At 42.8% G+C, this 1,073,699-nt stretch overlaps 4 protein-coding genes and 1 pseudogene across 7 annotated transcripts; 3 read left to right on the top strand and 2 right to left on the bottom strand.

Annotated features, from left to right (window-relative positions):
• Positions 1-60,342: 60,342 nt before the first annotated feature.
• PPP1R3G (protein phosphatase 1 regulatory subunit 3G) lies at positions 60,343-62,840 on the top strand. The gene has a single exon (XM_026511425.4). The coding sequence runs from the start codon at positions 61,158-61,160 to the stop codon at positions 62,211-62,213; it is 1,056 nt and encodes a 351-aa protein (XP_026367210.2). The 5' UTR covers positions 60,343-61,157; the 3' UTR covers positions 62,214-62,840.
• An 18,902-nt stretch (positions 62,841-81,742) lies between these two features.
• LYRM4 (LYR motif containing 4) lies at positions 81,743-239,671 on the bottom strand. 2 transcript variants are annotated; one of them, XM_026511431.4, is made up of 3 exons: positions 239,079-239,655; positions 200,079-200,199; positions 81,743-82,182 (listed from the first exon to the last, which is right to left on the bottom strand). In XM_026511431.4, the coding sequence occupies exons 1-3, from the start codon at positions 239,162-239,164 to the stop codon at positions 82,114-82,116; spliced, it is 276 nt and encodes a 91-aa protein (XP_026367216.1). In that variant the 5' UTR covers positions 239,165-239,655; the 3' UTR covers positions 81,743-82,113. The 2 variants fall into 2 exon arrangements, with proteins under 2 accessions (XP_026367216.1, XP_057160881.1); XM_057304898.1 differs by lacking the exon at positions 81,743-82,182 and adding an exon at positions 135,234-150,263 and having other exon boundaries at positions 239,079-239,671.
• LOC113264529 (E3 SUMO-protein ligase PIAS2-like) lies at positions 185,028-193,447 on the top strand (annotated as a pseudogene).
• Positions 239,672-239,739: 68 nt separating the features above from the next.
• Positions 239,740-775,484, top strand: FARS2 (phenylalanyl-tRNA synthetase 2, mitochondrial). 3 transcript variants are annotated; one of them, XM_057304896.1, is made up of 8 exons: positions 239,740-240,099; positions 281,637-281,723; positions 374,138-374,775; positions 414,804-414,963; positions 437,713-437,844; positions 561,061-561,221; positions 624,399-624,550; positions 775,192-775,484. In XM_057304896.1, the coding sequence occupies exons 3-8, from the start codon at positions 374,161-374,163 to the stop codon at positions 775,328-775,330; spliced, it is 1,359 nt and encodes a 452-aa protein (XP_057160879.1). In that variant the 5' UTR covers positions 239,740-240,099; positions 281,637-281,723; positions 374,138-374,160; the 3' UTR covers positions 775,331-775,484. The 3 variants fall into 3 exon arrangements, with proteins under 3 accessions (XP_057160879.1, XP_057160880.1, XP_026367212.1); XM_057304897.1 differs by lacking the exon at positions 775,192-775,484 and adding an exon at positions 771,034-771,067; XM_026511427.4 differs by lacking the exon at positions 281,637-281,723 and having other exon boundaries at positions 239,767-240,099.
• A 179,339-nt stretch (positions 775,485-954,823) lies between these two features.
• NRN1 (neuritin 1) lies at positions 954,824-963,847 on the bottom strand. The gene is made up of 3 exons (XM_026511432.4): positions 963,573-963,847; positions 959,272-959,416; positions 954,824-956,010 (listed from the first exon to the last, which is right to left on the bottom strand). The coding sequence occupies exons 1-3, from the start codon at positions 963,625-963,627 to the stop codon at positions 955,782-955,784; spliced, it is 429 nt and encodes a 142-aa protein (XP_026367217.1). The 5' UTR covers positions 963,628-963,847; the 3' UTR covers positions 954,824-955,781.
• Positions 963,848-1,073,699: the final 109,852 nt, after the last annotated feature.

Below are 1,073,699 nucleotides of genomic sequence, written 5' to 3' on the forward strand. Positions count from 1 at the left end.
CAGAAAGAAAAATCCTTTGGTTTGTGAGAGCTTCAAACTTCATTTCAGTCTTATTCCTTAGTCACCCCGGAAGAAGGAGATCTAATGTAAAATGGAAATATCAGGACCTGGAGCCAATCCGTGAGAGGCTAACTAGTAAAGGCCTGGAGCCAAGGGGCGTGTCTTCCCATTGCTTCTGCAACCCCCGTGCAAAATAATACCAATTCCTAGCAAGATGTTGAAATGAATGCATTTTATTTTTAATATTAAACCTTAAATTTAGAGGCTTATTAAATCCCTTATTCACAAATGGAACCATTAAAATACCAAATTCTTTTAAAATTTCCTATTTCCTAACCTTACTGGCCTCTGCTCTTCTGAGGAGGGAGCCCGCACTTTGAAAAGGAGGCAGTCCTCTAAGATGGCCATGACTGATAGAAGCAGGCGGTGAGCCACATCTGTAGTTTTAAAATCTCTACACTCACATTGGAGAAAATAAGAAGAAACAGGGGAATTGATGGTATTACTATGAATTTATTTAACCTCATACACTTAAGATATTTTAATGTGTAATCAATATAAAATTATTATATTGATAATGAAATTTCAAATTCACTCTCTTTTGCACTTTTGGCACATTGTAACTTAGACCAGCCACATTCTAGGTGCTGAGTACTCACATGCGTTGAGAGGCTGCCGCATTGGAAATGCAGCAGTCAGGGCTGTGGCTCCGCTTGACCTCGGGGAGGTGAAGTGCCTCAACATCCCCTTCCCTTCCAGAGGCATCACCCCTTCCCCACCAACCTCTCTCCTCGGCCCAAGGTGAGAAGAGAGGGTGCCCCGAGAGGAAGTTTCCTAAAGTAGACACAGCTTTCCAGTTGCTTCCTGGGGTGGGTGCACTCCCCCTTCCCAGAGGTCAGACAGCGATGGAAGGAAGATTGGGCCCCTGGAGGAATGAACTCCATATTTTCAGATCGGTCCACAGCCTTGACCGCCAGAGTTTAGATTTGGAGGGAATAAAGGCAAATTTATTTTGCAATCTGGCCCTGGGCCCTCACGGTCAGACTCTGGTTGCCCACTTCCTCTTGCAGTGTGGGTGCTATGTGAGCTTAAGGACCAATCACATATATACACCGCTACATGTATTTCTGTTTAACTCGAGAGATACAACTTTCAATAAGGGAAGAAGGAAATCACCTAGAGGATGCCTACTGTTTGCCAAGTAACTTGTAATTAATATATCATTGAATCTTGACATCGTGTCTGCAATTGGTGTATGTACTAGTTAGCTCTTGTGTAACAAACCACCCCAGTACTTATCTAGCTCATGACTGAGCTGGTCCGCAGTTCAGGCGGGACTCCGCAGGACCAGTCTGGTCTCTGCTGGGCTCCTTCATGTGTGCGTGGTCAGCTGCTGGGGGCTCTGCTTCTGGAGGTGAGCTGGCTGTCAAGTGGGCACCTTGGTTCTCTTCCTCGTGGTATCTCATCCACCAGTGGGCTCACGTGGGCTTGGAGACAGCTGTATTCTGAAAGAAAAAGCAGAAGCATCTAAGACCTTTTGAGCCCACGCCCCAAACTGGCGCACTATCATCACACCCCGTGTTGTACAGGCCAGAGCAGGTAAGACCAGCTCTGATGCAAGATTTGGAGGAAGAGAGTCTGCCTCTGAATGGGAGCAGCTGTAAAATCACGTTGCAGAGGGCGTGGGCCACAAGGAGGAATGAAGAATCGCTGCTGTTTTTGCAATCAGTACCCTTAATGCCTTTTCTTGCAAGTGGTTTATGTAACTGTCATCCAAAGTCAAGTCCAAAGCTACTAAGTGGCTGGGCTGGGGCCCTGTATTGACTCCACCGGACTGCAGAGCTCCCCTGCCTCCACGAGGATCGCGCTGCTCCTGCAGCTTCCCTCGTCATCAGAGGTTCTGCAAGTGAGGCTTCCGGCAATAGAAGCAGAATTCCTTTGAGATCGGCATCTCCTACTCTTCACACTGGGAATAATCCCCTTCAGAGAACTCTGCATAATTTAGGGAAATGGCTGAGGGCTGAGTTTAGGAAATCAAGTCTTCGGCAATGTAGTTTTCCTTTCTAATCATAGGAGAAATTTGAAAACATGTATAATGCACTCCACATGTTTGCAAATTCTTTTCATCCCTTTTTGGTATCCGTACGCTATTAATGATTTTCAACACAGACAAAATCAAACTGCAGTGCCCGAAGCACCCCTTATTCTGAAAGCAAGTGACATAAAGAGAACCGCTAAGAAGACATTTCTCCTGTTGCAGGTTAGACAGCTGAGTAATCCGAAGTAGCCCTTTGATTGTAACAGGGCAGCGCTGTTTTCTAAGACCTCGGAGCACGCATGGAAATAACTTACAGCTGATGCGCCGAATCCGTGGTCCTAACCCTGGGCTCCATATTAAATCACCTAGGGGGGCATCAGGACACCATAAATACACTGGCTTCGGTTATACTTCAAAACTACAAATCAACACTAATGAAAAGATGTAGATTTAGATTGCTGGAGGTATGAAGGACCAGAAGGATCAGCTTAGGAAACTGAGCCAGAGGTTTCCCATTAACATCGGGGAGCTCTCAGGATACAGCACAGCCAGAACCTGGATCTCCTGAGTCTCAAGGTGTTAATCTTTCATGACATGACATTGCTAAAGAGCCTGAGTCAAGGTCCTTAATGTTAAAAAGAGAAGAAGAAAGAAACATGGGGGTCTCCTTCCTTTATAACATTGATGTTCAAAACCAACAGCAACAGAACTGCTCTGCAAAACCACACCCTTATGCTCTAACCATGCTCTCAAATAGCTATGCTCACGTGGACTGGGGAGAAGGGGTGAGAGGGAGAGAGAACGAGCAATCTCCTGCTAAAATTAAAATATTTTCCTATATCCTTGAAAAAAAAGAAAGAAAAGAAAGCAAATATGTAGACTCTTCCCGAGTTATTCTCCTACAACTTGGTGGGAGGAGGGTACTTCTTAATGCTGCCCTATCCCGGTCTCTGGTATGCATGGATGTCTGATTTAACAAGAACAAATATAAAAGGTATAAATTTAGTCATTTAAGGATCTATTAAGATCATACAATATAATGATTTATGAGAAACATATATTTGGTCATATTTCTCAGATATATTTGGTCTATTTCCATAGTTCCTGAAAATGCTGCAGAGCCATAAATGTGAAATGGGTGTCTTGTTATTAATGAAGGTGACTTTTGGACCCCACCCAAGGGCAGGGCGCTGGTTGGCAGGAGGACCAACCGTGTGATGAAAGGGTTGGAATTTTTAGTCCCACCTCCAGGGAGGGGAGAGGAGCTCGAGGTTGAATCAGCTAATGGCCAATGACTTAGTCAATCATGTCTATGCAATGACATCTCCATAAAAACCCAAGAAACAGTTTTTGAGCCTTTTAAAGAGCTTTCTCACTTGGGAAATCAGAATGCTTCCATGTGCCACAATTCTGGGCCCCAAGCTCCACGAAGATAAAAGTGTCTTTGTTCAGGATCTTGCCCTTGGTGTTTCTTCATCTGGCCATTGATTTATATCCTTTATCACATTCCTTATTAAAATGGTAAACGTAAGTTAGTGTCTCCCTGAGTTCTGTGAGCCACTCTAGCAAATTAATCAAAGCAGTGGAGGGTCATGGGAACCTCAATCTGTAGCGGTTGGTCAGAGACACTGGAAACAACAGTCTGGGGCTCTCACGTGGCATCTGAATTGGGGAGTGGGAGGCAGTCTTGGACAAGTGAATGAACCCTTCACCTACGGAATCTGATGCTATCTTCCCGTATATAGTGTCAGAATTGCATTGAATTCTCAGTGAATTGCCTGAGAATTTTTTGGTGGTGTGGGAAGGGATCCACACACACATTGGAATTGGGTCTGGGAGCCCTAAAAGAGATCAGGATTTTAAGGGTACCTGCAAAGGGTAGCATGAATTTCAAGGACTCTTTCATTGTTTGAGAACAGATCCCTCCTCTTCCCTATCTAATCTCTGAAGAGGGTAACATTTCCCAAAATGCTATTAAAAGTCAGCTGTACAAACCAGGAGTCAGTACGTTGTTTCAGTAAAGCCCAGAATAATATCAACACCCAGTGGAACCCACAAAGTGGGAATCAACAGAAGGCAGGGGGCGGTGCAGGTGTAGCTGTCTCCCCACCCCCCCCATTTCCATTCTCAAGTGAGGCAGATTGCGGTCTTGTCACTCCACGACGAAGGCTGAGAAAGGAGAAAAGGAGGAAAAGGTCATCTCGGAGCTGAATGGCGTGCAAGCACGCAGGCTGGACACTGCAAACCCTAAGGGTGGTCTTCACCTCTACAACACCACCTTTTCTGTGTGTTCTTCTCTTCACCAACCAACTTCGCAAACTACGTAGATTTCATGTCAAATAACAGAAACATATGACATGATAACTGGTAGGATTAGTTCCAATTTAAATGAAAGACTGCAAATAAATTTATTTAAGTGAAAAATGGTAAATGTCTCTTTTCCTTCCTTGTTTTTCCAGGGTGGGGGTTAACTCAGCTGAGTGCTAGAAAGACACGATCTCCCTCAGGAGTGTTCAAGGCACTATCACCCCAGCACAAGGAGTCAGGCTAAGGAGCGGCTGCATCCGGGAGGGGCCTGGGCTGATTTCCCCGCTCGTGATTATGTTTTCACAAATCTTTTCAGTTTCTCATGTGTGTAATGCCCTTGATACCAGGTCTGGGTACCACAGTGGTTAGCTGCACTAACTAGTTGAATTCATAGAACGGTATTTAGAGCTAGTTATCAGAGGCTGGTGTGTAAATTAATGCAAAGTATATGTAAATAGGCCTAATTCAAAACGCTGCCTCTGGGGAAAGAACAGTCCACACCTCAAGTGCATGTGCCCCACACTCACTGCTCCAAGCATCGAGGGCACTTGCACATGGAGATGCAGTCATGCTCCGAGCAAACACTGCTGCCGTGACGGCTCACTCCGGGTCTCCCACGTGGCTGGTCCGCTCCGGGTCCAGGTTTCAGAGGGAGCAGAGTGACAAGGCCATTGTCCCTGGAACACAAAGCCTTAACAAAGGCCTCAGAGGAGTGAGAAAAAGGAGCCTCAGACCCAGCCAGTCTCTAGTCCCTGCTGGTGCCAGTGAGTGGGGGAGAAACCTGACCTGTCCTGGATAAGGACCTCCAGGAGGGTCTCAGAGCAGCCACTGGAGCCCTGGGGAAGCAGCCCTGTGGGCAAGGCTTCAGCCTCTCCGCAGACTTGCCGGGATGGTCCTGTGCCAGATGCTAATGACTGGGGGAAACGAAGAGTGTTTCTCCTGACAACACGTTGGGGTCTCTGCTCTAGAATCTGTGATCACTCTGCCCAGGGCACAGCAACGTGGGCTTGCACGGAGACCACGCCTAAGTCCTGAGTCCACTGACTTACACATCAGAGAGAACCAGAAATGCTTGCGGCCCCTGCTTTTCAGCAACTGGGCAATCCTTTGTACTCCTCACGCTTGGAGGAGACTGCACACTGCTGAAATCGGCCCCTCACAGGGAGGCAGGCAGAGCAGGGGAGAGCGTGGCAGTCCCTACCTGCCACGGGATGGCAGAGGGGGCAGCACTCAGCACACCTGTTAGTGCACTTAGCATCGGGAGGGAAAAATAATACTGCATCACTCTGGCAAGTTCCTCAGGTGCCATATTCATTGAGAAATAGATATGCTTCAGGTGCTCTGGCTTACGGTATGTCTGCAATTCCTCTCCCTTTTTACTGAGAAAAAAAACAAAACAGATTTTAAAACATCTCCTAGAGCTGCCAGCTTACAAGGGGATGAGACATCCAAAGGAACTGATAGGCCACGTATCTGTAGAACAGACAAGCAACACAGACACATTCTTTTTTTAACCTAAAAAGACTAACCAAACTAGAAAGGATTATTATGAAAGGTGAAAGCCGTATCTGATAAATGCTCAGATTTCTCGGGATCTGCACCCATGAGGCACATGGGAAGTACAAGGAGCCAGGTGTTTGCCAGTGTTTGCTAACAAACCCCTTCCTGTGACAAGACGGCATGTCTCTCCACATGACAGTCTAAGGAGGCAGGGAAGTGACAAAGGAAATATGGTCCGTTCTCGGTGCAAAGCCAGTCTGACTCCCCTTCAACTGAACATGGTAACCTTCGTGCTCGTCTTCCCAGAAGCAGGACTGCAGCTCTGGGGCTGCGAGCCAAGCCCGGAAAGGCAGAGGAAAGGCTAGACTCCATCACTCATTGTATTGAATTGTTAGGGAAACAGCTAGACTTTCTTGAACACTGTTTGCACACAGTTTATCATATATCTATGTTTGGGGTCCCTGAGTGTGCACTCTGCATACACTCGTCAATGGAAATTCATGCCACCAAAATGGCTCAACTGCTCCTTCACCAGTATGTTCAAAAAACGTGCAAGTAGCAGAACAAGAGCTGAGAAAGGGGAGGGACAGTGGCTGAGAGGTGGGAGTGTCCACACATTCAAGAAACAGTGCAATGGAACTGTAGCAAACACCTTGGCAGAAAATCGTCATCTCCTCCCTGCAGTTATCCCTGAAAAGAGCAGTGAATGGCAGGTGGGGAAGAGAAAGTAGAATAGATTATAAATTAATTGGTACAGAGAGCAAATCCCAGAAGTAAGTCGCCTATTAGTTTCAAGCAGGTAAAATGGATACACATTATCCTTGCTCTTTTCTGAATAATTTTACAGCCCTGTACAATAGGGGCTGCAGTCACTGCAGAACTAGGGTCAGCCGTGGAAACTCCTTGGTGAGGGCGGCTTCCTGCCTGCCACTCCCTAAGGCCCAGCAGTAATGAGCCCTTCACCAGCCTGATCACTCCACTCTGGCCTCCAGCTCGCTGACAGGAAGTCTTGGTAAGACTCTGGGTGACCGCTGCTCTCGTCCTAGGTAATCATATCACAGAAACTCCTGATGAAAAGTCTGTGAGACTTAAAAGCCTAACTCACTACTTGTGTAATTTGGGGTCTAAGGAAAGCAGCAGGAGGTCCTTCGAGCATCTCTTAGAACATTATAGAAAAATAACCCCACCTTCATAAGACCACGCCTTGGTACCTCTACTGCACGAAGCAGGGTAAGTCCAAGATGGCATGAAAGGTTGTATGAGACACTATCCTTCCCATCATAATTATGTCACTTTACATGACCCAGGAGGTGTTTAAAATAAGTATTAGAACATAAAGAAAAACCTTCTGTACAAGGAAAAAATTACAGATTAGAGGAAAATTTTCTAGAATTTTTACATCTTATGATAATTAAACTATATGACATATTCTATTCCTGTGTGTCTATTATCAGCACCTCCATAATCAATACTTTTAATTTTCAGATCAAAAACACACAGATGCTTTTAAAAACCAAAAACCAAACTCCAGAAACACAGAATTATTATTTTTTAATACTGATAAAAGTAATAACACATTGGTGACTTCTAAGGGAAAAGCTCTCAAACTAGACCATCATGTTTGGTGGGGATGGTAAAGATGGGAGCTATCACTGTGAATGATAGTGATCATTCTGGAACTAATCCAAATACTGATTAATAAAGAATTAAATCAGATGAATAGGATTACTTACTTGGAAATCAAACTCCCATTATCAGCCCTGGGAGCATTTCTGGAACCTTCCATCTAGACACAAGTTTTTATCCTCCAATGTAGACAAAACCCAAAGCAAACCAAGACCTACAGCAGAGAGAGGAAGAGGAGTCCTGCTGGGGCAGCATGGAGAGGAACTCTGTGCCTGATGTCTCATCTCCAGGAACCCCACTGGATGAGCACTTCCACCAGAACTGTCCTCCCACTCAACAAGAGCCCTCAGGGACAGTTAGCTTACCTCCCCACCCCACCAAAACCAAAACAAAACCACCAAGAGAAAACATACCGTAAGGCTTTAGTTTCCCATTTAACGCATGCAAATCATCCAATCGTAAATTCCAACAATGGAAAAACAAATCTACTTGCTAGTTGGCAAAACCAGTACTCTGTAATGAGAACGCGCTCTGTGCTCCACAATCTCACCAGCAGGGCTAAGCACTGTTCAGTGTGATATTTTGGATTGCCTTTATTTTTATAACCAAGTCGTCTAATTCCTATGCCCAAAATTACAATAAAGAAAGCCAGAGAGTGATATGTAAATTTCTTTATGCTTCCATATCAAATGTCACAGATTCACCAAAAACCTATAAGCCTCACTTCATACCGCTGACATGAAATAACTACTGGATGACGGCTTTAGGTTGCCCCGTGTTTCGTACATCCATCTGGTGGACAGTAACTCACCAGATTTTAATAATTGACATTATTAGGTTTTTTTTTAATATGAGGGTACAGTACCACAATGAGAGTGAATATGCCTTCAGGAGAATCTATTCCAGTGTTATAAATTTACTAGTGTGACAAATATTTTAATTTCGTTCACGATAAATGTGTTGTCCTGAGACTGACTCAGCAACCCGCCTACCAGAGCAGGCGTGAAGCTGTCCAGACACTTCACTCTACGTGTGAGTCAGTCAGCGCCCAAAGTTGAACTATCCATCAAGCATTTCAATGTAAGAGTGGCTTCCAGGTGAATCTAACTGCTGGTTCATCTCCCAGAGGCACAGGCACACCTTTCTACAGTGAAACTGCCCTGTGGTTCAGTGTCCTAGGGTGCTTACCTCTGCTGTTGGGGATTATAGTACTGTTCAAATTGGGGGCAGCTAGGGTGGGATTGAGGAGGGGTGTATCTACTCATTACGTACAGAAATGGTCCAGGGGTCAAGGGCGGGGAGAGCCTTTGGTTGAGGAAGCAGAGTATACAGACTGTGTCAAATACAGAAGCACAGTTGGGTGCTTCCTCAGCTCAAAGGTGTAAATCCATGTCCCATTTTTAATAAAGTGATACGAAAAGTGTGAGGAAAATGTTCAGGCGCATGGCAAGGTTTGACTTTTAGGCTCAGTATCCTTTGTCTTGGGGAATGATGAGGTCGTCATCTGTTGGCCCTGGTTGGGGGTTCGATGCTCTGGGCCACAGGGTCCCCCCACAGGAATGTAGGCCCTTATCAGTTCTCGGGGATGAGTTATAGTTGTCAAGTTGTATTCGACATGCTTTCCAGAAACCTGCCGCTGAGACTCCACAGACAGGAGTGAGTGAGCCCTCCCCGGTGCAGAGAGTTAACAACGAGAAAGAGTGTCCCATTCACGGGCCTGCACTTTGGGGGTTCTAATGGGTCTGTTTCAAGGGAACTTGGTGCGCAGTGATGAACGTGCCGCAGATAAAGTAAATCAGGGCTGCAGGTAGGACAGGGCTTTCCACGCTGGCCTGGGGCCGAGTAACTCAGATGGACGCTGGCTGAGCCAGTAATGAGTCTTCCGTGATGGAAACTGGTGACTGCCTGAGGTTCTCATCATACCTCACTGGGTTTATGGAAGTCTAGAACCAGTGCGATAATTAACATGTCTACTGCTAATTATTTGTTGAGGGTTGTTATTTTTCCTTTTAGTCAGGGGAAATGAGAATGGGGGAGGAGGAAAAGGAAGAAACCCCAATGGGCATCAAGCCCACCGATGACTAACGATATCATTGTGGCATTATTCTGACTCACAGCTTGCTTCAGGTTGGAGTTTAATTGCTGTTTTCATGTTCAAATTGCTCATTTGGTTGCTTAAGGTCTTTCATAAATGCTTTAATTAGAAAACTGTGCTGCAGGACTTTGGGACTTTTTTTGACCTTCACTCCACCCCTTGCCCTACTCTCCACTGTTCTAAAAAAAATGGAAAACAGTTTGGTTGAATATATACTATTTAAGTTCCATGAGAGCAGGGAATATGTCTGTGGTGTTCACTGCTATATTGCCAGGGCTTAGTACGATGTCAATAAATATCAATGAACTGAATACTACTTTCCATACCGCTTTGCTTCAAACTCCTGAAACAATACTAATAGCTTCTGAGTTACAGCAACTTCTGGTAAGTGATGTGCAGAACTAAGGCAAAAGAAATACAGAAAAAAATTAAACTTCCTTACAACTTACCGCCCACTGACAAGTACTTGAGACGGGGCGGGGGGGGGGGGGGGTTGACCTTCCTCCATGGGCTCAACTCCTCTATGTAAATACTTTGCTAAAGGCAAAAGGCAACCTTAGCTTGACAGTAGCCCAACCCCCAGGATCCTATGAGTCTTCTTTAAAGTATAAAAATTCCTTTCAAAACATCCTTTATCTCTACCCCCACAAGATATACATTAATACTCATCCTCCAAGCATATGGCCCCCTGAAATACACCTGAAGGGTCTCCTGACTAAGGTTTTACTAGACAGTAATACATGACCTTTTCCCAACAATAGCTAGACCCTGCAAGGTCCTGGAAACTGTGCTTCCAAACTCTTTAGAGACTTAAGCTATCCTTAACCCTCTTTCAACTTGAAAGTGTATAATCAGTCACTCCTCACAACCTCAGTGCAACTCTTTCTTCCCATGGGTCCTGTCTCCGTGCTTTCATAAAACCACCTTTTTTTGCACGGAAGACAAATCAAGGATTCCTGAGGCCCCCCTCAAGAATTCTCTCTTGACCATTCACTCCCAGACCCCAACATTTCAGATCAGTGATTCATAACAGTTTCCTTTGCAGTGTTACACATTAATTTTTAAAGCGCAACTCCTTGGGGTGCCTGGGTGGCTCAGTTGGTTAAGCGTTTGACTCTTGATTTTGGCTCAGGTCATGATCTCAGGGTCGTGAGATCGAGCGCCTCGTCAGGCTCTGTGCTCATCGGGGAGTCTGCTTAAGATTCTCTCTCCCTCTGCCCCTCCCCTCCTTGGGTGCTCTCTCTAATAAATAAATAAATCTTAAAAAAAACCCAAAGCAGCAACCCCTTTATTTGGATTAAAGAAAACAAATGAAAATAAGCACTTTGTTGGCCCACTCATTCAGTGTTCCAGGCATATCAGACATCCTTCATTTTCATCCAGAAGTAATTCTGATAAAAGACCCTTTGGCAATATGTTTAGACAATCTATAAACGAGATGTTTAACCAGCCTTGTAGGTTTAACCCAAACAGTTAGAGCAGGTCAAAAGAAATTAGCCAAAGCCAAGTCTTCTCAAAATCTGGGAGATGACGTCCTTCAGAGATCTAGATCACAGTGGACTTTGAAAGGACCCTCCTTGGAATGACCCACCTGACTTTCCAGGTTTTAGCATCTGCCTCTGTTGAGTCAGAGGAGCTCCTGAAACAGGACCTCAGCTACCTGTATTCTGACCTCAGTCTGTGCTTCCAGATTAAGTTCTTCTTTCCGGCTTCTCTCTGATCTCAGGCGGAAGACGCTGTGGGCACAGCATTCCCTGTGGGAGCCGAAACTACCCCCGCCAGCCCCAAGGACTGTCCTTAGCCAGGGGGATCCCCATGAATGACCGCAAGACAATAATAACCTGACCTTCACCGCCCACCGGGTACCCACCAACCTCTGTCCCACATTCTCCTTACTTAAACCTGGAAGGATCTGCAGCACTTTGGAGACAGTGTTTGAGACACTAGTCTGCTCTCCTCCTAGTGTTAGCCTCATGGAAAAAAATTCTTGCTTCACCACCCCTAGTCTCTCTACCTGTGGATTTTGTCAGCAGCGAGTGGCAGAACCTGGTCTGCTTGGGACCCCCGGAGCCACGTGCAGTCTCGTTGGTGCAACTTGAGTGCATCTCAAGCCCACAGGCCTTCTGAGAAAGTGGCTGCGTTTCTCACCATCCCAGTTCAGGGAGGAGGTGCTGGTCCCAAGGGCCACTAATTTATGAGTGGTCTCCATCGTAGGAGGCGGGCTGGCATGAGATCTCTGCCCAGCAGGAAGGAGAATCACTATTTTAAGCAATTGGATCCTTTCTTTGTGGGGATGTGAATTTGAGACCCTGTAGAGACCATCAGCACTTGGTAATCTGGGCAGAAGCATAAGGCAGGTAGAGAGAAAAGTGGCAGAAGTGACGAGTCCGGACAAGCCACGACCAAGCATTGTCTGGAGCAGCGGAGTCCTCATAACAGCAGCCCAGAAGGAGCTCCAGAAGGAGCTAATGTCCAATCTCCAAAAGACACTGGGTGTGGAGTCCCCCGGCTGCTGCCAGGGGGCCGGAGCAGAGCTGTCCACAAACGACCTTCCTGCCAGGCCCCAGAGCCCCATACGGAGGGCCATCTCTGTTCTTTCCCCTCCTGTCTCCTCAGCTAACCTGGAAGAGCCTAATTGACACACATATAAATAAGAACTCTCTGGTTCTAAATTCTAGAATTACACTGAGCACAGTAAAAACTCATTAATGCAGTGCATTTGTTCCAAGTTTCTAATTACTCCTTTTGGACGAAACTTAAGTTTATTTTGCTCAGCAAAATTTTCTTACAGATAGCTCAAATTAAAGAGAGGTCAGAGGAATTATTTAAAATATTTCAGAGAACAAGCTATTAGTTTAATATGTTAATTTAAAACTACTTTACTTATTTAAAACGTATGACCTGGGGCGCCTAGGTGGCTTAGCCAGGTAAGCAGCTGCCTTCAGCTCAGGTCATGATCCCAGGGTCCTGGGATTGAGACCCACATCAGGCTTTGCCCTCAGTGGGGAGTCTGCTTGTCCCTCTCTCTGCCCCTCCCCCAAACTGTGCGTGCGTGTGCGTGCACTCTCTCTCTCTCTAATAAATAAATTAAATATTTTTTAAAATGTGTGACCCAAGGAACTTCAATTAGGTAGAATGGATAAATATTATTAACATTTATGCTTTGTTTTTTCAACAAATATTTACTGATCCTCTCTCTGGGTCAGGCTCTGTGCTAAGCATCAGAACACAGAAACACAGAATCAACCAAATACAGCATAGTACTGTGTGTTAATTAAAAAAAAAAAGTTCAGTGTAAGAAATATCTCAGTGCTGGTTTTTGCCACCCACAAAATATGTATCTATAGGTATACACATACACAAATACACACACATACACACACACGTGCATGTGGATGGATGAAGGAATGAAGGGATAGGAGGGGGGAAGGTAAGAAGGAAGAAAGGAGAGGAGGGAAGGAAGGAAGGGAGAACCGTGCCCTCAAGCCGCTTAGAGACTGGCGGGGAGGCGGGCAAACATATGAACCATTGCATCGCTGAGACAGAGGGATATGCAGAGTATGTTACGCACAGAAGAGGAGTATCAGTCACCCTGGGGCTGGGGTCCAGAGAGACTTCCTGGGGACAACTGGTAAGGAGGTTTGAGGATGATCAGGTGGCCAGATGGAGAGAAAAAAGAGGGCAGCCAGGCAACGACAAATAGTGGTGCCCACAGGGCAGGCATAGCGGGAAGGACAGTCAGTTCTCGCCATCCGTGGTAGGTGTGTTCTGTGAACTGAGTGCAATACCAAATTAGTGAGTACCGGAACACCGCTCCTAGGGAAACACAGGGTTGGGTTCCCGGGAGGCTCCAGGTACAGTTTTGTCAATCAAAACCCCATGTGTGTTATGTAGGTTCGTTTGCCAACAACCTTGCAAAAGACGCCTGTTGCATTGGCACTGAAAACCTGCTCTTCCACGTAACACCTTTCCTGCATAATGTTTAGCAAGTGTTGTTAAAAATTCTTCCAGGGGCACCTGGGTGGCTCACCTGGTTAAGCGTCCGACTCTTGATTTGGCTCAGGTCAGGATCTCAGGGTCCTGGAATTAAGCCCCATTGTTGAGCTCTGCACTCAGTGGGGAGTCTGCTTGAGGACTCCCTCTCCCTCTGCCTCTCCCGCATGCACTCACACACACTCACTCTCTCTAATAAATTAATAAATCTTTTTAAAAAAAATTCTTCCAGAGCCTCTTCATCTGCCTCACTTGCCTCCCGTGCAAGTGTAATGCTTCTCACACTATATCACCTTTGAAACATGCAAGTGAGCCAGCCCTAGCTGAGAAGGGTTTAGTATTTCCCTAGCCATAAATTTCTTTGGATTTCCTCACCACACTACTCATTATGCTTTTTTTTTTTTTTTAACCAACCTTCATCTCACGAATCCATAAGTGCAGCTGCATTTCCATCTTTTTCATAGTTTGATCACCCACTAAAGATGCTACTTTAGCGCTTTCTGGAATGGTCTCATGTACAAATCGGTGATTTCTTCTTTCTTTTTCTGGAGGTACTGTATCACTACTTCATCAACATTGAACTCATGGCTGACGGTCCTGGAGCTCATCCGAATGAAGTTCATCTAACACACGTACTTTCTCGATAAAGCACATCGCAGCCTTCTTGCACTTAGGAACCCCAGATACCACATCAGCCTATGCTTGGGGGCCATTTTCAACAGTGAAATCACCAATAAAAAAGCACAAAAATATGAAAACTGTGGCACTAAATAGGCCATGAAAAGGACACTTGTTTACAGTATGAGCTGGAATGAAAGGCAGAGTGTCATCGGGTTCAACCTCAGCTGGGAACGTGCACGTGAACGAGTCAATGTTTGCCCCTCTCTGCACGTCTGTGAATAACTGCGAACGTGCCAGGAGTATTGAGTTTGGAATTACAAATGCATTGTAGAGAGCAGGCAACTGGCAAATACGGAATCCGCAAATAATGCAGGTGGGCTGTGAGTGGAAAGGCTTGCTCTTGTCTGCACGCCATGCACTGCCACCAAAGGATTTTAAACGAGAGTAACGTGATCCTTACTATAGAAAAAGCACTTTTCTCTAAATGTAAAGCATGGTTTGAAGAAGGGAAGACTGGAGACTGGCAGGGGATGCTGTACTGGGTGAGGGTGAGGGTGAGAGTGAACGAACTCAGCCAGGGCGGAGGTTTGAGGAGCTGGTCTGAGAGCCGTTAGAATCCCGGTGCCAGCGTTGGGTTGGGTGTGCATGGTGAGGGAGGAATTGAGGACAACTCCCAGGGTTCTGGCTTGGGCAAATGAGTGGGGTAGGGCCATGGATGAGAGCTCTAGTCTCTGAGTCAGAGATACTTGAGCTTAAATCCAAATTCCACCAACTCACTAGCTGTGTAGCCAACAGACATTCTCCTTCACTTCTCTGAGCCTCAGTGTTTTCTTCTCTGCATACAGGTTCTATATAATGGGAAAACTACATCCAGAGTTATTTTGAGATTTAAATAAGCGCTGGTGTTGTCACTTAATTAGGGGAAATAGGGAAAGCAGCAGCATGTGGGGTTGGGGGGAGAAGGAGAGGGGTCCCACTGGACACATAAGTTGGACATGCCTGTGGGCATCCATGCACAAAAGCTATTTGATATGCTCCCAGGAAGCCAGGAGCGGAGAAGTTGGGAGAGTGACATACAGACTTGGAAGTGAGTAGAAGGCACACGGCTGCAACAATCACAAAGAATGGGTAGGTAGTTCCAGCCTCAGAGGTCTGAAGACGAAGCCTGAGGAATTCCAGCACAGAGGAAGAGGCTGGAAAGGAGATCAAGAAAGAGGAGGAGGAGGAAAACCAGGAGAGTGTGGGATAACGGAGGGCAGGGAAAGAGAGTCCCCAACAGGGAGTGAGTTCAGTTAGGGTTCTGAAAGCATAAACTGAAAGTCATAAAACTTTTGAGCTGGAAAGGACCCGAGAGATCTTTTAACCTAATCCCCTTATCTCTTCTGATGAAGAGATGGAAATTCAAAGAGGTGTAGTGAGTTGCTTGAGGTCACACTGTGATTTCATAGCAGGATCCCTGCTATGGGAGGAGGCCTAAGGAGTAATAAAACACTTTTTCCAATAAATATTCTAAAATTCAAAATTGTTCCTATTCAGTCACTTTGGACTTTTTTCCCAATGTGATGAAATTAGTGAGATTTTTATTGCTGTGTAAGAACAACTGTTAACCTTCCCATGTACAAAGAAGCAGTACAGTCAACCAAACTGTACTTCGCAGATCTATTTATACCGTACATTTAAGTAAATCAGGCTCTAATGAATTTTAAAACATAAGAATATACAGTCAACTCAGCAACATGTAAAAGAATGAAACTGGACCACTTTCTTACACCATACTCAAAATGGATGAAAGAAAAAAAATGGATAAAAGATGTAAATGTGAGACCTGAAACCATAAAAATCCTAAAAGAGGACACAGGCAGTGAGTTCTTTGACATTGACCATAGGAACTTCTTTTTAGATATATCTCCTAAGGCAAGGGAAACAAAAGCAAAAATAAACTATTAGGACTACATCAAAATAAAAACCTTCTGCACAGCGAAGGAAACAATAAAAGTAAAAGGCAACCTACTGAATGGGAGAAGATATCTGTAAATGACATATCCAACAAAGGATTAGTATCCAAAATATATAAAGAACTTATAAAACTCAACACCCAAAAAATCAAATAATCCAATTAAAAAATGGGCAGAAGACATGAATAGATATTTTTCTAAAGAAGACACACGGATGGCCAACAGACACATGAAACAATGCTCAATGCTCACTTATCATCAGAGAGATGCAAGTCCAAACTATAATGAGGTATCACCTCACACCTGTCAGAATCGTTAAAATCAATAACAGAAGAAACAACAGGTGTTGACAAGGATGTTGTTAGCATGGATGTGGAGAAAGGGTAGGAACTTCCTCAAAAAGTTAAAAATAGAGCTACCCTACAATCCAGTAATTGCACTAGTAATTACCCAAAGAATACAAAAACACTAATTCAAAGAGATACATGCACCCCATGTTTATAGTAGCATTATTTATAATAGCCAAATTATGGAAATAACCCAAGTGTCTACTGATTAATGAATGGATAAAGAAGACGTGTATATATACACAACGGAATATTACTCAGCCATAAAAAGAATGAAATCTTACCATTTGCAGTGACATGGATGGATCTAGACAGCATGATGCTAAGTGAAGCCAGTCAGTCAGCCAGAGAAAGACAAATACCATATGATTTCACTCATGTTGGAATTTAAGAAACAAAACAAACAAACAAAGGAGGGAAAAAAAGAGAGAGTCAAACCAAGAAACATTCTTAATTATAGAGAACAACCTAATGGTTACCAAAGGGAGGTTGGTGGGTTAATTAGGTGATGGGGATGAAGGAGGGCATTTGTTGTGATGAGCACCAAGAGACATATGAAAGTGTTGAATCACTCTATCGTACACCTGAAACTAATATTACACTGTATGTTAACTAACTGGAATTTAAATAAAAACTTAAAAAAAAAAAGAAATATACAGTCAACTAATATTCAACAAGGAAGCCAAGAATGCTCAATTGAGAAAAGACAGTCTCTTCAGTAAATGGTCCTGGGATAACTGGATGTTCATATGTAAAAGAATGAAACTGGAACCCGTAACATACACCACTGACAAAAATTAACTGGAAATGGGCTAGAGACTTAAATGTATGACCTGAAACCATGAAATTCCTAGAAGAAAATACAGGACCAAACTCTTTGACATGCGTCTTGGTAATGATTTTTTGTATTTGGCACTTAAAGCACAAGCAACAAAATAAAAAATAAAGAAGTGGGATGCATTAAACTAAAAAGCTTCTGCACAGCAAAAGAAATAATTAACAAGTGAAAGGACAACCTACAGAATGGGAAAAGATACTTGCAAGCCATATATCTGATAAGGGGTTAATATCCAAAACATACAGAATTCATACAACTCAATAGCAAAAAAAATAAAAATAAAAATAAAATAAAAAACAGGCAAAGGACCTGAATGGATATTCTCCAAAAAATATATACAAAAGGCCAACAGGTACTGGAAAAGTGCTCAACATCACTAATTAGAGAAATGAAAATTAAAATCACAATGAGATACCACTTCATGCCTGTTAAAATGACCATCACCAGAAGACAAAAGATAAATGCTGACAAGGATGTGGAGAAAAAGGACCTTTGTGCTGTTGGTTGGACTGTACATTGGTGCAGCCACTATGGAAAACAATATGGAGGCTCCTCAACAAATTAAAAGTAGAACTGCCATATGATCCAGCAATTCCACTTCTGGGAATATATCCAAAAGAAGTGAAAACACTAAGTTGAAAAGGTATCTGCATCCCCATTTTCATAGCAGCATTATTTACATTAGCCAAGACCTGGAAACAATCTAAGTGTCCATTGATGGATGGATGGATAAAGAAGTAGTTGTGGTATACATACATATACCCAATGGAATATTAGACATGAAAACAAAGAAATCCTAATATTTGTGACAACATGAATGGACCTGGAAGGCGTTGTGCTAAGTCAGACAGAGAAAGACAAATACCATATGATCTTACTTATACGTGGAATCTAAAAATATATAAAAGAAAAACCAAACTCATAGAAACAGAGATCAGACTGAGGTCACCAGAGGCAGGATGTGGGGGAAGGAGGATTGAAGAAAGGTGACCATAAGGCACAAACTTCCAGTTATAAGATAAATTAGTACTACAGATGTACAACACAATGACTACAGCTAACACTGTTGTATGATACATAGGAAAGCTGGAGAGAGCTAAGAGAGTAAATTCTAAAAGTGTTCGTCACCGGAGAAAAAAATTTTTCCTTTATTCTTCTTCTTTTCTTTTTACTGTGTCTATACGAGAAGATGAATGGTAGTGAAACCTATTATGGTAATCATCTCACAATATATGTAAATCAAATCATCATGTTGTACACTTTAACTTACACAGTGATGTATGTCAATTGTTTCTCAATAAAACTGGAAAGAAAACTTAAACGTGTAAAAACAGCAGGAGTCATAACTCATGTTGAAGATAAGACAACAGGTCCAAAATGGAGTTGCTTATGCTAAGCCCCATGTCACCAAACCAAGATGTAATTACAGTTTTGGCTCTCCCAGAAATGGAATCTTAAACCAGTCAATCAGGAACTGCCTGATAAGCACTAGTTAGGTAATCTGCCTGACAGACCCTTGCCATCCCCTAAAGGAAAGTGATTTTCCTGTAACCAACTGCGTTTTTGCCTCATATAACTTCCTTGTTCCTGCTCCCTCCTGCCTATAAAAGTCTTCCTTTTTTTTTTTAAGATTTTATTTATTTATTCGACAGAGATAGAGACAGTCAGCGAGAGAGGGAACACAAGCAGGGGGAGTGGGAGAAGAAGAAGCAGGCTCATAGCAGAGGAGCCTGATGTGGGGCTCGATCCCAGAATGCCGGGATCACGCCCTGAGCCGAAGGCAGATGCTTAACCGCTGTGCCACCCAGGCGCCCCATAAAAGTCTTCCATTTTGTACAGCTCCTCAGAGCTCCTTTCTATCTGTTGGACTGGATGCCACCCGCTTGATGAACTATTGAATAAAAGCTGTAAGATCTTTAAAACTGGCTCAAATTGAATGAGTTTTTAACACTCAAGAAACTCTACATTTTAGTTTTAATATATGTAAACCATACCTTTAGTTTTAAAAACAGAGCAAATAAAAAGGTTAGAAGTTTAAACCAAAAAGTGATTATTTTCTAAGTTAATTTGTATACAATGACCTAAGGGATAGAAATATTTAAATATTTGGAACTTGATCCTTCTTATGGCTTTAAGGAAACCACTTCTACCTTATTCTTGGTTTTCCTCACTATGAAACAGGAGTGTATCATCTTGCAAGACTGCTCATAGGTTATTAATACATGTGAAATTCTTGAATAAAATATTAAATACATGATAAATATTTTCTGGTAAATACTATCTAACTACATTTATAAATAATAGCATTTTACAGTCACATTAGAATTATAAATTAAAGCCCATTTGAAAATATATGCAAATATATGCATATATATACATACCAGTAAGAAAAGAAAGCCACAATTACCAATCAACAAAGACAGAAAATATCTCTTTCATATGAGATTATTTTGATCAATATAATAAAAATATCTTGTGACTGATCTTTTTTCACTTAATTGTTTGATGTCATTTGGGCTCTGCCTAAATCATATGAAATTTAATATAGCAGGAAACTGGAACACTGCTGGCCTTTTATTCTAGCTAATGAAGAGAAGCAGAATGATGAAATTATCCTGAAGATTAGCCATTTTATTTATTCAAAATTTGCCTCTGCTTTAGGAATCTGGCACTATACAATGATAGGGCTTTGCACTTCTAGAGGGAATGTTGCTACAAATCGGTTTCTCAGTCTTAGCACTACTGAGATTTGGGGCAGCTGGATAATTCTTCGGGGGGGGGGGCGCTGTCCTGTGTATTGTAAGATGCTTAGCAGCGTCCCTGGCCTCTACCCAGTACATAGCTATTGGGGTGGGTAGCACTCCCACCCCAATGTGTGACAACCAAAACCATCTCTAGACACGGCTAAATGTCCCTGGGGGGGGGGCAAAATCTCCCCCCAACCACTCCTACAAAAGCCTTTCTGTGCACAAGTGGACCCCTGCTACATGCACTGAAGACATAGGTCCAAGGTGGCAGTAGGTCTTTGTGTTCCAAACTGTCATTTCCCATTGGTTGGGCAGATACAGCAGCCTCCAGATGCTTGTATGCTCCCACTTCCCACCCCCAGGCAGAAGTAGAGGCACAACAGGGACTGTCCGCATGGAACCTTGAATGAGCTGGGGTTACGGGCAAGTCTTGTCTGCTCACAGCATTGCCCAGGTCCTCCTAGGTCTCACGCCTCACCTCCCTACATTCTGTAGCTAGGGTATCCTTTTGGTTTTTCTTCAGTTCTCCAAAATCCTTATCTAAAAAGTTTCCTTTTCATGAATTATGTCACAAACATGTTGACATTTTGTCCAAACAAAAATCAAAAAAATCTTTGATTACATTACAACTTGAAAACAAAACTAGAGGAAAGAATGTGTAGAAACACATAAAGAAAGTGATATCTTAAAGCTGGGAGGGGTCTTAGAGCTGAGCTCCCAACAGTCACACCTGCCACATTCCAAGGTCTCAGTTGCCACAGGTGGCTAATGGCTGCCATACTGGATAGTGCAGACATGGAACATTTCTGTCACCATGGAAGTTCTTGCAGGCAGCACTGTCTCAGAGATTACCTAGGGCACAGACCTTATTTTATAGGTGAGTAATGAAGTCCTAGAAGTTGAATAAAATAATCCAGCTAAAAGGATTCTTGGCTGGCTCAGGTAGAAGAGCTTGCAACCCTTCATCTCCTAGTAGTGAGCTCGTGCCCCACGTTGGGTGTAGAGAGGTCTAAAAAAAAGATAAATAAACTAAAAAAAAAAAAAAAAAAAGAGTAATAATCCAGCTAAGAGAAACAGCAAGCTCGTGGCAGAGCTAAGGCTGAAAACCCGACCAGTTAATTCCACTCGCGCTCTTTCTCCCACACACTGCCTCCCAGCTTGGAACGTCACAGAGCGTTCTGGCCATTGTAGCTTAAAAACAGGTGTCAGAGGCAGAAAAACAATTCCAAATAATTATGACAATGGACCAACTCTGTATAAAATGTTAATCCAGTTTACTAACCATGTGTTGCACACCTGCCACCACCAGGAACGTGGCTCCGGGTTGAATCCCTGTCCTACTAGGGGATACAGACTGAAAACCCTCAATACCATGTAGTCGAAGCAAAGAAAGAAGTAAGCCCACGGCCCAGCATCAGAGTAAAGAAGGTGGGAGAGGTGTTCAGGATGCCTAAAACACACAGGAGCAAACAGGAGGGCCCCCTGGGCGATTTCCTTGACTCTCTCGGTTCAGTTCTGCTCACCTGCTAGCAGCACGGAAATCTCCATCTCCGATCAGACTTCAGCCTATGTCCACTGGCCACCCCGAAAGGAAGTCCCGCCCCAAGGCAGCACATCCAGGCCTTCACAGCACATCCGGGACCTTCCCAGCTCACACCGCCCCTCTGCCCCCATGCCTTGGTTTCCACTGTCTCGAGGCCCAGGCTCTGTACCTGCCGTAGTGTGCGGCCTGTCTGCAGGCATGGTGCTTCCGGGAGCCTGAGAACCAAACCTCCTCTCTCTGTTTCTCTTTCTCAGAACCAGCCTCCTCTCTCTGTTTCTCTTTCTCTTTCTTTTTCTCTCTCACGCTCCGTGCCCAATCTCTCACCAAATTGTATTTGTTTTCTTTAAAAGTTCTAGAGCCTACTCTGTCCCCATCACCATCTTTGTTCCAGATCCCATAGTCTTTTTAAAAAATTATTCTAATTTAATTTTAATTTAATTATTTTAAAGTGTGACATTCATTAGTTTTTAGTATATTCACAAAGTTGTACAGCCATCACCATTGTCCAATTCCAGAACGTTTCACCTCCCCAGAAAGAAGTCCCACAGCCATCAGCAATTAACAGCCCCCCACACATTCCCCCTGCTGGCCTCTCCCTGACACCTGCTACTCTCCTTCATATCTCTAGAGATTTGCCTGTTGCAGACATTTCATATAATGGAATCACACATTATGGGATCTTGTGTGACTGGCTTAACTCAACATAATGTTTTTAAGCTCCATCCTTCCTGTAGCACCTGTCAGTACCAGCACCTTATTTCTTTGTAAAGGCCAAATACCCCGCTGTGCAGATATCTCATACTCTGTTGTTGCATTCCTCAGTGGGTGGGCTTGAGGGTTGGTTCCACCTTGAGGCTGTTATGAATAGTGCCGCTATGACAGATGCTGTACAAGTTGCTGTGTGGACACGAGGTTTCAATCCTCTTGGGTACCCCATCAGCTCTGAATAACATTAGTGGATAAACCCTGCAGTTTTTCCTGCTTCCAGGCTTATCCTCTCACTTCATTCTCCAAACCAACATTACAGTCTTTTAAAACACGTAAGTCTTCTATGTGTGTAAATCAGATCATTCTGAACCTGTATTTAAAACCTTTTGGGGCGCCTGGGTGGCTCAGTAGTTAAGCATCTGCCTCTGGCTCAGGGCGTGATCCCGGAGTCCTGGGATGGAGCCCCGCATCAGGCTCCCTGCTCTGCTGGGAGCTTGCTTCTTCCTCTCCCACTCCCCCTGCTTATGTTCCCTCTCTCACTGGCTGTCTCTCTCTCTCTGTCAAATAAATAAAATCTTTAAAAAAAAAAAAAACCCAAAACAAACAAAAAAACCAAAAACCAAAAGATAAAACCTTTCAATAACTTTCATTGCACTGAAGAAAAAACAAAAACCAAAAACCTCAATGTGGCCTATCTCTTCAACCTTGTCTCCAGGGTGAGGACGGGCCCGGGACGACTGGCCAATTTCCCCCAACTCATGTTTAGGTAAATTGAGGCTACAGGGAGGGCCGTCACAGCATGAGCACTTGTCATTGGCTGTAGTACCATTTGCTTCTTTCTTGTCCCCCAGTCCTCTGCCCTAGTGCAGATTCTCTTTCCTCCCCTCGGGCCGTTCCTGAAAATCCAAGACTCAAGATCTCAGACTGCTACAACTTTAAGGAGCCTTGGGAGATTCCAGGGTGGTGATTTGTGGGCTGTGCTCTGGGAACCCCCCCCCCCCCGGGGCGGGGTCCTGGAACAGAGTGGGGGGGGAGCAGAGGGCAGGAGATCAAGTGGGCAGGGCTCCAAAGCATGGGGGTTTTTTTAAGGAAAATTTTTATCAGCTGAAAGCAAAAGGAGACCTGAGAACAAATTTATTTATTTTCATCCATTGTGATTGGTTCATGTCTCTTAGATCTCGCTTATAGGTGAAACCTCCGTCGCTTCCACCCCCCATGTATATTTTGTTGATATTTGGATCATTCGTATTGTAGAGATTCCCACAGCCTCAATTTTGTATCTTCATTTTTTTTTTTAAACATGTTCCTCCTGCCTGTTTGTCTCCTGTAAATTCTTCGTTAGACCCAGAGGTTTGAGGAGATTCAGGATCTGTTTTGTTTCTGTGGCGGGGCTGGGGGAGGGACAGAGCAACTTCACAGACGGTGCTATTTCCTTCTACCGGGAAGATCCGAAGTCTGGTGGTCTTTCTTGCGATGGTAGCAGCCGTTAACGCTCATTGCCAAATCCAAGACCCATTAGGCGTTGCAAAGCGGGGATGTTCTAATTCTATTACTCTTTTCCGTGTGTTAGCTGGAATTCTGTAACCCTCTTCATTGACAGACGAGGAAAGCAAGGCTACGGCCAGCCCGCAGAGCTCTCACTTCTGCAAGCCAGAGGCACTCCCCCCTGGGGAGCGACCGCTCACGGCAGGTGGCCCTGCTTCCCCGGGATGCGGGGCGAGGCAGGTGGCCGTCAGCGGACCTCTGCGACCCTGAAGCAGGAAAGGGAGCAGCTGAAGATCAGAAGGGCAAATGCTGGCGGGAAAAGCAGACAATGAGCTTGAAATCAAAGGTGATAACAGAAGCGGCCCTCGAGCTGGGGCCTGGGCAGAGCTCTGCGCTGGAAGAGGAACCCTCTCACGAATGACTCGCCAGCCTGCAGGCACAGGCGGGAAGTGCTGCCTCTGAAGTGTCATCACAGACGACAAGGGGCAGCGGCAGGCGACCAGGCTTTCACGAGTTTGGCGGTGAGGTCCCAGACACAGACGTAGGGGAGGGAAGGGGAGGGCGATGCGGTCAAGGAAGTGGAGGGGCTTTGCGAGGCGGGAAGCCGAGCTGTCCTCCTCCTCCTGTCCCTCCGGGCTCCTGACCCAGCCTGAGAGCGGCTGCTGTCGGGATCCAGCTGCAATTTTTCAAACCAATTAAGGAGCAGCGCCGCGGCCCCGGGAGGCCGTGCTGTCGGCCTCTCCGGAGTCCTCGGGCTCAGACCCGGACCCTTGGGGACGACATCTGGAGGCTCTAATTGAGCCCCTCAGAGTTAAAAATAAAAAGTAGCAAGCAGCTAGTCTTTTGACTTTAAACTGCGGCAGGAGCGTGGCTCTTTTTCAGCAGAGGTTTTCCATCAGCGCTGCCGAGAGCGGTGTCCCCGCTGGCTTAACTGCTGCTGCAGGGGCTCCGCACATTCCCTTCCGCTGGCACCCGCTCCTCCGGGAGGCCTCCGGCCCCGCGTTCACCAATTAGCCAGAAGTAAGTTCCATTCGGGTGACGATACAGCCATCCAAAACAAAGAAGCCCAAATCTCTCGGCTGAGAAAAGTCACGACGGCTCTGGGCTCCGTCTTAAACCTGAAACAGTCACTCTTAGGACAGTTGAGTGAAAAGCCGAGCAATAAAACAGAGAAAGTGGGCCAAACCAGCCCTTTTGGTCATTTTGCAATCCGTAGACCAAACTGCTGCTGTGAAGGTTTTACTTTTCCTCCAGGTTCTCTGGCGTTGTGTAGCTGTTTCTTCAGAAAAAAAAGGTCCTCTTCACCTCCCAGTTTGAGAATCAGAATAGAAAGGTCTGGGCTTGCAGCGTTGGGAAGGGAAATGAAATCAGAGCATTCGCTGTCCTTAGGAGTGAGACCCAGACTTCTCTCTTTCCCAAAACATGAACGCCAAAAATACTTTTTCTGCTTCTCTATGGAAGTTGGACAGCAGCAAAATCATCAGTGACTATCACTTATGAAAACACAGCTCGGGACAATGTAATCCATATAAACACGGAATCCCAATATGGCCCAGTCCTGGCATGGTGTCGCCTTCCAAGAAGTAAGAGTTGGACATAAAAGTAGGGTTGAGAGGAGTCCAAATCTGTATTTAGTCTCTTGAGGGAACTTGAAAGAGGAAACAGTTTTTAGACACAGCACAACATCTACAAAAGGTTCTATTTCTTCATCTTTCTCTCCCCTGGCGCCTGCGCCTTCCGTCAGAGCTTCCTAGGGACCCTACCTCTGCCGCCCACATGGCCCCTCTCCCTCCTGCCCTCCTTCCTCTCTGCCAGTCTCTTCACTCTCTGCATCCATTGTGCCTTTCTGGATTCTATCATTTTCTTGTTTTATTTTCTTTGCACCTGAATTCTGTACAAAATAGCCCCGAAGAACCAGGAATTGATCTAATAATAAGAAAGTGGGAGGTGGCAGGAGGAGGCAAGATTAAAAGGGGTATATATGCAATTTTGTGCTCTTCCTTTGTTGATGTTTGTGAGCCTGGCCAGGCAGGAAAGCATAGTTACTGTATCTCCCGGAGGGGCTTTGCCTCAGCCCTAATCCCATCGGAGGGGCTTTGCCTCAGCCCTAATCCCATGCTGTTTTTCCTCCTGCCATTTGATCACCCGGGACTTCTGAAGACACTCACTCTCTGGGGGTTTCCAACATTTCTCTTTGCAGATCAGGGAGTGAAGATACTGGCTTAGGGGCTTAATTCCCCCTCCTCCAGGATCCCTGTGTCTAGTGAGATGAGGGGAAGTTACACTTCTTTCCAGGGGCCTCTGACCACTAAATGACCCATGCTGCCACAACCAGAGCAGACAAGGGGGCAGTTCAACCCTTGAAAGTCTGAGAAGGCTGGAGGTGTCACTGGATAGGTACCACCGTCCTGGGGCCTGCCTCAACCATTCCTTCCCACAGAAACCACAGAAAGGCCCTTGCCCACAGCTACCCCCTCTCCCTCTGCCTCCAGATTGACTCTGGTGCTTGCCCCGGGGGGGGGGGGCACCCATGGTGTGTCATGCCCCCTCCTCTTGGGAACTGTGAGTAGTAAACCATCTTTTCAAAGGTCATTGTCTCCTAATCTGTTGGCTTTAGTATACCTCAAATATTCTATTAATACACTGTTTTTTTAAAACAGCTAGGAAACGTCTAATCCCACTACATGTCAGGGGTTCAACTTCAAGAGCGTGAGGCTTAGCTGTTTCATTTCAGGATTTCCACATGCACCTGGTGCCTAGCTCTGACCTTTGTTGGATTTTTTTCAGGAAGGTGGCCATGGTTTGTTTCTTCCTTGCTTGCTTGCTTCCCCCCCCCCCACCCCTGATTAACTTTGACACACATGAGAACTCAGCCCACTTGGTTTGTGATGAAATCCAGGATTGATTAGCCATTCTCAGTGCTCAGTTCTCCTGGACTGACCTGACCCAGTCACTTCTGATTTTCCAGGCTAGGCTCCTGCGTCGTCCTGGTGGACGGAACACGTTAGCAGCCTGTCCAATCTGAATACAAACATGAAACAGTCTTTCCTTTTTATTTTATCCAATTTCCTTTGCCATTCTAGAAAAACTTCTTAATTTCTTATAAAATTATATGTCCTTTGAGATTAGGTTAAAAGTCTACTTCAAGGGGCACCTGGGTGGCTCAGTCATCAAGCATCTGCCTTCGGCTCAGGGCGTGATCCTGGAGTTCTGGGATCAAGCCCCGCATCAGGCTCCTCTGCTGGTAGCCTGCTTCTTCCTCTCCCACTCCCCCTGCTTGTGTTCCCTCTCTCGCTGGCTGTCTCTCTCTCTGTCAATTGAATACATAAAATCTTTTAAAAAAAGAATATAGATGATAGACTAAAATTGTGGTAACAGAGGGATCTTGATGATTCTGTGGGAACTTTTCCATATGATCACTCTCTCTCGTGGCTGTCTGGGCTCAGCAGAGTGGCAACATCACATTTAAAGACAGGCTCTATTTTGACGCTGTACATTCTGTGCTGTCCATCATGGACCCCTACTTCACCTTGTGATTTTTTACATTAGGGCTCCGTATGGTCAGTGATGCAAGGAGGAGGGTGGTAGCCTAAGAAGGAGGGTGGGTAGGTGTAGCTAAGTAGTGTGTACCTCAAGGGAGGAAACCAATGCTTAAAAGAAGGTATGTATTGGCCTTAAAGGGACAATGAGAAGGGACAGAAAGCTGGTAGTCCCTCTGAGCTCATGGAACTGGGGAATCAGTATGGAAGAATTGGCAGAACTTGCTCCAGAGGGCTGCAAAGGAAGTGGTTCCCTCAGGGGGAGCAAGGAAATAGAGCACCCTTCAGGGAAGAAGTCGTGAAGAGAGCTGAGGACAAAGGGGGTTTCAATTATAGGGTGAGGAAGATGTGAGTGGGCTCACTGCAGAGGAAGGTTCGAAGAAGAACCAGCATTGGAAGGAAGCGCAGTGAGGTGATGAGAATCTCATGGGCATCACCACTGTGAGACAGGCCTGATGTTTGTCAGGACTACTCGACCTTCACCACCACCTCTGGCCCCAGAGGACTCTTGTGTTCCTGAAGTGCGAAATTGTAGCCTCCTCTGCACAGATAACATGGAGCTCCCGCCACTGCTACCCATGCTGAGAATCTGACGATGGACTCTTCTTTCAGGGCTGAAGGCATTGGCAAGTAGGGAGCTTGCCCTCAGAAGATCCAATCCACAAGAGCCCAACCTTTCCACCTGAGTTAGCTAATGTACACTATGGGCTGCGCCTGACAGTCCCTTGCATCCTGCCACCTCCGCAGAACTATCCCCTGTCAAAAGAACACAGCAACTGAGATCAGCAGTTTCAGAATTTGTAGGGCCTGGGGCGCCTGGGTGGCACAGCGGTTAAGTGTCTGCCTTCGGCTCAGGGCGTGATCCCGGCGTTGTGGGATCGAGCCCCACATCAGGCTCCTCTGCTATGAGCCTGCTTCTTCCTCTCCCACTCCCCCTGCTTGTGTTCTCTCTCTCACTGGCTGTCTCTATCTCTGTCAAATAAATAAATAAAATCTTAAAAAAAAAAAAAAAGAATTTGTAGGGCCTAACACTTAATAGCTGTAGAACATTCAACAGGTAAGGTATGGCTGTTTAACTGTTTCCTCATCTTTAACATGGGAATAATAATGAATTACTACAGTAGTACATGGCCTCTTTGATTGAGAACCTAATTTGGATCTCTTTTTCAAAAGAAAAGTTTTTGGGTTTTGTTTTTTTTTTAAGATTTTTTTTTTTTATCAGAGAGAGAGAGAGCACACAAGCAGGCGGAGTGGCAGGCGGAGAGAGAAGCAGGCTCTCCTCTGAGCAAGGAGCCCAATGCGGGACTCGATCCCAGGACCCTGGGATCATGACCTGAGCCAAAGGCAGACCCTCAACTGACTGAGCCACCTAGGTGTCCCTCAAAAGAAAAGTTTGGGTAGAAAAGTTTGAGATCTCTCTTCCAAAAGAAAAGTTTGGATGTAAGGAAGATGGTGAGGTAGGAAGAACCCAGAGCCTCCCCATGTAGACAATAATGGCACTGGCAGAATCTCTCTGATGTAACTATTTTATACCCAGGGAATCCACTGAAAGCTTGCAACATCTAGAAGAAGGCTTAAATGGTAAGTTGTAGTTAATTTTGGTCAACTTCAACTCTTAACACAATAGCATCCCCCACCCACCAGGCCCCTGGCAGGGCAGCCGTGCATATGTCCCTAAAGCAGCTTGCACACAGCTTGCGAGAGCTCGAACGGGTCCTCTAGATAACAGGGATTTGTCTCTGATCACTGATTGCTGCTTCTGATTGCAGAGATGCAGACAGAGATAGGCAACAGTGTTGTAGTCTTCCTTGCCGTTTTTATAAACCCTGACTCCTCCAGCCAAAGTGCTTTCAGAAGGATTTTAACAGCTGGCCCCTGTTTTGGGAACTTTTTCCCTTCCTGTTTCCCTTTTTTCATTTTGGGGGCTAGACATTTAAGGACTAGGACATTCAAAAGCAACCACATATACATTTAAAAATATGAATACATACACATTTACACACATGAATTTAGAAAGTCACAGCATGTACCCAGGGAAAGTTACAGGCTCAGAAAAATCCTGAGAAGACCTTAGGTTTACATCTCAGGCTGATCATTAGAAAAACAAAACCAAAAACCAGCGAGGGGAGAATCTGAGTTCCACACTTAACACCTGATAAGATTCAAATGTCCAGTGATCAACAAAAAGAATCACAAGACATATAAGGAGACAGGAAAATATGACACATTCAAAGGGGGAAAAAAAAAAGAAGAAGAAGAACAGACACCATCCCTGAGAAAGACCAGATGGCAGATTTATTAGACAAAGACCTTAAAACAACAGTCTTAAAGATGGTCAAAGAGCTAAAAGAAGATTTAGACAAAGTCAAGAAAAAAGATGTATGAACAAGATGTAATTATCAGTAAAAAGATATAAAACATAAAAAGAAATCCAGGGCTGAAAACTACAATACTGAAATGGAAAGTTCATGTAAGAGAATCAGAACAGCTTTAAGCAAATGGAAGAAGCAGTGAACAGGATCATCAATATTCTCAAGTCTGGGAAACAACCACCACAACAAAAAGACTAAAGAAAAGTCAACTGAGACTACAGGACATGTGAAGTGCCAACAAGTGGACCAGCATACATGTTGTAGGAGTCCCAGAAGGAGAAGAGAGAGAAGAGGGCAAAGAAATTATTTGAAGAAACAACGGTTGAAAACTCCCCAAATTTGATTAAAGGCATGGAAATAAACATCCAAGAAGCTCAAATGAACCCAAGTAGGATAAACTCAAAGAGACCCACACCAAGAGATGTTATAAACTATCAAAAGACAAAGAATCCTGAGAGCTTGTTTCAGCAGCACATACACTAAAATAGCAACAATGCAGAGAGGATTTAACATGGCTCCTGGGCAAGGATGAGAGAATCTTGAAAGCAGCAAGAAAGAAGTGACTCATCACATACAAGGGATCAATAGTTGCAGAAAAAATGGTGATGGAGAACACAGCGTCCCCGTCATCCCATGAGTGATTGGACAGCTATCCACAAACAAAAACAGCTGTGGAAGACCTCTAGAGTCCACTTAGAAAGTTTAGCAACACAGTGTAACAAAAAAAAAAAAAAAAAAAGAATAATCACGAACTGCATTTGCTTGTATCATCCCATCCCCCAAACTGACATTGTACAGCATCAAGAAGGAGCTCGATGCTAGAAAAAGTACCTCTCCCCAGGAAGGAAGAGCACGGTGAGCAACACGTTTTTACAGCCTTTTGGGACACTGCGTGAGTGACCTGCTTCCGTACCACTCCAACCAGACTAGCAAACCTGAAACACACAGAGCTGGCTAGGAACAAGGAAGAAACGCAGCGGCTTGATTAGCAGACATGCAGTGAGAGCAAATGCAGTTTACAGAGATCTGATCTGCAGACAAACTCGGCAAACTTTGCTACTGATAAAGCCAGTGACCAGCACAGCTGCCACGGACCCCCTGCAGATTTTGCCAGCTTTCACCCCACAGGTAAACACATTTGTTCACTGACACCAGCTGCTTAATTCCCTTCTCATTCCCTCCCACCCTGCCCCTGCCAGAGACAGCCATCTGATAGGCATCCAAGGTCTCTGAGGCTGCAGCTGTGCAAGTGTAACAGACCAGTCACCTGAATCCCTCCTTGCCTCTGCCAGAGCCCTGGAGCCATGCCTGCAGCCAGCTTGGGCCTCTGCAGCTGCATAAGCATAACACTCTAGCCTAGAACCCTCTCCCTGCTGACACCCCTTGCTCCCTGTTGTGCCCATGGACGCTAGCCCCTCTAGGCGTGCATCTGCATCCCACCAGCCTGATGCCTGTCATCTGCCTGCACAATACTCTGCATGCCCTGGGGATGGGAATGGGGGGAGAGTGTGAAGCCACAGGTGAGAATGCCAATAGCCAGAGCTGCCACCCCCCCACCACCATCCAACTGCTTGTGGTCCTGGATCAGGCCCTGCCTTCTGTCACTGGCCAGCAGCCCTGTGCTCAACAGCTAGCCCCTTCAGCTGTGTACCTGCATGTCCCTTGCTTGATTCCTGTCACTGACCTCCACTATAGTGTGCATGCCTGGGGGGAAGATATGCAGCCACAGGAAAGCATGCTGATAATCAGGGCCAGTTTCTGGTAAGCTCATAGTTGGCCCCAGCCCTTGGTATCTGCCTTGGCCCCATCACTATGTGTCTGCAACACCCCTGCCACTACATAGGCACCTGCAGCTGACCCCCACAGGTGAGTGTGCGCACCCTTATAGTTCTGGCCACCACCACTGCCTGCTGAGGTTCCTGGCACCTAGAAGTGTTGCTGAAGACTCCAAAAGCTCTTGCAGCCACTGCAGACCCTCTGAGGTTCTCACCGAGGACCATACAGTTGTTAATGTTGTGGACTCCGGTGACAGCCAAAGAGACATCATGCCCACTCATACCCAGTGCTGCCATGTGTCCCCAAACTTGGTACAATGCACCATTAGACCCAGGGTCACAGCACAGTCCAGCATGCTCCCATCCACAGGCGAAAGCTTCCCTTACTGAAATCAGTTTATTAAGTCTAGAAGAGATGACTACTTCAGACACCTACACAAGGCTACAAGGATCATGAAGAATCAAGGAACATGTCTCCACCAAAGGAATACAATAAGCTTCCAGTAATTGTCACCAAAGATATAGGAATTGCTGAACAAAGAATTCAGAAAAATCTCTTGAGATTTCTCTCTTGAGCTCAGAGAACTATAAGAAAACACTGATAAATGTTTTAACAATATCAGGAAAGCAAAACAATAACAAAATAAGAAGTTCAACAAAGAGATAGAAAACATAAAAAAGAACCAAATGTTGGAGCTGAAGAATGCAATGGCCATACACACCTCAACACAAGAACGGCTATCTATGACAAGCCCACAGCTGACAGGATCCTCAGTGAGGAACGTCTGAGAGCTTTTCCTCTAAGATAAGAAATGAGACAAGTGTGCTCACTCTCACCACTCTTATTCAACATAGTACCAGAAGTCCTAGCCAGAGCAATCAGGAAAGAAAAAGAAATAAAAGGCATCCAAACAGGAAAGAAAGAAGTAAAACTATCTTTGTTTGCAGATGATATGATATTGTATAGAGAAAATCCTGAAGACACCACAAAAAAAAAAAAAAAAACCTCTTAAGATGAATCAACAAATTCAGTAAAGTTTCAGTATAAAAAATCAACATACTAAAAACAGTGGCATTTTTATATGCAACTGAGGAATCACTGAACTCTACCTCTGAAACTAGAAATACACTATATGTTAGTTAATTGAATTTAAATAAAATAAAATAAAAATTTTTTAATAAAGTGAGATTGTGCAAATCTGTAGCTTGTGTTAGCAAAAAAAATTTTTTTAGGTTGCATTTCTATACACTAACAACAAACCATATGGAAAAGAAATAAATTTAAAAATGTCATTAGCATTAACATCAAAAACAATGGAATACTTAGAAAAAATTTAACTGAGGAGGTGAAAGATCTATACCCTGAAAACTATAAGACTTTGATGAAAGAAATTGAAGAAGACACAAATGGAATGATATCCCATGTTCATGTATTAGAAGAATTAATATTGTTTGAATGTCCATATTACCAATAGCCATCTGTAGATTCAACGCAACCACTATCAAAATTCCAATGGCATTTTTCATAGAAATAGAAAAACAATACTATAATTTGTATGGATCCACAAAAGAACCCACATAACCAAAGCAATCCTAAGAAAGAAGAATAAAAGCGGAGGTATCACACTTCCTAATTTAAACCATACCACAAAGGTATAGAAATCAAAACAGTATGGTACAGGGGAAAAAATAGACCAAAGGCACAGAATCAAGAGCCCAGAAATAAATTATTGCATATACAGTTGATCTTTGAACAACACAAGGGTAAGTGGTGCCCCCAAACCCCTGCCTGTGCAGTTGAAAATTTGTGTATAACTTTGGCTCCTTCAAACTTAACTAGTAATAGCCTACTGTTGACTGGACACCTTACCAATAACATAAACAGTTGATTAATACACACTTGTATGTTATATGTGCTATATACTTTGTCCTTACAATAAAGTAAGTTAGAGGGGAAAAAAGTTTAAAGAAAATCACAAGGAAAGGAAAACACATTTACAGCACTATGCTGTATTTATCAAATAATAAGTCCACATATAAGTGGATCCACACAGTTCAAACCCGTGTCACTCAAGGGTCAACTGTACAGTCAACTAATATTTGACAAGAGAGCCAAGAATACTCAATGGGAAAAGGATAGTATCTTCAATAAACGGTATTGGGAAAATTGGATAACCACACGCAGAAGAATAAAATCAGACCCTCTCTTACATCATTTACAAAAAGTGAACTTGAAATGGATTAAAGACTTAAACACAAGCAAGACTTGAAAACATAAAACTACTAGTAGATTACATAGGGACAAAGTTCTTGACATTGGGTTTAGCAGCAATATCCTAGATATGACAACAAACGCACAAGCAACAAAAGCAAAAAGAAATAAGTGGGACTACATCAAATTAAAAGACTTCTGCCCAGCAAAAAAAAAAAAAAAAAAAAAAAAAAAAAAAAAAAAATCAAGAAATTAAAAGGCAACATATAGAATGGGAGAAAATATTTACAAATCATATATCTGTTAAGGGGTTAATATCCAAATCTGATGAAGAATTCATGTAATTCAATAGCAAGAAACAACCAAACTGATTTTAAAATGGGCAGAGGAACCAAATAGACATTTTTCCAAAGAAGACATACAAATAAATGCCCAAGAGGTATATGAAAAGGTGCTCATCATCACTAACCATCATGAAAATGCAACCCAAAATCTCAATGAGATATCACCTCACACCTGTTAGGATGGCTACCATCAAAAAGACAAGAAATAATGAGTGTTGGTGAGGATGTGGAGAAAAGGGAATCCTTGTGCACTGTTGGTGGAAATGTAAATTGGTGCAGCCATGATGGAAAACAGTATGGGGGTATCTAAAAAAAATTAAAAATAGAACTACCATATGATCCAGCAATTCCGCTTCTGGATATATAGCCAACAGAAATGAAAACAGGATCTCAAAGAGATATCTGCTCCCTCATATTCATTGCAGCATTATTCACAAAAGGCAAGATATAGAAACAACCTACATGTTCACCAGTGGATTCAAGGACAAAACGATGTGGTGTATATATAATGAAATACTATTTAGCCATGAGAAAGAAGAAAATATTGCCATTTCGACGATTTGGATGAACCTTGAGGACATTATGCAAAGTGAAATAAGTCAGATGGAGAAAGACAAATACTGTATGATATCACTTATATATGAAATTTAAAAAAGTCAAACTCAGATAAACAGAGACTAGAGTGTTGGATAAACCCTTTTCTCCACCCCAGTTCACTAATAGTTCCACAGAGCACAGAACTAAGAAAATAGGAATGGTTGGCTATAGAGTAAAGCCTCTGACTTTGGCCTTGGGGCCAGTAATGCAGAGGAGGGGCTTGAGGGAGAGAGAGGAGGGCATAGAGAGGGAGGCAGAGGAGGAGAGAGGGAGGGACTTGGGGCAGGGGGGGACAAGAAAGACAGAGAGAGAGAAAAGGGATGTTGCTCACTGGGCAATAAGTAGCAACAGACCTTTGCCAGAAATAGAAGAAACAGATTTCTCTAGAATACAATGGGTAAGCACTCCGTTCTTAAATGTGGATCATCTCTGGGAGCTTATTGAAAATAGTAATAAGTACTCTGACACAATAAAGCAACATTCATTTAAAAATTGGACATTGAAACCAGAATCTCTGGACAAATATATACATAGGAAAGCCAAAATTCTAATTGAGTTCTGCCCTACTCCAATGCCTCTGGTCTTTTCACAAGCACTTACTCTGAGTGTCAAGTCATCCAGAGTATTTCTAAACACACTTCTGATAATAGTCTTATTATAAGGCATGCCAAGGAGACCGAGGAATGATGCTTGTTATAGGAGGAGACGTAGAGATAGAAAGAAGAGTAGGCAGGAGACAAGAACTGACTTGCTTTCACCATGATGAAGTCAGGGTATCTAAGATTGTTTCAAATCTCCGTATGTTATATCACATGCAGGGCCAAATGCTACACATCCCTCAAGATTGGGCCCAAATGCTCCCAGACCCTGTGCTGTCTCCACTTCATACTCCACTTTTTAATCTCCTTGTTTCAGTTAAAAGGGGTTTATTTACCCAACTGCCATCTCAGGACTGAATATATTCTGCCTTGCATCTCTCCACCTCCACCCCAACCAGGCAGAAATCTTTGCAGTAGGAGGGAGGGATCCTGAGCTAAGTAGGTCTCTGGTCACCATGTCAGAATCTACTCAGAGGTTGAGATTGTGGGTTCAATTCAGGGGGCTGGAGGGATGAACCAAAGGGGACCTACTAAAAGTAACCTCAGAAGAGTTGAAAGCCATGCACACCCTGCTAGACGGACCTACTGGTGTTACTCCCAAATCAGTAGCTCAAGATTTTGGTCCCGAGACCTCTTTTGTTGGAACTGTTCTTGTCATCGTTGGTTTTGAAGACCGTGAAGGAGCTTTTGTTTATGCAGATTGTACCATATTTACCTTAATAGAAATTAAAACAGAAAAATCTAAAATATTGATTGATTTTTTTAAAAAACCAATTGTATGTTAACATAAAAAACCCTCTTTTATAGAAAAACCCTATATTTTCCAAAACAAAAGAAAATTAGAAAGGCAGCAATGTTTTATATATTTGCACAGCTTTTTAGTGACTGGCTTAAAAGAGGACAGGGGATTCCCTTACCTACTTCTGCACTCAGTCAGTTGTGGTTTGTATTCTTCTTGAGGCATATGAAGGAAATCCAGCCTCAACTTGATATATAGTTGAAAGAGGATACTATACTTTGGCTAATTGAACTTAAATTTAAAAAAGGAAAAGAGGCAGGAAGGCAGGAAGGCAGGAAGGCAGGAAGGCAGGAAGGAAGGAAGGAAGGAAGGAAGGAAGGAAGGAAGGAAGGAAGGAAGGAAATTAGTTTTTAGTAGCCTCTTGGATGAGTTAGACACTCTCCTTTGATACTACACCAAACCTCAACTAGATGCGGTTTCTTTCATGTAGTTACAGTGTAGAATCCGAAACCTTGTCAATGAACTTTTCATACTCTCTTACGTTACAATTTGGGTTTTCTTCCATTTTGCAAGGATCTCTTATCCACATGTGATTTTGTAACATCACTCATGGTTGTTTGGAAAATCAGATTTCATTGAGATATGCGGATCTTTCAAATGTTCATACCTTTCATTATATCCACCATTAAACATTTACTTCACTGCTGATCTCATCAGAGAAGTCCTCAAGCGCTAGGAAGCTGTCAATCTCATGGTAGATACAAGTGTTCCAAAATTACAGTGTTTCTTCCAGAGTTCAGATTTTAAAAGTGGCAACACATTCTTTCTGATGTTTTCCTTGAAGTCAGAGGCTCATTTCAATGGTTCTCAAGAAAACGTCTACTAAATGCTGCTGTATGTTCATAGTTTATTAGTCATTCTTTACAGTAGAAAGGGTGCTGTGAGAAAAGCAGCTACTTCAACTCACGAGTCAACTATCACTACAGTGCTTTTCCTCAAGGCAGCCATCACACTTGGCAGTTGAAAGCGCCTTATAATTACTCCCCTTTTTGTTGCATAGACTATCAAATGCCATGGACTCAAAGGTTGAGGTTTTATATAATGAATGATTTTGCCTGGTTTATCTAGGATATTCTTAAATGTTACTGGCATGGTTTTACCCACCATTGCTTTTGCACCACCAGTGCGAATGTCCTCCAAGGGAAGGCAAACAATGTCTTAACGTTGTCCTAAACATAGTGTTGACTTCATGAATCCCCATCCCCCCTCCCAGAGTCCTGGAACCCCTGGAGACCTTTCATTAAGCGCCTCTGTCCTACCCTGTAACAATTGCTAAAGCATGGCATGTGCTCTAACCTAGAGGGGGAGCTCAAGGCCTTCTGATCCTTTTCCTTCCCTCTCCTCCCCTATCTACCCGCCATCCTGACTTTGGAATCAAAGAGGAGAAGGAAGGAAAAAATGAAGGGGGGGGGGGGTAAACAGAGGGGGAAATGAACCCCGAGACACTATGGACTCCAGGAAACAAACTGAGGGTTTTAGAGGGGAGGGGGGGTGGGGGATGGGCTAGCCCAGTGAGGGGTATTAAGAAGGGGATGTATTGCATGGAGCACTGGGTGTTATACACAAACAATGAATCATAAAACACTACATCAAAAATTAATGATGTACTGTATGGTGATTAACATATCATAAAAAAAAAAAAAAGGCCAGTATGGAAGATCCAAAGGGACTTGGCTTTAGAGCTTAAAGTTCTCTCATTCTAGACAATACCCTTCCTTTTCTTCATTCAGTTATTTAAATGACCCACTCCTTGTGAGTTTCCAAATACAGTTACGTCTCCTTCATTGTTCCAACTACCCAAGACCCAGTGTCTGCTTCTCAAGGGTTTCACCTCCCTGAAGAGTCCATATGGGGCTCTCTGCCTAAAGAGAGGAGATGGCTGGAGCCCAAAGAGACCTTTTGGGCCACTGCTTGTCTTTGTCACATGGGGTCACTAATGAAAATAAGTTCTGTCCTGTGTGACAGAGGATACCCCCCAGATGCTGCCAGTTGTCTGCCCAGACCCACTTCCCCAACAACCCGCCCAAGCCCACTGTCTCCATGGGAATGGGATGCTCCAAGGGCACAGTCTTTACTTCACACCCCATACTCAGCCATCATTCTCCAAACCACAGCACCAGTGCTAAAGAGAGTGGACCTGGAGGAGCTTCCTGGCCTCACCCTACCCCGCAGCCTGCACTCCCTCTGTCCTTCTTGCCCTTTTCTGCTTCTGGGTCTTGTGTGGACCCTGTGGGGTTGGCTCAGCTTCAGGCATCCTTGGGGGGGTACTCAGTGGGCATCCATTTCCAGCCTATAGACTGCACTGAAGACTTAGCTTTGCCTCTCCAGAGGTTATCTCTTCACCTCCTCTTCCGTCGTCCCTTACTATTTTTCCTGTTTTGTCAGTGGTGTATTTGATTTTACAGCTCTGTATCCCCACACTACTCAAGTATAGCAAATTGCCTTGATGTCTGCTGTTTGTTTTCCATTTTATCTTTGTGCTTTAATTTCCTTTATTTTTTTAAGGTAAAAATGTTCTGCTTCCAACTTGTTTTCCTGGATTTTCTATTAACTATTTTTAATTAGAAAAGTAATAAAAGCACATGATGAAATGGAGTATGATAAAAGGGTAGACAATGAAAAGCAAGCAAGACCTCTGGTCTGCTAATCCCTGTCTCCAGAGGCCACAGTGTTACCAGCGTCTGGTGTTGTCTTCCAGAAATGGTCTAGGCATAGAATAAGCATAATCCTCCCTCTTTATTGAACCAATGGAAGCTTCCTTTTCACACAGTCTGGACCTTTTGTTTCCTTTTAACCTTGTATCTTTGAGATTGTCTTATATCAGCATGCAAAGAGCTATCCCAGTATTTGTAGGGGTTGCACCAATAACACAAATTAGGGATGTACGTGATACATTGCATCTGTCCCCTTTTTATAGAACACGGAGGTTGTTTCTGATCTCTTCCTGTTACAGATAGTACTTCAGTAAAATATGTACATACACAGAGTAGGGGAAAATTTCTAGAAGCACAGTTCTTAGGTCAAAACTATTAGCTTTGAAAATGTTGGTAGATATTATCACATTGCCCTCCAAGGCATAGGTCATACATAACATAGGTGTTGGAAGTATTGTTCCCTGTATGTTTTCATTAGATTTTGTTTATTGTAGCCATGAAGAAATGATGGATTTTTATGCAAGTAAATTATCTTTTATGCTTTGCAGGTAAATTCACGTATGACTTTTAATCTTTGTTTCTTTCTTAATTCAGGTCTTCTATTTAAGATATTTTTTCCCTGTACTGTGCTTTTTTCTAGTCTCTTTTGCTTTCAATTTCGACAAAAAAATTTTCCATCTTTTTGGAATTTATTTTGAGAATTAGAATCAGGGAAGAGCTTTATTTCTTCCCAAATGGCCTTTTTTTTTTTTTACCAATAGTAATCTATTTTTTATAGACTTATTCATTCATTTTGGGGGGGGAAGGGCAGAGGGTGAGGAGAGTGAGAATCCCAAGCAGACTCGATGCCAAGCACAGAGCCCGACGTGGGGCTTGATCCCAGGACACCGAGACCAGGACCTGGGCCAAATCCAAGAGCAAGAAGCTCAACAGACTATGCCACCCAGGCGCCCCATCAGTAGTACGTATTAAATAATTCATATTTTCTCCACTGATGCTAAAAATCACCTTCATCACATAGTTCTTATTGTTAATTGCATTCATTGCTAGGTTAGCTGTTCTGTTTTAGTGATCTGTCTTCTTAGTCACATGTCAGGATCAATCTGTTAAGTAAATAACTTTAAAATATGTTTTAATATGTGTTAGGACAAACCTCCTACTCATTCTTTTTTTCTACTCAGAATTTTCCTGGCTATTTTCATATGAATTTTAGTATATAGTTCTCCAAAATATTTTTGTTTTATTGGGGTCCCAGTAAATTTGTGGATTCTCTTAGGAAGAATGAACATCTCTCTCCTATTGTTTCTTCCTATTCAAGGACAGGGCTCTTCTTTTCATTTATGTACACTTTTGTGTCTCTCAATAGAAATATAGTTTCCTTCAACGTACAGATTTGAGCCTATATATTTCTTGTTAAGTTTATCTGTAAGTATTTTGTACTTCTTGTAGCTTTTATTAAATGGAATATTTCTCTCACTAAACATTCTGTCCCCCTTGCCCTAAATTTTTAGTTTCATTATTTAAAACAAAATTAAGTGTCTTTATTTGGGGGGGTATTATTTTACTTTTAACTCTTTAATATTTAATTCATTCTTAATCCTTCAATCCTTCTATTTTTGTGATTTAAACTTATTCCTCAGGCTTTAGCTTTTTGTCTCCTTTATCCCAAACATGATCAGTAAGCAGTTTTCTGTATCATGTACCGACTATTACCCAATGTGTGCTGTCTCATTGTCCACTAACACTCACAAACCACCTTTCACATATGACAATGAACAAGCATCTCTGTCTTCCATGTGGGCGTGGCTTTCAGTTAACAATTCAGTTTTGGGGGGAGCCTGGGTGGCTCAGTCAGTTAAGCGTCTGACTTCGGCTTTGGTCATGATCTCTGGGTCCTGGGATCGAGCCCAGCGTGGGGCTCCCTGCTCAGCGGGGAGTCTCCTTCTCCCTCACCCTCTGCCCCTACCCCCTCCACTGCTCATGCTCTCTCTCTCTCACTCTTGCTCACTCTCTCTCAAGTAAATAAATAAAATCTTTGAAAACAAAAAACACTATTCAGTTCTGGCTGAATTGCCATCTCTGCTTGTCGAGCAGTGACTTCCCAACTATACGAATATTCTATTTCATTTTTGCCCCTTTTTAATAAAAAAGAATGAATAACTAAAAGAAAGAGGGTTAATTTTATTTATAACACAATGAGATAAAGATAGAAATATTAGTTGTGCCCCAAACTTCCAGCTTACTAGGCTTACATAGATTTAACCTGTGTTCATTAGAAATAACTAAAGGGTAAGTGGTTTGTGTGTCTGTGTGAGTGTGTGTGTGTGTGTGTGTGTGTGTGTGTGTGAGGTGAGGAGAATATTCCTTTTTTTTTTTTTTTTTGGTGGGCAGCAAAGCAAAGTTTATTGAGCAATAGTAAAGTTTATTGAGTGACAGTACAAAGCTTCCAAAGAGGGAGAAGACACAAGAGGGTTACCCTGATGAGAATATTCTAAAACTGGCTGTGGTGATGGTTGCATGTATCTGTGAATATACTAAAAAAACACATTGAATTTTACACTTTAAATGGGTGAATTGTATGGTATGTGAATTATACTTCAATAAAGATATTTTCAAAACAGTAAAAGCAAATGAAAGAAGCTGTTAAAAATGTGAGGGAAAAGAACGCCGAAGATTATATCCATAAACCTGGGGTAGGAATATAGGAAATGGAGAGAACTTGAACATTTGGGGATGACAATTGTCATAAAAAATTCTTTTGATCCAAATGCAAAGAGAATTTTTCTTAAGAGGATTTAATAGGCTTAAAAAACTACTGATAGGGATACAAGTATGTTTTAAAGAGAAGATAAGAAAGTTGATAGGATACCATCAAAACCCCTGTTCAGTCTGTGCAGATTAACCCAAACTAAATCCATCTCTTGTCTTTGCCCGTGTGGCTCTCTGAGTAAGCTGAGAGAACCAGATTTAAGGAAAGAATCGCTTTTTAAAAAACAGCTTCATTTAGATATAATTTGCAATTCACCCATTGTATATGATTCAAAGGTTTTCAGTATATTCACAGATACATGGATTCATCACCACAGTCAGTGTGAGAATGTCTCACCATCTTAAAAACAAACCTTATGCCCTTTAGCTCTCATTCCCTGCCTCTCCGGTCCCCCAATCCTAAACAACCATGAATCTAATTTCTGTCTCTATGGAGCTCCCCACTTGGGCTATTTCTTATATGGAATCTTATAATTTGTGGCCTTCTGAATTTGGCTTCTTTCGTTTAGCATATTTTCAAAGTTCATCCAAGTTGTAGCATGTGTCAGAACTTTCTCTCTATGCCCTAACAATATCCCACTGTATGTAGACACCATATTTTGTTTATCTATTCACCTGTTCGTGGACACTTGGGTTCCAGCAACATGGCAGACGGGAGGATGTCTATGACTCCTCTCTTGCTACAAGAACATGGATTAAGCCTGGATAAAATACACACATATCCCCAGTAAATTATATACTTTATACTCATAAAGTTGATTGTTTTAAGTTGGAGAAAAAAACCCACATAACTCTCTTTATTTTTAACACATACCCAAGTTTGAAAGAATGAAATGTAAACCCTTGGTATCAGAAATGTAGAGAGAAAACAGGACGCACGTGGTAGGAAGCAGCTGATGCAGGAGTGTGGGCTGGATACCAGCACAAGGCGCTGAGGGCTACGGCTGACGCCCAGGATCCCAGAGAGGTGGTGCTGGGTGCATCAGTCCGAAGTGCTGAGAACGCGTGCCCTCTCTCCCTCAGCGTCACTGGCAGGGGAACAATGACAGGTCTGAGCCATATGTGGGGGTGAGGTGGGTGGGGTCTGAACCCAACACCTTCACAGCCCAGGACTGAAGCCTGAGAAAATAATAATACAAAAGCAGGCTTGCGGCCACGGAAACCGCCAGAGGTGCTCGCAGAAAGAAACTTCTTCATACTCTTCTAGACTGTGCCAACATTTTTACCACCAAGGGCTCACAGAACTCCCACAGAGAACCACGAAAATGAGTTCGCTCACAAAGTCTTACAAACCATTGGGAGAAATAAACATTATGCAGAGCTGTGACACCCAGAAACCGAATTTACCCCATCGTTGAGGACGTCGTAATATGTGTGGTTCTGGAAATGGAGGTCTTTTATACATGTGTATTGTTCAACTGCTGGATAATTAACTCTGTACTTTTGCATAAAAGTAAGATTTTAGCACTGCTATTTTGCTTTCCTCCCCCTATTCTTCTGGTTTAAAATGCTGTTATTCTCATTTGCTGATAATACTTAGTTCTCCTCAATCTCAGGACCTCTCTGTGTTTTTCTTCTCCCACCACAGTTTTATTTAATTTAGAACCTCTTTTTTAGAAAGGCCTGAGTCAAGTATGGCCAAAGGAAGGATTAGAAGTCTTGTTTATTCTGAGCTGCCCATCCTTTTCTATTGAAAGCTCATCACTTTTAAGGATGGTTCTTTTAAAACATAACAAAACAAACAAAAACAAAACCTGCCTTCACCACTTCCCCAGTCCCGGGTGACTCTCAGGACAAAACTTAGGTCTCTGTGTAAATGGACATGAGTTCCTGGCTCCGTCAGCTGATTTCTGAAGTCGTATGCTTACGGACACACTGCACAGCTTAGTGTGTGAGTCCTTACGAGTATGTAACTGCTGGATTGGGGGCAAACCAAAGCCCTCTGCAAGCACAAGGGGAAGGGAAGAAGGAAGTCACATGGGAAGGGACCTTGGTAGGACCCATGTGGCACTGATGTCCCCGTGGTCAAGGGGACCATGGAGGTGGGTGGCGTGGCCAGTCCACCACCAGCCTCTTGAACTGCCAGCTCACAAACCAGCTTTCCAGTGAAGGCATTTCCATTTCTCCATTTCCTTTCTCAAGAGGCACAAGGGGGAACGTCGGTGGGCATTCAGTACAAAGCTGTCCTGAGTAGCATTGTTTAAACGGGAAAAGGTGGGCAGTATGCTTAGACCTTTTTTTTTTTTTTTTTACAATGGTATAATCTAAGAAGGCAAGGGAGGCCCATTTCATCTACCAAATCCTCGGTCCCATGATGCAACAGTGCAGCAGGAAATGGCTGAGGTGGGCTTTATGGGTCCACTGCACCCCCAGGGAGAGCCAGGTGTTATTCTGGGGAGATTGGAGTCCCTCCCTAGCAGCCACATTCACCAAACTTCTGTTTCCAGTCCCCATGCCTTCCCTGACCCCCTCACCCATCATGGCACCTTCCGCTCATCCTAGCCTCCTTACCCCTCTTCCTTACTTTGTTTTTAGCGAGTATCATCGTTCACACTCGTGTGAACATGATCTGAGCCCCTCTAGAATAGAATCTCCAACAATCCCGGGACTTTGAGCTGGCTCACCTCTGTACCCCAGCACCAAAACCATGTCGTTTGTTCCGTGAATGAGCAAGAATACTCCTGACTGTGTATCATTACTTCCCACCAGCTCTCATGTTGGGTACCACCGTGGACCGTGATGGGGGGCCCCATCTCCCGAGGCTAGATCAATCCTTTTAATGATTGCTCAGCCTCTCTAGGCTACACGTCCCCTGGTATCCTGCTGCTCCACTTCCCCCAGACCCTAAACAATCCTCTTCATCTCTGTTCACACCAGCATGTTGGTAACCTGAGCCAGGGACTGTCATCTGATTCCCAGGAACTGACTGGCCACACTCTGCCTTCCAGAAAAGGAATGTGACCTGTTCAGTGGAGGCAGTGGTCCAGTGGGAGCTGCCTGTCTAGTGGTCTGAAGCTCTGCAGTGAGGCTTTTAACCACATTCTTTCAGATCTGGTGGACTCTCCCTGGCCCAGAATCTCCTAGAACATTACAGGAGTCCTTTCTCAATCTGCTGTTAGCTTTGGAGGGCATGTTTTAACAATACATGCCTATATGGGACCCGGGTTTTGGATTATTCTCCATTCCAAAGTCCAAGTTTTTGAACATCTATCTCCTGGATGGAGAAAAGAAAAACAAATTGATAGAAATAAGGGTGACAGATGAATCGTTCTTCCCACCTTGCTCTCAAAGGTTGCTATTCCAGCTGACCCTGATCGGTTCTCTGGCAAATTAGATGTGATATCCGTGTATGTATACGTGTCTTTATTCATCTTTTAAAATTTACTGTATTTTTAAAATAATTAATAGACTTTTTAAAAATATTTTATTTACTTATTCAAGAGAGAGTGAAAGAGCAGGAGCGGTGTGGGCGGGGGGGGGGGGGGAGGAAGAAGCGGACTCCCCACTGAGCTGAGCAGGGAACCAGACGCAGGGCTCAATCCCAGGACCCTGGAATCAGGCAGACGCTTAAGCAACTGAGCCACCCAGGTGCCCCTAGACTTTATTTGTTAGATCGGTTTTAGGTTTACTGAAATATTGAGTGGGAAGTGTAGTTAGTTCCCATATATCCACAGCGCCTCACCCCACTGTTTCCTGTATTATTAACATCTTGCACTCGTGTGGCACACTGATTATAATTAAGAAGCCGGTGTTAACACACTGTTATTATTTCAAGGCCGTAGTTGACATTAAGTTTCACTCTTGGTGTCGTACATTGTGTGGGGTTGGACAGACGCATAATGACATGTCACTGCTCTTATAGTTTCATACAGAATAGTTTCATTGCTCTAAAAATCCTGTGTGTGCGCCTTAGTCATCCCTCCCCCCAAACCCAGGCAATCCCTGATCTCTTTACTGTCTCCATAGTTTTGCCTCTTCCCATGAGGTCATATAGGCAGAATCATACAGTATGTAGCCTTTTTCAATTGACCTCTTTCATCTGGCATTTAGGTTTCCTTCATGTCCTTTTGTGGCTTGATAGCTCATTTTTTAAAATTACTGAATAATATTCCACTGTGTAGATATACGACAGTTTTCCATTAGCCTACTAAGAGACTTCTTGATTGCTTTAACGTTTTGCCTTTAAATTTATTTCTAACTATATAATTGAAACATACATATATTCATCTGAAGAAAAAAATTAAAGCAATACAGATAAACATTGTTACTACTCCACCTCCTCCAAGTTTAACACATTGCCATGTGCATCTTTCTAGACACTTCTTATGCTTTTATAGACATTTATGTACATGGACTGCATTAACTTTATTGCTGTTTAACAAAATTACCTCCAGTTTAGCAGCATAAAACAATAAACATTTACTGTTTTACAGATTTTGAGTGCTAGGAACTTGGGAGTGGTTTAGTTGGGTGGTTCTGACTCAGTTTCTCTTGAGGTTGCACTGAAGATATCAGTCAGAGCTACCGTCATCTGAAGGCTTAGCTCCACTTCCAAGGAGGCTTGCCCAGAGGACCAGCAGGTTGATGCTTGCTGTTCCAGGGGGAGGCCTGAGTGTTCTCACCACACAGCGGCTGGCTTCCCGGAAGCAGGTGACTCAGGAGAGCAAGGAGAGCCCTCAGTGGCTTTTATAACCAAGCTGGGAAGTCATGCACAGTCACTTCCACGGTCTCCTGCTGGTTACACGGTTCTGGAGGGGGGGGGGAGCGGAAGGGACGTTAAATACCAGAAGGCGAGGATCACTGAGGACTATTTGGGAGGCTGTCATACAGTGCGAATCATATATTTGCTTTGTGACTCTTCTGGGAAACTTTATATTTGGCAAAAGGAAAACTTACAAATTTTAATTAATTTAGGCTTTACCCATATAAAGTAAGCAGTATTAAAACAAATCCATGGGGCGCCTGGGGGGCTCAGTTGGTTAACATTTGTCTTTGCCTCAGGTCATGATCCTGGGGTCCTGGGATCGAGCCCCGAGTTGGGATCCCTGCTTAGCAGGGAGTCTGCTTCTCCCTCTCCCTCTGCCCTGCCTTGTGCTCTCTCTCTCTCAAATAAATAAATAAATAAATAAATAAATAAATAAATAAAATCTTCAAGTAAGTAAATAAATAGATAGATAGATAGATAAATAAATAAATAAATAAATAAATAAATAAATCATCCTTTAAAAAACCAAATCCAATGCCAGTTTGTAGCAATTTGTGTGGTGGAATTTTCACCCTCATAATAATGGAATAATAAGATTACCAAATATGAATACATAATATGAGATTTAAAATTTGTGTGAACATTAGTGAATGCTTGGCTATGGGAATACGGTGGTAATAAATTAACTTCCACGTATTTAAAATCTTCTGACAAGAACACCTTACATTTATCTCAGTGTTGGATATGCTCTAAGTTTTATTTTTTCCCTTAAAAAAAAAAAATCACAGTTCCTCGCACTTGGATTTATTTCAGGCTCGGGCTCACAGATTTGGTCTTGGCTTATTTACAAACAGACGTTTGCCTTCCACTAGTGCCGGCTATGTGTCCCCCCACTGTGTGAGGTCCGCGGTGCCACAGCCAAGGGCTGGGGAAGAAGCAAGGACAGGTCAACACCTGTAACAGCACAGGGCGAGAAACTTCCAGGACAGGAGCAGCTGCTTGGCGACACGAGGAGTCAAACACGCTCCAGCCAGCGCCTCCCAACCCCTCACCCGCACTGTGCCGGATTTGCTGTTTACTGTCCTGACTTTCACAGAGCAACTATTGATCACAGCGGAGTGCAAACGGCAGAGTACAACCGTGTGCTCATCCGGAAGAAAACTCACGTCAAAACACGTACTGGTGTCTCCGGATGGCATAGGTACCCATGGTGCGTGACCTCTGGCCTGGTTTTTCCACCTGCAGCCCTTATCAGTCTCATGCCCAGAAGCCACTGCGGTCTACACTGCAGGTCTGGAAAGGTTAAGCCTCATGTGTGTGATTTAATCCCATGGGGAAGCAGGACTTGGGACAGAGAGAAAGTGGGGGAGAGTAGGCTAAGGAATAGTAAATGACTCAATAAACACATGTAACGAGTACCCACGTATAAACCTTTGTTTCCCATAGCACCTATCATTATCGGATATGCTGTCTATTTTGCATATGGTCTCCACTCCCAGCCAGACAGCAGAATGGGAGCTCCCCGAAGGCAGGGTTTTGTGACTCTTTTGTTGACCGCTGTGTCCCCCGCACCTAGAAGAATGTCTGGCATATAATCTGCACGCAATAAATGTGTGCTGAATGAATGAACGCACTACGCTAAGAATAGGTCATATTAGAAAACAATCATTGGAAGCAATTTGCATGGATTTTCTTCTTTAAGTAGGCACTAACATTATTCCATTTTACAGGTGAGGAAACAGCTCAGGGAGATCACATAATTTGCAGAAATGGTCTCCCAGGTCCTTACGCAGACCAAGCCTCCTATCCCGCACTCCAGGAAAATTACGAAGACCAACTAGACACAATCCCTGTTCTACAAGCAGAGATGTGTTCATTGGAGAAAAGATTTGGAAACGAGTCAGACTCAATCAGGTAAGAAGCATACCAGAGAAGCAGGCAATAAACTCTGGGTCTGAGGGAGTGGAAAGGGGGCAGATAGAAAAAGATAAACGCTAAGATACTAACAGGATTATTGCTGGATGAAATTATGAATGTTTATACTTCTATTTCCTACTTTACTGTATTTTCTAATTTTTCCCTAGTAAGTCATTTTGTATTAAGGAAAATAATACATTTATCTTAGGAAATTTTCCCTTAAAAATTGGAACACATAGGAAGCCTGGGTGGGTCAGTCAGTTAGGTGTCCAACTCTGGGTCTTGGCTCAGGTCATGGTCTCAGAGTTGTGAGATGGAGCCCCGCATTTTGCCCTGAGGGGGGTGTGGAGCCTGCTTGGGATTCTCTCTCTCCCTCTGCCCCTCCCCCCACTCATGCTTTCTCTCTCTCAAAAAAAAAAAAAATAATAATTGAAAAATACATTTTCTAAGGCAAGTTTCCCCGTTTTTGCCATTTGGCTTCCCCTGTAGCATGCTCTATCACTGGTTATTTGGATAACTTTTCTTTTTCTTTTTCTTCAAAGATTTTTATTTATTTATTTGAGAGAGTGAGAGAGAGAGAGCACATAAGCAGGGTGAGGGTCAGAGGAGGAAGGAGACTCCCTGCTGAGCAGGGAGCCCGATGTGGGACTTGATCCCAGGACCCTGAGATCATGACCTAGGCCAAAGGCAGACGCTTAACCAACTGAAGCACCCAGGAGCCCCTTGGATAACTTTTCAGTGATACTCTGTGAATGCAGATATATGGCAATATATTTATGGTTAAGTTTTAATTTAATATGGTTTTGAGACAAAAATTTTTCAATATACATGTTTTATTATTATTATATTTATTATTATATATAATATTATTATATTAATTATTATTATTATATTTATTATAGATATATATAAAATATGCTATATGAAAATACATATTAAACTTTTTTTCAAAACCATATTAAATTTAACCTTAACCTAAGGAGTCAGGAAGTGCCTCTGAGGAAAGAAATGGATCTTGGGTGACTTTCCAACCACCTCCAATGAGCAGGGTCAGGACTCTGGTGGGGTGAGATAGGCACTTGTTTTGGGCACGAAATTTAAGGGGGCACCAAAAAAACCTCAGCAATCAAGATAAATAATATTTTAATTCAATATTTCAAAAATCAAAATTACGCAAGAAATTCATGAAAAACAAAACATCAAAATGTTAAAAACAGAACAAGTAAAAAGGTGAGGGGACAGATCCCAGTTACGTGGGGCTGAAACTTACAAAATTGCAGGTGTTACAGGATTTTTCCTTTAGTGCCTGTGGCTCTTGGTCATGCCGCTTCGAAGACTGAAGAGGTAGGCTAGAGTGGCGGGCAGCAAAGCGAAGTTTATTGAGCAACAGCAAAGCGATAGTACAAAGCTCTGGAAGAGGGCGGACCTCAGAGTGTTGCCATGAGCCTGTCACCCAACCAGGTTTTTGTCATCTCACATGGGAAAGGGTGGAGGGCTCCTTCCAGGCTGGTATAAAATCCTTTTAAGGATGGTTTCCTCTTAGGGCGGGGGGCCCCTTGTCCCTGCCTGCCTACCTTCCAATTATCCTTCATTACAGGAACATTTTGGAAAACCCCCATCAAGTTTCTTTCACATAGCAGCTGTAAAAGATGTATTATAGGTTTGTGCCTACAAGTGCAGGAAGCTAATATATTCTATTTCACATAATTACCATAAAAGAAAAATCTTCTTTTCCACATGAGCCTCTTCCTTCAGAACATCTCACAACATGGCATCTGGCTTCTTCAGAATGTCAGTGAAGATAGAGAGAGCCAGAGAGTGTCAACAGAAGACCTGACCTGGGAGTGACATCCTATCACTATTCAGTAGGAAGGTGGCCTTGGGCTCTACCCACACTCAAGGAGAAGAGATTACACATAACTGGGGAGCAGCAGAATACGTCACCCCAAAATACGCCCTTTGGTATGAGGATTATTTTGAGCTAAAGAAAATTAAGAAACAGCAGACAAAGAAAAAAGCTCTCTGTCTTCCCCCTATCTGGCTAGAAGCACAACATAAATTTCTATTTGTAAAAGTGTTTTCCTCTCCTTACCAGGAAAAGTACAACTCGTAGACTTCTCATCCCTGGAGATGACTCTGGATTCACCTCAGCTCAGACGGCACTGGAGGAGTCTGTAGCACAAGCCTTACTCACACTACACTATCTTCTGTTCGTTTTCCCTGCACATTTACCGTCCCAGCTTTGCCACCTCTGAAAGGGTTTAGTCCTTTTCTTTTGTCTTGTAACTTCTCTACAAATTTATTATTCTTTGTTAAGACAATGTTTAAGCCCAAGTTCTAACCACTAACCACCCCTGTGAGTTACTTATCACTGAATTTCTCCCCCGTGAATGAGTGCTGCACATGTAAATCAACTGTTTTCTTGTCTCCTGTTAATCTGTCTTTTGTCAGCTTAATTTTCAGGTCCCCAGGTGCAGAACCTAGGAGTTTAAAGATTTTTTATTTATTTATTTGGGAGACAGCACAAGCAGGGGGGAAAGGGGCAGAGGGAGAGAGAGAAGCTGACTCCCCATTGAGCAGGCAGCCCATCTCGAGGCTTGATCCCAGGACCCCAGGATCATGACCTGGGCTGAAGGCAGACGCTTAACTGACTGAGCCACCCATGTGCCCCAGAACCTAGTAGTTTAAAAGAAAAGAAAACTTTTCTTTCTCCCTATAGCCTCTCCCTATAGCCTGAACATCAGGAGGCAGGATCCCTGGCAACTTTTCTATCCCTTCTCCTCTATTCACCATAAGAAGTTATTTTCTGCAAAATTCTTCTAGGATCCCCCTGGGCTGACGTGAGCTGAGACAACAGAGTCCTAGGCCCTCTGCTCCAAATCTAGCTGAGAAACCGTACTTTTACCTGTTTTACATATTGGGATTCCCCCACCATATTGTTTGAGCAAAGAACTTCACCGTAAAACAATGTCATCATCATCACCATTATCACCAGCGTCACCATCAACATCCCTATCATTATTACCATCACCATCACCATGACCATGATCATCATCACCATCACCATCATTATTACTATGACATCATCACCATCATCGTGACCATCATCACCATCATCGTCACCATCACCATCATCACCATCACCATGATCACCGTCACCATCATCACCATCACCATCATTATTACTATGACATCATCACCATCACCATGACATCATCACCATCATCGTCACCATCACCATCATCACCATCACCACGATCACCGTCACCATCATCACCATCACCATCATTATTACTATGACATCATCACCATCACCATGACCATCATCACCATCATCGTCACCATCACCATCATCACCATCACCACGATCACCGTCACCACGATCACCGTCACCATCATCACCATCACGATGATCATCACCATTATCATTACCATCATATTTTTAGGATTATGGCAAAATATATGTAATATAAAATGTATCTACAAGTGCTTTAAGATTTTTACTTTTTAATAAAATGAAAAGATACTTGCACAAGACCAAGAATTCAAACAGTAGAAAGGATCTACAATGAAAGTAAGTGTTCCTCCTATCTCATAGCCCCAGTCCCTTAGCTCCACTCCCCACAGGCAACCCCTGTAATAGGATTTTTCCAGAAATACATGCATAAACAAACAGATGTATGGTTTCCATATATTAATTTTTTCTATATAAAACTTCTGTCCTTTGTTTTTTGTTGTTGTTGTTGTTTGTTCATATTTTTCCACTGAACAAACTAACCACGTTTGTTCTTTTGGAGGAAACTGATGGGAAGGAGAAAACAGAATAGTAAAGTTCAGAATAACTTCCATGTGACTGGAGAGAAAGCAGATAGAGAGGAAGTAGCCAAGCTTTGAAGTTAGATCTGGACCCAAATGCTGGCTCTGCCACGTGCTTGTTGATATCCTTGGGCACATTCCTTGACCTCCTTGAGGCTCATTTATTCCTTCTTTCAAAATTACGATGATAATGCCTTCCTGTTAAGAGACCCTGGGCTGCAACCAGCAGAAAGCTCAATTAAACTGGTTTAAATCAAAAGGTTGTATGGTAAGAGGTCCCAAGACAGAGTGTCATGGTTCTCGATGGGGGAAGGGTGTTTGGAAACAAGAGTATGGATTTTTTGGTTGTCCCATTCCTGGGGCTGCTAGTGGCATTTTGAGGGTAGGGCTCATTAATGTTTAGATCTTAAAATGTTTGCTGTAGGCGGTCACAGCAAAGACCTGCCCTGCTCACAAAGCCAATAGCCTTCCCATTGAGAAGCATCAACTTAGCAGCTCACGCACAAAACCATGTCAACTTTCCATTTCCCATGCTCAGTTAGCACCTCACCTCTGACTGTAGCAAGGTAGTTGTGACTATTGTGGGTCCAGGGCATTAAGTGAGACTACATCCTCTCTTGCTCTCTCTTGGGGAAAAGGAAACATCCCTTGGAAGCTTCCCCTCGGACTTCCCCCTCACATCTTCCTGGCCAGGTCACTTGCTCATTCCTGAACCAGTCAAGAGCAGGATGGGGTTTCCTCCGAGATCAGACAGATGCTACTGTGGAGGGGATGGGGAAAGGTGTGTGTGGGAGAGGTGGGATGGATATCTGCTAGAAAGGAGGAAGAGGGGTGGGTGTGGAGCTGGCCAGCCACATGCCCACTATACTCCCTCACAGGCTGTCATGGACCTTACGGAGAGACAAAATCTCTGTCATGTGGTGCGAAAGCAAGATGTGTGGGTTCCATCCCTCCTCCCTTCAAAGAAAGAGGTCAAACCCCGTTGTTTCCCAAAACTTTCAGTTCTGCCTCACACACAGAGGAAAAAAGCAAGCAGGCTCTGGACAAGAAGGTTGAGAGCGCAAATGAAGGGCCTCCTTCTAGAAGCTGAGGGAGTCTCCGTGGAGCCATGCAGAAGTACATTGGTATCAGTCTTGCAATCCTAAAGTTTCCTAGCTTCACTCAGAATTGTGTCACATATACCAAGAACTTTAAGTTTTACACATTTGTTTATGCTTGTGATCATGACTGGTATTTATAGTCATCCAAAGTCAAGTGAGAAAAGTCACTAAATATAAGTGAAATGACTTAAACATGGCAGAAAATTGATATGAGAATAAAAAGTTAACTGAAACTTGAAGTGTTAATAGATAGGAAGTCAACTCAATTCTCGTGGGCTCTTTAAAATATAATGTTTAGGGATGCCTGGGTGGCTCTGCTGGTTAAGCATCCGCCTTCAGCTCAGGTCATGATCCCAGGGTCCTGGGATCGAGCCCCAAGTCGGGCTCCCTGCTCAGTGGACAGTCTTGTTCTCCCTCCAACTTGTGCTCTTTCACTTGCTCTCTCTCTCTCAAATTAATAAAAATAAAATCTTCAAAATGTAATGTTTAAATGACTGTTAATTTCAGAAAACTAATTGGTTAGATATGAAGCCAATCAGCTGTAGGAAACTTACAAATTACACTTAGAATATATCATGCAAATCATGTTAAAATCTTGATGATTAGAAAACATGAGTAAAACTCACTGAAAGACAGAAACCAAAGAAATTAAGAATAAAAATAGAGAAATCTGCCCTTAAGTCTTTCTTATTAACTCCTCATCCCTTGGTTGGAGGAAGGTGGGAAGGTCCCTTCTGACTTGGTGATTTTTTTTTTTTTTTGAGCCAAAAGCAACATGACTTGTCTCCAACGGGATCCCAAAGAGGGCTGCAGTGGGGTTCAAACAGGAGGCTGTGCCATGCACATGGTATCCAAATCCTGGCTTGGCAGATTCCACCCTGGATAACTCGAGTGATTCATTAAATCTTTCTAAGCCCCCATGACTCCATACTTGGTGTAACGGTACCCATCCCAGTGAGCTGTGTGAGGATTTGTGATGCTGGGAGTTTTTAACACACAATGATAAGCAGGTGCTGGCTGTATTAGAGATCCTTCCAGCCCTCACTCTTCTGGGTGGCTGAATGGCTTTGGTTAAGCAAATCATTAGGATCTCGCTTGGCTTTATTTTCTCTATTTTTGAAGCAAGTCAGTTGTATACTAAGACCGCTTAGAGTTCCTTGACTCTGTTAAAAGGCCCACATGAGAGAGAAGAATGAACCAGGCGAGCAGGGTAATGTTTTTTTCAAATTTATTACAGTTGCGCTGACAAAAGTGGCCTAAGGCGCTACGAAATTTGATCCTTTCCAGGTAGAGGGCATTTTTCTACCAAGTTTCCATGGCTGCATTTAAGCCCCTGAAAAATCACCCCGACTTTACCTTAATCAACCCAATCTCCTTCAAAAACCTAAAGAAGAGTTAGGGGAAATGTTTCTAAAATGCTTCCGCTCTTTTAAAATACTTTACAAAGTAAGTATTTTTGAAATACTTTAACATATTATATATGGTGTGTCTATCAGCCTTGATTCTGTGTTTGGGCCTAAGAATTGAACTGACAAGACAAATTTACAAGAGAAACGCATAAAAAGTTTATCTCATTTTAGCAGTTTTGTGTGTACAGGGAGGCCTTCACATGTAAGAAATGAAGACCGGAAGAAACAGGCCTGAGAGCTTACGTAGCATTTTAACAAAGAATGATAAGTCAGGGGAGTGGGGATAGGGGGATGTGGCAAATCAGAGGAAAAAGGGGTCTAGGCTAAGGGTGATAAACTGGGAAAGTGACCCAGAAATACATGGGGGAAGCTGATGGAAGCTAAGAGTTAGTTTAGTAGGTTTGTTTGTCCAGATTCATCTTGGTGTCAACTCTGTCTCAGGTGATGAGAATATTTTCCTTTTCCTGGTGCAGGAAAAGGATGCCCTCCTTTTAGGTAGAAAGGAGGAGGGCAGAGAGCCCTTTCTGGATCTGCTGTTTCTCAGTTGTCCTCACCTCAAAATAATCAATGTGCCTGCTATGGTCTGCATGCTCGTGTCCCCTCAAGTTCATATGTTGAAATCTAACCCCCCAGTGTGAAGGTATTAGGAGGTGGGGACTTGGGGGATCGTTGGGTCATGAGGGATGGCCCTTATGAATGGGATTAATGCCCTTATGAGAGGGACTCAAGAAAGCCGCCTTGGCCCCTCCTCCATGTAAACCCCTTCCACCTCGTGAGGACATAGTGGAAAGACATCTGTCTGGGATGAAGGCTTTCACCAGACACCAAATCTGCCCGACCCTTAATCTTGGACTTAGTAGCCTCTGGAACTGTGAGAAGTAGTTCACGGCTCATAAGCCACCCAGTCTGTTTTTTCATTCTAACATTCCGAACAGACCAAGACAATGCCAAGGCAGCATATTTGGGGTGGTATGTTCTGATCGCCTTCACAGTTTCATGTTAAGTAAATAGTATCAGCTTATTTACCCAACAGTCGTACCATCAAAAAAGGAAACCAATGGTAATCAAGGAATGGTGTTATCTTAAGAAAAAAAGATGTGATTCTGAGGCACGGTCTCAGAGACTAGGAATCAAAAGACTGTTCTTATTCTGGCTCAATTCTTGCCTTGAGTGAAAAGTTTGAACAACACTTCCCCTTCGAGTGTCAGCTTGCACATCCGAAAAATGAGAGTTTTAAGCTAGCTAAATTCTCTTGAGTCCTTTCTAATTTGTCCTGTTCTATCATAGTTTGGTGCAATTTCTTAGACACTCTTCTATCAAAGGAAATCTAATTCCTGCCTCTTTGACCATGTTGGCGTTTGTGACTCACCTCTGAGGAAGACAGTGTAGCAGAAGAGACACCGGGAGTCTTCGGAGACTAGACCATAAAGTCACGCAGCGTCTGTCTCTGTCTCTGTCTCTCTCTCTGAGCAAACAGGTTACCAGACCAGCCCGGAAGCCACTGAGCTGGAGGTCATACAGAGATGCCTGAGGACCACCAGGGGATCTGGCCCGGCTGTCAGATCTTCCCAGCCCAAGCATCAGAGGATCCCAGCCCCAGCCTTCCAGCTGCCATAGCCAGAGCCCTCCTCCCCCCACCCCCCACCCCCGCCTTGCAGATTCATGCAGAAAATAAATGCTGTTGTTATTTTAATAAACAATTCTGTGTGGGGGTGGTCTGCGATGCAGCGGCAGGTAACTGGAATTGATGGGCAAGCTAGGAGCCTCTGAATGCCTGGAGGAAACGTTCTAGCAGCTGAGGCACGTGACATTTGAAGTTGGACTAAACACGTTTCAGTGCGGTGGATGACATTTTGAAGTTCTTTTGCATGTTGCATCATTTAATGATCGACTCCAGGCATCCTGATCCCCGTGTAGGGAAGATCTGGGCCCTGTTCTGAGTGGAAGCTGAGGGGAAAGGGAGCCTGGGGCCAGAGACCACCCACTGGGTCCACATCTTTCAGGAGACAAGGGAGAGGACCCCAAGGTCCCTGTGGGCCCCAAGTGGAATTCTTACCTCTCCTGCTTCTGAAGTCTTCCTGTGGCTTCTGAAGAACAGAGCTCTCCTGTTTCCTCCAGCCCTTGTGACTGCTCATTCTCTATCCTTCTGCAGGCTCATCCTCCTCCTCCTGGCCTTTAAATGTCCGAGTTGCTAAGAGCTCAGTCCTGGGCCCTTGTCCTCTTCTCGGCTCTAGACCCGTATATCCTTCTGTGGTGTAATAAAAATTTGTATTTGGCCTTTGTCCCCAGTCCTGGCACAGAAGGCCTTCAACCCTGGAAATTTCCTGAGTGATGGGAGTGCCTTACGTTATGAGCCCCTTTGGTTCACACCTATTTATGCTAATGAGATGATTTAGGGTAGGGCCCCTAGATGGCCTCAGGGTAGCCCAGGGAGGAGGAGGATGGGGCTGGAGATTGAGCTCTATGAAAGTTCTTGAACAATAAGCTTCAGAGAGCTTCCAGGTTGGTGAACACATTGACGTGCTGGGAGGGCTTGGAAGCTCTGAACTCTTCTCCCCACATATTTTTCATTTCATCGTTCCTGAGTTGAATCCTTTATACAACTGGACAAACTGGTAAATGCAAGTAAAGTGTTTTCCTGTGTTGGGGAGGAAACTCTTTTCCTCTACCCTCTTAGGTTCAGTGACTAGAGCCTACAAGTTAAACTGACAAAGACAGATTAACAGGAAAAAAGGTTTATCTAATATGCACACGGGCATTTCACTAGAAAGAAGTGAAAACCCCAAAAAGCTGTTAGGCCAAGGAGCTTACATACCACCTTAGCCAAAGCTGATAAATTGTGGGAAGTGACAGAGGAAAAGGTGCTTGGGCTTCCAGGGGCAGTAATTGTGGGAAGATAAATATAAAGGGGAAACGAATGGAAGATAAAGGTTAGTCAGGTTTATGTAGGTTATAAGATTTAGTAAGTTTGTGCAGACTTAAGTCAGCATCGTCTCCAGGGGCATTTCTTTTTTTTTTTTTTTTTTTATTAACAATGATTTTTTATTATATTATGTTAGTCACTCCAGGGGCATTTCTGGTGATTAAGAGAGGGAAACATATTTAGACATGGATAGTTATTATATCACCTTTACAAATGGAAAATTATGCTCTGCTTTTAGGCAAAAAGTGGAAGGACAGAGATCTTGAGCCAGCTGTCTTTAACTGCTTTCTCAAAATAATCCTTATGACAAAGCGGCATATTTGCAATAGCACATTCTTATCCCCTTCACCTGAATTCTGTGAACCATTCTGATGGATTATTGAACCTGAAAGGGGAGATCGTGGGAATCCCCAAATTTGTACTTGGCTGGACCAAAGTGTGGTAGCCTGGGCACACCGTGTGTGGCTGGCATCTGAGAGGGGGCAGTCTCACAGGAGTGAGCCTTTTAACCCGTAGGATCCGATATTATCTCCAGGTAGCTACAATCAGACTTCAGTTGTTGGATACCCAGGTGTTGTCAGAAAGAACAGAGAATTTACTAAACTCAAAAGGCCCAAAATGGGATTCATGATTTTGCCCTCCCTCCATTCCTCTTCTTGGTGGTCCCCTGCCCCAGGGACTGTGACTGCCTCTAGTAACCGCTCATGTTCAAATCCTCAAGGCATCTCTACTCCTTCACCTCCCCCCATATGGGTCCATAAGCATGGCATGCTGGTTTCACTTCTCAATAGCTCTCAGATATGTCCACCCCACCGCCATCACCACTCTTGACCTACGTATAATCACCTTTCACTTGAAAGACGGTGATAGTTTCCTAACAGATTCACCCACATTGCCTCTATTCCCCACAATCTGCTCTTCATCCTGCTTCCAGAATGAGCTTTCAAAACTTAAATCTGGTTAGTCATACTTATGATTCAAAATCCTTCAATGGTTTCTCATTGCTCAAGGCCCTGAGTGGCTGGCCCCTTCCTACCCCTGCATCCTCAGCCCCCAGCCCTTGGGCCACACAGGCTTCTTTCAGTCTCTCCCTATGACCCATATTTCCTCCCACATGGGGCCTTGTATGGGCTGAAATGTTCCTTGCAGGCCCACTCACCTTCCTCCGGGAGGCCTCCCTGGCCTCCCTGACCAGGTCGTATCCTTCTTAGCATCTGCTAGAGTGGCTAAGTCTGTATTTGCTTGTGTGGATTTTTGGTTAATATTGGTCTCCTCCAGTCTATTGAGAGCTCCGTGAGGGTGGAGTCCTCTAACATTTTCATCAAAGAGAAGAGTGATAGGGTTGGGCCCAGAGCCCTGCACAACGCTGAGAGTGATGCCTCCTTCAATCCCACTCCTTAGACACCTCACCTTTTCTAGTCCCTGCCCTGCAGTGGGCACATGCCCCGAGAGGATCACCACAACCTCAAAATCTCTGATATCCTATTTTATCTTCCAGATAGTTTGGAAATTTTGTGTTTAACTCCATAATATATAAATGTTAACCTAACTGTAAAAATAATGTCTTCTTCCTTAAATCTTGGAGTTGTTCCAGAAAGCACACCAGGAGCATCGGGTGCAAGAGTAAGCTCCCAAGTTGACATGCAGTTATGGTATTCTATATTGGGTACAGCAGGACCTGCCATCCCATCGAGAGGCTGGCAGAGCCCCTACGTCATGAACACCATCTCCAGCCCTGGCTTCCTAGCCATGGGAGAAATCTTCCCTCTTAATCACCTGGGTTCAAATCCCACCACACCTAGCTGTGAGGCCTGGGTAAGGAACAATCTTTCTATGCCTCTGTGTCCCACTAGTAGAGATGATGTTCTGAGAATAAGATCACACAAGAGGAGTCAGTTCAAACCAGCACTGTTGATGCCCAGCGTCTCCATGAATATGAGCTATGACTATGACCTCTACTCACCACCTTCGGCTTGCCCCCTCACCAAATTGCCTAAGGCGCTGGGCCCTTTTAATTCCCTTTTAAATTCTGCCAGACCATAAGGTATTTTAGTTACAATGCCTCGGTTAAATGACCTGGGTAGGTTCACCTTTCTTTTCTTTTTTCTGAAATACTGGGATCTATGTTTATTTTTATTTTTTTAAAGATTTTATTTATTTATTCGACAGAGATAGAGACAGCCAGCGAGAGAGGGAACACAAGCAGGGGGAGTGGAAGAGGAAGAAGCAGGCTCATAGCGGAAGAGCCTGACGTGGGGCTCGATCCAATAACGCCGGGATCACGCCCTGCGGCAGACGCTTAACCGCTGTGCCACCCAGGCGCCCCGGGATCTATGTTTAAATACTGGATCCTGGGGTGGCTGGCTGGCTCAGCCGGTTAAGCATATGCCTTCCACTCGGGTCAGGATCCCAGGGTCCTGGGATCCAGTCCCAAGTCGCGTTGCTCTCTCTCTCTGTCAAATAAATGAAATCTTTAAAAATAAATAAACAAATACTGGATCTATTTCTAAAGAAGCTAGAATCCCTAGCTTTTTACACAAGTAACTCCATACGTCCACACAGGTTTATACGGAGTTCCCAAAATGCAGACCCTAGAGCCCAGCATCAGTATGCCCTTGTTAGAAATACTACTAGAAACACCGAACCAGCGTGGGGCGCAGGAACGTTTTCACAACCTCCCCAGGTGACACTGAGGCGCGCTCGTGTTTGGGAACCACTAACTCTGACCAAGGTAAAGTCAGCCCGAAAAACAAAACCAGACAAAACCAACCACAAAAACCCACCCCCGAAAGTCTCCCTGGAGCCCAAGGCCAGGCTCCGTCCGCAGCGCCGCAGGTCTGCCGCCTCGCAGCCCCCGCACGCGCCACGGCCCCTCGGGGCGGCGGGGAGCGGCGGTGTGCGCGGCGCGGCGTCGGTCCCGCGGGCCCCAGTCCTCGCGCCCCGAGCGCGGCGGGCGGGACAGGGGGAGGAGCGGGGACGTGCTCCCGGGCCCCGCGCTAATGGCCTCCGGCAGCGCTCGGCGCGGGGCCGCGTCCACTCCGCGCCGCCCGGCCCCGTCCCCGCCCTGGACTCGGCCCCAGGGCCCCGGGCGCCCGCACTGCGGGAGCGCCGAGGCGAGCGCGCCGGGCCGGGGCCGGCCTGCGAGCGGGACGGGAGCCCGGGCGCCCTGAAGTTTGGGAAGGAAGGAAAAGAAAGCGAAGGAGGCGCTCTGCGCTCGGTCCGCGGCCGGCCGCCTCCCGGCTCCCCCGCAGGCGAGCTTCCTTAATTGCGCGCCTGCCCCGGGGACTTCCTGGGCCGATGCGACAGCCGGGAGGAGACCGCTCTGCGACTCGCCAGGACCTGCGGGCTAACTTTACGGGCAGAAGGAAGGCAGTTCGCGCCCGAGTCCACGAGAGCTGAGCGCCGGTTCACCCCAGGAGCTCCGGAGGCAGGACAGACGCGGGCCCCGCCGCGGTGGGCGGGAGGGAAGTGGGAGGCCCCGACTTCCAGAAAGCCGTCTCTCACTTTCTGCCCGAGCCTTCGGCAAGCCCGCCCAGTCGCTCTGGCCCGCGCCGCCCCGCTTCCAGGTGTTCCCACGGCCCGCGCCTCCCCGCCCCGGGCCCTCCCCCGCTGCGGGCAGGTTCAATCCCCAGAGCCGGCCCCACGCCCGCATCCTCCTCCCACTCCGTCCCGGGCAGCCGCCGCTAAAACCCTAGGCTCCCGAGTGGAACTGCCCTCTCCTCTCGGGGCCGGGGCGGGCTCTGCGCGCTCCTGCAAAGACCCAAGGTGTTAAGTGTCCAAAGGAGTCCTGAGCGGGGAAAAGCGATCCGGGGCCAGGCGGCTTCATGGAGCCCCAGGGGGCGCTAAGTTTGGAGAAGCAGGGATCTGCGCTCTTTGGAGAGCCCCCGCCAGCCGAGGGGTTGCCCGCCCCAGGGGTCCTCCGCATGGAGGGTGGCGGGGACGGCGGCGGCACATCGGAGGCCCCGAGCCCAGACGCTGAGCCCTTGTCCGCGAAGGAAGAGGCTGCCCCCCGGGAGCAGGCGGAGCCGTGGGAGTGCCGCCGCCGCCTCCCGCGTTCCTTCTCCCTGCCCGCGGACCCGATCTTGGAGGCGGCCAAGTTGCTGCAGCAGCGACAGCAGCTTGGCCTGGGGCTGGGCCGGGAGGGCGGCGAGGGGGCCGAGGGCGCGCCGCACAGCCCCGGCGGCTGCTGCGCCAAGTGCAAGAAGCGGGTGCAGTTTGCCGACGCTCTGGGGCTGAGCCTGGCCAGCGTGAAGCACTTCAGCGAGGCGGAGGAGCCGCAGGTGCCTCCCGCCGTGCTCTCCCGCCTCCGCAGCTTCCCAATGCGCACCCAAGACCTAGAGCAGCTCCCGGGCCTCCTGGCTGCGGCGGCCTCGGCTGCGCCCCTCTCTGCGCCACCTCCCCGGCTTCGGCCTCTTTTCGAGCTTCCCGGGCCGAGTGCCGCCGCCGAGCGACTGCGGCGGCAGCGCGTGTGCTTGGAGCGCGTGCAGTGCTCGGCACCCTCGGGCGCAGAGGTGACGGGCTACGGCCGGGTGCTGGGCTGCCTGGGGCCGAGAGCCGTGGCGGTGCGCTACACCTTCACCGAGTGGCGCTCCTTCCTGGACGTGCCTGCCGAGCTGCAGCCCGAGCCGGCTGAGCCGCAGCCGTCAGAAGCGTCGTCCGGGGGGCCCGGGGACGCCGAGCAGGAGCCCGGCGCCGAGCGCTTCCACTTCTCGCTGTGCCTGCCCCCGGGTCTGCAGCCCCAGGAGGGGGAAGACGCGGACGAGCCGGGCGCCGCGGTCCACTTCGCCATCTGCTACCGCTGCGCCCAGGGCGAGTACTGGGACAACAACGCGGGGGCCAACTACACGCTGCGCTACGTGCGCCCTTCCGACGCGCTCTGAGCCCGAGGCCGGGCCCCAGGCCCCGCGCCGCCCGACAGCGACCCGGCGACCTGCGGGGACGTTTTCTTGAGCACCGTCCACCCGGGAAGGAAAGGAGGGAGCCGTTCAGCTGTAAACTCACGCGCACCAGGACGGATCCTTCGAGTAAGCATCGCGAGCCCGGGCAAAGCACCGAACCTCCCCGGCCCGTTTTCTCCTCGCTTAAGCCTCCCTAGGCTGCCTCTAGAATTCTCGGCCTGCGTCAGAATGGGAAAGAAAGTCTTGACTCGGAGCCGTAGCTTCCTTCAAGAAAAAGGTCCTGACCCTTGTGCACGGCTGTAAGACCTTGGGGTTTGTTTTCAATTGTAGACATCGTGTTTTAGCCTTTGCAGCTTGCTGGAAAACGCCTCGGATCTCAGGGAAAGCACAGGCATCCCGCCACATCGTGCGGAGAGAAGGCTCTGGATCGCGGGCCTCTGCCGAGGCCTTTGCGCAGGGGCCTGTTTCTCCGTAAAAATTGGGTGGGGCCTTGGCTGGGCTTTTCTCTTAACTGGGATCTGGGAGATGTTTGCACAGACCGGACGTTATTTACTCGGCCATTTGTGTACACATGTCCTTTAAAAAATAAAGGCCACTTGCACACCCTTTCACGCTGTACTTCCTGTTTCAGCTCCTGGGGAGTCTGGGAGGTCTTGATAGGTGATCTTCCTCAGCTGATCATGCTGGCCCTTTAACAATAATCAAACAGTATTTACAAGTTTCCTTTCTTCAGTCTTTCCTCTCTGAGGCAGAGGCCCAGATTTCCCATTCTGGGCCAAAAATGTTCTTTATTTTATTTTTTAAAAAAGATTTTATTTATTTATCCGACAGAGGTAGAGACAGCCAGCAAGAGAGGGAACACAAGCAGGGGGAGTGGGAGAGGAAGAAGCAGGCTCATAGCAGAGGAGCCTGATGTGGGGCTCGATCCCATAACGCCGGGATCACGCCCTGAGCCAAAGGCAGACGCTTAACCGCTGTGCCACCCAGGCACCCCAAAGTGAGATGTCTTAAGCCATAGCAATACTTAATTTAGCTTCTGGTTTGGAGACATCCCTTTTGACTATAACGGTGTTTGCCGAAGGTAATTCATTGATCTTGGGGAAAATGTTTAAATAATTATTAGTGGAAAGCCATCAGAAGCTAATAAATTATAATTTACACTTGGAGTAAAGCAGGCTAAAAAATAGGCACATCTATGAAATAATAATACTTAATTCACATCTAGTTATAAAAAACTTTAAAACAATAAAAATAAGCAATCATTAGAATTACATCATTTTTCTGTTACAAAAATAAGCAACGTCCCTTTTTGGGTTTGGTATACTATTTCTTTTTTAAAAGTGCATTATTGCATAATAACCCTTAGATAAATATATTTTGTATTTTTCTTATGTGTTTAGGAACACATCCTAGTTGAAAAGTACTGATGGTGTATATAGCCTACAGCAGAGTGTGAAATGCCAGTTCCTCTGATAATTATGCATTATTTTGGATTGTTTGGGATTATTTAAAATTACACAAGGATGAAATTAGGATCCCAATATCATGATCAAAATAGAGATCCCCTTGTCTGGCATTCTTTAAAATGGTAAACCTTCAAATCTGGAATAAAATAAGAAATGGGTTCTAAAGAGGTGTGAAGAGCAAATTTTCTATTCTTAAAAGAAAAACCATTATTGACTTTCAAAAGTATATTTTGGAATTCAAGCAACGAATTTTAGAAGCACTTAGGTCGTAATATAATGAATGTCAAACCTGGCTTTTAGGTAAGGAGATCTAGCTTTGCTAGCTCACAAATCATGGAGAAGAGCTTTTCTAAGGTTCAGAATTTTGTGAAAGATTTGGAACAGCCCAGTCTGTCTGCATGTGATTATAGCCTTTCGAAGTCCTGGGCAATCTTCTAAATGTCAATTTTATTTTATAAAGTGCCAACTTTTCATTCCTAGACTGATAACGAACATTTTGTGAAGAAACTGAAGGAAGCGAAATAGGTTTTGTTTTTGAAAAGGCATTTTCAGAGGAAGGGGCAATACCGACCAGACCAAGGAAGGATGTAAGAGTATACTTCCTGAGTGGAATGAAAACTCACACACTCATCCCCCAAAGCACAATTCCCAAATTCAGTTGTTGTTTTTTGGCAGGAATATTTACCTCAGCTCGAGGAAGTAGGGGTCAGTCTGGTTGAAATGTAATAGCTGAAATATCTTGCCCAGCGCCCATGATCAAACTCACTTCTGCTCAGCTCATTTAATGATGCCGACCTCCACCAGAGAGATGCCAGTCTCTTTATGGGCAAGTGAGTTCGTGGGTCCCTGGATCAGGGAACGTGGAATGAAGTGTGGGTCCTTATCTGAAGAGTTTCAGAAACCATGGCTGGAAATGTGACAGTCTGTATGGAACAGAGGTTCCCCCAGGTTTATGAAGACTTAAGGAGGCCAGGATCCTGCTCCAGAGAGTGGGTGCTGGGGTCTGGGAGCCCACTGAGCTCTGGGGGACACTGAGGCACCTCTGTTCCTGCAGCTTTCCTGCAGAGTGTGGGGGTGGGGCAGTTGTCATCCGAGAACCTTAGCTGCAGGGGTGGGGGAACTTTCTCCTGGGTCAGGTGCTCAGGGGGCTTTCGATCTGTCCACGCCCTCACCCGCCGTGCCCTTCCTTCTTTCTGCCCTGACCGGGGCAGAGGTCTTCCCTGGTGACATGGTGGTTCTTGAGCCTGTTCACCTGTCAGCTCACAGCAAAGCAGAGCCTTCTGCTCATTTCATTTTGGGGAGTCGTAGTGTGGGACTCTGCACGTTATTTCAGGAGTTGCCCATACTGCTGCTTTCTAGCACAGCACGCGTGCATACTTCAGTCGCCAAGTTCTTCCATCCCCTGACTCAGTCGTGTTTCTTAGGAGCGTGTGGCTGGGAGCCACTTGGAGTACAGTGATCTGCATCACATGTGCTTGGTCAGGAGCGCAAGGAACAGCCTTCGAGAGGAAATGGGATGCTTTCCTTTTTTGTGGCATTATGGAACTGAATCGAATGTGTATTTTGGATTCACGCAATGGAGCACAGGTTTGTAGGCTAAAGACAGCCCCGTGACGTGTGGGAACGTAATAAGCAACCCTGACAAACAGTGAGCTGTTTGCAGTCCAGCTTCGCACAGCCAGTCCCTATGATAGCAGGGCCAGGACGGTCTTCCAGAGATCGCCGATGTGCTCGGTGCAGCCACAGGGGCAAAGGGCCCGGAGCAGGGTGGGACCTGACAGCCCCGGCTCAGCCCGGTGACCCCGGCTCTCCCTCTGCAGAGCAGTCCTGGCCATCCTGGAGAGAAGCAGGCGGAGCCTGAAACCCGCAGGGAGAGGCCAGTCCAGGTTTCTCTTTCCTACTACACAATAGCCACATTCCACCAGGTGACCTGCTGTGTTTTCATGTTCCTCTCTGGACTCCCTTTAGCTTATCGGGGAGGCTACCAGAAGGCAGCCCTCAACGGTCCTCTAACCCTCCAAGGGCTGCTGGTTGGAGGCTCATTAGAATTTACACCTTTTTGAGTCTTTCGGGGAGACTTTCTATTTGCATTGTGCGGAGTCTAGTTCTTTGACCTTGGCCAGCTCAGCAGGGACGAATTTTGGCAAGGAGAGAACAGAGTCACCTTTCAGCTGAATATCGGTTTTTGAGATGGCGAAGATCAAGGGCTTACTTTTAAGATGTGCTGCCGGTATCTGCTAGTGAATCTCATAGAATAGTGTAAGTCGTGAGCTCAGAGCCAGTGCAACCGGGAAATCGACGTTTCTACAAACATCTCTGGTAAAGCGAGGGTATTTTAGACGCACTCACAGACATTTAGAGAAATTAAACCAGTATAATTTCTCCATGACTGTGTTTACTCCTCCCATTCTTACGGTTGGCGTTGCTCAGGTCCTTTGAAACTTGTTACCTGAGGTCGTTTCCTGACGAGAGTCAAGAGCATATTAATGTCTCCTGAAATGGGAAATTCTGTCTGAAAATCTGAATTGAGTAGAGATGGAAAACAGGTAGATTTTGTGAACTAAGCTTGAAACATTTAATCTGCAAGTTGAAAAATTCATGAGTGCATCCTGCAGGTGGCTTTTCTGTAAATAGCGACACACGTGTCATGTCAAGGAGGTACCCACTCCGGTTCAGGACGAGGGGTTCAGGGTCGCAGGATGCTAATAGTCTTTTGTGGGGCCACCTTGCAGTGCTCCCTGGAGGACATGTCCTTCCTCGACACCGTTGGGTAAAACATCCTTGCTGTCAGGAGGCTGTTCTGGTGTAGTGAAACAGGTTACAAGTTCTTGGAGAGAGTTAGGTTTTTTCCTAATTTTACATTATTTAAAAAGAAATGTGAGTTTATATTCAGAACAACTTGAAATAGTCCAGAGCATTCCATCTGCATATTCCTGTCTGGTTAAGGAGCAATTGTGTTTTTAGGCACAGATTTCAGGCATGTTGCTGAGCCCCCAATGCGGGGCTCGATCTCAGTACCCCCAAATCATGACCGGAGCCAAAGGCAGCCTCTTAGCCAACTGAGCCACTCAGCTGCCCCAGGCATGTTGCTTTTGATATTACAGTTTTCAGACAGAAACCCCCAAAGCTGATGTGTCACTCATATCACAATTGAGTGTGGACCCCAAGATTAGCAAGGTCTATTGTTTTAGGGTCATAAGTCTATACATCAAATTGAGTTTGAAGCTCCTTGAGGTATCTACACATTTTTTTAAAAGATTTTATTTATTCATTTGACAGAGAGAGAGAGACAGCCAGCGAGAGAGGGAACACAAGCAGGGGGAGTGGGAGAGGAAGAAGCAGGCTCCCAGCAGAGGAGCCTGATGTGGGGCTCGATCCCAGACCGCTGGGATCGCGCCCTGAGCCGAAGGCAGACGCTTAACGACTGCGCCACCCAGGCACCCCGGAGATATCTATACATTGATATTAAATGGATAATTGTGGAAATCAACGGATGTTAAGTTGCAAACAAGTGCTTAACCATGAAATACATAACATGTTCTTTTCCAAAAATGAATGAATGAATGAATGAATGAATGAATGAGTAAATCAGTAACAGTACATATTTAGAAAGGTTTGTGCGTAACCCCTTTGTCCTCCATTTCCCCAAATCTGAACTAGAGGTTGCTTCTGCTCCTAGATCCTGTGTTATTTTGGACTTTGCTATTTACCATAAAGTCATTAAAAATGAATTTATGTATTGGTGCCACATGCCCAGAGACACTAGTTTTCTGGCAGAGGAAACAACAGCTTCAAAATGGGTTGTGAAAGGGGGCGCCTGAGTGGCTCAGTGGGTTAAGTGTCTGCCTTCGGCTCAGGTCATGATCCCGGAGTCCCGGTCATGAGGTCATGACCGAGTCCCGCATCAGGCTCCTTGCTCAGCGGGGAGCCTGATTCTCCCTCTGCCTGCCACTCCCCGTGCTTGTGCTCTCTCTGTCTCTGACACATAAATAAAATCTTTTAAAAAAAAGGGCTGTAAAAGCACTGAGTTTTGAGGCTCGGGGCTGCCTTGCCCGACACTACCTACCACTGTCTAGGGCCGTGAGAAGGTGGAGGGAGATGAAGCTCCCGTCTTAGGTCTCAGGCTTGGACCACGATTGTCCTCTCCCAGCCCCTGCAGGCCCTGGCCCCGGGCAGAAGCGTGCTGATGGCCACTGCGAGGGGGAAGGCATAACTCGTTGGGCCCTGGCTTTTGACTCTGCCACCTCCCATTGGTTCAGAAGATCTCACAAATGGAGTCTTCACTATCCAGATAATTATATGACAGCCAAGGGTTTCTAAAATGATTCGGCAACATTCTCTGTAGGCGTAAGCGTAAGAGACAACGGCAGATGCTGGTGGGACGTAATCCATTCTGTGATTGCAGAGGTTTGGGGACCGTGGGCAGGGAGACCCAGCTTGGTGTGCAATGGCTCCCTCTGTGAGTAAAGATGGATTTGGGTTTTCATGTGTCAGTCCAGGGCCAGATGTTGTTAAGGCTGGCCGCCACTGAGATGTCGCTGACCCAGCCACATCATTTCTCCAGAGTCTGAGATGCAGCGCAGCCTAACTAGCCGTGCATCCGGAGGTCCCGAGCTTTCTAGGGGAACTGCCTGTGGAGGGCTCTGACTTGCCACGGGAAGTGGGTGAGCTTCCCAGCCCTGTCTGGGGGCAGGGGGTGGTCTCGGAGCTGGAGCAAAAATAACCACCAACTTTGATTGGCCGGGGTCTGCCCTCCTTAGCTGAAACCAGACGGGGTCAAATACTCCTTTATTAGTCAGACAGCAGCCGCAAGAATGGGCCACTCTTTCTGACAGTACATTGTTATGTGATTCCATAGAATTTTTTTACAGTTCTTTCTAATAACGTGAGAGAAAATAACCTCATCAGTCTCTGTTTTAAGATTTGCTTGAGCAATGTGCCCAGTGGGATGCTGGGGATGAGTAACAGTTTTCTGTGAATGCGATTTTTGTTAGTGTTTATTTAAACAGAGAACTGTAGTCAAAACGCAGCCTTCATCTTTCTGCCTGATTTTTTAAAGGATAGTTCTATTTTTGTGGTTTGAAAATGTCTTTTAAATTCTGAGGATTAAAAAAAGAAAACTTTGTTTGCTGTGGTTATTTTTCTATATGTGTTGCATCTAAAAAATGCTGAACCCAAAGTCGTATTTTGAGTAAAGAATGTAAAGCAGTTTGGTACTTTAAAAGCCATCACGGAGTCTGGAAACATTTTTAGTGGTCACTACTGGCGCGGGGGATGCTGTTGGCTGGGGTACTGCTCTGAATACCCAATAAGGCACAGGACAGCGCTCCCCCACAAATAATTGTCTGGCCTAAACCCTCACTGCAGAGGTTGGAAAACTGAGTCAGGGGCACCTGAGGGGCTCAGTCGGTTAAGCATCTGCCTTCACCTCAGGTCATGATCCGGGGGTCCTGGGATGGGCTCCCTGCTCAGTGGGGAATCTGCTTCTCCCTCTACCCCTCCTCCCCACCTGTGCTCTCTCTCTTTCTCTCTCAAATAAATAAATGAAATCTTTTTTTTTAAAAGAAAAATTCTGAGTTATTAGTATTGTACCAATAGTGACTTGCTGGTTTTGACAATGTATAATTATGAAAGATATTATTATCAGGGAAAGCTGTGCAAAAGATACACGAGAATTCTCTGTACTATTTCTGCTCTTCCTTGGGAGTTTTAAACCATTTCCAAATAAAAAGTCATAATAGTAACAATAGCAAAATTAAATGTAACCTCCAAAAAAATCCCTATCGTTGAGGAGGATATAAAGCATTGCCCGGTGCTATGCTAGGAAGGCACACTTAGACGCGAGGCTTGGAGGCGCGATGTGGGAAAGACACACAGGCCTGCAGCTGACCCCGGCTCAGCTATCCGTGTGCTTTCAAACAGCTCCCTGAACCTGTGCACCTGAGTTTTCACGTTTGCGAAATAGGGGTAGTAATTCCCGCCTAACTAGATTGTTGCAAGCGCAAAGGGAGGTTTTTTTATGAAGCACCAAGCAGACAGTCGGTTCTCAACATCTTTCTCATTTCCCTTTGATCTCTGCCAGGTGGGTTCAACTGATTTCATTCTGCGATAAATGCTGTCTATCTGCGTCTGAACGTAAGAACAAATGAAACTTCCATCTTGGGGCACACATCGCAGTGGCCGCCAGTGCGCTAACCAAACTGTTCTAGTTACCGCGCTAACCAAACACGCCGTTTGTTTCCTGTTGTTCACTCGATGGGACGTGTATTGTGTATATATTATAAACACACGATGTACCTATGTTCATCCCACTTACATCTTTGCATTTCCTGGAGACAGCGTCTCCGGAGATTATCGGCCCTGTGTTAAGGAACTACTTTGGGAGGGCTTCCTGTTTGTTGACTCCTGTTGATATTGTCGAAAATCCATTCTTTGGGACCTGTTTTGGTTTTTGCGACCACCCTCTTCTGATTTCCTCCTTTCCCTCCAGGTTGCTCCTTGTCGATCCCTCTGGGACTGACTCTCCTTCTGTCCACCACACAGTCCTCCAGAAATCCACACTGAACATCTTTCTGTTATAAAGATGCTGCAAATTCCACAGGGGGAAGATTATGTATGATTGATTCTCTTTCTTTCTTTCTTTCTTTCTTTCTTTCTTTCTTTCTTTCTTTCTTTCTTTCTTTCTTTCTTTCTTCTTTTTTTAAGTAGGCTCCTCACCCAGCACGGGGCCTGAACTCACGACCCGGAGATCAAGAGTTGCGTGTCCTACCACTGAGCCAGCCACGTGCCTCCTGCAGTGGCCACACCCTTGCTTCGGTCACCTCACCAGAAATCTATCCACTCTTTCAGCGGGAGGTGATGGAGCGCTTCCCACGTGGCCGGCACGGCCGTGGCATCGGGCTACGAGGGGATGGAGCTGCACAGGGAATGTGGCTCTCGGGGAGCTTGCATTCAGGACAGTGGGGCCTTTATGGGGACAACTCCAAATCTACATTCTCTGCACTCATGCTCCCACCTTCCTTTCTTCTACAAACCCTTGCCAGCTCCACACACATGAGCAATGTTTTCCTCGACCAAATCTGCCCCTCAGAATGCCCGGAGCCGGTACTGCAAGAAGGTCTGGTAGGGGAGGGCTGGCAGGCCCTGGTGGCTCTGCCTCTGCTCCCCTCACACGATCCTTCCTCCTGGTGGAGGGCGGGCTGGGCTTTGGACACAGGCTGCGCCTCCCACCGCGGAGAGCTGTTCCTCACCCCCCTTACGTCACCCCTGCTCTCACATGCGTGTGTCTCGACATCCCGGGAGTGGGCCTGGCACACTGCAGACCTGTCTGGCCGCATCTGCTGAAGCGGAACACGCACCATCCCTGACCAGAAGTTCCAGAGGTGCAGAAGCGCATACGTAGGGCACCAAGAGGCACGTCCACGAAAGTTAACAGCAGCGTTGTCGGTAAACCTGCGAACGATGCGTACGGCAGCCGTGGCCAGCACGCGGAGAGCTTCACAGCCCGTCTGAAGCAGGGTGGACGGAACAAGCGAGAAGGTCACAGGTGCCCACGTCCCGTCCCACATCTCCCTGAGATATGCACCCCTCGAGTGCAGTTGGGGGCAGAACTTGTCAGGGGTGTCCTAACTCGTCAACTATGTCTCCCTCTTGCTGAAGACAATGTCTGATTTTGGTCTGGTGAGATTTCCCTGGGATGTGAGGCCACGTGCCAGGATTAGTTCACTCAATCCTCACAACTGTCCGCTGGGGACTGGGGAGGAGAAGCACCGTGTCTCCACTCCTGGCCACCGAGAGGGATTTCTCCCTCACTGCTGGGCTCTTGCTCCCCCTCACTGCTGCCCACAGTGACCTGCTGGTTGGGTGGCGGCCATCGGGCCACATTTTCCAGCTGTGTGAGCTCCCGTCACGGGTTCTGAGGGTGTCCCCTCTCACAGCAGTGGGAGGCCACAACCTGAGCAGGGCACACACTCTGCAGACACACACTTGCCTGGTGGGAAGGGTCCCTTGGGAATATGGTCGTATGTAAACCGTTTTGACTCACACATTTGCAGTGTTGTTCACTGGAGCCTGTACCAATGACCGAGATGCCATTCTGTTCCTACTGAACTTCCTTGTTCTTATTTCTTAAGGGGTACAAAGCTTGGGCCACCGGGCCCCCTTAGACACTCCAACACAACTCTGGGAGAGACATATTACTACTATTTTACAGCTAAAGAAACTGTGTCTCAGAGAGGTTGAGTAATGTGCCTGGTGAGTAAGAGATTGAGCTTGGATTTGAATCCAGGACAGCCTGACCCAGATCCGCTGCTCTTAACCAGGTACAGCCACCATAAACACGGACACAAACACAGAAAGACAACATATCTGGAGTTCATCCATAAGAAGGAAAAGAGAGTTTGCTTGGGTTTTTCCTTCCAGGTCTCTCAGAAGTGTGCAGCCTTAGATATCTAGACCTCTTACCAGGACAAGAGGTCAACCTCCGTCTTCTTCCTACTTTCTGTCATCAAAGTTCCAGTTACCTACTTCTTCTGGGGGACTGGCATGGGGACCAGGTCCCCCTTCCACGGGAGAACTTACCTACCGAGAAATGTGAACTTCTTGTGGTCTTCAACATGGCCCCATAGCTCAATAAACAGCACGAGTCTGTTCTAAACTGCAAATTACAGAAACTAACTCAAGCCAGCTGGAGCAAACAAGGGAGTCGTTTGATGGATTTCGGGCTCTCACGTGGCATCCAAAGACAGCCCGGCCTCTGCAGGGCCTGGAGCTACCAGAGTCAGGAGGGACTCTGCCCGCCTCATCTCGCTCTGTTCTGCTGCATTCAGCTCTCCCTGCAGACTAGAGATCTCCTCTTCTCTGTCTGCATCATAGATGGAAGGCGGCTGCTGTCACCTCCCAAGTCTGTGCCCCTTGGTTCCAGCAAATAGCCCAGATAGAAATAGAACTCTCACTCCTAGTTCTGAGTTTCTAGGAGAACAAATTTGGCCCCCTTTGGGTCAAAGAGGGTATGCAGCCCTGTTCCGTTAGCTGTGGCTGGAAGTGGGGTCGGATTATGATGCGAATTGGTTGTCAAGAGCTCCTGACTCCTGTTGGGGTCTCAGGAGATGGGCAGATACCCCGAAGTGTCTCTACTGCGAATGCGACCCACAGTACTGTAGACACTCGGCCGTGCAGTCAGGTGCGTGTGTACGGACGTTAGTTTGCCTTAAGGGAGCCGTGTCCTTGTCTTGTATCTTATTTCAGGGAGAGGCAACCCGCCCAGCCAGTCTTTCAGGACCCAGTATTCAAGTTATCTTTGCCTCACTCCCATTCTTTATTTTATGTATGTAATCTCTCCTCAAATCTGTCATTTGGAAATACTTTTTGGATTCATTCTTTCTCCTCTATCCAAGCCACACCGCTGCGAATCCGGCCGGGCCTTAGACTCCACGCATCTAAGTTACTGCAACAATCTCCGGGCTGTCTGCCCTCAGGGACATTCTGTATGTCACTACGCAGCTAATCTGCTATGTACCCGCCATTCCCTTCTCAATGGCTCCCTTTCCCACCAAATAAAACTCAGACTCCTTCGCCTAGAATTCACAGCTCAAGCAGAAGTAATTTCTCCTTTTGAATCTTACCTCCCTTCCCGCTTCTGGCCCTACAAGTAAGGCCCTCCTAGGTAACTTACCACCTTCGACTTCACAAAGGTATTTACATGTCTTAAGTACAGTGTGAAATGTGCTGTCATTAAGTATATTAAGGGAAGATTCCACATCTGGCTCATTTCTACATCCCCTGAGGTGTCTGATACAGTTTCTAAACAAATGAGCAAGCAGACGTCAGGTGTTTGATCAAACATGGTAGAAGAACTTTCTGTGTATCATGCATTTGCAATCTTACCAGCAACCGCGTAAGGCAGGTAGGCAGTTAGATCCATTTCAGAGAACAGGACACAGAAGTTTCGAGAAGCTGCTTACCCAGGATCTCACTGCCAGGAAGAAACAGAGCTGGAAGATGAAAAGAATGAAGGACTGTCTGGGATGTCTGCCGCTTGGGCTCACCTTGTGGACCTGTCCTTCTTTTGTCAATCCAAGCCCCCAGGAACCAGGAGCCAGGATTTGCTCTCTTTTCTGGCATGCACTCAGTGTGTCTGCCTCGTACAGTGCTCCCATGGGAATGTTCCCCATCTTCCCGGTCCTGACACTGCACTCCCACTCTGAGGCTTACTCATGCCCCAGGATCTCTCAAGTTCTCTTCAGTCCACGCTGTTCTCTTGCTCTCATAGCCAGGCTAGCCTTTGGTCAGTTCCTAGTTGTTCTACATGTGCTTAGTTGTGCCCCCCAAATAATTCTCGGGGGCAGGAACTCCTGGCTCATGCTGGCCTGTAACCTGCCTCTACCCCAAAGTGCTCACTCTTCCTTGAGTACAGTCAGAATGTTCTTTTTTAACCACATGCCCGGTGGGAAAACATGCAGAGCGGAAGTTATTGCTGGTGCAATAAGAGTAAGCAAGAGAAAGGTGCCCCCTTTCTTTTTCAGCAGGCTCCAAATGTTGCCTTAGGAATCTCAGCAGCCAGCAGAGGCTCAGGAGGGAAAGTTTTCATTTATTTATTTATATTTATTTTTAATTTTTTAAAAGTAGGCTTCACACCCAATGTGGGGCTTGAACTCACAACCCGGAGGTCAAGAGTCGCATGCTCTACTGACTGAGCCAGTCAGGTGCCCCAAGAAAAAGTTTTCAGTTCAGAAAAAAATTGGAAACCCACTTGTTTGGTCAGACACTGGACTGGAGGCTGGGGAGGATTCTCAGGGACCAGGGTCTGCCTCTGGGACTTCCTTTTGCCTTTGCAGAGAGCCCAGCTGTCTGCACCGCCCAGTTTAACCCCAAATCCACATTCTCATGGACCAAGGGGTGGGCTGCAAACGATGGCCCACCCAAATAGCACCAAACCCCCATGCTACTCAGGGGATGGGTCCTGAAGATTTCCTGGGAATTATTCCAAAAACGAACATTCAAAGGGTCTCCAGGATGGGTTCTTTTCTTTTCATTTAACTGGAATTGCAAGCTTTTAGAGCTAGAAAAATTGTTAGGGGTCCTGGGATCTGACCATCCCACATTGCCTGGAAGGAGCAAAGGCCCCGGATGGGGGACTTAGGCAACTTCACAAAGTCAGTTAGAGGCCCAGCTGGAGGTAAAGCCCCTCATCCAGGTGGCATCCCCAGGACTCCGTTTGGTCCCAGTGGCTAGTTTCCACCATCCTCCTTCTTCCCATCGTTCCATATTCCCGTCTTCCACTTTTTTTTAGAAAAAGAAATATTTTCTTTTTTTGCAGTCTGAGTTACTGATACATCATTCCCCCCACCCCCGCCATTTGAATAAGCTTCTATTTACTGAGTCCCACAAAGAGTTGGTACTTTTAAAATGAAAATACATGCTCAAAGTTGGCAACTTAGTCATCTTAAACCTGTTACATGTTTGAAGCATGAGTGGAAGAGTAACTATGGCAAATCTGGATGAGACACGTGGCATTAATATTGCAGTCCTTGATCCTATATCCTGTGCGTGCTGTGGACACCAGCTATATGCACCTACGTGAAATATTCCTTTAAAAACCCAGAACCAATTATATTGTTATTAAACTGTCTCTGTATTCAAGACAGATGAAATCACATGAATTCACTTAGTAACTGTTCGGAAGTTCCTTTTTTTTTTTTTTTAAAGATTTTATTTATTCATTTGAGAGAGAGAGAGAGAGAACATGAGGGAAGGGGAGGGGCAGAGGGAGAGGGAGAAGCAGACTTTCCACTGAGCAGGGATCCTGGCGCCGGGCTCGATCCCAGGACCCTGAGATCATGACCTGAGCTGAAATCAAGAGTTGGATGCTTAACAGACTGAGCCATTCAACTGCCCCCGATCAGAAGTTTTATCGAAATGTTTTAGAGATTAAGTGACAGCCATTTAAGTGATACTCTCAAACAAAGAAAATAAAGTAACTTGGGGGCTATTGAAAAAAAGGGTTTAGTACCATCGAACATTCTAAGAACACTTACCACTGCAGTAGGAACAGACGATCTTTAGGAAGCAGTTTTCCTGCTGAGCCCGCTGATCTGCAGAAGTCGAGCTCCTCTGGGAGGCGCCACCCGGACGTTTAGTGATGGACTCGGCCACCCTGGTCAGCACAGGCACGCTGAGACTGAGGCCAGCCGGTTCAGAAAGACCCCAACTAGTGCAACTCCAGCTTTCTCCGGTTGGCATTTGTGTGCGGTCCCATTTCAAGATGGCAAGACACGGACTTCGTTTGCTGTTGCCCTTGTGTCCGTGGTCCCCTTCGGCAAAGAACACGGTCAGACTCATTTCTGCCAGTTCTCCTTCTTTGCACTTAACACTTGGCCCTGGAGCAAAAGCAAGATTATTTATCTTACCCCTCACATGGATCTCAACATGAGAAGCAATTTTCACAAATGGTTCCCCAAAGTACTGATAAGGGCTGCAGAAAGATTGAAAAGCAAAGAACTTATTTGTTCTCAGAGGCGAGGGGAGCCGCTGTCCACAGAGGGGACGGGCAAACGGTCACAGGAAAAGCCTGCTGGATCACACACACATCATTGCTTTCCCTACCAAGTTCCAGCTTTCTTCCAGATCCTTCTGTAACAACTGGCCAATACTAGGTTAGCGATGAGGCGTCTGCCCACCCAGGAAGTGCAAAACACAGGTTCCTGTGAAGGGTTTCTTTTGTTCATAGTAACGAACATCCGCATGGGCTTCCCCACCCCCGCTGGCGTGACCTCACCAGGTGTGTCTGCTCCAATGATGCAGGAAAAGTGGCCGCTCCTCATGGCTTCTGAATCACACACTGGGCCACTGTCATGAAGCCACCGGCAGAGTTTAACAGGTTGAACTTTTAAAATGTTCTTTGGTTCCCATGGTTGTCTTTAGTCAAGAATTGGTCATCTAGGGGCGCCTGGGTGGTGCAGTCCGTTGAGCGACCGACTCTTGATTTTGGCTCAGGTCATGATCTCAGGGTCTGGAGACTGAGGCCAGTGTCCAGCTCTGCACCCAGCACAGAGTCTGCTTGGGATCCTCTCTCTCTTCCCTCTGCCCCTCCTCCCACTCTCTCTCTCTCTCTTTTTTTTAAAAGATTTTATTTATTTATTTGACAGAGAGAGAGACAGCCAGCAAGAGAGGGAACACAAGCAGGGGGAGTGGGAGAGGAAGAAGCAGGCTCCCAGCAGAGCAGGGAGCCCGACGTGGGGCTTGATCCCAGGACCCTGGGATCACGCCCTGAGCCGAAGGCAGATGCTTAACAACTGAGCCACCCAGGCGCCCCCCACTCTCTCTCTCTCTCTTAAAAAAAAAAAAGATAAAATTAAAGAATTGGTCATCTGGGTTCTGGCCATATTTACCAAAGAAAAGAACTTCTTGTTCGTGACTGTGGGTAGGTCCAGAAGAGTTCCCAACTCAGAGAACATCGTTCTTGGCGTAGGAAATGCTTTCTCCTCCTGTGTTTTGAGTGCTTATCATTTCTTCTGCTGCTGCTGTATTTATAGCCTGGACTCAGTACCTGTGATATCCTTTGGTCTAGAAAGCTACTGAACCAAACTAAGGAGCTCATTCTGTTATAAAATGTATCGGTGGGGGCGCCTGGGTGGCGCAGTCCTTAAGCGTCTGCCTTCGGTTCAGGGCGTGATCCCGGTGTTCTGGGATCGAGCCCCACATCAGGCTCCTCTGCTAGGAGCCTGCTTCTTCTTCTCCCACTCCCCCTGCTTGTGTTCCCTCTCTCGCTGGCTGTCCCTGTCAAATAAATAAATAAAATCTTTAAAAATAAAATAAAAAAATAAAATGTATCGGTGCACTTTCTGTAAACTTGCTGATATTTTACTGTGCATTTTAGTTGCGTTCTTAGAACCATAGTCTTAGAGTATGTAGACAACCTTCCTTTGCCTTTCAAAAAATCTTCTATCACCTTTTGAAAAATATAGAAAAATTTCCCCCTACTCCTGTCTTCAGAGATAATACGTATCTATAGGCTTTACCTGTAGCAGTATATTTGTTCTACAGAGCTATGCTAAAATCTCTTTATAAGGGTCTTTTAAATTGTTTTCTTCCAGTGTCTTATTTTTTTTTTTTTTGAAAAAAACCAGAAATAATATTTTCAACCTTTGGAAGTGAGACATACATTTGTAGATGCTACTTTTTCTGTTTGAACTTGAGGTTGCTTGAACCCGGCAGGGGGACAAAGCTTCAGACAGTGCCCACTGCTGTCTTGTCTTAGCTGGTGGTCCAACCTCTGCTCAGTCACCCGGGCCCCAAACCTGGGACCCCTCCTGGACTCCCCTGACACCCTCTCTGCACTTCACATCCAATCAATTACCAAGTCCTGTTGACTCTATTTTCTTTCTTTTTTGGGTCCTGTTTGGGGCCAGCAGTTGGCAAGCCCTTTCATGTGTAAGACATGTGACACCTGGGGGCGCCTGGGTGGCGCAGTCGTTAAGTGTCTGCCTTCGGCTCAGGGCGTGATCCTGGCGTTATGGGATCGAGCCCCTCATCGGGCTCCTCCGCTGGGAGCCTGCTTCTTCCTCTCCCACTCCCCCTGCTTGTGTTCCCTCTCTCGCTGGCTGTCCCTCTCTGTCAAATAAATAAATAAAACCTTAAAAAAAAAAAAAAAGACATGCGACACCTGTACTCTGAGGAGCCCCACAGTTTTATCAAGTTTGCCTACTTTTCAGTTTACTAAGTGGCCCTGAAAAAGAGATACATTACCATCCAGGCTCTCTGTATTAGCTTGCCATTGCTCGGTAACCACCCACAAACACAGTGCCCTAAACAGTAACCCGTTCTGTTTCGAGGGCCGGGGGTTGGCTGCCGTGGACTGACCTCAGCGGGACTCGGCTGGGAGGCAAGGCTGGGCGCCTCCGCTCCACGTGTCTCTCACTCGCCTTGGGAGAGCAGCTGCGCCAAAGCAAGTTCTTCCCAGGGTGATGTGGACTCTACCCTGCAACTGTCACCGTCCTAGGTGAAGTCACTACCATCTCTCACCTGGATTAGTGTCCAATCTAACCCTTCCCCCACCACCTGTAGAAGTTGGTCTCCTTGCATCTCTCCCAATCTATTTATTCCCTGCATACAAACTTCGTCCTGCTGAAAAACTTCAATAGCTTCTTACAGCCTCAGGCCAAGGCTCCCTGGGCCTTGCACAGTGTGCTCCCTGCGTTTTGACTAATCCTTGGTTGCCCGCCATCCTGGGCTGCCTTTAGTTCCTTGCATGGTGCTCTCCTCCTGCCGCGCCCCCCCACCCCCGCCCCCACCTGATTGTGGTCTTTGCATATGCTGTTCCTTTTGCCTAGAGAGCTCCTCTCTCTACCCTTTGTCCAGCCAACTCCTCATTTAATCTTCAATTTAAATCACCCTTCTCTCAGGAAGGGCTTTCCAGATAACTCCCCATCAGCTCCTAGAGGACTTTTATTTCACTCTTTGTAACACTCCTCAGACGTGTCCTTTGTCATCCAGTTCCCCTGCTGGGCTGCAGGCTTTGTGAAGGCAGGGGCTGCCTTGTTCACTGGTCTCCCCCTGGCACGTGGCGCCAGCTGGCTTGCAGTCCGTACTGAGTGACCGAAAAGACCAGCAAACGGGGTGGCAGGGAAAGGTCTGCAGATGACCCGGGGATGCCTAGGATCTCGGTTTTCACACCTGCAGATCTGGGGGTTGGACCAGGTGGGCTCTAATGCCAGGCAGCTCTGCCATAGTGTCATCTCTGCAGACGTCCCCCTCACCTGTCCCCTTCGCTCCTGAATGCTGGGTGGCACCGTTGGTTGTATTCAGGGGCTGGAGCTGTCAGACAAAGGGAGTTAAAGGTAACTGCTGTTGTTGGTGGGGCAGAGTACACATGAAGCCAGCTAGGTCAGATCCATGATCTTCTTTCAGTTAGAGTCCAGAGAACAAGGGCCATCAGAACAATGTAGCCGTGCCCGTGCTCAAGAAAGGTTTCCTGGGTATTAAAGCATGGCAGCCAGACCAACCAAGTGTCATCTCTGAAGGTCTAGAGAACAGCCATGCTTGGCCACTGGTTTTGTCTCAGAGGTTAACTTGTACTGACATTTCTCATTTGCTAAATGCGGACACTGGGAAGTGATCTCCAGACCCCAGTCCAAATCCCTCCTTCAGAACAGCCCAGCACACTAGAGGTCTGTGAGGCTGAGTGTGATGTGGGGCTCCGGTCCAGCACGGAGAACGCTTAAGTATAGAAACAGAGATCATGCCCACAGGCACGACACTCTAGAGTCCGCCTTGGGTCCTCTGAGTTGAGGAGTGCCCAGTGCAAGGCTCTGGCTGCCTCACCTGTGCCTGGAGGACAGGCTCAAGACTGTGGATTTTATGGGACAGGATTCTTTCATGTCCTTCTATTCCTAATGCATAGTTATTCTTATCTGAGTCACAAAAATTAGCTGTTCGAGGCTTTGGGCCTGTTCAAACCCATTCATGGGCCTTAATTAACATAAAAGTGACCTGCTGTTACGTCCTGCAGAAGGAGCTGAGTTTGCTTGGTCCACTGCCTCTGTGACTCAAATCTGGGGGGGACGTCTCCTCTGGAGCAGATATCCTGCTAGTAACTTGACACTTCTAGGGGAGAGGCTCAACCCCGGACTTAGGTTTCCAAGTAGCAGCTGCTTTAATTAGTTAAGTATAAATCAGAGGTGACATCCCTTAGCTAGTCCTTGGACCGTATCCTACTGACGCAGAGTGGAAAAAGTGACCCAGAGCCGCACATCCCAGGGTAGGTGACTCTGTCCCATGACAGTCAGCTGAGGGGACAGAGCACATTGCCCACGTCACATACATTCCCTGTCTGCTCTGCACTGTAGCCCTAACATTGTTGGTGGGGTTAGGGGGTCAGGTCCAAGACCTACCAAGGTGCAGGGTGTATGAGTATCAACGGGAAAAGCTTTCTGAAATCCTCAGTGGTACTGCCAAACAGAAGGAATGCACTTGGAATCTTTTCTGAACGCACGGTTACAACAAAATCCACAATCTATGGGTGAGGAGGGCAGATGTGATCTTTCCACGTGGGAGAGGATGTGGACCCAGACTGTTCTCAGTTGACTCACATGACTGTAAGAATTAGAATGACAGGGGCTGTGGGTCAGCGGCAGGCTCAGGGACACTGTCACAGTGATTTTAGGAGCTGTAAATATTTACATGAGCCTGTCCCAAACCTCAGCACCTAAGTCATGAATTCACTAGTGCTGTTCACGAAGGTAAACAAGTCACTCAGATAGTTTCTGGGTCCCCCATAAAATCCCCAGAAACCAAGTAAGTTATTTAACACCTTCTTTTTATGTTTTTAGCTTCTGTGTTTCCAACATTAATTGCACACAAATGTCTTTATTACCTGCAACATCCTCCAACAGCAGTTTTCCCGAACTGACTAGACAGTAAAAACACTAGGGGACTTTTAAAAAATGTAGGTATAAATGACCATGCCTCACCTCTCACTTACTAAGTCAGAATCCAAGGGGAGTGAAGCACCGAGAAATTCCTCTTAAAAAACTCTCCAGTTCTGCAGATGCTTATGGCTCTGTGAAGGGAGCTCGGGAAAGCTAGCTTTGGGAGGCAGTGCCGAGTGGCCCTTCCCCAACCTCAGTGTGGGCTGGGGGCACCTGGATGTGTTAGACTCAAGATTCGGATTCACAGCTTGTGGGGTGCGGCCTGAAATTCTGCATTTCCAGCTGGCTCCCAGGCGGGGATGCTGGTGCCCATCTTCAGACCACACTTGGAGTAGCAGGGCTGGCAGGATCCTGTTGCCGGGCGGGGAGCCACAGGCAGGCCCCTCTCTGGTTGCACTGGGCCCAGGTATAAACTGCAGGATGTGTCCTCTACCCCTTTGGCCCTGCCCTACTCCCTCCTGCCCTCCAAATCTTGGGTGCCTAGATTGCCCTCCACAAAGGGAGGGCTCAGCTCAGGTTTGGACCCTCCCTCTGGGCCCCCACTGCCCTCTGCAGGTCCAGCCGCAGCAGGAAACGAAAGTGTATTCATCGTCAGGAGCGCATCTGGCGTAAGAAGGTGTAGGGAGACAATTCTGTTTATTAACAACGAAGAGAGAGAGGGTGGAGGGCTCTATACAAGTGGCGATGAGATACAAAAGAGGAGTGGGCTGGAGAGGAGACACAATAATACACAACAGTATTCCGGGCGAGCTCTGCTCGTCACTCAAACACTCGAATCAAGGACAGCCAGCCACCCTTTTCCACTAAGGCTGCAGAAGAATGGAACCCGGACTCAGTTTATCAGCTCCTACAGGGCAGGCGGAGCAAGAAGCAATTCTAAGCTGATGGAAGAGGCCACTTGTGGTCTGTGGGGGCTCCCAGCTGAAGCGCAGAGTGGGTGCTGAAGCTGGTCCACAGCTGCCGGGGCGGGGGGGGGTTGGTCCTGGCCCCCTAGGTCCTCGGCGTCTCTTGATTCTCAATGATAAGCTTGTCAGTCGAATACATTTGGCCGATGTGGACCTGAAGGCAAAGAAAGACAGTCTCCATTAGCTGCGAAGGGTCAGAAAGAGCATTTCTAACATTTAAATGCCAACGCCTGCCATCACAGGGCTGTTCCTTACAGGGAACTGCATTGCGGGGCTGCATCGCGGGGCCAAGTGCAGTCACCGGGTTGGCCTTTGCTAATTCCCCACACCCTCCAATTCCTACTTCCTTCACTGTGAGAACAAGTTAGAGATCCACACTTTTTGGCCTTTGCAATGGCACCAGCAGCCATGGCCTTGGTTCCTCGAGCTGTCCTGAGCAGGCTGAGACCACCCGGATGCGTGCACAGCAGCTCCTCACCGAACATAACCCGCTTCCTTTAGAACCGGCTCTTCTATAAGGAAAGGCTTTCAGCATGAAGCAGAAATGTGTCTTGCCTATGCTGGGCTAGACAGCAGGTGGCATTAAGGGCCCTGAAAGCGACACGACTGCCTGTCTGTTCCAGGCAGGGCTGAGGACTGTGGTCTGTGTTCTTTCACTTCTCGCCTCTTGCCTTTCCTGCCCTTTCCTTCTCAGTGTCCTCTTACACTGAGTGTTTCTGATCCTTCCTTTGGAACAAAGGGTCTTCACGAGTTTTCTCCAAAAGCGTTTCCTAAGTGATACTTTCTTAGAAATGGGTACAACTGGTACAGAAACGATTTCAGAGCAATCGGTCACTACCTACGGGTAATTTGGGGTCTTCGCTCTTTCAGTAAATGAGGGAACCTCTCAGTGGCTATAGCAGCTACCCAGAGCAGCCAGGGGTCAGAATCAAGGCCCTAATGTGGTTTTCCCAACTTGCTTTAATATTCTACTCTATTTAAAAAAAATATTTATTTGAGAGAGAGAGTATGCACAAGCATGAGGGAGGGACAGAGGGAGAGGGAGAGAGAATCCTCAAGCAGACTCCCGCTGAAGTGTGATTCCAACATGGGGCTCGATACCAGGACTCAAGATCATGACTTGAGCCAAAGTCAAGAGTCGGAAAGTTAACCCACTGAGCCATCCCAGTGCCCCATCTATTTTATTTTATTTGCACATAGTCGACATACCACATTACACTGTTGTAGGTGTACAACGTAATGATTCAACTTCTCTGTATCTTACGCTGTGCTCACAAGCGTAGCTGCTATTTATCACCATACAACGCTACTAAACACTATGCTCCCTATTCTGTATCTTTTATCCCCACAACTTATTCACTCCATCACGGGAAGCATGTCTCTCCCACTCTCCTCCACCCCGTTCTGCCTATCCCCTCCCCAGACCAGCAACCATCAGTTGTTTTCTGTATTTATAGGTCTGATTATACTTTTTGTTTGTTTATTCATTTGTTGTTTCTTTTTTTTTTTGAGGTTCCACATATGAATGAAGTCATTTGGTATTTGTCCTTCTCAGTTTGACTTACTTCACTTAGCATAACACACTCTAGGTCCATCCACATTGTTGTGAATGGTAAGATCTCATCCTTTTTTATGGTTAATACTCTACTTTGAAATGATGGCCCACGAAAGGGGGAGGCTTTGTCACTACTCAGGTATAATTGTGCTCTCCTACAACTACACCCTGAGAGACCATCTGAACGTTCCCATTTTCCCAAGCCATTGGTTATGTCTTCCAGCACACACTTGCACAGAGGTGTCCCGATGGCCCGGGAGCACTGGTAACTGACATGTATCATGGTGCCAGGGGAAAGTGAAGGAAGAGGTCAGAGCTGCCAAATTATTGACAAAGAGAGCCAAAGTACAGAGTGGAGATTTAGGGGCATGAGGATGATGGTGTAGATATTTTCACTGCAAGTCAATTCCTTAATTTGACAAAAGAGAAAAGGAGGTGGCGGTGGTGGAGAAGAGTGCTCTGCACCATTCCCAACAGAAGTCGGCGATGAACTCTGCTCCTGTGTCTTCAGTCTCCCTTCCTCCTGTCATTATAAAGAACACCTATGGCTTCAGATGCAAGCAGGAAGGGTGGGCCTGGGAATCTGTGGACCACACTCTGCATAACATAGTCTTAAACCATCTTGAGGGGTGAGATTAGCTGGATGACGTTTCATGACAAGTGGAGCACAGAGGCTTGTCTTGGCCTCCCTTCTTGATGACCTGGAATAGCTGCAGGGTGAGCGGAAGCCATATGCACCCTACTCCAGAGAGGAGGCAGAGAAGCAGTGTTCGCCACACTGGATACCATATGGTTTTATTTTCAGACGCTCAACAGACAAATGGGCCCACTATCAATGCTTTTTAGAAGGAAGGCTAAAACACCAGTTATTTTAAAAGGAAAAAAAAAAAAGAATCATTTTTTGGAGGGATGTCTAGGTTAATAAAAATAATTTTAGGCAACAGCTCAAATGATTCATTTACTTTTATCAGTGGCTGCTGGGGAGAAAGGTGGGGCTCACGCTCTCCTTGTTCTGACTTAGCTGCTTTCACAGCATAGTTTAGGACAGTGCTAGGCACATAGAAAGTACTCAGTAAGTACCTGGTAATTAAAAATAGCAGTGTCTAAGCATCCCTGGTTATAACCAAGGCTCTATGTCCACAAGTTCTAAAACCTCGATCTGTAAGTCACTGTGCAGTGCTTTGGTGGTGAGCTACCAGCGGAATTACAGAACTGATATAGGCAAGTCAATGAAAGTAGCAATAGGACCATGTTATTATAACAAGAATGCTCACTCACTGTTAAGGAAAATCAAATGATTTAAATTTGGCCCAGCAGAAAGTTTAAAGCTGTAATCCAGGGCTATAGGGATTAACCCAGAGCAATTACAGAAGATGGAAGAGAAATATCCGTTCACACAGGGAGGAAATATTAAAAAGTTATCCCAATGAGAGCTGCAGAGGGGAGGCAATAAATGTTTGCATAACAGTTGTGTTGCATTTATTTTGGCTATAAAACGTGTCAGCACACATGGGGGGCCAGCCGGGGATGGATGCTGCGGTGCTAATGACGGAGCATGTCGCTTCTGAGCTGGAGGTGAGAGGAACTGGTCAATGAAGTGAGGAAGTATGGTTACCAGCTTCAATTTACAGCCCTTCCAGAAGCCGCGAGGGGCTTCACCAGCCACATCCGACTATTACCATGCATAAATTGGTCATTAAAGCTGATCACACTTTTATTCTATAAACTTCAGGAGTTGGCATTAGAGTCCATTAGAAAAATACACAGCTTACTCAACTGCAAGTAGATGGGCTGGCTGGCTGGCCTAGAAACACTTCAGAGCTCTGAGACTCATTAGGTAAAATGATCTGCTGGGGAGGAAGGAGGAGGATCCAAGAAAAGAAAATTAAGTACAATGTTTCAGGTCTTCATTGCTCACTCATCTGCAGCAATGCACTGTCTCCTGTGCAACACATCTCAGTCTGATTTGGACTCAGAGGAGCTGGGCTCCATCACCAGGGGTGGGGGCGGTGGGGAGGCTGCACTGGGGCCTCTGCTACTTCCTGCCTATTTCACACCATTGTTAGGAGAATCAAAGCAATAGGAGACTTGAAGAAAATGTACCAATTGCCCCAGATACTTCCTAGGGCTCCATTACATTCACTGCCTTCACGTTGTTGAGAGGATTAACTAAGAACAGTAGTAGGCATGCAGTCGGGGCTTGTTAAATGTTACCGATGTGGATGGCGTCGCGCACCGCCCGTCTGCTGTGGAGAGGAATACCACAGGGTGTCAGATTCTGACCTAAAGATCTCGAAGACTCCTCAGGCTCTGGCTGTACTACTCTACGATTCTGTAATTGTTAAACACACCCACACTGTGGAGAGGGTGTCAGGGATGTCTCACACCACCTCCTGGTTTTGAACTTGAGCTTCCTGGGTTGGACGTGAGGACTGATGGACCCTCCTCATCTCTGCTCTGGGCCCCCATGGTAGGACCATGATGCTTCCAAATGGTCATCAGAGTGGTCTGGGGTGAGGAGGTGCCCTGGGCACTGAAAAGTTACGGGAGAGACACTGACACCTGGCTCTGCTGGAGAAGCTTGGGGCTGGACTGTCCCTGCTCTCTGCCCTGAGGATGGTAAAACCACCCGGGTAGGGACAGTTCCCTGTCCGATGGGGGACAGTGACAAAACCTGCCTCTGGCATTGTAGTGATCACACCACTACTAGCAATGATGATAACACTATTACTACTAAAAAATAAAAATGATAGTGATGATGAAAGGTAACAGTCACATTTAATGAGCAATTTACTGTGTGCCAGGCACTGTTCTAAATATTTAATTAATTTAATCAATTGATTACAAGTACTTAATTCTTCCTATCTTGACAACTTTATGAGGAAGATACCATTATCATTATTAATTTATAGGCTTTCTACATCTTTGGTATTTGGAAGGAGTGTGATTGCTCAGATGGGCATACCCTTCTATTTCAGATATAAGAAGCCAGCAGCAGATCACATTGAAAATATGATGAGAAAAGACAGTAACAACAGTCACAACAACAATAAAAACAACACACCTAGACATAACCCTAAAAAGAATGTGCAAGGCTGTAAGAAAGAAAACAATAAAACTTAAAACATGTAAAATGAGTTTGAATGATATAAGATATACCATGTTCATGGAAGACTGAATCATATAAAAACGTCAATCTTTTGCCAAATTATTATTTCTTTTTAAAAAAGATTTTATTTATTTATTTGACAGAGAGAGACAGCCAGTGAGAGAGGGAACACAAGCAGGGGGAGTGGGAGAGGAAGAAGCAGGCTTCCCAGCGGAGCATGGAGCCTGACTTGGGGCTTGATCCCAGGACCCTGGGATCACGCCCTGAGTCGAAGGCAGATGCTTAATGACTGAGCCACCCAGGTGCCTCCCAAATTAGTTTGTTTAACATGATAATGAAAATCCCAATGGGGTTTTCTGAGATATGTGAGGAAACAACTTTCATGCTTATTTGAATGAATACAAAGTCAAGAATAAGAATAAGGAAGATATTAAAGCATTTCTAAGATACAGTTGAAACAACTGGCACTGGCCCAAGGAGAGAGAAATGAGCAGAGTAAGAGTTAGAAAGCAGACCCTACTGAACAGAGGTAGTTAATACATAAAATACATAAAATCATATTCATGGGGGTTTGGGGCTTAGCTTGAAGAGGATGTGGTAACTGGAACATTTCTTTGAAGTCTCCTATTGACCTTCATATAAATGGTGTATTCTGTTCTGTAATATACTTATACTCACTTTGTAAAAATGTTCTCCCAATCTGTCAAGTAACTCTGGCCCTTTGGGAAGATGCACTTTATTTACCCTGTGCCTTTGAGTGCCTCCCGACACACCCAGTTCAGAGGCATCTTTTTAATTTCCCAAGGTAGTTACACTTGATAGGGGCTTTGGAAAGTCCCCCCAAAACCTATGAACCACCAATATAAGTGAGTCTTTGATAGCAGAATTTCAGCTTTCGGCCTCCTGTCAGACCACACGTTCTGCTGACTGCCGCCTGTCTGCTTGCCCCATGGAAAGTGGGCAGGACATCTGTGCCCCTCCTCTGACCTATAATGATGTCAGACAGTTTTCCATGCTGCCTGCAGCTCTCTCCGCAATTCTCCCAGTGATATCCCAGCGTGGAAGGTCACTGTCACAGCCCTGCCAGAGTAGAGCAATTGCTATAACAACCATTTTTCAAAGAGACCATTTTTTATCATACTTGGTTTCCTAATAAGTTTTTAAAGAAGCAAACTGAAATAGGGATACATGAAATTATATATAATTCTTCTTTTTAGCAGTAAGAGGTAAAATCCAAACTTATGAATATAGGTCACATGGTCTTCCTCTAAAAATAGCTCTTGATGCATATGCTCTTTTTCTTTCTAGAATTTGGTAGCCTAAGTTGTTTTTCAAAATGTTTACATATAGTAACATAATACTATTGCTTTTGAATTTGCTATCATTTTATGAAATAGAAGAATGCTTGAAATGGCCAAAGTAGATCTTTGAGAAGTCAGTCCACAATTAGTACAGCAGAGAAAAAAGGCCAGTCCAGAAAATCCAGAGATGAATCTCGTGTTCCTCTCTCCACACATGCTCCGTTTCCATTCAACTCTGTGAGCCTTGAATTTTAGATATTGGATATTCCTAATGTGGAGGGTGGTGGTGAGGAGCTGACTTCTTATTTTCTCTGTGATATTCCTGGCAGAGCAGTGAACAAATTCTTATCTCTTCTCTAAAAACCCATGTCACAATTAATACTTAGCGTGTTTCCTCCTCACTGGTAGGGACAGGAGACACCCCAGATGGAGCATTGTGTCCTCTCATCAGCATGACCAGATGCCCACTGTCCCAGTATGATTATTAATAGAGCCTTCTTTCACTCTCAAGGGTCCCCACGTGTGATGATGAATTATATGGTTGTCCTATCTCTCATCCACCATTGTTAGATTTCTAGGCCATTCTGTTGTTTTTCTGCATGTCTGATGTTCAGTTAAAAAATTTTTAAAAAGCCCACCAAGAGACGGCCTCTTTCTTTTGTATCCCAGGCCATCAGAGTAAAGGAAATCAAACCATTGTAATGGGTCTCAGAAAACGGTGGCCTCAAAGAGCCTGAAGTCATGGGCAGCCAGCAGGGGTTCCCATTCTACCAGCATACTGTCCCCTCTGCAGGAATGAGTCCTTTTTGAACAAATATACATGTAAGGCAGTGGTTTCTAACAAGACAGGCCTCAGAACCACGGGGTCAGCTTTCAAGGATACACATGGCTGGGCCCCACTCATGGAGTTTCTCATTAGGGAGGTGGGGGTGGGGTCCGTGAATGTCACCATTCTCTTGTTCTGATTGGCACCCCTGAGTGAAGAAGGAGCATAAATATAACCGCCTTCAGGCTCAGTATTTATTATTAATATTTTAAAATTATCAGTTTTTTTTTCGGTGGGTGACTATTTTTCCAAAAAACAAACAAAAAGCCAGGGTTGATATTTACCCACCAGGAGCTCTTTCAGCATAGCCCTTCCAGAAGGTACGGGGATGGACTACAAGACCAGGTTGGGCGAGGGAGGTGTCTTTGTACCTCAGTGTTGCTCTAGGACACCACACTGTTACTGAAGGCCAGGGAATCTTCCCACACCTGTTCTTTAGAGCTACTGGGCGTTTGTGGGTGATTTCTACCTGCGAGTCTGGACCACTGCTCGTGGTGGGCAGACAGTTATAGTACAGGAGACAGGCACTAGCTGTCTTCCTACTTTATCCAGATATTCTCCCTCCCCCGCCCCTGAAGCACAGCTGACCACGTGGAGACACTGGATACAAACAGTCGGTGGTGAAACATTGCATAACGAAGGCTCTGCGAGATGAAAGCATCCAAATGGCCAGCACGCATGTTAGCACCACTGAGACTCGGTCACCGAGCCCTTCTTGGAACCGGGCAGAACTCAGGACGCAAACAGCACGTCAGAGTGAAACGGGGCAAACCCCTGGGATGGTGACAAGGGCCCAGGCAAAGCGCCAGAGATGCAGGCGTTCCTGCACTGCGCTGGCAGCACCTCAGCCCCTGAACTCAGTGCTTCGGGTCACCAAACGCACAGCAGCAAGACTAGAATCCCGGCACTGCTATAATTAGTTACAAGGTGATGCAACTGTCTCGGCTGGCGAGTCCTGGGATGGGCTGGGACCAGCAAGCTCTTGACTGCAAGCTTATCAACCTGCTTGAGGAAGATCCTTGACGAATTTTCTGGGCCAATCAGGTGCTATATTATCCCTTCAGGGACACTTTTTTCAGGGTCAGCTTGATTCAATTCTGATTTTACTTTTTTTTTTTCCTAGAGAGAGGGAGAGAGGGAGGGGAGGGGCAGAGGGAGAGAGAGAATCTTAAGCAGACTCCATGCCCAGGGCGAAGCCTGGGGTGGGGAGGCTCGATCTCACAGCCCTGAGATCCTGACTTGAGCTGAAACCAACAGTCCGATGCTTAACCAACTGAGCCATCCAGGCGCCCCTCAATTCTGATTTTACATCTGCTTTAAGCAAATATAACTGAAAAGGTTAGGGCGGAAAAAAAAAAAAAAGAAAGAGAGAGAAATAGAGAAAGAAAGAAATACTGAGTTAGATGATTACCCACCACTTCAGATAACTGTTTCTAGAGACTTGCAGATCGACTGTATTTCATTTGGTTTGGCTCTGTCCCCCTCCTTAGATGGCGGACGGCACCACAGGGGGTCAGACCGTACAGAGCACGGTCACTCACACTACTCTGTTTGATGTTACAAGTTCTTCACTTGGTGGGCTTCCAGGTTCCGGGAGAGCACTGAGGCACCTGTCACCGGAACAGATTCACAACTCCCACAGCAGATCCAAAGTCAAGGCTATACAGAGTCAAAGAAAAGGCTCTGGACACTGAAAAAAGTTTCCAGAGTATGAGCCAGAAGATGCACTTACAATGCTTTTTTAAAATTCAGGTTTGTGAAGTGTGTGGATTTACTGGCTTCTTATATGTATATATACATATTTTAGATTTTATTTATTTATTTGAGAGAGAGTGAGCAAGAGAGAGCACAGCAGCCTGAAGGGCAGAGGAAGAAGCAGACTCTCTGCTGAGCAGGGAGCCCAATGTGGAACTTGATCATGACCGGGACTTGGGCATCATGACCTGAGCCGAAGGCAGGCAGATGCTTAACCAACCAAGCCACCCAGGCATCTTACTGGCTTCTTTTAAAAACAAGGATAAGTTTGATGCCTTTTGGTGTTCGGAAGTCGGCAGAGACCGAGTGTCCCGGATGAGCATCCCCTCCCCTGCTGTGCTCACACCTCTCACAGACCCCGGTTTGCCGGACCAGTTTCTCTGCAACAATCCCATGCTTAGCAGCTTCTGATGGAACACCATGGCCGTTGGCAGCTGCCCTATCTCCATCTCTGGGGCCGGAGCCTGGCTCATGCAAGAAATGGTGTGAAACAACAGAAACAAACAACAAGTCAAACTCCACCCTTTTCCTCCAACTTGCCCTTTGTCAAGTGAAGCATCTCTACATGTCAGGACACTGATCCTTCTTTCAAACAGCTGCCTTGCATTCCTTTGCATCCATCCCCACGGGGACCTGCTACGTCATATCCAGGGACATTAAGACAGATGGTCAGCAACATCCTTACTTTCCCAGGGCTTGGGAACATTCTGGGAATGATATTAAACCTCAAACGACATTGGGGTCAGACATACATCAACATGTTTGATTACGTACCTCTCTTCTGTCTCTCCCCGTCCAGAAGTCAGGTTGAAAAGAGCACAAAATGGACGTGAGAGAAAAACACCCATGTGAACTGAAAGCCTGGCAGGACCTTAGAGGGAGCACCGTGTCCAGATGCACTAAGAAGCTATGCTTGCCCAGTCTCCCACCCAGCACTTGAGGCAGGGGTGGGACAGCAGACGTCAGCAGTGGTGGGCAGTCAGTGGATGGTACTGCTGCTTAACGTGGCTCACTCCTACAACAGCCTACTCCTGAACCCACCATCGTCTATCTTCCACAAGACCCCCAAATTGGCAGGGTCTAGGAGGCACTTAAGTACACATGTAAGGACTCTTGGGTGTTCTCAGAAATGTCTGGGGAAAGGGAACCACTAGAAGACACAGGGTCTCCGTTGGCCAGGGGATCGGGAAAAGCTGACATTCAGCCAGTACGTACCAGACATGCTAAAATTAAAATGTTGAATGACCACCAAACTGTGGGTCAATGGCTGCTGCTCAGGGCCCTTCCCTCCCTGAGGGTCCATGATGTCTGGACCTCCCTCCCTCCTGCCACCTTCAGGGCAGGATGCCCGGACCTCACACTCAGGGTCCTTGTCTGGCTTGGTGGGTTGTTGTCCTGGGCGAGCTTGGCCAGCTTTCCTTTTGAGGGGTCAAGGCCTATGCCATATTGGTGGTTAAACACAGAACATCACCTGTAGGGTAGGGGCTTTGGAGGATAAATTTGGGCTATTACTGCAAAGGTATGCATAGTATATGCAGGCCTCTGATCATAGGCTCACATTTTCTTGTTTCTTTCTAGCATGCTGCAGGGGAGACGTGAAGACAGCTGAACAGAATGGCCTATAGTTTGCTCCTGGACGTTATTGTGGATGAAGGAGAAAGGGAAGGCCACAAGCTAGAGCCTGAAATGACACCATGTGTCTGATGAGACAGGGGGCTGGAGCTTCTCTTTTGGTGCCAGCCCAGTATGGTGGCTCTTTGGTATTCCTCAGCACTCACAAGGTCAAGGAGAGGGCGGGGGCGCTTTCTGTCTCACCAAGCCCACCTCCCTGATCCTTGGGGCTCTAGTAGGACACAGGGAACTTGCCATCAGCTTACATGGCCTCCACACTGTCCCTGAAGCCCAGTTACTGAACATACCTTCCAATCAAAAACCCGGGAAGCCAAGACTTGACCCCAGAAAGGCTCTACTGACTCTCAAACAGAAGCAACCATGCCAACATCGCATCATCGCCAATGCCAACAGAAAAGATATTCATCTTTTCTTTTCTCCTGTGGCTGTGCCCACTATGCCTCCACCATGTGATGGGCACTCCAGATTTCTGAGGCTTGCCACAGAGGGAGGCTGCGCTGGTGGAGGAAATAACCAGTCCCTAAAGAATCTACTGAGGGAATCATCAGTCAAGAAGTGAACTGCAGTCTGTCTCCCCAGCAGGGGGAGAAAACCCGGCCTCTGAAGGGCGAGCTGCAGACACCCTGCCAGCATTCAGTCGTGGCCAGGACACGTGGCTCTTCTGCCCAGGTTCTGCTTTCACTTGCCACAGAGCACGGCAGGCTGCAGCGGGCCGGATCATCTGGGTGGACCACCTGCCCCCTTTCGGTGCCCTCCTGGTTTCCCTGGAAGGAGACAATCAGCTCCCAGCAGCCACAGGAGCAACTTTCTTCCACCCACCCTGGGCAGGGGCAAATAAATAGTGACTTTTCTCTTAATGACATGGACTTCCTTTAAACATGCTAAGGGGAAAGTGCAAGGAAATTAACCTGCTTGCCCCAACTTTCTGCTGATTTTAAAAAGAGCCTGTGATCATTCTCTTCCGTCAGGGCAACTGCAATCCAGCCTTTTCTTTACTTTCACTTGCTTCAATGAAATCATACTACAGCCTATTATGCAGATTGTGACAACCTGATACTCTGTGTGTAATAATTATAGCAACAACTAATATCCGTCTGGCACTTTACAGTTAGTTCACAAGGTATCTGTACACTTTATTGGCTTGTCTGATCCTTGTATGTAGAGCAGACATCATCCTCTGTTTTATTTTTTTTAAGATTTTATTTATTTGGTAGAAGGAGAAAGCACAAGCAGGGGGAGAGGCAGAGGGAGAGAGAGAAGCAGGCTCCCCACTGAGCAGAGAGCCCCACACAGGGCTTGATCCCAGGACCCTGGAATCCTGACCTGAGCTGAAAGCAGATGCTTAACTAACTGAGCCACCCAGGCGCCCCTCATCCTCTCTGTTTTAAAAAGACCAAAGGTCGAAGAGGTAAACTTAATTTATCCAACATCACAGGGTCAGTACTTACGACTCTGAGTTTTAGCAAAGCCCTAAATTCTAATCCTTTAAATTTGTGAGTACGGTGTGGTTAAAAAAAAAAAAAACAGTATTAAAAAAAATCAAGAAAAAAAATCAATCCTAACCCCCCACCTCAAAATCACCTTTATTTTTATTTCTGCAAACCCCTTTTACCCTGTTTATACATGAAACACTCAAAGCGGCTGTTTGCACACTGTTGCGTGCATGTACTATTTACGTGACTGACCGAGAACCCTGCAGCGCCCCCCAACCATGTTTCTACACAGCCTTCCCAACTGTGTTTTGTAAACAGTGCATTTCGACAGATCTGTGTCAGCCTCGCGTCTACTAGCTCAGCTGAAAACATGATCGATTCTCGGATATGGTTCTTTAACTCCCCCCGCCTCCTTTTATTTTTTTATTTTTATTTTTTAAAGATTTTATTTATTTATTCAACAGAGATAGAGACAGCCAGTGAGAGAGGGAACACAAGCAGGGGGAGTGGGAGAGGAAGAAGCAGGCTCATAGCGGAGGAGCCCGATGTGGGACTCGATCCCAGAACACCGGGACCACGTCCTGAGCCAAAGGCAGACGCTTAACAGCTGTGCCACCCAGGCGCCCCCCCCCCACCCGCCTCCTTTTAAAAACATTTTGGAGAGAAGGCTTTTTTCCTGGAAAACATATTATTACTTTTATGAGTCATGTGTCTTTTGCCTCTTTTTTCTACTCTTTCCTCCCCTCCGCCCCCCGCCCGCGAGCACCTGACTGGGCTACTAGTGTGACTTCAGAAACGTTCAGAAACGTGCATCCCTCATGGATGGGATCTCTGAGAGACTCAGTTCAGGGAAATGGGGGTACACGTTAAGTAACCACCATGACTGCCCAAAGGCAGTCATTTAGGGAGGAATACACGTTGCCTTGAGACTGGGTTCCGTCTGCCTAGGGGGGTCTCCCCTGGCCCACGTCCAGGCCTGGCTCCCCCCACGGCAGGCACACAGCCTCCTGCTCGGCCAGAGCTTCTCTAACTCCCGTGTGCATGCGTTTGCCAGAGGGCTCTTTGCCAACCCCCCAAGACTGACTTAGCAGATCTGGGATGAGGCCTCGGACCATGTTTGGAAAAGTGCTCTGTGGACTCAGGGCCTTCTGTTCTGTCTGTTGCAGCACCAGCCACACTATCCTGACTTTATATTTTATGCAGTTTATGTGTTTGTCTCTGACACGAGGCTGGAAGCTACCAGAACTCAGGGGCTGTGTCTGTCCCAGCACTGCGCCCTTAGCTTCCTTCCCATCCCCTGATGAAGCCGCAGTCTTAGAAGAACCTGGAAGCGAGTCCTCGTCACACGGCCTGTGGGGTACCTTTTGTGTCCTTGCTGATGCGGCTGGCATAGCCACGGCCCCACCTCAGTCCACAGCACACACCTTCTAGAATCATCTTTCTCTGATCCTATGAAGGTTTTTGGCAGAGAAAACTGTGGTAGGGAAGCTGAGCTCTAGGACCTCCACCAACTCTTCTCCCCTTCAGAGCAAGTGGGTGGAGCTAAACACTTGCTTCTGTTGCCTGAACACGGAACCCGGGGTCAATGCAGGCAGGTCTGAGCCCATGAACCCGTCTGGGTGCCGGCATCCCCATGAGCCGGGACAAGCCGACAAAAGAGGAGGAAGAAAGGAGCTGTGGGAGCCAAGCCTGGCAGAGGGAGGCTGCCTCCTGAGGCAGCCCCTCCTGGGAGTGTTCCTCCGGTGTTTAGGAATAAGACCTTCTAGCTCCACTCATCTGAAAGAGAGAAACTTCACCATCGAGGCAGTCAGCTGTTTTCTGGGAAGAGTGAACCTTGAAGCCTTTGAAGATGGTCCAGCGTTAAAAGCTGCCCTTGGGATGTTCATTTTGACCCCCGAGTCCCACACTTGACCTGCTAGAAGTAGCTTTCCTTGGGGTTGACTTCTGATTTGCTTTTCGGTTCAAGTAAGGTGGCTGCTCCATTTCTGTCATCACGGTGAAGGGACCCTCACACTGGAGTCAGCCCTGAGGACATGGTCCAGCCAGTGGGACAAGCCCCTCTTTTATTTACTTATTATTTATTTGTTCATAGATTTATTTAAAGATTTATTAATTTATTTTAGAGGGAAGGGGCAGAGGGAGACGGAGAGACAGAGAATCCCAAGCAGACTCTCTGCTAAGTGCGAAGCCTGACGTGGGTTCGACCCCAGGATCCTGAGATCATGACCAGGGGCTGAAAGCCAGAGTCGGACGCTTAACTGGCTGAGCCACCCAGGCGCCCCACCAAGCCCCTCTTTTAGAGTGGTTTGCTCACCTTTCTCCTTTCCTTTCCACCCAGTGTCTTAGGGCGATGTGCTCCTGTCACTTAGGGCTGGGGATCTACCACAGGAATCTACAGAGCTTACCACGAATTCAACCCTTGTAGATTTCCTTTACTTTTTGAGAGAAATAACCTGTACTCTTGTAATGCACAGTGAAGATCACCCAGGGCTGTGAGAACACAAAGAAGAAGGCTGATAAAAGCTGTTTATGTCCTTAGCCAGCTGGTAGTGACCTTGACAGAGCTGGGCCACCAGCACTAACTCATGATAATGTTCAGGGGAATGGAGACAAATCCCCCGGAGGCTACGAGGAGATAAGCAGTGGTACGGCCGTAACTGCTCAGTTATTTGAAGAATGTAAACAACAGGCAGATATGGTCAAGGAAAATGTATAAAACATGAAAGCATGGGGGCGCTTGGACGGATCAGTCATTTAAGCACCTCACTCTTGATTTCAGCTCAGGTCCTAATCTCAGGGTCCTGGGATCAAGTCCCGCCTCGGGGCTCTGCGCTCAGCACGGAGTCTGCTTGAGATTCTGGCTCTCCTTCTTTCTCTGTCCACCCCACCCCCACTGTGTGCACGCTCTCTCTCAAATAAATACATATTTAATAAAAATTAAAGCACTGTGTGAAAATGATTTTATGCAGAAATTCCACTCCTCGGTATATGTTTATGAAAAACGAGAACGAATGTCCACACGGAAAGGTGTATAAGACTGTGTACCACAGTACTGTTCACGATTGTGAAAAGGTGGAAACAACCCAGTGCCCACGATGAACGGACAGACAAATGTCGTATATCCAAACAGTGGATCCATGTACTGGACTCTTATCTAGCCATAAAGGGGGTGGAGCACTGATACATGCTACAGCATGGATGACTCTTGAAAAGATTATGCTGAGGGAAAGAAGTTGGACCCATAAAACCACACATTCTCTGATTCCATGTACATGAAATGTCTAAAAGATGGAAATCCATAGAGACAGAAAGTAGGTTAGTGGTTGTCAAGTGGGTGAGTAGGAGAGAATGTGGGTGACTCCCAATGGGTATGGGGTTCCTTTTTGGGGTGGTGAAATGTTCTAAAAGTGATTATCTGGTGACAGATATTTACATAACACAGAATATACTAAAAACCACTGAATTATATACTTCAAATGGCTGAACTGCATGGCATATAAATCTCAATAAATAATGTTAAAGGGTGTTGAAAAGGACATATGTAAAGATATATTAAAAACACTGTCTATACCTGCACAATCCTATTAGCCTCATGGCCATTTAGCATCTGAAACGTGGCTAGTCCAAATTGAGATATTCTGGAAGTATAAAACACACACTGGGTTTCAAAGACTTAATTAAGGAAAAAAGAATGAAAAAATTAACATGTTTTTTGTACTGCAGGTTGAAATGACAATATTCTAGACACACCAAGTTAAATAAAATAAATTATTAAATTAATTTTGCCAGGTTCTTCTTAATCTTATGAATGTGGCTACTAGACAATTTTTAAAATTACACATGTGGCTTACATTTATAGTTTGTATCATATTTCTGTAGACTAGTGCTGGTTTATATCATCCTTTTAAAAAAAGTTCTATTTATTTATTTATTTTTAGTGGGCTTAAAAATTGTGGTAAAATACTATATTTTACATATAAGTAACATATTAAACTCCTCAGCCTATTTCTGCCGAAGGTAGCTTTTTGCTTAACTGTAGCACGATACTAAAACCAGGAAACTGACATTTACACCTTCCATTTACGTTTTTTTGGTGTAAGACTGATCAACCCTTGGTGAGGAGAAATCTAGGTGTACAACAGAAATGGTATCTTAGGGGCACTTGGGTGGCTCAGTTGGTTAAGCGGCTGTCTTCGGCTCAGGTTGTGATCCCGGGATCCTGGGATCGAGTCCCACGTCAGGCTCCCTGCTCAGTAGGGAGTCTGCTTTTCCCTCTCCCTTGTTTGTGCTCTTGCTCGCTCTCTCTCTCAAATGAATTAAAAAAAAAATGGTATCCTAAGGTTTTTGATCCTCTATAAAATAAACACTACTCCTGTTGGAATAAAAAAATTAAGTGGAAATTTAAATTTAGATTTCTTGCTGTCTGCACAGAAACACTTTACAGAACCTGTCGATGTGAAGAGGACCAGTGGTTACATGCATATTCTGGGCGCAGGGTCCCTGGTCCTAGCTGAGGGTGCGGGCGGCCCCCCTGCACAGTCATGGAGTTGCAACGTAAGGGCACCTTGTGGCCCGGTAGGTACAAGTCGCTTCGCAAGCTCACCAATCACATAGGGCTAAATTAAGCTGTCAGGCTTGATCATGGCTGAGCACACTTCCTTGGGGAGAGTCGAAGTTTCAAGGCCGCCCAGCTGACTGACAGCAGATAAAAAGGAACCACTCTTATCTTTCCCTTTTCAAGAAAGAAATCATACCTGAAGATTTCAGAGGCCACTTTTCACAAACTGACCGTCACAAATAAGCGTGTTTGGAGATGATGCCCCCCTCCCTTCCTTCCCCACAATCGTTTTGTGACTTGGTCTTATGGGCCCTCTATTTCCTGTTTCCTCTCTCTGTCCACACTTGATGTTCTTACACAGCTTTGGATGTGAACCCTTATGTGGGGGATGACCAAGTTCATCCATCTTGCTTTTCACTTACATGTCTGATGGGGGCCCTCTCTGTCCTGTGTGACAAGGTTTAGGTACTCTCCCAGAGACGGTGCCTGGAATTCCCTCAGACAGCCCACACAACAATGAGGCCTGCACTCCTTTGAAAGCTTGGCTTTGCCTCCCCAGAGCCTCTGATGTCCAGCTTGCATATGCACTCACTCAAAGAAGACCTCATACCCTCAAAGGACTTCTTTTGGGCACTAGTGGAGAATATATCCACATGGGCACCATCTTTAAGGGCTTATAGGGACCAAACAGCTTCAACCGTCCCCACCCACAGCCACCTCCCAGGACCTCAAGGGTCACAGTGTATGTTTGTGGTGTGTCTCAAGACTGTGTCTGTCCCATTCCTTCCTGGGGACTGGGGACACAGGAGAGAGTAGCATTGGTCTTACGGGCTCTCTGAAGGATTACCTGATGTAGTAATTGCTGCTGTAACGAATTACTGCAAACTGAGTGGCTTAAAACAACACACATTCTGGAGGCCAGAGGTCAGTTAGTTTCACCGGGCTAAAGTCAAGATGTCAGTAGGACTGGGTCCTTCTGGAGGTTCTAGGGGAGAATACGTTTCCTTGTCTTGTCTTTTCCAGCTTCCAGCGGCTGCCTGTATTCCCTGGCTTGTGGCCCCATTCTCTTTATTTTTTTATTTTATTTATTTTTTAAAAGATTTTATTTATTTATTTGACAGAGACAGCCAGCGAAAGAGGGAACACAAGCAGGGGGAGTGGGAGAGGAAGAAGCAGGCTCCTAGCAAAGGAGCCTGATGTGGGGCTCGATCCTAGAACACTGGGATCACGCCCTGAGCCGAAGGCAGACGCTTAACGACTGCGCCCCCCATTCTCTGTCTTTAAAACACATCACTCGAATCTCTGCACTGTCATTACATCTCCCTCTATTCTGTAAGCAAGTCTCCCTCTGCCTTCCTCTTACTGGGACATTAGTGATTACAATTAGGGCCCACGTAAAAAATCCAGGGTGGTCTCCTCATCTTAAATCAGTCACCTGATTACATCTGCAAAGTCCCTTTTCCCATAAAAGGTAATATTGACAGGTTCCAGGGATTAGGATGTGGACATGTATTGGGGGCCATTTTTGACCCTCCCGTCCCTTATTTTTGTTGAAACCAAAAATTTTAAACTTCAACAAATGTTATTGTAGAAAACATGAAATATAGCTCTAGGTCCATATTTACTTGACCAGACACACTGAAGGGAGGGAGAAGTGAGAACACAAGGCAACCCCCAAAAGGCCAAGTCAAAAGATGGAGTACCGGGGAGACGTGGAAGGGGAGAGAGGTTGGGCCTTGGAGAGGGAGAGAGGTTGTGCTCTAAAAGGTCTTTAATTCTAAGTCAGCTAAGTTCTTGAAATGAGCTTTTCTTATAGATTATGTTCTAAATATTGATTAGGCTCCCTGCCCTCCCTATAAAACTAACTAAATCTGAAATCTCTCTAGTAAGTAGTACCAGAGAGTGGGATTCTGGGAACTTGGAGGCCTGAATGTGCTATGCTTCCCCTCTAGTCTCCTAGCCAATCTCCGACTCAGTGAGACAGGCATAAAGCTGCTGAAGTATGTAGGGCGGCTGGTGTGAGCGAGGTCTCGGCCACAGGGGTGGGGTTTTCAGGAAGTTCATGGGAGCATTCTTCCTGGAGACCACACAGGGTCTGGAAACCAGTGCTGGGGATTCTGGGATGAGGCCCGTGGGCCTGGGGTTCTGGCCGACATCTGCCTCCCGTAAGGGAGCTTTATCAGTTAAGGAGGAATTGGAGGTCAAGGCTGGCGCTCCTGTTTCTGAGGCTGGGATTGTCTGACTTGGGAACAGGAAGCAGGCAGCTGCCGCCCCTGCTATCCCACTGGTCTCCTGGGGAGTAGAGAACCCTTCCCTTTTATTACTGTGGAACTGCAGCCATGGGGAGCAGTCTAACGGCCAGACCTGAACCCCAGTGAGATGACCAAATTAAAAAAAAAAAAAAAAAGGAAAGAAAGAAAGAAAGAAAGAAAGAACACTTAAGGGAATTTAGGGCCTAGAGAGAAGAGAAAACAGACCCAAACTGTTGACGGTAACATAAAGCTGTATACAGTAAGAGCACTTAGATTCAGGACGAAACCAGTAAGCAAGGTGCAAATGTATGAAACTTATTTGTGTAGGGAAGTGGATGCCTTGACGGGAAAAACAGGTATCTTTGTCAAGTAATAGTAACAAATGTATGCTTCCAGTTCTAAGCATCAGGCCACAGAAGGCACGGACAAGTAGAATTCCCAAATAAAAGAGGGGAAAAGGGAACGAACTGCTACTTGATAAACCACAAACATAAAGAAGGGAGGAAGAGAAAACAGTCTATAATAAATAACAGAACGAGGTGGGAGGAATAAAATCAACCATGTCAGCCATTATACAGGCATGAACGAACTAACTGGGACAGACAACAAAACAAACACCTACAACAAGAGTGAGAAAGACTGAAAACCAAGGAGCGAATTAAACTACACTAGGCATATTTTGGGGAAGAAAACACTAGTCTATGTGAACACTAGACAAGGCAGAGTTGAATCTGAAATCACTAAATGGATAATGAACAACATTTACAAAAAAGATGTAGTCATGAACTGGGCACAGTACCTAAGACAGTCACGAAGTATACAAAACCTAAACTAGCAGAAATGAAAGGAGAAACTGAGAAAATAATCATTAAAATCAAATAAAATCATAGTGGAGGACTTTGATATTCTTCTTGCAACACCGGAGAAAGCAAGTACATTTAAAAAGGTAATGACCCACAGGATCTGATTTCCACAGTAAGCAAACTAAATACACATACTCGCATCTCAAAGAATATATTTAAAAAGAAGTGTCCATAAAATATTTACAAACAATGGCATTTACAAACATTGATCAAGGACTTGGCCAAAGCAAAATCTTAAAAAGTTTTCCATTTCTCAGGTTACATTACTTTTCATTAGATTTTCAAATTAGCTGCCCCAGAGTTGCCCACAGCTTTCTCTTACGGCATATCCTTAATATGTAATCATTAAAAATGACATTATAGAAGAATATTGAATGACCTGGAAATTATATTTGAAAGGGGAAAAAAAGCAGAGATGAATCATAACTGAAAGACAATTGTTATATGCCTTGGCCTCATAACTTTATCCCTAACTTATATCTTTAGTAGTTGTGGATCCCCAGTTGGTAGATCAGGATTTATCAGCAGATCCTAAATTGTAACCTAGCTGAACCCCGGGAAAAGTTCCGCGATTGTACCCAATGCTTGTGGCTCTTAGGACACTCCCACAGGAAAGAGAGAAGGCATTTCTGCATCTTGTCCCTTAAACCCCCTGGCCTCAGGGATTAAGTTTGACTACTTGCTTTACCTACTTAGCAATACATATTTAGGAAAATAACATTTACTGGGCCTGCACCAGGCTTAGATGGATTGGTTGCTCACTTTGGTTTTTACAAATATCCTCTACAACATATAATACCCACATACAACTTATGGATGAGTATAGAATCAGAGAAATTCATTAGCCAGTCTACATTTTCAACAGCTGGTAAATGAATTCTAGAGAGCTGCCATATTCCATTCCAGGTCTTCTGACTCCAAAATCTATGCGCTTTTTTTCTTTTTTAATATTCACAAGCAATCTTTATTACTTTATTAGAGCTGAACAGGCATATCAAAGGTTAGAGCATGGATGGGAAGAAGCAGGGGCTGCTTCTGGCCTGGAGATGAACCTAGTAAAGGTTGCTGGTGAGGGGAATTTGATTCAGAGCCAAATCTATGAACTTTTACAACACACGTCCTTGGAATAAGTGTCTTCTATTCTTTCTAATTAATACGTTACTTTTTAATTTTTTTTAAAGGTTTTATTTATTTATTTGACAGAGAAAGAGAGAGCAGCAGAGGGAGAGGGAAAAGCAGACTCCCTGCCGAGCAGGGACACCGATGCGGGACTCGATCCCAGGACTCCGGGGTATGACCTGAGCTAAAGGCAGACGCTTAATGGACTGAACCACTCAGGCGGCCCTCTAATTAATATTTTAAATGGAAACCCCATGTTTAGTCAAAGAGAAAAGTCCTTTGGTCTCTTAGGCTGGGCTACAAAAGGCTGAGAAAGTCGGCGATTTCATCTCCCAGTTTAATTTGTAGTCCTTCAGGGGCACATCTCCGCCCCATCGTTTTCAGAAACGGGAGTTCTGGATGTGCACGGAGTGACGCCGTGCAAAGAACAGCACCGGCCATCCATCTCTTGGATCTCCTAAAGAACTGAACTTTGTGAAGCTCCACAGGGAGCAACACGCCACTTGCCCTGTGTTTGTGAGTTTATTCAGATTTTGCCAGAAAAGGAAGCTGGCCGAAGCAGAGGAGAACGAGAACGCCCGGTCTGCATTTAGCCCATCTGCAGCCCTGCCAAAGCTGCAGAGCTGGCAGCAGCTGCGGCCTGATATGCGCTCATGGGAAGCTAAGGAAATGGCATTTTCCTTCCTGAGCTAGGGAAGCAAGCCCTGCTGAGATTCGATAGGACTGATGGCAGCACGAGCCATCCCTGGATTAGAAAGATGACAAGACAAAGTTCACTTCCCTCCCGGAGGCGGCTGTGGGGGGTTCTTTGGCCTCTGGACCCGCGGTTTGCTCAAGAAGAGGCCAGGACAGCACATGCTTTGGCAGGGTGTGTGCTGGGGGATGAGGGGCCACTGTCGCGGTGCTCCCACCCCCACAGGGTGCTGGCTGCTTTCCTTATCTCAGTGGCAGTTAGAAATGGAGGGCCTCTCATATTAAAAAACCCCATATTAAATGCTCTCATATTTAAACAAAGGTTGAATCACTGTTTCGTACACCTGAAACGAACGTAACATTGTATGTCAACTATACTTCAATAATCCAAGTTTAAAAAAAACCCCACCCAGGGACGCCTGGGTGGCTCAGTCGGGTAAGCGTCTGCCTTCAGCTCAGGTCATGATCCCAGGGTCCTGGGATCGAGCCCCGCATCAGGCTCCCTGCTCAGCGGAGAGCCTGCTTCTTCCTCTCCCTCTGCCCCTTCCCCTGCTTGTGCTCTCTCTCTCTTGTTCACTCTCTCTCAAATAAATAAATAAAATCTTTAAAAACAAAACAAAAAAACCCCACGCAGGTCAACAGAAGATGATCGTTTTCTTCTCTGGTTTTCCAAAATTTATTTTTCTAAAAAAAGAGACAACATTTTGCGTGGCTCTAAGCGATTTCTGACAGCATCTGCTGACTCTAGGAGGTGAAAAGACGTAGCTATTCCCAAGAACAAGTGAACAGACTGGCACAAACTTAAATATATCACACCTCCACTACCACCTACGAAGAAGGCTTGAAATCAGCCTTTATCAAGGATTCCAAGCCTTGGCTGTACACTGGCATCCTTTGGAGTGCCTTAGAATATTCTGATGTTTGGGTCACACTTAAGAGACGATGATTTACTTGGCCTGGGGTGTGACTTACATGTCAGAATTTTTTAAAAATTGTGGCCAAATACATAACAGAAAACTTAACCACTTAAGCCACTTTAAAGTGTATGTTAATGACATTTACAGTGTTGTACAACCATGACTGCTACTGAGCTCAGAACTCTTCCATTCCCCTATACGTAGCCCCTCGACTTTTCCCCTCGCCTCCGCTCAGCCTGGCCATCACTAACCTACATGATAACTCTGTGGATTTCCCTAGTCTGGACAGTGCATATACAGGAAACCGTAAGATATATAGCCTTTGTGTCAGACATCTTCCGCTTAAAGTGTTTTCAAGGCTCATCTGGGTTGAAGCACGTTACAGTATTTCATTAATTTTCCATTTATGGAATGGGTTCCATTGCATGGGTATACCATATTTTGTTTATCCATTCCTCTCCTGAAGGACTGTTGGGTTGTTTCCACCTTCTGGCTATTGTGAAGAATACTGCTGCTACATTTGTGTGAAAGTTTTTCTTTGAACACCTGTTTCAGTAAGTTTGCTGGGTCACATGATAATGTTATGTTTAACTTATTTAGGAACTGCCGAACTATTTCCACACATGTCAGGTTTTTTCTTTGTTCTTTTTAAAGCTCCCTAGGTGAGTCTAACATCTAGCCAAGGTTAAGAACCTAGTGGGTTAAGGGGCACCTGGATGGCGCAGTCGTTAAGCGTCTGCCTTTGGCTCAGGGCGTGATCCCGGTGTTATGGGATCGAGCCCCACATCAGGCTCCTCTGCTATGAGCCTGCTTCTTCCTCTCCCACTCCCCCTGCTTGTGTTCCCTCTCTCACTGGCTGTCTCTATCTCTGTCGAATAAATAAATAAAATCTTAAAAAAAAAAAAAAAGAACCTAGTGGGTTAAGATTCAACTACCAGTTTTTATACAAGGTAAATGACAAATCAGTGATGAAATCAGGAAAAACCAGACGTAAGAACTTAACTTCTTCGGCAAATGAATCATAAGGAAAACAAGAGTGAGGAAAAAAAGGACATGGCCAGAACCTGAACATTAAAGAAAATTTAAGAGATGTGTCATCCAGAAGCCAATTTGGATCTTAATTCAAACATACAAAGTTTAAAGGATTGTTATTTATGAGACAGTTTCAAATTTAGATACTGTATATTTGATGATATTTAGGAATTGCTGTTAATATTTTAGGAATGATAATGGTATTAAAGTTATGTTAAAAAAAACTTCTTGGATTTGTACCAGAATAGTTTTATATGAAATGTAAATTTTCTGAAAATAATATGGGAGGGCATGCAGGTAAAATACCATTGGCCGTGAGTATAAAATCATTAAAGGTGATCAATATACAGAGCTCATTATGCTCTTCTGTATACTTTTGTATATATTCATATTTTCCCATAATAAAACTTTAAAAAACAAATTCATATAGCCATTATAGAGTAACAGTATGGAACTTCCTCAAAATATTAAATAGAACTACCATATGATCCAGGAATCCCACTTCTGGGTCTATATCCAAAGGAAATAAGATCCATATCCCAAAGAGACATCTGTACTCCCATGGTAACTGTGGCATTATTCTAACAGCCAAGATATGGAAACAACCCGAGTGTCCATAACACGTGAAGAGATAAAGAAAGTGTGTATATAAATGAATATGCACACACACACACAACGGAGTACTATTCAGCCATAAAAAAGGAATTTCTGCCATTTGCAAAAACATGGATGAACCTGGAGGACCTTATCCTAAATGAAACAAGCCAGACAAAAAAAGACAACTACTGCATGATCCCACTAATAAAAATCAAATTCATGTAACAGAGAGAATGGTAGTTACCAAAGGCTGGGGAACGGGGAGAGGAAAGGGAGGGGATATTGATCAAAGGGTACAAACTTTGAGTTATAAAATGTGTATGTCCTGGATACCTAATGTACAGTATGGTGACTATAGTTAATAAAATTTGCTAAAGAGAGTAGATCTCAAGTGTTCTCATCACATACACACGGAAGGGTAACTACGATGATGGGTATTTTAATGAGTTTGTGGTCATCACGTCCCAATTTATATGTATATCAAAATATCATGTTATACACTTATATACATATAATTTTTATTTGTCCGTCAAACCTCAATAGTCAGGGGGAGAGGGGTAGTTAAGAAACAAAGAGAAAGTGCCAGCCATTGCAAACGAATACACAGGAAAGAAAGTAACCCAATGTCAGTTTGTTCAAGAAACCTCCTCTCCAGCTGACTACACTGCTTGGGACTGTGAATGGGGTGCAAACTCACTCCAGGTGTGGCTCTTACGGTCATGGATTAGCTCCTTTGGTGGGGTTCACTCTGGATGCCTCATGCCTTGTCTCCTTCCCAGACAAGGATTGTCTTTTACATTTTCCTGGTAAATCCACTCAAAAGAGCTTTCCTGCACTAGAATTGGAAGCAAACCCAATACTGTTTTTTATTGTGGTAAAATACACGTAACATAAAATTTGCCATTCTCACCATTTTGAAGTGTATGCTTTAGAGGCATTAAGCACATTCACAATGTTGTACAAACGTGACCATCATCCATCTTAACCTTTCCATCTTCCCAAACTGACACTCGATGCCCACCGAACACTAACTTCCCATCCCCCCTCACCTTGGCAACTACCCTTCTACTTTCTGTAGGACCTCCTGTAAGTGGAATCATACAATGTTTGTCCTTTTTTACCTGGGCTACTTCACTGAGCATAATGTCTTTAAGGCTCATCCATGTTGCAGCCTATGTCGGAAGTGCCTTCTTTCTTTCTTCCTTTTTTTTTTTTTTTAAAGATTTTATTTGTTTATTTGAGAGAGAGAGAGAGAGACAGCCAGCGAGAGAGGGAACACAAGCAGGGGGAGTGGGAGAGGAAGAAGCAGGCTCCCAGCAGAGGAGCCTGATGTGGGGCTCGATCCCAGAACGTCGGGATCACGCCCTGAGCCAAAGGCAGACGCTTAACGACTGAGCCACCCAGGCGCCCCAGAAGTGCCTTCTTTCTTAAGGTGGAAAAATATTCCATTGTATGCACAGACCATCTTATTTCCTATTCATCTGCTGATGGACATTTGGGTTCTTTCCACTTTTGGGGAATTACGAATAATGCTGTGAACACTGGTATACAAATATCTGCTTGAGTCCCTGCTTTCAATTCGTTTTGGGCATACACCCAGAAGTGGAATTGCTGGATCATTTGGTAATTCTATTCAGTACTTTCAAAACTAAGTCAATGTTCAGGGTGCCTGAGGGGCTCAGTCAGTTAAGTGTCCTCCTCTTGATTTTGGCTCAGGTCATGATCTCAGAGTCCTGGGATGGAGCCTCGGTTTGGGGTCCCTGCTCATCGTGGAGTCTGCTTGAGATTCTCTCCCTCTCGCTTTGCCCCTCCCTCACTTGCACACATGCTCTCTCAGTCTCAGAAATAGATAAATAAAATCTTAAAAAAACCCCAAACTAATCCAATATTCTTCTAAGTAATAACTTGTCCACAATTTCCTGCTGCCTATTAGAATGGGCTGGACTGGGGGTAGACACGTGAGAAGGCAGGAGAGATAGTCTATGTTGAAGAGCCTGGGCTCTGTCGTGAAACAAAGCTGGTTTCCATCTTCACTCTGCCAATCACGAGCTCTGAAACCCTGGTTATATTACTTAACCCTGGAGCCTCAGTTTCCTTACCTGCAGAATAAAATAACACTGATCTTATATCATTAGTATTTATAATGATTTAGCACAATGCTTGGCCCACAGCAGTCAGTGAATGGCTTCTATTATTTAGATTACTTCCACTTCAGTCTTCCCAGGTGTTGGTTAGGCAAGTGGCACCTGCACCAGGATGAGTCCCACGGGTTCTAACCACAGCCTCTTCTAATGGCTTGCTAAACTGCCCTGGGGTCCTGACACCCATAGGAAGACTGGTTAGACTTTTTTCGTTTCTTGTTGTCGAGAGCTGTGCATAGAAAGACCTGGTCTCTTCCTGGTGCCTCTTCGTAACAGCTTAGCATAATTCACATCCCATAAAAGATTTCAAAATATACAATTCAGTGGTTTTTAGTATATTGACAGTTGTGCACCCATCATCACAATCAATTTTCATTACCCACAAAAGAAACTATACCTACGAGTTGTCACCGCCCAAACCTCCCATCCTTCCCAGCTCCTGGCATCTACTTATCTACTCTGTCTCTATGGATTTGCCCATTCTGGCTATTTCATCAAACTGAAATCACCCAGTACATGTCCTTTTGTGCCTGGAATGCATCAGTGCTTCATTACTTTTTATGGCTGAACGCTCTCCATTGTATGGATATACCGTGTTTTGTTTATCCATTCATCAGTCGATGAGCACTGCGTTTGTTACCACTTTTTGGCTATCGTGAATAGCGCTGCTGTGCACATTCTTGGTATACCTTTTCGTGTGAACACATGTTCTCAGTTCTCTGGAACATAGTGCTTCTTCTTTATAAGGCCAAAGTAGAACTGTTGCTGCCAGGATCTGTCGGGAGAGCACCAGACCAGCAGAAACCGAACTCCTGGGGTTGGCTCTGCTCCGTGACAGCCTTGAAAAGCTGTTCAAGCTTGTAGTTTGTAATCTTGCTATGTGCTTATATCTTCTTTGAGTTCCTTCTTATATGAACTCTAGTGAGCTTTACTGTTGACTTTGAGACCTGGCTAGAGCTAGTCCTCTGTATGCCCACCTCTATTTAAAATCACCTTCCAGGGGCGCCTGGGTGGCGCAGTCGTTAAGCATCTGCCTTCGGCTCAGGGCGTGATCCCAGAGTTCTGGGATCGAGCCCCACGTCAGGCTCCTCCGCTGGGAGCCTGCTTCTTCCTCTCCCACTCCCCCTGCTTGTGTTCCCTCTCTGCTGGCTGTCTCTGTCAAATAAATAAATAAAACCTTTAAAAAAAATCACCTTCCTTGGATGATGTACATTTTAATATTCTGCATCCAATGTCCTATTTTCCTACCTGTATAGTTAAAGCCACTCAATTGTTTGTTGACCTACTCTCAGAAAAGACAGCATTCCTGCTCTCTTCTGGGTATCTCCCTCCATTCTAGTCACAAACTGGAGGAAGAGTTGATAGGCTTTGTCCTTGCAAGTTGCCTGAGGAGCACCATCCAAATTCTCTTCATCAGAATATATTTTTTAATGCAGATTTCTTTTTCTCAATTGAAGTACAGTTGACATATAATGTTACATTAGTACAGGTATACAGTAGGGTACAGTAGGACAATTCTGTATATTATGCTATGCTCAGTGTACTTGTAGCTAACTGTCTCCATACAATGCTATTATAATACCATTTCCTTACGTGGTATCTTTTTTTTTTTTAAGATTTTATTTATTCATTTGAGAGAGAGAGAGAGTGAGAGAGAGCAAGAGCAGGGGAGAGGCAGAGGCAGATTCCCTGCTGAGCAGGGAGCCTGACGTAGGACTCGATCCCAGGACCCTGGGATCATGACCTGAGCCAAAGGTAGACACTTAACCGACTGAGCCACCAGGCGTCCCCTCCTATGTGGTAAATTTCAGCCGTGTGATTTATTCATTCCATAACCAGAAGCCTGTACCTCCCACTCCCCTTTACTCATTTTGCCCCCCTCCCCTCTGGCAATCACCAGTTTGTTCCCTGTATTTATGAATCTATTTTTGCTTTTTTTTTTGCTCTGTTTCATTTTTTAAATTCCACTAAAATTTTTAAGTAAGTGTAATTATATGGCATTTGTCTTATTTCACTTAGCACGATACCCTCTAGATCCAACCATGTTCCTGCAAATAGCAAGATCTCATTTCTTTTTTATAGATGAGTAATATTCCATTGTATATCTACACATCTTTGTCTGTCTATCAATGAATACTCAGGTTGCTTCCATATCTTGGTTATTGTAAATAATGCTGCAATAAATATAAGGGTGCATATATCTTTTTGAATTGGCGTTTTTGTTTCCTTTGGGTAAATACCTAGTACTGAAATTACTCGATCATATTGTAGTTTTTAATTTTTTTGAGGAACCTCCATACTGTTTTCCACAGTGGCTGCACTAATTTGCATTCCCACCAACACTGCATGAGGTGCCTTTTTCTTCACATCCTCATCAATACCTGTTATTTCTTGTCTCTTTGATACTAGCCATTCCATCAGGATATATTTTTGAAGGAAGATATGGAACATTCCTCCTGCAGCTTTGCAAATTCCAACTTCTATTATGCTTCTCTTTCTAGCAACAACTTTTATGAGAGGCTCTGAATTCATATTAGCTGCAGAGAAAGTCACCTCTGCTGTATAAAATCTGACCTCTCTCAGCTGCGTTACTCACACATTGGAGGTGGAGCAGACTTAATTTTGCCTTTGGTCAAAGTCTACTGGGTATGGTAGTGGCTCCACGAGTTACAAAGAGGAAAAACAAGTTTGCTGTCTTCTAGGAGATGAAAAAGGATTCTAAGAAAGATTAACAGTAGATAAGGGGCTCTGAGAAGGTATCATGAAAGTAAATTCCATGAAGACAAAAAAAAAATACCCGCCAAAATTTTATACATAGAAAAAAGGATGTTAAATACTTTTCCTCAGGGGGTGCCTGGGTGGCTCAGTAGGTTAAGTGTCTGCTCTCGGCTCAGGTCATGATTCCAGAGTCCCAGGATTGAGTCCCGAGTCTGGCTCAGCGGAGAACCTGCTTCTCCCCCTGCCCCTCACCCTGCTCGTTGCACGCGCGCTCTCTCTCTCTCTCTCTCGGGTAAATGGATAAAACCTTAAAACAAGAACAAAAACAAAACTTCTCCTCACTTAGAGAATTTGGAGTCAGCAGCCAGTGACAATGAGTGTCCTTATGAGTGATTTCCAGACTATATCACAAAAAGGCTTCTATATTTGACATTTGTGTATTACACACATCCCGAACTCAAAACCCAGTAAAACCACCCCGAGATGCGACAGAAAACAACCCAGCAACAGATGTGACTTTGGACTTAAGACTGGGGGGAAAAGAGAAAAGAGTATGAGAAAGGAAAATTTCTTTGGGATTTTGAATAGAAGCAAGTGCTGGAGATACGTAAGAAAAGTTAAGAGCTAAAGATGAGATTAATCCTTTAGACACAGAAATGCTGCTCTCTACAATCATGCCAATACTCTGAAGTCTGAAAGAAGTAGTCTTTTGACAATCAAAGGACTTCAAAGTGGTTGCTGTGGATAAAGCCTGAGAAAGTTTAATCCCAAAAGAAGAATATTAATATTCTCTGAGCACCTACTAAGTTCCAGGCACTTAATGGAACTGAATGCCGTCCTTGTGATTCCACTCTTAGAAAACTGGTATTAAAATCTCTGTTGTAGGGACGAGAGGCCAGAGGCCAGGAAAGGCTAGCGAACTGCAGAGTGGCAACTCAGCTAGTGGCTAGCCAGCTGCCCGCGGAGAAACAGGGTCATCACCTTGGCTCTATAAACACGGCGAAGGCATCATAACAAGAACTTTGATCGGGGATATACTTCAAAGTTAGGTAACAGAATATCAAGTTCCATTCACGACACAGGTCACACACTCTATTTACAAAAAAATACAAACTGGAGTAGGAGATTGAAGAGTGTTATGTAAAAGTAAATGTTTGGTTTTAAAACAGTAGTGGTTTGCTAGCTTTTGACACTTTTGATGTAACTGTGTTTAGCATTATGCAAGATATTTTTTAAAATATAAAATGTAACTAGAACTTGCTAAAATTTAAAAAAATGGTGGGAGGAAGGAGAATGTATTAAGTATATGATGAATACATCCAAACGGTGTAGGGCTTTAGCATTCAAAAAGGTCAGTATATAAGCTTGGACAAACTATGATGGGCTCTAAGTATTTTACAAAGCAAAAGGTTTTCATAGTATTTTACAGGTATCTGCAGTTTGTGGCTAGGGACGTTCTCCATGCAGGGCGGGGCTGGGCCTGGGCAAGTTACCCTGTGCTTCAACTTGATTTGGACCTGCGAACATGGAAGGCGTAGCATTTCCTTGCATTCTTTATCCCGCAATAAGAGCCTGTCAGAAATGGGACACACGTACTGAAAAATGGTTAAGGTGATAATTATGTGTATCTTACCACAATTAAAAAAAAAAAACCCAAACACATATTTAAACCAAAATGTGGCCCCCTTCCTTTTTCCTACACTATAACGTAACAGTACGCGTTTCCTTATGCCACCTACCGCCTCCTAAATAATTAACTTAGATTAAAAGGCCTATCAGCCTGTATTTAAGATACCTAGTTCTACATGTATTCAAACCTTGTTGGTCCCCACAGCCATCATACCAAGAACCTCCATGTGTGATCATGATTACCTCTCGTTAAAATTGTTTTGGACTTCCATTTTCTTTTTTTTTTTTTTTAAAGATTTTATTTATTTATTCGACAGAGATAGAGACAGCCAGAGAGAGAGGGAACACAAGCAGGGGGAGTGGGAGAGGGAGAAGCAGGCTCATAGTGGAAGAGCCTGATGTGGGGCTCGATCCCAGATCGCCGGGATCACGCCCTGAGCCGAAGGCAGACGCTTAACCGCTGTGCCACCCAGGCGCCCCATGGACTTCCACTTTCTGATGAAGAGTCTTCATGTCTAAAAAATCTGTACTTTTATGAAAAGTGATTGAACATTTGTCACATCTGTGGAATTAAAGAGAAGGTGGCACTGTCACCTAGGGTGCACATTTACATATTTCTGATCAACAGGATGATGTCACACAAGCAGTACAGTATACGGCCTTAGGTGCTAGGATTTTAGCTAGCATTGCCTCCAACCCTGCCCCTTGTGATGGTTAATTTTATGTCAGTTGGAATGGGCCAAGGGATGGCCACATTAGCACTATTTCTGGGTGTGTCTATGATGGTGAGTCCAGATGAGATTAGCACAGGAGTTGGTGGACTCAGTAATGAGAACGCCCTCCCAGTAATTAAGTTTGTGCTCCCGAGGAAGAACTCGCCCCAGTCTGGGGACTGTTTGAGCTGGGGATAGGATCCAGTTTACCCTCTCAGTTCTCAGGCCTTCAGACTCGGACTGAATTACGCTGCCAGCTTTCTCGGGTCTCCTGCTTGCAGATCGAGGGACTTCTCAGCCTCTGCAGTGATTTCAGCCAATTCCTCAAAGAAAAATCTCCTTTAATATCCAATTGGTTTGTTCCTCTGTTGAACCCTGACTAATATACCCTCTGACCTTGGGCACACTGCTTGGCTTCTCTACGTCTCAGTTTTCTCAGTTGTAAAATGGAGAGTTGGATGATTTCCAAGCGCTATCAGAAAGCCACTCTGTGATTCTATCATTTCACACAAAGGAAAACATCTCAAATGGTCTGAGGGGAAACTTACAAACACAGGAATACTATAGACTCAAGTAATCCATACAGCAAAGCAGAATTAGTGCGCATAAAGGAACCTCACGTCAAAATAAATACTAAAATCACGCATTTAAAAGCTGAAAAAGTTTAACTGATAATATAATAGGCCTTTTGTTTTACAGAGCAGGAAACTTTCTATTTGTTTGTTTTTTAAGAGAGAGAGCACACGCACACATGGGGTGGGGGGAGGGGCAGAGGGAGAGAGAATCTTAAGCAGACTCCGTGCCTAGCAGAGCCCCACACGGGCGTCGATCCGTCTCACGACCCTGAGATCATGACCTGAGCAGAAATCAAGAGTCAGACACTTCACCCACTGAACCTCTCAGACGCTCCTGGGGCAGGAAACTAAAATCCAAAGAGGCCAAGCAACATGTCCAAGGTTTCAAGGCTCATGATCAGAGCTGGCAGAAGTTTTACAGATCATTTAACTGGGGATTCTCAAGGGGGGGAGGGGAATTTGGCTTTTTTTGGGGGGGAGGGGCTTTTGCAAACTTCTGTCATCACCCTCTCAGAACTGCTGCTGTGGCAAACCCCACTACCACGGGAGCATGGGTATCAGGCTACCAAAGAAAGGGACTAATCACTGACCCAGAGCTCAGTGGTTTTGTTTTCCAGGAGAGGAAACTGAGGCCCAGCGAGACTAAGACCAGGTCAAACCACAAGTCAGAGAGAGAAGCAGAGCTAAAGCCACCCCACTGACCCACCCAGTCATCCACGGCGCACCTGTGCAGTGTTCCCTGAGGCCCACAACACGCCGCACTCTGTTGCTGTACACGTGTAAGGATGGAGTGACGATGATGGAGACAGGGATGGTTGATGCAGTTTCCAAATACATGGCTTGATTTCAGTTCCTCTCTTCGAACCTGGGCAGGTTCTCTGACTGCCTTGACCGATAACACCTGTGATGGTGGCAGTGACGTGGCACGGCTTCTGAGGCTAAGTCATAAAGGCAATCTATCTCCTTTTTTTTTTTTTTTTAAAAGATTTTACTTATTTATTTGACAGAGAGAGAGACAGCCAGCGAGAGAGGGAACACAAGCAGGGGGAGTTGGAGAGGAAGAAGCAGGCTCCCAGTGGAGGAGCCTGATGTGGGGCTCGATCCCAGGACTCTGGGATCACGCCCTGAGCCAAAGGCAGAGGCTTAACGACTGAGCCACCCAGGCACCCCGGCAATCTATCTCCTGCCTGGCTCTCTCCTTTGGGACTCTTGCCCTTGGAACAGAGCCACCATGTTGTGAGGAAGCCCACTGCACATGGCAAGGCCGTGGGTGTATGTTCTGGTGACCAGCTCTGCCAGGCCCCCAGTTGACAGCGGTGCCAACCGCCAGTCAAGTAAGTGAGTGAGATGATTCCCTGCTTTTGAGTCTTCTGCCTGAGGTCTAGTCACTGTAGAATATTCTCCACAAGACACATGCAGTCTGAATAGCTATCTCCCACAGAAGCTGGGCGTGGTAATAAATGAAGACTGCTGTTTCATGCTGCTCCATTTTGACAATTTAGCATGCAGCAACAGAGAAGCAATATGTCCACGTCTGGAGTTTACAGCCTTTGTTAGATTTTTTGATGCTCACCTCTACTACTTTACCATTCCACACAGCTTTCTGTGGTTGATAGTGAAAGTGAAAAGCCATCTGTATTTAATTTCCCCCTAAATTGGAAACATGATCCCCTCTTTAACTTAGCCTTTGTTTTAGGAGATAATGTTACCTGACAACATCTTTTTTGGGTGCTATACCCTTGCCCAGATTGGAAGAGCTCAGTATGCTTTAGTAACTCTGCCTCTTCATTTCAGTTTTTAGAACGCCTTTGCCCCAAAAGAGCGCTGTCCTCTCCGGGCATGGCTCCTCAGCCTGCTCGTCTGTCACAGATGTCTCACACAACAGCTGCATCATGCACACACCAGTGTCCCACGGTTCAGTCGGCACTCTTGCACCCCTGCCCTACCCTGAATCACTACATTTTGGATATTCTCCATCCAGCCTTTCATGAAACTTCCAGGAGCCAAGATGTCAATGTATTGTTTCTGAGCTGGTAAGACACCAATAATGCCACTTCAAGTTCAGAAGGGCTCATGGCTGTAATGCAGCTGTATGATGCCGATAAGTCACTAGAATGCTCAAGTGACATCTGTTAGCGCTCCAAGACCCATGACTACATTGGAGATCTTCAGTTTGGATCAGAGGCTGATGTCTGGTTGGCAAACCACTGTCAAACAGGATATGATGACTATTTTGAACTGATGTCAAAAAGTTACACAATTATTCAACTATGTCTTGCACAGGTGACCAAATGTACCTGCCGGCTCTTGCATCTCATGGCAACCTCAGGGGTGAGGTTTCTGTACCTGGAATCATGTGAGCTCATGCTGATTTATGGGCAAGTTTTACTGCTAATACTAGAAATTCCTACTTCTTTGATGTAACATATTGGTGACTGTGACATACACACATTGAAAGGTAGACAGCTGCGATGATAACAGGGCCCAATCTAAAGATAAATGGAATACTGAGTCCTTGCCAATCTAAAGATAAATGGAATACTGAGATGTAGGCTGGCCGGGAGCCTCCCAACAGAAGTCAAGGTCTCTCTCCATCCTTTTCTCTCTGTCCTGCCTGAGTTCTAAAGATTACTATGGTTCTCTTTTGCAATTCTCAAAAACATAAGGCATTTCGGTTTGGGTGAGGGCCAATTTTACCCCGGAAAAACCCGAGTGCCAAAGGACTATGAAGAGGCTGAAGGGAACTGAAAACAGGAGTCGGATGTCACAGCATAGTAACACATTCAACCAGCAGGTGGCAATAGAGGACTTTGTGAGCGATTCTGGCCTCCAAGTTCAGAAATGCTGGAAGGTAGCTTTTAACGGCTATTGTATAAGTGATTTATGTATTTGGATTCCGCTCAATGTTATATATGCATTACTGAATAAAACATTCACAGTGTATTTCCCACCAGCAGCTGAGCTCCAGTTCCAAGCTTCTGAGTCCTAATTCCCAAGGCTCAAAGGAGCCCCTGACATCAAATTGCTTTCCTTCCAGAATAGCCGCTCCATAACCCAGAAAAAGAAATGCTTAGGGAGAGCTGAGAGAGATCTGATGTGACCACATCATCAGAATGGCTTAGCAAGCATGTGTTAGGAAAAGCAAATGTCTGTCAGATGGTGTCCTCAAGGCAAAGCTGTCCAGGGTTTCCCTGAGCTCCCACTGCTCGTCCCTGGATTTCCTCCCCCTTGTTCTGCTGTGCTCAGCACCACTGAATTGATGGGCTTGGACATGTGGTGGTGGTGGGGGGGACTAGCCTCAGCATGGACAAGGAAGAGAAATAAATGGCTTATTTGTCAGGAATATGTCATGTACATTAAAAAAGAAAAAGTGAAATTCTCATAGTGGGTATTAAGTCATGGAGTTTTTCTTCCTGTCTTTTCCAGGGAGTCCCAGCTACCCACAGCTATGGGAGCTGGGAAATGTCTTCAGCATCCCAAACAACCCTGAGCTAGAACTGTCTGGAAACGGCAGGTGTGGGGTGCTTGCTCCGAAGGCTCCCGGGCCATTTCTGGCCACACCTCTGCAATCCCTTCCCCTGTGGTTTCTCCGCCAGGGCTGCACCACCTGACTTCTGAGGCCTCTGAGGTCTGATGTGCTGTGACGTTTCGATGTGCCATTGTAAGTGGGTACGAGCCACGGAACTGCTAGCATAAACCCAAGGTGTCATTCCCTTTGACGGCGTGGCCGCCGGGGAAGGAAATACTTCTCGCTGGGAATGTGTCCGAGAGGCAGAACGCGGCCTCTGTCACCGGGCTTAGAGCTGGGACATGGCTCTACAGAAAGTGCCGCGGGGCGAGCCAATGCCTGCGGTAAATGCCAACCTCCCATTTCAAGTACACGACCAGCCCGTTGGCACTGTGGCTTCAATCACTAATACACCGTATTAGCTGAAGTCTGAAGCAAGCTTTTCCTGCTCCTTCTCATATTTGCCTCTCCTTTGTCTATTTAAACAAAGGAAAGGAAATGCAGTTATGATAAGTGGAGATAATATTATTCTCATTTTGCAGGAGAGGAAAATGAGGTTTATAACGATTAAGGAATGTGCTCAGTTGCACACAGCTCATGTGCTGGGGAGCCAGGACCGAAACCCAGAGCCCGTCTGACAATAAAGTCAATGCTCGTCATCACGATGGCCGTGACGGCTATGGGGGTGACATTTCTTTGTAACAGCTCAGGCCCTCCAGCCCACAAAGTAAAAACAAGCTTCATCCAAAGGGAAAGTGATATGATTCTAGTTATTAGGAGGGGGTTAAAAAAGTCTCAGGAGACATGCTGCCAAGGAGGAGAAAAGAACATTGCATTTCCTCATTACTCATGCATATTGATATGAAACGGGATAAAACGTCAGTAAGGCCACCAATAGGTCTTTGATAAATACTACCTGGGCCCTCATTTATACCCATGGCTCTGAGGTGCTGAGAGTACTGCCTGTTAAATCTCTACTGCTAGACCAGCCCTCTCTCCTGAGCCCCCAACCCAGCAGAGTCAATCCTCAATTTACCTCTAGAGTTCATCCATCCTTTTCCATCCCGACCGTCACTCCCCTCCCTCAGCTCCGCAATTCTCTTACTTAGATTAGCTCTACCTGGACACTCTGCCTCCGTTCTCAACACTCTACAATTAATTTTGTTCATTACTGCGATCCCTCCAGCACATACATTTGACACTGCCACTTCACTGCTTAAAATATTCTAACGTGCTCTCACTGCATATGGGGCTTATGGCACTGCTTTCATACCTGCCTGCCTCATCAGGCTCTCAGCGGCTGCAACACAGGCCGTGTCTCTTTGCCGTGTGAGGCTAGCCCGTAAGCTCAGCGGCTGTTGCGTGGCATCGTCCCCTCATCAGCCCGAATAAACAGATCTCTGTGATGCAGGGGTCCCTGATTAACACCTTGTCCTTAAACAGCTTAGACTGACTGGGAAGGAAGAGCAGGCCCGAGCGTTCATGTTTCCTCTCATGTCATCTTCTGAGGTAGACGCTGTTATTATCAGTGGGAAGACTGCGCCGCACATGTGAGACACAGTAATGTATCTCAGGTCACAGAGCTGGCGAAGGGAGAGCAGGAGTCAAACCCAAGTGCTTGCCCGATCAGCAATCTTAGGCACTACCCGGAGTGCTTGTCAGAGGCAGGAGCCCAGGCCCCACGTGTTAAACCCACTGTGGATGAGACCGTTGGTTGCCCATCCACAGCTGCCCCTTCTTTGCCTCCTTCCCTCCCAACAAAGCCCCAAGTTGTTCAGCCCCCTGTGAGCCTCAGGGGAGGCTGGTCTCTCTCCAGTCCCATGGTGTCCACCTCGATTGATCTAAGCCAATCACTGTGGTCTCAATCAACCTGATGGGTGTGGCTGGAGGACAACCATGTAACACAACTCTGGTCAATGTGACTAGAAGGGAGGATGGCTGAGGCCTCGTGGAAAAAGTGTCCCTGCTCTTAGGAGAAGACAGGCGCCAGGAACTTTCTGTTTTTTGCTGTTGACATTGTCAGGCTGGAGCCAGGAGGTTTATGGGCCACTGAATTAACCAACCCAGGATTTGTTGTTAGAAGAAACAGTCCTAACACATCCTCGTGTCAGGGATTTGTAGACAGAGAGAGAGAGACCACCAAAGAGTCACTTTGGACTTTGACCAAAAAATGGAATAGCACGTGAGACGATAGCACAGAGATGATGGAATAATCTCGCCACCACTTCCTTCTCCTTCAGAGCATGAGACTAACCCTTACAGCCTACAAGAAGCCTTGATCAGGTATCAGTGTATGGGTTTGAGGTTTGTATTTTTAATGATGTTCCTAACTGGGTGACAGGTAAGCTTTGCTGTGATGTTTGTGTTTGAGCCAAACATTTTTTTTTAGCAACTTAAATGTTAATTTATGTTCTATGTGAACTCCTTTTATTATCTTAACAGAACAAGGATATGTGGGATTTCCTTTTCCTTAACCAGGAAGCAAACATACGCAGTCAAGTCTAGCTGACGTCCTAACATTTTAACCTAGATCTGGGGGTAATTAAAGATGATAATTAAAGTGCTTGGTTAGGCTACCAATGAACAATCACTTCAGGTTTCACTCAAAATGCCAGTGAGCAGAAGCAGGTAAGTGTCCCTTTCCCTGAGAACCGGGGTTTATTGTGAGGTTATGGCTTAAATAGTGGGTTATCAGTGTCCAGAAATATACTGTCCCAGGTTAAGTAAAGTCCTTGGGTCTGCTTAACCAAATTTTATATATGCTCATGACTACTTTATCATATTAATATATAACTGTAAATAAATATATTTGGCTGCTTATCTTATAAACTGATTCCTCCCCCTTTTTGAAGATTTTATTTATTTATTTGAGAGAGAGAGAGAGTGAGAGGGAGAGAGAATCTGAAGCAGACTCTGCTCTGAGCACAGAACCTGACGCGGGGCTCGATCCCATAGCAGAGAGATCATGACCTGAGCTGAAACCAAGAGTAGGATGCTTAACCACCTGAGCCACCCAGACGCCCCTAAATGGATCCCTTTTAATCTTTGTTTGAAGGAAGATAGTAAAGAGAGATACGAAACTTCATAGCCACAAAAGCATTCAACGCAGAGAAATAGGACTTAATCACTTTCTCTCCCCAATGTCTAAATTCCTCCTGTTAGCAAGTAGTTAGGCACCAGTGGATTGGGGGGGCACACAAATTATGTGCCGTTTCACCTCTCCTTTCTCTTGTGCTGCTGCTGAAGCAGCTTCTCCTGTAAGCTCTGGAAGCTCCAAGTCTCATAAATGAGCAGCGCTGATGAAGAGATGGTTGTCTGCCTTTTCTTTCGTAAAACCGTTGGTAGCCGAGGCGGAGGAGACTCCCTCTCTTGCAGACAGAGCAGCCTGCAGTGGGGAAGCCAGGGCAATGGGCTTTTCACTGACGCTGAGTCCAAATGCAGGAAACAATCCCTGTCTTCTTAGGGTTCCTGGAACGTGCCTGCACCGTCTGCCCGCTCCCCTCAGGGCGCCTGCCCTTCTCCACCCTTCCCTTAACGCGCCTCTCCTTGTCACCAGGGCCCAGACCAAATTGTCACTTGCTCCGAGAAGACATCCTTGATAGATTCACCTGTGTGCTTATTTGTTTAATGTCCTGAGAGCTGGGGCTGCACCCGCTGTTTACCCCCCAGAGCTTTGCACTGTACAGAGCGGGTGTTTATTGGAAACATGAAACCACGAAGAAGAAGTGAAGGCCTCCACAAGCCCCAGGCTCTCAGAGGCTTGGCGGGAGGACTGCACAGGGCTGCTGCTGCGGGCGGTGAGAGCTAGACTCTGAACCTGAGCCCTGATCTGTGTGTCCACTGGAACTGTGGCCTTGAATAAGTCACCGTGCCTTCTAAATGGTCTTAAGTACAAAACATAGACGCAAAAGTGGGAAAACTGATTAGTCATGATAAAGAGTTTTTTTTTTTTTTAATGAAAGAAATAATTTCAGATTAGTTGAGAGGTGATAACCTTTACTCAGGGAAGAGATGGGAGACATGGATGGATGGACACACACACACACACACACACACACACACACACACACACCCCTTACAGCAACCAAGAATTCAACTCTTCTAAAACCATGCCGACAACAATTACTGAAAATAATAGCCTCTCATTTGGAATTTATATGAAAGCTACATAATGAAATAACTGCTAATTAAACCTATAAATATACATGGGAAGATTACTTTGTCATTATTAATGTACTTCCAAATATAAATCAAATATAAGTTTTGGATTTCTTTCAGAACTCAGGTTTCATTTCTGATTTATCTAGAATAGCTCCTTTACCAAAATTTCATTTTCTGACACGATGCTTGTTTGATATTACAAAACTGTCCTTTAAGTTTTACGAAATCCTTGAGATTTCGTATTCATTATTACATTTTCTAGGATTGTAGGATGACAACATGTTTCAGATAAATGACTGGGTAACATTTAGCCAATTTAGCTTTGGACGTATGGTCCTGAGTGATCATTAATAATTCAGTGAAACTTCATTATGATGTGTGATATTTTCAGGTTTTCAAAAACCGTAAGTGAAAGAGGTACGACTGTGGTGATACTGAGTGACATCATAGGTATGTATAAAATGAGGATAATGATACGATGAGGACCTGACAAGAAGCACACCACGTGGGAAAAGCCTGCCAATGGAGAAGCAATGTGACAGGAGGCCTTCCTCTGAGAGGTCCTTCAATCCAAGACTCTCTTAGTATTTTATGGTCATCAGCTCATTAATTCTCCCAGGTCTGAAGGACACAGGTATCAAGGATGGCAACTGGCTCATTATCTTGGACTCTGAAGTGGAGGCCAGGATGGTGGTAGGGGGATAAATCAAGATCATACAGTGTGTCACAGAACTGGGATCCAAGCCTTCCTAGAAAGTCACACCTCCAACCACTGGTGGGTCCTTCCTGCTCCTTTGCAATATCCAAGTTCTTTGTGGGAGCAGGGTGGAAAGAACCAGAAACTGCCAAGTGACCCTCACAGCCTGATCTACCTATTTGGTTATTAAATATCTCAGGATAATTGGAGATATAGTAAGGTTGGTGGGAAAAGTAGATTAAAAATCTTGGTATGTCTTACGGGAAAAAAAAAAATATCCCTGACGTCTTTCATTGCTGTGGAGATCGGGCCATCCAGGGCTTCTTATATCTTAAATTTAGGTGAGTGGTCAGAGCTTCAAAGAAGCCCTCCCCACTGAGCCATGACTGGAAAAACTATGAGAAAATGGAAAATTTGGAGCCAATGTTCCCCTAAATTTAAATGTAAATATTTAGAACCTTAAGCATCAGATACACAATTCCGTTGAAAATCATACGTACGCACGCACGTACGCACACAAACACGCACGGCGTCTGAGTCATTCCAGGATATGTCAACGTACTAGCTCATCATTGTACTAAGTTTGCTACTCCTGCAAAGAAAACATTCGTCACTGAAAAATAATGTAGGATGATCGTAAAGAAGGGCAAAGGTTACACGTCAAACCTTTATGCGCAGAAGCAGCCGAGAGCAGCAGCACGCCTCTGGTCTCCCTGAGTCCTTGCTGACTTTCAGACGTTCGCCCTCCTTGCAGGCTGCTGCGATACCGGGTAGTGAGAGGCAGTAATGTGCCACAGCCCATCTGTTCTACTGCGTGGATGGAAAATCCTCGCACATCAGTTAAGAACTCAATATGCAGGCTTTGTGGGAGGTGGGTGAATGCTAATGGTGGTGAACCAGCACCTGTCCTGCAAAGTCACTCCAGTCCCCACCTTTACTCTCCAAGGATCCAGCAGCAAACTGATAAACACGAATCAGCTGTCTCTGCCTTTCTTGCAATTCTTTCTTTTTTGGGGGGAGTCTGACTTTCCCTGATTCTAGCACCTCTTTTCCTTCTCTGTTTAACCAAGTCTGGGGACCTGAAGGCCATCAGACTTGGTCCCTAACCCCAGTTTTGCCATTTACTAGTTGGTTAATTTGTTTACTCTTGTCTTAGCTCCTTGTTAGGAAAAATATCCACCTCAAAGGGATATTGAGGACGGAGATATGCACAACGCTGAGCACTGTGCCTGGTATACAGTAGGCAGTTAATAATTGTTAGCTATCAGCATGGCTATTCTTTCTCTGAGGCTCTCTTCAGCCACCACAAAAAGCACACGAGATACGAACTGTGCACAGGCTCTGCCAACACACGGCCTCCCAGCCTCCAGCTCCCCCACAGAAGCATGATGCCCCTCGTGCTCTGGCTCTATGTTCTCGAGTTCTAGAGCTGAAGAAATCGCGTGCATCTCAGGCTCACTGAAATCGGAGTCCTCATCATGACTCTGCAGTCTCTCCTGCTCTTGGGTGTGGTTTCCCAGTGGCGGCACCTTCATGAGAAGCCCACAATACGCTCCACTTTCTCCTCTCCCTTCCCTACTTCTGATCTTCAATCTCAGCTGTTGGCTCGGCCCTGCATTCTTGCAGAGCTCCCCAGCCAGCCCAGCCGACTCCAATCTCATTCCTGTTCACAGGAGTACTCATGGAGACATAGCTACATGTGACCTCTCACCTAAAACTGGAGTAGCGCCAACATGCCTTTGCCACCTGCCTTCCCGTTCCCCGCTCTGCTGCCAGTCCCTCACAGGTGCTGCTCCCATAGCAGAGAGCATGTGCAGGGGTTCCTACCCGCCCACTGCCTTCTCCCCCCAGTGTCCTTGCTGGAAACAGATTCCCCAGCTCACATATGCCAGTCCCATCATTTTTAAGTCCTTGAGCAAATGGTTCCTCTACCAGAAAAGGCTTATCCTGCCCCCAAAACTATCCAACCATTGAGTCTCCTAACATTTTATCAGGAGGCAACATGATCCAATAGAAAGAGCCTGAGCTTTGAAATCAGAAGGGCTTATTTCTGAATCGTGGCTCAACATACTAGCTGTACAACTAGGGGTGGATTATGTAGTCCCTGAATGTCTGCTCCCTTATCTATAAAATGGGGTAATAATATCTACCTCACAGGATTATCGTGACAATTCAACTAAATGTATATAAAGTATCAAGAACAGTTCCTCGGGCACACAGAGAGACTTAATAAATGTAAGTTTATTTTTCCATGGCTTTCTCAACGGATATTTTTCCTTTCACTTTCTGGGAGAATTTTTTTTTTTTTTTAAAGATTTTATTTATTTATTTGACAGAGAGCAAGAGAGACGCAGAGAATGCACAAGCAGGGGGAGAAGCAGAGGGAGAAGCAGACTCTCTGCTGAGCAGGGAGCCTGACCCGGGCTCGATCCCAGGACCCTGGGATCATGACCTGAGCTGAAGTCAGACACTTAACTGACTGAGCCACCCAGGCGCTCCTACTTTCTGGGAGGATTATCTGGGATGCACTTTCCTCTCCCAGGCTGGATGGTGGGCTGCAGGAGGGCAGGTCTCTGTGGAACTCCTTGCTGCATGTCCCACAGCATCTAGCATAACCCCCGAGACATACAAGGTGATACACACAGATTTTGTAATTGAATGACAGTAGGATTACAGTACTCTTGCCAATATGAGTCACTGGAATCACTGAGTAAGAGAACTGGAAAGGACCTTAGAAATAAATCACTAACCCAATTTCATTTTATAGATGCAGAAACTACATAACCCAGAGAGGTTAAATGACTTGCCTCTGGTTGGCATGCACGTAAACAGGGGCAGATTCTCAGCTCCGGCTTCTCCTGGCTCCACCACGTTGCCTCCCTCATCAGCGAGATGTTGCTGGCAGCAGGTGATGCCAAAAGCATTTCTTAGGAAAATGTTACCACCCATATAACTTATGCCACTTGGGGAAACATCCACAGGAGATAAACAACGTGTAGTCTGACTACGCATCTGTAGTGTCTCAGTGCCTGCTACGACACAATAGATTAACCAAGGAAACAGAGCTGGCTTTCAGTCATCTTTCAGACTTCTAATCTTAAGATTCTTCCCTCCTTCCCCTGGCTATCCACCTTCTGTAGGCTCCCTTCTTCCTACAGTCCCGCCCTCCAGAAGGCTGTTTCCTCACCACCTGAGCTGACTACTAGCTAATCTCATAACCCAGCTAAAATGAACATGCCAATGGGAACTGTTCCCAGATAATGAGATATGAACCGCAGAAAGCCCTTCTGCAGAAAGCCCTCCTCTTTGCGTCTACTCTGTTAATGGCTGGGTAGGGTTTTCAGGCTAGACCAGAAGGCTAACGTCAATGTGTGGCTGGGCTGATACTTTACCCCCTGCCTGCTGATGGTGAACTTGCTGGTGGGGGGCGGATGCTATAAAGGGCTGATTAAAACAATAAGAGTATTCAGTGTTTTACTTACCTAGATATTATTTATGTAACAACAGTGGTATGGTATGTCCTTAAAGGATAGTTAAGACCTCTGGGCTTTCAGGTTCCTTAAATGAGACGATTATTTGCCTAACTTTGCCTCTCTGTCGTCCCATGATTGCCACAATATACTGTGTTTTTCAGTTTTGTTTCTGTTGAAACTTTGATAATCTGAAACATGGTTAAGACCTCAGGTTACAACGCAGTGGGTTGGTGGAGAAGTTGGACACTGGGAAAATAAGTAGATGAAGTGTTACCTTGGGCAGCTCTCTTAACCTGAGAGCCTCAGTTTCCTTCTCTGTGAAAGAGGGGATCGTCAATAACACTTGCGTTATCTTTCTCGTGATGAGTGAAAGGGACATAAAACCATGTGAATTATAACCTGACACTCCTGGTAAATCTCTGGTTTTCAATAGGGATGCTCACCAAAATCATCTGTGTGATCTTAAAAAAAACATATTCTGATGCGTGGCCAGGATTGGGAACCGCTGTTAATGGTGCTCAACAAATGTGAGGAACCACTGATATCTCTAGAGTCATTCGTGAACACTTGAATGAAATGATCACACATTCTGTGAATACTGAAAGATACAAAAGGAAGATTCTAATAATTCCAAAGGAGAAAACTGCTTGTAGAAGTAGAAATCCCACATAAAAATGCTAAATTACAGGAATAAAGCCTGAGAATACCCTATACAGGGATATACACAGGATGCTCTGATTCTAAATAACTGGTTCTTCCCTAAATCTGGTAAAGAAAATGACTTGCTAAATGTTATCATAAATGCTGGGGCTACAATTTTTACCTAAGTTATAAAATAAACGAAGAAAAAGCCCCCTATAAATTAGATATTTTCTATCTTTAAGCCAATAATTTTAATCAATATTAGTCTGTGAGTTTTAAATGACTTTCTACTGAACCTACCCACCCCCATCAAGTCATTATCAGAAATACTGATTTCATTCCATACATTCAATCGTACAAGTTCAAAAAGTATTAGTCTATTACATTAACATAAAAAATGTAATTCAGTGGAATTAAACAGTAGAGTGAATTCTGTATAATACCTGGAAATTGGGCCTATCTAAGGAAGATTTTTAATATATCAGTGACACTAGCGTTCTCAGTCTCTCAGCCCTGGAGTGGGTGGGAAAGGAGGTTACAAGGGGGATAAGAGTAGTGTGTTGGACCTAAGACCATGCTGCACACAGATGAAACATCGTTAAACAAAATCCCAACATCTCATTTTATAGAAAAATCAGATTAACAAATGTACAGTAACTTAACCCAAATTATATACTTAGCATTGGGGGGCATCAGAATTCAGGTCCTTTTCCCTCAGGTCTGGGACTTTTTATAAATGATGTCACTCTAACAGGATGGCTGGCTGAATGGATGCATGTGAGGAAGAAGAGTGATATGGAAACACGGATTCTTTTCTGTAGAGAATCACTGACTTGCCTCCACTGCCTACTGTTAGACTGATTGCTAACAACACTACAGAAACACAGGCTAGGTTTTCAGACTCCGACTTTACTGGGCTCATAATTAATTTCTCAGCTACCAAGATCACATACAGAATGGAAATTACTGATGCTGATAAACTCTATCATTTTTCAATAACCAAGTCTCAACAGCTGTGTGTACGTGCACTTGGTGGGGTGGGTGGGGGGGAAGCCATGCATACAACGTATCATTTAATGATCATGCACGTTTGTATCAAGATGTTGTGGAACCAATCAGAAAACTGGGATTCTAATACTCGTTCTGTCTGTCGTGTTAGGCCTGTTTTCTCAGCAGCAAAAGGTGGATAATAGTCTCTTCTAGTTACTTTGAAGATTAAAATGATAATGAGTGGGAGAGCACTTAGAAAAGTCTAAAGCATTAAAGCAAAGCAGAGATTTTTGGTATGTTATAGCTTGTGTTCACACCGTACATATATATTATTGTTCACACTAAATATATATATTATTGTATGTTATGGTTTGCATGTGTTCCAAAGTGTCACACATGCTCCCTATGAAATAAGTATGGGTTGGTGCATAACGTGGACCACAGGTACCTGCCCAGACCACAGGAACTCTGCCCATGCCAGGTGCGGGTACTCCAAACTGAAGGAACTGAAGCAACTGTTTGAGAGAGTCAGCCAGCCCGCAGCTGGTAGCAGAGAGTAAGTGGGGGTGGAGGGGTGGGAGGGGTGGGGGGGAAGCAAAGAAGGGGCAGCAAAGCAACGGGAAAGATGAACTTGGGGAGCTGCTACTGCATCTTGAAGGACCTCCAGTCTTGGTAAGAGAGGATGGGTGAACTGCTGGGGATCTGTGCTGAGCTGCCCCATTTCTCCAGGTGTTATTAGAATAAACAGATCTCAGATCTGTTCCGTGCAACCGGCACTTCTGAACCTCCTATTATCTATTTTGTACAAACAGAAGAAGCCTAACACGAGGAGATATTCTGGGTTCCCTTAGGGAGAGAAATCTTGACTGCTGCAAGGCAGTCCTGACTTCCCAGAAGTAGCCCGGCAGCTGCTCGCAAACCTCTAAGGGTTTCAAATCACAACAAACATCTCGGTAATATCACAAGACCCTCACCTCCCACTGCAGCCTAATTCCATCTTCTTAAAGGCACAAGAAGAAACAGCCTTCCAGCATTTTGCACTGTGCCTTGTGACTAACAGTAAAGCAGTGCCCAGTCTTTCTTCCAGAACTTTCCCCTTGAACTCAGATAAGCACAGAACGTCAAGTTCAAGTTCAGAGTTTGTGACTCTTATGCAACAGAGAAAAGTATTCTTCCATTCTCTGAAAATCGTAAGGATATCTGCTCATTTATAAACAGATACTGAGTGAAAGCCTACAACATGGAGAAGTATTTTACCCTAAATCACCAAGAATAACCTGGCATGGCAAAAGTTCCCATTTAACGCCTACTGTTTATTTTATGACTGGTACCTTCACTTAAAAATAGTTAGGGGCGCCTGGGTGGCTCAGTCGGCTAAGCGTCTACCTTCAGTTCAGGTCATGATCCCAGGGTCTTGGGATCGAGCCCTGCGTCGGGCTCCCTGCTCAGCAGGAAGTCTGCTTCTCCCTCTGCCTCCCGCTCACCCTGCCTATGAGCCGTGCGCTCTCTCTCTCTCTCTGACAAATACACAAAATCTTTAAAACAAAACAAACATTTAAGTGAATAAAGACGTAGGTATCTGCTAAGGACTATGATGCAGTACTCTGGTAACTAGTACTTTATTACCAGGCTCAGACTGCAATTTCTCTAACACGTGAAGGGAGATACGCAGCAACAGTTTCTCACCTGATTAGATATTCACAGCCAGTTAACATTATAAAATGTTCCTGGTTTCAGCTGCAAATAGAAAGCAACTAAACGGTGTCTAAAGTTTAAAAAAAAAAAAAAAAGAAGTACTGAAATTTTGTATTTACAACATTATGTTTTAACTAAAGGAGAAACCCTGCAGGTTGCTTTAAAATAGAAACAACACAGCGAAATTCCCAGAGGTGGCATTTAGCAGTGAGATTTGGTTTTCATTTCACCTGGCTTAATAATGAAAACATGAAGGATGGCTCCCGATTTCTCCCAGATCAACATATTAATCCATTTAAAGAAATACCAAGGAGGCTGTTCCTCCTTTTCTTTAGAAGGCAGATTTAGTTTGTTCTTGCTTAAAATTGGATGTAGCTCTCAATTTTAACAGTGCCTGAGCCTGAGCGCTGTAACGTGAGTTGGATTTCAAGCAACGCTGTGGGCTGACACTGCAGTGAGAGCACTGGGGGCTTCAGCTCAGTCAGCAGCCCCTGCTGCCGTCCGTGGCATCGGAGGAAAAGGGAACACGGGCCTTTGAACAAAAGTGTCAGCGCTGAACTCCAAGGCAACACCACCACAAAGCACAGCCTGCTCTGACTACCAACTGGGACTGAATCAGAGAGAAGGGAAACAAAGAGGGAAGAAAAACGGTCCCCATTCCCCAGAAGTTTTATATATATGTGTGTATGTGAATGTGACTGTGTTTATGTACGTATGCATGCATGTGCACATTTTGTATGTCTGTACATATGTGTATGCACAGATGTATTTATGTATGTACACAGTTATATACATAAGTATTTATACACAGTAGGAGTAACTTAGCAGTATTTCAAAGTATTTCAAGCATAAGCAAATACAGGCAGAAAAACCTTTGGCCGGTACTCTTGGCAATGAAAATTGACCCTGAACATAATGTCATAAGCCACCTTTAATAACAGTATTCTTTTCCAAAGCACCTGCCACAGAGTGAGACAAACTGGCTCTATGGAGGGTTCTTTCCTCTGGTCTTGAATTATACTGGTTGATAAGAAATCGAAATAATCATTGCCATTGCCTTTGCTAGGTTTGGAAGAGGGTCAAATCTGGAAAAAGCAAAGACTTCTAAAGGCATCATGCCCATCTGTTTGAGTGGGAATTTTTTAATGGTCCATAATGATAGTGGAATGTGGATGGGAAGAAGGCCTTGGTACCCTTGTCATGCAGGCAGATTCAGAATGAGACATGCAGCTGGGCCACACTGGGAAGTGGGGAGCACACGTGTTCTAATGCCAGTCCCTGGGAGAGTTACAGGAGTTTTCAACAGGCCTGTGTCCAGGCAAGAGCAGTGCTGGAGAGAGCAAGGCTGACAGCAGGTGTCATACCCCGGGTGAAATGTCAAGGAGGCAGGTCAGTGTGTCGCCTGGAGAGACGTGTGGGCCTGAGACACACAGCTAGGTGTCACAGCCACTCAGGTCGTCCCTGAAGAGGATGAAGGTGAGTGGGGGCCAGCAGAGGGGACTGTGTAATGGTGCGAGAGAAGGCAGGAAAGTGGGGGCATTTTGAAAACCAGGGCAAGAGAGTTTTCAAGAGAAACAGGTCACCTCATGGTTGAAACTCAAGAGAAATCATGGAAAATAAAGGATGAAAATTGTTTATTATTTTATATTTTATTCATTGTATTTACAACAAAGAGGTCGGTGAGGGCAGCATTGGAGCTTAAAACACTTTCAATGGTTCTTCACCGCCTACTAACCCACCTCAAGGTTTCTCTCTTAAAGCAAAGCTGTCCTCCAGGTCTCTAACTGGCAATCATACCTTACTTAGGTCTTAGGTCTTCCCATCATGGCATTTTGTTCAAGAATTTTCCTTAAAATTCATACCTATCTTATCCACCTCAAATCACACCTCTGCTGTGAAGTTTTATGGGACCACCTCAGTTCAAAAGTTCTTGCTATTTCCTTTATAACCTAAAAGCATTTATCTTAATATTTGACAGGGGGACTATGTTAACGTAGCCATGATCATTCAGCATGTGTCTCAGAATCTGTTTTTCTTGCTGCTCTTCTATTTCCCCACATCCTCACTTTCCTCTTCTTTTTGGCTTTCTCCTTCTAAGCCATCATCTTTCCCTGGAATGTTTTTCTGAGTTTTTGGTCTGCCAAAATCCCCCCTTCTTTTTTTGGAGAGAGAGAGAGAGAGCGCGAGCTCGTGAGCGAGTGTGCACATGCGGGAGTCGGGGGTGGACAGAGGCAGAGAGAAACAGAGACTCTCCAGCAGACTCCCTGCCGAGCCAGAGCCTGACCTGGGGCTCGATCTCAGGACCCTGAGTTCATGACCTGAGCCAAAATCAAGATTCAGATGCTTAACTGACTGAGCCACCCAGGCGCCCCCCAAAATCCCCTTTCTCAAACTTCAGCCATGGTTGATCTTTTCTATGAAGAGGTTGTTCTGCTGAGCACCCATTTAGAAATGATCTTCTGTTTCTCTGGAACGCTTTAGCTGAATGACTACTCTTTCTGCAACTCAGAACAGTAAATGGTATTTAATTTCGGAAGCGTCCACTTGTGTGTATAATTTCCCCTCCCTCCCAACTGGATCTGAGCTCCTGGAGAAGTAGCAAACTCGGCATTTCAGCACCTGACAGATCTGGGTCCCACCCTCTTGGATTGGTGAGTAGGCTCCTTGAATCTCCATTTCCTCAACTGAAAAATGGAGGCCAAGATGCTGATTTCGAGGGGTGTGGTTCTCGTTCAAGTCAGGTGTGAGCGGCACGCTGCTCCAGCCATGCCTGAGGTCAGTGGCAATCACTGATGGGTAGATCCACTCCTTCCCTTTTTCCTTTCCTTCCTCTGCCTCCCAGTCAACTGGGCCATAAATTAACAGAGATGAAAATGCTCCCCAAACAAATAGGGAGCAAAGGATTTAGATCAGAAAAATGGAAGTCTAGTAATGGATGCATCCTGTATTCATAATACAGAGAGTCACAGTCTTACTTCTCTGGACTTTGGCTTTCTTTTTCTCAGACAAATGAAGAGTATAATACTACAGGTCCTGCCCAACCTACTGAAAATGCTGAGAATCTGCATGGGATAATATATATGATATATGTAAAACTATAACAAATTGCTGAATTATTGAGTAACCAAAATATTCCAAATTATGGTTCGCAGTATACAAAATTAGGTCTTTTATTATGTAACAATATTCTGTCTAGTGAAGGAAAAACTATGTTAAGAGTAAGAATCAGATTAAGGGTTGTAGATTAAAATTCTATCCCCTATTTGCCCTTTGGTTGGTAGAAGACATGGATAAAGCAACAGAAGAAATATAAGATATGAAAAAAACTACTAGCTAAATAATAAATTAGTAGGATGTACCTTTGAAAGCTTTCCTTTATTTACCTTTATTTAGACTTTTCTACTGCATTTCTTCACACTGCTGTATATAACGTATTTTCCCCCCACATATCACAACATTAAATAGATTATCGATGAGCATAAAATAACCTTTGCGGTCAGCATTTGGAATAACTTATGAAATCAATTAAAGCAGTACAAATACAAAATATTAAAATATAGTGCATCAATTATTTTTGGTTACTGAAGAGGAAAGTAAATAAGATATTAATCATGGAAGAAAGCAGCTACAAAGGCTGTATGAATCATATAAAAATTCTAGTGATGTATTTTCATTACAGTCTATCTGTATTCACAATGGCATTTAAAAAATAAAAATTTAAACAGCCACTACCACCATGTTTCTTTTTGGAAGGAGCTGCCAGGGCTTTGTGCTTTCTCGGTACTGAAATACTTGAGTTACAATCACGAATTCTTAATCAGTGTGGTGGGGCCGAGGAGAAGGAAAGAGGGAGGAGGGCCTGATGTACCAGTGATGTAGGCCCTTCCTGTCTGCAGTAGCCTCTTCTGCTGAGCTAGCTCTGTGAGCACGTTTATCTGCAGCAGGTGCTCACGGGGTAATTAGGAAGGGAAGGAAATCTCTGTAGAAAATCTGAGTGTCTTCTTGAAAAGACAGTTTTACTGCTTCCTGTTAGGCATCCCCAGGACTCATAATCCCTGGAGAAGAACTCTAAATAGAAGAGATCTCCCTCCTCCCCAATCAAGCCAAAACACACATGACGCAGTCTAACATAGTTGCTCTTTGGGGCAGTTGAGGGAGTATTTCACTTCTAACCGTGCCCCTGACTCAAGTACCAGCAGGGCTCACGACCTTAACAGCACATCAGAATCGCCGGGGGAGCTTCTAAAACTCCCAGGGTCCAGACTGCAATGGGAACCCCAGGTGTCAGCAAGTTTTCAGAGCCCTCCAGATGATTCTAATTAATATGTATGGGAGCAGAACGATTTAACCTGGTCAAGTTCACACCTATTTCATGTACCTAAAAAAACCCCCAAAACATTAAATCTTCAGCTTTGAACAGTTTCCACGCAGAGAACACAAGAGGCTTTTGCACCTTCACCTATCCCTGCCACTTAGATGTCCCTTCATTATTTCCCTAAAGATGACACTCATCACCAGCAACAGTGAACCTGATGTGGCTCTGGGTCAGGGATGAGATGTCCACAGCTCAGAGAGAGAGAGAGAGTGTGTGTGTGTCCATGTGTGTTGTGTGTGTGCGCACGCGAGGGGGGAAGGAGGAGGGAGGGAGGCGGTGGAGGGCGAAGCAGGCGGCAGGGGAGATCTGTTTGCTCACATTTCATGGTAATGGAAAAACTAATTTTTTTTAGGGTTATAAGTATGTGTGAAACCATCTGGTGCTTCCTGCTGTTGCATCCTTTAGGTTTCGCGTGTTGATATGTCCATGGCATCAAAACATCATGAACCTAAAACAGTAATATTTAAAGGACATCACGTTTTATTGTAATTACACAAATTACTGATGTTTCACAGGCATGCTATTTTAGTGTGTCAGTAGTAAAGAAGTAGCGGAATATGTACATGGCATATATATTCTCTCATTAAAAGTAAGGAGAAAAGGAAAAAAAAACAAAGGAATTCCACCCCCCCCATGTTAACTGGCCATCTGGATATCACCTTTTGTGAATGTTCATATTTCTTACTCATTTCTTAAAAGCTGGTTTCACTCTTTAAAAAAAATTGATTTGTAGGCATTTTAAAAAATATATTCTGGATGTGGATCTTTTTTTTTTTAGACATTTTCACCCATTCTGCTTTTTCATTCTTTTAATAATGGTGTTCTTGCCATCACAATTTTAACATGGCCCAATGTATTTTTCCTTTTATTGTTCATACTTTTTGTGTCCTGTTTAAGAAACCCTTGTGTACTCCAAGGTAATAAAGTTGTTTTGTTTTCCCCTAAAATTATACACACACACACACACACTTTTCCCACTTAAATCTATACTCCACTTTCATGCATGAAATGAAGAAGAGGTCACGATTCTTTTCCCTCCAAACAGCTATCCAGTTGGCTGAGCCCCATTTATTGAAATGGGTGTCCCTTTCCCACTGCACTGCAGATCTTTGCCGTAAATCAGGTGACGGTATATAAGTGGGTCCTTTCTGAACTGCATTCTTTCCGTTGATCAGTTAGCCTAGCCTTGCACCAGTAACACAGTCTTAGTCACCAAAGGTTTTTAATTGGTTTTATATACAACAGTGGGAGTATTCTAGCTTTCTTCTTTAAGAATTCCTTGGCTAGCCTTGGTCCTTTGTATATCCATGTGAATTTTTTAAAAAAAGATTTTATTTATTTGACGAGAGAGAGCGAGCGAGTGAGCGCGCGAGCACAAGCAAGGGGAGTGGCAGGCAGAGGCAGAGGGAAAAGCAGGGGAGGCCTTGATCCCAGGACCCTGGGATTATGACCTGAGCTGAAGGCAGACGCTTAACCGACCGAGCCACTAGGTGCCTCCATGTGAATATTTTAATGAGCATCTCAGTTTCTGCAAAAGAAAATTGCTCGTAATTTGACTGGGATTGTATTGTATCTATGCATCAACCTGGGGAACACTGACAGCTTTACAATGGGTATTCCAATCTCTGAACATGAACTATCCCTTCAGGTACAAATACATGGAAAGGAGCTCATCTTCATGAGTTATTAGAAAAATTAAAATTAAAACCACCATATATCCCCTAGAGTGGTTAAAATGAAAAAAAGACAGAAAATACGCAGTATTAAAAAGGATGTAGAATAACTGGAATATATACTGCTCATGGGAATGCAATTTGGGGCATCTATTTGGAAAACTGCTTGGCAGTATCTTCTAAAGCTGAAGAGATGCAAAACCTATGACCTAGCACTTCCATTCCTAGAATGACCATTCACTAAAAGATTAAATACATATGTGTGTGTGTGTGTGTGTGTGTGTGTGTGTGTGTATAGGCACTATTCAGCCTGAAACTGGAAACTACCCACATACCCATCAGTAGTAGAAAGGATAAATACATTTTGTGGTATATTCACAAAATGAAAAAATATAAAGCCCTGAGGACAAGCCATTCACACCAGCATGCAATAATATGGACACATCTCCAACAATATCGAGGAGTAGCCTGGTTCCATTTGTAGGAAGCACAACAGGAAAACCCATCTGTGGGATAAATCCCAACAGTGGTTATCCTTGGTGGGGTACCGCGGCGAGGAAGTACAAAGGCTTGTGAGTGTTGATAATGTTCTCTTTATTGATTTGGGTTCTGAGTACATGATATCTTCAATTTACAAAAAGACACCGAGCTATATACTCTTATGACATTGCACTGTTTATATATTTTAACAAAAAGTGTTTCTAAAGGAATTCATAATTGGGTTTTCTGTTGAAAAACCAAATCGCTTTTAAACAATTCCCTCTCCCCATCTGCCCCATCCCCTTTCTAGAGCATTTATATGACCAATAACCTAAAGGGAATTCTTCTTCTTCTTCTTCTTCTTCTTTTTTTTGAATTCTTAAAAACAAAACAAACAAAACCAGAACAAAAGAAAGGGAAACTATGCTCCAGGAGCTTCCCCAGTTGGAAATTAGTTTACATGCAGCGCTTCCGGGTACTCTATCTTTCGACCAATTGTGAGCATCTAATTAGAAGCAGTTTCTTTACCTTTTTAACTCTTCAGATAAGAAAATGGAGAACTAAGGGATAGAAGACACTGCTACTTTCAATGAGTTTGTCTTAATTCCCTATTTTTTTTTTTTAAGATTTTTATTTGACAGAGAGAGACCAACAGAGGGGGAGGGAGAAGCAGACCCCCTGCTAAGCAGGGAGCCCAACCGGGGCTCCATCCCAGGACCCTGGGGTCACGACTGGAGGCAAAGGCCGACGCACAACCGCTGAGCCACCCAGGCGCCCCCCTCATTCAAATCATTACTTCTTATTCCCGCCCATTAAGAGTGATTAAGCAATGCCTTTAGCACGGACACAAGTGTAGGTCTGTGTTTATTTTTCCATGAGCAGCCTCTTTAACGGTCCCTTTGCCCATCTTTTTGTAGATTTGTTACGCTAACATCCAGTTGTCCTAATTTGTTTTTCTCTAGTTTTGTGTTGATACTAAACTAATCAGTGGATGCAGTTACGGAATCCCAGGAAATTCATTTTTAGATACGACACAACATAATTTTCCCCAAACTTGGCAACGCATGCTAGCTTACTTTCTTCTGGTGTATTTCTAGAAAACAGGTTACTGAGATTGAGCCTTACATTTCTATAATCCACTAAATGAAAAGTGTAGAGCAAAACCGAGAGTTACAAAGTTGAGACTGTTTAACAAAACCAGTAAAGTGAAAGGCTAGGAGGTCGATTGTAGCTTTTTGTTTTTCAATTATAAATATAACACAACTACAATTCAAGTTTTAATAAAAATACCAAAAATGATTATAGTGAGAAAAAAAAATCTCATTCGCTATCGAACAGAAAGTGCTACGAAAGAGCTGTCTGAAGAATATTTTGTTCTGTGTTTGTATCTACCCCCCTGTGTTGGTAATACATTAAAAAAAAAATTTAAGGGATACAATAACCATCACCACACAGACAGAGATTTGTGGTAATGTTAAAAGCTGTCTGTGGAAAAACTTTTTTTTAACTACATTAAATACTGAAAGTTTTTGTTTAAAAAACTTAGCTGCTCCCCAACATCATCTGAACAACGTGGAGCTGAGATGGTGATAGCTGTTTTAAACACCATGTTTCAGGGGGAGGGGGTACCAGGGTGATGGGTATTGAGGAGGGCACGTGATGTGATGAGCACTGGGGTGTTATATGTAACTAATGAATCACGACCACTACATCAAAAACTGATGATGTACTTAATACAGTGATTAACTGAACATAATAAAAGAGAAAGAAAAAAAAAGCCACACCGTGTGATTTTTGGGCCCAATTTCTATGCTGGATATGTCATGCAGATATTCTTCATTTTTTCCCCAAGGTGTTCTTATTGCCTCTGGTGATTGTGGCGGGTGAGGTAGGAGGTGGAGTAGAGAATGAGGTTATACCTGAGCCATTTCCCACTTGTCCCTATTTGTTCCAGGGTATCTGTCAGAGAGTAGAAGGGAGAAAAACCAGTTCTTTGACCCCATAAGTGACTCGTATTTGGGATGAACACCCCATCACCACCACCGGGTGAGACTTAAGCATCGGTAACACAAAACTGGCTTCAGCTTCCTATGCTTATATTTTTTGGACTTACGAGGAAAGTAATAAATAAGTGGCTTAGAATGAGGAGGAATAAAATACTAGTTTTTAAAAGCTCACTTGGATGAATGAATTATTGAGAATTGGGACCATTTGTACTTGAGTAAAAACTGAATTTATTTCGAGAGTTTGAGAATTTTCCTTGGATACGATTTGTTATATTCAATGGAGGTAAAACCAAAAAAACTCTAACCACTGCGCCCCCCCTCCCCCAACACCCAAACCAAATGGAGCACAAAAACCCTGTAGTTGGAACAGGGGCTTTGCAGGGAGAAAGGGAAGGGTCATCCATTTACGGAGTGCCTTGTACATGCACGTTCCTCTCCATTCCTACCTGCGCATAAACCATCACCGTGAGGCGTGAGGAGTAAGTGGGATCCACAGCTGAAAGCAGCCCAGTAGGTAAGTACAAAACTGATTAACCCACAAAGATCATTCTACTGTGGCATCCTGTCCCCGAATGTTGTATCACTAGAATTTGACAAGGATTGCTGTCTACCCTGGGGACACGATTATTTCAAGATGATCCCTGACATTTAAACCTTTGTGGTAATTAAAAAAAAAATTGTCCTGGGAAAGCCAAAGTGGCCGGTTTTTGAGGAGGGTCATTTCAGAAATGGTGGATGGAAACAAACTGTTCAAAGATGCCATAAATACACACACGTGCGCCTTGAGTTACTCAAAAGACACATCCAATGACTCCGCTTTGAAAAATATAAATCAAAGTGTATTTTAAATAAACTAGAAGCAATTCAGTTTGATTTAAAAAACCACATAGTGACTCTTCTCTGAAGAAAGGTAAAGAAGCCTTTGGTGTGTGTGCAAATTACTGTTTTGCTACGTTAGTCCCCCCAAGGTACACCTACTTTTGTCACAACCTTTGGCAGTCCCGCAGAGTCTGAAAGAGCAATTCTAACTTTGTTCTCACTCCCCAGCCCAGCCCAAGCCTTTTATTCACTTCCCATCAGTCCAAACATCTTCAGTAAGCAAAATCTTAAATTTGTCTTTGTTGTTGTAAGAGTAATATATGTACCGAAGGGCATAAAATAAAAAGGTTGCTTCCTTCTCTCTTGTCCCTCTGGCACCAAAGATAATCACTGCTAACAGCTTCCTATGTCACAAAAAGTCTCGTATCATGACTATACACACATACAGAAACACAACCACTGACTCAAAGTTCACTTTTGCTTTGAGCTCCTTCACAGACTGCTTCCCCCACATTCTGCTCCGTGCTCCCTCTTCCCCTATGAATTCCTGTAACATTAATAAGTACACTGTCACGTATTGACCTGTTTTTATTTTTCAACTGGCTTTACCTCCTTTTGCCTTTTTAACAACATATCCTCATCTATCTATAATAGCACTGAGGACGGTGAGGGGCACACGATGTAAATTATAAAAACACCTGTCCGATGAATGACTCCACATTCTGAATTGTAAGTACAATTCACCTTCCTTTTTCTGCTGTCATGGAAGAGGCTTTTCACACACAAACAATGCCAACTCAGATATTTCTTAATGGCCTACTCTTTGCTGAGAGGAAGGGCCTGTTTATTTGGGTTATTAGTAGCTGGGCTCTGATCCAGAAATCCATTTCTGGAGAAATACATTGCATTTTATTTTTAGCTATGAATGGGGTATACATTTTGTTTGCTTATTTAAAATAGTTGGCTGCTCTGATAAAATATAGCTATGGATAGAAAATAATAATTGTTTCTTATATCATATTATTGGGAAGAAATAAAGAAAAAAAAACCACTTTGTGTCAGAAAACAAGGAGGTGCTCAAAGACTAGCCAGGCCATGTCAAAGGGACTCAGGAACTGGATAGAAAACGCTCCCACTGGCAAATGTGGGACAGTGTGAACATCAAAGGGACAATGATGGTAATGGACTACACTTTGAACAAACAATAAATTTCTAGTGATACTTAAAAAAAACAGGGGAAGAAGAGTTAGGGAGGAAAGAGAAAGCTCTTCTGTATAGAATGCCAGCAAGCTGGAAAATCACCTTTTGCCACCATTCATGTAATAATTAATTCAGGCAAGGGTCATCACCAATGAATGCTAAAACCTGGATGAAAAGTTGCTGCAGAACAGGATATTCACTAGGCTTTAAATATCACTAATTACAGGGCGAAAGGGAGATCTCAAGCAAATGAGCAACCTGAGCATCCCAAGTAACGGGGTGCCTCCTGATGTGACAAGACGAGAACCACCCATCATTCATGTAGTATTCGTGTCAGAAATGTTTTACCTGAAGCTAAGAACAATGAGGTAAGTACGAATGGCAGGACATTATCCAAGACAACTGGCCTGGACTCTCCAAAACTGAAATCTCACAGAAGACACACAAAAGGGTGAGGAGAGGGGTGAGGAGAAGTGCTGGGGTCCAGATTTAAGGAGACAAAAGAAACATGGCGGCCAGCGGGTGGACCCTTTATTGGATGCCAGTGGGAGCCGGGAGAGGGACGAGTATGATGTGGGGAGGGTGGGGAAATTCATATTGGATTGCATTTTATGCTAATGGATAATACTAGTGCATCACTGATAACTGTCCTGGATGTAATACTGGTCTCTTGACTATGTAGGAGAATGTGCTTGTTCTTTGCAGACACATGCTGAAAAATTTAGGAGGAGAGTGTCATTGCGTGTGCGACTTACTTTCACGTGGCTCAGGAAAACACATACAGAGAGAATGACCATGATGGGACAGAGAAAGAGGGAGGAGAGAGAGCAAGAGGGTTGGAAAATCAGTGAGTGAGCAAATGTTGCTAATGCTAGCAACTGGTCAACCAGGGCGAAGGGTGTGGGTTATTACTGTATTATTTACAGAACTTTTTTTTTTGTATTTTTGAAAAATTTCAACATAAGTAGGAAAAAAAACCCAGACCAACGTATTTTTGGCTCTTTCTTGCTTGAGCAACAAATCTTACCACTTAGATGACAGCAGTTAGGTCTGATCAATTTGGGAATCAAAGCAGAGATAAAACTGGTCAGTTTTTAAAAGAACAAGGAGCCAACTGACACACCATAAAAGGTATGAGCAAAGCTCGTCAGGGCACATGAGAGCACCTTCGAGCAAGTACCTCTTTTAAAAACAGAGTTAACAATGGCACCGTTAATGGTGTGGCCAACAGCATAACTAGGTATGTGGAACAGAGCAGATAACCAACCACTGGGGAAGGTACCGCGGGTATCGAGAAGGTGAAGTCTCAAATATGGAATCTGCAAATAATGTGGATCAACTGTATGAGAAACATATACCTACTTTCATTCCTACACACCACACATGTTCCCCCTGAAGGCTAAAACCTCTTCTGCAACCTTGAAAGTGCTTCTTGTCTAGGGCTGCGATGCCGATTTATTTGCTTGCCTTTTTCCAACTGTGTCTCTCAGTATTCTGTAAGCCCCGTAGGAAAAACCCCAGTCTATTTTATCCTATCACCTTGCACTCTGCATCTGTCGTGTGACTTCTACTAGGATTCAGGGAAGAAGAGATGACCAGTGTGACGCTTCTGGATGATATTAACATTTAAATCAGTAGACTGAGTGCTGGAAGAGGTCATCAAGAGGATGTGGCTGCCAGTTGACCTGTGAGCTGGACCCCAGCAATCAGAGGCACCTCACCTCCTCCCCTGTCCTTGGAATGTGTGTTTTTGCCCACCGTCTCCAGAGTGGGAGCTGATTTCAAGGACACCACCTTGAGAGAATAAGGTATTTCTGAGACTATTTAGATGGTATGTGACTGAATCCAGTTCAGGCCTCTACATAAACTTTCAAGATTCTGGCAGGCAGATACAAAGATCTGTTTCTCCTGTGGCCACTCAAGGTAAGCCCTGTAAGTCAATTTCCTTGCTTATTAAACACATCACCTACCAATGTGGAGTGGTCCGCCTCTTTCTTTGGTCTCTCCCTGCCCTTCATGTATGGGGGCCCGTTTGTGAACCAACACTGAATAAAATAGACTGCCTTCCATAATGTGGGTGGGCCTTATCCAATCAGTTGAAGGCCTGAAAAGAACAAAAAGGCTGACCCTCTCCTAAGGAAGAGAGAATGATTCCTGCCTGATGGTCTTAAAAGGAGTATTAGCTTTGATTCTGCTTTTGGACTCAAACTGACAAAAAGGCTCTTCCTGGGTCTTGAACCTACTGGCCTTTGGACTGGAACTAAACCATCACCTCTCCTGGGTCTCCAGCCGACTCGCCCTGCCCAAGATCTTGGGACTTGCCAGCCTCCATAATCGTGAGCCAATTCCTCGTAACAAATCTCTCCCCTCTCCCTCTCTATACCTAAATATCGTCTTGGTTCTGTTTCTGTGGAGATCCCTGATTAATACTTTGGGCAGGAAAAGCTCCAGCTGAATCTAAAGTTGCCCTCACGAGTGACTGGAAGAAGAGCGGTATGATTAACAGAAATATGGATGCAAGGAGGTGGAGCACGTTTTGAGAAAGAAATGATGAGTCTGGCTTTGGTCATGCCAAATGGGACAGTGAGATAGTCAACTGGATAAATCCTGCAAGCAAGGAAAAACGCACGAACAGATGGGGTAAAGTGAAGCATGTGAACATCACATCCTATATGGTTAAAATGGTCTCACCCAAATGCCTCAAATAAATCTTTGATAACCCTCTGCCAAATACAAGTCTAGAGTAGTAGGGGCTGTCTATCCTTCTTCAGAATGATTTCATTCTTGGTTTCAGTACTACTTTATAACAGTCCAATATGAAACAGACTATATGTGGAAGAGCATAAAATATTTATTAGACTGGAGCAGAAGCAATAAATTAACTTCACTCTTAACTGGTATGAAACTGGTAATAATTAAAAACAAAAAACGAAGAAGTGCTTGTCTAAGTCAAAGACTGAACCGGATGCAGGAGCAGATGGACTGCTGGCATTGTGTACATATGTGCATTTTTCTAGGGGAGCATCCAAAGCTTTGTCAGATTCACAAAGGTTCTGTGACCCAAGAAGTAATTAAATGTGAGACAGCTTTTCTCACTTTGTTCCTTTAAATATGGCCATATGAATGGCAAGAGTTCATCTAATCTCCCCGCACAGGAGCAACACAGTTGTAGAATATTAAAAAAAAAAACACCTTCTCCTCCCAAATTGGGTGTACATAAAATCTCCATATATTCGGTATAAATTTTGACCTATCCAGTCTATTTCCAGTTATCCGTCCTAAACGAGGAGCTAGATAAGTGAACAAAGATATCTCACTCACGAGGATGTTTGCCAGGGCACTGTTTAAAGTGGTGCACGTCTACAGGTCTAACAATAGGGGATTAGCAAAATAAATGAGGTTAGTGCACTTGGTGGCACCCCATGTGTCCATTTAAAAATGATGATGCATGCATATTTTTACTGACTTGAAAACTGTGAATTTTAATTAGGAAATCATAACCTTATACATGATTAGTAGGATTCCATTTAATGAAAAAATATACCTTCATATGCTGTCTATCTGCCGAAGTCACATTCTGGAAGGATATACATGAACACAATAGTGTTTCAGGATGGAAGAATTATGAATAATTTTTCTTTCTCCCCCTCAAATATTATTACAGTAACTATAGATTATCCATGTAATAAAAAATGCAATACTTCCCTTGAACCAACCTTCCCAATGGCAACAAAGCCACTAACCATTCATCAACGTCATGTCTGTCTCCAGCTCCTACCCTCTCTCCTTGTCAGACAAAACAGGAAGCACTGCTTCTTGAGAGCCCTCCATCCCCTCAGAGCCTCCGTGTGCAAGTAGGAATCACGAACGCCATCCGGCATCTCGCACTCGGAGGGCTTCTTCCAGTTCGTGGTTGACACCTCTTACTGAGAAAGACATACCAATGTCACACGAAAGTGAACAACGGGTGGGCTGGCGGGGACAGTGAATGCTAACAGAAAGCCAAGACTTATTTTATCATCAGGAATAAATCTGCAAGTTTAAGCTTCCCACAGCCGTAACAGAGCAATCAATAGCAGTTATCATTTTGCTGATGCTTGTTAACCAACCGTATAAACATTTTAAGAGTCCAGGAAGGAGGGCAAGGGGAGGGGTGGGGAAGGAAAAACAAAAAAACAGAAACATTTTAAGAGCCCAAAGTGATGACAAAGCAACCTCTTTCTGTGGTGAAAACTCTGCCGGAGCAAAATGCGGGGATTTTATTCCACCGTCACGGTAGGTGATGAGATCCCCCCCCCTGCTTTTATCAAACATGGCAGATTTACACAGGATGTTTAAATTGTTTATTATTATTTTTAGGTTGACGGGATAAGGAAACAGCTATGAACTGGGGGAACCTGGCTCAGAGGTGAGCAGTGTCTAGAAGACAGCACTGTGAATCAACGCTCCGTTGGAACAGACGTCACAGACCTCACTGTGACACCCACAGAGCCATGTGGGGACAGCAACAGGACTGCTGTCTGTTTGTAACTCTAGGTCGTGGACTTCAGGAAAAGCACCGTGAGCTAACTGGCTGCATGAGGAACTCGAGCCCACGTCCAAAAGGGGCTCTGGAGACACACTGACTATGTGATTACACCTGCCTGGAAGCCAAACGTTGGCAGCACATCTAAAAGGTAACAAGTGGAAACGTGCGCTGTAGGCCCATGCATTCTAGCATGCCGGGAAGGCATGCAGAAACACGGGCTGCCACGGTGTGGCAGAGCGCACGGTCCCAAGAGCAGCAATTTTCAGAAAGCCCAGAAAAAGAAAGAGCTGGGGAAAGAGCATTTCCAAACTCTGAGCGAGAGAGAGCCCAAGAACAATGACCACAGGTCCAGGAACACTCCCATTCCTCTGGCTTCCATGCGAGATTCACACCGCTGCCCTGATCCTGTTGCGCAGAAAGCCCCTCTCCCCAAGCACTGGCCACCTCGTGATTCTGACATTCTGACTTGGAGGGTGGCAAGTTCAGCTCCGCATGGAGGGGACCGTGCCAAGTCACTGCACCTGGCCTAACGCGCCTCCTTCATCTCCCAGATACACAGACCTGAGACACCCACTGAAACCGGGGTGCCTGGCTGGCTCGGTTGGAAGAGCGAGCAACTCTTGATCTCCAGAGGTCATGAGTTTGAGCCCCATGTTGGGTGTAGAGATCACAACAAAACAAAACTTAGAAAAAATCCACTGAAATCATTCTCATGCTCCCGAAGTCCAAATACTGATGTTCCTATTAATTCTAAAGGGATTTGTTAGAGAACTTGGGGGATTAAAAGTACTCATTCAAAGTTCACAAACTGGTTAGTTATTCATGGCTTTTTAAAAACAGGTTTTTGATGACTTTCAGAAATAATAACTTTACCCCTTCCCCATCTCCCCAGATTATAGCAATGAAACGATATGGTATTATTTCAGTAACCTACAGGGCTAGCACCTGATTATTGTTTCACTCCTTAAATGTAAGAAGAACAATACCACCCAAGTGATGTGGAGCCAAATTTCATAGCAGCTTCTTTACTGTCAATAAATCCATTTCCTAATTACATACAAAGACATGTTTATCTTTGACCCTGATTACATTAAAAATACCAGAAGTATCATTGCTTTAATGTGCATTACAGAAACACGACTCCCTAAGTGAATCTGATCCATTAATAACATCTCTCTAACTACTAATGATTTTTGCAGACATGTAATAAAATATTTTATGGCTGTTTTCAACCATCTGCCCTTCTTTCTCAATATGAATTCGCTAGAGATGTAGTGAAATTTCCTGTGCTTTGTGCCATTACGTGTTCGTCAATACCAACACACCAATCAGACAGAGTCACACTGTTGCACATGCTGTACATGGAGCTAGGTTCTGGGCGCTGCTCGAGGAACTGGAACCTTCTGTTGGCAAGATTCCTTTAGGCCACTCCTCAAGCCGGGCGGGGTCCTAACCTATTGCAAAGCAGCACATTCACGTCTGTACCTAAGATGTGCAGAGCTAATGAATCATGAGCCAATCAGTCACAGAAGAACGACAAGCTGCATTAAAGATGCCACACTTTAAAGAGTTAAATAGGATATCTAAAATTGCATTCCTTTTCTTTGAAAATGACGATAACCTATAGTAACATATTTGAAATGCCACTAATTATGTTACTGAAGAGAGCACTTAACGAATATGAGTCATCAAGAATACGTCATGACATAGGATGCTAAGCTTTCTTCATTTATAAACTTACTATATACCGAGCGCCTATTATGAGCTAGACACCTCTGACGGTCAAGTTTTCCGAGCACAGACAGGGCTCAGGTTTAAATACGTATGCAGAAGAGAAATTCACTTTACAAAGAAGTAGGTCTTAAAGTAATGAGCCAGATTTCAAATGATAGTGACCTGCTTTGAGAGTTGCTTTTACCAGCAAGCTGTCCTGGGGACGAGGGGCAGACGCCTGCAGCACCTGCTGCCGTGGAACAAGGAGGCCGAGAAGGGATACTGGAAGCTACTCAAGGACATATGCCAAGGCCTTGGAGAAAAGGACCTGGTGACCGTTAATGTCATTTCTGGTCCTGGGCTCCAGGGTTCTTTGACGAGAGAATCATGACCCAGCACACAGACTGCAGAGAACCACCTCTTCCATCACCAGACCTGAGGTTTTCCTAGTAGGTGCTCAGGAAAGATTCCCAGCTGCAGCTGCTCCCCCACGCCACCCCATGTTAGGGTAAAGGAGAAATAAAGAGTTTCCCACAAGCAGCTGCCTGTGTTTAGATCTCACAGCGCATTTTTTACAAAGAGCAGGGAATGTTCTAGAGAATACTGAAAAATCATTACAATTCCACCTTCACCAAGAGAAAAACAACCAACTTCACCAGCCATGTTACTGAGGATCGTGTCCCCTTAAAATCAATTACTGTGGTTAAAAGGAGGACTCTATGCTTCTTTCCCCACTCCTGGCTTCCCCCAGAGGTGATAATGAATAGAGCCCGAGGGATGTATATTGCATAGGGACTTTTCACAAAGACTCAAGTTATAAAAAGGAAAATGAAGATCATTCACTGTGCTCATTCTGTTTGGTGTTACTATGACATTTCTTCCCAGAGGGAGGGGGTTATTTATAAACTCAGCTAATGATTAGTTCAAGGAGGGCAGGAAGAAAAATAAGGCTTTAGCTTTAGATTTCCTAAATCTCTTCTTGGTCCATTTTCCTATATATTTTGTCTTTATACTTATAATTCGTAATTGTTAAGTCCTGAATACTAGTTTGAGGTACATATATAAAAATATATTTCCCCTTCTATTTTAAACAGATATCATGCTCAGGACAAGTTTAAATTCTAACCAATACTCAGAAGAGTTGACGATATGAAATATAAGCCAATCCTCCCTCGATCTTAACAGCCAGCCATTAAAGGTCTGTTCCTTAGCTAATCGGGCTTAGAGACATCACACACATAATTAATGCCACACACATAAAATGCTGCCATTCCTATGCTAATTACAGATGGAAGAAGGATGCCTTTCACTTAGTGAGAACCTCGATTCTTGAACAGAAGCTCTGCAAATATTTCAAGATAAAGATGAAAACTTCATTTTCAAAGACAAATCTGGATCCAGTAATTCCACTGCATTCTATATCCCAGCGCACAGATTTTTGTGAATAAACATAAAAGTGCGATCTTAAATACTGCTTTGCTTTATGAGTCGTGGTCCTTTCTAAGAGGGGTTCAGAGCCCCGTGCATAGACAAATAGTATAAACCCAGATCCCAGGGAAGGTCCAGAGGTCAAAAACTGGTGGTCCTTGGGCAATGTGCAGCCAGCAAATGTGTTTGGCTGGCCCACAGCGTGTTTTTAAAACAATGTGAGCCAATTCAAAAATCCAATTTCACAGTACAATGGAAAGATGTGGAAATACAAAGACTTCATTCTTACCTTCATTTAGAACCAACAGCTGTCCCTTTAAAATGGACGAAAGCTTTCCAGTTTTCTTCCACTTGATTTTTTTTATGTGTGCTTATTCAACCTTTTCTTTCCTGCCTGACCTGGGGATTTAAGACGTAATGGGATAGGGGTGGAGCTCCTAGGCCCTTATTCTTGAACTGGATGGGGAGGGAGGGAAGAAAGAGCATATAACTGTAATGTAATATAAGAGTTGTAATTCTTCTGAGAATTCCAGGACAATGGGCTGTTGTAATACTAAGGAGAAGGGGTCTGCGGTTGTTTTAAAATATGGCCACAAATTTTGTGACACTCCTACCATTGAGAACTGGGGGTCTATGTCCCCACTCCTTGAATCTGAACTCGGGACTGCTGTGACCAACAGGATATGGCAGAAGTGATGCTATGTGTCTTTTAAGACCAGGTCATAAAGGCCATGCAGCTGTGTCTTATCCTCTAGAATACTCTCCCCTGCAGTTGTTGTGGACGTTCTGTTCAACGGTGACCCCCAGCAGTTCGGTACTCCCAATTAAGGCGGAAATCACATATCAGGGACAAGCATTCTCATTATATACCACCAGTTCTCTGTATTTATGAGTCCTTTCTGTTTCATTTGTTTTCTCTTTAAGAGTCCAAATATGAGTGAAATCATATGGTATTTGTCTTTCACCATCTGACTTATTTCACTTAGCATAACACCCTTCAGGTCCATCCACATTGTTGCAAATGCCAAGATTTCATCCTTTTTGATGGCTGAGTAATATTCCATCATGTATGTACGTATATATGTATATATATATACATATACACACACACACACACACACACACACACACACACACACCCTCTTCTTTATCCATTCATCTATCAATGGATACTTACATTGCTTCCATATCTTGGCTATTGTACAGAATGCTGCAGTAAACATAGGGGTGCGTGTATCTTTCCAAATTAGTGTTTTACTTTCCCTTTGGGTAAATACCCAGCAGTGGAATTACTGGATCCAGATTTGTCTTTGAAGATGAAGTTTTCATCTTTGTCTTGAAATCAAGGATACTGTCAGTTGATTACCTATTTCATAGTCTTTCCAAGTTTGGGCGAATACGAATCTCAGATTTCCCAAAGTGAGAGAATATTATTTTATCTCCATTGGCATGGAAACAGAGGTATTACTTCCAAAACTTCCTGTATTTTTTCCCAAATTTCTCATCACATAACTACACATAAGCATTGCTGTACTTAGGAATATGCTTCTCTGATGCTTTAAATGACACATTTCAATTAGTTTAGGGTTGTTGGGTCTTTGAAAATACTTCAAAAACCCCCTGTTTAAATGTCATAAATGTGTGTTGAACTTGAGAACGACAATATGAAGGGCAAATATGGAAGCTGCATCATTAATAATTGAAGGAGGACTACCAAGTTTTCCCATTTCACTGTGTGTTTAAGGTTGCTGTGCTCTTGACAGCTGTGACCATTGCTGAAATGTAAGATTTGGCAAAAAACAACAACAACAACAAAAAAAACCAGATGATTTCAGAAATTTCTCAACCCTGTATTTCACTGCTAGTCAGTCTATCTTCTTTAGGCTTTCCCTAAATGGCATAACTGATATATTCTTAAGGATCTCAGAAAGAAGTTTTCCTAGTAATGCAATGACAGTCAGGAATAATCATGTCCTTGCTTGGAATGAAATCTCCTGACCAGAAAACCCTACCCCTGTTCTCCAGGATGATTTCTTTTTAAGCACCAACTGCTTCTTTAAGAGCATAATTCAGGGATACACAAGCTCTCTGGTGCCAACACAATTATCATCCATGAGAAGGATGCTTGTTTAATTTACCTCTCAAGCCACACTCCCATGTTGTCTTGTTATGACACGTTGTTTCTGTCCTACTGCTCTGGCTTGAGCGGTATTTTACATAAATGTTTTCTTCAATCATTTTAGCTATGCTTATCAAATACACCCTGATGATGCCAGGGTATTTCAATGACTTACAAAAATATAAAATCCAACTAGAGTCATAAGATGCTCTAACTTATCTTCTTTGAATAGTTTGAGGGGCTACAGAACAAGCTATCACAGTACAGTGTCTGTTTTCTATTATTCTAAACAAGTCAGGCCAAATGCATTTACTATTTATTACTATTTACTGTAATAATTAGGAAATGAAGATAGTCTTCAAGAAACATATGAGACCTCATACCTTTCTTAAGACTGCCATTTTCAGATGTGATAATGTATTCCAGGGATGATATCTTTGTTCAAAACATTTCTGAAAGCCACTCCTCACCCTGGGCCCCTGCTATACCCCATGTGTGCCACCACTTTTCACTATATATTTAATTGTTCGAGAATGTCTGTCTTCCCCTAAGACTGTCAGCAGCTGAGGAGTAAGGACTGAAATCATCTTACATCCCTGTTGTCCCTCAGAACACCACTTGGCAACATAGTAGGTATTCAATATTTATTGAATGAATAACGCATACGTTCCTTTGCATAGTGTCTGTGTTGTCAAAGTTTCACCCCTTGAGGGTAGATTTACCTTTTGGAAATAGTCAAAAGTGATTCAGAGTCAAGTCTGAAGAAAGAGGCCATGATACAACTCAATTTTCTTATGTGCGTTAGAAACTAAAACTGATGGCAATTCTGAAAAGGACGTTTACTGAAGTAAACAGGCAGACCCTCAAGGCAAATTATTGAAAGAGTCATACTTGGATGTAGAAATTCTCATGTGTTTCTTAAAAATCATTGCTCAGGATTCTCAAGCATAACTTTTTCAAAAAAAAAAAAAAAAAGCTTCTAAAAGTGAACTCCTGTTTTCTGCAGACGTGTGTGTGTGTGGAAATGAAAAACACAAAAATCATTTGCATCCGTGTTTCTTAAACGGACATGTAAATATGAACAGACTTCACATTCTGGCAGTCTGTGTTAGTGTAAAAGGGACCAAAAATACACTTAGCCTTTCCATCTTGGCTTCCTGTTCCATTTCCTTCCCATTTCTCTACATCTCAGCCAGAAGCATAGGCAGAAACTGGAAAGAGACAACCTTGCGTATTCGTAGGCTCACATTTGTGGTGGTGATTGTGTACTGGTGTGAACATCTTCCCCTTAATGCCTGTGGTGTGCAGCACTGTGGAGAAATGAAAAAATGCGGATGCGGTGAAAAGACAACCCGGGTCAACTCAGGAATGAGTAATGTCAATGTAAGGCTGGGAGTGAGACATGCTGAGGGTGAGCATTACGGTGAGTTAGCCAGAAGCTGACCTCCTCGGCCTGACCCAATACCATTAACCTTGACTCAGGGTTGAAGCTCAGGCTCCCTCTACACCCACCGTTCTTTACTCAATTGCTATAAATGGCAACTTTTAATCCAAATGGATGTATTGCAAAGCTGATCTACTTAGAATTTCTTCTTAAAAACAAAACAAAACAAACCAATGTATAACTTACATATAGTAAAGCATTTATATCGTTAATGAATCAAACTATCTTCGTTATGGCTGCAAGCAAGTAATTCCCTTCTCTGGCAATGTCTACAAGGGAAAAGTGAATACATCCACTTTTAGCATTAATATTGATCACTTGAAAATGAGAAGAAAAACCTAAACAAATTTAATACCCAACATTATTTTTAGTACAGTCCAAAGAAGTTAAAAATCAGAAAAAAAATTCGTTTTAAAAAAGGTTACGTAGAAAAGAGATTTTATGTATTTCCTGTGAAACGACAGGCCGGAAGAATCAACACTGAGCACCACAAAGCTGGTCCTGAAAGTGAACTTCCCAGCCCACTTGGTCACCATGTCTGCTTCTGCCTCTTAGCTGTCACGGTCATGGTCTTGGTCCACTCAGGAAGGGTGGCTGGGTGGCTTCTAAAACAACAGACGCTAACTCCTCACGGTTCTGGAGGCTGGGAGTCTGAGATCAGGTGTGAGCACGATCGGGTGCTAGTGAGGGGGCTGTTTCCTGGGTTGCAGACTGCTGATTTCTCCTTGCGTCCTCACAGGGTGGAGAGCAGAGGGAGGAAGCACACTCTAACGGGACTCCTGTCAGGGCACTGATCCCATTCACAAGGGCTCCATCCTAATGACCTCGTCTACTCCTAAGTACCTCTCAAAGACCCTGCCTTCTAGGATCATCACATTAGGGGGTAGGGTTTCGACATATGATTTTGAGGGGGACACAATCATCAGTCCCTAACAGGCACGGAGAACCGTTTTGTCACTACCATGAAGACAGTCGGGTGGTAATCCAGCACCAAAGTGGCTACAGATACTCTGATGTATGCTTGGCTAATTCTACTTCAGCCGTCTGCTGGAGCCACCTTTTCCCATTTTACTTTTTAGGGCTCTGCCAGGCTAATGCTTCCTGAACACCTGTATTTCTCTGTCCTACTTCACAGGCTCTTGCTGATGATGCTTACGTAATCCCCTCAAAAACACAGAGGCACCATAACAGTTAGGACATGTGTCTACACATGAAGACTTGTCCTCGTGTGTACCTGGGCTCACTGCTTCTGAGAGCAGACCTGGCAGGTCATTCTCCCCTTCCTTACAATGCACACACACTTCCCAATAACTACTCCACACATCCCGAAACAAGAGGTCAGTTATGAATGTATGAGTTCCTAATAATCTCTGGGAGTCTCACTTATAGAAGAGTCGGTCATGGCTCACGGAGGCTAACACTTCAACCAACTGAAGATTTAGTTGAAATCTACACCAATAACTACTCATCCCTCATCTTTCCTTGGAATGCTTGGTGAAATAAAATAAAAACACATACTGCAGTCATCCAAGCAATGCGACCAAGACTCTAGCAGAGGAGCAGACAGCTTACAGAGGGGACTGAATGTGAGTCCAGGTCAGGTTGGGGAATCAGGTAATTTTGGGCAATAGGAAGGAACCGCAGATCAGCGAACCCATCACGTTTATTTTACAGCCCAAAGAGGAAAACAGCTTTCCCCAAGCTTCACTGTGAACTGGGGCAAAAGTACAAGGAGCAGGGAGAGAGGGAAGCTGCCGGCTCAGCAGGGTGGCCAAGGTTGTACGGCTGCCTCATCCCACGGCTGGCCCACTCTTAGGATGTATCTCTGACCCAGGCTACAAGGGGAAGTCTAAGATACGAAGCTGGAAAAAGACAAAACACTATCAAAGTGATTAAAAGGTGAGATCCAATGAAGATTTCCTTTTCAAAGTTTTCCTCCAAATAGGAGAAGGAATGAGGCAGCTGCCTCCACCCGAACCCCGCTTTGCTTGTCTGGAGGGACGCGATGCCTTGGTCCCAGTGGGGAGATTGGAAGATATGCTACCATCCTTTTGATGCCTTACATTTATCGAGTGCCACGGTTTTGAGAGACAGGTCTTTCATACCTATATTACCTTTTCTGACCCAGAGAGAAAGAGGAGCAGAAATGAATAAAATGGGTGGGTAGAAAGCATTTTCTCTGGCTATACTTCCATGCCACAGAGGGTTAAAATAAAGCGAGTCCTTTTTAAGGAAGAGGACTTACTGGCAGTTCATATTCTCTGTCTCAAAGCTGAGTGAAGCATGGATTTGCACGTGTGCACACGCATGTGTGTGGGCACGGTTATACAGCCTTGTAAGTTTATTTTTTTATTTTTATTTTTTTAAAGATTTTATTTATTCGACAGAGATAGAGACAGCCAGCGAGAGAGGGAACACAAGCAGGGGGAGTGGGAGAGGAAGAAGCAGGCTCATAGCAGGGGAGCCTGATGTGGGGCTCGATCCCATAACGCCGGGATCACGCCCTGAGCCAAAGGCAGACGCTTAACCGCTGTGCCACCCAGGCGCCCCAGCCCTGTAAGTTTAGAAAACTATATTTTCATCATTAAGAACATGCTCTTACTGACCTTCTCACTGAGAGATGCACAACTGAAGAAAAGGGGGAGCAAACACCCCCCAACAATTCCAAGTCAGGGTCCAAGCTGGTATTATTTACAGTTGTGGGAAAACATATAAAACATAAAATTTATCATTAAGCCACTTATTTAGAAAATCGTATTCATACATTTTTATAAAATTGTGGTTAATTTTATGTAAAATTTATCACTTAAACCATTCTGAAGCGTACAGTTCTGTGGCATTAAACACAACCTCACTGTTGTGCAACCATCACCATCGTCAACGTCTGTAACTTTTATTTTTTTTATTTTTATTTTTTAAAGATTTTATTTATTTATACGACAGAGATAGAGACAGCCAGCGAGGAGGGAACACAAGCAGGGGGAGTGGGAGAGGAAGAAGCAGGCTCATAGCAGAGGAGCCTGATGTGGGGCTCGATCCCATAACGCCAGGATCACGCCCTGAGCCGAAGGCAGACGCTTAACCGCTGTGCCACCCAGGAGCCCCAACGTCTGTAACTTTTAAAACTTCCCAAACCGAAACTCTGAACCCATTAAACACTCCATTCCCCTGGAAACCATCACTCTACTTTTTTTGTGTCTATGAATCTGGTTATACTAAATACCTCTGTAAGTGGAATCGTATATGAGATACGTCCTCTCGTGACTGCTTATTTCACCGTACATACAGACCACATTTTGTTTACCCCTTAATCCATCAAAGGATTTGTTTTGCTTGTTTCCACCTTATGGCTATTGGGAATCATGCTACTGTGAACATGGGTATAAAATATGTCTTTTAGACTCTGCCTTCAATTTCTTGGGGTATATACTCAGAAGTGGAATGCTGGATCATAACTCTATGATCATTTTTTTTTGAGTTTAGTAGTATCTTGCCCCACCATGCTTATAATACACTTTTGGCTATGGCTCTGCTTACCATTAATTCCTTACTGTGCTTAATCACAGGAGATGTGACTATATCAGATGGAGTCTTATTATGCCAGTCACACAGGCTAATCAATTCCCTTTACTTCTAGCCACACATCACAGTTTCTTAGGTAGAAACAAACAAGCTAAATCTCAATACAAAACCACAAATGGTGATTCAGCTAAGTAAGTAGATTTGTTTACTGGACTAACCTGAGAATGCTAGCATCTTCCAGAAGATGGTCACTGATGAAACCTAAAGAGCCTATAATCCTAGAGGCCCCTATAGAGCCTCTGGATTGTTCTGAAGTTTCTATCACCTGCTTACCCCACCTTCTCTGGGGCTACTCTGTATGGTGGTGCAGGTGTATACTGAGGCCGTCCTGACCATCTTTCCAAACTTGTATCTGTTATCCTTTCTCTGACAACTTCAGCCCCTAGCTCAGTTTTCCTATCCACTCCTTCCTCTGCCTGCATTCTTACGCTAATGACCTTCCAAACACCCTGTCTTATACCTATCATCCTCCAGTCCAGTGATGCTCCCTGCCTCCCTAATGTCACTGACCCTTGGATATGGACCTCACTGACCTAGCCAAGCCCCAGACCTGGACTCAATCTCCCATCCTTCCGCTTTTCTCAATCCATCACCCCGAGCTTGCTCCTCCTCTTCATTGTGGTCTTAGTTGATTGGTCTCTCCCATTCTACAGTCCACCTGCCCCTTTCAGCCCTACAGCAGTGCTGCCCAGCTGGGGCCTGGGGGCCAGTCACTGCAGTGACGCTTGAGTGGGTGTCCTTGCTTCATCTGACTTCTACCGCTGCATCCTCCTTGCCAATCCCAGCCTGGCAGATGGCATGAACCTCTCTACCCGCTCCAAATGTTGCAAAACCGGGCTGATGCATCTCGCTGCTAAAGTGCATGTTTGACTTTCCCTCTGTCACCTCAGTTGCACAGTGATCCTTTTACGCATTGTTAATGGCCTCCCTTGGCTTTCTTTTACATCTACTCTAACAACCCTCTTCACCTCTTTTCACAGCGATGCATCTCAATGCTACAACCTAAACTTTGTATAGTTCTGCTAATTTTTTTGGGAAGAGTTGAGAGAATTTAAGATGGATGAATTTTCATGCCAAGAAAAACAAATGTATAAAAGAAACTGTTGATGTTTGATGCCGTATTACAAGTTTTTTATAGTCCCAAACACAAACCAGCTTGAAAGATGAATGACAAAGAGGGAAAAGAAAATGTGTGGTTCTTCAACTGCTCCTTCCTCGCCTCAGATTTATCTTACCTGTCTTTTTATCTATTCTGCTCTCTTTCTTTCCCTTCTCCAGTGGTAATTGAGACTTCTTTAGGAAAACCATTTTCTCCTAGTTGCTCTGGGGTCTTGCTCCATTAATTTTTTTCTACTCTTTATTGTGTCTTTAATGATTTCTTTTGCATTAGTTCCTTTCTCTTAGTCAACAAACATAATAAAATCTTTGCACCCTGAAAAAACAAAACCCTCCCCCCCTGAAATCCCAGATGGACTCATCTACTTATTCCCCCACTTCTCAAACAGTTCTCTGTTCTCTCCAGCTCTTCACTACAGACTTGCCCTGCTGATTCTGTTCTCTCCCAATTAAGCGGCTCTCAGAAATACAAATGGCCTCCCAACAGCCTCTCCCAACAGCTTCCTGATGAGCTCTAAGTAATGGACATAGCAAACATCATGCTTGGAAACTGTTCTGAATGCCCTTTTTGGCCTCTTCTCTGACTGCTCCCTCTCGGCAACATGGCCTAGTGTCCAGGTTTCGCCTCTTCTCAGATGACTTCCAAACTTAGGTCTCCTGCCCTAAGTGGCCTCCGACCTCTAGGTCTGCATTTTTGCTGTTGGCTGGACATACCTAGATGGTATAATGTTGGCATGTCTGACTTGGTGTGACTCTGGGAGACCATTTCCTTCCTTCCCATGGGTCCTTTGTTCCCTACTGCTCATAGTAGCCCCGTTGAGCAAAGAAACAAAGCACAAACACACACAGATGCACTGATTTAACAAATGAACTTTACCCATAAAAGGGCAGCTCGGATTGGTGCCCAGCGCCCTGACAGGAATCAGGTGGTATCTACTTCAGGTCCTGCAACCTCAAGTATTCTTTTTCCTTTGTTAGTAAGGCTGAGATAGGTATTAATCAATGTGACATTTCTGAAACCACAGGATGTTGTGAAGAAATAACAGAGACTTGAACTAAACCAACACTGTTAATATGCTGGAATAGGTTTAGGAGGAAGTACAGTGACTGGTTTTGTAATGAGTACTTTTGTATTGTTACAGCTACTGTTTAAGATGTCTGGAGAGTTTTGGGGCACCTGGGAGGCTCAGTCAGTTAAGCGTCTGATTCTAGATTTCGGCTCAGGTCATGATCTCAGGATCGTGAGTTCAAGCCCTGCACGGGGCTCCCTGCTAGGCATGGAGCCCACTTAAAAAAAAAAAAAAAAAAAAAAGATGTTTGGAGAGTTTAAAAGAAGCAGCTCTGTTACATTAGTAATTGCTTTTTAAACTGGTTAAGAAAATAAATTTTAGCCTTTAATCAATGCATAAATGTTTAGCAAAGATCCACTTTAAAGCCTCAATTACTGGATATATAAGATTAATAAAATGATCATTAAATTGAGAATATACTTATCGATGGCCATAAGCCCCCTGGATATTAAAAGGCAACTGATACTTTAGAGGTATGTCATGCATGTCTCCTTTTGTCTTAAAAGTGGTTGAGCGCCATGGCTTTATCTAGGAGAGTCCAGGTGCTTAGAACCTACAAGCTCGGGCACGTGTATTTTAAAGAGGTGGTCCGAGATGTGACCCTGTTTAAGAACCACCGTTTAGATTCTTCTTTTAATCAGCATGGTAGATACAGTCGAGCCAGCAGTTAAATTACTAGTCATGTAAATTACTAGTCAAATCACATCATGCTTGACAGAGATGGACCTTCTATATTCTTTAGCTGAAATGCATCAGTTTTCAAAGAGGCCATAACCTAAGAGTGGGGAATATGTTATGGTATGGAGAGGTTTCTTATTATGAAAAGATTTAGTCTGCATGTGTGTTTTATTTTTATAAACTAGCGTTTGCCACATAAAGTTGTAGAAACTATAATGAGAGTGTAGATTTTTGATTTTAAGTGAGTACCTGGCACACACACATTATTTCATTACTAAAGGCTTTTCTGCCTCTCTGCCTTTCCTCCTCTGGCTCAGTTTCCGTGTAGAGAAATGTTAACCTACAGCCAGTGTGCATTTATTTGGAAAGGCATTTGGGAACAGTGTCTCTCGCTGGCTAATCCAGAGCTTATGGGCTAATGGCTACAGGAAAGAGAGAAAATAAAGTATGCTGCTTTGTAATTTCTGCCCTCTCCTATGATGTATAAACGAAAGGCTCCTTGTGCTTTCTAGCCCTGCACAGCATTCCCATCTGCTGCTGGGGCAGTAATCTTAAACACTGAAATGCGGGATTTTGAAGCTTTGAGTGGCATGCATCGTTCCTTTTCAGCCTTAGTGAAAATATGTTATACGGTGTCTGGCATTAAGAAACTGAACAGTAGCTGTCATTATTATTATGACTATTACTACTTTTACTATTATCATTATTATATTTGGAACTATTATTTAGTGAAGCAAAGGTTTTCCAACCAAAAGGGATTAACAGGTACCAACAGAATAATCCTATGAGATCCCAGTTGTTAAGAAACGTCTGGAGAATGAGTCTACTACTGAGTCAAATTCTGCTAAGTGTATACAATCTTCTATTGTGAGTTTCACATCAGACCTCATTTCTCTTTATTCCACACCCACCTTCCCCCCTTCAGATCCACTGAATCAAGTATGTGGTACAAAAGGGGTCACTTCTCGTCTTTTGGTTACATGAGTAGAAATAAACAAAATAGGCAGGGAAAAGAATCTGACCACAAAATAAGAAAGACCGGATCTTATTTAAAGCTCTGCCTGAGATGTTAAGAATAAAAATCAAGTCTTATTTTCTCTCTTTGTGTATCAAAAGCTTTTATGGAAGGGACTAAGGGGCAAATCTGGTCTGTTTTCCTGTCTTCAAACTTGCCTTCACTGACGACAAATGATTTGTCATATATATTTTTAATGTCTACATTATAGGTCCCGTGTATTAAAATAAATAGGCAAATTCCAAAAATCCAAAGCAGGATACAAATGGCGAGTGGTGTGGAATTTCACAATAAAGGGGTTCAGAATTATAACATCCCTGGGAGAGTCTCCACTCCTTTCTCAAAAGGGCTGTCTTTTTAAAATTATTTTTTATTTTATTATTTTTATTTATTTTAAAAAATATTTTATTTATTTATTTGACAGAGAGAGAGAGAGTGTGCAAGCAGGGGGAGCAGCGGGGAGAGGGAGAAGCAAGCTCCCGCTAAGCAGAGAGCCCGACATAGGGCTCTATCCCAGGACCCTGGGATCACAACCTGAGTCGAAGGCAGAAGCTCAACCGACTAAGCCACCCAGGCACCCCTCAAAAGAGCTGTCTCTTTAAAAGAAAAAAAAAAAAGCTATACTTTTCTTCCCCCCTCCCCCATAGAACGCCATAGATATTAAACAACCTAGTGTTCACACTTCTATTAGGGCTTGATTTTACTCTGAGGAGATGTTAGAATCCTACAAAAACAAAAAGGACTTGCTTATATTTTATAAAGATCAACCATATTAACATTTTAATAAACTGATTTAAGCCATCTGGTGTTTAGAAAATGGGTCTGGTTCTCCAAAGAAAATAAACAAGATATAAATAACTCTTGAGTTCATGCCTTTTTTTTTTTTTTTTTTTTTTTTAAAGGAAAAGGAGACTCTTGATCATATACCCTGCACTAGCATTCGCTCATTCCCCCACCAACCCTGCTGGGCGCCTACTGTGATTCAGGGACTACTCTAGGTTGTCATGTTAAAGAAACAGTCTGCTCTAAGGTGCTTCCAAAGGGCAATAAATAAACAGATGATCCGTGCAGATACCAGCAGAGTGACAGGGAGCTGTGTGGAAGAACAGAAGAACAAATGTGATGGGGTCGCCCTCCAAATAAACGGTGAAGGGCCCCTCCCTCTGGATAAAGCCCAGGTCTCTGGCTCTTGTTTCTCTCTGCAGCTTTCCTAAGCCTCTCTTCACTAGTGCCCTGGCCTTCTCCTGGCTAACTCCTACTTGCTCCTTGGCTAGTGCTCCTGGAAGCCTCCCTTTGAACCGGCCCCTCTCTTCCCACCTCCCACCCCGTGTGTTCTCTGGTCCTCGTACCTACTTTGCCTCATTACACTAGTGTCCTACACCAGTGCCTCAAGGGCTGAGTCTGTCTTAGCGCCACTCTGGTCCCAACGCCCAGGGGAGTCTGGCACGAAGGATAGATATTTATTTGATGAATGAGTGGATGAATGAATGAATGAGGAAAGTTGTGTCTGTTGGTGATTGAACGCTGGCCCTGTGCTGGGGCTGGGGGGACAGAAGGCTGGCTGAGGTAGGGAGACGACATGGCGGAGGGAAAGAGCATAGGTAGATGAAGTGGCCGCAATGGGGATTTTCCTAGAACAGAGCTGGTCTTTCTGATGGAATCTAAGCTTCTGGAGACAGACTAACAGATAATGGGAAGAGATGGCTTTTGGCTTCAATTAGCCCTGGGTTTAAATAAGAAGTGAATACAAACATGTGCCTACTTTGTCCAAGGTGAGCTGTATAAAGTCCACAGTATGATACCTGACACAGAGTGGGCCCTCAATACAGCAGAATCTAATCTTATCTAGAATGCAATACAAAATACAATACTATCAAGTCTCTGTCCATGCCAAACCCAGCATCCAATAGGAGAAACAGACCCACTTAAGTTAGTGCCTCCCTAAGGATCACATGGCTGGTAAGGGGCAGACGCGTCATGGCAGTGAATGTGATCACAGGGAAAGAGAGGGGCAGCCGAGGAGACTGGGACAGGCCTGGGGGAGACGGGTGGCAGTGAGAAGTGAGAAAGCCAGCAATGCAGAGGACCTCTAGAGGCCCTTCAAAGCGGTCAGGCACTGCTAGGGTGCCTACTTGGATGAGGGCACACGCAGTATTGGTGGCCACTAGGAACATGGCTACTTCTGCAAGAGCTGGCCTATCATTGGGATGACAGTGGTTGAGGTGTGAAAGGAAGGTGAGGAAGTGGAGCTCGTGAGTGCCAATGGCCCCATAGAAGCCAAAGGGAAATAAGTGGGACAGGAGCTTGACACGGAAGCAAAGAAGCCGAAGTGTACTTGTGCGTGTGCGAAACGGGAGTGTGCTTTAAGGAGGGAGCCGAGGAGCCAGCAGAGGGAAGGGGAAGTTTTAGGAGGGCAGGCACCTGAAAATTAGTGGGATTTCAGAGACAGGAACTGTGGTAACCGATAGCAGTGTAGAACTGCTAACTTGGGTAAAAATAATGGGCGCTTCTTTATGAGGAAAAAATGGAGGCAACTGAGGATTTTCTGGCCCAGTAAGTTTGATAAGGACAAAAATGCCAACTTACTTGATAAATGGTACTAGGACAAGAAGATATCATTTTGGATAAAGTTAAGCTGAACCCATACCTCCATTCTTACACTAAAATAAATTCTAAATGCATCAAAAATTAGACATGAAAAAGTACCTATAAAAGCATTAGAAGAAAATAGAGAATTTTGGAGTCTTGGAGTGGGAATTTGGCATGATGCAAAATTTAAAGGCAATGAAGTAAAAAGTAACTACAAATTAAAATCTTCTGTATTAAAAAATGTAGTAAGGAAGGCCAAAAAATAAATGACAAATGGGGAAAATATATTTGTGATAAATGACAGGAAATAATAAAACAGTGAATAAATTAACATAGAAAAGAGACAGAGCTGGCTAACATACATAAACTATCCTTAACTTGACCCATAACTAAAGAGATACCACCTTTTACAGGTCGGATTGGTAGAGAGGACAATGTCTGATGTTCTCGGGGCTACAGTGAGGTGAAGACTGGGTTGCCGGGATAGTAGCCTGCTGCACAGCGTGGGAATGTTGATGTGTCTTCAATGCCCGTCCCTTTGACTAAACTCTTTCGCCTCTTGGCCTGTATTTGACATGAAGACAGGTACTGGGGATGTCCTTAGCTGCACTGCTTATGATGGCAAACAGCTGAGGTCAGTGTAAATGTCTGTCACTAGGGGCCCAGTTAGTAAATTACCACATATGCATACTGTCGAATACTATCCAGACATTATAAAGGGAAAAAAAGGTTATCTGTTCTGATGTGGGAGAATATATATTTAAGAAAAAAGAGGCTGTAAAAGAGTATTTTTAGTGAAATGTCATCTGTTTTAAACAGAAGAGTACACATATATGCATACACACATACTACCTCTAAATGCACAGGAAATTTCTGGAACACTATGTAAGAATTTTAATGTGGGAAGTGAGACTCAGAGTCAAGAGAACAGAGTGAGAGCAACTTTCTTCTGCCTTTTAAGTTCTCTTGAAAATGTAATATTTTGATTAAAAAATTGTAATAAAGAGATGTATATCTCTGAAAGATCAAGTTACCCAATTTGCAAATCACAGGGGGTTATTGGTTTTGTACTATTCCCCTTCATTCTAACATTTGATAATGATCACCATGTCAAGTAGATCCTTAGGGGTGAGGGCTCTCAGTCTGTGTGAATCCTGGGTCCCTTACTTTTTAAAGACAGAGGGTACATAATTAAACTCCTCTAAACTTCATTTACCTCATCTCATAGTACTGGCTGAAAGATTAAATGAGACCGTGCATGTAAATCATTTAGCATATGAAGTAAGTGCTCAATAAATGTGATCTATTATCATTATTAATAAAATTCTTTCATTTTACAGTTTGCCACTGCCCTTTTACAAATAATTCTTGCTTGACTTTTGCTTTTAGATTATAAAACATTATTATCCTATCTGCATTCTACACAGCCCCATTTTTACTGAGTTTCAGAGAAATTAAGTGGTTAGCCTAAGATCACAACCTAGGGTTTAAAAGCAAATCTTCTGACTTCAAGAGTTTTCTCCCTCTTGATCATAGCTGTCTGTCGACTAACAAGCCCACGGCCCCTATATTTTGACATGAATTAATGTTGATTGTAAAATCCTAGGCATTAGGGTCCATTAAGCTCTTTATTACTTCATATGGTACTTTGGACAGAGGAAACCAAAGTGCTACTTAAAACTAAATTCTGAGGAGTACAACTTTCCTTAAAAAGATTTAAATAAATCTGTCAACATGGTTAGCAATGATAGCACAAAAAGTTCAAAAAGCACAGAAAAGAAAAAAAAAAACCTCACAAAAATGGGTAAATCACCTGTCCAAAAAAAATCAATATATGCTTCATTTAGTCTATGAATCTGATCACTGTTGTTCCAAATCTAGGCATTTTCATTAGAGTACTACCACGTTCAATAATTCTTTATATAACAGAAGCTGATCTGACCCAAATAATTTTTTTCCCTGAACTAGAAAAGTAGGTGATATTGGCATCTTCATTTAGTAGACAAGACAAAGAATTTATACAATTTTCCCAAGGTCCTTCAGTGATTTAAGGGCAGAAACAGATCTGAGTTCAGTCGCTTGCTTTCTAATTTGCCTCATATGCCACACACCGAGATCACACTCTTTCCTGCTTTAATTTTTTCATAGGCGTTTCCTGAAATCAGTTCTGAGTTTATTTTGGAATAATAAAGCATTACACTGAGCACACAGAGTAGAAAGAACTGGAGTCTCAGTAAATTCCTTAATTGACTGAAAATAATTGACTTCCTTGAGTTTTTTTTTTTTTAAACAGTTTGGCTCAAACTGAGAATGCACATTTTTTTTTAATAGCTGTGACTTCTAAATGCTCTCCTTATGTATTAATGTATTTTAGCACAATGTATCTCTGCTTAGGAAACATCCACTTAGAAGGAAATTCACTTGGTATTCCGTAGTAGCACCATCTCTGTTCTGAACTATCCTAATGAGGAATCAAGGAAATATGATGGCTCTAATAGGCTGTACATTGAAAATTAATTTAATGTTGTTATTTAATTGAAATCACTGCCCTCCCAAACACACACACACGCATGCATGCACAGTACGACTGGTCACCTCTGATGTGACTGAAAACTGTAGTCGGAAAACATCATTTATTTAAAAATTTCTTCTCAAAGATTTATTTATTTACCTTAGAGAACAAAGAGAGAGCGCATGCATGTGGGAGTGTGGGAAGGGGCAGAGGGAGGAGGGGAAAGAGAATCCCAAGCAGTTTCCACCTTGGGTGTGGAGTCCAACATGGGGCTGGATCCCAAGACCCTGAGATCATGACCTGAGATGAAACTAAGAGTTGGACGCTCAGCCAACTAAGCCACCCAGGTGTCCCAGATCATTTACATCAGTCATCTTCCTCTGACATCTCTGGAAGCATTTTGGGTCAGACTCTTTCTTGGAACACAATGCAGTTAGAAATCTCTGTGCCATGTCTCTCAGCTGCCCAAAATTGAGTACTTGGAGGGAAAGAAGCAGACAGTGTAAGTTAAAGTCTCTATGTTTTAATAGTGAGGTGGAAGGACAGCTACTGATTTACGTGACCTCAAAATCCCAATCTTTTCCCCAGGAAGGGCTGTTGAGAATTTACCGGCATGTTCCATCCCAACTGAAAGAAAGATTAAAAAATATCTAGGTTGCAACTCCCACTGTGGGATGTACCCGGCTTAGAGTCCCAACAGTCAAAATCAAGGGTCCTTTTTCATGAGATACTCTAAGATCTTAAGTGAAAAAGATATATCAGAGCTGTGGATTGATCGGTCTAGGTTCTCAAATTAGTCTTCCATAGTACACGTACATTAAGTCAGAACAACTGAATTGATGTAACTGATCAGGGAAATTCAAACCCAACGTGCCATTCCCAAAACTGACACAATTAGAGTTACTGGCGTTGAGTTATGGAGAACAAATGTGAGTTATTGATTATGAGAGGTTCAGTGTTCACTGCACCGAGGATTACAAGCGAACCTGCAGAAATTAATTATGAATATAAAATATCCCAACTCTACTCTCAAGAAGTGAGAATCTCACTCAGATGTGATCATACATATTTCTTATCAACAAATAATGGAAAAGCTCCTAACAGTCTCACAACTACTTACTAGAATTAAAGCTAGTGTTTGGAATCATGAAATGGTATGATCAGAGTAGGCCCGAGAGAGCTTCCTGGAGAATGCAGCCTTGCATAATTTTATTTATTAAAGATTTTATTTATTTATTTGACAGAGATAGAGACAGCCAGCGAGAGAGGGAACACAGCAGGGGGAGTGGGAGAGGAAGAAGCAGGCTCCTAGTGGAGGAGCCTGATGTGGGGCTCGATCCCATAACGCCGGGATCACGCCCTGAGCCGAAGGCAGACACTTAACGACTGCGCCACCCAAGCGCCCCATCATAATTTTAATACTTCAGTCTTGCAAACTGGTTTCCGAACCTGAGCCCACAGCTTTAAGAAACCCAGATATTCTTATGCAAAACTTTGTATGTATAGGTGTATCTATTTCTGGCGAAAGGGTAAAGAGCTTTAATCAGATAGAAGTCACTGTGTTTAAAACCTGCCTCAATACCAGATTGCTGGGACGACGGCAGAGCAGGAGGACCCTAAGCTTGCCTCCTCCCAGGGACACAACTAGGTAACATGCATATCAGCTAAATAACCCAGAAAACAACCTGAAGACTGGCTGAACAAACTCCACAACTAAATGCAGAGAAGAGGCCACACTGAAGAGACTTGGTAGGAAGCAGACACATCTGCAGGGCTCTTGGTGGGAGGGAGGGACCCCCAGGTGCAAACAGGAGAGAAACAGACCCCCACACTGGGAAGCCTGCACTGCGAAGGTGAATCCTGGTAACATTTAGCTTTGAAAACCGGAGAGACTGAATATCATGAGTTCTTACAACCAGTGGGACTTAAAACCTTGAATTTTAAAGATCAGCTGGCTCAGCTCTGGGAGAGCAGGGAGGGGAAATGAGTCCCTGACCTTAGAGAGACAACACAACAAATAGCCACAGAGATATAGTGTAGAAATAGCAGTTTGAAAACCCAGCTGAGGTCTATACGAGGGAGAGCTGTTTACTCATCTCAGAGCTGTTCTGGAGGGACAGAGATTCTTGAGGGATTCCCCCAGGAACAAAGGCACTAGCAGGTGCTATTCTTCCCTTCTCCCCGCCCCCCCCCCCCCCCCCCCCCCCCGCCGCCAGGAAGACACACAGGCACCTGCAGGAATCAGCTACCGAAATTGCTAACACTGCCTCTCCCCCCACCACTGCACTTCAGTGGATCTGTCCCCTCCAGCCAGGCCTGCCGCAGTCCCTGTGCTGAAGGCCTGCACCCCCAGAAGGCCTGTGAGCAAACCTTGCAAACGCTGTTCATCCAGCCCCTGCATGTTGCAGATCTGCCTCCTCCAATATGCTCTTGGCCAAAGCTCATTAAAAGCGGTGCCCCAAGCCTGGCAGTGTGCAAGCAGCCCCAATAGGGGTCAGCACCTCTCCAAAGACTCCTGACCCAGAGAGAGGGAAAGATAAACCCCACACACCAGTCAGACTGTGGCCCTAGCAGGGGACAATACAGGGAAAGCACCCTGCAGTTTGGTGCTCTGACCTTTCCCAAATGCCTGGTCTGACTCAACTCAAGGCCAAGAAAGCCACAGACTGGCCCACTAACACCACGGGAATCAAACACTACCCGTAACAGGTAAAGAGAACCACTGCATATGACCAGGAGGGCAGAGTAATGGAAAGTAATCAAACTGAGGAGATGAGAGAAAAAATTATGCAAAATGAGAAGAGATTTAGGGAACTCAGTGACGATACCATCAAGTATCATAATATATGCATTATAGGGATCCCAGGAGAACAGAGAGAAGAGGGGGCAGAAAATTTATTTGAAGAAATAGCTGAAAACTTCCCAAATCTGGAGAAGGAAAAGAAATCCATATCCAGAGGCACAGATATCATCCAACAAAATCAAGCCAAGCAGATTAACACCAAGACACATAGTAATTAAAATGACAAAAAGTAGTAACAGGGAGTTTTAAAGGCAGAGAGAGAATGGCTTCACAAGTGAATTCTACCTATCATTTAAAGAAGAATTAATACCTATTCTTCTCAAACTATTCCAAAAAACACAAGAGGAAGGAAAACTTCCAAATTCAATCTATGAGATCAGCGTTACCCTGATACCAAAACCAGATAAGGAGTCGACTGAAAAAGAGAACTATAGGCCAATGTCTCTGATGAACATAAATGCAAAAATCCTCCACAAAACATTAGCAAACTGAATCAACAATACATTAAAAAAATCATTCACCACGACCAAGTGGGACTTATTCCTGGGGTACAAGGGTGGTTTAGTATTTGCAAATCAATCAAGGTGATACATCACATTAACAAGGGAAAGAATAAAAAACATATGTTCACTTCAAGAGATGCAGAAAAAGCATCTGACAAAGTACAACATCCATTCATGATAAAAATCCTCAACGACGTAGGTTTAGAGGGAACACACTTCAACATAACAAAGGCCATATATGAAAAACTCATAGCTAACATCATACTCAATAGTTGAAAAACTGAGAGCTTTTTCCCTAGAGTCAAGAAGAAGACAAGAATGTCCACTCTTACCAAATTTATTCAACATAGTACTAGCAGTCCTGGCCACAGCAATCATATAAGAAAAAGGAATAAATCCAAATTGGTAAGGAAAAAGTAAAACTCTCACTATTTGCAGATGACATGATATTATATATAGGAAACCCTAAAGATTCCACCATAAAACTACCACAACTGATAAAGGAATTCCATAAGAATAAAAAATAATATACAGAAATCCATTGCATTTCCGTACACTAATAATGAAGCAGCAGAAAAAAGGAATTAAGAAAATAATCACATTTACAATTACACCAAAGATAATAAAATACATAGGAATAAATTTAACCAAGGAGGTGAAAGACCTGTATTCTGAAAACTATAAACCACTGATGAAAGAAATTGAAGGTGACACAAACAAATGGAAAGATATTCTATGCTCACAGATTGGGAGAAAAAATATTTAAAAAATGTCCATAACTACTCAAAGCAATCTACAGATTTAATGTAATTCCTATCAAAATACTAACAGCATTTTCCATATAAATAAAACAAACAATCCTGAAATTTGTATGGAACTATAAAAGACTCCAAATAGCCAAAGCAATCTTGAAAAAGAAGAGCAAAACTACGGTATCACAATTCCAGATTTCAAGTTATACTACAAAGCTGCTGTAATCAAAACAATATTGTCTGGCACAAAAACAGACACACACATCAATGGAATAGAACACTGAAATATGTGCCAAATAATAGAACAGAATCATGGCAAGAATCTGCAACAAAGGAGGCAAGAATATGCAATGGGAAAAAGACAGTCTCTTCAACAAATGGTGTTGGGAAAACTGGTCAGCTACAAGAAAGGAATGAAACTGGACCACTTTCTTACACCACCCACAAAAATAAACTCAAAATGGATTAAGGACCTAAATGTGAGACCTGAAGCCAAAAAAATCCTTAAAGAGAGCAAAGGGAGTAATTTCTCTGACATTGGCCACAGCAATGTCTTTCTAGGTATGTCTCTGGAGGCCATGGAAACAAAAGTGAAAATTAACTATCGGGACTATATCACACCAAAAACTTCCGCAGGGCAGAGGAAACAATGAAACCAGAAGACAACTTACTGAATGGGAGAAGATATTTGCAAATGACATATCTGATAATGGTTTAGTATTCAAAATATATAAAGAACTATCCCCAAAACAAATCCAATTAAAAATGGGCAGAAGACGTGAACAGACATTTCTCCAAATAAGATATACACATGGCCAATAGGCGCATGAAAAGATGCTCAACATCACTCATCAGAGAAATGCAATCAAAGCTACAGTATCACCTTACACCTGTTAGAATGGCTAAAATTAAAGACAAGAAACAACAAATGTTAGCGAAGATGTTGAGAAAAAGGAACCCTCATGCACTGTTGGGAATACAAATGGTGCAGCCACTATGAAAAACAGTGTGGAGGTTCCTCAAAAAATTAAAAATAGAACTACCCTATGATCTAGTGGGTATTTATCCAAAGAATACAAAAATGCTAATTCAAAAGGATACAAGCATCCCTATGTTTATTGCAGCATTATTTACAATAGCCAAATTATAGAAGCAGCCCAAGTGTCCATCGACAGATGAATGGATAAAGAAGATGTGGCATATATATGCAATGGAATATTATTCAGACATAAAAGGAATGAAATCTTTTGCCATTTGCAACAGAGTAAAATGCTAAGTGAAATAAGTCAGTCAGAGAAAGACAAACACCTCATGATTTCACTCTTATGTGGAATTTAAGAAATAAAACAAATAAAGAATAAAAATAAGACAAACCAAAAAAACCAGACTATTTAATAGAGAAATGATGCTTAGTGGAGAGGAATTGGTTGGGGATGGGTGAAACATGTGAAGGGGAAGAAAGAGTACACTTACTATGATGAGCACTGAGTAATGTGTAGAATTATTGAATCATTATATTGTATGCTTAAAACTAATTTAATACTGCATGTTAACTATACTGGAATTGCCTTTAATTTTAGGAATTTGCCTTAAGAAAACAGGGATGTACACAAAGATATTTATGGCCACATTATCTGTAATAGGGGAAAAATAAAAAGAAACAAGTAAATTTTCCACATTTGGGGGATAGAATAAACAAATCATAGTAAGGCATAAAATGGAATACTGGAAGCCATAAAAAAAATCATGAGGCCAAAGAATTGATTCACATTAGAACTGTTCACCAAACCTTATGAAAAAAGAGGTTATAAACCCAGTGTGCATTTCTGATCCCCAGAGGGGCTAGAAAGGCAAACCTGGTCTTCATTTTTGTTCATGCCAGTGGTCCGTGTAGGTTGAATGATTGTCACAGGCAATTCAAGGAATGATCTGAAATCCTTCTGAGACCAGACTGACCCCAAACCTCTGAGTGTGAAGAGCCATGTGACTCTGGGAAGAACAGAACTCCAAGATAAAACCTCAGAAATGTACCTGAATGTAACTTAGGTTTTATCCTCATTAAAAAAGCACCCCCCCAGTGATATGCAGGAGCAAACTAGGTGACAAGGGAATAAGAAAAATCAACAGTTTGTAACCACTCGGTAAATAACTGATTCAGGCAAGGTACGTTAATGGGTCTGAAAACCACTGGTGAAAGGTGAAAGGTTGATGGGGCACAGGTTATTTATTCATTACAAAGAGAAACAGGATGCTTATAATGGAAATATCTGGTCAACTCCATGCTAACAAATGATCAGACTTAGCATAAACAAATAATGGTACAACCCGCAGTAGGGGCCTCCTGACACGATGCAACGGAAGAACGTCGTAGTACCAAAGCAGTGTTCCTGCCAAAGTGATTGCTCTGAGTGTAATAATGGAGAAGGAATCTCACACATTCATATTAGGGAACATTCTAGACTAAATTATGTCAGTATCATGAAATTTACCAAAAAAGGGGCAGAGGAACTTTTCTCTGTTAAAGGAGACATAAGAAATGTGACAAGCTTGATCCTTAAATGGATTCTGGATTAGGGGGAAAAAAAATTACAAAAGGTATTATAGAACAATTGGAAAAATTTGAAAATGGACTGTATATTCCATAATATGTATCAGTGTTCAATTCTAAGGTGTGAAAATAGTGTTGTGATAATGTAGAAGAATGCTCTTGTTTTAAGATATACATTGAAGTATACAGAGGTAGTATTATGATTAAAACCTATTCTCAAACAGTTCAATAAAAAAAAGGAAATAAGAGATAAAACAAACATGGCAAAAAAAAAATGCCAACACTGGTGGAATTCAGTAAAGGATAAAATATTCATTCTTTTACATAAACTGTTTAAATCCAAATAAAAGAGTAATTTAAAAATTATTATTATTACAATTATAAAGAAAACTATCCAGAGAATAATAATATACTACTTTTCTTTCCAAAGAAACATGGTTGAGATGCTAGTTTTAATAGTCAGCCCATACACTATCCTTGGTTCCTACCACAGGTTCTGGGGCAATGCGTACTGAGCAGAGCACACATTTAGAAAAGTGAATCATAAACTTCAAAGTTAAATTTGCAAACCTCCCATACATGTTATCAATAAATATCACAGGAATTATAAGGAATTATAAATTAAGACGAGATTTTTGTCATACTACAAAATGCTGGTGCACCCCCCCAACATTAATAAACTAAGAAATCACTTCCACTCAAAATGCAGAGCTAATGAAAGCCTGAGAGAATGAGTCTATAATTCACTTCTTCAGACACACAGTCTATTTCCTTGCTGAGTAGTATACTCGCCATAGGACCTTGTGAATGACTTTTAACATGCTGTCGCTTCCAGCTGAAGATGACCAGGGGTGAGGGAGTGGAGGGAGAGTTGGGCAGAGAGAACTGCTAGGACCAGGAAGGAGGCTCCCAAGGGCAGGGTTTGCCCCTGTCATACAATGATTCCCTTACCAGGTAAGCAGGGTTAGGAAAGTATAGACTATGGCACTCTGTTCTCACCTCCCTGAACATGCCCTAGATGTATTCTGAAAAAGCATTCCTTACATACTCTTCCAAATGTGACATGTAGCAAGGGTCTATTAGAAAAAAAAAAAAGTTAATGCAAACATTAAAAAAAGCTCTGAGGTCCTAATCATTACTAGACTATTGGGACAATTAGATCTTTGCGCCTCATGCATCCCCCTCTTGTTAGAGCAGAGCACACTGCTTGTGGGGGGCTTGTCATGGTTCACGATGGAAAGTGTTCTGTGGGAGGGGCACTGCTGCTCTCTCTCCTGTGATCAGATCAATTCTTGTGAACTGGTGCAGTTAAAAGACATCAAATCCACAAGCTATACCCATAATGTATCCAAAGTGTGTCTACGCATAAAAGCTTAATCCCCATTTGTAGTTTGGTAGACACAATAATAAAAAGCATAGTGTTCTATAGGAAAAAGCCTAAAATGCAAGATTCTTGAACAAGAAAGTGAAAGGGCTGATATTGCAGAAGAAACTCTGAGTGACAGTACACTTTCTCCTTCTGTTGAGCAATAAGCTCTATTTCAGCATCACCATGTATTATGTATGATTATTTCCCCCATAAAATACATTTAAAGAATGTCTTAGGGGCACCTGGGTGGCTCAGCCGGTTAAGCGTCTGCCTTTGGCTCAGGTCTTGATCCCAGGGTTCTGGGATAGAGCCCCTGAGCTGGGCTCTGCTCAGCGGGGAGCCTGCTTCTCTCTTTTCCTCTGCTTCTCCCTCAGCTTGTGCTCTCTCTCTCACTCTCTCAAATAAATAAACTCTTAAAAAAAAAAAAAGAATGTTTTGATAGGTTTATTAAAAGCAGTATTTCTGAAGACTAGCAAGTTGTAGGTCATTAGCCACTCCAACTGTCGAAACACGTAATGGAAGGGCAGGGCTCTTTGACTCTTTCTAAAGCATGTAATCTTTACAGAGAGAGTAGAGAAAAATGGCCAGGAAGAGATCTGGTAACATTAGCAGATAGATCCTGTATATAGTGCTTCTGTTCTTCCTGCTTTGGCCTTTGAAAAAGAGGCAGAAGGAATCTTAGAGAAAATTGGGGAGGGGGAAATAAAGTACAGTTTCCCAGACAGTGGAAGTGCTAAAAAGGCAAAGTGAAGTTGTTCTCTAAATTACCTAACAATCTACGTAACAAGAGACCCCGTCTATGGCTGAGACAGACAGAAGCAGACAAGGAAAGAAGACCAGAGACCCTAACAATCCTCTAGCTGAAACTGGTAGTCAATCAGTAAAGGCCCTTGGAAAGTCTGATTATAGGATTACAGGTGCCTTAAAAGGGGCCTACTAATCAAAATCTGCATATATGGTTTGGTTAGGAGGTAGAGGACGAAGGTAAAGAAACAGAAGATGGACATATAGCACCAAGGCACTCGTAATTGACATTCAGACAAGAATAATTAAAATTAATGGTTTATGTTTAATGTCAGGGGCTTTAACAGAAATACAATCTGATAGTTTAAAAGTATGTTAAACAGGTCATGAAAACCAACAGAATGTGTGTGTGTGTGTGTATGAATATGTATAGGTATATGTAGCATATATATATATATGTATGTATATATATATAAAGAGATTTATTTTATGGAACAGGCTCATGTGATTATAGAGGCTTAGCAAGTAGGGGGTAGGCCACCAGACTGGAGACTCAGAGAGAAGAGTTGCAGTTTGAGTCCAAAGGCCATCTGTTCGCAGAAATCCTTGCTCAGTGAGGTTAGGTGGTGGGGAGGTAGCAGCTTTTAGTTGTACTTAGATCTGTGAATGACTGGATGAGGCCCACTCATATCATAGATGGTAATCTGCTTTACTCAAAGTCCACCAATTTAAATGTTAATCTTATCCAAAAAATACCTTTACAGAAATATCTAGAATAATGTTTGACCAAGTATCTGGGCATCTTGGACCAGCCAAGTTGACACATACAATTAACCATCACAAAACCCTATCTTTGGGACCTGAAAAGAGGTAATTCTATCACTTAGGAGTAGTAAATCAGATCCCAAGGAATGCTTCTAAGGAAGGAAAGAACAAACAAACTAGCTGCAAGGGCTAAAATAATAAATCTAAAATTATGAAATAAGATAAAAATTCTCAGTAAAGTAGGAATAGAGAGAAACTTCCTCAACTTGATAAAGAATATCTACAAGAAACCTAGAGCTAACATCATACTTAATAGTGAGAAACTAGGAATGTTCCCACTAAGATCAGGAATGAGGCAAGGATATCCCCTTCACCACTCTTTTCAACATTGAACTGGAAGTCCTAGTTAATGCAATAAGACAAGAAAAAGAAATATAAAAGGTATACCGATCATTTAGTAAGAAGTTATGAAGTAACACTAAGTGTCACGTTTTATGTATTGATTTTCACTCACTACTCTTGATCTTTTCCAAAAACCAATGAACAAAACCCAAAAAAACCTAAGAAAAACTATGAGGTATCTGTAATTTAGTAGGATCATTGTACTGATTCCATGTAATAATGGCATAACTAATGTACATGAAGTGATTTTATATTTACAAAGGATTTCACATTTATTATCCCATTTGATTCTTAAAACTTTGTATTGGTAGATAGGGCTGGTATGTTCACGATTAGTGGTGCCGGAGTTCAAATTCAGATCCTTTAACTCCAAATCTTGTGCTTTTTACACTATTTATGCGAATTTCTAGAGTATGCTCTTCTCTCCTGACATATAATTAGGTAATAAAATATGAAAGCAATTCTGCACCAATATCAAGTTCTAACTTCATTTTTTCTACCTTCTAGGCCTGTATCTCATGATAAGTAAACCTGCAGAACCCAGAAAATCATAGGATGCTCTAGAACTATGCTGTCTAATATGGTAGCCACTACCTATAAGTGGTGATTTAAATTTAAATGAATTAAAGTAAAAATTCAGTTCCTTAGTCACAACAGCCACATTTCAAGTGCTGAATCAACAGCCGCAACTGGCTAGTGGCTACTGTGTTAGGCAGGGCAGACATGCAACATTTCTATCAGCAGAGACAGTCCACAGGAAGACATAGAGATTAATCCATCATTTCATCCATTTCAGAGCAGAAAGGACCAAGACCCAGAAGTTATGTAACCTCTCCAAGATCACACAGCTCAACAGTGGAAAATGTACATCTCTGAACTCCAAGTCATTTGTTTTTCATGCTATAGAATAATCTTACTAGATGAAATCCAACAGATCCACATAAATCTTTATCAACTCACAGTTAGCAGAGAACTAATTTCTAGGCATTCTTTTAGAACATACTGCCCAACTTTCTTTTCCAAGCTTCCAAACTCTCTCCCTGTCCCCTTTCCCCTAAAACCTTATCTATTAATGGGAGTAAGGAACACAAACAGGAAATCACTGTTCATTAACTGAACATATATTTAACTATCTTCTTTGTGCTGAAATTAGCCAGAGTTGTTTTTTGTTGACTGCAACTAAGGATCCTGACTGCTGATATATGGGGACGGGGAAGGAGAGAACATGGAGACTATCTCCCAAACTGAAAATTTGCCTCTAATTAAAAGTCAACTTCATGCTCCTGATCTGGGGATTAGAAAAGAAATGTTACCTCCTCTGGTAAACTGAAAGCTCCTTGAAGGCCTGGCTTGTTGCAGATTCCTAATAAATCTTGTTGAATGATACATTATTTGATAGGGTTTTGCCTTTGAGGTAAGAGCAGAGGATGGGAATAGTAAGAAAAAATAGCCACAGTCCTTCTAGCAACCAGAGAGATTGGTCAGCATTCACCTTGACCCATGCTAGCAGGTATTTGGTGGTATACTGCTAGTAATGAGCATCAACTTCACAGTACTTAATTTTAAAATTTCTGTTCTCTGGCAGAATGGTTAGTTGCTAAAAGTTCTGGGTATACCCTCTAACATGCTCTGCTCCCTCATCTCCAAAGTGGGTATAAGACCTATCTCATGGGCTCAAAGGAGGATTAAAAGCAATAAAACCGTTAAGTCCTACAAAAACATGAAGGACTATCATGATTGATTTTTAAGCTCTTCAGTAGAGGTCAAAGTATGTCTTAATTTCCCATTCATGTAGAAAACTATTACTTTTAGGGGCGCCTGGGTGGCACAGTGGTTAAGCGTCTGCCTTCGGCTCAGGGCGTGATCCCGGCGTTATGGGATCGAGCCCCACATCAGGCTCCTCCGCTATGAGCCTGCTTCTTCCTCTCCCGCTCCCCCTGCTTGTGTTCCCTCTCTCGCTGGCTGTCTCTCTCTCTGGCAAATAAATAAATAAAATCTTAAAAAAAAAAAAAAGAAAACTATTACTTTTAAAGTTGAAAATTATCCATAAATGACATCAGAAATAAGGAAAACATAAAAACACTGTTTCATTAATGCAATAGCTTCTGACTTTAGAAAGCTCATTTTGGTAAAACTTACAATGGCAGACTTCAAGCTTTTTAAATCATTTACCTCATAGCAAAATATGTTTACACATACAACTTTAACATACGTTTATATTTATTTAGATATTACCCACATGTGCTCCTGTGCTATTAAATTATACACATTACAAAATACACACAATAATACATATTTAAAAAGATGAGATAAAAATTATAAGTAGAAGTCCCATATTTCCTTCTTGTACCTCATAGGATTGTGTCGCATAATCTCCCCACCTCACCTCAAGGATCCAGAGGATGACAGACAGTTTAAAGTAAAGCAATGCTGGAACTGATGTTTTAATCACTGACTGTATTAAATTAACCTTACTTTAGAGAGGGATGTTAGAACATTATAAAATCCCACAGTAGCAAGCCCCTCTCACAATGACCTTACTCAGCCTGTGCCTGGACATCTTCAGTGATAATAGGGAAGGGAATGTCAGAAATGGTTCATTCAGGGGTTGAATGGCTGCTTTATTGATTCACGCAGTAATTTCCTTTCTCCCTAATACAGAATGTGAGCAGCATGAGGACAGGGGCAGGGACTAGATCTGTCTTATTTACTGCTGTGTCCCACTGTCTAGAACAGTGTCTCATACATTAAGATTTGCAGAATTAATGTATAAATGGTGAATGTTTTTTTTTTTTTTAGAGACCTCTTCCTCACATCTAGTCTGACTTTATAATGTAATAATAGTATCAGCAGCACTTTTCACACTTACTATGTGCCAAGCACCATTATCAAAAGCACTTTTCACATATTAACTCACTGAATCCTCACAACCTTACCTTATAATGTAGGTATTGTCAAAACTCTCATTTTAACTGAAGAAAGTGGGACACTGGGTGGTCAAGCAGCTTGCCCAAGGTTGGGGGCTGGTGAGTGGCTGAGCTGGGATCTGCTGGGGCCAGTGTGACTCCTCGGTCCACACTTGTTAACTACAGCACATTACCACCTCTCAGCAGTCAGACGGCTGGCCCCACTGCTGCTGCCTGCATGCACAGAAGACAATGTCTAATCTGCTTCATGGGAAGGGCCTTCAGGTATACGAGACCTCCTGAGCCTTTCACATTCATCTTTTTCCTGAGCCGATCATTTTAGAGTCTTCAAATGCCTAACAGATAATGTGGATTCAGTCCTTCGACACCTGTGGGTCTCCCTCTCCTTGGGGGTTTGGTCAAGTCTGTCCCTGAAACGTAAGAATCTAGCCATGGACTCCTTGGAGCCCTGGGCATGAGTCCCGGCCTTGCGAAGTCACTATTTGACTCTGCAAATAACTTCAGCTTACAATGCCTCAGTATCCTCTCCTGAAAAATGAGTTGATAAGAGATCCTTCTTTGCAAGAGGGCAAACTGTCCTTTTGTCCAAATTTCTTTCCCAGGAAGAGGCTTGGCACAGTACATCACTCGCAAGGGAGACACATTAGCATTCATTTGGACAGTAATGCTGAACTTTATGGGAACGTATTGTACTGGCTTGGGAAATAGCTTTCTTCTCTTTTCATTGGAATGATTTGGCCCTTTAACTTAATTTTATATGGTGACAGACTCAATTCTCTCTGTCTCTTGCTACACTGTTCCTCCTTTCTCATAGGAAAAAAATCCTCATAAAAATAATTTATAATACATCAAAATATTGATAGAAACCTTAAACCTTAACGTCTGAAGATATCTGTGGGCATGATTTATTACAGAAGTTCCACTGTTATAACTCGGCAATTAGGAAATATTGATAAATGCAAACACATTATTGATGTCAATTAAAAAAAGTGCAAGATTGATGAGCCTCCCAGAGTGCTTTGACACAAACAGTTAGAGAGTCATGTCCATCAATACACATCTAACCACTATAAATGCCCGGGGAAATTAGGCTGCCAGGAGACAAAGGGTGCTTTCACATTAACAGTGAGATTATTTAAACAGATGAGCATCTAGTCAACAGGGATATCTAACACAACCTCAAGTAAAGTCCTACAGAAAAAACAGAAAGCCTACTGGTGATCTGTGATAAGGTAGGCAAAGGAAAGTATTCAAGGAATTGAAGATTGGGACACACACTGACTTAGCTAAAGGCTGGGCCAAGTACCTGAGTTGGTTAGACCTGATTGTATAAGTGAATAGCATTCACCAAGCCAGAACCTAAAGAAAAAGGTAGTTTTTAGGGTAGTACCTCAGAATATATTTTAATATTCCCATGTACCCTATTTTAGAGGACCTGAAAAGATGCTTAGATTTATTTTAAATGGATGACATAAACAATCAAGGCTCCATTCTCTGTGCATAGAGGACAGGATGGATTTGAACCTGCGTTACCAAGAGAATGGAAGTACTGGGAATTTGCAAAGGAAAATTAGTTTAAGTGAAGGTAAGATAACTCATTGAGTGTTGGTCATGATGGCTTTGAAGTGCTGATAAAACACCCAAGTGCAAATATCTACTAAACTGAGGCTAACAGTTTACATGAAAGAGAGGACCAGATACGAAGTTTCAAGGAGTAAACGACATCAAATCTGTAAAGAATAAGGATATAAAAAAGACTGACTGACTTAGTGGTAAGGAGGTCTATGCTTTTGAGACAGCAGCTGAATTTTTGTAGGGAAGAAGGTAAGAGTTAAAAAAAAAAAACAAACCCAAACGACCAAGACCTACTGTGTGAAAGAATTCTATGAGGCACTATGAAAGGCAAAGCACATTACCCTGGTCATCTGGGAAGTTCATCTCTTCCATCCAAGCTCAGCGAGGGCCTCATGGAACACTGAAAGACAGCATTCTCATCCAGAGCTTCAGATCTTCTGAATCAACCCCTGGCTACCTAGTGCACACTTCCAAGCCATACTTAACTCTTTCATACACTGTAAAATCAACGAGGGCTTAAACTGGCTCTCACAGAGAACTGGGGTTTAGATCTAGAGAACAACTGGCCTGAGGTTCATGAGGACAAAATAAATACATTAAAATTAAAAACAATCTTAACCTTCCCTTGAATGTTCCATGATTAACTAATTCAACATTAGCTTTCCAACGTAAATCTGGTTGTTTTATGTATAAAAGGTATATACTATACCACTTCCCAGCCACTGGGATGGCTGGATATTTGTAAGAATGTAGCAAAATTAGAATCTTTACACACTGATGATGGTAATGTACAACGGAGCACTTACTTTGGAAAACAGGCTGGCAATCTTCAGAAAGTTAAAGTTACTATGTGACCCAGCAATTCCACTCCTAGGTATATACCCAAGAGAAATGAAAACAAATGTCTACACTAAAACTTGTACACTAGGATTGATAGCAGCATCATTGATAATAGCAAAAAAAGTGGAAATGGCCAAATGTTCATCAACTGATGAATGGATAGATAAAATGTGATGTAGTCATACAATTCTATTAAAAAGGAATGAAGTATCAATACATACTATGAATGGATGAACCTTGCCAACACTATGTTAAAGGAAAGAAGTCAGTCACAAAAATAAATTCCATTTATATGAATGTCCACAGTAGGTAAATCTATAGAGACATAAAGGAGATTGGTGGTTTCCAAGTGCTGGGGGAGAGTGGGTTGGGGAGAAATGGGGTTACTGATGATGTGTATGGCGTTTCTTTTTGGAACGATGAAAACATTCTAAAATGATTGTGGTGATGGTCACACAACTCTGTGAATATACTAAAAGCCATTGAATTGTAGAGCTTAAATGGGTGAATTTTATGATAAATGAATTATGTCTCAATAAAGTTATTTTTTTTAAAGATTTATTTGAGAGAGAGTGTGAACTCATGTGGTGGGGGGAGGAACAGAGGGAGAAGGGGAGAGACAGAGAGCGAGCGTGCAGGGGGAGGGGCAGAGAGAGAGAGGGAGAGAGAGAATCTCAAGCAGACTCCCTATTGATCGTGAAGCCTGAGGAGGGGCTGGATCTCAGAGGCCGCGATCATGACCTGAACCAAAATCAAAAGTTGGATGCTTCACTGACTGAGCCACCTACGTGCCCTCCCCCCTTTTACAAAATATTTATTTATTTAAGAGAGAGAGAGAGTGTGTGTGTGTCAATAAAGCTGTTATTTAAAGAAAAAAGGCATACACTGAATGTTTTAGCAAGTTAAGGAACATGATTTAGTGAAATCTACACAATATTGGCCTATACTAGGGAAGAACAGATTGAACTGCCAGATCTCATCAGAAAGTTTCATCAACGGGCTGAATCTTGATTGGTTCTGGAGTTGAGAAAAATCAGACTAGGAAATTTCCAGACAACAGCCTGAGAAAAATTTGGTGTACCAACAGGCCAATCCACCCCAATTTAAGCCCTGGTAATCCAGTTCCTTTGAGTGCTAGAACATTTGGCCTGGTACATTAGCATTTGTCACTGGGCTGGCTCCCAAAAGCTGCTGCCCTGTTATGCTTCCACTGGTCTCCTTGCTGTTCCCATGGTTATCTATCTGAGAGGAGATGCTGAGGACAACTTGTGCATCTGAGGGCCGTGGAGTTTCAAAAAAGACCAAACTAAGGAGCACAGTCCTATCAACTATCCTGAAAGGCTGAGCAAATCTTACAAGTATGTTTCTTGGTCTATAGCTCTATTAATCTTCTATTCTTCCCATCTATTCCTCCTGAAAGGAGAGAAGGTGCATGACTTCCTGAATAATTTTACCTGCCCTTGGAATATGGCTGCTATCAAGATACAAGACTCCGCAGATGTTCTTATCGCCAGGGTTTATGCGACAAGCAGAAATGCAGGATGGATGAGCTACAGTTTATATGAGCAGCAAACCCTCAGTTGCACTAAAAAATATCCCCCAAAGAGTGTTAAATACCTTCTCCCTGAGATGAAGACTGCATTCCTGAGAAGACGTCTATGCCATTCTTTTGACATTAAGCCGTGTTATTCTACTTGGTTGTTAAGAATATTGTCTTGCGCTATCAGCCGAACCCCAAAGAGCTTCATCAGGAGTACGCACACTGTGGGAATTCCAGCCGTAATAAGATTTCCAGTTGTAATGAGAGAGTTTCGTTGTTCAATATGTAAGAGAACTTAGTGTCTGAATCTCTGTAAAAGTGCAACAGAACAAAAATGATGCCCGGGGAAAAGGTTAATTTAGAGAGATCCAGAGATCAGTAGTTACAAAAATCAAAGACAACCTGCTGGCCTTCTGGAGAACAGGCACTCTGTGAGGGGTGACAGGTTTGGGGGGACCTGTGCAGGGGCTCAGTATCAACTCCTGTTTCTCAACCTTGGTTGCATGTTGAAATCACCTGTGGAGTTTTAATACTTTTGACACCTGAGTCCTACCCTCAGAGTCTCTAACTCCATTGGCCTGGAGTGGCCTGGTCCTAGGGATTTGTGAAAACAACCACGTGGTTCTAATGTACAATCAAGCTGAAAACCATGAGCAGGAAGTGCAAAGTCCTGTCTTTGAAGATCCCACTGAAGACCAGGTAGCCTTTGGTTACCCCAGTAGTATAAAATACAAAATATAAAGCTGAGTTGAAATCATATGTACACTGCAACATACAGGCACAAAAGATGAAAACTTTCTTCTTCTTGGGGAAATGTATGGTTGTTTTGAGATTGATTATAGTTTTTCTTTACAAACATTACAAAGTGCTTAGATAATGGAAAACTTCACTTGTGTATGGTTGCAAGTATTTGGGGTGAGTAACACGGGTATTTGATACAGAATGTGCTAGTCTTCATTTAGTTTCCTTCTACTATCACTGAAGGGCTACAGGCAACCTGGCACACCTTGGTAATGAATACCTAAAAGGTCCCTCGTGTGTGCACAAGTGCATGGACAGGCATATGCCCTTCTTCTTGATGAGACAAAAGCTTTAGATCCCTGAAATGGCCTGGAAATATACCAAAGCCTCAAATGGCCCTTAGCTGGGGGGGTGGGGGGTGGGGAGGAAGTTTAATCTGCTCATGCCACAAACTATCCCTTTTCTTTGAATGAGTCATTTCACTGGTCAGACTTAATTCCCTTCTTTGCCTTCTGCTCAGCTCTGGGTCAGGCCTCGGCTCACCCTCTGAGCTAATGCTTGCTGCCTCCAGAGGGAACGATCAATCTTTCAGATCCCGCCAGCAATAAGGTTTGAAGAGCTCTGAGGGCTCGGGGTCACTGCACCTCATTCTGTGTGCACCAAGGACCAGGGCATGGAGATCCAAGAGTCACAGTGCTGTGGGCACCTTCCCCAGAGACCCACGCCTCGATTTTGAGCACCCACTGGCTTTTAGTTGAAAGGGGTTTTCAGGGGCGCCTAGGTGGCTCAGTCGGTAAAGCGTCTGCCTTCAGCTCAGGTCATGATCCCAGGGTCCTGGGATCAAGCCCTACATGGGGCTCTGTTCAGCAGGGAGCCTGCTTCTCCCTCTGTCTCTGCCTGCCAGTCCGCCTGCTTGTGCTCTCTGTTAAATAAATAAATAAAATCTTAAAAAAAAGTTGTGTCATTTAAAAAAAAGGGGTTTTCAAGGCTACAGAAGTATATCTAAATCAAATTTTTATAAAATTCACTTTACTACAATGCAGCGAAAGACCCTACTATCAGGCAACAAGGGATGGTGATCAGAGACCTCAGCTCAAATCCTGCCTTCAACCACTACGGCTAAGGAGTCTCCCTCTCCTTAACCCCTCTCTCTGTGCCTTGGTTTCCTCACCTGTAAAATGAGGACATGCTGCAGAGTAGCTGTAAATGAAATGATCCACGCCCACAGCAGGTAGCACAGAGGAAGAGATAAAAACGTTAACCCCTGTAGTCTCTGTAGTCATTGAATAACCATAATCAGAATAATTTTTGTAAATGTTCAGTCAACCTTTAGTTACATTTTCTTGGTAATCTAAGTTTTCTCTCTTTTTTAAAAAAAGATTTATTTATTCATTTACTTAGACACAGTGAGTGAGAGTACTTGAGCAGGGGGAGGGGCAAAGGGAGAACATCCTCAAGCAGATTCCCTGCTGAGCACAGAGCTGGACACGGGGCTCCATCCCACGACCCTGAGACCCTGACCTGGGCCCAAACCAAGAGTCGGATGCTTAACAGACTGAGCCACTCAGGTACCCCGGAAAGCTGAATTTTCATAATGGATTTGTTTAAACAAAGAATCCTGGCAAGAACATGACTGCTTTTGACCTTCCTATGTTTCTGGGCATGTGTGAGTTCACGTGAAAAGAGCTCTCCCAAAGGGTAAAGGTGAGTATGTCATAATGTATTGAGGACCTTTGTGTTTATAACACCTGTATTCCAGAAAGCTTTGGAGAACTGACCAGAGAGGCAAAGGGGAGCCCGGCTCATTATGCAGCATTTGGTTCCTTGGCCTTGCCTCTGATTCCCCACCTATCATGGACAGGCTGATTTCCCAGCTTCCAATCTTCTCACATATACACAGAAGGAACATGAACCTTATGCCATGCCAAGAGGGTACCAAAGGAAGATGTAGGCAATGGAAGAGGCATGCAGACCAACTCACCAGTCTTTTTCATGCAGATATTTGGAAAAGAATGACTTGTTTTAACAGGTCTCTCCAAAGCAGCTTTGGTAACCCCTACTCTCTTTTATTTCCCCCAATCCTCCCCCCAAAATATGAATGGAATGTCATAAGTTTGTATGTATGTCAGGACTGCTTTCTATGTCAAAGAGCTATTATAATTGGTTACAGTTCTAAAAGGTTATGGTTTATGGATTAAAACTTTGTTAGCTCAGGTAAAGGCTTTTTACTTTGTTGATAAAGGTTATTCCATAAATACAGTGAATGACACTGAGCCACTACTAAGATATTTAAGCACATATAATTTAGTCCTTTAGAATTAAAGCATATATATATATATACACATATATATATATATTTTTTTTTTTTTTGAGAGAGAGAGTGAGCGAGCAAGAAGGGGAGGGGCAAAGGAAGAGAGAGAGAATCTTAAGAAGGCCCCATGCACAGTGTGAAGCCTGACATGGGGCTTGATCCCAGGATCCTGAGATCATGACCTGAGACGAAATCAAGAGTCAGACACTTAACCGACTGAGCCACCCAGGTGCCCCAAAGCATATAATTCATTCAGCAAGATTTTCTAAACATTATCAGTAAGGCACTGTGGTTAAGTATAGGGATACACACAGTTCTTGCCCTCAAGGAGACAAGGATCAAAACCCCTATTAGATGAAGAAACCACACATGCAACTCTCATGAGTTGTCTGCTGCTACGAAGGCATGTGTTCCAACGTGAGGTCTGTCATTCATCTGTCACCACAAAACAAGCTCCTCAAATACTGACTATTCTTAGCCCTCTCAGACCCTACTCTGGTAGCTCATTTCAGTGGACACTCAATAATTCATAGGAATAAATATGGATTGTCTGAGACGAACATTACAGAAATCTAAGGAAAATGTCCCCCAAGCTCTGCAAAGACACACCTTGTTGATCAGGCACTGTTCTCTGTGTATGAATGTGGATGAAAAGACAATGGTGGAACCAGATCTTTCTACCTGAATAGTGTGCTCTTCCCGCTAGGCCCATTAAGGGCTCCTGGTTCTGCCTTCCCTTCTTCTGAATTTGAGAACACCTTTATTTATTCAAATTAAGGCACCCCCAGTTTTCACTTCCAAACATCAACTGGCCCTACCTGCTCTTTTTATTTTCCTGTAGCCTTTCCTTCATTTCATTGCCTGGCAGTTTGCAATGTGATGGGAACATCTAAAATAAGAAAGTAAGAATATGTGGACTGCATTTCCCTTTTGCCCTCCCAGTTCCACTCGGTGGATATGCTTTTATCAGCATGTGATAAATATTTCATACAGAAACTGTCACTTGGAATCTAGTCTTCGCAGCTTCACTGAAACCACTGAAGAGCATTTTGGAAAGTCGGGCCTATATTACAACAAGTACCATATGCCAAGAGCCTACAGATTAGCAAGAGCCTCTGGAGTCGCCATGGAGGAGACCGGAGAACAGAGCCGCCTGAGAGAGGGACCGGCGGCGGCTCCCTTTCTGCACATTTAGAGATCTGAAACCAAACTGTGACACAGCTCCGTCATTTCAGCACTTGAGATTTTAAAATTAGTATGGAGAAAAACAAGCTGTCACACGGACAAGGCTGCAACCATCTTTGACTTACTGAATGTTCACCACGGGCCAGGTGCTGTGGTGTTTGCTTTACGGACACATTTCTCTGTCTTCTGATGTCCCAACAAGGTGAGAATACGAGAAGTAGTTCCACAGGAAGTCATTTTCCTAAATTCAGAAAGCTAGAAAGTGATGACCAGGATTTGAAGCCATTCCTGACTCCCTGGTCCCGTGCCCTCATGCCTCCTAGCTGGGTAGGAAAATTGGAACCGAGTTTAACAGCCATGTTTCCTACTGTTGGTATTCACCTCACCAGATCAGCTTTTGTTTTCAGCTTCTTCCGGCAGAACCAATACACTAATTTCCAGAAGGAGTTTCTGGCCTCCTTTCTGGTACCCAGGAGGTAGCCACATCCTCAGGCAAAGCAGGATATTCAGTTTGAGGGCCAAGCGCTGGGTACTGAAGGTTGTTAACCCTACTCACTGGTGAGTGGCTTTGCTGATGTTAGACGGTGTTAGTGCACGTTATCTCCTTTTGCATTCACAAAGATGCTAGAAAGACTTCTGGTCAGAAAGGCCAAGTCTGCTCTTCTTGCCCTGAGTGGGGACACAGCCTCGGCTCGAACCAGTCCTTCTGAGTTTCAGTTTATCTTCTGTGTCTTCCTACCAAGCTATCGTGACTCTGTGAAGGATTAATGGAGGGCTCACTGTATCTACAAGGCACCGAGAGTACCACGGTGAACAAGAAGACAGCCCTGCCTCTCTGGAAGGTCAGAGGCTAAGGCAGACATGCCTTGTGGACACAGCACGGCAATGCCATGTAATTAATGCTCTAGAGTCACACTGCAGTGCTTTGGTGGCCTGGTGGACAAGATTTTGGCAGGCAAGAAAGGAGGTTCGGAAGGGCCTTCAAGGCCTTCCCGTGGGAAGCCAGTGAACGCAGAAAGGTGTTTGCTGGGCGTGTACGTGTATCTTGTGCTGTGCTGGTCCAATGGACACAGCAGGCCCAGTCCTCAAGGAGCCTGCCATCTGGCTGGAGAGAGACTCAGTTGCTTCCAGTCGTGAAGCAATGGCCGTGCTGCGCAGGCAGGACATAAAGCAGGACTGTCCGGGGGACCGGCTCTGCATGGCAGCCGTCTTCCTAATATCTCTGAACTGCCCAGCAGAGGAAAGAGTGGTCCGTGTCTTGTAGGGAAAAACGGAATCAGTTCTAAAACACATTTCAGTGAGAAAAATACTCAGTATTATGAAAAACATGGATAGCTACATAGATGTCTGCAAACTTTCAAAAATATGGGAGTAACTGAAAAAACAAAACAAAACATGAAGTGTGGCAATGCTCAGAACTCAGAGCAAGAGGCACATTTGGTTTTGTTCTTTTTACCGTTCTCTCCCACCCCATCCCACTCCTTCCTAGAGTCCTGTCGAGGCCCAGTGAAGAAAACCTCTTGAGTTAGTGAGGTATTTACAATCGGCCAGCTGTCTGGAAGGACAGCTTCTGTGCACGGTTCATAGGCCCTGTGATGTCACCAGGATTCGGGTAACCGTCCCGCCATCGTTGGGTATTAAAAGCTTTTACAAAGTATAGCCAAAGGGTTTTCTTGAATCGGCCCTGCTGCTGAGGCTGGCCACCAAGAACGAACATTACATAACTCGCATTACATAACCCGGTTACTCCCCCACGCTCAACAAAACACGCTGTCTGTGAGCTGAGGGCAGCTCGGTTTTCTTTTTAAAGTCAATTCAGTAAACAGAGGAGGTCAGTGACATATCTCACCCTTGGTCAAAATCCAACATTCCCGGTGTGTTTCTGGGACCTAACAATCATTACCATTATTTTCCGAATCGGAAAACGTCCGGTGTGAGGGAGACCTCGGAGTGTCACGGAGCAGCCCCCTCCCGAGCCCCAGGGCTGCGGGCTCCTGGGCCCCCCACCACTCACGCCTGTTCAAAGGCGTGTCCATCTCTGTGTAGACAGTTCTGGAATGCACTCACCTACTAGTGAGATGGAATAACCTGTTGAAAGAAACCCCAAGGCCGATCTCAACAAGGCAGTTAAACTCAGGTTTATTCAATATAGCAGATTCATTCACAAATTCTTGTGCTCCTAGAGATCCGGGAAACCAGTGCACCCCAGTCCTTACTTTTTACAGGTGAGGCCTAAAGGGTCATGGGCTTAGTGGTGATGCTACTGCTAATTTCTGACAGACTGAGGGGGAATTCCATGTGGCCTCTGGGTTGGGCTGTTTTCACTGCATTGTGGAGTCAGGATGGGTGGGCGGAAGAGACGAATTTAGGCCATATGAAGTGGAAATGTTTGAGGAAAAGGAAAATATTTAAAATACTGACTTAATTGAACACTGGCATTAACTGAATAAAACCAAGATTATTATAGCGGCACATCTTAAGAGAATTTTTAGATCCTTGTGATTATTTATAATGGACATTTCATGACATGACAGCCTTAATTACCACATTGGGGAAGAGAGAAAATTTCTTTCATTTTTTTTTTTTTAAAGTAAAAATGTCAAAAGGACAGAGGAGCCAGACTGAAGGGAGCCTCCTCTGACCAAATCTGAGACAATTTAAGCATCAAAATAAAGATGGTAACAAAATAAGGATAGATACAGATATTTTATTTCTGGAATAAAATAAGACCTATGAGTCCATACTAACAAATTAATAAAATAAAATAAGATGGGGAGGAGGGAACACTCTCTGTTACAACAAATAAATGTAGAAGGCATGGCACAGTTAGAAAATCATCATTTTGTAAGTCTTAGTAATCACTGATTCAGTCAAGAAGCATCAACGAATATTAAAACTAGTGTTTTAGCAACAAAAGCTGGATGAGAACCAGAATTTAAACACACTCAAGAGTATCTCCCCACAAATTACTTATTAATTATAAGGGGGGAAATAGTAACCTTATAGTGATTAACCTAGCAAGAATAACCTTTTTCTTTTTTTTAAAGATTTTATTTATTTATTTGACAGAGAGAGAGATAGCCAGGGAGAGAGGGAACACAGGCAGGGGGAGTGGGAGAGGAAGAAGCAGGCTCCCAGTGGAGGAGCCTGATGTGGGGCTCGATCCCAGGATGCTGGGATCACTCCCTGAACTGAAGGCAGACGTTTAATGACTGCGCTACCCAGGCGCCCCAAGAGAGAAAATTTCTGACACAACGTTTGGCTTTGGTATTTCAAAAACAGAGCAAGTACAAAACTAACATTAACTTCAGAATGGTATTTCTTTGCCTAGAGTAGAAAAATTGAATGATGATCACATTTTAAAAGAAATGAAAGAACATGACCAAGGCCAGAGAGCTACTGAAAAAGGGTTAGGATTTCATTTGCAGTATATCTGGCTCCAAACCTCTTCTCTTCTCATGGCTACCACTCCTATTAGGTCTCTGCATAAGACAACAACAGTGTTTTGGACTCATAGATGTATAATTAGGAGGTATCTTTCCAACAGCACCAATGAATCTATCCTATATATGTATACAGATGAAACACATCAAGTTTGAAAAAACCCAACTGCAGCTATCCAGTGCTCAGGAAACGAGTGTATGTTCTCACACTCACCCTGGGCGCGCGAGATCTGGCTCCCTGCCACCTCAGGGGACGTGGTACAGAAACACAAGTAAACATAAATGGGGCGAGCCCTTTCCACTGACCTGCCCAGAAGGTGGGACACTGTTCCTTTGTCATCTTAGAAGATCTTCTGCATAAGAAGACTGAAATTAACTTTGATTACTTGAAAGGACAAGCCAAGCAGCAAGGCATCAAAAGGTTTCCAGTGAAGGGCACTTCAGTGATAGCTTGTCAGGAAAAGCACAATTGGAGCTGAAACCTTCAGATCCATGGGGAAATTCTGAGCAAACACTTCTTAAATAAGGTGGCTGAACTTTAACATTTTCAGACTGTGGTTTCTGTATTTTTTTTTTTTTTTCTTTTGAAGGCAGACAGAGAGAGAGTTTTTTGAAAGACGCTAAAGGAGATCGGCTCCTAGGGATAAACTATTCATGAGTCTACAGAAGGTAAGCTGTTACCTTCTAATACGAATTCTAAATGAGCAATTAGAAAAGGAAACCTACATCTTGCCTTCTTCTGTTTACCCCCGTTAAGATCGGACCACCCACAGTTTGATATCTCTTCTAAGACTGGGCGAAAAAGTGAGAATAGATGTGGGCCCACCATTCTCCTAATTGTGTGTCTTTGGGGAGTTATTCTAACATGCAAAGTTTGAATTTCCTCATCTAACACATGAGGAAAACAGTGTTTTTCTCACAAGGCTGCTGTTAGAAACCAAGACGACATGTTCAAAGTGCTTTGCAGTGTCAGTGCATAAAGAGGACACAGTGAGCCAACACTGACAGCAAACATACGTCGTCATCATCATCATCATCACCACCACCACCACTACCAGCATCACTTTCATCAATATTCCCCAATAAAATCATCTCTCTACACATGTGGTATATCAGGCAAATAAACAATGACCCCAAGATCACACAGTATGGTCCTACCAGAGCTGACACTACAACTTCCACCTCTTGCTATGAGATCAATGTACTTTCTGAACCAGAGCTGATGGTATCTACTTCAACTTTAGATGCTTCAGCAACAAAAATGGTTCTTCAAGGAATTCAAGAGTGAAAAGCTCTAGTAGGCTGGATGGGAGAAGGATAATAAAGTTCCCAAATGAAATCCCATGCAAAGCTTTCTATAAATAGCATTACTGCTACCTTCCTCATGAGCTCTTCTGCATATGCAAACATGAAAAAGAACTTCATTGTATACGAAAAATGCAAAGGTGGGAGAGGCTTCTTCTAGAAAGAAAATGGAATTTTGTTTTGTACATGTCAGCCCTGGAGGAGTCAAGCAAATTTAACGCACAATCTCCAATGGAGAGGCATGTCTTTTATAGGAATGCCAACAGTGGGAACAGTAAATCCCCAGATTCAAGGATTTACTGGAATTTCTAGAAAATGCAGGGAGGGAGGAAATTAGTTTAAATTCTTGTATGAAGAGGTCTCTTTATAGCTGCAGAGAAACTATATATTGAACAGACTGAAAAAATATGAATGTCATACATTGGCCAAGCTATAAAAGTAATCAAGCCTTCTCATTTGACAGGGGTTTGGGGAATCTTTCATTCATATTGAAAGAATTCAGATATCCAAAAGATCCAGGGTTCACTCAGGGGGCAATTCTGGTCACTGTATATAAATTCATGTTGATTTCCTGAGGATTTCTATTGAAGTCCAAGACAGAGTGCTTAAATCTCCTTTGCTTCTGACTGCTTTATTAGTTTTTAAATATGTAGATTGATCTTTTGATCAAATCTTAGTTGATCTATATAGGCAGAGGGGAAAGTATTGCTGGGGCACCCTATTAGAGTCCATACATTTCTGTTCTATTAAATGAACAAATAGGTGTGATCTAGAATGAAGAGGAAAGGTCTGTCTCCCGAGTCAAAATGAGAAAGACCATCTACAAGGTTCTGACGGACTTCAAAATTCCAATCTCAACTCTGCCTCCAAAGAGCTTATAAAGTCAATTCATAATTAGATGGCATAAAGTAGGTGCTTGACAAATATCTAGGGAAAGAAACTGTGGGCATGGAATTACAAAATATATAGTGACATTTGATTTATCTAACGGATCGTGTTTCATGCAGCTGAGAAGCCAGCCAGGGAGCAGGGAGAAGTCAAATCAAGAAGAAACTAGTATTAACATTAAGGTGGGGCTTGAGGAAGGCACTTTAATCTTTTTCTTGCCTATCAAGTTAACGTATTATTGCTCTTGAATTGCTATTTAATTTTCTTTGAAAGAAAATGTGTTGCTCAGAGGATATGCTCTAGTACCAGTGACGTATCTTCTATCAGAAAGGAAGGCCAACAGCAGAAGTGTTAGCAACATTAATAAAATGATTCAATTTCCTGACTTTTCTTGTAGCAGAAAGGATAGACCAAGAGAAGTTTCTGAAATTTATGATGGTATAAATACAAAGCTGGCTTACAACTTTGCTTATCTATAGCCTAAACTCTGTTGAGTTAAGATCTTAGTAAAAATTGGTCAAGCAAAGCTGAGCATAGAGTAGTTTACTAAAAAAATGTTATCAGGTAGGTTTCTGCAAATAAAGAAGGTGACAGATATTTATGTGAAAGTTAAACCAGGAGATTTTAGAACTGGAAGTAGCCTTAGAAATCATGGTATATTCCTTTGATTTTATAGATAAGAAACTGAAGGTTCACAGATATAAATCCAGTTGTTCAAGCTTCAAATGATTTAAGTTTCCCACATTAAATACCAATGTCTAAAGCATTTAATTTTATTTTTCCCAATTAAGGGAAAAATGGATGACCAGCTATAATTCTTTTTTGGGGGGCGGGGGCAGATACTTTTTATTATGGAAAAAAAGCCCCTTAAAATTAACCATCTTAACCATTTTTAAGTGTATAGTTCAGCACTGCTAAGTACATTCACATGTTGCGAAACAGATCTTAAGAATCCTTTCAACCTGAAAACTGCAACTCTGTACCCATTCAGCAATAACTCCAGGCACCCAGCTTCCTTCGGCTTCTGGCAACCACCCCTGCCATCTGCCCTTTTGTGACCAGCTTATTTCATTTGCACAATGTCCTGGAGGTGCATCCATGCTGTAGCATGTGTCAGAAGCTGCTTCCTTTTAAAAGCTGACTAATATTCCATTGCACGTATATACGACATTTTGTTTATCTGCGATCCACTGGTGGGAATTTGCGTTGCTTCCACCTCTTGCTATTATGAATGCTGTATCATTCTTTTCATATATTTTCAATGCCCATACTGTAGGAGTTGATTTTTCTTTACTCCATCAAAACAACTGCCATATAAATTTTAGAGATTCCCCCAAACTATCAAAATGGTACTCATGCCAAAAGTATACACAAAGAGAGATACACTGGGTGCTATTACTTTTCCTCCAAAGGATCTAAAACCATCCTATCTTTTCACAGGCTGCTCTAAAGGATGAGAACCATGGGTAAGATATCACTTTTAATTCAAGTTTTGCCCATTATTTAGGGCACTGGAATGTATGTTGCAGTGACTGGCAGTGAGAGAAGACAGACATCGTTCACGAGCTTCTCATTGCACAATCGGCACACTAAAAAAGTTACTGGTGGACATTTCTCTTGAATGGCCATTTAAAGACTAAACCATAAAATAGCAAACAAAAGTAAAAAAAAAATGGTTTCAGAGACTCTCATCTATCACCATCCAAAATGCCAATAAACTGGTCGAACTACTTTGCTTTTAGTGACCTACGAATAAAGTAATTAAGTGTAAGCCAAGAAACACTGAAAATACTCACAGTCAGGTTTACAAAATACAATCAACCCCTTTCCTAGTATTTTAAATGGCTGCATGGAGTCTGTTCTTAATTGCTCACAACCACAGTTTCATAACCCTGAATCTGATACATCCATTATTTGAACCGTTTCATTATTAAAAAAAAGCCTAGCTTGGTGGCTGGGGCACCTGTGGTGGGCCAGGCGCCTCTGCCAGTCACGTGGTGGGGTGGGGCTTCCGTATCAATCACGTGGTGGGGCGAGGTGCCTGAGGATGGCAGGCGTGGCGGCTGTAGCGGTGCCCAGCAAAGGACAGTGCTGGAGGTGTCATGGCTGGCGGTGGGTGGGGTGCTGTGGGGGCAGTGCCTTCAGATTTCCAGGAGCTCAGGAGTGGTGTACCATTTTCCTTCCCTACCAGCAACCTACGCAGTGATCTAGTTCCTCTGCATCCACCTGCATTTGGTGTTATCACTGGATACCCATGGACTCTTGAAGGGCTTTCTGGTTTATTCATAATCAAATCATTAGTTTCAATTTGCTTGTTTTTTAAAGATTTATTTATTTGAGGAAGAGAGAGTATGCACACGTGCACGGAGGGGACAGAGGGCAAAGAGAAGCAGACTCATTGCTGAGCAGGGAGCCATAGTGGGGTTCTGATCCCACAACCTTGAGATCATGGTCCCAGCCAAAGCCAAGAGTCTGAAACTCAAACCACTGAGCCACCCAGGCACCGCTCATCGGTTTTAATTTGGATGGTAGCTCATCTCCTGAAGAACCTGACTTGGCCATGGCCGGAAGCCACTGGTTCCCTTCCACCTCAGGGACAACTCACTCCTGACTCCTCTCCTGTTGGTTCTTTCGCTTCAAGATAGTCAGCCCATGTTTGAGATGCAGCAGCCATCTCCCCCAATTCCTCTTGTCCATCCTTGATGGGCAGTTTAAAAATTTGCCCTTTTATGATGTCCCTGATGTTCTCATCAAGCCCACGATTTTAGCTGAAAGCAATAGTCAACAATTTCAAGAGAAGTTTTTATTTTTGTTCTGACACCTTAACAAGTTAGAGAGAGATGTATGTCCATGGATTTTTTTTTTTTTCCCCAGGTGGTAGGACAGATTATATAGTCCAAGTTCAGCTGGGACTTTGCCTGGCAGACACAAGTTGCTCTCAAGAACAAAACTGTCCTAACAGTCTATGTATAAAAGTAAATGGGAAGCCATTTCCTTTGCCTGGCTATGAATTACCACCTAAAAATGGGATTGAACATAAATACATCTTTAGTTGGGTTATCTTCAGCTGTGCCAAATCAGATTTCCATTTCCTGGGCATTAGAAATTGGAAAGAATTACTCCATGTCTGTGTATCTTGTATAAAAGCTCACATCAGCCATGTAATTACAGAGACTAAAAATGAGAGGTATTAGAAAACTTGATCATTCCAGAAAACTAATTAAAGAAAAACTTACTGCAGTTCCTGATAATGAAATTCCTTTAGGTATCCTTGATGTGCCCTTTAAGAAAAATGAGGCCGACAATCTCATGCCATGCAGTGACTTATACACATCCATAGTGTTTTGATGCTGCCCTTTATCTGCAAATGAATGAGAAGCCCGCCTGGATTTGTCCTGTGACAAAAAAGTTGCCCATGAAAAGTCTAATTTTAGATGGGCTTTTTACGGAAATTCTCAATGACTGTTATGATGTGTATGAGATCACATTCCAAGAAGATGATTCTTGGTGTCCAATGAGACAGAAGAAAGAAACTATGAAAGTATCCAGCAATCACGTACAAAAATAAGCATTTCAAGTGTCTTCATAAGCCTTCTTCAGGGACGTTAGCCAATGAGGCAAGAAGAAAGTAGATGTTATTGACCTAACACTAGAAAGCTCTTCCCAGGAAGAGGAAGACCCTCCTGTCAATAGAAAATGCCCCTTGATGTCAGAAACACAAAGCAGCCTAACCAAAGGAGTGTCAGCCGTCTTTTGTATGGGTACCCAGTGTGACCTCGGTGGATCCTGCTGCTGTTCACCTTCACGAGCTGGAATGTTCAGACCATTCCAACACAGGCCAACATAAAGCTCATGATCAGCTCTGCCAGGTTCGGATTTTCTTCCACTTACTCCACTTGATCCCTAGTACTGTCCTCTTGTGGTTTTGGATAGTCTCACCTCACCCTTGACAGCAAGAGAATGTCTGTCACCACCGCCAGCCCCCATGAAAGCAGTCCACATGTTAGCTCATCCAGCAGCAGAGTGGCACAAGGGTCATCACCAGCAGTGGAAGCATCATTCCTGACACCGTCTCCTCTTCGGATTAAAGGAGGACTCACCTGATTCTAGGAATCATTCACTGAAACTGCTCTTTCTTGGGTTTTTCTCTGTGGAAGCTGTTTTTTTGAAAACAACTACTTTGATATTTACTGAAACATCAAATGGATTCTTTTGCTTTCCGAGAGATGAACACCGAGGACTGCACCAAGAACCAAATGACATGCAAGGATTTTTCTCATTCGTGCTGTACTCTGAACACCAAATACATTCAGCCATAACTGTATCTTCTTGACAGATGGATTTTAATCTCAGATGTTACTAGATGGATTCGACAAATCAGTTTAAAACTTTTTTGTTGTTATAAACAGCAATGAAGTTACATAAATATTCAGGTAAAGATTTTTTTTCCTAATTAAAAAAAGATGTAATCAGTGATTCTAAAATGATAGCAACTTTTGTTTCACCTGATGTAAAGGAAAAAATATATGCAAAGAAGTTGTTTGTTAAAAACAAAACAAAGCAAAACAAAGAAAACCCTTAATTCCACCCCCAGCAAAAAATAAAATAAAATAAACCCACAAGAAAACAAAACAAAACTCACAAAACACCAAAAACACCCACACTGGCTTAAGAATGACCTACGTGGTATAAAATCATCATCACTGAAAAGCTGCTGGCAAGACTAGTGCGACTCCAAAACCTTGCTGTTACCCAGCATGTACAATCCCATACTACAGCGTCAAGCATCCTCACCCAAATACTGAAGTCACACGTGAACCTCGTTTTGTGGGATGCCTTCCTTACTTCAGTACATGTACAACCCAATGTTTGGTAGGAGAACTGAACATTGCTTGGATGGAAATTTAGTGCTAAATCTGCTAGCCTACTTAAGCTGGTGGTTGGGAACGTTTCAATAGGGAATAGCTATTCCTCTCCTAGAGACTGTGGTTTTACCCAGTTAACTGTGTAAGGAAAGGGTCCATAACACATGTGAGCACAAGCGTGTGTGCACGCACACACACACAGGCACACACACCCCCCTTCTGTTACCCAGGAGTGCTGCTACCTGAGAACCCAGGACAGCAGCGCGGCCTTCATAGGATGCACTCTGATGAACACGGAGAGCATCACATAGCTGGAAATAAACCCAAACTCTGCACATTACGTGAGCTCACCAGGTTTCTAGAAAAAGCTGCTACACATTTAGGCTGTAACTGAGTATTCCTAAAGTCACAATCTTAATTGGCATAGTCAAAGTAACGAAAGATGGCTCTGGCAATGCCTCCCCAGGGCAGCCAGAGTCTCCTGCCCTCTGCTGCTTCTTCCATTTCTTCTCTCACAGACATGGGGCTATTTAGCTAGGTATGTAACAAAGGTGACCACTCTACTTCAAAACGCTTGGAAAATACTCTCACTTTGAAGAACACAAAACCTCTGTGAACTATGCAGGGAGAGAGGGCTCCTTGGTGACGGCAATGGTGTGGGTCTTTAGAGGTCACCTCGAGTTGCAAGGGTATAGAACACAGAAGTAGTGAGACCACATAAAGCAGGCTCTGGTTGTTTAAAATCCAAAGGGGCATGACAAACTATAATGAGTGTGGGTGATTACCTGAGAGCTATTCTAATTCATGCCTTATAAACAGGAATCACAAGGAGTATCTTCAGAACAGCAAATTGGAAGAAAGAACCAAGATGAAAGCATGGTTGACCTTCTTGCTCTTCTTTCTGATATGAAACACCCAAGGGGACTTGTTTACCGTCTGACGTAGAAAGTACTTAGGTACTTCTTTGCTGCCCAGATTGTGTGAGAGCTGTTTGCCCAACCCTATACACAGCCCAGCTTCTGTTCATCCTTTCTGGCACCATCTGGCACATACACAAAAGGCCTCTCCAACGTTTTTTTTTTTTTTTTTTTTTTTTAAGATATTATTTATTTGAGGGGCGCCTGGGTGGTACAGCGGTTGGGCGTCTGCCTTCAGCTCAGGGCGTGGTCCCGGCGTTGTGGGATCGAGCCCCACATCAGGCTCCTCCGCTATGAGCCTGCTTCTTCCTCTCCCACTCCCCCTGCTTGTGTTCCCTCTCTCGCTGGCTGTCTCTATCTCTGTCGAATAAATAAACAAAATCTTAAAAAAAAAAAGATATTATTTATTTGAGAGATCCAGAGAGAGTACAAGTGGGTGGAGACGCAGAAGCAGACTCCCTGCTGAGCAGGGAGCCTGATGTGGGGTGCCATCCCAGGACCTTGGGATCATGACCCTAGCTGAAGGCAGATGCTTAACCGACTGAGCCACCCAGGTGGCCCAGGCTTCTCCAACTTTTTGATCCCACTTGGGAAGCAGACAGGGAAGCTAGGCTTAGTGGGGACTGGTCCAGAACTTGCTTTCAGCAGAAAGGAAATACTCATACAAGTTTCCAGGGTCAATCTGTCTTTGCAGAACCATTTTATATGGACATAATAGGAATTCAGAAAAAGGTGGGATATGAGATGAGATGATGTAGCTGGAAAGAGATTAGAGACTGACAGACTGGATTACAATTTTCAGGGGAGAGTTGGTCTAAGAATGTCAAAGAAAGAACATGTGTATGCCAGGCTTCTATTGAATGGGCCATAATTATGGAGAGTGAGCAAAAGGAGTCTGATTTGTCCATAATGGAGGAAAAATGGTCTGCCATGTTACTTCCTGAAATCAGAGTAATCCTTAGGAGTAGTGTGAAAGGCCAATGGGAAATACTAATGCTAAGTGGAACCCTTCAGGGTTGCCGCAACGAAGATGAAATCTCCCTGCGCACTAAGGATATGAAGGAAGAATGACTTCTGACGAGAGGCTGAGCTAGTGTGGTCCTTACATATCTTGGGTACAAAATTGGGGAATGACTTAAGAATATCTTTATCCTTCAGTTTCTACTGACTCAGGAGCTTATGTCCTTGAACTTCTGAGTCTGCCTGAAGCTCAGATCTGGCCATGTGACCAGGGACAAGGCATCCGGCTTGCACCTTGATTTCTCTACCCAAAAGAAGCCAGAAGAAAATCCTTGCTCAGAGACTTCTTTAAAACCTCACAATCTTACCATGTGCACAGTTGTATTATCAGCATCCTAGCTGATTGAAGGGAATGAAGACACATGCATAGAGAGCAAGATCCACTTTAAAGATGGACTAGAAGGCAGGGAAGAGGTAAACAGTGTTGAGAGAGGAGAAAGTCAGGTGGAGGGTTCCACTCTGAGCACTGCCTTTACAGATGTGCATATCTGGCAGCTGCAAAGATGGCTTTCTCATCCATGGAAGAGTGGTACTGAGATCAGTGTGTATCTGGGTGGATGGTCTTTGGGTCCAAGTATGCAAGAGGAAGCGGGATCTGATGGGAAGGCTATTACAGCTCATTCTGGTTATGTCTCATTAGATTAGAGGCTCAGGGCCTCACTAGGTTTCCGCTTTCCCTTCATGGTTCATTCTCTTTGAGGAGAGGTTCTGGGTGGCCAGCAAAATACCATGATTTTGGTGGCACAGACCCCCTGCCTGAGATATATGATCCCAGGGGCCAAATATATCTTCATATATTCCTTTAGTCCACAGAGGATTATTAAGAGCCCACTGTAGGTGGGGCTTTTCTAGATCCTCCTGATAATAATAACAGCAAGTATTTACTATGTGCCAGCATCCTTCTAAGGGCTTCACATGTATTAATTCATTTGATGCTCACCATAACCCATGAAGTTGGGCCTGTTCTCATCTGCATTTTATATTAGGCACCAAGAGGCTAAATATCTGGCTCAAGATTGTTAGTAGCCTGAGTCAGGATGTGAACACAGGCAGGCCGGCCCCAGAGCCCATGCTCTGGCCAGTCAGGCACTGGTGACCATGACAGGGGAGATCCCCATCCTCATGGAGGAGAAGAAAACAGACAAGGCGATACGTGATGTTATTTTCAGGACTGATAAAGGCCGTAAAGAAAACCAAAGCAGGGTACGGGATAGAGTGACAAAAGGAAGGCTATTTTAGACAGCGTGATCAGGACAGCCCTCTGCGAGAAGGTGAAATCAGAATAGAAGTCTGAAGGGAAAAAGGGAATCGAGTGACTGGAAGGTCTGGGGAGAGAGTATTCCAGGCAGCGGGTACAAAGCCTCTGCGATGGGAACAAGCTGGGGGTGTATGAGGGACATCAAGAAGGCATCTGAAAGTGTGAGGGAGACATGAGCAATGGAGAGCCTTTGAGGATTTCTTAAGGACTTCAGATTTTATTGCCATGGTGCTATGAAGCCTCTGGAGGGTTTCGAGCAGGGGTATAACCTGCTCTAATTTTCCTTTTAAGAAAAGATCACTCTGGCAGTACATGAAGGATAGATCATTCAGGCGGGGGATATCAGGGAGGCACGTTAGAGGCTATGAGAGCAGCCAGTGTGAAGAAAATACAGACACTGCTTTATCTCAGGCCTTTAGGTCAAGGTCAGCTCATACCAGCATAGAGCAAGGCAGCTCGAGAAGTCGCCAACATCTCCTAAGCTACCTACGTAAGTGTTACACCTGGATTCAGGAAGTCTTAACAAGAAAGGGAAGTGAACAGCAACTTCCCAGTTGTTGACCTGTAATTGGCTAGAGTGAATGCTTTCATTTGTCAGAACCTTCCCGAGCAGGGCTAACATCATCTGCTGCTCTCCTGGCGAACGGCCCTAGGCCTGCAAGTAGGCACACCTGTTCCCCACAGGCAAGGAAGGTGCTCTTGCCAGGCTGTCCTGGGGAGGGCGCCCTGGCCCCTACAGGTCCAGAGGGGGCAGCATTTGAGGCAGTTTGGAGTATGGATTCACTGGGGATGTCTAATCTTTTTGTTCTTGAAAGGGTGGTTTTAGCATTTCAAACGTGGAGGTGACACAGACAATTACATAACAGAAGAAATGGTGGCACAGAGTACTCACAGGCACCTTTTCTAAGCAGTTTCTACTCTGTGCAACTTTATGCTAAAGGATAAAGCCAGTCTGTCTGGGAGACGCTTGCCAACATCTACATCAGAAAGTGCCAAAGAATTGAATCTGAGTTTATGCGAAATAAGGACTCAGGCTGCTTGTTTTTTTCCAAGTTCCAGTGCTAAAGGATCCCATAAAATTCAACCACTGATGCCTGGAAAATGCCATCGTCCTAGAGTTTTCAAAATGACAACTCATTTACCTGTCACGATCAAAGTACACGCAAATACACAGATCGGTTTCTTTTTCTGACTATCCTATTATCTTTTCATGGCCTTCCTTAAAGATCATTTCCTAGGCTTGTCTGAATGTGGCAGTTATTCTGTTGCTAGATAACTGGAGAACTCAAGAAGGGTTATCAGAATCCAAAAAGTTATTCTAGAAGGGATTGTTTCATTACATTGGAAGACTTCTGAATGTGACATAAAGAGAAAACTACAGTATTTAATATTGCTTCTCTTTTTGAATCGTTTAGAGTCAAGCATGAAGAAGGGTAAGGGATGTATGTATACATACATACATGTATATATGCATACATATGTCATATAGTATGAGATGATATACTGTCAGCCGAGCTGGGGTATCTCCTGATGATGCTAAACAAGCCCTTTCCGAAAACACTAGGCAGAACTGAGGGAAATGGTAAGGGATTTCCCTTCCATACTTTATAAACAAATTTACTGCAAGTAAGAGAGACGGATGGAAGCAGGCTTATGGGGTGATTGTTGCTAAATCAAAGAAAAGTAGTGAAAAGGATGATTTTTTTAGAGGGTGAGAAAAGCAACTGAGAGCAGGCCACTTGGCCTCTGACTCTCTAATTAATTTTGCAGAAAGAGGGACATATCACACTACCCAGGAGACCACACTGCTGCAGATGTTCCAGGCCACCTCAGGAGAAAGAGAAAAACAAGCACCAATCAAGGTGATCCCTGGCACTTCTACAAGATAAAGACAAAAACACCTTCCAGGGTCCGTTATGGGGTCAGGAGCTATGCAGCTGTGTTTACACCATTTGCACCTGCAGATACACCTTCCACGTGGCAACAAAATTCACGTTCCCCACCAATAATCGTGTCTCCAAGGAAGGGGCAACATCACCTTGAATTATGATTTTAAAATACTAGGAAGAGTAGACTATATTTATGTTCTTTGACATATGTCAATGCATAAATGTGTAAATATATCTTACAGAGGGACAATAGTTTTAAAAAAGTTTCTCAGCCTTTAGTGAACGATGAGAATGCAGCATCCCAGAAGGAGGCATTCCCCGAGATTGTGGAAAGCTGGTATTTTCCTTTACGTTCTCCTTGAGTTCAGTAATGTAATAGGTCATCTTTGTGTTTATATGAGTAAAAGGAACAGTTTCATGACCCTGTGGTATAAACCATAAACACCAAAAGCAGTGATGGCCAATTAAGCGGGATATGTCAAAGTTTACAGCTCTTAATGAAAGACAGTACATCATCGAACCATCTTACCTGTCGACGAATTATTTCAAGGTCTCTTTTGGCTTTATTCACTAGGGCTTGAATTTCTACAGGATCCTTTACATTCTTATTTTCTCTGAAGGCATCTCTTATCCTCCTGACAGCGTAAGTTCTAAATGAATTCAGGAGAAAAAAAGAAAAAGTGTCAGCAGTCTGAAGCTGTGCTTTTAAATGAAATCAAAAGCCTTTCCTTACGAATTAACTGTCTGTATTCCCCTGTGGATAATCCACTTAGATCTTTGCTCTTGGGACAGGCCCATCTATTACTATTCTGGGATGACTAAGCAAACAGATTAGGGAAATAAATCTAGCACAAACAATTCACATATAAATGGCAAACTGCTACTGAACTGCTCCTTAGATTCCCGGTTCTTCAGTTATTCACGTCTGCGTTCTCTCCACTAACGCGGATAATTGAACCTTTAATGTACTGAGACGAAGCAAGAATTAAAAGAGGTGAAATGATGCACCGCATATTCATGCACTAAGACAGTGATCTATGCCCGACTCGGGTCAGCTCTCCAGTCTTGTCCCATCTTTCAACAGTTCATTCCTCTTTTGGAATATAACAGGTGAGAATCCTATCACAGTCGAGAGTGGAGATTACACCAAAATGCCTTCCTCCATCTTTTTTCTTTTTTTTTAATTTATATGCAAAAGAGAGAGAGAGAGAGGGCCCACGCGTGTACGAGTAGGGGGAGGGGCAGGAGGAGAGAATCTTCAAGCAGATCCCCCACTGATTGGGGAGCTGGACTTGGGGCTCGTCCTACAACCCATGAGATCATGCCCTGGGCCGAAACCAAGAATCGGATGCTTAACCGACAGAGCCATCCAGGCCCCCCTGCTTTCCTCCATCTTTAAATTGCATACATACGCACATACAAACACCCTCTCCCCACCAATATACACTGCATGCAGCACAGGACAGCAGCTCAAGAGCATAGCTTTCAAATCAGACAAGCTTGGCTTTGCTCCAAGGTCCCACTGTTTTTGTGAACTTTGGCAAGATTCTTAACATAAGCCCATGTTTCCTCATCTGTCAAATGGGCATAATACCACCTACCTCTCAGGGCCGCTGGAGGATTCAGCTTTATCATATAACCCAATCAATGAAAACTCTTCTTAATACCTTAATGCATTAGGGCTCCTCTTTCCTCACATCACAGCCTCACCTTCATCCCGCATCCTCAGGGTCACACATGGTGTGTGGACAGAGGGCAGATTGTCTGGACAATCAAGGGTCCTTAACCTGATGTACCCCCTATGCAGACAGTCATGGCCTTACTCCATGCCCTCCCCATGTATGCAAGACTGAAGACAAGAGACGAAGGAGGAGGAGTCCAAGTCAGTCACAGCAGACACCATTTTCTCCAGTCTTCTTATGATCTCAGATGGCCCTGCTTTTAACTTTAAACACCGGCTAAAGAATCCATGTGAAACTGTTAAAAACATCTGCACGAAGAGGCAAAGAGATGAAAGAAGGGGAATATAATTTCTTTGGGAGTTGGGAGTATGTTTGGGGAAATGGATATAATTTACTGGGAAAACTTGTTTTAGAGAAGACTACTTTTGTTTTAGGTCAAGTTTCTTACAGTAAAAAGAAATTTTAAATTAAAAATCCAAATGGCGTGTCCCTTTGTGTTTAAAAGCAAAAGTAGGGGCGCCTGGGTGGCACAGCGGTTAGGCGTCTGCCTTCGGCTCAGGGCATGATCCCGGCGTTATGGGATCGAACCCCACATCAGGCTCCTCAGCTATGAGCCTGCTTCTTCCTCTCCCACTCCCCCTGTTTGTGTTCCCTCTCTCGCTGGCTGTCTCTATCTCTGTCGAATAAATAAATAAAAATCTTAAAAAAAAATAAAAGCAAAAGTAAAATGAAATCTTGTGCCGTTAAGAATTGTGATGAAGAAAGGCAGACACTTTGAGGACGTAAGCCACTGGAGAGACGTTCATCTGAACCCTCTCTTGGTGAACCAGTGGGAGTACTTGCAGAGGTGCTCCTGGGTGCTCAGGATCAATCTTGGGGTAACCACGACCGGAAACGGAATCCCTAAACTAGCAGACACTATGTAACGACAGCGGCTCCTTCATTATGAAGGCTTGGAAAGGAGTTTTACTAGTAGGCTCTATCAGATATCCTCTTCCTGTAGAGCTGCTAATCTAACAAGATTTTAGACAGTAGCCAGGAAAGCTAAAAGCAATTTCTGGGGTAGTTTCTTGCATAGTATAACATAACACAGTATCACTGTCCTTCTTCACACCCACATATTCAAGACAGTTTCTTTGTTGGTGCTGATGGGAGCAGAGGGGACACTGTAATTTAATTCTAGTATTCTGTTCCACATGTAGACCTGGTTTTAGAACAGGAATTTCCCCCAGGGAGTCATCCATTGTTTTAGTTCTTCACTCAGGACACTGCATGGGCTTTCTGGAAAAATGAAATGGTCAATAGAAGTCGTTACTGAATTCCTTTTTCTAGAAGCCAGTGACTAGCCCAGAATAGCTAGCAAAAAAAGAAGTATGGCTTGGAACATGAAGTCTGAAGTTTTTCTAAAGTTTAAGGAAATCAGAAAATAACTTATGGCACTCAACGATTTCTATCAACTGAACTGAAGGTCCAGTCTTTTACATAGTCAGCTGTGTATTCTTGTTGTCTCCCCAGATCTCCAAAGTCCACACCTAATGGAACAAAGTTCCAGATGTTTGAATTAAATGTGTCTAAAGCAATCAGAAGTTGTCGTTCCAAATATGAAGGCACCTCTAACGTGAATGATGTGATGATGGCTATTTCTTCTTTTTCTTGTTCCTCCTCCTCCTACAGCGTCTAAAACACACGTTTTTTTCCTTTGCCCCAGGAGAGGTCACTGCAGTGGCTCAGAACCATACAAGTAATTACTACTGCAAGAACAATTTTTCAGTTGTATGAATTATTTCTTTTTTATTAAATAGATTTTTAAATTTTAAGGGGGGGAGGGGCAGAGGGAGAGGATCTTAAGCAGGCTCCAAGCCCAGCGTGGAGCCTGTCGCAGGGCTTGATCTCACCACCTTGAGATCACGACCTGAGCTGAAGTCAAGAGCTGGATGCTTAACTGACAGAGCCACCCAGATGCCCCAGTTGTATGGATTATTTCAAATGATCATAACTTTGTGAAGGTAATCACAAATCTGCCCGAACCTTCAAATTTCGTAGGAGAGGGCTAACCACCAATTGTTTCTGTTCTGCTCCCGCCTGGCTTTTATCCTTTGCATTTTTTCTGCCACTACAAGGGAAACCATTTATCCTTGAACACATTCTGGCTATTGGCCTCTTGACCCTATCACTGAGTAAGAACATTTCAAAGAAAAATGTGCAGAGGCTGCCATGAAAATGTGCAGCTGCCGCACAAAATGCCTTGCCTCAGGATGATCCTAGAATGAGTCAGATGCTGTCTGAAATAAGGCATGAAAAATTAACAAATCAAAGGCAACACAATAGCAAGAGCCACCAACTCGAGAAAGCAGACCACATGCACAGAAACAGCAAGGCTATGCTGCTCATACAGTCACCGCTCCTTCTACCCTCCTGAAGCTTTGCCCAGTTTCTTCATGCTTCTTTGTGCAGATTTCCATTTGGCTTTTCTTCTCTACCCTGGCCTTTGCCCTTTGGTCTGCCATGAGACCTCCGAGTGTACACAGGCTCTACTGACTATTCTTTCACCACTGACGGATCAAACTCCTTTATGAGATTCTTCCACGTATTATAATTTCCCAGCGGCAAAATCAACAGCAGACAGTAATGAAAGCTCTGTAGTGCCCGAGGTCTTGCTTTACTTTCTTCCCTTCCAATGCAGGCCCTAATAAGCACAGCATTTGGAGGCTCACACTGGTTGTAGCATTCAAAAGGTGCATTTGGGAGACAAGCTGATATAATACCCCTCATTTGTGTCATCCTTCATCACCACCCCACCCCACAGTCTGGTTTCTCTGCTTATTCATCCTGTAAAAACGTCCGTGCTTTTTCTTTCTTTCCCCAACCCCAAGTATCTCAATAACAAAACCACCTGACCCTTCTTTTAGCCTCTCTGGGACAAACTCTTTCAATTGCTTGGTAGGACATGTGCTCCATCTACTTGCCTTAACTCAAATGTGTCTTGCCTCTGAAGACAGTGCTTCCTTTATAACCATGAAGAGAAAGCTGCTTAATTTTGCCACGCCTCCAGATTCTATGGGATTGAGAGGAGAGTGCAGTGTGTTCTGGGATCCTACTACTGCTTACGGGTCATCGGTTAACCCTTACACATCTTTGAGGCCAAGCTACCTAACGAAATCACATTGTATGCCTCCATGACATTGTTGTCTGCTGACTTCTTGATGTTAAGTCTCAAGACTCATCAAGGCTTAATATCCAAATGGCACTCAGTGCATTCAGCTACAAAGTCTTTCTCTAGTCCATGCCTGCTTTCTGAGTCCCAAATCCATGTAACCCGATTGTCTTTTGGACTTGCCAACATAAGACACCCCTATACCTCTTACAGCTTCTTGTACTGTACACTTTCAAACTGGTTACCATCCTCTTTCTTCCCTGGCCCCAGTGGCCAGATTTTCCTTTTCATACAGCTAACTACCTAAGTCAGACATTTGGGGATTCATCCTAAATTCCCTCCTTTCCCTTAACTCCTTATATTCAATCAAGAACAATATTTCATTGTTTCAACCTTTTACATCTCTTCTGAATCACCTTCCACTTCTCCAAACCTTCAGCCCTAATCTTGGTTCAGGCTCTTACCTCTCACACTAATGCAATAGCCTTGGAATTATGGCATAGATGATATACAATAAAATGGATACTAACAACAAGAGAGAGAAAGGTCAAGGACCATTTGAAGGTCATTAGTACTCTGGGTGGATAACAGGGTGAGGGACAGATCAGAAAGCTTCCTTCTTATGAATTTAAGTACCCACTAGAATATAAGCCCCACACAACAGGGACTTTTATCTTTCTTGTTTACCACTGGATATAAAGTGACTGGCTCAGAGACTGTACTCAATAAATAGTTAAGGAATAAATAAATTTCTCAAAATACTAGAGGCAATATTAAAAAGATCTTTAGGAAAAAGGCCAATAATCAATAAGGAAAACACAACTAAGAATATGAAACTGAAAAGGAAATAGAAGGAAAAGGGTTTGCAGCACAAAGATCGAAATCACCTCTGAGAGGTAGTGGTTACAAAGCGTGCACTGAGAATTCACTGAAGAAATATGTACTGAATGCCTATTACGTAAGTACGATGCTAGGGCTACAGTGGAGAGCAACAAGGTTTTGGACTCAGGGACTAGACAGGAAATCTACACAGAGATGAAAGAGGAGGTAGAAGTCATTTAAAGGAGAGTTTTGGCGGGCAATGGAACAGTTCTTAGTTTGATTGGGGTGGTGTTTTCATGACCTCTACATTTGTCAAAACATTGAAATTGTACACTTAAAATAGATGCGTTTTATTGTAGGTAAATTATTTCTCACTAGGGTGACTTTTTAAAAAAGGTTTTTATTTATTTGAGAGAGAGAGAGAGAGGGCACAAGTGGGGGTGGGGTGCAGAGGGAGAGGGAGAAGCAGACTCCCCACTGAGCAGGGAGCCTGATGTGGGGCTTGATCCCAGGACCCTGAGATCATGACCTGAACTGAAGGCAGACACTTAACTAACTGAGCCACCCAGATGCCCCTCTCACTAGGGTGACTTTTAAAGAAAATTGAAAAAATAAATAGTATAGGAGTTATATTTGTCCACTTCTAAGAAAAGCCAAAAGACACCATCAAAGACTGCAATGCTAGAGAATGATTATGTACATGGCTGAAGCAGAAATTAGTGCTGTATTATAGAAACCAGGATGGAGGACAAACTGGAAAATCAAATCTGAAACAGAAAAATTATGCAAGTTGATGAGAAATATGTAAGAAAAAAATTAAGCTTCAGAACAGGGCAAAAGTATATAACCTCTGAATAATAAGTGTGAACAAACTGAACTGGGTAGGTAATTAAAGTCGTAATGGAAGAAAATGTCTCAGGAGTGATTACAAAACATTGAGAAGACTCACTGAGATTTAACAACCACAGGACAATGTCCAGATATTTACTTATAAAGCCCTGACGTCCAAGGTCAGAGAAAAAATACTTTAAGAAAGGATAAAGAAAAACCCTGAAGTAGGTAATAAGAGAATGGAATATAGATAAGTATATTCTCAGACTTCTATTCTCAAAACTGCAAAGAAAAAGGCTGCTCTCCACAGTCATTTGCTGTCTTGAGGGCCCAAAGGGGGAAGAAAATAATATCTATGATAGATGGCACAAGGACCATACTCAGGACACTGTGCTAAGGACTGGATATACGTGATCTCATTTAATCCTCACAAACTGCGGCTCAGAGAGATTCAGAACAGTGAGGCTGAGATTACATGCCTAGTAAGTGGCAGAGTTGGGTCCTGAACCCAGCTGACTACAGTCTGTGATTTTCAACTCTAAGCTATGCCTCCTCCAGAGGTCAATAAACTCCATCCAAATTTTGATAAGTACTTGGTGTAAGCCAAGTTGTTAATCATTTGAAAAGGCCTTTAAAAAATTGTCTCTTGCATCACAAAGCTTAAAAAGATCATCTGGTCTCTCAAGCTGCTTCAAGTGTTCCTACAAATAGTTCAAGCACCAAGAATGTTTTATGAAAAGACAAGTAGCTGAGGGCATTACGAGGGAAAGAGCTATTGATATAAGCAGCAAGAGTGAGTGAGATACTCGAGATCGTTTTAAAAAGGCAGACAGTGAACAATAAGAAGAGTTGTGGAGTGAGGAGGTGAAGTTACTGTCAGAAAACCGACTTCGGAGACCAAGGCTTCTTAGTCTTGGGGCAGCTGTAAATAAAACCTACCACATAAAATCTCTGTTAAAATCCCCTAATGGAGGGCGCCTGGGTGGCTCAGTCAGTTAAGTGTCTGCCTTCAGCTCAGGTCCTGATCTCAGGGTCCTGGGATTGAGCCCCACATCAGGCTCCCTGCTCAGCGGGGAGTCTGCTTCTCCCTCTGCCGCTGCCTGTCTTCCCAGCTTGTGTTCTCTCAATCTCTCTCTCTCTCTCTGAAATAAACAAATAAAAACCTTAAAAAAAAAAAATCCCCTAACGGTTTTCCATTATCTTCAGGATAAGGGTCAAATGCACAGATGGTACATTCCGGCTCATCTCTCCCACTCCATGAAGCACCCCTTCCAGCATGACCACCAACTCTGGCCATATGGGAAGACCTGTAGTGTCCTCAGGCCTCACTCTTTAGGCCTGCTGGTCCTCCATATGAGGAGTGTCTTCCCCCAGCCTGACTTCTTGGCTAACTCCTACTCGTCCTTAAAGACCTAACCCAGTTAGAAACAAATATGACAAAAGATTAATATCCTTAGCATATAAATAGCACATATAAATCGAGTGGAAAAGACATTAGGCCCACAGTAAATAAATGAGTAAGAGTCCAGAAACAATAATTCACAAGAGAGCACAAAGAGGGACTAAATTTAGAGAGATAAATGGACAGAGATACATGAACGTTCAGCTTCAGTCATAATCAGAGGAATGCAAATTTAAATAAGGTACGATTTTCTGCCATCAAATCAGCACAATTTAAAAAAAAAACAAAACCCAAAGGGTCTTTACATCCTGCTGTAGGAGTGTGAACTCTACTTTCTGTAGCACAGTGATGTGCAATAAAGTTGATAATCGTTTATCCAGTAATTCTACTTTAAGTAATCCTACAGAAATAATCTGAAATATGCATGATGATGTATATTGAAAGATGTTCATTACAGAACTATTTGTAAGCGTTAAAAGTAAAAACAACCCTAAATGTTCAACAATGGAGAAGTGGCTACATAATTTATGAAATTATGCTTTTAAAATCAATGTTTCAAAAAACTTAAAGTCCCAGGTGCAAAAGTCAAAGGTATTAAAAAATGTAAGGAGAAAGATCAGTCTCCCTCCCAGTTCTTCTCTCTAGATGCAACCACAGAAGTTTCTTATTAGCCTCTCAGAGAATAGATTCTTGTTAAAACTCCTGCATTTTTTTTTCCCACAAGTGGCAGCATCCTAAGCATACTGTGTACTTATAATTCTTCAATTAAAATGTACCAGTAAGCATTTCATATCAATACAAATGAAGCTGACACATAAATGGCTGGGTCATATTCCACTGTATGGATGAATTAGGATTCATCTGGCCAGGCTTTTATTAATGCATATTTAGTTATATATAATCCTGCTACTACCAACAATGCTGTAATTAATCAATATCCTTGTAGCATCACGTATGTGTGTCTGCGAGACCAATTCGGAGAAACAGAACTTGTAGGGCAAAGGGCATGTGTATTTATAGCTTTAATAAAATATTGTCCAAATTCTGTGTAGAGGTTCCACCAGAAATGTATAAGGGTGACTGTTAACGAACACCTTTGCCAAAACAATGTGTTATCCAAATTTCTGATCTTTGCCAATATAACAGGTGAAAACAGTATCTCATTTTATTTGAAAAATGCTTTTGTTGAGGTATAACATATAAATTATATTGCTTTCATGTGTACAAGATAATTTGATACCTGTATACACAGTGAAATGATCACCACAATAAGTCTAGTTAACATCTGTCACCATAAAAAATGAACTTTAAGGACTTACTCTCTTGGCAACTTTCAAGTATGCTCTACATTACTGACTAGTCAGCATGCTGTACATTACTTCCCCATGACTGACTTACAACCGGAAGTTTGTGTCTCTTGACCCTCTTCACCCGTTTTGCCCAGCCCTTTCCCCTTTGGCAACCACCATTCTGTTCACTGTATCTATGATTTTAGTCATGCTTTGTTCGGTCATTTGGTTTTTCAGATTCCACATGTAAGCAAAATCATTTGGTATTTGTCTTTCTCTGTCTGACTTATTTCCCTTAGCATAATAATCTCAAGGTTTGTCCATGTTGTCAAAAAAGGTAAGATTTTATTCTTTTTTATGGCTGAGTAGCATTCCATTGTATGTGTATGTATATATATATTAGATATATACATATATATACACACATATATACATATACTTTATATACACACATACATACACTTTACATACACCCCCCCCCCCACATCTTTGTCCATTCATTCATCCATTGATGGACACTTAGGTTGTTTCCATATCTTGGCTATTATAATGCTGCAATGAACACAGGTGGGTGCATATATCTTTCTGAATTAGTATTTTCATTTTCTTCAGATATATTCCAAGAAGTAAAATTGCTGGATCATATGGTATTTCTATTTTTAATTTTTTGAGGAAACTCCATATTGTTTTCCACAGTGGCTACACCAATTTACATTCCCACTAACACTGCATGATGATGGTTCCCCTTTTCTCCACATCTTCACCAACACTTGTTATTTCTTTTCTTTTTGAGAATAGTCATTCTGACAGGTGTGAGGTGATATCTCATTGTGGTTTTTGATTTATATTTCCCTGATGAGTAGTGATGTTGGACATCTTTTCCTGTGTCTGTTGGCCACCAGTATGTCCTCTTTGGAAAAATGTCTATTAAGATCCTCTGCCCATTTTGGGGGAATGAAGCTGACCACCTTTTCACAAGTTTATAGCCATTTATATTTCTGTTTATATTCTTTATCTTTTTTGAATCAAATGATTTGTCTTTCTGATTCATTTGTAAGATCTGTTGTGAGGAGTTGAAATGCTCTCCCAGTTTGTCATTTGGCTTTATGGTGTACCTGTGTGTTTTCGTCATGTAGAGATGTTTAGTTTTCATGGAGTCAAGTGTATCAATTTTTATGGTATGGCTTCTGGGTAAATTATCATATGTACAAAAGACTTCTCTACTGTGAGATCACAAGAAAACATTCACCCATGTATTCTTGAGAATCTTTATGGATTAGTTTTTTGTTTCACTCTTTCTGGAATTTATTTTAGTGGAAGGTGTTGAATATGATTCTAACTTTAGCCTCTAAGGGTAAGTTTTTTAAAATGAAGGATATAACTATATACTCAGAATGACCTCAATTGTGGAATATATAGGCACAGAAAAACTAGAAGGAAATACAACAGCATGTTAATAATAATTACTTTCGGTTACTGGAGTTTATGCTTTCTAAATTATTACAATAACCATAATTTCCTCATAATTTTTAAGTTCCTAGTGACATCATAAAATCAGTAATATACTTCAAAATAAAGAAGAGTCAGCAATAGAGAAGGCTCAATTTGCGGGAGAAGAGATTGGGTCTTGGATCTCTGGTGAGAACGTCCAGGCTGACAATAAACTGGAAAGTCACTGATGAAGATGAGTGAGGCACAACCAGGGGGTTAGATGTGATTGCTCAGAGGAAAGCAGTAGGATGGGAAGAGAAGACAGCTCTGGAGACACAGTAAATATTTAAGAGTAGGCAGAGGGGGTCAGAGTAGAGGCAGCAGAGACAGGAGACAAGAAGGCATACTTTATACATAGAGAGTAAATAAGATTGTCACAAGTCCTACAAAGGATAAGACAAAGGCTGAAAAAGGCTCCAATGAAGTAAGCAGTTAGGATGTTATTAGTCACTTTACAATTTTTTTTAAAAAAGATTTTATTTATTTGAGAGAGAGTGAGCAAAAGGGTGAGCACGAGAGAGGTGGAGAGGCAGAGGGAGAGAGAGAAGCAGACCCCTGCTGAGCAGGGAGCCCGATGTGGGGCTGGATCCCAGGACACCTGGGATCATGACCTGAGCTGAAGGCAGATGCTTAACCAACTGAGCCACCCAGGTGCCCCTACAAATGTTTTTTAAAAGATTTTATTTATTTATTTGAGAGAGAGAGAGAGAGCATGAGTGGGGTAGGAGCAGAGGGAGAGGGAGAAGCAGACTCCCTGCTGAGCAGGGAGCCCAGTGAGCCGCTCAATCCGGAGACTCCGAGATCATGACCTGAGTTGAAGGCAGATGCTTAACAGGCTGAGCCACCCAGGTGCCCCAACAACTTTAGCAACAACATCAGCATATACTTATCAACTACAACACAGTAAATGTATAGAGGAAAAAACCCCTAAATTCTTGGAAATACACTCATAAATAATAAGCCTAGAAAAACTTCATCATGTACTAACAGAATATTTTTAAAATAATGAAAAAGATTATGCATAAATTCTTCGGAATGAGGTCAAAGCCATACTTAAGATGAAAATTAATGGCTTACATAGCCTAATTAGTAATAAAATAAAAGCAGAGTTTAATAAATTAACAATATTTCCTAACATTTTAAAAAAGATTTTATTTATTTGAAAGAGAGAGAGTGCGTGTGTGCACGCACGTGCAAAGGGAGGGGCAGAGGGAGACAGAGAATCTCAAGCAAACTCTGCGCTGAGCACAGAGCCCAACACGGGGCTCAATCTCACGACCCTGAGATGGTAACTTGAGCCAAAATCAAGAGTTAGACACTGAACTGACTGAGCCACCCAGGTGCCCCTTTCTTAACATTTTAGAAAAGGCAAAACAGTATCCCATAAGAAAATAAGAACAAGGTCTTTTTAAAATATGTCAAACAAATTAAAAATGAAAAATAAACCAGTGGAATTAGCTAAGCCAACTGAGTTTTTTTCTTTTACGTTATGGTTTCTGGGATATGCTTCAGAAAACAAAATTACGAGGAAAAAAAGAGTAAGGAGTATTGGAAGTTTGAGAAGAGATCATTTCAGAAAATGAGACCATGTGTAGACTCCAGAACTTGCAGAACAATGAGAAGGGGCCAGCTGAGGCTGGAAACAGCCAGAATGGTGGTACCAACTTGTCAAACACAGTGATTCTTCTTTTTCTCCGGCTGTGGTTGGTTGCCCAGGTCTAGTTATGGAAAAGACAGATGTTTGAGGAAATCTATACTTGTAGGTTTGACAGATGAGAGTAACAGAAGGGCAAGACAGAGAGTGAGAGACAGAGAAAAGAGAAAAACGTCCCAGGGCTCAAAGCAGGTGGTGCTAGGAATTTCTTCCCCTGTGGCATGAACTTCTGAGAACCCCAGCTCGGAGAACTTAGGCTATCACCCCACTCAGCATGCCCTTAGTGGGATTTAAGTCCTAATCTAAATGTCCAATAATAAACAGTCAAAGAAATTACGGTAAATTAATGGACTATATCTATTAAAATAATAAATGTGAAAATTATGTACAAATGAGAAAAAAATATATTTCAAAAACACTCTGACTTTAAAAACAATTTCCTATAACAACAGATTTTCAGTAGGTTTCTATGGAGAACTGTTTAAAGTAAGTCTCTTAAAAAAACAAAACAAAACAAAAACTAATAAAATAACAGAAAGAAGGAAAGGCGCCACCATCCTGTAGCAGATATTCTGAACCTCAGGCCCCAGAGGCAAAGTTTACAAGCATTCTGTCTGGGTTTCGTTTTTGGTGCTTAAAAACATTTAATATCTTTAACCTATAATTCATCAAAATTGAACTTGTAATTATCACTTGGATCCTTCCTCACAGCCGCTGACATTTTGTTGCAAACGAGATTTTTCAAAATGTAAACCAATTTATCAAAGTAAAGGCCACCCATAGAACTGTGGTCCGGCTTTCTGCAGTAAGGCATACAGATCAAGTAGTGGGGAGGTCCTGGCTTCTCTTTTATTTGGTTTTAGACACAGCTGTTTAGACAGTGCAGAGCTGGCGGCTAAGGCTTAGACCCGCTGTCCGTTCTTCCCATATTCCTGGCCTGTAAGATGAACAGGTCCTTCATTTGTGGAGTCCTGCAGCTACTCTTGTTAGGGGAAACACAAGATAATACTCAAGTATTAATTGTCCTCACATCCACAAATCCTCCTCTTATGGAACCGGCCATACCTCTTTTACAAGTTATCACTGTGGCACACTGGCTCTCTGTGCAGGGATAGGGCTTTCTGGCTCTGTTTCCCCTTGCATTTACCAGAAATGAGCTTGACCTATACCACAAAAGCAAGTTCAAGTTTTCATTATGTAATAAGGGATAAAAGTCAGGCTACAGAATACAATTTTAAATATTTTATTTTAAATTATAGTGTGAACTAGCCAGTGTAAGACATGACCTTTAGATGATTTAAAATTTATGGAGAATAACTATCCACACTTAGAATATCCAATTAATTACTTCTGGATTTTCCATCTTGGCGGGGGTGGTGTAAAGCAGGAATGATGGAAATTCCTCTTGGTCATTAAACTCAAATGTCTTCATTAAAATTTCCTATCAGTGCTGCTAAAAAAGAGCCAAATGAAATGCCTTGTTTTATTTTCTTCCTGCCATCAGACACCATCAACAACAAATGAGCAAAGAAGGAAAGACAAGAGGGAACAAATAAGTCACCTAGCTCGTGCTCAATGTATTATTAAGGATAATTCACGTACCAAAAAACCCCCAAAAATGCAGAATGATTTTCCCTCCCCCTTCTTACAACGTATGAAACAGCACAATATTTGCTGGGCTATTCAGAAGGAAAGAAAAATCTACATAAAGATATTCCAGGTATATAGTACCCATACTCATCCGAAGGAAAACCAGAAACCAGGAGACAAATAATAAAGGTGTCAGGTCCTGCAATCATGGCTGCAAAGTACAGTCAAAATCCTGGTGAGCTTCCCCTGAGTATCCTGGCTTTGGAAAGGACAGCAAGGGACAAGCTGGGTCTCAGTTCTCTCAATCCCTGCATACTGGATTGAATCTAGGGTGAGGGAGGCCATTAACTAACTTTACTTTGCTTATTTGGAGTTAAGGGGTTCTGAACGCTATATGTAAATTTATGCAAATGAAAACATTAATCACAGCCCTAGATTTACTGACAAAATGGTAGCCCTTTCTCCCTTTGGAGAGATTTAATTTTGCTTTTCATAGAGAAAAGGCATCTCTAAAGTCTTGTGTAGTCTAAAAATTCTATGAATTTAAAAATTCAATTAACCTCTGTGTCTCCTGGGATGTCATAAGCAGCATGAGGCATGGAATACCATGCACTATAATTTTGATCTAGGTGCTGTTCTGCCTTGAAACAAAGTTTGTTTGCTTGGCCATCTATAATACAAACAGGTTGTTACTGTATCTTTCTTCCAAGTAGGTCAAAATATTTCCATGCATTACATACTTTATTTCCATAACACCTTTGTGAAGCATCTAGTAGGTGTTTGTGTGTTAGGATTTAATTTTATTTTAAAGAACCTGAAGACTTTAAGACTGACGAAAATCAAGCAAACGTTTGCATTTACAAATTTGGTTGCTGTTTATCATACTGCTTTTTCACAATACTAAATAATATTAGAACGACACTTGCCATTTGTCTGCCAAAACGACAATAAAGTATACATGGTAGGTCACACCACAAATGCAGTCTCAAAATAAACTCTGACGATTAATATAAACCTAACTCTCCTCATTCTGCCATCGGACCGGCGGTGACAGGCATCTTTAGTCGTGGGCATACTACATCTTTCCCTTCAGGGCACACAGTGGCTGAAGGAAGCTGGCCACAGGCTATCCATCTAACCTTCCATGTCTTGCTTACTACCTACAGCTTCTGTCCAAAGTCAAGTCTTGGCAATTCTCTTGGGGTAGAGATGATTCTCAGGTGGTGACGCCTTCTGGACACTTGGGTGCATGCCTTGGTTAGGAAGACATAGTATTCTAAAGACAGGCAATTAAATGTCATTACACTGACAGGAGCCAACTGCAGGAGAGGAATGCACTGCATTGCTAATAAAACCCTTCGTCACATGTCACTGGGCCTTTTCTTTTGAAATTTGATATTCTTCTTCTAACTGCTTAAGTCCAAGGTCTTAGCAACTGCGGCTCTTTGGATACTGACCGCAAGGGTATAGATACCAGGTCTAACTGGTAAACTATGAAGGGCTTTCCTTCCTGTCACTTACATTTTAGTACTGAAAACTCAGGGATCGGAAATCTGCAACACACTTTGATTCTGAGTTGCATGAAACTTTTATTACTTGGCTTAAATCTAGTCTGACTTTTCAATATACATAAATGCTCAGAGCATGATGGCATTTGGCCTAAGTATTGTCTGTAATTCTAGGATCCGATAAGCCCATCCCATAATAACAAAGAGCATATTCACAGAGGATATCGAGCCATCAGTCTAATGTAGGGTGTACAAACTTAAATGAGTTCCATCTTCTTTACCTCTTAAAATTTTTAAACTGTCCACCTTGCACTAAAAGCCACACGCGTGTGATAAACTGTAATTACTTAGAACCATCATTCAATGGATTAACAGAAAAAGAGAGGCCCCAAACTCTCGGCCCACGTTCAATACACTGAGGTTCAGTCTCAAAGCTTTCCTCGCTGCATTCTTTTGCAAAACATGTTTCCTAGAAATAAGGAGCTCTCTTGTGCATGATCAACCATAGCAGGCAGAAAACGGGTGATCTGACAGATCTGGGGAGGACCTTCTAATTGCCTACTTGTGCTTTCAAGAGCCTAAAGCAGGTGAAAATACGATCTGACAGCATTTTCTAACATGTGCTATGTGAAAAAAAAAAAAAAATACAAGTATCCCCTGGGGAAGAGTTACAAAGAATATCTGCATATTAAAGAAGTGAAGAAACCTGGAAGCATGGAAGACAAAGTTAGGCACCCAGATTCATTCATAGAACCTCCTCCCATGCCCAGTAATACCCATTACCTTTTGGGAAATGCTGATCTGGACAAACCTTCTACTGAGGATGTTTCTTTAAGGTTCAAGAGCTGGAGACTGAATGGGCAGGTCCCAGGCCCTGTAACAGCGGTTCCCACATGCAAGTCCTGCACAGTCATTAAAGGCTACTTACGGAGCATCACGACCAACCTCAAACCCTTCTCTCACAGCAACAGCTAACTGGTCCAGCACACTGACTACACACCAGGCACAGCCTTGTTACTTTACTTGTATCTCCTTTAACCCTCTAGCAACACAGCCTAAGAAGGGCATCAGCTGCTCTCACGTGTGAATGCCATTAGTTACAGCAGAGATCCTCGACAGAGATCCCCAACCCCTTCTCCCCCAAAGTCCCCTGCCACACAGATCCCACAGCCAGTCCAAAGTCAGATCACAGTAATAAAGGGGATCAGAACATTCTGCCCCCAAATACACCACTCTGGCATTTGGTTATTTTAAACGGCAAGCAACTGAGAAACAGCAGATGCAGGAAGGGCTGTCTGTCCTTTCTGCCCAAAAAGCAGGGCATAAATTTCCCATGAGAAAGGTGTCCTCCCAGTACCAGGAAAAAGAACATTCTTATCACTGGAGATGGGGAATCTACACCAAGATGAGTCAGCATAAACCATACTAAAACAACCCTTATATTCCATTAGTTTTCCCCATTATTTCCTAGTTTCTTTCCTACAATATACTACACCCCAAAGCCCTAAACCTTTTCTGTGCCTAGTCACTTCACAGTTTATCACCCTTTGTAAAAATGGTATATGAGCCCCCAAGTCTAACTGCTTTTTGGGGGACTTCATTTTTCTATGTAGCCATCTGCATGCCCTATAAAAATATTAACATGAAACAGAATTCGTATGCTTTGTCTCCTGTTAATCTTCTCAGTTTAATTTGCAGGTTCCAGACACAGAACATAAGGACTGTCCTATGTTTTTCCTCTGCTACAGTGGCCTGTGGGATTGCTCAGGACCGTGGGCAATTCTGGCTTGAGAGGATGCTGACTGATCTGTAGATGTGGAACCTGGTCTTGCCAAGTATCTCCCATCAGGTTGCGATTCTATAGCTCTTTCCCCATCTTGTCCCTTCGCTCTTCCACTAAAACTAACCACCTTGTTTTGGGGGACTCTTCACCATTATTTAAAAATATTTATCTTGTTTGTAACCAATATCCCTGAGGTGGAGAGAACGGCACTTTGGGAGATGCATTGGTCAAGGGAGAGTCACTGGCCCATGTGTTTGCTCACTCATACACGCATCCATTTAGCAGCATGGACTGGGTTAGGTACTGAAGGTTCAAGTGGAAATAGGCCAAGGCTTTTACAAAGCTCATGGTGTCAGGGACACACTCTAAATTACTATAACAGGAATATATATGCAGTGCTCTGAGTACAGAGAGGAAGGAGGGAATAACTCGGCCTGGGGGTTTGGGAAGTCCTTCTGGGAGGCTGACGTCTTTGAAAGATGAACAGAATTTTACCAGAGTGCAGCAGCCATTCTGCAAAGGGAGGCCAATAATGAACACAGAATTCAAAATTCCCTATTTCTATATGACTGGGAAACATGGAAAAGGAAAGAAGAAAAGATGGAAGAAGGAACAGAGCGTTGGAGGAAGGAGAGAGGGAAAGAGAAAGACTACTTTTTTAAAACATGAGTCTCTGAACATGGGATGGAATTCTCTAGTACTGTTTAGTTGCTAGATTAAGGGAGAAGGAAAGTACTTTCGCAGTAAAGTTGTAGTTTTCGTATTATAGCTCGCAAGCAAAATTTAGTTCCCACCCAAGTGAGCACATCCAAGTCCTACGCCCCACGGCTTCACGGCAGTCCCACTCCCAGGCTGCCTCTCAGCCCCTAGCACTTTGTTTCTGGCCGTACTGTGTACCCCCAGTACACTGTCTTGCCCCCCAGGGCTTACAGTGTGCCCACCGCGCCAGGTTCTCCACCTCTTCAAGACAGGCGCCCAGACCCTGCTCATCTTTACTTCCCCACAGGTCATACTATGCTTTGCTCATAGTAGGTGCTCTACAAAAACGGTCATAAAAATGTTACCCAATGGTACATGTAAGATTTCTAAACCAACAAGAATAAAAATTCAACTATATTTAGCCAGCAATATACAGCAGAATATACAGAATTATATACAGCGATAAATTGATACTCATTACTATTTTTTAACCTAACAAGCAATTTTAGATATTATTTTTTATTTCTTTCTTTTTTAAAGATTTTATTTTTTTATTTATTTGACAGAGATAGAGACAGCCAGCGAGAGAGGGAACACAAGCAGGGGGAGTGGGAGAGGAAGAAGCAGGCTCATAGAGGAGGAGCCTGATGTGGGGCTCGATCCCAAACCGCCGGGATCACGCCCTGAGCCGAAGGCAGACGCTTAACCGCTGTGCCACCCAGGCGCCCCTATTTTTTATTTCTAACTACATGTTTGTATTTTTTCTTTGCTATCATTTAATAATTATTACAGCGAATTAGCAATGTTAGACAGTTCTGGAAATAACTTACATATATCTCCAATTACTGCACATTATACTTTAACATTTCCTATATTAAGCATAATTTGAACACACCATCACAATTCTATTCCTGCAACGTCAAATATGTAGAGTTAAGTTACTTTAGAATACTTTATTTTTGTTTTTTTTTAAAGATTTATTTATTTATTTATTTGACCGGGGGCGGGGGGGGGGGTAGAGTGCTGCGAGTGCACAAGCAGGGGGCTGCTGCAGAGGGTGATGGAGAAGTAGACTCCCCGCTGAGCAGGGAGCCAGATGCAGGGCTCTGAGGATTCTGGGATCCTGACCTGAGCCAAAGGCGTAGATGCGTAACTGACTGGGCCACCCAGGCGCCCCAAGTTACTTTAGAATACTTTAGACAGAAAAATAATCTGGTTGTGTTAGTCTTAAGTACATAGTTTAAAGTTTGTTCTTTTATCTCTGTGTCCAAGCTTTACTTGGTTACAGAGCAGTTTCACTGGAAAACAATGTGTTTATTGACTGACTGCCACTGAAAAAATTTGAAAATTTATAATGTTTTCACTAGAGATTACTGATACATAGATTAATAAATTCAGCTTAGAACCCGAAAAAAATGTTATCACCGTGCTAAATGCTAAATTCTACCCTTCGGAGGAAACCATGCCAACAAAACTATGACCACTTGAAAATCAGAACAAAGTATAGCAGTCCCTCTCCCCCACCCCCCGTATCTGCGGTTTTGCTTTCTGCGTTTTCAGTTACATTTGGTCAACCACCGTCCTGAAGCAGATGGTCCTCCTTCTGAGATAACCTCGGAAGATAACAGTTGCCTAACATTATATCACAGCGCCTACGTCATGCACCTCATGTCATCTCCTCGTGTGGGCATTTCATCATCTCACACCATCACAGATGAGAAACAGTGAGCACAGAATAGTATTCTGAGAGAGAGAGATACCACATTCACATACCTTTTGTTACAGCATATACTCACAGTTGTTCTACTTTATTACTAGTTATTGTTGTTACCCTCTTACTGTGCCTAATGTATTAAACTTCATCAAAGATACGTATGTACAGGAGAAAAACTTTGTGTAATACTATAGGGTTCCACACCATTTGTGGCTTCAGGCATCCACTGGAGGTACTGAAATGTGTCCCCCCACCACGGATAAGGGGAACTAAAATATCGCCCTCGCTGAGCATAAAGGGAAAGGTATACCTGCATGCAGATAAAGAGGTTCTGACAAACAAGGAGAGTGATCTCAAAATATAATTTTAAAAACTCAGCCTTAGATAAAATTTTCTGAAATCAAAGTCTTAATTTTTGGTACATGTTAAGTGGCTTCTAGCTCAATTAATCCTGTAGGATAAACCATTTTAGTTACACAGGGGCTCATTTTATCACTGATTTATTTGAATGTCTCATCTGAAAGTTATTTTGCTTAAAAAAGATAGTCCACCATAACAGCCTCTTAAAAAAACCTTGAAGGTCCAGAACTGGCATGCTTTGAAGTGGAGTGGATCCAAAGTTCTCAGAGGTCTCTGGTTCCGTCCACGGCAATTCCTCAAGGCAAGGGTAAAGCTTTCCCTATCTACTCAGGTTAGATTTTGCCTGGGAGTATAATTTTACTCACTGCTGCCCAAAACATATCAAGTGTCTGACTGAAGTAAGTACCATCTCTGTAGGAATGACTGAAAGGCCAGTCCTCTATCTATTCCCCTGGATACTCGGGTCTATTTGTGGGTGGCGACAGGACCTACAATCTTGGGTCTCTTGTGGAGCTGCCTTATTCCCTGTGCTCTGGGGCTATCAGCCCACATTAGAAGATGCCAGAGAAACTGTCCTTTGAAACTGACTGTATTGATGTTAAGGGTGTTGCCCTTCATGAGAAATCGCTTGAGTTTTCTTGCCAGAAGAATTGTATTTCTAAGCAACTGGCTGCTTGTATATTATGGACACTGACTCACGTAATCATTCATGACCTTCTCTCTGCACAGGCTACCGCGAAGCTCGGAGCCATACTGGAGCGTGCTCCTGGCTACCAAATGTCCTGTCTTCTCAGCACCCATTTTGCTTGTTAACCTCATTCCAGGTCTCATTTTGGTATTCCTACCCTTATTTTCCTGATTTTCTCACTTATGACACACATACAATCCTGATTCGCTAATTAAAAATATACTGAAATAAGGAATAAAATTCAATGCAGCTTGTTTTCAGTTCATTTGAGAAAAGATGAGGTTGCAAAATTTCTTATTTCTTAACCGAAAATTTAAACAATGTTAAAAGATGGTAAGGTTCCCAGGCTGGCCCAAGGAAATTTAATTTAACCACAATACAGCAAGATGTAGTATTAAAAAAAGCTACCGTCATTCAAGACAAGTTCTGCAGGGTAATTCTACATTCATGTTTAAAAAGAAATTTTTCTGGGGCACCTGGGTGGCTCAGTTGGTTAAGCGACTGCCTTCGGCTCAGGTCATGATCCTGGAGTCCCAGGATCAAGTTCTGAGTCAGGCTCCCTGCTCAGCAAGGAGTCTGCTTCTGCCTCTGATCCTCCCCCTCTCATGCTCTCTCTCTCTCAAATACATAAAATCCTAAAAAAAAAAAAAAAAAAAAAAAAGAAATTTTTCTTATTAGAGAATTTGTGTGTAAAGACACATCACTGATTACCCAAACTCATATAGGCACAAGATAACGTAAGTCAGCTAAGAAATTCATAAGCATTTAAGTAAGACAAAGTCCAAGGGCCTTATAAATCATCCATATTTTATTCAGTCAAGTTGACTTGCTCTTTTCCCCTTAAACAAATAACTAAGGGTAATTTAATTCAGTGAGAGTAGTGAAGTGAATACAGATCTTTGAAGAACAATAAAATGTTAATTTTATGATCCTATTTATTTTGCTAACGCTTCTTCATGATAGGACACAAATGCAAATTTTGACTCAGGGTCAATTCTTAATTTTCCAGCAGCAGAAAAGGAAATCTATTTGAATACCTGAATTTTACAAGCAAACTCGACATATTTCATATAGATTAACCTAATAATGTCTTGGACATAGTTATTCATAGGTCTAGACTATGGCTTATATTTACTGGGCTCTCATTCAGCATTTATGCATTTGAAGTCTACCTAGTCAAATTATCTTGATAAATCTTGGCTTCTAAGGGAAGAGTTCTGCTTCTATTAACCCTTGGTGCTACTTATAAATGCATGACTTCAGAGAGGGGCACCATCAGATTTGGATTTAGAAAGTACTCTGGTGACAAGCTGAAGGATGCCTGGTAGCATTAAGAACTGAAGGCACAGAGATCAGTAGAAGGCTATTATAAAATCCAGACAGGAACTGCGGAGGGCTAACAAAGGCAATCACTGTGGGGACACAAAATTTCTGCTGGCAAGAGAAATACGGGAGAGACAATCCACTGGGCAAGAAGACAGACTATGGGTAAAATAAGGAGAAAAAGTGAAGTGATTTCCTTGAGAGCTGAACATCCAATGAGAAGGAATGCAGGAGGGCCATGTTTGCTGGGATGGATGCAGAATTCTGTGTAGACACATTTGGTTTGGTAGCATACAGAGAAGGTGAAGGAAGGCTTTGGAAAGAAGGGTTTGCAGGCTAGGGGAAAGGATAAACCAGGGTGAGTCATCAGATCACACACGGTTGAAGCCACAACTGATGAGCACATGTAGGGAGGGTGGGAGAAGGTCAGGAAGCAATGGAATGGAGCTCCCATATTGAAGGAAGAGAGGGAGAGGAGGACGAGTGTCCCAAACAGGGAGGAGACTACTAGACAGTGGTGTCCTGATGTCAGGGAGGGAAGGAAAGAAGATGATCCTGGTGGCAAAAGGGCCAAAGCCAAAAAAGTAACAGAAGGAATTTGGCAAGCTAGACTGCAGTGGAATGAGGAGTAAGTTGAAGGGGACAGTGGAAAGCATGTGTAGACCATTCCTACCATGAGCAGGCTATCAGGGAATCATCTATACCTCAAACAGCACAAACCACACTGGTCTTTTTTTCTACAGGATTGGCTATCGGTTCTTTTAGAGTAATATTCTCCTGTAGAAGCTGGTTGTTCTAAGGTTCCTTTTGGCAGAGGCTCCCAGCCACCATTCTAGTCATCCCCATAAAGGAACAGATGCAGACATGGGGCAAGACAAGAGCATAAGCAGACAGAAGCATGGGAGGGAAGGCGATGATGGCAGCGGGAAGCTCACATCTCAACTCCACTTCGGCACCAATCAGGAAGGAACTGGGGCCCGTGGTCCAGAAATATTTCCTTCCTTCAGGGTCAATGGGGCTATGTGGTCTTGCACCAAAGGAGACTCACAGCACCACAGATTCTCCTTGGGAAGATCACCTTTAGGTCATGAATCCAGCTCTGCTGAAGCTAGTCTTCACCTGTATTCTGCTGAGAACCTCTCCTCACGGCACACTGACCTTGCCCACTCTTTCTGCTCCTCTTGATTATTCTTTCTGATAAGATCCTGCCTCCTATCTTCCTTTCCTCTTCTTTTTTTTTTCTCTCCCCTTACTACTACTTGGCAGAAATATTATTTTTCATTAATACTGCTCCTACCCCTCACTGATATTTTGGAATACGGCATGTACCCAAGTTAATTTATTTTCAGTTTATATCACCCTTTGTGTGTGCCCTAGGGTATGCACACACATTACAGAATATTTACTTAAGAAATCTAAAACAACGTATCGCTTGGGAGCAACATCTATTAAATATCAACAATATCAACTGTGAAATGACAATTTTAAGCATGTTTCATCCTCTGTCTTAAAAGGAGCACACAGGGGCGCCTGGATGGCTCAGTCATTAAGCGTCTGCCTTCGGCTCAGGGCGTGATCCCGGCGTTCTGGGATGGAGCCCCACGTCAGGCTCTTCTGCTGGGAGCCTGCTTCTTCCTCTCCCACTCCCCCTGCTTGTGTTCCCTCTCTCGCTGGCTGTCTCTCTCTGTCGAAAGGAATAAATAAAATCTTAAAAAAAAAAAAAAAAAAAAAAAGGAGCACACAGAGGGGTCACCAACCTATTCCAAAGTCAAGGTATCCCTGGGAGATTCCCCCAGATGGAGCTGTAAATCCTGAGCAGCAGTATTCAATGTGGGTTTTAGCTTTGTAAGCAAGGCCAACGGAAAGCAAGGACTGCCAAGAAAATGAAATTATTTAGGGAAATTAAAATTATAGAGTCCAAACTCTGACATGCACTTTGAAGTCAAGGGATAATAGGAGTAGAATGAGATCCACAGTGATGTTGGCAATAGCTCCTCAGCAGGGGTTTTCACGGAGTTTACCTGCACCTATCTGGCAGGACACAGGAACACACGAGTTTATCTCTTATGGAAAGAAGCCCACCCAAAGATAAAGAGCCACATCTACCTGGGGAGACAGGTGGACGTTGAGAAGGCTTCCTAACCCGAGCCCACACGGAACATGGGGAAAAGTGCTGGTATTGGAGGACTCAGGCGTTAACTTAGTTCCCCATCAGCTGTATCACTTAGGTTTGCTACTTCACTGCTGAGCTGCAGCTTCCTTACTTGCCAATTGGGGGAAATTAGAAGGATCTGCTTCGTGGAGTTTTTATGATGGTTAACTGAGATAATGCAAGGAAGGGCCTAACTTGTGTCTGGCCCATGAGAAATGTTTAAGTATAAAAAAGCCATTATTATGATCGTATTTGTAAAATAGAATGATAATACCAATCTCATAGTGATTCCACAGTGAATAAGACAATGCATACTGAAGTACATGATATACAGTGCTTGATACACAGCATGTGATCCATCCGTGTTAATTCACTTTGGAGTCCCCCTCTCTTCTTCTTTCCCTCTAAACACTGGGGGGATCTGTGTGAATATGGAACAGATATCCCTGAGGCAGTGAAAAGCCTCAGTGGCAAGGAACTGATTTTATTAACATTATTTTAATCAGAATTTGAATAAAATCAGTTCTCCCAATGCTTTTAACCCCTGGAATGAAACTGTAACCGAGCCTCGGCAGAGTGCAGAATTTGGTACAACAAGCGTGTGTGAGACGACTACCTCCAGTGGATCTAGTTACCAAAGTGTTGGAAGGCTTCTGTTATAGCACATTCTTACTAGAATGAAAACTCTAGGAACGTAGGACTCTGGTAAGTTTTATTCTCTGCTGTATCATTGGTACCCAGCAGAATGCCTGGTGTACAGCGGAAGTTCAATAAATATTTGCTAACTGAACGAATATGGCTCCCAGAGATATGCTGTATGTCAGCGTCTTTGTCAAAAAGTTACCGTCCACAAGGACCATGGAGAGGAAAGTAGGCACGGGAAGCCTGAAGGCAGCTATAGTGTTGGTCGTGGACAACTGCCATGCCACAAAATAATGATACATGGCACTGGTCTGACTCAGGAATACTGAGGATTCTACCAGAGCCCTTCATCCTTAGCAATGTCATAAAATAAGATTGTTTCAAGCTAAGACAAACTCAAACACTCCCAACCATAATACCGCCACCTTAATTTGAAAGTGCTTCATAGATTACAAAGCCTTCACACATAAATGCTCATTTAATAATTTGCTGGCCTGCTTGCACTTTTAGGAGGGTCCCTACTATAGGCAAAGTTAGGTGGGGGAGGTTTAAAAAAAACACAACATGAGCATGACAAGATTTCTGCTCTCCAAGGACTTAAAATATGGCAGGAACCAGGAAACCCTTCAAGGGCACATTCTATTAACTTCATCTGTCTGATCCACCCACACCTGACCCAGGTGTTTTGCCTCCATCACAGAGTCAGACCCTCAGGACTCCAGAGAGATTTATGACCGTAGGCGCACAGAATGCAGGTTTCGAACCCTGCTGTCCATAGCTCCCATTCTCTTGCACATATTAAAGACTTCGAGAATAGAAAAGAAATCAACCAGATTCTCTTTTCTTAGGTTCCAATATTCTGAACACATTTGTCTTCAGGCTGGCAAATGAAAATATAAAGGAACTGCAAAATGAAAACAGGCTTTGTTGAAAGGTAATAACTCTTTCCCTCATCCTTAAAGAAGAAAAAAAAACCCAGAAGATACAGTAAAAATAAACACTGGATTCCCTCTTATTCCTCAGGGTTAGAAGGATGCCAGGGAGACAATCCTCCGTGATAACTGTATGCCTGAAATACATGAGGTTTTCAGGTGATTGTGGACTAAAGTCAATTATTGTGGAAATAACATTATTGCCAGGAGACGGCTGCATAGGTTAGTAGTAGAGGTTATGAAACAAGAAGTCGTTTTTTTGCATTTTGGTTATTTTTAATTAATTAAAACAAAGACGCTTATTTTCCTCTTTACTATCTTGCACTGGTTCTTCTGACCTTTGAAAATTCTTCTCAGTGAAACAAATGGTGGCATCTTAACAATGTGTCCACAATCACTACCAGTCACAGACATTTCTGGCAACATGGACTTTTCTTCTTCCCATACCAAGTTCTGTTCATCACCTGAGATGTCTCATTTGTTCATCACCTGAGATGTCTCAATGTTTTAGAGAATTCTTCCTTGTGTTTTTATTTTTTTAGAAGGAAAAGGAAGTGGCTTTGAAGAAACCATATGGCCCACACATCTTGCTTTCTGAATCGGGTCTACCTCTTAACAATGCTACTGACAGGACATCCCTGTGATAGAGCCCCTTCCCCCAACCCTGCCCGTCCTTTAAGGGACAGACCAAGTCTGAAGGTCTCAGGGCACGGAGAGTATCTGGCTGGGGATGCAAGACCAGGAGCGCTGGGAAGGGAGAAGAGAATCCTGTCTGATGTAGCTCGTGTGTTTAGCCAGAACGCAGGAAGAAACGGTCCCAAACCTGACATCTTCACTCTGTTGTGAGAAACAGTTCTGCCCTAGCTTGGGATGGAAGTCAGGACCTATTCTACGTTCACGTAGCTCGAGCCTCTGAGAGGCCTCAGCAAACGTGGCGACGTGCATGTGGATGGGCAGGCTGGTAGTGGTGTAGCATGCACACGTGAGCATTCCAAACAGGAGACACAGACAGCCAGTGGGCGGGGGAGGGGAGGCTGGGAGGCCCTTCCTAGGGGCATCTGCTACAGCTTGCACCACCTAACGGTCTTCCTCAAGCCTGGTAAGGTGGCTTGCAAACCAACTACCCTAGTACTGAGCGATCACTTGTTAGTAACGGGCTTGCCTACGTACACCTTACAGTGATCCCAAAGAGAAAGAAATCAAGCTGGTTTCATTTGCAGGAAGGCCTTTTTAAAATATAATAGGTGAATTTCTGGGGGTGCAAAGGCTAGATATAAATTTGGTTGGGGAAACCAAATGTTTAATTAAAATTCTCTGAGATTCCTCTGTATTCAGATATGTGAAGAAGAAGGAAGTTAAAGAAAATTATGTGACCATCTGTGCCCTAAACACTGCTACCCCGGTAGTTCATCGAAATCTTTTCACTTATCCTTGTTAATAAGCAGTTACCTGTACGCATGGCATTCACTCATACATTTCTTTTGCTTTTCCAGTGTGTTATCACTGAGAAAGCAAAGTTGACTCAAACATGGTTCCTATGCCCTGGGGATGACAATACAGTGAACAAGGACAAGAGTGATGGGGGAATTAACACGGCAGGATTTTGCACAAAGTGTCTGGAAGACAAGGGAGGAGCCACCATAGATATGACCCATACACTTGCCACACACTGGTGCACCCATTCGTGCCTGGCCTGGATGCTGCAGTGATAGTGGTGAGCAAAACCACACATGGTCCTTGACTTCCTGCAGCCTGCGGGCAGACTAGCGGGGGAGATGTTGTGGAGGTGATTACAAAGTCCATGCAGAATTACACCTGGTCAAGTGTCATGACAGACTAGTCACAGGGCTGTGAGAGCTTACAGCACTGGGGCGTGCCTTTGCTCGGGTTCAGATGAATGAGCACGGAGGGGTGACCTCTATGAACAGAGAAAGACCTTTGAGAGACAGAGGAACGGCATGGGTTCAAGGCAGCACAGATCTAAGCAAGTCAAGGAAAGGCCAACGTGAGGAGCGCACTCCCCAAACGGGAAGGTGATATAAGGCCAGAGAGGCAGGGACACTGACCCTGCGGCAAACACAGGCCACGGTAAGGATTTTGAACTTTATCAGGAGCAATGAGATGCAACTAAAGTTTTTCTTTTTCCTTTTTAAAAAAGTTGTTTTTTCAAAAAAGATTTTATTTATTTATTTGAGAGAGAGAGAGTCGGGGGCAGAGGGAGAGGGAGAAGCCAACTTCCGGCTGAGCAGGGAGCCTGATTCGGGGCTCAATCCCAGGACCCTGGGATCATGACCTGAGCTGAAGGCAGACGCTTAACTGACTGGGCCACCCAGGCACCCCCCTTTTTTTTTTTAATTGTTCAATAAGGAAATAGAGTGGGGTTGGGAGGATTCAGAGAGCTTATCAAGAGTCAGCCTGTTAGCTGAATTCTGAAGGATGATAGGGATTTGCCGTACAAAGGGAGGAAGTGTGTTTCAAACACAGGAACCAGTATATGATCACATGAAGGCCCAAAGCCACATGGCACCATTACGAAAATGGGAGAAATCTGATTGGGCTGAAGCGAAAAGAGACAGGAAGAGAGGAGACAGAACACAAAGCGGGGAACACATGTGAAGCGAAGAAGGAATTTTACTTCAAAAGTCATGTCCAGCCTCTGGTGCATTTAAACAGGGAGAGCAGAGTGGCTGGGTGGGAGCAAGCATATCTTGGAGCAGTTTTGGGATCAAATCTTCACTCTGCTCCTTATAAGGTCCGTCAGTTGGATAAACCATGGTACTCCTTCCTCACAGAAACCATCCACCTACCATGCTTAGCCCAGGGCCTAGCACCCTGTTTGGTGAGTTGCACCTGCATTTAGGGGTACAGAGGAGACTGACAGTAGAATATGGGTACAGCCACCCAGAAGAGGAGTAACGATGAGCTGGACTAAGCTAGTGGCGATGAAGAGGAGGGGGTGGGCCTGAAGGGTCCAGGCAGAATGTGGAAGAAAGGAAGCCAAGTAAAGAGAAGGAATCCTGGACGAATGTCCAGTCCCCAGCTTAGCTGGGAAGGTCTCGATGTGTGTGAGTTGACTATTGCATCTGGTGCTTGGGCTGGAAACAGACTTGGGAGTAAACACCAAATCAAGGTGGCAAATGAAACCACGGACTGTGATAAAATTACAGGGAAGGTACAAAGAGGGAAAAGAGGAAGGACCACCCTGGGAACGAAGAGACCTTTGGGCACATCAGAGTCTTATGAGAAGGTAGTCCTTCAGACCTGAGGAAGGAGAGGTGCTGAAACTGGGTGCTGAGACTGAATGTTCTAGTCAGGATTCTGGGGCCTGCAGTGGGCAGAGCCTATGAGCAACATCCCTTCCAGGACGCTGCCCAGCAGGGTCTGCCCTAATTCACTTCACACCTCCCTGGGATTGCCTTCCTATAGAGTTTCAAGTCTGGGGTTAAAGCACTCGGTTGCCTTTACGAAACGCTGGGCTTACTATTTTAGCTCTCCACGAGTTTAGAGGTCTGCCACAATGCCGCAGCCTTTTCATAGTTGGTCTGAGAAGGGAAAAAACAGAACACTGAACTCATGTACATTGTGAATATTCAATGAAGAATTGTTGAATGAGTAAGAGACAACTGGACCAGGATAAAGATCAACGGCTTCTTCTGGCTCCAGCGTGGCTGCAAGGAACAGCTTTCTTAATTAATTTAGTATTTTGCTTAGTAAAGGGCAAAGGAGATTTTAGATGAGATACTTCTGCCTACAGAAATGACTTCTGGTGAAGACAACATCACTGTTAGGGACCAGATGCCAGGGAGGGATAATTATATAGTGAAAATATGTGTATTTACTCTCAAACTGTGGATGCGCAAAAAGAAATGATGAGGGCATTAAATGAATATGGTATAGGATAATGTATATAATTATAATGAATTGATCACATAAGTAATTTTAAACAAGGCCAAAGGGGGTGTACTAAATCCACTCAAAAATTACCCCAGAAACAAAAGAATATAAGGCTAACAGATGCATTAATAACATCTAATGAGCCATCTGATAAATAAAACAAATAATTACTCTGAGAATAAATAAAACCAACTAATTAACACTGGTGAATATTAACTGGCAAATAAAGAAAATTAATATATGAAAGATACATAATTGGAGAAACAAAAATGAGCTAAGCATATATAATACTGCAGATTAAGTTAACATCTAGGGCCAAAGAGATGCTTTAAAATTGTGTCTGAAGGGGTGCCTGGGTGGTTCAGTTGGTTAAGTGTCAGCCTTTGGCTCAGGTCATGATCCTGGGGTCTGGGATCAAGCCCTGTGTTGGGCTCCATGCTCAGTGGGGAATACCCTTGAGATTCTCTCCCTCTGCTCCCCCTTCGCCCTCCCAAATAAATAATCTTTAAAAAAGAATGGTATGCTCTACCAGCTGAGGCCCTGGGTGCCCCCGAAACAAGTTTTCTTGATTCAAAGGCCAGGAATCTTTCTAAGCCAAGACTGCCATGCTCATGATTCTCAGTCATAATACTGAAAAAATATTTAAAGCAAATTGGTTCAGGAATGATAATATTAGGGGAAGAAATAGGTGTAAAAGAAAAGAACAGAGAAGTTCTAGCATCAAGTCATTGCAACTTTCATGTCTCTTTTATTTGTCATGAAAGCCTTTTCTTTTTTTTTTTTTAAAGATTTTATTTATTTATTTGATAGAGAGAGACAGAGACAGGCAGCGAGAGAGGGAACACAAGCAGGGAGAGTGAGAGAGGAAGAAGCAGGCTCCCAGAGGAGCATGGAGCCCGATGCGGAGCTGGATCCCAGGACCCTGGGATCACGCCCTGAGCCGAAGGCAGACGCTTAATGACTGAGCTATCCAGGTGCCCCATGAAAGATTTTTCTGAGCTATTTTTTTTGGTTTAAATGTCAAAACATTTGAGTTAAAAAAACCCGGCTATACTTTCAAAGACAATTCCAATAATGAGTGGCTATGAAGCCACACAGATAACCAAGATGTCACAGTGATACATTACAATGTCATAACTTTGGAAATTATAAATCTGCTTCTTAAAATGGGAGGGTAGAGATCAACTGAAGGAACCCTATTCAAGGCATTCCTGTTACCAACACAAACAAAACCCAGGAGGACCCATCCCAATTCAGCTGACTCTTGCTAAATCCAGAAATTCACAGCTTGGCTCATGTCACTGATCTAGTTTTATTACTTAATTTGTTTCTGTAGAATTTTCCTAAATTGGCGAGATACCAGTTAATTGAGACGATAAGTGCTAAGACATATGTAAAAATCTGTTACCTGATGAAATGGGATTCAGTGTCAGGAAAGGGGTCACAGAAGAGAAGAAATAGGAAATGAAGTACCTTTCACCCTTGACAAAGTAGTCATATGGCTATTTATGCAAGTCATGAAGAGGCAGGCAATTTTCTACAATGCTCATTACTAAGCAGTTCTCAAACAATGTTTTGTAAGTATACTTGTGTTTAAAAAAAAAAAAGTATTATTCTGGTACAACACAGAATAACTTGAAGATACTTTACAGAAATCCTATTTACTTCCAGCATTTTGTGATCTAGCTTTACTCCTTTACTGTCTTACAACATTCTCTACCTTTATTTTCTCTTTGCCCTGATTCTCTCGTTTATTATTTTTTAATTATGACAATTATTTCATCTTATTGTATGTATTCTTATAAGTTTTTTAAATGCTTTAGGGGCCAAGATGAAGAATAAATAGAATAGAATCTGGAAACTCTTACAAACTAAACTTAGTAAGTCAACAATGACACATAGATCTAATAATTTTTTAACACTTAGCTCTACTCTCAAGAGTAAAAAAATATTATTTTTCCCCCAATTTAGGCTGTTGAATATATAAAATATTTTCTTCTCAAAGTCAATTGTACAATTTTTACTTATTTTTCAAAATCATTATCACTCAACATGGCAGAATTTAGCAACCATAAAAGAAAATTTTTTTTGAAATTTCAAGCATATTTAATGGTAATGAATAATCTTTCTTTGAAGTCTAAGAAGCTGGTTTTTTTCAGAACAAATGAACTGTCTCTAGTTGTGTGGATTTGTAGAAAGAAAGAATCAGGTGCCTATAAATAACATAATCTAATAAAGTGCCACAGGCTATCCCATGAGTTCAACAGTAGATACTCAGAACAATTTAAGAGTAAATTTGGGAAGAACTTAGAAAATTTAAGAGTTGTCTTTTTCTCTTTTATTCCTCTCCTCCTTCTCTGTGTTCTTGCATAGCCTATAATATAAAACTTAAAAAATTTTCACAGAGAGGTATGATCTGTTCAACATTTTATAGTAAGCGAAACTCTACTTTGGCTGATTATAGAATTCTGTGGTTTCTTTGCTCATAATACATACATCCATTTCAAGACTTAACAAAAGAGAAAACTTTTTACTGGGGGAAAATCTAATAATCTTATTAAGAATGCCAAAAAGCTGGTGGACCATCCTGTTTGTATTCTAGCTACTCCGAGGCTCTAGTGCAATAATATATGATTTTTCAAGAACTATTAGGAACAAACTGGATTTGTCCATTTGTTCCAAAGCCAAAGAATACTGGGCAGTAAGGTCTTTAGTGTAGCTGTCCTGTTTCAGAAAGGGAAAGGTGCTTGGTGTTGATGCTACTCACATTAGAATTAGTATTATTCACCTTGGCATTCTTGATCAATCAGTGGCACGTGGGGCAAAAGAGGTGGTCAACGTCAGAAGATCTGCAACAGTGAGTACAGAAACTGTGGAGGAAACCATCCGCCTGACTCCTGCTGTGTCCAGGAGCTCAAGGTTCCCGGTCCTGAGCTTCTAGTTCAAAGAGAGGATAGACTACTCAATAGAAACAATTGTTTAGTCCATTCATTAAGACTTCCATCAGAGGCTTCGATCATGTTGCATTCAGTCGTGTAGCAGGTAGTAATGGAGACCTGCCATTATCAACTGTTAGTAATTTACCAGTCACAAAACTAGGGAAAGCCTGTTTAGCTACTTCAGCTGTAAAAAGAAATCGTGAAAATAAATATCTTTGGATTGATGTTTCTAAAACTTTTGAAGGCCAAGTCAGAAGATGCATGGGGTTGTAGAAAGTTTCCACTGCGGAGGGTGGAGTCCTGGAAAAAGCAGTGCCCTGCAGGCTGGGAGGCATTCTAGTTCCCATTTTGTCATTCACCAGGTGTGAGACTTCAGTCAAGCTGTTTATCCTTTCTGTCCTCACCTTTGTTTTAGATTTTATTCCTTGCTGGCTATTTCGACCATCACTCAAAGTCATCTATGCTGGAACTCCAATCCAGGGCCTCTGGTTCTGAGGTGCCCCTTGTGTTTTACTTCCCCGACACCTCATTGTGCCTGGAATGCTCCTCCACCCGTGTCTACGTGTCCCTAGCTGCGGCAGTCACTAACTGCTGGCTGGCACAGCAGTGATTCCCAACCCTTTTCTCTTTGCTGCTTCCACTACAGGGGCGAGAATAGCTACACCCTCATTTTCCAGCCCCATGCCCAGCTAGTGATAAAAATGTAACAGAGTTCTGGTCAATGTTATAACCAGAAATCCACTGGAATGGTTCCAAGTTTACCCTTTCCTTATGAAACGAAAGCTTACTCTTTCCTGGTTGGGACGCCCTTCTTTCTGCTTCTTGCCTTGAATAAGGATATATTTGGAACTTCAGTAGCTGTTTGCAACCTCTCCCAACCTCCTCCTTTTTCTCTAAAACGTTCTTCTCTTTTGTTCTCCAGACTAGCCTATGTTTTGCCATAGCCTGCAAGTCCTGAATTGCAATTCCTCTGTTCCTAAATAGACTCGTTGCCTGGTAAAATAATGGGCCCTTTTGTTTTTGAGGGTCAACGGTCAGTTACCACTCTCTACCATTAATGGGAGGCTCATTTTGGTCTGCAGCTCTCACAATGCTTAGTGTACAAGAAGTGTAATACTCAAATATTTAATGAAGAAAGAAGGAGTTCCGATACTCAATTTGGTAAGCATTTGGGCATTATTTTAACCTTTAAGAGGAGAAATGGCCGATAAAAATTACCACTGAATACAATTTCTTCTTACTTCTTAACAAATAATTATAATCATATACTGCATAGTTACTGTGCTAAGCACTAGGGATATTGACCTAAAACAGAATTTCTGCTTTCAAGGAATGAATGGCAGACACAAGTAAACCTAGAAAGACAAAAGTGTTTGATATGTGTAATAATGAATCTGAGAGCACAGTGCTTCCTCAATATCCACTTATTTTCCACTTTAACCAGAAACTGGCTGTCAGACATGAATCACAACTTCCCATCCTTTCCCATCTTCACCTCCTTCACCCCTCCCACCCCCCCGAGTGAAAAAGTGTCCCTCCTTCTGTCCAAAGACCAACTGTGCTCTCAGACACACCACTTCTCACCTCTTGCGGGGTCTTGCTCTAGCAGTTGTCCAAACTCCCATATCATGTTAACCAGACTTCCTGGGTTGGTGGGTTGGTTTCTACTCTTTGTGGCTGTTTACTTCCTTCTGATTCACTTCTCCACCCCCACAATCCAGGTTCTGCCTTAACCACCTCACTAATACCGCTGCGGTAAAGGTCCCTAGAGATCTCTGTACTGCCAACACCAGGGACCACATTTTCATCTTTATTTATTGGACCTACTTTTCCAAAGCACGTGACTATCTTGACTTCTGTGACACTATTCCATTGCTTGTTCTCATCTTGTTTCTAGACACTATAGTAGTTATCCAAGTGTGGCCCAGGGGCTACTGGGGGGCTCTGAGATCTTTCAGGGGATCCATCAGGAAACCTGTTTTCACAATATCAAGAAGACATTTGCCTTTTCCACTCTCATTTTCTTATGAGTGTACAGTGAATTTCTCAGAGGCTACATGACGTGTGATACAGCCACAGGCTGTGGGCAGACACAAATATAAGAATCTGCCCTTCTTTTATTAAGATAGACATTAAAGAGATTTGCAAAAATGTCTCACAATGTCACTCTTGTCACTAATTTAATGGTTACTTTTCATTAAAGTGTTATTTATGTCAGTATGTAATGAGTTTATTAATTCATTTAAAAATAGGTGTTTTAAAATGGTTTAATTTGGATTTTTTTTTAAAGATTTTATTTATTCATTTGACAGAGAGAGACAGCCAGAGAGAGAGGGAACACAAGCAGGGGGAGTGGGAGAGGAAGAAGCAGGCTCCCAGCGGAGGAGCCTGATGTGGGGCTCGATCCCAGGACTCTGGGATCACGCCCTGAGCTGAAGGCAGACACTCAACGACTGAGCCACCCAGGCGCCCCTAATTTTGATTTTTAATATGAGATTGGTAACTATGCCACACATACACAAAGCTTTTGGGTCCTCAGTTACAAATAAGAATGTAAAAGGATCCTGAGACCCTTAAGTTTGAGGACTACATTCTTAGACTATGTCTTCTCGGCCTCCTTTAGCAGCTCTCTTTGGCCAACCCCTTAAATTTTGATGTTCTCTAGAACAGCATCCTCAGCCCACTAATTTTCTCACCGTACATTAAAATTTCTTAGTCTTGGCACATTTGACATTTTGGGTCAGAAAATTCATTACGGGAGACTTGGTGTTTAGCAGCATTCCTGGCCTCTAACTACTAGATGCCACCACTAGCATCTTTCCACCCAAGCTGTGACAACAAAAATGTCTTCAGACACTGTCATACAAAATTGCCCCAGTTTAGAACAACTGCCTTAAATACTCATTCTGGAAATTTCACCTAATAGCAAGAACTTTTTTTTTTTTTTTTTTTTTAAAGAGAGTGTGCACATGTCAGGGTGGGAGGCCAACGGAGAGGGAGAGAGAGACCTTAAGCAGGCTCCACGCCCAGCACAGAGCCCCATAACACGGGGCTCCACCTCACAACCCTGAGATCATGACCTGAACTGAAATCAAGAGTTGGATGCTAACTGAATGAGCCACAGAGGCGCTCCAAGTACAACTGTAAGTACCTGACATGTATTAACTCATTTAAACTTCGCCCTATGAGAGAGAAATTATCTGTTTTATAGAATCTCCATTTTATAGATTAAGAAACTGCAAAACAGAGAGGTGAAATGACTTACCCAGGGTCATAGAGCAAGTAAGTGATGATGGTAACTCTAGCCCTGTTTGCTTCTCTGAGCTCTAGACTCTTGTGAGTAACTGCTTTTGCTGGGCATCAGATGACACTCACTAGAGATGTCTGAAGAGGTACTCATAAGTCTTCTCGTCACAAGACCAGCTATTTCTGTATTTCTTAAGTCAGTTAATGGCACAACTTTACACTTAACCTTTCTGTGCCTCAGCTTAACTAGTAACGTAGAAGTGATTCTAGACTCTGCTTGGATTCTCCCTTATTCCTGAATCCAATCATTCATAGGGTTCTAACAAGTTTACCCTATAGTTTTTTTTCTAAAGATTTTATTTACTTATTTGACAGACAGAGACAGCCAGCAAAAGAGGGGACACAAGCAGGGGGAGTGGGAGAGGAAGAAGCAGGCTCCCAGCAGAGGAGCCCAATGCAGGGCTTGATCCCAGGACTCCGGGATCACGCCCTGAGCTGAAGGCAGATGCTTAACAGTCGACTGAGCTACCCAGGTGCCCCTACCCTATAATTATTAATCAAATATGTCTTTTTTCTCTATCAACCACTATTCTTGCATTCATGAGGACCCTAATCTCTGGGACATCTGGGTGGCTCAGTTGGTTAAGCATCTGCCTTCGGCTCAAGTCATGATCCCAGGGTCTTGGGATCAAGTCCCGCATCAGGCTCCTTACTCAGCAGGGAGCCTGCTTCTCCCTCTGCCTGTTGCTGCCCCTGCTTGTGCACTCTCTCTCTCTCTCTGACAAATAAATAAAATCTTAAAAAACAAAAACACTTCTTTAAAAAAAAAAAAAAAAAAAGAAAGGACCCTAATCTCTCTTCAGCATTGTTATAATCAACTCCCATTTGGTGTCTTTATATCTAGTCCTCAAAATTATCTTCTACATTGCTGCCAGTGATCTACCTAAAATGCAAATCTGGCCATGTCTGCTTTCTGGCTTAAAATGCTTTATTGGCTGCCTGTTAGCTAAGAATAAAATCCAAGTTCCTTAGCATGGTGCCTAGGCCCCTGAATCTGTGGTCTTTTCCACCTTCAGTCTCATCCTGTCACCCCCTGGAACACACTTATCTCTCTAGCAATTAAATAATCTTCTACTGTTTGTTGTTATCTGAGCATACTATGCTGCTTCATGCCTTTGACCCAATGTCATCTTCTTTTTTTTTTTTTTTAAAGATTTTATTTATTTATGTGACAGAGAGACAGCCAGCGAGAGAGGGAACACAGCAGGGGAGTGGGAGAGGAAGAAGCAGACTCCCAGCGGAGGAGCCCGATGTGGGACTCGATCCCGGAACGCGGGGATCACGCCCTGAGCTGAAGGCAGACGCTTAACCGCTGCGCCACCCAGGCGCCCCCAGTGTCATCTTCTGGGAAGTGTTCTTGATTCTACCCGTGAGCATACCCATCACAGCACTTAACAGTTTGTGAAAATGGTTTCTACAACTGTGTCCCACAGAGGTTTGTTAAAAAAGCCACCGGTGGTAGGTGTTTTGCTGAGTCCGAAGCTCTTATCTTTCTATCTCCAGGTTTTGGTACCACACAGGGCAAATCAGTCTTCAGACAAGTTTTGGAAGCACTGAGGTAAAATGACACTTAGGAAAAGGACCTGTTTGGATGGAGGTGGGGGTGGTGGATGAGGAGAATTAGGAAATCCTGTGTCCTGAGAAGGTCATGATTGAGCTGAATCTCAAAAAAGGATGAACTCGAGACAAGAGTGTTTAAAGGGCATTGCCCAATAGAGAGAACTTCACAAGGGGGAAAGGGGCTGTCTTTGAAATTCATAAGACATAGCCTTAATACAGAATGACATTACTTTTTAGCAAGTAAGTTTATTATCTTAGAGATCATACTAGTGGGAATCTCAGGTTTTAGGTCCATGATTTCAAGAAAGTGTAAAATGATTACCAGATTCCTATAGTTAATACATTTACACGTGTAGTGTATGAAAAATTTAGTTCAAAAGCATTACTCAAAGTATTACAAATTTCTGCCCACCAGGCACAGCTTTGAATGGTTTTCCTACAGTTTACCTCTGTTGACTTGGCATTTATTCACTTGATGAAAATTTTGCCTCAAATGTGGATTTCACCACCTGGCTCATAAATCATTTCCAAAAGGATTTTTAGTAATGTAAGAGTCCTCAGAGATTACCTTATCAACAAGCTAATTTTGTAAACAAGAAAACCAAACTACTAAGGTTGAGCGACTTGTTGAAGGTTACATATTCTCTGAGAACTCCTCCTTGACTTTTCTACAATGTGCTTTCACATCTACCCTATCTCTCACTTCAGTGTGGGACCTGTTGCTGATTCCCAGTTCTTGTTCATTCTCGGTAAATTTAAATGACAAAATACCTTCTTCCAGACTGCAAATAACTGGTTACCACTTATTCACTTGTAATATTTTGTTAGGCTTCTTCAACAGACTTGGTGAAGTTCTTGGTGCTAAGTACTTGGTTAATTTTTTGTTAAAAATTCCACCAGTATCTCCAACGTTTATAAACTTTACCTTCCAAAGACAAAGCCATTAAGTAAAATCACGCTCTCCCTTGAAATGTTTCTTTCAACCATCTGACTGGTCTCACTGGTAGGACCCAGATGTTGTTCTCAAATTTACAGTTCTATGCAGGTATCTAAAAATTAGATAGTCACTGCTTGAGAGGTTTAGTATTCTGTCCCATAACCAATGTTGTGTTGGGTCTACTTATCATAGGGACTGGCAACTCATATACCCACTGGGAGGGTGGCGCCTCTGTCCTAGGACACTCGATCCTTGGGCTGGCCAGTCACCCAAAGTGAGACCTAGCATAAATATGGCTCAAAATCTGAGATGATCAGGCAGTTAGTAGGAAACACCAAATCTGAAAGGATGCAGAGAGAAAATCATTAAGATGCATACAGTAACCATGGGTACGGAGATATAAGGAAGCAAAAAAGCAAGCAGAGGCTGCGAGGTAGACAAAAGATATATGAAATGAACAAGGAACTCAGGAGCAAATAGAAGGGGATAGGCATGGAGAAAGTTGTGTGCTACATTGAGGGATGTAAGTTTAGACTTTCATTCTCCCGCTGCAAAGATCCTTTAAGCTGTATCCCCACCTGATGAGGCCAAGATAAACGTTTCGTATCCCAGCAGTTTGTGAGAGTTTCTTTCCTTTACATCTCCTTGAATCTCCTTACAAACGCTGTCCTCGCCCCACGCCCTCCTCAAAGCCAGTACCCTAAGGAGAAAGGGTTTGATTCTTGCAACCCAAAAAGCTAGTTAAGGCACCTAGGATATTGGAGTGGCTACAGCGAGGCTTCAGCTTTCGGACATGTGCTACTGGCTGCTCACTTACACTATCGACTCTTCCAACCCTAGGGAAAGTTCTATGTATGCGACCAATGGGTCCTAGCTTGAGCACCTGCAGCTTCCACGTCCACTCTTCTCGTGGCAGAAACACACCACTAACCACGCTCCCAGAGAACCACGGTATTCGACTTGGGGGAAAACATCACAAAACTTGAATCTCTTCTCTGATAGAATGAAGGGCAAGCCCCCCTCCCCAGCTTTTCCCCGGAGGTTTCAGAGAGCCACGCGGGTCAACAGGGCACGCTTTTCGGCGGCGGAGCCTTTGAATCCCCGTCCCGAAGTCGCCGGCGCTGGACAGGAGCTCCCCGACCCCGGACCTCCCGGCCCCCGCCGCCCGCCAGGTCACCTGTAATTGTAGGCGCTGAAATGCTTGCTCTCTCTCAGCATCGCCCGGTACAGATCTAACACTTGTGCGCGGCTGGAGGCTGCCATTTTGGAAAGAAAAAAAAAAAAAAGGGTCCTCTTCGAGAAGGGCCCGAGTTTAACCTAACCCACAAAACTTCAGTCTATGCAAAACCACGAACGAAATAAAATAAAATGCAGTGGGGCTCGGTCTTGCTAGCGGGCCGGGCCTGGGCCTGGGTGAGCACGGGCCCGCGCCTGGGGGCGCTGGGCGTCGCGCGCCGCTTCGGAGGCGGGCGCAGGCGGGCTTCGGGCAGCTTAAGGGGGAGGCGCCGACACGGAGGCGTTCCCGTCCTCCGCCCGCGACTGGAAAGGCTCCGGCGTGCAGCAGCCCTACTACCGGGCTGAAGCGGGAAGAGGGGCACGGCCGCAGGGAAAGGGCTGAGCTTGTGGAGGGACGTAGGCCGGAGGCTCAAGCACTGAGTGCGTGCAGCCCGTCAAGCAGCGCCTTCACGAACGGCCCGGGGTCGTGGCGGGGACATTTAGTCTCACGCCGCAGCGCCAAGTCGCACCTCCGCGAGCCCGTTGCCGCGTTGCCAGGGTTACCGAGCGCTCCCCAGGTCGACGCTCCGCCCCCCGGCCGCAGATGACCCGTCCCTTGCACTGGGGCCGCCCTCCGCGCCGCCTGAGAGGCCGAGCGGGGTTTCCAGGGAGCGTTTACTTTACAGCGCTCTGTCTGTGGGCCCCCAGTGCAGGGCGCTTTCTGAGCGCGGAGATGGGACGCGGGGGGGCGCAGAGGCGATGGGTGAGGGACTCCCGGGTGGTCCGGCTCCGCTCAGGGCGACCGGTTAAGGGCCTCGGGAGCAAGGACCCCGTTCTTGTCAAAATGGCAGCGCCCGGCGTGCTGTGGGGTTATCTTTAAGAGAGGGGGTGCGGCAGCTAAGAGCCTTCCCCAGGAGAGTAGGCAGCGTGCTGCGCTTCACATTTTGAAACACCCAGGTTTGGGTCTCCTGGGCGAGCGGTGGGTAAGTGCCAGCCTCGCTGCAGCGTGGGGTGCGACGTGGGCGGTCAGTGCTGGATCGTGGGGAGTTACTTGGACACGGGATTTTCCCCCTTTTAGGGTATTTTTTGAGCTTTCGAGGTTTTGCTTTTGAGTTTTCAGTCCCGAAGAGTTTTGTCATCTAATGTATACAAAAAGGTGGAGTGGCGTGGGTAATAAATTGGGAAAACTTCAGGGATTTAAGGACTCTCTTGGGATCATTTCAGACCCAAAGCAAGAAGCTGAGCAAGTTTTTTCTTGAAGATCGTTATGGCTAAGTTTTCTCTCTTGGTCTTTCTCTGAAGACGTCAGCTTTTCACAATCCCCTTCTTACAGTGGTGAATAAAGTTGGTTATTGTGGTCCTTGGAAGTAGAACTGGGCGTAGAGAAGCCTGAGCTACTTCTAGTTACTGTGTTTGCAAAACACCTGTTTTGTTTTGGGACTCTTGTCTATGGTCAACTTTAGGAAGAGCCTCAGTTTTCTTGCTCAGAACACATCTAGGAGTAACTTTAGACGTAAAAAACAAGGTTGTCTCAACATCCATCTTTCTTCAACCACTGAGTTGCGGTTGTAATACATCTTTTTAAGTTTAGCTGGTTTTAAAATGACATTTGCTTTATATAAAAATCTCGTATTTTCTGGAACTTTAGGGTAAGGAAACACTTTACTGATCTTGCTTTAAAGTTGCAAGCACTTTAGTGTACTTGCAACGTGATGTCCGTGCACGCAGATACACTTGTTAATATTGCTCTCTATAATGCAATACATTTAAAAAAAGCATGGAAGAGAACATAAAAGGATTTTATTTACTTATTTGAGAGAGGGAGAGGAAGCGAACGAGATCACAGAGTTAGAGGGAGAAGCAAACGAGATCACAGAGTTAGAGGGAGAAGCCGACTTACTGCTGAGCAGAGAGCCTCATTCAGGGCTCATGACCTGAGCTGAAGGCAGAGGGTTAGCCAACTGAGCCACCCAGGTGCCTCCAAGAGAACATACTTTCGTTAAAATCTTTTTAAGCTTCCTGTTTTTGTTTTGTTTTGTTTTTTAAAGGTCTCCCACGTCTGTGAGTATCAAAATAAAGTTTTCTACAGGGTATCTGAACTCCTGTCATTCTTGCAGGTTGATCAGGTCATAGGGCAAGTCTTATCTCAGGATTATTGAAAGAGATTTTAATATTTTGAGTTTTCCTTGGCATTACGTAAATGTTCAAGACCAAGGGAATTGCACATTATTACAGAGTAAGGTCTATTTTCTCTTAATATGGTACATGAGTGCTAATGATATAAAATGCAGCACCTGGGAAAACTACAGTATTCATGCAAGTTAAAAATAAAGCTATCAAGGTAAAAGAAAAAAACGTGAAAGTTATTTTGGCTTGTTTAAGAAGTGGGTCTCCTGGCTGGCTCAGTCATAGAGCATGTGACTCTTGATCTCAGGTTCATGAGTTTGAGCCCAACGTTGGCTGTAGAGATTACTTAAATAAATAAACTTAAAAAAATAGTAGGGTTTGCATTATTATATTTTGCTATCCTCTACAAAATGAAGTTAGAGTAATTGTTACTGTATACAATTGTTTATGTCTAAGTATCATGCAATTTAATCATCAATGTATACAATTAATGTATCTAAATTACCTTAACTTTGTCATAATCAAATAAAGCTTTTCAAATAAATATATAAAGTTTAGTTTGTTTGGGTAGCCTAGTCATCTGTTAGTACAAAGAATAGTTGAGATTAGGAAAGTGATAGCTTCCCAGTAGTCTTTTTTTTTTTTTCCTAAAGATTTTATTTATTTATTTGACAGAGAGAGACAGCCAGAGAGAGAGAGAACACAAGCAGGGGGAGTGGGAGAGGAAGAAGCAGGCCTCCAGCGGAGGAGCCTGATGTGGGGCTCCATCCCAGAACGCTGGGATCACGCCCTGAGCCAAAGGCAGAAGCTTAACCGCTGAGCCACCCAGGCACCCCTTCCCAGTAGCTTCTAAGCTAAGTCCTCACAAAAATACTTTTATTGTATTTGAAATAATATAGCAGTATCTTGGATATCATTGCCGTGAACAACTAATAAAAAAATTACATTCCAAACCTAAATCTCTATTTTTGTACATCTTTATTGCAGAGATGACTATTTTCAGTAATAACTGTATTTGAGGTTGAAACTGGACCTGGGCGAGCACCTGAAGATTGCTTACTTATATGTCCTTTAATATGCATCTATTCTGGGCCGAGTATTGTATTAGGTACTGACTATAAGCTAGTGGTACCCACCTACTATCATCTAGGCCTCAAAATGTAAAAATTGCTTTAATATTCACCTATCCGTAGTTAAGAAATACTTACAGTTCTTTATGTGAAACAATGTATTACCTTGTATTAAAATTAGGATTGCTAGATTGCTGATGAGCACTTAATGTTTTGTGAAGAGAAATTTCTCCAAACATAATAAGTAATAGGACAGAAGTTTATTGTCTTAGGCTTAAATATTAAAACGATGTGTAAAGGAAATCTTGTATAAATGAGCAACTTGTGACATAATGATTTAGAAATTGTTCCACTCCAAACATGGATCTAAATCTTTATTATATGTAATTGTCATTTGTTTTTATTGATCCTTCATTCTAATAGAATATGAAGCTGGAAGAGACCTTGGATATCAATTCCTTTTTATAGATGAACAAACTGAAGGCCTTTTTCTCATTCATTCATTTATTCAACATTTATTGAACATTTCCTAAGTGCCATATATTATCCAAGATGATTGAGTTACCATGAAGAGAGTCCTTCTCCCCAGAAATGGACAGGGAACTAGATAAGCAAAATATTAATTTGTTTTGATAGGTGCTGTGATAGGGATAATATTACCAAGTGTCTGCGGAGTACCGAAGAAGGCCATTCAACTAGGACTTTGACCTAAGGGAAGACTTTCCATCATAGAAGGTGTTTCCCCAATGAGTTAGTAACAGCCAGATGAAGAATGGGGTAAGAGCTTGTAGTATATATATATCTTCAAAGTGTGGAGGTGTGAGGGAGCATGACCCATTCAGGGAATTCTGGGAGAGGGGATGGGAGGGACCATCTACGAAACCAGACATGATTAGCCTGTACCTGATTTATTTTAATGATGTTTCCTCTGTTTGGGGGATAAATTATTTCTTCAACATTGGCTGGTTCACCCAAGTAGAACTTAACATCTGAACTCTTGAGATATAGGTTAGTTTTTCAGGTGTCAGTAGGATTTGTTTTAAACCATATTTTTGATCCTGTATTCCAGGAGTACTGAAATTCAGTTTACCTTTGCATTTAAGTTGACCAGCCTGGAGTTCAAGCCACTGTTCTTATGGATATTTGAGGGCTATAAATCAAACACTGATCCTATTCTCCAAAAGTTTACAGTTTAAATACACTCTGTATGTAATTAAAATAGGAAGTACAAAGTGCTGCAGGGGAAGTACTGGGGAAGTGCTATGGGGTCTCACCATGAGCGGTCACTTCCATGGGTGGTGCCTAGGCCACACCTGAGGTGGACAAAGTCAACGTGGCTGATGCCCAGGTTTCAGGAAATTTTTTTTTTTTTTTAATTACCCAGGTGATTGGTTGTAGCCTGATAGAGAAACATTGACATGTGGGAATTAGGGGGCTTTTTTGGAGGAGATAGTGTTCATGTTTGACTTGAGAGAATTTAGGTTTGTGCTGGGCCTTGAAAGGAATTTCAGGATTTGGATGTGTGGGTGTGGTAGTAAGATAGTTACTGCAGGTGAAAGTTTACTCTTAGAAAGGGTAAAGGAGAGAGTGTTTGAATGAGGTTTAGGGGAAGATGATCACAGCCTACAGACCATTGAGGGAGGGCTTTTTGAGGGAGGGAAGAAGAGAGTGCTTGAAGGTGAGTGCAGGAGATGCAGCTGGAAAGGCCATCAGGGTGGACACCAGCTGGGTCCTTGTAGGATCTCAGTCCTTTGGAGACCTGATGGGAAAGAAAGCTGTTAATGCATTTAAGGACAGGGGAGCTGAGAAGTTAGATTATTGAGCTGGAGCTAAGCAGCTAGGGAGCAGAGAGGGTGGGCATTGGTCCAGGATGAGATCTGTCTAGCCATGGTGCTACCCTGCTCCACAGATGGTTGTCAGTGGAAGCTTTAGGAGTTTGAAGTGTATTAATTTTTCTTGGATAACATGGGTAAGTTTCAGACATATTTGAATTTTAATTTAGTTGGATTCCCACTTATTTGTGAAAGCTAACTGGTTAGCTCCTAACAAATATTCAGAAAATCTCAAATGTTGATTTTTATACTAGCTTTTTAGTCTTTGAAGATAAATTTACATTTTTTTTTCTTATACCATGTGTTAGAAAAGACCTAAATCGAATACCTTTTTTAGGTTGTCTGTTCTTGTGTGCCACAGACATTACCTCATGGCGGATTTCTGAGACTCACCTTTCTGTAGAAGCTCTTTTCAAATATACCTAAGAAAAGGTGTTCTCTGAGAAAGTTGGAAAGCAGCTAGATAGTCTAACGTCATTGATTGGAGGCTAAGGGTTCCCCTACTTGTGGGCAGCAACAATAAAACTGACAATTGATTTTTGTTTAAAGTGTATCAAATGTCACTTACTTCTAGAGGATTTTTTTTTTTTTTAACAAATTCTTTGCCTTCTGAAGGAAAAAACCATCTTTTCCTAATACAAACCCCACCAACATGGGAATTCTTTTACAGTGTGATTTATGGCAGTGTTCTGCTGCAGATCACCTTCATTGTTTTTCATACTAGTTATGAGGGGTAACTTAAAGGAATGATGTTTTCTTGTTTGTATGTTTTTGAATGATTTGTTAATCAACCAGCTACATGTAATGGCAATAACAGCTATTATTTATTCGAAGTGTATTTTCTCTTCCAGGAGTGTTGCCAGGCAGTTTACAAACATCTCATGTCTGTAATTCTTATAAAGACAGATTTGAAGCTCTGATGGACTTCTTTGAGTGGGGAGTAGCAACTGCCATCTCTTGTTTGTCCAGATTAGCTGGTCCTTTACAGAAAACACTTAGGATCTGCAGTGTTGACTCTGTTTAGAAGAGAAAAGCTGCCTGTTTTGTTAATCACTGATGAAATACCAGGTCACTGTCTCCTGGTAGACAGTACTGAGTCCTGTGATTTGACTGTTCTCTTGGAAGGACAATATATCTTTTTTTTTTTTTTTTTAAGATTTTATTTGTTTAAGAGAGAGAGAGGGAGAAGCAGACTCCCCACTGATCAGGGAGCCCAACTCGGGACTCGATCCCAGGACCCCAGGATCATGACCTGAGCTGAAGGCAGACCCTTAACAGACTGAGCCATCCAGGTGCCCAAGGATGATATATCTTTGTAAAGGAAAATCCTATAGTTCTTTCCTGCTGCATCCTCTCGTCACCAGATGTGTGGGGTTTTTACTGACACCAAAGCAGTTCTCTGCAACACCAGCTGGGTGTCCTATAGTTCGGCTTAATTCTGACCCTACCTGAAGGTAGCATCGGATTCCAAAGGTTAATAAGGGCTCATTCCTGCAAGACTGGCCTCCCTACCCTCCTACTTTACATGCCAATTGCAAGTAGTAGGTCCCCAGGTTACCCACACCTGCTGTCCTATTTGCCTGCAAATTGGAGGTTCCCATGCCCCCTCCTTAGGTTTGAGTAATTTATTAGAGAGGCTCACAGAGCTCAAGGAAACACACGTACAAGTTTCTTAAAGGCTGTGTGAAAGAATACAGATGAACAGCCAGGTGAAGAGATACATAGGGTGAGGTCTGGGAGGGCCCTGAGTGCAAGGGCTTCTGTCCCTGTGGAGTCCGGGTGCATCACCCTTCCCGTGTGGATGTGTTCACCCATCTGGAAGCTTTGCAAACCCCATACTACTGAGATTTTATGGAAGCTTCCTCATGTAGGCATGATCAATTAGTAGCAACATTTCCAGCCCCTCTTTTCTCTAGAGAAGTGGGGTTGGTGGGGTGGGGCCAGAAATCCCAAGCGTCTAGTCATGGCTTAGTCTTTTTGGTGACCAGCTCCCTTTGAGAGCCGTACAGGAGCCCACCCAGAGTCACTCCTTTAGAACAAATGATGCTCCTAGTGTTCTTAGCACTTAGGAATTTTCAAGGGTTTTAGCATCCCCGTGTCAGGGTTGGGGTCAAAGACCAAATTTTAGAACGAGATGCTTCTAGTATTCCTACCATTTGGGAAATTACAAGGGCTCCAGAGACAGGAACTGAGGGCAGAGACCAATATATATGTTTTCTATTACCTCACAATCTTTGATACTTGTCTTAGTCTGTTTGGTCTATTATAATAAAATGCTATAAACTGCATAGCTTATAAGCAACAGAAATTTATTTCTTACAGGTCTGGAGGCAGGGAAGTTCAAGACCAAGGTGCTGGTAGATTCAGTGTCTGGTGAAAGCTTTCTGGTTCACAGATGGCCGCTTTTTTGCTGTGTTCTCACATGGAAGGGGCAAGGGATTTCTCTGGGGCCTCTATCATAAGGGCACTGATCCCCTTCCTTAGGAATCCTCATGATCTAATCACCCAAAGGCCCCACCTCCTTATATTATCACCTTGGTTTCTAACTTAGGATTTTAATATGAATTTCGGGGGGGGCATATACATATAGTCAATTGCAATATTATGCTGGAGAATGTTATTAACAGTAGAATGTAAACAGAATTCATGATTTCTTTGCCATTCTTTGCCAAAAGTAGTGAATACTTTTATATGATTTCATATTTCATAGCTTTTTAATTTAAAAATTTATCTGCTGAGCACAACTAAAGCAATTCAGCTTGACAAACCTGTGTCCTGTATATTGTGTAATTGTAAGCTTGAGTTAACTAATAATAGTTAAGAGTATAAAAGCCTGGCTTGTGTGAAATGGATTGCAGTAATATTGGCAGACAGTGATACAGAGTTAGCTTCAGGTAATAAGGATTCATTTATTGAGAGAAATATCTTTATAACAATTCCTGGAATTCTGGACTGCAGGGGAGAGTGAAAATGGAGAAATCATGAAATAGAACAAAGCTTATCAGGCATATTTTCTTCCTTCCTTGACGTTTCCAGGTACTAACATTGTCATCTATTTCAAGTCTTTGAGCACTTTGAAATAAGTGCTTGAGCATTGATGATGGGAAACTCTGTTAGAAATCCCATTCACACCTTGGCTTCCAGGTGAGTGAGAGCCCCTCCAGCCTCCTGAGACCTGGTTGTGATGGTAGTTATGAGGCTGCTTTCATTTGTAGAGCCCTGGTCTTCCAAGAATTGCCTATATTCCCTACTTTTTAAAGCCTCTGGGTAAACTGTCCTGGATTAATACGTTTCCTAACAATGAGGTCAGTTTCACCAGAATGTCCAATCTGAGTTGGAATCTCCTTCTGTTAAAGGAGAGTCCGCAGGTGTTGTTATACTGTTTTCTGAAAATCCTTTTCTGTGGTCTTGACAACTATTTGAAAATAAAATGTTCAGTGTAGATTAATGTGACAGTAATTTATGCTAATCTTCCTTCTCCCCAGAAAACCCCTCTGCATCATTTGTATTTTATTATTAAAAATTGTTTTTAAGGGGCGCCTGGGTGGCACAGCGGTTAAGCGTCTGCCTTCGGCTCAGGGCGTGATCCCGGCGTTATGGGATCGAGCCCCACATCAGGCTCCTCCGCTATGAGCCTGCTTCTTCCTCTCCCACTCCCCCTGCTTGTGTTCCCTCTCTCCCTGGCTGTCTCTATCTCTGTCAAAATAAATAAATAAAATCTTTAAAAAAAATTGTTTTTAAAGTTTATTTATTTTAGTAATCTGTACACCCAACATGGGGCTTGAACTCACAACCCTGAGATGGAGAGTTGCATGGTCTTCCAACTGAGCCAGCTAGGCATCCTCCCCCCATTCTCCCACACCACCCCCACGTCATTTTTAGAATAAAGTCTAAAAAAGTTTATGTAAACTCACTAACACAGGCAATATGACCCTGAGGGGCTATTGCAAATGCTGATCCAACTTCATGGAACATTCTTTCCACCTTTCCTCATTTGTCTGGTGTGAGTTTAAGAGATACGCAAAGACATCTCAAACTTTAAGCGCATCTTCTTCTTTTAAGCCCTCTTAATGTGTGAGTGTATTTTTTTAAACTGAGAGTGACTGCAGTTAAAAGCAATAGAAAACCCAAGTCAAACAGATTTGAGCCAACATAATGGCTTTATTGTCTCATGGATCTTGAAAGTTCGGAAGTCAGGTGGGCTTTAGGATTGGTTTATTTGAGTGATGTTGTCAAAGACCTGGTTTTGTCCTTTTTTCCACTCTGTCTTGTACAATGTCAACTTTATCCTCAGGCTGGCATCCTTTCTTGGTTGTGGAAGGCTGTCAGCAATTCTGGGGCACTTTCCAGAACTTCAGAAGAGAGAGAGCTTCTGGATCAGGAGTGCGCTGCAGTTCGTTCTCTCTGTTCACCTCTTTGGACCTAATTGAGTTGTATGCTCATCCATCTCTAACGATTAACTGTGGTTAAGGCATAGCTTCACAGTTTAGGTTTGAACCACCCACCTGAATTCTAGAGGCAAGAACGGGGTCAGCTGTCCCCAAGGTATACAGGCTGCAAAAGTTGGGGATGGGAAGGTAGGCATGTGGGGGTACGTACAGTGAAATTGAAGTAGTTACCAAGAGAATAGGGACTGATTTTTGGTAAAAGACAACAAAGTTCATTACAGGAGTCTTGCCAGAGTTCTATATCTCTTTGAGTGATTATTTGAGTATTTTTCTCTATTATCAGGTCGTATATTCCGTGAGGACAGGGACCATGTCTGTTTTTTATTACAGTTGTTTCCTCAACATTTTGCATCTAGCTTTGCATATGCTAGACGATTAAATACCAACAGTTGAATGAATGAATCAATTGCATTAGCTCTAAATAACTTACCTGTGAAAATTATTGGGTGACTTCAGATAGTGTTAGCTGTCTATGTAACAGCCATGCTGCTTCTTGGCCAACAGAATAGTAATTTTGTTTGAGTGGCCATGTGCCTAGTTCCTGGAAATGAACCATAATGGTCTAAAGTAGTCATGGTGATTCCATTTCCTGTTGGCCAGATACTTGGTTTTCCAGCCAGAGGTAGCCACAAGACTCAGATCTGGTTAATGAGACAAGAGGAAGTTGTCTGGAAGTTTTCTGGAAAAGATTTTCCTTCCTGTTAAAAGATAGGTATTTACAAAGGAGCTTGCTTGTGCTATCTCTTCTTTCCTGCTTGAGATGTTAACCTGAGGACTAATGCCTGAAGCTCAGCAGCCATCTTGCAACCATGAAGTAAAAAGCCTGTGAGAAAGGACGAGAAAATACAAGAGATTCTAACTTACCGCCCTGACTTTTCTGAGCTGTTGAATGAACCCTGAAACTGGGTACCTACAGACCTCCTGATGAGTAGGCAATGCATGCTTTTTTAAAACTGGGCTTTCTCACAGTTAAACACATATTGATGTAGTAGTGCCAAAAATAGAGTTTCATTGTTTTAGCCTTGCCAAAATTTTTTATTTAGAATTTATTGCATTTGTTAATTTAAAGTAATTTCTCTGCTATTTGTGAAGCTTTGGGATTTTTTCATGTAGTTTCTTTATATGAATCTGTTACGTGCATATACAGGCTAAGCTTTTTTTTTTTTTTTCTTTTTTCTTTTTTCACTTCAGGAATTTTGTACATCAGGGTCCCTGTCTGGATTAATCAATCTTCTCCCATACTCTTCATTTGATTAGTGATTGCATAGATTACATGTTCCATCTTCAGCGAGGTGTTCCCTGGCCACAGTTTAAATTACACCGTCTTGATTTAGTTATTCTTTCTTATAGCATCTTATTCTTTACCTAACTTTTTATAATATAAAATTATATTGCCGTGTAATTCTGAGACACTGGTTTAATGTTGATTTCTCCCGTCAGAAGTCAATTTCATGAGGGCAGGGACTATGTTTTGTTTTGTCACTGTAGGCAATGTGCATAGTAAGTGCTCAGTAAACATTTGCCAGATGACTGGGTGAAAGAAAATAATTGAAATCCTTAAATTTCTGCATCTTCCAGCTTCCTGCCACATCACCACCACCAATTTTCGGTAACCTGAGAAGTTCAGCCGCGGCACAGGGTCTGTTACACTCGTTCAGAGGATGTTGTTCCCTGTTAGAGTTTCCTTTTAGATTTTAGAAGGCAAGTACCGTAGTCACTTAGCGTACTAACTGAGCAAGTTTCTTGTCAGTTTCTTTAAAAGAATAATACGTAGTTTGGACACTTTTTCTTGTCTTAGGATTTATTCTCCCTGAATTTTGCATTATCTTAAAACAAACTTTATTGGCACTATTTTTCTAATTTGACTTGAAGAGCCTCTAGTAGCCAATGTTTTTATTTTATGTTTTAGAACACCCTGGAAGCATGGAAATGATTCTCATTTTAGCAGGGTATTGTGCTTGGTTACTAGTCATTTAGAATCTCTGTTATCTTCTTTCTAAAAGAGTGGTCTCACGAGAGGCCATGTGAATTATTGACAGAAGCTATTGACTTACAGTGGAGATGCTTTTAAATAAAATTTTTGAGTTCCAGCAGGCTATAACCCTAGACTGTTGGTAATAGTTTTATTGTTTCTAGGAAGAGTTACTGTGAACTTTTAAAAATTATTGTAAACACTATGGATGTGAGTGATAGTAAGGGAGAAAACTTGACTAGGATTTTGTTGATTTGATTACATTTCACAGCTATCACAAAGCTTTTCCATATCATTTTAGGTAAGTCACTTAATTTAACATTTGGGTGATCATATAATCCATTTCCTAAATCAGGACACTGTTGAGATAGATAAAAGTGGGTGCTGTTAAATAATGATGCTGGGACAAGAGGCATAAAGCTGAACTGCCTTGGGGAAACCAAGATGTACGGTCATCCTATTTGGTACAATAGACTATGATGGTGAGGTTGATCTGTACACCGTGGTGTCTTAAGACCTTCCAAAATGAGGGAGGCCTTCCTTCTCCTGACAAGGCCATAGATTGTTTAGTTTGCAAAGAGGTAGGAATTGCAAGAACCAAGATTCTGAAACTCTTCAAAGCCTTCATTTCCCTTTTATTCCCTGTAGGATCCCTGCATCTTCCCTGCCCTCTGCTCAGAGGGGGGACTCTTCCATTGTCTGGATTGTTCTGGATCCCCAATTTGCTGTGGTTTCATCAGCAGTTGGAGATTGGGGGGGGTTGATGCAAGGAAAGGGTTTTTTCTACTTTGGGGTTGAGTCTCTGTGCATGACTAATGGGCTATACTAAGGTGTGGAAGTAAGGGAAGTGTGCTGCTTTTACTGTTTCACTTAATAGAGAAACTGGGTTCATGGTTATATCTAGTCATAGTCTTATTTTATGTTGTTTGGACTTTCTGGAAGAAAGCTCCTAAATATTAATAGAAACATAAAAAAGCAATCAGGCATTTCGGAACAGGAGATTTGCACCCTTCTGAGGTTGTTTTCCCTGTTGCAGCTCTGCAGCCTGTCCTTTGGAAGGAGCCATAGCCCAGTCATGCCTGGGCTAAGACAGTCCCAGTCTGGTAACTCAGTCGGCCCCCACGAGAAGGAAGAAAGATCAAATGCCAGTGGGATGTGCTCCTGAGCCTCACGGCACAGATTTTCCTGAGGTTCACACACCATGCTTAACAGTTCTCTTCCTCTCCAGCCATTTTCCACTCCATTTTTAGGCCCTGCAGAAGACATCTGACATAACTTTCTTACTTGGTTCTCCTACTAATTGAATGAACTAGACATTGTTACCCCAATTTTACCAAAAACTGTGAGGCTTAGAGAACTTAAAATAAGTGGTCCCAAGTTCACAGGACAGATTTGATATTTGAACTGTTTCCAAAATGTTTGTATTTTCCATGTTGTATCATGCCATATTGATTTGGTAGTATAAGAGCAGCCTTGAGAAACTAGCAAATAATTTACAAATTAGATTCTTATTTTCTGTTATTAGCATCTTCTACAGTGTTTTATTTACCTCTGCGTGAGCTCTCTTTTTCAAGCTCTAGTTGCCCTAGGGTTGAGTTATTTGCCTTTCTGTTTGGTTCTGTGCTTGAAAAAGTACAATTAGTGTGTAAATGCTTAAATAAATATGATTTGAGTGAATGATCATTACTTTGCATACAAAATGTATTCAATGAGTGTTTGCTGCTTGATCAGTAATTGGAGAGAATTTGTGCTTTGGTTTTGTATTTTGCTAGAATCTCTCTGAACCTGTTTTTTCAAATGCAATATCAGTTTTTTTTTTTTTTATTTTTTTTTGTCCTCCTGGAAATGCTATACTGCAGGTTCTGCAATTTTAGGATGAGGAGTATGAATTTTAAAAGCTTCATGGTTCTGTCAGTTAGTCAGAACAGTGGTTTCCAGTCCATGTGTTAGATGAACTGTGGGAGCCACAGGAAGAAAAGGCTTATGAATCCCTATGTTTCTAATGTACTTGTCCTCTTGTTTTTCAAACATGCACACAGTATAGTGATTGGAAAAATATGTAGTGATAAAAAGCTACTGTGACTTATTAATGCTTTTAAGTAATTTTGAATTATACGGTAGATGTTGAAAGTGTATGTTGCTGAGAGAGTAGATCTTGAAAGTTCTCATCACAAGAAGTTTTTTGTAACCATATATGAAGATGGATGTTAACTAACTAGAGTTACTGTGGTGATCGTTTTGCAGTATCCAATCATTATGTTGTACCTGAAACTAACATAATGTTGTATGTCAATTATACCTCGATGAAAAAAATCAAAGTGCTTTATCCCAGGCTGTTATTATCATTAAAGGAATTAATACAAACAAAGCATTTAAAATAGTGCTGGATTCATAGAAAATGCTGTAGAAGATTAGCTGTTGTTATTGATTTCGGGTGGAGAGCCTGGCGTGATTAGGCACTCTGAAGTATAGATTTTCCTTAGGAACTAACCATCCTTTATCATTGGGTAACCATTCATTCATTAAACGTCAATCTTAAAAAAAGTATGTGTCTGATCATGTGGAGATTAGGTGATTTTTTTCAAAGTTAAAATTTATTCTTAGACTGAAATAGATTGGGAACCCCTGGTCAGGTCATTGTAATGCCAGAATGTTTCTGCAGTGTTAACCATTATGTTTCCGTCCCTTGAATGGCTCTAGAGCACATTCCCAAGCCCTGCATGTGGCAGAAACTTGTCCTCTCATCACGTAGCAGACATTTCATTGTCCTGGCTCTGGCCATGCTTGGCTTCCGCTCCTCTTTGTAAATAGAAGCAATCAGTCAGTTCCAGCTATTTTACTTCTAATTGCCTTCTAATTTTGTCTATGTGCTGGGCAATATATTATTAGCAGATAGATGTGAAAATAAATTAGTAGATTGTACTTTGCATAGCATTCAATAAATATTTTTCAATAGACTGGTCGTTGATTCAGTGGAGTTTTTTTCTACTAGGCTGTAGTTTCATGATTTACTCCCGTCCATTGGTTTTCTTACTTCTTTCCCCTCAAAATTTTTTTTCCCCTGCTGCAGGACGCTTGTATTTGAAGCTAAGTAATGTGAATTTTAAAATGTGGATGGCTCTGTTCTGAGGGTTCAGGAACCCTGCTGGTTCCTGGTTCAAGGCTCCTCAGCTCCCATGGGCACTGAAGGGATTAACTACTCTTGGAGTGCTTATTGGGCTGGCTGTTTTATGGGTTATCTGATCTAGTACTCATCACAATCCTATAGAATGAGGAAACATAAATAGTAAGTGACCCGGCTGGGATTTGCAGTTAAACGCATTTTATTGACTGGACTGCCCCTAGACTCTTAGTTTTAAGTGTTTCTCTAACTCTGCTGTTCCTACCTTCTGGCTTCTTCTCCTTACTACCAGGGCTGCACAATTCTTTACAGGACTTTTCTCTTTTTTATTGTGCCACATCTGTCTCATACCCTAATTTCTTCCCTTCTTATCCAGCCCGGACTTCTTGTTCACTGCTTAATATCATCTGATTGGTCTGCTTCAGACTAGTGTGGTTCTCAGTCCTAATGATTACCCTACTCTGCTTTGTTGATGTGCTTTCATTAGTGGAATTGACTAACAGTGTCAGGAAGAAACAAGGCAAGCATCTGTACACCTGGCTTCCTGCTGGGTATTTCTGCTGGTTATTCAGTGATACTGCGTCTGTAACCAATATGTTGAACTAGCATGACCTATGGGATGTAGGTCAAACACATCCCCCCCCCCCAATACTTGTTTAAGATTGTGTTCAGTGGGCAAATCATCCCCTGCTTCTGCATGAAAACTTACTTCTTCGCTCACCTACTCATTCTGCAAGGGACCCTGTGATGGGAAAAGGCGGTGCTGTGTGTATGGCTCTTTGCTCCTGCTCTAGCTGTCCTTTTCCCCTGATCTGGTAACTTCACCAGACTATTGTTGATCACTGCATTGTAATTTTTCTTGGAGCATGGTCTGCTCTTGATTTGCAGATTCGTAAGTCTTCCTCTAGGAGAGAGCCTTTCTGTGATGTGTCTTTCAGTATTTTTGTTTGTTTTGTTATTGTACTTCTTCACGAGCACCAGTAATGAGAAGTAGATCTTTTGTCTCATGTGTCTAGCATTCTCTTCCCGGTCGTTTTTGTATTTTTATTCATTTGTGTTTCCTTTTGTAAGGCTTCTCAGACCTGGCCTTGCTGTCCCTGAGAGGGTATTTATTTGTGTTAATTTAACATCTTGTTCCCTCTAATCTGACACTCATTTTGTATGAGTTTCATTTTCCTCTCCTATTTCTTGAGCTGTACCAACTCACTTTTTATCTTGTTTTATTTTTTTGATCTTTTGTATATCTTCTTTGACCCTCCCCAAGACCAGTTTTTGTCTTTTTATTTTTTTAAGTTTCTTTCTTTCTTTCTTTCTTTTTTTTTTTTTAAAGATTTTATTTATTTATTTGACAGAGAGAGACAGCGACAGAGGGAACACACTCAAGGGGAGTGTGAGAGGGAGAAGCAGGCTTCCTGCTGAGCAGGGAGCCCGATGCGGGGCTGATCCCAGGACCCTGGGATCATGACCTGAGCTGAAGGCAGACGCTTAACGTCTGAGCAACCCAGGTGCCCCTAAGTTTATTTCTAATTCCTTTGATTTTGGAAAACAATTTGGTCTAAACACTTTGTTTCTTAGAGCAGTTTCTCTTTGGTGAACATTTTCTTTCTTTTTTTTCTTTTTTTGCTTTATATTTTTAATTGTTTTCTCTCATTAGTTTCTATGGATAGTTTCTGGTTTGTTTCTTTTCTGATAATTACTCATCTCTGGATCAAGGCAGTGTCTCTCTGCCAAAGAACGGCCACTCTGTGGCTTCAGGTCAGGGTTGGTTATTTCCTTGTCTGAGCGTACTTCAGTTTTAGATGTTCTGGACAGTGTGCTTGTGTTAAAACCTCTGTACTTGGTAATATGGCGACTGCTGGTTTGTTTGTTTCCCTTCATCTTAACCCTACCTCACCATGGCAGTGACGCACAGGTGGGTTCTAGACGTTACAGATAGTGTGTGTCTTAGTATTGCCTTCTCCTTCAGCTCCACTTCCCCCTGAGTTCCAGGGTCATGTTTATAACGCATACATATGTCATTCTATTGCTCCACTAATAATATTGGCCTAATTTTCTCTAGGATAAAGATCAGGACCCTTAGCTCCTCAGAATGTGGCCCGGAACTCCCTTTCTCCTATTCATTACTACTCCCTCCTTTGCTCCCCAACACTCCTTATCCTGAGCTACCAGCTCTTTCTTGGATTCCATACTCTTATGCCTCTGGTCCTATGCACGTGTGGTCCCTCCACAATGTGGAAATTAGCCATCAAGGTCACTGGTGTGCTGGTCGATGTTTAATAAACAAGGTTTATGGAAGGAGCTCCTGTCGTAATGTTTGGCTGTGGTAGCATATTTATAACCAATTTCAGGTCACTGTCAAAAAGCCCCCAAATGCAGAATTGAGAAAAGATGTGCCCGGTCTCTGATCGTGTTAGCTGTCAACCACTGAAAATTCACTCGTTGTGAAATCTTTTCTGCTCTTCCTCTATGCAGAGTTAGTCACCTCCTCCACTGCCCTCCAATAACCGTTTAGTCTTGAGTTCTGGTTGGAACTTATATATCTCTAACTCTGGTTTTCTGGTGGTCTGTGAGCTTGAGGGGTATGACCAATTCTTAGTTACAGTGCCAGATATTCAGGAAGCCTTTGAATAGCCAATATCACAGTGTATCAGTGGTATTGGTTGTAGTGTTTCGGATGGGAGCATGTACATGGATCTTTGTAGACCTGTTGTCTCTGATGAAAAAAATAAGTCAATGATGTTTGTCTATTATTTTCTTATATACCTTTATTTCTCATGCTTTTTATCTTGGTCATGGTAATTGTACAAAATGGCCTATTAGTTGCAGGATTTAACAGGTGTATAAATCAAGTGGAGAATTGGATGAGATTTTTTTTCCTGTTAACTACAATTATTTATAAATTGATGTTTATATGTTATTTTCTTATATACCTCCTTTTCTCATACTTCTTTTTTTTTTTTTTTAAAGATTTTATTTATTTATTTAACAGAGAGAGACAGCCAGCGAGAGAGGGAACACAAGCAGGGGGAGTGGGAGAGGAAGAAGCAGGCTCCCAGCGGAGGAGCCTGATGTGGGGCTCGATCCCATAACGCCGGGATCATGCCCTGAGCCAAAGGCAGACGCTTAACGACTGAGTCACCCAGGCACCCCCTTTTCTCATACTTCTTTTTTTGGTCATGATAATGTATAAAACTATCTAGACTTTGCTAGATTTAATAGGTCTATAAATCAAGTGGAAAACTGGCTGAGTTTTTTTTTTCCCTGTCAATCAATTATAATTGTTTGTAAATTGATTATACATCTCAGCTTTCCTATCATTTAGTTGTAAAGTGTTTGGTCCAGATTTCCTGTATCAGTCTTCTAGTTTAGCACAATTTGCTGCTTAGTAATCCATCACTGAGTCCCCTTTGTGACCTGGTCAGATGATGACAACCCCAGAATTTTAAAGATATTATAGCTCATAATACATGAAAGAGTAAGAAATAAGCCTATGCTGTTATTATTATTATTGTTCTTCCTCAGTATATTTCCATTTAAGGTTTAGACATTGGGAATGCTGCATAGGACGTGAAGTCAGTATTCAGCAGAAATATTCTCTATCTTACCCCATTCTTCTCTGTCTAGTTACCCCATCCCCCAAAGGGAATCACTATCCAAAACATACCTTTCTAGCGTTTTCGATTGGCTTGTCTGTGAATTTTTGCTCAGGGTTTGAGAGTTGTCTGATTCATGAAGAGGAAATATTTCAGAGGCATAATTTATCAGAACTTCATACCAGAGATCAAAACACAGGTAGGGCAAGGGTAATAAAACCTGATTTACTGAACATCCACTTTGTGCTATGCCCTTTACCTACATTTGCACATTTGCATTTGCACTTTGAGTTTTTATGAGAACTCTGACTCTGATGGCAGTATTCCCATCTAATAAATAAAGCTTACAGAGTATGTGATTTACTGCAGTGTTGAAGCTAAAATTTGAACCTAAGGCCATTGGACCCTAAAGCCACAGGGGTCTGTCTGTTCTAGGATTTGGATTCCTTCTTTGCCCCTCAGCTAAGTACTCCGTTATTCTCTGGGAATAACACTGAAGCAGTTGAACCGTTCTTTGCTTGACATTCAGATCTATCAGTTCTTTTTTTAATTAGGCATCACTGACCATTTTGTGTAACAAGTAAGCTATGATCCTTCTCCACAAGTTGTCCATGAGAGATCTTTGTTACCAGCTTCAGGACAATATGGAGGTTGTACTACGGCTGTGAAACTTTGAGAAATAATTTATTGACTGTGTCTTGTGTGTGAAGAGTTGAGCTGTGGAATGCCTCTCTTCTTTATTGCCCAAGGCCCGTTTGGATTGCTCAGTGGTTGACACAGCTCTCATTTTGGACACCTGCTGTACTCCTTGTTTTACATGTAATTCGTAGTAATCTTGGTAGATCCCTGATGAGATGGAGTGAGTGCCAGTTAACATCTGGGAGAACAGGCTGAAAGAATCTCCTCAGTGGGCCAGGGCCATGCAGCTAGCTAACGGTGGAATGGGAATTTGAACTCTTGCCCGTCTCTGTGTAAGCTCAAGCTCTCTCCTCTCACACGAGCTGCCTCCCCCTCATCCTTCTTTCTAGGAAAGAGACCAGCGTTTGAGTCATCTAAGCAAGCTCAGAGGTCAGATCTGTCTTTATCTGAGCTTGTTCCCCTTTAGTAGTTCCCAGATCACATTACCTGACAGATGGATAACCTTTAGGTTTCCATTAACCCACTGGTTCTTTTTTTTTTTTTTTTAAAGATTTTATTTATTTATTCGACAGAGATAGAGACAGCCAGCGAGAGAGGGAACACAAGCAAGGGGAGTGGGAGAGGAAGAAGCAGGCTCATAGCGGAGGAGCCTGATGTGGGGCTCGATCCCAGAACGTCGGGATCACGCCCTGAGCCGAAGGCAGACACTTAACGACTGAGCCACCCAGGCTCCCCAACCCACCGGTTCTCTGGCCTCATATTACACATCTGAGAACCTTTACAAACTACCAGTATTATCTTCCACTCACATCAAGTTCATCATAAACCCTGGGCATGGGGCCTGGTAATAATATAATTAAAAAGTGTCAGGGGCTTCTAATGTGCCCCTGGGATGGAGGAGAACTGTCATCAGGCCCAAGTCAGACAGCTGTGTGAAAGAGCAGGTGGTACCCATCCATGTTTATTGCCTCCGTGCAGGTGTGGCATTGCCATTTCCTACCAGCGCTGCCGGGGGGAAGCCCTGAATTTAGCAGGATGATGTAAATACATCCTCACATCCCAGTGGTCCAGGAACAGCTCACGTGACTGTGGGCTAGGTGTGTTCAAAGTTTCCTTTGGTAAATCCCTTTTACAAGAGGGAGAACCTAATTTTAAGAGAAAATAAATCCTGTACTTGAATTTTTCCTTCCTTAAGCAGATTTTGGAATTGGTCCTGTCCATAATCTTGAAATACGTGACAGTTAACATTACACCAAGACTTCTTGCTGCCCCATTTAACCAGTCTTCTTGAGATGTGTCTTATTCTTTCACACCCCAACATAAATCAATAAAGCAAAATCTAGTTTTGCATATGCAACGGCCTGAATTTATGTCTTATCAGCCTGTCGTTGAACTGGTTTTAGCAAAACTTTCTATAGAAGATGTGAAAGATGTGAAGATAATTTCAGGAGGCTTCTGAAAGTGGCCAGTACTGCTTCTTACTTTTTGGCAAAATAGTTTCATTAAATGCCATTTTGACTGATGTCAGCATTTAATTAAAAATGAAATTTTCATATGAAGAGATATTTGTAATAAAAATGACTTTATGGGGAAATCTAGGTAATTTTTAAAATGATTACTAAAAGTGCTTATAGCTTTCCCAGAGCTCTGTGCTAGTTGAAGTTAAGATGACACAAATCGTCTTCTGGAACCTAAAGCAACACAAAAACAAAAACAAAATATGTAGGTTGGATGCTAGGTATTTCAGGCAATCCAAGGCTGACTTAAACAACCCTTGACGATTTGCGAACCTGTTTGAGAACTCTTGGCCTTAGCAGCTGTGGGGTTTGTGAACTCTCAGTCTGGAGCAGTGGCTCTTGGTCATGACTGCACGTTACAGTCCCCAGGAGCTTGTGGAACTATTAATGTCAGGGCTCCTCCCACAGCAGTCAAAAATCTCATCATGGTGCCTTGACACAAATTGTTTTTAGCAGCTTTCTAGGTAGATCAGTTGAGATTGAGAACCACTGGCCCTTAGTGCTGCCACTGATACGTGTGACTGATGAAGACACAGTCATTGTTCATCACCGATTTTGGAATTTTGCAAGGCTGGCCTTCTGAAATGTTTGAAGGCAAAGACTTTTTCTTACTCTGTTTGCTAGCACCTCTTCTAAAGAAACAGTAAATATCTGTTAATTAGTTTTATTTCTTTTAAGGTATTCCAGATTTCAAGCTGTTCTCTGGATAAAACTGATTATTTCCCCCAGATAAGCACAAACTATGTGCACAAATATTAAAATAAAGACGCCCCCCCCCACCAAAAAAGCCAAAACAAAACCCAAAAACAAAACCAGGAGATTTTAGGAGATTCAAAGCAGGGAAGTCCTGAAGGCCTAGTGTAGTGGGAGTGACTGGCTGGTGGAGAGGAAGGTATTCCAGCCTCATCAAGAGATGTCTGTCTATCCAGAAACTCCCCATGGCTTTGGGAGAACCCTGAAGGATCTCTCTCATCTGTCTATTCCTGTCTCTATAACAGGCAGCACTACGTGTTACTGTTACATTTTCAAATAAAATCTGTACTTCTCAAATGCATGCTCACTATACTCCTGAATCAACTTTAGAATACTGTGAGTAATGAGAAAGCATTTATCCTCTTGTGATGTTTAAGCCTACTACATACAGAAGCTACTCTCTAATTAACTTCACCTTTTTGTTATTCATTCATCAGATGGTGGCTGCAAAGTAGGATAAATGCACGGGTAGTGGATCTAGTTTAATGTTACTCAAACTTTTTGCATTTGTAGACAAGGGCTGGTTCACAATATTTTCTTTAGATTAATTGGTATCTGTCACATGTAGAAATTTGACTTTTTTTGAAAGACTTAAACCAAAACATTAAATAAAGTTGTAGTTAGAATTGCAAAGTGGTTTGCTTTTAAAATAAGCTGAATTGACCCAGGAGGTTTTAGAGTTACTGTACTTTTCAGTTACATTTTCCTTGTCTTTTAAAAATGATTTATTTATTTATTTATTTTTGAAGTGTAATTGATATAGTCTTATATTAGTTTCATATATACAATATAATGATTTAATAGTTTGTCAGTGCCCATCAGTGCTCAGTAGTTTGAGGAGAAGGAAATAGATACCAATTCCAAACGGTTGGTTATAGATACTTTTTTTTTTTTTAGTTACAACAAAAATCTTTTATTTACCAGAAGGGTAAAAACTAGAAAGCAAAGAAAATGTGATAAAACTTGTTAAAGTTAAGGAATTCTGATTTCCAAATGCCTTATATATTTGTACTTAAAGTCAGATTATTTCCCAGGTAATCTCTGTAGAGTATAAAAGGTGCTAGCCATATTGAAGCTAAACTTTGTTTTTATGTAGTAACACGTTATCAGAAATACCATGTTTAGAAGTGAATATATTTAAGATATCAAAGATATATATGGACTTTTTTATTGAATCTCTATGTATTGAAATTTATTCATAATATGGAAGAACACTGGTGTTTTTTCCTTGCTTAGCATTATTTCAGTATTTCTTTCAATAAAATCCCAGCATCACGTTGTCAGTTTTTACCCCAGACCCTCATTTTAAGGAATATCCTTGTGCCCAGCCCACTGTGGATATCTCCATATAATAAACAAGGGAAGTTTTGAACAGAGTAGGTACTTGTGGGTTGGTATCTTATATCCGTTTGTTTGGACTAGAACCCTAATCCCTTAAAGTATTTTTTCCTTAAAGTTGTACTTTGTCTGTAATTAATCTAAATTATAATTTAAAGTACAGCCACCATCAGTTGCTGACATTTTCAGCTCTTACAAGTATGATCCTGATATGGGTGAAGTGCTGAACATTGCACTGGAGGGTCAGCGTTCAGCCTCGCTCTGCCCCAGCTGTGTGATCCATGATCAGGTTACCTTTTCCTACTTAATTCTCTTCAGTCCAAAATGGAACTAAAATCATCTGTTCTCTCCCTACCTCTAGGGACGTTTTGTAGAGATTAGGAATGTAGTCTCATTATTTTGTGCCATAGATTGGACATTTGTGCCCGTCTCTCCCCAGTTCATATGTTGAAATCCTAACTCCCAATGTGATGGTATTTTGATGTGGGGTATCGGGAGGTGACTGGGTCACAAGGGTGGAGCCCTCATGGTTGGGATCGGTGCCTAATAGAAGGGTCACCAGAGAGCTCTGCCCCTTCTGTCATGTGAGGACACAGTGAAAAAGGGCCGTCTGAACCAGGAAGTGGGCTCTCACGTGGCTCCAAATTTGCCAGCACTTTGAGCTTGGACTTCCGAGCCCCTAGAACTGTGGGGAATAAATGTTTGCTGTTCGTAAGCCACCAGGTCCACGGTATTGTGTTATGGCAGCTCTAGCTAAGAACGTTCTGCTTTGGTTTTCCATAAAAAATAAGAGTGTGCAGGGAGGGCTTGGTATCGCCTCCCAATGAACTTGGTGAACCAGGTCTGGCAGGAACGCAGGTTTTAGTTTTTTGTTTTTTGTTTTTTGTTGTTTTTCCTTTTTTTGAGTAACTTCACATGGTATTGTAACATCTGAAGCTTATGCTTTCTTCAAAATAGAGTAAAATGAAGTGTTTTTACAAGGTCGTTTACTAAAAATGATAGTGGCATACTTTATTTGAAAGAAGCTTAATTTTAATTACTGAAACGTGTTTGGGCAGAAATGTCGCTATGCAATGAATGTTTTGACATGTGTGGATTTAAAATATGTTCCTCAGCCTGATCTTCTATAACTAGTCAACCTCACTGGGTTTTTCAGTTTAGTTGGCATTGGGCTTTTCTTCATTAAGGCTAAAAAATCAAAACCTGATGTCAGAAGCATAATTTCCATATTTGACTCTTAATTAATTTGATAAGAGAATGCGGCCCCCCCCTTTTTTTTCCCCCAACACCAAGCACTTCAGCTCTTTCCAGCAATAGAGGTTCTATTTTTCTCTCTCTCAGAGAAATGGGACTGGAAGGAAATTGCCTAGACCGTTTGGCTCCCATTAAGTACAGAGGAAGATGAATAGTGTCTTCCAGCCACCCGTAGCAGGCCCCGCATGCACCAGAGGACAGTGGCTTCAGCGCTGGTTCATGGCCCTTGTGCCTCAGCTCTGCTCAGAGGTTCGGGTACAGCCTGTGGGTGCTTCGTGTAGCTCCTTGAGAGGGCACTTGGGCCATAACGAGAACAGCCTGAGACCTGCTGGTAGACAGCCACTTGGGTCGAAAAGGTGGTGAAGAAGCTTGAGAAGACAGTAAGGTGACAAAGTGTGTATAAATGGGTGAACGAAGTGCCAGGCAAAGGTGTTGCAAGCACCTAAGCTACAGAGCCCCGAGGGGTTCACTGTTCGGAGCTCCGCTCAGTCCTGTCGTGTGAAAGCTGGGGTGTTGAAAGGCCCCACCTGAGAGCTGTCAGTGGGGCAGTGACCGTGCTGTGGTGCTGTCTCCTGGGAAGAGGCTGGTCCTCTCTTAGCTCTCAGACCAGCAGCTGCGTGTTGCTGCTCCAGGGCTGCGTGGGTTGTGTGTCCTTGGCAGGAATAATAACCACCTAGCCTCGCATTTGTGAGGACAGTCTCTTGATGACCCGTGTGAATCGTGGCCTGGGAGGACAAGGCTAGTTACAGTGCACTGTGGTGCAGAAACCTCGTTTAAGCCCATTTTTCCTCTCTTAAGAAGTAACAAAATTAATTGTGCTTTCTGTTCCTGCCCATTCAGAAGTTGGTGCTTCAAGAAACGAAATGACAGAAAGGCAGGTGATTTAGAGGGAAGAGAACTGCCTAGGATAATGTATGGACCGTTGTCTAACTTCCCCATTGGAATAGATTTGGGTGTCAGTTAAATGTTTTGCTTGGTGTTTCAAGTTTAATGAGACAGCTGCAGAATATACTGAAATAAGTTTCTAGAACATGCTAAACCCATCCCACCTGAACACTTTGGTTCTTCAGTTCCCTCTATTTGGAAACCGTTTCTGTCGTTTTGAATGGCTTATCTTTCTAATCTTGGCTTGAACATTACTTCCTCAGACAGGACTTCCCTGGCTGCTTTTCTTTATCTAAAAATAAGGTATCTACTCCTCTATTTTTTAGGTTTCTATTTATCTCCTACTTAAATGATTAGTTTCACTTGTGGCCATGCCTGATAACCAGCACAGTGCCAGTCCCATGGTAGGAGGTCAGCAGCAGACATGTGTTGAACGAATGAATGAAAATGCTGTGATTCCTTCAGAAAAAGGCACTTATTTAGGGCTCTGTTCAATAGACTGTCTGTGATGATGGAAGTGTTTTGTATCTGCGCGGTGACGTATGGCAGCCACCATCCGCCTCTGGCTCTTGAGCACTTGAAATGTGGCTAGTGCAACTGAGGAAGTCAATTTTTAACTTTAATTTAAATTTAAGTAGCCACATGCGATTAGTAGCTATAGAGTAGCTATGTTAGTAACTATATAGTAGCTGCAGATCTGGAGGATATGCTTTTATCAGCCTTTGACATTTATTTACTTTTTAAAAAAATTTTTATTTCTTTATTAGAGAGAGCGTGTGCGCGCACACACATACACTCTCTCTCTCTCTCTCTCTCACACACACACACACACACACACACACACACAAGCTTGCGCACGTGCATGAAGAGCAGGGATTCTGGGGGTGATGATAGTAGGATTTTATTTTTTTTTAATGTGTATCATGTTGATTGATTTACAGATATTGAACCTGTTTTGCACCCCTGGAATAAATCCCACTTGATCGTGGTGTATGATTCTTCTAATGTATCATTGAATTTGGTTTACTAATATTTTTTGAGGATTTTTATGGTGGTGTCCATCAGGGATATTGGTGTAATTTTCTTTTTTTGTGTTGTTTTTGTCTGGTTTTTGTATGAGGATAATGATGGCCTCTTCTATAGAATGAGTTTGGTTGTTCTTCTTCAGTTTTTTGTAATAGTTTGAGAAGGATAGGTATTAACTCTTCTTTAACTGTTTGGTAGAATTCGTCTCTGTAGCTATCTGGTCCTGACCTTTTATTTGTTGGGAATGTTTTGATTAGTGATTCAATTTCATTACTAGTAATTTGTTCATATTTTCTATTTCTTCTTGATTCAGCCTTGGAAGACTGTGTTTCTAGTAATTTATGCATTCATTCTAGGTTGTTCTATTGGGTAGCATTTAATTGGTTTTTGTTTTAGTTTTGTTTTTTGAGAGAGAGTGTACACTATGTGCACGAGTGGGGGCAAAAGGGTCAGAGGGAGAGAGAGAATCTGAAGCAGTTTCCTCCCCCAGTCTGGAGCAGAGGCTGGGCTCAATTTCACTGCCATGAGATCATGACCTGTGCTGAGATCAAGAGTCTGATGCTTAACCGAGTGAGCCTCTGAGGCACCCCTAGCATATAATTGTAGTAGTCTCTTATGATCCTTTGTATTTCTTTGGTATTGGTTGTAACTTCTCTTTCATTTCATTTCTTTTATTATTATTATTTTTTATTTTTTTAAGATTTTATTTGAGAGAGAGAGAGCACAAGCAGGGTGAGTGGCAGGCAGAGGGAGAGGGAGAAGCAGGCTCCCTGCTAAGCAGAGAGCCCAATGTGTGTGGCTCTATCCCAGGACCCTGGGATCATGACCTGAGCCAAAGGCAGACGCTTAACGGGCTGAGACACCCAGGCATCCCTGTTTCATTTCTGATTTTATCTGTTTGGGCCCTCTTTTTTTTCTTGATGAGTCTGCCAAAGGCTTATCAATTTTATTTTTTCAAATAAGCAGCTCTTAGATTTGCTGATCTTTTCTATTGTTTTATTTTTTTTTTAATTAAAAGTTCATTTATTTCCACTTTGATTTTTGTTATTTCCTTCCTTCTACTAACTTTGGGCTTTGTTTGTTCTTTTTTTTTCTAGTTCCTTTAAGGGTAAAATTAGATTGTTCACTTTAGATTTTTGTTTCTTGAGGTGGGCCTGTGTTGCTATTAACTTTCCTTTTAGTATTGTTTTTGCTGCATTCCATAGACTTTTATTTTGTTTATTTACTTTGTTTAGTTTATTTTGTTTATTCATTTTGTTTAGTTTATTTTGTGTGATATGTTACTACCCCAGATTTCTTTTCATTTCTGTTTGCATGGGATATCTTTTCACTTCCCTTCATTTTGAGTATGTGTGTGTCTCTGAAGTGAGTCTCTTGTAGGCAGCATATAAGTCGGTCTTGCTTTCTTATCCATTTTGTCACCTTTTGTCTTTTGATTGGAGCACTTAGTCCATTTACATTTAAAATACTTATTGATAGATATGTATTTATTGCCATTTTGGTGATTATTTTTTAGTTGTTTTTGTAGTTATTTTGTTCCTTTCTTCTTCTCTTGCTCTTTTCCCTTGTCATTTGGTGACCTTCCTTAGTGTTCCGTTTATATTTATAGTCCTTTCTCATTTTTTGTGTATCTATTATAGATTTGGTTTGTGGTTACCATGGGGTTTATATAAAACACTCTACGTGTATGTTAGTCTGTTTTAAGTTAATGGTTACTTAAGTTCAAGTGTGTTCTAAAAGTACTACATTTTCATATCACTCTAAACCCCATGTTTTATGTTTTTGTCATCATTACATCTTCTTTTGAATAACCCTTGACTAATGATTTTAAGTCCAGATGATTTTACTGCTTTTGTCTTTTACTTTTCTTAGTAGCTCTGTAGGTAGTTGATCCACTACCTTTACTATGTTTTTACCTTTACCAGTGAGATTTTTCTTTCATAATTTCCTTATTTCTAGTTATAGTCTTTTTTTGTTTTTCTATTTAAAGAAGTCCCTTAAACATTTTTTGAAAGACTGGATGGTGTTGATGAACTCCTTTAGCTTTTGCTTGTCTGGGAAAATCCTTATCTTTAATGCTGAGTGATAACATTGCTGGGTAGAATATTGGTTCTAAGTTTTTTCATTTCAGCATTTTGTATACAGTGTAACATTCCTTTTTGGCCTGTAAAGTTTCTATGAAAAATCAGCTGATAGTTTTATGGGGGTTCCCTTATATATAACTAGTTGTTTTTTCTCTCACTGCTTTTAAGATTCTCTTATCCACTGATACTTTGATTATAATATGTCTTGGTGTGGGTCTCTTTGAGTTCATCTTGTTCGGGAGTCTCTGCACCTCCTGGACTTGAATGTTTGTTTCCTTTGCCAGCGTAGGGAAATTTTCAGGCATTATTACTTCAAATAGGTTTTCTGTCCTTTTCTTTTTCTCTTCTTCTGGGATCCCTATAATACAAATGTTAGTATGCTCAATGTCATTTGGTCCCTTAAACTACTGTCGTTTTTTAAAAAAATTCTTTTTTCTTGTTGCTTCTCTGATCGGGTGATTTCCAGTACCCTGTCTTCCAGATCACTGATCTGTTCATCTGCTTCATCTAATCTGCTGTTGTTTTCTTCCTATGTATTTTTCATTTCAGTGATTGTGTTCTTCAGCTCTGATAGATTCTTTTTTATATATTACTATTATTTTTATCTCTTTGTTGAAGTTCTCACTGTGTTTTTCCATTCTTCTCCTAAATTCAGTGACCATCTTTATGACCATTACTTTGAACTTTTTATCTGGTCGATTGCTTATCTCCATTTCATTTAGTTCTTTTTCTGAGTTTTTGTCTTGCTCTTTCGTCTGCAACATGTTCCTCCTATACCTCTTTTGTCTTATTCTCTGTTTGTTTCTATGTATTAGGTTAATCAGTTATATCTCCTAGTCTTGAAGGAGTGCCGTTAAACAGAAGGTGACCCAAGGAACCCAGCAGTACAAAACCCCCTTGGTCAAATGAGCCAGGTGCCATAGGAGTGTCCCCTGTGTGGGCTGCATGCATCCTCCTATTGTGGCTCTTTTGCAATTGGTGTGGACTTTGAGGTGTGCAGGGCTGTTGAGGTCTGGCCAGGTTTGCTATTGCCTGCTGGTGGAGTGGGGTTGGCTTTTGGTCTATCTGGCAGTGAGTTCCAGCTGTGTGTTGGCAGATAGAACAGGTCTCGTGTGGGCTTAACTGTGACTGTTGTCGACATCCTAGTGTTTGGGGCTGGTGCCCTGGGGTGGGGGAGCTTTGGAGAGGCTTCAGTGCCAGTGAACACTATATGTCAGGTGTGGTGGGGCAAGGAGCACTTCGAAGGGGCTCTGGTGCTGGCTAAGGGTGCCCATTTGGAGTGCTTAGTTGTGGAGCCGTTTGAGAGGCGTTCTAGCTTGGTGGTTGGTTTGGACAGGGCCAGTCTGCAGGGAAGCACTGGGGCAGACTGAGTGGTGCAAGCACTGTAGATGGAGAGTGTCAGAAATGGTGCTTGCCAGCAGCAGGCCAGCTAGAGACAGAAGGATAAGAAAGATGGTATCTGCCAGCACTTCTGTCCCTAGAGAACATTCTAACAGATCCCTGCTCTTCTGGCACATACCCTAAAATTAGTGGATCTCCTTCTTTTGTAACCTAGGAACTTTTCAAACTATGTGTCTGCACTGGGACTTGGAGTGAGTGAGACTGTATGAGTGCCCTTGGAGAGCACCTTCGGATTGCCCTCCAGCTCTCCTGGACATAAGTCCCGTTAGTTTTCAAAGATGCTTGTCTTCCTGGTGCAAGTCCCCTGGCCTTTGGATCCCAATATGGGGCTTGGGCATCTCATTCCTTGTGGAGGGGCAGGCTCTATGGTTGTGATATCCCTCCCTCTTGACAGGTGCCCCATGAGATGTGTTGGTTCTGACTAAATGGTGTCTCTGCCTCTTCTACCCCTCTTGATATGGCTTTTTCTTTATATCTTTTTATCCTTATATATGCCTTTTGTATTCTTATATCTGAAGATATATGTCTTCTGCTAGTGTTCAGTTTGTTTGCAGAGATGGTTGTTTTTTGTATGTAGTTGTAGCTTTTGCTGTGTGCATGGGAGGAGGTGAGCTCAGGAGCTTTCTACTCCCATCGTCTTGATCCCACTTCATTAAATTGTCTTATTCAGGTCTTGAAATTAGAAATAGAACCAGCAGTTGCATCTTTTACTGTGTAAAAATAAGGAAAATGTTTAAAAGTCATGTTTCATGATAGACTTTTAAAAAATGTAGTTATGTGTGTGTATATATAAAAATTGATCATTTTAATGATTTTAAATATACAGTTCAGGGACATTAGTACATATATATTGTTGTGTAACCATCACAATGATCCATTCTCTAGCACTTTTTCATCTCTCAAACACTATCCCCGTTGAACAATTACTCCCCATTCTCCCCTCCCCCTGGCCTCTGATAGCCACTATTCCACCCTCTCTCTATATGAATTTGATGATGGATTTTTAAATTCTTGTCCAAAGTCATTGTTCAAACCAATAGATAATACTAATATCTATGTGTCTATAGGGATCACCTCTTTTAAAATGACCTTGACCTAACTAAATGCATAATTGCCATATACTGGGAAATGGTAGACACTTCTTGCTAAGGACCTGAATCCATCCAATTTGGTCACTGCTCCTAGCTATCACTAACCTTACTTGCTTGCCCTGAAAAAGATCATTTTTCTCATTTATAAAAACAATAACTCTGGAAAATTACTTTTAAGTGACAGGTGGTAAAATTGACTTTTTTGCATATGTGTCGTCATGTGCTTATATTCCAAACTTTTTAACAGTCTCCATTGAGAAAGGCAAAAAGAAGCAGGGATCAGTTATTTAAAATTTTTAATATCTTCTAACTTAGAATAATATCGTTGTGAACACTGGGGAACTGTGCAGAATAAGCACACCTAAACTTAAGAATTCAAGGTGGCTTTTTAGTCTTTTAATGAGCAGTTAGAGTTTGGGGAATTTGAGGTGTTACCTTCACCAAATAACTTGCCCCTTATTGCTGTCGGTGTATCACTGTATTCAGAAGACCAAGGAACAAAGCAGGAGATGCAGCCCCAAGGAGAGACTTACCATTGGCATATGTGCTTAGAAGTAATCAGCAGAATGGGCATATAAGGGCCACTCTAAAAGAAACACACAGTTCTGCTGTCATATCCTGAATGTGCATTAGGGAACATTTCCTGAGGTCAGTGGCCTTTACAGTGGACGCTGAAGGCCACAGACCGTCTTAGCTGGTGCAGGTGGGGAGGTGAGATGGGCCATTCCTGGTGGAGGAGACCACCAGAATTTAGATTGATGGGTAGGGTAAGCAGCTGTAGTTCTAGTCCTTGTGAGCAGTTTCATTCAACTGGAGTGTGGGGTGCAGTCCCTGGGAGGGAAGAGGTTTGGGCTTGTGGGGAATGCTGGGATAGGCCAAGTAGAGTCCAGGTCTTTTGAAGCTTAATAAGGTTGTGCTTTGGAAGGGTAAGTCCAGGCATAGTGTATAAGCTATATCAGAGAAGGTAATCATTTTAGGTGGAAGGTGGTTAAAGGTTGTTTAATTATTTTGAAGGAAGATAAAGAGGGTCTCTAAATTATGTCGGTTTTGGTGGGAGTGGGTAAGAGGGCCAAAATGGCAGAAATGTTGTGAAGATAGAATTCACAGGCCTTCTCAGTGGATTGAATGAAGCAGAGTAGGAAGGTCAAGAGTGATCATTAAGTCCCTAGGTTGTAATGCATATCATACAAAATTCGAAAGTATAAATGCATGTATTAGAAAAGTAAGCCTCTCTCCTGTGTCTGTCCCTCAGCTCTTACAACCTCTTACATACTTTCTTACATATGTGTGTATATACATAAGCTATGTTTATATTCCCGTTAAACAATGTTAAAAATTACCCTGCATGGTAATCAATACCTTGTTTATCATTTAACAGTATATCTTGGAGATATCTTATGTCAATACAGGTAGAGCTACCTTATTCTTAATTTACTTAGCTAGTCCCTGATTAATAGAAATGTGTTTCCTGTCTTTGGCTCTTACAAATTGCTTAGTGAATATCTTTGTTCACGCATTATTTTGCACACATGCCAACAAGTGTATCTGTAGACTGAAAGTACTGCAGGTGGGATTGCTGAATGAAAGGGTGTGTGCGTTGTAGTGTTCATGATATTGCCAGTTGTTTTCCATAGAGTTTTTATCAGCACTGCTTGTTTCTTAGACCCTCATAATAATATGATATCAAACAACATAATCTTTCCCAGTTTGTAGAGTTAAAAAATCTAATTGTCACTTTAATTTGCATTTCCTTCTGAGTGAGATTGAGCATCTTTTTATAATGTTCAGAGGCATTTGTAATTCCTTTTTGGGAAACTTTATGTCACTAGCTGATTCCCATTTCTCTATTCGGAAGTTGGGCTTTCATGGAATGCTTATAGTGGTTTCTCATAAATAATAATCCTGGAGTTTTGGTGTATTTGTTGGAATGACTTGAAGGCAATAAGTATTTATTCCCATTTTTTTAAGAGTTCGTTTTAATGAAGAGTCAATGTTAATTTTTTTCAAATGCCTTTTGAGCATCTGAGGGACTGATTATATGATTTTTCTCCTTTGGTGATAGGGTAAATTGGAGGACCGATTTTCTATTTTGATTTATGCTTGCATCCTGTGCATGACAGGCACCCACCACTCCTTTTGGCCATGGAATAGTATTTCACTGGTTTCTGGATTCTGTTTATTCATGTATTATTTGGGATTTTTGCATATAATCCGTAAGTATCTTATTCATCACTGAAACAGCTTTTCAGAGATCACTGATCAGCTCCCATGGGTTCAGTTACCCCTCTTCTCATGTACACTCGTTAATCTTGTTCACCGTAGTGGTGGCATTTCACACCTTACCAATGTTTTCACCTTATCTTTTTAAAATGCTCTCCTTTCTTAGCTTCTGTGATACTAGGACCTGAGCCCTCCACTCCCTGATGAATTCTCCTCAGAGGAGAACCTGCCTATCCAGAGCCTCCCTCCTTGACCTTCTTTCAAGCCTGACGTCAGCACTAATGTGGACCGACCTCTCATACATCACGTGACATGCTCATCTGCATGTCCCACCATCACTACAAACACAGTGTGTCTGTCAGAAACTCATTCCTCACTCTCACCCCAAATCAGCTTCTCCACTTGATACGCTTTCTTCTGTTCGTTGTAACATCTACCATTTTCATAATGATCCTGGCTCTGGCATGTATTGAGCACCTGCTGTATGCCAGGCCCTGAGAAGCTGAATAGCTAGGAGAGAAAATGGGAACAAGGAAGGCAGGCTCAAATGTAGATTCCTTTCTCTAGAAACTTGAGGTAATGGAGAAAAAGATGTTGTTTGAAAAGGTGAAGGGGTAAAGAAGTTGAGGGAAGCCTGATTTGTTTGAGGTGAGGAAACAATGAAAGGTGAGAAGCATCAGATGCAAGAATCAAAGAGGCTAATGGGAACATTGCCTAGGAGGTAACTGATGCAGTTAGTTGCCAGAAGAAGAGAAGGATGGGAAGGTCCAGAGAGACTCTGAGAGGAGAACCGTCGGGTGCAAGAACATGAGGCCCGGGTTAATGAAAAAGGTGGCATTTTGTTCTTGAAGAGAACAGACATTTTAAGTTCTCTGAACACTTTTCTTAATGTGTCTATCTGTATTAGCACGATCTGCTTTCGGCTACGTTTGATAGACTGTCAAAGTCTGTAGAGGGCATGGAGGACCATCAAGGGCTAATCTTAGCATGTCGTAGATGCTCACAGTTGGTCCTTGAATTTAAGGCTCCATCTGCAAGTACATTTTTTGTTGTCGTTCAGGGAAGACTGCTTTTTTGTTCTCTCTTTTAGCAGTTTGGTTATCAGGAGTGTTGGGGCAGGTAGAGAAGGAATTAACATCTCCTAATGCCACTCATTTAGGCCATGTGAGCATATCTCTCCCTAGCAATAGTAGCTGTGTGGGGAGCAGTGAGCCGCTGTGCACCCCATGCACAGTTCTGATGGAGGCTGTCCTCCCTCAGCCCTCTGCAGAAGTCCTCGCAGTCTCAGAGTGCCGCTTGTTTTCATGGGCTTTTTCACACCAGTTGTTTGCCTTGATTGTTAGGAAAGTTCATATACCGGGAATATGGTTTTTACATTTTCCTCTCTCCTCTTGGTTCCTGCTCTCATCCACCTGCCTCAGCCACATCTGTCCCTCCTTTTGCATGATAGCGTTTCATGTCCTATGATAGATAGCCTTATAGCTCTTGTTCTCCAGGATAATCTTTTTTGTTGTTTCTTTTCCACTAAATACTTGATTTCCAGACACTTTATATTCTCTTAGAGAACCTGTAATTTCTGGAGGCTTGCATTAGTACATTTTTAAAGAGAACATTGGGTTAATTATTTTCCAATGAGGGTACACTACTACCTTTCCTTTTGCTTATAAATAGAATTATAATTTGATTTACTGTCTATGTTCACTTATGGTAACTTTAGTGCTTCTCATAAAGAGAAAAGTTTATAGTGCTATTCAGAATATAAAGTGCTTTTTCTCTACCTATGGTCCTGCCCTCTGTCACTCTGCATATAGTAAATAAGTGTATGTGTATGTGTACATATTATATACATACACACGTATAATGTAATTGTACAAAAGTATGTAAGAATGTAGTATATATCATTATGTTTATAGTATATAACATATAATTATATAGTCCATAACTATATAATTATGTATAAAGCATATGTTTGTGTGTGTGTGTGAGAGAGAGTGAGATCAAGAGCAAGAGTGAGAGAGAATAGTTTCTACATGTTAAATAATTGCCAGATTAATTCTGGTACTGCTTGAGAATGTTCCAGAGTCATAGACCCCTCTTGAGTCCTTTTACCCTTGTGAACCCTGAGAGGGAAACCTGAATCTTGTCAGACCTAGTGGGGAAGAAAGGCTCTGCCTTTCTGGGGTCTGACTTTGTACCTTATCTCTGTGGAGAGCTGCCTGGTAAGCTCTGGCAAGGAGGTGTCTTTACATAAAGAACCTGACAAATTCTGTCTCCGAAATCAGCCTGCCCTGGGCATGATATAAGCCCACGGATGGGGACATTGAGTTTTCTGTTCCTCTGTGCTTTCTCACCTCCTAGCCATCCTTCCTCCTAGACAAAGAATCTTCTAGAGTGGACCTCTACTCTGTCAATGCCATTTCCTTCTTTGGAGGACTTTTATAGTATGCCACAAATTCTCTATTAGAAAAAGCTGTGTTTATATGAATGTTTAGATGGAAACCTTTTCCAGAAAACACACCATTAGTACAGATGGGGAATTCTTCAAGACAAGGAGCTTACCCCAGTTCATGTGGTTCCAGTCCCCTTTCTCAGTAGGTGCTTTATGGTGACACTTTTGGAAATTGTGAAGCTATTTACTCTTCTGAAAGCAGGGGATAGGGATGAATAGCAACGTGGCCGTAGAGCCCTCCACTTATTAGAATATGTGACTTCTAATATGTGACCCAATTGTGGGTATCTGTCTGGTTCTCCTATAATGTATATTTTTTCTTCCTAGTCTTTTCTTATTTTCTTTCTTCCACCCACACGGCCTTGTTCTCAGAGCCCTCCTTTTATTTATCAGGGAGTGTCACCACATCCAAGATGTTCCTTCTCCTTGCTCATTGGCAATGTCATAGTTTTGACTGGGTGACAAACATTTTCTCCTCTGAGTTTTGCTTTTCCATCTGTGCTGAGCCCAGTGATTGTCATATCTTGTCCAACCATCTGTCCCGAGTTTTTGCTATCTTCTTTTGATGTTTCTAATCAATAGTTTGGAGCCGCTTCTTATGGTGCCTTATTGTTGGCTTGTTGAGGGCCGGGTTGACCTCCTGTATTGTGCTCTGAACTCTTCTCACCAATTAGGTTTGCTGACACTACAGAATTTGATGACAGCCATTCTAAGACACAGCATGACCTGTGGTTTTGAATATATGTAGCCTGATTCTCCCATTTGTGATGTTGGTGGGGACACTGTTGCAGGTGCTGGCCATATGTAGGCATGGGGGTGGGGTAGACAAAAGTCCCTGCTCTCGTACAATGTATGTTCTCCTCCATGGAGTTTTAGAACATACTCTTAAAAGACAGAGGAAGAAAAATTCCACTCTATTGGCTTTTAATACACAGGTGAGAGAAAATAGCACTGGTCAGTCTGTGCCATGGCTTCATCGCCTGATTTTAAGCAACACAATTATTGGATCTCTTTGCTCTTTCATCAAAATGGTACTAATTTTAGGCAAGGTGTAAGACCAATATATACTTAACATTCTTTGAACTACTTGTAGGAAGCATTCAGATGAATTCAGGGTTACTATTATTATATGTAAATAAACCTCCAATATGTGTATTTGTTCTCTTCCACAGTAAATAGAACGGAGTAAAGTTTTATTTTGTACAGTTTTACTTATCTATGTATATGGTGTCTATGTGTAATAATAGTGCTTGTTTCCCCCCATATTATAATAAATAAATTTTACTAATAGATCTAGGCATTGTACTGACATTTAAACATGCAAGGAGAAATTTTGACAGTATATGTAATATATAGCCTAAAATACATAACTGACAGTTGCAGGAAAATCATCATTGTTACGTCCCATGGAGGTAGCAAAAGTGTTGAAGTCATTTATCCTAGCTTGAAGTCCTAAAATGTTTAACTCTCAATATTAATAATGTAGAGTATATTTACCCCATTTGCAACATTTCTTCATAATTGACATGCACTTAGAGCTGGAGAATTTTGATGGTTCATTCATTTTAACAGCAAAACTGAGTTATTCTTAAAAATGTAAGAAAATTTAAATAAAATATTTTGACGACACATTTGACATATTACATAAATCAAATTCCAGATTTAAGTCAACGGACAAGGGATTATGTTTGAATTTTAATCCTTAAAAGTTTGACTGTTCTATAATTTCTACCAATGCCTTAAAGACTGGCATGATAGACTGCTTGTGTAGTTACCAAACCAGGCATGGGTTTGAATTCTTACATCAGGGAAAATCCAAAATGGACAAAATGCTATTCCTTTGTGCTTGGCTCCTTTTTAGAAGCTAGTCAGAAATTCTAAAGTTTTCAAGATCGTTATTAAATATAGTTGATCCTTGAACAACATGCATTTGAAAGGCACAGGTCCACTTATACGTGGACTTCTTATAGTACTGTAAATGTATTTTTTTCTTTCTTGTGATTTTGTAATGTTTTTTCTTTAGCTTACTTCATTGTAAGAATATAGTATATATTATGTACAAAATATGTGCTAATCGACTATGTTATCGGTAAAGCTTCCAATCAGTAACAGACTATTAGTAGTTAAGTTTTGGGGGAGTCAAAAGTTCTTTGTGGATTTTTGACTGTTCAGGGGGCAGTGCCCTAACCCTGGTGTTGTTCAAGGGTCAACTTTAATGGTGTTTTTAATGTATGAAATTGTTTTGAAAAAAATTGGAAATAGCTTACTGCAGGCTGCATTTTCTAAAACTAGAGGAAATTTGAATTTTGGTATATCTATATCATATTTAGAAATCTGGGACTGCCAACAGATTTTTAAACCCTGTTTTACCTACTTTGCACCAAAATTATGGCAAATGTTTTTGTGTGGGACGGAGAGGGGCAGTAATACTCCATAAGTTATGCTTTCTTTTACAGAGGTTTCTCTAGTTAAGCAAGAAGATTTTCTATACAAAGTTGACGTGTTCTGTGGACCCAAGATGTCACATCTCACTGATGGTTGTTAAGTTACTACAGGGATTACAAATTCCTTTGGAGGGAAGAGCATCAAAGTCATCTGGGTGTCTATTTTATTGACTACTTAAAATGCACAGTATATTTACTTCTAAACTTTCGAAGTTTGAACGCAAGACAGCCTAGATTAAATGAAATAGGAGTTTTTCAAGAAGAATGTGCTCATGTAGAATATACTTCGGTTTTTCTACTTGAACTACAAAAACTCTAGGTTGACATAGTCTTGTTTTGGTGGCCTGTGGTTGGTAATGAGATCCAACTTGGTAATATTCTCTTTCATCCCCCCCGGGGTGGGTTAAAACAATTCTGGAGTGGAAGTACTGTGTAGTCTCATGGAGCATTTTTTTCCAGATGTCTCCTCCAGAGCATGCACAGTATATAAGAATCTATCTTTATTCTTCTCACTTTTATATTCTTCAGAAACAGGTGTAGAAACCTTCATGGTGTGGTGTGTGTTCATTGGGAAAAGAGCTTGATTAGTATTTACCTACCAAGTGGCTAGTTATTTTGATAAGTTCATTCTTGTGAATGTGATCTGAGATAAGGAACTTGGTTTTATCTAGCCTAAGACATGGCTGCTTAACCTTGATCCTTTTTTTATCTTTGGAATTTTAGTAGGATGCTGCTTTCAGATAAGTTGAGCCTGTTCTAATCTTTGTTCCAAAAGCCAGCGCTGCTTAAATAAAGCACTTCTCCGAAGGCAGTGTGCTGCGGGGTTGGGCGCACAGTTAGTAAAGAGGCTGAAGAGGCCAGTGGTGATTCCAACGCTCCCAAACCATTCAGTTTTGGGGGGAAAAAACCCTTTGACTTTTATAATTTGTAAGAAAATGAAGTGCAAGGTCTCTCATAAAAAAATAACATCTCTTCTGTTGTACCGGTATTTCGTGAGTGATTTGTCTTTCTTGTTGTTAGAATTAAATTTTGAGTGTATTTGGTGAAAAATAAGCCTTCCTTATGAATATTCATTCATTAATTTTCAAATGTGTGGTAGTGGAACATGCAAAATCTAGTAAGATGCATTTCCTTCCTCTGGAGAGCGCGTAGTTTAGTGGGAGAGACCAAGTCAACAGCTACAACAAAAAAATGGTGATCTGGCTGGTCAGTGCTGGATAGGCACACAGTGCTGTGGGAGCAGAGTGGAGGGTTACTTAACCTGGATAAGTGGAGTCAGAGGTTTTCTTGGGGGGGTTGTCAGAATACACAGGAGTTAACCAGGCAGAGAGTGGGAGGACTTCGCTTGGCTGAGGGAGCTATGTTTGCACGGACGCGTGCTTATTACGTGTGGTTGATGTTTGGGGAGAGGTAGTTGATAGCAACATGTGGACTAGGTCAGATATTCAGAAAAGAAATTACGAAGATAAAAGACTTCAGATTTTTTTTGACAGGTTTTAAGTAGAAGAGTGACCTTATAAGACTTGTATTTTAGATGATTTTGACAGGAGCCTAGAGAGCTGGTCAGAGCCACATGTGTTGGTGGGAGGTAGAGCACTGCACTTTTGTATTTTGATAACGTAGGTGGGGAATGATGAAGGCCTGAACTAGCAGTAGTGGAGGAGATGGGGGCGTGGGAGGCACAAATCCTAGAGATTTGGGGTTTAGATGCAGTAGGGCCTAGCAACTGCTTGGATATCAGGAATAAAGGGGCAGGACTAAAGGATGCCTTCCAGTTTTCTGGATTGAGTAATCAGGTGCTGGTTGGTAGCATTCCACCACATACAAATGCACAAGCTAGTATTAGATTTTGGATGTGTTGAGTTTAAGGTGCCTGGGCAGTGCCCAGGTAAAGTCCTGCCTGTGTAAACTGGAGCTCATGAGGGAGACTGGGGGTGGAAATACAGAGGTCTGACAGACCTTGACATATCATTGGTAATTGAAGTTAGTGATATTCAAAAGTAGAGGGGACCAAGGAAGGGTATGTAGTAGAGAAGAAAACAGGGCCAAAGATGGGGTCACGCATAAGGGATGGTTGGAGGATGTGGGTCCTTGAAGGAGACTGAGAGGGAGTGTTCAAAGAGCTGGGAGGAAGGTCAGGAGGAAGGTGGAAAAACGGAGGGAAGGCACATACTTTGGAAGAGGATGTGACCAATAGTGTCCTATGCTACAGAGACTTCAAGTAAGATAAGCACTGGGAAGTGGCCATTGAATTGAGTAAATGGGAGGCCCTTGGTGACACTACTGAAAATAGTTCCAGTGGACAGAGAACCTAGAGTTCATTGAGTTGAGAAAATGAAGACGGGATGGGCTTAATGTTTAAGCCTCCATGCCTTCTTGAGAAATAAGGATAAGACAAGGACAGAGGGGACTGTAGCCGGATGGGGTCGTGGGTGCTTGTAGAAATTCGAGCGTTTTGTATGCTGAAATGAATACACCATAATGCTTTGGCCTAGGTAAGACAAAAGCTCCCTTTTCCATTGGAAGTAGGATACAAGCGAGAAAGATAGATGCCAAAGAAGTGAAGATTAAGTGTATGCTAGCAGCAAGGGTGGTGAGAACTGGAAGGATTATTATTTGGTCATTCTATACCTCCCCGTAAAGAAAGATACGTTATTTAAAACTAAGAGTGAGCCATGTGATTTTTATGATGAAGAAACTAGTTTTTCTGCATAGAAAGTTCGGTGATTTATAAGTCTTTAAACCTCAGTGGAGGAAAAGTTATTACTTAATAATATCATAGACATTCAGTTTTATTTAAAGAATCCTTGTAGAAGACAAATTGGAAACTCCATGTGCTGTTTTTCCATCTACTAGAGGGTTTACTCAAATTATATTCCTGTCATTGGCATTTTGGAGCTTGAGGACAATAGGATTGTTACAACATGAATTTTTAGAGCCAATTTTGACCACAGTGAAGTGACTGTGAAGGCTGAAGGTCAAGAGTATGATTGATTGGGTGATTACAATTCCTTTTAAAACAAATTAGAGGTGGCAGTTTTGCCACCGGCGAAAAGTACTGCAAGGAAATGAATCTCATCAGCATTTAAAACTTCTTGGATCATCAAAAAAGAGTTTAATGTTTAAAATATAGACACACACACACACCCCACAGAGGAATGACTTGCATTAGTAATTCCCATGTGTGATGTTTTACAGTGTAGTGCTTAGCCTTATTTTTCTGCTAAATCATATACAGGCACTAAACTGGGTTTTTTATTTTTAACTTAGGGACTCGTACCCTAAATGTTAAATACACTTATCAGTCCCATTTATTTACTTTCTGTATTCATCTTTATATTTGGGGTCTTCTAGATTATTGGATTTGTGATTAATGGTTTGTGTTTGGGATCCCTGATTTAGAAGGAGGCAGGGGAGCAGGAAGGAAGCAAGGGCCAGTGTTAGGAAAGGAAGGGCAAAGGAAGGGATGAAGAATGGAGAACGATATGTGTGGGTGTCTTTTGTCTTGGAGTAGGGTGAGATGGTGGTTTTGGAGAACTAATTTTTCTCAGGAAACTAATACGTGTCAGACACCAAGCTGTGCGTTTTCATGTATATTACATCCTCACAATAATCTTGGCAAGGTAGATATTGAAATTATTTGTAGTTTCAAAGGAAAAAAATGAAAGGAGGTAAGAAGATACGAGAAAAGTTTAAAAAAAAGATTTTGTTTATTTATTAGAGAGAGAGAGAGAACACGTGCGAGTGGGGAGGGGCAGAGGGAGAGGGAGAGAATCTCAGTGGACTGTGCTGAGCGCAGAGCCCAACGAGGGGCTTGATCTCAGGACTCTGAGATCATTACCTGAGCTGAAATCAGGAGTCATTTGCTTAACTGATTGAGCCACCCAGATGCCCTCCCCCCAGAAAAGAACTTTTAAAAGTAAAGAAAAATAGTGATGGTAATGATGATGGTGATTGTTATAGTTGAACATTGCTTCAGTGTAGCTGGTTGTGTCGCTTTTATTCTGGTATTTTGGGGAGAGAATGTAGTCTTTGGCAGAGTCAAAAAGGTTATTGTTGGTTATTAAACTGGTTATATGGGAGCTAGTTGAACTGTCTACTTTTGTATATTCTTGGAAATTTTCATACTAATAGGTTTTTTAAATGATCAAGCAAAGAAGTAATAGTCTTGGTTGTGATAAAAAGTGAAAGCGTAGTTATGAATAGCAGGGAGAATTTCCTTCTTTTTTCTTCTTTTAGATGTAGTAGCCTATGAACCCATTTCTGAGGCAAAATTCCTAACAAACTATTTAGGAAATGAAGACAATAAAATCATTTATTTTTTAAATGTGGTCATCTCAGTTTTATGTGTGAAGACTGCAGAAATTAGGTGGATTCTTGATTCGACTGCAGTGGAAGTTTTGTCCCAAGGAAGGAACATTTATTCTAGAAGGAAGGCCTGGGCTGGAACTGTCTCATTGTGGAAGGTATATAGCTCCAAGGGGGAGGATCGGAATCTCGTCAGAGAGCATCCGTTTCTGTAGAACACAGTAATGGGAACTGGAGGGAGCTACAAAGGCAGGAAAATAAGATAGTAGCTAATATTTCTGGAGGGCTTACTGTGCTGGGCACTGTCTAAACACTTTACGTATATTTAATCCTTACAACATCTCTAGAAGGTAGGGACTATTCTTTCTTATTTATTTTTATTTTTTTATTGTGGCGAAATGTACAAGACATAAAAATGACTATCTTAACCACTTTTTAAGTGTCGAGGTCGGTGGCACATCCACATCGCTGCGTAAACCGTCACCACCGTCCATCTCGGGACTTTTTCATCTTCCCAGACTGAAACTCGGCACCCATTGAACCCTAACTCCCTATTCCTACCTCCCATCCCGAGCCCCTGGCAACCGCCCTTCTGCTTTTGGTCTCTATCAATTTGACTACTCTAGGGATCGCATATAAGTGGAATCGTACCGCGTGTGTCCTTTTGGGACTGGCTTACTTCACTCAGTGTAATGTAATCAAGGTTCCTCCGTATTGCAACGTGTGTCGGAAGTTCCTTCCTTATTAACACTGGACTGTGGTCCATTGTATGAATGTACCACATTTTGTCCAAGTGTATGTGGATGTCCTCTTGGGTTGCTTACCCCCCTTGGCTGCTATGAACATGGTTGTAAAATATGTTTGAGATCTTGCTTTCAATTCTTTTGAGTGTAGACTCTGAGGTGGAGTTGCTGGCTCATATGGTAATTGTATGTTTAATATTTGTAGGAACGGCCATACTGTTTTCTACAGCGGCTTCACCATTTTATATTTCCGTCAGCAGTGCGCCGGGGTTCCAATTTCTCCAGATAGGAGGTAGGTACTATTCTTGTTTTAGTATTACAGAGGGGGAAGAGAGGTGCAGAGAAGTTAAATGGGGTCACATAGCTAGTATGTACAGATCTGAATTTGAACCCTACAGTCCAACTCAGAACCTTTGATATCCAGGGAGATGAGGCCCAGAGAGGCTCAGAGACACGATTAAGGGCACTATGCCTAATGTAGTATTGGAGTCTGGATTCAGACCCAGGCAGCTTGCCTTCAGAGTTCATATTGTTAAGCACTCTTAGATTTAGTGGTTGGCTTTTCTTTTCTTTTCTTTTTTTTTTTTTTGATAAAAATGTTCTTTAAAAAATTCCACATTTTGTAGAAAGATATTAATTTTTGAATATTTCTAAATGTTTTTTTTCCCGCCTTTCTAAATTTATGCTTTAAACTGTTCTGTTATTTAAAATATTGTCCTAGGAAATGTATGCAATATGTTCGATTTTCTCTGTATTCAGATTTCTTGGGTAACATTTGACTTTAAATGTTTTGAATAAGTATGAATTGACTCTGGTAGAATTTTTTATACATCTCTACTCTGCCTACTCCTGCCAGAAGTTTGCTTTCAAATAAAACCAAGCAAAATGATCTCAAGCTGGATTTAAATTGGGGGAAACTTGGAGGGTATCAGTGGTAAACATTGAGGACCTTTTTTTTATTCGGATACAGTGAATTTCCCAGCTTTATCAATAGAGGAGCAACAGCTAGGAAATGCACTCATTTGTTTCATCCTGTATGTGTTATGTTAAGAGGCTGTGCGTCCTCCCTCAGAGAGTAGTCACCAGGGGGCTTTGTGGCATTCTGAAAATAGCGCCATTTGTCCATGAGGCTGGCACAGCTCAGCTTGTGTGTCAGCTCATGTCACGGCCTGTCTTCGGAGCCTCTCTTACCCCTGCCAGAGAGGCGCCCTTTGAAAATACAGACCCAGGGGCCTCTTTGACCCTGCTCATCCAGGCAGGCCCTCTGGGTGGCTGACTTCTGTGCTGCACTTCAAGGCTGGGGGGCTGGGTGTGCATGGCCTCGAGTGCCTCCCCAGGGTTGAGGGTGATGGCTTGTACAGCACACCATTATAGCTGGGTGTGGGTTTTAGACAGACTCCTGGTCCCGTTGTATCAGGGGCCCACAATCAGCTAAGATGACCTTCCTGATCTGGAAGATATCTTTAGAATAATCTCTCATTCAGTACACTGCACTCCCCCTAGGGAGCTTGAAAACATAATGATACCCGAGGCCCACCTCCAGAGATTCTGGTGTAACTGTCCTGGTGGGTGCCCTGGCCATTGGGATTTGTAAAAAACTTCATAGATAATTCTAATGTATGGTCAAGGTGTAAGACTGTTGCTCTAATTTTTCTTGACTACCTGGTTCTTCGGGCTCTAGTTAAGACTTTTACCGCTGCAGAAGATACAGGAGGCCTTTTCTCTGGTTGTCCTTATCAGTGGGGATTGCTGGAATATATTTCTCACATACAAAGGGAATCTCTTCTTTTTGTTTATCACTGGTTGAAAATTATTTCCATATCCTTATGGAGTATGTCTTTATATTCACACAATAGAGTGCTGGTTGCTGCAGAGGACAGATCGTATTTACCCTGCAGAGCCTTAAGTTTAGAAATGTAGAGGAAGAACAGCTGTTCATTCTCCAAGATTTCACTGCAAGCTCCAGGTCACTAGTTCTGATGGCAATTTCATTTTATAAAGTGAAGACTGTGATGATGTTGGAGCTGACATTTCTGCAGTTCTAGAAGGCTTCTTATTTAGACCCTCACTACCTGTAGTGCCTGCCCTCCCGTACGTTTAAAATCTCAGCCATATCGCTACTTTGGAAATCTGACTGTATCTTTGAGTAAGCCACATAGTCAGTCTGAGGGCGTCTGGTTTAGAGGAAGGGTTTGTCCTAGCCCCTCCTGGGTCGTTTGAGTTTGTTTCAAAGGGCAGTGAGAGATCTGGCATCATCTTTCCTGTGTTGGACTGTGGCTTTAAGATTGTTTGGTTGAAACGTCATCAAATTTTAGAGGTGAGATCTGGGGTTTGGGGAAGCAAGTATTCTCCTAGCTTTGATTTGGTTTTAAAAATGAGTATTTAGATGTAAAATTTTCTAACTTTGTTATCGTTTGTATTCTGTGTGTTTATGAGAGCTCTGTCAGCAGCTGAAACAGAAAGAAAGGATGTATGATCCATGGAGATTTTCCTCCTGTGTATCTCTTAGAGACCCCACTTAAGGGTAGAAAATGTTTGAGTTACTCTAGTAGTTGAGGACAAGGACTTCCTGACCCACTCCAAAGCCCTTCAGATAAAGGCAGAGCAGAGCAATTTGTACATGTATATACACAGTACATGCATACATAATGTTACGTTTATTTATAATCATACATAGCTGCTAATTCAGAGTGACATGAGGAAATTCTCTTAGGGACATCTGCCATTTATCCTCCTCGGTTTTTTCAAAGAGAGGCACGTTTGGGTTTGATCTGCCTTTCACATCTAGATAATTTCATAATAGTTGTGGGGGCCAAACTGAGGAGGTGGCTTCCTTCTCACATTTGTGTGGATTTTTCCTCTTTGTTAATTACCTTGGTGATACGTGTGTGTGGAGTTGGAATGAAGGTACTGATGAATGAGGGGACCGGATTGCTTAGATCAAAGGCAAGGGCATCTGGTCATTTCTGATGTCTTAGAAAATGAAGGCTGTGCTCCCCCCCCCCCCCCCCCGCCCCGGAAGGACTTGAAGGGGCTCTTGGATCAGTTGGAATGATTTTTCTGCTCTGTACTCTCATTTGTTTTCCCTATCTCCTTCCCTGTAATTATTCCTTGGTTGTTGACCTCCAGGGGCTGATTAGTTACACATGTCGCTAAGAAAAGGTCAAGGGTTATAACAACGCGGCACTTAATTTTCTGTTGCCTTAACTTAGTTTTTAACATGCTGGATGTTTGAAATGGAAAGGCAGCAAGGTACAAGCAAATTCTCTTTAAAAACACAGCCGGTTGTGTTGTGGAAGTTGTTCTATCGGCCCCTCCTAGCTCCAGCCCAGCCCAGCGCCACCTCTGGGTCTTTCAAAGCCAGCATCATTTCTAAGAGGAACAGTTCAGAAATGGTTCCCTTCCATCAATGATAGTTTGTGGCATCTTCATATAGGAAATGGAGAATCAAATACTGTATTATGGTGGGATGGGGAGGGGCCACTGATAGAACAGTAAAACGATTGTGGTTTTTTATAAAACTAACAGTGGTATTCCATTTTCATGGAAAAAGGGGTTAACTTGCACAAAAGCAAAGGTAGTGTCAGATGATAACAGTGAGCCACTTCCTGTACATCAGGCAGTCTTTGTTGAAAAACGAAGATGAGTAAGGCATGGTCTCTCTGCTGTAAGAACTTACCAAGAAGCTCCTTGTGCCATTTATCTTCTCAGCCATATACTCTTCTGTAGTTACCAGTCACATCTGTCTCCCTCCTTGTCCCCTTACAGATGCCAAGGTGACAGTTTTCTCATATGCTGGTGCCCTTCCTCTTTGCAAGGCAGGGCACTCTTTTCATTGTGGCACCTACTAGTCCCAAGTGTGGTCCTCGCACAGCAGTTTCAGGGCCCCCTCCCCACCTGGATCTGTTATCAAGAACCCCCAGTGCCTTGGGCATACAAAATGTGTTAATATGCAGGTTCCGTTTCAGTCAGGCTAAGTGGGGCCTGAGAATCTGCATTTCTGATGTGCTCCCACATGATGCTGATGCTGGTCTGTGGACCACACTGGGGATAACAAGGCTTTGCTCTAGAAAGCCTACTTAAACCTCCCCTAATGCCTAAGAGGAGCAAAGATGTTTGACTTGTCTGCTAACATGGGATGGCATATGTACCTAGCTGAATACCTCTGGCCTAAATACTCTCATGGGGATTCAAAGTTAAGAAAAGTACCTGTTTACTAGGTGCTAAACAGAGCTCTCATAGTTTCATTCATATACTTGATCCTCATAGCAGGCTTAGCGAGGTAGGCACTGCTGTACCTCTGTTTTATAGATGGCGAAATTGAGGCACAGAGGGTTAAGTAGCTTGACCAAGGTCACATTGACTAACAGGTGAAAAAGCAGGGCTTTGAATGCAGGCAGTGTGAACTCAGTACCCCAACTTTGAAAGGATTGCTCTGTGCTTCCTCTGTGTCTAAGATGTTACATTTTTAGGGAAGTGGAATCAGATCATGGCTCAGAAATGAGAGTGTCTCGGTTTGCATAGTAGGGTGGTTCCAGAGGGCAGGCTGAGTACAGGTGTTCATGTTTAATGGACAGGATTAGTGAATGCAGGTGAGATAGGCATGATGCCAGTAGCTGAGGAACAAAAGGGCATGTGTAGCAAATTTTTATTTTAGCATCCCAATGTACCAGATACTGTGGCTTATGTTCATTTTTTTTTTAAAAGATTTTATTTATTCAATTGAGAGAGAACATGTGCGCAAGTGGGGGGGATGGGCAGAGGGACAAGCAGATTCAGCTCTGCACCCAGAGCCCGACTTGGGGCCAGATCCCAGGACCCCAAGATCATAACCTGAGCCAACAGGGTCAGATGCTTAACTGACTGAGCCACCCAGGTGCCCCTACATTCATTATTTCTTTTGAACCTTATAATGACCTTATGGCCTAGGTATAGATTTTAAAGATAAAGGGAACTGAGGTTTGGAGAGATTAAGTAATTTCCCCAAGGTCAGCAGAGAGGAGGGTGACATAATTTGAATTTTAAGCTGCTTTGTAGCCTCCTGGGGCAGGTCCTCTGAGCAGTTATTAAGATACAAAGGGGAGGTGAGAATTTGGTTGTTGATACTGCATTATAAAAGAGGTGCTTGGCTGGGGTGCCTGGGTGGCTCAGTCTTTAAGCATCTGCCTTCAGCTCAGGGTGTGATCCCATTCTGGGATCGAGCCCCGCATCGGGCTCCCTGCTCTGCTGGGAGCTTGCTTCTTCCTCTCCCACTCTCCCGCTTGTGTTCCCTCTCTCGCTGGCTGTCTCTCTCTCTGTCAAATAAAAAAAATAAAATCTAAAAAAAAAAAAAGATGCTTGGCCAAGAGATGAGGGTAAGAGCACAAGATCTGCAAGGCAGGGAACCTACGAGTCTCACTCAATGTTGGCCATTTAAAATTGGACTAGAGGGGCACCTGGGTGGCACAGCGGTTAAGCGTCTGCCTTCAGCTCAGGGCGTGATCCCGGCGATCCGGGATCGAGCCCCACATCAGGCTCTTCCGCTATGAGCCTGCTTCTTCCTCGCCCACTCCCCCTGCTTGTGTTCCCTCTCTCGCTGGCTGTCTCTATCTCTGTTGAATAAATAAATAAAATCTTAAAAAAAAAAAAAAATTGGACTAGAGCCCCCTAAGATCTCCGTTTGTGGGGCTGGTCCCCAGATTGGACAGGGCTGAAACTGCATGTGGGGTTAAGTGGCTCCAAGTTTAAATCAGTTTCCATCTGTTGATTAATGTGTGTTGGGATTGAACACTCTTCCTGACCTGCATCCTTCATCCCCGAGTGAGCCCAGGAGAGACCAGTCCTGCCTTCATATTGACTCCTGTGTCTGAGACACTCAGCCCTGGTGCCACCCTCCTCTGCCTCGCCACCAAGTCACAGGTGTTTCTCCTTTCTTCCCCCATCTTTCTGATTGTTTCATTTCTTGCCACAGACATTCCTCATTGCTCCAAATGTGAAAATCTGTGCTTATTTACTTAAAATGATCAGTCTCATGTGACCCCATATAAATCTCTTTAACAGAGAACTAACCTGACAGCGTGTGTGGTGTGCCTGGAGAATTCTCTGCCGCAGGATGCTCATAATGGAGGGAGTGGACTGGGGTTAGCTGGGGGCACTGCTCATTTCTTGGCAATCTTTGACAATATAGGACACCTCCAGGTGGTTCTCCATGAAGCTGTTCTTCACGCTTGGCTCCCTGCTCGTCATGCAATGTTAAATGCCTCTGGTCTCCTTCCTCCCTGGGTCAGAGAGCAGACTTTGCTCTCTGGTGTGGCCCCTTTCCTCTTTATCCTTACGATCAAAGGCTTGCATTCCATTTTTTATTGTTTTTTTTTTTTTTAAATTTTAATTAATTATTTTTGAGAGAGAGAGAATGGGAGAATGGAGGGGGGCCAGAGGGAGAGGGAGAGAGGGAATCTCAGGAAGGCTCCACGCCCAGTGTGGAGCCTAACACAGGACTCAATCTCATGACTCAGTGATCATGACCTGAGCCAAAATCAAGAGTTGGACGCTTAACAGCCTGAGCCCCCCAGGCACCCCTCCATTTTTTAAAAAAGATTCTCTTTTAATGATAGAAGCATCAGAACTATATTACAAAAAGCTAGGAAAATAGAAAGGGAAAAAACAGCCTCATTCACCATCCTAAAACAGTGACTATCATTTTCTGCAATGATTTTTACATATCTGTATCTGTTTTCTATCTGCATTCCCCATTAGCGCTATGTAATCTCCATCATTACCATTTTAATGGTTGCATAATATTCTGTTGCATACCATTAATGATTTAGCTCTCCTGTTGACAAGTATATTGCTCCCAACTTTTCACAATTATTAATCGCACTGTAAGGTTTATCTTTGTGCATGTGGCTATTTCCATATTTTGAATTAGATTCTTACGAGAGAGTCCCAGGTGTGGCATTACTAGGTCAAAGAGTATGAACAATTTTATGGCTCCTAAAACATATTGCCAGATTGCTTTCCAGAGGAGTGGAACCAATTTACAATGCCATCACAAAGTCATTTGTTTCCCAGGTGGCTAGCCAGGGTTAGGGTTGCAGCCTCTCACAGGAGGTGTGTGTGTGTGTGTACGCACGCACACGCACGCGCATGCAAAACTCACTGATTCATATGTGTATTGATTTAAACTGCAGTGATGTTGTGCATTGTTCTTGTTAATAGGAAGATACTAAGTGTCTCATGCCAATATAATAATCGTCCAATTCAGTGTTTTATATCACAGTGTGCCAGACAAGGAATAAAGCAAGTTATACATATTTCTTGTTTCTGGAATTTTGGAAAATTAAAAAAAAAACTGGCAAAGGTTAATTAATAAGAACATTCAGCCCCTGGGAGGAGGTTCTTAGTGGCCCTCTCCTTTTTGAGAACACCTAATGATTTGGAGGTGAAGGTGGAATTTGAAGGAGGTTAGTGGGAGAGGCAGACAGGAGGGCTTTGGAGGTACCTGGGGCCTATGCTCAACAGCTTGTCTAACCTGAACAGCAAAGATACCCTCACCTGATAACTGCAGTCTTTCACATATGGAATGGAGTGCTTATGTTGAGAGGGATTTTGAGGTCACATCTAGGGCTTGGTGGGGAAGCTCCTTTGATTAATTAGTAATTTGTTCTAAATCTTTGCCATTACAATATTCTCCAGTTCTTTGTATTTCCCATTGGACTGTAAACACTAAATACCTTACAGTACGGACTGTACCTTTTAAAATCGTTAATTTTTATAGCTGTCCCCTGGATTGTCTAGCACATTGTTTTACATCTTATGTATGTAGTGGTGACTTTGTGTCTTCTGACTGACCAACTGACTGAGGGAAATGAATGCTGTATCCGAAGGTCCCAGGAGTTCTACCAAAGCCCTGTGCTTAAGTAACCGGATTGCCCAGATCTTGTGCTCATAAGAGTGAGTGTGTGTGTAAAATACGCAGCCGATCTCACAGGGGTAAAAAGGAAGAAGAAACTTTGGTGGAGAAATTACCTAAGAAAGGTGATGCTGGAAAAGATCTCTGATTCTTTTTTTTTTTTTTTTTAAGGATTTATTGATTTAGGGGGGAGAGAGAGAGAGAGAGATAGAGAGAGCAGGGGGAGGGGCAAAGGGAGAAGAAGAAAGAGAGAATCCTCGAGCAGACTCCCCACCAAGCATGGAGCCAGATGCGGGGCTAGATCCCAGGACCCCAGGATCATGACCTGAGCTGAAATCGAGAGTCGGATGCTTAACTGACTGAGCCACCCACGCGCCCTGGAAAGATCTCTGACTCTGTGTATTACCTCCGGCATCATCTAACAGGACCTCCTTGTTTGACAGATGAAGAAACTGAGCCAGGAAGGCCAAGTGACTTCCAAGGTCACACAGGTAGTGGATGATGACTGGGAACTCAGACCTGGTCCCTTGGGCCCTGCTCTGGTGTCCTTTCCATTATACCCTGTGGATAGAAGTTGGGGCACTTGTTTTGCTACTGCCACCCCCCCCCATGCCCTCAACAGAACTATATTTGGATTTTCCCCCCCATATGCCCACGTTTCCCTTCTCTTGTAGCTGCACAGAAATGTGTTTATAGAGATTGTGACCTTGATGCAATAGTCAGGTCAGGTCCAGAGTCATAGGAGCTTAGAGATTTGTATTGAGAGCCCAGAGATAGTGCAGGATCAAAATTCAGTTTCATACAAAATTACAGCTTTGCATTATTATCTCTGAATTTGAATATAAACTTGTTATTTCAGAGGAAGAATGTTCAGTGTTAGTGGTGGTACATGGTTGGAGTGTGTATTTGCCACAATCGTGATCCTAATAAAACTCTCATTATGATCCATATGTTCAGAGTAGAGATTTAAGGTTGTCAAGGGAGCATTAACTTTGAGTTTCTTGATTTCTCTTGTGTGACTGAAATCTAAACCTTGGTGTTGCATCGTCTTTGTGGTGTTTCTTCCTTCCTCTCCGTAACCTCTTGCCCGGAATTGACAAGCACATTTGTTTGCACAGTTGAAGTTCGGAAGCTAAAGGCTTTAATAGTAAGGCAAGCGCCCGTGGTGAATGTCAAATGGAGGGACCGAGCAGACAAAGCAGGAGGGAGAATGAACAGTCCCCTGGTCCCTTTAACAGCCCTGTGATGTCTGCCCTGGGATTTGAATGATTTGTGAGTGACTGCAGCCTGCTCAGTCCGAGGTGGCTGGAGGCCTCTGGAAGTTGATGTTAACCACATCAGCTGTCAGTAGTTATAGCTACTGGGTAATCGGGTTTGGAATTTATGCGTATTTACATTTCGGAGGGCTTTGACTATGTTTCTATAACTTTGGAGTAGAAATGTTTGTCCTTGGTATGACCGAATAGCTTATTTTATGCATGGGGCCAGGGTTTCAAACTGTCTCAGTGTGTAAACCACTTTCTCCCTGGGAGAGCACAAAGAGAGTCTCGTTATCCTATCTGTGGCTAGTGGGCAGGATGAGTTTTGTCTGCAGCCCACTAAACGAGCTCCATACCGCCTTCTGGGCAATAACCAGTAATATGGTTACACAGTTTTTAAAAAGAAGTTAGAAAAGTCTTACCACTGTTGATAAACATTTTGCTGCGGCTTGCTGAGTTAGGCACTTTTTTTTTACTTTCGTCTCAAAGGGATTAACTTTTTTTTTTGTGATAGGAAATACTAAGCTTGTTCTCAAAAATTTAGGAAATAAGGAAAAACTGAAAGAAGAGAGAAAATTAACCCAAGTTCTTTCCACTTGAATGCAAGCCACATGTAACATTGCAAATTTTTCTTTCATTCCTTTTCTATACATAATTTTTATGTGGTTATAATTAGGCTTTTTTTTTTTTTTTTTTTTTTTTTTTTTAAGATAGAGAATGTAGGGAGGAGTGGCAGAGGGAAAGAGAGTCTTAAGCAGACTCTCTTGCTGAGCATGGAGCCCGTCACGGGGCTCAGTCCCATGACCCTGACATCATGACCTGAGCCAAAACTTAGAGTCCTATAGATGCTTAACTGATTGCGACACCCCTGAAATTCAGCTATTTTTGAAAACAGTTTTGTTTTTCTTTCTATTGAACACATATGTTATTCTTGGTTATATAACTTCCTTTACAAAAACCTAATTTTTCATTGAGAGGCATTTATTGAAATATTTGCTTGTTTTGTCAGTGTCTGGACCGGAGGTGGCTCAGCCCTTTTTCATCAGTGAGGTTTTGCACTGCCCCTCAGTCATGGAGACAGACCTGGGTGGATTGTCTCTTCAGTTAGTAGCGACAGGCTCCCTCTTTCCTTTGAGAGTCATTGATTGGCACAGCTCCGATATTTTCCCAATTGCAGATTATCCTCTAGTGAACTTTCTGTGCATGAAGTTTAGCATGTATTTAGGATTATTCTTTTTTTTTTTTTTAAAGATTTTATTTATTTACTTGAGAGAGAGCGAGCAAGATAGAACACAGAGACAGAGGGAGAAGCAGATTCCCCGCTGAGCAGGGAGCCCGATGTGGGACTCGATCCCACGACCCCGGGATCATGACCTGAGCTGAAGGCAGACGCTTAACCGACTGAGCCACCCAGGCGCCCCCAGAATTAGTTCTTTAGGATATTTTCCCAGAGTTGAATTACTGGTCAAAAAAGATTAAACACTTTGATGTTGCACACACACACACACACACACACACACACATACAGTTTTATGTTGTATATTATATATATTATTTTTATTTTTTTTTCAAAGATTTTATTTATTTATTTGACGGAGATAGAGACAGCCAGCGAGAGAGGGAACACAAGCAGGGGGAGTGGGAGAGGAAGAAGCAGGCTCATAGCGGAGGAGCCTGATGTGGGGCTCGATCCCAGAACGCCGGGATCACACCCTGAGCCGAAGGCAGACGCTTAACCGCTGTGCCACCCAGGCGCCCCTATATTATTTTCAACAAGTTGATACTAGTAATGCCAAACTAACCACAGGCTACATATTAACATTGAGTATTACTGCTGTTTAAGCTTTGTTAACTTGTTATGTAAGAAATAGCATTGAGTTTTTAATTCTTTGCTTAGCAGTGAGTTTGAGTATTTTGGCATGTATTTGTTAACTAGTTGATTTCCTGTTTTATGAATTACCTCATCTTAGCTTGGAGTTGTGAGTAGGGAAGGGTGGTGCCTGTGGGAATCTTGGTGGGGTGAGTATGGTTAGGAGACAGAGTTGCCCTGGGGGCTTAATCTTGGCAGGACCCTACTTTGTGCTTTATTAGCTTCTGTCCTACCTAGTGGCAGGTAAGCACTCAACCTCCCCACTTTGCTTCAAGAGATGAGACTCTTTTAAGACTGAACTAAAGGGTGGGGGTGCTGGCCAGCTTAGTCGGTAGAGTGTGTGACTTGGTCTTGGGGTTGTGGGATTGAGCCCCACGTTGGGTGTAGAGAGTACTTAAAAATAAATAAAATCTTTAAAAAAAAGGATTGAAGTAAAGGGAGAGTGTGAGATTTTTATTTTTATCAAAAAAATAGAGCATGGATGTGAGAAATTTTTCGCTTTTTAAAAATAGCCTGCTACAAAATTGTTCTTCTTCCATTAATTCTTTCCTGAGTTTATTGAGTGTCTACTAGGCCAGGCATTCCTAACTGAGAGAGCGCCCCATACAGTGGCCTCAAGGTAGAGAGCATTGCATCCTGGGAAGGCAGTCAGAGCCAGGGCACCTGGATGGTGACAAGAAAGATCTGGGTGAAGTCACAGAAGCAGGAAGGAGCCCAGTGATGCGGACATTTGTAGGTTCTGGAGAATGCTGAGGGCAAGCGCTGAAGGGTTTGAGCTGCAGGGATGTGGTTCTGGAGAAGTGGATTGGAGGGGCAGCAGGAGAGGGAGCAGTGACTCCCCTTGGGTGCCTGCCAGGGTAGGCTAGGCATGAGGTGATAGGGCTTACATGCCCGTGCATCTTAAACTATCTGTGGCAAAGGCCTATAATTTTTTATTTCTAATCTGTTTTGATGGATATGTTTGTAAATTATGAGAAACATGAATTACTGGAAGAATGTGGCAGCAATGCCTAATTGTTCCAAAAGGATTTGTGTGCTTCCTCTCCCTTTCTGTCCTTACCTTACTGTGGGCTGGCACCAGGTGTCTGCAGACCACCCTTCAGTAGCCCCAGCTGTGACCGCTGCTCCAACATGCAGCACTACATCGAGCGCTTTCTGTGCACGGGGCAGCGGTGTGTTGTTAACATTCTCTGCCAGTCACTGTGCTATGCGCAGGAGAAACAGTGAGACAGGAAGTCAGGCCTCTGCCTTCTCAGCTTCTGTAGTGTCGCTGAAATAGGAGAGAAGTGGATGAATCTGGGGTAGACACAATAGGACTTACTGGTGGATCGAATGTGGAAGATGGGCAAAGGAGGACTCCAGGCTGACTGGCAGAAGCGGGAGTTATCTTTCAGACCTGGAGTATGCGAGATTCTTTTTAGCCTTGAGCTTTTATATTTTAAAGAGAGGACATCCTAATTCTTTAACAGCAAAATGATTTATCTCCTCCTACAGATTTGAAATGAATCTCCAGGGAAGAAATCTGGATGGCTGGGGGCAGGGGTGGGAGGGAGCCTTACTTTTCAATATATATCTCTTTGTGCCTTTGGAATTTTGTAGTGTTTGTGCATATCACCTATCCAACAAAATATGTTTAAAAATAGGTTTCTTACAACAGCTGTGGATAAACTTGAAATAAGAAATGTGGAAGACTTATGTGATGAAAACTTTAAAACCAAAGGGATATGAGAGAGGGGTTAAAGGAAGAGTATAAAAAGGTAGGCTTGATATTGAAAGCCGTCATTTCTCTGGAAATCTGTAAAATCAGTGCTTCCCCAAGAGCAGTAGGATTTTTGTTGTTCAGGGAGGGAGTTACCGAAATGATACAGAACTCCTCTGGAGAAATACAAATGTAAGAAAAACCTGGGAAATTCTGAAAAAGATTAGGAATGAGCAGCAACTAGAGTTAAACACTAGAACTGGACAATTTAAACTTGCTGCGGAAGAAGAAATAAGTAAACGGATCAACAGAACAAAATACTATCCAGAAGTAAACCTGAAATGACCTGAAATTAGATAATGACAATGGTGGTTTTCAGATCACTGTAGAAAATAGATTTGTCGAATAATTTAAATGTTCAGGGAAACGAGATTAACAAAATGCATTTTTCCTCTTTCACTCTTTACACCGGGAGAATTCCAGATACAGATGAAAGATTTAAGGATGAAAATATGAAACAGTACAACTGTAAGAAAACATGGGTGGATTTATTTATAATTTCAGAATGGTGAAGACCTTTCTCTCAGCCGTACATTTGTAGCACACATGGCCAAGAAAACAGTTGACGGAAAGACAAGAAAGTTAACAATCTTACTTTTAAAAGAATTCATAGATGCAAGTAATAAAAAGACTATTAATCCAGTAGGTTTTGTGTGTGTGTGTGTGTGTGTGTGTGTGTGTGTGTGTGTGTGAATTGGTAGTTTAAGAAAAAATACACAAATGCTGCTAAATAAATGAAATGTGCAGCCTTGCAGATAATAATTATTAGAAGGCATGTCAATGAGATTGTATTTGGACAGCTTGGCAAAAATATAAAATTCTGAGTGCTCACAAGAGTTTGGGCAAACAGAAACTTTCACGTAAAAACATGAGATCCAGAGACAATATCAAAATAGAATGCATATGCCCTTTCCCTCGAAATCTCACCTTTAAAAAATTATCTTCCATCTGAACTTACATTGCTTTTTATGTAAGCAAGGATGCTTATTCCAGCATAGTTTGCTGTAGCAGAAACCTGGGGACAGAGCGCCTCAGTGTGGCACTGGTCAGTTAAATCCTGGCACCCCAAATGGCATTGTGACTTGTAGCTGTCCAGAGAGTGAGGAGTGTGTATTATGTGTTATGTGTTACATGTATTATGTGCTGACAGACAAAACATTCCAGTGCGTGTTGCTGTTAGATGAAGAGCGAGATGTGGTCTGTGACCCTGTTTGTAGAGATAATCAGAAAGAATATGTTTTATAGATAGATTGAATAAATCCCCCACTCTTCCAAAAAGGATCACAGGAAACGTTAACAGTTGTAGGAAAAGTGACAAAGTAACTGAGGTAGAGATTGAGGAGGGGTCCCATTTGAATTATGTATGTGTGTGGTCTGTTTTATTATTTTTAACTCAATAGGGATTATCTGAGTATGAGATTATAGGGCTTTCTTTCTCTAAAACACGCACATCTCTAAATGTTACTTAGAAAAAAAATCCTGTAACATTTTCTTTATTCATAGATTGTGGTATTAGACTGAGATCAATTTACTTTGTTTATCCTGTCCTCTTCAGACATATGAAACTCTTAAGATTGAGACCTTTTCAGTTTTTGATCTTGGTGGTTTAAGCTAAGAAGAGGACACTGAGCCTCTTTTTAAGCATAGGCATGGAGGGTGGGTGAGAGCCTAAAGGTTTGTAAGTGATGGGGACTAGGGGCTCCTGACTGGATCTAGCTGTCGGAAGGAGAGACAACAGCCAGCCACAGACGCTTTCTTTCATAACTGTAATGCATTTCTTTTTTTTTTTTTTTAAAGATTTTATTTATTTGACAGAGATAGAGACAGCCAGCGAGAGAGGGAACACAAGCAGGGGGAGTGGGAGAGGAAGAAGCAGGCTCATAGCAGAAGAGCCTGATGTGGGGCTCGATCCCAGATCGCCGGGATCACGCCCTGAGCCGAAGGCAGACGCTTAACCGCTGTGCCACCCAGGCGCCCCTGTAATGCATTTCTGATCCATAGTGATATAATAGCTCCAGTGTGGCCCCATGTGAATTTACCTACTGTCGATTTCTTTGGGGGTAAAAGTTTAAATAACTTTCTGTGCATCATAGGATCTTCTGAATGTTTATGGGTTTTATGCAGTAAACATATTCATCCACAAAACAAATTTAGGTACATAAAGTTCTTGGAGTACTAATGAGCTTTTTAGATGTGTGTGATGTCTGAAACTTGTAGATAATTTAGAAAAAAGCAAATGGCTTGGGACCATCTTCTGGAAGCAATTCAGATTATGAATGAAGCTGCAGTCCTTGTGAATGTGCCTTCAATTCAAAAGCGATGCAGTTTTATTCAAGGCATTCATGTATCCCCAGAAATTAAAGTGTAAAAATTTTAATAAGAATTTCTTTTGGGCTTTGCTGGCTATTAATCTATAAGTCTCATAACTTACATTTGTATGGTATTTTTTTATGTTTAGACACTCCCCCCCCCCCCCCAATCTCACTTATACTTCCTAACAGCCTTGGGAATTGTCTCTATTACTTGAGGACTTAGTGTTTTTAGTGTTTGACATTGGAGGGCAATCTTGCCAACCCTGAAAAGACGTTAACAATGGTGCAGAATATTATAGTGCCACAGCAGAAAGAACCAAGGGCGTATCAAAACTTAAAGATTTGACTCATTTCTGTAGCTGCTGAGCATGTGCGCATTGAGGAGAGCTTTGAAAAGTAGCGTGATTCCCAGGACGTGCTAGAAGGCATGGGGCACTTTTTTCTTGCCCCTCCCCTGTCCTGGGCTATTATTTCCTAAGGAGCCATCTCTCAAAATTTAAAGACCACAGTGCCAACTCTTGATTCTTATTTTTAAGGCATCCCACCTGGTCTTGAATACCAAATGGAGTGCCTAATATGTGCCAGTGCTGGACGTGCTGGAGACAAGTGTTCAACAGTGAAGGCACAGTCCCTTTCCTTAGCCGCTGACGCTCCCTTTCAGGTGTGGTTACCAAGGAGGACATGCCCCTGGCTCCCAGAGAATTTGGCGTTTAATGGGGTTGCTGTCTGATCGATAGGCAGACCTGACACCTTGTATTCAGTGTTATAATAGCGGAAGTTGAAGTTGCCAGAGGATGTATAGGCATGGTCTTTAACCCAGATTTGAGGATTCTGGGTGAGGAGGGGAAGAGGAGAGGGAGGGAGGAGGAAGAGAGAGAGAGAGAGAGAGAGAGGAAGAGAATCTCAAGCAGACTCCCCACTGAGTGCGGAGCCCCACTTGGGACTTGATCTCGTGACCCTGAGCTCACCACCTGAGTCAAAAGCAAGAAAGTTGGATGTTCAACTGACTGAGCCACGCAGGCTCTCCCAGAAGATAATTTCTGATAGAGAATTTTTTAAGGACTCTAATGTAAGTACAGGGAACTCTTCTGGGAAGTAGATTTGTACAAGCCTCAATGAGGGAGGAGTGTACATGGAGAACAGCCTCAGCAAAGCCTTGGGTGCAAGGAAGCATGAGAAAGTGTTGAAAAACAGAAAATGGTTCAGGAAGGCTAGCTTGTGGCTGGGAGTTAGAGAATCTTAAGAGGTGAATCTGGAGAGGGAAGCACTGGTTCCCAAAACTTTCCTGATTTTGGAATCACCTGGGAATTAAAAAAATACTGATGACTGGCTCCCACCTCCAGGCATTGTGACTTAATTGGGATGGAGCGTGCTGAGGGATGGGAAACCCATAGTTTCCCAGATTTCCGTGTATGGCAAAATTTGGGAACATCCGAGCCAATTTATGAAGGTCTGTATAAACATGCTGAGTCATAAGGATTTTATCCACAGAGACATTTTTGGCATGGAGGAGCCACTGAATGATTTTACCAGTAGAGTGACTTGATCAGACCTATAGTTTGGGAGATCTTGCTGGTTGTTTTGGGGAAAATAGTTTAAGAAAGCTGAGACTGGAGGCAGGGAAACCAGTCAAGGGGTCCCTTAGATAAATATAGGTGGCCTGATGGAAGGAGTGACAGTAGGGATGGAAGGAGGCAGATGGATCCCTGAGATATTGAAGAGATGGATTCCGTAGAACTTGTCATGGGTGGGATGGGGTATGTGGGGCAGAGGAGAGTGATCAGTTGACTGAGGTGGGTGGGAGCAGGGAGAGCAGGGGTGATACCGGGGAAGGGGGGGATCATTTCTCCATATTTCAGTAGAGATCACCAGCACTGCTGGTTTCTCCTTCCAAGGAATAGCTGAGGAAGTCCATCATTTCTTTGCTAAGCACTGACCTCATTCGATCAACTGCCTCTAGTTTGATTTCTCCTCAGGTAGAGCTTGTATCTTCTTCCTCTGCAGTTTGAGTGGGTGTCTTTTCTCTAATGATTAATGATCTTGCATATCTCATATGCATTAAGAGATCTGTAAGGGTGATTCTCCCCATACTTGTGATCCATTGGAGTCCTGGTGGCCACTGTGGCTCAGTGGCATCTAAAGAGCTTTGATTTTCATAGTTGGGGAAATATAAATTTCATTACTCTTTCATATAAATTGAATTGGAAATTTATATTCCTTTTTTAAAAAAAGATTTTTAAAATTTATTTCAGAGAGAGAGATAGTAAGAGAGCAAGAGCAGGGGAGAGAAGGAGAAGCAGGCTCCTGGCTGAGCAGGGAGCCCAACGCAGGGCTGGATCCCAGGACCCTGGGATCATGACCTGAGCTGAAGGCAGACGCTTAACAACTGAGCCACGCAAGCGCCCCATGGAATTTATATTACTTGAATCCAAAAAGTTTTTGGAGAATTTTTGAGGCCAATTTTATACAGCAATCTGGATTTCTTTACGAAAGAAGTACAATCTATGTAACAGAAGTGCAGTTGTGCTCTATTTCAAGAAAATCTAATATACAAAAATCTGAAATGACAAAGCTGGCATATTGTGGGTGGAGATAATTGGTGGTTGATAATTTTGCTAATGGATTCTTGGCTTTGAAAAGAGGTGCTTTAGGAATCTTTCGTAATGTAAGGTTTCTGTGTTCATTTAAATGACTTAGATTTTAGGAATAATATTTTGGGATAAGAAACAGCCTGCCTGGATATTAGATAATTAACTAATATTGTTATGAGAATCCTGGTAAAGCATTAATAAGAGTGAAGACCCCCACATGATGCTGGACAATGTCAGACAAGGTGAGTATTCCTTTATATACATGCGCTCTCTGACCTTTCCCCATTGCTGTAGCTTTTGTGAATAGTTGTCTCATCTCTTTCCATGCATGCAGCACCTGCAGAACCCCATAGTGAAATCAAACCCTGTGTGTGACATTTTGGTCTGTTGATATGAATGTGTTCTAAAGTCATAAATTATATGTAATGAAATTCACTATAGATTTACCTAGGTAAATAAGTTTTGAAGCCAGAAATTCTAGAGTTAGATGGGAAATTCATTTCCTGATGAGAAGAAGTTGACTAAGAGAAATTATGAAAATATAATCTGGGAAAAAAAAACTCCACAATTTGAAAAATAGCAAGACCTTAACATTAAGTATTTGCGGTAAAGTAATATCTCACCCCATCTTTCAAAGAAAGAATGATATACCAGCAACAAAACATGTGTTTTCCAAAGCATCAAGATATATTGTTGGCAGCATACTATTTTGAAAAGAATTTGTTTTGTTTCTAAAGAGTAGAATGATTTTTAGAGAAGAGGGGAACAGAGGGCACCCGAATACCTAACGCATTTGTGATGGGCTGGTTATAAATGTATGTTCAGAGACAAATGACCATGATAAACAACCGTAGAGGAGCCTGCTTCATATGAAATGAAATCATTTGCCTCCTGCCACCTTGCATGGCATCAACAGATGAGTCGTGCATGAGTCGTAAAGCAGCATATACTGCTGGTGCTCATTCTGTCATCTGCTAGGGCTTCATTATGGAGAGGGATGCTGGTGGCTATCCAGACGCTTCACTGGCAGCCTTCGCTGACTAATGGAGCCGTATTCGTGTTGGCTGACATCTGGTTTTAGAAGTTATTTATAAAGAAAAGATCGTTGTAATCCAAACAGAGAGATTTTTAAATGTCAGGTGTACTGTGCAGGATTCATCTAGGGTGAGTGGCACCGTGGGAAGCATTAGCTACTTTTCTGAACACTCGTATGTGCTGAGGGTGTTTTTTTCTGTGTGCAAATGATATTTCCATATAGCGTGTTATAAGCAAAATACTTGAAATAAACATGAAGTTCTGTAGTTTTGAACATAGTATCACCCAAATGACACATTAGTAAACTAAAAAATGAATGGGACAACATGTAAAGACCTCAGAAGTCCACATTCCTGTCCTCACAGTGAGAAAATAAGCTCAGCAAACCGAAAATCAACATCTCTTCTCAGATCCTTCAGAGAATCGAGGTTATAGGGTAAACTGCTGCCCCAAGAAATGGAGAGAAGAGTGCATAGCAAGAATCACGGTTTACCAGAAGCAGAAGTCCTGGAGTAGAGCCCTCCTTCCCTGCCCCGCCCTTCTCCCCCTTCCCCCACCGGTACTGGTAGGAACAGTTAAACTGTAACAGGTGAATTGCTAGAGGCTTGGTGTGCACAAGCCTGGGAGTTCAAAACTATCAGGGCCCTGTACTGGGGGGGAGGGCTCTACGCTTTCATGAATTTTACTTCCTGGAGGCTCACCAGAGTCTCAGAAAAATCTTCTCCTGTTTCTGGCAGTGGGAGGGGAAAAGAAACCATTTTGAAATATATCCAGAGCATTCTCTTCTCCTTAAAAAAACCTGCCCTTAAAGATACTATTTTACTAAAGCTTAACAGACCTGGAGTTTCCCAGAATGCAACAAACTGTCTTGGGGCATGGGAAATACCCAGTTCCAGCCCCTTCTACACTTTTGGTTTCACCTGAGGGGGAAAAAGAAAGGTGAGTCACACTTGAAAGTCACAGTCCAGGGGCACAGTCTCCCTAAAAGACTGAGACCTAATCATAGCCCTGTAGAGGGCTTCCCTTCCTCCAGTACCTTACCACCACGTCAGTCATGAACCTGGATAATAACAAGGGATTATCAACTGCAAGACTCAGACCCTATATAAGAGAAAGCCAAGGGCAACAGGGAAGACTAAAATAGGGACAGGAGAAGAATTTTTAGCCTCTTGACACCTAAAACTAACAGTAAACACAGCCTACCTCCTAGCCAGATACACATAAAACCTCACACTAAAGGCCTCAGTTCCTTTTGCACAATATATCATGTCTGTCTTTCAACAAAAAATACAAGGCATGCTAAAAGGCAAAACAGTTTAAAGAGACGACACATCAGAACCACAGTCAGACGGGGGACGAGATTTTTGAATGATCAGACTGAGCATTTAAAGTAAGTATAATACACTAAGGGGTCTAACAAAACGTGGACAAAATTCAAGAACAGATAGATGTAAGCAGAGAGATGGAAATCCTGGGAAGAATCAAAATTCATGCTGGAAGTGAGAAACACAGTAACAGAAATGAAGAATGGCTTTTGGTTCATCTGTAGACTGGGCTGGGCCAAGGAAACAGTCAATGAGTTTGTAGATTTGTCGAGGGAAATTTCCCCAACTGAACAGCAAAAGGAAACAAGAATAAAAAATACCAGAACAGAATGTTTAAGAACTGTAGGACAAATAAAATATGGGTATTGGGAATACCAAAAGGAGAAGAAAGAGGAAATGAAGAAATATTTGAAGTGATAATGACTGAGAAATTTTCCCAAATGGATGATAAACATAAAACCACAAATTTGGGAAGCTCAGAGAACACTTTTGCAAAAAATCTGCACTTAGATATATCATACTAAAACTGCAGAAAATTAAAGACAAAGAGAAAATCTTGAGTAAAGCCAGAGGATGTAAACACCTTCCCATATAGGCTCAAAGATAAGAATTACATCAGATTTTATTCAGAAACCATGTAAGCAAATCAGAAAAACAACCAACCTAAAAGTCTATAAAAGCATATCTCATTTTATTGTGCTTTGCTTTATTGAATTTTGCAGATGTTGTTTTTTTTTTTTTTTTTTTTTTTTTTTGCAAATTTTAGGTTTGTGGCAATCCTGCATCAAACAAGTCTGTCAGTGCCATTTTTCCAACAGCATTTTCTTTCTTCATGTTTCTCTGTCACATTTTGGTAATCTTCACAATATTTCAAACTTTTCCATGATTATTATATTTGTTATAGTGATTTGTGATCACTGATCTTTGAAGTTATTCTTGTAATTATTTTGAGGCAGCACAAACTGTGCCTGTATAAGAAGGTGAACGGAATTGATAAATATGAATATTGTATGTATTCTGACTGCTCCACTGACCAGCTGTTCCCCCATCTCCTTGGGCTTCTCTGTTCCTTGAGACACAACAATATTGAAAGTAGGCCAGTTACCTTATCGTGGCTTCTCTGTGTTCAAGTGAAAGGAAAGGTGGCACATCCCTCACTTTCAATCAAAAGCTAGAAATGATTACGCTTCGTGATGAAGGCATGTCGAATGCCGAGACAGGCCAAAAGCTGGGCCACTTGCCCCAAACAGTTAGCCAAGTCGTGAATGCAAAGGAAGAGTTCTTGAAAGAAATTAAAAGTGCTACTCCAGTGAACACATGATTAAGAAAGCAAAGACAGCCTGATTACTGATATGGAGAAAGTTCTAGTGGTCTGGATAGAAGATTAAGCCAGCCACAACAGTCCCTTAAGTGACAGGCTAATCCAGACCAAGGTCCTAACTGTGTTCAATTCTGTGAAGGCTGAGAGAGGTAAGAAATTTGCTGGAGAAAGGTTAGCAGACTTGGTTTGTGAAGTTTAAGGAAAGAATCCGTATTTGTAATATCAAAGTGCAAGGTGAAGCAGCAGGGCTAAGGTAGAAACTGCAGCAGGCTATCTAGAAGATCTAGCTAAGGTAACTAATGAAGGTGGCTGCACTGAACAGCAGGTTTTCAGTGTAGACAAAACAGCCTTATATTGGAAGAAGATGCCATCTAGGACTTTCATAGCTAGAGAGGAGTCAACTCCTGTCTTCAGTGCTTCAAAGGACAGGCTGACTCTTTGTTAAGGACTAATGCAGCTGGTGACGTGAAGTTGAAGCCAGTGCTCATTTGCCATTTCAAAATCCTAGGCTCTTAAGAATTATGCTAAACTATTCTGCCTGTTCTCCAAAAGGAACAACAAAGCCTGGATGGTAGCACATCTGTTTACAACATGGTTTACTGAATATTTAAAGCCCATTGTGGAGAACTACTACTCAGGAAAAAAAGATTGCCTTCAAAATATTCTTGCTCATTGACAATGCATCTGGTCACTCCAGGCCTCTGATGGAGATGTCCAGTGGGATGAGTGTTGTTTTCATGCCTGCTAAGACAACATCCATTCTGCAGCGCATGGATCAAGGAGTAATTTCAACTTTCAAGTCTTATTGTTTAACAAATGTGTTTCATAAGGCTAGAGCTGCCAGAGATAGTGATTCCTCTGATAGAGCTGGGCAAAGTCCTTGGAAAACTTTCTGGGAAGGATTCACCTTTCTAGATTCAGGACATTGGTGACTCATGGGAAGAGGTCAAAACATCCACAGGAGCAGGAGTTTGAAAGAAGTTGATTCCAACCCCCATGGGTGACTTTGAGGGGTTCAGGACTTCCATGGGGAAAGTAACTGCCGATGTGGTGGAAACAGCAAGAGAACTAGGATTAGAAGTGGAGCCTGAAGATGGGACTGAACCACTGCCATCTGGTGATAAACTTGAACAGATGAGGAATTGCTTCTTATGGACGAGCAGAGACCATGGTTTCCTGAGATGGCAGCTGCTCCTGGTAAAGATGCCGTGGAGACTGTTGAGATGACAACAGAGGATTTAGAATGTTATATAAACTTAGTTGATCAAGCAGTGGTAGGGGGTGAGAGGATGGACTCCAGTTTGAAAGAAGTTCCACTGTGGGTAAAATGCTATCAAACAGCATCACAAGCTACAGAGAAATTGTTCTTGAAAGGAAGAGTCAATAGGTGTGGCTGACTTCATCGTTGTCTTATTTCAGAAATTGCCCCAGTCCCCCGCATCCTCCAGCAACCCCTCCCCCCCAATGGTCAGCAGCCATCAACACGGAGATAAGACCCTCCACCAGCAAAGAGATTTGGACTTGCTGAAAGATCAGATGAAGGTCAACGGTTGTTTGTTTTTGTTTTTTTGTTTGTTTTTTTGTTAGCAATAAAGTCCTTTTTTAAATAGGTCACATTGTTTTTCAGAAATAATGCTATTACACACTTACGAGACTACGATATTAGTGTAAACATAACTTTTATATGCAGTGGAAAACCCAGAAATCCATTTGGCTCATTTTATTACAAGATTCACTTTATTCTGGTGGTCTGGAACTGAACTCACAATATCTGCGAGGAACGCCTTTATGTAGTAAAATTATCCAGCAAAAGTAAAGTAGAAAGAAAGAATTTCTCAGACAAATAAAAATTGAAGGAACTTTCCACTAGTAAATCTGCCTGGCAAGAAGTGGTTAGAAATTCTTCAGGGAGAAGGAAAATGATACAAGTCAGAAACTTGGATGTACATAAAGAAAGGGGGAGGATAGTGAAGGAATAAATGAAGGGGCTTCTCACTTCTCTCCCCTGAGGCACTGGTGCCGTGCCCAGCACCCATGCCTGCACCCATGCTGAATAATACATGGAGTTTTCTGGCTTGTTGGCTTAAAAAAGAGAGTAATTGTCTCAACCCACAGCTGCAACCTCTACACTTAAAGATTACTGAAGTGGACATAGCGAGATCTCTGGCTCATGGAAGATAGGAATTTCCAAAGACTCTGGGCAAAACTGCAAATAACAAATGAAAATATAGTGAAAGTCTTGTTCCCTTCAGCTTTATGTATATTAATAATGCACCTTATTGTGTCTTATGCCACAGAAATTTTCATTGTAAAATCCTGCCAGTTATTGTGGCATCATTTTGAGATCACTCAGCTCAAACTAAAAAAGAATTGAATATATTAAGTGTAGACATAGGAGCTCTTTAAAAGCCAAGCATTATTATAGCTTTTCAAACTGGAAATGAAAGGGCCACTGAAGCATCCTATTTGTTTTAAATTTTCATAAAGTTAATATTGATGGCTGTCAACCAGAGTTGATCTTTTGGGGAACTCCCCCTTCCTTTTCTTAAAAAAGGGGTGGAGGCCTTGAGACAAATGTGAGAAAGAAAGCACTGGATTATCCCCATTCATGATTGGTGCGTTTCTTGCTATGACCTCATAAGGAACCATTGTTAGGGAACTCCCAGTACCTGCAGGAGTCCGTGGCTTGGCCAAAGGCTTTGGTTCTTTTTCCGAAGAAGCTGATTTTTGGTGACCTGAGGGACGTTGACCACAGTTAGCTTTTTGCCATTTTGGCTTTTGTCTATTTTGTTTGTTCTTTCTCTTTTTTTGTTTTTCTTAAATTCTTTAAAATTATTCCCTTTTTAAAAAAAATTCTTTTACTTTCATTTGTTCTCATTCTTTTTAAAAATTCTTATTTTTTCAATTCTCTTATTTTCTTTTTTATGGTTTTCTGATTTTTTTTTTTTTTTTTTTTTAGTTAATACTGTTAGCTAATATTGTTGGTGTAGTTATCAAGTTACCATGCTGCAGGGCTTTGCAGCAATCCATACTGATGCGGACATACATATCGACAGTTACCAGCTCCTTAAGACCATTGGCCAGAGCAACGTCATCAAGGTCATGCTGACTCGGCACAATATGGGACAGAAGTGGCTGTGAAGGTCATTAATAGGAGTCAGCAGAGATTTTACAGCCTCCAGAGACGATTCCTGAAGTTCAAAGCATGAAGGTCTTTAATTACGCTAATAATATGAAACTAGTTGAGATGATCTTGATCCACGAACATTCTGCCTGGTCAGGGTGTATGCTAGTGAATGTTTGATTGACTAGTGCACCATGGCCACACGAGAAAGAGGCTTGTAGCAAATTTTTCTAGAGAGTGTCCACTGTACAGTGCTGCTTCCACCAGAAGTGTATTGTCCACAGGGACCTAGAACCAGAGAACCTGCTTTTTTGATGTTGACCTAAATGTCAAGGTTTCAGACTTTGGCTTTGGTGTGACATGTTCACCATCATCAATAAGCTTGAATGCCTTCTGTGGCAGACCCCCCTTATTCCCTGGAATTCTTCTGGAGCCATAATTATGATGCCATCTCAGTGGATGTGTGGAGCATTGAAGTCATCCTTTTTTGTGATGGTCACCAGTTTCCTGCCTTTTGAGGGATCAGAATTCAAAGACCTGTGGAAGTGGGTATTGTGTGGAATATACGACTTTTCTTTTTTCGTGTCCATAGACACTGAAAACCTGCTTAAGAAATTCCTGATCCACAACCTCAGTGACGGGCATTTTACAGGAAATCATTAGAGACCCGTGGATAGACATGGGCCCTGAAGAGGAACTGAAGCCATACATTGAGCCCTCCCTGACTACAAGGATCTCTAGCAGCCTGAGTTAATGCTGTCCATGGGCTACAAGTGGGAAGAGATGCACAACACAGGGATGGGCCTGAAGCATCAAGAATTAATGACCATCTGCTGGCTTTGGGCTACTAAGACACCCGAGCTGCTGGAGGGCATTCGGTCATGATGAAGTCCCTGCCTACAGCTGATCCCACCAACAGTGTTGTCCTTGTTCTTTGTGTGAGGTAGAGGCTAGCGTCTCTGTCAACCCAAACAGCAGAGTACTGTCATTCCCACCTTTACTTTGTTCTCTAAGACAGAAAATCAGTGGCATGAGGACCAGGAGTCTGGGTGGAAGGCCAGCAGAACAGCACAAGTGACTGTCAGTCTCTGCCTGGTCAGGAGATGAAGATAACACCTGAACACAACTCTCCCACTCTTTCCTGTGGTCTCCTCCCCCCCTGCCCCTCCTCCAATAACAGCAATGGTGGTGGAGCCTTAGACTGATCCACCTTTTCCCAGCTGTATGTATATGGCCTGGCCAGTGCAGAGGACTTTGTCCCATGGAGGATGGAGGTGCGTGAAGTGCTGTGGGGTTCTCTGTGGGGTTAAAGCTGGCTGGCACTTCTATGGCGTTCAGAAGCATTGAGGACAAAATAACTGTGATGCCTGAGTTTATGGAATTGCCAGGAGCCCTCTGGGGAGTGGAGAGTCCAGCCCCTCTACCTATACCTGGTGAAACTTCGGAGATTAGAGTGTACTTAGAGCCTTTCTCCCTTCCCCTCCTTCTCTCCCTCTCTCCTTCCATGTTTGTGGTGAGGGGAGATGGTTCTGTAGAAATAAACACAATTATTAATGGGTAAGCACTTAATATCTTAGTTTCTGAGTTGCTTTTGATGATGGACTGTGGGAGGTGCTTACTGATTTGAACGGGTCTCGTGTGTTGTCTGAGAGAATATACGGTCATCACCGCCTTGAGCGGGTTGTACAGCAATGATACTAACACCGGCAAGTAACAGTAGCATTTACTGTTCGTTGTCCAAAGACTTTCTCTGCCTTCCTAATTCATTTTAGCCACAGATGCCTGTTTAGCAGATTGGGAAATGAATGCTGAGGGAGGGTAAGCGGCTTGTTGATAGCACGGAGGGGGTGAGTGGCAGAGCTCATGTCCCGAGCTAGTACTCTCTACCCAGTGCTCAGTGGCTCCCGTGGCTCAGATCTGGGGTTGCCAGAGTCCCGGATTTGCCATCCTTTTGAGGCTGGTGATACTATGTCTCTTAAATGGATAATTTATTTATATGAGAGATGAGACAACGAACCACTTTGTGTACCACTTTTCAGAGCTCCTTGTGAATTAATTTGTCTGCAGTCCTTTGAAGCAGGACATGGTCCCGAGTACAAATATTGCCTTGAAAATGTGAAAGAAAAATGAAGCTGTCCAGGGTGCTAGAAACACTAAGGGTGTATGGAATTCTGTTTACAGGACAGACGGTGCTTTGTAGGCCCTTTGGCTTGCAAGTTGGCCGCCTTGACGTTACAGCTTTTGGAGGAGCGTCTTCCGGATCTAAACCTGCTCTTCTCCTGCCTCACATCAAAATCCTTCCGGGTTAGAGAGCAAATACGGACTGATGACTTCAGGCTGAACACCTTTTGTATATTTCAAGCTTACTTTTTGAGTTGGAAGAGCCTCTCTCCCTAGCCCAATCCTTTTCTATTAATGTACCAATTAATGTATCCAAGTAGTTAATGTTTTGACTTCTCAGGGGATGTTAGAAGCCATAATAACATGTATAATAAGTACTTGTGAAACAACTATATTTATTGGGCAGCTACCCTGCGCCTGAATCGTAGAGGAGCCAGAAAGGTGAGCTCACATCTCCCTGCCCTGGGTTCAGCCACAATGGCAGAGCCTCTTGAGCTGCAGTGTGCTCTGGGCTACTGTCCTCTCGGACTGTCCCCAGGCGTAGAGCTCAGAGATCTCATTTAGGGTAGGACCTGAGCTTTTTCCCGTCAGACTGCTTGGTGAGGCCACTGAAGAGTTCTGGAAAATTTAATGGTAGGTTTTTGGCATGTCCTTTGCCAGAAGTGCAACCTTTTTTCGCACAGACTTTCTTCTTGAATATGATTGTCACAGTGCCTGGCACATAACAGTGCTCCCCAAATAGTATTTTTTTCTCTTTTCTCTGCAATGTAGTTACAAAAAAAAGAACTGCAGAGAATTTCAGAAGAGAGATAGAATGCTGTGTATAGCTAATATGATCAGGAATGTTTCCCGATGAGGCCGATAGGAGGCAAGGATCAAAGGCTAGGTTCATTCCTTTATTTATCTGATGCTATGGTCTACCTAGCATATTTCAGGTGTGGCTATGTAATGAGAATATAATGGTCACAAAATACAAACACAAATGTTTGCAATCTGCTAAGTCAAATAAGTGTTCATCAAACAATTTTATAAATAAATACAAAATTACATGGGACACAATCTAAATGTCCTGTAGGAAAATGATGAAATAAATGATAATATGTTCTTTAGATTTAATATTATGTAGCCATTGGAATTGTTTCAACCAACTTGTAAAATGGTTGCAGTAACACTGGGTATTTAAAAATGGAGATATAAAAGTATAGAGAATAATCCCTCCTTTATAAAAACCATGCATGTTTGTGCATACGGAAGTTGATTATATACCCCATCGAACAATGGGCATTCCCGGTGAGATTGTGGAGCACAGAGCGCGTTCTCATTACAGAGTACTGGTTTTGCCAACTAGCAAGTAGATTTGTTTTTCCATTGTTGGAATTTACAATTGGATGATTTGCATGCTTTAAATGGGAAACTAAAGCCTTACGGTATGTTTTTTCTTGGTTGTTTTGTTTTGGTTTTGGTGGGGTGGGGAGGTAAGCTAACTGTCCCTGAGGGCTCTTGTTGAGTGGGAGGACGGTTCTGGTGGAAGCCGTCATCCAGTGGGGTTCCCGGAGATGTGACATCAGGCACAGAGTCCCTCTCCATGCTGCCCCAGCAGGACTCCTCTTCCTCTGTCTGCTGTAGGTCTTGGTTTGCTTTGGGTTTTGTCTATATTGGAGGATAAAAACTTGTGTCCAGATGGAAGGTTCCAGAAATGCTCCTGGGGATGATGATGGGAGTTTGATTTCTAAGTGGGTATTCCTGTTCAACTGAATAAGCTCCTGTGTAATTAATCAAAATCTTGATTATTGTGAGTTTGTTCTATTATTTTATAAGTGAAAGCTCCCATCTTCTCTAATCCCTACCAAAAATTCTTACTTTGTTTGAAAACTTTTTCCTTAAAGAATACTGGGGCATTATTACTTTTATTAGCTTAAGACAATAATTCTGTGTTTCTAGATGGGGTTTTTTTGTTTTGCTTTGTTTTGTTTTTTAAAGCATCTGTGTTTTTCAACCTGAAAATTAAAAGTATTTATGATGGAGGTGCTGATGATATACACACAGGAATAGAATATTTAATTATCATAAGATAAAAATTCTAGAAAATTTTCCTCTAATCTGTAATTTTTTCCTTGTACAGAAGGTTTTTCTTTATATTCTAATACTTATTTTAAAAACCTCCTGGGTCATGTAAAGTGACATAGTTATGATGGAAAGGATAGTGTCTCATACAAGCTTTCATGCCATCTTGGACTTACCCTGCTTTGTGCCCTAGAGGTACCAAGGCGTGGTCTTATGAAGGTGGGGTTATTTTTCTATAATGTTCTAAGAGATGCTCGAAAGACCTGCTGCTTTCCTTAGACGCCAAATTACACAAGTAGTGAGTTAGGCTTTTAAGTCTCACAGACTTTTCATCAGGAGTTTCTGTGATATGATTACCTTGGACAGAGAGCAGCGGTCACTCAGAGTCTTACCAAGACTTCCTGCCAGCGAGCTGGAGGCCAGAGTGGAGTGATCAGGCTGGTGAAGGGCTCATTACTGCTGGGCCTTAGGGAGTGGCAGGCAGGAAGCCGCCCTCACCAAGGAGTTTCCACGGCTGACCCTGGTTCTGCAGTGACGGCAGCCCCTATTGTACAGGGCTGTAAAATTATTCAGAAAAGAGCAAGGATAATGTGTATCCATTTTACCTGCTTGAAACTAATAGGCGACTTACTTCTGGGATTTGCTCTCTGTACCAATTAATTTATAATCTGTTTTATTTTCTTTTCCCCACCTGCCATTCACTGCTCTTTTCAGGGAGGAGATGACGATTTTCTGCCAAGGTGTTTGCTACAGTTCCATTGCACTGTTCCTTGAATGTGTGGACACTCCCACCTCTCAGCCACTGTCCCTCCCCTTCCTCAGCTCTTGTTCTGCTAGCATGTTTTTTGATCATACTGGTGAAGGAGCAATTAAGCTATTTTGGTGGCATGAATTTCCATTGACGAGTGTATGCAGAGTGCCTCTCAGGGACCCCAAACATAGATATATGATAAACTGTGTGCAAACAGTGTTGGGGAGATCTAGCTGTTTACTCAGTGTCACAAATGGTGGAAGCTAGCCTTTCCTCTGCCTTTCCGGGCTTGGCTCGCAGCCCCTGAGCTGCAGTCCTGCTTCTGGGAAGAAGAGCACAAAGGTTACCGTATTCAGTTGAAGGGGAGTCAGACTGTCTTTGCACTGAGAACAGACCACGTATTTCCTTTGTCACTTGCCTGCCTCCTGAGACTGTCGTGTGGAGAGACATGCCGTCTTGCTGCAGGGAGGAGATTGTTAGCAAACACCTGCAAACACCTGGCTCCTTGTACTTCCCATGCACCTCGTGGGGGCAGATCCCGAGAAATCTGAGCACTTTTCAAAAATGGCTTTTACTTTTCAACATGTTCCTTTTAATTTTGTTTAGTCTTTTTATGTTAAAAAGAATATTTTTCTGTTGCTTGTCTATTCCATAGATATATAGCATATCAGTTCCTCTTGGGTATCTCATCCCCTTGTAGGCTGGCAGCTCTGGTGGATGGATGTTTCAAAGTCTGTGTTGTTTTTGTTTTTCCTTTGTCAAAGGGGAGAGGAATTGCTGACATACTGTGTGCCAGAACACTTGAAATAAATCTATTTCCAACTCGAATATAGCAGCTAAAGGAATTGCCAGAGTGGCGCATTATTAATTTTTCTCCCTAATGGGTATGCTGAGTGCTGCCCGCTCTGCCATCCAGTCGCAGGCAGCGACTGGCATGATCCCACCTGTTTTGTCTGCCTCCCTGTCAGGCCTGTTTCAGCAGTGTCCAGCTTCCTCCAAGTGTTAGGAGTGCAAGGCATCAGTCAGTTGCTGAAGAGCAGGAACCACAAGCATTTCCAGTGGTTTATCTTATGTAGCGTAATCTTTCATCTCAAACGACAGGCTCCTAAAATCAACCATCAGAAATATTTTGCATGTATTTTCAGTCTAGCCGTGAAAAAAAATTTCTACTTATTTAGGAAGGTAGTATGATTTATGCTTAGTGATCAGATTTTTCAAATGATTATTTTTTTTATCAAGTACCATAAAAAAGGATGAAACGGAAATGACCAAATATTTCTCATATCTGCAATAGATGTGATGAACAAAGTAGTTATAAAGCCATCACCACTGTAGTATTAAAAATGCTAAACATTGTCAATTTAAAAAAAGAAGTACAGTAGTTTAATAAAAATACATGGAAACCTTTTAAACACCACTAGTAATAAAAGAAATGAATATAGAGGATCCATTTTGAAGCATTAATTGGCAGATTGGAAAATAACACTCAAATACCTACTGTCAAGGAGGAAGTGTTGCGGTGCCTTCTCAGCTACTACTGAGATCATTCACAGGTGCGGTGTTTTTGTTAAGCTGTGTGTGTGTGTTTACAGTGTAGAATATACATGGATATTATTTGCTCTGAAAATTACCTTCTGTCTTATCCTTATATGACTGGAGCAACTCCAAAGGTGGTTGATCTGGGATGGTTTAGCTTGGCATTATCTCAAGTGACCATCAGTGGAGAGTTTACTATGCCTCTAATTTTTTAAATAATTTTTTAAAATTAAAATATATATTTATATAGATATTATATATTTATATATATTATATAATATATTATTTGTTCCAGGGGGTACAGGTCTGTGATTCATCAGTCTTACACAATTCACAGTGCTCACCATAGCACATACCCCTCCCCTCCAGCAAGCCTCAGTTTGTTTCCTGAGATTAAGTCTCTCATAGGTTTGTCTCCCTCTCTGCCTTGTTTCTCAAATTCCACATATCAGTGAGATCATATGATAATTGTCTTTCTATGATTGACTTATTTTGCTTAGCATAATACCCTCTAGTTCCATCCACGTTGTTGCCAATGGCAAGATGTCATTTTTTGATGATTGTGTAATATTCCACTCTGTGTGTGTGTGTATACATTATCTTTATCCATTCATCTGTCGATGGACATCTAGGCTCTTTCCATAGTATGGCTATTGTGGACGTTGCTGCTACAATCATCAGGTCACTACATCTTTGGGGTAAATACCCAGTAGTACAACTGGTGAGTCGTAGGGTAGCTCTAGTTTCAACTTTTTGAGGAACCTCCATACTGTTTTCCAATGTGGGCTGCACCAGTCTGCATTCCCACCAACAGTGTAGTAGGGTTCCCTCTTTCTGAATCCTCATCAACATCTGTTATTTCCTGACTTGTTAATTTTAGCCATTCTGACTGGTGTGAGGTGGTATCTCATTGTGGTTTTGATTTGTATTTCCCTGATGCCGAGTGATGTTGAGCATTTTTTCATGTATCTGTTGGCCATTTGGATGTCTTCTTTGCAGAAATGTCTGTTCATGTCTTCCGCCCATTTCTCGATTGGAGTATTTTTTCTTCGGGTGTTGAGTTTGATACGTTCTTTATAGATTTTGGATAGTAGCGCTTTATCTGATATGTCATTTGCAAGTATCTTCTCCCATTTTGTCGGTTGTCTTTTGGATTTGTTGACTGTTTCCTTTGCTCTGCAAAAGCTTTTTATCTTGATGAAGTCCCAAATAGTTCATTTTGCCCTTCCTTCCCTTGACTTTGGAGATGTGTCTGGGAAGAAGTTGCTGTGGCAGAGGTCGAAGAGGTTACTGCCTGTGTTGTCCTCAAGGATTTTGATGGATTCCTGTCTCACATTTAGGTCTTTCATCCATTTTGAGTCTATTTTTGTGTGTGGTCTAAGGAAACGGTCCAATTTCATTCTTCTGCATGTGGTTGTCCAATTTTCCCAACACCATTTATTGAAGAGACACTTTTTTTCATTGAATGTTCTTTCCTGCTTTGTTGATGATTAGTTGTCCATAGAGTTGAGGGTCCATTTCTGTGTTCTCTATTCTGTTCCACTGATCCGTGTGTTTGTTTTTGGGCCAGTCCCATACTGTCTTGATGATTACAGCTCTGTAGTAGAGCTTGAAGTCTGGAATTGTGTTGCCACCAGCTTTATTTTTCCTTTTCAACATTCCTCTGGCTATTCGGGGTCTTTTCTGGTTCCATGCAAATTTTAGGATTATTTGTTCCATTTCTGTGAAAAAAGTTGATGGTATTTTGATAGGGATTGCATTGAATGTGTAGATTCCTCTAGGTAGCATAAGCATTTTAACAATATTTGTTCTTCCAATCCATGGGCATGGAACGTTTTTCCATTTCTTTGTATCTTCCTCAATATCTTTCATGAGTGTTCTGTAGTTTTCTGAGTACAGATCCTTTGCCTCTCTGGTTAGATTTATTCCTAGGTATCTTATGTTTTTTGGGTACAGTTGTAACTGGGATTGACTCCTTAATTTGTCTTTCTTCTGTCTTGTTGTTGGTGTATAGAAATGCAACTGATTTCTGTGCATTGATTTTATATCCTGTCACATTACTGGATTCCTATATGAGTTCTAGCAGTTTTGGGGTAGAGTCTTTTGGGTTTTCCACATAAAGTATCATATCATCTACAAAGAGTGAGAGTTTGACTTCTTCTTTGCCGATTCAGATGCCTTTTTTCTTTTTATTGTCTGATTGCTGAGGCTATGACATCTAGTACCATGTTGAATAGCAGGGGTGATGGTGGACATCCCTGCTGTATTCCTGACCTTGGGGGAAAAATCTCTCCTTTTTTCCCCATTGAGAATGATATTCACTGTAGGTTTTTCGTAGATGGCTTTTATGATATTGAAGTATGTATGTGAAGAGTTTTAATCAAGAAAGAATGCTGTACTTCGTCAAATGCTTTTTCTGCATCTATTGAGAGTATCATATAGTTCTTGTTCTTTCTTTTATTAATGTATTGTATCACAGTGGATGATTTGTGGATTGTTGAACCACCCTTGCAGCCCAGGAATAAATCCCACTTGGTTGTAGTGAATAGTTCTTTAGTGTACTGTTGGATCCTATTGGCTAGTATTTTGGTGAGAATTTTTGCATCCATGTTCATCAGGGATATTGGTCTCTAATTCTCCTTTTTGATGGGGTTGTCTGGTATTGGGATCATGGTAATGCTGGCCTCAAATAATGAGTTTGGAAGTTTTCCTTCCATTTCTATTTTTTGAAACAGTTTCATGAGAATTCTTCTTTAATTGTTTGGTAGAATTCCCCTTGGAAGCCATCAGGCCCTGGGCTCTTGTTTGTTGGGAGATTTTTGATAACTGCTTCAATTTCCTTGCTGGTTATGGGTCTGTTCAGGTTTTCTATTTCTTCCTGGTTCAGTTTTGATAGTTTATAGGTCTCTAGGAATGCATCCATTTCTTCCAGATTGCCCAATTTGTTGGCATATAGCTGCTCATAATATGTTTTTATAATTGTTTGTATATCTTCAGTGCCGTGATCTTTCCTCTTTCATTCATGATTTTATTTATTTGGATCCTTTCCCTTTTCTTTTTGATAACGTCTGGCTAGGAATTTATCAATGTTATTAATTCTTTCAAAGAACCAGCTCCTAGTTTTCTTGATCTGTTCTATCGTTCTTTTGGTTTCTATTTTATCAATTTCTGCTCTCATCTTTATTATTTCTCTTCTCCTGCTGGGTTTAGGCTTTATTTGCTGTTCTTTCTCCCACTCCTTTAGGTGTAGGGTTAGGTTGTATATTTGAGACCTTTCCTGTTTTTTGAGAAAGGCTTGTGTTGTTATATACTTTTCTCTTAGGATCACCTTTGCTGCGTCCCAAAGATTTTGAACAGTTGTGTTTTCGTTTTCATGTGTTTCCATGAAATTTTTTAATTCCTTTTTAGTTTCCTGGTTTACCCATTCATTTTTTAGTAGGATGCTCTTTAGCCTCTGTGTATTTGAGTTCTTTCTGACTTTCCTCTTGTGATTGAGTTCAAGTTTCAAAGCATTGTGGTCTGAAAATATGCAGGGAATGATCCCAATCTTTTTATACATGTTGAGACCTGATTTGTGACCCAGGATGTGATCTATTCTGGAACATGTTCCATGTGCACTATAGAAGAATTTATATTCTATTTCTTTGGGATGGAATGTTCTGAATCTATCTGTGAACTCCATCTGGTCCAGTGTGTCATTTAGTGTCCTTATTTCCTTGTTCATCTTTTGCTTAGATGATCCATCCATTTCAGTGAGTGGGGTGTAAAAGTCCCCTACTATTATTGTATTACTGTCAATGTGTTTATTTGATTTTTTGTTATTAATTGGTTTATACAATTGACTGCTTCCATGTTAGGGGTATAAATAATTATAACTGTTAGATCTTCTTTAAGTATGGTATAGATCCATCCTCATCTCTTATTTTAGTCTTTGGTTTAAAGTCTAATTTATCTGATATAAGGATTTCCACCCCAGCTTTCTTTCAATGTCCATTAGCATGGTAAATGGTTTTCCACCCCCTCACTTTAAATCTGGAGGTGTCTTTCGGTCTAAAATGAGTCTCTCGCAGACAGCATATTGATGGGTCTTGTTTTTTTAATTCAATCTGATACCCTGTGTCTTTTGATTGGGGCATTTAGCCCATTTACATTTAGGGTAAAAAGATAAGAATTTAGTGCCATTGTATTGCCTGTAAGGTGACTGTTATCGTATATTGTCTCTGTTCCATTCTGGTCTATGCTACTTTTAGGCTCTCTCTTTGCTTAGAGGACCTTTTTCAGGAAGGGGTGGTTTGGTGATCGCAAATTCTTTTAGTTTCCGTTTGCCCCGGAAGCTTTTTATGTCTCCTATTTTCAATGACAGCCTAGCTAGATATAGTATTCATGGCTGCATATTTTTCTCGTTTTGTGCCCTGAAAATATCATGCCAGTCCTTTCTGGCCTACCAGGTATCTGTGGATAGATCTGTTGCCATTCTAATGTTTCTACCATTGTAGGTTACCTACTTTTTGTCCCAAGCTGCTTTTAGGATTTTCTTTTTGTCTCTGAGATTTGTAAGTTTTACTCTTATATGTTGGGGTGTTGACCTGTTTTTATTGATTTTGAGGGGGTTCTCTGTGTCTCCTGGTTTTGATGCCTGTTTCCGTCCTTAAATTAGGGAAGTTCTCTGGTATAATTTGCTTCAATATACCTTCTGCCCCCTTCTCTTTTTTTCTTCTGGGATCCCAGTTATTGTAATATTATTTCGCTTTATAGTATCACTTATCTCTCAAATTCTCCCCTTGTGATCCAGTAGTTGTTTATCTTTCTTTTTCTCAGCTGCTTTATTCTCCATCATTTGGTCTTCTATATCCCTAATTCTCTCTTCTGTCTCATTTATCCTAGCAGTTAGAGCTTCCAGTTTTGATTGCTCATTATAGCCTTTTTGATTTCTACTTGGTTAGATTTTATTTCTCCAGAAAGGGATTCTCTAGTATCTTCTATGCTTTTTTTAAGCCCAGCTAGTATCTTTATAATTGTCATTCTGAACTCTAGTTCTGACATCTTACTAATGTCCATGTTGATTAGGTCCCTAGCTGTCGGTACCACCTCTTGTTCTTTTTTTTTGAGGTGAATTTTTCCATTTTGTGATTTTGTCCAGAGAAGAATAGAAGAATGAGAGAACAAAATGCTAAAAGGGTAACAACGACCCTAGAAAAATATACACTAAATAAATCAGAAGAGATCTGAAACTGGGGTGGGGAAGGAGGGAAGGAAAAAAAAAAAAAGAATATGATCAGGCTGGTGAATAGAACAGAGCCACACACTAGATTTTGGGTGTATTTGGCCTGTTAGATAGACACTTCCTCCCAAAATTTTAAAGAAAGAAAAACTTACATATATTCAAAAATAAGGGTAAATACAATGTAGTGATGGAATATGACTGTAAAAATTAAAATTAAAAAAGATTTTAGAAAAGGAGTTGATAAGTTGGTTGAAAAAGGAAAGAAGCAAAATTAAAAAAAAGAAATAGAAAAAGAAAAAAGTAAAGAAAATTTTAAGAATTAACCTTGAAGGACTAAAGAATCATGGGAAAAACACCATGAATTCTATGTGCTGTATTCCCCTAGGGCTTGAGTTTTGCAGTTCTCATTGATGGGTAACCTTGGTCTTGGCTGGATGTTCTTGCTATCTTCTGGGGGAGGGGCGGGTTGCTGTGATTCTCTAATGTCTTTGCTCCAGGCGGAATTGCACCTCCCTTGCCAGGGGTCAGGCTAAGTCATCTGCTTAGGTTTGCCTTTGATAACTTTTGTTCCTTGCAGACTTTCCAGGAAGTTTTATAGGATGAGACTGAAAATGGCTGCCTCCCAACCTTCAGCCCTGGAGGAGCCAGGAGCCAAGAGATGCAGTGCAGCCTCAGAGAAAAGCAGTCAGTCACTCCCGTCTCCCTGGTCTCCGGCCGCACTCCGCGCTCACCTGGCCTGTGACCGAGCGTTTTTGTTTCAGGTGCTCGGCCCTGTTTGGAGTCTCCAAACCCAGTAGATTCCTGTGACGTGCTCCCGTGCCGCTCCTCCCGGGGGAAGAAGGGGGGGTCTCCCTGAATCTAACGCTTTTTGGGCCCCGGCTCAAAGAGCAGTGGCTCGACTGTGCCATGGATCACAGTTCATGGCCACCCTGAGCTGAGAGCCCACTCCTCGCTCCGTCTTTAAAGCTGGCTTCCCTGCTCCGATACCTGGGAACTCTGCCTGACGCAGGTACCCCCATTCTTTCTGTGACCCTGAGTGTCCTGAGACCACACTGTACCAGCGAGGGTTCCACCCCCTGCTTAGCCACTGGAGCAACGTCCCTCACCAGAGCAGACTTCTAGAAGTTCCGATTTTGTGCTCTAGGGCTCCATCACTTCCTGGTAGCCAGCTGATGGCGCTCCCCCCCCCCCAATTCTGTGTTCCTGTATATCGCCTCAGATTCACTTCTCTGCATGTCCTACCTTCCAGAAAGTGGTCACTTCTCTGTTCATAGTTGTTGCTATACTTTTCTTCCATCTCCTGTTGAGTTCGTAGGTGTTCAGAATGGTTTGATAGCTATATAGCTGAATTCCTGAGACCAGACGAAATTTAGTTCTCCTGCTCCTCCGCCGTCTTCCTCAGTTCCCCACTCTGCCTCTACTTCTCCTTCACTCTGCTGTGTAACTCCCTGGACTCAGGACTTACGCTGAGCCCCAGGGCAAGCCCGAGTCACCGTGCTGGTAACTGAAAGGATATTTATTCTAGACAGAGTGATCACATGATTCTAGAGCAGGGACCCTGACATGGTTATCAGGAAGAACACCTTTCATTTTTCTCAATGAAATCATGAACATCTGGCACAAGTCCATCCCAGCAAGTCTGGGGAGGAAGCCTTGCTCACATGGCTGATGTTCCCAGGGCTCCAATGGCTGCTTTGAATTCCTCCTGGAGGACCTTATTAAGGACAGGTCAGGTTTCTCCCGGACTCATTGGCACCAGCAGGGACTGATGATTTCTGGGCTTGGGGCTGCTGAGCAAATGGCCAGGTTCCTCCTTTGTCTCACTCCTCTAGCACCCTTGTTAAGGCTTTATGTTTGGGGACATTGGCCTTGTCACTCTGTTCCCTCTGAAAACTGGGCCTGGAGCGGACCAGCCACGTGGGAGATCTCGAGTGAGCCCTCACAGCAGCAGTAACTCCATGTGCAAGTACCATCAGATGCTCAGAGTAGTGAGTGTGGGAAACATGCAGTTGGGGTGTGGACTGGACTGTTCTTTTCTAAGAGGCAGCATTTTGAATTAGAGACCTATTTACATATACTTTGCATTAATTTACATACCAGCCTCTGATAACTAGCTCTAAATACTCTTCTATGAATTTAACTAGTTAGTGCAGCTAACACTGTGGTAGCCAGACCTGGTATCAAGGGCATTACACACATGGAAAACTGAAAAGATTTGTGAAAACATAATCACGAGTAGGGTGAATCAGCCCAGGCCCCTCATGGATGCAGCTGCTCCTTAGTCTGATTATGCTGGGGTGATAGTGCATTTAACACTCTTGAGAGAGATCGTGCCTTCCTAGCACTCAGCTGAGTTAACCCCCACCCTGGAAAAACAAGGAAGGAAAAAAAAAACCTAACTTTTTTTTCACTATCTTTTATTTAATTGGCACTGTGCTAATGGTGCCAGTTATTATTTCACACTTTTTCTGTTTTTTGACATGAAATCTACATAGTTTGTGAAGTTGGTTGGTGAAGAGAAGAACACATAGAAAAGGTGACATTATAGATGGTGGACATTGCCCATAGGGTTTGCAGTGTCTAACCTGTGTCCCTGCACGCCATTCAGCTCTGAGTTGACCATTTCCTCCTTTTTTCCTTTCTCAGCCTTCATCCTGGCAGTGACTAGATTGCCATCTGCCTCACTTGAGAATGGAAAGTTGGTGGGATGGGCAGGGGGATAGGTACACCTGCACCACCCCCTGCCTTGTGTTGATTCCCACTTTGTGGGGTCCACTGGGTGTTGCTATTGATTACTGAAACAACATACTGACTCCTGGTTTGTATGGCTGACTTTTAGTAGCAGATTGAGAAATTTTACCCCCTTCAGAGATCAGACAGGGGAGAGAGGGGGTCTGTTCTTAAAGAGTAAAAAGTCCTTCAAATTCATGCTGCTCTTTGTAGGTCACCTAAAAATACTGATCTTAGTAGTTTTAGATCTTAAAATAACTAAATGTATACCTTTATTTTTATTCCTGTTAAATTAGACATCCATTTATACTAGACTTCAGGATAGGCCAGAATTAAATACCCTCTTCTCCCCATGTTGTAAGAAAATAAATTGGGAAGAGTCTACCTATCATTATGTAGGAAGTTGTTTTAATTATAGCAGAAGGCTGTTAGTCTTTCTCACTGACCTCTTGTACCCTCAGTCTACTGTGGGCTGGTTATTTGAGTATGTGGTCTAGAGAATAACAGTGTGGTCTTGCACAGCAGTCCTGTTGCTCTGTCAGTTTTGAACATGAATGATGTGAAGGTAGGACACCCCCCTTTTTTTCATTAGGATCCTGTGTTAGCATCTTTACTGACAGTGTCATGTTATGAAACATTAACAACTTGAAATTCAGGAGACCCAGTTTCTGGCTGAACACTGCTTTCAGAAACTCCCATCGGCCCGTGGGGGAATGTTTGCCTCAGTTTCCTAAGGCAGTCCCTCTGGTTAGTCACACCTCTGTCTACAGCTTTTTATTACTCTGACTTTGTCATTTTGAAGTAAGAATGATACAGTATATTTTAGGTGGTGTGGTGCCTCCTCATGTATTCCTTTTGGCTTTTAAGATATGACATGTATTTTGTTAGGGATTCTTTTGTAATAAGAACAACTCAGTAGTAAGTTCTTAGTTGTATTAAGAGTAGCTTCTGAGCCATTTTTGTTGTGAACACCTTTCACTGCAGCTCCAAGGCCTAGAACATTGTTCTTTGAACCTCATTGTCAACAGTGGTTTATATAAACAGAAGTTTATTTTCTGCAGATGAGCCCAATTCTGTGTTTTAAACAGCTCTTCTTTCTCCACTACTGTTTCTTGACATCACCTTATAAACCTTCACCAACCAACTCTTGCTGTGGAGGCAGCCATGGTGAAGTTCACCATTCTTGCCCTTGAACTGAGGAGTTAGAGGGAGGGAACATCCCCAGTGCTGCTTCCATCAGTGCTGCAGGATCAGAGCACACTGTTCTAAAGTGGTCCTGCTTTATGTGGTGGGTGGGTTCGAGGGTGATAGAGTGCTATGTGTCAGCACCACCTTGGCTTCATGCATTTTCAGTGACTCTGATAAACCTTTTTACTATAAAGCATGTGGGGCTGCTCCAACTCATAAAAAAGTTGATAGAATGTAATTCTTTTGTGATTTGAAGTTAACCACCTGGTGCAGTATTTTAAAAATTCTGTAGCATATTGATTTCCACAATCATTCATGTGCTTTTCCTTATTCAGTTTCTCCAAGCATTAGAATGATGGTTCAAAATCAAGAATGTGGTAAAAAAAAAAAAAAAAAAAAAAAGAATGTGAGTAAAATCTAGAATGAACTCACCATTGTCTCTTAATTGACTGCACTTGTTGCCCTGCCACATTTGAAATGCCTGTGATCTATCTTTACTCATAAAATTTTTGATAGCAAATGCATCCTTTGTTTTTTTTTCCCCCCATACCATTTTCCAACTCTCCAGATGCTGGCTGGGTATTCTACTATTAAATTTGGTTTTGCACTAACTACCCAGATTTAGTTCAGACCCTGCAGGTAAAGGGCTCAGTCCCACCAGATTCCATTTTCCCCTTCAGCCCCTTCAGACGCTAGTCATCATTCCAGCTTGCTACCTGTACATCTCACCAATCAGCTGTAAATCTTACGTTGCCATTAACCCCCTCCTGAGATTCAATCATTTGCTAGATTGGCTTACAGAACCCCAGAAAGTGCTTTACTTATTATTACCGCTTTGTTAATAAAGGATACAACTCAGGAACAGCTAAATGGAAGAGAAGCATAGGAGAGGGTATGGGGATGGTATGGTGTACTCAGCAGCACAGCTCAGGGCGTGCCACCTTCCAACACCTATGTGTGTTCACTAACCTTGAATGTTTTCTGAACCCCATTGTTGAGGAATTTTTTTTAAAAGATTTTATTTATTATTTGACAGTGAGAGAGAGAGAGCACAGCAGGGGGAGCAGCAGAGGGAGAGGGAGAAGCAGGCTCCCCACTGAGCAGGGAGCCTGATGCAGAGCTCTATTCCAGGACCCTGGGATCAGGACCTGAGCTGAAGGCCACCCAGGTGCCCCATGTTGAGGGATTTTTTTAAATTGATGTTTTATTATGTAAGTATGACTACAACAAATATAGGGATATTATGTAATAGGGAAAAATCAGAAACATGTGGCATCAAAGAAATTTCATGTTCATTAACAGACCCCTTTGGATTATGCTTCCAGCCTCTCCTAGAGATAATATCATTCATACTATTCTGAAGGGCAGATTTGACTAGTAGCAACATGCAAGTATTGGAACTTACTTTGTAACTTCTAAAGATTTAAAAAATTTTTAATTTTATTGAGAGACAGCGAGCACGTGCGTGTACACTCTAGCAGGGGAGAGGAACGGTGGGGGGTGGAGAGAATCTGAAGTAGACTCTCCACTGAGCACAGAGCCTAACACGGGGCTCAATCTCAGGACTAGGAGATCATGATCTGAGCCATACTTTGTTAACTTCTAAAAAACTGCAAATGTTTGCATTATTGTAGTAGACATTACGTTAATTCTTGTTGATTTATAATCTTATCCCAACTATTTTTTGGACTCTGATTTCTTATGGACTGTGAAGTTTTTGTCCTTAGATAGTCTTCAGATAAAAGATTTCATTTTCTCTCTTATTTTGCTTGGCTGAATTAGTCATGGTCTTTCTCATTTTTAATGTTGCCTCTTTCAAGGTGTGTTTATAGACTAAGGAGTTGTAGTTTTAAAATGCTTTGTTTTTGGGTATTCATAATGAGAGATTAACCGGAGCCATGTTTCACGTTCGCATGTCACTGCTTCCCCCATGTCCAGCCTGCCATACTGTACTTGTTATGCCTCTTAGGATTCCCTGGCCACACAGAAGGGCTCAGAAAATAGTGTTCTCTTGTTGACTGAGATTTCCTCTTCTCTGGCCCTGAAGCTTAGCTTTAGTGAACTTCATCTGTTTTCCTCTTTGGAATATTAGAATCAGTCATGGAATATCAAGGGTTAGGTACAAGGAAGGACACAGACACAAGGAGGACTGGGGAATTAGCTGGCCTCAGACTCACATTAGGAGTCTAAAGGAAGTGTGAGATCAGTATTGACAGAATTGGACAATGAAACAGAGTATAGGAAATATTCTAAAATGGTCAAGATGATTTCCAGAGAACATTGGCTGCTTCTTAGGGCCTGGTACCCACCTCTTTATGATGTGGTGCAGGTGAGGTTCAGTGGGGTGGAGTCCGGAGCAGACGACCAAGAAAGAATTCTTGAGGCGTCTTTGGTGCAAAATGGTGGTTTCTTAAAGCACGGGGACAGGACCCGTGGGCAGAAAGAGCTCCTGCCCTGGGGTTGTGAGGAATGGCCTATTTTATACCCTCAAGTGGGGAGGGGGCTAGGGATAGCGGAAGTCTCTAAGGAATTTTGGAAGCAAGGTTTCCAGGACCTTGAGGGGGCTAGCTGTTGTTGGAAAAAGGTCATTTATTACTGTCTAATAAAACCTGAGTCATGAGACTCTTCAGATGTATATCGATGGGCCATATGCTTGGGGGATGATGGCCAACATGTATCTTGGGGGGTTAGAGATAAAGGAAGTTTCCAAAGGAATTTTTATATGTTAAAGTAGACTTACAGGATCTTGGTGGAGGGGAGGGGGTCAGGCTAGGACTGTCTTTTGCCCTTAGCAAAGTAGTAACATCCAGGCAGCTGAATTCCTAGAGGAATGTCAACATGCCTGTTTCAAGGACTTGTCAATGGGCTGTAGGTAGTAAGAACTGTTTCTTTGTCCTTTAGGGCAGCCAGGAGTGCCTGAGGAATGTTGCATACATCCCATTGGCAGGGGTGGGGGGGGGTGGGGGGGTGGGGGGGTGGTTTGCAGGGTGTCAGCTTCTGCTTTGTCTTCAGCTTGACTTCTGTTCCCTCATCATTTATACTTAACTGATCTTAAAGGGGAGGGGACATTACCTATGTAATTCATGAGATCAGAGAGAATTTGAGGACCTATGTGTGGTTTAATGAAAATCATTTACAATTTCTTCAGCCCTTATGTATCAGCTACTCTGGAAATGATTTTAAATACATTATTTCATTCAGTTTTCACAGAAACTCTGTGAAATGGATATTCTTCGTTCCCATTTTTCAGACAAGAAACTAAAGACCTGGGAGGTCACGTGATTTGCTCACTTTCCTGGTTAGATTGGGAAAGTACTGGAGCTGGGATTCAAACCCAGGAATTCAACACTCTGGCAACTTGTGATAGACACGGAGCACCTACTGCGTAGCCGGCACTGGGCCAGGTACTGGAAATGCAAAGAAAAATTCAGCTGCCCTCACTTCAAGGAAGACAAGCATGGTCTTCATCAAAATGCTAAGGAGATTCCAGAATGACTTAATTAAAAGCATTGCATAAATGCATGGCATTATATTAGGTTGGCAGTGGTTTCCTGCCAATATATGAAGTGCTAAGAATCAATAGGAAGAAGTATATGGTTATAAAAAAAAATGAGCAGAGCCATAGAAAGGCTAATTGAAAGCATGGAATGTTACGAAACTCACAGATTTATTTATGTGAAGTTTGGAAGATGCTACTCTAGCAATTTCTGGCTGGTTTTGGTGATTGATGATAACCTAAAGTAGCCAAGCTACTCAGATTAATTTAAGTTGCTTTATTTACAACTGAGCTCTCTCAGAGAATCTTACTTTTAATGTTCCCAGAGGTATATACCTGTGTTATGTTGGGGATAAGCTGTTTTAGAGTCAGAGAGGAAATGAAGAAAACAAGGTCACTATTACATGGTTTCCACACTATTTGTCAATTTATTGCCCATGATATTGTGCCAGAGTAACGTGAAAATATGGGAAGGGCAAGTAAGGTAGACACTCATGGAAAGATGACTAGAATCAAACAGGGGATGAGCTGTATTAAAACATAGTGGTTCACTATTAAGGAATATAGAAGAGCAGATATTAGGAATTTGCTTTTATTCAGCAAAATGAATAATTCTTAGGTTTATAGATCAAATCAATGTTATATTAATATAGGGTTATTTAAATAAGACCTCTTGAATTTAATTCAAAATGGTTTGGTTTTGTTTTGTTTTGTATCCTTCTAAAATGTACCATTCTTCTTTTTGAATTGTCTAGGCATCCTTTATCACTGAGTACTTTTTTTTTTCTTTAACTGCTTTGATGAAATTACATCAGTGAAATGAGAGAAGACTAAAAGATGTGCTTGGGAGCAGTCAGTATTTAAGTGGTACTTGATGAAGTTGTGGGATATAGGTGGAGTTCAGTGGGGTGGAGTCCGAGCCAACAGACGAAGAAAGAATTCTTGAGACGTTTTTGGTGTAAAAATGGTGATTTTATTAAAGCACAGGGACAGGACCCCTAGGCAGAAAGAGCTGCTGCCCCAGGTTGTGAGAGGTGGCTGATTATATACTATGGGGTTGGGGGAGGTAAGGAAAAAGCGAGGTTTCAAGAGAGCACTTTCATATGTTAAAGAAGACTCAGGATACCAGAGGCCTTGCTATTGTCAGGTTAAGGTTATTTACCCCTCTAGTAAGGTATTAACATGAAGATAGTTGGGAACTTCCTGGAGGAACATTACACTGCCTGCTTCAAGTATCTGTCAACGGGCTGCAGGTTATAAAGACATTTAATTGTATTTACATCCCCTTCTGGAAGCGAGGTTAGTGATAGAAATGCTTTGTTCTTGGAGATCGCTAAGACATTTGTACACTGTGGGAGATTCAAGTCTTGCAGGATTGTGGTTTCTATAGGTTGACTATTTCTTTGTCCTTTAGGGCAGCCAGGAGTGCCTTAGGAATGTCACAGACATCCCAGGGGGGCGGGGTGGTGGTGGTGTGTGGTTTGAAGGGTGTGAGTTTCTGCTTTGTTCTCTGCTTGCCTTCTGTTCCCTCATCAATATAATTTGTAACCATTTTGCATATAAGGTTTCAAAGATTAAATGACTTGCTAGTTAAGGTGGAAACAGATTTGAAAACAGGACTTTTTTCTTCAGTACCCTTCTTTTCGCTGGAGTTTGCTGCTGTCTTGGGTTTGAAATGACTGAATTGCACTTATTGGCAAGATAAAACATGAAGTAAAGTTATAGCATCATGTTTTTATTTACTTTTATTTTGATCAACATGATCATATTAAGTGGATGTTTTAAGATGTTTTATAGTACATCTATAAAAATGTGTAAGGAAAGTCCTGCCCTCCTAGGGTTTTGAACCTTGTTGAAAGGATATAGTCACCTAGAACCTTTCTGAATTGCTGGTCTCCATTTAGAGTTGAATTTTAGAAATTCTTTTTGGCCACTGTTACTTATAAAGCTGTGTTATTTGGCTTTTGTTTTGCTTTTCTCGTCTGACTGAGCTATTGGTATTTTGAGCAACCGCTAGCCAGGTATTAGACCAGTTGCATCCAACTTAAGTATTTTTGACTTTGAACTCTGCCTTTACTCATCTTGTTTGTACATGTGCCCTCTACTCTTCTAGCTGTCCAGACTTGACTTATTAGTCTCACCTCTTCTATGAGTGTAATCCCAGTCATTGTCTGTATTTGCTTTTCCTCCTCCTTTACCTCTGTAGGACCTGATGGCTGTTCTCTTGTTAATCATATGTTCTTTTATAAGTGTATTTCTGTGTTTCATTGTGAATACCATGGTGCTCCACCTTCCTACATTTTAAACTCTTCGATTTCATGAATGGTGATTTAAACAACAGTCCGTTGCACAAAAGTTAGACTTAAAAAAATCTCTTAAAAATTATTTAGTGTAACTTTATTTTAGTAAAACTCCTTGGCAGTACAGAGATGAAATGGTTTGATCATTTATGGTGCTACAAAGGGTACAGGGAATGTGACACTCATAATTGGTTGTGGGGTTCATTGGTGGGACTTGGAAGTAGTGCATTGCCACTTGGGAGATCTGTTTGACTGTTTGTCTATTCAAATTTAAAATGCGTAAACCATTTGACCTCGCAATTCAACTTTTAGGAGTTTATCCTAAAAATGCTAGAATGTGTATGCAAACATATATGTACAAGGGTATTTTTTTGATAGATTTACTCATTTTAACAAAATATTGGAAAAAATTTAAATGTTCATCCTAGGGAGGTTCTGAGTACACACGTGGTGGGGCTTTCATGTGATGGAATATGGAATACTCTGCACGATTAAAAAGAATGAGGTAGATCTCTGTGTACTACTTGACTACTGTTGAATATTACAAGTGTAAATTCTTACCTGGGAAGAATATGCTACAGAATAGTATGCTAACATTTGTGTACAAATTAAGTCTGTGGGAGAGGGGTTTATATGTGTATGTGTGTACAGACACCCACAGAATTGTATAACACATACATAATGTTCATAGGGAGGTACAGGAGGCAGTGGAAGTTTAGTTTTCACTGTTTACCCTTTTATAACGTTTGAATTTATTACCATATACATGATTGATCAATGAATAATATTTGTTTTTTAGAGTCTGATAGTACACATTGAAAATTCCCAAGTCTATTGGCTTAGCAACAATAGATGAGATAATGTCTATGAGGAACGTAGTATGGTTTCAGATGTAATAATGAGTATTTAGTAAATTATATGAGCGGTGGTCATGGTGGAGATGGTGATGGAATCGTAATGATGATGTCAGAGCTTGACCTTGAAGAATCCCTAATGGCAGGGCAGAGTGAATGTTCCAGCTCATTATCTCACCCTCACCTGGGGATCTAAGTAATCTTAAAGAGGTGGTCTGAAGTGTGGACTATTTTATAGTTCAGTGCTTTGGTTTAACATTAATGATTTTTTTCTTTGTTCTCTTCTATAATATTTCCCTATTTTTTTTAACATGAAATAATTGTGAATAACTTACTATCAGGGAAATAATTTAAAAAACTCATGTGTCTCCCCGGGGCGGGGGGGAAATGATTCAGTCAAAATTTGCAGTCTTGACAGATGAGCCATGCGTGTCTTTTGGTAATGTGAACCCCTTGTCTTTTGCCATCTAGCTCTGGGTGTTTATAAGCCCTATTTCGAGAAGCAAGGCTTTCTATCTACCAGTTAAGGTTAGGATCTGATGATTTCTATGATGATGTAATGATTTTTCTGAAGTTACTGGAACTAAATTTGGTTTCTAAGTCATGTGATCATCTGTTTGTTGCCTTTTGACCTGTGAGAGCGTTGGTTCCCTGGCATATGTGACCATACTCCAGTACTGTGTACTGGTCCGGAATTGCTACTTCCAAATCAGTGTCTTCACTTCAGGGGTTTTTACTGCTCTGAGTGCCTCATACGTTTGCAAATTCCATGTCCATTTCACTTCTGCCCCCATCTGATCCTTTGTTATGACCTAGGCCCAAAAGCTAGGAATGACAAGCCAGTAAATGCCAGGGAAAGATCCGTAGTTAACCAGCAGGGTAACCGTTAACCAGCAGGGTAACCATGTGCAGGTGCTTTGTGTTCCTGTTTCTTTTTAAGAGTGTTGAGGCTTTCTGGTTTGATGGACTGTATCTGTGAAACTATAAATAGATGTGTTTTTTAAAATTTGTGTCTTGCACTTACATATTGTTGTTATTTTTTTGACCAATATTGAAATTTAGAATTGATTTAATTAAATGCACAGATACCATTCAGATATAAACTCAAACTATTTCTTCTGATCAAATATTCGTAGGTGAAAATTAACGTGTTATGAACAATTAGTAAGTGTAATGTAAAAAGCCCCTCTTTTAAAAATACTTTAGTAATGCTATTCAGTGAAATAAAATTACATCATGTGATTCAGTGTGTAGAAGTGTCACGAAGGAGTTTTTCCACTATTACTTCTAGAGGTTAAGTTTTGGAGAAATTACGTGATCAGTAATCAAAGAATATATAATATTTATCGAATTAGAAAGTAAAACAAACAAACCAAACTTTAACATTTGACATGCAAACATTGACCTCATTTTTATTTAGTCGTACTGTCAAATAGTAAGTGTTAGTACGTTTATGTACAACAAGCATAGTAGTAGTGGATATCTATGCATTTGACTCAATTCTTTTTATACCTTTGGGCAGGTATTTGTCCTTTTACAGAGAAGGGGAGACAGGAGATTTTGTTGTTCACACTGCTGAACCTCAGAAGTGCTGTCCCCACTTGCTTAATTTCTTTCTAGTGCAGACTTAGGGAAACAGTGGACCTATTTCTTCACAGAGCTCTTGCAAGACTTAATATGAAAAATCACAGAGGCATAAATGTATTTTAGCCATTAATTTCCAACTATTTTTTCCTATCGTGCTTTATTTTTATTTTTCACATACTATCTCCTTTGGGATTAAAACAAACTAAAAGGCAAGGTTGCTTTTTTGTAAGAAAGCTCAGAGTAGAGGAAAAAAATCTTAGTTCTAAATATATCTATCTAGAGTTATAAAATAAGATAGCTTTTTCTCTGGAAGAACAAAGACATGGCAGTCTCATGGTTTTTAAAAATCTCAGAGACTTTATTTCATACCCATGTAACTGAAAGCTCTGTCTTTTCAAACTGTTTCTAAGATCAAAGATATTTTTTCACATATGTGGGATCTCATAAATCTATGGTCAAATAAACCATTTTCAAAAGCCCAGATTTATTTTTGAAATAAAATGTGGTTTATATTTTCCAGATATGTATTTAAAATTATATAAAGAACTATTTACATGGAGTAGAATGTTGAAAAGGCCATCAGTATTTCAAAGAGCTGATACTGTGTCCCAGAGCTCAAGTAAACAGTGACTGGCTCTGTCATTCACTGCAGAGATTTTCCCCAGTTTCTTTTTCAAACTTTGAAGTTTTTGATGTTAATAAACATCGAAAGTCTTAAATTTTCATGTGGTCAAACTTATGTGTCTTTTCATTTATTTCATCTGCTTCTTTTGTAAGACAGTCATTCCTAACCCCAGATCAGTTAAAGAATTACCAATATTTCTTCTGTTTTTGTTTGTTTTCTTTTGTTTTTAAACATATAACAGAACTCTCTACAGACTGTTTAGGCGTATGACACGAAGTGGAGATGAGTTCATTTTTCTCCCAAATAGTCAGTTTCTTAACACTGCTTCTTATATCATTTATTTCTACACTGGTTTATGAGGATATATATTAAATTTAAAAATAGAATCTATTTGCGATGTCAGTTCTTTTGCCAGTTTTCATTGTTGCTTTTTTCTTGTTATTTTTCAGCAAATTTCTAGCTCCTGTCACTTGTTTAATTTTTCAAATGAAGTTGGGTATTATTTACAGTCCTCTTAAACACCCCCGTAGACATTTCTATTGGAAATTACATTAAAATAATTTGGTACATTTCCAGAGCAATATTTTTTTTTATTTTAAGGGAAAAGCCATTTAAAAAAATATTTAGTTTCCACTCATTTTTAATAGCAACATATGAAGCACAGAAAACAACTTATGTATTATAACTTATGTGTCATGATTGTGAAAATAATGTATTTGAGAAAAAACATATTCAGGAAAGAATAGTAAAAAACATGTATCATGATCATTATTAAGATAGTATTTTTCAGAAAAAGAGAATATACAGAAAAGTCTAGTAAATCTGGGAAGCATGTAGGAAAATTACAAGAAGCATGTTCCAGAGCACTGAGCACCAAAATACAGGCGGTCTCCCACGCATTCATTCAAAACACAGCGGCAGTGCCAAGCACTGGGGATTTGTGGGAAATGTGACCCAGCCATGAAACATTGTGGCAAACTATAAATGTGTCTCAGATACACAGAAAGCAGGGTAGAGTGCTAAATACCATAAAGAGTACCATAACGTGCCCTGTGACTCCAGGAACTACTGGCAGAGATGATCAGAGAAAACCCCCTCATTGAGGTGAACTTCTGAAAAATGCTGCCAGGTAGACAGGTTTGGTAACCGAGGGGATGGAAGTAAAGGCAGGCATCTTAGACACAGGGAAAGGCACGTCACTGCTGCAGAAGCTTCCAGAGAACAGCTCCCACCCGTTCTATGTGGATTCTACTCAGAACCTTAGGGCAGGTGACAAGCTACACAAAAGACTGCTGAGGAGCAAAGAAGGAAGACACCTAAATACAAGTAAAGGTACCCAGTGTGGGAAGTAAACACACCGAAGCAAATTGAGCAGGTGGTTTCAGCTTTCTGGGAATGGAGACAATTCATGAGACAGAAAACAGCACACCACAAAAGCAAGTTAATGAATAAAAAATGTTACTTGCATACTAAAGGAAAGATAATTCTGGTGAGTCTCTAATGAAAAAAAAAGGAAACGATTTTATTTTTTCTACATTACCAATACCCATTATAACAAGTATACATGAAAGTTGGATTTTACTTTAGAACCACTGAACTCATATTATTTTCTTCTTTTTTTTTTTTTAAATATTTTATTTATTTATTCGACAGAGATAGAGACAGCCAGCGAGAGAAGGAACACAAGCAGGGGGAGTGGGAGAGGAAGAAGCAGGCTCATAGCAGAGGAGACTGATGTGGGGCTCGATCCCATAATGCCGGGATCACGCCCTGAGCCGAAGGCAGACGCTTAACCGCTGTGCCACCCAGGCGCCCCTATTTTCTTATTTTTTAAAGATTTATTTATTTATTTGAGAGAGAGTGAGAGAGAGTGTGTGTGTGCGCGTGCGTGTGTGTACATAAGCAGGGGGAGGGGCAGAGGGAAAGAATCTCAAGGTCCCCCCCCCCCCCCCCCGAGTTCATGACCTGAGCCGAAACCAAGAATCAAACACCCAACCAACTAAGCCACCCAGGCGCCCCACTCATATTTCCTAACTCCGAATTTCTCTTTCCCGATATCACCAAGTTGCCACTTAGAAATATGAAAAGGAAAAAAAATACATAATAATCTATTTAAAAATCTGCTTTCAATAAGTTTTCAAAGCAACTCTTTTGGTTTTCTCTAAAATTACAGTTGTTCTTCCCAAATATGAACAGATTTCACTGATGCATTACCAAGGAAATGTGACAATTTTGCAAAAACCTTTCTTCACGGTGGAAATTAACTTGCAGTCTCTAGATAAGTTACAAAATCATTTCTAACAAAGTAAATACTTTACAACCAATCATTGTTTTAAATTTTAGGACTTAGCCGATGTAAGAACATAACACATGAAGTAAAGGAACAGGGCTCCTGGAAGGAAGAAACTGTCTATCTAGAAAGCTCAAATGAAGCGACTGATAAGCTGTTAGAACAAATAACAGTTTGCTCAAGTGAATGAATTTAAAATTCCTAAAAATCAATAGCATTTTTCAATCCCAGGAATAACCAACAGGAACTAAATTATAATTTTAAAAACTTGTTTATAATAACAATGACTAAGTAGTGTCCCCTTATCCACAGTTTCACTTTCCACCCATCCATTACCCACAGTCAGCATGGTGCAGGAGATGATCCTCCTCCTGACGTACTGTCACCAGGACAGTAGAAGCCTAGTACCATGTTGTAGTGCCGGCATCGTTCCCCTCACTTCACCCCCTCACACAGGCATTTTATCATCTCATGTTATCATAAGATGGATGAGTCTAGTACAGTAAGGCATTTTGAGAGAGAGACCACATTCACATAACTTCTGTTACACGCTATTGTTGTAATTGTTTTATTTTATTATTAATCTGTTTGCCTAATTTACAAACCTTGCCATAGGTGTGTATATATAGGAGAAAACATGGGCTATATAGGGATCTATATTGTCTGCGGTTTTAGGTACCTGCTATGGGTCTTAGAACAGATTCCCTGTAAATAAGGGGAGACTACTGGGTATAAAAGAGGTCAGTTTGAAGCAAATTACAAAAATTTACGAAGAACCATGAAAGATCAGAATAAATAGAGATATATGTTGAATGGGGAGATTGAATAGTATAAAATGACAGACCTATCCAAATTATTTTATCCAAACACATAGATGTGAAAAATGCAAGGTGGTAAAGATATCAACGTGGCCGAAGTCATGACTTCGTGATGACTGGTGCGACTGTACTTCTCGGTCATTATTTTATATCCTCTTATGAAAAATGTACTCCATAGCCACTGTGTAACTTCTTAGAATCTGTCACTTAATTAGGAAAGTTTCATCTCAGTAATAAGTCACTTAATTTTACCTGTGAAATATTCCTAACCAGCTCAATCAAAGATTACTATAATATGTTTTTAATCATGGTTAATTAGATTAATAATATTAATAACCACTAAATACTTAATGAGCTCCTCCTCTGTGGCTCTTACATTTAATCATCACAGTAAGCTGGGGTTGATGTTGAGTCTGCTTTCCTATTTATTGATGAGGCCTCACTGTGTGATAAATTATCTTGCCCTGGTCAAACTAGTCAGTCACCTAGATGTCTTTTTATATGGCCTTGCTTCTATCAAATGTCCAGATAAAAGGTTTTGTTTGATTTGGGGTGGTGGCATGTGTCCCAGGAGTATGACTGTGTATATCCTAGAAATATTCCAGACTCGTTGATTATTTTTTTTTTAGATCAAGGAACACATTCTTACTAGGGTCTTCTTTGGGTAAGAGTTAATCCTACTACCAGTGTGTTTGTGTGTGTGTGTGTGTGTGTGTGTGTGTGTGTGTGTGTGTGTTCCTAAGGTCTCAGAATGCTTTACAGGAATTCTCACTTTACTCCTCTGATCCTCCTGATTCTTATGTAAATAAATGAATCCATTTAATTTGAAAGTCTTTTCCTTAAAAATCAAAGTCAGGAATTTGGCATTTTACAAAAACCATTTTCGCATGCATTTCCTAATATTAGAAATTGCTAGACAACCTGCAGTACCATTTCCTTAAAGGAAAGATGGAAGTGGTCTTGGGAGTGGCTACCTGAAGCCTGTCTTGTGGTGGGCATTGGGGTCATTCCCCGATTCTCCGGAAGCTGCCTGTCCTTTCAAGTCAGGGCTGTTCCATTTCTGTCCTTTTTGTCTGGAGGTTGCCAAGGCTCTAAATTAATTGGACACTGGTGGAGTAGGAGTGATCTGCATGGCGGCTGAGGAGACAAGATGGAGGGGGAAATGCTTTTATGGAGTGAATTTCCTGTGTGCATGTTCCAGTTTCATTTGCCTGCTCTCTGGCCATGCATACAGATTGTATGTCCTGTAAGAGAAGTTTTGAGGGAGGCTGTGAGAATTTTCCAGGGAGATGGTGGGTGGAGTTTGGCTGTCTGCTAGTGTGGTGTTCCCGCATCCCTAATGAATTGTGATGGTATCACTTTTTATTTTCATATTCCTGTCTTGAGTATCTTCTACATTGACACCCAAAAATTTACTTTTATGTTTTGGTGGATTTTATTTTTGTCTTCAAACATGTAACCTCTATCCAGAATTATATTTTAGATACTCCAAAGTAAAAGAATTATTTGAACAAAGGCAATCTATTTAAAAAGTTCTAAAAATACATCAGGGAAGTTTTCCCCTATTATTTAGCATCACACCATATCTTCAGAATCACAAAATTCTCTACGCTGTTATTTTCCGGTTTCCTTTTTTTAAATCAATGCTTAGAGCCTTTGACATACAATTTTTTATTTAGAGCACCAAGAATACAATAGAAAAGGAAAATTAAGGAGCCCTGATTCTTTTTTATTTTCTTTTGAATTTGATTTTTACCATCGTACACAATTTGATTGAAATGATGTGCCCCTCTTCTACTGCCTAATTTTTTAGGATATCAAATCCTGTGAATTGGAGATACAATAGGCTCTCATCAGACAATCAGGAACTTCAGTTGTATTGGGAAGCTTGATTCATGTAGCTTTTATGATTCAGAGCATCTAAATGAATGAAAATCCATTTGCTCAACAGTATTTATTGAATATACACCCTCTTGGTACATAGTACTTAACAGAAACTTAGTGGCTTAATTCAATACCCATTTATTGTCTTAGTTTCTGGAGGTGAGAAGTCTAGCCACAGCTCAGGTGGGTTTTTTCTTCACAGTCTTTCAAGACCGAAATTAAGGTGCTATTGGGCTACATTTTCATCTGGAACATGGTGTCTTCATCCAAACTAATATGGTTGTTGGCAGAATTCAGTTCTTTGGTACTGTTGTATGGAGGCCCTTAGCTTCTAGAGGCCTCCCACAGTACCCGCCATATAGCTCCCTTCGTAGATAATTCACATTATAGGACTTTGATATTTTAAGGCCAGTAGGAAAATCTTTGCTGCTTCCAGTCTCTGTGCCCAGGGAAGACCTACCCCCTTTTCGAAAGGGCTCCCTTGATTGAGCTGGACCCATTCAGGATAATCACCCTTTTGATGAACTCACAGTCAACTGATGATTGCATCTGTAAAACCCTTTCACCTTTGTCATATAACGTAACATAATCATGGAACTGATAGCCTTCATATTTGCAAGTCCTGCTCATAATCAAGAGGAAAGGATTATACAAGGATGTGGGTCATTGGGGGTCATCTTATGTTGGGCAGAGTTTTTGGAGCTGAGGATATGCTAAGTTTTTAAAGGATCACACTTGCAACTATGTGAAAAGTAGGCTGTAGGAGAGTAAGGATGGAAAGAGGGAGACCAGATAGGAATCAATTGTAAAATCTCAAGTGAGAGCTATTGCTGGCTTAGATTAGGGTGGTAACAGTGGAGATAGGTAAAAAAGTTGGAATCAACATGTGTTTTAAAGATTTCATTTATTTGTTTATTTGAGAGAGAGAGAGAGAGCATGTGAGCAGGTGGAGGAACAGAGGGTGGGAGGAGAGTGAGGGGGAAAGAATCTCAGGCAGACTCCTTGCTGAGTGTGGAGCCTGATGCGGGGCTTGATCTCAGGACCCTGAGATCATGACCTGAGCCGAAACCAAGAGTCAGACACTTAACCGACTGAACGACCCAGGCGCCCGTAAATCAACATACGTTTTAAAAGTAGAGCTAACAAAAAAGTTGCTTATGGATTCAATATGAAGCATGAGAAACAGAGAAATCACGGATGATTCCAAGGTTTCTGACTGATCCAGTAGAAGGATGAAGTGGGGAAGAGCACGTTGCAGGGGGCAATGCAAAATCACGAGCTTAGTGTTGGATGTAATAGGTTTGAAATGACTACCAGACATCCAGGTAGAGATGCTGAGTAGATAGCTGAGTAGATCTGAAGTGTAGAGAAAGAGGTTTTAGCTAGGGATAGAAGCAGAAAGTTTTAGTTTATGGATGATATTTAAAATTGTGAGATGGATCAGATCACCTAGGGAGTGAGTGTAGTACAAGAGGAGTGGCTTGAGGACTGAGCCCTGGGGCACATTAGTGTTTAGAGGTGGCTGACTGATGAGCAGGAATAAGCTAATGACCAGTAAGGAAGAAGAAGCAAGAGAAGAGAAGCCCAGGTGCTAAGCTGAGAGCTAAGAGAAGAATGTGTTTCAAGAAAAAGAAGGGAGCAACTTCGTCAAATGCTGCTGATTGTTCAAGAAAGATGGACGCCGAGCACCTGCCCTTGGGATTACTAATGTGGAGGTTATTGATGATCTAGACAGGAGCTATTTTGTGGTCAAATAAATGCCTCATTGGGCTGAGTCCGAGAGAATGGAGCAGAGGAATTAAGAGACATCAATATGTAACACTTTGGAGGTGTTTTATGGTGCAGAAGTGGGGATTAATAGGGTAGTAGCTGGAGAGGAAGATGACATCAAGAGAGGGACTTTTTAAAAAGATAGAACATACAGCAACTAGGTCAATAAGGCCTAAATAGTTTATTAGAAGAAAACAGTAGAAAAGTCTAACTTCCCAGGCCACCAAAAGACAAAGAAGAGGGCACTGAAATTTTTTTATTTTTACCTTCTACTTGTTAGTCTTTTTTTTTTTTTTTTTTTAAAGATTTTATTTATTTATTCGACAGAGAGAGACAGCCAGCGAGAGAGGGAACACAAGCAGGGGGAGTGGGAGAGGAAGAAGCAGGCTCATAGCGGAAGAGCCTGATGTGGGACTCGATCCCGGAACGCCGGGATCACGCCCTGAGCCAAAGGCAGACGATTAACCGCTGTGCCACCCAGGCACCCCATCTACTTGTTAGTCTTATTATGACTCTCTCTGATATTACTGTTTTTATTTTATTTATTTAACCAGATCATTACAGATGAATGGAAATCTACATAGTCATTCTCTGGCTATCTTGCAGATCCTGGTAATCCCGAGTGCTTTTTCTTGGAGGAACAATTCCATCTTCCTACTTCTCTGCCTCCTGTCTTGCAGCAAGGAGCTTATAAATGAGGCTTAGAGTTGCAGTGGTTTTTGTGGTTTGATTTATTTCCTTCTCTAACCGATGAATTTTTGCTTAGGATTCAATACTGATTTCCTTGGATGTACTTTATTTTAAAAAAAGTAGCTGAAAATGTGACTTGTCTTTGACCACATTTCTTCATGGATTAAGAATGGAGTGGAGGAACATCCAACACTCAGATGAGTGTTTCATTTGTATCTATCCTGTGGATCTTGGAATTCTCTGCCAGTAACATGAACAATTACCAGTAGCTTGTGAGTAGCCAGAGTAGATGTCACAAAGCCAGTGCAGTCTACTCATAGGAGAGAAGCCTACCAAAAGAAATATAAAAGATGTACTGCTCTCGAGAGTGGGTTCCTGTCTTTTCTCTGCCACTATAGGCTGCCGTCCACTTTCATTCACAATTTACTCCTGAAAAAGGTTTTAAAACATCAATGTACAGAAGTTAAACATGTGGCTTCATATTTCCAAAGAACTAAAAGATAAATGTGGATTTTTGTGTCCAAGTGTTATGTGATGTTCGTGTATTTATAGAATATTAAACTTAGGTTAAACTGAAATGTTGAAAGTTTTACAAAGTAGTAATTTTGTAGCTCATCTTTTGCTTTTGTCAGTAATTGTACTGTCTGTAATCTGTGAAATAAACTGTTAATACTGTTAGAAGAAAGGAGTTATCAGTGGTAGTTTTGTAAGGGGTAGAGCAGAAACTAGTGACCTAGACTTTGATGCTGGCTTGTTCTTTTTTCTTTTTAACAAGGTACTAGTTACCCTGATTCTTCTGGTAAGTAAGGTATATACCTGGCAAGTAGACCCATGAAGCTCCCCCTCCCTGTGTATTTGAGTTACTGGAATGTTCTTTGGATGCTAGTTTTCATTTAGTACTTTTGTCATCTTTTAAAATTTTCTATCACTGACCCTTATTGCTTGGACTATCTTTAGACATTGTGGTCTTGGTCCTGGGGATATCTGTCCTTTTTCCCTGTTACCTTTGCATACTGAATTGAACAGCTTCTGTCTTCTAATTGGCCAGCTGACGGTGAGCCATCCCTTTTATGCTCTTAATTATGTCCATCTTCGTTTCATTCGTACTGTTAGTATCAGCACTTGTATTTTTCCATTTCCACCCATTTTCAGAAAATAAGTAAATGTGACACAATTTTTAGATATTTGTACAAGTGAATGTTACTTGGCGAAGTTGGTTATTGTGCTTCACTGTGAGGACGTAGAGGGATGTGTGTGTCTAGCAGCTGATATGTGGCTTAGGAGAGGTGGTTTGACTATTACCCCTTTTAACATTTGAAAGCACTCTATAATTTTGATGGATTCATGTCTCACATCGAGGTCTTTGATCCATTTTGAGTTTATCTTTGTGTATGGTGTGAGAGAATGGTCCAGTTTCATTCTTCTGCATGGAGCTGTCCAATTTTCCCAGCACCATTTATTGAAGAGACGGTCTTTTTTCCATTGGATAGTTTTTCCTGCTTTGTCGAAGATTAGTTGACCATAGAGTTGAGGGTCCATATCTAGGCTCTCTATTCTGTTCCATTGATCTATGCGTCTGTTTTTGTGCCAGTACCACGCTGTCTTGGTGATCACAGCTTTGTAATATAGCTTGAATCAGGCAACGTGATGCCCCCAGCTTTGTTTTTCTTTTTCAACATTTCCTTGGCGATTTGGGGTCTTTTCTGAATCCATACAAATTTTAAGATTGTTCCAGCTCTTTGAAAACCGCCATTGGTATTTTGATCAGGATGGCGTTGAAAGTATAGATTGCTCTGGGCAGCATAGACGTTTTAACAGTGTTTATTCTTTCAATCCATGAGCATGGAATGTTTTTCCATCTTTTTGTGTCTTCTTCAATTTCTTTCATAAGTGTTTTGTAGTTTCTAAAGTATAGAGCCTTTACCTCTTTGATTAAGTTTATTCCTAGAGGAGAACATAGGCAGTAATCTCGTCAACATCAGTCACAGGAACTTCTTTCAAGACACATCTCCAAAGGCAAGGAAAACAAAAGTGAAAATGAACTTTTGGGACTTCATCAAGATAAAAAGCTTCTGCACAGTGAAGGAAACAGTCAACAAAACAAAGAGGCAACCCACGGAATAGGAGAAGATATTTGCAAATGACACTACAGATAAAGGGCTGGTATCCAAGATCTGTAAAGAACTTCTCAAACTTAACACCCAAAAAACAAATAATCAAGTCAAAAAATGGGCAGAAGACATGAACAGACACTTCTCCAAAAGAAGATATACGAATGGCTAACAGACCCATGAAAAAATGTTCAACATTGTTAGCCATCAGGGAAATTCAAATGAAAACCACATTGAGATACCACCTTATGCCAGTTAGAATGGCAAAAATTAACAAGGCAGGAAACAACAAATGCTGGAGAGGATGTGGAGAAAGGGGAACCCTCTTATGCTGTTGGTGGGAATGCAAGTTGGTACAGCCACTTTGGAAAGCAGTGTGGAGGTTCCTCAAAAAGTTAAAAATAGAGCTGCCTTATGACCCAGAAATTGCACTACTGGGTATTTACCCCAAAGATACAGATGTAGTGAAAAGAAGGACCACATGCACCCCAATGTTCACAGCAGCAATGTCCACAATGGCCAAATGTGGAAGGAGCTGAGATGCCCTTCAACAGATGAATGGATAAAGAAGATGAGGTCCACATATACAATGGAATATTACTCAGGCATCAGAATGGATGAGAATACCCACCATTTGCATCGACATGGATGGAACTAGAGAAGAGTATGCTAAGTGAAGTAAGTCAAGCCAAGAAAGACAATTATCATATGATTTCACTTATATGTGGAACATAAGAAATAGCAGGGAGAACATTAGGAAAAGAAAAGAGAAAAAATGAAGGGGAGAAATCAGAGGGGGAGAAGAACCATGAGAGACTATGGACTCTGAGAAACAAACTGAGGGTTTCAGAGGGGAGGGGTTGGAGAGGTGGGTTAGCCAGTGATGGGTATTAAGGAGGGCATGTATTGCATTGGGCACTGGGTGTTATACACAAACAATGAATCATGGAACACTACATCAAAAACTAAGGATGTACTGTATGATGACTAATATAACATCATAAAAAGAAAAACAAACATTTGAAAGCACTGATTGCATGGACATCATGTTGTAAAGTTGTGGTGTGCCCACAGATAACATTGTGATCCTTGTTGAGTGTCTTCTGGGGCTGTTTTCTATTCTGTAAGATAACCAAGTTGGTGTTCATGATCAATGTGATTCTACTTAAACTTTCAGATCCTCACACAGAAAGAGTATTCTTGTTTAGATATAATTTGAACAAGTTTATTTATCTTCTTTTTTTTCAGCCCAGCACAGAGAAGAAAATGGGAATTATTATGGCTTATTTTTTAACTTTCTCTTTTAAAAAAATTTTTTTTAAAGTATCTTTTTTTTTTTTTTTAAGATTTTATTTATTTGACAGAGAGAGAGAGACAGCCAGAGAGAGAGGGAACACAAGCAGGGGAAGTGGGAGAGGAAAATGCAGGCTCCCAGCAGAGGAGCCTGATGTGGGGCTCGATCCCAGGACTCTGGGATCACGCCCTGAGCCGAAGGCAGACGCTTAACGACTGAGCCACCCAGGCACCCCTCTTTTTAAAATTTCTTAATTTTTTACATTTCTCTTAACTAAATAATTGAGGGCAGCTCATAACAAGGAAATGAATTTATGATACAATATAAAAATAAAGAGGACCACATATGGAAGTGGAAATGAAAGTGAGAAAGAACCATATGAAAAGATGACAGATATGCCGTTTGTTAGGACCTGTGGATGCCCAAGGGTGTTGACAGGCTGAGAGGCAGGCTTCCGGACAGGGAAGGGGGGGTGAGCTGGGCTAGCAGGTAGTGGTACCAGGACCCTGTTGGGGGATTATCCTGGGGCTGGGTGAGGGCCTTTGTCTCTTCAGTTGTGCACCCTACAGACTCTCATACCTCTTCTCTTAGGACTGTGGCATCAGTGTTACCCCTTAAGTGTTTCAAAATGCAGTTTACCTCCCCAGGCCCATTAAAAGAAAAGAAACAGTTCATTAGCTATAATCAACTAAAACATGGCAGTGGTCTGTGGGTCTGATGATGGCTGACACTGAGCCTTGGCCTGTTCTGGAACGCCCTCTGCCCCCTTTGCTGGAAGCCCCGGGCCCTCTCTGCCCTTCTGTGCCTCCCTTTCTGAGCTCACACTGGTTTCTGGGCATGTGGTCACGGACATGGATGTCAGCCTAGATTCCAGGTCACCAAACGTCACAGAAGCCATTGCGTTTTTTCCTGTGGTGACCTCAAGGTGAGCGGCCTTCCAGGTCCGGTTTCTCTGTGTCTGAAATCGTGATTCAGAAAGGCCACCGTGGCCGCTTCCTGCGGAGAGACTGGCTGTCGTTGTGGCAAGGACCTCGTTCTCCACGGGGAGCATTTGCTGGCCAGTGCCATCGCTGCACAGGAGAGGGGACATGGCGATGACGCAGTAAGTGCCCTGGGAGGATCACAGGGATTCGTAACAGATCCAGCAGACTTGAAGGGGGCCTGAGGTAGATGGCCTGAGGTAGATGGCGGGGCCGGCAGCCCCCTGGCCTTCTCCTCGTGTCTCGCGCACTGTGCAGTGTCCTCCTGGATACACTCTGCCTCCCTGTTCCGCTCCGCCGAGAGGCCAGCTGTTGGCAGTTGAGCTGGTGGTTTAGGGAGGAGGCAGCGTATTAGAGGAGTGAGTGGTCACAGAAGCAGCACAAGTGCACCTCCTTGAAGCCTCCGTCTGTAGGACGAGTTTTGCCAGGTGATGGATTCGGCTTAACACCCCCCCCCCCCCCCCCCCCCCCCCCGGTCTCAGTATGACGGGAGTGAGGGGTCCTGATCAGGACAACTGAGATTCATCTGCATTATTCAACTCGGTGGAAAAACTGTGGGTTTTGGAGTTAGATCTGGCCTTCTGATTCTTACCAGCACCCGTTTTTGGTGTGTGTTAACTGGAGCCTCATTTTCCTTTTCTACAAAATAATATCAGTCTTGGATTGTGACAGTGACTAAATGAGATAATATATGTGAAGTGCCCAGCTAGTGACTCAACAAATAATAATAATGCCATTATTATGATTACAGTTATTTGTTCTTCTACCAAACCTTTAATAAGAGATGTTAGTGAAACGATAGGTAGCTTTTAGAGATGGTGGTCTTTGATTCCGCTGTAAAGGTAAAAAATCTGAAAGGCAAGCTGCTATTTTGATATTTGGAAAATATCAGAAAGACCCAAGGCTGCCTAGGTTATAAAATTGGTAGCTCGACAGGGGTATTGCCTCACCCCCAGGTAACTTAAATTGAGAGGCATCTTGGTTATACAGAAAGATCAACTCCAGAGCTCTATTACATAGCAGTTTACCCACAACTTTTCAGACACACACGTGTAAAAGAGGTCCACACACTCTTCGTGCAGAACAGGTGATAGAAATTCAGAGAGGAGAGGAATTTCAGCTTAGTGTTTGAATTTTGTATTTGAGAATAGCAGGCAATTAATGCTATAAAGTGGCACAGGAAAGTGGCTTGAACTTTAAAAACATTTCTTTTCCTCCATTCTCCCACTTCACCCGGAGATATTCACATTTATATTAATTATCTCCGTAGCTCATATTAAGTTATGCAGTAGAATCTGAATTTCAAATAAATGTCAAAATCAGAAAATAGGCCTATAATCTTTCGCAGACAGCTATGAAGCAAATGGACTTTCTGTTTTTGAAGCATTTTGTCCTATGAAGCACAGACCTTATTTTTCAAATACCTTGTCACCAACACAAGTAGAAAATCTCGTTAAATACGCCTCAGGGGTGCTGGGGATCATGGCAGGATGCGGAGTTACAGAAGAAGGAGCAGGGGCCTGGCGACGCCTCATGAGCCTGGGCCTGGTCCGCCTCACACTGACTCCCAGGGATGAGCTGTCCCCCGGAAGTCTCTTTCCTGGCTCACCCAGGTTTCTCATCTGGAAGGTCAGGATAGTAAATGAGTGATCTTCAGTGTTTCTCAGTATTCCACTTCGATGAGGAGACATATGAGCCACGCTTTGCATGTTTTACCCAGCCATTCCTGAAAAAGATGTGTGTTTTGTTCCTCGAAGTGGCCCATGCAACTTGTCTGGGTGCACCTCGTCATCACTTCCAGCAGTGATTTTCTGTGTGTGTGTGCATGCTTGTGTTTCTTTGCGTTGTTGGAGCCTTTAAAGCTATTTGCATGAAATTCCAGTTTATCAAGTATATAGAAGTAGAGCTGCTGTGCCGCTGTGGAATCATGAGGGCCAGGGTCCTTCCTGTCTAGTTGTCACCCCCTGAGCCACTTCCATAGAACCCTAGGGTTTGAAAACTAGACATTACAGGGTGAGAGCCATACTCTTGAGTGCACCACTTTGGGCTTGGTCTAGTCCCATTTTTACTTTTGCCCATTTTTTCATTTTGTTATGAAAAATTTTAAGCATACAGTACAATTTCAAAAACTTTTACAATGAACCTCTGTAAAGCCACCACCTGGGTTCTTTTTTTTTTTTTTTTTTGATTCTTTTAATTAACACGTTACTGTGCTCATTTTACCACATATCTGTCTATTCCTCTGTCCATCCACCAATCCCGTCCATCCATCAATCCCATCCATCTCTTTTTTGAAAATAAATTTCAAAGGAAGTTGCAGACTTTCTCCAAATGCATATAAAAATATAATTCTGTTTTTGAAGGCATAATTTACGTACAGTGAAATGCATAGATTGAGTTCTGACAAATGTGTATATGTGTGTAATTCAAGCCCTCATCAAGATACAAAACATTACTTACATTATATACCCCAAGGAGTCACCTCATGCCCCTTTTGAAGATTAATCTGCACTCCCACCCTCCAAAGGAAGGCGTTGTTTTAATTCTTTTTCCACTATACGTTAATTTTATCTCTTATATTACCTTACATAAAGGTAGTCTTTTGTGACTGGTTTCTTTCACTCATCATGATGTTTCTGAGATTCATCCATTTGTGCCTTTAGTAACTTGTGTGTATGTATGTAACGGTATTCCACTGTCGGATGCCATTGTTTGTTTATTCTTATATTGATGAACATCTGGGCGGTTTCTGCTTTGGAGCTGTTATCAGTAAAGTTACAATGAATGTTCTCATGCAAGTCTTTTGTTGTAGACATATTCTCTTGGTTAAATATCTGGGATTAGAATTGTTGGGTCATAGGACAGGTGCATGTTTAGTTTGATAAAACGTTGCTCTGAAGAGGTGATATAATTTTATGTCACCCCTAACAAATATATGCGAGTTTTGATTGCTCCGTATCTTCTCCAACAGTTGGTGTTGTCTGTCTTTTATTTTTTTAATTAATCAATTATTTTAATTTTAATTTTTATTTATTTGTCAGAGAGAGAGCACAAGCAGGGAGAGTAGCAGGCAGAGGAGCAAGTCCTGCTGAGCAGGGAGCCCTACATGGGGCTCGATCCTAGGACTCCGGGATCATGACCTGAGCCGAAGGCGGACGCTTAACCCACTGAGCCACCCAGATGTCCCAGTGTTGTCTGTCTTTTAAATTTTAGTTATTATACTGTTATAATAATAATTAGTGTTATAGTGGCAATAACTAGTAGTGGTATTTCACTAGGTTTTATTTGCTTTTTCTTGCTGACTATTGATGTCAAGCACTTTTATATGTGCTTATCAGCCATTCATATATCTTCTTTGAAGTGTATTGAAATTATTTGTTCATTTGTTTTAACTGGATTATTTGTCTTTCTACTATTGAATTATGGGGACTCTTTATATATCACAGCTTCAATATTCATATTTTGCAAATATTTACTCCTACTCTTTGGCTTCTGTATTCATTTTCTTAAAGATGTCTTTTGAAGAAAAGAAAATTTTAATTTTCAAAAAAATTCATTTTATCTATATGTTCTTTCATGATTATTGCTATTTTCTAAGAAGCTTTTGTCTACTCCAAGTTATAAAAATATTCTCATACATTGTCTTCTCAAAGCTTCACATTTTGTTCATTAGTTTTTATGTTTAGGTCTTTGATGTATCCTGAATTAATTTATGTATATGCTCCGAAGGAGTGGCTCTGCCTTTTTGCCACTCCCCAACATCATCTCTGGCTTCTGCTACTCTGGCTGACTGGTTATTCTTTTAATGTATATACACTTATGGCTGTGTACTTGCTTATTCTGTTCTTTCTTCTCTCTCCTCCGTAAATATTTATTGGGTCTTTATAATGTGCTCGGTTCTGGGCTTAGTATTGGGTATATTCTGTTGAACAAAATATAAATAATCCATGCCACTGTGCATCTGGTAGTCTAACAAAGATAAATACACACTAAGCAAATACACACAAATGCTTTTATATTTATGTCTGGTGAAATTTTATTTATCCTTTAAAATTCACCTTAATTGAGTATTTGAAAACCAGTTATTGTAATCCACAGTATCAACAGACTAAAGAAAATCATGTGGCCATATCAGTTAATAAAGAAAAACCATTTGACAAAATCTAGTATTCATTCAAGATAAAATCTCTCAGCAGAGTAGGAGTAAAGGGGATCTTTCTCAACTTGGTAAAGGGCATCTATAAAAATCCTCCAGTTAACATCATATTTAATGCTCAAAGACTGAATGCTTTCTAAGTTTGGGAACAAGGCACGGATGTCTTCTTTCAACACTCTGTTCAACATTGTATTGGAAGTTCTAGCCACTGCAGTTAAGGCATTAACAAGAAATCAAAGGCATTCAGGTTGGAAAAAAAGAAACAAAACTATCCCTATTTACAGATGATATGATTGTAGAATATCCCAAAGAATCTACCAAAAACAAAACAAAACAAAACAAAACGCCCTCCTAAAACTAATAAGTGATTTCTGCAAGGTCACAGGATATAATACCAACAAATAAAAATCCATCACATTTGTATATACTAGCAAAGAACATGTGGGAACTAAAATTATAAACACAAAACTAATTATAGTTACTGTTCAGAAAATGAAATACTTAGGAAAACCTGTCTTGTATCTATATGCTGAAGATTATAAAATGCTTTTGAAAGAAGTCAAAGACCTAAATAAATGTAGAGACATACTGTGCTAACATATTGGAAGACTCAAAATAATGAAGATGTCAGTTCTCCTTCAGTAGTTCAATGCAATTATTATGAAAACCCCAGCAAAGTTTTTTGTTTGTTTCACTTAAAGACGTCCTTGATGAAGCAGTAAAATTATTAATCCTACTAAATTTTAATGTTTGAACACTTGTCTCCTTAGAAATGTATATAAAAGTTTTCATTTTATAACAGTTTTAGATTTACAGAAAAATTGGGAAGAATGAAGAATTTCCATGCATCCCATACCCGGTTTTCCCCTCTTTTTAACATTTTACATTACTGTGGTTCATTTGTTACAATTAACGAACCAGTACTGATAAATTGTTATTAACTAAAGTCCATGCTTTATTCAGATTTCTTTATTTTTTACATAATATCCTCTTTCTATTTCAGAATCCCATCCAGGGTACCACATTATTTGTCATCTTTCTCTTCAGCTGGACGGTTTGTTAGACTTTCCTTGATTTTGATGACCTTGACAGTTTCAAGGAGTATCTGTGGGATACTTTTAGAATGTCTGTCTCAGTTGGGATTTGTGTGATGTTTTTCTCATGATTAGACTAGGGTGATGTGCTTTTTTGGGAGAACAACCACAGTAGTAATGGACATTTTCAGCACATCATATCGTGGGTTCATACTATCATGTAACTTATCACTGTCAGTGTTGTCCTTCATCACTTGGCTGAGGTGGTGTTTGTCAGGCTTCTCCGCTGTAAAGTGACACCCTCATTCCCTTCTCTACTGTACTCTTTGTTTGTTTTAAACTAATTTTCTTTCTTTCTTTTTTTTTTTTTTTAAGACTTTATGCATTCGAAAGAGGGAACACGAGAGAGAGAGAGAGAGAGAGAGAGAGAGCGTGCCCGAGAGAGAGAGAGAGAGAGAGAGAGAGAGCGTGCCCGCGTGCATATACCAGCAGGGGAGCGGCAGAGGGAGAGGGAGAAGCAGGCTCCCACTGATCAGGAATCCCAACGCGGGGCTCGATCCCAGGACTCCAAGATCATGACCTGAGCCAAAGTCAGATGCTTAACCTACTGAGCCACCCAGGTCCCCCTTTAGGTACTCTTTGGAATCAGCAAGATTTTTTATACATAAGCTTCTTCTAAAATTTATAGGCAAAGACATAGGTCCTGGAATAGTTAAAAATCATCCTGAAAAAGAACAAAGTCAGTGGAATCACTCTACCTCTTATTAAAACCTACTATAGCTGTAGTAAAAAGTAAGGCATATGGTATTGGTGGAGGGATAAACACAAAATAGAGAATCTTGAAAAAAGCAATTTAATGGAAGAAGGATAACCTTTTCACAGAATGGTGCTGGAGCAATTGGACATTCATTGGCACAACAAATCATGGCTTAACCCTCACACCTTATATAAAAATGAACTCAAAGGGGCGCCTGGGTGGCACAGCGGTTAAGCGTCTGCCTTCGGCTCAGGGCGTGATCCCGGCGTTATGGGATCGAGCCCCACATCAGGCTCCTCCACTATGAGCCTGCTTCTTCCTCTCCCACTCCCCCTGCTTGTGTTCCCTCTCTCGCTGGCTGTCTCTATTTCTGTCAAATAAATAAATAAAATCTTTAAAAAAAAAAAATGAACTCAAAATGGGTCATGAACTTAACTGTAAAATGCAAAAGTATAATTCTGTTAGAAAAACATGGGGTTCTAGGGCTTGACAAGTAATTCCAAGACTTGACACCCAAACCATGATTCATAAGAAAAAGAAATTGATGAATTGGATCTCAGCAAAATTGGATTTTTACTTGCTAAAGAGCCAGTTAAGAGGATGAAAATATAAATTGCAAGGCTGGGAGAAAATATTTGCAAACTACATGTTTGATAAAGGACCAGTATCCAACATACACAGAACTTTCAAAATTCGACAATAAAACAGAGAAAAAAATAGTACAATTAGAAAATGGACAAAACCCTGAATGGATGTTTTACCGAAGAAGATCTACAGATGGCAGATAAGCATACAAAAAGATGTTCATCATCATTACCCATTAGGGAAATGCAGATTTAAACCACAATGTGATATCACTACATGCCTGTCAGAATGGCAAAAGTAGAAAGTAGTGTGACAACCCCAAATGGTCAGTGAGGGTGTAGCGAACCCGCGTCACTCAGACATTGTTGGTAGGAAGTAAAATGTACAGCGACTGTGGAAAACAGTTTGGCAGTTTCTTATAAAACCAAACACACAACTCCCATGCGACCCAGCAATTACACTCTTGAGCATTTATCCCAGAGACATGAAAACATATGTTCACATGAAAATCTGTACATGAATGTTCATAGCAGCTTTTTTCCCCCTTATACGAGCCGAAACACGGAAACACCCCGGATATCCTTCAAAGGTTGAATCATTAAACTGTAGTACATTCATACTATGGTATAAAGCAAAAACTCTCCCTTTTTTCCCTTCCTGTGTAGGAGAAACCCAGTTCTTCCCTATGGTGTATTTCTTCTTCCTGTGTGTCTGTCTTTTTTACCTTTACAGAGAATGCTTCACTTCTGATACTTCTGGTCACTGACTATCTGGAGATTTTTCTCCACATCAATAAGCAATTCTCAGACATCAGCTAGGTGTCCCATAATTTAACTCAATTCTATCACTCCAGCCAAAGGTAATGTCATACCCCACAGGTTAAGGGCTCAGTCTCGTAACACACAGTTATACGCTTCAGATGCCCTTCACAAATGTCATCTGTGCTTCTGAGCAACTGCCTATAAATTAGAAGTTCCTTCAACCCCCTCCTCAGTTTTGATTAATTTGCTGGAGTGACGCACAGAACTCAGGGAAATATTTATGTTTACCAGTTTATTAAAGGCCACGATTAAGGGTACAGATGAACAGCTAGATGAAGAGATACATAGGGTGAGGTCTGGTGGGGGCTCCTGAGTGCAGTTGCTTCTCTCTCTGTGGAGTTGGGGTGCATTACCCTCCTAGTGTGGATGTGTTCAACCTGGAAATTCTCTGAACCTTGCATTATTAGGATTTTATGGAGGCTTCCTCACACAGGCATGATCAATTATTAACTCCATTTCTAGGCTCTCTCCTCTCCTTGGGCCCCAGGGTGGCTCAGTCAGTTAAGCATCTGCCTTTGGCTCAGATCATGATCTCAGGGTCCTAGGATTGAGCCCCGCATCAAGCTCCCTGCTCATCGGGGAGTGTGCTTCTCCCTTTCCCTCTGCCTGCTGCTCTCCCTGCTCATGCTCTCTCTCTCTCTGTCAAATAAATAAAATCTTAAAGAAAAAGAAAAAATGCAATCCTAAGGGGTCCTTTGTATGATGCCATTTATATAACATTCTTGAAATTCTAAAATTATGGGAGTGGAGCACGGACTTACCAGTTACCATGGGTGATGGACGTGATCAGGGGAGGTGAGCATGGCTGTGAAAGGGCAGATTGAAGGCTCCTCGTGTTGGAATGTTCTGTGTTTTGAATGTATCAGTGTGATCTTGGTGTGATCTTGGTGCTGTAGTTTTGCCAGATGTTATCATTGGGGGAAATTGGGCAAAGAGTGCATGGGTTCTCTCTATAGTATTTATTATAACTGTTTGTAAATCTATAATTATCTCAAAATTAAAAATTGAATTTTAAAAATCACCTTAAAAGCTAATTCCTCTAGAGCGCTGGGTTGTCTTCTAGCCGTTTGTATATTTGACAGTCATTTACTCATTTAGTAAGTTCCTACTTTTTGCCAAATTCACTGCTAGTTTCTGAAAGTACAAAGAGTGAAGACAAGTCTGGATATAAATATTTGGGATTCAGAAGCATCTAAGTGGTGGGATACGACCTGGGGAGGATATTATAGCTTCAGAGAGCGTCAGAGCAGTACTTATTTCACTCTGTTGTGTTGAATTCCAGACTGTGAGTTTGAGTAGATGGCCATCATTCCATCACTTTTTTATTCATTTTATCCATCATTTATTCAGCTTTCTATCCCCAGTACTTGCCTTTGTAGTGGGATATATGGTGCACTAATGCAAATATGCTGGATGCTTGATTGACTGCATGAATATGATGGGGTTTGGGATATGCTTTCTCCCAAATATGGCCCCTTGGCATATTGAAAATCTTAAGCTGAAGGAATTTGAAAAAATGACAGAAGCAAGAAGGTCACTCTGCTTCTCCCCACCTTCTCTGAAAGCAGGAGATAAATCTCCCATATGAAAGGTACCCTCCCTATACTAGGAGGAAAGAATGCATTATTATCACCAGGGGGGGAATCTGGGGCCGAGAAATCCGTACAAACCTTGTTAAACTAACCCTTACCTTCTTAGTTACTTCATCATTTACTACCCCTCACCCTTCACAAATTGATTGTTTCTTTGTCTATAAGATATAAAAGCTTCCTGCTCTGGTCCTGCTTTGGGCCTTGATTCTCTCGTGAAGGCTCCCATGTACATTGTAAACATTTAACAAAATTTGCATCTTTTTCTCCTGTTAATCTGTCTTTGTCACTTTACTTTTCAAACCCTGCCATAGACCCTAAGAGGGTCGAGGAAAACTTTTTATTTCCCTACAAATGCTTTAGTTTTTATGAGGGCAATAAGCTTTATGACCTAACAAAAGAATTGGATAGGGAGATGCAAAATTAATTTTTTTAGATTATGGGTATGTGTCTTTTCACAGTATGATGGACAGCTACTGATTGGTGGACTCAAAATTGAGCAAACCCACAAAAATCTACATCTCCAAAGAACACATTTCTGATATATTCCTTGTGATAGCTCATGGAGGATTTTCGGGAGTACCTTGACAGGATATCGACAATGATTTTTTTTTTTTTTTTAAGATTTTATTTATTTATTTGACAGAGATAGAGACAGCCAGCAAGAGAGGGAACACAAGCAGGGGGAGTGGGAGAGGAAGAAGCAGGCTCATAGCAGAGGAGCCTGATGTGGGGCTCGATCCCATAATGCTGGGATCACGCCCTGAGCCGAAGGCAGACGCTTAACCGCTGTGCCACCCAGGTGCCCCTTGAATATCGACAATGATTACCTGATTCCCCACAACAAACTACATTTGTCCTCTTCCCCTATTACAGAAGCTTGGTGTGTAAAAGCAAGGGGGGAGGGAATTCAGATGGAGTTAATTTCTTGCTGTGCTCTTACAGTAGTTTTTCTAGGATAAGGCACACACATATAAAAATAAAGATAGTGTGTTATATGTCTAGTTTCTTAGCTGCTTTATCTATTTTGTGATCATTGTCCGATGTCAAAAAAATTTTTTAATAACTGTTTCCTATCACATCATTTGCACTGTTAAAAGATAATCAGATGCACATTAAACTTTCTAAGAGTTTATTTGAGCAAATATAGATTCGAATTAGGCAATGCCAAACAAAATAGTTAGGAGCACTCCATGGACAGGAGTTTGGGGAGAGGCTTTTATAGAGAAAAGGTGGAAACAAAGTAAGGAAATTATCGATTGGCTACAGCTTAACGCCTAGTTGGCTGTTTGTGATAGGTCGTCCTTATGTTTTGATATTGTAACCTCGAGGCATTTGCAGGCTTAGATTTTGGTTTGCTTATGTAGGCTGCCATGGCATTAGAGCCACCTCGGTCTAATAGCCTCTTTTAAAATTAATTTAACAGTACCATGCTTTATTTCACCAGCTTCTTAGAGTTGGACACTTACGCTTTTTCCAAGTAGGGATACTCAGTTTCTTGTTTTGCCCTATTCAGTTGTTTAGAGGCAGTACGCTTTTGCCATCTCTATAAAAAGACAAGGACACCATGTCTAACAGACTAAATCTCTGGCAGTAAATATTTGAAACAGCTTTTGTTTTTTCCCATTTATAAGGTAGGTCATCTACTGCTATGATGTTTTTTTGACAGTAACTTTGATTTCTGGGAGGAAGCCTTATGCTCCTCTTTCAGAAGATTAACATTGATTTTTTGGATTTTTATTAAATTATTTTAATTCCATATAGTTAACATACAGTGTTATATTAGTTTCAGGTGTACAATATAGTGATTTAACTATTCTATACATTACTCAGTGCTCATAATGGGAAGGGTCCTCTTACTCCCCTTCACCTATTTCACCCAACTCCCCACTCACCTCCCTCTGGTAACCATCATTTTGTTCTCTATAGTTAAGAGTCTGGTTCTTGGTTTGTTTCTCTGTCTCTCTCTTTTTTTCTTTTGTTCTTTGCTTGTTTTGTTTCTTAATTCCACGTATGAGTGAAGTGAAATCATCTGGTTTTTGTCTTTTTCTAACTTATTTTGCTTAGCATTATACTCTAGCTCCATCCATGTTGTTGCAAATGGTAAGATTTTATTATTTTTTATGGCTGAATATTATTCCTGTGTGTGTGTGTGTGTGTGTGTGTGTGTGTGTATTACATCTTTATCCATTTATCTATTGATGGACACTTGGGATGCTTCCATAATTTGGCTGTTGTAAATAATGCTGCAATAAACACAGGGGTACATGTATCCTTTCAAATTCGTGTTCTTGTTTTATTTGGGTAAATACCTAGTAGTTCAGTTACTAGATTGTAGGGTTGTTCTATTCTTAACTTTTTGAGGAAACTACATACTGTTTTCCACAGTGGCTGCACCAGTTTGCATTTCCATCAACAGTGCAAGAGGGTTCTTTTTTCTCCACATCCTCACCAACACTTGCTATTTCTTATGTTTTTGATTTTAGCCGTTCTGACAGGTGTAACGCAATACCTCATGCATTTTCCTGATGATGAGTGATGTTGAGCATCTTTTCATGTATCTGTTGGCCATCTGGATGTCTTCTTTGGACAAATGTCTGTTCCTGTCTTCTGCCCATTTTTAAATTGGATTATTTGGGTGGTTTTTTTTGTGTTGAGTTGTATCAGTTCTTTATATATTCTGGATACTAACCCTTTATCATGTATGTCATTTGCAAATATCTTCTCCCATTCAGTAGGTTGTCTCTTAGTTTTGTTGTTTATTTCCTTTGCTGTGCTGAAACTTTTTATTTTGATATAGTCCCAATAGTTTATTTTTGCTTTTGTTTCCCTTGCCTCAGGAGACTTATCTAGGACGATGTTGCTAAGGCTGGTGTAAAAAAAAATTACTGCCTGTATTGTCGCCTAAGATTTTTATGTTGTCACATCTCACATTTAGGTCTTTAATTCATTTTGGGTTTATTTTTGTGTATGATGTAAGAAAGTGGTCCAGTTTCGTTCTTTTTCATGTAGCTCTCCAATTTTCCCAACACCATTTGTTGAAGAAACTCCTTTTTCCCATTGCATATTCTTTCCTGCTTTGTCAAAGATTAATTGACCATAAAATTGTGAATTTGTTTCTGGGTTTTCTGTCCTGTTCCGTTGATCTGTGTGTCTGTGTTTGTGCCATTGCCATACTGTCTTGATTACTATAGCTGTGTAGTATAACTTGAAATCTGGAAGTGTGTTACTTCCAGATTTGTTTTTCTTCTTCAAGATTGTTTTGGCTGTTCTAAAAATCTAAAATAATTTAAGTATGTAATGCCCACTCTGCTGAAGTATTTGTTTACTACTCTGTGGGTGTTTGTGCTTTCTTTGTGTGAAGGAAAATACAAGTGGGATCGTGGAAAGAGCACTAGGTGACAAGTAAAGGAGAAAGAAGGCCTGGTCTGTAGTTCTCCTGGTGTCTGCAGGGAAGGTGTCTCTGGGCCTCAGTTTTCATATCTGTTAAATGCCATACTTGGTCTAGCTCATCTTTAAGTTCCCTCTGACGTTACATTTTTAAGTTTCTTTTTAAATTTCAATATATGCTTAACTAAACACAGAGACAACCATCCTTTCAAATGTTGGAAAAGCTGTGGAAGAGTGAAGCCCAAGGTAAAATGGGAAAGCAGGCTTCTGAGGTCCTCCTCTTTGCAACTTTGTACTTTTTGAAGTGAATTCTTAGAACTATAGACACAGACATATATTCTAGTATAAGTGAAAAATATTTCCAAATCTTAGTATGTTAACATCTCCATTGTACAGAGATTAATTTTCTACCCATGTCATTGTTTTGGTGCCAGGGTCTGGGAATTAAAAGCCTATGAGGAATAAAAAACTGGCCATTTCAATCTTCCTGCACTAAAACCAGGCACTTCATTCCTTAGGTCTGCACTCATTCTTGTGGATACTTAGCATTTAGTTCTAATGAGCTTAATTATTTTACTTCTTTGATAGCTTTCAACAGAGTGAAAGCCTCAAACTCGAGAGGTTGGCAGAGCTGTTAGTACTATTAGAATAGCGGTAGAGGTTCTGCTGACCAACTGAAATCAAAGAGGCAAAAAATTTAAAACACTAAAAAAAACTGTATGATTGCAAAGAATAGCAGTGGCTTTTCCTAAAGGATGAGGGTTGTCATTGAGAAAAGTTTAAATTTTGTGTATAGTCTTTGTTAAAGCGTATAGTAACGTTTCACAGTATTTCAGTACTAGTGGTTCTCCAAGCTTTGCTGACATAGAATCACCCAGAAGCCTTGTTAAAGTTCAGACTGCTGGCCCTGCCCCACAGTCTCTATTTCTAGGTTCAGGGGTGGGGTCCGAGAATCCATTACTCACAGTTTCTTTATTAATATTGATGTTGCTGGTCCTGGGACCACACTTTGAGAACTGTCTTATGCAGCATTTTAATGTTTATAATAATTTATTTATTTAAAATAATAAATTTAAATTTCTTGGAAAAATTAACTTATGTGTAAAGCTCATTCCTTATTAAATAGTTATTTCTAAAATATCTTCATTTTGTATCCTACCTCCTATAGCTCCCTCCTTGGATGGGAATTGAGAGCTTAAGGAATAGGATTTTTGTTTTTCTTCCCTCTGTACTGTTCTCTCCTTTGAGAGTCTGTTGTCAGTTCCTCAAGGTAGAGAAACTCCAAATATTTGTGATTTTCCATTTTTGAATTCATTTGTTTCTACTTTCTTCCTTATTCTTAATTTTATTTGGTTGTCTTTTTACTATTGGAACCCAAAACTTACTTTTACATTTTTCACATTATTAATATGTTTAATGGCATTTTATCTGAGCACAGGTCATAAAATTCTCTCTCACACGTTCACACACGCACACACCAAAATTAAGGAGGTTATAACACTTTGGTACAAAAGTAAGTTTTTCTCCCTCCGTCTCCCAGCCACCCAGTTCTCTTCCTTGGAGGCATCTGCTCTTGTCATAACATTCATGCAGTCCTTATTATTCATGGATTATTCATGGATTCTGTATGTGTGAATTTGCCTAATCGCTAACGTGTGTTTGTAACCTCGAACACTAGGGGTCTTTCGTAGTCATTTGAGGACACGTACAGAGTATTAAAACTTTGATGCACCCATGTTTCCACCTGGGGTCCAACAAGGCAATGCTCTGCCTTCTTATTTCAGTGCTTGCTGTAAACACGTGTCCTTTTTGCCATCTATTTAGTGCCATGTTTTTCATATTTCTCTGTTTGTTGTGGATGATTTTTGCTGTTTAAAATGGTCCCCAAGAGTGGTGCTGAAGTGCTCTCTCATGCTTCCAAGCTCAAGAAGGCTGTGATGTGCCTAATGGAGAAAGTACGTGTGTTAGATAGCTTCATTCAGCCCTGAGTTATGGTGCTGTGGGTTGTGAGTTCAATGTTAGTGAATCAACAGTATATATTAAATAGAGTATCTTTTAACAGAAACACACATAAAACAAGATTATGTATTGATCAGTTGACAAAAATGTGAACATAGGCTCATAGGAAACTAACTCTGTATTTCCCCTAGGAGCAGTGGTTCAGTATTCACTAATCTAGTGTTCTCAGAGATGTTATAGATCATAGCTACCATGAATAATGAGAATGGTCTGTATATAAATGATTTTCATTTTTTTCTATTTCATATGTATTTTGCAATTTCAATTAATTGCTTCCATGCACTAGCTAATCCTTACAAGTTATGAAACGTATAGAGATATGCAGAACTATATTTTTTTACAGGACAATGTTAGCGGAGAGCACATATAATCTGGACTGATTGGGGCTGATGGAACCCTCATAAGTGGGCCTAAGTTTCACTCTTCTGCCATCTTGCCACTATATTCAGAATATGACTTATTAGCATGCACATAACAGCCTTCTCTGAAGTCAGAAAGAATGTTGTTTGATTTCCATCCTTTTAAATGGCTTGCTAAGTGAACGTCAGTGCTGTACTTTGCTTTTAACTACTTTATCATTGGATGTGCTGTGGGGAGAGGGTAGCACAGTGGAAATGTCACTGCGAGTTAATGAATAGTGTCTTTTCTCAGCAGAACAGTAATAGAGAAATCTATAGCATGGATAATCCTAATGGGGTTCACTCCTTTTGACTTGGAAAAACATTCCTTTTTTTTTTTTTTTTTTTTAAGGACAAAAACATTGTCCCTGTCCTCCAGTCATTTAAGATCTAGTAGATGGACTAGCTGCTCTTGGATGCGTTGTGAGCGTTTTATGTGCAGTGGGGAACAGAGCAGAGATGGCTCACTTGGGTTTGGGCAAGTATGAAGGATATAAGACATGGTTTCACAGAGACACCATCTCTGGAATTATAAAGCATGTCAATGGGAAGGTGTGTTTTGGTCTGAAAAGAAAATTACCAAGGAACTCCTCAGGACTGTCTGTTGGAAAAAGCAAGGAAGGCCGTTATTTCCCAGGAGAGGGCTGGTAATGGAAGTGGTGGGGACTGACTGGAACTGGAAGAGCCAGAAGGCCTGGACTTCAGTCCTGATGCTGCCGTTTGGCGCTTTCCGTTTTCAGTTAGTATGTGTGACTTTGGACAAACCAGTTTATGTTTTTTTGTAATGTTGTCCTGAGAACAAAATGAAACAGATAATAAAAAGAAGAAAGAAAACCCGTCAGAGAGGAGGCGATGTTCCGTCACCATTTGCAGGTGGAGACATATTTCAGGCTAGTAGCATCTGCTTAATGATTGTGGAACTGAGAACCCGCAGAGCCTTCGTGTGCTATAATTTACTCTTTCCTCCACTACAGCCCAGACTCCAGGATTTTGAATGCAGCGACTTTATTTAGAGAATCTTAGATAAAATCAGTTTATTTAGAATATTTAGGAGAAAATAATTTTTAACCTGGAGGCTATTTCTTCTATGTATTTCTAATTGCCGGAAATAGTTTTTAATATGCAGTCTAAGTGAGTTGATTTAAAACGGGTTTTAATTTTACTTGCCATAGCCATTCCACTTGCTAAAGTATTTCTGGGTGAAAACTTTATTTTTTTTCATTAGCTGAGTATTTTTTAATTTTAAAACTGTGTGTACATGTACATTAGTAAGGTTATTATACAGTTATCTTAAATGAGGAAGTTAGTGGATAATTATTCTGTCATTCTCTGTATAGTGGAATATGGAGAACCACAGTATCTACCTTTCATTAAAAATAAAAATAAATGATAACTAGTAGTTTGGTTCAAGTTGAGAGTTTTGATGTTTTGATGTTTCACTTGAGTTTGGGATGCTAGGGAGCATAAAGGATGAGTTGGAACATTTGTTTAATAGTATGTTTGTGTTTTATATTTTACGTGCATCAAGAGGAACTTTTTCCCTGGCATATTGAGGAAAGGTTCATTCATACTAATGGATACAGTTTATGTGATCTTAATTTTAACTTATGATACTTTTTTATTTTTTTTAAAGATTTTATTTATTTATTTGACAGAGATAGAGACAGCCAGCGAGAGAGGGAACACAAGCAGGGGGAGTGGGAGAGGAAGAAGCAGGCTCATAGCGGAGGAGCCTGATGTGGGGCTCGATCCCAGAATGCCAGGATCACGCCCTGAGCCGAAGGCAGACGCTTAACCGTTGTGCCACCCAGGCGCCCCTGATGATACTTTTCTTAAGTGAAAAATAGTACAAGAGTGGTTGGGAATCTCCCTGCAATTCCAAATATGGTGATATCTTTAGACATTTATTAACCAATCTTCAAATCAATTTTGCAGCGTCTTTGGTCTGCCGTCATTCCCTCATGCATTTGTTTAATTACAGATTTTAACCTTTTGACTTAGGACAACAAAACTCATTTCTCTTGGAACAGAGTGTTGTATTTTTCCATTTGTTTTTGTGTCCATCACAAGATACTTTTCTCTTGAGTACCCCCCCATTCTTGAATAATTAAGAAGCTTCCAGTGTGACAGAACATTTTCAGGTCTCTCATTCTTGAAGATATGGCATTTATTAGCAAAGAATGGTACTGATAGTCATTTCTCAACTGAATTTATAGTGATGAAAAGACATCTCTTCTGAATGGGAGCATTGTATATTCAGATAATGACTGTTTTAAAATTGCTTTTCCTGCTCCCCCCCCGACTTAATTTTAATAAAAGACATTATCTACACAAAAGGTAACTATTACAAAAGAAAACTGAAGTGTCAAGGGATTTCTCAGGCTCTCTGATCCGTGTGCCCTGGCACCATCTCTCATCAGGCTTGCCCTCTATATGCAGCTGCCAAGTTTTCTTGCGTAATTGTCTTGACAAGTGGTATACTCGTTAATATTGCAACTGGGCCTTTGCCAGTCCGTGGAAGCCATGTGCCCCAGGCAGCCAAGTCTAGTGCCAATTTCTTGCTGGTGGCTTTAATCCATGCCTTAAATACATTGTTGAAACCAATGATGGATAAATAAATAGTCACTTAAGGTAAGAAGTACTTTCATTTATCCATGCAAGATAAGAGCATTTTTGAAAGCTAAGGGGCCGCTGGTGTTTCTGAGCTGTAGACCTTCTTGTATGCTGGCACAACAGCTTCCTGCCTTGGAGGCTTTCCTTTTGTCGCTTACATGCTCCAGAATCCATCAGAAAAACACATCTTGGTGAATCCTTAGAGAGAAGAGATTATTCACTTTATTCTCTTCAGTGCTGTTAAAGTGCCCAAGGTAGAAAAGCGACGTTGTTGTTATCAGGGCCTATAGTCATTTCTAGGAATTAGGCACACCAGATGCTCTGCAAAATAATTGTGTCTAAATGGACAAAAGTCAAGGAAAGCGTATGGGATGCTCTCAGTACAACTGTGTGTTAAAATGTTCTCCTAGGCATTTCATTTTATTGCAGATTAATGTTTTCAAATATACAGCGTCCATTTGAGCCTATGTTGGCTATTTTCCGTGGGAGAGACGTGCATGTCCACAGGTTATTGCTGCTAGGTTCATTTGGCATGAAAACTGAGTATTTCTATTTTAAACATCCAGGTTATTTATATTGACTTCAACTCAGCCAGCAGGAGATACATTTTTGTGGTGCCCAGTTATTTCCAGAATTTGTAGAAACTGTATCTTTAGCTCTTCTGCACATCAAAGCTGGACTCTTGGTTTTCTATTCTTCTTGTATTGCACAGAACCCCTCCCAGAATAACCTTCTTCGTTACTCTGCAAGGTAGAGCTATGTAGATAGCGTGCCCTTGTCTCTGATGACTGACTTCATTTGCATGTGGCCTTTTTCTTGATAGTCTCACTCTCAGGAGGAAAGAGCTCTGGCTGGGGTGACCAGGACCCGGGTGTGTGCAGTTTAATTTGTAAGACTTTTGTCCTATTTGACGAAGTTTCAACTGTGTTCTTGGCTTCTGTAGCAATTTTGAGAGAGAGGCCACACACACAAACTTTTATGAGAGCATATTGTTATAATTGTTCTATTTTATTATGAGGTGCTTTTGTTCATCCCTTACCGGGCCTCATTTGTAAGGTAAACTTCATCACAGGTGCGTATGGAAACAACAGGACGTATAGGGTTCGTTACTGTCCACAGTTTTAGTCATCCAGTGGGTGTCTCGGAACATATCCCCCGTGAATAAGGGGGGACTAGTATATATGCATTTTACTTAGGAATGATTATTTATGTAAGATAGCAGAGGTAACCAGAGAAGTATTTTCTGAACAGTTTATTTCCACTTATATCAGCAGTACAAGCTCACTAACGAAAAGCTGGACTGGCAGAAAAATGAAATTTTGTTGTTCCTAGTTAACTGGTTCATACAGCCTTACTTTTCAACTTACTGTGAAAAGTAATGTTTTCGACGTTACTTTCTCCTAACCCAACACTGGGACATCTTTAATGGGGCCTGGTGACCAAAGAATTTTATGTCCTTGATAACCTTAAAGGCAAAAACTGCCAGTTATTTTTCCAGCAAAAGACAGGTTACTTGGACGTAAAAGAGAATTGCAATCCCGGGACGAACAAGCTCTGCCCACACGGAAGGCAGGTTTTTTCAAGGAGAAAAAGAGGAAGTTGGGAAGGCAGTTATGAAGGAAAAGTCCCTTGGAGCAAACTGAGAGTTCTAAGTGTGGTGGCTTCTCCTTGGCTGAGCTGTTGCCTGGGGAATGGGGAAAGGGTCTCTTCCTTCGGCTTCCTTCCATGTGCAACGTCAAGTCTCTCCTTGGGTCTGCAGTTGATTAAGAGTGGTAGGGCTCCCCTGCCGAAACCTCCCGACTTTGTTTTAGTGAGTTTCCCATTATTACACACATTTAAAAAAAAAAGAATAAAACTGCATGCTTGCTGTAGTTAATAGATTCCTCAGGTTCCACAGCTTTCAGCACAAGAACTGTACAGTACAAGAACTCAGCCTTAAAAATGCTATTTGCGCAGTTGCTAATGCTTGAGATGAGGTCGATGCGTCAACACTACAAATGCTTGGTCCTGACATGGGTGGGACCACGGTGATGTTCGAAACTGAACCCTCAAAGAAGACGCTGAAGGAAACCGTGGCGCTGATGAAAAGATTATGTCACACTTTTCTTCTTATGCCAGAAGTTGATCACCCAGAAGAGTAATAAGTTGAGTAAATGCTGAATTTGATAATGTCATACCTCCTATACATTCCTTGAACGGTGAGGAAATTGCTGGAATTCAGGCCAGCACGAGGAGAGTAGTGCCGATGATGATGACATCGTGAACACACATGTGCTAATGCGATTGGTAATAAAAATACATATTTGGTTTAGCCCATGTTCCCCACACATAGCTCCTAAAACCCTTGTAGTTTCTAGTTGTAATTGTAACCCATAAGAGCATCTTCTGTGACAGTATTTAGTTTTGTTCCCAGTACCAGAAGAAGTTCCAGGGCCGTAAGGTGAAGTGGGTGTCTTTGGTTACTCATATAATAAACCCTTTTCTAGCACAGCTGAGTTTATCTTTATAAAGTGATGTTCAGCAAGCCCCTAGGTAGCCTGAGGATGGGGGCTGACTGCCAAGGGAACCAGCTAGACCTTTGAGGAGGGGGAGAGGGGCTGGAAATTGAGCTCAGCCACCATGACAGTTGATTTAATCAGGCCGGCCTATGGAATGAATCCTCCATAAAAGCCCCAAAGGGCGTGTTGCGAGAGCGTCAGAGTTGCTGCTCACGTGGAGGGTGGTGTACCCAGAGAGGGCGCGGAAACGCCACCCTCCTTCCCACAAACCTTGCCCTTGGCGTCGCTTCTATCTGGCTGTTTCTGGACTTATGTATTTTTATTTTTTTTTATTTTTTATTTTTTTTTAAGATTTTATTTATTTATTTGACAGAGATAGAGACAGCCAGCGAGAGAGGGAACACAAGCAGGGGGAGTGGGAGAGGAAGAAGCAGGCTCATAGTGGAAGAGCCCGATATGGGGCTCGATCCTGGAACACCAGGATCACGCCCTGAGCTGAAGGCAGACGCTTAACCGCTGTGCCACCCAGGCGCCCCTGGACTTATGTATTTTTATAATAAGCCGGTAATATAGTAAGTAAACGGTTTTCCAGAGTTCTGCTCTAGCAAACTAATTAAATCTCTGATGTATGGCTGGTCATCACCTGGACTAGCGATCGGCCTTTAAAGCATGGCGAGAGGGCAGTCTTGTGCTGAGCTCTTAACACGAGCTGCTCACTTCTGTCTCCGGGTAGATAGTGTCAGATTCAGTAAATTGTGGGACACCCAGCTGGTGTCTGCAGAGAATTGGAGAAGTGCTTGGTGGTGTCGGAGAACACACCTCACAGCAGGTGAAAAACCCCATGAGCGCTGTGGTGAAAGCTGGCCTTGGAGCAGTGAGTGATAACAGCAAGCAAGGGGACACTCAGTTGAGGAGAGCCCGCCAGGACAGAAATCCCTGTTAGAGAGACAGGAGACTGGAACAAGCCTTTTTAACTTCCCTGTGTCAGGGCTGGCCCATCATCAGATGGCCGGATTGAGGCTGATGATTACCAGGAGGATAGTTAATACTGCCGCACTTCTGTGAGATCCTCTGACCTCCCCATACAATGACCTGCATGTGAAACACAGATATTAGCTTAGTTTGAGCTAAGTTTTAGTGAAAATTTTCCTTAGAAATATGGGTTTTTTTTTTTTTTTACTAAAATATAGTGTAATATTATTTAGCTTTAACATGTATTAAAGACCTCATTAATGTATATAATTGAAAAGCACTTGTTTGGTATAGGATATGATATCATTTTCCCAGAAAATCTGAATATCTTCGTGATTGACATTGTGATTGTGACAGTTGGTTTATACCTAGGGAGAGGAAATCGGAAAGGCAGAGAAGTTGTTACATGCCAAGCATTCCACCTGCATTTTTATAAAAAATAAGTGCTTCGCTGGTCACTTAGAGTAATTAATTGTCTATGGCCATGTTAACATTTATCCTGGCATTTCTTCTTGATATAAGTGGGTTTAACACAGGCCTTTAAGATGGCTAGAGCTCAACTCAACAGATATTTTTATTTTTTATTTTTTTTAAAGATTTTATTTATTTATTTGACAGAGATAGAGACAGCCAGCGAGAGAGGGAACACAAGCAGGAGGAGTGGGAGAGGAAGAAGCAGGCTCATAGCAGAGGAGCCTGATGTGGGGCTCGATCCCATAACGCCAGGATCACGCCCTGAGCTGAAGGCAGACGCTTAACCGCTGTGCCACCCAGGCTCCCCTCAACAGATATTTTTAAAACAACAACTTCTTATAATAATAGTTCAACTCTTTCAAAATAAGAAAGTTTATTTTTTTTAAAGATTTTTTTTAAAGATTTTATTTATTTAAGAGAGAAAGAGCACAGGCAGGGGGAGTGGCAGGCAGAAGGAGAAGGAGAAGCAGGCTCCCCACTGAGCAGGGAGCCTGATGCGGGCTCAATCCCAGGGTCCTGGGATCATGACTTGAGCCGAAGGAAGCGTCCCTCAAAATAAGAAAGTTAAATTAAAAATGTAATAGATTCTCTTTAGAAAGTTTAGAAATACAAAAATACAAAATAGAAAATAGGACCAGGTACTATACCTATTAAATTGTGTTTAGTTCCTCAATAGAGTATGCACATATTTATAGGTAGATAACATATTTGCATGGTTAGATCATATCATATCATACATACAATTTTATATCCTATTTATCACTTTATAAGTATATGGTTATATCATTAAAACTCTTTGAAACCGTTACACTTTATGAGTGCATAATATTTTATTGTATGGTTCTATAATTTACTTAATCACTCCCTTGTTGGGGGGATGTTTATGTTGTTTCTAATTTTTTTGTATTATAAATCCTATTGTAGTGAAACTTCCTTGTGTTTATCTGCTGTCTTCATTTACATTATTTCCTTGTGATAAATTCCTAGAAGGGTAATTACCCTGTCAAAGGGTGTGAACAGTTTTAAATGTCTTAGGAGTGCTGAATTGTTTTCTAGAAAGGTTGCACCAATAACACTCTCACTAGTACCATAGAGAGCTGCCTTTTTAGAGACTTTTTTTTTGTATTCATACTACTCAGCAGGAACATAAGCACACCCTTTGCCTTGCCCTTTTAGGAGTAAAAGTTAATAGAAGTTGGCCATTTCCCTACCCTTATTTAGTGGAGTAAAATGTACAAACTGTGTGTTGACTGAGCCGCGATTCATATTTCTTGGTAGAAAATGTTTAAGTATTGCATCTGGGGGTTAATGGTATGTGCCTGATCTTTTTCATATGGTCATGACCATATGTGAGTTATGTTTGCTTACCATGGCCCTTTCTGGTAAGCCAATTGTGCTTGGGAGAAATTACCAGTCCGGCAGACTTAATGCACTGCTTAGTTTCTTTTACATACAAGACCGAGGGAGATTGAAAGGAAAGACTGTTTAAACCATTACAAAATTCATTCATTCTAACAACAAACATTTACTTGGTGTTTTGCTGGTTCTAGTCATTTGAGCTAGATTTATAGTGGTAAAGAAAGCTTACAGTGTTCTCATGTGGCCTGTCGAACAACCAAAAGAATCCAAATATAATCTGTGACCATATAACAGGATACCTTATGTACCTTTTAATTTTTATTTATTAATTTAACTTAATTTCATTTTTAAAATAAAAATTATATATACTTAAGGTTATACAATATAACGATTTGATACACATATATATGAAATGATTTCTACAGTCAGGCTAATTCACTATCATTTCCTCACATAGTTACCATTTTTTTGTGTCTAATGAGAAGTATCTGAAATCTACTGTCTTAGTGAATTTCCAATATTCAGTACAGTATTGTAAACTGTAGTTGTTGTCAGGCTGTACATTAGATGTCTAGACTTACTCATCTTACCGACTGCAACTTTGTAGCTTTTGACCAACATCTTTCCATTTCCCCCTCCTCTGCATTCCTGGTAACCACCTTTCTACTCTTTATGCTTCTGTGTACTTGATTCTTTTAAATTCTGCATTACAGGTGAGATCTTAAGTGGGCTTAAGAGTAGAATGAACATCTACCTGGGAAATAGGCCGCTGGGTTATCACCTCTGACTAATTGATTGGCTGCACGTCTTTGGGAATATAGCTAATCTGTGACTTGGCTTCTTTATCTGCAAAATATGAATGTTGGGCTTAATGATTTCTGTGATCCTTTCTAGTTATCAAAATGTGTAAATTTTTCTGCAGATTGAATATTATCTCTGTCTATAAGCTGAAATCCATGTACTATTTCAGAAGCTTAGTTTGTGTACTAAAATACAATCTTGGGAATCAGTTTTGATTGTTTTGGGTATGGAATTTTCATTTTTCTTATATGAGGGTCTAGATCTGCCCTGTCCAATATGGTATCTACTAGTCATATGTGGCCAATTTAAATTAGAATAAAGTTAAAGAAAATGAAAATGAAATCCCTCAATCGCATTGGCCAATACTCAGTAACCATATATGGCTGGTGTCTACCATATTTGACAGTGTGGATATAGGATGTTGCTGTCATTGCAGAAAGTTCTGTTGGATGACATGGACCATTGTTTTTTGGTCAGAATAAGCTCTGTTTTGGTAAATAAGGATAACATTTGTATCAAAAAGGGCTGGGAAAAGTGATCCGGTATCTGTTTAAGATGTAGTGCTTAGGGTACGCTAGGACTTCTTTAACCCCCCATTTAGTTCCAATGTCAGTTTTTCAAGATGTCTTCTCCTAGTTGGAACATAGAACTACGTACATTGATTTTGACACTTGAAGAAAATGAACTTTGGCCTCACTTCCCTAAGGATTTCACAGTGTTAAAATGTCACTATATAATTTTGCTTTAAAAATAATTTTTTTTAGAGTTTCAGTTTGGGATGATAAAAATGGTCCAAGGATAGATGGTGGTGATGTTGCACAACAGTGTGAATGTACCAAGTGCCACTGAACTGTGCACTTAGAAATGACGAACTAATGTTACATATATTTTAACTGCACAAAAACAATTTGCTCTGATTAGAAGGAAAATGAGTGTCCGGGTAGTATCAAAATAAAGTTGTGAGTATATTGTATTTCTGCTTCAGGAGGAAGAGTAGAGGGTTTAATTCTGTCACATCTGTCCCAGTCTGGGTTTTCCAGGAAGCAAATTCTGAGATGAAGATTAGCGTGCAGGATACTTATTAATTATGTGGTGTTGCTCTTGACATCAGCACCTGTGGGGGACTGGGAAGAAGCAGGATTAGGCAGAGGGGGAAGTAGAGCTTCAGCACAGTCTCAGTGAAGATCTCAGCCACCTGCATGGGGGCCTTTCAGCCAGCCTTGTCCTGAAACATACCCCTCGCTGTAATGGATGCAGACTGCCCCTGGAAGGGTGTGTGATTTTGGGCAAGTCTCTTTCTTTAGGTGAGGCTATCTTTGAAGTTTTTATTTATTTATTTAAGTAATCTCTCCAACCAACGTTGGGTTCGAACTCATGACCCCGAGATCATGAGTCCCATGTTCGTCCGACTGAGCTGGCCAGGCGCGCCTAGGTGAAGCTATCTTTAAAAGAGGCTGAAACCTGAGGAGCATCTGAGTGCATGATGAGTCCTCCATTCTTGAGGGCGGATTTGGGTGGTGCAGCACAGTTACTTAGGGTCATACCAACCTCAAGCCAGAAGTCTGTTTTCTAATCCACATTTCTGGACTATGTAAATAGAGGACCAGAAAGTAAGGGGAAAAGTGCTCTTGTGGTGCTAGGTACCAATAACCAAGAACATAAGAAAGAGCAGGCGCCACTCAGATTTTTCAATTCTTTTTCTCATTTGGGTTAATTATTTGTAATTGTTTATTTTTTCTTATAAAATTATATGATAGCTATAAGTAAATGTCCTTTAGTGTGACATATTTTTTTATGTCCTCTGATCTTTAATTAGTCAAAATAGCTTAAAATACTGTATGTTTGCATAACTTGGCATGACCAAAGAAGGAAGGAAAATATGGAATGAATTAGCCCATACTGTACAATGGGAGAAACCATCCCCTTATCTTCACAGGTACCATCATCAACAAACAATAGCAGTGAGTACCTTTTATAGGGCTCTGAGGCACTCACTCTGAAGCCAGCAGAGTGATTTTGCCTCCTTCTGACTTTTATGGGGAAATGTATCAAAAGAAAGTCAGCACGAACTTACCTGAATAGCCATTTAAAAAGAGTCTGGCCCATTGCAGGCATCTCAAAATGTCCTTGTAAGTAATAAAGAAAAAAAGTTCATTGCATTTTTTAGTAGTGTTGACTATCTCTAGCATATTATTTTTAAGTCATGATAGGGTGAGAGGTACATAGAGTTCTTTATATATTTAATGCATGACATTTTTATATTCATTTTATAGAACTATAACTTTGTACCACTGGCTAAAGAAACTCTTATTTACACCTTTGTTTTTTGTGCCCTTTTTGCCTCCATCTTATTTCTCTTTTTCAGTGGCTTAGAGTAGAGTAGAAAGATCATGGGATTTTAAAGTTAGAGACAAGGATTTGAGGCCCCTATTTGCTACTTTTATCCACGGGAATTACATCATTTGAGAACCAGTATTTCTTTTTCTGTGAATTGTGACTAATAATTGTGTGTACCTTAGTAGGTGTTATTGGAATCAGTAATAAGATGCATTTGAAATTATTTTATAAAGTGTAAAGCATTCTTATTATGATGTATATTTTTCAAAAGCTCATATTGACTTCTTGATAAAAGAGCTGTACTATTGCTCATATAGGCTGACTTTAACATGATTGGCTGGTCTAAAGATAGGCCTAACATTCAGTTAAGAAGGTTCTGGGGGCTCAAGAGATTAGGGTGAAGTAGGTTAAAATGGAGGGTGTGCCAGGATGATAGATTATCTGGTGCTGAGTAGTATTCAGATCGGTATACTTATCTCCACCAGCTACCACAACCCTTGTTTGGTGACTTTCTTGGATTCGTATAGAATGTTTATTAATTTTTACTTATTTATTTTTTAAAATCAATAACCTTTAAGTCTGTCTAGAAAAATCTTCTAGTAACTGCTCTCTGCTGTTAGGTCGTTCCTGGATAACAGGTCACCAATTAATATACTTCCTTTTGGCTGACTCCTGACATTCCAGTAACCACGCCAGCCAGTCATCCTTGTTCCTCTGCACATTCAGAACTTACACTTTCTTTAAATCCGTTTCCTTTTTCCTTTACACTTTCTTTAAATCCGTTTCCGTTTTCCTTTTCAAATTTCTCATATTTCTCTGAATTTTTATTTTCTGCAGATGACTCTTAAATGGATTCCTCTTAATTTCATGCATAGCGCCCTCCCCTGACCCTACTATCTAATATTCATAACTTTCATCCTAAACTATAGCATTCTTCTTTGAAAAAAAAATCTCATTTACTTGGTGAAAATTGAGATCATACAGAATTTTTTTCTTTATAAATCTAAAGCTTTCCTTGGGAGATTAGGACCATCTATTACAAGTTCCCTCAGCTTCCCTTCCTTTAGTTTCAGAAGTTTTAAATATTTTTATTTGTTCTCTCTTTGGTATCATCCTTCATTTTTACATTCTGTTCATTTCTTGACCCATTATAATCTGAATTCTGTCCTCACTCAGCCATTGAAATTGCCCTGCTGATGGTCATCTTGTCAAATAGTTCTTTACTTTGCCACCTACCTAACCTCTTTGTTATGTTTTATTCTGTTGACTAATTTTTTCCCCAGCCTTTCCTGTTTTTCCTCTTTCACTTCTTCCCTCCTCTTTCATCCAGTATCAGGTGAAGTGCTAGACTCTGGGTATACGAAGAATTACATGAGAGAGGGTGGTGGTGGTGTATGCTTTACCCTGAAGAATCACATAGTCTAGGGGCACCTGGGTGGCTCAGTCGGTTAAGCGTCTGCCTTCGACTTGGGTCTTGATCCCAGGTTCTTGGGATTGAGCCCCACATCAGGGTTCCTGCTCAGTGGAGAGCCTGCTTCTCCCTCTCCCTCTGCTGCTCTCCCTGCTTGTGCTCTCTCTCTCTGTTAAACAAATAAATAAAATCTTAAAAAAAAAAAAAAAAAAAAAAAAAAAGAACCACGTAGTCTAACAACAAGACCAACAAATAGTAATGATACAGCCTGCTAAGGATTGCACATACAGTGACATTTAGGTTCAGAAAAGACCTGCTTTCCATCTAGAAACTCTCTGCCCCTAGCTTTGTGATATTGTACCCTTTGGTTCTCTTCGGGCTTACTCTTTATATACCCTTATCTTAAACAGGGTAATTTCCATGAGTTTGGTCTTTTGCCCATTTTTATTTTTGCTCTTACCTGCTCATGGTTTATCATATACCTTTATAATGTTAACTCTTAACTCTATACACATAATTTTCAAGGCCTACATTTCTAGCATTAATCTCTCACTTCATTTTCAAACCCAGACCTCAGACTGATTCCTAGAAATTATAACATGGCTATCTTCAGTCGTATTTAACTTTAACCTATCCAAAGCTGTTTCCCTCTCCAACCACAAATACACATATGAAAATCATTTGAACAAACAAAATTCATCCTGTGTTTCCTGTCTCAGTGAATAGCTTTACTGTTTTCTCTGTTATGTGGTCTCTAGAAGTCTCTGTGTCATTTTTAACTCTCAATTCAACTCATCTTTTATGTATGAGGCATTGAGTTAAGTATATTATGAACGGGATCTAGTTTAATTCTTTTACTATGAGGTAGGTATTGTTTTCTATGTTTTTAGACATGAGAAACTTGAGAGTCAGAAAGGTCAAGCCCCATGTCCAAGAGTAATACACAGAACCTGAGTGGCTGACTTAGGGTCACACCCACGTGGCTGTCTCTGCAAAGTGTGGTCTTGCGCCCTTTGTATTGTATCAACTCCTCTCACAGTTGGGCTCACTGTGTCTTCTGTACCAGTATTAGCACATTTAACATCCACATTTATACTTTTGTTACTTTCAGTGGTTCTATAATCTGCATATATTTGTGACTAGGAAGATATTCTTAAGAGTGTGGAAGATCTTTTCAGTGAATTAAGCTAAAACGGGCTCAGCAAGCTTTTCCTGTAAAGAACAAGATAGTAAGTGTTTTAGGTCTTTGTGAGCCGTACAGTCTCTGTGGCAACTATTTAGCTCTGCCTTTGGGGTAGAGAAGCTACCACAGACAATATATAAATGAATGGGCATTGCTGCATTCCAACAAAACTTTATTTACAAAAACAGGACATGGGGGATGTGGCTTACCAGTTCTTGGTTACATAGTATTTCATTTCTACTATCTAAACTAATGGGTTTTATTTGATTTATTAGTTTATTCATTCACACATTCATTTGTGCATTTAAAATGCATTTATGTATAATCTAAATTGCTCAGGTAAGAGAGAAGTTAAGAGAGGTAATTAAAGAGGTGTAATTTGAATTTAACAGTTGGGAACTATTGCTTGAGAAGTGTTTGAGTTGGTCAGAGTTCTGAACTTTGTCCATGGAGAGGTGAATGAGTTTGTGCAAGTTGCATGATCTCTTTGAGTATTAGTTTCTTTGTAAAGTGGTAGGAATAGTGCTTACCTCACAGCATTGTTGAAAGTGTGAGATGGAAGCCCACCTTATCAATAGAGGTATGACTGCCATTGGTAGTGTCATTTTCCTTGGTCTCCTGTGTTTTCCACATGAACTCTTTCTCTTTCTTTCTTTCTTTCTTTCTTTCTTTCTTTCTTTCTTTCTCTAAAGATTTTATTTATTTGCAAGAAAGAGCATGAGTTGGGGGGTGGGGAGAGGCAGAGGGAGAAGCAGTCTCCCCGGGATCATGACCTGAGCTGAAGGCAGATGCTTAATCGACTGAGACACCCAGGTGCCCGGAACTGTTTCTTATAGAGAAATTTAAGAGACAAAAAGAATGGAATCTCCTTCTCAGATGGAAGTGGGGAAGCTATCATAATCATTATTCTCTCTCTGTAATAGATGACAATAGGGAAAAAAAAAACGCAAATAATTGTTTTGGGTGGGGAGAAATGATAGTGGGGAATATGTGTCAGGGCTGAGCAGATAAAAAGTCTGGAAAGGAAGACAAGAAAATTAAACTTTTCTCGGTAAACTAAGGCTGGGTGAGGAGAACAAAGAAGGGGCATGAGGATGGGGCACATATGTGGAAACAGGACCTGGAAATGGGTTTAGATGTGGGAAGGGCTGGGAACCGAGAAGGAAAAGGTAGTCAGCAACCCATGAACAACTGCACCATTAGCAGCGTCCCCAGAATTCTGAACTTTGCATAACAGCATATGCCTTTGGAGGGAGGAGATGCTTTCTTGTGTCTTGCCAAGGGTGCTGAGCTGGGTAGCTAACAACCTAACAATGTGACTTCGCGCTAAGATGTAGAAGGTGGCACATTCATATTTAAAATTCGTATCTGTTGCATTGACAAGCCAGCGAACACCGTAGATGGGAAGACAGATTTCCGCTGAAGTTCAGACAGAAACACTTTTTGAAACAACTGACAAAATAGTGCCATAAAGGAATAAATCCAGGGAGTTCCTGGGCATCTTCTCTCTTGATGGCAGTCTCCTGCACAGGTGGTGTGCACAGACTTCTAATAAGCAGTGACACGTATGCATGATAACTTAACTTGTAGCTAGATAGTTTCAGTTCCAGTTTTGAATCAGGGGCACTGTGCTGCCTGGGTACATACTCACTGTGCTTTTGATGTCACTTGAAACAATAGAACTGCCTCCTAATGCAGCTTACTATCACGAAGGTAGGTATTTTCTTAGTATGGTTTAGGGCCCTCGAAATGAAATAACCACATGGTTGTATGCTTTAAAGTAGTCCAATAGATAAAAAAATTCCAAAATTTTGAAGATGATTTGGGTGATTTAATAAGTTCATAATAATTTTTTTTTCGAACAAAGGGATAAAGCAGCTAAAGATTTTCATTACTGAGACCCCTGAGTCAGTTTAAAACTTGTTTCTGTGACCATGGGGAATGAACACTACATTAGTGGTCCAGAATCTTCCACCGTTGTCTTAACTCTTCCAGTACTCTAGAGTTCAGTCAGCTCTACCTGGATCTTTGTCACTTGATCTGTGACATGAACAGCCTGTATCAGATGACTGCAAAAGGGACTTTCCACTGTGAAATTTGATGCTCTTCTTAAATTAATTAATGTGGTGCTCTTCTTAAATTCTAGGCATTTTTAAAAAAGACTATTTATTTGAGAGAGAGCAAGAGAGAGCACAAGTGGTGGGGTGTGGGGCGTGGAGGGAGAGGGAGAAGTAGGCTCTTAGCAGGGAGCCCTCGCTGGGCTGATCCCAGGTTCCCAGGCTCCCAGGATTATGACCTGAGTCAAAGGCAGATGCTTAACTGACTGAGCCACTCAGGCACCCCAAATTCTAGGAGGGTTTTTAAAAAGATCTGGTCTGTACTCTGTCTTCGGGCTGCTCTGTATCCCTTCCCAAGTAAGTGTAGCCCCGTTCCTGGTTTACTGTAGGTGCATAGTAGAAACTTGTTTTTTTTAGAAAACAAAAAATATAATGGTGGGATGCTGCATTGGTATTTAGTTTAAATGACACGACCAGATGTGAGGATAGAAAAGATTCGCATTTTATAAAAATAACTTCAGCCGTCCATTCGTATAGTCTATCACTTTGTGTAATATTTCCTTAAGTTGTTCATTTTTAAAATTTATTTTTAATTTTTTTATTTTAAGATTTTTATTTTTAGAGAGTGAGCAAGCACAAGTGGGGGGGGCAGAGGGAGAGGGAGAAGCAGGCTCCCCACTGAGCAGGGAGCCCGATGCTGCTAGATCTCAGGACACCAGGATCATGGCCTGAGCGGAAGGCGGACGCTTAACCTACTGAGCCACCCAGGCACCTGGGTTTTTTCATTTTTATTTTTTCATTTTTATAAATATTAAATATAAATAATTACCATCCAAAGTGGTGTATTTTATTTGAAACATCCAAAAAAGTTAGTGTAGTAACAGTTTTGTAACATTATGTAATAACATTTTATAATATAGTGGAATAATGCAGAAGTCACGTCTGTCAAAGGTAAGCAGAACTTTGTAGGTAAGGAGGATGACAGGCAGAAACGTGCAGGATTCCTGTCTCAAATATCCTCTCTTCGGCTGTATGTAGTCATGTGCTTCTTTTAATAAATGAGACATTGTTAGGGTCAGCCAAGCCCTGTCTTTTAGACGATCCCTCTAAACTTTTTGATTTTAGAATACAGTCCAAATCAAAGCGAATTGTCACATTTAAAGTTTTGTTCAAACTGAGGGATTCAGGACGCAACATGATGTGATAAAGGAAGTTTTCCCATGGAAGGACAGCTAGAGAGTAGGGACCTAAAAGAGATGTTCAAGGTTCTTTGGATTTAGAGCAGTACCTATTAAGCAGATTTCCTTAAGGGAATCTTCTGTCTGTGTGGAGGAGGCATTGGGGGAAACAGATGTCAGTGGGACAATGGGAGGCTAGAAGGAGACACAGAGGACGGGTTTACTTTTTACAGAGTGAAGCTTGACTTGTGCTTTGCATGTGTGCTCTTTCCAGAATCTGTGAAAGAAGGTTCTACAATGGTTTGCTCGGCTCTCAGGAGAGTTGCCCACATGCATGTTTACCTGGTGAGGAAGGCCAGTAGTGTCTCCACAGGCCATCATCATCACCAGGCCTTGGGCTCGAGAACTGCTGCTTCAGAGTTTGCTGCTCGAGGAGCTCCAGGTGGCGCGGTGGAGGTACTGGGCAAATCCTACCCTCGGGATGACTACAGCAACCTCTCCCGGAAAGTCCTCTCCAGGGTCGGCAGGAATCTGCACAACCAGCAGCATCACCCGCTCTGGCTGATCAAGGAGAGGGTGAAGGAGCACTTCTACAAGCAGTACGTGGGCCGCTTTGGGACTCCGCTGTTCTCGGTCTATGAGGACTTTTCTCCAGTGGTCACCACCTGGCAGAACTTTGACAGCTTGCTCATCCCAGCTGACCACCCCAGCCGGAAGAAGGGAGACAACTATTACCTGAATGGGACTCACATGCTGCGAGCTCACACGTCCGCGCACCAGTATGACCTGCTGCACGCCGGGCTGGATGCCTTCCTGGTGGTGGGCGATGTCTACCGGCGCGACCAGATCGACTCCCAGCACTACCCAGTGTTCCACCAGCTGGAGGGTGTCCGACTCTTCTCTAAGCACGAGGTGAGTCTTGAGACTGTTCTTACCATTGATAGACAGCATGGACATTCTTGTCGATCTCACTAATGTTTATCTCAGTGAAACCAGTTGTCCTTGATCTCATTTTGCCTTTGTGAATTATACATCCTTGATGGTTTCCTTTGTACAGGCCGAGCCTCAATATTTTTTGATGATTTGCTGTGTTAGTACCTACAGAAACGAGTGGGCCTTTGTTTTCCCTCGTCTGACCTTGGTCTTACCATACTGACCTGCCTTTCTCTGGGTTTCTTCATATGAATGAATTGTCAGTGGCTCAAATTTATCCTCGGTCTAGGATGGTCAAGATACAATGCTGCACCCTATGGTTAGGTTATTCTAGTTCTCAGTTAGTAAAAATTAATTAGGTATTCATGCTATTAGAAATTAATGAATTTCTTAAACAGTAGAGGGACTGGCAGTTTTATTGGCTTAGATTGGAAACCGTGTTCTGTTCCCAAACTCTTCCCTTATCTTTCCTTCCTTCCACATTTGTAGGTGTTTTACGTTTTTTTTTTCTTTGTGAAATGTCTTAGCTGTTGCTATTCCTGAGGTATATGTTTGGATGCTTAGAGATTTTTGATCAGCAAATCTGATATTCTGGTTATTCTCAAAAGCACCCAACACTTTGCATGCTTGTGAGCTGGTATTATAATATACTGATTTCCTAATTTTTTTTTTTTTTGGCAAATTGTAAAAATCCTTAAAAGCTTGAGTCTGTTTCCTAAAAACCTGCAATACCATTTGTCTTTCATTCATATATTGTTAAATCTCTGTTTTTATGTAAGAAACAAATGGAATCAAATGAGGCACAGGAGATATTTCACTTTACCCCTTTCGCACTTCTTCCATACATGTTCACCGAAACAGGAGGAACAGTTCCCTTCTGTGCACAGACGCTAAATGGGTTGTTGGACATGGAAAGGAATGGTATATGATCCCTAGGCTAAGAAGGAGCCATTGTTTTGTTGTATTAAGTGAGTCACGTTGTGTAGACAACTGTTTGCCTCAGGATGTGCTGTTTTCCTGTGAGTCTGTGATCCTACGGCAGTAGGTTAGCTTTACACGAAAAGGCCATCCACGCTTGATCGCAGAGCAGCTTAAATGAGCATTCTTACTACTTGGAATAGCTGACTAGTTTCTAAGTTAGGATTAACACTATTAATAAGGGTATGGGTTTATTAGGAAACGAAAAGGAAACAAACATAGGTCAAAGTCTAGGAAATATGAGCAAGTGATAGAATGTCGGTACAATTAACGTGCCGATGTGCTGGAGGAGATGTATGCTAGTAATATGGTGTCGGGTCCCAGCAGCCGGCAGGTGCTCAGCCTAGCTTACCTCATTAAAAACATGAGAAAGGAAAGTGCTCACTGATTTGTAAGCCTGAATGCCATGAAAGTGACAGTGAAAGCTTTGAGACTAGCATTTTAATGGAGGAAAATCCAGGCTACAGGAAGAGGGATAGGAAACTAATCTTTATCTTGTTTCATACTTGTTTATGGTCCAGTCCAATTTAGTCAACAGCAGACATGGCTAATCTAGACTGATAATGTTACTGTATATTCTGCCTTATCATTAAAAAAATTATATATGCACACACACACACGTATATAACTAGTAATATAGTTTGATGGGGAATTCCCTGTTCATCGCTTCATTTATTCCTCGTAATAAAACCCTTGTGAGATCAGTTATTTCCACTTCGACCATGAGGAATCTGAAGTCTCCAAAGGTTGCCCGAGGTTATCCACCCCGTTGGTGGCAGGGCTGAAACTTGAACTCAGGTCTTCTGAGTTCATTGCCCATTCTGCTATATTCTGTTGCTTTTCAGGGAGCTGCTTTGTAAGTGGGACCTGCTTATGACCCAAGTGGACCGTTAGTTTTAAGAATGGTGTTGAGAAGAGAGAGGTTTTGTTTTGTTTTGTTGTTTAAAAGCCTGGTCTCAACTAAAGTGTTGGTACTGTCTGACCTAATCTTAACTAACAAAAAAAATGTTTTTTCCTTCTTTCAGTTTATTTGCCCTAGAACATGGTTTTTCAGTAATTTTAATCATGTTACCTTGTAATTTAAAAATTATATTGTTATCTTTTAAAGTTCTCCTATTTTTTAATAATCTTTGTAATTGTTTCAATTACTATAAGGTGTATTTCAACAAGAAGAAAAGTAAACACAGAGGTCTGGGGGAAAAAACAGGGATAAGCCTAGAAATGGATGAACTATGACTATATATTTTAACTATTAATTGTGAAGAAAACCCTTTTTGTATTTCGAAAAAAGGTTAAATGTATCAGTACTCACAAATATAAATGGGTCAAACTTATCAGTTAGAGACATACATTACCAGAGGGGACATTTTCCCACGTGAGAGACCTGAAACAAAACCATACCAGCAGTTGAAAATAAAGGGCAGGAAAAAGATATATCAACCAAATACTTACCAAAAGAAAGCTGGTACAGCGATGCGAATATTAGACAAAATAGAGTTTGTGGCAAAAATTGATAAATGTGAAAAAAGACGGATAATATATCAACGATGATGTTTTATGAATCAGGAATTTTAACGTGTCCAACATTATAGCCATGATACATAAACCAAAACTGAAGAAATAAAAGTTCAACTTGACAAATTCATAATCACAGTAGAAGATTTTAGATGACTTCAATCAAAAACCAATGGATTAAGTAGACAAGATGAGTAAAGAGATAGACAGCCTGAAAACATGATTAACAGGCTTGAGTTATGTTTATTTTTAAAATTCTGTAACTAAAATAAAATAAAATTCTGTAGCTATACAGATCCACACAGAAATTCTATACTCACAGTGAGAGGTATGCAGTCACATGGGATACTTGAAATAAGTTGTCCGTGTACTATTGACAGCTCGAGTCTAAACAGATGTCAGAGAATCGATAACATAAATAGAGCTGTGCTTGACTACAATGTAGTTTATGTAGAAAGCAGGAAGAAAGGATAATAAAAACTTTTCATATCCTCAGATATTTAAAAATGCACAGTTACAGATTCATGGGATAAAGAGAAATATTAACAGTAAATTGCAAATTAGTTATTAACCAGCAATGACAATACTCTCTTCAGACTGCTCAGATGTGTGGGAAAGTAGTCACTTGATTTTGTAGAAACTTGGTAGACCCCACTTAAATTGTGTGATCACAGTTAATAAAGCAAAATGTGTGGGATGTCCCTAACGAGGTACTTGTAGTACATTTAGTTTTAAATATATTTAGGAAAATTTTAAAACCCTGAGAAATCAATGAGTTAAGTGTCATTTTAAGATGCTGAAGCAAACAGCATTGTTCCCAATGTAGAAGGGAGGTGAGTTGTATGGTTTTTAATAGTCCCAAATCTTACTAAACAGATAACAGCAGCTAGAATAGCAAAGCCCGTCTCCAGCACAACTGGTGACAAGGTCTCCCTAAGATCTTCACAAATGGCGGGAACTCACAGGTGCCGCTGGAAGATCTGCATTGTGTCAGAAACTAAGGCCGTCGTAGAGCCAACCAGTGAGGGCTGAAGGGAGGAGAGCTGCTTCTGAGTCTCAGAGAACAAACTTCGGACAACCGAATTTACTCATGGGCCCTTGACATTTAGTACCAGGAATAGCATTGTTCGCCAGTGACCACCAACATCACAAAAAGAGGGGCCAGGGCCAGACTCCTGTTGGAAGAATACAATGCCAACTATAAAGTCTTGCCAAAAAAATTGGACCTGAATCTGATCAAATCTCTAGATCCGGCTCCAAATTTATAGCAAGTACCGAGGACAGAGAAACATGTTAAACTATGCCATGGAGAATTAATAGCAAAATCCAGCCTGTGGGAAATGAGACAGCAATGTTACTGAAGATGTGATGTGGATAATGAAACAGAAGAAGCAAAAGGAAAACCTTAGAAATGTTCAAGCACGTTATCAGTGGACTTCCTTTGTGGACTGGCATATAAACTGGTTCCAGTGTTCTTCCACGCTCCTGGTGAGTTGCATGGGCTCAGTTTGTGCGGTCATCCTGCACAGTAGGACCATATCTCCGTCTGAGACTGACTGGAAATCTTAAACTGTCCTTCCAACATAGACAGCTTGAGAAGCACTGCTCTACAGGACAAATGATTAAATTTCCTCAAATAAACTGCAAGAAAAATAAAAGGAAAATACACCTATAGATTAAAAGAAAGATCAAGCAATCACAATGCTTAGATCCTATCAAGAGAAAACATCTTTAAGGAAAAAATCATTTGAGGCCATTTGGAATTTGAATGCTAACTGAATGTCTGAATTTAAGGAGTTCTTTTATTTTTATTTTTTAAGGTATGACAGTGGTATTATATTTTTATAAAGTCATTTTCCTTTAGATTTACATATTGAAATACCTGTGAGTGAAATGATCAGGTGTCTCCGGTTTTCTTCAGAATAATACAGGGATAGGCATGTGGAGATGAATGGAAGAGGACTGGTCATGAATTGTTAATTTTTGAAGCTGGGTGTTGGATACATGAGGGGTCATTATCCTTTCTACATTCGTGTGTTTGAAATTTTTCTGATAAAAGGTTAAAAAAAAAGACTGAAGGAAGAACACTGGGGTCAGTCAGTCAATCAGGAGAACATTTGTTGAATACAAACTGGGGTTCAGGTCTGTAAGAAGGTATCAGACAATCATGAGATGCTCCCTGGTTTCATGTGGAAGACAACTGTTAAGATTAAAAAAAAAAAAAACAGGAGGCAGAAGATATTAATCATAGAAGAATACATTGCATACAGAGACTGAAACCAATTAAATCTAGGATTAATAGCCTCTCTTCCATCATTCTGAGATGATTTTACACGTTTTACCAAGTCTGAAAGACTTGTATGTTCTGTTTCAGGGTATAGAGAGACCTATCAAGCTCATTTTATGAGATTAGACATGTTAATATACAAACTAGATAGAAAAAGAAAATTTTAGAAGTTTTGTCTTTATGAACATAGATGATTCTCTATTTTAATGAACAGATAGAGAATTATTAAATGAAATATTTGCAAATTTAATTCACTGGTGTATTGTGTCCTACCACGATATTATTATACATTTATTCCATTATATTAACTGATGTAAGGAGAAGAAGCATGTGATCACCTCAATAGATGTAAAAAAATAATTCGACGGCATTTAATGTTTTATGACATAAAAAAAGCATTTGATTACATTAATGACTCATGATAAAAACTTTTAGCAGACTAGGAATAGAAGGGAACTTTCTTTTCTTTTTTTTTTTTTTAAAGATTTTATTTATTTGAGAGACGGAGAGAGTGAGAGAGAGAGAGCACAAGCCAGGGGGAGAGGCAGAGGGAGAGGGAGAAGCAGACTGTCCACTAAGCAGGGAGTCCAACCCCGGACTCAGTCCCAGGACCCTGGGATCATGACTTGAGCCGAAGGCAGACGCTTCATCGACTGAGCCATCCAGGCGCCCCTAGAATGGAACTTTCTTAAATGATACTTGTCAAGCAGTCACAGCAAATATCATAATTACTGGTGTTAAATTATAAACATTTCTATCAAAATTAGCAACAATTCAGGATTATTTGCTGTCACTGCTTCTATTCATCATTGTGTGGGAAGTTCTACATTATGTAGTAAGCCTGAAAGAGAAATAGAAGGTGTAAGCATTGGAAAACGAGATTAAAGCTGCTAAATTTTAGATAATATGATTGTTTACCTAGAAAATTTAACAGGGTATTCAAGTCAATTATTAGAACTAATAAGACAGTTGAGTAAAGTTGATGGGTCCAATGTAGAAAAAAATGTTTCTAATCCACAAGTAATAACCAATTAGAAAATATAATGGAATAAAGATTTCATTCATAGTATCAACTAAAACTTTGAAGTGCCCAGGTATGGTTTTTGCCAAAGATGCTCAAGATATTTACGGATAAAATGATGAGATGTTATTAAAAGACATAAAAGAAGAAGAGAAAAAGGAGAGATATACCATAATCACAGATTCATAGCTAGGAAAACAATATCATGAAGATGGCAGTTCCCCCAAATCAATGTATAAATTCAGCATAAATCTAATCAAAATATCCACTGAGTGTTTTGGAGAAGTTGAAGGATGAATCTTCAAATTCACTGAAAGAACAAGTTTGTGAATAGCCAGAACAATTTTTTACAAGCACTGGTATAAGGGGCATGCCTTACCAGACTTACAATGCTCTAGTAATTAAGATGGTTTATTATTGGCACAAGGTTAGTCAAATAACGAACTTTAAAATAGCTCTCCTCATATTTGTTAAGTGTATTATCTTATTATAAAGTGGAAATGATGTTATATAAATGGGGAGGTGATGGATTCTACATGAATTGCTCTGAGACAATTAGCTGTATAGGAAAAAAGAATCTTTTCCTATCCACATTTGTGATCTTTATCTCACACCAAATGCAAAATTCAATTCTGGGTGGATTCACAATCCATTTGTGAAGAGGTGTTTAAAACTTAAAGAAGAAAATGTGAGAAATTTTCATTATCACCTTGGGGGTAGAATATAATATCTTTAACTCAGACTCCCTAAAAAGAAAAATCCTGAAGGGAAAAAATTGTTAAAGAGTGACTACATTAAGATAAAATTTCTGCCTAACAAAAACCTTTCATAAATGAAGCAACAGACAAGGTGGAAATATTTGTGTATATACAGCTAAAAGATTGATATTGATCAAATTAAAAGGTTTTAGTTTGAAAAAAAGAATCCAATAGGGAAAGTCTGAAGTACCAAGTGCTGGCCAATACATGGAGCCGTGGGAGTGCTCTGGGGGAGTTTATATAAAAACACACACCAAAAATGTCACTCCCATGTGTGTACTTAGATAATGTTCTTGAGTGCTCGTATTAGCAGACAGATGAGAATGTTCATAGCATTCTTAGTATTAGCCCAAACCTGGAACAACCCGGATTTCTACCAAGAGTAGAACAGATAAGTAAACCGTGGTATATTTATCCGATGGTATGTGAATATTTCCCGTGAAAATGAGTAAATCACAACTATATGCATTGACATGAATGAATATGCAAAGTAGTATTAGGCAAAGAAAGAAAGTTACAGAAGCTTGCGTTGTATGATTGCATTTACGTCAAGTTTTTAAAATGGGCACAATTAATCAGTATGTTACTTAGGGGTTCATGCATGTGTGGAAAAATTAAGGGATGCAAAGGAATAATGAAAAAATTTAGTTCTTCTGTTAGGAGTGGCAAGGGGATTGTGATCAGGTGGGGGCATGCAGGGGGCTGCAACGTTTTTGGTACTGTTGTCTGAAAACAGATACGGGTGGCGATCACACGTGTATGTGTTTTTATTTTTCTGTAAACATGATATACTATACACTCTTTGTATGAATGATTTATTGTGTAATTTTTAAAAAAGTTAATAGCCCATCATCAGCATTAACAGCCTATCAATAGATGTGGGCGACCGATAAGCAATGACTGGGCTTATCAGTAAATAACAAAACGCAAAGTTCAAATGTAAAAGAACCAGATATTCCAAATCTATTAGATTAGTAAAAATTAATAACCTGGAAAATAGCAAGAATCTAGAGGAACCACAAATCTTACGTCCTTTTGTTGGGAGTGTATATAGTTGCCACCACTTTGTAGAGTTATTTGGTAGTTTTTTGTTTTTTTTTTAATTGTATACTCTTTAATCTGGTGTCTTTTTCTTTAAGTGTAAAGAATAAAGGACAATTGGCTCTATTTGTACATTGAATATTTTATTGCAGCTGACATAGAACATCTGTGTCAACATGGATGAGGTTTTAATACAATGTTGAGGGAAACAAATAAGTTATGAGTGATACCAAACTATGATATCCTTCTTTTTAGAGGGAAAGAGAGAGAGCGCGCACGCATGCATGACTTTGGTGGGGGAAAATGGCAGAGGGAGAGGGAGAGAGAGAATCTCAAGCAGACTCCCCAGTCGTGCAGAGCCTGACTCAGGGATCGATCGTACTGTCCTGAGATCATGACCTGAGCTGGAATCAAGAGTCAGACGCTTAAGCAACTGAGCCACCCAGGTGCCCCTAAACTATCACATATATGTATGTATGTATGTATGTATTTATTTATTATTTTTTAATTATTTACTTGAGAGAGAGATCCACAAACAGGGTGTGGGGTAGAGGGAGAAGCAGACTTCCTGCTGAGCATGGAGCCTGTTATGGGACTTGATCTCAGGACGCGGGGATCATGACCTGAGCTGGAGGCAGAGGCTCAACTGACTCAGCCACCTAGGCACCCTTTAATAGATATTTTAGAATAAGTCCAAATAACAAGTGTTCTCATTGTGTGCTTGCTCATGCTTTGTCTCTTTCACTTGCTGTAGCTCTCTTTCTTTCTCTCTCTCCACACCCATTCCCCCATTACACATACAGTGTTTTTTTTGTTTTTTGTTTGGTTAGATAAATACATCGGTAGGTGTGAGAAAAATACATGGGAATGATAAATACCAAAATCAAGACACTGATTACCTGGCAGGTGAGGGTAAGGTGAGTAGTAGCAGCCGTCATCCTTGTTTGCAAATAATGCCAGATATTATGATTTTTTTTTTTGGAGGCTAGAAGGATTTTTGATACTAGAAAGTTTGAGCACCACTGTTCAGTTGCTTCAAAACTAAATTTTTACCAAACATGTGAGGCATTTATTTTGCAAAGAATAGCAAATCTCATGTGTTTGACAGACCCACCAGAGGGAGCCCATACAAATCCTGTTTCTATTTAATCTGATTTAAAAAAATTAATAAGTACATACCTGGACCATGTTCAGAGAAGCTATATTTTCCTTTTGTCCCTGGAGACGTCTTATCCTGTTTCACCAGCTGTGCCTTGTGTATGATTCCTGGGAGTGCACTCTAAGTACAGTGAGTGCACCAAGGGGCCGTGGAGGAGGTAGGATGCTCTGTAATTTATTTTTCACTCTGGGCTGCAGACTCTTTGTTTCCTCATTGTGTCTTTATTGTCTCCATTCCCCTTCTATGACTCCCTCTGGGTCCGTTTTATCCAGAGTCTTCCTCTTATATATACACATGTGCAAGCTCTACTTCCTCCTGAATTTAAGATTATTCATGACGAGCCTTCCTTTCTTCCTGTTTTTGTCTTGAGTATTATTATTAAAAAAATCTAAATTCTTTTTTTTTTTTTTTAATTTTAAGAATCCGTGTATATATCTTGTCTTTGTCTTCTTGGCTGGTAGTTCTCAAACTTGAGTGGATTAACAAGTCCTGGTCCATGACCGAGTTTTTGTGGATCTCACTGGAAAATTACTGATATAAGAGGAATATGGCAAGTTTTATAAATGTACATTTGTTCACTTTAAAGGACTTTTTCTTGTCCTGAGATGATTTCCTTTTTACGTTCTTAACTATTAAAATATTCTTTTATGAATTGATGGTGATGGTATTTAAAAAATATGCCTGTATTTCCAAAATAAAGCCTTGCCAACTTTATCTTAGTTCCTAGAATTTTTTGAAATTATTACCAGCATATGAAATGCCAAGTGAAGTCTTATATTTCTAAGTAAATACACATATGTCTTGATAAATGAAGACATAGTTATGTTATGGAGAAGATGTAAATATTCTGTAACTAATAGTGATTCATGCATATTCACACAGAAAAAAAGGGGAATGTTTCTATAGAAGAGATGAGTAAAGGTATACAGAGAAGTAAGCTTTGATATAATTTGGACAACAACACATTAGTGAAATACTACTTCATTCAGAGGTCCAGTTCACATCCTATTCCATCTCAACTGCCTCCTCTTTAAAAATAATCACTGGCATTCCCCATTTCTTCCTGTAGAAGTGTGGTTAAGGGGTTCCCTCCATGGGTTGTGCTCCTTCCCTGTAATTATTCAATCGGAGTGGAGTGGATATCCTTCATTTCGAACAACCCCTTTGGCATCCTTTGTGGTTCATCCTTGTTAGAAAACCACTCTCATTTATCATCAGAAAATTTCATTTTTTCTCCCTTTGATATTCTCTCCCACCTTCCAGATGGTTCATTAGAACCCTCCTGTTCTTGGGCTTCTTTTTCTGAGCTTCCCCACTGTTACTCTTGTGGTGAGCCAAAGGTAGTCTCTTTATTCCTGCTTTCTACCCTGAATCACTTTTCTATCATTCAGTGAATGACAAGGTTTTATTCTCCACCATGTGGTTATTGGGTTTCCTTAATAGCCTCATGCGGAGGGGCTTTATTGAAGGCACTTTTATTTGGCCTTGATAGATTATAGTCACCATGTTTCCCTAATCTCCTCTTTAAACTCTCTTAGGAAGGACTCCTTCTGTCAAAGACACACTTATATTGAAATGTCTTTTCTTTATTTAAATTCTTTTTCTCCACCCGAGTGTTTACTTAGGTATGTCTCTTGACAGTGAAGCAAAAGGCAACTGGTCACAGCCAGGAGTCCACAATATATTGGATTTGAGTAATACTCTGTTATTGGAGGACAAAGTGGGGAGGGGGTTGGACAGCCATTTAAAGAGAGACCAGTCTCTGTTTTCTGTGGCACAGTGCTTTTGCACTGTGATAAGTTGTTCTTGCTGTGACAAAACAGAAACTCCTCGTCTCTTAGCTTGAGACCCTGTCACTGACCTCTAGCGTGATGGCCCATGACCCTCACTGAGCTTTCAGTACATCCTACCTTGAACTTTTACTTTGTGTACGTCTGGTATCTCCAACTGATTGGTTACTTCCTGGTGTCTCCTGTCCCAGCCAGGATCCTGCACAGAGTAGCATTTGGTAAATGTGGTGCTCGGATATCTCCCAGGTTCTGGTCTGCCAGCCTCTACTCTGCAAAGGATGGCAGCTAATGTAGGTAAGTGCATGGCAGTTCTCCTGTCAGCTTTTCTGACGGGGCCTTCTCAGAGCTACTTCTCATGTGCCGGCCTTCCAGAAGAGCAGCTGTATCATTCAGGGCTGGGTTGCAGGACAGAAACCACATAGTAATGGATCAGGGACAGCTCAATATTAAGAATTATTAACTATAGCATAGAAAATTGGGGCAATGAGGGATTGGCTAGTGAGAAGTAAAGAGAACTCTAGAGTACAGAACTTGCAGATCAATGAGCAGCTGCTACCCCCAGGACTGACACTGAACCCCTAAGGAAGAGCCCTCCGCCCCTACCCCTCAGCTGTGGCTCACTGAATGGCACAGAGGTGGTAGTGGTTTCATGCTGGTGAAATTGCTGGATATCCACATTCTGGAATTTGCTGGAAATCTGCTTTCTGAGGGGCCAGGGAAGGCTATTTTGAGGGTGTTGTCTTGTGGGAAGCACTCTGCTATAGACTTGCCTAGAAAGGGTTATGGAGGAAGCAGCTGTCCGGGTGGGAGCTCCTGGGGAGCTGAGTGCTGCTGCTTACACTGCAGGACACCTGGGATCCAGCAGGGCTCCCTTTGTAATGCATGTATTTTCAGGGACCTCTCCTGACAGAGCTTAATATTGTGCTGCTGGCAAAGGAAAAATATTTGAAGGACCCCACACAGTTTTCACAGAGCAGTCAATGGAGGATTGATTTGTGGCTGAGAGGCAATACCTTGATAACTAGACAGCCAGCTTGCTCCTTTTCCTGAATATCCAGAAGTCTTTAGTTAGTTAGGCTGTTATTCACCCAATAAATAAGTTGCTAGGGAAAGTCAATTTTAGAGAAGCACAGACTTCTGTCCTTGATTCTAATTTAAAATTTCTTTAAAAAAATTTTTTTTTATTTTAAATATTTTTATTTATTTATTTATTTGACAGAGAGAGACAGCCAGCGAGAGAGGGAACACAAGCAGGGGGAGTGGGAGAGGAAGAAACAGGCTCATAGCGGAGGAGCCTGATGTGGGGCTTGATCCCATACTCCGGGACCACGCCCTGAGCCGAAGGCAGACGCTCAACGACTGCGCCACCCAGGCGCCCCCTAATTTAAAATTTCTGAATATAATTTAGGTTGTGGACAAGCTATCTAGTTAACTGGTTCTTACTACATGGATGCATAAAGGACAGAGGATATTCTCAAGGGTAAAAGTTGGAAACAGTATAGGATCTGGAGAAAAACGGATGAATATCCTCCGTCTCTCATTCCTTGAAGATCTCAGGAAGATCATTACCATTTACATTCTGCATTTGCTGTTGGAGGCCAAGAGGGCCTCATTAGATTTTACTGAATCCACGTAATTACAGTAGCAGTATTTTTTGTACTAGCTGAAGTGATGTGTGAAAGTAGCAAAAATATTTTCACAGTGATATTATGCTCTTTCGCAGTAGACTTCACACCTTGCTGGAGACTGCATTTCTTTGTGTGGTGCACATTACGGAAACCTACTTTCTGTGGAAGGGGTGGTATAATTTCACATTTTCAGCTTGGTAGGTACAGGTGGGGAGGTAATGAAAGGCCTTGAGTTTTCTGTACCAGCCATCCTCAGAACCAGCCAGCAACCTGTGATACGCACGTCTTCTTGAATTGTCAGTTCAGATCCCTGAGTCTGCTCTTAGATGGGAAAGATGATACTCCTGCTATTTAACTGGCTCTTTAGGTATCTTTTTCCTGAAGCTTTGTCCTTAAATCTTCTGTCTAATGTCATCCCCCAGACTCATCCTGGGGTAGGTCTCTGAAATTGTAAACTGCTTAATATGAATGAATTTGAAAGATAAAACAAGAGTTTTCTTAAACTAGATACATCATTTAAAGGCAATGCTATTTTTCACCTATATGGAGACTTTCTATAATGTTGTGTGTATGACTGATAGCATTTCATCATTGCAGTGATTTTCTAGCCTTTTTCTTTTACCATTTGGGAATCTGCTGAGAGATTTGGATACTACACACACACACACACACACACACACACACAGAGAGAGAGAGAGAGAGAGAGAGAGAGAGAGAGAGGATTTTGTATGTAGTTTAAGGGGTGTGATATGCTCCTGGATTAGAAGTCACTGTCAAGTAGATAGTTCAGTCTCCATGTCGATAATTCCCAACCTACATCGGTAGTAAGCTGGAAGAACTGTTGTTCTTTATTCCCTTAGCATTTCTCTCTTCCCTCTTCTGCTGTTTCTTATAATACCTCCCCGGATCACATTGGGATCCAGGCTGGGACTATGTTTGGTGGTGGATTACATGAATAGCAGCAGAAGTTAGGTTTATGTTAACCATATGAGTGCAGAGAATGTTGCCTAACTTGGGAATGACCAGATGTCAGCTGTTGGGGTGATTGGAGGATCAAGATTGAAGTCAAGAGCTAAGAGTCAGAGGCTGTCTAGGAATAGGTGGGTGACTTGAATGTGTTTGGGGAAGCCAAGGGACGAATTTCTGCCTAAATCTGAGAGTCTTTATCTTGGGGCACAGGACATTCCTATGTAGTGACCATTCCAGATCCAAGAAATGGAAATATTTGTTCTATGTTTAGAAGCTTGTAAGGTGGAGAGCTGCTTTGAGATTGGACTCAGGTACAGGGTTGGGTGGTGTGGGTCTTGTGGGGAGCAATCTTAGCACACATCCAGTAAAAGGTGAATCTTAAAGGCCTGGCATGTGTTGGGGTTTAGATAGTTCATTGTATGTATCATTTAAGGGTAATGACCTAGGCTGAAATCAAAACAGAGAAGGATTTACATTAGACAAATGGAAAGAGTAACTGTCTCACTGTAAAAATTATAAGTGAGAGGCTCTTTCAATGGGATTTGGGGTCACCTTGTCATCCAGGTGATGTTTCTCAATATTTTAAGGAGATGGACTCAGAGTAAAGGACCCTCAGTTCAGTTGCCCCAACTCTGTTACCTTTTCCGTGCAAAAACTTGGGATAGCAATGATGTGTCATTTCGTAGGGAATTTGGTGATGGGACCATGTAGAATATGTATCTATCTGCTTTGACAATAGTGGTATAAATGATTCTCATTTGAACCAAAGTATCAAATATAATTTTAAAATATAGTTGTTAGATGTTGACTCCATGATGCATCAATATATACTATAGCATTTGTCAAGTAATCCACAATAAACATATCCATAGCGATAGGACTAACAGTGATTTATTGTTCAAAAGCTGCACCAGCATTTGAAATCTACAACCAACCTAGGATACCACTGGAGGTTAACTGATAGTCCCCTCCTAGTGAATTGTGGAGATTCTGACTTTTCAAACGTGTTCCAGGGCTATAAGAGCTTTTTGGTGTCGTCTTTTTATGTTAGTCAGCGTTCTCTGGAAACAGAACCCTTGGGTGAGTGTGTGTGTGTATGTGTGTGATTTATATAAAGTGATTTATTGTAAAGAAGTGGCTTATGTGATTATGGAGGCTGAGAAGTCAGACCGCGGAGAGCCAGTGATAGAGTTCCAGTCTGAGTCTGAAGGCATGAGAAGCAGGAAGGCCAGTGGTATATGTTCCAGTCCAGAGGCAGGAGAAGACTGTCATTCTGCTTCAAAGACAGTCAGACACAGGGAAAAATTTGTTACTTAGCCTTTTATTCTATTCTGGCCTTCAACAGATTGGATGAGGCCCAGTCACATTGGAAAGTGCAATCTGCTTTACTCAGCCTACAGATTCTGATGTTAATCTCATCTAGAAACATTCTCAGAGACATATCTGGAAATCGTGATCAACCAAATGTGGGCACTCTGTGACCCAGTCAAGTGGACACATAAAATTAATTGTCACACTCTTCTTGGGCAGTGGCATGCTAAAAGTCCCTAGTCGATTCTCCTAGGTCCTTAATTTTGTTCTGCGGATGCCACATTTTAGTAACTCCTAGTAAACAACGTAGTCAGTTACTAGTAAGTAACCTTTATTTGTACATAAAAGTGGGAAAGTATGAAATTTTGCATCTTTCACCCTTGGGTATTGAATAGAGGCTTGAACTTTTGGGTTGTTGGAGCCCATCTGTGGGTCTGGGCCTCATAGATGGGAAGTGTTTCTGGTAGCAGTGCTTATTATTCTGGAAATATCACCTGCTTTTGAGCTGGTGTGAGAGGAGTCAAATCCAGGCTCTGCAGCTTACTCTCTGATGACCTTAGATAAATGATTTAACCACTTTGCATCTTGGTTTCCTTAATTAAAAGGAGTACAATTCCTGAGTTGTGGTTAAAGAACTTAGCCTGGTTCCTGACAAGTGGGAGGTGCCTGGCAAATGTTCGCTCCGCAGCAATCCCCTTCTGTTGCCATAAAACTAGACGTAGCCCTTTTTGTGTCGGTGAAGTGTAGATGCAGCTGTATAGCACGTGGGTCAGGTACCTTTCGGCTCCTGCTTTTCAGATCTGATCCACTTGTACTGTTTCTTTTTTTTTTTTTCTTTTTAAAGCCACTGCTATCTTTTCTGTTGACTGATTAGTAATATGTCTCCTGTCATCTTCCTTTAGAGTAGGTGATAGAATTTAGATGAGGCCGTGGTCCTGTTATATTTCACCCACTGGCATTGTGAATGAGCTGTTTAGCCACCTGAAGAAGAAAATGGAATCTCTTCCATTCTGTTTTATCTGTCATTATGACCTAGGAAGAGGGTGAGGAGAGATCACCGTTTTAAAGGTGACAGCAGAATGGATGAAGTTTTCTTCTCCTTTAAATGGGGGCTGTCACGAGAACCAGTTCTCACCAGGGCAAGCTGTTTTTTTATTGTTGCCGTTGTTGCTTTTTGCCTCCACACGTGCAAACATTTAATCTCTCATGTAGTTTGTGTACAGCTTCACGTAATTTCCTTGCTTTGATGGATTGAAGTTTCTGATGTTTTCTCTCTATAGGCTAGGGGTTGGCAGAATATTAATCTGCTTCCTTTTCCCTTTGGTACCCCTAGGAGAACTCCTAAGAGAAGAAGAGGGCTGAAAAATAAACTTGTCATGATATGCTAGAGTTAATAAAGGCAGGCAAAAAAGCTGAGCAGATTTCCAAAAGAGCCAGAAGCCTTTGGCAGTATCTCTGGGGAGCAGGGGGGAGGCGGGAGTCACTGATGTTGCTCCCCTGACATAGCTGCAGAGCTCAGCCCCTGAGCACGCGGGGAAAATGGCTGTGTGGAGTCACGTGGGCGCCTGCTTGCCATGCTGAGGATTTCCTCACCCTGGCTTCTTAAGAACGTGCGTTTTGTCACTGAGCAAGGAAGTGGAACAGCCTCAATTATGTATTTAACTTGAGTTTTCTCTCATGGAGGCTTCAGTTAACGGAGATTTGGAAAGATTGTGTTGTTCAGTGGGGACCTGTTTGAGTTTGCAAATGAAGGTCTAGTGTGGGGGGTTCCCTGAGAAAGCATTTGAAACTCGAGCTTCTTGTTTTGTAGAGCCCCCTTGACAGCTGATATTTTGTTCAACTCCCTGGCCGAAGTTGCTTTTCAACTACCAGTGTACTTTTGTAGCATCTTTCACCACAGAACACTGACTGTTTCAAATCTCTTCCCGTTGCTCTGCTGGCACAAAGTTCCATAGCAGGGAGAGGAAATGAGCTAAGCAGTAGGGAGAGAAAATAAAGTCCGCTTGGGCAGGGCAGAGCTTTACTGCATTCCCTCCCCTGTGCTCATCTCTGTCACTTGATTAATTGGCATGTGGTGTGTGACAGAAAATCCGGGGAATGACAAAACTGCTTCAGTATCAATTAGCTAAAACAGGAGTGGACTTCCCACAGAGACCCCAGGACAGAGTTGTATTTAACTGGGGCCTTTCAAACACAAGTCTTCCCAAATGATGAGCAGTAGAAGATTTCACTTAGGGCCCAGTTGTTTAAAGAAATTAAAAACTGTGGAAATTAGCAGCTGAAATCCACTTGGATGAGTCTGCTATCCCTTTAATATGTCTGTCTATTCATCTCACTAAGACATCCCAATCCTTCCTCCAAAGTGATTTGAATACTTAATATTTGCTGAAATGCTTTAGTTGGATTTGAATAACGTAATTGAATTTGCTTGCTGCATTCAGGGGGAATGAAGGCTTGGGAGTTCCTATGGTAAGATATGTGAACGTGCTTCTTTTTAGAAGTGATTCTTACTTATTTCCCTGCCTGTGAACCAAGAATTAATAAGCAGTGGGCCTGCCAAATGTATGAGGCTGTATTCATCAGAATTATAGGCTTTATCTGTCACTCTCCGGGTGACTGGCTAGTCCCTGGGGCTCTGAGGTGATCTTAGCGACAGGTTTTCGTTGAGCTGAGCTGGATATAGATTGCCTTTGTGTTTGGACGCTGTGTGTTCTTAGGACCCACATCAGAAACAGGATACTTGTAAACTAACATCCTGACTAAGTGCTGTTCCTTTTGTTTATGGCCTGATGAAGGAGACAGATAAATAAACTAGAAACTCAACACAACACAGTCAGCACAGTGAAAGAGATATGACCAAAGCACAGAAGGAAAGGTTTATCCCTGGTGTAATAATAGGAAGCTTACTAGAGAATCTTAGAGAGAAATGTGAAGTTATCCTGGCAGAGAAGGGGAGTTCTGGGGGCACCTGGGTGGCGCAGTCGTTAAGCGTCTGCCTTCGGCTCAGGGCGTGATCCCGGCGTTCTGGGATCGAGCCCCACATCAGGCACCTCTGCTAGGAGCCTGCTTCTTCCTCTCCCACTCCCCCCGCTTGTGTTCCCTCTCTCGCTGGCTGTCTCTCTCTGTCAAATAAATAAATAAAATATAAAAAAAAAAGGGGGGGGGAGTTCTGTTCCAGGTTGTGGTAGTAGCATATTTGAAGGCACGAGGAAACATGTATTGTGGGGTGGCTGGAGCATGGGGAAGTGACCAGAGATGAAATTAGAGAGAGGTATAAACTGCTTCATGAGGGACCTTCTATGTAACTTTGGAATTTGATCTTTAGTTTAAAAATACTAAGGAGGCTTTAATAATTTTTAAGTATGAGAGTGATACAATCAGATTGGCATTTTAGAAAAATAATTCTTCAGGTTAGCCCATGGAACGGGGCAGTGCAGGTAGCATTGGACACGAGGAGACTCGTTAGAAGATTATTTATAATCGCCTGGGAGAAAACCAACGCAGGCCAAGCCAAAGAAACAGCAGGGATGACAGATAAGAAAGAATGGACTTGGAAGATGTTAAGGAGGTAGAATTTACTGGATTTGGTTACTGCATGTAGGCAAGTGAGGGAAAGGGGAAAGTATTTGATCTGCTTTCTTGGTCCCATTCCCAGAGTTCGGGATGACAGGAGAAGTAGGTTTTGGGGTTGGGGTCAAGAGAGCTAGTTGAGTTTGGGATACGTCAAGGTGGAGGATTTGCAGGTGGCGGTGTTCAGTAGGCAGGTGCTTGGATGCATCTGGGCCCTGGCGCGGTTGCCTAGGATGGAGGTGGAGATTGACAATCTAAGGCCGTGGTTGCCCCTAAGAGTTTGGCTGCAGTCATGTAGGGAGCGTAAGCACAGTCAGAAGTGTACAAAGCTGAAAGTGAGGCCTGTGGAATACAAATAATCAGGACAGCAAAGGAAGGAAAGGGAAGCTGTGAAGAAGACCAAGAAAGAGCAACCAACTTACTTGGGAAGAAGAGAGCGGGTTGTAGTAGCGTGACATAGGACAAGAGGAACTTTGTGTCTCTTGGGGACTGTTTAAAGGGAAGAGTTAAATATTTGTACTGAGGAGAAAGAGCCGGAAAAGAGAATAAAGGAAGAAGAGATGTGGAATGATTTCTAAGTAAGAACTTTGAGGAGACGGAGAGTGATTGGGGTAAGGTATGTTCGTGTCACTGCAAGGCCTGGAGCCTGACCAGAGGAAGGTGTTCTTTTCTTTCACTTTCTCTTCTCTTTACTCTTTTCTTTCTTTCTTTCTTTCTTTCTTTCTTTCTTTCTTTCTTTCTTTCTTTCTTTCTTTCTTTCTTTCTTCTTTAAAATTTTAAACTAAGGTGAATGTGAAGGACTGAAGGATGACTGCAAGGCAAATACATTTGTAAGTGGAAATGGAAAGGGTTTCCTATCTGATGACTTCTCTTTCAGTAAGAAGGAAAGGTCATTTTTTTTTCCCCTGGCAGAAGTAGTGTAGGTAAGACAGACACCTTTTAGGAGTGACATACCTGATTAGTCTCTAAATTTGACTAGAGAGAACAGCTGATGCTTTCCCCAAGATTCAGTTCTTGATTCAGCACATGCCTTTAGAGGCAGTTCTAAACTCGTCAGGTAGTTAAGAAGACGTGCATGAGCATCTGCTATGTTCAAGGCATTGTGATGATGGTATTAATTCTTGAGGTTATGCCGGTCACACGGAGTCTTTTCTGTTGCTCCTCAGTTGGTTACAAATCATGGTAGCCTGTCTTCTTTCACATTAAGAGTTTGGAATATTGCTCTTTGGGCATTAGTCTCTTTAGCATGCTGATGTCAGTCAAAGGAGTCTGTAGTCCTTATATTCAATTTTGTAATAAACTTTTTATTTTAGAATATTTCTAGGTTTTACAGAAAAATTGCAGAGACAATACAGAGTTCTGTGTACCCCATACCCAGTTTCCTCTGTTACTGACATCTTACATTAGTATGGCATATTTGTCACAATCAGTGAACCAATTTTTATATATTATTATCTATATTTATTTTTATTTCCAAGCCTTCTTGTTGTGGCCTTTTCAATTATCTTTGGCAAGGGGAGAAACACTTGTCTGCTGATGATAATTCAGAAACTTGAGTTGAACAAGCAGTTTGAGTGTTCTCTCCATTGTGTCCTTGGGATTGTCTTGTCTTGTCTTTTTTTTTTTTTTTTTTAAGATTTTATTTATTTATTTGACAGAGACAGCCAGCAAAAGAGGGAACACAAGCAGGGGGAGTGGGAGAGGAAGAAGCAGGCTTCCAGCGGAGGAGCCTGATGTGGGGCTCGATCCCATAACGTCGGGATCACACCCTGAGCCGAAGGCAGACGCTTAACGACTGCGCTACCCAGGTGCCCCGGGATTGTCTTGTCTTAAACCCTACTTCTGAGGCACCTGAGTGGTATGGTCGGTTAAGCATCTGACTCTTGGTTTTGGCTCAGGTCGTGATCTCAGGGTCATGAGATCCAGCCCTGCATGGGGCTCTGTGCTTAGTGTGGAATCTGCTTAAGACTCCTTCTCCCTCTGCCCCTTCCCTCCACGCTCGCTCTCTTTCTCCCTAAAATCAAATTAAAACCCCCCAAACCCTACTTTTTATCTCTTTGAAAGTCATATAATTAAAAAGGTGAAGTCTACAAAAGAAAAATAAATATCAACTGGTATCAGTTATGTTTCTTTAATTTAAAAAGTATTATATATCCAGTAAATTCAACTTGTTAGACAAAAATCTTTATTTATTTTAATTATTTTATTGATTTATTTGACACAGAGAGAGCACAAGCAGGCAGAGGGAGAGGGAGAAGCAGACTCCCTGTGGAGCAGGGAGCCCGACGTGGGGCTCGATCCCAGGACCCTGGGATCATGACCTGAGCTGAAGGCAGACACTTGACCGACTGAGCCACCCAGGCACCCCTAGACAAAAATCTTTTTAAAAAATTGGTTCCTAAAGGGTAACAAAGTGTTTTTGTTTGTTTGTTTTTGAGGAGATTGTGCACCATCACCAGTGATAACAGTTCCCTATCCTCTTTGCCTCTAGATGGCACTGAGTATATACTGGCCTATAGGTTTGAAGCTGTACAATTTGGAATAAAAAAGTCTCTCCAGTTAACATTATGTACATGTTCACTGATGTGCTCTCTGTTTTCACCTCCTGCTCAGCAGAACACAGAACTAGGAAGCTCTCTTAGTTCCTCTAAGAGGCCCATCATAACAAAGTCTTTATGAACGGTGAGGAATTTGCTGGTAATTTTGTAAGAAGGAGGAGAACATTTTTATCATGTAATCTGCAGTGCCGTCATTCCAGAAAATTTCTGAATGAGCCTATCTCCTCTCTGGGTCCATTTTTGTGTTGTCAATGTGGAGGTGTTGTTCTGAGCCATTCCTCTGTGTAGAACTTAGTTCCCTGGCACCCCTTTCCCAACTCCAGGAAATTTCGAAATCCATCAAAAAGAAATCCTCTTGGGGCCCTGGGTGGCTCAGTCGGTTAAGCGTCTGCCTTCAGCTCAGGTCATGATCCCAGTGTCCTGGGATCCAGTCCTGCATCGGGCTCCCTGCTCAGTGGGGAGCCTGCTTCTCCCTCTGCTTTAGCCTCTCCTCCACTTGTGATTTCTTTCTCTCTCTCTCTCAAATGAATAAATAAAATCTTTAAAAAGAAAAAAAGAATTCCTCTTTGTGATGCAGAGCTATTCAACAGCTTTTCTTGTATTCTGTGGGCGCCTTTGGGTTTTCACTTCCCACCCTTCTTATTGCCTCCCCCCCCCAAATGCCAAGGAATTCTCTTTACCTGTTACTCAAAGACTATTATTTTTTTTACTTTTTTCCCCTCATCTAATTAAGCTGGTAGTCTTTTGAGTCAGATCCTTTCCAATAGAGTCATATAGCTAAATGAAACAGTTTAAAAAATGTCAGCTTGCAGAAATATTTTATGACCGCAGGCATAGCATCATTCTGAAACAGCACATCCCCAGACTGAAATGTCATTTGGGCACTGTAGTTGAGATTTGAAAGCTCCTCCTCCTCTCCTCTTCCTTTTCTTCCATCTCTGCTCTCTTTTCCCCTCTTTTCCTTTCCCCATCTCCTTTCACTTCCTCTTCTTCCTCTTTATTAAAATGCTGGTTTGCATAGCCTGGATTTATAGTTGTCACCTCATTTCTCTCTTGTTCTCAACCTTTCTGTTGAAACTGTTTTATTTGGCTGTGTCACTTGGCAATACTTTCCCATCAACATGATCTTGGATTATATGTTCACTTATGTTTCTTGTGCCTGAATTTGCTATCGTGCAGAGTAAGAATGCTGTCCCACAGGGCTTTAGACTTCTGCTCTATTACCTCAGGCAAAGATTGACTTAGGAATCTGGAATGAGCTGAATTGGTGGCTGATTGGTGTACCCGCTGATCAAAACTACAAATGCTGTTGAAGTATGACCTTATCATACCTTTTTTTTTTTTTTAAAGATTTTATTTATTTATTTGGTGGAGAGAGAAAAAGTACAAGCAGGGGCAGCAGAGGGAGAGGGAGAAGCAGGCTCCCCACTGAGCAGGGAGCAGGGAGTCCAGTGGGGCTCGATCCCAGGACCCTGGAATCATGATCTCAGCTGAAGGCAGACACTTAATTATACCTGAGCCACCCCAGGGGCCCCGGCCATACTTGTTTTAATGTTATAATGCAGAAATGCTTTGTAACTCGAAAATATTATATCTGTTTCAAATGTGTTTTTCTGAATGTTGCCTTGATGCTACTAATGCAGTTTCTTGTTCCAGTACTTTCTTAGCTTGTTTAGATTATTCAGAGAGTGAGCCTAATTTTTTTTTTTTACCGTGAGATCAGACTTGGCTTGACTCTTCAGGAGGGAAAGGTGGAATTACTTCAGCCGCATTAAGAGGAAGTTAAAAAGCAGTGAACATGGGCTCCTGTGCAACCCGCATGCTTAACATATCCTCATTGGATGCCTTTGAGGGACCTTGCCTTTATGAGCCCCAGTCACCTCAGGGGCTCCTTGAACGAAGGTTTTATTTTGATTATTTTCTTTGCTTTTTCATCTTTCAGAGTGTTGTACAGTGAACAACAATATCATAAATCCATGTCTTTTCTTTCTGGAGGGTTTCTTCTGAACCAGTTTTGGGTTTGAGCACTATTTCTTCTGCTTTCTCACCTCTGTGAGGATCATTTATTTGTTCAGCTCTGAAGCACTTCAAGTCCACATGTCGACCGCTCTTTTCATTTGGTTCTGTTCTTTCCTTTAGTGAAGAAGGAAAGGGTTGAGGTAACCTCCATCAAGCACGGTGTCATAATAGGTGCCACAGGAATGTCTGCCGCCTTGCGCTTGACATTGCCTGCGGAAGTACACGTGGCCTCTGCCGCCCATTGCCTTCCTGCCGACGAGGCAGGACATCGTGCAGCCTCTGGTTTCAAAGCAGTGCTCCCCAAATAACTGTCCACATGCATGCACTTACACACGTGCATGCATTTGAAAGGCAAACCTTAATTATAGTTTGAGAGATTTATTGGACCTTGTGCAATAATAATGATTTAATTAGGATAAACCGTCACTATTTTACAGAGGGTGCCTAAAGCAGTATTGGTGTGTGGAATTGTGCAGCTCGTCTCTGTTCATGTTTCATATTCTGTTCATAATCCCATCCATCCAACTCTATAGATTCTTGATACACAGAAGACAAAGAGATGATGATATACACGCCGTCATGGAAATTACCGCAGAAACTGAAAGATGGGTCCATGAGTCAGATTTTGGTTTCAATTCAGACTCCACCACTTACTGTGTTAAGTGGCAAATGACTTAACTTCTCTAAGCCTCAGGTTTCTTATATGAGAAATGGGAAAATAATAAGGATTGTGAGGATTCAGTGGTGGCATAGTGAGGAGTAAGTAAGGTAAGCACTCAGTAAGGCAGCAAATACAGTAAATGATCCAGAACTGTTCGCCCGCAGCCGGTAGTGCAAGCAGCAGCAGCAGCACAATTTGTCGTAGGGTCATTATATCTTTCACGGAACTCAGAGGCATGGTGGGTATTTAGCGCTACTATGAAAGGCAGACTATATAGATTAAACCAGTGATCAGTGGGTATCTTTATTTATTTATGTATATATTTTTAGAAATTTTACTTTTTATTTGAGAGAGAGCAGAGAGGGAAAGGGAGAAGCAGAATCCTTACTGAGCAGAGAGAGTCTGATGTGGGGTTTGATCCCAGGACCCCGAGATCATGACCTGAGCTGAAGGCAGATGCTTAACCGCCTGAGCCATCCAGGCACCCCCAATGGATATCTTTAACTGGCTGAATAGAAAAACGACTGCTTTAGCAACCACAGACCAGTCCTGAATAACTCTGTCCTGCTATTATCCACGTTCCCTTTACACTTGGCCACTTAGGATTTCGCACAGATACATATTATTCTTCTGAACATTTGCTTTTTTATTTGCTTTTTAATGTGTGTTTAAAAATCTGGACCATTTTGAAAAATCCCTTTGACTCTCTAAATTTTAAATTTAATTGGCTTTTGCAATCCACTTTTAGTTTTGAGCCTGATTAGAATTAATTTCTCACATTCATTCTTTTCTCATCTGTGAACTTGCCCTGGCTTTTGTAAGCAATTGCGGTAGTGGTGGAATTTTTGTTCTGGGTCATTTGGGTTTGTGCAAGGACACTTAAGAAAATGTCAGAGAAATAGAAGAAATCCTAGTAGAAAAACAAATAACATACCTATTGTTTGCACTTAATGGGAATCAAGTTTAATTTCATCAACAGTGGATATCTCTCAAACATAAAGCTAAGAGAGAGGCAGCCACTTAAAGGTCCCTGGAATCAGGGGTAAGCTGAGTGTTTTAGTCCCAGTTGTGGTGGCTAATTGGCTCAGTGATCTTAGCTTCTGTGGATCTTGCCCTCTCTGGATTTCATTTTCTTATTTGGAGTTGGTTTTGTTGATCTGTAAAGTCTCTTCCCGTTCCAGTATTATATTTGCTGTAGAAATAATAGCTGATTTGTTCACATGGTTTTATTCTTTTGTGCTGTATTGTGCAGATGGCCTTACAAATTACTGCTTTTCTTTCTTTGAGAGTTTTCCCAACTTGAGTCGTTAGTGTATGTTACAAGTGTTTTTTTGCTTAAACCTCTATATTGTGTATAATATTAGATATTAAGAATTTTTAAAAAATAGTCTTAACATGACTGAATTCTTTTACTTAGCATTGTCCTAAGCTCTGTTACCTCTGAAGTTATGGGTTTGATGTGGGAGTGATGTATTTTTCTAGTACACAATTAAACTAATATGTAACTATTACAATAATATATTTACTTGTATACCTCCCTAAATCTTAAAAGAATATATGCTGCTTTTAGGGAAACATTGGTGGCTTTTGGGTTTATTTTGTCAGCCCTCCCTCCCCTAGCATTTTTGATATGTTTTTTGTACTTGCACGGACATGCCAGTGTTCTGATTGATCTATTAAAACTAGATTGGCTGCAGTGAATAACTGAAACCTGTATGGCACAAGTGGACGCCCAGAATTATGTTATGCTAACGGTGAGGGCTTGGGGAAGCACTCTGAGAGATTTATATTCCACCCGTGTAAAGTGTTCATAGCAGGAGTGGGAGGATTTGTGGGTGATGGTGGGGAGGTTCTTATGACAGACGGAAAGGGGTAATGAATGGATCAAAAAAGTGCTCTTTAAAAAATAATAATACACCTTACAAGTATGAAGTATGATTAATATTACCAATAAGAACATGACAGTTGGAGAAGGGCACTCTCCTTTGTGAGCACACACACTAGGGCTATCATTGCGTAAGACCAGAGAATGGTCATGGTGCTTATCTTTCACCTGTTCAATAGCGTATTTGTTTAGTGTGTGTTATGGAAAGAGCAGGATTGATGAGATATACTTGAGCTTTGTGTTCTATTAGGTTGGGAGAATATTTACTTTAGTTTTTGTTTCCCTCAGTTTTGACCCATGAAAACCAGGAGAACCACTACATTGGACTAAATCTCTGACTTCAGGCTTTGAATTCCTAAATGATCAAGTATCTCTTGTTTGTTTGAGTGGAAATTTGAGAAAGGATTCCATTTGTTCCTGGTAACAATGCAATGACATTGGTGTCCCAGAATGAGGGGAACATAAAGCCAATTTAATACATGTATACATATACACATAATGTTACAATAAAACCATATGGATATTGTAGTTCACACACAACCTAAGTATCCAATTAAGAAATACCTAATTGGATGGCATTTGATGAGAAATATGCTGTTTTTCTTGTACCTTTTGTAAGTGACATGAAGCAGGGGCCGTTTGTTTTTACCTCCAAGTGTCACTTTGAAATATCCTTATAGTTAATACAAAAGTCAGTTTTTAAAAAAATTATTTTATGCATTCATCGTCCTTAAATAACAGTGGTATAAAAGGATTCTTTCTCGTAGTGCTCATTAATTGTTTACATGGCACTCATTTTGACATTTGGAGTAGTACGGGAGCCATAGTGCATCTTCTGAAATGGGTGATCTTCATCTGGTGCCCTGGTTTTTGTGGCTGCCGAGACATCATTTGATGTCTTGTGGCCAGTGGGGCTTGTGTTCATGAGTTTAACAGGATGGTAGCAAAGAAAGAAGCAGTTCTTAACTGGCTGTCCTCCTACCTACTAGTCTTCCCTTGAAAGAAGTATATTTGCAGACTTTGAAAGTTGCAACCTCACAGTCTGTCTTCTAATCAGCCTACATCTAGGTGCTGACTGAGATCCTCCACTTTGGGACAGTGACAGGTCTTACAACATCCTCCACTAGCCTCCACAAAGAAGGCTGCTTGGACAATCATAAAGATTTGAGAACCTAGAGCTGGGGCAGGGTTGAATGATAAGATTCACTCCTACACAAGGCCACTCCATAAACAGTGGGGGAGGGAGTTGTTTTATCTGATGCACAGAAGCCACAACAGAGTTAGGAAAATGTAGAAAAAGAGGAGTATGCTCTAAATGAAAAAACAAGATGAAACCTCAGAAAAAGACCTTAATGAAACAGGAGATAAATGATTTACCTGAGAAAGAGTTCAAAATAATGGTCATAAAGATGCTCACAAGGTTAGGAGAACATTGCGTAAATGCAGTGAGAATTTCTACAAAGAGAAAATATAAGAAGGTACCAAAAAGAAATCACAGAACTAACGAGTATAATAATCGCACACAAAAATTCAACAGAGGGTTCAACAACAGACTAGATGAAGCAGAAGAAAGAATTAGTGAACTTTAGTGACTTTAAACACAGGGCAGTGGAATTCATACAGCTGGAGGAACAAAAAGAAAAAAGAATGAGAGTGAAGATAACTTAAGGTATTTATGGGACAGTATCCGGAGAAATATTTTGTATTACAGGGGTCCCAGAAGAAGAGAGAGAAAGGGACATATTTGAAGAAACAATAATTGAAAACCTCGCAATATGGGAAAGGAAATAGACATCCAGATCCAGGAAGTTCAGGGTATTCAAAACAAGATGAACACTAAGACATATAATTAAATTGTTAAAAGTAAGGACAAAATCTTGTTAAAAAAGATTTTAAAAATTTTTTAATTGAATTATAATTAATATACAGTGATATATTGTATCAGTTTCACAATATAGTGATTTAACAATTCTATACATTCCTCAGTGCTCATGATGATAAGTGTACTCTTAATCCCCTTCACCTGTTTCACCCATTCCCCCACCCACCTGCCTTCTGGCAACCATCAGCTTGTTCTCTGTGTTTAGGAGTCTATTTTTTTTTGTTTTTGTTCGTTTGTTTTGTTTCTGAAATTTCATATATGAGTGAATCCTATAGTATCTTAAGAGCAGCAGCAACAAAAAAAAACCTTGTTACATACAAGAGAACTCCCACACTCCCTCCTATCCTATAAGACTGTTAACAAAATTTTCAGCAGAAACTTTGCAAGAATGGCATGATATATCCATAGTGCTGAAAGAAAAATCTGCTGAACCAAGGATACTGTACTCAGCAAAGCTGTCCTCCAGAATTGAAGAAAAGATAGTTCAACAGATAAGAAAAAGTAGGAGTTCATCTAGACTGGCTTTAAAATAAATGTTGAAGGGACTTCCTTAAGCTGAAATATAAAAGGTGCTAATTAGTAACAGGGAAACATAAAAAAATATAAATCTCACTGATAAAGTTAATTATGTAGTTAATTTCAGAATAATGTAGTGTTGGTGGGTTAATCACTTGTTAGTCTAGTATGAAGGTTAAAAGACAAAAGTAGTAATAACTATAACTACAGTAATTTGTTAATGTACATACAAGATAAAAAGATGTAAATTGTGACATGTGAAACAAATGGGGGGAGTAAAAATGTGAATGTGTCCAAACTTTTAAGCTGTTATCAGATTAAAATAAATTGTTACAACTCTACTACATTTTATGTAAGCCTCTGGGTAACTGCACAACAAAAACCTGTAGTAGATACACAAAAGATAATGAGAAAGGAATCTAAGTATACCGCTAGAGAAATCGTCAGATCACAAAGGAAGAGGTCAAGAGTAAAAGAAAGGAACAAAGGAATTACCGAACCACTAACAAAATGGTAATAAGTCCATACCTATCAATAATTATTTTAAGTGTAAATGTAAATCTTCCAATCAAAACACATAGAGTGGCTAAATGGATAAAAGAAAACAAGACTCAATTATATTATGTTTACAAGAGACTCATTTCTGGGTTAAGGACACACACAGACTAAAAGTGAAGGAATGGAAAAAGATATCCCATGCACATAGAAACCCAACAAAAGCTGCGGTAGCTATACTTACATCAGACAAAATAGACTTAAAGACTGTAATAAGGGACAAAGAAGGGGCTCCTGGGTGGCTCAGTTGATTAAGCATCTGCCTTCGGCTCAGGTCATGATCTCAAGGTTCTCGGATCGAGCCCCACATCGGGCTCCATGCTCAGTGGGAAGTTTGCTTTTCCTTCTCCCTCTGCCCCTCTGCCTGCTTGTGCTCTCTCCTTCCCTTTCAAATAAATAAAATAAAATCTTTAAAAAGAGAGAGACAAAGAAGGTCATTATATAATTATAAAGGGGGGGGGTCACTCCAACAAGAGGCTATAACATTTGTAAATATTTGTACACCCAACATAGGAGCACCTAAATATATAAAACAAATATTAACCCACCTAAAAGGGAGAAATAGCTATTCAATAATAGTGGTGGACTTCAGTATCCTGTTCTCATTAGTGGGTAGATTGTGCAGACAGAAAATCAATAAGGAAACCTAGGACTTACAACTATACTTTAGACTGAATGGACTTACTAGACATTTACAGAACATTCCATCCAGTACAATACATGTTCTTCTCTCAAGCACTAATGAACTTCCCCCAGGATAAGTCATATGTTAGGCCACAGAAGAAATCTTAATAAAGTTAAGAAGACTCAAATTATATCAAGCATCTTTTCTGGTCACAATGGTATGAAACTAGAAATCGATAAGATATGAAAACTGGAAAATTCATAAACATGTGGTGATTAAACAACATGCTACTGAACAGCCAGTAAGTCAAAGAAGAAATCAAAAGAGAAATCAAAAAATACATTGAGACAAATGAAAATGGAAATACAACATACTAGAACTTATGAGATGCAGGGAAAGCAGTTCTAAGAGGGGTGTTCATAGTGATGTGTCTAAAATTGAGAACTAAAAAATATTTCATATAAACAACCTAAGTTTACAATGCAAGGACCTGGAAAAATTAAAATAAATGAAGCCCTAAGTTAATAGAAGGAAGGAAATAACTAGGATCAGGGTGGAAATAAGTGAAATAGAGGCTGAAAAGTAAATAGAAAAGATCAGTGAACCTGAGAGTTGGGTTTTTTTTGAAAGATAAACAGAATAGATACATCTTTAGATAGACTTACCAAGAAAAAGGTGAGAAGACTCAGTATAAATGAAATCAGAAATGAAAGATGCGATGCTATAACTGATACTGTGGAAATATAAATTATAAGACTACTATGAACAATTGCATGCCAACAAATTAGACAACTTAGAAGTAGACAATTTCCTAGAAACATACCATCTACTAATACAATCTACTAACACTGAATTATGAAAAATAGAAAATCTGAACAGACATGGGGTTCCTAGGTGGCTTGATCTCAGTGTTGTGAGTTCAAGCCCTGCATTGGGCTTCTTGCTGGGTGTGGAGCCTACTTAAAATAAAAATTAAACAGACCAATAATGAATCAGGAGATTGAAGCAATAATCACAAACCTTATAATAAACAAAAATCCTGGACCAGATTGCTTCACTGGTGAATTCCTCCAAATATTTCAAGAATTAATACCAATCCTTTTCAAATTTTTCCAAAAAATGGAAGAGGAGGGAACACTTTTAAACTCATTTTACAAGGTCAGCATTACCCTGATACCAAAACCAGGTAAAGACAATACAATGAATGAAAATTACAGTAATTCTTTACAGATATTTCAGGTTCAGTTTCAGACCACCACAATAAAGTAAATATCACAATAAAGTGAGTCAAATGAATTTTTTGGATTCCTAGTGCATATAAGATTTGTTTGTGCTATACTATAGTCTGTTAAGTGTGCAATAGCGTTATGTCTAAAAAAAACAATGTACATGCCCTGATTAAAAATTATTTATTGCTAAAAAATGCTTACCATCATCTGAGCTTTCAGTGAGTTGTATCTTTTTGCTGGTGGAGGGTCTTGTCTCAGTGTTGTTGGCTGCTGACTGATCAGGCTGGTGGTTGCTGAAAGTTGAAGTGGCTGTGACAATTTCTTAAAATAAGGCAGCGATGAGGTTTGCGGCATCAATCGACTCTTTCACAGTTGATTTCTCTGAAACGTGAAGTGCTATTTGGTAGCATTTTACTCATAGTTGAACTTCTTTCAAAATTGGAGTCCATCCTCTCAAAACCTGCCACTGCCTTATCAACTAAGTTATGTCATATTCTAAGTCCTCTGTTGTCATCTGAACAGTCTTCACGGCATCTTCACCGGGAGCAGCTGCCATCTCAGGAAACCATGGTCTTGCTCGTCCATAAGAAGCAATTTCTCATCCGTCCAAGTTTATCACCAGATGGCAGAGGTTCAGTCCCATCTTCAGGCTCCACTTCTAATCCTAGTTCTCTTGCTGTTTCCACCACACATTACTTCCTCCAATGAAATCTTGAACCTTCAATTTGTAAAAAATGCAGTTTCTGTAAAATGTAAGAACGTGAAGCCCAAAAAAATGAGGTATGACTGTGGTACAGGCCGTTATCCCTGTTCAACAGAGATGCAAAAATCCCCAACAAATATTAGCAAACTGAAGTCTACAGTACATTTAAAGGATCATACACCATGGCCAAATGGAATTTATTCCAGGATTTCAGGGATGGTTCAACATCTGTAAATCAATGTGAGACATCATACCACCAAAATGAAGGGTAAAAGTCATATGATCTCAATAGATGTAGAAAAAGCGTTTGACAAAATTCAACATCCATTTATGGCAAAAACTCTCAACAAAATGTATATAGAGGCAATGTACTTCCATGTAATAAAGGCCATATATGACAAACCCACAGCTAACATCACACTCAATGATGAAAAACTAAAAGCTTTTTTTTTTTTCCCCCCTAAGATCTGGAACTAGACAAGGATAACTCGTCTTGTCACTTTTATTTAACATATTACTGGACGTCCTACCGGAGGAATTAGACCCAAAAGAATATCCAAATTGGAAAGCAAGTAGTAAAACTATCTTTGTTTGCAGATGACATGATATGATATATAGCAAACCATAAAAACTTGGCCAAAAAACTGCTAGAACTAATTAATATATTCAGTGAAGTTGAAAGATGAAAAGTCAATATACAAAAACCTGTTACATTTCTATACACTAGTAATAAACTACCAAAAAAGAAAAATATTGATTTGGGTTAGTACCCAAAATATATAAAGACCCCTTAAGAGTCAATTAAAAAAATCAATTAAAAATGGGAAGAACTGAATATAGACATTTTCCCAAAGAAGACATAGAGATGGCCAACAGATACATGAAAAGTTAATATCACTTTTCATCAAGAAAATGCAAACCAAAGCCACAATGAGATATCACCTCAAAGCTGTTAGAATGGTTTTTGTCAGAAAGACAGGAAGTAACCTGTGTTGGTGAGGATGTGGAAAAAAGGGATTCCTTGTGCACTGTTGGTGGGAATATAAATTGGTATGGTCACTATGGAAAATAGCATGGAGGTTCCTCACAAAATTAAAAATAAAACTACCACATGATCCAGCAGTCCCACTTCTGGGTATTGACCCAAAGGAAGGGAAATCACTATCTTGAAATGTATCTGCACCCCCATGTTCATTGTAGCATTATTTACAATAGCCAAGATATGGAATCAACCTAAGTGTCTATCGATGATGAATGCATAGAGAAGATGCATACACACACACACACACACACACACACACACACACACACTTTTCAGCTATAAAAATGAAGGAAATCCTGCTGTTTCTGGCAACATGTATGAACCTTGAGGGTGTTATGCTTAGTGGAATGTCAGAGAAAGGCAAAATACTGTATGATCTCACTTACAGGTGAAATCTAAAAAATCCTGAACTCATAGAGAACAGATTGTTGGTTGCCAGAGGCAGGGCGTTAAGAGGTGGGCAAAATGGGCAAAAGGTGGCCAAAGGTTACCACTTCTAGTTGTAAGATAAATATGTCCTGGGGATGTTATATACAGCCTGGTGGCAGTAGACAATAATACTTTATTATATATTTCAAACTTGCTAAGAAACTGGATCTTAAAATTTCTTACCATAAGAAAATAATTTGTAAATATGTGTGATGGTAGATGTTAACCAAAGTTATTTTGGTAATCATTTCACAATGTATACGTGTTTGAAGTCATAATGTTGTATACTTAAAAGTCATACAATGCTGTATGTCCCTTATATCTCATTAAATACATAAACATAAAAAGGCTGACCTTTATCTTCTGGAGTGGACACAGAGCAGGACTGTCACTCTGTGGGCCCCCATTTCATGTGGTTTGGTAATTACACCAGAGTTATTCTGCAAGACCCAGCTCCAGTTTCCTTTTCTAGTTGAATAACTTGGTGTTCTGCTCATTGTTTTCTTTTTTAAATGTATGATTGTGAGTAAATGGTTCTTTTTTGTTAGCCAGCTAGGTCACATAATAGGATTTTTACTTTTAATGGATTATAAAAGGTATCTTTTGGAACCTGGGGCTTTTACAGTTCTGATCACTTATTTATTTTGGGGGGATAACACCTTTTACCTGGATATGCATTTTGACCAAGAGCACCTCATTTCTTTTTTTCTCTGTACCATTACTGATTCTCTTCCATTTCATCTTAGTAGTTCAGGTCTCCTCCATTCTTTCTAATTAATGTGTCCTTGGAATAGTACTCATTCCTGGAAAGAATGGCTTTATTTTTATCTGTAGGGATATTAAGTATTATTTGCTGATTTTTTTGTGTGTAATTATTTTGGGGTCAGTGACTGTATTCACATAATACATTATAAGTTATTTCTGGTCTTATTTTTGTATTATATTACAAGGCACACGGTGTTGATAAGTATAATTTTTAATTTTGATCACTTGGTAAAGATGGCATCTATTAGATTTCTGCACCATAAAGTAATTATTCTTCCCTTTGCAATTAATAAGTTTCCTGTGGGAGATACTTTGAAGCTCTGTAAGTATCCTCTTACTCATTATATTTAGCCCCACTGATTTTAGAATCCATTGATAATTATTGCCTGAAATGATTACTACTTTGGTGTTTGCCAAATGGTCATTTTCTTTATCCATCATTTCTTCTAAAGTTGTTGTTTAGAATTTTATTATTAGGAAGGCCTTTACCTTCTCTCACATATATGTATTCAATTAATTATATTCGTACGACTTTGGATATTTATTTTGTGGGTTATTGTTCCTTACTAAAATTATTTACTTTGACCCCAGTTTGTGCATTGGGAGACCCTTCAAAGTCATCTCCTGTTTCTTTTGACACGTTTACATCATTTTTTGGTCCCATATTGTATCTCAGGTTCACGGTATGCTTTGTCTGTCCCAGGACAGGAATCATTCATTTTTTTTTAAGGAGCCCTGCTTTTTCATTAAAAAATAGTGTTTAGAAACCCAGGCTTGAGTATAATACTGCTATTGGGATGTCCATTGCTTCTGTCAATGGACAGAAGTAGGAAATATATGTACATGTACTTTTATTTATTTTTTAAGCTGTGTATGTGTAAAAAATATGAATTTATATGGATACCTCCATTCCATCTCATTATGACATGAGTCTTTCTAGCCCTCTTCGTGTTTTTGCTTTTGGACAGTGAGTTAATATAACCTGGTTCTCCATACCCACATGTATTTACTTACTTGACCAGTTCTAGAATGAACATTGGGTAGTTTCAGAAATGTTAACATATACTTCTGTGGAAAAAAAATTACATGCTGGCAAACATTTACAGTATTTGCTATTATTTTGTGTTCAAGGAAATAGTTAAGATATCACTTTTCAAATTTACTTTGGCCAATTCTTTTCTGCCCTCTTCAGTGTGGCAGTGTCATTTATTAAGACTAGAATTAGCTCTGTTGTTGCTGATGGTATTCCATTTTGAGCTCTCAACACATCTGGGTGGATTTTAATTATTACTTTTAATTTTTTGAGTAGGTGAAATATTACCATGATTCTAAAAGTCAGAACTATAAAAAAAGTTTACTTCGAAATGTTACTCTCATCTCATCCCCACTCCCACCTCCTCCTCCTTTTTACTCCATTCCTACTCACTGATTCTTTTTGGTCTGCAGTGTGTTACCACCTGCTTTCCTTTACAAAATTTATCTCTTTAGTTTGTGGTGTCCATTTTTGTTTTTTACAAATGAATGGATTTGTGTACATTTTATTATTTCCCCCTTTTTTAAATGAAAAGCAGCATAATTGATTTTTTAAAAAGATTTCGTTTATTTATTTGAGGGAGAGAGAGCACAGAGGGAGAGTGAGAGGAAGAAGCCGACTCCCCACTGACTAGAGAGCCTGATGCTGGACTCAGTCCCAGGACCCTGGGATCATGACCTTAGATGAAGGCAGATGCTTAACTGACTGTGCCACCCAGGCGCCCTGCATATTTGATTTTTTTAAAAGTACCATATGATATGTGCTTTTTTTGCACTTTGCCTTTTTCACTTAACAGTGAACCTTGGGAATAATTGCATATCAGTTCAGAGAGATCTTCGTTCTTTGTTGTATCTGCAAAGTACTCCATTGTATGGATAGATCATAGTTTAACTTCTCTCTTATGTATGGACATTTCTTTGTTTCCACTATGTTGTAGTTACAAATGATGCTACAATGAACACCTTGAACATAGGTGTTAGTTCTGGAGGTTTATCTTCAGAGTAAATAGAAGTGGAAGGATTGGGTCAGGAGGTGAACACATACGTAGTTTCGTTAGATATTGCCAAATTTGCCTTCAGAAGGATTCTACTAGTTTCTATATTTCTGTCAACAATCTATATGAGTACAGGTTTTCCCCACCAGAAGAATGCGTTTTGCTTTTAAATTTCTACTAATGTCATAGATTAGAAATAGTATGTCAGTGTTAATTCGCATTTCTCTTTTGAATATCTTTCACATGTTAAGTTCATTTTCCTATCTTTTTTGGTGAATTGTGTATTTATGTATTTTTCCCATTTTTCTAGTGACATTTTGTCAGCTCTTAAAAGTTCATTATGTATTTGGATATTGCCCTTTGTGCTATTGTTGCCTGAGAAATATTTTCTTTCTTTTTCCTTTTTAAAAATTTCTATGTAGAAGGGCCTGTATGTTTTCTTCTTTCTTGTTAATGACTTCTAGTTTGTAGTATTACAGTCAGAATGTAGCTTATTATTTCTTATTATGGGACATACTTCTTCTTTCTTCTTAATGGAACATGCTTATATTTTTATTGCGACCTGATGTATGATCAATTTTTGTTCATGTTGTCTGGGTCCTTCAGATGAAAATGCATTTTATACTGTCAGGGGAGCAAGATATGTATATCATTTCCTTTATTAGTTATGTTTTTCAGGCCGTCTATCTTCTTAGTTGATTTCGTGTACTTGATTTTATACTAAGAATGGTGTATTAAATTCTCCTGGTATCAGTGTTTCTAAGTGTGTCTTTGCATCTCCTAAGGATTTTTCTAAATAAGTGTGATTATTGTCTTACTTGATTTGTATTGATAAGTACTGTATACTCATTATGATTTGAAAATTTTATTTTTTTAAAAAGATTTCATTTATTTATTTGACAGAGAGAGCACAAGTAGGGGGAGCAGGAGAGGGAGATGCAGGCTCGATCTGGGACTTGATCCCAGAACCCTGAGATCATGACCTGAGCAGAAGGCAGATGCTTAACCAACTGAGCCACCGAGGTGCCCCATGATTTGAAAATTTTAGAATTTATACGTCTTCTTTTTCATGTTTAGTGGGTTTTTTTTTTTTTTCTGGCTTGAATTTTACCTTTTCTGATTTCATGATTGCTGTGCTTGACTTTCTGTTTCCATTTGTTTGTTATACTCTATCTGTTCCTTTATTTTTAACATTGCTTTAGGTGTGTTTCTTGTAAACAGCATAGAGTTAGTTGGGTCCTGCTTTGTGATCACATTTAATATTTTGTTTTATTTTTTTTTTCTTTTAAAAGAGGTGAATCAATTTCATTCACACATATTGATATGCCTGATATGTTTGGTCTCAACTTTGTCATAATATTGTGTAGTTATGCATTATTTTATATTCAGCATATTTCCTTCTCCACCAGATATATTTTGCTTTATTTTGTTTTTGCTTTTGAATTATTATTATTATTATTTTATGTCTTTCAGAAAGGTTTGTAGTTTTGTCTTAATGGTAACTTTTGTATTTATATCTTTTTTAAGTGCTTTCATTTCACGGTTTTCTTTTTTTTTTTTTTTTTTTTAAAGATTTTATTTATTATTCGACAGAGATAGAGACAGCCAGCGAGAGAGGGAACACAAGCAGGGGGAGTGGGAGAGGAAGAAGCAGGCTCGTAGCGGAAGAGCCTGATGTGGGACTCGATCCCGGAACGCCGGGATCACGCCCTGAGCCGAAGGCAGACGCTTAACCGCTGTACCACCCAGGCGCCCCTCATTTCACGGTTTTCTTATTTAACGTACTAGCTTGTTTGAAAGGTGGTCTCTATGACCTGTCGATGTGTGCGGTAAACAATGTGCATGTTCCACTTGCCACTTCTACTCCCTCTCCTTCCATTTCTTGTCCATTATTTCTGCTTTGTTTTAGTCTCAAATCTATAATTTTATGAATTAATGTGTTTTTCATCATTAATGTGGTGCGTTTTTTTTGGTTGAATATTTTCCAGTCATCTTTTGCTTGAATAAAGTTTATGCTTTGGTGAATTCTAGAAAAAGAGCTCATAAATGTGAAATTCCCCATGTTCTTGTACGTTTACAGCTTTTTCGGTAGACCTGATGTGCAAAAGCCAGTGTTGCTGGGTATAAAATTCTTGGTCATAACTTTTTCTTTCTTTTTTTTAAAAAAATTTACTATTATTGAATTGTTTGAAAATGTGGCTTCATTGTTGCCCTGTTTTGTGTGTTGTTTTGAAGATTCTGATGCTAGTCTAATTTCTTTGCCCTTCTAAGTTATTTGATCATTTTGCCTGGAGGCCTAAGGGATTTTTTTCTCTTCGTCTTTGAAGTCTGATAGTATTTACTAGGGCATGTCTTGTGTTTTCTCCTCCCAGGTGCATTTTCTCAAGTATTCTTTTAATCTGGTGCACAATATTTCTGTTCTTCTGTTTGTCCTCTTTCAGGGACTTCCAATTATAAGCATGTTATTCCTTCTTTGCATGGCTTCCATTTCCACCGCTTTCTCTCTGACTCTTCACCTCATCGTTCTTGTCTTGGTTGTCTTCCTGCTTTTCCTTAATGTCCTGATTAAATGTTTATGGAGGCTGTTCTTTCCTGTGTACTTTGTAATTTCGACTTCCATTCCGAGATAATTTTCTTCTCTTTCCTTCCTGAGTTCAATCAACTCTCTTTTCATTTCTTCCTGTTTTCCATACATTTTTGTTCTTAATTTTTGAGTTTCTGACTCAAGCAGTTTTTTATACCCCCAAGTGCTTGTTTTAGTGTATTTAATTTAGTTTTGAAGTATTGAGTTACCTTCTGCTGCTGCTTCTTGACTTTTTGAGGAAAATGGGAAAAGGGTTAGCTTTTCATCAATTGAGCTGTATTGAATGGTTTTCTGATTTTGGGGGGGGGCACAGTCATAATTCTCTGTAACTTTTTTTCATTTTCTTCTGTTACTTTTTGTGGGTTTTTGGTTCAGAAGAATTTGTAGTTGTCTGGTGCCCTCTTCTGCTAGTGCAGTAGAGTCTTCAGTGGAATTTTTTGGTTTTTGGGATTTTTTTTTTGGTGAGGTGGGGAAGGGAATGATTTTATAAATCCTCTTAAGTTTTTAGGTTTGCTTTATTTTATGGAGCTCTAAGTTTTCTCTTTTGCTTCTTTTACTTCTCCCTACCGAGTTGCCAAAGCTTGTCTTTCATTATTTTCATCTTTTCCTCTTCTGTTGTAACCATGCCTTTTGAGGACTGTCTGTCACTTTTAATTGGTCATGCTGTCCCTTCTTTGTGGTCCCTAGTCACATCTCCTAAAATACTTGTAGGATTTTCACACTTATGGTCACTTAACTCTTTCTGGTGGTGATTTTAGATCAACTTTAATACTTCACTAGTTCCCCTTTTCTCTATTTCCCTCAGTTTTTCTCTGCTTGCCCTGGCTTACCTCAAGGGTAAAAAGTGGGATGGGAATATAATAGCTCCTTTTCTCTGGGATTTATTTAACTTGCCTGCCTGCCTGACTGACTCCTTCCCTCCCTTCCTCCCCTCTTTCCTTCTTTTTTTACATACAATCATCTTAAAATGTGGACATTGTCTGTTTCATGATAAGGGCATGGTGTTTAATAGTTTTACTTGCTCTTTTTGTTGTTCTCAATTACTTTTAGAATAGGTGTTGAAAGACATAGGCTCTGGCAGCTGCAGTTGTTTTCAGCTCTCATAGGACTAATTTGAGTTCTAGGATAGTAGAATGTTTTTCTGAGAAGATTTTGGTTTGATTTTACTGGGCACTTAGAGGAACTACCAGTCTGTAATTGCCTTAGTCCATTTTCACGCCTGAGGTTCTCTCTCTTGCCCAGGTAATGTGACTCCTAACTTCAACTCTGTATAAGAATGTTGTATTCATCCTTATTATGAGGGTAAGTCCTTTAGGGCTATTTATTTGATAACCCAACTTGGTCAGACACCGTGGACTTTCACTTGAGTCTCACTTGCCATGGTAAGCTGTCACAACCAATGTTCAGCTTTTCAGTTGATATTTGGATATGCAAATATTCTCAGTGTTTCTCTCTAGCTTATGCTGGGCTTTTTATTTTATTTTTTTCCTGGTTTTGTGCTTTCTTGTACAGTTTTAAGTGGTTCCTGTCTATTGTGTTACTTCTATGCTTTTAAGAATTTTTGTATATTTTAGTAGATTTATGAGGAGGTTTGGTTCTAACTATTCAGGCCAATATTACTACAAACAGCAGTTGACTCTTTTTTGTTGTTGTTGTTGTTAAAACATTTTTTAAATGTCATTTCATGGGACATTAGGAGGAAAGAATGATAGATTCATTTGCTCTGTTCTCCATCTTGAGTCCTCTCCTAGCAGGTGAAGATCTACTTTGTTGTTAAAGATGGTGACACATTATTTTAGTGGTAAAATGGCTTATGACTAATAACAGATGTGATTAGTAATGATGATTGTGATGATAATCAAAATTTATTTAGCCATTCCAATATGGTATGCTTTTCATATATTTTTTAATTATCACAAAGTCTTTTAATTTAGTGTTATTATTTCCACTTTACAAATCACTACCTGAAACTTATCTTCCTTAACACTTGGCCTGTGTTCACCCAGATAGTAAATGGCAAAAATATGTTTCAGGTCCTGTCCTGGGCTTTAGAGATAACAAGGTTAAGCGAAGTCCAGCATGTTTCCTGCCTTCATGCACTTTACAGGATTTAAATCTTGGATTATACTTTCTTACGTAGTCTCAGGTCACACTGTAAGGACACTGTTGGATGGTCAGGAGTATAATTTTAGAGTCTGAAAGCCTGCTTCACTGTTATTTGCACTAGCATTGATGATAATGTCTCTTTTGAGGAAGTGACTGTAAGTTAAGCCAAAGTAAAATGAAGAGATGAGAAAAGATCAGAACAGTGTCTTTTAATTCCCTAAAGACTGTCCATTACATGTAGCACTTTGTTCAAAGTCAGTACTAGATGAATGTTACTTTTGGTATGTTCATTGACTAGAAGACTTACTGGATTTTATTCCCATACTGTGTTTTTTCATGTAGGCTGGCCAAGATACTATTTCTATTTATACATATTATTCCTCTTGGTTTACAGTTATTTGCTGGCATGAAGGATGGAGAAAGCCTACAGCTCTTTGAACAGAGTTCTCGCTCTGCCTATAAACAAGAGACACATACCATGGAGGCCATGAAGCTCGTTGAGTTTGACCTTAAGCAAACACTTACCAGGCTTGTGACACATATTTTTGGAGATGGTAGGTACTCAATTGCCTTTGTCTTTCTTTGGGGACTTAAATATTTAACAAATACAATCTTTCTGAAATCATTAAGGCTAGGTGTGCCTAGGTTTTTTGGTCTAAGTTGTGGCTTAGTGGCTTTGGTCCTCCGTGGGGTAGAACTTACACATTTGCTGGTTCATTTCACTTGAGAAGCAGGGGGACATGAAAATGGAGTTAGCTTGAGAAAGAAAAATGATTATAACCTTTGATAAGTATGATAATGGATTGAGACCAGTGGGGAGAAAGTCTACAGGCTGATTAGTATTATTTTATTACTGTATTATCATTAGGTCAGATTTGGATTGGAGTGGCAAGATTCTCAACCATGTGAGTTGGCCCAGTGGAAATTTTTGTATGTTGGCATACCGATTACTGCTATCAGCAGTGAACATATTAACAGTGAATTTCCTGGAGGAAAAACAGTCTTTTTAAGACCTGGATGCTCACCTTAGTCATTTATTCTCCCTTTTATCTCCAGGATAATTTTTTGTCTGTAATGTCCCCTACCCTCTTCACTATTTCTAATTTACTTGAAACAGTATTTTGCTTATTTTCAGAAAGATGTAAAGAGAAGTTTAGGGAGTTTTTTTTAAATCGTGACCTGTATTTTATTTTTTAATTTATTTTAGTTTTTAAAGATTTTATTTATTTATTTGACAGAGAGAGAGAGAGAGCGCACATCAGGGGAAGCGGCAGGCAGAAGGAGAGGGAGAAGCAATCTCTCCGCTGAGCAAGGAGCCCAATGTCAGGCTCGATCCCAGGTCCCTGGGATCATGATCTGTTCTGAAGGCAGACGCTTAACTGACTGAGCCACCCAGGTGCCCCAATCGTGACCTGTATTTTAAAAGATGTTTAGAAGACAGAAGCCTAGCATGGTTAGGATTCTCTTTTATTCTCCTACTATTCTTATGAAATTTTTTAAGGAACAGCTTTATTGAGTTATAATTGATACAAAATAAGCTATACATATTTAAACTGTACAAGCTGCTAAGCTGACATTCAGTAAACTGAACATACGTACACACTTTTGTGAGTTTTGACATATGTACGCACCTATGGAACCACCAGCATAATCAAGATAATGAACATGTCTCTCACCCACAGAAGTTTCCTCCTGTTCCTCGGTAATCTCTCCTTCCTGATTTTCCTTACATTTCCTTATCCCAGGCCATCAGTGATCTACAGATGTCTGTCACTATTGATTAGTATACACCTTCTAGATTTTTATAAATGGAATCCTATGATAGGTACCCTCTTTTTTGGGGGCGGAGGCTTGGCTTGTTTCACTTACTATAATTATTTTAAGATCCATTCATGTTGTAGTGTATATAAGTAGTCAATTTCTTTTTATTGCTCAGTGGTATTCCATTCCATAGTTTATTCTTCTACCCATTCATATTTGTTTATTCATCTACCCATTGATAGACATTTGGATCATTTCCAGTGTTTCACTATTACAGGTAAAGCTATGCACATTCATGCACAAGTCCTTGTATAAGGACACGTGCTTTTATTGTGCTTTGGTAAATACCTAGGAGTGGAATGTCTACGCCATATTATACTTGTATTTTAACTTTCTAAGAAGCCACCGAACTATTTTCTGATGTGGTTGTGCCATTTTACATTCCTTCCAATAGTGTATGAAAATTCCAGTTGCTCTGTATCTTCAACACTTGATACATTCAATCATTTTATTTTATTTTTCTTTGTTGTTGAGAGAGAGAGAGAGAGAGAGGTGGGGAGGGACAGAGGGAGAGGGAGAAAGAATCTTAAGCAGGCTCCATGCCCAATGTGGAGTCTGAGGCAGGACTTGATCTCATGACCCTGAGAGTTCATGACCTGAGCTGAAATCAAGAGTCAGACACATAACTGACTGAGTCACCCAGGAGCCTCTGGTTAATCATTTTAATTTTAGACATTCTAATAGGAGTATAGTGGTATGTCAAAGAAGCATTCAGCATATATAAAGAATGCCTCCAAATAAACAAGCAAAATCAACCTAAGAGAGAAATGGGTGAACGTTTGGGGTGAAGAGGACAAATGGTGTAGCTAGAATAATTAATGAACATAGAAGATGTTCACCCTTATTAGTAACAAGGAAAAAGCAAATGAAAACCACCATGAGTTATCACTTGTCATTTTTCATATGTGAAAACCTACATACCTAACATTTGTAAGTCTTGACAAAGATAGAGAAAAATAGGATGAAATACACAGTGTTGACTCTATGTAGGAGACTCAGTTATCATTCCTCCAGCTGGACCTTGAGTGCTCACCTACTACTCTTAATTTATGTCTGTTTTTTTCCCTACTTTCCCCAAATTTCCCTACTTATGTGTGAATTCAAATTGTATTTACAGAGGTTCTTGTTCTAGTTCATTAAGCCTCTGCTGCCCTGTTTTAGCGAGGCTTAGTAGGGCACCTCAACTGCTGTATTGTAAAATGCATAGTTAATGTAATATTTAAGAAACCACTAGATAATCCTATATAGTCTTTATATTCCTGTATTTTTAAAATGAGTACATCAACTTCCCGCTAGTGTCTTTTTTCAGGAGGCAGAAAACGGTATTAGGGAGGAGGTACGAATCAGGCTTCCAATTGTGTTCATAGTGTTTTATTAAAATGAAAAGATATGAAGTTAAATATGACAAAATGTTATGATTTCATAAAGTTGAATGGTGGGTGCCTGGTTGTTTGCTATTTTCTACTTCTGACTTTTAGTATGAAATATTTTGTATTAAAATGATGTAATGTAATAGTGAAACAGGTTTCAGATAGAGATTGCTGATGGGAAAATCCTATTATAGCCAGCTTCTCTTTACCTTCATGATAAAAGAAAGGATTTGTGATATTTCTAGCAGTACTATTATCTATTTAACACTGGAACAGGGAGATGGATTGTGTTGTTCAGGCCATTTTCGTTGCAGGTTAGGGTAGAAGGAATGGTAGTATTGGAAGAAGAGATAGTGTTCCTTCTCCGGTAGCTTTACAAAGAGATTGAGGACCATCTGAATTTTCCCATTGTCAAACCCTGGAAAGAATTGTTGTTAGAGCCCCCTTTGTGCCTTGCAACACATTTCTATCATCAAATATTTGCTATTGGTGAGGTTTAGAAACTGCCACCTCGTTAAACGTTGTCAGTGGTTATGAATAGGCAGGTAGCCCCCTTTCTTAAATCCTTAGTATTTGTGTTTCTCCTACTTGGTTATTTTTCATTCTTTTCTTCCCCTGTCACCTGGTTTAGTACTCCCAGCCCCTTTACCCAACTGGATAATTCTTTATTTTTTTTTTCCCCCAACTGGATAATTCTTATTTATCCACTAGTGTCAACTCAGATGTCCACCAACAGGAACCTTTCCCGGTGCTCATGCTGGTCCCAGAGGAGCTACCTCTTCTGTGTGCTCATCTAAACTCTCTTTGGGGGTGGGTTTTTATTTGTCAGAGCAGGAAGCACTATTGGATTTCCGGCACATTGCAGGCATCACAACATTGAATAACTGAGACATAATCTCTTGTTTTCAAGGAGCCATGAATCTTGACTCCTCTCACAAGGAAACATGAAGTGTTATGGGAGCACATAGGAGAGGCACCTCCTCTGAGATTTGGCATGTGCCCCAGGACAGGTTCCCATTTGGAGGACGTCAGAGCTGACACTAGCCATTGAGAATAAGCACACAGCAGTACAGCATTAAGGAATGAAGAGTGGAAGAGAAAGGAAGAAAAATGGTCAACAGAAAAAAAAAATCTCATGTCCACTCAGAGATGGTAGTGTGCAATCAGAAGCATTGAAGTTCTCTTTTCTCCACTTTGAAATCTTAAATAGGTCAATTAGTGCTTTAGACCTCAGTTTTCTTTGAACTTTTAAAAGCCAAGGTAATAATACTTGTTTCCCATGAGAATAAAATGAGATAATGTATCTGAAAGGTGCTTTGTAAGGAGAAGATATTAAATAAATGTGTAAATATGAAAAAAATGAAGGGAAGAAAAATGACACGGCAATAAAAACAGGGAGCTTATGAAGAAATACAATACAATCAAAGAACAATTGTTATGGTCGATATGTCTTTATTTTGTCTAACGAAATGAGATGTGGCTTTCTACCAGACTGGCACAGCAGTCAGATATGTTGATGGTAACGTTAATGTCCTCTCTGAGCACCAGCAAGTGTTTTAAAAAGAAAACAATGTTCTAGACCTTGTATAGTTTATAAAACCTTTCCAGGGGCCTTGGGGATTATTTCTTTGAATCTGGTGCTGGATTTCCTTTACGTTATTATTTTTAATATTTGTATTCGAATAACATTCAAAATCATGAATTAAGGTGAAAGTTTCCAGGTAGCAATTTTCCTTATAAAAAAAATTTCTGCAGTATATGATTTCTCTGACTGTGGTGCCTACCTTACATAATGGGCATGCTCATGGCCAAGAATTGAGAATCTTAACTTTTGAAAGAGCAGTGAAGTTGCAGCTTCTCTATTTCAGACAAACATTTGCTTTATTTTTAAAATGCTATTAGCCTAGAGTTCTAGGTTTCAGATTTCATTACAGATCAGAGTTGCTATTTTATAAATCTTCAAATTCACTTTTTGTTTGAAGACAGTTGGCAGAATTGTGGAATGGCATTGAAGTAAAAAACCAACTAGCTTGGAGAATACATGTTGTTCAGTGCACTAAAGTCTATCTGTGATAAAAGCCTTTTATTTTTTCTTTCCTTCCAGCCATGAGATTATTTTTAACCCCATTCACACAGTAGCCAAATACCTTGAAAATCCTTAAAGACATATCTTTGCCTAACCCTGGCGTATCTTTGCCATGTGTATTGCCAAGGGAGCCATTGCCAGGAGGGGTGTGTGAGCTTCTCCCCTGGTGTGTTTGCATGTATATAACATCTACTAAGATGCTTCTCAGGTTGGATGTTAAGTAGAGTGGGAAGGTGAGTCAAACCCAGGTCCATCTTAAGAACTACAAGGGCGAGGGACTATGTATCATAGGGAACAGGTGTGGTGGGCTCTCCTACGGTTCACGCTGAATCTTAACGACTCCCTGAAGACTCTTGGGTGTTTCTTCTGCACTCTGAACGGAAGTGCCGTGTTCTTACTTCAGGCATTTTACAGGATCATGTAACTCTTTTTTTGGGTTGGGGGTGCTAGTTTCTGAAAACCGTCTTGGCAAACCTGTCCAGGTACCAACTAATCAGGGTGTCTTTTAGATTAATAATAGCTTTAATTATGATAATGACAGTGCTAGAGATCATAATTAACAGTGTCAAAGGCTGCACACGGATCTTTTTGTTTCGACCTGCATCTATGATTACAATCTCCATTTTTTTTAGACAAGGGAACCTACACACTGAGAAATGCAGCGCTGTGAACATCACACGGTTGAGAAGTATTTGAGCCCCGATTTTAGCCCCATTGATCTAACTGCCGAGCCCAGGTTAGGGGTTAGGTCTTTTGAAAAGATAGAAAGTAATCATTTCAGTAATATTTTGGAGACTGTGAGGTCTACGAAAGCCATGATGTCAAAAAAAAAAAAAAAATTGGGTGTCTCCCTAGGCATTCCCTTGTGACGCTCCCCATTCTCTGACTCCTATAGCTAGCTCGGGGTAGAGCCCTATTTGCTGCATCATCCACAGTACATTTTAAATACCAAAGATCATTTAAAACTTCAGATTCAATTTTTCTTTACTTAGTTGATGAGCAGTAACTGCCTCAGCAGGGCTCACAATTATCCAGTGATTCTTTTTATATTTGTTTTTATGGTCTAAGCCTGCTTTACACCTTTTTGATGTTGTTGTTATTAGTATCATCTTCCTTTGTTCTTGAAAAGCAAAATTAAAAATCAGAACACACTATTTCCTTGTGGCAATTTGTTGTTATTACAGCTGCTTTAGTTTCGGGTTTTTTCCCCCCACCTCTCCAAAGCAGTTTTATTATTTTCTGCTAACATTTCAATTGCACCAGCATCCTAAGGCTGAGAGAGTTTACCAGTTTAGAATTAGAAAGAAATAAAATACCCCTTTAGACCGTTTTCATGCTTGTGGCATTTGCTGTCATTTTTAACATTTCTAAATTGTTTCTCCGATTTGGCTCATCGTTTCTTTCAGAGCAACTAAGGTGGGGGTTTAGGATTTCTAACGTTTTAGTTTCACTTTCTGTCCTTCGGGATTTACAGCCTTTCTTTGGCACAATCTTGATAAACATTGGACTTTACATTTAGAAAGCATTGGCCTCATGGCACAGTTTAGGTTAACTTGTCTGATGGAGAAATGGACTGTGATCCTCTGCTGTTGACTAGATGTGTTGAGGTGGGCAAGTCATGTCTCTTACCTTTTGTTTAAAATAAAAAAGACCTGTGATGGTCATTGAGGTGCATGTCCCAGGATCCCCTCCAAGGACCCTGGCTGATGGGAGTGCAGATGGCCTCCAGCTGTCAGTTCCTTTGGGAATTGACTCAACTGGGGGCTGCCTCCTTGCTCAAGGACATGCCTGTCTCAGGGCTCCCCACATCTAAAGACTGGTTGTAGCAGAAATATAAAGGCCTAGCATTTTGACCCACCAGCCTACCATGCAACCATGCTACCATGCCACCATGCCATGGCCCCACTATGGGGCAGTTTTGATGGGCTAAGTTCCAGAGCTGTGATGAGGTTAAGGCTTTGTTGGGCTTCATTGCAGCTCATTAACTTCTCCTTCTGCACCAACCTGTTGTCACCTTCTTTCTCCATAGGTTTTGATACTCCCAAAATAACCTGCTTGTCAACCCAGCCTGCATATGGTCCCATCCAACTGAAACATTCTAGGGCTCTATATTGTGAATGTTATCCTGGTCAAGAGTAAAGTCAATTGATAATGGTAATGAGTATCCCATGTCTTCCATATCTTTTCACATTTTTTTCCATCTACCAAACTTGTTAATATAAATGAAGTGAAAGTAATTGAGAATAATAATTGGGTTTATAGTTGTTAGTTCTACTTTGTTCCTAAAATTGAATCAAATTAAAAAATGTTAAGCATGTTACTTTAATGATTTTTAAATCAGTTTGTTCGGGCTGCCTGGTGTCCGATTTGGAGAGGGTTGTCTTAGAGTACTCCTAGGAAGTGAAGTAGCAAGGCACTCGTTGCTTTTGGCTACTGTTGAGTTGCCTGTGCTCATTGCAGCTTGGATGTTGTCCATGCAGGCTGCACTTATAAAAACTGGCCGACATGGGCAACTTCTATGAACCTTGGGATCACTAGCAATGAAATGGGGATATGAAGTACCTTGCGTTGTATCCCCTAGGGGTGTTCAGGGGAAATAGGACATCACCTAGGAATCAGGTGGAGGGAGACAGACCTAAGACACAGGTTTTTTTTTTTTTTTAAGATGTCTGGTAAATGAAGAAAATTTGTATTAGAGTTGACGTTTCTGGCCAAAGGAATTGGTACAAGGAAACCTCTTGGGAGAATGTTTGAGATAGCCATGATTGAATTGAGCTGGAATATTTTTAAGGATCCTAGAAAAGTCCACAGTTCTGTGATGATTGGGCAGGGGCTAGGGAACAGGTTCCCTACTCTAAATAGGAAGTTGAAATTGTTTGGGGTTTTATGTAAATGAAATAAAATTGTTGGGCCTTGAGGTACAGTGAAAAAAGTACTTACTATTTTAGGGATACTGTAATGAAGATAACTAGTGTGCCAGGAACTACACCTATCACTTAGTGTTTCTGCTTAAAGGTGGTTGATACACAGGCAACCTGGAAAGCATTAAGATTTATGGGAGAGGAAAAGTTCCTACTGTGTGTTGTAGGTTCATAGAAAGCTCAAATTCTTGCTTCATTTCTTTCACTTCTCCTCTGGCGTCTCTTGTAGCTCTAGCTCTGTCAGGAGATGGATAATCAACTCAAGTCTAGTTATCTAAACTCTGTGACCAACCACTCTAATTCTTTTGCACCCTTGACTTTCTTTCCTTTCTTGATAAAATCTTACCTTGAATTGATACCCAAATTAACTCTTTCTGCTTCTCCCTGGTCAGCTTACTGCACAGATCTCTTTCTCAGATACCCAGAGTGCTACCATCTCACCTTTCCTTCTTGTCTGTTGCACTAAGAATGATCAGGTGACTAGGTGTGAACTTTGTGTATATTCGGCCTCGTTATTTGATTCCCATTCCATCATTTTCTCTAGAACCTTGTTTCCTTAATCATCAGCTTAAACTATGTTCCAGACTGTATCACTCCAAGATGAAAGAAACAAAATAATGCCATTATTTCACCTTCCATCCTTCTCTGGAAACTTACCTCCTTTTCTTTTCAGCCTTGCATTATGATGTATACCTACCTGTGCTTCTCTACCCAGGCTATGTTCATTCTCTTTCTGTTCAGGTCACAGTTGATTTCCAAATTATAAAATCCAACGGATTGAGGAAATTTTCTGCCTAATTTTTAAAAACAGCTTTATTGAATTATAATTGGCTTCCAATGAAGTAAATGTTTTAAAGCATACAATTTGGTAAGTTTTGACATATTTGTACACACATGAAGTCATTACCACAAAGTAACAGACATACAATTACTCCCCAAAATTTCTTTGTGCCCTTTGTTATCTCTCCCTACCGCCTTTTCTGCCCACACTCCCTACCATACCATGCCTTAGATAACCAGAGTGATCTGCTTTCTGTCACCTTAGATTAGTTTGCCTTTTCTAAATTGTTGTAAATAGAAGCCTACAGTATATCGTCTTTTCTTGACTGGCTTCTTTTCACTGAGCATAATTTGAGATACTTCCATGTTGTAGCATGTATTAATACGTCATTCCTTTTTCCTGATGAGTTGTATTATATTATATGGACAGCTCACAATATGTTTATCCATGCAGGTGGATGGGCATTTGGGTTGTTTCTAGGCGTTGGCAATTACAAATAAAGCTGCTATAAATATTTGTGTTCAGCTCTTTGTATGGGCATGTGTGTTTATTTCTCCTGTGTAGATAGGAATGGAAGGCTGAATAGGAGGTGTATGTTTTAAGTTTGTAAGAGACTGTCAAACTGTTTTTCAAAGTGGTTGAACCATTTTACATCCCTATTAGTAGTGTATAATAGTAGAAGTTGCTCCCCATCTTTGGCAATACTAGGTATGGTCAGTCATTTAATTTTAGCTATTCTAATAAGTGTGTAGTCGTATCTGATTGTGACTTCAATTTGCATTTCCTTAATGACTAATGGTGGTGAGTATCATATGTTTATTTGCCATCCATATACTTTATTCTTGGGTGAAGTAACCAGATCTTTTGCCCATTAAAATTTTTTTTAATTGATTTTCAAAACTTCTTTATGTATTCTGGAGACAAGTTTTTTATCAGATGTGATTTGCAGATATTACCCCACATCCTGTGCCTTATCTTTTCATTCCCTTAACAGTGTCCCTCAAAGACAGAGTTTCTTAGTTTTGATGAAATTTAATTAGTTCATTTTTTCTTTAATCGAGTATGTTTTTGTTGTAGTGTCTAAGAAATCTTTTTTGTAACCCAAGGTCATAAAGATTTTTCTATTCTGTTTTCTTCCAGAAGTTTTATAGTTTTCAGTTTTATTTTTACGTTTGTGATTATTTTGAAAAAATTTATATATGGTATGAGCTATGAATTATAGTGGTTTTTGCATGTGGATATCCAGTTGTTCCAGCACAGTTTGTTGAAGTGACTGTCCTTTCTCTACTTAATTGCCTTTCTACCTTTGTCTATTTCTGGAGTCTCTATTCTGTTCCATTCATCTGTTGTTTGTCTATTTCGATGCAATATTGCACGGTTTTCATTACAGTAGTTTCATAATAGGTCTTAAAGTCAGTTAAAGTCTTTCAACTTTGTTGTTTTAATAAGACGATTTGCGTTTATGTGGTTGTTGATGTGGTTGAGGGTTTTTTTTATTAAAATGAACTTTATTTTTTCATTTGTTTTTTTATTATGCTAACTGAACTGTGGTTGAGTTTAAATCATCATTTTGCTATTTGTTGTGTTTGTCATATTTGTTCTTGTTTCTTTCTTTGTTTCTTTGTTTTTTCAACTTTGCTTTCTTGGGATTAATTGTCAAGTTTTTACTATTTCATTTTTTCTGCTTTGTTTGGCTTAGTAGCTATGACTTTTTGTGATATTCTAGCAATTGCTTTATGGTTGATAGTATATATCTGTAAGTTATCATAGTCTATCTTCAAGTAATAATATACTACTCATGTGTAGTATAAGAGCCTTGCAACAGTAGAGTTTGATCTCTCCCTTTCTGGACTTCATGTTCTTGGTGTTATGAATTTTACTTTTATATGTGTTATCAACTGCTAAATACATTGTGGTTATTTTTGTGTTAAACAGTTGATTAGCTTTTAAAGATATTTAAATAATAAGAAAAAAGTCTTATATTTACCCAACTAGTTATTATCTCCAGTGGTCTTTGTTTTTGAGATATTTTCATTGGGTAAAGGATTCAAGATTGACAGTTTTGTTTGTTTGTTTTAGTTCTTTAAAAATATTGTTTCTGTTTCTTGTAACTTCTGTTGTTTTTCTTTAGAAATCTGCCGTCATTCTTGCTTTTGCCTGTGTTCTTCTGTACATAATGTGTGTTTTCTCTTTGACTGTTTTTGAAATTTTTTGTCATTGAATTTAAGCAATTTAGTTATGATTTACATAGGTGTAGTTTTCTTTAGATTTCGTGTGTGTGTGTGTGTGTGTGTGTGTGTGTGTGTGCCTGACATTGATTGAGCTTGGATCGATGGGTTTATATTTTTCATCAAATTTGAGAAATTTTGGTAAATTTTTTCTTCATGTGTTTTCTCTATTGTTTCCTTCCTTTGGGGACTCCAATAACATCTATATTTGGCTACTCGAAACTTCTTCAGAGTTCATTGGTGTTCTGTTCACTTTTCTTTTGGTGTCGTTTCTTTATTTCTCCTTCTGTGTTTCCTTTTGGATAGTTTCCATTGCTGTATCTTCAGGTTCACCAATTATTTTTTTCTGCAGTGTCTAATCTGTTAATTCCAGCCGTGTTACTTTCTTATTCACCCCATTCATTTGTTTCAATTAGGGTCTTTTTTTATGTCTTCTTTGTCTCCACTTAACATTTTTAATCTTTCTTTTAACTTTTTGAACATATTGAATACTATTTTCAATTATATTTAATGTATTTTTTCTAGTACTTCTATTGTCTGTGTCATTTGTTGATGAATTGTTATTTATTTTTCTCTACTTTGTTTTTTTTCTTCTTTGCATGATAATTTTCTGTGTAATGCCAAGCAGTGTTAATTTTACCTTGTAATGCTATCAGTATTTTTGTATTCCTCATAATATTCCTGACGTTTGTTCTGGAATTACTTAGAAATACCTTAATCCTTTTGGGCCTTCTTGTTAAGTCTTATTAGACAGGACAGCATAGGGTTTCAGTCCACAACCAATGTAAGACCTGTTTTAGTATTGTAGCTGATAACTCATTGATAACTAGGTTTTCTGCTTGGCTTTTGGGAACTGGCAGTATTCTTGGTCCTTGTGAGCTCCCAGCATTATTCCCTCTAATCTTTTTGTGTTGTTTGTTCTCTAGCCTTGAGTAGGTTCAAGCACTGACAGTATTCAATTGAATACTAAAAGGGTATTATTTTTGCAGATCTTTAGGGTTCTCTGTCTGTACAGCCCTCTTCTCTCCTTCACTCTGTCCTACGAACTATAGTTAACCCTGACTTGTCTAGACTCCCAGCTCTGTCTCTTCAACTTGGGAAGACTTCTGGTCTCTTTCTGTATTCTCTCTTGGGGCAATGTTAGGGCTCACCTCTCAGGGATTAGTGCCTTTGCTTACCTGATCTCCAGTGTCTCATGTGGCATTTTTTGTTTTTAGTTTTTCACATGGAAAGGTAAAACTGATGCATTATTCCACATTGTCCAGACATGGAAGTCTTTCTTTTTCATTTGACACTTTGACTATTCCTTTTTTTAGATGCAGATCTTCCTCAGCTTATGATGGGGTTATGTCCTGATAAACTCATTATAAGTTGAAAACATCCTAAGTAGAATATGCATTTAATACACCTAACTTGCCAAACGTCATAGCTTAGCCTAGCCTATCTTAATTGTGCTTAGAACACTTACATTAGCCTACAGTTGGGCAAAATCATCTAGCACAAAACCTATCTGATAAAAAAAAGTCCTGAGTATTTCATGTAATTTGTTGAATACTGTACTGAAAGTGAAAAACAGAATGGTTGTATGCATATGGAGTGGTTGGAAGTGTATCAGTTCTTACCCTTGTGATCGCATGGCTGGCTGGGAGCAGCAGCTTGCTGCTGCACAAGAGCCTGGGAAAAGAGCAAAATTCAAAATTAGAAGTACAGTTTCTACTGAACGCATGTCACTTTCACTCCATTGTAAAGTCGAAAAATCATAAGTAGAGGACTGTAAAATAAGAAAAAAAAGAAATATACCTTTTCTTATTGTTCTTACACGTCTCATCACTTACTCTTCTTGTCTTTCCTTGGCTTCTTTTTTGATGATGCTTAATGTTTATAAGAGGAATTCTTTGAAACTGGGGGTGGTGTTTTCCTTCTCAAAGCAGAATTTGGTAGGAAGATGGCTAAAATCTTAAAGTTGCATTGTTTTCGATCTGGTTTACAAAAAGGTTGTCTTATAATTTTTTTTTTAGGACAAATCAGTAAATTGTGCTTTATTGTATCTCTTGGGATACTGGAAACATACTTATTTAAAAATACCAGGTTGTTGGTTTTTTTTGTTTTTTTTTTTTTAAGATTTGCTTATTTCTGGGGGGGAGGGGCAGAGGGAATTCTAAGGAGATTCCCTGCTGAGCACAGAGCCCCCCATGGGGCTCAGTCTCAGGACCTTGAGATCATGGCTTGAGCCCAAACCGAGAGTCGGATGTTCAACTGACTGAGACACCCAGGTGCCCCTAAAATATCAGGTTGTTTTAGAAAATTAATCTCATCTGGAGTGAATTCATGTCTGATGGTTGGTTTTGTTGGCTGGCTTACTTAGCAGTGGATTTATTTAAGTATGTATTTATTTATTTATGTATGTATTTTTCGACTTTACAATTGGAATTTTGGTTTTCAGGTTCCTATTCAGTGGAGGATTTTTGTTCTTGTTTTTCTCCTTTTCTCTGTGTTCCTCCCTCTTGCCCTCTCCTACTTTGCTTATTTCTCCTTTATGTGGCTTTGCAGTTGATTCCATGTAGCTCTCTAGGCCTGAAATCCAGAACGGACTAGAAAGATCCGTCAGATGTGCTAACGAGCTCTGATTTAGATGATGACTGATCCAACACCCATGGCTTGGATCTCTGAGCCTACAGCTCTTCAGAGCTCCTGCCGCAGGCTGTACTTGGTGAGTTTTTGTCACTCTTCTTCTACGGGCATGAGGCTTACTCCGTTCCCGCATCTGACTAAGCTTTTAGCCTCCCGCAGCTCCTGAGCCAGTAGCACAGTATCCTTCTGAAGGCAGGCTCCTGGCTCCTTTTCCTGAGTGTGCACCCCAAGCCCAGCAGCACTGTGCTTTCTCCTCTCTCCCGGTTTTGCATTTCTGTTCTGTTTCTAGCCTATGGGAGTATTCCTCTTACCTCTGAATGTAGGTTTTACCTTTTCGGTTTTTTCCTTTTTATCATACCTGTTGTAATGTGTTGGAAAAACAAGGAGTCTGATGGTGTCCTCTTGGTCTTGTAAGGCCACTTTGCATGGAAAGTCAAGTTAGTATAGTTTTTTGTTGTCTGCTCCAGTGGAGGGCAGCATAGGGCTTTATTGTCTGACACCTGGTTTTGAATTCTGATCATGGCATTTACTGTGTAAACTTAGATTAGATATGTAAGCCGTTGTGACCACCGTTCCTTCTTCTGTTAAATGGGAATAGTGGTAGTTACTGAGCAGTGTTTATGCCAGCCTTATGCCAGTGTAAAGATTAGAGAAGACCTGCAAAGGATTCAGCACAGCATAAATGAACAGCAAATGTTGATTACCTTAGGAATGCAATTTAGAAATGCTTATTTTTTCATACTTTTATAAAAAGGTGAAAGATATTTTAGATTATGGCCTGACTTTTGTGACACTCAATTTAAAAATCACCCATTTGGGGGGCACCTGGGTGGCGCAGTCATTAAGCATCTGTCTTCGGCTCAGGGCATGGTCCCAGCGTTCTGGGATCGAGCCCCGCATCAGGCTCCTCCGCTGGGAGCCTGCTTCTTCCTCTCCCACTCCCCCTGTTTGTGTTCCCTCTCTCGCTGGCTGTCTCTGTCAAATAAATAAAATAAAATCTTTAAAATAAATAAATAAATAAAAATAAAAAATCACCCATTTGGCGTTTAGGTTCTTCATATGCTTTTCCTTACTGAATTGTTATCAAAACTCTGTAAGTATTCTTATTTTAAGCAAAGTGGAGGCAGTGAGGGAGGGTAAGGAACTTGCTTGGCTAAAATGGTGGAGCTGGGATTTGATCCTAGATCTAGGCTTGCTCTTTCCATACAGTATGACCCACCTACCCATGTCTCTTCGATCAGATTTGTGGAGGGTGGAGTGTGAGCCTTCTGTCTAGAAGGTTTGTCTGTGTACCATCTTTTGGGAATGGTTGATAAGGAAGATTAAGGGCCAAAGGGCCTGTGGCTGTGGCTCACCCCAGGCTGGGTTGCTGTTAAGCTATCTGTCCCCTCTGCTCCCTACATAGCCAGAGACCAGTCACTTATCCTTGTGCCTCTGACCCCATGCCCAGATTTGGAAGGAGGGGCCATTAAATGGTGCTACACTCCATTTTTCAAGCCATTGTGAGGTGGAGAGATGATAATATCATTTCCAGATCTAAGTCCTAATCAAAAGGATTCCTGTGTCCCGTGTTCAGGGCAAGAGGCTGAAACAACACTTCATCACACCAGTCTTTCCACCAAGTAGAAGACTGTGCTAATAGCTGTGTGATCACTTACACTGTCACTGTTGGTGATAGAAAACGCTGGGTTTTTCTTTTTCCCCTATTGCTTTGGGAATGTCTTAGCGGAGGGAGTCATTGTGGCTGAAGTAGTGCTAATAGCTTCTGCTGTGTGCTGTGGAGGTCCCACGCCAGAGAATTTTATTACCGTTTCCCTCTCTGAGAGAGAAAAGGTAATGTTTAACATTAACTGTGTAGTTGGGATGATTCTCTTCCACTTAGCAGTCTGTGGTCCTGGACGCAAGGGTAAATGGCTGTGTGGACACATAGGGTATACATGGTGTGCTGAAGAGTCACTGTAATAGCATTGCCAGGTTTCTTTTTTTTTTTTTTTTTTTAAAGATTTTATTTATTTCTGTGACAGAGAGACAGCCAGAGAGAGAGGGAACACAGCAGGGGGAGTGGGAGAGGAAGAAGCAGGCTCATAGCGGAGGAGCCTGATGTGGGACTCGATCCCGGTACGCCGGGATCACGCCCTGAGCCGAAGGCAGACGCTTAACGACTGTGCTACCCAGGCGCCCCCATTGCCAGGTTTCTAAGACCCTACATGGGGAATTCACTGTAAGTCGTGAATGACTTCATGCCGCATGTGGGGTGGGCTTTGGAAATGGAATCAACATTCATATTCCCACACGGCTGCCTCAAGCCTTACCTGTGCTTCCTCTTCCTCATTACTGCCAGCCATGTGGTTACTCAGTCCAGAGGATACTCTGCTCATTTGCTGGGGGAGAGGCAGGAGATGCAAACAGACAGCAAGGGTGAGGAACTCAGCGGGAACCTGGGAATCTTACCCATGTGCTCGGCTTCTGCATTGGCTACGTGGGAGCTGCACAGGGAAGTCAGCCTGGGTCATCTTGTCTCGGCACCCAGCAGATACCCTGAATGTTCAGCCAGGACCTGAGCTCGGGTTTGACTCTTTTACTGATTAGTTGTGTGGCCTTGGCCCCCTTGAAAAGTATTGAGCTAACGGGAGTGCAAAGTGGTACAACTCCTACAGAGGACGGTATTAAAACTATAAAACATTTACTCTTTGACCAGCAGGGTAAGTTGTTGCAGCATTGTTGTTCATGGCAGAATAATGGATATATTTCAAGTATGAGGGTCTTCTTACATAAATGTGGCAGAGCCACTTGCTGGAACACTGTGCGGGAGTAAGGAGAGGAATGAGGAGGTACGTGCTGTGTGTATGCAGGTAGAGAGGCCTCCAGAACATATCATTAAGTGAAAAAGGCATGGTGCAGAATAATGTGCAGGAATGCTGTCTTTTATATAAGAAGGGAGGAAAAATAGATGTACATGTTTGTCTTTGCTTACATCTGGTGATAAGAAGGAAACCCTAGTATGGGTCCAGGAGGAGGGTCCAAGAAGAGGCAGTAGGATAGGGACAGGGATGCAGTGAAACTTAAACTGATGCCCTGTTTTCCCCCAGTTTTACTGAGATACAATTGACATACAAGTTGTACTAGTCTAAGGGATACAACGTAATGACTTCGCGTGTATATATGTTCTGAAGTGATCACCACAATAAGTTTAGTTAACATCCATCACCTCACATGGTCACAAAAGTTTTGTTCCTTGTGATGTCACTCATGCTGTATTATATAGTAAAATGTATCCTCTTACAGTGTTCTGATTTTGAACCCTGTGAACATATTATCTATTAATTTTTTTTTTTTTTAGAGAAGAGGGGGAGGGGCAAAGGGAGAGGGAGAGAGAGAATCCTAAGCAGGTGCCACCCCTAGCTCGGAGCCTGATGTGGGACTCAGTCTCATGACCCTGAGATCATGACCTGAGCTGAAGTCAAGAGTTGGATGCTTAACCAACTGAGCCGCCCAGGCTTAAAAAAAAATAATTTTTTTAAAGATAGCTGTAGGAATAGAGAGATATTGAGGAATCTGTAGGAAAAAAAAATAAAGCCTGTATGCTGCTTGCTGTATTTTCAGTTTAGAGGGCTGTAGTTCTTAATTCAATTAAACAGAAGTGGAAAGGATGAAATTGTCAAGTAACTTTGACACTGGTGGCCGGGTAATTTCCCTAATGAGATTGTAGTCATCTAGGATGATCTTAGTTTTTCTAAGAATTTATTTTTAGCCGTTCATCCTTTTTCTCTCCACCTTGCTTTCCTTCCTTGGATGCATACTGAATCCTGTGCAGAAAGCATGAGGAGCGGCCCTCGTATCATAGTGCTACATTCTATTTCTCTGCTACCAACCAATGAAAAACCTGTTGAAAAATTAATGCCCAATAGCACTTATTAATTGCATATTTGTATAGTCAATTTAAAAAATTATCTGCTTCAGTGGAGGGAAGCTTTGGTAGGATATATAAAATCACTGGTACATGTTCTAGTTTGGGCCATCAGCCTTTTAAAATCCAGATTCTCACACCTCTGGGAGGTGGTTCTGATAGCAAAGTCTCATCTTTAAATATAAGGGGTCTGGGAAACAGAGGAAGAACCCCTTAGTTAGCCAATAAGTCAGGACAATTAAATGTATTATATGAGCTCTACGATGAAGGTGGGTACTTTAGGGAGGTTAAGCACCGCAGCATTGCATAGGAGACAGGGGCAGGTGGGAGGAGACCCCCCTACACAGCTCCCCTTCGTTGTGTCCCCGATTGGTTTTCCAAGGATACAGCAGTTTTGAGGCTGATACACAAAGCAGTTGAGAGGCAGTGCTGCCTTTCCCATGCCCCCGGTTCTCTGTGGCCGGTAGGGGCAGGGAATACCTCCCCAGAGCTGAGAGAACTAGACTTCTAACTACCGTTCTCCCATCTGAGCTCACAGCGCTGTGCTGCAGGAATTTTCACTAATCATTTCTGAGGTCCCAATTGACGTTGTGCTTTCTTTATTCTTAAACAAAATCATCATCCTCATTTAGGAGAGAAAGCAGACTGTGAGTGCCCACATCGCCAAAGAGGGTCATCTCTGCCTTCGAGAAAACCTGGACTCCTTCCATAGGTTCTTTACTCAAGACCCTGGTGAGATAGCCGGCATTATACACAGTGGGGAGAAGAGGCAGTCTCAGAGAGCTTAATTAACCTGGCCACTGTTTCACAGGAAAAAGGTAGAAATCTGAGACTCGAATCAGCTTTGGTTTATTCTCAGGTGTTCTTTCTTCTGTTTGGCTCTCAGCTAAAAATTAAGGTGTATAATTTTTGACAATTGCTATAGTCTCGCGGAGTTCTAAGGCAATTTTTAAAAAGCTCTGAGCTTCATTTATAAATATGGTTTAGTAAATCATTATGTCCAAACCAACCAACCAACCAACCAACCAACCAACCAACCAAGCAAGCAAACAAAAAGCAAAAGGAAAATCTTTGGCATGATTTTCCATTAGATATAGAATGCCTGTGCATTTAATTTCCCTCTAACATCCCAATAAGAGATCGGTCTAATGCATAATGAATCCATATGATTTGGACATATTTTCAAAAAATCTTCCTCTACTAATATGTAACACAAAATATACAGTTTTTAGTGGATTTTTTTTTACTGACTCCTGATACAGTTCACACTTGGCATGTGAATTAAGCCATGCTAAGGTTTTAGCTGGCTGTCCAGTATCATATCTTTCAATACAAGCTGTATGTCAAGATGCTTTTTCAACCCAATATATTAATCCTTCCTATAGTTTTGAGGTTATGGGGAGAAAATAAGAAAGTGTATTTTGGGTATAACATAAAAGTGTTCAATAAATGATTCCATTACTAGTGATTTGAAAAAAAATTACTGCTAATGTGTCAATTTAAATTGTTAGAAAATATAAAAAATATGGTGTTTTGGCAAAAATTATCCGTTAACTAATAGAATTTACATTCTAATAAGGACCATTTGTGTTTGAAGTAGAGCTACAAGCTTCCGCAAAAGCTGGGTTTCAGAGACTTTGGCTCATGCCTGTTGTTGTGAAGGAAGCAGAATTGAAGATCTGAAGTCTTTAAAGAAGTGGAACACAGAGGGTGAATGGTGTATGGATTTGGCATTCTTTGCAAGGTCATGTAGATTTCAAAAGGAAACTTTTAACAAAGGGTCCAAGGAGGTGAAGAGGATTAAAAATGTTCTAGCCCCATTGGATGTAACTTTTGCCAATCTATATTTTCTTAGTTTCTGTGATATTATTATCAATGGATTCTGCTCCACAAATGAGTAATACTAATCATTTTCATGTATTCTGAAGAACTTTGGTTAACTTCCCTGCCTTTCCACACTCTGTAGGTGGAGCTTTCAGTGGGGAGCAGTTACTTTCCTTGCTCCTGACAGACGCCTGCCTGTAAGGACCAGGGTGACTGAAGTCTAAAACCCAAAAAGAGCAAGGGTTAATGCAACCAACATATGGACATTTCATCTTAAGAATTTATTCAACATTAAACACATTTTAATCCAAAGTTATCATTTTACCTACTTCTAGAAGTGGCCAAAACCCATTGGTAAAAGAAGGTTCCCAGAGAAGGGGCAAGATCCTTACATCACTTTCCGGTTCAGTCCTTGTGCTCTGTTGACACCATCAGCACAACATCGCAGATGGGTGTGTGGAGAGAGAGTCCTGTCTCTACGCAGGCTTCACTTCCCATAGACTTTATGCAGTAGGGATTTAGTTTGGGCTAATACAAATTGATAATAGAATTACTTTAATCAACACTTGTGATTATTTTCAGGGCTTAGTAATATCTGAAATAATCTTTCTCTCTGACTGGGGAGGTTGGACTTAAGGTTTTACAGGTGTGAGATATAAAGCAATATAAACTAAGTTCTGTGTGGGGTGCCGGGGTGGCTCAGTTGGTTAAACATCTGCCTTCGGCTCAGGTCCTGCTCCCAAAGTCCTGGGATCAGGCTCCCTTCAGTGGGGAGCCTGCTTCTCCCTCTCCTCCCCACTTCTGCTCTCTTTCACTATCTCTGTTGCTATCTCTGTCTCTCTCTCTCAAATAAATAAATAAAATCTTTAAAAAAAAAACCATAAATTCTATGCATTTAGCTTGTCCAAAGGAATAAAATAAGGATATGCAAGAAAAATTAATTTGTGTAGACCTCACCTAACTCTGTTCCAGGTGATGTTTAATTATGTCATGATGGAATCATCCTGTTAACCCTGAATACTCACCTTGCTTTTGGTAGAATTTGATCCAAGCCATGTAAACGAAATTGGTTTTTCTAAATTGTTTTCACTAGGTGATTTGTGCTTATCTGCCAGGAATTACAAAAAAGAATGATAAAAATGGTTTATCTGCCGGTCCCTCGGCACCCAGTTACATATCCCAGTGCCTCACACGTTTCTGTTTTCCGGCCGGACTGCCTCTGCAGCTTTTTAAAGATTTTATTTATTTGACAGAGAGACAGCCAGCGAGAGAGGGAACACAAGCAGGGGGAGTGGGAGAGGAAGAAGCAGGCTCATAGAGGAGGAGCCTGATGTGGGGCTCGATCCCATAACACCGGGATCATGCCCTGAGCCGAAGGCAGATGCTTAACCGCTGTGCCACCCAGGCGCCCCCCTCTGCAGCTTTTTAATAAAAATATGGTAGGGGATTATTGGTCCCAAAGATGGACAAACAGAAAGGTGTACTGATACCTTCTTCTCAGAACATAGTGGCAAATATTCACCTGCTCTGCACATAGTGGCTTCCGTACAGAAAAGTCAGAACTGCTCAGGGGACCTGAAGACACTTCTCCAATGGCCTGCAACAGGACCGGCTTTTTCCCCTCTTTAGAAAGACTGTTGGCGAAATCTATTCAGTAACAAGAAGGAAAGAACTAGGGGCACCTGAGTGGCTCAGTCAGTTACACATCTGCCTTCAGCTCAGGTCATGATCTCAGGGTTCTGGAACCGAGCCCAGCGTGGGGCTCCCTATTTAGCGGGGAGTCTGTTTCTTCCTCTCCTTCTGCCCAGCCGTCCCCCGCCCCCTGCTCACGCTCTCTGTCAAGCGCAAACACTGTCTCTCTTAAATAAGTAAATAAATAAAGTCTTAAAAAAAAAAGAAGGAAGAAACTATTGATATGGGAATCATGGGTGAATCTTGTGAATCATGGGTTAATCTTAAAATCATTCTCTTGAGTGGAAGAAGCTGTACCAAAAAAAAAAAGTACATGCTGTATGACTCAATTGTTATAAAATTCTAGGTAATGCAAACTCCTTTGTAGGGACAGAAAGGAGATCTGCAGGTGCCTGGGGATGTGGGGGTGAGGAGAAGAGGTAGGGGCTACAGGCAGGTGGGTAGGGTTACAAAAGGGCACTGAGAAACTTTTGGGGGTGATGCATATGTTAATTATATTGATCGTGGTGACAGTTTCATGGGTGTGTACATGTTGTCAGTGTGTCAGATTGTGCACTGTATTTTATGTGCAGTGTAACGTTTATCTGTGACAGCAGATAATGAGTTAAATGAATTAATTTAGGGGGAGATACGGTATTACTGGTATGACAGAAATCAGTTGTCACTTGGTATAGACAGCAGGTAAGTAGGAAAATAAAGGCAACTAAAATGTTCTTAGAACAATGAAAGGAAAGCCTTCCTTGTCCTTTGTCATCTGGGGCATAGGGAAGGTCCCCCCATGTTTTATGATTCTGTTCCCATGTGCTTTATGATTCTTGAAATATCTTCTTTTGATGGGCAGGGAATTATATTTTAATTGTTAAGAGCGGGAGTTTCGGAGTAGGGCAGACCTGGGTGTGCCCTAGTCATCTGCTCGCTGTGTGCCTTGGGGCAGGACACTTGACCTTTCTAATCATCTTTTTCCGTACCTGTGAAGTGGGCTGACAGAGGCATAGTAAGTCCTCAATAAATGCAAGCAATTTTTGTTATTATTATTTTTTCATTTCACATTCTGATTCCCGCAAGGTTTGAAATGCAGATAGTCTTAGGTGAGAAAAGACAGTATTTTCAATTCATAGGAGGTCATGTTACCATGGAGAAATGGAATCAGGAGCGTTGCTTAAAGAAGAGGAGAAAGATCATTACACAAAGTGACGGGAGCGTGGGCAGGAGACCACAGATGATTTGTCAGCTGCCCACTTTTCTGTGTTCCTCACGGTGGGCATCTTGTTCCACGTGACCTTCTGTCTGCTTTTTCTGCTGTTAGTGACTTCCACTCTTTGCAGGCTTTAATTGTTTTTAATTCATTAGTCTTTTCCTTTGTTAATTAATAATATTGTTTATGAGTGCCATGTTCAAGATTGCTTATTGAGAAATTCATTCTAGCATTTACTTGTTTGTTTAGATGTGTGAATATTTGTCATTCCTCTGTAGAACAAAAAATTGACTTTCCAGATGTTTTCCTTACATTAGGTGATCTTATTTAATTTTTTATTAGTTCTTATAAACTTAATTTAATATATATATACACACACACACACACATATATATATATATATATATATACTTATGGAAGTAAAACTTGATTAGCTTATCCTAAATTGATAGGTAAGTTTGCAGGATATATAGAAAAACTCCTTTTTCTTTAACTCTGAAAAGATAGCATTTTCATTTATAGAACTAGCAGAATCACCTGCTTTCCCATGATCCTGACCTAATTTTTTCCCTCTGCCAGGTGTTTGAAGGGCTTTGACAAGTGATTGATTGGGTTTTAGAGGGTCCTGGAGCTGCACAAAGTGTTTTTCATATTGAAAAAGACATGCCCAGTTTTTCACAAGTTTTAAGATTTATGGCCTCCCCTTAACGTGTTGCAAATGAGTTTGTTTGCTGTTTATTTTACTCAGAATGTCGTAATTGTTGTCCTTAGCCGAAGGGCAAGCTTGATCATAAGGAAGGACAGACTGCCTTTTAACACTCTCTGTTTTTATTTGGCCTCTTTGCAGGACTGGACGTTAGATGGGTAGACTGCTACTTTCCTTTTACTCATCCTTCCTTTGAGATGGAGATCAACTTCCATGGAGAATGGCTTGAAGTGCTTGGCTGTGGGGTGATGGAACAGCAACTGGTAAATTCAGGTAGAAAAGAATCCAAAGTTTTATTTATAGATTCTCGTAAAAAAACTTTCTTCTCCTTTAACTTCATTTTTATAGTCATTTTCATATGCATTTACATGCCCCTGTGGGGATCCCCTCACCATCTTTCTCTCCTCCTCTTGCCCTCCAGACTTATCCCTGACACTTAACTCGAAGAACTTAATTTCTCACATCTAATTTTGCAAAGACTTCTTGTTTTTGGAGATCTTCCTTGTTAACATTTAAGTGTTGGACTTGTACTTCGTAATTTCGTATTTGGTTGTTGTTTTGCGATTGCCCATCGGCATTTGATGCATATCACATGAGTGCAGTTTGTCTTCCAAACTATTTAAGAACAAAGCCAATGTATAATCCTTTCTTGTTCTTATTTCATTTATGATAGTGCCCCAAATTCAAGATATTTCTGAAAATACAACAAAATACAATATAAAAATACTCAGACCTGTAAAGTTGTGTTGTTTGCTGCCCTTGGTGTTGGCAGTGCCACCTGACTGAGGTTAAGTGGGAAAATGAGGCCCCTCATTAAATCCTACCTGTATCTGCAGGTACTTGAGAAAGATCTTTACAGCTCTTCTCTGCAGGACCATCGCTTAATAAAAATGAGTATTTCTAAACTTAATTTCAGAGCTGTCTTCTTTTTTTTAATCACTATCTGAATGTAATTAAAACATATTTTTTCAGAGTGTAAATCGTCCATGGGAAGGCAGTTGGGATTGGGCGTTTGAGCAGGAGCTCACTGCATAAGCAGTAAGGGGAGCGAAACTGACGTGGATTGCACTGCGTCCCTCCCCACTTCCCGCAGTAGGACATTTGCTCTTTGGCCTTGGAGGGCAGTAGCTCCAGGTCAGGGTTGGTCATAGGGCCTCGTGCAGCAGAATGGAGAAGAGCAGCCCCTCTTGGTGACTAAGAAATGTGGAGAGACTGTAGGTAAGGTCATGGGGTTGGAGATTAGCGTTGGAGTGAGACAGAAGAGATGAGGTGGCAGGGAGGTGCAAGATTTGTGGTATCACGCCTGGGAGACCGGAGGCCTGGCTTTCCCTTCTTACTCATAGGTAACCTCTGTCTGCAGGGGCCTGGACTCAGCTCACAGATACCTCTCCATTCTGCCAAGGAAGCCTGGGGCAAAACGTAGTGCAGTGCCAGATGCTTCTTGGTTGGTTTTCACATATTTGAAGATCTGACCTAGAGAAGACGAACAGAGAGGTCGCATTATTAGGGGCTGTGAGTAAAAGCTGTGAGGCTCGGGCCTGGCTGTCTGTCTTAGGTTTTCTGTCAGTTGACAGCTGTGTGTCTTTGGGCAAGTTGAGTCTTAGTTTTCTCATAGTTAAAATGGATGTGATGATACCTTCCTCAAAGTTTCATCGTGAGGATTAATTGAGGTGATACGTGTAACATGCCTGTTAGCACAAGGTCTGGCACACAGTAAATCTTGACTAAAATTAATTGCTGATGTTGTCTTTAATTTTTTCCCCCCAATGGTTAGAGCCATTTATCAACAGAGAGTCCCCTTGAAATATTTAAACAGGCTGTCCTGCCTTTCACAGGAATGATTTCTAACTAACTGGAACTCGATTACCTCTTTGATCTTGTCATCTTAGTACCCATGATTCTAGTTTGAGTGATTTTAGAAGGAAAAAGAAAATTAAGAATAGTAAGAGACAACAGGACAATTAGCCTAATAGGTAATATACCTATTAGGTATACCCCTATAATACACGTCTTAGTAGAAAACACAAAATATTGGAAGCAAACATGTAAGATTTAATCTCTTCCTGAGTAGGAGCTAGTTCCAAATACTTCTGTGGTGTTTTTGTTTGTTTTGTTTTGTTTCTTAGAAGATTTCAAGGAATTCCAGGCTTCCTCCCAGGAGTGTGTGTTGTCAGGGGCCAGAACTGAGCGAGCTGGTCAGGGGTTGATCACTGGGAATTTTGCTTCGTTGTATCTTTTCCAGTATCCTTGATGGTTTTTTATGAGGTTTATCCATACGGTAATTGGCCGAATACAGTTACCTGAAACAGGTTTCCAAGTCATTATTGCACATTAATGAGACTGCTGTTTCCGATTAGATCAGTCATGTCAGGTATTCTTGAAGGAGATGACGAAGGGAAAGAAAAAAAAAATTAAGCAAAATCAAACCAGGACATCTAAGATGCAAGTATGTTTGAAAGGTTCACACTTGTGGTAGAATGTGCTCTGAGTTGGTGGGAAATTGTACAGATAAAATTTAAATTAAATATCTTGCAAGAGAGGGAGACAAGAAACGGAAGAAGAGATGATTTTGTAAAAGGAATTCTGTGTGGGCTTTGCTATTTGAACTTGAAGTTACTGTGACATAGTTCTGCTCTGTGTTCTCAGACTCAGATGTGTTTTGACACCTGGCGTTAAAAAATTTTAAACTGTGTGCGTGGCAATCACTAACCACAGGCATTATTTGTAAGAACAGCTAATTTTCTGTTTTCTGAGTTTCTGTGGCCCTGAGAAAGGCAGACTGTGCACGCCTCATCTCTCTAGTTCCGTTTTGCCACTTCTCTGACATTTCCTTCCCTCCCACCTCCCCCTCCCTTCCCCTGCCTGGTACAATGGAACTTCCGGGGGTGCCTGGGTGGCTTAGTGGGTTATGCATCTGACTCTTGATCTCAGCTCAGGTCTTGAACTCAGGGTCTTGAGTTCAAGCCCTGCGTTGGGCTCCACACTGGGCATGGAGCCTACTTAAAAAAAAAAAAAGTAGAACTTCCAAGAAACACTGAAATTGATGGTTGTAGATGTCCTTCTTTAAAGGTCTCATAGAGGTGTAGGTAAGTGCTGAAGTAACTGGAAGCCAAAGAAGCCCTGATGGGCCAGTGATAGGAGCTGCCACACTTGAGCCCTTCCTATGGGCCCCCACCTCACTGAAGGCTTTAAAGGCTTTCCTCCCTTTAGCCTTGAGAACAAGGCTCCGATGTAGACGCTGGTATTAACCCCATTTACAGAGGCCGAGAAGGTACCAGGCTGTGCTACCCAGCTAGTAAATTATGTGATTTTGAAATGGCTAGAAATCCATTTCAAATAAATGATTGTGTCTAACATAGAATGAAGAAATGAGACCAAATGAAACAAACAACAGCAAACAGAGCTCTCTCTGTTCTGTTTTACTTGTTATGCCTGTAGAAGGGCCCAGCCATCATGTATGTTATCTCCTATGATAGAAGGCATTTAATTAAAAGGGCGAAATTAGATTGCTAATATGAATAGTCAGTGAAAACACTTCATTACACATTTAAGTCAACTATGGCATTGATGTAGTTTTTTGTTTTTGTTTTTCCCCTGGAATAAGATAATGCTCTTCCACATGGCTTATAGAATTTTACTTTATTTCTCCTTCTTTAATTTATAGTGTCTTCACCCTTACTTTCAGACTTCTTAGATTTAGTAATTGCGATGTGGGTGGTGACTGTTGTCGTGATGATTTGATTGTTTTTTTCTTGAGGAGATGTTTCGAGGGCAGTACTGAGTCACGTCCCCGAACACTACACCCTTATTTCCCGTTGGGCTGACTCACTCTGCTAATGTCTTTTCAGGTAATATATGGGGCACAAACATCTAAAACCATCACCGGGGGTGACTGTAGGCTGTGATCGTGCCGGAAAGGAATTTACCATTTATTGAGCCCCTGTGAAATTTAGAAGATTGCACATAGGCCAAGGGATAGAAAAAGCCCTGTAGTGGAAAATAACTTAAAAAAAGAATGGAATCTCTTTCCTTACCTTTTGTTCAAATTTAAAAGTGGCCTCTTTTGGGAAGAACCTTGTAAATATGTACATGAACAGTTTCCAGTTTTAACAGTCTTTCTTTGTTGCTGTTGTTCATTTGTCACATTTTTCTTGAATTCCTTCTAAGGCTGTAGAAAAGCGAAATAAGCATTGTCTTTGCCTTTGGGAATAGCACAGCATACAAAGACATACAGAGAAGTGATTACAATACGGTGTGGTAATAAGTATTTGTAACGGAGGTACAGTGGGCAGAATGGGGAGGATGGAGAGAGTGGAGAAGATTTTGCCAAGGCCTTGTTCTGGTTGCTACATTCAGGATGGAATGCTGGAAATATGGGTATTTGAAGTGTATGTCCCAAATAAGTTAGGTTCCTGTTTGCAAGGAGTTGTGGACTTTATATACTTTGCTTGCATGTCCAGGTGGCATACCTAATGCTTCTTTTCCTATGTGAGTGAAAATCTATTTCCAGTCTGTTCCTCTCGTTGGTAGCCAATCTCTGCAGCCTCTACACACACTTGTGACATTCAGTGTTATTAATCTAAGTTGGTGAACTTTTAGATGGCATCAACCAAGATGTGTGCCTGTACCAGGCATGTTATTATATACAGGCAGACTTGCCATTCACCTGCTCAGCATCTTTTGTGTGTAAGGCACTGTGCTAGCCAAAGAGGAAGACACAAAAACTGTAAGATATGACATCTCCCTATAAAACGTGGAGTGTAGGAGGGAAGACGAGACTATATAATTAGAGCTGGTAACATAAGTGCCTTTCATGAGATGGAGCTCTGGGAGTTGTAAAGAGGAAACTACGTCCGTCAGTTACATCAGTGCAGGTGTCAGAAAGGAGGTGGCATTTGAACTGGGCCTTGAGCAGTGGTTCTCAATATGTGCCTGGTAATCACCTGGCGAGTCTCCTTAAAATGTCTGTTTGCATCAGGTTCCGTAGGTCTGGAATGAGGACTGAGATATGCATTTTAAACAAATACCCTAGATAATTCTTGTGACTGGTCAGACCTTGCTTTGAAAACCCTGTTTTTAAGTTGAATATTTTCCCCAGTTTTATTGGGGTATAATTGAAGTGTAATGAACTATGAATATTTAAACTATACAGTTTGTTCCATTTTTGACATATGTATATACCCAAGAAACCATAGCAACCATCAGGATAATAAACCTTTCCATCACCAGCCAAAGTTGCCTTGTGCCCTTTTGGTAATCTGTCCTTCCCTCCATCCCGTCACTGGTCTACCTCTGTCATTATAGATTAGTTTGGATTTTCCAGAGTTTTATATAAGTGGAATCATTTTGCTTCTTTCCCTGAGCATAATGATTTTTGAGATTAATCCATGTTATTGTGCATATTGACCAAGGTTGTATGCCTCATTCATTCCTCTTTGTTTTGAGTATTGTTTTATTGTATAGATATACCCCAATTTGATTATCTGTTCACTTGGTGATGGACATTTAGGTTGTTCCCACTTTTGGCTATTGCAAATAAAGCTGCTATGAATATTTGTATAAAAGTCTTGGTGTGCCTATGTATTTCCATTTCCTTTGAGAAGAAACTTAAGAGTGGAATGTTCTAGAAATGTCAAATAGATCAATGTAATTGAATAGTGTTCAGCTCTTTTATGTTTACTGATTTTTTTTTTCTTTTTGGTCCTAATGTTCTATCAATTTCCCAGAAAAGAGTGTTAACATTTTCTACTATGATTATGGTCTTGTCTGTTTGCTCTTTTATTCTATCAATTTTTCTTCATGTGTTTTGAAGCTATATCATTAGATGTATATGCTTTTATAACTCTTAACGTCTTCTGCACGAATTGCCCCTTTTATCATTATGAAATATCATCTTTATCTCTGATACTTTTCTTTTTCTTGAAGTCTGTTTTATTTATGTTAAAATAGGCACTCTGGCCTCACCCTGTGTTCTCAGTCACCTTCATGTTGTTATGGTACATGTATTATGTCTGTCTACATTGAACACCTCACCAGTGTTAAGAGTTTTTGCTTTAAAAAGTCATATGCATTTTAAAGAACGTAACAGACTATAGTTTTCTATTTTCCTAACTGTTTGCAATTTCTCTTGCTCTTCTTTCATTCCTGAGGATGCATGTTTCCTTCAGGTATTTTTTCCTTTTGGTATGGAAAACTTCCCTTGGCATGTCGTACAGAACATGTGTACAGAAATTACAGAATTTCTTAGTGCTCCTTTATCTGAGAAGGTCTTTACTTACCCCTTACCATGAAGGATATTTTTATTGAGAATAGAATTCTGGATTGGCAGACCTTTTTCCTCAACAATGTAAAGGTGTTGTTCCATTGTCTTCTCCCTCTACAGCTTCTGTAGAGAAACGCAGAAACATTTCAGTCAGTATTCACCGGTCTATAATGTATTGTCTTTCTTTAGCTACTTTCAGGATTTTTTTCTTCACCTTTGGTTTTCCGTAGTTTGATTTTGATGGATCTAGGTGTGGTTTCCTTGGAGTTTATGTGTTTTCAGGTTCACTGAGCTTGAATCTTTGAATTTATGTTTTTCACTTGTTTTGATAAGTTTCTGGTCATTATTTCTTCAGATCACTTTTCTGTCTCAATCTCTTCTTCCTCCCCTTCTAGAACTCAAATTATACCCATGTTAGATCTTTTGATTTTATCCCAGAAGATCCCAAGACTCTGCTCACTTTTTTCTATCCTTTGCTGTTTTTCATACTAGATAATTTCTGTTGATCCATGTTCACGTTCCTGTATCACTTCCACTTAGCTGCCTTGGTCATCAAATATATTTTTTATTTCAGATTATTGTTATTATTTTTTAGTTTTAAAATTTTTGTTTTTCAAATTTATTTATTGGTTCTTATTTCTCTGCTGCGAGTTCGTATATTTTCATTCCTATCAATTGTGTTTTTCTTTACCTCAACATCTGGGTCACATCAAGAATGAATTCTGTTTAGAATTGATCACATTTTCCTGGTTCTTTGTCAGATAACTCTGGATTGGATGCTGAACCTTATAAATCATCAGTTGTGTGTCCTCCGTCCTGTTTTAATCCTGTGATAACTACTGATATTTTATTTTTGCAGATCGTCACCTGGCGAGGTTTAGGCCTTGGTTCTGACTTGCTTCCTGTGGGCAGTGGTTCAGATCTCAGTGAAGGTCTCAGCTCTGCTGATCCGTGTCCTTCCTGCACACGTGTGCTTTAGGGGTTACTCTGCAGCTTGTGTGAGTGGTTCCAGTCTCGTTCAGTTTTCTCAGCTTTTGCTGTGCTGGCTAGGCGTGCGCTGCGCATGTGCAGCTCAGGGGTTAGGCTGATGCTTGTGTAGGTAGAGTTAGGGCATCCCCTCCTGGGCTCTCTCTGCTTCAGCTCACGGAGCCCTTTGCCTACGTACAGAAGGACAGGACTGTCTTCCAGTCTCAGCTGCCTGTGATGCTGTGCAGCTCTGCACCCGGGGCCCACCTTTGGGAGAAACAAACAAAGATGAAATTCGTCCTATGTAGGTTGTTTTTCCAAGTTTTGACTTTAAATCAAAATTTGTCTGTTTACTTTTCATAGTGCTCTTTTAGTTTTTCTGTGTGTGTGTGTGTGTGTACTTGTCCAGGAATTTAAGTTGTAATGAGAATGAGTCATAGAGGGCTCATACCCCATAATGGGGCCAAACTCTAGTTTGGGTTGTGAAGACACCCCAGGTACAAGGGTAATTGCATGACATAACCATGTGGTGCTGGAAAAGTGTGAGTGGATTGGCTCCACTTGTATATTTAATCCATTGACTTTATTTATTTTTTTAAAAAAAGATTTTATTTATTTATTCAAGAGCGAGAGAGCACACGTGTGCACATGCACATCAGCAGGGGGAGGGGCAGAGGGGGAGGGAAAGGGGAAGAATCTCAGGCAGACTCTGCACTGAGCATGGAGCCCAATGCAGGGCTCTGAGATCATGACCTGAGCCACAACTAAGAGTCAGTCGCTTAACTGACTGAGCCATCTAGGTGCCCCTAATCCATCAACTTTATTAGTCAAAATTAAACACAGTGAATTTTTGAAGGAAAACAACCGAGACCATCTAAGATCTGGCAAACTTTGGCTCTTTCCCTTCCTTCCTCTCTCTCTCCCTATTCTTTCTCCCTCCCTCCCCTCCTTTCCTTCATCCTCCTAACTAGCCTCCCTTCTTTTAAGTCAGTCTTGGCCTTGCTAGTGCCCTTTCAGAAAAGCAAGCAAATATCTATCAGCCCCGTGTATATGTGTTGCTTTGTAGTTCCTCCTAGTGACATATTTTCAAGCTGTCAGAATAGAGATGTCTGCTCAAATATTTACTTAGCCTTTGTCCTTTTTCCCTTTTCAAAATGTATAAGATGGTGAGATTTTTTTCCCTGACATAAAAGCAATCTGTAAGCATTGAAAAAATTAAGAAAATAAATATAAAAAAAGAAAATGAAAGCAATTCAAATGTTACCCATGTAAAACTTTAAAAATATGCATGTATGTAATTATTAACTATACCCATATGAAAACATCGTATGTAATTTAGAAAACTAGAACCATCCTTTGAATTTTTTTGTATTATGCTTTTTCACAAGCTTGACATGAGTCTTTTTTCATAATTTCAAATATCTACCTACATCATCATTGTTAGTGGTTGCACGGCTATTGTGGATGAGTCTTTTGGCCATTTATGTATCGATAGGTTGTTGATATGCATGTCCTTGCGTACTTGCCATAGCATTTCTCTGGGATAAGTCTGTAGAACAGGAATTACTGGCTTTTTCCCCTCTTAGGTTTATGAGGTGTGTTGCCAGATACACACTGGAAAAAAGCAGTATTTGCGAGTACCTCTGTTCCCACACCCTTACCACCACTAAACACTACCAGTATCTTTACTCTTTGCACATAAGAGGGGAAAATCTTGTGCTGGTGTTGTTTAAATTTCCTTTTCTCTGGTTACGAGAGTGGTTTAGGGTGTTTCCAGAAGTTATGGGCTCAGTCTGTTTTCTAATGGCGCTTGAAAGGAGGATAGAACATATGCTGTATCCTTTTTATTCTCCCACCTCAAATTATACCTTTATTCACATCATTGTGTTCTTAACATGGACACTTTCTGTTTTTTTTTTTTTTTTTTAAGATTTTTAATTTATTTATTAGACAGAGATAGAGACAGCCAGCGAGAGAGGGAACACAAGCAGGGGGAGTGGGAGAGGAAGAAGCAGGCTCATAGCGGAGGAGCCTGACGTGGGGCTCGATCCAATAACGCCGGGATCACGCCCTGAGCCGAAGGCAGACGCTTAACCGCTGTGCCACCCAGGCGCCCCTGGACACTTTCTGTTTTACTGAGAACATCTAAACCACCCTAAGTGAGCTCTCAGTTCCTCCTCTTTGCCAGGGCTGGGCGGCATTGGCTCTGGGTTCTGTGCCCACAGTCCCTTAGAATCCAATTCACTGGTTTCCTCCCCCAAGCCCCTGACATCGCTTGTCCTGTTTTCCTGCTACATCTTTTCTCTTCTAGTCATTCATTTTTAAAAATTTGTTTGTTTAAATAATTTATTGAGATGAAATCCACATAGCACCAGATTAATATTTTAAAGTGAACAATTTAGTGACATTTAGTACACATACAATGTTGTCCAGTCACTACCTCTATCTCGTTCTCTGCGATTTTCATTACTCCACTCCTCTTACCTGCTAAGCAGTTCCTCCCCCTTTCCTCCCCCAAGCCCCTGACAACAACAATCATTGTTCTGTGTCTGGATTTATTTATTATGGTTTCATATAAATGGATCGTACAATATGTGACCTCTTGGGTCTGACTTCCTTTACTTAGCACAGTGTCTTGGAGGTACATCCACCGTGTACCAGATATCAGTACTGCAGTCCTTTTAATGGGTGAATATTTCCATTGGGTCCACATACCACCATTTTTTAATGCATTCATCTGTTGATGGGCGTTTGGGCTATTTCCATATTTTGGCTATTGCGTATAATGCTGCTATGAACATGTGTGTACATGTATTTGAGTCATTGTTTTTAGCTTATTTGGGTATATACTAGGAGTGGAATTGCTGGGTCATATAATAATTCTGTGTTTAACTTTTTGAGGAAGTACCAAATTGTTTCCCACAGTGGCTAAACCATTTTACATCCCCGCCAGCAATATATGAGGATTCTGTTTTTCCACTTCCTTGCTTGTTATATCTGTTTGCCTGGTATTGTTTTGTTTTGTTTTATAGTCATTGTAGTAGGTAAGAAGCAGTACCTCATTGTGGTTTTGATTTTTATTTCCCTAATGACCAATAATGTTAAACATCTTTTTTTTTTTTGTATATCTTCTTTAGAAAAGTGTCTAAGTTCTTGCTCATTTTAAAAATTGGATCGTTTGTCTTTTTGTTGCTGAGTTTGTAAGAAGTCTTTATATATTCTGGATGCTAGACCTTTATCAGATGTATGATTTGTAAATATTTTCTCCAGTTCTGTAGGTTCTCTTTTTGTTTCTTGATAATATCCTTTGAAGTGCAAAATTTTTAGATTTTAATGAAGTGCAATTTATCTGTTCTTTTTCTTTTGCACCTGCTTTTGGTGTCATAACTAAGACTCTATGGTCAAATCTAAGGTCAAGAAGATGTACCCTTATGTTTTCTTCTAAGACTTTTGTGGTTTGGGCTCTTCTGTTTAGGCCATTGATCCATTTTGTGTTAATTTGTGTATATGATGTGAGGTGGAGGCCCATCTTTGTTCTTTTGCATGTGGATATCCAGCTGTTCCAGCACCATTTGTTGAAGAAACTATTCCTTCGCCATTGAAAGCTCTTGGCAGCTCTGTCAAAAATCAGTTGACCATAGATATGTTGGTTTATTTCTGAATTCTCAGTTCTATTCTGTTGTTCTATGTTTCTGTCCTCATCCCAGTATCACAGTGTTTTGAGTCCCCTAGCTTTGCGGTAAGTTTTAGAATTGGAAAGTGTAAGTCTTCTTCCAACTTGGTTCTTCATCTGTTCATTCTTTACTCTTTACTGTGAACATACTGAAGTGTAATTTTTTTTTAAAGTTATTTTTTTCTTGGGGCGCCTGGGTGGCACAGCGGTTAAGCGCCTGCCTTCGGCTCAGGGCGTGATCCTGGTGTTATGGGATCGAGCCCCACATCAGGCTCTTCCGCTATGAGCCTGCTTCTTCCTTCCCACTTCCCCTGCTTGTGTTCCCTCTCTCGCTGGCTGTCTCTATCTCTGTCGAATAAATAAATAAAATCTTTAAAAAAATAAATAAATAAAAATAAAGTTATTTTTTTCTTAAGATTTTTTTCATTGACGTACTTTATCCTTATACTTTGTCTGCTCGTTTCTCTGTCTGTATCTATCTGTATTCCAGTCCTTTATTTTATCTATCAGTCCACTATTCACTGCCTTGCTTAAGAGATAGAGGATATTATACGGTTGAACCCCCGTGTATCCTTTTTTGTTAGTTTCTTCCCTCTTTCCCTCCCTCCTGTGAGCAATCACTATTTTGAATTTTGTGTTATTACCTTGATTTTCATTATAGATTTATTATGTACATTGTAAAAACAGGCTAACTTTCACTGGTTTTTATTATTTACAAATGGACTCATGCCATTCTTTTATGATTTCACGTTTTCATGTAGCATTGTGAAGTTCATCTGTGTGGTCATGTGTCGAATTTTAGTTCAGTCACTTTTTTCACTACTTAAATTCTGTTGGATGAACATGCCATGGTTTATTCATCTGGTTAATGGGCATTTGATTATTTCCAATTTTTTTTGCTGTCACAAATGCTATGGCTGAACATTCTTGTACATCCTATTTGTCTAGGTGTAAGAGCTTGTCTTAGGTATATTTTATTTAGCAGTGGATTTGCTAAGTTAATGAACAACTTTAGCTTTTTTGGTCATTACACAATCGTTCCCAAGAGCAGTTGGGCCAATTTACACCACCTGGGCCTTTGTGTGAAAGTTCTTGTTGCTCTGTATCCTCTTCAACGCTTGACCTCGTTCATGTTATTTTACTGCTCTGGTGGCCTTAAAATAGTAACTCATTATCATTTTGTTTGCACTTATCTGATTACTTTAAGATTGAACATATTTTTATATATTTATTTAACACTCAAAGTTTTTCTTTTCATTTCGGAATAGGGCTCACTTTTCTGTTCATCTCTTTTTTTAATTGATTGGTAGGAATTCTTTATTTTGAATGCTAATCATTTGTTATTTTTCTGTATTAACAATTGTATTCTCTAGGTGGCTTGTCTTTCTTTTCTATTTTTCAGTTGCTCTTTCATAAATGGAATATATGTTTTTCTTACTCTAGTAACTTTAGGTTTCTTTATATAACATCATTTTCCAAAAAAGTCACTTCGTCAGGGAGTGTGAGTGGGTGTAAGTTGACAGGTTCCATAAAGATAACCCTTCTGCTTGTCATGCTTGATTCTGGTGGTTTAAGTCTCTGATGTTATTGCTCTATCATTCATATTTTCAGCATGGGGATTCTAAATATTTAATGACTTTCAAACATCTACGTTCTCTCTCCTAATGTTCTGTCAGATTTGGTCCCACCCCCCTGTGACAGTTTCTCTCGCTGGGAAGGTATGCTCTAGGATGCACTCGTTTGACTAGGGAACGTAGCTTGGAGCTTGCTTGGGGACTCCAGTTATACTACTTTGTACAGAATTTGACTAGTTTCCTGGTATACTTTTTAGTTCTCTCTAACCCTGTTTAGAATCCAAGTCACCCCCTTCAATATTCCTGTTATTGCAATGAAAATAAAGGTTTTGGTAACTTGATTTCAAGTTGTGGTATGTGTACATTTCTGATATTTTTGCAGCTGTGGTAATATGTACTCCATACTGTCTGTGGCATAATTTCTTTTTCTTTTTTTTTTCTCTTCTTTTTCTTTTCTTTTCTTTTATTGTTTAGAGAGAGGGAGAGAGAGAAAGAGGCAGAGGCAGAAGGAGAGGGAGAGAGAAAATCTTAAGCAGGCTCCATGCTGGAGTATGGAGGCTTGATCCCACTACCCTGAGATCATGACCTGAGCCAAAATCAAGAGTCAGACGCCTAACCAACTGTGCCACCTGGGCGCCCCATTTTGTTGTTTTTGGTTTTGTTTGGGAGGGGGAGATAATTTCTATATGTAGGAGACTTCTGGATAGCAGAGAATCTGCCCTGTGCAGTGTTTTCAGTGTGTAAGGGCTTCTGTATTTGGCAGATATGAAGCACTTGTCATTTAATTTCCCCAGCCCTTCTCCCATTGGATGTGGACTGAATTTTTCCATTTTCAGCTTTTTTTTTTTCTTCTGTTTTTTCTCCCATTCCTGAAACAGTAACCCCTATAAGACAATTCGGCCATTAGCTTTTAATGCTGATAGAATAGTTTAGAATTTCCCAATAAGGGGTTTGGATTAGAAAGAAATGGAGATTTGACAAGTTTAGATTGTTGCAAATGGTCATTTCATTAGACTCTATTATTATTCCCCGTTTGTCCCCCCTTCCCTGTATGCATACACTTTGCCCCCATGACTTTGAAGCACTTCCCACTGTGGGAGGAGTAGGTTTTTCAGCCCTGTTGATTTTTTGGGTTGGTCATGTGACTGCTTTGGCTAAAGGGATATTAGCAGATGTGATATGAAAAGAGGATGAAATGTCCTCCACAGTTGGTTTTGCCCTTTTTTGCTTCCCCCCTTTTTGATGAGATATACCTGCATAGCCTGCTTGCTCTAGAACAGTAAGAAGCATGTAGAGTGGAGCTGAAGCCCAGCCCAGTCTGGCCTCCCTGAGCGCCGGTCAAGCCCCAGCTGCATAGATGCGTGGTTGTGGTTGTACACCACAGGTTTGTACGCTGAGATTGTGCAGTGGTTTGTCCATCCGCAGTAGCTGGCTGATAAGATGTACATTGTGGTTGTTCTGTGTGTTTTTTTCTCAGTTTATGCAGGGCTCATAGGTACTTAAGATTCTTCCGATACATTTCACAGGATTGACTTATTTCTCAAGTTTTCCTTACCACCTCCCTTTTTAACTTAGTGAGAAAGATGGTTGAAAAGGCTTGAGTCTTTCTACCCATCCCCTTGCTCTGAAGCCATTGCAGTTGTTTCCTAGTATTTTAGTGTATGCTGTGGTGGTTTCCTAAACCAGACAGGGATTAGGGGTGGGATTTATCTGGAAAATTCTCCCCAGGGGATTTTTAAAAAATGCTACTGACATGGAGGATTGCGTGTGTGCGTGTCTGTGCGTGTGAGCATGTGTGTGCACACCTGTGTATATGTACACATTCTCATTATAACCTTTTTAAAGTTTTAGTGCTAGGTGTCTGACTTCAATCAGTCTCAGGTGAAAAGTCTGAGATCACTAGAATGTAAGCCTCATGACAGCAGGAAATTTTTTGGTTTTGACCACCATTGTATTTCCGGTTCCTAGAACAATGCCTAGCACATGGTAGACGCTCAATATACATATTATGAAATTAACGATGGGGATTGAGTGGGTGGACCCCTCCTTCTTCATCCTGATGTTAATTGTTCTTTCTCCAGGCTTACTGAAACAATAAAGTGTGGAGGGAAACCACCCTATTTTCCCAGCCCAGATCCTGGCCTGTCTGTTCTCAGCTGCACAGTCTAGTCCCTAAATTAACAGAAAGATGCAGTGGAAGGTGCAGGGCTTCAGAGAGAAGATCTGCCTATAGTCAGTCCTGGCCACTTGTTGCTCCACAAATTTTGGGCAGGTCCTGAGGGTCTGTTTCTTCATCTATAAACTGATGAAGAAACAGATGATATAAACTCCTTAGATTTCTTTTTAGCTCTCAGATCCTATGTTTTGGTCTCTTAAACAAGCCAGAGATTTTTAATATTAGTAAAACCCACAGGGAATTGTGCTTTGTTTCATAGCACCACATGGAAAATTGCAAACAGCAGGACTTTGGTGTATATGGTTGGTTAATCAGGTTTCTTCCCCACACCCCCTTAAAGAAACTCTCAGAGTTAAAGAAAAAAAAAAGGAATTCTCATATAATTGAATTTTGTTTAAACTATTTATGAAACTCTTGCTTCATGGGATCACCGCAGCTTTGCAGGCAGGTAGCGATGTGCTCCTCAATGGCTCAATTTTATTTTCTCCCTTGCAAAAAGGCAATTTAGAAGGTTAGGAATTATTTATGGTACTGTGGGGATAAACACAATCTGCTAAGTTATTTTTCTTATATCTTTTTTTTTTTTTTAAAGATTTGTTTCTGTAATTTAGGTTAGAAGCAGTATCTTCATAAAATAGCCCTGTAATATCCACGGGTAAAATGAAGTAATGTCATTAGGCAAAATTTATACCAGATTTTCAAATTTTTTTTTTTAATTGACATAATTCAGGATTTTGTCAAATGTAACATTTCTCAAAGTGTATGACATAGAACACTGGGTATTCTTAGGTTTCATACAGGAAAAGTTTTGCTATTCAACTAGGTATGGAAATTAACGAGTTGACAACGTCCTATAGCTCTCTTTAGCAGAGAGCATCTCTGAGCTAGGAAGAGCTAGCTCCATGCAAGGATAGAGTGAGCAACATTTCCAAACTTAATTGATCACAGAATCTCTTTATGAAATGAACCCTTTTGTGGAATGTGTTCTAAGAAGGACACTTAAGGAAATCTTGTCCGTTTGTTACCTGGGGTTGACAGCAAACTAGGAGGCTAATAAAAGTGTGCTGGGGGGAAGTAATGACAAAGTATGGTAAGATATTCTTTGTAATTTTACCTTGAGGAGTGTCTTCAATATGAAGGAAAGCAGCTGATGTTAGCATACATAATTTAGAACATTCATTTAGCATTTTACACTGTTCGTCTGTGGAGCCCTGGGAATTGAGGGGTTTAGGGCTTTGAAGGCATTAGGAAGGAAGAGCTCTCGAAATCCATTATTTGATACTTCCATTTATTAGAATCAGCCTTCCTTCTCTCTGTCCATTCCTTCAGCAAACACTTATTACGTATCTGAGTGGCAGGCACCATGGTAGGTGTTGCAGATAAAGAGATCATTTCTGCCTTCGAGGTACTTACAGTGCAGTGGTAGGGACTGAGGTCATCTACTCTCTCCATGGTGCTGTGATAACAACTGAAGGAAGAAACCATTCCTTGAGAGAAAGGGGAGCAGGTTAGACGATAGTGATAGAATGAGGAGATCTTTTCCAAGCAGAGAGACTAGCTTGTTCGGAGACGTGTGTGTTCTGGGAAAACTGGTTAGTATGGAATACTGGTAAAACCAAAGGCATGGGAACTAAGTAGAGGAGGCAGAAAACCTCCTTGGCCGTGGTCAGCTCTGGAAGGGTTTGGAGGGAAAATAAAAGACCTTACATCTCATCCTTCTGCCAGTAGCAAGTGATTGAGAGATTTTGAAGTAGGAGAAAGATGTGATCAGGTTTGTGTTTTAGAAATTAGCATTACTGTGGAGAGTGAGTTGAAGAAATGCAAGTTCAAAGTCAGAGGGAGCAGGTGAATGGTTTAGACTCTAAATGATGAAAGCGATAGCTGAAGCAGTGGCAGGAGGGAGAGAAAGGGACCAGATTGGAGTGAATTTATGAGTTATTGCTAGGCTTTGTGTGCCTGGGGGCCACATTCTTAGAGTGATGAAGAGGTCATAGACTTAGGAATCGGGTAGTCCTGGGTTCACCTTTCCTAGGCATAAGTGATACACAGAATCTTTGGGCATGTTTGCCACTCTATGCCCTCCAGAGAATGGTAAGTGAATTCCATGGCCCCTATCCCCTACCTTCCCTACCTTCTTTCTATATGATCAGTTACCTGAGCCATAAGTAACTAGCATAACTTCTTTCTCATCATGGAAGCATTTTTTAAGAAAGAGAGGAGGCAATCAAAGCCAGATCTCTTCTAAAGTTAAAAAAGCAACATTTTCTTCCTGTCTTGAAGAGAGCTTTTCTGAATTGGGTAGGCTCTGAGCTGTATAAAACCTGTCTTCACTCCTGGATCAAATGCATGTGGTGAGTTGGCTCTTAGGTCTTCCTAGAAGATTATTCTGACTCTCTTTGGACAGGCTCTCTGTGTAACTACTCTGAGTCCAAGTGTATTTCCCTCCTGGAGAGTAACTGGTTGATGAGTAGTCTACACTGGTTGGCTGGCACAGAGATTATGTCTCTGTCTGAGCAGACCTGAATAACTCCCTTTCTTTGGGTATGGGACTTTTTTCTTCCCCCCCTGTGGGGGAGGTGGCTATGGGATTTTTAAATTGATTTGTTTAACTGTATCATTTTTTCCTTGTCCATGGCTGTTATTTCTCTGTTGGCCATTGAGGGTGCTGGCCACTGGAGCTCCTCATTACTTGCACTTACATCCTTTGTCAGTATCTTGGTGGTGCATTGAATAGTAGACATGGGGAGAAGCTGGCAACATGAAAGGACAGCATCTCATAGGACTTGTTGATTCTGATACTTACTAGCTACTGCTGACTGGTTTCCTCAACCATCATAGGGTAGATATGCTTGTGTCTACAGAAAATATCAGGGGGTTTAGACCAGAAAGGTGTACTTTCATTGACAAACACATTTATTACTCAACATCCCTGAATTCCAGTACGTCATCTATAAAATGAGAATGGTAGTATGCACCTCTTTGGTTTGGGTTGAAGAATAAGTCAATTAATGCATATAATATGTTTAGTGGAGTATTTGGTGCCTCAAGAAGCGTTAGATCCATTCTCTCCTCACTTTAACCTTTCCATCCTTAAGAGAGGAAAAGTTGGAAGCTTCAGATTTCATTAAGTCTGAATCCCCTGAAAGTACATGTCACTTTTTCATCTGTTTGTGAAAGGACGTTTAGGGTGGGGGGATGGTGAGAGAGAGTAATTACAGTTTTCATTAGATTCTCAAATGGTTCTGTGGCTTTAAAAAGATAAGAGCCACTGATCTAGTCTAACTACCTTTATTTTGCATACGAGGAACTAGAATTGCTTAATGGGGCAATTTTAGGTATGTGTGATAGAGAATCAAATGCAGATATGATTTTGAGGGGCACTGAACAATTTCTGACTAATAATGCTTTCTCCTTTACGGATGTTATTCAGACAAGTGCAGTTTGTTACTTGAAGGTATTTGTTACCCAGATGGGTAGAACATTCATCCGATGTTTATTGAGGAAAGGGTGAGGAAGGCAGGTAACATTTGATGGAAGGGTAGATGCTTGGCAAGAGATGAGTAAGGCGGAGCTCCTGTCTGCAAGGAGCTGATGGTCTAATAAAGGGTAAAATCACACACATAGCCCCAGAGACAAAGTCCTCGTGCCAGGTGGTAAGGAGGGTTCAGGGAAGTTGTCCCGGAAGAGTTACTCTGAAGAGGTGTTCTTTCACCTTGATCTTGAAGAATGAGTAGGATCTTGCCCCAGAGCAAGAGGAAATAGAGGGCCTTCTAGGCAGAGGGGGCAGCATGTTCAAAGATACAGACTTCTAAAGGGTTTGGAATGTTTGAGGACAGAGACTTTTGATGTGATTGGAGCAGTATGTGTTGGGGGACAGATCCAGAGGGGCCTATAGTGTGATGGGCTTTTTGGCAAAATTAAGTAGCGTGGGCTTGGTAACTATGATTATTGCAGCCAGTACAGATTTATTTGGGAGGGAGAGGGGATAGCCGAGTGGAAGAAGGTGTCCTGTCCATTTACTACATAATTTTATTTTTTAGGTAACACATTCACTTGGGGTTTGGTGTGTTTGGTGTGTGTGTGTGTGTGTGTGTGTGTGTGTATGTGTATGTGTGTGTATTCTCCCCTCTACTGCTTTTGCTTCTGATGTTTCTTCTTTTTGTATCCTTGTAGTTTTGAAAAGCAACTCAAATATATATTCTTTTTTTTCCTTCTTGAAAACAAATAGCGTACTATTTTACATCTTTTTTTTTTTCACTTACAGTGTACTTTAGAGATCTTTGTATGTTGGAAAGCATACTCATTTCTATTCACAGCTGTCTGGTTTTCCATTGCGTGTATGAGCCATAATGTTTTTTAACTAGTGCTGAGTTAGTGGGCGTTTTGTATGGTTTCCAATCTTTTGCTATTAAAAACAGTGTTTCAGTGAATTACTCTGTATACATGTCACATTTCATATGCAAATATCTCTATGGGATTTGTTCCTTCAAGTGGAATTGCTAGGTCAAACCGTGTATGCAATATAAAAAAATTATAATTTTTAAATATATACATATATTTACTTTTAATTTTAGTATAGTTAACATGCAACGTTATATTAGTTTCAGGGGTACACTATAGTGATTCAACAATTCTATATGTTACTCAGTGCTCCTCATGGTAAGTGTACTCTTTAATTCCTGTCACCTATTTCACCCATCCCCACAGCATTTGCCTCTCAAGTAGACTTGATGGATAACCACGTCAGGCTGCCTGTTTCCCTTCTCACCTGTGATGTGTGAGAGTACTTACTTCCTCGCACCTCTGCCAACATGTGTGTGATTGAGCGTTGGGATGTTTGCTAATCTGACAAATGAAAACTGTGTCTCAAGGTCATTTTAATTTGTATTTCTTGTGAGGGACAGCTAAGCATCTTTTCATATATATATGTATATATGAGATATTTTAATTTTATTTTCTATGAACAGTTCTTATATCTCTTGCTCATTTTTTCCTTACTAGAGGTTTTTTTAAGTGATGAAATCATGTGATCAGATTTAGGCTGTTGTGATTTTTTGTGAGAGAATTCCAGAACCATGAAAATTGGTGATAGGAAGACTGATAGAAGCTGTTAATCCATGTGAGAATATGGTGGCCCGCATTTCAGTGGTAACAGAGAGAAAAGAGAAGGTGGATTTCAGGGATATTTCTGGGGTGAAGCAGCCGTATCTGGTATGTGGATTGGAAGGGGGTGAGCAGAAGGGAGATGTTGAGGGTGATCCCCGGTTTAGCCTTTGTGACTCATCCTGCCATTTCACAAGCTGAAGACTGAGAAGCGTATGGAGATCACACCCAAACTTTGGACCTCCTAAATCTGAAGTGCCCGGAAGACATCCAGGTGGAAATATCTAGGAAATAGTTGGACATAACAGATTGGAAAGTGTAAATGAGCCTCATAAGAGATTTTGGAGTCATCAGTATTGTAAATGTCATGAAATTAAGATAATATAAGAAAATCATCATAGAGAAAGGCCGAGAGACAGAAGATTGCAGAAAAATAAACATTATATGGGGTTCCTTTATCTTTTGAATTCGCTAGATGAATTCAGTGACATAAGGGACAGTTTTCATGTGGTTCAGGTCTTCTTTTGTTCCTCTTTCATTCATTCAGCATTTACTGAACACCACGCAGGGATAGGACATAAAGCTGACAATGGTCCCTGCCCTCATGGAGCTTACAGTCAGGTGGGGAATGTGGACAAGTAAACATGTGTTTGCAGCCTGGCGTGATGCCTGTTGTGAGGAGGGGAGTGCATGGTGCTACTTACGGGAACAAAAGGAGGCGGCCTCTAGTGTGACTTAGGGGACATCTTCGGAAAGGCCTTCTAGTCTGAGACACAAAGAATGAGAGTTAAGGGTGATGGGGAGTGAGGAAGGGGAAGCACGTGAAGCCAGGAGTCGGCAAACTCATCTGGTAACGGGCCAGATGGTAGACACTTCAGGCTTGGCTGGCTGTCTGGTCCCTGTTGCAGTGATCTGACTCTGCCGTGATAGTGTGAGAGCCACTATAGATGTAGGGAAACAAACAAGTGCGGCCGTGTCCCAGGAGAACTTTATTTATGGGCACTGACAGTCTCTTCTGGTTTTCACATGGCATGAAACAGTATTCTTCTTTTGATATTTCTCAGCCATTTAAAAATGCAAAATTCGTTCTAAGCCTGCAAGCCATGCATAAAACGTAGGGAGCGGGGACCAGCTTGGCCTGCAGACTATAATATGCTGATTTCTGTCCTAGGCTAGGGCAGCAGCCTGTTCAGAGGTCGAGAGGCAAGAGAAAGCACGCTGGGGCTTCTGTAGCATCCTTTTCTCAGCTGGACTCCTTGCACCCTGCGTCTCGTTCCCCCAATCTACCTCACATGCAGTCACCAGATAAATCTTCTCCGACACCTCTTTCATTGTTTCTCTGCTTTTCTGAAAAACTTGGAGTGATTTGTATGAAGGAGATTAAGATCATCCCCTTATTGTCTGTTTTGTTTGCCTGAATGTCCCTTCTGGAAGAATTTGGGAATGATTTTTGTTCCACTGACAGTAATGTAGTATTTTAGGTATGATTGGAAGTGCTGTAAACACTCTAGGGCTTTCTAGGTCACTGCTCATTCCTACAGATGCATACAGAGTTTGCTTTCATTCTGAGCTTTTTACATATTTTCTGGAAAAGTTACTTTTGGATTAATTTACATATAAAAGTCCTATATTTTCATCTCATTTTTATCCTGCCACTTCAGGTATAGGGAAATAAATGAAAAAGTCTTCAAATGTTGACTTCTAAGACTGTATTACTACAGACAGCTTCATTATGTTTGTGGAAATCTAGTGTGCTTTGAAGGAATTAATCTAGCCTTACTTGCAATCTGTATATGTTTACATAGAATGAACAAACATTGCATTACGTTTCATGAAAATTCAATTATTCCTGTCTCCAGGAAACATGTTCTGCTTAGTATTTAATTCTCAAGTAAGTCAGTATTACGGCTCTTGAACTGTCATAAGAATTTGGGATTTGGAGCTCACTGATCATTTTTATTATTCATGGGGAAATGGTTAGTGGAAACTTTATCACTATAGCCCTGACCCTGTATTTGGGGACATGGGCAGCATCTGTCCCAGTGGTGTAGAACTAATACGAACAACTCTTCTTGCTATGTTTGTCTTAGAATTAAGAGAAGTAAGGTTAAAGATAACACTGTGCTCATTAATATTTTATTTTGGAGTCCCTTATATATAGAATCTATTTGGAATGACTCTCTATGGGAGTTACTCAGCTTACCGTCTTCTTCCACAAAGACTCTAACCTCTTTGAGGGTAGAAACCATACTTAATTCATAGTTGTTAGTGAGGAGATGATAAGTAGGGTTTTAAGCAGGCAGAGATGGATGGGGTGGGATGGGGCATACTGTGGCCCTAGCCAACGACTGGAGTCAGGCCAAAGGCCTAGCTGCTTGGAGTCTTGAAGGAGTGATGTGTTGTTGGGTGTGGCACAGGACCAGGAGATGAGAATAGATCAGAAGGTAGACTGGGGCCTTACGTGAAGCTGGGAATGGGGAACCACCGGAAGTTTCTAAATGGAAATCATGTATCGAGATCAGCGTAGCATGTCAGTCCTTTCTGACCTGACCTGGCCCTGCCTGTAACATTCTCTTCCACTCTTGCCTGTATATGCTCCATGCTCTGAGGAGCTCTTGGATGTGCTGTGCATAACTCTGCTCGGTATTTCCCGACGGGACTCGAAGCATTCCGAGCACTCGCTTGTCCTACTGCAGTGCCCTTTGTTTATTGCTCTGCCTGTGCTCTATTCACGAGCTGTTGAAGAGAGATCAGGTTCTTTATTTCTTTGTCACCAGCGCCTCACACACGCCTAACCTTTAGTAGGTGCTCAGTAGGTATTTATCAAATGCATGGATGGGTGAATGCATTTTGGCACCGGACTTCCACTTGTGGACTAAAAGACAGATTGGATGGAGCAGAGATGGGAGGTAATGAGAGTGGCTCGGAGCATCATACAATAGCCTGGGAGAGAAATGTTGAGAGCTTGAATTATATCTGTGGCGGTAGGAATTCAAGGGAGGAAATAGATTCCGGAGACCTGAGGAAGTAGACCTGACAGGCCCCAGTGATAACAGATAAAATGGGTGCTGTGAAGAGCCGAGGGGAGCAGAAGTTAAAGACAGGCCCCTAACATGCACCTGATCTTGTCACTCCCTGGATGTTTCGTTGGCAGACAAGGGAGCCATCCTGGGTAGGTCTCATTGGAAATCCGCTTCACTGAGGATTAATTGCCTTGGTTTGAAAACCACTTTTCCTTGGAGGATGCGTAACAGAATGAATCGTGGAGCACTAAAGCATCCTTTGCTTAATAATTTATTTAGATTTGTTCATCACACATTTCTGCAAAGGCTATGAGGTAGTGACATTTATAGGTAATAGATATATCGGGATACAATAAAAATCGAGGGGCAAAAGGTAAAGGGAAAAGAAGTAGAGGAAAATACAAAAGCCAAGTTAAGGTTGCAACAGAGAAGTACACATTTATCTCAGTTGCTATAAGGAGACAGAGATTTGGCTCTAGCTGCCAAATGGTAAAAAGGAAAGAGGGAAACGTAATTAATGAATATTAGCTACAGTGTCTACAAGGTAAAAACATGCCCACTTTTGCAGGGAGAGCACAGTGTTCTTGACACAGAAGGCTGAGAGGAAAATCCACCCTCAACCACAAGGCACTGTGTCTTTAAAACAATTGAATTTCATAATGTTCTTTTTTACATTCCTTAGTCTTTTCTTACCAGTGTGATAGGATTTGATTTGCGCTGTTTAACGTATAATGACGTTAATTGTGAAAGATCTTTATAACCCAAATCCACAGATTATTTCCAAATCCCATTTTCTGTCTTTTGCTAAATGCTCGCTTGATGAGTCAGTACTTGCCTCTCCCGTGTGCCTGGCCTGCTGCCAGGTGCCCTGGATGGTACCAAAGCGTGTAGGAATTTCTTAAGGAGTTCACAGCCCCTGCGGGCACTCTAGGCATGAACACAGGCGAAGTGTGTTAAGTGTAAGAGTTGGCTAAGAAGGTAACCGTCCAGGAGAGCTAGCGAAGCAGTCCCTGGTCCACTGCTGTACGTGAGCTGAGATGTCAGGTGATGTCTGAATGAAGATGCGGGCGGGCGGGGCCAAGGGAGCTTTGAGAAGGAGGAATGATCTTTCCTTTCCTTTCCTTTTCTTTTTTTTTTTAATGAGAGCCTCGGTATTTTTATTACTTAGTTAATACAGTAAATTGGAAATTGAGTCATGAGTTTGTTCTTTCAACAAATGTTAAATTTTAGTATAGTCTTTAGAAACATCATTTTTTGTTTTCCTGCCCCCATGCCCGAAGTGTGCCTCTATGATTTTTATCAGTACCATTGGGGCTTAGTAACCATGTCCTCCATTCTGTGGATCCATGAACATGCTTTTCTGCTGTCGCTCCTTTTTTTTTTTTTTTAAAGATTTTATTTATTTATTTGACAGAGAGAAAGACGGCCAGCGAGAGAGGGAACACAAACAGGGGGAGTGGGAGAGGAAGAAGCAGGCTCCCAGCGGAGGAGCCCGATGTGGGGCTCGATCCCAGGACTCTGGGATCACGCCCTGAGCCGAAGGCAGACGCTTAACGACTGAGCCACCCAAGCACCCCACTGAGCCACCCAGGCTCCCCTCTGCTGTTGCTCCTGAATACAGAACTCCCAATCCTTATGTACTAACTTCCGTTGTTTTATTTCACATGGTTTGTACAGTTCTGAAAACATAAACACTTGTTTTTCAAGGGATGATCTTTTAACAGTCAAGTCTTTGTTGCTATAATCTCGTTATAATCCTTGGATTCTCAAAGCTCTGAGAGTAAAATTCAAAACCCTTAGTTGCTGTGCTCTTTGGCCTCGTGCCTGCTGTGGGTCTGGTCCTGGCCACCTCTCTTGCTGTACCAAGTTCCCATCCCCCTGGCCCCAGGCATTCCTGCCACACTGGCCTTTCAGATAGTCCTTCCTGCCGGCAGAGGACCCTGTGGAACACTCTAGCACCTGTGCATCCCTCCATGGTGAGCATTGCTGTTGCAATGAAATGATGGTGATTGTGTCTTTATTAAATGTGTCTGATTCGAGCCCCTCTTCCAGGCCTATAAGCACCTTGAGGACAAGGACCCTGTTGATGGATCCTTCACCACTGACTTGAAGCATTGTGCAGTGCCTGGTGCAGAGCTAGTGATCACGAATCCTTAGTTTTGAACTGTGGTGTCATTGTGAGGTTCCCTTCTCTGGTCTTCATTCAAAACTGTCTTGGTTTTCCCTCACTTGTTATTTGTTTCTTACCCTGGCAGTTGGTTACCAGGCAGCTTTTTGATTTTAAATCTCTGCAGAAGATTCCAAAAAGCTACTCCAAAGATGACACAAGCCACTATTTGTTGCCTTTCAAAATAGATACACGAGTTTTGAAGCTTGGGTGTGTGTGTGTTGGTCTCTGGGGAGCCAATGCGGAAGGGCAGATTGTGTGAGAGTGCTAGTTGAGGAATGTGTGATGTAGTTTACTTAGCAGTCTCAAAGCCGAGTAATGGAGGTAATCTCAGAAATTCTAAGCAGCAGAGTTGTAAAAGCATGGAGAGAGCATTGCTTTTATTTCATTGACCTGAAATCAGAGTGTTTCTCCCATCCTGCTCCCAGTTGGTTTTTATTACCTTAATATTCTATGTCATGGAGGTTCTAAACATTTTCACAATAAAATTCTTTGGGGATGTAGAAATTGCTGCTTTCTAATTTCATTGCTCTTAATTATAGGGCACAAAAACCAGGAGTAATGTGGGACAATGGAAAGAGCCTTAAACTCAGCATCAGGAGACCTGGAGAATCGTTGTGGTTTATAGCTGACTGGTTAATTCCCTGGCTGACTGCGTGGATGGAAGAGATCCTTTGGTATCTCCATGTCTCTGTTTCCTCATCTATAAAAGGAAGAGATTAAAGAGGACATTTAAGATTGTTTGTAGTCTCCATTTGTACTTACCTACATGCATCAGATTTTTTTCATTTAACAAATATTCCTTGCATGCCTACTATGTGCCCACGACTCTTCTAGGTGCTTGAGACACAGCAGAGCATAAGCAAACAAACCTTCTTGCCCTGCTGGCACTTGTGTTCTAGGAGCATTTGAAGGGTTTAATACTATTTAGCTAGTACCAGTTTATTATGGTCTGTGTGATGGAAGGGGTGTGTTTGGAGGATATGGTCAGTGAAGAGAGGGCAGAGTCACTGGCCGGGCAGAATTTGAAAAGTCAGCTTCATCCTACTTTGGCTGGTAGAAATCTACCCCTCTGATCCCTCAGGCACTTCTCAGAGTATTTGAAGGAAGGGTCAGCAAGAAGGTTAGGGTGTTCCTCATTCCTGCCCCTGTATACCTCCGTTTCCTGGCAAGAGCACTACCGTATGACGGCGAGGAAAGGGATGCTGACAGTAGCCTACCAACCTTGGCCTTGGCCTTGGTATGAGGCTTTCCCACTGTTTGACTTCAGTTCCAGTTGTGACACTCCAAAAGCTCAGTGATCCTCTCCTGTCTGCAAGACAAACCATAAACACCTGCTTTTCCAAGGAGGCATCCGAACCACCCTCCTCACCTTCCCCTACGCGTGCCCTCGGCAGTGGGCAGGCGGGCGCTCAGTGTCCCCCAGCACGGAGGTGCATGCTCTCCGTCTCCGGGCTGGTGTGCTGCTTTCTCAGGCTCGCAGCCCCGTCTCACTGTCTCTGCTGGCCAACGTCACCCCCGTCATCAGAGAGCATGCTGCAGGGTGGCAGTGCTGTCGGGACCTGCTTGGCTCCTCTCACTGGACACTTGACCACTAGCTCCCTCTCGGACTCCCCGTGCACCTCGAAAGGGGAGTCGGCTGACTGGTATTCATCTTCTTACCTTCTGTGCTAATGCAAGGCCGGCACATACCAGGTCCGCAGGAGCTGTTTCTTGAGCTGTCTGTCGGCATCTCCTCCTGCGATATTTACCATAGTTTACCTTTTGGTATGGTTATTTAAGGAATTGGGGTTTTTTACTTTCTAGATCTGAGCTTCTTGACAGCAGGGCCTGTGTTTGTTTTATTTATTTATTTTTTAATCCCCTGAAGCACCTGGTTCCTGGACTCACTGAATATTTAATGACCTGAAATAAACAGAATTAAATTCTTAGAAGGATAGTTGAATTTGAGAGGTGGAAATAAGCGTAAGGTTTCCTTTCCTGTTTCTCTGGGGGGAAACTGAGTCAAAGAAAAATAAATAACTCAGGAGTTGATGTCTCAGCCAAGGCTAAAAATTGGGGGTTGGGGGTGAGAGATCAGAAATTAAGCAGTAAAGGAGCATTATAATTTTTAAAGCTTCCAAATCTCTCTCCTTCGAAGTGTTTCCTTTTCACACTCAGATCTGTTATACACATTATGCTTTGTTTGCTGAAAAAGCCTCCAGCTACTGAGTGGATTGGCTCTGGCATCAGCGAAGTCCCCGATTTAAGGTGGAGATGAGACACGGGTCACTCTTGCATGGCTTCCTCGCGGCTGTCGTGGGTCCTCTGCCCGTGGCTCTGCTGTGTGGGCCGTGCTCAGCTCCAGGGCGCAGCTTGCGCGTCTGCTCCTGCTGCCAGTGCCCCTGGCTGCCTTCCCCTTGGCTCTGGTTGGCCCGACTCTGCCTTCTGCTCCTCGGGTCTGTCTACATTTAGTCCCTTCCAATCATTTAGAGCACGAGCTGCCTACGGCTGGAAATGCAGTACTGGCTTGGTGGGAAAAGGGTTTGGGCAAGAATTGGCTACATGGCGTTTAAAATACCCGAGGCCCTGTCATGGCTGGGGATGTAAGAAGCCCAGGCTGGCTGGCAAAGTTGGCCTTCCTGCCCAGGGCCATGGAGCACCGTTTTCTGGAAAAGGGAGCACTCTCCAGCTCTTTGGCCAGCTAGACCAAGGCCCTCTGTAGTGTAGAATGTCACATGAATCCACCAATGGGAAGACCTGGAGATGACCTGGGTATCCCTTCACACAGTGCCCCCTCCATACCCTCCCCCAAATAATGGCTAATAATAGTGAATTAATAGCCTAAAATCAGGATCTTGCTTTCCATGTGGAGATCAGACCCATGACCCCTGGGCAGTTGTATAACCCACCCAGTATTCATGCATAATGCTGAGGCTGGCACTTCCAACCAGAAGCCTGCTAAATGAGGACATTTTTATTGTTTGTTCTACCTCGTCAAAATGTCTGTTGTTTCTTATTCCTAAGAATGGCAGGGAGTAAAGGATTATTTATTTCCCTTGATATTTTTCATTTCAAGAATCAACATGGGCAGATTTACAGTGTTCACAAACATGCTGGTAGCAATTTGATTGCAGGAAGAACGAAATTTCGCTTAGGCAAGTGCAAATTTATCTGTTGTGGCGAGAAGGGCTATGCCTGTATAAATGGTACAGCTCTATCCTGAAGATAAATTTTAACAGATGGTGGTAGTGGTTATTCTTCTTTGGTTCTCTCAGATACAGTAGTTTAAAAATTAAAGGATGAAATATATTAATTTGGTTACGTGGACTCTTCAGCTGCATGTGTTGTTGTAAAACTTTTGCATTGACTGTGCACCCGGACTGTGTCACAGAGCTGGTGGGACCTGGTCCGTGTGGGCAGCATTGAGGATAACACGGTTCCTCTGAGAATAGTCAGTCGGAGGGTCTGTTTCATAGCCCCACACTACTTCCAAGAAAAAAAAATGAAGTAGTTTTATATATTCCTGGAAATCCTGCCTCTTGGGTACTTCAGAAGCCAATTTGAATTTAGGCAATCTAATTAACCTTTAGCTCAAAATGTTGGTATTTCAGCAACTCTTTGAGATAGAGACAGTTGCTAGTGGTTGCCTCAAACTTATTTCAAGATACTTCATCTCTGAAAACCAATTTAGGATCTTTTATTTGATCCACAGTATACCGCGATGTTGCTTTTGTATCTGATCTTCTGTCACTTTAGCTTAAGCTTTATTTGAGCTTCTTTTCTCTTTTGTACTCTTGGCTCACTGTGACCCAGGCACCTTTCCAGATGAGAGTGGGAAGCACCCAATTGCGTGCCACCCATGCTGGGGTGCCCAGAGCATACTGTTCGCGGTACAGAGCCATCTGTACCAGAGAGCCTTAGCCTCTGGATGATAGGATCCTTGCCACTTCCTTTACTCTTTTTTGTTTTGTTTTTGAAGATTTTTTTTCTTTTTACTAAAGTTTATTAATCCACAGTTTATTTTTATTTTTTTTTTAAAGATTTTATTTGTCAGAGAGAGAGAGAGCACAAGCAGGGGGAGCAGCAGGCTCCCTGCTGAGCAGGGAGTCTGATGCAGGACTCAATCCCAGGACCCTGGGATCATGACCTGAGCTGAAGGCAGCAGCTTAACTGACTGAGCCACCCAGGCGTCCCTTAACTCCACAGTTTGAAGAGTCAAATAGTTCTACAAGTTTTAGTACAAACCCCAACCATCCCTCGTGTGCATTGCCTCTACCTACCCCTTCTCTCCCTGCATTCCCATTTCCTCTTTCCTAGGGGCCATGTTTCAGCTGTCAGAGCTGATTCTCTGACATTACTCTCTGTCTGTCTGTAACACGCTCATACTGCTGCTGCTTGATTTCTTTTAATTTTAAACATTCTCTTTTAACTATGCAATATCAGGTGCCCTTTGCATCTCCCAAAATTGTCTGTACTTAGAATATAATTTGGAATATATCAGTACTCTGTGTTAGGTAATTTTGATTATCTAAATGCTATCCGGAGGTGAAATAGTAAACTATGGTTATCTTTTTAAAAAAAACTTTTCTGCCTATTTCTTCCCTCCCAGTCCTCTTCCTTGAACAACCACCAGTCATTCTCTGTTTCCCATGTCTATGAGCTTGTTTTTTGGTTTTTTTTTTTTTTTGATCCCACATATAAGAAAGATCATATGGTATTTGTCTTTCTCTGTCTGATTCATTTCATTTAGCATAATTTCCTCAAGGTCCGTTCATTTTGTTACAGGTGACAAGATTTCATTCTTTTTTTACAGATGAATAATACTCCTGTGTGTGTGTGTGTGTGTGTGTGTGTGTGTGTGTAACATGTACTATAATTTCCTTACCCATTCATCAGTCGATGGGCACTTAGGTTGTTTCCCTGTCTGGATGGGTTGATTTCTGCAGTTGGCACCCTGCACGCATCTTGCTGTCCGTCTTTGCCGTACTCTTGGAAATGCCCTATACATCTCTTTTGTATGGGACATACTGTTTCCTGTCTCTTCCTGAATATTATTCAAAGGTTCAGTTGGAAGAGACAGAAACTACACTAACCAATTAAACAAAAATAGAGATTAGGTGCCTTTCAATTTATTGGAAGTACCAGAGGAGTGGGGCTTGAGGCTGGGCCTCCAGGAATGTCCTAGAACCACACAGCTGCCCTGATCTGCAAAGGGTACTGCATCATCTGCCAGTTGGAGTGGGAAGGAGTTGGGAGGCCACCCCTGGGACTGAGCACTTCAAGAATCTTCTGCTGTAGCTGCAGTCTAAAGATCAGAACCTGTCCCAGCTACTGTCTCTTAATATCCTTGAAGCTGAAGACAACTATGCATTGGAACACTTGTAGGAAAGTCCACTAGTCCCCCTACCATGCTGGCAGTAGAGAGAGCCAAGCCTCAGAAGGACCACCTCCATTTCCACATCCCATCTTACTTGAATGCATCTAACTGGAAGAACCTAATTTACTCAAAGAACCCAGTTGCAAAGAAGGCCAAGAAGTGTAGTGTTTAGCTTTCTAGCCACTGCTGGACAAAAAAAATACATACAAGTAGATGGGACTGCTGAAAGTCATTCCACAGTAAACACCACACCGAGGCTGTGTGTGTGTGTGTTCTCTTCTTTTGAGGACCTTATTCTCCAGTGCCCTTCCGAGAATGGATCATGGCAAGCAGTTGCCCCAGTTTCTTACATGTCTGAAAGTCATGTACTCTGGCCTCACATTTACAGTCATTCGTGTCAAGGAATAACTTTTGTGAAAATCTTTTAGAATGATAGAGAACATCTTATAGATTCTAGTGTTCTGTTTAGAATTCTGAAGACATTTTAATTCCTGATCATTTATTTGCGACCATTTTTTTTCCCCTCCTGGGACTTAACATTTATTTAAAAAATTTTATCGAGGAATAATTTACATAACGTAAACTTACCCACTGCAAATATATAATTTGATGATTTGTTTTGTCAATTTATAGAGTTTTGCAACCATCCCTATCGTCAGCTTTTAGCACATTTCCATCATCCCAAAAGTTTCCTCACGCCTGTTTGCAGCCAGCCGTCAGTCCTACCTCCACAGCCCCTGGCAACCAGTGTTCTACTTTCTGTCTCTAGAGATTTGTTTTTTCTAGACAATTCATATAAATAGAATCATGTAGCCCTTTGCATGGGGCGTCTTTCACTCAGCGTGTTTTGCAGTTCATCCTGTTAGCATGTTTCTTGGTTTGTTCTTTAGTGTTGTGAGTAGTATTGTGTGTGTTTTATGTATCCACTCACTGGACATTTATTTATCCAGTTGCTGGACATTTAGATTATTTTCAATTGGGGGCTGTTATGAATAAAGCTTCTGTGAACATTCGTGTCCAAGTTTTTGTGGGGACAGGTGATTTCATTTCTTTTTTGTAGATACCCAGGAGTAGAATTGCTGAGTTGTATGCGAGCTCACGATTTACCTTTTTAAAAAAAAATTCAGTTTAATTAATGTATACTGTATTATTAGTTTCAGAGGTAGGATTTAGAAGTCATCAGTTGCATACAACACCCAGTGCGTGATTTACTTTTGACAAAACTGCCGAACTGGTTTGCAGAAGTGACAGTGTCATTTTATGTTTCCACCAACAACGTACGAGGATTCCAGTTCTTCTCCATCCTCACCAACATTTTGTACTGTCTGTCTTTTTTGATAATAGCTATTTTAATGTGTGTGGAAAGGGCTCTCACTATAGATTTATATTTTTCTCATGAATAATGACATTTAGCATCTTTTAATAGTGTATATTAGCCATTTGTAAATCTCTGGTGAAATGTTTGTTCTAATATTTTGCCCATTTTTAATTGTTTTTTTTCTCTTATTATTTAGTTGTTAAGGTTCTTTACATAGTCTGAATATAAGATCTTTATCTTATATATGATTTGCTTATGTTTTTTCCTAGTCTGTGGTTTGTCTTTTTCTTTTCTTTTTTCTTTTTTTTTTAAGATTTTATTTATTTATTCGACAGAGATAGAGACAGCCAGCGAGAGAGGGGACACAAGCAGGGGGAGTGGGAGAGGAAGAAGCAGGCTCCCAGCGGAGGAGCCTGATGTGGGGCTCGATCCCAGAACGCCGGGATCATGCCCTGAGCCGAAGGCAGACGCCTAACCGCTGTGCCACCCAGGCGCCCCTGTCTTTTTATTTTCTTAGTAGTATCTTTTGAAGTGGAATAGTTTTAATTTTAGTAAAATTCAGTTTATCATTTTTTTCTTTTGTGGATCATGCTTTTGGTGTACCTAAAACTCTTTGTACCTAAAAATTCTTTGTCTAATCCAAGTCATGAAGATTTCCTCTCATAATTTCTTCTAGAAGTTTATTGTTTTCTTTCTTTCATCTAGGTGTATGATCTACTTTGATAAAAATTTTATATATGATGTAAGGAAGGATTCTAAGTTCATCTCTTTGAATGTGACTAGCCATTTGTCCAGAACTACTTATTGAGAAGACTGTTCCTTCTTTACTGAATTGCCTTCCTATCTGTGTTAAAAACCAAATTCAGTACCATGCAGTCTTGATTATCGTGGCTGTATAGCATGTTTGAAATTGGGTAGTACAAGTTCTCAAACTTGGTTCTTTTTTTCAAAATTATTTTCACCCTTTTAACTCCTTTGTATTTCAATATACATTTTAGGTTGTCAGTTTTACACAAAAAGTCTGGCAGGATTTTGATAGGAATTGCATTGAATCTGTAGATCATCTTGAAGAAAATTGCATGGAGTGTCTCTCCATTTATTTGGGTCAGAGATTGCCAAACCCTTTCTTAAAGGAGCAGATAGGAAGCACTTTATTCTTGTGGGCCATTCAGTCTCTGCCACGTCTGCTCAACTCTGCCGGTGTAGTGGGGGGTTAGTAGGGACAGTGAGCTGCGGCTGTGCTCCAGTAACACCTTATGTACACAAGCAGGAGGCTGGACTTTGGGCCGGAGGTGGCGGACCTCTGACTTGATCATGTTTAATTTCTCTCACACTTCGCAGCAGTGCTTGTAGTTTTCAGTGGAAAATCGTGTATTTATTTATGAAATGTATTTCTAAATACGTTATTCTTAATGGCATTGTGAACTGAACTATTTTCTTAATTTCGTTTTCAAATTATTTATTGCTGGTAAATAGAAATCTGATTTTTTCTGTGTTGATCTTATATTCTTTAGCCTTGCTAAACTGGTTTATTGGTTCTAGAAGGTTTTGTGGATTCCTAGGACCTTTTAGGAACCTCTTTTTGGCCCCATGTTGTGAAATTTCACATTCTGTGCCTTGGGCTGGATCCACTTAACAGCCGTTGTGTTGAGCTGCCTTTCCTGTCATCTGTAAGAAAACTAACAGGAATTCCTTCCTTGAGTTTAGAGCGTTTGTTTTGCTGCTTGTCTGTGTAAGGAAAAATAAAGGAGCACAGTTATGTTATTATGTCTCTGCTGAAAATATCGTAGGAAAATTTACAACAATAATAGACGTGATAAAACTTTAATAATACAGATTATCTGTAGATTCATTTCTTGTGCCCGTGGCATAAATACACAAATAGCATTTGCAAAGTATGGTTGCTTAGGTATGTGCTATTTATGAGCAGATTTGTTTTCTAAAAAAAAATGTGGATTAAAGCATATCGCACATGCCATTTTTCTGTTGCTTCTGTACACGAAAACTGCTTTCCTGATTCTGCGTGGTAGAGTCCCCTAACAGCATGTTTCAACCCTAGATGGCTTTCATTTTTCTTTCGGTTTACATTACTGACTTCTTCTTCCACTCCCTGTAATAATATCAAATTAGGAAAGGCCTTTTTGAAGGGAAGGAATAGAGAAGGCTTTAATAAGGTTAATAAGTTAATGCAGCCGTGTTAATATAAAGGTAAAGGAGGTTTTTTATAAGGTGTCCTAGTGTAGGGAATTCAGGCTGGGCACTGTGGAGTGGTCTAAGATTGCCTCTGACCTGAAGCATACATACCTGGTGGCTCTTCCCCTCTGATGTGAAGGGGTGTGATAGTAAATCCAGGTGTGTATGTGTCTTGGAGGCTGACTTTAGCAATTGTTGTTCATTTGTTCATTCATTCATTTATTAACCAATTTATTAATTTAGCAACACTTTCTGAGCACCTGCTATGTGTTATTTCCTTATGCAAGGAAAAGTTAGCTCTGTTAAGGGGCCAGGGTTCTGTGTGGTTTAAGATAGAAATAGTTTCTTAATACTGCCATCTTACCAACCTTGAAAAATGGGCTGTGACTCAGCAGAGCAGCTGGGTTGGCAGCAGCTGGTTCCACCATTATGTGCCGTCCCCTCACTCTAGCAGACAGATAATCATGACCTTGACCGTCTCTCAGGCCTAGGTCTTCCAGGTTCACCAGCGCAGTCTGGGTGGAGTCATTGGGAGTCCTGGACTGTCTTCCAGTTTACTCCCAAATCTTCCTCCTTTGGGATGGACATATTGTGGTGGAAAGAGCCTCCTCTCTCAGACTCTGCTGAATCTGCTATTTTTCTTTGTCACTTTGTCCCTTTTCCATTTCAAACATCCCCGCCCCACTTTATTTAATTGCCAGGGATGAGAACATTCCTTCATAGTGTTCAGCTTTTCCCCCACCTATTAGATATCCGTTTTCCTCTTTGCTTCATAAGCTCTTGTAATACTGGGACCATATGTGATATTTTCAAGTAACTGTGAAATAGCAGCATCCTTTAGCTTTTTACAGTGCTTGAAAATGGTCAAAATGCACAGCGACCTCAAACCACAGAAAAGTACCTCTTTTGCAGATGCAGAACAAATAAGCAAAAACAAATCAAACAACAACAAAAATACAACTTATTTTCAGGGAGGTCAGTAATGAATCATGTGTTTACGTGATTCAGCCTGAGCAAACTGAAAATAGCAAAATGGCCATTTTTCTATAAAGAAGATGACATATCTTTCTAGAGTTCTTGAAGATACAACTAGAGGAATCACACAAGCTTCAGCGTGAAGGCTTTAGGGTTAGATGCGGTAGTCCCCCCTTGTCACAGTGTCGCTTTCTCTGGTTTCAGCTCCCTGAGGTTAACCAGGGTCTTCAGACAAATGATCCTGCTTCTGCCACATGGTCAGCAGGTCAGTAGTAGCTTAACGCTACATCACAGTGCCTGTGTCACTCCTCGCTTCATCTCGTCGCGTAGGCATTGTATCATCTCACATCATTACAAAAAGGAAGAGTGAGTACAGTATAAGAATATACTTCGAGATATTATATAATATACTCACATCGCTTTTATCGTATTGTTATAATTGTTCTGTTTTATTATTAGTTATGACTGTCACTCTCTTACTGTGCCTCATTTATAAATTAAAGTTTATCATAGGTCTGTACATGTAGGACATACAAAAACGTAGTGTACATAGGGCTAGATACTACCCACAGTTTCCGGGATCCATTGGGGGTCTTGGAATGTATCTCCTGCAAATAAGGGGAGACTACTGTCTACATAAAGCTCTAGCCCATGGAGATTGGTCACGATTGAGCTAAGTTACCAAGGGGATGTACAACTTTTTGACTTTGAGTAGATCTTCTCTTTCTAGGGACATTTTAAATATAGCCCTCCTGGAAGGAATAGATTTTTGGAACATTCTCTGAAGAGACAGTTCTAACCCCAAGTGTCTTTCAAATCTATTTTTATAAAAGCAAAAAGAGGGGAAAAAATCAGGATTTCAGTACTTAGTTTTTTTGTACTTGTGTTAGGATGGAAATTGATATGTTCTACAACTTCAGTGACTATCTCAGTTAGGCCTCTGTCTTTTGAAAGAGTAGATGCAATGAGAAGCATTTCTGAGAGAACAGTTACTCGAAAGGTGGTTGGTGTGTGTGTGTGTGTGTGTGTGTGTGTGTGTATGCATGCATCTGTTATTTGTGTATTTCTTCATTTTATGTTAACTATCATTCATTTAAAGTTAACTTAGTCTGGGCAACCTTCTGGTCTTATCTGTGGGTTACAGTTTATTTATAATTTTGCTCAGTGACTTCTCACCAAAACCAGACGAGTTCAGTCCCTTGCTTCTGTAGCAGAGCTGTTGTACTGGCTTCAGACTACATCCTCAATGATTTTCTGTTCTTATGACTTTTTAAAGACACCTGCTAAGTCTTTCCGTTTATGTGTTTCATCCCCATTAACTCTGCCTGGATGGACACACCTGAGTGGATTCTCAGTCCACTCTCATTTCAGTCTGAGCATGCCTGTGAAAACCAGTCCTTCAGTCTTTTACATTTGTTGAAAAGTTCTTGACAAGCACTAGGAAACATCCTCCCTTTTTTTTCTCTTACATTGGAAGTATAGTATAAGCATCATCAGCACGTTTTATTTTTTCAATTTTAATTTAAATGTCATAAAGACCTCTTCATGGCCATATTCTTTTAAAAAATCTCTATCTCTATCTATCTCTATCTCTATCTCTATCTATCTCTATCTCTATCTCTATCTCTATCTCTATCTCTATCTCTATCTCTATCTCGACTCCTATCCAGATCTTCCCCAGTTCTGTGCTTCCATTGTAGGAGAATCAATCCTATCCTTAATTTGACCATATGTCATTAACCCTGTGGTAAGTAACCCTTAACAGGATATCCCTGCCTTTTTTTTTTCCCATTCCCTGCATATTTCAGAAGGCTCGTTTCTTTTTTTTTTTTTTAGGTATTGTATTTTTTTGTTTTTGTTTTTTACTTTTTTAAAGAGAGCCAGAGAGAACCTGTGCTCATGCTTGTGCCCAGGAATGGGGTGGAGGGAGGAGCAGAGGGAGAGGGAGGGAGAGAATCTCAAGTAGACCCCCCCCCCCACTAAGCACGGAGCCCAGTGTGGGGGCTCCGTCTCATGACCCTGAGATCACGACCTGAGCCAAAATCAAGATGATTAAATGACTGAGCCACCCAGGCACCCCCAGAAGGCTCATTTCTTATGCAAAACTCATATATAGTTCTTTCCTTTCAAAACTAATGTGTCACATGTGGCCGCCTGAATGCTCCTTCTCCGCTTGCCCGGGTAACGTTACACATGCCATTTCTTCTTCTGTTAGTCCCCTTCCCCTTTCCCGTTTTCTCCCTTTAATTTCTGCTTGTCCTTAAAGATTTAACATCAGCCCCTCATTTAACTCCTTATTTGCAAAGTCTTCACAGATCCTGTGTCCGCTCCTTCACTTCCATTTCTGTCTCCACCCCCGGCCAAAATGGGGCCTCTCTTTGTATTTCTAAAATGCCCTGTGTACCTCTCTCCAGTGCTGTTGCCATACTCCCCTGCTTTCTGAGTTTCTTTCTTTTTTTATTTCACAGTTCCATTTATTTATGGATTTTTCTTTCCATTGAGTTTTTCAGCCCCCACGTTATGATGTGTTTGTCATGTGGAGGTTTTTTTTATTATTATGATGTTAGTCACCATGCAGTACATCATTAGTTTTTGATGTAGTGTTCCGTGATTCATTGTTTGTGTATAACACCCAGTGCTCCATGCAATACATGCTCTCCTTAATACCCATCACCGGGCTAACCCATCCCCCACCCCCCTCCCCTCTGAAATGCTCAGTTTGTTTCCAGGGAGTCCATAGTCTCTCCTGGTTTATTTGCCCCTCTGTTTACCCCCCCCCCCCCACTTCTTTTTTCCCTTCCTTCTCCTAAGGATCTCCCTGCTGAGTTTCTTTTCTATATCCCCCACTAGATTTTGAGCTCCTTAAAGCAAGAAGTGTCTTAGTCAACTTTGTACCTGCAGTCTTACCCCTGAAAACATAGTCAGCAGATGTTTGGTGGAAGAAAGTAAGGTGGTGTGCTGTATTCCTTTGCGGAGGTTTTGTTTCAGTTTCGGATCAACCCAGAGGATGCGAACCTTCGTAACGGCCCTGAGGACACCCCCCCCATCCGGTGAGAGCTCTTCAGGCCTGCTGGCAGCACAACTCTGCTCTTAGTGCAGCAGTTCTCAAATCTGGGGGTTCAATACAAATGAGATTCCAATTCAGGCTGCCTGTGGGGTGTCCAGGGTCTGCAGTCTGAGGCAGTACCCATGTGATTCTCGTGCTGGGAGTTGTTAGGCACCTTCTGAGAAGCACTGGGCTTGGGCATGGCTCACGCCGGCTCCTATCTGGGTTCCCGTCCACGAGGACGTGGACAGCTCAGCCCTATATCCTCAGGAATATGGCCTGTAACCTTCTTGGCAGGAATGGTCAGAGGCATATATTCGTAAGTTCATGCAACAGACGTGTCCCTGAAAAGTTGAATACAAATGAAAATTTTATAAAAGGAAAACAGGATACCAGTCATGAATTCTTTTATAAGTTAAATAGTCACTCCCTAATTCATTAGTTAAGATATATGTTGTTAAGAATTAGTTTGTTTAAATTAAATGAGATGTCGCTATGTGTGGCTTAGGTTTTTTGACTGTATAAATTTAATAATGATTCTTTTCCCCAGGTGATTACCTATTATTAACTAATCCTTAAATGGATACTTTAAGATTGATGTAAAAAATTTCACTGCAGTGGAAGAATTAGTTTTGAAGCTTCAGAAGCCCTAAGTTGGGGGCCCTCCCATTTCTGAGAAGTTCTTTGTGATCGCTGCACAAGTCATTTCTCATTATAATACTTGAGAGTCCTTGAAATCACCCCTACCCGCTTGTGAGCTAATAACATTTATCCAAGAGGGCTTTTTATATGCTGAAGATACAGTAGATCTGAGATGGTAATCAAATAGTCTTTGGTGATCTGTTTTCTCAGTCTTCTCTGCTAGATCCACTTCCTTCACCAGTTCATCACAACATAAGTTTCTGGCATTGACAGTCTTATTCTCCCCCCACATGCTGCGTGCTGTATTTGAGCAACCTGATCTTTTCCAGTAGCTTCCAATCTCGCCTCTGGCAGCATCTAGCCCATCACTTAACCACCTCATAACCACCTCCTGGCCAGGCTTTCTCATTTTCAGATGATGAGAGTGAAGTTGATGACCCACTTTTAGTTTGGAGTGAATCTTCACATGGTGTTCTGGGCTCTTCCAGTGACATAGAATATTCCAGAAGGAAAAATTAACTTCACTGCATTGAAGATAGTAGCTATCATTGAGTAAATATCAGTTTCACCTTTTCTCCCTACCTGCCTGCTAGTAAGCACACGTCTCCAGATTGCCCTAGGTGAGTTGCTTTATAACCACCGTGGCTTTTGAGGCGCGAATGGTCACGGGCAGTTCTGTTTTCAAGATTGTGTCTGGTCTTTGGAGTCTACTTCTCAGTGTGGAGTTAGCATCTGTACTTGTTGCACTTACTGTCTGGGTCTTTCTCTGGACTCTCACATCCTTGGGTGGATTTCATCTTAGCTCCTTGTTCGGAGGGCAGTGTCTTCATCCTCTAGGTACCCCTGGCACCTGGCACAGGGAAGGTCCTAAAAATATGGGCTTGGTAATCCTGAAATATACGGTTAGTCTTACCTTAGTGAATTCTATGAATTTAACTGTAAGAACTTGGTCAGTTTATTTGGGAAGCCGTGGTTTCTCACGGTTTCATGGTTGAAGAGCAGGGCTGTAGAATCAACCTGCTCGGTCCTCATCTTGCTCTGTACTAGCCGTGGGGAGAACTTAGACCCCTAAGATAGCCTCTTTATGCCTCAGTTTCCTTATTTGGTAAACTCGGCATGGTAATATTAATGATTATCTCTTAGGATTCTTAAGAAGATTATATGTGGAAAACAGAGTAGTTGTGGGCACATAACTACCTTCTGGTAAATGCTAGTTTGAAAATGATAATAATATTAGTAGTATTATTGTTATTAATAGTGTATTTCTCCAGACTTCTCAGTTTCCTCATCAGTGAAATAAATGGGATTGCATTAAAAGATTTATTTCTAAGATTTCTTATGCCTTTATCTTTTTCTTTGATTTTAGATATGCATTTTGATGGGTGTAAGTGTTCATTTGCCTTAGGAACGTTATCAAAAGGAATAATAGGCCATGTTTCAAAACACTTATTTTCTTCATATTTTGATTTACTTCAGAATTCCCTTAAATAGAGTATATACTGATACAGTGTTTTTCATCCATTTTTCTTATTGAGAGACTGAGGCCAGTAGAAAAAACCTACAATCACCAAATATTAGGGCTGAAAGGGACCTGAGGGAACATCTCATCCATCCTCTGCAGAAAGTCTGTGATGTTCTCAACCCAAGATTTCTGGTCATGTATTATATACATCAAGATAAACTCCTTTAAGAGCTGTAACCCTTAGTGTCCGCCACATCAAAGCCAGTGATTTCCTAAGTGGTATTTCTCATCCTGCAATGCATTGAAAAATAATATTTTCAAGTTCTGAAAGAGTGTACATCTGCTTCCAAAGTTAGATTAATATTTCAGAGCATGCCAATTAGATCTTTTTTTTCCTCTGGCTGGTAATAGGAAAAAAAAATTTTTTTTTAGCTATATAATGAACGGAGAATTTGTGTGACGATGAAGTGATGTTGTATCTTATTATAATAACTGAATTCCTTTCATATTCTCATCAAGCATTTCATATTTAAATAGAGAACTATTTAAGGATAATCCATAATATTATAGAAAGAAACTCATTTTCTAAAATATAGTTTGACCAGAAATCTTGACGTCTGTGTCAGAGGGGGCCATTTCATTCATTCATGAAATGATGTTACTTTGAGCACTAATGTTTGATCTTTGATCTTTTTCCTATGTCTACATAATAGATTATAGATTCCCTGCATAATCTGTAAGCCATTTCATTTCCTAACAATTAGCAAATTATTCACACTTTACAGAAGAGTGGTATACCTGAGATGCCACAGTCCGTTCCTGTTCTTACACAAGCGGATTGGAGAGTGATCAATTGTGAGAGAAGAATGAAAAGATGATTTCATTTGTCTTTGGAGGGTAATCTGTGGGAGACAAACTTGTGTAGTCCATCCCTGGTTCAGAATGATGAAAGCGAAGGATTTCTGTATCTTCCAGTTATTGTATGATAGGAAAAATTTGAAAATAATGTCTTCCTGACAATCTCACTTTGCTGCGTTCTGGTCATTTCAAGTTGATGGGACTCATGTCCTTGAAAAGGGCCAGAGAGCCGTGTGAATCCCTCACACAAGTGTCTCAACAGAAACCCATCTTTAGCCATTGCTCCTTCCACTCTGACCATTTCTGGGGGGCACTCGGGGGCAGCCCCACGGTCAGCTGCCCACCCAGCAGCTGTCTGGCTTTCCTACCTGGGCCATCCCCACCCGCTGGCCCACTGAAGCTCCTTCCTGTGCAGAGATGTGCTCCGTCAGAGCCCACTCTGTCCGCACCAGCTCCTCCTTCTCATCTCTCTGATCCTCACGCACACTTCAGACTCCTCCTCTGCCCTGCGTCCCTCCTGGCCATCAGCTGAAGAGACTCAGGGGCGGGGGTGATGAGCAGCTAATGCTGCCGCTGGATACTTTCTTGTCCTTCTCCCTAGACAGCTGCTCAGGGCCAAGAAAACCCCTTTTCCCCGCTCCAGCATGTCAGAATCCAGCAGCTCACTGTTAATTGCCTCCGTAGCAACTCACAGACCATCTGCCGGCTTGGAGTTTGGGCATGTGGAGTGTTATGGACACTGGCCCTGGTGTTCCTTACTGGACTGGGTTTCTGTCAGTGACACTGACTCAAGGGTAAACTGACGATGTCCCATTAAGAATTAAAGGTGATGGAAAGATATGTGGTCTTTGCTTCTGAAAAGATGAGGCTTAGGTTTGGAGGTGGAAATACTTAAGATAAACAGAGCTTTCATAATTTTGGTTTTTCTTTAAAGGCCCTAGATTCTATGATTAACAGCTTTTTTTTGAGTCCGGTCTCCTTAAAATTCGATTCTACCCGGTGTTCTTCACTATAACCTCGGGGTTAATTTTGGGAGTTTAGGATTCAGATGGCCTGGATTTGAAATCTGGTTTTGTTACTTGTCAGTTGTGTGACCTCACACAAGGTACCTATACTCTGTATCTCATTCTCCTCCACTCAGAAATGGGAATAATTTGCTAATGACCCTGAGGAGTTCGAAATACTAATGAATGTTACAGGGAGAGCACTTAGAACAGTTGCTGCCACCGAAAAACAGTTCAATGAATATTAGATTTTAGTATATTATTATTTACTATTATTATTACCGTCACCTTTCCAGAAGGAGTGAACTTTGAGTAAAGAAGCAGGGTTTCTTCAGAATGCTGTCCAGTTTCAGCTCTCAACTGAACTTGTAGTTGTTTAAATGTTGTTTAAGAGTCATTTACATAATGGAGAAAAGGATGAAACTGTTTTCCTTTCTCATCTGTATAATTTTTAGTTTATTATGATACTATTAAGTAAATCTAGGCTCAAGAGTAGATTTGTTCTGTACAGCATTATGGAGTATGGCTCTGGGTTTGTTCAAACTAACCTCAGAAACAAAGTTGGAAGTTAACTAGTGCTGTGAATGTTAGAAATTCCAAGAAAAGCGAAGCTTTCTTTTTCATCTGACTTATCTTGAAGACAGAGCAGTTAATTAGGAGCCTATTGATACCCTGCTCTTCCCCCTTCTAGTCCTGGAAGAATGTGAGCAAAAAGTAAGATATCCCTTTTTTTATCCTTTTACTATTCACTCACGATGCAAAGTTGAGCACTGTGAGTTTTTCCGGACCTTTCTCACTCTGCTGTAGGTAAGCTTAGGTGCCTTTGAGTCATCTTGGTGTAAGGCTATTCCATTTATAACAGCCAGCCTATTGTTACCTGTTTTTCTTCCTCCTCCCTTGCCCCTTTCTTCCTGCTCTTTCTGCTCAGTAAATGCCTTCTAAGCCGGAGTGTAAGAATACTTGTTAACGGTAAGTGAACCCCAGTGACAGGATTTTCAGACCCTGAGAGAATGATCTAGAAGCAGCAGTAGAGGGCGCTCTGCCCCTCATTTCATTATAATGGAGCCTGCACCAAATATCTTTCATTTGAGGAGCTAAAAATGAATTGCACATATTAATTAAGTCTTGCGGAGACCCTGTTCAGTGATCCAGTGCTAAGTGCCTAAAATAAGTAGATCTTATTTTAATCTTGGGGAGACTGGGTATAAGAGGGAATTTCTTTAGATTCCAGAGGAGGAGTCAGAATTTCACTAATGATCCAGGAATCTTTCTCTTGCTTTTCCCTACTGTGGCCAGTATCTCAAATGTTCCTTCATTTAGGAAAAGCCAAAGGGAAAACCCAGGAGTTTTAATTTTGTCTTGAGTATTGCCTCTAATGCAAGATATATGAGATGCATGCATTAAAGAAATCAGTTACCCATAACACTGTACCACCAGGGATTTCAAAATTAATCCTTTTTGTTAAGATAGTAATTGTAGTGGCTCTTTGCTTTTAGCCAACAAAGACCCTCAAAAAATGGAAAATGAAAAATAAATAGCATTCCTGGAGCCCGTGCAGGCAGATCATATTCCGTGTGATCTTGTTCGCTCCTATTATGTGGTGATTAGAGCAGGGCTTCAGTCAGCTGGAGGATTCCCCAAGGCAAGGTCTCGTCCCACCAGTGCACATGGCGTGCCCCGTCTGACACCAGGGCGACTTGAGAATTGAGCCCAGGGAAGCTGCAGTGTCCTGCAGCAGATGAGCACCGGTGGTTGCCATGGAGATCACTAATACTGCTGAAACTCAAAGAAAGGGCACTTGCTACAGCTCAGGAGCCTGCCTGAAAATGAATGAGAAACAAGCGGAATTTAGAATAGGCCCTCAGCTAGTTGTCCCACACGGAGTTTTCATTTCCTTTCCTTTCCTCTTCCTTTTTCAAAGAATAGATTGGAAGTAAGGCTGTGTTCTAAAGCACGTTCAGGCCCCCCCCCCCCGACCTCATCACAGCCTGGCATATCCTTGGAGGAGATGTATATTAATGATGGTGCATGACTAATAGGCTTGGGGGCGGGGGCGGGGCCAGGCACGTGCTGGCCCTTCTGCAGCCCATGTGCCGCTTGTCACGGAGGTTTAGTAGGCACCTTGGGATTTGTCTGCAGCATATGCGCCGCTGTTAATGATTGAAAAATTACCACAACAATTAGTCACGGATCGCTAAAGGCAAGGCCCCCAAACGTGATGGACAATGTGATTAAATCCATGTATGTGACAATTAACTCTCCTGCAGGTTTATCCACCAAGGAGAGTGCCCCAGGGGTGAGACAAAGGGGAATGAGAAGGAGGAAAAAAGGGATAACAAAAAGGAGCAGGAGAGAATAGCGCTGCAGAAGGGATCTGATACAGCTGGCACTATGGGTTTTAATCTGCTCCTGAATTAATCACAGTTTGATTAATCCCGGTTTTATTGCACCTTTCTATTGCCCATTTATTTATATCGCCCTTAATTTATGGAGGCATGACTGATTCAATTCTGACCATTCCATGTTTTTTAAATTTTAAAGTCGGGTCTCTCCATGTAACGTGATGTTCTAGGTAATCCAAAGTGCAATTATCTCGTAAAAGCTAAGCAGGCACCAGACACGGCATGTCATGAATCCCCTTATGTATCACAGCTGAGTAACCCAGAATAAATATTTGTTTGCTCAATATTCTGCCGAAGCAAAAAAGAAGGCTTGTGATGTCAATCTGCTTGTTTATTTGGGGAGAAGAAATAACACACAAACACACATACACACAACTTTGTTAAATAAGAGGAGCACAAATACAGTATATGTCACGTAAAATTTTGTGCACAAGAAAAAACTGTTAATATTTGGATGAACTGTCTGCAAATATATATTCACAGCATAAAAGGGTATTTGTAGCCCATAGATATGTATATATGTGGGATTATTTTAACTAGTGTGTACTGTTCTTATTTTGGATACATGTTACATGTTATATCTGATGTTATTCATATTTTTATACAAAACATTGCCTTTATTTTTTTTTTAAAGATTTTATTTATTTATTCGACAGAGATAGAGACAGCCAGCGAGAGAGGGAACACAAGCAGGGGGAGTGGGAGAGGAAGAAGCAGGCTCATAGCAGAAGAGCCCGATGTGGGGCTCGATCCCATAACGCCGGGATCACGCCCTGAGCCGAAGGCAGACGCTTAACCGCTGTGCCACCCAGGCACCCCACAAAACATTGCCTTTAAATAATGCCAAGGAGGTGGTGACACAAACCAGCATAAGCAAAGCCTCAGGCTTTGTATGCATGTGTGAGTTAAGAATACCCCACTCCTAATTCATGGAAGGGCATCTAAAGCTTTAAAAAACACTGAATTACATATAAATACATGGTTTTTCTTCTTTCAGTTTTCCTTAGGTTTATTCCATTTCTCTTGTTTAAAGTGAATTTGATAGAGGGCTCAATTTTTTTTTTAATATGCACATTAAAGTGAATTACCTTTGTTACTTGCATTTTCACCTGATCTACATAGGCATAAATAGATAGAAGGTCTGTGATGTGAGCAGTGGTATCCTTCAACAGAGTAGTAAAAGCAGATAATCGCACAGGAAAGGTCTTACTGCATTGGCGACACAGCACAGACGCTGCCCTATTAAATACCCCTAGAGACCTGCGTCCCTAATTGCCAATACCACCACATTTTAGAGCACCAACCAACCAAGAAACCCAGTCTTGCTGCGGATGATTTGGGAACTTCAAGATCCCCCCTCTTGCCAAATTTGTGCTTTCTATGTCAACCTCCCGGTACCCAGCCCTTCAGTTCCACCAGGATTTACACGAAGGTAGGAAAGCACTTCATTCATGAACTAACCTTCATACCCATCAAACTAAAATAACTGCATACTTCTTGAGGCAGTAACTCATATCTGTTTTCTCTAATGGCACCTGCCACTGTCTACCTGTGTAGCTTTAACGATCAGGACCAGCCAGGCCTGTTTGTTCATTTGTTTGTTAATTTAGCAATTCATATATTTATTATTTACCGAACGAGTGACGTACACCAGTCAATTCCAGGCATATTTCAGATACTTGAAGTGGAGATGAAGGTAGAAGATGGGGAAACTCACAAATACATACTTTATGCTGATAGTCTTATAATGGTACGACATATATGAAAAGAACCATATGCAAGGTTAAAATTGGCAATTTCCCACATGAGATGGTATTGTTTGCAGATGGGAGGGATGACTTTTCCTGGGATATTTGAAGGCTTTGTGGCATTTGACTCGGTCGTTGAAGAGGTTCCCAGTGCTCTCATAGCCAGTGGTCGAAAGACCAGATTTCGTGGATAGTTTCTTAAGAGTGTGGAGGTGGATATGTAGGGTGGAAGAGGCGTGTGCAAGAGTGTGTGCGTAGTACTACTTAGGGTCTAACAAGGACCAGAATGTGATTTGAGTGTATGATGTGGGAACCATTGCAGCTGGGTCATAGAGGACCTTAAATGCCCAGCCAAGGAGTTTGTGCTTTATTTTTTATAGTTGGTGCATTGAGTCATCATCAAAGAGGATGAGAGGATATTTCATGAAGCACGTGTGTTTCAGAACAGGTTGTTCTCCTGACCACATCCTGAAAGCTTCCAGCCAAGCTGCAAGTAGAATGGCAGCTTCCGTCCAAGGCCTTGGAGGCCCAGGATGTCTAGTCCCTGCCCACTGCTCTGGCTTCGTCAGACACTTTCTTGTCCCCTCTCTCTACTGTGGTCACACTGGTTTCCATTTTCTGAACAGGCTGACCTTGCTTTTGTCCAAGTCTCTGTTGCTTACTGATTTTTTTAATCTGAAATGCCCTTTCTTTTTTAAATATTTTTTATTATATTATGTTAGTCACCATACAGTACATCCCTGGTTTCTGATGTAAAGTTTGATGATTCATTAGTTGTGTATAACACCCAGTGCACCATGCAATACGTGCCCTCCTTACTACCCATCACCGGTCTATCCCATTCCCCCACCCCCCTCCCCTCTGAAGCCCTCAGTTTGTTTCCCAGAGTACATAGTCTCTCATGTTTCACTCCCCCTTCTGATTATCCCCCCCTTTCTTTATCCCTTTCTTCCCCTACCGATCTTCCTAGTTCTTATGTTGCATAGATGAGAGAAACCATATGATAATTGTCTTTCTCTGCTTGACTATTTCACTTAGCATTATCTCCTCCAGTGCCGTCCATGATGCAGCAAATGTTGAGAAATCGTTCTTTTTGATAGCTGAGTAATATTCCATTGTATATATGGACCACAACTTCTTAATCCAGTCATCTGTTGAAGGGCATCTCAGCTCCTTCCACGATTTAGCTATGTGGACAATGCTGCTGTGAACATTGGGTGCATGTGGCCCTTCTCTTCACTACGTCTGTATCTTTGGGGTAAATACCCAGTAGTGCAATGGCTGGATCATAGGGTAGCTCAATTTTTAACTTTTTAAGGGACCTCCACACTGTTTTCCAGAGTGGCTGTACCAACTTGCATTCCCACCAACAATGTAGGAGGGATCCCCTTTTTCCACATCCTCTCCAACAATTGTGGTTTCTTGCCTTGTCAGTTTTTGCCATTCTGACTGGCGTAAGGTGGTATCTTAGTGTGGTTTTGATTTGAATTTCCCTGATGGCTAATGATTCTGAACATTTTTTCATGTGTCTGTTAGCCATTTGTATGTCTTCATTGGAAAAGTGTCTGTTCATATCTTCTGCCCATTTTATGATTTGTTTATTTGTTTCTCGTGAAACACCCTTTCTCTCTGGCTTGCCATGGCTACTTCTTTCTCATCATTCAGATCACAGCCTGGAGGGTTCCTCTTTCACTGTTTGCCTATTTCCCAGCCCAAGGTTCCCCTTGCTACACTCTAACAGCAAGTGGCTCACCGTAGTGGACACTGGCAGTTGCCCCCTTATTTTATCCTCTCCCCTGGTTTTGTTCACATAGCCATTTTGACCCTTGGCATTTCAGGGGAAGGTCTCCTCTCCCTTCTCCAAGGGTAGACCCTGAGTAGTCCCATCTTCTTCATTGTAGTTCCTTCTTATCGGTGATTGGTTTAGTCTTGGGCACGTGACTCAGGGTTGGACGAATGAGGCTTCTGGGAATACTGCTCTGGCCGTTGACAAAAATGACAAAACGTCACGGGAAGAGATGGTCTCCTCTTCATCCCCCGGAAGTTACATATCCGATGGCGATATAGAGGTCTGCTGCCTACGGATACAACCAATATCCAGAGGAAGGCAGCGCCAGAAGTGCAAAGAGCCAGAATCCCGGGGGAACATGCCCAGAACCCTCTCCACTTTAGACTTCTTGTTTCCTGCGATGTTATTCCTTTTTCAAGGCCCATTGAGTTGGGTTTTCTGTTACCTGAGTCAAAGGCATTCTAACTGATATGTCTTTTATATTCCTGGCGTTATTTTCCTCATGGCATTTATCACTCTGAATTTCTCTGTTTATTTATTTACATGTTTGTTATCTGCCTTACTTACCAGAATTTAAGCTTCGTTTGGGCATGTACTCATCTGTCTTGTGACTATTGACTCCACAACTCCGAGAACAGAGTGAGGTGGGATAGTGGGTGATCATTAAATACTTATTGGCTGAATGAACGGAGTAAGGGAGGGAGGTTAATGTAGCCTTGTATGAAATATCATGGAAAAGGGTTAGAGATGGCTGGTGGAAACCTATTGCTGTTGCTATTATGGAGAAGTTCTATAAAAGAGGCAGTGAGAGCCTACGCCTTGCTTGTGGTGGTGTAGTGGAGGCAGGGCCAGACAAGAAGGATATGACAGACCAAACAGGACTTGGCAATTGACTGAGGGGTGGAATTTTCTCCTGAGACTAGTACTCAGGGTTATTAGGAGGAATAGGGGATGTAGGGGACAGAGCAGGTGCAGGAAAACAGGTAGTGAAATTTGGAAACATAGAAGTTTAAGTGCCAGTTAGGCATCAGCCTGAAGCTCTCTCTCACTGGTAGTTGAAAATCGGAATGGAGATAGACTATTTATAATCAGAATAAAACCCTTCCTTCCTTCCTTCCTTCCTTCCTTCCTTCCTTCCGATAATTAGGCTTGGCAATTGACTCTTTTCTTCCCTAGTTAAAATGCGTGACTGAAACGCAGGGTCCATGTCCAACTCAACTTTATATGTCCAAACCCCTGGGTGTGTGTTTATCACAATACTTTGCACATAATTCCTTGAGACAAAAACAAATGAAAGCTTTGACTGTGTTTGGTTCTAACAGGGCTAAGCAAAACTAGTCCTAAGTTTAGTTTGATGGTCTGAGATGCACAGGAACTGGTTTCTGAGCTGAGTCAGCCCATAAGCAGACCTCCTTCAGACACTATCTCATTGCACTGGTTTCTTCTTAACATTTTCCAATTTCCTGGAAAGCCCTTTGTTTGTTTGACTCACAAGAGCAATTCTCACTGCAGCATCCTCAGGACATACAACAACAGGTCGGAACATGGGTTCTGGATTCAGATTGCCCAAGCTTGAACTCTGTCTTACTAGCTGGGTGACGTTGGGCTAATTCCTTAACCTCTCTGAGCCTTACTAAGTATTGTAAATTAATTTTTGTGTGTGTATTATGTATTACAGGTATAATCATACATATAATACATATGTATAATCATACATACATAATCATCCATACATATTCATACATACAATACAAATTGCACATATAATTTACATATATTACACAATTCACATATATACACACATGCAAAATTTAATATCTTTTGAGTATTAAATGAATTAATTCATATGTTTAGACAGTCTTGGCCCACATAGAGCACTATGTCAGTATAAGCCTGGCACATGACAGCACTCATGTACTGTGTCTTCGAGGCCCCAGCTAAGATAATCAATGGGGAAAAACTGCAAGCTTTCCCTCTAAGACACAGTATAAGGCAAGGATGTGCACTCTTGCCACTTCTATTCATCATACTACTGATTGCTAGAGCAGACAAGAAAAAGAAATAAAAGGTATCCAATTTGTAAAGGAAGAAGTAAAATTATCCCCATTTTGTAGGTGACATGATCATATATTTAGAAAACCCTGAGGAGCGCCTTCACGTGCCAGGTTAATACTGACTGGCATAGATAACACTTAGGAATAATCTTAAAGACATAAAAGACTTGTATACTGAAAGTTATTAAAAAATGAATAAAATTAAGGAAGACAGAGATAAATGGAAAGACGTTCTTTGTTCATGGATTGAAATAATTAATATTCTTAAAATGTCCATATGTCCCAAAGTGAACTACAGATTCAATGCAATCCCTATCAGAATCCATTGGCATTCTTTACAGAAATAGGAAAGAAAGTCCTCAAATTACAATGAACCACAAAGACCCTAAATGGTTACAGCGATTTTGAGCAAGAACAAAGCGGGAAGTGTCACACTTCCTGATTTCAAACTTTATTACAATGCTACAGTAATTAAAACAATATGATACTGGCATAAAAACAAACAAAAAAACAGACCAATGGAACAGAATAGAGAGCCCAGAAATAAATCCATGTATCTACAGCTGACTGATCTTTGACAAGGGTCAAGAACACACAGTGTGGAAGGGATAGTCTCATTCATAAATGGTGTTGGGGAAAGTGGATGTCCACATGCAAAAACGAACTTGGACCTTCATCTCACATGATATACAGTGAACCCAAAATGGATCAAAGAGTTAAACATAAGACCCAAAACTGTAAAATTATTAGAAGAAAACATAGGGGAAAAGCTCCTTGACATTGTTCTGGAAAATGACTTTTTTGAATATGACACCCAAAGCACAGGTAATGAAAGCAAAAGTAGACAGAGCTACCTCACAGTCAAAAGGTTCTGTACAGCAAAGGAAGTGAAAGAATGAAAAGGCAACCTAGGGAATGGGAGGAACTGTTTGCGAACCACATTTCTGATAAGGGATTAATATTCAAAGTATATAAGGAACTCCTACAACTCTATAACAAAAAAATGGATTAAAAATGGGCAAAGGATTGAATAGACATTTCTCAAAAGAAGACAGACAGTGGCCAACGAGTGTAGGGAAGAGTACTCATTACTGGTCATCAGGGGAATGCAGATCAAAACCACAATGAGATCTCCCCTCATACTTATTAGAATGGTTAGTATTCAAGAAAAGAAGAGACGGTAAAGGGTGGTGAGAATGCAAAGAAAAGGGAACCCTCGTGCACTGTTGGTGGGAATGTAAATTGGTGTAGCCACTGTGAAAAACAGTGTGGAGGCTCCTCAGAAAATTAAAAATCAAACCACAAGGAATCGAAATTAGTATCCCCATGTTCATTGCAGCATTATTCACAGGAGCTGAAATACAGAAGCAACCTAGGTGTCCATCGGTCAACGAGTTAATAAGGAATATGTGGAATGTACAAGTATAGTGGAATAGTATTCAACCTTTAAAAAGAAAGAAATCCTGACATTTGGGGCAACACGCCAAATGAAATAAGCCAGACACAGAAAGACAAATAATTGCCTGTTTTCATTTATATTTAGAATTCAAAATACTCAGACTCCTAGAAGTAGAGAATAGAGCAGTGGTTGCCGGGGGCTGAAGGGAGAGGGAAATGGGGAGATGTTGGAGCACAAAGTTTTGGTTAGGCAAGATGAATAATTTCAGGGGATCTAATATACAGCATGGTGACTGCCGTTAACAGTATATATTGTATATTTGAAATTTGCTTAGACGGTAAATCTTAAGTGTTCTCATCACACACACACACAGAGAGAAAACAGTAACTATGTGAGAGGATGGATAGGTTCATTAGCTTCATTGTGGTGATCATTTCACATCTATATATGTGTCAGAATCATATACCTTAAATATATATCATTTTTATTTGTCAGCTGTACCACATTAAACATGGGAGGAAAAAAGGAAAGAAAAATAAGTAAAAAGGAAACATAAAAAATAATATGTGTCGACTCTAATTGCAAGAACGCAGATGACTGTGGTAGCAACAGAGGCTTCAGGTAATTTCATGATTTAGATGTTTCATGATTCAGGTAAAATCATGATCTGTTCTGTGACCAGATCCTATTTAACGTGTCTGTCCATTGGTAGTTTTTTCCTATTGTAGTTAAAATTCTAAAATATGGGAGAGAGAAATAATTTCTAGCTGAGGATAATGTATCTTTCACTTGTATGGTGCTTCTGCAGATTATTTTCTTACTCTGATCTTGGTCCGTTTTGGGAAGAGGCGGGAAATATCATTGCCATTTTATGCAGAGAGAAGCCTAGGGATAACGTGGTTAAACGTCCTAGTAATGAATAGCCGAAGCATGAGTAGAGCCTGAGCCTTCTGTTTCCTAGCCCCTGGCTGGAGCTGCTCATCTGTTAATCCGCCTGTGCTACCAGTGCCAAGTAGAGTAACTACCCAGAAGCCTAGGCCAGATAGAAGTGTTCAGGCCTCCATAGTTCTCTCACGTTGACTGACGGCTCCCAACTTGCCAATGGAAAGCAGACACCATCCCCACTAGAATGCTTGGTTTAGGTGGCAAGTAAATTAGCTCCTCTAAGGTAGCTTTCCTACCTTTGCCCTAACTCGGTGCTGCTTTGGGCTGTCTCTTGAGCTACTCTCAGCAACTGTGAATGGCCAGGTGATTGCAGTTGGGTCATTTCCTTTTGGTGGCCATGTGGCATTGCTTGCCAGCACGGTCTCCATTCTCAGCGGAGGAGAGGGTGCGCAGTCCCATCGGTGAGTAAGACAGAGTCCCAATGTTTATTCCAAGAGTAAATATTTTTAGAAGCCTCCTGTCTTTTCTGGACTTTAAAATATACAAATATCATCGGCACCATCCTATATTCATATTTATTTTAATATATAAAAGAACTTAACATTGTATATCATATAGCAAAATGGTAGCTTTTAAAAATTCCAGCGAGCTGAACCTGTGACTCTGCATTTGCTGAACACCCTCTGGCCCAGAAATCTGTGCTGCTGGCCTATGTTGGGCTCCTCTATGCAGATATTTTCACTTGTGATACCTTTTTCCAGAGTCCTTATTGTAGTCCGGCATGCTGCAGTAGTTAGCATGTTGCCTACAAAATGTGGTAGGCTTGGCTGCTCTTTCTCGTTGGCAGAGCTCTGTTCTACTCGTTCTGTTCAAAATCGGTTATCTTCTATTCCATGGGGGACCACCATCAGGCAACACGACGTAGGGTATGTTTTAGGAGTCTGGACCAGGGATTGAATTCTTCTTTCCTCTGGTGTCATGAAGCGTTACCCCTGGGCAGTCTCTTCTTGAAAAGCCAGGAGTGGGAAGGTCTCCACGTATTCATCTAGGTTTGTCTCCCGAAGCATAAAACCATTTCTAATATGCAGTTGTTTATCTTTTAAATTTTATTCATCTTTCTGATTCCCAACTTCTCCTTTTGCATAATATATCTATAAAAGTTATAGCATCTTGGAATAAATGCTGTTACAGCTCAGATCTCTGCATAATAAAACAATTTCCAGAGCCCTGTGCAATGACCCAGTTTTGGTCTTATTGTATATATAAAATTCCAGAATAGTTTTGAAAAAGAACATTCTGATTTGTACTAATAGTATTGACCAACTTACAACTCAGTTTCAAAGGTTAACTAACAACGCTAGGGCAGTGAAGCCAAAACCTACACTCCCACACCCAAGTATACCAGTCTCAAGCAGACACCAGCTAGCCATCTTTTTTTAATTTTTTTTTTTTTAATTTTTGAGAGAGAGAGAACACGAGTGGGGCGGGGCAGAGGGACAAGCAGACTCCCCACTGAGCAGGGAACCGGACACGGGGCTCCATCCCAGGACCCTGAGATCATGACCTGAGCTGAGGCAGACGCTTCACCGACTGACCCAGCCAGGTGCTCTTCCTGCCATTTTTTTTTTTTTTTTTTTTTTTTTTTTTTGGTAAGATTTTAATCAGCTGGCCATCTTGATGCACACTGTCCCAGTTCGGCCCTCTGCTCCCGAGGAACAGGAGAGAGGATGACCGGCAGAATTGGGAGCTTGTAGTTTGTCCTCTCAATTTGTGAATGTGTCTCCTCTGCCTCCCCACTGTAGTAAGCAAGTATACACAGGATACGTGTACACACACACACACACACAGTGTTGTGTTTTCTTGTCGCTGGCAGGTTAGGCCCAGCCCCCACCCCAACCCAAAAAAGGGAGTAGGCTGCATAAGGGCAAGTAAAGGTTTGTGCAGGCTTGAAGAGGGCTGATAGTGGGGAGACTCGTAGCTCAACTGCCTCTATTTACAGATAAGGTGACCGAAGTCCCGGAGGACCTGTGACAGACCTGGGGACAGAGCGTCTGCTGGCAGCTCTGCGGCTGTGTCTTCTGGTACAGCACCCCACGCACCTGGGGAGAAAGGCATTGCCAAGGGCTTGCACGTTATGCGTTCACTGTTTGAGGTCGATTTTTTTAAAAAATTAATTTCAGGGTTTGCCTTTAATTTGTCTTTTTCCTGGTGATGAAATCTCAGGTTTTTCACCCAGCGATATGCAGACCTCTGGTAAATGGAACATATAAGCCATCAGATTAGCATTCCCTGATGTGGAGGATGAAGTTCTGGGTAGAAAGGAAGTTATGCTTATTAACTGCTTCCTTGGGCCTGGAGGGTGCCTGGGCAGTTGTGACTAGGTTGTTATGGCCATAGTGCAACCAAGGCTTGCCTGGAAACACCTCTTTCCCCCTCTGTCCCCTCTCTCTTTCCACTGAACTCAGTACCTAAATTTATCTAATAGCAGCCCGAGACCACATGGTATATTGTATATCTGGATGTCCGTGATGCATTTGAGACACTATCCCCAGAGGCCCTCATGAGTAACATGGAGAAATGTGGGCTTTTGTATCTATTTGGAGAGACCTTTCCAGAGTGTGTATCATCAGTTTAATATTAACCTTCGGGAACATTTATAGTGAAGCTGTGCAGGGCTCTGCCTTCAGACTTGTCTTGCTCATGATTTTTATCAATGACTGCGATGAAGACACGTTTATCAAATTGGCAGTTGACACAAGGCTGGGAGGGATAGCCTAATATGATTAGTGACTTGATCTTAAGTCAAGAAAATCTTAATAATCTAAAATGATGCTCCAGAAATAACTGGGTAAAAAATAGTAAAAATAAATATAAAGTCTTTAAATTAGGTTTAAAAAATTAATTACACAACTCCGGGGTGGGGAGAAGTGGAGGATGTAATTTGTCACAAATTCAATACAAGTTAACATATGATAAGGCGGTTGAAAAATGTAGATGATGTTAAGAGGCAGAGAGTGCGGTCCAAGGGAAGTGTTAGCGGTGAGCAGACCACATCTGGGGTATTGTACTGAATAATCCCTCCCTCCCTGAGATACACTAGAATTCAAATATTACCAAACAATATGTCCATTTTCATTTTCATGAGTTAAGTGAAAAGATTTAGTTGTCAAGTGAGATATATATATATAACTTCTGGATAAACTATTTGAAACCAAGAAATGACTGTTTCAAAACCCATCTTGGGAAATGTTAAAAATCTAGAGAAGGCCCTGCCCTTTGCTCTTTCCTTCCTGTTTCTCTGCCACCCCACTCCCACCCTAAAATTAAAACCAGAGGTACCGAATAGGTGCCTTCTTTATTGACCGAAATGTTTATGTCCCCCACCCTACCCTGCCCCTGTTTAACTGTGCGGTGAATTTGAAGTGTTTTAATGGTTCTCTCTGAAACAGACTTCTGCAGTCTCTGTAGATGACTTTAAAAATGAAAACAGCATTGTGTGCACATACATGCTAGTCTCTTGGTTGAATCCATTTTGCAAAATTAAAAATGAAAGCCCTCTTTAAAAAATTCCCTTTTGCAGTTAGCCTGCAGCGTCCTGTTTACTGGCAGCAGGAAAAGACAGTCAGTCCTTTATGCATGTCTTACACCTCCCTTTCAATTCCCATCTCCTCACCCTGGAAAGAAAAATATTCTGGCACAAGCATCTTTTCGTCATCTCTGTTTAGAACGGGTACCACCTGCCTCCAGAGCCCAGGGGAGCCCTCCGTGTGTTCCTGCCCAGGCACACCACATGGTAACGTGGACACTGTGCCAGGCCTCCTTGCTAATAGGCTGGGGAGAGGGGGAGAGCCAGAGAGGGGGAGGGGAAGTGCTGGCGCATTACAAAGCCTTGAGCTACTGTGTCCTGTTCCTTAGCTTAGAGGGTTAAGGCTGCTGCTGCCAGTTAGGAGGGGAGGATAAAAGGCATGGGGCATATTGCAAGCTGTCAGTTGGTCACAGGGGGCGAATTATAATTACTACCACGGTTTCTTTTTCCTTCTTCCTCTTCTTGGGTCCCCCTAAGTTCATTATTCTTAGGTTTGGGGAGTGGGGAAGGTGACTGGCTATTTGTCATCAGTAGCCCAGGACCTGTACCCATTCACTTGACTCTTCAAAGAAAACAAAACCGTGATGTCATTTCCTACCACCAGTTCCACCGTCTCTCAGACTCACTGTCTTATTGGCTCTTTGCTGTAGCCGTGCACAAGAACTTTCTTTTACATTTCTCACTTATTTCCATTATGCAATATTTTTTCCCTAGGAGTTCGGAATTTCTGTGTCAATGTGTATTCTGACAGTGGTGCTTAGGTTTGTTTCCACTTCAGAGTGCAGCCCTCAAACACGGTTTTTTGCTCCTCTGTTTCAAGCGTAAGAAATATAAATATCCATGGATGTCTCTGGAAGGCTATCCTTGTAAGCTCCTTCTCAGCTCGAGTGAGTTTATCAAAGGATTTCTTGAGCAGAGGTCTTGCCAGAGTGAGGAGTGGGCCTCATGAAATGGAAAGAGAAGAATACCAAGGAAACACGGACTGTCTTCCTTAGAATCTTCAAATATCTGTTTTTATTGGTAAAATGCAAATAATAATATCTGTCTCTCAAGAGTGCCAACTTAGATCTTTTTTGGAATTGGATGGGAAGTAAATAAATACCACATTTCAGAAATTCTAGAAAGTACAAAGCTGCTTTCGCCTACATTTTTTGTATTTCTGAACTCAGTAGTTGTCTTATAATCAGTATCATCTTTTATTTATTTTGGCAGTATTTTTTCTTTCCTAATGGTAAATCAAATAATGTAACATCTTATAATCAGTGATGTCTCAGGTCTGATGAAATATAGTTTAACTGACCAGGGCTGTTGCTGGATTAAATGAAGTAACATGGGGAGCACAGAGTTCTGCAAATGCCTATTTAATTTCATTGGAACTGGGCCCTTTATCTTGTGCTTCATTGAAGGAGAGCACAAAGACGGATAGAGACTTGGACTCCTCACCTCCTATTTGACGTCTAGGTGTGCTCATTCCCCCTCTCCTTCCTTCCATTCACTGCACCGACGGACAGGTGTTCAGCACTGGTGTGCCTGGCACTCTGCTAGGAGCAGCATTCCTAGACGTGAAGGACCGTTTTTGCCCCGGGGGAGTTCAGAGTCTAGTAGAGAGAGAGAGAGAGCGAGTGTGAACACACACTTACAAGGGACTGTGATGAGTGCAGCGGGGTGCTGGGGGAGCCCAGAGAAATAGCATCCAGCTCAGTTGGGGCGGGCAGAGCAGCAAGAGCTGCAAGGAAGAAACTACTCAGGCTGAGTCCTTAAGGATGATGAAGAAGTTAGCAAGGGAAGTTCACAGCTGGCATTTTATGAAATTAGAGTAGAGGAAATACTCCTACTTCTCATGTTCAGAGAAGCTGCCTCACCACCTCCTGGCCCAGCCCTGGGTTCAGTCACGGCCGTGGCGGAATCACACGAGCCGAGACTCACCTCTGCTGCCACGGCCCACGTTTTTACCTTCTGCTTCCGGTGCTGCAGGCACTCAGCAGGCCCCTGTCCAAGAGCTTCCTCGAAGTGCAGTCCTCAGCTAAGGGTCTGGCAGCTGGTGGGTGGATAGATGCCCCAGGCAGACAGTTCCTCCAAGTGTTCCACGTGGCGGCTTTGAGATCCTACGTGTGCCCTGGCAACCTCGTAGCACACCTTTGCTTGAGCTTTTCTCCTTTCATCTGTCACTCTGCACCCTCGCTCCAGCTTTGTGGGATCAACTCCCCCCACCAAACCCACCGGCAACAAAGGCTCTGCTTTCGGAGCAACCCGAACGGACGACTGAAATTATTTCTACGGTAATTACTTAAAGTTTGCACTGAGAACATTTATAATATACTGTGAAACTGACTGCCAAAGTGGGCCCAAGAGATGGAGAAGAGGGTTTGTAAGTCAAGGAAGGCTTGATGTTAGAGGCAACCAAAAACTAACCAGATAGGAGGTAAATATACATACACGCTTCTAAGCCTTGAGGGATTTATACAGTAAAATACAGTCTCAGTAGGTTTAGGTTGCACGATCAAGGCCGGAATACCCCAGTTGAGAAAGAAGATTTGGATGTTTAAATCGCCAAGTAAAACTTCCAGGCAAACATTATTTAATGATGTAATTGTCAGGTGGGCAAAGGGGAGTGTGTGGAAGGAAGTGTTCAGAAATGATCCCATGCGAATTGGATTTATGGTGCTAGGGGAGCCTGGGTGGCTCAGTCGTTAAGCGGCTGCCTTCGGCTCAGGGCATGATCCCAGGGTCCTGGGATCGAGCCCCGCATCCGGCTCCCTGCTCTGCTGGGAGCCTGCTTCTTCCTCTCCCACTCCCCCTGCTTGTGTTCCCTCTCTCGCTGGCTGTCTCTCTGTCAAATAAATAAATAAAATTAAAAGAAAAATTTTTAGTGCTGTGAAGGACTTTTCTTAATAATTACTAGAAATAATTTGGGAATGGTTGTGTGGCATAAGTGTCCTACCAATCAGAAGTTAGAACAAGAGCATGATCTCTCTCGTCATGTATTCGTCTGTAAGGATACTTGCGTGAATGTTAGGTTTCGGAATGCGGCGCAGTCTAGTATACCGTTCAGTGATGATGGCCGTGTTCTGGATGCTCTCCAGGATGGAAGCCACTAACCACATGTGGCTCTAGAGTTTGAGTTGCACATGAATGCAACCGAGGAACTAGATTTTTTAGTATCATTTAGTTTTAATCAGCTTACATTGAAACGGCCATGGGTAGCTGTTGGGTCTTACTGGATAGTGCTGCGTAGCGTGGAAGAAAGGGATCAAAATACCAAAGGCTCATATGTGCCCTTCAGGGAAATCTGAGGCCTGTCAATGGGCCCAGGACCAAAAAGTCTCGTTTGCCACGCACTCTTAAGTTCAGAGGCACTTCAGGTCCCAGGAAGCAGAGGAGGGCTGTGCAGGATGTCGGAGGGACCTGTGCTGGCTGTTCTGAAGGGCACGGCAAGTTTCCAAAGTGTCTCAGCTGTTGCTAAAAGATGGTGTCCGTCTTCATGCGTGCGTTTGCCTGATGGTCAGGTAGAAGAGGGCAAAGCTGCTCAGACTTTTGAGGGGCTGACTCTTGAGAGCTGAGCTCCTATTCCTGGACCCCCGTGGAAAAAACCGCTCTATCCTTCAGACGCGGTTTCTGTTCCAGAAACTGGACACAGCCCCAGAGGAGCCCAGTCCCCACCTGTCCCTCTGCATCCACTGATCTGGTGGAAGAGTAGGGATTCTTTCTCCCACAGAGGGAGAAAACCTGTGGCCTTAGCTGTTCTGCCTGAATCAGTCAGATGTGTGGGATGCTCATACTTGGGCCGTTTTCTTCAGCTTCTCTGGAACTCTTGTTTCATACGGAAGCCGGTGGACTTGGAGTTGCCACTTCAGTGTAGCACTGAGCCCTGTGTATCTCAGTTTTCTCCTTTGTGAAATGGGCATCCTGCACATGGGGTGGTTTTAAATAAAACATGAGATAACGAATGCAAAAACAGTTTGTAAATGTGAAGTGGTATTTTGGTGGCTGACGGTACAGAACTTAATTAGGGCATATCTTAGCATTTTTTTTGCCTTTGCTTAGGCTTGGACCACTTAAATACTATCATGGAAAATATGAAAGTGCTCACATGGCATGACATTTAATGTCATCCTTATATAGTTAAGATTTAAACTGGGAAACTGGGTTTGAAATCTCTTTTCCCAGGGGCAGTGATTTTGATGGTTAAGAGGACAGCTGTAGGGCAAGTGGCTGTGGACTTTTTTTTCTTTTTTAAGATTTTATTTATTTGAGAGAAAGGGCAAAGCAGAGCAGGCAGAGGGAGAAGACTTCCCGCTGAGCAGGGAGCCTGATACGGGACTTGATCCCAGGACCCTGGGATAATGATCTAAGCCGAAGGCAGAAGCTTAACCCACTGAGCCACCCAGGCGCCCGGAAAAGCCCCTGGACTTTTTCTGTAAAATACCAGTTAGTAAATATTTTAGGCTTTGAGGGCCATATGCTGTCTCTGGCACTGCTGCTGCTTTTCTAAAACTTTTAAAGACATAAAACACATTCTTAGCTCATGGTCATGCTAAAATAGGCTGCTGGCCATATTTGGTTTACAGCCTGTGGTTCGATGACCACAGCTCTAGAGCTGTTCTGTCCAGTCCAGTGTTAGAGCCACTAGCCGCTCTTATATTGTGGCTACTTATACATTTAAAGTAATGGGAAATTGAATTCTTCAGGCATACTGGCCACATTTCAGGTGTCTAGAAGCCACGTGGCTCGTGGCTCTGAATTGGGCAGCACAGATACAGAGCCTTTCTAGCACATGGTTCTGCTGGCTGGTGAGGTGGGATCCTAACTTTGCCACTAACTAGCCTAATGGACTTAGACTAGTTATTCTTTCTGAGATTCTGTTTGCACAAACAGAAAGTAGAAATTACAGCATTACCTCTCTCAAGGATGCCGTAAAGATTGAGTGAATATAAAGTACTTAGCACAGGGCCTGGCCACACTCAGTAAATGTAAACTATTAATATTATAAAAGTAGAGACATTTCTGTTACTGGTAATTTTAATAGAGCTTAACTTTTTAAAATGTTATATTTGGAAAAAGGGACTATCATTCCTTTTTACAGGACGTTTGTAAAGTACAAAATTATGTTGGTTTTGGGTTTTAGTAATAGTTGCCCAAAGAAAAAGGATGCTTCTCTAAGTCCTGAACCATGTTACCACACAGAACAGGTGCTGTCTGTCTGTCTGTCTGTCTGTCTACCTTTTTATTTTTAACTGAAGTATAGTTGACATATAATATAAAATTAGTTTCAGGTGTACAACATAGTGATTTAACAGTTATGTACATTACAAAATGCTTATTACCACTCTAAGTGTGTTACAATATTATTGACAATATTCCCTAACAGGTGCCTTTTGTCTGTCGTTTCTATGACTTGTTTTCAATCTAACCTTCGATTCAGGTTAGTACTCACACTATAGTAATTTTGTGGAAAAAATCCATGATAAATATTTGTTCAGCTTAGTGGTGTGGAAGACATAAAGGTGAGTTCACAGGGGAGAATGCTCTGCAATCAGAACTTCAGACTAAATTATTGTTTTACTTTTGCTTATGAAAGAGTTCTAGCCAACACTGTATTGATTAGTTTCTCCTTCAATGGCAGCGTATTACTTGTTGCTGAGCAACAAGGCTTCTTTTATATGTTGTAATGAGCCAAATGTGATGTTAGGAGGGCAGCTTGTGGGGTCATGGGCTTCTTAAGCCTGGCGTTGTTTTCTTTCATTCCCCAGTGGGCAGCTGTCAGCCACATTTACATCACGTGAATGTACGAGCAGGCCACTAAGAGCTGACTCGTTTGCCTTTCTGTGCAAAGTGATCTATCTCCATCCTTGCTGAAGAGGGATCATGATCTTTACGTGCTAATATTATCAGCTGATAGCGGTAACATTATTAGTAATCCAGGATGAAACTTTGATCAATCGAATTATGTGATTTATATACTCAGTCATTTGTTTTGTGTTCTGTATACATCACACTGTCAGAATCCTAGAAGGATCCCATCCCTGACAGAAATGAAGGTGATTGGATATTGGTTTCTCACATCCTGGGTATTGGTGATTATTACAAAGAAGTTTCAGAGTGAGGTATATATAAAGAGACAATACTCCACTGAAGTGACCATGCTTATACAGAGAATGCATCTTGGTTATTTGTTTTTCAATTTGCACATCAAGACATTTGTGGTTTCCCCTCTGGGATATGCAGTCATGTGTGTGTGGCTGGGCCTCTGCGTTCACTGCCTGGATGGATTCCTTTTCATCATGAGCAAGCTGCTGCCGTGACTGAGAGGGGCCCCACTGGGACAGTCCTGGCCTCAGGGGACAGGTGGTAGACTCTGCCTTGTGAGTGTAGTGTGAAGGAGTGCTGATTGTTGACAGGTGAGAGCCAGAAATGGGGCCTCTGGTACAAGGCGCTTGAGAGGTCAGGGACTGGCACTTAGGTGGGGTGCTGACATTTTAGAAATAAGGTATCAAGCCCAACAGGCTGGTGAAGTGAGGTAAACACAGTAACTGAGTGACTCTAAATCTTGGAACAGAGTTTGTAAGAACTAATCTCAAATACTCATTGGATTAAACAGAGTCAGAGTAGTACCAGCACGAGGCAGCATAGTAGTTGCTAACATTGATTGAGCTTTCAGCAGCTCTGTGCCAGGTACCAGGGTAAAGATGTACCCCAGTTATCTCCTTTAATATTTACAACAGCCCTATACATTTCGCCTTGTGGTCGCTGTTCCATTTCACTGCTGACCAAGTGGGGCCTTAGAGAGGGTAACTTGCCCCAAGTCACATGTGTTAATCCGTGGAGCGCTGGATTCAACCCCAGCTAGTTGGTGCACAGCCCGTGCTCTCGCTCCTTGCTCTGCCGCGTACGGACCGTGCCTGTGCAAGCATGTGACTCTGCCTCTGGGCCTCGTCTCCTCATCTGGAGAGCAGGTGGTTCGACTAGACTGTTCTAAAGTCCCTGTAGTTGTTGACAGTCTGGGGTTGTTTTCAGAGGCCAGTGTCTTCTCCATTAGGTTCCTGGGGCACATGAGTCTTTTTAGTGCTGGAATGACCAGTCTCCCCACAGCGCCTTTACTCGTTTACGTGAGTTGAGCTGCCTGACAGCATGGACGCTCTCTGCCTGGCACATGATAAGGCTCAGTCGACACTGAACCAGTGTTGGCAGGGACATGGGAGCTGGCCTCCAGGGGCAGTACTGGTGCTGGAGAATATTCTTTCCTTGAGGCATCATCCATCGTGTGTGGGGATACTTTCTTCAGGACTTTCTTCTTCATCAGGAACTAGGTGGTAGGGTCAACTGTGTCCTGGGACAAATGTGTTTTTTCCTATCGCTGGAGTTAATTGTTAGCTTTTATGTTAGGCCCTGTTTCTTTAACTGTTTCTCTGTTTCTCTGAATCCTGACCCATCTTCAGTCAACCTTGCCCAAAACAGTGGTGGTTGAACCGCTCAAACTTCAAGCACAAAAGTGCAGCCATACGTTTGTGATGATATCCAGTTTGATCGGGCTGTGATTCTGTTTCTTATGAAAAACCTTGTCACTGGCTTTGTATATAAAAAGTACGTAGACCTCTACGGTCTATCAGGGCTAAAAGAGTTAGTAGGGTTGATGTCTACTGTTGCACTGCCTAAATATTTCTACTGCCCTTCTGTGGTTCCGTCTGATTCCATGGGCGGAATTCTTCTGTTAATGATATCTGATGCTGCACAGCACTGTTACAAAGTGTGCGTTAGGGTCACCGGCAGATGAACGCTTTCACAGCACAGTGGAGTACGGTGTGTAAGACAATATTTTAGATGTTTGTTTGTGGGCCTTAGATTCCCATTGTTGAAAGGGACCAAGTTTAATGGCGCATAAGAGTTAGTTGTGGACTTGTTGAATTTGAGGTGCCTCTTAGAGATCTCCTATTTTTGCAGAGCTTCAGCCATTATCTTTGGGACGGTCGCCAACCCTGACTGCTACCACAGCAGCCTCTGGTCCTTCGGTAGCTATTAAAGACTTCACACTCTGCATATCCCAATCCACATCCATCCATTCTTCTTGATCTCCTCAAACACAATGCATACATACCCATGAATTTTCCTGATTTTTAAAACCTCTTAATGTTTTCATTCAATTCATTCAGCAAATATTTATTGAGCTCTTATGTAGCAGGTACCTTTCTAGGCACTAGGTCTATAGCAGTGAACAGAACAGGGCGAAACTCTATACCTTTCTGGAGCTTATAGTCTGGTGGGAGTAGATAAACAACAAGTGGATGAGCCAAATGCATTGTCTGTTGTCCTAAGATCATAAATGATGTAGTGAAAAATGAAGCTGGAAAGGAGGAAACGAAGTTTAGATTAGAGGGGTGGGTGAGGGTGTTTTGGTTTAAAAGAGGACAGTCAGCAGATGCCTCACTGCGAAGGTGAGGTATCATGATCCTCCCAATTGCCCAATATCTGAACATCTCCTTTGATTCTCCTCTACCTCCAGTCAGTTGACAGATCGAATTGGTTCAACCTGGGCAATATGGCTTCCCTCGCTTTCCTTTTCTCTATTCACAACACCATTGCTTTTAGTTCAGGGCTTTCCCCTCCTCTCCTGCACAGTTGTGTCACTTCCCAGATAAACCCACTAGTCACTGGTCTATTTTAAATTTGATTTTCTGATTAGTTATCATTGGCATATAAAATCATTTTTGCATTTTATCTATAGTAGCGTATCTTCAGAGTTGAGAAGCAGACAATAATGTCATGCACATAATAATATTCTTATTAAAGTGTTTACATAAAATAAAACATCCATTTCAAATGTGCAGTTTGATGAATTTTGGTAAATATATACAATTGTATAACTACCACGGTCGAGATACAGAAAGTTCCCTCACCTTAAAAGGCTTCGTCATGGCCCTTTGCATTTGTTCTCTCTCCCGGCTCCGGCTGTAAGCCATCACAGATACGTTTTCTGTCATGGTTTGCCTTGTCTAGAATTTTGTATGGAAATGGACTCATACGGTGTATAGTCTTTTGTTTCTGCTTTCTTTCACTTACAAAATGTTTGAGATTCATCCATGTTGAATATAAATATTTTTTTCTTTATAATTGCTGAGTAGTATTTGATGGAGTGGACGTATCACAATTTGTTTATCCATTCATCAGCTGATGGACATTTGGATTGCTTTCTGTTTGGGAGTATCATATATAATGCTACTGTATGAACACCCAACTACACATCTTTGTGTGGATATTTGTGTTGGTTTCTTTTGAGTAAACTGGATGGGAAATGAAAGAAGGGTCATTTGGTGACTGTTTAACTGTGTAAGATACGGTTCTATATTTTCCAAGGTGATTTACCTATTTTGTATTCCCAAGAACACTGTATGACTGTTGTAGCCAGGCTATAAGATGATCCCCAGTGCTCCCTGCTTTCTGAGGTTCATAGCTCTATAGTGTCTCCTCCCACATTGCATCAGGATTGGTTTGCGTAATCAGTAGAATATAGCAGAAATGATGGTATGTTATTTCTGAGTTTAGGTTATAAAATACACTGCAACTGTCGTCTTGAGTGGTTGCTTACTCTCTTTTGAATCATTCACCTTGGGAGACGCCAGTTGCCATGTTGCAAGCAACCCCGTGCAGAGACCCACATGATGAGAAACTGAGGCCTTTGGCCAACAGCTTATTAGAAACTGATACCTCCTACTAATAGCTCTGTGAGTGAGCTTGAAAGCAGATAATCCAGCCCAGTTGTACCTCCAGCTGCCTACAGCTTTGGGGGACATTGTGATCACAACCTCACAGGAGACTCTAAAGTCAGAACCACTCAGCTGAGATTCCTGACCACTCAGAACCACTCAGATTAGATTCCTGAGCATCTGAAACCCTGTGAGAGAATTAATGTCCGTTGTTTCAGGCTGCTAAGCTTTTAATAATTTGTTACACAGCAGTGGATAACAGATACAATGAGAGTTCTAGTTTCTCTATATCCTCAACAACATTTGACCTTGTCAGTCTTTTAACTTTAGTGATTCTAGTACATGTGTGGTGGAACCATTGTGTTTTTAATCGACATTTCTCTGATGACTAGTGATGTTGAATATTCATGTTTTAAATTGCCATTTATATATCTTCTGTGAAGTGTCTAGTCCTTTGCCCATTTTTTAAATTGGCTTGTCTTTTTTTTTTGTTTGTTTTTAATCTGCTCTGAAAATCTGTTGTACCATCTCCGCAGGAGATAAGAATCTTTCCAGTCATGGCCTCTGTAATTGTGGCTGAGCAGAGTTAAGTGGGCCTTGCAATAGCATTTCTTAGCAGCATTTTGACCACACTCAGTCTTAAGCTCTCAATCTCTTTGCCTTTTCCTGGAGTTGCATTGGGTTAATAATCCTGCACTATTGATGCAAATTCTGTAGCCACCACTCGAAACTTTTTCCATGTCCTAAACCATTTCTCCTTGTCTCTTGCCAGTTATCGAGAGGTGCACGAACACAGAGCTTTTCCCGTGTCACATGATGCCCTCTCTGCCCTTAGAATTGTTTCTCCTAACATCTGCTTCATTCCATACACATGTGCAACATTCAGCATTTTCTTACCTGATTCACACATTACAATCATCCCTAATTTTTGTTTCCACCATGAGCTCACCTTTTTCACTTCTCCCTTAAGCACTCACTGCTTTTGTACTTTCCAGATGTCACGAGACTAATCTTACTCTTCTGACACCTTCAAAGTAAGTACAAATAACAGGGAATGCTAGTAGAATGGTGTTCCGTCAGATTAGCAGCGTTGTATTAACATCCACCTCATGAAGTTGCTGTAAAGATTTAATATGATAGTGTATATCTTGACTTTCCTAACTTAAGAGATGAGTTAAAGGATAGACTCCAAGAAAGTAAAATGCATTCTATAAACATTAATATAGTATTACTGTTTACGGCTGGCCTTTTTTAAATGGGCATTTCCTCACAGCTTTATGTTAAGCAGAGATTTTAAATTCTACCAGCAATAGAATCATATCAGCAAATATTTATTGAATATCTGCAGTGTGTTAAGCATTGTACTAGGTCTGTAAATGCCAAATGGCACTTGGCATATTTTCTGTGAATTTTAATTTATTTTCTATTCAACAAGTATTTATTAAGCCCATGTTCTGGGCACAGTGTTAAACAGTGTTAGGTAGTAGATAGATGAAAATGAATAGGCCAAGAATCTTAGAGCCGAGCAGCACTCAGAGAAGCAAACATGGAGGCGGGTGGTCCCCATGAGGCAGTGTTGCATGCAGCAGGAAATGCTTACGCAAAGCATAGAGGCAGCTCCCAAGGAGTGTGAGGTCAGTTGTGCCTTAGGATGCAGAGAGGCTTCCTGACCAGTAACCTTGGGGCTTAATTTTGAAGGGCTAGCAGGAGTTTGCCAAATGGCAGGAGTCAGGAAAGGATGCTCTGGGCCATGCAGGATAAGGCAATACACAGAAAGTGGCTTTGAGAACTAGAGTACAAAACGTTTCTGTATGTTCTTCCGTCCTTACTGTGGAAGGCAGGGTGCTGTTTGCATCAAAAATTGACAAGGTTTTAGAGGGACAGGACTGTATCTGATATTCTTCTATTTTACTTTTGTGACTCACTGTTCTTTCCTTTCTCTCAGCATTGACCTAAGTTATTTATATGAACTTTATTAGTTCAATTGCATCTTCCTCTTCTTTTGTTGGAGATTATTAAATGCATTTGAGGCTGTGTAATTTGATTATTTCAGTGTGTTTGTTGTATAATTGGAACCCAAATTAATGTAGCCTAAAAAGATACTTTCTTCTAACATGATAAATTCTGTAATGCTAAACCGATTTGTTATTTCGTGCTGCACCCTTTCGCTTATGTGATTTGCTTCGTGACCGTAGCCAGGTTGTACTGCGTTAGACTCAGCAAATCACACTCCTGTCCCGCCCCACCAGTTTCAGGGTTTCAACTTTAAAAAGTGTGCTTTTGTGGAAAAAGTCTAGTGTTTGCCTCTCATTTTCCTTTCGGGGTGGTTTCAGTGGTTCACAAAACCACCCACAAATTCCCTTTTTTGGCTTTTTTCTCCTGTGGACCTGTATCCTATACACTTCTCATCTAGAAATGAGCCACATATTGCACTGTCTTGCTCTCTTGTTATTGAATTATTAGATAGTTGCTTTTAATTCTCATTTGCTTCATTTGTTCCTCATTTCTCCAGTAAAACTTTCATATTCTTGAGAGTAAGGAATCAGCACACCCTTTAGCACAGGGCTCGGCACAGAACAGCGTTTTAAGAACTACGTTTTTTAAGTGAAAGGAGTGTCTGACGAAATGTTAATGGAATAAATGGCTTTTGTCGTATGGCTAGATCACGACTGAATTAGATTGACCTTTAAGGGGATGAATAGGCAAGCTTCTGTTCTCCAGGGATGATGTTAGGTCTCCGGCAAGTAGCCACGCCAGGACGCGGGGGTCTGGCTTCTCGCTGCCCCGCTAGCAGGTTCTGCAGCGTTGGGCACGTCACTTCTCGTCTCTCAGCTTCAGTTTCCCCAGCCACGAAGTGTGGGCAAGAATATTAGTTATTCATGGTGTGGTTTTGAGGATTAACAGAAATAAGGCACAGAAATTGGGATGAGTCTCACGTGACAGCTAAAGGATTATTTACAGTGTTTTGGTGTAGAGCACTAGAGATGTAATGATCATTAAATTACTTTATAAAGTACAACGTTACGCCACTATTTTACTGTTACTTGCTTTTATTTTGTCTACTGCATCAGTGACCTACCCCTCCGTATTATGAAAGTACTGTTTTCATTTGAAGATACGGTGGGCAGTGCCATCTGTAACAGTGACGGTGTCTGGAAGGCCTAGGCACAGGGAGCAGTTGTGGGGACTCATGTCGAAGGTTGATCTTGGTCCATTGTTGGGGGCACCTCAATCCTCCCTATATGGCTTATTTTCTCTAGGTCTTGTTTTCTGTCCCACTCCCACATTCCCCTGCACCCCCCCTTTTCCCCTGTGGTGTAAATAGCCTTTGTGGGATAGTTTAAAGTCTCAGGTATATACTGAAAATCTCAGTAGTTAATGACTACTATTTGAGTCAAATTTGGTTTTAAAAAGTAAAATTCTAGATTTTAGAACTATAGCGTTTTTAAACGAAGACACCTTGGTGTTCATATAGTCCGACCATTCTTAATTTCACAGACGAGGCTCCAAACATTCTAGAAGCCTGCCTGAGGTTGCACAGCAGCAGGACTGGAATCCTGTCTGTGTTTTCTGGTGCTCAACACCACCTTTGCTTTTAAGTGAGTGTCGCACATTGACGCCCCTGCTCTATTTCAGTGTCCTCGGCGTGTTCTCATGCCTTTTGTGTCTTCCCATTACTAGTGGGAGCAAAGTAGTTTGGTTTGCACTGTAGAGACTTACTTCATCTGTTTGGGGAGGGCGGTCCTCTAGTAGGTGGGCATATCGTTGAGTAGGTGCATGCCTGCGAATCTTCTCTCTCTTCCCACGACCTGTTCTTTTGATTTAGGGTATTTTCCTCAGTTGTATCTTTTACATTTCATCCTTCTTTACTTTTCTAGTATCTCCTTTGCCATATTGCCTGCCTGAGTTCACATGTTTGAGGACTGAAATTTCAAGCATACTCTATGCTAAGAGGTTATATTCTTTCCCTTTTTCTCTCCCCCTCCCTCCTTTTCCCCTAGAGCTCAAGTGTTCAAGGTATCCTAATGGTCTAAAATGTCAAAAGAAAAGCAGGTGAAGAAAGAGCAATGGAAAATAACTCTATTAGATGCTTCATCCTCATTCAGATTAATCCTTTTCTTCTTTTTGACCCTTTTAAACAAATGAACATGTTGGCCCATTTAAGGTGTAATTGCTCTTCTCTTGGGAACACGCTTCCTAAAATGACTAGCTGTGTGAGATTATACAGCCTGCGTGGCAAAGGTTGGCAGGAGTGAACTTTGTTGTTTTCCTCCATGCCCTTTGTTCTCCCCTCTCAAATAATATGCTTTTTTTTTTTTCCAACTATAGAAACAGTAGAGGTCAAAGATGTGACTCAGGTTCAACCCAGTGAAAACTGTACCCACCTTGATTTAGAACGAACATTTTTAGCTTTCGGTCCCAGGTAGCGTGCCGGCTGGAAGATGTGGATTTGTCATCATTTTCTGCCTGTGTTTCATCTTCTCTTTCCTCTTCTGCTCTGTCATAATTCTCTAACTTCATTGTTTCTCTCTGTTGTTCTCTCCCCTTGGTAAGCCCCTCTGCTCCCAGTGGAACCAGAAGAAATTGTACACGGGGTTTTGATATTTTGCCAACTGTTCTCTATAATTAAAAGTGAATTGGAAATGTGAACACTGCCTCTGTTCTGCCGTTGCTTCTGGGGTCTCGTCTAATAGAAACACAAAAAGGTGTAAAAAAAGAATCTGGAGGTAGAAGGAGAAAATGGAAGCAGGCTATCCAGGTTAAAAGGCTCCTAATGGAACATAAACCCTTAAGCTTTTGGGTTATCTATTCTAAATTTGCTCTGTTATTTGGGTCAGAAGATCATCTGTTAGGTTTTATCCAAAATTTAAACGGTAGTAATGAGGTGGTGGTTCGTGCTGCTCATGATTGGCTCAGTCCACACTAATTATCTTGCCAGGTGAAGTAATCAAGAGCAGAAACCCACATAGAACTATTTGGAACCGAGAGAGATTTTTATTCAAGTTTTCATGCTCTAAGCAAGAACAGTAAATAGAACATACCTCTTGTGTCAGCCCTAGATGACTGGTGTCCTGGAGGGCAGGGCTGGGGACTGTGTATGGCCTAGACTGGAGAGCCCATTGAAATACTGCAGCATTCTTAGGCCCTGTCTGAGCGTCTCCCCAGCCCTTCACTGTGATAGCACTTTTCCTTAAACTCTAACACTACTACATTGCACACCGATGAGACTTGAAGCTCTGCAAGCCAGAGAGCGTGTCTTTTCACTGTTGCATCTCTATCACCTACATCTGTGTCCGACCCACTGTAAAGACTCGAGGTATTTGAAGAATGAATGAATGAAATGAAAACCTCTGGAGCATTTCAGTTTTATTGTTTTGACTTTACTCTGCAACTTCTAAAGTTAGATACTTGGTGTACTTTTCTATGGAGATGGGCTGGACATAAAATTAATTTAATACAAAAACCACGGGACACTTAACCTGGAGGAAGAGGAGGAACCAGGGGTAGCGTGAAGACATGACATAGATCTGTGAGCATCAACTCTTGTTCATTCTCCAGTAGATTTGTTTAAATTAAAAGAATTGCTAGTAGATTTTCAGATAAACGATTGGTGGATAGGATATCTCAAGTCTTCTAACTTTGATGTTTTATCTATAATTTCATCTTTTTGATCTCCTGCCTACTTTTAAGTGGATATGATAGAACAGCGAAACAGCCTCAAAAATAGAGCAAAGGAGAAAAGAAAGAGAAAGAGTTTTTGTTTAATGAAATGTCAACTGGAATTATGTGAAAATACACGTGAAGAGGGAGTTTGTCCACGGGACTTCCTGTGACATGTTGGGAAGCTTCCAGAATAGTTAGCTCTTTCACTGACACCGTGTCCTTTATTTGTTTGTTTCGCTTAGCACGGTGATACAGAGCATGAAGGCTTCCATGTTTCTCTCAAGATGTTGACTTTGGTGTTGGTATTATAGGAGTCAAAGATTATTAAAAGTGAAACCTTGGAGAGGTTTGGTATTCAGAATATTATGTCAGCAAAGAAAGAGTTTTGTGAACTTAGTGTATTTGCTCTACCTACAAGCTGGAGATCTGTGTCTAGCATAAAGTGGGTAGGAGGTGTATCCGTTTGCTGGGGCTGCTGTAACAAAGAGCCCCAAAGGGTGGCTTAAGCAGAAATTTGTTCCCTCACAGTTTGGGAGACTAGGAATCCAAGATCAAGGTGTTACAGGGTTGGTTTCTTCAGAGGCCTCTGTCTTGGCTTGTAGATGCTGCCTTCTCCCATGGCCTTCCATCTGTGCCTGCCTGTGTCCTAATATCTTCTTATAGGGGCGCCAGTCCTGTTGGATTGGGGTCCACCTCAGTGACCTTATTTTACCTAATCTCTTTAAAGACCCTTCTGCAAAGACAGTCACATTCTGAGGTATTGGGGGTTAGGACTTCAACGTATGGAATGGGGGAGATTCAGGGGGTGAATAAACTCTAATCCCGTGACTGAATCCTATTGAATGGAGATTCAAGACTACGATTAACTCCTTTATAGGATGGTGCTGAGAATTAAATGAAATCTTGTGTGTGAAGATATTGCAAACTCCGAATCCTCACTAATAAGAATGGTAGTGTCATTATCATTGTTACATAACATATGACAGGAAATTATAATGATTACTATAATATAAAATGGTAATGTTATTGGAAATGTTATTCAAATCCATGTGAGAAATGAGTTTGAATTTATGTTCCATTTCCCAGAGTTCCAGAGAAGCTAGTGCAAGCAGAAGAGGAAATCAAAATCTGGGGACAGTGGCAGGCAGTCTGTGTCACTGCAACTCTGCTGAGTTCTGTGCAGTTATAAAGAGTGTATCTTTTTGCCAGGCCTGTTGAGAACGAAATTCTTAATGTCAGATGAAGGACAAACTAAACAGTATCTGAAATGATTGACCATCATAGATTAAATGTCAGGGAAAAAAAAATGAGTAAAAGGAACATTGTGTTCCTTTCTTAATAATAGAAATCAAAATGTTTCACCAAACATTTATTTCACCCCTTCAGTTAAGAGCCTGTACTATTACCGTGGTAAATTAGGTATTAATGTTGACAACGAACACCAGTAGTGTCCTTCAAACTCCTTACAGTTTTCTAAATCTATTTTTTTTTTTAATTTGATAGAGATAGAGAGAGCCAGCGAGAGAGGGAACACAAGCAGGGGGAGTGGGAGAGGAAGAAACAGGCTCATAGCAGAGGAGCCTGATGTGGGGCTCGATCTCGTAACGCCGGGATCACACCCTGAGCCGAAGGCAGACGCCCAACCGCTGTGCCACCCAGGCGCCCCTTCTAAATCTATTTTAAATGTTTTCCTCACTGTTGTTCTGATTAAGAGCTATAGATGTTGGTGATTTTATTAGTCTTAGTTTCATTTTAAGTAGAATTTTAGAAAATGTCTGCTTTAAAAATGTAATCCCTTAATTTATTACCCTTTACCCCAGAAGGCTAATCCATTAACCTCTCATTGTAATAGGAGCTGGAGCGTTCGAAGCCAATGAAGTGTTTTACATTATCTTTCATTGTGAATAAACAAATAATTTTCTGTCCTCTTTCCTCAAATTGCTGTAATTTAGGGATCAGATAGCTAATTATAGAGCTCTGGAGCCGGTTTTGAGAGGGATAAAAATCTCTTCCAAATGCATCTGCTCCAGCAGCCTGTACTGGGGACTCATGGGGGCAGGGGAGCCTCCCGGGGGGTGTTCAGGACTTAAATATTTGTTGCGTTAGGCAATTTGATGCTACTGGCAGTTTCACGGAATGGAATCTAGGGCAAATCTTACAGGATAAGGAATGATTTAAATTTTTTTTTCATATTTCATAGTTCTAAATTGGAAATCCGTCTTCCTCTGATAATAAATTGGTTCTAGGTTATCTTAGAAGATGTATTTTTGGGGTGGTAGAGACTTCGGGCTCCACTTTTTCCTTCTTGTCTTTGTCACTGGGCTTTTGGCTATTTCATTTTTCAGAATAATTGCTCACGAGCACCAACAGGAGAAAAGAAATGCCAAGATGGAAACCAGATCGGCCAAGTTAACTATTTGACAACAAGAAGTCAGATTTTCTCATAAAGCCAAAGGTGTTGAGATCTTTTGACTTTTGTGTTTCTCCTCTAGGTCTTAGTATTCGTTGGGGGAGGAATCTGCTCTTCCTGTCAGCAGACTGACACCCCACACCGGGCACTCAGCAGACCTCGTCTGAGTTGATTGCCGAATTCGATCTAAGATCTTCGTAGTCTTTGTTGTTGTTTTCACTTTCTGCAAAGAATTCATTCTTCAGTTGGCTTTGTCTTGCCTGCAACTTACTTGTCCTTCCCTCCTGAAAGCAGCTCTCGCTGCAGCTCCCAGCAGCACTTGGGTCCCTTTTCAGGGTGAACCCCTGTCTCTTCACAGGGGGATTAGCAGTGTGAAGATGAGGTTAAGATTGCTGCGTTAAGCCGAGGAGCACCTCTGTTACGCTGGGGGCCCTGGAACGTCACTGAACCAGGGTGCTAGAAGCTGAAACGTGGCAGTAGCATTTCCACTGAGGCGAGCAGTGCCTTGCTCTCCTTGAAGAGGGGGTCTCGTGGGAGGTGTGCGTCGACTACAGCTGCACCCAGCGCGGCACTGGCAGCTCTGTCACCTGGCTCTGGCCAGAATGAACCCTAGGGAACCTGAGAGGTTGGAGCAAACACGTTTTTTCAGAGTGGAGTATTTTGGGAGGACAAAGAGGTGAAGCAGACAATGCGGTACTTCCCCAGTGGTTTCCTTCGGAGGGTCGGGCTGGGTCTTTCCTTCGGGAGATGAAAACCGCACTTGAGTCCTTCCAACCTAACTCGTGTAAACCAGGGCGACTCGGGGAAGAGGAACGAGTGGTGAAGAAGGGCATTCGAAGGCTTGATTTCTAATCTCAGATCTATCACTATTGGGGTCTGTGAGCTTGGACCAAGTCCTTTAGTCGCTCTGGGCCGCCACATGCTCATGTATAAGCTGAGTGAGTGAAATGGATGGTAGCTAATGGCTGCTGTTCTTGGAAGCTCCCCGTAGAGTTCTCAGTGTTCGCTGGAGCTTAAACTTTGGGATCATTTTCTCCCAGTTTGGTTCCCTTTGGCTTGGTGATGTCATTGTGTGCAGAAATAGCAAACTGGCACGAAGCCATTTCTCCAGTTCTGGGCACCAGAATATCTTCGATGAGATCATATGTTGCTCTTTTGCTTTGAGAAACCAATTCTGACTCAAATAGTAGTCACTAACTACTTAAACGCTGGGCACAGCAGTGGCCTATATTTTCTGTTCATTTCGTGTTGGTTTTCTGCTTCCCTGTGCCCTCTCCCTTCCCTCCACAGAAATGATCAGAAGGGGCATCCAGAATTTTGGCAGAAGCAAGTGCCAGTTGTACCAAGCTGAGGTGGCAATTCTGGGGGCAGCGTCCTTTGCAAATGGGTTGTTTTATGAAGATACACTTTTTACACGATTCTTCGTGTCAGCAGTATTGCCCACTTGACGTTGTTTAAAAAGCCTACTGAGTATCTGATCCGGTTCTCTGTTCTTTAGCTCTGCTGCGCTTTTCCTCCCTCCTCTCCTCCAGCTTGGAAAAATGTGTGTGGTACAGCGAGAAATTGTGGCCACTTGGGTACCGCCTTTTCTTCAGCATCTTGCGAAAGAGGCTGATGTGGAGGCTGGAAAGTATTCATAGAAATGCTGCTTTTCACAAGGCTGCTAACAGCTGCCTGTGACTCTGTGGAAGCAGAATGCGACTAAATAGGATCTGAGGAGGAAGATAGCACATTAAAAAGTATCTCTCGCAGACAACCCCAGGGGAAATGAAGGCCAGCCGCAGTAGCCAGGAGTGGAGCAGGGCCAGGTGCTGCAGGTAGAGGCTTCCCGAGGAGAGGTCTGTGCTGTTTCCTTCCGGTGTGTTCCCGCTGTAGTACAGCCAAGGGCAGGCCCGTGTGGCACCAGGTGGTGGCTGAGGAAGATCCGAGGCCACTGTGGCGAAGAGCACAGACTCTAGAGCCAGACAGACCTGGATTTCATTTTTGAGGGGACAAGGTGCTTTGATTGTAAGCTCTAGAAACCAGTTCTGGCTAACTTAAATTTAAAAGGGAGGGGAAGGGTTGGAATATATTCAAAGGAGACTGAGTCATTCACAGAACTGGTGAGGCCTCGAACAGTGAACACTCCAAAAGGAGAGGCCCCAACGTAGCCCTCGTATCTAGGACAGCTCCTCCAAGGTGGTGCCACTGGAGTGACTTGAAATAAAGCATTCTCTGTCCTTGTGACTTTTCATTCAAGGTCCAAATCCTAAGGCGCGCCTAGGTGGCTCAGTGGGATAAGCGTCTGCCTTCAGCTCGGGTCACGATCCCAGGATCCCGGGATCAAGGAGCTTGCTCAGTGGGGAACCTGCTTCTCCCTCTGCCCTTCACCCCACTCTGTGCTCTCTCTCTCTCAAATAAAATCTTAAAAAAAAAAAAAATCCAAATCTTTAAGAGACAAATGATGGGTCCTGCCTTGCACTTCTTTGGGGGAGTAGGTGGGTAGAGCTCCATAGTGATTAACAGAGTCAGGGTTGGCTCACCCAAAGAGAATTGGACAACCCTTTTTAAAAGAAGCAGTTAGGGTTGTTCTGCAGATTAAACCAACACGTCTGTCTTTCATGTAAGTGAATTCTGCCACTCAGCATGTTACTCTCTGAATCTCGGGTAAAACTTCTGACTCAGGCAATGCCTGGAATACCGCAGCTCTGTACTAAGAAAACTGAAGGAAGTCTGCTGAAGAAATGATACCTATTTATATGTATAGATATGCTCATGGGACAGTAAAAAGAGGTAATACCTGTAAAGCTCTTAGCATGTGCCTCATGGTCAGTAAGTACTTAATGATGTTTAGCTCTGTTCGTTGTATTTTCTTAGCAAAGTCATTTGTTGATGGGGTGACCCAAACACATCTCTGTTTGCCTTTATACCTTCCAAATTAGCATTGTCTCAGATTTCTCATGTTTAAAATAAACCATCATTATTACTGGTTGCATTAAAACAAACCAGGATGGGCTAGGAGAGCCTGGCTGGCTCAGTTGGTTGTCTGACTCTTGATTTCGGCTCATGTCATGATCTCAGGGTCCTGGGATTGAGCCCTGAGTTGGGCTCCACGCTCAGTGGAGAGTCTGCTTGGGATTCTCCCCCTCTGCCCCTCTCCCTATTCGTACTCTCTCTCTCTAAAATAAATAATCTTTAAAAAAAAAATAAAGTACACCAGGATGGGCTTGATAGATCTTTGCTTTGCACTTGCGGCTTGCCCTGCTGTTCCTGCAGTGCTACGTGAGAAGCACGTACAGTGAACGGGGTTCTCAGTGAAATCTGAGTCTGACCAGCAATAACCTCCTGCTCTCTTCCCAAGCCTAATAGGTGCAGCTTAAACAACCCCACCCTTTACAGTTGGTATGTGGAATGCTCTCCAGGAAGTGGTGCACTGGGACACAGGTGCTGGGCTGGGGCAGTTAGCGCCTCCCAGTCCAGAGTGGTGGTGGGAGAAGCCCTGGGTACTGCTACCCCCGCCAGCCCTGTGATCTGTCAGCCAGCTGTGCCAGGGCTCTTTCCATGGCTTCCAGGAGGCATGGGCCGGCCCTCAGTCAGCTTGCACAAGGAGAATTGTAACAAATTATCCGTTGAAATATGCGGGGGAGGGGATGGGGTGGAAGGAGGCCAAGCATTTCTGCAGTAGAGCCCCTCGGTCTAGAGGAGGGTCTGCATGCTCTTGCTACACGCGTTTGTCACATTGTCACATCGGACGCTGTTCATTTATTTCACTTTTTGTTAATTTTTTTATCTTTCAGTTAATCCTTTTAGTAGCAATTATTCCTCCCTGTCCCCAAAAAGTACCCTTTTAAAAGGGAAAATGAATGACCGGGTTTCCGTTTCTCAAGGAGGTTGATATTAGAAGTGTAAGCTGTTAATATGTACCATTCACATGAGGGCCATAGCAATGTCACTGACCAGGAGAAAACCCAAAGAAATCGATCCGTTGAAGAAGCATTCGCATCTAACCTAAAAATTCCAAAGGTGAGAGTTTAACACATGCAGCATTTTTACATATTACTTTTGAAAAATAGCTTTTCATTGAGATCACAGAGCTGTTGTTCTAAGTTAATTTCACTCATTTTGGGGTTCCAGTTTTCTTCCACACACATTAAAAGTATAGTTGTGGCTGTTAATGTCTTGGCTCTACTAACAAAAGTACTTTGCAAACAGTTACATGACCATGCCAGATTTTTTTGACATACAGTGTTGTATTGGTTTCAGGTGTAGACATCATGATTCAACAATTCTGTACATTACACGTAGCTTACCACAGTAGCTGTGGTCACCATCTGTCACCATACGACCGTACTACCGTGTTATTGACTCTATTCCCTGTGCTGTACTTTCCATCCTCATGGCCTATTTATTTTATAACTGGAAGTTTATACCCCCTAATCCCCTTCACCTGTTTTGCCCATCCCCCCCTCCACGCTCCTCCCCTTTGGCAACGACCACTTTGTTCTTTGTATTTATAATTCTCTTTGTTTATTTTGTATTTTGGATTCCACATATAAGTGAGACCATGCAGTATTGGTCTTTGACTTATTTCACTTAGCATAATACCTTCTAGGTCCATCCATATCATTGCAAATGGTAAGATCTCATTCTTTTTATAACTGAGTAATAATCCACCAAGTGTGTGTGTATGTATATGTGCGTGTGAGTGTATGACATCTTCTTTATCCATTTATCTATTAATGGATGCTTCAGTTGCTTCCATAACTTGCCTGTTGTAAATACTGCTGCAATAAGCATAGAGGTGCATGTATCTTTTCAAATTAGTGTTCTCATTTCCTTTGGAAATATACCCAGTAGTGCAATTACTGGGTCGTATGGTAGTTCTATTTGTAATTTTTTGAGGAACTCCATACTATTTCGCACAGTGGCTGCACCAATTTACATTCCCACTAACAGTGCACGAGGGTTCTTTGTTCTCCACATCCTCACCAACACTTATTTCTTGTCTTTTTGATAACAGCCATTCTGACAGGTACGAGGTGATATCTCACTGTGGTTTTGGTTTGCATTTCCCTGATGATCAGTGATGTTGATGATCGTGCCAATTTTATATCAGTGTCATCTCATCAGATACTTCAAGTAGAAAATTAGTTAAATTAATTCCAATAAATTTTCAGGTTTTTTTTTTTTTTTTCCGTCCAATTCATGAGAACAAAGGAAAGTATTTGGAATTTCATTCTGTCCATGGAGACACATCTGACATTGTTGTACTTAGGATTGCAAATACAGTCCCAAGGTTCAACATTTATGGACAAATTATTTAGTTTTGCAATGATAACATATTAAAATTTTGTAGAGTACAGTGTTTTAATAAAAAACAACCTACTAAATTTAGAAAAGTGGATCAGAAATATACTTGGAATTGATTTGCAAGATATATATTTATCACTATAAAATTTTTGCAACGAAGCTGAAGTTAAATACGAAAAACAGCTCGGTTTGGCAAGACGGTCATACTTGCTGTCTTTGCTGCCTGTTGTTAGTTGAATTTTAGGATTGGCTCAGCCCTTGAAAAACTAATTAGTATCTCCCCTTACTATCCTACAATGTTATTGAATGTATGAATCCTTTACATCTTTTTTTTTTTTTTAAGATTTTATTTATTTATTTAACAGAGATAGCCAGCGAGAGAGGGAACACAAGCAGGGGGAGTGGGAGGGGAAGAAGCAGGCTCATAGTGGAGGAGCCTGATGTGGGGCTCAATCCCATAACACCGGGATCATGCCCTGAGCCGAAGGCAGGCGCTTAACCGCTGTGCCACCCAGGCACCCCCGAATCCTTTACATCTCAGCTATATCTCTTTCCGCAAAATCAATTGGAAATCTTAAAACATTCAAATAAGGGAACACCAAAAACATCAGCATTTGAAGCTTTTAGAGAATTGCAGTTATTAAAAACAAGCCTTGAAAACTAGAAGATACTGTAATGTAGCCTCACAGAAGGATAGCAGGGACTGAAAAAGCACATGACAAGGGCCCAGTGTCCACTAAACTTAATTTTGAAAATCTGTAATTCTGATTTAGTATAAGTCTACTATGTAAAGGACTTTGTAACATAACTTCTGTATTTAATTAGATAAATTTTTATGCTGTAGCACAACGGAATGAAATTGTGATGACTTGTAATATTGCACCATTTAAATCTGGCAAAACATTCAACAGAATCATAAATAGAGACGATTTCTCTGAAGAGCTTCTTCTTGTTAATATAGTTGTTAAAGACCCATATACTCTGAATGGAAGCAGAAGGGTATTTCCTTTGAAAGTATTGTGGCTGAAATATTTATGCTCCAATAAAAAACAGAATCGAGACTCTTCTCCATTCAGTAGGACTCGTTCTGAGCACATCACACACCCTCAGAGGGTGTTTTCAAAAGCCAAAATAGGGTGGTCTTCACAGAAGAGTCCGTTGAAGGTGTCAACAGTCTCAACGCACACAAAATGGAACTTCAAAGAAGATTGCAGGTGATTTCATGACAAAAGTTGAAAATACTAAGGTCAAATTGAAAACATGTACTTTTAGAAAAATACCAGGGATAGAACTTAAAAGGCATGGTTATGAAAGTGATCAGGGTTTGTAAATATATGCCAAGACCAATTGTTGTTTATACTGCTTTTAAATGTTCTTAAAATTAATATAAAGAGGTTTTTTAGTTTTGCTTTAATATGCATGAACATCGTTTTTCTAGAAAAAATTTGTTTTTGGAAATAGTTTCTGAATAAAGTCATTCTGTAGATCCATCAGTGTAAGAAAATCAGTTTGTTAACAAGTACATTCTTCGAAAATAATACGATTTTAATTACTTGCCGCATCCATTTTTACTCTCAAAAATGTGTTGGTTTGAATAATAAACTATGTGGGTATTTTATTCACTAATAGCTTTGATGGCTCTTCAGGATTAAAACATGGCAGAATTAAGAATGTTCAGATCAGGTTGTAAAGGGTTTGCTGCCCTGCAGACTCGTTGCCTTGAGGATTCCTTCACGCAAGCAGCTCAGTAGTCAAGTCTAGTTGGACTTTAGCTGTTTTGCTTTACCACACCCCTTTCCTTAATTGTTAGCTCCACCCCAACTAGACGGTTGGCAAGAGTGGACCCCTGACCTAGGCTGGGGCGATCATAATTTTAGCCTAGGAATTGTGGATTTAAGGCAACAAATAATATAATATCTTCTCAGTGCCTGAAGTTAGCAGCTGTGAAGCCGGGGAACATTTGATGGGATGGCTATGTGTCTCATACTTTGGACTTGAGAGTCAGCGGATGGAGAGAACAAGAAGAAAGCAGATACAGAATGAGAGGCAGGATAATATTTAATTTACCAGGTGGAGTTTTTCCTGAGGCTCCCCTTAGGTTTCACCAGTCACCTGAACATTTTTATAATAAATTAACCTTTTGCTGTTGTAAATTCAAGTTTAATTGCTGTCAATTGCAACCAGAAGAGTCATTTCTTCCTCTCCTGAGTTTAAAGCAAATTAAGAATAAGACATCTAAGCAGCTAGAGGAAATAGAATGTCAACTCGATTTCTCCTAAGCTGATTGGACAACCTGGCTTTCCATCCAAGGGGCCCATTATCACTTCCTTCCCACCACCTCTGCCCCTCCTCTCTAGCCCACCTAGGGGATGGTGGACTTGACATAACTGGTGTAGTCTCTCATCTACCTGAGGTAGAAGCATAGGAAAAAAGCAGATTTCCACTGTTGGAGGTCTTCTAATAGATCGGCTCCACCCCATTCAGAAAGATGGGCCAACGAGGTAACTTACTTCTTCAACAGGGACTCAGTAACAGGCAGAGGGGGAGGTCAGAACAGTTGCTCTCCTGGAAATTTCTCTACAGTTGGAAACTCAAGACCAGCAGAAAGGAGGGCATCCCACCACAAGGCTGAATTAAAGCCTGAACCTAAACTCTCAAGATTAGTGAGCACCAGTATTCAGATGGTCAGGTAGAGGGCGTGGGCCTGGGGTATGGCTGCGGGACAGACTATCCAGCCAGTCCATACTGTGCCAGCTGTCTTAACAGCCATGTTTTCTGTTTACGCCTCTGCAAGCGCCCTCCCTGGTGGGACCAGTGAATAGGCTTTCCTCGCTGGGCTCCAGCACCTCCCACCATTGCCTGAAGATTCCCAGTATGGATCAGTCTGCTGAAGACCACCACTTACAAATGGCAGGCTAGAATCCTTAATACTTGTGGATAACTATGTTCCTAGTGATGCTTTGGACCTGGGAAGGATCTGCTTTTGGGGGAGCAGAGCAGATTTAGCTAATAGATGAGACTACGGGTGAGAAAAGCCATCTGCTGAAGTGGTTGATCATTTAGGCATTTGTGGCAACAGCTAGATATGAAATCACTCTGAAAGTTTATGAACAATAAGTTAGCAGAGGAAATCTGACAGTTTCTCTGGCAATCCACAGTTTTCCACAGAGAGAGGCTAAAAGGCTAACCATATATTTAAAGACTGCCCCCCTTTCCTGGATGTGTGTCTACTGGAAATGGCTTTGATTTTTCAACCCAGGATTACTTTCTTCCAGTTTTGCACATTCGAGTGCGCGCACACTGCTGCTTCGGGTTTCAGATCTTTCTAAAAACTGATTCACACAGACGCCTAACCTCTCCAACCCCTTTCTGCCACCTACCTTCTCTGTGAATGCAGTGGCTCACAGCCTTTCAAAGAGGAAGGTTTCAGAATTTGGCAGCAAAAAATTGATGGCACCTAACAAATTAGCAGTGTGGTTGACAATAGTGGTTACTTACCTCTGCCCTGCCCGACCGGCTTTCGCATTGTTTGGTGCGGTCCCGCTGGCTACCGTTTACTTAGAAACTGGCACACGACTTAAATGTTTGTGTTCAAAACCCATTGGGGGTTTGAGGTATCATCTCCTACATATGTTGTACCAATTCATAAGAAGGAAGCTCTTTTTTTTTTTTTAAGGCTGACATTTAGCTCCTTTTGACCTATAATGACTAAGAATGAGTTTGAAGCATATTGCTTTTCATGTCTTCTTTCAACTGTTAATTTTTAGTACTTTCATTTATGTTTGAAAAAGTAGTCAGAAGGTAAAGTTCCCAGACAACAGTGAGTAATTGGTGGGCTGGGGCCAGGGGGAAGACTGGGGATTTGTGATGATTTTAAGAGAATAATGAAAATAGCTTTCAAGAGAGGCAGAAAGTGTCATTTGAGCTAACATTTTACATTAAGATCATTTTCCAGTGACCTGGCTCGGCAGTCAGTGACCTCTAGGCTAGTGGGTCAGATACTGAGGGTGGTGCTAGAGCATCGTGGTGGCAGTGGAGAGAGGACTAAGGAGAGAGCGATGAACAAAGAAAAAGCAGAAAGCAGGGAAGAAAATTCCCAGCCTCTCTTTCTTTTCTTTCTCTCTCTCTTTTTTTTTTTACGGTTTTATATATTTGTCAGAGAGAGAGAGAGAGCACAAGCAGGGGGAGCAGCAGGCAGAGGGAGAAGCAAGCTCCCCGCTGAACAAAGAGCCTGATGTGGGACTCGATCCCAGGACCCTGGGATCATGACCTGAGCCGAAGGCAGACACTTAACCGACTGAGCCACCTAGGCGTCCCACAGCCTCTCTTTCTAGGGATTTTAAAGCAAGGTTATGTTATTTTGATGAAAGTACAGGAGTTCCCAGAACAGTATATTTATAAATATTCAGCCTGTTAAAGACCTGACCATTCAAATGAGTATCTGAGACCAGAGCATATGCCCTGCTGGAGGACTTTCCTTTTTTCTCAAATTCACTATATCTGGTAAGCAAGTGATTAAGAGTTCTGGCTTTTCATATGAAGATAGGGAAAATAAACAAGTCTTGGAGGTTTTTAAGCTGAGTATAGTGCGGTCTCATAGTTATTTTTTTTTTTAGTTCCTTATTACCTAGCACTCTAGTCTATATCTCATACTCCAATCTCTTCTAGGAGATGAAAGCCAAAAATGTGAAGTACCTTGAAAACAGTAAAGTACGTGACATAAACCTAAGTATAGTGTACCTCGAGCGTAGGTGGTCTGCATGTTGAGATCTGGTCCAGTTTTGGAAACCATATCCAAGAGAGGCTCTTCCCCCAGATGAATTCCTCTCAGAAGAATCTCTCTTATAGTCTTCGTCTTCATCTATTTTTCTTTTAGCCGTTGAATCTATAAGGTGAGCAGATAATTCAGCAGGAAATTAACAGAGAGTGAGTGAATACTTGGCAGCATGAATTAAACAAAGCAGAATGTGGAGTGGTCAGTAGGGCCTCAGTGGACCGTCAGAAGATCCTCTGGAGGAGATGGGAGCAGTGCTGGGTCTGGGCTGGGCGGAGGAGGCACCAGAAGCCGGCGCAGTAGGGGAGGAGAGCTTGAAGTATGCGAGCAGTGGGGAGGGCACCAGCCAAACAGGGCAGAGGGCAGGGGTGAGACCTGGGGGCCCTGAGGAAATTGGCTTTGGAGGCGATTAAGAGCATATAAATCTTTGGGCATGGGTTAGGGGGTTCAATAAGTGACTGGAAGATCAGCCTGGCAGCAGTGTTGAGGATGGGTGTGGGAGAGGGAAGATACCCCAAACCATGAAGTGGAGAGAGCGTGAATCATAGTATGATCATTGGAAATGGGGATGTTATTAAATGGAGAAGCCTTTTGGAAGAAGTGGCAGTGGTATTCAGTGATATAAGAGGTGGTAGCTAGTGATAAGTCTCACGTAGGAATCAGCAAACGTTTATGTAGCGGGCCAGAGACTATTTCCAGCTGTGTGGGCTGGTTTCCAGACAATATATACATGAATGGGCATGGCTGAATTTGGCCCAACGGCCATAGGTTGGCAACCCCTTCATATAACGGATGGGGAAAAAATTTAGCCTTAGGGAATAGAAATGGACAGTAGGTATAGACTGATAGTCTTGTGACCAAGATTTTGTTTCTCTGAACCAAAATTGTGATGAACACTTTCTTCCTGAAATCCTGAATACCCGGTATTGCCCACCTCTACCCACTTCAGTCTTACACAGCCTAAAACTCCAGGATCACCCACTGCTTCGGCTGCACCTCTGTCTGGTAAATGGCCCCTTGCTTACATTCTGTAGCTAATGAAATGTCACAGAGAAATTTCAGTGAGCACGTCGGCGAAATGAGCTGATCGTAGTAGAACAAAACTGGCCCAGATTTTTACAATTCAGCTCAGAAAATGAGGGACAGTCTTGAAAGGTGCAGGTATGGGGAAGGTGTGTTCTTGGGGATAAGGCAATGTTCTTGTGACTTCTAAGTGACTGGCTGTTCCAGGCAGTAGGTGATGAGCAAGAAAAGGGTGTCAGGAGGGTAAGAAGTCAAGCTCAGTGCTGGAGCTGGAGAGCGGTGGGGCAGAAGGAGGGTGGGCAGAGCATCAGGACTGTTCTCAGAATGTGGGTGGTTTCTTTATGTGGATACCTGCTGTAGTGCACTGTTTTTTAAAAAGCAGGTTAGTGGGAAGAGCATTATCCTCAGTACAACATCTGTATATACCAACACGTAACATATGTATGCTCCTCGGTGTGTTTATATATACACATCATTTCTGCTTTATTTTCTTTTTACTCAAAATACATTATGTCTCCCAATTTTGTTTTCTAATTTAATGTGGAGCTCTGTCTGGTGGCGTTAACTACAATTTTAGCTTTACATTTTGTGAGGCCTGCCAGTGCGGGGTTGGGGATGACAGACATTGTCTTCTAGAGAGATGGCAGGGAAGAGCAGCGACCACAGGGTTGACAGGGGAGGAAAGGATAGGTTGTTTGGGTCTTTTTCTTGTTTTTGTTTTTGTATTTAAACAAAGCTTTTGCCTCATTTCTTTTGCTTCCCCCCCCCTTTTTTTTTCCCCAATTCAACCATTCTGTGGCTATCTAAAAAGTGAACCACTCCTGTTCTGTTGTCAGGGATGGTAGATGTGTATGTGATCACTTAGGGGAGATTCCAGTTGGTCCTTTTGCCTTCTCCCTGCGGGACACTGTCTTGTCCAGCTTCCTTTCCTTAAACCCTCTCTGAACCTTCTCTGCTAAAACAGTTTCTCCTTGTTCAGACTTCAGAGAGTACTTTCTCTAAACCTTTCTTTGACCACAGCAGACACTGTCTTTTCTCCTAGTCTTTAAGCTCCCAAAGGCCACCATAAGTGGTATGTGCTGGGCGGGGCCTTACACTTTGTAGGTGCCTAATGTTTGTTGCCTGAAGGGGAGGGGCTTGAGCGGTTTGAGTGCAAAGCCTGTGTCTTACTCAACTTGGTAATCCCAGTGCCTAGTAGAGAGCTTAGCAGATTAATCAGTGTTTGCTGAGCGAGTCAAGGAATACGTGGATTATGAAACAAAGTGATAAGCATATCATATTTATAGTAGAACGGGTTCTGAGCTTTGTTCCTGAATCCTGCCACCGTCCTTGTGTCCTCTTGGGGGATTCACCACCAGAGGAGCCAAACTCGCAAAAATCGTTATTTAGAAGAAAAATAAACCACTGTTTTATGAATGTCTACACAAATGCCCAGGAACCACCACCCCTCTCCCCCCGGAACCCGACTCTCTCCCTGCCCAGCATCTGTGCAGGCTTTTTCTAACACACGTGTTTGTGGTTGGAATCTGGTATGAGTTCCCCTCATCAGGTCCAGTGAGGACATGAATCTGAGCCAGAATTGTTCCCTGCACCCTCCCCTGAGCTCAGAGAAGGTCCCTTCACTCTAAAGATACAGTGGGCACGAGGCCTAGAGGGAAAGTGATGTTCTACGTGCCCACCCAAGACTGGCTGCACTTGCTGGCCAAAACCAGTAAATAAGAGGAGACCTAGAAGGATGGAAGCCATGAGAAAGAATAATAGAAGCCAAGATGAATAGTTTTTACATGAGAAGGGATTTAAGAAATCTTGAGACTTCCTTGCTGATGAAAATGAGGGGAATAAAAGCCATTGTGCTGGTGAGAAATAACCTATGAATTACACTTAAATAACTTTTCAAATCAATATAAATCATGAAGTAGCATAAAATCATTTTGATTTCATTATGTTAATGTGAATACATTTTAATTTTCAGGTGCATATGCCTAAAGGCCTCAAGGCTCTTAAACACAAAATAATCAAAAAGCTAATTAATCATAAATGGGCAACTTTCCCAAATAACTCTAAGAACAGTCACAATTAAGAAATGATACCATATCTGTGGAAGTAGAATAAAAATGCACAAATAGACAAACTTAATTACAAGCCATAAAAACCAAAAAGAAAAACAGAGAGTCTCATTTCCTGAGCTAGGTAAATTCTCCAAATGTATTTGGGGAAAAACTGAAGATAAGGGTTGTTTCAGAGATCTATGGCCCTAAACGGGCCTTTTCCCTGTTTTCCTTATTAAACTCATTCTCCTGGGCCTCTTTAGGCTATTGAATCTCAACTCATATGTCTACTATATTAACTAGTTCTTCCAGCCCTAAGAGACCTAGAAATCTGATAGGCATGCCTTTCGCTCCTCCAAGTGTCTGCTGAGAACTTTAAATAGAATAGGGGCAGGTTCGGGGACTGTAAAAGGACATGCACGCTGGTTAATCAGAACATTTTGCATATGTTGGTTCAACAGGTTTCACAGCCACTTACGTGAGCAGTTGAGCCCTCTTTTTCTCTTTTGTGAGAATATTTTAAGAGACTTTAGCCAAGTGCTTTGCTGTAATCCGAGCATGCTTCCTCTGTGGCATTTTTTGGTTTATTCACACAGTGATGCAACCACAAGAGACAATGAGAATGGGGTATTAGTCAGCACTGTTAGTTTCAAGAGTCAGAAATCCAACTAAAGCAGAAAAAAAAGGATTTCAGATGCTTACATAAGTGGGAGGTCCACGGGGTGGGCTGGCTTCTGATACAGCTGGATCCAGGTCACACAGCTAATTAGAGGTAGAGCCAGTGTTCAAATTTACTTCAGGTCCTCCGACTCCCAGGGCAATTCTGTTTCCATTACATGGTGCTACCTTCATGGTCCTTCAATCAATATCAGCTGAATTAAAAGAAAAATGAACCAAGAAGGGCATGTGTACTCCCTGGGGTCACTCTAATAGCTTATTCTGATTTTACCTCTCAAGACCTGCATAGTTCATGTTCCTGAAGGAAAGTAGCAAGGCTTTTGGGCTTCTTTTCTTTAGGAAGGAGGAAATCATTGCTCTCTACTTGCTTATATTTCACCTTGTGTCCTAGGCTAAGGTAGATGATTTGTCCCGCAGTCATTTGTCCCTCCATTTATTCTGCAAGCACTATTTAGCATTTACTAGGTTACAGATGCTGTGCTAGGCATTGGGGACGCGGATGTGATGAAGACATTGGCGACTGGAGACGGGACAATTCATGCAGAATGGTCTAGTAAGTGTATGAACATGAATACCTTCGTTTGTTCATTCTTTTAATCAACACGTAAGTGTTAAGCATGTCATAGGTGCCGGGAACCATTTTAGATGTCACTGGTGGGCCTAAAAGAGTAGAACATATGTGGGAAAGTACAAATAGTCCAAGATGGCTGAAGTACAGGGTACAGGATAGAAGATACGAGAACCCGAAGGAAATTCCCAGTGTCTAATCACCAGGCACACTGGAGAAAACCTAGACAAGTGTGACGTAAGAGCGTCCTGATCAGATTTGCATTCTGGGGGCTCCAGTTGTAGGTGTGTAGGTTGGGTTGGAGAGGGTATGGACTGGAGGCTGTGGCAATAGTTCCCAGGGGAGAGGACAGATAGTTGTGCTAGGCAGCGGTGGTTGGAGTGGAAAGAAGCTAGACTCAAGAGAGAATCCAGAGGTCAAACCCAGCAAACCTTAGTGACTTTACGTAATGTGAGGAGGAGGGAAGGAACAGAGTCAAGACATTCTGGGCATCTAGGTGAGCGGTGAGATTATTAAGAGATTGAAACTCTGGGAAAAGGAGCAGAATTTTGTTCACGTTGTGTTCGTCTTACCTAGAACCGTGGCTGGCACATGGTAAGGATTCAATAAATATTTTTTGAGTGAATACCTGAATATAACAGAAAGGATAATACAAAGTTTTGTGGAAATATTAGAAAGGGGATTTGTCCTCATCCAGAAGGTCGTTTGGAAGTGCCCCCACCCCCACCCCCTGGAGGAGTGATATTTAGCCAAAGGTTGAAGAATGGATGGCAGTTAGCCAGGGAAAAGGGAATAGAGCTTTGTAATACATTTGTACATCACTCTGAAATTCCGTCTAGGGTCGCCTGTCTTTTTGTTCTGGGTGCTGCTTTAGCTCCCTCTCCATTCCTGGCTTTGCCTGTTAGCCTCTTCCATCTGTCTAGGTTGCTGCTGGGTTGGCCAGGGTGGGAAGAATGATAATGGTTGCCCTAGTAACTACTGTCTATGAAGCAGTTTTGTTGTCCCAGTCTGTGTCAGCATCCCTCAGCCTAGAACAGGAACATAGAGTCCTTAGAGCTTGTCACTAAGTGGTCACTTAGGCCCCAGTCAGGTCCCTAGGATGGGGAAGGCTTGATAAACTATTACAAATTCTGAGAGTCAAGAAAAAATGGTTCAATGAGGTACATTTTATATTTTTAAAATCTCCATTGATAGGTTGGATGTGATATTTTCTCTCTTTATTTGGTTTTCTGTGTTCACCCATGTTGCACAGAGGTACGAGGATGCTTACAGGAAAACACAAGGCAGTCATCAAGTAGGAAAAAAATAAAAAAATTAAAATAAAAGTGAGGAATAGGGAAAAAATATAAGATAAAGTGAATCTAGGAATGTCCCAGATGTGTTTTGATTTTAAGAAAATTCTGTGTATTGCAGATTCTCGAGTATTCAGCCAAACCCTTAAATGAAGCACAAGTAATCTGCCAACCATCTAGTTAAAACAAGTTGTGTGAATTATAATGAAATTCTTTCCAACCAAATACACATTTTTAATGTAAGGAAATGTACTTCAGACTAACATTAAAAAGACAAAAATCTTTTTTTCACTGTTTTTAAGTGTACAGACTCTTTTTTTTTATTGGCGTATAATTGAAATACAATATTATTTTAGTTTTGTGTGTACAACATAGTAATTTGACATTTTTATACATTGTGAACTGATCCCACAATAAGTCTAGTTACCATCTGTCACTGTACAAAGTTAATGCAATATTATGGACTGTGTTCCCCATGCTATACTTTACATTCCTATGACTTCTTTATTTCATACCTGGACGTCTGGATGTCTTGGTTCCCTTCACCCATTTCAGCCCCTCCAACCTCCTCTTCCTCTGGCAGCCACCACTCTGTTCTCTGTATCTCTGCATTTGGGTTTTGTTTTGTTTGTTTTGTTTTGTTTTTTTAGATTTGTTTTCAGTGAAATCATGTGGTATTGTCTTACCCTGTCTGAATTATTTTACTTAGCATACCACCATGCAGGTCCATCCTTGTTATTGCAATGGTAGGATTTCATTCTTTCTTTTTTGAGAGAGAGAGAGAGTGTGGGTAGGGTGGGTAGGGCAGAGGGAGAGAGAGAGAGAGAGAGAGAGAGAGAATCTTAAGTAGGCTCCATGCCCAGCATGGGGCCCCATGTGGGGCTCGATCTCTTGACCCAGGAGATCATGACCTGAGCTGAAATCAAGAATTGGACGCTTAACCAACTGAACCATCCAGGCCCCCCCCTTTTAGGATTTCATTCTTATTTATGGCTCAGGTAGTCTCCCATTGTGTGTGTGTGTGCGTGTGCGTGTGCACACGTGTGTGTATATTACCTCTTCTTCATCCATCGATGGACACTTATGTTTCCATATCTTAGCTATTGTAAATAATGTTCTCATGAACATAGGAGCACATGTATCTTTTTGAATTAGTGTTTTCATTTTCTTTGGATAGGTACCTAGAACTGGAATTGCTGGATCGTATGATAGTTCTATTTTTAATTCTTTTGAGAAACCTCCATATTGTTTTCCAGGGTGGTTGCATGAATATGCATTCCCACTTGGGTTCCTTTTCTCCACATTCTCACCAACGCTTGATATTTCTTTTCTTTTTTGTGAAAGCCATTATGACAAATAATCCGGAGATTTGTATGGAACCACAAAGACCCTGAACAGCCAAAGCAATCTTGAGAAAGAACAAAGCCAGAGGTATCAGGCTCCCTGATTTCAAACTACCCCACAAAACTATAGTAATCAAACGGTATGATATTGACATAAAAACAGACACCAGATATAAACCCATGCAAAAATGGTCAATCAATTATTATTAATTTATTAATTTGACAAAGGAGGCAACCATATACAATGGGGAAACGATAGTCTCTTCAGTAGATGGTGCTGGGAAAACTGGGTAGCTGTATGCAAAAGAATGAAACTGGACCACTTTCTTACACTATCCACAAAAACTAACTCGACATGAATGAAAGACTTGAGTGTAAGACCTGAAACCATAAAACTCCTAGAAGAAAACATAGGCAGTAAGCTCCTTGGCATTGGTCTTTGCAATGTTTATATGGAAAAAGACAAAAATCTTTATCATCTCAGAAATACGGGTAGCCTTTCCTTGCCTAGTTATTCTATAATAGTAATTGGGAATTACCTACTTTAATTCATTATTTAGAAAGGCTTGGCAGCATTTAAAAGTATAAGCATCCATGAAATCTGTTCTAAATGTCTAAAAGTTTTTCAGTATGAATTTAAAATTCAGACATTCAGGGAATTCACCCCACAATTGGCTGAAACACAAGGTAATCATGCTTTCAGTTTGCAAAATAACTATTGCAGTGAGCCACTCTGCCTGGCGAAGAGTGTCTTCTCTACAATTGATGCCAACTCTAACTCTTTCCAAATGTTCCAATATAGTCTTATGCTGACAACCCCATGTGTACAGTCAGGAGAGTCAAATTGTATATCATTAATCCTCCCTAAAATGGCATCAGTGGCTTTTAATTAAATATATAGTATAATACATGTGTAGGTCAGGAAATAATTGGAACTAGGAAAATTTAAGGAGGTACATCTGACAGTAATAAAAACTTTTTTTTGTAGTTTCAGAAATAAAGTGATATAAGTGATGGATGATGAATGAAGCCTGCTTGAAGTTTCTTGATAATTTTGTCGTTAGGAATTCCTCATGGAATGATAGCCCACGTAAAAAGAAAACTACAGGTCCTAGACTCACAGTGACCGTCACTCATATAGCCATTTCGTGAGGATACTGCCAAGTTTAGAAAACTTACCGGTGCTGAAGTCCTTTTCAGCATTTCATTTTGTCTGTGTGTTTTCAACCTTGATGGTTTCATAAATCTTTAACCAGATTTTATACCTGATACATCTTAAATTTAACGTATAGTTTATTATGTCATTTTAAAATAAAAGAAGTAGCAGAAACTATTTTAAAGTGGATTTGTATTGGGGCGCCTGGGTGGCTCAGTCGTGTAAGCATCCAACTCTTGATCTCAGCTCAGGTCTTGATCTCAGGGTCATGAGTTCAAACCCTGCATTGGGCTCCATGCCCACTACCTAAAAATATAAATAAATAAAATCAATAAAGTGGATTCGTATTTAGTAATTTCGTGTAATACTAATTACATTTGCCACAGTATTCAATTTCAAGATACACGTCCTTAGAAATGTAATTTAGTTTCCTATCAGTTATTATTCAGGGTAATGAAGCATGAGCTGCTGCCACCGAAAAATAACCTCAAAAATCTCAGTAAGTTAGCACGACCAAAGTTTATTCCTTGCTTTGGTGGGGACTGACCCCCGCCTTTGGTAACTAACTTCGCAGCGCTGGGTCTGGGGTCAGGGGAGAGGAATACAGAGGTGGCACACCAGCTCTTAAATGCCTCAACCCTAGAGGTGACGGGGGCCACTTCCACATGTTTTGTTGGCTAGAATGTGTCATGTGGCCCCAAGGAACTGTAGCAGAACCAGGAGAGAAATATTTGTTGAGAGTATGTTATCTGCCATGCCATCTTGAAAGGAATTGACAGCAATAATAACAAATAGTTTTTCAGTTGTACACATTTTTTCTATTTGTAGGTGGATTTTAAGTACAAATTTTATTTGCTTCATGTGAATCGTTGACACAACCACATGTGCAGGTTGGTGTAATGGAAAATTACAGGGACCTGGGCACGTGATTATGGTGCTAGTTCTGCATTAGCTAGTTTTATCAGTTTCTGTTTGTCACTGTAACCTTTGCACCTCTTTTCTCTTCATTTGTGAAATACCTAGGTCATATCTCACATCCCTTATAACTTCCAATTTTATATTTCTGTATTCTACCCAAGCTATACCACAGGTAGTACTGTTTCTATAAGTCATCTCTGCATGGAAAGAGAACTTCTGCAGGGGCTGTGCATGTTTGCAATATATCTTAGCAATTCTTTGTTAACCAAGAATATGCAGTTGACCCTTGGACAATACCAGTTTGGACTACGTAGGTCCACTTCTATGCAGATTTTCTCCGATAAATACAGTGCAGTACTTTAAATCTATTTTCTCTTCCTTATGACTTTTATAATATTTTATTTTCTCCAGGTTACTTTATTGTAAGAATACAGTATATAATATATGTAACATACGAAATATGTGTTAATTGATTATGTTATTGGTAAGGCTTCTGGTCAGTCATAGGCTATTAGGTGTTAAGTTTTGGGAAAGTCAAAGTTATATGTGGTCCTAACCCCCACATAGTTCAAAGGTCGACTGTAAAATGTTGACTTAGGAGCCAGAATTTAAATTTATAACTCTGATTTAGTGCACACACAACTCTGAATCTTTTTAATTCAATGAAGATTTAATTGTATGCTACTATGTACAATCATTTTGTAACGTACTTGAGATATAAATGAGTAGATCTGGTAAGATTTTGTCTGGAGGAACCAGTGTTCCAGTATTGGAGACAGACATGTAAATAGATGCATTCAGTGTGCTTTGGGAAGCGTTGTGATGGTGGTGTGCGCAAGAATTCACGAAGTATGAGTCTGTACTTGGTACAGCGTGGGAGGTAGGAAGGGCTGGCTCAGCTGAATCTCAAAAACTGAATATGAGAAAGTTTGGAAAAAGAAGAACAAAGACATGAAAAAGCATGATAAATAGGGAAACGTATCAAGCATCTTGTTAGTGCTAGAGCTGTTCTGTCCAATATGGTAGCCACTGGCCACATGTGGCTACTGAGCACTCAAGATGTGGCTAGTTCAAATTCAGATTTGCTTTAACAGTAAAATATACACCAGATTTCAGATACTTAATTCAAAAAAGAAATGTAGACTATCTTATTAGTACTTTTTAAAATATTGATTACATGGTTGCGTATAATACCCATACTATATTTTTGCTAACTGAACATAATAAATAAATAAACAAATAAATAAATATTGATTACATGGTGAAACAAACATTTTAGGTGTAATAGATTAAACAAAATACATTAATATAATTAATTTTACCTGTTTCTTTTGCCTTTTTTAAGGTGGCTACTAGAAAATTTAATACTACATATATAGCTTGCATTGTATTTCTGTTGGATGGGGCTGTTCTAGGGCATAACTTGTAAAGAAAGACGTGGCAGGAGTTGGTGATGTGGAGGGTGGCGGGACTCAGGGTGTGGAGAGTCTTGGGTGCTGTTCTCTAAGCAGCTTACCTCTTAATTACTGAAACCGGAGAAGTTTAAACAGTGGAGTCGCAAGGTCACGTTTGCATGTTAGTTAGCTCTTGGCTGTATGGATGATGGTGTGCCACGCTCTAGAGTGGAGGCTGGGATACTGGCCGGAAGGCTGGTGCACTGTCCAGGGGGACAGATATGAGGGTTGCATAAGGGCGGTGGCCGTAACTATGGAGATCAGGAGTTGGAGTTTCAGAGCAAAGAATCAAGGGTGACTCTTGGGTTTCTGGTGTGGGTGACTGATGGGCAGTTGTGTCACAAACTAAGATTTTGTGCAGTGGGTGAGGGTGGGGGGCGGGTAATAGTGAGTTCAGTTTTGGAAATGCTGATGTGACTTGATTGTGGCTCATTCACAAGGTGTTTGGGTAGATGAATCTGAGCTCTGGAAGAGAGGCTGGGCTAGAGAATAGATTTGAGAGAGAGCAGGTGGTGGATAAGACAGTGGAATTCTAGGTAATTACCTAGAGAGAATATAGACCGAGAGGCGTAGGAGGCAGAAATGGTTGCCTGAGGAACACCAACCTGTAAGCATGGGCCAGAGGAAAATATGGGAATAGATAGGACTCTGATTGATTCTACAATATGTGAAGATACATGCTTGTAACCAATTTCAAAAAGGATAACCAATTTTATTGTAATTAGTGTTCAAATGTGGCATTTCTATTAATAGTGTCAGTGTTGGCATCATGAAAGAAATACATATTTTTATGATTATTTGATAATTTTTATAATTATGTAATATCTATAACTAATAATTCCTAATAAAATTAGTTTTAATTTTATTAATATTACTAACAAAACAAGTTCCTAATAAAATCTATGAATTTTGAAATAAGAGCTTTGCAGTGGTTACAATATCAGCACTTGCAGTTTTGCTCAATGTTTAGGAGATTTTCAGATTAATATGAATTGATATAATACTTGGAATGTATTAAGGAACCTTTTTGTACAAAATAAGAATGATTACTTTAAGGTACAATTTTACCCGTAAATTGTTGATGTCATAACCCTGCTGCATATAGTTCATAACATACAGAATTCAGTGGCGGATGAAAAGCAGCATGGGGAAATTTGTCCAGATGCTATGAATAGATGGTAACCAGCCTCTAGCCTTGAATGAGCAAGATGTTTGCTGGCACATTCACATAGGGTGTATGAGCCTACTTGTCTGTATAAAACCTCAGAATTTCTCCATTGCTAGGGGTGAAGGTGCAGCACTTCAAAAAGGATGGTAGCAGCAAATGTGCTATGAGGTTGGTGTTATGGACTGAATGTCTGTATCCCCCAAATTCATGTGTTGAAATCCTAGTCCCCAGTGTGATGGTATTAGGAGGTATAGCCTTTGGGAAGTGATTGGGCTCAGTCCTAATGAATGGCATTAAGGCCCTAATGAAAGAGACCCAGAGAACTTCCCTTGCCCCTTCTGCTATGCAAGGCCACACTGTGGGGGGCGGGGGGGGGGAGACAGCCCATGAAGCAGGAAGCAGGGCCTCACCAGATACTGAATTTGCCAGTCCTCAGTATTGGGGAGCCCAGCTTCCAGAACGGTGAGAGATTAATTTTTGTTGTTTATAAACCACCCAGTGAAGTATTTTTGCTTTAGCAGCCTGAACCAAAGCAGTCAGCTCTAGGAAGCAGCTTTAAATTTGGCTCTTGTCAACGTTTGTGAAAGTAATCTCAATGGAATAGTGCAGTAGAAACCAGATCACAGATAACCTCGACTGTACTGGAGAATAAACGGGAGTTGAGGAAGTGGAAACAGTGGATGTAAACTACCCTCTCAAGAGGCTTGTCCAGAAGGGAAGAAGTCAAATAAAAGAAGTAAAACAAGGTAGAAGCAGTTCACGGAGGTTTTGATGGGAGAGTTGTAAATATGTTGATTGGTTGGAGAAAGGGGTCATGATTTTGGACACTGTTTACTGGGTGAGGCTTGGATGTAGAATGAAAATAATGCTGTTAATTTCTCCATCAGTCTTGCACCTCCCATATGGCCAAAGAAGGAGATCTAATAAAAGAACCACTCTGTATTCCAAATGTCCATTGTCCCCCCACTATACCCTTAACAACAATATGACTCTGTGAGCCCAGTCCCCTATGTATCTTTAAAACATAATGGAATAAAATAAGGGTCCCATTGTGTTACCAGATTTAGTTGTCTGGTTATCAGTACTCACCAGTGTTTTTGCCTTTATGTCTCAGTGGATAGATCTCAGTGTGGTCTTAATGTTGTTGAGCTCTGTTGAGAAAGTGCATGATTTATCTATTCACAATTTTATTGTGTTTGCTTTGAATCAGCAAATGAGATTAGAAGTGATACTTCAAGCATGGAAGTCTTAGCTGTACGGTTAGGTGACTTCCTTAAAATTCAGTTTGCTTCCTGTCAAATAGAGTGACTAAGATTGGATTCTTCCTGCCAAGCAGTCCTGACCAGTTAATTCCCCACAATGCCAAGCCATTAGCAGATTTCAGGGGAGGGGAGGTGGAGAGCGGTACTTCCTCTTGACCAAAACCAGAAACGTGCCAGAGGACGCCGCTGTACCCAAGGCTGAGCAGAACCCGAGGATCACGAAGTTTGTTCAAAGATGCAGTGTCACGTTGGATTGGCTATTGTTGTTTTTAAAGAACGTTGTTACTCCTAGCTTTGTGAGGCCTGAGTGCAGGTCTTTAAGAAGCAGCTGTGATTGTAGCTGGTGTCCGTATGTGTCCATTTCCTGTCTTGGTTCTGGCTCTTGCTAGGAGGAGCCACATCTAGTTCGAAACCGCCCAGTTAGAAAAGTACTTGTTTCTCTTGCTTCCTTAGACCAAACTTGCATAGTTATTTCTTTGTACTGGGCAATGGGTGAAAGAAGTGACCTCTTCTGTCCCTGCCCTTTCAGGACACATTCTAAAAATTATTGCTGAGAAAAATTTCAAGCATTCCCCAGAGTATGAAGACTAATATAATACTCTGTTCAAATCAGCAGCTCATGAAAGAAGACATTACAGATACAACTGAGCCCATTGCACCCCCCCCCCCGCCCCCAGCAGCAATGTATGAATGCCCTGTTTGTCCACTCTTTGGCCAGCATTTTTCATTGTCAGACCGAAATGTTTGCCAATTTGATGAGTGAAATGATGGAGCTGTATTTTTCAAATTATCCTTGGCGTTTCTGAGAACAGATAATACATGGAGGATAAGTTTTCAGAGAAATACAGCCCCAAAAGGAAGTAAAATATTGATTAAATATTCATGATAAATTTATTAAAATTGAAAATGAGAAAATATCGACATCTATGTACGTTAGTGAATCAGAATATTCTTTTAGACTTTGGTCACTGAATGATGGGTTTGGCTGCTTCCCCCAAGGGAATCAGGATAGGCTTTCTTTTGACAGATATCATTTATGATATTAATTGTGATAGCCGTGCACCTGTTCTTTCCTGATATCATCATACCAACCATGAGCTCTGGTTATTAGAAGCTTTTACTTTTATATGCTCTTCGGAATCTTTCTTTTCCTTTTGTAATTACTTTTGTTTTTCTATTTTGTTTGCTTCTGTCTCTCCCTCTTTTTTTTTTTTTTAAACTTTGAACATAAAAGCTTCTGAAATGACTGGATCCTGGAGACTTGAAAAAGATCCTGATGATTTCTTTTCAGCTTTTATCTAAGGTTTGGGTTTTGGTGTTGGTGGACAGTGGAGAATTTTCCGTGCGTTGACATTTGGTAACCTTCGGTATTCAGAGTAACAGTTGACCATTGACACTGAAGTTGAGAAGCAGTGTTCAACATATGATGTTGAGTGTGTCCTACCAGAAATATGTGGGGATATCTTGTCAAGCTGCTGGATGATGACTTTATGAAGGGAGAGGCGGGGTCTCTTCCACTCCCCCTTCCATCCTTTGTACTTCCCCATACTTGGTGCAGTGTTGGTAGTCACCCAGGCAGTACTCACTAAATAGTCATTAGATGAATGCGTATCAGAGTTTCCTTTATTTTCTTTCTGGAATAGAATGTCCCATCCTGAACAAAATTTATAAAGCTGGAAAAGCCCTTCTGGATATTCCGACCCAAGACCTGATGCTCTAGCAAGGCAAGAAATTGATTGAAATTCTGACACAAGCGACTGGGTGAGCGTCAGTCTTAATTATAGAGACTTCCAGAACTCGTGATTGCGCAGCCTCTCTGGGGAATCTTTTTTAGTGCTTAGTTCCTTAGCCGTTCAAAAACTCCTTTTCTTACCTTTTGGCCGAATTCTTGCTTAGTGAGCCTTTGCACGGTAGGCGGACATCATTTTCTTAATTACAGTGTGTGAGTGGTTGACTCTCCAGATCTCCTCCAGAGCTTATATGAAATGTTTGTACTGAGTTACCAAAATTATTTTTACAGGACAAGGAAAAGTGGTATTGATTCTAAGAATGGTACCACCCAGGTTATGAAACCTTTCAGTGAATCGAGATTCCTCCAACATGTCAGAATGTTAGGGCTGATTTGTGGTCAAGATAGGCTAGGTCAGGCTGTACAAGCAGAGAAATCCCCTGAAATCTCAGTGGAATCCACTGAATCCACTGAAAGTCCACAGTCCACAGACAGTGAATGTGACATTGACTGATGTGGAGTCCTCCATCCACATTGACAGCACCAGAATATGTGACTGCCACGGTCCCCGCAGCAGGGGAAGAGAGAGCTGGAGGCTCTCCAAGGGCCAGACCGAGAAGGGGCCCACATCCTGTCTGCCTGGGTTCTGTTGGCAAGAGCACAGTCACAGGACCCTCAGTTTCTCACAAGGAGGATCGGGACACATACTTGCTTTCGTTTCCAGAAAGATGAGAATGAAACAGGGTTTTGGTTTTCACATAGCATTTTCTCCCACATAGATTATTCTTACTGGCCTAGATGTGAATTGACAGAGTTTGCTGATGAAAGGGACAGTCTGTACCATTGTTCCAAGATAAACTGTGCCAATTTGGTCTGTCTGATTAACACATTATGGTGCAGAAGTTTCATGTGCTTAGACCGTGGAATTGTGTTTTTAGCTTTGCCAACCGATATCTTATTTTTATCCAAGTCTGTTCCCATGTCCTTTTAAGTTCCCCTCCATCTGTTTTATCTCTTATATTCCATAGTCATGGCTAAAAAATGCATTGGAATAGCTTGGGAAGAGTGAGCAATTTTCTTGACTGGATGAATTTGGGGCAAGATTTAGGAATAAGAATGAAAAAATTGGTTACATTGAATCCATATTCTTCTATTTCCTTTTTCTATTCCCCATCATTTCTACTCATTTTAACATTTTCTGCTATTCTAATTTGGGTCAGGAGTAAAATATTGAAATACTTCAAGTATGTATTTGTTAACCTAGAGGCATAGGGAGGCAAGAGCAGGTATGAGACAGTGGGAAGCACAAAGGAAGAGACTGCTGAATGAGGCCGTTTAGGAGGAGGGGAGAGGGGGAAAAGGTTAAAGTAAAATGTATTTATAACATTGCATTCAATGAGCTGGACTCACTAGAGGTAAACTTCTAAAATAGTTTTCTTTTTCACACCGTGGCCCTCAACAAGTTCTAATCATTGTTCCTCATTCAGAGTGAAATTTCAAGCAGATCCCATAGCTTTCTTGGTCATTTTCAAGTGCAGTCCAGTCTAATAGCAAAGTTTCCACTTCCATCTACTTTAAAGCCTTTTCTCCTCCCTCAGCGCCAAACAGGGGCACAGGTGTGGAAGCTCAAAGAGTTGTAATGGTGGAGAGGGAAGCGGGGGTCAAGAGGATTGGGTAGGGAGGATAGAAGCAAGGCGAGGGGCAACAAAGGACGTTTTACTATTAGATTTGGAACCTGGCGCTGGGGACTTCTGCATGTGACCACTATCAGGAGGCTAATGACTTCTCATGGGGGTGCGTTTGTGGGTTCCTTAGAGATTCCTACTAGTGACTTTTGACTGAAGGCCCCAAATGGGTGATGTCATGTCTGGCTGATGGCTGGGTCCCTCTGCAGGGTCGCTGTATTCAGTGGTGTATTTATAGGCTCTGTCTCCTGAGGTCAACTCATCCACTACAGGCTATACCCATGGACTGAGCGCTTTTCAAGGCGGTGTATAGCCAGCTCCTTTGGGCTCGAGTGCCGATCCGGGCTTCAGAAAACTCACAGTTCTCCTCCTGTCGTCTCGTGCAGACTTGTTTTTCTGCTCCACTACACAGCCTTTTCCGTTCAGCCTTCAGGACTTTTCAAGTGTGGGTGAGGAGTCGTCTCTGGATCCCCCAAATCCAGGAAGATACATGCCAAGTTCTCTAGATGGTTCCCTGAATCGCCCCACTTCCTTGACGGGGAGTTGTTCCCTGTTTCCCCTAGGGGGGAGAGAAAGGCAGCTATCCAGTGGTAACTCTCCAAAGAGGACATTTCTCCAGTAATACAGTGAACGCTTAGCTTTTTCTAATGTATCCCGGAGGCGAGTGTTGAACAGGCTTATCCCACTGTCTCAGAGTGTATCGAGCATCTATCTTTCTTAGCCTTTTTAGCCCCCACTGACAACAGGAAATCTTCCACTTAACCTTCTATTTCATATTCACAGCTAGTGAAACAGCCATGATACCCGTGCGAACATGAGAGGATGTGTTCCTGTCTGATATGAACTGCTTGGTCACGGCGAAGGGTTAGTGCAAATCACAAATTCCAAGTGGGACACGTTCATCGCTCCTCTCCACAGAGCCGTGTGATGACCGTGACAAGCTCTCTGACCCCTTTACCTCAGTAGCCTCTTTAAGCCTCAGCGTGGCTCCATGACGTAGATACTATTAATTGTGCTCACTTTACAGATAGGATAGTTGAGTCAGAGAGAGATTAAATAACTTGCCCAAGGTTACCCGGCTTGTAAATGATGCAGCCAGGACTAGTCTGGATCCAGAATCAGTGTTCTAAGCCTGTCTGTTTAGATTAACAGTATGTGATTAAGCTATTTGCCTAGAAGATTGCAGCTTACTAGAGTCCAGTTTTCCTCGGAGGACGAAAGCAAGCCCCTGTTAGTTGGCGGCTGCTTTCTTCCACTGGCCTGGGATCTCCATGCACTACCGAGGAGTGGGGGCTGCTTCTGAGTGAGGCTGGAGAGAGTCTCTGAGCAGGGAATGGCCAAACAACGAGACTTTGTCAAATACAGGGGGCCAGCTGTCCATCCTCTCACGGGGAATTTTTAGGAAAGAAACACCTGGCCTCTACCTACTGAGAGATTTATCTCTGTTCAACTTCCATATTATTCCCAGCAAGCAGAATTCCCCACCGCCCCACCAACAAGAGAACTTCTTGCCTATTTGTACACAGATGCTGCCCTGTCCCAGGAAATAGGTCTGTTCCCTGCCTGTCCCTTCTTCTGAAAATGTCCAGAAAAAGAAAGGGGATGGGGCAAGAGCAGATTCCCCAAGGGAGCTCAGATTTGCATTGGGAAAAGGGCATGAAAATATCTGCATTCAGAGATCCAGTCAATACTATTCATCACATTTAGACGTGGCCATTTGTTAATAATGCATGTCGGTATAGAAGTCATATTTCCAGGTGACTGAGTAGGTTGAACTGAGAAGGGAAGACTGGACAAAGAATGAGAGCAGAAGCTACAGAGCAGTGCACTAACTTCCCTCTGCCAGGGGAGTTTCCAGGGTGCTGGGGAGGAGTTGTCAGGTTTATTGACTTGTAAGAGTTATACACAGCTTTGTTTGGAAGAGTTTGGAGGGGAGGTCAGGATTTTTCTTTCCACGAGTGCTCTTGCACTTGCCTTTTTTTAAAAATTGATTTTGGGGGATAATTGTAGATTGTAGATTCATATGCAGTTGTATAAACAGATCTTGTGTACACTTTATCCCATTTTCACCAGTGGTGGCATTTTGCCAAACGATAGCGTAGTTTTACAGCCCATTATTGACATTGACACAATCCATTGATCTTAGGCAGATTTTTCCAGTTTTATCCAAATTCATTCGTTTGTGTGTATATTCAGTTCTATACAGTTTTATCATGTGTAGATTCGTATATTCACTACCAAAATGAAGGTACAAAAGAGTTTCATCACCACAGGGATCCTTCATGTTGTCCTTTTATGACCCCCGCCCCCCAGTCTATCTGCTGTCCCTAACCCCTAGTAATCACTAATCTGTTCTCCGTTTCTAAAATGGAGAAGTGCCTTTGGGGATTGGCGCTTCTCACAGGGTATAATTCCCTGTAAATCCATCCAGGTTGTTACCTCTGTCAGTAGTCCGTTCCTTTGTATCATGTGGATTAGCTTTACATGGTGTGTGGACATGCCACAGCTCATTAAACCATTCACCTGCTGAAGGACATTTGGTACACTGGCTTTTGACTTCTTGGATCATAGACAGATTGGCCTTCTAGTGGTGTCTTAACTTTATCTCATTTTATTGACATATCCACAGACCAAAAACTTCTGGATGGACGTGAAAAAAAATTCATCTAGTGTATTTTTCATACTGTTAGAGGCTTATTAGCATGACAGTTGAGTTACTATTACATCCCTGCCAAACCAGTGGGTGACATTTTGTAACACTACCAGCTGTGGGTACATTTCCTTGCAGTGTGAATGCACGGTGCCTCTGTAGAAAGGTATTAGGCCATGATCCATGTTTTCTCAGATTTTGTAATAATTGGTTTCACACATCCGGGAGGGTCAGGCCCTGAAGAATTCCAGCGTGGACGATAGTTCCTTGCCTCCAATCAGTCCCTGATTACTTTGGCTTCATAAAGAGTGTGCCCTCTAGTCGCAGATACTCTACAGACTAGAAAGTTACGTCATCATCGTCACCGTCGTATAAAGAAAACTGGGAGGGTGCAAGAGGGAGACAGAAAATGGGGAGTTAAGATTTAAAAATAAGAAGGAAAAAGTGGTTCAAAGAGCTTGCCAAGAAAGTTTTCGTTCATTTGTCCTTAAGATATTTGGGAAGAGATTGAATCAAGCTGTTTAGCTCTTGCTCAGAAATGTTCTTTTGTGTATGGTAATTAACTTGGCTTCAGCCAAGAGGTTAGATAGGCTTGTGTGTTTGGGCTAACATTAAAGGATGTCTTTTCTCTGAGTGTAGATAGTTGTTAAGGTAGATGGTCTAAAACAGTAAAGACCACAAATATGTGCCTTAATAAATTTTAGACTATTGGAGGAAACCAGGGAAGAAAACAGAAGCTTTTATAAGATACTCCTATTGATTTGTTTTCTTTTTGGAAAGGTCAAGGAATATTTCCACAGCAGTGAGAAAACCCAGTTAATATCTATCCAGTAACATTCAATGATAATATCATCCAGCTTCCCAAGTATGGACAAGGGGGATTGATGCTCCAGGCTGACAGATACAGCACAAAACGTAGAAGTTAGAGGTAATCGTTTATCCGATGGAAACTTGGGTCAGCTCTCGGAGGGGATATAGAGGTGTTTCTCGGTTGCTTTTCCTTTGGGAGTGGGATGCAGTTTGATTTTGTTTGTTTTAAATGTCATCTTTTAATTATATTTTGGATAATGATGAAGAGAGATGCAATTTGGTTATGAGAGTAAATCTTAAAAGGCTCAGTGGCTCCTTTATCTATTGCTTAAAACAACTCCCACTAGTAAAGAGTGTTTCATTAATTGTCGTTACTTGGGAATTGTGGAACTGGAACAGCTGACATTTCTTTTATCATTCATTTATTTAAGTGACAGTGGCATTACTTACTCTAAATTAAGTTCCTTTCATGGTTAAAAAATTATAACAGTGTGACAAGAAATAGAGTACTATTAACTTCTATTTTGGAAAGCAATTTTTCTAATACGGATATGAAAGCACACTTTTTCAGACTGCAAGGCAGACAAGTATTATTCCCTGATTCTATAACAGGAAGAAATAGGTAAATACATCCAACTTAAAACCTCAGGAATTTTAACAGTGGGGTAAACAGTGGGGTTTAAAAGGTACATCAGCGGGTTTCATGTTCTCCGGAAAAGAAGAAAGCATTCTTCTGTGGTGCTTATGTAAATACTGTGGCAAAGGTGCTTTCCCTTTGGCATCGAGCACCTGGGCCAAATGACTCTCTCAAGTTGGAGCTGACACTTAAAAGTCTGTGTTTCATGGCAAATGGAATCAGAGAAAGAAAGGGCCACTGGTATCTGTAGGAAGGACTTTGTTGACCCTGCCATCCAAAGGCTTATCCCCTAGGACCACAGCCTTTCTATCATTTTGGTTCCTGGGATTTATAGAATCACTGTCTATTTCTGCTCCTTTCTTCCTGAAAGACTTCTCAATTCTAGTTAGCTCTTTTGCTTGTGGCCCAGTTTTGATAACTCTTATTAATAAGAAAAGTTGATATATTTGAAGTAAAAAACATATCTCAACTAACAACTGTATAGTATTTGATGGTGTTCCCTCAAATACCTATTATGGGTGGGACTTACCTTATAAAAATTGATGTATAAAGAATCCACATTTAGTTGAAAGTGATTAATGACCATCTTGGTGCACTGAAAATGTGATTCAGTTTTTTAAAAAGTCTCACGTGCTAGTTTTGGGAATACATTGTTACCTGAAGCTCTGTATGCAATTTAAGCAATTATAGACAAAACATGACAATCAAACCAAAGCAACTTTTTTTTTTTAAGATTTTATTTATTTGACAGAGATAGAGACAGCCAGCGAGAGAGGGAACACAAGCAGGGGGAGTGGGAGAGGAAGAAGCAGGCTCATAGCAGAAGAGCCTGATGTGGGGCTCGATCCCAGATCGCCGGGATCACACCCTGAGCCGAAGGCAGACGCTTAACCGCTGTGCCACCCAGGCACCCCCATAAACCAAAGCAACTTCTATATCAAACATGGAAAGCGTTGAAGACTAGTAGACTGTTAGGAAGGCTAACTTTTGCTGAATGAAACTTTGTTGTTGTTGTTGTTTTAAGTAGGCTCTACTCCCAACGTGGAGCCCAGTGTGGGGCTTGAACTCACCACCCTGAGATCAAGACCTGAGGTGAGGTCAAGAGTCAGACACTCAACTGACTGAGCTTTCTAGGAGCCCCATGAATGAAACTTTTATTTGTGATGTACTCTGTGGCAGTACTTAATTCTCTTGAGTTCTAGGATCTTAGATTGAAATATGAGGGAAAGGGTGAAAGATAATATAAATACTTTATTTTGGCAGCTACTCAAAGGGAGATACAGAGGTGGGATGTGAATTCTTGATTCATTATATTGAAGTCAATATATTTAACTTTTAACTCTTTTTAAAAAATATTTGTGAGAGAGCAGGGGGAGGGGCGAAGGGAGAAGCAGGCTCCCCACTGAGCAGGGAGCCTGATGCAGGACTCGATCCCAGGACCCTGGGATCATGACCTGAGCTGAAGGCACATGCTTAACCCACTGAGCCACCCAGGTGCCCCGGTTTAGCTTTTAACTCTTAGTAAACGCTAAGCAAGGTATGACTATTCCCTTTACATTTTCAGATGGTTCTGAATTACCCTGTACTGTTTGTCATTTTAGCCAACTTAACTTCATTTCATGTTTCTGCCTCCACATGCTTGATTTTCTCTTTCCCCCTTATTGGAAAATCTTTATTTTTTTTTTTAACCCTACATGTCATTTAAGACCATACTCATCTAACCTTTCCAAAGCATTCTTGTTCAGCCAACCTGAAAGTAGACCCCCCTGCCTTCCTCTGTGATTCCATAGAACCTAGCTTCTGTTACTCATGGGACCTATCACATATGTGTTCATAGATTTTTTTCTCACTCTGATTTGAAAGTATACATCCCTCGAGAGCATAAACTATGGAATTACACATGCCTGGGCTCAAATTCTAGATCTAGCACTTAACTCGTTGTTTGGCTAACCCAATGCCATTCCCAGCCCCAGTTTTCCTTGGATACATCCCAGTTTAGAGTTTAAGAAACCAGACACTCATTTTCCTGGCATCCCTTACATGTGGTGGTGGCTAAGTGACAAAGTTCTGGGCAGTGAAATGTAATGAGGAGTTTAGGGGCCTTTTGAGATAGCTTTTGCTTCCCTGTAAAGCAACAGGCCGAGAGTCATGCCCACTAGAATGGCTCCTTCCACTGCCTTCCCCTTCCCTTCTCCCCCCTTCTTCTTCTTCTTCCTCTTCTCCTCCTCCTCCTCCTCCTCCTCCTCCTCCTCCTCCTCCTCCTCCTCCTTCTTCTTCTTCCTCCTCCTCCTCCTCCTCCCCCCTCCTCCTCCTCCTCCTCCCCCCTCCTCCTCCTCCTCCTCCCCCTCCCTCCCCTCCTCCTCCTCCTCCTCCTCCTCCTCCTTCTTCTTCTTCTTCTTCTTCAAGATTTTATTTTTAAGCAATCTCTACACCTAGCATGGGGCTCAAACTCACAACCCCAAGATCAAGATTCACATGCTCCACTGAGCCATCCAGGTGCCACCTGCTTTCTTCTTGCCTGGAATATGATGACTACAAATGGAAAAGCCATTTTGCAGTCATGACAGCAGTATAATAAGGATGAAAACCAAATCAAAGATGGTGGAGCAAAAACACAGAAAGAGCAAGCCTCCTTGGGGATATCCTTGAGCTGCCATACAGAACCTGGAAATGCCTACCTCTAGAATCCTACTTACGGCAATGAAATGTTTATTATTTGTACCACTTGTAATAAGATCTTTTGTGGCTTGCAGCCAGAAGCTTTTCTGGATAGCTATGTAATCTGGCACAAATTAGTTAAACTCTCAAAACTTTGGTTTTCTCATCTATAACAGGGAGCTAATAGTGACCTAGCAGAGTGGATGTAAGGATTAAAAGAGATAATATTTTCTGAAACATGGTAAGCACATAATCTTCTTTGGGCTCCTTCCTTCATATACTATTGTTTATCAGAAAGCATGTACTGAATGTTTTTGTGCAAATATAAGCCACAATAAATATCTGATGACTGAATTCAGTGACTCTTAAAATAAAGCAGTTGAGCAGACTTTGCAAGACAAGCTACTATAGTGGCTTCCCATAGACTCGTTAACAAGTCAGTAGACAGTGGAGAAGGAATTCACCTAATAATCATGGTATAGCTGGGGGAGACAAGTTTCTGGAAAGTAGCTCTGGGCAACCAGACTCCTTAGTACAATAGGTTAAAAAATGGCCACAAATTCTAACCTCGTTAATTCTTCTTCTACTCCTTAAAATGTAAGTTGACCATGTGATTTGCTTTGGCCTATAGGGATGGTAGCAAACTTGATACAGGAAGAAGCTTGTAAAGTGTTGGCACATTGAGACTTATCCTCTTACTGCAAGTAGGTCCCTGCAAGCCACCATGTACAGAAACCTGAACTAGCTTATTGGATGATGAGAAAGAAGCAACGTGTCCTAGCTGACAGGCAGCCAACATCAGACATGTGAGTGCTAAACCCAGTTAAAAACAGAAAAACCTCTTCCTGAGCCCAAAGTGCCAACCAATATTGAGCTAAATGAATAGTTTTCTTGAACTATTAAGTTTTTGCAGCAAAAAATAAGTGACATAGGGTTGGGTTGGTCTTGGGAACCCCCGATACAAGGGTAGATAGGTGCCGTGTGTCTCCAGATGGAATGCCTAGAGAAGGAGAGAAGGGCACCATATCAGTTTTGGAGTAGTCCAGTTTGGTTCCAGAATCTGTAATCATGAAGAAACATCAGACAGATAATCTCAAACTGAGGACCATTCTATAAGATAATTGGTCAGGATTCTCCAAAATGTCAGTGTCTTCCAGGACCAAGAAAGGCCAAGTACCTACTCCAGATTAAAGCCATCTCACTAAAGAGAGACATGGTATGTATATGCAGTATGTGACCCTAGACTGGTTCCTGCAGTGGAGGAAGAAAAGCCTATAATGACATTCCTGGGAAAACTGACAAAACTTAAATATGAACTACAGATTAGAGAAGAGTATTACATCAATTCAGAATTTCCTGTATTTGTTAACTGTGCTATAATACATAAGATAATATCTTTGTTCTTTGGAAATATACATTGAAATATTATGGACTGAAGGAACATGGTATAAGGAGCCAACTCTGAAATGGTTCAATAAATTATTACATATAATACATATATTTATATAATTATAAATATGTAAATAAATATAAAAATAACCAGTATAGCTACTGGCACACTCTTTTGACTAAGGGAAGTTTTAGCAAGTGTCTAAGTTTTTAGGGAGTGTGCTCACTCTTCTGCAGATCGTACCTTTTTTTGTGCTCAGATAAACTGAGTATGACATGTGAGCGCCATGGAGCTTCTAAGAGCGAACCAAAATCACAATTGCTAATTGTTGACAGCGAGGTACTGTGTGTGCTTTAGGGTGTGTGTCCTTTAGGGTGATTACCAACGGGAGTTTGGAGTTCCTGAACTCTGACTTTGACTGATGACCTGCGGTGACCAGTATGCACGCTAACTTGTTGACACCATTAGTTTCTTGTGTCCTCTCACTGGATCACTTGGACTGAAACATGCTTGTCAGTTCTCTTCCTTAAGGAAGTTTATTACTAGGCATAGCTGTGCTAACATCCTTCATGACTCAGGTGGTAATGCAGGCTCCCCATGAAGAGGTGCCTGCATTATTGATACAGGCTTGACTGCTGCACTGCCTACTTATTAGACATATTGGAGGAATGGCTGAGGAGGGTTATCTGGCTGTCTTCTCGGGGCCATTTTCCTTGCTTTGATAAAGGTTGAAGTCATACTTCTCTATGAGTAGTTGTAGGATAAATATATCTTAGTCTTTCTATACTTGGGGGCTGAATCTCTTATGGCATCCTTTGGTTTCATTTTTCTGGAATTTTCATATGGTTCTTGATCCACTATCACTGGTCTTTTAGTATGTTCATAAACTTACTAAGATCCCAACTTCCATGTTTTATGACATTGAGACTGGTACCCTGGGTCTGTATATTTCCCACTGATGCGTGATGGTTAGACTTTAGAGAAGGCAACCTAAGACCCAGATAAAAGGTGAAATTTGTTATTTGTCTTGAGTCCTGAGAGAAGGTTTCAAGAAGACTGGATTTCATGCATTAAAATTACCCTTGTCTCCTCAGCAGGACCTGTCTTACAAATAGCTCTATATGGTCCTCTCCCTGTTCTTTGGTATATCAGGATTTATGCATCTGTCAGCAAGAAGCAGAAACCATAGATAACAGTGGTTTCAGCCCTACAGACTTTTATAATTCATTTCAAAGACGAACACGTCCTTCCTAATGTATAGGCTGCAGGGCTGGTTTCGAGAGGTCCAGGCTCTTTGCACTCACTGTCATCTCTCTCCTCAGCACAGTGGCTTCCATCAGCCAGCTTGTGGCCCTCTGGTCACGTGTTGGCTGCTGCAGCTCCAGGCATCATATTCTCATGTGTAGAAGGGAGACCGGAAGAGGTCCAAAGGACCTGTATCTTGCCTTTGAGCATCCTAGAAATTTCCCTGTGTATCTCATTGGTAATGTCTTCCCCTAAATGAGTCATTGGAAAACAGGGCTCCCTCCCTCCCTGGGGGTAGTAGGTACTTTGCTGCCCAAACTCCAAAGAAGGCAGGTTGGCTGCTGGGAAGGCAACCAAAAGGTCCACCACACTCAGATTGAAGGCTCAAGGAGCAGAAGGATGCAGATCCCTAGGATGCAAGCCCCTAAGGGAAGCTGGAGACATCAGTGTGGAGGATTTGTAGTCGACAAGGTCATGGGCAATTGCTTCATGCACTGTTGATTAGTACGTGCACCAGAAACTTTTCTCCTTTGTTAAACTACAGAAAACTGAAATTCAGGGTGCAAAAAAGGAAGATGGTCCAAAGTGAGCTCTTAAGATGGGCGTCGTAGGGCTTGTTGTTTTAAGCTTATTCAAATGCGGTCTAGCTCAGATCGTATTAAGGGCTACTGTCTTTACCACTTACAGAATCTGATCCACAGTCTGCTCCACACCATGGAAAGGTGCTTTTAAAAGAGGTCTGCCTTTGGATTGTGTGAAGGACTTATTGACAGAATTGTGTGGGGCCAAGGATATATACAACTAGAGAGATTTTTCAGGCAGGAGATCGATCTTTGGGCACAGCTTGAAAAGTCAATCATCCAGTGGCAAGTCTCTGAGGAATTCAAGAGTTGTAGCTGGAAAGCTGGGGATCAAGGACTGAGTCCTTGGTGGAAAGAGAAGAAATCAGAATTTATGTAGCTGTGCTGGCTTTTCTAGACCTGCCTCTGGATGTGCGGTGTCGCACTGAGATACTGTGGGGCTCTTATTCTTGTGTGACTGCCAGCATAACTAATGATCAAGGGAAAGGGATGCTTTTGTCCAAGACCTCTGCTAACTACTAGTCCCGTCAGCTCACTCTGTATGTATTAGTCACGTTCAATGTGAAAGGCATGTTTGGTGTGGTGGACGGAACCCAAAATCCAGAAAAATCTGATATATCTGAGCACTTACTTATGCAAGTCATTCTACTACCTTTCATGGGAAATGATGAAGTCAATTAGGAAATTGGCAGTTAGCTACAAAGTAGAGAGCACACAGGCATAACTGGAATTTTCTGATGGTTTGAAGTACTTTGAACATAGCCCCTCTACGAAAGTGTTTGGACGTTGGATACATACTTGAAGGGAAAAAACAGATTTGAGTCCCCTTGCCGGTGATTTTGCTTAAATGGTGTTTATTTTTTAAGTATAGATAATAATTCCAGTTCTGACATTCCCATTAGGATCATTGTGAGGATAAAATCAAGATAATATTGATGAAATGTTTTGTGATTGATAAAGTTCTATAAAATATGAAGGCCAGTTGCTTGGTTATTTCAGTACTTCTTGTAGCAGTTATTTTGGGAAAGTGGCAATTGACAAAGTCAAAGAATTCCTAGAAATTAGCCCCTATTGACAAGGAAGGAAAAATATACTTAATATAATTTTTTTAAAAAAATGTTTTTCAGTGTGGTAGTTTGAAGTTTTAATTTGGTCCTTGGCTTTGCACCAAAACATTTTGAGAGGGAACCTCAGGACGCAGGACTGTTTACGTTTCAACAGTTCATTCACTGAGGAATAAAATAAAATAGACAAAATACTGAACCAGAAGCAGTGTTAAGGTCCTAAGCTTCGAGGAGCATGTGACCCAGTGCCAGCTGCACTGTATAAAGTAAGCTCAATGAATAGTGATGAAGGTTGGGATGAATCGTTAAAATATTCATCTTTTCCTGTTGTTTTTTCTGTTTCAGTTCTTCCCTTTCTGAGATGTGTTTTTCAGAAATGGCATTTCTGATATCACCACTGTTAAAATACCACTTCATATTAGGATAGGTAAGATCTCTCACAGATACATCGTTAAGAGAAAGTCACTGTATTGAAAACTTCATTTAAACTCTACAGTTCTTCGTAATACTGCCATTTAAATGAAGCAAGTAATTTAAGAAGTAGAAAAATCTCAACACCTTTCCTTCCATACCTTTCACTCACTTTGCAAATATCCAAGCACTTGCTTTGTGCCGCACACTGTTCTAACCACTAGAGAGGTATTAGTGATGAAAACCAGCAAAGATCCTGCCCTCACGGATTACAGACTAGCAGCAGTCTGACAATAGACAATAAATAAAAGAAACATGAAAGGCTGTAGTTTCTTAGAAGGTGATACTCTCTGAATAAAACAGGGCAGAATAAGGGGGATTGGAAGTGTAGATTGGTGGAGAGGTATATAGTTTTAAAGTGACTGGTCAGGGAGGCCTCCTTGAGAAGGTGACATTCGAACAGAGACCTGAAACAGGTGGGGGGAAAGACCATTCCCAGTGGACACAGCTGTCCAAGCAAGGGGTGCAAAGTTGAGTGTACCTGCATGTCTGAGGGTAGAAGGAGACCAGATGGCCAGAGAGGGCAGTTGGCAGACAACCTTTGTTATGCTGTTCAATGTTATACAAAATTATTTTGCTGTACTTTGTATTTCATTGAAAGCTTCTTCAGAGTAGACCTTGGTTAACTACTTCTAAACTGAGCCACATCCTAGACTGTTAAGAACTGGAAGGAACTTGAGATGCTGTATTATTGCTGTTCTTTCATTTTATGGGAGAAGCAGCTCGGGTCCACTGAAATAATTGGCTGCATGGTGGCTCAATTGGTAAATCTCAGTGTTTTCAGAGATGGATGTGGTAATGAGAAAAAAGAAATATTTTAGAAAGTGAAGTATACGCAGAAATTTTCTTCAAAGTTTGCAAATGTTTAACCCCTTAAAATTTTATTTTTATGTGGTAAAATGTATACAATATAAAATTTGCCATTTTAACCATTTTTAAGTATACAATTCACTGATATTGATTTCACCCACAATGTTGTTCAACCATCAGCACTATTGATTTCCAAAACATTGTCATCACCTCAAGCAGAAACTCTGTATTCATTAAATAGTAACTCCCCATTTTCCCATCCCTCTAGCCCCTTAGTAACCTCTGATCTTGCTGTCTCCATGAATTTACTTGTTCTAGATATTTTGCATATGTGAAATCATACAATATGTATCCTTTTGTGTCTGGCTTCTTTCACTTAGCATATCTTTTTCAGGGTTCACTCATGCTATAACATATCTTAGGACTTCATTTCCTTTTAGGGCTGAATAATCCATTTTATACACGTACCACATTTTTTTATTCATTCTCCGAAATTGAGTTGTTTTTGTTTTTGTTTTGTTTTGTTTTGTTTTTACCTTTCATCTACTGTGAATAATGCTGCTGTGAACATTGGTGTGCAGTTCTCTTGAGTCCCTTTTTTTCAATTTTTTTGATATATATATATATATGTGTGTATATATATATATATATCCATCTGTGTATCTACATATGTCTATAACCATATTTTGTATATACATGTATATATATACACCCATGCATACAGATAGAGATAGATAGATTGATCTATTGAGGGGGAGAGAGAGAGAGAGAGAGGGAAGAATGGCTAGGTCGTAAGGTAATTCTATGTTTAACTTTTTAAAGAACCACCAGACTGTTTCTCACAGCAGCTGTGCCATGTTACATTCCCAGCAGCAATGCGCAAGGGTTTCACTTTGTTCCTGTCCTTGATGGCACTTGTTTTCTCAGTGTTTTGTTCGTTTGTGTGTTTGCTTGCTTTGTATGATAGTCGGCCTAGTAGGCATGAAGGGGTATCTCACTGTGGTTTGGGTTTACATTTCCTTAATGACTAAGGATGTGGCGCACCTTTTCATGTGCTCTTGGCTGTTTGTAGAACTTCTCTGGAGAAATGTCTATGGAAATCTTTTGCCCATTTTTAAATTGGGTGGTTTGTCTGTGTGTTGTTGAGTTGTAGGAGTTCTTTATATATCCTGGATAGTAAACCCTAAACAGATACATAATTTGCAAATCCTGTCTCCCATTGGGTGTGTTATCTTTCCACTCTCCTCTCTGTATTTTTAATGAACACCTTGATTTTTTTTAGAGTAGTTTTAGGTTCATAGGAAAATTGAGAGTAACATACAGAGTTCCCATATACCCTCTGTACCTTACTCTGCCCCCACACGTGAATAACTCCCCAATTATCAACATCCCCTAACAGAGTGCTACAGTTTTTACAATTGGTGAATCCATAGTGACATGTTATTACCACCCAAAATTCATTTTATACCTTAGGGTTCACTCTTGGGGTTGCACACTTCATGAATTTGGACAGATGTATAATAACATGTATCCATCATTATTATATCATGTAGAGTATTTTTCATTGCCTTAAAACTTCTCTCTGCTTCTTGCCCCCCACCAAATTCTCCCAAATTCCTCATCTTCTTGCATTGTCTGACAAAGGTATAATTATATTATGTCACCGTCTCTCTCTGGTTCAAGGTCATCCCATACTAGAGATGAAGGCACATAAGCTTCGCTTGTCTTGATACAGCTTACATACTGTGTGTTTGTGTGTATTTCTGTTTCATAGTCAACAACTGCCCATTCTCAGCCTTTTCTCAGGTTGGTGATATGACCTTTTCTGCATGGCACAGTGATTTTTCTAGGCCTTTTGGGATGGGGGTCTGAGAAGTATCTCCACCCACCTACCACCACCACCGAGAGCACAGATGTCCTATGCCTTCCGAGGCATGGCGTTGAGCAATAGCAGACAGTTTGAGTCTTTCCTGAGTGCTCTTTGTTCCCCATCCTGACGCATGGCTAGCGTAACCATTGTCTCTCTGAGATGCCTCTTGCTCGCAGCGTCTCTGCTTGGAAGGGCCAGACCAGAGGCTGTGTGCCAAGCCTTGTGTGGTGCTTTGATTTCTCTCTTGCCAGTGCTTCTCTTTCTGCAGCTGTCGAGGCAGAGCCTGGAGGGCCATTAGCTGTAGAAGGGGACAGTTTATGGGATTAGATGGTTTTAGGCTCTAAGATCCACTTAGTTTCTACACTTTCACAGTGAAGACTTCTTACTGTCCTCTTTTCAGTTGCCATTCACCTCTCCTCCTCCTCCTCTTTTTCTCTCTCTTCTTTTCAATTTCCCCATCTCTGGGCTCTTACCTCACATTAGTTTGCTTCAGTATATAGGCTGACCTTCTTAGAATGATTTTCAGCACCACCAACAAACAATTTTCCTGTGTGGGTTGCTCCATTCAGCACAAAGCTGTGTTAATCAGAATATCTAATTGCTTCCCATCCTGAGTAGTCTGTTTAATTGAGGATGTTTCTCTGTAGTCAGCTTTCTGCTTTGGGGACTCTAGTTTACTGGAACCCTCTAGTATTGGAATAGGGAAAAAATATACTGCCTTAAAACCCTGTCAGCCCTTGAGCACCTGGCAACAAATTACAGCTGAGGAGTGCCAAAGACCTGAAAATTAGACTTGCCTTGGCTGACAGTATCTTTAAGTGTCTAGTTATTTATGGCTCACTTTCTTCCATAAAGAATTTGAAGTGCCATATAAAAGTGTGTATAAGAGGATAAAATAAATAGTTGAGATAATCAGGACAAAGAGGAAATAAGGATAAGAAAATAAAGCTGGGCCAAGAGTCACACAGAGAAATGTACCTTGAACACTTGTACAGTCGTAGAGGTGACCTGCAAGGTTGACTGTAAGCTTCCATGGGACCAAAGTAAGGAGAGAATTATGATCAATTATGTAACTCATGGTATCGTTAAATGAAAAATAATCCAGTTGTTCAGGGAAAAGGAGCTTTTTCCATCTTCTTAGACCTGAGATCAATTTATTTAATGATGTCTCATAGGGAAGATTGTGTGATACAGTGATCAGCATCCTGGACAGAAGTGCGTGGTGTCTTACTAATGTCCTAGCTGGAGAGCACAGTGCAGGGTGCAGTTCAGAAGAAGCTGTTCTAGGTGGGACCAAAACAAAGTATTTCAAAGGCAAAATTTGGTACAACTCAGCAAATAGATGCCACATCCTTTCTTGCAACTCTCCACAGTAATTGATTGTCACAAGTAGGCTTCTCCCTAAGAATAATTGTGAGACTCGGAGTATGGTGGAAGGACGCTGGAGGCCAGCTGCTCCCTGCTCCTAACCAAGATCTCGTCCTTAACCAAGGTGGTTGGGATTCCAGGTGCTTGATGTAATGGCTCCCTCACTGGTCTTAGCATTGGGTCCTCCTGGTAGAGCCAGTGTCCTATCTTCAGCAGAGGTTCTGAGCTCATCCCCACTGACAGCTAGGTGAAACTGACACCCCTGAATCATGCACACTGTGGATTTTTGTAGATCATGGTCTTCGTAAACTCATGTATCAGTAACCTTTAAAATGTTTTCCTCAGGAATTTTTATGTAGTCAGTCATGCCGTCCACAAATAAAGACTGTTTTACTTTTTTCTTTCCAATTTGTTAATCTTTTTTTTTGTTTTTGTTTTTGTTTTTACTTTTTCTCCCCCTTCCCCCACTGGTTTGGAACTCAGGTTAGTAGAAATAGAAGTAGAGAAAGTAGACATACTTGTCTTCAAGTTGACCCTGAAGACAAAGCAGCTGGTCTTTCACCATTGAGTATTACATTAGCTCTTGGTTTTTTATTGTGTCTTTTATTAGATAAAAGAAATGCCCGGTGTTCCTCATTTGCTGAGAATTTTTATAAAGAATGGATGTTAATTTTTTCAATTGCTTTTTCTGCATCTACTGAATGATCATGTGTTTTCTTTTTTAATCTGCTTATATGATGAATTACATTGATTCATGTTCATATGTTGAGCTAACCTTGCATTCCTGGGATAAATCCAGTCCTGACGTTGTGTTTTCTCATGCGTTGCTGGATTCAGTTTGTTAATATTTTGTTAAAGGTGGTTTGTTTGTTTTCTCTGTTCATTATGCGTATTAGTTTATAGTTGTCTTTTCTTGGAATGTCTTTGTCTAGTTTTGGTATAAGGGTAATCCTACCCTCATAAAATTTCATTATTCTCTACTTTCTGGAAGAGTTTTGTAGAATTTGTATTATTTCTTTCTTAACATTGCGATAAAATTCATAGTAAAAGCCATCTGATCCTCAAGTTTTCTTTGTAGGAAGGTTTTTCATTACATATTCAGTATTTTTAATTGATATAGGTTATCTGTTCTTAATGGGCTTTGGTAGTTTGGGGGTTTTTTTGGAGGAATTTGTCCATTTTGTATGGATTGTTGAATTCACTTGCATAAGTTTATTCATAATATTCCCTCATTATCCTTTTAGTGTCTCTAGAATCTGTCTTTAGTGAGGTCTTATCTTTCATTCCTGACATTGGTAAGTTGTACCTTCTCTTTTTTCTTTTTTTCCCTTATTTGTCTGGCTAGCAGTTTTTTTATCTCTTTTTTTAAAAAACAGCTTTTGGTATACATATACAGTGAAATATTACTCAGTCATAAAAAGAAATAAGACCTTGCCATTTGCAGCAACATGGATGGACCCAGGGTGAAATAAGTCAAATAGAGAAAGCTTTTTTCTTTTTTATGACTGAGTAATGTTCCATTGTGTATATATACCACCTATTCTTTGTTCATCTATCGATGGATACTTGGGTTGCTTCCATATCTTGGCTGTTGTAAATAATGCTGCAATAAGCATAGAGGCGAACGTATCTTTTTGAATTAGTGTTTTCATTTTTTTTGGGGGGGGGGTAAATACCCAGTGGTGGAATTACTAGATTTTATGGTATTTCTATTTTTCATTTTTTGAGGAACCTCCATACTATACTATTTCCCAGAGTGGCTACGCCAATTTACATTCCCACCAACAGTGCACGAGGCTTCCTTTTCTTCCACATCCTCGCCAGCACTTGTTATGTGTCTTTTTGATTCTAGCAAATACCATATGATTACACTTAAGTGTGGAATCTAGAAAACAAAACAAAGAAATAAACAAATAGCAGAAACAGACCCATAAAAACCAAGAACAAACTAATGGTTGCCAGAGGGGAAGTTGGTGAGAGGGTAGGCAAAACAGGTGAGGAGGAATGGGAGATGCAGGCTCCCAGTTAGGGAAGAACTCACAGGATTAAAGACACAGCATAAGGAATCATGTTGTATTGTGACAGATGGTAGCTACACTTGTAGTGAGCACACCACGACATAATGGAGCTGTGTAGTCACTATGTTGTACATCTGAAACTAATGTAGCATCGTGTATCAACTAGGCTTCAGTTTTAAAAAATTCTTTTAAACCAGCTTTTGGTGTCATCAAGTCTCTATTGTTTTTCTGTTATTTTATTTTATCACTTATGTTGTTATTTTTATTTTTTCCTTCTTTTGCTTAGTTTGTTTTTAATTTTCTTTTCTTTTTCTAGTTTTGTAAGGGAATGGGTCATTGATTTGACACCTTTTTTTTTTTTTTAAGATTTTATTTATTTATTTGACAGAGACAGCCAGCGAGAGAGGGAACACAAGCAGGGGGAGTGGGAGAGGAAGAAGCAGGCTCCTAGCGGAGGAGCCTGATGTGGGGCTTGATCCCAGAACGCTGGGATCACGCCCTGAGCCGAAGGCAGACACTTAACGACTGCGCCACCCAGGCGCCCCAGATTTGACACCTTTCTTATTCTCTGACAGAAGCATTTAATGCTATAGGTTTCTTTTGAATCATAGTTTTAGAGCCTTAATTTGTATGCATGTCAAGGCATTTCCTAATTTTTCTTGTGATTTTTTTCTTTGAATCTTGGATTATTTAAAAGTATGTTGTTTAATTTCCCTATTATTTGGGAGTTTTTCCAGGTATTTTTATACTGTTGACTTCTGATTTATTTTCATTTTGGGCATGGGTTGTTCCTTGTTAGTATTTTGAGATTTTTTTTGTGTTCCAGAAAATGGTCTATGTTGGCAAATGACCCATCTGCACTTGAAAAGAATGTGAATTCTGTTGTTGAGCAGTGTCATGTGCATAATTTTATATGTGATGAAATTAACAACCTGTGATGTATTGGAAATTTTTTTGAAAGTTCTTCAAACTTTTTCAGGCCAGTGCTTCTCAATCTCTCTGTAACATAGCTAAATATTTGTGTTTCCATTTGTCTTTATGATTGCCTTGATGCCAAGTGATAAACAGAAATGCTACTATTTAACTTACAGTGAAGCATTTTTCCAGCTTGACCTTACACATCGAATCTTGAGGCTCCGTGAGAAGTCAAGTTCAGCTAGACTGCATGGAGATCTCTAGAACAATTTTAAGCTTCTTTTTGTGTTTTAGAAAGACAATAAATGCAAAATAAAAATAAGAGCAAATATGACTCTTGGAGATGAGTCATTCATTGTTCTATCCTTATACATATCTAGTGGTGACGGTGTCCAAATATATGTTTCAGAAAGGGAATTAGTGGCACTAGCCAGATGGACCAAATAGGGAGACAGACGGTGACTACTTGGGTGTTTCTTGGAAGAGCCCAGGTGAGAGATGTTTGTTGAAGGTGCAAATATGTAGTGACAATTAGACGAGAATGATGGGATAGTTTTGAGAGAAATTTTGAGATATAATTTAAAGGTCTATATCTGAAATGAGGTAGTGTTGGAGTAAAAATTTCCTCCCAGGTTTCTGCCTTGAAAAACTAGACGGAAGTTGATCCCACTCATCATAAGGTAGAAAAATCAGATGAAAAGCAGCATATAGTTGGGAGAAGGAGTATTACATAGCCTTGGCTTAGGACTGTTTGCTCTATATGGAGAATGAGCAATGTGATAAATAATGTGGGGTGGCATGGCCTTTGGATAGATGTGATATTATGACATAATTGATACTATGGCATATGCAGGGTGTTACAATATAGGGGATTCATCTTATTTTAAGCTTAATTCGTGATCTCTCCTATGTGAAACCCTGTCTAGTCTTTATTTGCATTTCCATAATGGGAAATGTTTACATAAAAGGCAAAAACCCAGATAATTTAAAAGTGTCTGGTTAGTCCTTGTTGAATAATAAACCACTTCAAACTTAATGGCATAAGAGAGCTACCATTTATTTTTTTTTATTTTTTTATTTTTATTTTTTTTTTTAAAGATTTTATTTATTTATTCGACAGAGAGAGAGACAGCCAGCGAGAGAGGGAACACAAGCAGGGGGAGTGGGAGAGGAAGAAGCAGGCTCATAGAGGAAGAGCCTGACGTGGGGCTCGATCCCAGAACTCCGGGATCACGCCCTGAGCCGAAGGCAGACGCTTAACCGCTATGCCACCCAGGCGCCCCGAGAGCTACCATTTATTATTCTGTGCTCACAAATTTGGACAGCACATAGTGGGGATGGTTTGGAAATGTATTGGGTCTTAGAGAATGAAACTGACCAATCCTGGCTATAAAAGGGAGACATAGAAATCCGTTTTTACTAATCATGATTATCCTAAAAGTTTAGCCCCATTGTGACATAAGAGGAATACTTTGTTCTTATAACCTCTTAAAAATAAACAGAAAAGAAATTGCTGTATTTTATCTAGTACCAAAAATCTCTATTGTCTGAAATATTTCTTGTCACTCTTTATTTAAAAAGGCATGTAGTGTGAAGTCTCCCCATCTTTGTCCTCTAGTTGCCCAGTTCTTTCCCACCCACCCCCAAATTAAAAACAAAGTCAGACAGCTGCTGCTTTGAGTTTTTGAAATCTTTCAAAGGTTTTTTTTATAATAATATGCCATTGTGTGGACATAGCCTAGTTTATTTATTCAGCTCCCTAGTGATGGACATTGGGTTGTTCATAGTCTTTTGCTTTTATAAACAATACTCCAGCAAGTGGCCTTACACATTCATAATTTCCCGTAAGTAGGATGCATTCTAGTAGCTAAACTAACAAGGCGGTATACCCATCTGTAGTTTTGACAGCTCCTGCTATATTCTGCTCTTTAGGTCAATGGGTTAAAAACCCAACTGGGAACCTACCAGCTGTGTAGAGGGTGCTTGTTTTTCCTTGGATTTGCTATCAAGTATGGGATCAGATGTGTTTATTTAGCTAATCTGATAAGTAAAATATGGTAACTTGTGCATTTTTTCTTGCATTTTTCTTAACTAATCTCTTTGTTTGCTTAAAGGTAATTTTTCTTTCTGTTTCTATGACTGTCTTCATATTCTTTGTTCATTTAAAAATTGAGGTTGTTGGGGCACCTGGGTCACTCAGTCAGCTGAGCATCTGGCTCTTGATTTCAGCTCAGGTCATGATCTCAGGGTCATGGGATTGAGCTCTGTGTTGGGCTCCATGTTCAGTGTGGAGTCCGCTGGAGGTTCTCTCTCTCCGTCTGCCCCTCCCCCTGCTCGCTCTCTCTCAAATAAATAAATAAATATTTTTTTAAAAAATTAGATTGTTGCTTTTTTTCTTACCTACTTTTAGGGGCTCTTTGTAATTCTTGTTTTTGCTTTAGAAAATGTTTTGGGGGCTGGGGAACTAGCTGGGGATAGATGAAAGGAACAAAAGCTAAGACACTAAAAAAAGAAAAATACTAGATATTAAATAAAATCTTACCCTGAATCTATTGCTCATTCAGTTATAGATATCAGGCTCTAGGTGGTTGGTTATATCTAAAAAAGTGATCGTGAAATCTAAAAGTTTACGGAAAAAGCCTAAGTTACAAAGCAGCATTAACATTCCTACCTATCTTTATTACTTTCTTATTGAAATGACTATAATAATTTCAAGAAAATGTTTTAAAGTTGTTTTAAAATTATTATCCATTATCATTCTTGAACATCTGATTTTGCTTTTATTTTTTCACAGTACAATCCTCATTTGTAGCTATATTCAATAGTAGTATCACAGTACATATTCATGTTATCGTAGATATTCTTCATAACTTCTTATAGTCTGTCACTTAATAAATATGTATTTGTATGGCTATGATTTTTAATGACTGCATCAACATATCATATAACTTTTAAGCCATTCCTTAATTTGGGCCACTCAGGTTGTTTCCTGTTTTTGCTCTTGTAAGTTGTACCACTGTGTATCTTCTTTCATTTATGTTTTTCTTTTGTTGAATTATTTCCTTAAGATAAATTCCTGAGTGGAGTTATAAGAATAAAGAATATGAACATTTTTAGGATCGTTATATGTGTTGTCATGTTGTTTCCAAATTGTTGTAAAAATACATAGCATAACCAGCAGTGAATGAGGATGCTAAAACCACACAATGCAGAATATTCTGGAAACACATCACCAGGACTGTAATTTTCCTTTTCAATTAAAGAAAAAAAATTCTTCTTTAAATATATTTTAAAAGTCTAACACGGTTATATTAAATTTCATATCTTTAACTAGTCAGCAACCTTTTTTTAAGGCCTCATGCATCAGTATGAATTATTCTAAAATATTTTGCCTCACACTTCAACTGCTCTCTTAGGCACCTGATCACGGGGTCACGGGTTGTGCAGTTTTTCCTGACCCCACTGGCTTCGAGGTTAAAGACCCCTCTTTCCTCCTCCACACCTGAGTGTTCATTCTTACTCAGGAACAAGTGCACTCAGCCAGCCACTTGCTTTTCTTTCATATACACCTTCCCTCCCGCTACTGAGCCATTCTTTCTCTCTGTATCTTTTTCTTTTGTGATCTCACTTTGACAATTTTAATTCATTCAGCTTTTAAACAAACCATTTGAAGAGGCTCATACTCTTGCATGGCTTCAATTATATGTTTATCCTTGGTTTTTTTTTTGTTTTTTTTTTTTTGTTTTTTTTTATAAACAGTGGTGGTAGGAGGACAAGGAAAGAAATGGATCCTCTCCTCTCTTACCTGCCTCAACCTTGAACCGTCTGCGTTTCCAGAATCCACTCCTAACCATTCCATGCTTCACTGTCACCCCTTTGTTATTGAAGATGTTGCTTCAGTCTGGAATTTTCTTTTACCTTTCTCCACATTTTGGATACGTAGTTGTTTTCTTTTGCTGGGTAACAAATTAACCTCATACTTAATGGATTAAAACCACATAAATTCATTATGTCACATTTTCCTTGCATCAGAAGTCCGGGTGCAGATTGGCTGGGTCCCCTGCTCAGGGCCTTCATAGGTGGAGATCAAGGTGTCAGCAGGGCTGTGTGTTCTTCTGGAATTCAGGGTCCTCTTCTGAGCTCATTCACACTGTTGGGAGAACTCATTTCCTTAAGGTTGTAGGCGTGAGGGTCCCATTTCTTGCTGACCATCAGGGCCTCCCCCAGCTTCTAGAGGCCTCCCTCAGCTCTTAGCCACATGGCCTTCTCATTTCTGTCAGCTGACTTGCTCAGATGGACCTACATATAAAGTAATCTAATCACGGGGTGAAATCCCATCCCGTTCCTGGAGCCACCCAAACTCAAAGTGGGGGATTTACACAGGGCACGCATGTCGGGAGTGAAATCTTGAGGCCATTTGCAGCCTGCCCAGGATCCTAATCACCTTTAGGAAAAATTATGATCCTTTCATGAGCCCTTTCTGTAAGCTTTTCCAGTAGTATGAATTGCTCTGTTGCCTTCTTCACACAGCACTTTATGTCTTTGGTCTTACTCTGCTTCAGGTAAGCAAAATAAACCCTTCAAGTTCATGGCGTTGCCATAATGTAAACAACACATATTACCTTTGGAGTGAGTGGTACTAGATAAGCATTTCCCCTTGGCTTCCTTGCTCTCCGTGTATTATTGAGGTAACTCTTACTAAGGGTGAAGGTTGTTTTAATGAAATTGAGGGTTCTTTCTGAATATGAACAGTACACTCTGGCATGTTTCAAACATACCTGACCGTCTAGTGAGCCATGTAGGGACAAGAGACGATCTTTTCTCTCTCTCCTCTGTAACCTGCACATAGTAGGCTAAATGTTCAAATCAGGGCAAACAAGGATTACTCAGAGGCAGGAACCAGGGCTTTAAAGAGCCTGGGATATAATTATAAATTAAAGGCAATATTAGAGACAGCGTGACTCTAGAGTGCTTCAGTGAGGGAAGTGAATGAGGGGTGTGGGAAGCATGAGAAATGTAAGACGGGGACCCTCATGGATGTCTCCACGGCCCCTCCCCAGTGCCTTACCACCAGCAGGTGCTCCACCAGTAGTACTGGTTACTTACCAGCAAGTAGCATTCAACTGTGAGTCTTTATATATTTTAAATCAGATGTTTCGTTTTGTTTTCCTAATTGTAGCTGGTGCTCAAGATCGGATCGGTTGGGCCTTTGGCCTAGGATTGGAAAGAATAGCCATGGCCCTGTATGACATCCCTGATATCCGCCTCTTCTGGAGTGAGGATGAGCGTTTCCTGAAGCAGTTCCGCGTGTCAGATATCAACCAGAATGTGAAATTTCAGGTAAAATTACTTGAAGAATATAATAATGATAATAATAATAATATAATGGTTTTTAAGAATTAAAGGGTAATATACTTGAAAAGAAACTCATGGAATTTAAAAATAATGTGTATTTGAAGTTTTTTTTAATAAGATTTTTTATTTATTTATTTGAGAGAGACCACGAGCAAGAGCGCAGGAGAGAACATGACCAGGGGAGAGGGATAGAGGGGGAGAGAGAAGCAGGCTCCCCGCTGAGCAGGGAGCGCGATACAGGGCTCTGTCCCAGGACCCTGGGATCATGACCTGAGCAGAAGGCAGGCACTGAACTGACTGAGCCACACAGGCACTCCTTGGAAAGAAATTTTTAACTAGAGGTCCATAAAGACACAGGAGTTCATAAACCATCAGAAATTGTATACAGAAAAATAAGAGATTTTTCAAGATTTTAGAGCAAAGAACTCACTTTGGGCTTTGTTAATGACCATTTTATCATTATGAAATAGTCATCTTAATCACTGATAAAACTTTTAAAGTTTAGTTTTCCTGATACTAATGTAGACACATTGGCTTTCTTTTTTTTTTTTTTTTTAAGATTTTATTTATTTATTTGACAGAGAGAGAGACAGCCAGCGAGAGAGGGAACACAAGCAGGGGGAGTGGGAGAGGAAGAAGCAGGCTCATAGCAGAGGAGCCTGATGTGGGGCTCGATCCCATAACGCCGGGATCACGCCCTGAGCCGAAGGCAGACGCTTAACCGCTGTGCCACCCAGGCGCCCCCACATTGGCTTTCTTATGACTAGTGTTTGCAATGTGTGTCCTTTTCCTCATTTTCACTCTAGGTCCTTATATTAAGTGTGCTTCTTGTAAACTGCATAGAGTTGGGTCTTTTCTAGATAAGCCTGGATTTAATTGGAGTGTTGAATACCTCTTACATTTGCTATAATTACATGGGAGAGTCTTGGGCTTAATTCTGTCATTTTTTATTTCTTTCCCTTTCCACCTTCTCTTCTTTCTTCATTTGGAAACTGAGGTTTTGTGTTTCTTGGTTTGCTTGTTCTTTTATTCCATTTTATTACCCCTGTTCCTGTTCAGTCTCACCGTTTTATATTTTTTAAAAAGATTTATTTATTCATTATTTTAGAGAGAGAGAGAGCACGAGCTGTCCGGACCCCGAGACCATGACCTGAGCCGAAATCAAGAGTCGGTCATTCAACCGACTGAGCCACCCAGGCGCCTCTCCATTTTGTATTTTTAAATGGCTCTTCTAGATTACAACATGCATAATTAACCCATCACCCTTTACCATGGTAACTATTATACAACTTCACGAGACATTTAACAGCCTTCAGGAGTGTGGTTTTGTTTGCTCCTCTTGAATTTAATATTACTATTGTTATTTTACTCCTCCATGTATTATAATCCCACAGTATATCAGTCTATTTGCTTGCAATAGCCAGTCGTCTTTTTAAAGAGACTTAAAGCTATGTCGCTTTATATCTCCCTTGATATTTACCCCACCGATCATCATTCCTTTCTGCCGATCTTCGTTTTTCTCTGTGATCATTTCCCTTTGGTCTGGAGAACTTCCCTTAATATTTTCCTGCAGTGCAGCATGAATGTTCACTTTTGCTTGTCTGGAAATGCCTTTGTTTCACCCTTACTTTTTAGGAGTATTTTCTACGAGTATAGGTACCTAGGTTGCCAGTTTGTGCGCGTGTGTGTACGTGTGGGCGCGAGTGGATGTGTGTGTGCACGTATGGACACGTAGGTGTGTATGTGTGTGCGCGTGTGTGTATGTTTGTGTGAGTGTGCGCGTGTTTTCCTTTCAGCTCTTGAAACATGTCATTTCATTGCCTTTATCTTTGTGCTCTGGTTTTCAGTGGTTTGACCTATGTGTGATTTTCTGTTTTCCTGTTTGGGGTTTCACTGGGTTGAGTTAATGTCCTTCAACTACCCTTGAAACCTCACTTAATATCTCTTCCAACAATTGTACTTTATTCTTTCTTTTCTTTTCAGGCAGCAGCTGCATGTATGTGAGACCATTTGAAATTATGCCATAGTACTCTGATTCTCAGGGTGTATGTTTTATTACTGATTTTTTTTTTTTTTAGCTCACTGCTTTATTTTGGATAGTTTTTATTCTCTTATCTTTGTGTTTATTAACCTTTTCTATTTTGTCCATTTAACCATTAAGACCCTCTAATGAATTCATTTTGCACTTATTCTACAATTTCTATGTGCTTCCTTTTCAGAGTTTTTAGTACTCTGGTGAATTCTTCATCTTTTCACCCATTTTGTACACTTTCCTTTAAATTCTTTAGCATCTTCATAATTGTTTTTAAGTCCTGTCTGTCAATTCCAGCCATTTTGTTATCTATTGTTCTCCTTTTATTCTTTTTTCTTTGTTTTGGGTCACATTTTTCCTGCTTTTCCAATTACCTCACTTTTATATTGTGTATAAAAGAACAAAGAAGCCGAAGTAGGTAATATCTGTCCTCAGAAAGCCTTGTCTTTTCCCGTCAGGCAGCTAAGGTGACTAGGCGAGATCTCTTCGTTCTAATCAGGAGTTGAACTGGATTCCGGATTTCACATCTGATTTCCTGTTGATGGGGAGATCTGGCTCCACGGTAGAGTCTGGGATCTCTGCACGTGAGATTACGTCTCTGTCCTTTCCGCCCGATTGCCAGCTTCTTTACCACCAGTGCTTGACAGGCAAAAGTAGGCTGAAGGAGCACTGGCTGGCCGTGGGGGCTCGCCATTCCTCCACCTCCCGGTCCGCCGTACTAGCCGGTGCTCGGCTGAGAAAAGGTCGGCTTCTGTCTCATTGCAGCCAGGTTTCTTCACCGAGACAGGCTAGCTCTTCTGCCTGCTCACGCGCCGGGGCTGAAAGCACCCAGCAGTGCCTGTCCACCCCAGAAGGGCTCCTCTCCCTCTGGAATTCTGCTGGATTAGACTTGTATCCAGATCTCCTCAATGTCTTGCATGACAAATAAGATTTCCAAATTTATTGTGTTCTCATCATTAAGTGGGACCAATGGTTTTCTGTGACCTTTTGTGTCCTTTTCCCAAAAGTGGAAAAATCTCCTACAACTTATGCACATTTTTAGTTTCACCTTTAGTGGCCTTTAAAAAAAATCGTTTTTTTTTTTTTGTTTTTTGTTTTTTTGTTTTTTGTTAAAGTAAGCTGTTTATTTTTGTTCTAGCACCAGGTCCTTCTAGGTTAATTTAGAATAAAGCTCCATCTAAATGATCAAATGTAAAAACCTGACTAGGGATGCCAAGTTTTCCTCATTCACCTTTTCGTTTTTTCAGTCATTTATTTAATTGGCAAATACTGATGGAACAGCAGCCAACACTGTACAGAGCAGGGCGCTCGACGCTGGCGGGACACTCACAGACGACTAACAGTTGCTGCCAAGTCAGTGGCTCAAGTCCTATCTTAAGTGCACTTTAACTGTCACCTCTTGGGAGACGCAAAGATATCCAAGAAGAGACCATGGGTGTCTTGTATTACATGTCATTTTTTGTTGTTTCTTCTGCCTTCCCTGGCTCACGGTCTCAGTCTGTTCTCTCTCGGGTGCTGACTGCGAGCGGGCCCGCTCCCCCGTGCAGGTGGCTACCGCTTCCCGGCGCCCGAACGCGGCGGCTCCCTCCCCCTTCCGTTTATCTTCCGATATCTGTGCCTGGTTTCATGGCTCCCCGCTTCGTACCTCAATACTCAGCGCTGGAGATGTTCATTTGTAGAGATCCAGATGCATCTTCCTGCGTCTCAGGCTGATTCCGTGGGTGTTCAGAATGGTCTGGTACCTATCCAGCTCGACTCAGGGGACCGGCTGAAAAAGGGGTCCCCTACTCCTCCGCCATCTGAACTCCTCCCTCTGCCTTCCAATTTCAAAGTCAGTGTATGCATACTCGCACTATAATGTGATTTCAGTGGCTGTCTTTATGTAGTAAATTTAAGAACTTCTGATGGACTAGTTAGGATTTGATTGCTGAAAAAAATATCTGCCCATAAAATACTTTGTGAATTATAGATCACAGAGAGCTGTTTCCTAATTGTTCACCTGTAATTAGTATTTATTGATTATATTCCGCGTTAGCTCCCTATTGCTGGCATTGCAAGTTACCACAAATCTAGCAGCTTACAACAACATCCTTTATTATTTTATAGTTCCAGAGGTCAGAACCGTAAAATCAGTCTGACTGGGCTAAGGCGAAGGTGTCAGCGGGGCTGATTCCTTCCGGTGGTTCGAGGGGGAAAATCCATTTCCTTGCCTGTGAGAGCTTGTAGGGCTGTTCTCATTCTCGGATCATGGCTTCCCCTCACACTGCCTTTTCCCCTCTCCTTCCCTCTGTGGTCACATCACCTTCTCTGAATTTTTGTCTTCCTCTTACAAGAAAAGGACCCGTTGTGATTACATGAACTCACCAGGATGATTCAAGATAATCTCCACATCCCAAGATCCTTTCTTAATCACATCTGTAAAGTTCTTTCTGAATGTAAGGTAACCTGTTCACGGCTTCCGGGCCTTAGGACGTGGGCATCTTTGGGGGGCCGTTATGCAGCTTAGCACATATACCTTTACATATTCTGTTTTCATCCTGGCAGGTGTAAGAGAGCAGATTTTGTGGCTGGATATAAGTAATGCAGACAGTACTGGAGCGTTAGCAGTTTTTAGCTATTTGTCTGGAGCGGTCATGGTTACATATACGAGAGGAATGAGGCTCATTTCGTAACTTAATGTTGTTGGCCCGTCTTAAGGCTATTTCACATGATCATTCTACTATGCAAGACTCTTCTCCAGAGCGGACGGAAGGAACGTGGGTGAAGGTCTGCTGGCAGCTGTGAGTGTGTGGCTTCTCTGGCTGGGAAACTCGGAGCCGTTTGGGAATTGTATTGTGCAGGGCTGGCAGGAGGCAGAAATTTCTTTTCTTTCATCTCCCTTCAGGCCATCCAAGATTATGTTTTAGGCTCTCGGCTTCTCTGGCATCTTCCTCTGCACAGTCTCCGTGGTCTTCTAAATCCATCCGTCCGCCTCGCTAGGCTGGCTCTCTTCCAGGGGCTAGCAGCAGTCTGATTTTTCTCACCCCAGGGCCTCATCTATGCCGCTCTTTCCCGAATACCTTCAAACCGTCGTGTGCATCTAGGAAGTAGGAAACTCACGTTATAATGTGATTTGGATTTTTGGTGTCTGCTGTACATGGTTTGAGCTCAGCACTTTGTCTGTCGTGGCTCTCTTTGCCCAGCCTTGAGTGGTGCCTGAAATACAGGGATGAACACGCTGGTGGTCTTATCATCCAAGCGTCTTCTTATTCTGCACAAGAGATCTTTGTCCCGCACTCTAGCTCCCCTGGCTGGGCTTGTATTCTGGCGTTTGGGCACTTGCTCTGTGTACCTTTGCCACCTCCCCTCGGTGACATTCACTGCTTCCGTGCACGGAGTTGAATCTTCAACAATCCAAGTTTTGTTCGTCTTTGAAGTGTTCTTTAAATAGTCCTAGATGGTGAATTCAATACTCAGTGCTATACAGAGTAATTCTTGTTGAAAACCATTCGTTAATCACCATCGTGAATTGTATTTATAAATTTTACTTAAATATTGTGAATTCCACATGTGTCCAGAGTTGCTCACGAGGTCAGTCCCTATTTGATGAAATAATGCAGCAACGTTGGTAGTTCTCTTTTCTCCCAGTTAAGGAGTTTTATTGGCTCTCTTCTGTGGGCCCAGGCTGTATTTGTCCCTAATCCTGAATATTAGTTCAAACCCTTGTCCCTGCCGCAGGAGTAGGTGAGCATGGATGGGCGTGGCTTGCAGGCTTCCCCGCCCACACCCTGCGTAGGAGCGTAGTAGGAACAGTCACACTTAGTGGTTAACACTCATTTCGGCCTCACTCTGTGCTCAGGATTCTAAAGACCTTATGTGCCTGAATGTAGTCCTCTTAATATCCCTCTGAGTTTGGGTACGATTATTCTTTGCACTTTACGGTTGGGGAAATGGTCGAGGGAGAGAGCCCAAGCAAGAGGAGCGAGCAGCAGGCAGAGGGAGAAGCAGGCTGCTCGCTGAGCAAGGAGCAAGATGTGGGGCTCGATCCTAGGACCCTGGAATGAGGATTTAAATTTTTCTAACAGTTCCGAAGATTGGTGTACAGTTTATAGAAAAATAAGGCATGGAGTGAAGTGGTCCAGTTGATCAACTTACTGGCAACGAGCTGTGTGTGTTCACGCCTCGCCCACTTGAGGTGCACATGCGTCACCCGAGGCTCTTGTTAAAATGCAGATTCTGATTTAGTGTGGCCAGCACGGAGCCTGAGACTCGTGTTGCCAACAGACTACAGACGATGCTGACGCTGTCGGGCTACGGAGCACACTCCGAAGCTGTGGAAGGACGGACAGAATCATCTTCCTTGTCAGAGCCTCCCTACCCCACCTTAAAACGAGACGATAAAGTGAGATAGCCTGACCAGGTGATTAAACTCACTTCCTCCACTGTGCATTCTAGATTTCGGCTTAGTGTAACTGATGTGGGAAACAAAGGCAGAAGAGAAATTATTAAATTTCCTTACTACTTGCCACCCATTGACAAGTCCTTGAAACAGGCAGAGTGACCTTCCTCTAGGGACTCAATTGCCTTGAAGTGGATACCTTGCTAAGGCAAAGGGCAATCTTAGCCCAACCCCCAGGCTCCTGTAAGTCTACTTTAACATATAAAAATTCCTTTGGAAACTTCCTTTATCTCTACCCCCTAAGATACGTGTTGACAATCATCCCCCAAGCTTATGACCCACAGATATCCATCTGAAGGGTCTCATGACTGAGTTTTTACTAAACAGTAACAAATGATCTTTTCCCAACAATAGCAAGCCTCCTCAGGTCTTGGAAACCTTGTTTCCAAAATACCTGGGAGGCTTAAGCTATCCCTAACCCCCTCCCAACTTGAAAGTATATCATGGGCCACTCCTCGTGACCCCAGTGCAGCTCTTTCTGCCCATGGGTTCTGTCCCCATGTTTTAATAAAACCACCTTTTTGCACCAAAGACGTCTCAAGAATTCTTTCTTGGCTGTTGGCTCCGAACCCTAACATATTTCCTACATCATAACTATTACAATAAGCAGATCTGTGAATTACGATTCCTTTGAACTAATCTTGAAACTCTTCTTTCTTCTTGCCCTCGAATTTGTTACCATGAATTTCAGTTGCAATCCTGTAACACTTTTGTTTTTATGACCTGCCAAAGGGCTTCCTTCCTTCTTCCTTTCCTTCTTTTACTCTTCGCTTCTGTCCTCCCTCCCTCCCTCCTTCCTTCCTTTCTTCCTTTCTTCCTTTCTCTGTCTCTCCCCCTCTCTCATTCATTCATTCATTCATTTTTTTGTATTTGTCAGTATGAAGGGACTGTGTGAATAAACTCGTACAGTTTAAATGCATATTTAAAACATTATGCTTAAGTCAGAGATTTGTGTGCTTTATTTATGAAGAGAAAGCAGTAGTACTTAATTTGGGAAAAAACGGAACTAGAGATGTGAAGGATGAAGCTGGATGTGCACAGGATGCAGTGCAGCCCTCAGCAGGACGGTAACCGTGAAGGTCATCTCTGAGGTCAATCACAGATCGACTCCTGTGGGAAACTGTGTTAGAGTTGGCCTAGCTCTCCCTATAGTACGGAGCATCAACGGGGATGCTTGCTTATATGAAGACCGGGAGTTTCTAGAGGCCAGGGTTGGCCATTTTCCCTTATTGATGTCTTCCAGCAATCCTAGTTCAACGGCCGATATGTTGTATGTTAATATGTTTGGTACCTTATAATATTTGTTTGTTGAGTGCAGGCCACAGGGCTAACTGCTTGGCTGATCTTATAGCTTTCATTCATCACAATCTAATGGGGTGGGTACTATCAACTGATTTCACTGGTGATGCAGCTGAAGCTAGGAACCACCAAGTACTCAGCTAAGAGAACTGTCGTAGTAAGGGACACAGCTAGGATTTTGTCTGCAGCTGACTGCAGAGAGCTCCCGATGGTGAAGTAGTAAACTCTGTTGTGCCTAGACGGAAACACTGTTCTGGAATCAGGAAGACGAAATTGACAGTTCCTGACGTCACGTTTCCAATCTGGAAGAAGAGGCAGCTTTATCAAGAGATAATTATAAACTAATATAGAGTCAGTAACGGAGCCGTATACGTGCTTGTAGACTTTGCTGACACTGACCAATGCATGTGGAGGTCAAAATTGTCTTCTTCCTTTTTTTTAATCCTTTTTTGCTAGTTTAATTCTCGAAATCCCTCCATGTCTCTCCAGAATTGTGTTAGGACTTTGAGCCTGTGATTACTCGCTAATCTCCATGGCTTGGAATAGCTCCTAGATCTAGTTCTGCCGTCATTATCATAAATGTTGTCTGATAGAGACTTAATGCAGGATTATGCAGAGTTTCTTCATTCTATTCCCAAATAAATCCAGCTGTGAGAATCCCACCAGCTTCATTGTATTGCAATGATATGAATGGCTCTCCAATTTTTTCACTATTTCCATGTGAATTTTTTCCCCAACTCACATATACACAGAAAACAGATAAGTATTTTTCTTTTTCTAGAAAGGGATGGTTAGCCCAAGAAACTGCAGGTGTACCTCATTTTAGTCTGCTTGTTTTATTGCATTTCATAGATACTGCATTTTTTACAAAATGAAGGTCTTTGGCAACCCTGTGTCCAGCACGTCTGTTGGCTTCATTTTTCCAGTATCGTTTGCTTGCTTTGTGTTTCTCTGTCACATTTTGGTACTTCTTGCAATACTTCAAGCGTTTTCATTATCATTATATTTGTGAGGTGATCTGTGATCAGTGATCTTTGATGTTACTAGTGCAATTGTTTGTGGCACCACAAACCAAGCTAAGACACTGAACGTAATTGAAAAATGTTGTGTGTGTTCTTGCCGCTCTACCGACCACCCAGTCCCCCATCTCTCTCCCTCTCCTCACGTTCTCCTATTCTCCGAGACACAACAATATTGAAATCAGACCAATTAATCACCCTACATGGCCTCCAAGTGTTGAAGTGAAAGGAAGAGTTGCCCATCTCTCACTCTAAACCAAAAGTTAGAAATGATTAAACTTCCTCACTTCCTTCAAATGCTAACATAGGCCAAAATAGGCCCCTTGCCCCAAACAGTTAGCCAAGTTGTAAATGCAGAGAAAAGTTCTTGAAGGAAATTGAAAGCGCTACTCCAGTGGACACACGAATGATAAGAAAGCAAAACAGCCTGGTTGCTGATGTGGAGAAAGTTTTAGTGGTCCAAACGAAAGACTACCAGCCATAACATTCCCTTGAGCCAAAGCCCAATCCAAGGCATGACCCTAACGCTCCCCAGTTCTGTGAAGGCTGAGAGAGGTGGGGAAGCTGCAGAAGGAAAGTCTGAAGCTAGCAGAGCTCGGTTCCTGGCTTTAAGGCAAGACGCCGTCTCCGTAACATCAGAGTGCAAATGTAAAGCTACAAGTGCTGATGTGGAAGCTGCCGCAAACCATCCAGAAGGTCTAGCCAAGGTCACTAATGACGGTGGCTGCACTAAATGACATATTTTCAGTGTAGACCAAACAGCCTTCTATTGGAAGAAGATGCCATCTAGGACTTTCATAGCTAGAGAGGAGAAGTCAATGCCTGCCTTCAAAGCACAGGCTGACTTTCTTGTCAGGGACTAATGCAGCTGGTGACTTGAAGTTGAAACTGATGGTCGTTTACTATTCCAGAAATCTTAGGGCCTTTATGAATTATGCTAAATCTCCTCTTCTTGTGCTCTCTAAATGGAACCACGAAGCCTGGATGACAGCACATCTGTTTACATCATGGTTTACTGAGTATTTTAAGCTCTCTCTTGAGACTTACTGCTCAGAAAGATCCTTTTCAAAATATGACTGCTTATTGACAATGCACCTGGTCACCCAGCAGCTCTAATAGAGACGTACAACAAGATGAATGTTGTCTTCATGCCTGCTAACACAACATCCATTCTGCACCTCATGGGTCAAGGAGTGATTTTAACTTCCATGTCTTAGTATTTAAGAAATGCATTTTGTAAGGCTGTAGCTGCCAGAGATAGTGATTCCTCTGATGGATCTGGGCAAACTGTATTGAAAACATTCTGGAAAGGATTCACCATCCTAAATGCCATTAAGAACATATATGATTCATGGGAAATGATCAAAATATCAACATGAACAGGAGTTTGAAAGAAGTTGATTCCAACCCCCATGGATGACTTTGAGGGCTCAGGACTCCAGTGGAGGAAGGAACTGCAGATGTGGTGGAAACAGCAAGAGAACTAGGATTAGAAGTGGAGCCTGAAGATGGGACTGAACCGCTGCCATCTGGTGATAAACTTGAACAGATGAGGAATTGCTTCTTGTGGACTACCAAAGACCGTGGTTTCCTGAGATGGCACCTGCTCCTGGTAAAGATGCCGTGAAGACTGTTGAGATGACAACAGAGGATTTAGAATGTTACATAAGCTTAGTTGATCAAGCAGCGGCAGGGGTGAGAGGATGGACTCCAGTTTGAAAGAAGCTCCACTGTGGGTAAAAGGCTATCAAACAGCATTGCGTGCTACAGAGAAATCATTAGTGAAAGAAAGAGCCACTCACTGTGGCAAACTTCATTGATGTCTTATTTTAAGAAATTGCCAGAGTTCCCCCAACCTTCAGCAGCCACCAACCTGATCAATCAGTAGTCATCAACGTGAAGACAAGACCCTCCACCAGCAAAAAGACTACAATTCACTGAAAGCTCGGATGATGGTTAACAATAAAGTATTTTTAATTAAGGTATATACATTGTTTTTTAAGACATAATGCTATTACACATTTAATAGACTTCAGTATAGTATAAATATAACTTTTATATGTACTTGGTGAACCAGAAAATTCATTTGGCTTGCTGTATTGTGATATTTGCTTTATTATGAACCTGTAATAGAAAGAGGTAGAGGAAGATGTGGGAAAGATGACCATCTACAGAACCTTTTGTATGTGCTCTGTAATCATTGTTGACTGCAAAATGAGGAGAGATGCAATGAGCAAGAGAATGGACAAGTTTGTATTGGGAATCATTATAGTGCTTATATGTAAAGCATTTATATCAGAACCTATCACATAGTAACTGTCTCATCCAGGTTAACTAGTATTCATATTTTTATCACCACCACTACTAATACTGTCACCAGCACCACCATAACTACTATAGAACATAACTCTTCTGAGCACAGCAGCTACAGTCCTCATGATTCCGGGCCCTTCCTGCCCATAATTTCCATCTTTAGCTTGCTTTGCCAGCATTGGTGTTATGTAACTCCACTCTTACGATGTTAGGACGTTTCATTGACCTGTAGTCTATGGAGTCCTCAGTACTGTGGCCCCATGTTTGTATTGGAGCCTCTGTCCTCAGAGGCCTGTGGATTTATGACTGTTTTTTGCTTTTGTTAAGGCAGGGGATGTTGTGATACATTTACATATTTCAAAAATTGCTACCACAAATTTCTTTTTTGTTTAAGGCACTTTAAAAAAAACAAGAATGAAGTCTTCAGTGTCTTCCCCCACAGCTCTCTTGTAGTGTAGTTTAGAAGGATGTGTGTTACATGACCTTTATATGTACACACATTCAATGTCCATATTACATTTTCTTGGCTATTAACCTTGGAGATGTACAAGAACTTCCTATTTATAGACAACACATTAAATTTCAAATCTTGCCAACATCCATAAAATCTGACGAATTATGTGCAGTATATTTTAGAAATTATCTGACTAGAGGAGATTTTGGTATTTTTTAAAAAATGATTTTGTGTATTTATTTATTTTAGAGAAAGAGAGAGAGAGGACACACAGGGGTCGGGGGGTGGAGGGGCAGATGGAGAGGGAGAGAGAATCCCAAGCAGACTCTGCGCTGAGCACAGAGCCCAGTGTGGGGCCCGATCCCACAACCCTGAGATCATGACCTGAGCTGATCCAAGAGTCAGACCCTTAACCAACTGAGCCACCCAGGCGCCCTCGGGAGGTTTTGGTATTTCTGTCTCTGGAACCAGAGGGATACATTAATACTGTACAGAATCATCTAAACTGGATACTAATAGTTGATAGATCATAAAGTTAAAAGTTACAGTTTTAGAAAATATTTCATAATGTATATGTGTTTCAAACTATCACATTGCACACCTTAAAAATATATACAATTTTGATTTGTCAATTATACCTTCATAAAGCTGGAGAGAAAAAGTTACAGTTTTAAAAGGAAATCATCGGAATAGAGACCAGAAACAAATACAGTTTTGAAGAAATTGTCATAGGAAAAAAGAACACGCCAATTAAACAAGGATGAGTAGATCAGTGGGTTTTCTCCCCAGGTATGAATATGGGAAGTTGTTGTTACAGGTTGCAGTAGGGGTGCTTTTGGCTTCAAGAAAAAGACAACTCAAAATAGTTTAAATAAGAAGAACAATAGCAGGCATCCCTCAGTGATGCCAGGGGTCTAGAACCTCGAACGCTTTCCCCCTCAGGCTTGAAAGATGGCGGCAGGAGCATCGAGCATCACCTCATATAAGATCCAGAAGCAGAAAACAGAACACCTTTGTTTCCTTTTTTAAGTGTGAGGGAAAGGTTTCCAGAAGTCCTCAACAGAGTCTCTTCGCCTCATTTTCAAGGTGGTTGGAATGGTCTGTGAAGGTGGCTTGCTGTTTTCTGATACTTATACTGAACTCATTACAATAAGGCTTATTCTTCTGCATTATTTCACTACCGGCAATGCTGGATGCTTACAATTAGGCCCCTTGGTAGTGCTGTCTCTTATTACCACAGCCATTTTTATGAATAAACAGTCACTTATGAAATGGGATGGTGAGGCTCCTCGAAAAGCTATTCCAGCCTAAAACCTGCCTTCCGATGGCTAATGCTTGAAATCATCCCTTAGAGTTTGACCCCTCATCAAACGTGAAATATTCCTTTTGCCTAGAATATGCTGTACCTACTCTCCTCGGACCACTGGGTGGGGTCCCCGAACGTGTGTGGCTATGGGACATTTTCTTCTCTATCTCAAATTGAGTATAGAAATCAGGGTCACCGTGGCATATCCAACCATGTTAACTATCTTGGCCAACGGGGAAAAGGGCTGAAATACTAACCTCAAAGCCATTCAACCTGGGCATGAGATCCTGGGACTCGTCAGAGACATAACAAGTGTTGATTGGAGCCAATTCAAATGGAAAATTGAAGGTTTATATTAATGTTCTGGGGACCAAATTGAAGCCAAGTAGTTTACCTTACTAAATTCTTTGTCAAGAAAGGTAAGTGTGGTTGTTCCGTGTCTTTAATATATCTCATCCCGCGCAACAGGAAAAACACATCTCTTCACTGTTCCAATTAGAGGCGGGCTCTGCTCCTTCACTCAGAGGACAAGAGGAGCATTTGGGTTCATCTGAAACGTTAAGACTTAAAGTCAGCCTGCGTTTAGATAGAGAAATGAGAATTACTCTGTGATCACATTATTGCACAGGTTTTTACACTTTGTGCCTTTACATTGGTATTCTGTGTCTGTAATCTTGTGATCTTGAAAATGAAGGACGGTTAAAGTAAGCAGTAATTTATATGGTAGATAGCTTAATTATTCTTCCTATCACTTGGTTGAGTAATGAATCAAATGTTTTCTTTCAATATGAAGGAAGAATTTATTTTCTGAAGGGCCTCCCTATGAGTTTTATAAATGACAATTATAGACTGTAATTCACTACTAGAGAGAGTGAATGAGAAATACATGACCCTTGTAGAGTTCATTCGGCAGGTTTTGAACTCCAGGTTAACTGCTGTTTGAGAGCCAAATAGCTTTTTTAATTTTATTTTTTTAAAGATTTTATTTATTTATTTGACAGAGAGAGAGACAGCCAGCGAGAGAGGGAACACAAGCAGGGGGAGTGGGAGAGGAAGAAGCAGGCTCATAGCGGAGGAGCCTGATGCGGGGCTCGATCCCAGGACAGTGGGATCTCACACCCTGAGCCGAAGGCAGACACTTAACAACTGAGCCACGCAGGCGCCCCCATTTGTTTTTAAAATGGAAATATTCTAAACATATAAACATCTATTTCTTGATTTGATTTGCTAATAACATAGGATTGTGTGCCCTCTTCCCAGCTAAGCCGTTACCTCTCTCAAATATGCTAGGATTTTACCACAGATTCTTCTAGAGAGTGAAAGCATCAAAAGTGCAGTTGACCCACCTAAGCCTCCCCGATGACGTTCTCCTTCCCGCTGTCCTCCCCAGAGGTGACCCCTGACTTCAATTTGATGTTGGCCATTCTTATGTTATTTGTAGGTATTAAAAAACAGTTTGTAGGATTGCTTCAAAGTGCATAGTAAGTGGCCAAAATAGTTAAAAGATAGAAATTCCGGCAGATGTTATGAGAAAATTGAGCGGATTCTAAAATGTATATAGAAACACAGAGGGCCAGGAATGGCCAAATAACCAACGTGATATGATTTGCTTAATCTGATGTCAAGTCCTTTTTAAAAGCTACGTGGACAGAGAGGCTGGCAGGACGCAGTGAGAAGCCCAGGAACATGCCTCTGTTTCACGCTAGACCTGTCACCACTCCTGCACTGTGGGACAGACAGACAGAAGGAGTCTTTTATGCAAGCGGAGCGGGGAAAATTGAGTGTCCATGTGGAAAAAATAGAACTTGACCCCAGTTTCCTAATTATTCAAAAATGAATTCTAGGGGATTTGTAAATCTGGATGCAAAAAGCAATTTGTTAGCTACTGACTTCTTTGAAAGAGCCATTTTACCAGGAGTGATTCTTTGATTCTTATTGGAGTAAATTGAATTGGGGAGAGATTGAGCTAAATGAACTACGGTAATGTAAAAATAAAGCCTAATTCAATGTCTGATCTTAAAAGTTTTGAAATGCATATTTATTTAATGTCACTCTAAGTTTTTTTTTGTAAAGCCTTTTATCAAATAAGAGATGTTTCCTTCCATTTCTAGTTGTCTAAGAGCTTTTCCATAATCATAAATGACTAAAAATTTGTCAATAATTTGATGTTTAATATATAAATACATATATTGTCCATATATTTAAAAGCAGCCTCATAATTTTTTGGCTTTATTCTGTTCATATGGTGACATATAGTGATTATTTTTTGCATATTAACGCTTTCTATTCCTGAAATAAGTATGGTTGGAATATATGGTCTTTTTTGTATATTTCTGGATTTGATTTGCAAATAATTGTTTGGGATTTCTAAATTTGTGTTCGGGGTGAAATAGATCTGCAGTTTTCTGTTTCTTATATTCTTATCAGGTTTTGATGTTAAAATTATTCTACACTCATAAAACTAATTTGGAAGGTTTTTTTGTTTTGTTTTGGGTTTTTTTCTATTCTCTGAGGCACCATTTTGAAGATCAGCATTATTTCTTTCTTAGAGTGTCTGATCCAGCTTACCAGTGAAGTTATTGGGGCCTGGAGTCCTCTTTGTGGGAAGTTTTTAACCACAGGTTAAATTTCTTTTTTTTTTTAATAATAATATTTTTTTATTATATTATGATTTCTTAACAGTTATTAGGCTATTCAAATTTTGTTTTCTCTTGGGTCAGTTTTGATAAATTGTATTTTTTCTAGTACTTTGTTTCATCTAACTTTCAAATAATGTATTACATAAAGTTATTTGTATTATTTTCTTATTATTTCTACTTTAAAAAAATATGTTTAATTGGGGTGCCTGGGTGGCTCAGTCACTTAAGCTTCTGCCTTGGGCTCAGGTCATGATCTTGGGGTCCTGGGATTGAGCCCCATAGCAAGGCTGGCTCCCTGCTCAAAGGGGAGTCTGCTTCTCCCTCTGCCTCTGCTGCTCGCTCCCCTCTCCCACTCATGCCCCCCCTCAAATAATTTAAGAAAAACTATTTTTAATTAGTCAGTAGTTAAGCATAGTTACTAACATTTTATCTAATTCAGTACTCATCTTTTTTTTTCCCCATACTGAGACTTTTCCTAGATTTTGCTTTTCTTTTTAATGAAGTTTATCCTTTGAATGTTTTTTCTGTGAGGGATCATAAGTGGTAAACTCTTTTGGTCTCTGTATATCTGAAAGTGTCTTGCAGTTGCCCTCATTCTTGAATGATAACTTAGTGGGGCATAAAAGGGCGGTCATTCTGCTGTATCACTCCGAAGCTGCGACTTCTGGCCTTTGTAAGTCTGATTTAGTTAAACTGTCATTTCTTTTTAGATAGTAATGCCTATACTCTTGGGTGATGTTTAAGGCTTTCACTTTACGTTTGATATCCTCCAATTTTACTATGTTGCGTGTTGGTGTGGATTTATCTTTATTTATCCCACTTAATACTTGAAGGATACTTCAAAAAAATACTTGAAGGATACTTCAAGTATTCTAGAAAAATCTGTGTTATGATCTGAGTAGTGGTTCTCCTCCATACGCTCTTTTTAGCTTTATCGTGGAGTCTCCAGTTGTTATATGTTAGTGCTTCTTAGTTATCAGCCGTGTATCAACTATTCTTTGGTACTGTTTATTTCTTTGTCCTCCTGTGTCAGTGAATCTCTCAGTAATTTCTACCAACTTAGTAGTTTTCTCTGAGGGTTTGTTTGGTTTTTTGTTTTTTTAACTTTGTAACTTCTTATTTCCAAGATCTCTAGTTCCTTTTCGTCTCCAACTTTTTGTTTTATTTCTGCCTGGTTTAATTTTCTAATTCCTTCCTTTTTAAAATGGTTGTTACTTTGTTTAGCAATTTGAATACCTCCATTATTGCTTATTTTAAAGGCTTTAGCTATTCTATAATATTAATTTTACCTAAAGTGAGTTCGTGCCTGGGTGTTGATTTAGTTTGTTGTGTTTATTTTTCAGTGTTTTCAAAAATCTGGCTTTGCAAACTCATTTTATATACCTGTTCATTTTTTCTTCTTTTTTTAAAAATTACAAGCACTGTACTCATCCCTCCTTGTCTACCGGCCTCATATGATCTAGACGTGGTCCCAATGTGCCCCAGCTGACAATGATCTTATAATGGCATTTTAGAGGACCCCCCTCTTGATTATAATACAGTCACCAAGTGAGTGAATCTGAATCTGTTTTTGTTTATTTATTCCCTTTGTTTTTGAGATTCCACATATAAGTGAAATCATATGGTATTTGTCTTTCTCTATCTGGTTTATTTCATGTAACATAATACCCTAGGTCCATTCATGTTGTTACACGTGGCAAGATCTCATCCTTGTTTACATCTGCGTAATATTCGTGTGTGCGTGTGCATGTGTGAGAGAGAGAGAGTGAGTTGACATATATATGTGTATCTTCTTTATCCATTCATCTGTTGACAGACAAGCTATGCTTCCATATCTTGGCTGTTGTAAGTAATACGCGATAAACATGGGGGTACCTATATAACACTTAGCTTTTGGTTGATTCTCTCCTTGTTCATCAGACACCAAGTTACATGGCATGTGTGTGTTTATAATCGTCAGCCTTTTCCTCTGCCTGATAATCCTTTGGCACAGCCCTTTTCTAGAGATGTAGCGAGGCCTCTAAGCTTTTAGTAACTCCACCCTTTCTTCTTCCAAACAACCAAAGCGTGCTTTTATGTAAGTGATAACCTCCACTTCAATTTGTGTGTGTATCTACATAGATCTATATAGTATGTATTATCTATAACTACTCTGTAATATATAAAATATCACTGAGTCTCTACACTGGTGGAGTAAGTCCACTCAGACACTCTCCAAGGTCATTCCCTAGTCTGTGATGCTCTGAAAGTGAGTAGGATTTCCTTGTCTCCTCTCCCGCCCACCTCAGATTACATTGTTCCTCCTCACATGGTGGTATGGAATTAGGGAAGGAGAACCAAATTTAAATCTTTTTTAAAATCCTTTCCTCCAGAACCACTATTTATTGAGGAGCCTCAAGGGTGCCCCATCATTGTGGCCCTCCTCCTTTGTGGCTTCCTTCTGCAGGCATGAAAGTAGAGATGGCTTGTCACCCTGGGCATTTGCAGTGGCTGCTGTCCCCTCGGTGGCATCACTGGCCATCCGTAAACACAGTGGATATTGAAGACTCCCTCCTCGGTTGGCTTCTGATTATTTGTGCTAACAGTGCAGAACATAAGCCTCTTTTGTCTGTCTCTGTCCTTCCGTCTTTCCGTCTCCGTTCCTCTCAATTTTCTAGGTGACACTTTCTCTTACTCTCTGTCACTGTCGTAATATGTGGTTCTGATCCCAGTAAGGCTGTCAACATAGCAAGGAGGAAATGGTCCCGGGCTGCATGAAATCCAAAGGGAATTATTTCCCTGCTGTTTATTGAGACTATAGTTGATGTATATGAAATATGACAGGATTTATCCCAAACATAAGAACCTTATCAATTATTCTTTCAGAGAACTTTCTGAGCATCAGCTCTTGTGCCAGGCACCGTGCCTGGCATGGGGGATGCGGAGAGAGTCTAGTCCCTTGCCCCCATGCTCATGCACTAGTGGAGAGGACGTTAGTATGGATATGTGCTTTGATAAAGGTAGGCCGTGGGAGTCCCGACGAGCGGGAGGCAGTCCGGCCAATAATGAGGGGAAAGGAGACTGAGGACAAAGGCCTGGAGGCGCCACTCAGCCACGGTCTCTGGTTCTTTTAGGTTATTTATAGGGGAGTGTGCTGAGATAGAGGGGAAATGTGCACAAGGGCAAACTTTAAGGACACGAAAGTTAGGGTTTGCATTTTCTCTGGAATGCAGTTAGCAAGACAACAAATCGGATGATCAAATTTCCGTTTTAGACAGATCACAGTTGTGATAGTATGAGGGTGGCCTGGGGCACGAGCCCAGGAGTCCAGCCCGGGCCTAGCCCAGTGACTAGAGAGGAACTGATGGGAGGCTGAGGGGGGCAGTAGTAGAGAGACTAGAAGCTAGGGTTTCGGCTCACAGCATTTTCAGAGACACAGTTGAAAGTCTTGAGGTGTGAGCAGAGTGCAGGACCCTGTGTTTCACCATCTGAGTTGAGATCCAGCTCCCTCTGAGAGTTACAGGGAGTCTGTTGGTAACTTTGCCACAGCCATACAAGCAAACTGGTATTGACCTGGGCAAACTGGATGTTGAAACACTGTGGGGAAGACACGTGAGAAGCCAGGTTTCTGGCTTTTGGAGCGGGCTGGATGGGAAATGAAAAAAAACAGATTGGGGAATTTACATGAGTGGAAACAATTTCAGCTTAGGATTTATTGGTGTCACCTTTGTATACACTGCTTTTTGTTGTGGTTGTCTTTGTCATTTTTTTATCTTTAAAAAAAATTTAGTTGCAGTATAGTTGACATACAATGCTATATTAGTTTCAGGTGTACAATATAGTGATTCAACAATTTTTTTAATAATATTTTGTTATGTTAGTCACCATACAGTACATCCCTATTTTTTGATCTAGAGTTCCATGATTCATTACTTGCGTATAACACCCAGTGCACCATGCAATACGTGCCCTCCTTACTACCCATCACCAGCCTATCCCATTCCCCCACCCCCCTCCTCTCTGAAGCCGTCAGTTTGTTTCCCAGAGTCCATAGTCTGTCATGGTTCATTCCCCCTTCTGTTTACCCCCCCCTTTTTTCTTCCCTTTCTTCTCTTACCGATCTTCCTACTTCTTATGTTCCATAAATGAGTGAAACCATATGATAATTGTCTTTCTCTGCTTGACTTATTTCCCTTAGCATTATCTCCTCCAGTGCTGTCCATGTTGCAGCAAATGTTGAGAATTCGTTCTTTTTGATGGCTGAGTAATATTCCATTGTATATATGGACCACATCTTCTTAATCCAGTCATCTGTTGAAGGGCATCACGGCTCCTTCCACGATTTAGCTATTGTGGACAATGCCGCTATGAACATTGGGGTGCATATGGCCCTTCTCTTCACTGCGTCTGTATCTTTGGGGTAAATACCCAGTAGCGCAATTGCTGGATCATAGGGTAGCTCAATTTTTAACTTTTTAAGGGACCTCCACACTGTTTTCCAAAGTGGCTGTACCAACTTGCATTCCCACCAACAATGTAGGAGGGATCCCCTTTCTCCACATCCTCTCCAACATTTGTTGTTTCTTGCCTTGTCAATTTTTGCCATTCTGACTGGTGTAACGTGGTATCTCAGTGTGGTTTTGATTTGAATTTCCCTGATGGCTAATGATTTTGAACATTTTTTCATGTGTCTGTTAGCCATTTGTATGTCTTCATTGGAAAGTGTCTGTTCATATCTTCTGCCCATTTTTTGATTTATTTGTTTCTTGTGTATTGAGTTTGAGAAGTTCTTTGTAGATCTTGGATACCAGTCTTTTATCTGTAGTGTCATTTACAAATATCTTCTCCCGTTCCATGGTCTTTGTCATTGTTGTTCTCTTTTAATTGTCACAGGCAAGTCCTCAGTTCGTGTAAGGTTGCTTTGGAGAGCGGGATTTGTGGGGCCGTGCCCAAGGGAGTCCTGGGTCGAGGTAGAAATTAGAAGTCAGTATAGGTGAGTCAGAGGTGAGTTCTTCTGGTAGAACTGAGGCAGGTGACGACGGGTGTGCACATTGTTACCAAGTGAGATGAATTTGGTGAGCCAGCACTAGGGCTGGTGCTGGGGAGTTGTCACTCAAAGGACAGAGTGCAAAGATGAGCAAGTATGATACAGGTGAAGCTCCCTCCAGGCAAGAGGACACATTCACAGAGGCAGGATGGGGATAGAAGGGGGACTGCCAGGTCAGATGTATGGTTCTTCTGAGGTGCCTGCTTCAGGCTCAGGAACCTTTGCTTGAGAACACTTACAGAAATGCTAATCATCATGGAAGGCCAATATTCCATTATGACACACACATACACACAAAATCACAGTTGCTTTAAGCTTCTGGAGATTTCTTCTGGAATGTTTCTGTATGGTAAGCAGAAAATATTCTTCTCTTGACCAAAGATTAAAAACTGGAAGAAAAAAAATAAGAATCAAATATTCCAATAGGTGCCATCCACATTTGAATATTTGGAAGATCTTCCTCACTTTTTATTTTGTTGGAAATGTGAGGAAATAAGAAAGGATATCGAAAGTTGGCTTGCATTATTTGCTTAAAGCTTCAATGATCCTGAATATTATGGTATGCCCTCTGAATTCCAGTGGAATGATGAAAACCCTAACATCTCCTTTTTTTACTTTTGTGGACTTCAGCTTGCTTCATCAGCATCATATTACCATAACTTTTGCATATTTTAAAGGTAATTCAGTTGCCCTCTTCCCAGATACTGTGGATTTCTAGTTTTGTAGGATTTTTTTTTTCTTCTCACCCAGTTTCCCAATTATCACCTTGTTAGCTGCACACCTGCTGCACAGAAGATTGTATTATGCCATTTAACCTTTTAAAAGAGAAAAGATAGAGTGGAAAATACACTGTGTTAATTGGCTAATTCAGCTTCAAAGAAAGTGGCCTCTGGGTGTGGAGCCTCGACGTACCTGCTGAAGGGGAGAACCTGCTTATGTAATAGATTCTAGAACCAGCACAAGAAAGACATTGACAGGTGTCTGGAATCAGGGAGAACGTCTGCACTGTCACTTCCAGCTGGGCCTTTCCCGTTCCAATCCACAGAGATCAAGCCCGATGAATAAACTCTTCTTTCCATCAGTTTCTACCCATTTCTTTCTGGAAGAGGCACCTTCGTTATTATGCCGCTCTGAAATAATTCTCATTTATCATCACATCCAGTGATTAGCTTTACTTCAGAAAAATAGATTCACTGGCTGTTTCATTTTCAGATTTCTCATGAAGATGTGGTAACTTTAAACCTAAATGGTTATTCATTTGTTATACTTACTTTCACATAGTATCTATTAAAGGCAAATGTGCAGCCATTAGTATGTAAATTGAGCTTGGACTCTGAACAAATGAGGTAGAGCCTCAAACATTATTTATTGACTGATTGATTTCATTGTAATCAGAGGAGAGCCTATAGGAGTTCGTAAAACTACGGGTGGGAGGCCTGTATTAATATAACCACATGTCCATTTCATCTTGGTCTGACTTAATTCATGTCTGTTTTGTGACCTGGGGGTGTAATACCTTCATTTCAAAATGGTTTAGATGCTCACATAGCTATTAAATAATAATAGATAATGTAATGGAAAAGATTGTTGAATCCTATGAAAAAGAAAGTCTCACAGAAGTCTGTAGGAAATCCCGCCCTCAAAGCAACAGAAGTTAACAAGAGGGCACCGTGAGACCCTGATTCGAATCCCCCGTTTGGCATTTTCAGAGATGACTGGATCTGGAGCCCTTGGGTCACTCCCCTCGCCATCGTCCGACCACCCTCCCGGTTGACGAGCAGCTCCGACACCTGACCAGCTTTTTCTCTCTGCCGTCCTGGGAGCAATGCCACAGTCACTTGGCCTTCTATGAATCACACAAAGAGTATTTCCACCTCACGGATTCACTCCACAGTCACATCGGATCATCCAACCGCTGGTCTTTTGCTGCGTAGCCCCTCTCATACCACAGTCCTCTGTCCTGTCCTTCCAACTGCTACATTTCTTTTTTTTTTTCTTTATAGAAGTATTTATTTATGAGAGAGAGCGTGTGCGCACACACGCACGTGTCGGGAAAGGGGAAGAGGAAGAGAACCCTCAAGCAGATTCCCCACTGAACATGAATTTCTGAAGGGGGCTTGGTCTCAGAACCCTGAGATCATGACCTGAGCTGAAACCAAGAGTCTAACACTCAACCGACTGTGCCACCCAGGCGCCCCTCGACTCCTCCATTTCTGTCAAGCCCTCCCTTTGACCTCCTCTTTACCCTGCATCTCTTGCCCAGTCTGCCAGTGGGCCTGCATCCCCCAGGCCTTACTTCTTGCTCCACCACACCCAGACTGAGCCTGTGGTCAGCTGCTTCTGTCCTCCCACCAGCACCCACCCATTTCTGCCAACCTGTATAGGCAGCCCCCTATCCTACGTTAACCCCAGGTTTCCCTGTTTCCTGTTTAAACATGTTTTTTCCATGTTGGATGTGCCTTACACAACAATAACAGGGCCGAACTGATTGACCCCTCCGCAAATGTCCCATCTCCTATTGGGAGTCCTAGATTCATGCCACAGACTCCCCCACCCCCAGCCCTTAACAAATAATCTCATTTCATCACTGAAAAAAAGCAAGGCCATCTCACATGGAATCCCTCATCTTCCCTCTTCTCCACTTGTGATTTTTTTTTTTTTTATAGTTCTTTATCCATCCTAGATCTACTTGGTCAGAATCTTTTGGGACAGGATCCAGAAATCTGCTTCTTATCGTATTCCCAATGATTCTTATGTGTCTTACCCTGTGAGAACTTCTAACCAACATTGTCAGAACCACCACCAAACTGGTTCCCATGACTCAGGCTCGTCCCCTTTCCAGCCACGTATCATGATGTTCCTATCTTGTTTTAACACTTTCAGTGGTTCCCATTGCTTAGAGAATGGTTCTTGAACTCTTTTAGCATGATATCTAAGCTGTTTGTTCACTAATTGTCCCTTCCTATCCTGTCTCCTGTCTTTGCCTCCCTTAAGCCCTCTTTCTGACTTCTGACTTTTGTGACTACATAGGACTTGTTTTCCGAAGTCAGTCATTTTTTGTTTCGTCGATTCCACAACTTGTTGAGTCTGTTGTGATCATGTCCTGCATTCAGCCATTGGGTTTCTGACCAGGACATAGTCCCTGCCCTGAGGTTACATTCATGATTTGCTCTATTGCTTCTCTCTGAAAGGTCCCTGCCCTCCCCATTTCTCTTGCTGGAAACAATAGGTAACTTTTATTAAGTGCTGACCATGGGCTAAGCAGCGTGCTTTAGCCAGCCCTCCTCCTTTCCCCCCTTCTCATATGTGTACCTGTGTGTGTTTGTATATGTATAATTTTATTTAACCCCAGCCATACAGCATAGGTACTGTTACCTCGATATCCCCATATTGCAGTGAAGGCATTTGAACTTTAGAGAGTCTTAGAGCTGATATGGGTGGGCTCCGGATTTGACTCCCTGGCCTTCTGACTCCAGAGCTTGAGCTTGCCTCTCCGTGCTCTGCTGCTCACGCTCAGGCCACGATCAGACACGACACCCGCTCTGTCGTCCTCCCATCCCCACACCTTTCCTCCCTTCCTTTACTTTTCCACTAAGCACTTTGTTTATTCAATAACCATTCAACGAAATTTAAGTGCCTTTTCCACACTGGGCTCACTTATAGCGCTTTCTGCTTTTGCTGTAGTTGGTCCCGCCTTTTCTCTGCTCTGGGCTTAGGAGACTCTTAAGTGCCACGGGTCAAGTCTTACTCCTTTTGTCTTCAGTACCCGGTGCTGGTCTTCTCGGTGATACTAGCACAGTCTGTGGGCCGACAGCAGCACTCAGTAATGTTCAGTGAATGGTGTAAGGGAAGCAGAGTGTTTTCAGTTAAAGTGTGCTTTCTGTAGTCTGTGCCTAAAAGTATCTGCCAGCTAAAATCACGGTGACGGTAGGAGAAATGTTACACAGTCAAGGCTGACAAACTTTTCCCAGGAACACTTCACCAGCTGCATTTATATCTCAGTAGTGCATCTGCTAATTGCATGTGCTTCTCAGCTACCTTATTAAAATTATTAGGACAATATGTTCCAAAAAATAGATGTAATGTATGGAGCAATAATATTTATAATAACAGAAGGCTAAGAACAACCTACATCTCCATCTAGAAGAGACTGTTTACATAAATTATGGATGGCTTGTGAAAGAAATACTATGTCGCCATGAAAAAGAATGAGGTAGTCCTCTGTATAAAAATGAAAAACAGTAGCTATAACATGCTCCCACTTGGGTTTCAAAAATAATAAAAATATACACCATGTGAGTATTCACAGAAAACCCCTGGAGGAATACATAAACTCTCAGGAGTGGTTGCATTTGGGGAGTGGAGGGGGCCAAAGTTCTACATTAAGGGAGATATCATTTTTATTAAATACCCTCCTATAACATTTGACTTACTTGCTATGTACATGTATTACATTTGTGGCTGTTTTATACTTGTGATTTTTTGGTAGCTTTTTTTAAGATTTTATTTATTTATTTGACACACAGAGAGAGCACAAGCAGGGGAGGGGCAGGCAGAGGGAGAAGCAGGGAGCCCAATGCAGGGCTCAATCCTGGGACCCTGGGATCATGACCTGAGCCAAAGGCAGACGCTTAACTGACTTAGCCACCCAGCTTCCCCAATTTTTTGGTAACTTTTAATTGTCATGTGAATTCAAATTTAAGGAACAGTTATAAGAATAGTGCAAGGAACACTCAAATACTGTGCATGCACACCAACCGTATGTGTATATACAGTTGGACCTCATTATTTTTGGTAGTTATGTTCTGTAAACTCGCATTGAACACTGAGTACCAAACTGCACCTCTTGGGAGAATACAGGATTAGACTCCTACCAGCCTCTGGTCACAACACTGTCATCAACCAATCAGTGCATAACCTCGTTTTATGTGCATTTCTGCTTAAGACACCTTATTTAATATATAGTTGATTTGTTAACATTGAACTCATGACCAACAGTGCTGTCCTCCTGCCTGAACAAAGCTTAGCTCACACATGTATTTTCTCCATAAGGCACATCACAGCCTTCTTGCGCTTAGGAGCACTAGAAGACATTTTAGCCCTGCACTTGGGGGCCATTTTAAACAGCGAAACCACCAACAAAAGGCACAAAAATAGGAAAAAACGTGGCACTAAACAGAATTGGAAAAGGACACTTGATTACAGCATGAGAGCTGAAACAAGACAGCAGTCTTGCTTTGTTCAACCTCAGATGGAAACGTGCACATTGGGCAACTCTAATTTTTCACTCCTGTGCTCATGTCTGCAAATGACCGTGAAAATGCTGCAAGTATTGATTTGGGATAAAAACAGAACCTGAATAATGAGGATGGAATACACACGCGAGCGTGTGCACACACACACATACACACACACGCAATATAATACATATATATACATGTAGTATCATATATATAGTATCTTTTTTATATTGTATCTTTTTTGAGACAGGAAATGAGGATTGAATCGATACTATTTATGTGTATACAAATGTATACACACACACACAAACATATATACACCCTCTGGTTTGAGATCAAGTGGCCCACACATGCCCTTTCCTCCTAAATTTTCTAAGAAAATTAATTTTCCTCCTGTATTGTCTAAGAACAAGAACTTTTTCTTATACAACTATAGCACAGTTAATAAAATCAGAAAATTTCATGTTGATTCAACATCTAACTCTCAGCCCATATTCAAATTTTGTCAACCTTCCCAATAATGTTTCTGTTTCTATTTTCTTCCCTGCCTAGGATCCAGTACAATTAATATTTGCATTTAGGTTTTTTTTTATTATAATAATATTTTTTATTATATTATGTTAGTCATCATACAGTACATCCCTGGTTTTTTATTTAAAGTTCGATGATTCATTAGTTGCGTATAACACCCAGTGCAGCATGCAATACGTGCCCTCCTTACTACCCATCACCGGCCTATCCCATTCCCTCACCCCCCTCCCCTCTGAAGCCCTCAGTTTGTTTCTCATAGTCCATAGTCTCTCATGCTTCATTCTCCCTTCTGATTACCCCCCCTTTCTTTATCCCTTTCTTCTCCTACCGATCTTCCTAGTTCTTATGTTCCATAGATGAGAGAAACCATATGATAATTGTCTTTCTCTGCTTGACTTATTTCACTTAGCATTATCTCCTCCAGTGCTGTCCATGTTGCAGCAAATGTTGAGAAATCGTTCTTTTTGATAGCTGAGTACTATTCCATTGTATATATGGACCACATCTTCTTAATCCAGTCATCTGTTGAAGGGCATCACGGCTCCTTCCACGATTTAGCTATTGTGGACAATGCCGCTATGAACATTGGGGTGCATATGGTCCTTTTCTTCACTACGTCTGTATCTTTGGGGTAAATACCCAGTAGTGCAATGGCTGGATCATAGGGTAGCTCAATTTTTAACTTTTTAAGGACCTCCACACTGTTTTCCAGAGTGGCTGTACCAACTTGCATTCCCACCAACAGTGTAGGAGGGATCCCCTTTTTCCACATCCTCTCCAACAATTGTGGTTTCTTGCCTTGTCAATTTTTGCCATTCTAACTGGCATAGGTGGTATCTCAGTGTGGTTTTGATTTGAATTTCCCTGATGGCTAATGATTCTGAACATTTTTTCATGTGTCTGTTAGCCATTTTTATATCTTCATTGGAAAAGTGTCTGTTCATATCTTCTGCCCATTTTATGATTTTATTTGTTTCTTGTGTATTGAGTTTGAGAAGTTCTTTGTAGATCTTGGATACCAGTCTTTTATCTGTAGTGTCATTTGCAAATATATTCTCCCATTCCGTGGGCTGCCTCTTAGTTTTTTTGACTGTTTCCTTGGCTGTGCAGAAGCTTTTTATCTTGATGAAGTCCCACAAGTTCATTTTATCTTTTGTTTCTCTTGCCTTTGGAGATGTGTCGTGAAAAAGGTTGCCGTGGCCAGTGTCGTAGAGGTTGCTGCCTATGCTCTCCTCTAGGATTTTGATGGATTCCTGTCTCACATTGAGGTCTTTCATCCATTTGGAGTTTTCCTTTGTGTATGGTGTGAGAGAGTGGTCAAGTTTCATTCTTTTGCATGTAGCTGTCCAATTTTCCCAGCACCATTTATTGAAGAGACTGTCTCTTTTCCACTGCATGTTTTTTCCTGCTTGTCAAAGATTAGTTGCCCAAAAAGCTGAGGGTCCATTTCTGGGTTCTCTATTCTGTTCCATTGGTCTATGTGTCTGTTTTTGTGCCAATACCATGCTGTCTTTGTGATCACAGCTTTGTAGTACAACTTGAAATCCGGCATTGTGATGCCCCCAGCTTTATTTTTCCTTTTCAACACTTCCTTGGCGATTCGTGGCCTTTTCTGGTTCCACACAAATTTAAGGGCTGTTTGTTCCAGTTCTTTGAAAAATGTCATTGGTATTTTGATCAGGATAGCATTGAAAGTGTAGATTGCTCTGGGTAGCGTGGACGTTTTAACTATGTTAATTCTTCCGATCCATGAGCATGGAATATTTTTCCATCTTTTTTGTGTCTTCTTCAATGTCTTTCAAGAGTGATTTGTAGTTTCTAGAATATAGATCCTTTACGTCCTCTGGTTAAGTTAATTCCAGGATAACGTATGATTTTTGGTGCTATTGTAAATGGGATGGATTCCCTAATTTCTCTTTCTTCAGTCTCGTTGTTCGTGTATAGAAATGCAACTGATTTCTGAGCATTGGTTTTGTATCCTGCCACATTACTGAATTGCTCTATAACTTTTAGTAGTTTGGGGGTGGATTCTTTTGGGTTTAGTTGTTATATCTCTTTGGTTACCTCTAGTCAGGAATAACATCTGAGCCTTGGTTTTTGTTTCTTGACCTTGACATTCTTTGAAAAGTACAAAGAAGTTGTATAGTAATGGGCTTCAGTTCAAATTGTCCAAAGGTTCCTCATGATTGGATTCAGATTGTGTGTTTTTCCTAGGAATACCGCAGAAGCCCACCATGTTTCTCTATCAGAAAGTTACTCTTTTTCCCTTTGTAAGTAGTAAGTAATCTATTTATGGCCTGAATCTCTTGTGTCTCATCAAAATGTCACCCATTTATTTATTCATTCAGCTATTCATATAAAAGAGACTGTGGCTTATTATTTCATTCAATGAGTAATTTCTTTAGTCATTTTTTTTTTTTAAATTTTGAACCTCTTGTTTTCCCAGATTTGGCCCTTCAAGCTGCCTCCTATGTCCTTCTGATGTGTCTCTATGATTCTTAGACAACTTTTGTTTTACCGGGGGTGATGGGAAGTGTCCTAGATCTTGACAGCTGGGTTCTAAGAATGTGCTTTTACAATTTGTGTATTTCACTATATGTATATTTTTCAAAAAAGAAAAGGAAAGAAAGAAAAAAAATGTTGAACTTTAGTCAGTTCAACTGATATATATATGTATATATAATGCTATGGGTGAGTGATTCCGAACTCTCTTCTTTTTATTCTAGTTTAAGCAAAGGAGTCAGTAATACTGAGGGTAATCAGTGCTAGGTTTCTCATTGTGGAAGAAAGGAAGAATAGATAAGAGGATAGGAAAGGCAACAGTGAACCCTGGTTGCTAGATTCAAATTAGAGGTACTGATGGTTTTTTAGATAGTTAATATAAATCATATATGTGTGTATGTGTTTCCTGTTTTTAGCTCTGCCTCTCTGAAGGCCTAGAAACAATAATACAACAGTAGCACAGAGCAGACCTGCTGCCCAGATTTTAGTTTCCAAATACCCTTTTCCCCTAAAAGGAAGCAAGGTTCTTTGTAGAAAAAGACTGAATCCGTGGTCAGAGCAGGGAGAATATGAGATGAGCCTGGAATATGTCATTGAACTTGATGGGATTTTATTATATATTTTTTTCTTCACAGTCATTTCTGAAGGATTGAATTACATTCCTTTTTCTGTTAAACTGCTTCCTAAATCTATAGGAAAGCAAGACCGTGGAGCTTTTGTTAAGCATAAACCCAGAAAGCAGAATCTACTACTATCTAGCAGTAGCTTTGGAAGAAAAAAATAATTTGATTGCACTGTATCTTTCATAGTGTCCTCTTGCAGCTATGAATCTTGGTTGCTGTTTCCTGAAATCTGATAACACTTCCATTCCATTTATAGACATAAATAGTGGTTAAGTCCTCTGGCAGCCTAGCATCTTCTTCCTCAATATGTTTGGTGCCAATGTCCAAGAGCGAGTATTCAGCCAGGGCCCCAGCACCCCTACTCCCCAGCCTACCAGTGGCAGCCCAGGCAATGGCCAATTCTCCCTGGACAGGGGTTCACCACCCTGGGGAGGCAACTCTGGGCTGTGGTGAGACTCCGCTAAAACCCCTGCCTTTCACACTATATGGAAATAGCCATAAAGAAGCCTGCATGCATGGGGTGGAAGGAAGTAATTTCATTACGTTTTCTGTTTAAAAAAAAAAAAGTTATTTAGGGGATGCCTGGGTGGTTCAGTTGGTTAAGCATCTGACTCTTGGTTTCAGCTCAGGTTGTGATCTCAGGGTCATGAGATTGAGCCCTGTGTCAGGCTCCTTGCTCAGTACAGAGTTTGCTTGAGTTTCTCTCTCCCTCTGCCCCTTCCTCCCATGCTCTCTCTCACCCCCCCCTCAAATAAATAAATAAATCTTTAAAAAAATTAAAAATTATTTAGAAGAGAGGTACAAGGTAAACAAAATAGTGGTAAGACATGACCTCTGGAGCCAGACTGCCTGAATAAGTCCCAATTCTCCTACTTACTAGTAGGCATTAGGGGAAAAAAAAAAAAGAGAGAGAGAGACTTCTCTGGATTTGTTTTCTCACCTGTAAAATGGGAATAATATCAATTTCTGCCTATAGGGTAATGTGAGGATCTATCAGTTTAATATATGTAAAATCCTTAGCACAGTGCCTGACATATAGTGTTACATTAATCTTAACTATTATAGCTATAAATGACCATGTTAGTACATTAAACAGTGTATTTAAATGAATTTATTAAGTGCTTATGTACAAAACTTTATGCCCTGTAAGGAGTTACTGTATCCATTTTAAAGTAAGAGACATTTAAATGTATCCAAAAATAAAATTTTTTTTTGAGAGCTCTTACTTTTTACCAGAATGACTTTACCCACAAAAGAGGAAAAATAATGAGACTTTAATGCTTTTTCTCTGGGTTCAGCAAAAGGATCAAGTTGTTTTTCCCCTAAGCCAATGTTTACTTTTGCCCATTCAAACATTCTTCACATCCTGTGTAAAGGGGGTGTGTGCACCTGCTAGTAGTCTGTGAATGGGACCGCACGTCTTGTTGAATCACCGACCATCTCTCTGTAGTTATTTCTTTTCTGTGAACAGATATGTAATTACCGTGACAGCACCGTCACTCGCTGTTAATGAGAGTAAGCGTCCTATACCTGCAAATCTACTTAACAAAATAGCATTTTAAAAAAAACATTGCTCTCCCGTTTGAGATCAGGTACTCATCCTATCTTTCTTTGTCTTTTTTTTCTTTTTCCTGGTCCTTGGTTCCATCTACTTTTTCTTTGCCAGAACCTAGGGCCCTAAGGAAGAAAGGGTAGAATTTCAGTGTAAGAGAGTTTGGTTTTCTGGATCGTGTTATCCCCATTTTTCATTTGACAAAACTGAGGCTGCAAGACGTATGTATTCTGTTGTGGTCCAGAAAGACAACCACACAGAAACTCACTGGCCCTGTCCTAACAGGTCCGCCCATCTAAAGCACAGGTATCCCAATGGCCTGTAGCATTGTCCACAGTGTGGCTCTGCAGCTCCATACATAAACTTTCTTTTTTTTTTTAAAGATTTATTTATTTGAGAGAGAGAGAGAGCGGAGTGGGGGAGAGCAGAGGGAGAGGGAGAGAGAAACTTAAGCAGACTCCACACTGAGCTTGGAGCTCCATCTCATGACCCTGAGATCACAACCTGAACTGAAGCCAAGAGTCGGCGCTTAAACGACTGTGCCACCCAGGCCCCCCATACATATGTAAGCTTTCTAAACCTCAGTTTCTTCTGTGACATGGGCATAAGGAGAAACTAAGACCTTGCATGTGAAATCCCTCCATGTACAGAGATAGTACTGGGCAGTGCTATAAAGATGTAAATTATCACTAGCTTCTAAAGACCATTCTGCATGATGTGAAAATTGAGAAGGCTATTCTCAGGGAGAGGACCTCACCCTTAGGGTTCCAGGTAGTCCTCTTCACTTCCAAATAGAGGACTGGTTGACACATTAAGTATCAGTCAGTATGTGCACTTAGTGGAGAACATAGGTTGCCAAAACCCACATTTGTTTAGTTTGAAGGATGAACAGAACCATTGGGAAAGTTGTCTATTCACTGGTTCTGGAAAGTTATCTCTAGGTGTGCATAAAATTATTAAGTCAAGTCTTTGGAATCAATCACAGCAGCATGGTGGAGTTGAGAGGAAGCCAGACACCAACATGGGGTTTTTTTTTGAAGGTTTGCGGCCTAAAAGTGTGCAGAATGACAGAGGGGAGGAGCCGTTTTCACCACTGGATTTGCAACAGTGATTATTCACCATCGATCTATTGAGAGCCTGGTGTGTGCCCAGCAGTGGGGGTGGCTCCTGCTTTAGAAAGCGCCCAGTGTAGCTGGGGAGAGAAAACCAACGCACAAGAAACAATTTCAGAAACATGGGGGCAGTCTCTTGACCAAGAATGCCGAAGGAAGTCCGAACAAACAAACAGAAAACAGGGAGTAATGAGGGTAGGCCGTAGTGGGCAGAAAAGTGGATCTCAGAAGGCCTGTATGTGGGTTATATCTGGCTTTTGATTAGAAACCCAGAGGAAGCCAGTCACCTGTCCAGCCTGAGGGTGCTGCGGCTGAAGCCACAGCCAGTTTTGTTGTTGAACGGGGCCCCGCAGGGGGCGCCATTTCTCAGAGCAAGCACAGGCCGGTGCCCTGCCAGCTGTGTGCCAGAGGTTGGACCTGTATATTTGCTCTGAGCTCTGGAACCTTCCTGCAGCTGACAACAGCTTTGTGAAAACTGGCATTGCTGTTAATGCGGACGAGGGACAGAGAAGAAAGAAGGGCATGGTTAGGAGTCCTGCCTGTGCACCTGGGGGTGTGGGGGCGTTTTCTCCTGAAAGGGCTGGGTGCTCACTTCCCAATGTACCTGGCCAGTGTCAGAACCAGATGCTGATATTACTATTATGAATAATGAATAACCTTTAGGAAGCACTAGTGGGGCCGCCTTGACTATGCTAAGTACTATTCATGTATTTTCTATCTAATCTTTATGAAAGCACCTTAAAGAAAGTACTAAGAGTATCCCCATTTTACAGATGAGGAAACTGACATTTCCAGAATGTAGAAATCTGTCCTAAGAAACACAACTCTCAGATCGAACCATATGAAATTGCTTTTAGGGGGTGTCAAGACAGTCAATCATTAGCAGTTTCACATGGCTCAACATAATCGTCTTTGGCAGAGAGCCTTTGCTGCCAGATAGCTCTACGTATATACTGATGGAGAGCCCCACAGCCGGGCTAACTGTTAATCGGATTTCATCCATTGACCTTTACCAAAGTTACAGTAAAAAAAAAAAAAAGTTTGCACTATCTTTCAGCAAAATCAGATGGTCCTTTCTGTTAAAAATGTGAGTCACAGAATAATGAAGTTTATGATGTCACTGCTGACATAAGAGTGTTCGTTCATTCAGCCTTGCGGATTCTTTTTCCGTGGCTTGAGTTTTTGTAAAGCAGGTGTCCAGTGAAGCTCCCTATAGAGATGTTTGAGGCATATTAAAAGAGTGCTCAGCCGAGGCCTGATGGGGTTTAGGAAATCAATGTGCTGCATGTCTGGTGTTTCCAGCCCTCCTCATTCATCATTAGACCAGTGACACTCCTTACACAAACATTTTACCAATGAATGAATGTTTCCCACACCCGATACATCATTCCCATGCTTAAAAAAAAGTCCTCGTAAAAATGAAGTGGTTCAGCATGCCAAATATATCACTGTTCTTCCTCAGCAATTAAAATCTGTAAACGGAATGAAATTAAAATAAAGAAGCTCTGTTATATTTCCAGTTAGGTCTCAGACCCCAGGAAATTCAGTTCAGGCCACCAGTGTTTATCAGGAACCTTCTGTGGAAACAGCCAGTTGAGAAGCACTTGGCAGGACTTGCAGAAGAATTATATATGTTTAAGTATGCTGGCTTGGTGCCTCAGTTTCCCCACTTGTAAAATGAATGAAGATGGTTCTACTTCCAGGGAATTTCATTTGTATGACAACTTAAACTCTTCCAGTGAAACCTGGATGTCATTTAAATTAATAAATCTCAGAAACCAGCTTGCTCACTATCTCCTATATTTATAATTAGGGTTAGTTATTTGCTTAACAGATCCTTATATTATACTTCCAGGAACTATTCCAAGCACCTTACATTTACATCTATTAAATAGATGCTATCAATATCCCCATTTTACAGATGAGGAAACTGAGACATGGAAAGGTCATATAACAGGGCCACAGGCACACACTCTGACAGGAAGTAATGGAGCCAGGCGTGAATGCGGGCAGTCTGGTTCATAGGCTTCGTGAGTACGTGTGATAAACCGGCAGTTTGGTCTGTGCCTAGCACAGGCAAGTAGCCCTTTTCACTGGGTAGGCCTGTGTCAGATGGGTTCTCTTTTGTGTCCCTAAATGTGAGGCATTTTGAGGAAGTTACTGCTGCTGCCTCAGGGTTAAATGGCTTTTTCATCCAATTTGCGGTGGAATTCAAAAGCAGCAAGATGGATTTAGCCGCGCCCGAGTGGCTCGGTCGGTTGAGCATCTGCTTTCTGCTCAGGTCATGAACCCAGGGTCCTGGGATCAAGTCCCATATCGGGCTCCCTGCTCCGCGGGACTCTGCTTCTCCGTCTCCCTCTGTCCCTCCACCCTGCTCATTCTCTCTCTCTCATTCTCTCGTGCTCTCTCTCGTGAATAAATAAATTAAATCTTCAAAAGCAGCAAGATGGATTTTTCCAGGAGACCTATCCATTTCTATTTTGGAAGAGCTGCCAGGTGTACACGTCCCCTCCCTGGAGGCTTCCCTTCCCCCCCCCCCCACCTTGAGCATGCAGGTGAGGGCACTGGGGCAGCCCGGAGATTCTATGTCCAGGTGAGAAGTTAGAGGCGGGGTCAGGCTCCCCTCTCTGGCTGTGGATGGCACCCCTTATCAGAGTTTTGCTTCCCCCCTTCCTCGTACTTTCATAAACCCATTTGTCCAGGCTATAGGACAGAAATAGCAGGATTCACCAGACTCTCCAAAAAAATGGGGCAGTTTTGCGACATCATTGTTCCCTTCCCCATCCTCTACTATCCAAACAAGCAAGAAAACGAGCAGCCGACCATTTTCCAGCCACATCTCTAAATGCTTATTACTTTCTGCACAGGAATTTCAGATATTTTAAAAGAGGCTTTAAAGGCCTTTTTGTAATAAACTTCTTCCTCCCTAGGGTGTGTGTGTGTGTGTGTGTGTTTAGTATTTTAAGTGTGTCCTTTGGAGAAAGACTGTCTTAGGTTCCATCCGTGGCACATTTCCTTGATGGTTATTTTATCAGCATGTTTTTTTTCAAACCTTCCATAGATATGTATCTGCCCCCAAATAGCATTTAATGAAGAGGTCTTTGAAATAAATCTCTAAAAACAAAAGCTCCTTTACTCATCATCTGCGGGGAGAGCAGCCAGTGAAGCTCATCTGAAAAATGCATAATTAGAAACCAGAGGGGTGTGATTGTGCATGTGCCCGAGCGTGGGTAGATATCGATGGTGTTAATAAAATCCTGGTTTCCAGTTCCTTCTTCTCTGATCGGAATAAGAATTAGGTTACATGGAAACTAAATGACAAGAGGCAGCAGAGAGAAGAAAAATGCATTATTTTTATTATCGTAATACCCTTCTTCCCATATTCTTTTTCATAGCAAAACATTGGGGTAGAGATCTTTAGATTTGTGGGGAAAATAAATATTTACTTTTTTGTAGAATAAAAATAACCTTCCATTTTTCATTTTTAAAGGCTACTGGCCTTTAGGATTGGCTCCTTGATATATTAAAGTCCTAGTAGTCATAACATGACTAAGCCACATTATTTAGAAGGCTTGTTATAATATATTCTCTGTAAACCACCGCGGTGAGGAATGGGGTTAACCAAAACGTGTGGCTAACTGGGAGCTAACTAGATGACTAATGTGAAAATGGTAAATAAGAAAACAAAGTGCATTTAATATAAAAACACAATGTTTCATGAGGCCATCAACATGTGGCAGTACTTTCTGATGTGCTTCAGGGGAAGATCAGGGTAACAGGCACTTTCTTGATAACCCTTTTGACTGTTCTCAATTCACTTGTCCTCTTTGGGCTTCATTTTCTTCATCTTTTAAATGGGAATGCATTAGGGGCGCCCGGGGGGCTCAGTTGGTTGAGCATCTGACTTGATTTTGGCTCAGGTTATGATCTGAGGGTCGTGAGATCCAGCCCTGCATGGGGCCCCAGTCAGCGGGGAGTCTGCTTCTCTCCTTCTCCCTCTGCCCCTCCCCCCTGTGCTCGCTCTCGCACGCACTCTCTGTCTCTCTCTTAAAAAATAAATAAACAAATCTTTGAAATGGGAATGCGATGATTTCTATTCCACAAAGGCAGAACTGAAGTAAAACAGTAAGTGTCAAAACATCCTGTATGTGTAAGGTTATTTTTTTATTGTCTTCCCGTTATAGATGTGTTAGAATGGTTTTTCATAGAAGTGCAGATTAATGGAATCAAAGCAACAACACGTATTCTCAATTGAGGAGATTACAGGTTAGTGGGGAAAAGGTGAGACGTTATTATAAGGTTTTGCTCACGTGGCTCCAGAACATGTCATGTCCACTACAACACATCCCATACCGTGTTCCTTGCGAGCAGAAGATTTCATAACTAAACATGGCTTCCCTTACTTGGAGATTCACAAAGCCCAGTAGTGTTTTAAGAGTTCTGGGAAGTCTTACAGTAAGAAACCTGAAGCTATCATTTCCCAAGCTTTTTTGACCATGGAACCCTTTTAAGGAAAGCACCTATTAGCATCTTTCTAACGCCCAGACTCCTTCAAGTTCATGAGCTTTGGAGGCAGACTGCCCAGGTTCAAACCTTAGTTATGTGACGTTGAGCTAATTACTTGATATTCTCATTTTTTAAAAAGGGGCAATAGTGTATATTTCATAGCGTTTTAGATGAGATGACGTACATTTTTAATACATATTGTTAGATGAGGTATTGCATGTGAATATGAACGAACTCGGTTAGAGAAGTGTAAAACTCTGCTTTGGGAGATGGTAGGGTGGTGGGTGAGCTAGAAGCACTTATTGGCCAGTGGTCCTCTCCGGGTTTTTATTCCCCTATCAAGACAACCACCAGGTCTCTTCATGATTAAGTTCTCCCCTTTCTGTGAAGTGTGACCCTGAATTCTTCCCAGGGCAGTCTTATTACCACCTGTTCTTACTATCAGAACGGCCGGTCAGCAACTCTTACATGTGCACATGGGCTAGGTGGGGACGGGCACAAGATAAGGGGGACATGGCAGGGCTTGTGGGCAATAGAGCAATGCCAGCTCTTCGAAAGGGGGTCCAAGCCTGGTGTTGCCACATCTTCTAATTTGTAAGAGATAAGTTAGAAATCCAGATGATGTAAAATTTCCTGATTTTTTTTAACGTAGACAAAGTCTTCAGATCAAAAATACAAAACAACACACGTTTGGTCCTTGAGTTGCTGGCTTTGCAACCTCTGCGTTAAGAGCAAACTCGCAGGTGCTGCCTCCTCCCTCTCCCGCCATCTTTCCCACCTTTTAGCTTTGGCCTGACATCTGCCCTTCTCCTTGCTAAGAGAAAGGAAACCGTTTTATTTATTTATTTATTTGTATTTATTTATTTTAGTTAAGCTAATGGGTCCCCTCGGTCCCTCCTCCTGGTTGTCTCATTGTTGTCATAGGACCCTCTTTCCTCTGAGTTCTCCCTGCCCAGTATCACCATTCATTCACGGTTGCCCCCTAGATGCCAGGCTTGGTAGGTTCATGTCCACGTAATTTCTCCGGGCGACCCTGCACTGTGAGCCCTGCGGCAGCCTGGGAAGACCGTCCCAGGCCAGACGGAGAGCCCATCAGCCTCTTGCCCTCTGCCTTTCTCCATATTCACACTCTGGCAGGCCTGATCAGCTCCTAAGGGGACCGTTTTTAGGAGTTAATACTCTTATCAGATTGAGCCTTTCCAGATAGTTTCTCTTGACAGTTCTAGGTCAATCTTCAAAGTGTTCGTCCTTTAAACCTACCTGGAAAACTGGCTCTCACTTTCTTATCTCTGTTTGACTGGTGTGTTTCTCCACTTCCAGAGGCACTGTGTCTTATTCACCTTTATAATCTCTGTGCCTGTCACAGTGCCTGATAAATAGTAAGAGGGTGTAACGAGCCCAAGAGTGGAGCCAGCTTGCCTGCTTCCCACCGCAGCTCTGTTGCTCACTAACTTTAGGTAGATAGTTGTAGAGAATATAGAACTACATACTAGTTCTGTCACTGTAATCCTGGGCAAACTTCTTAGCCTCGGTGCGTTCAGCCTTCTCATCTATAACGAGGAGTTGGTATGAGGGTTCATGGAAACCACTAGGGCAATGTGTGGCACATAGTCAGAGCTCTGTAAATATTGACTCCTATTAATAGTGGGATTACCATTCATCTGGCGGGAGCGCAGTATGTGCTGATCAGAGGAATGAACTCACAAGACTAGTTTGGCTTTAGCGGGAATCTTCTCCAGAACAATGTAAGAATCATCTTTTATTTTGAAAACAGGGGAAGTCCCTTCACTTTGCTCAGCAGCGTCTGGCTTTTCAGAGTCTGCTCGACGGGTAGGCCGAATGCGGTCACCTCCTCGGGTGGGCTGCACTGCAGCCGTGCCTCGGCGGTCGCTCCTGAGGGGCCGGACGAAGCACGGTGGAGCCGGCCATCCCTAGGAACACTAGCGGAATCCTGTTAGGATTCCAGACATTGAGCCTTGGTGCACAGAACCAGCAAAGTGTTTTATGAAAACAGACGCTGAATGTGTACCCTTTCAGTAAGTCACTTCCAAGTAGGTATTTTATTTTTCTCCGTTTATGGATGAATATGCATCAAATAGCCTTTTGTACGTAGATGCAGAGCACATTCTAAAAACTGAACAGCTCATGCCTAGAAATGAGCTGGTGTGTCTTAGTGGCTAGATGCACAAACTTTGATGCCAACCCGATTGGATTCAAGTGCCGACCCCGCCCTGAATAGCCCTGTGACTTTCCCCAGGTCACTTCACTTCTGTAAGTTACAGTCTCTCCATCTGTAAACTGGGAAGCCTTTAGTAATGACCTCCTAAGGTTGCTTTTGAAGATTAAATGTCAAAATGTATGAAAGATCCTCAGCTCAGTACCTAGCAAGTGCTGGCACATAGTAAGTAAATGTTGGATGATACATATATTTACGGTTGACAGAGCTATTGAATTGGGTCAAGCGTGGGCAGATGGGATAGTGAAGAGTAGCACAGGTGCAACCAGTATCCTTCCACAGGGTGTGAGAGGCAGTGAATGGGCTACTCTCTTTGCGTCAGAGCCCTCCGGAGAGCTCCTGGAAGAGACCCATGCCAGGCCCTCCCCCGGGAAGTGTAGATTCTGTTGGTTAGGGGCTCAGGCACCTGGGCAGAGCATGTGCTCTGCGAGTCGTGAGGTCATGGCCAGCGTCTGCCTGGGCAGTCCTCGCCAGGTTCGCACCCTGGTGTCACCCAGCGCAGAGAGGTGCATTGGTGGATAAGGGACAGGCTGGGAAAGGGCGCCTGGGTGGCTCAGTCATTAAGCAGGCTGCCTTCGGCTCAGGGAGTGATCCCAGGGTCCTGGGATCAAGCCCCGCATAGGGCTCCCTGCTCCGCTGGGAGCCTGCTTCTTCCTCTCCCACTCCCCTGCTAGTGTTCCCTCTCTCGCTGTCTCTCTCTCTGTCAAATAAATAAATAAAATCTTCAAAAAAAAAAAAGGGGGGGGGGACAGGCTGGGAGTGCCAGTCTTCATCAGCTCCATCCCCACCTCTGAGATGATATTCCCAGCATGCAATCTACTGATAGGAATTTACGTCGGAGATGGAACTGACACACCACTCACATTCCTCTTTTACCCTTAAGCCCCACATATGTAACACCTGTACCGACAGATTAGTCAGTAGAAGCACAGCTTTGTAAATTGTACCGACCTGGTCAGCACTTTGATTTTTTGAGGGGGAAAAAAGATTTTGCTTTGCTTTTGCACATAGCCTAGAATGTCTGTCATGAACATTTCTAGACCTTTCTCTTTTACTAAATTTTAAGCTACTTTGAAGAGTGTCTATGTCTTACTCATTTCAAGTTTCTTAACGGCTGCTTGTATATTTATTGTAGGCATAGAGTGAAATCCCTCAGGAATTGGATTAGCCATGAGAAATCAGTAACCAGTCATCAACATCAGCTTTGAAAATTTATTCTGGGGTCATTAAACTATCTAAATCAGCCACATATTTAAAAAAATATAGATCTAAGAGAACAAGTACAAATGTAACGTTACAATTTCACAATAGAACCAGACTTCCGCTCAGTGAAACGGATGGGGAAGCCCTGGTGTTAATGCTGTTGAAACTCAGATAAAGAAAACTTCACCCTCTTATCCTTTTAAATCAAACTATACATTAATTTCCTGGAATATCGGGAAAATACCCTACTTAAATGAAATTTAGATATCTAAAAGTTGCAGAAAGAGCTACAGCCACACAGCAGTAGGAAGGAGTTAAGCCCAGGGACGGAGTGACCCTGGACTAAGCGGTCAGTGTCTTGCATTAGGAAGTGGTGGCACGTGACGAGAAACCGTATGTTACCAAGTTATATCGACTTCTCTGAGCAACAACTCAGTTAGAAACTGGGGGGAAGAAGACCACAACACAGGAGACATGCCTTCTGCTCCTGTGAAGCCTCCACTCTTCCTCATGACAGGCAGCCTCTTGGCCTGCTGGCCTTGTCCACGTGGATGTCCCGAGGCAGTGTGAAGTTCAACATACCAAATGTACTTCAGCTGTTTCTCAGCCTTTGGAACTCCAAGGAACCTCAGATATTACCTCCTGAATGTCGCTGATAGGATGTCTTTGCTGAAGACATTTTTCTCTTGCCCTGGAGAACCCCTGCTCTCTCCCAGTCATGCCACTGTCCACCCGTCAGGTTCAAACAGCCCTCCCTTCATGAACATCCCAGCTGAGAATGATGGCTTATTGGTTTCCCATGCGTTTATACCTCAGTCCTTAAACTCACTTACCTGAAATTTAATTTAAATATTTCTAGTGACCCATACTGACCACCCCTATCAGCTTGAGACGTCTTGGGAGAAAGAATATTTTCCTCACCTTAATGTCTATTCTGTGCCTTTCATGTTTCTTTGCACATACTGTTCAGTAAATATTTGTTGAATGAGTGAATGAGGAAGAAAAGGAAAGACTGACGAAGGTAGATTGATCAGTGCCCAAGGATTTGCAGACCGTGCATTTCGGAGACGTTCATGTTCTTGTGTCCCTTCCTTAGCCTTTCCGAAATGTGCCATTTGTGTTTTGATTGGCTCAAATCTTTAAGAGATCCAGCCTCTACTATCCCTTGTAATATTTTTAAAATGATTGAAAACAGTGGTGAGATCTAACAGTGGAAAATTCACCATCCTGCTAGCCCTAAAATAAACTCGGCCTCCACGCAGACGCCCTCTTTATTTATTGGATTGATCTAGTGCCCCTGCCGTAGCGCTGAGAGGGCACCTGTCAGTCACCTGAAGGGATCCCGTATTTCAACCACCCACAATCAATAGCCAGAAAGAATGTCTGCGATGTCAGCGTATCCCGCTTTGTGTCTTCCCTCACTTCCTGTTCACTCCGGTCAGCACTCCCTGCCTGCCGGTTCTGGCCCCGAGGCGGGAGGAGCCCAGGAAGGAGACGAGGCAGGTGCGGGGCAGACAGCTTGAGGGACCGTCGGTGACATCTGCCCAGTGCAGTGCTCCTGCCCACAGCGCTGCTCATGGCCCGGCCCCTTTAGTGACGACAGGCTCTTCCCCAGTCGGCCTCAGCCCCCAAATCCTGTGCCAGCCCGTTCCCTCCTCCCGTCTCTGCTGTCTGCCGTATCTCCTTGTCACAATCAGAGAAAGGGTGAGCCAACCAAAGCCTTCCTGAGCACTGACCTGGTTCTGGTTCGTTAGCAGTACACCGACAGCAAGGAGGGGCAGACAGCACGGACAGAATGCCCCTGACGGTGAGCAAGTAACAAGTGTATCAGCTCCAGGAAGTTCAAGGCTTTACAGCTCACTCTCCTGCCGTTTCTCTTGGACGGTTCACCGCTACAGCGCCTCCGGCCCTCCCGGCCCTGCTACCGCCCTCCCAGACGCAGGGAGCTGCTTGTGCCTGGCCACACGGTTACTGTCACATTGCAGGGACGATACAGCCCTCCAACTGACCTGAGGAGCCAGTATTCTTCACTTACCCCCACCTTTCTCAGCCTTTCTCTCCAAAAAATAAACAGATAAATTCAGAACCTTGAAAACCCTGCCAAGAGGAAATTACCTGCTCTCTGGTTTGTCAGATTCAGGTCCTTCGCACTTTCCATAGGAACAAAGACTGTCTCCGTATCGCCTGTCAAGTGAGGGCAACAGTAAGGTGTTGTAAACCATCTGAAGGAAACAGCGTTCCGATGGCGCCTCAGGGTAGCAGGTGGCTGGACAAGCTGCGGCTAAACCGCTGGCCGATGACTCTGGAAGGGAGTCTGCTCCATGCTAGACTGCAGCGGCATATATCCCTCCAGCCTTGTTCCATCGGCCCGGAGGCTCGTTCCCACCTGCCGCCCTCCCCACCCCCTCCTGCTTGGTTCTCATCTGACACCACTGAGTTGTATTTGATAAGGGAATGAGAAGAGACTCAAGGATCATGGGTCTGGTTATCTTTTTTCTTTGCAGGGCCAGGGGTACTTGAGTCTAGGCTGTGGTGCATGGAGAGTGGTTCTTTGTGGATTACTAGAAAAGGGGGAGATCTAGTTGGTGCCTTTGATGTGTCCCCAGAGGAGCAGAGGATCTGCATCAGGAAGCAACTTTGCTGTTCTCTGAGCTACTTTCAGTACCCTTTTTGGTTTTCCTTTCTTCGTTTAGACTTACGTTGCGAATGGTTATTCCAGATCTTATTTCTGTAGTTGGTTAGAATCTGTCGAGGTATCAGGACCACAGACTCTTGGTGAATCTCTCCCTTCCTTACTTGGTATTATCAGTCAGGGTTTAGGCAGGAGACAGAAACCACACTAGTCTGTTCTTTTCTTATAAAGAATTTAATCTAAAGAAACATTAGCCTTTGAGGGAGGTAACTAAAAAGACAAAAGGAGAACACTGAAGTCCCACGGAGGTTGCAGTGGTGGGGAGCAGCTACCCCCTCCATGGCTGAGAGAACAAAAGAAGTTGGAGTTAATAAAATTGAAAAACATGGTCCCCGAAAGCTAAGCCCGGGACCTCTGAAGAGGAAGAAGAGCAGCCGTCCCTGAGTCCAGAGGAGGGACTGGGACCCACCTCTGGGGAGGGTCCAATGAAGCAGATTCTGCGGCAGTTGGAAAGGCCGCACGGTGGGTTCGGCTGCTGTGTGGTCAAAGTGGAGTCCTGGTGGTGCCCTAGCCGTGGTGCTGGGGCCCTGACAGCAGGAAGCCAGCAGGGGAAGCCAGGCCCTCCCCCCCGCCCCCCTCGCCCCTGCAGCCTCCCTCCAGAGATAGGGTTTGCAGAGCCCAGTCCTGGCCTCACACAGCAGAGTGGGGAGCTGGGTTTGGAGCTGGGAGATAGGAGTTTAGTGACTGGCCTGGGAGGTAGGTGAGCTGTTTCGTTAGCCTAAGAGGCTCTTTCTCCCTCATCACTCTGAGCCTTAGTAAAACTCGAAACGTCTTGGGCATCTTGTTCTTGCTTGCACCTGTCCACTCCACATTTGTCCCTTTAGCTCTCCAGAACAAAAGTCTAAAAAGACGCTGGTACTTCTGTGTTTTCAGCTTATAATACCCTCATCCCTCCACTGAAAGGAGTCTATCCCCTGATCTTGGATGCACGTACCTGAGGGGAAGTGAGGTCTCAGCCCCACCTCCCAATCATTTGTCCTTTTCTCTGTCAGTGTTTCTCACGGGGCCCTTCTCCCCCTTTTCCTACTTCCCCGCCCCAGGAGCCACCTGCCCTGGGACCACAGCCAGATCAAGGTCGGTGAAACCAGCTATCACGGAAGAGAGCCGCCAGGCTTTCTAATTCAGTCCCACACACGTTAGTTATTTCCGTGGTGTGCTGGGCACCATGCTTAACGTAAAGAGGGTGAAAATAGGGTCCCCACCCTTTGAGACCCTTTTAATCAAGTAACACAGAGAGATACGTAAACTCTTCCCAGGTTACAGACCATAGGAAAGGCCACAGCGTGAAGAGGTAGTAGAAACGGAGGGATCCGAGTTCAGTTAAGGTTCGGCCACGTACAAACGAACAAAAAATGAGGCACTAAACATTTAGTAGTCACTGTGCTTTACGTACACTGATGCCTTTGATCCTGGCGGCAATCGGATGAGGGGCTACTGGCAGGATCCTTGTTTTGCAGATGGGAACTGAGAGATAAAGGAACTGCCCAACGTCACAAAAACCAGTAAGTGACAGAGCTGAGTTGTACCAGCTGAGTGAACTCCCTCTAGGCTCTATTTGAAGATGAAGCAAGGTAACAGTGCCTGGTATACGGTAGGCGCTAACTAAATGGTAGCCATTGTTATGTGGTTAATCTGATGATTTTTTAAAAAAAAGCTTATAAAACAAAAAGAAAGGGATAGTTAATTATACCTCACCTTATATGGTATTTTGTAATTTAGAAGGGTTTTTAATATATATTAACCCATTTAATCTTCATAATCGTTCATTGAGGTAAGGGTATCATTTCTATTTTACCAAGGAGTCTGCTGGGGCTGAAGGATGTGCTGGAGCTCAAAAAGGATAAGGGGGGAGAGAGGGGCAGCAAGACTGTTGTCCTCTGTATTTGGGGAGGACTTCAGGAGGAGGGCCCTTCGCTGGCTGTGCTGTGGTTTCATGGATGAATTGGCGATGTGGGAGCCACACGTGTTCAGACCCCCCTCTCCACTCACTCATTACCTGTGCACCCTTGAGCACAGCAGCCTCTGCTCCCATTTCCCCCCCTGTACAACCTGGACAACCCCATCTGCCTTACCCCGCTGTGAGGGTGGGTATCTGAAAGTGAAAACCTTGGGTCACGTACAGGTAACCAGCAGATGTGGTGGTTTTGGAGAAAAGGAGAAATCCCGAAGTTGCCTTCATGGCCGATCCTGTGTACGGAAACGTTCTGATTCATTTTGCATAAGGGAAATTAATCATTAATGAGCCTGAAATATTCCCTCTTTGAGTGACAGTTTTGCTTGCTTGTAGCCTCCGCGACATGGCATAAGGTTTATTTGATGCAAGTCTGAAATGCTTATTTTTCCAACTCTTAAGTTTTGTTTAAAGTGGCACACAACCCAGGGTCATTTCGAGTGGCAGGCAGGAGTTGCAATGTGGGTGCAGGCAACACGGAGCCATCCTCGAAGTGAGGACATGGATGTTTTTGGCGAATGCCCCTGCCCCTTCTCTTCTGGCACGGTGGCGGGGCGCACGTGATCAGTGGACTCGAAAATCTGGGCTCACTTGGTCCTTTTGGTTTACAGCTTAGGAAGACCTAGGCCTGTGAAGAGGAGGAAGGGCGGGTTTTCCCTGCCGGACTTGGTGAAACCCAGCATTTCTCAGAGGCACTTGACGATGGCGCAGGTGTTTCGGGGTACCTCTTGTGACATCCTGTGGGGCAGTCTTGATAAACCTCAGTGCACAAGGTGCTAAGTGCTTTCTTTTGCAGATGAGGAAATTTGGGCCCAGAGAGCTTGGCGGTTTGTCCGCAGGGAGAGAAGCAGGGCTCTGACATTGCTGCCTCTGTGCCGAGCTTGTCCTGTTACGGCAGCGTCTTCCCCAGAAGGTAGTCACTCATCACCTTGCTCTCCCTGTCCGCTTGCACTTTTGACGCAACAGATGGTCCAGAACTTCTTCACCTGCACTCCACATCGGATTATTTTAATGAACTTATCTTACCGAGACTTTCACTTAATGGATGGAAGATGTGCTTTTCTCTCGGGAGGAGGGAGAGGTAATCTAATGACCCCCATGCAGACTTTTAGCCATATTTACAGAGATAGGTGCGTCTCCAGCCTCACAAGGGAGTCTTCCCTCTGTTCCACTGCACAAACCACATTTTGTGTGTCCCACTTCTGATGGCCTTCTTCCCCTATTGTCTGTGAGCTCCTTGGTGGCAGGGACAGTGTCTGAGCAGCCTGGTGAAGTTGTCTTGTCCTCTATCCCTGATTATGTGTAAATTCTTTTGCTCTCACCTGAGTGGGGTCTCTCGATTGGAAGCCCATATTCACATTCCATTTACTTTCAACTAAGGTATCACGTCTGCCCTCGGTGACCTTTGTTGTAGACTTTGCTAGACTCGTTTGGGTTTGGTGCAAAAGAAAATAATGCTTCACATTTGTCTCTCACGTGGGGAAGCTGAACTCATTGTTTTCTTTGTTGAGGTAGAGTCCAATATTAACAGCTGGAATTTTATTTTTAAACATGGAAAAAAACTATTTCTTTTTCACATGTGAATGCATAATCTGTGGCCAGTGTTTCCCTTCATTACGTGATTTCTCTAAGTAAGTGATTAAGGGTTGATATCCTTTTTTCCTTTAATTTTTTAAATCTAGTATTTGGATATTTGAAACATAATGTGCTTAAGTTGTTAAGTATAATAGTACCGTGGACACCCATGAAGTCAGCACCCCACCATGGTGAATATCACTTTGCATCTCATGTTTTCCTCCCCGTTTTATTCCATCCCCTGCCGCCTCTCTCCTTGCCGAGAGCAGCTATGGTGTTTTCTCTTAAATTTAGATGGTCACAACTTTTTATTCCCCTGTCCATTTCTACCCCTTGGCTGAGAGTTGGGATTGGATTCTATTCTAGAAATAACAAATCAATAAGTGTTTTTTCAGAAGTAATTAGCCTAACCCACCTCCCCTAGACATTTATGTGACCAAAGCGGATGGAGAACACAACTTTAGACACAGGCTTGCTATCTGCTCACTGGGGTCTGTTCTGTAAAACAGCTGAGACAGTGTTAGTTCTTTGCTATTGTGGGAATCAGGGAGAAATACTAAAACATGCAGTATCAAGGCATCTTGATGGCCTAAAACACCTAAAAGGATCTGGTGTAAAAGGACCCGTAGACAGGGATGTGGGGGAAGAAAGGGGGGTGAGAAAGAAAGGAAGAAGGTCAAATCCAAGAGAGTCTGCTCCATAAAAGGCCTTTTGTCAGTGAGAGTCTCAAGTTTGATCTTTAATCCAGTTTTGAACAAGCCATTGAAATCAAACGTCTAAAGTTCTTGAGGTTAATTTTTGTTTTGCCTGTTTTCCCCTGGAAATAGTCAGAAGGCCAGCTCTGTGTAACCTCCGGCAAGTTCAAGTGACTTTTTCTAGCTGGCCCTCGGGTCTCCCTCCCAGCATGTACAGTCCCTGGCAGAGTGGGGGGTCTTGTACAGATTGAGGTGACATAAAGTGAAGAAGAGACTGTGATCCCCTCACAGAGTCCGTGTTCTAATTAATTAAGCATGGACCGTTTTGAGGTTACATTTGGGGTTGGAGATGAACAAACCCAGTTTCCCATTTTGTATTTTTTCAAGGAGGCAGGAGAACGAAATGGGATGAAATGGGGCCTCTGTTCACTTCCTTGAGGCTTAAGGAGGGGAAATATCTGTCTCCCAGTAAACATGATTTACTGGGAAAAATTATGATCATAAAGCTACATGTGACCTCACTTAAACTCTAGTAATTGTACAAAGGTGTGAAGATCCAGACCAGGCATTTAATGGGAGATTTAAACAATTGGGCAGAACTTTGACAAATATTTCACGCTGGAGAGAAAGCCCAGAGTACCGAAGTAATGCCTGCTTCAGAAAAATTTAATTATCTAACCTGAAAATACGAGCGCAGAGATGAAGTCTTCGGTAAGTTCTGAAGATGAGGTAAAAAGACTAAATACAAGATAGAAGCTCTCTGTTTCCAGAACCCCTGTTTCTTTGATCAATAAGTTTATTTAGTCACTTACCATTTTCGTAATTTATTGAGATATAATCCACATACCACACAATTCACCCATTTAAGTTGTGTGATCCCGTGGTCTTTAGTATATTCTCAGAGACGTGCAACCCTCTCCACAATCGATTTTGGAACATTTTCACATTTGTGTTCTCTGCGTGGTTCTGCGCCAGAACTCTAAGCTGGTGGTCTGGGCTGCAGGCTCCCACTCCCCCTGCAATTTCTTCTTTCACTAGAAGCACCGATGCTATTTTATTTGAACAAAGATTTCTGAGGCTTACTTTATTCTTTTCTATCTTAAATTAGAAGCCATTACATTCAGGCAGGGCCCTGAGACCTTGCTTGGGATCCCTAAGGTCCCACAGAGAATGTGGGGCCCCAGCACTCTACTCCCCACCCCCTCTTAACTAGAGTAGCAAACATATCTTTGTTTTTCATATGCGTATGATATGTTTTAAATAATTAAGAGGTCTAGAGCTGTAAAGTAAATTTGAGAGGATTCAAAGGATTCGAAATTTTGTTTCTGCTCTGAAGGAGTTCAGCAGATAGTTGAGGGGGACCATGGTATAGAAACATGAAAAGTTAATTCAGTAGAAGGCTGCCCTAAAATGAGTGTTCTCCACGACTTCATTATGGAAAGTCTTTGTTTTCTGTGAATCTTCAACCAGAACTGAAATTCTATTAAAAATTAAGAACAAGGGGCGCCTGGGTGGCTCAGTCGGTTAAGCGTCTGCCTTCGGCTCAGGTCATGATGCCAGGGTCCTGGGATGGAGCCCCGCATCAGGCTCTCTGCTCAGTGGGGAGCCTGCTTCTCCCTCTGCCTGCTGCTCCCCCTGCTTGTGCTCTCTCTCTCACTCTGTCAAATAAATAAAATCTTAAAAAAAAATTATGAACAAATATGAGAAACTAAAAGTTTGAAAGAATACTTTGAACTTGCTGGGTCTCATGTGGTTTCTGGGTGAAGTCACAGAATAAAAGTTGCCTTAGTAGGAACTGCGCTTACCTCTGGCCAACACACTATGCTCCCGGCGCGCAGCGAAATTAAGTAAGAGTAAAAACAGAATATTGGAACAAAGTGAGAAAATCTGTAAACATCAAGGCAGCATGGAGTCATGAGTTAGAACACCCTGAATTTGTGAAGTACTGAGCCTGCCAGCCAAATTTGATAAACAGGTTTTTTAATTACAAAATGAATGGATGGAATTAAAGTAAGGGCTGTGGAACACTGGAATGCAAAGCAACGTAATTGATAGTGCACACTGGTTTTATAGGTAAGACTGACTTTTAAGTTAATTTAGATAAGAACACAATCACACGGGCTGTAAACAGTCCAGAAATACTTATAAATCAAGATAATTAGTCTGAAAGCTCAATGAATCATTCGAAAAGGAAATGTCATGGAAGGCACCATAGGGATAAATGTTAGGCTTGTTCTTATTTACATAATTATTAATTAGGCTGGATAGGCTACTTCTGGAAACAGTGCTAGAAACTGAGCCAGTTGCTGTGAGCCCACAGTTTTAAATGGGAGGCCTTAAAGCATAGGTGTTAGAAGCACCACCTGCCCTGCATTTGATCTTGGCTCTGCTGCTTCCCACTGTTTGACCTTGGGTAAATGAGCTGAAGTCTGCAAGCCACAGTTTGCAAGCCACCCACATGGACATGGTGGGAAGAGGAATAGGGTCCATCTCACGGGCTTGTGAGCTGATGCACAGAACACCCCACCCATGGTAACCATTATTATTATAATGACAGTAAAAACCAAGGGACTGTGTGTTCTGATCTAGAAAGAGAAGCAGTGCTTGGAAGAGCCGCAAAGTAATTCTTTGCCTAGAGTCAGCTTGGTTAAAAGCTGACTTAAAGTTACCTTGACAGTTTCAGAACTCTCAAAGAAACAGACCCTCCCCTGTTAGAGGGACTGTCAAAAATTTTACTAAACCAGAAAAAGAAAAAAAAAATTTCCATAGCTTTGCCTAGAGAGAAGACAGAGGTTGAGTTAATAATGATTGACTAGTGCAGAAAACATGTGTAGTGGGAAACGATGATCTGTTATCCTGCCTTAGTATCGTTGAACAAAAGAGCATTTAAGAGGAAGATTCTTTTTTTTTTCCCTTCCTTATTTTTATTACCCTGTGCAGGTTGTTCTATCTTTGCTCTCAAGATCATATGGCATGTCCAAGAGCATGGTGTCCCATGATAGACATTCTTGGAGGACAGTGTAGTGTGGCATTAAGAGCATGGCCTCTAATATCAACAGACCTGGCTACAAAATAAGGATAACAATATTAATCTCCTAAGATTGTTGTGAGGCTTACATGGAATATTTTAGGTAAAGCGCCTAGCACCATGCTTGACACAAAGGGCTCACATAACTAAGAAAGCTAAAGCTCTCAAAATCCTAGATACATATTTTTTTCTTATTGTTTTGCTGGTTGAACCACACGTTCATAACCAGTAGGTGGTCAATGATCCTAAGAGGAAGATTCTGAGGTAGAAACACAGTGAACTGGAATAAAAATATTATGTTATGTTACCAACTGGAAGTTAAGATTATCTTCCTTGAGAACATTTATAAACAGGTACCAAGGGCCTAAAGAACTTTGATTTTATCATGGGATGATAAGAAGGATCTTAACCGTGGAAGGTACATGGGAACATTTGTATTTTAAATATGGAGGTGAGCCTGGAGGAAAGGGTCAGTTAGGGTGGAGTAGTACTGTGAAACCTAAGCTCACTTTTTAGACCCCTGCCCTCACCCCAGTCACTTTGGCAGGCATACGATTTATAACCAGGTGTCGTGGACAATGGTCAAAATTGTGCATCTATTGAACTATCCAAGTCATTGTTTTGGCTTGAAAATGACTAAGTATGTGCTTCATGAATGTTATGTCATGTCATTTTCACTACAGTTTGCTGAGGTAGGTGCTGTCTCCATTCTACAGATGGAGAAACTGTGATGTGTGTTTTCTCAGGCCCGTGAACACACCAGGCAAGGCCCAGGCCCGCTGGTTTGGCTGGTGAAGCTGCAGGGAGCCACCTCTAGATTGAGATGGTTCGTTACTCACATGGACTGTAGCTGGCTCCCTGAGGTCCTTCCTCCACACACCAAAAAAGGATGACATGGATACAGAAGGGGTTATTGGTTTCCTGGAGCTACTATGACAAGGTGCCACAGAATGGGGGGGCTCTATTGTCCCACAGTTCTGGAGCCTGGAAATCCATAATTAAGGTGCCAGAAGGGTCAGTTCCTTCTGAGGACTGTGAGGAAAAATCTGTTCCAGCCTCCCCTTAGCTTCTGTGGTTTGCTGGCCATCTTGGGCATTCCTAGTCTCGTAGAAGCATCATGCCTGTCTCTGGAGTCATCCTCACATGGTGATCTCCCTGTGTGTCTCTCGCTGTGTCCAAATTCCCCTTTATATAAGGGCAGCAGTCATACTGGATTAGGGCCCACCCTAAAGAGCTCATTTTAACTTGATTATCTCTGTAAAGACTCTTTCTCCAAGTAAGGTTACATTCTGAGGTATTGGGGTTTAGGACTCCAACCTAATTCAGGCTGTAACAGTGGATGATTATAACACAAGCTGTGAAGGACCCCATTCTGAGGAGCTGGTTCTAGACTGCAGCTGAGAGGTTGTATGTCCTATGACTCTTTTGTGAGGAGGGCAAGGCAGGAAGCCTCACACCTCTTCAGAACCCAGGTGATGATGAGAAGCTGCCCCATGACAGCCTCCCAGGGAGAGGAAGGGGTGAGTAGGAGATAACCTCCTAGTGATCCTCAGCACCGTGCCAAAATGCACGTGGGGCTGTGGTTCAAGTCTTTGCCTGTGGGGCCTAACACACAGGTTGGGCAGGGCACCCCATGGAGCCATTCTCTCTAGCATATAGCTGGTCATAGGCACCCAAATTCCATTCCAGATCTGCCTCACTCTGAGTGTGTATGTTGCTTGATGCTTGCTGTCCCCCTAGACACACTAAATTCTTTTGTCAACTGGTTTTCTTGATGTCTAGGAGTCACGAGTCAGGGTCTGCCAGAAAGCATCCTCTAAGACGGAAGTTAGCAAGCTGGAAGCTAATTATCAGGTTCTGTCAGGATCAACCCATGTGGAAGGGAAGGGACGAAGTGGGACTGGATAAGGGGAGAAGTTGGGCTGTGATGCATTGATGACGAAGGCCTCAGCCCACCCATAGGGAGCTCTGAAATGACGGTGGCCCTTCAGAGTGGTCCTGAGTTGCAGTAAGGAGTTTCTTAGTCCAGCCTGGAAAAAGCAGACTTTATTATTTCTATAAATATGACTACATTCCTAGTAGCTTCTGTAAGATAAACAATGGTGACTCTATGTATGGTTTTATTATCATAAAGTATACATTCCTTACAATGGATATGAATACAAACTCTATGAATTTATGTGTATATATCATATCAAGAACGATTTTAGCATTTTTCAGTTCCCTTTGTACAGTAATTTCAGTTGTCTGTATTGAAACTCATGACACGGTTTTGAGTATGGGTCAAAGATGGGGTCCTTGTCTGATGCCTTGAATGACTTTTACCGGGTTTGTGAACCCTAGAAGCCTATGCAGAAATCTGTGTTTGTGGAAGTATGTTCTGGGAACAAAGATTTGAATCTTCATATTCTCGGAGGGGTCTGTGTCCTCTCCCACACGGAGTAAAGAACCATCGTGTAAGGAAATACAGAGTCTGCCCGGTGTTGCTTCGTACGCTGCTCTTCACCTGCTTCACACACGCAGCAGTGGTAGATACCTGTCTAAAACGAGAACATGGAAAAGGCAGGACCATGCCTTTGCCTTTTCCCCCTACAAAAGATATATGTCTGTGGACAAGAGACACACAGTGAAAAGTGAGAACGAAGACACGGCGCTCCAGGTTCATGAGCAGGGAAGGGAAACCAGTGGTTTGGCTCTGGCGGAGCGTGGGGACTAAAAGAGCTCTGCATAATGTGCTGGGCCTGAGTGTACTCTCTGCTTTAGAAAATAGGGTCTGGTAGTGGTTGTGCTCTCCTACTCTAGAAAGGAGGCAATTATCACTGCTGCAAATTGCCGCCGCCATGACCTGTAGCCCTGTAGCTTAAGCGAAGCTTTGATCATAGTGAGAGAGCAGGACAGAGACATGGCCTCTTATTTTAATTTTAATTCCAGTATAGTTAACATGCAGCGTTATATTAGTTTCAATGTATAATATAGGGATTCAGCAATTCTATACATTACGCAGTGCTCATCATGATAAGTGTACTCCACCTATTTCACCCATCCCAGTACCCACCTCTGCTCTGGGAACCATCAGTTTGTTCTCTGTAGTTAAGAGTCTGGGTTTCTGTATCTTTGTTTGTTTGTTTGTTTGTTTGTTTCTTAAATTCCACACACGAGTGAAATCATATGATGTTAGTCCTTCTTTGATTTATTTCACTTAGCATTATACACTCTAGATCCATCCATGCTGGTGCAAATGGCAGGATTTCAGTCTTTTTGTGGCTGAGCAATATTTCATTGTATATATACCACTTCTTCTTTGTTCATTCATCAGTTGATGGACGCGGTTGCTTCCATATCTTGGCTGTTGTAAATAATGCTGCAATAAACATAGTGGTGCGTATATAATTTTAAATTAGTGTTTTCATATTCTTTGGGTAAATATCCAGTAGTGCAATTATTGGATCATATGGTAATTCTATTTTTAGTTTTTTGAGGAATCTCCATACTGTTCTCCACAGTGGCTGTACCAGTTTGCATTCCCACCAACAGTGTATGCGGCTTCCTTTTTCTCCACATCCTCACCAACAGCTGTTGTTTCTTGAATTTTTTGTTTTAGCCATTCTGACAGGTGCGAGGTGATATCTCATTGTGCCTTTGATTTTCATTTCCCTGATGATGAGTGGTGTTGAGCATCTTTTCCTGTGTCTGTTTGCCATCAGTCTTCTGCCCATTTTTAAGTTGGACTATTTGGGGGCGCCTGGGTGGCACAGCGGTTAAAGCATCTGCCTTCGGCTCAGGGCGTGATCCCGGTGTTACGGGATCGAGCCCCACGTCAGGCTCCTCCACTATGAGCCTGCTTCTTCCTTTCCCACTCCCCCTGCTTGTGTTCCCTCTCTCGCTGGCTGTCTCTATCTCTGTCAAATAAATAAATAAAATCTTTAAAAAAAAAAAAAAAGTTGGACTATTTGGTTTTGGGGTGTTGAGCTATGTAAGTTCTTTATATATTTTAGATACTAACCCTTTGTCAGATATGTCATTTGCAAATATCAGATTTCATGTAGTAGGTTGTCTTTTACATTTGTTGATTGTTTCCTTTGCTGTGCAGAAGCTTTTCATTTTGGTATAGTCCCAATAGTTTATTTTTCATTTTGTTTCCTTTGCCTTAGGAGACATATCTAGAAAGGTGTTGCAATGGCTGATGTCAGAGAAATTGCTTCCTGTGCTCTCTTTTAGATTTTCTATGGTTTCAGGTCTCCAGTGTTCCTGACCTCCAATCTGGTCTCCAAGATCCTTAATCCATTTTGAGTTTGTGTATGATGTAAGACAGTGGTCCAGTTTCATTCTTTTGCATGTCGCTGTCCAGTTTTCCATCACCATTTGTTGAAGAGACCGTCTTTTTTCCATTGCATATTCTTGCTTCCTTTGCCAAAAATTAATTGACCATATAATCATGGTATCGTTCCTGGGCTTTCTGTTCTGTTCCATTGATCCATGTGTCTATTTTGAGCCATGGTCCCTTTATCAGGACCTGAGATAAGTCACCCCTATGGCATCAGCAGCAATCTCACCATTGGGTGGGAACCCAAACAGCACTACCAACTTGATTCTGGACTGGGAATACAAGTACAGGAACCACAAAAGTCTCTAACCAAGGAGGGGTGATTAGGGAGAGGGCATTAGTGCTTGGGTCCCGTACAAGATGGGTCTGCACGCACAAATTCCAAACAATATAAAGAACTCTGACCTCAGAGTGTCCGCTAACCAAATCAACAACCAGAATCTGAATTCACTGGAGAATAAAGTAAAATCAAAAAGTGTTGTTTAAAGAAAGAACGCCTAACATCCTTAAAGAGATCAATGGAAGATAATACCCATTAAAAAAATACAAAAGGAGAAGAAGAACAGGAAATTCTGAATTAGGGACAAAAACAGGCAGAAATAGAGTGTAAATTGATACGAAAAAGGAACAATTAGAAATATCAGAAATGAGTAACAGAGTCATTGAAATAAAGAAGAAAAAACAGATGAGAGTAGACTCAGTTCAGAAGAGAATTAGGAAATTAAGGTATTGGGGCACCTGGGTGGCACAGCGGTTAAGCGTCTGCCTTCAGCTCAGGGTGTGATCCCGGCGTTATGGGATCGAGCCCCACGTCAGGCTCCTCCGCTATGAGCCTGCTTTTTCCTCTCCCACTCCCCCTGCTTGTGTTCCCTCTCTCACTGGCTGTCTCTATCTCTGTCGAATAAATAAATAAAATCTTTAAAAAAAAAAAAAGGAAATTAAGGTATTACTAAAGAACTCACCGAGAATACAGCACTAATACGTGAAGATTAAAAACCTGAAACTGAGTTAAGAGGAGATAAAGAAGCTCCACAATACATGTTACTGAGAAAAGAATGGCGCAGAAGGAGTGGCTGGAATTTTCCAAGGTGGCGCAAAACACACCAGCCCTCCGATTGCAAGTACACCCTGAATGCTGAGCACAATAAATGGAGATGAATGCAGCCCAGGCCTAATCAGAATGGAATTGCGGAGCCTCTAGGATAAAGATAAAACTCTTCACATCTGCCAGGAAGAAAAGCCAGATTCCCTACGAAGACACAGCGCTGACTGACACAGCAGACTTGTCATCAGCATAATAAGTCTAGAAAAATATTTTCAAAGTGCCAAGGACAGACAATTATAAACCTACAATTTTGTGCCCTGCTAAATGATTTGTGTGAGGGGTTTCAGACGCGTCAATACTGAGAGTTTGCCTCCCACATATTTTCGCTGACGAGACGATTAAAGGATGTTCACGAGCAAGAACACAAGTGAGCAGGAACGAAGGCCGTCAAAGACTACGAAAGGCCTGTGATTTCCCCCTGCTTGCAAGGTCGGCTGCTGGCAGGAGACACGAGAGGCTCCTGGGTCAGAGACAAAGGACTGTTACAGCCCAGAGGCAGCGGGAGCTTCCTGTTCACATTGCTTCTCCTAAACCCCCAAACCCCAGAGGGGCGATGCAGAGAAGCCCAGGTGGCTGCTGCTCGCACGCTGGGCTTAGAGCACAGGTGAAAACCATCAAATTGAGAAGCTCTACAATCTTTTCGTTCTTGGATTATGTTTGTTTGCTTGCTTTCCTTCCATTCTTTCAAAGAGGCTGTGAGCCAGCCTGATCTGTCTTTTGCCCCTGAGGAAGACATTATCTTTATTATCCTGGTGAAGAAACAAATCTGCTCTCCGCTCCCAAGGGAAAGACTACCTCTGTCTTCCAAGGATGTTTGTCGATGCAAGTTGTTACAAGTTATGTGGAAATTCCATGGACAATTGCCTCCCAACAAAGAGGACAAATATAAAATTAAGAACAATTTTTAGCTTAAATTAATCATTGTCTTAAATAACTTATTATTTTGTGTGTGCTTTTTAAAGGATAAAAATCTAATAGTTGGGGAGAAGAGCTGTTTAAAAAAAAACAACTAAGGTTTCTGTCTTATTTAAGACTGAATAGAGATCCTAAATAAATTTAGGCTTTAGAGCAGTTTATTAAAGGATATTTGTGTGTGTGTATTCAAGAATAGACATACAGAGGTGCCTGGGTGGCTCAGTCAGTTAAGTGTCTGCCGTCAGCTCAAGTCATGACCCCAGTCCTGGGATTGAGCCCTGTGTGGGGCTACCTGCTCAGCCAGGAGTCTGCTTCTCCCTCTCCCTCTGCCACTCCCCCTTGCTCATGTTTATGCTCTTTCTCTCTCCTCTCTCAAATGAATAAATCTTAAAAAGAAAAAGAAAGAATAGACATACAATTTATAGCTTTTTAAACTGAAGAGGGAAAAATATTAGAATGTTTTTTAAACTGACCAACAGAATACAAGAAAGAAGAAAATTTAGGAAAAGACATAGTTTGTGGGATCTATCTAAAGAGGTATTTAGAGGAATATTTATAGCCTTATATGCTTTTACTCAAAACTAAGAAAGCCCCAAAATACATGAGTTATTTTTTCACCTAAATAAGCTGGAGGAAGAACAGAATAAAACCAATTAAACAACAAGAAAGATAATGAAGATAAAAGAAATTAATTGGAGCAGAGGAGAAATGCACCCCACTTTTGTGTGTCTCTTGTTAAGTACCTGGACTCTGGCATTTCAGCTGCCAATGTTCTCACCTGCAAGTCTGGAGACTTGGGTCTGAAGACATGAGTGAGCCTTTTATTTTTATTTTTTTAAAGATTTTATTTATTTATTTGACAGGAGACACAGAGAGTCAGAGAGCACAAGTGGGGGGAATGGCAGAGGGAGATGGAGAAGCAGGCTCCCCACTAAGCAGGGAGCCCGGTGCAGGGCTTGATCCCAGGATCCTGGGATCATGACCCAAGCCGAAGGCAGACACTTAACCGACTGAGCCACCTAAGCACCCCAAGTGAGCCTTTTAAAGGGAAGTGGGAGCAGTGGGGAGAGTAAAAGGACATGGGTGTAAAATTTAATAAGCAAAACTATTTGAAAGAAAAGAAAAAGGAAAAAAAAAAACAGCTTCAGAAACTAAATTCATGTGACCCAGATGGCATGGAGAATTTTCCTTTTGGGAATCATAATTATTATTTTAAAAATCCAAACTATTCTGGAATATTTGGGAAGTGTGGACACAGACTCCATAATGTATAGTCAGTTCAATATGAGTTCAACCGGCATTTATTAGCTGGGTACTGTAGTGCTGCTGGGCTACACAGGTAAAGTCCTGGTCCTGGAGGACATAATGACAGGGACATGAACCTACGAGGGGCAGAGGGGCACTCAATACAGCCGGAGGATTTGGAGTTAGGGTGGCACATAACTCCATGATTGTTCTGTCCCCCAACCCCGAACAGGAAATAAAACAATTCTTGGGTTGGAACTGTCAATAATTGGCAGAGATAGGAGGTTTTAAAAAGGGCAAACTGTGAAAAAACATTTGTAGATTCCCAGGATTAGCTCAACCTAATAAAGTAAGGATATTATTCCAACACCATTAGAGGTAGCCAAAATGCAATAAATGTAAGGGTAATGCAGGGGAGGGGAAAAATATTTTTCTTTCTACCCTTCTTGGTGTCTGCTGGTGCTTTACAACAATAGACAGATTGGAAGAAACAAGTTTATTAGTGTGTGCATCATGCATGAAACACACAGGAGTATGAAAGAGGAGTAACTCAAAGAGTTGGTTGGTAATTGGGCTTATATAGCAGCTTAGCAAACGACCAATAACTTTTTAGAGAAGTAGCAAGGCAGGGAAAAAGGATCTTGAGTCTCTAGGGGTGGTGGAAAGGTAAATATATAGGAAACTAACCGAAGATAAGGGCGTTAGTCAGTTTTGGTCTGTAGATCTCTCTGGTGTTATCTCTGAGCTGATAAGGGTCTAGAGTTGTCTCCAGTGATTGGAGAGGGGAGATGGTGCACCTTTGCAAATTTTTTGTCCTGCTCTCAGGCAAATTGTGTGCCTGTGTTGTGTTGGCCCTGGAGCTGAGAGCTTTTCTTGTATGAGCCTCTTTTCAGTTGCTTTGAGCTCAAAGTAAACCTTAGACCAATGTTACATGTTTGCCGGTGGCATTTTTTGCTACTCGCTGACAAGAAGGGGGGATTACAAGGGTGTTTAGCATCAGTGTTCACAAAGCGAATAAAGTCTGAGTTGGGCTGACCTCACTAACTGGGGTGTGCCATCCACCTATACCCAAACCACCCAAGGCCACTAGCATGCAGGGCTCATCAGTGCATTTGCTGCAGAATTCATGTTGAACCTTAACTTTTTTGCATCTTAAAGATAAAGGCAAAATCCCTTCTTGAATACTTTCCTTCCTTCCCCAGAGTTAATCATTGTTTTGAAGTCCAGTATAGCCTTCCCACATCTGTTTTAATACAATTTATGTATTCATATTTATTATTGCCGGACCTGTTTTTAAACTTCGTGTAGATATCACAGTGAACACATCTTAATACAACTTACTTTTTTAAAAAATGCGGCATATACTTTTTCTGTATTTTAGCCATAGTGATATACGTACCTCTAGTTCATTCACTTTAACTCTTGTATATCGTGTGTATAATGATACATGTGAAATAATAATAATTATATGAGGTAAATACTAATAACCCTCCATCTTTCAGATGAGGAAACTGAAAACAGAGATTAAGCAGTTTGTCCAAGTCAGATAGTTAGTAAGGAAGATTCAAATGAGGATCGCACATTTTGCCTTGTTCCATTCCAATAGCTTTTCCTGTTTCCTGCCTTGGGTTAGGATTTATAATGTGACAGAGCAAGGGTGCGAGAGGGTATCCTCATGTTGCTTTTGACTTTATTTCGAATGCTTCTAAAAACAAAATTTTAACTTTAATATGTTTGCTATAGGTTTACAATAAATATCTTGGAAGGGAGGAAGTTGCCTTCTATTTATAGTTTGCCAAAAAACTCTTTTTTCTTATAATGAATAAGTATTATCTTTATCAAATACTTCTTTCTGAAAAAAAATCATGTTTTTTTTCTTTATATGTTGATTACTAGATTATTTTTTGTTTCAAAGCATTCCCATTATTCTGTAATAAACTCTACTTGGTCATTTTGTGTTCTTACTTTAATATGCTGTTGAATTGTATTTGCCAAAGTTACATTTAGGACTTTTTATGTAGGTTGTAAGGTGAAATTGGTCTACAATTTTTTAAAGTTATTCTGTGATTATCCAGCTTTGGCTTAAAGTTTATAAACTTATGAAATTAGTTGATTTTTCCCTCCTTTTCTATTTCACGAAATAGTTTGCTTCACCTGAAATATTTGATAAAGTTATACTATGAACCATCTGAGTCTAACACTTTTGTTGTGAGATTTGATTGATAATTCAATTTGGTACATTGTCAATCGGTTTAAATTTTGTCTTGAGTGAAAATTATCATTTAATCCAAGTTTTCAAAGTCATTGTTATTAAATAGTTCATAATATTGACTTGTGACTTTTAAAGTCTCGACTATAACTGTAGTTTTGATCACCTTTTCAATTCTAAAAAACAAACAAAAACCACCATGAATTATAGAGACAATCTCAAAAGAACAAATCAATTCATGGTTTTTTGATAAAACTAATAAAATAGACATTGCTCATTTAGATCAAGAAAAGAAATGAGAAAACAAAAATAATACCAGATGCTATTTAAGGTCTGTGAAAGGATTTCAGTCTAAAATGGATCCAGAAGATATGAAACAGAGAATCTCATACATGCTCCCTCAGAAGTATGGAACTTGAGACTGATTTCCTGTTAATGCCTGATTTACAGAGGACTGAGACTCATCTCCTGATCATTGAACATCTGCTAAGAACCTTTCACCATCCTCCAGCCAGTGAACTCACTGCTTGGACTCTGGCCGGACGGCCTTCGCTAGGCACTCCTTCCCATTAATACAGCTGCCCCAAACCCTCAAGGGACTCACATGCAACATGCATTTTCCAAATTGCAGTTCCTCTGCTCTTCCCAAATAAACTCAGTTTCTGGTAATTCAAGCTTGCCTTAGTTTACCTCTTCATTTAGGTTAACAGGTTTTTTTTTTCCAATTCTAAAATTATCTGGTTTTGTGATTGTGGATTATCAAGTTCCTGTCACTTTGCCTGTCCGCCTCCTCTTTGTCATTCCACGTGGCCACTATCTCCTTATCACAGCATAGCCAGGGATGGAGGCAAGTCTCTATGCCTTATTTACCTGCCGTGTCCATTAGCTGGTCTGGTGAGAGACAGAAGAACAGCTAAATTGATTACTGTAACGTTGCCATTGCTCACGCAAGGCAGTGTCATCATGCGCTCTTGATGAATACCTACAGTGTCATGGAGGCTGTGCAGGGTAATAGAGATTTGGAGGTAAAAAAAGATACACACCCCACCCTCAAAAATTGAAATACACTGTTAAGACAGACATTAAGTAAGTAATTACACAAATAATGACAATAACAAAAAGTACCATGAAAGAGAAGTATAGGCTGCGATAACAAGGGACTGCTGGAGTGTGAGGGTTAGAGGTGAACGTGGTAGTTGAGGAGCAGAAGTAGGGTTGGCAGGGCAGGAAACGGCATCTGGAAGAAGGAGCTTATGTGCTCATGAAACCAAATAGCCAGGCTGCTGTGAACCTGGAGAACAGAAAGAGCTAGAACTTTTCAATAATTGGGGACTTTATCCTAAGATCAGTGGCAAGCCACTGGATAGTTTTTACCACCACCTCTGGCTAAGCATCAGAAAGCCTACATTCCACTAAGTGAAATAAGTCAATCATCATGAGATGATTTCTCTCATCTATGGAACATAAGAACTAGGAAGATCAGGAGAAGAAAGCGATAAAGAAAGGGGGGGTGATCAGAAGAGGGAATGAAGCATGAGAGACTATGGACTCTGAGAAACAAACTGAGGGCTTCAGAGGGGAGGGGATGGGGGAATGGGATAGACTGGTGATGGGTAGTAAGGAGGGCATGTATTGCATGGTGCACTGGGTGTTATACGCAACTAATGAATCTCGAACTTTACATCAAAAACCAGGGATGTGCTGTATGGTGAATAACATAATAAAAATATTATTATGAAAAAAAAAAGAAAGCCTACATTCCAGTAGCCGTAGATCTGTAGTTACCTTATTTTCAAAACAAATTTTCCCCCTCAAAAAAGTAAAAGTCACTAGTAGGTATCCCACATCTGACACATACCAATTAGTATAATGAATGCTTCCTTTAGATAAACCATTACTTTAAACTTATTACATATAATTTGTTAGCTTGAACTAGTTTGCAGTGCAACAGTCTGGGCTTTTCTCCCTGGTTTTTAAAACTGTGATTTACTGTAAAATGTATTTTTTAATGTCTTGGGGACTTCTGGCTGACAGCATTATTTTGTTATTACCGTGTTTATTGTTGTCAGTGGGTTGCTGAAACAAATGCTCAGTTGGGCACCTCCCATGTCCGTCATCAGAGGTCAGTAGTACCTCAGCTTGGGTCAACTCAAGAGGACATTACATGCTAATTCTTGGCAATCCCAGCCTTTTACCCAGTCTCCCTAAATTTCCATGCTCCTGAAGTGGCAAAAGGATGTTGTCCAATAAAAAGCAACTGGTATAACCACCATACTCCTATCATGTGTTGTTACATTAACCCATGGAATGATTTGTCATAGGATCTTGACTTTACTGTAGGAGAGAAAACCAAGGATGCTTTTCAGGAGCCATGGTATTTTGTCAGAAGCACCTAGATGGTCGCTTTATTATGTTCGTTTGAAATGTGTGTTCTGAACTGATGGATTTGTCTGACAACTTTATTGATATTTCAAGTTGAATAATCATTTTTTGTGTGAGTGTTTGGTTCTTCAGAGGTTTTGCCATTTAAAAAGTTACACTTTTCTGATCAGCGATTCACCAAAGGGTTTATGGTGATATCAGGCTTGGTGTAAGCCAGTTTATAAATGTGCTCTTCTAACAGATTTATTTATACTTTAGCACGTATCCCCTGAGGACTTCATAGTTATGTAGTGAAACATTTTCATTGTGGCAGTAACTTACAGACCAACACTTATTATATATATATTTATATGTGAATAAGCCACGTAAACAAAGGCAGTAACTTTTAAAAGTATCTAATTTTAAATGTCTATCCAATATAATGATGAGCTCGAATAAACTGAGAAAAATAGGATAAAGTGGGGGAAATGGCTACATTTGTGTTTATCCATCCTTAGAGCCAAAATTTGAAAAATAACTCCCTAAGTGACTACTTATCATCCCAGTCCTTTATTTTAATAATTAGAAATACTAACAAATAATGACATTACTAATTAAAATATCAATTTTGGCAAGCCTTTACTTATTTCTCTATTAAAACGACTTCCTGAAAATATCACAGGAAGTTAATGAATCGCTTGTTAATTAAATTTGAACTTTTCTCCTCTGGTATTCAAATGAAAAAACTGAAATATGATATATTCAAATTGCTTTATACTAAATTGAACATTAATGGTTACATAAATATAATATATGGTAATGTTACACATGAATGTGATAAGAATCTATAACATTCATAATGGAATTTGCTAATTTTGAATATTGGCTTCGTTTTATTCCTGAAAATTCAAGTGCTGAAATAATGTTTTACCAGCATTTTCTAATTAGCCAAGTGTAACTTTCCATGAAAAATTTAAACATTCTCATCCAACTAACAAATCAATCTATCTTTTCTTCTCTTGTTTTGTTAGCCTCTTAGCAAATACCCTGCTGTGATAAATGACATCTCGTTCTGGTTGCCCTCTGAGAATTATACAGAAAACGATTTCTATGATTTAGTACGAACAATTGGAGGAGACCTGGTGGAAAAAGTTGATCTGATAGACAAGTTTGAACATCCAAAGTAAGTAAAAACACTTTCTGACTTTATCCTTTTTTTTTTTTTTTTTTTTTTGGTCCCTATGTGACAAATGGTGTATGAAAATATATAATAAAATTTTGCTGAAACTCAATGCATGTGAGACAGAATGTCTCCAGAATTTATAGTGAATATATAGTGTATCAGAAAAGACTTTTATATCAGTCCTTTCTGAAAATCTTTCTAAAATACAATTTTAATCTTTCCTGCCTTAGTAAAGTAAATATGTGAAACAGAATGTTTTAAAGATCTTGGAGTTTTTTAGTATTGTTTTTAGAAGTGATTTCTTACCATATCACATCCCAGGAACAGAGGAGATGTGGCAGAAACAGGGGTTTGTGGGGAAAAAGCTGTTTTGTCAGTCTCTCAGTGAATATTTATTAAGCACTTGCCACATGCCAAAAGCTGTAGTGGATCCTAGGATGAAGTTTAGTACCTTAATCAGGATCCATCTCAGTGTTGGCCTGTTCTCCCTGGTGTGTGTGTCTGTGTCTTTCTGTGTGTGTGTGCGTGCTGTAGTCTTACACTAATCAGATTTGACTCTACTTTGGTTTCAGAAAAGTTTTCTTGAGTTATATCGTTAAGGATTTGTTCTGATCCGTTGTTCTGTTCTGTTTCATTCTTTGGGAATTCCACCTCTGCATGAGTAGGCTCTCCTTTATCTGACTTCTCTACCTATTGCTTTCTCTCTAATGTTTTAAAACTTTGTTTCCACTTCATTTTGACTGCTTTTCTCATTGCTACCTTCTCTGTCCCTTACTGTTTTCTGCAGTCTCTTCTTCCTTGCTCACATTCCATTTCCACCTTCGATGACTTTGTTTTTCCCCCTTTTTTGAGTTCTGCAAGCTCACATTTCATTTCCTCCTGTTCTCTTGCCTTCTACTCTCTGAATTATTTCTGCTTTGTAGTTTTACTTCATAGAGGAATTGCTTCATTTGGCTTTAAAAACTTATTGCAGGATATTTGCCCAGCAATTTCTTACGATCCAGCGGTAGCATTTTCTTTCTATGACTTCTTCGTTAATAAGTATTTCTTTCATCTTCCTAGTTTCTTTCCCCAGTTATTAAATTGATGTACTTATGGTATGCATATGATTTGCCTTTTTGTTACTTGTATTTGAATGGCATTGGATTTTCTGAACCAGCTATGTGCACAAAGTCAAGGTGTGAGGTTGGGGGTTGACATGGCAGGGAGGGGCTAGGGTGATCATTCAGGCTAGTTGTTTTCACCACTCTAAGGCTTTCATCCTCTCCAGTGCCAAGAAATAACTCTTTCTTCGAATACGGCTCATTCATCTCATTGACTCCTTGTATAGTTCTGCTTCCCACCCCAAATCTTCTCTTCTTACAAACAAAAGATTGGCCTTTGTTTACTTCAGTTTCAATACTTATTGGTGATAAAGATTTTGAACTTCAGTTTATAACCCTCAGCTCTGAGAAATGTGTCTTTGCTGATATTTTCTGAGAAATGCCAATGTGTGTGTTTCTTTCCTTCACATCTTCTCATTGGCTTCTACTTGCTTTCAGCTGCTTTTGGCAGCCTTTAAATATGTTTTGGAGTTGGCAAATGATATCTGCCCCCTTACTTTACAGGAAACAGTATATATGGAGCAGCCTGGGTTTTTGACACGATGGAATACCCGTTCAGCCCTGGACTCTTCTGTGAGAGAGAAATTTCCAGGAATTTGCATGTTGTTAGTGAAGTTCCAGTTACTTCCTTTTGAAGAAGAGGGAAAGTGTAGAACTAAGACTGACTGTTCAATATTAGCTGAGATACCAAAAGGACATGACTTGTTATTTTTTCCCCATTGTTGTTTAATATGTAGAAAACCCATGGCAAACAAAGATTCACAATCCATTCGTAATTTTCTACTTCCTCAAGCTTTTGCCTTCGGCCGTTGCCTAAGCCCTACCTCTACCTCTCATATCATCAGTGTCCAAAGTTAGAGGAGTAGCCCTTTCTGGTTGGAGATGAACAGATCTTAAACGTTAAAGAGAGATGTTATGGCCTGGATGTGGGAGTAACTGTGGTTTGGGGGTGGGGTAGATATTGGGTATTTCTGACTTGGGGGTGATTTGCAGTGGTGAGAGTCAATGCTGAATGGGCATGCTAATCGGAGAAATGGCTGTGAGAGTGAAGTAGTGTCGGGGTCCTTTGACCATGGACAGACTAGGCAGACAGACACTCCATTTTTAAAAAATCGCTGGACTCTATAGGAGTGCTCTATTGATGCAGGTCTATACACAAAACCACAACTAGCTTAGGAAAGGAGGATTTGTCTAGTTGCTTCTAGAGGAGACAGTACTTTTGATTGGAAGTTTGAAAACAACCAACCAACCAAAAAAATACTTTTTAGTGGCACTGATCTTACCACTTTTTAAATAAATGTTAAACAGATATTTAAGGCCAGTTACTCTGGAGCTATGCCAAAGGATAAGCCTGCCCCGAGTGTGCACCAATCTTGATAAGGGGCTTGGTGGTTGGAGTAAGGTTCCTGTGGCAGAAGTTGCTAATTATCTCTCAATGTCCAATCCCCCATTTAAAAAATAACGTAACCTCGATTTTTTATCTAAGCAGCTTGCCAGCCAACTAAAAGTCTACACTTCTGAGCCTCCAGTATAACTAGGTGTATCTCTGTGGCCAAGTCTAGCTAATGATTTATAAGTAGAAGCGTTCAGGTATTTCCAAAAGTTTCCCTGAAAAGTTGGGTTGAGGCAGCCCTTTTTCCTTCCTGCTACTTGGATGTGAACGTAATGACTGGTACTCTGGCAACCATTTTGGACCATGGTGTGACCTTGGCAGTGGAAGTTGTGTCGAGTACAGCCTGGGTCTCTGGCACTGGAGTGTCAGTTCAGCCCCGGACTTTTATGTGAGAGACACGTATCTTGTTGAAGCCACTGTTTTTTTTTAGATCTTTGTTACTGGCAACCAAAGGTAAACTTTGCTCTCATAGCCCTGAGGAAAAGGACAGACTTGCGGCAAAGGATACTTACTTTATTTAGTAATATTGGCTCACTGAGTAAAGATGCTCAGGAAATATATAGGGCAGGAGGGTGGCAAACTGTTTCTGTTGAGGGCCAGATAGTAAATAGTTTTGACCTTGTGGGCCATAGGGTCTCTGCAATATCTGTGCCCCCCTCTGCTATTGCAAAAGCAGCCATAGACAAAATGAAACCAAACAAACAGGGCTGTGTTCCAGTAAAGCCTTAATTAAAAAAACAGGTGGTGGGCTAGATTTGGCCCATAGTTTTCTGACCCCTGACATACAGGACGGAGCCACGTATAATTTTTTATCTGACCCCTGCTCACATATTCTAAAATCTTCCTCTTAGAGGTCTTTTCTTTGGGCACCCTGAACCCTCCCGTTCTCCTCCCATTAAGAATTCCTGACTTGGGTGATGGCAAGCGAAGGGTCACCTGACCTTGTACTCATCCCTGCATATCTGGAGCTCAGGACTTACTTTATTTTCTAAACACATAAATTAAATATTGCTAGGCAGTCCAAAGAGCTCTGACCCTTTCTTTGCCTAACATCAAGAACTGAGGAATGCTAGAAGTGAGTGAATGACTCTCTGAAATGAACAAGTAGTTGAACAAATCGATTTGTGTGGTTTTTTTTTTTTTTTAACAAATTAGGTGTCATTTTGTGAACAAGAGCAGATCCCAAGATGTTTCAGGTAGACATAAACTGCTGAGTAAGAACCTAATTTCATAATGTTAGACAAATGAGCAAATTTTTTCTGGGTTACAGATAACAGTTTGTGCCCTGGAGGGTTACAGGTAACAGCTGTTCAGGTTAGAAGAAAATGATTTTTTGTTCTAGTCCGTCATTTAGAACTTTCTCCCAGAGCATCTTTGCCACTTAATCTATAGGCCACTTAATGTGCAGAAGCATTCTTATAGTTCCAAATTGCACGTAACAAAAAACGGAGTAGTGATGACTTCTGGAGAGGAGAGCCGCGGTCCCCGGATGTGCTTTGATGCCTTTGCAATATCGTACTATATGCGTGTACTGAGTCGTGAGAAGACTTAAGAAAATAAATGATGCATGTCAACATACAAACCTGGATATCTGTTGTTCGACGCATTTTTGAGTACACTGGTCATTTTAGTGTCTATGTCCGTGTATCTGAAGGAATTGTGGGGTACAGTGTTTATTTTCTCCTATAACACAACTACTTCAAATATTTCCTAGCCTGGGGTAGGAGAGAGAGCAAAGAGGAGCAGAAAGAAACTTAACCATTGTCTTCAGCCATGAGCACCTCATGTGGGGATGCCACCAATTATTTGTGAGCTGCGGAAATGGACTATAAAGTGGGCTCGGACGGGACAGATTTGGGTTGAGCTCAAGGTAGAGGTTTTTGGAGGTTAGAATTGGGGGATTTAAAAGACTTACTTGACTGGACTACAAGAAAGGGGTGGTGGGGGAAATGCCCAGGTTCCGCAGCAGGCGCTGCCTGGCCGTGTCCCCAAAGCAGTGCTTCTCACAGACCTCCCCCTTGTTCCTGGGGCTGCTTCTCACTTCGCACCCTGATCAGACAGTCATGGACACGCTTTCCTGGATCTGTGAACCCATAGTCGGGGTCTAGTTGGGGCCGGGATGCTAGAGGTAAGCATCCTGAGCCGTGGGCACCAAAGGCAAGTCCCAGCTCTGTTCAGCCCTCCTTGATCCAACTAATGGTTCTGTTCTTCATGAGTGACCACTTGCGGCTGGAACGAATTTGGTGTAGGTCGGTGTACTGGAGCGCTTGTCAGCATTTTTTAACAGCATGCGGAAGAGGGACTTCACCAAGAGAGGCACTTTCTCAGTGTGGCTGGCCCCGCTTTGCAGTGGGTGGCCATGGCGTGGCGGCGGGAGCCCCTGTGGATGAGGCAGTTCGGGTGATTTCTCCTTCCTTCTTCCCTTCCTCTCGTCTTTCCCTCCCTTCTGTCTCTTCTTTTGTTGCATTTGATTTTGCTTTGTCAAATTGCATCCAATAAAAACATAAAAGTTTAAAAACAGAAAGGTAGAGATTCACCCATCATCTCAACACCCTAACACCACAATTCTTAGTATTGTTACATTTTCCCTGTCTCGACTTTTTCCATATGTATGCATCAAATGACATTTGGTGCTTGAATCATACCTGCTTAGTATTGCCAACCTTCTGGTCTAGAGTGGGCTTCTTCGGCCCCTGCACTACTGGTATTTGGGGCCAGATAATTCTTTGTTGGAGGGGCTGTTCTGTGCACCGTAAAATGTGAGCAGTATCCTGGCCTCTGCTCACATCCAGTCTTACCCTCTTCCAGCACATTATGATGAACAAAAACGCCTCCCGACATTGCCCATTACCCCCGGTCGGGCAAAATTGCCCCCAGTTGAGAACCACCGAGGTATCATTTAGTGGAGAATTTCTTATTTCTTCTGAAAAATATTATTTCTTAAAACCATGCTTTACTTTTCTGACCAGCAAGGAAAAGGGACAGAAGGACCTCCCAAGAGGGAGCTGTTCCAGTAGGGGTTCTCATGGTTCCGAGAACACACTTGATGAAACATCGGAAAAGCTGGGCTTCCGCAGGTAGGCTTCAGGAAGAGCAGGAGCTAAGGCAGGGTCTGACCTTTCTGTTTCTGTTGTTCCTTCTGGGGTCTGTCTACCAATTTCTGCTTTTCTGTCGCATTTCATTTCCTCACGCTCACTCTGGCTCTCCCCTGCTTTCCACGACATAGCTTGTGCTCTCTCTGTATCTTGCGAACTTCAGAATACCCTGCGCAGCCCCCGAGTCTAAATGACCCTTAGGTGTCAATGCTCAGCGCCAGTTGCTAGCGCTTTGCCCAATCCTGACACTCTCAACAAAGGATCTCACTGGCCCCAGATTTTCTGGCCAAGTCGGAGGTCACCGACCACCTGGCGGACAGGCTCTGCTCCAGGCACGTGCCTTCCCTCACTCTAATTAGCCGCATGAATCAGATGGACAGGCCTCTGGCCTTGTCTTATAAGTCAGTAGGTTTACTGTCTATACAGCTCTTTCTTCGTTTTCTCTTTAGCCCGAACTCAGTAGCTTCTGACTGAGGCGCTGCTGTTTTCAGACTTCCTTGAGCTTCCTGCAGAGAGGAATGTCGTGGGAACGTTAACCAATCACTTCTCGAGTTCCTGTGTTATAGGAGGCATCGGGCTCATTGGGACCACAGGGATATCAAGGCAAGATCCCAGTTTTTATGGGGCCAGATAATGCAGGAAAAGTGAACTAGCAATAATAAGTAGAAGGCGATAATAAGGTGGGTTAGGCCTAGTAAGTGGCCTGCACAGTTTCTTGCACATAACTAATGCCCCGTAAACCTTCACTGACGGAGGGGCCATGTCTGGGGCTACAGATTCGGAGCAAAGCGGCCATTGGTCTGGGCAGATTTCCCAGGAGACAAGAGAGCCAAGTCTGCCTGTCTGCTACCTCGTGAATGAGGTGTACACAGCCCTAATTCTAATTAATGTCAGTAAGTGCCCTAGAGTAGAAACCTTCAGTTCCAGTAAAAAGAATTCTGGGTTACTCTGGGTTGTCGTGTTCTTTTGTTGCAGGGGGAGATTCACTCAGGGTGGCCACTTTAAGACAAACAGGATTTATTTAAGGAGACAGCGGAATCAGCACAGGAAACCTATTTGGAACCCAGGCAGGTCTAAGGGCTAGAGATCTTTTGCACCTGGGTGCCTCTGGCTCTATCCCTCTGCTTGCTCCTCTTAGCCAGGGACCACTCATAAAACAACTCAGCCCCACTTCCCAGAACAAGGAGCCACAGTCTGAACATTTACAACCAGAAGAGTTCATGGGACATTTTTTCAGAACAAGCCCCCAAGTACTGACCTCCTTCCCTCATCCCCCACCAGTCTGCTCCTCGTATAGAGCTCTATGTAACTGCTCCTAATGTTGGCTCATTCATATCTCGTGTTCCTTATTTGCATTTAAACTTTTCTAGGCTATTCCATTAGGTGGAAACTCTGTAGGGCGCTATGGCAGAGTCTCTCACCTCCATCTTCCCACAATGTTTATATTGGTGGAAGGAGGCTGGCTCCCTGCGTGACGCTTGGTGGATGGCTCATTGATCCTTCTTCATTCCTTAGAGGAGCTTTTGTTAAATGGCTGGAAGTATTTTATGACATAAGAAGTAGAGGCAATGTAGGCCAGTGGAAAGAGCTCAGAACTCAGAGTCAAAGGCCATCAGCGGAGTCTGGCCCTTCACATCTTAGATGTCTCATAAAGGGACTCTCTGGCCTTAGTTTCTCATCTGCCAACCCAGGGTGCTAACAGCATCCTGAAATGGCAGCTGCAAAAATTAGACGAGCCTGTATACGTGAGATGCTTTAAAAACAGCACAGAGTTGTTGTTGTTTTGTTTTTAAATAGCTATCAAAGTAAAAACCAGTAACTTTCACAGTCAACCCATCTTGCTTATTAAAGAATAACCTCAGCACAGCCAGGAGTCTTGGATTTGGCAGCCAAATACATATGACTAGGAAGTACTGGTAATCACGGGAAGCAAAGTGGGACTTCATATAGAACTTTCGTTCTGCAATATGATACATATTCTTCCTGCGACTTAAGGAGTACATTTTTAATCATAAAAAAATAAAAATACTTTGTAAAGTGGCCTAGATGCTGGTTAGCAGAGCTGTGTCATCAATATGGCTTTTCTTTGGGTGGTGTGTGGGGAAAATGCCACGGCCAATGTGGCAGGTGGGATGCCATTTCTGGTTTTTAAGTCACTCCCTGGTCTTATTTCTTGTGACAGAGCCAAAGAAGTGCAGTTATCTGAACTTAAAGCGTGGCCAGCAATGAAAAGCCAGCGACAGCTAATCTTGAGAGAGCTTGTCAGAAGTTGTGTCCCCTTGAAATTGACAGCATGCAGTACCAGGGAGCTGGCTCGGGGCGGCCAGACTGCTTTAGAACACTTCTGGCTTCTTTCCCTTTCTTTGCTTCTATTGCAATGCTGGTGGCGTGAGTCTAAGAACTTTTATTGTTGTGGTTCAGACAGCCCAGAAAGCAATTCTAAGAACACTATTTTTAGCCTGGATATTTGTTTTTCCCTACCTTCCTCCCTTTACCTCCTTCCCCAAAGCCTTCTTTCTAAAGCAGCCCAGGAGGGGTGCATTCTCTCACGGTCACATAGCAGCCCTGTTTGCCACCAGCGTTAGACAAATTAAAACACAATTAGTTCAGTCCCCGAACACCTTGTTCTGCCTTGTCCCCCAGCACTTCACCATTTGCTGAAGGATTCTTTGGGATTACCTTCAGCACTGACCTGGCAGGGCCCTGGGAGCAGCATCTTGGCACAGAACAGAGGAGGAGCAGAGAGACCGCTCGGTGACAGCCAGGCAAGGAGTGAGGCCAGGTGCTTAACGAGCTGGATCTTCAGTGATCTGCGGTGTGCGTGCACACCTTCGTGAAAATTAACCATGAAGCCGCTCTTCCCTCTTTAACTTTCAATTAGCGGTTTTCAGGGAATTCTGTGGATATTATCCTCACTTGGCATCCCGTCCACCTATTTGCAGCGTGGAGATTGAATGCCCTCTTTCCAAGATGCGAGGCAAAAGTAACCCACGTCCCTTGACGTTTCCCTGTCCCACCCCCAACAGTACCAGTCAGATTAAAGCGAGTTAAAATGCACACCAAGGACAACCTGTGAGGGGACTCTAAGTCACAGAATTGCTGGCAGAAATGCGATGGAGAGGGGCAGCCCCACCCCTTCATTTTGGGCAAGTATGAATCATGCTCTAAATCATTTTGGATCTTTAAATCTGTTATCCCAGGTCACGACGTCACTTCTTTCAACTACCTACCACCCAAATGCGATGCCCAGAGGTACAGTGGGAGCCTGCCTCCCCCTCCCACCCGCACCGTCCATACTGGGTCAGTGACCTTGTCCTTCACACCCCACAGAGGCTTGACCTTGAATGTACCACGACCCTCACAGTTAATGATGATGTCTTAGTAACCAAGAGATTTATGAATCCAAATACAGCCCGACACTGTACAGCCTCAGAATCGTACATAGGATAACCAAACAGTTATCCTGATGATAGATCTTGGAGTTGAGTCTCTAAAGATGAAATTTGTAAGAAAGTTCCTGAGACCTGTTTGGATTTCTGAGCAGCAGAGGCGGACTCAGCAAACTTGCCGATCCCTCTGGCTCCAGCACCGCCCAGGCTAGGGCTACGATGCGCAGTGCGCGGGCTGGGGCGGTGCCCTGTGGCAGCCCAAGCAGCCGTTGGGCTAGTTACTTTCCTTCACTTGGTCATAACTGAGGTTAAGCTGTTGATGTACAAAAGCAGGCAGGGCCCTCTAGGCATGAGAGGTCAGCTCCAGGGGAAGGGACCAGTGGTGTACACAAGGATTTAGGGCGTCTTTTCTTTCTGGGGACATCTGGGAGGGCAAGCCCGGTGCAACCGGGTGGCAGAGCCAACGAGCAGTCCCAGAGAAGCCGGGCTTGGGGGCCGCAGTCTGCTTGGGAGCACCACTGCTTAGCCGTCACCCTCCTTGTCAGATCTAGATACGGATGTGGGCTTGGGGGAAGGGAGTGGTTAAGTTAGAAAATCCAGGCGACCAGCAGGAACTTCAGTTTGGTTTCTTTGTTGGTTTGTTTTGTTTAGTTTTAATAGCCTATAGCTCCACTGGGGAGATCTACTTATTCAAGTGTTGTTTAGAGCCAGAGAAAGTATGACTATGACCAGAATTTAATCAGGTGTCTAATGAGGACAGAACAAGGTAGAATATTCCGGAAGATTTACATGAAGAAAAGGATACCTCAAGGCAGTGTAGTGCAAGTCAGGGTGTCCCGTTCCAGTGGGGCTGCTGTGGCAGAGAGAGGGCTGGTCAGATGCTTAAGAAATGAGTTGAGGAACTTATATTCATATCTCCCCAGCATGTCATCACCACCTGCTCACGGAGACCTCAGCCTCCTTCAGAGTTCCCCTCAAGTATTTCTGGAGGTCTCCAAGGATGTCCCACATGTGCTTACAAACAAACTTCCCCTGAACATGCCTGTGACTCATGGGGGCCCCTGGTTTCCTCCTGGATGTTGCCAGCCTTGCTGCTGCCCCAGCCGGCACACCCGTGAGACTTTGGGGAGTCTTCATGGTGTCCTGTGCTATTTCAGGTTTGGGCAGAGCTGGGCCTTCCCTTGCTGGTGTCACACCTGTCACCGGGGACCCAGGCTGCTCAACTCTGAGCCCCATCTGCCTTCCTACCCTGCAGAGCCCCTCCCCCAAGGCCTCCCCCTCCAGGTAAACCCCTGTGAATAAAGGCTGTGGATTCCAGCGGGGATTCTAGTGCAGACCTGACTCCATCTCCGTTCAGACCAGAATCTTTTTCTTGGAAGCACAGTTTGGAAATGAGAACAAATCAACAAAATGCCAGTCAGCCTCTCCTCTTTTGTGAACAGAACTATTTTGCAAGATGTCTTATTTAATATTTCTCAGAGGAGAAAAAATCCCCCATAAAAGTTTTTAGATTCTGTGTTTGACAGGTCCGGCTACTTTTCTTAGCCTCCACTTCCTCCTGAAAGAAAATGAAGATAGTAAGATGAGAAGAGAGGAAACCAGCAGTGAAAATTAAGCAGGTGAAATATTGGTACAAGAGATGACAGCTGTGGTCTAGACATATTCACAGGATTTTACTGGAATCATTGCTTAGCTTATCCCAGCATTTACTAACTGTGGTAATCTCTCCTAGCTGGTCGTCTGTCCGGCAGCACACATAGTGTCAGCAATTCTAGCACGTTCTGTTTTGGCAGTTGCCATGTTGCATTGTGTTTATACAGTTTCTACCACTGCACTCTGAGCTACTGCCAGCACGGGGTCTTTAACTTTCTACTCTATTTGAGGTATAAGACATAGCAACTACTCAATAAACAGTGATGGATGAATGACAGAAAGAAAGAAAATCCAGCAAGAACATACTGACATCATGTTTTCTCCAGCTGTAACTGACATCCCTTTCTTTGTAAACCACAAGAGACCCCATTTGGTAACATTTTCCAGATGGGTGACCAGAACCCTTTACTATCACTCATGATGGTTTCTTACTGGCTGAGGAGAAACAGAGTGGTGGTGGGGGGCGGGGTGAGGACTGCTCCTTAGGAACTGGAATTGGATTCCAGCAAGTTGGATTCTGAGTAAACTGCTGGTTTAAAAATAGCATTTTTGAAGCTAGTGTTCACATAGAGAAAAGGAAGAAAGGAAAAAGGGGAAAAAAGTACTTTGAAGAAGATTGGTTATATCCTATGTAAAATATATTTTAATACTCTGAGCTCCCAGGATCAGAAAAGTGTGGGGTATTGGAAGTATGCAAATTATCCATGATTACCTGGGAAAACCTTTCCTGATGGGAAGAGGGGAAATCACAGGGTTGAGTAGAAATTGAAGGAGTCAAATTATAACGTGCTTGCGTGTATATTTGTTTGCCACAGATGAGGAACAAGGGAAAATTTTGAAGGAAGATAACATGAAAGGAAGAAAAAAGCTATCTGTATAGGGAGGGCAGAGAAACCCTCGCTTTCTTGAACCTGGGCTTTCCAAACCGCCGTGTTCCTAAGCCATCCCATTTAGAGTCATAGGAGTAGTGGATCCCTGACATGGCTGTCAACATCCTTTTCTAGAAGTAGCTTCTTCCCCCGTGTGCCTTGTTCATAGGACAGCTTCCACACTGGTCCAGTGGGACTCTGTCCCTTGGCCTAAGTGATTGCTCCAGCGGTGGGCACCTCATTAAGCTGGGCCAATAAGGCCTTTTCTCCATAATGTTTGGATGGAAGACCAAAGAGAGCTTAAGCTGTGAGTGACATAACTAGGAAGCATCTCTGGCCACGTTTCCCATGTGGGGAGAATGTGGTGAGCAGAGAGGGAGAAGGAAGCCGCAGAACAGAGATATGAGATGGAGAGAGAGCTGGTGTGGTTGAGTCCCTGGCTCCATTGTGTTGTGGGGCCCAGCTCACCCCACCCTTCCCATAGTTCGGTGTCCAGTCCTTGCTCAGATTCCTTATTATTTAAGCTGGTTTCACATGGGTTTCCATTATTTGAGATCAAATGAGTTCTAAGACATGTAATTACAGACTTATGGCATTAGAAGAGGGCAGGAAGGAAGAGGGTGACAGACCAACGTCATCACTTCCTTTCCAGAGAACTCTGGAGCACCACAGAGTTGAGGCTGCAGTGGGCCCTTGAGCTCCAGATGTTTCTATTCAGTATGATTTTAAGTGGTTCATTTCCTGTTAGCTAGAGTAGCTGAAACTTAATGTATCTCAAGTTGTGATTCCTTCATTCTAGTGAACATGTATGTGAACACTTACGATGGGTGAGGCACTATGCTATCTATGCTGTTTATGGTCAGGAGATTCAAAAATGACTTTTTAAATGAGCTCTTGTCCTCAAGGACCTCATACTCTAATAGGAAGTCAGTGCACATAGATATTTGCAATTTAATATGAAAAGTGTCTTAGATGAGAGATGGCATCCCCACAATTGCAAAGAAGAGTAACACCTCCCTTTGCCCTAAATGATCAAGAAATGTATACAGATCTTGGTTTAGCTGACAAATAAGAATTAGCTATGGAATCGGCCAAGAAATTCCAGGCAGAGTAGACCACATGCACAAAGATAGGAAGAGAGAGAGAGATGAAAATAATTTAGTGTGCCCAGCATATAGGAAACATGGCAGAGTGGTGTGGGAAATGAAGCTGGAGAGTTTGGGACAGACCAGATCTTAAAGGCCTTGCGTTTCCTTATACACATGTGGACTTTTCTGGTAAAACATGTGGGGAGTCATTGAGCTAATTCAGCTGTTTTCAAGTTTGTAAGTGATTATCTGTCTTGAGACTGTGTTGGCCACGGGAAAGCTGGAAATAGAGAAAGATGGAGAAGCACATCTGAACAGCTTATCTGAACGCGAGAAGATAAGAGTCTGAGCTGAGACAGTGGCCAGGGCCTTGTGGGAAAAGCTGACCAATGGAAAGGATATTTAGGAGTTAAAATCCACAGGAAAGGTGGAGCCGTCTGAGGGAGCAAGCATGGAGATGAAGGAACAGAATGTAACTGCCGAGTCCGTAGTGGTGTGACCAAGAGGGCGAGGGCTGACCTTGAGTAGGCATTAAGTAGGGGGAGCAGTGCTTTGGTGGAGATTATTTGGTTACTTTGGTCTTCTTGAGTTTTAGGTAGGCTGCCTGGGAATGCCGACCTAAGAGCTCATGAGAGAGAGGCCAGAGTTAGAGTATACAGTTGGCAGTTGGAGCTCCAGTCAGGAATGACATGCCCAGGGTGTGTCTGGAACAGGAGAAGGGGAAGACAAAGAAAGAATGAACTCCAGGGAAGGCTTAAAGGGATGAAAGAGGGAATGAGTGAGTGAAGGGATTAAGAAGGATGATCCTGGAGGTCCAGGTAGAGGAGCAGAGGCCAGGGGATGAAGGCATGGAAGGTCCGTCTTGCAGGAGCGAGATTAGAGAGTGCAGTCAGGTGACCTGCCGAGACCACATGGATTCGGCGAGTGCGACGCCTTCAGTAGTAAGTTCAAGGATAAGAAATGCTTTGGTGAATCACATTTCTTCTCATTTCCCCTCGGTTGTGCCTTCAGGAATATTTATTCCACAAATGTTAGTAATTAGAGAATACTTGATTTAATGAATATAGAGAGAGGGTTGATGTGTTAGGGAGCAAGCAAAACATCCTAACTGGCACCGCGACCTGCGTCTTCGTGGCTATGTGTTTGGTAATTTTCACTTGGAACAATGTTGTGGGGAAATTTCACGTTTCAGTCGCTTACCTGTTTGTATGTTCATTTAAAGGCTGCATAGGGCAGGTGAAGCATCTCTGTCAGCCCTCTCTGAGAAGCAGGAATTCTACAGGAATGACGCTTAGAGTTTAGCCCCCAGCACTGGGGAGGCCCCCTTAAGACAAGCTTCATTGAATGTACTTCATCGGGGATAACCAGTGTGTTTAACTTAAGAAAGGATATGGCATGCCAATTAAGACCTGAAAATATGAATGGGATTTGGAATTTGAACAATACTTGATCAGCATTCCTTAAAATGGCACGTGGGGGAAGAGGACTCCTTAAGACTGCATATAGTTCACTTTGGTTTTATAAGGCAGGGCAGCCCAGTCACCTGCTCCAAAGGGTGAAGCCACCCCCGGGGACCAGAAGTGCAACACGATGCAAAGTACACACAGCTCCTAAAATTAGACTTGACCTCCACTCACCTCTCAAGGCAGAAACAGCCTCCCCAAAATGAGAGAAAGCAAGCTAGGAAAAGAAGGTGTGAGGCACATATCACAAGGAAAACAGAGAGGAGTTGATTTTTTTTTTTTTTTTTTTTTTTTTTTTTTTATTAATAATGATTTTTTATTATATTATGTTAGTCACCATACAGTACATCCCCGGTTTTCGATGTAAGGCTCGATGATTCATTAGTTGTGTATAACACCCAGTGCACCATGCAATATGTGCCCTCCTTACTACCCATCACCGGTCTATCCCATTCCCCCACCCCCCTCCCCTCTGTAGCCCTCAGTTTGTTTCTCATAGTCCATAGTCTCTCATGTTTCATTCCCCCTTCTGATTACCCCCCCTTTCTTTATCCCTTTCTTCCCCTACTGATCATTCTAGTTCTTATGTTCCATAGATGAGAGAAATCATATGATAGTTGTCTTTCTCTGCTTGACTTATTTCACTAAGCATTATCTCCTCCAGTGCCGTCCATGTTGTAGCAAATGTTGAGAACTCATTCTTTCTGATTGCTGAGTAATATTCCATTGTATATATGGACCACAACTTCTTAATCCAGTCATCTGTTGAAGGGCATCTCGGCTCCTTCCACGATTTAGCTATTGTGGACATTGCTGCTATGAACATTGGGGTGCATATGGCCCTTCTCTTCACTACGTCTGTATCTTTGGGGTAAACACCCAGTAGTGCAATGGCTGGATCATAGGGTAGCTCAATTTTTAACTTTTTAAGGGACCTCCACACGGTTTTCCAGAGTGGCTGTACCAACTTGCATTCCCACCAACAATGTAGGAGGGATCCCCTTTCTCCACATCCTCTCCAACAATTGTTGTTTCTTGCCTTGTCTATTTTTGCCATTCTAACTGGCGTAAGGTGGTATCTCAGTGTGGTTTTGATTTGAATTTCCTTGATGGCTAATGATTTTGAACATTTTTTCATGTGTCTGTTAGCCATTTGTATGTCTTCATTGGAAAAGTGTCTGTTCATATCTTCTGCCCATTTTTTGATTTGTTTATTTGTTTCTCGTGTATTGAGTTTGAGAAGTTCTTTGTAGATCTTGGATACCAGTCCTTTATCTGTAGTGTCATTTGCAAATATATTCTCCCATTCCGTGGGCTGCCTCTTAGTTTTTCTGACTGTTTCCTTGGATGTGCAGAAACTTTTAATCTTGATGAAGTCCCATAAATTCATTTTATCTTTTGTTTCTTTTGCCTTTGGGGATGTGTCATGAAAAAGGTTGCTTAGGCTGATGTCGTAGAGGTTGCTGCCTATGTTCTCCTCTAGAATTTTGATGGATTCCTGTCTCACATCGAGGTCTTTCATCCATTTGGAGTTTATTTTTGTGTATGGTGTGAGATAGTGGTCAAGTTTCATTCTTTTGCACGTAGCTGTCCAATTTTCCCAGCACCATTTATTGAAGAGACTGTCTTTTTCCCACCGGATGTTTTTTCCTGCTTTATCAAATATTAGTTGCCCAAAGAGCTGAGGGTCCATTTCTGGGCTCTCTATTCTGTTCCATTGGTCTATGTGTCTGTTTTTGTGCCAGTACCATGCTGTCTTTGTGATCACAGCTTTGTAGTACAGCTCGAAATCCGGCATTGTGATGCCCCCAGCTTTGTTTTTCCTTTTCAACAGTTCCTTGGAGATTCGGGGTCTTTTCTGGTTCCATACAAATTTAAGGACTATTTGTTCCAGTTCTTTGAAAAACGTTCTCGGTATTTTGATCGGGATAGCATTGAAAGTGTAGATTGCTCTGGGTAGCATGGACATTTTAACTATGTTAATTCTTCCGATCCATGAGCATGGAATATCTTTCCATCTTTTTATGTCTTCCTCAATGTCTTTTAAGAGTGATTTATAGTTTCTAGAATAAAGGTCCTTTACATCTCTGGTTAAGTTAATTCCAAGGTAACGTATGGTTTTTGGTGCTATTGTAAATGGGATGGATTCCCTGATTTCTCTTTCTTCGTTCTCGTTATTCGTGTACAGAAATGCAACTGATTTCTGAGCATTGATTTTGTATCCCGCCACGTTACTGAATTGCTCTATAACTTCTAATAGTTTGGGAGTGGCTTCTTTTGGGTTTTCCATATAGAGTATCATGTCGTCTGCGAAGAGAGACATTTTGACTTCTTCTTTGCCGATTTGAATACCTTTGATCCCTTTTTGTTGTCTGATTGCTGTTGCAAGGACTTCTAGTACTATGTTGAATAATAGTGGCGAGAGTGGGCATCCTTGTCGTGTTCCTGATCTTAAGGGAAAGGCTTCCAGCTTTTCCCCATTGAGAATAATATTTGCAGTAGGCTTTTCATAGATGGCTTTTATGAGATTGAGAAATGTACCTTCTATTCCTACACTCTGAAGGGTTTTAATCAGGAAAGGATGCTGTATTTTGTCAAATGCTTTTTCGGCATCGATTGAGAGGATCATATGGTTCTTGAGTCTTTTCTTGTTGATATGATGTATCACGCTGATTGATTTGCGAATATTGAACCACGCTTGCATCCCAGGTATGAATCCCACTTGATCGTGGTGGATAATCCTTTTAATGAACTGTTGGATTCTATTAGCAAGTATCTTGTTGAGGATTTTGGCGTCCATATTCATTAGGGAAATCGGTCTGTAATTCTCCTTTTTGAGGGGGTCTTTGCCTGGTTTGGGGATCAATGTAATATTGGCCTCATAGAATGAGTTTGGTAGCTTTCCTTCTGTTTCTATTTTTTGAAAAAGCTTTAGGAGAATAGGTATTATTTCTTCTTTGAATGTTTGGTAGAATTCCCCAGGAAAACCGTCCGGGCCTGGAGTTTTGTTATTTGGAAGGTTGTTTATCACTGACTCAATTTCTTCATAATTAATTGGCCTGTTTAAGAAATCAATTTCTTCCGGTTTCAATCTTGGTAGTTTATAGGTTTCCAGGAAGGATTCCATCTCTTCCAGATTGCTTAGTTTATTGGCATATAGCTGTTGATAAAAATTTCTAATAATCCTTCCAATTTCAATGGTGTTCGTCGTGACCTCTCCTTTTTCATTCATAATTTTAATAATCTGGGTCCTTTCTCTTTTCTTTTGGATAAGTCTTGCCAGTGGTCTGTCAATTTTATTGATTCTCTCCAAGAACCAGCTTCTAGTCCTGTTGATCTGCTCTACTGTACTTCTGGTTTCTGCTTGATTGATTTCAGCTTTAATTTTGGTCAACTGCTTCCTTGTGCGTGGATTAGGCCTGTCCCTCTGTTGCTGTTCCAGCTTCTTGAGGTGAGAATATAAAAACTGCATTTTAGATTTTTCTATTCTTTTGAGTGAGGCTTGGATGGCTATGTATTTCCCCCTTAGGACTGCCTTTGCAGTATCCCATAGGTTTTGGACTGTTGTATTTTCATTCTCATTGGTCTCCATAAATTGTTTAATTTGATTTTTGATTTCCTGGTTTATCGAGTCATTCCTGAGCAGGATGGTTCTTAGTCTCCAAGTGTTTGAGTTTCTTCCAAATTTTTCCTTGTGGTTGAGTTCCAATTTCAGAGCGTTGTGGTCTGAGAATATGCAGGGGATAATTTCAATCTTTTGGTATCGGCTGAGACCTGTTTTGTGTCCCAGAACATGGTCTATTCTTGAAAATGTTCCATGGGCATTAGAATAGAATGAGTATTCTTTGGTTCTGGGGTGTAGTGTTCTATATATATCTAAGAGGTCCAACTCGTCGAGTATGGCATTCAAAGCCTTTGATTCTTTGCTTAGTTTTTGCCAGGGTGTTCTGTCTATTTCTGAGAGTGGAGTGTTGAGGTCCCCTACTATTAATGTATTTTTATCTATATGTCTCTTTATTCTGGTTAAGAGTTGCCTTGTGTATCTTGCTGCTCCCCTGTTGGGGGCATATATATTTATAATTGTCATATCCACTTGTTGAATACTTCCTTTAAGAATAATGTAGTGCCCTTCTGCATCTCTAACTATAGTCTGTAGTTTAAAATCCAATTTATCTGATATGAGAATTGCTACCCCAGCTTTCTTTTGAGGTCCATTTGCGTGAAAGATGGTACTCCATCCCCTTACTCTCAGTCTGAATGCATCTTTGGGTTCGAAATGAGTCTCTTGTAGACAGCAAATGGATGGGTCATTTCTTTTTATCCAATCTGCAACCCTGTGGCGTTTGAAACCAGAATTTAAACCATTAATGTTCAGGCTGAGTACTGAGAGATATGCTTTTAATTCTGCCATGTTGTCAGTAAAGTCTTTGTTTGTATTGGCTGTGACTTTCTGTTTTGTATCACTCTTGGGGCCTTTTTACTTTTATAGAACCCCCCGTAATACCTCCTGTAGGGCTGGTTTCGTGGTTACGAAATTGGCTAGTGACTGTCGATTCTGAAATGTCTTTATTTCTCCATCAATTCTGAATGACAGCCTTGCTGGATAAAGGATCCTTGGCTGCATGTTTTTCTCTGAAAGAGCTTTAAAAATGCTCCCCCAACCCTTTCTCTCATTCCAGGTCTGTGTAGACAGGTCTGATGTAATTCTGATGCCTTTGCCTTGGTACGTGAGAAATTTCTTTGCCCTGGCCGCTTTCAATACTGTATCCTTGGATCTCATATTTGCGAGTTGCACTATGACGTGACGTGGTGTAGGTCTGTCATGGTTGAGCTTGGGAGGGGTCCTCTCTGCCTCTTGGACACGAATTTTTGTTTCCCTTGCTAGATTAGGGAAGTTTTCAGCTACAATTTGTTCAAATATCTCTTCTAGACCTCTGTTTTTCTCCACCCCCTCGGGGATGCCGATGATTCTAACATTGGATCGTTTCGTTGAGTCAGTAATCTCCCGTAGCCAACATTCGTGGGCGTGGATTTTTTTAAGACCATCTTCTATTTTTAATTTTTCCTCTATTAACCCATCCTCCAATTCACTAACCCTTTCCTCCGCTTCCGTGACCCTGGCCGTCAGAGCCTCTAGTTTTGCCTGCATTTGGCTCATAGAATTTTTAATTTCTGTCAAATTCGCTCTCATTTCCGCCCTTAGGGATTGTATATTCTCAGTAATATTTTCCTGAATACTTTTTTCAAGTCTACTCATTATCTTGACCATTGTTACTCTGAATTCCATTTCTGATAATTTGGTTACATCCATATCCGTTACTTCTGTGGCAGAGGCCCCTGACTCACTGTCCTTTCTTTGCTGGGGGGGGCTTCTCCTTCTTGTCATTCTGATGAAGAGAGGTTGCGGGGTTTCCAGAGCCCAAAATTATTGACTGGGTCCCAGGCCGTGCCCCTTGTTTTATAGGGATCTTAGAGATGTGGGCTTCTTCTTTAAAGATTTTATTTATTTACTTATCTGAGAGAGGGAGACAGACAGCAAGAACGAAACAGAAGCAGGGGAGTGAGAGAGGAAGAAGCAGGCTCCCAGCAGAGGAGCCTGATGAGGGACTCCTTTCCGGAACGCTGGGATCACGCCCTAAGCTGAAGGCAGGCGCTCAATGACTGCGCCACCCAGGCGCCTGGGTTGTGGGCTTCTTGATTTTTCAGCCTGCCTTCTGTGTTCTGGGGGAGGGGCCTGCCGCGCCGATACTCAGGCAACCCTGTTTGGGTAGAGTCTCCGTGCCCCTGCGAGGGAGGATGGGGATGGGCACTCTCTGAGCCGGTATTTCCAGGCTTTTGTTCTCTGGCGGCTTTCCCTGGCGGCCGGCTATGCCTCTTCTGAGGGTCAGAGCAGCAGAGGCTGCATTGTCGCAGAACAGAGGGATTGCGGCCCGTTCTCCACTGATGTTCTGGCCACTTTAACTCTGTTACTGTTGGTGCTGCTCAACCCTGCGGCGTCCCGGGATGTGCGCACCAACTCGGCGACCCTGCCCTCACTTCCAGGGCCGGCGCGTCTCTGTCCTTTGTGTTTCTAATGCCGCCAGCCACCGGCCGCCCCGTCTCTGTCCTTTGTGTTTCTAATGCCGCCAGCCACCGGCCGCCCCGCGCGCTCCCGGGTCTCCCGGTCTCAGTCTATGCCCGGTGAGCACACCTCGATTCCGGAGTTTCGTGAGAAGCCTGGTGGCGCGCGCACCCGGTTCAGGGTCTCAGTCTGCTGTTTTGCGGGTGCCGACCGCGAGTCCGCCCGCTCCCCCGTGCAGGTGGCCCGCCAGCCGCCAGCCGCCCCGCGCGCGCTCCGGGAGTTCCCGGTCTCAGTCTGGATCCCGTGAGCACACCGGGATTCCGGTGTTCCGGGAGATGCCTGGTGGCGCGCGTTCACGGCTCACCGGTCTCAGTCCGCTCTCTCGCGGGTACCCTCTGTGTGTCTTCCCGCTCCCCCGTGCAGGTGGCTGCCGCTTCCCGGCGCCCAAACACGGCGGCTCCCTCCCCCTTCCGTTTATCTTCCGATATCCGTGCACGGTTTACAGCTCCCCTCTTGGTACCTCAATACTCAGCGCTGGAGATGTTCATTTGTAGAGATCCAGATGCATCATCCTGCGTCTCAGGCTGATTCCGTGGTTATTTAGGCTGGTCTGGTACCTATCCAGCTCGACTCAGGGGACCGGCTGAAAAAGGGGTCCCCTACTCCTCCGCCATCTTAACTCCTAAATAAAATCTTTAAAAAAAAAAAGAAAGAAAGAAATTGCCCAACTGTTTTCCAAAGTGGTTCTCCTGGTCAAATTGCTCTTTGCCAATCCATCCCCCTCAGTAAATAGTGGATGCCCTGGTGGGCTCAGCCATCCAAAGACTGTTGGCTAGACAACCCTTGCTCAGTCCTCAACAGGCCTACTTTTCCTTGGAAAACAATTCGAGAGGAGTTGATTTTGATTATATTTAGAATGTTATATTTTTTTTAACCTAGATTGAATCAAGGAATTCCTGTACATTGAACTTCTTCGTTTCAGGATTCCTACTGCCAGAAAATCTATTTAAATATGAATCCCAAATAATGTGATATCACATCTGATACAGGAATATATCTGGCAATATTAAACAGATCAGATTCTTGGGAAGACTAGCCTGAATAGAAGCTATTCTTAGCATAGTTAAAGTAAAGGAGATCAATACAGATATTCAAGATGGAAAAATCCTAATAGTTAATAGAAAAACCAAAACTCAAGGTCCCTCCAACCTTCAGAGCAGAGCTGTTTCACGTGCTTCTCAGAAAACAAACGTGTCTTAGAGATTTTAGCCAGGGGCCCCTCCACATCTTCATGTCCTTTTGGGGGGCGTCCTTCCTTCCTGCCTTTAAATCATCCACTGTCTTGTGTCCTGCCTGCCCTGCCCCTCAGACAGCTTTGCTCCGCCAGTGGCTGGACCAGGTGGAGATTGAAGTTGCATTCTGGAACATATGACCAGATTTATACATCGTAATTACACCATTTAATTACTTCAAATAAGACTTTCGCTTCGGCTTCCTGCTTAGGGTACCACCAGGAGGATTTTTGTTCTTCTCGCTCATGCTGTAATAGGAAAATGGCGAGGCAGTCGCTGTACTCCTAATTGCAAATTTGTTTAATTAAAATTACATTCAGTCGTTCTGACATACTTTCAAGCAACTGTGAAAAATAGCTATTATGATCAGTTGGTAGGCTGCCTTGAGTGGCTAAAAATTTTAGTTAGATGGTGGTTTTAGTTCCTTATCATCAGTAAATATGAAAAATAAAGTTAGAATAAAACAGTAATTTCAAAACTCTGTATTTGTGTATCAGTTGGGCCTTTGCATCATGCTTTTAAAACTAGTTTCCCACCCCAGCCCCCCAAGAAAAATAAAGAGTTTCTGTTGTTAAAATACCCGCTGGGCGTATTCTGTGGAAAAAGAGATCCATACAGTCCATAGTGGATGTGAGGCGAAGATCTCCTCTATTACACGTTAGCCCTGAACCCAAAGTCTCAGATTCAAGGATGTCTGACAAATCTGTTTTAAAGTGGTGTCCATGTAGATGGTGTCCCCATGAAGGGCTTCTCTAAACTTATTTTTCTGTTGGCTTTTTTTTTTAGTGAGGTGAAATTCACATGACAAAATTAAACACGTTCGAGTAAGCAATTCAGTGGCATTTAGCGCATTCACAGTATTGTGTAACCACCACATCTGTCTGGTTATCTATACCCAAGACATTTTCATCACCCCAGAGAAACCCCACGCCTGTTATAGGGCCGCTTCCCGTTCCCCACTCCTTCCATTCCCCCAGCCCCTGGCTACCACCAGGCTGCCTTCTGTCCACGTCATATAAAACGAACTTGTACGGTATATGATCTTTTGTGTCTGTCTGGCTTCTTTCACTTAGCATGTTTTTGAGGCTCATCTACTGTTCAGTGTGTAGCGATACTTCATTGCTTTTTATGGCTGAGTAATTTTCCATCGTACATATAAACTACAATTTATCCATTTCTCCCTCAGTGGACATTTGGGTTGTTTGTGTATTTTGGCTACTGTGGATAATGCTGGTATGAACATGTGTGCAGAAGTATTTATTTGAGTCCCTGTTCTTCATTCTTTTGGGAATATACCTAGGGGTAGAGTTGCTGAGTCATTTCGTAATTCTGTTTAACTCTTTGAGGAACCGTCAGACTGTCTTCTATGGTGGATAAATCACTTTACATTCCCACCAGCCATGTACACGGGTTTCAGTTTGCATCCTCTCCAACACTTGTTTCTCCCTCCCTCCCTTCATCCATCCTTCCTTCCATCCTTCCATCCTTCCATCCATCCATCCATCCATCCATCCATCCATCCATCCATGCCTCTATCCATGCATCCATCCATCCAGTTTCAATTTATAATTCCTTAACCACTAAATGATCTTTTCATATGTTCGTTGGCCACCTGTAAATCTTTGGAGAAATGTCTGTTCAAGTCCTTTGGCATCTTTTCAATTGGGTCATTTCTACCCTTTTTTTGGGAGTTCTAAGAGTTCTTTTTATGTTCTGGATACTGGACACTTAATTACGCCAAACTTTTTATTGCCTCTTAACCTCTTGAAAGTTACAAATTATCTCCTTCTTTCTCCTTCCTTCTTAACTTTCTTCCTTTTTCTTTCATACTGAAAATATTAGATTTGGGTATTAGATATAATGGATCTCTAATTTAAGAAAAGAAAGGTATAAGGGAGATCATTTAAATTCCCCATAATTCAACTACCCACAGATAAACACTGTTTTCATTTTTATACGCTTTTCCATTCCTTTTTTTTTAATACGTAGGATAAGCATACATATATATTTAGAGTATTTTGCTTTTTTTGGTGTGCTATTTTTTAATTTTTTAATGTTTTTTTTTGATGTGGAGAAGGTATATTTATTTACATATAATTATCAGAGTACTTTGTTGTTTTAATGACTAATGAAATAGAATCTTTCCATGAATTTGTTAATCATTTTGAATACCTCGCTTAAACGTTCAAGTGCTTTGTCCACTTTTTCTGTTGGGGTTTTATAAACAATAAAACATCTCAGATCAACATGGTATAAGCTATTTATACACCCAGAATACTAGTCCATTTTCTCTCATGGTTGTTAGGATTTTTTTTTCAGATTGTTATCTGCCGTTTATTATTCTGTGTGGTATGTGGGACCTGGTGATATTTTGCCTTCTTTCGTATTGTCATGTCTGACATTTTTTTCATTGATTCCTTCGATGTTTTCCATGTAGAAAGTCCTTGTCTGTCCTGTAAAGGATTATATAGATATTTGCTTACATTTTCTCTCTTAAGTTGTTTATTATTTAAATTGTATTCCTGGCTCCATCTGGAACTTACAATGGTGTTGTGAGATGAGAGGGTCCCACTTCCATTTTCCTAAACAGCTAACCATCTTTCCTGATACTCTTATGAGATTAATGATTTGCAATAAATGAATCTGTTACCGAAGACATAAAACCAATTGTGTTACTCGGGTTTTTTTAAAAGACACTTAAACACTGGCTTGTATATGAACTGGGTCGTCATCTGTGCCTTGGTTTACATGTATTCCTATTCTTACTAAATGAGTAGCCACATGGCAACCCTTAGTTCCTCTTCTGGAGGCTACATTGTAGTTCGAGTATCCTGGGAAGCAAAGCCTCAGCATGTCCTTTGTCCCGCGCAAATGCCTGTCTGTCAGATTGATCAGGTCCCTGAGATTAGGCTGTGGTTTCTGGGGTTCAGTTGACCGTCAGTGGCTACACAATGTAGTTGTTGCCACATTCTGTCTTATTCCATATTATGTTCCGGAAGGAGTAGAATATATCATTGCGCAGGGCTGGGAAGCCTTTGTGGGGCAGTGGCTGTAGCATGGGCTTTGGAGGGTGCCCTGAGTTTAGCTCCTTTCTTTGTCACTTCTTGGCCTGTGGACTTTGAGCAACTCACTTTATCTTTCCAAACCTCAGTTTCTTTATCTTTAAAATGGGTTTAACATTAGGAACTACTTTAAAAGGTTGTTTTGCAGTGCCTGGTGCATAAGTCTACAATAAGTGCTGTTGATGGTGGTGATAATATCCTAGCGGAGAATTCCTTCTGGGAGAAACTAACGGTAATTAAATGTAAGCATTAAATACACTCCAAGAACAGCAAATCATCTAGTTTAAAAAGCTTTGTGCGTTGTATTTAGTGTAGTTAAGCTCATACTCAAAATAAGCATCCAGTTTCTCAGCGAAAATTTATTCCAAACAATGAAGTTGTTTTCTCAAGGTCTTAATTGTTTTGGTTATGAAGAGGGAACAAGAAGGTTGAGGATATGACAAGGGAAGAAAAGTATGGAGGCTTAAGATGTAATATATTGGGGGGGGCAGGGTAAGTGCTGTAGGATGTAGCTAGCACATCATTGCTGGTAGACAAGTACAAGAGAGAAAATGAGAAGGATGCCCCATGGTAGGAAATGACAGAATTGGGCTATGCAACCAGCCCATCTGTTCACAGGGCGGGATTTGATGAGACAGACTTCCGTTCTGGACAGGCCCTGCATCTTGGTGTCTCAGGGTTTTGATTCAGGCCTGAAGTCTACACCATAGAGTCTCAGTACCAGAGGGATCCTGCACAAGGCAGATGGCACTTTGTATTCTGATTTGAAATTCAGCGAGCAGTTCATTCGATGATGTAAGTGGATACCAACTAGGTACTGTCGGTATGCATAAAACAAGGGATCGCAATCATTTTTAGGAGATATCACCATTTTGCCATCATCTATTGGTGTTTCTAAATCTATTTCATGGCAAAATAATTTCCAAAGTACATCAACTACTAGATATCAATTTTTAAATAGCATAGTTATATTAACTTATAAAAAGCAGTTGCATTTCTTTTTGAGTTTTAAAGACATATGACAGGTTTGTTTGGGTGTTTTGCGTGTTTTTGTTTGTTTGTTGTAATCAGCATTTCTGTTTGGAGATGTCTAATGAGCATTCCAAAATTCAAAATCATATGGAATTATACTGGACGTAACTATGAAAGTGGCAGCACTTATATGGAAGACTAAAAGTAAAAATCTCTGGGGTGCTGGGTGGCTCAGTCAGCTAAGCGTCTGACTCTTGGTTTCAGCTCAGGTCATGATCTCAAGGTCGTGAGATTAAACCCTGCATCAGGGTTGTGAGATTGAGCCCCGCATTGGACTCTGCTCTGGGCATGGAACCCACTTAAAATTAAAAAACAAAAACGAAACAGAGTTGCAGACATTAGTGCACTTCTCCCAAAATACGTCAGTGTGCATATCACTATATCACATGAATATCTTTACTTCACATGATGAGCGCACTTCAGCATGCCTATCATTAACCACAAAGAAATGTAAATATCTAAACTGTACCATTCTGGGGCCCCGGGGTGGCTCAGCCGGTTGAGTGTCCAACTCTTTATCGAGTCATGATCTCAGGGTCGTGAGGTTGAGTCCCTTTGCCTCTCTCTTCCGCCCACCGACTCTCTCTCGAAAAATAATAATAATAATAATTTTAAAAATAATATAAATAAATAAATAGAAGTAAGAATGTCTGTGAACCTCTCCTCTCACCCAATCCAGAGCAGGGGGCCCTGGCAGCCATGTTGTGCAGTGAGGCTTCCTCTCTACACCCTATCCCTAGCCCCCAGTCTCAGCCGATTGGACCCAGACAGACAGAGAGATACTCCACCCACAAGGAGAATTTACAACTGGGGATGACAGGGATTCAGTCATTCTTTTGACAGAAGTATCTTCCACATTGTCTGTTCTTGAGAAGCAGAGAGGAAAAGAGTGGCCGTCTACCGGGAAGAGAGCCAAGCAGACATACAGACAGAAGTGGAGACAGGAGGCCAAGATGGAGTCCAGAGGGCAGTCAGGTCCCTTATTCCTGTGCTTTCCTGGGGCCGGAAGGCCTGCCGCTCCCTGGCCGTCTGGCTCCTAAAACAAATCCCCTTCCCTGTGGAGCCAGCAGGACTCAAGGAGTAGATTTCCTTTACTTGCCCCTGGAGTCCAGCAGAGGTGCCCGGGAAGTCCAGCGGTATCCTGTTTCTGTCCCCTGAGAGCCTCTTTGTTAGCCCGAGTGCCTGAGTACCTTCTCTAGCACTCGGGAACTTTGCCACCTGAGTGTCTACTTCAATCTGTGAGTACAGTTTCTGACCCCCTGCGTTGGCACAAGCAGCTCCCATGTCAGAGAGAGCCCAGGGGTGGGCAGAGAGCACCTCCCAAATCAAGAAAAGCCGCTCCAGGCTCCAAATGGCAAGGAGAATTTCATAGAACATATCGATAAGAAGCAAAGCCTCTTTATTAATACTTCCCACAAACACTCTCAGTTAAAGGGAGCTTCAGTCAGGTGTACAAAGAGACAAGTAGACGCACGTAACCATCCATCCCGACGCACAGTGGCACAAGACGCTCCCAAGAGTGTGGCAAACTCAGAGAGGAAGGAGAGGAAGAAGACTCCAGAGCAGAGGGAGGAACATCTGCTGGCCAGGTCAGACTGTTCCTGGTGAGGAGGACTAGGGAGGCTATCAGTGTCCCCATGCTCGATATCTCCCATCCGGTCGGTTGTATCCCATGGTGTCTGAAAACTTTGGTTGAGCGCGGTGCCGAGGGGCTCCAGCTCAACACAGTCTTTACTCGCCTGACCTCATTACACCTTCACCACCCGGCTTGACACAGGCGGTGTTGCGGGCTCGCTTTCAGGGAGGCGGTGGAGGTAACGCATCTCACCCAAGGAGATGCAGCCTCTAAGTGGCAGAGCCAGCGTTCGACCTCAGCAGTCTGAGCCCAGGACATGTTCCTACCAAACCACCATATTGCTTCTAGCGTCGGGCTTTGAATTGCTTGCTGGCCTCTTTGGTGTTTTTCTAGAGAACTTGAAGGCTTTCACATTACTTTGCTAGGACTGCCCTAATAGATACCACAGACTGGGTGGCTTAAATAGCCGAATTTTATTCTCTCACAGTTCTGGAGGCTGGAAGTTCGAGATCAAGGTGTCGGCAGGGCTGATTCCTTCTGAGGCCTCTATCCTTGGCTTGTAGGTGCCACCTTCTCCCTGTGTCCTCGCAGGGTCTTCTGTCTGTGTGTCTGTGGCCTGATCTCCTCTTATAAGGGCACCAGTCAGATTGGGACCCACCCTGTGACTTCATTTTACCTTAATTACCTCCATAAAGACCCTATATCCAAATAAGGCCATATTCTGAGGTACTGGGAGTTAGGAGGTCGGCATACGAATTTGGGAGGACAAGTTCAGCTCGCAACAGCTCCCTATAGGAATTTTATGGAAAGCTCTTGATTTCAGTCCCAGTCTGATATCTACAGTGGGCAGTGAAAACAAGGAGTGCCCTTTGGAGCAGTGACTTCTGCCTGGGGGTGCTGTGCCATGTACAGGGAGATGGTGCTGTCTGGTCATTCTCAGATGCCGTATTCTAGCACAGGACTGGAAGAGAATCATATGCTTTGCTTTGGGGGGTTACAAGGAAAAGAGCTAGTTCAGGGACTGAGGCTTGCTGCAAGAATGTGCCCCTGGTAAGGGAGACATAAAACCAACCCAGTCTTCCCAGAGCAGACCTCCCTGAGAACTGACCTCTCTCAGGATGGGTACCTCACTAGCTAGCGCCCAGGAAGCTTGTCTCATGCCTGTGTTTTGTGTTCTCTGCACAGGGCTAGACCATGATGGTGCCTACTTTGGTGGCTCCTCATGATTCTCTTTCTCTTGGGGCATGTCCAGCTTTCTCAGGAGGGAGGATCTGACTGGTCCATAGAGTCCCTGCCATGATGGTGGGGGTGGGGGGTGCAGAGGCCTGTGTTGGGTAGAGCTCAAACAACTCATTGCTGCATGGCCAACCCCCGTCCTTGGTCCAGTCATCAGAGGCTTGCTGATGGGGCATGTAGCCCCAGCACAGAGACTTACAGGGGCAGCAAGGCCGATAGGCATTCAAGGCCTCCCATCACGGCACACATAACTGGCAGCCAAGTCCACTGCAAGATAAAATCTACTTCCTAAGAGCATGTGCAATTAGGTCGATTGACATAGGAGAAAGAGGCCTGCATTCTAAGGCCAGCTTCTGTGTTTGGACAGGTCACTTAGCCTCTTTGAACCACTGGTTTCATCATCTAAAAGACTCATGTAATAACCCTGCCTTAAAAGCAGTATTGTAAGTTTAAAATGAGATGAAGTTCTTAAAAGTACATCCAAATATTTTAAAGCAAGGTGATTGAATTTTTCATTTTAACACGTGTTTCTTCAGCCTTCTGTCTGACTACTGATATATTCCCAGTGCCTGTTACTGTACTTTTGTACCTCCCGTCCTGTCGTGGGAGTTATTTCACCAGAAGCCATACTGGTCTCAGTGATTATTTGAAATTTGCATATGAAATGTTATAATGTTTATTCCCTGCACTTAAAGAACTTCTGAAGATTTGCGCTCATTGGGGAATCATGTCAGACATATTCGAAATATTTGGGGGAGTTTTCAGGAATGAGACGTAGCTGCTTCTTTCTTAAGTAAGGTTCCCACTTCAGTGAGCCATTTGCATAAATAGCCTGTGGAGAACCGTGGTTCCTGGGAAAGGCCACATTTTGTGAACTGGGGAATCAGACCTGTCTTCCTCTCTTCTTTAATCAGCGTTTGGCTCTTTCTTTGCAAATGGGTCCATGAGAACAGTGCCAGTGAGGGCGTTAGGATGGTACATGGTGTCCTTGGAGCATTTTACTGAGTGGCAGCTAAGGGCCCCTTCGGAACCAGTCTGTAACTCCCCATGAGAGATGTGGCCTGTTTCCCTCCATGGGGGTATCTGCTCCCTGTCTGCTGCTTCAGGTCCTGGGTGGCTGGCTAGTACATGGGGTTCTTTGAAGGGTTACCTGCTTTCCTCCCGGGCTTCAGAGCTCTAGTGCCCAAGGGTCCCATACTTTCCCGAAGATAAACTGTCCCTCTAATCAACTCTCAACTCAAGTGGTGGGTTTCTGAATAATTTTTTTAAATCATGCTCCATTTTGTTAATAATCTGCTTCACTCTAGGACTATAAATGTTGTGTCCTTAAATAATTAACTTTTTTGTAAGGGTGTGCCTTTGAGGTCTCTTTTTCCCATAACCCTCTGTGGGTACTTTTCCTTTTTTTTTTTTTTAAGATTTTTATTTATTTATTTGAGAGAGAGAGAGAGCATGAGTGAGTTGAGGGGCAGAGGAAAAGCAGACTCCCTGCTGAGCAGGGAGCCCGATGTGGAACTCAGTCCTGGGGCTCTGGGATCATGACCTGAGCCCCCCGGTGCCCAGTGGGTACTTTTCTTAGGGTGTGTGTGTATGTGCGCATGCCTGTGCTCTCGTGCACCCGTTCTGTATGAGGGACTATATTATGTACTGATACAGTGGGAGGACTGAGGCTCAGAGAGTCTGATTCACTGGCCTGAGCTCACACAGCTATTCGGTACTATTCGGTAGTCATGGCTGGTCTTAAAGGGGACTCAGCGGCTAGGACTCTGCTTCACATGCGGAACAGCCAAATGAAATCCGAGAGTGGGCCATGTCTCCTACTTGGAGCACCAGAATTCTACATTTCCAGGTCAGTGTAACAAACTCAAGGTCTGACCTGCTCACGTAGCTACCGCACAGCAGAAGTTTCGTGCAGACGTTGCTAACGGCCCAGGGTTATGACGCAGCCCCCACTGCCCTGCTCCCAGTGCAGGCTGGAGACAGGCCAGCTTCTCCTCCTGTTGGGAGGAGCGCTGTGAGGGGAGTGAACAGCTGTTTTGGAAGCTTGTCCTTATTTTCAAAACACCATTCATTTCCCTTGAGGCTTTTCTTCTTCTCAGCGGTGTGTCATCACAGAACCACAGAGAGGGGAGGTGCACCTGCCGATTCCGTTCAGCAGGCCTCTCGTCCGCGGAACTGTCCATTGTATTTTCCGTGTCGACGGTTCTAAGGACAGCACACTCGCAGCCTGCATTCCCTTGATGCCAAGTGCAGGTAATGAAACTCAGGATTAATTTTAGCCTGGGGAACTCATTCAGAAGATGCTTGCTTATCCAGAATGGTTAGCTGTGAGTTCACTACACGTACCAAGCATGGGTTACCAGGTATCAAAGAGTTCGAGTCCAGAGGCCACCAGGCAACCGTAACAATACAGCTCAAGGACTCCCTTTCTTAGGAAACCTCTCACGATACCCCGTCCTCCAGGGACAGCTGTTCCTATTTGGTGGTCCCTGTACCTACATGTACAGCCATTGAAAAGCCACTAACATTTTATTGTACTTTGTGTTTTCGTGTCTCTCCTGCTAGACTGTAAACTCGAGGGTAGGAATTTTGTCTTATTGATCCATTTTCCTCAGTACTTACCGTAATGATTGGACAATTAGTAAATATTCACGGAATGAATAAAATCTTCTTAGCTGTGGACTTACAGTAGTCCCCACCTACCCACAGGGGGAATGTTCCAGGATTCCCAGGGGATGCCTGAAACCACAAATAGTACTGAATCCCTGAATCCTGTATATGCTCTGTTTTTCCTATATGCACACACCTGTGATAAAGCTTAATGTATAAATGAGGCACAGAATGAGATTAACAATAATCAGGTGGAGTAAGTATATACTGTACTGTAATAAAAATTATGTCTTTGTCTCTCAAAACACCTCACTGTACTACTCTTGCCTTGTGATATGGCATGACAAACTGCATACATGACAAGATGAAGTGCGGCGAGTGACTCGGACGCTGTGACATAGTGTTGGGCTACTACTGACATGCTGAGGATACATCAGAAGGAGGACTGTCTGCTTCCAGCCTCGGCTGACCACGGGTAACTGGAACCGTGGAAAGCAAGACTGCAGACAAGGGGCGGGGACGACCATATGCTAATATGCATACGTGTCTACACATGTGGACGTGTGTGTGTGTGTGTGTACGGACTATAACATGTCCACACAGATGCATGTCTACACATATACATATTTTAGACACTGGTAGCTTCTCATTTTCAGGGGACAAGTTCATTACTGCGGAGAACGGTAGATGTGGAACAGTAAAGGCTTAAGCATGAGCTGTGCTGATCCAGGACAGTCCATCTCTACTGCTCTTCGGAATACTCTAAATCCCAGATGTGTCTTTTCTTTTTAAGTCACTTGACCATTGTCTAAGCTTTCTGATTGTCTGGATTAAAGGCTAATGATGGTTTACTCCAAGATAAAACTTACTCCGAAAAAAAAATAAAACTCTTAATTTTAAAACCTTTTGGAATATCTCAAGTTATTCTTTCCCCTTTTAAAACAGTAATTGAGAGTTGATATTCTGGCGTATCCTGTCTCTGCCCTGCGTGGAGAATCTAACCCGGCACCTCAGGAAGAAGAATGGAAGAGGGTTTTTTTTAAATGTCAAAAAATAAAAATAGAACTTCCTCCTGTGCTTCTCACTCCAGCTTCTGTGGCAGACCTTGGATGCCTGCTTTCTAGGATTAGATAAGAAGGTAATTTGCACAGCTGTGAACAGCTCAAAAGAAGGGCAGATTTGAAGCACACCGTGCCCTGTCAGCGCTCACAAGTGGAGTCCAGTGTGCCAGTAGGGCCGGCACAGAAGGATGGGGCCTGTGAGGGAACACACGGGGTGCGACAGACCCTCCGCAGCCCCGTGTTGGCTCTCAGAGATCCCTCTGCGCCCTCCTGACGCTCCAGCGCCACAGCCTCCAAAAACGAATGCACTTGAGTGGGCCCGACCCCACCGCGCTCACCATCGCGCCATAAACATGGCCCCATCCCAGAGAGATGGGACTGAAGGAAAGGAAGAGCTTGCTACATGAGATTCAGGAAGAAGCTTGATTGGCAGCTTGTTAAAAAAAATCGTTCTTTTAGATGAAGGAAAGAAATAGTTCCACTCTAAGAAGAACTCTTACCTCCCTTATGGTCTGGCTCCACACACGTAACACACACATGCACACAAATTTTCTTCCTGGAAGAGGGAACAAATGTATGTGGGTGAAACAAAGAGCTGAAATAATAATCCAGCTTTGATCAAAACTCCCTGTTATAGTGTTCCCTCAGAAAATGATTTCTAATCAATGAGTGCTACCACAGAGCACCGAGGAGTAATTACCTTACATGTGTTTCACTCTGAGCTGTGATTAGAAACAAGATGTGAGATCAGAGGGGCAGAAGACGAATATAGGAAGGGAAAATCTCAGATAGGAGCTGAAATGCACAGGCTGTGGGATATTTGAGACGCGTGGAGCCTTGCTCCAGGTAGTGATGCCCACGTTCATTCTTTCTCTCGGGTGACGTTTCCCTGCTACGCCGAGGATAGCAGCAGCCTGTGGAGGTAACTCAGCACATGCTGCCCTGATCTACAAAGGCTAGGCAACCAGCTGGCTCCCACTGAAGCGTGAGCTTTCGTTCCCAGGAGTTCTCCCGCGGGATTTGGGCTCCTGCACCTGCGTGTTTCCCAATGGTTAGGAGCCAGTTTTCAGCATGGCCTGCTTGGCACAGTCTCCAGCCTGGGCAATAGTGGAACCTGGGCTTTATTAGTCCAACGTGAGAGGCAGGGGCCTGGAAAAGGGAATCATACGCTCGGAATAATTCTGCCAGTGAAAGAAAAGTTTAAGAAGAGGCTAGGGTCAAGTGCGTGGTAGTATTATTGAGAAGCTGAAGACTCCTTGGTCTGTCAAGGAGAGAAGAAGTCTTTGGCCCAGAGTGTTTGCTGGGCATTTACTGAACCTATGAGAAAAAGCATCCAGACTCTTCAGAATATATGGTGAACATATAATGAAAATACCACCAAGAAGCAGGAACGTTCACTGATGACCATCCTGCCATAGGGCAACGCTCAGGTGGAGAAGGTTCTCCACATTGATCAGTAAGACAGAGGACCCCTCCACAACACATTCACCCTTGGGCCTGCTCCCTCCTCTCCTTGAGAGGTGCCCGTTGTGTGCACTGACTCCTTTTAACCCTTGTCTTCAAATAGCTGAAAGAATGTCAGCATTTCTACATATGTGATCCTTAAAAGCCTCTCAGCGTGCTTAGCATGTGATTTCCTTAAAAGCATCCCCGCTAGGTGATGCTCTCCCCAGAGAAAAGCTTGGAGGTCCAAGGTTTGATCTACCAGTTTTAAACTCATTATAAGTGGTTCATTTTATCTTATGGTGTTCCTAAGGCTTTACCCTGCATTCCTCGTCCCAGTAGATAAAATACAGTTTTTTAAATTCTTATCCTTTGCAAGAGGATTGAGAGAAGCTCGAATGAGTGGCAGGTTGACAGTAGTGTCATTCTCTGAGTATGTTTACAAATGGGAATAGCTACAAATGCAGGATGATGAAGGGCTCACCTTAGTGTAACTGAGAAAATAGACCAAGTGAATTCCCATAGGTGACCCAGATCTTACGATTTCTGAAGAAAGTGACATGTAGGCACAGAATGGGACCTTACCAAATGTCTTTGCTTTAGAAACTTCCTAGTTGACTTGGTAAGACATCCTCTCCACTCTCAAGGATGCTTAAACTCTTCCTAGGTTATGCTGGAAACCTTTCACCCAGCAGTAACTATTAGCCACCTCTGAAACAGCGAAGGGCAGTCATCCTGCCACTGGTGTGGAATTAGGGACTGGACCAGAGTGCCTTTCCCTCCTTGCAGGCAGAAGTAAAACAGCCAGAATGTGTGTTAAGTATCTAAGGAAAAATTTGGCCAAGGCTCTGGGCCAGTGTGTCTGTTGTTATTTTAGATTTATTCAATTAGAGTCACAAGCAAAGTAAATTGAGCTGTGTGGCTGATTTGAATATTACCTTGGAAGGGAGCGTAAAGAGATTAGCAGACCCTAAGGGACTAGGGAAGAAGCGTGCCAGGCTCCTCCTTCTGTCCCCACACTTCAGGCCTCGTGTTGCAGACTCATTTACGAAGGACCAGAATCAAAGCAGAAGAGCAGACGTGCCTTCTGTTCAATGCCACGTAGTCCTTTTCCTGCTTTACTGTCCTCCGAAGTTTCCTCCGTGTGTATGAACCGCAGCAAACATAAAGCTGGCACTTGGGGAAGCTTTCAAGTTGAAGAAGGGGGCTTCTGAGAAAGGGGGACATTTGGTCCAGTTGAATTGTGCCTTTTGTCTTGACATTTGTGTTGTCTGGCACAGTCGGCTGCATTCAGTTGACCTGGTGCTCCAAGAAATTGGCACGTGAGAAATATTAAAATTACTTGCACAGGCCTGGCGTTTTCTGAGGCTGTAGGATAAATAAGCCATGCACTTCAACAAAGAGCCTCCCAGCTCTGCCGTCTTTAGCGCCATGTAGCCATTGGTTGTCTCACACTTCATTCAGAGAGGGAGGCGTTTTTTATATGTTTTTTACTCATGGTTTAACCAAGGTGCAGGAATAGAATGATGCCAAGGAGGCCATCCTGTTTTCAGGATCCAAGTGGTATTTTTAAATAGAAGTCTTTCATGCTTTGGCAGATTGAGATGGTGATGAGTTTTCGAGTAGAATAGGAAGTTGGAACTGAGGACGGAGAGGGAGCAGTTGGGAAACACGGGAGAATGTTGAGGTTTTCTCGGGGTTACTTTTCATTCTTAATTATGGCTTTTTAACATTGTTCTTACTCCCATGGGCTCACTGTTTTCAGGGTATATCCAGTGCTGTGCTTAATATCAAAGCTACAAGATTGCAACGAGAATTAGATTAAGGAAGAATATATCCAAGCTGCAGTGGCTCTGCCACTAACTAGTTGTGTGACCTTGGACAAATCATTTATCTCTGAGAACCCACTTCCCACTTGTGAGATGAGGGAGCGGGGTCACGCCATCTCTGTCCATTCCAGGGTTGCCCATCTGTGGTCCGCGTCTCGTGGCCTTGGGTTCTGGTCTGTGGCTCTTCTCTGGAGAAGAGGAAAGGTTTTCAACAGAGTGCCTAATGGGGTTTGAATTAGCAGTCTGTTGAAACTGTTGTGGTTTCCCTAGCCCCTTGTAGGTATTTTTATCAGAGAATACGAGGGAGGGGAGATTTAGGAGGAGAACGGCCACAGTGGCCCAGATGCATCTTTGGCTTAGTTTTGTTTGCGGTGCTCCTCCCCCACAGTCACGGACGGTCTGGCTCTTCTCTGCGGCGAGCTGTTCTACCACTTCATCCCATCCCAAGCAGGGAGCTGGACTTCGGGCCTGCCTCCCTTCCCCTGCCGCCTCCTTCCCTTCCCTCCTGGTCGGCACCCACGTCTTAATCTGTCTTCATACCCTGAGCATAGTCTTTGGCACATAACAGATAATCAAAATGTATTTGTTGATGGCCGTGGTTCAAAGAGTATACCAAGAACATGAGAAGAAGTACTTAGAATAAAAACTGGAGTTTAATGTGACCAACCATGTCCTAAAAATAGAATGGAATGAACGTTACAAGGAAAGCTAGAGCATGCACACGCTTGCCAGCTTGGACTGGAATCAATGTTGGCTGGAGTTATCTAAAATGTTTTGGAGATGGATCGATCACCCCTGATTTCTGTACCATCTTGGAGAATGTATAACTGGCTCTATCAAACGTACTCAAACACTGCTTTCTTCATTCAGAGAGTTAGAGAAGCTCATCCCTTCTACTTTAAGCACCACACCTTGAAAACAAACAAAAGCAGTTTCAAAATAAAGCAGGACATCTCCTATGGAAGAGTCAGGTGGTGAGATGACTAGAATTAAAAGCAGGTAAAACACAGTCATGTGTTTTAACTTCCACAGAACAGTCAATGAATGGTACCACCACATCCCGGTAACCCAAAGAACCTTCTAGATTCTCCCTCTTCTTGCCACTCCTGCAATTGGCTTGTAAGCTAAGGGTTAACAGCACAAAATCTGAAGCCTGGCTGCCTGGGTTCGAATTACAGCTCTGCACTCACTAGCTGTCATTTCAATCATCCTGCCTCAGTTTCCTGATCTGCAAAATGGAGGTAATACTAATCCCAGCTACATTCAGAGTGTTGTGAGAACTGAATTCACGTGTGTGAAGTGCTGGGCACGCCGCCTCCTGGTCTCAGTGACAGCTCTATTTCTCACTGAAAACAAGTATACCGTTGTTTGGTTTATAAGTAGTCTGAGAGACATAGGATAATTTCAGAGAAACGCTCCTCGATAAACTCGTGGATGCTGAACCGGGGTAGATTCATTAAGTTAAAGGCCAAGCCTGACATTCCGTAGCAGCCTCTTTTGCCAGCTCACTAATGTCTGTGCCTCATTCCGACTTTGGAAACGGGACCGGCTCCCTCAGTGGCAGCCTCAGTCTCTGCTCCCCTTTGCCAACAAAACATGAGCCGTCCCCAGATCTCTGGAGCTGTCTGTGCGCGGGTCTAGTTCCACGTGGCATCAGGCCTTCCCAGGGCAGCCTGTTCCTCTCCCTGCCTGGGCGCTACCTGTTAGGCCCTGTGTGCCTCCCTCTCCCTGCGCCCAAGGACCCACTCGCAGTCTGTTGGAGGGAGGGAGGGAAGAACCAAGGGTTTTTTAGAACCAGGACTTCTGGTGAGTGGCCTTCCTTAGACCCTATTTTATAAGCTCTGGACCTCCTGACCCTCATTACTGGTGCTTGCTTTTGTAATCTTTGCCTTCTCCTGTTTTGTTTGGTTTTGTTTTGTTTTCTTGTCTGTCTTTACCCTTCAAAGAATTCAAATCCTAAAGCTAGTTGTATTTTTTTTAACTCAACTCTTTATTTGAAGTGTATCATTCAAGTCCACTACTCTTTTTAAATTTTCTTTGTAGATTTTTTTTAGTGCTATAAAAATATTATTTACTAGTATGTTTAGTGTCTGCCAGCAAACACACCCCCGTGGAGACAAGACCTTTGTATTGCTCGCGCTGTGTCCTTAGGTCCAGACAACCCCCGGTACTTAGTAGGTAGACAGTTAATTGTTGAATGAATAAATGCTATATAAGACAGCGCTGTCCTGTGTAGAATGTCTGTGGGCTAATAGCCAAGGATGGGATTTAGGAGCTCCTCATTATTGTTTTGACAGTCTTACTACAAAATGTCTTTAAAAAAATATCACCAAAGCACAGCACGCCCCAATTTGTCAGAAGGTTAATTTCTGTAACTACAGTGGTGGTTGGTAAATCTCCTTCGTGAGTCTTGCAGAACTATGGCTGATGTGAAAAGGTGTATAGTTAGCATCTGTTTATGCTGTGCATATATCTCTCATCCATGCTGTACGTATATTTTAAGGAACACTTCTTTGATGCTGTGTTTTTTTCTATTTGTGTCTTCACCATAAAAATATAAATAGATCGTTTATCTCCGGTATCCTTCAAGTAGCTTGCATCATTTCACTTTTTTAAACTTTTACATAACTGAAGTTTCTATCCCCAGAATACATCTGCGTGGCTGGGAGCAACCCTAGAGACACTGAGGTGAGCTTCTAGTGAGCCCCAAGGCTTGTTGCAGGGCCCGGAGCTGTGCGCGCTGGCTGCCGGGTAATCCGTTCCCAGCAACATCATGCCGGGTACTTGCAGTGTTTGCCCCACCTGGCACCAGACCACAAACCCTTTACAGGTAGAGCTGATCTTTGCTCATTTTCTGTCCTCCACAAAGTATAACCCAACTCTTTGAACATAGTAGATATTTTAACAAATCTTCTGTGAATTTGTCATGTAAACATTTCTTCTTTTTAATTGGGATACAATTGACACGTAACATGATATTAATTTCAAGCGTACAACATAATGATTTGATATTTGTATATGTTACAAAATGATCACCACAATTAAGTCTAGTTTGCATTCGTCGGCATACAGTTACAAAGTTCTTTTTTGTGTGTGCATAAACATTTCTTGAATGTGATGATGACAAGAAAAATAAAATGTCACTTAGCATCAATATCTCACTTAAACCGATAGCTCCGTAACGTGACTCCTATGACGCTTGTCATTTTACAGAGGAGGAAATCAAGGCTTCAAGAACTTGTGTAGTTTTCCCAGAGTGCACACACGCAGTAAGTGACAGAGCTGGGCTCAAACCCAAGCCCGTGTGACTCTACAGCTTGTGCTCTGATACGCTAGCGTGCAGCATAGACTGAGTGAGGCTGGTGGGGATCCACAGCACACGTGTGTCATGTGGGGTCTAGGGTTGGTCATGAGGACAAAGCCAGGCCTGTTGGTGGAAGAATCCTAAAAAATCCCTGTCTTTGACTTTTTGGTCAAAAGACTTCAGACATTTTCCGAGAAGGGTTTTTTATTTATTTATTTACTTTTTTATTTCCCGGGAATATTTTGATCACTGGAAAAGGTGACAGTTGGCATTCATGTTACTGGACAAAGGACCCCTCTGTTGGAGCCATTCCCTTCCCTGTCAGGAACCCTTTCAATCTAAGGCAAGAGGGCTGAGCCAGAGCTTTGGGTAGGATTCCTGGAGCAAAAGTGAGCCATTTGGAACAAGGGGTAGAATGCGGTGTGGTGGCCATAGTAGGCTGAGAGACGTCACCTGCATCTTCAAGGTCTGATGGTATTTATCTGGAACTGACTCCAAAGTGGAACACATTTGAATAGATGGCCCCTGTTGGAAGAGGTCCCGCACTCCTTTGGAGAGGAGTGTGCTCTCATGAAGAGGGCGGGACTTTAGAATCAGCCAGACCAGAGTTTCAGGTTCTGATTTCATTTCTTACTGGTTTTGTGAGTTTCAACACATTACACACCTTCTCCTGGTACTTCATGTTATCTTGCCTAAGAAGTGAGGTTACTAGACTTCTGATTAAAGATGGCAGATTGAACATAAGCGTTAATCTCATTCACCTCTCAAGATGCCATTATCGTCATGGTAAAGTTGTGTTTGTTTATTTATTGTGGCATAAATTAATTAAGGACTAAATGAAGGGGAGAGGAGACATACTTTTAGAAGCCGAGAAGCAGTTAGGGAAGTGGTTGCAACTTTAAGCAGACCCCAGAAAGCTAAAATCCAAGTTGGCAGTGGGGAAAACCAAGAAGCAACCCAACCTAAACTACAGTATTTGGGCCTTAGTCATACCAGTTCCCTCTGGAGTGGCGGGTGGGGGGGTGGGCGGTAAATACAGGGTTAAAACAGGAAGCAGAACTCCAGGTTTTCTCCCCAGTTCTGTGTAGCATGCACTGCTACAACCCAGTAACAGACAAGCCTTCATCTTGAGAGAAGGCTAAAGATTTCTCTCTTGAGAGGATAAAGCAGAGGATCTCTAGTTTTGGGGATGTAGTGAAATTTTCATAGCTGGGTACTGAGGCCCCCACCTTCTTCATCAGCTTGCCTCCCTGAATCCTAGCCACTTGAGTTACCACCCCCATCTTTGCAGGGTGATGGAAATAGCCACTCTGGGGATCTTACCAGCCTATGAGGAAAGAGCTTAATAGACTGACAGGGATTCCCCAAGAAACCGAGCACACAAGTTACTCTTCAGTGAATGCCTCTCCTGGTACCTCAGTTACCTTACCTAAGAAGTACAGTTAATAGACTTTTGATTAAAGGTGGCCTGTTGAACACAAGCATTAACCTCAGTTACCTGTCAAGATGCTATTACACTAACAGTATCAATTTACAATGATAGTAAAGTAAAGCCCTAGCCTTCCACAAGGCTCATGCACAAACACGGGGCTCCCAGCAGCTCTAACTGAAATACCAGCACACATCCAAGAAGCACCAGGCATTTGCAAAGTAGGACCAAAGCAAAAATAAAAACAATAAATGCAGCTTGAAAGAGCCTTAGAGTGTGGAAGAAGAAGAAAACATGAAAAAAAAAAAGAACGTGCCTCTAACATCCTCAGAGAAGTAGAAGATGCTAATGCTTTTGGAACAAAAAGACTCATTTAAAAATGGAATATTCAGAGAACAAAAGGAGCTCCTAAAAATTAGAAATGTGATAGCAGAAATGTAGAAGTCAGCAGAGAGTTAGAAAACTAAAGTTGAGTCCTCCTAGAGAAAGAAAATATTAGAGAAAACATAAGAAAATGTGCATTTCCACATTGCAAAGACTCACTAAGTACCCAGGGCAATGAACAAAATTGGAATCATACCAAGACTCTCAGGGCCTGACAGAGATGGAGACAAGAGAAGATCCTCGGAGCTGAGAGAGAGACACAATATGAATCAGGAGTTAGAATGACATCATATATTTTGGCAGTAGCTCTCGAAACCAGAAGAGCAATGCCTTCAAAAGCTTGGACAAAAATAATTTTCAACCTAGAATCTGATGGTTTGCCATACCATCCATCAAACCTCAGGGTAGAAGAACGATGCTTTCAGACTCCTAGAAGGCATTCCACCAAAATGAGAAGTAGGCCAAGACAAGGTAGGAGATGAGGCGGGAGACCCAACGTCAGAGAAAGGCAAAGGGTGTCCCCAGGATGCCAGAGAATGACCATCCCAAAGCCCCAGCTGTGCTGCAGTCTTCCAGAAGCTGACCTGTCCAGATTGGAGCAGATAGAAGGCTCCAGTAGAGACTTTAGCAGGGTATAATAATTGAATACTTCACAACAGCCATCATGATCACTTACATTTATTGCAGAGTCGGCATGGATCGGATACGCTTCTAAGCAGACTTGTATTCACAAACCCTAAGAGGAGCCATCAGATAAATGATCATTATTATCTTCCTTATACAAATGAGGGAATTGAGGCACCCAGTTACTGGCTGAATAAGTTACTGGCTAAAGTTACATAGCCAGTAAGTGGCAAGGCTGGGATTTGAACCCAGGCAGTGCACACTCATAACCATTGTCCCATGCCTTCCACGTCCCTCACAACGGGAGAAGAGTGTGGGCATGCACATGTTTGTGGAAACAGCACTGATGAAAAGTCAACACAGTTATTAAAGCCAGGGAAGACAGAAAGTTGCACAGGAATGGAAAAGTAATCATAGTCTCTGCGTTCACACATAATAGTGTGAGCCAATGAAAGTCTCAGCATACCTTTGCTGGGATGACGGTGGGCCATATGCCTGCGCAGAATGGTGTGAGAGAGCTAAGTGCTTTTCTTCTGCAATGCAGAGTTAATATGTAATGCCTAAGACGAAAAAACAAATAAAATTCCAAGACGTAGCCGTGAAAGGATCTTACTTAAAGATACAGGAATAGCAAGCGAACGCACTGGAAGAGGCGAGCACAGGTTGCCACTGCGGCACCAGCGGAGGGAGGACTAGGCTGGGGCCTGCAGCGTTGGGAATAAGCCCTTAGAATTATTTGGCTCTTCAACTGTGTGCAAATATAACTTTGATAAAAATGAAAACTAAATTTTAGAAAAGAATACCTGGCACGCAGGACTGTTAAAAAAATAAATTTGTTTGATCTTCCCACAAACTCAGTAAATGTTAATTGTCCCCCCTTTTCCTCTCAAGGCGCCAAGCTCCTAGCACATGCCGAAATCAAAAGGCGGCCGTGTGGCTCTGTTGCCTGCCCGCTTTCCATCGCGCAGCTGCCCTCCGGCCCTTTCATTTCTCAGTCACTAACATTCAGTGAAGAAGAGAAAAGTAGGGGATTCTATTGACAGAGACTTTTGATCCGTGCTTGTTAGCATCGCCAGCCCCTGTTGGGCCCCTGGATTGAGGCGCAGCAAATGGCCAGATCTAAGGTGGAGCTAATGCGCTGAGAGAAACCTCCAGCTTGATGGGAAGGGGCATTAAAAGCATCTCACTGTGTTCTGAGCAACCAGCATCCAGCGCATTTCCTGACTGGTGGTAATGGACAAGCTTCCCTCTAGACAGTCTGTAAGGAAATGAGAGCGTCAGACATCCCTAAGGGTTCTGTTTAGGCACCTCAAAGTAGGGCAAGGGGCCAGTGTCTTGAAAGACAGAGTTTGGGGTTTGTGTGTGTGAGGGAGAGAGAGACAAAAATGTATATATTTATAAAGCATGCCATATGCTATTTGTTCAATGCAATCTGCATTTTATTTTTATCTCTTCTTACTTCAAAGACCGGGAAAGCCTATTAGTAAATCTAGTCCTATGTATATGCATCTGTAGCTTTATTAATATCAAGGCTTTTATATTGACAACTTGACTTAAAAATTTTAAATTACTTAAAAATTTTAAATTGACTTAAAATTTACTTAAAAATAAAAAATTGACTTACAGATTCTTTTCAGCTCTGTCAAAACCTAGGATTTTGATTTATCACTGGGATATTGGAGAATCCTTCTTCCTATTGGAGGATCACTTCTTATTTTACCGTAGTTCTTTTATAGGGTAATTATGAGTTTGAAAAAAAAGAGGATATTGATTTACTGTGATCTACTATGATCCAAGTGACCCCACCTCTCCAGAAAAAATTGAAGAAAAGGTGCTTGACCAATTCAAGTCTACTGGTGTTTATTGAGCACCTGCTTCACGGAAGACATTGGACTGGCTGCTGCAGATACAATGATGGACAAGGTAGGCTCAAGACAGCCTTTTATAGTTTGTTTTGGAGAGGAAACTCTTAATAACTGAGTAACAGCAGCCCAGGTCTGAGGAGAACAGCATATGAGAGGATTAAACAGGCCCTCTTTGGGGGGCTCAGAGGGCAAAGATCACATTTCAGGGACCAGGAAGAGTTCCAATGAGTTGTCTTAAAGATTTGCCGTATTGTAATTAAAACACAAACACATCCCAGCCTCCTTTCTTTCATTCACTTGCTTGTTCCACAAAAGTGAGGGCCTGCCATGTGTCGAGTGGCTCTCTGGGCACCGCGGATGCCATCAGGGAACTACACCAAGCCGCCTTCATGGAGTATGTAGCCCAGCTGGAACATCTTCCATCATGGCGGCTGCTGAGGCAAAAGTTTGAAAAGGAGAGGTTGCATCTCCTTTGCTCTGACTCTGATGTGTGTTCTATGACCATTCAGAAGTTTCGTGTGTAGGGGCGCCTGGGTAGCGTAGTCGTTAAGCGTCTGTCTTTGGCTCAGGGCGTGATCCCAGTGTTCCGGGATCGAGTCCCACATCGGGCTCCTCCGCTGGGAGCCTGCTTCTTCCTCTCCCACTCCCCCTGCTGTGTTCCCTCTCTTGCTGGCTGTCTCTCTGTCACATAAATAAATAAAATCTAAAAAAAAAAAAAAAAAAGTTTCGTGTGTAATGTGCACGTGACATTAGGCTTTGGCAGGGCTGGGCAGTTCTTGGTGGTCTCAGGCTTTGACTGACATGGGTGCTGTATGTAAGTACGTTGTCAGTGGTGCCCTGGATTCTTTGGTAGCTAGCATCCCTGACATCACTAATAGAATGAGCAGTGCCCGTCAGATGGCCCTTCGGTCCTGGAATCAGAGTCGAGGTAAGGCCCTCAGGCCTTCTGGGAGAGGCAGGAGCAGGCTCACTGAGAAAAGCAGGGTGGCCCCAGCCCAGCCGGGTCATGGAAGAGGAAAGATCTTTGATGGGTCATCACAGCCCTTCCTCAACCTCCGCCATGTCTGTGTGTTTCCTCTTGGCAGATCTTAGGTCAGCCCACTCTTTCCCAATTCTTCTCTTCCGTGTTAGCTATCATTTCAGGAAGATTAAATCAGAATTTTAAAATGTTTTCCTGGAGTTGCTGTTTAAAATATTTATCCTTCCAAGAAAGATGTTGCCAGACTTGGTCCATCCTTTGTGAGTAACAGTTTGGGCTGCATTAGTCGCCCCTAGGGCTGGGGGAGTGCCTTTCCCTTAGGACTAATGGAAGTTTTGGTAAGGAGACTCATAAGACCACAATGCTTTTAAGACCCAAAAACCTGAAACTCGTGAGGGAGGAACCCAGCCGTTACAAAGACCGCAGAACAGATTAACGTGCTCCCCATACTGCTCGGCACGTCCGAAGCCTCCTGCCCCTGTGCTTGAGTCCAGGCAGTGTAGCCTCCGGCACCTGTCCTTCGAATTACATGCTCTCCTCTCACCGCATCTTTCTAGCCCAATTTGGTCTTCCTTAAACCCAATAAAGCTTGAGTTTCCACCGTATGATCTGAGAAAGCCCTCTTTCCTTACCATTTGAGTAGTACTCCTTTCAACTTGATTTTTTTTCATTTATCTTTGTGCCCAGAATCCCGCCTTTCACGCCGTAGTAGCTCTGTGCGTTTTCTATCACTGCTGTAACAAATTGCCAGGAACTTGGTGGCGTAGGACAGGGCAGATTTATTACCTACAGCTGTGGAGGTCAAGGTGCGAAACCAGTTTCACTGGACTGAAGTCAAGACGTCAGCAGGGCTGGTTCCTTCTGGAGGCTCTGACGGGAACATCCCCTGCCTCTTCTGGCTTCCAGAGGCTGCCCTCTTTCCTTGGCTCACATCACCCTGACTTCTGCCTCTCGCATCTCATCTCTTTTTTTTTTAATAATAATATTTTTTATTATATTATGTTAGTTACCATACAGTACATCCCTAGTTTTTGATGTAAAGTTCCATGATTCATTACTTGCGTATAACACCCAGTGCACCATGCAATACGTGCCCTCCTTACTACCCATCACCAGCCTATCCCATTCCCCGCCCCCCCCGAAGCCCTCAGTTTGTTTCCCGGAGTCCATAGTCTCTCATGGTTCATCTCCCCCTCTGTTTACCCCCCCTTTCTTCTTCCCTTTCTTCTCCTACCGATCTTCCTACTTCTTATATTCCATAAATGAGTGAAACCATATGATAATTGTCTTCCTCCAGTCCCGTCCATGTTGCAGCAAATGTTGAGAAATCATTCTTTTTGATGGCTGAGTAATATTCCATTGTATATATGGACCACATCTTCTTAATCCAGTCATCTGTTGAAGGGCATCTCGGCTTCTTGCACGATTTAGCTATTGTGGACAATGCTGCTATGAACATTGGGGTGCATATGGCCCTTCTCTTCACTACATCTGTATCTTTGGGGTAAATACCCAGTAGTGCAATTGCTGGATCATAGGGTAGCTCGCATCTCATCTCTGACTCCGACCCTCCTGCCTCCCTCTGTTAGGATTCCCTGTGATCACACTGAGCCCACCCCAACCATTCACAACTCCCCATCTCAGGATCCTCAACTTAATCACAGTTGCAGAGTCCCCTCTGCCCTGTAAGCAGACATATTCACAGGTTCCAGAGATTAGGATGCAGACATCTGTGGGGGGCCATTCTTTCGCCTACCCCTGAATTAGAGGAAATAGGCTGAGAGAATAACATGCTTGAGCAATCCACTTTGTCTTTCGTTTAATTCTTGCCCACCTGCCAGAGCAGTGACACTTTTAAAGCCTAGACCAAAGCAGCATGTTTCTCCTTGACCTTGTTCTCTGCTATAGCTGTTTTAAGCATCCATGTGGTGTTTCCCAGTGAGAATGGAAAGCCTGTGAATGGTTACCCATACTGTCATCATAGGTCATCCAGCAAGTGTCACCTGACTGGCTTTTGACAGATACTTCAGTATTCTATAGATACATTACAGGCACTAAAATATTACACATTTCACATATTATTCTGTAATATACATAATACATATAATGTGTACATATTATACATTGTATGTTTGTATATTTTCCATGCATTATATGTATATATGTGTATACAGCTAGTTTGTATAACATGTATATAATAATTTTTAAAAAATATATATAAATATGTAAAAACCTTGAAAATTCTTTTCGGCTGTTATCCCTAGTCCTCTTTTTGCGGGTATATATCTCGGAAAAAAAACCATAATAGGGAGTGCCCTTTATTATTGTTAGCTACCAGCCCCCCTCAACTTAGAAGACTGATTCCTGTATTTTTTTAGGGAGAAGACTTTATCTAAATGGGGGCGAAGAACTTAAGTCTTTCTGGCCGAACCCAGATGAAGGGTCACTTGGTGCAATATCATACGGTTGAGCATCCAGCTCTTGATTCCAGTCTGCTGCACTGATCAGATTGCCCAATCACGCTTAGAAGAGGAAATGACGTGGAAGATCAGATGTGGGAAATCACTTAAATATTTGCCCTCCTGTTAGATCGCTGGCGTCCACTTAATTTGGGACACAGAGATTTTTACCAGTAAGAGGCGGGAAGGTAGCAGTAGTAACACTGGTTATGAGGGTGTGTTGTTCTAGAGTTCTCTGCCCGTGTAAATGAGGTTCTGGCTTCGAAGGGGTTTTGGTTATTAGTGCTCCGTTGGGATTTATAGGCATTTAGCTCCATGAAGCCTGCATTGCATTTATGGTTTTTAAAAGCAGACTGAAAGGGAACACAGAGTCATATTCGAAAGTTGATGTTCAGAATCGTAACTCTGTTTTCAATAAAAGCGTACATTCTATTATGGTCAGTAGTTTGTAAAGGCCCCGTATCACATTGTAGCTAAGAGCATGGCTTGGAGGCAGGCTGCCTGGGTTCAAATCTTGGCTTCACCACTCACCATGTTGCCCAAGGCAAGTTATTTAACTTCCCTGTGCCTCAATTTCCATATCTGTGAGATAGGGAATAATAAGAAATAGTGCCTTCCTGGGGGTTGCTGTAAAGACTTTAGAAATGAACATATAAAGGCACTTAGGACTGCCTGGCACAAAGTAAGCGCTCAGTAAACATTGGTGGTTATTACCAAGTTATTATTGTTATCCCTCTGCAGAGACTGGAAGCATGAATACATGTTTACAAGATTCTCATCCCCAGTAGTTACAACCAAATATAACATGTAAATGCTTCAAGGAAGGGAACACTGAGCTATGCAAATGTATCCTTCTGGGGTCTGAGACCGTCATTTAACTACATTTATCTACAGTAATTATCTCCTTGTACACTTGCTTCTTTAGGAAATGTATCGCCCAGCACTTTATTGTCATAGCTGTGGTGACATTTACATTGTGCAAACTGGAGGGAAGGTTCCAAGAATTTTCCATTAATGAGCTAAATTTTTCCAGAATGAGATAGATACATTGTTAGCAAAATATATGACTGGGATGTTTGTCAGAAATTTTTAGGGAGATGCATTTTAGGAGAAATTAAACATTTTCTTCTCCAAGATAAAACCAAGTTATTAGATAATTTTAACTGCATGTCAGATTGCTTAATCATCTTTTCCATAGATGCTGCTTGTAAAAAGAATTTTTATATACTCACATCCTATTTCAGATTTGGGTTATTTTTTATTTGCGTTACTGCCTGCTGAGCTACCATGTTACTTGGCACTGGTGTTCACCCGTTTTTTTTTTTTGTTTTTTTTTTTTATTATGTTAGTCACCATACAGTACATCCCCGGTTTCCGATGTAAAGTTCGATGATTCATTAGTTGCGTATAACACCCAGTGCACCATGCAATACGTGCCCTCCTTACTACCCATCACCAGCCTATCCCATTCCCCCACCCTCTCCCCTCTGAAGCCCTCAGTTTGTTTCTCAGAGTCCATAGTCTCTCATGCTTCATTCCCCCTTCTGATTACCCCCCTTTCTTGATCCCTTTCTTCCCCTACCGATCTTCCTAGTTCTTATGTTCCATAGATGAGAGAAATCATATGATAATTGTCTTTCTCTGCTTGACTTATTTCACTTAGCATTATCTCCTCCAGTGCCGTCCACGTTGCAGCAAATGTTGAGAACCCCTGTTTTATAATTGTTCCCTATAATGTTTTGCAATATATTGAGAGGCTTTTATGCAAATTGCCAATATTGGACTACGGTTGCTCCTTTACTGTGATCTTTGTTAGCAATACCTGTTAGGATTAGCACTATGGGAGATTTCTTATAGTCATGTGTGACTTACTGTAATTAGTCTGGTTGCTTAGTCCTTGGCTGTCCCCAGCTTTTCTCTGCTTGTTTGGGTGTTTAGTTATATATTCATCAAATGTGAGACCTGAGAGAAAGATCTGGAGAGCATATTCTCCTACTATGTCATTTTACTGTGAAGATTCCTAAACCCAGAGAGACAAGACTTTTCTAGCCAAGACTAATCTGCTAGTTAGTTTGAGAGCAACGACTAGATTTTGATTCATCTGGGGATTGAGAAGAGAATCACACTTACTCTACACAAAGACCAAAAGGCCTGCCATCTCTTGAGGAAGAGGAACTAACAGTTTAGAGAGGTAACAGTCAGGTGAATAGATAATTACAGAATTGTCTTCTCATTTCCAGCCCATTGCTCATTCCCCTACACTGGAGTGCCCTGTGTCAGCGTGATGTAATTATTTGGTAGATACTGTTTTAGTCCATCTACACAGTTGTAAATTAGGCGGCTTTGTTTTTGATGCCTATCTTTACATTTATACAATTCCTTATTTTTCTATCAATGAATCCTTCATCAAAAAAATGCTAAGAGAGGCAGCTGGGTGGCTCCGTTGGTTGAGCATCCAGCTCTTGATTTCAGCTCAGGTCGTGATCTCAGGGTAGTGAGATCGAGCCCCATATCAGGCTCGGTGCTCAGCACAGAGTCTGCTTGAGATTCTCTCTCTCCATCTGCCCCTCCCCTGCACTCTTTCTCTCGCCCTCTCTCAATAAATAAATAATATGCTTAAACACACACACACACACACACACACACACACACACACACCCATGAGTGCCCAAGCTACGCTGGACACCAGGGTCATTTCAGTGCTACGTACCAGAGAAAGAAAATCATGGTCCTTGGCTTCAAGTAATTTTTAGTCCAATTGAAGGAGACAGGCATATAAAGAATAACGTACAAAGATGTGTTAAAACTGTGATACAAATATGACAAGGTGCATTGAAGACTGTTTTAGTCCTGCTAAATCCTCCTAAGGCTTTCACAGATTTTCATGTGTTAGTTAATGGAATGAACTTTAAAATCCACCTTCTCAGGGGCATTTACATTTTAAAATAGGTTGGAAATCTTGCTTTCCTATCTTCTCTCCGCTCCCTCTTTCCCTTTTCTTCCTTAGGAACATGTCTAGAATGTGTCATTTCTGAAAGAGGTCTTGCTGGTAGACCTTGCTCTTGCTCCAGAATGGAGCAGCCGCCTTCCTTCTTTACCCCACTCTAGAAAGAGAAAGCCATTTACCAATCCTGCACTCACTCTGTCACCATCTGGTTACCACCTCCATTCAGTAGCCCATTCATTCATTTGTTCATTCACCTAAATGTCTACTATGTGCCAGGCACTGTAGTTACAATGGAAAGCAAAGACAGACATGGCTGATATTTGTGAAGAGCTTTGAGTCTAGACTAGATGGAGAAACCAAGTTATAAAATTACATATAAATGTGAAATGACAACTGAGAGAAGTGTTATCAACATGGTGTTTTAAGAACAGCTAAACACTGGGATTAAGGTTGAGTGTGAGGTGGGAGAGAGAACATTCAGAGCTGAGGTGCAGCACAGGCAAGGGTCTGGCAGGAAAAACCACATCATCATGGACCCAGTAAGAAGGCCAGTGTAGCTGGACAAAAAGGGAGAATGTGGTAACGAGGCTGAAAAGGTGGGTACAATCAGACCATACTGAGTTTTGTCAGCTGTGTAAAGGTGTCTCACTTTATCAAGAGCAACAAGAAGTCCCCGAAATGTTTTAAACAAAGCATGTTACATGATTTGATTTGGTTTGCAAAAAGACTTTCTGGCTGCTCTGTGGAGAATAGATTGGAAGGGGAAAGTGGAGACGCAGGACAAGAGGGGGCTATTGCCAGAGCTATACTAGAGATGATGGTAGTTGGGACCGAGAGTATGACCCAAGGAGGTGAGGGAAGTGAACAGATCCCAACATGAATACTAAAATTTCCAGAATTTGCTACTTAATTGACTATGAGGACAACGACGGGTGACGCCAAGTGTCTGACTTATGGAACTGGGTAGACAGTGTTGCCATCTGTTGATAGAATGGACATGCGCAGTCGAGATTTAGGTTTGAACACACTGACCTTGAGTTTTACCTGAGATGCTGAGGTAAACATGTTGCACAGGCAGCTTGAAATAGTCTGGGCTTACAGGAGCCATGGGGACTAGAATATACATTTGTGGGTAGTCTTCAAATAGGATATATTTGAAACTGAGGGTATGGAGAAGATTGACTAGAAGAATGGAATGAGAAAAACAAGGGATTTGGGTGAATGCTAGAGGAACTCAGGCATTTAATGACCAGGTATATGTTAACACACGTGAAGGGGACAGGTCGAGCTGGACAAGTGAGAGAGAGCCAGGGCAGCCAAGGGATGTGTACATTTCAAGGTAATGAGGGTGGCCCATGTATCGCAACACATCAGAAGAGTAAGGAGTTTGTTAATGACTAACAGAAAGTCATTGTATTTAGGCTTACACAGGAGTCCTTGGTGACCTTAGTGAAAACGAGCACTCTGGGGTGGCAGAGGCAAGGTTAAAGTGGGTTGAGAAAAAGGTGGGATGGGAGGAAATGGAGACAGTGAGTAGAGACAATTCGAGGGAAGCAGAGAGATGAAGTTGTAGTTGGAGGGGATGCGCAGGTCAGGGAAAGTTCTGTAAGAAAGTGGTAAACTTCAGTGTATTTTAAAGTCAACAGAAAAACACCAAGAATGAACCCCAAAGTAAAGTATGGACTCAGGTGTTAAGGATGTGTCGGTGTATGTTGTTCCATTATAATAAATGTAGCCCTCTGTCAGGGGATGCTGATCGTGTGGCAGCAGGAAGTATATGGGAAATCTCTGTGCCTACCTCCCCGTTTGTGAACCCAAACTGTGAACCTAAAACTCCTCTATGAAATAAAGTCTGTTAAAAAGTCAATGCAAGGATCCAGTAGAAAAGGAGAGATTGATTATATGCAGGAAGAAGAGACAGAGGGGATACCTGATGGTGCATTGTTCTTGAAAGAAGGCAGGACATCATGGTACCCAAAGCTGAGTGAAGGAGGTGAATACGGTTGACCTCGGAAAGGAGAGACAGATACCGGAGGCTTCTCAGTTCAGCGACTGGAAATTGATGGAGTTCCCACCTGAGTGGCTTCTCTTTGCTCTGTGAAGTAAGTGGGAGGGCTTTCTTGAAGATGAATGAGGGAGAGGTCAGGTCAGGGTGGTGTGAGGATAGTGGAGAACATTTGAAATAGTGTGGCGGAGTGGAGAAGGAGGCTGAGCAGAGAAGCCAGGCCTGTGTGTGCTGGGTGCTGTGAATGGGTGTGAGACCGTTCCCCAGATCCTTCCTGTGGGTCTCAAATCGCTGATGTATGCCAACCTGCTTCCTCCGTTGGGAAGCCTTTTACTGAACTGATCTCTTCAAGTCAGTGTGTTCAACTGGACAGAAAGCTATTTTACATTGAATGAATAAAAAGGGAAAATGTTTTTATTGTTTTGCTTAGATTTCCTAGTTGGGCTTATCTTTGACATGGATCCAGGCCACTGTAATTTTTTATTAACTTCTTACCATGGGTTATTCTGCCTCAACATGTTTTTAAATTCACAACTTTTTATTTCAATATTCTTTTCTTCTCTCAGCTCTTTTATCACAGACCATATTTTTCATTTGTTTTATGTCCCCATCCTTACGGTGCATTGCTTACAATATTATTACTGCTGTTCTGTATGCATATTACTACTTTAGTTTTACAGGGACTTCCCTGTGAATAGCAGAATGTAATTTATGAAATATGACAATCATTGTCGTAACACCTCTGTGCTACATGTTAAACTCACTCCAGCAGCAATGTGGAAGTAGTCACCCACACTGCCAGCTCCCAGAGCTTGGTGTTGCCCCTTGTGTTTACAAGAAGCCTCCCTGGATTCCTCTCAGGGGGAGCCGTGGAGAGAAGTATTGTCTACTGAGGCCATTCATTCATTGCTGGCATTTACTGTTTGAACCAATTCAGGAACAAGTGTATCTAGATTAATTGAAATATGTGTAAAGACACGTAATTCTACTCTTAGATAATTGTAATTATCTAAGAAAGGGGTGCTAAGTAGTTATTTTTCAGGTGCGTTCATGAGAAGCTAGCAGTGTGTAATTGGCATGGCGGTGGTCAAAAGGGAAGATAGTCAGGTGGGACTGGCTGAGTGTGAACGCTGGCCACGTGTGACCCTGGGCAGGTTATGACTTCTTTGTGTTCCCTTTTTACTTCTGTATAAAGTAGACCCAATACTACTCATCTCATGTGATTATTGTAAGGGTTGAAAGAGTTAATTCACATACAACTCTTAGAACGATGCCTGACATGTCATAAGTACTTAATAGAGTCTAGCTGTGGGGCGCCTGGGTGGCTCGGTCGGTGAAGCGCCTGCCTTGGGCTCAGGTCATGATCCCAGGGTCCTGGGATCGAGCCCCACTCGGGCTCCCTGCTCAGCAGGAAGCCTGCTTCTCCCTCTCCCTCTGCCCCTGCCTCTCTCCCTCTGTCCCTCCCCCCCACCATGCTCATGCGCTCTCTCTCCTTTCGAATAAATAAATAAAGTCTTTAAAAAAATAGAGTCTGGCTATTATTGTAACTGCTCGAATGTGCTTCAGAAGTCTCTGTCTTCTACCGCCGCCTCTTGTTGGCGGTTCTATTTAGGGGACACTTCATTTTCATCACATGCAGCTTTAAAAGTAGGTTATTATATACCCAGTTTTTTACAGTGTCACAATTAATAAGACCTACGGTACTAAGATTTTATATTATATGAATGTTGATTTATCATCTCCCATATGTACGACCAGCAGTATTTATTCCCTTTGTACTAAAAACACCCACCCTCCCAGGGGCACTGCATGGCTCTCAGAGACAGGAAATAGCTCCAGCCAGCCTGGTACAGATAAAATACATTCTTTTCAACTCTTTTAAACTATTTAGCAGAGGAATCAGATGATTGAACTTTCCAGAAAACATTCTTCCAAAGTCTGTTTGGATGGAATCATTTGCTGTAAAGATCCAGTGTTATTCAGAGCCACTCTGTGCTCCCTTAATTGAAAAACTCTGACGTTGACATTGAAGAAAGATTGCTTTCGGGGCCACCAGCAGACAGCTTTCTATAGCATCTTATATTGTTAATGATTCAGAGACTGTTTTCCGATGAGATCAGAAGCAACCCACTAACGAAAAAGTGGAGAGAACTTGAGAGCTTAAAAGAGCAGAGAAGAGGGATGTGAGAAAACCTAAAAAAAGACAAAAGTGAGTGTGGAAGAAGGGGTGGGGCTAGTTCCATGGCAAATTTGTCATTCGTCCCATCCCAGCTACTCAGAATCTTTATTCCAGTAGAAAGAGATGACGAGAAATCCTGTCCTAAAGGATGGTGAAGATGTCTTGGAAATGCTGTGAGGGAAGCCAGAGACACACATGGAGTGCATGTGGACCAGGTCCTGCCCTGCAGATCTTGAGAAAAGATGAACCCAGCACTATGGCTTGCTCCCGGGCCACGTCAGCGTGTCTGCTGGAGGCGCACAGGATGGGCTGTCCACATGCTGCCCGGCGCCATATGCCCTGCAGGTGCTTACGTGTCCCCACAGGGTACATGGCTTTGTTCACAGCCCAGAGCTGCTGTCTTCCTCCACCTTCTTCAGCCTTCCTCGGCGCTACTCTGCTGCTGACAGCTCAGCAGTGGAAGTGCAGACTGAACACAAATTAAGTGGCAGCCTTGGGATTTTAAAGAAAAAGGGAAACTTTTTCATTTTAGGAATGAAAAACGTAATGTCTGCTATGTCATTTCACTGTATGCCCCCTGAAATGGCTTCATCTGTATGCTAATTTCATACTGAAAATAGAAACTCTCCTGCGCTGGAAGAGGAGAGAAAGGGCTGGAAATCAAAGATATTGGTGTGGCTAAGAGCCAAGTAGACTTCTTCAACTCAGTCCCACTCAGAAAAGGTCCTCTGGGCTGACCTGGCCCTTGAGACTGCCAGCATTGCGCTGAGGGCCACATTAGGGGAGCCAAGGGCGTCACCTCTCACCTGGGAAACCGGCTCCCAAGCCTTGGGCATGGATTCATGAGCCGGAGAGTCTGCATGTGTCTCCTTGGTCTTCCACCAGTGATTTCCGTGGTATATCCACAGCCCCAAACTGACTTCCCTTGATTTCCACTACTTCTGTTTCAAATGAATAATTAATTCATAAAAAGCATTATCTGAAAATCACAAAGTAACCCATAATTCAATGACTGTAAATTCTTTGAGTAATGGACATTGTATTATGTTTACCTCTGCATTTGTCTGTTTCTCTTGGTAAGAAAAGGAGATGTTGAGGACAGGAACCTTATCTCTGTACCTTTAGTGCTAACGGGATCTTCCTCGGAGCAGGCACTTATTATACACTTGTTGAATTTTCTCACTGTGATCTCTGGAGATTCCTAAGGGTCTCTCCCCTTGTAGTTCAAGGGCAGTTGGACCAAGAGATTGGAAGGGTCCCATTTTCACTGCTTTTTAACTGGCTTCCCACAGACGCTTCTCTTTATCAGTTTGATCCTGCCAGTTCTCTTCAACTAATTTTCTGTTTCCCTTCATACATGATGATACTGGGTTTTTGTTTTATCTATGTTGTTTTAAAGAGACAATCCATGATGAAAGGGGAGTACACTTGTTGTTTCAGGAGGACTAAGACCAGTAGGAGAAAAGTATAAGAGATTGATCTCAGCTCCATACAAAAAGCTTTCTAGCGATGGGGGCTATCCGTGAAGGAGCAAGAATGAGTTTAAGCAGAAGCTGGGTGGTCACATAAGACTATTGTCCTGACAGTCGTCCAGAGATTCAGCTGGCTGAGGTGCTGACTGATGGCTTACCTTGGGGACCCTCTCAGCCTTACCATCTGTAACCTCAGCTGACAGATGGCAGTGGAGAAGATGGGGCAGGGGAATTGGAGGCCATGTTCCTTAGGCCCTCTCTAGGGGCAAGCAAGGGTGGGCAGTCCACCATGTTGCTTGAGCCCATGGGGCACAGTTTCGAGAATGCACAGAGAATGCTGACTGGGCAGGCTTGCGGGGACCGTAAATGCAGCTTGTCTTCAAAGCGGAAAGAATTTCTTGGAGACTTAATACTCATATACTCCTAAGGGATTTGAGATGTGAATGTCAAGGAGACACAGAGGTGTGGGTGTGTGTGTACGAGGTGGTTTCTACTGCTTGATAATAGGGCTTTAAGCTTTATGTCTCTGTTGTACTCATTTTCCCCTCCTATTAGGAAGTCTGAACCAGAAACATTCAGCTCAGGGCAGGCATTTTAGTGACCTAGAATAGAGAAAAGTACATTATAAACAGTTTTGGAAACATAAGGGACTAAAATGCATTTAGCCATTTGGGAAGATAATGGAAATTATGCTTCTTTAACTCTTACCTATTTCCTTTGAAGTTCAACTATATAGTATTGCCTTTTTAATTCTTTCACAAAACAGGCCCCGGCAGAGTGCAAGGGGGTAAAGGAAAAGCTAGTCACTAGCCAGCTACAGGGTGACAGTTCAGCGAAAGGTGAGAGCTTCCTGCTTTCTTTCTATGGCAATTCCATCCTTCTGAAGAGAAGGAGCTGGTGGCATGGCAGAGAGAGTGTCATGAGGGATTTGGAAAGAGATGGCTGTAATTGTAGAGGCGTTGACATTGAAGAGACCCCAAAAGGAGAAGTGCATCTGGCCCCGTGGTAGGAAAGACGGAAGGAGGGAAGGAGGGTTCACAGCCATGGAAGGTCTAGGGTGCTGTACTTGAAAAGGCTATGGTGTTGATTGAATCACTGAACTCAGTTAACCCCCAAATCCTGGGTACCTCCCATGTGTGATGCCCTGAAATAGGAGCGGTGCGGTATACAAAGAAGAACCCAATAACTCCCTCAACTAACTTAAAACGTTCATTTAAAGGGGCACCAATTTTTTTATAGCGAGAGAAAGAGCAAAGCGCATGAATGTGCTCAATAAACACTGGCCGCTTAACGGCCACTGCAGGTCCTGGAAGGTGCTTGGAGCTGGAAGAGCTGCCAACCTAGACGTTCCGTGAGTGACTCTGTGCAACGACAGAGCAGCCTGCCTGATTGTGCAAGAACAGTACTGAGTCTTCTGTAAGTACCGGCAGCTCCAGGACGCTTGCCGGTTGAAAGGAGAGACAGAAATTCAGTGAACTGGTGCATGATGCAGATTTGCCATGCATCACACATATGCAGTGCTAGACACTGAAGATACAAAAACAGACGAACAAAATAATCAAAATGTGATTAAAACGTGACCAACAAAACCAAAATCTGGAGGAAGAAGGAGGTATCATTTGATACTAAAGATAGCCCCTCAAAAAAAAAAAAAATCAGTACCAGTCATAGAGCCCGTGGCCGAATCCATAGAATTACAGAATGTCAGAACCAGAGGGACCCTTAGATCTGTTCAAATCTGTTATTTTACAAATGGGGAAATGGAGACCCAGCCAGGAGAGGTGAAGACATCCGCCACATTTAGTTCACATTTCTTTTTGTCTGTATTTACTGTAGGTTAATGCACCTTAACGTTAGTGGGTTGATGAAGACAGATGCTCTCTCTTCTTAAACTATGTTGGCTGCTGGTGACCACCTCTTAGGGCAAGAGAAGCACTTTCTGACATTGATGAGGGATTATGCCTGCGGTGTGTGAGTTTCCTGAGCTGCTAAGCTTTGTCTCCAATCCCCTGCTTTATTGTTTGCTGGCATACGCTGCTTTCATGCCCATCATCAGAGAGTTTCTCTCAACTGTTCCTCGGCTCAACTCCTTCAGAAGTCTCTGTACGCTGACAAAAAATAGTTGGTCTGAAAACAGATGAGAGGTTTTTAAATTTGGCTTTTTCCCCCAAGGGATGATGTAGGGCTCAGTAGCTTCAGTTCTGTTGAATTTTACTTATAAATGGTGGTGACTTGTATATAATATGGATTTTATTTTCTGTTTTATTTGTATTTTATACGCAGCCACATTAGCAAATATTTAATTTATGTTTGCTCTCGTACTGTGGGACAGCGGCAGCTTCTGTAAACGATACCACACCGATTTCAGCCTGGGATTGACTTATCCAATGTCTGTAAGACATTGAAGTAGCCGGTCGATTGATTGTTTTGGGCAGATAGTCAGAGAAATCCACGGGAAAAGGACTCCCAAAACTTAACTAAATGAATGTATTTTTTAGGTGGTTTTTACTGCTTGATTCAGACAAAACATTTCATCTTTTATTCTTTATTTAGAAACAGCTGAAGCAAAAATGTATGTCTTCGAAGACATGTCCAAGTCCGAATCCTGATTTTACCTCTTTTTTTTTTTAAGATTTTATTTATTTATTCGACAGAGATAGAGACAGCCAGCGAGAGAGGGAACACAAGCAGGGGGAGTGGGAGAGGAAGAAGCAGGCTCATAGCGGAGGAGCCTCATGTGGGGCTCGATCCCATAACGCCAGGATCACGCCCTGAGCCGAAGGCAGACGCTTAACCGCTGTGCCACCCAGGCGCCCCCTGGTCTTACCTCTTAGGTACTATATTCCTTGACAAGTTAGTTAACTTCTCCGGGCTTCAGTGTTTTCACTTGTAAAAGTGGGGATCGTAACTCTTACTGCATAGTGTTTTCAAGAGAGTCCTGTTTAAATATTAAATGTAAAGTATCTCACGCAGTACCCAAAACAAACATGTGAATTCCCGTCCTGCTTAAAAAGAGGATAAACGGGAGTCATTTTACGACAGTGTGTAGACCGCATCATCCTGGTCTTCACTGGCAGGTCCTCGAGCAGCTTGTCCTCAGCACCCATCGTCAGGTCCTGTACGAAGCAGCTCTATGAAATACGTCACAGCATGGCCAAAGGAAGACTGTTGAGGCTCTCGTCCGTTCTATCAATCGGCACCCCCGCCATAAAACCTTTTGTGAGAAGTGTCTTAAGAGTTCACCGCCCAGAGAAACTTAGTTTGTCTTAAGGTGCAGGTAAATTTAATCTTAAAAATTCTGTTAGTCGCCCTTTTCCCTTTCACTCTGGCCGGGGAAAGACCCCCGAGCCAGAGGCGAGGGGAGGCTGGTTCCGTGCAGAAGCCCTCACAGCTTGCCGTTTGCACTGCCCTTCTTCCTGATCTCTGCAGGCCTGTCTTACTAAAATTGCCCCTCCCCGTATTGTTCTGTCTGAGGAGAGAGGTTATGGTGCTGGTAGATGATCTTTCAGCCACAATTCTAGAGTTTGCCAAATCCCAACCCCCACGGCACTCCAGCTCCGTGAGAGCAAAACACAGCAGAGGGGTTTCTAGAACAGCAGCTCGTTAGCTTCAAGAGCCTGCAGCCCCCCAGTCCAGAGCTGGTGAAGAACAAGAGGCTCTGAGTTGGCTAGAGCACACTGCTGCCTCCTTCTCAACCCACACCTGCAGGGCCCTCGGTCCCCTCACACGGTTCACGGCCTTTGAGGGGAAACAGGGAAGGGATGGGCAGACGTGAGGCTGGCTGGAAAGGTGTCAGCAACATCCCACCCCTCGTATTCAGTCTTCATTGGCATTCATATCCAAACGTTTTTTATTGTATATTTTCTTTTGTGAACCTCTTTAAATCCGTTGTAGAATAAGGCAAGATGTAACAACACGAAGCTTCACAGACCACATATACCAGTTAAATGTAGCGTGTTCGTGGCATCTGCACCAAAATAGGGGTGACTGTGCCCCAAATGCGCACGTATGGGCAGGGTGTTCCGTGGCCAGGGCCAGCCACAGGCAGTTTGGTTATCGGTCAAGTCATGGTTAGGTTCTCCTTCTCGAATCACATAAATCAACAGCAAGCAAATTAACTTGTATTGAACAGGCAGTGCCCTCAGTAATCACTGCAGATCTCATCCCGCAGGAAGTCATCCACTTACAGGGCCCGGTGTCCTGAGCTTTCAGCTTCTGGAAAGCAGAGACCACATCTTATTGTTCCTTAGGTTTACAGTACTCAGCCCACAACCGATGCATAATAAATGCATAAGGGATGAGTGGATAAGTGAGAATTCTTTAAATGGGGAGGTTATTCAGAATAAATGAAGTGTAGACTACCAGAATACTTTATAAGGAATGGCAGTTTGAACAAGTTGTCATTACTTGTAGGTGCTTTCAGAAACACAGACTGTTCCCCTAACCAAATGCTACTGAGTAAGATCCTGCTTTAATGGATAGATAAACAGGATTTCTCATTAGCATGCATAGCACTGAAGCCCAATTTCGTGTTTTTTTTTTTAAATAAACATAATTTTTAAGTGTTTCCATGAAGCTCTTTCTCTCAAAAAGCTTATCATCTGATTCACAGTGTTCATTTTCCTAGCAGGCCCTGTTCTGACGGTATAAAGTTTCAACTGGGACTCTTCACAATTATTACTAATTCTTACTGAAGATGAAATCAGGTGGTCTTACTGAATTTATATTTGCCTGAAACATTTTTATGTTTAGTGTCCCTATTGTGTCCATCCAAGACTCTACATTCCGCAGTCTGCCGTCTATGCCTGACTATATAAAAACTTCGAATGTTCACACACTATAATAATAATGAGTGTCCGTGAACTCATTATGGTAAATCCTTAGGTAATTACTTTCTGCCTTAGTTAGGGGACGTATGGTAGCATGAGCTAAAATTATTCCATCTCGAGACAAACCCTGAGGTGGCTGTTATAGTTAAATATAAATCATTTGCAGCGTGTTTATTATAGTTAAATTTAACTAATTTTGGGCCTGTTGCTGGCCAACAGCTGAGGAGGAGGAAGTTTCAGCGTCCACGAGTTCCTCAGAAAGAAAAATGAGGCTCCACGGCCGAGCTCTCAGAACATGACGTAAGAGCTACTCCCACTCTGTCTCCGCTCTTCCTGTCCCCAGAGTTGGACGGCTGTGTTGCTCAGAGTGGTTGGCTAATGAGCCCTGCAGGCATTGAATTACGTGGTGTAGCAAGAGGAGACCGCAGCATTAAACTGGGGTTCTCTCCAGTTCTCTGTTTCCATTCGGAACTTCCTGAAGTTCCAGAAAGAACCCTTCTAGCCAGGGTCACGGGGATACAGACAGATTCTCCGCAGATTACGAGGCTTCCTCCTTGTATGCCCTGCTGCGTCTCAAAAATCACAGGGCCATTTGGGGTGTTATTTCTCCCTAGGCCTTCCAGCCTGAAAGACTGTTTACTTGTTTACTAAAAAATGTAAAAAGGACTTTTTCAAAGAACCAAAAGCATGTTTACAGAGGGTCTTTTACCGTTTAAAGATGTTTCTGCTGAAGGAACACTTTTTAGAGTGGAATCGGGCTCATGAGAGCTCTCCCGAGCTAGGTGGCTTGCTCTCCCAAGACGGTGAGGGGGCACACGCGGGAGAAACCACAGCGGCGTGCAGAGGTGAACACTTACGAGCCTTCCGCTTTTGTCCAAGAATAAAAGTTAGGAATCACTGTAGGTGGACTGTTCCCCTGAAGACAGGAACGGGGCCAGGAGAGGAAACAAAATTCTGATCATCGTGAGGAATGAGGGTTTGAGGAAAACATTGTCCTACTTTTTAACAAAAATATCGTGTATCTACTTTGGAAACATGTGTGCCGTTCTAATCACTCAAGAGAAGGTGGCAGTTGGAGAAACTCCAGAGGAGGATGAGTGGATGAAGACAGGAGTCAGTAGGTGGCTGTGTGAGAGTTAGAAACAGCAGAGCCCCTTCAGTGGGAGGACAAGAGGATGAAGATAGCACGGAGGTATCCGGTTCACTGGGGTCAGTACCGTTTCCTTCACCACATCCAAAGCGCAAAGCCAACAGGGCAGGCACCCCTGCCCGCACCTGCAGCCCCCGAGACTCCCTCTGGCACAGCCAGCCCAGCCTCCCCACCCCTGGTCACGTGCCCGCCGTTCTCCCACTAACCGTGGTCATTCCCAAGGTCACTGAGCATATGAAGGCTGAGCTTTCTGACTCTCAAGCTGGTGTTCTTTCCCCTGTACCACAGTTGCTTCCCTTGCACCCAGACCCTTCCGAAAATTCCCCTTTTCCATTTTGATCAGACACCTTTCAGCCATGGGAATGCTTTGCGCCTCTAATGGGAGATCTGTGATATAAGAAGTAAACTGTATAGGTTACATAATTTCAGGGGCAGTTAACTTGTCCAGAATTCTGGTGTCAAAGCAAAGATTTCGTTTAGGCTATTAAAATTCAGGAAAACATAATACACCTTCTCTGTACCTCCCCCCGATCCCCCCCCCCTTAAAAATAGCATCTGAAGTCTCAACGTTGCTGAGTCACCGCTTGGCGATCCAGGGCTTGGTCGCAACTGGACCTGTCAGAATGAGGCCACGGTGATTCATGACAGAAACCAAGTTCGGTTGCCACTGACAACATGTGTTCCTTTCTGGTTTTGGCGTTTGGCAACACCATATTTTGCCTTTGGAGTAGCAACACCTTTGCGTAGTGATAGTAATAGGATGAGATGAGCCACTGCAGTGAATGCCCCGTCCGGGCCCTCCCGCTATGACACACAGAATCCCTAGCCATTCGGTAGGGGATGGCACAGGCAATTAGCATAACCAAGGACCTATGGAGACCGTAGTTGTGCAGGAAGTTTATCACCTGTACCATTGCAGCTTCATATCAAGTCAGTCTACCAACCAAGTGTTCCAGCACCTTCCGTGTGCCCCAAACTGTGCTTCCCAAGTTGAGAGACAAAACATGGAAGAGATGTGGTCCCTACCCTAAAGGAACTTGAGGAAACATAAACCAGTGACGACAGCAGCCTGTACTTCCCCTGATGATTCTAACAATCTGTGTGTCTGCTTCAAGCCAGCTTGTGCATCGAAGGTGAAAGCCCCGTCACATGCTCCTCACCGTGCCTGGCACGGATTCAGGAAGTCAGTCATGATTGTGGAGCTGAAGCGAACGGGGGTACTGCCCACAGCCCCTGCTGGCCTCCGTCGGTTGGCACGCCTTCTCCAGGCACAAATTTGGGTGCGTCCCCCCAAACTTGGTGCAGGTGTCCAGAGAAGGGAGAGGAGATACATGTCAATAAGGATGCAGTTACAAGGGTTTTATTTTAAAAGTGGGACTTTGACAGTAAAGAATTCTGTGCTCCCCAACATTTATGTCAAATTTAGCCAAATTTATGCTAGCTGGACTTGTGCCAGCTCTTTTGAAGTGAGGGGCAGATATAAGAATCGTAGGTACTTTCCAAGAAATAAAGCTGCTCCGTAATGCTGATGATGCTCATTTCAGATCAACTCAGACTTACGGGAAATGTAGAGTAGAGCTTCCCAAATAGGGTGCCTTAGTGTATAGATGTCCACACAGGTGTGCCGATATAATCATCTCTGGAGCTCTTTGGACACCTTGATATGCCTGCCATACAGAATAGATTTTACTGATGAATGTAAAGATAGACATATATAATGAGTATATACTTTGCAGAAGACTAGAAGAATATACAAGATGTTAACTGCTTATGTCTTACTGTATCTTTTAATTTTTTTTACATATTTTTCTTCATTTTTATATAATTTATATGCGTTAATCACGTAACTTTTTAAGTCAACCAAAACCTATCCAGAATGTTGAAGTAAGACTTACCAAGGTTTGGTGGTCCAGCCAAAGATTTATGTATGGTTATATTCCAACACTGACGTAGAAACCATTTGTCCTCTTTTGGATTTGGGTTTTTTTTTTTTTTTGGTCATTTTTAAAATGACTATTTTCAGTTGGTGCATACTCTTCAGAAAAAAAAAAAAGAAAGAAATGGGAAAGCAGATGTCACAAATCAGAGAAATTGTTGCACGTTGACGCATTCACACCATTTATTTTCTTTGCATCTACTGGCCAAATTGGTAATAGCCCAAACTTTCTCCATTTGTAAAAAGTCTCCTAAACTCAACTTCCTGTTATGTCTGATAGCTATATTAAGAGAAAAACCTATTGGTCAGATGCGAGTTCCTATTGGCCCAACTACAGGGGACATGGATGCTTGGCCCCTGGAGAAGCAATAGACAGGCTGGGAGATCTTGTTTCTATCCTCATCCTCCACTTACCCAGCAGCTATAGGCATGGGGTGATGATTTGATGATTTTTACGTTTTAGGGCCCGTTACATTTATCAAATGTTTATGGTTGTTCAAATTTGTTTTATTCAGAACAGTTCTGTGAATGCCTAATTTCTTTTTGCCTGGGCTCAGATTCTTAAACAGGGGTCAGAGGGCGTGATATTTTCCTTTTTCTCACAATGGAATGCCTGTAACCTAAATAAGATCGATATCGTTGTTCTTCTGGGAGAAGTACTATTTTCACCTGTTTTCAACTCTATAAAATACTTCCACATTTGGAACTGTGACATTTTGTACTTAGAGGGATTTTTAAGAGATTGTCTGGTCCTGGTCCTTCATTATACAAATGAAAAAGTTGAGACCAACACAGTCAAAGGAAAATGTCCTAAATCCCAAGAAGTGGTTAGTGGCAGGCCTGAGGCCAAAGCCTAGTTCTCCTTTTAGTACTTCTATCCTGTCCTTTTTACTTAAGATTCCCAATTATTATGTGTACTAAAAATAATATTTTCTAATCTGCATTTTTTTAGGGAGAAAAGAAATAAAAAGCACTGTGCCTGGTACCACATAGGTAGTCAATAAATATTTGGTGAAGCAAGTATTGATAAGCTTGCGTATATTCACCTGTTGAGTCAATAAAAAATATAGCACATTTGCAGACACAAATACATAGAGTGCTAGAATAGGTAGATGACTGGGAACACACATGCCATTACCAGCTACTTATTAATAAGTGGCATAAGTACTAATAACTACTATTAATTAATAAGTAGTTGGTAATGGCATGCATGCTCTCAGCACAAGGATTTAGTTATCATGTGTCCCCAGTCTCCATGGCTCTCTTCAAAGGAAGAAACTCTGGAGAGGAATGACAAGAGAGTTTAAGAGACAGAGAAAATATACTCCTTCTCTGTGAACCCCTAACAGGATTGCTGAAGTCAGAAAGCCACGCACACCTGTGCGCATGTGTTTCGAAATCTGTATTGTCTACAGTAACTCTTTGTATAGTCGTGAAATATGTCACCTGCCATTCCACACGTACCAACTGTAGTGTTAAAGAGACCTGTCAGGTTAGGATAAATCCTAGGGGAAGCGTAGTAAGAACATCACCCAGTAATTAAATAGTATGTCCTTGTTTTGGATTTGTGCTTTCAAGTTTCTTTTATTTTACAAGAGTAACTTGGAAAACATTAAAAGAAGAGCTAATCTTCACCAAAACGGAGTGAAAAGTTCAGAAAAAAAGAAAACAAACCTGGGCAAATTGATAAATCCCCTACAGAAGGGAACATTGTTTTCCTCATATTTTCCATTGGTTAACATACCCGGCAGGAAGTTAAATTCCACTTCCTTCTTGTTTCACAGAATGTGTTTTCTTAATCACCTTCTCACATATTGAACAACATCTTTGATCATAATCGTAGCATATGCTACATTGAAACTGTGGCGAAAATCATTCTTTTTCTCCCACCTAAGGGATAGTTCACCTTTTTATTGAAGAAAGGAGGCATTTAAAATACAAATTAAAATAAAGATAACTACTGTTAAATTTGGTTAGGCTCCTATAAAAAATAATAAAACAGTAGGCTAAACAACCTGACTCAAGTTTGCTACAGAAAAGTTTAACGAACACACTACGTTGAAGTTTGCAGGAAGATTTTGTTCATGATACATAAAGACGTTAGTCTCACTAATGAAGGAAACTCACCCGAATGGAACATTACATGAATGGGCAGTTTCCATACTCGTCTACTATTGATGAGTTCATTTATTTGATTCTTCTTTTTCTCTCCTTCATTCCCATATTGGGCCCTCATTCCTTTGATTGGATTTTGCATTTGTTAAATACAAACAATATCACACACATTAGGCCGGCTATATATCTAGAAATACGCATTTATATAATCTTCCATTTTTAAATCATGAGACGAACAGTATATTTTATTGCACATGAATCTGGTGTCCTAGTTTAGGATCTGCTTAAATTCTCAATAACATCCTCATAAAACTGATGCAGGGAGCAGAGCTAGCCATAAGGACATTTACAATGTCACATTAAGTTAGGATGTATGCCACGTGCCTTGCAATATTATATTAAATAATTCAAATAGGATTTTATATAGAAAAAGATCAAAGCGGTTTAGAAAATTCTATGTGGAGCCATATTTCTGAATGTGAAAGTCTCATTTTGTTTAATTATCCATTAAATTCTCCCAAACTTCATAGGACTTTGTGCTTTTACTCTATATTAAGAAGAGAAAATCCTTATAGTCAACATTATATGAATGTGTGCCCCATCTTGCCTCGGTGATAATGACTTCAAGATTCCCTCTCTCACTCTTGTATCGTCCCATGATATTTGCTGCTTCCTGAAGTCAATATAGACAGACTCAAGCCAACTTAAATGTTGTCTCAATATTTACCTAGTACAAAGAAAATTCCATTTGAGAAAACCACAGAGTATAGTCATTCCTGGAACAACCAAGAGATGGTTATTACTGTTGGACAAAATTACTTTGCCCTGCTTTACTTCAAGAGTGACCAAAATAGTTCTTTAAAAATCTATCTCAAATTCAGAGGCATATGTATATTTAAAGTGCCCACATATCGAGATTGTTCCTCATTAGTTTCATGAACTGTTATTCTTTTCATTAAAAACATTTGAAATGCATAACCAAAGATGATCAATTTTATATAAATTTGTGACTCAAAAGGAATTCTTATCAAACCATGTGTCCTTTTTTTTTTTATGAACATGGTGCAAATGCTGAGAATCAAAGCAACTATAATTTAAAAGGACTGGTCCATAAGAGAGCTATAAAGTAGGTAACATTTGTGCTCAGCTTTCTTTCATTTCCTTCTTCTAACTCCCTTTCAACAAGTTCTTTCTTCCCACTTTTGACCCTTTACACCATAATATCTATTAAGAATTTGGCATTGAGCCAACATGATAAAATTCTATTAGCCAGACTTCTTCAACAACAGAGTATTTAGGTGATCTGTTCCGAACACTTCCTAATTATTAGAGCCACAGCAAAAAGACACAGGCCTATGCCTTTGATAATCAGTCCACCCGTGTGTGAGGAAGTCCTGCAGGTGCTAGGTGAATCCCTGTTATTAACATTGGCCTTGCAGCACTGCTTTGGGAAATTAACCTGGCTCCAGTGAGTAGGACAGAGAGGAGTGGGCACCCACCCCAGGCAGAGGAACAAAGAAGGAGCTGTTGCCAAAGGCCAGAGTCACTGTTCCTTCCCCCATGTGCTTGTATACGGGTGGGTATACATTTCTCATGCTTCTAGTTTCGCTTTGTACTTACTTGAAATGTTCGTTGACGTGTCTGTTTCGTCCACTTGATGGTGAAATTCCTGAAGGCCGGAATTCTATCTTGTGCCTGGCAGAAAGGAGGCGCATAGAAAATGGATATAGAATGAATGAGTGAAGGAAGCAGTCTGTCAGGCAATCAGTTCATTCAAGTGACACCAATGAGAGTATGGTGATGAGATGATGATAATGAAAATTACAAACAGCGGCTGGATGTGAAAAACATGGAGGTAGAACTAAGAAAATTAAGAGAGCTACCCAGTGGTCAGTGCCTCCAGGGTTTTGAGCTGAACAAAAGGGAGAACATGAGGGGCAGTGGATGAAATGGGGAACTCGATAAGAGAAATTTCATGAGTGAAGTTGGCAAATATACTTTCAGACAAATTGAATAAAAGTTGACCAACTGGGTGTCAAAAATCTTTTTCTCAAACAGCCTTTAAATGTGCCTCTGACATCTTCCCGTACCACACCCAACCCAATTTCCTGAAGATCTGATTTCAGATAAATTACTTTCCAGCAGAAAAAAACTAGTTTGTAGTCACAGCAGATGAACATTTCCATCAATTCTTGAAGGTCACCATCCTTGGTAGACTTGGGAGGTGGGGAAGGATCTAGAAAACCTGAGACTGGTGCCTTGAGAAGATTCTCCCAACCCAATGGAAGCCCATCCTGTAGGAGGGGAACTGCTGGCAAGGGTCAGCCCCTCCAGACTTGGCGTCCCTTAGAGGTAGTGAATCCCCATCAGAGAACACTCTTACACTTACAATCTGTGTTATAAATTGTGTGCCCTGAGCCACCACTGGAGATAGCCTCTTAATATCTAAATAAATAATGTTCAAAGGAGGAGATTCACCTCATTTCACACCCAGCCACCCTTTGGGAAGGCTGCTTGGGCACTGTTTCTACTGTCTCTGGAGCCTCAAACACGTCTCATTCCTACATCCTTTAGAAACGCCAAAGAAGGGCCTCCTTACCTGGGTGATAGGTAAGCTAGGAAGAAAGGAGCCTGATATGTGCGAGTTAAAGTCTGTGAATTCTGAAGAGAATATTGTAAATAATTCATTTTCAATTTTCAGCCCCTCATTCCTCATAGTTTTGGAGTGAGCTCTCTAAATTTCCCAAGGACTCCCCTGAAAGTTCTAGCAGAGGGCAAGGATGCAAAGATATCTGCTGTGTGTTTTCTTGAGTTTTGCCCGTTGTCTATCTGATATCCTAGTGAATTAGGCTGCAGTCTTGTCTTGACCCAAGAGTGGCGCCCCTTGGGTCAGAAGGAGTGTCTGAAACACATTGATCTGTGGTTGGAATAGTAAGCTAAGCTCTAGGAACATCCTGCCAGCAGCCTGTCCTTAGGAAATCGTCTCAGATTTTCTTGCTGGTGAAGGATGACATGCTGCAACTGAACTTCTGTGGAAAGCCAGAAAACGGAGAGGAGAAAGCAAGTCTTTTACTTTCTAATATTTCCTTCAGGCTATGCCTTTTTAGGGGCGATTCCCTCTGTATCCTTAGAGACCATATCTGCCAGACATTAAAACTATGTCCTCAAAACGAGTGATCACCAGCCTCTGGAATAGAGTTATAACCAAATACGCCCTCGGGTTGCAAGCCTTCTCTTACCCTTGCCTTTAAAATCCAAACAAAAATATTCAGCCCTACATAACCAACATGCCCAGTTGAGTTTCTGCAGATCTCATGGGAGTATATTTATGTCCTCCTCTAGCTCTTGTTTCTAGACCTTTTCTCCATCACCCCTACCGTCTTGGCAACATTCCGCAGGTTGTTGACTTCATGACATTGATCACCGCACCCCCTTTTATTCCTTGGGATACCCTAAATGGTGCAGTGACTTGCAAGAGATTGGAAATGATGGAGAAGAAACTAAAACTGGGTTTCTGCATCGCAGTTGTGACAGTTGCATCAGTGACTTGTCACCACAGTGAATCACTTACTGGCCATCTCCTGTCTTGTTTCGAGACTAACGACAGGAAGCAGCTGTCTCTTTAGAGGAAATTTATCATTTCCTGGCTTCCCCCTGGTGCTTGGTCTTCCCTAAACTCCCATCTCTTTGGCCTGGCTCAAGGAAACCCCCACAAGTCAGTTTCTTTCATTACAGTCCCCAGTGGGGATATCCTTTTACTGAACTACATAGAGTGGTTCAGCTTCCTCTATTTCAACTTCCCAGTTTGTGATAATAAGTTTATTAAAATGTTTCCCAAACTACAGAGTTTCTCTAAAGCAGAATTTTATCCTCAAACTCAAATGTGGAAATAGCTGCATCCAGGTATAAGTTGACAGCAGTTGTATCTTTTTGCTACATAATGAAATTTCGACTTCAGCAAACTCTGCTGGCTACCATTACAGTGTAGCTCAGATGCTGAGACTCAGTGCGGTCGTTAGAAACGGCTGAGTGGTCAGAGCACTTGCATGGGCCTGGACATTGTGTAAATGTAGGCCAAGTTGTGTTCCAGTCCACAATCATGAGAAAAGGTGCCCTTCCCAACAGAGAGACTTGTAACCAGAAAGATAAGACTATAACTCTGAGTAGCCATGAGTTATGTAGTCATCCAGACCACTAGCTTGTCCAGATATCCCCCACCATTTTTTATCCACAGGCTCACAGAGAAAAGGATTTCAGATACATATCTCTATCAATGATAGAGGGGGACCAAACAACAGTGTTAAATGAGAATTATGGTAAACCAGAGTTAAAGAGCAAAGCGGTCCTCCCTGTATTTCCCACACAGCTACTCTCTGGTTCACCGCCCTGTCTGGTCTTTCTGCCATCATCATCACACACAGCTTATGTGGAAGATTTATTGTTACCTTTTTATTATGCCTCTAGAAAATTCAACAAGTACTCCCGGATCCACCTGAAACTAGTGTAACACTGTGTGTTAACTGTACTTCAGTTTAAACGAAAAAAACAAAAAGCAAAAAAACAAAACAAAACAAAAAAACCCAAAAAAACCTGCCCTAAGGAATTCATTTGGGAAGAATTCAAAGAGTTCTGCATGATTATTTATAAGAAAATTTGGAAACAGGGGCGCCTGGGTGGCTCAGTCGTTAAGCGTCTGCCTTCAGCTCAGGGCGTGATCCTGGCGTTCTGGGATCGAGCCCCACATCAGTTTCCTCCGCTGGGAGCCTGCTTCTTCCTCTCCCACTCCCCCTGCTTGTGTTCCCTCTCTCGCTGGCTGTCTCTCTCTGTCAAATAAATAAAATCTTTGAAAAAAAAATTTGGAAACAAACTCTATGTTACCCACAGAGAAACAAATCAATTATGCCTTCCTCATCTGGACAAAGAACGATTTTGCACATACCCAACTCTGTGTTATCTTGAAGAGTCGTTACAGACCTTGCAGAGAGGTTCACAATATAAGAGGTGCAAAGGGTAAAGAGTAGAACATGTGCTGCATGTGATTCTACTTGAAGATTTGTGCATCCGTAAGGGAGAGCGGGAGGAGCACAGGTGTCACGGTGGCCAGCCCTGGCTCGCAGGACAACAGGTGATCTGTACTTTCTTCTTTCTGGTTTCCCGTATTTCCCAAATTACTGCCAGTGACTGTTTCCCTTGTAAACCAAGAGGAGGGAAGATTTACTTAAAGAGGAAAAAGAAGAAAACCGCACCTCTTTACAGCAGCTTATCGAGCATCTGAACGATGCAAGATGGGAAAATCCTCAGGATACACAAGCCCTTTCTTCCCCCTCTGACTTTGGCTGATTCATCCCCTAACAAACTGCTGACTGTTTTCTCAAGAGAGCAGAGAAATAAAACAGGCTCTGACTGGCGCCTTTATTAAAGTCTTTCCAAAAGCTCCCTTACAGCTGCCACCTCTTCCCCTCCTCTTCCTCCTCTGGCTTCCTCCCTCCCTCCTTTGGCACCTTTTCCTGAGGCTGACTGCATTGGGCCCTTGGTTGAAGTCATTCGTTCATAAATAATTCGTGCAGTGATTTGGAGCTGACAACAATCTCCAGTTTGCTCCAATAAACTAAGGCGATAGAGAGTCAGAAATCAGGCTGCTCTGTGAGGGACATCACTGCCCTGGTCACACTGTGGTTTGGGTTCTGCTGAAAGAACACTGCTGATACTACCTCGATGTGTGTGGCGTCTTTACGTTCAGTGAACTGCCCGTAGCCCCATGTCCCGAAGAGGCTAGGTGAATTATACCGAACGTATGTCACCTTGATGGGATGTTGCAGTCACTAAAATCACGGAGACGGAGTTGCAACATCAAGAAAGTGTTAAAAAATGTAAAATAGGAAACAAATGAGTGCCTGTATATGGTTAGGACAGTGTAAAAATAGATACTTGTATTTTGGAAGGAATAGAGGAAATATGGGGAAATGAAAATAATTAATTTGAAGGCGAATGACAGAAATTTTTAAAATTCAGCCGTGGTGCTGACGGGACAGCTACAGTATACCTGACGCCATGCCGGGCCTGCCTCTTTTTAAAATGCAGTTCTGTAATACGCGGGACTCTGAGGAAATGTAAGGTAGGGCGGTGGAATTCATCGTTGTCGGTGTTACCGTGGGCAGTCCTGACTGTACCTGAACGGTGCCTTAACATAACGTTCTTCTCCACGCTGGATCCGGGTAGCACTCCCGCTGCTGGACTCTGATATCTGTTTCGTCCTCAGTGGGCCAGATGCGGCTTTTCTCCCCTCGGCTGCACGTTATTCTTTCACACGTGCACTCAGCGGACACGTGCCAGGTTCTGATCAGGTGTGGGCAGTACACGACCACAAGGCTCTGTCCTCACGGGGCTTCCAGGCTGTTGGGAAGGACAGTAAACAAGTTCGCTGGCCGTGTGATTCCAAGTGGCGGTACCAGCAGTGAAGGAAAGTAGGGTACAGACTAGTGAAGTAGAAAGCAGTAACTGCTTTTCCGGAGAGTCAGGGAAGATCCTGCTGAGAAACAGAGAAGTAAAGGAGCAACCACGCAACTTCTGGAGGAGGATGTGCCAAGGCACTGAGGCAGGAACAAGTCTGGTATGTTTGTGAGACGAAATGAGTTCCAAGACACGGGTGAGGCTGGGAACTCTGGACCACAACATGGGAACTTTTCTAAGTGTGATGATAAGTTGTTGTGAGTTTTGGTTTTTTTTTAAGATTTATTTATTTGAGAGACAGTTTTGGGGTGAGGGGCAGAGGGCAGGGTAGAGAGAGAAGTTTAAGCAGCCTCCACGCTGAGCGCAGAGCCTGATTCAGGGCTCGATCCCCCACCTGAGATCATGACCTGAGCCAAAACCAAGAGTCGGATGCTCAACCGACTGAGTCACCCAGGCACCCTGTGATGGCGGGTCTTAAGGAATGTGAACACGCTTACCTCTTCTTAGTAGGGAACGGACAGTCCGTCAGGCAGAGGAGAAGCAGAGGACCAGCTAGGGATTCAGCAGTCCAGATGAAAGGTCAAGGGGGCTTGGCCTGGGAGGCTGGCACGGGTGTGGAGTGAGGGCCTGTTCTGAAGGCACGGCATGTCTGATGTGCTGACACGGGCACGAGGAAGCGTCAGGAGACAAGGATCGCGCCTAGGCTCAGGATTCAGTCACCAGGTAAATGGTGAGGACATTTGCTAGGAGGGAGGAGGAATAGGTTCTATTATTTCTTAGTGAAAAAATTCGATCTGATCTAGGTCAGTCTGAAAGCAGCTGCTGATTCCCAGAATCCCATGGCTGTATCTTACCGGGAGGAAAAGGGTTTCGCAGGACAGTGGAGAGACCTCCAGCTTAGGAGCCTAGAAACCTGAGTCTGGTCTGCCTCTGCAACTAAATAGCAGTTTGATCTAGGACACCTCATGTCACCTCTCAGAATTACAGTTCCCTGCATATCGGCCTGGTCTGCAGAGCTGTCAGAGCTTTGTAAGCTGTCGAAGTTCAACACAGACACATAGTGGTGTCAGTATTGTTACCTGCGCTCCGGTATAATCATGACCTGGAGCATGTGTGAAAGCACAAGTCAGTAGAGGGTTGCCCCTGATAATGCTGGCTGTCTTCGTCCAGCCCCCTGACTCACCCCTGGCCTGCCGCCCCCACCTGCTGCACACCCATCACGAGCCAAATGCTGTGCGCCTGTCCTCCAACGGCTCAGCAAGACCCCCTGCAAGAGTGGAACGAAGGCATATTCTGATGTATCCCTGAGTACCTAAAAAATTAAATTTGCATTTCGTTCTCTGAGGACGCTTGCCAGTGGAGGTGGGTGGTTATTTTTCATTATCCCTTCCCTCCTCTGTTTGTTTCCAGGGGCCGTTTCCATCAGCCTTACCCTAGATTAAGCCAGCCATATAAATGAGAAGTCACGCCAGGAAGCTGACTTCTCCCCTCCAAGCACTGCTTAATGGGCCTAATCAGCAAACTTCTTTCTTTCGTCCTCTTCCATACCATCTTGAGAAGTCCCAGCACCTGTCACCTAAAGACGACGTCTTCTACAGTGAATGGAGAGGTGGAATGGGTGTTGAAAGGACAATTGAGGGAGCTAATCTAAACGATTGGATGTTTTTCTTGCTAACAGGAGCCTAATTCTATTATATCTCTTAAAGACTCCATTAAGACAGGTTTCTTTGACTCCTGGTACTCTGTTTAAACTTCTAGAGTCATTCAAATTGCCCACTCACCAGCTCAAGGAAAGTATAAGCAAATAAAAAAAGCAAGGGGAGCCAGAGAACAATTTTCTTTTATGATTTCTCTTCTCGAAGTGAGGAAACTCCGAATCCTTCACCCAAAACACTATGGGGTTCATAGAGACTGACGATGGTGAGAAGCAGGTGAACTCAGGTGACATGAAGTGTGGGCCGAAGTGTGGGGACAGTCCACGGAGCAGGCTCGCTCAGGAGACACCTCACAGCCAAGGACAGGGCAGATCCATCCAGAACGCAGGCTGAGAGCTAAAGGGAAGTGGTCCTGTTGTGTGGGGACAAAACCAATCCATAGCCTTCTTTCACTTCTGCCATTTCAGGGAAAGTTTTTTTCCTTGCTATGTAATTGCTTTTGTATAAAAGTTTAATTATTTGTGAGCCGGGTACAGGAGCTGAGATTCCCCCTCGGCTTCTGTGAGCCTCTCTATGTCTCTGCCCCAGACTTGAACTGATATGGGATTGTAGACCCAATGCCCGGCTTCGGAACTGTCTGTCCAACCCTTCCAACCAGCCCAGATTGTGACAGTTGAGGTAAACAGGTAAGCCTCTTTGTAACACCCTCAAAGTCACTGTTGTAATGGGGTAGCTTTAATCCAGAGCTAACTGACCTTGAAGTGTGAGTACTGTGTAAAGAATGACATTTCCAGTAGCCAGTCCGACTCTGTCATACAGAAAGTAGGGAGAACTTAGTTTGGGGAGCAGTTTAAGCCAGAGAGACTCTCTGGACTGGAAAAGGCATTTTAGATTCTGCCTGGAGTGAATAAAGCATCTGAGGTTTTGGTTACAGGGCACATGAGGCCAAGGGGAGCATGCTGTACCCCCCTTGGACTGGCCTCTCCACGCCGTGCCCAGGACCATGGTGAGGTCACATACAAAGGCTTCCCAAACAAGGTTTATAGTGGGTCTCTTACATCCTGTTTGGGTCTAGTTGCCTTGACAATATTTTCCCACATTTTCAGGTGAGAAAACCTTCCTAGCCCGATAGAACAGACACTGTTAATTAGAATGAAGAACTTTAGGGTACGCTTCCTATGGCAGCACTCCTAGCTACTCAGATCACTTTCTGCGAGCTCAGGATTCCCATGTAAAATGGTGAAAATGAACCTGAGCTGAATTTATAGCGTCTGGAAGCCTGCCTAAGGAAGATGGGGATGAACAAGGAGGTGAGAGGTGATTCTGTGTCTCCTGAGTCACCGAGTGCAGGCCCTGGGCCATAGTGGGTGCTTAGAAGATGTCTGCGGAAGTCAGGCGGGTTTCATATTGTTGGTGATAACGGACTTGTCTCCATGAACCTTTTATTCTATTGAAAATTGATCTCCACTTCATCTTTTAAAATAATAACTAGGCATTGTTGTGTCCTTTGGCAAGCTGTGTAAACTCTTTTGGTCTCAAGTTTCTTCTTTCCATTGAAAGCTATTGGCTAAGCACTGTGCACCACACCTGAACGGGGCACTCCCGGAAGCCTGGTTCAGAATTTACTTTGATAAGGAGGTTTTTCTAAACCTTAGATGGAAATAAAATATACATGCAGAAGCTAGTAGGCTTTAAAAAATGTAACGCTTACTGGTTAGAAAGTTTAATCTGTTTACTGCTACTGAGGCAGGGGAATGCTAAATCATTTTTATAATGTACCCCCCAAAATCTACCATGATAGATCCTGACATGAAAAATGTATATATCCTAATATATTGAGTTTATGCCACATGAACATGTGGGATAGGACGTGTGTGCGGCTATTTTACATTCATGCTTTGTCTGCTGGTCCAGATGTTTAAGCACGTCCTAAAGACCAGCTCTGTGGTACTGTCACCAGGCCTACCAGGTTGCTGCCGACCGCCCCAGGCTTTATGGGGTTGAAGCCCTTTATTCCACCCTCTCCCCTTTTTTGCCACCAGAAGTGAGGATCCTTACAAATTCGGGTTAATCAATACTGTAGTTTCTGTTTCCCATCCAGAGTTTTATTTTATACCCTGTATCAGAGAATTTGTATCTCATCTTTTTTGCAAAATAAGTATTAACAATGATAGCGGGGCGCCTGGGTGGCTCAGTTGGTTAAGCATCTCCCTTTGGCTCAGGTCATGATCCCGGGGTCCTGGGATCGAGCCCCACATGGGGGCTCTCTGCTCGGTGGGGGGTCTGCATCTCCCTCTCCCTCTGCCCCTCCCCCACTTGTGCACGTCCTCGCTCATTCTCTCTCTCAAATAAATAAATAAAATCTTTAAAAATAAAGTGTAATAAATTAAAAATTTTAAAAACCCAATAGTAAGTTAGTAATATACTCTTTGGACACAGTACCATCCTGTGAGTTTACTTTTCAGTATATCAGATGCAGCCTGGCGTCTCTCTTTACGTTCTCAGGATAAGTGGGCTTCCGCTTAAAGAGCTACAGAAACAACTGTCACACGGTGTCACAGCCGGAGCCGTAGACCGAGGAACACACGGCGTCTGAAGAGCAACTGGCAGGATGCTCTAAATATTTCATTTTCTTTTTGGAAAACCCTCGCCAGATTTGCCCCTTCACCGTGAATCTTTGAGCAGCCTGACGATTTATGGGGGAGCCATCGTTTGGCTTTTACGTCGAGAGTAACAGCTGAACCGCTGCTTCCCAACACGCGGCTGTTCAGCGGGATATTAATGGGCACAGTGGCTAATGTGTTCACATTGTTCCTGCAGACGGTTTGCGGTGCTTTGGGGAATCATTTATCCTCAGCACTTGCAAGATAAACCTGTTTTTAAGTAAACCTAGGATAAAAATCTCGTGATTTATTGCCGTGTAACAAACTGCCCCCAAACTTTGTGACTCAGACGCCGACTGTGTTATGCGTACAGATCCTTGTCCCTGTTCTGTGACGCCAGGGCATTGTCCGAGGAGCCTCGAGGATGGCAAGTGGCTGGGTGCAGGGTGAAGTGAGGCTGGCAGCAGATGCTGGCGAGGACTTGGTGGCCTTTGGGCTGGACCGTCACCACAGTCACCTCTGGATCCAAGCTCGTTATACATGGTGGCTGATGGCCCCGAGAGCAGCTATTCCAGTGAGCACTGGGAGGCCGCACTGTTTTGGGGACCTGGTCTCACAAATCACGTCGCATCACTTCTGCTACCTTCTGTTGGTGGAAACGGTCACAGAAGCCATCTGGTTTCTGGAGGAGAGGACAGGGCCTGCACCTCTCAAAGGAAGAACCTTCAAGGTCCCATTGGAAGAACTCATGTAGGACAGAAGACGTCATTGCTGCCACTCGAGGAAATGATTGCACCACACTCCGTGCACAGATTTCTGTAGGAAATGAATGAATTGGGTTCTCTGGCTAAAACACATCTGCAAATGTGTTTATAGAAAATGACTAATCTTGTAGTTTTCCTGGCAGACGCCAAGATCAGGGTTGGTAGGCCTGGCCCCGGAGCGATAGATCTGAGTGCTGAGTTATCAGTAAATAACCAACACAAGTATCTTCTAGGTACTTAAAAATTAAAATTGAACCCAAAGAACAACGGCTACTCTGAACAGTTAGGTCATGACACCTGAGATCTAGGCTCGCTTTTTACTTGAATAATCATGATGTTACCGCATTCAAGGTGTATGGGAAAAATAAATTCCTTCTTTAAAAAAATTGCTTAGGATTTGATATTCATTAAAGTAAGAAGCACCGTAAATAATTGAGTTCTTTGAAGGAATTTTTGGTTTTCTTGACCTATTTAGGCATAAAAATAAAATCAGATAGGAGACAGAACGTGAATGTGTAGCAAATACCTTCAACTAGACAGACATACATGTTTCTCTTCATGTTGTCAACATGTGTGATGCTTGTGAATTCTCGTTTAATGTCAGAGGCTGATGTGAAACGCCATGCAAGTGTTCCTCCTTTTAATTTCTTGTTTCAATTCTGTTCCTTGCTCTGGAGCAGTTTCTTCCCTTCGTTCTCATAAAAATTAAGGTAAAAACGTCACTCTTACCCAAAAGCTGTACGCCCATGTGTCATCATTGTCTTTTGTGTGCCCGTGTGTCATCACTGGCGTTGTCCTGGGCCTTTCTGGTGAGCGTAGATCCCAAGATGCTCTGAGAACCGTGCTAAGAATTTATGGTGTTTTGTGGGAAATTACCCAGGATAAGCCTTTGTGGCAGCACCACAGCAAGCCAGGTGCTGGGCCCCTGGGCACTGTGCCGTGACTTCCAGCCCTCTCTCTGCCTCCCAGGAAACTGTGAATTCACCACGGGTATCGTGCTCACCCCTCGAGCTAAGCGATGATGATGGCTAAAATGTAGGGGAGCAAGGCTACCACTTACTGAACACTCCCTATGTGCTATGCACTGAGTCACAACTTACATTATTTTATTTGGTCTTCACAATAATCCTGCAAGACAGCTTTTACTATCCTAATTTTACAGATAAGGAAATGGAAATTGTAGGAGAATGAATAATTTGCAGAAAGTCACACTGTATGTAAATAATGGAGCAAGCCTCTTCAGTTACTTTCAGTGATTATTACAGAGGTTAAATTAGAAGCATTTCTTCCTTTCTTGGAAAATAAACCTACTAGAAAACTCAGAAGCCATCAAGGAAAAGAGGGATGAATGTATCCACCTAAAAAGGTAAAACGTCAGCCCAACAAAATGTACCAAAAAATTAGGTCAAGGACATATAACAAACAAGGCGGGGGGTGGGGAGTTGCCACCCTATGGTAAAAGACCAATTTTCTTTATATAGGAAAGAGCTCTTACAAGTCAGTGTGAGTGAGAAATACAGACTGCTGATAAACATGAAGTGTGCTCAGCTTCGGTCACGATTAGAGAAATATAAATTAATAACTGTGACTTACAACTTTTCAGTTGTTGAATTGACAAAGATACTAAAAGTTGATAATACAGATTGATACAATTCTTCTGCAAGGCAGTTTTCATTATAAATACCAAATATATGAAAATATGCATACTTTGATGCAGGATTTACATATCCCACAAATATCTTAATACAGGTATTTAAATATGTATGTGCCAGGACGTTCCTTGCACCATTTGATATAACGCCCCAAACTGTTCCTCGATTGAAGATTGAGTAAATACATTTTGGAATGTTCATACAACAGAATACTAGTAGTCATAAACAATTCTATCCAACAATAAGAAAAGAGGCACAAGATATATTGAGAGAGCATTCTATACCTGATTCCATTTTCTGATTTTATAAACATGTATGTGTTTTTGTGCATAGGTAATATCTAAAAAGATAACAAAGGAAACCTCTACAGCAGGGGACTAGAATTGGGGATATCTTTTTCTTTTCAGTTCATACCCCCCTCTGTATAATTCAGATTTTTTTTACTATTAGCATATATTATTTTTATGATAAAATAATACTTTTTAAAAATCCATCGTGGAAGACATTCATTTACTCGGCCCTGTTTGCAAGATGCGGCCTATACGAGTGGATCATCCCGTGTTGACAGATAGAACTTACCCAACCATGGAGAAAAGATATCAATGATTTAATACACAATAAAGTTAATAAAAGTTTTAGCAAAACTGACTAGAATCTCTTGGGAACATTCTCTCCGGCTAGGTGAGTTTTTCAGTCTAGCAGAAATAGGAAAAAATAGTGTTGGGGACAGTACATTTTCTGAGATGTTATCCAATTTCATATATTTTAATGCCTTTTCTCCTATTTACCAAAGTAACACATTCATTGTCAGAATTTGGAAAATATGAATAAGCTCAAAGACAAAATATAAGGATTTCACAGGGGCTTTGTTTTTAATGGGCTGTAAATGACACAGATGACAATTACAAGATTACGTTTCAGCAAAAAGAACAAATAAATGGCTGAACTGGTGGATTAGAATGAGTTTGAAAATTTCTTTTGAATTGCATTATGTGTGAGGTAAAGGAAACAGACTGATGGGTGGGAAATGGGAGGCTGTCTGAGACTCTGAGAGAAGAACTAGAAGACTTCTTTGAAAAGTACGCATATTCCCAGCCAAGATAGGTTTACATCCCCCACTGAAGGGAATCCTAAACGAGCATGGTAGAAAACTATGGAGGTGAAAAGACATCTAACTCCATTGTGCAAATGAGAAATTTGGGTCCAGGTTATTCAGTAATTTAAAAATACTTATCGAGTCCCCAGTGCAGTGCTCCTCTCGATAACTGTCTGATGCAAGGATATTTTCCGAGGACAGTGCCCCTTATCCACTTGAGTAACAAGTACGACTTCCAATAAGCAAAGACAAAATCATGAGCTACCACTAACGTTGGTGATTCGCCTTTGAAGTGGTTTCAGGTCATTATTTTAATATTGTGCTCACTCACAACCTGTTTTACATTCATTTGCAGACTTCAAATATCTAATTTCAGGGTGAGGCTTAGCTGAGTGACATTAGAGCCCTCTGAGCTGCCTTGGGTTTGGTGTGAAGTGAGAGGTCTGAAAAGAATATTGAACTAAATCTTCAACTTAAAAGCAACAGTTATTTTTTTAATTAAAAAATCATCCAATGTGATCTGAATCTTAACAATAGATTTGTGTCACGCTCTTTAGTTAAAACTCTGGATGTAGAAAACTGGCTTTGAGAGTGTTGGACTGAGATAGAGAGCAGAGGTGAAAACCATGATAATGCCTGATTCTCGCTCCCTGTGATATGGGGGAACAAGGGAAGACAGAAAAACACATCATGGCCAAGAATACTTATTTCAGAACATTCTTTCTTACTAGGAAACCTTCAGGATCTTAGGAAACAGTTCTCACGTGGAGCCTTGTGAGGTTTCCCTGGTAGTCTTGTAAGTTGCGTGAGTCATTAGGACCAGGGTCTTTAAGAAACATCCCCCATCCTAAATGGAACTTAGACAGTTCATCAGCAGACTCACCAGGCCACTAGGAGCCTCAGATCACCTCTGCCCGGTAGCTGGGACTGGCCTACACAGCGTGAAACCACTTGATCAGAGTATCAGTCAGTAGGGATTGGCCAGTCTCATGTTTTGGTAACAAATAACCTGAAGATCTCTGCCACTTAACCTGACAGAAGTGTATTTCTCACTCTGGGAATTGGGCTCTACTCTCTCAGTTGCTACTGGGGCAGCCAGGTGCAGGGAGGGAACGGTGGGCACTGATGAGTACAGGCTTGGCCCACCCCACCTGCTCAGAACTTACCAGGGCCCTCTCAACTGCAGGGGGCAGACATGAGCAAATCCCCCATGTGCCTAGAAGGGGAGGAGAAGTAATAGGGGAACAAGGAGTCTTTTCCACAAGGAGAAGTCACAGGCGCTGGCGTTCTCACCCATGCTGTTCTTTTCAGTTACTCAGACTGCGGGAAGGACCGTATACCAGAGTAGGCTGCACTTTGTATGGGGTCTTGCAGATCCTTGTAGGGCCTTTTACAAGCGTACCCCTTAGCAACAACCCTGTGCGTGGCATTGAGAAAGGTAGGGTTATTTCCCCTCAGTGAGCCTGCCACCATGATTCCTTGAGACTCCCCTGTACCTATCCCTTCTCCTTTAGTAGCTTCCTTACTGATCTCCTATCCCATTCCCTCCCCTGGAATCTACTTATGCTAAAGTATGCTTGATTCATCTTTAGAAAGCTCAGCTACGATTACATCACCCCCTCACAGAGGTTTTTGGGTGGTTTACCATTGTCTACGGTTTTGCTCCTTAAACTAGTCCATGGGCCAGCAGCATCCCCTGGGGTCTTGTTAAAATGCAGAGTCTCAGGCACCCCCCCCAGACCTACTGAATCAGAATCCGCATCTTAATAAGACCCAGGGGATTCATGCACACATTCAAGTTTGAAGAGCACTTGTCCACAGCACTGGTTCTCAGATTTACCAGCACATTCGAATTACCTGGAGAGATTTAAAAAATTGCTAATACCCAGTTTGCAGGTCTGGAGTGAGGCCTTGCACCAAGATTTTAAAAAGCTCCCAGGTGATTCTGTCACGCAGCAGAGTTCGAGAACCACTGCTGTACAGGGACCCAAGTGACATTCATAGCCGCCATTAGCGTGTCCCACACAGCCTTCCCAGGGCGCTTGTCACTCTATATTGGACTGACCTCTGAACCCCAAGTGCATTCTACAGTTTACAGAAAGTGCTGTTCGGTCTGTTATCAGAAGTCACCAGGCAGCCCGTATGTCTCCCCTAAGCACCGCCACATCTAAATTTTGCCTTAAAAATGCCGTGGCTACAAGTCTCAGAAATCCAAATACAATAATTTACTAAATTGTCCATTTGAAGTATTTTCCCGATTGATAGAATTGAAAACTCGACTTCCCCAGATGACAGCCCTATTATGTTACCGCGTCTCCTTTTTGAGTTTATTCTGTATTGTGCATCAAAACTGTGGCAGATGGTAAGACTGCACTTGGTTTTGTTTACGTAACTTTGAGGGTTACGTACAGAGGGGTCGCTTTCCAAGTAGGTAGCAATAACTGGGATAATCTGCTTTTAATTATTCTCACTGCTTCCACTCACTGAACTTGTGATGGGTGACACATACGCGAGAGACACCTGGCTCTCGGGACAGAATCCAGTAAAGATCCTCTTTGATCCCTCCCCTAATGAAATGAGGATGGCAGACACACAGACATCTATAGGGGTTTTCTGCCTGCCCGGCCAGCAGTTGCCGAACAGACCCCTGTCACCACGGTGTCTGACAGAATCTCACTCCTGGGTAGATTTTCTTTCCCAAATGGCCCCCAAAGAGATCAGTACTTTTCTTTTTGCTTTTATATGAGCAAGGTGTTAATTTTCACCAAGAATTTTATGGGCACAGCAAGCAGCAGTTGCTTTTTCCGTGTGAACATTAAATAAGATTCAGGGTCTGAAAAGCCTCCCTTGGAGGCTCAGAGGATCTGTGGGATTTGCTGGGCTGTGGCAGACAAATGGACTGCCAGTCTGTGACGAGCTTGCAGTCGCGGTGGGCCCTGCCGTCGGGGAAGCACGGGATCCTCTAATTCATCAGGATTACCTGGGCTCTGCTCCCACAGCCCTTGGAGAGTTAGAGCCCCGCGTGTGCCTCTCTCTGGAAAGGCCATTGGTGACACACGTGGAATCCTGGCATTAGCGGGGTCTGCCTGAGCGCTGGTAAGTCACGGCTGCCTCTGGCTGCGGGCCTGTCGCCTCGAGCACAGCGCTCTGCGGGCTGGGCTCTGCGGAGCCTGGCTGCGGGGGGACACATGTCAGTTGCAGAAGCACGCAGATGAGGATTCCCATTATCTCATTAGGAATATAAAGCATGACTGTGAACAGAAAAGCATGTGCTCAGGCCTTCATCTCAGCTCTTACTGGGACCAGGGATGCCCCACACAACAACTCTGGTCAGGTGCAGAATAGAGGATTCTAATGACACTTCAGAAACCAGAATGTCAAGTTCTCTCTCAGTTGTTTTCAATGCCGGTACCAAGAATCGACAGTCATGGTGCTGGCAATACCTTTGCTTTGCTTTTCCTCTGGCTTCATCCCTAAAAGAAGAATAGAAATGAAAAAGAAAGAGTCATTAAATGAAATTAATTAAAAGCAAGGAGCAGTTAACTTTATGTCAACTTTAAGATAACACTGGTAAATAAAATGGCTAATTGAAATTCTTGGTGTGTTCTGACAAGAACTTTTTATTATTAACTTATTTTATGCTTTAGTGGTTACTCATGACATATGGTTGAGTGCAGTTCTCTTCATTACTCATTTTTATTAACACACACAATAAATATTAAAATAGATCTTGGGAGCAATAATGAGGTGAGAAATAGATGTGTGACTTGTCAAATACAAAATAGAGCAATATGTATGTTCTTACTACATTTTTAAATTCATACTGGCTACTTTTTACACTAGTGTAGCCTTTTTCTGACTTCTGTTTTATTATATTGTTGTTCTTGATGTCCCCCCCCCCGAATTGGAATTTTGCTATAAATTATGAAATGTATCAAAACATCTAGGACTTTTGAAAGCCACGGGTATGGATCCCTTTTAAGTGTTTCATTAAGACTAAGCAAAGAAACAACAACAAGAGAACTTTTAACATTTTTCTCCCTGTTGGAAATTGTGTTTTATATTTTTTAATTGGGAGATCAGAAATATTTTAAAGTGTCCCTTTAGCAAAGCATATACTCAACCAGATTTCCAGTAGTATTTTTCTTTAATGTTGAAAAAAATAGCAAACTTTTTGGGGAGACAGTGTCTGCAGAGGTAAAACATCTGTTTTGATCAACCTCGATTCATTGGAATGCTCTGTGAAGTGTATGTTTTGATTAGTTCAATATTTTAAGTAATGTAAATACCGAAAACCCTTTCAGTTTCTGTTCCTATTGTTTATCTTTCTATAGAGATATGTGTACTTTCTGCCTTAGTAAGTAGATAAAATTTAGCTTTAATCTTTCTTTGATTATTGAAATGTTTTTCTAATGGGCTTCAATCACAGATATTTCTAAAACTTGTGGAAACGTAATTCACAAATATCATGAATTAGTTTAGGCCAGTTTTTGTTGTAAAACGTCAGAAGTTTAGGAGTTTGAGGCTAAGATTGGACTGTCCCTAAGCCATATTTAAGAAGTTCTTATTTGTTTAAAAACAAATGCTCAGTCTACCATCTTCTAAAACTGAAATGAGAGCAAAATAAAGCTTGTCTGAGGATTCTGGTCACTTGGATTTTAATTAAGATTTTTGATGAACTTTTTGATTTTTCTCTTCCCTTCAATGCACTACCATGTCCCCAGACCCTGGGGACTAAGATACTGAGAGGTGGAAAGCCTAAGCCAGGGGGCTCCAATGGAGAGTCCTGCAATGGACTGGGGGTTCTAGAAGGCCCAGCTGGGCTTTTCTCTTGTGTGCCCTCTGGGCTGTCACTGTCCTCACCATTGCCCGTTGGGAACACCAGATAATTTTACTTAGAGGAACTTTGACAAAACATATATGTACTGGTTTGATTTTATGGACATTGGCTTTTCAAGATTCTTGAGATCCTTTTGCTTCAAAGTGAAATGAGGTCTTCTCAAGCTTGAAGACTTCCACAGGCGAAACTTGAAGGAAGGAAGGAAGGAAGGAAGGAAGGAAGGAAGGAAGGAAGGAAGGAAGGAAGGAAGGAAGGAAGGGAAATTACAGAGGAACAAACTGTTTTCCTTTAAGTTTCACTTAATAAAATTCAGATGATTGTTAAAAACAAATGTAGCTTTTACGCAACTAATGAATCATCGAACTTTACAAGGGAAACTGGGGATGTACTGTATGGTGACTAACATAATATAATAAAAAAAATTAAAAAAATGTAGCTGCCAGGTCTTTTGGATTATGTGTCATGGTTCCAAAGAACGATGGACCTCTGGGAACCCCTGTGATGGAAGGTTTCATACTGCGTTATGATCTGAAGGCATACACTTACCTATACTCAGACAACACCAGTTCAGTTCAACACTTTTTTTTATATGCTCACTGTCTGCTAGCTGCTGAAAGGTCCCCTCTCTCATGTTGCTCAAGATCGAGTACATGGTTTTATAAAATAGGTGCGTGGAGCCTTGGTGGTCTCTGGTGAGCAAACTAGTGGGTCTGTTGGCAGCTGACAATTATAGAGCAAATGTGAAATACAAAGTGAGATTTTTGCCGATGTCCCATTGTATTCTTCATAATGGGTTTATAGGGTGCCTGGGTAGTGCGGTCAGTTGGGCATCTGACTTTTTTTTTTTTTATGTTAGTCATCAAACTAACATTTTTTTATGTTAGTCATCCCTAGTTTTCGATCTCTTGGTTTCGGCTCAGGTCGTGGTCTCAGGGTTTTGGGATCCAGCCCCACATAGGGCTCTGCACTCAGTGGGAAATCTGCTGGAGATTCTCTCTCCTCTCTCTGCCCCTCCCCCGCTCTCTCTCTAAAGTAAAAAGAAAAATGGGTTTATAGCAGATACACATTTTTCCCACCACTCTGGCTCTAAGAAATGGAACCTTCCTTTATTGCCCAAATTCGATTTTATCTATCTCATGCTCCTACCCCCCCCCCCCAATCTCCCTCTACCACACGGATACACCATATTGCATGAAGGCCTTGCAAAATGGGAAAGAACACTCTTCAGCCAGACCACAGTGGCCACAGCTGTGACATGCTCTGTGTCCAAGCCTGGAGTCCTCTGAGGGCAGACAGGTCCTCTGCTTCTGTGCAGAGCTGGGCACAAGAGCCTTTCACCAGGGCTCCAGAAACATCAGCTTTCTGATGTTCAGTCCATCCTGTATCCCTGAGCTCTCCCAGAGGTCCTCCCACTCCTAGGAGACGTATGCAGGCGCAGGGTCCTGGCTTCCCCGTCTCTCAGGACCTTCTAAACCCTCTATGCTTTCATGGTTTGTGCCCCCTGATCTGCCTCAAACCCAGCCACCTCCCTCCCACCCCCCCAACCCCCCCACCTTCCCTGGGAAATCCTGAGTCACCTCACTTCAGTGGGCTTTAGAAACACAATGCTGGGTTCTCCTTTCTGTGACTGATAAAGATGATCAGTTCTTAAAAAAGTTTAACACTGGTCAGATGTTTTTCTTAATACATCATAGTGATAAGGAGTATTAAATATTTAGCATATGCTACAAGGACTGTCTTCGTTACTTCTCAGCTATCCAAAGGGTGTAATTATCTACAAATGTATTTTTGTCTCATTTACAAGTTCATCTTTACATATACTAAATTTGCCCATTTCAATTAGTGGTTGGATCAGTGGTTCAAAATGACTCCTTGAAGTCCAAAAAGGGGGAAAATAATGTAAATCCTAGAACTCAAATCAGCATGCAAATGGCAATCGTTAACAGGTTTCTTTTTCTTTTTTTTTTTAAAAAGATTTATTTATTTATTATTTATTTATTTATTTATTTATTTGACAGAGATAGAGACAGCCAGCGAGAGAGGGAACACAAGCAGGGGGAGTGGGAGAGGAAGAAGCAGGCTCATAGCAGAGGAGCCTGATGTGGGGCTCGATCCCCTAACGCCAGGATCACGCCCTGAGCCGAAGGCAGCCGCTTAACGACTGCACCACCCAGGCGCCCCATCGTTAACAGGTTTCTAATGTGACTTTGGATTGTCAATCTGCAGGTGGGATGATTTCTCAAAAGCATCCAAAAAAGAAACCTACAAACAGGAAGTATGATAATGCATAGGTAAAATTTTGAATTTATTTGCACTGGGGAGCCATTCAGCCCCAGCTTTGGTAGCTGTTAATGGAATCCTGGTAAATAGTTGCCTTCTCTGTAAACAGAGATGATAATCGAACTTAGGTCAGAGTTGTTGTAAGGAATACATGACTGAACGTATGTAGAATGCTTACATACACACTTAGCGCTGTCTGTGTTATGACAGTTATTATCAATATTATTAACATAAGGCCCAGTGGTCTCTCTAAGCTTACTGAATTTTTCAGAACAAATGAAAATACTAGTGCTTTTGGCACACAAGTGATAAATGCTATCATTAAAGATGAAGAAGTGACCAGAATTGGAGCAGTTTTAGAGTTGTACAAGCTTATGCGACTTACAGTCTGGCCAAATAAACCATAAAGTCAATAGCAAATATGTCAAAAACATGAAATGTTCAGAACATGAAATTGTCATTTTTTTTAAGTCTGCAACATTAAATACTAGGAAATCCATATGTTTCAACTTAGCATGCTCGGAGAAAAAGCAGAGTGTGCTGCTGACACGATTCCTCCGCTAAGTAACAGGGCGGGCAGCCACACACTCCGGGCGGTGTCCGCTGTGAAGAACGATCCCTCTCCCTGAGTGTGTCCAAAGACGCTCTGCTCTGCGTTTTGCGGGAGCTGCGGAGTGTACGTCCCCACTCGGAGGCGGGGCCGGGGGCGGGGTCGGGGCGGGGCCAGGACAGGGAGCAGGTCAATGCAGTACTGGGTAACTTTCTCTTGTCCCCGTCCCCTCAAACCCCAGCCATGAAGCAACCTCCATTATTTAGTTAATGGTTATTCCGGGCATGCTGTAGGTTGGAAAGAGTCCATGAGGATCATTACTGATCGCACCACTACCTGACCAGAAAGGAGGGGCTTCTATCCAAGAAAGAGCTACCCGCTGGCAATCCCTGGAGAATCTTTGATCAGATGCTTGTGTCTTATGCCCCCCCTCACTCTTCACCCCACCCCTCCAAGACAACCACTCCCTGACTTCTCTCACCATAGGTGAGTTTTTCCTATTTGTGCACTTCATATAAATAGAATTTTATTCTATTGAATAAACTCCTTGAGTTTTGAAGTAAGGGTGAAGGTAGGAGTATTTCCTGGTGACAGGGACCACGCTGGCAGAGAATTTCTTCGTGATTTCAAGCACTTCACAAAATCATGGAGACATAGCATTTTTGAATAGCCTGAACCTATCACTGAAATATTATACTTTTTAACTCTGAGGGTAGGATAATAGAATTTCATTAAAAAAAGAACAACCTCAAACCCAAAATCAAAACTGAACTGCAGTGCAAACAGCTTGATTTCTGAAAGTTTGCATCTTTCCCTGTGTTTCTTTCTCTTCAGTCACGGGAAAGGGAAATCAGGAAGCACTGAAGGTCAGAGTTGCTAACTACCTCCAAATGCTGCTGTGGGGTATGAGGAAATACTTTGTAGAAAGAAAGACAATTGAAGAATAGATTAGGAATCCACCCACTGCTTTCTTCCTCCTGAATCAGACACATTTAACGTTCTAGTACTTGAGTGCTTTCTGCTCATGGATTTAAGATCTGACTAATTCCGGAGGTAGTTTCCAATGAGGACATTCACTGTGACCTGTGGGTTAATCCCCACGCCTACCACTGTCCAGCAAAGCCGCCAAACACTTGCTCTTGGGCCAAACAGTGGTCATTGCTTTTTAGGATTTTTATTCTAGGAGAAAGAGAGCGTACTACTAACAGTTGGGGTAATGGATATAGTTAACATTTCTGAGACTCACTCTGTGGCAGATACTTTCTCAGAGCCTCACTTCCTGTAACGGTCCCCATGGGTCAGATTGCTGTCCCCCGAATATACACTGAGGGAATGGAGGGGCAGAGAGCTTAGTGACCAGGACGGCAGAGCCATGGTGTGCACCGTGCCGGGGACTCCAGGGCTTGTGGCTGCGTCATTCCCCCTGTGTGAGTAAGAAACCAGAAAGGGAGCCATGGCAGGAGTTCACCATCCCTGAACTGATCGTGTGCCTTTCTGAAAGGGTTCTTGCTGATGGCAGCCAAAAATAATACTTACTTTAAAAATAGTTTCATTTTGGAGGGCACCAGGGTAGTTTAGTCGGTTAAGTATTCAACTCTTGATTTCGGCTCAGGTCATGATCTCAGGGTCACGAGATTGAGCCCTGTGTTGGGTTCCGCACTCAGTGGGGAGTCTGCTTAAAGATTCTCTCTCCCTCTGCCCCTCTGCCACCCCCCCCCCCCCGCTCTCTCTCTCAAAAAAAAAAAAAAGTTTCATTTTTGTTAGCCAGTGTTGCTTCCAACTTTTAAAAATCACTACATCATTCCTGTCCGCATGTGTGCTAAATGGCCCTGAAGCGATCCTCGGATGCCAAGAAACACTGGTCTAGCTGAAGAAGTTAAGAGTTGATTTAGCGGTATCTGGCAAGTGGTAAGAGTGGGAGCTATTTCCCTCCTATGAAAATTGAAGTGCTGAGGGCCTCAGTCTTGAAAACCTGGGGAATCTGCTCCCCCTCTTCTACTCTCTTGTGGTAACCCTGTTTTTATATAACCTCACTACTCATAGGCCAAAGGCATCACTTGGGATGAGGACGGGGACTTGTGTTTTAGGGAGCCCCTTTCATAAGCCCCTCTGCCACCTGTCTGGGTGGCCGGCCAGACTCACACAGCCTTCTGCTGCTTCCCTGTCCCTGCCTCTCCAGTTTCTGATTGATCTTACTCCCCCGTCCCCTAAATGTGAGGTTCCTCTCCCCTCTCCTTACCCGCTTCTAGAGCAGCAGCAGCCACCCTCTTCTAATGGCTCCTGGCCCTGCTTCTTCAGCTGCCTTGTCTGCACAACCTCAGGCCCTCGTCTCCGGCTGCTGGGACCCAGGCCTGGATAAGCCGCCCACAGCGTGGGTTCAGTATGCATCAATGGGGCTCATTTTGTCCTTCTGACCTCTTATCTTTCTAAATGGCTTCGGCCTTTCTGGGTCACCTGGGCATGGGACCTCATGCTCACCTCCCCACCCCCACCTCCCACCCTTCCCTGCTCATGATCATTTGCCTTTTCCTCCTCCTGCCTGGATTGTAAGCCCAGGGCACGTTCTTGTTACCTTCTGTTACAGTTGCTACTTGCTCAGTCTGCAACCAGCTTCCCTTTGCCAGTCTCCCGGCCTTCATCCTAACTCATCCTCAACATTGCTGTCCAACTAATCTTTCTAGAAGATAGATCTAGAAACTTCCTGCTGAGAAATGCACGGTGGTTCTCCAGTCTCCCTCCCAAAACCCAAGTGGCTTATTCTAATGCTCGAGGCCCTTTGGAGCTCACTCGTCTTAGTTTGCGTTGCTGTAACAAGAAATACTATAGACTTGTGGCTGAAACAGCAAACATTTAGTTCTCACAGTTCTGGAAGCTCAAAGTCCAAGATCAGGGTGCCATTATGGTCGGGTTCTGTTGAGGGCCCTACTCCTGATTTCCTCACATGCAGAGAGAGAGAGAGAGAAAGAGAGGAGAGAGAGTGAGTGAGTGAGTTAATTCTGGTCCCTTTATTCCCTTACAGAGGCACTAATCCCATCATGGGGGATCCACCCTCATGACCTCGTCTAACCCTAATCTAACCCCCAAAGACCCCACCTCCAAATACCATCACATTGGAGTTAAGATTTCAACATATGACACAAACATTCAAAGCAGAGCACCATCATATTCCCAATGTTATTTCTTTTTGTTGTTCTACTTACATAGTCTCTGCTTAGTCCACTTGGAATGTTCTTGCTTCTTAAACATCAGCATGCACCTCACCTTGCTTCTACCTGTGCCTCTGCATCTCCCCACCTCTGCCTTTGAAGCTCTCACCTGTCTTCCCTGCCCATCTCGAATGCCACTGCGTATTTCCCAGTCTCTCGTGCTCTCTCCCTCCTCTGAACCTCAGTCATCCTTTGCAGTTTATTCCTTGTTGATGATCAACCTGATGGCCTCCCTCCCTTCATGAGATGGCAAAGTCTGTGAGGGCAGGGGCTGGGTCTGAGTCGCCATCATTTCCCTCGAACATGGTAGGCCAACAGTCAATAGTTCTTGGATTAAACGTGGCCGTGCTGTCCCCATTACTTCCAGATGCCCCCCCGTTCCACTGGGGTGATGCTGACGTCTAAGGGCCTTGCAGGTCACTGGGCATGGCTGGCAGCCTACGCTACTTACCTGCCATGAATGAGCCCTGAGAGGAGCCAGCGAGGTTCTTTTAAACACAGGGCTACATCAACTGTCAGGTTTCCAACAAGGAAGACTGTATTTAACTTGCCTTTGAACGAGAGCTTTGGCCACTACACTTTTGTAGTAAGCAAGCCATCTGCTAATACCTGGCTACCTTTTACCTTTCCCTCTTGCTCCCTATCGTTTATAACTGTGGACTGCATTCAGCGTCCTCCTCCCATCACTCTTCTGCTATTAATTCTCTTACTGTTTCTACAGCCTTGAGATTTGTCGGATGTTGCTGGGTGAGATGATCAGAACATCAGTTAGAGCTTTTGTGAGACGTTGAGGCAGTGGGGGAAATTGCTGTCTTTCCCTCCATTTATGAAGTTCCCGTGGTTTCCACCTCGCAGTCAGCGAGGCTGTACTAAAGGCCCGGCAGACACAGCCTCGCTTTCTCCCAAGTGCCTTGACGAACCAGAATGTTTTGCTTTGTTTTAACAAAGGCACCGTCAGCCCAGCACCTTGTTAAGTGCTTGTTCTTACTTTCATTCCTTTGTACGCCCTTTTCCTGCTTTCTTTTATTAGGGACCTGCTTGATAGCATCACCCTGTTGCCATATTCGCTGAAAGAAACGAATGTGTCCACGCGGTCTCCTGTGGGGCCACGTCTGCAGTTGGCAGTGTGGGCCTACCCCGTGCGGGGCTGGTGATGTGGGTTGCACTCATAAAAGCAGCTTCTCCTTAGCAATTGGGGAGCAGCCATTGTTCCAATAATATGTGAATCTGAAAAACAAATTCAGCGTCTGAGCATGAAGTAAGAAGTGAGCTTAACACGGCACCAGGCCCCCTGACAACCTGCTCAGCATCGGAAAACCTTGACGCCAGTACAAGTTTCCCCACCCACAGACACAGGAGCTTAGAGGAGGCACAGCTGCTGACCATGGCATTTGAGATCATTTCCTCCAGCCCAGGTCCTCAGACTTGCTCAAAGTCACGCAGAACACTTTTGCAGGACAGTCGAGACCAGAACCTTGGTCTCTTTAGGTCGAGTCCAGGCGTTTCCTCCTCTTTGAACCTTTCCAAACAGATGTCTTCTTAGGAGTAGATCATGAGTAATGCCTCCCCCACTTCCCAAGGTAGAGAGGGGCAAATGGGGGCGCATGTGTAAAGCTCCCTTGGAGATCCCAAAGCGCTACACTCCTCCTCTGGGGGAGCTGACTCATTTCCTGCCATGCACCCATCCTCCCGGCGCACATCTCACACAGAACCCCCATATCCCAGGCGATTCATTAGGCTCAGGGGTCCCGGAGCCTAAAGAAGCGCTGTCCCTGCCCTCAAGCACCTCACATTCCAAAGCAGAAGGCAAACACTTGACAGGTATTTGGGGTGCCAAGGATACCTGCTCTAATTAAGGGATGCATTAAGCACTGTGGAGCATAGGGAAGGAAGACATTGATTATCAATTCCTTAGTGTCGGGATATTAGGGGTGCCTAACAGGGAAGGTGATGTTTGAGTTAAACCTTAAAGAATAAGCAAGAATTCACCAGGTGGAGCAGGTGGGGATGATGTTGTGGATAGAATGAAAACTCACGGGCCTGGAAGTTTACGGTGTGTTGCAGAGCAGCGAACAGCCTGGTGTGGTGGCAAAATGCCTGAGCAGAAAGGTTTTGTACGTTGTCTTCTAAGTAATGAGCAGTCATTGTAGAAAATAACACTGTATTTTTGCTAGAAACTTCCATTCCTTAGACTGGCACAGGAATCTGGGATTTCCTTACGGTTGGAACCTAAATCTATATATCTATAGTTGGATTGATTCTGTCCTTCTTTTGATTTATTCATTTATTTTTTTGGCCTAATTTCGTTCTATCAGGATTTGAGATCAAAGGGAGCTCCGTCACTGGCCAGCCATGGTCACTTCTCAGGATGTCCCTACGTGGTCAGTTAGATTCTGCTTGTCCCATGATCTCCCTAGGGTGCAGGAATTCACAGGTAGGACCCCAGGCAGTTATCCCGAAGGGACTAGGGTAGAAATGAGGGACAGTCATTAGAAGTACTTCAGTTTAATTTAGGAGAGATCTGTGGTGTGCCCACTGAATGCAAAAGTTCTGGAAAGATAGTTGTCAAAGCAACTTAGGGTACTGCTCCTTGGCAGCTTTTCTACCGGCCCTACCTCTGGTTGAAGGAGGACAAAGTGTGGTCTCTTTAGCTGGCATAGAAGTGACTCTTTGGCTCTGTGTTGCAAACTACAGGCAGCTCTTCCATCTGGGGGAGGCTGATGTGCACGATGAAAGAAAGAGTCCTTTTGCAGTGTTTCTGCTTGACAGTGAATGAGACACTGACATCTGAAAAGTATTCTTTCCTTGGATATAAGGTTCCTAGATTTTAAAAATTTGTTTGCAAATCATTAAAGCCTGTGTCACGGTTTTGGGAGTCAGGCCTGAAGGCAATGGAATTCAGACCCAGAAAAAAAACGACAATTTCCTATTTATGTTCCATAGGGATGTGTATTGCATGCATGTGTGTGTGCACGCATGCCCTGTGTCACTCCCGCTGGGATAGTTAAGATGTCGGGAAGGCTCTGAGTAGAGCCCCAGGGCGGCATTGTCAGCCATGATTTTCCATCTTCTGCCCTTGTGAGCTGAGGGAGTTTCTCAGCTCTTGGTGAGCACTCATGTTAACCTGCACTTCTCAGCTCGCCCAGATTGAGGGGGAAATCCTATGAAATCACCCATTCTCCTGTGGGCTGCTAAGGCTGCTTTGACATGTGCATATCGCTCAGGTGGGCTGTTTTCCTTTCAAGTCCGTGGGCATTGCAGGCCAGCACAGGCCCTTTCCTTCTGAGAAGAGCCGGGGTACTACCTGGTGAGGCGGCCCTCTCTCCAGCAATTGTCTCATCATCCTGGAGCTGAGAAGGAAGGCATTTTGGCTTTAAGAGCCTCCAAGTTCCAGACTAGTTGGGTTTTATACCTCCAGTGACCTAATATGTGGTATAGACAGATTCACTCTGCTCATAGGATGCCGGTGGCCAAAGCTGTGCCCCTCACTTGTGAAGGAGATGACTCACTGCAAATCACTAAGACAAGACTATTGAGTATCCCAGGAAAGTCTATCACTAATGGTTCTAAATGGGACCCTTTATATACAGTGACCTGCAGAAGTGCTCAGGCCAAGCTGGAGGAACAGGGAGTGAATTTACCCTCCCACCTCCGATGACTGAAAATCTAGACAGAATATAGGAAACAGTGGTTTGCAGACATTGGACACAAGGTAGTACAGGACGGAGTCCCTGAGAGGGGAAACAATCAAGGCAGGCCCTACAGTCCTCCCAGCTCACTGCTGGAGAGGGGTCCCAGGCCACAACACAGAGTAGGGGACCCAGACAGGGCCCAGGAGTCTCCAAGCCCAAGAGACAAAGTTAGGGAATCAGAGGCCGAGGCAGCTGGAGTTCAATAGGCAGAGTTCTGGAGGGAGAGCAAGCTTGGGGGTTGCAGAGGATTTCCCTTTGGTCCTCAGGTGGGTACTGCTTAGCACTTAAGGTGAGGAAGCTACCAGCAGCTGAGGAAAGAACCACAGGACAGGAGCGGACCGAACAGTCTCTGAGGTCCTACAGGGCAGGGAATAATTTGTGTTCCCACCAGCCAAAGTAGGAAGATCTTGGAGATGGTAGTCAGAAGGGTAATCCATCAGTGCTGGGGAAAAAGGAGCCCTAGAAGAAAGGCTGCCCTGGTACTGACCACCAACGCTTAAAAGCAAGCCTACAGGCTCCTTGGCGAGATGACAGATCCTAGGACTGGGGCAGGAAATACGTAAGATGAGCCCCAAGTATCCTGTAGTGCCAGAAAAAGAAGGAAGTGCTCCCCAATACCCACAGAATTCCCTCTCCCAGTCACACAGCTAGAAAGTAGCAGAGCCCTGCTCCAAGCTAAGGGATCTCTGCCTGTAAAGGCCACAGTGTTCCCGCTGCAGTGCCTGCCTCTCCCTCCAGCTCCCGGCCATCCGTCCCGTCCTTGCTTGGGAATCCTGAGCCAGCTGCTGAGGCTCTTTCGGCCAAATGGCCGCTCCGCATGCACACGGTCCAGCATGCACTAACCATGCTTGGTCCCGAAGCTCACGCTATGGATACGCATGCCAGTACCAATTCCAGTACCTCTCCCTAAAATGGAGCATGCGAAAAGTGTACCTCTAGAACTCTCACTGTCACCATTGTGATGCTTCCATTCCAGTAAGCTTTCTGGAAGGAAGAGAAGGACCCAAGGGGCAGTGTATAACCTGCTCCCTAGCTTATGCTGATCTGCAGTGAGCAACCACAAACCTTTAAGATTCAGGTCAGTTTGGCATTATGGTGGAACTGCTGAGTTGTGGTTGGTTGGTTAGTTGGTTGGTTGGTTGGTCTCCACATATTCTCTTTACCTTTACCTGGGAATGGACAAAGTTGACAAGGAAGAAGGCAAGGTGTGTCCACCATAGGTGAGGATACTCTGTGTTTACAGAGGTAGTGGTGTTTTGGTTATAACACATTTCTGTTTCAGTTACCAAGCCAGAAGAAGCCAAAGAGATTATGCAAATAAATTGGAAGAACACTACTCATTATAGCGAATATTAAAAATTTGTAAACCCTAGGTATTATAACAATAAAATTAAGTTTATTATCAGCTCATTCTTTTGTCGGACAAACTTGCTCACGTTATAAGTGGAATGGAGGTCTGGAAAAATCAACACTTAGGAAAACAAATGTGGTATTTCAATTTCTTGTAAAATGTATTGGAAAATAAATTGAATTACCACATTTATTTTCCATAATGAATGACCATCTCACACATCCGTAACCCATTAAATGTCCACACCCATTCTGCACTTGTGATTGTCTTGCTGGTCCTTGGTGGGCCAGTGGGGAAGGCCTCGCATGTCAATGAGCCATTTTTAAGTGGAGAGAGTGGTGAGTAACACGGCTCTAAGACAGCTTCCACAAGAGCCTTTGCCTGTTTGGACAGGCCACTGCAGATGTGGGAGAGGCCCTTTGACCCCATGGCCCCAGGGGGAATCTGGCCCAAGGGTGGCATGGCACCCACCCAGCCAAATGGCAGACCCGAGTGCAGATCAGAAGAACATAGTGTTCTCTTGCTCTACCGTGTTTTTCAAAGCCATGAAATTTAGTCCATATGTTTAAATCTTTCCTTGGCTGATTGCCTTGTGCAGTTGATATGTACAGTGCAACAAAATAAAAATAAAAAATCTGTTTTGGAGCAAACTTGAATGGGAGAAAATGCTGTAGTTCTGTGTGGAGAGCGTATGTAAGCATATAAATCCCATTTTGTGTGTGTGTGTGTGTGTCTGTGTCTGTCTAAGCTGTGCTTTCAGAGTGCCATTTATAAAATATTTATCATAGTTTTACTGATTTAGGTTCATGCAGAGCCTTTGTTATTGAAAAGGAGCCGCAGCACTTTGCTAATTGAGGAGGCTGTGTGTGGGGGTGTAAGAGTCAGAACCACAGAGGACTGCGTTCGAATCCAGAGGGGAAATTGGCAGTCCGGTGAACATGAGCAACAAAATGCAGCCATCTCTGGGTTGAGCCAGTCTTATTTCAAAGGCACCACTAAAGAAGGGGGTCTGGAAGGATCATCTGTGGCTTTATCCTTTGTGGTCTCAGCATTTGCAGCCGTGGGGTGGGTCAGCCGGACCGTCGAGCACGGACTTGATTGCTGTGGCTACACTTGGTCTCCTTAGATCTCACTGCTCCTCCCAGATCCCCATCGGGAACCTGAAACCAAAAAGAAGACTCACTCACTCAAACCTTTCGAAGGATAATACCTTGTTAAGGAGACTCATAAAACTTCAGAAACCCAAAGCCAACAAGACATCAGGAAGAGCCAGGAAGCCTTCTCTGAGCAGCTACTCCCTGTCCATAATTACTGTGATTTCGGAGGGAGATCCTGAAGAAATGGGTGCTCCTGAAGGAGCTGTGAGAAGAAAAACAAATTGGTTGAGAAGAATAGTAGTTAATCGTTTATTGAGCATTTCATCTGTGCCAAACACTGCTCCATATGCTTTGAATTTATCAACCTCATTTAGCCCATACGTACCTCTATTACCCCCATTTTACACTAGGAAACTAAGATTCAAAGAAATTAAATATCTTGCCCAAGGTCATGCAGCTAGTCATTGGCAGAGCCAGGATCTGACCCAGAGGGTCTGACCATAGCACCTACATTTGAAAAATTTACGACACATGATCTGTTATCACCTTGTATGCTTCCCCACGCCCTCCCAACAGGGATTCTTTTTTTCAAGTGTCTAATTCAGTTGCTTTAGCATGTTCACAGAGCTGTGCATCTATCAATTTGAGAATATTTTCATTACCCCAAAAAGAAATCCATCACACACACACCCAGTATTGTAACCCTCCCCACCCCCAGCCCTAAGCAACCACTGAACTGCTTCTTATTTCTATGGATTTGCCTATTCTTGGCAATTCATATACATGGAATCATGTAATGTGTGCTCCCTTGTGACTGCCTTCTTTCACTTAGCGTAATGCTTTCAAGATTGATCCATCTTGTAGCAGGTGTCAGGACTTTGTTTCTTTTTATTGCTGAATGATGATAATAATAATAGGACTAATAAATGTTGAGCATCTTTTCTGTACTTAATCTCTCCAGCTCTTCTTTTGAAGGTAATCCTATGTCATCCATAAATGCCCGTGTGTGTACCTATAATAAAAACAAACAAAAACACTTTTCAAAAACCTAACTATAATATTTTTATCATTACCTTGAAAAATATTTAATTATCAAATAAATAGTCAGTATTCAGATTTTTCTGTTTTCCCTGTTTGTTTCATACTTTCTTCTTTCAGTGGTTGGTTGAATTCAGATATAAACGAGACCCATGCTTACATTTGCCTGATATATCTCTTTGGTCTCTTTTAGTTGATATTTCCTCTCTTCATCTTTTTTTGGTAATTTTTGTTGTTGAAGAACTTAGGCTGTTTGTCCTGTGTGGTTTCCCACATTCTAACAGTTTGTCAGTTGCCTCCCTGTGGTGTCATTTAACAGGTTCTTCTGTCCTCTGTATGTCCTATAAACTGGTAGTTGAATCTAGAGACTTCACGAAATTTAAGTTTGATTGTTTTGTGGGGAGGCAAGACTGCTTCATGGGTGGTGCTCTGTCCTTCCATACGTCTCTCTTTTTGTACTGTTAAGATTGAGCAGTGGATTCAGGTGTTGTCAGCTTAGTATACCTATGATAAAGTTCTCCCATCAGCTTTTTACTCAGTGGTTTTAGCGGCCATTGCTTAGATCCATTATTCATCAGGGGAGCTTGCCTCCCGAATCACACTCATCAAATGCCTCCCAAGAAGGCAACAGTACTCTTTTTACCATACCCTATTTCCTTTATATTACAAAAGTATGAAAATGGGGAGGTATCGGTAATTAAGGGGACATTTTGCTTTTTTATATTACTTGTGTAAAAATTTACTCAGCTCTTCTGTGCCAGGCTTCCTGAGGGCAAGAACTGTCTTGTTTACCGCTGGGTCCTCAATGCCCTCAATGCCTGCCTCCCCTAAGGCAGGCCCATGGAAAGAGCTTACTAAGTAGATGTTGAGTGAGTGAGTGAATATCATGTGCTCCTTACTGTATACCTTCTTCTGAAGATTTCCTGTGATGACCAGGGTCGGCCACATGTTTGCTGATAGATGTTTAGTGGCTTCCTGGTTTTCAGATGATGCCGCCGTTGAACAGTAAAATGGGTGAAGCAGGCTGTAACTGTGGGTAGACAGTGGGAGACATTTAGAAGATCGAATTCAAGGATGACTGATCAGAGTGCAAGCTGAATTTTTTTTTAAGATTTTATTTATTTAGTTGACAGAGAGACAGCCAGCAAGAGAGGGAACACAAGCAGGGGGAGCGGGAGAGGAAGAAGCAGGCTTCCAGTGGAGGAGCCTGATGTGGGGCTCGATCCCAGACTGCCGGGATCACGCCCTGAGCCGAAGGCAGGCCCTTAACGACTGAGCCACCCAGGTCCCCCTGAATTTTTTCTTTTTAACCAAAACCTCTTTAGCTAACTGAACCAAAAACTGTGTGGTCTTTTCCTCCCCTATTTTGTGGCCCCAGTTCTCTTATAACTGAATAGTTGATGAAAAGTTGAGCCTATTCCTGCTGAGCCCATGAACTCTATCAACCCATAATAATGTGGCTTCTTTTTTTGGATTGGAAAATAAAATAAACGAACTCTGGTTTATTAAATTCATGTTAGGTGTGTTGCAAGAACAGAGAAATTTTATTTGAAATCTTCCTGTTAATATTGAATCTTTGGTTCTTCTAAACCAGTATGTGCCCCCCCCCAGTCTTCCCACAGGAGATCCCAAGAGTGTTTCTGATCCCACTCAGAACCTTACTGCTTGCAACAGGTGCAGAGCACAATGTTTGCAACATAGCCAGGATCTGAGATTTCTCTCCTGCCTCCCTGCACCCCTTTTACCTACTGACTCAGTTATACTTGTCTGAAGAAAAACATTTGGATGCTAACCTGAGATTTTGAAAGCAGAAGACCATTATTTTGGAAAAGCCAGGCATGACAGCTGGAGGGTACAGTCAGTGCCATTGTGTGTGGACGTTCTCTTAGGCTTCAACACAAAGAACTTTATGTGACACCAAGAAACAAGAGCATACATCTTTCCAAGATAACTCCAAGTTCGGGTTCTATAACGTCATGTGGCTTGTGTAAAAAGTTGTAGCACGATGTGTTTCCTTTTACATGAGACAGCTTCCAAATGTGACTTCCTTTCAGTGTGATGCCAACCGTCTGTGAACTCTCTCTGGCATACCACAGAAATTGCCATAGCCATGATGTCATTTGTCTCCCAGAAGCCAGAGAGTCACTTTTAAAACATGTCATGTGCTTTCCTATTAAAAAGTGGTGTTTCAATGGTAGTTAGGCTCCTCATTAACACGCAGGGTAGTGAGGTCACCCACATGTTCAATGTGCAACAGAAAAAAAAAAAAAAGAAGAAGGGAAAAACCTCAAACATGGCAGCAATACCAGTAGTTAAAATTAAAGCAATTATATTTAACACATTTAGAACTCATTTTAAAATCTTTATCTGATGTAGGCACTTAAGAAAAAGGAAAGGATGAAAAAATAGTTGGAGACACGTATGTTGATTCTGAGGGGGACTTAGGAGTGCTCCTGCCATTGAGACTTCGTGTCACTGGCCTTCCTCTAATACATCTGAACGATTGCAAAAGCTTTATGGAACATTCAGAAAGAGAGCAGGGAAGACAGATACAAAGTAAAGAGAATGTCTCTTTAGTAGATTCATTCAGTAGCATTTATCAGCCACTAGAGCAGCAATTCTCAAACTTTTTAGTCTCAAGATCCCCTTTATACTCTTAAAAAAACATTGAGGGCCCAGAGAGCTTTTGTTTATGTGGGGGTTATAGCTCTTGATGTTGACCATATGGAAATATATTTAGAAATACTTGATTAGTTCATATAGAGATAATAAGGAAGCCATTGCATGTTAACCACATATTTTTAGGGAAAAAAGTCATAATGAAAAGAGTAGCATTGATTTACATGTTTTCAAATCTCTTTACTGTCCGGCTTAATAGAAAACAGCTGGCTTCATGTATCTGCTTCTACATTCAGTCTGGTGTTCTAAGTTGTTTTGGTTGAAGCATATGAAGAAAATCCGACCTTGCCATATGTTACTAAAAAAGGGAGAGTGTCTTAATAGCTTTTTGAGAAAATTGTGGCTACTCTTTTTTGATATTACACAAAATTCAGCAAGTAGTCGTTTCTTAAGTTAGTTGCACTGAGAATTCTGAAACAATATCAATGAACTTTTTATTAGGTACACTACAATCTATTAGTCAGTCTTGCAATGTGAATGGATCTTTTACAAATGCGCCATTTGGTGACATCTTGCACTAGTCCGTTGGAAACTATTGGTTGAGTGAGTTATGCCACTCTTTAAAATGTTGATGCATTTCGTTACTCAAGATCAAGAAGTCACATTTGTTAATATCACCATCTTTCTTATCAGAAATGTCTTAAATATTGGGAAGCATTGGCAGATACAAGTTTTCCAAAATTCAGATTTTCACTTGAAAGCTCGATTTTTATCCTTGGCAAAAGCTGCTTTCAGTTGTGGCAGGCTCACTTCATTCCTATTTGAGAAAAATCCCTGCCATCATCTGTCACTAGTTCATGGGGTTCCGTGAAGAAAGTTGCTAGTTCATCTCCTAATTCAAATGATCATAGAAGTGCTTTTCAAGCTGGAAGCCTTTCCCTTAAGATCAGGAACACGACAAGGATGCCCACTCTCGCCACTATTATTCAACATAGTACTAGAAGTCCTTGCAACAGCAATCAGACAACAAAAAGGGATCAAAGGTATTCAAATCGGCAAAGAAGAAGTCAAAATGTCTCTCTTCGCAGACGACATGATACTCTATATGGAAAACCCAAAAGAAGCCACTCCCAAACTATTAGAAGTTATAGAGCAATTCAGTAACGTGGCGGGATACAAAATCAATGCTCAGAAATCAGTTGCATTTCTGTACACGAATAACGAGAACGAAGAAAGAGAAATCAGGGAATCCATCCCATTTACAATAGCACCAAAAACCATACGTTACCTTGGAATTAACTTAACCAGAGATGTAAAGGACCTTTATTCTAGAAACTATAAATCACTCTTAAAAGACATTGAGGAAGACATAAAAAGATGGAAAGATATTCCATGCTCATGGATCGGAAGAATTAACATAGTTAAAATGTCCATGCTACCCAGAGCAATCTACACTTTCAATGCTATCCCGATCAAAATACCGAGAACGTTTTTCAAAGAACTGGAACAAATAGTCCTTAAATTTGTATGGAACCAGAAAAGACCCCGAATCTCCAAGGAACTGTTGAAAAGGAAAAACAAAGCTGGGGGCATCACAATGCCGGATTTCGAGCTGTACTACAAAGCTGTGATCACAAAGACAGCATGGTACTGGCACAAAAACAGACACATAGACCAATGGAACAGAATAGAGAGCCCAGAAATGGACCCTCAGCTCTTTGGGCAACTAATATTTGATAAAGCAGGAAAAAACATCCGGTGGGAAAAAGACAGTCTCTTCAATAAATGGTGCTGGGAAAATTGGACAGCTACGTGCAAAAGAATGAAACTTGACCACTATCTCACACCATACACAAAAATAAACTCCAAATGGATGAAAGACCTCGATGTGAGACAGGAATCCATCAAAATTCTGGAGGAGAACATAGGCAGCAACCTCTACGACATCAGCCTAAGCAACCTTTTTCATGACACATCCCCAAAGGCAAAAGAAACAAAAGATAAAATGAATTTATGGGACTTCATCAAGATTAAAAGTTTCTGCACATCCAAGGAAACAGTCAGAAAAACTAAGAGGCAGCCCACGGAATGGGAGAATATATTTGCAAATGACACTACAGATAAAGGACTGGTATCCAAGATCTACAAAGAACTTCTCAAACTCAATACACGAGAAACAAATAAACAAATCAAAAAATGGGCAGAAGATATGAACAGACACTTTTCCAATGAAGACATACAAATGGCTAACAGACACATGAAAAAATGTTCAAAATCATTAGCCATCAAGGAAATTCAAATCAAAACCACACTGAGATACCACCTTACGCCAGTTAGAATGGCAAAAATAGACAAGGCAAGAAACAACAATTGTTGGAGAGGATGTGGAGAAAGGGGATCCCTCCTACATTGTTGGTGGGAATGCAAGTTGGTACAGCCACTCTGGAAAACCGTGTGGAGGTCCCTTAAAAAGTTAAAAATTGAGCTACCCTATGATCCAGCCATTGCACTACTGGGTGTTTACCCCAAAGATACAGACGTAGTGAAGAGAAGGGCCATATGCACCCCAATGTTCATAGCAGCAATGTCCACAATAGCTAAATCGTGGAAGGAGCCGAGATGCCCTTCAACAGATGACTGGATTAAGAAGTTGTGGTCCATATATACAATGGAATATTACTCAGCAATCAGAAAGAATGAGTTCTCAACATTTGCTACAACATGGACGGCACTGGAGGAGATAATGCTTAGTGAAATAAGTCAAGCAGAGAAAGACAACTATCATATGATTTCTCTCATCTATGGAACATAAGAACTAGAATGATCAGTAGGGGAAGAAAGGGATAAAGAAAGGGGGGGTAATCAGAAGGGGGAATGAAACATGAGAGACTATGGACTATGAGAAACAAACTGAGGGCTACAGAGGGGAGGGGGGTGGGGGAATGGGATAGACCGGTGATGGGTAGTAAGGAGGGCACATATTGCATGGTGCACTGGGTGTTATACACAACTAATGAATCATCGAGCCTTACATCGAAAACCGGGGATGTACTGTATGGTGACTAACATAATATAATAAAAAATCATTATTAATAAAAAAAAAAAAATAAAAAATAAAACTTCCATAATAAAAATTTAAAAAAAAAAAAAAAAGAAGTGCTTTTCAGCCCCATATTTCAGTGTGTAACAGATGGGCATCCCATTTAGTCACACAGAATATCAAAAAGTCATGTCCTCAAGGGCCAAGATATAATAAAGGTGACCATTTGTACTGCTCTTCCAAGGACATTCTTAAGGCAAAGCAGACTGTTGTTTTTCCCTGCATGTGTGAGATGCTTAAACTTTCAGTCGCCACTAGTAACAGGTTGGTGCTATTACCGTGACTTGGGTCAAGGTACCATGCATTTTATCCATCTTTACTTTTTTGCCAACATTGCAAATGTCAACACAGTGAAAAGTGCAAATAAAGCCTTATTCTTATTATATTATTTTGACCTCATGAACTCCTCTAAGGGACTTGGGGGCCCCCAGAGGTCTACACTAGATATTCAGCTTGACCTATCCAAGACTTTCTTCTTGTAGAGGGGCAAGAGAGAATTTTTTTAAAAATGCATAAGATGCTTCAACGAAAAGCAGGGGTGTGTGTCAGCAGGCTGTTTGAGGTTGGGTGGTCGTTAAATCTCCTCAGAGAAGGGTAGGTAACATGGAAGGTGAAACTTAGGAGCAAGTAGAACAGGACTGCTAGCTCGGGCTCTGCAGCGAGAATGGCCGAGGAACAGGAAGAGGACCGTGTTGCTAAGCATAGTGAGTGAGGGGGATGTGGTGTGAGGGAAGGTCAGTGAGACAGTCAAGGTCCACCCTGGACTGGGCCTTAGAAACCAAGGTAAGGAGCTGGCTTTTATGCTAAGTTGGATGAAGACTTGGGAGGGGATTGAGCCAAGTGAAAGGTGATGATCCCCTTGTACCGCTCCCAGGAGGTGCGTCTTCCCCTCTTCCACCTCCTTTCTTCTGCAGGTGACTTCATCTGGCTTTGAAATTCTAACTGCTGGTTGTAAAGTTGTGAATGTAAGTGGAAAAATCCCAAAAGATGACGTATAGCGCGATACTCTCTTTATACAATAAAAATAAATTCTAAAAATACTATAGTCGTGAGGAGGCTATGTAAAAAAGAAACCAAGGGGACAATAAACAGAAATTCAGAACAGTGATGACCTCAGATAGGGGAGTCGGGAGGACCAGGTCAGGGAAGACCACACGGAGAGATGTAGGTCCTTGTTGAAGTTCCAGTTCTGAGGTTGAGTGGTGGCTCTGTGGGTGGTTATTATCTTACCTTATCGTGGACGGGTGAATGAGTGAAAGCAGGCAGGCCGTGAATGGGCCAGTTATAGGAGTCCCTCAGGAGCCGCAGATAATGACTAACCCGAGTGTGTGCACCAGGGTCTAATATAAAAAGAAAGTATGGGTGGAAAAGATACAAATCTAATACCTTTTTCATTCTTCACAAACCGAAAGGCAACTTCCTAGCCTGTTCTAACCGTAGCTGTGCAAATATCAACCGTAGCCCCTGGCGAAGAACTTGGGCTTCGGGGTAGAAATGCTTGGGTTCACATCTTTGCCTCATGCACTACCAACTGTGCAACCTGGACTCAGTACCGATCCCTCCAGCCTCAGTTGTCTTCATCTGTGAGCTGGGATAATAGCTTGAGTTGAGCTCTCCTCGAGTTCTGGGGAAGATGTAATAGGGTCATTGCCCCTAAAGTGCTTGTTACAGAATTTCTGTTATGTTTGCAGGAGGTGGGGTGAAAGTTCTCAGGTGAAAATTCTCGTTCCTGTAAATACTCTCTGCTTCTTTCCATTTTTTCTTTCTTTATGTAACCGGGGGAAACCAAGAAAGGAGGAGGTTTGTTTTTTTGTTTTGTTTGTGAGAAAAAGGTTGTTGAATCTACTCTTAAGAATGTTTGAATTAAATCCTCTTGCCTGAGGAGGATATTTTTATCTTATATGATTGTTCTTTGAACAAGCAGTAAAAAAACAAAATGAAACGGAAGGCTCAATGCTTTCTTCCTGAAAAGAGGCTTCAGGGCTTTAGGCCAAAATGTGGCTTGAAGTGAATTTTAGAAGCAGCCGCAGCTGGCGGTCTCAGTTGTGAGGGGCCCCGCTGGTGACAGGCACATCCCCCAGGACAGGGGAAACACCCAGCCGAGCGCTCACTGGGCTGCCCGCTGCGCAGGGACCTGCGGGAGGAAGAGAGTGTCTGGATCGGAAAGGAAGGGCCGCCCCATGGGAAACACGGGAGACCAAGCCAGGCAAGTGCAAATTTCAGCCCACTTTTCCTTCAGCTGCATGATTTCAGTTCCATCTTAAAGGGGTTTAGGGCCTGCCAGGCCTGACACCCTTTAGCTGACCCTGCCTCCCCCACTCTGTGGATGGCATCCACCTGATCTGGTTTCTGACCCTATGCTTTTGCCTTTGCCAGAAAGCCGCAGGAATGGAATCATGCGGTATGTAACTTCTGCAGTCTGGTTTCTTTCATTAGCACGATGCCTTGAAGATACAGCCATCTCGTTGTATATGAGTAGTCTTCCCCTTTTTGTTGCTGAGTCGTGTTCCATTGTATGAATGAATCACAGTTTGAATCTCCGTTTTCCAGGAGAGAGACATTTAGATTTCTTCAGTTTAGGGCAAATATAAATAAAGCTGCCCTTAAACATTCACATGCAGGTGTGAATGTGAACAGAAATTGAGGTTCCTTTTTTACTTTTTCCGCTTATGGACATCCAGCACTTTCAGCACCATGTTGAATATACTCTCCTTTCTGCATTGAATTGCATTTTCCCCTGTTTAAGAAATCAATCAACCATATATGTGTAGGTCTATTTGGGGTTTTCTATTCTATTCATTTTTTTCTGTCTGTCTAGCCTTTCTTTAATGCTACAACGGTTTGATTACTATTGCTTTTAAAGATTCTATTTATTTGTTTGTCAGAGAGAGAGAGCACACAAGCAGGGGGAGCGGCAGGCAGAGGGAGAAGCAGGCTCCCCACTGAGTAAGGAGCCCGATGCGGGACTCGATCCCAGGACCCTGGGATCATGACCTGAGCCGAAGGCAGACGCTTAACCAACTGAGCCACCCAGGTGTCCCATACTATTGCTTTTATAGGAAATCTTGAAATCAAGTAGTGCAAGTCCTCCAGTTTTGTTTTTTTACAAAATTCCTTGGTCTATTCCTTTTCTTTTCCATATAAAATTTAAAATCAGCTTGTTGATTTCTATAAAAACTTCTCAGAATTTAATTGGAATTGTATTGAATCTATATGTAGTCTGGGAAGAATTGACATCAAAATTATTGTCTTTCAATCCGTGATCATGGTATGTCTGATCATTTTAGATCTTTGATTTATTTCATCAGTGTTTGTATTTTTCATCACACATATCTGGCACTTAATTTCTAAGATTTATTCTTACATATCTCGTGTTTTTTCATGCTACTGCAAATGGCACTGTTTTTATTATATTTTGGTTTTCAATTGTTCATTGGTAGTTTATGGAAATATATATATTTTTAATACTGCTTTTGTGCTTTGTGACCTTACTAAGTTCTAATAGTTGTTTTTTTCTATATAGTAGATTCTTTTGGGTTATATATGTGGCCAAATCATAACTTCTATAAATAAGAAATTTTATTTTTTTCTGTCCAACCCATGCCTTTATTTCTTTTTCTTGCCTTCTTTCACTGGCTAGGGTCTCTAATATAATGTTTATCATTATTTATTACTAATTTATTCTTCATGAGTTTATCATATTGGTCCTCTTGGAAAAAGTTAGTCATTCATTCATTCACCAAACATTTCTCAAATATCAAGTGTCAGGTTTTCTACATGATGCTATGTGGGATACAAAGAAAAATAGCTTACCTCTAAAAAACTTAAGCTCATGTAGGAAACATAAGATATTTTCCCAAATGAGAATAACTCTAGGTAAAAAGTATGGGTCACGCCATAGTCCCTTGGGGTCAGCCCCGGGTGGGGTTGAGAAGGAGGCAGACAGTTTTCCTGTCCCTGCTCAGAGGTGTGCTCAGCTCCCTTCTGAGAGCTGTGCAGTGGATCAGAGATGGCCCCTGATTGGTTCCCAGTGTTGCAGGTTGGCTGACATACTAGCCCAAGAGATGGGGTAGGCTTAATAATGAATAAGGCTTGACCAGCCCTAAGGGAGGTAGAAATAGGCACCTGTTTGTTATGATTCTGGCTGGAAGGACAATTTCTAACAAATTGTACCTAAGAGAGGTGCTCAGTCAACACACTTTTCTTGCCTTCAAAAACTCAGAGACCCTCGAAGGAAGCTGAAGCAGGAAGAATGCCCTCCCAGCACCGCTCCTTCCAGACTTTGAAGGTTGGTCAGTCAGAAATATGGGATGGGCTTCACCTCGAAGAGAGGGAGAAATGTGAGGTGGGAGAGTGCAGTGGGACCGTAGGGACTAATGAGATGAGAGACTAATGAAAAGAGGAGTCACGTGCAGCTGTGTGCTGTGACTTGTAGTCCTCTTCTTCCCTGCGTGAATCTCAGTGTCAGGGTTGGAAGGAGATATCAGAATACATGGTTTCTGGAACTCAGAGAAGGGAGAGTTGAGTGGTATGGGAAGAGCAATCTTCTTGAGCAGAAAAATGGGTAAGATGTGCATATGCAGAAACAGAGGAGGACATTCTAGGCCAAGGACAGGGAAGAGGGACTAAGGATTACTAGGCAAGAACAGTAATACTTTGGACCCCATGCTCATGCTTTGTATCTCATGCATGGAATGGAGCAGCGAGGGGATTTATGGGAAGGAAGCTAGAAAGGGACTCTGGAGGCAGGTTGTATGCGGCCTTGAGTGCCAGCCTAATGGGTTGGAACTGAACTTGATAATCAGTGGGAGATGAGAAACGAATTTTGAGTAGGGAAGGATATGAGATCTGAGCTTTGAGGTAGTTGTTATGAAACGGTTCCACACATGGCCTCTCCAGCCGGGCTGCCTGGGTTCAAATCCTGGCCACCAGCTATGGAAAGAGCTACCTGTCCCTCTTGGTGCCTCAGTTTCCACACCTGTAAAATAGGAATAATCGTAGGTACTTGTCCAGACTGAATGAGCAGATACACGTGAAGCTCTTGGAATAGCGCGTGGCGTGTGAAAAAGTGCCGTAAGAGTGTTATCTTGTATTATGCTTATCAGCATTGTCATCGTCGTTATTTTAGGAACCTTAATTGGGAGGAAGGTGGGTGAATTTGAGCGGTTAAGTGACTGCATAGTGAAGCACACCAGCCTTGCAAGGCCTGACTTTAAAAGGCTGGATGTGCTGCCCCACCCCTACCATGGCACCTGTTCCAGGTTCTTCCCTCTTTCCCCACCCCTGCAGCTGAAACACAAATAGAAACCTTGCTCTTTTTTTCTCTTTAAAAGCTTTGACTTTCTGATCCTCACTTGGGTTAATCACACTCTGGTACCCTTTCACCAGAGTGTGTAATAGATGTGTGCACGCTTAGGGCTGCATTTCCTACAAGCAGATTTGGGGAGTAAATTTCAAGCGCCTCCCTCCCGAGCCAGCAGGCCTTCTGCGGGGGATGTGAATTTGATGTCTGGAGCCCACCATCGAGATGGTAATTACAAAGACTGCAGCAAATAGGAAAATATTTAGACAATAATGTTACATGAAACTAAACCTAAAATTGTGCATACATCACATAACTGTGTGAAAACATGGATACATATTGGCAAGGACTGTAAAGAAATGCAGACACATGACAACATTTGTGTTAAGTTGGAAAGAGCGTGAGCACATTAATTGCTTCTTCTTTAGTGTTTCTGCAATTGTTTTAGCAATATGCAAAAAAGTCAAAAAAAGAAAGGAGGGAGCACAAGTCCCGCCCCCCCCCATGCCTAAGAGACCCTTACTGGAGAGCAATCATTGTTTAGCAGAGAACAGAGGCTATGGAAGGGTGGAGGGCATCAGTAGTTAGCAGGACCACGATCTCCAGAGCCAAGGTCTGTTCTGCCCCCTCTGGCCCCAGAATTCACCCATCTTCTCTACTTTTAGAAATTCCTAGACAGTGGCCCCCACACCCGCTCTTAGCAGCAGAGGGCCCCTCCCTTCTGTGCAGACAACACTCCCCAGGGACGAAGGCCCTTCCAGAGGGACACAGAATGAACATGTCGCATCCTTAGGCCATCACAGGGATGGTCTCAGTTAAACAGACATGATTCGGATTCCAGCTTTGTCAATATCATGTGCAAATGGTGTGACTTTAGCCTCTTTGAACCTCCCTTTTGCCATCTGTAAAATGGGATTAATAATATCTTTTGCAGTGGGCTGTTACTAGTCGGAAGAGCATGAATACAGTGCTTGGCACCCAGGAAATTGCTCAGTAAATAGTCGCTGTTGTTGTAGCTGCTGGGAGTGGGGGGTGGTAGGGGTTGTTATGACTCACGGTTAGTTTATTGGAGAGAACCATCATTCAATGGCTGGCTTGCCTGCCACTGCCTTTGGGAGGTCAGAGCCCATTCCTCTGCCAGGAGCTTCCTCTCTCTCCACTGGTCTTCTGGAACATTTGGTTTGCACCTATTTCCCAGCATCTGTGGCAGCAGTGTCATTTGTATGCCATAGCACTTCCCAGAGGTAGCAACATGGTGCCGAGTGGCCAGAACGAGGGAAAGGCCAGATCAGGGACTTCACGTTGAAGATCAGAAGTGCTACCCTAGTGAAGAAAGTGCATTCAGGGCACCTTCTAGTGTCAGTCTTGTGACTCGGGGTGCATTCGAGTCTAGAACAGGCAGTGAAGGGGAGTCGTTTGAAATGGGGAGGACCCTTCCACGTCCTTCAAGTCATCCTTCCTCCGTGGTCCCCAACTCCACCTATGGGAAGGTGGCTCCATCCATGTCTGTGTGATCAGAACGTGGCCCCGTGAACCCGCAACACTGCCCAGCCCTCCACAGCGGCTGGAACATCGCCACAGTCCTCTGACCTGCTCTCATCTTCGGCATCTGCCACCCTCTGAGACAGTGTTTGGAACATTGTAGGCACGTGGTACACATTTAATAATGGCTGAATTAATTAGTTCAGCCAGGCAAAGCGGGTCTGAAGAATTCACAGATTGAGGTCCCACAAGGATCTCATTTTCAGGTGCATTTTCCTCCGATGCTCTGCGACAACCGGGAGAAGTTCCCGGAGCTTCGGTTACATCTGCTGTGTCCTCAGCACTTGGAAATGTAATGCAGGGGATGCCCGTGGAGAATGATTTCTAAATGAGCTTCCTGCCTTAAGGCAAAGGTCGATTCGCCTGTGCAGTTAGAGGGGCCACCAGGTGAATGAAGCTGTTAGTGGGGAGGTAATGTGGATGAAAGGTCATTGGAGCTTGGCCTACTGCGGGCGCCTAATGGATGCTAAATAATTGAAAGAATAAAGTGAGAGATGGGTGGATGTTGCATTGATGAACCCGTGATGAACTAAGGGGGTCCTAGAACGTTTGCAAATTGGTCATTAATGTTTCATCAACAGTGTCTGCATCCTTTGTTAATTCTGGGTGGTAGCAGGAGTTTGCAATCACAGGGATGCGGCCCCATGAGAAACTGAAATAGAGCAATTGTGCCTGGCCTGCAATTCTACCCAATCATTTGGGTTTATTTCAAAGTAGTCTAATAGCTGGCAATGGCCTTCTGTCCCTTACTAATGGGCATAGAAGGGACTCGGGTGCTCTCACACTGTGACGTTTGGAGGGTGCTTACGGAGTTTAGAGCATTGCATCTTTATTGGGGTTTTGTTGTTGTTGTTGCTCTTTTGCTTTGCCTATTTTTGAAGTGAGGTTTGCTAAAGCAGAAACGACTGTTTATTCATGATGGGGAGGGGACAAGGAGATACAGGGAATAATAATTCTATTCATCTAGAAAGAATGCCTTCCTCAAAATGATTTTTGCTGTTGGCAAAACTGAGAACATACTCACATGATTCTCTCCCTGCAGTAAGTGACAGGGAAAACACATCGTGCGCCGTGGAGAGCTGTCACTGGCAGCGAGTCGGCGTAAATCATAAGGAGAGCCTCCGTTTGCATAGCTCACCGTACTTCGGGAGAACCCGGCTGGGGGAAGGAAAGGGAGGCGCATTTTACTAGATTGGTCAGGTCCAGTCATGAGCCACCTCCTGTGGCTGGGCTTTTCCAAGCAATAACCAGGTCCTTGCCCACCGTGAGCTCTACTCTCTGGTAAGATTTTCTGCTCTCTGCCACCGCCCTGTCCTCCGTCTAGGGACCCTGCCATGCTAAAAAGCTGTCCACCCTGAGGCCACCCGAAACCCTGCCTGAGCTCGCCAGTCCTTCTTTTGCTGACTTTCGAAGGGAGTCCCCGTTGTCTCCAGCCCTGGGCAGCATGCTTTTGACAGCGGCCCGCCCTGCAGCCTGTACCCAGGGAGCTGGTGGTAGGTTCCGATGGCCCTGAGCATCAGCAGAGCTCGCTCGTCCCGCAGATGGCATTGTTTCCATGTTACACAGCCTAACCAAAAAGGGCGCTTAAGGGAGGCAGGCATTTAGTCCGTCCCAGGCAGAATCCGTCTTCCGCTGCAGGAAGGAGCTAGGCCCCACGCAGCTGGTGCCTGGAGTCCGTTTAGAGCCTTTGTTGACTAGACACCCTCTCCAGGTAACTGAAATGAATAGCTGGTGCTCATGAATGATGTGGACCCAGAGCCCGTCAGCCTCTGGCAGTGCCCACTGTGGCCTGTCGAGTGTCCTGGGCCGTCCCCAGGCCAGAGCGGAGGGCTGGGCACCCTGAGCCTGGGTTGAGCCGAAGACCCAGCCTGGCCACGGGAGTCTCCGGCCTGCCCCCCGGGGCCAGGCACGGGCTGCACAGGGAGTGCGGGGGCTGAGGAGACGGAACCAGGAATATCGGAGAGACGGGGGCCAGGAAGCCACCGGTAGGCACACGGTCTTTGAACAGGGAAGGTTGTTCTGAAAAGGCACCAGCATCCGCCTGTATGTGTCTTTGAAAGGAGAGGTGTGTGCTCATTTTACTTTCCTCTCGCAGATGTTTAGGGTATGGCCCCGTGCTCTGCATTCCTCTGCATTCCGATTTCTGTTTCCGCCCTCAGCTTCTGTCTGTCTTTCCACCAGAGGGATGGGTATGTCAGTCGTTCACAGGGGCCTGCGCCCTTATCCTTTAAAGCACGAGCCGCCCTCACCTTGTTTTTGTTTTCTGTTTGCTTGTTTTTGAAGCACAGATTTTCAAGTATGAAATTACTCATCCTATCCCTCCACTTTACCCTCAGAAAACTTGCCTGTTTCCCAAGGGATTGACCTGAACCACCCTTTTTATTTTTAAAGATTTTATTTATTTATTTGACAGAGAGAGACAGCCAGCGAGAGAGGGAACACAGCAGGGGAGTGGGAGAGGAAGAAGCAGGCTCCCAGCCGAGGACCCTGATGTGGGGCTCGATCCCAGAATGCCGGGATCACGCCCTGAGCCGAAGGCAGACGCTTAATGACTGAGCCCCCCAGGCGCCCCTGACCTGAATCACTCTTAAGCAGGGTTTGTCAACGTTGGCACTGTTGACATTCTAGAACAGGATCATCCTTTGCTGTGGGGGCTGTCCTGTGCTTTGTGGGATATTGACAGCATCCCTGGCCTCTACCCACCATATGCCATGAGCAACGTGCCCCCCACACATACCAGTTGTGACAACCAAAAATGTCTCCAGACATTGCCAAATTTCCCCCGGTTAAGAACCAGTGCTCTACAGGAATTATGCCAAGGCAGCCCTCCCATTTTAAACATATGCCAGTCCACATGGTGGGCTGGCTTATTCTTAGTTATTAAACTCTGTTTATTATTTCTTCATTTATTCACCTGTCTGGTCACCCATTGATCCATCCATCTGTCCATCCAGCTAACCAGCCAACCATCCATCCATGGAATAATAGCACCTTTGGAGCTAGACATTCTTGAATTTAAGTTTTGGCTCTACTACTCACTAACTGTATAACCTTAGATTTAACTTCCCTGCACCTCACCCTCTTCATCTGTAGGAGAGGAGAAAACGGTGCCCAACTCATGAGATACAGAGCAGGACCGGGATTAGACTCGGCTTCGTGGAGATGATGATGTTTGGAGTTGGGTAAAGACAGATGGCGGAGATTTTGAGTGGAAGGCGAAGGCCAAAACCTAATGAGGAGGGACTGAATTGGGACATGTTTAGTGAGCACTGAGAGGAGGAGGTGTCCATCTGTGATTGCAGAATTGACTAGATTCAGGAGTGAGGCCAGAGAATGTGAGGAGTCTAAGATGATCCCAAGGCTTTGAGAGTATCCGGGTACCTTGGAGAATGATGGACTGTGATCAGAGTGATGGCACCCAGGGAAAAGAAAAGGCATGGAAGGCGAGGGGGGCTCAGTTCGGCGAGGCTGAGTCTGAGTGCCATGGACATGCAGTCAGCTAGAGGTGCTGAGTAGGTGTTGGGAAGCGTGGGCTTGCAGGAGACGTCAGCACCCAGGTTCTCTATATAGAGGTGATCATTTGAATCATGTGCTTGGACAAAGTAAAGAGCATAACCAGAGAAGAGAAAAGGGCCAAGGATAGGTCCTTTGGGAGCACCCTCATTAAGGTAAGGTGGTAATATGGGAGCAGATGAGGTTGTAAGAGAGAGCAAATCTAGAGCCCAAGAAGAAGAAGTCAGAAGCTTGCTAAGATTTCCAGGAGCACAAGGTCATGGGAGGCTGAGGGAAGTTTCAGAGAGGAAGATGGGGTTGACTGTGACATGCCCAAGAAGGTCCAGATGAGTAAAGATGGAGTAATAGAGCTCTGGTGGGTACTGAAGGTTACCAGAGACCTTTAAATATGTAGTTACAGGAAAATGGTGTTCGCGGAGCCCCCATACTTATGGATTAACGGTAGAGGGTATAATATTCCATTTCAAGACGTTGTTAAGCAAAGACGAGCACTGTAGGAGAATTTCCTTTAAAAAAATTTTTTTTGAGAGAAATATGAGCCTTTTTCAGGGAGAAAGAGAGATTGAAGATAGACAAGATGATTCATGAGGAAATAGCATGAAATCAAAGGCATTAAATGTTTGGGGAATGTTTGGAAAGAGGATATAGATGCTTCCATTTTTGAGACCACAGGGAAGGGAGACTGGAAAAGAGAGCACAGATCAGTCGGTCTTGAGGAAGGTAACTTCAGCTAACCCTAAGCCCAGATACAAAGAAGGAAGATTTACAGGGCCAAAGGGATCTTTGTCCGGCTAGAACTGTTTTCCTTGGATTTGTTTTCCCAAGAAATGTCATAGGGGAGTGATTCATTATCATCAGTTAATATGTCCAAGCATAAGGCCAGGAGAGAGAAATTAAGACTCCTTCTTAGAGCTCCTGTACATTTGACGAAGGTATCCTTCACAAAGGGCGGATTATACAAAGCGTTGGCAACCTTTCAGAAGTCATGAGCTAAGTCTTCACTTATTCACTCTTATTAAATGGTCCTCTCGTTAGTATAAGTTTACGTCCCCAAATCATCATGATTAGAAACTTTATCATGTGCTCATTATGTTGTAAGAGCTTCACATGGGTTAATTCAATGAGTCGCTCAGCCCCATACGGTACTTTGAAGACGAGGCACCTGAAGCACAGAAGGGTTAACTCACTGGCCGCATGTCACACAGCAACTAAGGGGCAGAGCTGGAGTCCAGACCCGAGTAGTCTGGCTCTACAAACGCTGGCTCCAAGACCACACGCTCATTGTCTAGAGGAAACACTGAGACCTGGATGGGAGTGTGACCATCACACCACCCAGGTGAACCCATGATCTTGGGAAATCCAGCTGATCTAAGAAGGTGACAGACCTTGGGCATTTAAGAGAATTAGGGTACTGGGTTGTTGTTGTTGTTGTTATTTATTTGTCAGAGAAAAAGAGCACAAGCAGGGGGAGCTGCAGGCAGAGGGAAAAGCGGGCTCCCCGCTGAGCAGGGAGCCCAACGCAGGGCTCCATCCCAGGACCCTGGGATCATGACCTGGGCCAAAGGCAGATGCTTAACCGACTGAGCCACACAGGCATCCCATGGTATTGGGGTTTTTAAAAAGGTATAAAGAAAAAAAATCATAAAAAAATAAAAAGGCTTGAGAAAGCCAGGAAATGAGATGGACCCTAGGGACCCCCATGCTGAGGTAAATATTTCTCTTCCCATTTTCCTTTCCTCCTTCTCCTCCTTCCCCCTCCTTCTTTCCCTTTCTCTTCTTCTTCGTGGGTCCTCCTTTCTGTACAACCCACAAAACTGTCCCCTTTCTCTGCTGGGAGTCGGACCCCAGATCCTCAATACTCTGCTCCCCAAGTCCTCCCCAGTGCTGCCCCCTTGTGCACTCATGCCATGGGCTCCTGCCCTGTGTGAATAAAGAACCATGGGACCCACAGATGGGGCATTTTTCATGGGCAGGAGTGTGGTTTCTAATGAGCAGTTTTCCTCTGTCCTACCGTTTGATGTCCCTGCACATTCTTCTATGTCTGGTGTCCTGTCCTGGGGGCAGAAGCTGGGCTGTATTGTCTTCTGGAGCTCAAAGTCCCTTTGTAGTGAAATTCCATGCCAAGCCTATGGGGCTGTCACTTTGGGGCACACTAGTTGATCTCCATCTTCTCAGACATCCTTTCCCATTAAAAATTGAAGTGATCATAAAAATAGGGCCCCTTGGTCCTTCTTAGGTCCTCAACATTTGTTAGCCACAGCTGGGAACCCTTTTCTTCTCGGCCTGTGTCGTCTGGACCGCACTGTGGCCCTGCCATATCAGACCCTCATGTGGCCCATGCAAGCAGAACCTGTCTCCCCACATTCTCTGCCTCCTCTTCTACTGTCCTCCTGTGGGGTCCTGCTGACCCCATTGCTGCGACAGGCTCGCAGAGCTGCCCCTGGCCCCCTGTGTCCAGTTTTGCATTGCTTCCTAATGTGCATCCTTGCTCATTGGATCAGAAACCACTTAAATAATACAGCAAACATCGCTCAGCACCAATCACGTCCCAGCCACTGTGCTTGGGGACGCAAAAGTGAATGAGCGGTCCTTAAAAGTAGACAGACCACTAGTGACACAAGACACGAGTATAATGAGAGGTGCATATGGGGTGCTATAGTGATAGAGCATGTGAGCCCCCCCTGGAGGGCAGGGACCACCTGGCCTTCAGCCCCCTAGGGGTTCATGCCGGGAACAGCGTGCTGGTGTGCCTGGCACACAGCAGTACTCCACACACGTTAGCGGTCACTACTCTTATCCATTCCCTTCCAGCCCATTTCCCCAAGTTCCAGTATCGAGCCACACATAGGGTATTCAGAAATGGTTCTTAATTACAATGAAACAAATGAAGAGGTGAGTGTTGGGTCCGTCAGGAGGGAATTAGAGGCGCTGGAGAGGAGACAGATGTTATTAGTGGTGCAGTTAAGGAGGGGAGAGTCTGGGAGGAAGAGACTGGGTCCTGTGGGTGCATCAAGACTTTCCTCCCGGGGGCGCCTGGGTGGCACAGCGGTTAAGCGTCTGCCTTCGGCTCAGGGCGTGGTCCCAGCGTTGTGGGATCGAGTCCCACATCGGGCTCCTCGGCTATGAGCCTGCTTCTTCCTCTCCCACTCCCCCTGCTTGTGTTCCCTCTCTTGCTGGCTGTCTCTATCTCTGTCAAATAAATAAATAAAATCTTAAAAAAAAAAAAAAAAGACTTTCCTCCTGGATCGGCTTTGCTCCTCAGTCCTGGTCACTAGTCCCCTGAGGGCCCCTAGTGAGTCTCCTCATTGTTTCCCCCCTTTTTTCCCTCTAGAAATAGGACCTTTTCGTACACATAACTTTCAAAAAACAAAACAAAAGTCAGGAATACTTCAGAGCCTATTCCTCTGTTCACTGTTCTTTCAATTCACATCACTTTTGCAATCATTTATCGACTTCTTCCTGTGAGCCAGATACCATGTGAGGCCCTCAAATACAGCCGTGGACCAGACGGTCCTTTCCCTCCCTCTCAGAGCTCAATCGGTCCAGCGGGACAGACCACGGATGCCACAGGGTCCGGGCTGCCCCCCCCACCCCGAGTTCCCTACCATCTCTAACAATTGGACAGGTAAAGGGAAGGGTCTCGCTCGCATTCCCTTTTCCCAGGATGAGGTTTTGTGTGATTTTAACTTATTTGCAGACAATTAACCCTGGGGTCAAAAAAGCACACCCTTGTGCCTCTGCGGAGATTGAAAGCAGATTTGTGAAGAGAAGCAATTGCTGTATAGAATTAAAAGCTTCTTGATGAATAATGCTGTCGTTACGCAGGGAGGAAATTACAGTAGCACTTTCTGCTATGTAATTAAAAAACCAAAAAAGCAAAGATGAATGAAATACCCACAAGTGAAAATGGGATTTGGTTTTCAACAGAGGAAATTGAAGCTGTGTCAGTCACATGGTTTTCATTTCCCAGTCTAAGTGAAGTGTGTCCTGAATCATTTCAAATTATAGCAGGGAATCTCATGGCACATTTTCTTTAACCTTTATAATACGATGGTCTAAAAAAGGAGATTTTTACTCTAAAAAGGTGGCTTTTTTCCCCCCATCCTAACCACTGACTCTCTTTCTAAAATATCAAAAGCATTTCATAGACCCAGTTGGGGTCATGATCCATTTTATTTCTCTTTCTCCCCACTGCCACACCCTGATTTTCATAGTCACGCTGATTCTCCCATTTTTAATCTAACCAGCCTTGCTCAAGAACATATAAGATCAGTAGCCCAGACCTGGGCTTGGAGTCCACACTGTACTCTTCGATGTGATTTTTTTTCCCCTCAGTGTTGTGTAATCATGCCTGAGAGACCATAGCTGCTACACATTGATAGGCCCCCAGAGCAGAGGGAACCACTGGTTCCGAAGTAGAGAGACCCGGGTTCTACTCCCAGCCTAGTTACTTGCGATGTAACCTGTGAAATCAGTACCCTTTCTGGGCTTCATTTTCTGCATGTATAGAATAGGGATTGTAATAGCCTCTTCATTAGAGTTGTAAGAAGTAAGTGAGTTGATAGAAAAAGGAATGTCTGGTCCAGAAGAAAACCAGCTATTATTATCGTTGGTATTGTTGGAAATAACCATGGGATTCAAGAGTGGAAAACTGATGTTATAGCTAAGGGATTTGGGATTACCAGCACCGGTTGTGGACAGTGGCCACAGGTTCCAGTAGCAGATGTAAACATTGTGAGCAATGGAGAATATAGTCTGACAGATTCTTCTTGGAATTCTGGAAAGCTGGGCTGGAGCAGGAGGCCTGTCCTAGAGGCCTCAGAGACCTCTTTCACCCTCCACACCCCAGTCCTCAGAGTTGTACCACTGGGGACAAGAGAGTAAGGTCCTGAATACACGTTCTCCTGAGAAAAGAAGACATGGCTGGCTCTCCTCCCAGGCAGGACAAAAGAGCTGGTCTTCTTTAGGACTCTAAGTACATGGAATTAAGGAGTAGGCCTTGGGACTCTGATCTTTGCACTGTGAGAAAAAGCAAGGAGAGCATCAGGGAGAGCCATGACTCTGTGGGCGCCATTCTCACACTCTGCAGTCTCACACTCAGGCTGGGTCCTGGAATTTGACCCATCAGATAGGGGTCCCTCCCCTTAGAGTGAGAGCAAGGAGATGACAGTGATGATGCTGATGACAACGATGACAACGTCATCACATTGTAAGACATGGCCCTTAATATGGCTGGATAATACTTTAAATGCTTTATATAAATTATCTTATTTAATCTTCATAATAACCCTTTGATATACGTATTGATGTTATGCTCACCTTCTATGTAGGGAAATTGACCCAAAAAAATGAGGATACATAATTAGAGCCTAGAGTTCCTCTACAAATAAAAAGGGTGGATGGATGGATGGATGGATGGATGGATGGACAGATAGATAGGATACTGTATCTTTCTATAGATAATTCTTCTCTTCCTCTTCTTCACAACTGTTGGCCTCTAAAATGACCATCACAATAAAATAAACAGCCTTGCAGAAGATTAAGCCCAGACGTGTCTCCTGCTTATTTCACAAGTTATATTAAAATGCAAAAAAAGATTATTAGTTATTAGTTTTAAAACAAAAGCTAGAAACATATATTCAGTTTAGCCTCAAGGGATTTTTTTTAAACTATTTGTACCCCTTGCTATTCATTATAGAATTGTTATCTCTCCATGAAAGACTCAGAGAGGTTAAATAACTTACTCAAGGTCACTGAGCTAATAAGTAGCAGAACTGTAATCTGCTTCCCGGTTCTCTGGTTCTGTCAACTGCCATTTCCATGTCTTCCTCCCATTACCCTATACTTTATGTGGGTAGCTCTGCAGATCACATCAGGGGGCCGAACCAAGGAAAATGTAGGGAGTTTAGTGATTAAATGAATGGGTCTTTGAAGGAAGAAAGCTCCTGGCCCAAATTGTGGTTCCTCACTTCATGCTCTCTAGTTACTTACCCTCTCTGGGCCTCCATTTCTCCTGGGGTCGTTGTGAGGATTAGATGAAATAATGATATAAAGCATCAGTGCCTAGGTGATAACTGTGGTTATAATTAATAGTGAGTCATATGCCCTTGGCTATGTTCTCTCAGGAATTCCTTTCCTCCTAGTAGAGCAGTGCCAAGTCTAAAAGGCCATTGGAAACCTCTGAATATTGTTACTGTTAATGACCCTAATCAGTAAAGATAATGTCTTAAACCTCCAAATTCACTCTTTGGCAAGTTGAGTCTACCCCCTGCCTGTCAAACACACCCTGTGGTACTGGCCTTGTCTGTGACACCATGCCCATGTTGACCTTCCAAACACTGTAAGGAAGGCTGGGTGTCACAATGGCCATTGATGTTCCCCTTCTAGGAAGCTGTTCTCAAGATGACTGCAAAACTTGTTTGAACCATTCAGAAGAGGGATGGTTAGTAGATTCGTTATCTATTGCTTCATAATGAATTACCCCCAAAACAATATGGCTACACACAACAGATGTTTCATTCTCTCACAGCTTTTGTGGCCAGCAGTTGGAGAGTGAGTGTCTTGATGGGGTGATACTGGCTCTGGGTCTGTCATAAGATTGTAGTCAATATGTCGGGCTGGTGGGGGGTGGGGTAGCAGGGGAGGCTGTATCATTTGACAGCTTGATTGGGGCTCACTGTCGTGGCTGTGCCAGGAGACCTGGTTCCTCCCTGGCCATTGGTCAGAAGTCATAGCTCTTTGCCAAATGGCCTTTTCCACAGGGCAGCATGGCAGCCGGCTTCCATGAGCAAGTGACCAGAGAGAGCAAGGCAGGAGTCGTGATGTGTTTCATAGCCTACTCTTGGAAGTAACACATCATCACTTCTGCCATGGTGTATGGCCACACAGATCACCCCTGGTCCAACTGGAGGGGACCACACAGGGCGTGAATGCCAGGAGATGGGGATCACTAGGGGCCCCTCAGAGGCTGGCTACCACAGGTGGTACATTCACATCTCTGGACAACTGAGAGAATTGTGATCTTTACAACCATTGCCTCTAAAAAAACCAACCTAATGGGGTAAGCAGCCTTTCAGAGGAAATCTCAGTCCACATATTCCAAGGCACATCAGCCGATTATTTTGTGGATTATAATAAAATGTGAAAAGTCCAATGACCATGTTAGTTTTGAAACAAAAGTGAAAAATATATTTCCAGTTTAACCTCAAGGGATTTCTTTTTTAACTCTAAGTACCCTTGGCTATTTATTATAGAGGTGGCCACAGAACTTTAAATATAGACGAGCATAAATTCAACTCTTACAAATTCAAAAACATCAGAAGTGCTAGAACACTTCTTTCTCAATCCAGAGGGGAGAGTTTTCTAATACATAGCAAACCAATTGACTGCTTCAGCATCTGGGATATGGAATACTTTGCATTCCCTCTGACTCATCTCTTTTCTGTCCCTATAATTCCTGTTCGTACCTGAGGCTCCCTCCACCCTAAGCCAGATTATTTTGAGTGAGGACATTGATTTACACTTACTCTACTTTCACTTTGCCCTGTGAACTCACATAAGGAAATGAAATCAAAATTCATAGTTCCCATACATGAGGAACACAGTCAAGCTCACAAGAAGGAAGATCACACTGTTAGTTCTTAGAAAGGTAAAGTTGAACTGGGTATTTACCCCAAAGATGCAGATGTAGTGAAAAGAAGGGCCATATGCACCCCAGTGTTCATACCAGCAATGTCCACGATAGCCAAACTGTGGAAGGAACCAAGATGCCCTTCAACAGACAAATGGATAAAGATGTGGCCCATACATACAATGGAATATTACTCAGCCATCAGAAAGGGTGATTACCCAACATTTGCATCAACATGGACAGAACTGGAGGAGATTATGCTAAGTGAAATAAGTCAAGCAGAGAAAGACAATTATCATATGGTTTCACTCATTTGTGGAACATAAGGGATAGCATGGAGAACATCAGGAGAAGGAAGGGAAAACTGAAGGGGGGGGAATCAGAGGGGGAGATGAACCAAGAGAGACTATGAACTCCAGGAAACAATCTGAGGGTTTTAGAGGGGAAGGGGGTGGGAGTTGGGATACTTCGGTGATGGGTATTAAGGAGGGCACATATTGCATGGAGCACTGGGTGTTATACGCAAATAATGAATCACGGAACACTACATCAAAAACTAAGGATGTACTGTATGGTGACTAACATAACATAATAATAATAAAAAAAAAAGGTAAAGTTGAGCAACCAAAACCTCACATATGTATACTCAAAACCACTTACAGGGATCCTTAAAGGTGGGGGGAGGGGGGGGACCAGAAGGCCCTTCAGAAGAGGATCCTATAGGAAGGCAGTCTAGCCCCTCCTCCCCATCTGGGGTAGTGTGGGCGGCAGATGGTATGGGTTGGCTGACCTAACCTCATCCGTGACTCTCTTATCTTGGGCTTAGAGGTGGCTGTGCAACCCACGTTTGGCCAAAGAATAGGCAGAAGTTTCTGGATGAGGTGTCCTGAAAGGCTTTGTGCCTAGGACAGCCTTGTGGCCATTTACCATGCGGCCCTTCTCCCGTCTATCTATCTGCAGTGGCGATGGAGCACCCATCTTGGAACCTTTAGGGAACGCACATGAAGACAGCAGCCCGCTTGCTAAGGAGGATGGAACAGAAAGAAGAAAGAGGTTGCATTCCTCGTGCCGTCACTGACAGCCGCTTTGGTCCGCACACCTCCAGAAGTGATTTTACTGTGTTTCGGCCGGTTCGGTCTTTTTTGTTCGTGCAGCTAAACTCCTCAGAACTGACACACAGTGTGGCTCAGAGCTCTGAAGATAGAGAAGATGTCGTTCTGTTGCACACTCAAAGGAGACAGAGTCCTAGAGGAAACATGAATAGAACAGGAGCCTTGAATGTACATCCCCACAGTCTAAAGAGAGGTCAATGAATGAGTGATTCAGGAAGTGTCCAGGAATGAGTGACACAAATGGAATGCATCATTCTCACTTAGAAGTAAAATGGCAAGGTCAGCAGAGTTTTTCCTGTTTACCAGATACAAAGTTATCTACATCATTATAAGGACTGTTTTTATTGCCAGAAACATCTAACTTTTATAAAAGCTTAAAGTAATTTTTTATCATTATTTCTGCAAAATGTTTTTATTAAAGGAAACACCATATGGTAACAGCAAGAAGAGTTAGTTACAAGTCACGAAGCTAGTCACAGATTTCTTTCCAACAGTTAAATTCGAAATACTTATCACAGACCCTACATTTAGAAAAAAAAAAAAATTGCAAGTTTCAAGACTCCTAAAAGTATAAAACTTTCATCAAAGGGTTGTGCATTTATTTCATGTTGTTGTTGTTCTTGTTTTGTTGTTGTTGTTGTTGTATAGGATACAAAATCCAGTCTGGTAAGACCTAGGGTTGTATTCAGGATATTTACCCACCCATGTACAGCCTGAGCCCTGGCAGAACAGACATCCTCCCAGCTGCAGGTGCAAAGTCTCAGGACGTCAGCCCTTGGGAAACCTGGGGGTGGGGGGGACATTGTGTGTGTGTGTGTGTGTGTGTGTGTGTGTGTGTGTGGTGCTGAAACATATTCCATCATACAGACCCTATTTGGTGATCATCAATGGTGATCTAGCCACCATTGAATTGGCAGAATGCTAACAGCGAGTTGGATCATGTCGGTTCTTTCTCTGCAGTGGTTTAGTTTGGTTTTTAAAATATGCCAATGTCTTGATTTTAGAGACAGTGAAAGATGGCCTCCCTCGACCCCACCCAAAAACAGCAACAACGACAAAACAAGAATCCTGACCTCTAGCTCGGTAATTTCCAACTTTGAAAAAGAGGACACCATCCTGTTACTTGAACGATAATTGTGTGATAAGTCCCGCAAAGCAAACCATGGGTCGGTCGTGTGTGCGCACACGGGCGCACAGCTCTGCGTCAGTGTACCGTGTGTGCGGATGTGCGTGACCACCACTGCCGTCTGTACAGAACGACTCCGTTGTGAAAAGATCTCCCTTGTCCTCCCTTTGAGTGTCTTCCTCCTCCTCCTCCCACTCCTAGCTGCTAAGCAGCCACTAATCTGTTTTCCATCTTTATAATGTTGTCATTTGAAGAATGTCACATAAATGGAATCATGGAGTGTGTGACCTTCTGAGACTGGTTGTCTCACTCAGCCTAACGCCCTTGAGATCCATACAAGGTGTTGCATGTATCAAGAAAACAGGAATCCTAACTTCTAACTCAGCCATTTCCAACTTTGGCCAAGTCGGGGCTGTGGCCCGTTGTTTGACCCATCCTTCCCTGGGAGGCAATAATTAAAACCAACGCAGTGGGTTGTTTTTTGCATTTAGAGCAAAGTAAAAATTGCTTAGCAGGAGGAACTGTAGCCTCGGGCCGTTAGGGTCCCTGAAACCCTGTGTGTGGGGGGGTGGATTAACTCAGTGTAAAGCATCTGCAAGACGGACACGTGCTTCCCCGGCTAATATTGACCACTTGGTTTCTCATGGTGGAATTCTGGAATATTGGTGAAAAACCATCCCCCTTCTAGCGCTCCTTCTATAATCCTTGTCCAGGAGGGCTCCCCATGCTGCCACATATTCACATGACATTTTAAGAGCCAAGGAAAGGAGGGGAGCTTCATCTCAACCGAGATCTCCCAGTCCTTGAAGCCTCTGGAGTAAATCCTAGCCACTCTGCGAAATGCATCCCCTACAGTATTTTATTCAGTCCTTTCAGCAGCTCTACAAGATAGATGCTGTTAATGACCCCATTTCCCAGATGAAGCCATTGAGGCCTAGAAAATTAAAACACGCAGGACTGGAACCTGGGTTTAAAGGGCCCCAGACTCCTTGCTTTGAACCACCAAATTGTTGTAGCCCAGAGGTGAGAGCAGGCCAAAGAGCCCATGTACACTGGTGTCTGCCCGCTGCGGACGGGGAGAGAACGTGTACCTGTTGGCGCTCGAAGCCTTGGCATCTGCCCTTCAACACCCCTTCATCCAAGCTGTGGTGAGACATGCATGTGAGTGTGTGAGCAGTTCATTAAATGGAAACCAAGGACCGAGGGAGCTCACAGTGTGGGGGCCTGACTTGGGGGTTTTAAAACAGCTGGGACCTTTGAGGCCTCTTTAGTTTTTCCCAATGAAGTAGGTCAGGGATGGAGATTTCTTCAGTCTGTAGAAGCAGAAACCTGTGCCAGGCTTTTTAATTTCGAATCAAAACTGAGTACCAAATGAGTCGATGTATACCTTTAAAAAGTAGTGCCTAACAGTATGAAGCAAAGCATTAAGGAAAAAAAAATTTGTAACCCCTCTCCTCTACTCTCTGTCACTTACTTTTTTGATAAAGCAAAATCCTTTGGCTTTGTTTAAGCAACGGCATTAAGGATATTCACAGACCCCCGCCCAGTATTGACCCCACTCTTGCAGATGCTGTTCCTCGTATCTTCACGCTCACCTGCCACAAGAAAGTGCCGCATGGCCATGCCTCACCTGGGCAGAGAGAAACCCTCGTGGAGGCTTGCCTTTTATCCCCACTAAGCACACAGACGTGTGATGTGGGAAATGAGAGCACGGGGGACAACGGGCTGGTCTCTAACCTGTGGGGAGTAGCCCTCCTGGAGACCAGCGCTCCGGGACGTGTTGCCTGAGCCACCGTTGAGTTGACACCCTGCAGCTGATGTCACCAGTGCCCCCGCTCACTCCCGCATGTGACCTCCGACCATCGGCTTGCAACCACCATAGCTATATGTGGACAGCCAGCCAGCCCGCCCCACAGAATGGCTTCTGGCTTGGCCCCATGAGGGACTTCTCTTTAGTGATAGGTGCCTCCATGTTCAACAGGCTCCTGGATGTTCCTCAATACCTATGTCTGAACTCGGCCTTGGCCTCCATGCTTTTATTCTGCTTGTGACAGAAAGTTTCAGTGTAGGTAGGGTTGGCCTGGGGAAAGACGGGCTTGACTCTGCCCATTCTAAGATTAATGAGTATCTTGGAGCCAGCTTTTTTTCCCAAAGTCTACTTGAAATTCCAGGTTTGCTTGCTCCCAAATCTTCATTTATTATTTGTGAGCAAGCTGCTCCCAGTGCAGGGGGCACCTGGGGCGCTTGCTGGTGCCTCACTCTTTGCTGATCCAAATTGGGGTACAAGCTTTCACCCTCCCACAACGTTGCTTTTCACCGTCACCCCGTCTCTTATTTGGCCTTCCTTCCTGCATTGTTTCTCTTCCCAGATTTCTTATCCCTTTGATTCCAAACATAGTTTCCTCAGAAGAACCAAGTCCGTTAGTCTGAGGGATAAGGATGGGGGAAGGATGACAATTCTGAGGAACTCTAGTAGGTTGTTTTTTATTAAGCATATTTTATATTTTCCTATTATCTATGTAGTCTTCTAAGCATTAACTTCAATGAGAACTTCACTATGGAAAACCTTGAGAGGGGTTAGAGACTTGGTGCAGAGTTTCCTCTTACTTTTTCATCTGGCAGAATTTTTCTTTTGTTGTTTTGTTTGGTGGCTCGTTTGGTTGGTTGCTTGCTTTTTCTTACCCTCCCTTGGCCCTCACCACCACCTCCCCTTCTGTACTAGCCTCGTGCTTTCCTGAGTGTCTGCAAAGAAAAGGATATGTTTGCAGGTATTAAAAATAAGGAAAGGGAATCTGGTAATAGTGTTCCAGACAGGTAAACTTCCTATCACATAAGGGTTTCTTTAAATAGACACACACACACACACACACACACACACACACACACACAAAGTCGCACATAGTCTTTGGAGGAATTGGCTGTAGGTGGAAAAAAGCAGAAGTCCACAGCCCTGCTGAGAAGCGGGGTCCCAGTACTCCCGAGAGGAGCTGTGCTTTTGCCTGATGGCCGATGAGTCGTGTACAGGTGTGTAAGTGTTTGTGTGGGGGTGGGGCTGGGGGCGTGATTATGGAGCAAGAGAAGGATATATATCCCAAGATCAGTAACATTATCAATGTCCTGCCTTGTAGGGTTCTGTCTAGTTATTTGAGCTTTGAGGATTCTCCTGGCTATAATCCAGCCTTCTTGAAAACCTGGAGAAAAGTCCTTTAGTGATTCCAGTGTCTTATTAAGTGGTACCTTGCAACCCCTTTTGAAACTTCTGGTTTTCCCATCTCTAAAATTCCCTTCATGAGACAGTCTTAGATTGGTGACTTTCATTCCTCATACTGATCTGTCATGCTGGAAACCACAGAGCCTTCCTTTTGTCCATCCGGCCCTAAGACTGAAATCCACAGCAATGGTCCCTGTTGTGGGGACTTCGACCATAAGCATCTGGGCAACAGATGAGGCCAAGATCGTACGTTACCTTTCTTACAGTGACTGGGAGGCTACAGTGTTCGTATTGATTTACAGAAGCACCTGATCAATGCCCCTAGTTTTGTTGTCTCTTTGCAACTGTACAAAACAGCTTGATTATTAGAAGGTGAAAGCCTTGCTCCCTAATAACCTTATGAAAGTTTCATGGTAGCATTTCATCAGTAACAAGCCTGGCTCAGAACAAAACTGTGTTTTTCATGCTATTGTTGAAGGCTCTCGTGCGCGCTGAAATTGTTTTCTTGTTTCTTGTGGCTTCATAAGGGAGATCATTGTGGGTAGATACCGTGCTCTGGGGGAGTTGGAAGAGAGGATGGATGGGGGCTGGGAAAGCATATTCATGGAAACATGCTGAGTTTAATGGTAGCTGTTTCACTCTCCTTGGAGAAAGTAAAAAACAAATGTGTTATGTCAATAGGCATTTAATAAATGTCTTATTTACACAACTACCATAATAATAGTTTCTATTCATTGAGGGCTAATTACATGCTAGGAACATTTTCAGTATGTGTAACGCTCACTGTGCATTTCTCAACATCTTTCTACCCCTACAGATTATGTGGCAGCCCTACAGTTTGGAACATTGACCCCACACACACACCCCGTCCCCTCCCCAGCTCCAAGGCAGTCCCCTAACTAATCTCAGGTAATGACGGTCATTCCATTTCTTCCACCTAGTTCTAAGCTAATCAGTGCATGGTGCTTCCTCCGTGACAGGGATTAGCCTAGGAATGGGCCCTAACTCAACCGGAACCAGTAATTTGTGAGGGAAAGGGGAGATACCTGACGACTTCTAGAAGCATTTCCTCACACTTGAGAGAGAACCTCCAGGAGAATGTTTTCCTGTGTGGGTAAGAAGCCCGGACCCTGTCGGCTTAAGTCTGGGGATGAAGCTGGCATATGTGGGAGAGCACAGCTGGGGAAAAGGCAGAGAAACCAAACCAAAGTCATGGCCATAAGACAGTCCTCTCACCTGCCCTACTCTTAACAAAACAAATTTGGTCCAACACATTTCTGCATTCTTCAAACCTATTTGAATTGGGAGTTCTGTTACCCACAGCCATCGGCATCCAAACTGAATCAGTATATTCACAGATGACCCATTACAGCTATTTTCTGAGATAGGTACTGTGATGGTCTCTGTTTAAAGAAGAGGAAGCAGAGGCTTTGGGGAGCAGCTTCCCCAGGTCTCAGTGCTTCAGTGCAGACCTCCTTCTTTCTGATTCCTAAGCTTGCGCTCTCCTATCCATTCATCTCCTATCCATTCTCCATTCATTCCCATATCCTGGCCAGTTTTTCATAAGGAAGGGGGGTGGGCAGGAGGAAGCTCACCATTTCTTTGTTTTAGAACCAATGTAAATAAAGTCCAGAGCATAGGGCAAGTGCTCCATGACTTCTGCAGTACACCTTGGGGCTCAGAAGCTGTCCTGCAGTCAAGCACGGAAAGTACCATAGGCCATAGCCTAGAAACTTCCGGTAGGCAGCACGTTAAACTCCTTCACCTTTTTATTGGCAAATACAACACACATGCAGAAAAGTGCAATAAAACATAAATATACGATGTGATGAACAACTGTAAAGAAAATACCCCCTTCAAGGTCTAGTTGGTGGAAAAGGAAATAGTGATGATCTCCTCGGGTCGTTCTCCCCAGCCCGGTCACATCATTAACTTCATCTGTAGCACTTGGCACTCTTTAGGAAAAGAAATGGTGTTTATGCCATAACCTATAATGTTTATGCCAGAATTAACATCTACAGATATATCCACAAAATGGTTTAATGGCTCCTAGAAAAGAGCCATTAAAAAAAAAAAAAGTGAGTCTCTGAATAAGGACAAGAACAGCAATGAAGTTATTATTAGCCCTGTTCTACTTTCTGGCTCTTTGTAGCACCAAATTCTCAGGGGAAAATGGCCTCTCAAGAGATTTCCTGGAAACCCAGAGTATGGAGTAGTGGCCAGGGCTCTCGGGAAGAGGGGACAACTGCCCCCCACGGCCTCACGCGTAGCTTTTCTCCTGTTGGTGAGGAACGAGTCTTTCGTTTGAGAGCCAGGGCACACTCATATTTGTGGTGGGCAGTCTTAAGTAGGCACACTTCATTGTGTGTGCCTGTGGTTTAATGATCTTTTTAGTTTTCAGCAGATATCCCGCATAGATAAATACCAATTTCTGTTTGTGTGTTATCTCTTGTAATTGATTCTTTATTAGCTCTTTTCAAAGACAGTAGAATAAAAAGGTCTGTTTGAGGGAAGCACAAGATGTCCTTGCTGCAAATGAAAGAATAAATAAATCAATGGGCCTTAACAACCACCTTTTATCCCAAAGTGAGCCCCCTGTGACCCTGTATGGTACAGAGTCAGAGGAGAGCACTAAGAAAAGCTCACCACTGAAAGGAACCCCAAAAGCCTGTGATGTGGAGCCAGGCCCCCAACTGGCATGCCCTGTAATTATCAGATGGATTAATCAGGACATTCCTCTCCAATTCATATTTTCACCCTTATTTAGAGTCTTCAATTAAAAAGACAAAATAATATCTTCCAGCCTTGATAACTCCTTTCATTATTTTAATTACTAAAGCAATCTGTTTGATACCATACCTTCCCAGGCAGCCAGCAGATAATTACCTTTGTACACTGCTGAGACCAGCCCAAAGCTGGGCAGGCTTTCTTCTAGAAGTCAAAGCCTACCCTAGTGAACAAAGACAGTGGTCCTTAGATGGTGTGTAGAAGAGGAAATACACACACACACACACACACACACACACACACAGTTTGGCTTCCATACCATTGGTATCTGATTTGTGTGTTGACAGTGGCAGGTTCTTGTCTGGTTGCCGTATATTCATTTGCACTTTGAGTGTCATCCAGACAGTGGCTTCCTGGGCCCCCTGTCATTGAGCTGCTGCCATTCCAAGTCCCCCCCCGCCCCAAGTAGGATGGCAGAGACTCTTAGTTTTTTCAAACCCAAGTTCTTTGCAGACAGCACCTACTTCAGGCCTGGAGCTTCAGTGAATAGTGGGCCAGACTCCAGGCAGCAGCCAGATTTGGCGGGGGGACCAGGGGCTTGGTCAGGAGAAGCTGGGGTGTGGAGGGGGAAAGGGACATGCTTTTTTAGGACAGGGTCCTGTCTTACTCATCCTCGTCCCTGCAGTGCCTGAAACGGTGCATATCACGTGACAGCAGTCACTATCTGTTAATATGTATTGAGCCCCTGATATTTGCCAGGGTCGGAGACTGCAGCGGTGAACAAAATTGAGGAGAAAGCCCTGTCCACAGTTCATATTCTGTGGGGACAGATAATAAAATAAGTGAGTAACATATGTAGTATTTTATAGATTGTGGCAAGTGCTGTGGATAGAAAGCAGGGACTTGAGCTAGACTCTAAGGCAGGTGCATGCCTCAAGTTTGAGGAATAGACGGTGCGGCGGACACCAACCAAGAGAGGCCATGGCAGTTAAATGGGGAGAGTGACGGGCACTGTAGGAGATAAAATCAGAAATAGCAGTGGGGGCCAGTTTACACAGGGTCTTGGGGGCCATGGAAAGGACAACTGCTTTAACTCTGAATGTAGTAAGAGGATTTTAGAAGGTTTTGAGCAGAGATGGCTTGATGTGACTTAATGTTTTAACAGCATGATTTTGGCTGCTCTAAGGAGGCAAGGGGAGAAGCGGGGAGACCAGTTAGACTATTGGAATACTTCAGACAAGAGAGGCTGCTGATTTGGATGGTGGTGGTGGAGGTGGTGGAAAGTGGTCAGCTCTGGATACGCTTTGAAGATCCAGCCTGTAGGATTTGCTTATGGGTTCTCAGGAGGTTGGAAGTATGTAACATACGGTCATGTCTGCCATGTTCTCTTGGTCACACAGGTGTGTGTGGAGTACGTATGCCCTGATGTGAGAGGGAGTTACACGGGGATGTGAGTACAGGTGGCAGGGATCGCTGGGGACGGTCTTCTAGACTGCGTTCCACAACGTGGGAAGGTGAAATAAATGCTAGAGAGGCAACCACCAGTGTCCCCTGTGATGAGGCTCGGAGGACTTAAGTCACTTGCCAAAAACGCACACGTGGTCTTAAGAGTCAGACTATCAGCCTTCACTTTGTTGCTAAATCACCTTCTTATTGATTACTGAGATATATTGAGTTATCAGCCCATTTTAGATTACTAAGATGCATCTTTTTCTCAATTATTGAATTTCGAGATGGATTGTTCTTAAAATCTATAGCTACACCTTCCATTTTCTCCGATTCCAAGCCCATCCCCTTCTTTACTATTCTGGGCTTTATCCTGGACTGTTTCTTAAGATCAAGAGTTTATCGGAAATGACTTCAACAAATAGTTTCATTCAAAATCTGCCCCCTAAGCCAGTTCCATCCTCTCAAGAAAACTCCCACTGTGACCCCTCTCTCCCTCCCCCCTCTCCAGCCTCTACCCACCCCTGCCTCTGTCTTCCCAGCATGGGCGCCAGAATCCATGCCTCCCAGAGCTTTGCCTTCTCCCCCCAAATCTTTCCCATGGCGTTCTGGAGCTTCTTTTCTCACAGCTAACCAAGGGAGAAAGCGACTGCTCCCATTTTGAGCAAAAGAGAGAAATAAGTATGTCTCAGGGACTCATTTCTAGTGAAAAGAACAGTATGTTTGGTACAAAGGGTGCAGACAGATAAATGCAGAAAATGTAGAGAGAAAATAATCTTAAGGGCTTTGGAAAACACAGTTCTCACGGCTAATGTGCGGTAAGAACTTGACCCTTTTCCTTACCGAGAACAGTGAGGGGCAGGCTGGAGGCATCATGGCCACAGGCAAGAATCAGGGGTTAAGAGTAAAACAGAAAATAAAAAGAACCAGCCTTGATTATTCATGTATGCCCAATAAGTGTACTGCATACAATATATCATTTTGTTCTAATAATGTGACTGAGGCTGAGAGAGGTTGAACAACTTGTTACTGGACACACAACTAGTCACTGACAGAGCCTGGAACAGTAGTTAAAAATAAGTTGGTTCGACTACTGCCTGCCAGTACTGAGTACTTTCCATTCACTCGTTAAGCAAATACAAATTCAGGGCTGCCTGTCTGCGAACACTGTGGATCCTTGCTACCTTGCTTTTTGACTTGCATACGGTTAGGCTGAAACATTAGTAACAGATTGGGTTTGTTGACATTTTGAGGAGAACATAAATGGCATCCCTCTTCTTCACTGCGCCGAGATATCATTAAGAAGTGGATACAGGAATCAGGTGAAGATCAAAATACAGTGTTAATATTAACATGGTGAAATGTGAGGATACGGCTCAGTTTATAGCCACAGTTGGGCTCCTGAAGTGACCTTCCCTGAAATCCACTCCCTACCTCCATGGATGGGCAGACATCCCAAGGTTGGGCGGGTGCGAAAAGGGGAGCCCTGCGTGGGCTGAGGCCACAGGCCCAGCCCTCCTTCTCTCCCCCCCTTCAAACTAATCCCTCCCCTGAGGGAAGGGTCCCAGGCAGGGGGCTTCCCCGTGAGTCATGCCGGGAGGAACAAATGAGAAGATTGTGTGACTTCACTTGCAGACCCGGCCCCACCTGTGGGGAGCACAGTACCCACTGGACCTCTGTGCCTCAACCCTCTTGATCGGACAAGACTGTCAGACATTGGCTCTGACAGAGGGGCAAGAAATAAAAAAGAGCCAGAGATGAGGCCCCATTGAAAGAGTTTCTTTAAGATGCACTTAGGCTTCTCTAAATACTGGTGCGAGGGCAGGAGAAGGCCCAGAGAGCAGAGGGTCACAGATCCAGGAGAGAGAAAGCCTCGTTGTCAGACAAGGCCCCCCAGAATTTGGACGCAGTAGAATGCCCATGGCCATGCTGGGGTTAAGCCTTTGGGAGGAGGAGGGACAGTAGGGAAAGAGGAAAGAATGGCGTGGGTGCTGGTGAGGTGTGGGTCTGGTGGTAGAGAATGGAAGGGCTTTCTTGGTGACTTCTTATTTTTGCCTGGGAAGGAAGGCATGGTCACTTAAAAGATGACTATTCAAAAGTTCTCTCTCAATGTTCCAACTGATCTCTAAGCATCTTTCTTGGTCAACCTTTTCTCACAGGATCAGTCTTCTTCGCCATATTGGATATTGCTTTGCTAGGCACCCTATTAACTCAGACCAGAACTTTTTGCTTCAGTTTTCATACTGAGGTCGACTTCATAAACGTAAGTTAGGCGGACTTTGAGAGGCTGGGCTAGAACCCTAATACCTTGTGCAGCCTTTGCTTCTGGGCTTAGAGGATGCATTCTAGGTACACACTCACTGTCTTACAAATGGTATTTTGGAACACAACTCTCCATAAAGAATGCCACCACCCCTCTCAGTGATTTTAACTATTTGGGGAAATCATAGAAGAAGTCGAGCTTCTTTTGTGTGTCGGCATAGGGAGGAAAGCCAAGAGTAGCCAATGAAGTGACTTCAGCCAATAGACCTGGACTTCGGTCTCTCTCTTATTAGGCAAACGGCATCTTCCAGCCTAGGGATCAAGCACTGCTGTCCTGGACACTTGGTGGTGCATGAATAAAAAAAAAATGCAGCAGTTCCCAGCATGCAACTGACATCTTTTTCCTATTAAGCAAAGCAAGCTTAGAAATGATCCATTATGTGAAGTGCCTTCAATTCTGTCTTCCCCAGCATTCATTCCAGTGAGAAGTCCTTTAAAAGGGAGTCAGTAAATCTAATTCCAATCATGGATCCTTCTGAAGATTCTAAAGTGGAGTATCTCCCTTCATGCCAACTCCAAATTACAAAGCAGTTGAATAAAATGCTTCTCCCTTGCCTCTTTCTGGGTCGAGGGGTGAGCCTGGTGGAAGCCTGGGGTGGCATGCAGCGCCCCCCACCCTGGGCTGCACTCAGGAAGCCATCTCACAGCCCAGGCCCCCCGCTTCCGGCCCCCTTGTTCAGTGCCCCCCCCCGCAGGGGCCTTAGATGGGCCGCGCACAGTTACCGCTCATATGTGGTAAGCCATTAATATCACAGGAAAGGACTCTTGAATTTCTTCCATTTAAAAAATGTTTCTGCCACTCGGTTTGTGCCCCAGTGCCCTAGCAAACGTTTCTTTTCTGTGGCATAATGGTAAATTCCTCCCACTTATCACCCTGTCAATTCTGGAGGATAAAAAAAAGTCCTTCCACGAGGCTCCTCTTTGCAGGGTTTCCCCAAATCCGTCGTGTGCCCAGTGGTGGTTGTGTGAAGGGCCAGACTCATTTAATCTCTCTGTTGTGATGTGCAAAGATCCCGAGAAAGGAAAGATCAGTGATTTATATGAAACACTTGAGCTTCTTCTCTCTACCTTCCTCCTCCAAGAAGATGTCATGAGCAATCCATCAGGGCTCCGAGCTCTGTGTGTTATCTCTCCCCTGTCCCCATCAGAGATCTGTGTCAAGTTAGAGCTAAATCATGAGACACATTTAATTAAAAGACAAATGGCGAAATAAGGTTGTGGTGGATGCTTCCTAATTGTGGTCTGTTACATTTTAATTATGCGTCGTAAATTGCGACAGCCAATCCACTGCGCGTCTCTGCGCGCTCCTGTTCTTTTTAATCACAAAGAAAATGTTCTCAGCTGCTGACAGGATGGGACTCAGCGTCTGTGCAGAGCAACTGGATCTTACCCGATGGTGACTCAGCAACTTGCCGAATCCAATTAGCGCTTTTGTAGCTGCTTACTCGAAAGGACCCGTAGTGAAGCCTGGCTTCAGACATCTCAAACCGCCGGACGTCCCAGCCAACGATCCGCTTGTTTGTAATCAACCAATTACGGCCAGGGTGCAGTAGAACAGATGCTGGGTGCCATGGTGAGCTAGAAACGTGCTTCCTCCTGGGTCCCAGCTTTTCATCTGTCCTTACCTGTGACGGAGACATAAGCACTTAGAGACTCAGAGTGAAAAGGCCAGAAATCTTAGTGACCATCTAGTTCACATGAAGGAACGGAGGCCCAGAGATGTTAGGTGCTGCTCAGGGTTACCTGGGTGGTTAGGGGAAAGGCTAACATCATGGGAACCCAAACGTCTTGATACCGCACAAGTTGCTGTTTCCCAGTGCCCCACCCCCACTTCTCTCCCTCAGAGCCCCCTCTTAGGAAAGGGGTAGCAGGGTGTCCTGGAGAGGTCCCTGCAGACTCTGCCCCCACTAGCGTGAGCAGGTGAGGTGGGCAAGTCACCCAACCCCTCTGGCTCTCAGTTTCCTTATTGTTGCCATGGGACTAATGCTATATTAAGAGAGTTTTGAGAAGTCTGTAAGATAGTATATTCAGAATATATTATAAAAGTACTTTTTAAACAAAAGTACCCAAAACAAAGTAACAATTCAGTACCCAGAAGTCCCTTCCGTGTTGATTTGGGGGCATTGAGATGGAGAGTAAGAGAAAAGGGGAGAGAGAAAATACATGTGTTGCATGGAAACATTATGAATCAGTCACTTCTGCAAACACTGAAAAAAAGCCGGTGGCCAGAGGGGGCTCTGCTTTGGATGTCAGTTTATTTGGTTGACAACAAAGGGAAAGGGTCCCCTCTCTGGCATTTTTGCCAGAAGGCCCAGAATTTATACTTATCCGTCTTTTCCGGCTGTAGAGCTCTGCCCGGTGTCTGCCAACAGGACATTGGATCCTCTGCAGCTTTTCTCCTTGGACACTTGTCTGTGCTTTGTGAGTTCCTGTTTTGTCACTGACACAGACTTATACGTAGACCTAGAGACCAAGGGAAATGAACACCGTTTAATGAATTGTAAAAATGATTGGCTCTGGCACAGAGCTGTTGGTCATCCAGGCCTTTCTTTTGCCTCCCCTCCCCCTATTAACGTGCTTATCAATTTCATGGCTTTGTCCTATCTGTTGAAAAGAGAGCAGCAGACCTGTCTTTTCTCTCTGCTCTATTTTGATTTTTCCTGCGACCAGAGGTGCAGAACGTCGTTTTCAAAAACAAAACCAACCAGGATAGAGCTTCCAAATCAAGTGCAGTGAACAAGGTGTTTCAGACAGAGACTCGCCAGCCACTTCCCTATAGTTTTAATGAAAACCAGCGGTCCAGATTCAGCCCGCACGTGGTGCCAACAGAACAGCTGCTGCCTAGATGTCATGCACTCGGAGGGGCTCAAAGGCCGGGAATAGTGTGGTGGTGAGTGTATAGTCCTTAGCACCTGGGGCCCAGGAAATGGCTGTTAATCTTAATGCTCTTGTTTATTTTTCTCTTCTTTGGTAAATCTGGGGACGTATAACTTTTTTTATTAATCTCAATAAATGTATGTGCCACTCACTAAAAAATAAAGTAGTGAAGGTTATAATGCTAATACGAATTATAGGAACTGGTATCTTTTATTAAGTACTTATTTTGTGTCGGGCACTGTGTTAGAATCTTTACACATATAGCTATAAGATACAGTATTAACCCCACTTAAAGGTGTTAAAAATCTGGTTTACAGAGATCTGGCGACTTTCCAGAAAGAAATTACACCTAGTATGTGCCGCGAGCAGGTCTGCGTGACTCTCGGCTCTTCTGCTGTATGGCCTCACAGTGTATTTCATCAAGTTGTCAGTTTCTTTGGGAAGCCTGCAATTGATGGTCGTGATCGGAACAGGAGATGGGCTTTCTGAGCTGCTTACTCCAACCGAGAGCAATTCTGGGACAAACATCTAAGACAGGGACTATCCCTGAACACTGGGGCACCTGAATCCTGGCTTTCAGTGGGTTGTGATCTAAGCCATCATATTACTCTTGCTGGCTTCTTACATCTGCTCTCTTCTGGAATTCAGTTTCCTCCCTAAAATATACCTTTCACAGGTCTTTCATGGAAGGTGTTGAGCAGTAAACTTTCTCATGTTGTCTCACTTTGTCTGAAATTTTTATTTTGCTATTTTTCTAGAATAACAGCTTAGCTGAGTACAATTGATATAGGTTGACATTTTGTTGGTACTATTCCATTCCCTCCTGACCTCCAGAGCAATTGAAAAGTTGCCCATTTATTGCATTGTTCCTTTGTAAGTTCTGCACTTTCCCCTCTAGCTGTTGTCAAGGTCATCCCTCTGTCCTTGGTGTTCTGCAGTTTCATTACCACGTGTCTGGTGCAGACTTGTTTCCTTTTATCCCATTCAGAGTTTACTGTGCTTCCAGAGTCCGAGGATTTCATTAATTCTGGAAGTCTCTTGCTGTTATCTTTTCAGATATTGCCTCTCTTTGTTCTCTCTCTAGTCTTCTTCTGGTACTCACATTCTATCCTACGTTTCTTAGAAACCCTCTTTCCTGTCTTCCATTTCTGTACTTGCTGCATGCGAAACAGCTCCTCAGATCTATCTTCTGGTTTACTAATTCTTCATTCAGCTGTGTCTAACCTGTCATTTTAACCTTCCCACCCATTTTAAAAGTATAACTATATTTTTCTATACATTTTTTTTGGCATGAACCAACTCATTAAATATAAAATAAACACACGTAAATGGCTTTTAAATCTCACTGACAGAAAGCTTGGCAAGTACTCTGAGATTCTAGAGGTCAGTGGAACTTCTGTGTCCAGACAGGAATCTTCCTCACATTCTGAGGGGCAGATTGGGACTCCTGACAAATGACAGTGTCCAAGTACCCCCTCCATCTGAGGATTGCTCTGCACTCCAGACAATGACAGGGTCTGCAGGAAGTATGGCCTTTGACACAGAATGGGTCACTAGGGAAATGGATGTTACAAAAGAGTTCGGAATTCAGGTCGAAGGCATTCAGCTTGCCACTGATTACAAATCTCTAGGAACAGCCACCAAACCAACCTTGAGTTTCTCGCTGGTGCCTAACTATTGGCTGCCCTCAGAGGCGATATTCACCTGGTTGCTTACATTTCTATGTAGGTCTATTTCCAACCTGCTATTCTCTTTTCTTAATGTTCTTTCAGAGGGTTCTTTTATGTCTTGAAGTATTTGGAGCATTTTTAAATGTTTAAATCCATTTTTAAGCATTTTAAACACTTCTTAGGTTGTTCTTGTATCTGAAATTCTTGGGGTACTAATCCTTCTGTGTTTTTAATCTAATGACTCAGGCATATCATGGGTCATTTCCTCATGTGTTCTGCAATTTTTGGCTATGAGGTTATGTTCATTGGAGCTTTTCCTGAAGTGATCCCGTGTGGCTAAGCTTCTCTCCAGAGCTGTTCTGCATTTTCTTCTGCCAGGGATCCTAGGGTTAGCACCATTTCAGGACCAATTTTATGTTGATTTCTCAGCTTGATGATCTGAGGCATCGTATGTTTTGTATCCAAAAGCCTCTCGTGACACTGGGATTGTGATTCTCAGAGTAGGCTTCTTTACATTGTTCTCAGAATGTAAGCAGAGACAAGATTCCTTTGCTTCTCTCTGTGCCAAGGATATATTTTTTTTTCTTAGTCTACTGTTTTATTAAGGGTGCAGCTCTTTAGGGTACCAGCTTTGTGCAGAAATCCAACATCTTGTGCAGTTCCAAATTTCTTTCTTCATGTGAACCAAAGCCTCCTTCTCTATTCCCATGTGGACATTAAAATATAAACTCCAGGTTACAATAACTGAGACTTCTCCCTGCTCTAGGCAGCTGAAACATGAGACACTTAATGGTGCAGGTTTTTTTCTTATTTTTTGCACCTGGAGATTTTCCCTTGCTTTCATATTATCTGTTTAGCTATCTACTTCTTTTTAAAGCTAATGTTCTTATATGTTATTCAACACATCTGGGAGTATATAGCAGTAAGATCTTTATTTTATTTTGCCATCATTCTGGAACCTTCCTAGCTCTCTATTATCTTATTGAGCTAATTGTCATACATGGAAGAGACAGACATACTCTTTGGTCACCTGTTCCAGCAATCTGTCCAAAGCACGTACTGCCCAATTCTGCACTCATTCCTTTGCCCAGCAAAAACAAAACAAAACAAAACAAAAACAAAAAGAAATGATCAGCATGAAATGAGGGAACCTAAAGATGTTAGACCACACTAGTAGTTTCTTCAAGTCATGACAATGTGTCGTATTGACCCGTGAGCCCACAATTGAGGTGTCTTGATATTTTGCCTTTGAAAGTAACCCATGGGCACTCTTGTCAAATCTTGTCTAATTATGCATAATGGACAGATTCAACTTCAGAAGATTATGTTTGCTTGCAGTACACCAGAAATGTAAGCTTGATATCTTTATTTTTTTGAAGTAAGAAAATACTTGTTTTCACCGAGTTTGAAAATGGGTAACTGTAATTCAATAATATTTTGAAATGGTTTATTGACTCTGACTCTTACTTTATTAGTACTTTCTTCAAAGTTGCTGACAATGCTTTGCTCACATGACTTCAGTTTTTTTCTAACTGAGGGACGAGTTCGGAGCAAACAGCATTGCTCCTGTTTTGTTGAGACCGGGAGAGGCCACTTGGATTTATCCAAGTAGCAAAGATAGACCACCAGAAAAGCTGTGTTGAACCGACCCACCTCCCTTGCCTAAAGCAAAATTGCTTTTTCATGGAAGTACATTTTAGGACTATTCCCTCAAGTTTTATCAGTGGAATAGCCTTATGAAACTCACTACTGCCTTGAAATAGTGATATGGTTGAGACATTGGCTACTAATAACAGTCAATACCCCCAGCCCAGGATTAAAAGCATAGCTTTGGAGGCATTTGGACACCTCAGTTGTAATCCTGTGTCTTAACCTACTACTTGAATGACCTGGGCAAGTCACTTTTAACCTCTCTGAGCTATCATTTTCTCACCTGCAAAAGAGGGGAAATAATGCCCATTATGATGAGACTGTGATAAGAATTAAACAGGCTACGGGTGCCTAGGTGGCTCAGTTGGTTAGGCGTCTGCCTTCAGCTCAGGTCATGATTTCAGGGTCCTGGGATTGGTCCCTGCATCGGGCTCCCTGCTTGGCGGGGAGCCTGCTTCTCTCTCTCCTTCCCACTTCTGCTCTCTCACTGTCTCTGTCTCTCTCTCAAATAAATAAATAAAATCTTTAAAAAAATTTAAATGGGATAATGCATGTAGGCATACCAAGTGACCCATGAATCTTGGCCATTATAAATTGGAAGTTCCTATGGGAAGCCCCACCTGAGAAATTTCTTTTAGAATATTACATTGGGTAAGTTTTGCTTCCCTAAAGAACAGCAGTCTTCTCTCCTCTCAGGCAGTATGAACCATGAAACTAATAAGGCAAATTCGGAAGCAAGTTTATTATCTCCACTAGTTCAGCTCGCAGCCTGCAGATCTGGGCTCTGTGTTCTCCACGTTTGACTTTGTCTTCATCAGTCTCATATTCTCCCTTAGTCTGGCTTTGTTTGTTTTTCTTTTTCTCTCCCGTATTTTCTATTAATAATGAGGATAAAATGAAATATGAAAGTACCTAGCACGGGGTACATAGTAGATCATTCTTCCCTTTAAACTGTTTTTTCTGGGGCGCCTGGGTGGCTCAGTCGTTAAGCGTCTGCCTTCGGCTCAGGGCGTGATCCCGGTGTTCTGGGATCGAGCCCCACATCAGGCTCTTCCGCTGGGAGCCTGCTTCTTCCTCTCCCACTCCCCCTGCTTGTGTTCCCTCTCTCGCTGGCTGTCTCTGTCTCTGTCAAATAAATAAATAAATAAAATCTTTTTAAAAATAAATAAATAAATAAATAAATAAATAAATAAATAAATAAATAAAATGTTTTTTTCTTGGGGTGCCTGGGTGGCCCAGTTGGTTAAACACCGACTCTTGATTTCGGGCAAGGTCATAATCTCAGGGCTATGAGACTGAGCCCTATGTTCAGCTCCATGCTGAGCATGGAACCTTCTCTCCCTCTCTCTCTGCCCCTCCATCCCATCCCTGCTTTCTCTCTCTAAAAAAAATAAAATAAAATGTTTTTTCTTTCTTCTTTCACCCTTTCTATATACTTCCTACACTTTCTCTGCTAAATGATATTTACCAATGATTTATTCTTCCCCTGTTTTGTGATGAAGTCCTAGTCATACTTCTAAAACCATCCTGTAATTTAATTGGTAAATAATAATCATTACTGTTATAACCCTGTTAAAAGTAGTTAATGGTGGAGCACCTGGGTGGCTCAGTCAGTTGAGCATCTGACCGTTGGTTTCGGCTTGGTCGTGATCTCAGGGTTGCAGTATGGAGCTCTGCATCGGGCCCTGCACTCAGTGTAGCGTCTGCTTGAGATTCTCTCTCTCCCTCTCCCTGTGCCCCTCCCCCCACTTGTGCGCTTGTCTCTCTTTCTCTCTCTCTCTCAAGTAAATAAGTAAATCTTAAAAATAAGGTAAATGGTGCCTGCAGCAGACATTAGGAGGCTGAAGAAACTGTGCCTACAGCAAAAGGATGAGCAGACTGGAGTGAAAAGGAAGTGAGTCCCCACGTATTCGAGCTGTGGCCTTCACTAAGTCACTGCATCTCTCTGGGCCTGTTCCTGGCTCTGCAGAAGGAGGGAACAGTGCCCACCTCTCAGGATTGCCGTGTGGGTCTCAGTCAGTAGGACCATGTGGGTCCAAGGCTCTGGAAGCTGGATCACTTTATAATTGTTAATTTGTCTTATCGTTGCTACTATTATTAGTAACAGAGCATCTTCAGTTTTACGAAGACTGTCTGATGGCAAAGCCCAGAACGTTCTTTAATTTTATCAATATTTGGAATTTAAACATAGTTTTCCTGTAGGTGTTCCAGGTTCTAGGACACGTTTCTGTTGGTATGGTTTCCTCGTATTAGTTCTTCAGAGGAATAGATGGTCTGGGATAATCATGTCCTTCTCTAGATGGTAAAAATAAATCCATTAGGAACGTCCATAACTGTGGCATGACTATTAAGACACACAAACATCCCAGCAACTTCTGAGTTGCTCACTGACACTTGCACAGGGCACTTTCTCTGACCTGTCCATTTAAGTTAATTGCCCTTTTATGTAGCCTCATTGCTCCATGTACCTCTTCTTCAAAGCCAGTGGGTAGTTGCAATTTACATCTCTTTGTAATTCTCTGATTAATGCCTATATTTTATGCTAGACTGTGAGCTCCATGAGGTCAGATCTGTTTTGTTTTGATTTGTTCCCCCATTAGGTCCTTAATACCTGGCAAAATACATGACATATATTGAATATTCACCGCATCTGTTGGACGGACGGACGGATTCATAGACAGACATTTAATCTCAGAGACAGTGGTGTTTGACATTATATATGCTGCCTCCAAATCTGCCTGCCAGTTGTCCTGGGAGTCCCCCACCAGCACTGTCGTGGGACAAAATCCAGCACCAGTGAGGAGAAACGTAGGAAGCCCTTGTCAGCTCAGTATAAAGGGAATCCCCCTCTCAGTCTGCACTGGGGAAACCTGAAGTGAGCAGCCCCAGAAGTGATCCAACATAAAGCTTTGTAGAAAGAGCTCAAGCATGGGCCAGAAAAATCTTTACGGTCCCATGTCTTGGATTCTCTGATTCCATAAAACATGTTGCTTGTACGATGAATCCTTGACCAAGACATCACTGCCGTACCCCAGCCTAGGATACTATGGATAGAAGAAGCTCACCCTAACAGCCTATTTTGTCACTCTGTCCCTCAACGTCCCACTCACTATTTGTCAAGACATAATACTATTAATTAGACCCAGAGAGTCCCTCCTCAAAAACATTTGCAAAATAACTGTAAGTCGTTGGAAATGTATATAAATTTCTCTTTCCTATATTTTCTTCATAGTTAGACACTGAGTCTTAAAGTGATTAGCACATTCCATCCATTACTCACTAAATATAAGCTCTGCAGCATAACACAGTTATGGGTAATTCTACTTATAGTAATGGGATTGAGGCTAGATCTATAGCACACCCCTTGGTTGGGTGGCTATTACAAGAGATCGGTGACGTGGTAAACCATAATATCTGAGTAATCCTCTGTTGTTTGAGGCGAGTGAGATCTGAAGTTCATTGAGGCCCAGACTCTAGATGCTTAATGATGCATTTTCGTTTGAGGCTTCTGAGCCAGGAACATAAGGCTCTCTTCTGTAATCCCCACCCACCCTGCAGCCTCCTCCCTTACCAGTTCTGTGCTGTAGAAGGGTGTAGACCTAGCCCAGCCACTCTGAACTACTCAGCTCTCCTCAATCTGTCCATGCACGTCCATGCTTCTGTCTGTGCCTTTGCAGAAATGACCCTTCCCTCGTACAGGGTCAGTCACTTCCTGTACGTGCTGTGACCAAAGCTGGCTTCCTGCTGTGATTGCAACCTTCTCCCAGCAGATCATGCAGCCTCTGGACACCTCCTCACTGGATCATTTATCCCTGCAACATGCACTCAGCCACACCGCATTGAAATAGAAGAGGAAAAAGATACAATGAATGCCCCCTGGCCAGTACTTGTGTCATTTTGCCCCCTAGATGCACCCCTTGGCCTTCACCTGCGAAAATCCTTATCATACTTTAAGATCTAAATCTAATCTCATCTCCCCGCCAATCTTTCTCACTGCTCAGTCATTTACAGTCCATGTCGTTCATTTAACATTTAGCACGAATAGCTTTGTCCTGTTGGTATCTTTTCATGTATAAATGTCTTAAGCCCCAAATAGATGGTAATCTAGCCCAATCCTTCTTTTTGTATTGTTTTGGGATACTTCTTCCCTCTACCACTGCCACTGAGTTGTGCATAGAAAAGCCACTCCATGAATATTTATGTATCGATCAAGCGATTCCTATTTTGTATCTCCCACAACGTCTGCCTCAGCACAGGATAAATAATTGCTGATCAATTGATTGAGTTGGAAGTGTAGCACTTCGCCTACCACAAGTCTTCTGGTTTGTAACCTGATTCATCCACCAAAGTGTCAACACGTTTGGGAAGCCGCCATGTAACAGTAGAGAGTTCAGTTAGCTCTGTTGACTTTGGCTTGGCACACTAAGCCAGGGAGGAAAATAAAACCTCTTCCAAATTTTCCACACAACCAAAAAGCACAGAGCTTTGGAAACCTGTGCAAAATGAGCCATTATTCCAAGTTTGTTAGAAGTGTATGAGGAAAGGGGCGCCTGGGTGGCGCAGTCGTTAAGCATCTGCCTTCGGCTCAGGGCGTGATCCTGGCGTTGTGGGATCGAGCCCCACATCAGGCTCCTCCGCTGGGAGCCTGCTTCTTCCTCTCCCACTCCCCCTGCTTGTGTTCCCTCTCTCGCTGGCTGTCTCTGTCAAATAAATAAATAAATAAATCTTTAAAAAAAAAGTGTATGAGGATGGCTTGGAAAATCATGGAATAGTTGAAGAGAATTGTTCAAATATGGTCAACCCTTGTTAGAGCTTTATGAGCAGGATATCGTAAAGCTTCATTAGTGTAAAATACGGGGCCGCTTGGTAGCTAGGTTAGCGAAATCAAAGCAAGCCATTCGGGGAGAATGGAGACCCACCACGTTATACCCTTGCAACAGTCCTGCCACACGGATAGCAACGATTTGTTTTTAATATAAATGTGAGTTCCCAACCCCCATTTCTAGTAATAGTCAACTAGGTTATTTGGGCCAACCCTCCTCAAATTTTTTTATTTTAATAAAATGTACATAAAATTGACCTTTTTCACCATTTTTAAGTATACAGTTCTGTGGCAGTAGGCACGTTCACACTGTTGTGCGACCATCACCACCATCCATCTCCAGGTCTCTTTCACCTTCCAGACCCAAACTCTATCCCCATTCAACACTGACTCCTCCTCCTCCTTCCCCCAGCCCCTGGCATCCACCCTTCCACTTTCTGTCTCTGTGTTTCACAACTCTAGGGACCTTATAGAAGTGGAATTACATGTTTGACCTTTTGTGTCTGGCTTATTTCACTTAATATGATGCCCTCAAGTTTCCTCCGTGTTTTAGCATGTATCGTAGTAGAGATCCATTTTTACAGATGGGGAGTTGAAACCCCAATAATTCTTCTAAGGTCATTCAGATCTTTCTTTGTGGCCCAAAGTAGAGGCTCCATAATCTTCGGGTACATAAATAATAATACTAATTGGTAACTATAAGCCTAAAATATGCTTAAAAACTTAACATGTATTATTTTCATGCAGTTTCTTCAAAAAAAACCCTATGAGTTCATTATTTGTATCTTGGAATGAGAACCCAGATCAGAGATTAAGAACTTGCCCAAGATCCTCTAGCTGGGAAGTCGTGGCACTGGTTAGTCTCTATCTTCTGCCTCTCCATAAGAGATTCTATTAGGTGATGTTCCCCAAAGCAATTATTTCCATATATGCATGCATGTAGAAACCAAGAACATCGGCCCCAGTCCCCCAGGAGGCACGAGCATGAACTCCTTCCTCCTGAGGAGCTTGGCATGAGACACTCATTGGGAGGTACCAGGAGAAGTTACCGGGATTGATGGGAATAAAACCCTGGGGGTGCTTTGAAACTTCCCTGAGGACTTGACAAGCGTTTGATGTGAAAAAGCATTTCTTGCCTGCAAAATGTGTGTCTCTGAGGAGCTCTTAAGTTGCCAACACGCGAGCTTACTGGGAGCTGAGCGGGGGGTGAGGGAGGCAGGTTTGAAAGCAACTCTACTCAAGCCGCACCCAGCAAGTTCCCTTTTCCCTGGCTCTGACTCTCTCTCCATCAAGGCCTGGATTGGAGTTGTCTTTCCCAAGGCAGTAACTGTCAGAGGAACCATCTGGTTTGGTTTCTTGTGACTGACTCCCAGGAACAGAAATCCCTCTGGGAAGAAATCATACCACAGCAGCAGCAGCAGTGAGAGGCAACTCTGATGCTGGCTAGCTAGGAACTGGGGGGAGGGCCCCGCTCCAAATGGCCCATCAGGGAGCATTGGGCCTGAGACCTACCATTCTGAGAATGAGAAAGGCAAGCCTCCTAGTTCTGGAGAATATGGGGTGGGGGGAGAAGGGAAAAGGGTAGCTTGTGGAGAGAGGCTAAAAGGTGTCCAGAGTGTCTGTTAAAACTGGACGTCTACCTTCTACGGGAAGACTTTCTCAGTGGGCTCTGTCAAGCTGTAATCCAACCACATTAAGCCAACTCCCTTCCCTCTTGCTTTGATCACTAATATCATTAATTCATCTTGTGTCCATGCGTCAGCCTGTCTGGAAATTGCCCCAGGTCAGGGCCCCCTGCTCTTTCATTCCATTCAGGCTCACAAATGCTGCTGGCTGGCTGCCTCATTTCCTCCATGTGTGCATTTACTCTAGAAACTCATCTGTCCTCTGCACTAACTCTTGGAATGTTAGAGCCTGAAGGAGCCTCAGGCCCATTCAGTCTGGCCCTCTCACTGGGGAGGCCACACAGACATTTCTGGGGCTTGGACTGGGACCTGGGTCTCCTGCCTCCCATACCTTGTGTGTTCTCCACAGAAATGCTCACAGGGAAGCACCAGAGGGAAGAATTGTTTGCTGAAGGAGGATGTGAGGTGGGAGTGTGGCGTGGCTGACGTCACGGCAAGCACCAGCCCCATGATAGCCATGAGGGGAATGGTCCTCCACTTGGGCTCCTTCCTGGCGGCTGCAGGACCTTGGCGGACCACTGGTCCCCAGATGTGAGCTGGTTGGGTCGGGGTTCTCCTCACTTGCTTATCTCTGTCCAGCTCAGTGCCTGGAACATGCTGTTTGTGGAAGGAGTAAAGGAATCTATGAGTAGACCAGTGATAAGCCCTTGAAGCTGAAATGTTCTAAATCTCTCTTAAAAATTCAAGCTCCATCCAGTGACCTACTCATTTTAGCCAATACCCCAATGCAATGAAATTCCAACACCAAAAGGAATGTTTAGACTCTTTCTTCAAACTCACGATAATGAGATTTGCCCTCTCAAACTCAGTAATGGGTCTTCTTATTTATTTTGCTGATGAGTAGAAGCCATCCAGTACGTAAGAGAGAACTTTTGTTCACCTTAAAAACCACAATTGTTGATGTCATCTCTTCTCTCTTTCAGGGAAGTTTTCTCGCCCTGAAGGCTGTGCCCGCGTGAGTCTGGGGGCAGGCTCTGGCAGCTTCCCACTGCCCAGCCCGCTGTGGGGGCACAGGAGCGGCAGCCGCACACGCACCCCCATCCCATGCTCTCCCCGCAGCTCTCCTGATTCCCCACAGCTGCTTGGCTTTGCAGTCTGCCTTTTTAATGGTCCTTAAGCAGGAAAGACCTTTATTAAAAAGCCTCCCTGTCCCAGGGCTTCGCACTCCGCGTCCCAGTTATTCCTCATGTGTGGCTTGTGCGCTCCGTTAGTCACAGGGCAGAGCTAGAAAAGAACACGGGCTTATTCTGTGTCTTCCTTGAGCAGGAGGATTAAAGACATTACCCTTCTCAATAGCTCGCAAGCACTATCACTTCTTAGGCGGAGTTGGGGTAGAAGGAAGAGGCTAGAGGTGGGACCGGAAGAGAGGAGGTGTGTGCTGGAGAGCTGAAGCGTGGTACTTGATACTTGGGCTCTGAAACCAAACTGCCCAGGTTGTGTGTGTTTGTAACAAGGTAAAAATTAACCATTTTTAAAATGGGTGGCTCAGTGGCATTGAGTACTTTCTCAGGGCTGGGCAACCACACCACCTACCTAGTTCCGAAGCTTTTCCTTCACCCCAGAAGAAAACCTTGTACCCACTGTTCACCTTAAAATGGCCCGTTATCTTCCCAGCAAACAATGTATTTATTTGGGAATAGCAGAGAATAACAGTCTGGAATAAGCCAGCTGTGGCACAACCATAGGCAAGTCCCACAAACAAGAATATTTTTAATGGAGAAGAAGGAGGAGGTTGAGAGGGCTCGTTTTGGACAGAAGTCCTTTGGAGAGAAGCAAGAGTTCAGGGTGATAACTCATTGGCTGAGTTGCACGGGTGGTGGATCTCTTGAAGGAGATTTGATGTGAATCTTTCCCCATGGGGGCCTGTAACTGATGACTGTTTCCTGTTGAGACACTTCTGTTGGAGTCTGTGGTTGACAATTCTTCCTGTAATTGACATTCAGCGGAAGGGCTCTCCCTTCTAGCCTCCCAGGCCCCTTTATTAATTTATTTATTAATTTATTAATAATACTAATTAATTTATTAAGCATACTCCCTACCCCCACCCTCTGGAAACCACCAGTCTGCTTTCTGTCTGTATGAATTTCCCTCTTCTGGATGTTTCATGTGGATGAAATGCAGTATGTGTTCTGTTGTGTCGGACTTCTTTCACTTAGCCTGCTTTTGGGGTTCATCCGCACTGTAGCGTGTGTCAGCACTTCATTCTTTTATTGACTGAATAATACTCCGTGGTGTGGATATACCATATTTTGTTTATCCATTCATCCACTGATGGCCATATCCCCTGTTCGGCTGTTATAAATGGAGCTGCTGTGAAAATTTTCCGACGAGTGTTTGTTTGAACACCTGCTTTCAGTTTTTGGGGCATATGCCAAGCAGTGGAATGGCTGGGTCATAGGGTAAGTCTCTGTTTAACTCTTTGAGGAACCACCAAACTGTTCCCCACAGTGGCTGCACCATCTCCATGCCCATCAGATGGCCTGGTTTCAAATCCAGCCTGCCACTTAGTAGCTGTTTCCACTTGGGCGAGTAACTTTGCTCTCTGTGCCTCAGTTTCTTCATTTGTATAACCAGGACAGTAATGCTACGTACTCCGTGGGGTTTTGATGATTACAGGAGTGAACACCAGCAAAGGGCTTAGAATGGCGCCCGGTATGCCGGAAGCACTACAGAAATGTTTGCTGCTGCTGCTGCCGAGCAACAGTGAGGGTTGTGGCAGATACAAGATTGAGAAGCTTTTTGATCAAAAAGGTCCACACTGGGTGATGTGAAAGAATCACAAGAGCTCTAATCTACATACTTGGAGTTGGGCACGGAGGGCATCCCTCCTTTGAGGGAATCCATCTTCACACCTACTCAGTGATAAACCATAAGTTCCCTCAGCTCCGGGACGCTTGAGGAGAGCCTTCTCCTCAAGGATGAGGAGACTCATGACCAACTTCCAGCTCCACTTCTTCCAGGTCTCCAGGAAGCGAAAGGAGGACAGGAGTGTGACCTAACAACCAAAAGCTCCAAAAAGAAGTCCCTAGAAAACAACAGGCTGCCTGGGTGGCTCAGTCAGTTAAACATCTAACTCTTGATTTTGGCTCAGGTCATGATCTCAAGGTCGTGGCATTGAGCCCCACATCAGGCTCCATGCTCAGCACAGAGGCCACTTCTCCCTCTCCCTCTGCTCCTCCCCCGGCTCCCATGTGCGTGCTCTCCCTCTCAAATAAATAAATCTTAAAAAAAAAAAAAAAAAAAAAGAGAGGAGTTCCTAGAAAACAAATAAAAGTCAGTCCTCTCTCTCACCAGTGATGTTAGGAAAAGGCAAAGCTGGTTGATTTTCAGTTGAATCTACTGAATTATCACCAAATATTCTGCCAATTTTATTTCTCTCAATTTATAAAATTAATCCATATGTTTATGATTCATTTACACCCCACTCATCGAAATGTTTTATAAAAGCTGTTTGAATCCCAGGAATCCTGATAGGGGCCTTCTCTGAAGCACATAGAAACAAGATGATAAATTTTTCCCATTCATCTTGGGTTGGAAATCTCAACTTGTCGAGTGGCCATATTACCAACTCTTCAGCTAAGTAAGAGATGCCAGAGGGAACCAACGAGAAGATGGACTAACAGTTGCCACGAGGATACTCTGGCCTCACACTCCTGTAGCATTTCATCACTTGCAGAGCCCTGTCACTTTCTGAATCAGACTCTGCAACAGTTTGGGCAGATTGGCGGAGTTAACGGTGTGCTCTTGCCTCTTTCAACAGAGAAGGAACAGAGGGCGGGAAGGGCGTGTCGTGGCCCGGAGGCACAGGAACCCGTGCTAGGACCCTGGGCTGCCGCCGCCTTGTAAGGGGCCTGTGTCCCTTGCTCAGATAAGGCATTAGGAGGGCTGGCCCAGGCGGTCCCCTGCAGTGCGCGCAGCTTGGCCTGCCAGTGCTCACCCCCCCCACACACACACAGGAAACCATCACACCCTTGCATGGTCGCCAAGTCACGGACAGCCTGGGCCCCCAGATCATGAGGCCGCACTTGTTCTCGTAAATGTTTGCCTCATCTTCAGGCATCTACAATTCCTCCGCCCTCTTTCTCCCTCCTTAATTCATTGCTCCTCCTCCAGAACCTTCCAGCTCTCAGAAACTCAGGGTGTTGCAGCATCCTTTCTTGATGACGTCAGGTTGAAAGAAAAGCCTGTCTTCCGTACCCAGGGGAGGCCAGCTGGGGGCTTCAGCAGCCACAGAAGGCCCAGTGCAGCTGGGCACAGTCGGGCGTATCTCTGCTTGGACAGTTTCTCAAGGACCCCAGCAGGGCAGGCCTTGCCCTCCCAGCAGCACCGTGAGGCATGCCCAGTGTACCTGGTGCACACAGGCTCACCTGTGGAGAAAGCCTCTCGGAGCACATGCACAGAGCATCTGTACCAGGCGCTGTGGCTTTTCACATGTCTCTGTGAAGACTGAGTTCTGCAAAGTCCCCTCTACCTGGAACTTGGAAGCATGTCCATATGGCACAATTGTCTGTCTGCTTTCCACGGCCTGCAGGGGTGTGAAGAGAGTGATACCTCTCAACCTTCTAGACGGCTGTAGCCCCCGGGGCCAGTCCCGGCCTTGTGACCCCAGTGTGCCTTCTACACGTGATTGTTTTCTGTGCCATGAGAAAGGTGGAGGCATACTGGCCTTGATTCCTAACCCTCTCTGCTTATCAGAGTCTCCTGGGGAGCTGACAAAAAGTCCAGAAACCCAGAGCCCCCCCGCCCCCGCCCCCCCCCCCCCCCCCCCCCGCTGGACCACAATTGCCAGGGCTTGGCCCAGGAAAATCAGACTCATAAGAAACGCCCTTCCCAGGGGATTTGAATGCATCTGGGCCGATGGGAAGCAGCAGTCTTGATTATTCAAGTCAGTGTTCCCCTAACACTTCCCAAGAAGCCCGTAAGAGGTGCAGGCCGTTAGTGAGAGTGATATCTCTGCACCACGTGGATCCCGTCCTCAGCTCCCCACGGGGGTTGATCTGGTCAAGGGCCGCCAGCACGGCTCCTGCAGGTGGCGGACACGCTTGTCCCTCACTCACCTGCCTTTCTCTTCCGTTCTCCAGGACGCACAAGACCAGCCACTGCTACCGCATCACCTACCGCCACATGGAGCGGACCCTGTCCCAGAAAGAGGTCAGGCACGTGCACCAGGCCGTGCAGGAGGCCGCCGTGCAGCTGCTGGGCGTCGAGGGCAGGTTTTGATGCCGCTGCCGGGACCAGGCCGCAGCCTCTTGGGGCTCCACGATTTGCGAGAGAGAAAAGGATATTGTTTGTGGACCGGGGCATCTGTCATGTTTTGATAAATGGGTCAGAGTTAGGACTTTCAGAAAATAAAGGATCGCTCTTGAGAAACTGTTGACATAGCATTTGTCTTTTATTTGGGGAAACGGGGGAAAAAGAAGCAATAATGTAAGAGTTCCCTCCTCTTCCTTTAAGAAACCCTTTGCCCGTTGGCGCTCAGTGTGGTTAATTGGTCCCTGGGTTCCATTAAAGTGTAAACACCAGGCGTGATTTCTTGCCTGGCAGGCTCTTCCACCCTTCTAATGAGTGAAGCCACGCAAAGGGACATCAGAAACTCCGGACACCAGAAGATTGTTTGAATCTGCTTCCATGCTTGCTTTCTTCTCTTCATTTTCTGCTTTGCAAAGGGCAGGCTTCAAACAGGGCACTAATGAGATGCCAGGGCCCCCCTCAAAAGTGAAGGCAATCACATGTCAGAGTGGGGCAGGATATTTCTTGCTTTTCATAAACCCATGGCTTGGAGCCAGGCCTCTGGCCCCAGGGCTTGGGCTTAGCTCCCTTCTGGCCCACCGGCGAGGGAATAAAGGAGCAAGAGCCGCCCCAGAGGCTGGGAGGCGCACAGGGGCCCCAGAGGCTGGGAGGTGCACAGGGGCCCCATCCTTGAACCCCCACGAGTTTTATTGCCTGACAGAAGGCCCCTGCTTCTGGAGACGACCTTTAAGGAAGAATATGGGGCTTTGATGTCCCCCCCTCTTTCCATCCCAGGCACTTTGTAGTCTGCCTGCCTCGCTCCTGACCATTTTTAATAATCAAATTCCATCCCTGGCACGATGCTGGAGGCTGATGGAGGACTGCAAGGGCTGGGATAAATATTTGATGAGGGGTGGCCATTATCAGGCAGTGGCGTGGGGGTTGGGCAGCTGCTCTCAAAGGGAAGGAATGGGCTTTCATGTCATTTGACCTTGTTATTCATGTGTACTTTTCCTTTGGATTTTCAGTGAATTGAAGCAGTACCCCAACTCCCGCACCCGGGGTGGAATCAAACTGCTGTCCAGGGTCCTGGGGGCCCCTGCATGCAGTTCCTTAAGTGGGTAGATCTGGGTGGGAATGCACAGTATGATTCATAATGTCTCCTTCATAATGTCTCCTTGCTAGCAGACCATTTCTTCTCCAGCCTTGGGCTGCATTTCCAGAGGTCCTTTTTATCCCCAAGACCAATTAGGCATTGATTAATATTCTCCAATAAAACAAGTTAGGTGGGTACTACCCAGAAAATCAGGGTGCCCCCCCGCCCGGCCCACAACCATAGCAAAGAGTTGTCAGATCCTATGCTTGTGCCCAACCCTCTCCTTGGGCCTGGAGGAGTGACATTCAGGAGGGTTCACAGAGGGCTCTCAACACGCTATATCATTATCTAGATTTTACAAATGAGGCACTGCGGTCTAAAGAAGTCACAGGACTTGACCAGGAACGACACACGGGATGGCCGGCCTCACACTCAAGCCTCCTACCTCCAGATGAATAACTCCCATCTAAGCAGACATTGGTTGGCTGTAGGATCTGTGTTTCCCTCCGGCTTCTTGGGCCTTTGTTCCATTCGGAGAACTCCAGCTGCGTGGGCTCCACTCCAGTGGTCTGGCACTCACACCAAACTGGGCCTGCCCCCCCAGAGCCCAGGGAACATCCAGCTCTTGACTTTTCATGTGGTTCCCGCAGGAGAATACATAACGAGAAAGGAAATGATAAGAAAAGCAATTTCATCCGAAAGATGAATAGCACTTTGCCTCTCAAGAACAGACAGCTCTGTACAAAGTCGAGTGCGGGGACTAACACCAGCACCAGGAGCCTCTGGGATGCTGGGTTCCCTCCTTTTATAATAGGAGTAATCATAGCACCTACCACAGAGGGCGCTCGTGAGGACCAACTGAGACATCTCATGTGCTATACTTGGCACAGAACCTGGAACCGAATGAGCCAGCAGTAAATGATACCTGCTGTGATCATTACTCAGGTGGAAAAAGGTGGAACTGTGGAATATTAGAACAGGAGCAGATCCTGGAGAGGGGAACCCGGGTGGCTCAGTCAGTTGGGCGTCCAACTCTTGGTCATGATCTTGGGGTCGTGGGATCGAGACCCACGTTGGGCTCCATGCTCAGTGGGGAGTCTGCTTGGAATTCTTTCCCTCTCCCTGTGCCCAACCACTGCTCTCTCTCACTCTTTCAAATAAATAAATCTTAGGAAAAAAAAAAAAAAGATCCCGGAGAGCAGCCATATCTCCCCCTAGATGACTGTCTATACGTGAGGACACCGGAGTCCGGAGGGGCAAGATGATTTACCCGAGGGCACAGCTAATTACGGTAGAGCTAGGCCTAGAACTAGGCTTTCCAGAGCCATCTTCCACAACACCGCACTGAATCTGTCATCTTGAGCGTATCTCTAGGTGTAAGCCCCACTAAAAGCCTTGACACTCATAAGGGTCAGGAAGACTCAGGCTAAGGTTGCAGCTGTGTCCTGGAGCTGAGGACCAAATGTCCTTCCAGCCCACGCACCACCTGTCTGTGTGATCAGGGCTCTCCAGATGCCAGCCAGACGGAGGTCAGCAGGCTCTGGCTACTGGTCATGGTGAAGGTCGTGGTGAAGGTCATGGTGATAAATTCTGTGACCAACTGCGGCTTCGGGGGTGGAAACTCATGGGCTCTGCAGCCATTCGTCCCTGTCCCTTGTCCCTCCCTGCTCTTCCGTCTTTCAGCTGGGGGACCCACTGCTGACCTGATTCCCCTGTGCTGTACCCTGCAATGTGTTATTCCTGGAATCAGCCAGTCAACTCAACACTGGCCCAACGCTCCCAGCCATTGGCTGGTGGTCTGGCAGACAAGAAATGAGAAAGGAAACCCTTCACCACTGGAGGTTCTTTTATTTTTTAATTTATTTTCATATATAAAGGAAATGAGTGAATTCAAAGAATATATGGCGGCCTCCAAATGCCCACGCTCTGACTCTGCTTACGGAGACACCCCAGTGGACACATCGTATCCTCCATTCTCAGGCCAGGAGTCAGCCAGTCTTCCCACTGACCACCATCACTCAAACAACACTTTCGGGCTACTAGCCAGGGCCACGTGCCCCTCCCCATCTCAGGTCATATACATATTTTCGTGGTAGTGGGAGGGCATGTAAGTGACGGTGGGGTCGATGTGGCTAACATCGTGGTCTTCCAGATACAATGCTCCACCTTCATTCGGCCATTTAGAGTGGGGGCTGCTGTTCTGTGCGACAGATGGAGCCACCGAAAGAGAAACCAAGTCCAGCCCTCATGGAGTTTATATGCATCCTCTCATTCCATCCTCACAAGCCCCTGGGGCTCATCCTCTTATCATCTCATCTCCAAGGGCAAGATTAATCGTGTGCAGGGAGATGTTGCAAAGCCAGCAGCGCTGGAGAAGGTCCTTCTGACTTCCAGGCCTGTGCTCTTCACGTCGCCTCCCACTCCTCCCTGTGCACCTGCCCAGGCCCTGGGACAATGACAGGCAAGGCTGGGAATTCCTTCTGGACCCTGGCAGAGGCAACAGGCCGCTGTTGTGGAGACAATGCCGGCAGGGGCTTCAGGCTTCAGGACAGCGACAGCAGCCACAGACAAGCCACAGGACCTCTCAGTGAGGTGCAAGGGTCTTTGATGTAGGCCCTTGGGACCAGCTATGGGTTCTATGTCAAAATTGCCAGAAGCCCCTTTTTATCCTCTGACGCTCAAGGCCTTCAATAGATTTACACTTGTAGCCATAGCTACTTTCAGACAGCAAGTCAGATTCAAGGTCACTGTCAGAGCTGAAAAGGTCAGGTCCTGAGTGACAGAGGAGAACCCAAAACTGAACATTCTAGGACCCTGCGGGAGCAATCCACACTCCTGGGAGGGTGTCCTAGCACTGGGGGTGGGGCGGTGGGGCAGCGGGACAGGAGGTATTGTGGTTATTTCTGACCTCAAGGTCGCGTTGGCTCGAAGATTTCTGGGTGGCTTCAGTAGCCAGAAATGCCTTATTGCTTTAAAAGCAATCAACGGCAACCAAAAAACCAGTGCCCTATTCAAAGGCGAAGGTTCAACACAGATCTCCTGTGATGTTGACGTGACCGCCCTGCTCTGGTACTTTTTCTCTCCAATCCCTGAGCCCTGGGGCTGTTCCCAGGAGGAGAGTGGCGCAGGGATGCCCCACTGGGCACGGGGCCAAGCCCAAGGCTGGGGGTCCAGGTCTACCCCAGCTCTGCCCCAGATGGGTCACCTAGCATCCCTAAGGCTTATTTTCCTCCGCACGAAAATGGAAGTGACAATCCCTGCCCCTCTTCTTGCAGACTATGAATGAATGGCTCAGCAAGCAGTAAAAAGATTGCGTGTAAAACTCCTAAGTATTTCCTGTTAGCCTCATGACAGCAGTCTGTCTACTAAGGAGTTGAAAACATGAAGCCTAAGGCCAGGACCAGGGTCTTCTAGTCAGTGGCTAATAGAGCTGGAATTTAAGGCCGCGTTTCCAGAAGACGAAAGCACACAGTCCTTCCACTGTGCCATGTGTCTGCCGAGCACGGAAGGAGGACGAGAACACTGAGACAGCACATTGCCCTGTGCAGCTGCAGCTATAAAATGGGGAGTGCCCTCCATAGTCTTCTGTCTCAAAATGAAGGCCAGTGTGTGTGTGTGTGTGTGCGTGTGTGCCCGCGCGCACATGTGCGCGCGTTTCCCTGTGTGCATACAAGCCTTATAGAGGGCTCGGCATTCTCATGAATCAAACGTTGGAGGGGATGCCAGGCTACACTGAGTTAACAGCAGAAATCAAGGAAGGCACTTGAGATGGGTTACATGACAAGGATCGATCCCAAAAGAAAATCAGTGTGTTACACTCTAAAGCAGCACTTCCCAGCCCATGATCCCTGCCATGCCCTGAGCTCCCCGCAGGTCTGGCGCAGGACTCAGGGGCACCCGGGGCTGCGTGCACATCCTGGCTCGCCGGCACCTCGTCCTTCCCGGCCAAGAAAGGATTTCAGAATGCAAGTGTGTAAGCTTGACATTTTATAGAGGGAACTTTAAAGTCTATTTTTAACATCTTCTAACCTGTCAAGAGTGAATTATTTGAAGTCATCTATACTTTATTAACAATAAGAAATAACTGGGATGTCCCAGCAACTCCACAGAGAAAGGCAAGTCTTTTCAACAATAGTAGCTGGTTATTCGCATGAGAAAAAAAGAAAAGAATCTCAACCCCTACTTCACACTGCACACAAAAAATAATTCCAGATGGAGCATAGACCTAAATATGAAATCCAGAACTTGTAGGGCCTTAGGAGAAAACACACGGGACTATCTCTGTGACCTTGAATGGGCAAAGATTTCTTAGAAAAGACACAGAAGGAACTAGTAAAGAAAAAAATGACAAATTGGACTTTGTCAAGATTTAAAACTTCCACTCCTTGAAACACATCATTAAGAAAACGAATAGGCAAACCGTAGATTAGGAGAAAATACTTACAACCTGTTTCACAAAGGACTTAGATCCTGAGGACACAAACGGTTCCCGCAATTCAACAATAATTTTTTTAAATCCTTTGAACAAAATGGGCGAAGCCTTGAACAAACACTTCACAAAGACAAGATTTATAAATGGCCAAGAAGATGAAGAGACGCTCAGCCCTACCACCCGTCAGGAAACGCGTTTCTGAAGTTACGGAGCAGACGGAACTGATCTACAGTGGCAAACGCAGATAGATCAGAGGTTGCCTGGGCCTGGGACGTGATTGACTGAAAGGGGCACACGGGGCGTTTTTAGGTGATGAAGTGTTCTGTGTCTTGAGAGGAGAGCAGTAACATGGACAAATGCATTTGTCACAACTCGTCAGACCATCCACTTGAAGACCTATGCCTTTCGTTGTATGTACATTACGGACGGACGATAACAAAGAGAAAAATTATCACGCTGCACCTCATGACCAAATGAACACTACGGCTTGGAAGCAGAGGAAGCCTCAGATTCTGGAAGAGATGGGCAGAGAAGGCTCTAGAAGGACTCTGGGGGCAAGATGACCCCTGAGTCCACAGTGCAGCTGGGTGTGCAGCTATCTCTCTGCAGGAGGAGGGCAGCACGTGCAGGGGAGACCAGACAGGGTGGAGGAGCAACAGTGAAAGCCCAGGCCCACACAGGACGCAAATGATGGGGCCCTCGGTGTTGTCCTCGGAGTGGGGGTGCACGCGGGAGACTGGCCGGCGGACTCAGTGGCATAGAGCAGAGGGAAAGGAGGGGACCCGAGGGCTGCTGGTAGAGCCTCTGGTTTAGCCACGTAGGTGCTTTCCAAAGTCCTTGGGGCTGGAGCAGCACCGTGACAGGAGTCACGCTGCACCCCTGCTCTAGCTGGGGCGTGGAGCTTATAACAAAGCGCATCCCGTGTCCATCTTCCGCCCGGTGGGAATCACCCAGGGTAACAGGGAAGTCAGGCAGCTGGCCCATGGCTTCCACATTCACACATCTGTCTCCCACCTGAGGGAGGCTCAGCGTGGCCCGGTTAAGAAATCAGACTCTAGTGACACTGTCCCTCCTGCCCTCAGGCCACCAGGCCTGACCACAGCCAGCGGCGCCCTCTCCCTGGGTCACCACCTGGGAGGAGCCAAAGGCCCCGTGAGGGGTACAGATGCCTGTCTCAGCCATCAGAGGGGAGCTGTGGCTCTGCCGTGGAGTACCTAGGTGACCTTGAGGTGTTCCCGAGCCTCCTGACTCAGTTTCTCCATTTTACAAATGGGAATACTAATCATGGGAAGCTCTTAGTTTTTAGCTCAATGAGCTATGACAGCTATATTAGTATTTTTCCTAAGCCCATGTTGGGAAAATGTTCTGGAATTAGATGGTGGTGATGGTTGCCCAACTATGTGAATATACTAAAATCCCCCACAGCGTATGCTTCGGAAGGGTGAATTTTATGGTATGTGAATTATATCTCAATAAAACTGTTATTTTTTTTAAATGTTAAGAATGTTGACATGTAATAGTAATAAAATGTTATAAATATGTATTTACCAGATGACCCAGCATTTGCATTCCTAAAGTATCTCCCGAGAGAAATAGAAAGAGGGGTCTTACTGAATTAGGGCTAATGTGGAAATGGGCAGAAGTGAGGTGCCTCCTGCAGAGCGGGCAGCCCTCTCTGTCTTCCACGCCTTCCCCAGGATCTGGCCACCGAGAAGCCCACCGGCCCCTCCAGCACAGGGCTTGGAGCAGATGCGACCACACTTCCGGAACAGGGCTGCAGTTTTCTGGTGCACGTGGACCTTGCAGCCTTCCACCCCTCCTCAGGGCAGGAGGGGTAGCCCTTGACCTCCTCAGGAAGGCTCGGGGGTCCAGCTCCTTACTATGACATGTGGGGCTCCTGAAGCATGAGCGTCGCCCAGAAGCTGGTTAGGAATGCAGAGTCCCAGGCCCCTCTCCCAGACCCGCTAAATCAGAATCCACATTTAATAAGATCCCAGATGATCGGTGTGTTCTAGATCTCGAGAAGCTCTGGGCTACAGCAATGAGCTCCTTTCCGAGTGTGAAAGATTGAACTCATCATTAGGGCTTAACCAGGCCGCAAAGGGAATGAGGAAGAAAATTCCACCTCTCAGATCCTTGACGGCCCCTGTTATGAGTTGCACTGTATCTACCCAAAAAGGAGATGTGGAAGCCCTACCCCCCAGTTACCACAGAGTGTGACCTTATTTGGAGACAGGATCATTGGCGGTAGAATTCGTTAAGATGAGGTCATGCTGGGATAGAGTGGGCCCAATCTGGAGGCTCGGTGTCCCTATAGGAAGACGGCCACCTGAGAACAGAGACACACAGGGAGAACACCATGTGACATGTGACAATAGAGGCAGAGTTTGGAGTTACGTAACCCCAAGCCAAGGAACACCAAAGATGACCACCAAGCCACCAGAAACCGGGAAGAGGCAAGGGACGACTCTGGAGGCCACGTGACCTTGCCGACACCTTGACTGTGGGCTTCTGGTCTCTGGAACTGTGCGGGAGTAGATTTCTGGTGTTCAAGCTCCCCAGTCTGTGGTACTTAGCTAGGGCAGCCCTCGGAAGCTGATACAGGCCCCAAGACAGAGGGACCACCCCTCCTTCCCATCAGGACTCTGAAAAGAGGGTCGCCTCACGGCTGGCCCCCAACTCTGCCTGGGGAGGGAGCTAGTAAACTGGGGGCTGTGCTGTCTTTAGGTGGAGACAGGCCTTCAAGAGGAAGAGCAAGTTTTAAAAGCTCTTCACACGCTACGTGAGTCTTCTGGATCCTCCAAGAATCGGCCCTGCATTGGGGAGGACGTAGCAAGAGTCTGACTGAGAGTCACTCACGGTCCAGGCGGCCTGTGGCTGGGTGTGCTTCTGGGTAGCCGCTGTCACCATGGCCCCAGCCACTGACTGCTTCCCTCCATGTGCCTGGGCGGAGGGAGTCCTGCCTGTTTCAAGGGGAGTCCAGGGGATCCCAAGTACCATCTTTCATCCGGTTTCATTTGCCCTCCCCTGCAGAGCCTTCGCTTCAGGCAGCTGGACAGAACTTGCTCCAACCCTGCTTCTCTTCCTTCTTTTTCTTTCTCCCCCCCCACCTCTTCCTCCCTCCCCCATCCACCTGCCTCCTGCCCAGCCCACCTAGAGAAGGCAGCTCTGGCCTGGATGAATCCAGCCCTAGATGCTGGGCGTGACACTGCGGGCCCTGCCAGAGGGGAGAGGTACATTGGCCTCTGCTCACCTGTTCAGCCCCTTTGATGAGGGAAATGGCGCCTGGTAAGTCACCGCTCCCTGGCGAGGGCAGCCACTAACTCTCCTGTCGCTGCACATTAATCACCTCCCTGTCCAGGCTGGGCACAGGCAGCAGGGCTCTTAATAGCACGGGGAGACCAGCTCCCTGAGCCTCTCTGTCCCTATACAGCTGAGCCACCCGCAGGACCCCAGAGGAGGGGGAGCTAAGCTGCGCTGGCCTCCCTGCGTCCCGCCCCGGGGCCGGCTGGCTCTGCTGCGGTCACGCTGTGCTGTTCCAGTCAGGGCCCAGGCCCCCAGGTGACCTGCCTTTTCTGGGCCAACCCCTCTGGCGGGCTCTGAATGGCGTTCGCTGGTGACTCCACTCAGACCAGGACAGTCTGTTCATTCCTGGAGTTTATGCTGTGTGGGGGCCTCAGGGCGTGAAAAATACTGTTTGCTAGGGCTGCGGAGAGCACAGTCTCACGATGAGGAAGGTAACGCAGGTGGTCACCGAAGTGGTCAGGAACCTGGGCTTCGGAATCAGGCAGATGCACGTTGAAGTGTGAGGTCCTTGAGCACAATGCCTCTTTGCCTCACGGAGCCGCAGCTGTGGGATGGGATGCTGACCGTTGTAAGGATTAAGTGACAGCGTGTGGGAAAGCAGCTAGCATTGGAGCTGGTGAGCAGACAATGAAAGAAAGACAGGAAATCTGGTTGTGGCTTCAGAGGGGGCCATAATCCCAACTGGAGGGATTGTGAGGTCTGGGAAGTTTCTGGAGAAGATGTGGCACTTGGAGGTGCCCCAAAAGTTCTGGACCCAAAGGAACCTTAACAATCATTTGTCCATGGGGGCGCCTGGGTGGCTCAGTCGTTAAGCGTCTGCCTTCGGCCCAGGGTGTGATCCCGGCGTTCTGGGATCGAGCCCCACATCAGGCTCCTCTGCTAGGAGCCTGCTTCTTCCTCTCCCACTCCCCGGCTTGTGTTCCCTCTCTCGCTGGCTATCTCTCTCTGTCAAATAAATAAATACAATCTTAAAAAAAAAAAAAAACACAATCATTTGTCCAGTGGCCCCATTTTGGAGATGAATTGCTGAGGCCCAGAGAAGTCCAATGACTTGCTGTACTATCTGGATGATGTCAATGACCGGGTATCGGAATACCCAGTCTAGACTGGCTTACACAATTATCTGAGAGAATGAGAATCCCACAGGACACAGCTAATTCAGCGGTCTGCTGCCGTCACCGAGACCCCAGGCTCATGTTTGTGTTCTGCCAACTGCAGCGTATGGGCAATGTCTTCCCCTCATGGTTGCAATAGGTCTGCAAGAGTAGCAACCAACATGTCTCCACAGAACCCCCAACAGCAGGAATGAAGATGGCAAAGGGTCTTAGTTTCTCTGCACAAATTTCTTTTAATCACAGGGAACTTATTTCTTAGCCTTCCCTCAAGTCTCATTGACCAGGATTGGTTCACAGGCGCACACTCCAACATCGAGGCAACTGGGAAAGGAAGTATCTAGCATTTCCAGCCCCTATTGTAGGAAAAAGCCTCGACCAGAGAAAGAAAGGGGAGCAGGGAATGTTATTTTATAGGAAGCCAATAGTGTCTCCCAGACTGGCCCAATGTCATTCAGCTACTTGGCAACCAGAAACCAGTGGGGCTAGAATAGAGCCCATTTCTCTGATGCCAGGCCCAGGGTCACTTCTAGATCTGTCCTTTTGTAGTTGGCTGCCTCTTCGCTGAGCAGGGCCTTAAACATGGAGTGTGATGACAAACAGGGGGAAGGGCAGCTTGTCCCAGGCCAGGGGACTAGTTAAGCTGAAACTTGGGGTCCAAACTGAACAGAGTGTGTTTAGAGGCCAGGCCAGGCAGGGTGAGGCCGTGGAGGTCAGCCTGGTTATGCTAGATGCCCACGCCACTCGCCTGAGAGCTCGGCGGGCTTCCCACGGGGCTCACCCCTAAGACCTTTCTGCCCACAAGGTGGCCAACATCCATTTGCGGATTAATCAGCCACAGACAGTGGTGTTTACAACATGAAAGATGGCCCTCCAGAGCTGACACTTTATGAAGTGTGTTTACTCACGGCCCGTGCCTTTTTTTTTTCTAGCGTTTTTAAGCTCTTTACAAATGTTCATTTATTTATGTCCATAACTCATGGTTAGGCAAATGGCAAATATTCTTTCCAGCGATGAGAGTATTCACTACCAAGACAAGTGGAGGGACTGGTTCCAACTCACACAGAAACCAGTGTTATGAGTCGTGGGGGCTTCCTGTATTTGTTGTCAGGGACAGTGGATATCACCAGAAATCAAACTGCTAAAACCTCGGTTGCTTTCTGAAAGCAATTGTGGTTGACCCACTGGAGGCAGCCAGGCCCAGGCAGGGGGACTGCATGTGACTCCTGATGGTAGGGCCCTGGTGTTAAGAAGGACGGTGAGAGACGCACTGGGGAGGGCAGGTGTCATGGCTGCTGGCCAAGAGCAGGAGAACATACTCATAATCTGGGAAGATGGCCAGGGAAGCAGGAGGGGATGGCCAGGAGGAGCTGGGCAGTGATCCCCATGGGAGACGGTTGAGGGGTGGAGAGGGTTGACAGAGAGCAGAGAAGGGGTTGACTGGGTGAGCAGAGAATGACAGGAAAAGGGCAGCATCCATCACAGACATGGAGGATACGGCAGTGGAGGGGTCTGGAGAGAAGAGATGGTGTCCTTTGCCTTCATGTTTTCTCAGTATAGGCTTTCTTGGCTCTGACCATGCTGAGATCCTGGGGGAGGCCAGGCTCTGGGTCTGGGTTCTCTGGGAGGCCAGACTGCTGTGGCATCTAGAAGAAATGAATTCTCTCACTCCTCATTGCCTCGTTCCCTCATGAGGGTCAGAACCAAGGTACCACAGCGAGCCACCTCTCATGGTAGAGAGGAAGAAACTGAGGGCCTCATGGGAGCCGTCACTTCCACGAGGCCTGGCTGCCAGTGGCAGAATGGAGGCCAGATCCAGAGCTCTGGGCCTGGTCTAGGACTTCCCTACTAGGCCAATGCTTTCATGGTTTATTTTTTCACCACCAAGAAACTCATTTGTGACTTTTCTCCCCAAGGACCCCATGTTTTAAGAGAGTTTCATCTACCAAACAACTGCATTTATCAAGTGATAATTTATTCATTTTCCCATTTTTTTAATTAATCAAAGATAGACATAACTGCCAGCCAGACTCTCTGATCAGCAGGAGATAACCCTTATTACCACCCTGGGTTCATTTAATTCATGCCAAAAGCAAAGAAACTTGACATTTTAGATAGCCTGAATAGCCTCATTGTGGGAGCGTGGAAGTTTTCCATTAAGCTCTGTGAAGTATTCAAAACAGCTCCTGGACCCCCACCACTGAATCATGGAGACCCTGGCCTCCAGGGATCCCTATCGGGAACCACTGAACCACATCATACAGGAAGTAAGACCCAGAGGGAATGTCACTGTCCCAGAGCCCTGCCACTACACCGTTAAAGGGTTTGTGGCCTGGATACAGCCCCTACCTACCAGCCAGGAGCCTCGGACAGACCACTCAATCTCCCTGAGCCTCAGTTTTCCCGTCAGTAAGGTGGGAATGAGGCCTTAGTCAGGGATCTTAGCTGCAAGCAACAGAAACAAACTCTGCTCTTCCCGAGCAGAAAAAGCGTGTTAAAAAGATGCTAAGATGCTTCTCAGTAAGTTAAACATAGGATTACCCTATGACCCAGCAATTCCAGTCCTTGGTACATTCCCCAAAGAACCGAGAACAGGTGTTCAAACAAACACAACAGCTCCGGTCACAACAGCCAAAAGTTGGAAACAACCCAAATGTCCATCAGTGGATGAATGGATGAACAGACTGGTGTCTATCCACACAACGGAATATTCTTCAGCCACAAGAAGAATGAAGTTCCAATAACATGCTAGAACACGGGTGAACCTTGAGAATACTGTGCTTACTGACAGAAGCCAGGCACAAAAGACCACGTAAGGACTCCATCCCTATGACGCATCCAGAGCAGGCAGACCCAGAGCGGCAGAATGCAGATTAGCGCTTGCCAGGGGCTGGGACGTGGACAGGGGAGGAGTGAAAAGTCATTCCTTAATGGGCGTGGTTTTTCCACGCCCATTTCTTCTAGATAAAGCAATTCTAGAACTGGATGGTGGTGGTGGTTGCACAACATCGAGAAGTGCTTGATGCCTCTGAATTGTGCAATGGAAAATGCTTTGGCTGGTAAATTTTATATGGTGCCTATTTTACCGCAATGAGAAAAAAGTCCATGCAGAGGTGTGGCGGGAGTGGCAGAAGGTGCTGGGTGAATGGCAGAGGCGCTGGGAGCCACACCTCTGCCCTCACCTGAGTGAGGACACCACCGACACAGCTACACAGACACTGCCCCTTGCCCCGCTGCCCAGGGTCTCCGTCTCCTGCAGCCACTCTGGCCTCAGGCCCCGAGACTCCGGGCTGGTGCATCGGACTGGGGGTGCAGAGTCACGGCTCTCAAGGTGTGCGAGGCAGGCTGGGGCATGCGGTCTCTGGCATCTTCGCCTTGTCTTGTGGGAGTCAGGCCCGCCGAGACACGAAAGGGGGCCATTGTCCCAGACTCGGGAAGGCAGGTGAGAGGTGGTTAGAAGGACAAGTGCACGGAGCTCATGTCTACCTCAGAGGCACCAGAGAGCAGACAGAAAGAGCCTGGCATGTGGGGGATGCGCGACACCAGGAGAGAAGCAAGTCCCAAAGCAAATACTGCTCTTCAAAAGGTTTGTGGTGTAAGGCGACCTTTCCCTTCCCTCTTCATCCTTTTCTGAGCACTCTCTACCACCCCACCACCCACAAATTCATTATTCAGAGACAATGGTTCTTCACCTTTCCTATCTAGAGGTTTCTACCCTTTGAACAGGATGACAATAGCTGCTGGTCATTTATCTAGTGGACACTAATCCTTGCCGCTGGCTTTCTGTGATTTGCTTTGTGGTTTAACACAGGGGCCCGGCCACTTAAAAGCTGCCTAACAGTGAGACGGTGCCTGCGAGTGGGGCCAGCTGAGGGCGACCAGATGCTGGGTGAAAAATCGCTGCCTGCTGTTGGGGCCCAGTCCCCACCGCTTGGGTGGGGGAGATACGACACACGTGATGGAAAGTCTTGCCTCAAATCTCTAATACAGACTTTTCAAGAAAGAACTGGAAGCAAAAGAGACTGGTAGGATCAGAGTTAGGTTTTTAACTGTTTTTCTATTTGATATAATTTTAAGCTTCCAGAGAAATTGCAAAAATAGTGCAAGGAACTCCCTTATACCTTTACTCAGATTCACCCCTTTTTGTGTGGATCCCATTGGCTTGATCTTCTCCCTCCCCCACAATGCTCCATCTTGCTGTAAATACCCCCGCGGATATTTCTCAAGAACAGGGACAATCTGTTATGTAACCACAGCATAATTGTCCAGATCTGGAAATTCTACATGGATAAATATTATTGCCTAATCCTCAGTTCATATTCACAATTCATCAGTTGTGCCCCTAATGTCCATTGAAGCTATTTGGGGATTCTCAAAATGTTGGTTTCTAGATTAATTCCACTGTGGTCAGAGAACATGCCCCCCCAAGAGTTCAACCTTTTAACATTTCCTACATCATCTTCTTTTTAAAAAAATTTTAGTTCCAATATAGTTAATATACAGTGTTTACTAGTTTCATGTGTACAATGTAGTGATTCAACAATCCCATGTGTCACTCAGGGCTCATCACGGGAAGTGTGCTCTTACTCCCCTTCACCCATTCCACCCCCCCCCCCGTCTTCCTGTTGGTAGCCATCAGTTTGTTCTCTACAGTTAAGAGTCTGTTTCCTGGTTTGTCTCTTCTCCCCACCTATAATTGTTTGTTTTGTTTCTTAAATTCCACGTATGAGTGAAGTCATATGGTATTCATCTTTCTCTGACTTATTTCACTTAGCATTATACTCTTTAGCTCCATCCATGTCCTTGAAAATGGCAAGATTTCATTCTTTTTTATGACTAACATTTACATGTGTGTATGTATATTTGTGTGTGTGTGCGTGTAAGTGTGTGTGTGTAAGTGCGGGTATACCGTATACCACATTTTCTCTATCCATTCATCTATTCATAGACACTTGGGCTGCTTCCATAATTTGGCTATGGTAGATAATGCTGCTATAAACATGCGGATGCATATATCTTTTCAAATTAGTGTTTTCATATTCTTTGGGTAAATACCCAGAAGTGCAATTATTGGATCATACGGTAATTCTATTTTTAATTTTTTGAGGAACCTCCATACTTTTTTCCACAGCAGCTGTACCATCCTGCATCTTCTTTTATGGCCCCTCCCCTCGGCACTCCCCAGCCTCCTCCTCCCAGGTTCCCTGGACTCTCGTCCACACGCCTGCCTGCGCAGTTCAGAGGGCAGCCGTGGAGCGTGGGGCAGTTTATATGCAGATGCTAGGTCTCCCATCACTGGCTCTCTCCTATCTGGCATCTCTTCCTTTGTTTTACAGCCGTTCAGGCAGCCCCTCTCCCAGCTCTGACCCCTCAAGGCCGTCAGGCTGAGTCTTCTGCTTTAGCTCCATCTGTTTCACCTGCCAACCAGGAGTGTCCAGGTGAGAGCCAGACAAACGCCCATTCTATGCACGGTCAGTGCCCTTCTGGTTTCTGCCTGTTCATATCCGCTCTCTAACACCTTCACATAGTTGGGTTGTCTTTTTGTTTTAACGTTCTGTCCAGAGTTTATCCATCAGTATGCACACACACACTTAGGAACACATCTCATTTATGCCCCGTTCCATAATGAGTACTATCACTAAACAGAACAAACTTGACCCCAACATGATGACTTTCAATTTCAGTTGGCTTTCATCTGATTTACTTATTTACTTATCTGATGAAATTATTGAATCTTTGCTTAACATTACATGAAGAGGTCATTTGGGGACTTAATATAAATCACAAAAGAATTCAGTGAGGCAAAACTAAACGCATATGAAATAAACCAGATACCATATGCTTAAACCTATGAATACTTCAACTAGTAATTCACTTATACCTAAATGTGCAAAGGAGGAAGCATTGCTGAAACATTTCAGCTTGTATTTTATAAAACAGTTTTAAAATATTTGACATAGTTTAGTAATATTCTAGAAAACAGTCTGCCTAGTTTGGATGGTATATTAGTTTTCTCAGGCTGCTATGACAGACTACCACAGGCTGAGTGGCTTAAATAACAGAAATATGTTCTCTCACAGCTCTGGAGGCCGGAAGCCCAAGATCAGGGTGTCAGGAGGGTTGGGTCCTTCTGTGGCCTCTCTCCTTGGCTTGGAGATGCCATCTTCTCCCTGGGTCCTTACACAGTCTTCCTTCTGTGTGTGTCTGTGTCCTGATCCCCCTCTTCTTATGAGGACACCAGTCAGATTGCATTAGGGCCCATCCCAGTGACCTCTTTTAACCTTGCTTACCTCTTTAAAGACGTATCTCTAAATATGGTCAGGTACTAGAGGTTAGGACTCATATGAATTTGGCGGGGGCTGGGGGTGGGGAGAGGACACAGTTCAGTCCATAACAAATGGACGGTCTCCTCAGTCTCCTGCCTTTGGTGTATTGACACATATTTTACCTCACAAAGAGTGAGGAATGGACTTGATCTTAAGAAGAGTGGGATCCAGGCCCAAGAAAGCCAGTCAGAGGCCCAGGAGACCCTAGAGTGGACTCCTCAATCCCCATGTCCTGGTCATACCTGTACCCCAAGGAGGAGAGAGATGGGAGTAGAACCTGACAGATGTGAAGCCTGGCCTTGAGATCACCTCAGTCCGTATCTCCCTGGACTGGCTCATTCTTAATTTGACCAGCATCTACTTTACTCTTTTTTCTAATTAAAAATATTAGCAATTCTGGATCTGGACTAATCAAATGACACAAAAGAACTTGTGATGACAAGACCCTATTAGTCCATCATTTTAATCAGTCCTGGGCAAATATTCATAACTCAGTCGCCCTCCCTGTCTTCATCACACTTGCCTGGCAAAACCCCTCCCCTGGTTGTCTGCATCTCTCCACCTACTCTGCACACGTGCCCACGTGACTTCCTGTTCCTGGAGGAAAAGGCCAACCAACACAGACAAGCATCACTCTAAATTCATGACCACAAACCCAGCACTGTTGAGGCTCCTACATGTTGTTGGTCAGCACACTTCTCCCTGTCCTAGACAACCATTCCATGCCTTCTCTCTCCTGGAGCCCCACCCTCACCCCCTTCCTCCTATGTACACTCAGGAGCTAACCTCAGTTCCCAATTCACTTGGGACATGGAAACAATCAGAAGAGAGCTCTTCAAGCTCCCACCGCCCTGTCCGCTCCCCATGCATGTTCATGCCACATCCCCGCCCCCTGCCCCCTGCCAGTTGTGTAGACCAGTGTGCACACGTCTCCCAAGAAAGCCTATGTTCCCTCTTGCCTCCTCAGGACTTCACTCAGGCCTTGTCCCCTCTGTCCTGTAGTCTGTTTACTAAGCCTAATGTAACCACATTTTGAAACCGCTTAAGCTAAGTGCGGGGAGGCCATGCTTTGAAGCCATGAGAGTTTCCTGAGGATCTCTCTCCCTGCTTCTGGTGGCGTATGCTGAGGAAGACTGAGCAGGGGATCCCAGAGACCAGACATACTAAAACAACCACTTTCAGCAAAAATCTATTGCCTAAATAAAAAGCCTTATAGTTATAAGCTGAAAAAAAAAAGGAGAACTTTTTGTGCTCAATTTTATTCCTAGTGACTTTTTTCAATGGGAATAAAATACAGAAATTCTCTGCTGTTGGACCGAAGAGGTATCAAATTTTCCAAATATCACTTTGGGTGCATTTCAGCTTCTCAGAATGCATGGTTACAGTGGGCTATGGAGCAAGTTCATTTGCCCGCGGCCCACACAGTGTCAGTGTCCTTTGACCCCCTGGGACCCCCCCACACACACACACTTTGTGACACAGAATGTAAAGCCATTCAGTCCTACTTTTAGGCTGACATAAAAGATAATGTATTTCTCTGCTACCAAGCAGCCTGTGTTTGGCTGTGGCAAGGTGAACGTACAGGAGCTGTTTGGAGCAGACAAGACCCTGGAACCCACCAGGAAGACTAGGCTCTTTGCTTTGTACACAGAGGTCACGTGGAGCAGGTGACTGAGGGCTCATTTGAAAGTCAATTTCTTTTTTTATTATTCTTTAAATTTTAATTCACTAACATCCAGTGCAATATTGGTTTCTGGAGTAGAATTCAGTGATTCCTGACTTACATGCAACACCCAGTGCTCCTCACAAGTGCTCTCCTCGATACCATCACCCATCTAGCCCTTCCCCCACCCACATCCCCCCATCAACCCTCTTATGGCTTGTTCCCCTCTCTTCTCCCCCCCGCCATGTTCATCTGTTTTCTTTCTTAAATTCCACATATAAGTGAGATCATATGGTATTTGTCTTTCTCTGAGTGACTTACTTCTCTTAGTGTAATCCACTCTGCTCCACCCATGTCATCACAAATGGCAAGATTTCATGCTTTTTGATGGCTGAGTAATATTCCAGTGTGTGTGTGTGTGTGTGTGTGTGTGTGTGTGTGTGTACACTGCATCTTCTTTATCCGTTCATCAGTTGATGGACATTTGGGCTCTCTCCATAGTTTGGCTATTGTTGATAATGCTGCCATAAGCATTGGGATGCCTGTGCCCCTTCATATCTGTATTTTTGTATCCTTTGGGTAAATACCTAGTAGTGCAATTGCTATATGGTAAGGTAGTTCTATTTTTAACTTTTTGAAGACCCTCCATACTGCTCTCCAGAGTGGCTGCACCAGTTTATTCCCACCAACAGTGCAAGAAGTTTCCTTTTTCTCCACATCCTCGTCAACACCTGTTGTTTCATGTGTTGTTAATTTTAGCCATTCTGACAGGTGTGACGTGGTATCTCATCATGGGTTTGATTTGTATTTCCTTGAGAAGAGTGATGTTGAGCATCTTTTCATGTGTCTGTTAGCCGTCGGGATGTCTTCTTTGGAAAAGTGTCTATTCTTGTCTTCTGCCCATTTCCTAACTGGATTGCTTGTTTGGGGGCATGGAGTTTGATAAATGCTATATAGATTTTGGATGCTAGCCCTTTATCAGATATATCATTTGTGAATATCTTTTCCCATTCCATAGGCTGCCTTTGAGTTTTGTTGATTGTTTCCTTCTCTGTGCAGAAGCCTTTTATCTTGATGAAGTCCCTATAGTTCATTTTTGCTTTTGTTTCCCTCACCTCTGGAGACGTGTCTAGTAAGAATTTGCTGTAGCCGAGGTCTAGAAGGTTTCTGCCTGTTTTCTCCTCTAGGATTTTGATGGTTTCCTGTCTCACATTTAGGTCTGAAAATCAGTTTCGATACAAGGTTAAATTAAGTTATTTAACAAATTGTGGTTGAGAGTATATACATGCCAGTCACGGTCATAGGTATGTAAAGATGAAAGCAAACAAGAATGACATGGTCCTACCCTCATGGTGCTTACATTCTTTTGGGAAGGAAACATAAACAGACACAAAAGTCTGGAACAATGAGATGAGGCTGAGGAGAAGGGCTTAGGCCAATCTTACAGGGCTTTGTAGTCAGGTGAGGGGTCTGGATTCTAATCTCAGAGAAATGGGAAGTCCTTCGAAGGTCTGGACAGGAGAGTGCCATGATCTCATTTATCCTATAAGAATTTCGCTTTTGCTGCCTCGTGTAGAATGGATTGGAAGGGGCCAATGTGGAAGTGGGAGACCAGCTGGAGGTTGCAGTCACATGAGCTAGAGATCATGGTGACTGGGACCAGGGTAAGGAGAGAGGGAGGGAGAAGGCATTCAAGATGGATTGCCGGGATGCAAAGAACAGGAGGAGGAGTGGCATCAGGGATGGCACCTGGGTTTCATGTCTCCAGCAGCTGGGGGGCTGGTGGAGAATACTGGAAGTGCACACATTTGGGGCGTACGGGGGATGCCCAAGAAAAACTGCACGGAATAGACTTAAACAGGTGAGGAAGTCTTTATTCAAGAGTATCACACTAGTGGAGAGAGGTTAAATTCAACTCCAGTACAACAGGGTAGCAGCTACTTACAGCCGATAGACAAGGTGAGGGGGTCAGTTTGTGGAAAATTACCAAGAGGACCTTGGTTAGGTGTCAAGGGTGGGGGAATTCTTGCTAAATGGTTTGGCAGGCTTCTAGTTATTCTTGACTCACAAACCAAGGACAAAGGTAGTTGAGAAGAAGGCTCAGAGGAGCCTGACTACAATTTGGTCAAGGAGGGGTCCTAGTCAGTGGGAAGGACAAGGGGTTCTGTTTTGGCTGTCAGGTTTAGGATATCCAAGAAGAGATGTCAAGTGTGTAAATCTTGAGGTTGGAGGAGAGGTCTAGGCTGGTTGCGGAAATTTGATCAGTACTATAAAGATGATACTGGGAATCCACAACCCTCACCAAGTTCTCAGACCTGTGCTGTAAAGTCTGATTGTCCCGTCCCAGCTGGAACTTCTAAACCCTACATAGGATACTTAAGCACATTGCAGACATTCTAGTCTCCCCACTCCAGAGAGAGCAGGACCCAGTTATTCTCCTTCCTTGTACCCAGGGTCCGTATCACTTGACCACAGGTGAAGTCTTAATAAAGACTGGCCCCTTATAAAGATAATTCTCATGCTCCCCTAGTGTTGACTGAAAATATTTCTATTGCAATGACACTTAAATATGTGTAATTATAAGACTAAATATCAATGCTCTATGCTTACAGCTATTACACAGTGATCAACCCAGAGTAGATTGAAGAAATGAAAACAAAGCCCTGTATCTCTCCACCCGCAGCTGATCCCAGTTTAAGAAGCACTAGGGAGAGGAACTCTAACATCCTTTCTGTCCTAACGTGCAATGGTTTTCTGAGACTGCAGTGGGGAGACAGGGGCCATAATTGATGCAACAAGGATAAGAGGGTCAATTGGAAAATAGTTACCTAGAGATCCAAAGACTGCATGAGAGACAGCATGAAATAGAAGGATTAGATAAGAAAAATAAGCATTTTGCCTAAAGAAACAGAGACAAAACCAGGATAAGAAGAGCAGATTTATTGTTTGGGTGAAAAGAGATCCTGCAGATTTGAAAAAGTTCAACTTTAAACCTCCTTGACTCACTTGGCCCCATACCCAACAGATTTAGTTTAAAAAAAAAAACTGATAAGAGGCCTTTTAAAATAACTATGATATTGGGGTGCCAACTGGGGCTCAGTCGCTTAGGTGTCAAACTCTTGATTTGGGCTCGGGGTCGTGAGATTGAGCCCTGCCTCAGGCTCCAGGATTCTCTCTTTTGTTCTCCCTCCCCGACCTCCTGCTCGAGTGCACACGTGTGTGCTCTCTTGCTGTCTCTAATAATAATGATGATGATAATAACAATAATAATAATAATAAAATAACTATGATATTGGTGTATGTTTGGAGTAGTTAAGGATGCTCTTCATTCTATTCATTCCATTCTTAAGGCCACCTACCTAAGACAATAACAAATACTATTTTGTGCATTCCCTTCTAGTCCTCTGTCCTGTGCCTATTTTTTTTCCCCTACTGCACGTATAACATTGTATTCTTTTAAAATTTAGGATTGTGAGTGCGTTTTTCTCTGTTGCCGGTTATAATTAGTTGACTGCATAATTGGGTATTTCTCGTCTATACTACAAGTTACATAATCCCTTTCCTACTATTTATATGTAAGCTGCTGTCTATTTGTCCCCAGTATAAAAAATGCTGCAGGGAACATCTTCAGACATACAGCCTTTTCTATCTTGTGGATTAGTTCATTTAACCAGATTCTGGGTCAAAGTGTACTATTTTATACCAAAAAAAAATTTTTTTTCTGATGATCGAAACAGAGACTTGAGGATAGTGTAGGGAAAAAAGGCAGCTTTGCAACCCACACTAATGAGCAAATTTGAAAATCCTGAGGGAGAAGCAGGGGCTGTGTCACCAGGCAGAGATGGTCCTCTGAACACAGGGGTGTTTGGTGCTCATCTTTCTAAACCTTTCTTGATGCCTCCAGGCAAAGACAGCAAGAGCAATTCAGTGGCGCTCTGCTCAGATCCGCCAGGGGCAGGAGTTTCAGCCGCACAGGCGCTAGTTACCAAGGCGACCTCCACATGTCCCCTCTTTTCCAGGTTAACAGTTCTGCGTCTGTGCTGGATGGTTGGATAGAATTAGTTCAAAAAAGAGAGAAAAAAGAAAATGGCTTTAAAAGACAATTTAACTGTTCACCCGAAGAACCAGCACCAAGCACAACGCAGAGAACCTTCTGGTCCCATTCCTTTTCTGTAGGATTCATGGTTTGATCTTTTCTCTGAGGTGAATTTATTTCCATTTTTCTTTAATTAAATAGATCCACCAGCGTGTTCCGTTGCGTCTAATTACATACAGCCTGTGGAGTGGCAGATGTCTCCGCGACACCGGCTCACGGGGGTCCCGATGGGAAATGCACGGAGGCATAATAGGCTGACTATTATGGGCACGGAGAAACTAGGAACAAGGGGTCTCAAACTCACACGCCTGATCCCGGCGAGACCCCATTGCTGCCAGACTCGTGATTGTGGGGCTTCTCGGGGCCCGAGAACGTATTGCTCCGGCTGCTCACGGAAAGCTCTAAAGCCTCCACCACCCCACTCCTTGCTGGATTTTCCATTCCCCACTGACTTCCCACGGCCCGAAAAGCCGGCCTCGCAGAGCCTGAGAGCCGGGTCACTAGGTGGTCACCGCGGTCCTTGGATGTGAGTTTGCAAGACGGGAGTTCAGGGATGCGGCTTCTCCCAAGTGCATTGTCTGCATCTTGCAGCCACAAACCAGCAATGGCCTGCGTTGCAGCTTTGGGCAAACGACGCACAGAAACAGCAGGATTCACCCCTTAACAAGGTGTGGCAAGTGTGACTCGTAGCCCACAGACCGAGCGGGCAGAAATATATATCGCTTCGCATTTTCTGTAAAGCGTGTCTACTTCTGAACCTCCTGTCAGGCAGATAGAAAGTATAACTGGGCTTGTTCCCAGAGTTTCTCCCCTCCCCGGCTTGGGGGTCTAACAAAGTGCTGATTGGCCAGGGGCTGTCGCTCTGGCACTCGGGGGTCTGCACGCCCAGGTGCTGCTGACAGGCCCACGGACAGCGTCCGGCTGCTGCTGGTCCTATGCCATGCCGGCAGCAAAGAAACCCCATGGGTCTACCTATGGGCCTATCAAGCTAGACACCCCCTGTGACTCTTTGCCTTCTGGGGTCTGTTCTCCTCTCTGAGAGGCAAGCCTGGGTTTGCAGGTGGCAGAAACGGCAGGAGCATTTCTTTTAAGTCTGGGTAATTCTTTCCTCCTTTCGGTTTCTTCAAGGTGCTCTGAATTCCCTTTCCCCAAGTAATTAGGGTTTCCTACAAAATAAAAAAGCCAGAAGTGAGTGACTCTGGTAGTAGACCCTGCCCCATGCTTCCCCTACAGCAGTAAGCACACCAGCTGCTGGTTTGCTCAAAGTGGGGACAGAAGAGGTGGACCCTGGAGCACTGCTCCCCTCCTTCTCCCCCAAGATCTCAAAACAGACTTCAGCACATTAGCCTCCATGCAAATCCTTATGTCCTAGTAAAGAAAATGTACTTCTCCTCTGCGTGTTCCGCCCTTTCTCAGTAAGATGGGGTCTGTGTCTCTTTCACAAATCGAGTGAGTCCCGTATTGGCAACTTCTGCCGCGTAGCACCTGGCTGTGTAGGTGACACTTTCTCCAGCCGCCCTGGGGATGGCGAGGGGGGTGTGGACACTGGGTGGGATTTCGACTCTTGGAGCAGATGGCCGAGACTCAGTTAAGGGACAGAAGGAGAGGCAGGCATGCCACCTGGCAGTGGACCCAGCTGGGAGCAGAGGGACCTCCGGTGTGACAGCTCCGGTGTTACTCTGTGTCCACCCGAAACCGAGGGGCCTGAAGCCAGGGGTGGAGCTTGTCTCCGAGGAGGAGGGGTGCACGATGGGAGGTATGGCTGAACAGTCAGGAAGAAGTTGGTTATACTGGTCCCCTGTCCCCGAATTACGCCAGGCTTTTCAGGGATTATCCTGATACCGGGAACAGCCACGGGCCACCTGTGACCACAGGCATCCGTGTTAAAGTTTCAAACCAAGCCCAGTGATTTATAAAAATAAAATACATTGTAACCAAGTTTGGGTTTAATTCCAAAATCCATATCTTCTGCCAATTTTATGATATGAACAGACACTTTTCCAATGAAGACATAAAAATGGCTAACAGACACATGAAAAATGTTCAAAATCATTAGCCATCAGGGAAATTCAAATCAAAACCACACTAAGATACCAACTTACGTCAGTTAGAATGGCAAAAATTGACAAGGCAAGAAACAGCAAATGTTGGAGAGGATGTGGAGAAAGGGGATCCCTCCTACATTGTTGGTGGGAATGCAAGTTGGTACAGCCACTCTGGAAAACAGTGTGGAGCTCCCTTAAAAAGTTAAAAATTGAGCTACCCTATGATCCAGCCATTGCACTACTGGGTATTTACCCCAAAGATACAGATGTAGTGAAGAGAAGGGCCATATGCACCCCAATGTTCATAGCAGCATTGTCCACAATAGCTAAATCGTGGAAGGAGCCGAGATGCCCTTCAACAGATGACTGGATTAAGAAGTTGTGGTCCATATATATACAATGGAATATTACTCAGCTATCAGAAAGAACGAGTTCTCAACATTTGCTGCAACATGGACGGCACTGGAGGAGATAATGCTAAGTGAAATAAGTCAAGCAGAGAAAGACAATTATCATATGGTTTCTCTCATCTATGGAACATAAGAACTAGGAAGACTGGTAGGAGAAGAAAGGGATAAAGAAAGGGGGGGTAATCAGAAGGGGGAATGAAACATGAGAGACTGTGGACTCTGAGAAACAAACTGAGGGCTTCAGAGGGGAGGGGGGTGGGGGAATGGGATAGGCTGGTGATGGGTAGTAAGGAGGGCACGTATTGCATGGTGCACTGGGTGTTATACGCAATTAACGAATCATCAAACTTTACATCAAAAAAAATAAATAAATAAAAATTAAAAATTAAAAAAAAAATCCAAAATCCAAAGATGGTTTAACATGAAAAAAACCTGTGAAGATAATGCATCACATGGAAATGTGAGAGAAGACTTGTTCTAGAATGTTCATAGCATCATTCTTTGAATTAAAAAACAAAAACAAAACTGGAGTAGTTTAAAATGTTCATCACTAGAACAATGGATACGTGGATTGTGATATATTCGTATAAGAAAGCACTAGGCAGCAGTGAAAATGCATGAGCCAGTGTTCTATATATTAACATTCATGAAGCTAAAAAATGTAATGTCGAGTCAGAAGAGCAAGCTGCATAAGAATACATATATCGAGATTCATTTACAACAAATGTAAAACATGGAAAAGAAAAAACAATAGTGTGGGGGCGCCTGGGTGGCACAGCGGTTAAGCGTCTGCCTTCGGCTCAGGGCGTGATCCCAGCGTTCTGGGATCGAGCCCCGCATCAGGCTCCTCCGCTGGGAGCCTGCTTCTTCCTCTCCTACTCCCCCTGCCTGTGTTCCTCTCTCGCTGGCTGTCTCTCTCTCTGTCAAATAAATAAATAAAATCTTAAAAAAAAAAAAACCAATAGTTGTAACAGGTAGGGACGCATGCATAGGTAGTAGCAGTGTAAAGAAAAGCATGGTGATGCTAAGGTCTGACTTCATGGAATTGTTCTCCTGTGTGTGTGGAGGAACCGCATGCAGCCAGGGACTGGTGTTCCGAGAGTTTCAAATGTACGGGTACTGTTTTATTTCCCTAATCAGATGGCGGATGCATAGAGGTTCATCGAATTATTCTGTAGACATTGTGTATGTCTTAAATATTTCACAGTATTTTCAAATAAATTTTGAATTAGTCATGAAATGAAAAGCAACAGGAAGCAATATAAGGGGACCTACTATCTGAATTAACCTTTGATCTTAGAAGAAGAATCAGTAAGAATCGTGGTAGAAAGGAGAATGCCATCTTAGGGCAGTTAGGGCTGAGCATACACCTTAGACTTCAGGGGAAAAGAAAGAATATATCAAAGTATGTAAGAATAGATATATAAGAGTATATTAAAATATATTAAAAAGAAAGAATACATAAAAAATTACACTGACAGAGAATCAAATTTAAACTCTGAATAGTCAAGTCCCAGGGGAGTAAACACCAGCCAGCCAGCGCACATGCAGTCCCTCCCAAGACCACGAAAGGAGAGGGTCTGTCACCTGAAGACGTCCCTATTGACCCCAGGGGAATCCCGACCTACTGCAGATTTTACAAGGCCCTTTCCAGAAGATGGAGGAAGGGGCATTCTCGAAAGAGATAAATGAGAGGCAGAACCTATAGGGGGAGAAGCCCAGAGGAAGCCGACAATTGGAAAAAGCTGGAGACCCAGGCGTCCCCGCAGAGCAGACAGACACAGTGAAGCCCCAGGCACCTGCTCACGGATGCCAAGGGGTTTCCTTGCTTCCCGTGGGACCCGGGGAGCAACTCCAGCAGGACAGGGTGCAGAGACCTCAGGAGGCCTTCACAGTCCGGCCAGAGGGAGCACCGGCCAAGGAACAGCTTTCAGGGGATTCAGACATCAGGTTGGACAAGTGAGTCAGAGATACAGACCACAGATCCCTGCCATCACCATAACTGGGAGCTAGGAGGCGGGCTAGGAAGCTGGTGGCTGGTAAGTGCCATTGTGTTTCAAAAAAGGGGCGGGGAGGATTTCAGAAAACCTGGAGCAATTTCCTACAGAACCCATCCTCCCTCGGCCTTTTCGTTTTGTTCTTCTTTTAAATAGGCTCTGTTTTTAGAGCGGTTTTAGGTTCACAGCACAGTTGAGAGGGGGGGGGCCAGATTCCCCGTACACCCCCTACCCCACACATGCACAGACTTCCCCACCATCAGCATCCCCCACCAGAGCGGGACCTTTGTTACAATTGACGAATCTACATTGGCACATGAAAGCTACCCGAAGTCCCTGGTTTACCTGAGGTTAGCGTTCACTCTTGGAGTTGTACGTTCTGTGGGTTTCCACAAACTGCCATCATTGAAGTATCATACAGAGTATTTTCAGCACCCTAAAACTTCTCTGTCCTCCGCCTGTTCATCCCAATCTTTTTACTGTCTCCATAGTCTTCCTTTTTCAGGATGTCGTAGAGTTGGACTCATACAGTATGGCTTCTTTCACCGAGTGATACGCATTTAGGTTTCCTTCATGTCTTTTTTTTGGCTTGATAGCTCATTTCTTTTTAGCACTGAATAATATCCATTGTCTGCATGTATCAGAGTTCATTTCTGCACTGAGTTACTAAAGGACGTCTTGGCTGCTTCCAAGTCTTGGCACTTAGGAAGAAAGCTGCTATAAACATCCCTGTGCAGATCTGTGTATGGACAAAAGTTGTGTATGGACATAATATATCCTTTGGATATATTAAGGTTTCCCCCTTTTTCCCCTCTCCTTTCTCTGTTCTCTTTTCCTTCTTCCTTCTTCCTACCCTCCCTCCTTTTATTAGCACCTCCTGGAGCTAGAGACCCACAGGGACTGACCGTGCCCCCCTGTGCTTTCCTCTTGCTGCCTTGCATAGTTCGTTGGATTCCATACAGCACTTCTTGACTTCCTAATTGCTCTTCATACCCCAGTGTCTAGCACAGTTCCAGTCATGAGATACTGTTTCAGAGTATGTTTGTTAAATGAATGAATGAATGAATGAATGAATGAATGAATGAACAACCCTTCAAGGGATAATGCCGCCCATGCTCCCTGAGGTTCATGATTAGGAGACTCATGAACAGGACTGAGACCAGCCTTCTTTCACCTACAGAGCCTTGTCGAGGTGCTTGGCTGTGGGGAGCTGGAGGCTGCAACTGTGTAAAGGGTTTACTGCCAAGGAATGCAAGCCACTGCATAGGACAGATCCAGTGGAGGCCTCCCAGGCTTTTGGAGCACATGGCCCAGGAGTGGAATTTCATCCTGGACGCCACAAACAGATCTCAGCTGAGGGCACACAACTTCAGAAAGACAGAAAGGATGGCAGTGTGGGGACCAGGTTGGAGGCAATGCTGGAGACCTGAGACCACACAGGCAGAGGCCAAAACTCAGGCAAGCGATGGGGTCCAAAGGAGGCTGGCACCGTGACCGCGAGAGGTGGGAACAGACTGGAGAGATGCTTTAGGGGGCAGGGCTGCGGGCTTGGTGGCTGAGCCACGTGGAGAAACAGTGAGAGGCATGACATGGTGTTGGCTTGAGCAGCATGCTGCGTTGGGGTGGATGGTATTGAGTCAGTTCTGGACATTCTAAGCTCTAGCGGTCTGCAGGATGTTTACACAGTGTGGTTAATTTTTTTGTGTAGGGGCAACTTGACTGGGCCACGGGGTACCCCGGATTTTGGGTCAAACATCATTCTGAGTGGCCTGTGAGGGTGTTTCTGGACGAGATTAACATGTGATGTAATAGACTGAGTAAATAGATTGCCCTCCCTACTGTGGGTTGGCTTCATCCAATCCGCTAAAGACATGAGTAGAACAGAAAGACTGAATAAGAGGGAACTTTGCCTGATTGACTGATTGAGCTGGGGCATGGGTGTTTTCCTTCCCTCCAAGCAAAAAAATCCCACCACTGGCTCTCCTGCTTCTAGCTTGTCGACCATAGATCTTGGGACTTCTCCACTGTAATTATTGTGTGAACCAACTCATTATAATATAGCCCTTTATACACACACACACACACAAGGTGGAGTGGTGGGCAGACCAAGGGCACACCAGGCAGAGGGATGGACATATGCAAAGGCCAAGAGGGCAGGGAGGAGCCTTGCGTTTTGGAGGAATTGGAGCCAGGGAAGACGGCCAAGATATGATTGGAGGGGTGGGTAGAGGTGGGACCAACCATGCAGGGTTGCAGGGCCTGCCGTAGAACCTGCACTTAATGTCCCCCCTTAAATGGTAACAGAGTAATAAAAGGTGATGGTGATGGTGGGATGTCTCCATGGATGGCCACAGAAGAATACTCTTTCTGGTTTTCTATCTAGAAAGGGAGTTATCCTGGATAGAGTTTGTATTTTTTACATGTTAACATTATTACGTTTTCTTGGATAGCCAGCACTCAAGGCCGACCTCTGCCCCAGTGGGTCCTCAGGAACTTGAGTGTATTAACTGTCTTTCATTTTCTATATTCTGACGCTTTGACATCTTCAGGACTTGCTGACCCTGCAGGGATTGCCCCTCCCAGGGTTAGCTAATTCCTAGAGATAGCAATATCTGCTTCAGAGTTCACCTTTCAAATGCAAACCAACAAATCCGGGAACACCCCAACCACATCCTCTGCGGGGCCTTTCACACTGCCGGCTGCTGCCCACCTACTCACCCCCGAGCCAGGTACCAGACAACTAGGGACAGCCCTTATGTCCCAGAGCCCACTGGATGATTTAGAAGAGCCAATCCCAAGCCTGCCTACCTTGCTTTGCCGGTTCCAACAACCCAAGGAAACCACAATAAAGACTGTGGCCCATGTTTTTCTCCCCCTAGTTCTGTTTTCTGACCAACCCTGGTTCTTCCCGTGTGGCCCTGTGTGGGGGGCAGTGCCTCCTGTGAATATTACAGACTTGCTTCTTCACGACAGTCATCTTCATGTCTGTGTGTCTAATCACACCCGATTAAAGAGAATCCTGGGTCCCCTTCAAACATAGGATAAACTCTCGCTGTCCATGCATTCAGCAGGAGACCACATCTGGCTCATGCCCCGGTCTCTTCTCAAACCTTCTTAGAGATTAATGCAGGGCTGGATGTGTAGTAAGAGCTCAAGAAATGTGGCTGAATGAACTCCTCTGCCCTCCTCACCCAGCCTTCCTCTGGGGTCCATCCTTCTGGCGGTCTGTGTGTCCATCTGTGATGTGGGACGCCAGCAGCAATGGCGGTAACTAACACACCAGGTTGCTGTCTTTCTCCGAGGCAGCGTCAGGGCTCTGCTTGCTAAGATTGAAGGCAAGGAGGGTGATGGGTGAGCAGAGAACAAGGCTGAGACACAGGAAGGGGATGGGAAGGGCTTTTCAAGGAGTGATCAGGTGGCTGGGGACATCCCAAGGAATGGGCAGGAAGGCTGCCTTCGGAAACTCTCCTGCTCAGATTTCCAAAGGCAACACATCTGGGTTCTATCTTTTCAACTGCTGCAGCATGATGCCCTCCACCTGGGTGGGAGGGAGATGATTCGGGGCCAGATGGGTCCACTGGAGAGGTACTCACCTGGCCTCTGCTCCTCCCCTCTGCCTCTGCCTCATGCAGGTTAAATCAGATCAAGACAGCCACGAAGGGTACTCTTGTTGGGGCAAACATACTACAGAAGGGCAAGATGGGGTCAGAACCAGAAGTGCCCTCTCTTCTGCTGGGTGGCATGAATAACCAAATGTAAATGGCCTCTTTTCCAACCAACAAAGAGAGAGATTCCTGCTTTGTGTTCCCCTGGATGTTGCAGAGTCTAAAACATCTCTACTCCGGCCATGCACCCCCATAGCACTGGGGTTCAGGCAGGAAGGCTACAGGAGAGGAAGGAGGTGCTCCTGCTTCTACTGTCCATGAGTCAGAGCGCACCCAGCCCCCACCTAGAAACCTGGGTCTTCACCTGGCCGGAGCTGGGGGGGGGGGTCCTTTACCTTTGCCACATAGACCCAAGTTCCTCCTTCTGTTCATGTTCTCTCTCTGTCTTCAGACAGACAGACACAGAATCTGATTACTAGATGGGATAACAGAGATTGATTCATTCACTCCCTCTGACATTCATTCATTCATCCTTTCAACGTATTCATTCATTGATCACTATAATAAAAAAGTCAAGGAAAAGTGGCTTGCTACCTCAGGAAGTTTCCTTAATTTTCTAGCTTTTTCCACTCATCTGCTTAAAAAAATACATTAATAGCCACAAGAAGATCTATATAAATTATCTGGCATTTGGTAGATGCCCCGTGAACGGTTCTTATTAATACTGGTACTTGTATGCCAGACCCAGAAATACATAAGTGGATTAACCCCGCACTTGTTCTCGGGAAGGTTACATTCTGTTAAGTCTTGTGTTTCTCTCCAGCAGAAGTCATGGGAAAAGACATGTCTTAGAGAGGCACCATGGGAAGTGGCCGGACTCCAGCGCTCCTGGGGCTGCCCAGCCATAGTTGCTGCCCGAGGACTGGCCAGACAAAGCACCCAGGTTCTGAAAGCACTCGGCCCCGGGTGAGTGGGGGCTGAGCCCTGCCCTGGGGATGACCGGCCTTCTGCCTCTCCCCAGCTCAGCCCAACCTGGTCAGGCTTCAGGGCCTCCTAGGCAGCACCCCCAGCTCTCCCACCCTGTGGAGACATGGGCTTGCATGACAGGGTAGGGGGTCGGGGGAGAGCAATGACCTTGGTTGCCGGAGCCTGCAGAGAGAGGACACTAACGCGTGTAGGGGGACGCTGGAAGCACGTCTGGAAGCCCACGGAACGGAGAGAGGCAAGGATGGAGGCAGCACCGCTTGCCGTGCTCTAAATGAGCAAATGTTTGGGAGCGAGGGCGCCAGAACGAAACTGCCTGTGCTGCTGTCCCAACCCCTTTTCAGCTCAAGTCACACATGCGCTAAGAGGCTTTTGGCTCCAGGCGGCTGGTAGACATCGCTGACAGATTTGGGATCTGATAAGAGACTGTTGATTTCATTTGTGTGTGCAATGTCGGAGATGAATTTTAACAGTTAAAACGGGGAAAGGGAAAAAAAAGAAAAAAGAAAAAGCCCAAGAACATTGCCAGGCTTGCAACACTGGCTGTTTCTTCTATCGGATTTCTTGAAACTGCGAACTCCACGAGTCAGAGGGGTCTATTTATAAGGGCACTGTTGTCGTGTGCCTTCTGGGGGAGCCAAGGGGTGTTCATAGAGCAGAAGCAAAGGGGGCTGCCTGTGGGGATGGCTGGTCGTCTGGGGCTGTGAGCGCCACACCCCCCCGGGCCCCTCTTTCCTCCCGCAGATACGGTAAGTCTCCTGGGCAGGCCAGGGGCTGTCCGGGCCAGCACGGCTCCCTTCCGAGGGCAGCAGCCTCAGGCAACTCCTTAGGGCCTGCGCCACCATGGGATTCTAGCAAAATGGCTCGACTCCAGAACCAGGGTTTTAAAAATTATTAATTAAAGTCCTTTGCAAAAGAAACACCCACCGAAAAACAAGGTTCCCTTTCTCAGGAAACTCCAACGAGAAATTAATTTTTTTTTTTAATTTAACATCAAAGGATTCGTTGTTTTGGAAGCCGCTATGACGGGCATCATGCAACCCAAAAGAGTGACATATCTGTGGCATGGGCGATGGCCACAGATGGCCTGTATCACCAATTGCTCTGCACTTGACTTCTCTGCAAGCTGCATTTGGTTAAACACTGACCCCACGTTCCCCCAGAGGGCCAGTGGGGATCAGGCAGATAATGATCCTTTAGATTTAGAAAGGTCAATAGGATTTCAGAGAGTTTCGCTCTACCTGACCCATACAACCCTCTAGGATGGTAGGCACTACAGACATTCACACTGGCTTAGAGAGGGGGAGATTGAGGTGTAAGGGAATAAAACCACAGGGTTTTAAATGGAAGGTCTCTTGACTTCAGACCTGAAGCTCTTTCCTACCACATCCCAGTGGGAAACAGTCTAGGTTCCCTTCAAGAGTGAATGTCACTTCCACACACGCTGTGGCTCACATCCCAGTACCCAGCTGGCATCTCAAAGGACCTGGGTGACAGCTGGACTGGGAAGCATCTCAGAGCTTGGCCCCCGTGCCCTGTATGTGGAGCCCTAGACTGAAGGAAATTCATATCCGCAGGGCACATCATGCTCAGCCTCCGGGGTGCCTACTCCCTTCTCGGACACTGCCACTGGGCTGCCACAAGTGGCCACAGTGCCTCGGGGTCCACATACCCAGCCTCTCTTCTGGAGATGGGCACTGGGTTAGGTCTGGCTGGAATAGGCAGGACCGACCACACTAGCTGGGAGCTGGAGACTATTGGCCATCCCTACTGCAAGCCCCTCCTGCAGAGCTGCCCCTAGAAACAGTCATGCAGAAAGGGGGAGGAGGAAAGTCCCCCTTCTCAACTCTGGGCTCCTCACCCTTCCCCTCGCCTACTCTGTCCTGTCAAATCCCGCTCGCAGGAAGAGGCATAACAAAGCTGAGATGGGTGTTTAGCTATTCACATTTCGTACACAGACACTCCCAGAAACATCAGCCATATAAAACCTGGAAGGAGAGGGTGTATCTCTGGGTGCAGAATTCTAGATAACACTGATGTGGGGGTGACTAATTTGATTGGGGTATTCTGGATGTCTTTTTTTTAAGATTTATGTATTTATCTGAGAGAGGGAGAGCGAGTAAGTGGGGGCAGGGACAGAGGAAGAGAATCTCCAGCCAACTCCATGCTGCAGGACTCAATCTCATGACCCTGAAATCATGACATGAGCTGACATTAAGAGTCTGATGCTGAACTGACTGAGCCACCCAGGCATCCCTCTCAATGTCTTTGAAGCCCTGTTCTTCTCAGAAGTCCCTGCTGGGAGCTGCCCATGAGCCTGGTCTTGAGGATTCTCTGGGGGAAAGTGTACCTCAGCGCTTCCTTCAAAAGATGCTGTTGTTGCCACATCAACCAGTCCCGGACATTTCCATCAATACATAGCTGACTTGAATCTTTAAAAATGTATCACTCTTATGTTTTACTAATGGAAAGTTCAATAGAGTGAATCACGTGAGAAGACTCTTGCCCATGTTAAGTTATGCAACTTTTTAAAAAGATTCAACTTTTTTTTTAAAGATTATATTTATTTTTTGGCAGAGAGAGACAGCCAGTGAGAGAGGAAACACAGGCGGGAGGAGTGGGAGAGGAAGATGCAGTCTCCCAGCGGAGGAGCCTGATGTGGGGCTCGATCCCAGGACCCTGGGATCACATCCTGAGCCAAAAGTAGATGCTTAATGACTGAGCCACCCAGGTGCCCCAAAAGATTCAGCTTTTTAAGAGAAGTTTTAGGTTTATAGCAAAGTTGAGCAAAGAAGAGTGCAGAGATTGCCCGTATGCGCCCCCCACATGCACAGCCTCCCCCATCATCAACATCCCCCCAGAGCGGGCCATTGTTATGGATGAGGAACCTGCATGGACACTTCATCATCACTCAAAGTCCAGAGTTGACATGAGGCTTTATTCCTGGTGTTGTGGGTTTGGGCAAATGTATAAGGACGTGTCTCCCTCATTATGGGATCACACGGTGTCGATTCACTGCCCTAAAACTCCTCTTTGCTCTGCCTATTCATCCCTCAGTCCTCCAACCCCTGACAACCACTGTTCTTTTTACTGTCTCCACAGATAATGGACAGTGGTTTTGCTTTTTTTCTAGAATGTCATAGAGTTGGAGGCATGCAGTATGTAGCCTATGTAGTTGGGTTCTTTCACTTACTGATAGCATTTAAGATTCCTCCGTGTGTCTTTCATGGCTCGATGGCTCATTTCTTTTTAATGCAGGGCAATATTCCATTGTCTGGATGGACCAGTGTTTATTTATCCATTCTCCTACCAAAGGCCATCTGGTTGCTTCCAAGTTTTGGCATATACAATTAAAGCTGCTGTAAATATCCATACACAGGTTTTTGCTGGGACATAAGTTTTCAACTGCTTTGGGTAAATACCAAGGAATGAGATTGGTGGAAACCGTGTAGTTGCTGTTTTGGATCAGTGGTCCTCAACCCTGGCTGCCCGTTGTGATCATCTGGTGAGCATTTAAAAAATCCCTACGCCACTCCCCTCCCAGGCCATTTAAATCAGACTTGGCGAGGGCAGGGCTTGAACATCAGAGCTCAACAAACGCATCAGGTCATCACAACATGCAGCGGGAGCTGAGAATCCCTAATTCCGATTCTGCGACCAGACTCTTGGGTTTCTGAGATTTCTAGTCGTCCTCTCCACCTACACTCATGTGGGCTTTGAGCGCAAAAGGGAAATGATGAAGTCACCAGCTGTTTGTTACGTTTTGTGAAATAGTTCTACTTAGGGTCTCCATTTGACCAAAAATCAGTTTCATTTGTCTAGAAAATCTCTCATGGGAGGTGAAAAGCTGCCCTCTTTTCACTTCCTTACATTGACGGCAGGCCCCAGAAGGTCTCACTTTATCAAATTCCAGCATCCCCGGGCACCTTGGGGTGCCAGCCAATTCCAACTTCTCCCAGGGGCAACCAACCATTCTTGGTGTGACAAAGACTTGCTCTGTCTGGATGGTGGATGCGGGCCGAGGCCCTCCTTCTTGCAACCACCTTATATCTGGCCAGCTCCAAGCGGCTAACAGGGATGGAGGGGGGCACCTATCACTGTCCAGCTGGGGCCGTGCTGGACCACAAGATGTGTGAGGTGGAGGAGTCCTCAGGGGGGTCTCCAGGCCAGGAGTTTAGCTCCTCATATTTAAGCAGTGGAACCTCCTTCAACACATGCATATGAACAGACAAACACCGAGGGACCCTTCTTGGATAGTGGGCTGGAAGGTCTGCCCACCCACACAGCACCCCCTTTTCTCCAAACCTGGAGAATCTTGGTGCTCTCCAAAGTCCACACCTAGAGCCTTTATTTTCCATGGAGGAATGAGGGTGGAGATGGGTGGGTGGGAATCCAAGAGGACAAGGCATTGCTGCTGTAGAACTCCTCCATTTCAAAGACTTGGTGGGGCCAGCCTTAGTTGCTGATGAGATGTGGATTCTTCCAGCGAGTCATTTACGCTAGCTAGGTGCTGTGCTCGCTGCTATTCCAACAACATGTGGTTATTCATGAGGCTTTCTCCCCCTTCCCCATGGCCTACCCCTGCTCACCATCGTTTCTCTTTCCAGTGTTTTGCTCCCTGCCCTCCCCCATCCCCCACTCCCTACCCAGCTCCCTGGGCTTGTTGTGAAGGACATATGTCTTCCCCTCAGAAGGCAGAGCTAACCTACAAATATGTCAGATTTCCTCAATATTAGGGGAAACCATCTTCCTTGAATGTCAGACTCTGAGCATTGGGGCTCGCCCAGGCTTCCCTCTGCCTTAGAGCAGCTTGGATTCAGCACGTTCAGACTGGAGTGAAAAGCAGGTGCATTTCTCCTAAGCAAACAGGTGTGGGGTTGGGATCCTCCCCCAAGTAGGAGCAGAGAACAGAGGGAAAGTCTTCCTACCCTTCTCTTTGTTCTTTCTCCCCTGCCTTCTCTCACTTCTCTTGCTTTGATGCTCCCGGGAGACTCCCTGCAGCTGGAAAGTGGAAACATCCGGGGGAACAGGGTGAAGCCGTCAGGGAAGGCCTTGGGACCAACACCGGGCCTGGCACGCCGCTCAGAGTAGAGCTCCACAAACGCACCAGCGCGGAGCACAATGGGATCTGGAAGGTGAGAACTTGAACATTTATCACAGTAACAATAATGAACGGAAAGAAGACTCCTGGTACACGCTTTCTTTCTCCTTGCCCTTGACGCTTCCCTGAAGCTGTAATTATGAAATGTTTGGCTCTGCCCTGGGAAATGTGATGGAGGAGCTCTGTGGACGGCGCCCAGAAGTCATGGTGGAGAGTGCTGCTGGGACCCAAGGTCAGCAAGGCCTGGGCACCCACAGGAAGGGGAAGGTCACAAAAATAATGCATCACACATCCCGCCTAAGGGAAGCAGAACCTGAAAATGCTCACGTGCTTCTTACTCCTCCCTGCAAAGAAGGAGACTGGAGATGGCTCTCAGGAGGGCGGGTAGGTTGATCCTGATGAAGGAGACATGGTTGTGACAACTGGACTCTATAGGACTCTTAATGGTGTATGACTCAAGGTCACTGGGGCTCATTCATGGCAAAGGTGCCTCCCACCAAAGCTCCAGAACACGCTGAACTCTTATAATTCAACAACAAAAAATGCAAACACTTATTGAAACACATCCTGGAAAATGGGCAAAAGACTGAAGAGACGTTTCTCCAATGGCCAACGAGTGCATGAAAAGAGGCTCAACATCCCTAATCATGAGGGTGATGTGAATTAAACCACAGTAAGACCATTTCACACCCATTCGGATGGCGAGTATTAAAACAAAACAAAAACCTGAAACAGGAAGTAACAAGTATTGGCAAAGAAAGGGGAACTTTGTTCACATCTGGTGGGAGTGTAAAATGGTGCAGTGGCCATAAAAAACAGTATGGAGGTTCCTCAAAAAATATTAAGCATAGAATTACCATACGATCCAGCATTTCCACTTCTGGGTCTCTATCCCAAAGACGTAAAGGCAGGGACTCAGCTATTTGTACACTCACGTAGATAGCAGCATTATTCACCAAGCCAAAAGGTGCAAGCAACACCAGTGTCCAATGATGGACGAGTGGACAAAGCAAAATGCAGTGTCCATGTACAGTGGAATATCACTCGGCATTAGGAACGAAAGTAGTTCCAGTGTGTGCTACCCACCTCACCCGACCCTGGCCCCTGGGTCTGCCATGTGCATCTGCCTAGACCCTGTGTCCTGGGAAGGGAACATGGAGAAAAGCAGACTGTGGGAGGATAGGCGTTTGGGACTGCCTGCAGCACGTGGCTTCCCAGGCATCGGCCCCTCACTGTCCCTGCAGTCTGGGGAAGGCCTGGAAAGGGGATGCCACGGTGACCCAGAGCGGGCTGGGTGCAGAGGCATCACGGAGGGCAAACACCCTCTTATTGGAGCCCGGAAGGCTGTACAGGATGTGACTGGTGGCAAATGACCGGTGGTGTTTATATTCTCGTGGGAGGCAAAAGGGCAATAAGCCCAGAACCCAGGGGAATGTCCCCAAGTTACCCCCCAGGCCAGGGCTCACTCTCTAGTAGCACCTGGGCTTCCGAGCCTCCGGCCATCCTCTCCCAGTGTTGCTGCCTGAGCTGGAGCAGCGGCAGACCCCATTCCGCCCCCATCGCTACGCCTCTTCTTAGAGCAAGGCTCAGAGACCTGGGAGCAAGCTAATGCAGCCTTAAAACACTCTTAGGAAATGCAAGAGGGAAGCAGTGTTCAGCTGAGTCCTGGAAGAAAGTGAGCCTGAGACGAGCTGTCTATACTTAATGCACATGAATCCACCCTGCTCTCCCCTCCAGCTCAGGACGCCGCCCTACCGCCAGCACCGTGGACCGCTCAGTGTCCACGGGGCGAGCGTATTGCCTCCCCAGCCCCACCGTGTTCAAGGGCGCTCACTGGAACCGGCCCTTGCCACAGAGTCCACACGTGCTTTTAGCCTCAGCAGTCAGGAGGAACGAGCTCTTCTTTTAAAACAAAATAAAATACCGTGGATGTGATTTCACGTAGATAAAAACAGGGCATCCGAGAGCAAAGCAGCACCAGCCACCACCAGCCCCGCCATCTGAGCACATCCACTGGCCGCACTGGCTCCCTCACCTCCCTTGGGCCCTCCTGCTGTCTCCATGAACCAGGAGGGAGGGAGCTGAAGCCCAGCCAGTGCACTGCAGAACACAATCGAAAGCGCTGTGTCCTCCCAGGACTCCATCAGAGGGGATACAAGGAGGCCACGGGGTCCTGAGCAGAGCCGGACAGGTGCCTCGGGGGAGGCTGGCCCGACCTTTAGAAAAGGAAGACAAGGCGCAGGGAACAGATGTCAGGATCTGACGACGGAGCCACAGTGAAGGCGCCTGTCCAGGCTTGGGAACGGGGAGAACTTCACACCAGGTAAACGGAGCTGGTGGAAGGAAGAGGGAGAAGCCTCTGCTTCTGTGACAGGACAACAGGACTTCGGCGAGGGGTGGATTAGGCCGAGTGTTATCCGCCGTGATGAAACGCGGCAGCCGGTGGTAATGAAATATTTATGAATGGGGAGACGATGCTGCATTCTGCAGTGCAGCACAGGGGAGAGCGAAGTTTCAAGAATACTGTAATAGCAAAACCCTCCATTAATTATCGGAAGCAAGCTGTAACGCCAGTTCCTATGGCAACGGGGTCCCCAATGGATTTTGTCCTTTTTTTCCTAAGCTGCTCCCATTTACTGTGGTACATTGCATTTGTTTTCCACCGGAGGTTTGTGCTTGTCCTTTGCAAATGAATTCATCCTGTCCTCACAGTGGCTGGAGCACAGACTGGCAGGCCAGGGCCCAGGGAAAGTTAAAGATTATGCAACTTTGTGCTAAGGATGGCAGTCGGTATTGTGAGAATCCTCACTTTGAGGGGGAGGGCCAGGAAGGCAGGGCCAAAGGCACTGAAGGTAAGAAGGATGGGTTATTAGCGTGGGGGGATCTCTGCAGGTCGCTCCCTTCCCCTCGCCCCCCCAGCCACCATATTTGTGATCCAGGCTTGCACCAGGGATGTGTCCTTGCAGCCCAGCTGACTCTCCATCAGCACCCACTGCAGCCACAGTGGAATCTGATACCTGCTGGTGAAGCTCAGACAGGAGGGCTCTGGGGTAGGCACGTGCGAGCGACTGTGCTGTGGTTCCCAGGGAAGATGGAGCAGCCAGCCCCTCTGCAAAAAAGCAGTGCAGCCACACACACACACACACACACACACCCCGCCGCCCGTGGCCAGTTCTCCCCATTTTCCACGTTTGAAAGCAGTTCTTCCAGGGGAGACATATGGGGATGGACCGACCCTGGACTGCTCTTCGCTGGAACTCTCTGGGGCGTGGTCAGCGCATGGACAGCAGCTTCCTGCATCCCGCTCCCGCTGATGAGTGGCTCTGACAACTCGGGTGGGGAAAGGGCATGCCGCTCACTCAGGGCGAGGCAGGCTGCTCCCAGGAGGGAGAGGGCAGGCATCTCCCACGCAAGGCTGCAGCTCGTGGGTTAGGAGGTGTCCCTTCTCTCTGGTGGCCTCATGAGAGTGGTGTGGGTCATGCTAAATGGCCCGGGGCAGGGCAGGGAGGGGGGTCTGCCTTGACACAGAGAGAGTGCAGGTCTCACATCATGAGGCTATTCCAGGCCAAAAGTACATTTCTACTTCTCCAGAATTATTTTTCTGGTTTTACTCTGCTTTCTAAGTTGCCAAAGGGATGTACAAGCTTCTGTAAGTAAAACTGGGAAGATGCCAAAGGAAGGAGTAAGCCGGAATTATGAACGTGTGTGATTCCATTTGTGAAGTTCTACCTGGAGTGAAACCAGCCTGGCTTCCCCGGGGAGGCGTACCTAACCCTACAGGAGGGGTGAGCTCCAGAGCCAGCGGGTGCTTGGACTTTCCTCCTGTGCCACCAGTCAGTCCCTCCTCATCCAGACCTCAGCTTCGGGACTGATAGCCACATACCCAGGCCACGTCCATACCTCCTGAGTGCGGGTAGGGACAGAGCACGTATTGAGCACCTACTGCATGCCACGCGCTTGCTATGCACTGCGGGTGTCACCCTATGGCATCTGCACGAGACGGTTGTCTACCTCACTGTAGCAGTGAACAAACAGGCTTCAAGGAGGAAAGTCACTTCCTCGGCTCCGAACTCACTCCCTCTGACCACAAAGCCTGTGCTTCCAAATGCCTCACTGGACAGCCTCTGCCAAGAAGGGCAGAAGTTGCAGCCCAAGACCTGGACCTGGCCAGGGCCTTAGCAGCCTCTCCATCGAGGTCCAAGAGCCGTGGCTCCCAGTCTGGAGGGGCCACACCAGAGGGGATCTGTTGGGTGTGCAGAGAGAAAACATCAGAAATTCTAGTTAGGGGGTCGTATGGCTCCTTGAAATGTCAGTATGTGTGTCTGCTCTGTGATGCCTTGGATAGCTCAGTGGCACATGAGTAGAATGTATAAATCAGTAAACCTTCAAGTACTGGATGTCTGCCCCAAATTATGTTACCAGTATCGGAAGTGAGCAAAAAGACAGGGTCTGATGTTGGAGGTGATAGCAGGGGCCAGAGGGGACAGATTGCCGTGGGCCTCAGCCTTCACCTGCAGCTATGTCTGCTCCTCCAGACCCTTCTGGACACCACACGACACCGATCTCCTCAGGAGCGCTGTGCCGGGCTGTAAAGGGAGGAACCCAGGGAGCAGGAAGCCTCTGCATCGCCAGACACGGGATGCAAGGTATGCGGCTGTTTCCTGTAGCCGCTGGCCTCCCAGTCCCCCGAGGGCTCACTGGGCATGGTAGCGGGGGGTGGATGGACAGCGTGAGTGGGGAGCACAGCATTTCCCTTTGCCTGGCCACCCACAAACACGGCAGCCCTTTCTGACTCACGCCTTCGTTCTGTCGGGGAGCCTGTGCCTCAGGAGCCTCCCCTGACTGATCTGTGGGATTTGGGGAGCGGGCCTGGGTATGTGGGACGAACACAGAACTCATCTCCATCTTGTCCTCAGGTGGAAATCAGAGTTGTCCACACATTCCTTGAAAAGCAGAAAGGGATCCTCTCCTTCCTTGTTAACAGGCTTCGGAGTCTAATTTAATGCTCTGGACCTCGGTTTCCTTGTCTGTGAAATAAGATAATAAATAACCAGACCTTCTTTCCTGGGTAGCTAGGAGAAATCGAGGGAATTCCGACATCTCCCGAAACTACGCTGCAGATCATGTGACAACAGGAGCCTGAAATAATCACAGCACTTGGCATATCATAGGTGCTCGTAAACGCTGGTTTCCACCCTGACGCTTGCTGGCTGTGTGTGACTTAACTTGCAATGCCTTCTTTCTACGTGTTGAAAATAAAAAGGCTCGCGTGTCCTATTTCATGGCTCACATAGAGAAGACTGTGAGGGATGGATGTGGGAGGGGCCGCAGACTTTACAACCAGAGCTGCATTTGTTCCATTAAAGGAACAACCACCACCTGAGCAACCAGGAGAACCGGCAGGAGAGAAGGAAGGGTGGGTATCCGATGCTTTGGCTTCCTGTTGCTTGCTCTCTGCATACCCTTGTGCAGTGATTCTGGAAAACCTCCTTAGTCTTCTGGAGTCTCAGTTTTCTCATCTGTACAATGGGGGTAGTAATAATACATACTTCACTTGATTTTTAGGATGACTAAACGGGACAATTAGTATGGAATGCTCAGCACAGAGCTCCGTCTGCAGTCGGTGTGGAGCATATGTGGGTCGTTGGTGGTAATAAACTCCCATCATGCTGATGCTGACATTTCTAGGCTTCTATGAAGTTTCTCGTTTAATTGTCACACCAGCCCTGCGAAGTTGACACTATTGTCCCCGCTGCTCAGGTGAAAAGACTGAGGCTTGGAGAGGCTGAGACTTCCCCAGGGTCACGCGGAACACAGCGATGGAGCCCCGTCTCTCTGCTTCCCCAGCCTATGCGCTCGCACTCCTACATCAACTACCTGGCCCCACGCTTCCTGGCCCTGGGCTGGCAGAGGCTGCTGCTGCTGCGGTGTTAGCCTCCTCCAGACAGCACAGTGCCAGCAGTAGGAGGCTGTGGAAAGCATAAAACTGGGTTCTCCAAATGCTGTGGCTCTCTGGCTGCCTGGGGGTGCCTGGGATCCCTTTAGATCACAGAACTCAATCTTTCTTTCTTGCCACTCCACTAGTGAGGCTGGCAGGAGCAGACTAGGCAGCAGAAGAAAGGGGAGCATCCCTTACCCCAGACACATTATTTCATTACAAAAGTCAGTCCTCCAAACACCACCCCCACTCCCAGAAGTCCACCCCAGCCTCTCACGGGAGGGAAACGACAGCCTTCTCAGGGCTTTCTTCAATGCGTTTTGATTTTCTGCTCTGAAGGAAAGACGGGGCCTGGGCTGGTGTGACCCCAGACAGACCAGAGCAGCTTCCAGCAGCTTTGCAGGCAGTGTAGGGCTGCTCCTGAAGCGACCAGACGCCTCCCTATGTGTGCATGGCTTCAGGAGCTGGCCACACTGTGGATCCCGTGGCCCAGCCTTCCCCTGTGGCCTTTTGCAGGGGTGGCCAGCTGGAGCAGGGCCCCGAGACCCCTTCTCTTGCTGTTTCACACCCCAGCCCTGGGATAGGCCCCGTGGGTTCGAGGGAATCACAGTTTTCACGTCTCCGAGTTCACACGTGTATGAAGGCTGATGCAGGAGCTTGGTTCTGCCTCAGAACCGTCCAAGAACAGGGAGCATGAAAGACCATCGCCAAGAGAAGGGAAGAGAAGAGGCCTTACCTCTATGTGGCCTTGTTCGATTCAGCCCCTCTGCACCTCAGCTTCTCTTCCCTCGGGTGGGATTCAGGAAGGTGAGACTGGTAAAGAATGCCTGCAGAGCTCTCGGCTCCTGGTCTCTCTCCTTGCCCCCCCCCCAGATTTATTGGGGTATAATTGACAAATAAAAATTGTAAAATTGTGTACATTCAAGTTACAGTTTGATGCTTTCATATATGTATATGTTACGAAATGGTCACCACCATCAAACTAGTTAACCTTATCTGTCACCTCCAGTAATTACCAATTCCTTCCTTTCTTTCTTTCTCGTGGCGAGAACACTTAGGATCTACCCTCTTAGCAAATTTCAAGTATATGATACGGATTGTCAACTAGAGTCACCGTGTTGTACTTTAAATCCTCAGAACTTTTTCATCCTGTGTCACTGAATCTTGGTGTTTAACCAACATCTTCCCATTTTCCCGTCTGCCAACTCTTAGCCACCACCGTTCTAGTCTCTGCTTCCATGAGTTTGATGGTTTTAGATTCCACATACCTGAAAGTATCATGCAGTGTTTATCTCTCCGTGTCTGCCTTATTTCAGTTAGCACAGTGTCCTCCAGCTTCACCCATGTTTTCACAAACGGTGGGATCTCCTTTTCTTCTTTTCTCGTTAAGGTTGAGTAACATTCCATTGTGTGTAGAGACCACATTTTCTTAATCCATTCATCCCTCGAAGGGCACTTAGGCACTTGGCTATCCTAAATAATACTGCAATGAACAGGGGAGTGCAGAGATCTCCTTGAGATCTTGATTTTGTTTCCCTTGGATGTGACCTAGAAGCGGGATGGATGAATCACTTGGTAGTTCTACTGTGGATTTTTTGAGGACCCACCGTGCTGTTTTCCATATGTGCTGGAGGTTCCTGGTCTCTCTTATTTAGGGTGAAAGGCTGCAGGTGCCCACAGCTGCGAACCCCATGAGGGCTGTGGGGTCAGTCCCTGCCCCAAAGAGCTCGCCCCTGCCAGGACTCAAAGCTCCCTCACTGGAGATGAATTTCCTTGAGTCCTGCAGGCTAGACGGACAGGACGGCCATGAGAGCCTGCCTTCCGGCCCCAGAGCCAGGAGAACCTGGGCTCACATCCTCAGAGCTCGGCTGTGTGACCTTAGGGGACAGGACGGAACTTGTCTGGGCATCAGCTCTTCTTGTGCCAGCTGGTGCTGGTGGTGGACCCACTCACACAGTCGGCGGAAAGAGCAGAGGGAACTGAGCCTGTGGATATCTGCCACATATTCATCAGTCACCTCTTATTTTTAATAATAATAATTGGAGTCTCTGCGAAAGAGCAGACAGCCCTGGGTGGCATGTTTTGTGAGTCTCTGGTGGAGGGAGATTGCATTAGATGGCATCTGAGCGCGGGGGCCTACAGTAATGCAACCGGGAGGAGCTGGAAGACAAGGAAGGGGGTGGGGGTCAGGGGACACAGGGAGATGGTGGGGGGAGGGGGAGGGAGCAGGCCAAGACTCCCCTTTTCTAGCCTCTAGCTCTGCCTCAGGCACGCCCAGGGCCTTCAACTGGGGTTGAAGGGAGACAGCCCGGACTTCTTTCCCAACTTGGAGTGAAAGACGCACAATTTCAAGGCACCCACTGTGTCTGCCAGGTTCTGACCTGCCCGGATCGCAGCTTTCCCCTGAGAAGGGCCTTGAAAGGCTCGCCTCTTCTGCACCTTCGTCTTGTGAGGGCCAGGGAAGACCTGGAAACACGAGTCTTTCCATCGGCCACGTCTTATTACCAAACAGAGACCTCTGAGGGCAGCCTGCCCACCCCCATCCCCCGTGTGCCTGCCAGTCCCTGTGCCCCCAGAAAGGAGTGTCCGTGAAGCTGTTAACACGATTAGCCACCTGCTCTGTGCTCCTGAGAAGACAGCCCTGTCTGGTGGGGGACACCCCTCCCGTGCGATTTCCTCAGAGTAATTTGCCCACTGGGCATTTGCTGTCTAGAGGTTACTTATTAGCCAGACGGAATCATTTATCCACTCAGGATGTAATTTTAGGACTGGATGCAGAAATGATCTGCAGGTGGTGAGTGGTGGGCAGCGGGGGAGGGGCATTAGGGGTGGAGGAAGCAGGGGGGCCGGGCAGAGGCAGGGGGACAATCACCTGAGGTTTGGGCTGTGCAGCGTTTAATGGGAAAATGAGTATTTCCCAGGCAATTGCTTTTAAGTGACTATTGAAATTAATGCCTCATTCCAGCATCACATCTTTGTTAGAACATTTGCCTCTCAGAGGGAGCAAAAAAAAAAAAAAGAGAGAGAGAGAGAGAGAGATAACTGCAAAAACCTGGAATGAGCACAGCCTATCTGCTGAAATGGCTGAGGACAGTGGGCTTGGGACTGCAGGGCTCTCAGGTCGCACCGGGGGCCTGAGCACCGAGGTGCCCACTGGTCAGGATTGACTCCCTGCCAGGGCCCGGCTCTCCCAGCCATCCCCAAGCACCAATAGAGAGTGGAGGGACAGGGCAGCTCAGGACACACAGACAGGCCTGCACTGCCCTTCTGTTCAGATTGGCCAGATCCCCGGGCTTCCCGGCCACAGCACCAAGGCTCTGGGCCTGTCCTAGTCCCTCGGTTTCCCCGAGCATGGTGTCGGCTCCCTGGGATGTCAAGGGCCCCCTGCAGGGTCACGATAACAGCTCCGACTTCTGAGCTCTCCCTGGGTGTGAGGGACAGTCCCGTGAGGGGGACGGCTGTGGTTGGGGGTACTGGAGCTGGGGTGGATACTGAGGGAATGTTCTGGGCCTATTTGAAGGTAATAACCGGACTCCAAAGCTTATTGCAGGAATTCCTCTGAGAGGAGACACAGGCTTTGCTTCACCTGAGGCCTGAAAATATATGAGTTTGCTTCCTAAAGACTGGAGTCAGACCCCTAAGTAACCCCAGCACTGTCAACCACCCACTCCTCAACCAGCCTTGAGTCTTGAGCCAAGGGGAAAACGCTCTCACGGGTTGCTGCCCACTTGCCTTCCTCCGCTCTGGGGCCAGGACGCGGGAATGAGCGCTCCGGCCTGGGTTGAATGAGGATGAACATCAAATGCTTGTGAACATGGACTCCATTCCCGCCCAGAAGTTGCTCCTTCAGGGGTCCTGCTCTGAGGCCGCATCTACCCGACTGGATGCCCTGTCCTGTGCTTGCAGCCCGAAAGCTAGAATTTGGGGAGAAAGCACAGCAGACACAGCTGGCAGATGAGGGGAGCTGGCTGTAGTTCTGGCCTTGTTGGGGCCACAGGAGAAGATCAGGCTTAGGCCACTGCAGCAGTCACTTCTTGGGCTGGTCGTTCCTGCAAGTTGGGGGGTGGCTCACTGGGCTGTGTGCCCCCCACAATGAGCTGAGTCGCTAGTCCCATCTGCTCTGGCTTGGCCCTCTCTGGGGCGTCTTCCTAATCCCAGGTGTACTGGGTGGAGTTGGCAGAGAGATACACCTTGGCCTGAGCAGAGGGACGCCACTGGACAACAGCAGCTACGTGGAAGATAGGGTCGAAGTGTGACCACGGAAGCCTGCCAGCTTGGGAGATGGAGGGGGAGGCTAGGTCAGGCAGGGCTCAGTAGGGACTTCTCGTGCCCGGAGCGTCCTGGACTACAAAGCCCCTGAGCTCCCTTTCCAGGATCTGTGAATGGGTGAGGTAAGGACACCCTAGATCAAACTCTGAATCATAAGAAGGGACAGCACCTCAAGGCACAGAGATGGAGGTGGGGGTGGGGGGAGACCAAGCTGTGTGACCCCAGGTATGCCACTGAACCTCTCTGGGCCTTAACTTCTTTACCTATAAAATAAATCACTAGAGCAAACCCTGAGGAATGTCAGACACACAGATTTTATTCTGGGATTCTTGCCGGCAGTCAGGACTGTGTGAGCAATGAGAACTCACTCTGCATTTTTCCAAACCCCTCAAAGAGGGTGGACAACCCACTAGAAACAGGGACACTGAGGAGGTGGCATGGGAAGATGTCCGAACATCCTCGCTTGGCATGTCCGAAACTCCCTCTGATGCTAGACGAGTCACTTCTTGGATTCCGTTTATGCATCTATCATTTTGAGGCTAGAGTCGAGATGCGAGCATTTATTCCATTTATTGGGGTAACGCTGGGCTGAGCACTTCCTATGCATCTCCTCACTCAATCCTTCAAACAAGCCAGAAGGCTGATGTTATCATTCCCATAACACAGACAAGGACTCTGAAGATTGGAAGACACGCTGTGAAGACAGGGCAAAGCCGGGGCTCAGGTCTGTTCTGCCTGAATTCGGAGCACACACATAATGAGACAAGAACATTTTTAAGAAGTACTAGCACCATCTTCCTGGGAGACATGGTGGCTTTTGCTTTAAAAAGACCCAGAGCTTCAGCTGTGGAAGCAGAGGCCCAGAGAGGCAAGGAGCCTGGCCCGGGCTTGGCACGCTGGCGTGGATTTGGGAAGTTATCCGAGGATGGGCCAACTGAGAATCACCAGCCACCACCGGCATCCTGCTGCATCGGCCCAACTCCCCAGACAGTTATGATGCAGGCAGCTCCTTCAGAAAGTAGGGCACAGGCCTGGCAAGTCCGGAGGGGGTGGGGAAGCAGAGGAGGAAAAGCCGGCCCCAGGCAGGGAGTGGGAAGTGGGGATGGGAAGAGAAGGAAGAATTACAGCAGCTGCCAGCTCTGGACCAGCCACGTAGCCAGTGCCGGGCCCTCCCCTGACCATCTCTGACTCTATCAGCAGTGACTAAGAGGCCGCTCGCCAATCTGTCACCTGCCTCTATGGCCTCGGATGTGCTACCCGTCAACCCTCCTGCAGGGGTGATGGATTTTCCGTTTCAGTGGATGCAGGGGATTCCCTGTCCTTGGCCAAGGTGTCAGTGCTGTCAGGGGAAACAAGCATGTTCTACTCCTCCCCGGGAGAGACTCGCACGTCCCATTGCCTGTGGGCAGCCGCCTCTGGCTGTGCTGCAGCCCTTTGGGACATTACTATCCACATGTGTCCCTCACTGTTCCCTGCTGCTGCCCAAACAGAGCTGACCTGCTGCCCACTTATCTCTGAGCGACCTGGGCACTGGAGCACGTTCTTCTTTAGAGCCGTGGTCCCTGGTGGGTCCCGTCACAAGTCTCTCTAGCCTCCCCAAAGGAAAGAGATCAGCTCCAGACACTCCTGAAACTGCCACCTGAAATCGTGCAGGGCTTAGAGGTGTCCCTTAAATAAAGAAAGAATAAACACCCTGGCGGGCGGAGGGTCCATTGAATCAGGAGGCCTGGATTCTCTTCATACCTCTTCTACCTGCTCAGCTGTGGGACCTTAGGCAAGTCACTTAACTAGTCTGGGCTTGTTTCCTCGTGGGTAAAATAAGCACCAGATGGTCTCTAAGGTCCTGGCCAAACTGTAACTCCATCACTCTTGCTTGGCTCATGCAGCAGTTTGTGTCCCAGGAGGGAGGGAGGCATGAAGTGCAGAAAATGATCATTGGAGGTTGCCCAAAGATTGGAGTTTGGGGACGCCAAGCACAGAGATAGTGGGTGTCCATGATCTCCACCTTGGCGAGCTGGTTTGGACCCTACCCTTGAAGCTGCCTTTACTGATTTCCAGGACGACACCGGAGCGCTGGGGGGTGGTCACTAGCATTGTTGTCCCTGGGTCTGGGCCGAGCAGGCCTGGGGAAAATTCCACTGGGAGCAGAAGAAAAAAAGGCGCTGTGCTGAGCTTCAGACCAGTGGCTCACCTCCCCAAGCCGCACTGTAATCACCATGTTGGGTAGCACTGTGCCTTCCCCAGCATATTACAGAGCGGCTTTATGTCTGTGGTGGTGAGCTAGAGTGATCAATACAGATGGAGAGTTCCCCACAGCTGGGCTGCGAGGTGAAGTGTGCAGTCGGGCTGCCCGGGGGACATTTGGGCGGCCAGCCATTGTCTATAAACGGGCAGCCCTGACAGCATCCGCAAGGCCCATGCGCCCGGAGCAGACCCTCTCAGGTACTGCTCGGCTTCCACGCTCTGCCTGCCACAGAGAACCTAGCACAACTCTGGGGCTTCCTTCCTCTCCTGCAGATAAAGAATGGCAGGCTCAGGGTCAGGTGACTCTCTCTTGGGCCCCAGTGGGATCTGCAAAGAGCCAGAGCCTCTAGTAGGTGAGTCCTGATAGATTGTCTCCAGGCCCGGGGATGGAGAGGGGACGTCAGAGCTCCCCAATGATGGCCAGTCGGGGATGGCCAGCCAGCCCAGGTCGTTACTTGCAGAAAGAAGGTAGCCACTTCGGGAAACTAAAATTGCAGAGTGAGGCTTCTCTAGAAAACTCCAGGCAGCACGGTGTGGTCATGGAGCCAACTGGATCCTGGTGCCAGCCCATCACTTCTGAAAGATGTGGCCTTTTGGGCGATGTTTCTCAGTTTTCTCCTCTGTAAAACCGGCATAGGTTTGGGAGTGTGAGGGTGAAGTGAGGTAGTCTCAGGCACATGATAAATGCTTGCTTCATAGAGGGCAGGCATCCTGTCTCAGAGCTTGTTCCAGTGGCGGCGTTAGAGGAGTAAGGATTCTTCTCCAGCCTGCCACTACGTCCTCTGAAGGATCCTCAGGGCAGCTGGGCATTGAGGAAGACACTGATGGGTGGAGAGAAGAGAGAACGTAAAATGGTCTCTGTCCTCTGGGTCTCCATTGGAGTGGAGGGACACAGAGTAATTAGAGAATACCGAAAACACATGGTCCAGTGCCATGAAGGGAGAAGTCACTCCCTCAATCCTAACTCAATTCCCTATCCTTGCAGAATTACTGAACTAGTGACGATAGGGTGGGAGGGCAAAGACTCAATCCAACTGAACATAGGTGGTGTGCTTTATTCTGGATAGCAAATATAATTCTAGAAAGTTCCATTGTGGCCTGAAAAAATTGTAAATTTCATCATACTTTAAAAACCTCTTTTTAAATTAAAGTTTAATACACATACTGGGAAGTGCACATATCACAAATTGAATACATCTATGTAACCAGGATCCGGATCAGGAAATGAAACATTGTCAAACTCTAGAAGCCCCTCCCCATGCTCCCCTCCTGTCACTCACCCCCTTAAGATAACCACTATTCTGATTTCTAAGAACATAAGTTAATTTTGCCAGGTTTTACTTTATTTAAAGGGATTCAAATACATTCTTTTGTGTCTATCTTCTTTTGCTTAACATTGTGTCCAGCAGTTTCATCTGCATTGTTGCATGGGGTTGTGGATCCATTCTCATCACTAGAATATTGTGTTGTGTGAATATATCATAATTTATTTATATCCATTCCACCACTGATTGGCATTTGTATAATTAACAGATTTATTCTACAACAAATGGTGCTGGTAGGCACATTCTACTACCTGTTGTGTTGGCAGATATATCTATCTATAGATATATCGATAGATAGATATGCATTTCCGTTGGGTATATACCTAAGAGTGGAATCTTTGAGGCAGAGCTTGTGTGTATATTCAGTTTTATAAATATCGTCAAACGCATTTCTATAGTGGTTGTACCAATTCCCTCTCCCACTAGCAGCATATAGGATTTCTAGTTGCTCCACATCCTTGCCAGCACCTATTATTTTCTGTATTTTCATTTTAGCTATGCTGGTGGGTAGCTATTGGTATTAGATCATGGCTTTAATTGGCATTTGCCTGATGAATGCAATTGAGCATAGTTTTCTATGTTATCATCCATTTAGATAAATTCTTAAAAGGAAATGCTTGTTCAAGCATTTTGTTCATTTTTTATTTGGTTAACTGTTTTATTCTTATTGATCTGTAGGAGTTCTGAGGACAAGTCCTTTGAAGATGGGAGAATCCTTTCACGGCATGAATAATGTTTGAATCTACATTTAGAAATCCAAATATTGGGCTTTCTTAGAAGTAAGTCACACAAGGGGGTGCCTTACTGGCTCAGTCAGTAGAGCTTGTGACTCTTGATCTCTGGTTATAAGTTCAAGCCCCACACTGGGTATTGAAAGATTATTTAAAAATAAAATCTTTTAAAAAAAGGGGAAAAAAAGTAAGTCACACAAGTACTTACAAATTTCAAGAGGGAGATAAATCCAAGCATGGGGAAATTCAGCCTCAAATTTTCCCAGCTACAAAGCACCTCTTAAAAAATAAGAAGACTGTTGCCTTTTCTTCTTCCATTTCACGCTGGTTGGGCAAGTGGGGATAGGCAGGTTATTCCATAGGGGCAGTGGAACGAGGAGGACAGTGAGTGAAGTGGCTGGTGGACAATGAGGAAGGACACAAGTGGGGCATCATGGAGGATTAGTCGTCCTGCAATTGGGCACATCGCCATGCTCAGCAAGGACTTGTAGACAGATGAAACTTCATCTGACAGGGGCTTGTCGAGAAAGGGAAAATGAGGGGTGGAAGGCTTATGAGTTAGATGGGCAGGTATCTGGAGAATGGGTGTCAACTCACCTAAGAAAAGTGCCTTTGCTTAATTTGGGGACGATCTGAAAAGCCGAAACATAGAATGTAAGTATTTCTGGCAACATCTACCCCCATATTAGTGCAGATGTGGCACTGGGTGTGCTTTAAGACTGTTAATAAATTCCTAGGGGTGATGCACAAGGACCCACACTTTTCCTAAGTCCATGTTTCAGAGAATGGCCCAGCTACCACCTGCGTGCCACCAGCCACCCGACCATACACAGCAGATTCTACTGCCCTTTGATACTGCTCTGAAAGGCTTTCCCTTTTAATTGTTATTTTACACAGTGATATATAGATGCACTTGTCCTTTGTTAAATTAAAATGAGACCCAGGAAAAATTTTCCTGGCTTTCATTCATTCAATAAACTTATACCGAGCACCTACATATGCCAAGCATCCTGCCAGAATATAAAGAAACAGCATAAGGTTTCGCTCTCAAGAACCTCACAGTGTTGTGGAGGAAATAAAAAATTAATTAATGTCAGCTAAGGTAGTGGCTGTGAGACAGAAGCTTGCAAAGTGTTAGTGGGGCAGGGGGCCTAGCCAGCGGTTGAGGAGGGGGACAAGCCAGGGTGAGAGGTCTCGGGAAAGGCTTCCTGAAAGAGTTAATACTTTCAAGTCTATTTCTTCCTCACTTCTGCAAAGGGGATATGTTTGAGAAAAGTTAAGAATTCACAATACCCCACCATGCATCAGAACAGAAGGAAAAGATTTCCAATTTTCTATCCTGTTTAACTACCCCATGCTGTTATACCTAGGGTCCTCATGACTTATTTTAATGAACCTGTTTTCCCCCATTTTGAACATGAACTCAATGAAAGTTAATTAAAATGATGTAAAATGTGACCTTATGTGAATTAATTAATGTTAGAAAAAATGAGCTTCATTTCCTTTCCTTCCTATTTCTCACCTAAGGAAACCCAAGAAAACGGTCACCATTTCTTTACAAAGCATTGCCAGGACTCGTGGTTTTCAACATCTTTCTTCTGCTTGCAGCCGTAAGAATGGGCAGCTGGGCAACTGGGTAGGAAACCTGAGGATTTGTTGTGTGGTAATTCAGAGGACGCTCCTTCAAATGGGCAGCGGGGCTAAGATTAGCAGAATCACGAGTGAGAGAAATGGGGAAGGATTTATAATCAGTCAGGCTGGAGGTGTGGGTGGAAGCTAAGAACCTATCAAGAAAGCCAGCTGAGCCACTAAGCATTGTGAGAGTTAGATGCTCTTTTCCGATTTGTTTTGTTTTGTTTTTTCTATTATGATATGTGTCACCATACAGTACATCATTAGTTTTTGATGTACTGTTCCATGATTCATTGTTTGTGTATAACACCCAGTGTTCCATGCAATACGTGCCCTCCTTCATACCATCACCGGGCTAGCCCACGCCCCCTCCCCCTCCCCTCTAAAACCCTCGGTACACTCTTTTCTGTGTTCTCCCTGTTAGAGCATATGGCAACATTTCAGTTGAATCCATTGGGATGCATTTGGTTGCAAGTAATAGAAACCCTAATTCATCATCATTTGAACAATTAAGCAGTTTATTATCTCACATAATAAGAAGTCCAGAGGGGTGGCACCTCCAAGTTTGGTTAATTCACCAGTTCACCAATGTCTTAAAGACCCAGGTTATTTCTTTCTTTCTACTCTGCCATCCTAATGTTTTTTTTTTTAAAGATTTTATTTATTTATTTGACAGAGATAGTGACAGCCAGCGAGAGAGGGAACACAAGCAGGGGGAGTGGGAGAGGAAGAAGCAGGCTCATAGTGGAGGAGCCTGATGTGGGGCTCGATCCCACAACGCCAGGATCATGCCCTGAGCCGAAGGCAGACGCTTAACGACTGCGCCACCCAGGCGCCCCCATCCTAATGTTTTGACTTATCCTCATATACTGTTCTCCAAATGGACCCATGATGGTGGTTTTGGTTTCAGGAACAATATACACACACAAGCCCAAAGGCAGAAAAGCAAATATTTTTATCTTGTTGTTGTTGTTGTTGTTGTTGTTGTTGTTGTTGTTGTTAAAGAGAGCCTTCCCAGAAACCTCATCAGCAATTTTCTGCTTTGGTCCAGTGGCCAAAATTGCATCCCATGCCCGTGCCTAAACCAATCATCTGGCAGGGCAATTACTCCATCATATTTAGCTTAGGCCATGAACTCTCACTCTTGATTAGGGGAATGGCCTAGACTTCTCCGAAGGACTGGTAACTTGCATGAGAATGAACTAAGTCAGATTCTATTAAGAAGGATATGGGTGGTTGGCACAACAGAAGGCAAGCAAGATGTCCACAAGAAACAAGAGGTTCTCTGCTTTCTCCACTTGGAGTTGAGGGGCACAACCTTGGGGATTCAGGGTTTGACCCTTCAGTCATCTCATTTCTTCTCTTCAGTAACAAGTAGTCATTAGAATCACATGAGACAAATGAGCATACTGTCATGAAGAAACAACTTCATTACAGTGAGGATGTTGGGGACAGACCATAGGTGAACAGGTTGGGAAGCCTTTAGCAAAATTGTGGACTGCCCAAAGCTTGACTTCTGATGTGGGGAGTGTCTCCTTTCTGTGTCCTTCTTCCCCATCCCATATCCCAACCAAGAGGCCCAGGGTTTCCATATGTTTCCTCTCTGCCCCATCAAAGCTGACATGTGGGAAAACATCAAACAGTCACACTAAGCTTTACATGACAGTGAACACAGGACAGGGATTGAAAGATAGACTCAAATTCCAGCTCTGCCATTTGCTAGGCTTTTAACCATATTGAGCCTCAGTTACCTCACCTACAAAATGAAGATCTTGATACTACCCAACAGGTTGGTGTTTCTGTGGTTCGTACTGTTAACTGTAATAGAGCAAGCTAACTGCTCAGAGCTTGAAGATCTCCATGGCTTAGCAAAAGTTTATTTCTCACTAACACAGGGTCTAACGTATGATTCTGGTCAGGTAGCTCCCCTGTTTCCCAGGGACTCAAGGACTCTGCCCTTCCATTTTGTGGTGTCACTGTCTTCGACAAGCAGACTTTAAGGTTTCTGAAGGAAAGTCGTGCCTGCTTTCACTACCTTGACCCAGAAGCAACGACATTATTGAGAATGGATCCAAGTGGGCTAGATCCAATCTACCTAGATCCAAAGGTGCTGGAATAGAAAACTTTTCTGTATTCCAGGAAGAGAAAATAGGTGTGGTGAGCATTAAACTAGACTCAGTCACATTATTGTTTTTGCTGTTATTATCATTATGAATACAGTGCATTGAAAAGGCAGTCGTTTTCCATATGTAACTGTGGCCCCTAATATTCATTGATGTTCACTGCCATTATCCCAGGAAGCCATTTCTGAGAGATGAGGAAACTTAAGTTTGATTTGAGGTGTCAAGGGACCAGACGTCTGTTACTGATGAGAGTCATGAAGTCTAGTGACTTCTGTCTTCTCCACAAGAGGTGCCGACTCAGTCACCATGGAACTTACTCCTGGCAGATGTGGTATCCATTGTGCTCTGTCTCCGCAGGTTCCCTTCCCATTTCCATGCCCCTCAGCTCCCGGTTTGCTTTTACTCCATTCTTTGTCAGAGACATGCTTCCGGAAGGTGTTTTGCCTGAGTGGACAGAGAACAGGAAGTGCCTGCAAATGTTCATCCTGCCGAGATAACCCCTACCTGATGACAGGTAGGTAGAGGGGCTCCTTGTCTCCAGACTTCCCACCTAGAAATAAGCCAGTCACCCTGCAAGCATGGGACTTTTTTGACCTTCCACATTGCTTGGTTTCCTTCTCCCTATCTTGCTTCCTCACTCCCCTCCAGGGAACACCACCCAGTAAGTCACTTTATTTCAGAATTTCAAAGATCCCAGACCCTATTGCACCAGACAACAGAGAGCATCTTCAGGTACATCATTATTTGCCTCCTGCCTCAGAGTTTACATTCGTAAGTCAAAATATCACGGAAACAGAATTTAGTATGATATAGAATCCCTGAATGATGTGGTGACTCAGACATGTTCTGTAGCATCTCATCAGCCCACACTTAGGGCTTCAAAGGGTTTCAAGAGATGGGTCTCAACCCACTGCCAGCCAGGTCCTCTGAAAACAGAATTTAAATCAGCAGAGAGGGTCTCAATCGACTTAGACTTGCTTTTCTCAACAGGATATTATATTGTGAACTTGTAGACTCTAGATTACAGAATATGAATTTCCCAAGGTTCATGCTTAGATTATACATTTTGCTATAAGCGAGGTGATTTCGGCTTTATGTTGACCATCTATAAAGCCATTCTTTTCTCTTCTACCCCAATGAATGGTGTTCTTGGCTCTGATCAGGACTGCCTTTGCCTCTGAACTTCTGATTTCCCCCAAATTTGGAGATATGTTTAGTAATGACCTCAGAACAGGTACACTAAAGGCCCAGTGAGACACACACAAGGCTGCACCTCAAGCCACTTGAGGACCTTCTGTGGCCTTAATAACTGTGCTGAGCATCGTAAAGTGCCACTCATGTCCCTTCAAGAAGGACTTGCTGTTCCAGCAATGGAGAGTGCTGCCCAAATCTAATGACTGAGGGATGCAGGTACATAATGGTCTGATTACTTCAGCCCAACTTGGAACAACTCTGAAGAGCTATACAAGCTCCCACGGCCCCCCTGAGGTTTACCAAGGCTGTCATTGGGTTTGGTTCAATTTCTTTCTCTGCTTGATCCTCCTTCCTTCCCCTCCCTTTCACAGGTGTTGACTGCTTAATCAACATTCTGTGTGAAAAATTTCATCTCAGAGCCTGCTGTCAAGGGCACCCAATCTACAACAGTCACATTTCTCTCCCTCAGCAGCCATGACTCTCCCCGAGGCACCAAGGATGACAAATGTAACGGCCACATTCAGTTCTGGACTCGGATCTCTCCCCTTGTTTTCAAGCCCTCTGGGTCAAGGACAAGGAGAAGAGAAAACCTCAAAAGGTGCAGTTCGGGGTTGTACAATGGACAGTACAACTCATTTTGATGGCTAAAGGGGTTGTTATGGTCTATGCAGGGAGGAGTTCTGTGTTCATTCCAGACATCATCCCTGAGGGCTTCCTCTCCTTCATCCTCACATTCGAACCCTCAGCAAGTTAGAAAGTCCTGCAGACTCTTCATTAAAATATATTTTGAATTCCTCTACTCTTCTCTTTCTCCTCTGCCTCCATCCTAGCCAAAGCCACAGACATCTCTTACTGGATTACAGGCACCTTGCCTCCTTGCGTTCATTCTCCACACTAGTCAGAATAATTTTTGAATAATTATATTTTTCGTTTCTAAGATCTCTCATTAGTTCTTTTCTTAATTGCCACCTCTTGAGTCATACCCATCTTTTCTCATTTGATGTATGATACAGAGATACCTTCCCTTATCTCACTGAAGATATTAAACAGATGGACTTACATTTCTGTCCCGATTACACTAATAGCTCAGTTTCCTCAGTTTTAAGTTCTTTCTTGTGTTGAATTTGTTGATGCTTTCTTTATGAGGTTGGTCACCTTCAAGTGTTTAATATATATAGACTGTGTGAAAATCTCTGTATTTTTACGTTTTATTAAACTGTAGCATGGTGTTTGGCAGGCCACTGGGGCATGCGTGGGAGCTGTTGGCTTGGCTTGTGCTATGGAGAAGGTCAGCACCTCCCACCAAGCAGGGCGGTTCCCGCTGTCCCATCTGCATGTGGGGGCTGCTCATTCTTCCTGGGTGCTGTTAGCCACTCGGGGCTCTGCCTGGCCCTATCCCCAGCTTTCACACTGAGCAGGTGCCCATCAGGGGAAGGAGCATCCCTGCTCCGGAAATCCACCCTGACAAATCAACTTAAACATATCCGCACATTCTTTTCCTTCATTGCATTGATCGCAAGCATTCATCAAATATTTATTTGTTTATGGGTGGCCTCACCCACTAAGCCACGCTCTGTGAAGGCAGGGAGTAAGTCTGGTTGGGCCTCCAGTGTGTGTAGCAGGTTCTTAACAACTGCACTTAACACATACTTATTTCAAGAAATACTTATTCAATAATTGTTTATACTTCCATGTGAGGTTGCATTTAAAGACAGGATTCTAGTTAAACACAGTTTGAAAACAACTGCATGGAAAGGGTACTGTACCGAATGAGAGCAAAGGCTGATCCTTCCCTTTGTATTTACATTCTGTGGGGCAGAGGAAAGAGTGAGATATGGGCCCCACATACGCCTGATGTCCAGAGGAAACTGCAGCTCTACCACTGTCCTAGGCTGACTCTGGAGCCTGATTTCACCTTCCCAAGAGGGGGGAGCTCATTTCCCCTCTGAACTCACAGCCTGCTGCCAGCAGAGAGAGGCAGAGCCTGCAGAAGTTGCTGCAGGACCATTAGGGGCATTGGAAGACACTATTACATTAGCCGCTGGGTCCTGGGGGGCTCAGCAGGTAGGACACAGAGAGATGGAAGGAGAGAGGGCTCTGCACTGCACTGTTTTGAGTCAGCCCAGGATGCAGCACCCCCACCTCACCCCCATCAGGACCACTGTGCAATCTGTACCCATCCGCCCATTCCTGTTAACAGTGGTAACAGCTGCAGTTGGTAGGGGACCTTCCAGAAAAGAGGATGTTTTGACACTCGAGAAGGAGGGGGCTTTAAGGATCACAGCTACTCTCCCCACCTCCTTTTACAGAAAAGTGAACTAGTCCAGAGCAGAGATGCCCGGCCCAAGGTCGTGCAGGCAGTAGTAAGAAGGAGAGCTGGGTCCAGAATGCAAAGCTCCTAATCCCCAGGGCACTGGCACTGCATCAAGCTGCACTCGCTTTTTCCTCCTCGCTCTTCCCCTTTTTACTTGTCTCTCTCCTTCCTGTCCTCAGCCTCTTCTTTCCACTCCAGCCCCGTACCTTAGCTGCACCACCACCTCTCACGCCTCTGCCCTACTGCCGTGCAGTTTGCTTAACCTTGCTTGGGACTAAGAGGCTTGCTGGCCTCTGACCACGCGGCTATCACCTGACCAAAGCTCCCTCTGTGGCATCAAACAGAATCTGTGAGCTGCAGTAGGAAAACCAGGACTGGGCTTGGCCTCGGCGTACACCAGCCCAGGCTCCTGACCCTCTCTGCCCAGGCACTGGGCACTCATTTCACCTGCAGTGGACCGGCCAGGCTAGCCCTTGTCCCATGAGCCTGGTTCTCGGACCTGGATTCCGGGATGAGAACACTTTCGAGGGCTCTCAACTGCACATACGTTTTATTTGACCACCTCAAACACCGACTTCTGCCCTTAGCTCCTGCTATTCCTTTCCTCCCTGGTGCCACGCCCCCTCCCACCTTCCCCTCCCAGAGTGAGCACTCCCTTCTTTTGAGCAGCACCATACCTGGTATGACCTCCACTCTTGTACCGAGCGCACTGTATGGCAGTGACTTGCTTTGTTCTCTGTACTGGGTCCTCCCAGGGAACACCCTGAGTGCAGGATCTGTCTCCAGCACCCGAGGATGCTGGTGCTGAGAAGAGCCTCAGTCATTGCCGGCTGGCTGGGATCCCGGTCACCTGGGATCCACACTTGGGTGCAAAGGGGCACATAGGAGGGAGAGTAAAGCTCCCCCAACCCTAGACTTCTCACCCCCAACTCCCACCCCCAGTTGGGGGCATGGGTGACCATGGGCCGCTGCTCGTGCGTTATTAAGCCACAACCCTCCAACTAAGCAGAGCCCGGCAAGGGCAGCCCCCAAGGTGGGTGTGAAGGCAAGAGAAGAGCCCAGTGAGAACGCCCTGGGAGCATGACTTCCTGACAAGCTGGGGATTCCAGAGTGACCTATTCCTTATAGGAGCATTTTCTAGAGTGTGTGCTGTGGAACGCTGGACCCCTGATATGCTCTGGGAGTAAAAGGCTCTGAGATCATCCAGGTTAAGAAATGCTACTTACTTACAGACATATCCCTGTTGAAGCTTCACCGAGCACTTTGGTGTGTCAAAAGTTCTAAGCGACCCCACAGTAAGAAATATGAATTGTAAAGCTGTGAAAACAAAAATAAATAATGGGGAGAAATTTCTCCGCTGACCCTGCAGTGAAGCAGGTGCTGGGGCGGGAGAGCCCGGCCTCCCCGGGGCCCGTGAGGGGCCTGCCACCGCTTCTGTCCTCGCAGACAACACTGCACTTCAGGGGCGTGTTCTTCCTCCCATCTGAGCTCGGTCTTTCTCCTCTGTATTTTGTTTATGCCTATTTGCAATTTCTGGAGAAAAAAAAACCGAATAAATAGTTTGAGTCCCAGAAAGAGGGCTGGCCAATGAAACGCGGAGCTGGAGCATTACAGCATCAGCGAGGCCGCCCATTGGCTGGCTTGCCCTGAGGAGATGGATACAATCCCACGACCCCTCCCTCACCTCCCCCCCCTCCCGCTTTCCCCCACCCCCGGCCTCACTGAGGACTCGAGGGGTGCTGGAAGGATCGCCATGCCCTTGGCCGTGGGCCCCGTTAGCCGTCAGCCTGTCCATCCCCGGCTGGCAGCTGCTGCCTGCAAGCCTGTTGCGGAGAGAGCCTGCCTTCCAGCGCTGGCCTCACGCTCTGCCCAGATCCTGGGCTGAGCCCCCCACCGCGTCCTGCTGTTATCACAGCGGTGTTTATGCTCACCCTGGGATAAGCTTGCGGGGACGTTCTCCTGCTTGAGCGAATTGGCCCTTCCTTCAAAATTAGCCCGGGTCCCCTTTCTCCACCTGCCCCTGCCCGCATGAATCTCTTAATTTCTAAATAATTCATTCCTGTTGGCACCCACTTAAGCTGGTACTTGCAGCAAATGTGTGGTGGTGCAATGCCACATCCAGTTCCCCCTTTCTACCATCACATAAAACCTTCTGATTTTAGCTGGGCACACATATTCTGGAATAAAGACTACATTCCAGATGTCCTTGCAACTGGATGTGACTAAATTCTGGCTGACGAGATGATCATGTTCAACTTACAGAAAGTGTCTCTAAAAGGAGGAGGTGCTCCCTTTCATGTCCGTTCCTCTCTCCTGTTGGCAGGAATGGAGACACGATATCTGGAGCTCAAAGAGCCAGCTTGGACCATGAGATAGCACATTAAGGACTATGGGGTATTAAGATGGAAGTACCTTGGGTCCCTGATGACTTTGAAAACACCATACCAGCCCTTGACTGCCTACCCTCGTATACACATTTTTATGTGTTACCTGGTATCTTTCGGGGTATACGGTTAAGGTTAGTCAGGGTTCTTCAGAGAAATAGAACCAATAGGATATGTATATATAACATATATATGTGTGTGTGTGTGTGTGTGTGTGTATATATATATATATATATATATATATATATATATATATATATATATATAAAAGAGAGATTTGTTTTAAGGAATTGCCTCATGCAATTATAGGGCCTGGCAAGTCTCAAGTCTGCAGAGCCAGGGATGAACTGATATTGTGGCTCAAGTCCAAAAGCAGCCTGTCCCCTTCCTCAGGGAACCTCAGTCTTTTCTCTAAAGGTCTTCAACTGGTTGGGCAAGGCCCACCAATGTTCTGGAGGGTAATCTGCTTTACTCAAAGACTACTGATTTAAATTTCAATCACATCGGGAAAAAAATACTTTTACAGCAACATCTAAACTGGTGTTTGAACCCAAACTGGATACTATGGCTCTCGTGGGCTGAATTATGTCCCTTCCAAATCCCTGTGTTGGAGTCCTAACTTCCCATACCTTGGAATATGACTGTATTTGAGGATAGGACCATTGATGAGGTGTTTAAGATGAAATGAGCCTGTTAGGGTGAACTTTTATCCAGTCTGACTGATGTCGTTATGAGAGAAGATTAGGACACACAGAGAAACACCAGGGGTGCATGTGAGCAGAGGGATGACCATGTGAGGGCACAGGGAGAAGGTGGCTGTCTATTAGCCAAGGAGAGAGGCCTCAGGAGAAGCCAATCCTGCTGGCACCTTGATCTCGGACTTCCAGGCTCCACAACCGCAAGGAAACAGATTTCTGCTGTGTAAACACACAGTCTGGTATTTTGCATGGCAGCCCAAGCAGACGAATACATCTGACCTAACCAAGTTGACACATAAAATGTGACTTATTTACCTAGACAGGGAGTACTGTCCAATTCATCCATCTTGGGGATCATGCAAGTTTTCAGAGCATGCTAAGAAGCTTGGGCTCTAGATTCTTCCATGCTGGTGAGTGACGGAAGGTGATAATTAGGGGAGTGCCACAGTCCAATTAGAATTTTAGAGGGATCTCTGTGGAATCACAGGTGGGCAGAGGAGGGTAAGACTGTAACTGGGGATGTTGGCCTAGAAGCTTGTGTATGAGAATAGAAGAAAGATGTCACAGGGCAGTGATAGTGTTAAGGAGAGCCTTTGGGAGTAGGTGGACTGCTGGACTGGGGTGAGGAGGGTGGGTGGCTAGCACGCATCCTGAGCATCTAGTTTGAGAGTTTGTTTGGATGAAGATGCCACCAACCCAAGTAGAAAACGCCAGCCATGTTCCCGTTGGTGGTGGTGGGTGTGGGTGGGGGCCGCAGCTGACTTGTTTGACTTGAGGCATTTTGAGTTCTATATGAGCCTGTTAGGGTGGGATAGAAATACAGATTTTTGTCATTTCTATCCAGCAATTAAATTTCTGAGAGTAATGACTCTTCTCACCGTGCTTATGTGTCTCAATCCCAAATTTCCCAAACATGCATGGCGACCTGGTTTTGGTTCTTTTTGTTTGCATTGTCATCACAATAAGGTAAATTCCAGAAAGGGAGCAGGCGCTGACCCCCTGCCACATGAGAAAAGCCCATTTTCATAGCAGATATAACTCACATTTTACTGGCCTGGGGCCTTCCCCTCTTTTTTTTCTTTTTAATTCAGAATCTTTGACTCTCTCCTCCAAATACCTGAGACTACCTTAAGTGTTTGGAGGGATGTCTTCTGGGCTGCATGGAGGTCTGGCTGCTCTTCTAAGAGTACCTTCTCCTAGAAAAAGCTTTATTTCCTCCATCTAGAAGTTTTTCCCAGGGGCCAAAACCCATTCCTGTTGAAGCCTTCCCAGTCTCCTGCCCTGAGCAAGCAGGTAGGAAAAGAGCAAAGTGGGGTCAGGAGTGACCTGGACCTTTAGAATCTGCATTTGAATCTTTCCTTCTGACGGTGACCCTGGGCAAGTCTCTGTTAATTTCTCATTACTGAGCACCTGCTCTGTGCCAGGTCCCTGAGCTTTCTGGTTATATCTGGGCCTCTGCTTCCTTATTTAACAAAACAAGGTAAATATACTGGCCAGGCAGGGTTATCGTGATGCATAAAATGAAATAATAAATGTGGAAGGGTCTCTCACAGTGGCTGCCTCAGAGTAGAAAGTCCATAAATATTAGGGCATTCTGCCTCTGGAAAGCTCACCTCTAATTACTCTCTTTCTCTTCCCAATTAAACAAAACAGCAGTAGCAGCAGTGGCAGGCACAGAATGCACTCCAAGGCCCTTCCTTCTAACTATTTCCTGCTGGAGGAATGTTTGCATCCTTGCTTAGTTACAAATTCCGTGCTCCTGAATCTTGAATAGAGCTCTGTGCTGCTTGCCCCTGTGCATCCCACTCTGAGGGGCTTTGCTGCTGCCCACCCTTTGGGGAATTCACATGCTCGTGCAGAGGGGTCTCCCCCCCAGTCTATTAGGCATGATGGCCAGCTAGAGGTAGAGTTGGGTTAACTCTGTTGCCCAGCAGGGACCTCTAGCACCCAAAGATCTATGAAGCTGTGCCTTCCCCTACACGTGAGAGGGCTCCTTTGGAGGGAAGGGCTTTGTTCTTTCTGTATTCCCAGGGGAAATGCAGAAATCTCAGGAAGCCTCTGGAGGGTCCTTTTGCCCTACTCTCCGGACCAGTATGTCGTAGGACAAACCCTGTCCCTACTTGGAGGTATGTCATGCAGTGGCGCAAACCTCCTTAGGCACGTCTATCTGCAAATGGCCCCCCTGAGGCCAAGTGCCAGGCCTCTGATGGGGATCCTACCGTTTGGATATTTCTTTTTGCAAACATTGATGACATCCGATGAGCATCTCTGCTTAGTGTACCTTTATGAACTAGCAGTCAAAGGTTCTTCTCCATATTGGTAGAGCTACATGGGATGGTTCCCACTCCACTAGTAGAAGCCTGAGCTGTTTTCCACACGATCCTCAAGAAGACAGTGGTAATGATGCTGTTGCTAATGATGACAGTGAAATCCACAGTAGCTCCCATGTACAGCCCTATTTGGCTTGTAAGAGTTGGGAGATCACCAACGCCTCTCCCTCTTTATCCTTACTGCGGGCCAGAGATGGGCTGAGAGCCCTGCAGGCACTGTAACACTTGTTAAAATCCTGGAGGTAGTCACCATTGCCATCCTGCTTTAGAAATAAGGAACCTGGAGCTCAAAGGGATGAAGAACTTGCCAAAGACCATACAGCCAAAAGTGGCAGAGCCAGCTCTCCTACCTGGGTCTGTCTGTGCGAAGCTGGCACTTCTAACCTACACACCGCAGTGTGTTTCTGGCGGGCAGTGGGACCCTCCCTGTCCATGGACCTTTGCCACAACCAGCCTAACCCCACTGCCTGCATGTCCTCTGCACCCAGCCAGCAGCTCTCCCTGCCAGGTCTCCCGTGGGTAGGGCTGGGAGGAAGGGAAAGCCGCCTCTCAGCTCCGTGGGGCTGGGAGGGCAGAGCTGGGAGGCAGGTTGTCTATTGATTGACTGAAATTGGATTTGTTGACACAAACTGCCAGCATTTCACAGTGATGGAAGGATTGCCCACCGGCCACATAACAAGCAGAGATTTCCCTGAGGGTCAGCCGAGCTGCTGGTGTGGTTCTTTGTGAGAAGAAAGCAATTAGGAGAATGGGTGAGATTATTAGGTCTTATTGCTTCCCTCAGTCCCTACCTTCCCCACATGCGGCATGGCTCGGGATCTCGGGCTCCCTGGGCTACGTGCTGTGGATTCTGCTTCCGCTGCGTAAAGTCAGGTGAGGGACAAGCACAGCTTGTGTGCGCTGACTCCAACGCATATGAAGAATGCACATGCATATTCGGATCACCAAAAGAAACCAGCAGGTGGAACCAACTTTAGCAGACTTAAACAAAATACCGTCATTGGATTATAAACACAAAACCATGAATGCACAACGCATGCACATCTCTCCCCACCTTGCTTTCTGCATCCCTTTTCACATTTTGTCACATTAAAAATGTTCAGACTGCTTTCGATTAAAAGACATCATCAGGTATCAGCTATACACGTCTGCAGATGGGCTGGGAAAGGAGAGGAGAGGAGAGGAGATGTGTTTCCCTGGGGGGCTCTCTGTGTTGCGTTAGCAACTATTTATTGGGAACTGGAATATGGTGAGGAGGCAATAGAATATCAGGAATACGGTCACTTTAAATTTGTACAAATGTTGTAGCTGCCAGAGCACTTTCACTGCTGTATTTTTTGTTGTGGTGGTAAAGTACGCACCACATAAAATGTACCACGTTAAGTGCACCGCTCCGTGGCATTGCATACCTTCCATTGTTCTGCGACCAGCACCACTATCCATCCCCGGGAAGTTTTCCATGTTCCCAGACTGAAACTCTGTCCCTATTAAGCACTAACTCCTATCCCGCCCTTTAGCCCCTGGCAACCACCTCTCTCCTTTCTGCCTCTATGAACCTGACTATTTGAGGAACCTCATATGTGGAACCATGCAATATTCATCTTTTGTGACTGGCTCATTTCACTTAGCACAATATCCTTAAGGTTCATCCACTTTGGAGCATGTTCCAGAATTTCCTTCCTTGTTAAGACGGAATAATATCCCATTCTATGTATACATCACATTTGGTTTATCCCTTCATCTGTGGATGGACGCTTGGGTTGCTTTACCTTTTGGCTGTTGTGAATAAGGCAGCTGTGAACGTAGGTGCGCAAATATCTGTTCAACTCCCTGCTTTCACTTATTTTGGGCGTATACCCAGAAGTGGAATGGCTGGATCATATGGTAATTCAATGTTTACTTTTTTGAAGAATCTTCATACCATTTTCCACAGCATCTGCACCATTTTATATTCCTGCCGGCAGTGCACAGGGGTTCCAATTTTCCCACATCCTCGCCAGCATTTGTAATTTTCGGTCTTTTGTATAATAGCCATCCTAACTGGATCTGAAGTGGTATCTCATTGTGATTTTGATTTGCATTTTCCTAATGATGTGTGATGTTGAGCATCTTTTCCCGTGCTCGTTGGTCCTTTGTCTCCTTTGGAGAAATGTCTATTCAAGTCCTTTGCCCATTTTTTAAAAAGATTTTATTTATTTATTTGACAGAGAGAGAGACAGCCAGTGAGAGAGGGAACACAAGCAGGGGGAGTGGGAGAGGAAGAAGCAGGCTCCCAGTGGAGCATGGAGCCCGATGTGGGGCTTGATCATGCCCTGAGCCGAAGGCAGACGCTTAACGACTGAGCCACACAGGCGCCCCCTTTGCCCATTTTTTAAATTGAGTTGCTTGTTTTGTTGTTATGTTGCTTTAGTTTGATTCTTACAATGGCTAGGGCTAGAGTTTTGGATGAACCCTATTTTACAGAGAGGAAAATGAGAATCACAGATGTTCAGAAAATTGCCCAGGGTTTCCCAGTCAGGAGACGGAATGGAAGCAAGGGCTCTTGGCTCCTAGCTCTGTGCCTTTCTGCTCTGTCATGCTATCTCCCTCATGGGGTGAGACATGATCCATGCCTTTCTGGATGTTACATTTTGCTTAGGGAACAGTCCATGATGACACAAAAGCTATGTAAAATGAAGCTTCGAGATGAGAAGCTTTTTGGTCATTCAGGAAGGAAGGCAGAGGACTGGGTCATTTGGGGAAGACCCAAGTGGCAAGGGGAGACCAGAATCGAACATTAAAGAAAAGTGTGGTAGGCAGAATAATGCTCCCCAGAGATACTTGTGCTCTGATGCCGGGAATTTCAACAATGAGTGGTTTTGTGGCAAGGGTGGGGGGGGGGGTTAGGTTGCAGGGGGATTTAAGGTTGCTAATGAGCTGCCTTGAGATGGGGAGATTAGCCTGGATTATCCAGGTGGGCCAAGGAAATCCCAAGGGAGGAAGCAGGCAAGAGAGTCAGTGAGGATGTGACAATAGACTCAGGCAGAAAGGTATCGTTTGAGAAAGACGACACCAGCCACTGCTGGCTTTCAAGAGAGAGGAAGGGGCATGAGCCAAGGCCTGCGGGTGGCCTTGAGAGGCTGGAAAGGGCAGGAACAATTCTTCCCTAGAGTCCCCAGGAGAAACACAGCCCTGCTAACACTTTGATTTTGGTCCACTCTGACCCATTTTGGCCTTTTGCCCTCCCGAATGGTAAGATGATAAATTTGTGTGTTTTAAGCCATTACATTGAGTTCGTGGTAATCTGTTACAGCAGCAATAGGAAACTAATAGAAATAGGCAGAACTTGGTTAACCAGAGAATAGAGATGCCAGGTGCGAAGAGAGGATGAGCACAGGTTGGAGATAAGTCTCCCCAGAACAAAGCATGTGCGTTGGGAAGAAGTCGTTGCTAACATGCGTCGAGCGCTTTCCTTGTTCCGCCCTGGTTTGAGCACGTATGCACGCGTTCTCAAGAATCCTATGAGGCTGGTGCTATTATGACCACATTTCACAGGGGAGAAGAGGCGCTGCGATGGTAGCCGATGAGGCTGGAAGAGGTAGGACACCATGTGTGTGACCGCGGTGCTAACGTGGAGGACCCTGAGTGTTGTTGTGGTCGTGGTCCCTCTCCAGCTGATGAGAGGCCAGGCTCTGTCCTCTCCCCTTGAGGGGGCCAGCTCAGCCTGGCCAGCTGCCCCTGAGCCCGGGCATCTCTGGGAGGCAGCGAGGAGCCCTGCGGAGCACAGCACCTGCCATCTTTGATCCCCTTGTTGCCTAGTTGATAGTAAATCAAAGTGAAAGAATCATCCCCATTCTCCCCAAACCCTGAAACTGGACTGGCCTTGTGTCTGATTTAGCCCACTAACCACTTACTTGAGACCTCTGGTTCTTAAGACCTTGCCCTGACCATGGCCCTCCCTCCATGGCTTCTCTGTAGCCAGGGGGGAAATGGAAGGAGATCCAGCTATGAAGGGCCAGCCAAGACATTGAATTTTCCCCACTGGCAAGACCCTGCAAGTGTCAGAACAGTAAACTGACCTGCTCTCCCATGTCTGCCAGAGATTGACCTGGCCTGGAGCTACAGAGAGCTGGTGGAGGATTGTACATGAGTGTTCATATGGTGTTATTTATAATAGCCAAAAGGTGGAAAGAACCCAAATGTCCATCTGCTGATGAATGGGCATGTCCATACAGTAGAATATTACTCAGCCATGAAGAGGAAGGGATTCGCTACTTGAGGAACCTTGGAAACGTGATACTAAGTGAAAGAAGCCAGTCAGAAAAGACCACATACCATGTAACCCATTCATAGGAAGTGTTCAGAATAGGGAGCTCTATAGAGACAGAGAGTGGATGATTGGTTCCCGAGGGCTATGGGGGAGGGGTGATGATGGTGATAGTTGATGGTGATGAAAAATGTCTAAAATGAACCATGGTGATATTTGCACATATCTGTGAATATAACAAAATCCATTGAACCATATTCTTTTTAAAAAAAATTTATTATATTTAAATTCAATAATTAACGTACAGTGTATTATTAGTTTCAGAGGTAGAGTTTAGCGATTTATCAGTTGCATATAACACCCAGTGCTCATTACATCATGTATCCTCCTCAATGTCCATCACCCAGTTATCCCATCCCCCACCCACCACCCCTCCAGCAACCCTCAGTTTGTTTCTTATAGTTAAGAGTATCTTATGGTTTGCCTCCCTCCCTGTTTTTATCTTGCTTTATTTTTCCTTCCCTTCCCTTCCCCTATCTGTTTTGTTTCTTAATGTCCACATATGAGTGAAATTATATAATTGTCTTTCTCTGATTGACTTATTTTGCTTAGCATAATACCCTCTAGTTCCATCTACATTGTTGCAAATGGCAAGATTTTGGTTTTTTTGATGGCTGGGTAATATTCCATTGTCTATATATATATATATATATATATATATATATATATACCACATCTTCTTTATCCATTCATTTGTCGATGGACATCTCAGCTCTTCCCATAGTTTGGCTATTGTGGACATTGCTGCTATAAATATTGGGGTGCAGGTGCCCCTTCGGATCACTGTGTTTGTATCTTTTGGGTAACTATGAATCGTACTCTTTAAAGGGAAAGATGTATGGTATGTGGGTTATACCCCAATAAAGCTGTTAACAAAAAAGAATCCACAGAGGAGGAACTGAAAGCCAGCTGGCCATTCTGGGCCATATGTAGATGTGACATGCAGGGATGAGAGGACTGGAACTGTCAGCCAAGGCTAAGAGCTGGGGCAGCGGGCTGGCACCACACCGTTGCAGAAGCAGCAGACAAGTGGGCAGGCAGTGGAGGCCACTGTGCCCTTAGAGCGGGGCATCATGGTGGGCAGCAGCTCAGACCAAACAGACATCTGAACATCAGTTTCCTCATTCAAAAAGCATGAGGTCGGATGTCAGTGTTCCCAGCCTAAGTTACACTGAAGACCTTTAGAAATCCCTGAGGGGACCCCCAGCCCAGAGCTCAGGATTGAGGGTGAGAGCAGGGATTGGGGAGAAGAGAGAGAACTGGAGTCACAGGCACTGTGGCCGAGCAGGGAAGAGGCTGTGGGCAGGTGCCCGTGGGCGGGGGCCACCAGATCTGGTGTATCCTACAGCTTCACTAGCTTTAATCTTACCGCCACTAGAGGCAGGCACAGACACAGCACCCCGCCTGCTCCCTCAGAGAGCCTCTTTCCAGTGGCTTCTGGAACTGATGACAAGGGGAGAGCACCCAAGGCGGGACAGGAATAGCTACAGGCCCCACCTGCAGGGGCCGACAGATAGTAAGCTCTTGCCTCACCTCCAGGTGAGGAGGAACCAGGCTGGTGTGGGAGGGAGAGACCCAAAACCAAGGGATACATGTACTTTATTGTATTCATGGAATCCACAAACATTTGCTAAGTGCCAGGCACTGTTTCAGGCACTGAGAAGAGAGAGGTGAATAAGGAGGACGAGGCCGCTGACCTGTGGAGCTTATATTTTAAAGCAGCACTGTCCAAGCACAGCCATAGCTCCTGGGCCCCTGAGCCCTTGAAATGGGGCCGGTCTCAATGGGAAGTGCCGGGAGAGCATGCACACCAGAATTCAAAACCGAGACCAAAACGCGTAAAGTATTCCATTAATCCTTTTGCACACACACACACACACACACACACACACACACACAGAGAGAGAGAGAGAGAGAGAGAGAGAGAGAGAGAGGTTATGTGTTGAAATAATAGTATTCTGGATACCTTGGGCTAAATAAAATATATTATTAAAAGTAATTTCACCTGGTTCTTTTTGGCTTTTAACATGTGGCTACTATAAGATGTAAAGCTACATGCATGGCTCGTGCGGTATTTCTGTTGAACAATACTGTTCCACCCAGAGACAGGGACAATCAGTAAATAAGCATATAAATAGACCCTGCCATATCAGGTAACGATAAATACTGTGAGGAAGAAAACGAGCTTAGGGGATGGAAGGGCTAAGGGACGGTGCTGTTTTTGCTAGGGTGGCCTCTCAGAGATGGTATCTGAGCAGAAACTCAAAGGCAGGGGAGCGGGTGGAAGAGTAGCAGGGCAGTGTGGCTGGGGTGGGGAGAACTTGGGAAGGGGTCTCTTGAGGGGCAGGGGAGCCAGATCCTTGAGCAGCCTCGTGGGCTGCAGTGCATGGGAACCCACAGACCTTAGTGACTGACTGGACCCAGGAAATGAGAGAGATCGGGGACAGGTGCACCCCGGGGTGCTGAAGCAGCGAGACTAGGCAGCTGTTAGGGGCTGCTGGTTTGCCTAGTTTGGGATGGAGAGGGGACCCGTGATGAGTTTAGGATTCACATCTGCTCCTGCTGAGGGGCTGCCATGAAATTCAAATAGAGATGTGCAGTTCACGATGGGAGATAAAGGTCTAGAGCTTAGAAGCAAGGCTGGGGCAGAAAACACACATTTAGAGGACATCTGGGAGGATACCTGAGGGCCTGAGAATACTGACTGGGATGACCATTGGTCAGATCTGGTTTGAGTCCTGGCTCTGCCAGTTCCTATGATCCTGTGCTTCTTCCCCTGTGTGATGGGTCAGAGACAGCCATAGAACCTTATGCCCTCTCTCTTGTCGCCTCTTCCTGAATGTGGGCTGGCCCTGTGCAGGGGAGGTGCTATGCTGGCTCCTACCCTAGACCCAAGAGGAGGGGCAACATCTGCCTCACCTCTTGGAACCCTGAGCCCTACCTAAGAGATTCACCCATTCTGAGGGCGCCATGTTGTGAGGAAACCCACCCTTGGAAGCTGGATAGGGAGACAGAGAAGGATACATGAACAGCCCCCAGCTATTCAAGACATTCTAGCCAAGGCCCCAGGCATCATGGAGCAGAAGTAAGCTCTCCTTGTTCTGCCCTGTCCAAATTCCTGACCCACAGACAGGTGAGATAGAAGAATAATATGTAATTATTTTAAGCTACTAAGTTTTGTAATAGTTTGCTATTTAGTAATAGATAAACAGAACAACACATAAAATGGAAAAATAATAAGTATCTTATTTTTTTGATAGAATTATTAAGAAATGGTAAACACGGTTTCTGGCACTAGATAGGTCTAAGTCAATGTTCTTTTTCTTTTTTAAAAAGATTTTATTTACTTATTTGAGAGAGAGAGAGAGTGGGCATGCAAGTGGGGGTGAGTAGAAGGAGAGGGAGAAGCAGACTCCCCGCTGAGCAGGGAGTCCCACGTGGGGCTCAATCCCAGGACCTTGGCAGGATCATGACCTGAGCTAAAGGCAGATGCTTAACGGACTGAGCTACCCAGGTGCCCCTTGATATTCCTTCTCTTTCCCGTAAAGTCAAACCCTGTCTTGTCTTAGTTCAGCCACAGAATATTCTGTGGAATGCTACAGAATAAGCTGAAAGTCCTATTTTGTTTCATAGGTATTCCCTTAAATGTATGGCAATGGGTCTCATGAAATCACAGGCTACCTCTCCTATGCTAGATTACACATCTGCCCTTAGTTACACTGGTTTCCAGTCACATTTTCCTGGTCGCTTTGTCTAGAGTCTGTTCTCCTTTAAGTTCCACTTAGGATATATTTGCCCCTGAAGGACCACCGCAGGTGTGGTAAGTACAGCACTGGGCATGACGAGCATATGCCCTCCCTCTGTCTGGACACATCACACCACTGACCGGGCTGGCAGATCGGAGAAACACTGTGGGCTTTAGGATTCCGATTCTGTATTCGACGTCTTAACCATCATTCCTAGTTTCATGGTAACATACATTTGGTCAATTATACTATCCCTCTTTCATCCAATCATTTATAAAAATGTTGAACAAGATTGGGATGAGGATAGAGCCAACTGAGATCTCACTAGAGGCTCACATTTGTTAATTAATCTGCTCTGTTGGGTATGTTTGTTCAACCAGTTATGTGTGAATCACCCAACACTCTGTCATCCAGCCCACATCTCCCCCCATCCATTTATGGGAATAGTCAATCTAGCTCTTTTGCATATATTGTCTACTTTTGCTCTGTATGATAGCTGGTGTCATTTGCCTGACTGTGTTAGATACCAGGGTGGGCAGGGGCCGCCTCCTGTTTCTCTCTTGTTGAGCCCATATTCTGAGCAAGGGAGAAGCATTTAGCGAGCCCTTAGATGACCAGATCTTTCAACCACACTGCTCAATCGATATGCCTGTTTTCTTATCAATCAATATGCCTGTTCTGACCCCATAACATATTTTTGTTCATAATTATTTAATATGTAGGGTGTATAAAAAAACTCAATTTGATTTAAATTCTTCTTTAAAGCGAGTCAATGACATTCAACCCAGGCTGAATCTTTAAGAGGGGGAATTATAGAGAAGTATGTAAGATCGGGTTTGCATTATTCCCCTCTAGTAGAGGGTGGCTCTGTAAAGACAGGAGCTAAGATGCAGCTCCAAAAGTAAGGCTGCTTGCTAAGGTGCGATGGAGCCGAAGAGAAGCTAGCCATGTTGAGAAGCAAGGGACAGGCAGACCAGTGGACCTGGGGAGTTTGCAGGAACTTAGTGAGCGGCAAACTTTTGTTAACATGCTGTTTAGCCACTGATCGGCAGAGACAGGAAAGCAGATTTAGCAAGGCCAAAGTAAAAAATCACTTTAGTGGTGCTAAACTTTTGTTTATTTTGCTCTATTTTTAGAGCAAATATTTAATATTTAAAATATTTAAAAATATTTTATTTATATGAGAGAGAGAGCATGAGCGGGGAGAGGAGCAGAGGAAGAAGGAGCAGGGAGCCCGATGCAGGGCTTGATCCCCAGGACCTCAAGATCATGACCTGAGCCAAAGTCACACACTTAATGGACTGAGCCACCCAGGTACCCCTATTTTGCTCTATTTTTATTGTGTGATTTATTTATGGCCAATAAATGAATTTTTAAATTTATCTTTCCTTTTCCATTTACTGAGGTGGTATTAAATAGTGGTCGAGGCTATGGAGCAAGTTACCTAGATTCGAAGCCCTGCTACTCCATTCTTCAGCTTGGGTTAGCTATTTAAAAATTTGAAGCCTCAGTTTTTTCATCTGTAAAGTGGGGATACTGAGTTCACAGAAGTATAAATTAGATAAGAAACACATTTCTTAGGACAGTTCTTAGAAACACGTTGCTTAGAACAGTGCCAGGTACATAGGCATTGCTGGTTAAGTGACAACTATTTTGTTTATCTTACATACTCAGGATATTTATCTTCTTGGGGCTCTAAGTATTCAAATACTGAAGTTGTTAATTTTTAAATTGAAATAGCTGCTATACATCTTCAAGAAATGCACACAGGAACGAATAAATTAGTAAAGACACAATTAGGAGAAAAGAAATTTGGAGCCCTTTTAGGACATATCCTAACCTTCAAATAGAAAAATTAAGTCATTCAAAGTCATAGAAAGAGTAAGTGGATTTATGGAACTGCATTATTTATGCCAGTAATTCTCAAATTTAAAAATATCAACTGATGGACAGGTTAAATAAATGGAGGTTTCCTGTCGAACCTCCCCCTCCCTACCAACTGCAGAAGTTTAGATTCAGGAGTCTTAGATGGATGTTCAGAAGCCAACATTTAAAAAAAAAAGATTTATTTATTTATTTTAGAAAGAGAGAGAGAGAGAATGCGTTCGAGCAGGGGGAGGAGCAGAGGGAGAGGGAGAGAGAGAACCTCAAGCAGACTCCCTGCTGAGCATGGAGTCCTACACGGAGCTCGATCCCACTACCCTGAGATTCTGACCTGAGCTGAAATCAAGTCAGACGCTTAACTGACTGAGTCACCCAGGTGCCCCAGAAACCAACCAATTTTTAATGAGCATTGCAGATAATTTTAACCTCCCTTTCTCCTCTCCTCTCCTTTCTCACTCCTTCCTTCTTCCTTACCCTTCTAGTCATTCACTCACTCACTCACTCATTCATCTGCAGTACCTAGCATTTGTAACCCTGTCCTAAGTTTATGGACTCCAGAAGTCAAAAAGATCAGACAGCATGCCCACTCCGAATCCTGGCAGCAAAAGGCTAGGTGTGTGGTTTAAACCTAGCCACTGGATGCTCCCAGCAGGGACCTGGAATGTGAAGTAAGAGGGGCGAGACGCAGGGGTGGTTTAGAGTTGGTGGCACTCGTGGCAGAAGCTGGGAGCCCCAACGAGCTGATTCCTGAAACATGACCTTCACAAGCTTCCATCTGTCATGTCTAGTTTTCCAACCTGGCTGTCGAGGCTTCCCCGGAGTTCCATGAGTTACTTCATATCCTCTGAGAAATCCTTTTCCCGGTGTTTATAAGCAAGAATCCTGAGTGGTTTATATGTGGCCCAGACATAAGGTAAGCAATGCCTGATGGCATATTCTGAACATTATTCATCTAAATTATTTTACAAATAATGCCTCATTTGACCATTAGTTATGACCAGTGATGTCATTATGGTGGTACTACATAGATTCCACCTGAGGTCTTTATAGACCTAAGAGTATTAATAAATATGAAAGATAACATGCTTCCCATATAATCTCCTCAAACCAGTTCTCAATCTTTTCACTTCAAAGCATGAAGTCCATGACATTCCAGTTGTATTTTTAGTCACTCTAGAATAAATGTAGTTCAGTAATGCACCATCAATAGAATGAAAGGGCAAGTTTAGATACATATCACACTGGTTCAAGAGCATTTTCCCCTTACAAAAAAAAAAAAAAAAACCAAAAAAACAAAAACTACAGAGCTGAAAAACATGACACAAAATAAAAATAATAGAACAAACACCCATTTACCCACCTCCCACCCTAAGGCAGCACTAACAGTAAGTTAGTGATTTGAAGGTACCCTAAGGTCTTTCATAATAAGGCTCTCCTCTTTCCAGGGAAGAGTCCACCATCTTGAATATTTTTTTTAAAGTAGGCTCCATGCCTAGCATGGGGCCCAACGTGGGGCCTGAATCCATGACCTTGAGATCAAGACCTGAGCTGAGATCAAAAGGCAGATGCTCAATCGACTGAGCCACCCGGGCCCCCCTTGAATTTTGTTTTAATCAGTTTATGCTTTTCATCATAATTTTATCACATACATATTTATCTGCAAAAAACAAATTTAGTTTTGCCCTTTTTTGCATACTGTATGTATTCTTTGGTCCTTTGCTTCTTTCATTACATGTTTTACTTCTGAGATTAGTCTACTCCAACGTGTATAGCTGTGGTTCATTCATTTTCATGACTGTATAGTATTTCATGGAATAACCAAGCCACGATATATTTATATATCTTTTTATTGATGAATATTTAGTGTTGATGGACATGTACTATTGATGGACATTGTTTTTAAATTTTGCTGTAACAATGCTGCTATGAAGATGTAAGTATATATATTTGAGTGTACATGAAAAAGTGTTTTTCTATGGTGTATCCTTGAGAATGGAATTGGTGAGTCGTAGAGTATGCATACATTTAACCTTATTAGATAAAGTTAGTTTTCCAAATTGTTATAACAGTTTACACTCCATCAGAAGTTTCTGAGTTTAAAAATGTTTACTTAAAAGTCCTTTACTCTTTTATCATATTCTTATAGGTACTTTATATGTATTTCTTTTTTTTTAAGTAATTTTTAATTATGTTATGTTAGTCACCATACAGTATATCCTTAGTTTTTGATGTAGTGTTCCATGATTTATACGTATTTATTCTTAGGTACTTTATGCATATCCCTTATTCATTGCTTTTATAAATTGTTATTTTTTATTTTGTTTTTCTTTTACTCTTAATGACTGGTGTATAGTTATAGAGTTGACTTCTGTATATTGATTTTATATCAGATTCATTTGGATTTTCTGGAGTAAACATATCATTTAGGAATTTTACCAATTTTGTTTTTTATTCTGCAGTCTTTATACTTTATTTTTCTTATCTTATCACACAGTGTAGAACCTTTATTAAAATGTTCACTGGAGATGGCAATGACAAGCATTCTTGTCTTATTTGGTTTTAAAGAAAACGTTCTTAATATCTCACCATTTAGCATCATGTATGCTATATATTTTTATAGTGTTTTTAAAAAGTCATTTTAGGAGGGTGCCTGAGTGGCTCAGTCAGTTAAGCGTCTGACTCTTGATCTCAACTCAGGTCTTGATCTCAGGGTTGTTGAGTTCAAGCCCCCTGTTGGGCTCCACACTGGACATGAAGCATACTTAAAAAAATCATTTTAGGAAATCTTTTATTTCCAGTTTTTTTTTTAAGATTTTATTTATTTATTCGACAGAGATAGAGACAGCCAGCGAGAGAGGGAATACAAGCAGGGGGAGTGGGAGAGGAAGAAGCAGGCTCCCAGCGGAGGAGCCTGATGTGGGGCTCGATCCCATAACGCCGGGATGACACCCTGAGCCGAAGGCAGATGCTTAACCGCGGTGCCACCCAGGCGCCCCTATTTCCAGTTTTCTAAGAGTATTTTTAAAAATCATGAAAACCGTTGCTAATTAATTTTTAACTTAGACTGCTTTAAAAGGTTGAAAAATTTTCTGGATTACTCCTCTTTTCTTTTCTCCTTAAAGCTTGGAATTTTGTTTTCATGATTAGCTGCCAAGCTATTATTCACACTCATTCATTCACCCATTAAAACTTCATTAAATGTGTACAAACTGTGAGGTACAGAGAGGGCACAAAAGTCTACCGAATAAGATAAGAAATACATCAGGAATTAATAGAAATTTTCCATCAGAATTTCCTAATTCTTTCAGTGTTTAGCATCACTCTTTAGAGCCAAGGAGCTGAAAGAAAAGAAAAAAAGAAAAGAAAAGAAGAAAAGAAAAGAAAAGAAAAGAAAAGAAAAGAAAAGAAAGAAAAGAAAAGAAAAGAAAGAAGGAAGGAAGGGAGGAAAGAAAGAAAGAAGAAAGAAAGAAAGAAAGAAAGAAAGAAAGAAAGAAAGAAAGAAAGAAAGAAAGGAAAAGAAAGAAAGAATATTCTAAAGTGGCCATGAGATAATAGAAGGGGGAAAGTATTACTGCCCCAGGGAGAGTTCTCTAGCAAACACCAAGGACCTGGGAGCCAAGCAGAACTTATTCATAGGGTCATCAGCATTTAGAGCAAGAAGAGACCCCAGGACCATTTGGTTGAACCAAATGGTGCCCTTTGGGACAGCTCTCCAGTCACTACTTCGATACTTCCAGCCAAGGATGGAAAGTTCCACAAGACACCGTGACCATTGTTTATCTGCTGCAACTGTGTTAAAATGCTTGTTCTTAAACTGAAAGGAACTTTCCTTCCTGGTGTTCTTTTCCAATGATCTTACTATGCCCTGAGCATTCACCAAAAAAACTTCTGCTATCTTTCTATGCTGGCCTCCACATCACAGAAAGCATGTATGGTGTTCCCTTAAGACTTCTCCAGTCAAGACTGAACATCTCCAGTTCCTTCAACAACTCCTCATGAGAAATCAATCCTTACTGCTCACCATTCTTTCCCTGGATGCACTGCACTTGTCATCATCTTCCCCCAAACTTAGTGCCAGAGTCACATGAAATTCTACACAAGTGAGCCAACCAGTGGTCAGTGTCAGGGGAGGCTAACATCTTCCTGTTCTCCTCAGTTCTACCTATTCCCCCTACTTTTCCCATCTTCATTCTCTGAATCAATCCTTGCTTTCCCTTTCAAAATCTGGGCACCTTAGAGAGACACATAAGTATCATTATGAATAAAAGTGGCCCAGAAGAATGTACATCCATTTTTCCAGAGGGATAATGTGCTGGGATAGGTAACTACCCCAGTGCTCAGGAGAACCGTTCTTTATGCTGCTAAGATATTAAGGAATTTCTCCCCATGGTCCCAGGCCAGAAGTGTACGTGTGAATAATACACAGGGTAACTCTTTACAATAAATAAAATAATGAATTTCTGTTTGCTGTAGCATTTGCTACTGCTTGTGAAATGTAAATGTCCAGTATGTATAATGCCAAAATGTGGTACCAGAGTGGCTGTGGGTTCTTGGCTGAATCTCCCACTTTCTCCAGTCTTGTTTCTTCTTCAATTCACTCGGTTTCCTCTCTGACCGAAAAACAGATGTGGCAGTAATAATCATTTGCAAATGGACCTCCCAGGGAGAGATACACATGTTGGACCTTTGTAAACTGTGACTTGCTATGCAAACGCACAGTGACGTTGTCGTCGCAAGTGTGGTTTGGGCAGATAGCAAGGGAATATCGTCAAAATAGCAAGTCCAACTCCAATGTGTACTACCTTTGCATTCTTACATTGCTCCAAATAATTCATCCAGTATTTTTAGATACAGAAGGCTCTAGAGGCCATTAAGCTCTCAGAACCATCTGCTAAATGTCGTCTTACTTCTCACTGCTTTTCATCACGTGTGGTCACCTTCTGGCCTGCCTAGAGCATGTATCTAATTTCCTATTTGGAAACGAACATTATTTTCATCAATTATTCCATTAGCTGCCCATCCCCCAACTTGTGACCTTTTCTCTTATAGATGAGAATACATTGACACTACAGGTGACAGAAGTTCCCCCCAAACCCAGACTCTGCCCTGAGGTCCCAGCTCCTGCTTTGGTCTCTGGTACCTGCCGCCTCCTACAATGGGGTTCTCTGCTTCAGCCCATTTTGGCTTCTGACTGCACAAGAAGAATAAATGGTCCATACACAGACAGGGAAGACAATAATTTCTAATGGGGACCCATCCAAAGGGGCTCTAAAAGGAACATCTTAGCCTTTAGAGGGTCGTAAATAATGAAGATAATTTTCCCCATGTTTTATGCAAGCATAATTTTTTTTGTGGTAAACAGTGAGATGATATATATGTATATTTCCTATCCAAAACTGTATGCAATTAGCATTTGGAAGATTGTAATTATAGCTTGGCTGGGCTTTTTGTAGGTGCTAAAATTGATTTCTTGGCTGAATTATTTTGCAATAGACTTAAACCACTAATTGTACACCTAAACGAAATTGAGTGTGAACAAATCGAATAACTTTAATTTTACCTTGGATAATAATTTATTGATGCAAATAAAACTCCTTAATTAAATCTGGCATAGCCAGGCCTGTAGAGGCGCACATAAAGGCATTCTGTCACCCAGCTTTAGTGATTATTTTAATTTTAGAATAATGCTTTGCTATTCTTAGAGAGAATTGGGTATCTATTAAGGACTGTGGCAGTAGTGAGTCGTTTGAGTTCAGTACCTCTTTGAATCCCAGCTGGATTTAGGATAGATCTTTTTGGAAGAAGTGCTACTCATTTTTAAATTATAATTAAATGCATGCAAAATTGAAACTTTCATTACTATTTCTGAAAATAGCCTCTTCCTTGAGAAGTTTCCAAAGTCTCTCAAAACGGGAAGAAATGGGTGAAATGTGGAGAGACACTTTCATCCAGATCAATACAAGTTAGATAGTTGATCAAAGAGAAACCATTTATATAATTGCATTAGTTTCCCAAGACTGTCACAACAAGCACCACAACCCGGATGGCTTAAAACAAGAGAACTTTAGGGGGCGCTTGGGTGGCACAGCGGTTAAGCATCTGCCTTCGGCTCAGGGCGTGATCCCGGCGTTATGGGATCGAGCCCCACATCAGGCTCCTCCGCTGGGAGCCTGCTTCTTCCTCTCCCACTCCCCCTGCTTGTGTTCCCTCTCTCGCTGGCTGTTTCTGTCTCTGTCAAATAAATAAATAAAATCTTTAAAAAAAAAAAAAAACAAGAGAACTTTATTATCTCACAGTTCTTGAGGCCAAAAGTCCAAATTCAAGGTGTCAGCAGATCCATGCTTGTCCCGAAAAAGGGGAATCCTTCCTTGCTTCTTGTAGCTTCAGGTGCTCTGGTGGCAATCTCTGGCCTCCCATGGGGTGTGATTGAATAACACCAGTCTCTGCCTTTGTCATCACCTGGATTTCTCCCCTGTGTGTCTCCACGTGGCTGCCTTACACGGACACCAGCCATACTGGATCAGGACCCCTCTACTCCAGTGTGACCTCAGTTTAACTAATTACATCCGCAATGACCCTATAGTCAAATAAAGACACATTCAGAGGCACTGGAGGTTAAGACTTCAACATATCTTTTTTTAGGGGGGTGCAATTCAACCCATAACAATAAGAAAAAAAAATACTGTAGCACAGTTCTAGATGTTTACTGAAGGAGGCAAATACGAATGTAATGAACAACTCACTGCAAATAAGAATTGCTTTCTTTATTTTCAGCATCCTTTAGTTCCCATTAATCATGGACCCCATCCAACATAAAAACTATTAGCTACCTTGAGGTATGTAAAAGGATATCATAAAACGATGGCAACTTCTTACTGTTTCCGTAGATTAGGACAAGAAGGATGAGGATTTAGCTGCAGTGGGAAAGGATTAAGGCAATATGCATTTGTATCAAAATGACGTGGCCCTGCAGTACCCTAATAGGGAAGTCTGCACTGGTCTCCTTCTCTGGGATGTTTTAGCAAAGCCGAACGTGCCTCTTTGCTAGAGAGGGCCATATATTTTCAAGTTAGTGTTGTCATTTTCTTTGGATAAATATCCGGGAGTGGAATTGCTGGATAATTTGGTAGCTCTGTTTTAACTTTTTTTCAATGGGTGTTGATGGTTTCTGTTGCTGTGAAGAAGTTTTTTAGTATGATGAAAGGAAAACCTACTGAATGGTAGAAAATATTAGCAAATCATATCTGAGAAGATATTAATATCTAAAATACACAAAGAACTCATACAAACTAATAAGAAAAAAAAAACCCAGGCAATCTGATTAAAAAATGACAGAAGATCAGAATATATATTTTTCCAAAGAAGACCAACAGACAACCAATATGTACATGAAAAGATACTCAGCATTGTTAATCATCAGGCAAATGCAAATCAAAATCACTATGATCCAGCCATTGCGCTACTGGGTATTTACCCCCAAGATACAGACGTAGTGAAGAGAAGGGCCATATGCACCCCAATGTTCATAGCAGCATTGTCCACAATAGCTAAATCGTGGAAGGAGCCAAGATGCCCTTCAACAGATGACTGGATTAAGAAGATGTGGTCCATATATACAATGGAATATCATGCAGCTGTCAAAAAGAACGATTTCTCAACATTTGCTGCAACATGGACGGCACTGGAGGAGATAATGCTGAGTGAAATAAGTCAAGCAGAGAAAGACAATTATCATATGGTTTCTCTCATCTATGGAACGTAAGAACTAGGAAGATCAGTAGGGGAAGAAAGGGATAAAGAAAGCGGGGTAATCAGAAGGGGGAATGAAGCATGAGAGACTATGGACTCTGAGAAACAAACTGAGGGCTTCAGAGGGGAGGGGGGTGGGGCAATGGGATAAATTGGTGATGGGTAGTAAGGAGGGCACGTATTGCATGGTGCACTGGGTGTTATACGCAGCGAATGAATCATCGAACTTTACATCAAAAACCAGGGATGTACTGTATGGTGACTAACGTAATATAATAAAAAAATATTATTAAAAAAATAAACAAAGAATAAAAAAAACAAAATCACAATGAGATGTTACCTTACACCTGTTAGAATGGCTACTGTCAAAAAGACAAGAGATAACAAGGGTTGATGAGGTAGTAGAGAAAAGGGAATCCTTGTGCACTATTGGGGGAAATATACATTGGTGTAGCCACCGTGGAAAACAGTGTGGAGGTTCCTCAAAAAATTAAAAATCAAACTGCCATAGGATCCAGGAATTCTACTTCCTGATATTTACCCAAAGAAAATGAAAACACTAACTTGAAAATTTATCTTCAAGCCCATGTTCACTGCAGCATTATTTACAATAGTCAAGACGTGGAAACACCTGAAGTGTCCATGGATGGATAAAAGGATGAAGAAATTGTGGTATATATACACAAGGGAATATTATACAGCCATAAAAACTAACCACAAGGAAATCTTGCCATTTGCAACAATATGCAGGGAACTTGAAGGCATTATGCTGTGAAATAAGTCAGACAGAGAAAGACAAATACCCTGTGAGCTCACTTACATGTGGAATCCAAGGGAAAAAAGAAAAAAAAACAACCGCGAAGCTCATGGGTACAGAGAACAGATTGGTAGCTGCCCGATGTGACGGTTGGGAGTGATGGTGAAATGGATGAAGGGGGTCAAGAGTTACAAACTTCCAGTCATAAACAGGTCCTGAGGAATGTAATGCATGGCAAGGTGACTATAGTTAATAATTCTGTATAGCATATGTAAAGTTGCTAGCAGGGTGGGTCTTAAAAGTTCTTGTCACAAGAAGAAACCATTTTCCGACTATCTGTGGTGGTGGGTGTTAACTGGACTTACTGTGATCACAAATACCAAATCATTGTTCTGTACCTGAAACTCACAGAATGTTACAGGTCAGTTATACCTCAATTAAAAAAAAGAGAGAAGGTGAGCCAGATGTTAGGTTTTTGTCTCTAAGCCACTAGTGTGTACAAGCTGTAATGAAAGGTACACATACACATCCATAAATCATGTTCTCAATGGATCTGTTTCCAAATTCCACATTAAACAGCCCTGTTCAGTCTAGCATAATTATATGAGCTTTGACACGAGACAGAACTGTGTGCATCCTCTCTCCGCTGTTAACCATTCTCGCAACCCTGAACAAACAGCTGAACCTTTTTGTGTCTCAGTTTCCTTGTCTGTCAAATGGGACCAGTAATACCCATCATGTAGGATTAAATGGCATAAAATGTGTAAACCCGTAGATCCCCTCATGCATTCTACTGCATTCTAGGCAGTGGGGGACAATTCATTCATTCATTCTTATCTAAATATTTATTGAGTACACACACTGTACGAGTAACTGGGAAACAGTCGGAGAGTGCACTGTACGGGAGGGAGACAAGCACTGAGCAAGATACAGTAAGTATTTAGTAAGTTAAGTTATGACAGGTACTTTGGGAAAAGCCCAGAGGAGGGAAGTGGGGTGGGGTGGAAAGGGAAAGGGATATTGCAATCTTCCCATGGTGGTGGGATTCTTGACACTGGTGTTGGTCTTCAAGGAGCACGTGGCAGAGCACACATCTTCAGTCCATGGCAGGCACGACGTGGCACTCCGTGAATTGTATCTGTCGTGGTTGATGATAATGCTTTTGCTATTGAGGGAAAAACATCTGAATCCAATGCCATGTGAGCCTATGTCCCACATGTCTGGTCACTGGTCACTGACTCAGTTTACCAGCTGACTCACTGGTGGTTCAGAACCCCCTTAGGAATTTCCCTGGTGAAATAGGAAACCGGCTCCTATCCTGGGAGGGCAGGGAGACTGGAGAACACACGCAAACCACTCCAGGTTGGTAAGTGGCAGTTTTATTAAGCAAAGGGAACTTACATGTGAGGTTCACCTTGGGCGGCAGCAAGATGAGTGGATCCCCGCACCTGCTCACCACATGTCAAACGTTTATGTAGAGGCTTTAACTGGGTTCAGTCCCATAGGCCATGCAGATGCTCTCAACGCCATATCATTATCTCAAGGCTATATCCTTGGAGCAGCCTCTGAGAGCAGAAAAAGCAAGTAGAACCAATATGCCAAGGTCAGGGAAGGGGGTGAGGAGCATCCAATCGCCTGGGTCCAGCTCATAGGTCTGCTGGTGGTCACGTCTTCTGCATGACCTCCCCCAACCTTCCAGACACATGCACCCACACCGACTCCCCTCCTCGTGGGGAGTTTCCTCTCTACAGTGAAGGCAGTGACAAAGGCTGGATATTTACAGAATGGCAGAGAATTTTCTTCGTGCCTTCTTCCAAATCTGCACAATTTGAGAACCAGGTCCAGAGTGTATAAAATGCTCTTTCTATGACTGTCATAGGAATACAGACTTTCTAGAAAAGGAAAGAAATCCATTATCTCCCCTAATGGATGTTATAGGTAGTTTCAACTAAATATTGAATAAAATAAACTTAGAACAATTCGCGGTGCTGAGTTTATGATGTAGTCTATGGCTCCCATAAGGGAATAAATGATAATGGAGAGAGAAATATTTACCCAAACCAAGAGTCATTTATTAATTCATTAACTGGGAGACTGGCAATGTTAAAAGTATTGTGCTAAAGAATTACTTTCTTAAACACATAAATATCATCAAGCACATAATTTAGAAGTTTCTGTTTTAACTGTTCATTTAAAAGAAGGAAAGGATCAGTTAAATAATCCTAAGTCAAATAGACTTTCATGTTAGGGAAATGGAAAACTTTCCATGGACAAAGCAACTGGGCGGACAGGTGCCAGAAGTAATAGGGCCTCATAGGAAGAAGACACTCAAACACTGCTAAGGGGCTTTCTCTGGGGAAGTTGTCATTTACTAAATAGCTGTAGAAATAACAAACCCTTTACTTAAGCTGGGGTGTCCTCCTTTGTTCTCTGTGCCTGCCCTCATCCTTCCCTTCTCTTTCTTTGGAACTGAGGTCACTTCCACAACCTCCAGGCAGAAGTCCCTGAATGTTCCAGCACACTCTTTCATCTCCTTTCCACCCATCTGTCATGCTAACAGTCTGAGCTGTGCCATGTTTTCCCCATTTTCCCACCCATGTGCATCTTGTCTCTCCTCGGAAAGCAAGAGACAGAGTCTCGACAGCAAGGCAGTCACGCTTCCCATCAGTGTCTCCAATCATTCTTGATACCTTTCTGGGCACTTTCTTATGTTAAATAATTTGGTATGACTTGAAAATTCAAACATTACCCTGCTGTATTTTGCCACTGAAACTTTCCCAAGCATCTGCTAACTCTGAGTTCACGAGGCACAGACACCACTCTCCCCGTCCCTTCTACCTGAGATTGCTTCTGGGAAATAATACCAGGATTTCTAAATATTTACTGTCTTCTCTCTTTGGAACTATAATGTCTTAAGTAGCTATAATTACCATCAGGAAAACAGAGGAAAGTTATCTAGAAGAGGATCCTGTATTGACAGACCCAGATTTAGGAGGAGGGGCAGGAGGGGCAAGTTAAAATGACTTAATTCTATTTTTATGAGTTAAAAAGCAATATGTTTTCATGTGGGGACACTAGAAATTTAAAATAGGCAAAAGAAGAAAGTAAAAACTCAGTAATCTTACTCCAGAGGTAACTACTTCTCAAAGTTCATTTGATATCCTTCAAACCTTTTTTGTATTCATATATATACATATGTATCTTTTTCCAAAAATAGAATCATTTTGAATAACATTATTTTGTTACGTTTCTTCAACAATGAAGGGGGGGAAACAAAGGGGAAGACGAACCATGAGAGACTATGGACTCTGCAAAACAAACTGAGGGTTTCAGAGGGAAGGGGGTGGGGGGATGGGCTAGCCCCGTGATGGGTATAAAGGAGGGCAGGTATTGCATGGTGCACTGGGTGTTATACGCAAACAATGAATTATGGAACACTACATCAAAAACTAATGATGTGCTGTATGGTGACTAACATAACATAATAAAAAATAGTAAAAATAAAGACATATTTTTTCTCATGGAAAAAAAGAAATATATTCTAAACATTTTCTGTCATTTCATTTCCTTCTGCACGGGAATGACTGTTCTTCTTGACTTCTGCCTTTTGGTCACGCCCTGGATCCAGTATGGTGGTAAATTCTGTTGGCTCTACCTTTACAACAGATCCAGAATTTTGCTACTACTTCAACCCTGGTCCAATGAGCCTTTGGAATATTGTAATCTCTTCCCAATAGATCTTCCCCCTTTGACCTGTTCCCTATGTCTGTCTTCAGCACAACAGCCAGAGTGATTATTTGAACACCTAATTCAGATCATGTTGCTCCTCTGCCCAAACCCTCTATGGGCTCCTCCCTCCATAGACTGAACTTCAAAGTTCTTACTGTGATCATTAAGTCCTGCCTCACCTTACCTACCTCTTTCTCCCCTGCCCACTCCACTTCAGCCACAGTGATTTCCTTGTTGTTTCTAGAATGTGCTCCAGTCTTAGGGCCATGCATTTTCTGTTCTTTCTTTCTTTCTAGAACACTCTAGAATATTCTCTACCCCCATATCTGCACAACTTTTTCCCTTGCCCCCTCAACTTTACCTAGATGTCATTTTCTCAATGAGACCTTCCCTGGCTAGCCTATTTAATATTTTCTAGCTGCTACCCAAACCCTTCACCCACACACCCTCCATCCTCCTGCCCTGTTTGATTTTTCTCCACAGCCAATATCACCCTCCAACATACCAGATATTATACTTTTATGAAAAATGTGTTATGTTTGTTGCCTTTACCCACCCTCCCCAACCCAGCATGTGGGCTTCACAAAGCCAGGCTTTCTGTTTGTGTTGTTCTCTGCATTTCTCTCACCCATAGAGTCATGCCTCGTGCAGAGTAGACACTTGCTAAACATTTGCTGAATGAAGAAATAGCATGCCACCTGTGGATATGGATATGGACCATGATATGTTTCAGCAGTCTCTATTGTTGGACATCTGGTTGTATCCATTTCCCTTTACTATTATAGATAATGCTGTGAGCCACAAAACTAAGCCCGTTTGCTCATACACAGTTCATTTCTTTAGACTAAGTTTTCAGAATTGGGTATACTTTTTAAGTTTCCAATACATAGTGCCAATTTACTTTCCCAAATGCGTACATCAAAGAATGCTCATACCAGCAGTGGTCCAAGTCAGTGACCATTTGCCCACACCCAGGTCAGCTCTGGGTAGGACTGGGAGTCTCCATGTGTGTATATTCCCTGATCCAAGCAACAGCTTCTCAGGAAATACAATAAGGCGGTTACGTACTTTGACACTGGGGTGAATGGAACTCATTGAACCAAAATCTTCCAAAGACCAGAACTCTAGAGAGTAAGTGAGGTGATGAAAGAAGAGGAATATTGGCAGGAAGAGGTACAGGCTTGGGCTGACCCCATAGGATGTAGCTGTGCAGCTGTCCCTGCTGTTGTCGGGCAACACTGAGCCATGCAATGCTTGTTTTTCTTTTTTCTTAACAGATACTTGTAGAACACCTATTCTGTACAAAGTTCTGTGCTCAGTGCTGTTGAGATGCCAAGTGCATGCTGGTCCCTGCCCCAGAGATGGCAGCAACCCAGCCTAGGAGAGATGACACGCTTAAATAACTCCAGAGTTGCCCCTGGGGAGAGATGAGCAGTGCCAGATGGATGAGGAAAGAGACTCCTACAGACTGGTGTGGTCAGAGAAGGCTTTGGACAGAAGTGGCTGACATCTCCAGAGGGTTTACTCTATGTCAGACATTTTTCTAAGTTTTCTTAAAGTTACTAAATGCTTGCAGTGACCCTCACGGGGTAGCTACTACTCGTATCTACATTCTAAAAAAGAGAAATCAAGGCACAAGGCGATGAAATCATTGGCACAAGGAGATGAAGTCATTTGCACAAGGTTGCAAGGGTGGAGAGTGGTAGTAAGACAGATGGGTTCTGGAATCCCCTACTACTCACTACTCTTTGCAACCTTCATGTTTAAGTTACTACTGTTGTATAACAAACCATTGCAAAATTAAACACAAAGCAACCATTTCATTATATTCATGAACACTGTGGGTCAGGGATTTGGATAGAACACTGCAGGGACAGCTTGTCTCTGCTCCACCACACCTGGGGCCTCACCTGGGAAGAGGCATGGCTGGGGTTCAATCATCTTGAGGCGTCTACATTCAGAGGATGAAACTGTCTGTCCCCCAGGGACCTCAGCTGGAGCTGCAAGGTGGAACACCCGCATTTGGGTTCTCTGGGTGGCCTGGGCTTATACACAGCATGCTGGCCTCAGTGTACTCACGCTGCTTACATGATTATTTAAGGCTCTAAATGAGAGTGTCCCTGCAAATAAAGTGGGAGTGGTATCACCTTTTCTAACCTAGTCCTGGACATCAGGCAGAGTTCAAGCCCGCCCACGTTTAACAGGAGAGAATATAAACTCCCTACCTCTTGATGGGAGGAGTGGCAAAGAATTTGCTGCGTGTGTGTGTGCATGTGTGTGCGTGTCTATGTGTGTGTGTGTGTGTGTGTGTGTGTAATAGATTTTATTTTTTAGAGCAGTTTTAGGTTCACAGCAAAGTTGAATGGGAAGTACAGAGAGTTCCCATCGACCTCCCACCCCCACACATGCACAGCCTCCTCCACTATCAACATCCCCCACCTGACTGGTACATTTGTTACAATTAATGAACTTACATTGACATGTCATTATCACCAAGAGTCTATAGTCTATATAAGGTTCACTCTTGGTGTTTACATTCTGTAGGTTGGGCAAATACAAATGACATGCATTCACCATCATAGTGTCATGCAGAATAGTCTTACTGCCCCCAAAATCTTCTGTGTTCTATGTATTCATTCCTTTCTTCCTCTTAACTCCTGCCAATCTCTGATCTTTTTACTGTCCCAGTAATTTTACCTTGTCCAGGATGTCCTAGAGTTGGAATCATCTAGTGTGTAGACGTTTCAGATTGGGTTCTTTCACTTAGTGATATGCATTTAAGTTTCCTGCATGTGTTTTCATGGCTTGGTAGTTCATTTCTTTTTAGTACTGAGTAATATTATGCTGTCAGGATGTAACAGTTTATTCATGCATTCACCTACTTAAGGACATCTTGGTTTCTTCCAAGTTTTCGCAGATTATGAATAATGTTGTTATAAGCATTCATGTGCAGGTTTTTGTGTGGATATAATTCTTCAACACCTTTGGGTAAATATCAAAGGACTCAACTGCTGGATTGTATGGTAAGATAATGTTTAGCTTTGTAAGAAATCACCAAACTGTCTTTCAAAGTGGTTGTACCATTTTGCATTCCCTCCAGCAATGAATGAGAGTTCCTGTTGCTTGCAGCCTTTTTAAAAACTGTTACATTTCACAAACCTGAAAAGGACCTTGAGCTGGGGGTAAATGAGATTCGTAAGTGGACAAAAGAGAGGAGAAGAGATTCTGGGTCTGGAGTCATGTTCTGGGAAACTATGCGGCCCAGAAAGGACTTAGGCACGAGGAGCGATAAAAAAAAAAAAAAAGTAATCCACTGATTACTCCCGTGGGGACATAATCATTTTCCCTTGAAACTTGGATGCTGCTGCTTAGAGCTCTCTGTCTCCAGCAAACTTTCTAGGCAAAGCTGTCGGAGGTGTCTTTCTTCGCCTCCTTTGGGACCTGGGTAGTATGGAGTTTGGTCTCATCAAGAGAGATCTGACTTTTGTCCCTGGCTCCTGGGAGGTGTCCATTAAACCCTTGGAATGCCCTGAGTGATAGGACAGTCTTTGTTACTCAGAGTGAGCACCTTGGACCACACCTGATAGTTTGCACTAATAGTGTAATTCATGATGAGCCCCTCAGGCCATGTGATAACAGCCAAAATTCCTTGGAGAGGGAACTGGAATTGAGTTTAGCCGTATGGGCCACCAATCAATCAATCATGCGCCTACGTAAAGAAGCCCCCAATAAAATTTCTGGACATCAATGCTTGGGGGAGTTTCCCTGGTTGGCAGTAGTTCATGTGTATTGTCACACATTAATGTTGGGAGGCTATCACCTCCGGAGGACAAGGGAAGTCTTGCGTTTGGAAACCCCTGGACTCCGTCCCGTGTGTCTTTCTTTGGCTGGTTCTGTGTTTCCCTGTAATAAACCATAGCCCTAAGTATAACAAATTTCAGCGAGTTTTGCAAACCCTTCCAGTGGACCTTTGAAACTGGAGGTAGTTCCAGAAAATCCCTGAATTTACAGGTGATGTCAGAAGCAAGGGTAGCCTTGGGGACTGTTCCCTCAGACTCTGCTGCTGGACGAGCTCCAGGTAAGGCCCCCTCTGCCTCTGTGCCTCCTCCAGACAACAGACAATGTTGAATTATTCTCTATTTCAGCTGTTTCACTGTAATCCCAAGAAATGGCCGCATGTTGTTGCTTATTGCAGATACCAGAAATGGGTCTTAGAGGAAATAACAAAGTTCTTATCTTTAGCTTTACACCTAATAGTCTGTACATCATCATAATGTGGACATAATACACACACACACACACACACACACACACACGCAAAGTATCTGCTATGCGCATACAAGTGTATAACCTGCAATCTGTGTGGTGTGGAAACGACACTTTTTAAAATAAGAAGGCCTCTTTTCCTGCGTTTCCCGCATGGCAAGGTCATTTTTCGTGTGCCATCAGATGGAGTATTTATAAAATAAAGCCAAACTCTCCTATTTGTGCTTCCTTCAGCCTTTCAGACGAAACAAATCCTTCACCTTGGCAAAGGGCCTGACAAGCATTTAGTATTAATTAATTCTTGGAAGTCTCTGGAGAGAAGGTAAGTATTCTTGGGAACTGACAAAATGGATTATTTCATTAAGCAGGTAAATCAGTCCCCTAAGGCCTGAGCCACTTCCACCTCCTGGGTTCCCCTTGCATGGGGCTGGCTCAGGGGCGTCGTGTGACCCCAGTGCTCAGAGGCTACAGTGGATGAGGGCACCGTGCACCATGTGCGTTTGTCTCTTTACTTTTCCTTTCACCAACAGCCTCACTCCGGGCTTTTCCATTCCAGCATTTTTCCTACTTAGGAAATGAATTTGATCCGTTTTCTTTGGATGTTCAAAAGGAGAACCTGGTGGGATCAGTTGCTGACATAGTGTGAAATTCACTTGGGTCAAATGTCTGTCCTTGGTGACTTTCTACAGTTTCCCAGGTAATTATTTCATTATTTTTGCAGGGTGCATGAAGACTTTTGCCTGCTGGAGGGCTGCGTTTGCTTTCTTCTCTTCTGCCCCTTCTCACCTCATCCCCTGTAGACCCACATTCCTCAATCTGGAGGTAGGCTGGAGGCACCGATGGGGCAGGGGGAATCCTTTGTCAGACCACAGATCATCTGAATTTGCACTGCTCATTGAGTGTGTAAATCATTAGAACAGTGGCCCTAATATCCTTGCCAAGGGTTGTGTGTTTATCACACTCAGATCTAATTACAAAGTTTGCGGCTAACGGACTGTAGATACCGCTCACTTATCACAATGGCTTTGTATCCACTTTTTGTGAAGGCACATGGGTCTCATCCAGTGTCCGGCAGAGGCGTGGTCTTAGTCCCAAACAGGGCTTTGCACACACTAACGCTCAGTGTGGTGGATGGTACTGTGATTCACTAACATTCAGTTCTCTTCTAATTTCGGATTATAGTTTTCCACACTGTTGAATTTAGGGATGGCCAAGTGATAATTTCTAGACGAGACATGAGTATAGGAGTGAGGTGTGTCCCTTCTGGGTTAAGATATTTATTTGCCAGAGCTTGACTCACTGGCCCTCCCCTCTCTTGTGGGGAACAGTGAAGCCTCACACAGAGGTGGCAGGGTCATAAGATGGTGTAAAGTAAACTTTGCAGAGAACTGCCTCCCTTCAGCATCCATCTTGGACACGTAGCATGAGGGGGAAATAACCTCTTGGTGTACTCAGCCTCTGAGATTTTGGTGGTGTTTGCTACTATAGCCTAGCCTAGCTTATGGGTTGACAAACTACTGACCATTGGCCAAATCTGGTCCTCCACCTGTGTTTGTAAATAAAGTTTTATTAGAACACAGCTATACCCATTCATATACATTCATTATTATTTTTTTGATTTTTTACTTAAAGTCAATTTAGTTATCATATACTGCACATACTACATACACTACTGCATATACTATAGTTTCAGGGGTAGAATTTAGTGATTTGTCATGATGCAGTAACAGTGATGAATAGTTATGACAGAGACAGGATGGCCTGTAAAGTAGAAAATATTTACTATTTGGCCCTTTAGAGACAAGGCTAGCTAATACCTGTGTATCCTGACTGACACACTCAATGAAAAGTTTTTGAATAATTAAATTAACAAAATAAAATGTGGAAGCCCAAAATTGATTCTAAAACCATGTCAGATTATTTTGCATGATAATCAGTGCAACTTAATTGGCAAGCATATATCGAGTGCCATTATGTGCCAGACGGGGGGAGAATGCTTTCTCCTTGGGGCCCTCTGGCTTCAGGGTTGGGGGAATGTGCTCCCCTTCTTTATAAATTTGGGAAATAAGGACTGACATCAGAAAGGAGGCTGTGATGAGAATAAAAAACCCCAAGGACACTGCAGCAGACTGAGGGATATCTCACCACTATCTCCACTAAAATTCAATCAGTAATTCATTCATCACACACGTTGTGAGCTGCTGCCATTGACTAAGTCCCAGCAGAATCATGAGGCAGTTACTATACAGCGTGATACATGCTAGGATGGGAATGGCACAAGTTGCCCGGGGATGATTCTTCCTTATTCCTGACTCACCCTTGACCTAGCCAAAGAGGTGACTGGTAATTCCCTGAGACTGAAGCCAGGCCAGGGCTAAGAATCAGAGATCCACCAGCTGGAGTACTTGGGAATTTTCTCCTCTGGAGAAACCGTGAAACAATCTCTTCACACCCACATCACATAGCAATTTCTAGATCTTGCTTTAGGCGGAACCCCACCACTAAGGCTTGCCACACAAAAGACCTTTCCCCATGCATACCTGCCTCTGGCTCTTTTCATCTAATGGAAAGAAGCACCCTTTTGATCCTGACAGCACAATTGGAACTTGTGATTTTCTTTTTGGGGGTGTGGGGCTCTGCGGTTGGAAGGGAAAGGCCAACTAAGCTGGGTGGGAGGTAATTACACAGTAGATACACACAGGCTGAAATGATAATAAATGTGGGGTGCTGCAGTCCGAGGTTTTATGTGGAGTTTGCCTTTCCCACATTTGTACCTCCAACAAATTGATTTGGTACCCAGTTCCAGCCATCATCTTATTTCAAGTTCGGTTACCTAGGAAACAGAGGGCACACTGCTGGGACAGTCTGCCTGTGTCCTGTGCCGACCGAAGCTATTAAAGCCCATCAACGTGGCCTCCGAGAAGCACTGGACATGGACAGTTTCTACTTCCAGCCAGGTTCTTATTTATTTATTTTACTGCCTCGGCAGCAAAATGAGTTATTGAACCGTTCAGTCCATCGATTGGGGCAGCTTCTCCCCTTCATCCCTCGGATGCCCGAAGCTCTAGGGAGCTGGTGGCAGCCCAGAGGCCTTACGTTGATGGTGAGTCCTAGTGGGGAAGCCAGGCAACCTTCACCCTCAATCCCGTGGGGCAGGGGTCTGGGCTGTGACGAGGCGTGGCACCACCCCCAGTCTCTGAGCATGCGGAGAAAGCTCTGGCAGACAAACACACATGCATGCAAAACTCTGTCTGCAGTGTAGGGGAGGGACTTGATTCCCAGGCTAAATACTTTTGATCCAAGTTTATTCTGCTGGGGATGAATTTCTTAGTTTTGAAAAAGGTAAATAAGCTTTCAAGGTGTCCAAAATTCAATAGTCCACTGTCTTAGGGACCATCTGACCTGAAGGAAAATTGTATTTCACTGAGCATCCTGGGGCGTCTCTCAGTCCACTTGCGTTTGCTCTAAAATTAGTGAGTGTGATGGAAGCGGTACCATAGTGTCTTCAGGCCCCTGTCTGTTTTTGCACAACCTGAAAACTAAGAATGATTTTTTTACATTTTTAAATGTAAAATGTAAAAAAAAAAAGACTACATTACATTTTAAAGAGTGGGGAACAATTGCTCAAGGAGCTGAGGGTATTGCTTCTTGGTCTGAAAAGTCTAATACACACACACATACACACACATATACACATATACATATATATACATATATATACATATACATATGTGTGTGTATTTATATATACACATTTTTATTTATTTTGAGAGAGGGAGAGTGCATTAGTGAGTGACTGGGGTGGAGGGTGGGGAGGGACAGAGGGAAAACGAATCTTTTCTTTTTTAATTTAAATTCAATTAATCAACATATAGTGTACTACTAGTTTCAGAGGTAGAGTTTAGTGATTCATCAGTTGCATATAACACCCAGCTCTCATTATATCACTTGCCCTTCTTAATGCCCATCCCCCAGTTACCCCATCCCCCCACCCACCTCCCCTCCAGCAACTTTCAGTTTGTTTCCTATAGTTAAGACTCTCTTATGGTTTGTCTCCCTCTCTGATTTTGTCTTATTTTATTTTTCCCTCTCTTCCCCTATGATCCTCTGTTCTGCTTCTTAAATTCCACATATGAGTGAAATCATATAATTGTCTTTCTCTGATTGACTTATTTCACTTTGCATAAAACCCTTTAGTTCCAGGGGCGCCTGGGTGGCGCAGTCGTTAAGCGTCTGCCTTCGGCTCAGGACGTGATCCCGGCGTTCTGGGATTGAGCCCCACATCAGGCTCCTCTGCTGGGAGCCTGCTTCTTCCTCTCCCACTCCCCCTGCTTGTCTCTCTCTCACTGGCTGTTTCTCTCACTGGCTGTCTCTGTGTCAAATAAATAAATAAAATCTTTAGGAAAAAAATACCATTTAGCTCCATTCACATCTTTGCAAATGACAAGATTTCATTTTGTGATGGCTGAGTGATATTCCATTATATATATATATATATATATATATATATATATATATATATATATATATATCACATCTTCTTTATTCATTCATCTGTTGATGGACATCTGGGCTCTTTCCATAGTTTGGTCATTGTGGACGTTGCTAAACATTGGCGTTCAGGTGCCCCTTTGGATCACTACGTTTGTATCTTTTGGGTAAATACCCAGTAGTGCAATTGCTGGGTCATAGGGCAGCTCTACTTTCAACTTTTTGGGGAACCTCCATACTGTTTTCCAGAGTGGCTGTACCGGCTTGCATTCCCAACAGCAGTGTAAGAGGGTCCCCTTTTAGGGAGAGAGAATCTTCAGCAGGCTCCACACCCAGCATGGAGCCCAATGTGGGGCTTGATCTCATGACCCTGAGATCACTATCTGAGCCGAAATCAAGAGTCAGAAGCTCAAACGACTAAGCCACCCAGGCGCCCAAGCCTAAAATATTTATTACCTAGCGCTTTAAAGAAAAAGTTTACCGGCCTCCATTTACTTCTTTCCTTCCTTCCTTCCTTCCTTCCTTCCTTCCTTCCTTCCTTCCTCCCTCCCTCCCTCCCTCCCTCCCTCCCTCCCTCCCCCCTCAATCCCTCGCTCCCTCCCTTCTTTCTGAGGGGGCAGACTCTCCTTCAGTGTGTGCGCTCTGGATCCAAAATCTGGGTCAGGTCTAGAAACAGCAAAACTGGGACTCTGCCCGGTTCATCCATTCTTGATTTCTTTGATTGCACAAATGGAATGCTGTCCTTACTGTCCATCTATTTTGCCCCTAGGGGCCCCAAGTTTTAGTAACCATTGACTTCACTCCCTGTGGGTCAGGCCTCCCGACTGCCCCTCTGACCCGGACACTCGCTCTGATAATTGCCTCCTCCTGGCTCCTGAGGTGACATGCTGTGATATGGCCTTTGTTGTTGCAGAGTCCTCTCACCCCTTTCCTGTTGGTGAGCCCGGTTCTGTGGCAGCATCCCCAGCATCCCACCACCGAACCCCTGAGGGAAGCTGGAGCCTGGATCACCTGCACCTGCCTTAGCGCCTTGGGAAACAGGGTATCCCCTGGACCCCTCTTTGGAGCCTATGCCTCTGCTGAGTTTTCCAGCCTCAGAGAGTGTATCCACTTGAGCACACGCATTCCTCTGACAGTCCTCGCCATATGCCGTGGAAACGCTGGCAGTCCCCCTCACTGAGTGCAGCTCTGACTTCTCCGTTACTAGCATGCCTGCACCATCTCCTGGGGCCCTCCCCAAGGAGCCCCACCCTGAACCCCAGGGGAGTGCTCCGAAACCGATGACACTGCCACCACCAAACCTCCTGTTCTGCCCCCTCACTTAGGCACACTCGGAGTCCCGTCCCATGCACGTGTGCCTATCCTGCTGCTCCAGCTGCCCGGGTCCTGCTGTTCTTTTGGGGATAGTCCCTCTCCTCCTTCCAGACCCAGCGCGACCCTGGCTGGGGCATGTGGTGCCTTAACCCTGGTAGAGGGACTTGCGCCAGAGCGGAGGTGGGTGGAACCTGAGAGGAGCACATGTTTTATGGGGGTGAGGCATCTGCAGCATCTTCAGCCAAGGGGCCAGGGCATAGGGGCTCTGCTGTAGGCTCAGGGGCGTCAGCAGGATTAGGGCTTTCAAGACTCTCAGCATCATCAACCCACATGTCCTCACCTCAGGCGTCACGGTCGCGTTATCTTCCAGCCGGGGCCTGGCCTCAGTACAACAGGCAGGACATGTCTAGAAGGGTAGCCTCTGGAACCCCTGCTCTGCACATTCCGTTCCTTGCCTTGTCTTCGGTGTCCCACTGCAGAGGTAAGAGCCTCTTTCTCAATGCTTCCAAGAAGGCCTTCTGGCTTTCAAACCTGGATTTCATCGCTGATCAATCACTCTCAGCTTTTTTTTCTCTTTTTCCAGAAGTCAGTCAACTTCAGCGGTAGCTACACAATCCCGTTGTCCTTACAGCAATGATTGCCCTTGTAGTTCTCAAATGCCCGATGCATTCCCTACTGCTGATACGTCGTCCCATTTCACCCGCGGTGAAAGTTCTAGCAATCATAAGTGTATCTCATGCCAGGGAGTCTGGACTCCACCTCCATCAGCGGCAGGTGGCAGCAGATTCTGTTCCAATATCTCATCATACAGTCTGCTTTCTCGAGCCACGCTGGTCCCTACCAACCGTCACAGGCTGGGTTCGCTGGGAAGCCAACTCTGAGGTAAAGACGATTGTGCAAGTTGTTCATTAGGGAGAAGTCTGACGAGTCACATTCATGGAAGGGAGAGGAAGGAAGCCGGACCGGGCAGAGGAAGGTGTCAAGCTGTGATACAGCCCTAACTAAGACCTCAGGGGACACCTTGGGGGACGATGGAGCAGAATGGCCCTTTAGAGTTGCCCCAACTAGTCCTTTGTGACCCTCCATCATTGGGTGTGAGCCGCCCTAGGAAGAGTGGGTAACCTTGGGCAAGTGGCTTTTTCCAGCGTGAGCATCTTGACCTTTGCGGGCTGTCTCATGGCAGCACATCCGGCAGCTGGGGAATGTTGTTCCTGAAGGGGGTCTGGGCGGCACCTTGCTGTGTCCACTGCTCCCTCGTCGGATTATCCGGCCCCCAGTCTCAGCTTGTCTGCTGACAACTGTGGCCTTGGGTAGATCTCTTAATCTCTCTGATCCTCAAATTTCCTTAAATCAAAAAACACAAAAGATTAAAATCAACATATGCCATTTGCCCATTTTAGAAAAGCAAGCAAAATATGCTCAATTAGAAAGCAGAGTGGCCTGTAGGCTCACCACCCAGAGACAGACATTTCTATCTCCATATTTTAACATAGTGGTAACTGTGTGCAATGTTCAATTTTGTATTCTCATATCCACTTAACATTATATATGAGCGTTCTCACAAACTCTTTGTAAACATTAATTGCAAGGGTAAATTGTTTCTAGCTATAAAAGTAATAGCTATTCATAATAAAAACTTTTAGAAAAAGCATCCACATCTCTCCCTTTAGAAATAACCCCAATTAAATTTTTGTTGCATAGCTCTTTGGTTTTGTGTTTGTGTGTTTATAAATAAAATTGGGGAATGTTTTCTACATTTTACTATTTGGGGGATGTTTTTTTAACAACAATATCCAATTCTCCAGACACCAAGTGGGTGTCCTACGATTCAACACAATTCTGACCCTATCTTGTCAGAGTCAGCATCAGACTCCACACGTTTAAGAGCTCAGCCCACAAGAGCACGCCCACTCCGGAGGCCAGGTGCAGGCCTCAAAGGAGACCACCCAACCTTTAGACCAAATGGTCATAAAACAAGGGTTCTCACAACCCCCTCTTCAGGTTGGATAATTTGGTAGAATGGCTCACCGAACACAGGAAGACACTTTACTTACAGCAGTTTATTATAAAGGATACAAATGAGGGGTACACAGGGTAAGGTCTGAAGGGTCCTGAGCTCAGGAGCTCTGTCCCGGTGAGATGGGGCGTTCCACTCTCCCAGCACATGGATGTGTTCTCCAATTCGGAAGCTTACCGCATCTCATTGTGCGTGAGTTTCTACAGAGCTCAATTTTTAGCCCCATCTCCTTTCCAATAAACTCAGGTGTAACCAAAAGGGCCTCCTTAGGAATAACAAAAGAGGGTCCTATCATTGAGGAAATTCCAAGGGTTTTAGGAGCTCTGTGCTAGGAACCGGAACCAAAGAACAAATATATTTCTTATGACGCCATAATTTTAAATATGCTTCTTCTCGCTTCACACCTGAGCATCCCTGCTGCGTATCACATATTTGTCTGCCCACCTTTCAACACCTGCAGAATATTTCACTGCATCTACACAGAGCATCGCTTAATGAGTCCCCTTTTTGAATACTTTTTTTAAAAATACTTTTTCTAATATAAATAACCTCCTGATGAAGATTCTTCCATGGAGATTTTTATGTTCCTCTTTGATTATTTCCTTGGTATAAAATCTTAGGAGTAAGATTGGGCAAAGTCTATGAACATTAAGTTACTTGATATATATTGCTAGAAAAGTTGGACTCATTGACTCCGTGTTAGAAGTGTGTGCAAACACTCTGTGGGCAATTGCCATGCATTCGTAACACTCATCAGGTTGGTCCTAGAGACGCAGTTTGTGGTGCCTGCCCCCACCTCGAGTCCCTTATAAGGGAAATTGCTCAGCGATAATCTCTTTTGGAGATGCAACCTACATAACTGTGTTTCTATAATGTAATACCCCACCCCCCACCCCACGGCCCCGGAGACTGCTTACCCATGGCAGGCAATCCACAGGCTTATCAGCACCCTACCAGAAGACCTGGGGCTTAGAGGCCCATCCCTATTTGCTGAACCGGCCAGCTTTCTCCCCTAGAAGTACCGAATGGAAACATAGAATCTATCATTTACCAATGACAGCCGAAGTTCAAATGAAAGACGCAATAGTGTAATGATGGGTCAAGGCAAGTTAAAGTCATAAAAGGAATCGAAAAGTATGAACAACGTAAATTAGCAGGAACTCTGACACAAGGTAGAAGCTGTGAGGTGAAGGGAAGTTTCCAGGTGGCAGACAAGGAAGTTGGTCTTTTTGAGGAACATGGGAATGGAACAGAGAAGGGGAGAGTAGCAGACACTCACGGATGACACAACAGTATAGTGAAGATCCTTGATGTCGTACTCCTAAAGCCCCAGGACTACCTTGGAACCAGTTCCTGTTCTCCTGGGGCCTGACCAAACCCCACTTCCTGGTCTTTGCTTGTCATCATCACACACGTTAACCCGAGGACTTATTTGTATAGCTCCTCTATCCCCACTGAGTTGAGCTTATCTCAGAGCCCAAAGAGCCTAAGATGGCACGAATGATTCATAGACATCATAATTTTCTTAGCTATACTCTCTTGGGGTCTCCTAGGTTGCTTACTTTTTGTCATTGCTATTGACCATTTAAATGAGGCCATGATGCACATTTTTGCATATGGAACCGTGTGTGCTTGCATGCGTGCGGGCGGCATCTTTTCCTTGATCAAGGTTACCACAGCAAGAAATCCTTCGTCAAAGAGCAAAAACACTGATTTTCTTTTATCATTAAAACAAAGTTAATGGAAGACATAGAGAAAGTTGGATGTCCATCTCTAAGTCTTCTCAAATTTCTGAAAGATCTGTTCTCCTCAGTTCTCTTCCAGAAGCTTGCAAGTCTCAGGTATGCATATTAGGTTTCCCATTGAGCCGAGAAAGAGAAGAAGGAACACCATCTCAGACACAGCATTGCTCTGGACCGTGTTTGCAATGTGAATTCCCTATCTTGACCCACAAGCTGCATTTTTCTATCGCCAAACAGGTTCTTAACTTTCGCCAATTAAATAATTACCCTGGCCGGAATGGGACAGAGTCAGGCAGAAAACTTCACGATACGTGTATGTATACACGTGTCTAGATCTTCATCTGCTCTTAGACCTACGTCTATGTCTGCGAATGTGTGCGTGAAGAAGGGGATGTTCACATTTCTAAAAAGGAAGAGAGAGAGAGACAGAGAGAGAAAGGGAGACAGAGACAGAGAGAGAGAAGGAGAGAGAGAGAGAATAAAGAAGGAAGGAAGCAAAGAAGGAAGGAAGGGGAGAGAATACAAAGATGCCCAGGACTGTGAGTTGTTGGCATCTCGATGACCATCCTTGGAAGTCCCCTCTAAATTATAATTATTAATTTCAACAAGGTTTCCCGTATCCTAAAAGATCAAGGGTGCTCAGCTCATAGCATGGCAGTGAACAGACCGCTCCTGGAGAGTTTGTCTGCAGGATGGTCCCTATGTTTTGGCATATAATGTGTTCCTGTTGTTCAGTGGGAGTCCAGCGATGCTGTTCTCACATTTCTCCTTTGTTGGAGACCGAAAAATCATAATATCTCCAATCATGCTTGCTTTTTATTTGTAGTCCTTTTAATAATAGTCTCCAGCATTGTTCTTTTCCTTCATAATTGAACAAAGTATCAACCAGATTGAGTACAATGGGTATCTGACTGAAGATTAGGACTCAGGACTTCAGGGTCATGTAACAATTTTTATCTATACTTTAAATATAGTAAGTCTAGGAAGCCAGCAACTAGAATTTTTCCATAGTCCACCAGGTTAGAATGGAATGGGGTCTAAGTACAATGAAATAGCTCGCCCCCCGCCAGCCAAGGCTCACCACCACCTAAACAATGCAATACTTCAAAAGTTGGACCGGCTGGCAGAACCACAGAACAAGACTCTCAGAGCGTTTGCTCACTAGCTGACTTGCAGAAATGAAAAACAGTCCTACAGGCTGTTTAGAGTTGATGTGTGTGTGGATTGTGTGAAATCAGATCACAGACTGATTAGGGGCAGAGAGCAATGGCCTCTTGATAAACTGATATCTGCATCAGTGTGTTTTGGGTTAGGTTTTTGTTTTTGTTTTTGTTTTTTTTTTTAAGTAGTAAAAAAAATCTAAGAGAGCCAGGAAACGTTTAGGATATTTTTTTACATAATATTATTGCTTTTCAACAAAACAGAACGCTTCTCCATAAAGAAGTAAATCCCTCTCACTGTGCTCTCTGTTAGAAGAAATACAAGTGCTAAGTACAAGTTAAGTGCTCTTACCTGCCTGCCGCCCTGTATAACTTATAAATGCCACTTCATAAATCCTGTTATACAGGTCTCTCCCTCAAGCACAGAACCTTCCGTGGGACATCTGTACCGTCCCTTCCCCCTTCCGTGGGACATCTGTACCGTCCCTTGCCCCTTCCGTGGGACATCCGTACCGTCCCTTGCCCCTTCTGTTTAAGCCATGTTATTATTTCTCCAAATAGAGCTGGTAATGGTCTGCACTCTTGCTGCCAACCTGGGAGAATTGCTTCTCCTATCTCCTCCGCAAAGGCTTACCTCGGTCTGCCGAGCAGAGGTCCCCACCTGATCACACCATTTCTCTGCTAAATGGTCCTTGTCACTCCTGGGAAACAAAGACACAATCATCTCTGTTGCTACAATTAACTCCTACCCCAGTTACTTCCCCCTGGTGTGGAACCCCTTAAAGACAACGCTTTTTATAAAGCATCAGACAGTTTCCTTGAGGCATTTTTGAGGACCACCAAGAAGAGCTTCCATTTTAAACATCAGAGTATAGACCTGCTGGAGCTGCTCACCTTCCCGGTCAGGAGGCAGGCATGGCGGCAGAGAGTAACCCAAATGGTTTGCTCATCGACAGATCAACAGTTACCAAAGCGGATCCGCAAAAGAGCTTCATGTCCTAACCTGCTGACTTGCACGGGTTTGTTTTGTCACTGTGGTATTTGCACTTTATGATAAGCCTTGAGAGAGATGGGCTCCACTGAGTGGAGAATCTTGAGACATTCTTAGTAAAAGCTCCTGCAACGTAGAAAGAATTCTGTTCTCTCTGTGTGATGGAAGCAAAGAGGGGAGAATCACTATTGGTGGTTGACAACGATCATAACAAAAGAAGGATTTGATTTGTGAAAGGTGAATAAAGATGGACAAGATTCCAGTAAGCCAGAGTTGTCTGAAATACGTTGGTTGCCTGCTGCCCCACTGCTTACAAACACGATCACACTGGCATCCTTGGTACGAAATGGTGTGGCGCGGTGTATGGACTGAATCAGTCAGTATGTAGCCTCTTCCTCCTGTGCTTCTCTGCACTGCGTGGCCGGAAGGCTGAAACTATGTTTCATAGTCCCTACAGCTAGGGTTTGGGAGGTGAATCGAGTCCTCCCACTTGGATGCTGTTTACATATCTATTGCTAAGTGACAAATGACTCCAAACCCTAGCTGCTTAATACAGCAAACGTTTATTCTCTCTTCTAGAACTGAATGTCTGGAGTCCAGGGGCAGCTTAGCTGGGCGGCTCTGGCTCAGGGTCTCTCATGAAGCCTTGAAGTCCGCCAGGATGATTGTCTTGGAAGCTGAAGGGGCTGCTTACAGGCTCACTCATGTGGCTGCTGGTGAGAAGCTTGTTCCTCACCCTATGGGCCTCACTGTAAAGTGGCAAGAATGTCCTCAAGACAAGGCAACTGGTTTCCCCCAGAGTCAGGTATCCGAGAGAGGAAGACAACAAGAGATAAAAGTCACAGGGTCTCCTACACCCAATCTTGAAAGTGACACACCATCACTTCTATGGGGTTCTACTAATCACAGAGACCACCCCTGGTACAGTGGAGGAGGGACTCCACCAGGATGTGAACACCAGGAGGCAGGGATCATTAGGGGCCACCTTGGAGGCTGGCTATCACAGATATAGGCTAGGAGGTTCAAAAGGCAAGCGTGAAGTGGAAGCCATTTTCTTGCTTACACGGCAGGTTTTGCTAACAATCAGGTCATAGGGGGGATTTGCTGCAGCATGTCCAGCCTCATCTTCATGGATATTGAAAGGCATTCTGGTGGCTGTGGTGGCCCAACTCAGCACTGTCCAGCCCCCCAGCTTCCTGGTCGGGGCAGTATAGCTTCCTGGTCTTTCATCTCAGCTCAGCAGCTGTGTGCTTTTGAACCCAGTTTCCAAGGCTGTCTCCCGGAGATGTGCTGGCAGCCATTCCTCCAGCCCTTCCAAAGTTTTACATTCTCTTTCCTTAAAAATAGCTACAGTAAGGGGCACCTGGTAGCTCAGTCAGTTAAGCCATCTGTCTCTTGATTACAGCTCAGGTCATGATGTCAGGGCTGTGAGATTGAGCCTCACATTGGGCTCCCCAGTGAGCATGGAGCCTGCTTGGGATTCTCCTTCCCCCTCCCTCTGACCCTCCCCCCACCCACATGCTTCCTCTCTCTCTCTCTCTCTCTCTCTCTCTCAAATCAAATCTTTTAAAAAGTAAACCTAAATGTGAGACAGGAATCCCTCATAATCCTAGAGAACATAGGCAGTAACCTATTCAACATTGGCCACACCAACTCCTTTCATGACATGTCTCCAAAGACAACGTCAACAAAAGCAAAAATGAACTTTTGGAACTTCATCAAGATAAAAAGCTTCTGCACAGAAAAGGAAACAGTCAACAAAACTAAGAGGCAGCCCACAGAATGGGAGAAGATATTTGCAAATGACACTACAGATAAAGGGCCGGTATCCAAGATCTATAAAGAACTTCTCAAACTCAACACCCAAAAATACTCAAGTCAAAAATTGGGCAGAAGACATAAACAGACACTGCTCCAAAGAAGACATACAAATGGCTAACAGACACATAAAAAATGTCAGCATCATTAGCCATCAGGGAAATTCGAATCAAAGCCACATTGAGATAACACCTTACACCAGGTAGAATGGCAAAAATTAACAAGGCAGGAAACACCAAATGTTGGAGAGGATGTGGAGAAAGGGGATCCCTCTTACACTGTTTGTGGGAATGCAAGTTGGTACAGCCACTATGGAAAACAGTATGGAGGTGCCTCAAAAAGTTAAAAATAGAGCTACCCTATAACCCAGCAACTGCACTACTGGGTATTTGCCCCAAAGATACAGATGTAGTGAAAAGAAGGTGCACATGCCCCACAATGTTCACAGCAGCAATGTCCACAATAGCCAAATTGTGGAAGAAGCTGAGATGCCCTTCAACAGATAGAATGGATAAAGAAGATATGGTACATATACACAATGGAATATTACTCAGCCATCAGAAGGGATGAATGCCCACCATTTGCATTAACATGGATGGAACTGGAGGGGATTATGCTAAGTGAAATAAGTCAAGCAGAGAAAGGCAATTATCATACGATTTCACTTATTTGTGGAACATAAGGAATAGCATGGAGGACATTAGGGGAAGGAAGAGAAAACTGAAGGGAGGGAAATCAAAGGGGGAGATGAGCCATGAGAGACTATGGACTCTGGGAAACAATCTGAGGGTTTCAGAGGGGAGGGGGGTTGGGGATGGGGTAGCCCAGTATTGGGTGTTAAGGAGGGCATGTGTTGTAATGAGCACTGGGTGTTATACGCAAGCAATGAATCATGGAACACTACATCAAAAACTAATGCTGTACTGTATGATGACTAACATAACATAATAAAAAAAATTGCTGCAGTAAATTCCTAGTCCTGGAACTGCACCATGACTGACGCAGACAGGGATCACTCCTCCAGGTAAAAATGACAAACACAATTGTGCCTGGAGTGTTCTGAGCACGTTACATTCAGTCATCAGATTTTACAGGTGACAGAACTGAGATGCTGAGAGATAAGAGAACTTCACACGCACACAGGTAATGAAAAGTAGAGTCGGATTTCAGAGCCCATACTCTTTTTTTTTTTTTAAGATTTTATTTATTTATTTGACAGAGAGAGAGAGAGACAGCCAGTGAGAGAGGGAACACAAGCAGGGGGAGTGGGAGAGGAAGAAGCAGGCTCCCATCGGAGGAGCCTGATGTGGGGCTCGATCCCAGAACGCTGGGATCACGTCCTGAGCTGAAGGCAGACTCTTAATGACGGAGCCACCCAGGCGCCCCTCAGATCCCATACTCTTAACCCTGTGCCACACTGGGGCCACTCAGAGGGCCACATCTTACACAACTCTCTCTTAGAAGGACGGCAGTGGCTAAAAGAATGTGGGTGTCTGCTCACAAAGGCTGACAAGGTCTTGGGTTTCTTCATATAATCATTTTTTTTTATTTTTATGAAACATCTGGCAGGTAATAACTCACTGTCAAGAATCTCAAGCTCCAGGCAAAATACAGCACCCAGGCTAATAGCCAAGACCAGTGAGTAGAGGCCAACAGAACCATCCTCTCTAATTTCTTCTATGGACACCTGAATAAGACCCCCAATGTTAGGGAGAGCATTTTTAATATTTATTGAAAAATTTTACCCAAAACCCAATTTTGTTTATTTTTTTTCATAATAATATTTTTATTATATTATGTTATTCACCATACAGTACATCCCTGGTTTTTGATGTAAAGTTCGATGATTCATTAGTTGCGTATAACACCCAGTGCGCCATGCAATACGTGCCCTCCTTACTACCCATCACCAGCCTATCCCATTCCCCAGCCCCCTCCCCTCTGAAGCCCTCAGTTTGTTTTTCAGACATTGCACTGAAAAAAACTGACTCCTGCTCTATGCTAAATATTACTATCTGTATAGTGATGGCAATGAAGTCACCATGAAATCAACTTGCTCCCATAGTTTTCATTTGGAGAATTGCAGGACCTCTACTGAATCCTAGCAGGCACACAGTATTATGTCATTCTTAAAATACAGGGTTCTATCTCTAAATTCATTCAGCAAGTGTTTCTTGAGCAGATACTATGCTCTGTACACTGGATAGTTACGTAGAGGATATAAATAGTGATGAGTGATGCTACCAGGTCATGGGCTCTTTACACAGTGGCAGAGGTATAAACAGCCAAGCCACCTGCTTTGTGCAGTTATCAGCTGTTGGGTCAGGCCCCAGGGTCAAGGGTCACTTCTCATGAGTAGTTCTGAATGGAATACGAATGTGTTCCAGGAAACCCCGATGCGGAAAAACCCCTAAGATTTTTTTTTTTAATACAAGCAGTTAGCAGGTGTTTGAGGCAAGGAAGAGAATTAAGATAGCTGTGATAATCAAACTAACCATTTGTTGAGTGCTTCTTGCATGACAAAAATAAATGCTTTGAAGACATTCTCAAATTTAATCCTCATAAGCACCTCATGAAACAGATTCTATTAGGTCCTCATCCCACAAATGGAGAAACAGAGATGGAGAGTGTCAATCGTTTGCTTAAAGTTATACAGCTGGGTTGGGGCGCCTGGGTGGCACAGTGGTTGAGCGTCTGCCTTCGGCTCAGGGCGTGATCCCGGTGTTATGGGATCGAGCCCCACATCAGGCTCCTCCGCTAGGAGCCTACTTCTTCCTCTCCCACTCCCCCTGCTTGTGTTCCCTCTCTCGCTGGCTGTCTCTATCTCTTTCAAATAAATAAATAAAAAATCTTAAAAAAAAATTTATACAGCGGGGTTGGTCATGAAGGCAGAATTGAATTCAGGTGGGTCCGATTCCGTAGGCTATGCTCTTGATTTCCGAGTCCTGGCTGGTTGGCCTAGATCATCCAAGTAAAGTGCTTACACCAATTGATGTCATCTTCTGTGCTTGTCCTGACCTCACTGATAAATTCAGTTGCCATTATCCCTACCCCAGCCTCTGCTTTGAGGAGGTTGGGAAAACCAAGATTTCTTTTAGTGCCTCATAATAAACATGGTAGATAAAGGATATTGTGATAATTTTTCCTTAATTATTTGGCTTTCGGCATAATAATGCACTTAATTAAGCTGGCTCCTGCAGAGTTGCTCAGCTGAGACTGATTACGGAAACATAAATTGATCTTTCTGGTCTTAGGTTTTTCAAAGTCAAGTTCATACGTGCCTATCTACAAGGTGTTATTCTTACCTGTATAGGTGAATTACGCTCTATTCATTGAGCAGTGTAGAGATTCTCAAACTATTATGTGCATCTAAACCTTCAAAGCAGATTCCTGGGCCCCATGTCAGATCTGATGTCTTTGGGAGAGCAGCCCAGGAATCTGCATTTTAAGCAGCATACCAGCTAAGTCCCATGAGACCTAAAGGCGGAACCCTGAGATAGAGAGGCTTTCACTGGCACCTGGCTGGAATGCCTAAACAGCTGAGGTCATTTTGGAGCATGGTTCTGGGTCCAAATCCTGCTTGCACTGTTTAAATGCCTGATTAGAGGAGCAAGAGGTAAAATGACTGGGGATGAGGTCAGAGAGCCGTGTTAGGACCAGATGATGTGCAACTCTGAGGCCCCGGTAAGGACTGAGGAATTTCCTGGGAATGATAAGAAAAGCCACTGGGTGTTATACGCAAATAATGAATCATGGAACACTATATCAGAAACTAAGGATATACTGTATGGTGACTAACATAACATAATAAAAAATTCTTATAAAAAAAAAAGGGAAAGAAAAGCCATTGGAGTTTTCAACAGGGATCTGTGATGTGACTCACATTTAAAGAAGATTCCTCTGGATGCTCTGTGGACCATAGACAGAAATTAAGAGTAGAAGCAGGAAGACTATGTGGAAGGTCTTTCAGGACTCCCAGTAAAGGACCTTGCAGCTTGGATCGTGGTCTCAGTGTCAGAGTTCTTGAGAAGCTGTTGGATTTGTGATCTATTCCAAAGAGATAGCTGATGTGATTAATTTGATGTTATTAGATATATGATACAAGATAAAGAAAGATCATGTGATCCTTCTCATGGAGCTTATGTTGTTCTAAAGTAAGGACCTTTATTAGATTGTTATTGGTCCTGCAACAGCTTATCACAAATCAAGTGGATTAAAATAATCCATTTATTATCTTACAGTTCAGGAAGTCAGAAGTTCAAAATCACTTGCTCTGGGCAAAAGTTAGGGTATAGACTGATTCTTCTGGAGGCCCCAAGAGAGTGTTTTCCAGCTTTTTTGGAAGCCACCTACATTCTTTGGCTCATGGCTATTTCCTCAATCTTTAAAGCTCATCACTCAAATCCCTGCTTCCAACGTCACATGTCCTATTCTGCCCCTCTGCTTCCATTATCACATCACCTCCTGTAAGTGTGTCCCTCCTGCCTCCCTCTTTTAAAGACCCTCATGATTACATTGGGTCCATCTAAATAACCCAGCATAATCTCATCCTCTCAAGTTCCTTAATTTAATCACATCTGCAAAGTTCTTTGGCCATGTAAGGTAAAATATTCACAGATTATAGAGATTAGGATATAGATATCTTTGGGAAGCCATTATGCCACCTATCAGAGACCCCAAAAATCTAATGGAAAATAGATAAGTCACTTAACTTCCAATTGCAATGCTTTGAAATAAGTCGATCAAGGTAACAGAATATAAAGTGAATGATAGTGTACAGTGGCCAACAGACACATGAAAGGACGCTCAACATCCCCAATCATCAGGGAAATAAATGAGAGATCACCTCACACCCATCAGAATAGCTAAAATCAAAAAGACAAATAAAAAGTATTGGTGAGGATGTGGAGAAGAAGAATCTTCATACACTGTTGGTGGGAATGTAATATGATATGGCCATTGTGGAAAACAGTATGGACATTCCTTAAAAAGTTAAAAATAGAAGCACCACATGATCCAGTAATTCCAGTACTGGTTATTAACCCAAAGAAAATAAAAACACGAATTCAAAAAGATAAATGCACCCCTATGTTTATTGAAGCATTATTTACAATAGTCAAACGTGGAAGCAACCCAACAGTCCACTGAAAGACACATAGATAAGGAAAATGTGGCATGTATATATAATGGAATATTATGCAGCCATGAGAAAGGATGAGATCATGCCTTTTGCAACACACTGAATGGACCCAAAGGGTATTGTGCCAAGTGAAATAAATCAGACTGGAAAAAAAACCCAAATACCACATGATTTCACTCATATGCAGAATCTAAAACAACAAAACAAAACAAAACAAAACAAATGAATGAACAAACAAAAAGCAGAATCAGACCTATAAATACAGAGAACAAACTGATGGTTGCCAAAGGGTAAGATGGAGGAGGGATGGGTAAAATGGGTGAAGGGGAGAGGGAGATACAGGCTTCTAGTTATGGAACGAATGAGTTATAGGAATAAAAGGCACAACATGGGGAATATAGTAAATGGTATTGTAATAGCGTTATGGTGACAGATGCCAAGGACTGCAGCTGCAGTTGGAGAAGGGTGCAGGGTCAGATCAGAGATGGTGAAGAGATTGGATTTTAAAGAAAATGCTGGGAGAAAAGCAGTGCTTGGGTGACGGTAGGCAGTCAATAGAAAGTGATTTCTTTTTGTTTTGTAGTGTATTTTTTTGTTTTTAAGAATAATGGGGAGCCATGAATGGGGAGCAACAGGATGTGATTTGCAGAGCCCTCTGGGCTGATGGGACAGATTTGAGAAGAAAAATAAGGCTGTCGTATCAGTTGTTGGTCAGAGCTCAGCCAGGAGACAGACTGCACCCATTATTTGAACAGGGAGTCAAAGAGACTTAAGAACAACAGCTTCTGTGCCTGTTTCCCAATCTGCAAAAATGAGAAAAATAGACATTGTCCTGGAAGAACCGTAAGGAATTGACAAAATAATAAAATACTACCTATCCTTGGCACATAGTAAGAATAAGTAGTAGTCATTATTATAAAACAGTAAGTGACCAAAAGAAACTATAATTTGTAGCTTGCATGCTATACAAGACTCTGAAATGGGCATTTTTCGCATATATGCTCCAAGGCAGCTATTTTAATTGTCATTGTTACAGGAAACTGAGATTCAGAGTTGCTAAGTGAAACTCACCTGAGGTCACATGACTACTAACTGCTCCTCCATGTGATAATGAATCAAGCAGAGCCTTTTCATCTTAGCAGCATGTACGTTCTTGACCACTAATATCCCCTTCCCTCCCGGTACCGTCTGGGTTGTGTTCAGCTGACTTACTCGTTTCCATTGCTCTGATGTTATATATCAAAAAATAGCCCAGTGCTTCCTGTGTAACGATCGGTTTAGTCTGTATAGCTGCAACCTAATACTCTTCGGATTTAACAAAGTACATGGATGTTTCAACCAAGACTTCCTTCAAGATCTGATTTGTTTTTCAAAAAAAATCCCATTTTGGGACTGACTCCTCGATCTGATTCTGGAATATCATTATAGTGTGAGGCAGAATGACTCTTGCTTGTAACTAAGATTATATGCTCCCACGTGAGTGGAATATCTTGCTTTTATTGTTTCTCTCTTCTAATATAGTACAGGTTTTCACCTTCCATGGCTGTTTAAATTGTTGCCAAAAGATTCTTAAGCCAGGCTGCTTTTCAACATTTTAGAAATTTCTATTACTTTTTTTGCTTTGTCATTAATAAAATGATTAAATTTGCATAATTGTTATTATCACTCTTCAAAGTATGATATAACTTCTGTTTCTCCTTGTTCCACTTAACAGTATAAATCCAATTATATCCTGTTCTCTCTTGGCATTGTATAATGATTACTTTTTATTGCATATTTCTGTCTTCTACCATGTATCACTAACCCAGTGGTTTTCTTGAGAATCAGAAGAGAGCTAAATAAAATAAGTAAGTAAAAATAAAAATAGAAAAATCTATAAAGAAATAAATTTAAAATGTTTTGTTTATTGAACTTTGGATTTTAGTTTTAATTATTCAAAATTATCATATTTTGTTAGCTGAAATGCAAAAGTGCAGAGATATAAAAATGAGCTCAGGATATAGTACCCAGTGACTGAAATTAAAGTGATCAGTCTTCTCATTTTTGCCTACAATAATCAGATAATTAAGCACAAGCTTTCTTTGGCTTTAGTAGCCCATTTTCCTTTCCACCAAGAATTCAGACACAATCACAAGTAAAACTTACGATTAAAGTGTCTAGCAGCCATACAGTTTATCTAAAAAGAACACCCATTTTTCCAGTCCCTATGAATGATATAATTATTCACAAACCAAATACAAGTACAAAAGTAACATGGAACCTTATAGGTCTTCGAAGTGTTTGGCATCTAGGGAGCATGCCATCTATGTTAGCTGTGGTCGTCACCATCTCTGCCACCATCGTCTTTATCACGGTCGTCATCATGTTTCCAAAATCTTGATGCCTTAAATGAGCACAGCAGCCTTTGATCGAAAGAGCAAGCCACCATATTGAAAGTTATTTTATTAATGTCTTAATTCTCTATTAATTGAGAAAAGAAAATGTCTATTGGTAAGAATTAAAGTGTATTCACAATGAAATAGTGTGACCTAGGGACATAAATGTTTCTGTCTTTTATAAAGTGCTTGGATTGATAGGGGTGGAAATGCTAAATTCACGGGAATTTGACTTTTACAAATCCTTTGGATATTTTCCTGATATTATCCATATAGAGAGGGAGGAAATTGTAGATCAGCTGATAAAATTCAGTTGGAGAGTTTGTCTCCAGTGTTATGTTTTAGGGTTTTTTCCTATTCAACTGTTTTTCTCTGAGTTCTAAGTGAAGAAAGCTTACTCGGGCCACACCCATTGGTTCTCCTACAGGACTAGGAAGTTGGGTTGAATTGGCTTACATTTTAAGTTCTATAACCTTACATTCTCAGTATTTATCTTTCTACTGTCTGTCGATTCTACTCAGTTCAATTAATTTGAGAATTTTTCTGTGAAACTTTATATTTACTGTTAGATTTTAAAATTCTTTAATCTTCTCAATATTTTAGAAGAATTCCAGATGCTAGATATGACCATTGGTGAGGAAGTCCATCAGCTAGACACTGTTGACAAGCTGTCAGTAGATTGAAAGAGAATCTCTGTAGATGTGGGGGTCGTTCAGAAGTTGTTTTGATACTAATGGTACATTATATGTTGGCTAGTTGAATTTAAATTAAAAAACTTAGAAAATAAATTGTTTTGATAAATATAGAATTAGAACAAGGGGAAATGGGTTGTTGAGGGGGGTTCTTGTGGGGGAAGAGGGTTTCACTCAAGACTTGTCAAAATCTGAGGGGCTTCTCTTGCATCGTAACAAAGAAAACCACTTGTGTAGCCATGGTATTCCAATCTGAAAGGTTCCATGCTCCTTCCCCCGGGCTTTGATGGAGGAGCACCTGAGTACCACTACATGCATGGTTGTTCCATTCCCTTAAACCCAATATGGCAGACCGTCTTGTTTGGTTAGTACTGTCTTCAGATACATTAACTGAATTGATTAGACTACAGCCTTCTTTTTCATCCGTTCAATTGCAGGCAACAGCTATCCCTTGGTCCTCTAGTTAGGTAGAGTGCTTCCTAGGCCGCCTCAGTATACTGTTTAGGTCGTATGTCCCCTCCAGATGGGTGGCTCTCATGCATTACACATCATTTTTCACTAGTTTCACTGCAAACCTAGGGGCTCTCCAGTCTAATTCCCTACCTGGTGACATCAGCAACCACAGAGTCAATCCTAACAAAATTTCGTGGGTAGAGCGGGAGAACAAAATCTCCTGCTCATGGGTAGAGCAGGAGAATGTTTAGAGCCAGTAAAAATGAGCTTTCTGAAATTAAATGTTTCCAAATTTTTTAAAATCTGGGCATTTGGGGTGCTTGGGTGGCTCAGTCAGTTAAGCGTCTGCCTCTGGCTCAGGTCATGATTCCAGGGTGCTGGGATTGAATCCCGCATCAGGCTCCTTGCTCAGTGGGGAGCCTGCTTCTCCCTCTGCCTGTCACTCCCCCTGCTTATGCTCTCTCTCTGATGAATAAATAAATAAAATATTTTAAAAAAATAAATAAAAATCTGGGCATTTAATGAACCTGATGTTTATTATCTGCTCCTCTCATTCTCACTTGACAAAGGCAACACTTTTCTATTGACTTTTACAGGCAGTCAGACTTCGCCATTTTTTTCCTGACAATCCGGCCACTTAGGAGTGGTTAGACATTCAGCAGAAGATTCAGACCGGGGAGACTAACAACTCCCTTGCAGCATAAAACACTGCTGCCCATCCCACCAAACTTCATGCAACAGGCATTTATGGAACCCCACTATGTGCAAAGGGTGGTGCTAACACCCACCCGGTTGCAACTGTCCCGCTGAGAGCTACAGATTTAGGTGATATTGTCCCCTGCTGCCATGAAGACCTTGGTACTATCTCTGTTGGCTGTTAGAACCCCGAAGAGTTAAAGCTGCCTGCAAAATGGGTCAGCCTAAAATCATGTGCGCTTGGAGAATCTTGTTTACCAGATTTTATATTTATTATAGTGGATATATAGTACACCACTCGGAGTTCCCTTCCAGACTACGACAAACAGATCTCAAGGTGGCCTCCATGGTTCCTACCCCCTGATGTTCATACCCTATATAATCTCCTTTCCCCTGGAAAGTGATGGGCCCTGTACTGTGCTTCTAGCCCATAGAATGTAGCAGAAGTAAAGGGATTTTGAGATATAATTAAGGTCCCCAAATCAGTTGATTCTGAGTTAATCAAAGGGCTGAGCCTGAGTTAATCAGCTGAATGCACTTGAAAGAGGCACTGACCCCGTCTGAAATGAAAGACACTCCTTAAAGGCTTCATGAAGTAAACTGGCTATGTTATTAGAAAAGCCCACATGGCAAGGAGGTGGATAACCTCCGGGGGGTGAGGGTGGCCTCCAGGCAATAGCCAGCAGAAAGCCAGGTCCTCAGTCATGGAAATGAGCTCCGCCACCAGTTTGAATGATCTTGGAAGTAGATTCTTTCTCAGTGGAGCTTTAGATGAAAACGCAACCCAATCAATGCGTTGACTACAGCCTACACGACCTGATCAGAAGACCAGTTCAGCCATGCCCAGACTCCTGACCCCTGAAAATGATGAGATAATAAATGTGTTGTTTTAAGACACTAAGTAAGGGGTGACTCGTTTCTGTGCAGCAGAGGCTCTCATTCTCCCTCCAGCGGTATGGGTAGCTGCATCCCTTTTTGGGAACTATCCTCGACCGAAGATAGCCACCTCCCCCCAGGCCGTGCCCCTTTCTCCTCCTGAGCAGCCAGCTCCAGTGACTGGCCAAAGGTGCAGGGAGGCAGGGAAGTGTGAAGGCACAGCCTGCCTGCCCTGAACTGGGACAGCTCTGAAGGACCCTGCCAGACTCACCATGGGATCCACTGAAGCTGCAAGGCGTTCCCTCCCCCCGTCTCTAACCTCGCCTTCTTTACTCCATTTGGGTGTTGACCCTGAGACCACTCCACAAAAAACTTCTCTACCTCAGATCTGTTTCCAGAGAACCCAACCTTAAATTGTTATAACCATTTTTAAAAAATTAAATTTATTTATTAAGTAAGCTCTTAGGCAGGGCTTGAACTCACGACCCCGAGATAAAAGTCACATGCTCTATCGACTTGGCCAGCCTGGCACTCCAGTTATAACCATTTTCTTTAATACATCACTTATTGTCATGTGATCTCCTCCAAAGTCTGTGAAAGGAAAAGGCGATTGAGAGAGGAACAGGTGCCAGTGATCTTGTTTTAATTTGCTTTCGTTTTGTAGCACAGATTCCCCTACTATTTTTCAATAATCTTTCCTTTTTAAGATTATTGATTCTTTTTAAAAATTTATTAAGAAGGCACTGGGGTGGTCTCTAAAAGTTATTGAAGTGCATTCTTTTTATTTTACAGAATGGGGCATGGAGGCTCAGGGTGTGTGTGTGTGTGTGTGTGTGTGTGTGTGTGTGTGTGTGTGTGTGACTTGCCCAGCTCATCCACTCAGTCAACAGATATTTACCAGGACTGGCGCTGGACCCCTTGTAGGCTGTGCAGAATGTACAGACAGATGCATGGAGAGTCACATCACAGCCATGTGGCTTCCTGATGTGACATCACTAGTGTAGGAGCTCAGAGAGGCTCTCTGGTCTGATGGCCGCATACTGCCCCTGCCCCCGGAGCTGCCCCACCTCTACGAAGAACTCAGCTTACTTAGCTCCTTTTATTTCTCTCGCGCTGGGAAACTGCATGAATTCGACGTGGATTCACCAGCAAATATTCCTTAGAATCTGGTATGTCATTGCATAGATGGAAAGGGTCACATTCTATTTTTGATTCCACATTCTGAATAAGGAGGTTTACTTTGATTTAATAGTAATGGTCAGTAACACCTACACAGTTATTACCATGAGCCTGGCACTGTTTAAACAGCTTAAAAATACAAATTCAGCTAATCCCTCCAACAAACCCAGGTGGTAGCTAACATTCAAGTTATTAACAGATAAATGCCCAAAAGTGTGTTTGAGTTGTATATAGTTTTCCTTTAGGAAAAAGGACCTGGGTTCATTAACTAATGTTTGCAAAAGGCAAGTGAAATTTTTCCACATTTTCATGAAACCCTGAGTTTGCTAATAATTCTTTCTCCCTTTGGAAAATAATCTCTTTTAGGTGTGGGTATTATATAAAATGCATGCCTATTCTTGACCATTCTGGTACCAATTACCAAAGTTTAAAATAGCCCAGGCTCATCACATCTTTTCCCTCTCCCTCCCCTGCCCACCTTCTGATATTCCTCTGTTCCTAGACATGTCCCCTGCAAACAGAAGAGGAGATGAACAGAAACTCACATCTGTCAGACCTGTTATCAGCTCTGCTAAAGACCAGGTGGGTGAAGAGCTGGAAATTAATGGGATGCTCTGTCAAGGGCATTTTCCACCCCAGCCCTGTCCCTCCTACCATGGAGACCTGGCTGCTTACTCCAAGATCTAGTGCCTTTAGACCTCTAGGGACCAGGAGAGCGTTATATATACTATCATGTTATTTCCAATTGTGGACTTACCCTTTATTACCAAAATGTTCCTGGAAAAACACTGTTTTCCTGAGTAATTTCGCTGAGTACTTGAACACTTTTGTTGTCCACTGTGTATTTTTAACTTAGAGTTGTTTACTGGCCTCCTTCTAATGTGTTGTATTGTCCTGTGTTGAATACTGAGAAAGAATAAGTCTCCGTCTCTGCCAGTGGGGAATATTTGGAGAGAAAATATAAGCTCAAATGGACAAAATGAGAAAAATAAATGCTTTTATTGTTTCTCATTGATAAATTGCAAAATGCATCTGTACCTCTTCTCGCCTGTTTTATTTAGAACCCCCAGTGTATTAGTTTCCTATTGCTGCTGTAACACAGCACGAACTTAGCGGCTTGTTTTATCGTGCTTTGTTTTACTATGCATCGTGGACACTGCACTTTTTACAAATCGAAGGTTTGTGGTAACCCTGTGTTGAGCAAGTCTATCAGCACCATTTTTCCAACAGCATTTGCTCACTTTCTATTTCCATGTCACATTTGGCAATCCTCACAATGGTTCAAACTTTTTCGTATTATTATATGTGTCATGGTGATCTGTGATCAGTGATTATGACTCATTGAAAGCTCAGATGATGGTTAGCCATTTTTTAGCAATACAGTATGGCTAAATTCAGGTGTGTACATTGTTTTTTAGACGATGCTATTGCACACTTAATAGACTACAGCATAGTGTAAACATAACTTTTTTATGCACCAGGAAACCAAAAAATGCATTTGGCTCGCTATATTGCGATGCTCACCTTATTGCAGTGGTCTGGAACTAACCTGCAATGTCTCTGAGGTGTGCCTCTGTTGTCTTACAGTTCTGGGGATCAGAGTTCCAAAACGGGCACCGATAGGCTAAAACCACAGAGTTGGCACGGCTACATTCCTTCTGGAGGCTTTAGGGGAGAATCTATTTTCTTGCCTTCTCCAACTGATAGAGGCTGCCCACGTTCCTTGGCCCTTTCTGTCTTAAAAGCCAGCAATGACAGTTGAATCTTTCTCACACTATGTCACTATGATACTGACTCTTCTGCTTCTCTCTTCCTCATGTAAAGGACCCTTATGATTACATTGGACCACCTGAATTATTGAGAAAATCTATGTGTTTTTAAAAGATTTATTCATCTCGTTTAGAGAGAAAGAGCAGAGGAGAGGAAAGGGCAGAAAGAGAGGGAGAGAAAGAATCTCCAGCAGACTCCCCACTGAGCGCGAGGAGACTGATGTGGGACTCAATCTCACAACCCTGAGATAGAGACCCGACCTAAATCAAGAGTCTGACATGTAACTGACTGAGCCACTCAGGTGCCCCTACATTTCCTATATTTTAAAGTCAGCTGATTAGCAATCTTAATTTCATCTGCAACCTTAATTCTCCCTTGCCATGCGACATAATTTATTCACAGGTTCTGGGGATTAGGTCATGGCCGTCTTTGGGGAGGGGAGCAATATTCTACCTATCACGCCCAGCATGTATGGTCTTCACAGAATGCCATGTAGATCAATGGATATTTCTATTAAAAAATATAAAAGAAGAGAAAAAAATGAAAAGCTTATCATATCTCATTGTTTGTTAATGCAAGATTACACCGATCCACTTTATGGTTTTGGGTGGAGATTGTCACAGACACTGTCATTTGTGATTATTATTCCCCCTGAAATAAGTTAGAAATGTTGTCAAAGTGCCATAAAGCAAATGCTGCTGATTCTGTGTACTGTTAAGATGAGCATTAAATCCACTTAATTGCTAAATTACATGGTATATACCATGTGTGTCTTGAGAAGTATGAATCTCTCTTCCTTTCCATAGGCAAAGAACCCAATTTATTACTCAAGTAATAAATTTATCCATTTATTCAAAGCCATCAATTCATTCAGCATATATTTTCAAAGCATCTGACAAATTCCAGTTATGGTGTTAGATGCTGGGGAAATGATGAACAAAACCAAACATATTCCTTGTGCTCTTAAAAATTTTAACCCAGTGAGGGTCCATGTGGGAAATCCTATAAACCTTACAGTTACCCAGACCTTGAAGTGTTAGCAGGATTTAGAGAGACTGAGAAGAGTGAGGAAGAAGTTTCAGGGAACAGGAGGAAAGCAGAGTAAAACCACTGTTGGAGGAACTCACTAAAGACAGGTCTCTGTATTTTCATCTTTTCTGATTTCTGACTCTTTTGTTGGTTCCCATGACATTATCTTCAAGCCCACAACTCAAACTCAGGGTAGAAATGGTGAGGAAAGTCCATTTTTCTGGGCTCCAGAGGAAGAGAATCAGAAATCTCACTTTGGAGGAAAGACAACAATTGTGTTACAGTGAACAAAGGCAACGCCTCTTGGTGCCAAGTTTGGGAAATGCTGAATGTCAAAGGGCAGCTCATGACATTTCGTCAGAAAAGGACACATGAGACACACATTCCAAAGAGTTGGTACAGAATGTTGGACAGTTCAAGAGCTGAAAACAGACTCGGGAGAGAAAACAAGAGGCACTTTTCCCCGCTAAAATGTTAGCTAGTTTTTTGAAGCAAACCTCCCTAATTTAATTTGAATGGCACATCAGGCCCTGAAGCCAATATTTCATTTTGAATGATTAATTACCAAGTTGTTGCATTCGTTTGAGATTTTTTATTGATTTTCCATTAATAATTGCTTCACAAAATGCTTTGTCCCTGACAAATTCATTAAAAACGAAAAAACAAAACAAAACAAAAAAAAAAACCAAAACCAACGCTGATTTTTGCAAAGCTGTGAAAGACTTCAGAAGGAGAGGAGGAAGGGGACTTATTGCAAAGACCACGACCCTGTGCAACTGTTTTGGTTAATGCCAACTGCTGTAACAGATGATCCTCAGAATCTCAGTGATTTGGTACAATGACAGTTAATTGCTTGCTTTTGAAACGGTTTAATGTGACTGTGAGCTCTGCTCCACACAGTCATTCAGGGACCCAAACTTCCTCTGTGCTGAGGCACAGCCATCTGCAACGTGTGGACTCACGGAAACCCTGAAATCCACTTACCAGCTGACAAAGGCCAATGCAGAGAGAGACTGAGAAGGCACATCTGCCCCTACCCGCCCCTACCTGGCAGGGTGCATCACTTCTACTCACTCTCCATTGGCAAAAGTATGTCACATGGCTCCTTCTAACTCTACAGGGTCTGGGAAATACAGTAGAATTGTGAACCCAGGAAGAAAGAGCCCGTTTAGCAACTACTTAGTGCTGTACTTCAGCACTCTCTTCAGATTTTGAAGTTGTTTGGCAAAAAGGAAACCCAATTGGGATCGTTTGGCTGGAGCGCTACTGGGTCAGCAGCTCCTGCTCCTCATTTGTGTGTGTTTGTTTCTTTGTTTCTTTCTTTGTTTCTTTGTTTGTTTGTTTGTTTCTTTTTTTTAAGATTTCATTTATTTGACAGAGAGAGACACAGCAAGAGAAGGAACACAGCAGGGGGAGTGGGAGAGGGAGAAGCAGGCTTCCCACTGAGCAGGGAACCTGACATGGGGCTCCATCCCAGGACCCTGGGATCACGCCCTGAGCTGAAGGCAGATGCTTAACGACTGAGCCACCCAGGTGCCCCTTCATTTGTGTTTCTTGGTGTTCACACCTGGGTTTGTTGGAGAAAGAAGGCCGAGGAAGGGAGAGAGGAAGAATCACCTGACGTGTGCCTCCCCCAGGCAGATACAGGACACTTGTCAGGTGATTCCTGCCTCTGTCTTATTCTACGCTTTCACTCCCACCTGAAAAGTTTCATCCAAAAGAGGCTCTATTGAATGTGGCCCCAGGAATCTCTGAATATTCCACAGTCTGTCATTTCAGCCTCCTTTATTATGTGATGCCACGGTCTCACAAACAAACCTGGATTTTGGAGACTGACAGCAGCTTTGTCCACAATGATCCTACAGAACTAGGTTATCTGTCACAGATGCTATCCTCGCGCGTCAAGACGGCACTGCCAGTAATGATTATCTAGCTGTACGTACAAGTAACAGGGTGAAGCAACCATCACTGTGCCATTCCCCTCTACCTTGCACACATGGCCAATGCTGTAACCTGTCCTGCTTTGGAAGCAGCCTCATGGATCACAATCACTTTCTCCTCTCACACTTTGCTACCTTGTCTGGTGGGCTAGAGAGACCACAGTTGGCCCCCTTAGGCTAACTTTAGGAACGTTTGTTATTTGTTAATTTCTAGACTATTTAGCTTAAAGCAGTACCTCCTCCCGGTGGTTGCAGCTCACCGGTGCTCTCAAACAGCCCTTCGTCCTTCCTTGGACTCTACCCAGAGGTACCTTAATGAGAAGTATGAGGATCCCAGCTATTCTGAAGGGAATCTGGGCCACATTAGACTGTGGTTTCCTGCTGAGCTGAAAGGAGCTTACAAGTGAAGTGGAGAAATAAATTGGCTTGTCACCGCTAACTCCCCCAAATGGTGTTCCCATTAAAATAGACCCAGTGGAGGAGACTTCTCACTTGTAATTGCCACCAATAGATCTATCACTCTACACTAGATATTTCTACTAAACTCTAGCCCACCAATATCACTAAACAGGAAAAAGGATCAAATTTATTCATGGAGGTCATCCATCTGGGTCATGTTTAGACTTCTGTTGTCAACTATTACCCTTTTCCTTTCACACCAGAGTCTTCCCTTTCACAATGGCAGTTTGGCCTCAGAGTGGATGTGCTGGCATTTGACAAGCACACATGAGCTTCCTATGAGGGACTGCCCCTCAAAAAAGCATTTTCCAAGAAGATAGATATAAGTTGGAGATTTGGCTCTGTAGACACAGTATACGATCAGTGTGACTTTACCCAAATTATCTAACCTCTCAGAGCCTTCAAAATGGGGATGGTGATACTCCTTCGCACCATTTTTTGCAGGTATTAGGCAAGCATAATGACAGTACAGAGTTGGTGCTCAATAAACTCTGGCTTTCTTTTTCTCCTTTGCTTCTTCCCTTTGCCCTTGTTCTCCCTTCTCTCTTCTCAGAGCCCTCAACCATTTTCCAGTGAGCTCGCTGGAGAGTTGGGCTGAAGTTGCCCAATGGAGAGCTTGTGAGTAGGTGTGTATTTGATGTCATGGCCAATGAAGTTGAACTTGCTCGAAGTAAAATACTTTATAAAGGAGGCAAATGCTGAAGATGCTGGCAGTTTGGAGGAAGCCAAACTCTGCAGGAAGGTATGTGGATGCCCAGGTTCTAAAGAGCCACTAGAGGTGACCTTCAGCCCGTGCTCATCCCTTGGCCTCTGTCATGCACTGCTCCGCTTTCTCTTCTTCCTCCTTGGGCTCTTTGACAGCTTTACCCTCCTCCCCCCAACGCCAAAGCTTGCAGCTCCTCAAGACTCAGCCCTCGGCCTTTCCCACATCTCACTTTGCATCCTCTCCCTGAACAATCACATCCATGCACAGCACTGCAGTTGCCAGGCACATTCTGATGATTTTTGAATTCACCTCTCCTGCCTAGAGGTCCAGCCTATGAGCTCTAGACCCGTATATCCTACTGTTCATAGAATGTCACCACTTGGCTGTCTCAGAGCTTCTGCAGATGCAACTTAGCCCAAATCAACTAGTGGTATTTCTACCCCCAGACCTGGCCCTGCTGCAGTGTTTGCTGACTCACGAGAGGGGCCTGGGAGTCATCTTGACCTCTCCCTCCTCCCTCCCCTTATCACCTCCCTTCCAGTCAGTCAATCAGGATCCAGCTACAAATTCCAATTACAAAGCCACCATGCTTTTGCATGGGGCTCCCGCCAGGGCCTATGCTTGACCTTCCATATCCACTGGGGCCCTCCCAATTCACTCTCTAGACTCCAGAAGGGAAGATCTTGGACAGATTCCCTCTAATGCATCTGCCTCTCACCCTCCTGTATCCACTTCTTGCCCAAAACATTTCAAAGGCTTCCCATTAATCTCAGGATGAACTTCCATGTCCCTGGCTTGCAAGGACTTGTGCAGGTGGGGACAAGCCCTACCAATCACTGAACTATATCCCTTGTCATCTCACCCCTGTCTTGGAGGTCAGCCACACCGACATTACTGATTTCTTGGAACACACCACACTTTTTCCACCTCTCAGCCTTTACCTGTGCTCTCCCTCCCTTCAGAACATCCCCGTCTCCCTTCTTTGCTTAGCTAGTCCTTGCTCATCCATAAGATGTCATCTTAGAAACTACCATGTTTCATCGGCTTGAAAGCACGTATTCCACAGTTTCACATCTCCAAAAGTGGGGTGCATTGGCTGTCAGTTGGCAGCGGTGGGACATGGTGGTCTGCTCCCTTTACATATCGGGAGCGCCAACATCAAAAGCTGCAGCATGGGGTGAGGGGCTTGGCGGCCAATCCTGGACACAATGTGGAGCACTCGACCCTGCAGGAGTCAAAGGACTGTGGCACAGGAGGGAGGAAATGGTGGATCCCACCTGTTTAGCAACATTTCCCAAGCAGGAGTCATAATGTGTTAGCTCTACATTATTGCAAATTTGACTTCAAAGTGCAACAACAATAGCTTTTAGTTCTTTTATGGATTCCCTTAAGAAATATCATATCACCCATGCTCTTAATGGCACAGAAGATGAGAATGTGTGGAAAACTAGAGACATCAACTCTGAGTTGAAGGTGATTTAGGAAGAAATGGACACAACATAAAGAAATTGTAAAAATTTTCTTAAGAACTTATTTTGCTTACATTTTCTCTCCTAGCCATGCACAAAATGATAGATAACAAAAGTCTATGTCATTCCCCCTTCTGATTTGAATTTCCCTGATGCCTAATGATTTTGAACATTTTTTCATGTGTCTGTTAGCCATTTGTATGTCTTCATTGGAAAAGTGTCTGTTCATATCTTCTGCCCATTTTATGATTTGTTTATTTGTTTCTCATGTATTGAGTTTGAGAAGTTCTTTATAGATCTTGGATACCAGTCTTTTATCTGTAATGTCATTTGCAAATATATTCTCCCATTCCGTGGGCAGCCTCTTAGTTTTTTTGACTCTTTCCTTGGCTGTGCAGAAACTTTTGATCTTGATGAAGTCCCACAAGTTCATTTTTTCTTTTGTTTCTCTTGCCTTTGGAGATGTGTCATGAAAAAGGTCGCTGTGTCTGATGTCGTAGAGGTTGCTGCCTATGCTCTCCTCTAGAATTTTGATGGATTCCTGTCTCACATCGAGGTCTTTCAACCATTTAGAATGAAGCATGAGAGACTGTGGACTCTGAGAAACAAACTGAGGGCTTCAAAGGGGAGGGGGGTGGGGGAATGGGATAGACCGGTGATGGGTAGTAAGGAGGGCACGTATTGCATGGTGCACTGGGTGTTATACGCAACTAATGAATCATCGAACTTTACATCAAAAAAAAATTAAAAATTAAAAAAAGTCTATGTCAAATTAAAAATGAAATAAATATTGTAAGTCATGAGAAAAGCCTTCTGTCATATTTAATTGGAAGCGTTATTCTTCTTTCTTAGTGTACACAGAATAATGGTGTGTCTTACAATCTGACATCTTCGATTTAATGAAATATGGTATTTCCTAAGAGTTGTCTTCACCGACACCCCCAAATTGGGTCATCCTTTTACATGCATTCTCATATTTTGGTACCTCCTTATATTACTAATAATGACTGCTGTAAATAGTAAAATGTCTAATTAGTCATTTAAAGTCTGCAAGAGTGTAAGCTCAATATGAGAAAGAACTGCCTCCCTCAGGTTAACTGCTTTTCCCTGGAAGCTGGCATGTAGAGACTGCGCAGGGGACATGTTGTTAGAATGAATGCGTTTGATTGGGACTGCTCTGGCTTCCTTTAGGTGGCCTAGAAATGGACAGTTGTCCTCAAATGCTCTATGACACGGCCTAAGCCACAGAGCCCAGATAGAGCCCGGGTGGGGAGAGGAGCAAGGCTGTGCCATGCGAGGCCTTCATCCCCAGTGAAAGGCACTGATAACTCCTGCAGGAGCAAGCGTCTTGGCAGCACCAGAGCACCCACACCCCACAGCACACCCCATCATTGCACACACACCCCCGGGTACTTTCACAGTGTATCTGGAAATTACACAATTCCTACCCTTGGGAATTGGGGCCTAAGAGTGGCACTCCCCAACAGTGGCAGGAGATAGAGTGAAAATTGGGCAAAACTAAAGCAAACACATGCACACGACCCATCACTAGCCTCTTCCCTTCGAATGATCTTTGAGGAAAGAAATGCTTACAAAGGACTGTCAGCCAGTGTTTCTGTGGGTGAGCTCTCAAGTTCTGAAAAGGAAGGAAGGACGTGGGCAGGACTTCCCACATGATGGCCGTTGGACAAATGCCCCACAGTAGGCTCCTTAGCAGCTCTGCGCAGGTCACCAGGCAGGACCTGGGGACACTCCCAGCCTCTTGTCAGCTCTGAGGCACACCTGAGAAGGAAGGTTTCCAGGGAACCCATAGCTCTGGCTGCTGGGAGTCTTTCCTGACATGCCTCCAAGGAAAGGAAGCGGCGGATCTGATCGCTTTCCAGTTTTTCATGGGAGAAGAAAAGTCACTCTGAGGAGTGTCCTGTGAGCCCTATCTTAGAAATATAAGTCCATGGAAGGAATAGAATGACACACACATAAGTAGTATCCCAGATTGCAGGGGCAGAACCCCATCCCTGAGATTTAAATGAGGTGGCTCCTGTGGAGGGAGCCCTGGTCCTCCCCCAGTTCTCCTGGGCAGACGGGGAGGTGGGGTAGAGGTGGGGCTCACATTTTCCTTGCCACCTTGACCATTGCCCCTGCTCCCCTGAATTAGTTCCGTTTACGAATTGCTGTTGTACCCCGATCCGTACGACATGGCACTATGAGGACCCAGAGAGCCACACAAAACTCCACACTCCCATAAAGCCTTTCCAGAAGTGTGGGGGCTGACGGAAAGGTACTCAAACACACCGGCAACTGAGGAGCAAATATTGGACACTTCTCCTTGCAGACCTCAGCCATTTCTGCAAACTCAGCTTCTCCCAGTTTCTTACTGAGAAAAACTGTGCTCTCTCTGGCCCGTTCCCTCCACCACCAGTCTCTACCAGGGTGATAAAGGAATGCTGACATTTGCTATGCTCTGATATACCCTTCCCTCACCTTCGAAGGCAAATTCAGCCTGAATTAGTTTGGGGTTTAAATAATGTTTTCCCTGCTTGGTTGTATGCAGGTGTGCAGATCGTAATTGTCAGAGCTGGGCAGGACCTGAGTTTCTCTACACAACCTCTTCATTGCGTGGATGACAGAACGGAGGCTCAGGTTTGTCGAGGTGACTTGGCAACGGCTTGGTAGAGGAGAAGGTGCTCAGCCAGGATTAGATTCAGGGTGGACTCGATGTCCGGTGTTTATTCAAGTTTCAAAGCTAGAAAGCAGAGCCTCAACCCACATGCTTGCCTGGAGCAGGCGAGCGATGGGGGTGGATGAAGCGAGCCAGGTGGGAGCACGTTTGCCTGTACCGTGTGCATCCTGTGGCTGAGTGTGCAAGCGTGGGCACCTTACAAGGCACGTGGCACAGGGGCTTTGTGCTGTGTGGGAACCCCTACCTACCGTGTTGCAACATCTCACCTGGGACTCCCCCCCATCCAAGAACTAAAAATCCGGATTTAAAACATTATACAATATTCCTAATAGCTCAAATGTAAAACAAACCTTGTGCACCTCCAGCTAAAGCACATCTGAAGGCCAAGTTCAGTCCAGGGATGGCCAGTTTGCAACTTTTGCAATAAAGAAATCTTGTTGCAAAAGGACTTCCCCAAGGGTCCCTCCCCTGACTGCTTCTAGGCTTTCCTCCTTGAGGTCTCCCACTACTTCTTGCCCTCTCCCCCACATTCCCACTGCTTCTGAGCCCACTCATATTCCTCTCTCCAGATCCTGCTTCACCAAGCCCATGGGAAAGGGGATCCCACCACCCTGACCTAAAGGTCCCCATGGTCTTGCTCGGCTTTGCCTTCCACTGCCAACTCTCATTCACCTGGCTAGTGAGGTTGACCACACGTCATTAAATCATGTTCCTAAATTCACTGGGGACCACACTAGAGACCCCCCACATCAGCCAAGTGCCGTGGCGCATTGGTGGAGTCTCACACGGAATCACACACAGATGATGCTTGCCTTGCATAGAAGTTACCTGGATGGTAATCAGAAGTAAACGAAACCAAACTTACAGCTCGAGAATAGCTTTCGTAAATTTACATGAAGCAAGCCGTGAGGTATTTGACACGCTTTGCAGAAATGCCAGGAGAGTAAGCCCCAGAAACAGCCGGCTCCTCAGAGTTCCTTATGAACCGCCGGCGGTACGGGTGGATTTCACGAATATAACCCACATGTCCCAGCAGGTGACAGTGCCCACGCCAGGCCCGTGTGTAACCCAGGGCTCACAGCCTCTGATGCTTCCAGCCACCAGGCAGGGAGGTCACGCGCGTGCAGTGCGCGGGGTGGGGGGAGAGGCTGTGATATAGACTGAAGGCTGACGGGCCAGCTACCAGGAGCAGCTGTTCCGAGAGGCCCACGGGCCCTGAGTAGCTGTAGCTTCTGATTTTTCAGGAGAAGCTGGAAATCTGGAGCTTTGTGTGAACCCTTCAGGTAATTAACGTTTGACAACTAATTTAAATAAAAGCAAAACCCCTTTCCAGCCATAAAAGAACTCTTTGAAGGTTTGATTCAGCTGTGGGTGGCAAGACAGCACCTCTGCGTTGGAAGGCGGGGCCGAGAAACATTCCAAAGAAGGCCAGATAACTCAGCATATTGCCTCTAGCTGCTGCTGCTGCTGCTTTGTTTTTAAATAATTTTTATTTTGTTATATTAGTCACCGTACAGTACAATCCTTAGTTTTTGATGTTTTGTTTGCATATAACACCCAGTACTCCATGCAATACGTGCCCTCCTTACTACCCATCGCCGGCCTATTCCAATCCCCCACCCCCTCCCCTCTGAAGCCCTCAGTTTGTTTCCCAGAGTCCATAGTCTCTTATGCTTCATTCCCCCTTCTGTTTACCCCCCCCTTCATTCTTCCTTCCTTCTCCTACCGATCTCCCTGCTAGTTCTTATGTTCCATAAATGAGTGAAATCATATGATAACTGTCTTTCTCTGCTTGACTTATTTCACTTAGCATAATCTCCTCCAGTCCCGTCCATGTTGCTGCAAATGTTGGGTAATCGTTCTTTCTGATGGCTGCGTAATATTCCATTGTATGTATGGACCGCACCTTCTTCTAGCTGCTTCTGTGGAGTTGCTCACCCAGGGTTTTAGATTCACACAGAGACACAGAAGGACCCACTGACTGGTGCCTGATTATCTTTTTTTTTTTTTAAACTAAAGCCACAGTTTTTAATGAATATTGCTTTACATCATTTTACTTTCCCCTTTGTCTTTCTACCTTTTTATTTTTTACTTTTTTAATTATTATTATGTTCAGTTAGCCAACAGATAGTACATCATTATTTTTTGATGTAGTGTTCAACGATTCATTGTTTGTGTGTAACACCCAGTGCTCATCACATCACGGGCCGCCTTAATGCCCACCACCCAGTTCCCCCAACCCCCCACCCACCTCCCTTCTGTAACCTCAGTTTGTTTCCCAGAGTCCAGAGTCTCTCATGATTTGTCTCCCTCTCTGATTTCTTCCCATTCAGTTTTCCCCCCCTTCCCCTGTGGTTCTCCTTATGTTCCACATATGAGTGAAACCATATGATAATTGTCTTTCTCTGCCTGACTTATTTCACTTAGCATAATCCCCTCCAGTTCCAACCATGTCAATGCAAATGGTGGGTATTCATCCTTTCTGATGGCTGAGTAATATTCGCTTATATATATATGAACTATATCTTCTTTATCCATTTATCTGTTGAAGGACATGTCAGCTCCTTCCACAGTGTGGCTATTGTGGACATTGCTGCTATGAACATTGGGATGCATGTGCCCCTTCTTTTCACTACATCTGTATCTTTGGGGTAAACACCTAGTAGTGCAATTGCTCTGTCATAGGGTAGCTCTATTTTTAATGTCTTGAGGAACTTCCATACTGTTTTTCTGAATCTCTTAAACCTCATTCTAAACAGAGATATCACATGCCACCTGCATCCTTCTACAGTGTGTGCCAAACTTGATTGGACATGGCCGTGAAGAAGGAAACTGGCAAGTCCCATTCATGTCCCTGGACCCCATCACACTTTGTCCTCCATACACCCTACAGAATGCCAGCAGCACACAAATCTCCCCCCTCAAGCTCATCATCCTCTACTTACAGAATGATTCTCTTCAAGGTTGGAGCCATTCCTTGCAGTACTCAGACATGCCAGGCAGCAGAGCTACCCTCTGCTTACACGTGATCACTGGGCATGTCCAGTAAAAGCTGAGGTGGGTGTGCTTTGCATGCACCTGTGGTTATCATGTTGTCAGTCACATGAAGACAAGGTTGGTTCTTGTCCAGGAAACCAGAATGGAGAAGACAAGCCTCGGGTAGTAGGAAAAGAAACTCTGCTTCTCTCTAAACACAACGTGGCTTAATTGAACAGTATTCGTCAAGTGCCTACTATGTGTCGGGGACTATGTTACATGTTGCCCGTCCCATTCTTGAATTGAGACTTGGATGTAGACTTGTTTTTCAGGTTGCTCCTAATGAGGGAGACAGTGACGGCCTTCATAGGAAAAGGAAGGAGGGAAAACTGAGTGGGCTCCAAATAGAAGGTGAGGAAGCAAGAGGTCATAGGCCAGATTGCCAGTTGCTTGTGACTACCTCTACTTCTTTCATCTTCTTAAGCCAAAGCCTTTAGTAAAATTCCAGCTGCGTCTCAGCCATCTCGTTGGGTATTAATGGGAATGTCATGTTGCCTAATTTGAGCAAGGGCTTTATTTACAGGGTGAGCAAGGTCCTTCCCAAGGTCATCTTGCTGGTGGTTGCAGAAATATGGAGAGGACCAGGGGACGGGAATTTTAGGAGACTAAAACCAAGTCTCTGGAATCCAGCTCTCCACTCGTGGATAGATTTTTGCTCTAGTTAATGGCCTTAGAGGATGTGAGGTTTATTTTTTATTAAATCAGTTGGAAATTTCCTATGCAGAGATGAGTCACTCTTGTAGGAAATATCAAAGAACCATTCTCCTTTTCAGCATATGTGTTTTCATGCCCCCAAGTGAATTTTCCATTGTTTCCCTCCAAGTCTGCTGCCCATCTCATGTTCCTGGCTCAGCTTTGTCCTCATCATTCTGGTTAATTGGTCAGGCTAAACCTCAGAGCTGTGGTCAACATCTTCCTCCTTCTCCCCTACCCCTCTCTCTAACTCCTTAATATTGAATTCAAGTGTTTATAGTTTTATTGAAATGTATTTCCAGAACTCACGTTCCATGAAACACAGAAGATATTATTGTAGGCATGATGAGAACAGCATTCTTTGGTCAGTAAGTTTGGGAAACACTACATAATATAAACACCTCTACAGCTGGTCATAGTGCATTTGCATATTAAAGTCTCTGAGGAGGTCTGAAATTTAGAAACCTGTTTAACTTCATCCAATACAGATTCTTCCATATATTTTCAACCATAGAACATTTGTTGGCACTCTGTTAGTGTTCTACATAACAATGGTTCGTTACTAATTTGGAAAATTCTGTTAGGAGTACAGTCCTGGAATGTCCCTCCCAGAAGTGCCCATTGCCCACTTCCTCTGTGATTTTCCTCTGAAGAAGATCATTGCACTAGCCTCTTAATTATTATCCCTGCTGTCAGTCTCTACCAATTATAGCCTATTCTTTTTTCTGCATTCAGAATTATATCTTCTCAAACTACAGTTGTGATCAAGTTTCTCTCCTACTCGAAAATTGTACATGGTTCCCATACTGCCAGCAAAGTAAAGTTCTAGCTACTTAGCATGTGTTTGTTTTCCTTTTGAAGGGTCTGGTCAATACATACTGAAAAATGGCCACATCTGCCAGATGCTGGAAGTAGGTTAGGTAACAAATTACCTAAGGCTACTGGAGCCAGAGATTGTCCAACAGAATAGACAAGAAGAAACACCAAGATTATCCTTGAGGTTCCAACATGAGATGTGTGGGAATAATGACCAAGATTTTTCCAATATTAATGACAGACACCATTTCAGAAACCCATGAAGCTCAGAAAATATCCACACATCTAGGAATACCAGCATGTTCAAATTACTGGAAACAAAATTACAAAGGAGAAATCTTGAGGGCAGACAGAGAAGAAAAGACACATTACCCATAGAGAAACAAACATAAGTATTACAGCAGATTTCTCAACAGAAACCAAGAGGCCAGAGGCAACAGGATGACACCAGGATTCTATGTCTGGTGAAAATACCTTTCAAAAATGCAGAAAAAAGAAAGACTTCCTCGACCAAACCAAAGCCGAGAGACGTCATTGCCAGAAGACTTAGCTACAAGAAATGTTAAAGGAAGTCTTATGGCAGAAAGAATGTGATGCCAGACAGAGATTTGGACCTACAGAAAGAATCAGAGTGCTGCAATAAGAATAAGTTAAGGGAAAATAAATCTATTTGCTCATTGTTTTTAAACATAACTGCCTGAAAGTGCTGGAGAGAGAGCAGGAAAGAGAATGTGGCTCTTACTTTCCAATAAGGCAGGAGAGGAGGTGGCAGGGAGATGGGGACTTCTAGGCCATGGGCACAGGGCATGAAGACTGGGTGGCTGGTGTATTGCCAGAAGGCCCTGTCTCTGAACACAATTGTCCACTTTTCTATTCTAGCCCTTCTTTCCAGTCTTGTTTCTCATTAATCCCCTTCCTTTTCCAAAACCCAAGATCTCAGACACAAGGATACCTTATTGGTGCCCACATGACTTCCCCCCTTTTGGCCCTATATGTAACATTCTTCCCTTCATTTCTAGCTCTACCTATTATATTCTCTTCATCTTTCAACAGTCGATGAAAATGGCATCTTGTCAAGAAGCTTTCTGTAGTCTTCCCAATTGGGGCGGATTTTTCCCACCCCTGTGACCCAATGACAATTTTATTATAATATCTATATTCATGGGCTTATATTGCACTCAGCTATTTGTGTGATTTTTTCAAGCTCATTTTAAACTCCATGAATGCAGCCACCACGATAAAGTCATTCTTGAATCCCTTTTCTTCCCGTCCATTCCCCACCCAACCTGTGTCCAAGTACGAATGATGGATGGATTCTGACATATACAGGCTCAGCAAGTTTGATGAATGAAATTAAGACTGAAGACCTTTGGCTTCTTTGGTGCCCATGTTCTTTGAAATAAGGTAAAGAATGAAGCCACCGTGAATGCAGACACAAGGGCATTTTTTCCTCTGGTGTTTGACTTAAGCAGGGTCTGCTTTCTAAGAGCCTTTCAGGACTGGTCAAGGGTCATGGCCATTTTATCAAGGGAACTAGAGTGTTATTCAGGGACCAACGTGGACCCTGGTGAAGAGGCCCAAATCCCTCCCACATGGTGAGGGATAGAGAAAGGGCATGGATAGGCCAATCCCTCCAGCTCCCCAGCTCTGGGCTTACAGCCATGGTGGACATGGGGCTCCTCATGTACCCCTTCCCTGGACTGCGGGAGCTCAGATATTTGATAAGACCAAACTTCATTGGGGTGGCTCAGATTCAGCAAATATTCATTCCCAGCATATAAACAGGGCAAGGTGAAGCAACAGTTAACAGAAGAGGGGTACCTCAGTGAGAACCAGAGTCAGGGAAGGAAGGTCTTGAGGACAGAGAACGAGCTCAATCCTCAGTCAGAACTAATCTGACTCAGTATTGACAGAAAGCTGAAGTATTCCAGGGTCTTGAGCGAAGCTTATAGGTCAGTGATCCTGGTGCGTGGAGCAGCGAGAAAACCAGGATGATAAGAACAGCTGTTCTATGGTGGAAGAATCAGAAAAAATAGCACTGGGAGTCAACACCGCTTGGAGTGGAAACATTAGGTCTTGGTGTTAATCAGGAACCAAGGGAGACCTTTGTAAAGAGGTCTGTACCTTTCCACATGGTAAGGTATAAAGAAAGACTAGGCCATTCCCTCCAGCTCCCCAACTCCTGGGCTGGTAGCCTTGGTGGACAGGGGGCTCCCCATGTGACTCTTCCTTGGACAGTGTGAACTTAGTCATTTGGTAGGACTAAAATCTTGATCCCTGAATGACCTTCACCCTGTGGCTTGAACACTGGCTGACAGCGGTAAAAAATCATGAGCATACACACCCTTATTAATAGGACCCCGCAACACCAGTATCCTCCAAGGAACATGTCTTAACTCCATGCTAACTACTATAACAAAATCTCACAGACTGGGTGGATACAAACAACAGAAATTTAGAAATTTATTTCTCAAGGTTCTGGAGGTTAGAAGTCCACAATCAAGATGCCAACAGGGTTGGGTTCTAGTGAGGTCCCCCTCCTGGGTTGCAGAGTTCTCTTTGTATCCCCACGTGGAAGAAGGGGCTAGGGAATCTCGTGGGAGTCTCTTTCACCAGGCAGTCATGTCATTCATGAGAGCTCTACTCTTATGATTTAAGCACTTCCCAAATGCCCTACCTCCTAATACCATTACCCTGGAGATTAGGATTTCACCTGTGCATCTCGTGAAGATAGAAACAGAGCAGGGCAGGCCATCGCTGCTGTAGAATTTTCAGCAACTTGCTATTGAAAGGAATATACATTTACTTGGAGAAAAGAAGCACAAATTATTGTCTCCCCTGAATTGTTCTAGATAGGCTTTTAAAGTAAGCAGCGTCTAAATGCATTCATCCACATCACTCCTCCTCTCTTGCAAGAATAGGACTCAGATGATCCCTATTTTAAAGAGGACTTTACTGCAATTATGGGAGTATATGCTAACTAACCCCTTTCCTTGTTCTTTTGGCAAGATGCTCAGGTGTTATTGTGCACATTCAGTTAAACTGTGGAATCTTCAAACTGTAGTTTGGACCCCGAGTGGGGGCTGACTTCTCCCAGTCCTGGATAGCAGAGATTGCAAAGATCCAGTGCTTTAACTTTTATACAATGCTTGGGGATCCAAAAGGTCTATTTAGGCTAAAAATATGCCAGGAAAAATCCTTGGTTGTTCATTGCTAGTGTGGTGCCTCGAAGTACAGCCCATTTTCTACCTTGATACCTTATTAAAAAGTTGGAAAATCTCTATCAGGGTGAGAAAGACAACTTTTACTTGTTCAGCGGGTGGTTTTTAAAAGCCTTAGAGATTCATTCCTAACACAGGCCTATTCAAAAGTGTCAGAGGCACTTACCATTCACCCACACATGCAGGGAAGGCAGGAGACAGAATATAGAAGAAATTAGAGCCTCCGAGGTTGAAGGAGGAAGTCTTCTCTTCCGGCAGTAAGAAGCCCTTCATACACTGCTGGGGGTGATGTCAGTAGAGAGCTACTGCCCCCCATCTCTCCACACCCACTCACTGGGGACAAATGAGATACAGCTTTCGATATTCCAGACATTCAAGTTCTCGACAAAAACCTTTCTTTATTACTGTGGTTCATATGGGACCATTATGGTTACTAATTATTTGCCATCCCAAACCAAAAAATATAAAGCAATTGAATACCTAGGCAATGATGCAGAAGGCCACCTGTCTCTAAATACCCACTCTGTTCAGGTTATGTCAATGACACCTCTGTCTGGGCATTTGTATTTCCCAGCTAATGAGGAGGGGTCATGGACACTGGTCCTACTTTCATCACTCTCACACTACTGGTGACCCTTTTGGAAAGCCTCATCGAACTCCACATCTCTGGGCCGGTTGAGGTGACTGCCCAAGACAGCCCCTCCCATCTATCAGCACCTTACCAATCTCAGTTTTGTTCAAGTTCAATCCCTGGTAAATTCAACTCTTGACCCCGATCCTTTCTCTGCCTTCCTGACGTTGGTATATGAACTTTGGCTTTTCCTCCCACATACTTTTGCCTAGGGAGCCCTTCAACACTCAGCAAGCCTTCTACCTATAAAGGTAGAGGATTCCCTGTATTAACTCTGACCCTATAGAAATCCACTTTTGACCTCAGCTTCTGGGCCTCAGCCCTCATGAATGGAGAAGGTCAATGACTGTGTATATACCAGGGTAACAGGCAGTTCCTTTCTTTCCTTCTCGCTTCTCTGTCTTCGACAGTCCCCTGCTTTTAGCTCACTGCTAGACTGATAATAAAATCCACAATGAGTCTTTCACTTTGTGCAAATACTAAGAGTGGCCAAATAGGTGAGCCTACTAGGACTCTAGCAATGAACGCGCCCCAGATTCTAATGGAAGTCATCGTTCATTTCCGCTGGTATTGCATCCCACCCAAAGGTGAAGAGAACCTGGGTTTTGTTAAACTTTCTGTACTAATTTACCTTTATGCTGAGAAGAAATTTCATCCCAAAGGGTAATTTATTCAAAAAGCTGTGAATGTCTGGGAAGAGGGATTTCTAATGAAAGTGCCTTTTTAACCATAACTATACGGTGTCCTGACATTTATAATGAAGCCCAGAGCCAGAAATAGATTCTTCGGGAGCATGGGATGTGTCTAAACAGCTAGATTAAGTCTGTTCTGCTTCAACTGCGCCTCTGCCTGGAAGGAGTCTGGGGGTTTCCATGTCAGTGTGATTCAGTGGGTTTCTGGAATTGCATTTGGTTTGCTCACGGGGCTCCCATGAGTGGCACGGCAATGGGCACATGGAGGCCACATACACATTTCTTCACAGGCAAGGCAGAAAAAAAATAACTGCCTCCATTTCTAAGCAAGACAGGGTGCTCACCTTTCACTATCTGTTTTACTCTCCCTTAAAATTATATTGATTTGGTCTTTCACTTTGTGATTAAGAAAGAATTTAGTTAGCAGCTAAGATGTCCTGTGCTCACATTTATCATCGTTCTTGAACCCACCTTGAGATCTTTGGGTAGAGAGTTGGAACATTTTGGAAAATTAATTAAAAGAAGACTTAAAGGTTTTTAAAGCTTGAAGAAACCGCAAAGGGTCACCAAGGGGGATCGTAGGCCCTTCCTTATTCAGTGGGGAACTCTTTAGACATTTTCAGAGGGGAACAACTTGTGAAGTCGATGTGAAAAAATCATTATATAATTTTGCTTAAAAATTGTGGTTTTCCAAATGTCTTCTAAAGAAAACATGACACTTTGAAATCATTTGATGTAAATTGGAGGCACTAAGGTAGATAGAGGATAATCTTTAGAGACTTGGGTGTTCTACGCAAACTAATTCAAAACACACTGAGATTTCGAAGCCGCAAAGCAGGGTGGGGAGAGATGGTTGGATGATGGCCAGGGAGATATTTTCCTCGTTGAAAAGCAGCCACCACAAGCTTTTATGCTGATGCAGGAGAACAGTCTTCTCACCTAGGAAGGGTATATGGGATGAGTTGCAGAAAAGATGGAGGAGAGAGACAGATCAATTTCACTTCTCTTGGCCTAAAGTAGGCGGTGCACAGAGAAAAAAAAATCACATGGATTAGAGAGAGGCCATCATTCATGCAGAGTTGGCACAAGCATGGAAAGTGGTGGTAACTGCCCAGCCTCCAGGGGCCACGGCAGCTATGGAAACAGAGGCAGAGGGGCCCAACTGCAGGGTGCAAGCCCAGCCTGAAGGGGGCAGCGCTGCCCAGCCCCAGCCAGTTCTCAGTAACAACAAGGGTGGGACCCTGAGCAGCCAGATCTTCCAATATTTTGAGAAAAGCCAGAAAACTAGATTTTTTTAAAAAAGATTTTATTTATTTATTTGACAGAGAGAGAGAGAGACAGCCAGCGAGAGAGGGAACACAAGCAGGGGGAGCGGGAGAGAAAGAAGCAGGCTCCCAGCAGAGCAGGGAGCCCGAAGCAGGGCTCGATCCCAGGACACTGGGATCACGCCCTGGGCCAAAGGCAGACACTTAACGACTGAGCCACCCAGGAGCCCCAGAAAACTGGATTTTGATTTGAAATCTCACCTATTTTAAAAGGTGGGCAACTGGCTTAAAACCTTTTTAAAACCTTGTCCCCAGGGCTTCTGTGAGATTTGACACTTTGCGGTCACATACAAGAATCTTTCGTTAAGGCAGCGGAAGAAGGGAGCGGTGTTATTAACACAGAAGACAGAGGAAATTGCAAATTGCAAGTCACTGGCAAGGGTTTTTATGAGAAAACTTCTGGAAAGTCTCAGTGTTGGAGCCAAGCACCGAGAAGAATGCATATACCTCAGAAGGTTTCTGACCTCAGGTCGGGAAGTTAAAACCAGAGTTATATTAAATAGTGGTTAATAACAGTCGAAGCCGAACAAGAGGTTAAATATTTATGCTGTTCCTTGAATCAGAAGTTATACTCCAGTAGAAAATTCCCGAATGGCTGAATTACGTGTTTTCTGTTTGGTCTCTCTGTGATCTGCATGCTTAACCATTAGGTCCACGTGACCATAAGTCGGGTACCACTGCTCACCTGGGGGCAACTCAATAGAATTTGGGGCTAACATCTAGAAAGGAATAACAAGTCCTTTTAAGGAAAGCCTTGCAACCCCTAACTTATAAAATGATGGGAATTCTTAATGGGACTGGAATTTTTTCCCACCCCCTACTGTGTTTGCATATTGTTTCATTGTACAGCAATCTTGCTTAAGGTAGTACATTTATTTCCCCATGTAGCTTTACCACCTACAATCATGTATCATGTAGAGTTAAATAGACGAAAACACTTCTCCTCCAGCCTTGGATCATATATACCGTCCAGTAATAGTCATTCCTGCCCCACCTTCACCTTCACGGGCAAAGGACACAACCCTGACCTTTGGCTTTGGCTTGACCTTGGGATTTACTTTAGTCAATATCAATACAGTGTGGAGAGACATGATGTAATCGAAGGCTTGCAAAGCACTTGCGTGATTGGGCTTGTTCTCTTGTTTCTGCCATCTTTGTGAGACATGCTTTCTCTAGACAACTACTGCTTCTTCAGCCCAGAATGAACACGTGGAGCAGAGCCACCCCAGTCAGACCCAGATAGGTGGACAGTTGAAACAATACACCCAGATGACCCGCTCTGGCCAGCTCACAGTTCCAGGAGAATAAATGAATGTTCTTTTAAGAAACCAAGTTTGGAGAGGTTATTCAGCATTGTTCTAGCACTAGCTAATTGATACAATCCTTCCCCTACTGAATTAGGCTTTTTGCCTTTGAGTTGGCCCCTACAATTGGTTTGCTTAGCTGGGGTGTAAGCATTCCACTCGGGATGTGGGTAGTAGATATGTTAAGGACTGGGAGGACTGGAGAGTATTCAGAGGGTCTAAGTTAAGAAATGGGTCTACTTTCGGGAAGGATACTGAAGTTCCACCTGCGCCATCAATTAAAGATCAGGTAAAGTACAAACTGGGTATCATCTTCTTAATCCTGAATTCCACCTGTCCTACTACCCACCACCCAACCATTCACTATATATTCTGTTTATTCTACTTCTTACACGTATCTCAAATTTTTGCAATGCTCTTCATTCTCATTGCCAACAATCCTGGCCCAGTTGATTATTATCTCTTGCGTAGATTAGCACAAGAGCCCCTACTTTGCCTTCTTCCAATCTGTGTCTCATCTTGTTGCTTGCCTCCCCACCTTCCAGACTTCCCATTTTCTTTAGGATAACTCCAGCTTCCTGATTATGGCTTCCAAGGCCCTTTAGGATCTGGTTCCTGCTTACCTTGCTAACAACATCTCTCCCTACCTGCTCCCATATATACCCCAACCCTCACGTCCTGACCTCTGAGCCTTAGCCCTGTGGAGTTTCTTAAAGATGCTACAATCTCTCTGGGCCTTCACATATTTGCTCTCATAACACCCTCCTCTCCTTCTGTCACTGAAATTCTCACACTCACAATGGGTTTTTGAAATAGTCTGGACTCAGAAAAGCGAAAACATGAATGGATTTCTGCCCCCCACCAGCCCCATCCTTCCCCGTTAAAGCTATGCTAAATTTCCCCTTTCTGCTCCATATTGAAAAATTGGAAGAGATTCCATAACTACTTAACAAACTTCCATTATCAAAAACTTTACCCAGTTTAAAACTCTAATCTTAAATCTCATTTACGTTCCCTTCCCCTCAGCAACAGTGGAGTTTCAACATAAAGATCTTGGAGTGTGGGAAAGCCTACAGTAACTTTGGAATGGAGGGGGCGAGGGAGGTTGTCTGACTTGGATGTGTTTCCTACCCCTCTCCTCTGGGTCTCTGGGTTTTCCCAGAGGAAAGGGACATAAGGAAAGAGACATGTGTCTCTTACTTAAATGACATTACAACCAATGCCCTTAGTATAGCAGACATCCAAACGCTGATTATTTGGGGGGTCCATGGTGTGAATTTATTGGAGGCTTCTGTAGGGAATATACCTACCATGTAGTTCATTGATGGGGTCCACCTTTAGACCCCTCTTCTAAGCACCTCAATTCACAAAACCCCCCATTGCTTCTGGGGGCAGATGATAAGGCCTTTTCACCAGTGGGCTGCCTTCCTGGATGGGCACCCATAATTTTATCCAAATATTTAAACCACTCTAATGAAGTTGTGCATAAGAGAAAACTAGACAGTATCTTTTTTTAAAAAAATTGAGGGATAAATTCTGGTAAGAAAAAATGGTTTGCTAGTAAATTTCTTTCCTGTCTAAACTGGCTTATAATAGTAATATAACTCTTGCTAATCAAATGATTAGTAAGACATTTGCCCTGATAATGTTTAAAAAGAAGGAGCAATTGTAGAATAGATTGGTTATTTCTTCCTTACACGCAGATTTAAGTTTTCCTGAGTTCAGCTAAGAAGCATGAGTATTTTGGATTGTTTACTCTGTTTGCAAAGCTTCTGTAGAAGGCCTGGAGTAGGTGGGTCCTAATTCTAGCAGTCTTTCTAATCTCCAAGGCTCTGTGAATTTAGGACAGTGTGTTCAAACAGCACTTCAAATGAGTAGCCACCTAAGTAATAAGATCCCTGGCTGGGGAAATAACGTCGGACTCTTCTGGCTCTTCATCTCTCAGAAGCTGGCAGATGAAACAAGATACAACAACTTTCTCGTTTTTGGTTCCACACACTATTGGACTGACACCACTACAAATTACCAGACCATGAGAACAGGTCCCTCACTTGCAGGTTGAAGATCAGGTTTCTGTAAACCTCCAAAGAAGAGTGCATCTGAATTCATCTGTCCACCAGCCCACCTCCTCTTTTCCTCCTCCTGCCAGAGACACCAACCTCCTAGCCGCCCACATGCTAAGATAGGTCCCCGTGCAAGCAGATAGCACATCAAATGTTTTCCAGACCTGGGATAGTTTGTCATTATCCTTTGGTCCCTTTGATCCTGTCAGAGGGTTAGACCCTAGAGTCAGACTTCTCAGCTTCAAGTCCTAGCTCTGCCACTCACGGCTTGAGTGAGTGGCATTGAACCTCAGTTTCCTCATCTGTGAAAGGAGAACAGTACCTGTCTCTTAGTGTTATTGTAAAGATTAAGTGAATTGACACAGAAAAACACTTGGATCGGGGCCTGGCTCATAGAATGCATCACGTACATGTTAGCAGTTACTGTTCCTGGTGCCTCCCTGGACTTAGTCACTTTCCATGCCTGGCCCTGATCTGTTTTCTCTTGGCTCCTGGCTACCGGTCTAGGTCTGACACCTGAGTGTCAGATAAGCCTCCTACTGGCTGACTCTCACTAGAAGCCAGAAGGCATAGAAACTCACTGATGTGTCCATTCCCAGGTGGAACTGAAACTTGCGAAGTTACATTGCGGTTGGTGGCAGCACTGAGCTTGGCTCGTATGGACCTCTGTTGAACGCTCAGCAGAGCTGCCTTCATCGGGTTTATAATGTCCAAAGTGGTCAAGGCATCTGTTTCTCTTTCATTTTTAGAAAATTAACTAATTAAATTATTTAAATATATCTTGCCTTTAAAATTAAACCATGTACAGCGGGTTGGCATCAAAATTAGTACGATCTCGAAGTGAAGGCAACTTGGCAATATTTATGGAAAGTCCAATGCATGAACTCTTTGAGCCAGCAATTCCCAGTTCTAGGAATTATCCTACATATATACTTGGAAATGTATGAAATGATCAATATACAAAGTTATTCATTATTAGAGCATTGTTTTTGACGGCAAGAGATTGGGAACAAAGTAAATGTCCATCAGGAGGAAAGAATTTAAATAAATTACAGTACATTTACATAATTAAATTGAATTGCAAACATTAAGGAGAAATGGGGCAATCTCTTATACTGATATAGGCTGAGCTTCAAAAGATGCATTGTTAAATTAAATAAATATATAATATACATTTGCTCGCGTGTCATAATATATCTTTGGCAGAGACCAAGTAATTGTAAGTCATCTATGGGAGGAAGAACTGGGCTATTAGGGTCAGAGGAAAGTTTTTATAGTATGTATTTTTTACTTTGCAATGTTGGAACACATAAAATGTGCTCCTTATCCACAAATTAAATACATTTTTAATGGAACCACGTGAGAGCCTAAGCCCATACCGAGTGATCATATGTAGTGGCCGGTAAAGAGGAGGCTACTCATGACTCCAGCACTTGGTTTGTTGCTCAGCTCAAACATCTAGCAGCCTTGAAATTTTTGACTATTGTACAATTTCACTTGTTTGTAATGTTAGTCAAGTATTGTTGAATTATTCACATAACGGACCACTGGTTAGACAGAAAGCATTGGAAACTAAAGGAGAAATTCAACAACTTGATGAGGAGCGTAAAGATGATATTCCAAAAATGTGCCGCTAGAGAGCCCACACCGGGTCTGAAGTTTGTATTCATCCGATCAAAATTCTCCACAGCATATCAAGATGTCTCTAAGGACCTCAAATACCAGTATTAAACAAAGCATCTAGACAATGAACTTATCCAATCTGGTTTTTCTTTTATTGAGGTCTGAGGCCGGGCTTCCTCATACTGTAAAGAAGAATCTATCTAAGAATTATATTCTACAGGAATGTGTGGAAGAATCATTTGTGAGATAAATAAGTCTCTACTACTGATCGCCCAAAAGTTGCTCTGTTGAAAATTAACTTTTGGCAACCAGGTGCATCTGTTCCATTGATTTTTAATTTTGGGCTCGTAGATGAATTCACTGCTTTTCTATGTTTCCAGTTCAATTCATCCTAATAGATAGATGTCACGTATGGCTGGTGGTCAGGAGGTCATCTAATTTGACCTGTTTCTGCTACTTGGGAGAATATCTGCCTCTCTCTGTCAGTATATCTTAGGTGTCCAAATGGGATTTTGTCTATGTCATACAGCCTATCTTTTAAGTCATGTTATCCCACGCATATTCTCTACACTTGGCAAAAATCTATCCAGTTGTTTTGATAGGATGTAATAGCAGATGAATGAAGAAGCACAAACTTCATTTCTGTAGAGGTCTACTATGTACCCTGCAATGCAATATTGTGGTGAAGAGCTTATAAATAGTAATCTATAATTCTTTCCCTTTTCTTATCACTCAGAAACAAAGTTACAAAAATTACGTAAATAGATCTATTTTGTCTATTTTAATGCTATAACTCATAGCTAAATTTCAATGTATGTTAATATACATGCAATCAAAAAATGCGATGACTTTGTAGTTTATTTGTTAAAAAATAATTGCATAATTCATTTCAAGAATGAAGCACGGAATATCATTTATTAAATGAGGAAAAACAGAATATTTTGAAGAGTGTAGTTAAAATCACGTGATTCACTTAGTTATTTAGAAAAATATTTTTTAGCTTATAATCACTTTTTTTTTCTTATCCTAGAGGGGAAAAAAAGACAAAAAAAAGAAAAGACAAAAAGTCCTAAAGGAAGATTTCTTGAGGTTTAATTTTTCTCTGAAAAGAATATATAAATCAGAAATCAACGTGCACAGGGGAAAATGCTTCCCAAAGGAGAGAAAGATGTGCACAGATTCCAGGGATCCAGACACACTCCTTCAAAGTGGATGCTCTCCTTCTCCATCCCTTCCCTCCACTCTCTTCTTTTCCCATGCCCTGCCCACAGCCAACAAGACACAAACCATTCCCCAAAGTAGCTCTTAAATGTGGTGATCTTTTAAGTTTTCATTTATCCTTCTAGATTAAATAGCATTATTACCAAGCATGCACTCTGTGTCAAAACACTGACTACTTGAGCAATAATATGAATGATAACTGTCACTGCAATCACCCTCAAAATCCTCCTCTCTGCTAAAGAGATGAATAAGCCAATATGGTGGTTAATGAGGGGAAAACGGAATTTGTGGCAAAAATGAGTCATCTGAAACACGATCCTTTGGGGATTAACAGATTTCATCAGAAATGACAGCTGTGTGACCATTTCCACTCTTGTCTGCTCCAAGGAGAGATCTGGTAGGCACTCCAGAACACTTACGACACCAGCGTGGGGGTCCCTGGGTCTGTATGCCCATCTCTGAATTTGCACATGGATCTTTGCCTCTGGCCACCCCGATTCCAGAATCTTTTCATGAAAAGTTGCCACACAAATGCTAACAACACTTTGTAGAAGTGCAGACCAGCTCTTAACTGGGAATCTGGCTTATCTTTAGCCCCACAACCATGGTGTGAGTTTTTAGGACGCTGCATTTTTTACAGTTTAGCTAGAGAATGGAAACTTCCACCATGTCCTTCAGGAAAAAATGCACACAAACCCTCTCTTCCTCCAAACTCATGGAACTCCAAGGGAGCAGGAATTCTGGCCCCGAAGGGAAATCTCTGTCGTCCACTAAGAAGAGTTAGTTGCTGTTCTTTCTGGGCAACGGGAAGCCTAGAGTAGAAAATGCATTTTGCAATTACAACAATAACAAAAATCTTGAAACTTTCTTTTAGGAACGACTGTTTGGTCAGTTAATCCTTTAGGCTGTGAGTACAAGCATAAGATGGGGGAAATGTGAGCTAGTCCTTGGGAATTATTAGTCCTAATTCTAAACACTTAGCAAGGGTTTCCTTTACGTTCAGTAATTTTCCCTATGAACGCATGGGCCTCAAAACAAAATTCTACTAAATGCAGTGTGGTATCCTGGAGAAGGCCGTGGAACAGATCAAAGGTCTGGGGAGTGGGAAAATTAGGGCCTAAAGTCTGCAGTTTAGTTAATAGTGATGATAATCTAAGATGATAGCATCAGGGAAACTGAATGAGGGGTATATGGAAGCTCTGGGGACTATCTTTGCAATTTTCTAAAAATCTAAAATTATTCCAAAATAAAAGGTTCATTTGAAAAAAAAAAACCACCATAATTCTGGAGGTTGCTTCTCCATTTGAAGTGTGCAGTGAGATCATCTACTCTTGATAGGGATGGAAGTGAGGCATCTTGGGATACCCATAGCCAAAGGGAAGTGACAAGACTGGTCTCTGAACAGAGGGGTTGATTGAGGTGGACAGCCAGTGAAATTTGCTCAGGTTTGGCATTTTGGAGGATCCTCTTTCCCCTCAATTATAGGATTTTAGTTTGAATGATTCAGATCAGGGGCAGCAATCCTTGCTCAGTCAGGCATGTGAATGGGCACAGTGTTGGCACATAGTAGGTTATCAATACATGTTTGTAGAATGCCTGTGTTGATAGATTTTTCGTAGAGTGATATTTGATATGTGCTATTTATTACTCCTCTGTATATATGTCTCTCAATTCTCTTTGCCTTGCTATTCTCAAGCTTTCTTCCCTGTCATTATTTTCTCTTTGAGAGCTTGGCCAGCATTGGTTCCTAGTAATCCCACTGTGGACTGCAAAGGGGCTTTTTGTGGAGGGTGTGAGAGTTAAATGCCTCTGCAGGGCTGGTGATTAGGCTACATAGGCCCATTGTGTCACTTACACACACTGTGAAAGCAAATGTTCCCCCTCGGTTACTAAGGCCACATTTCTAAGGAGCTGAGAGACCAAAGCAGAGAGCCAAACCCACACAGGAACAAGAGGAAATAGAGATATAAATTCAATTGCAGGGGAAAAAGGAAATCTGGGTCACGTAAGGCAGGTGACAATATCTCCTTGACTGGCTTGGAAGATTCAAGCCTCCGTCCTCCAAATCACTCACACATCCCAGGTGGATAGCTTGGGATCCAGAAGGTGACTCTGTGAGTTTGTCTTATTCCTTAGGAGAGGTGGTCCGCTGGTAGGGGGTCCTTAACCTGGGCTAGCTGGGAATGTGGCACACAGGTGCTCGATAAATATGGAACCTCCATGTACTGGGCAGAAGGCTGAAAAAGTCCTGTAGGGTCGTAATTCTCCAGCCGAGGTCTCCGATAAATGCTTGGGAGGGGTCCTTTCTGAGCTTCTGCAGACTGACACCGCCCTTTGCAAACAAAGATGGTGCCACCAACCCCGTTCGAGGACCACGTGAGCTGCTTCTCCTGCTGTGATAAAGAGCAAGGGAGTTTGTGCCCTTAGTCAGACAACACCGACCGGCTGAGGGGGTTGGAGTTCTCAATTTAAGTTTTGCCTGTTGGCAACTTTCAGACCCTATGCCTTCATTTCACCTCTTGAAGTTTCCTCAATTTTGTCAGCTATGAAGTGGGACTACCTAAGTTGGCTTATCTTCTATTCGTAACATTTTACAGATGAATTTGTTGGGTTGGACTGGAAATTAGATATCTTATATTCATATCTTAAGCAAGACGTTTCACTTTTCTGACTTCGTTCACTTTTTCTCCCCATAAAAAGAAACAGTTGAGCTTTTGATCTAAAAAAAGATCATTTCTAGGTTGATTTACCTTTGACCTTCATCTACAGAAAAAAAAGGTTAATCTTAAAGAAAGGGGTATTTCCCTTATTTTTAAATGAAATTTGTTTGAGCATGACATAAAAGCAAAACATACCATTCTGCGGAATACACCAATTACTGAACAATTTATTTTACACCCGTTAATGTGAATTGTCATTTGAGGCACGAATAACATTATGGAGCAAATGGAATAACAGGCAAAAATATCCATTATTTCTACTATTTTTCTCCTGTTCTTTTTCCCTCTGATACCATATGAAATTGGGACAACTCACTGGTTTTACACGTGTGTCCTGAGGATACCGTACAGAGGAATAATTCACAAAAGTTCCCTAAATGTATTTTTTTTCACTGTGTTGGCCCTTCCGGCCTTTAAAAATATCATTCCTTCTTCACATTCCAGATTTCAGGCACCCCAGAGAATGTGCTGGAGGCTGCCATTCCCAGACTCTCTTGCCTCAGACTTTCTCATGGTTTTTTTTTTTTTTTTTCCCGGGTTGAAATATCTTTTCTCCTGTCCCCACCCTGCTTTTTTTTTTTTTCTCCACCTATTGAATTCTTTCAAGAACCTTCTCACTTGTCAGTTCCCGGGTGGCCTTTTCTTGACCTCTTCCTCTCTCCATACCCACCTGCATTAAGTGCATTAGGAAGAATCAGGTACTTCCTTGTCTGCTCTTCTCCTCTCCTATGAAATGGGACTCCCTAAGGTGGGAGTATCATAATGTTTATCATGCCCCGTTACAGCTGGCCATCTCCTGGTGTCTCCTCCAACAGATCGTCAGGCCCTCCAGGGGAGGGCTTTGTGCCCCAGCATTTCACACATCTAGCCGAGCCACTTTGAAAGAAGGGGCAAGTAAGCGCAACTCACAGTGCAGTTTGAGAAAGAACCAGGGAGGGTAGAAGCCCGTCTTCCCAAATGTAGCAGGGCTCGTGGGGGGGAGATGCCCACACCACACTCGAAGAGATTTGTCCACTCACCACATGACTCGGGGTTCTTTAGGGGCTTTCTGAAAGGAGCTGAGAAACCTCCAGACAGTGCCTTTTGGAGCAGAGAGGAAGGACTGACATGCCTCTTCCAAACTCCAACGTCAGGAGCTAAGAAAGGGGTGGCAGGTGCTGAACACAGCAAAGAAATGAAGGGCGGGCTGTGCACATGCTTTTCCATGTGGCGCTTTCCAGAGTGTCTCTGTGTGGCTCACGAATGACATGGCCCTGCTGTCACACAGCAGCCCCAAACGGCATGTACCCAGTGACAGACGAGTGTGTCAAACCACAACAGAGAGCAGCCTGGGGGAGCTTGGGGCAGCTTCAACAGATCGGAAATAAGACATCAAAACCAGCCCCTGCAGGCTGGGGCTGTCGTCCCGCCTCCCCGTTCTCTTCCTCAGGAATCAGTTGTGGCTGGTCCCGTGAACCACTGTGGGCAGTCCTCTCCATCCACCACAGAGGCGCACAGAGAGAGCTCTGGGGCTTATGACCCCCTAGTCTTAACCAGTGTGGAAAGGGTCCACTGGAGCCTGGTGCTGCCGGATGCCACATCCTTAAATACCGGGCCATCGTATCTGGAGCCTCTGAGAGCTGAGAGAAGGGTGAGTGGTGAACAGGTGACTTCCGCTTTGCCATCACTGTGTTTAAAGTCCCCCGCACCTGGGAGGGGCCCTACTTAACAGCAGAAGATGCTTTCCTAAGAGCAATTGTTTCTCTGACAGCAGCTAACATTAACTGAGAACCTACTGCATACCAGGTAACGGCCAGGCCCTTTACAGGATCGTGTGATTTAACTCACACACAATAGGCTTAGAGGGTGGGTGCTAGTCCTGCCTCCATTTTACAGATGAAATGACTGAGGCCTAAATTAGTTAACTAACCTGCCCCTGTTCACTCAACTAATAAAGTGTTGAGGTAGGGACTCGGACCCAGGCCGTCCTGTGATTTTCACCACACTAACCCAAGATCTGGAGAGAAAACAGGAAGCAGGGGTTGAGCTGGGCCAGGTAACACAGGAACACCTAAGCAAGCCACTTCAGAAGTACCTCTTGTTTGTCCTTGACCCAGACATTAAGAAACAGACTGGGAAACTTATCAACCCAGCTTCTCCCCAGATCATGTGTTTGGAAGATGGGACTCACATAAACCTGGTTCTCTTGGCTACCAGGTGGCACTGTCCAAACTCAAGGCAAGGGCTTCAGTAACCATAGCAACCATGATATACCCAATCTCTACCTGATAGAAAAAAGACATTTTTAAAAAGGTTTTTAGGGGCGCCTGGGTGGCACAACGGTTAAGCGTCTGCCTTCGGCTCAGGGCGTGATCCCGGCGTTATGGGATCGAGCCCCACATCGGGCTCTTCCGCTATGAGTCTGCTTCTTCCTCTCCCACTCCCCCTGCTTGTGTTCCCTCTCTCGCTGGCTGTCTCTATCTCTGTCGAATAAATAAATAAAATCTTAAAAAAAAAAAAAAAAGGATTGGAAGTTCCAGTGTCAAATCCCTTTAAAAAAAAAAAGGGTTTTAAACTTCATTTGTTAGAGAGAGTGCACTCAAGAGAGTGTGAGAGAGAGAGAGAGAAGGAGCAGGGGCAGAAGGAGAGGGAGAAGCAGACTCCCCGCTGAACTGAGAGCCCGATTGATCCTAGGACCCCAGGATCATGACCTGAGCTGAAGGCAGATGCTTAATGGACTGAGCCACTCAGGTGCCCCAGAAAGAAGACATATTTATCTTAAAAAACGACTGCCAGAATAATTTACCACAGACATTCAGCTTAGGTAGCAAAAGCCGGTGTAGAAATTTGGTGACTGAAATATTACCCGTTGACCACCCAGAGTCTGGAGTTATAAGCAAAGAGGGACTCAAGGGTCAGACAGTTCAGGGCTCCTTCCAGGAGCCGTCAGCGCTGAGGTCAGTAGGTTTGGCATTTGTCAGCATCACTCTGTTCACTAAAACCCTCGAAGTCTTGCCTTGTCATATCCCGTTGAAAGCTGTAATTTCCTTTCTCCTGCACTGGCTCACTTACAGTGTTAGTAAGCAATTTAAGAAGGAAATTATACTAATTTTGCTTATCCCCAAAGTGTGAAATTTTAGAAGATAGTGCCAAATGAATGATCATGTATATTTCTCAGTTTGTTCGTGCCTTTTTTTTAGTTTGTTCATTCTTAAAGACACTCCTCTGCTGTGTTAATTTCACTAAGCAAAATGGAAAATGAAAATAGTTACAAAATTATCTGAAAGTACCATTTTTAAATGTGATAAGAAGAAGAAAGAGGCTTCTGTGGACCTGTAAATGCAGATTTTTTTTTGGTTCACATAAATTCTAGCCCTATTCTTCATTACCTAGAGGGTACAGAGGCCAGCTAGGATGTCAACTGCAAGAAACAGAAACAATTTTTATTCATCAAATAAGAGAAACAAAGTGGTCATTGAAGGTGGGATGGAATCTCCTCTTGGCATGAGTTTGAGTCTAAAATCAGTGCATTGACTGTGAAAATTGAATGTGTTCAAAGCTATCCTTGAAAAGTCATTAATTATTCCATAAAGAACAGTATCTATGCTGTGATATATGCGACTGTATCAGGCAGCTATTGCCACAAGCTCGCTGGGTAACAAACAACCCCAAAATCTCCCTGAAAACAACAATGAACATTTATGTATCACTCATGTGCCTCTGGGTCTGCTGCAGCCTCTCTGCCCCACATGCCTAACTCTGGGGCTCAGGCTGGAGCGACACATGCTACCTAGGGTACATTCTTCCCATGGGATGGCAGATGCATGAGAGAATGAGCCTGACCACGGAAGTGCATTCCAAGCTTCTCCTTGCATCAACATTTGTTAACATCCCACTGGCCGAAGCAAGTCACATGCCCAAGCCCAAAATCAAGAGGCAGAGAAGTACAGTTCTCACCCCACAAGGCCATGGTCAAGTGTGGCTGTCTAGCACTACAACTGAGGAATGAAGAAATAGGATAAATAATTCAATTTTCCACAAATCCTTAAGGTATAGTATTTTTTTAAAGATTTTATTTATTTATTTATTTATTTATTTATTTATTTATTTATTTATTTGAGAGAGAGTGAGATTGAGAGTGAGCAGGAGGGAGAGGGAGAGAGAATCTGAAGCAGACTCCATGCTGAGTGCAGAGCCTGACTCAGGACTCGATCCCATGAACTTGAGACCATGACCTAAGCTGAAACCAAGAGTGGGCTACTTAACTGACTGAGCCACCCAGATGTCCTTATAGTATTTTAAATTTTATATAAAAGACATGGTTCCAGTTCAGTCAAAGCAAGTTAAATCTGTGCGTGCTGTCATTCCCCTATAAAGACAATATATTTACTCAGCTTTTGGGTCTCTTTCCTCAGACATGCCCTCTAATGGCCAGAGAAATGTGTCTGTGAAAAACTGACTCAGCAGCTCCACAGCCAGCCTCCCCACCCAGACTCTCTGAAAAGGGTCTACTACTAACCATTATTCCTGATGAACTGCCAGGGTTCCACATACACACACTACCCTCCTGTGCTCCCCTCACTCCCTGGGACCCCATGCTTTGGCCTTGCCCAGGTGGGACTTTCACTTACCCCAAACAGGTGGACAGCTCCTCCCCCCTTCTAGTCCAAGACTACCAGAACCCTGGGACTCATGGTCACCCAGAAGTAAGGTTAGACAACATAGACCTGAAAATCTCACTTTTCCCTAAAATGTCCAGTAAGGCAAAGATTATCTAACAGTCAGGATTCATTCAGACGAGAGGGAGACAGTAAGTATTTCGAGTAGAAAGAGATTTAATCCAAAGAAGTACATGACTATTGAGTGGATTGGGGAAATCTGCTTTCAGCAAATCTGGAAGAGCAAAAATCACAGGGAAGCTGCTTCTCAGACCCCAGCTGCCGGCAGCCCCAAAGCAGGTGGTTCTCAAGAGAGTGTCTCAAAGCCAAGGGCAGCTGCTACCAATGATTTCAGTGTGTGGTTGTTGGGGGTGGGAGGGAGGTGCTCCCCTCCCCCAAAGTCATAGCAAATCATCTCAGCCGCCTGGCAGAGTTCTTTCCTTCTACTTTTCATTGGAAAACCCTAACTCAAACCATACGAGGAAAAGAAATTGCAGACTTCTCTTTGGCAATGTAGAATACACCATAGAAGGGGGAGGCGATAACGCTGGATTGACACAGACAGCGCAGAAAATCGGTCACACCATCTTCCCATGTTTAACCTTCAAACAGCAACCACCATCATACCACGCTTCTGTCCAACATGACGAAAGTGAAAATGTACTCATCCTGTCCACACAATGAGGAAGACATAAAGTTCTAGAAGTCCTTCTACACTGACCTAGACAGGGGGTGACCTCTGTTCCCCTTTTAATTTTTGTCTGCATGTAACATAAAATTTACCTTCTTAATCATCCTTAAGCGTACAGTTTGATGGCATTGGATGCGTTCACACTGTTGTGCAACCATCACAACCATCCATCCCCATGACTCTTCTCAAATCTTGAACTCTCTGCCTATTAAACACTAACTCCCCCTTCCCCAGCCCCTGGCAATCACCATTCTATTTTCGGTCTTTATGATTTTGGCTACTTTAAGTACCCCATAAAAATGGGATCACACAGTATTTGTCCTTTCTTGTGACTGGCTTATTTCACTGAAAATGATTTCCTCAAGGTTCGTCCATGTTGTAGCCTGTGTCAGAATTTCCTTCAGAGGGTGACTTCTATTTATATTATAAAGATTTTTATTTTCAAGTAATCTTTACACCCAAAGTGGGGCTCGAACCCACAACCAGGAGATCAGGAGTTGCAAGCTCCACCAAATGAGCTAGCCAGGCGCCCCGTAGAGGGTGACTTCTAAAAAATAATCCAGATAATGTTAGTTCTCGAAATTGATACACCAGTTGACCCATTTTTATATTCATTTATCCAAACTGAAGAATCATAGGTATAGTTAAGATGTTGTTTTACTTGAATACTGTATTTTTTTTTAAAAAGGTACTGGGGTTATTATATTATTTCAACTAAACCCAATAGAATACCAAACTGAAGTTTTTACAAGACTCGTCTTTATGGTAAAACCTGAGCAAATTCTTCATTCGGTTCTACCTAAATGAAGAAGGAAAATACTTCTGGCATTCATTTTCCTCTCATGTGGTTTCTTGCCTCTGTTCACATATTATTTTATACTAAAAAAATGCCATACCCTCTAATTATAAAGCCTACTGGAAAATCTTAACAACCATAAACCATTACTCTTATCCCATCCTCTTCAATATTAGAAGAATCTATAATATATAGAAAGTGTGTATAATATAACGGAGATAATTATATATAGCCCCCACGGAAACTCAGTGATTCCCATAAAGTAAAAGTCAAGAAATTTGAATTTAAAAGCCTCTTGGATGCTGGAATTTAACCATTCTTTCATGTACTCATTTACTCAACAAACACTCGCTGAGAACTTACTCTGGGCCAGGTGAGATTATGTATGGGTCCTACCCACAGCGTCCCAGTCTGGTAGAGGAGCTCACAGTTGTAGTACCGATATCTCAGAATCACCATATTTAAATAACATTTAGCACACAAAAATTTCTCTCCCCAAATTGAGCTAGAGGAAATTATCCATATCACCAAGTAATTCTTAGCTTTCGCAAAAGAATCACCAAAGAACTCTTTCTCCCCCCACCCTTTTTTCCTTTTAGAGAGAGAGCAGGTGCAATGGGGAGAAGCAGAGGGTGGGGGAGAGAGACAGACTCTCAAGCAGAGTCTGTGCTGACCATGGAGCCTGATGCTCTGGACTCTGTGATCATGACCTGAGCTGACACCGAGAGTCAGAAGCTTAATTGACTGAGCCACCTAGGTGTCCCAAGAATCACCAAGGAGCTTTTTTAAACTGGTGATGAGGTTGTAATTTCCAAAACACTCAGCTACACAGAGAAAGCAGCACTGCCAGCAGGTGGTTCTGGCAAGGCCATACAATGAACAGAATTTCTAAATGCACTTGGTCATGACTGAAAGCTCTTGGGTGTCCCTCTCCCCACCCCCTGCCGCAAACTGCCCGGCTTTTCTGGGGGATCAATGGTCAGGTGACTGGATTACCTACTCGTCAGAAGATACGAATGCATGAGTTCTGATGATTTTACTTTTTTAAGAAACATCTTATTGAATCAACTGTTTAACAAGAGGTTGTTGTTAATAAGTGCCATAAACTGGGAGATACAGTCTGCAAAATAAAGACAGGTTTCCATTTTTTTTAAAAAGGACAATATTATATCCAACAATAATGCTGTAAATCACAGAGCCAGAGGACTCTTCAGAGAACCTTTAATGTAAGTCTGGCACTTACAGTCACTAAAGACACGAAAGTCGTTAAAAACAGTCTGGCAGCAGGTGTCCAGAGAGAATCACAGTAGGTTGGAGCAGGAAGACACCTTATATTTTAGGAACCAAGACCCAGAGAAGGAAAGCACTTACCTGGTGTCCAGTACTGAGTTGAGGGCTAAGTGACCCTGTCACAGGCTGCACAGGTGACTGACATCCCTACGGTACCATACAGCAAGCAGACATAGCTGGTGTGCAAAGATCTTGATAAGAAATGATTTACCAATCATTACCCCTTTGAATATTAACCATGACTGACTGCAAATGTATTCAAAACACACCAGTGATGTCATTTTACACACAACAGAGTTAAATGGAAATACTGCAATACTGTCTCTAGGGAAAACCACTGCAATATACAAGTTTTTAAAACAAAGCTCAGAGAAAATGTTGCTAATAGGTGCCGTATGTAAAGTGGCAGGCATTAATACACAAATTAGGCTATAATTGTTATTGTCAAGAATCCTAACAATATAGTTAATGGTTATGAACATGCGTTCAGGACCTAATTTCAAATGTAGTTTCTGTTACATGCCATCTTGGAAACTTGTATAAAGTACCCTCTCTGAGCCTCAGTTTCCTTACCTGTAAAGTAGGGATGTCAGAACGAGAGCTAATTTCTGTAAAGGCTTACTTAGCTCAGCATTGCCATATACTCTGTACTCACTAAATGTTAATCACAACCACATAATATGTAAAGAAGATGAAGTTAATGAGGACTATGGGGGAGCCTGGGTGGCTCAGTTGGTTGGATGCCTGGCTCTTGGTTTCGGCGCTGGTCCTGGTCTCAGGGTTGTGGGATTGAGCCCTACCTCTTGTTCCACGTTCAGCGCTGGGTCTGCTGGAGATCCTCTCCCTCTCCTTCTGTCCCTCCCCCTGCTTGTGCTCCTGCTCTATCTCTTTCTAAATAAATAAATAAATAAATAAAACCTTTAAAAGAAAAAAATCAATCACTACTGGACACTGACAGAGCCTTAAGAAGGTAGTTCCCATCATTGTGACCATCATTCCAGGTGGCATTTCCAACAGTGTTGACATACAAGTCCTTAAAGTGTAAATCCCTGGCCTTTCAGAGTTCTCCAGGTGTGCTGAGAACCCGTGCTATCTTATATAGAAACTTCTGCCTGTTCACAAAGGTTAAATTCATTATCAATACTATTTTTTTTTCTCCTGAAAAGACAGTTATGAGGTTTCAATGCTTTAGCACGTGGAAGACTTAAGGGGTTAGAGGGTATTTTTAGTCATAAGGTAACACAAGTTGAAATCCTGTAAATTAGAACTACTGTTTTAAAAAGATTTTATTTATGTATTTGATAGAGAGAGAGAGAGAGCACAAGCAGGCAGAGAGGCAGGCAGAGGGAGAAGCAGGTTTCTCTCTGAGCAGAGAAAGCCCAGTGTGGGACTCGATCCCAGGACTCTGGGATCATGACCTGAGCCTAAGGCAGACACTTAACCTACTGAGACACCCAATGGCCCCTAAATTAAAATTATTAAAAGGTTGGCCAATTTACCAGATATAAATACAGATTGGATCGTCTTGTTGGTATGGGCATCCAGACTCCAAGGCTGGGCTGGCCAAGAATGACCAGCGTGGAAAATCAGATGAAGCCTGTGGGAATGGTCAGTTGTGAGACTGAACTTAAACCGCGGTAGCCTCGGTGAGGGGGAGGGGCACTTGAGCATCACAGGGAGGAAGGGGGAGACAGCGGCTGTGTGAGGGTGAAGTCAGAAACCTGCATGCATCCAGCTCTACTTCTTACTGGCTGTGTCACCCTGGGCAGGTCACTTAACCTTGCTAAGCCTCCGTTTTCTTAATGGTAAAGCGACGAGTTCTTAGCCACATGCCTGGCCCCAAGCAAAAGCATAATAAATGTGGCTCATTGTGCTGATTAAGAAATAACCCAGTGAAGACATGGACGCCCGCTCACAAAAGTCCCAACAAGCCAAGAAGCAATGGGTAGGGTGGGCTTGACACAGAGAGGGCAGGCGTCTGAGCCAGCTCCTACAAGAGGTGAGCCCTCTCTTTCTTGCCCCCCATGCCTTTGCCATCTGCTGTGACTCTTGCCTTGTTTCAGGCTCTTATTCTCTCACGCAGGGCCTTCAGTGGTGTCCTGGCCTCCTCCAGGCGTCCCCACTCCCATCCACTCTCCCCATGCTGCCAGACAGTATTTTCTACAGGGAAAACCTGACCTAGCGGCCAGTCTGCTGAAAATGTTTCACCAAGGGGCTTAGCAAGATCCGGCCCAGACCCTGCGCATGGCCCACCAGGCTTCCATGACCTGTCGAGTGCTTCCGTCCCTTGCCTCACCTGGAGTTACAGTACACCGGAGAGTTCTGGAAGCCAGAGAAAGGCAAGCCAAAGAGACGCCTTTGTGGGGGCAGAGAAACTGCCTTTACCGTCTGCTTCACAGCGGAGTCACCTGGGGAATTTATAATGTAGCCCAATGGCCAGGCCAGGCCCCAGAGCAACGATCCGGAGTCCCCGGGATGGGCCCCAGGTGCCAGTATTTTTAAGCTCCTCTGGTCCTTCCGATATGCAGTCACGCTTGTGCATCACAGGGGTACACTCATTCTCATCTTTAAAGGAAGGAGCCTTATCACTTGCTTCAAGTCCAGCAATGTCAGCCTCAAGTTTAATCTCAACTCCCTGCTAATCATTGCTAACTTTGGGAGGAGCAGTGGTCAATCTCAGGGAGAGGATGCCCGGGAGGTAAAGAAGCGTGAGCAATTCAGGAAGTGGGAAGTCAGCCCAGTCTCCCGCAAGGACCGTGATTTGCTGAAAACCCTCCCGAATGTCAACGAGCAGGAGTCCTCGGGGCCTGGGCAGCTCTCCGTGAACAGCCTGGTCCCATCCAACGTGGCCCAGCGGGCCCAGCAGAGGGGGAGGAAGTGACTCAGGGCTGCCCTCTCCCTGACAACAGGACACACCTGTGACCTTTTGTGAAGGGACAGGTAAAAATAGCAGTAGCACTTTCAGAGAGACTCAGTATTTTTAAATTCTGAGCCATCTGATTGTGTAACAGAGGACAAGCGATCTGGGGAAGGGCAGGTAATGGTGATCTATTGTCTGTTATGTGTACTGAGCCAGGTGCTTAATGTGGGTCTTCTCACTGCATCTTTACAAGGGCCCTGTGAGCCCGGTGTTGTCTCTTTTTTGCGGAGGAGCAGCTGGTGAGGAGGGATGACAGGCTGGAATCACTCAGCTGGCAAACGCAGAGGTGGAGCCAGTGTCTGTGCCTGGAAGACAGTGGGAGGCACGCAGCATCCATCTGAGAGCGGGCTCCTCGCATTGCCCCTCTGACGGCTCGTGCTCCATGCTCTGGCCTGCCTCCTGGCTCAGCCCACCGCTGACGCGGACGTGGGGATGGGCACAAACTTCTCCAGGAACCAGCAAGCTGCTTGGCTCTGCTCCAGTGCTTGTGGAAAGATGGGGAAAGATGAGAGCAGGGGAATTGATGCAAGAGGCCTTGAGTTCCAGACTCACGTGAATGGCCTGTGTCCCAGGGGCATTCGAATTTCATTAAAGGGTATTTGACATGGGGAGGAGGACATGCGCCCCGTGGGTTTCAAGGAGATGCACCTGGCAAGGCTGCCTGCAGTGGGCCCACAGGGGGGCCAGCCGACCTAGAAGATAGATCGCAAGACTACAAGCGCTCAGGGTGTGGTCTCTATCTACCCTCTACCACCAAAGCCAACCAGGGCTCCTTAGAAAAGTGGCCCTTTCCAGGCCTGGGGCAGGAAATTAAGGCAGAAAGAAAAGAAACAAGGACTAGATGACTGACGGCATATCACAAGGACGCGGACGTTAAATGGAAGGGCTCCCTGGCCTATAGGGGGGACAATCTGAATAAAAAGGTGTAAGAGGTGGCATGGATTGAAACACACCAAGTACATAAAAATCTATGAGCTCATAATAATAGCCCCCACACATGCATGCACACAGAAACTGAAACAAACAAAAAACCCAGAAAAACCATCTCCCACCAGGAATGTAATATACAACACGATGACTGTAGTTACACCGCTGATGCTATACTTGCAAGTTAAGAGTAGATCCTAACAGCTCTCATCACAAGGAAAAGAAATTTTTTCCTTTTTTTTCCCCTTTGGTATCAATACGAGATGATGGATGTTAACTAAACTAATTATGGTAACCACGTCACAGTATGTGCAAGAGAAATCATGATGTCACGCACCTTAAGCTTACACAGTGCTGTATGTCAATCTCAATAAACCCGGAAAAGATACATGTTAATATTATTGATAAAATTATAGAGATTATAAAATACATATTTTATATATCTTGAATAAAAGAATAGCTAAAAAAAAGAAAATACCATTCATTGGTTAACTACTTTCGGAAGACTACCCAGCTGGGGAAATAATAAAGCCAATTCCTGCTTTCTGACTCCGTTTCTTCCCTGTCCCACCCCAGAGTATAGCTCTGCCTTCCCATTCATGACCTCGGACTCCTTATCCAAGTACTATTTTATAGGATTATATATATATTATTGACATAAAGCTTTTATAGGAGAGTTACTCCGCACCTGCTGTATGTTTGGCATTGTGGGGATACAATCAAGGACACATTCTATTCATTATCCCCATTTCCTTATTTCCAGCTCATGTCCTGACCGACTCCAATCTGACTTTTTCATACGAAATGGCTCTTAGCAAGGTCACCAGGGACCTCCAGGTTGCTAGTCCAAATGAGCATTTTCAGGTCATCATCCTAATTAGATATTTTAGCAATTTTTGACTAAATACTCAATTTCATACTTAGAAGTACTAGACCTCTTTAACAGTGTTGCTATCAAGGACTACTTGCTCATGGAAACACTCTTGCCCTTGGCTTCTAGCTCACCACACTCTCCTGGGTGTCCTCCTACCTCCTCAGGCTGCTTCTCCTCAGCCTCCTTTGTCAGAGTGTATCCTCCTCTATCCAGCCTTTAAATTACAATTTTCCTCAAAGATGGCTTGAAGCGCTTTATGCTTTTCAGTTGACTTATTCTGCACCCATGGCTTTAATTGACATTCTTTGCTTATGGTCCTCAAGCATGTCTTCTCCAAGTAACCTATCAACATTTCCACTGGAGTCTCAAAGTCATTATGTCCAACTCGGCCTCGCATCTTCTCTTCCACACCTGGTCCTCCAGGGTGAATCATCCACCAACCATCCATGCCCAGACCAGAGCTTGGAGTGGTCTTGACACTCATTCTTCCCTGATGTTCCCCTTCATCCTATGGCAATAAACCACCATTCTGCCCCAAATCCATTCCTGTCTCCCCCATCCCTCCCTAATCTATTTCCTGCAGCCACAAAGATCTTTTAAAAACTCAAAAATATAACTATTTTTTCTCTATTTAAAACCCTCAATGCCTTCTCTTTGCTTTTTAAGTAAAGACTGAGATCTTTGATGGCCTGCAGAGTACGTAGACTTGGGTTCTGCCCACTCACCTTCTTGCCTTTTCTCCAGCCACTTCTTCCCTCCCTCCCTGCTAACCAGGACTCTCTTAGTCCTCAGTTCTCCTTAGAGTGCTTTCTCTGACCTCCACAGCAGTTCTAGCTCCCATCTTGGTTGGTGTCTGCTGTAAAAAAGCACCACAGACTGGGGGGCTTAAATAACAAAAATGTTATTTCTCACAGTTTGGAGGCCGGAAGTCCAAGATCAAGGTGCTGACAGATCTGGTGTCTGGTGAGACTCCTCTTCTGGTTTGCAGATGGCTGTCTTCTCATTGTCTCCTCACATGGCTGAGAAGAAGAAATCATCTCCCACGTTTCTTTTTAAAAGGGCACTAGTCCCATTCATGAGGGTTCTACTCTCATGACCTAATTCCCTCCCAAAGGCCCTGCCTCCCCATACCATCTCCAGTGGGGATTTTAACATATGAAGTTTGAGGGGACACATTTATGTATCCATAATAACTTCTTACTATACACTCTCCTTATACACTTTTATATCAGTGTCTTTCTATATATATTGACGCAGTTATTTAACGCATGGATGATCTCTAAATTCTAAACTCCATTAGGACAACAACATACATGTTTAGCTAGTCATTTAGTTTCTAGCACTAATGTGGTCTATAACATAGCGGGGACTCGATAAATGTTTGATGAATAAAGGAAAGAAAAAAGGAATAGGGAAGAAGCTAACACTCTCAACCAAGCCCACCTACATGGAACCACCAACATGGAAATGTTTCGTTATACCAAACTTTTCTTTGTGTCCTTAACTATGGTCTATGTAGGCGCTGCCATCATGCACAATTGACCGGTGTCGACAGAATGTAATTTTAACACATAGCATGGGTGTAATTTAGGCATAGATTTGTTTTTTGATTTTTAAATTGAAACATTAGAATTAGAGATTGGGTTTATCCAGACAATGTCTAACAGATTTGCTAATCACAATACTTACACATACAGCTACCGACCACTAAACTTAAATACCTTAATATCTCCCAGTCTGGGCCAGGCTAAACACTCGAGGGCAAAAGAAAAAAAATTACCAGTTGAGAAAAACAAATAAAATCATATTTTCTAGAATCTGTGTTCTTCCTTTCATCCAACCAAGGCATGAAGTGGTTACACATTTTAGCCCAGGAGAATGTTGAATAGCACTCAGGCAGTGCCATGCATCCAAGCTTCTGAACAAATGGGATTCTATTTTCAGCAGAGTTTCCATTTAAAAATTTAGTCTTCCCACGGGGAAAAAAAAAAAAAGTGAAAGGTAACCTCCGCGTAGGCAAATGATGTGGAGATGTCTGAGGCAGGATTATTCAGACACAAGATTGCTCAGGGCTGCACAAACAGAGAAGTCCTTGCTCATGACCCCATCAGAGGCAAACATGGGGTCACCATCACCCTCAAATTCTGCCTTTGAGTCTTGACACTTAGAAAGGTGCCATAGAGTTGGTTGGCCCACAATTAAATTTCTCCAGTTTTAAATGAGCCTTTTCTTTTAAGATATCCATATCTGTATGTAGAAACGTCAAGTTCCAAATATTTGATTTTACCTGGACTTACTTGTTAGAGATAAAAGTTGTATTCATTTTCTATTGCTCCCACAACAAATTACCCCAAACTTAGTGACACCAATAAATTTAGTATCTCACATGATCACAAATGTATTATCTCACAGCTCTGTGGGTCAGAAGGACAGAGCAGACTTTATTGGGCTCAAACCAAGATGTTGGCAGACTGCATTCCTTTCTGGAGACTCCAAGGGAACGCCACTTCCTGCTCATTCAGGTTGTTGGCAGAATTCAGTTCCTCACGGTTTTAAAAATAGGATCCCTATTTCTTTACTGTCAACTGAGGGCTGTTCCCAGCTTTTAGATGCTACTGCAGTCCTTGGCTTGTGGCACCTTTCTCCCATCTTCAAAACCTGCAATGATGTTGAGTCCCTCTTACACTCTGAATCTCTCCTCCTTCCCTCTTGTGTCCTTGACAGCTGCTGAGAAATGTTCTTCTCTTTTAAGGATGGGTGGGATTAGATTGGGGCCACCTGTATAATCCAGGTATCATATTCTGGTATAGGAAGTAGACATCTTTGGGGGCGCCTGGGTGGCTCAGTCGTTAAGTGTCTGCCTTCAGCCCAGGGTGTGATCCCAGCGGTCTGGGATCGAGCCCCGCATCAGGCTCCTCTGCTGGGAGCCTGCTTCTTCCTCTCCCACTCCCCCTGCTTGTGTTCCCTCTCTCGCTGGCTCTCTCTCTCTCTCTGTCAAATAAATAAATAAATAAATAAAATCTTAAAAAAAAAAAAAGGAAGTAGACATCTTTGGGTGTGGAGGGCCATTATTTTGTCTACTTTAGAAGTATTCACTTGATGTAGGCGTGATGGGTGCCTAAGAGATTTTCTTTGGAACTTTGAGTAAGCACCTCTGTGAAACAAAAGATACCTCCTAACGCCTCTAACCTCATACTTCTGATATTTAAGAGCTTCAGCTATTGCTGTTTCTTGGCGAACTCCTTTATATTTTAGTAAACTCTTGCAGAACATTATTACCCTCCCCACTGAGCTTTATGCAGAGGCTCAATATCATGATTTTATTCCTCATACTCTTTTTTTGTCTTAGCACCATCAACTATAATGTGACTTGTTTCCTTGTTGTATATGTTTATTTTCTTTCTGTTGGGTCTTTTGGAGAGGGCCCACATCATAAATTTTCCTTATGTTTTTCAGAGGAAAAAAGAAGTCTCCAGGAGAGGGGGAAGAGTTTTCTTATTCGCCTGCTTTCTTTCCCTTGACTTTCAAATATTTATACAGTCCTTGCATCCTTAGTTTTCCATAAGGACATTTTTTAAAAAGAACTCTTGTGCAATTTCCTTGCATCTTTACTTCATGTTATGAATATAACTGTAGAATTTTTTAAAAATATATCCAACAAGAATACATGTTTCCCATTGCAGTCATTGAATCGTTGAGCACAGTTGATACAATTTATCCATTAAGAAACTGAAATAACTGGACTTCAGAACAACTAAATTAACAAATACATCTGTAATCTGACCAATTTTTGGTTGTGTAATATCCAGGTGTTTTAAGATCTGACATTGAAGAAGAAAAGTAATATACCCCACAGTTAACAATTTCTTTAATTATTAGACCTTTAATATTAGTTCCTATTTCTGGTCATGTGCTAAATTTACCCATGGAGTTGTCTTTCATTTACATTTGAGAAAAAATGCACTGGAGTTTTTCTGTAGGGAAATGTTTTAAGTAAAATGCCAAGTGAAAAAGACACCACAAATTAGCTCATACAATGTGATTTTTAGTACATATATATATATTTCATGGCATAATTTTTCTATAGTCTATAAAAATTAGAATACACACACAGAAATGATAGTGGAGCAAGACAAGCTGGACACAACTTTTCATTTTCCCTCTAATTCTGCATGTATTAAAATAAAAAACCCTAAATTTTAAAAAGCACAAATTTTAAAAAGCACAAATTTACAACAACCAAGGAAAACACAAAATGAAATCATCGAAAGACATTTGTGGAAAGATATTTCTGGAAAGAGATATTTCTGGAAAGAAGATAAAAAATAGACAGAATCGTGTTGCTAACAGGTATGAACAGAAAACCATAGTCCCTAACACCCATAAAGAGAAGAACCAATCCAGAGAAATTCCAAGGTTAGAAAGAACAAATGGAAGGAGAAGGGAGGAGCCATGAGGCAGTCTTTATAGCGATTGATAAATCACTACAACAGAACGGACAGGACAGTCTAGCAACCAAACCTCACCCGGGTTATGTAGCCAACATGTGTTTGATTCTAGGTTGAAAACAGAACCACACTCTGAAGAAAGTAAAATTCCTTCTGTGAAGAGTGTCCTGGTGTAGAGCCTTGAGAAGATGGGAAAGCAGAGCTTGGCAGAGCTCCAGACCTCCACAACAATCCGGGAGGGAAGATGGGAAAGACAGCTCTATCCAGGAGGGAGAGCTATCATCGCCAACACAATGAAAATATTGCCACCTTCTCTTGTTGCATTGGTGTTTCCCTTTAAAGTGTGGCATTGCCACATAAAGAGTGGTGCTAATTTGTTTCTCTTTTCGTTGTGGGTAAGTGGCTTTCTTCTTTCTGGAGAAGTCACTGGAAAGACTCTTTTTCAATCTACAACTCATGCTTTTCTTCAGCTCGGGAAATTCTCTTTAATGATTTCCTGTTTTCTCTGTTCTTTCTGCAGCACTCGTTAGATGAATACGTGAGCTTCTGGGTGAAGACTCCATGTCTTTTAACTTTCCCATCATATTTTTCTTTTGACTTATTTTTTGGTTCTCCCTTCCTGGGCTCTCCCTTCCTGGATCCTTGCAAGGATGTGTTCTTAATTTGGTCACCTTTGGGGGTAAACGTATCTCAATGCTTTTGGGAGCTTTTAGAAACTGTAGAATGTGTATCAGAATTGTTCATCCAAGGAAGGGAAGAGCGGAGTATTTCACTCATCAGCTTTCCATCTTCCACTGGTCAAGAGCTGCTCATAGAAAGTTAATTGGCTCACACTTTCTGACTGTATGCATGTGAGTGCTGGGTGGGGTTCTCCCAAACATCCCTCACTTTAGAGTTAGAGAAGCCCTGAGGCAGAAAGAGGTGTGTGGTGCTACCCAGTCCCACGTGCATGGAGGCACCTGCTACAGCATTGCTGGACTAGGAGGTAGGCTGAGAGAATGTGAGGTAGGGGGACATGCGAACATGTTGCCAGGGCCTCTCCCAGGTAGCTCCCAAGCAGTACCTACTAGGTCCCAGCTTAAACTTTCCTAGTTTCACAGTAAATCCGTCTCTGACAGACACCTTGTAGATGCACAAAATTGACTACCACTTCATTCGTTACCAAAATCTGTTCTTTGCTTTTGGTGTTGGCCTTTGAAAGGCCAAAACTGATGATCATTTCTGGCATCCCCACCCTTGTGCATCAGCAAACATGTGAGTAACTAGGTTATCACATGTAATCAGCATCACGACACAAATAAGATGGATTAAACACCATCGGGTGATAGTGTCAGTATCTGAGTAGTCAAATAGAGGTGAGCATTCTGAATGTAACCTAGGGCAACCAGTCTTCCTATGGTGCTTCGCATGTTGAAATTCCATTGTCATATGATGTGTAAATAAGTATTATTTCAAGAGTAAAATACTGGGTTGCTAATGATTCCTTTGGAAACTTCATTTTATGTACAAAAATGATTACAAAAAGCTTTCCAATTAACCAAGTGGATGTGCCTTGAAAGTGCAGGTGTCTGAGACTAGAGGAACGGAAGGAGGCACGACAACTAGATGCAATGCGTGATCCCATATTGGATCTGGCTCTGGGGAGACACTTCTAGGACATTATTGGGGCAATTTGCAAACTGGCTTCTCTCCTGTTTTTACTCTCCCTATCTAAAGTTGCTCCCTTCTTCTTTGCTGGAACCTCGACTATAATCCCTAATGAGAGACTTGGTAATCACGCAAACATTTATCAGAGAGGAAAAAATGAAGCTGAAGTAGTGCCCGCAAGAGAGAAAACTGGGAACCACGGAGTGATGACAGGGCTTCACATCATACAGCACCCAGGAAAGGAAGTTTATAAAATCTTCACAGCTCTTAACAATCAACACGCTATCCCTAGAAAAGAACAGGAAAGAGAAGACTGTCACAAAGCCTTTTTTTCTTCTTTCTTTTCTTTTTTCCTACTCTAAGACATTTGAATCATTAGATTCCCTGTATTACTAACTTATACCACATGAGGCATTCATCCTTTGATGGCAGAACGCCAAAACATTCTTAGAAAGTGGTTCAGAAGGGAGAGGAATAATCGTTCTTTTGGTTTGGGCTTGGAGTTCTGCTAAGACTAACTGTCTCTAATGCAAAGTCTACACTTTTCACCTGACTCCCTGGGAGAATGTTCCAATGAGAACCGAGCACAGAACAGCAAAGCCTTTACCATCACCATGTATCTAACAATCCTCAAAAATATCATGCATGCTTATTCGCTTTTCAGAGTGTGACACAGAGGTATTGATACTGTTTGCCCATTCATTCATTCATATTCAATGATGCATGCGTTCAGCAGTCAGCATTGAGTCTCTTCTGTATGCGAAGATCTGAGCCAGGTGCTGTAGGTGTGAAAACATATACACAAGATGGGCTCTGCTTATAAGAACAACCAGGGAGTTCTCAACTGTCTGAAATCATTCATTCATTCATTCATTCATTCATTCATCAAATATTGATTGTCTACTCTAGACCAGGCAATATTCTAGAAGCTTATATCCCAGCTGGGGTGGATAGTCAGCAATTAAACACGTTCAAAATGTTGTTACACTTCATGAAGGAGACGAACCTCCTGTGTGTAAGTCATGTAAACGTGTTACTTGACCAAATAGAGCTTAACATACGTTATCTGGAGATAATGGAGGAGTGGAGATACTTATAGCAAGATATTAAAGACAACCAAGGAAACCTATTTAAGTCACCATTCCTGAGTTATTAAACCAGATTACCAAATACATCATGGGTCTATGGCGGTGTCCCAACCTCATCACTATTTTCTAGCAATCTGAGGCTAGAAAATTCTTTGTCGTGGGGGCTGTTCTGTGCACTGTAGGATGTTTAGGAACATTCCTGGCCTTTACCCAGTAGCTCTCAGGAGCACCCCTTCCCCAGATGTGACAATCAGAACTGTCTCCAGACACTGCCAAAGGTCGTCTGGAAGCAAAATGGCCCCTTGTTAAGAAGTGCTGGTCCCTGGGGAAAAGGGTTCCAAATTTCAAGTAGGAACCTTGGACACACATTATCTTCTGCCTCCCCAGGGTCCTCACCCAATAGTCTCGGGGAGCTTCTTTTTCCCTCTGTTCTCACTTTCTCTTTTTTTCTAATCTCTGCCCTGAAACACGGATTTCATTTTCTTCTTCCCCTCAGCTCCCTGGAGGAGAGCAAGAAGAAGACTTAGGAGAAGGTGCTTTCCAGTGGGGCAGGTCCTGTCTTAAGTAGTAGGAGGAGGGATCTAGGAGGTGCTGTCTCAGAGACAAACTTGGCTTCCTGCTCCATTTTGCCAAGAATTTGGACGACCTTCAGCCACAGTCCAAACAGAATGCTGCATTTACTCGCGGAATCATGGGTTGATGAGCTGACAGCAGGCCATGAGGAAGGCTTACTTTCTACTCTTCTGGATGGACAATTAGCTGCATTGATTTCATATTTTAAGACAAAGACCTCTTTGCTACTGTAGTGTGCATATCTCTTGAAGACAAAGAAGTTTCATCATATTGAATTCTGATATGGTGGCCTATGGAGTGGCCCTGGGTTTAGAGGTGGGTTTTTCTCAGAAGACAATGATCAGCCCAAACAGAAGGAGGATCCTTAGGCAGCAGGAACTCTAGCTGGGCCAAGTGGAGAAGTAAGAGCCATCTGAGATGCTCCTTGAGTCCTGTCCTGGGCTTTGAAAGAATCTAGAAGTGCTTCACAGTGTCTTTAGTAATTGGGTTTCAGCAGTAATACACATTTAGGAAATTATGGGTTGAACGAACCCCCTGGGTTTCTTTCCTGTAGGACTTTTAGGAGATTTCAAAATGCAATGTAACATTGTGACTGTCAAGACAAGAAGCAAATAAGTAGCATGTAGTAAACCCATTTGACTATGGAAACCTCACGTGTTTTAATTTTGAGGAAGCTTCTTTCTAGAATACTGTTCCTTTCTAGAAACTGATGCTCTAGGGAACTCCGGAATGGAAAAATGTAATCCTGCTTACCTATTTGGAGGTACTCTCCGTTCATTTTTCTCTCCCCAGGTCTTTCCTAACATCTTTTAAAAATGATCTTGTTTTATCCATGCTGTTTAATGGAAACTAAAGGATGAGTTTAAGGGCTGTACATCTACATTCAGGGAGCATTACCCCTGGCTCTGGCCAGAATCATTTGCTAAGTCCACGACCATCACTGTTCCCCATTTGGCTTTCAGATGCTGTAGGACTGAGATAGGGCCCAGGCCAGGATGATCTGCATTTTGAAAAATCAAACCAAACTCCCTCTAGGAGATTGGGAGGTACAGACAAGACAAGATTGAGAAGCCCCTGGGGAGGGGCAGGGTAAATTCTCAAAGGGGAGGTTGTGGTGCCCCCTGAGGCCTGCCTGGTGGTAGCAGAAGCAATTTCATAGAGATCCTCAAGTGAGTAGTGAATCTCCTGGAAGGGAAGTCAGGTGGATGAGGTCTCCCTCATGTGGAAATTCTCCCTCCATTGCTAACTCTGAAGGGCCAGGGTTTGGTTTAACTTAGGAAAGTGGCAGTTTGTTACATGTAATATGTTATATTACAAAGAAAGAAAGATCTCTCAGAGAAATGACATCTGCTAAAAAAATAATCATTTGAGCTATTTCTAAGATAGTATGGTTTCCTATGAAGTGAATATTTATATATAAATACCACCTTATCTTCCATACTCTGTATTCATGCAGATGACAGCTGGACAGGGGCTTTGGGCCATGAACCACCTGGACCGTTCTACTATAATCAGACATTGATTTCCAGGGGTGTGGACTGTGGCTGGAGTGTAGTTGGCCGGCCCCCACCCACCTTTGCCCCCACCACCAAGCTCACCCAGGAGACACCAGGCTAGCCTGCCCTTGCCAATCACTACGTGTGCTGGTCCCAGGGAGACCACACCTGATTCTCTGGAGAATGCCTAGCATGTGCCAATCCATGTTTTATTGAGATCTGCTTATAGTTAAAACCAAGACGGCCAAACTGTGAGCTGATTAGTGGAGCTAAAACCTGGATGTTGAACTGTAGAGATGCAAATGCAAGGAGGGGAGCGGAGGCGAGGCCCAGAGGTGAAGCTCAGGGTCTGGAAGAGGGAAAGACCTACACAGAGTGTCTATTTGCCTGAGGCCTGGGGCATAGCTTTGCCCAGGCCATCACAACTTAGGAGATGCTACAGCGTTAGGCAGGAATTTAGTAAATGGATGGTACAAGTGATAGTAGCTATAAGTTAAACAACCAGACAATGTGATCATACCTGTTTCAAGGGAGAGTGGTTCTCACCGGCAGGGTAAGGTCGGAGAAGGTATCTCTGAAGAGGTGATACAGAGGTTGGAACTAAAGGTCAAGAAGGAGCCTTCCATGCAAAGTTTTTGGGGAGAGGCAGAGGAAATATGAAGTACAAGGGCATTAAGGCTGATAGGCTTGTGGCATCCGGGGCAGAGAAAGAGCTGGAAGGCAGTGAGGTCAGAGAATAAGGCAGATGTAGAGTCAAGTAGGGACATGCGTGTTATAGAAACAGCAAATTAAGATCCAAACGCTGATGGGTCCTCCCATCCCTTTGCTTTCCTTCTCTGTAGCAGACGAACATCTGTGACTTGATATTTTTCACCCCTCTTCACCGTGTTACAGCACCTGCTCAGAAACCATCGTCTGTACCCGTGAACTCAAAGAGCTCATTGGCCCAGTGCCAATTTCTTTTTTTCATGTTGACAGCTGTGTTGTGAAAAGACCATCAAGAGAGAAGGACAAAACCAAAAAGACTACTCTGGGGTTTGTAAGTGTGAACTTTGGAATTACCACCTCCCTAAGCTGGATGTTTGGAGGGAAGAGTTTACATCCTGCGTGTGCTTTGAGCAAGGCAAGATGGCTCATCCCCGCTGAGACACAAGGCAGTGGCAGTGATGGTGGCTTTATAGGAGCTCTTTCCTTGAAAAGAAAGAAACACATATTCTTTTTTTAAATTGTATTTATTTGAGAGAGAGAGCATGAGCAGGGGGAGGGGCAGGGGACAGGGAGAAGCAGACTCCCCACTGAGCAGGGACCCCAATGTGGGACTTGAACCCAGGACTCTGGGATCATGACCTGAGCCAAAGGCAGATACTTAACCAACTGAGCCACCCAGACACTCCAAGGAACACACATTCTTTAAAACAAGCCATTCATCTTGAGAAAAACTTTTGTGTATTAATTCTCCTTTCCCCATGTCTCCATTCATGACCACACACAGGCACATGGCCATCAAAATAATAGGTCATTTTTCTTTTTACTTGAGGAACCTAATTTTTCTCCTCTGGCCAAGAGCAAGGCAAAGGGAAACCCGATTGGTTTATTATATGAGTCTGTACATGGGATGACTATAAAACAATGAACATTTTTTCCATAAATTGCATGGAAACCAATCTCTTGCATTATAGTCACAGCTATGGAATCCTTTGTAAGTTTCCACGTCAATGTTCTCTGTTTTAGAAGCCCTACCTAGAGGTCAGGAATTGGGTTCCTTTTGGCTGAACTTGTATGATGCAACCCATATAATGCAATGCTACTATGTTGGGCCCCTGACTCTGCTAGTCACCATCTGTGTGACTTAATTATTCTGGGATTGAGTTTGCTCCCCTGTAAAATGGATCCCAGTAGGATTGACTTCATGGAGATGTGTGAGAGATAAATGAGTTAATAATCCAAAAGCAGTTACAGTAGTTCTTGGTCCATATTGCATGCTCAGTGTTTTAGCTCTTCTTGTTCGCTATGTTCTTCTGCAATTAATAAAAGGGCTTTGGTGTGGCAGCTCTTTTGAAGAATTTAGTTTTGAACCTATTGCTACTGAAATGTATCTTAAAAGATGAATGTGGGGGCGCCTGGGTGGCACAGCGGTTGGGCGTCTGCCTTCGGCTCAGGGCGTGATCCCGGCGTTCTGGGATCGAGCCCCACATCAGGCTCCTCTGCTATGAGCCTGCTTCTTCCTCTCCCACTCCCCCTGCTTGTGTTCCCTCTCTCGCTGGCTGTCTCTATCCTGTCGAATAAATAAATAAAATCTTTAAAAAAAATAAAAATAAAAATAAAAGATGAATGTGGGAACATTTGAATCCCTCTGACTTTCTCTAATCAGAAATGACTACTGTACGTTGGATATTTTATTTTTGAGTGGAACCCCATCAACTATGCACACCTTTATTGCCATTAACTTTGTTATTGTTCCCAGTGACAAGTAATGTCTATTGGCTCTCAGCTTTTCAGTTGCCTTATCTGTATCTTTTCTAGATGCCCGTGCAGGAAGCTTGCAAACTCTATGTCCCAGACTCCTTTGCCTACTGCTTCCTCTTTGTTTCTACCAATGGGAGGTTTTGGCAGAAGACTGCAGGGTGGTAAGGACAATTGAAACAAGCTTTTCCCCTCCTACTTCTGGGGCAGTGTTTCCAGCCATGCAACAGCAGCCTCGGTGTTGAAGGGGCCATGGGCTCTGGGTAATGCTACCTTCCCTTCCGTTCCTTCAGACCTAACTATTGTAGTGGTTTCCTACTACTCATCTTGGGGTAACATTAATTCTTTCTACTCTCTCAGCCTTTCTAATGCATCTTAACCAATCTCTTATAGTAAGTTACCTCTGTTTGAGATTCCCAGATTGTTGTCTGTTTTCCTGTTTGGATACTTGTTGATACATTCCCAAGCCACTTTACGCTACCAGATTCACTGTGACAAGAATCACTGAAGTATTTAGATACTCAAAACTCTCCTCAATGTATATTGCTATTCATTATACAACAGTTCAATAGATAAAGTCCTTTCTTTCTTAGGTCCCACCAAAAAAAAAAATCTTCAAAATTCTTTTGGACATATGAACAAATGGGCAAACACTGAAGAATAAAATGAAAGGAAGTACCAGATGCATTTTACTGGCCATCTATTGTGTCCTTAAACAGTGGCTTGACAATACTACGCATCTGTTATCTCTCCTAGTTTCTGTGCACAAGGAATTTACAGCAGCTTGACTGCATGGTTCTGGCTTGGGGTCTCTATGAGGTTACAGTCAGATATCAGCTGAGGCTGAAGTCAGCTGAAGTTTCGGCTGGGGCTGGAGGATCTACTTTTCAAGGTGGCTCACTGACGTGGCTGGCAAGTCAGTGCTGGCTATTGGCAGGTGGCTGTAGTCCCTTCCTATGTAGCCTCCTCCACAGGGCTGCTAAAGCATCTCATGGCTGGGAAACTGACTTCCCCCCAAAAAAGGAATCTAAGAGACTAAAGAGGAAGCTGCAATACTTTTTATGACCTAGCTTTGGAAGTCACACATCATTACTTCATTTGTATTATATTGGTCACACAGGGCCAACCCTAGTTTTTTGGGCAAAGTAACTACACACAGGCACATAGACAAGAGTCTAAGATCACTGGAGGCCATCTTGGAAGCTGGCTCACACGTGCACAGTCATTGGGTATACGTTAGGGGCTGAGTGTATAATCCAAGTGAAGCTGAATCATGGGAAGTTCTCTTCTTCAAACAAGACAACAGGAAAGTCATCAATTTCAAGAGTTCTTTAGATAAGAGAAGGGGATGGAGCGTCTTCCACGTTTCCCTGTAGCCTACGAGAAAACATAACAAGCTATAAAATGTTGAGTAAATTGTTCTGAGAGGCATGGAAAGTGTGTACCAAGGAGGAGTATCTTCTTTTCTGTTTCCACCCTCTTGTTGTGGCCATCATTCATTAATTCCCTTTTATCCACAATGCTATGGGCACATCTGTTCCTTTGCTTCTAACCACTGGAAGGTACAGTACTCCATGGCATGCATCCAACAATTTTATGCCTCCCCTCTCCCAGGGGTAAACATACAGGTTGCCAAGGAGGAGTTTCTGAGGGAGAAAAGGGATTAACCAGAAGCGTCCCAGAGAAGGGTTAACATCAGCATTATTTCTCCCTTTCCTTTCAAAATTAGAATGAACAACGACATGTGGGTGAAGCAAGAGGGGCTGGAAACGTTCTTTAGTCCATAAACATCTGTGCCAGGCACGGTGCTAAGCATTGTGGGAAATTCAAAGACTAATGAGACATATCCCCTAACCTCAAGGAACAGACCAGTAGACAGATAATTGTAGTACGAAATTAAGAACAACAAGGTGTAACACAATAATTTTGACTTGGAGGTCAGAGAAGGATTCATGAAAAGTTGAACCTAAGGACAGTCTTGAAGAGGGAGTAGGGTAACCCCAGGTGGACGGAAGTGAGTAGAAAGAAGTAGAGTATATTTTAGACCGGAAGAGCTAAGTGAGCAAAGATATAAAATAGGGGAGAGTATGTGACAGTGTAAGAAGGGGCACAAAATTACGTGTGACTGCAGTGTATATGGGGCCTGGAGGGCTGGGGATCTGGGGATGGGCCCCGGGGGGTGGGGGAAGGAGTCTGGCAAGATGAGAAAGACCGGATTCTGGTGAGTCTTCAGTGCCATGCAGGGAACCGGAATCACTCAGCCATGATTCAGCAATGCGAAGGAAGGGAAGCTTCTTGAAGAGGGAAATGATATTATCACACCCATGTAGAAAGAAGAGGATTAATACAAGAGACACTGAGACCAAAATGTGTACTGCTGTCTGAAGAAATTATGGGTATTTACATTTTTCTTTTTTGGGGTCACCTGCAGTGGCTAATTTTCCTATAGTGAGTGTGGATTATTGGCGAATTTTAAAATAAAATACATAAGATAATTTTTGTATGGTAAAATCAAAATTATAAATGGGGAGAATGGAGGAAGCCAATGAGAGTGAGTATCTGCAGCAGGTAGGAAAGAGCGTGGGTCTCCAGGGGCTCTGGAGGCCAGGGCTGGGGCAGTGAGGGCAAAGCTGGCAGAGAAGGGAAGGAGAAGACTTCATTTACATATTCTTCCAAATTTGCTGAGTGTCTGCCTTGGCCTGGGCACTACTGAAAGAGCTTGATGGAGAAATGGGTCAGTGGCAAACAGAATGGACTAAGGAAGGGGTTATTTTTCAGGCTACGAGAGCCCTGAGTGTATTTGTGAGCCGACGGGATGGAACACTTGGGTAATGAAATGCAAGACAGCAAAGAAAATTAGTAGATAAGAGGCAAGATCCAAGAGTAAATCAGAGGGAATAAGGCCAAGGTCCCAAGTGCAGTGTGTGTGTGTGTGTGTGTGTGTGTGTGTGTGTGTGTGTATCATAGGGAGAATAAGTATGAGATACAGAATATGTGAAATAGAGAGTATGTAACGATGAGTATCTATGTAAGTGGGTATGCATGATTACATTTTGGATTTGAATATATAACAACTCCTGAAAGTAAAGATTTGGGCCGAGCCATTTTCCCCTGCTAGCTATAAAAGTATCAAGGGCTATTCAGAAAGAGGAAAAAAATATGCAACACATCCTATAAGCAAAGCAATTAGGAAAAGCGGTTTGCCTCCCACCTCCCACCTTCCCAATCCTGTTCAGAAGAGGAGGAAACAGTGCGAGAGGAAGGGCAGAAGAATGGCTACCCCAGACAATCCCCTGCCCGGAGGCTGCTCTGTGAAAGGTGGTCAGCCTGCAGCATACAACGCCCCCCACACTAAGCAGACATAAAGGCTTCGAGGCCCCACTGGCACACGGACCCGACTTGTCACAGCTGTGGACTGCTGTTGATGGATGTGCTTCCCACACGCCCTGATGTCCTTTATCCCCTTCAAAATTGCCTCTTTTGAAGAATTTGTGTTTGGCCAGAGTTAAATGACCCACGTTGTTTGGGAGTTTTCTCCCTGCCTAAAGGATTGCACCATTCCACATGTTTCAGGCAAAAGCCTGAGGAGGTGACCGGAGAACTGTGAGGGTCCCAGAGCCATTTTTCACAGTGACTCGCCAATGATCAGCAGACCCCTCTGAGAAGATGGAAAGACGGACGCCGGACTAGGCGCAGGAATCAGCGCAGCTCCGTCCCTGAGTCAGGCTGAAGCTAATTATCCCGGCCTGCCCCCACCTGCTAGCTTGCTTGCTTGGTCTTGCTTCTGTCTTAATCCGGAAGAGACTCCTACCGTGGTGTCTTAATGTAAACAAAGCAATTTGTGACTTGATTAACCCAGATGGACAAGTGTGTCCTTTCCTCCCTTCTCCTCTTTACTGCGCTTGGACGATGAAAGGAGTTTCTCTCCATGTGGAAGGCAGTGCCAGCCTGCGGTAGATCTGGCTTCGCCTTTTCTCTTCCCACCTCCCTTCCTCTAACACCCATAGCAAGGGATTCGTTTCAGGCATTCCATGGAGACTGGACCTACATCCTTCTGTGCTCTCTCTGCTTGCGTAACGGACAAAATCAGAAATGCCATCACCATTAAGAATCAATGTAACACACGAGTTGTCCAGGTGATAAGATTCGTAGTTAATATTAGCTGCTGTAATTTATCAGGAGAATACCTACCTGGTGATACATTTCATGAATGTGCCACAAACCATCTATGAATGCGATGATGAACTTTTCATATCTGACCAGGCCTGTGACTGGTACAGAATCAAGGAACTGACCTGCACGTCTATTAAATTACTGGAAGACAAGGAAGCAAAGAGGAGGCTCTGACAGCTAAAAAGGTGGCATAAAGATGGGGAGCAAATAATGAAAAATATTTTATGCCGATGCACCGTAAAACATCAACATCATTTTTTCTTTGTTTGTCCTTTGAAATTTATTCCTTAATGTCTTCCTTCTCTCATACATTGTTGGCTTAGGCTGAATTGAAGCTACCATTTCCCCCCCCATCCCCCACCCCCGGCACTGAAAAACCCCACCCAGACGAAGAAGAGCCCTGAGCAGACCCCAGCAAACATACATGTTGAACACTCAGGGTCTCTGGATACGTGTGAATGTATCAGCTGAATCGGTACAGTGCAAACTGGGACTTGTATTATTTCTCTATTTGCAGTTGTCACAAATTATCACAAACTTGGTGGCTTCAACAATGCAAATTTATTTTCTTTTCTTTCTTTTTTTTTTAAGATTTTATTTATTTATGTGACAGAGAGACAGCCAGCGAGAGAGGGAACACAGGCAGGGGGAGCGGGAGAGGAAGAAGCAGGCTCATAGCGGAGGAGCCTGATGTGGGACTCGATCCAGGAACGCCGGGATCACGCCCTGAGCCGAAGGCAGACGCTTTAACGACTGCGCTACCCAGGCGCCCCGCAAATTTATTTTCTTATAGTTAGTTCTATGGGTCAGAAGTCAGACACAGTTTCACTGGGCTAAAATCACTGGGCTCCAATTCCTTTTCTGGAGACCCTAGGGAAGAATCCCATCCTTGCCTTTTCCAGCTTCTAGAGACGGCCCGAATTCCTCGGCTTTTGGGCCCTTTCTTCCATCAAAGCCAACAATGGTGAGTCCAGTCCTCCCCATGTCCCCTTACTCTGACCTCTTCTGCTTCTCTCTTCTACTTTTAAGGACGCTTGTGATTCCACTGGGCTCCCAGAGGGATCCGGGATAATCTCCCTATGTTATTAAAGTCAGCCCGTTAGCCACCTTCCACCTGCAGCCTTACTTCCTCTTTGCCATTAAGTAACATGCGCATAGGTTCCAGGGATTTGGGCATAGCATCTTCAGATTATTCTTGAGTTTTGTGGTGGTTGTTTTTTTAACTGGTGGTGTTTCTCTTTTGGCTCAAAATAGTAACAGATAAGCAAAGTGAAGTCTTAAAATAGGTTTCTGAAACAGATTACTACTCAAATTTTCAGGCGGCCTCTTATTACCTGCTGATTTGGGGAAGTTTTTAACCTCTTTTCTAAGCTTCTGTTTCTCATCTGTAAAATGGGGATAACACAGTCTCCTACAGAAATAAAAGCAGGAAATGGGGTACTGTTTGCAAAGCCTTAGCATAATGCCTAGCATGTACTAAGCACTCAATAAAAGTAAATCAATGGGTTTATTTAAAGTTAGGCTGGGACGCAGGCAGGGAAGGGACAGCGTATAAGCGGGTGTCTGTACACCGAATCCCCACTGATGGTTCAGTCCTCCTCCCTGCTTGCTCTGAGTTGGTCCTGCCTGTAGAACCCTCACCATCTCACTGGGCAAGGAAAAGAAAAGTTCAGCAGTCATCTCTGCTGCCCTTCCCGGGGGCTGCAATTTTCTTTTTCTTTGCTGCCTTTTTCCTTCTCTCACCTTCTACTGCAGACAGGCCAGGGGTTCGAAGATTTGGTGCTGACCCACAAAGCTGGTTTGGCTTTGAGGATAGCTCCTAATGGAAGTAGCAGGATCAGTGGAGGCGGTGTGGGGGGCGGGGGGCAAGATGAGCCCCACTTCCTCCTGCCCATAATCACTCACTGAACCCACCCCTGAGGCACCTATGTCCTCAGCTCCCGAGGCTTGTGGATTAGATTAGTGTGAGATAGAATTTTCCAGGACTAATTACATCAGGTTTGTGGATTAGATTAGCGTGAGAGAGTCAGAATTTTCCAGGACTAATTACACCTGACTTTGCATGAAAGTCCCTACTTTTAGAGCCATGTGGCTGTCCAGGGGAGGAGGACTCAAAGTCTAGCTATCTTTCTGGACAGAGCTCTGGTGGCTATCAGGGCCCTAAAAGGGCCCAGACAAACAGTGTGGGTGCCCAGAAAGCCTGGCCTTCCAGAAAGCCACCAAGTTACCTACTGGGCTGACAAAACCAAAAATGTTAATATACAGAGTTGATGATGATGCTGAGAAACAGGCACTCTATATACTTCGGGAAAATGATCCAACAGTGCTTTTTTTCCCCAATTAAAAGCATATATACATTTTAAAAATAAAAAATAAACACACATGCATACCTTTCTGGCCAGCAATCCAACTTTGGCAGAATCTATTCTATTGAAGAAACAAAAATACTGATACATAAGGTTGTTTGAACAAGAATACTTATTATAACAATATTTGTAGGACAACCAAAAACTGGGAAGCCTGAATGTCCATCTGTGGGTAGAGAATTAAATAAATTGTAGTATGGCCATCTGAGAAATATTGTGTAACTATTTAAAAGAAGCCATTGATCTTAAAGGATTTGGTACAAGAGAAACATATATCATAATTTTGTTAAGATAAAAAAAAAACCTGGGGCACTTGGGTGGTTCAGTCGATTAAGGGTCTGACTCTTGATTTGGTCTCGGTCATGAATTCAGGGTCCTGAGATTGAGTCCCACATCAGGCTCTGTGCTGAGCATGGAGCCTACTTAAGATTCTTTCTTTCTGGGGCATCTGGGTGTCTCAGTCAGTTAAGCATCTGCTGTCTGCCTATGGCTAGGGTCATGATCCCGGACCAGGATTATGCCCTGCATCAGGCTCCCTTCTCAGTGGGGAGTCTGCTTCTCCCTCTGCCCTTCACCCCACTCTCATGCTCTCTCTCACTCTCTGTCTCTCAAATAAATAAATAAAATCTTAAAAAAAAAAAAAAAGATTGTCTGCCCCTCCTCATTGGCACTGTGCGCACGTGCTTTCTCTCTCAAAGGAAGAAAGAAAAAGAAAGAAGAAGAAAAAGAAAAAAGCCCCTCCACCCTCTGAATGGGCTCATGTCAGTATGTCTTCAGAGCATGGGAAAAAGTATCAAAGGGTATACATCAGTCTATTAACAGGGCAGTGTGGGTTAATTTGTTTCCATTCTACATATCAATGTATTGCTTTGATGGTTACATAAATGATTTATGTTTTAATTTGGGAAGAGGACTTTAATATAAATACTAATTTATAATGGATTATTATAATATAAATAGCAGAGAGAAGAGCAAGAAGGGAAACTGTGGAGGAAACTCCAAGGTAAATCTGGTCAGTTCTGGGAGAACCTAGGGATTTCCCGATGGGGGTTTGCAGGCAGCAAGAACTGGGGCTGAAGGGGTGTGGCTGGAGGGTCTGAGGGCACAGTCAGTGAGCAGCTGACTTAATTCAAGGAGAAGGCCAGAGCGGGGTGGAACGCTAAGTAGCCTGCAGCAAAAGGAATTTAAGCTGCTAGACTATGAAGAAAAACTTCCCCAAAGTATTCCGCGTCATAATGAGGCTTTCTACTGGGGGTTATTTTGAAGAATTCAATAAGACTTACAGGATTAAATTGGCATAGAGGCAGGAGAAAGCAAAAATAATACCTCACGTTAGGTAAGAGGCAGGTAGTGGGAAAACGCTTTACCTGTTATCTCATCCGAAACAAAATACAGCCCAAGGAGGTAGGTATGATTATCCCCATTTTACAGAGGAGAAAATGGGGGTTGAGTAATCCAGCCAAGACTAGGCAGCTGGTAACAGGTTTTTTGGCCCCACAGTCCTCACTCTAAAGGCCATGTCCTTCCAGGATGAGAATCTGGATGGGAATGTTACCCTTCCTCTTCACGCCATGGGGCTCAAGTGGGCAGGGCTGGGCAGGGTTTCTTTATTCCCGCGTTGGGGTTTGAGGCTGAGGTTGGGGCCCTAACATCAAGGAAGGGTCCCTGGGAGACACTGTTCTTCTAGGGGGAGGAGGAACAACCTATAGCATTACAAAGTTCACCCATACCCACCCCCACCCCCGCTTGAGGGGGCAGGGCTTGCCAGGCGGCGAACCCTGGGTCTTGCTCCAGCCACACAGCAGACATCCTCACTGCCCCCTCCCCACACTTTATTTTCACAGTAGGGGCAAGGGAGGAGGGAAGCAACGCTTTGGAGTGGTGAGACAAGTGGACCTTTTCTCTGGTCCCATGGGACCAGACAGCAGACTGTTCCAGAGAGTGGACGCCTCCAGGACTGCCCGCACCCAGCCTGGAGCTGCCGGGGCGCAGAGCCTTGTGTGTGCGGGGGAGTGGGACGGGGAGAGAACGTTTGGAGACCTTCCCAGAAGCAGCTCTGCCTGGATCTGAAGGAGTTTCAGGAAGAGGGAAAGGGGAAAAGGCTTTGTGTCGTCTCAGCCGTCTGATGTCCCCAGGGACGCGCTCCGGTGTGTGAAGGGAGCCTGTGCTCCCGCCCATCACGAACCTCACTTAGGCCTGCCCAGCCCATAGGCTCGGAGGCACGGTGATGACTGTGGCCCTACTTTTGAGGCTCCAGCTGGAGTGAAATAATCTCTGGATCCACAGAAAGAGAATCTGCATGGTGGTCCTTGGGCTCATTTGCTTCTCTGAGACTCCTGAACGAAAATCAGTCCCAATTTCTTCCCTGTCCTCCACACCTCCTCCGCAACTTTACCATCTCCACCTCGAAGTTTCTCCATCATCTCATTCTGTGTTTAAGATGATTGCTTCCCTCTGGTCCCTCTGCTGACTCTATTTCTGGATGTTTTCCCCATCTTCCTCTGCATCCCCATTTTCCAGGCCCTCTTTCTCTTGCCGTCTCCTTGTTCCCTCTACTTCCCCCTCCCAAGGGTTCTGGAGCTGACCTCTTGGACATTTTCACGAAGATAACCAAATATTACACTCAAGTGAACTTCTGCGTCTTGAATCTGCTTGAGCTGGGAGTGGAGTGAAGGAGGGCACTTCTGCAATCCCAACAAGTTGTCAGAGGCTGGGAGCCAGCGCTGGTGGGCCACGTGGCAATGGGCCGTGCAAGAGCTAGGGATGCTGCTGCGAGAAGTGGATGTTGGTATGACCATTTCCTTGGTGCCCGAAACCCACTCGGTTCCCCGCCCCCATCTGGGTGAGGGGTGTGCGCGCCCTGGTTAATATCTCCCGGAGCTGGGAACCCGGCTTACTGCTTAAAAACAACATCAACCAACATATGGAGATGTCATCATGATTAAACAGCGCATTATAGTCGAAGACGGCGCGATAATAATCTAAACAATCACAAGAAGAAGAAATGCTCTCTAACGAGCCAGATGCGGCAGCCTGTGTTTCCGAGACTCGCGGCCCTGCGTTCCTGGGGCTCCCTCCAAGCGCACGTGCTGGTGGTGCCGGCCTAAGACAGGGCAAAGGAGTCCCCAGCGCGGCATCAAGCTTTCTCGAGGCACCCCCAGGAGGATCTGGGAAAGGGCGGAGTGGGGGCGTGGAAGGACGTGGCGGTGGAGCGCCCTCCTTCTGGGGAGGCTGTTGGAGCCGCAGGAGGACGGGGTTCCTTGAGAAGAACCTTGTTGGGAGAGCAAAGGAGCCCGCGTTCCCAATCCTCCCCGCCCCGTCGCCTCTGTCCCTTCCCTCAGCTTCGCCTCCTCCCAGACCCCGAAGGAGACGGATTTCCAGGTGGGAAACCCGCGCTGCTAGGGGAGGGGCATCCTCCGTGTGTCGCGGAGAGCTCCCTCCCCCAAATCCTGGGGAGAACGATGCGTGCGTTTTCCTTTGGCTAGCAAGGGGCCCAGTTGTGTGCACCGGTTCGCCCCCAGGTTTCCTTGGGAAAGATATCGACAGGAGGCGGCGGGCTCTCCAGGCTAAAATGATAGAAGACCCTCCCTCTTTCCCCTGTTCTCCTCCCCTTCATTAAATAGATTTCGTATTTAAAATAGTCTCAGACATTTTAATTTGAATTCCAGGTATTGAGCTTGGGTTAGAATCATCCTACTTATACTTGGACAGAAAATAACGACTGAAACGAAATGATCAAAACCAAACGCTATTTTCCCAAACAACCAACGTTCCCTGTGGGTGACCACTCCGCGCAGGCAGGGAGGATCTCCTTTGCTTTTGGCTGATAATAGGGGATCGACGGAGGAGGGGCTGGGTGGGGGGTGGCGGGTGAAACTATTCCCAGGAGTGTCCCGCGCGGCGCGTGCGTGAACTGGCCGCCGTAATATATGCTGCCATTAAGAATCCGGGCAGCTTCTAGCGCTCGGGGCGCAGGGACGCATGTGTTGCTGGAATTCAATCCGTGGGGGGAATGCAGATTGGGCTGCGACCTACTGGGTTTGATTTATGAACTGTTACTCTAGCGATTGTTTACACATTGCATTTGAGAGCCCCCGCGCACCCTCCGGGCGGCAGCTAGCTCGCTCCGCGGCGCGGGAACCGCCACAGCTCCAGGGGCTCCACCAGTCCTCCACCCTCCACCAGTTCTCCACCCCCACCCGGGGCTCCCCCGCAGCTCCCTTCCACCTTCACCTTCTCCTAGAAATCAGGTTTCGATTTCTTTGAACCCAGAGACTTACGCTCGGTTCTCCCTCCCCCAGCCTGCTCCAGTTCCTGCGGCCTTGGACCCCGGTCTCCTCTGCTCGTGTTTACTCTCGAATGTTTACTTCTCCGTAAGGCCATGCGGGGCCTATAAATAGGAGAGGTGGAAGCAGCTCGACTGCCAGATCAATAGGGCCCCGTCTCCTCGCCATTTCAGCTGAGCTGTCTTATTAATTATGAAACGATTCACCTGATCCCTGCCAGGGACCACAGCCTCTCCTCGGCCCCTCTGCTAGAGCCCTTAATGGCGGTTCGTTCGCAAGCTGCCTCTGGCCACAGCAGAGGAAGAGGCGAATCGTGGTTAGGATTCGGCCTGCACAGATCGTGGTTAGGGCTCCGGCCCGCTTGAGGCGGGGGCCGCAGGCTGGGCGCTAGCCTTGGGCCTGCGTGTGTTTTCTTGAGCAAGTCCAATTACCCGGAACCTCACCTAGAAAAGATCTCTGCTTTTTATTTAAGAATACAACTTCCTCTTTCTCTTCTTTAAGTAAGAAGTGAAAAGTGGCAAAGTGACCTAGTTGAAGAGGGTCTGCTAGAAAATGGTAGGTTATCAACGCTTGCGAACAGGTGCATGTATCCTCCGGTGTCACGTGTCCCTAGGGGTAACCCCGGGCACTGGGCCAAGAAAGCAGGCTTGGGGCAGGAAACAAACGACACCCCCATTTCAAACAATAACTTTTATTTTATACTTCTCTATACTTTGTAGCAAATCTTTTTTTGCTGAATTTAATTTATAATAAACTTTTTAAATTACATCTCTCTCTTTTTTTTAAAATCAAGGCTCTTTTATGTCAAAATCTTTTTTTAACTATATTTTAGATTAACATTTAACATCCCCCCCTTGTGATCTATACCGTTGGATATTCAGGTATTACTGTGTGTGTAACAGCTAAAACAAGAGGGAAAATAAAGGCAGTGGACTTGGAAAGATGCATTGACAACAGCAGGTAAAGCTTAACCTCTCAGTGACTTTAGCAGCGATTCTTCTGGAAGCCTTTACCTAGACACCCGAGATTTCCTCAATCCCTTCCCTCTGTCCCTCCTATCCTTAAACCACAAAGCCAACAATCTATGCTTTTACTTTCCTCGAGGAGAAATGTGCAGTGGAAATGATCAAAACAAGATACTGTGGAAGAAAGACGTGAGCGTGACTTATTCACCATATGCTTTCCTCGTGGACATCTCTCTTGAATTCATTCCCCTGGCCTTCTCCTCTCCTCTCTTTCCTATTAGGAGGAGCCCATCATTTGTCATGTATTAACATGATTAATATAGTAGGTGGCCCAGGGCCGTTCCTGAGATTCTTGTGCCAAGAAATAAAAATTAAAAAAAAAAATGGGGTGGGTTTGCCGTTTTCTTATTTTTGTGTGAAGACGGACTAAAGCTGAGGTCCGATTTTGGCTGTGCTTGCTTGCTCACTGATTGGTAACATTTGGCAAATAAAACACAAGAAATCAAACGAAATCAAAAGGAGAATCAGGATTTCCCACAATCCTATATGAGTGTTTTCAGCATCACAGAGAATCACAACGTCCCCAAAGAACGAATGGATCTTCCTCTCGATTTCCGGGAGCATGGAGTGAGTGTGGGTGGGTGCGCGGGGGGAGCCGGCCCCCGCGCTCAGAAGGAAAGCCAAGTTGCTAAAGCTGCCGAGAGAGACACCAGGAGCACGGGGAGCGCCGGGAGCAGGGACCCCGCCGCCCCGTTGCCGCTGCCGCAGAGTTCGAATAAGCTGCCTTGGATGTTGAGGTTTTTGGATTCTTTTCTCAGTTTATCCCACATATCTTTCGCCCCTTCCTGGCAATCCGTAAGGGCTGTGACCGTGCAGCTGTGGAAATCCTCCCAGTATCTGGCGAGGAACAGAACAAAACGGAAGAAGCAGGTTGACTTGGGGCGCGACGAGGACCCAGGCCTGCACCCCTGAGCCTCCCCCCGTCGCGGCCTCCGCAAACCTCTTTGGGAGCCCCCCCCTCCCCACCTCCTCTCCACCCGCCCGGCGCCAAACCTCGGCCCACTCTGGAAGCTGTCGTCTGAGGGCAGAGGCCGCCCCCTGCGGCGTCTGGTTTCTCTTTCCCGCTCCCCGGCGGGGACCCGGCAGCCGGGAGCCGGGCCGCACCCGCTGCGCGGCGCTGGCACCTCGGCCTGCGCAAACAGATTGCTCGTCCTCCTCGGGGAAAGCTAGGAAAACAGTGCTAAGCCTTGCAAGCTGCCGCCCATTAATGCCTCTTAGCTTGCAAGATGGGTTACTTGCTCAGAGCACGGCCCGCCCCTCTTGGCTTCTCACTTTCTCCTCCCCCTCGTCCCTTCTGTGTCCCACCCCCCCCTCCTCGCTGCGGTACTCTCTCGCCTTCGCCCGCACTCTCCCTCCTCCCTTCCTTTTGTTTCCCGTTCTCCGATTTTCCCCTCCTTTCCTCTTCCCTTCTTTGTCTTCCTCCGTTTCCCTCCCCTCGGTTTTCCTCTGTTCGGTTCCTCACTTCCTCTTCCTCCTCCTCTCCCCCTCCTCTTCGGCCCTCCGTGGCCCCTGGCCTCGCTCTCCACAGTCCCCCGGCTCAGCTTCGGTCCGGAGACTCCTGCCTGCCTCTCCCCTCCCCGAGTCGGTGAGTGTGGGTGCCCTGGGGCCAGCTCTGTAGCCACCTCCTGCTTTTGCAAATCTTCGTGCTCCCGGCCCTGCGCACTCGGTCCCTCCTCTTCTCCCCCTCCAGAGTCATTCGTGGGCTTGGACCCCTTGAAGGCTCCTCCCCACGGCCTTTCGGGTGTAGTGTGCAGCCCCCCAGGCCGGGACTCCGGTGCCGCCGCGGTGCCCACCCCTGCCAGCCTTCCAGGGACCCCGCTCCCTGTCCTCACTCCCCGCCTCTTCCCGGAGACCCGCGCCTTCTTCCTCAGCCACTTCCTCTCCCTGGACTCAGCTCCTAGCCCCGCCCCCACAACCTTCAACCAACCTGTCCTTTTTTATTTGTCCCCCTTTCTTCCGAGAACCCAAAATAGATCCAGAGACTAAATATAATTCCAACCCGTGATCGATTCCTGGGGCGCTGTCTCCTTTCGGTGCTGGGTCGATCCGTGCGTCTCGGTAACTCCGGGCTGGCTCCCACTTCACCCGGGCCTTTAGCGCCAGGTCACTAGCGACCGCCCTCCACGCAATTTGGTTGTATTTTCTCCTATCTCTCCCTCTTCTCGCTCGCCTGGACTGTAAGTACGTTGAAGGCAAGCACCATGTTTGATTTACCCGTTTCCACTCCCACCCCATCCTCTGGCTAATAGCAAAGATATAAATGCTTGTTGGATTGCTTTGAGCTCTGGCTGTTTTCTAACGACCTTTGTGAGTCTCTAATTTATGAGGACCAGGGAGCCTGGAGCATAGGGCTTCCAGGTTCCTCAATGCATAATAAATAGCAAGATTTACAGAAATTAAGAGGTGGAGGGGTAGCTCTCTGCTGTCATTGCACCTCCCAGAGGAAATCTAAATCTCTCCTTTTCTTCATGCATGTCCAGATGGGGACAGGACCCTCCTGGAAGACGAATATGATGAAAAAGGACAAATATCCACATGGAACTGAGAGATGGTGGGCTTTAGCAGAGTGTCGAGCAACCGGTACCATTAATGAAGTGGGAGCCCAGACCCAGCAGTGGCCTGCAGCCTCTGGGGGAGGGGGGTTCCTCCTCACTTCCATCCTCCAGGACCAAGTCCTACTAAAAAATTAAAAGAACTTGGAATAACTGAATTCTGGTAAATAATAGAATATTTGGGAGCTGATCTATATCTAACCTTTTGTCAAGCTTGGTAGATATATTCTTACCTATCATCAGACATTTGGAATTAAAGTAGGTGGGTATGGAACCCCGATCCAGCCTTCTGTCCCTTTTCTGATCAGAAAGTACCAGCTACCTAGCGGCTGTGGCTTTTGGTGGACACCAGGGTATTTAGGAAAGTGTGTGGCCAAATTGACCCCAATTTAATTCCTCATAATTTAAACAAATAAACACCCTCTCCCCAGGAATTAGGGAGAGAGCGGGACTTCATTGTATACCAAGGATGGTGCAGAAAATGGTTTCTTCAACCTTTGGGGAATAAGGAACACCTCTTGCCTTGGCTTTTTGGTAAGGGCCATTATTGGGTGAGGGGTGGGAGTTATAGCTCTTTTAGAAAAATAAAATAAAGTAAAATAAAATAAGTGAGTGAGGGGTGTGTGTGTTGCAGAGGATGGAGGTACTTCTCAGATACGCAGCAGCTAAAATGTCACTGGTCTTCCAATAGTAAGGCTCTCTCCTAGTTACCACCTTTGCGAGTGGGAGCAGTGCTTTTCAGCCAAGCTCTGGGAAAAGCCACTGCCAGGAACTCCTTCCTAGCCCTTAGCTGCCCTGGCCTTGGCATACCCAGCAGATGCAGAGAGGAAGGGGGGGCGAGGGGATGGCTATCAGAAACCTAGAATCTGCCACAAACTCAGCAGAGATGGTCACCAGATGCCCAGGACATACTTTTCTTGGGCAAAATCATTGGCACAAAACAAAATATTCTTTCAGCCTCTTCTCTTAGAAAGAGAAAGAGGGACCTGCGCTCCCTTGCCTACACTGGAATGTTCTTGGTGTGTAGTGGAAGGGGGTTTTATTAGGGGAAATGGACAAAACAAGCGAGTGGCTTTGACTTTTCCTTTATGCAAACCTAGTATTTCCTAAAATGCTCCTCAAACCAAAACCAACTGTTCTTCAGAGAGTACTCAGCAGTCCACTCATTCACGCAGGAAAAAGAAAAAAAGAAAAAAAGAATGATGAAGACTGCCTCAAAGTAGAGCGAGGAACTGCTAGCAGTTGTCTCTGCCCCTCGCTCCGGGTTCCAGCGCGCTGAGTGCCCGTGCCTCTGTGGCTGCGGGCGAGGAGGCGCAGGGCTGGGCCTGGCTCCCGCGTGGGAGGGTCCTCCTCTGCCCATCTCAGGCCACAGGATCCCCTTGGCCAGAGCAGACCCCGGCCGAGGCCTGAGGGCGAACGTCCAAAGCCCAGCACGCACTGCTTGGCGCTGGTGGGGAATTCAGAGCGCAGGCCCGCAGGCAAGCCCTCTCCGACCTCAGCAGCGCCCCCCAGAACAGAAACCCAGCAGGCCAAAGAGGACACTTACGTGCACACGGTCTTGATGTTCGTCTTGTCGTCCAGGCCCTGCGGGTAGTTGGCCATGCTGTCGCCCAGCTTGAGCAAACAGTCCGAAAAGCCCTTAAAGACCGCATCACACTTGCCCGCTGCTCTCACGGCCTGCACCAGGTACGCTGCGGGGAGGAGGGGACACCGGTCAGCAGCGTCGCGACCCTGCCCTGCAGCCCCGCGGCCCGCCAGCCCCAGACTCGACGCCCAGCCTCGCGGGGCGCCAGTGTTAAAGGTGAATGAAAATCGTGGCCCAAGAATGACTGACCCGCCGCCAACTACAGTCTTGTGCAGACAGTCTGCGTGTGAGCGGGTGCGGGAGGGGGAGGCGAGTCCATTCCTTTCCTGCAGCTCCCTCCCGCATCTCGTTCTGCATCTTTTTCTGTTTCCATCGCCCCCTCTTCTCACCTCCCCCGTCTCTTTTATTTCTCTCTTTCTCCTCACTCCCTCCTTCGTTTCCCAACACTTCCCCAGCAAGTCCGTCCTAGCTCTCGGCGTGCAATCTTGCATTTGTGAGGTGACAGAGGGGGTAACGACAGCAGAGTGAGGGGGCGAGGAAGGGGTGAGGAGGCGGGAAAGCATGGGGCCACGCAGCTGAACCTCAGGCCATGTCGTGTGAGAAAGCCTCGGCCGGCGCCCGGTGCTTGGTGGGTGCTTAGCAAACATTGCTGAATGACTAAATTAATAAAGTCTCTGGAAGCCAGCAGCAGCCATCGAAATGGATTGTTTCATTATAAAACTGATTGCCTACCGTGGAGTATGTGTTCCGAGTGAGATCCTCGCAGGCACCCTCCCCACCCCACTAGAGAAAGAGCAGCCTTGGTGTCCAGAGATTGGGCGGGGGGGGGGGGGTGACCAGTGGTCGGGGCACTCAGGGCCGGGCAGAGTCACGACTGTGTTGGCACGGGTGACCCTGGGTTACCTCTGCGGGGGCCAAATTCGTGAACCTCTGTCCGCGGTTCAGCTCACCACACACCCCGAAAAACCAGCCACCAATCCGCCTGCAGCGGGTGGGATCTTTCCTCTCCAGGCTCTAACCCAGAAGGGCCCAGGTGGCAGTCGCCCGGGGCTCTTGGCCTTTAGCTCCGGGTTCCCTCCAGGGGGTGAGGCGGGGCGGAGGGCGGGAGAGCCGCCGGGACCAAGACAGGAGAGGAGAGGAAGGAGGGAGGTAACCTAAGCGGCACCGAAGTCCTCGCTCCCGGCCTCGGGGCGGTTAAACCCCACGGCGCCGGACTGCCGCTGCCAAGGCCATTTCTCTCCACCCCAAGGCCAACGAAGCAGGCTAAACGTTTGCTGGCGCTCGGCCGAAAGCCCGCCAAGGGGCCAGGAGGGGCGCAAGAACCATTGATCCGCGCGGTTGGGGCTAGGGGAGCAGAGGGAAGGGGCAAATCCTCTCAGAATTGAAATCAGCCTCCAGGACCCAGGACCCACGACCCTGAGTGCCGGCTCCTTCAGAGCGGTGTTCTGGCCTCCAGGGCTTGTGTGTGAATGTCTCCGAAGAGGACCGTACACCTCACTGCCCCCACCACCCCCGGCCCCTGGTCCCCGAGAGCCGGGCCAGACGCAGACAAGAAGGAAGGTGACCGAACCTGCAGCAGCCTCCGAGAGCTCCCCGTTTGCAAATTGCTGCAGGAAGAGTGAGGCGGGCCTTGCGCTTTCTAATCCGGAACGGGAAGCTCCGGGGAAGGGACTAAGGTTAACTTCCACCTCGGCTCCGGCAGATACGTAAACCTTCATGAATCTCCCTCCCCCATCCCCGAGAAATATTAAAAGCCCTTGCGACTGCAATATCAAATAGAACATTGAGATAGAATAAACGAATCTTTGTTCTACTACAATGCAGGCACAATGAAATGAACCCTACACAGCCTCCTCTATAATGCATGCCACGAATGCAGCTTTGCAGCCTCTAACCGAAGTAAAATACAGTCCCTCTTCCCATCCCCCACCCAGCTCCCCGTCTGTCCTTACCCTTTACCTCCACCCCCAAAACTCAGGGGCGAAAAAGTAGCCCCTAAGATGCACCGACAATATTTTAAAGGGGGAATTGGGGCTCGCCGGGGGCGGGAAGCGCTCCTGTCACGTTATCTTTGCGGGCGTTGCTGGAGGAGAAGACCCTCCACACCGCGCATGTGTGAGTGTGTGCGTGTGTAAAATAAGAAGTCGTGAAAAAATTTTTTTTTCGCGACTATAACTGCTTCGTCTCTAGTTGGGTGTGGGAGGACCGGAGCTTGCGCGCGGGACGTGTTTTGAAGTTCATGCATCCGAGCAGGTCACAGCCCGTGCGACCCTCGCTGTCCTTCCTGAACCCGGCTTCAGCGAGGCTCGGGCGGGTGACCTGGGCTCCTTCCCTCTCCTCTCCGGTGTCTGCGTCTTGTGCCTTTTCTATCCGTTCATTCATTCGTTCGACCTTTCATTCATTTCAAACTTCCTCCCGCGTGTCTTCATTTGCGTTCACCACCCTCTCCATCTCCTCGTCCCTTCCCAACCCCCACTTTTGTTGCCAAATGTCAATGATTTGGGACAGCTCCCAGCCATGAATTAAAAATTGAGGCTCCGGTGCGGGAAAGGGCAGACATTCGGGAACAAACATGCTCAATTTCAATTCCACAGCCAACAAATGGTCATTTTCCGACCGAGGTTAATGTGTTCCAATCCTATCCCGCATGCACAATCGCTTTTTTTTTTTTAAACCCCTCCTCAGTAAGGTTATTTCCCTCCAGGAAAACAGAGCCCCAAACCTGCTCCACTTAAAATCCCTATATCAAAAATAACTGCTGTCTCTTGCTCTCTAAAAATATGCAGGCTAATTGCAAAATGCCACATTCACTTACTTTCCACATTTAAGGGATTTGCTGCAGTTATAATTATTTACTTTTATTGAATCTCTTTGCACTAATGTCAAAGATTCAAAAGAACTAGATTCAAAATATCAAGTCATTTCTTAGAATTAAAGGAAAACGCCAACATCCTGCACAGAGTCTAAAATCCCTGTAATGTTCATGCAAAAAAAAAAATCACATACACAAAATCATGTCAAATGCATTAAAAATTACTGCAAAGATTCCATCTTAATGTTTAGATAACTCTAAACCCTGTTTCCTCCACATTTCTCATGGAGAAAAATATTATTCATTTTTTGCTTCCCCATTCCCTAAAGCATCCTCCTATCCAAATACTGCAAGGGTTTGTCTGTAAAGAATGCTACAGCCTGAAATGATAGGAGGCAACAATTCTCTCCGTCTCCAGAAAACCCGTTTGAAGAGTTTCTATTTTTTCTCTTGTCCATTCTATTAATAATCTACTTCACTTTCACTTTCAGGTCAGGTTAATTAATGCTCCAACCTGCATCGAAGAAGTGGGGTTTCTAGTGCTGTCTTCCATCACATCTTCCTCATTCTGGATGGAAAAATGTGAACTTTTAAAAGCCCCAAAACAGTGTAACTAGGACTCAACATTCCTTAACATAAAATGGGGAATAAATAAATCCGTCATAATTAACCGCAAACAAACAAAAATAACAAACACCCGACGTGACATATTGCAAACACTTCTTAACCCTTTCCCACATATAAAATTCGGATGCCTATGTGGAAAGGAACAGGCAAATATTCATAGAAAATTATATCCATGTATATTTGGCTGAATTCAACCTCCTCGATGATAAGCCTATTAAAATATGTACTCTGGGGTTCCCTATCATTCTCAATTTGCCCCCCCCCCCCAGCTGGGTCTGCGGTGCCCGGTGCAAACGCTGCAGCTAGGGTATGGGGGGTAGGGGGGCGGGAGAATGACAAAGTTCTAAATGCAGCAGTCTGAGCCCCGAAATATCTTTGCTTTCTGCACATAAACTTTCCATTCTAGCTGCCTAGCCATCTTGTTCCTGCATTCACCTTTCGACCCTTCAAAATAATACCTTGCCGTATCGCAGGGGCCAATGCATTGCCCCAGAGCGCACAAAACCTGGTCTAACCTGAGAAAGGGAAGCAAAAATGGACGTGCGCTTTGGGGGAAAAAAAAGGGGGGGGGAAGCCCCCTCCTGAAAACGGCCAGCTGCATACGTTTCCTGGCGAACGTTTGGAGTCTCTCTCTCCCTTTTTTTAAAAAGAAAAACCAACTCGGGACGCGCGAGTCCCTAGGAACCGATGCCCCTACTCTCGGGGGTTTGCCGGCTTCTCCGCACCCCGGGGCAGCCGCGGGCCAGTCGGTCCCCCTCGGCGCCTCGGGCTGGGCCGGCTACCGTCTGCCACCATCCGCAAGCCCGGCCGGGCGTCCACTTACCTATTTGCACCGCGAGGATCAGTGAAATATATCTGCCGTTCAACTTAAGTCCCATCCTACGTTTAGTCAAACCATTTGCGACCGCAGACCTTTAAATAGTTAGTTTAGAGAACGCGGGGGAAAGCTGAAAAATAGGCATTGCCAACAAGTTCCAAGAGCAACGGAGACTTTATGCACGGGGAAGGCAGAGGGAGGAGAGAAAGAGAGGGAGCGAGGGAGAGAGAGAGAGAAAGAGAGAGAGAGAGAGCCTGAGAGAGAGAGGGGGGAAGAGCTGGGAATGGTTCACTCCATTAGGAGGGGGCGGAGGAAGTACAGCCTCACGCCCACGAGCAGGCCTGACGTGGGGGATGACACGGAATGATTTTTTTTTTTAAATAAAGACACCTTGGTAGAGAATCGCCATTTATAGTCATCAGAAGCTGGAATTAATCAGATACCTCCAATTAATGTGCGATTCAAACGAATTCTCGCCTCCCGGGGGTGACCACTTCCCCGTCCCCGCGGCCACCCCCGCCTCTTCGCCGTTCCCGGGGCCCCCGAACCCCGCCTCCTCCCTGTGCGGAACAGGGGCTCCCTCTTCCCTCTCCGCCTGGAGCCGGGGAGTCCTGGCGCGCCCACTCGGTTGTTTCAACTTGCTCCCCCTCCTCCATCAGCTCAACAGAGAATCCAGCCCCCTATCCCTACGTTGCAGTGGGGTTTAAACGAGCGAGAACGGGAGAGGGAAAACAGCTAAAGCAGCTCTATTAATTCGACATCCCCCCGCCCCTCAGCCTCCTGCCCCCTGCACTTGCCTACCCTCTTTCTCTCCAACCCAGCAGCTGAGCTCTGGGCGCAGCCTAGAGCGCGTGAGCACACACTCACGCACACACTCGCGCACGCCCGCAAGCAGAGCGCCCCCGTGCCCGCCTGCTCACACTTCACGGGAGCGCGCGCACACGCCCGGGCCCTAGGGGTTTGGTCCGCACACGTGGGGCCCCTGAAATATACACCGTGTGCCCTCTGTGAATTTCACGACTTCGGACACCCCAGCCGGGGAGACACAGCGACACCTGTTTTGGGGGACAGGAGAGCACGGAGAAACCAGCCTCTGCAAAGATGATTTTCGGATACTAGAGATTTACTAACTCTCGGAGCTTTAGGAAATTTCCTAGGCCATTGATAGTATGCGGGGCTCTTTCTGATCCTGATGCGCCTTGGGGTTATTTGTTGAGCTACACACACGTACACACACGCACACACGTACATCACGTACGCACACCCGCATCCACATACACCTGCACTGTCTTTTGATGCTCAGGCACAAAGCCCCGTGCAGACGCAGCCTACTCTGCAACGGTGTGCTTCTGCAGCTGCGTCTGTGCTCGGTGCAAGGTGCTAACGACGACAGCTTGAGTTAAGAATGAAAAACAAACAGGGCTATTTCCTTTCTAAAGGCCGTTAGGCTTTGGTTTCTTTCCCTTCTGCACGAAAAGATGACTAAATCCCAGTTTTTTAAATCAAAAACTAAAGAAGGCAACGGCCAACTTTAAGTCCCTGAAGAGAGAAAACAAAAAACAAAAAAAAGAAAAGAAAACGACCCCTCCAAATATTCCAAAAATACACGAGAAAACATCGAGATATTAAATAGGCAGTAGAAATGCAAACGGATTAAGGAGATCTCGAATCGGATTTACTTCTTCGGGCAGCGTGCCATTTGCGCTCCCATCTCCGGGTCCCTACACTCTCTCAGACATTTGGATATTCAAACTCAGAGAAAGGGGCAAAAAAAGAGGGGTGGGACATGCTGTGGAAAGTGAGGGGCTAAAGGGGAGTGCGGGGTACTGACTGCAGCACTTTGTGACGTGGAGCCTCTGCACAGGGCGGCCGCTTCCCCGCGTCCAGCGGGAGCCGCAGACTCGGAGGTGGGGGCACTGGCCCCGGCCTCGGGGGCGGAGCCACATAGCTCCACCCCTGGTGACGTCACCAGGCCAGCGGGTTTGGTGGCTGGGGGGGGTCCGCCTTTCCGACGTCCAGGGGCTCTGTGGCAGTCCCGGTGTTTCCTTTCCTGGTGCTCAGAGGCTCCTGGAAGGGCCGAAGGCGTAGGCGGGCAGGGGACGGGGCGGGGGCCGGTGGCGAGAGGGGGGTGTCCCTCGGACCCGCCCCCGACGCCCTCCAATGGCAAGGCGGGAGGTGGTCCGAGGGGCGGGGTCTCGGGGGAGTGGCAGCAGGCCCCGCCCACAGTCCGCCCCGCCCCTCGGGGTCCCGCGCGTTCTGCTGGCGGAGTCTCTGCTCTCCTGCCAGCCCGGAGCTGAGGCATCCGTGTCTCTCTCAGACTTTTGCGGAAACCCAGCTGGGGGCGGTTTAAAATTTTTGCCCTTAACCTCTTTGCCTTACTCCGGCTAACCCACGAACCCCGGATCTTCCAAAACCTCGTTTTCTGAGGATGCCCTGGGATTTCCTTCCCCCCCACCGCGCCCGCGTCCCCATCCTCTGTCATCCTGAACTTGGGGCGTTGGGGGTGTGGGAGGAGGCTGCGCTAAGGATTAAATAAAGCAGAGTGAAGCGGGGTGCGGGCTAGCTGCCTCCAGCCGACCCGCGCGCGTGCGCACAGTCGCCCTCGTTGGGGCTCCCGGGCCAGTCCTCCGTGGGCGCCACCCCTGGAACCCCCGCTGGCCTTTCCCTCTTCACTTTCCTTCCCTGGCGTCCCAGCCTCCCTCGTTGGCGTGGGTCGTTTTCAAAGTGAAGTGAGAGAGCAGAGTTAGTACTACACGTAAGGTTGAAAGCGGATGCTAATGGTTTTTTTGTTTTGTTTTGTTTTGCTTTGCTTTTAAAATTATAGGTCGTTCTGCAGTTAGGGCTCCATGCGAGGTTGGTTCTTTCCAGTTCCTTAGTTAAAGGGTAATGAAATCCATGGTTGCCAACGCACGCTTTTTGGGAACGTTGGGGGCAAGATCTACGGCTGAAAGTGGCATTGGACATTTCCTCCTCTTTTTCTTTAATTCGAAAAGTCCACCCCACATATTTGAGGTGAGAGAGCAGTGAACGAAAGCGGGGAAGCCCAGGTCCTGGGCCTCCTGTTGCTAGTATTGGCATGACCGTGATTGGTACCCACGCTTCTCTGGTGTCAGTTTACCGATTTGAAAAAACGGAGTTGGGACTCCAAGACGGCTTTCACCTTTGACATTTTGTGAACCGGAAATTTTCTAGAATACCGTCGATGGGGTTGGGAGTGAGAATGTGAAGCCCGAAGAACAAAGCCCACGCAAGAGTGCTCGTTGTTGGCCATTTTTTGCAAAGGGCATATTTCCTTCGGATAAGCAATTTCGCTTAAAGCTAAAGAAACAAATACAGTTAAGAATAGGGTGGAAAAGCCCTTGGTGCTGCCCGGGTCTGCATATCAAATTGAGCCAAAGGTACCCCTGAAAGTAGGTCTGCATAATTAAGGCATAAATATGTAAAACTTTTTATCCCTAAAACTGCCAGAAAGAGACCATGTCTAATTTTAAGCCTGGTTGGCATCAACTTCCTCCCTCAGTTCAGGTTTGCTGCCGCCCCAGTCTCAGCAAGTGGGCATGCATATGTTCCATACACACTCTTGAGCACCTGATGTGGGCCAGACCCTGTGCTCCTCGTTCTGGCATTGGCAACAGGACAAAGCACTGAGCCAGTCCGTTCCCCAGCTCTCTCCACCAGTCCATCATAAGTGGATTTTCCAGAAGCTGCATTTCAAAAAACATCCCTAGGAAATTATCTGCAAGAGCAGTTGTCAGAGCCACTAGAAAATTCTACCTCTGTCTTTTTGGTCAGAAAAAAAAATCCACTGCTATATTAAAATGGATTGGTCTAGCAATACATCTCTCTCATAAATTTAGTCTGTCATTTTTTTATACCTTTGTTAAAAAGAAAACCGTAGGCCCAGGGTGGAGTCACTAATCCCCAGAACAGCAAACCAAGACTTAATTGCAATTTCAACCTCTCTAGGAGTGGAATTTTAAGCAAATCAGTCTGGAATTTTCTGGTCAGCCCCAATTAGGTAATCTGTCATTTGGGCCCTCTCCATCCTTCTCTGCACTACATCACCAAAGGCAGATGAGATAATCTGAGTGATAGCCTCCTACCTTTCCCCTTTAAAGGACAGAGACCTTGCCAGAAACAATCCTTTCTTCTCTTTTGCTAACAACTTCCTGCCCCAACTTCCTTCCTATAAAAACCTTCAATTTTATACAACTCCTCAGAGCATCTCTCAATTTGCTAGGTGGGATGCTACCTGGTTCATGAATTGCTTATAAAGCCAATTAGATGTTCAAATTTATTGAGTTGAATTTTGTTTTTTAACACCTTCAACTAAAACCTTTGATCAAAATATGAATGTATATAGCTCTTTTATTTAGAATCAGAACAACTATACCATATTTAAGTGACCCTATAAATTAGGAGGGGAATGAATTTTTTGTAGCGATATGCTGGTAGGGGTTCCAATAAAAATCCATTTTGGGAGGTTTGGATCTCTCTTGACATCTGCTACTTGGTAAGGTGATTTTTCACTCTTTAATCACCACTTCAAAATTAGTTTAAACTTCTGGGCTTTACGTATACGGCTGACTGAGAAAGGATTTATGCAGAAATTTGGATTCTGGAAGCAAATACTATGTTTGAAATATATCGATGTGATTAGCTATTTAAAACTAAATATTTCATTAAAAATTAACATTATTATGAAATATACACACAGAAAAATGCAGAAAACAAAGGTGCCCAGGTCATTGATTTATCACACAGTGAACGTTTATATGGTTCACACTCACATTGAAACAGTCAGAACAGACATGCCAACGAAATGCAACCTTTACGTCTAGATAAGATCCTAAACTGAAAAGGCCAGAGAATTCTTGGAGAGTTAGCAAAATTTCAGTATGGCCTGTGAATTAGATGTTAGTTTGTACCAATGTTAATTACCTGGTTGTAGAGTTGTGTGCTGATTATAGACAAGGATGTCCTTGTTTTTTTTGTTGTTGTTGTTTTGTTTTGTTTTGAGAGGGGAGAGCATACATGCAGTGTTTAGGGGTGATGAGACATCATATCTGCAGCTTGTTCTCAAAGCCTCCGAAAAGGAATGGCAATAATGGAGGTAAATAAATAGCAGTGGAACAAACACAGTAAAATGTTAATAATTGGAGAATCTTTGGGAGAAGGGGTATGGGAGTTCTTTGTACTGTTTTGGCAGTGTTTTTTTTTTTTAAAGTTTGCAGTTATTTCAAAATAATTATTTCCAAAAAATTCTACTCTAGGTCATTTGAAGGCTTTAAATGTTGAAAACAAAGCTTTAAAATACTACTTGAAATATATAGATATTTTTAAACCTTAAGTAAGCAAAAAAAGCATGAACTGGAAAAGATCGATAAATTTGACCATAATAAATGAAAAACTTTTATTTGTAAAGTAACACCTTAAATAAAATAAAATAGCAAATTATAAACTCACGAAAGATGAGTATCAAAAACTAAAGAACTCAAACCAATTTTTTAAAGTGAAAGAGCAGGTATTTTTTTTAAAGCTTTTATTTATTCATTCATTCATTCATTTATTTATTTCTTTTAGGGGGGGAGGGGCAGAGAGAGAGGGAGAGGGAAAGAATCTCAAGCAGACTCTCCACTGAGCATAGAGCCCCACGGAAGGCTCCATCCCATGATCCTGAGATCATGACTTGAGCCAAAACCAAGTGTCGACGCTTAACCGCCTGAACTACCCAGGCACTCCTCAAACCAATTTTTTAAAAGTGTATATGTACACACACACACACACACACATACTCTCTCTCTCTCTCTCCCTAAAATAAAAATGGGCAAAACGTATGAAGATTTCATAGATGGAAAGCATATGTGATTTATTCCAGGAATGCAAGCAAACTGGCTTAACGTTCAAAATTCTCAGTATCTCCATGTCTTTCACGTCCTGAGGGTTTTAAAGATTATAGGTTGATCTCGCTGTGGTCCATCCCATGTTTCTGATGACAACATGCACACTGTAAAATCACCATAGACCTACCTCAGAAACAAGTTGTGTTCTTCTCAATGCACCTCATTAGGAGTAACACTACCTTGACCTGTTCCACCGGCTGAGGTTAATCCCCCATCCCTGGGGCTCCCTGCTCAGCGGAGAGTCACGGCTGATTACCCCGTTCATGTTGGTGTCTGCCAGGTTTCTCTTCCTGAAATTTACCATTTCCATGTTCCCCTTTGTAACTGATTAGTATTTTGTAGGGAAGTATTCTGAGATTATGTTGATTTCCTAGTCCTCATCATACCTCCACACAACAGCCTTAGCATTCATCAGCCCTCCTGTCTAAATATCCACCTCGATGGTGATTGCCAAATGGTGATTCTTTTTCTCATTTTTTTTTCTAAATTTATTTGGCATTTTACTATAAGGAAGAAATTTCTTTTCCTTTCCTTTCCTTTCCTTTCCTTTTCTTTCTTTCTTTCTTTCTTTCTTTCTTTCTTTCTTTCTTTCTTTCTTTCTTTCTTTCTTTCCTTATTCATTCACTTAAATCAGTATGAACTCATGGATCCCTATTTTATTTATTGTGCTAGAATCGTTCTTCTTATTTTAATGTCCATATTGTTCCCGATTTAGCCGGTGGGAGCCATTTCAAGCTGATTTTTGTGTCTTTTCAGTGTATCCTAATCATTCATTGAGAATTCTTACTTTCTGACACAAAAAGGTATTCTGGCTCATTGTGTCCTGACCCAGCCCTGGAATCAGGCATTTTTCCAAAAGCTCTGTTTTTAAAGGTTGAAAACTGAGATCTAGGCCCCGGTAATGCCCCTTGCTGCTAGTGTATGGTTGCTTCTAACTTCCATAGAAGATAGAAGTGGGAAATGTACGTATGTGTAATTGTATATACACATACATATCCACGCACATGCATCTGTATTTCTATATCTGTATAGTCTGCACAAACATACTATAAAACTATGAGATAAAACTATGAGTTTATATTGATGCTTCCAATATCAGTTTAATAATACAGTGGTCTCTCTATCCTTCCCCCTTTCCATATGTAACTGAACTAATGTGAGTTCACTCCTAGGTGAGCTACAGAGAGATGACACCATTTGTCACACAAAAGAAACTTTATAATAAGTAAGGAGATCACAGGGAATACCTTCCAAAGCCATGACTCCCTGGTTGGGAGTAGGGGTGTAAGTGGGTTTCTTTTATTTAGGGTTAGGTTGAAAATTCAGAAAAGGGAATTTTGTCATTGCACGTAGAAGTGGGCATAAGGTTGTGCATGCACACTTAGGAAACATGCCTGTCCATGCATTATAGGTTATGTTAACGAGGTTTGTCTTCTCTGGGCAGAGATCTTAACATTATAATGAGGTATAACTGTCAGACACTCCATGGTCCATCTGTGCAGGCATAAGATGGTGGTCAAGCTCATACTGGTCTAGGCCCACTGGAACTCTTCCCATTGTTTTCCTCTAAAAGATAAGGTTAACATTCCTATGAAGAAGAGGGTCAGGAGGGTGTTGCTAGTGAGTTTTAATCTCGTTAATCCAATGGGGCAGTTTCACATACGTGTAAATATACGGAGGATCTTGACTCCTATTATCCTCAGCATATTATTTAGTTGCTCAAACAATTCACTTATTTGTTCAGCCTAACCAGTCTTTAACCACACTGGAAGTCTCCTTTGCCCTCCCCGTGGCCCGCACCCCCTCCCCCCCACTGCCTTCCCCCATGTCCTGGGTGGTTCCCCACTGCTCTTCACTGGCCCGAATTCTCAACTGCAAGCCCTGTCGGAGCACGCCTCAGCCCCCCTTGCTTCCGCACCCGCGCACAGGTCCACATGTTCAGCCTCTGGGCTCATTTGGCTCCTCAGGTCCTTCCATTGCCCCATGTTCTCCACCACTGTGTAATTTCTCCGTGCTGGGAACGAGAGCAAAAGTATGATGGGATGGGTTGATTTTATATGTGGCTTATGGAAGGGATCTAATTTCATCTTTTTCCATATTGTGAGTCATATTTCTCGCCAGCCTCACATCTTGACTAGCCCCTTCCCCCCCAGTGCTATTACAAATGGTCTCTGCATACACCTGAGTTCTACACGTGCGAGCATCTGGTTCTGTACTCTTTCATTGGTCAGTGTGTTTATTCCAAGGTCTGCACCACACTATTTAATTACTATTCCTTCATAATTAAGTCCCGATGTTGGATAGGCAAGCATTCCTTTCTGCCCTTCTTTTTCAGAAGAATCTTGGTTATTCGTAGCCATTTTATTTTATTAAGTGGGTACTTATTTAGAATTATTATTTACCTTTGATGAATTGAATGTTTTGATTATTATATAACAGTCCCTTCCATATCTGATAATCCTTTTGCTTAAAGCCTATTTTATATGATTCAATATAATTTGGCCAGATTTTGTTTTTAGACACGTTTTACTTTTAACCTTGGCTTGTCCTTGTACGCTAGACGTATCTCTCTTTCTTTCTCTCTTTTGGCTTTTTTGAATTCCAGTTAGTTAACATACAGTATTATATTTGTTTCGGGTGTACAATATAGTGATTCAACACTTCCATACATCACCTGATGCTCTTCACAACAAAAGTGCACTCCTTGTCCAATCCCCATCGCCTATTTCACCCATCCCTCCACTCCCCTCCCTTTTGGTAATTAGGTGTATCTCTTGTAAGTACCATATAAATAGATTTTTTTTTTAAAGCCCAATTTGACAATATTTATCTTTTAACTGATGTGTTTAATCCATTTACTTGAATTGTAATTAGTGACATCTTTAGACTTGTTTCTACTATTTTTATATTTCAGTTTATCTCATTTTCAACTTACATTTCTTTTTAATTATTTCTTTAATATTTTGAACTGACATAGACATATTCTTCCAAATAAAGCAAGGCAATTATTCCATTTTCCTAGCCCTTGGTTTCCTCTTACTCCTAACATTATTATACTGATATTATAGAGATTTTTAAAAAACATTTTATTTTTGAAATAATTTTAGACTCACAAGAAGTTGTAGAAATAGTACAGAGAGGGGCGCCTGGGTGGCGCAGTCGTTGAGCGTCTGCCTTTGGCTCAGGGCGTGATCCTGGCGTTATGGGATCGAGCCCCACATCGGGCTCCTCTGCTGTGAGCCTGCTTCTTCCTCTCCCACTCCCCCTGCCTGTGTTCCCTCTCTCGCTGGCTGTCTCTGTCAAATAAATAAATAAATCTTAAAAAAAAAAAAAGAAATAGTACAGAGAGTTCTCATACAACCTCACCCAGCTTCCCCTAAAGGTGACATCTTATATAATCATAGCACATTATCAAAACCAGAATATTAATCGATGTGATAAAACTAGCTGAAGATCTTACTTAGATTTCAATGTTTTCATACACACTCACTTTTGTAGGTATGTGTGTATGTAATCTATGACATTTTATGACATGTACAGATTTGTATACCACCACCCAGCACAAATCAGATAGAGTTCTGTCACCACAGAGGAAACTTGGGCTGCCTTTTTTTTTTTTTTTTAATAGTCACTCTCCCTGTCCTCTTCCCTAACTTTTGTCAATCACTTATCTGTTTTCCATTTCTATAATTTTTTTATTTCCAGAATGTTATATAAATGGATTGGCTTTTTCCATTTAGTATAATCCTCTTAAGAACCATCCAAGTGGTTGTACTAATAGCTCATTCTTTTAATTGCTGAATAGTATTCCATGCTATGGAGGTAACAACATTTGTTTAACTGTTCACATATTGAAGAACATTTGGGTTGTTTCCAGTTTTTGGAATTTTATTATAAATAAAGTTGGTACGAACATTTGTATACAGATTTTCATGTAAGCATAAACTTTCATTTCTCTGGGATAAATGCCCAGGCATGTGATTGCTGGACTGTATGACAAGTCTGTGTCTGATTTTTTTTTTAATGATATTTATTTATTTATTTATTTATTTATTTATTTAGTGAGTGCAGGGAGGGGCAAAGGGAGAGGGAGAGAGAGACTCTCTAGCAGATTCCCAACACAGCACAGAGCCAAATGTGGGGCTCAATCCCATGACCCCAAGATCATGACCTGAACCAAAATCAAGAGCGGGACACTCAACTGACTGAGCCACCCAGGCGCCCCTCTGCTTCTGATTTTGAAAGAAATGGTCTGACTGATTTCAAATGGCCAGAGTATTTTACATTCTCATTGACATGTGTGAAAGATCCTATTTCTTTGCAACCTCACCAATATTTGGTGTCATCAGTACTTTTAATTTAGCTGTTCTAGTAGACGTGTAGTGATATGTCATCAGGTTTTCATTCGCATTATTCGAATGTCTAGTGATGGTGAACGTGTTGTCGTGTGCTTCCTTGCCATCTCTATTTCCTACATGATGAAGTTTCTGTTCAAGTAATTTCCCCATTTTCTCATTGGATTGTTTGTTTTCTTACTGTTGAATTTAGAGATTTCTTTGCATATGAATTTCTTTGGATATGAATCCTTTGTTGAATTTGTGATTTGCAAACATTTCCTTCCAGTTGGTGGCTTTTATTTTTATCCTCTGAACACAGTCTTTTGCAAAACAAAAATTTTTAATTTTCATGAAATACCATGCATCCATTTTTTTTTCTTTTATGGATAATGATTTTAGGATTATGTCCAACAAAAAAAAGGATTATGTCCAAGAACTCTTCACTGAACCCTAGGTCACAAAGAATTTCTGTTATGCTCTTTCTGAGAATTTTGCAGTTTTACATTTAAATATTATATAGGCTTTTAAAATATAGAATTTTAATTTTTGATTATAATGGATGTAGTCTTTTACTTTAGTCTTAGCATTTGTTTTTGTTAGTTTTTTTAAAAAAATAACCACCTGGGTGGCTCAGTCACTTGAACTTCTGACTCTTGGTTTCAGCTCAGGTCATGATCTCCAGGTTGTGAGATTGAGTCCCATGTGTGCTCAACGAGGAGTCCGCTTGAGATTCTCTCTCTCTCCATCTCCCTCTGCCCCACTCCTTGCTTGCACTCTCTCTCTCTGAAATAAATAAATAAAATCTTGAAAATAACTCAAGTAAGGCATTTAATCACCTTTAATTTACCTATGTTTTGAGCATTATTTAAGTGATTTTTCCTTTATTTAAATTATTCAAATAAGCTGGTGCCAGGAAGGTGATATAACACTAGAGTGCAAAAGTGTCCTATGCTGGGGACCAGGCAGAGACTTGTAGACTGGTAGTGGCAGGGAAAGGACTTTAGTGCAGCCCCCAGACTGGATCCAGGAGCTGCAGGTGTGCGTGTGTGAACCAGGGGTGGCCCGAGGTTTTAGAAGCACAAAGGACCAAGACATGTCTGGCCCTGGATTCCACCGCTGGGAGTACTGCTGTGGGGTGCACAACTGGGGAGGCTGCAATTTTTAGCAGCACAGACAGAAACGGAGACAGTGTGGCCTGGAGAGTTCAGTGAAGAGCAGACTCTGATTTCTCTGTTCTGAGACAGAGGTTTGGATGGGGTTACTTCTGCTCTGACTCTTGGAAGAGACGTGGAAAGCCACCAGGGAAAGCCCAAAAAACCCGGTTCTTACTGAGCTCCCCCCCAGGGGGTAGGGCAACTCTGCCCAAGCAGGGTTGCCTGAGTAACAGTGTGGCAGGCCCTCCCCCAGATGACAGGTTGGAAGAACAAGAAGACAACTACCCCAAGGTCCCTATAAAACAGGTTCATCTTGCTTGGGTCATGGTTAATACTTTGGACTTTACATTCCCTCAACTACCCCCCAACAGAATGACTAAGAGGAGGAGCTCCCAACAAAGAAAATAATCAGAGACTGTGGCCTCTGCCACAGACCTAATGGATATGGATATAAGCAATGTGTCAGAAACAGACTTCAGAGTAACGATTATGAAGTTGATATCTAGGCTCGCAAAAAATATTAGCAACAATATAGACTCTTTAAGGGAAAGATGAGATCTAATCAGACCGAACTTAAAAATGCTATGAATGAAATGCAATCTAAACTGGATGTTCTGACTGCCAGAGTAAATGAGGCAGAAGAACAAATTAGTGAGCAAGAAGATAAGATGATAGAAAAGAAGGAAACTAAGGAGGCCTGGGAAAAACAGATTAAAGCCCAAGAGATCAGATTGAGAGAGATTAATGATGCCATGAAACATTTCAGTGTCAGGATTATTGGGATCCCTGAGGGGATGGAGAGGGAGAGAGGTCTAGAAGATATATTTGAGCAAATTGTAGCTAGGAACTTCCCTAATCTGGGGAAGGAAACAACCATTCATGTTCAAGAGGCAGAGAGGACCCTTTCCAAGATCAATGAGAAGAGACCAGCACCTGACATATGATAGTATAATTTGCAATCTTAGATCCAAGGAAACAATCTTGAAAGTGGCTAGGGGGAAGAAATTTATTACATACAGAGGGAGGAACATCATAATAACATCAGTCCTGTCCACAGAGACCTGGTAAGCAAAAAAAGGATGGCTAGACATATTCAGGGTACTAAATGAGAAGAACATGCAGCCAAGGATGCTTTATCCATCAAGGCTGTCATTCAGAATGTTTGGAGAGACAAGGATCTTCCAAGACTGGCAGAAACTGAAAGAATATGTGACCACCAAGCCACCCCTGAAAGAAATATTAAGGGGGGGTGTTCTATAAAAGAAGAAAGACCCCAAGACTAATATAGACCAGAAATTTACAGAGACGATCTATGGAAACAAGGACTTCACAAGCAACATGATGGCAATAAAATCATATCTTTCAATAATCACACTCAATGTGAATGGCCTTAATGCTCCCGTGAAATGGCACAGGGTTGCAGATTGGATAAAAAGACATGGCACATCCATATGCTGTCTACGAGAGACTAATTTTGAACGTAAAGATATATCCAGACCAAAAGTGAGGGGATGGAGAAACATTTTTCATGCTAATGGACCTCAAAAGAAAGCTGGAGTAACAATTCATGTATGAGACAAATAAAATTTTAAGCTAAAAACTGCAGCAAGAGGTACAGAAGGACACTGTATCATTCTTAAAGGGTCTATCCAATAAGAAGATCTAACAATTATAAATATCTATGCTCCCAACATGGTAGCAGTCAACTATATAAGCTAACTGTTAACCAAAATAAGGAAACACATTGATAATAATATTTTAAGAGTAGGAGACCTCAACACTCCACTTCCAGCAACAGACAGATTATCTAAGCTGAAGATAAACAAAGAAACAAGAGCTTTGAATGACACACTGGACCAGATGGACTTCATAGATATATATAGAACATTCTACCCTAAAACAACAGAATACTCATTCTTCTCCAATGCACATGGAACTTTCTCTGGAATAGACCACATACTGGGTCACAAATCAGGTCTCAACTGATACCAAAAGATTAAGATTATTCCCTGCCTATTCTCCAACCACAATGCTTTGAAACTGGAACTCAATCACAAGAAAAAATTGGAAGGAATTCAAACACTTGGTAGCTAAAGACCATCCTGCTTAAGAATGATTGGGTCAACCAGGAAATTAAAGAAAAAACCAATGAGAATGAAAACACATCCATCCAAAACCTATGGGAAACAGCAAAGGCGGTCCTAAGGGGGAAATACATAGCCATCCAAGCCTGACTTGAAGAAGAAGAAGAAGAAGAAGGAGGAGGAGGAGGAGGAGGAGGAGGAGGAGGAGGAGGAGGAGGAAAGAAGAAAAGAAGAAAAGAAAAATCCCAAATACACAAGGTAACTCTACACCTTAAAGAACTGGAGAAAGAACAACAAATAAAGCCTTAGCCAAGCAGGAGAAGAGAAATAATAAAGATTAGAGCAGAGATCAATGAATTAGAAACCAGAAATACAGTAGAGCAGATCAATGAAACTAGAAGCTGATTCTTTGAAAGAATTAATAAGATTGATAAACCACTGGCCAGACTTATCCAAAAGAAAAGAGAAAGCACCCAGATTAATAAAATTATGAATGAAAGGGAGAGATCACAACTAACACCAAGGAAATAGAAATGATTATTAGAAATTATTGTCAACAAAAATATGCCAATAAATTAAGAGCCTGGAAGAAATGGATGCTTTCCTGCAAACCTATAAACCACCAAGACTGAAACAGGAAGAAACTGACAATATGAATAGACCAATAACCAGTAATGAAATTGAAGCAGTGATCAAAAACCTCCCAAAAAACAAGAGTCCAGGACCTGATGGATTCCCAGGGGGAATTCTACCAAACATTTAAAGAAGAAATAATACCGATTCTCCTGAAGCTGTTTCAAAAAATAGAAACAGAAGGAAAACTTCCAAACTCATTCTGTGAGGCCAGCATTACCTTGATCCCAAAACCAGACAAAGACCCATCAAAAAGGAGAACTACAGACTAATATCCCTGCTGAATATGGATGCTAAAATTCTCTACAAATCCTAGCCAATAGGATCCAACAGTATATTAAAAGGATTATCTATCAAGACCAGGTGGGATTTATTCCTGGGATGCAAGGGTGGTTCAACATTTGAAATCAATCAGTGTGATAGAACACATTAATAGGAGAAGAGACAAGAACCATATGATCCTATAAATTGATGCAGAAAAAGCATTTGACAAAATACAGCATCCTTTCCTGATTAAAACTCTTCAGAGTATAAGGATAGAGAGAACATTCCTCAAATTCATAAAAGCCATCTATGAAAAGTGCACTGCAAATATCATTCTCAAAGGGGAAAATCTGAGAGTTTTTACCTTGAGATCAGGAACATGACAAAGATGCCCACTCCTGCCACTATTGTTCAACATAGTACTAGAAGTCCTAGCGTCAGCAATCAGACAACAAAAAGAAATAAAAGTTATTCAAATTGGCAAAGAAGAAGTCAAAGTCTCTCTCTTCACAGATGACATGATATTTCATGTAGAAAACCCAAAGGACTCCACCTCCAAATTACTAGAACTCACACAGCAATTCAGTAATGTGTCAAGATACAAAATCAATGCACAGAAATCAGTTGCTTTTCTATACACTAAAAATGTAACTGTAGAAAGAGAAATTAGGGAATCAATTCCATTTACAATAGCACCAAAAACCATAAGATACCTTGGAATAAAACTGACCAAAGATGTAAAGGGTCTATATTCTAGAAACTACAGAAAACTTATGAAAGAAATTGAAGAAGACACAAAAAGATGGAAAAACACTCCATGATCATGGATTGGAAGAATAAACATTGTTAAAATGCCTATGCTTCCCAGAGCAATCTATACTTTCAATGCCATCCTGATCAAAATACCAATGGCATTTTTCAAAGAGCTGGAACAAACAATCCTAAAATTTGTATGGAACCAGAGAAGACCCTGAATCACCCAGGAAATCTTGAAAAAGAAAAACAAAGCTGGGGGCATCATGTTGCCTGATTTCAAGCTATATTACAAAGCTATGATCACCAAGACAGCATGGTACTGGCACAAAACAGACACATAGATCAATGGAACAGAGTAGAGAGCCCAGATATGGACCCTCAACTCTATGGTCAACTAATCTTTGACAAAGCAGAAAAAAATATCCAATGGAAAAAAGACAGTCTCTTCAATAAATGGTGCTGGGAAAATTGGATAGCTATATACAGAAGAATGAAACTTGACCATTCTCTTACACCATTCACAAAGATAAACTCTAAATGGATGAAAAACCTCAATGTGAAACAGGAATCCATCAAAATCCTAGAGGAGAGCATAGGCTGTAACCTCTTCAACATTGACCACAACAACTTCTTTCAAGACACGTCTCCAAAGGCAAGGGAAACAAAAGCAAAAATGAACTTTTGGGACTTCATCAAGATAAAAAGCTTCTGCACAACCAAGGAAATAGTCAACAAAACAAAGAGGCAACCTACAGAATGGGAGAAGTTATTTGCAAATGACAGTACAGATGAAGGGCTGATATCTAAGATCTATAAAGAATTTCTCAAACTCAACAACCAAAAAACAAATAATCCAGTCCAAAAATGGGCAGAAGACATGAACAGACACTGTTCCAAAGAAGACATACAAATGGCAAACAGACACATGAAAAAATATTCAACATCATTAGCCATCAGGGAAATTCAAATCAAAACCACACTGAGATACCACCTTACACCAGCTGGAATGCCAAAAATTGACAAGGCAGGAAACAACAAATGTTGGAGAGGATGTGGAGAAAGGAGAACCCTCTCACACTGTTGGTGGTAGTGCGAGTTGGTACAGCCACTTTGAAAACAGTATGGAGGTTCCTCAAAAAGTTAAAAATAGAGCTGCCCTATGACCAGCAACAGCACTACTGGGTATTTACCCCAAAGATACAGATGTAGTGAAAAGAAGGTGCACATGTCCCCCAATGTTCATAGCAGCAATGTCCACAAGATCCAAACTGTGGAAGAAGTTGAGATGCCCTTCAACAGACAACGAGTAAAGAAAATGCGCTCCATATATGAAATGGAATATTACTCAGCCATCAGAAAGGATGAATACCCATCATTTGCATTGACATGGATGGATCTGGAGAGGATTATGCTAATGAAATAAGTCAAGCAGAGAAAGACAATTATCATATGGTTTTACTTATACCTGGAACATAAGGGATAGCATAGAGGACATTAGGAGAAGGAAGGGAAAAATGAATGGGGGGAATCAGAGGGGGAGATGAAGCATGAGAGACTATGAACTCTGGGAAACAAACTGAGGGATTCAGAGGGGAGGGGGATGGGGTATGGGGGAATCTGGTGATGGGTATTAAGAAGGGCATGTATTACAATGAGCGCTGGGTGTTATACGCAAACAGTGAATAATGGAACACTACATGAAAAAATAATGAGGTACTATATGGTGACTAACATAATTAAAAAGAAAAATAGGGGCACCTGGGTGGCTCAGTCGTTAAGCATCTGCCTTTGGCTCAGGGTGTGATCCCAGAGTCCTGGGATCGAGCCCCGCATCGGGCTCCCTGCCCCGCTGGGAGCCTGCTTCTTCGTCTCCCACTCCTCCTGCTTGTGTTCCCTCTCTCACTGGATGTCTCTCTCTCTGTCAAATAAATAAATAAAATCTTAAAAAATAAATAAATAATAATAAAATAAAATAAAATATAGATATCCAAAAAAATAAATTATTCATCCAATACTGTTTTCACTATACACCTTAGTGACACCTTTTGAAGCTTTGTGTATTTCAGTATGGTTTTTTAAATTTTGTGTTTGAATGACAATGTGGCTTTTCCTTTAATACTTTAAAAATGGTATCCAGTATTGCTGTTGGAAAATCTAGTGTCTATCTATCTCATGTTCCTTCGTAAAAAAACTGCTGTAATCTGTATATACTTTAAGATTTTTTTCTTTGTCCTTGATATTCTCAAATTTCACTAAAATATGTTTAGTTGGGCATTTCCCTTATTGTTCTTTTCTGGCACCCTGTGGCCTTTTCAATCCAAAGTCTTTCTTTCCTAATTTTTTAATTCCAGGAAATTTATCTCCATTTTCTTCTCTCCTTTAAAGTATTTCTCTTTTTTTGGAACTCTTATTATCTGGATATTAGAGAGACTGCTTTTAGATTTTAACTTACCAGCCTTGGGGATTCGGCGGTAGAAGGATGGGAAAATAAATACCCTGGTTAGTTAGTACCAGTCTCTTTTTCCAGCTCCTCACTAGTTTAGGGTTCTGTACTGCCTTTACTTTGCTCCGCTGGACACCTGGACCAGAAGTCTGAGTCACAACAGGTGAGAGGGAAGATATGTTTCTTCCTTTAGGAAGAGCAAGGAAGAAGCAAGATTAGAGTGGCAGTAGTTCCTTTCCAATTTCATTCGTCCTCAGCCTTAGAATTTCTGGTCCACTGTTCACAGCCATCACTCAATCACCACATATTCAGAACAGCACCTGTTACCTCAAGGTTTCTCAGAGTTTTCTCTCTAATTTCCTCAAGGTTGACCTTGAGCCTGAGGGCCAACAGCCTTGCTTTCTGAGCATCTTCTCAGGACTGGGATATTCTGGTTACCTTTTGAGTATTGATTTACAGATGAGCTGCAATATAGTTAGAGACTGCTGCGTGATTTCAATAGTTTTTTGAGACATTTTCACTATATATACACATATATATATACATATATATATATATGTGTATATATATATATTTTTTTTCTACAGGTTTTGGTTTCAATATTTTATAAATGTCCATTAGGCCAAATTTTCTGATTTGTTGATCAAATATTTCATATCCATATTGACTTTTTATGTGTTCATTTTAAGAGTTACCAAGAGAGGTGTGTTGAAAATAAATAGTGATGATTTTCAGTTTGTCTTTTTTCTTTTTAATTCAGTTAACTTTGCTTTATAGAAGACTATGCTATTAGATGCCTACAAATTTGATTTTCTAAATATCTTCTTAGTAATTTGAGCGTTTTTCTTTAAGTTTAAATTTAAATTTCTTTAAGTTTCTATGTTTTTTAGTATTTTTTGCCTTTAAGTCTACTTTTTGTAGACTTTTGTAATATTGATATAGTAATCTAACATTTTTTTAGGAGAATGTTTGCATGTATATATTTTTTTATCCTTTTACTTTCAAATTACTTGTATCCTTCTATTTTAGACTTCTCCTAAAAACAACACATCTTATAGAAGTCCAGTCTGACAATCTTTACCTTTGAATTGGACCATTTAGTTAATTTACATTGTCTAACTACAAATGTATTTGGTTTTAAATCTACCATCTCCTTATATACTTTCTATTTATCTCATGTGTGCCGTGTTTCTTTTTATCTCCTCTATTGTTCTTTTTATCTCCTCTATTTGGGATTGATTATGTTTCATCTGCTCCCTTTATTATCTTGAAACTTATATACTATTTATTATGGTTCTAAATCCCTTAGAAATGACCACATGCATGTTAAATTTGTCCAAGTCTCATATAAATTATGCTGTTCTTTGATGACACAAAAAATTTTGAAACTTCAACTCAGTTGCTGCCTGTCTCAACTTATGTAGCACCATTTCCGTGCATTTTAATTCTCATTATGTTTAACACTTAATGAGATTTTATTGTTGTTTTGTTCATCCAGCATTTGTTCATATTTGTCTACATATTTATCCACCTATTTACCATTTTCATTGCTCTTCATTCCTTTCTACATTTCAGACCTTCCAGGTGGAATCATTTTTGTTTAGTGCAAGTCTTCAAATGACAAATTATTTCAGCTTTTGTTTGTCTGAAAGTGGCTTTATTTCACTTTTATTCTTGAAAGGTATTTTCCTCTGGTATACAATTCTAGCTTGTCAGTTTCTTTCAGAATTTTATAAATACCTCGTTATCTGCTGACCTTTGTTGTTTCTGTTGAGAAGTCATCATTCCTAATCACTATTATTTTGAACACAATTAATCTTTATTTTCCAGGTGCTTTAGCCATTTCTTCTTTGTCTTTGTTTTTTGGCTTTTTATCATGATGAACTTCAGTGTGAATTTTTAGATAGTTTGTTCTGCTTGGGCTCCATAAGACTTCTTGAATCAGTGTTTCAATGACAGTATCTCTTCAATTATTGCTTTTTTTCCTCAAGTGCACATATATTAGACCTCCCTAGATCTTCTATATGTCTTTCCTCCCTTTCATATTTTCCCTCCTTTTGTTTTACCATGTGTCATTTTATATATTTTCTTCTATTTTCCATTTCATAAATTCTCTCTTTATCTGTATCTATAGTTTTAAACTGATCCAGTAAGTTTTTCATTTCAATCATTATTCTTGAAGACAATTGTAGAAGAATTTCTAGAAGAGGCTTCTCTTTAATAAACTTTCATTCTTAGAAAAGTTTTAAACAGATTTATAGAAAAATTGTGAAGGTAATGCAGAGAGTTCCCATATACCCTACACCCAGTTTCCCCTATTGTTAACATCTTATATAAATATGGTGTATTTGTTAGAATTACTAAAGTTCATACTTTATTCAGGTTTCCTCTATTTTTACCTCATGTTCTTTTGCTGTTCCAGTATCCATCCAACAGACAACATTACATTTAGCTGTTATGTCTCTTTGGATCCTCAAGGCTATGGCTGATTCTCAGACTTTGTTTTTGTTTTTTTAAAGATTTTATTTATTTATTTGAGATACACAGAGAGAGCACAAGTGGGGGGAGGAGCAGAGGGAGAGGAATAATGTGGGTCTCAATCCTGCAACCCAGAGACTGTGACCCTGAGACCATGATCCGAGCTGAAATCAAGAGCCGTACACTCAAACAACTGAACCACCCAAGTATCCCTCTTTGTTTTTGGTGACCTTGACAGTTTTGAGGAGTACTGGTCAGGTAGTTTGTATACTATTCTTTAATTGAGTTTTGTCATGTTTTCCTCATGACCAGTCTGTAGTTAAGAGGTTTTGAGGATAAGGCCATGGGAGGTAAAGTGCCATTCTTATTACCTCATATCAAAGTCACACTATCAACATGGCTGAAATGGACTGAATATTTGTGTCCCTCTCAAATTCATATGTCAAAGCTTCCAATGTGATGGTATTTGGAGGTGGGACCTTTGGAAAATAATTAGTTTTAGATGAGGTCAAGAGAGAGAGGCCCTCATGATAGGATTAGTACCTTAATAAAAAGAGACACCAGAGGTCTTACTCTTTCTTTCTCCTCAAGTATGTACAAATAAGAAGTCATATGAGCACTCAGTAAGAAGGTAGCCACCTATAGGGCAAGAGAAAAGACCTCAGAATGACCTCTACTTTTCTGGAATCTTGACTTTGGACTTTCCAACATCCAGAACTTTGAAAAACAAATTTCTGTTGTTTAAGCCACTGGTCCATGGTATTTTGCTATGGCGGCCTGAACTGACTAAGACAATGACTTATCACCTTCCTGCTAACCTTGATCACCTGGCTGAGGGAATGCTTTTTAGGTCTCTCCATTATAAAGTGACTCCTTTTGTCCCCCTTTCCCTACTGTCCTCTTTGGCCAGGAGCTGCTACACATAGCTGACACTTGAGGAGTGTGGGTTATGCTCGACCTCCTTGAGAGTGTCTACATAAATTATTTGGAGTTCTTCTGCATGGGATATTTGTTTCTTCTCCTTCATTTATTTACTTCTGCAATCTTTTTTTTTTTTTACATCAATGTAGGGTCATTGATATTTTGTTAATGATTTCACAGTGTCAAATACTATTTTATTTATTTTATTGCTCAAATTGTTCCAGCTTTGGCTACTATGAACTCTTTCCGTTGGGTCCCATGTTCCTTTACCATAGCCCATAATTATTGGCCTTTTCTTTTATTGCAGCACTTCTTTGCTTTCTGGCACATAATTGTTCCAGGCTTGTCTTATCTATATTTCCACCCCAGTCCTGGGATCAGCTTTTTCTTCAGGGAGCTCTGGTTTCTTTTATTGGAGAATGATATTAGAAACCAAGATCTGAGCACTAGGTGTGCTTGTTGCTACTGAGGTGCTAATGTTTCTGGGCTCTTTCATCTGATTTAGCAAGGAAATGCATCTAAAATACATATGTTTATGCACAGATCTATAAATATTTTGCTATGTAACCATCTGTATCTATATTAAGTCAAATGTGAGTTCATACTAATGTCTCCAACTCTAATCCATTATCATGTAGATCATTTTGACCTTCTCCCCTTGCTTCTCTGTAACCTCACACTCCAGCAGTGACGAACACGGCTCCCACCATCTGTAATCCATTTATTTAATTGTTCAGTTCTAGTATACATGTATAGTGGTCTCAAAATTGTCAATCTGTACTCCCACGGGAAACAACTTTATCACCCTGAGTACCGTGCTTGTGTACAGTTCCTGTTGCTTTTAGACTTAGAGACTCCACTCAGTTCAAAGTTACTGAAGTCAATATCTTTGTGCAGCATTCCCTTCAGTGAGGTTATTTCATAGATTTGTAATGCAGCTAGACTCTTGTCATATTCTGCATCCCATCTTGGATTCCTCAACTTCCTAAATGATTTTTTAAAAATTTGTACCCATTCAGGCTCACGTTTTGTGTTATAAAATTCTATGTGTTTTGACAAATAAAAATTGAAATTGACTGACTTTTGCCCAACTTTAGAATTCTTGTGGAAACAATAAGCTCAGTTAGCTAATTCTCAACTCAAGGCTCACTGTGAAATCCTGAGATCTCCTATGAAGCATTTAAGGCAGTGCTGTCCTATGGAAACATAATGTGAACCAAACATACGTAACTTTACATCTTTTAGGAGCCACAAATTAAAAAATAGAAACAGGTGAAATTAATTTCAATAGTATATTTTATTTAACCTAATATATCCAAAATGTTATAATTTCAACATGTAATAAATATAAAATAAGCTATTTTACATTTTTTTGTACTAGGGTTTCAAAATCAAGGATGTATTTTACACTGCTAGCATATCTCAGTTTGGAATAGTCACATTGCAAGTCCTCATTAAAAACTTGTGGCTAGTGGCTACTGTATCAAACAGTTGAATATTTACAGAGAACCTTATATTCAGCAACCTTATTTCAGAATGTGCTGAAAATGAGTCTCAGAATTTAATTTTAAGGGTTACCAGAACTACCCAAGTGAATGCATAGGCTTGAACAATCTCCTATGTGAAAGTTAGGACCTTGATAGGAAAAGAGGGGTGCCTTGACACCTGAGATGAGACATTTGGTTAGATGAGCCCAATATTTAATCTGAAATTACCCTGAACCCTCTACTCCAGCAGAAGCATTTCCCTTCTCCATGCAGGAAGAAAGCAGCCTTCCTTTGAAAACCTGAGACTCTGCAAAAACTTCATCCAAGTCAGGCGTATTATTCTCAATCTGTAGACCAGCTTCACTTCACTGCCTTTGGAACAATCAACTAGGTTCAAGGTGCAGTACAGCCTCAGTAGGGAATATAATTCCTACTCTAGGACAAAAAATACACACACCCAAGGAATTACAAGACATGGCAAATATATAACAGCGTGAACTGGCAATACACAGATGGAAATGGATATTGAAACTGGTGGGTGGGGAAGGTTGGAATATAAAGTTGATGAGGGTGACTTTATTGCCATTGGACTTCTGTAACTAGAGATTTAAGATCTTAGCGAGGGGTGCCAGAGTCTGTGCTGATGGGCACGGGGGTGGCTTTGTGAATCTTGCCCATAATGCTGGTCTAATTGATCAGGTTGGAGATGCCAGAACTTCCTTGGCAGAACAGCAAGGAAGGAATCAGAAGGCTCAAGGAGGTGTGTGTATTATAAGGGATTTATTACATGAGACCAAAGGCCCTACCACCTCACTGTATTCTCCAGGAGAGCCCAGTAGACCTTGTCTTCACTAAGGCAAACACACTTTGAATATAAATTTTGTCCTTTTTTGTGCATGCCTCAAATATTTCCCCATATCTATTATTTTCTTTTTTTTAGCTTTGTGATGTCTTCTGCTATGGGGAAGTTTACAATTTTCAAGTACTCAGATTTGTCCATCTCTTCACATCAGGCTTTTGGATTTTGTATCATTTATAAATAACCTCCCCACCTACATGAAACTATTACTTTTTTAGTATTGAAAATGGATTTGTATCATATATGATAACTAATAACACCTATGGTCACCCAGGAGCTTTTTATCCTGCTATCCACTTACTCAAAATTGTCATCTTGTTTGTCTTTTGTTTTTTTTTTAAAGATTTTATTTATTTATTTGACAGAGATAGAGACAGCCAGCAAGAGAGAGGGAACACAAGCAGGGAGAGTGGGAGAGGAAGAAGCAGACTCATAGCAGAGGAGCCTGACGTGGGGCTTGATCCCATAACGCCAGGATCACGCCCTGAGCCGAAGGCAGACGCTTAACCGCTGTGCCACCAGGCGCCCCTTGTTTGTTTTTTCTAAAGTCGACCTGATTCCATGGAAGACACAGGCATCTCTGCCTTTTTGCTGCTTTACATTTTGCTGATTTTTACATTTGATATGTCCTAATAAAGACAGATATAGCAGGGGCTATATTATACTTCCCTCCATCTTCGCTTGATCATCTGATGGTCTCCCCCAGTGATTCTGATCATGTCTCAACAGTGAAGAAAACAGAACATGTTTGGTCCACATACGGTCTTCACAGAGGCAGTCTTTTGTTCCATGAATCACTCCAGAAACACATTTTACCTAAAAATAGGACTGTTTGAACATAGTTTAATATTCTAATACTGAAGTGTTTGTATGAGTAGAATGTGACGCTGTGTGGGAGGTGACTTCATCCAGAATGTACTTGTCTTATTTCTTCCATTCTGTTGGGGCACAACTAACCTGGAACCCCATTTTTTTTTAAATTTTAAGTAGGCTCCACATCCAACATGGGGCCCAAACTCACAACCCTGAGATCAAGAGTTACATGCTCCACTGACTGAGCCAGTCAGCTGCCCCAACTTTTATTTATTTTATTTATTTTTTTGAAAATATTTTGTTTATTTATGAGAGAGAGAGAGAGATTGAAAGTGTGAGAGACACAGCACAAGGGAGGAGGTGTAGAGAGAGGCAGACTCCCCACTGAGCAGGGAGCCCCATGCAGGACTTGATCCCAGGACCCTGGGATCATGATCTGAGCCAAAGGCAGACACTTAACTGACTGACCCACCCAGGTGCCCCAGGTGCCCCAACTTTTAAGTAAACTGTGTGCTAGAGGGTTTCTGGATGTCACAGGGAATGGGAGTTCTGACTGTAAGCTTGTGTGAGCTCTGGCTTAAGATCTTAAATTCTCTGGGCCTATTATTTTCTCTTCCATCCAACCTTGTTTGCACTTGAAGAAATAAGTATATGCCTATGTTGTCAGAAAAATATAAGCAGCATATTTCAGTGACCAAAGGGAGATGTGACATTTATGTCACTGATATAATTGTGGGTTCACGGGGCAGATTCACCATGGATCGTACAGTTTCTCTTCAGTGCATCATGGGTCTATGTTCTGAAGAAAAGATTCATGGCAGCTGTAATGTCAGTGAGAAGAAAAGGGAAATGTACGCATAGACGAGGGCAATAGTAAGCAGTAAAGGAGAATAAGACCGAGTCATGTCAAATCGGGTACTTAGAACATCAAAACCGCATTAGCTGGGGAAGACAGGTGGAGACAGCCAGGCTGGAGTCCCGATTGAGAGGCCTGGGCGGAGCGTCCTCTGCTCAGCAGAGAATTCCAACTGACCATCCCCATCAAGGCCATATTTATTGTGCAAATGTTGGGGGTTCGGAAGTTAAATATTTGTTTGCCTATGTGCAGCTGGAGCGAGTTGCATTCCTGTGTTGTCGTGTCTTTACCTCTTCAAGGAGCCTGGGCTGGGTGTGCTTGCTTTCCCTCCCAGATTCCATTCTGGGGGACCAACCCAGCCTGGAGCCAGAGGGGATGTAAAGCAAGACTTGTAGCTCTTGGCGTCCAGACCAGGAGGCCCAATTCTGACCTGGATGCCAGCTAATGTCAACTAATCAAGCTCGCAAGGTCACTCATGCAGCACGAGTCTCACAAACAACATTGTTTAGCCTGCCTGCGTCTGAGCAGGTCAGGGTGGTGGTTGACGCAGGACAAATCATAGAAACCTCCATCCACACAATGCAATCTGCTAGTGGGGCCCGGTCCTGGCAATCAAGTTTTCTAGCATGAAGACTTAAGATATGGTTGAGCTCACAGTGCAATCTTTTAACTAGGACTTTTTTTTTTAATTAAAAACAACGCATTACACTAATAGAGTAAATATTCATTAAATGAGAATTATCTACTTTTATATATTCGGAATAAGATTTAAATAGCATTTGGTATAGGACTTAAAGAAAAATAACAAGACAAATGAGTGGACTCTTCTTAAACTCAGATCTAATGTCTTAGACATCTCCTTAGCAGCACGTCTGGAGGGTTGAAAGTCTTCCAGATTACTTGTAGATACCTTTAGAATTAGAGGCTTTTCACTTTCAACTAGTTGTTCAAAAAGATTTCTTAAATATTTGGCCAACCTTAAATTATCAAACGTTATGCTGCTTCTGAAGTTTTTTATTTTTCTTCATTGTTATGGGACCTCTGGTTCACCATGTCCCATGCTGGTTTTCAGGGGGGCGGTCAGACGTCAACTCTGTAAACCCTCACTGACCGCTCAGCATGTCAGGCCATCCTACTGTGGACTGCTGAGCCCACATCATGCCGCAGCCCCTTCGTTTGTGGAGATGAGAGCCTGAGGTGTCGGCATTCACCTCCCCTAGTTCCTTTACCTGCTGCAAGACCAGACTGGCTGTTTTTGGAGTACTTACTCAATTTGGAAGCTCTTCCTTATTTATTTCAATGGAATATGGTTTGATCCCATCATTTTCTTTTATACCTAGAAGGGTTAAAAGTGACACTTATAAAGTGGCTTTCACCAGAGAGTGAAAGCTTCACCTGCCCGTCCGGAGCCTGTGGCCACACAGGAAAGACCACAGTCACTTCTTCCAACAAAGGCACTGGGCGTTGTCTCCCTGCTCCTAAAATATTCTGTCATGTTTTAACAGTTTAACTAATGCATCTGTTTGAAGTGTTGTTTTGTCAGATATATATTCCTCCCAACTATAATTTTGAAGCAGTGGGATTATATCTTCAAGAACATGTGGCGAACTGATGCTGAGCCAGTCCTGATATGGAGGCCAGGCTGGTCACAGATGGCGCCAATTATCTTGTGAGGATGCTGGGAGGTGAGCTCGGCCAGCAATGGCGACCATCACACCAGCGTCCTCTCTCCCATCTCTGTCCTGGTATGAGGCTGGGCTCCAGGACAACCTCTATGAAAATGTTCTGCATAGACTTCTTTTCTGTTTGTGGCTATAAAGAGGCTCTTGTAACACACGTTGGGGTGTCTAATCCTGGCAAAACAGTGAGTCCAGCCTCACCAATTACAACCAGTAAATTCCTGATCATCATAAATCATTTATTAACACAGAATGGAAATGGGCACATTCCAGGTCCCAGACTGGAGTCAGACAGACTGACGTGAGACTTCAGTTTCGGCTCCCTTCCTAAAGTTATTCGCTGTAAAAACAGTCCAGTTATTTACTTCTCTGGACTTCAGTTTCCTCATCTTTAAGATGGGCATGGCGATATTTTCCACGTGGGAGTTGTTGAGAAGGGGAAGCATGGTGTTGTATTTTTAAAAGCTCCCTGCAGGGCATGGAATTGGGAAGGTGGTCCCTCTCTGTCTTCTAGGCTTTGGTTTTGGACCATGGAGTGTTTTTACCCTCCTCACTCGGGGGAGCATTTGTACAACACTTTTGGTCTCTTTGCCTGGATTCCTGGTTCCTCGAGCCTGATTTTTTCAAGTCACCTCTTGGGTATGGGTCAAGTCACTGTGCTATTGGCCAGTTCTTATGCTGAATGATAGTCCTTTTTTTGTTTTGTTTTGTTTCCAGGAACCTCTGAAGGGTTGGACTGTAGTGCACCTCTGGACTGTGTATGTGAACTTGGAATCCATTATGCAGCCTGCTTATCCCTCTTTCTAGAGACAGGTAGGTGTGGTACAGTGGCCCCAGGTCTAAATTTGGAGTGGGAAGTGGGAAGCCCACTTAGGCCTCAAATTCAGCCATCTTTGTTACTCTAGTTTTTGTTGGAGGTTTGCTATGAGTTGCCAAGCGTTTGCCTAGATTGAAGCTCTTCCTTGTTTTCCATCTGTTTTGTGTGTATGTGTGTACTTTGCTCAGAACCTTGTCTCCTTGAATGAGGTAGGTTTTGGGTGAAAAAGCAGTTTTGGGCAAATCTCAGCTGTAAGCAAAATTCTTTTGATGATTAACATGCCTATGTACAGGGCTAAGCAGAAGTTTCTTTCTTTCTTTTCTTTCTTTCTTTTCTTTCTTTCTTTCCTTCTTTCTTTCTTTCTTTCTTTCTTTCTTTCTTTCTTTCTTTTTTCTTTCTTTCTTTCTTTCTTTCTTTCTTTCTCTTTCTTTCTTCTTTCTTTTCTTTCTTTCTTTCTTTCTTTCTTTCTTTCTTTCTTTCTTTCTTTCTTTCTTCCTTTCTTCTTTCTCTCATTCTTTCTTATTATGTTATGTTAGTCACCATACGGTACATCATTAGTTTTTGATGCAGTGTTCCATTATTCATTATTTGCATATAACACCCAGTGCTCATTACAACACGTGTCCTCCTTAACACCCATCACTGGGCTGTTAACACCCCACCCCTTCACCCCCCTCCCCTCTGAAACCCTCAGATTGTTTCCTGGAAGTCCATAGTCTATCATGGTTCATCTCCCCCTCTGATTTCCCCCCTTCAGTTTTTCCTTCCTTCCCCTAATGTCCTCCCTGCTATTCCTTATGTTCCACATATGAGTGAAACCATATGATAATTGTCTTTCTCTGCTTGACTTATTTCACTTAGCATAATCTCCTCCAGTCCCGTCCATATTGATGCAAATGGTGAATATTCATTCTTTCTGATGGCTGAGTAATATTCCATTGTATATATGGACCACATCTTTTTTTTTTATGTGAGAGGGAAATTTTTTTTATTATGCTCAGTTAGCCACTGTATATTAGTTCACATCATTAGTTTTTGATGTGAACCACATCTTCTTTATCCATTCATCTATTGAAGGACATCTCAGCTACTTCCACAGTTTGGCTATTTTGGACATTAAGCAGAAGTTTCTAAGCTACTTTTCCCACAGCATCAAGGGAAACAGAAGCAAGATAGAGACAGACATGTTTGGTTTGTCCCTGTTACAAAAGGTTGCCAGCAAACCACCAGAAGCTAGGACAGATGCCTAGAACAGGTTGTCCCCCATAACGCTCATAAGGAACCAATCCTAAGACCTTGATCTCAGACTTACAGCCTTCAGAAGCTTTAGACAACAAACTTCCGTCTTTGAAACCACTCAGTCTGTGGCCTTTGTTATGGCAGCCACCGCAACAGTCCGAGGGGCAGGTGACACTGCGGAGGGAATAGCCGAAGGGAATCAGTCTTGAAGCAGGAAGGGAGGCGGCCAGTGAACTGAGCTGAAGGCAGGGCTTCTCACCTTCCCTGTGGCCAGAGGAATCCTGGACCAAAGCTTTGAGGCATGGGGAAGCCTGAATGCTTACACTAGTGGTGGAAACTCATACGCTCTTCTGACCATGGGAAGGCAGGCTGGAACAAGGCAGAGCCTATGGTAGCTGTGGGCTGAGGCCGTGGTTGTATATTGTTTTCTGGGTTGTATATTTCATTTCCTTTCCACTACTCCAATATCTCCTTCGAGAACATCTCACTAAAGGTTTATAGTGCAGTATCTACTGTACTGTGAGAAACGATGCCCCATATTCAAGATGAAGGAGACAAGGGCTCAAGAGAAGGCAAGAGAAGAGGCACAAGGGCTGTCGTAATGCCACCGCAGGCTCGGCCAGCCCGTGAGCTGTGTGTGAGCAGGCAATCTGAGGGCCATGGTCCTGGCCCAGTTGAGGTGGCCCTTTGGCTAGGGGACCTCTTTGGGAGGGTTAACTGGATAATTCACAGCAATAAACCTGTTTACATTTAAAGTGGATATAGCTGAGACGTAGTCAATTAAATGAGGGGACGGTGTTCCTCAGATGATGTGTAAAGAGGATGTTTCCAGGCTTAAATTTCTATTATCCTAATTAAACAGAAATGTCACTGAGCAGTGACTAGTTGTCGTGAGCCACGCGCTTTCTTCTGCAGGTGAGGGAAAGCCACCTTTGGACCGTCGGGCGAGACTGTTGAAGGCAGTCTAGTGTGCTGCTCAGACGCAGGGACAGACTGCCAGCCGTAAGAAGTGACAGGTGGTGGCATCCGCAGAAGGCACGGTTTTCACATCTGAACAATCAGTGATCCTGCTGGTGATTGGACTTGGTTGATTCCCAAGATTCCCTCTAGCACTATAAATTCATGCTTCTGCGAGAAAGGAGGGGCTAGTAGGCAGTGGTCTGGCAATGTGGGATCATTTAGTTTTAAGACAATCACCCCCACACATCTCAAGAGCCCCAAAGGGCGGCAAGTATTAAAGTGCTGTGTACAGAACGAAAGAAGCCTTTCCTGAGCATCTTCTGTAAGACAGGTGCAACCTCGGTACACGGAGATGAACAAAATACACCTGGATTCTGACCACATGCCTCCCAACAGTCTAGTGGGAGAGACACACGTAAACACACATGAATGGTTGTGATCTGTGAAAGGTACTGTCACTTTCTCCAGTGTAAGAAGGAAGAACCTGGAACCTATGTGACATTGGGCGATGGTGTCAGTGTCTAGGGCTTCTGTAACAGATTACCACAAACTTGGTGGCTTAAAACAACAAAAATGTACTGTCTCACAGTTCTGGAGGCTAGAAGCCTAAAATCAAGGTGTCATATTGCCATGCTCCCTCTGATGGCTTTAGAGAAGACTCCTTCCTTGCCTGTCTCCCAGCTCCTGGTGGCTGTCGGCTATTCTTGGCCGTCTCAGGCTTGTAGTTGCCTTCAGTTCCAGCCTGTCTTCACATGGTCATCTCCTTCTGCGTGTGTGTCTGTGTCTTCATCTCTTTCTCCTTATGGCACCAAGCATTGGATTTAGGGCCCGCCCTTCTCCAGCAGGACCTCATCTTAACTTGATCACACCTGCAAAGGCCATATTTCCAAATAAGGTTCCATTCCCAGGTATCTGGGGTTATGACTTCAACATACCCTTTGGGGGTACACAATTCAACCCACTCTAGTGATCATGGATGTTTTCTCCAAGGAGTTGGTACTTAAGTTGGGACTTGAAAGAAAAAGTGAGACAGTTGGGCAAAGACCAAGGGAAGATCATTCCAGGAAAAATTGAAACCTGTATACTTGAGGTCTCTATTACTTGAGGGGAGGACCTTGCATGTGTGAGAGTCTTAAAGAGTCTGGCCAGTGAAGGTAGAGTATAGTGAAGGGGACAGTGGTATGAAGTGAGTTTGGACAGTGACAGGGGCCAGATCACGCAAGGCCTTGCAAGTCACCTTAAGGAGTTTGGATTTTATTCTAAGGGCAATTGGATGCCACTTAAGGGTCCCGATGGAAGGCGATGCTATGGGAGGGTAGAGTCATGATATGATCTGGTCTGAATGCAGCAATGAATCTCTAAGTGGCATGGATTGAGTGGGGCCAGAGAGGAGGCGAAGAGGCCATACAATAGAAAGGACAGTGGTGGCTGTGGATATGGAAAGAAGTAGATGGATTCGTCAGACAGTAAGAGACTGAACTAATAGGACTGATTTGGAATGACTGATTTCTAATATAAGTCTTGGTCCAGAGGCACAAAGTGAATTTCCAGGGCCTTGCACATTGCTTAACTCAGCTCAGCCGTTTAATTTATATGAATTAAGTGGTATCCACATAAAGCTTTAATCCAATGCCTTTTACTAGGTGTTGACAGAAGATGGCCCTCAGGTTACACCTGACCTGAGACAGCTTTTGTGCATGCTACATAGTCACAGAAAAATCTAGATTCCTAGCTGCTCTTGAGGTCTGGAAAGCTGGCAACAATGGAGACTATAATCTTGTTTGGCGCAAGGAGCTGGGGCTGAGTAACAGATCCCACCCTAGACAGTGTGCTCTCCAGCTCTCAGTCTACGACTGCGTTTTGCTCTATATCCAATGTACTTGCCTGGCCCTTATTGGGCTTCAGTTTGCCCCTCTTCCTAATTATAATAAACAGAGTGGTTCTGCTATGATATATAGTGGTTCCCCTCTGCATACTTCCCTTGTGAACTTGTATGGAGGTGGGTGGGTCCTTGAGTATTTGGGATTCAGGCTTGATGTCTTTTTCTCTAGAGACTTATACACTTGAGCCAGAAGGATTATGGCAAATCCACAAGTCGATCTGAGTGATGCACCAGGACAATTCAAGTATTGAATTCAGTAGGTCTCTTGCTTCTTTCTCTGATTTTAGTCATTCCCCTGGAGCTATCTGGAATCAGTCATGGCAGCCTTTCAAACTAAGGAGTGCAGTGTATGCACATAATATTTTGTTTAAGAAAGCAGGCAAATGTATAATATATTTTTAAAGGGATTTTCACAAGCATGATGAAATCCTAAAAATAAAGTTTGTGTTCAGCTCCCATTTTCAGAGAAATTAATCTTTGTAAAATATGGTATTTTCTCACATTGTTGGAAAGACAAGGCATTTCAGTAATTACAAGTGCCTTAGAAAATGGATTTGGATGTTTTCCCCATGAACTGATCTCTAAATTACAAAATCATGAGGAACTGTCAATTGTAGAAAACTTTAACCATGGGAACAAATGTTTTCTGAACAAAGGCTGCCCAGTCTAATATTTATTTCTTTAGATATATGACTAAAGCTCAAGCGACATCATCTTCTTACCCAGTCTTCTAGGGGCATACCGGCTGCGTAGGTAAGTGAAGTTTTATTCACAGGCAAGCACCTAAAAGGAAAGTCTTGTTTCTGCTCATCAAGAAGTAAGTTCCATTTCTAGGGTAGTCATAGGAAGGAAATTGCTATTTCTACTTATGTTCTCCAAACAACAATAAAATATTTATTAGCAGCAAAATCAAAGAACAGACTACTCTTTAGACTCCTAGAACTTTACTGAACTTTACTCCCTGTACCCTGTGGCCTAATTGTTTGATATTTTCTCACAAAACAGGATAAAATATACCAAAAACTTGTGACAGATTGTGCCTAGTTATAATATGCCTTGAACTGAACCTGAAGTTGAAGGGACATTTATGGTGCCTGTTAAATAATGGTAGTGATGGCATTTTAATGGAAAAGTAGGAAGGTGCTTTTATTAATAAATGTATTTTATTGGTTTAAAGTAGAAATCTTTAATAATGTTGGTGTTGGAAAATAAGGCTTGTCTTATTGGAGTGCCTTATGTTTCTCAAGGATTAAAGTAGAGAGAAGGTGGGGATGACATGATTTGACCAGTAGTTTATATAAGTTTCTGTCATTCTGTGGCACCCAATGAATTGTTGACGATGCTCTTTCAGCCTGACATTGGTGGTGAGGAAACATCTTCCTTCCATCCTTCCCCCCAACCCAGACTCCCTCCCTCCTATGATGAGTTTTATTTCACACATAGATGAATAAATAAAGATTAGCCATCAGGAAAACTGGTTGTGTCCTAGAAATATGTCTTAGGTAATATGTCATGAAATTGGGTCCAAAGAACAATTTTATAATGGAGCTGACCAGTCAGTCAAGGTGCCATCTCGGGTCAGGCAGGTGAGAACATTTTTATACTCATCAGCAAAAAGTCCATGTTCGCTTGACATTTAAATCAAAAGACCCACTTTGGTCAGTATCGGTGCCCTTCCCTGATTGTGGCATTCCTGTCTGAGTCCAGGCCTTCACGACAGCACACTTTTTTTTTTTTTCAACTTCCTCCATGCCATCTGCACTGGGGAGGGCCCAAAGAGATGACTTTGCAGCAAAATACTCCCTCCCCCCACCAGAAAGTTGCTTGTATCCCAACTGAGCTGCTAAGGAAGTGGATTTCCCGCTGTCTCGTGTTCTGCATCACATTGAATTTAAGTGAACAAGAGACATCAGCCATTTTGTTCTTGAACCCTGCCTACTGGTGGCAGAAGGGCATTTGAAATTTTTTTTTTAATTTTTATTTTTAAAGATTTTATTTATTTATTTGACAGAGAGACAGCTAGCGAGAGAGGGAACACAAGCAGGGGGAGTGGGAGAGGAAGAAGCAGGCTCATAGCAGAGGAGCCTGATGTGGGGCTCGATCCCATAACGCCGGGATCACGCCCTGAGCCAAAGGCAGACGCTTAACCGCTGTGCCACCCAGGCACCCCGGCATTTGAAATTTTTTGTTCAAGCCAACTAGTGTAATGTTGGAACAGCAGATGGGGGTGGAAGGTGGAAAGTGGTGATGCGTGTAACGGCATTTTTCTTTTTCAGAGCTGAAGACAAATAGAGTTTACCTCTGCTTGGCAAGGTAGGTGTATAAATGTGATGGACTCTTAAGTGATGTTTTGGGATGTTGAAGAAACTTGGTAAATGAGACTCTAGTTCACTCTCTTCTCTATTAATCAGAGATAGACATGTTTGCCTGCTTGGCTGTAAATATTGACATCACCCTTTCTGCCCCACTACTGATGTTGCTCAGAGGCCATTACAAAATAATTGGAAAGTGGGTGCACAGCCCCCAGTCTCTGGGAATAAGATTGCTCAAACAACACACATTCATCGTAACCCTTCTTTTTTCTTTGGATCTCCTATGCTGCCCAGCATTGTGAGAGATATAGAAGAATGATGTTCTTTTCTTTTCTCCCTTTGATGATATAAAAGATTGATGTTCCCCCCCTTTTTTTTTACTCTTTGTGAACGTTAGAAAAAATTAGCAAATAATAAGAGATAGGGTGTAATTCAGGAGACACAGGCTGGGTTTAACTCAGAAAAGAAAAAGTTCACTATAGGCCCAGGAAATTGGAAAGATCTTTTTCTCCTCTCTCTTGCCACTAAGTGGATAAGATACTCATCTTCTGGGCCCAAGGGATGCCCTGGGTACACCTCATCCCTTCATTTGCCACATTTTATAATGATTATAACTAGGGTGACTGGACATCCTGGTTTGCCCAGCTTGGTGTCGATTTATGTCTGTTGTTCCAGAATAATTATTAATAGTTCCCATTTTTACTCCCCAAAGTCCCAGTTTAGATTATAAATATAACTCAAATATAAACCAAAGACCACATAGCTCAGGTTTTTTATGCATTTGCATTCAAATAAGCACAATCTCATAACTCAAAATAATTAAAAATAATTCTTGTGTCTCAGGAAGAACATGAAAGGTGATCTAAGTTATAACCTTCAGTGACACTCTTCAGAAGTCTATATCCTCTCTTCCCTAAGTGCTCCTGATAGCACTGGCTGCTCTAAGGCCTTTCAAACAAAGCACTTTTAACTTTCCTGACACCCAACCCACACCTTTTATTTTTGTCCTTCTTGCTTCTCTTAGCTTTTTAATTGTGTGTGTGTGTGTGTGTGTGTGTGTGTGTGTGTGTGTGTGTGTGTGAGGGGCTTCTATGCGGCTTCTCTTTTCTCTACCACCCCTTACTGCTGCTTCACAAGCCTGCTGAAGCCAGTCTGGTGAAGATAGAACTCTCTCTGGAGGGTGGTGGAGGGAGAGAATCTGAACTGGCCAGACGAAATCGTCTTGAGTGGGCTGGAAGTGGGAGGAGAGAGGCCTGGGCAGTCTCACTGACGGCTCAATCGTGTCTTTGTCACAAGGTAGCTGAGAGCCAGGCTGTGAGTTCTGCATCTTCGTGAGTAGCACAGTGCTTGGCACCAAGAGGTATTGAAAAATGTGAGTGAATGGAAGTGAATTAAAGAGGATTTTTACCTGGCCTCGAAGGAAGAACAATATTTGAGTAGGTGTAGAGGTGGTAGGAGGAAATCCCATGGAAATAGGAATCAGGGTGTGGGTAGTTGTAAGTTTATATGTGTGGAGATGGGATGTGATGAGACTAGAGAGATGGTATTGGAGCCTCTTGGTGGAGAAAAGAGAATTTTATTGGCTTCCAAAAGTAGGGACAGCTTAAGAAGAGCTCTGGAAGTCTGGGAGAGGACTGTGCGATAGAAAGCCAAGTTCAGTTGGTGAAGTAGGGAGTGACCTGGTAGAAGTTATATTTTAGATTAATCTGCCAACTTCATTTTGGGTAGTTAGTATGTTTGATACATTGGGTTGCGTTGTGATGGATAAAGAGCATATAGTATATAGAGGAAGCTCAATAAATTATGGCTAACATCACCATCACTTCCATCATCATGACCACCACCACCATTACCATCGTCCTCACTGCCACGACCATCATCACCACCACAACTGCCACTATCACCACCATTGTCATTGTCACTCCCATCCACATAATCATCTTCATCACTGCCATCATCATCATCATCCCCATCATCATCATCACCACGACCACCATCATTCCACCACAACCGCCACTATCACCACTATCATCATTGTCATCCCCAGCATCATCTTCATAACTGCCATCATCATCATCCCCATCATCATCATCATCCCCATCATCATCATCACCACCATCATCCTCACTGCTACCATCATCATCACTACCACAACTGCCACTACTACCACCACCATCATTACCATTCCATCACCATCTTCACTATTACCACCACCATCATCATCCTCACTCTCACTGCCATCATTATCCTCATAATCAACACCATCATTATCATCCTCCACCCTCACCCTCATATCATTCTGATTATTTGGAAAGTCTTCAGGCAGAGAGATAAACCGGTGGCTTGTTTAAGGGAAGTATTGCGGAAGAAATAGAAGAACTTCTCTGGGAAGAAAGGAAGGTCTATGTGGTAGAAGAGGGAGGAGACACCTTTTATGGAGCTCCTTTGTGTAAAGTTAGGATGAGAGAGGTAATCACAGGCAAGCTGATTTTGGCTCAGCATTAATAAACTTCCTCATATTCAAAATGCCTAAGCATTAAATAGATTATCTCATGAGGAAGTGAGCCAAGCAGAATCTGGGTGATTACAGGCCAGGGATGTCACAGATGCTTTAACCAACAAGTGGAAGAGAGGATTATTTCCTCTGAGGTCCTTTTCACCTGAAGGTTGTGAGGATCTGTAGACCTTCAGAGCATGGGCCAACTTGGTAGCAGGTGTAATGGCAAAGAAAAAAGGTCACGGTCTATACCTGTGGTTCTCAAACATGGGTGATTTTGTCCCCTAGGGAACACTTGGCACTGTCTGGAGGCATTTTGGTTGTCAAAACTACAGGGAGCGTGGTATTGGCATCAAAGGAATAGAAGCCAAGAATGCTGGTAAACACCCTACAATGCACAGGTCAGCCCCCCACAACAAAGGATTATCTGGCTCAAAATGTTAATAGTGGCAAGGTTGAGAAATCTTGGCCTATAGCTTCACAAGGCCAATAATGACTTCTTTTGTTGAAGAGTGGAGAGAGTTGCCGGGTGGATAAATGTTGACTCACATTCACTGGGTAGTATTTTCCTGAGCTACGAGCTAGAAATACTGCTGAATGTGCCCTTTATGTGGTTTTCACACACATATTAAAGATGTCTTCTTTTCTCTTCAAAGCTCCTTTGAAGTCGGTAAACTGGTTAAAAAATGCAGTAGGTGATAAGGACAAACTCAGTGTTCGAGCTTGTTTGAAACCGAATTCTGGCTGCTATCCAGGAGGTTCTGTGGAATGTAGTTTGTATTTATCATACTTCCTGGAGGGTTACTGACTTCCTTGAAGGCTGAAGATGAATAAAGAGGATTCAAATTCACAGATTTTTCATGGTAACTTGACCATTTCTTCATTTTGTACATGTGTCTAGGCTTGCTTGAAACAACCATGGTTTCCCCGTGTTTTACTGGGGTGATTATTAGCAGTATCTCTTTTTCACATCAAAAATGTCCTTACTTAGACGATAAATTGTATGGCCACCCTGCTATTAACTGGCCAATGGGTATTCTGATGATACATTTGCACCATTTTAAATAGCATGTATTACCTACCGTTAGTGCTATCAGTTTAAAAATAGCTCTCCAATAATAGGTGATTTGATTCATCACCAGCATTGCCATAGCTAATTTGAATAACTTGTCCAAAATAGTGATGACCTCTGTCCCTCAAGCCATAATTTGGGCCACTTGCTTTTATGATCCACAACCCACATTAGTGACTTGCTTTTGTAGACCATGGAGATTGTATCTGTGGCTTCAGATAAAACTAAGTAACTTGCATCGAGCCATAATGACCTTACTCTGATCCATTGCCCAACCCACAGACAAGTTTCTATGCGACAAACAGACCTTCTCTAACCTTTTATGCAAAATGTTTCTAAATCATATCTATTGATCGTGATATTAAGTTTTACGTCTCATTTTGTCTTTTCTTAAACATAAACTTTTGATTCTAGGATAGTTGTAGATTTACAAAAAAATTGTGAAGATGGTAAAGAAAGTTGGTAGATACCCTCGGCCAGTTTTCCCTGTTATTGATGTCTTTCATTGGTATGGTTCAGTTGTCACAGTTACTAAAGCAGTAGCAATACATTATTCTTTTTCTGAAGTATAATTGACACACAATGTCCTATTAGTTTCAGGCATACATCATAGTGATTCTATATTTTTATACATTATGAAACGATTTCCATGATGTCTGGTTACCATGTCATACAGGACTATTATGATATTCCTGGCTGTATTCCCTGTGCTGTACATTATATCTCATGACTTATTTATTTTATAACTGGAAGTTTGTACCTCTTAATCCCCTTCACACATTTCACTGCCCCCCCGACCCCTTTTCATAATCAGTAGTTTGTGTCCTGTAATTATTAGTCTGTTTGTGTTTTGTTCTGTTTGTTTGCTTTGTTTTTTAGATGCCACATACAAGTGAAATCATATAGTGTTTTTCTTTGACTTATTTCATTTAGCATAATACTCTCTAGGTTCGTCTATGTTGTCACAAGTGGCAAGATTTCATTCTTTTTAATGCTTGAACTATATTCCATTGTATATATTATCCATTCATCTATTGATGGACACTTAGGCTGCTTCCATGTCTTGACTCTTTTAAATAAGGCAATGAACATAGGGGTGCAGATATCTCTTTGTTTTCTTCGGATAAACACCCAGAAGTGGAATTGTGGAACCATAGGGTAGTTCTATTTTTGACTTTTTGAGGAACCTCCATACTGTTTTCCAGAGTGGCTGCACCAATCTACATTCCCACCAGTGGTATACGAGGGTGCCCTTTTTGCTACATCCTTGCCAGCATTTGTTGTTATTATTATTATTATTATTGCATTTTTGACACTAGCCAATCTGCCAGGGGTGAGATGATACCTCATTGTGGTTTTGATTTGCTTTTTCCTGATGATGAGTGATGTGGAACATCTTTTTCATGTCCCCGTTGGCCATCTGGATGGCTCCTTTGGAAAAATGTCTACTCAAGTCCTCTGCCCATTTTTTAACCTAGTTGTTGTTTTTTTGATATTAAGCTGTGTAAGTTCTTTTTTTTTTTTTTTTAAAGATTTTATTCATTTATTTGACAGAGATAGGGACAGCTAGCGAGAGAGGGAACACAAGCAGGGGGAGTGGGAGAGGAAGAAGCAGGCTCATAGTGGAGGAGCCTGATGTGGGGCTCGATCCCATAACGCCGGGATCACGCCCTGAGCCGAAGGCAGACGCTTAACCGCTGTGCCACCCAGGCGCCCCTGTGTAAGTTCTTTATATATTTTGAATACTAACCCCTTATCAGATGTACACTTGGCAAATGTCTTCCCCTATTCGAAAAACTGCTTTTTTGTTTTGTTGCTGGTTTCCTTCGCTCTGCAGGAGCTCTGGGTTTGATGTAGTCCTGCTAGTTTATTTTAGTTTTTGCACATTTTGTCTTTTCTCTCCACTCCTCAGCTACATTTCCTAAAGCACTGCCCTGTCTTCAACTTCAATTCTCCATGAGCTGATTTTGAAACACAGTTTCATTGGTTTCCTGAGGTACATAAAAACGATAAATCTGATCAGGCAAATCCATATTTTACAAGTATAGGGTCTTATCACTGAATATTTTAAACAGGGAACGATATCTGTTCTATGAAACTTTCTGGCCATAAAGACCACAAACGACTTTCTATTTGTCTAGATTATGTTTTCCCTGCATTGTATTCTTCTAGACTGTACTCTTCTGTGCTCTTCTCAGCTCTTTGGGGCGGGGGGGAGTTGTTTATTCAGCAGGTGCTATGTATAGTAAATTGCTGTATGCATTTATGTTTCTATATAAATAACGAGCATCTCTGCGTTCACAGACACTTTGATAGCCACAGTGATAATACATCTCTCTTATTTTAGAGAGAAAAATATACATAAGAGTTTTACCTTGCTTCAGCAGATAGGACTTCTCAGGTTGGCATATGACCTTATTTTTCTTCCTTTTCAAAATCATAGCGTAGTAGTTCACGATATTATTTGTAAAATATACCAATTGCTTAAAATGCAAAAAAAAAAAAAATGATGTTCACTGTACTCAGTCCCAGAAATCATCCCATTTTCTCTTCCCAGTTGACTCTCCAAATTTGGGATTTATAGGTTAAATAATTAGGAGATTCTTTTCCTACTTTTTCTCTTTACCTCCCAGCTTAGTATGCAATCCACAAGTGTAGTCAGAAGCAGGGTCTTGGGAATCCATCATGAGTCAGAAAAATGAGACCTATCACTTACTGGCTGTGTGAACTTGGGCAAGTTACCTAGTTTCTCTGGGCCTCATTTGTCTCCTAACGTTTAGGGGATAAAAAAGCTCACCGGCTGGGTTGCTGTGGCAATAATCTCTAGCACCTGAAGCAGAGTAACACACAAACTAAGTCAGCCATTCTTCTTTGTGGATGCTCCCGTATCCACCGTTACACATCCCACAAGTCAGCTGTCAGCATCTGTTCAAATGCCTGTCCTCATCACTGGAGAGTGGGCAACTTAAGGGCAGAGGCAAGATTTATTCATTTATATAACTCCAAAGTCTAGCTTAGGAAATATTAAGCATTCAATATATATTTCCCAATTTAATAAACCAATGGAAGAATTTGGCAGTTTCCAAGGGTGACAATGTATTGATCTCCCTACATGCAGAAAATTCCCTCGAAAAATTCCAAGCTATGAAGTATTCAGGCTCTCTGATGACTCTGCAGACGACGTTTGATTTGGCTTTGGGAATAACTGTCCCTCTGTTCCCCGACCACCAGAGGTAGTCGTTGGCTACGTCTGCAGAGTAGATGCTGTTGGTGCTCTGCACACATCATCTTTCCTTGGGCTGATGCCGTCAACAACCCATGCTGTCTACTAACAGCACTCCCGCAGCTTCCTCTGGAGCTTTCGCCTCCATTAACAGGAGCCCCTTGTCCACATGTGTTGGGAGGTTTTACCTGCCTTCCCTGCTAGATAGCCTTCTGCAGTCGATGACTGGCTGTTACAGGTATAACAAAGCCTGGCCACTTATACTAAAACCAAATCAGATGGATAGTATGATGGATCTGGTCAGTTGTGAGGCTGTCGGTGGTGGGGCTGTTTGTTTCAGCCTTCGATCAATGCCCACGTACAGGACAAAGTCAAGGCCTCTCTTCAGGGTTCTTCTTATAAGGGCCCCATCCGACTTGAGTCTTCAGACCCATTATAACCTTTGACAGGTTTTTTCCCGCTGCTTTTTGTACTTTGTTCATGTTTGGAAAAGACAGGTCATATTTTAGTATTTTCGATTTGAAGGTTATTAGAATTATCAAGACTTACCAGTTTATAGGAAAGGATCAAAATGAGTTTCTCATGAATGTTTAATCATTCCTGACATTTGGCTAAGGAAAAGAATGTTAACAAAAAGTAGTCTTAAAAACGTAAGTCCAGAATGCCAGAATGTTCTAACTATATCACTGATAGAAGTCCAGGTTTAACTTATTTGTGGTAAAGGATCTGTTTTCCAGGATGCTTGTAATATGGTAATCTGGTGGGATAGGGAGCGATGACAGAGCTGATTTTCCAAAGACTATATTCAAGCCTATCAAAACTAAATGGAGTGTATTTTCCCTCTGACGATATCAAGATTTTATAGAGCTTCAAGTTGGAAATTATGAACATCTGTTAGCATTAAAGCTATGCAGAAAAAAAAAAGAAATCTAACAATAGAGGTTGTTTACTTACTACAAAGTGTTATAACAGAGAGCTTGGGGGCACCTGGGTGGGTCAGTTGGTTAAGCCTCTGTCTTCAGCTCAGGTCATGATCCCAGGGTCACGGGACCGAGCCCCAAGTAGGGTTCCCTGCTCAGTGGGGAGCCTGCTTCTCCTTCTGCCTGCTGCTCTCCCTGCTTGTGCTCTCTCTCTCTTTCTGTCTGACAAATAAATAAATAAAATTTAGAAAGAAACAGAGAGCTTGGAGTCAATGGAGAAACTGAGTTGACTTGATCAGGTTGAACGATGGCCAGCAGTTTCCCCAAAATGTGTCCTGTCACCACACACAGTATCTCTACCCAGAAACTTCCTCTATGCTTGGTGCTGGAAATGATAATGAAATATTCATTCAAATTCACCTATTTTATTTTGCAGATGAAGAAACTGAAGACTGGGAAATGGAGTAGCCAAAGCCATACATTTTTTTTTTTTAAACCAGGCAATAGTTCCTTTCACTGTATCCTTGAGATGGAAAGATTGCAAGGGGCTCTTGCCGCGTCATCCTGCGCCAGTGAGGGTATGAATGGGTGGGCAGCACAAGCAGGAGGGATGTAGAGGGGATGCTTCCTTCCATCTTCTGCAGTTTAAGGGAACGGGTTGTTCTGTATTGCCACGGCCAAAGACACAAGAGGCGAAGTGAACTGTGACTCAGGCTGGCTCTAGATACACCCAGATCACTGTGGCTACCCTGGGGCTGACTGTCCACACAGCCCATACAAGGCTGAAAAGAGGCTGGAGTAAAGGAGAGATATGTGTTTGGGGTGTTGCCATGAACACCTCCGGGAGGGCATGGTGATTGTAGAATTTTCCCTCCTTTCAGTCTCAGGAGAACTTATATTTCAGAGATCAGGAAACATGGAAAATGTTCAGAATTTAGATGTTTAAGGGCCTATGTGCAAGGAAACTGAATATCTGGAGTGGCTCCATATGGAGAAGAGACTGTCTTGAAGATGTGGGGAACTGGAGCTGGTTGGGATTCACAGGCCCCTGTGGGTGGGTGCTGAGCAGAGCCCCAAGGCTGGAGGGTCGCAGCACGTGCAGCAGACCCCACAATGCTGCCTTGGACCCACTTGTGCCCAGCCTACCCCAATGACCCAAATGTTTTGGCGTGTTCAGAGATCATTAAAAGAGAGCTGAGCCAGTCAAGGAGTGAAGACTGAGGAAGATAAAAATGCAGTGTAAAATGGTTCTGTGTGTAGAATGAATCCTAACTTTGGGGATCCCTGCGTTTGTTATCGGGGTGCTGCTGAGTGAATTCTCTATCTTAGTAGATTTGAGAAAGCTACAGGGGGCTTTTATGCACCTCCTATGTGTTGAAGGGGAGCTGAGAGAAAGGGCAGAAGAGTAACCAATAAATGGATAACCCTGGGGGAAACAAACAAAATCTCCCACCATCACTGCTTGAAATGGCCTCGTTTCTAAAAACAACACACACAGAAGTAAACAAAATATATTCTCCCTGTGCCGTTCTCTCTCAGGAGTTACAAACAGCTGGAGGAGATAGGAAATAGATTGTGTTGGTAACAAAACAATTGCCCATGACATTTTCAGAAGGAATGGAGTATTAGCTGAGAAATGACACAGACAGCTGTGAGAAAACACATGCTTAATGTTTATGTTTATTTCATAAACTTATTTTTAATACTAGCAGGCAGAGATTTTTAAAAATGACGCTGTGCCCTTCCTAAGTCTGAAGTCACGTTACTTAAGATTTATGGTAATCAGCCATCAGGACAGTCGCTGTCATCACCGTAGGTGTTCAGACAGGTGGACAAGTGGTCTCAGAATCTGGAGCACGAGCCATCTATGGTGCCTTTTCCACTCTGTCTAGAGGGAGCTGCTCTACCACCAGGTTCCTAACTAAGGTTGGATCAAGGACCCCTCTCTGAGCATACCCCTCCTACCTCTCTGTAGGTAATTATCTGACATGTCTTCTTTTTGAAGATCTTTGAAGTGAGTGCTTTGATGTAGCCGTGTTGGCGTTATAACCATATTTTGGTGGAGAGAAAGGAGCTGTAGAATTTGGCTTTCCGGAAGTCAGCAATGGAATGGCTACTAGGCTGAGTTGCTAAACGCATAGCTCTGGCCTCTGTTGGACCAGCAGCACTCCGAAACTCCTCTCCCTGCCTCACTGTGCTCACGTGATGGCTGGTGTTCATGGGCCCCACACATTGCTATGCCTAGTTCTGGATTTTGATGTATCCCCAGGAAACGTTGCAGAGAAGTAAAGCAAATAACATTACAGGTTTTATAGCATTCATAAAATATATTGTATAAGCATGTGAATAATGAATCAGCCTTTTTGAGAACTCAAACCTTGTGCTTTTACAGAGAAAATGCTGCTTACTTAATTTTGGAAAAACAGTTGAGCTCTAAAACGAGGCTTGATGCTTCCAGGTTTTCACTCTGTAAGTAATAGTAACAAGCTAGAAAGTATGGGCTGTTAAAGAATAGGAACAAAATTATGTCACACAAAAACTACAACATGTAGATTTATTGGTTTTCAACCTACTCATTCCTATGAGTAATATTATTGCTAATTTCACTTGTATATTCATTTTGTCTGTCTTTGACTTTGAAATAACTGCTGGCAGGGGCCCCTGGGTGGCTCAGTCAATTAAGTGGCTGCCTTTGGCTCAGGTCATGATCTCTGGGTCCTGGGATCAAGCCCTGCGTCGGGCTCCCTGCTCAGTAGGGAGTCTGCTTCTCTCTCTCCCTCTGCCTCTCCTCTGCTTGTGCTCTCTCTCTCAAATAAATTAAAAAAAGAAAGACAGAAAGAAAGAACTGTTGGCATGTGATGACCCAACATGGTCATAGCATCCTTCTCACTCATGTGCCCTGAAAATATAGGTGTATGTGTCATCATGTTTCATTAACCATTGCCGCATTCTTTCTTAGGTCAGTGGAAAAATCAAACAATTGACTGTAAAATCACAACTCAGAAGCACTACAAAAAAGTAGAATCCCAAAGTAAATTTTTAAATGGAATGAAGTTTTTGTCTTTATTATAAAAATTAGTACATGTGTATTGCATAATCCAAAGACAAAGTGTGTTGTGAAGAAAGTTGACTTCTCTAGATAAGCACACCCTACAAATAAAACACTATTAAGAGTTTGGAGGTCCTCATTCTAGATTTATATGTATGTATATATGTATCTAAGTACATATTTATATATAAAAACATATATACACAGATGTGTGTAATATTTAGATACGTTTATATATGTATATACATATTTTTTCATTTTTTAAAGATTTTATTTATTTCTTTGGCAGAGAGAGAGAGAACGCACACAAGCAGGGAGAGCGGCAGGCAGAGGGAGAACCAGGTTCCCCACTGAGCAAGGATCCCAATGTGGGGCTCGATCCCAGGGCCCTGGGATCATGACCTGAGCTGAAGGCAGACACTTAACCGACTGAGCCACCCAGGTGTCTCTATGACCTACTTTCAAAAAAGTGTTTATTATTGAAGTATAGTTGACAGAATGTTATATTAGTTTCAGGTGTATGACATAGTGGTTTGACAATTCTATACACTATACAGTGCCTACCGTGGTGAGCATAGTTAATTAACAGCACAGCATCGATAAGTCCCTGTGTCAATACATACAGAGCTGCCACTTCCTTTCAATCAGGGCCAAGCAGCGTAGGTTTTAATCAGAGGAGTGACATGATCAAATCTGCATTCCAAAAGACCACTGTGTTTGCAGTGTGAAGAATGGGGGAAAGGGGACAAGAACAGATCCGGGAAGGAGCAAGGGTACTGCTCTTTCCACCGTGAAGATGATGGGGGAGGAGGTAGATGGATTCAAGATCTATTCACAAGGTGGATTGGAACCACTGGACTCTTGACTGATCATGGGTTTGAGGAAGAGGAAGACATGGAGAATGTCTTGGAGGTTTCAAGGAGGGCTAAATTTAGGGAGCTCTGTTTGCTGAGTGAGGGAATATTAGCAGATCACATTGGAGGAGACAGAAAAATCACGAATTCATCTTGACTGTCAAATTTGCAATGCCTGTGGAACATCCTAGTGAAAATTTATGAATCCGGGCTACAGGGAAGTGGTGTGAGCACAGTAGTCCCCTGTTATCCACAGGGCATATGTTCCAAGACCAACAGTGGATGCCTGAAACCATGGCTAGGACTGAAGTCTATACATACTATGCTTTTCCCCTATACATACATACATATGATAAAGTTTGATTTATAAATTAGGCACAAGAGATTAACAACAATAACTAATAATAAAATAGAATAATTATAACAATAGACTGTGATAAAAGTTATGTGAATGGGATCTCTCTCTCAAAATTTCTTACCATACTGTTTTCACCCTTCTTGTGGTGAGATGAGATGACAAAAGACTTACGTGATGATGTCAAGTGAGGGGAATGAGGTAGGCATTGTGACATAGTGTCAGGCTAGTATTGACCTTCTGACATACCGCGATGACTTGAAAATCATCTGTTTCTGGACTGCAGTTGACTAGGGTAACTAAAACCGTGGAAAGGAAAACCGTGGTTGGGGGGAGGGGGTTTCTGTATGAGGTTGAATTGGCTGGAGGCTGAGGAAGTAGACCCCCTAGCAGAGACATGACAGAGAGGAGGCTTAGTCTCAGAGAAACTCTAGGGTTGGAAGGCTGGGTGGAGACAGTGGACGGCTGCTGAGAAGCCAGGGCATGAGAAAATACGAGACTGTAAGCTCCCTGTGGTGATGGATCAGGTTTGGTTTTCTCACTTTTTTTATGTCCAGGGACCACAACTCCTGGATGGGAGTGGAGTCTGTCACCCCCGGTGCGCCAACTATTGTTTTACTCACAGCCTCACCAACATTAGGTGTCAACAATCCTGCTGACCTGAAAGGCAAAAATACATCTCCTCAGCATTTCTCTAAGGCTTTAAGCAGTTTTGGGGGGATTGCCCTTTGGGGTAGTCAATTGTTTATTTATACCATTTGTTTGTTTTTTCTCTCCAGGTGTTTCTTTTTTCCCTTTCTTTAGTTTAAAGAGCTTTATGTCCATTAAGGAGTTTTAACACCAGGTCATCCAGCGGACAAACATTTCCTCCTCTGTATTTGTCTATTCAATTTGCTTAGAGTATCTGTCGTGGGGGCGCCTGGGTGGCACAGCGGTTAAACGTCTGCCTTCGGCTCAGGGCGTGATCCCGGCGTTATGGGATCGAGCCCCACATCAGGCTCTTCTGCTATGAGCCTGCTTCTTCCTCTCCCACTCCCCCTGCTTGTGTTCCCTCTCTTGCTGGCTGTCTCTATCTCTGTTGAATAAATAAATAAAATCTTTAAAAAAAAAAAAGAATATCTGTTGTGAAAAAATCTTAGTTTTTCATTATGTTTATTTCTGTCACTTTTGAAATATGTGATAGAGACATTTACATAATTCAAAAATTAAAAATAAAGACAACTAAGTTGTAGAGTGAAAAATCTTCTTCCCACTCGTGGGCCCCTCCTCCCATTGGGTCCCCCTACTCTGAGGCTGTGACAGACACGACTATTATTAGTGCCATGTGTATTTCTGCAGAATTTATTTTTGAGTATAGAAGCAAATACAAATATAGATGTCTATTTTTCCTCCTTTTCTATATAAAAGGTAGAAAAGTACACACACCATTCTGTATCTTTTTTTTTAATTTAACAGTGCATTTGGGAGTTCTTCCTTATCTGTTCACGGAGAGCTTTATCACTCTCTTAAAGCTGTCGTGTCTTGATTGAGAAAGGCTTTCCCTCTTTTATTTTTTTATTTTTTTTTTAAAAGATTTTATTTATTTATTCGACAGAGACAGCCAGCGAGAGAGGGAACACAAGCAGGAGGAGTGGGAGAGGAAGAAGCAGGCTCATAGCAGAGGAGCCTGATGTGGGGCTCGATCCCATAACGCCGGGATCACGCCCTGAGCCGAAGGCAGACGCTTAACCGCTGTGCCACCCAGGCGCCCCATTTCCCTCTTTTAAAATTAGAAAAATAATTCCTCATATTTCTTACGTTTTGATAGTTTTAATTTTTATGGTTATATATTTAATGTCTAAAAATTATTTTCATGAGCTTTGAATTTAACATTATTTCTTTTTTTAAAAAGAGATTCAATTGCTCCAACAGGTGCTTATTGAATAATCCATCCTTTCCCCACTGCTTTGAAATACCATATTACTCTATAATAAATTCTTATAAATGCCTGTGTCTGTTTCCAAAATCTCTGTTCCATTGCACTGATTGATTTGTCTGGGCCACAAGGGCATTGCATTGTTTTAATTTCTCCAGTATTGCAGTGTGTTTTGTTAACTGGTAAGACAAAGATCCTCTCTTCTGAATTCTCCAGAATGTCCTCATTGCTTTCTTATGTCTTATTATTTGGGTGAACTTAATAACTAGTCAAGTTAAAAAAATCTTGTTGAAAGATTGGAGTTGCAATGCATTTATAGATAAATTTGTGGGAAAATGACATCTTTAAATGTTGGCTTTCCATTTGGAGCACAAAATGTCTATTGATTACACTCTTCTATGTCTTTCAGTCAAGTTTTGTAATTACTCTTTTCTCATTATAGGTCTTTTATGTTTCAGAAGTTAATTTCTAGGTATTTTATGCATTTTGTGTTACTATTGAGAAGGGTGTCTCCCTCTCATTATATTACCTAACTGGTTATTTGTGGATTAGAGTTTGCCACTGATTTTTATAAATTTATCTATTTTTATTTGCTTTAGCTTTTATGATAGAAAATTCCACACATACACAGAACTAAAGGCAACATACAACATTTCCTCGTGCTCCCCCCACCCAAACCCAATGGCCATCGTCTCTCGGCCAGTCGAATTCCCTCTATAGCACCTGCACGCTCCCCACCAACTTCAGGTTATTTGGAAGCAACTACCAGACATCACATTTCATATACATTTCTAAAGGATATGGACTCTTTTTAAAAAGAAACATAGCTATGATACCATGATCACACCTAGATAATACGCACAACAATACCTTAATATCATTAAATATCTAGTGTTTACTTTTCCCTATTGTCTTTAAATTCTTTAAAGTTTGTTGAAATCAGGATACAAATCAGTCCCAACACATTGTAATTACCTGATATGTCATATAAGTGTTCACCCCCATCCCTTTTTGTGTTCGTTGTTGTTTTTGACTAATTCAAGACTTTTTTCTTTTTTTAAAAAAGATTTTACTTATTTATTTGAGAGAGAGAGAAAGAGAGAATAAGCAGGGGAAGCGGCAGGCAGAGGGAGAGGGAGAAGCAGGCTTCCCTTGGAGCAGGGAGCCTGATGTGGGGCTTGATCCAAGGACCCTGGGATCATGACCTGAGCCAAGGGCAGACGCTTAACTGACTGAGCCACCCAGGCGCCCCTCAAGCATAGAAATACCGTGTTCTGATTTTTTTTCCTGCTTGAATCCAATGTTGTCATTTGTTATGTTTCTCTGTTGCCTGTATTCTTCCCAGTGCTGTCATCGTCGGGGTATCTCTAGTCACCTGGAGGATTGCAGCTCATTCTCCTGTGGAATTCCAGAAAGGGCGCCTGGGAAAACATTCCTTGGGTTCTCCTTGCATGTTCTGAACAGCTTATGTTCCAAGGTCAGTATGGTTGATGTGCAGCTCTTGGCGGTTGTGGGGCTCTTCTATTCTGAGGCTGACAGACACCCTCTGGTCTCCGTCTGCTTTCCTGCCCACTTGCTAATACCACACTGACCTTGTGGCTCTATTTGTTCCCACCTACTCCTGTTTGAGGTTTCTGGGAATAACATATAGTTCAGTTTCCATCTAGATGTTATCTGTGGCTTTTTAGTTTTGCGATTTTATTTTCTGTCTTTTATGGTGGCGGGGGGATTCAGGGAGATAAAAAAAAAAAAAACACAAAAAACAAACGCTATAATTGTATTTAACAACTTGCCAAAATGTATGACTTTAAAAGGTCTTTCGGCCTTCATGGATTTTTCTAGGTGGAAAAAGCATTCCATCTGTTTTATTTTGTAGTCCCAAGAGTTTTTTCTTGTTCTTATATTGTTCCTCTAATGATCTTGTTCTGTCTTCCCAAACTTCTCAAATCTCACTCACAAATTTCAATCTGGAATATTTTAGAAGTTCTGTCCTTTTTCACTTTAATTCAGTATTGGCGGGAGCCAAGTGTTTTTGATGACTCAGATATTTTATGTTTGTGTTTTTAAAATTAAAATCTAGGTTGGTGAGTTTTGGAAGATGGCGTGGTCCGCATCAATAATTACATGAATGACTGGCTTCCTGATGGGCTTCTCTCCCCTCTACCTGCTCAGTAGTGCCAAGAACCTTCTGGAGCCCACTGTCTGACTCTCCCTCAGATGTGGTGGGCTGTGAGAGCAGCTCCACAGCTGGCTTTCCTTTGGTATGAACCAGCTGGGAACAAACTGGTGGGAGAGTCCCTCATGAATGAAATGGGTAATTAGAGGCACCCACTTAAACATCATTATTGACGGCATTTACAATGGTTGCTTACAATTGCTCGGTTTTGATTCCCAATAGTTATTTCTCTAACATCACCCTTTCTCTCTCTCTCTCCCCAACAATTCAGAAGGAATATGAATGTGAATAATGACATATTAGGAGTCATCCTAAATCTGCTCCAACACACACACACACACACACACACACACACACCAATTTATGAATGTGGCCACTATAAAATGCAAATTATTTAAAAGCCCAAGTATTTTCATAATTAAATATCTCAAATGATGTGTGATGCGCCTCAGAATTGATATTGACAAGCCAGACGTCTCAAAATCACAGCATCTTGGATGAAAATCAATAATTTCATACATCACAATGCATGTCACATAACACGTTCTATATTTTGTGTCATAATGACATAAATGCTATCAATTAAATAATCTTTGAGATTTTGCTGTTGAAACTGGGTCTAGTCAACATTAACCAAAAGTTGTAACTTGTATAACAAAACTCATTAGTTGGTTTTTTTTTTGAGTTTGATCCAATTGGATAATCATTAGGACCTTTTCTTCTTCTTTTTTAAAGATTTTATTTATTTGAGAGAGAGAGAGAGAGAGAGAATGAGTACGGGGAGGGGCAGAGAGAGAGTGAGAAGCAGACTCCCACTGAGCATGGAGCCTGATTCGGGGTTCGATCCCAGGACCCTGGGATCATGACCTGAGCTGAAGGCAGCCGCTTAACTGACTGAACCACCCAGGCTCCCCTAGGACCTCTTTTTTATTTGTGCTCCGTGCACAGAGCTGAACTATGAAGAAACATCTTTATATGCCTCATCTAATGACTTCTGTGGTGAGGAACTATGAAGGATAAAGCTCATTTTAAATGAACACATTACTATTGATGGTGAAGTAATGAAGTTAGTTCACTATTCAAATAGGAAAGCCCTGGTTAGGATTATTGGCTAGGACAGTTCTCTCAGCTTTAACTTGGTATGAAATCCTCAAATTAGGATCCATGTCTCAAAATACCTTAACCAGTGTTCTCGAAGCACACGACATTATTTCACAGGCAAAGTGGTCCTTCCAGGTAACAAAGTGTTATCCAAGTACAGGAGAAGGACACGTTTTGACCGTTCTCTCTTTCTCTCCAGTTGGAGTTTCAAATTCTTCTTCTCCGGGAAGGTGGCTGAAATGAGGACATTTTATTTGCCTTTAAAGCAGACAGCATGCCAAGTGTCGTTAAAGATGGCTCTGCTCCTGAATCATTAAAGGGCGATGGAGAAGCCGCGAGGAAATATGCTGTTTTCTGACATTCCGTAACATTGCCCTTCACGGCAGCTGCCAAAAGTGAGCAGCTGCTTCTTGCAATCCCCTGCCACTTCCCAGCTTTGCTGAAAGAGGTCAGCTCTGTTTTCTCATTACCCATCTTTCCACCGGCTGGACATCTGGATTCACAGTCCTCTTCTCTCCTAATTCAATATTTTCTTTACTTCAGAAATGACATGGTGGACAGATTGGGCAGCCTATGGCACAAGCACCTTTCATTTGGCCCCGGTGACTCAGCCCCAGCGATTTCACCCAGGAAAAAATCCGGCCCACGTGCTACAAGGATCATTGTACTTTTCCACTGAGCTAAGACAGACACACAGAGAGAAGGAAAGCAAGGAAACAGAGGTTTGCCATTTGTTCCTGTTTCCCCCCATTTGAAGGTGTTTGATGAACGTAATGCACCTAAAGAGGAAAAATAAATAGAGGCTCACCTTTCAGTCATAGCGAATCTGATATTGTCAAGCTGGTAGATTTCACTTAGAGGGTTTTTTTTTTTTTTTTAACTCCGTGCATTGCCTCTGGAAACATAAATAACTAAACATGAGATAAAAAATTCCCATCTAGATCCTCTGACTTAAAGAACAGGAATATAATACCCAGCAGGATGTCAAATGCCTTCATAAAACTAATCCTGGGGTGTTGTTCAGGGACCTGCTTAAACTATGGTGGCCCAAGGCCAGCTTCTAGGACCACTCTGGGGAGAGAAGCTTCTCCTGGGGTAGATGTGAGGGATCCTAAGGGTCTAGAAGTGGACTCAGGCATGCCAGGATGGACTTCCAGGTCCAGACCACTGCTGGAAAGGCCTTCGTGCTCCCAGGTACTAGTTTCTCCCCTCTGAATGGTGTTTGGAATTCTAACACTGGACAGTCATCCTTCTGGCTTGTTAACACCTCAGTAAGCTCTCATTATTTACGCGTGGATGAGGGAATCAGATTTTCCTCCTGAATGAATGTTTTCATGGGAACGAGGATCAGAAAACAAGACTGAGAAGCACTTAATTCAGGTGAAGGCGGGAGGTGGGATCAGGAAGAGAGAAGATGAAGAAGGAGAATGGGCACCACAAAATGGGAAAAGCAGACCAAATAGGACCCAGTACAACGCTGGAAATAAACCCCGTTTGTGATCGGTTTGCCTATGAGTTGCGTGGGTGAGGATCCAAAATCAGACTCACCTGAACAATTGTGTAAGAAATTGTGATGATTGTAACCCACCTGTGGTTCTAAGAGCTATTGGACACAAAGGAGATCATCACACATCTCCGATATTCTGAAACGATTCAACATCTTAATTTTTCTGGCTTGATATCTCTGTCACCCCTGAAATATCTCAGAAACACTGCTGTTTTAGTTTTCGAATATGTTCTAGACCTTGGTACTGACCGTGTGGTCTCCGGACGGGCAGCGTGGGCGTCACCCGGAAGCTCGTTAGCAACAGAGAATCTCAGGTCCCACCCCGGACCTAATGAATGCAAATGACCACGATCCTCAGTTTGTGAATCGCCCTTCGAGAGCACCTCTGATAATTAGCCTTACAAAAATATTTGTCAAAGCAGGACCAAGTGACCTTTGTAGAGAGCCCCGGAGGAGGTCGTATTTTCTCGTTACCAGAGCTGAACTCCTCCCTGACACGACCCTCAGTAGGATCTGGCTGATATCGTTCGTTTAGTACACATCTGGCCTCTCTGGCAAAAAGGATTAAGAGCTTGAAAAGGGAAACATCACAATATGTTTGCTGCAGAGACTCTTTAGTCCTTGGATAAAGATATTTCACCCTGAATCCCGGAGCGATACCAAAGACTTGCTGAATTTGTTACTTTGTTGTTGTTCATAAGTAGAAAAACGACTGAATCCATGTGGCACCGGGAAGGTCCCGTGCGCCATTCCAGCCCAGGGACGACTCACAGCCCCCGCAGCCTTGCCACCGGGTCTAGGAACTGACTCTCCCATTAGCTCTCACGATGACACTGATAACATGAGGTACGAACTATTAGAGCCCCAAGATAATCTACTGTAGAACCTTTGATTTAATATAAAATGCAGAACCTTTAAAAAAAATCATACAAGGAATTCATTGTTCTTAGGAAATCACATACCTTGTATCTCTTAGATCATGTAGTAACTCAATCCTTATAGTTTATTATTGAAGAATTGGAAAAGAAGGATTGATTCTGTAAGTCATATCGTGGTCAGCATCACTAATGATACACTGGAAGATTCTATCCTTCTTTTTAAGAAGCCACTGTTTTTTAAATGGAGGAGATGCCTAGGGGAGCTTTTCTTTGTGAAGAGAAAAGAATTTAAAGGCAGCAGTACATCTGGGTTTTGCCCCCAAGGTGTTCTACTAATGGTGTTTAGATACTAAAACCCTTAAGATGAAGACATTCTCATCAAGGGGAGGAAGACATGAGTCAAGGGACTTTGTCACTTAAGCCAGGACACCCTATGGTTAGAGTGATCATCTAGAGAGACAGGTGTATGTCTGCAATCCTGGTATAATAATTACTAGACCTTGCCTCCTCTTTTCTCAGCGTGGTTTGGACCTTTAATCATCAGATTTATAAAATCGCCAACTTTGTAGATTGCGAAAGTCACGATATGGTCAGTTACACATGGTTTATAAGATAAACTCCACGTTCACTATTGTGATCTAGGTGGCCCTTCATGAGTTGACCTGTCCTACCACTCCAGTCCAATTGCCAACACTCTCCCTGTGTTCCAGCTCTACTGGAACTGCTGGGTTCTCAGAATATGACATATTGTATTTCTCTTTGGCTTTGTATGGGGCTGTTCCCTCTGTTGAAGGGAATTAATTTTCCCTGTACTCTGCTAGGTCAGTTCTCCTTTCTTCCAGGCTCTTCTCCTATTAGCCCTTAGTGAAGCCTTACTCAGAAACCACCATTATTTGGTGCTTTCATTGCACTTTGGTGCGCTCGTAGAGTACGTGTGGATTGTGCCATCAAGCCCAGAGAGCCTAACACATGGCGGACACTCAGTTGAAGTCCGTGCAAGGAATAGAGGGAAGGAGGGAGAAAAAAGAAGGGCAGGAAATAAGGAATGGGGCAAGGAGGAAGAGAGGAAGGAAGGAGGGAGGGAGGGAGGGAGGGAAGGAAGGAAGGAAGGAAGGAAGGAAGGAAGGAAGGAAGGAGGGAAGGAAGAGGAGGGAAGGAGGGAAGGAAGGAAGGAAGGAAGGAAGGGAGGGAGGGAGGGAGGGAGGGAGGGAGGGAGGGAGGGAGGAAGGAAGGAAACAGGTATTTTGTTGTAGAGTCAAGAGCTGCTAAAAAGAAAAACTGAATTTTGGGAGGGACTTTTATAGGAGACTGTGAGATTTCTCTTTAATGTTATGTCCATGTTTATTTCCCCCTTGTCCTTTCCTCATTGTTGCTTGTAACAAACTTTCAAGAAAAACCCTAAATGTCTTGTGCAGCTTTTCAGAGACAGGATGGGTGGGGGAAAGCAATGAGATTGCTTATTCTACGGTGCTGCAGGGAGAAGACGGGGCAGATGGAATAGAAGAAGACATTTTTAAGAAGGGAGCAGAACACCCAAGAGCTGCAGCCGGCACATAAAGTAACAAGCGTGGCAGGGTGCTAGCTCGGGACTAAGAAGTGTCTCAGGGGTGTCTACACTGTCATGTATGCTGTCATGTGGTTCCACCAAAGGAATAGCCACATTGATGATAACGCTATTTACATAAGGACAAAAATGAGTACAAGGGACTTCTTATTGCATGAAGGTTTCATTAGAAGGTGAATACTGGGTGCCTGGGTGGCTCATTCGGTTAAGGGTCTGCCTTCAGCTCAGGTCACGATGCTAGGGTCCAGTTGGGCCTCCCCTGCTCAGCGGGGAGTCTGCTTCTCCCTCTCCCTCTGCCCTTCCTCCTGCTCCTTCTCTCACTCTCTCTCTCACTCAACCTCTTTCAAATAAATAAATATAAATAAAATCTTAAAAAAAAAGTGGATACTCATAAAGAGAAGGTCTGAAAATGTCAGTGCCTTTGGCTAAGTATGTTTTCAAATAAATAAGGTTTGTTACTTCCTCAGGCAGCGTTTCTAACATATGGTCCAAGGACCGCCTGTACCAGAGTCCCCTGGACTTCCTAAAATGAGATTCTTGGACCTTTCTCCAGACCCACTGAACCAGAGTCTCTAGGAGGAGCCATGGACTCCAGACTTGCCACAGGCCCACTAGAGGGGTCCCCATATTCATTACAGAGTGAGAACCACAACCCTAGATGGGGTTTGTGGCCTTTCCTCATCCTCTTGGACCTGGGACAGGAGCAAGTCTTCTCAGCGGAGAAACACTTTGATGTGATGGTTGACGTGTAGAGCTAATCTTCCCCACGTGGCTGCCTGAGCCTCCCTGGTAAACCTGGGCAGCGGGCAAACCTCACCTCCAACTATGGTTCCTTTTTGGGGGGGACTGGTCTCAAAAGATTCTCCTCTATGTTACTGATAGGGACGGCGGCAAAGCTCTAGAAAATTCCTTGCAAATTTCTTTGCAGCAGAGGTTGGGATGGGACTACGTTCAGCCTGACATCTTCTCTAAAGTTCCTGCATTGAGGAGACAAGGCTCTGATTTTCCAGCTGGCTTACTTTGGCCAGCTGATGAACTTCCACACCGAGCTCTGCCAGGCTTCTGAAAATCTGTGGAAGGTTAACTTTGTGGGTCGTTGACATTTTCAGTGCCATGGTGGAGAATATCGTGCGGTGCAATGGTATCCCCAGTGTTTGAAGAATCCCTCTGCTTTCCAGCTCCCCCTCAGTGTCACATGCATGGTAAATTGTAGTGTGTGGAGTTTTTGAAACTACTCTTATTTTAAATTAATCTTTCCTATTATTCGTAATCATTTCTTGGGAATTCCCTAAATCCATTATTAGTCGCAATTTTCAAGAATCCACAACAAAGATTTTGTCACCAGCTTGTTTGGGAGTGTACGTGTCTTTTCCATGGGATTTCCATACTATTACAGAATAAATTATTCACAAGGATGAGTTCTGTATTATTTGTCTATATCAGGTTACTTTTTAATTTTATTTTATTTTATTTTTAATTTTTAATTTTTATTTATTTTTTTGATGTAAAGTTCGATGATTCATTAGTTGTGGATAACACCCAGTGCACCATGCAATTCGTGCCCTCCTTACTACCCATCACCAGCCTATCCCATATATCAGGTTACTTTTAAACCAGTACTTCTCAATTTGCTTAAGGTCTTGAATTGCCCAGCTTTTGGAACATGGATGTTGTGCCTGAATCCATCTCTGTCTGGTTCTTAAAATTACATCTGATTAGTTCAAATAGCACACAGTAAGTTTATTTTTGGTTTGGGAATTACAGAGTCTGGATTAATTGGTTAGATAGCTCACGGAAATTAATCAGTCAAATTTCCCTTTACTTTGCTTTGTCCACTGTCTTCCAAAGACCACAGATGGTAACACAAGTGTACCTGTGAACGTGAATAATCCTTTGAACATGAAGGATTGCAACACAAGGCATAGTAAGCAAGCATCGTTAAGACATAGCCTTATGTCTTAAGACATAAGCTTGTGCAATGGGGTTTTGCTTTTTGCCTGCTTAAGCCAGAGAGGAATCACCCGACATGAAGACTCACTTAACATGAAAGTTTATATTCCGGTGTTGATAGTCACTTGAAGGAAAGTTCAATTAACTATTTGGAGGGAGAGGCCAATCAAGTTGAATTTGATCCAGTAGAGGGCACTGTATCTCTGTCCTTATGTATATATTTATGTGTATATTATATACTATTAAATATGCCCTATATTACAACAAGATATACTAATATAAGATGGAGCATATATGTATAGTTAACATTTCTTTAAGAACTTATCTTTTCTTCTCTTTTTAAAGCATGAGAGATCACATATATGAAAACATGGTTGTAGATGAAACATACATATAAAGCACTTAAATGTAAAACACGTACTTATTGTATATATTACCAATCCATACCAGTACACTAGTGGAGTAAGAAAAATAGGGGTTTTTCTTTTCCTTTCCTTCTTTTTAGCAACATTGTTCTTTATTCTGGCTTTCTATTTAGCAACACTGTTCCTGTTTGCTGCATTTTTTTTCCTCTGCAGGGAGATGCGTGTTAATTTCTTGAACCTGACTTTGATAGCTAAAACGCCAGAATAAAGAATGCTGATTTTAAGGTGTTTTTTTTTTTTTTTTTTCCCCAGTTGTGCTTTACTAAGAAGCACCGAACTGGAGTGGACCAGGAAGGTCAGCTTTCTGCGCAAGGGCGGGAGGTTCCCCGCGACGCCAAGCTGCAGCCGGTCTCCCAGGGAGCCAGTCTGTGCGCATTGCGGTGAAACCGGCTCGCGGAGGTCCTGCTTAAGTTTCGCCACGTACCCCGTTTATTTCAAAGGGCCCCCTGGAAAACATCATAATAAGGCATTGCGGCGGGACGAACACTTCTCGCCCTTGCTCACGCTCATTGTCTCGGTGATTCTCGCTCCCAGAGCCTCGTTTCCCATCATTCATGTTCAAATGCGCCGGCTGACGAACGAGTTGAAGCAACCAGAGTATTAAACAGTGAAGCAGTTCGTTAGAGCTGAGAACTTCGGCTTTGAAACGTAACAGAGCAATGAGGCTTTGCAGCGCAGGGCTAATTTAGCTGCAGTGACTACCCAGGGGAAACATCCTTTCTCTCCAATTAACCTGGAACAGGCATTGCTCTCCTCATGGTAAACATTATGACTTCTAGAGAATGGGATTTCATTATTGAAGTCTTCTGAATTTCAGCCCAATTGCAAAGTGAATGTGTCTTTGTCTTTATTAAAGGAGAACTTGCCCCTTAATTTTTCTGGAAGACTTGGCTAATTCCTATTAGGGAAGCTACTGGGGCAGAAAGGGCTTTAAATCATGGCACTTTCTGAAAGTGTAAACGATAAAAGAAAATGTAGGATGCCATTGGTCTCGATAATTTATTTAGAAATACATTATTTTACCAGGGTGCTGTGTGGAGAAGGCTGGGAAGAAAGAGGAAAGATGCAGGCTGACCTCCATGAGATTCTAGATATTCCAGAAAGTCTGCACAAGGGTAATTTCCACACCTCGAAAAACTGCTACCTTTTTAAAATTAGAAGCGATTCTTCTTCATTTCTTCTTACTTCATCAGGACTAAAGCTTTAATTAGCTACTAATACATTTTTAACAGCTGACATCATTAATATTCATTTAACTCTGCAAATAATTATTTACTTAATGAATGAATTCTGGTAATACAGAACTAAAGAAATCAGGTCATTTCTCACCTCTTCGCCTTATTGAAACTGTTTCTGCTGCCTTGAATATTCTTCCCTCTTGACTATGGGAAGTTAAATTCTTTCTGCACTGCACTTTTAAAAGGTTTTTTAAAAAAACAACCTGGTGTTGGCAAGGGTGTGGTGAGAAGTGCACTCTCTTCACTACTGAAGAGAATGTACCTGGCTTACTTCTCTCATAACAATCAGTATGACCCAGGAATTTACCCTTCAATAAACTTACTGTAATAAGCAACATGGACAAAGATTTAGGTACCAGCGAGTTTATTGAAATGTTATTTTTATAATGGGTCTTGGCTGGCATACATCTAGTCTAGTTAACGAATGGAGCTTGAGCTAGGTAAAAAAGCCCGGTACTGACAACAGTTAACATCTGATTAAATGGAAACACATTTTCTGAAGGAGCAGTGGAAATGGAATGAAGGAAAATTATGAGAAATTTCAAATACACACAAAAATAGGGTAATAGAATAAACTTCCATATACCTAGTCCCCAGATTCAACAAGGATCAACATTTTTCAACATTTGCTTCTATCCCTTCCTTTTCTTTGCAGAAGTATCTCCAGGCAAATCCTATTTATCATGCCATTCGTCCCGACGTACTTCAGTTCGCCTCTCTTAAAAATACTGTCTTATATTCACAATGCTACTGTCACCCCTAACAAAATTAGTATTTTCTTGGTACCATTTAGTACCGTTCTTAATGAAAAAAAAAAAATTATTTGGGAGGGAGTGGTCAGGATCTAAACAAGGTCCATCCGTTGCATTTGGTTGTTTGACGATGGAAGTTCTAAAGGTATTTTCATGTGGGTTTCAGACATATACAGACTTTTCAGCTATACGAGGTGGGTGGAGAGCAGTGAAAATGAGGTTGAAGGGAAAGACTGAAGCCACTGAGAAAGAACTCCAAGAAAATCTGGTGCTGTGTGTTGCCATTGGGATGGAAGACAAGGCCCCTATGATGCAAAATGTTTGCTTCCTTACTCTATGCCCATTTAGAACTTCGACACCTGTGAAGGAGAGAATTTTGTTGTCGTTGTTAATTATTTCATAGAAGACTATGAAGTTGTGGCACCCATAAGACCCAGACTGTCCCTGGAGGGAGCATGGCAGAGATTCAGGTGGGGCAGTCGAAGCTGGTGACGTGGCAAAGCTTAGAGAGGGCAGAGCCCGGGAAAGAGGCGAGGCCAGCGGGTCCGTTTTATAACATCTTTATTGTTCTTCACTTTGGAGGGGTACTTTCGCTAGACATAAAATTCTAAGTTGGTGGGGTTTTTTTTTCTTTCAACACTTTAAATGTTTCCCTCCACTCTCTGAAGTTTGCATGGTTTCTGAAGAAAAGTCTGATTTAACACTTATCCTTGTTCCTCCATAGGGAAGGTGTTTTTTCCCCCCACTCTGGCTTCTTTGAAGATTTTCTCTGTCTTTGGTTTTCTATAGTTTGCATATGATATGTCCATCTGTAGATTTGTTGGTAATTATCCTGCTTGGTGCCTTCTGGTCTTCCTGGATCTGTGGTTTGATGTATCTCATTAATTTTAGAAAACTGCAGGCATTATTACTTCAAATATTTCTTCTGTCCCTTTCTTTCTTCTCCTTCTTGTGTTTCCATTACATATATGTTACACCTTTTGTAATTGTCCCACAGTTCTTGGATATTCTGTTCTGTTTTTTTCTTCTTTGCATTTCAGTTTTGGAAGTTTCTATTGACATGTTTTCAAGCTCACTGATTCTTTTTCTTGCTTGTGTTAGCCATAGATGAGCCCAGTAAGGCATTCTTCATTTCTGTTATGGAGTTTTAAAATTTCTAGCATTTCCTAGGGGTGCCTGGGTGGCTCAGGTTGTAAGTGTCCAATTCTTGATTTCGGCTCAGGTCATGATCTCAGGGGTCATGGGATTGAGCCCTGCATTGGGCTCCTCGCTCAGCAGGGAGTCTCCCTAAGGTTCTCTCTCTCCCTCTCCATCTGCCCTGCCCCCCCCCACGTACTATCTCTCTAAAATAAATAAATAAATCTTAAAAAAAATAAAATTTCCATCATTTCCCTTTGTTCTTTTTTAGTGTTTCCAGCTCTTTGCGATATCATTTTGCCATTTCCATTCTGCATTACCTGTCTGTTCTTGCATGTGTCCACTTTTTCCATGAAAGCCCTTAGCATATCAATCATAGTTATTTTAAATTCCCGGTCTGATCATTCTAAAATTTCTGCCCTGTTTGAGGCTCTGTTTCAGGTGCTCGCTTTGTCTCTTCAGATTGTGTTTTTTTTTTTTTTTTTTTTTTTTTTTTTTTTTTTTTTTTTACCTTTCAGCATGTGTTGTAATTTTGTTGTTGTTGTTGAAAGCTGGGCAAGATGTATCAGGTAAAAGAAACTTAGGTCAATAAGCCTTTCATGTGAGGTTTTCTGTTTATCTGGCTGAGAGTTAGGCTGTGTTTACTGTTTCTGCGGCTGTCGGTGGTAGAGATACTGTCCTTCGCGTAGCTCCTGGTGTCTTTGAATTTCCCTAGAGACTTCCTCTTAAGTAGGGTTAACAAAGACAAACACAGTTCTTTCAGCTGAATACCCTGTTACATACAAAGCTTTATTGATGTGGTGGTAAGGTGTGGAGGGAGGGGAAGTGTCCTATAATCCTATGAGTAGGTCTCCAGGTTTTTTTAGCGAGCCTGTGCTTCTGGCTATGACCCTCACAAGTACTTCTTAGCTTTCTTGCCACCTCAGGGGAGACAGGAAGGCTAGAGGCAGCTGGGGTTGGATATTTGCCTTCCTCCAGGTTGGTCAGACTCTGGTAAAACTCAAGCCAGTTAAGCTTTAGTAAAGTAGTTTCCCTTGAGGCCTTTGTTAAAGAGAAAAGAGTGCTTTGGGAATGTTTAGAAATGGTTATCTTTCCCATCCCCTACCTGAAGCGTGAGGGGATTTTTCTCTGATCTTCACCCTGAGAACTTGGGTAGCTTCTGGAGGCAAACCTCACAAAAGGGTGGGGGTCCCCCTAGGTTTCATACCCAGGAGTTTTTAACTCTCAAGCTAGGTTATGCACCTTCTCCAGTAATCGATTTTTTTTTAAAAGATTTTATTTATTCATTCGACAGAGATAGAGACAGCCAGCGAGAGAGGGAACACAAGCAGGGGGAGTGGGAGAGGAAGAAGCAGGCTCATAGCAGAGGAGCCTGATGTGGGGCTCGATCCCATAACGCCGGGATCATGCCCTGAGCCGAAGGCAGACTCTTAACCGCTGTGCCACCCAGGCGCCCCCGATTTTTTTTTTTAGTTAATTAACACATGCATCACTATATATATATATATATATATATATATATATATATATATATATATATACACAGTGATATGTGTGTATGTGTGAGAACATTTAAATTTTACTGCCTTAGCAAATTTCTTTTTTGCCTTAGCAAAATTAGACAATACAGTTGATCCTTGAACAATATGGGGGTTAGAGGTGTTGATCCCCTGTGCAGCCAAAATCCATGTATAACTTTTGACTTCCCCCAAATTTACCTACTAACAGCTTACTGTTGACCAGAAGCTTCACCAAACAGTTGATTAACACATAATTTGTATGTCTATGTATTATAGACTATATTCTTACAATAAAGTAAGCTAAAGAAAAAATGTTATTGAGAAAATATATTTATAATGCTTACAGTATTTACTGAAAAAAATCCTCATGTAAGTGGACCCATGCAGTTCAAACCCTTGTTGATGGGTCAACTGTACAGTGTTAACTATAGTCACCATATTATACATTGATCCTCAGAACTTATTCATCTGAGAGCTGAAAGTTTATACCCTTCTACCAACCTCTCCCTATTTCCCCCGCCATCCAGACTCTGGCAACTACTTTTCTATTCTGTTTCTGAGTTTGACTTTTTTTTTCGATTCCACATATGAGTGAAATCATATGGTATTTGTCTTTATCTCTCTGGCTTATTTCATTGAGCATAATGCTCTCAAGGTCCATCCACGGTAGCAAATAGAAGAATTTCCCTCTTTCTCAGGGCTGAATAATATTCCAGTGTGTGTGTGATATATATACACACACACACCACATCTTCTTTATCCATGCATCCACTGATGAACCCTTTGGTTGTTTCCATAACTTGGCTATTGTGACTAAGGCTGCAGTGAACATGATAATGCAGGTATCTCTTGATATCCTGCTCTTGCTTCATATATATATTTATAGCTCTCTCTCTCTCTCTCTCTCTCTCTCTCTCTATATATATATATATATATATAGTTGCTGGATCATAGTCAATTATTTTTTAAAGTGTTCCCACCAGGCTCCAGCAGTGGCTTCTGCTCCCAGTAAGTTGTAATTCTTTGTATTCACCTGTTTCTCTAGTTTTGGGGGCAGTAGTTTGTTCTGTGACCTCAGCTGTCTGATGGATTTAAGAAAAATAGCTGATTTTCATTTTGTTCAGCTTTGTTGTTGCTGTCAGGGTGGGAATGATGACTTCCAAACTCTTTCTATGTTGGACTAGCAAGGCCAGTGGATTTGACATGGAAGAAAGGATTTGTCAGTTGGGACCCATGGAAGCAAAATATGGGATATTTTTATAGATCATCCATGGACAATTCCATGGATTAAGATGGGATTATTATGGGTATTGGGCAGGTTTGACAGAAAGAGTTGAAAATTATCATTAACTTCAACAAACATTTAACAAATGCTAAATTGGGATATAAAAAATAATCAGGAATGATTCTTGTTTTCAGTGGGCTTAAAGTCTAGGAGACAAGAATAGTGCATAGAAAAAAATTGCGGAAGGAATATAGCTATGCGTCTATTTGTCTGTGTGCCTAAGGACACAGGGATACTGAGAAAGGACTAAGGTTTCGGAATTCTCTTTAAGATACGGATTTTTTTTTTTTTAAAGATTTTATTTATTTATTTGACAGAGAGAGACAGCCAGCGAGAGAGGGAACACAAGCAGGGGAGTGGGAGAGGAAGAAGCAGGCTTCCAGCGGAAGAGCCTGATGTGGGGCTTGATCCCATAATGCCAGGATCACGCCCTGAGCCGAAGGCAGACGCTTAACCGCTGTGCCACCCAGGCACCCCTAACATAGGGATTTTAATACCAAGTTTATGAAACTGTCAGGATAAAAGCATTTTTGGGGGGAGTAATAAAAAGGCTCCTTAGGCATGTTGCATCTTGATAAACCTTAGAATTTCCTTCCCATTGTTAAATGGGGCAGCCAGTACTTATAAAATGTTGCAAATCATGTGTACACTTAGTATAGATCATACAGACCCGAAGGTTTTCTGCACCAAGCAAATTTTGACCGTGTCAAGCATAAATTTAAATTTATTTCATTTTATTTTATTTTTTGTCAGTGAAATAATATATTTCCTTTATTAACTTTATAGAAGTTCCTCATGATACATTTAAATTTAAAATTGAGATTCTATTCTACAGCTTTAAATGAACCAAATCACAAAAATATTTCTGAATTATTTCAGTTTGTCAATTAAAGTCTCAGTAATCTTAAATCACCTGTAAACTTATCTGTGCTGGTCCTGGACTAATCCATTCTATTTGGTAGTTTAAAATACTAGTTTTACAAGGTAACTTAGACAATAAGTTCTTTTCTTTTTTTTGAAAATGTGGAAGTTTTCTTAAAAATATGATTTCCTTTGGCCAAGATCTCTTGGTGGCAAACTGTCTCGGTTTTGTTTATTTGAAAAATGTCTTTATATCACATCTTGAAAGGGAGTTTCACTGCAGATATATTTCCAGGCTGGCACTCTGTATTTTAGATTTAACTCATCGGAGATAGTTTTTCAACGTATTCTATCATCCATTAATGTAACCATCTTTCATTTTGGGTAAAATGTCTTTCTGGCTGCTGCAAAGGTTTCCCTTTGTCTTTGGTGTCCTGCACTTTCATGACAATGTGATTAAAGTGTCCATTCCTTTTTATTTATCATGCTTGATATTATTTAATTATTATATATCTGAGGCTTGGAACCTTTCAGCAGTTCTGCAAAATTCTGTCATAATCTTTGTATATATCAGTTTTCCAAGTGATGACATTCTATCGTCTCTTCTGGAATTTCAAAGAGATGTAAGATAGACCTTATCATCTTATCCTCCATGTTTCTTAATGTCTGTATTATATTTTTAATCTCTTAGTCTTCCTAGAGTGCATTCTGGAAGTGGATCTTGGGACCTGTCTAGTTCCGTAGTTCTATTTTCAATTGTGTGTATATTTTTGTTTGTTATCCCTCAGTTTTATATTTTAAATTGATCTACTGCATTCTTTTTAAAGTCTTTTGGTTGTTTTAAGATCTTATATTCTTTACTCATATTTTTTTTTTATTTTTTATTTTTTTAAGATTTTATTTATTTATGTGACAGAGAGAGGGAACACAGCAGAGGAGAGGGAGAAGAAGCAGGCTCCCAGCCGAGGAGCCCGACTGGGACTCGATCCTGGAACGCCAGGATCACGCCCTGAGCCGAAGGCAGACGCTTAACGACTGCGCTACCCAGGCGCCCCTCTTTACTCATATTTTTGAGCCTCAATTTTATTTCTTATTACATATTAAACATATATTACATATCAAACTAATTTTCTATTCAGAAGTATTAGTGGTTCTGAGTTTGCTATTTACTTTTTCTTCTGCTGCTCTCACTGATAGTGCTTAGTCTCCACGTATAGTTTTGATAAATGGCTTTGAGCTATGAATTCATTTCCTTGGAATTATTTCTTTAGAAATTCTTTGAGGTCTACATTGAAGTTACATTTCTTCATAGAGGACTTGCATTTATTTCTGCTAGTTCCTGGAGCACTAATTACCCTAGATTATGGTAAATTAAATTATCCTTTGAAGCTTTTTTAGATTGTGCAGGTGGCATGAACTTGGTCCCCAAAACTATGTGAGGACCAACTTGTTACAAAATCTTAAGGCAATTTATTTTGCCTTTTATTTATTATAAGAGTCAAGAGAAGAAAGTTTCTGGCTGACTGTTAATTTGTTCTTCACCATTCAGTGAAGCTCTAGGCCTCTGGGAGTCCCAGCTTTTTGTGGGGATTTTTCTATTTGATTTCTACTTTGGTTGGACCCTGGGTTTTATTGCCTGTTTTCCATGGTTCATGAAGCCCTCACAATGAAAGCACAAGATCACCGGGATTTGAAGGTCAACTTCAGGGCAAAAGCCAGTTTGGATGTTCTTTTAACCTAAGATTCTCACTTTCACGTTGACTTTTTTCCTTTGTAGATTCCTGGACTTTTGCTTGCATGTGTGTGCACATGCAATGAATTTACTGTTTCTTATATTTTACTGAGCTTTCATAGTGTTTACCATTATATGTCCTTATTATAATGCATTTTTTAGTATCCATCAAAACAAAATTGCATTATGTCCCTTGAACCAGCAATTCTACCTCTAGAAATCTCTGTCAGAAATACTTACATTTGTAAAAACATATGCATATTCTTTTGCTCAGTGCAGTATGATTTGTAATAGTGAAAAATCGGAAGTGCTCTTTTATGACCACTCTATGCTATGGAGGAATACTGAGCAATTAAAAAAATATCTATAAATGTAGATCTATATCTAATTTCATAGGATGATCTCCAAGATTTATAGTTAGGTGGAAAGGAGCAAAGAAGAAAGAGCTTTTTATCTCTTCTTATTTTTGAATTTTATTTTTGGTGTCTCAAAACATTCTTAGCAGAAGTAGTAACAGTAGCACTATGCCAAAAAATGATAAAAAAATATAAATTGCTCCACTGAATGCCTTTCATCTCTAGATTTCAAAGAGCATATATTATCACAACATTGAAGCATTAATAGACTAAATATTTATTATATGTATAAAAGATAAGATTATTTTAAAATTTCAAAATAGAGTATTAACTTTATAAAATACTTTTTGAAGCAAAAGCAATCAATCTTTTAGGATTTTTTCAAGGGTAGATAATTTCATCCCTTACAATATTTTCCCTTATAATACTCAAGAGACAATGTACCTTTTACAAAAGATTTTAATTTTGCCTGGCCTCATGAACAACTTTAAAGCAATGGAATAGAGTTATTTCTTCAGCTGGACATTTCAAGATTATTAGTATTGTGAAGCCTTGATGCCATATTTTACCCACTACGTGTAAATAATTTTTGAGTTGGATGAATGACATTGTGGAAGGACACAATCTACGTTCTCTGGGCAATTGTCATATAACTAAGTGAATTATTACATAGCACATAGGGAATTTTATGAAACAGTCTGATTTAGAAAAGAGAAAGAAATGGGAAAAGACTCAATAATCTTGATTAATCATCTTTGACTAGAAAAACTGGATACCGTAACTAGATACTCAAAACTTCTGAAAATAAGGGAAAAAAACCACCTTACTGGATTGCTACTATTACGGGAAAGAAGTCATAGAATCTTTTTGGAATAAGCATCAATGTGAACTAATTTATTCTTCAATGAAAGCCATACTTTAACAATCTCTTTCACCAGTGTGTCATGTGCCTCACAAAGAGTAGAATCTTGTTGAAAGCTAAGTTTATATCTGAGTAGTACTCAGTCCTCAAGAGTGAGAGCCAAGTTATTACAAAGAGTTAAAAAATTCCAAACCTAATAGATATGATAGAATTATGAGATAATAAATCGATGATGTTTTTATGAGTAATTTGTATAGAATAATAATGTGGGTACATATGTCAGGAGGCAGTCCACGTTCAAAGTTTACATTTTTAATAGTCTCTTGCTTTTGAAACCATTTGGATTCTCCCCTCCTTCCTTTCTAGGCTCTAAAAAACTGCTTATAAAGATTGGAAATACCATTTCTTAGAAGTTTGGGAAACTTATTTGTAAAACATTCTAAACCTGAAGCCTTTTGGGAAGGTATTTCTTTTTCCCAGTATTTCCAAAGTCATTAATCTTCCTAGTTTCACCTTCATGAGTCATTTTGGCAGCTTTTAAAACGGTCTATTTTTTTATGATCCAATTTTTTAAAATGTAGCATTGTATATTGTTTACTATTATAGTTTAAAAATCTCTTTCATACCTGTGTTTTGTTTTTATTTGTTTATAATTTGTGTTTTTTTACAGTATGACAACTTTTTATTTAACGTAAACCTGTAAAGACAGAAACCTAACCATTCATAGCAGGTATTCCTGGATTGTTGGATTATAAGTGATTTCTTTTTTATTAATATTTTCAATACATTGTGAAAACATTCATTTTTTTTTTTAATTAGGGAAAACATCATTTTAAAATATAGGTGACATATCCTGACTATCCAACTCTGTTTCCCGCTGGTAACTTCAGTGGCATATTGTTCTGTCTCCCACTTAAAGAACACTCTCACGGAGAAATGAGATTGCTGTGGAAGTTTAAATTTTCACGCATTTCTGGAGGTCAATTTGGCAATAAGCTAAAACGTGATATTGGTATACTCTTTGCCCAGAAATTTCACTTCTAAAGGTGATTCTATAAAATAATAGAGCACTTGCAAAAAATATATTTGTAGAAAAAAGTACGTCTCTAAATGGACGGTTAGAGTTGTGCTGTCCAGTATGGTAGCCATCAGTCATATGAGACTAGTGAGCACTTGAAATGTGGCTCGTGCAAACTGAGATGTGCTGTTAGTATACAATATTGACTGTAATTCAAGGACTTAATACAGGAAATAAACTTCTTACATTAATTAGATATTGAAATGCTAATATTTTGGACATATTGGGTTAAATAAAATGCATCATTAATATTAATTTCACTTGGTTCTTTTAGTGTGGATACTAGAAAACTCAAACTTGCATGTGCAGCTCAAATTAGATTGCTATTGACAGTGCTGTTAAGAGGCTTTATGCAGGTCTGACCTAAGGGGCCCCTCATCACCTTGAGGTTCTCTCAACACTGAAGTAAAGTTTAGATGGGCTGACAGGAGGGATAAAATGTTCTTTTTTGCTTGTTTGATTTCTTATGAAAAACTTGTTATTTTGGTATATGCCTAGGGAATTGCAAAGAAAGATGTGGTCCTGCTGAATGTATTTTAACATGAAAAGCCAAGAATTCTCTGTCCAAATCGCTAGGTGTCACCTCTAATATCTCTCATGACGCTGACATGCTATGCTTTCTCATTTCTGTAACTTTCAATTACTGCAATTATTGCAACAGACTCCTGGATGTTTACTCTACCACTAATTCACATCTGGTAATGAGAAAATTATTTTCTCAAAGGGATTTTTGCTCATTTACCTTATTCCTTAGAAACTTTGTTTAGGAAGTTTGTTTCAAATGACAGCCTGCAGGCTCTTTATCAATTTGACATTCATGTGGGATGTACCTGTTGTTTCCTAACAAAAGTTATGTGGTTATGTGATTTTATTTAAACTAAGCAAGGATTTAAAAAAAAATAAGCAAGGATTGGTAGAGCACTATCAGTGAAAAGTTTGTTGACATAGCCCTTCTCTGAGTTAATCTCAATTTTTCTGTAATTTTTTTTTTTATAAATGGTTGCAACTAAAAAGATATATGTATGAGGGACTTCTGTCTCTGGTAATATGATAAACTAAGGCAACCTGAAGCTTTCTGCTACAAACACCTAGAAAAGGTGAATAACCAATATAACAAAAAATCTTTTAAGTATCTCAAAAGGAAAAAGAAAGTTCCAGTTCCAGAAAAGAGAGGAAACTAAAAATTAAGAGTGATCTGGTGTGAACAGATGCTGTGATGTCCTAGGGGTGGGGTGGGGAGTGTATATTGGTTTTGTTAACCTAGGTGCTTGGGTGTTATTGTCTGTTTGGGTACAGAAGATGATGCTTTGGGTCTATCTAAGGCAGACATTTGGAATTGAGGAGCCCCGATATAATGCTAGAACTTCTGAAGGGTGACATCTTCCATTAAAAGTGAATCAGAACAGGAAATAAAACTTGCTTGCATCTAATGGGTTCTGAGTGGAAAAAATAGGTCTCCTCTGAGATTTCTAAAACCCAAGCTTGAGTATCACACAAGTTTGGGATTCCAATTTCACTACTCCTGTGGTCGGAACCTTGGGCCAAACCAAGAAATATTAATATGAAATTTATCCTGGGATGCTGATACCCCTAGGGTTGTGTCAGAGCCAAACCCCAAATCATTCTGGAAGAGTACATCCATAGCCCAGACCACAAGGCATTCCACAGGAAAAAGAACTCTAAATTAAAATGAATCCACAAAAAATTACAAAATTGATGAGGAAAAAATTCACCACGGGCAAGAGTCAGTAGACACATACAGCAGATTTAGAATTCTCAAGAACTTAAGATAATAGATCACCTGAGAGAGAATACAAATTCAGGGTGCTTAAAATTACAACAGACGTGAAAACCAATTGGTGCCCTAAAAAAAGAACAGGAATTTGAGAAAAGAACAGGCGGATATGAAAATGTACCAATTCAAGTTCTATTTTGTTGCATCATCTTCAACTTCTTTATTAAGTGTTATGGTTTTCAGAGTGCAGGTCCTTGACCTCTTTGGTTAGGTTTATTCTTAGGTATCATTATTTTTGGTGCCATTGTAAAAGGACTTGATTCCTTAATTTCCCTTCCTGCTCCTTCATTACTGGCGTATAGGAATGCAACATTTCTGTACATTGGTATTGTATCCTGTGACTTTACTGAATTTATCAGTTGTAGCAGTTTTTTGGTGGAGTCTTGCAGGTTTTCTATATAGAGTATCGTGTCATCGGCAAATAGTGACAGTTTTACTTCCTTTCTTGCCAGTTTGGATGCCTTTATTTCTTTTTGTTGCCTGATCACTGTGCATTGGACCTCCAGTACTGTCAGATAATATTGGTGAGAGTGGACATCCCTGTCTTGTACTTGACCATGGAGGAAAAAGCTCTCCGTTTTTTCACATTGAGGATGATACTAACTGTGGGTTTTTCTTTATTATGTTGAAGTATGTTGCCTCTAAAACTGCTTTGTTGAGGGTTTTTATCAAGAATGGATGCTGTACTTTATCAAATGCATTTTCTGCATCTATTAAAATGATATTATTCTTATGCTTTATTTTATTAATGTGGTTTGATTGATTTGTGAATATTGCAATCCAGGAATAAATTCCACTTGATCATGGTGAATCATTTTTTAAAATGTGTTGTTGGGTTTAGTTTGCTCGTATTTTACTGAGAATTTTTGCATCTACATTCATCAGGAATATTGGCCTTTTGTTCTCTTTTTTAGTGGAGTCTTTATCTGGTTTTGGTATCAGGGTAATGCTGGCCTCATAGAATGAATTTGGAAGTTTTTCTTCATTTTCTATTTTTTGGACTAGCTTGAGAACAATAGATACTAACTCTTCTTTAAATGTTTGGTAGAATTCCCCTGTGAAGTCATCTGGTCCTGGACTTTTGTTTCCTGGGAGTTTTTTGATTACTGAGTCAATTTCTTTGCTGGTTTTCAGTCTGTTCAAGTTTTCTTGTTTCAGTTTTGGTAGCTTATGTTTTTAGAAATTTATGCATTTCTTCCAGGTTGTCCAATATTTTGGCATATACTTTTTCATAATATTCTCTTATAATTGATTAGTATTTCTGTGGTGCTGGTTGTTCTGTCTCCTCTCTCATTTGTGATTTTATTATTTGGGTCATTTTTCTTTTCTTTTTGATAAGTCCGTTTTGAGGTTTATCAATTTTATTCATTTTTTGTATTTTGATCTCGTCTATCTTTTTTTTGGTTTCTATATCATTTACTTCTGCTCTAGTCTTTACATTTCACCTTTCCTGCTGGCTTTAGGCTTTATTTGCTATTCCTTTTCTAGACCCTCCAGGTGGAAGGTTAGGTTGTTTATTTGAGATTTTGCTTGCTTCTTGAGGTAGGCCTGTATTGCTCTATACTTCCCTCTTAGGTCTGCTTTTGCTGCATCCCAAAGGGCTGGACTGTTGTGTTTTCATTTTCATTTGTTTCATGTATTTTTTTAAAATTTCTTTCTTGATTTCCTGGTTGAGCCATTCATTGTTCAGTAGCATGTTGTTTCGCTTTCATGTATTTGTGGTCTTTCTAAATGTTGTCTTGTGGTTGACTGCAGAGCTTTGTGATCAGAAAAGTTGCATGGTATGATTTCAATCTTTTTGTATTTGCTGAGGCCTGTTTTGTGACCTAGTGTGTGTTCCATGTGAACTTGAAAAGAATGTGTATTTTGGGGCGCCTGGGTGGCACAGCGGTTAAGCGTCTGCCTTTGGCTCAGGGCGTGATCCCGGCGTTATGGGATCAAGCCCCACATCAGGCTCCTCTGCTATGAGCCTGCTTCCTCTCCCACTTCCCTGCTTGTGTTCCCTCTCTTGCTGGCTGTCTCTATCTCTGTCAAATAAATAAATAAATTCTTAAAAAAAAAAAAAAAGAATGTGTATTCTGCTATTTTAGGATGGAATACTCTGAATACATCTGCTAAGTCCATCTGGCTCAGTGTGTCATTCAAAGCCATTGTTTCCTTGTTTATTTTCTGTTGAGATGATCTGTCCATTGATGTAGGTGGGGTGTTAAAGTTCCCTACCATTATTGTGTAATTATCAATTAGTTCCTTTATGTTTGTTTAATTGTTTTATATATTTGGTTGCTTCCATGTTGGGTGCATAAATATTTACAATTGTTATATCTTTTTGTTGGATTGTCCCCTTTGTGATTATATAACGCTCTTCTTTGTCTCTTTTTACAGGCTTTATCTAGTGTGTCCAATATAAGTATTGCTACTCCATCTTTCTTTTGACATCCATTTGCATGAGAAATGTTTCTCCAGCCCCTTACTTTCAATCTACAGGTGTCTTTAGGTCTAAAATGAGTCTCTTGTAGGCAGCATATAGATTGTTTTTTTTTTTTTAAAGATTTTATTTATTTATTTATTTGACAGATATAGAGACAGCCAGTGAGAGAGGGAACACAAGCAGGGGGAGTGGGAGAGGAAGAAGCAGGCTTCTAGCGGAGGAGCCTGATGTGGGGTTCGATCCCAGAACGCCGGGATCACGCCCTGAGCTGAAGGCAGACGCTTAAGGACTGAGCCACTCAGGCGCCCCTGTAGATTGTTTTTTCTAATCCATTCTGACACCCTATCTCTTTTGATTGAAGCATTTAGTCCATTTACATTCAAATTAACTTTGATTGATATGTATTTATTGCCATTTTATTACTTGCTTTGTTATTGTTTCAGGATATTTTCCCTGATCCTTTGGTGTCTCCTTTGCACTCAAAGAGTTCCCCTTAATATTTCTTGCAAGGCTAGTTTGGAGATCATGAACTCCTTTAGTTTTTGTTTGTGTGGGAAACTCTACCTCTCCTTATATCCTGAATGAAAGCTTTGCTGGATAGAGTATTCTTGGCTGCAGCTTTTTCCCATTCAGCACTTTGAATATATCATGCCACTTTCTTCTGGCTTGACAAGTTTCTGTGGAGAAATCTCCAACCACCCTTATGGGTCTTCATTTTAAGTTAAGGACTTCTTTTCTCTTGCTGCTTCTAAGATTTTTTTCTTTATCACTATATTTTGCAAATGTAATTACAATATGTCTTGGTGTTGGCCTGCTTTTGTTGATTTTGATGGGAGTTCTCTGTGCCTCCTGGATGTGGATGTCTGTGTCCTTCCCCAGATTAGGGAATTTTTCTATTATTCCTTGAAATAAATTTTCTGCCTCCTTTTCTCTCCCTTCTTCCTCTGGGACTCCAATAATGCAAATGTTATTACATTTGATGGAGTCATTGAGTTCCCTAAGTCTATTCTCATGTTGCATAATTCTTCTTTCTCTCTTTCATTTTCATAATTTTCCATTATTTTGTCTTTTAGGTCACTAATTCATTCCTGTGCTCCTTCCAGCCTGCCATCCATTGCATCAAGCCTGTTTCTAATCTCATTTATTGCACTCTTCATCTGATTCTTTTTTTTTTAACTCTTTTATCTCTGCGCTAAGGACTTCACTGATGTCTTCTTTTCTCAAGCCCAGTGAGTATCCTTGTGATTGTTGCTTTAACTTCTCCATCAGGCATGTTACTTATATCTGTTTTGCTTAGAGCTCTGGCCATGGCCTTATCTTGTTCTTCCCTTTGGGATAAATTCTTCCGTCTTTGGATTTTGTCTAAGTCTCTGCCTTCTTCTCTGTGTTTGTAAGGCTAGTTATGTCTCCTGCTCCTGCAAGTAATGGCTTTATGAAGGAGAGGTCATGTAGTGTTCAGAGCCTGGTGCTTTAGGGAGGGTCTCTGATGTGTGTCATGTGTGCTCTATTGTTGTGTTGTGGGTGCTTTATCCTTCAGGCCAGTCGTCTGCAGACGCTCTCCTTGCCTGCTGGGGGCAGTGTTTGGTCCCTGGCCTGAATGTGGTGAGTTTTAACTAGCTGTTGTCTGGTCTGCTTATGAAATGAGACTGCACACCAATTCTGCCAGAACTGAGGCCCTGCAGAACTCTTTGGTTAGGAGATGTGATGTGGGCAGGGGATTGTGCTGGTCTTCTGGGGGAGGGACCTGCCACACTGGGATTGAATCAAGCTTGTATCAAGCAGAGTGAGAGGGCAGGTAGGGCTTGGTGTAAGCAAGTTAGGCAGCCAGTGTCCATGCTGGGCTGTTTCCCACAGGTGGCTCTGTGTTTATGCTGAGGGGTGGGGGAGGAAAATGGCACTGGCCAGCTTCTTTGTTCTTGGAGAAGCATCTCCATGAACACTACCTCTCAAGGATGTATTCTGAAAAGAGCAAATAATCTCCAGACTGTGTGCCCAGGAGCTCTTCAGATTGTTGTTTCCATGCTGTCTGTCCCTGGATTGTTTGTCTTCTCTCCAGGAGTAGCACAGTGCCCTCTGGGCTCTATGCCAGCCAAGTCCACTGACCTTTAAAACTCAAGACTTTAGGTCCCACTGTTCTCAAGAACCCACCAAATTCAGCCCCTCATTTTCCAAGCCAGTGGCTTTGGGAAAATGTTCTCCTTGTGCGTTCCCCTGTGTGCTCCTCTCTCTCTCTTGCCTTCCTTTGGGACTATGGTTCCCTCCCTTCCACACAGCACCCATGATTCATTTCTCCTCTAAACCATGTCTCCAAACTTCCTACCTTCTTCCATGTGGCCTCTTTTCTTCCTTTAGTTGTGGAGTTTGTTCTGTCAGCCTTCAGGTTGATTTCTGGCATATGTAGGATGATTTGATAGCTATCTAGTTCATGGAACAAGATGAGCCTAGGGTTCTCCGACTCTTATGCCATCTTGAAAATCTTATAAAAAGGATCTTTAACTATAGTGACTGTATAGACTTTTAAAAAAAAATCATAGGATGATCTATGCCAATAAACTGAAAACTTAGTGGAAATAGACAATTTCCTAGAAAAAGACGATTCTCCAAAACCTATTCAAGGAGACATAGAAAATCTAAGTCATCCTAGGACTTTAAAAACATTTAATGAATAGTAAAAATATACTTCCCTAAAAACAACAGCCCAAGCTATTTCATCAGTTATTTCTAACAACTATCAAGGAACTGATAATACTTGTTTTATACAATGTGTTCCAGAGAATTTAAAAAAAAAGAAGGCACGTTTTCTAATTCCTTTTATGATGTTGGTATTATCTTGTTGCAAAAATTGGTCAAGGGCAATGACCAATTATGAACAAGGGAAGTTAAATGTAATTCTCACTCATCAACATGAAAGGAAACATTCTAAGTAAAATATTAGTACTCCAAATTTAGTAATGGACAAATCATCTAACATTAGTGATCTAACATGATGAATCTGTCATTGTAGTTTACCACATGAACAGATTAAAGAGGAAACTATATGGTCATCTCAAAATATTTAGGAAAAACATTTGTTATAAAATTCAACAGCCATCTACGATAAAAACTGTTAATAGACTAAGAATAGAAGGCAGTTTCCTTCCAAGGATTCCTTAGAATCAGCTGGTGACAAGATATGGAGATCTGCCATCACTGCGTCTACTGAACATTGGCTGAAATTCCTTACCAGAGCAATAAGGCCAGATACAAGAGCACAACATATAAGGGCTGGAAAGGAAGAAGCAACTCTAATTTTTTTTGCAAATAACATGAATGTCCATATGGAAAATTCAAGAAACTCTACAGGTAAACTGTGGGAACTAACAAGAACATCCAGCCAAGTTGTTAGATACAGATCAATATACAGAAACCAAAAGCATTCTCAAACATCAGTACTGAATGATTGACCAAGTAATTTAAAAAAAGATAACATTTACTATATTATCCCAGGCTGTAAGGTTATCAGTAGTACAGCTACAAATCTATGACACCTTCATGGAAAAAAGTAACACCTTACTCTAAGACATAACAGAAGATGTAAATAAATCTTGAAATATACCACATTCTTGGATGAGAAGACAATATTGCAATGGTTTTAATTCTCTCCAAACAATTTATAAACTTAATGCAATTCCAATAAAAACCTCATTCATCCACAATAACATTCTCATAAAATTTTTCATGGAACTCAATATGCTTATCCTAAAATTCATATGAAACAGTAAAGGGCTAAGAACGGTAAAAAATGTTTTGAAAAGCATAGGGTCAGTGATAAAAATGCAAGCAGAAGCTATGGGAGCTGAGCAAGGAAAAGGGAGGCACAAGAGGTATAAAGATATTCTACAGCTTTAATAACTACAATGGGTGGCAAGGTAATGAGTGGCATAGGATTAACAAATAATGCTACAGAATAAAGAATCTAGAAACTGGCTCACAAATTGACCTAAATGATAAAAATAGTATTATAAGTTATTGGGAAAGGATGGGTTCTTTGGTAAGTGATACAGCTACAATGGACTATTTATATGGAAAAAACATGCAGTTAAACCCCCACCTTTTACTATACAGGAAAACAAATTCCTGGTGGGTTAAAGACCTATCGTGAAAAACCAACTATAAGCATTTTGGAAGTGAACCCAGGATGTCTGTTATTTTTAGTACTTTGCTATATCCTTAGCATATTTTGTAGTTAAAAAATTATTGAAGAAAAAATTAAGTGAACCAGATGTTCAGGGAATTATGCTCTTTTTTGGGGGGGGAGTTTCAGAAAATCTAAGTTGTGAACTACTTGTGATAACCACAAAATAGGCATTTTCCAGTTTCCCATGGTTACATGGCACTGAAGGCCAAACACCAATATACTAGGCTGCTAAAGATTATTGCTCGGCTTCACTAACTCCTTATAAAAACGAGGAAAAGAAAACCTACTTCATATGGTGTGTCTTTTATGTCTTTTATGAGCTTACATGGCAAGGGGACAGGAACCCAACTCAAATTTGCCTCAGCGAAGTAGGAAGCTTGCTCAAAGGAAATCCAGGGGCAATAATAAGAAACATGCGCAGTGCCAGGCACTAAGCTACGGGCTTCACGTCCGTCCACCCATTTATTCCTCACAACAACCCTAGTGATGTGGGTTCTGTTGCTAGTCTCACCTTGCATACGAACAAACATGCAGGGATGTAAACAGAGCACAAGAGAAGCAACTTGTGTCTTCGTGTTCATGGTCAAGAAAGCACTTTGCAAACAGAGATGCCTAATATAGAGACTTCTAGCATGTTTGCTTAGGGGTGCGAATGATGAATTTCTGTTCCACATTTCCTAGGAAATCTCCAAGGTCTGAATGGCTCACTAACACTTTGGAATGTTTGGGGAAACCCAAGAAAGGGCTACGCTCTGAATCTGTGATCTGGCAAAAATAGGGAGTGCTGTGTGGAAGGAAGAATCCAGGGGGAAAGGGCCAGCTGGCTTCTGGGTTACACCGAACACCTTAGGAACTTACTTTACCATTAAGGAGCCTTCCATGAATTTTTGAACAGGGGCCGATGCAAGGAAAGCAGCGTTATGGGCATTTCAAGTGATGTGCCCTAGAAATGTAACATGGGAATTTACAAAGACTGAGAGACCAGTTAATACAACACTAGATAATGTTAGGTTACATTAGAAGCATAAGTTTGTGGCTATACAAAAACCAGAAGAGATGGGTGAGAAAGACATTGTCTCGGTAACACCTGATGACTGAATGGATGGGGACATTAAGGATAACCAAAGTTTCGGTCTGGGTGACTGAGAGAATGATGTCATTGGAAAGAAAAGGAAAGTTACAGTAAATAACAGGTTTTAGGGGAAAAAACAGAATTCAATTTTAGACCAGTTGAATTTGAGATGATGGATAAGAAACTGTATCGGTTAGGATTCTTAGTTGGAAGCAACCAAAACCCACTCTGATTTAAGCAGCAAAGAAACTCTGTAAAGGAGCTTGGGTAGTTTGCAGAATCTTTAGGGACTCTACAGAATCGGGCTCAGAGCTACACACCCAGGAAAATGCCCCATGCCACAAGTTACCCCCCAGCCCTGCCTCTCAGCCCTGGACACTGCAGATTGCCTGGCACTGGGTTCTGCTTCCCTCAGCCTCTGGGCTACTGCATCAGTCAGCAGGGCTGCCAGGCTGCTCAGTCCCTGCTTCCCTATGTCACAAGAGTCTGACGTACAGGACAGGTGCAGCTGCCTGGCGCAGACCTCACGCCATGGCTGGCTGCAAGGTCGGCTGGGAAGGTAGTGTCTGGCTTTTTCAGCTTTCCACTGGGAGGCAGCCTCTGTCCCTCACCAAAGCTCATTAGCTGTTGGAAGTCTCCCAAAGTAGGAAGGGGGGTTGTATGCCAGGCAACCCAAAGAGCGTTCTAGTACAAGTCCCAATCAGGGGCTTAGAAAGTTTGGATTGGAGCTCAGGGCAGAGGCTGGGGTTGGCATTGTAGCTCTGGAAAGGGATGTTTCCCCCAATAGAGGGTCTGAGGCATAATGGGGAGAGATCACGGCTGAGCACTGAAATTTGGAGAAAATGGTATTTAGGGGACTGGGAGAGTGAAAGAAGGGGCACGGGACAAATTAGGCAAGAGAGAGTGTGACTGTGGAGTGGCATAGTGTAAGTGTGGGCAAGAGTCATAAGCCCTGGGGAAATATCATTATCTTTGGAATTAAGAGTTCAGCATTGGCTATCCCAGGCATTCAAAACAGTTTCAGGGAAGTAGCAAGCTGGTGGTGAAGAAGGCAGGAAGGAGGTGTGCTCAGATCATTTATAAGCCTTATAGAGAACATACACTCTACAATTGCAAGCAGTGTGATTTGTGCTGTAAAATTATTTACATGCTCCATTACTGGTCCCTTATGGAGAGCCCAGCTCTAGAGTGCTGTTTAGCAATTAGCTTTATGCATTTTCCTAAATACTTAATGTTTTTTGGCCAGGGCCTGGGCAGCAAGGGGCAAGCTTTATCAATATTTGAAATCTCTGGTTAAGTATAGAAGTTCTGCGTTAGTTTCTGCTGATGTCTGCTTGACAGCGGACCACAATCATGGCACATTACAGATTGGTTTACAGGTGAGACACCTGACATGTGGCTGGGCAGATGAACTTTTTCAGCGCCCCCAGAACCAGGTCAAAAAACTAGTTCTCCTGGGGTGCCTGGGTGGCACAGCAGTTGGGCATCTGCCTTCAGCTCAGGGCGTGATCCCAGCGTTGTGGGATCGAGCCCCACATCAGGCTCTTCCGCTATGAGCCTGCTTCTTCCTCTCCCACTCCCCCTGCTTGTGTTCCCTCTCTCGCTGGCTGTCTCTCTCTGTCAAATAAATAAATAAAATCTTTAAACAAAACAAAACAAAACAATAAAAACTAGTTCTCCTGAATTCTGGGTAAGTCGGAGATTTTGTTTGAATTTAGTCAATAGGAGGCAATTAGTTGTGCTCTCTGGAATGGGCCAGAAAAGAGGTGAACTGATTTAAATCCCCAGGGGCTTTCTGTTTGGCAGGTGTGTAGGATTTGGCTGGGTCGAGGTTCCGTCAGGCCATGAAGGCCCGAGTGTGGCAGAGAGCATTCAGCCTGAATGGGTGTGGGGGTGTGGTCGGCTCCCAGTGGGAACAAATTCCTCCATTTTCTGCAGTAAAAACTCAGCCTGTAGCAGCATTAAAATGTAGTCAGAAGAGACTGCTGCTTGCTGATCAGTACAGCCCCCCACCAAATGGATAGTTTGGCATTTGGTGTCTGTTTTAAGAGGGCCTCATACAGACCTTGGGTAAATTCTAAGTTTTGAGAAGTATTCAAAGGAGGTGAAGTGGTGGAAGCAGGGTTATCAGAGTGGCCGGGAGAGGCAGGGGGTCAGGCCAGGAGGCTGTGTCAGGCACAGAGCTGAGTGATCCAGTCACCCCGAAGGCTTCTTTGTTGAAGGTTTGGGAAGCACCTTTCCTGACAAACACAAAACAAATCCTGTATTGTTATGAGCAGCTGTTAATGGCTACCTGATTCCCCCACTCCCCAGGTGAAAATGATCTTTCTCCCTTTTAAAATTCTAAACTTTAATCCTATCTCTATTTCCTATGGATCTTAAGGGCTTCCACTAAAGCCATTACATATCTCATCACATCAGGGGGCGCTTTATTAACTGCCAAGCACCAGATAAATGTTAGTTATTTATAGGCGCCCTATTTAAGGATGTCAAACAGCCTCAACTGCTGAGATTCCAAAGACCTAGACACCAACCAGGCACACATTTCGGAAGTGAGGCATGAGAAAATCCATGTGGACTTGGCCAAGGACATTCCTGAAAATCAACTTGTCACTGTTCACCCATCACTCACCTTCTAGGCTACGTAGCTAGAAGCTAAGAATCGAGGAAAAGATGTTATAAGTAAGGAAGCAGTAATTTCCTTCCCTGAAGCTACGCGAGAGCGGCAACGAGAGAAGGCGGGAGTAGCTGATGTTTGTCTCCTGGAGCACGCAGGACCCAGGCATTGAAGGTGAAGTGTCTGGACTCCACCTGCCTGGTTAGGGAATGAAGAAAAATGACTCATTTGGATATGAACATCACTCACAGAGATGCTGGGCCGAAGGTGCATGCTTTGCTTGGAAAGTACTAGTGCCTGGTGCCAGTCTAGGGGTAGTCCTGCCATTCCGCCCACAAACTGCCTGTAGGGGTGAGGGTGACCCCAAAAGAAGGTTAGGGTTAGCAGATCCTGAGGCTGGGTGAACAATCACAAGTTGCCAGGCAGTGCCCATATATAGGAGCTTGGAGTTGGAGGGTTCCCCTGGGGGGTGCCCATTCCTTCTAGCCCAGTCAAGTAAAACCTCTTTTATTTATTTTTTTATTATTTTTTAAATTTTTTAACTTTGGTAGAAATTTTATTTTATTTTATTTTATTTTATTTTATTTTATTTTATTTTATTTTATTTTATTATTATATGTTAGTCACCATACAGTACATCATTAGTTTTTGATGTCATGTTCCATGATTCATTGTTTGCATGTAACACCCAGTGCTCCATGCAATACATGCCCTCCTTAATACCCATCGCCGGGCTAACCCATCCCCCACCCCCACCCCTCTAAAACCCTCAGATTGTTTCCTGGAGTCCATAGTCTCTCATGCTTCGTTTCCCCGTCTGTTCACCCCCCCTTCATTTTCCCCTTCCTTCTCCTAATGATCTCCCTTGAAAGCTTTTACTCCTTGCTTCCCCTCCCTCCCCATCTCTCCTTACCTCCCTGACCTGGAGGAAACAGAGACAGTTTGATGAATGGGGGAAGGACGGAAGAACTGGTTGGCAAATAAAGAAAGTGACTATTCCTGCCATTCCTCACCCACTTCCCCTTTGAAGCAAGACTGAGTTGGAGGGAAGGAGAGAGTGTTGTGTGATTTGACACTCGGCTAGGTATTTGGATTACTGAAATGAGACTGTCCCTATAACCAAAATCCTTTTGTTGTCTGCGAGGGCCTGGAGAAATGGTAGGTGCTGCAGGTGACTTCGCCCAGGGCCCAGGACTGCACCAGCCCACAGTTGGATTGGAGCTGTCATTGAAGGAATAGTGGGAGGGAGGAAGAAAGTTTTCTGAATGAATCCTGGAAGTGCCACTTGTTCAAGAAATGGCTTCAAAAGGGTCCTTGAGGACAGAGAATATGTCAGACTCATCTTTACCCCTGTAGTGCCAAGAATGTATGTTTCTTGAGTGGTAGATCGCCTGATTGAAACATGAGGCTTTGCCTAAAGCAGCAAAGTTCTCACACTTGTGGAGTACGCGTCAGAACTGCCCGCAGGGCTTGGTAAAACAGATTCCTGGGCCCCACACCCAGCGTTGCTGATTCTGTTAGGTCTGCTGAAATTTGGGGAAGGCGGCCTTGTCATGGACAAGTTTCCAGCTGATACCCATGCTGCTGGTCAGAGAACCACACTTTGAAAGCATTGGCCTAAAATAAATGGTTAATGGAGGGACGGAGTATTTGTTACCTACTTTATCCATTCACTTGTTCATGAAATGTGCGGACCTATTGTGTGCTCTGTGCAGGTGCTCGCCGGGCCTGGGGCCATGAATTCGCCTGTGAAGCTGCAGCATTTCCCCCAGGCAGGAGAATGAACAAGCTGAGATCAGGAAAACACTTCTCTTTCACAGCACCCTCACGCGATGGGTTTGGTTTCCTTGGTTGGCCTACTTCTAGTCCGAATTGAAGCCCTGCTTCATATTTAATAGAGGCTTTTGTTCTCCCTTCACAGAATGTATTGATTGTTATAATTGGGCCTTTTTGCTCTTCCCAAACTACATTACCCACATTAACAGCTAGCTTAAAATGCCATTATAAAACCATACGGGTCTTAGTGGAAGAGAAAAAAGGAAATGAACTTCTCAGAGCTCCATCTCTTCCAGTAAGGCATTCCATGGATGGGGAAATCTGGCAGTATTTGCTTTTCTGATTCTCACTGACTGCAGTCCCCCAGAGCTTTTAGTTGTCAGGCCAACTGCTTATTCAGCTCTGCCCTGCAGCCCCGGACATGCTGGAATGTGGTGAGGGCAGGCGCCCCCCGTTTTCTTATTCCATTCTTTCCTAATGAGACCTCTGTCCTGCGAGTCTGTGCAAATATACATTTGTGTACCACCCTGGGCCTTGGCCTGCTGCATTGGGAAGTCAAAAGGGCTACGATTTCTACAAGCCTGTAGAAATTCCCAGGTTGGCTACGCAGATCTCATTGAAGTGACTCTCTCTTTATTTACTATCCTTGGGCTGACTTGGCCAAGGGCTCGTTTGCTCATTCCAGGGTCCCCAGGTTGTGATTTTGACATTTTCCTTAGTATCGGAGAGGTTTATAATATATGTAACTACTTTGAGTTGAGGGCTTTCTCCTCCATTTTTTACTGCCGGTAGGCAAGTATCATGAGGACAGAGAAGAAAACATCAAAGGTCTGTGGAAGGACAAAGCCTCACAAATTTAGTCTGACTGACAGAATGCTTGCTTTTCAGGTGCTGACACACCACTAGACACAGGCAAGGCCTGTAGGTGGGCTTTGGCTGAACTCAATTCAGCCCATGTTTACTGAGGGCCTGCCACGGGTAAGCCATCATGGCATGCCGTGGTGGGGATTTAGTGATGAAAATGTCATAATCTTTGCCTTCTACGTGCTCAGGGAGGTTGGTGGTGGTTAATTTTATGTGTCAATTTGGCTGCTGCTTAGATACGCAGTCAAATGTTATCTGTCATGTTTCTGTGAAGATGTCTCTTGGATGAGATTAACATTCAAATTGGTGGACTCTGAAGTAAAGCAGACTGACCTCCATAATGTGGGTGGGCCCCATTCAATCAGCTGAGGTTCTGAATAGTTGAAAAGACTAACTTCCCCCAAAAAAGAAGGAATTCTACAGTGGATGGCCTTTGGACTTTAACTATAGTATTGCCTCTTCCCTGGGTCTCCAGCATGCTGACGTACCCTGCAGATTTTCGACTTGCTCGGCCCCATAACCACGTGAGTCAATTCTTTAAAATAAATCTCTTTTCTGTATATTTTCATCCTATCTGTTCTATTTCTCTGGAAAACCCTTACTAATACAGAAATTAAGATACAGATTTGCACAAACACACCAAGTAGATTGCAACATTGGGTACACAGTGTAGGGACAGCTTTGTGGGATTTATTGAGAAGAACCATGAAGTGTGGGTAGAAGGTCCACCATGATGTGAGTGGGGAGAGAATTCCCAGCAGACACCTGAGCAAAGCACAAGATCTCTTGAGGGAATAGCAGAGTTGTTGCCTGAAGGACTGACCATCAAGAAGGGCAGTGGGAGATGCAGATACAAATGTAATGGAGACAAATGGTAAAGGATGATAAGGAGGTTAGATTTTATTCTGTATGTTAGATGTATGGAAAGAAGAAAGAGAGAGAGGACAGCTTTCTATTTGGGAAGAGCATTCCAGTGGCATTTGGTGTGATTTTTACTAAATGGTAGGAGAGGACAATTGACGAAGAATTAGAAACTGAGGGAACAGACATAATCTAGTTAGTTAAGAAAGCAGAAGCGAAGGCAGGAAGCCCAGACTGTGTAAGACCATCTTCCTGAGAAAGAGGGGAGACCCAGAAATACACAAAGGAGAGAGGAAGGAATGGCACAAAGGAAGGCACACAGGTTGAGAAAGAAGGCTTACAGTAGACTTCAAGGAAGTTTTGTGTTTCAGGGGTCAGGGACCATTTCACCCTTTGGACTTAGTGGCAGAGTCACTGTTAAGGTTTCATAGTTTCTCTCTGATGAGTTTATCCTGAGCAGACTTTTCCAGGAATAGAATCTAACTGCCCAGATCTAACTCAGCAACGCTGCCGATGCTGTGTTATCAAAGCTATGCCTTTGCGTGTCTGTGTATGTTCTGTGTGCTCAGAAGAGCCAACGGGCACTGTGGGATGCAAATTTTGACCTTCCACAGCAGTTTCTCCTACCAAGCGTACGTAGAAGTTACCAGAATGAAGGCATAGTTCCTGGTGTTCAGCAGCCATCTGGTAAGTATCTGGTGAACAAAGAAACATATCTGAATGGCTCTCGGAGCCAATCAGAGGATTCAGAAGTTAAACTGAGTGTTATATTTTCAAATGCTGGAAGCCAAGTGCACACGTATTGCATTTGTATGCACAGACACACACACACTTAAAGACACACACACACACACACACACACACACATGCCCACACACAATGATTTGGTGTCTGCCATTTTGAATGCTCAGGATGGCACAACCACCAAACCTTTGACACTAGGAAAATAGCTCTGGTTCTTGAGAGAGAGGTTGAGGAAATGTTTCAACAACATAGAAAGAGTGAGGTTTACTGTTGCTCACGTGAGAGATTTTCCATCTTGGAGTCATGTTGGAATTACCTCAGGAGCTTTCAAAAGTACTGAAGCCTAGGTTCTGATTTATTTGGAACAAAGTATGCACTGAGAATTGGGATTTTTAAAAGCTCCCTAGGTGATTCTAATGTGCAGCTCAACTCGAGAACTAGTGCTTATGCCTCTGCTGTCTGGTTCGGTAGCCACTAGTCACACGTGGGTATTCGATACTTGATGTGTGGCTAATTGGAATTGAGATGTGCTCCAAGTATGAAATACACACCAAATTTGGAAGATTTTGAAGACGGTATGAAAATAAGACCTTAAAATAATATCTCAATAATTTTTATATTGACTGTGGTAGGCTGAAAACTGTTCCCTCGCTTGCACCCCTCCCCCAAGGCATCCAAGTCCTAATCCCCAGAACCTGAGACTATGTTGTTACATGCAAGGGGATTAAGGTTGCTGATGGAATTAAGCTTGGTAATGATGTAACCTTAAATAGATTACCCTGAATCATCCAGATGACCACAAAGTAATCACAAGGGTCCTTAAATGTGAAAGAGGGAAGCAGAAGAGTCAGTGTCAGAAAGACTTGACCAGCCATTGCTTTGAAAATGGAAGAGGGGCCACTAGCCAAGGAATGTGAGCAGCCTCTATAAGATCCAAAAGGCAAGGAAACAGATCCTTCCCTAGAGACTCCAGAAAGAAACACAGCCCTGTCAACACCTTAATTTTAGCCCAGTGAGACCCATTGCAGATTTCTGATCTCCAGATAATAAATCTGTTTTGTTTCAGTCCACTAAATTTGTAGTAATTTGTTATAGGTGCAATAGAAAACAAATCTATTGACTTATGTATTCTTTCAGACTGGATCGAATAAGATATATTAATAAAATAATTTTCATCTGTCTCTTTTTACTTGTTTTTAATGTAGCTACTAGAAAATATACAATTACGTATGTGGCTTGTAGTATACTTCTGTTGGACAGTGCTGCTCTACACCCTCTCAGCCCTTGGATGTTATGGTGATAGGACTTCTATCTACCTCCAGTAGATACAACACCAGTCAACATGGGAAGAGCACTAACCTCTATGGAGATTTCTGGGATAACTAAAAATAGTTTATCTTCTCAGGACCTTCTAGTTCGCTGGTCAGAGGAAGAGAAATTGTGTCTCATGCCTGGACAGTCCAATGAATAGGTGGCCACGGGTCATTTTGAGTGACAGCTTTCCATGTTTGTAGAAACTATAAAGCTGGCTCAATCAAATAAATTATTAGAGTTTTTTGAGAGAAGTGAACAGAGCTCCGTATGCCCATTCACCATCAGAATATGATTCTCTGATTTCCTTCAACAACAGTGCAACTGTGGTAGAAAGGTGGTGTGGACAAGATCTGCCAACTTACCAAGACCATCATAGGCCAGAGCCCCGAGTGATGAGTTTGCTCTTTTTAACATGTGTCTTTTTGGTTGCAGTTAATAACTTTCATATTTAGATGGTTAATTAAGATGGTTAGCAAATTTGTAAGAGGAAAAGTCAACTTACAGTGTCTGGAGGGGAGAGAATAGGAGTAAAATCAGAGTAAAATCAAGGGCTAATTCCATATCATCCTTTCTTGGCAAGAGAAAAGCAAAAGGAGGCAGAATAGAGAGACCTGTTAAGGGGCCACAGCAGGACAGGAACCACCTTACTGCATTAGGGTATACAGGTCATTTCTTACCCTCAAGCACACCAATGAATCCTTTGAAAGAAAAATGGGAGAGCTTGACACATTGAGGAAAAGAGCCGCAAAATATGTTTCCTTTTTGTTTTTTGTTTTTTTTGGCCATGAAATCTTATATCTTCCAAAGATATAAACCTAGAGTATTTCAGAGAAACAGTGAACTTTCAAAATTCATGTTAATGATTCTAGATTTGAAGTACAGGGAGTACTTGGAGAGTCTGATAACATTTGGAGCCAATTTGTGAGTCAAAGGACTTTTGTTCAACAACTAAAAATGCCTAAAACAATTCCCAACAATGTGCGGTGTTCATAGCACAAAAAGGACACCCCTCTGTGTGTGTGTGAAGAACTTGGATGGTAGGCACCAGCTTTGCAAGGTTCAGTCCTTGGGGGGCACTGAAAATGACCACTGCGACACTGCAGTTGGATGGAATCCAGGAAAAGAGAAGAAACCTCTTTATTTCCAATTTGAGCATTTCCCCCCCTTGAACTCTGATCACACTGTGTGAAACAATGAAGTGGGATGAGAGTGTTTCTGCATTTTCTTCATGGCCTCATGCCAGTACCTAACACACTTAATGCTACTTTATATTTCTGGCCAACTCTTATAATCCACTCACGATAGATTTTTGAACTGCCTCAAGCACCAGCAGTGACAAACTTGTGCTCCACGGGTAATAAAAGCAAGAAGGTTACTGGGACTGTCTTCTTAGGAGCTCTTTTAATGAGCACTCACCATACCAGTTGCAGAAAATATTGTGATGATCTTACCGCCGTAAAGACACTTACTCCTGTGCGGTTAAAGTTATCTGCAATAATTGAACTGTTTCTCTCCTAGAGACTTCTGCCCACATTTCTCCTTACCCATGCTTTGTATAAAATCACAGTGATGGAACTGGGAGGGTATCCTCTGTGCTTTGATTCCCCAAGCTCCAAGATTCCATCCAATCCTAAAGACCCTTCACGGTCACATGGTGAGATTGAATGCTTTCCACCTTTTTATAAAAATACGTACTATTTTTATATTTTCCCTTCTTTGTAGCTAATGGGTCAATGCTTCTCACAAATCCCATCTTTCTAGGGTCAGCTTCCTAATGGAATCAAGCCATCGGATTTTCTTTCACCCTTCTACACCTTTCTGGGAGCGCCTCTCTCATTTTATAACTCACCTTCCTGACTCCTTTTGATTCTTTTTAGGAAACTTTTCTTTGTGCTTTAATTCACAGATTCCTAGAAGGCAGGAGGAGTTCCACCAAGTCACTGAATTATTCCTTCACCTCAAACATTAGTCGTTTCTTTCTTCCTTTCTTTTTCTCTTTCTTCCTTCCTTTCTTTCTTTCTTTCTTTCTTTCTTTCTTTCTTTCTTTCTTTCTTTCTTTCTTTCTTTCTTCTTTCTCTTTCTTTTTCTTTTTTTTTTAAACATTAGTCATTTCTAAAGACAAAGTGCCGCCAGTTTAGGTGAATGTGTAGTGCTTTGTTAAAAAGAGAAAGAAAGGTAAAATAATTCTTAACATTTTCTTTCTCTGGTTTTCCTCCACGCTTTTGCATGACTTATTTCTAAGAAACAAGATAGAATTACTTTAATTTTCTTTAGTTGTTCCCTTTCTCTGACAATTTCTTAACTTCTTTTTTTTTTATTTAAAAGATTTTATTTATTTATTTGACAGACAGCCAGCGAGAGAGAGAGAACACAAGCAGGGGGAGTGGGAGAGGAAGAAGCAGGCTCCCAGTGGGGAAGCCTGATGTGGGGCTCGATCCCAGAACGCCAGGATCACGCCCTGAGCCGAAGGCAGACGCTTAACGACTGCACCACCCAGGCGCCCCTGACAATTTCTTAACTTCTTACATGTATACACTTAAGTGTCAGAGGTGAGGCAAAGAAATCTCCAGTAAACCATGTTATCTCACTGCATTTGATGTGGACTTCACTGGTCTTTTTGCCCCTGTCCTTAATTTCCTTCAGTCTTTTTCAACAGAACAACAGGAGTGATTCTGTTAAAATTGGAAGTAAGGTCATATGACTTCTCTACTCAAAACCTTGTGACCGTTCTGCCGTAGGCTGAATGTTTCTGTCCCCCAAAATTCATATGTTGAAATCCTAACACCCAGTGGATGGTTTTAGGAGGTGAGGCCTTTGGGAGGTGATTACGTCATAAGGCAGAATGCTCCTGGATGGCATTAGTGCCCTCTTTTCCATGTGAGGACACAACAAAACAACTGTGGGCCCTCACTGCATGGTGGGCCCTCACTGCATGGTGCTGCTACCCTGATCTTGGACTTCCACCCTCTAGGACTGTAAGAAATAAATTTTTGTTGTTTATAAGCTAGAGGGTTTATGGTACTCTGTTACAGCAACCCAAACACACAGAGAAGCTTCTGACTTCAGAGTAAAAAGCAAAGTCCTTGGAATGTCTCTGAGGGCCTATGCGATGAGGTCCAGAGTCACCCTTTTTGACGTCAGCTACCAGACTTTCCTGTTTACTCACCCTGCTCCAGTCACCTGGTTCCCTTGTTCCATGTGGTAGGTACCCTCCTCCCTCAAAACTTTACTCTTGCTGTTCCCTTTGCATGGAAAGCATTTACCCAAGAGACGGGCTTGGCTTACACACTTCTTCATGTATTTACTCAAATGTTATCGCTTCGCTGAGGCCTCCCTGGGCTATTCCACCTAAAATCATAATACACACCCCACCCTTTTGCCCTCGCTCTTCCCATTCTCTGCTTTATCTTTTTCATTTTGTTGATGGTTTCTCTTACTGTTCAGAAGCCTTTTAGTTTGATGTAGTCCCGTTTATGATTTTGCTATTATTGCTTGTGCTTTTGGTGTCATATACAAAAAGTCATTGTCGAGATTAATATTGAGGAAATTTTCCCCTATGTTTTCTTCCAGGAGTTTTATGGTTTTAGGTCTTTTATTTAAGTCCTTAGTCTATTTCAAATTCATGTTTGTGAATTGTATAAGATAGGGATTCAATTTCATTCTTCTACATGTAAATATCCAGTCTTCCCAGTACCATTTATTGAGAAGACTATCCTTTTTGCATTGAGTACTCTTGGCTTTCTTGTCAAATATTAGTTGACCATATATACATGGGTTTATTTCTGGGTTCTTGATTTTGTTCCATTGATCTATGTGTCTATTTTTAATTCCAGTACCACACTGTTTTGATTACTATAGCTTTATAGTAAAGTTTGAAATCAGGAAGCATGATGCCTCTAGCTTTGTTCTTTCTCAAAATTGCTTTGGCTATTTGGGGTCTTTTGTGGTTCCAAATGAATTTTAAGATTGTATTTTCTCTTTCTGTGAAAAAGATCCTTGGAATTTTGATAGGGATTACACTGAATTTATAGATGACTTGGGGTAGAATGGACATTTTAACAATATTAACTCTTCTGATGCATAATCAGAATGTCATGAAATATCTGTTTGTGTCCTCCTCAGTTTCTTTCATAAAGGTTTTATCATAAAGGTTTTATAGTTGTCAATGTATAAATCTTTCGCTTCCTTGGTTAAATTTATTCCTAAGCATTTTATTGTTTTTGATGTTATTGTAAATGAGATTGTTTCCTTCCTTTTTAGATAGCTCATTGTTATTATGTAGAAATGTAACTGATTTTTGTATGTTGATTTGTAACCTGAAACTTTATCAAATTCACTTATTATACTAAGTTTGTGTGTGTGTGTAGGGGGGTCTTTAAGATTTACTATATGCAAGATCATGTCATCTGCAAACAAACAATTTTACTTCTTTTCTAATGTGAATAATTGTTATATCTTTTCCTTGCCTAATTGCTCTGGCTAGAAGTTCCAGTACTATGTTGAATACAAGTGGTGATAGTGGGTGCCTTTGTCTTGTTCCTGATCTTAGAGGAATAGCTTTCAACCTTTCACCAGTAAGTATGATGTTAGCTGTGGGCTAGTCACATACGGCCTTTGTTATGTTGATGTATGCTCTTTCTACACACACTTTGTTAAGAGTTTTATCGTGAAATGATGTTGAATTTTGTCAAATGTTTTTTCTGCATCTGAGATGACCATATGATTTTTAACTTTCATTGTATTAATATGATGTATCACATTTATTGATATGTGTATGCTGAACTACCCTTGCATCCTGGGTATAAATCCCCCTTGCTTGTGGTATATAATCATTTTAACATGCTGTTGAGTTAAATTTGCTCGTATTTTTTTGAGGATTTTTGCATCTATATTCATCAGGGATATTGGCCTGTAGTTCTTTTTTTTTTTTTTTTTGTAGTATCCTTACTTGACTTTGGTATCAGGGTAATGTTAGTCTTGTCAAATGCGTTTGGGAGTGCTCTGCTTCAATTTTTTAGAAGAGTTTGGAAAGAATTGGTGTTAAGTATTCTTTAAATGTTTTGTACAATTCCCCAGTGAAGCCATCTGGTTCTGGAATTTTTGGGAGGGGGAGGTTTTTGATTATTGATTCAATCTCTTTATTGGTTATTGGTCTGTTGAGATTTTCTATTACTCCATGATTCAGTCTTGGTAGGTTGTATGTTTCTAGGAGTTAATCTGTTTCTTCTAGGTTGCTCAATTTTTTGGCATGTAATTGCTTATAGTAGTCTTTTTTGATCCTTTTTATTTCTATGGTATCAGTTGTAACATCTTTTTCATGTATAATTTATTTACTTGAGTCCTTTCTCTTTTTTTCTTGGTAGCTAAAAGTTTGTCCATTTTTTTTTCAAAAACCATTTCTTAGTTTTGTTGATCTTTTCTGTTGTTTTTCTGTCTCTATGTCATTCATTTCTGTTCTGACTTTTGTTACCTCTTTCCTTCTGCTATCTTTAGGCTTTGTTTGTTCTTCTTTTTCTAGTTCTCTGAGGTACAAAATTAGATTCTTTATTGAAAATCTTTCTTTTTCCTTACCATAGGCATTTATCACTATAAACTTCCCTCTTAGAACTGCTTTTGCTGCAACCTATAAGTTTTGGTGTTGACATTTGTGTACAACTCTTTTTATGGTCATATTTCAAAAATTTCTTTTGGATAAATACCTAGAAATAGAATTGCCAGTTCATCGGATAACCATGTGCTTAACATTAAAAGAAATTTCCAGATAGTCTATGTTTTTTCCCCTAGAAGCTTTATAGTTTTAGCTTTTGCATTTAGGTCTGTGATGCATTCCAAATTAATTGTGTATATGCTGTGAGGTATGAGTCAAGATTCATTTTTCCCCCCATGTGGATATCCAGTGGTTCCCGTATCATTTGTTGAAAAGATTTTCTTTCTTCATTGAATTGCTTTGGTGCTTTGGTCAAAAATCAATTTATCATGTAAACGTGAATCTCTTTCTGGATTCTCTTATTTCATTCCATTTATCCATATGATTATCTTCATACCAATATCTTGCTTCCTATAGTTACATAGTAGTCTTTAAAATCCAGGTACATAGATGTATAGTCCAACTTTATTCTCCTCTTTCAAAGTTGTTTTGGGCATTTTAGGTCCTTTACATTGTCATATAAATTTTAGAATCATCTTTTCAATTTATACAATGATGCCTGCTAGTATTTTTATTATAATTGGGTTGAATCTATAGATCAATTTGAAGATAATTAATATTTCACAACATCGAGACTTTTAAAACATGAACACTGTGTATCTCTCCATTATTTGAGTCTTTAAAATTTTTTTCTCTAATGTTTTATAGTTTTCATGTGGAAGTCTTATACTATTTTATTAAATTTATATTTACTTTATTTTTAAATTTGATTATAAATAAAATTTTAAAATATTTGATTTTCCAAATTTTTGCTCCTAGTATGTAGGGTGACCTTGTATCCCATGACCTTGTTAAGTTTACTTATTAGATCTAGTAGTTTTTATGCAGAGACCCTGGGATTTTGTAGGTAGAAGTCATGCAATCTGTGAATAAAGACACTTTTACTTCTTTTTTTTCTCTAATAATCTCTATGCCTATTATTATAGTTTTTTCTCTTTGCCCTGATTAGAACCTCCATTTACAATGTTAAGTAGAAGTAGTGAGAAAGAATATACTTACTTTGTTCCCAGTCATAACAGAGGAGACTTCAGTCTTTCTCCATAAAGTTTTATGTTCAGTGTGAATTTTTTTGGGTTGGGGGAAGTTCCCTACATTGTTGCTTTGCCTTTTCAAAAAATATTTTGTATGTAGTATGCCTTTTCTCTTTAGCTGCTTTTAACATTTTTTCTCTTTATCACTATTTATCTGTTATGTGACTATATTGTGCTTTGGTGTGAGTTTCTTTGTTTATCCTGCTTGAGATTTGTTGAACAGCTTGAATAAGCACACAGGAATTTAGTTTTCATCAAACATTGAAAATTTTAAACCATTATTACTTCAAATACATTTTCTGTCCTCTCTTTCTCCCCTACTTCCTGCTTTTTTTCTGGTACTCTGTTATCTTTTAGACCACTTGATATCATTCCATATGTCATCAAGGCTTTGTTCATTTTTCAGTCTTTGTTCTTTGTTTATTTTTGTCTGAATAGTTTCTATGACCTGTCTTCAATTGTTTAACCTATTGTCAAACAAATCCAGTGAATTTTGTTTTTACTTTAAATATACTTTTTGTTCTAGAATTTCCATTCAATTATTTAAAAATATTTTCTAATTTTCTATTAAGATCTCCTATTTGTTCTTTTATTATGTAAATGCTTTCTTAGAAATTTTTTCTTTTTAATAATTTTTAAGTTTGTTTATTTATTTATTTATTTGAATAATCTCTACACCCAATGTGGGGCTTGAACTCATGACCCTGAGATCAAGAGTTACATGCTCTTCCGACTGAGCCAGCCAGGCATTTCACTTTCTTAGAAGTCTTTGCTAATATTTATATTAATTATTATAATGTTCTTGTCATTGTTCATTGTTATAATCATCTTTGTCATTTCTGAGTCTGTTCATGTTGACTAATATTTTTGCCTGGTCATGGGTCATATTTTCCTGCTTCCTTGCGTGTTTGGCAAATTTTGGTTGTATGATGATTGCTACATTTTTATAGATGCTGTACATTTTTTAAAGTTTTTATTTAAATTCTAGTTAGTTAATATACAATGTGATATTAGTTTCAGGTGTACAATATAGTGATTCAACACTTCCATACAATACCTGGTGCTCATCACAAGTACACTCTTTAATTGTCATCACCTATTTAACCCTCCCCCCTACCCCACTCCTGGTAACCTTCAGTTTGTTCTCATTAATTAAGAGTCTGTTTCTTGGTTTGCCCCTCCCCCTTTTTTCCCTTTACTCATTTGTTTTGTTTCTTAAGTTCCACATGAATGAAATCATATGGTATTTGTCTTTCTCTGATTGACTTACTTCACTTAGCCTAATACTTGCTAGCTCCATCCATGGCATTGCAAATAGCAAGATTTCATTCTTTTTTATGGCTGAGTAATATTCCATTCATATATATATATGAATGGAGATATATATATATATATATATATATATATATATACACATACACACCACATTGTCTTTATCCATTCATCAGTCAATAGACACTTGGGCTGTTTCCATAATCTGGCTATTGTAGATAATGCTGCTATGAACATATAGACGTTGTATTTTTGAGTGTCTATTTTGTCGTCTAGGTTAATAAACATTAATTTTTTTCTTATAGGCAGTTAATTTTCTTAAGGATCACCTTGATCCTTTTCAGCCTGGTTTTTAAGTTTTGTTAGATTGAGTCAGGAGTAATCTTTACTTCAGGACTAGATTAGCTCTATTTCTAAGGCATAGCCTTTCTGGGATCTCCACTGAAAGCTGTTGGTTTTCAGCTATTTCTTAGCCCTGGGAGGGCTCTGGTAACGGATCAATTTACCAGTCTTGGTAGTTGTTCTTTTCCTACTAGTTGTCTTTCCTTGACCTTCTGGAGTCTCAGCCTGTGCATACACAGCTTGCTCTTTAGGGAAGGGCTCATGAGGACCCATATGCTGATTTTTGAAACCCCTTCTTTTCACAACTCTCTTTAATATGATGCCTTGTTCTATAAAATTTTGACATCTCAGTAGCCCTGAATTCCAATCTTCCAAACCCTCAGCTCAGCAGGGCTATTGTATTTTATTTGAGCTCAAACTTCTTGCACTAAAACCTGAAAAGAAGGTTGAGGCAGAAAGCTGGAGCGATAATGGAGTTCATTGAGCTCATTTTGTTGTTTTCCTTCTCTCAAGGATCATAGTTCTGTACTGCCAGGTGTTCAACATCTTGAAATCTTTGTTTCCTAAATTGTCTAGATGAAGTGCTGGTGTAGTACCACTTTCCTGTCATGATCAAAAGTTGAAGTCCCTTACGAATGTTTTGAAACTTGGAGTCCTTTGTTCTCACCATTCACAATAGCTTCATTGTTGACAGATCACAAATGTTGTTCAGTGACAAATTATAGTCCTTCAGATCTTGTTTCAGTTCATTTAATAAACTCACAGATGGTTTTCAGTTAGTAAAAATATTAAAAATCATTCATAGCATATTACACTAAAATACACGTATAGAATAATCTCCAGATAATCAGCACTTGTCACATGTATTACAGATTATATCATAACAAGAGTTTTAACTCATGACTTAATTTTGTACACATTTTCCTATATTTCAATTAATTCTTTATGAAATATTTTGGGTAAATTAGTCACTTTTCTCTGTCTTATTCACCTCTTTCCAAGTAAGTGATCATGCAAAGTGGATAAAATTTAATAATTAGCTTGACAATTCCAACCATCTTTCTGTTATTTGAAGAATGCAATTTTCAGCATAACCTTGGTAAGAGAAAACCTCTGTCATGTAAATAATATAGTAACTGTTATTCTTCTTATAACACCTCAAAATTATGTTCTTTCTTATCTATTATTAATATGTTGATTCTATATATTTTTCTTTTATTTAAGTGTAATCCAAGTAAACAGATCCTTGTTATACTTTGTGGACTTTTATAACTTTTGAGAGATTTTAATATAGTTATCCAGTCCGTTTGTTCTGAGCAATGTTTGTTCTTGATGAAAGTCGTTCACAAACAAAATAAATAACACAATGACAAAACAAAAACAAAATTTTAGTTTTGTAATAGGCTACCCAGATCTCGTAATAGTTTGAAAATTTAACTTTTATTACTAAAAGATAATTTTAAGAGAAAAATTCTAAATTTTATTGTCTATGCAGATTCATTCTTTGTAATCACTTTTGGGATACATAATTTGTTTATTTATTTATTTGTTTGTTTGTTTTTGTTATACTCACAGTTATACTTTATTACATGAAAAGGATACAGGTTAAAAATCAGCCAAGGGAAGAGGCACCTGGGACAGAATCCAGGGGATTTCCAGCACCAACTTCTAGTTGTCTTTCCCAGAGGAGTTGTAGACAGCACTAACTGTTCCCAGTAGTGACGGGTGGTAGTACACATGGAGTATTGCCAACCAGAGAGGCTCATACAAGCCTTGGTGTTCAAGGCTTATTGTGGTTTGGCCATATAGATGTGTTTGGACACCTGTGTGACTGACCTTAGTTTCCAGCCCCTCTGGAAATCAAGCTGATAGCAGGTCCCCAAAGTCCCCACCGTAAATCACATTGTCAAGCTATCTGGTGTCAAGCTATCTGGACTCCAGGTAAGAAAGACACTCTTACCAGACAGGAAATCCCAAGGGCTTAGAGATCACTTCTCAAGAGCTGAGGACAAAGACCAGACTTCTCTTTGGGCAAGGTTTATTCTTCACTGAACAGTGTGGTATACATGATTTTAGCAATCAAACTGTCTTTTAATAAAGAATGTCTAATGGGGATGCCTGGGTAGCGCGGTCGTTAGGCGTCTGCCTTCGGCTCAGGGCGTGATCCTGGCGCTCCGGGATCGAGTCCCACATCGGGCTCCTCCGCTGGGAGCCTGCTTCTTCCTCTCCCACTCCCCCTGCTTGTGTTCCCTCTCTCGATGGCTATCTCTGTCAAATAAATAAATAAATAAATAAATAATCTTAAAAAAAAAAAAAAAAAGAATGTCTAATGAAGTTATTTCTTATTATAAAGGTCATTTGGAAAGATCACAGTACAAATTGAAATCAACAAATTCATCAAATGACGCTGCCACTGACTTTCATACATGCTCTGTTGACTGTAAAATTGCATGTATTATTAACTATCCCGATCATCTTTCATTTGAGTTTTGTCTTTATTTTTAAATTTTTGTTTCCTGGTTGTGAGTGTACTTGTTCTCATAATTTTATTTATTTATTTATTTATTTATTTATTTATTTATTTATTTTTGTTGTCATTTTATTGTTTGTATATTCTTGACTATTCTTATTATTTTCCTTCTATTTCTAAATTTGATTATCATTGTTTTTTCCACTATAATAATGTAAGGGTTTTTTTGTTTGTAGTTTGATGTAATTTCAAACTTAAAGAAAACTTGAAGTACAATGCAAAAACTTTCCTTCCCTAAGCTTTTCAGTGTAAGTGGCTGATAGGATATCCCATCACTGCCTGAACACTTTAGAATACATTTCCTTCAAACAAAGGCATTTATCTACATAACAACCACAGAATCATCAATAGCACATAATTAATATTGACGTATCATTATTACCTATCATTATTACCTAATCATTATTACCTAATCCTCAGATCCCATTCCAGTTCTACAACGATCCCAATAATGTCCTTTATGGTGAAAAAATCATGTCTTTACAGTTCTTCAATCTGGAGCAGTTCTTCAATCTCTCCTTTTTTTCATGATCTAGACACTTTTGATGATTATGAACCAGTTCTTGTATAAAGTGTTCCTTCAGATACTACTGATAGTCCTTCATGATTCTATTCAGCTTATGCTTCTATGGCAACAGTATCACAGTAGTCATGCTGCTTTTGTCTCACTGAATTATATTAAATGGCACATGATTTTGATTTGTCCCATTATTGGTGATGCTGGCATCAATCACTTGATTAAGGTGATGTCTTCCAGGTTTCTTCAGTGTTACTTTTTTCCTTTTGTAATTAATACATGTTTTATGGGCAAATTTTGGGGGGACTATTTAAATATCCCATTTGTTATCAAACTTTCACCCACTAGTTTTGGTATCCATTGGTATTTTTTGACTAAATAAACTATGATGGCTGTTAAATGTTTATTTTCTTTAAAAAATTTAAAAAATCATTCTATTGAGGTATTGATATATAAAAAACTGTGCATATTTAATGTGTACAACTTGATGAGTTTAGAGATAGTATACACCCATCAAACTACCACCACAATCTATGCCGTAAGTACACCCATCACCTCCAAGTTTCCTCCCATCTACTTTATTAATTATTATTATTATTATTATTGTGTGTGTGTGTGATAAGATCATTTAACATAAGGCCTACCCCCTTAGCAAATATTTAAGTATACAGTACAGTATTCAGTATTATCTACTGTAGGTGCTATGTCGTACAGGAGATCTCTAGAACTTATTCATTCTTGCGTAACTGAAACTTCATATCCTTTGATTACTACCTTCCTGTTTTCTTCTCCCCTCAGGCTTTGGCATTGCCATTCAACCCTCTGTTTCTATGAGTTCCACTATTTTGTTTTATTTTACTTTATTTTTAAAAAGATTTATTTATTTATTTAGAGAGAGAGAGCACAAGTAGGGAGAGGGGCAGAAGGAGAGGGAGAGAGAGAATCTCAAGTAGAACCCGATGCAGGGCTTGATCCCATGACCCTGAGATCATGACCTGAGTCAAAGTCAAGAGTCAGATGCTTAACCCACTGAGCCACCCAAGCACCCTGAAGTTTGGCTATTTTAAAGATTTGTATTTATTTTAGAGAAAGAGTGTGAGAAAGAGAGATAGCACACCAGAGCATGAGCAGGGAGAGGGGCAGAGGAAGAAAGAGACTCCCGCTGAGCAGGGAGCCCTAGGCGGGGCTCGATCCCAGGACCCTAAGATCATGACCTGAGCCGAAGGCAGAGGCTTAATCAACTGAGCCATCCAGTACTCTAAGTTTGACTCATATGAATAGTATCATGTAGTATTTGTTCTTCTGTGTCTGGCTTATTTCAGTAAGCATAATATTTAAATGGTTATTTTCTAACTCAACAGTTCCTTTTACATTCATGAGTTGGTACAAGATAGGCACTTTTGTTTGTTTATTTATTTATATTAGCAAGGACCCATTGTTTATTCAATTGGTTATAATCTGTTACTATTATTTATTTCCAGTGCTGAAACTGTGCCAACTTTAGTCAGTGGTTGTCCCTGCAAGCTGTCTTTCTTTCCCATTTACATATTCTTACCATTTTTGGAATCTTTCCTGACTTTCTGCCACAGGATAATCCAGGCTCATCTTGTATTTTCCCTGCCATGGTCCTGGAGTTAGCCATTTTTCCAAGAAGTCTTGGTTCCTTTCTGTGGAAAATGGTATTTAGAAACCATGATGTGAGTGTCAGGTGTGCTCATTGCTATTAGATATCAGTAACAGAGGACAGAATGAGAGCACGTAAGTATGTATATTACAGACATAATATGCATATTTATATTCATCTATCTGTCAAAAATGTGAGTTCACACCAATACTTCCAATTTCAGTTCAACTCTACAGAGTGTTGCACACACTCTAGTGTTTTCCCTTTTCACATTTGTAACTATCTACAATATAATTACTTATCAGTCTCCTTTTACCAATACTGGCCCCTATCCATCCTTCCCTCCTACTGCAAAGACACTTAACCTACCTAGCTTGGGCTCTAATATTCTGCTTTGGGCTGCTGTTATGACTCTCCAATGAAGATGTTTTCCTTACTTGACTTGAGGATTTGACAACCTGCATGGTGCTACCTTCCTACTTAGTATGGGTTCCACTGGCCTGTGCCAGGCTGCTGATATCACCACCTTCCCATTACACGGACACCTTCTGCACCTGGTTCTGGTCCAACAGTCTGTGCTGGGCTGATGCCATCCTCCTATAAAGACTGCTCCTCATCCTGCTTGGGCTCTGTTACTGTGTATTTCCCTGACTGCTGTCATTATCATACCCTATGAAAATCTCTCCCGCACCCTTCAGGCTCTGACAGCCCATGTTGTGTTACCACTATCCCCCAGATGGGTACCCTCTTCATCTTGCCTGGGTCCTAGCACCCCAGGCTGGGATGTTGTTGCTCCAACACCTTGCTTGGCCCCACCTAAAGGTATTTTGTTTGAATTATTTCAGAAGAAAGAATGATATGAAGAAGCAAGACAAATAGAAATGCTTGAAGAAGGTTTTTACCTTTTGAAACTTCTACAAGTCTTCTCTCTTTTATTTACATTTTGGCTCCCACTAGGATTTTTCCTTCCAGTCACATTTGAATCTTAGTATGATCTAGAATTTTGAAAATATCTCAAAATTTATCTGGTAGTAGGGCATGAACAAGAGCAATTTGCATGCATTTTAAAATTACTCCTACGTTATACCTAGTTGTATAATTGTGTAGTCAAATTACCATTATGACACACATTACGACTTATTGGTGAATATGTGTAGGAGTTTGTCACCAGAATACTTGTTTCTTCAGTCTGTTTCACTGCATCAGTGAAAAATTCCATGATATTTCATCTGGAACTTCTAGACTTTATTAGGTTTAGACACATTAAATTTGCTCAGATGTGATCTGATACTTCAGGGTGTACGAAACATGTGAGTCCATATACTGATGTAAGTGCTTGTGTGATATAATCTAAAAAAATTCAAAATTTTACTTTATGTTATCCCCCCCAAAAACAGACGTCGTGTATTTAAAATTATATATGCTGTAATATTTAGTGTATATCTAATAGAAGCATTTTTTCCTTTGGTATTGATAAGAAGTGAACACTTAGTTTCTAAGTACACAGACCGGCTTCCAGCTATGTACATTTGCAAACTTGTTTCTCCCACATACTTCCAGTGAGGACCACCCTCAGTCATAGTCATACCACGGCATAGATCTGTTCTTTGCATTTTTTGTGACGAAGAGATAGCAATATTCCCAGAAACCATTCTTAGGTTGAGACGACTATCGATAACTTCCCTAAACACAAGAGGGAAGTGAACCACAGAAGTGTATCCAACTAAATACAGAGTGACTCTATTCTCAATTCATCTTTCCCTTCTCTGCATCCCCAAAATGCCTGTGGATAGTCCAACGCCACCTAACACAAAGGGAGGTGTGACGGAAGGAAAACTGCTAATTTAACTGCTTGTTGTTAACATATCTTTCCTTTTGTAAATTTTACGATATTTATGACCATATGACAATCAAGCCGGGACCCCTCCAAGGCTTTGGAAGGGCCTTAAGAAGCTTGAGTTTTGTTAGTTTTCTGGTCAGTCTGCCTCGGCGGGGGCTGCAAGGGAGTCTCTGTTCTGCACACCCACATCATTGGAAATAGAGATGCCATCAGTCTTCATCTTATATTTCCCGAGCTCTGTCATTTTGTGACACCATGAGAATCTGACCTTAACAGTTTTTATTTTCAGTAAGTCCATAGCTTTTAGGAGGAATACAAAGAAACAGAATTTTAAAAAAGCATGTTTTTAGGTTGGTGTAAAGGAGGAGAGTTTAAGCAGTCCTTTTCATGTGGATTACGAACTTGTTCAATAAATGAACATGAAATTTAATTCAACTTACATTTAATTGAGAACTGTTACATATAATGCATTATATAGATGACGTGGAAAACACAGAGGTTAGACAAGTCATATGAACTAGCTAATCTTACCTAGATGGCCTTACAAAATGGTTAATTAAGACTGGCAGAGGGTATTCAATAAGAAAGATAGTTTATTTTGTAAATCAGGAAGTGTAACTTTGCACTTGTAAGCCTTAATATCTAGTGGCTATGTCCTTGACATGAGTACTTACCAAAGAGTAAATAATGAATTAGCCTTTTAAGACTAAAATGATACTGCATTCTAGCAACTAAGATATAATGAAATCATTGCTACTGGTTTATAGAGTAGGTTACCTAGACCATCAAGAGATTATCAAAAAGCATATCTTTATTGTTAAACTTTGAAATAGCTTTTCACTCACCCTTTTCGTATTCTTCTTTTCTCCTTATATATGAGACACAGAATTAAATGTAGTAGGATTAAAGGGAAATTATCACAAAAGTCAATGAAATTAGGTACTGCTAAGAGTGACTGTATCTTTAGAAAGAAAGGCTATTTCTTTTAAATTTCAAAATAATTGTTTATTATAATATTTCAAATATACGGAAATATCTGTGTACCCACAACCCAGACTGAAATTCTCTATGTCCTTCTCTCTAATCTCCGTTAGTGTAACCACAACCTTTCAATTGGTGTCTATGCTATTCATAAATGCTTCATATTTGTACTATATGGATATGCAGCCATATGCAATTTGGAGTATTACTTTGGAAGCTTTTAAACTTTGATTAAAAGGTATAATATAAGATTATTCTGTAACTTGCTTTCACACAGACATTGTTTTTGAGATGTTGCCATGTTGACTTTAAGCTATCCTTATTTCTATGTTATTGTTGGTATGTATATTACCTTTAAAAAAAAAAAAAAAACCAAACACAGGATATATTCTAAGAAAGAAAGGCTATTGTCCTTATCTTAAGCTTCCTTAATATCCAAATCTATAATCGATTCTGCTTTTGTGCTCACACTGCCCACATTTCAATTTGGACCCATTTGAAGATCAGCCACAATAAGGCCATACATCTACTTTCATGATCCTTTCCTAGAATTCCAAAATTGAATGGTTTTCACAGGTACATGCAAATGAGTCAAAGTAGTGAAGGGACACACAGGGAAAGCAAAGTGCCGTGAACCCTCCCTGAGGCCAGGAGAAGGCAAATGGAAAGAGTACCGAGAATCTGAGATGAAGTCTATGAAAAGAGGCAGCGCGGAGTCATGGTCAGTTCCCCGTCTGCTCAGCCCCTCCCGTCATTTCTCAGGACTTAGTGCCAATGCATTTACTATCCGGAGATACAGTGTCAGCGCTTGGTCTTTTGAGACATAAGAAATTTCCCTTTGAAAAAAGCATCATTTTTGTTAATTTGGATTTCCCTGAAAGCTTAGTTCTCATGCATTTGATGCCCTAAGAATTTGGAAATAAAGGACATCTATATTTCATTCTAAATGAGACATCTTTATACCTGGAATTACAGGCTTTCTCTTTCCCTGAAAATTACTTCAGGGAAGGCAAAGGGACAGACACAAGAGTGGAGTTTGAATGTCACTCCTTCCAGGGCTGGTTTCCTGTGGTCTCTTTAGATGAGGAACACAGAAGTGGCCATGATATCATCAGCCCTTCATGCTGATTCTTTACAGAACAGGCAATCCCAATTTTCTATGACTTGTCATAGGGTTATAGATGGAAAGGCTGAGACTTCATACTTCACAGCCCAGCTCAGCTCTGCACTGTAGAAGACTTTTTACTACCCCCTGGTGGATGAAGTAAGAGAAACAAGATCCCCACAGTCCAAGGCCAAAGAACGAGCAAACTGGTTAATTCTTGGGAGGGGGATGTGGAGGGAAGAAGGAGCAATCTTAAGTATACGTGGAGCTGCGAAGTGGGTGATAATTTGGTAACTCCTTTATTTAAATGTCTTGTCTCCCTATTATGTAGTGCCCACCATTGGGCCCAGGTCCTTCACTGTTGTATTCATTCTGGCACACCACTTTAGCTTACCCTTCCTACCCAGGGATCCCTAACATGTCCCACTTAAAAGAGCCCCTTTCCCAGCCCACTTGGATGGAGGATCAATGTCCTTCTCAACACACACTGTTCAACTGTTTCACTCCTGATAGTTTTTCCCCAGACCTGTCTTCTCATCCTAGCTATCTCAAAGCATATTCATATTCTGGATAGCGGTTAGCTTGCAATGGGTCTATGCAACACAGAGCGCCATGTGTTTTCCAATGAATTTATGCCTCCATATGTATGTAGTGTTTCTTGAAAATTTGACCTCCTCCAACCTGCTAATACAGTTAACATTTTTGGAGCCTTGATTCTTATTAGTTGCTGCGTCCTTAACATCTCTTTGCTTCCAGACCTTTATTTTACTTGCTTTTACTAATATCCATGGTTGTTAATTGGAAGGCTATTGTCATTAAAAACCGGGCCTCAGGTGCTGTGAGAAAAGCCTGGGAACTCAGCTAATAAATTGGGAAGTCTCTGTCTCTTCTTGTTACTTCTATCATTTTCATTACTGGCAGTCCGAGAGCATATTGTCCTTATCTGATAAAAGGGCGCACTCATGAGGTCCAAGTTGTGAGTTATGAGAGCGGTAACAGAATTCTTGTTTATGGACACATGCTTCAAGCACAATTCATGACAGTCATCTTGGTCACAGAAAGCCTGAAAGACATACTGAGTGTTTCACCTCAGAGTGTTGAGGTGGAAATGTTAGGTGTTATGGAAACTGCATAGTCTTATAATAATAGATCCTTAGAATTGGAAGTGATTTTAGAAATCTTCTTATCCATTCTCTTGTCTAGTTCAGAACCTCACGGAACCATAACCAGAAAATGGGCTGGATGCCCAACCCCTTCTTCGGCACGTCCAGGTTGAGGACTCTTTCCCTTGAGTAGTTGTTTGGTCCAATGTGAGCAGCTGTATTTGTGGGAGGGTCAGCACAGGGTGCCCAGTTTGATGGAAAATGAAAGTTCAGCTTCTCTCCTTTTTGTTGTCTTCATCTCTAAGTTCCTAAACCCAGCCTCATCCTGAACCACAGTCTCAGTAACTGCAGGAGCTCTAGAGTGATTAATGTTATCTGCGAAATTGTTTAAAATCACATTGGCAGAAGTCTGAGCAGAGAAAAAGGTTGTTTCTGACTCTCCGATTATTGTCTTGAGGGTGCCTGTTATGGGAAAACGGGAGATAGGGTTCTGGGAAAACTTGGTTAGGATAATTCAGGTTGGAATGCTTCAGGGTATTCCGTTTCCAGAGCGGAGCAGAAAGTCAATGCGCTATGTTTAAATGAGCTGTGGTCAATGATGAAGTTCTCATTCCCATCCCATCTTGACCCCCGTTCTCTTTTATATTTATTTAGACTTTAATGCTTGGACCAACTCTAGAAGGTGGAATGGCAAAAAGAAAACAAATTGCCTAGAGACAAAATGCTTTGGGACTTGAGTGGCGTATGGGAAGTGCTTGAATGAGAGTAAGCAGAATGACAAGGTTACCCTGAACTATAAGTACCAGGGAGAATAACACTCCTTCCCTACTCCATTAGGTGACCATCAGAACCATTCATTCATTCAACAGTGCTTACTGACAGACTATCCCGTACCAGATACATAGTGATGTATACACCAGAACCACGGACCTTCTTTTATAAGTGGAAAAGTGGATGCTTGCCTAAATGGTATCTATTTTAATCATTCGAAACTGTTAGTCATTTTTGGCAAAGGAAATCATCGTGATGGGTCAGCCAGATACTACAACTTCTTTCAACATTTGGTACGAATTGTCAGGGAAGCCATGCCAAGGCGCAGCAGAGATGAAAAGAGACAATCAACTTTAAGAGTAAAGGGTATAATTTTTCCATGTGTTAACATATGGTTGGCCACACGATCTCTCCTGCATTTACTGGTTTTTGTATACAACGAGGTGAACCCCAGCTGAGGTAGCCTGAATATTAATGATGAAGACTCTTAGTTTTCTGGGTTCTTTTCTAAGCTCTATCTATGTGGTATTGAAATGAAGACAGCAACTCCTCCCTCTCTGGCGTCCCGGTATTTCTTAGGTAGAGAAGTACTAGTTGGTCAAACAGGCTCATTTGGGTCTGGTCAGATGGCGGTCTTTCAAGAAGTAAATCCGCAAGTTGATGTCTTCTGTTAGGAGGAAGAAGCCCCAAGTAACTTAATTAGAATTCAATTAGTATGCACGGTTAACTTCTTAGGCCCAGGGAGGAGGACAACATAAAACCCAAAAAATCTTAATGTAGTCAGAACCTGTGTCTTCATCGTGGCATTTCTAAGAATAATCTTCTTACACAAATTTCATTGAGGAATAACTAAGATAGCTCCCAATGATTCCTGCTTTCTGATATTCATGTCCTGTGTAATTCTTGTCTCTTGACTGCAGGCTGGACTCAGTGACTCATTTTTTAACAGAGTATGACAAAAATGATGAGTGTCACTGCTGAGAATAGGCTACGAAAAGATTTTGGCTTCTGTCTTGCTCTCTTGCTTTCTCATTGTGATGCAAGCCAGATGTCAAGTTGCGAGCTGCCCTATCGAGAGGCCTGTAAGATAAAGAACTGAGAGAGGCCACCAGCCCACAGCCAGCAAGGAACCGAGGCCCACAGCACACCAGTCTGCAGAGAACCTGTGAATGAGCTGAAAACAGCCTTCAGATGACACTACAGCCCTGGCTGACCTTGATTGTTGCCTTGTGAGAAATCTCGAGCCAGAGTACCCAGTTAAGTCTGACCTGGATTCCTGAAAAAATTTTAAATATTATTTTGAATGCTTTGAGCATTCTTGAATGCTCTTATCTTTTGGTAAATATATGTACACATTTCTGTTGGAAATATACCTAGGAGTTGAATCACTGAGTCACAGCATGTATTCGGATTTATGGTACTGCCAAGTAGTGTTTCAAAGTCTGCACTGTCACCAGCGGTGCCCCAGACCAATCACTATTTTCAGCAGGGCTCTTCACTGCTTCTCAATTCAGCACAGGACCGAGTGTGTCATGGGATTTAAACAGCATGTTTTATTAGTAATAACATTAATGAAAAAATAATAACACTGAAGGTAACTTTTTGGATACCTAATTATCTAATGTATTAATTTTTGAAAAACAATATACAGCCAGGACTTCATCATGTTTTATTATTTTACATGTATGGAGCACTAACAGAACAAAATATTAAGCATGAGTTAGGATACATAGATACCATGGCTGTGCTTAAATTAGATTTTTAGGGAGATAACCAGGATTAAAGAAAAGAAATAGTGGAAGTAGAACTCTTTTATATTATGTTTTATTTTATGTTTTATTTTATATATTTATTTTATTTTATTTATGTTATATTTAGGTTATTTAGGTGAATCTCGGCTTTTTATTTTTCAGTTTACATTTCCCAGATAATAGCTGTCACTTTCTGCTTAACATTACTAGTGAAGATATCACGAAAGCCTATTATTTTTCATCGTAGAGAGAGGTTTTATTTTATTATACCTAATTTTAAATTTTATATCAGTAATAACACCTTGTTGATCTGTATGGGTTTTTAGCATTGTATACTCAATAAAGATAATTGGGATATTATTGAAGATGTCTAGCATCTCTTTTAATGATCAGATTCCTTTTTTAGAACCATATTTTTTGGATTCATGGTTATAGCCAAGACAAAAGACTAATGCTCATAGCTTGGCCTTGTGTCTATAGTAAAAGCAATGTACAAAAAAGCAAGTTTGGCAGCACCAGGGCAATGCCATGGACACTTCAGCCTGGACAGGTCAGCTATGGGTAGGGGAATACTTGGCGGGAGGGTTCGTGAACTTCTCACTGGAGACTCCCCAGATGATATAGATGTCCAAATTTGAAATATGGGTAACATCAGCCATAAGAAACTAGCCCCAGAAACAGTAAAGAGAAAGGAAATGATAAATATCATTAAAAGTAGGAGAATAAAGATGTCATTATGGTAGGAAACGATCATCTTAAATCCATATTAAATGCCATAGTTTGTAATGTAATGCTTTGCTAAGCTTAGGAATCTCTCTTTTGAAGAAAAGATATAGAATGCCAAATCAGATGCTCCCCCATTTCCTGAGGGCTGTGTAGTGCTGATGAGCTCAGGCAAGAGAAACAAGGGTGCACCAGAAGCTAACTCCCAGGGCCTTCTGTCAGGGATCTTGGGGGACCACCTGGATCCAGGCCTTCTGTGGGTTTGGGATGTTTTGTTGAAAGACTGCACAAAAATGTGAGACCCCACTGTGGCATAAAGGCCCTTGTAGGCTGGACAGAGAACAGCTACTCATTATGACTACTGCTGAGTGCTGAGGACACATTTCTAGAGGGCAAGACTGCTCTAGGGTCACTGCCATCAACTGGCTAGTTTTTGACTCATCTTTAACTGAACACTTCAGGTTTTAGGCCATTATGGGGCTTACCTGTAATAGTGGCCAGAAATTTCAGGTTTAGGTATAACTGATATAAAAATAAGTTACTTTATTTCATTTTACTTCACTTAGTTAGAGCTAAATCAGTGTAGACCTATGTGCAAATCTAGGCATTTTTGAATGTTTAGGGAGAAAACAATGGCATGTAGGTTCATGACCAGACTGTTCCCTGGTACTTCAGCTCATGGGGAGGCTGGGTTTGTGGGGGTAGTAGAGGATCTGACATCGCTTCGAGGTTCTCATGGAATGGCCCCATTTCCTGTCTCTGTGAGAGAGCGGTGTTATCCCCCTATCCTATCGTGTTCTTTCTCACATCTTCAAGTTATCCCTAATGGCATTTAACCAAACCTTAATGAAGCTGATGAAGATTCCAGAAAACCATAGCTTAAAAGGAGGAGTTCAAGGAACTGGCAGTATTGAAACAATTAAACTTGGAAGCATACATGTTAGGTCTCTTCAAATACATGGAAGCTGCTGAGTAATGAACAACTATGCATCGTTCTATATTTTTTGGAAAGAAAAGATGAAGGTCAAACAGAGCATTTACTCAATGCAAGAAGAGCATTAATCAGTAAATTGCTCTCCTTTCTGAGATTGTTGGGCTCAGTGCTCTGGTTTTATATCACTGCATTGCAGATAACCTCAAATCTAGTGACTTAAAACAACTGTTTTATCATATCTCATGATTTGGTGGGTCAGGAATTTGGGCAAGGCTTGGCAGAGTGATTCTTCTGCTCTAAGTGACCAAGGTCACTTGGTGGTGGTGGTACTCAGCTGGTGGATGGGCTGATCTGGGGAGCCAAGATGGCTTTATTATCGTATCTGGTGCCTTGGTGGAAGCTGTTAGAAGGCTGAGTTCATCTAGGGTGGTTGACCAGAGAATTAACATGTAGCTTCTCCGGAATGACAGTCTCAAAGTAGTTGAGCTTTTACATGGAAGCTCAGGCCTTCTATGGAGAGGATTTCAAGAGATAAGAAGTGAAAGCCACCATTCTCCCAAGGCCTGGGCCTTAGAACTTGTAGCATTGTTTCTACCACATTCTTTCAGTCAAAGCAATCATAGAGCCTGCCTAGAGTTGAGGGGTGGGAAGGTGGATCCCACCTCTCAATGGAAGCAGTGACAATAATTTTATGGTATTCTATAATCTACCACGTTTAGGTAACAAACTCTGATTGTAATTATTCTTACACTGTCTAAACTTGCTCAAACCAAAAAGAAGAAAGAACATTTTCTGTGTTATAGGTACTTGCTTTGTACTAATAGGTAATACTCATTAGGACCCCTTATTTGAATTAGTTTCAGGGCTGGTGAAACATTGCTTAGATAATTACTTAAGTCCTAGAACAATGATTAGTGTGAAAATTAATGGGGGCTCATTAATTGTATCAGCAGCAAGCTGACCAAGCATCTTTTTGAAAATGGCCATTGTCTTTGGAGCTAAAAAGCACTCAATGTAACTCCTGGCACTTGAGGTGAGCACAGTCTCCTAGTTACTCATCTTGCTGCAACAGAGGTCTTTGTTTTTTCTTCTCATGAATTTATGTATTTGCTTTTATAGAGTGATTTCTGATAGATACACTCAAAAGATGTTTTTGTTGTCTTCTTTTTATAGAGACTGGAAGGTAAAACTGAGTCTAAGTGGGTCGAGGTGCTGAAAATGGAAGGCGTGTCTGTAGAAGCATTTGGCTCTCTTGCGTACTGAGTTGGAGAGTTTTGTCTTTAAGATAGAAGTAAAAATGGTCCTAGGAATAAGATCCTGGGTCTTCATCCGTCTCTACCAATGGTAACTACTTGGTTGCCCAAATTTCAGCTCCTAGGAGCTTATCTGTCATATACTTGTATTAGTCTTTGAAATGGACAGCTCCCCTTGACACGCTGCTTTTCTCACTTTGTATCCACCTGGGCCCTGGTACATCTCATTTCCCGTTCCTAGACCCCAACATGGTCATGTTCCCAAGCTTATACCTTCCTCACTGACCTGAGTTAAGCAGTCCACCCCATACTGTCTTGGCCTCGTCCCTCCTTGACCCACCCACTGTAGTTTTTAGTTCTGATCCAGTTTTTCTTTTCTTTTCTTTTTTTTAAATTAGCAGTCTCTATGAGCCTTTCTCCACACACAGGGCAGAAGGAACAAATTCTCATTCTTGGAAGTGCTCTAATTCTGACCCATACCTGCACTTCCGTGCTGAAATCTCTTTAGACACCTTCTTACAAATTATCTCATAAGTCATTGTGGTGAATACGGAGAGCCCCGGCTCTTCTTGTTGGATACTGACCATCTCCCCATGCCAAGCTAATTGCAGTTCCCCAGAAGGGTCATGCTCTTTCTCTTCTCTAGGCTGTTACATGAGCTCTTCTTTGCCAAATGATCTCTATCTTACCTCCTGCTTTTCTTTTCATGATTCAATTTAAATAAGGGAGGCTTTTTCAGGCATTTTTTTCTCTTTATTCCCATGGTATTCTGGGTATCTCACTATCAACATAGTGTCCCCATGTACCTTATCTATTT

The sequence above is a fragment of the Ursus arctos genome, unplaced genomic scaffold, assembly GCF_023065955.2.
Source record: "Ursus arctos isolate Adak ecotype North America unplaced genomic scaffold, UrsArc2.0 scaffold_31, whole genome shotgun sequence".
Lineage (NCBI taxonomy): Eukaryota > Metazoa > Chordata > Mammalia > Carnivora > Ursidae > Ursus > Ursus arctos.

Bases quoted from the DNA above. Each gene is read 5' to 3' on its own strand.
- NRN1 (XM_026511432.4), bottom strand. From the start codon at position 963,627: ATGGGACTTAAGTTGAACGGCAGATATATTTCACTGATCCTCGCGGTG. The intron at 959,417-963,572 runs GTAAGTGGACGC...TCCTCCCCGCAG, and splicing joins GATCCTCGCGGTGCAAATAG to CGTACCTGGTGCAGGCCGTG. The intron at 956,011-959,271 runs GTAAGTGTCCTC...GTTCCTCGCCAG, and splicing joins AACATCAAGACCGTGTGCAC to ATACTGGGAGGATTTCCACA.
- FARS2 (XM_057304896.1), top strand. From the start codon at position 374,161: ATGGTTTGCTCGGCTCTCAGGAGAGTTGCCCACATGCATGTTTACCTG. The intron at 414,964-437,712 runs GTAGGTACTCAA...GCCTCTTTGCAG, and splicing joins GACACATATTTTTGGAGATG to GACTGGACGTTAGATGGGTA. The intron at 437,845-561,060 runs GTAGAAAAGAAT...TCCTAATTGTAG, and splicing joins ACAGCAACTGGTAAATTCAG to CTGGTGCTCAAGATCGGATC.
- PPP1R3G (XM_026511425.4), top strand. From the start codon at position 61,158: ATGGAGCCCCAGGGGGCGCTAAGTTTGGAGAAGCAGGGATCTGCGCTC.
- LYRM4 (XM_057304898.1), bottom strand. From the start codon at position 239,164: ATGGCAGCCTCCAGCCGCGCACAAGTGTTAGATCTGTACCGGGCGATG. The intron at 200,200-239,078 runs GTGACCTGGCGG...GAATTCATTTAG, and splicing joins TTCAGCGCCTACAATTACAG to AACTTACGCTGTCAGGAGGA. The intron at 150,264-200,078 runs GTAAGATGGTTC...ATTTCTCCACAG, and splicing joins TTGAAATAATTCGTCGACAG to TGCTGCACACCACAGGCATT.